The sequence below is a fragment of the Loxodonta africana genome, chromosome 15 (genome assembly GCF_030014295.1).
Source record: "Loxodonta africana isolate mLoxAfr1 chromosome 15, mLoxAfr1.hap2, whole genome shotgun sequence".
In the NCBI taxonomy this organism is placed as follows: domain Eukaryota; kingdom Metazoa; phylum Chordata; class Mammalia; order Proboscidea; family Elephantidae; genus Loxodonta; species Loxodonta africana.
Genome location: NC_087356.1, coordinates 50,677,429 through 51,709,683, shown reverse-complemented (window position 1 = coordinate 51,709,683; position 1,032,255 = coordinate 50,677,429). Strand labels below are relative to the sequence as shown.

At 39.8% G+C, this 1,032,255-nt stretch overlaps 1 protein-coding gene across 3 annotated transcripts; it reads right to left on the bottom strand.

Moving 5' to 3' along the window:
- Positions 1–81,996: 81,996 nt before the first annotated feature.
- On the bottom strand, positions 81,997–857,805 carry OPCML (opioid binding protein/cell adhesion molecule like). Of its 3 annotated transcripts, XM_010597116.3 has the most exons (8): positions 857,632–857,805; positions 462,777–463,009; positions 274,420–274,545; positions 100,848–100,985; positions 100,340–100,460; positions 99,520–99,671; positions 98,609–98,635; positions 81,997–82,134 (listed from the first exon to the last, which is right to left on the bottom strand). In XM_010597116.3, the coding sequence occupies exons 1-8, from the start codon at positions 857,796–857,798 to the stop codon at positions 82,034–82,036; spliced, it is 1,065 nt and encodes a 354-aa protein (XP_010595418.1). In that variant the 5' UTR covers positions 857,799–857,805; the 3' UTR covers positions 81,997–82,033. The 3 variants fall into 3 exon arrangements, with proteins under 3 accessions (XP_010595418.1, XP_003417454.1, XP_010595419.1); XM_003417406.4 differs by lacking the exon at positions 98,609–98,635; XM_010597117.3 differs by lacking the exon at positions 98,609–98,635 and having other exon boundaries at positions 100,848–100,982.
- Between the last annotated feature and the right edge of the window lie 174,450 nt (positions 857,806–1,032,255).

The following is a 1,032,255-nucleotide window of genomic DNA, read 5'->3' as shown; positions in this document are numbered from 1 at the left end:
CACTTGCTTTAGCCCATTATGGGACTCTCTGATGCCTTTGTGACCACTGGAAAATATAATCCTCTTGGTTTATTTTATTTAATTTTCCATCTTTGTGTGCGTGTGTTTGAAAGAGAAGACCATGCAGTTTGTAGGTAACTGTTTTTTCCTCCCCAGAAGTCTGAGAAACAGACAGGCTCCTGGATGTGATGAGGGAAAGTGGGAATGGGGGAGATGGGAGGGAAGGGTTGTCTCTGACTTGACATTAAAAAGTGTTCCATGTCCCTCTTCACCTTGGTGTGGTACCTCATTCTCAAAGCGGAGGGTAGGCGTGCCGGGAGAAAGACCTGCCTAGCTTGGTTCTGAGAACAGGGGAGGGGATGGGCTCCCACCTCAATTGGTTGTTCTTTAGACCCCCTCTTTGGTGGGGCTGGGGTCATTCTGTGACATATGCTTTGATGATAGACAGGAAGGCCAGGAGACTGCCATCACCCTCCTAACGGAAGCATGATGGGGACTGCATCTCCAATGCCCTCGAATGGTGGTGGCTGGCTGAGGCTGGCAACTTTCCAGCAGCCCCTGACTAAGCTGAAACACCTTACTTCCTTACCTGGAAGGATGTCAAGTTCAGTTAGGGAAAAGGTTTTTAGGTGTAAATATTTTGGGGAGCAACTACTAAAAAAAAATATCCCAAGACCTTGGGTTGATATTGAATAATTAGATCAACTAGGGTTTTGGGGATTCTCTCTTCCCTTCATGCTGCCCCCACTGAACCTCCCTTCTAGCCAAAAATCAAGAGGAAAGGTAGATTTTAATATCAATTAATGTTCAAGTATGTCCAAGCTGTTCCATGATTGATCCTGGGATTAAGTAGCAGACATGAGGTCAGAACCCAGGCACTTAGGAATCCCTGCTCTGTGTCCTCAGGGGTCAGCTATACCTGAGAGGATTCTGAAATGTTTGGGAAAAAGCTGCTTCACTTCCAGATCCTAATAGCAAAGCTGAGAAACAATTGTTGACTTCACATTTTATTTTGCCCTTTTGCCCTAAACACCACCTGCTACCAGATAACCCAACTTTCCTGGCAGCATGGTCTGGAACAGCACTTTTTCCTAGCAGCATGGTTTGAACCAACCTGAAGCCTCACGGATTTTGGCTGCATTAGTGTTAATTCCTCCTCTTTATATCCTTCAACTGGTAAACAAGAGACTTTGGTCTCCTTTGAATTAGCTTGGGTGGTAAGGTCTCCTGGCTCTCCTGTGCCCGGGACCTCTGCACACCCTGACCCAATGGTTTGGGTGAGATCATGGCTCCCTGTAACAGAGGGGATAAGCACAAGCAATGTCTATTTTCTAGACAGGAGCGCAGAGCCATCTGAATAAAATGTACCAAGACACCAGAGGAGGAGAATGGTAGGATCCTCAGCTCTGCTGGGACAAGAGAACATAGTAGCAGCTAACCTCCACTCAAACCTCAGCTTTCGCTTTAATATCTACCAAGCATACCTTAGCCCAATCTATCACTGTCCTCCCAGGCATGATTGTCCAGGTATGGCCAACTTTATGATGAGGTGTTAATGGGTAGGACTCAATTTTTCCTCTTAGCCAACAGTCTTGTCTTGTGACTCTTTAGTTATTCAAGAGCATTATTCTTGTAGAATCAGCTTCACCATGACTGATAGATTGACTGGACATGAAGCCTCCCTATCCTCTCTCAAGACTGGTTTTATGGCACCTTCTCCTTAGCGTACCACCTGCACCCCAATCTGCTGAGTTTCAGTCTTTAACCAGAGCATCTGGGGAGTCCACAAGAAAGGACATTAACCCTACCAAGCCTTCAGCTAGATGTAGAGTTCAACCCAGGAAGACATGATTTTGATAGGAGCTTACTGAGAGAATTGTCAGACCTCCCTCTTCTCAGGAAACAGAAGCTTGGCAAGAGAGTGTTCATTAGAATGAGTGGAGAGAATTACCCTGAATACGGCCTGTAGTTATCTTGGTACTGATACTGATGGATGATCATTCCATCAGGCTTGCCTAGATGTCAAATGTGCTGTACCCTGGTGTGTCAGAAATAAGTCTGTCATACCTCAGGAGCCCTCCACTACTACTAGTGTTAGAATGTCATTTGGTGGAACCATGATTTAGGGTTGGCAGATTTCTATCCCATGATAGTCCAATAAGATTGTGGGGGGTAGACAGTGGAGAATGTGCAACCCCTAACAAGTCTAATCAAATGCCCCTATAGAATTCCACTCCTCTTATTTCAACAGAATATGCAACACAAATATGCAATGACTATTAAATTTCTCTAGTTAACAGGTTTCCTCATAACTTCTTCTACATGTGGGTTCAGATGTCTAATTGGAAGCATTTTGAGTAACCGTCCAAGGACTGTGAATTGATGTTCCATAAATGTTAGTTGTTGCTGCGAGTGATGATGATCATGATGAAGAAGAAAAATGACAGTTTACTGTTCTTCAAGCTAGAGATAAATTAGAAAATGAATTAACACTAAAATTGGGTTGACGTTTAGCACGTCATTGGACTAAGCCTATCTTTATCTTCTACTTCCTGAACCACGTGTTTAGAAAGAAAGCAGCAGCACTAGTCAACCATAGGCATGACCGCCTATGTGTAGATTTGTTTGATTGGAAAATGCAAAATGTGCATTCAGCAAAACAACAGTTATCCATTCTTACAATTGTAAGAACTTGAAGTCTTCTCACTGGAGGAGAAAAGTGTATGCAAAAGGAGAGATGTGGAAAAATATATGATCTCTGCTCATGGTGAGCCCACAGGTCATTGAGCTGCTATTGGCCAAATGTATATGCACATGCCAGTCATTTACTTTTCATCAGAAGCAACTTAAAGTAAGTGAGGCTAGTGGTATCTGATAAAAACCGAGAAAACAAACCCAACTCATAGCGACCCTATAGGACAGAGTAGAACTGCCCCATAGAGTTTCCAAGGAGCGCATGGTGGATTCGAACTGCAGACATTTTGGTTACCAGCTGTAACAACCACTATGCCACCAAGGTTTCTAGGGGCATCTGATAGGAGAACTAAATACTACCTCTTGTCACATTTTTTCTTTCAGATTTAAACCAAATCTCAGAACTAATTTAGTTCAGAGCCTGTTCATTAGGATTTGATTGTATTGTAGTATTTTCCATATGTCTCTGCCATCCCATAACTACTGAATCAAGTCATTCCAAAACATCAATTCTTACCTCTCTCTGCTCTTAATTCAGACATGATTTCCATGAATCTCCATCCAAGGCAATAAATGCAAACTAACATTCCTCTGATTTTTGAATAACAGATCTCTGGGTCGTCATTCAGATTCCTCTGTCTCCCACAATTCCATACTGCTCCCATTATATCCCTATCATGTGATTAGAACAACACAGTTGTTTGTAGAAGAGACTCTGTAATTCCTAAGCTTGAGCTAAAATCACTTATTACAATTTGTGTCTGGTGCATTTTAGTGCATTACTATTTATGGATACCAGGTTTGGCTTTAGTTTATTGAATGTTGATTTTACACCGATGCAAGCTGCCAAATAACTTGGATATCTGGTTCTGGAATATCATCAAGGTTATATGAGTTTATTTTTATACTTTGGAGATCTTTAGCATTATTTGAAAACTAATTATTCCTCTTGATTAGAACTTCCTAGAAACATGACTCGGCCATGACCATAGCACTTACCTTGTTTCCAGTGAATATTTGATTTTGGAATTTCTGAATATCTGTGCAGTAATTTGAATACAGTATAGAATTATTAATCAATAGAACACAATTCCAGTCAAGATTCTATCACGCTAGCTAGTTGAGTTCCCCTTCCTTAAGGTGGATATGATGGAAGATTGCTAACTAGCTTTAGCATTCAGAAATTAAATGATCTCAGATTTTATAAGATTTATTCAAGAATAATTTGACAGATCAGCATTTTTGATAAATGGCATTTGAAGATGAGAATCTGGACCAATTCTACAGCCAATGAATTGTCTTAGTTTCCAGAAGGCTCATAAGAAAGGAAAATGCATAATGATAGCCACCATTTCTGCAGATATTTGAAGCGACTCCTTAGGGAGAACTTAAGGGGTGGACATTGAAGCCCTTAGAAAGGAGCTATGTGTAATGCAAGACAGTATTTTTTCCTGGAACAGGAAATGACGATAGCCCCAAGCTACTGTTTAGTCTTGCTCTCTGTATGACACAAACAAAACAAAGAGGATAAAGTGCGACACATTCTAAAGTCTGGGAAAATAAAATATATTGGGACTAGACAAAAATTTCAGACTTCTCACTAGGAACGTGTTTGTATTTGCGTGTGTTGTGTGTGTGGTATCTTTTGCGATTACTTAATTACTTAATTCTTCAAAACAGATGCACCTGGTATTCCCAAAAGTCATCTTTAAAATAATGTAAGCTATTAATGAAAAGAGGGGTCTCCAGGTAAGATTTTCCATGATGATATCACATCTTCCTGATAAGTGTTTTCTCAAGGGACCAGGGATCTTTGTGCCAGTTTCATTTGACATATTTGCATATTGTTGATTCAATTTTAAGTCCACCATGTCCTCCTTACTTTTTCATCCTGTCCCCTAGACTGTGTGTTTCATTTGTAAACTCTTCTGTGAAGAGAATGAAGTCCACTTGTCCCAGGGGACTATGCTCGGTCAAGTTCTTAAGCTTCAGTTTCTTCTGAAGCTTAACTTTCAAAGTTGATGGAGGAATCAGATGGAGCCATCAAATCATACCCCTCCGCTTTGTAAGTTTTTGGACTTGGATGCTTTTTTATGTTTTTTTTTCTGACATGACATAAAGATCAAACAGCTATCTATGGCTTTCATACTTTTAGATGTTAGCACAAATGTGGGTGAAGGGTCTTCATCAGTAAGGGTTCTCCGGAGAAACAGACCCAAAAAGATATGTATAGATATATATATATCTACATATATATATATCTATACATATATGTGTGATTTTAAGGAATTGGCTCACACAATTGTGAGGGCTGGCGAATCTGAAATTTGTAGTGCAGGCCAGCAGGCTGGAAACACAGGCAAGAGTTGCTGTTACAGTCTTGAGACAGAATTTCTTCTTCGCTGGGAAACTTCAGCTGTTACTCTTAAGGGCTTCAGCTGAGTTGGATGGAGCCTACCCAATTTACCGAGGGTAATCTCCTTTAACCTAAAGTCAACTGATTGTTCATGTTAACCACAGCAAAAAAATATCTTCGCAGCAGTACCTTCAATAGCTTGTGATTAAATAACTGGATGCTATAGCCGTATAGCCTAGCCTGTCCTGTAGAGTCGCTATGAGTTGGAATCGACTCTATGGCACTGTGTTTGATTTGGTATAGCCTAGCCAATATGACAACTGGTTGACAATCACCACATGTCCTTGTCTTAGAAGGATGAGAGAGAAAGAGGAAAAAAAAAAATAAAAAATGCCCTATCACCTCACTGATTCAAGCCAGTGCCATGACTTTCTTTTCATCAGTGTTCACAATTATTCTCACTCAAATTTGGTGATGCGAAGAAAGACAGCAATATTTAAGAAACCTGTTGCCATCGAGTTACTTCCAACTCATGGCAACCCCATGTGTTACAGAGTAGAACTATTCAGTAGGGTTTTCTTGACTGTAATCTTTTATAGAAGCAGATAGCCAGGACTTTCTCCTGTGGCCCCACTGGGTGGGTTTGAACTGCCAACCTTTAGGTTAGCAGCACATAGGAAACAACTTGCGCCACCCAGGGCCCCTGTGAACAGCATAATTGTTAAATACAAACTTACTTATTCTCTAAGGGTTTATCCTAGAATTTAACAGGCAAGAAAAATAAAATGATAAAATAGAAAAGAAAACCAAAATGTTACAACTTGTAATTGAGTACGTAGGTGCAAGGGGTCTACATATATATATATATATATATATATATATATATATATCACATGTATTCCGTTGTGCTAAAAATAAGTTCTCAGTGACTAGAGGCAAGATTTTTGCCTTTTTGCTCACCAGTCACAGCACCATTTGTAGCCGGGCTCTTGGAAAAATATAGTTGGATTTTGCATAAAAAAGTAGCATGTGCCATTGCATGCCAATTTTTGCCCATTGTCTTGAGAAATGGTTAAGTGCTTGGCCACTAACCAGAAGGTTAGAACCCAACAGTGACTCCACAGCAAAAGAGACCTGGTGACCTACTACTGTAAAGATTACAGCCTAGGAAACCATATGGAGCAATTCCACTCTGTCATATAAAGTCACTATGAGTCAGAATTGACTTGAAGGCATACAACAACAATATTTTAACAGTAAGGAGCCCTGGTAGTCCAGCCTGCTAACCCAAAGGTTGGCATATGAACCCACCCAGTGGCTCTCAGAGAGAAAGATGTAGTGATATGCTTCTGTAAAGATTATAGCCTAGGAAACCTTATGAGGCAGTTCTACTCTGTTACATGGGGCCACTGTGAGTCAGAAATGACTGGACTGTACTCACCACCACGTAGTAGAAAGACTATGAAACAGGCAGCCAAGACATGTCTTATAGCCCACAGCCCCAGGTTTGCTGTGGGACCTGCAGCAATTACTGCACTTCCCAGGGCTTCAGTGCCCTGATTGGTGAAATAAATGTTGGACAAGCTGGTCTCAGAAGGCCTTCTGAGATCCGAAATCCTCTGGGCCTCTTTCTACATATTTCCCTATTTCATATTTATCTCCTTAAATAAGAAAAACCCATACTGAAACCAGAGAAAAACCTTTAGCAAGTGTTGAGTTTAGATTCATATTCAACTTAAAAAAACAAACAACTCATAGCAACCCTTTAGGACAGAATAGAACTGCCCCATAGGGTTTCCAAGGAGCAGCTGGTGGATTCAAACTACCGACCTTTTGGTTAGCAGCTGAGCTCTCAACCAGTGTTGTTATTAGGTGCTCTGACTCATAGCAAGTGTACTCATAGTACCATAGTGTACTATAGAACCACTAGGCAGTTTTTTCTGCCATGACAAAGATCAAAAAGGCTATAGTTCTGAAATTTTTGGATGTTAAGCTGCTCTTTGAGAATCTGATGAAAAAATACAGACATGGTCTCAGAACAACAACAAAAAAATCCACGTAAGTACAAATACAGAAAATGTTCTACATAACGTTTCGGGTGCTTTGTCGGCTATTTCAACCCCACCAATGGGCCTCTCGTTAAAAATTCCTACTATGAAGTTTCCCCCTGAATTTTTCTCATAGGTGGTTTGCATTTCTCAAATATACTCAGTAATCACCACACCTTAACTTAGAAATGTGGCATATCCGCTTCCATATTTAAGTAAGTAAACTACTTACCAGCATCCTCCTGGATAATGGAGGAAGCTCCATTCGGGTGAGAAGGCTGCCATTTAAGTATCTAAGATGCAGTGATCTAACTGTGCAATCTCTTTGGGCCCAAACTTTCATTTTCTGACTCTTCTTAGCTTATGTTCCTCGCTCTGACAATTACACCAGTGTAGATGAGAACAAATGTTTCTGTGCTTTTATTTGTAACAGCTACTGATACCGACTCTTCCTGTTAGCCAAATCACTCAGGGCGCACAGTGGTCCAAGGAAAGCCAATCAGCACTGTTTTTTTTGTTTTTTTTTAACCATGTCTTTTGGGTCTAAGGTGATCAGGACATTTTATTTAATAAAATCAAATTCACCAAACACTCGTGAGTATTATGGTTCGTCAATATTGGGATACGTCATCCTTTTCACTAGCATTCTCTTCCTCGTGATCTGGGTATAGCACACATCCCTTCCAGGGTGAAACATGCCTCATCTACTAAAACTTTGATCGAACCATTACTAGCACAGCACGGTATGTAGAGGGCCAGACAAACCATTTGCCCAGAGCCTTGTTCTGAACAAGGAAATCAATATTCCATGGTGTAATTCAGTCGTCAGAAGTCATCACCCCATCACAACTGCGCAAGGGCAGTAAGTCATTATGTGTGTTTGCTGCCACTCTCTCGTGGACCTCAACACTGGTGTTTTACAAATACTTCATAGACCCAGCCCTCTCATGACTTTTGCATCACTACATGTCTTTTTGCCTAGCCATGTGTAGAATCTCTCTTCCAAACATTGGCACTCTAAGAGCATCTATATTAATGCCTCATCATTCCTTGTCTTCAGAAATATAAAAGAGTAATTGGCCAGTTGGAGTCCATGGGGCAGCATGAGCTTCAGAACACTGTGAATCAAGTCATAGTCTACGTTGGTTAATTAACAAACAGAGACATGCTAAGGCACATCTCCAAACTTTCAGTGGGAAAGGCTTCTATCTAAATATCCCACTAAACTACACTCACACATGTCTTCATTAGTAGCATTTCTACATGTGTCCTTTATGTCCTTTGCCCTTTCTCAGCCAGCCTAACTTTGTACCAATAACCTAAGAAGCAAGGTGTCTAAAAGAATCAATCTAGAAAAAAAATCAGTTTGACAAGGTTGTTTCAGTCAGTATCCCTTTGTTTACATGGCCTTTCAGAATGAGGAGTCACTAACTGAATGGGCTAGGGTGGGAGGGAGAAGGAAAGACAAAGGGCATAGTGACCACACACACAAAGGCCCTAAAATAAGAGGGAAGACTAGCATGACAAAACAGTAAAATAAAAGCCATCATCTCCAACTGTATTCTTCTCATATTTATCATTTTGATTGATTATTACCTGTTTCAGGTGCAGAGAACCTTCATGTGTATAAGCAAATGCAAATCTTGCACACGTTTATATGCAATTATATGCCAGTGGGTTTTTATAAATACAAAACCCCATGTGCTCCAAGCCTCAGACTGTTCTCAGAACTTAATATGGCGCATCCGAATCCCTAGGGCAGCTGTGTAAGATGAGACTCCTTGACCCACACAAATGTCTAGTGACTTTATATCTCCAGGGGAAGGACCATGGGGTGTGTATTCTAAACCAGTCTCCCAGGTCATCTCTCAAAACAAGTAAGTCCTAAACAGAACATTTGATTCTTCCAATTTTCTTTATCTCGGGAAATGGTAGCACCCAACTTGGCTCAAACTAGAAATGCTAAGATCTCTCCTTGACTTCTCCCTCATCACTCACATTCCAATCCATTCGAAAATTCTGTCATTTCCGATGTGTGTCTCATACATGTCCAGTTCTCTCGGTCTTCACCACCACCTTCACTCAAGCCCCGTTATTGCTGGAACTACTCTAAACAGACCCTAACTATTCCGCAGGAATCTCTGACTGTCTCCTGTGTCCCTATAGTCTTCATTCTGCTGCCGACATGATATTTTCTTTTAAAAAAAAGGAGAAATGGCTCCATCCTCCTCTGGGAGCTTTTGGCTCATTTTAATTCAACAGATCATGACAATTTCCCTTCAGGGAAGGTTCTTCTATGATCCTATTGACAGATGAGAAAAATCAGACCCAGAGGCCACCCGAGATCACCAGAAGTGAAGCCAGGATTTTAACCCAGGTGGTCTGACTCTGAAGCCTGCCAGCTTATCGCTATCCTATACCATCTTCAATATACCATTTTTATTCAATTCTACTGTGCACATTTTTTTTAACTTAAGAATCTTTGAAGTTGGGATGTGTCTCAAAGCCAAGGACATTTCAAAGCTTAAATGATAGCCTTTATTTCCTGCGGTATCTAAAAAAAAAATGGCATGTCTTACAATTGATCACTTCTTAGAGTTCATGATAACCAGTGTTTGTTGAATGAATGGATGGGATTGGCCAGGCGGTGGACCTGCACTGGGTGCCTATGCCTTGGTCTTTGCATCCAGGGGAATGACATGTGCGTACACATCAAATACTTGAGAAAAAATTGATAAAAACCTATGTAGCCATTTATTACCACCAGTTACTTATGGCTCTGATTAACTATATTTTAACTTATTTAACAGAAAGAACTTAATGATAAAGTTAGAGTAACCCACCCTTTTTTAACATTTCTTGGTGACGACGAAATGTTTAGGTACTAAAACGTTTCTCCCAAACTGCTACTGTGAGGTGTTTGTTTGCGCCTTGCATAACTCACCTAATTTTCCAACACTGTAGTGGTTTGAACTAGATGTCCCTAAGTTTAGTATCACTGTCACGTTCTTCTCTGTGAGTCATAGACTTCAAAACACATCCTAATATTTTCTTGTGTTACAGGGGAAATCCCCACCAGGCTGATACAACTTACCTTCTATTTGTTTGAAATGCACTTTATAGGTTACTTTACATGGGTGGTTTGGCTTGAACCTTCAGGGGCTTGCAAGATTACAATCAGTAAGTGAGGACTATCTCCCTGTACAATCACACACTAGTAATACCACTACAAATAAAAATTTGCACTCACGTATCAATATGCAGTTTACTAAGTCCTTTCACCACCTCTGCCATTTCATCTTATTTAGAACTCAGCACTTACGTAAGGATGCGCCTGGCTGCCACACTCTGCATCTTCTTCATTGCACTTGTCTCTGAGTACTCGGGGGGCTCTGAAATTGACTGCTTGAAACAGGCCCTGAATTATGAACTAACCAAGAAGATACTAGGCAAAAGCCTCAGCAAGATCTGGGAGTGCTTTGCTGAGTGGCAGTGAGTCAGACCTGTGCTTACGAAGGTGGACTGTGGAACCCTGGTATACAAAGATGGGGTTAGACGACTGCATGCTACCAGGGTGGGGCCTGGGCAGCAGAGCTCATAGTTCCTGACTGGCAACAGCTTTGTCCATTTGCCCCTACACATTTTCTGTGTGTGCTAAGACAGATAAAGGGATTTAACTTTCTATGTGGGCCCTACCAATCCAGGTAGGCACACTTTTAACCAGTTGCCACCCATGTGTGTCAGAATAGAACTGTGCTCCATAGGGTTTTCAGTGGCTGATTTTTTGGAAGTAGATGACCAGGTCTTTCTTCCAAGACACCTTTGGGTAAACTCAGACCTCCAACCTTTTGGTTAACCATTTATTTGCACTACCCAGGACTCGTACAGCTTTAGGGGCACCACAACCCCATCCTCTGTGTGAGGAACAGGCCATGGGAGGCACGGGGTGTGCAGTCTGTGGCATGCTGTGGCCTCGCCTCCCTGTGCCACATAAAGGGCACCTCGCTCACAGCCCGAGGCTGGGTGCTGCCTCCTCCCCAGGAACTCCATGGCCATGCAGCAGCATCTGAAAAGCTTTGGAGCTCTGGAAAATTTCTATGAAATGCCAGATTACTTCTGGGAAACTAGAGTTCAGGGAAGAAAATACTGTTCAACGTTCACTCTGCCTGCTCCTTCTCTCCCAGAGTCTCCAAAGCACCTCCATAGATCCCCTCTCTGCTAACTTATGTTTCCTAAGTGGGATTTCCTGGTGGACCAGAGTGCTTGGGCACAGCACATGCCCAGAACACATCCTCTGTGGTTAACCCACCACTATTGAGCAAGAGCAGGTGGGTAGGGCCTATTGATATGATGTGGGCAGTGGCCCTTATATTAAGTAGGACTGGCAATCCAGCCATTAAGCAGAGTTGTAATGCCAGAGGTTTTAAGACCACCAGGGGCCCATACCCTCTGAGAATTTTTACCTTCAGTTCCATTTCCATCCAAGATTCTTTTACCTGCTGGCAGCAACCAAGTTACTGCTGAGGCCCAGGGAGAAGCTGCTATGAAAAGCTGAGGTTGTTGCTAAGCAAAGGAAGTCCCATGGAGGCACCTGACAGAGTAAAAGCATACCTGGTTAAACTGAAATTGACATGAGCACTCCTGTCAGCTTGGAGCTGCTTTTGCAAAGGTCAGAGTTTTATTAGTCTGATATTGAAAAGACAATAAGCATAAACAATACAGTCCTCCAGACATGTATTTTCCTACCAGTGGGGTCTAAGGTGAGAAATGTGGCAAAATCCAAAGGCCATGCAAATTTTGTTTGTGTTTTGGGGTATGAGAAGATCCCACAAAATATCTTCAATGCCTGGATACACGTCCTCTGGTTGGGGAGGGCTGGGTCTTATGCAGAAAGCAGTCTCTGCATCTCAGTGTCTTCTGCTTTCTTCATCCAGTGAAAGGAATTTGTGCAGAAGAAATGGCTTCTTCTTGGTCAGAAGGTCTTCAGAGCCCTGGTTGGTATGAGGGCAAGGTTCCTGACATCTATTGTTCTGGTGATTTTGAACCAGAGGACCCCAAGAGAGCAATCAGCAAGCCTTGTTTACCTTGGAAATCCCTTACCACATACTCAGTGCTGTGCTAGGTCAACCGGGAGATTGAGGGGAACTACTCATGGTCTTACCTCTGCAGTGCGCTCCTACAGTACCAGTACATAAAACAGAGATTTTATTAAAAAGTAAATAAACAACAGCATACAATAGCATGCTAAGTGGTGTTGCACACATTCGTAGGACTGTATTTGTTCAAAGGAGAAAAAGAAAGAGAGAGAGCAAACCATGACTGGTGAATGGAATGGCCTTGAATTGGATGCAGAAAGACAGGAAGGATTTGGATAGCAAGAAGAAAAGGCATTCCAGCAGTGGGGAACCACACAAGGAAAGCTCAGAGGTAGGAATGAATCTAGAGGTTAAACATTTGTCTAGTGAGAAGAGATGGCAAGAGATGGCTGAGATCCACATATCACTCAATATCTACCTCTAGTGTGCATTAGCATAGAGAATAGATAAAGGAGTGATTGTAAGCAAATGTATCGTGTTCATTATTATAAGGCCTTGACTCCAGATCCTGGCTCAGGGTGGATCCCTGTGGGGCACAGTCCTTTTGTGTCTCTTACTCAAAGACAGCTACGCTGGAAGCAGGTGGAGCTGCTTCCTGTTCTCCTTAAGCTAAACTCAGCCCTCTTCTTCCTGCTGCAGTGGTAAGTTCTAATGGAAACAGACATATAATGACAACTAATGCAAAGGGAAAAGGGGAGAGTTATATCTAAGAACTGGAGTTGGAATGGCAGGGCTATCACCTGATGAGGACAGAAGCCAGCTCTACCGGAGCAGGCTTGGGCACCCCTGCTTCCAGATCTTGAATGGTGTGTAGCCCCTTCCCTTCACCTCTCTAATCAGTTCTTCATCCTTCTCTTTCTTGCTAGGCACCCAGGAGGCTGACCTTTACTGCCAGCCTGAGCCAGGATCCCTGTGTCTAGTTGCAGGCTGCGTTCAGCTAGTGGGCGGCACCAGCAGAAAATGAGAGGGGAACAGAGAGAGACTGAGATAGTGTTTCCCTGGCCCCCTCCCTGTTGGGCAGAATTTGACACTGGCCATATTCTTCTATAAAGGCCAAAGCTCCTGTCAGATAGCTCTTGCTTATGGCTACAGCTCTAACCAGTCTAATAATCTCCATGTCCTTGACCCTTCAGACTAGCAGATAGTAGCAGCTTTCCACTGTTACTAGACCTGGGGTATTTCATCATCCCTGGATTGTTTTACTTAACCTCAAACACAGCATTGTATCTGAGCTCCTGGTTAATCTCCTTCAAACCTCCTTTTGAGTATGCCACCTGCTTCTTGCAAAAACTCTGAATGTTACATACATAGCTGGATTGTGGAAGGTTGAGGGAGCTCTGGGGAGGGTGGCTGGGGTGTGCACAGAGGACAGGGGCATCGGGGGACTTGCAGCAGTGGCTTACCAACCAGTATGGAAACATTTCAATATTATAGCAGCCACTGCAATCACACAGGTGGGTGTTGGCTGCATGCCAGCCTTGTCCTGAGTGTTAAGTCCCCTTGTCTCATTTTTACAAATAAAGAAACCAAGACTCAGGAAGGTCAAATGAAATGGCCCATTATCATGTTCCTGTCTGCAAGGGTTTTTGGGCAACAGCTTACAAATTCTTTTAAGATGATGGATGCCACCGTCTATATATAAAACCATGACATCTAAAAGAAACATGCAAAGAAATTTTTTTTCAAAGGGTCAGAACCTTGACTTCATTTACGTCCTTTACCTATGTGGCTTTTTTTTTTTTTTTTTTTTTTTTTTTTTGCAACCCAATGAATGCAGTTTCTGCTCCCTGGGAAAAGCCTACATTATAGGGAAGACCCTACTTAATTCTTTGCTTTGGTACAATGTCTAATGTGGTTTTGGCATTTAACAAATGACTGTTAATAGCAACCTGTCTGTGGGCAAGCTGTTTGGGTGGATGCTGTGCTCAATGTGATTGTTTACTGGTTCATGTACAGACCTGTAATACAAAATAAGGTATTTCAACATTTTTCCCATATAAGGTCATAGATCCCTAAAAGGGCTGTCTGGGGTCCACAGGCAACTTCCCTCCTGCAGCCGGCACTGAACTTGAACAGTGACAGTAGACCATGTCTGTCGGAGCCCTTTGCACGAGCCCCCTCTCACAGCCCTGACAGTGTGAAAGCGCTTCCTCTTGTTCTGTCTAACCTCCTCCTGCCAGGCGCTCTGCGTGTTGCAGTGTCGTGTACGTTGGCAATGAGAACCAGTTAAGGCAAGGCAGGCAAAAACTGCTTACAAATAAATGTAAAACTAATGAAAAAGGATGACGGCAGAGCTGAAAAGCAGAGGGCTCACACCTCCATCGTGAAAAGCAAAGGCATGTGGTGTTCTAAGACTTCCTGAGAGCAGTCCTACATTTCGCAAACAGACGAGCATTGAGCATTTACTCTGTTTCAGGCACAGGCACTGTGTCAGACACTAAGGATGTAGAAATGAATATGCACAAGCCCTGCCCACAAGGCCTATTTCATTAAAAAGGATGAAAAATACTATGATTTATTTGTTTTTTCTTTCACATATTTGGGGAACACATACTATGATTTAGTAACTTGGGGTATGAATGAGATAGCTTCTGTCACTGCCATCATGATGCTTATTTACATTCTAGCAGGAAACTGGAATTAAATCTATGATTATTTATAAAATCATTCAATTCTTATAGTGCCTATGACATAGGGGTTTGTTACGGTTAAGTGAGTTAATACATCAAATGAGTTAGCACTTTGAACAACACCTGGCTGATAGTAAGCAAATATAAGTGTCACAAATAAAGGTACAGTGTGAAATGAGAAATCAGCTGGTACCCAATCTCCTCTTGGGGATCAGAAAACACCTCAAGGACCAAATGACATTTCAGGAAGGATGTAGAGAACAAATGGGGGTTATTCAGGCTGAGGTGGGGTAACAGTTGAGAAAGAGCCTTCCAGGCAGAGAAGCCAGCATTGTGAAGACTCCAGTGCAGGGATAGAAAGGATAGCCCAGCTGGCTTGAAGGCAGGTAAAGAAGAGAATGACATGAGATGGTGCTGGAAACGGTCTCAAGGGCCTCTCAACGGGAAGAGGGCTGGATTGCAGTCTCTCCACAGATAGCAGAGGTCACATCTGCCTCCTTAGAGAGTGCCAGTCCTCTGGTTAAGCACCCAGAATCCTGCTGTGCTTATCGAAGAGTGTCCAATTTGGCTTAGGCCTTTCCTGATATGCTTACTCACTGGATGGGCCATAGAAGCTACATAGAGTTGGCCCTTGCCAGGTTGTGTCTGAAGCAGGGAAACTGGGCTCAATCCAGTCCTTGTTACAGCCATGGACGCTAAGGCAGTGTCATTCTCTATAGAAGCAAGGTTTGGATGCTAGGCAGTCCCTCCACCAATGGAAGGTTCCTAATCACACTGTCCAGGGCCTTTGCTACAAAAACACTTTGATTCCCATCACCCAGTGAATGAGGCTTCCAGCCAAATGCAGACTTGAAAGAACTTGAGATCCAAGCCTGTCAGCTCACAGATGTGAGATGGGAGGGATTCATACTGTGGAACTGAAATGGTATCTGAAGAGTAAGAAGTAACTCAAATGCCTAATGTTAATGAGGTCTTTCTTGGGAAAGACCTAAAGCAGCTCAAAAAATGGGCAGCAGACACAATTTTGGGAGATGTGGAACCTTTCCCAAAACAGCAAAGTGGAAGCCAAACATTCTGGTCCTGCCACCACCACAGTTGCCAGATGAGACTCAATCCACAGCGGTCTTCCAAGAAAAGCTGTTGCCTCTGCTCTCACTCCTGTTCATGGGGCTTGTATTGCATATGTGTCAGTGCTGCTAGGACTAAGCCCAATGTGCCAGTGTTGCTAAGACTACACGTTTGGGGTGGCATCTGCCACACCCAGAGTGAACCCGGAGCAGTTTAACAGGGTATCTCCCAGTATGCACAGGCTGGTGGACCCAGGAACTGGCTCTCCTTCCTCCCAGATGGCCCGCATGTTTGGAGTGAAATGTCTGTTATGCTTTTCTGAAGACAGACAGGCCTACCTACTCTACCCTCGTGTTTCTAAAGGGGGGTTCGCAGCAATCTCATCTTAATCATAGACTCAGGCCCTAAGGTTTTAGAACAGTGTTCTAGTTTAACAAACTAGGTTTTGGACAGTATACTAGTTAAACATTTTTACATTCAGCCCTGATGGAGTAACCCCGACTAGATTTATCCCCCACCTTAAACAACATAAAAATGGACTGAATATAAGAACAGTTTTCAGTCATCGGACAACATAGCCAAGGCAGCGTAGAAGAGTAATTCCTAAAAGGAAAAAAAACTGAGTAAGCCAGTGATTGCCCTGGCTGACCTTCTGAGGTACACTTCCAGGCTTCAGTGCAGGGAGCAGGCATTCAAGATAGGGCCCGACGGTCTCTTTAGTTGACACAGACTCTATATTATAGAGTTTACAGTTCAGGGAGGTCAAGGCAGCCAGAACTCTCAGGGCAGAATATCAGAGAGACAGAAGCTTCACAGCGAGAGACGGAGATAGAAAGAGAACACACCAGAAATCTGCAGGAGGTTCCCATTGAGTCTTCCCCTGAATACTGATCAGCTTGTGTTTGTCGGAAAACCACCAGCAGAAAGAATCAGGCAGAAAAATCACTGGACGTCACAACAGTGCTTGGAATAATTCTTGTCCCTACCAGGCAGAGTGGAAAATCCTCCTTACCCATAGCAGCTTTTGTAAAATACATAAATAAATATGCTGCTTCACACAATAGAGTTGTATTTCTTATTATGTAACAGCCTGATGTGGGTATTCCTGGTCCGCACCAAGGGTGGAGGCACTGTCTACAGTCTTTCGTGAACTGAGGTTAAGGTGGGTTTGTCTTCAATATATGGCTTCCACAGCTGTCCTGGGCTTTGGCATTCTTCCACCAGATGAAAGAAGAAAGATGGAGAGAGCATACATGTTTCTTTACCCTTCTGCCCTGAAAGTAGTGCATATCACTACCGCCTTCATTGTTTGAAAGAAGTCCTCACAATGTCCTATGCAGATGGCAAGAGGACATGCAAATGCAGTCCCTGGTTGGGCAGCCACTTCTCAGCATCAGCTCCTGTGGGAAAAAAGAATTTAACATTAAGAGCTCAGCTGCTAATCAAAAGGTCGGCACTTCAAATCCACCAGCTGCTCCTTGGAAATCTTATGGGGCAGTTCTACTCTGTCCTATTGGGTGACTATGAGTCAGAATCAACTCCACGGCAGTGGGTTTAATGTGATCTTTGCCCTTGTTTCCTGAGAAATATCTCTAAACCCTTGGGATTTCCTGAGTAATTGAGGTGCTTGTGTTATCGAAACCACACCTGTTGTTGTTAGGTGTTCTTAGATGCTGTCGAGTTGGTTCTGACTCATAGCAACCCTGTGTACAGTAGAACAAAGCATCGCCCAGTTCTGCTCCAGGCTCACAGTCATTGCTCTGCTTTAGCCTGTTCTTGCAGCAACTGTGTCAATCCATTTCTTTGGAGTTTTCCCCTTTTTCAATGACCCTCTATTTTACCAAACGTGATGTCCTTCTCCAGGGACTGATGCCTTCTGATAACATGTCCAAAGTATATGAGATGTAATCTCGCCATCCTTGCTACTAAGAAGTATTCAGGCTGTACGTCTTCTAAGACGGATTTCTTCCATCTTTTGGAAGTTCATGCCATACTCAATATTCTTTGCCAGCATCACAATCCAAAGGCATCAATTTTTCTTTGGTTTTCCTTATTCATCGTCCAGCTTTTGCATACATATGAGGCATTTGAAAACACCATGGCTTCGGTCAGGCGCACCTTAGTCTTCAAGGTGACATCTTTGCTTTTCAACACTTTAAAGAGGTCTTTTACAGCAAATTTGTCCAATGCAATGCGTCTGTTGATTTCTCGACTGCTGCTTCCAAGGGTGTTGATTGTGGATCCAAGTAAAATGAAATCCTTGACAATTTCAATCTTTTCTTCATTTATCATGATGTTGCTTATTGGTCAAGTTGGAAGGATTTTTGTTTTCTTTATGTTGAGGTGTAACCCATACTGAAGGTTGTGGTCTTTGATATTCATCAGTAAGTGTTTCAAGTCCTCTTCACTTTCAGCAAGCAAGGTTGTGTCCTCGCGTAATGAAGGTTGTTAATGAGTTTTCCTCCAATCCTGATGCCCTGTTCCTCTTCATATAGCCCAGCTTCTCGGATTATTTGCTCAGCATACAGATTGTACAAGTGTGGTGAAAGGATAAGACCCTGATGCACACCTTCCCTGATTTTAAACCATGCAGTACCTGCTTGCTTTATTCGAATGACTGCCTTTTGATCTATGTACAGATTCCTCGTGAGCACAATTAAGTGCTCTTGAATTCCCATTCTTCACAATGTTATCCATGATTTGTTATGATCCACACAGCCTTTGCATAGTGAATGAAACACAGGTAAACATCTTTCTGGTATTTTCTGCTTTCAGCCAGGATCCATCTGACATCAGCAATGTTATCCCTGGTTCCACGTCCTTTTCTGAATCCAGCCTGAATTTCTGGCAGTTCCCTGTTGATAAACTAGGACAGCTGATTTTAAATGATCCTCAGCAAAATTTTCTTGCATGTGATATTGTTGATATTGTTCAATAATTTCTTCCAAATTTCTTGGGATAGACAAGTGAGCACTTCTAGCACTGCATCCATTTGTTGAAACATCTCAATTGGTATTCCGTCAGTTCCTGGAGCCTTGTTTTTCACCAATGCCTTCAGTGCTGCTTGGACTTCTTCCTTCAGTATCATCAGTTCTTGATCATATAATACCTCCTGAAATGGTTAAATGTTGACTAATTCTTGTTGGTATAGTGACTCTGTGTATTCCTTCTATCTTCTTTCGATGCTTCCTGCGTCGTTTAATATTTTCCCTGAAAAATCTTCAGTATTGCAACCTGAGGCTTGAATCTTTTTCTTTAGTTCTTTTAGCTTGAGAAATGCCAAGCATGTTCTTCTCTTTTGGTTTTCTATCTCCAGACCTTTTTACATGTCATTATAATACCTTGTCTTCTGGAGCAGCCCTTTGAAATCTTCTGTTCAGTTCTTTTACTTCATCATTTTTTCCATTTGCTTTAGCTACTTGATGTTCAAGAGCAAGTTTCAGGGGTTCTTCTGACATCCATTTTGGTCTTTTCTTTCTTTCCTGTATTTTTAATGACTTTTAGCTTTCTTCATGTATGATGTCCTTGATGTCATATCACAACATAAACAGAGACTATACAGATGGACCTCACCAGATAGAATACTCAGGAATCAAATTGACAACATCCGTGGAAACAGGTGATAGAAAAGCTCAATATCATCAGTGAAAACAAGGCCAGGGGCCAACCGTGGAACAGACTATCAATTGTTCACATGCAAGTTGAAGGTGAAACTGAAGAAAATTAGAACAAGTCCATGAGAGCCAAAGTACAACCTTGAGTATATCCCACTTGAATTTAGAGACCATCTCAAGAATAGATTGGACTCATTGAACACTAATGACAGAAGTTCAGACGAGTTATGGGATGACATCAAGGGTATCATACATGAAGAAAGCAAAAACAACACCTGAGGTTTTGTGAAAATGAGTGAGGCATTGGCCAGACCACAAAGATTACCCGGTAACCTGATAATCACCTGATGTCAGAGGAGGTGGGGATTGTGATTCAGTCTATCATGCCTATATAATGAAGCCAAGAAAGTCTCTGGACAGAAGCCTCAGGAGCTTCCTGGCTGGTGAAATACATCAATGTATGTGTGAGGTAGTGTGTCCCTTGGGACCTGGGATCTTTGCATTGGGATTCCTCACACTCACTTTATGTGTCTACATTTTTTTTGGTATAATGAAATGATAATCATAAGTATAGCACATTCCCTGAGCTCTGTGACTCATTCCAGTGGATTAGCAAATCCAAAGGAGTAGAGGGATCCGCAAGTGAAAGTGAGGGATCCAGGGGGGAAGCGGGGACTCCAAGCCTCGGCTGGTATCCTGAAGTGGTAGAGGGAAAACTAAGAATCTGTAGCCGATAGATCAGAAGTGAGAGTGTTGTGTGGACTCCCAAACTTGCAAATGGTGACTGCCTATTAGGTAGGCCTGAAAAATGTTGCCCTTTTAACTTATGAGATCTGACCTAGCTCCAGGTGGCTAAGGTCAGAGAAAGAAGTGCCACATGGGCTGCTGGTGTCAGAGCTGATTGAGTAGAGTGGGAATTTGTTGTATCCTCGAAGAAAAAAAAAATTCTTTTTTTTTTCTTCTTAGTTGAGGATAGAAATAGTGGGATTCTGAGGTTCCCACTTAACGTAGTCGGCATTGGAAGTGGAATTTACTAGAACATATGACTTAGCAAGGAAGCAGAGCAAGAGTCTTGGTACGGGTGGTTAGCAGTTTCCGCTACAGATAGTAAAACAAGTTCTGTCAGAGGTTGAAGCTGTCTCAATGGACTGTTCCTAAAAGCAAGCCATGGGACTTAATATGGTTGCCATCTAAAGATTAAATCCGGGCTTTAAAAATTACCCCACTCCTGGACCCACTGCTAACCCAGAACTGAAACCATTCCTGAAGCCCCCTTTTCGGGCAAAGATTAGACAGTACTATAAAACAAGAAATAACACAACCCAGTACGTGAGACCAAATGTGCAGCTCCTGTCCTAAAGCACGACAAGAAAATAGGAAGAGACAGGAACTGGATGGATGGACACAGGCAACCTGGAATAGAAAGAGGGAGCACGTTATCACATTGTGGGGATTGAAGCCAATGTCACAAAACAATACGTGTATAAATTTTTGAATGAGAAGTTAACTTGAGCTGTAAACTTTCACCTAAACACAATAAAAATAAAAATAAATTATCCCCAAACCAAAAGTACATTAATCATTGTATTAATCATCTAGTATTCACTGCAAATTTATAATCCTCATTCAAACCTATTTCAAACATCAACAATACCCTGGTTAGCTGATATAGAGAGGGGATTATTCAGTTCCATTTTTGCTCTTAAATCATCATCACCATTCCATCGGTAACCAGTATTTGAGGAGGTAAGTGATAATTTCATGATGTTAAAGTAAAGTAGTCAAAATTAGAGAAAAGTCTTTGCTTTTGCCCATATGCAGGAACAGATGTATCTCTGCTATTATTATTAAAGTGTCCAAGTTCAGGAAAAATACGTGTTCCAACTTTTTTGGGGGCAGTTTTCTCATTTGTTCATGGCTGCTTTCATCTGAATATGGCCGTTTTCAGGGTGTCAGTAGCAGGAGCACTAGGATAGACTCAGATAACACATAAAACAACTTCCTCCATGCAGCCACACGCACAGGCACACACACTTGAAAAGTTTTCCAGTGCTGTGGATCAAAACCATTTTTTTCAAAATTATTTCAGTCTCATGAACATTTTCTTCACAATCCCTGGGAAACAATTCTGCTCCAGTAAGTGCAGACCTGACTTTCACAGCAAGAAGACACGGAAGGCTGGTACAGCAAAAGTCATCTTTTGTGAATACAAAAAGTCTGTTAATTTAGTATAAGCATAAACTACAGTTGGATGTCTTGGCTGAGCCCACACTGGCTATGGAGATGTAGGGCTAACTCCCCAGGTGTTTATTTGCAAGTCAGAAAAATAGGGCCTGAGAAGACCTGTTTGGTGTCCCAGAGCCTGGGCAAAATGTCCAGACAAGCCTTTGGAGGGCCATGGTGATGTCTGGTTCCCTTTCCAGGGCCATGGGTTGAATCTAAGCCTGGTATCTCCATCTCCCTAGTTTTTGAGTGGAATATGGTATTTCCTGAAGGAGACAATGCTGCTGTGCACCATAGCGGTGTTTTACAGCCCAGCACAGAAAGCCCTAAATGGCAACATTGGAACAGGGATCAGCATTCTCCCAGAGGGAAGGAGCAACCATGGAAACGGTGAGAGATCCCACCATGCACATTGGCCATGGATATCACTGAAGAAACCATAGCCAAGGAAAGGGAGAAGTCATGGGTCTTTTTGAGATATATAAGCAGTAAAGGAAAACAAGCAAACCAAAGGAGGCTGCGAAAACGGCACAGGGGTGGTGTCTGACCTTCTCCAGGAAAAAGGGGAAGGAGAACCAAAATCAACAGTGCAAGGCTGACTCCCATGAGGTGGAAGTCAGAGAAGCCTCTTCTCTCTGCCATCTTTACTAATTCGGACACCAACTGTCCCTCACGCAGCACTCTACTTCTCTGCTGGGTTTGATAATTCATTGCAATTGTCACACAGAACTCACAGACCATACTCACAATTACAGGTTAATTAGAGAAGTAATAGTTACATTTCAGGCTCAGAAATACTCAGGGTATAGTTCTTCCATCAGGATATCCCCTTCCCAGCTGTGCTCGCAGGCACACCTCTCCCTGGTCCTCAGTCTTTGCCCAAAGGCACTCAGCTTTCTCTCTCCATGGGTCAGGAAGCCCACTGTGCCATCTCCTGCTGCCAGGTCTCTGCTGCTGATCTCTCCTTCCTTGGTGGTGGTAGGCTCTTCTTTCTGCTCTGAAATTGGCTCTCTTTTAAGGCAAAACTGACCAATCCCCTTGGTGGGCCATCATTATCTTATTTGCACAGGCCCACCCAATCACCTGGGTGGCAGTTACAAGACCACGTCGAGAAAGGCCGTACTAAGTAATTCATCACACCACGGAGGCTTTGGTGGTAGAGACAGGTTAGCAAGGGGTGTAAGGTTTTATAGTTACTCGGATACGCTGATAGCCCAGCAGTATTAATGTACCAGAATGCATAGGATATGATGGAGAAGCCTCGGGTCACTTGTGCTTTATTTTTGGAGATCTCAGGCAGGATTTGGGGGCTTTTGTACCATATCCTTTTCCACCATGGGCTAATTACTATTTTAAGGACAATGCCAGAAGCACATTTTCACAGCAGCTGACAAACTGCAGAGCAGCTGTACCAAGCACAGATTTACCTTCATCAACTAAGCCTTACCATACCACACAGAGGACAAAATCAGTTGAAACGGCTTTGATGGTGGAATTAGTGCCCCTGAGGGATGTCCTATTAGATCCAGATGTATCAGACAGGGAGCAGGACTCATGCAATTTCTTTATGAACTGTCTATTGTTTTTTTTTTTTTAATGTGGTAAAATATTTTCCAACCTCTCAAATCTATCAGAATAGGAAGAGGCCTAGGAATTAATGTGCATGCCAGAATAGATGGACACCTGGTTTCTAAAAAATTAAATTAAATTAAAGCACTTTGCCTGAGCTAGAAAGGAAGTCTGTGGCAAACACACTAAGACATACACCCATGTAGGCAACTCAGCCAGCTGGGAAGCCCCGAGTGCTGCCCCCAGAAGATCCAAAACTGCAAGAGATGTGATGAACGCAGTGACAGTGCCTAGAAAAGATTTTAAACAGTGACTCTACCATGTTTTTGGGTATTGCAAGACTGGCTGGTCCCTGAGACAAAGAAGGGTAATAATTAAAAAGTCTGCAAGCCTCTGCACAAAAGGTCACCGGTGACCTCACAACTGCTGATGCCTCAGTCCCTGTCTCCAAGGTCTGAGCAAAGCTAAGCAGAAGCTGGTTATGCAGATCCTTGAGAGCTTGCATGCCAGTGTCCTTTAACATGAAACAGGGGGCAGAGGAGACTCTGCACTGGTGCTGGTATTAAAGAGGCTGCTATAGAAGGAGCTGTAGGAAGGGAGTAAAGGACAGAGGTGCGCCAAGGAGTTCAAGCAAACAAACCTGTGGACATTAGAGAATCCTTCAACCAAAATAATACTGTGAAAGTGCAAAAGGTGGGTCTGAATTTTCACTGTTGGCAAAGTTGATTCTATGTAGTTCCTGGGTGGTGCAAACAGCCTGCTTCATTGCTAACCAAAAAGGATGGAGGTTCAAGTCTACCCAGTGATGCCTTGGAAGAAAGGCCTGGTGATCTACTGCTGAAAAATTAGCCATCGAAAACCCTATGGAGCACAGTCCTACTCTGAAACATGGGGTCACCATGAGGTAGAATCAACTCAAGGGCAACTGATTTAAAGTTAATTTTGAGGAGGAAGAGAGAGAGTCAATACTAGAGTTTTGTGAGTAATAAGAGAGTCCACAGGAAGCACAACTGAAGGCCCAGCTCTGGCCTTGGGAGCAGAAACTGATAGAGATTTCAAAACACACTGAGGTCACCTCTGTGGTGCTGATGGCTTTGTGAGGGAGGGTAGACAACCTTGTCCCCCAGGCTGGGGTTTCTAGGAGTAGGTTCAGGCTTCTTCCTTACCACAGCTCTGCTCTGGCTATGAGCAAGAGCAAATCAGTCTAGTGAACCACATTCTAATACTGAGAAAACTGCAAGCTATGTGAAGGCAGATCTGAAAAGTGCACTGTGTTTTTGAGGGCTAGGGATTCAGCCTATTATAAGAGTGCCCATCAAGCCGCTTCTATGAAGACCAAATCAAAAGGTGGTGCCACTCAGTTATTAAAGAGGAATACTTCTAGAAAACCCGAAGGCTCTGTGAGTGAACATACTATCCATTTTGAGCAAGGTTGTTTTTGTTGTTGTTAGGTGCTATTGAGTTGGTTCCAACTCATAGCTACCCTATGTACAGCAGAACAAAACACTACCTGGTCCTGTGCCATCCTCGCAATCGCTGTTATGCTTGAGCCCATTGTTGCAGCCACTGTGTCAATACATCTAGTTGAGGGTCTTCCTCTTTTTCACTGACTCTTTACCAAGCATGATGTCCTTCTCCAGGGACTGGTCCCTCCTGATAACATTTCCAAAGTACGTGACACAAAGTCTCACCATCCTCACTCCTAAGGAGCATTCTGGCTGTTCTTCTTCCAAGACAGATTTGTTCGTTCTTTTTGCAGTCCATGGTATATTCTTCATCAGCATCGTAATTCAAAGGCATCAATCCTTCTTCGGTCTTCTTTATTCATTGCCCAGCTTTCAGACTTATATGAGGTGATTGAAAACACCATGACTTAGATCAGACGCACCTTAGTCCTTAAAGTGACATCTTCGCTTTATAGCACTTTAAAGAGATCTTTCACAGCAGATTTGCCCAATGCAATGTGTTGTTTGATTTCTTGAGTGCTGCTTCTATGGATGTAAGTCAAGGTTTTGGCAGGACTGGTTCCTTCTGGAAACTCTTGGGGGAGAATCTGTTTCCTTGCCTTTTCCAAATTCTAGAGGCTGCCTATACTCCTTGGCTCATGGCCCCTTCCTCCATTTTCAAAGTCAGTGGTATAGCATTGTCCAATCTCTCTCTGACTGTGCTTCCATCATCACATCTCCTTCTCTCTGCTTCCTTTTCACATCACCTTCTCTGACTCTCCTGCCTCCCTCTCATAAGGACTCGTGATTATATTAGGCCCGAGCAGATAATCCAGGATAATCTCCCGATCTCAAGGTCTATAATTTAATCACAGCTGCAAAATCCCTTTTGCCAAGTAAGGTAACATATTTACAAATTCTGGGGATTAGGATGGTATATGTACAGCAGTATATAATGATGCTGAGACTATACCTTGGTGATTCTGAAGCAAAAGTCTTGTTGGAAGAATGATGATAAATCAGAAGCGTCTGCAGCAGACGCCTCTCTTACATTTAAGTAAGAGAACTGAGAAAACAGTTTCTGGAGAGTGTCTTTTTTTTCTTTATGGTGTCTTGGGAGGGTAGTAACAAAAGTGGAAGCTGGGCGCAGGGAAATTCCATTACTCCAATGCCAGACATTGGTGTTCAGTGGTAACTCATCTTATTTTAAATAGGGTTGGTAGAACACTGTTATTTTTTATTTTATTTTTTAATTAAGGAATCCCTTAAGTATAAGTATGTGCAAAGGGTTCCATCAAGCTATGTGGGAAGCAGAAATTCTGGAAGAAAAAAAAAAAGAGGTGTGGATAAAGTGAACTGGAGCTTGAGATTTAGTTTAGGAAAGCATGCCCACCCCTCTAGCCAAACCTCATCCCAGGCTCACTCCCTTTGATTCAAAAGTTGCTTCCAGCCTCAATGTACAGAGGCCCTGGAAAGGACTTCTTTGATATGGGGCCCAGTGGGCAATGATAGTGGCAATCATTGTAGGAAAAGCCAGTCCTGAGGAGAAGAATCATATTTAGATGACTCCTTTTTGAGAAGGTAAAAAATTGCTTTAAGCTCAGGGCCACTTCTGGATGTCCTGGGAGTGGTTGATACGGACACATATCACCCAGATCCCCCTTCATCTCTGGGGAACGTGGTCAGCAGAAAGCCTCTAGCTCTCAGTTCCTTCAGGGTCTGTCTCATCTGCTAAGGGCCACCTTGTCTAAGGCCACATCCTTTCTGGAATAGCCCTCGTTTAGTGAATGAACGAAGCAGGGGTATAAATGTATGGCCAGTGTGGATTATAGTGGAACACTCTGAAAGCTCCAGAGCTCCACGCCAGCTCCCCAGGCTTTCTGAGGCTTGCATCATGGCTCTACATCTCCCTCTGCCCAGTTCTGCTTTCTCTCTTGTCTCTTCGCAGATATTAAGCCCTAATAAACACCTTGTGCCCCAAACTCTATTTCAGCGCTTGTTTTAGAAAATTCAGCCTGTGGCCCTGGGGTGTTTAGCAAGGCATTATCCACACAGTGTGCTGCTGTTTAAATGAAAGTCAACATTCCTGGGAGCCCAGCCTCAGAAAAGTATGAGAGGGTTCTTCAAGATCTGAAGTTAGGAGAACAGATGGGCCTGATCAAGTGGAAGGGACGGGCATTGTCTTGAGGAAAAATAAGATCTAGACCAGTAATGATTGCTCAAAACAGGGGATTGTGGGGACACCTGGTCTGGCAGTGTGTGCTATGATTGTGAGCTCCTCTGGGCCCGGCCACCTGGCATGGTGGGCAGGCTTAGGGAAAGTGACAATGTGTGTACCTGTGACCCGAGAAAGCAGTAACCTTGGAGACCAAGCATGCAGCACCACTACAGTGCCAGCTGTGATTCCAACTAGTAAAGTCCTCCCAGCAGCACAGACAAGCATTGTCATCTTTAGCGGTGACACCCTACAGCAGCCAGAGGAATGGCAAAAGACCAGTAGAGTGCTCCTGTTCATTTTCTGCCTGGGACTTGAGAGAAGATCCCTCCTTCCCCTCCATACTCCTCCTCTTTTAAACTGAATAGGTCCTTAGGGTTTTGAATAACTCAGGAGGGCTGTCCCTAACAGAATGAGACACTGCTTCCTATTACTGTGGGCATGAATGTCCCTGGGTAACACAATTGGAATTATAAAAGAGATGTGAGTGTATTTTCAACAAAAAAAAACTGGTGGAATTGATGATAAGGATTACATTTAGGTATTCAAATTGACATCGTCACTAATGCATAATACCTAATGTCAAATTAATAATAAGGCTCAGAACCTACATTTTCCATGTGTGGAAGAGAAGTAGTTATTTAATTTTTTTCTCAATATTTAAGAGGTTTGAGGGATATGGATTGTATGTATACAGGCAGTGGAGAGAGTGAACTTAAATTTCTTCCTCAGAGCAAGAGGTGAGAATACTGAGAGGAGACAGAGCTTGGGTTTCATGTAGATGGCCTGAGCTCTCTCCCCTTCTCCTCCTTGTGTCCCTGCAGCAAGTGAACTCCACCAGACCACGGTCACCCCTCTCCATTTTGTAGCATCAGCTACTTTGGCACATAAGTTGTCATCAATTAATCTTACAACTAACACTGATGTCATTAGCCTGAGTCACTGTGCAACCAACACAGCCAACATGAAAATCATGATGAAAATTTAGTATCACCCCTCAAAGGCATGGCCCAGAAAGTGTGTCTCACCAAGAGCAGGGATTTGGGTATGTTTCAGTTGAGTAGGTCTGGTGGCAGAATGGAAACAATAGTTAAGGGTCTATGCAGGAGAATCCAAGTCAAGGCATCTCACTGGGGAAGTGAGTCAGGCCTAGTCTGAATCAGTGGATGGATCACAACTAGTTAGCTGCTGTGGCCCAAGCCAAAGTGATGTAGAAAATGGGATTGCTGCTGTTTCACCTGGGAACTCTGAGTGGCCTGAAGAAGACAGAAGAGAAAAGATGTACTCTCCAGGCTCTCTCAGATGAGGGCTGGAGTCCCCACATCATCGTCTGAGGCAAGTAGTTCTCAGATGTCTATACTAATTAACGGCGTCACACTCAGTTTTGAGGCATGTCACAAGCAATTTGTTGGAAATAATGATGTAGCAAATTTGCCAATGATTTCTTTCTTTATAAATTACATTAGAGTGTTAGGATTTATTTGGTTGTAACTGAGAAATCACCAAATTGAATTAGCTTGGGAAAAAAAGAGGAACGTTGCAATCTTTATGTTATGGCAAGAGTAGGAGTGCAGCTGGGCTTTGAAAACCCGAAACCAGGAATGAAATGTCACCAGGGTATGCTCACTCCATCTTCTGAACCTACTTTCCTCTGCATGTTGGATTCATTCTCTACAGCTCACCTGTCTCCTCTACATGGCAGGGGACACAGTGAAAACATTTCCTGAGCCTGCCATGTCACATATTTTACCAGCAGAGCATCGTGAGTTGCTGTCCCGTGTCTCAACTTAAACGTTTCTAAGGAATGATTCCTATTGGTCTGTCTAGGGTCATGTAGCCACCACCAAGACAACCAGTTGTGGCCAAAGGTGCGTCCTATTCCTATTCACCTCACTCCTCCAGAAACCACACTTTCCAGGTGTGCCCACATCACATCACGCAGATCCTATCTCCAAATTACTCGTATGCCGCAATCTCCAGTCCCTCCCCAACACTGTGCCTGCAACTTGCAGTCAGTCAGCAGAGATTCCTCCCTGCATCCTGAACTCCTGCACTAAAAGGGTTTTTCACTCTTTTTTTCCTCCTTACTGTTCTTGGACATATTATTTATCTGTCTTTCTCTCAAAGGGATGCTGTTGTCTTGCTCTCAATTTCCCCCAAATACCTCTGGGTCTGAAGGTGCACTCATTGCTCTTCATTCTCTTCATTTCTGCCTCCAAAACACTTGTTCCTCCCTCGAGCCTGTAAGCCTTTGAAATCAGGCCATCAAACCATACCTACCCCTCCCAACCCTTGCCCCTCTTTGTTCCTCTCATCTATTGACCTCCTGGCCATTTCCCCTCATTCAGTAAAGATTTGATCATTTGCTTCATTATTGTCTTCTCTTCCACCGTTTTCCATATCCATGAAGAAAATTCATCCAACATCTTACAGTCTCAGGTTATATTTGGGACAGTGGTAGCAGGTGGGTGTGCTGAGGACAAAGAAAGAGGGATAAGTCAGGGGGTCAAAGGCAGTGTGTTATAACTAGTGAGGCTTCAGCTCAGACTGCAGTTATGCGCAGTAGACTACAGGTGATGCCAGAGAGAAAGAACTGTGTAAACAAACGTGCAGAAACTGGAAACAGACTCACCCATTTGAAATACTGTAAATCATTTTGATTGTAGGGTAAGTGAAAGGTACAAAAGAGTGAGAGAAAATACTCTGAATTTAAAATTGAGAAGGCCATCTATGCTATATTTAAGTTTACCTCTTTTCCTGTTTCTGCAGATAAAGGACAGCTGAATGGGTTAGCACATGCGAATATCTTCATCACTGTGCTTTGCTGAGTATACAATAACTGCTGGGTTACTTTTTGGACTCTCTGCTCTGGATCCATGTGGGTAGAGACTTTCATATCCATCTTTTTATCTCCTGTACCTAGCACAGTACACACAGTAGGTGCTCAGTTTTTACTGAATAATACTTTTCTGAGATGTCTTAAGATTTTACTGCTCATACAAAAATTTATAATGAAAAAATAAAGAAACACGCATTCCAAGTTACAAACAATAGACTTAGAGAAAACATAAGGAACCCAGCCAGTCCACAGGCCTGGGATAAAAAGGGTGTGCCTTCAGACTTTTTTTTTTTTAACCTCTTTTAAAGAACCATGATTCGGCTGCCCTGTTTTCAGGAGTTTGTGAATAGGGCTAATACTTTACGTGGTGTTCTTGGTTTATAGTTTGCAAGGTGCTTTTCAGATATATTATTTTAAAGTAAATCCTCTCCACTGAGTTTAAGAGAGGTGAGAGGGAGGTCTTATTATCCTTACAATGAAGCAAGTGAGGAAGAGTTTTTTAACCACTTGTCCAAGGTTATAAGACAAATGAATGGTAGCACCTGAGCTTAAACTGGGATGCTTGATTCCAAGTGGAAGGCTCCTTCTGCTGCTTCTAGCTTACAGAGAGGACACTTGCCATTGAATAACCATCAGTAACAAGTAAGGCTGATGTATAGCACTGCTACACAAAAACTCAAGGCGAAAGCCATCTGTGCTAACAAGGGATGAATTCCTACTATTGGTCAGACCCTTGTATTATGTCTGGACTGAATCTTAGTCTTTCGAGACTAAGAGATGTACAGAAATGTAGAAGGAATTCAGTCTATTATATATGATCTATGAAAGAATATTATTGGGAAGAATATGTTCACCATCTACACAGATGGCATAACCTCACAGGAAATTAGCTTGCTGCAGCAACACAAATAAAGGCTAAACCTCAGGAAAAATGTACTGATTGTGAGGGTTGTGGGATGAAGGCACTGTTTGCAAACCAGGATATGAAATCTCTATCAGCACAGATTTTAGAAATAGGAGAAATTCTGTTTAGCATAAGCTGAAAGGTCTGGAAGCTAAAGGAAGTATAAAATTAGCTTTGCTTCCAACTCATCCAAGGGGCGGTGTGGCAATGGTGACCTTGAAGTGTGCCCAGGCCCTTTTCTTTCCACCGTCCTCTTTCATCCATCCTCCTTTTTCATCCCTCTCCTCCCACCTCATGTTAGTGTGTAGGTTTCTTCTTACAAGTAAATGTGTTTTGTTCTTTTTATTTAAAAAAAAACAAATAAAGGATGGTATAGTTTTCCATTCTCAAAGAAAATCCACTGTCAGAAATGTATCCCCTTTTGGTGATACCTAAGGTGAATATAGGAAGAAATAAAACCATTTGTCTATTTCTTGTCTCGGTTCCTTACCAAACCCATATCCATGTTAGAAACATCACACAACATTCCTGACGCTTTTTAGAAATGTATTACGTGGCTGATTTTGTTAGTTTGCTTGTTTGTTTTCACGTTTTACCAATGGTTTTTTTTTTTTTAATTTGGCTTTGTGTTCCAGATCCAAATATTTTTATGTTTTTAAAATATATATACACACGCACGCATACATAAAGGTCTCAGGTGGTACAAATGGTTTGCGCTTGGCTGCTGACATATTCTTTGGCTGTTTGAACTCACCCAGAGGTACCATGGAAGAAAAGTCCTGGCGATCAGTTTCCCTTAAGATTACAGCCAAGAAAACCCTATGGAGCAGTTCTGCCTTGTAACGCAAAAGATCGCCATGAGGTTGAATCAACTCAATGGCAACTAACAACAGCAAAGTGCGTACATGTATATCTGTATGCGCGTGCATTTATTTAATTTTTTTTCTTACTTAATTACATACTGTTGATTGGGTCCCTGTATACCCACTGCTGTCGAGTCAATTCTGACTCACAGCGACCCTATAGGACAGAGTAGAGCTGCCCAACAGAGTTTCCAAGGAACGCCTGGCGGATTTGAACTGCCCACCTCTTGGTTAGCAGCCATAGCACTTAACCACTATGCTACCAGTGTTCTCAGGGTTACCAGGTTACCAGGGTCCTTGTAGCAGACTGTAAAAACCACACTTTTCCCTCCAACCTGCACCCATGCCCCCTATAATTCTGAGAATTCTCCCACTCTGAATCTGGGCTCAGTCATTGTAACTTGCTTGGATTTACGAGATGTCAGCAAATGTGACACAAGCAGAGGCTTTGAAAGTGGGCACTGGAATTTGTCTTCTCTTGCTGCTGTCTTGGCACCCTACAGCCACCATGTGAAAAAGCTTAAGCTAGCCTGCTGAAAGATTAGACAATATGAAGCAGAGATAAGCCATTTCCCCAGAAGCAACCACTGCAAAATGTGGGACTGAGCACATCCTAGGTCACCAGGGCTCTAGCCAATCCACTAGTTGACCTCAGTCTCAAAGAGAGTCAAAAAAAAAAAAAAAAAAAATGAGTCTATCAGAGATTAACCAGGAGCAAGCTAGCCTAGATCAGACTAACTACCAGTTGACTTACAGCATCATGCACTAAGTAAATAGTTGTTTTCAGCCACTAAACTTTTAAATGGTTTGTTATACAGCAATAGATACCTGATACAGTCTGTAAACGTCAAAATGGCAGACTTGTTTCTAACTTTTGGGTTGCTTTTGTTTACTTTTGGAGAAAAAAAAAATATATATAAAAACAGGCAGACTCACATAGCAACCACCCATGGATATACCACTCAGATTTTAATATCATGTTTGTCTCAGATCATTTTATATATATATATATATATGTATGTATATTTCAACTTTTTTTTTTAATTTATACATATAGCATGGAAACCCTGTGACATAATGGTTAAGAGCTAACCAAAAGGTCAGCAGTTTGAATCTACCAGGCGCTCCTTGAAAACCCTGTGGGGCAGTTCTACTCTGTCCTGTAGGGTCACTATGAGTTAGAATCAACTCAATGGCAATGGGTTTTTGTTTTTGTTTTTTTTTTTGGTTTTATATATAGCATTATAAATAAGGCTGAAATATATATATATATATATATACATACTGAAATATATATAGCATTATAAATAAAGTTCACTGCTCCCTAATCCCGTTCCCTTCTAACAACCCCTTAGAAACCACTAATGTGTATTCTTTGGGGTTATTTCCAACATTAAAAACCATGTGTCGAGATCCCTCCCCCACCCTCCCCAGGCGACCCCATTAACATCCGAATACCCGGAGCCAGAGAGAGAATTCAGATAGGGATCTGACTGCATTTTTTTTTTTAGCTGACTACTTGGAAAATCTAGTTTCCCAGTGATGGCTCGGAGACAGCAGTCCATAAAAACCACATAAAGAAACAGACCATGACAGCTTCTCCAACCCCCCAAACAAAAGAAGCAAAATCTTTCCCAAATGAAGATACGATCCTGGAATTATCAGATACAGAATATAAAAAACTAATTTACAGAATGCTTAAAGATATCACAAATGAAATTAGGATAAATGCAGAAAAAGCCAAGGAACACACTGATAAAACTGTTGAAGAACTCAAAAAGATTATTCAAGAACATAGTGGAAAAATTAACAAGTTGCAAGAATCCATAGAGAGACAGAATGTAGAAATCCAAAAGATTAACAATAAAATTACAGAATTTGACAACGCAATAGAAAGTCAGAGGAGCAGACTCGAGCAATTAGAATGTAGACTGGGACTTCTGGAGGACCAGGGAAACAACACCAACATAGCTGAAAAAAAATCAGATAAAAGAATTAAAAAAAATGAAGAAACCCTAAGAATCATGTGGGACTCTATCAAGAAGGATAACTTGTGAGTGATTGGAGTCCCAGAACAGGGAGGGGGGACAGAAAACACAGAGAAAATAGTTGAAGAACTCCTGACACAAAACTTCCCTGACATCATGAAAGAAGAAAGGATATCTATCCAAGATGCTCATCGAACCCCATTTAAGATTGATCCAAAAAGAAAAACACCAAGACATATCATCATCAAACTTGCCAAAACCAAAGACAAACAGAAAAATTTAAAAGCAGCCAGGGAGAAAAGAAAGGTTTCCTTCAAGGGAGAATCAATAAGAATAAGTTCAGACTACTCAGCACAAACCATGCAGGCAAGAAGGGAATGGGACGACATATACAGAGCACTAAACGAGAAAAACTGCCAACCAAGGATCATATATCCAGCAAAACTCTCTCTGAAATATGAAGGAAAAATTAAGATATTTACAGATAAACACAAGTTTAGAGAATTTGCAAAAACTAAACCAAGACTGCAAGAAATGCTAAAGGAGATTGTTTGGCCGGATGACCAATAATATCAGGTACCAGCACAATACAAGGTCACAAAACAGAACGTCCTGATATCAACGCAACTCAAACAGGGAAAGCACAAAAACAAACAAATTAAGACTAATTCTAAAAAATAAATAAATAAACAAAATAATACACACAACAGGAAATCATGGAAATCAATAGATAAACAATCAAAATAATCAAAAAAGAGGGACTAAATATAGGAGGCATTGAACTGCCAGATGGAGAGTGATACAAGGCGAAATAGAAGGATACAAGTTAGGTTTTTACTTAGAAAAATAGGGGTAAATAAAAAGGTAACCACAAAAAGGAATATCAATCCCATACCTCAAGAAAAAAGCCAAGAAAAACGTAACGACTCAATAAACACAAAGTTAAACATTATGAAAATGAGGATCTCACAAGCTACTAAGAAAAACGTCTCAGCACAAAAAAGCATGTGGAAAAATGAAATGGCCAACAACACACATGAAAAGGCATCAAAATGACAGCACTAAAAACTTACTTATCTATAATTACGCTGAATGTAAATGGACTAAATGCACCAATAAAGAGACAGAGAGTCACGGACTGGATAAAAAAACACGATCCATCTATATGCTGCCTACAAGAGACACACCTTAGACTTAGAGACACAAACAAACTAAAACTCAAAGGATGGAAAAAAATATATCAAGCAAACAATAAGCAAAAAAGAAGAGGAGTAGCAATATTAATTTCTGACAAAATAGACTTCAGACTTAAATCCGCCACAAAGGATAAAGAAGGACACTATATAATGATAAAAGGGACAATTGATCAGGAAGACATAACCATATTAAATATTTACGCACCTAATGACAGGGCTGCAAGATACATAAATCAAATTTTAACAGAATTGAAAAGTGAGATAGACTCCTCCACATATATAGTAGGAGACTTCAACACACCACTTTCGGAGAAGGACAGGACATCCAGTAAGAAGCTCAATAGAGACACGGAAGACCTACTTACAACAATCAACCAACTTGACCTCATTGACTTATACAGAACTCTCCACCCAACTGCTGCAAAATATACTTTTTTTTCTAGCGCACATGGAACATTCTCTAGAATAGACCACATATTAGGTCATAAAACAAATCTTTCCAGAATCCAAAACATCGAAATATTACAAAGCATCTTCTCAGACCACAAGGCAATGAAGCTAGAAATCAATAACAGAAAAACTAGGGAAAAGAAATCAAATACTTGGAAAATGAACAATACCCTCCTGAAAAAAGACTGGGTTATAGAAGACATCAAGGAGGGAATAACGAAATTCTTAGAAAGCAACGAGAATGAAAATACTTCCTATCAAAACCTCTGGGACACAGCAAAAGCAGTGCTCAGAGGCCAATTTATATCGATAAATGCACACATACAAAAAGAAGAAAGAGACAAAATCAGAGAACTGTCCCGACAACTTGAGCAAATAGAAAGTGAGCAATAAAAGAATCCATCAGGCACCCGAAGAAAACAAATAATAAAAATTAGAGCTGAACTAAATGAATTAGAGAACAGAAAAACAATTGAAAGAATTAACAAAGCCAAAAGCTGGTTCTTTGAAAAAATTAACAAAATTGATAAATCATTGGCTAGACTGACTAAAGAAAAACAGGAAAGGAAACAAATAACCCGAATAAGAAACGAGAAGGACCACATCACAACAGAACCAAATGAAATCAAAAGAATCATATCAGATTACTACATAAAATTGTACTCTAACAAATTTGAAAACCTAGAAGAAATGGATAAATTCTTGGAACAATACTACTTACCTAAACTAACACATTCAGAAGTAGAACAACTTAATAGTCCCATAACAAAAAAAGAGATTGAAACGGTAATCAAAAAACTCCCAACAAAAAAAAGTCCTGGCCCAGATGGCTTCACTGCAGAGTTCTACCAAACCTTCAGGGAAGACTTAACACCATTACTATTGAAGGTATTTCAAAGTATAGAAAAAGACGGAATACTACCCAACTCATTCTATGAAGCTACCATCTCCCTGATACCAAAACCAGGTAAAGACATTACAAAAAAAGAAAATTTTAGACCTATATCTCTCATGAACATAGATGCAAAAATCCTTAATAAAATTCTAGCCAATAGAATCCAACAACACATCAAAAAAATAATTCACCATGATCACGTGGGATTTATACCGGGTATGCAAGGCTGGTTTAATATCAGAAAAACCATTAATGTAATCCATCACATAAATAAAACAAAAGACAAAAACCACATGATCTTATCAATTGATGCAGAAAAGGCATTTGACAAAGTCCAACACCCATTTATGATAAAAACTCTCAGCAAAATAGGAATTGAAGGAAAATTCCTCAACATAATAAAGGGCATATATGCAAAGCCAACGGCCAATATCACTCTAAATGGAGAGAACCTGAAAGCATTTCCCTTGAGAACGGGAACCAGACAAGGATGCCCTTTATCACCACTCTTATTCAACATCGTACTTGAAGTCCTAGCCAGAGCAATTAGGCTAGACAAAGAAATAAAGGGTATCCAGATTGGTAAGGAGGAAGTAAAGCTATCACTATTTGCAGATGACATGATCGTATACATGGAAAACCCTAAGAAATCCTCCAGAAAACTACTGAAACTAATAGATGAGTTTGGAAGAGTCTCAGGATATAAAATAAACATACAAAAATCACTTGGATTCCTCTACATCAACAAAAAGAACACCGAAGAGGAAATAACCAAATCAATACCATTCACAGTAGCCCCCAAGAAGATAAAATACTTAGGAATAAATCTTACCAAGGATGTAAAAGACCTATACAAAGAAAACTATAAAACTCTGCTACAAGAAATTCAAAAGGACACACTTAAATGGAAAAACATACCCTGCTCATGGATAGGAAGACTTAACATAGTAAAAATGTCTATTCTACCAAAAGCCATTTATACATACAACGCACTTCCAATCCAAATCCCAATGTCATACTTTAAGGGAATAGAGAAACAAATCACTAATTTCATATGGAAAGGAAAGAACCCCCGGATAAGCAAAGCATTACTGAAAAAGAAGAAGAAAGTGGGAGGCCTCACCCTACCTGATTTCAGAACCTATTATATAGCTACAGTAGTCAAAACAGCCTGGTACTGGTACAACAACAGGCACATAGACCAATGGAACAGAATCGAGAATCCAGATATAAATCCATCCATTTATGAGCAGCTGATATTTGACAAAGGACCAGTGTCAGTCAATTGGGGAAATAATAGTCTTTTTAACAAATGGTGCTGGCATACCTGGATATCCATTTGCAAAAGAATGAAACAGGACCCATACCTCACACCATGCACAAAAACTAACTCCAAGTGGATCAAAGACCTAAACATAAAGACTAAAACGATAAAAATCATGGAAGAAAAAATAGGATCTACCCTAGGAGCCCTAATACAGGGCATAAACAGAATACAAAACATTGCCAAAAATGATGAAGAGAAACCAGATAACTGGGAGCTCCTAAAAATCAAACACCTATGCTCATCTAAAGACTTCACCAAAAGAGTAAAAAGACCACCTACAGACTGGGAAAGAATATTCAGCTATGACATCTCAGACCAGCGCCTGATCTCTAAAATCTACATGATTCTGTCAAAACTCAACCACAAAAAGACAAACAACCCAATCAAGAAGTGGGCAAAGGATATGAACACACATTTCACTAAGGAAGATATTCAGGCAGCCAACAGATACATGAGAAAATGCTCTCGATCATTAGTCATTAGAGAAATGCAAATTAAAACTACGATGAGATTCCATCTGACACCAACTAGACTGGCATTAATTCAAAAAACACAAAATAATAAATGTTGGAGAGGCTGCGGAGAGACTGGAACTCTCATACACTGCTGGTGGGGTTGTAAAATGGTACAACCACTTTGGAAATCCATCTGGCGTTATCTTAAACAGTTAGAAATAGAACTACCATACAACCCAGAAATCCCACTCCTCGGAATATACCCTAAAAATACAAGACCCTTCACACAAACAGATATATGCACACCCATGTTTATTGCAGCTCTGTTTACAATAGCAAAAAGCTGGAAGCAAACAAGATGTCCATCAACGGACGAATGGGTAAATAAATTGTGGTATATTCACACAATGGAATACTACGCATCGATAAAGAACAGTGACGAATCTCTGAAACACTTCATAACATGGAGGAATCTGGAAGGCATTATGCTGAGCGAAATGAGTCAGTTGCAAAAGGACAAATATTGTATAAGACCACTATTATAAGATCTTGAGAAATAGAAAAAACGGAAAAGAACACATACTTTTGTGGTTACAAAGGGGGGAGGGAGGGAGGGAGGGAGGGAGAGGGCTTTTTATTGATCAATCTGTAGATGGGAACTGCTTTGGGTGAAGGGAAAGACAACACTCAAAACATGGAAGGTCAGCCTAATTGGACAGGATTAAAAGTAAAGAGGTTTCCGAGATAAAATGAAAGCTTCAAAGGATAGCGAAGCAGGGGCTGGGGTCTGGGGAACTTGGTTTGAGAGGAATTCTAAATCAATGGGCAAAACAATTCTATTATGAAAACACTCTGCATCCCACTTTGAATTGTGGCACCTGGGGTCCTAAATGCCAACAAGCAGCCATCTAAAATACATTAATTGGTCTCAACCCACCGGGAGCAAAGGCAAAGGAAGAACACCAAGGTCACACGACAACTAAGAACCCAAGAGACAGAAAGGGCCACATGAACCAGAGACCTACAATATCCTGAGACCAGAAGAACTAGTTGGTGCCCGGCCACAATCGATGTCTGCCCTGTCAGGGAACACAACAGACAACTCCTGAGGGAGCAGGAGACCAATGGGATGCAGACCCCAAATTCTCATTAAAAGACCACACCTAATGGTATGATTGCGACTAGAGGAATCCCAGAGACAATGCTCCCCAGAACTTCTGATGGCACAGGACAGGAACCATCCCCGAAGACAAATCATCAGGCATGAAAAGGACTGGTCAGTGGGGGGGAGAGAGATACTGATGAAGAGTGAGCTAATTAAATCAGGTGGACACAGGAGAGTGTGTTGGCAACTCTTGACTGGAGGGGGGATGGGAAGATAGAGAGAGAGGGAAGAAGGTAAAATTGGCACGAAACGAGAGAATGTAAGGGCTGACTCAATAGGGGGAGAGCAAGTGGGAGAAGGGAGTAAGATGTATGTAAACCTACATGTGACAGACTGATTGGAATGGTAAATGTTCACTTGAAGCTTAATAAAAATTAAAAAAAAAAAAAAAAAAAAAAACCATGTGTCTATAAAGGTTCTTATATAGTTCTCCTTGTGCGCACGTGAGGAAATAGCCTAGAAATAGTTATTGAATCATTTAAGGTACATTTTCTCAGTTTTATTAGAAATTTCCAACTCTCTAAAATAGCAATAATAGTTTAAATTTTCATCAACAATGCATGAGTTTCAATTTCCTCACTTGAATACCAATCTTTGATTTTTTTTTTCGGGTAAAGGGGGGTTGGGGATTAAAATGAGCATTTTTAAAAGTAGACATCATATAAATAGAGCTATCTACAAAATACCTAAATATAATAAATATTAATATATTTCCAGATAGGTAAAAATGCTAACCCTGTTTTAGTGATCATTTTACTGATTACTAGTAAGATATCCCCCACGTGCCTATCAGTTTTTCGTACTGTGTGTTTCTGTGATCTGAAAGCTATGTCACTTAATTGTGCTCATGAGGAACCTGTACTTAAACCAGGAGGCAGTCATTTGAACAGAAAATGGGGATATTGCATGGTTTAAAGTCAAGAAAGCTGTGTGTCAGGGTTGTAGCCTTTCACCATACTTGTTCAATCTGTATGCTGAACAAATAATTCGAGAAGCTGGACTATATATGAAGAGGAACAGCGCACCAGGATTGGAGGAAGGCTTATTAACAATCTGCATTATGCAGGTAACACAGCTTTGCTTGTTGAAAGTGAAGAGAACTTGAAGCACTTACTGATGAAATCAAAAACCACAGCCTTCAGTATGGATTACACCTCAAAATAAAGAAGACAAAAATCCTCACAACTGGACCAATAAGCAACATCATCATAAGTGAAGAAAAGATTGAAGTTGCCAAGGATTTCATTTTACTTGGATCCACAATCAACGTCCGCGGAAGCAGCAGTCAAGAAATCAAAAGATGCATTGCATTGGGTAAATCTGTTGCTAAAGACCTCTTTAAAGTGTTAAAAAAGCAAAGATGTCACCTTGAAGACCAAGGTGCACCTGACCCAAGCCATGGTGTTTTTAGTCACTTCATATGCATGTGAAAGCTGGACAATGAATAAGGAAGACTGAGGAATTGATGCATTTTAACTATGGTGTTGGCAAAGAATATCGAATATATTATGAACTGCCAAAAGAATGAACAAATCCGTCTGGAAGAGTATAGCCAGAATGCTCATTAGAAGCGAAGATGATGAGACTTAGTCTCACGTAGTTTGGACATGTTATCAGGAGGGTTCAGTCCCTGGAGAAGGACTTTTGGTAAAGTAGAGGGTCAACACAAAAGAGAAAGGCCCTCAAAGAGATGGATTGACACAGTGGCTGCAACAATGGGCTCAAGCATAACAATGGATGTGAGGATGGCACAGGACCGGGCAGTGTTTTGTTCTGTGGTGCATAGGGTTGCTATGAGTTGAAATTGATTGGACAGCATCTAACAACATCAGCAACAGTAAGATACAGCGTTTATTTATGTGTTTATTAGCCAGGCAGGGTTTCTTTTCTGTGGATTTCCTATATGTATCATCTGCACATATTTATTTTGTTGTGTTTGTATTTCTTTTATAGATTTTGTAGAAGTTCTTTATACGGACACTTACCTTATGTTTTTTTATAAATGTTGCAAATATTTCTTCCTGCTTGTAGTTTTACTTTTTTATTTTGTCTATAGTATATTGACAATGGGAGTGCCTGAGTGGTGCAAATGGTTAACCTATTTGGCTGCTAACCCAAAGATTGACAGAGTCCACCTAGAGGCATTTTGGATGAAAGGCCTGGCGATCTACTTCAAAAGATCAGCCACTGAAAGCCCTATGGAGTTCCATTCTGACACACATGGGGTCCCATGAATAGGAATCAACTAGAAAGTAACCAGTATAACCACCATATGGGATTTTACATTATAATGTAAATTCACCTAATGAATATTTTTGTTTAATATACATGGACTTCTTTTTGTTTCTTCATCCCTTGTTTAAGAAATTCTGTCTTATATTAATTTTATAAGATATTTACATAATGTTCTTTTAATAATTTTATGACATTGTATTAAATCCTCATGTAAATTAGTTTTGTTTAGGTGAGGAAGGGATCGTACATTATTCTATATGAGCAGGATGTTATTTTGACACTTTTTGGGGGGGGGAATGAGGTAACCATCTGCCCATCCACATTGATTTAAAATATTTTTCTATCATATAAAATCATATAGTAGCTTTAAAATGCTTGATTCTCCTTCTAGATTTCCTATTCTGCTCTGTTGATTTTTGGTCTATTCTTGCACCAATAGCCCAATCTTTTAATTATTATAACTTTAAAGTAAATTTTGATATACGAATATCATTGTTTTCCCTCTTTGTTTTTATTTGATAGAATTGCCCTGAGTATTCCTGTTTATTTGCTTTTTCATTTTAGAAATCATGCTTTAAATTCTATATAATAATCTTTTGATATTTTGATTGGAATTTCATTGCATTTAAAGATTAAATTGGAAGAATTATATATTTATTTACTGCGTTTTCTGATCCAGAAGAATTACTCTATTCATTTAGGTCTTCTTTGTTTTCTTCATGAGTTCTATATTTTTTCTATACTAGTTTTGCACATCTTTCATTAGGTTATTCCAAAAGAAACTTTATAACACTGTTGTTATTGCAGATAAGAGGGTTTTTTGTTTTTGTTGTTGCTGTTTTTCCCTGTTCCATTTTCTCATTGAGCATTCCTAGAAAAGAGGAATATTCTTTCATTTTTTTTTTTTTACTATATATATATACATACATATATAGAAAGTGAGAGAGAGCGAGAGAGCCCTGATGATACAATGGTTAAGAACCTGGCTGCTAACCAAAAGGTCGGCAGTTCAAAACTACAAGTGACTCTTTAGGAACTGCATGAGGCAGTGCTACTCTGTCCTATAAGTTTGCCATGAATCTGAATTGACTCGATGGCACTTCACAACAACAACTATATATATATATATATATATTTAGTTGTGAATATGTATGTATCTAAACATTTGACATTTCAACAATCTTCACAAGTACTGTTCAGTGACATTAATTATAGTCATCAACCATAACCCTTAATAACCCTTACCAGTTCCCAAATTATACTATCACTGGTAACAAAAGCTTAGTGCCCCTAAGCATTGATTTGGAGGGGTATTCTTTTTTTTATTTATTCTTTTTTATTGTGCTTTACGTGAAAGTTTACAGCTCAAGTTAGTTTCTCATATAAAAATTTATACACATATTGTTACGTGACCCTGGTTGCTGTCCCTAAAATGTGACAGGACACTCCTTCTTTCCACCTCGGATTTTCTGTACCCATTCAACTAGCTCCTATCCCTTTCTGCCTTCTCATCTCACCTCTGGAAAGGAGCTGCCCATTTAGTCTCATGTAGCTACTTGATACACTCTTCACGAGTGTTATATTTTGTAGTCCAGTCTAATCTTTGTCTGAATAGTTTTGGGAATGGTTTTAGTTCTGGGTTAATAGACAGTCTGGGGGCCATGTCTTCTGGGGTTCCTCTAGTCTCAGTCAGACCATTAAGTCTGGTCTTTTTACATGAATTTGAATTCTGCACCCCATTTTTCTCCTGCTCCACCAGGGACTTTCTGTCGTGTTCCCTGTCAGGGTGGTCATTGGTGGTAGCCAGGCACCGTCTAGTTCTTCTGATCTCAGGCTGATAGAGTCTTTGGTTTATGTGGCCCTTTTGTCTCTTGGGTTGATATTTTTCTTGTATCTTTGGTATTCTTCATTCTCCTTTGCTCCAGGTGGGTTGGGACAAATTAATGTATCTCAGATGGCCTCTCACTAGCTTTTAAGGACCAGGATGCAAGTCACCAAAGTGTGATGCAGAACATTTTCTTAATAAACTTTGTTGTGCCAATAGAACTAGATGTCCCCAAAACCATAGTCCCCAGACCTGCACCCCTGCTACTCTGTCCCTCAAACTGTTTGGTTGTGTTCAGGAAGCTTCTTAGCTTTTGGTTTAGTCCAGTTGTGCTGACTTCCTTTTTATTGTGTGTTGTCCTTCCCTTCACCTAAGATAATTCTGGTCCTCTATCAGTTAGTGAATTCCTCTCTCCCTCTCTTCTCACCCTCGTAACCATCAAGGAATGTTTTCTTCTGTGCTTAAACCTTTTCATGAGGGGCAGGGACAAGATGGCAGAGTAGTCAGATGCTCCCAGTGATCTCTCTTATGACAAAGATCTGAAAAAAACAAGTGAATTGTTCATATATGACAATCTAGGAGCCCTGAACATCAAAGGCAAAGTTGAGGAATCAGACTGAGTGGCAAAGGGAGGGAGAGACTGTTTAGAAGCAGCGAGAAGCTACCAGACCTCACCCTGTGGAAACCGGAACCTTGCAGGCTGGATTGGCTGACCAGCATAGTGAGGCAAATAGTGAAAACAAGTTTGGGACTTGTTTTCCACATCAGGAAAGACCAAGCAATGGAGAGTCTGCTCAACCCTCTAGGACCAGCGAGAAGTGGCCTTCAACTGGCAAAAGATAAGTACATTTGTATAACCTATTGAGTGAATCAAAAAATACCATGTTTGGGAAGATTCTTTCCCTCTACTCCCTCCTTGCTATGCACCAGGTCCTGGGCCATCTTCAGTGATTTCTGATTGCCACTTGATGCTTCCCCTGGGCCAGAAGTAGGGCCCATCATGTGCCATGAGCCATTCTCCCAGCCTGGGAGAGGGAACAAATTAACGAACGAAAAAATAATCTGCCAGCTCTCCTAAGCCATAAACTCAGGGCAGGTACAGCTCCTTTGCCTAGACGCACGCATAAGGGGTCTGCAAACTTTTGAATGCCTTTCACCCCTGCATAGACCTGTGCAGGTCCCATTAAGCAGCATAGGCCCTCATTAGCACAGTACAACAGGGTATATACCTGAAGCCTAAATTCACTGTATCAGCTATATGGTGGAGTGGCAGGTTTGTGACATTTGACATCATTCTGCCCATTAGGCAGGGTCTTCACCTACCCACATTAGGGGCCTGAAAACTGGTGGCTGTACCCATACCACCTAGCTAACTGCAACAGGGGTCCAAGAATAACTGGTGCCTCCCAGTACTTACAGCCAACAGCATTGTGTGCCCATAGTCCAGCTGCAAAACCCATCCACCTACACATTCTAGGGAACAGGGACACGCTTTCCTCCCAGACACTCAGGGACAGCTGTCAGCCCCCTGCCTTGCTCAGCCCATGACTCCCTACTGCAGCCAGATACCTGTGCCTACTCCAATCATGCCTGCCTGTCTAGGACTGTAGGTAAAAGCCTGCACAACACACTTGGTGACTGACTACCTGGATGCCTGAGTTGAATTCACAAAAGAAAAGCAAATGAAATCCTGGGCTCACGTACTTAGTAACAAATCTGACCACCTGCTGACAGGACATAGGAGTTTCAAATGAACAAATAATCAAACTAGCTCAGCCTATTTGGGTGTACCAAAACAAGAAGCTAGGACACAGTAAGCAAACGTAAAATAAATAAATATAATAACTTATTGATGCCTCAGAGACAACCGTCTTCAGCAACCTCCCAAAACAAAGAATCAGGAAAACTTCCAGAGGAAGGGAACTTCCTGGAATTACCAGAGGTAGAAATCGGAAGGAGATCACGCAAAATGCAGAACAATCTAAGGAACACACAGACAAAGCAATAGAAGACCTTAAGAACATTATACAAAAGAATAATGACAAATTTAACAGACTGCAAGAATCCATAGACAGACAGCAAACAGCACTCCAGAAGATTAATAATAAAATTTCAGAATTAGACAAATCAATAGAAAGTCATAGGAGCAGAATTGAGGCAATGGAAGTCAGAATTAGTGAGACTGAGGCAGCATTTATCCCACTGATCCCTACCTTTTTGAAACATATTCTTCACCTGACTTCTAAAATATCACCTCTCCTTTTCCTTTCTGCTCATTGGCAACTTATTCTCAATTCCCTTTGCTTGATTATCCTCTTATTCTTATCTCTAAATGTTGTATTTCAGAACTCTTCTCTTCCTGATCTATAGTTTCTGCCTGAGTGATTTCTTCTAGGCCCTGGCTTTAAATTCCATCTATATCCTAATGGCTGCCAATTTTTTGTCTCCATTCCCAACTTCTCCCCTTAGCTGTACTCATTTATCCAACCACCCACCTGACACCTGGATGTCAAATGTATCATGCCCCCCCATACACACCCACACATACATACCATATACTCATCCCACACACGCTCACTTTTAGGACTTTCAGAACAGTGTACCACCTTTCCTCCTGGTGCTTAGAAAAGAAACTTAGGAGGCATTCTTGATCACTCTCTGTCATACCCTACTACTAATACACAGCAAATCCTATTAACATTCTATTAAAAATAAATTCTAACGGCCTTCACTGATGTGACCTAAGAGAAGTCACCAACATGGCTTGCCAGGATGCTGAAATCATCCTTTTTTCAACAGGCCTGCTTCCTTTTGCACTCTCCCCTGTGATCTGACCTTCACATAGCATCCAGGAATGTTACTTTAAAAATGTAAATCAGATTATCTCATTTCTACTTCAGAAGCTCCAGTGATTTCTCAAGCTGCGAAGAGAAAAAAAAAAAAAAAAAAGTCAAAAGTTCTTACCAGGCTCACAAGGTCCTAAATGGCCAGGGCTCTGGCTACCTCTGTGGTTACATCTTCAAACCCTGTCTTACCGAACTTGAGTGTGGCATCTCTGCTATTCCTACAACACCCAACTCTGTGTTGCCTCAAGGCCTTTATAACTTGCCATTTCCACTGCCTAGAATGCTCTTTCCTAAGATCTTTGTGGCTTGCTCCCTGACATAATTTATACTTCTGCTGGATCTATCTCCTTTAGCCTACTTTATGTTTCTTTGTAATACTTATCACTAGCTAACAATTTATTAAATAGTTATTTAAAAATATTTTTTTCTCTCTCTCTATATATATTGGAGCCCTGGTGGCACAGTGCTTAAAAGCTCAGGATGCTAATGAAAAAGTCGACAGTTTGAATCCACCAGCCACTCCTTGGAATCCCCGTGGGGCAGCTCTTCTCTGTCCTATCGGGTTGCTATGAGCTGGAATTGACTTGATAGCAATGGGTTTGGTTTTTGTGTTTATAAGAATATGAGGTCCACTAGGGCTGGAATATGATTTTGTTCACTGTTGCATTCCCAGACCCAAAAATAGTACCTGGTTCATGGTTGATACACAGTAATTATTTGTTGAATGAAGAAATGAATAAATGACTGGCAAAATGAATTAGTTGTTCTTTACCATTGCTAGGAGTCTCAGGGTGACCCAAATCGTTAAGCACTTGGCTACTAACTGAAAGTTTGGCAGTTCTAATTCAGGCAGAAACACCTGGCAATCTACTTCCAAAAGATCACAGTCATTGAAAACCCTGTGGAACACAGTTCTACTCTGACACACAGAGGTCACCATAAATCAAAATGACTTGATGGCAAGTAGTGGTTTTTGACCATCAATACACACAGACAAACAAACCCATTCATTTATAGATTTATTTATTTAAACCAACTATTTTCTTTTTGTTTGTTTATAATGTTTTCTTGCCTTAAGAATTTTATCTCTTTGGGACCTTTAAATCAGATTTTATCTACTATGTTATTTATGGTTCCCTGAACATGGTTTGGAAACCTTGGTGGTGTAGTGGTTAAGTGCTACATCTGCTAACCTAAGGGTCAGCAGTTCGAATCTGCCAGGTGCTCCTTGGAAACTCTATGGGGCAGTTCTACTCTGTCCTATAGGGTTGCTATGAGTTGGAATCGACTCGATGGCACTGGGTTTGGTTTTTGGTTTTAGAACATGTTTTTTTTACTTTAACCGTCGTCATATTTGATCTTCATCTATATTTTAAAGTTTTGTATTACGTGCTTACTTATCAGGAATTTTCTCCTATGAGGGTTCTATGTGTTCTGTTGGTTGTGGAAGCATTGCCAAAAGGTGATTTCCTGGTTGCTTATACCAAATTTTTAATAATTTTATAGGCTCAAGACCAATTTCATTTAAAACAAAATTATGGGACTCACAGCACAACAATATTGGATCTGATTCCTTGCAGCTTATTTTCACTTATTGTCTAGATGAAAACGTTGCTTCCCTACTGAGCTCAAGTCAGCAAGAGAAGTTGTTTTAAGCGGCCGCATTTTGCAGACTCCTAGTTTTATTCATGGAGAATATTTCAGCTTCCTAACACACACAGGCCCGGCAATTAATTTGCTTCCCACATAGACATTAAAATCTCAGCCTTTAAAGTGTATATCCTGTCCTCTTACCATCACATGTCCTGTGGTTTTTCCTCTTTCCACTATGTGTTCCATTTTTGTCTCTAGAAAGTAGAGCTAGTTACGTCTTGATTTCCAGCTTGGTTATACATTTGATTAAAAAAAAATTATGTAACATTTTTATGTGTTTGAAGTGGAAGTTAGATTACCATATTGGATCAGTATACTGTTTTGACTATTTCTAAGTTCATTTAAAAAATTCCTGTGATAACACCATGGACTTAATACGTATTTTCCTAACAATGGTAACAATGGTAGTTGTGGTGGTGACAAGGTGGGTAACATGTTGGAATGTAGTAAGACTCTAAAGAGACAATTAGTATCAGGAAAAATGTCTAGTTGTTTAGAAAGAAGTAATAGATGGTATATAAGTTTTTTGTGGCTGCTGTAACAGATTAATACAAACTTGGTGGCTTAAAAAAACACACACTTATTTTCTTAGAATTCTGGAGGCCAGAAGTCTGAAATCAGTATCACTGGGCAGAAATCAAGGTGTCAGCAGGGCCATGCTCCCTCCAGAGAGTCTAGGGAGAAACCACCCCTTGGCCCTTCCAGGTTTGGGTGGCTGGCAGTATTTGTTTTCTTATGGCCATACTGCTCCAGTCTTTAAAGTCAGTCTCTTCAAATCTCTGTCTGCTCCCATTTCACATTGCCTTCTCCTCTGTGTGACACAGAATCTTCCTCTTCCTTCTCATAGAAGGATAATGTGATAGTATTTAGAGCCCCCATGTAAAGATCCTTAGCTTAATCGCATCTGGAAAGACCCTTCTTCCCTCTCCCACATAAGGTAACGTTCATAGGTTCTGGAGATCTGGATATGGGTATCTTTTTGGTGAGAAGGCATTTTTTAGCCTACCACAGATGGCAATGATAGATTAAAACAAGAGAAATTGTCACTCTCCTTCAAAGATCCTAAAGTAACAATTTCTGGGAGAGAATACAAGAATTACGAAAAGCAGGTAAAACCAAGACCAGGAGAATTGATTTATATAGAAGCTGAAAATGATATGAACTGACTCACAATTGGAAATTCATATCAGAGAGATGATAACTTCGAGCTTTTTATGTTCCAGGAGGGATTCTAGGGAGAAGATGACTACAAGAAGATGATTAAGCTTTATACCCTAAAACCTCTACAGCTCATTTGATTTCTAGGTAATGATATTGACTTGTGGGATTAAAACAGTTAACAACAGCTATGAATGGCTAATAGAATAAAATTTTGAAATGCGTTATGCTGTGTTCGCCTTCTTTAGAAATTCCAAAAGCATAAAGACCACATAGATCTAGAGGAACGGGGTTACACCAGATCAAAAAATTCCTTTCAAGTTCATCAGGGTCAACCAAAGGTCAATGAAAATCTCTCAAAGTAAATTGAGGCATTTTCTGTAGAAAAAGCGTATTTCCTAATATTTGAGGGGAGGGAAGTTCTAGCCTAGAAGTGTCACTTAAAAAGAAGAGCGTGGTCACACAAAGTTTGATAAACTAAAAAGTTCATCAGGATCAAAAAGAAATTATTAGTGGTCACTCATGTCACGTCAGAGTTCTAACTTAGGCCTATTTTTCTTTAAAATTCAGAACAACAGAATATGTTCCATGAAGAAAAACGAAGTTAGAGAAAAGACAGGAAGTTTTCCGCAAATGCATTAGTTATTTGAGATTCAACATAAAGGCTAGGCAAGCCACCTTGTAGAAGTGAGGACCCAAATAATTAATCCACTTTCTGTTACTGGGAACAATAGTGGAGAGGTGGGTGGTCTAGGACTTTAGTCCAAAAGGTGATGGAAAACCCCACCCTTACCTCTCATCAAAATTATCTCCTGAATGCATTCTACCACTTATAGAGTCATAAGGTTAACAGAGCTCATCTTTTTAAATGCAAGTAAACTCCCAAAGAGCAAACATAGTGGTCATTTGCAGAATATCCTAAATAAGGCAATCAGGTTGCTTTCTCTCTGTTCCTGTTCTTAGGAGTGAAGGAAAAACATCTTTATTTGAGTATGTGTGGAGAATTCAGAACAAAAGTAGAGGCAATGTGGAACGTGGGTGTCTTTGGCTGGATCCTTTACAGAAGCAAAACCAGTGAAGTATATACGTGTGTATATATATATATATGTAGACATTTATTTCAAGGAAATGGCTCACACAATTGTGGAGGCTGGCATGTCCCAAATCTGTGGGGCAGGAAGTAGGCTGGTGGCTTCTCCTGACTTACGTGATTGCAGGGACTGATGAACCCCAAACCTGCAGATCAGGAAGCAGGCTATTAGCTCACAGGACTGTGGGAGCTGGCAAACCCAAAATCTGCAGGTCAGGTGGCAGGCTGAAGGCTTCTCATGTTCCAAGAGGTCAGACGATGATGAGACGAATGCAGGACTGAGAGAGAGAGAGAGAGGGAAAGAGAACTTTGCCAAAACATTCATTTATATCATGGCATTTATATCATAGATGCAGGCCACATCACCAAGGAAACTCCTCTTCCACTGACTGGATACCTGCATAAGATCACAAAATGGGAGGTGATTACATGTTGTTTTTATTAGGGGCCATGAAGTTGGTTCTGACTCATAGCCACCCTATGTACAACAGAACAAAACACTATCCAGTTCCTGCATCATCCTCAGAATAATTGCTATGTTTGAGCCCATTGTTGCAAACAGTGTCAATCCACCTCATTGAGGTTCTTCCTCTCTTTCACTGACCCTCCACTTTCCCAAGCATGACGTCCTTCTTCAGGGAATGGTCCCTCCTGAAAATATGTCCAAAATACTTGACATGAAGTCTTGACATCCTCGCTTCTAAGGAGTACTCTGGCTGTACTTCTTCCAAGGCAGACTTGTTCCTTCTTCTGGTAGTCCATGCTATATCCCATATTCTTCACCAACATCACTATTCAAAGGCATCAATTCTTTTTCGGTTGTCCTTACTCATTGATCAGCTTTTGCGATTGAAAACACCATGACTTGGATCAGGCACACCTAAGCCCTCAAAGTGACACCTCTGTTTTTTAACACTTTAAAGAGATCTTTTACAGCAGATTTGCCTAATGCAATATGTTGTTTGATTTCTCAACTGCTGCTTCCATGGATGTTGATTGTGGATCTAATTAAAATTAAATTCTTGACATTTTCAATCTTTTCTTCTTTTATCATGATGTTGCTTATTGGTCCAGTAGTGAGGATTTTTGTTTTCTTTAGTTGATGTGTGATCCTACTGAAGGCTGTGTCTTTATCTTCATCAGTAAGTACTTTGAGTCCTCTTCACTTTCAGCAATCAAGGTTGTGTCATCTACATATCGCAGGTTTTTAATCCGCCAAATCGGATGCCCCATCCTTCTTCGTATAGTCTAGCTTCTTGGATTATTTGCTCAGCATACAGATTGCACAAGTATGGTGAAAAGATACCATGCTGACACACACTTTTCCTAGTTTTAAACCATGAAATATCACCTTGTTCTGTTAGAAAAACTGCCTCTTCATCTACGTACGTGTTCCACATGAACACTATTGAGTGCCCTGGAATTCCCATTCTTCCAATGTTATCCATAATTTCTTATGATCCACAGAGTCGAGTGTCTTTGCATAGTCAATAAAACACAAGTAAACATCTTTCTGGTATTCTTTGCTGTCAGCCAAGATCCATCTGACATCAACAATGGTATCCCTTATTCCAAGTCCTCTTCTGAATCTGGCTTGAATTTCTGGCAGTTTCCTATAGATGTGCTGCTGCAAATACTTTTGAATTACTCAGCAAAATTTTAATTTTATGTGATTTTAATTGTATTGTTTGGTACTTTCCTCATTCTGTTGGATCACCTTTCTTTGGAATGGTCAAATATATGGATCTCTTCTGGTCAGTTGGCTGTGCAGCTGTCTTCCAAATTTCTTGGTATAGGCAAGTGAGCACTTTCAGGTTGCATTCCTTTGTTGGTATTCCATCAATTCATGGAAACTTGTTTTTCACCAATGCCTTCAGTGCAGCTTGGACTTTGTCCTTCAGTACCATTGGTTCTTGACCATATGCCACCTCCTAAAACAGTTGAATGTCAACCAATTCTTTTTGGTACATTGACTCTGTGTATTACTTCAATCTTCTTTTGATGCTTCCTACATCATTGAACGTTTTGTCCATAGAATCTTTCAACATTGCAGCTCGAGCCTTGAGTGTTTTCTTCAGTTCTTTCAGTTTCAGAAATGTCGAGTGTGTTCTCCCCTTTTGGTTTTCAAACTCCAGGTCTTTGCACATATCATTATAATACTTTGTCTTCTCAAGTCACCCTTTGAAATCTTCTGTTCAGCTCTTTTACTTCATCATTTCTTCAGTTCAATTTAGCTAGTCTATGTTCAAGAACAAGTTTCTGAGTCTCTTCTGACATCCACTTCGGTCTTTTCTTTCTTTCCTGTCTTTTTAATAACCTTTTGCTTCTTCATGTCTGATGTCTTTGATGTCATTCCACAGCTTGTCTGGTCTTTGGTCATTAGTGTTCAATGTGTCAAATCTATTCTTGAGATTGTCTCTAAATTCTGGTGAGAGATACTTAGGGTAGTACTTTGGCTCTTGTGGGCTTGTTTTAATATTCTTCAGCTTCAACTTGAATTTGCATAGGAACAATTGAAGGTCTGTTTTTCACTCAGCCCCTGGCCTTGTTCTGACTGATGATACTGAGCTTCTCCATTGCCTCTTTCCACAGATATTGTCAATTTGATTCCTGTGTATTTCATCTGGTAAGGTCCAGGTGTATACTCATCATTTATGTTGTTGAAAAAAGGGTATTTGCGATGTCTAACAAAATTCCATCATGTGATCTCTGGCATTGTTTCTATCCACAAGGCTATATTTTCCAACTACCAATCCTTCTTCATTGTTTCCATCTTTCACATTTCAAACACCAGTAATCATCAATGCATCTTGACTGCATGTTTGATCAATTTCAAACTACAAAAGTTGGTAAAAAATTTTCAATTTCTTGATCTTTGGCATTAGTGGTTGGCTTGTAAATTGAATAACAGTCCTATTAACTTCCTTGTAGGCATATGGGTATCACCCTATCACTGACAACACTTTACTTCAGGATAGATCTTGAAATGTTCTCTTTGACAATAAATGCAACACCATTCCTTTTCTATTTGTCATTCCTGGCATAGTAGACTATAAAAAAAATTGTCCAATTTAAAAACCAATACCAGTCCATTTCAGCTCACTAATGCCTAGGATATTGATCTCTATGCATTCCATTTCATTTTTGACGACTTCCAATTTTCCTAGATTCATACTTCTAACATTCCAGGTTCTGATTATTAATGGATGTTTGCAACTGTTTCTTCTCATTTTGAGTCATGCCACATCAGCAAATGAAAGCCTTGAAAGCTTTACTCCATCCACGTCATTAAGGCTGACTCTACTTTGAGGAAGCAGCTATTCCCCAGTTGTATTTTGAGTGCTTTCCAACCTGAGGGTTTCATCTTGCAGCACTATATCAGACAATATTCCTCTGGTTTTCACTGGCCAATTTTTTCAGAAGTAGAACAGCAAGTCCTTCTTCCTAGTCTGTCTTAGTCAGGAAAGTCTGCTGAAACCTGCCTACCATGGGTGACTCTGCTGGTATTTGAAATATCAGTGGCATAGCTTTCAGCATCACTGCAACATGAAAGCCACCACAATACGACAAACTGACAGATGAATGGTCAGGTGATTACATGTTGTCTGCAAACCACTGAGAATCATATCCTAGCCAAGGTGACACACAACATTAAACATTAACTGTCACAATTGGTCACTGCTAGGAAGGAAAAATCTAAGAAAAGACTGGAGGTGGGAGCATTGGTCAGCCTAAGGGAAGGAAACAAAACTAAAATTTATTTTCTATTTTCTGTCAAGTATGTTCATACTTGTTAAGTTTTTTCACCTACTCTGTGGATGATAGGTGCATGGTGTATAATCACTTTACTAAAAAAAGTAATTTGACCTTGTGCTTCTGGTTCCAAAGCCGCACCCAATAGTTGACATTTACCAGGATTGGCTGGGACACCCCTCCTTGTAGTTGACTTTAACAAAAATTGGTTGGGGAGTACCACCCAGTAGTTGACCTTTACCAGGATTACCGGGCGGGGGGTGGGTCGCGCCAAGTGACTGATAAAAACCCTAGAACAGGAAGACTCATTTGGGGCTTTCTGATCAAGAAAGAGACAAAGAGCCAACAGAGGAGTGTGTCCTTTGGACGGCGGTATACTTGCACTGTGACCCTCCCAGACAGAGTAAATTTGCCGCAACAAATGCAGCAGCTGTGACAGTACCAGAAGAAGTGGGGGCAACAGCAGACTCAGATCATGGCAGCAGAGTGTAAAGACCAAACCCCAACTGAGAGCTGGGAGGAGCGACCAATAGCTAAGCCTGCCATGTGACATAACTATTTCGTGTTTGAAAGTTTCCTGACGGGTGAGGATGAAAATTGGTTTTCAGGAAAAATAAGCAAGTCCCGTTTGAGATGCAAGGAGGTCTCCTTTTAGACATTAAGGCCCTGCGCTGGGACCCTCCTGAGCCTTGCCCTTTGTGCATCTTTGTTTCTGTTCATATCCTTTGTCTGTATCATTCTGTGTCATTAAAGTTGTTATTGCAGTTATGTTTTTTCCATGAGTTCTCTGTGACTGTCCCAATGAATTATCAAACCCAATAGAGAAAGAGTGTCATGGGGAGAACAACCGGTGTCAGAAATAGTGGAGGAGTTGTAGAAGGGGGATATATTTGACCTCTGCCTCACAGGAACCGGCTTTGTGCTAATTGTTATGGTCAGGGTTATCCTTTCAGTTGCTGTCCGAGAAAGTTCTCCCTATTACAGTAGGATCGTTGCATTTTACAAATGTAAGCAATCACCCAGAGAGACACTAAATGTGGAGGGTTATGGGTGGGGCAGGAATTCCAATCCTGGTTTCTTTTCCTTAAATCCAGTGTCAAGAGCATTCTAGGGGTGCTACAGGGAAGGGGCTGAAAGCAGCAGAAAAGTGTATAGCCACATATTCCTCACCTGCATTTCAATGGCCTAGGCTCTGGGCTTAAAATTCTCTTCCAACAAGAAGGGTTCCCTGACCCTGCTCCCTCTTCCAGATGGAGTAAGCCCCCTCTCATGTGTTCTAGTATATTGACCAGAGGACTTATTGCTTTACGGTTAATTGATCATATTCCACTTGCCCCCACTAGACTTAAAGTTTCATGAGGGCTAAAACTATGTCTAATTTGATGTGCTTACCCAGTTCCCAGCATGGGGGTGGCTATAAATAAATCGCCCAGACACTGCACGCTGAGTGAAGGAACTGCCCTGAGCCTCATTTAGATCCAGCTGGCAGTTAAAAATGCTGTCTGTGCTCAGGCATCATGCTAGGCGCTAGCATGTATTTTGTTGTTTACTAACTTCTAAAACAACCGTGTGACACAGGTATGATCATTCTTATATAACTGGTAAGGAAACCGAAGCTTGAAGAAATAAAACAATTTGCCTACTGTTACATGGCAATTGAGGATGCTATGATTTGACCTGTGACTCCAAGTTCAGTGTTTTCCCCACACCAAGCTTACTGAATACACCTCTGTGGATGCAACTTCCCATCAGGAGAAAATGTGGCTTTTGCACAAAGGGACCCTAAGATACAAGAAGAGAAAGGCCCAGGGACACTTTAAAAGCAGGCATGGTCGGTGTCAGTTGGTAAAGGGCAACTGACCAACACACTGGGGAGACTCTGGGATTAGGAGTGATCCCGATAAGTGGGGTTAATCAGAGAAGGCTAGCTTTCCTGGGGGAGGTGACGTCTGAGCCAGCATCACTAGCAGGTCTGCAATGCAGAGCTCAGCTCATCTGAAAAGCCAGCTATGCTCACTTGGAAGTGAGTGTAATTAAGCCCTTCTCTGAGCAGATGTAGATCCTGTAGGTTTGCTGGGGCTGTGCTGGTGTATTGCTAGTGCCCCCCTGTGCACAACAGAAGAATGAGCAGCTTGTGGGGTGAAGAGGTTGGTACTGTGGCTAGCTGTGGCCTTCACCCGGAGCGTGCATTTCAGTTCTCACTTCCCAAAACCTAACCCTTTGAAATGTTCCTTCAGTCTGAGTAAGAAATAAATAGGCAGATGTCCAGCTCAGAATGAGCCTTCCCTTCTATGACCCCTGCCAGTGTGAGAGAGCCAACGGCCCTGGGCCTGCTTCCTGAGGTCCAGACTGTTCTTTCCTGGTGTGGTCCAGACAAGGACAGCTGGAGAACCCCTCATGGCTCTGTCCACAAGGGCAGCAAGCCTAGGTGAGAGAGGCTTAGCCTGGGAGTCAGAGAGTGAGGGCTCCGAGAGGAGCTTATTCTCACCTCAGTTTGTTTCAAGTGGGCAATTTGTTCTCAAGATGGCATTATCTCCATCTGTACAGTATTTTTTTTTTGTACAGTAAGTTCTGGATCATAGTGGGGTTGACCCATGGGCCAAATCTTCTTGCCTCATCCCCATGCCTTCCTCGGCTCTCTGGCACAGTGGTATTTGCTTACCTCCTCTCTCCACTCCCTCCTCATTCACTCCTTTTCCCTTGGAATTAATCATAAAGAACATGGATGGTTTATGGGTTCAATAGTGTATTTAGATGAAAAAATTAAGAAGGAAGTGTGTACTGAGGTCCCTTCTGGCTGCAGCCCCACATTCTATGTAAGAGTATTTTGCTCCCCTCCAGAAGGTGAGCAGAGCTTGTGTTCCCTTGATTTCACTGCATTCAGTTTGACAGATGTTTATTTAGTGATGATTATATGCCAAATGCTACGTGAACGCCCTTCCCTGAACTGAAAATCTGGAAGAGATACCTACTTGCACCTTAGTAACTGTCATATAGGACTATAAATCTTTCCAATGCCTGTTGTTGTTGATAGTTGCCATCGAGTTAACTCCAACTCATGGTGACCCCATGTAGAACAGAATGAAACATTGCCTGGTCCTGTGCCATCTTCACTGTAGTCCATTGTTGCAGCCACATTCTATTTTGAGAGTTTTCACTGACTAATTTTTGGAGGTAGATTGCCAGGGCTTTCTTCCTAGTATGTCTTCATCTAGAAGTTGCACTGAAACTTGTGTGCCATTCGTGACCCTGCTTGTATTTGAAATATTGGTGGCATTAGCATCCAACATCATAGCAGTACACAAGATACCATGGTGTCACAAAACTGACAGGTGATAAGAAACATGAGTTGATATGATAGAGTGTTGGTAAGGAGGGAACTGGAAGCTTTTACTGATATAGTGTGGTCAGCGTAGACTACAGTAAGTACATAACAGATGCAGGTACCATAAGACTGGAAGCCGCAGAAGGTCACTGTCATGAGAATGTGTAGGAAGTTGTGGTACAAACGATGTTTGAACATCAAGATTAAAAAAGGAAGTTCACACACCCAGTGAAGCAGCTATGGGATAAAAAATTTCTAAATAGCAACATTCATTCCTTTGTTCCTTCCCTCGTTCATTGCTGGAGGCACAGATAATGCATACACAGTCCATGCTTGGAAGAAAACACAGGGGGTCAAACAGGAAAGACGCAGGATAAGCTCTTTGTCAGGAGAACACAGCCAGGAGAAGCATTGTCTTAATTAACAGTTGATGGTACTGTCCCATCTTGACAACTCACTGTTTAAGTAAGCTGTCAGTTATAAGAACTATTATTATTATTTGTTCTTACACATTTAGGGAGGATTGGGAGAGGTGGGAGGGAGAAAGGAAAGTGAGACTGTGGCGGGGGAAGGTGCATTTTAGAGGGAGGTCTATATTGGGATTCTGTTGATTGGAAAACAAAGCTTGAAAAAGAAGTTTATGAAACTTAAAAAAAAAAAAACACTTAACTTATGAATTAACCCTAACACACCCACTGATACCATCCGTCTCTCACCCACCTTCCAGCCCCCAAAACCCAAACCCATTGTTGTCAAGTTGTCAAATCATAGCTACCTTATAGGACAGAGTGGAACTGCCCCCATAGCATTCCAAGGAGCAGCTGGTGGAATCAAACTGCTGACCTTTTGGTTAGCTGCTGGGCTCTTAACCACGTGTCACCAGGGCTTCTTTCATCCCCAGAGCAGTCTAAAAATGGATGATGTGTTTTGTTTGTTTTTACCCTTCTTTTTTCCACAGCCTAAACTCTATGCTGCAGCTCTGTGCCCTCAGGCTATCCTGACACCAGCCTCGTTTTATCCATTAGAAAAATGCACTTGAAGTCTCTTGTCCTCCTGCATTAACTCCTGATTTGCTTGCCACACTGAAGAAAGAAAGGCCTTCAGCGGGAGAGTTGCTTACGTGGAGGGCTGGGGATTTGGGCAGTGGCCTCTCCTTGCCATCTCATTGGATGTCAGGGCAACCTGTGGACAGAAAGATCTCAAACCTTGCCTGTGTTACCCACCCTTGAAATCAAGAGAGTGGAGCTTATACAAGGAGCGGGACCCCACAGGACATGGAGGAGATCTACTTCTCCCCCACTGAAGAGGACAGCCACATGCTGGCTCACCATACTTTGCTCCACTGACAGGTCCAGAGGGGAAGGACAGGCCTGGATGAAGGGGAAGCACTCGAGTGCCTGGCCTGCTCCAACTCTTGACTTCATATTGGGTGACAAATGATTTGGTCCATCAAGCAAGCAAACAAACAAAAAACTCACAACCCCACCACTACCACAGCCACCAAAATGTTCACTCTGCAAAGGACTATAGGCTTGAGTTCACATGAATAAAACAATTCCCTTCACCCTCACCCCTCACCCCACTTCATATAACATCAAGCACCCCTATGAAAATGGTACCTCTTATGAGAAACATCATGTATAGCCCGAGTTTTTTTCTGGATTTTTTGTTTATGTGGTACTTCCAAATGAGCTGTCTTTTTAAACACTTTTTTTTTTCCCCCAAGCTCAATCCAAAAGTGACATTTCCATAGGTGAAATAAATGAGCGAATTTACTGTGGAAAATTTTGAAAAAATCAGACTTTTTTTTTCCTTTAAGAAATGCATTGAGGTTAAAAAAAAAAAAAGATAAAACCCTCTTTCCGTGAGAAAATACATCACAGAAGGCCCTGCATATTTCCGTTCATTTCACTGTTTAAACAATTCTATCTCCCCATTCAAACTGAGCCTGGGAAAGGGAAGTGGTGAAGAGACTGGGCACAAAAGAGTTAAACACCTTTTTCTTCTTCAGCACTATACTCCAGGGATGTGAGAAGAACCCTGGTCAATAGACAGATATATTGACTTGTTATTATTTAAAGTTGTTTAACCGGGTAGAGATAAACGAAAGCTTTCAGCAGCTGAACCATCACACAAATCACTATTAAGGTGGCATATGTGTTTGGAAGACGTAAAATCAATTCCCGCGAAGATAATGTTTTAGTCTCTATTTGAACTTGAAAACAGAAGTAAATTTTCAGCAGCAACAGCTGGGCTTGTTCCATCCAGGAGGCTCTCTATTAACTGTAGAAGGAGGGTCTTTATTACCTCTTCTAATGGTTTTCCTCTATGGTTTTGTCTTCATCAAAAAAAGCCAAATTGATTGCTGTGGTGCTATTTACTGAGGTGGCACTGGGGACAGCAACAGCTGGTGCTCACTCACCCCAGTATTTGGGCCTCCTCTTCAGTAAGTGCTGTTTATTGTTTATGAATATAAAACAATGGATCCTTGGGGGGCCACTGGTTTGACATAGGAGGTGTTTTCTTTCTCAGCTTTTCCTACTGAACTTGACTGGGTGGGAAAGTGTGTGTATAACTGAAGTGATCTCTGTGATTTAATCACACACCAAAGTTTCTCCCAGTGGGGTGTAACTACTTCTCGACATTTAACATTTAATCCCATGTTCAACGTATTTGTGTGTGTATGTGTGCATGTACATTTTGTCTTCTCGGTTCCATCCTATGCTCCTGAGAGAGAGGCCCAGGCCACAGTTGATACCACTGGGCTCCTTATTGGACTTTTTGGATATTGAAACCTGAACTTCTTAAAATGCAAGCAGTTATAAAAATAAAAGTATTGCTATTCAAGAGAGAAAAAAAAAGATGAACAAACAACTAATCAAAAACATAATTAAAAGAGACCACCTGCCCTACTGACACTGGTTTCTTTTCAGACAAAGAAATAGGCAAATTACATGGATTTTCCATTCTCAATATCTTTCCAATCTGCATGATCCCTTCCAACACCATGACTAACTCCTACATCAGACACTCATGATCACAAACTTGGGCCATGCCAACTCCCCAACCTCCCCCTACCACTTCCATCACTGCTGGTGCTTTCTCTCCATTTTACTGTATCCAACATATCTACCAAAGTCCTCTACTTAAAGAACAGTTTTGATTCATTGGCTCATTCATTTAATAAATACTAAGGCCCATCATATGCCAGGTACCATGGTAGGTGCTGGGAAAGAGTAAACACACAAACTACCAACTGTTATTGAGTTAGGCGTTGTGGGAGGAGAAGCCCTCGTGGTGCGGTGGTGAAGCATTTGGGTGCTAACCAAAAAGTCAGCAGTTGGGATCCATCAGCTGGTCCTTGGAAACTCTCTGGGGCAGTTTTACTCTGTTCTGTAGGATTGCTATGAGTCAGAATCAGCTCGACGGCACTGGGTTGTGGAAGGTGGCAGAGGATAGATGATAGATGATTGAGATTTTATGCAGAAATGTGTACTTATATTTATTTAAAATCAGTGGCTCCCATTTAAGGTGTCATAACAAGGAGTCCTGCTGTGCAGTGGTTAAGTGCTAAGCTCTTAATGGAAAATTCAGCGGTTTGAACCCACCAGCTACTGCTCCATGGGAGAAAGATGTAATAGTCTGCTTCCAAAAAGATTACAGCCTTGGAAGCCCTATGGGGGCGGGGGGGGGGGTTCCACTTTGTCGCATGGGGTTGTATTAAGTCAAAAATTGACTCGTTGGCTCCTAACAATAATAACAACAGCTTCTGTTTTCCTGCTGAATATAATCTATCGTCTATATAATCTGTCTTCCTGTGCTGTGATCTTTGTTGATCTCTCTTATTTTGTCCAAACTAGGAAAAAAGAAAAGGAAATAAATTTTTTCTCAGTTCTTTGTAGGATGGCAAGGTACTCTCCAATCTGTTGTTTCCCTGAGGCTCTTGGACTCTTGCTTGGTGTAGAATCAGAATCACAGAAGTCAACACTGCCAGTGGCTTGCTTCTCAGTGGAAAAGCTGAAAGGGTCAGTGCTGAGAAGCACAGCAGCTTTCTGGACCTAGCCCTGGTCACCAAGAGATTGTCTAGAGACTTTGCAACATTTTCTTCCAAGAGTTAGAAACACCCACCCTCTTTCTGGAAGTTCAAAAAGAAGGCAGGCTTACAAGAGACCTTTGTTGTTGACTAAACACAGTCCAGAGTGCTTTGGAACAAAGGGTCAAACCCTGAGGCCACAGGGAAATTTGGCCTTGTACTGGAAAGAACAGTGAGCTTGGAATCAGATGGGATTGCATTTAGCTCCCAACCCTAGCTTCAGGGAGGATAAAACATCACTCACAAGGTTGTTTTGAATATTATATGAGACAAGACACATGGGAGCCCCCACTCCTTGTGTGATTTCAGTAAATATATAAATGTTAGCAGCTTTCTGCCCTTGCTTTGCTCCTTTCTCCTCCCTGTGTACCTGCGTTGTTGTTGTCATAGGAGTGGGTCTGCTAAAACATAATATTTACCTTCCATTGCATTAAAACAAAAAGCTTATTCATAAGACAGTGTTCTCCACCCCTGTGACACCTCCTACTTCTTGCCCTAGCCCCTTTCTCAGCAGTTTCGAATTCAGTAAGGTAGGAATTGAGAGGAGTGAGAGGGGCAGGTTGGGGTGCTGTAACTGCCCACAGAACAGAGATCAGTACAGGAAAGAGCGAGGCAGTGACAATAGGGAATTCTGAGAGTAACTCAACAAGAAATTTACATCAAAGGGGACATATTCAAAAGAGCAGACTGATTTGGGAGCTGGAGCCACCATTACACAAGGCAGAAAATATGAAACAGAGAGATCACAAACGGGATTGTCCATGCTGCCACAGCACGGTAATGGGGACTCTGGCTGAAGCAAGAGAAGCAGAGCCTTTGTAGCTGAGGACTTGCAATGAATCCCTGTACTGTCCTAGCTGACTCAACCATGCAATGCTATTTCTCTAATAAACCATCTCCCCCTGAGACCTTTAGCAATGAAGAGACAGATACGGAAGTAATTTGGTCCTGTAACCAGAGCAACCATCCTCACAAATCTACTGTGCTTGGGACAAGTCAGAGAGCAAGAGAGGAAGTTTTCGTGAGCAGAGCTTAGCCTGCCTTCTCCCCAGAGATGGCGAGACCAGGAGAACCACGTACACTCTTTTCAGGTTCTAGGCACTAGAACATTTGAAGAGATCCTCTATGGACTTGTATCTAGTATTTTTTTGTTATGCTCCAATGACTGCACAGAGGCACAGGGAGAGGGGAAAAAGAGAATCAATGTTATTGAACATTTAGCATCTGAGCACTCTGCTAGGCACTCTGTGTGTTTTATTTCATGTGATCCCAGCAACAAATCTAAGAATATGATATTTAGCAGGGTTATCTCTCACACTAAGTTGGCATTGGTGGCTCAGTGGTAGAATTATCACCTTCCATGTAGGAGACCTGGTTTTGATTCCCAGGCAATGTACCTCGACTGCAGCTACCACCTGTCAGTGGAGGCTTGCATGATGCTGAACAGGTTTCAGTGGAGCTTTCAGGCTCAGATGGACTAGGAAGAAAGGCCTGGTGCTCTGCTTCAAAAATTACCAAATAATAACCATTGAGATTACGATGGTTCAGTCCCAAACTGATCATGGGCATGGTGCAGGACCTGGCAGCATTTTGTGTCATTGTGCCATGAGTTAGGGGTCAACTCAATGACAGCTAACAACACAATGACATCTCTATGCTATACCTTCTAGACCATCTTGTGTGGTGGTGGAGATTTAGAAGAGAGGAAATACAGAACAGAGGGTTAAGAAAAGGAATGAACTCATTGGCTATCTCTCTGTGTGAGTCATCTATTTTTCAGAGGCTGTGCTCGAACTTTTCCGTCACACCTCTCGTACACCTTATAGCAGTGTTATGGGGTAGTTACTAGCTCCACTTTGCAGATGAGTGAACTGAGGCTGTAAGAGATTACACAATGAATTCACAGGCAGACAACTAGCATATGGCAGAATCAGGATGTGAACTCAGTTCTCCCTGAATTGAAAGAGCCTGCTGCCTCCTGGTGGAGTCCTGGTGGTGCAATGGTTAAAGCAATCAACTGATAACCAAAAAGTTGGTGGTTCAAAACCACCAGTGGCTCTGCAGGAGAAAGATATGGCAGTCTGCTCATAGAAACTTACAGACTTGGAAATTCTTAGGGGGTCTCTATGAGTCGGACTCATCTCAATGGCAGTAGGTTTGGCTTTTGGTTTGCTGCCTCTTGAGCAGCATGCACACGTGGGCCTGGACTCACACGACTTTGAGGTTGCTATGTGTTTGTAGGGTCATGTTGTTGTGAGATGCTGCTGGAAACCATGGCTTACTGCTGAAATCCAGCCCTCTCTAGTTTTAAGAGGGCCTCTCTGGGATCATTGGGAAAAACTGAATAAAGCTAGAAGTATCTCTATATTCTTCAGTAATCCAAATGGAATGTATCCCTGTTAGTCAGAGTTAGGCTCTTTGAGGAGGTTTAGAAGCTTAAGCACCTTTCTGGAACTTGATTGAAAGCAAGTTAGCATCAAATTATGTGCTAAAATAACAAAGGAGGCTTGCACCACTGAAATGTAAATGGTGAATTGTAACGAAATATGTTCAAATATGCTCAGGTCCTGCTGGTCTCACATCACCCAGTTAAAAGTGATTTGGCCCTTTGTGTTAGATATGGGAAGTGTCTAATCCCATCCGGCCAGAGGGACAGCTGTGCTAGTTCCTGCCTACCTCGTTTAAATCATCTGTTACTTCCTGACTGCCTAATCAGGGAACAGCCTTTTACCCTTCCATTGCAACAAGCAATAAAAACAATACCTTTTTTTCAGACAAAATCAACATACCAAGGAAATGGAGGATGAGAAATGAATTGCAGTGTGATAATCTCAAGGAGCTAGAGTTCCCATGGAATTAAAGTGGGAGGCAGAGGAAGGAAATCAGATGTCCCTTGTGGATGACAGTGGGTATAATTAGATGACTCAGGAGAGGAAATGTTGATGGTGTTAAGCCATATCCACCTGGAGGTTCTACAGATAATTAAACTGGATATGTCAAAAACTGGATAGAACCTTATCATCTTCCCAAGTTTCCAGAATCAGAGACTGGTGCCATCTTCCACCCAGTTGGCTAAATTGCAAACTCAGAATATTCCCCATTTTTCACATTCTCCATTACCCCATGCATTCAGTCTCTCCCATTAAATCTACCCCCCAAAATTATCCCACTTGTTTGCTTCTTCCTATTCCGACTTATCATTTCTCGCCTGAATTATTTCAATTACCCCTAACTTGTTTCCCTCTTGCCAGTTTGACCAATTCACTTTGTTGCCATAGTGATTTTTCTAAATCGGAAATCTGATATAGCCACTCTCCTGATTAAATTCTTTAATGCCTCACCTATCTCCTTTAGGACAAATCCCAACATCTCGGCACTTACTGTAAATATTTTCAGAAACTGGCCCTTGCCTACTTCTTCAGTCTCATCTGTTACCATGTTGCCTTGGCCCTCACCCCACTTGGGATAATCTGCACTTGCAGTGTGCTGACTTGCTATGCTTCTCATGCTTCTGTGTGTTCGTCAAGGATGACCACTCTGCCTGTCACTCATTTGCTCCCCTTCTCTTCCCATTCCTAGTTCCTGCTCCTTTTCAAGACTCAGTTCAGGCATCTCATCTTCTGAAAGTGTACCCTGAGCCCTTCTGTCCAGGTTACATGCCCTCTACTGGGCTTTTCTAGCCTTTGAGCAACTTCTACCATGTTGTGCTATAATTTTTAATCCTCCACTGGACTGGGACATTCTTTTTTGTACAGGTAAAATTTTAATTGCGTTATCCTGGTCGCTGCTATCTTTTGCATATCTAAATACATGAAACATCCTTTAAAGTTTATTCATATTATCTAAATATATGATTTTTACATAATATTTTTATTATTTTCCTGTTTCAGCATAAAGGAAATAATTTTTATTTTTTTGATTGTGCTTTAAGTGAAAGTTTACAAATCAAGTCGGTCTCTCATACAAAAACTTATATACACCTTGCTATGTACTTCTAGCTGCTCTCCCCCTAATGAGACAGCGCACTCCCTCTCTCCATCCTGTATTCTAGTGTCCATTCAACCAGCTCCTGTCCCGCTCTGCCTTCTCATCTGGCCTCCAGACAGGAAAGCCTGGGACATTCTTAAGATAGCTGCTCTGTCTCTTATCTTTGTATCCTCAGTCCATGCCTTATATTAGCTATTCGGTACATGTTTCTTGGATTGAAAATTAAGTTCTACTATCTCTATTTTCTCAATGCTTCCATGGAAGTCTACCAAAAAAACCTATTGATGTCCCTTTCCAAACTTGCATCCTTGAGTAATCTAGCACACAGAAATTTATTCCTCTTTTTTTCAACATCAGGAAAGACATAACATATAAGATGTGATTCTCATTTTTAGGAGAAAGAGAGTTGAGATTATAGCTGATAGAAATTCAGGAAAGTGATGACATTGAGGGAAGAAAAGGCATAAAAGCTAATATGTATTTTGCAACTAACTAATGTATACCAAAGAGATGTGGGGGCACAAAGTTTTAAGAGCTCGACTGTTAACTGAAAGGTTAACGTTCGAACCAACCCAGCAGCTCCATGGGAGAAAGACTGGTGATCTGCTTCTTAAAGATGACAGCCAAGAAAACACTACGAGGTGGTTCTACTCGATCACACGGGGTTGCTATGGGTCAAAAATTACTTGATGGTATCCAACAGCGTAAAATGTATCAGGCGTTATGCTAAACATCCTTACCTATTTGTATCTACTAATTATTACAGCCGGTCTTCTGAAGTATTTTTAGCACTATATTGCTAAACTAAAACTAAAGTTCAGAGAGGATAAGAAATTGGGCCAAGTCAACTCAACTGGTAATTTGTGAGGCCAGAATTTAAAATCAAGTTTCCCAAAACTACACAGTGATATGCAATGTCTCCAAAGAAAAAAATACTTGCCTTGAGGACTCAAACTGTAAAAAAGGAAAAGTTATATAGGAGGTAGCAGACAACAGAAAGTTCAAAGACTGTAAATATTCTTATTTTTGAAATAAGAGATGCCATTAAACACTTGTGTTAAGTGAAACAGATATTTCATCCTCAATCCCTGAGTTTCATCAGGAGAAACTCAGTTCAGAGAAAACTATCGAGCCAGTTCATACTTAACCTCTGCCTACCATCCTTCAGTGCCTGCTAATAATTATAGTTTTCTCTTTCCTTCATCAGCAAGGCTCATGGAACTTTGACTTCCAATGAAAGGTAATATTCTCAAGAATCTTGTGTTAGAATAATTTTTTTATATTCCAGCCAGTTTTAACATTCTAGATGACATCTCTCCTTCTCGGGGGGACTTGTGTCGGCTTTATCACAAGTTGCCTAGGGTGAACTGATAACCAAGTATAGTTTTAACTCCTTTCACAGCATCATTCACTCAACAAACATTTATTAATTATATCAAAAAGTACTTAAACACTGAATGAGCTATGGTCCTGGCAAAGTATTTTTTTCTGTAGTAATAAATCTGTGAACCATGCCCACTGCATATATTAGCTGCCTGCATCCCAGCTTCTCATTCTTAGGGAGGAGGATGAAGAAAAAAGGAAGCCTCCTAGTGATATTTCACTATTTGGTCCTACTGTAGTCTTTTTTTTTTTTTTTTTATATCGCTATCATTAATAGTTGAAATATTAAACTGTAATTGTTCTTTTTATACAGCTGTTTCCATTTTCTATATGTGAGCTCCTTAAAGGGAGTTCTTCACTATGTTCAACGGATGAATGAATGAATAAATAAATCAATGTGGAAGATTGAGACAAAAACATTTCCTGGTGACCAGATGAGCATGGTAAAGGAAGGGAGCATCATTTATGTCTTGAGGGTTTTGGTTTTCAAGACTGTGACCACAGGGTCTGGTATCAATGAATGCCAAACTTTAATTTTCATCACATAAATAATTTATTCAACAGAAACTCTGGGGAAAAGAAGGGGGGGGAGGCAAATTCCAGCTGAGGTACCTTCTCTCTTCCTTCAGTCATTTGTCATGTTCTTTGCATGAAAATTAAACATCGATATCTGCTCATCCAAGTGTTTTCACTCCACTTCCAATTCTCCGAGTTTTCCCTGCTTTAATATATCTTGGTAGGAACAGGTATGCCCTTATATATCTCTGAAGGAATTTCACTATGTATATGTTTTTAACAGGGTGTATTTTGGGAGAAGATAACAAATGCATCCAATCATTTAGCTGCCTTGCTTAAGAATAACTAGATAAAGCCTCCTTTGCTGAATGGAGAGATAACAGCTAAGATTTTCATTACCTCGAAGTGGGCTGGTAAATAGGTATGTCTGCCAAAGGTTAGTTGAAGAATGCCTGGTGAGTGGATTGACGGGTGGGGGAATGGATAGTTGGTTCAAATAAATAGATGGGAAACAGTCACTTTAGGGAGGTAGATGAGGGTATAGATGAAATAAAGGTTAGATAAATGGGAAAATAATATGTGAATGGATAGGTGAGTGGTTAGTTGATGGAGGAATAAATTGGTGCGTTGATGATTGATGGAGTTGAGTGGCCAGATGGAATGAAAGGATGATAAATGCCTGTGCCAGGAGAAGCAGATGGATGGGTATGTGACTATTGCAGACTGAACGGGAGCAGGAGAGGATCAGGCTGGATGGGAAGATGATGAAAAGGAAGAAGAAAAAGGAGAGAAAAAAAGGGAGCACTAAAGGCATTGGTTGATTAGGGGAACTGTAAATCAGTTTCTTCAACAGTCATGATTTTACAACGAGCCTAGGGAAATTGGAAACTCTCAATCATTGGTCCCAAGCATTTTCTTGGCATTTTAATTTTCAAAGAACATACATCTAGTATCTTATATTATCTGTGGTCCGTCCCCAGGGGAGACTGAGTCAAGAGAGATCAAGGATTAGCCCTTGTCTACACAGGAAGCCAGCAAGAACACAAGCCTCCTGACATTAGGTTTTTGCCAGAGAAGCTAGCATTCTCTAAAATTTACTGAAGAATTTTAGTTTCCTTTCTGCTGAGTTCCTAAACCATAGTCTGCCACTGACCCTAAGCCCTGTTTGGGAGCAGTCCTAAGAAACTCCACAGTTGAAAGAAATAAATATTTGTCGAAGGATTTTAGAACTAGAACAAACTAAGAGGTCTAAGTAAATTCACAAGTGATCCAGATGAGAAAACAAAGCCTAGGAAGGTCAAGTGCTCAGTTCAAGGTCACAAAGTAGTTAATGACAGAACTGGGAAGGCTTAAATGATATATAAATGGTTGGTGAGAAGCTGGTCTGTAGGAGGTAGATATACATCCCTTCAGAAAAGCAGATGAATGTGTGACTAAGGTAGAGGAGTTAGAGTTTTAATGGAAGAGGAAGATGTTTCAAACAAGAAAATCAGAGAAAAAGAGCTCCTTCTCCAGGTTTCCTTATTATGATATTACCCATATGTGCACTCCACTAAAATGTAAGATGGAGAAAAATTAACCTATTGTCACATTCTTTTAAAAACAAATATACAGGAGGTGGGGCAAGATAGTGGAGTAGTCAGACACTTCCAGTGGTCCCTTTTATAACAACCCCCCCCCCAAAGTGAATTGAATATATCACAATCTAGGAGCTCTGAACATTAAAGGCAAGTTAAGAAATCAGACTGAGTAGCAGGGAGAGGGAGAGATGGTTCAGAAGCAGCAAGGAATTGCCAGACCTGACCTGACAGGAACCGGCATCCCGCAGGCTGCATCCACTGGAATGGTGTGAGCAAGGTGAGACAAGCAGTGGTATTTGGGAGAGACCTAGCAGCAGAGAGTTCACTCAGGCCTCCAGGGTCAGCAAAGAGTGGCGCTTCAAGCATAAGTACTTGCCTCTAATCTACTGCATGGACCAGAAAACACCCCTTTGGAAAAAACTATCTCCCATTTAACTCACCCTTCCCTGCTCTGCACCAGATGCTGAGCTGGTTTCAGTGATAGTTGCTTTCCCTGCACTGGAAGTAACATGTGTTGTGCACCCTGAGCCATCCTTCTGGTCTTGGAGAAGGAAAAAGTTATAAACAGGGAGGAAAAATAACCTGCGAAACTGAGCTGGGAACTCAGGGCAGAAACAGCTCTTTGCCTAAGAAAAAGCATAAGTGGTCCTCGGACTTTGAATGCTTTTCACCACTGCATAGACCTGTGTGGGCCCATTTCAACAGCATAGGCCCTCATTAAAAAAAAAAAAAAAAAAATTTTTTTTTTTTATTAGCAGAGTATAATAGGATATATACCTGAAGTCTAACTTCAACTGTTTCAGCTATATGGTAGAGAGGTAGGCTCATGACATTTGACACCACTCTGCCTATAATGGAGGGTCCTCACACACCCATATCAGGGGCCTGAGGACTGGTGGCTTGGCCCACATCACCTAGACACCCTCCACTGGGGTCCAAGGAAAAGTGATGCCTCCCAGTCCTTACAGCCAACAACACTGGGTGCCCAGAGTCTGGCTGCAAAACCCACCCACCTAGGTGCTCTAGGGAACAGGGGCATGCTTTCTTCACAGACACTCAGGGACAGTTGTCAGTCCCCTACCTTGTTCAGCAGGTGAGTCCCTAATACAGCCAGATAATTGTGCCTACACCAATCACTTCTGCTCATCTAAGACTGTAGGTGAGAACCTGCACCACACACTTGGTGACTGATTATCTGGACACCTGAGCTGAATCCATACAAGAAAAGTAAACAGACTCCTAGGCTCATATGCCTAGTAACAACTCTAACCACCTGGTGACAGGACGTTTGAGCTTCAAAGTTACCAATAATCAAGCTAGCTGACTTGAACAGCCTATTTGGGCATATCAAAACAAAACAAAACAAGAAGCTATGACACAGTAAGCAAACATAAAATAAATAAATACAATAATTTATTGATGGCTTGGAGACAATAGTCAATATCAAATCACATAAAGAGGCAGACCATATCAGCTTCAGCAAGCTCCCAAAACAAAGAATCAAGAAATCTTCCAGATGAAGAGAATTTTCTGGAACTACCAGAGGTAGAATACAAAAGATTAATATATAGAATGGTTCAAGAGATCAGGAAGATCACCAAAATGCAGAACAAACCAAGGAATGCACAGATATAACATTAGAGGAATTTAAGAAGATTAGAGAAGAACATAACGACAAATTTAATAGGCTGCAAGAATCACATAGAGAGAAAGCAAACAAATTCAGAAGATTAACAATAAAATTTCAGAATTAGACAACTCAGTAGAGTCATAGGAGCAGAACTGAGGCAATGGAAGTCAGAATTAGTGAGACTGAAGATAAAGAACTAGACATCAACATATTTGAGGAAAAATCAGACAAAAGAATTGAAAAAAAAATGAAGAAACCCTAAGAATTACGTGGGACTCTATCAAGAGAAATAACTTACAAGAGATTGGAGTACCAGAATGGGGAGGGGAGTATAACAGAAAATACAGGGAGAATTGTTGAAGATTTGTTGGCAAAAAGCTTCCCTGATATCATGAAAGATGAGAAGATATCTATCCAAGATGCTCATCAAACCCCACACAATGTAGGTCCCAAAAGAAAGTCACCAAGACATATTATAATCAAACTTGCTAAAACCAAAGATAAATAGAATTTTAAGAGTGGCTAGAGATGAATGAAAATCAACTACAAAGGACAGTCAACACGACTAAGCTCAGACTACTCAGCAGAAAACATGTAGGCAAGAAGGCAATGGGACTACATATATAAAGCCTTGAAGGAGAATTGCCAGCCAAGAATTACATATCCAGCAAAATTGTCTCTCAAATATGAAGGCAAAACTAGGACATTTCCAGATAAATAGAAGTTCAGGGATTTTGCAAAAAACAAACCAGAATTATAAGAAATAAAAAAGCCAGTCCTCTGGTTCAAAAATAAAAAAATATCAGATAACAACTCAAGACTTGAACACAGGACAGAGTAACCAGATATCAACTCAGATAGGGAAGTCACAAAATAAGATGCTCAAAGTAGGGAAACAGACATGTTATTATGTAACAGATGACAACATTAAATCAAAAAAGACAGACTAAAAATGTAGTCATAGTTCTTTCACATAAAGAGGAAGTCAGGGCAATATAAAGAATTAAAAGTTTGGATTAAACTTAGAAAAATAGGGGTAAATATTATGGTAACCAAAAAGGAAACTAAGAATTCTACACATCAAAATAAAAAACAAGAAAAACTTAAAGATTCAGCAAATACAAAATCAACAACAGTGAAAAAGAAGAAAAGACAATATATAAACTAATCAGTGCAGAAAATTAAGTGGAAAAAAGAAACTGTCAACAACATATAAAAAAAGACATCAAAATGACAACACTAAACTCATACCTATCCATAATCATGCTAAATATAAATGGACTAAATGCACTAATAAAGACAGAGAGTGGTAGAATGAAGAAAGAAGAAAAAGAACACGATCCATCTGTATGCGGCCTACAAAAGGCACACCTTAGACCCATCTATACACTGCCTACAAGAGACACACCTTAGACCCATCTATATGCTGCCTACAAGAGATACACCTTAGACTTAGAGACACAAACTAAAACTCAAAGAATGGAAAAAATAAATATATATATCAAGCAAACAACCATCAAAAAAGAGCAGAAGTGGCAATATTAATTTCTAACAAAATAGACTTTAAAGTAAAATCCACCACAAAGGATAAGGAAGGTCATTATATAATGATCAAAGGGACAATATACCAGGAGGATATAACCATAATAAATATTTACACACCCAATGACAGGGCTCCAAAATACATAAAACAAACTCTAACAGCATTGAAAAGAGAGATTGACAGCTCCACAATAACAGTAGTAGACTTCAACATGCCACTTTTGGTGAAGGACAGAACATCCAGAAAGAAGCTCAGTAAAGACACATAAGATCTAAATGCCACAATCAACCAATTTGACCTCATAGGCATATACAGAACACTCCACCCAACAGCAGCCAAGCATATTTTATTTTCCAATGCACATGGAACATTCTCCAGAATAGGCCACATATTAGATCACAAAGCAAGCCTTAACAAAATCCAAAACATTGAAATATTACAAAGCATCTTTTCTGACCATAAAGCCATACAAGTAAAAATCAGTAACAGAATAAGCAAGGAAAAAAAAAATCAAACACATGGAAACTGAACAACACCTTGCTCAAAAACTACTGGGTTATAGAAGAAATTAAGGACGGAATAAAGAAATTCATAGAATCCAATGAGAATAAAAACACTTCCTACGAGAACTTTTGGAACACAGCAACAGTAGTGCACAGAGGTCAATTTATAGCAATAAATGCATACATCGAAAAAGAAGGGCCAAAACCAAAGAATTATCCCTACAACGCAAACAAATAGAAAGAGAACAGCAAAAGGAGCCATCAGGCACCAGAGAAAGCAAATAATAAAAATTAGAGCAGACTTAAACGAAACAGAGAACAGAAAAACAACTGAAAGAGTTAACAAGACCAAAAAATGGTTCTTTGAAAAGATCAAAAATATTGATAAACCATTGGCCAAACTGACAAAAGAAAAACAGGAGAGGAAGCAAATAACCCAAATAAGAAATGAGGTGGGCGCTATCACAACAGACCCAACTGAAATTAGAAGAATCAGAATACCATGAAAAGTTGTACTCTAACAAATTTAAAAACCTAGAGGAAATGGACAAATTTCTAGAAACATATTGCCTACCTAAACTAACACAAACAGAGGTAGGACAACTAAAGAAACCCATAACAAAAGAAGAGATTGAAAAAGTAATTTTAAAAAACCCAACAAAAAAAGCCCTGGACCTGACGGCTTCACTGGAGAAGTCTACCAAATTTTCAGAGAAGAGTTAATACCACTACTACTAAATGTATTTCAGAGCATAGTAAAGGATGGGATACTCCTGAACTCATTCTATGAAGCCAGCATAACCCTGATAGCAAAACTAGGTAAAAACACCATGAAAAAAGAAAATTATAGACCTATATCCCTCATGAACATAGATGCAAAAGTTCTCAACAAAATTCTAGGCAATAGAATTCAACAAAATATAAAAAAAATAATTCACTATGACCAAGTGGGATTCATACCAGGTATGCAGGGATAGTTGAACACTAGAAAAACAATGTAATCCATCACATAAATAAAACAAAAGACAAGAACCACATGGTCTTATCAATTGATGCAGAAAAGGCATTTGACAAAGTCCAACACCCATTCATGATAAAAACTCCCAGCAAAAATAGGAATAGAAGGGAAATTCCTCAACATAATAAAGGGCATTTATAGAAAGCCAACAGCCAACATCATCCTAAATGGAGACTCTGAAAGCATTTCCCTTGGGAATGGGAACCAGACAAGGATGCCCTTTATCACCACTCCTACTCAACATTGTGCTGGAGGTCCTAACCAGAGCAATTAGGCTAGAAAAAGAAATAAAGGGCATCCAAACTGGTAAGGAAGACCTAAAAGTATCTCTATTTGCAGATGATATGATCTTATACACAGAAAGCCCCAAAGAATCCACAAGAAAACTACTGGAACTAGCAGAAGAGTTCAGCAGAGTATCAGGATTCAAGATAAACATATAAAAATCTGTTGGATTCCTCTACACCAACAAAGAGAACATTGAAGAGGGAATCACCAAATCAATACCATTTACAATAGCCTCCAAGAAGTTAAAATACTTAAGAATAAAACTTACCAGAGATATAAAACACTTATACAAAGAAAACTGCAAGATACTACTGCAAGAAATCAAGAGAACTACTTAAGTGGAAAACCATACCTTGCTCATGGTTAGGAATACTCAACATTGTGAAAATGTCTATTCTACCCAAAGTGATCTATAGATATAATGCAATCCTGATCCAAATTCCAATAGACGGGGAAACAAATCACCAACTTCATATGGAAACAGAAGCGGCCCCAGATAAGTAAAGCATTCCTGAAGAAGAAGAACAAAGTGGGAGGCCTTACTTTACCTGATTTTAGAACCTATTACACCACCACTGTAGTCGAAACATCCTGGTGCTGGTACAACAACAGGTACATAGACCAATGGAACAGAATTGAGAACCCAGACACAAATTCATCCACCTACAAGCAGCCAATATTTGACAAAGTCCCAAAGTCCATTAAATGGGGGAAAAGACAGAGTCTTTAACAAATGGTGCTGGCATAACTGGATATCCATCTGCAAAAAAATGAAACAAGACCCATACCCCACCGCATACACAAAAGCTAACTCAAAATGGATCAAAGATCTAAATTTGAATCTAAAACAATAAAGATCATGGAAGAAAAAATAGGGACAATGCTAGGAGCCCTAATATATGGTATAAACAGTATACAAAACATTACTAACAATGCACAAACACCAGAAGAGAAACTAGGTAACTGGGAGCTCCTAAAAAAATCAAACACTTAATGCTCATTCAAAGACTTCACCAAGAGTAAAAAGACAACCTACACACTGAGACAAAAAGCTATGACAAATTCCATCAGTACCTAATCTCTAAAATATACAAGATACTGCAAAACCTCAACAACAAAAAACAAATAACCCAGTTAAAAATTGGGCAAAGACTATGAAAGAGCACTTCACCGAAGAAGACATTCGGGAGGCTAAAAGACACATGAGGAAATGTTCACTATCATTAGCCATTAAAAACCAAAACTACAATGAGATAACATCTCACTCCAACAATCCAAAAAACACAAAATGATCAGTGTTGGAGAGGTCGTGCAGAGACTGGAACACCTATACACTTCTGGTTGGAATGTAAAATGGTACAACCACTTTGGAAATCAATTCGGTGCTTTCTAAAAAGCTAGAAATAGAACCACCATATGATCCCACAATCCCACTCCTTGGAATATATCCTAAAGAAATAAGAACCCTTACACGAATAGATATATACACACCCATGTTCACTGCAGCACTGTTTAAAATAGCAAATAGTTGGAAATAACCAAGGTGTCCATCAACAGATAAACACATTATGGTATATTCATACAATGGGATATTACGCAACAATAAAGAACAATGATGAACCCGTGAAACATCTCATAACATGGAGGAATCTGGAAGGCATTATTCTGAGTGAAATTAGTCAATCACAAAAGGACAAATACTGTATGAGAACACTATTGTATGAGCTCAAGAAAAGGTTTAAACACAGAAGAAAACAATATTCGATGGTTACGAAGGTGGGGAGGGAGGGTGAGGGATAGTCACTAATTAGATAGTAGATAAGAAATATTATAGGTAAAGAGAAAGACAACACACAATACTGGGCTAAACCAAAAGCTAGGAAGTTTCTTGAATACAGCCAAGCACTTCGAGGGCCAGAGTAGCAGGGGAGGGGGTCAGGGGACCACGGTTTCAGGGACATCTAGGTGAATTGGCATAGCAAAGTGTATTAAGAAAGCTTTCTGAATTCCACTTTGATGAGTGGAGTCTGGGGTCTTAAAAGCTAGCAAGTGGACATCTAAGATGCATCAGTTTGCCTCAACCCACCTGGAGCAAAGAAGAATGAAGAACACCAAAGGCAAGGAAAATATGAGCCCAAGAGCCAGAAATGGCCACATAAGACAGAGACTCCATCAGCCTGAGAACAGAAGAACTAGATGGTGCCTGGCTACCACCAACAACTGCCCTGGCATGGAACGCAACAAAGAATCCCTGGATGGAGCAGGAGAAATGCTCTAATGGAGCAGAAGAGTGGGGTGTGGGACCCAAATTCTAGTAAAAAGACCAGACTTAATGGTCTGACTAAGACTAGAGGGACCCCAGAGATCATGGTCCCCAGGCTCTCTGTTAGCCCAAAACGAAAACCATTCCTGAAGCCAACTCTTCAGACAAAGATTAGACTGGACTACAAGACATAAAATGATACTGGTAAGGAGTGTGCTTCTCAGCTCAAGTAGATGCCTGAGACTATGAGGGCAGCTCTTGTCTGAAGGTGAGATGAGAAGGCAGAGGGGGAACAGGAGCTGGCTGAATGGTCACGGGAAATACAGGGTGGAGAGAAGGAGTGTGCTGTCACATTGTAGGGAGAGCAAATAAGGTCACATAACAATGTGTGTATAAGTTTTTGTATGAGAAACTGTCTTGAATTATAAACTTTCACTTAAAGCACAATAAAAAAAAATGTATAGCATAGTCACCATATGTCCTTAAATTTACTCTTAAAAAAAGAAATGGTGATGTCTAGTGGGACTCCATGCAGTTCAGAGTAGAACTGCACTACAAAGAATTTTTAATTGCTGTGATCTTTTCAGAAGTAGATCGCCAGGCCTTTTTTCTGAGGCACCTCTGGTGGATTCAAACCACCAACCTTTCACATAATAGCTGAATGCTGATCTATTTGCACCACCCAGGGACTTACCTTTGTCAAACTGGTGCTTAAGCCAAGGGAACCAAGCAGCAGGAACTGTTCAGGAGCACAGTGCCCAAACTGGACAGTGTCTGGGTATCATTTTTCTGAAGCTTCTCTTCTGGTTTCTTTTTATCCTGAGTCAGTAAATACTTTAGACTTAGGTTGCGCTGTACTTTATATTATTTTTAAGCTGTACAGATATTTGATCACAGGAGTAATGTGGAAAGTGCCTAAATAGATTGTCTTCTATTATGTGTGTGTGTTTGTGCACGTGTGTAAGATAGAGAGAGAGAGGAAAAATGAGAATGTATTTTTAGGCTACTCAGTTTTCTACCTGCAGCTACTTCCCAAGCCAGGCATGTGAGAAGCGTCACTTGCCTCACTTTTCTCTGTTCCTGGACTTTCAATGAGATATCCTAATAAACAGCCTCCCAAAATTACAAATTTCTTCGAACTTTATTGATACACTGCACAATCACAACCATCTTGTATTCATCCTGAATTAGAAAAGGTTACAACTACAATGTAACATGCACAAAATTCAGGTAGTGTATTCACCCTTAATACAATAATTGACAGAAATCAAGTTCTTTGTTGATTTTTGAAAAAAACAAACAAACAAAAAAATGAAAAAGAAATCTAGAAGGCCGACGAAGTTATAACCTTGTATCATGTGATAAGTTTTTAAAGCATTTGAACATAGATTCATTTTAAGGGTACTTGTGAGAATGGGCACACCCATTGTCTGACACAGCTATAACGGCACCACTGATAAGTCATAATATTTTTTAATCTAGAGGACTCTGAACTTGACAGATACATTTTCGTACACCCACACATTCCTCACAACGGCACTTTACATGTCACAAAAATTTTTGAATGAGTAAAAATGCTCCCTTTCACGAACACAAGGGCAGCTGTTATTACTTATCATTGTTATTATTAATATCCTTGAAAATCTGCCAAATAGTGTATAATGTGGCTTCAAGAGAATGATAGAGGGCTCACAATCTTTCTTCTCCACTCAGTGCTGTGGGACAACGGTGTACCTCTGAAAGGACATCACTGAAAGAAATAAAAAGAACTTCCTTTCAAATGCTGGAAATGAAACTTAGCTGACTACTTTCAGGTGGAAGACAACTGCAGCTAATTAAGTCCATTCCACGTTCCTTTGGACTCCAAGTAGTCTGCACCTGAAGGCTAAATTGCACTGAATCTACTGTATCTTTCTGCCACATCTTTTAATTGCAAACTTACTTCTTCCTCCTTTCATTTACATCTCTTATCTTAAGCAAGAAATGAGGGAAATGAGACTGGCATTTTTATTTGTTTGCTTTAGTGATCATTAGATGTTCTCATCATACGGTATCTTTTTGAAAACGTTGCCCTCCTTGTTACACACCTGTAAAATTTTCTGCAATTGCTCAAACTTATTTCTCTTAAAAGAAAAATGACAGGGAAGCTCTGAGTAGTAGGAAGGGAGGCAACCGGGCATGAGAGTTTCCGGAAATTGAGCTGGTAAAATATAAAAACAAAAAGATTCTCACTATTAAAGAAGAAAAAAAAAAATTGCATTTTTTTCCAGAAAGCAAAATTTTATGCTGTTTTCCCTGATTCTGAAGGGACTAAGGTTGGCTGTTGTTTGGCTGGGTCCAGCTATAGCAGAACAAGTTTTCCGCTTGGCAGGACTTAGGGTCAAATTGAGGACCCTGAGGGCCCTGCCTCTACATCGCACCTCAGTTCGTCAATTCCTGCGCTCCTTCTTCTGAGGTGGTTGATGACAGCCCCTGCACAGACATTTCCACTGGCCCTGGGGGCATCAACCCAAGTTGACTGCTCAGCTCATAAGCGCTCCTGATGCAGTGACAGGAGTTTTCTTTGGGAGCAACTGCCCACTCTGGAATTCTCTGTGCTTTTTCTGTGATAGTTCTTCTGACATTAGGTAGAACTTCTAACTCTTCTTTTTTGAGAATAATTGACTAGATTGATACAGAGACAGATCCTTAAATTCAGTCTTTGTCGTGGAATGTCTGGAGTTCTAGAGCTCACTTCTCACCTAAATTTTGAGAACAAACGTGTGAAATATGTCCTCGAAAATGAGGCCTATGTTTCAAGGAAAGGGCTTTTGGGTCAGTTTTTGATACAAAGTCCAATTTTTGTTGTTGTTGTTCAGTTGAGCACAGTTGCAGCAGGACAACCAGGCACAATGCTCACTTCATAAAATCCATGCATGTTTTGACAGTCACTTTCCTGTACGCCCCCTTTCAATTAAAACAAGAATGAGAACAACTAAACACCCTTATTTAGTCTTGCAGAGACTATGTCAGGCACATGACATTAAACTACTGAAAACAAGCTTGGCCAGGCTGTAACACGATCACTTTCACTGGCATTACTTTGGTGAATGTACATATTAATTTTGTTTTGGGAAGGGGAAGAAAGGTTTCATAGCAATTACTTTGCTGAATTCTTCTTGCTTAATATCTTGATAAGCCTTTTTGGTTTCTTTCCCATGTGGAAAACCCATGAAGAGCTATAGGTTGCTCAGGACTTGGTTACTTTTTTCCTCCTTCGCACCCTGCCTCACATTAACACCCTGAACAACTGACCTTATCCATGGACCGTCCATATGTGAAGCTGAAAAGACATATGTCAGTGTGGATATTGTCTTTAGTAAGCATTTGTAGTTCTATGTGCTTCAAAGCATTGAACAGGTCCTGCCACATGGAGGCCCCCCCACCAAAGTAACCCAAACGAGTAGAAGCTGGAGGATATTTCATTTGTTTCATTTTCATTCCCATTAACCCAATTGCCTTAGGTTTTATTTACTTGGCTATCTTGGTCCCAGACAGAGGAGGAGTGACTGTGGATTTTTCCTCTGAAACATGGAGAAACAAGGTGCTTCCTGTGTTCAGCGGAAAGGGTAGCACAGAGCTCCCTAGTGACTCCTTGGCGAGGCTGCCTTGTGTTTGAAAGGCTTCCGTGGCCTTCCTGGCCAAAAGGAGGATGGATGTCTTCCTTTAGAATGTCTTGGAGTGTAGAACACATGCAACTTGTACATTTTAAGCACTGTGTTCTCAAAGACCATCTTCTCCCTACAAACTCCACATTTGTTAACATCAAAGTAACAAATTTATTATCAGTAGAACACTCAAATGACAAGTTTCTCATCTAGTGTCTGACACCAATCTACTCCAGTTGCTGAATGTGGTGACAGATCTGAAATATTTGTGTCTGACCTTTAATTCTGACTTTGTACCTACTCAGAGTTGTCCCCGGAACTTGGAATGCATATACTGCTTTGCGCACATCATTTATGTTTCCAAAACCTGGCTCCTGGCAGCTCACTGAGAAATGTAGATGTCTGTTTACTGCTGGCAAATCTAGTATTAATTTCATACACCAGCTCTAACACTTGTGACAACACCTAGATTTTTGGATGCCAAGACAGCCTATATTTGTGCGTGTGTGTGTGCGTACATTTTCCCCTCACTGTATATGTCATGCTCACGTACCATCATAGATAGAAACAATGAGGGTATTTGTATCAGAGGAAGAAGATCAATTAAACATAAGGGAGTGGAACTCTAAGGGGCTCTTGTTTGTTTGTATATTTAGACTTTGGACCTGAAATTCTTTTCCAGTTGAGGGCAGGGAAGACTTATAAGAAAATCATTGTTGGTGTTTCTTTCTCTTTCTGTTCAGTAGGTTAATCTCAAAAGCATGGGTCAAGAGGAGGAGAGCCCTGTGTGATCTTTACTGCCATTCTTTCTGGATAACAGACTCTCTGGTGACTGGGTCCTTCCTGTCCCTGGGGACAGCAGTGTCAGATCAGCTCTTGTTGGTAAGCTGGATCTGCTTTGAGCTTGGAGAGCTAGTAAAATTCTTCCCCAAAGCCACTGAAGGAGCAGCCCACATCAGAGGAAACTGTGTGTCACTTACACTCTCCCCTTCATGTTTGCAGTGTTGTGTTAATCAAGTGCTTGGAAATTAAGTCGGTTGCTCAAGTGCCCTCAGCTCAGAAGAGCTTCCTGAAACAAATACCAGAGTTGTCAACATACCCGCCATGCAATTGGCCTCCATCAGCTTTTTGCTGGCGAGTTTCCAAACAGATGCCACCAAAATTGGAGCAGAGAGAAGACAATCGCTGACATCATCTTACTCAGGGAGGTGGACTGCTCTTTTCACATCACAAAAGCAAATATGTGAGTGCGTGCATGTATGTGTGTGTTTTCTTACACTCTTGCTATTATGGAAAGCCAGCCATGGAGCAAGTCCTTAGGTTCCTGACGTGCACTTTCTTGAATGGCTGGGAGAAGCATGAAAGTTGGTACCTTTGTCCATCAAATACAAAAGAAAAAACAAAGTACTGATCAAGGCTTTTCCAGGGCTGATCTGTTTCCCAAGAAGCTGTTCTAGGAAACACAGTCTCTTCTGGGAATAGCAAGAACTGGTTACTAGGCTGGTACTTTGCTCCATCAGTTAACTGAGCCCTCTTTGGGTGGCAAAGAGTCCATGGCACAGGGTATTGCTTTTCTATGTTGTTAGCCTGTGAGATCATTGGCTTTCACATGGGAAGCTGATAGGTAGATTTGAAGATACCAATGTCTGCTGTGGTGGACTAGAATTGAATAGAGTGGGGTCAATACAATCTGATTAGAGATTAATATGACAATGAATAAACAGTGAGTAGTGAGAAAAAAATATAAAGAAACATTAGATAATTACATTGATAGCTTGACAGAGTGATTGCTAGAGAGGAAGACAGGTAGGTAGATAATTGGAAGGATAGGTAAATCAGAAAGTTGGGTAAATGGATAGCCATATCATTACTTTGATAAAACTTAAAGAATCAACTATATATTGATAGTGTTTTATGGGCTGGCCAGCATTGTTTTAAAGAGAAGTTCTATCTTCAAAGTGCCTTCCCCATTTTTGGTCATGACTTCCACATTTTTAGTTCTTCCCTGGAGGCTGAGCTCCATGCCTCTAATCCCTGTAGCTAGTAGACTAAGCAGATAGGGCAGAGTGGCTAGACAAGATCACAAGATTTTACAATATATATATGTATGCGCATCTAGATATATTGAGACACCTTCTCAGAAAGAAAAGATGTGAACCCTAATGTAATTAGATAATAAGCTTGGAGCGAGGGATATGTACACTATAATCAGGAAATGGTCCAAGTCTTCTAAGACACAGATAATAGGACACATAGATGTAACTCTTGCTGTGCACTATAAGTCAAGTTGTGTCTTCAGGGTGTTTATCATGAGGCACGTTTTTTGCCCAAATGGAGCTTATGGTTTGGTATGCATGGAGATGGTAGTGGTGGTGATGCAGAGAGAAGCAGAGGAAAGGGAAGGGCCAAGGTAGCAGGAGCAGATTCCATTTTTGAACGCACCAATGAATGATATTATCCTACACGTAGTAAAACCCTGCCCACCCTCCCCCAACCCCATTCATTGAAGCTGGAAAAAAGTCAAACAAACAAACCAAAACAAAACAAAAGAAGATCAGAAACAAATGAAACAGCCCAAACTGGTTTGCCCTCCACAGTGCAGAGTAAAGTCTGTGGTTGGAGAAGCAGGTGTTGCTCAGAGGACCTATGCTTTCTTATCAAAACTTGATGAAGAAGTGGGCAAAGAGGGTCCCTGCTAGCCAGAGACAGGCCAGCGCTCTAGAGGCAGAGTTTACACCGTCAATGACTGCTCCAGGCCCTGTGCAGGGAGAAAGAGATAGGCCGTTAGCATCACCGAAGGTCACACAATTACCCACTGACAAGCAGATGCACGGACATGCTTCCCTGTGAGCATTGCCCCATCTCCCACCCCTGCACCACTCACCCTTCCAGGTGGGACAATGGGAAGTGCCCAAGGGAATGCACTTAGAAACCCTAGGGGGCAAATCGCTGGTATGCCTTGAACACTACAGCCTAATATGAAAGATTGGGTTAAAAAGATAGAAGGGGACACTGAGTGAGGTCATTTAGGTTGTGGGCCAAAATGTTGGGACAGGTGACAGGGACAAAAGTGGCAGAATCTTGTGGCTAGTTCATGAATTGTGCCTCAAATTGTGCCCAGCACAGAAAGGGACGAGGGGAAAAGACAGGCAAGGAGGGCAGAGAGGGTCCACAGTGTCAGAAGCAGGTGGAAGGGAGAGGAGCAAAGACATTTTGTGAGCAGCAGGAGGTTCGGTTCTAAAGTGGCAGACTTTTTCAGCTTGGCATGTGTGACTTAGGTATTGTAGAGGCTGTTGCTGAAACAGCTGAGAAAAAATGGCTAAGTGTCCTCGAGAATTTTAACAACAGTGATTGTGTTTACTTCAGCGGTCCTTGATGCCTCTCCACATGTGCACTCCCAGTCCAAACTGCCGTACAATGATTCTGCCTGAAGGAGTCCTCCCTTTACTTTCTTCTTTCCTTTGCCCTTCTGCACATCCCTAATGGATCACCCACATCCTACTGTGAAACAGGCCCATGGAAACATGAGTGCTCGCCCTCTTTCCTATGCACCAAGCCTCCAAAAGACAGGTCATGTGAAGTGTGATTTGCCTAGCCTGCTCAGAGAGCCCAGAACAGATGTATCAATGGTTAACTCTGCCTCTGGTTTCCTTCATCACTTTTATCAGTGGGCAACAAGCCGGGTGCAGCCTCAGAGAAAGTAAAGTTGATTATAGTCAAGAGAAGAAAAGTGGACACGAGGCCTTTCTATCAGAATAGTAACCCAGGGACAGAGCTGCTCATTCTGCCTCACACCAGGATGTCACTGCCTTCCTTATGAGTGCACTGCCCCAATTTAAATAACCATGGCTACCGTGAAAACAAGGTGGTGTGCGGTCTGTGTGTACAGGACCCAAGTCAGTTGGCCAGCCGTCCACCCAATGATGTGGACCTGTGCCTCGTTTAGGGAGGGTGCAGACGCTAACCTTTTGCTTGGAAATGTATAGGGCTCTCCCTCCAGCAATGAGGAGTCAGACAGTCACTACTCCAGGAATTTCAACATGGATATTTTTCTTCTTCTGATTTTCAATGTACACATTGTATTCATTAACTAAAATCTTAAGTTTACTTGATTGCTTGAGGACCTGGCTCATATTGCCATACATTTTGTTAGAGGCTATTTACCGACAAGGACAGGATCCTTGGTCTAGAGTAGTGCTATGGCTCCCATGGTAGGCTTCAAATATGTATGAAAAGTAGCCTGGCTCTGGGGCCTACACCAGCCCAGACACAGATCCTAAGGAACCATGTTGGACTACAGAATGTCCTGAGTTGGAAATACCCATAGTTGAAGCACAAGGTTATTGTCCACATTGTGTAATTATCTTCTGCAAAATCTAAATGAGTTTGATTTTTAAATGAGTTCATAAAGAAATGAATAATGAAGATTTGTAAGGCCTGTTTGATTCTTAAAAATAGCTTTTAAGTGTTTGTATATGTGTGTGTAGATACATATTATATACACATGACGAATTATATATATGTGTATATACATGCATATATGTGCATGTATTAAAGTAGTCTAATTTATTATATTGCTATTAACTTAAGGAATAACTGAAGCTCTAATACTCTCCTCTCTAGAGACATAAAAGTCTTTAGTGTAGGAATCATATTTTTTCAAGTTTTGCCAGCGGAATTAGTATTTCTGTGAATACAGGCTATCAGTACAAGATCAGATATAACTAAAGAAAGGAGCGGAGGAAAATATATGTAAGGGAAGAAAATCTTAAAAGTGTGAAGTATGGAGAGATAAGGAGACAGAGTCATAAAGAGAAATGGGTGTTTCTGGCAGTGTATGGCTGAGCACAAACATCAATGGCTATGAGATGTTCTGTGCTGATCAGCTGGATGGTTTCCAGCCACAATTCAGCTTCAGCCCTGTGTTCCAAAGACCATGACACTGACTTAGTAGATACACAAGCTTGCTTAGGATGATAATGATGGTAAACATTTGCATTATGTTTTCTGCATGGCAAGCATGATACCAAATGCTAAGGCACATTAACTCATTTAATCTTCACATCAACCCTGTGGGCTAGATACTATTATCATTTCCAATGTATTAGTGGTGACACTGAAGAACAGAGCAGGTAAGTAGCTCACCTGTGGTCATACAACACATACACCTGGAGCTGGATTAGAACTGAAGTGCTGTGCTCCAGAGTGTGTGCCCTTGGTTATTACAGTCTCCTCCCTCTAAAGAAAAGAAGCATTTGTGCATGTTGTTCACACAGTGAGAGAACAGTGGACTGGCAATCTGGAGACCTGATTTCTATCCGTGACTCTGCTGCTCCTACCTGAGTTACACCCCTCTCTGGGCCTTGGATATTCCACCTGCAAGATGAGCAAAGATTAGGTTTGATGATTTCTAAGGCCTTTCTCCTGTTAGTATTCTGAGATACTGCATGAACGGAAACCACATCTGGTGCTAAGAGGGATAACTGGTGAACAGCCAGACAGCCTTCCCAAGACAGTACAAAACCATTACCACTCAGAGTTTTTGCACACCTGCATGCCATCTCCCCCTGAGACAGCAGGAGGGCACCAAGCATTCCTACCCACTCAAGTGTCCCTGTTTGGGTCCTATTTTCTATATGGCTTCAGCAAGTTTTGTTCTTTAGCACGTGTGATATGCACCTGCCTTATAATATCAGATGATATGGCTATTTACTGCCAAAGTGCTTTTGGTCAATCAGTCTATACAAAATAGGCTATTCCAGCCAGGGAGTTAATTTAATACACTGTGATATAGATTAAAACTAGCACGGCTTTTCTCGTTCAGATCCTGGGCACATTTGAGCTTTGGTAACTGAGCCAAAAAAACATCTAAAACAGAGCTTTTGCTCTCTTGACTGTAATCAATTTTGCTTTCTCTGGGATTGTACCCTGCTTGCTTTTCACTGGTTTTGTTTATGGCCCTATGTTCTTGTGGCTAGAAATAAAGATGACGAAGGAACCCATCAAAAAACAGTACAGTAGGGGTGGTATAAGAAGACTCTTGGGCTTTGCTTGGAGCAGGAGAAGAGTAGGCTGCAGGAGTGTGAGACCAAGGCCAACAGTCATGAGTTGATCATTTCGTTGCATCTTTACAGTAATCCTGATTTGACTGGAAATGAGGAAGAGAATGTATGAATTGGGTCTGTTTCATCTGGGCTTCTGTATGCTCAGGCTACTATGACGTAGGAAAACCTTTTTTTTTGTGCCTTATTGCGGAAGAAGACAGATTGTTGCTGTTTAGGCTAATTGGTGTGGCCCCGTGACCACTTAGGCTCATGTTCGTTCCCTTATGCTAGTACGAACCTTTGCAAATGTTGCCTCAATGAATCTACAGAGCCACCGTGTGTTATAGGCTGTATTCACGTAGAGGTGAGAACATGGTATTGAAGAAACTCTACCCTTAGCTGAGGAGTGGCAGCATTAAAGCTTTAACACAAGTCTTCAGATGTCAGGTTGAGCATGATTTTCCTATACTGTGGTACCTTCAGGTAAGAACTGCATAGACTTCTCCAGTTACTGGTACCTAAGGTGATACTAGTTATAATTTCAATAAACAATGTCAGGACTATAAATGGTGTTTTACTCTTTTTATTTTTTTAACAGAAATGGGTAGAAAGTTAGTTTACATCTCAAACCTAGAATCCAGGATTTGGAAATGTAAGATGGATTTTCAGTTACACGCCCACCTACAGAAAACTGGCCCTCAAATGTACCTGGATAAAGGATAAGAGTTTGAAGCAAGGTGGGGCTGAAAGAAAAACTGAGGAGCAGGCTTCTCTGGAGCAGACATCTCTAGAGACCAAGGAGACGTGTTCAATGCAATCCTGCCTCTAAGGCATGCTGCCCTGACTTTGAGGCCCTAAAGATCCTGACCACAATTAAGATGGAAGTAATCCTGGCAACTTTGGAGGCACACCAATTTGGGTTTAAGTCCTGCTTTGCAGCTTGCCAGCTGCATGATCTTAGACAAGATACTTTAAGTTTTCTCATTGGAAATAGGAATAATACTACCAACTTTTCACAGGGATATTTGGAAGTTTAAATGAGATAATATATGTAAAGGGATTAGCACAGTGGCCAGTACAAAGTAATCATGTGATCATAATGGCTGCTGTGATAGTCAGTTACAGGCACTTTCCTCTCCTAGCCTCACATTTCTTAGTTGAGGCTAATATTGACTTATTTAGATATTTTCCAAATACTTTGAACCTGGGGACAGGTTTTGGTAGCTGAGAGGGTGAGGAGGTGGGATAGTTTAAAGTTCAGTTGTTTGCTGCTGAGAGAGGTCATTTGCCATGATGGCCAGGAAAGATAGGGACACTAAGCAGGGTGTTGGAGAGTGACAAAGCCAAGCTCTGTAGGTAAGGTCTGAGGGCAAAGGAGTCTTTCCTGCAAAGGAAACGAGCCCCTCAGTTGGCCTCATGGTAGTCACAGTCATACACTCAACAGATATTTAATGGCTACCTATCATGTGATTAGGAGCCCTGGTGGTGAAGTGGTTAAGCACTTGGCTGCTAACCAAAAAGTCGATAGTTGGAATCCACCAGTCGCTCCACAGAGAGAAAGATGTGGCAGTCTGCTTTGGTAAAGGTTTCAGCCTTGGAAACCCTATGGGGTAGTTCTACTCTGTCCTATAGTTTCGCTGTGAGTCGGCATCAACTCGATGGCGGTGGGTTTGGTTTGGTTTTTGGTACCATGTGCCTGACTCTGTTTTTAGAGAGAAAGATGAGCACAGTCTATGTTCAAAGAGCTTATACTCCAGTATAGAACTAGCATATCCTCTGTCCTAGTCTCTGTAATTAAATCAAGCAATCAAACAATTCTTCTCACCGACTCTGGGAAGAAAGCCATGTGGAACAGGTAACTCGTCATCTCTCTCATCTCAGGAATGTCCTACCTTTTGTATAGTTTAACTCAGGAATGCCCTGCCTGTTGGATAGATTGAATTTAAGAGTCAGAGAGAACTGAATTTGAATTCTGCCTCTGCTACTCACTAGCAGGGTGACCTTGGACAAGACTGTCAGTTTCTCTGAAACAGTTTCTTGGTCTATTAAATTGGGGGAGGGTGAGGATTAGTCAAGGTGATGTGTAAAATCACTGAGTGGATAGTAAGGGTTGAGTAAATGGTAGCTGAATTAGAAACAGGACAATAATTGATGATCCCTAAAATAGCATCCTTTGTGGGGATCCTGCTTTAAATAAAGAGACCCTCTGGAGTGCCAGGTGCTCCAAGATAATTGACAAAAAACAGCTGAACAGCAAACTTGGCTACTGAACAAGGGAGCCAGTCCCTCAAGGAAAGAGCTGGGTGACTGCTAAGCACAGACAAAAGCTACATAAGGAAGGCCAGTCATTGTAAGAGAGTGTATTCAGAATCCCAACTCTTTCTCTGAGCAAATGCCACATTTGAGGAATCTTTCTACATTTAAAGTTAACAATTATTCAAATCAATTAGAATGGTTGTTACAAATATCAGGTTTAATCAAACATTTTTCAGGGACAAATTAAAAGGACACGTGATCATGTCTTTCTCCTTATTCCAGTTCCCTCTCTTTCACCCTTGTCAATGCTAAAAATCAGTTGGCTCCTTCATGGATTAAGTTGAGCATCTTTGAAAAGTAAAAATGATCATGCAAAGACCTGGAACAAATTGGGGATGATGACAACAGTAACAACAAAATATCTTGGGGACAGATGTGCAGAGAAAAATAAGCTAGTCTTCAGCATACAGAAGGAACGGACAGAAATGATTGAAATACACATCAGATATGGCAAAACGGCATACAGGTCAAGCAGTACGTGTACTGTGGGCCAGAGGGAGGATTATATGGCCAGACACAAAGCTCTTCAGGGGTAAGACAACAAAGAATTATAAAAAAATAAATGAAAATAAAGTCTACTTTTGAGAGACTATTTATTTTTGTAAATGGAGTATACTAAACACTAGATTTTTAAATAGAAAATTTGATTGAAGCCTTAAAATACGTTAGGGTATGCCTGAAAAATAAGAGCTGAGGCCTTCAAACCTAGCGCTCTGGGAACCATAAGAAGTGGCAGCACTCAGGGGTGGCTGAGTTCCCTCTTGAGTGGCAGGCGATGAGAATCAAAGTATCCAAACTCAGCACAAAGCTCCCAGAAACATACATAAGCTTACTGATGAGATCCTGCCTCATAAAAGATTTTGAAGCTTAAAAACAGAGTGTTCATTACAAGTGATCAAGGTATTGGAATGTGCTACTGCTTTTCCTTTCCAAATTTGTAATGAAAATATGGCACAGTTCTTTAGCAACGGTAGCTTATATAGCTGTAATTCTACTAAAATGGCAGGTGGTAGGGTGATGGCATTAAAAAAAAAAAAAAAAGAACCCAGAGGCAAATTGAACTTGGTGATAGCACGGTGAGATCAATGAAATATCTGAAGCCTAAGAAGATACAGTTTTGTTCTGAAATTTGGATAGGTTTTATAAGTATGATTATGAACTGTGTGACCTTCCTAATGAGGAACCAAAAGGATAATGATGTTCTTGGTGATTAAAAGAGGAGCAAGGAAATCTAATTAGAGGATGTATGTTTTACACTGTTGGTGAAACATAAGCCTATTTTCAGCAGTGCTGGCTGATGAAAGCACATCATTCCCCTTCAAAGGAAACCGTCCCTCCATTGTCTATAATTAACAGTGGCAAACATGGCACTGTGTTGTTTTACAAGTAAGATTAGCCGGGCATGCAGCACAGCTAAGGCAGTGAATAAAGCGGCAAGAACGGTAGCCATCTTTGTTTTGTTCTCTTTAATACTCCCTGCTTTGTGCTTACCACAAAGACAAAAGAGCTTAAGAAGTTAATATTAGAAGTTAATTCAAATCCATCAGCTCATCACAATCCTGAAAGAGATGAGACTTTAGTCTTTGCTGAACCATAAGCTCGTGTCTGTGCTGACATCAGCACACCCTGTATGCTCAGTGTTAAATTCTAAACGCTGAGGCTAATAGCCAGATGTCAGTATTCAGGCAGAGGAGGGTGAGGTGCGAGGTAGTGACAAGGAGCCTCATCAGGAACGGAATGTGAAATGTCTGCATATTTTTTCTAATATGTTGACATTTTGCAGGTTGGGTAAAATACAAATGATTACACTGCTGCCATCAGCCAAAAGCAGTGGTAGCTCTCTCTGACTCACTCCCCTTCACCTGGATTTAAATTGTGGATTTGGAAAATAAAAATCATGTACGTTATCAGCAGGAAATGAACAAACGTGTGCAGCTTTTGATGTCTCTGCAAGAAACAAACTTGTGAAGAACATCTTCCTAAACAGCGAATTGGAATGTTTGATATAGTTTCCCTCACAAGGAAGACTCAGGGAAAAAAATATAAACCAACTTAAATTTCAAGTTAGAATTCGCATATTTGGGAGGCTGGAATGCAAGGGAAAGTGTCAGAAACAGCTATTTTGATTCCTTGGGGGATAGGACTACAAATCCTTTTGAATGTGTGGTTTTTCTTTGGTTAGTGAAGAGTTTCAAACTATACAGAGGCTATAACTGATGTCCCCATTGACTGGGAGATATATGTATTAATTCAACAAACATTTACTGGGCAACAACCATCACAAGATACAGTGTTGTATATTCTAAGGTCAGAGAAAAATCCAAAAAAAAAAAAAAAATACCCACAAGCCAAAGCATAAGCAACCATGAGAGCCGAAAACATAAGGTGATTAATTCTTCAGAGGGCTTTGAAAATGCTTTACAGATGGCTAATGTCGAGTGGGGCATTGGAGGGTAAGTGTGGTGAAGTGAGTTCCTTTATGTGGCCTTTTGCCTTGGTTCTTTGGAAAAGCAACTTGAGGGGATGGAGCTGCTCCCAGGTTGTTTTCGACCCCAGAGGGTTTGTTGATTTTGCCCAGGGGATTACCTGAATTGATTTACATTTCCTGGGTAAACTATAAACAATCAATGGTTTGATAATTTTTGTCTAGCCGTGGGCCACAGCCTGCACTGTTACTGGTCTATTTTATTTACCTTAACGGGGTTGTTCAGTTTACTAGTCAGTAAGGTGGTATGTAAAATCACCCAATAGGATTGAGCAATTTGAGATCCACTGAGAGGTTTGTCGGTTCATGTGTGGTCCTGCTGGGAAGGTCATGATTTAAAATTGACCAAGTGTTTGCTTATGTAAGTGGCCAACCCACAGAGATTTTGAGAGAGGAGAGAGAGGTTAAGAAAGGAAACTTCCTAAAAGGGCTGTACACTGGTCAAGGGCTGTAACACTGAAGATGGCAAGAGGCCTAGAAAGGGCTCAGTGGCAGAGAGCCAGCAGCAAGGGGCCTAGAACAGGCTCAGCACCAGAGAGCCAGCAGCAAGAGGCCCAGAAGGGACGCAGTGGTAGAGGCCGGCAGCAAGAGGGCCAGAAGGGGCCAGGTAGCAGATCTGATAGTGATGGCAGAAATCTGCTGCTGGGAGAGCAACAGCTGGGCAAGTTGGTACGCTGGCTATGAGCTGGGCCAGCTAGCAGCAGAGAAGCTGATGCCAGGGAGGCTAAAGGCAGAGAGGCCTGCACAGTGGAGATGGGGCATGCACCCTGGAAAGGGCCTGCTTTCACAGAGGAGTGGGCTTGCTAGCATGGCAGAGAGGCCTGCTCACACAACAAAAAGGCCTGCTAGCATGGAGAGTAGCTGAGAAAGCTGTTTTGCTTGGAAGTTGTTCTGCACTGAAGAAGGGGGGGATGTGTTCTCCACTTTGGGGAAGCCTTCCAGACTTTGACTTTGTGCTTTCTGATCCTTATCCTGAGTTGTTCCTGTTACTTCCAAGTTCATTCTGACCCAGAGTTGCAGCCTGTTACTTCCCTAATAAACTACATGACTGTGAGCATGGTCTGTGAGTTCTGTGTGGTCACTGCAATGAATTACTGAACCTAGCAGAGAAGTATAGAGTGCCCTGGGGGGAATGGCTGGTGTCATGGATTGAATTATTTCCCCCCAAATTATCTGTCACCTTGACTAAGTCATGATTCCCTTGTATGATTGTATGATTGTCTGCCATTTTATCTTCTGATGTGATTTCCCTATGTGTTGTAAATCCTAACACTGTGATGTAATAAAATGGATTAGTGGCAGTAATATTGAGGAGATTAAATAGTGTCTTAAGCTAATCTCTTTGGAGATATAAAAGAGAGAAGCAAGTGGAGTGACATGGGAACCTTATGCCACCAAGAAAGCAGCACTGGGAGCAGAGTGCATCCTTTGGACCTTACGTTCCTGCGCTGAGATGCTTCCAGACCAAGGGAAGACGGATGACAAGGACCTTCTTCCAGAGCCAACAGAGAGAGAAAGCCTTCCTCTGGAGCAGGCACCTGAATTCAGACTTTAGCCTACTGTACTCTGAGAGAATGAAATTCTCTTTGTTAAAGCCATCCACTTGTGGTATTTCTGTTAAAGCAGCACTAGATAACCAAGATAGTTGGTATCAGAAATAATGAGAAATTTGGAACATAGAGGTCTATCTGAACTCCACCTCATAGGAACCTGCTTTGTGCTAATCTTGGTTCTTATTCATTACAAATTTAGGAGATTTACGATGTTGACTTACAGTAAATAACCTTTTATCAGGCAGAGAAGAGAGTAGAATCTCCCATCTGTGATCTCACATCATGCTGGGACATATAGTTTACTGTGAGTTGAAAGACAGACTTGAGTGTCAGAACAGACATTGCCACTTTCTACCTGTGAGAATTTAGTCATGTCATTTAAATTCTCTGAGCCCCAGGTTCTTCCTTTATGAAATGGAAATAATAACAGTACCTACTCAGAGCCTTCTTAGGTGCCTAAGCCTATGTCTGGCTGATATTTAATATGAGGTAGCTTTCATTCTTCTAGGGTCATACTTTTCATATTCTACATAATTGTCCATTTACCTGTTTGTACCAGGTTGGACCCTTTGTTCCTCTTTGTTCCTCAGTCCTGGTATATTCCTGACATGCAGCAGGTACTGAACAAATATATAATGCATAAATCAATGAATAAACAGGTACATACAAAGAGCAGCATGAGAAAAAGCTTAGATGTGGGGTAGGGTCTGGTGCCTGGGGAATGAGTGGTACAGCCTGGTAAGTGCCAGGAGGTAGCTATGGACTCTGAAGCTTTGAGGGTGGACTGATCTTGGAGCAACAATAACCTGGTTATTGTTTCCTGTTTCCTGGTAGGCAGAGGTTTGCAGCAGGGATGGGACCAAGTCCATTCTGGGTTTTAGGAGGGCCACTTAGGCCTCCTGTGGCAAACACACTGGAGAAGAAGATAGCAAGACAAGGAAACTAGTTAAGAGACCCATTATTGTCCAGGTGAGACACATGCCATGGTGTCAGTGAGATTGGGAAGTGGAGTCTGTGGCTGGTAGGGTTCACTGACTAATGGATGCACTGCAAATGACTGCCAAGACTCTAGTGAGCATGTGTGTATGGAAAGACAAGTTTTCTGGAGAGGTGCCGGGAGGTAAAGATTGAGTCTGAAGGTCCTGGGGAGCACTCTGATAGAGGGGGTTTGTAGCTCAGAATTCAGGAGAACACTGAGAGGTGGAGCCTGGTAGCTACCACAAGCTGCTCAGAGGCCATCCATCCTCAGTGTGGTCAGGTTCACCTGGACAGCTTGCTTGACAAGCACATTCCAAAATCTTCCCTGGAGGTTCTGATTGAGTCTAGGGTAAGGTCCATGAATCTGCATTTTTAAAGCACACACAGTGAGTCTAATGCAGGCTAAGAAATAATGCTCTACAAGGTGCTTGAAGGCACAGAAGACTTCTTCTCCTCTTACTTGTCCTTCTACCCCTGAGCCGACATATGGGGCAGGTGGTAGAGGACCTATGAGCAGATGGAGAAAGAAATACAAGAGGAAAGTCACCCAATTCACAGAAACCAGAAATGGGCTCATGCGGGCCAAATGTGGCAGAAAGATCACCTGGTCTGGAGCTAAGAGGAGGTTGGAATGCCGGGGGATACATGCTATGGTAGACCAAGATGTGGATGGGGCTGGGGAGCAGAGACTGTGAACGCTGGTTCTCCCTTTCGAGAGGCCTGGAGATGAAGGGAAGGAAGGATATGAGCTAGTATATGGAGGGCAGACCACTGGGAGTTTTAAAAGAATCCTCACGTCTCTGTGCCCATCTCTGTGCCCATCTCTGTGCCCATCTCTCCCTTCCGGCTTTGATATACCTGGGGAGGCGCGTGGTTGTTAGGAGACCTTAATAAAGGAATGGAGAGAAGGTTAGAGGTGGGGAGTGGGGGTGGTGGGGGGGGGCGAGCTGTAAGGCAAGGGCTCTGGGTGCTCTGCCCAGCAGGTTCAGTAAGTGTACTTGGTGGAGGAAGGTCAGGAAAGGGTGGAGGTAAGAGGAGTCACCTGTGCAGGGTCCAGTTGAAGAGTCTAATGCGTAAAGCCAGGCTAACATGTATGTTTATTCAGAATGTGTGGCCAGTAGCAGAAGATATACACTCAGTTTTCCTGGCTACCAGGAGCCGCTGAACAAGGCTGTGGTCATGGCTGCTCTGAGGGAGCTAAGGCCCTCCTTGTGGGAAAAATCCAGGGCCCAGATCCCAATTTAACCTGAGTGCTTTGCTATTTTCATCTACAGTGACAACATGGCTATGCATTGTCCCCTATTCCTGATACTTAACTTTGAATGTGACTAATTTGTGTCACTACAATTTCACAACTAGAATGTGAGAAATCTGTTTTTCTCTCTACAGCATTCTCCCTCCTTTCTGGCTTTGTTTTCGTTCATAGTCCCTCTCCCCTGCCAGTTTGAGTAATCCAGACATTTATATGCCTCATTAAGAGCACCAGACTCCGCAACATCGGATGTTGTCAAGTCCAGAATCTCTCCTCTTTGTACTTTAAAGACGGGGAGATGGGCCTCTTCCTCAGGCCCAGGGGAAGCAAAGTGGGTTGACAAGTTGATAGAAAGTGAATGGCTTCACGAGAGGCCAAGCTATGGCCAGCAGGCTGAGCCAGGGGGCCGCCTCCTGAACTGGCCACCCTCCTGCTGCACAAGGCCTGGAGGGACTTAAAGGTGCCGGGGCTCCAGGTGAGCTTCAAATGACTGTGTCCATTCAATAAAATTACATGTATTTGGAGCAAGATTCCCTTCAGTAGCTTAGGGCACTTGACACCATTTTCAAGGTTAAAGGCTATAGCTTTGGAGACCGCTATCCCTTACCCTGTTAACTAAATTCAAAACAGAGACTTTGGAAACTGGAGGTAAGCTGAAAGTCCATCCTGCCCTGTTTTACATCTGAGGAATAAAGAGATTCATAGCCTGTGTGTGTTGGAGCTGGGACTAGGACCCAGTTCTAGCTCTTAGAACAGGCCTCTCCTCTATATTGTGCTGCCTGTCCAGTGCCTGTAGTCATGGGTGCTAAGCAAAGCAGGCAGTCTGAAATGGCACTCAGTCTAAGGGATCTGCCTTGTGTTTGTGGCTTTGTGAGGTGATAGTTCCAGAAAGGGGCATCTGGTGGGCTGAGCATTTCACATTAAATGCCAACTACTGACTCATCTTTGCTGATCAGCCACCCACCTATGTTGTTTCTCATTTTTCTAATCATTTCCTGTTCCAACCCACTCACCAATTCATTATCTTCCTAGTCTTCTGATTTCCTTTGAATTTCTTTTATCCTATTTTCTTTGTTCCTTGGATGTAGGTATGGAAATATTTGAAGGAAGTATGTGTGAGAGGCCTACTGTGTGTGCATGTTGTGATGGGTTCACAGGTGCAAAAACAAAGGATTTTCTCAAAAACAAACTTACAGTCCATGAATACATGCCTGGGGACAGAGTGTGTGTGTGTGTGCAAGTACGTGTATATGAGTATATGGGTTGTAAAATCGAAACCTGTCCTTTAACAAATGAGTTCAGAGTTAAATAGAAGTTAAAGAAGGGAGATCTGAGAAATGGGTACAAGTAGGCTAATTGTTTATAAGGGGTTCTATCAGGAGGTCATTTACCAACATCTGTGATGGAGTTGTCAAGTACAGTGAGTTGGATTGAGATGGTTGTCTTGAAATGGTAGCAAAGGCATGAGGCCCTGGGACACAAGTGCATAGGCTCAAATCCAAGCTCAAGCACTTACAGGCTTGTTTGAATAATCTGCATGCCCTCTCAATTTCCTCATCTATAAAATTGGGATAAGCACAGCACTTCTTGCATAGCGTTGTTAAACGAGAAAAACCAGGTAAAACACTTAGTCTAGTATCCTGTGCGTAGTGAGTGGTTGCTTATAACTAACCATGCCTATGGGAACATTGAGGACTCAAGGAGCTTTCATAGATGGCAGAAAAAGGTTTGCCAACTGGACAACACACTCAACTCTGTCCACATTTATTTCACTGAAACTACTGCCATTCAGTCACAGCATCAGAGACCACAGAAGACTTCTTATTCAAAATATTTTCACTGATTAAAAAAAAAGCCAAGGCCCAGTGGGACTGACTTCCCTAAAGCCATACGAAGGGCCAGGAGCAGAGCCTGGCCTCTGAAAGGCTGACAGATAACAGCCCCTACTCTCTTCTATAGCATTTGAATTCCTGACAGCTGAACCCCTAGTCCAACAGAATGTTCTGGACCAGCTACTATGTATGGATACCTGTGCTACATTCCATGGGTCAGTGAGCAAAGCAGACATGGACCTATATTTGTGGGGCTTATGGGCTGTAGTGGAAGAAATAAAAATGACATTGAAACTAGAAACAAGGAATCTGTCTATTGTGTCACTGTTGCATCCTTATCACTTGGCTCTGAGTAGGCTCTCAATGTCTATTTGCTGAATGAATGCCAGGTTGAGTTCAACCAAGTCAGAGGCAGAGTGTAGAAGGATGTTTAGTGGGAAGCAGATCTTGTCAGGGAGGTCAGAGAAAGCTTCCCTGAGGAAGCAAGTCTTGGACTGAGATCTGAAAGGTGGTGGACACCAACTGGGGAAAGCAAGATTGGATAAGTGACAGGGATTAGTGGGTGCTATAGCAAGGGGCACATGAGACTGGAGGAATGGCAAGCAGAAGTCCAGCTGAGCAATCATTCTGGCAGCTGTGTCAAGGGAGGCAGTGATAGAAAGGGCAGTGTCACACGAAGGGTTGGCAGAGGCCAGTAGTAATCACAATACCTTGCACTTATACAACAATTTTCAGTTTGTTATGCCACTTTGATGAATATTATCTTATGCCTATTTAATACTTATACTCTTAAGACAGCAGGCCAGGGGTTATTATCCCAAGTTTAGCCGAGTAAACCAAGGCCTGTAGTTTTCGTGTCTTGTCAAAGTCCTACACCTAAATGTAGTTTTTATGGGGTTCTATATTTTTTTTCATATAGATAATGATATTATTTAATCCTCTCACCAGTATTTTAAGAGAGATTTTAATACTGAACCGCATACTTGAGGAAACCAAGGCTCAGCAAGGTTAAGTGACTTGCCCAAACTCACATGGCTGGGTGTAACTGGATTGGGATGTGAGTCTATATGGTGATCTACATTTTCTCCTGTTGTTTCTGGCATGCCTGTTTCTGTAGTCACTCACAGAGAGAGCGAGAACACAGGATGTCTGGATGCCAATCTTAGGCTCTTTCTATTGATCATATTTCCTGCTATTAGCAAACAAACTGACAGAGGTGTGATAGCAGGGTCGGAGGCAGAGTGGCACCCCTTCCCACACTTGCCCTCCATTTTATCTAGACCAAGAGATGGACATTCATGCGAAAGATGGAAGCAGGGCTAGTGATCTAAGATTGTTTTGAACCCAGAGCTGTGGAAGCTGATGCCAGGTCTGGAAAATTCAAATGTTACCACTCCATGTGACTGAGATTGACACTGTAAGAAAGTAGGGCTGTGAGAATTCCAAGTGTGGAAGCAGAGCTGTCACCAGCTCGTGCTTCATCTAAATGTCTCAGTGAACATGGGATTGTGTGTATGTACGTGTGTGTGTCACTCTGTTTATCTTCTGGGTAAACCTGGTGAAAGGGACCAATTCTGGTCTCATCCAGTGGCTTTTCATTAGCTGCGTGCACTGAGTGTCACTCAATCTCTTTGGACCTCCTTTTACTCATCTGTAAAATGGGGTTAATACCCTAACCGCAAAGAGGTTAATAACTAAGGCACTAAATGGTGCCTAAAAAAAAAAAAACCCACTGACATCGAGTCGATTCTCACTCATAGCAAGCCTACAAGACAAAGTAGAACTGCCCCATAGACTTTCCAAGGCATGCCTGGAGGATTCGAACTGCCGACCTCTTGGTTAGCAGCTGTAGTACTTAACCACTACGTCACTGGGGTCTTGGTTAGCAGCTGTAGTACTTAACCACTACATCACTGGGGTTTCCAAATGATGCCTAGATACCAGTAAACGTGGAATCTGATGGTTTTGGTGTGTACACACATGAAGTACCATAATAAAAAAATAAATAAATAAATAAAAATAAAAAAAAAACCATAATAGGTATTGGTAAATGGTGCCTAAAGAATAAAAAAGTATATATGTAAATGGTGCCTAGATACCAGTAAATGTGAGGTAAGTGGTTGATATTGCTATGATGAATGATGTTCCAAACTACTTTTAGTTTAAAATAAAGTTTTTAGAACAATGTTATAAGTCCTCTTTGCCTCAGGCTAAAAGAATAAAACATCATGCTAGGGTGACGTCCCCAAGGAGGCAATCATCTAGTACTGCATTTGATCTCTGGGCTAAGTTCCTCTTGATGCTGCTGTGTGCAGAAAGAGCAGAGCATTCACCCCTTTAAAGTGACCAAGTGGAAGCTTATTGTTTTGGTGGCACAAACCCTTCCCCTAAAGCCTATTATGGTATTTCATGTGTGTACCTGTCAAAACCATCAGATTCTATGTGTTTGTTACTTAAATTGTGCAAACCTGACCCCTTGAAGGAGCCCTGGTGGCACAGTGGTTAAGAACTATGGCTGCTAACCAAAGGGTCAGCAGTTTGAGTCCACCAGATGTTCCTTGGAAACCATATCGGGCAGTTCTACTCTGTCCTACAGAGCCTCTATGAGTCGGAATTGACTCCACGACAATGGGTTTAACCCCTCAAAATCTATTCTCTAAGGAGAGATATGTCAGGGAGGTAGAACAGGCAAGCCCATCTTTCAAGTATGCTTCAATTCAAATGCATAGGCATTCAGGCAGGCAGAGGAGGGAAGGAACATGCTGTACCCACCTGCCACTGCTGATGAGGGGCTTATTTCTAAGACACACACAGCACAATGCACACACAATGCAGAGAGGAAACAAAAAACATAGATCACACATTTCAGATGGTTGGTGGACAACGTTTAGTAAACGTCCATGGTGAAAGCTTGATCAGGGTCTGAGATGTACATGGAAAATGGATACCTCTTTATCCAACTCATCAGACACTTCCCTCCAACCAAGCCTCAACAAATAAGCAGATACATACACACATAAATATCACAGAAAGCTGGCCATGGCCCATGGTGTGAAATGTTGCACAAGCAGATGGGCACAGAACTGGTAAGATGGAGTGAAGGGAAGATAAGGGCTTCTATGAAGGCCAGTCATGGCTCTGGAGACCTCTCCATCCACGTGGGAGGAAAAGACCTCCAGAGAAGTGTTAGATGCTCCAATTGTGGAGAGAATAGTCGTTTCAATGAGGGCTCAGACTTCTGCTCCATTCCAGTTCATAGGAACACGACATGGAGATCACAATGGCAGCAGATGACTTTGTTCAAAACTATAAATATAAAACCTAGGATCATACTCTTAAAATTACATCTAATGTATTCCCTCAGACCTTTAGATAGTATTACAATTGAACTACCCCATGGTTCTATCTTCTTTATGGCAAACACCATACAACTAGGATAGAATATGGGTTCCTGCTTTAGTAAGGTCCAAAACTTGCCTTTCAGTAACACAGGTGATGCTGATTACCTTATAAACATTGCTGTATCACATGCTGTGATAAATGACAGGGAGTGGCCTTTTAAGGTGGTGGGTTGAGGCAGTGTGGATGAACATAGGCCAAGCTGATTATGGCTTCCTCCCTCTCAAGCCCTTTAAGCTCCCCCATTTGGCTGAGCCTACTGTATCCAGGCTTCCTGGACTCACCATACAATGAGATGCTGGCATTGGTGTTCCCAAGTTTGTTCATGGCTACACATGTGTAGTTCCCATAATCCTTTTCTGAAACATTGAAGAAAGTCAGAGTGGATATGTGGCCTTTGTTCTCAATCCTCACTCCATCCAGGCCAGTGGCTAACCTGCAAACAGATGAGGTATTGCTGGTCTGGTTTTACAAAGTTGACTAAAGCAATAGACTACGTGGCTGAGAGAGCTCAAAGATACTATAAATCAGCCACACAAGAAGGCCCTCCTCCTCACAAAACCAGTTCTTTTTAACTAACCCAGTCCCTCTAATGCAAACCATAAGTACTACAGCTTCCATAAAGAGGAGAAAGAAAAGAATGGTCATGCTCAAAAGGCTAAGTTTACGGGCTATTAGTCATCAAAAGAAGCCCTGGTAGCATAGTGGTTAAAAGCTGGGCTGCTAATCAGAAGTTGAGCAGTTCAAATCCACCAGCCACCCCTTGGAAACCCTAGGAGGCAGTTCTACTCTTTCCTATAGGCTCACTATAAGTCAGAATCGACTCGATGGCAATGGGTTAGTTATTGAAGACTGCCATGTGTAGACTGTTGTGCACACATGTGTACAAGATCAGTGTCTTGGATTAGAAAACAAAGTCAATTCCCAGCTCCTTTCTATTTATTTATTTTTTTCTGGATCTAAAAGGAGACCCTGTTACAAAGGAGGTTGTAATGGATTCTGGTTTTGCCTTCTCTCTCTCTCCTTTATTTTGTCATCCCCTTTCATGAGAGGAAAAGTTTATCAACTGTGCTCAGAGCTGCCCTAGTTCCATTTCCAAGGTACCTGGTATCTTCCTTGAACCACTGGAATTCAGCCATGGGTACTGCAGAGGCCTCGCAGCTCAAGATGCCCTTTTGACCAACTGAGACACCAGTGTTCTTGGCCTTTGAGATATAGGGGGGGTCTGTGGGGAAAAGAAAAATAAACTTGCAGAGTATTCCAATGTGAGTGGACTTCTTGGGACACCTCTTCCTCCCAATTAAATAGTCATTTATTTTAGGAAAAGAACTTCTTATTTAGAGATATTGCATCAGCTTTGGCCATCTTCCCCAAGCTTTCATACCAATTCAAAGTTAATAAATCTTCCCAACAGCTGAAAGCACTGAAAACCACAGAAAGATTCTAGGGGCAAATGGCAATGGGGCAATTGATAGGGCAAAGCAGTCTGATAAAAAGCTATTCTGTTGGCAGCAACTTGGGCCTTTCAGCAAATGGCTTTACCATTGTCAGCTTGTTCCCTGTATTTCTGTACCCTCTTTCCCTGGATCTCCCTGACAGCGAGTCAACTCACAGTTTACAGTGATTTTTACTTTCCGCACATCGGGAGCAGCAACATCATTCAAGGCGCTGCATTCGTACTCCCCAGACTGGTCACGTTTGATGTTAGAGATCTCCAGGTACTCGTCCTCACTCACAAAGCCCTGACCTTCTGGGAGGAAACAAACAGACAAAAATAATCAAGAAACTGTAGAACCAGGGACAAGAATATACTCTCATCCTTAGGAGAAGGAATAGGAAAAGCCATGCAAATACAGTTTGAATTCAAGTCAAAGATACAAGACACCATCCTGGCCAAAGGGCCTGGCATTTGAGGAAAGAATTCTCTGCTTGTGTTCTGACTTAGTGTATTTGTGACCAAGTCACTTTAACTTGTTTAGACCATTCAGTAAGAAGGGGATATCATTACCTTTTCTTATTTGAATATTTTTAGGATTAACTGAGAGAATACATGTGAAACACCCCAGCACATTAATCAATTGTGATATGTTAAAAAGATTTGTCATGATCAATAATATAATAAAAAGTGGCAATGATTTTAGCATATGTTAGTATGGACAACATCTTAATTTCTTAGTATGTAGAAATGCCTTTTCCAGTAAACAATACTGAAAAACCATTTTAGTTCTCCTGGAATCCAGATTCCTGGGTTCCATGAAGTTGGGGTGATCCACTAAAGGCATTTGCCCTTAGATGTCCCTTTGAACCTTGAGTCTTGAAGAAACTGCTTTCTAAAAGTCCTCTTTGAGTCAAACAAAGGTCTATATAAACTAACAAGACCATTTTGCCTTGGGCATTGTGCTCTTTTGAAGAATTCAGACATTTTCCAGAAACAAGACTCCAAAGGTCAAACTAAAGATACGTTTTAGGGGAAATCGGTGATTATTATTATTATTTAAATTTATTGTGCTTTATTTGAAAGTTTATAGTGCTTCTCATTAAAAAATTTATACACAAATTTTTTTGTGACATTGGTTGCAATTTCTGCAAAGCGTCAGCACTACCCTCCTTTCCCTTTATACCCCAGGTTCCCTGTGTCCATTCATCCAGGTTTCCTGTCCCTTCCTCCCTTCTGATCTTTGCTTTTGGGCAGGTGTTGCCCATTTGGTCTCATATACTTGATTGAACTAAGAAGCATGTTCTTCATGTGTGTTATTGTTTGTTTTATAGGCCTGTCTAATCTTTGGCTGAAAGGTCGACTTCGAGAGTAGCTTCAGTTCTGAGTTAGCAGGGTGTCTAGGTGCCATAGTCTTGGAGGTTCCTCCAGCCTCTGTCAGACTAGCAAGCCTGATCTTTATTTGTGAATTTGAATTTCGTTCTACATTTTTCTCCTTCTCTGACTGTGACCCCTGTCAGATCGGTTGGTGGTGGTATCCAGGTACCATCTAGTATTTCTGTATTCAGGCTGGTGGGAGTTGTGGTTCATGTGGCCCATCAGTACTTTGGAGTAATGTTTTCCTTGTGTCTTTGGTTTTCTTCATTCTCCTTTGCTCCAGATGGGATGGGACCAATGGATGTACCTTAGATGGCTGCCGGCAGCTTTTAAGACTCCAGATGCTATTCACCAAAGTAGTATGTAGAACATTTTCTTTATGAACTATGTTATGCCAATTGATCTAGATGTCACCTGAAGCAATGATCCTCAGCCCTCACCTCCAGTAATTGGCTCCCCCAAGCGGTCTGGATGTGCCCAGGAAGTTACTATGATTTTACCTTAGTCAAGTTGTGCTGACTTCCCTTATATTGTGTATTGTCTTTCTCGTTCGAATCTGCCAGGCACTCCTTGGAAACTCTATGGGGCAGTTTCTACTCTGGCCTATAGGGTCGCTATGAGTCGGAATCGACTGGATGGCACTGGGGGCGGGCTCACCAAAGTAAATCAGTAATTATTTTAATTGTTTTTCAAGACAATGCTGTATGCAAGCCTTCTGAGCACAAACTGTTTATCGTTTCAGTTCTGGCTCTTTTTCCATGCCAGTGCTGATACAACTGGGTATAAGTCTTCAGAGATTCTCTCATCTTGTGAAATGAATAAGTGAACATTAAGCCCTTTAATACAAAATTGAATACAAAAAAGTAGATTCAATTTCAAAGTATATTTACAGTGGGGCATAAGTGTTTGCCAAAATAAATGTTTGCCAAAATAAAATAAATGCTATGGTTAGTCCCACATGGTAGAGCCATGGTTACCAGAACAGCTTTATGGACTTAATGTCTGACTTTTTGTGGCATTCTGGAGACTTTACTGTTACATACTTGCAAAATTTGAATTCATGGTCAAAAATTACCTGGGACTGCAATATTTCCCTTGCTTTCATTACACATTCTTGAAACACTACGGATCAATACACGTCCCTTAACTCACTCCTGTTGTTAGAGCAAAGAGAACAGATTCTTGGTCTTGAAACATAGATGTTCTGATTTTCCTCAAAACAACAGGCTCCTGTGAAAACTCAACCAACACAAAGGCCAAGAAAGGAAAAAACATTTCATTTCTTATAAACCTGCTGCTCGATTCCTTTTTGTGCCCCAAGACTTAAGGCCAAATTAGTTTATAGGACAATAAAAACTCTTTAAATAAATACAACTTTCCCCAAAATTCTGTCAAAGCATCTTCTGATCCAATGGATGCTCACCCAACCAAGTCATGATTCACCATGTGTGCGGAGCAGAAAGGGAAAGTGTAAGAGGGCAGGGAGAGGGTGCGATTTGAGATGATTTATTTCAAAAAGTCTGAGAAAGATAAAAATAGCCTCGCTTATTGAAAACTGTAGGAGTCTCTGGGTGACATAAATGGTTAACCCACTTCACTGCTAACCAAAATGTTGGAGATTTGAGTTCACCCAAAGACACCTTGGAAGGAAAGCCTAGTGATCGATTACTGAAAAATCAGCCATTGAATCCTTTGGGAGCACAATTCTACTCTGACACACATGGAGTTGCCATGATTTGGAGTAGACTCAATGGCAACTGGTTTTTATTGAAATTATGCCAGTTGACCAACCTAAGTATTTTCAGGGAATAAACAAAAATAAAATCCCATACACCAAAACGACTTTTCAGTCTTACCTCACCTTTTCTGCAAAGAATAAATACGGCAGGATTGCGATTCTGACTTCCTGCGATTAAGACTTCATTATTCTTTCAAAATGTTCTGTGGAGTATTTGCTGCAGTAATTAAACCCAATTGGATTTAACCATATGAATCCGTTATCTGCAGGGCCTGACAGGAGGTTTAGGCAGGTCACTCGCCCCCTTTCCTTGGAGAGAGTAACCAGGTCCCAAATCACACCGGGTGGTATACACCAGCCAGATGCTTTGAAATCTCCTGATAAGGTGGCATCCATGAATGCTAGTCAACTTAGAATCTGCTGACCCCCCACAAAGTGAAGGGGCCATTTCACAAAGAAAAGACAGTATGCTGGGAAGGTGAGTAATTCTCAAGGTTTTTATGAGTAAGACAGATCCTGGGCACTTCTTGGGGCAGCATGGCCACCCTCTAGCATGTGGGGATTTATCTTCACTCTGTGGAATGCTGTTTTTATGGGGCCATTATGTGACAGCAAGAAAAGGAGGAAGGAAGAGTATGTTTCATGCAAAATAGGAATCATTATGATAATACTACCTCATTAAGTAAGAAAATGAATTTTGTCAAGTTTGTGTTATAAAGTAGTGCTTCTCAGATTTTAATTTGCATATAAATTCCTTGAGTAGCTTTTAAAAATATATTCTGATTCAGTAGGTCTGGGTGGGGCCTGAGACTCTGTGATCCTAACAAGTGGCCAGGTGGTGCTGATGCTGTTGGTTCTGAGACCACACTTTGAGGAGTGATGCTATAGGGAAACATACAAGTGCTGCTCATTTGCTCATTCTTACTTAGAGTTATCTAGGTCTACAAAGTGGTTGGTTGGCCAACAAAACTTACTGAGTGCCCCTCATGCTGAAAGGCTGTGTAGCCTGTATCTTCAAAAGACACAATAGCTTTTGGATATGGGGATAAGTAGAATACATTGCGCTGAGAATTAGGACCCTTAAAGCCTCTTATAATCTAACTGAAAGCCCATATCCTCCCCAAACACAGGTTTCTTTGTGCAAAATGGGTATACACATTGCCATTGAGTCAATTCTGACTCATAGTGACCCTGTAGGACAGAGTAGAACTGCCCCATAGGGTTTCCAAGGAGCAGCTGGTGGATTTGAACTTCTGGCCTTTTGGTCAGCAACTGAATTCTTAACCACTGTGCCACCAGAGCTCCATACAGGATGTTTAGAGTCCTCTCCGTCTCAGATCTAGATGCTATTTTCTTAACTACTATGAGTGCTGAGTGAGACTTTCAAACCAGAATAAATCTAGGGGCACACCAGTCCAGGCGCAGGGACTAGGAGGCAAAAGGGAACAAAAAGCTAGTAACAGGGAACACAAGGTTGAAAAGGGAGAGTGTTGACATGTCATGGGGTTGTTAACAAATGTCATAGAACAATGTGTGTACTGTTTAAGGAGAAACTAGTTTGTTCTGTAAACCTTCATCTAAAGTACTATAAAAAAATTTAAAATGAAATTGACTGAACTTGGCCTGAATTAGCCTAAACAGACATCACAAGTCACCCCAGTCCAGTTTCTGAAGAGAAAAATGTTTGGAGCAACAGAAATGTACTCTGCTTGTGTGGTCAGTGGACATCCAGCCTCAGAATTCCCTGAGAGTGCTTTTAGAAAATGGGTTTTTGAGGGCTTCCAGCCAAAATGGTGCTTTAGACAGAAGCACCATGTCATTCCTCCACAGCAAAGACCAAAAAAACTAAGTAAAACAGAGACAAACGTCAATCCTTGAACTCTAAGTGTCAAATGAAGAGCGCCAAATAGAATAAGAAACTGACAGAGAAAAGAGAGTGAGGAGAGATACATGTGGAGGTCTTCTATCAACTAATGCAGCACGGATTTGCCATCTTGTACTCCTGTTGGAGATTGGTGGACAGGGACTACCAGAAGGCAGCTTCATGGAGCTCCCAGCAGGAGACAGAACACCTGGTAACCAGTGATATATGCTTTCCCACCCCACCTCCTTCTCCCCTCTGCTCAACCTCCCCTGCTCCATAGCTGGCTATGGTTGCTCAGCTGGCCAAGAAGTGCAGGATCCATGCCACTTGGATTCACCCCGCCCACAACAGAGAACAGGGAATACTGGAAAGCAGCTTCCAGGATCTCGCAGCAGGAGACAGAACACCCGGTAAACAGCGATATACACTTTCCCACCCTCCATCCTTCTCCCTCCTGCTGCTCAGCCTCCTCTGCTTCCTGCCAGCTGCAGTCTCTTGGTCAAGAGGCACTGGCTTCGGCCCCTTGTTCTTTGGATTCGCCCTGCCCGCACCGGCTGGCTCCTGGAATGCCATTTGTTTGTTGCTTGTGTTGCTTTTTACTGCTTCTTTTTGTTTCTTCCGTGCCTCTCACCACCCTCCCCACCCTTCTTGAATACCTGGCTCCGTATGCCATCTTTGCTTCTTCTTGAAAGGTTGGAAAGCACTGCTCAACGGTAGAACAGCTTTCCCTGCCCACTGCCACGCTAGTGGGATTCCTGGGGATTTTTTTTGGCTTTGTTTTGTTTGTTTGTTTTCTTTTTTCTTTTCAAGGGTTGGGAGCCCCTTCTAGCCAGGCTGTACAGTGTGGTTTGGGAGCCACTTCCCCAGCCCGCACAGTCCCACCAGTGGGCTCCCTGGGGCATTTCTTTTTTCCTTTTCATCTTTCTTCATTTCTCAGTTTCTCGTCTCTCTATACTTACCTTCTTTTCCTGTCTCCTGAATGCCTGGTGCTGTGTGACATCCCTACCCCTTCTAGCCAGGCTATACTGTGCAGCCTGGAAGCCACTTTCCTGATCTTCGCAGCTTTACTGGTGGGATCCCTAGAGCCTTTTTTTTTCTCTCTTTCTAATTTTTATTTATTTATTTCTCTTTTCTTTTTTTTTTCCCCTTTTGTTTTTCTTTATTTTTTGGTTTCTTATTTTTGCACTCCAGTGGCAAGCTCCTGTAGCACTTCTTTGTTTGTTTTTGGCTCCTATTTCTCTCTCATCTTTCCCATACCCAACTTAGCTCCACACATCACAATCTCCCCCCTCCTACTTGTCTATCTGCATTGTGCCCTGAACGTCACACCCCTGAGGAACACAGGCATGTCCTATCATAACCTGCCCTGCACTGACTTCCAGCCTACCATAATGACCCTAATATATGACACAAACAACCTATCCCAGCTCCTCCCCTTTAGCTAGACCTGCCCTGCTGCACCACAGCTGAACAACTAGCCCTGCCCATTGAAAAACGAGGTGAAAAGTATTGTGCCCACAGATGACCAAATAACAAAGAACGTATAGCCTGCCTGCTCAGACGTAACCAAATAAAACAAAAAAGCAGGATGAAACAAATAAATGTACAATCAATAAATGAAGAAAAGAACTACTGAATGTCCCAAAGACAGCAGACAATATCAAAACACATTAAAAAAAAAAAAGACAGGATGGTTCCAGTAGGCGTCCAAAATAAAACACCAGATGACTTTCCAGTAGAAGAAAAGGCACTAGACCTACCTGACAGGGAACTCAAATCTCTAATATTCGGAGCTATCCAAGAGTTGAAGCACAAAGCAGACAAAAATGAAGGAAAAATAGACAAATTCATGGAAAATACAGAAAAAAAAAATGGAGGAATTCAGGAAACTAATACAGGAACAAAATGCCAAAATAAATTCACAACTAGAAACCATACAAAAACAAAGACTAGAAATCCAAAATATAAACAACAAGATTTCAGAAATGGGCAGTGTCATGGAAGGGATGAGGAGCAGGTTTGAAACGATGGAAGACAGGATTAGCAAAGTTGAAGACAAACACTTGGATTCAACTCTGTTTGAGGAAAAACCAGAAAAAAAGAAGTAAGAAAACTGAAGAAACCCTGAGAATTACGTGGGATATAATCAAAAGCAAAAATTTGCAAGTAATCACACTTCCAGAACACGGGTAGAAAATGGAAAACACAGAGAGGATCATTGAAGAATTCCTGGCGGAACACTTCCCTAATATCATGAAGGATGAAAAGGTGACCATCTAAGAAGCTCCATGCACCCTGTATAGGATAGATCCCAGAATAAAATCGCCAAGGCATATCATAATTACACTTGCTAAAAGCAGGGACAACAAAAGAATCCTGAGAGCAGCTCAAGAAAAACAAAAAGTCATATTCAGAGGAGAAACAATAAGACTAAGCTCTGGTTATTTGACAGAAACCATGCAAGGAATAAGACAATGGGATGACATATATAAAACTTTGAAAGAAAAAAGTTGCCAACCAATAATAATATATCCTAAAAACTCTCTTTCAAATATGACGGTGAAATTATTACATTTCTAGATAAACAGAAATTCAGAGACTATGTAAAAACCAAACCAAGCTTACAAGAATTATTAAAGGCAGCCCTTCGGTTTAAGAACAAACATCAGACCACAGCCTAAATCTAGGATGCAAGATTGCACCAGCCAGATAACAACTAAGAAAATGAACTCTCAAGGACTATCAAAAACCAAAAGAAGTACAGCGGGGAACCAGAGAGGTTAATCTGTAAATGACAAAAATGTCAGAACAATTAAATGGTGTAGGTATAGAACTTTCTAATGGAGAGGAAGACAAGGAGATACCAAGTAATAATAGATTGGTTCAAACCTAGGAAAATAAGGGTAAATTTCAAGATAACCACAAAGAAAGTTAACAAACCTACTCATCTAAAAAAAGAAGAAAAACATAAAGTCCATAAAGTCTCAGTAAAAACAAAATCTACAAAAACAAAAGAAATGAAAAAAAGTCATAAACAAAAGGAATTCTGCACAGGAGAGTAAGAGGGACAAAGAAAAAGTCAGCAACAACAACAACAAAAGAACACTATGAAATGACAGCAATAAACTCACACCTATCAATAATTACACTGAAAGTAAATGGCATAAATGCACCCATAAAGAGACAAAGAGTGACAGAACAGATTAAATAAAAAAAACCAGGATCTATCAATATGTTGTCTACAAGAGACACACCTTAGAAACAAAGAAGTAATTTATTAAAAAATCAAAGGTTGTAAAAAAATATATCAAGCTAACAGCTACCAAAAAAGAGCAGGAGTGACAACACTAATCTCAAATAAAATAGACTTTAAAACAAAATCCACCATAAAAGACAAAGAAGGGCACTATATAATGATTAAAGGGATGATCCATCATAAAGACATGATCATAATAAACACCTATGCACCGAACGGTAGGGCTCCAAAATACGTAAAACAAACTGTAACAGCACTGAAAAGAGAAATTGACAGTTCCACAATAATAGTAGGAGACTTCAACTCACCACTCTCAGAAAAGGACAGAACATCTAAAAAAAACTCAACAGAAGAGCTAAAGGGCACAATCAGTGAAATGGACCTCACAGACATATATAGAACACTCCACCCAATAGCTGCAAAGTACACATTCTTTTCCAATCCATGTGAAATGCTGTCCAGAATAGACCACATCTTAGGCCACAGAGCTACCCTCAACAAAATCCAAAACATTGAGATAATGCAAAGTATCTTCTCTGACCACAACACCATCAAGGTAGAAATTAACAACAGGAAGAGCAAGGAAAAAGAGTCAGTTACAAGGAAACTGAATAACAACCACCTTACAAATCACTGGGTAATAGAAGAAATCAGAGATGAAATAAAAAAATTCCTAGAATCAAACAGGAATGAAAACACATCATACCAAAACCTTTGGGACACAGCAAAGGCAGTCCTCAGAGGTCAATTTATAGCAATAGATGCACACATCAAAAAAGAAAAAAGGGACAAAATCAAAACATTAGCTACACAGCTTGAACGAATAGAAAGAGAACAGCAAAAGAAGCCTACAGCCACCAGAAGAAAGGAAATAATAAAGACCAGACCAGAAATAAATGAAATAGAGTATAGAAAAATAATAGAATCAACAAAACCAAAAATTGGTTCTTTGAAAGGATCAACAAAATTGACAAACCCCTGGCCAAACTGACAAAAGAAAAACAGGAGAGGGTGCAAATAACCCAAATAAGAAATGAAATGGGGGAAATTATAACAGACCCAACAGAAATACAAAGAATCATAACAGAGTATTATGAAAAACTATACTCCTACAACTTTGAAAACCTAGAGGAAATGGACAAATTTCTAGAAACACACTACCTACCCAAACTAACACAAATTGATGAAAATCTGAACCGACCCATAACAAGAGAAGAGACTGAACAGGTGGAAAAAAAAAAAAAAAAAAACTCTGAACACGAAAAAGACTTAGTCCAGGTGCCTTCACTGGAGAATTCTATCAAACATTCAGAGAAGAACTTCCAAAAGTACTACCCAAATATTTCAGAACATAGAAAAGGAAGGGATACTTCCAAATTCACTCTATGAAGCCAGCATAACCCTGATACCAAAGCCAAAGATACCACAACAAAAGAAAATTACACACCGATATCTCTCATGCATATGTCAATAGACATATGCATATCCATGTTCATTGCAGCACATTCACAATAGCAAACAGATGGAAACAACCTAGATGCCCATCAACAGATGAATGGATAAACAAACTATGATACATACACACAATGAAGTATTATGCAACAATAAAGAACAATGATGAATCTGTGAAGCATCTGATAACATGGATGAATCTAGCGGGCACTACGCTGAGTGAAATAAGTCAATCACAAGACAAATATTATATGAGACCACTTTGGTGAGGGAAAGACAGTAGACAATACCGGGGAAGCCAGCACAATTTGTAGAAGACAATTTGTAGAAGACAAGACACATCCAAACTCCTGAAGGATGGAATTGCTGGGCTGAGTGATGTGGGGACCATGGTCTCAGGGAACACCTACCTCAGCTGGCATAACACAGTTTTTAAAGAAAATGTTCTACATTCTACTTTGGTGAGTAGTGTCTGGAGCCCTAAAAGCCTTAAAAGCCATCTAAGATACAACATTGGTCTCACCCCTTCGGGAGCAAGGGAGAATGAAGAAAACTAAAGATACAAAGGAATATTAGTCCAAAAGACTAATAGACCGTATCTACCACGGCCTCCACCAGACTGAGTCCACTATAACTAGATGGTGACCAGCTACCATCACTGACTGCTCTGACAGGGATCACAATAGAGGGTCCCAGACAGAGCTGTAGGAAAATGTAGAACAACATTCTAACTCACAAAAAAAGACCAGGCTTGCTGGTCTGACAAAGACTGAAGAAACCTCAAGAGTATGGTTCCAGACACCTCTTTAGCTCAGTAATGAAGTCACTCCTGAGGTTCACCCTTCAGCCGAATATTAGTCCCATAAAACAAAAGAAGATTAAAGGGACACACCAACCCAAGGACAAGGACTAGAAAGCAAGAGGGAACAGGAAAGCTTGTAAAAGGGAACTCAAGATTGAGAAGGAGAGTGTTGACACATCGTGGGGTTATGAAACAATGTCATAAAACAATATGTGTACTAACTGTTTAATATGTACTAACTAGGTTGTTCGGTAAACGTCATCTAAAGTACAACTAAAAAAAAAGAAAAGAGGGGTGGAGCCAAGATGGTGGAATAGGCCAATGCTTCCATTGAGCCCTCTTTACAACAAAGATCAGAAAAAACAAGTGAAACGAGTATATTCGTGACAAGCTGGGAGCCCTGAGCATCAAAGGCAAGCTTAGACAACAAACCGAGGGGAGGGGGAGGAAGATACCATTCAGAAGTGGAGAGGAGTTACCAGACCTGAATCGCAGGGAGCCCTCAGGCACCATTCCTGGAGCGGCGGTGGTGGCGGGCTGGTACTAGTGTTTGATCGCAGTTTCCTCAGGGAGAAGCAGCCAGCCACACAACCTACTCACACCTCCGGAACCTGAGGAGAATGGTGCTCTAGGCAAGTTAAGTTCTTGCGTATATTTTACAGCGCCCCCCCCCAGCCCAAAGCCAGCTTCAGTGGCTGAATCCCTGGGCCTGAGATAGACCCTGGTGAGCACCTAGAACCATCCTACCAGCCTTGGGGAAGGAAAAAATTTGCAACTGGGGGGAAAAGATAATTTGCTAGCTCCATTAACCAGGGGAGCTCAGGACAGAAGCTGCTCCTGTCCAGGCATAAACTGTCCATGGACCTTGAGCATCTTTCCCTTCTGCATGGACCCGTGTGGGCCTATTTCAGGAGAGTAGGCCATTGTTGGCAAACTCCAACCATTTCAGCGGTGCGGTGGAGAGGTGGGTGTTTGACATTTGACATTGCTTTGCCTATTAAACAAGGTCCTCACCTACCCACAACAGGGACCTAAGGACTGGTGGCTCCACTTGGGTCGCCCAGCCACCCGTGACAGGGGTCCAGGGATAACTGGTACCTCCCAGTCCTTACAACAAAAACTTTGGGTGCCCATGGTCTTTCTGCAGAGCCCAGCCACCAGCACGCTCTAGGAAACAGAGATGTGTTTTCCTCAGAGACACTTGGGGATCGGTTCTCAGCCCCCTGCCTTGTTCAGAGAGTGACCCCCTGCTGCAGTCAGATACGGGTATATACGCCAATCACCCCTGCCTCTCTAAGACTGTAGGACAGGCCTGTACCAAACACTTGATATCAACTATGTGGAAACCTGAGCTGAGTTCATACAAGAAAACTGAATGGACTCCTAGACTGATATACCTGATAACAGCTCTAGCCAGCTGGGGATAGGACACCAGAGCTCCAAAGGTGAAAATAATCAAGGTAGCTCACTCAAGCAACTCATAGGGGTATACCAAAACAAAAAAAAGCAAGCACCTGTGACACAGTAAGCAAGCATAAACTAATGCAATAACTTCCAGATGGCTCAGAGATAACAGTCAGTATCAAGTCACAAAAAGAAACAGGCCATGATCACCTCAACAGGCTCTCAAAACAAAGAATCCAGGGATCTTCTAGATGAAAGTGCATTCCTGGAATTATTAGATGCAGAATACAAAAGTTTAATATATAGAAGCCTTCAAGACATCAGGAAGGAAATGAGGCAATAAGCAGAACAAGCCAAGGAACACACAGATAAAGCAACTGAAGAAATCAGAAAGATTATTCGGGAACATAACGAAAAGTTTAATGAGCTAGAAAAATCCATAGACAGCAACCAGAAATTCAGAAGATTAACAATAAAATTACCGAATTAGAAAACTTAATAGAAAGTCAGAGGAGCAGAATTGAGCAAGTAGAAGCTAGAATTTCTGAACTCGAAGATAAATCACTTGGCACTAATATACTTGAAGAAAAATCAGATAAAAGAATTAAAAAAAATGAAGAAACCTTAAGAGTCATGTGGGACTCTATCAAGAGAAAAAACCTACGAGTGATTGGGGTACCAAAACAGGGAGGGATAACAGAAAATTAAGAGAAAATTGTTGAGGATTTGTTGGCAGAAAACTTCCCTGATATTGTGAAAGATGAGAAGATATCTATCCAAGATGCTCATCGAACTCCACATAAGGTAGATCTTAAATGAAAGTCACCAAGACATATTATAATCAAGCTTGCCGAAGCCAAAGATAAAGAGACAATTATAAGAGCAGCGAGGGATAAAAGAAAAGTCACCTACAAAGGAGAGCCAATAAGAATAAGCTCGGACTACTCGGCAGAAACCATGCAGGAAAGAAGGCTGTAGGATGACATATTTAGAAAAATTGAAGGAAAAAAATTGCCTGCCAGGAATCAAATATCCACCAAAACTGTCTCTTAAATATGAAGGTGAAATTAAGACATTTTCAGATAAACACAAGTTGAGGAAATTCATAAAAACCAAACCGAAACTACAAGAAATACTAAAGGGAGTTCTTTGGTTAGAAAATCTATAATAATAGGTATCAACCCAAGACTAGAACACTGGGCAGAGCAACCACAAGTTAACCCAGAAAGGGAAATCCAAAAAACAAAGCAAGATTATATATAAAAAAAAAAAAAGCCCAACACAGGGTAATGGTGATGTTATTATATAAAAGAAGACAAGATTAAAATAATAAAGAGGGAATAAGAAATGTAATCATAGACCTTACATATGGAGAGGAAGATACGGCGATACAAAGAAATAAAAGTTTTAAATTTAGAAAAACAGGGGTAAATAATAAGGTAACCACAAAGGAGACAAACTATCCTACTCATCAAAATAAAACACAAGGGAAAAATACAGACTCAGCAGAAACAAAATCAACAAAAACAAATATGAGGAAAGGACAATATATAAAGAAAACCTACTCAGCACATAAAATCAACTGGGAAAAAGAAACTATCAACACATAAAAAAAGACATCAAAATGATAGCACTAAATTCCTACCTATCCATAATTACCCTGAATGTAAATGGACTAAATGCACCAATAAAGAGACAGAGAGTGGCAGAATGGATTAAAAAACAAGATCCATCTATATGCTGCCTACAAGAGACACACCTTAGACTTAGAGACACAAACGAACTAAAACTCAAAGGATGGAATAAATATATCAAGCAAACAACAATCAAAAAAGAGCAGGAGTGGCAAATATTAATTTCTGACAAAATAGACTTTAAAGTTAAATCCATCAGAAAGAATAAGGAAGGACACTATATAATGATGAAAGGGACAATAAACCAAGAAGATATAACCATATTAAATATTTATGCACCCAATGACAGGGCTGCAAGATACATAAAACAAACTCTATTAGCGTTGAAAAGTGAGATAGCTCCACAATAATAGTAGGAGAGTTCAAAACACCACTTTCGGTGAAGGACAGGACAATCAGAAAGAAGCTCAAAAAAGACACGGAAGATCTAAATGCCACAATCAACCAACTTGACCTCATAGACATATACAGAACACTCCACCCAACAGCAACCAAATATACTTTCTTTTCCCGTGTACATGGAACATTCTCTAGAATAGACCACATATTAGGTCACAAAGCAAGCCTTAGCAGAATCCAAAACATTGAAATATTACAAAGCATCTTCTCTGACCACAAGGCCATAAAAGTGGAAACCAATAACAGGAAAAGAAATCAAACACTTGGAAACTGAACAATACTCTTCTCAAAAAAGACTGGATTAGAGAAGACATTAAGGATGGAATAAAGAAATTCATAGAATCCAACAAGAACGAAAACACTTCCCATCAGAACCTTTGGGACATAGCAAAAGCGGTGCTCAGAGGCCAATTTATGTCAATAAATGCACACATCCAAAAGAAGGAAGGGCCAAAATCGAAGAATTATCCCTACAACTTGAACAAATAGAAAGAGAGCAACAAAAGAAACCCACAGGCACCAGAAGAAAACAAATAATAAAAATTAGAGCTGAACTAAACGAAATAGAAAACAGAAAAACAATTGAAAGAATTAACAAGACCAAAAATGTTTTTTTGAAAAAATCAACAAAATTAATAAACCACTGGCCAAACTAACAATAGAAAAACATGAGCGGAAGCAAATAACCTGAATAAGAAATGAGAGGGGCGATATTACAACAGACTCAACTAAAATTTAAAGAATCCTATCAGGTTACTATGAAAAACTATACTCAAACAAATTTGAAATCATAAAAGAAATGGATGAATTCCTAGAAACACACTACCTACCTAAACTAACACAAACAGAGGTAGAACAACTAAATAGACACATAACAAGAGAAGAGATTGAGAAGGTAATCAAAAAACTCCCAACAAAAAAAAGCCCTGGTCTGGATGGCTTCACTGCAGAGTTCTACCAAACTTTCCAAGAAGAGTTAACACCACTACTTACAAAAAGTATTTCAGAGCATAGAAAAGGATGGAATACTACCAAACTCATTCTATGAAGCCACCATATCCCTGATACCAAAACCAGGTAAAGACACCACAAGAAAAGAAAATTATAGACCTATATCCCTCAAGAATGTAGATGCAAAAATTCTCAACAAAATTCTACCGGATAGAATTCAACAACATATCAAAAAAATAATTCACCATGACCAAGTGGGATTCATACCAGGGATGCAGGGATGGTTCAACACTAGAAAAACAATTAATGTAATCCACCACATAAATAAAACAAAAGAGAAGAATCACATGATTTTATAAACTGATGCAGAAAATGCATTTGACAAAGTTCAGCACTCATTCATGATAAAAACTCTCAGCAAAATAGGAATAGAAGGAAAAATCCTCTATATAATAAAGGGCATTTATATAAAGCCAACAGCCAACATCACCCTGAATGGAGAGAGTTTGAAAACATTCCCATTGAGATCGGGAACCAGACAAGGATGCCCTTTTTCACCACTCTTATTCAACATTGTGCTGGAAGTCCTAGCCAGAGCAATTAGGCTAGATAAAGAAATAAAGGGCATCCAGATTGGCAAGGAAGAAGTCAAAGTATCTCTATTTGCAGATGACATGATCTTATACACAGAAAACCCTAAGGAATCCTCCAGAAAACTGCTGAAACTAATTGAAGAGTTCAGCAGAGTATCAGGATACAAGACAAACATACAAAAATCAGTTGGATTCCTCTACAACAACAAAAAGAACATCGAAGAGGAAATCACCAAATCAATGCCATGTACTGTAGCCCCCAAGAAGATAAAATACTTAGGAATAAATCTTACCAGAGATGTAAAAGACTTATACAAAGAAAACTACAGTACACTTCTGCAAGAAACCAAAAGAGACTTACAGAAGTGGAAGAACATATCTTGCTCATGGATAGGAAGACTTAACATTATAAAAATGTCTATTTTACCAAAAGCGATCTATACATTTAATGCAATTCCGATCCAAATCCCAAGGACACTCTTTAATGAGATGGAGAAACAAATCACCAATTTCATATGGAAGGGAAAGAGGCCCCAGATAAATAAGGCATTACTGAAAAAGAAGAACAAAGTGGGAGGCCTTACTTTACCTGATTTTAGAACCTATTATACCGCCACAGTAGTCAAAACAGCCTGGTACTGGTACAACAACAGATACATGGACCAATGGAACAGAATTGAGAATCCAGACAGAAATCCATCTACATATGAGCAGTTGATATTTGACAAAAGCCCCAAAACAGTTAAACGGGGAAAAGACAGCCTTTTTAACAAATGGTGCTGGCATAACTGGATATCCATCTGCAAAAAAAAATGAAACAAGACCCATACCTCACTCCATGCACAAAAACTAACTCAAAATGGATCAAAGACCTAAATATCAAATCTAAAATGATAAAGATCATGGACAAAAAAATAGGGACAACATTAGGGGCCCTAATACATGGCATAAACAGTATACAAAACATTATAAAGAATGCAGAAGAAAAACTAGATAACTGGGAGCTCCTAAAAATCAAACAGCTATGCTCATCCAAAGACTTCACCAAAAGAGTAAAAAGACTACCTATGGACTGGGAAAAAGTGTTTAGCTATGACATTTCTGATCAGTGCCTGATCTGTAAAATCTACATGATACTCCAAAAACTCTACTGTAAAAAGACAAATAAACCAATTAAAAAATGGGCAAAAGATATGAATAAACACTTCGCTAAAGAAGACATTCAGGTAGTTAACAGATGTATGAGGAAATGTTCATGATCATTAGCCATTAGGGAAATGCAGATCAAAACTACAATGAGATTTCATCTCACTCCAACAAGGCTGGTGTTAATCCAAAAAACACAAAAGAATAAATGTTGGAGAGGCTGTGGAGAGATTGGAACACTTATACACTGCTGGTGGGAATGTCAAATGGTACAACCACTTTGGAAATCGATTTGACACTTCCTTTTTTTTTTAAAAAGAGCTAGAGATAGAACTGCCATATGATCCAGCAATCCCACTCCTTGGAATATATCCTAGAGAAATAAGAGTCTTTACACAAATAGATATATGCACATCAATGTTTATTGCAGCACTGTTTACAATAGCAAAAAGATGGAAGCAACCAAGGTGTCCATCAATGGATGAATGGATAAATGAATTATGGTATATTCACACAATGGAATACTATGCATTGATAAAGAACAGTGAAGAATCTGTGAAACATTTCATAACATGGAGGAACCTGGAAGGCATTATGTTGAGTGAAATTAGTCAATTGCAAAAGGAAAAATATTGTATAAGACAGCTATTATAAGATCTTGAGAAATAGTTTAAACTGAGAAGAAGACACTCTTTTGTGGTTATGAGAGGGGGGAGGGAGGGAGGGTGGGAGAGGAGCATTCACTAATTAGTAGATAAGAACTACTTTGGGTGAAGAGAAAGATAACACACAATACAGGGGAGGCCAGCACAATTGGACTAAACCAAAAACAAAGTTTCCTGAATAAACTGAATGCTTCGAAGGTCAGCGAAGCAGGGTCAGGGGTCTGGGGACCATGGTTTCAGGGGACATCTAAGTCAATTGGCATAATAAAATCTATTAGGAAAACATTCTGCATCCCACTTTGAAGAGTGGCATCTGGGGTCTTAAACGCTAGCAAGCAGCCATGTAAGATGCATCAATTGGTCTCAACCCACCTAGATCAAAGGAGAATGAAGAACTTCAAGGACACAAGGCGATTATGAGCCCAAGAGACAGAAAGGGCCACATGAACCAGTGACTACATCATCCTGAGACCAGAAGAACTAAATGGTGCCCGGCTACAACCGATGACTGCCCTGACAGGAAACACAACAGAGAACCCCTGAGGGAGCAGGAGAGCAGTGGGATGCAGACCCCAAATTCTCATAAGACCAGACTTAATGGTCTGACTGAGACTAGAAGGATCCTGTGGTCATGGCCTCTAGACCTTCTGTTGGCCCTGGACAGGAACCATTCCCAGAACCCAATCTTCAGGCAGGGATTAGACTGGACAATGGGATGGAGAGGGATGCTGGTGAGGAGTGAACTTCTTGGATCAGGTGGACACTTGAGACTGTGCTGGCATCTCCTGCCTGGAGGGGAGATGGGAGGGTGGAGGGTGTTAGAAGCTGGTGAAATGGACACGAAAAGAGAGAGTGGAGGGAGAGAGCGGGCTGTCTCATTAGGGGGAGAATAATTGGGAGTGTGTAGCAAGGTGTATGTGGGTTTTTGCGTGGAAGGCTGACTTGATTTGTAGACTTTCACTTGAAGCATAATAAAAATTATTCAAAAAGAAAAGAAAACTGGTTTTTGAGACCTCACTGAACCTACAGGGTCAGAACCTAGTGGGGGTAGAAGGTGGGGAGGGGACATTGGGACACAGGGATCTTCATTTCCACATGCTTCCAATATGATACTGATTCATATTAAAGCAGGAATATTGCTGCTCTACTGGTTTGGTCCAAAATCTTCAAATTATTTCTAATAATGGAGTAACTGGAGAATTTATCCCTTACTTGCTTTAGGGGGAATTAAAGCTTCCCTCGCAACAGCTGCCAAGTTTTCCCTGGGGATTAACTTTTTTTGTATAGTAAGGTCAAGTATGCTTTGTTGTTTTCACAGAAAGAGTAACCATTTTGTCAGTTTTGCCTCGGACAGTACCAATTTACACCTGTTTTCCCAGCATGCTTATTAATAGTCGCCTTCTACTCTCAAGAGTGTGCCAGTTTGAGTGATACCATGTAGTTACCTTACGTATCGCCAGTTGAAAGGCCTACTGACCTAGTCCTAGTACCTGGCCTGTTGATACCAGTTGACTCTGAATGTGGGCTGCCCATGCACCCAGATGTTTTAATCCAGATAAAGGCAGTGGCTTGGCCGCTGTGTGAGTTTCCTAGGGACTAATAAACTACCATAAACCTTGTGGCTTAAAACAATAGAAATTTATTCTGTTGAAGTTCTAGGGGCCTAAATCAAGGTATCATCAGCACTGTTGGCTTTTTCTGTAAACTCTGGGGGAGAACCCATTCCTCCATTCTTCTGTCCTAGCTTCTGGCAGCTGCTGGCAATCCTTGGTATTCCTTAGCCTGTAGCTGCATCTCTCTTCTCTCTATCTTTCTTTTCACATGGACTTCTCCTCTGTGTCTTCTACCTTTCTCTTATCTTTTAAGGACACTTCTTATTGGATTTAGGGCCCACCCCGATCCAGGATGATTTCATCTTGAAATCCTTAATTATATCTGCAAAGACAACTTTTCCCAAATTCAGTCACATTCTCAGGTTGGGTGGACATATCTTTGGGGGAGAGGGAAACACTATTCAATCCAGAGCATCCACTAGTAGAGTGTGGCCCTTCAGACTATGATGGATGGCAGGATTATGACAGATGACAGGATTATGACAGATGACGGGAGCAGGAGTGACCTCATGTGCTACCTTTCCCTGGGCACTCAAAGCCCATCAGCTACAACATTCTCTGAGGACATACACAGGAACAGCTTGTTGGAGCCAAGCCAACCTGAGTGAGGGGATCCTGACTTCAAGTTACACATAGATACAGGACTGAGGCTCAAGGGATCCCAGCCCAAAGCCTTAGTAGAACAAGTACGGACCTGCACCTTTCTGACATTAATTGAATGACTCAGAGGGCCGAAAGGGGCAGCATGGAGCCTTGTCAGGCCATTGGAGAAATGCCCTTTTGAGAAACAGTACAATCCAGTATCTGTAGATGGGGCCCAGGTATAGCCTGGCTTGTCTTGCTTCCTCTCATTCTTTTCTTCTCTCTCCATGTTAGTTCTAATAGCACAGCGATGTGTAAAGATGATGATTGTCAAAGTTCATTAATATTTTTGAAATACTCGTATTGGCTTCCATGCGAAATCCCCACTAACGTAGGCAGCACAATTGGCATGAAGACAATGACCAGAGACATGCTGCACACTTCACAGAGCATGAGGCTGAATCTGAAGCATCCCAGGGAGATAGCTGTACTCATTCTCTCAGCCACAAGACCATGGAGGGGAAAGGACACACTCAATGGATGATGTCTTTGCTCTTGGGGGGGCAGAGAGTCTGGATGATGCCGTCCCTTGGGACACTTTCACTATGCTCTTCTTTCCTCACCTTGTGCTGTTCTTGTCACACCTGTCTCCCTTTGACCATGTAGCCTGGCCATCAGTAAGCTGACCATTCCCTAAAGGCATCTATCTTCCTGACCTCGCTTTTTAGTGCAGTCAACATAGAAGTCACTTCTATGACTCTGTGCCAATAGAGAAGTAGGGAAAAAACAAACAAACACTGAATTGAAGATCCAAAGTCCTGGGATCTAATCCCAGTTTTACCACTAATATACCACGTGATGCTAAGTCTTTTTAGCACTCTAAACCTCAGTTCTCCCAAGGGTCTGTCAGTTTGTTGTACTGGGGGGCCTTGTGTATTGCTGTGATGCTGGAAGCTACCCCACCACTATTCAGATACCAGCAGGGTCACCCATGGAGGACAGGTTTCAGCTGAGCCTCCAGACTAAGACAGACTAGGAAGAAGGACCCAGCAGTCTACTTTTGAAAAGAATTAGCCAGTGAAAACCTTATGAATAACAGTGGAACATTGTCTGATATATTGTCAGAAGATGAGCCCCCCCAGGTTGGACGACATCCAAAAGATGACTGGGGAAGACCCGCCTCCTCAAAGTAGAGTCAACCTTAATGACCTGGATGGAGTAAAACTTTTGGGACCTTCATTTACTGATGCGGCAAGACTGAAAATCAGAAGAAACAGCTGCAAACATCCAGTAATAATCGGAACCTGGTATGTACGAAGTATGAATCTAGGAAAATTGGAAATTGTCAAAAATGAAATGGAATGCATAAACATCGATATCCTAGGCATTAGTGAGCTGAAATGGACTGGTATTGGCCATTTTGAATTGGACAATCATATAGTCTACTATGCTGGGAATGACAACTCGAAGAGGAATGGTGTTGCATTCATCATCAAAAAGAACGTTTCAAGATCTATCCTGAAGTACAACATTGTCAGTGATAGGGTAATATCCATACGTCTACAAGGAAGACCAATTAATACGACTATTATTCAAATTTATGCACCAACCACTAGAGCCAAAGATGAAGAAAGAGAAGATTTTTATCAGCTGCTGTGGTCTGAAATTGATCGAACATGCAATCAGGATGCATTGATAATTACTGGCGATTGGAATGCAAAAGTTGGAAACAAAGAGGAAGGATCAGTAGTTGGAAAACGTGGCCTTGGTGATAGAAAAAATGCCAGAGATTGAATGATAGAATTTTGTAAGACCAACAACTTCTTCAGTGCATATACCTTTTTTCACCAACATAAATAGCAACTATACACATGGGCTTCCCGAGATGGAATACACAGGAATCAAATTGACTACATCTGTGGAAAGAGAGGATGGAAAAGCTCTATATCATCAGTCAGAACAAGGCCAGGGGCTGACTGTGGATCAGACCATCAATTACTCATATGCAAGTTCAAGTTGAAACAAGAAAATTAGAACAAGTCGACGGGAGCCAAAGTACAACCTTGAGGATATCCCATCTGAATTTAGAGACTATTTTAAGAATAAATTTGACACATTGAACACTAATGACTGAAGACCAGACAAGTTGTGGAATGACATCAAGGATATCATACATGAAGAAAGCAAGAGGCCATTGAAATACAGGAAAGAAAGAAAGCCCAAGATGGATGTCAGAAGAGACTGAAACATGCTCTCTAACTTTGAGCAGCTAAAGCAAAAGGAAGAAATGATGAAGTAAAAGAACTGAGCAGAATATTTCGAAGGGCACCTCAAGAAGACAAAGTAAAGTATTATAATGATATGTGCAAAGAGCTAGAGATAGAAAACAAAAAGGGAAGAACATGCTCGGCATTTCTCAAGCTGAGAGAACTGAAGAAAAAATTCAAGCCTCGAGTTGTAATAGCAAAGGGTTCTATTGGGAAAATATTAAATGGTACAGAAAGCATCAAAGGAAGATGGAAGGGAGGAGGCGGGACCAAGGCGGCTGACTATGTAGAAGCTTCCGCTTATCCCTCTTGCAACAAAGACTCGCGAAAACAAGTGAATTGATTACATACAGGACAATCTACGAACCCTGACCATCAAACACAGAACTAAGGAGTTGACCTGAGTGACAGAGTGAAAAGCTGCATGCTGAAACAGCGACCACTTCTGGAGCCGGTGTGCCCTGCCGCAAACTTGAGCCCTCGTTGTTCTCTGGTGCCAGAGTGGTGGGGCTGATTGCGGCTTACTGAGATGGGGCAAGCACGGGATGCAGCCCTAACCCCCGGGACCAATCTCACTGCCAGAGCACACAGACTGCACACTGATGTGGCTGATAGGCGAACGAGAAACCATGGGGAAGCAGTGACTGGTTTTGGAGCCTGGAGTGCAACATCCCAGCCAGGAAACCTTGCTGTTGGGCTTTGGACTAAGCATGAAGGGACTGATTATGGCTTCCTGAGATGGCGCAAGCACGGGATGCAGCCCTAACCTTTTGGGCCAGTCTCAGTGGGGAACCAGGCAGCACACACAGGCTACACACCCCTCTGGAATCTCAGAAAAAACAGTCCTCACCAAACAAGAGAAGTAACTTTGTCTACCTTGCCATGCTACTCTCTCGTATCTGATCCCTCTCCTCCTTGCCCCAGCCGGCTTCATTAACATTGGAATTCCCTGGGCCAGAGAGTGAAGTGCACTGCGGGGGGGAGGGGGGCTCTTTCTTTTCTTACTCTTTCTCCTGGCCTGAGAAAAGCAGCATTTAATCAAGGGAAAAATCCTTCCCTGACTTCCCTAAACTGGAATAACAATACAGAACCAGCTCCATCCAGGCATAAGAGACCCATAGTCTTTGGCTTTCATCCCTACAGGGAACCAGGTGGCTATTATAATGCAAAGGCAATTCCGATAGAGATCTGACTGTAATTGCTTTAGCTGAGCAATGGAAAGGCAAGTTTTGGAGGTCAGATACCTCTCTACCTATTAAACAGAGACTTCACTGATCCACACCAGGGAATTGAGGGCTGAGGCTCTACCCATACCACCTAGCCACCTGCTAAAGGGATCTGAAAATAGTGACACCTACCAACCTTTAGAGGTACAAGCATTGGGTCCCTAAGGTACAGCTGCAGAGCCCACCCACCAGAGGGCTCTAGAGAATAGAGACACTCCTACCTCACTGGCACTTGGGGGAAGGCTGTCAGCATCCTGCCCTCCTTGGACTGTGACTCCCTGCCACTACTGGAAACTGACCATACAACCATCACCACTACTCCTCTAAGTTAATAGGTGAGAGCCGACCCACACACTAGGTGACCCACTATCAGAACACCTGAGCTGATTCTATTCAAGAATAGTGAATGGACTCATAGGCTTATATATCTGGTAACAGCTCAGGCCAGCTGGTAACAGGACATAAGTGGTTCAAAGGCTACAGCAATCAAGAAAGGACAATGTAATAGCCTGTCTGGGTGTATTGAAACAAAACAAAACAAGAAGATCAGACTCAGTGAGCAAATATAAAAGAAACAATTACAATATCCTATAGATGGCTTGGAGACAGCAGTTGATATCAAATCACATAAAGAAACAGACCATGATTGCTTGTACAAACCCCCAAATCCACCAAATTAAGGATCAAAATCATTCCCAGATGAAGATACATTCCTGGAATTGCCAGATGTAGAATATAAAAAACTAATATACAGAGTGCTTCAAGACATCAGGGATGACCCCAGAAATGAAATGTCAATCTACAGAAAAAGTCAAGGAACACACAGATAAAGCAGTTGAAGAAATCAAAAAGATTATTTAAGAACATAGTGAAAAATTTAAAAAGCTGCGAGAATCCATAGAGAGACAGCATTCAGAAATTCAAAAGATTAACAATAAAATTACGGAATTAGACAACTCAATAGGAAGTCAGAGGAGCAGAATCTAGTGATTGGAAGGCAGAGTTGGGGTGTTGGAGGATAAGGCAAATGACACCAATATACTTGAAGAAAAATTAGATAAAAGAATTAAAAAAAATGAAGAAACCCTAAGAATCATGTGGGACTCTATCAAGAAGAATAAATTGCGTGTGACTGGAGTTCCAGAACAGGGAGGGATAATAGAAATACAGAGAGAAGAGTTGAAGATCTGTTGGTAGAAAACTTCCCTGGCATCATGAAAGATATCTATCCAAGATGCTCATCGAACTCCATGCAAGATAGACACCAAAAGAAAATCACCAAGACATATTATCATCAAACTTGTCAAAACCAAAGATAAAGAGAAAATTTTAAAAGCAGCCAAGGATAAACAAAAAGTCACCTACAAAGGAGAATCAATAAGAATAAGTTTGGATTACTCAGCAGAAACCATGCAGGCAAGAAGGCAATGGGATGACATATATAGAGCACTGAAGGAGAAAAACTGCCAGCCAAGAATCATATATCCAGCAAAACTCTCTCTCAAATGTGAAGGTGAAATTAAGACATTTACAGATAAACACAAGCTTAGAGAATTTGCAAATACCAAACCAAAACTACAAGAATTACTAAAGGAGATTCTTTGTTCAGAAAGTCAATATCAGATACAAACACAACACAAGGTCACAGAACAAAACATCCTTGTATCAACTCAGATAGGGAAATCACAAAAACAAAATAAGATTAATTAAAAAAAAATTGCTCAAAACAGGGAGTCATTGATGTCATTATGTAAAAAAAAAAAAAAATCAAAAAAGAGGGACTAAATACAGAAGGCATAGATCTTCCACATGGAGAGGAAACCAAGGCGATACAGGGCGATATGAGTTAGGTTTTTACTTAGTCAAAAATGGGTAAATATTAAAGTAATCACAAAGAAGTCTAACAATTCCATACTTCAAAATAAAAACCAAGATAAACATAACAACTCAACAAAAATAAATTCAACTACTATGAAAATGAGAAACACACAATTTACAAAGAAAAACTCAGCACAAAAAAGTAAGTGGAAAAATGAAATTGTCAACAATGCACAAAAAAGACATCAAAATGACAGCACTAAACTCATCTATAATTATGCTGAATGTAAACGGACTAAAAGCACCAATAAAGAGAGAGTTGCAGACCGGACAAAAAAAAAAACACACAGTGTGTCTATATGTTGCTTACAAGAGACACACCTTGGACTTAGAGACACAAATAAACTAAATCTCAAAGGCTGGAAAAAAATAGATCGAGCAAACAACAATCAAAAAAGAGCAGGAGTGACAATATTAATTTCTGACAAAATAGACTTTAAAGTTAAATCCACCACAAAGGATAAAGAAGGACACTACATAATGATTAAAGGGACAATAGACCAGGAAGATATAACCATACTAAATATTTATGCACCCAATGACGGGGCTGCAAGATTCATAAAACTAACTGTAACAGAATTGAAAAGCGAGGTAGACACCTCCAAAATTATAGTAGGAGACTTCAACGCACCACTGTCAGTGAACAATAGGACATCCAGTAAGAAGCTCAATAGAGACACGGAAGATTTAATTGCTACAGTCAACCAACTTGACCTCATAGACTTATACAGAACACTTCACCCAACAGCTGCAAAATGTACTTTCTTTTCTAGCACACATGGAACATTTTCAAGAATAGATTACATATTTGGTCATAAAACAAGCCTTTGCAGAATCCAAAACATCAAAATATTACAAAGCATCTTCTCAGACCATAAGGCGATCAAAGTAGAAATCAATAACAGAAAAACCAGGGAAAAGAAATCAAATACTTGGAAACTGAACAGTGCAATGCTCAAAAAAGACTGGATTATAGAAGACATTAAGGAGGGAATAAAGCAATTCATAGAATTCAATGAGACTGAAAACACTTCCTATAAAAACCTTTGGGACACAGAGAAAGCAGTGCTCAGAGGTCAATTTATATCAATAAATGCACACATACATAAAGAAGAAAGAGCCAAAATCAAAGAACTGTCCCTAAAACTTGAACAAATAGAAAGAGAGCAACAAAAGAAACCCTCAGGCGCAAGAGGAAAAAAAATAATAAAAATTAGAGCAGAATTAAATGAATTAGAGAACAGAAAAAACAATTGAAAGAGTTAACAAGGCCAAAAGCTGGTTCTGCGAAAAAATTAATGAAATTGATGAACCATTGGCCAGACTGACTAAAGAAATACAGGAAAAGAAATAAATAACTGGAATAAGAAATGAGATGGGTCATATCACAACAGATCCAACTGAAATTAAAAGAATCATATCGGATTACTACAAAAACTTGTACTCTAACAAATTTGAAAACCTAGAAGAAATGGATGAATTCCTAGAAACACACTACCTAACTAAATTAACAAACAGGAGTAGAACAACTAAATAGACCCTTAACAAAAAAAAAAGAGATTGAAAAGGTAATCAAAAAACTCTCAACAAAAAAAAGCCCTGGCCCTGATGGCCTTACTACAGAGTTCTAATAAACTTTCAGAGAAGAGTTAATGCCACCACTACTAAAGGTATTTCAAAGCATAGAAAAGGATGGAATACTTCCTAACTCATTTGATGAAGCCAGCATAACCCTGATTCCAAAACCAGCTAAAAAAGACACAACAATAAAAAGAAAATTACAGATCTACATCCCTCATCAACATAGATGCAAAAATCCTTAAAATTCTAGCCAATAGAATTCAACAACATATCAAAAAAATAATCCACCATGACCAAGTGGGATTTATACTAGGTATGCAAGGATGGTTCAATATTAGAAAAACAGTTTATGTAATCCACCACATAAATAAAGCAAAAGACAAAAACCACATGATTTTATCAATTGATGCAGAAAAGGCATTTGACAAAGTCCAACACTCATTCATGATAAAAACTCTCAGCAAAATAGGAATAGAAGGAAAATTCCTTAACATAGTAAAGAGCATTTATACAAAGCCAATAGCCAACATCATCCTAAATGGAGAGAGCATGAAAGCATTTTTCTTGAGAACAGGAACCAGACAAGGATGCCCCTTATCACTGCTTTTATTCAACATTGTGCTGGAGGTCCTAGCAAGAGCAATTACACTAGGTAAAGAAATAAAGGGCATCCAGATTGGCAAGGAAGAAGTAAAATTATCTCTATTTGCAGATGACATGATGTTATACACAAAAAAACCCTAAGGAATCCTGAAGAAAACTACTGAAACTAATAGAAGAGTTCAGCAGAGTATCAGTTTACAAGATAAACATAAAAAAATCAGTTGGATTCCTCTACAACAACAAAAAGAACAATGAAGAGGAAATCACCAAATCAATACCATTCATAGTAGCCCCCAAGAAGATAAAATACTTAGGAATAAATCTTAACAAAGATGTAAAAGACCTATACAAAGAAAACTACAAGGTACTACTGCAAGAAATTAAAAAGGACCTACATAAATGGAAAAACATGCCTTGCTCATGGATAGGAAGACTTAACATTGTAAAAATGTCTGTTCTACAAAAAGCCATCTGTATATACAATGCACTTTTGATCCAAATTCCAATGACATTTTTTAATGAGACAGAGAAACAAATCACCAACTTCATATGGAAGGGAAAGAAGCCCCAGATAAGTAAAGCATTATTGAAAAAGAAGAACAAAGTGGAAGGACTCACTCTATCTGATTTTAGAACCTATTATACCGCCACAGTAGTCAAAACAGCCTGGTACTGGTACAACAACAGACACATAGACCAATGGAACAGAATTGACAATCCAGATATAAATCCATCCACATTTGAGCAGCTGATATTTGACAAAGGCCCAGTGTCAGTTAATTGGGGAAAAGATTGTCTTTTTAACAAATGGTGCTGGCATAACTGGATATCCATCTGCAAAAAAATGAAACAGGACCCATTCTTCACACCATGTACAAAAACTAACTCCAAATGGATCAAAGACCTAAACATAGAATCCAAAATGATAACGATCATGGAAGAAAAAATAGGGACAATTTTAGGAGCCCTAATACATGGCATAAACAGAATACAAAACATAAATAAAAATGCCAGAAAGAAACCAGATAACTGGGAGCTCATAAAAATCAAATACCTATGCTCATCTAAAGACTTCACCAAAAGAGTAAAAAGACCACCTACAGACTGGGAAAAAATTTTCAGCTATGACATTTCCGATCAGTGCCTGATCTCTAAAATCTACATGACTCTGCTAAAGCTCAAGCACAAAAGACAAACAACCCAATTTAAAAATGGGCAAAGGATATGAACAGGCACTTCACTAAAGAAGACATTCAGGCAGCTAACAGATACATGAGGAAATGCTCTCTATCATTAGCCATTAGAGAAATGCAAATCAAAACTACAATGAGATTTCGTCTCACTCCAACAAGGCTGGCATTAACCCAAAAAGCACAAAATAATAAATGTTGGAGAGGCTGTGGAGAGATTGGAACACTTATACACTGCTGGTGGGAATGTCAAATGGTACAACCACTTTGGAAATCGATTTGACACTTCCTTAAAAAGCAAGAAATAGAACTACCATACAACCCAGCAATCTCACTCCTCGGAATATATCCTACAGAAATAAGATCCTCTACACAAACAGATATATGCACACCCATGTTTATTGCAGCACTGTTTATAATAGCAAAAAGATGGAGGCAACCAAGGTGCCCATCAATGGATGAATGGATAAATAAATTATGGTGTATTCACACAATAGAATACTACACATTGATAAAGAACAGTGATGAATCTGTAAAACATTTTATAACATGGAGAAACCTGGAAGGCATTATGTTGAGTGAAATTAGTCAATTGCAAAAGGAAAAATATTGTATAAGACCGCTATTATAAGATCTTGAGAAATAGTTTAAATTGAGAAGAACACACTCTTTTGTGGTTACGAGAGTGGGGAGGGAGGGAGGCTGGGAGAGGGGTATTTACTAAATAGATAGTCGACAAGGACTATTTTAGGTGAAGGGAAGGACAACACTCAACACAGTGGAGGTCAGTACAAGTGGACTAAACCAAAGCAAAGAAGTTTCCTGAATAAACTGAATGCTTCGAAGGTCAGCGAAGCAGGGTCAGGGGTTTGGGGACCATGGTTTCAGGGGACATCTAAGTCAATTGGCATAATAAAATCTATTAAGAAAACATTCTGCATCCCACTTCGAAGAGTGGAATCTGGGATCTTAAATGCTAGCAGCTGGCCATCTAAGATGCATCAATGAGTCTCAATCCACTTGGATCAAAGGAGAATGAAGAACACAAGGTAATAACAAGCCCAAGAGACAGAAAGGGCTATATGAACCAGAGACTACATCAGCCCGAGACCAGAAGAACTAGTTGGTGACAGGCCACAACCAATGACTGCCCTGGCAGGGAACACAACAGAGAACCCCTTAGGAGCAGGAGAACAGTGGGATGCAGACCTCAAATTCTCATAAAAAGACCGGGCTCAACGGTCTGACTGAGACTGGAAGGACCCCAGTGGCCATGGCCCCCAGACCTTCTGTTGGCCCACGATAGGAACCAATACCGAAGCCAACTTGTCAGACATGGTTTGGACTGGACAATGTGTTGGAGAGGGATGCTGGTGAGGCGTGAGCTTCTTGGATCAGGTGGACACTTGAGACTATGTAGGCATCTCCTGCTTGGAGGGGTGATGGGAGGATAGAGGGGCTTAGAAGCTGGCAAAATGAACACAAAAAAAGAGTGGAAGGAGGGAGTGGGCTGTCTCATGGGGGGGGGGAGAGTAACTGGGAATATGTAGCAAGGTGTATATAGGTTTTCAAGTGAGAGACTGACTTGATTTGTAACCTTTCACTTAAAACACGATAAAAATTATTTTTTAAAAAAAGAAGATGGAAGGAATACACAGAGTCATTATACTAAAAAGAATTAGTTGACGTTCAACCATTTCAGGAAGGAGCATATGATCAGGAACCAATGGTACTGAAGGAAGAAGTCCAAGCTGCACTGAAGGCATTAGCGAAAAACAAGGCTCCAGGAATTGACAGAATATCAATTGAGATTTTTCAACAAACAGATGCAGTGCTAGAAGTGCTCACTCATCTATGCCAAGAAATTAGGGAAATGGCTACCTGGCCAACCAACTGGAAGAAATCCATATTTATGCCTATTCCCAAGAAAGGTGATCCAACTGAGTGCAGAAATTATCAAACAATATCATTAATATCACATGCAAGAAAACTTTTGCTGAAGATTATTCAAAAGTGGCTGCAGCAATATATCGACGGAACTGCCGGAAATTCAGGCCAGATTCAGAAGAGGATGTGGAAACAGGGATATCATTGCTGATGTCAGATGGATCCTGGCTGAAAGCAGAGAATACCAGAAGGATGTTTACCTGTGTTTTATTAACTATGGAAAGACATTCGACTGTACAGATCATAAGAAATTATGGATAACATTGCAAAGAATGATAATTCCAGAACACTGAATTGTGCTCATGAGGAATTTGTACATAGACCAAGGGGCAGAGCAAGGGGATACTGATTGGTTTAAAGTCAGGAAAGGTGTGCGTCAAGGTTGTATTCTTTCACCATACCTATTCAATCTATATGCTGAGCAAATAATCCAAGAAGCTGAAAAACAGGGCATCAGGATTGGAGGAAGACTTATGAACAACCTGCATTATACAGAGGAAACAACCTTGCCTGCAGAAAGTAAAAAGGATTTGAAGCACTTACTAATGAAGATCAAGGACCACAGCCTTCAGTATGGATTACACCTCAACATAAAGAAAACAAAAATTCTCACAACTGAAACAATAAGCAATGTCATGATAAATGGAGAAAAGGTGGAAGTTGTCAAGGATTTCATTTTACTTGGATCCACAATCAACAGCCATGGAAGCAGCAGTCAAGAAATCAAAAGATGCATTGCATTGGGCAAATCTGCTGCAAAGGACCTCTTTAGGGTATTGAAAGGCAAAGATTTCACCTTGAAGACTAAGGTGTGCCTGACCTAAGCCATGGTATTTTCAATTGCATCATATGCATGTGAAAGCTGGACAATGAATAAGGAAGACTGAAGAAGAATTGACAGCTTTGAATTGAGGTGTTGGCGAAGAATATCGAACATCGCCAAAAGAGCGAACAAATCTGTCTTGGACCAAGTACAAGTAGAATGCTCCTTGGAAGCAAGGATGGCAAGGCTGCGTCTTACATACTTTGGACATGTTGTCAGGAGGGATCAGTCCCTAGAGAAGGACATCATGCTTGGTAAAGTGCAGGGTCAGTGGAAAAGAGGAAGACCCTCAACCAGATGGATTGACCCAGTGGCTACAACAATGGGGTCAAGCATAACAATTGTAAGGATGACGCAGGACCAGGCAGTGTTTCATTCTGTGGTACATAGGGTCGCTATGAGTAAGAACAGACTCAAGGGCACCTAACAGCAACAACAAACCTCAATTATTGTATTTTTTTTCTACTAAATAAAACATCGTATTGGAAGATTACTAAGGTGACTATCATTTTCAACTCTTTAAAACCTTTCCTAACCTAGCAAATATGGTATGTGACCATAAATTTTGAAATAATTCCCTAAATCATTTTTTATTTTTATAGTTATATTTAAAATATCATAACATTTATTATTATTATTATTTATAATGAACAATCTGATGATCATGTGTTCGTTAAAAGAGCCACACCTTATGAGCTCAGGGTACCTGACCATAGAACGCCCCTGCGGTCAGGCCTGAGAACTGCAGAACTGACCCTGGTCACCTGGTTTTATTTGGTCCTGGACAATACAGGCACATGAAAGGAGACACCATGGCAATTTCAAGGTAGCTCTCATTTGTCACTGTACGTAGCTGCATGATGATGGGAAGGAAAGGGGTTTTGACAATTATGAAAGACTGTGTGTCTGAGGGTAATGTCTTCTATTAAAGGGGAAAATTAATCCTTTTGAAGATACCTACTCATGCAGATTTTGACAAGTAGCTCTTCTTTTTTTCCTCCCCACAACGGGTAAATTGGAATAATGTCTTGTAGGTATAACTAACCATCTGCTTACATGATTTGAGGCCCATTTTTATGGGTCTGAGAGTATAATCCAAATGCAGGAAAATAATTTCTGTCCTCTCTGCTTTCTGTCCTCCTTGATGTCACTAAAAATATCCCTCCTTAGCCATGTGGCTCACTTTACCAACGCTTACCAACCAGACGGGTGCTGATTTGCCCAGAGAATGGGCACTGAGAGATGAGGGAAGGGCATCACCAGCTTGGTAATACATCCGGGACTTCCCTTTCATTTCAACTCTGTCAGAATTCATCTGTTCCTAGTACCAAAACAGAGCCAGCCAGCTCTGAGGAGCCAAGGGGAAGCCAACGAGGCCAGGTTCTAGCCCTCACTCTACCATTAACTGACCAGGAAACCCTGGGCAAGCCTCTTTCCTTCGCTGGGCCTCTGCTTCCTATCTGCGCAATGAAGGCATTGGCTAGCTTAATTCCTAGGACCCTTAGCTGAAGCTCCTTCCCCACTATATTCATGATGGTCTTCCTGGCTCAGTACTTAGGGATTTTGCTAACTATTACCAGTCTCTGGACAGTACCCAGCATTTGATCAGGGTCAGGAGGTTCTGGAATGGAAAGATTGGGGTGAGAGTCATGTTTCTGCCCAAGAAGTGGGACTGGCTCTGGCTTAGGTGGATGAAGTAGCTGAGCACGCTGCACAATGATGTGGTGGTTCAAGCAAGGGCTCTCTAGCCTCTAAGCTGTCCTTCCCAGGCCATGCTGTGCCACCCTCCCTGTCTGCCTTTTTGGAACACCCCACCTAGTGGTCACCATTCTCATTGAGGGGACGTATAGTCCAAACACACAAAAAAAGAAAAAACAAACCTATTGCCTTTGAGTTGATTCAAACTCACAGCAACCCTACAGGACAGAGTAGAACTGCCCCAGAGGGTTTCCAAGGAGCACACGGTGGATTCAAACTGCCAACCTTTTGATTAGCAGCCATAGCTCTTAACTGCTATGCCACCAGGGTTTCCACGTACATTCTAGGATCTATTAAATTAGCACATCTTATCTGGAAAGTAAGGAGAGTCCTGCAAATTGCCTAATTTTTTTCCACTAGCACGGATTTTTATTGTTAGCTGCCATCTAGTTGACCCCTGACTTATGGTGACCCCAAGTGTTACAGAGTAGAGCTTCCCCATAGAGTTTTTTTGGCCATAATTTTTATGGAAGTAGATGACCAGGCTTTTCTTCTGCAGAGCCTCTGGGTGGGTTTGAAATGCCAACCTTTAGGTTAGCAGCCGATCACAAACTGCTTGTACCACCCAGGCTCCTAGTTCAGGTTTGTGTATCAGGTTTGTTTTGGTTACCGTGGGAGACATGGGGCTTCTGTCTTCTTTGAAAACAAGGTCAGAGTCTGTGAGGGAAACAGACAAGGGTGGTTGGGGCTCCTACAGAACAGGATACATTGCAGATTCTGGACAAAATGGGTAGAATGGTAGGGGCTGTATCATGAGCAGACCAAGTCATGAGAGGGCAGGTGCCTGGGACTAGGTACTTACACAGGTGATTTCTTTGGATTTGGGGAGCTATTCATAGAGGGGACTTCTGAAAAGCATGGGTAATGAGAGACAGACTTAGCCTCTTTCATGAAGTGGCCTTGAGCTTATGCCTATATTCAACTCTAGAGATGTTTTTCAATTAGAGAATATTGTGCTCTGAGAGTAAGTCATGGAATTAATGTAAGTAACAGTGTCAGATATTTCAACAAAAGGATGCAGTACTGGAAGTGCTCACTCGTCTTTGCCAAGAAATTTGGAAGACAGCTACCTAGCCAACTGACTGGAAGACATTCATATTTGTGTTCATTCCCAAGAAAGGTGATCCAACAAAATGTGGAAATTATTAAATAATATCATTAATATCACATGCAAGTAATATTTTGCTAAAGATAACTCAAAAATTGTTGCACCAGCACATCTATAGAAAACTGCCAGAAATTCAAGCTGGATTCAGAGGAGGAGGTGGAACAAGGGATATCATTGCTGATGTCAGACGGATCTTGGCTGAAAGCAGAGACTACCAGAAAGATGTTTTCCTGTGTTTTATTGACTATGCAAAGACATTCAACTCTGTGGATTCCAACGAGCTATGGATAACATCGTAAAGAACGGGAATTCAAAAACACTTAATTTGCTCATGTGGAACCTGTACATAGGCCATAAGTCAGTCGCTCCAGCAGAACAAGGGGATGTTATGTGATTTAAAGTCAGGAAAGGAAAGGTGAGTGTCAGGGTTGTATCATTTCACCATACTTATTTAATCTGTATGCTGAGCAAATAGTCTGAGTAGCTGATGATATGAAGAAGGTGGTATCAGGGTTGGTGGAAGACTCATTAACAATCTTTGATATGCAGATGACATGATTTTGCTTGCTGAAAGCGAAGAGGGCTTGAACACCTTACTGATGAAGATCAAAGACCACAGCTTTCAGAATGGGTTACAACTCAACATAAAACAAAAATCCTCACAACTGGTCCAATAAGGAACATCATGATAAACAGAGAAAACAATGAAGTTGTCAAGGAGTTCTTTTTACTTGGACCCACAATTAACACCCATGGAAGCAGCAGTCAAGAAATCAAACAATGTATTACATTGAGCAAATCTGCTGCAAAAGGCCTCTTTAAGGTATTGAAAAGTAAAGACGTCACTTTGAGGATTAAACAGGTCCTGACTCAAGCCATGATACTTTCAATTGCCTTGTATGCTTACGAAAGCTGGACAATGAATAAGTTAGACTGAAGAAGAATTGATGCCCTTGAATTGTGGTGTTGGTGAAGAATATTGAATATACCACGGACTGCCAGAAGAACGAACAAGGCTGTCTTGGAAAAAGTACCGCCACAGTGCTTCTTAGAAGCAAGGATGGTGAGACTTCATTTCATGTATTTTGGACATGTTATCAGGAGGGACCATTCCTCAGAGAAGGACATCATGCTTGATAAAGTAGAGGGTCAGCGAAAAAAGAGGAAGACCCTCAAAGACATGGATTGACACAGTGACTGCAACAATGGATTCAAACATAGCAATGATTGTGAGGATGGCGCGGGTCAGGGCAGTGTTTAGTTCTGTTGTACATAGGGTAGCTATGAGTCAGAACTGACTGGAAGGCACCTAACGACAACAAAAACAACGTGAGATATAAATAGGTATCTTTCTGGATATTATACCCATACGCAGGCACACACATACATACACACATAGTAGTATAAACACATAACCGGAAAGAAACATTCAATAACAAAGATAAAATATAGATCCATTCTTTCTGACCTTTCCTCATCATTTGAAAATAGCACTATACTACTTTTGTGCTCAATCTCACTTTCTGCATACATTTGAATAAGTTACTTAACAGCCCTGGGCCTCCCGTTTTAGCATTGGTAAAATAAAAAGATTGGATTAGATTATTTCTAAATATGTCTGGCTCTAATAATCTATAACCAACAGCTGGCTGAAAAAATAATGTGTTCCTTCTAACTGTTGATTCAGTGTTTATATATATGTGTGTTTAAGGAAAAAAAAAATACAGCAAAATAGAGAAAAAAAAAATCTCTCCTAGAATCCCTTGAAAAGAGACAAAGACAAAAGAGAGCCCAAGAATCTTGAGCTTGGCAAATCAGAAGCCAATTCATCTTGAGAAGAAAACAAGTGATATTTACACTATTAAATTACAATTACAAAGCAAATCAGCTGCAGAAGAGAAGAGACTGTTTCCATCAATTATTACTGAACTGAACAGAATTTTTCAATCACGAGCAGATTGTAAAGGGGGGCCACAGCTCCTCCAGGAACTCTTCCATCATAGGAGTCATTAATCAGGTATTAGCTTTGACGAGTTAGCAAGGACGCCAAAGAGGTGGCAGGGTAGAAGAGACAGGGAAGACAGGCAAAGGCAGCCTGGTTCCTTGTTGATACAGAGACACTCAGCACTCTAGAAAGGGACTGGGGCCTGCCACCTATGCAGCTAGTACTCCTGCTGTTTTGAAGAAAACACTTAGCTCTGATGTTTTGTTCCCAAAGACTCAAGGCATGACCAGATAAAAAGAAATCAGATGTAGCTTACTGGCCGCTGACTTCCTGTTTGCTGGATGTGCTGCATCTATCATCACAGGCATCAGGCCCTACCTCTTTGGTAGCTCTAGGCTGGGTCTCCTCTCTGCCTGTTCATCTAGATTTGTGGAGAGTGAAAGCACAAACAAAAGACCCTATTCTATGTTCCTTTGCTGTGCTGGGTATCAAAATGACTTCTTACTAGTCTTACTAAAGAGTTCAACCAATTTAGTGACTTTCCAGGGTCTTTTGGCCCCTTCTTCTTTCTCTTTCCTGCCGTTTTCAAGCTCTGGCCCACTGGATTTCTATGCTGTGCACAACAGTTTCTCTAAATTTGCCTCTGAGTCCAAGCCCATTCTTTGTAGCATGACAGGGTAATCTACTGACAACTAATTTGTGTTTTGTTCTCAGAGCTGTGGAAGACTGGGAGCAATGAGGGGTGTTTTCTCCTCCCAGCCTCAAAAGGTGCCAGGCTTTGTGAGTTCTCAACCTGAGCTTCTTGCCTCAGGGTTGTTAATGACTTTTGGGTCATGGGGTCTAAAGCAGTTGCTAGGGATTCAGAAGATTATTACCATCCAGGCTTTTGTTTCAAAGAAACAAGCAAAGGGTCTAGGTTCACCATGGTGGACTTGGACCAACCTGGGAGAGGGGAGAAAGCCAAGGATCAGGTTTATTGAGGGGAAGGCTTACTTGTTCATTTCTCATGCAAAGTCCCAGTAAGTGAAACAGCTCAGATTGGGTGGTAACAAAGCTGGGCCCAGAAACTGTGATCTTCTTACTCTTCCTTTTCTCCTCCATTTCTTTCTTTCCTCCTTCCTCCCTTCCCTCCTCCCTTCCTTTCTTCCCTTCTCCCTCCCTCCCTCCCTCCCTTCCTTCCTCCCTTCCCTCCTCCCTTTCTTCCTTCGTCCCTCCCTCCATCCTTCCCTCCCTTCCCTTACTCCCTCCCTCCCTTTCTTCCTTTCCTTTCTCCCTTCCTCTCTTCCTGACTTTGTTCTTTCATTCAAAAACTTTGTTGAGCCCGTATTAGACAATAAGCCTATGACTGCTATGGACTGAAAACTGAAGATCTTTTTCTAAGTGCTCTGTATGCTCTAGACAGGAAAGGAAGTTTCTTAAAATATGATTTAGACTGAATTTCTCACCAGCCAGGCTGGTGGGGGGTCAACAGATTAACTTTAAATAAACAGGCAACTGTTATAATAGAGTTTATGGAATAGAAATTACACTTGCTATTCATATGCTATTTCCTGCTCCCTTCTTCCTTTTCTGCTGGATAACTCTGACTCATCCCTTCAGGTTTCAGTTTATATTTTACTTTTTCTGGGATGCCTTCTGTGGTAGATATTTCCTTTTTGGTTCTCTAGACTCATTACTCACCATTCTTGCTCTGTTTTATTTCCCAAATTGACTTATATGAACTTTACCAACTGACCCCCTTGCTTTCTGGCTTCTGGTTGAGGTGGCCAATAATAAGGCTAAGTAGGTGAACAGATGTAGGGCAGAGTGACCTCAGATGCTTATTGCCTAGAAGGGTCACCTCCAACTGCCTGAGTCACTTGGACAAAGGACTCAGCTCTCCTGCAGTCAGCCCTCTCCACACAACTATCCACTTCCAATTCCAGTAACCTCCTTGCCTCATCTTCTGACTAGGGGTGAAATCAGTCCTGATGCTATTACCTTGTGCCACTGCACTACCATGGATGGCTTCCCTGCCTGCACCCTTGTAAATATTCCTTTATTAAACACATCCAGAAATATTCAAAATTGAATATTCCATCCGTTTCCTGTTGGGGCCCTGACTATATGTCTTCTTTGACACCAACATCTTTGTTAGATGTCCACCCTCCAGGTATCCATGGAAACTATATTATCATTTCATACATCACTTTCGTGCAGTGACTCTCAGCTGGGTGATTTTGCCTTCAGCAGACACTGGCAATATCTGTGGAACAGTTTGGAGTTCCTGGGTGGTGCAAATGATTAATGTGCTCATCTGCTAGTTGAAAAGTTGGAGGTTTGAGTTCATCCAGAGCTACCTCGGAAGAAAGACCTGGTAATCTACTTCTACAAAATCAGCCGTTGAAAATAGAATGGAGCACAGCTCTACTCTGACACACATGGGGTCACCATCAGTTGGGGCTAACTCAACAGCAACTGATATTTGGTTACTTTTTTTTTGCTGTCAATACAAGTAGTTGGAAGGAGGATGATACTGACATGAGAGAAACCCTGGTGGCGTAGTGGTTAAGTGCTATGGCTGCTAACCAAAGGGTCGGCAGTTCAAATCCACCAGGTGCTCCTTGGAAACTCTATGGGGCAGTTCTACTCTGTCCTATAGGATCTCTATTAGTTGGAATCGACACGACGGCAATGGGTTTAGCAGGAGAGGCCAGAGATATGACTAAAGACCCTATAGGACAGCCCCCCATGACAAAGAATTATCTGGCCCAGAATGTCAATAGTGCCGAGGCTGAGAACCCCTGCATTAGAGTGTAAATGCTGTTTAACTCCCTACATGCCTCACTAAAGTAAAGCTCAGTGAATACTAAGCCATCCATCTCATTCGCAGTGGTATCCCTAGTGCTTATAGGGCTCCTGACACATGGTAGGGCCTCGCAAAACAGCTGTTGAATCTCTGAAAAACAAACACTATAATTCACTAATGAAACGCAGCTCTTGTCCCCCATCATCTAGTTGTCTAGTGCTGAGGACGAGACTGATGGATTCATAATTAAGTATAAACTAAGCAAGAAGTAACTTAAACCCTTCACCAGCGTTGAAAAGAAAGATTAGATCCTGTTTAGTTGGGGGAAGATGATGCACAGAGATGTAGCTGAAGGTGTAGAGTAGGTAGAGCTTGTGGATGCCTCGGAATGTCCTCATTTCAGTAGGCAGAACAGGGGTGGCCTGCAAGGCAGGGAAACAGCATGAACAAGGGGAGATGTAGGAAAACTCTCAGAAATTACATTTGGGCAATCTCATCATTTTTACTGCTTTTCTGAAGAAAGTTATCGATGCCTCTTGGTGAGTGGGTTCCGGCTCCGGGAGAAAATTTTGTCCTGTTAAATGACCTTGGGGAAAGTGTAGTCATGAGCCAAAAGCCTTTTCCATGCTTTGCCATCTCATCATAAGCCCCACTTTGACATGATTCACAAGACAGGTAGGGGGCATGACGTACCTACAAAATGCAAAGGCCATGCCAGGCAGTGTAGTTTTTTTGGGTTTAAGACACAAAGACTGGCACATAGAAGTCACTCAGTAAATATCTATTGATCTGAATTCTCCCAAGCACATTACTTCACACTGTTCTCATTTGTATGGTCTCTGATTTTAGAAAACAAATGATTAGAAGGTCTCCTTTAGCTTCTGTTTCAATCTTCTTCCAGGCCACAACCTGCTCTTGAGAAATGAGGTCCGAATAAATCAGTATTTGCATTCAAGTCCTTGGAGAGGTCAGCAACCGAAAAACTAATCTGAAAAGTTTGATCCTGGAAGTCTGATGCGGAAGGGTGAGGACAAATGCTCAGTGAGCCAGAGGCTGCCCTTCCAAGGTCAGGATTCAGTGGGCTAATCTCTAATCAGGAGCCATCCAGCTGCTCGCCACTTCACCAGAGCGGCCCTCCACTGCTGGGCATGCCATTGCTTTTCATGGCACTGCTGACAGTGACAGACCTCAGAGTGGCTCTGTGGCTGAGGATAGAGCACAGGTCAGAGGGAGCCAGTACCCAGAGCCTGCAGGGAATGTGGTGGCAGCTCAACCACTGATTTAAAGGGGTTTGTGGCTCTGTGGGAAACCCTGGTGGCATAGTGGTTAAGTGCTACGGCTGCTAACCAAGAGGTTGGCAGTTTGAATCCGCCAGGCAATCCTTGGAAACTCTATCGGGCAGTTCTACTCTGTCCTATAGAGTTGCTATGAGTCAGAATTGACTGGACGGCAGTGGATTTGGTTTTTGGGTTTTAGTAGTGGCTCTGTGTGGAGTCTGGTGGTGCAGTGGTTAAGAGCTAAAGCTGCTAATCAAAAAGTTAGCAGTTCGAGTCCATCAGTGGCTCCTTGGAAACCCTGTGGGGCAGTTCTAGTCTATCCTATAGGTCACTGTGAGTCAGAATTGACTCCATGACAACAGGTTTGGTTGCTGTCTGTAACCAACTAATGGAGCCTATTGCAGACAGGAGGGGCTGTGTCCAGATCCCATGGAGCCTGTTCTACAGCAAACAGAATGGACTGACTGACACCAGCACATAAATTGCTTCCTGACTGCAGGGACATATAATATCTGCACACAGCCAGGTTGCACACCACCAAGGAACAATGTGATTTTCAGTCTAAAATGACAATTTATTTATTTTTCGGTCAGGTTTAAAAATCAGGCACTGACCCAGGACCGAATAAACATGTCAGGGGCAGGGCCGGGATAACATCTGACTCACCCTTTTCCTAGGAGACTTTTGTAATTTTATGAACAGAGTGTAACACCATTATAATAGAATGTATTACATAAAAAAAAAAAAAATTAAACCGGGATATATTCCAGGTCCAACCCTGTCTCCTAAAACATAACAGCTGCATTCGTAAATCACCTGATCTAAATACTAGGCTCCTAATACCAGAATTATAAAGGAGATTCACTTGTTATGCTCATTGTATTTCCACTGAATTGTAAGTTCCCTACATTCAGCACAGGACCACAGCATTCTTTTTTTTTTTTTTATTAACTTTTATTAAGCTTCAAGTGAACGTTTACAAATCCAATCAGTCTGTCACATATAAGTTTACGTACATCTTACTCCGTACTCCCACTTGCTCTCCCCCTATTGAGTCAGCCCTTCCAGTCTCTCCTTTCGTGACAATTTTGCCAGCTTCCCTCTCTCTATCCTCCCATCCTCCCTCCAGACAAGAGCTGCCAACACACTCTCAAGTGTCCACCTGATATAATTAGCTCACTCTTCATCAGCGTCTCTCTCCCACCCGCTGACCAGTCCCTTTCATGTCTGATGAGTTGTCTTCGGGGATGGCTCCCGTCCTGTGCCAACAGAAGGTCTGGGGAGCATGGCCGCCGGGATTCCTCTAGTCTCAGTCAGACCATTAAGTATGGTCTTTTTATGAGAATTTGGGGTCTGCATCTCACTGATCTCCTGTTCCCTCAGGAGTTCTCTGTTGTGCTCCCTGTCAGGGCAGTCATCGATTGTAGCTGGGCACCAACTAGTTCTTCTGGTCTCAGGATGATGTAGGTCTCTGGTTCATGTGGCCCTTTCTGTCTCTTGGGCTCTTAGTTGTTGTGTGACCTTGGTGTTCTTCATTTTCCTTTGCTCCAGGTGGGTTGAGACCAATTGATGCATCTTATATGGCCGCTTGTTAGCATTTAAGACCCCAGATGCCGCATTTCAAAGTGGGATGCAGAATGTTTTCATAATAGAATAATTTTGCCAGTTGACTTAGAAGTCCCCTCAAACCATGTTCCCCAAACCCCCGCCCGTGCTCCGCTGACCTTTGAAGCATTCATTTTATCCTGGAAACTTCTTTGCTTTTGATCCAGTCCAATTGAGCTGACCTTCCATGTATTGAGTGTTGTCTTTCCCTTCACCTAAAGCAGTTCTTATCTACTAATTAATCAATAAAAACCCTCTCCCTCCCTCCCTCCCTCCCCGCTTCGTAACCACAAAAGTATGTGTTCTTCTCAGTTTTTACTATTTCTCAAGATCTTATAATAGTGGTCTTATACAATATTTGTCCTTTTGCCTCTGACTAATTTCGCTCAGCATAATGCCTTCCAGGTTCCTCCATGTTATGAAATGTTTCACAGATTCGTCACTGTTCTTTATCGATGCGTAGTATTCCATTGTGTGAATATACCACAATTTATTTACCCATTCATCCGTTGATGGACACCTTGGTTGCTTCCAACTTTTTGCTATTGTAAACAGAGCTGCAATAAACATGGGTGTGCATATATCTGTTTGTGTGAAGGCTCTTGTATCTCTAGGGTATATTCCGAGGAGTGGGATTTCTGGGTTGTATGGTAGTTCTATTTCTAACTGTTTAAGATAACACCAGATGGATTTCCAAAGTGGTTGTACCATTTTACATTCCCACCAGCAGTGTCTAAGAGTTCCAATCTCTCTGCAGCCTCTCCAACATTTATTATTTTGTGTTTTTTGGATTAATGCCAGCCTTGTTGGTGTGAGATGGAATCTCTTCGTAGTTTTAACGTGCATTTCTCTAATGGCTAATGGCTAATTGCGCTGGCTAGGACTTCAAGCACGATGTTGAATAAGAGCGGTGATAAAGGGCATCCTTGTCTGGTTCCCATTCTCAAGGGAAATGCTTTCAGGTTCTTTCCATTTAGAGTGATATTGGCTGTTGGCTTTGCATAAAATAGATGCCCTTTATTATGTTGAGGAATTTTCCTTCAATTCCTATTTTGGTGAGAGTTTTTATCATAAATGGGTGTTGGACTTTGTCAAGTGCCTTTTCTGCATCAATTGATAAGATCATGTGGTTTTTGTCTTTTGTTTTATTTATGTGGTGGATTACATTAATGGTTTTTCTGATATTAAACCAGCCTTGCATACCTGGTATAAATCCCGCTTGATCATGGTGAATTATTTTTTTGATATGTTGTTGGATTCTATTGGCTAGAATTTTGTTGAGGATTTTTGCATCTATGTTCATGAGGAGTATAGGTCTATAATTTTCTTTTTTTGTAATGTCTTTACCTGGTTTTGGTATCAGGGAGATGGTGGCTTCATAGAATGAGTTGGGTAGTATTCCGTCCTTTTCTATGCTTTGAAATACCTTCAGAAGTAGTGGTGTTAACTCTTCTCTGAAAGTTTGGTAGAACTCTGCAGTGAAGCCGTCCGGGCCAGGACTTTTTTTTGTTGGAAGTTTTTTGATTACCTTTTCAATCTCTTTTTTTGTTATGGGTCTATTTAGTTGTTCTACTTCTGAATGTGTTAGTTTAGGTAGGTAGTGTTTTTCCAGGAATTCATCCATTTCGTCTAGGTTTGCAAATTTGTTAGAGTACAATTTTTCGTAGTAATCTGAAATGATTCTTTTAATTTCATTTGGTTCTGTTGTGATGTGGTCCTTCTCGTTTCTTATTCGGGTTATTTGTTTCCTTTCCTGTATTTCTTTAGTCAGTCTAGCCAATGGTTTATCAATTTTGTTAATTTTTTCAAAGAACCAGCTTTTGGCTTTGTTAATTCTTTCAATTGTTTTTCTGTTCTCTAATTCATTTAGTTCAGCTCTAATTTTTATTATTTGTTTTCTTCTGGTGCCTGATGGATTCTTTTGTTGCTCACTTTCTATTTGTTCAAGTTGTAGGGACAGTTCTCTGATTTTGGCTCTTTCTTCTTTTTGTATGTGTGCATTTATCGATATAAATTGGCCTCTGAGCACTGCTTTTGCTGTGTCCCAGAGGTTTTGATAGGAAGTATTTTCATTCTCGTTGCATTCTATGAATTTCCTTATTCCCTCCTTGATGTCTTCTATAACCCAGTCTTTTTTCAGGAGGGTATTGTTCATTTTCCAAGTATTTGATTTCTTTTCCCTGGTTTTTCTGTTATTGATTTCTAGTTTTATTGCCTTGTGGTCTGAGAAGATGCTTTGTAATATTTCGATGTTTTGGACTCTGCAAAGGTTTGTTTTATGACCTAATATGAGATTTTTATGAGACCACAGCATTCTTTTACCCTGCAAATGGCCACATAAGTGGCAGATCTCAGGAGGGTACTCTAGAAATGCTGATGGTCTAGTGAGACTGAAGACAAGCACGGAATGTCCGATGAACAGACAGGGTTGGGCTGATAACATACACCACAACCAGGGGTCCTTTAACTCAGAGTCACCTCATTCTCAATATCTGTGCCCCACTCCTGCAAGTACCTGAGGCTCCCTTTGCCAAAGGCGAAGTCTTCATCCCGTTGCTGTCCAGCTGATTCTGTTTCATGGCGACCTCATGTGTTACAGAGTAGAACTAAACTCCATAGGGTTTTCTTGGCTCTAATATTTATGTGAGAAGATCACCAGGCCTTTCTTCCACAGCTGCTGTGTGTGTTTGAACTCCCAACATTTCAGTTAGCAGGTAAGGGCAAACTAAGCCACCAACGACCTGCAAAATCTTCAAATCTGCCCTCAAACAAGATCCCTTTTCAAGAGAGTGATTCTATTTCCTAGATTGCTAGAGACAGTCCTTGTTTACACCTACTGGTAATTATGAATATAGCATATCTTTCACTTTGAAAAAGGTCTGAGTTTCTGTTTCCTCAATACATTATGTGGTCCCTATATTTCAATCAGAGCTCCTGTGGCACAGTAGTTAAGAGCTACGGCTGCTAACCAAAGGATTGGCAGTTCAAATCCACCAGTCACTCCTGGGAAACCCTATGGGGGCAGTTCTACTCTGTCCTATAAGGTCACTGTGAGTCAAAAATAACTCGATGGCAATGGTTTTTTTTGTATTTCAATCATCCCAGACTGAAGAGTAGCTCTCTTATGTTTAAATATCTTAAACCAATTAGGTTTCTATTAAGACCAACTGCATGAAACTTCTTTTTTATCAAATCCATTCATACATACTATATATTAAAGATTACCTACTATATTCACTGCAGATTTCTGCCCTCATGGCGAGTACATTTTAGTGGGGAAGAACTGGCATCAGAAGATATAACAGATGATCAAACCACTAATAAATTAGTGGTTATTAAACTTGCCTTTTAAAGCAATGGAATCCTCTCTACTGTCATGGATTGAATTGTGTCCCCCCAAAATGTGTTTATCTATTTGGCTGGGCCGTGATTCCCAGTATCGTGTAATTGTCCACCATTTTGTCATCAGATGTGATTTTCCTGTGTGGTTATAAATGCTATGTCTATGATGTTAATGAGATGGGATTAGTGGCAGTTATGTTAATGAGGTGGGACTCAATCTATAAGATTAGATTTGGCCTGTATCTCCTTTGAGATATAAAAAGGAGAAGTGAGCAGAGAGAAAGAGGAATATCATACCACCAAGAAACCAGAGCCAGGAGAATAGCATGTCCCTTGGCTGGAGTCCCTGCACTGAGAAGCTCCTTAACCAAGGGAAGATTGATGACAAGGACCTTCTTTCAGAGCTAACAGAGAAAGAGAGCCTTTCCCTGGAGCTGTCACCCTGAATTCGGAATTCTAGCCTCCTAGACTGTGAGAGAATAAATTTATCTTTGTTAAAGACATCCACTTGTGGTATTTCTGTCATAGTAACACTATATGACTAAGACATCTACCAATGAAATTCCATACTGAAAATATATCAAATTATAAAAAAGGAGCTGTTCTTTTGGATTGTGGTCCAGTGTTCACCCTCTCATCCATTCATATTCATCTTTCTCTCTCTCTTTCTGTTTCCTCTAGCCTGTACAGAGGCACTTATAGATTTCAAGGAGCCCCTAGGCTTTATATGTGTTAGCTATAGTTAGGTATAAATAGGTTACCTGGTTCCCATCATTATGGAAGACACAGTGCAATAAGGGAAACAATACATAAATACACATTAAATCACAAGAACAAATTTAAGTAGCAAGTCAGAACAAAGAAAGATGCCAAGGCCACTTGAATTAAATAGCTAATAATTCTAATAATTGCTAGAGAAATATTAAGGCAGGAGAGGTCACATTGAGCAGGAAATTCTAAAATTCATTTTTGGTCAATTATTTTAGGGTTTATGGTTTTAATTGTAATAAAATTCTACTATATCTAATGTAATACCCTCCTGATGAATCTCGTTCATTTCCAGGTGTGCTACTGTCAGCATCACAAGAAAATAGCTGAAAAGACTTACATCTTCGAAGTTATCCCATACCCACATTATTCACCCACTTTTTTGACAAATGATAAATGGTTCTGTGTTTCATGCAGAGGGTGCTGCGGGTAGAGGTCCTGTTCCTTCAAAAAGCAGCATAGTTCTCTTTCAGCATTGAGTGCGGACATGCAAAATACCTTGAACTTATCAGAGGAAAGTTATTAAATACATTTGTGGTATTATTGTTATGTTGTCCATTTAACATCATTATAAAATTCAAATGCTAGTTTTTATAATTCTCTAGTATTACAACTTTCTGGTTATATAAAATCTTATTAGTCATTATCATTAATCGAACAATAACTATATTAGGAAGTAGGAACACAGATACAGGAGATCATCTCTCCCTTCAGGGAGTTATACCAATGACGAACAACATGGTATGATAAGTACATCAGAGAAGAGCCCATGTGGTCATGGAGGAAGTGGGGTGCACATAATCAGATGGGTGTGGACAGGCTCCAGGAAGACAGGAGACTTGAACTGAGACTTGGACAATAAAGAGAAATTAGCAAAACCAAGAAGAATTGGACAGGTATTTAAGGCAGAAGGGGTGCCATGTCCTGAAGCACTAAGACAGGTGAGTCAGACTGCTCTAAACGCACAAGAGGAGAGATGATGCTGGAGAGATGGGCAGGGGCAAGGCATGAGTGGCCTTGAATACCATCCTAAGGAAGTGGTACTTTGGCTGGGTGACAAGGACAATAAAAAGATGTACAAACATGTGCTCTACTCTTAAAAGGCTTACAATATAGTTGTTGAATAAGGCTACACATGTACTCGTACATGCGTATAATAATGGAATTAATAACAAAATCATTCATTTCTTTAACTTATACTTATTGAGAGCCTGCTGTGTGCCAGAGCTGGATTAAGTACTGATAATACTGGAGTGAATTATACAAAATTCCTGCCTTCTAGAGGAGGGATATATAGTAAACAGATAAATAATAAATGCAACATAAGATAGTAATGAGGGCTATGGAGACATGTCAAATGATATCAATAATAACTAGAATACATTAAGTGATTACCACATGCCAAGAGCATTACGTGGATTATCTTGTTTAACTGTCTTTGGTTAATGCTGTAGCCTGCTGCCCAGACACCTCATTCTGCTCTGAAACCTTCATTCCCCCAGCTGCCTGAAGTGCTGTTGGCTGAAGGATCTTGGCTGAGTCCCTCTCTAGAAATTGCTGAAATGAGTTGCCTCATGCAAAGTTATGTCCACTTTCCAAGGGCAGCCAGTCCCATTTGCCTCAACTGAAGCCAACTCTCAAGGGCCACCCAGCTCCAGAGCTCCCTGTAGGATGATATGAGGTCTCTGTTACAGCTGTTTCTCAGCTCAACTTCTCCAGTCACCAGCCCGCCTTCCCTTACCCCTTACAGTGCTGTCCCTGAGATAACTCCTCAGTAAAACCCATTACTGCAAATTTCAGTCTCAGAGACGATTTACTAGGGGAACTGACTATAACAACACTCTCACAATCCTTCAAGAAACTGAGGCTGAAAGTGTTTTGTTGACTGAGGCCACATAGTTAGGAAGAGGTACAGCTGTTGACCACTCCATTCCACCGTCTCTGTAGCAGGATGGACAATGAGAGCTATCAGTGTGTGCTCAGAGGAGGAGAAGGCACATATAAAGTAAAATCTGTAAAAGCCAGAAACTGTGAGAGGTGGAAACCTGTCAGAAAAGGAAAACGCAAATATTTTCCCCTAATGGAGGGCGATAGAAAAGTGGTAAGGCTGCACCCCGTCAAAGGTGAAAAATAAGGCAGTCGCATCAAGTTCCAGCTCTCACAAGTTTCATTGTATAACAAGCAAAAGACTATTACCCAGCATTTCTCTTGGAGAATACTTGTCTCGCAAGATCATTGATTACAAAAACATGCAAAAATCTCAAGACACTTATTCATTCATTCAACAAACATTTACTGCTTCCTGTGTGTCAGGCATAGTTCTATGTGCTAGGGTTCAGCCATACAGAGCAGGCAAAGGTTTTGCCCTGGAAGAGCTTGGATTCTAGTGTGGAGAGGTAGCCGACAAACCAGTAACATGTGCCTGTCAATAGGTGAGTGATTCAGCTAAAGTAAACAAAGCAGGCTGAATCGGGTGGGAGATATGGGAAGAGCTTATTTTATTTTGGGTGGTCAGAGAAGGTGCCTGGTAAGGCAACATTTATGCACAGACCTAAGAAAGTGAGGGTATGAGGGTTGGGTGGGGAAGGCAGAGGCATTTGAGCAGAAAAAAGATGACAGACATCTTTGTACCAAAGATGTGCAAGTCATGAAGGATCACCTCAGGAGCCCACTCAGACCCGATCTATACACATATTAGACACAAGTCTCATCAATTTTAGGATATGACACCCAGCCTCCAAGGCCAACTCTCCAGTAGAACACTCCTGGACAGCTCACCTTGCATGGCTGTGTTAAGGCTCTGATGAGACAACAATACGTAAGGAAATATTGAAGAGTAAGATTCACCCATAGTATGACCACCATCACTAGTTATCATTGACTCCAACTTACGGTGACCCCATGTCTTGGAGTACAACTGTGCTCCATAGATTTTTCAATGACCAAATCTTCAGAAGTGAATCACCGGGACTCTCTTCCGAGGCACCTCTGGGTGGATTTGAACCTCTAACCTTTTGGTTAGCAGCTGAGTGCATTAAACATTTAAAACACCAAGGGAGGTCTCAGGACCCATTTACATTCTTAAAATACTTAAAAAATTATTGAGACTCCAAAGAACTTTTGCTCTTTTGGATTATATGTATCAATATTTACAATATTAGAAATTAAACTAAGAAAAAATTTAAATGTTTATTTAATGATTCATTTAACTATAACAATAATAAGGCCCTTACATTTGACCATAAACAAGAGATTTCCATGAAAAATAAATATTTTCCAAAATAAAACTTAGTGAGAAGGGTTGTTAAATTTTTGGCAAACAGTTTTAATGTCTGGCTTAGGAGAAAGCAGTTGAATTCTCAGATATACTTCTGCTTTTAACCTGTTGTGATAGGTTGTTCTGGATGAAATATGTGAAGAAAATGTGGCCTCACACAGAGACATAGTTATAAATTGATATTTTAATAACTTTTTCAAATAATCATAGATATTCTTCTTTGATATACACCAAAAACTCGACAAGTGACAGTTTCTTAAAGCTTAGCTGCAATGTGGAGTCTGGAACGATATCAAAGAACATTTTGTGCTCTGTTACTTTAGAATCCACTGGTCCACCTGTCCCTTTGAGGGATCTTTTATCCATGCATCATCTTGTAACATTATGTATCGGCTACTTAGAAAATCTTTACTCACTGAGATATGAACACATTCTAAATGTTGGCACAAGTCATAATTACCATATTTTACCCATATAACACATGCCTTTCTCTATGTTTGGTTATCAGCTGTGGCCTCCCTCCCCAAGGTATTTTCCTAAGTGCACTATGCTAATTTTTTTTTTTTTTTTTTGCTTATGAAAATACCTTTCGGGGGGGAGGAGAGTGTGGTTGGCAAACAAATGTAGAAGGTATGCATTATTTGTGTATAGTTGTGATATTTACGATACAGATATACATATATATATATGATCACATCTGTTAATATCGACACCGATCTCATCAGAAAAGTCTTTAGTTATTTGGAAGCTGTCAAGCTCATGATAAAGAATACAAGTTTTCCAAAATTCTAATATTAGGTTGAAGGCTCAAATTCCATTTTAGGCTAACAATTGTTCTCCTCAAATTGACAAGCTCCTTTTATTCACTTTCAAGAAAATATCTGCTAAATAACCAAGTCTGAATAACTTTAGTTTACCTATGGTAGTTCAGCTCACAACTGAATCTAACAGTCAATTTTCTTTGAGAAAACACCATACTTTGGCATATAGCAAAAGTACTTCATGCATAATTCTATTTCAGCTCACAGAATATTAAAAGCCATGTATTCAAGGCCAGAATAATGTAAAAATGTTGACTTGCCTCACCAAGAGTGTTCTTAAGGTGAACTGGCATTGTTTTTAATGGGGGCGCATGGTGGAGAAGAGCCAATGGTGGCTACTGGCAGAGTTTGTGCTACTTGCTTGACTCATGCTGAGATGCCAGTATGGTCACCCACCATTGCTTTTGTACCTCGGTGCAAATGTCAGCACAGGGGAAATGTACAGAACATTCTAGTACTATTATGAAAGTGCTTTTGACCTTACAGACCCCTGAAAGTGTTTTGAGGACCCTGAGTGGTACACGAATCCACGTTGACAATCACGGACAAAATAGAGTCTTGGAAGCAAGAAATTAAACAGGGCAAGGTTGGCTGAGGGGAAGATGTACGTTGACTAAAGATAAATGAAATTTCAGTAGCAAAAATGGATGACTGAGATCCTGACAACAAAGAAGAGAAAACTATAAAAAGTAGACACATTAACAGATAACCGTACGCTTCCATAGTTCCAAAGAGTGTCACCAACACAACACTATACTGTAAGTACAGTTCACAATGATGACCTTATGTCATTAAAATAAGGCTATAAAATACCGAGTATACTCTATTAAGAAGCCAAGGAAGGGAAAGATTATAAAGACCCCTTTAGAAAGATTTCCGTAGCGAAAATCGAAATTTTAGACATTACTTGGGGGTGGGGGGGGGATGTAATTTAGATATCTCTCTGTGTGTGGGCTAAATTATTTCAAATGATGGATAAATAAATCATCTTGGTAATTAAATAAAAGTCCATGAAATTGGTAGGATCACTTATCCCACTTCATATGTGGGCAGTGGGGCTTAGTGAGATTGATGACACACTGAAGGGTGCTGAGTGAACTAAAGCACAAACAGTGTGAGTCAGGCTCACACTATCCCTAGCCCCATGCTGGTGCCACACCCACATCGCCTGTCCTGTGGCCACCTAGTCAACTGCCCAGCAACACCAGTGAAATCAGACATCCTGGGCATCTCCAAGAATTTGAAGCCAACCCAGGAAAGCCTATGGGAGCTTCGTGTTTAGTGATGTTGAGCACGAATTCAAAGCCTTAAGCAGCCTGCTCATCAGTCATTCTGAGCTGGGAGCTGACGGCCTTAGAAAAAAGATGATGATTTATATCATCTAAATAATGCAGGTGTACTTCCTTTCTGGCCAAAGTCTTGGGGGCTCTGAGAGCAGACTTCTCTACCACAAGACTCACAAGGACACAACTTCAGTTACTTTGCACCCTCACCTCTCTGGAAGGGTAGAAAGAACGACTCATTCAACAATTAAGACAATATGTTTTAATTCTCCTGACCCACCTCGTAGCCAAACGTGTAATTCATAGCAGTGAAGTGAATTTCCACAGAGAAAAGTGGCCACTGACCATGCCTGGATATTAGGTTTTGCTGGAAAGCCATAAGCAGGTTTGTGGCTGAAATTATTCCTGAAGGACATGCAGGGAGAGGGTCTGGGATAACAGAGATGATAGAATTTTCAGAACTCAGGAAAAGAAGGTTCAGAGTTTACAAAGGTCCCTGAACACAGTTCACTGCTGCTGCAATTTCTGCCTGGTGGGACTAGTCTAAGAGGTGATTAAAGAAATTGCCCTATATAAATTATCTGGATTAATCAGGTTAAAAATATCCACTTATCCAGATCAGTGAAGCAAGAACTTGGGAAGATTTGACTTGAATTATCTGCACAATTGCCCCAACTTTCTCTTCACAATTTCCATGTCAGTATAATCGGGGTGTTTCACCTTGAAGATCTCATTATATCCTCAACCAGTATCAGTTCATTGCCTTTACCACTATTCCGTCCACTACCACTATCACGCACTCACAGAAACACTATTTTCTATTTTCTATTACAGGGCATAAAACCAGCATTCGAGGGTTATTGCAGCATACATAAACAGAAGCACTTGGTTTCCTAATCTCCAGGCCTAGGGTTGAGGCTCAGAGAGCTGTATCTCTAACAAGCTCTCCAGGTCGTTCTATGGCCTGGTTTGTCCTGGGCCCGCAGCACTGTCATTATTTGGGGGCTTGCTAAAGATGCAGAATCCCAGGCTGTAGCCCACATCTACTGAACAGCGTCTGTATTTGAACAAGGTCCTCATGTGATTCATCTGCATGGCATCATTGAGGAACCTGCTCACAAGCACATCAAAGTTGGGAAGTGTTGAGGGTAGAGGATCTGGGTTAGTCTCTGATCTGCCACACCATGGAGTAACTGCTGAGCCATTCAACCTTTGAGGACATCCACTTTCTTTCCTGCCAACAATGGGTCTGAGACCAGATATTTAGTTCCTAAACTTGGCCAGTCAGCCACTGGTATCATTTAAGAAGATTTCTAAAACTACAGGTTTTGGGGCTCCTCTCTTGGGGATTCTGATTCCATAGGTCTAGTCGCAGATAGATTTGACTCACAAAATTCAAAGAGACCTCAGTTCAAACATAGCTCAATCACATAGTAGACATGTCAGGTTGGGAAGTTACTTAACTGCTTTGAGTCTCAATTTCTTTATCTAGAAAATGGAAATAATATTACCCACACCTTGGAGTTTGAAAGATTAAATAATTTATGTAAATCTCATTGTACATAAACTAAAAAAAATGCCCTTTCTTTTTCCACTCTCCCTCTCATTTCCCTGAAGTCCTGTCACTCTTTCTCTTCCTACCTTGTTTCTCCAACACATCAAGTAGGCTCCCACCTGTAGGCCTCTGCGCCTGCTGCCCCCTCTGTCTGGAATGCTCTTCCAGGCTTTGCTGGCTTCCCTACCTCCTTCGTGTCTCTGCTCGAAGTCAACACTTCAGCAAGGCCTTCGTTGACTACCTTGCATAAAATCACGACTACTACCAGACTCCCTATATTGCCTTATGTTTTTATCAGAGGACTTCACACCATCTGACATTATATATTTATGTGTGTACTTGTTTATTGTCTGACCCCCTACTTCCACCCACTCTTTGCCTCCCACCTGGCCACTAGAGTTTAAGCTCCATGAGGAGAGGACATTTTTTGCTCATTGCTGTATCTCTAGTGTTTAGAATAATAAGTCTCTCTCATTTATTTGTTAAATTAATGAATAAGTAGCTTGTTTCATTAATCAAATATCTCTGTATTTTCATTAGTTATTTCTTGCTTTGATTATCCTTGCCTGAATAAAATTTTATCAGGGCAGATAAACAAATCTTTGATGCTTTTTCAAGGATTTCCAAATTAAATCCATGCAGAGTAAACATGTTTGTTTATTAATAAAAAAAAACTAACCATGTACCTAGGATCTGCAATATGTTTTCCTTTCCCCCCCCTTTATACAATTAATAAATGAGTAGATTTGTTGGTGCATCATTTAAAAAATAAAGACATGGGTTGTGTAAGATGTGAAGTGGTCCTCATTCCCTTCACCAGGGGAAAGCACAGTGAGCAGTTTGTGTCACATTCTTCTATTACATTTTCACAACTGCCATAGAGGGGACCCCAACTTGTGATGGCTTTAGGTACAACGAAATGAAACATTGCCTGATCCTGAGCCATCCTCACCACAGTTGCTGGCATGTTCTAGTTCATTCTTGCAGCTATAGTACCAGTCTATCTCACTGAGGGTCTCCCACACCCTTGCTGGCTCTCTGCTTCACCAAACATTATGTCTACTTCAGCAACTGATCCCTCCTATGATATGTCCAAAGCAAGCAACTCAGTGTTCTGGGGTGATCCATAAGATTTTCATTAGCTAATTTTCAGAAGTAGCTTGCCAGGTCTTTCTTCCTAGTCTGCCTTAGTCTGAGTGCTCCAGTGATATCTGTCCAATATGGGCGATATTTAAAATACTTGTGGCATAGCTCCTAGCATTACAGCAACATCAAAAACACCACAGGATGACAAACCGACAGGTAGCTGGTTGTGCACATGTACAGATATATTTAAATACTTACCCTTTTCTTTTACATAAATGGATTAATTTATTGTTCTGCAACTTATTGACTTAATATACATTTCCATATCTTCTTGGAGATGCCTCATTTTTTATGTGCTGCATGTAAAGATATACCATAATTTATTTAAATGATCTCTTCATGGACGTTTAGGTTTCTTCTAATCTCTTTCTATTACTGTGTTGCCATGAACATCCCACTACGTAAATATTTGGGAATATTGGGTGCTTTTTTTTTAATAAATGTACAAAATTTAGAATTAAAATTTAATCAGTACTGCCAAATTGGCTTACAAATAGGCTTACACATTTTCATTCCTACCTGTGATATGGGAGGACTCATGCTTCCCTAATCCACATCACAAAGAGTTGTTATTTATCCCTTTAAGCTTTCTTAAACTTATGGCTTTTAAATATCACCTCGTTGTAATTTATAATGACTGAATTTCTAGTGACATCAATCGTCATTTGTATATTTACATTGTCCATTACTATTTTCTATTATATATTTCCTGTTTATATACTTTTTTTTTCTGTTGGACTGTCTTTTTTCTTTTAGATTTATAAGAATTCTATATACATTCTCTGCATTGTCCCTTTTTTTCTTTTAGGTATTCCAGTTATTTTCTTCCAGATGATTGTGCATCTTTTAATTTTATTTATGGGGTCTGTCTTTATTCGCAAATAAGTTTTAACACTGTTTTACCTGTCAACCTTTCCCTTAACCACTTCTGCACTTGAAGTCTTATGCAAGACGTTATTTCCAAATTCTAGGTTATAAAAATATTCCATCTTTTAAAATATCTTAAAAAACCAAAACCAAACCAGTTGCCGTTAAGTCGATTCTGACTCATAGAGAGCCTATAGGACAGAGTAGAACTGCCCCATAGAGTTTTCAAGGAGCGCCTGGAGGATTTGAACTGCCAACCCTTTGGTTAGCAGCCACAGCACTTAAACACTACGCCACCAGGGTTTCCAAAATACCTTAAGTCATTTGAAAATCACTTTGGACTGTTACAAATATTTATTTATATATTTATTAAACAAAACTAAATTCCTTGTTTCTCACTCCTGACGTATACAGAAGGATTCAATGGGGAAAATATTAAAAGATGCAGGAAACATCAAGAGAAAATGGAAGGAATACCCAGAGTCATTATACCAAAAAGAATTTGTTGATGTTCAACCATTTCAGGAGGTACCATATGATCAGGAACCAGTGGTACTAAAGGAAGAAGTCCAAACTGCATTGAAAGCATGGGCAAAACAACAAGGCTCTGGGAATTGACGGAATGCCAGCTGAGATGTTTCAACAAACGGATGCAGCACTGGAAGTGCTCACTCGTCTATGCCAAGAAATTTGCAAGACAGTTACTTGGCCAACTGACTGGAAGAGATCCATATTTATGCCTATTCCGAAGAAAGGTGATCCAACTGAGTGTGGAAATTATCGAAAAATATCATTAATGTCACATGCAAGCAAAATTTGGCTGCAGCTGCAGCAGTATATTGACAGGGAACTGCCAGAAATTCAAGCCAGATTTAGAAGAGGACGTGGAACCAGGGATATCATTGCTCATGTCAGATGGATCCTGGCTGAAAGCAGAGAATACCAGAAAGATGTTTACAAGTGTTTAATTGACTATCCTAAGGCATTTGACTGTGTGGATCATAACAAATTATGGATAACATTGTGGAGAATGGGAATTCCAAAACACTTAATTATGCTCATGAGAAATCTGTACATGGATCAAGAGTCAGTTATTCAAACAGGACAAGGGGATACTTCATGGTTTAAAGTCAGGAAAGGTGTGTGTCAGGGCTGTGTCCTTTCACCATATCTAATAAAAAAATTTTTTTTTAATTCAATCTGTATGCTGAGCAAATTATCCAAGAAGCTGGACTATATGAAGAAGAATGGGCATCAGGATTGGAGGAAGACTCATTAACAACCTGTGTTATGCAGATGACACAACATTGCTTGCTGAAAGTGAAGAGGACTTCAAGCACTTATTGATGAAGATCAAAGACCACAGCCTTCAGTATGGATTACACATCAACATAAAGAAAACAAAAATGCTCACAAGTGGACCAATAAGCCACATCATGATAAACGGAGAAAAGATCGAAGTTGTCAAAGATTTCATTTTACTTGAATCTGTAATCAACGCCCATGGAAGCAGCAGTCAAGAAATCAAAAGATGCATTGCACTGGGCAAATCGGCTGCAAAAGACCTCTTTAAAGTGTTGAAAAGCAAAAATGTTACCTTAAGTACTAAGGTGTTCCTGACCTAAGCCATGGTATTTTCAATCACCTCATATGCACGTGGAAGATAGGCAATGAATAAGGAAGGCTGAAGAAGAATTGATGCATTTGAATTGTGGTGTTGGGGAAGAATATTGAATATACCATGGACTGCCAAAAGAATGAACAAATCTGTCTTAGAAGAAGTACAACTAGAGTGCTCCTTAGAAGCAAGGATGGTGAGACTCCGGCTCAAATTCTTTGGACGTGTTATCAGGAGGGATCAGTCCCTGGAGAAGGACATCATGCTTGGTAAATTACAGGGTCAGCGGAAAAGAAGAAAACCCTCAATGAGATGGATTGACACAGTGGCTGCAACAAAGGGCACAAGAATAGCAACAATTATGAGCATGGCACAGGACTGGGCAGTGTTTCCTTCTGCTGTGCATATGGTGGCTATGAGTTGGAACCAACTAGATGGCACCTGACAGCAACAACAACCTATACATGCCTTTAAAATTTAAAAAAAAAAAAATGTTGATTTTAGGCTAATTTACATATATCAGGTTACTCTTCCACATTTCCATATATTTACATTATCTGTGTATTAGAAATAACTTGGGCTTGGGCCTCAATCAAATGCAGGTGCACTTGAGAAAATGAATTCAAATCTTCTCGAGATTGTCAGCTTCCCTTATACGTAGATCCACCTCACTGCAGACTCCTGTGGAATGCTCTTTATATAGAAGACCAAGTTATGTAAAAATGGTCTTTTATCAAGCCTGATTAACCCCTGTTTGTTAAGAAGTGTCTTCTAAATGAAATAAATTGAAAGAATTAGTCAGTGGCGTTGGCTGAATCAGCAATATGGAAACAGCGTGGCCCTGGCAGCCCAGAACCTTATTTCTCATGCAGTGTCTCTGGCAATGTATAAAGTTGTTGCAGGACCTGCCCATGACAGCAGGATTTGTGGGATTTAAATCCCTTACAGGGTTTGTACCCCACCTGGGATCTGCATCATTACCTTACAGCCAACATGCATTGGTCTATTTTGGACCAAATTTTAAACAAAAGAAACTGTGGCAGGTAATTTTAAGTATATATGCACATGTGTGTATTCTTACAGAGGCTTATTATAATGCAGTGGCTTCAGATCTGAAAAGGAAGGCAAGGAAAAAGGTCACCTAATATCTTTTCCTTTGTGGAGGGGGAGCCTCCACGGAACACCAAAGAGAGGAAAAGATAAGACTATTCTGGCATGAGAAGTGTAAAACTAAAGGATAATAAAGTCGAGCTGATGGAGTTTAAAGACTCCTCATTACCTGGCCTGAGATACGGCACCCATTGTTGCTTGTGGTTGGAGATTATTTCTCTACCTGCCTTGGGCTGATAACAGCCTCGTCCACTGCCTGAAGGCTCATTGTTTAGCAAGCAGAAACTACCTTGGACAGAAGCAAAGTTGTTTTAAGCTGCGGCCATGCTGCTTTTGCCTCTCCTCTGCGTTCAGTGGGGCTACAAAGAAAGCAGAGAGTTTCTATCACCTGAGAGGTGCTCTGGGACTCTCCGGATCCCCCTCCACCTGCTCCCATGACCTAATTTAGATCAGGGTAATTCTGAAAGTAAAATGCTGAAGTTTTCTTTTCCTTGAGAACAATGTCACATTAGTCAACTTAAAAAGACTTGCTCACAGCACAAATTGTCTGTGTAACTCATTTTGCCCCTTAATTATATCCTAGCTTGTTTCATTATTTAAAAGCATCCTATGTGTTAAGTGTTTATAGATACAGACCTTGTTACGGTTGGAACTGGGTTTGGAAGTGTAGTTTAACTGTCTCATTTTGTAGGCTGGCACAAAAGCCGGGAAAGCATCTCCTATGCTCACCAGAGGATACTGCTTGCAGAGGGAACTTACTCCTCCCTCTCCGAGTTGAGGTTTAATTCACCCCCTGAGAAATGGGTTTCTGGATCAGGTGTAAAGGGAGTCAGGTACTACCAAAAAGTGTGAAGATCATGGCCTCCTCTCAAATCTCATCAATAATGTTCTATACAATTAAATGAGAACCCAGGATTCAGACTGTTCTATCCACTGGCTACCCTGTTTCTGAAAGCAGAAGTGCTACAAGTTCAGGACAAGATGCTCTGAAAGGCTGAGTAGCACCGTTAAGGAGCCAAATGACATCCCTCTACTTTCTGACCTCCATTCTCACACACATATTTATATTTGTATCTATAATCATTACCTATTTTATGTTGTCCTTTAAAAGAGATTAGATAAAGCAAATCTCTTTATCTGCATCCTGGATCCACGCTCCTACTCTCTCCAACTGAGGCTTGCTCCATTAGTCAGCCCTTCTCTAGTCTGTATTTCAAGCTGGTTTCTTTCTTCTGGCTCTTTTTCCTCAACCTCTATAGATGCCCAGCACTTTCCTATCATTAAAAACAACTCCTGAGGCGGGGCCAAGATGGCGGACTAAGTGGACGCTACCGCGGATCCCTCTTGCAACAAAGACTCAGAAAAACAAGTGAATCGATCACATACATAACAATCTACAAACTCTGAACAACAAACACAGATTTAGAGATGGAGAACGAACAAATATGGGGAGACAGCGATTGTTTTCAGAGCCAGGAGCCAGCGTACCAGCGGATTTTCTGGAAAAACTAGTTTCCCAGTGATGGCTAGGAGACAGCAGTCCATATCAAACCACATAAAGAAGCAGACCATGACAGCTTCTCCAACCCCCCAAACAAAAGAATCAAAATCTTTCCCAAATGAAGATACAATCCTGGAATTATCAGATACAGAATATAAAGAACTAATTTACAGAATGCTTAAAGACATCACAAATGAAATTAAGCTAACTGCAGAAAAAGCCAAGGAACACACTGATAAAACTGTTGAAGAACTCAAAAAGATTATTCAAGAACATAGTGGAAAAATTACTAAGTTGCAAGAATCCATAGAGAGACAGCATGTAGAAATCCAAAAGATTAACAATAAAATTACAGAATTAGACAACGCAATAGGAAGTCAGAGGAGCAGACTCGAGCAATTAGAATGTAGACTGGGACATCTGGAGGACCAGGGAATCAACACCAACATAGCTGAAAAAAAATCAGATAAAAGAATCAAAAAAAATGAAGAAACTCTAAGAATCATGTGGGACTCTATCAAGAAGGATAACTTGTGAGTGATTGGAGTCCCAGAACAGGGAGGGGGGACAGAAAACACAGAGAAAATAGTTGAAGAACTCCTGACACAAAACTTCCCTGACATCATGAAAGATGAAAGGATATCTATCCAAGATGCTCATCGAACCCCATTTAAGATTGATCCAAAAAGAAAAACACCAAGACATATTATCATCAAACTTGCCAAAACCAAAGATAAACAGAAAATTTTAAAAGCAGCCAGGGAGAAAAGAAAGGTTTCCTTCAAGGGAGAATCAATAAGAATAAGTTCAGACTACTCAGCAGAAACCATGCAGGCAAGAAGGGAATGGGACGACGTATACAGAGCACTGAAGGAGAAAAACTGCCAACCAAGGATCATATATCCAGCAAAACTCTCTCTGAAATATGAAGGAGAAATTAAGATATTTACAGATAAACACGAGTTTAGAGAATTTGCAAAAACTAAACCAAGACTGCAAGAAATGCTAAAGGAGATTGTTTGGCCTGATGACCAATAATATCAGGTACCAGCACAATACAAGGTCACAAAACAGAACATCCTGATATCAACACAACTCAAATAGGGAAAGCACAAAAACAAATTAAGATTAATTCTAAAAAATAAATAAATAAATAAAATAATACACATAACAGGGAATCATGGAAATCAATAGATAAACGATCACAATAATCAAAAAGAGGGACTAAATATAGGAGGCATTGAACTGCCAGATGGAGAGTGATACAAGGTGATACAGAACGATAGAAGTTAGATTTTTACTTAGAAAAATAGGGGTAAAAAATAAGGTAACCACAAAAAGGAATATCAATTCCATAACTCAAGAAAAAAGCCAAGAAAAACGTAACGACTCAACTAACATAAAGTTAAACATTATGAAAATGAGGATCTCACAAGCTACTAAGAAAAACGTCTCAGCACAAAAAAGTATGTGGAAAAATGAAATGGCCAACAACACACATGAAAAGGCATCAAAATGACAGCACTAAAAACATATTTATCTATAATTACGCTGAATGTAAATGGACTAAATGCACCAATAAAGAGACAGAGAGTCACGGACTGGATAAAGAAACACGATCCATCTATATGCTGCCTACAAGAGACACACCTTAGACTTAGAGACACAAACAAACTAAAACTCAAAGGATGGAAAAAAATATATCAAGCAAACAATAAGCAAAAAAGAAGAGGAGTAGCAATATTAATTTCTGACAAAATAGACTTTAGACTTAAATCCGCCACAAAGGATAAAGAAGGACACTATATAATGATAAAAGGGACAATTGATCAGGAAGACATAACCATTTTAAATATTTATGCACCCAATGACAGGGCTGCAAGATACATAAATCAAATTTTAACAGAATTGAAAAGTGAGAGAGACACCTCCACATTTATAGTAGGAGACTTCAACACACCACTTTCGGAGAAGGACAGGACATCCAGTAAGAAGCTCAATAGAGACACGGAAGACCTACTTACAACAATCAACCAACTTGACCTCATTGACTTATACAGAACTCTCCACCCAACTGCTGCAAAATATACTTTTTTTTCTAGTGCACATGGAACATTCTCTAGAATAGACCACATATTAGGTCATAAAACAAATCTTTGCAGAATCCAAAACATAGAAATATTACAAAGCATCTTCTCAGACCACAAGGCAATGAAGCTAGAAATCAATAACAGAAAAACTAGGGAAAAGAAATCAAATACTTGGAAAATGAAAAATACCCTCCTGAAAAAAGACTGGGTTATAGAAGACATCAAGGAGGGAATAAGGAAATTCTTAGAAAGCAACGAGAATGAAAATACTTCCTATCAAAACCTCTGGGACACAGCAAAAGCAGTGCTCAGAGGCCAATTTATATCGATAAATGCACACATACAAAAAGAAGAAAGAGCCAAAATCAGAGAACTGTCCCTACAACTTGAACAAATAGAAAGTGAGCAACAAAAGAACCCATCAGGCACCAGAAGAAAACAAATAATAAAAATTAGAGCTGAACTAAATGAATTAGAGAACAGAAAAACAATTGAAAGAATTAACAAAGCCAAAAGCTGGTTCTTTGAAAAAATTAACAAAATTGATAAACCATTGGCTAGACTGACTAAAGAAATACAGGAAAGGAAACAAATAACCTGAATAAGAAATAAGAAGGACCACATCACAACAGAGCCAAATGAAATTAAAAGAATCATTTCAGATTATTATGAAAAATTGTACTGTAACAAATTTGAAAACCTAGAAGAAATGGATAAATTCTTGGAAAAACACTACCTACCTAAACTAACACATTCAGAAGTAGAACAACTAAATAGACCCATAACAAAAAAAGAGATTGAAACGGTAGTCAAAAAACTTCCAACAAAAAAAAGTCCTGGCCTGGATGGCTTCACTGCAGAGTTCTACCAAACCTTCAGAGAAGACTTAACACCACTACTACTGAAGGTATTTCAAAGCATAGAAAAAGACGGAATACTACCCAACTCATTCTATGAAGCTACCATCTCCCTGATACCAAAACCAGGTAAAGACATTACAAAAAAAGAAAATTATAGACCTATATCCCTCATGAACATAGATGCAAAAATCCTCAACAAAATTCTAGCCAATAGAATCCAACAACACATCAAAAAAATAATTCACCCTGATCAAGAGGGATTTATATCAGGTATGCAAGGCTGGTTTGATATCAGAAAAACCATTAATGTAATCCATCACATAAATAAAACAAAAGATAAAAACCACATGATCTTATCAATTGATGCAGAAAAGGCATTTGACAAAGATCAACATCCATTTATGATAAAAACTCTTACCAAAATAGGAATTGAAGGAAAATTCCTCAACATAATAAAGGGCATCTATGCAAAGCCATCAGCCAACATCACTCTAAATGGAGAGAACCTGAAAGCATTTCCCTTGAGAATGGGAATCAGACAAGGATGCCCTTTATCACCACTCTTATTCAACATCGTACTTGAAGTCCTAGCCAGGGCAATTAGGCTAGACAAAGAAATAAAGGGTATCCAGATTGGCAAGGAGGAAGTAAAGCTATCACTATTTGCAGATGACATGATCGTATACATGGAAACCCTAAGGAATCCTCCAGAAAACTACTGAAACTAATAGAAGAGTTTGGCAGAGTCTCAGGTTATAAAATAAACATACAAAAATCACTTGGATTCCTCTACATCAACAAAAAGAACACCGAAGAGGAAATAACCAAATCAATACCATTCACAGTAGCCCCCAAGAAGATAAAATACTTAGAAAAAAATCTTACCAAGGATGTAAAAGACCTATACAAAGAAAACTACAAAGCTCTACTACAAGAAATTCAAAAGGACATACTTAAGTGGAAAAACATACCCTGCTCGTGGATAGGAAGACTTAACATAGTAAAAATGTCTATTCTACCAAAAGCCATCTAGACATATAATGCACTTCCGATCCAAATTCCAATGTCATATTTTAAGGGGATAGAGAAACAAATCACCAACTTCATATGGAAGGGAAAGAAGCCCCGGATAAGCAAAGCATTACTGAAAAAGAAGAAGAAAGTGGGAGGCCTCACTTTACCTGATTTCAGAACGTATTATACAGCCACAGTAGTCAAAACAGCCTGGTACTGGTACGACAACAGGCACATAGACCAATGGAACAGAATTGAGAACCCAGATATAAATCCATCCACTTATGAGCAGCTGATATTTGACAAAGGACCAGTGTCAGTCAATTGGGGAAATGATAGTCTTTTTAACAAATGGTGCTGGCATAACTGGATATCCATTTGCAAAAGAATGAAACAGGACCCATACCTCACACCATGCACAAAAACTAACTCCAAGTGGATCAAAGACCTAAACAGAAAGACTAAAACGATAAAGATCATGGAAGAAAAAATAGGGACAACCCTAGGAGCCCTAATAGAGGGCATAAACAGAATACAAAACATTACCAAAAATGATGAAGAGAAACCAGATAACTGGGAGCTTCTAAAAATCAAACACCTATGCTCATCTAAAGACTTCACCAAAAGAGTAAAAAGACCACCTACAGACTGGGAAAGAATTTTCAGCTATGACATCTCAGACCAGCACCTGATCTCTAAACTCTACATGATTCTGTCAAAACTCAACCACAAAAAGACAAACAACCCAATCAAGAAGTGGGCAAAGGATATGAACACACATTTCACTAAAGAAGATATTCAGGCAGCCAACAGATACATGAGAAAATGCTCCCGATCATTAGCCATTAGAGAAATGCAAATTAAAACTACGATGAGATTCCATCTCACACCAACTAAAAAAAAAACAAAAAACAAAAAAACTGGCATTAATCCAAAAAACACACAATAATAAATGTTGGAGAGGCTGCAGAGAGATTGGAACTCTCATACACTGCTGGTGGGAATGTAAAATGGTACAACCACTTTGGAAATCCATCTGGCATTATCTTAAACAGTTAGAAATAGAACTACCATACAACCCAGAAATCCCACTCCTCGGAATATGCCCTAGAGATACAAGAGCCTTCACACAAACAGAGATATGCACACCCATGTTTATTGCAGCTCTGTTTACAATAGCAAAAAGCTGGAAGCAACCAAGGTGTCCGTCAACGGATGAATGGGTAAATAAATTGTGGTATATTCACACAATGGAATATTACGCATCGATAAAGAACAGTGACGAATCTCTGAAACATTTCATAACATGGAGGAATCTGGAAGGCATTATGCTGAGTGAAATGAATCAGAGGCAAAAGGACAAATATTGTATAAGACCACTATTATAAGATCTTGAGAAATAGAAAAAACGGAGAAGAGCACATACTTTTGTGGTTACGAAGCGGGGAGGGAGGGAGGGAGGGAGAGGGTTACTGCTTTGGGTGAAGGGAAAGACAACACTCAATACAAGGAAGGTCAGCCCAATTGGAGTGGACTAAAAGCAAAGAGGTTTCCGGGGTAAAACGAATGCTTCAAAGGTCAGCGGAGCAGGAGCTGGGGTCTGGGGAACATGGTTTGAGGGGACTTCTAAGTCAACTGGCAAAATAATTCTATTATGAAAACATTCTGCATCCCACTTTGAAATGTGGCGTCTGGGGTCCTAAATGCTAACAAGCAGCCATCTAAGATACATCAATTGGTCTCAACCCACCTGGAGCAAAGGAAAATGAAGAACACCAAGGTCACGCAACAACTAAGAACCCAAGAGACAGAAAGGGCCACATGAACCAGAGACCTACATCATCCTGAGACCAGAAGAACTAGTTGGTGCCCGGCCACAATCGATTACTGCCCTGTCAGGAAGCACAACAGAGAACTCCTGAGGGAGCAGGAGATCAGTGGGATACAGACCCCAACTTCTCATAAAAAGACCATACTTAATGGTCTGACTGCGACTAGAGGAATCCCGGCGGCAATGCTCCCCAGACCTTCTGTTGGCACAGGACAGGAACCATCCTCGAAGACAACTCATCAGACATGAAAGGGACTGGTCAGCGGGTGGGAGAGAGACGCTGATGAAGAGTGAGCTAATTAAATCAGGTGGACACTGGAGAGTGTGTTGGCAACTCTTGACTGGAGGGGGGGTGGGAAGATAGAGAGAGAGGGAAGATGGCAAAATTGGCACGAAACGAGAGACTGAAAGGGCTGACTCAATAGGGGGAGAGCAAGTGGGAGAAGAGAGTAAGATGTTTGTAAACTTACATGTGACAGACTGATTGGAATTATAAATGTTCACTTGAAGCTTAATAAAAGTTAATTAAAAAAAAAAAAAAACAACTCCTTAAACTCTAAATTCCCTTTAGACAAAGCATGTACCTCTCCTTCCTGCTTAAGTCAAACTAATCATAGAATAATGTACATTTTCTGTCTATATTCACACAGATTTGCAGTAGGATTCCAACTTTAGTACTCTGTGTAAACTGATTTGGCTATGGTCGAAAATAAAAAATAACCGTCATAAAATGCAATGGGTTCTTCTTAGTCTTTACTTCTTGTGACCTCTCCCTGAAAACCGACACTGTGGACCACTCCCTTATTCTTATGTGCTCTTTTCTCTTGGGTTCCATGACGTTACTTTTATCGGTTCTCCTACCTTCTAAAATTCTCATTCCTGTTAGTTCTTCTTTACAGATTCCTTTTCCTCTCCTCATCTCTAAGTGCTGATAACCATTAAGGCCTACTGTATAGGCCAAAACAAGGCAACTCTGGCTATAAGACAACCTTACATTTTGGAGAACCAAGACAGGATTTTGCCAACTTTGGGGATATACATATATATAAATAATAAAATTTCTACGTATAATATTTTATTGAAATTAACACACAATAAAATAACATATAAACTACAATATTCATTTGGAAATGTCACTTTCTCCCCATGGTCAATCAAACTCATCCCACGCTTCAAGGCATCAGGCTCTTGTAGGTTACAGGAGGAAATATGAGTCAACTGACACAGCTGCCAAGGTGTGACATCTTCTTCCTTCCCCTCCCAACTCTGACGTTTGAGCTACAGTAACTTCTAAACCCTCTTATGATGCCATAACTGGAAATTAAACCCTGAACCACAAGTATCTGTTTTTACAAAATGTTGGTTCTTTTATTTTTCCTAGAATTGTGTATATATGTGATCTCCACTTATTATATTGCTTTTTAAAATTATTTCTAACATGAATTGGACTGGACAATGGGTTGGAGAGGGATGCTGGTGAGGAGTGAGCTTCTTGGATCAGGTGGACACTTGAGACTATGTTGGCATCTCCTGCCTGAAGGGGGTTAGAAGCTGGAGAAATGGACATGAAAAGAGAGAGTGGAGGGAGAGAGTGGGCTGTCTCATCAGGTCATTAGGGGGAGAGTAATTGGGAGTGTGTAGCAAGTAATATGGGTTTTTGTGTGAAAGGCTCACTTGATTTGTAAACTTTCACTTAAAGCACAATAAAAATTAAAAATAAATAAATAATTTCTAAAAATCTTTACAGTGATATCTAACATTTGTGTTAGGCTATGCCCATGAAAAATAATTATCTAAATCTATGTTAAAATCTTTTACCTTCCCACTTAAAAAAAACAAAAACCTGATTCTATCAAACAACCTCATAAATGTTCTAAAATAGCATTGGTTGAATTCGTTTCAGGTTAATGTATTTGCCCAAATGTTATTTTTGTGTTCCAAATAAGTAACTAAGAAAGCACACTGGATTATGAAATGTTCTAAGGACTAAGCCTAAGGACTCTAAGATAAAACAACTGCCACTTTTCATGGGGGCTAATTTTAGGGAAAAGCCTCACCTTAAATTAAGTCATTCATGGTAAATGCTGATGGACCCCAGAACTATACATACATCCCAGAACCCTGCTGTACTCCAGATTCGTGGATCTAATTGCATGCTGAGCCAGTCACATCCAGATACCCCACAGGCACCCCAAACTCAGGATATCCAGAATTACACTGATTATCTCACCTCCAATTGTCTTGTCTTTTATATTTCATTGGAAGTAGCCTCCATGCATTAGTAAGTCATAATTCTGGCAGTGATCTTGAACTACTGCTTTTGTCTTACTGGCATTTATTCAACTTGTATTAATTCAACTTGTATTGAGCTCCTCTTCTGTCCTGAGCTCTGATTTAAGTCCTAGGTATTCATCGATAAGACCCATGTCCTTATAGAGCTTATAGTCTAAGAAATAAATCATGAAATAGAAAACAGTAGGTAAAAATAGGAAAATGAAAGTAAAATACATACTGATGAAAATGAAACAAGACAATGTATGGCAGACTGACTGGTGAGGGGGTGGCTTCTTTAGACTGAATGATCATTGAAGCTGACCCTGAATGCCAAGAAAGAGGTAGCCAAGGATGGATACAGAGGAAGAACATTGCAGGCAGAGAGAATGACGTGATCAAGAGCAACAGGAGTTAAGTACTACCTTGTACTTTGGTATGGGGATAAGTGTGACAGATGAAGATCAGAAAGAAAGCTGATGAGACTGGAGCCAAGTGAGCGAGGGCACGGTGGTGGGTAGTGGTTCTGAGGTGAGACTAGATAAGTAGTCAGGAAATCAACCATGTAGGAATGTTTGAATTTTATGCTTAGACAAAATTTCAGGATTTTGAACAGGTAAGTGATATGATGTATGTTTTTAAAAGGATAATTCTGCTGTACAGAGAATGTATTTTAAAAGTGGGATGTAAAAGTGGAAGCACGGAGACAGGGCAGAGGCTATTTTTGTAGTTCAAGCAGGCGATACTAGTGGCTGGGACTAAACAGAGGTGATAAGTTTGAGGGTGGAGAGATGTGGATAGATTTAGGATTTGTCTTGGAGATAGGTGCAACAGAAATTGCCATTAGATTGTATATTTAAGGTGAAAAGAAGGTGAAGAATTAGGAAAGACTCTTAGGTTTTCTATATGAGCTAGAACTAGTGCCTTAGACAGAGCAAACTAGGAGAGGAACTGTTTGGGATTCATGGGAAATCAAGCATTATGGCTTGGACTTAAATAAGCTTAAGATATTAGACATCCAGTAATGATGCCATGCCAAATATATCTATGTATAAATTTGAAGTTTGAGGAAAGTCAGCAGCAGTAGTAACAGAAGTAGCCGCAGGTGTTGTAATAATAGTAATAGCAGTAGTAACTCATGTTTATTGAGTATCTCCTGTGTGTGATAATAGGTACTATTGTGATACTAAGTACACAAATTAGGAAATTGAGATTAAGCAATTTGGTCACACAGTTATCAAGTGACAGATCTAAGATCAAAACTCAGGTTGTCTGATTCCTAAGTTTATACTCTTAACCACTTAAATGAACTGCCTTTCAGATATGAATTTAGGAATCATTACTATATTGCTGATACTTAAAGCAATGGGACTGGTTTGGATTGTTTATTTAGAAAAAAATATATATATATGGAAATGCTGGTGGTGTAATGGTTAGGTGCTATGGCTGCTAACCAAAAAGTCAGCAGTTCAAATCCACCAGGTGCTCCTTGGAAACCATATTGGGCAGTTCTACTCTGTCCTATCCTATAGGGTCGCTATGAGTTGGAATTGACTCAAAGGCAATGGGTTTGGTTTTTTGGTTTTATATACATATATATATGTATGTATTTTTTTTTTTATGTATATATACATATAAACCCAGTGCCGTCAAATCGATTCCGACTCTGTTACTCAATGTGGCTGTTACTCAGTGTGGGAGGGAACTACATAAAGGCAGGAATACCATGAGTCAAGGATCATAGGAATTCATCTTCAAGGATGACTACCACATCTTACTAACCAAACCCTGATTTTATTTAGGGTAGCCATGTATTCAGCTGAAAATATTCAGCAACTGGAGAGGACACATCTTAGGATGGGAATTCGAGAAAAGCTTTTTACCTTCTGTCTTTTCCCTGTCGGGAACATGGAGGCATGCTCAGGGAGAAGCAGCACTTGTACATCATGAGGGCAAAAACCACATGGCAAAGATGGCTTCTGGAATGTCCTTCACTTCCTGTTGAACAAACACCCCACATTCAAGACAGCTCAAGGGAGCCTTCCACCTGGAAATCCTTCCCAATGAAACCCTAGTAATTTATATATTCTTCCCCACATCTTTTACACTCCTCTGGAGCCCTGGTGGCTCAGTGATTAAGAGATCAGCTGCTAACCAAAAGGTCGGCAGATCAGCTGCTCCTTGGAAACCCTATGGGGTGGTTCTACTCTGTCCTATATGGTTGCTATGAGTCAGAATCGACTCAATGACAACATGTCTTTTTGTTTTTTGTTTTGGTAGTTGTGATAAGAGTCTATAGCAGTGTTTGTTATTTTTACTGCATTTCTTTGTTTGGAGTTCTATCTTTTTTCACTAGACTTCTGAAGTCAGGGACAATATCTAACTTGTCACTCCAGCCCCAGTGCTTAACAGATAGTAAGCTCTCCCCAAATATCTGTTGAATATGTAAGAAGTTTTAACTAGTATCTATCCAGTAGTTGGAAACCCTGGTGGTGTAGTGGTTAAGTGCTACGGCTGCTAACCAAAGGGTCGGCAGTTCGAATCCACCAGGCGCTCCTTGGAAACTCTGTGGGGCAGTTCTACTCTGTCCTATAGGGTTGCTATGAGTCGGAATCGACTCGATGGCACTGGGTTTGGGGGTTTGGTATCCAGTAGTTAGCCAAGGATTAACAAAATCCATTCTTAGCCAGCTTATCCATCCCCTTAAAAGCCTACTAAGGGCTTATTATGAAGGACAATGCTCTGTAATGAAGACTTCTTGGATGTTTTGATAGTAATCATTATACAGGGAGAAAATGAGCATCTCTCTGTAATATTTATATTTCCTAGCAGCAAAGACATTCTATTCTGTAACACTGCATGTAAAAGCAGCAAGGAAGCCAAGAATATACAAGTTCTCCATGGTAACTGGGTCATAGCAGCATGCAGCCTGGGACAGGGCTTCAGATAAATGGAATAAACAGAAGTGAGCTTCCAGCAGCAGAAACCCATCTGTACTGAATGGTCTCTCCCCGACTGGGACCCACAGCACACACCACCAGTATTCCAGGCATCATCAGTGCACGGGACGGTAAGGGCATGGCTGGGTGGCATTTGTATCTGTCTCACTACCTGGAACCTGAGGCACTCTTGTCTCAGTCTTATCTAATCAACAGCCACCAAGTCGACCAGCCACTTCTAGTCTCATCTAATCAACAGCCACCAAGTCAACCAGCTGCTTCCAGGCCCATTTCTGTAATGTGCATCCTATGCTCTGAAAGTTAGTCCAGGACAGTTTTACCCCAAACCACCAGGGAGTCCTTTCTGTGTATCCTTTGGTTCTCGGATCATTTCTTTCAAGTGGATGCTGGACAGCCCTCTCCCTTCAGTTGGCTGGAATAGGAACCAGGTTAAGCACCTAGCTAGATGGAACGGTTGTCTAATGCATAACAGTGAAAACCTCCCATTCAAACTAGTAAGCCTTTCCATCAGGGACAAGAGGTGTCAAACAGCAGCAGCCACATGAAAGATCTTTGGCAAAGCCATTCCCAGGGACATGGTTCACAGCCAAGGTATGGCATTTATGAAAACTGTGTGCAAAGGAGGGAAGTCAATTCAAAGGCAGGAAAGAGCCCATGAGCAGCTGCAGACACAGAAACCACCTCCTTAGGGCCCTCCCTTATAGAAAAAACTCAATCTGTAAGTGAGGCAGCCTCACCAAATCCACTAATATTAAAGAGAGATCACTAACGGCAATCAAACTGGATCAATGACCCAATCCTTCCTCTATTGGAGAAGCTTGGGAAAATTTGAGTACTTATGGAACTGAAAAGTAGATTTGAATTTGAGACAGGGGAGTTTCCTGATAGTAGGTTAGGTGTTTCTGCTGGTGTAGCTTTTACTGAAGCCAAGATTCATAATTTATAACTACATTAATGAATAGCTTTGCAAGGTGCCTGACAAGCATAAAAGATCAAGAGCACCAAGCCAGGCCCCTGTATTTGGAGAGGCCAACAGCACACCCTGGCAACCCAAGGCCAGTTCTGTGCAGGAGCCCTCAGTGCACTCACCAGGCCTCACAAATGCAGCTGGTCCCTAGAACAAGTGGCAGGAAGGATAGGAGAGCTAGATGGGTTCAAATGAGAGAAAGGAGGCTGCTCATCCCCATGGGAGGGGGCAACTAGCCTAGATTTATTCACAGGCAGACCAAATGCGTAGCAGAAATCATATTCATAGAATCATAATCATAGAATCAGACACATCAGAGATGGAAAGAGACCGATTGGGTCAGGTAGCTCGCCTTCTGCCTTTGCACCATTGCTGCCCAGAGACAACTCTTCAGCCCAGTTTTTATCCCATTTATAATTTGCAGTAAGAAAGCACCTGGACAGAATGCATTCTGGACACTGTGGTCAAAGAGATATCAAATTAAGAAGAACTGGATTTCTTCATGAAGGAAAGAAAAAGCTCAGAGGAGTGTAAGAAAGCAGCAAGGTCAAGCACCAGCCTCAGTGTTCCCCTGGGAAATTTTTGTCAGTCCTTGCTCACCCCAGACATGCCCAGTGGCAAAAGACCTCCACCCTCTGATTCTGCCCTGCCAAGCCCAGTCCAGCCCATAATCAGGTCTGGCTGCATATTAGGAATCTCACCTCCCACCAAGGCGCAGTACCAGAAATTATTCTTCTGTGACCCCTAAATATCTTGTGACTTCTAGCCTTCCTTCCTAACCTCATTGTTGGTGAACACATTTCAAATGATTGGCTTTCTGACTCATTTCCCTATTTATATTCATTTCCTCACCAACATGGAGCTCTACCCTGAACCTAAGCATGTTTTACTGAAACCCTGATATGATCCTAGCTCCTATGGATCAAATTCCTGAGTTGTAGTTCTTCTGGATACAGGGGGTAGCCATATCTGGTACCTCAACTTTGTGGTCCTTCTGATAAAGAGGAATGTGGCTGCCCTGCAAGCACAGTAGCTGCGCTCCTTAAAGTTTAGTATCCGTACATGTTAGATCACAGTTGCCAAGTCTCCTTGATCACCAGGAATGGAAATACTGCTCTTGTTGTTCTTATTGTTAGCTGCCATGGAGCTGGCCCTCAACTCCTAACAACACCATGCACTGCACAACAAAACACTAAGGTCTTCGGGAAGTATGATGGGATTTGGATTGGACTGTTGTGATCCATAGGGTTTTCATTGGTTGGTATTTGGAAGTAGGTCACCAGGTGTTTCTTCCTAGTCCATCTTAGTCTGGAAGCTCCACTGCAACCTGTTCATCATGATAGCAACACACAAGCCTCCCCTGACAGAAGGTGGTGGCTGCACATGAGGTACATTGGTTGGGAATCAAACTGAGTCTCCTGCATGAAAGGTAAAAATTCTACCACTGAACTTTCCTGCTTGCCATACTGCTAGTTTATTTCACCAGGCCCTGGGCCTCGGGTGCTTTCTTAGTCCCTTTTTCTGTCTAGTATCAAGATTCCTGGCTGAGTCATAGCAGAGCTCATTGTGTACAAACAAAGGATGTGTTCTGGAAGAGTATAAAAGCTCAGAAGGGCTTAGGGGTTGCCTAAATTTCCTGAGTTATGAGATGCTTGCTTCTTCTATTTCTCCAACCGCATTTTTGCCAAGGGTGGAGAGTGGGCAGTGATCTTACAGAAACAAAGGTACTGCTTGGAGAAACATTGAAATTTATCTTATGCTTGTAGCTCTGAAGAGAAAATTAGAGAAACTGATGAAGCTCAGCTGTAGCACAGACAGCTATGCAGCCGTGCAGTGTGGTGGACAAGGGACGCTGTATGCACACGAAGTTGCTATGTATTACGCGTGGAGATCTACATGAATGCAAATACACACTATAAAGAGAGAGAGAAATACACAGACCTACTGATCTATGTACATTCATGACAGACCAGCAGACAGACAAATAGATCTGTGTGGCCAAAGCTCTCTCTGCCTCAGTTTTTCTCATCTGTAAAATGGAGATGCTAAGAATACTTAACTCAAACGGTGATTATGAAGGTGTATAGGATTCTTAAAAGTCTCTGACAGCTATAAGCACTATATAAGTGATATGCACATGCACACATGCTTTCACCATGCTCAAATTTACATATGAATTTGAACCACAGAACCATACTCTTAAAGCTTGAAGGGACCTTAGAAATCACAGAGCTTTTCTGTATTTTCTAAGCTTTAAAAGCCCCCTTTAAAAAATATTCCCCTCGTGGATCCCTTTTTATTACTATTGTATCTACCAAACAAATTGCATTTATTTTTGCAACTACTTTTTGTTTATTTTTAAGTACAGAAATGCCTTTTAATCTGAGTGCTCGTTATGCAAAAATTGATATGATCTTAATAAAAGCATGCAGATTGACCATGTGTGGGTTCTGGTAAGCTTTTAAACACTGAAAATAACTCATGGACTCTCATGACTTTCCACACAGACTCCTCTGGAGTCTAGGTTTCCCAGGTAGAAGATCACCTACCTAATCCAAACCAAGATCACACTTGAAGCCAAGTTACCAGATGCCATTTTGGGAACTCTGTCCAATGCTGTGCTCCAGGATTAGTGCCCTCCCCTCCAGGAAGTTGTTCCTGATTGGGGCAGGGGTCAGGGCTGGAGAGAACAGCACTCATGGAGCAGAACGGCAGCGGTTGCTCGCCTCCTCTCCCAGTCTGAATACGGGTGTTACACACCCAGGAAAGGGCTTCAGAAGGGAGTGAAGAGAACATCACTCTAGTTGAGCTGAGGAAGAGTGTGCTACAGGATGCTTTCAAGGAGACGTTTTAGGGAGAGGCATGTCTTCTATGTGGGGAGCAAATTTGCTTCTGGAAAACTAAGAAGGGTCAAGATGTGGCTTAGAGAAGTCAGAGGCTGTTTCTGTGCTGTTTTAAAGGTAGGCTTAAGAGAAAGAGAGATCTCTTAACCTCCCACATAGGAAACTAAGACAGTGATCCAAGACCGAAGCAGCACTTATCAGGACTGAAGACCACATATTTTTCTGGAGCATGTCATGTCTTATACCGAATGTGGTAGATGGGATGCAGAAGAGCAGGGAGCACAGACAGGTGTATTAAAGCAATTAATTGCCTTATGAGAGTATTCTCTTTTTATGTTTTCCTTTTAATTGTGAACTCCCTTAGGGTACATAGAGCAATTCAATTGAAAAAGTTTGATTTGCAGATGATGACTTCCTGAAAACATTTCTAAAATACAAATACTCTAGCAAAGGAAGTAAGCATTTATTTTTGAGATGATAGCAAATAAAATTATTTATTGAAGGATTGTCTTACTCATTTTAAAATGGATGTAATGTTCTTAAGTTAAAAAAAAAAACAGCTATTTGAATTTCAGGTTTTTTTTAGCAAGCTAGAAATCCAGAAAGCATAGAAATTATATTCACATATACATTAAAACATTAACTATACAACCAAATATTGTAATAAGTTTTCCAATTTTCAATTTTCCAATCTATAAGCTGAGTTACTAACACCATTTTTAACCACAGCTGAGACATGACTGGATGAAACAATGCAAATGGAAGTATAGAGCACTGAGTGCCTGGCACGGAGTGAGTGCTCAGCAAGCATGGTGTATGACTGCAATAGTGAGTGCTCAGCAAGCGTGGTGTATGACTGCAATGATGGGGAGGGGGAGGAGAAGTGAAGGGAAAAACATGTGGAGTGTACAAGCTCTTCCTTGACATGTACTACCTGAAGAGTTGTTTGATTCAAGACAGTCAAAGTGTTCTGGTGGCCCAGAACAGTGGAACAGTCTGGAATCTAAGAGCAGCACTGAAGAAATATAAATTCTTGAAAAGGAAACCTAAAATATGTAATTATTCATTGGTCCTATTTTTACTAGTGGCCTTGGTTGTGCTGATCCCTCTGTAATCAGCTTAATGACTTGCTAAATAATAATTGATGACTGTTTTCTTTATCATCAAAATGATACTGGTTGAGCTGAATAAAGTTATTCATTTTGCTTTTGTTTACTCATTGGTTTCTAAGACTAATTAGAACTGCTCTTAATGCCCGTTTTCTGCTTTAACAGTTTAAATAAGGACAGCATCCACCAGTGAATAAACAAAATGTCATACTGAGATGAAGAAAATATAATTTAGGCTAAATATAAGAGTCACTGATGAACTTGAGTGATAAACAGAAAGCTACTCATCAATTGTCGATGTATCAAAACTGCATAACAATGTACAGGGAATCAGTTCTTAATGTCGCTCTATCAGAACAGTTGTCTAAACCCATCCAGGCAGCGATATTTGGATACATTTTCATTAAGAATCCCCGATGAAACAGAAAGGGCCTCATAAATCAGAGACTACATCAACATGAGACAAGAAGAACTGGATGGTTCCCTGCTATAACAGATGACTGCCCTGACAGGGAACACAACACAGAACCCCTGAGGGAGCAGGAGAGCAGTGGGATGCAGCCCTCAAAGTCTCATAAAAAGACCAGACTTAGTGGTCTGATTGAGACTAGAAGGATCCCGAAAGTCATGGTCCCCAGGCCTTCTGTTGGCCCAAGACAGGAACCATTCCCAAAGGCAACTCTTTAGACAGGGATTAGACTGGACTGTGGGATAGAAATGATGCTGGTAAGGAGTGAGCTTTTTGGATAAAGTAGACACATGAGACTATGTGGGCAGCTCCTGTCTGGAGGGGAGATGAGAAGGCAGAGGGGACAGAGGCTGGCTGAATGCACACGGAAATACAGGGTAGAGAGAGGGAGTGTGCTGTCTCATTAGGGGGAGAGCAACGAGGAGTGTATAGTGGGGTGTATATAAATTTTCATATGAGAGACTGACTTGATTTGTAAACTTTCACTTAAAGCACAATAAAAATTAAAAAAAGAAAGAAAGGAAAAAGAATCCCTGATGGCACAGTGAGTAAGCACTTAGCTGCTAACCTACCAACTATTTCATGGAAGAAAAATGTGGCAGTCTGCTTCGGTAAAGATTACAGACTTGGAAATCTATGGGGCAGTTTTACTATGATTTGGAATCAACTTGACGGCCATAGGTTTTGTTTTCTTATATTTTCATTGCAGAGTATTAGAATGGATATTGCCCCCTGTGTCATACAAATGAGTTACTCTGCATTTTCTGTTCTTACTTCGCAGGCAAATACACATGACAATTCATGACTGTGACTCACTAGTGGATATAACAAAGCTACTGTGCAAGAAGGATTCCAATTGTTTTTTGTTTGTGTGCTTTTTATTGTTGTTATTAACTAATGTATAATTTACATATAGTCAAATGCACAAATCCCAAGTGTTTAGTTTGGTGCATTGTAACAATTATAAACAACCACGTAACTACCACTGCATTCAAGATATAGAACATTTCCGTCACCCAGAGAGTTCCTTCATGGCTTTACTGGTCAATTCCAGCCCATCTAGCTGCCCCAACACCACTTAACCCACGGAAACCATTGATTTCTTTCTCTCATTATATGTTCATTTTGACTGTTCTAGAAATTCATATAAGTGGAGTCATGTGATATATAGTTTTTTTTTTATATATATATACATATGTTGTTGTTAGGTGCCATCAAGTCGGTTCTGACTCATAGCGACCCTGTGCAGAGTGAAACACTGCCCAGTCCTGTGCCATCCTCACAATCGTTGCTTTGCCTGAGTCCATTGTTGTAGCCATGGTATCAATCCATTTAGTTGAGGGTCTTCCTCTTTTTCACTGACCCTCTATTTTTTTTTTTTTCTATTTTACCAAGCATGGTGTCCTTCTGCAGGGACTCATCCCCCCTGATAATATTTCCAAAGTATGTGAGACGTAGTCTCCCCATTCTTGGCTCCAAGGAGCATTCTAGCTGCACTTCTTCCAAGATAGGCTTGCTTGTTCTTTTGGCAGTCCTTAGTATATTCAATATTCTTCGGTAACACCACAATTCAAAGTCTTCCTTATTCATTGTCCAGCTTTCACATGCATATGAGGTGATTGAAAACACTATGGTTTAGGTCAGGCATATCTTAGTCCTCAAGGTGACATCTTTGCTTTTCAACACGTTAAAGAGGTCCTTTGCAGGACTTACCCAATGCAATGTGTCTTTTGATTTCTTGACTGCTGCTTCCATGGGTGTTGATTGTGGATCCAAGTAAAATGAAATCCTTGACAGCTTCAACCTTTTCTCCATTTATCATGATGTTGCTTATTGGTCCAGTTGTGAGGACTTTTGTTTTCTTTATGTTCAGGTGCAATCCATACTGAAGGCTGTGGTCCTTGATCACAGTAAGTGCTTCCAGTCCTCTTCACTTTCAGCAAGCAAGGTGGTGTTATCTGCATAATGCAGGTTGTTAATAAGACTTCCTCTGATCCCGATGCCCTGTTCTTCCTCATATAGTACAGCTTCTTGAATTATTTGCTCAGCATACAGATTGAAGAAGTATGGTAAAAGGATACAATCCTGACACACACCTTTCCTGATTTTAAACATGTGGTATTCCCTTGTTCTGTTCAAAAGGCTGCCTTTTGGTCCATGTACAGATTTCTCATGAGCACAATTAAGTGTTCCGGAATTCCCATTCTCTGCAATGTTATGCATAATTTGTTATGATCTGCACAGTCAAATGCCTTTGCATAGTCAATAAAACACAGGTAAACATCTTTCTGGTATTCTCTGCTTTTAGCCAGGATCCATCTGACATCAGCAATGATATCTCCAGTTCCACATCCTCCTCTGAATCCAGCTTGAATTTTTGGCAGTTTCCTGTGGATATACTGCTGCAGCTGCTTTTGAATGACCTTCAGCAAAATTTAGCTCGCATGTGGTATTAATGATATTGTTCAATAATTTCCACACTTGGTTGAATCACCTTTCTTGGGAATAGGCATAAATATGAATCTCTTCTAGTTGATTGGCTAGGTAACTATCTTCCAAATTTCTTGGCATAGATGAGCGAGCACTTCCAGTGCTGCATCTGTTAGTTGAAACATCTCAGTATGTATTTCGTCAATACCAAAAGCCTTGTTTTTCACTAGTGCCTTCAGGGCAGCTTGGACTTCTTCCTTCAGTACCATTGGTTCCTAATCACATGTTACCTCTTGAAATGGTTGAACACCAACCAATTCTTTTTGGTATAGTGACTCTGTGTATTCCTTCCATCTTCTTTTGACGCTTCTTGTGTCATTTAGTATTTTCCCAGTAGAATCGTTCAGTGTTGAGCCTCGAGGCTAAATCTTTTCCTCAGTTCTTTCAGCTTGAGAAATGCTGAGCATATTTTTCCCTTTTGGTTTTCTATCTCCAGGTCTTTGCACATGTCATCATTACACTTTAGTTTGTCTCCTCGAGCCTCCCTTTGAAATCATATATATGTATCTATCCACCAGCTGCTCCTTGGAAACCCTATGGAGAAGTTCTGCTCTGTCCTATAAGGTTGCTATGAGTTGTATTCTTTTCTTTTGAGAACCAGTCATGCTGTTGTATGTAACAATGTGTTGGTCCATTTTATTGCAGAATGGTATTCTATTGATGAATATAGTATAATTTGTGTATTCATTCTTCAAGTGATGTACACTTAAATTATTCCCATTTGTGGCTTTTATAAATAAAATATTATTGAGTGAGTCTTTTTATGGTCATATTCAACTATTTCTCTTGGATAAATAGCTGAGAGTGGAATTAGTGTGACATAGGACATAAAACCTGTTGCGATCGAGTTGATTCTGACTCATAGCAACCCTATAGGACAGAGTAGAACTGCCGCATAGGATTTCTGAGGAGTGGCTGATGGATTCAAACTGCCAACCTTTTGGTTAGCAGCCGAGTTCTTAACCACCACAACACCAGGGCTCCATTGACACAGGATCCAAAACCCAAAACCAAACCCAGTGCCATCAAGTCGATTCCAACTCATAGCAACCCTATAGGACAGAGTAGAGCTGCCCCATAGAGTTTCCAAGGAGTTCCTGGCAGATTCAAACTGCCGACCCTTTGGTTAACAGCCGTAGCACTTAGCCACTATGCCACCAGGGTTTCCTGACACAGGATAGGTATGTGTTTCTCTTTCTCAGAAAGTGTCAGTTTCTCAAAGTGTTTGCACTGTTTTACACTCCCAACAACGACTTGCAAAGTAGGAGAGTTTCAGTTGCTCCACATCTTCACCAACATTTGGTATTGTCAGTCATTTAGTTTAGCCATTCTAGTATGTGTCAAAGATTCCAATTATCTTACTGTTCATAAAATCTTGGTACTAAAATATTTATACTGCGGTGAAAAAGACAGGCTTAGTTCATGCATCATACAATATAGTAAGGGAGATAAAAATAATGGGGGAAACCCTTTTCTGACTAAATAAATAAGAGAGTGAGGGAGGGAGGGAGGAAGGGAGGGAAAGAGAGAGGAAGGAAGGGAGGGAGGAAGAAGCAAGCAAGAAACAAAACAAGAATAATTACCTGGGTGGTCCCCGCTATAGGGATCCTGGGACGGGCTTCCTGGACCAACCACTGCCAGTATGATTCACCGCAATGACACACCTATTTCTTGGTTACTCATCTATGAGCCACAATGTTTTCCTGACAGTAATAAACATTTTTTTACCAAGTTTTTAGAGGTCAGGGAAGTAACCTGAGGAATGAAATTCCTTCATTGAAGATGAATTCCTTCAACCATACAAAAATGCTTTCTGAACTTCAGAGCAGATCCTCATAGTCTTTGACAGAATGATTCTATGCCCAAAGAAGTTCAGAATGTGCTATGTATTACTCCCCTCTCTTGGTGATTTATAAGATACATTAACCTATTCAAACCTCAATAAAAGCCTGTGGTAACAAACACGTTTACTTTTATATAAATCATTATCTTCCAAAATTGTTTGTCTGGATTCCATCCCCCCACCCCATATCAAGCATCAATATCCTTTCCACAAATCATATTTTGGAAAATGTTGGTATAAAATATCAATGGCAAGCCTAAAGTTGGGTTTTCTGTTTTCCATTCAGTTTAACAAAGCTTAACAAAGGGGAAACTGTGAAATAAATATATTTTGAAGAGATTAGAATTTGGGTGAAAGCTTTTTTTTTTTTTTTTCTTATTTTACCACAAGCCCGCTGGACAGAGGCCAAGCCTAATTCAATGCTTGTTGATTTCCATTGCCTATTATTCTTTCTCAGTAAACAATTATTAGCAGTTCTTGAATAAATGCACATAGTAATGATGATCAGGAGAACGCTGTATTTTCAACTTTTCCATAAACCAAAACATCTGAGAAAAATCTTGCGTGAGACTGTAAAACCCAAACACAGCTGAGCTCGCTCATCTCCAACAGGGATTTTTCACCCTGAAACAAGTAACAGTTGCTACATTGAGAAAAGCGGTTTGTCTTTGGATCACTGAGAGACTATTACCCAGCCCATCATGCATCTAGAGGTAAATCCAACTGTCGGAAATTTTAAAATACTCCTTTGACGGCCACTGAGTTCCCTCGGTGTGATTCCCTTATTACTTTCCAAGATCCTCTATGATCAGATCCTGACTGACTGAGGGTCATCGCTTGCCACAATCTCTAACATACAGACAGGACGTCCCCTGTTTGTGCATAATCAATTCACATAGTCATTCAACAAACATTTACTGAAAACTAGCTGTTTACCAGGCCCTGTGGTATGAAAGTTCAAGCAACTGTGAACAATAGATGTGGTTTTTGTCTCCACAGGGCCTACTCTTTCTTGCATGAGCCATCTCATTCCTGCTTTTCTCATGCAGCTTCTCTTGATAGGCTCACCCTTCTCTTCCTCTTGTCTAATGGAAGTTCTTTCTTCCCTTTAAGACTCAGTTTTAGATTTACTTCCTTCAGGAAACAGTCCCTGATGATGTTAGCTATCCAAGTAGAGTCATAGTAATGTTTTTGAATTGGAAGAGAGCTCAGAAATCTTCCAGTGTAGCCTTCTCAATATATAAAACCAAAAAACCAAACCTGTTACAGTTGAGTCAGTTCAAACTCATAGTGACCTGTAGCTGAGGACATTGAGGAGCACAACCATTAAGTGGTGGGCCTGAGGCCCATCAGCCTGAACATCTGTTTCCAAAAGGTCACAGCCTTGAAAACACTGTGGAGCAGTTCTACTCTGCACACATGGGGTCACAATGGGTCTAATCAATTTCACAGCAACTAACAACTAAGGCACATCACTCATGAGTGGCCATGATTCTTATCTTAATGAATATAAGTTTTTTAACCAGTTGCCCTTGAGCTAATGGCAACTCATGGCAACCACATGTGTGTCAGAGTAGATCCGTGCTCCACAGGGTTTTCAATGGCTTGTTTTTCAGAAGTAGATTGCCCAGACTTTCTTCCAAGGTGCCTCTGGGTAGACTCAAACAGCCAAACTTTCACTTAGCAGCTGAGCACGTTAATACTTTGGATGCCTCAGGGACTCCAACACTTTCTTACTGTTTTCTAATGTGCACTAATACTGGGTTTGGGTCAATTAGACTATTTCTTATTTTGAACGCTTCTGTTCTTATAAACCAAAACAAACCAAACCTGTTGTTATTGAGTTGATACCAACTCATAGCAACTTTATAGGACAAAGTAGGACTGGCCCATAGGGTTTGCAAGGTGGATTCAAACTGCCAACTTTTTGGTTAGCAGCCGAGCTCTTAACCCATGCACCACCAGGGCTCCTCTATTCTTAAAAGAACCAAAAAAAAAAAAAAAAAAACTAAACCCACTGCTGTCAAGTCAATTCTGACTCATAGTGACTATAGAACAGAGTAGAACTGCTCTATAGGGTTTCCAAGGCTATAAATCTTTATGGAAGCACAAATGCCACATCTTTCTCCCATGGGGCAGCTAGTGGGTTTGACCTGTCAACCTTTCAGTTAGCAGCTGAGTGTTTAACCACCGTATCACCACCTCCTCTATCCTTATATGCATGTTAATTCTCATTGCTTACAGGATAAAATCTAAGCTTCTCACCTTGATGTATCAGGGCCTTACCAAGCTGGCTCAGACCAACCTTTCCAGCCTCACCTTCTTACATTTGATGCCTTGGCCATGGTGGGCTTTCCCAAGTGTGTGCCTTTGTATGTGTGCATGTTGTTCTAACTGCCAGGAATACCTAGGGTGTCTTTACCTGGTAAACACCTATGCTTCCTGATATACAACTGCTTTTATAATCTCTTGTTGAAATGTTACCTTTTGTGGGAAACACTCTTTGTTAACCTCCTACCCTATAGGCAAAGTTAGAGTACTGAGAGTCTACAGTACTTTTTGCTCACTTCTCTTATAGAGTTCCCACTGCTGCACTGTAATTTCTTTTGCCAAGTTTAATAGCACCTTGAGAATACAGACTGTATCCTACTTGTCATCCTTCTTCCTTAAAATAGCTTATGTTCTAGGCTCTGAGGTTTTCCTCCTACCTCACTGGGAGTGCCATTTAGGTTTCTGTTGGTAGATCTACCTATTCTCCCCAACTTTTAAATTTGTAAGTGCTCCAGGGCTCAGGGCTCAGTCATGCTCTCTATGACCCTTAAGTAATAGTACTCAGTGTCATGGCTTTAAATATCCTTCATACACAAAGGAGTCCACATTTATATCTTCAGCCCTGAGCTCTCCCCTGAAATATAAATCTATATATTCTACTTTCTACTCTATTTTGATGTCTATGAGTGTCTTGTATTTGTTCTGTATAAAGCCAAAATCTTATTTTCCTCCTATAAATTACTACTGTCAGAGTTTTCTCCATTTCAGTAAAAGTCATCAGGTCAAAAGCTTCAGACTCATCATCTACTCACACTCCACATCCATTCCATTAACAATTCCTGTTTTGCCTTTCTTTAAAATATACCCTAAATCCAACTACCTCTCAACACATGGAAACCCTGGTGGCGTAGTGGTTAAGAACTATGGCTGCTAACCTAAAGGTTGGCAGTTCAAATCCACCAGGCACTCCTTGGAAACCGTATGGGACAGTTCTACTCTGTCCTATAGGGTCACTATGAGTTGGAATCGACTCGTTGGCAATGGTTTTTTTTTTTTTTTTTTTTGCCTCAACATGTACATGTTTACCAAGCTGTGTCCAAGCCAACACAGTCTCTCACTTGAATGACTGCAGAGTCTGCTCACTAGATCCAGCTCCTACCTAGTACACCACTGTCTGTCTACCACAGGCTTTGGTTCTTTAAAGAGTGATTTAGATTATGTCTTTCTTCTGTCCCAAATCCACCTATGTAGTTTCACACCACACTTAGAATGAAATCTACATGTCTTACAATGGCTTAGGAAGCCTAGATGACCTCATTCTTTAGATCTCATCCCCTTGCTCTCCTCCTCCTCACTCTATTCTAGGCATAATGGTTTCCTTGTAGCTTCTCAAGCAAGTTTCTTGCTCAAGCTTTGTATGCTGTTCCTTCTGCTGGATTGCTTAACCCTTCAGATACCTATCTGGTTCACTGCCTTGTCTCATTCAGATCTCTGCCAAATATCAATTCCTTAGAGGGGCTTTCTCTGACCATAGTATCTGAAGCCCACTGGAACTCCACTCCCTTGTTCTCTATCCCCTCCCCTGTTTATTTTTATTCATAGGCCTGGCATTTTATATATATATATATAATTAACTCATTTATTCATATATTCAGTGGACATTGTTGAGCACCTGCTTTAAGTGAGGCACTGTTCTAGGGACTCAGTCTACATCACTGAACAAAACACAGAAGAAGCTAACATTCTGGTAGCAGAGGACAGACAATCAATCAAGCAAATACTTCTATGTTAAGTGCTGGAAGAAAAATGCTGGAGGGTAAAGGAGTTTGGAGCCTGGGGGCTAGGGGCATGCTTTTTTATGCCCAGTGAACAATGAGGGCCTTACAGGTAGGGTGACACTTGAGCAAGAGACCTGAAAGTAGTGAGACAGAGAGCCATACAAATTGCTGGGGAGAGAATACAAGAGGGAGGGTCAATAGTGAACAACTGATCTGTTCAAGAACCATAAGGATGCCAGAGTCTAGAACAACAGGAGTGTAGAAGGAGATGAAGTTAGAGATGTAACAGGGGCCAGATTGTGTGGGACCTTGAGAGCCTTTATAAAAATTCTGATCTTTATACTGAGTAGGAAGGGGAGTCATTGAGGACTTACATTGTAAAAGTCGTTGAATGACTCCCCTTCTTACTGAGTGTAAAGCAGAAGGGTGACATGATCAGACTTACATTTTAAAAGATCCTTTTAGGTGCAGCAGAGCCCAAGAGTGGAAACAAGGATAACAATTAGGTACCACTGCAAAACTCAAGGACAGAGATGATGGAAGCTCTCACTGAAGTGGTAGTGGTAGAGGTAACGAGTAGGTTTCATATTCTGGATATATTTTGAAGGTAGAATCAGCACAATTTTTTGATGCCTTGGGTGTAGGATATGACAATCAATGTCGGCTCCATTAATTTTTGGTCTGAACAGCTGGAAGAAAGGAGTAGCCTTTTTGTAGGATGAAGAATGAGGGATAAACAGATTGAGAACGTGCCAGGAAGTTAATCGTTTCATTTTGGACATGTTAAGATTGAAATGCCAAGTAGACATTTGGATATATGAGTCAGGAGTTCAGAGGAGACGCTTGGGTATCAACATATAAATAGTATTAAAAACCTTTTAAACTTTTAGCCCTATCAGAACATAAGCTTAATGAGGGCAGGGTCTTTGTTGTGCATGCTCTATCCGTATCCAGAGCCCTAGTGGCACAGCGGTTAAGAGCTCAGCTGCTAACCAAAAGATTAGCAGTTCGAATCCACCAGCCACTCCTTGGAAACCCTATGGGGCGGTTCTATTCTGTCCTATAGGATCACTGAGTCAGAATTGACTTGATGGCAATGAGTTTGGTTTTGAGTTTTGTATCCTTAATTCCCAAAACAGTGCCTGGCACATAGTCGTTGCTCAGCAAATATTGTTAAATAAGTGCATGAATTAGTAAATAGCATCTAGCATATCATATCATAGGTGCCTTTTAAAGACTGAAAACGAAGTATAAACATGCTACAGAATGTTACTCAGCCATAAAGAGAAATGAAGTCTTCATACATACTACGACATGGATGAACCTGGGAAATACCATGTTGAGTGAAGTAAGTCAATCACAAAAGGACAAATATTATCTTGTTTTTGTGGTTAGGTGCCATCAAGTCAGTCCTGAGTCATAGCGACCCTATGTACAACAGAACAAATCACTGCCTGGTCCTACTCAAACCTCACAGTCTTTGCTGTGTTTCAGCCCATTATTGCAGCCACTGTGTCCATCCATCTCATCAAGTGTCTTCCTCTTTTTCACTGACCCCCTATCTTACCAACCATGATGTCCTTCTCCAGGGGCTGGTCCCTCACGATTACATGTTCAAAGCATGTGTGATAAAGTCTCAACATCTTTACTTCCTGGGGGCACTCTAGCTGTACATGTTCCAAGACATGCTAGTTCATCCTTCTGACACTCCACTTCGATATTCTTCACCAATGCCATACTTCAAAGACATCAATTCTTCAGTCTTCCTTATTCATTGTGCAGATTTCACATGCATACAAGGCAATTAAAAGTACCATGGTTTGCGTCAGGTGTACCTTAGTCCTCAAAATGACATATTTGATTTTCAACACTTTAAAGAGGTCTTTTGCAGTAAATTTTCTCAATGCAATATGTCTTTTGATTTCTTGACTGCTTCTTTGATGGGTGTTGATTGTGGATCCAAATAAAACGAAATCCTCAACAACCTCAATCTTTTCTCCATTTATCATGGTGTATGGTTGAGAGGATACAAACTTAACACAATTTTCCTGATTTTAAACCAGGAACTATCCCCTTGTTCTGTTTGAATAACTACCTCTTGGTCTATGTACAGGTTCCTCATGAGCACAATTAAGTGTTCAGGAATTTCCATCCTTTGCAGTGCTGTCCATAACTTGTTATGATCCACACAGTCAAATGCAATTTTGTAGTCAATAAAACACAGGGAAACATCTTTCTGGTATTCTCTGTGCCTTAGGCTGGGTTCTCTAGAGAAGCAAAACCAGTAAAGCACATATATATAAAAAAATTTATATATATATGTATATATACAGACACATACATACATATATAGAGAGAGAGAGAGATCAAGAAAATGGCTCACAAGGTTGTAGAGGCTGGGACATCCTAAGTCTGTGGGTCAGGATGGAGGCTTTTTCTGATTCACGTGGTCACAGGGGCTAGGGAACCCAAGATTAGCAGGTCAGAGAGCAGGACTCTTGCCCACAAGCTGTAAAGATTGACAAGCAAGACCACAGGTGAGCTGCTAGCTCAAGTCCCAAGAACTGGAGGTCAGATGAACAGGAACCAGCTGTAGGATCTAGAACAAGGAAAAGCCCCCACGCCCTGCCAGAAAGAACATCCATCCACACCAGATGCAGGCCACATGCCAAAGGAAGTTCCCCTTCAACTGATAGGTTACTCACAGCAGATTTCATCATGGGGGAGATGACATATTAAATCCCAACAGGGAAGTGACCACAACATCACAGGACTGCCAAAACACTGAGAATCATGTCCTAACCAAGTTGACACACAATCTTAACCATCACACTCTGCTTTCAGCCAAGATCCATCTGACATCAGCAATGATATCCTTAGTTCTATGTCCTCTTATGCATCTGGCTTGAATTTCTGGCAGTTACCTGTTGATGTACTGCTGCAACCATTTTTTAATTATCCTCAGAAAAATTTTACTTGCATGTGATATTAGTGACACTGTTCAATAATTTCCACATTCTGTTGGATCACCCTTCTTGGGAATGGACGTAAATATGGATCTCTTCCTGTCAGTTGACCAGGTAGCTGTCTTCCAAATTTCTTGACATGGATGAGTGGGTGCTTTCAGCATTGCATCCATTTGTTGAAACATCTCAATTAGTATTCTGTCAATTCCTGGAGCCTTGTTTTTCACCACTGCCTTCATTGCAGCTTGGACTTCTTCCTTCAATACCACTGGTTGCAGATCATATGCTACCTCCTGAAATGGTTGAATGTTGACTAATTCTTGTTGGTACAGTGACTCTGTGTATTCCTTCCATCTTCTTTCGATGCTTCTTGGTGATCAGAACATGGAATGTATGAAGTATGAATTTAGGAAAACTGAAAGTTGTCAAAAAAGAAAGCAAACACATAATGATGATATTGTAGGCATAGTGAGCTGAAATGGACTAGTATTGGTCATTTTGAATCAGACAGTCATATGGCTTACTGTGCTGGGAATGACAAAATAAAGAGGAATGGCATAGCATTCATCCTCAAGAAAGAGCATTTCAAGATCTATTCTGAAGTACTACGCTGTCAGTGATAGGATGATAGCCGTACATGTACAAAGAAGACCAACCACTAATGCCATAGGTAAGGAAATAGAAGATTTTGCCAACTGCTGCAGTCTGAAATTGACCAAACATGCAATCAAGATGTACTGATAATTTCCGACGAATGGTATACTAAAGTTGGAAACAAAGAAGATGGATCTGTACTTGGAAAATATGACTTTAGTAAAAGAAAGGACGCTGAAGACTGCATGATAGAATTTTGCAAGATCAACAACATATTCATTGCAACCACCTTTTTATCAACAACATAAACGTGACTACACACGTGAACCTCAAGGGATGGAAAATCCAGGAATCAAATCAACTACATCTGTGGAAAGAGACAATGGAAAAGCTCAATATCATCAGTCAGAACAAAGTAAGAGGCCGACTGTGGAACAGATCATCAATTGTTCAAATGCAAGTTCAAATAGAAGCTGTAGAAAATTAAAACAAGTCCATGAAAGCCAAAATATGACCTCAAGTATATCTCACCTGAACTTAGAGACCATTTCAAGAATAGATTTGACACATTGAACACTAATGACCAAAGACCAGATGAGGTATGGGATGACATCAAGGACATCATACATAAAGAAAGCAAAAGGTCATTAAAAAGACAGGAAAGGAAAGACCAAAACAGATGTCAGAAGAGACTCTGAAATTTGCTCTTGAACATAGAGTAGCTAGAGCAAAGGGAAGAAAAGATGAAGTAAAAGAGCTGAACAGAAAATTTCAAAGGGCAGCTGGAGAAGACAAAGTAGCGTATTATAATGAAATGTGTAAAGACCTGGAGTTAGAAAACCAAAAGGAAAGAACATGCGTGGCATTTTTCAAGGTGAAAAAACTGAAGAAAAAATTCAGGCTTTAAGTTGTATTATCTTACTTGTATGAAGTATTTAAAATAGGCAAATGTATAGAAACCAAAGCTTATTAGTAGTTACCAAGGGTGTGAGGGAAAGACAATGGGGAGACATTTGCTTAGGAAAGCATTGAATTTCTGTTTATGGTAATGAAAAATTTAGCAATGATTACTGGTGATGGTTGTACAACATGATTAATGTCACTGGTATCATAAAATTGTATATGTGAAACATGCATAAATGTTGAATGGCTAAAATGTTATCTATATTTCTAAACAATAAGAAAAGACTTGTTGAATAAATGGCTGAATGAATGATGCTGTCCTGAAGGGCTAGCCCAGTGTCAGGCATTCAGCAGCTATTCATTGAATACTAGAAGAAGATTGACAGATTAAGCATGATATGATAAAGAACTGGATTACCTGTTTACAGTGCAAGGTTTGAGAACCAAACCTACAAAATGTAATGTTTCCACCTCCTTCTTTTTTCTTTGAGGTTATGGTGAGTCTGGCAATGGAATTTCTGTGTCAAACTGGTAAACACAAAGTTAGAACTTGCTGGTGATAACAGCTTAATTGTAGAATCATGGGAGTGGTGAAGCTGCCATGAAAAGCCCTCTTGTGGGATGGACACAAAGGTAGAGTTGAGAACAAGGAAAGGAAAGGGCTTTGAAAAGAAGCAAATTTCCTTCTTTTATCCAGATACGTGTTGAGACTCTTTTCACTTTAGTCTCCAGACAAGGAAGACGTATGTAAATGTTTCCTCAAAGGTAATGCAATTTCTACACTGATTTCCTGAGGTGCAAGACAAATATTCTAGGAACATATTTTTTTATCTTACTATTTTCCTTGCTATGGATAGAATTGTGCTCCGAAAAATAAGTATCAACTTGGCTAGGCAATACTTCCCAGTATTGTGTGGTGGCCTTCATTTTGTGATCTGATGTAATTTTCCTGTGTACTGTAAACCCTAACCTCTGTAATGTTAATGAGGCAGGGTTCGAGGCAGTTATGCTAATGAGGTAGGACAAATCTATAGGATTAGTGTTTTAGTTATCTAGTGCTGCCATAATAGAAATACTACAAGTGGATAGCTTTAACAAAAAGATTATCCTCTCACAATTTAGGAGGCTAGAAGTCTGACTTCTGTCGACTCTGGAGGAAGGTCCTTGTCATCAAACTTCTCCTGGTCTAGGAGCTTCTCAGCACAGGAATCCCGGGTCCAAAGGACATGCTCTCCTCCAGGCTTATTTTTCTTGGTGGTTTGAGGTCCCCCTGTCTCTCTGCTCACTTCTCCCTCTTATATCTCAAAAAGAAATTGACTTAAAACATAACCCAGTCTTGCAGATTGAGTCCTGCCTCATTAACAAAACTGTCTTTAATCCTACCTCATTAACATCATACGGGTAGGATTTATAACACACTAATCACATCAGATCACAGAATGATGGATAATCACACAATACAGGGAATCATGGCCTAGACAAGTTGACACATATTTTGGGGGGACACAATTTAATCCAGGACAATGAGGTTATATCTTGAGTCAATCTCTTTTGAAATATAAAAAAGAGAAGTGAATAAAGAGGAAAGGGGACCTCATACCACCAAGAAAGAAGAGCTAGGAAAAAAGGGTGTTTTTTGGACCTGGGGTTCCTGGCATTGACATGTTCCTGGAACAGGGGAAGGCTGATGACAGGAAACTCCCCCCAAAGTCAGCAGAGAGAAAGGGCCTTCCCCTGGAGGTGGTACCCTGAATTTGGACTTCTAGCCTCTTAAACTGCCCATGCATCTGTCAGTTTGTCATACTGTGGGGACTTGTGTGTTGTTGTGATGGTGGAAGCTATGCCACCGATATTCAAATACCAGCAGGGTCACCCATGGCTGATAGATTTCAGCTGAGCCTCCAGACTAAGATAGTCTAGGAAGAAGGACCCAGAGGTCTACTTTTGAAAAGAATTAGCCAGTGAAAGCCTTATGAATAGCAACAGGACATTGTCTGATATAATGTCAGAAGATGAGCCCCTCAGGTTGGAAGGCACTGAAAATATGACTGGGGAAGAACTCCCTCCTCAAAGTAGAGTTGACCTTAATGATGTGGATGGAGTCAAGCTTTTGGGACCTGCATTTGCTGATGTGGAGTGACTCAAACTGAGAAGAAACATAAGAAATAGATGCAAACATCCATTAATAATCATAACATGGAATGTATGAAGTATGAATCTAAGAAAATTGGAAATCATCAAAAATGAAATAGAATGTATAAACATTGATATCCTAGGCATTAGTGAGCTGAAATGGATTGGTACCAGTCATTTTGAATTGGACAATCATATGGCCTACAATGTCAGGAGCAACAACTTAAAGAGGAATGGTGTTGCATTTGTCATCAAAAAGAATATTTCAAACTCTATACTGAAATGCAACACTCTCAGTGATGGGATAATATCAATACACTTACAGGGAAGAGCAGTTAATACGACTATTATTCAAATTTATGCACCAACCACTAAGGTCAAAGGTGAAGCAACTGAAGATGTTTACCAGCTTCTGCAGTCTGAAATTGATTAAATATACCATCAGGATACACTGATAATTGCTAGTGACTGGAACGCGAAAGTTGGAAACAAAGAAGGATCAGTAGCTGGAAAATACGGCCTTGGTGACAGAAACAATGCCAGGGATCACATGATTGAATTTTACAAGACCACAACTTCATTGCAAATACCATTATTCACCAACATAAATGGCGACTATACACATGGACCCTGTCAGATGGAATACCCAGGAATCAAATCAACTACATATGTGGGAAGAGACAATGGAAAAGCTCAATATCATCAGTCGGAACAAGGCCGGGGCTGACTATGAATCAGACCATCAATTACTCATATGCAAGTTCAAGCTGAAACTGAAGAAAGAACAACTCCATGAAAGCCAAAGTACACCCCTGAGTATATTCCACCTGAATTTAGAGACCCTCTCAAGAATAGATTTGATGTGTTGAACACTAGCGGCTGAAGACCAGATGAGTTGTGGAAAGACATCAAAGATATCATACATGAAGAAAGCAAGAGGTCATTAAGAAGACAGGAGAGAAAGAAAAGACCTAAGTGGATATCAGAAGAGACTCTGAAACTTTCTCTTCAATGCTGAGTAGCTAAAACAAAAGGAAAAAGTGATGAAGCAAAAGAGCTGAATAGAAGATTGTGAAGGGCAGCGCCAGAGACAAAGTGAAGTATTATGATGACATGTGCAAAGACCTGGAGATAGAAAACCAGAAGGAAAGAACACAGTCAGCATTTCTCATGCTGAAAGAACTGAAGAAAAAATGCAAGCCTCGAGTTGCAATGCTGAAGGGTTCTATGGAGGAAACATTAAATGATGCAGGACACATCAAAAAAAGATGGAAGGAATATATAGAGTCACTATACCAAAAAGAATTGGTTGACATCCAACCATTTCAGAAGGTAACATATGATCAGGAATCAACGGTACTGAAGGAAGAAGTCCAAGCTGCACTGAAGGCATTGGTGAAAAACAAGGTTCTGGAAATTGATGGAATAACAATGAGATGTTTCAACAAACAGATACAGTGCTGGAAGTGCTCACTCATGTATGTTAATAAATTTCGCAGGCAGCTACCTGGCCAAGTGACTGGAAGAGATCCATATTTACGCCTATTTCCAAGAAAGGTGATTCAACCGAATGTGGAAATTATTGAACAATATCATTAATATCACATGCAAGTAAAATTTTGCTGAAGATCATTCAAAAGTGGCTGCAGCAGTATATTGACAGGCAGAAATTCAACTGGATTCAGAAGAAGACATGGAACCAGGGGTATTGTTACTGATGACAGATTAATCCTGGCTGAAAGCAGAGAGTACCAGAAAGATGTTTACCTGCGTTTTATCGACTATGCTAAGGCATTTGACTGTGTGGATCATAACAAATTACAGATAATATTGTGGAGAATGGGAACTCTGGAACACTTAATTGTGCTCATGAAGAACCTGTACATGGATCAAGAGAAGCCATTCGCACAGAACAAGAGGATACCACATGGTTTAAAGTCAGGAAAGGTGTGTGTCATGGTTGTATCCTTTCATCCTACCTATTCAATCTGCATGCTGAGCAAATGATCAGAGAAGCTGGACTATATGAAGAAGAACGGGGCAACAGGATTGGAGGAAGACGCATTAACAACCTGCATTATGCAGATGACACAACTTTGCTTGCTGAAAGTGGGGAGGACTGGACACACTTACTGATGAAGACCAAAGACCACAGCCTTCAGTATGATTACACCTCCACATAAAGAAAACAAAAATCCTCACAACTGGACCAATAAGCAACGTCATGGTAAATGGAGAAAAGGTTGAGGTTGCCAAGGATTTCTTTTTACTTGGATCCACAATCAACATCCATGGAAGCACAGTCAAGAAATCAAAAGACTCATTGCATTGGGCAAATCAGCTGCAAAAGATCTCTTTAAAGTGTTGAAAAACAAAGATGTCACCATGAAGGCTATGGTATGCCTGACCCAAGCCATGGTGTTTTCAATCATCTCATAGGCATGCAAAAGCTAGACAATGAATAAGGAAGATCAAAGAAGAATTTTTGCCTTTGAATGGTTGTGTTGGTGAAGAATATTGAATATACCATGGACTGCCAAAATAAGGAACAAATCTGTCTTGGAAGAAGTACAACCAGAATGCTCCTTAGAAGCAAGGATGGTGAGACTAAGTCTCACATACTTTGAGCATGTTATCAGGAGGTATCAGTCCCTGGAGAGGGACATCATGCTCGGTAAAGTAGAGGGTCAGTGAAAAAGAGGAAGAACCTCAACAAGATGAACTGACACAGTGGCTACAACAATGGACTCAAACATAGCAACAATTGTGAGGGTTGTGCAGAACCACACACTGTTTTGTTCTGTTGTGCATAGGGTCACTATGAGTCGGAATTGATTCAACGGCACTCAACAACAAAAACAGCAGCCTCCTAAACTCTGAGAGAATAATTTTCTCTTTGTCAAAGCCATCTACTATTGTATTTCTGTTGTGGTACCACTAGATAACTAAGACAGAATTTGGTACCAGGAGTGGAGTGCTGCTCTAACAGATACCTACAATGTGGAAGTGGTTTTCGAATTGAGTAATGGCTAGTGGCTGGAAGAGTTTTAAAGTCCCTAATAGTAAAGGCCTAGGTTGCCTTGAGGAGACTGTTGGTAGAATAATGGATATGAAGGACAATCCTGGCGAGGGCTCAGAAGGAAGTAAGGAGGGCTATAACACCAGAGATGGCATAGACAGTGAGAAGCAGCAGCAGAAAAACAGTGCCAGCAGAACCAGAAGACCTGAGGGAGACAGCATGGGAGCTGACCCACGGAGCAAGACAGCTGAGTGCCTTCAGGTAAGAGGCTTCCTGGCTGAGTGGAGTGCAATACAACGCTTATCAGTAGAGCTAGGCTTGTCTATCCATGGAGCAAGAGAGCTGAATGCCTTCTGGCTGAGGTTTACTGGCAGGGTGGGGTGCTTGCAGGCACTTATCAGTAGAGCTAAAGAACTTTGGAACTCTTGCCCCCAGGCAGGACACACCAGGCCAGCCCAAGAGGCTGAGAGGCCAAGTAGCTAGGAAGGAGATGCTGAAGAGACATGGAATACAGGAAGCAGAGCTGCCTTGATCTCAAAGGGTAGGTCGACAACCTCTGGAATCTCAAAAGTTGGAACCACACACTGCTGGGTCTCAAAGGGTGGGGCTATGGCTTCCTAGGTTTAAAAGAGCCAAATCTTCACCAACTCAGCTCTGGAGTGTCAGGTTTGAGGCTGTCTTTCATGTGTGCCAGTGGGATGGGACCAGATACACTGCCCAAAGTTGAGGGGGCAGGGCTGCCAAGCCCAAGGGGCAGAAGAATGGGGGGTAAGTTCACAACTCAGGTGAACTAGGAGAATAGGGCCATCCAAACCGAAGGGAGCAGAGTCGCCTTTTCAGTGGGCCTGGAAGGCAGAGCTGAAGCCCAGGGTTGAGGAGCCTCCACCTAGTATCTGGACAGTGTGGCCAACACCAAGAGTCTGGAGGGCAGGGACATTGCCTACATGGTCTCAAAGAACAGAGGATTATTTTCAAGCCTTGAGAGCTAACGTAATGTGTTCTGATGATTTGCTTGGTGCCTGTTATCTCTTCTTTCCCTCCAACTTCTCCCACTTGTAATGGAAATGTCTACCTTGTGCCTGATCCACCATTGTACTTTGGAAGCAGGTAACTTGTATTCTTAATTTCACAGATGAAGAGGAATTTTGCCCCAGGATGGAATTTGGACTTGGGGTTGAATTAAGACTTTCGGGATGATATGATGGGGTGAATGTGTTTTACATATGTAAGGATAAGAATTTTGGGGAACCAAAGGGTGGAATGTTATGGACTGAATTGTGTCCCCCCAAAATTGTATATCAGCTTGACTAGGCCATTGTTCTCAGTATTGTTGGTTGTCCTCCATTTTGTGAGCTGATATAATTTTCCCATGTGCTATAAATCCTAACCTCTTTGATGTTAATGAAGCAGGATTAGAGACAGTTACGTTAATGAGGCAGGACAGTCTATAGGATTAGGTTGTATCTTGAGTCAATCTCTTTTGAGACGTAAACCAAAGAAGTTAGTAGAGAGAAGAGAGGGCCTCCTACCAACAAGAAAAAGAGCCAGGAGAAGAGTGTGTCCTTTGGATCTGCACTGAGAAACCCCTAGACTGAAGGGAAGATTGATGAAAAAGTCCTTCCCCCAGAGAGAGAAAGCCTTCCCATGGAGCTGGCACCCTGAATGTACTAACTTCCTAGATTGTAAGAGAATATATTTTGGTTTGTTAATGCCATCACTTGTGGTATTTCTGTTATAGCAGTGCAAGATAACTAAGATACCCCTGTATCTAATTTTTAACTGAAGTTGCTTACACCTTCTGCTTCCCTGTCCATGTTCCTTTATAGCTTTTATGGTTTCCTTTCCCTTTTTTCTCTGCCTTACTGCTGTCTTTCCCCTCTCTTTCCTAAATTCTCATTATTTTATTCAAAAGCCCCCCCAAAAAGTAGAAGAGGAGAAAGATGCATACAACATCCTACTGGGAGAGAACTTAAGAAAAAGAATTGCCAATTTTGAAGAGCCTTTCCTTTTTTATTGCAATGTTTTGTGCCTGCCCGTATCAGATCTTTAAAAGAAACACTAACATTAATAATACATAGTTGGCTTTGTTCGATTCAATTTTACCCTGATCCAAAGGATTTGGAATGCAAAGATTAGGAGCTTTTTCATCCCATGCTTCACAAATAACAGGATGAATGCTCCTACCCTGTTCCTATATGCCTCTTTCTCATGTGTTTTGTTTTCCGAGTGCAAACCAATTCCAGCTGGGTGTGGGAGCACCAACAACCTCTTCTGCAAGCTTGCTGAGAGCACTGTCCCTGCTGTTGCCTGATATGCTCTCTGCAGGGGGCCATTCCCCACCCAGCAAGGCCTCTGGCTGCCCACCAAGGCTCCCTACTTGCCAATTCACACCACACTATATTGCTGTGGTCACCCTGGACACCAGGAAGTAGTGGTGACTTTTGCCAGCTTCATTTCAAAAATTTGTTCTCAGTAATTTGTGTAGCTGTAAGAAGGAAAATGCTAGTTGACATATATTTAGTTATACACACTTCCCAAGTGTTGCTACTTATAATAAAGCTGCACAGCAATTATCTCTTTAAAAATAGCTATTTTTCTTCTGTTTTCTGTAGTGTTCATGGTGTTGGGGATTCTGCAAAAGTATGAAATAAATTTTATTTCTCTACACAGAGTGAGTTCAAGTAAAACCTTATCTTTGTATATGTATTTTTTTCTTCTTTTTTTGACAGCAGAGAAAAACAAGGATTTTTTTTTTCCCTCCTTATTCTGTGTTCTTTCCCTTCCTGTCTTTTCTAGATTGATGTCAGCGAAACCCTAATAATTCTCTAAGAAGTTAGTTCCGTGTAAGAAAGGAGACAAAAAGCTTAACACCTCTAGTGTCTTCAGTCAGCAGAAAGGAAGAAAAAAAACGCTAGCATTTTCATCTTGGAAGGAAGGTTTCCACACTTTTGCTGACAAGTAATTTAAATCTCCTGTTCAGGACCTGGCCATTCTAAGAGAGAATCCCAGCAAAATAAAAAAAAAAAGAAAAGAAAAAAATCTTAAAAAACAAACAAACAAGAAACATTTTTTGCAGATACTGTTCTTCTACTTTTTTGCTCTTCTACTACCTCTAGACAAACACCAGATCAGGAGGTGTCCTGTGGTGACTAAAACATAACACCCTGAAACTTGTTTAAAGCTTTGGTTATTTTTCTTTCAGAGCAATAAGAGAAAACTCTTAACTGGCTTAGACTCAATTTCAAACAGCCTGTTCTTTGAGAATGAAATCCAAACTCTCTAGGGAACAGATTTCTACTGAAAAGGATTCCCCCTCTCAACAATTGTGGACTACCTTTTCTGCATCTAGGGTGTAGACCTACTGTTCTTAAAATCCTACATCATTGCCTTCTCCTTTGGATATGAATAACCGAGTCTCTCCTTTTCGGTAGCTTATCTGGACATTCAATTTACCTTTAGATTATTCTAGTCCGTTCTATTTGTTCCCATTCTATTCCATTCCCCTTATTCCATTCTGTTCCATTTCACTCCACCCACATTTATTGAGCATCCACCATGCTAATGCAATGGTAGGATTTGCCTCTGACTTTTAAGAGCTCTCAATTAAGTAGAAGTGACAAGGGCAAAAACATTGATACGGATAACTGTAATAAGGTGACTACAATATCAAATAGAACACTGATGTTAAAAGACATGTTTAAAACATACCCTGGGGATTAAGAGGAAGAAGTCAGAACAACTGTAGGTATGCTGTGCAAGGATACTGGAATACAGATTTTGCTCAGATATCAAACCTGTAGGAATGAAGATTTGATCCAGGAATACATCAAGTTAAAATATGTTGATTAACTCAGTTCAGGATGGCTCAGGGTGATTTTTGCCTTCCACACTCACATTTCACAAAGACACATTCACACATAATACTGAACTATTTTTGGATTATATAGAATAGAGTAGTTTGAAATATTTGTTCTAAGCACACAGTTAAGCCAAGTTACATAATCCATGTCTCTGTTCCTGTTGATCATTTCACAAAACGGTTGATCACTGATTTCATGCCAGATGCTGTGATTGGTGTTAGTGATAGAGTCATGAAGAGTAAGAAACAGTCCCTGTCCCTAGGCATGCACGGTATCAGGCACGTTTTCTTAATCAATAACGTGAGCCAGATAAAAAAAGACAGACAGCAGCCAAGATGCCGGAATGCTCCTCCCAGCTGTATCCCAGAGGTGGTACACGTCAGAACTCCTTAAAGCCTCGGTAGTGAGCCCGGGCTTCCCTACCTCTCTGGCTGTGAGAATGGAATGAACTAACAGATGTGAGAGCACTCTCAAGAGTGAAGGTGGTCTCTGTATTCAGGGTAAGGTGCTCTTCTAATAAGATCTGGAACCATTTCAGAGCGTGTTGGTCATGTGCATCATCTATAGAATGTGTTTTTATTTAGTCATATTTCTGAGAAGTATTGGATTATGGTGAACGCATATTATACATTTTTCTAGAAATTATTTTTGGGAAGAGTAAGAAACAGGCCCTGTCCCTTAAGTTACTCTCATTCAGGAAATAATTTGGCCCTTCCTGAGGCCACTGCTCTTTTCTGCTTGAGCTATGAGTAAAGTTATTTGAGACACAATAAGTTGACCTATTACAACTCTGGATCTGACCAGTCATATATCCTCTCTTACTAATTTGGGCCAAGTAACTCCAAAATCAATTTCTGGCAGAGCTTTAAATCACTTGGTAAGTTCAGGGTCATACTAAAAAATTAAAAAAAAAATTTAAATCAGGAAAAATTTGTGAGCTTTAGCACACTTAAAAATTCTGTTAATATATGAAACCAAGTAAAACCAAGGTTATAGTTCAAAGCTCTACAATTCAAAGACTTGCCTCAGCACAATGTTATAAAATGTTGCTATGATACTCTCAGATGGATATGGAATAGAAAAGTTTTCACTATGGAAGAAACAAAGAGAAGATCTAGGTCGATGTAGTGGTGTCTTACAGAGCCTCCCATAATGATAGTAAAAGTTTTCTTGTCCTCAATGGTTACTATGTGCAGTAATCACTGGCTTATTTAACCCTAACAGCAATACTGTAGATGAGTTCACACAATGCAGTCCCAAACCCCTTATCACAAACTGTGTTCCTAGCAAGCGAGACATTTGATTTCCCAGTTTCTCTTGCCAGTGGGCATGGCATTTGATAGAGTTCTGGACAGTGCAATATAAATGTGTTAGGGAAGACCCCCTTCTTGAATAAAATAACGAGGCCTCCATGGGAGAAAACACTTCCGCCTTTCCCTTGTTGCCATCTAGAACATGGGCATGATGACTGGAAGTACAGCCTCCATCTTGCAACAGTGAGGTAACAAGTTGTGACAAGGATGTATAACTAAGCTGTCACACTATCATTGGGGATCCCTATGCCTCCTATGTGAGAAAAATAAACTGCTATTTGTTGAAACCACCGCCTGTTCTATTCCTTACAGCTGAACACACTCATATGTTTGTTTATTCATATAACAAATATTGATTGAATTCCTATAGGCGACCGGTACTGTTCTACATGCTGGAGATAGAGCATAGGAAACAAAATAGACACAGTCCTGACTTATATTTTAGTGTGGGATAGACAGATAATATAAAGAAAACATGTGCATGCAGGTATGTGTGTGTGTGTGTGTGTGATGGTGTTAAGAGCTATGGAGAAAATAAAGCAGGGTATGGGAATGGGGAGCACTGGAGAGCGCTGGGGTGGTGATGGGGAAGTTGCTATATTACGGAAGTTGGTTTGAGAAGGTCTCACTGGAAGAGGTCACATGAGCAGAGATTGTGAGGAAGTAATGGAGTGAGCCATGCTTATTCCTGATGTAGAACATTCCAAGCAGAGAAAAGACCTGGTACCCAAGCCCTGAAGTGGGAGCAGGCTTGGCATACTCAAGGAACAGAGAGGGGCTCTTTCAGATAGAGTATGGTGAGAAGGAGGTAATGAGATAAGGCTAGAGAATAACCAGGCCAAGGATATAGGGCATCTTAGGACTTTGTTCTCTGTTATTCTTTGAAACAACTACCACAGATACAGAAGAAGGTTGTAATATGATACCAAAACAGAAAACCAAATGTTCTGTTTCACTCTCTCTTTCTTTCTTCCCCCCTTTCCTTTTTCTTTCTTTCTTCCTTCCTCCCTTTCTTTCTTCAAGCACTTATGTGTGGCAGTTCCATGCACTGGTTTGCAGTCAATAGTCATGGCCAGATGTCTTGGAAAATGTTCAAAATACATTGCCCAGTATTCCACCTCTCTGGTAAGATAGAAGTTAAATGTGTAAACAGAAGCTCCTGGTTTTAGGGAACTTGATAAGTTTGTCTAAATACATTATCTGCTTTTCTAGACTTTACTATAACCCTTAATCCGTACTGAAGTTATAAAAAGAAAAAGAAAATAATTTCACTTCAAATCAAAAGGCACATATTTGTAGCATTACTTAAGCAATGCCTTAAAGTGACTTTACATTGCTTAGTTGGGTCTAAGAGAAATAAGCTAAGGTATTTTACACGTGGTGTTAATTGTATAACTAAAATCCTAGACATCAAGAACAAAGACCACCAGTTTTCTCTTGAATCCCATAGCCACTAGGTTTGTATCCATAAACAAAAAACACAAAATGTTTTTTTTTTGTATCCATAGGTGTTCATATTTTTCATTTCACTGTAATGGACTCTAACTGTGCATTCATTACATTCAAAGAACCACCAGTCACTGCACAGCTTTCTGGCATGCAGCTTCAGGGTTCACTATTAGTCTATTCAATTTAAGAGAGGATAAGTAGCTAGTCACTACCTAAGATGTGTCTAACAGCAATGTCTAAGGGTTCTGGCACCTGTCCAGATTACTTGCCTATATTCATACTTTAAAAGAAGGTTCAATTTTCATTTTAGTACTTTGCGAGAGTATTGAAAAAGGGTCCTGATGTTTTAAAATGGTATGTATCAAGACACAGTGGATTGCTTAATTTGTAACCGGATACCCTGCTGATTTGAAGAGAAATAAAAATTCACATTTTCAGAAAACATGGATGTTCCAAATCTTGGAAAAAATGAAAGTCAGCAGAGGTGGGTATGTGCTACAAAAATGGATCTGAATTCAAATGTGGGTACAATTCCTATGGAGATACTTCTGGGTTCTTAGGCAAAAGCCATGTTCTCAGAATTATGTAACTATGCTTCCCTTGTTGGTGGTAGCATATCTTGAAATTCAGCCAAGGTCTCAGATCAGTGTGGGTCAGGTGGAGAAAGGACAAGAAAAAGAACTAAACAGGGCCACCAGGCTACAGACAGAGATGGGATGATCCCAGTTCTGGGGCTGAGGGATATGGAAAGGGTCCCATTCAGGGGTGTACTAACCAGTAAGTACTGTACATACCAGTTTACAGTAAGCAAGGTATACACAGGGTTAATCATGCTTATTCACTAATCTGTAGTGCACAATTTCACCTGGTGAAATTGTGGTGAAAACCAGGTGAAATTGTGCATTACAGATTAATAAGTAAGCACAACTAAGCCTGTGTGTACTTTGGTTATTGAGTAATCTGTCTCTGGCATCTGCTAGACATAACACAGTGCAGGAGCAGAAGCAACACTACGCAAAGACAGCTTCAGTTCAACTGAAGAGCAACAATAGCCACCAGGGCAAGCATGATAGCCCCTGGCTGTCATCCTAGGTGCCTCAGGGAAGCTGAGGTTGAAGGTTTGTCAGGAGTCATGGAGTCTTGGCTCAGTGCTATACCATAGGTGTTCTGGCTCAGTCTGGTACAATATGGCAAGCCCTAAGAACAAAGCCTACCAGGTTGCCTGTAAAAGGGTGAACGAGCTTCAGCTACAAACCATTGATTTCACACAGTGATAAATGAGGCAGAATAATTTCATGCTTCAAATCCTATAACTCTGGAGCCAGAATACGTGGTTCTGCCAAATCATCCTGGTGATCTTGGTCAATTGATTTAACCTTTCTGTGCCTCAGCATCCTTAACCAAAAAATGGGAACAATGCCATCAGCATCATAGGATTATCCTCAGGATGAAACGAGTCATGATTTGCAGTAATGGTTCTAGTACACAGGAAGAGCTCAATTAGTGTTAGCTACTGACTGCTGCATTCAGCTGGCATCAAGGTATGCTCTATCAATATAAGTGGCAATATTCAAACACTAAGCCTATATTCATGGACAGTACTCCCATTCCTAGGAAGTAGAATGATAAAGATAAGACAGAGCATTAGGAATACAGAGACAAAAGAACCAAAAAAGTACAAGCTCATTTATCTGATCTTGGGCTTAAAATAATATTTGGAGTAGCAATGAAGATAATAAGTTGTGAAATTCAGATCGAAAGTTGCTTAATCATCTTATACATCAAATCAGTATTAAGTCAGAAGACTGAATTTAAACTGAAGTTGGAATGTGGGAAAAATCAAGTGGTGTTTGGGAAGTTTAGAGAAGCTAAGTATAATCACTAGACAATGCCTTGAAGATAACATCTGTCTTGACCTTATGCCTCCACTCCTCTTCAACAGAAATTGTTCAATTCCACAAAGAATTGGTATTTACCAATCATGCCTGGTTGTCTGTTTAAAATATAATCATCAGAGCTCTCTCCTGAATAATCTGATTTGACAGGTTTGGGGTCTGGTCCAGAATTTTTAATTCCAAACACTCTCACCCACCTTTTCTGAATTGTTCCTCCTCTACTGAAATAAACTCACTGCCCCCTAAGCTTCCTACCTGACCTTTCGAGCTGCTGTTGTCAATTCTACCCATATAAATAGTTCTTTAAAAAAGCAAAATGTTCAAGGTGAGTGTCATGGGTTGAATTATGCCCCCTCCCACCAATTTCTGTATCAACTTGGTTAGGCCATGATTCCCAGTATTGTGTGGTTGTCCTCCACGTTGTGATTGCAATTTTATGTTAAGAGGATAGGGTGGGATTGTAATACCATCTTACTCACGTCACCTTCCTGATCCAATGTAAATGGAGTTTCCCTGGGGTGTGGCCTGGGCCACCTTTTTTCTCTTAAGATACAAAAGGAAAGAGAAGCAAGCAGAGAGTTGGGGACCTCATTCCACCAAGAAAGCAGCCCCAGGAGCAGAGCGAGTCCTTTGGACACGGTATCCCTGCACCAGAGAAGTTCCTCGACCAGGGGAAGATTGAGGACAAAGCCCTTCCTCCAAAGCCAGCAGAGAGAGAAAGCCTTCCCCTGGAGCTGACGCCCTGAATTTGGACTTGTAACCTACTACACTGTGAGCAAATAAATTCTCTTTGTTAAAGCCACCCACTTATGATATTTCTGTTATGGCAGCACTAGATAACCAAGACGGCAGGTATTCTTTATTTAATTAATTAAATAGTTTAGTTTAAAGAAGTCTTCGGGGGATATTTTTGATTTAAGGTTTAAAGATTACTTCAGGGCTAGAGTTTCAGTGGTTCTAGCTCTAATGACAGCCTCGATGGCTCCAGAAAGTCTAGATTCCATGAGAATTTGAAATTTTGTTCTGTATATTTTCCCCTTTTGATTGGTATTCTTCTATGCAATCTTTGATCAAAACATTCAATTTCCGAAAGAACCTATTACCTTTATCTCCTGCCCTTTTCTCTGCTGACTTGAATCATCTGCTCCTTAATAACATAATCTCTCCTATTCTGCTAGATTCATATCTGGTTGTCTTTGATCCTTTTCTTACTATTCCATTCTTACTATTTTTCCTGTTCCTGGTAATTCTTCATTTTTCAGACTCTTCCTTCCTCATCATCATGCCCCCATTTTTTAAATATCAGTAGCCTCACTCAGCCACTACCAATGTGCCCTTTCATCTGTTTTTTTTTTTCAACCACAGTCCTTCTTTTGTTGGCCGTTGTCTTCCTCAGCTATTCTTCCCTTTCCCTTTCTTCCTCACCCGTGCTATTGCTTTTCCTTAAGCTCTTGCTCTCCCTTCTTCTTGTACCTTCTTGGTTGCTTTCCTCAGAGCACAAAGGCTGACAGAATGAGGACACTGAATACAGTTGTAGTAATGTCAGCAGCTCAGGGGAGAAAAATGAAAAGAGGAAAAAGAAAAAAAAAAAAAAAGGCAATTTTAATTAGATATCCATGCCACTGACTCACACTTCATAGTCGAATTCTCCACCCTTCCATTGTTAAGTGGAATGAAAGTTTTACTTAAAAGTGAAAATGGCTGTGAAATGAGAAAGGGCAATTAAGCAGCACTGAAACGTAAACCCATGTTTCACAAGGCCAGTAATAACGTATAGAAGCAAAAGGATTCTGTTCTATGTGAGAAGCATTGGTGTTTTGTTTCATTTTATTCTTGTAGGATGATGATGATGATGTGGTGCGGTTTTTATGTGTGTGTAATGAATTAAGGTTCAAAAATACTTTCGCATCCCTTATCGTATTTGATTTTTACGTCAATTAAAAAAATGAATGTAGGTCTGATTGACTAACTTCATTGTACAGATGAGAACTGGAGGTTGAGAAATGGTAGGTGACTTATTCAGTGCCACCTAGCATGTAAATGGTAGAGTTAGCTGGGACATTTTATCCTATTCTACACTGCCAGAGTCAGGAGCTAGACACCAAAGAAAATTATTTGATTACAGAAGCCATGGGATGAACCTGAGCTTAAAAACAAACAAACGAAAAAGATTTCTATACTTCCATTTGCTGACGCTATTTTATTGTAACATTGGGAGCTATGCTTGGTAGGAGGAAAATTGTCACCCATTTCATAGGTTGTTCTTTGTGCCATTATTAGTACTCTGAACCAATGTAGTACTTAATAAACTGCAATTCACAGCATTTACTGCAGTAATTATTGCCATTATTTCTGCTGCTAGGATTTGTTGATCACCTGTGTCTTGTCAGGCATTTTTTTCTATGCACTATTGCATATATTGCTTTACTTATAAGAATACTACCCAATCAGTAAATGGGATCTAACAATGCATTAAAAATATAGTGAATGTCAGAAATTAAGTTCAAGAATGTAAGGATGTAACAATATTATCAATTTGATTATTTCTAGAAATTAAAAAAATGAATTTCATAAAAATAAAACATTCTCATTTGTAATTCATACTAAAATTGGAGTAGGATTATGCTTCTTTAACAAGACTTGTGAGCTCTTCCTGAAACTGGAAGGTATTTATTATCATACCTAACAGAAAAACCACTCAAGGAGATTTCATGAAAATAGAAATAAGGCAAAGGATACCCGTTAAAATCATTAATATTCAACATTTAAAAAAATTCTACCCAATGCGATGTGAGAGGAAAAAATTAAAAATACCCCCAAAAGACAAAAATTACTCTTATTTAAAGTTGATATGATTTTCTATTTCAAAAACCCAAGACTTTCACACATTTTACCTAGTTTGATAATAGGATTGACAGATAACTTGGATATCTCTTAAAGCAATCTAGCATATTAAAGATATAAAACCACCTTTTATGCACCTTTGTGAAAAGCCAGGTGAGACATTTGCTTCAAAACAGTTTAGAGACAGAAGACCCAAGTGCATCTTTCCTACTTTCTTACTAAAATAGCTTTTAAAAATTTAGGAAAAATGAAATTTATATTTTTAAGAAAACCAAGATTGAGGAATAATTTATTCCCCCAAATAAACAGAGGTATCACTACTTATAAGGGGGATGTGATTGTATTGAGCATAAATTTCCAAATTATGACATAACTTACCCTCATGAAACAAGATTTCAAAGAAGGTAGGAGAAAGTGCCTATATGTATTACTATCTTTCTCCTTACTCAGATAATTAAGATTTCAATCAAAAGAGAGGAATGTGCAGCTATCAGTAATATAAAAGCTAACTCAAATGAATGGATACTTTAGTTACTTATTGCTGTGTGACAAGGTATCTCAAAATTTAGTATCTTAAAACAATCAACATTTATTATCTCACAATTTCTATAGCTCAGGAATCTGGGAAAAGCTTAGGTAAATGGTTCTGACTCAGAGTTTTTCATTGGAGAGTTGTCAAGATATCAGCTGGGATTGAAATCATCTGAAGACTTGGCTAGGGCTGGAGGCAACACTTCCAAGGTGGCTCACTCACATGTCACCCAAGTTAGCTCTGGTTGTTTGTAGGACAAGTTAGTTTCTCACCACAAAGACTTCTCCATGTCCTCACAACATGGCAGCTGGTTTTCCTCAAGGTGGGTTACCGAGAGGGCAAGAAACAGGTTCAGGATGCCTTTTATGACTTAGCCTTAACCCAAAAATCCAAACCCAGTGCTGTCGAGTCGATTCTGACGCATAGCGACCCTAAAGGGCAGAGTAGAACTGCCCTGTAGAGTTTCCAAGGAGCACCTGGCAGATTTGAACTGCCTACCCTTTGGTTAGTAGCTGTAGCACTTGATCACTACACCACCAGGGTAGAAGTTGTTTACTATCACTATGTTTTAAGCCATGGTCACACAGACCCATGTTGATGCAATATGGAAGGGAAATGCACAAAGACATGAATATGAAGAGGTAGGAATTATAGGGCCCTCTTGGAAGTTAGCTACCACATAGATTATCCCAGGAAACACAATGGATTTGCAATACCAATGCAGCTTCAAACCAGATTAACATGTGTCCCCAATCTCTCATTTATTCAAATTATTGAGTCATCACTATGTATAAGAAATTCCAGAGGACAAAGTGAAAAAATGTCATTTAAATGCAGCAGAGGTATGATAGGTGAGGAGGAAAGGCCTGGAAATCTACTTCAAAAAAATCAGCCATGAAAACTCTATGGATCACAATGGTCTGATCCCATTGTGTATGGGGTTGTCATGAGTTGGGTGCCAACTCAATGGCAGCCAACAACAACAATAAATAATAGGTGAAAGCCAACTGGAGAATGGGAAATTAACCAGAAGCTGTACATATTAATATGTATTTCATGAGTAAAATTTTAAAAAGGATTCAGATACTACACAAAGGGCAGAGAGTAAGGTACAAGGCACTATCCGTTCACCACACAGATTGCACAATTTTTGAGAATGTGTATCAAGATAATACTGTAAAAAAAAAAAAAAAAAGAGGAAGATGACTCACAAGGATTCTAGGAAGAGTATATTTAAAAATGACTTACAGAAAACTGAAAATTTTTATAAAAATAAGAAAATCTTAAAATAAGCAGGAAAATATGGTCTCCATGCAAACACTTGAGACAAAATATGGAAAAGTATGACATAGGATCTGAGATGAAAAGTTAACAAGATGACCTAAAAAGTCCAATTAATGAGATGTAGAAGGCAAGCAAAGAAGCAAGGGGTCTTAAATCTAATAAAATTTAAATCTACGTGGGAAATAAAACATATTATATGTGAAGCCACAAAAAATCAAATCAATGATATGGAGGCCAAAACCTGAGGCATTCACCCAGGATATGTAAGAAAAGACAAATGGAAGAGTACAGCAAGAAAACAAACAAACAAAAAAAACCAAACCCTGTGCTGATGAGTCAATTCCAACTCATAGCTACCCTACAGGACAGAGTAGAACAGCAAGAGAGAAGAGAAAGAAAGAATACCTGATATAAAGAAAATAGGAGAATGTGGAGTCAACACATGAGTAATTAAGGTTCCAGAGGGAGAGCTCAGAACAAACTACACAGAACCAAAGATAAAATATCTAACAGATAATTACTTTCTTGAGCTGAAGAAAGGCTTGTGTCTGCATAATAATAGGCTCATTATGCACCTGGAGAAGTCAATTAAAAAAGACAACTAAATACCTCCAGGAAATATTTTTGAATCCAAAGATAAAGAGATACCTTCCTTCAGGCAGTAAATGGATTTCTTACAAAACCATAAAAAATAAGAAAATAAGATCTCTATTTGCTATGCTGCATCACTAAATGCCAAAAATAATGGAGGAATAACTACAGGAGTTTTAAGGGTAAAGATCACAACCTTTGAATTTTACACTCAGACAATATGTCACTCACATTTATGGGCAACAAAAAGATCTTCCTGGGTATCCATTCCATAAGTGATGATATCTATGTTGCTTACTATCATATTTCCAGCAACTAGACCTGGTATTGTTGCAAAATAGGTTTTCAATAAACTTTTATCACATGAAAGAGGAAGTAGCCAAAGAATCAGAAAATATACCACTCGAACACCTTTCTAATAAAACTTCTTGAAATGTATCCCAACTAAGTTAGAGATACAAAAGAAAAAAAAAAAAAGGAAAAGCTAAAGAGCAGAGACGAAAAGTGATTCATGATATGACAGGAATAGAGAAGAACTGATTTAAAAAGATAAGGCTAAAGAATTGTCATAAATCTGATAATTAAGCTAAATGAAAATAGCAATGCCTCAAAATATAATTGTGAATTGCAAATTCAAAATGTGTTTTTTATAAAGTCCAAGAAATATGAGTATTAAGGTAGACGTGAGTTGGAGGGGAGGTCATTGCAGTTCTTTTTTCAAATAAAGAGTATATGAGAAAACATTTTATTTAGCTCAAATAATTAGATTCACGTAGGTTAAAATTGCTTCTGGGAAACTTAAATGTAAGTACCAGTATAAATAAAAGCATGACATATTTATTTTAAAAAATATGTAGAGAAGAAAAGAAAATGCATTTCAAATTGCACAAGATGTCAACTAGACAAGAAGTTTACTAACCTGGAAAAAAAAAAAAAAAGCAAAAAACAAAAAGAGGACAAAGAACAAATGCATCAATTTTAATAATACCTACAAGTGGATTAACCTCTCCCGTTGTAAAGAAAGAGAGGCTCAGGTTGGGTTAAAAAAAAAAAAAAAAGGTATCTCTCTGTCCTGTTTAAAAAATATACACCTGAAAAGGTACACCTAAATTAGAAGACATATATATATATATGTATATATATATATATACATACATAAAAGAAACCCTGGTGATGTAGTGCTTAAGTGCTACAGCTGCTAACCAAAAGCTCAGCAGTTCAAATCTACCAGGCGCTCCTTGGAAACACTATTGGGCAGTTCTACTTCGTCCTATGGGGTTGCTAAGAGTCAGAATTGACTTGAGGGCAATGGGTTTGTTTTTGTTTGTTTGTTTGTTTATATATGTATAATGGAAACCCTGGTGGCATAGTGGTTAAGTGCTACATCTGGTAACCAAATGGTCAGCAGTTTGAATCTACCAGGTGCTCCTTGGAAACTCTATGGGGCAGTTCTACTCTGTCCTCTCTGTCCTATAGGGTCACTATGACTTGGAAATCAACTCGATGGCAATAGATTTGGTTTTGGTATATATATATTTAGGATGAGCAAATGTATTTTCAGTATTAATAAAATCAAACCAGAAAATACAATGTTCATGTCAGATAAAGTAAAATGAAACACCAAAAACATTAATTTGTAAAAGAAGACTCATTTTATTTGGATAAAGAAACAATTTATAATAAAGCACTAATTACTCTTAAAACTTATTCATGAAATAAAGTTAGAAGTATTATAAATGCAGGGAAAAGCTGAAAACAACAATAGTAAAATACAATATTTATCTATCTATATAGTTGTATGTCCCTTGTACATTTTTTGTATACATATATATATATTTAATTTCATTTGTACTCATACATTACCATAATTATGTGAAAACTTGCCAGCCTTGACACATTTATCAAATTTTATCATTCTTACGGTTTAAATTATGTCCCTCCAAAATACGTGTTGTAATTCTAACCCCTGTACCTGTAAATATGACCCTTTTTGAAAATGAGGGTTTTATTATGTTAATTAGGTCATATCTGAGTAGGCTAATCACTTCTGAGTAAAAAGAACAGACTAGACACAGCGACAGGCACAGGGGAGACATTATATGAACACAGACATACATGGCAGATCCATTTATTAGCCAGGAACTCCAAGAATCTTGGGCTACTAAAAAAAAAGACACTGAAAAAGACAAAGAAGGAGACTCTCCAACCCCAGAATTGTGTTCTGAGTTCAGACGTCTAGGCCCTGAACTGTGAGAAAATAAATTCTTCTTCTACAAAATCACCCACTTATGGTATTTGTATTATAGCAGCATTAAGTAATTAAGACAAAAGTTAGTAACAAAGAGCAAGGTCATAGTGCCAAAAAAACACCTAAAATGTGAAAATGGTTTTAGAATTTGGTAATGGGTAGAGGAATGAGGAATTTCGATGTGCCTGATAGGAAGACCCTAGATTGCTTTCAGGAGAATGTTGGTAGAATTACGGAGATCAATGGTGACTCTGATGACAGCTCAGAAAGAATTGAAAGGTGTGGGGAAAGCTTCTATGGTCATGAACAGAATATTGCTAAAAAAAAATTGGATGTTAAATGTGCTTCTGGTTAAACTTTAAAAGAAAATGATGAACACATTATTGGACATTGAAAGAAAGATGATCCTTGTTATAAAGTGTCAAAGACATGTCTGAATTAGGTTTGAACATTTTGTGGTGTATGTGAGTGATGAACTTGGAAGTCTGAATTAGGTTTGAACATTTTGTGGTGTATGTGAGTGATGAACTTGGATATTTATCTCAGGAGATAGTGAAGCAAGATTTTAGAGGGGTAACGTGGTTTCCCCATCGTCACTTACAGTAAAATGTGGAAGAAAGAGATAGATTTAGAAGGAACTGTGAAAAAGAAACCAGAACTTAATGCTTTAGAAAATTTCTTGGAAAAACTGAGTCTGCCTTGAAACTGACACCAAGTGTGTGGCTACACGGACTTTTGGTAAAAAAATTAGGCCTGTGACTGATGGATCTAATCGACTACCTCAGCAGAAATCCTGTCCGCTTAGACTGAAAGAGACAGAGATAGAACAAAATTATAGAAAGCTGTATACCTCCTGGAATTCTACTGGCAGAAAAGAAGCCATGGAGCTACTTGGTTGTGAACATTTGCTGTCCTCCACAAAAAGAAAAAGACCATCCCAGGAGCAGTTTAGAGACCAGTAGACTTGTTCAAATGAGGATTGGGGGCAGGGACACAACTTCTTTGGATTCAAAGGGTAGGGCTACCATCTAGGTTTCAAAGAGTGGATTCACCCGCATCTTGGTGCTAGAGAATGGGGCTGCCTTTCTAGTGAACCAAGAGAATAGGGCCACTGTCCAATGTTAAGGGGCATGACTGCTGTGTCATTGGGCTGGGAGAATGACGGGTGCTCAAGGGAGTGGGGTCACTGCTTCAGTGGGCCTGAAAGGTACGGGTGACATCTAGGGGAGAAGGACCACCACCAAGAGTACAAAGAGCATGGCTGATGCTTAGAGTCTTGAGGGTAAGGTCATTGCCTAAATGTGCCTAGGATACAGAGGGTTATTTTCAAGTCTAGAGAGCTAACGAAATTTATCTTGCTGGGTTTGGACTTACTTAGAACCTGTGATCCCTTTTTTCCCCTAAATTTTTCCCTTTTGGAATGGGAATGTCTACTTTGTGTTTGTTTTGCCACTGTATTTGGGAAGCAGATAATTTGTATTCTAGAATTCACTGGTCCATGGATGAAAAAAATTTTGTCCCGGGATGTAATGCACCCAGAATCTGACCCATATGTGATTTAAATAATTTAGAAGATGAAATTTTGTACATAGACTTGATGCAAGAATGGATTAAGATTTTTCAGGATGATGTGATAGTGTGAATGTATTTTTGTATGTGGGAAGGACATGAATTTTGGGAGACCAAAGGGTGGAATTTTAAGGATTGAATTATGGTCACACACACACACACACACACACACACACACACACACACAACCCTAACCCCTGCACCTGTAAATATAATCTTGTATAGACACAGAGTTTTTCTTTATAAAGTCAATTTGATCATACTCAAAGCACTCCGTGGTTTTTTTTAATTGTACTTAAAACCAAAAACAGGGTCAGCAGAAAAGAGGAAGACCATCAATGAAATGGATTGACACAGTGGCTGCAACAGTAGGCTCAAGCATAACAATGATTATAAGGATGGCACAGGACTGGGCAGTGTTTTGTTCTGTGGTACATAGGGTCTCTATGAGTCGGAACTGCCTTGATGATACCTAACAACAGCAACAATCATACATAAGGTCCTAAATCTAATCACTTCTTAGTTCTAAAAAGAGAAGAATAGACACAAAGAAGTACACAGTGGAAAGAAGCCACATGAAGACAGATGCACATGGCAGACTCATCTACAGTCCCCCAAACTCCAAAGATTTCCAGCTACTAAACATTGATATAGACAAAGAAAGATGGCATTCCAGAGCCACACTCTGAACTCTGGCTTCTAGTCTCCTGGACTGTGAGGAAACAAATGTATTTAAAGTCACACACTTGTAGTATTTGTGTTACAGCAGCACTATTCCTACATATGACTATTCCGATTTATGAATGTTAATGCAAAAAAAGTAAGCAGAATATTAACAAATAGAATTCCAAATATGACAAATTGAGGAACAAAGTGCAAGAGAAGCATTCAAAAATCAATTCAAACAGACAGAAGATAGAATAAGAAGACAGAGTAACTGAACTAATTAATTCCTTGGGAAAACAAGAGAAAAGAACAAAGAAAAGTGAACAAAACCAAATGTAGGGAGGAGGGGCCAAGATGGCGGAATAGCCAGATGCTTCTTTTGATCTCTCTTACAACTAAGACCCCCCCCAAAAAGTGAAGCAATTATATTTATGACAAGCTCAGAAACCCAGTGCCCTGCCTCTCTAAGACTGTAGGACAGAGCCCGTACCACACACTTAATGATCAGCTACCCGGACACCTGAGCTGAATTCATATTAGAAAAGTGAATGAACTCCTAGACTGATATACCTGATAACAGCTCTAGCTATCTGGTGACAGGATGTCAGAGCTTCAAAGGTGAAAATAATCAAGGTAGTTCACTCAAGCAACCCATTTGGGCATATCAAAGCAAAATAAAGCAAGAAGGTAGGATACAGTAAGCAAATATAAAATAAACTAATACAATAACTTGTAGATGGCTAGGAGAGAACAGTCAATCTCAAGTCACATAAGGAAACAGACCATATCACCTCAACAAGCTCTCAAAACAAAGAATCAACAAATCTGGATGAAGGTGCCTTCCTGGAATTACCAGGTGCAGAATTCAAAAGATTAATATACAGAACTCTTTAAGACATCAGGTACAAGATTAGGAAGGAGATCAGGCAATATGCAGAGCAAGCCAAGAAACACAGAGATAAAGTAGTTGAAGAAATTAAAAAGGTTACTCAAGAACATAATGAAAAATTTAATAAGCTAAAAGAATCAATACAGAGACAGCAATCAGAAGTTCAGAAGAATAACAATAAAATTGAAGAATTAGACAACTCAATAGAAAGTCAGAGGAGCAAAACTGTGCAAGTGGAAGGAAGAATTTGTGAGATTGAAGGTAAAGAACTTGGCACCAATATATTCGAAGAAAAATCAGATAAAAGAATTTAAAAAAATGAAGAAAGCTTAAGAATCATGTGGGACTCTATCAAGAGAAATAACCTACGAGCGATTGCAGTACCAGAACAGGAAGGGACAATAGAAAATACAGACAGAATTATTGCAGACTTGTTGGCAGAAAACTTCCCTGATGTCATGAAAGATGAGAAAATATCTATCTAGGATGCTAATAGAATTCCACATAAGGTAGATTTTAAAAGAAAGTCACCAAGACATATTATAATCACACTTGCCAAAACCAAAGATAAACAATTTTAAGAGCAGCTAGGGATAAACAAAAAGTCACCTACAAAGGAGAGTCCATCAGAATAAGCTCAGACTACTCAGCAGAAACCATATAGGCAAGAAAGCAACGGGATGACTTATATAAAGCATTGAAGGAAAAAAATTGCCAGCCAAAAATCATATATCCAGCAAAACTGTCTCTCAGATATGAAAGTGAAATCAGGACATTTCCAGATAAACAGAAGTTTAGGGAATTTGTAAAAACCAAACCAAAACTACAAGAAATACTAAAGGGAGTACTTTGGTTAGAAAAGCAATAATATCAAGTATTGACACAAGACTACAACACTAGACAGAGCAATCAGATGTTAACCCAGACAGGGAAATCACAAAAAATAAATCAAGATTTAAAAAAAAATGCTCAAAACAGGGAAAGAATGATGTTATTATGTAAAAGAAGACAGCATTAAAACAATAAAGATGGACTAAGAAAAGTAGTCATAGATCTTTCATATGGAGAGGAAGAAAAGGCGATATAAAGAAATAAAAGTTAGGTTTAAACTTAGAAAAATAGGGGCAAATATTAAGATAACCACAAAGGAGACTAACTATCCTACTCATCAAAATAAAATACAAGAAAAAAATGGAGACTCAGCAGAAACAAAATCAACAACAACAAATAAGAGGAAAAGACAATATACAACAGACCCAACTGAAATTAAAAGAATTATATCAGATTACTATGAAAAATTATAATCTAACAAATTTGAAAATCTAGAAGAAATGGATGAATTTCTAATACACTGTCTACCTAAACTAACACAAACAGAGGTAGAACAACTAAATAGACCCATAACAAAAGAAGAGATTGAAAAGGTAATCAAAAAACTCCCAACAAAAAAAAGCCCTGGCCGGCACAGCTTCACTGCAGAGTCCTGCCAAACCTTCAGAGAAGAGTTAACACCACGACTACTAAAGGTATTTCAGAGCATAGAAAAGGATGGAATACCACCAAATTCATTCAATGAAGCCAGCATATCCTTGATACCAAAACCAGATAAAGGCTCCACAAAAAAAGAAAATTACAGACTTATATCTCTCATGAACTTAGATGTAAAAATCCTCAACAAAATTATACCCAACAACATATCAAAAAAGTAATTTACCATGATCAAGTGGGATTCATACCAGGTATGAAGGGATGGTTCAACATTAGAAAAACAATTAATGTAATCCATCATATAAATAAAAGACAAGAGCCACATGATCTTATCCATTGATACAGAAAAGGCATTTGAAAAAGTTCAACACCCATTCATGATAAAAACTCTCAGTAAAATAGGAACAGAAGGAAAATTCCTCAACATAATAAAGGGCGTTTATACAAAGCAAATAGCCAACATCATCCTAAGTGGAATGAATCTGAAAGCATTTCCCTTGAGATCAGGAACCAGACAAGGATGCCCTTTATCACCACTCTTGTTCACTACTGTGCTGGAGGTCCGAGCCAGAGCAACAGGGCTAGATAAAGAAATAAAGGGCATTCAGATTGGTAAGGAAGAAGTAAAAGTATCTCTATTTGCAGATGACATGATCTTATGCACAGAATATCCTAAAGAATCCTCAGGAAAACTACTGAAACTAATAGTTCATCAGAGTATCAGGATACAAGATAAACATAGAAAAATCTGTTGGATTCCTCTACACCAACAAAAAGAACATCAAAAAGGAAATCACCAAATCATCACCATTTACAGTAGCCCACAAGAAGATTAAATACTTAGGAATAAATATTACCAGAGAAGTAAAAGACCTATACAAAGAAAACTATAAGACACTTCTGCAAAAAACCAAAAGAGACTTACATAAGTGGAAAAACATACCTTGCTCATGGATAGAAGACTTAACATTGTAAAAATGTCTATTGTACCAAAACCAATATATAGATAAATGCAATTCTGATTCAAATTCCAACGACATTTTTTAATGAGATGGAGAAACAAATCACTAACTTCATACGGAAGGGAAAGGGACACCGAATAAGTAAAGCATTACTGAAAAAGAAGAACAAAGTAGGAGACCTCACTCTACCTGATTTCAGAACCTATTAGAACCCCACGGTAGTCAAAACAACGTGGTACTGGTACAACAACAGATACATAGACCAATGGAACAGAACTGAGAATCCAGACATAAATCCATCTACCTAAGAACAGTTGATATTTGACAAAGCCCCAAAATCTGTTAATTGGGGAAAAGACAGTCTCTCCCACAAATGGTGCTGGAGTAACAGGATATCCATGGGCAAAAAATGAAACAGGACCCACACCTCAGGCCATGCACAAAAACTAACTCAAAATGGATCAAAAACCTAAATATAAAATCTAAAACGATAAAGATCGTGGAAGGAAAAACTGGGACAATGTTAGGAGCCCTAATATGTGGCATAAAGATTATACAAAATATTACTAATAATGCAGAAGAGAAACTAGATAACTGGGAGCTCCTGAAAATCAAACACCTATGCTCATCCAAAGACTTCACCAAAAGAATAAACAGATTACCTAAAGACTGGTGAAAGGTTTTTAGCTATGACATTTCAAATCAGTGCCTGATCTCTAAAATCTACATGATACTGCAAAAACTCAGCTACAAAAAGACAACCCAGTTAAAAATTTGCAAAGCATATGAACAGGCACTTCACTAAAGAAGACATTCAGGTAACTAACAGATACAAGAGGAAATCCTCACAGTCATTAGCCATTAGAGAAATGCAAACCAAAGCTACAATGAGATTCCATCTCACTGCAACAAGGCTGGCATTAATCCAAAAAATACAAAATAACAAATGTTGGAGAGGTTGTGGGGAGACTGGAACACTTAATACACTGCTGGTGGGAATGTAAAATGGTACAACCACTTTGGAAATAGGTTTGGCGTCTCCTTAAAAAACTAGAAATAGAATTACCCTACGATCCAGCAATCCCACTCCTTGGAATATATCCTAGAGAATTAAGAGTCTTTACACTAACAGATATGTGTACACCCATGTTCATTGCAGCACTTTTTACGATAGCAAAAAGATAGAAGCAACTAAGATGCCCATCATCAGATGAATGGGTAAATAAATTATGGTATATTCACACAATGGAATACTACTCATTGATAAAGAATAATGATGAATCTGTGAAACATTTCATAACATGGAGGAACCTGGAAGGCATTATGCTGAGTGAAATGAGTCAGTTGCAAAAGGACAAATATTGTATAAGACCACTATTATAAGAACTGAAGAATAGTTCAAACAGAGAAGAAAATATTCTCTGATGGTTACGAGACAGGGGAGGGAGGGAGGGAGAGGGGTTTTCACCAATTATATAGTAAAAAAAAGTAGATAAGAATTATTTTAGGTGAAGGAAAAGGCAACACGATACAGGCGAGGTCAGCACAACTGGACTAAGCTAAAAGCAGTTTCCTGAATAAAAAGAACACTTTGAAGGCCAGAGTACCAGGGACAGGGGTTTGGAGATCATGGTTTCAGGGGACATCTAAGTCAATTGGCATAATAAAATCTATTAAGAAAACATTCTGCATCCCACTTTGGAGAGTGGCTTCTGGGGTCTTAAACACTAGCAAGTGGCCATCTAAGATGCATCAACAGGTCTTAACCCACCTGGAGCAAAGGAGAATGAAGAGTACCAAAGACACAAGGTAATTATGAGCCCAAGAGACAGAAAGGGCCACATAAACCAGAGACTACATTAGCCTGAGACCAGAAGAGCTAGATGGTGCCTGGGCACAATCGATGACTGCCCTGACAGGGAACATGAGAGATAACCCCTGAAGGAGCAGGAGAGCAGTGGGATACAGACCCCAAATTCTCGTAAAAAGACCAGACTTAATGGTCTGACTGAGACTAGAAGGAGCCCAGAGGTCATGGTCCCCAGTCCATCTGTTAGCCCAAGATAGGAAACATTCCCAAAGCCAACTCTTCATACAGAGATTGGACTGGACTATGGAATAGAAAATGATACTGGTGAAGAATGAGCTTCTTGGATCAAGTAGACACATGAAACTATGTTGGCATCCCCTGTCTGGAGAGGAGATGAGAAAGCAGAGGGCATCAGAAGCTGGCCGAATGGACGTGAGAATAGAAAGTGGAGGGAAGGAGTGTGCTGTCTCATTAAGGGGAGAGCAATTAAGAATATACAGCAAGGAGTATATAAATTTTTATATGAAAAGACTGACTTGATTTGTAAAATTTTACTTAAATAAAAATTAAAAAAAAAACAAATGGAAATGTGGGGCTCTATTAGTAAATCTAATAGAATTTTTGAAGAATTTCAGAGCACCATGATAATAATAAAGGCATAGAAATAATTTTCCAAGAGATACTCTCAAAGAATTTTCCAGGCCTGAATAGGGAACTGAGCCTGCAATTAAACGAAATTACACTAACTTCAACTAGAAAAAATACAAACTGATCCATCTGGTGTCACATCATAATAAAATTCCTGAAAACCAAAGGCAAGGAGAGAATTATGAAAGCAGCCAGAGAAAAGCACAATACAATATATCAAGTGTTTTTCATAACAATTAGAGTGGATTTCTCCCCAGAAATCCTAGAGGCCAGAAGACAATGGAGCAACATATACAAAATACTGAAGGAAAATAATTGACAACCAAGAATTCTTTACCCAGCAAAGTTGTCATTCAAAAAAAAAGAGGAAATCAAGACATTTCTAAATGAACAGAAGCTATGGGAATTTGCCCCTACTGGGTCAGCTCTGCAGGCATTACTTAAGGTAGTTCTCCAAATGGGAAAGAAAGAAAATTCAACAAATACTCAAATATACACATGAGAAATAAAGAGCAAGATCTTAAAAAAAAAAAAGTACGGGCAAATATAAGGAACCAGTAGATAACAATTTCAGGAAATAAACTCAGTAGTTAACTTCCACAAGCAATAAATCTATGATGAAGTAAAGGAGCTGAACAGAAGATTTCAAAGGGCGGCTACAGGAGACAAAGTAAACTACTATAATAACATGAGTAAAGACCTAGAGTAAGAAAACCAAAACTGAAGAATATGCTAGACATTTCACAAGCTGAAATATCTGAGGAAAAAATTCAAACCTCGAGTTGCAGTAGCAAAGGATTCTATAGGAAAAATATTAAATGATTCAGGAAGCATCAAAACAAGATAAAAGGAATACACAGAGTCACTATACCAAAAAGAATCGGTTGATATTTAGCCATTTCAGGAGGTAGCATGTGATTAGCAACTGATGGTACTGAAGGAAGAGGTCCAAGCGGCACTGAAGGCACTGGCAAGAAACAAGGGCTCTAGGCATTGGCAGAACACCAAATGAGTTGTTTCAAAAAATAGATACAGTGCTGTAAGTGCTCACTCGTCTATGCCAAGAAATTTGGAAGACAGCTAGCTGGCCAACTGGCTGGAAGAAATCCATTTTTATGCCTATTCCAGAGAAAGATGATCCAACCAAATGCAGAAATTATCGAACAATATCATTAATATCATATGCAAGTAAAACTTTGCTGAAGATCATTCAAAAGCAGTTGCAGCAGTACATCGACAGAGAACAGCCAGAAATTCAAGCTGGATTCAGAAGAGGATGTGGAACCAAGGATATCATTGCTAAAGTTAGATGGGTCTTGGCTGAAAGCAGAGAATACGAGAAAGATGTTTCCCTGTGTTTTATTGACTATGAAAAGGCATTTGACTCCGTGGATCGTAACAAGTTATGGATAGCATTGCGAAGAATGGGAATTCCAGAACACTTAATTGTGTTCATTAAAAAAAAAAATAGGAACCTGTATATAGACCAAAAGATATTTGTACAATCAGAACAAGGGGATAGTTCCTGGTTTAAAATCAGGGAAGGTGTGTGTAAGACGTACTTCTTCAATCTGTATGCTGAGCAAATAATCCAAGAAGCTGGACTATATGAAGAAGAATGAGGCATCAGGATTGGAGGAAGACTTATTAACAACATGCGTTATGCAGATGACACAACCTTGCTTGCGGAAAGTGAAGAGGATTTGAAGCACTTACTAATGAAGATCAAAGACTACAGCTTTCAGTGTGAATTACACATCAAGATAAAGAAAACAAAAATCCCACAACTAGTTGCAATAAGCAACATCATGATAAATGGAGAAAAGATTGAAGTTGTCAAGGAATTCATTTTACTTGGATCCACAATAAATGCCCATGGAAGCAGCAGTCAAGAAATCAAACGACACATTGCATTGCACAAATCTGCTGCAAAAGGCCTCTTTAAAGTGTTAGAAAGTAAAAATGTCACCTTGAAAACTAAAGTGTGCCTGACCCAAGCCATGGTGTTTTCAATCACCTCATATGCATGCAAAAACTAGACAATGAATGAGAAAGAGCAAAGAAGAATTGATGTCTTTGAATTATGGTATTGGCAAAGAATATTGAATATACCATGGACTGCCAAAATAATGAACAGATCTGTCTTGAAAAAGTACAACAAGAATTCTCCTTAGAAGCAAGGATGGAGAGGCTATGTCTCACATACTTTGGACATGATATCAGGAGGAGTCAGTCCTCAGAGAAGGACATCATGCTCAGTAGAGTGTCAGTGAAAAAGAGGAAGTCCCTCAATGAGAGGGATTGATAAGGTGGCTGCAACAATGAGCTCAAGCATAACAGCAATTGTGAGAATGACACAAGACTAGGCAGTGGTTCATTCTGTTTTACATGAGGTCACTATGAGTTGGAAGTGAATCAACGGCACCTAACAACAACAAAAGCAATACAGCATCAAGTGTATAAGAAAGAAGTGCATAGTAAACTGATCAGATATAGGATATATCCTGATGTCAATGGAGAATCACCAGTAGAGGAAAGGAAGGGGGGAGTGAAACAGAAATAGTCTTAGTATGTAATGTTGTTTGTTAAATGTTGTTGCAGTTGCAAGTTACGTGATACAATATTTGTGGTAAAAACTAAGAAACCAACTAGAAAAAAATAAATGAAAGAAAAAAAGAAACAAAAAAGTATCATCATGGAAAAGCAATCTAACACAAAAAAATAAGAATACAAAGTAAAAAAAGATGACATTCAAAGAAAAAATAGCAAAATGAATGAAGTAGATTTTTTGTTTTTAATAATAACCTTAAATGTAAATGGTCTAAACTCCCTTTACAAAAGACAGAGAGTGACAGAACGGATTAAAAAACATGATCCTTTCTTTTGCTGCCTACAAGAAACACACCTTAGACATAAGGACGCAAACAGACTAAAAATAAAAGTAAGGGGAAAAAAAAAAGGTTCCATGCAACCCGTAAACAAAACAGACAAAAAACCAGGGGTGACTATACTGATACAGATAAAATAGGCTTCAAATCAAAGTTTATTATAAGAGATAATAACAGACATTACATAATAATAAAAGATCGATCTATCAAGAAGATATACCAATTATAAAAATATTTGCACCTAACATCAATACTCCAAAATACATGAAACAAAAACTGACTAATACGAAAAGAGAAATAGACAACTAAACAATAATACTTGAGGTTATCAACACACCACTCTCAATTCTGGACAGAACATCCAAAAAGAAGATCAGGAAGGACATTGAAGACTTAAATAAAACCATAAGCCAATTTGACCTAATGCACTTGTGTAGAAAACTTCACTCATCATTACAATAATACACATTTTTCTCCAGTGAACATGGATCATTTTCCAGAACAGACCATATTCTAGGGCACGAAAAACATCTCAAATAATTTAAAAAGATTGAAATCATACAAAACATCTTCTCTGCAAACCACCCACCGGAATAATGGTATAAAGCTAAAAATCAACACCAAGAAGAATAAGGGGGAAAAAGCTATACAGAAACTAAATAACATACTACTAAAAAAAAATTGATTCACAGAAGAAATCAAAAGTGAAATGAAAAATACTTAGAATCAAACAAAAATGAAAATACAACATGTCAAAATATTCAGGATACAGCAAAAGCAGTACTCAGAGGGAATTTTTAGCAATAAGTACCTACATTAAAAAGAAAAAGATCCAAAATCAATAGCGTACCCTGATGACTTGAACAAAAAGAAAAGCAAGGGCAAAAGAAGATCAAAGCTACCAGAAGAAGGGAAATAATAAAGATCAAAGGAGAAATAAAAGAAATAGAAAACAGAGAAACAATAGAAAAAATCAGCAAAACCAGAAGTTGCTTCTATGAAAAGGTCAAGAAAATAGACAAAACACTGTCTAGACTGACAAAAGAATAAAAAAAAAAAAGGCAAATAACCAAAAAAAGAAATGAAATAGGAGATATTAAAACAGATAAAAACCTTAATAAATATATCTATGCACCCAAAGACAGGGCTCCAAAACACATAAAACAAACCTAACAGCACTGAAAAGAGAAATAGACAGTTCTACAATAATAGCAGGAGGCTTTAACACACCATCTCAATAAAAGGCTGGACACCTAGAAAAAAACTCAAAAAAGATACAGAAGATCTAAAGGCTAAAGCCAACCAACTTGATCTCATAGACATATATATATATATATAGAACACTGAACCCAACAGCAGCGAAGTATACATTATTTTCCAATGCACATGGAATATTCTCTAGAATAGACAACATTTTAGGCTGTAGAGAAACCCTCAATAAAATCCAAACCATCAAAATAATGCAAAGCTTTCTCTCTGATCACAATGCCATAAAAGTAGAAATCATTAACAGGAAGATTAATAAAAAGAAAAAAAGAAAAAAGCCAAATATATGGAAACTAAATAAAACCTTGCCTAAAAACAGCTGGGTAAGAGAAGAAATTAAAGAGGAACAAAAAAATTCCTAAAATTAAATGAAAATGAAAACATGTCATACCAAAACCTTTGGGACACAACAAAGGCAGCACTCAGAGGTCAATTTATAGCAATAAACACACACATCAAAAAAGAAGAATGGGGCCGGGGCTAAGATGGCGGACTAGGTGGACGGTACCGCGGATCCCTCTTGCAACAAAGACTAGGAAAAACAAGGGAATCGATCACATACATAACAATCTACGAACTCTGAACAACAGGCACAGACTTAGAAACGGAAAACGAACAAATACGGGCAGACAGCGACTGTTTTCAGAACTAGGAGCCAGCGCACCAGGCAGGTGACCTTCGGAGCCCGATCAGGGGCAGAGCCCAGGGGGGCAGACGGCACAGAAAGGGAGCCCACCCCTTCCCCCCGGAACCCATCCCGGGAGGAAGTTTAGCAGGTTGGCGCGGGTGGCGTAGGGGCGCAGCCGGAGGGAGAAGCACCCGGGAGGCAGTGACTGATCTGGGAGGGGGGAGAACAGCGTCCCAGCTGGGGTGCCGTCCCGCCGGGAGTTAGGCGAGAAGCCAACGGGGCGCGAGCGGGGGGGGGGGTCAACTATATTTCCCTAAAGTGACCCCAGGGCGGGGCCCACATGTTCGTGCGGGAGGACGCACACCCAGTCTGCACGTGTGGCGCGGCACACCAGAGGGAGAAATCCCCGGAAGTGTCTGATCTCAAAGCAGGGAAAGCAGCATCCCAGACGGGGAGCCATTCCACTGGGATCTGGGCACGCGCGCGCGGGCAGGGCATGAGCGTGGGGTCCATTTTCATTACCCTGAATTGACCCAGGGGGCGGGCCCACCTGGTCGTGCAAGTGACGCCCTCCCAGTTTGCTCGAGAGGTGTGACACACCGGAAGGAGAAGTCCCCGGGAGGAAGCGATTGGTCCCGAAGAGCGGAAAGTAGCGTCCCAGACAGGGTGCCGTCCTGCTGGGATTTGGGTGCGCGCACGAGCGGGGCATGAGCGCGGGGTCCATTTTTATTACCCTGAATTGACCCAGGGGGCGGGCCCACCTGGCCGTGCAGGTGACGCCAACCCAGTTCGCGAGAGAGGTGTGGCGCTCCGGAAGGAGAAGTCCCCGGGAGGAAGTGACTGGTTCCGGAACGGGGAAAGCAGCGTCTCAACCCGGAAGTCATCCCGCTGGGATTTGGGCGTGACCGCGGGACCCAATTATAATCGCCTGAATAGACCCTGGGGGCGGGCCCACCCATTCGTGCGGGAAACGCCCACCCAGTGCCCATGAGCGGTGCCGCGCACCGGAGGAAGTCCCCAGGAGGAAGTGACTGGTTTCCGAGCAAGGAAAGCAGTGTCCTAGCCAGGGACCCGTCCAGCCCGGATTTTGGCGAACGGGGGCGGAGCGTGAACGTGGTGTTCAGCTCTATATTCTGTGGTGCTACACTCCTAGCTCTTCGATCCCTCCCCTACCCTCCCCAGGCGACCCCATTAACATCCGAATACCCGGAGCCAGAGAGAGAATTCAGATAGGGATCTGACTGCATTTTTTTTTAGCCGACTACTTGGAAAATCTAGTTTCCCAGTGATGGCTCGGAGACAGCAGTCCATATCAAACCACATAAAGAAACAGACCATGACAGCTTCTCCAACCCTCCAAACAAAAGAATCAAAATCTTTCCCAAATGAAGATACAATCCTGGAATTATCAGATACAGAATATAAAAAACTAATTTACAGAATGCTTAAAGATATCACAAATGAAATTCGGATAAATGCAGAAAAAGCCAAGGAACACACTGATAAAACTGTTGAAGAACTCAAAAAGATTATTCAAGAACATAGTGGAAAAATTAACAAGTTGCAAGAATCCATAGAGAGACAGAATGTAGAAATCCAAAAGATTAACAATAAATTACAGAATTTGACAACGCAATAGAAAGTCAGAGGAGCAGACTCGAGCAATTAGAATGTAGACTGGGACTTCTGGAGGACCAGGGAAACAACACCAACATAGCTGAAAAAAAATCAGATAAAAGAATTAAAAAAAATGAAGAAACCCTAAGAATCATGTGGGACTCTATCAAGAAGGATAACTTGCGAGTGATTGGAGTCCCAGAACAGGGAGGGGGGACAGAAAACACAGAGAAAATAGTTGAAGAACTCCTGACACAAAACTTCCCTGACATCATGAAAGACGAAAGGATATCTATCCAAGATGCTCATCGAACCCCATTTAAGATTGATCCAAAAAGAAAAACACCAAGACATATCATCACCAAACTTGCCAAAACCAAAGACAAACAGAAAATTTTAAAAGCAGCCAGGGAGAAAAGAAAGGTTTCCTTCAAGGGAGAATCAATAAGTTCAGACTACTCAGCAGAAACCATGCAGGCAAGAAGGGAATGGGACAACATATACAGAGCACTGAACGAGAAAAACTGCCAACCAAGGATCATATATCCAGCAAAACTCTCTCTGAAATATGAAGGAGAAATTAAGATATTTACAGATAAACACAAGTTTAGAGAATTTGCAAAAACTAAACCAAGACTGCAAGAAATGCTAAAGGAGATTGTTTGGCCGGATGACCAATAATATCAGGTACCAGCACAATACAAGGTCACAAAACAGAACGTCCTGATATCAACGCAACTCAAACAGGGAAAGCACAAAAACAAACAAATTAAGATCAATTCTAAAAAATAAATAAATAAACAAAATCATACACACAACAGGAAATCATGGAAATCAATAGATAAACGATCAAAATAATCAAAAAGAGGGACTAAATATAGGAGGCATTGAACTGCCAGATGGAGAGTGATACAAGGCGAAATAGAAGGATACAAGTTAGGGTTTTACTTAGAAAAATAGGGGTAAATAAAAAGGTAACCACAAAAAGGAATATCAATCCCATAACTCAAGAAAAAAGCCAAGAAAAATGTAACGACTCAATAAACACAAAGTTAAACATTATGAAAATGAGGATCTCACAAGCTACTAAGAAAAACGTCTCAGCACAAAAAAGCATGTGGAAAAATGAAATGGCCAACAACACACATGAAAAGGCATCAAAATGACAGCACTAAAAACTTATCTATAATTACGCTGAATGTAAATGGACTAAATGCACCAATAAAGAGACAGAGAGTCACGGACTGGATAAAAAAACACGATCCATCTATATGCTGCCTACAAGAGACACACCTTAGACTTAGAGACACAAACAAACTAAAACTCAAAGGATGGAAAAAAATATATCAAGCAAACAATAAGCAAAAAAGAAGAGGAGTAGCAATATTAATTTCTGACAAAATAGACTTTGGACTTAAATCCGCCACAAAGGATAAAGAAGGACACTATATAATGATAAAAGGGACAACTGATCAGGAAGACATAACCATATTAAATATTTACGCACCTAATGACAGGGCTGCAAGATACATAAATCAAATTTTAACAGAATTGAAAAGTGAGATAGACACCGCCACATATACAGTAGGAGACTTCAACACACCACTTTCGGAGAAGGACAGGACATCCAGTAAGAAGCTCAATAGAGACACGGAAGACCTACTTACAACAATCAACCAACTTGACCTCATTGACTTATACAGAACTCTCCACCCAACTGCTGCAAAATGTACTTTTTTTTCTAGCGCACATGGAACATTCTCTAGAATAGACCACATATTAGGGCATAAAACAAATCTTTCCAGAATCCAAAACATCGAAATATTACAAAGCATCTTCTCAGACCACAAGGCAATGAAGCTAGAAATCAATAACAGAAAAACTAGGGAAAAGAAATCAAATACTTGGAAAATGAACAATACCCTCCTGAAAAAAGACTGGGTTATAGAAGACATCAAGGAGGGAATAAGGAAATTCTTAGAAAGCAACGAGAATGAAAATACTTCCTATCAAAACCTCTGGGACACAGCAAAAGCAATGCTCAGAGGCCAATTTATATCGATAAATGCACACATACAAAAAGAAGAAAGAGCCAAAATCAGAGAACTGTCCCTACAACTTGAACAAATAGAAAGTGAGCAACAAAAGAATCCATCAGGCACCAGAAGAAAACAAATAATAAAAATTAGAGCTGAACTAAATGAATTAGAGAACAGAAAAACAATTGAAAGAATTAACAAAGCCAAAGGCTGGTTCTTTGAAAAAATTAACAAAATTGATAAACCATTGGCTAGACTGACTAAAGAAAAACAGGAAAGGAAACAAATAACCCGAATAAGAAACGAGAAGGACCACATCACAACAGAACCAAATGAAATCAAAAGAATCATATCAGATTACTACATAAAATTGTACTCTAACAAATTTGAAAACCTAGAAGAAATGGATAAATTCTTGCAACAATACTACTTACCTAAACTAACACATTCAGAAGTAGAACAACTAAATAGACCCATAACAAAAAAAGAGATTGAAACGGTAATCAAAAAACTCCCAACAAAAAAAAGTCCTGGCCCAGATGGCTTCACTGCAGAGTTCTACCAAACCTTCAGAGAAGACTTAACACCATTACTATTGAAGGTATTTCAAAGTATAGAAAAAGACGGAATACTACCCAACTCATTCTATGAAGCTACCATCTCCCTGATACCAAAACCAGGTAAAGACATTACAAAAAAAGAAAATTTTAGACCTATATCCCTCATGAACATAGATGCAAAAATCCTTAACAAAATTCTAGCCAATAGAATCCAACAACACATCAAAAAAATAATACATCCTGATCAAGTGGGATTTATACCAGGTATGCAAGGCTGGTTTAATATCAGAAAAACCACTAATGTAATCCATCACATAAATAAAACAAAAGATAAAAACCACATGATCTTATCAATAGATGCAGAAAAGGCATTTGACAAAGTTCAACACCCATTTATGATAAAAACTCTAACCAAAATAGGAATTGAAGGAAAATTCCTCAACATAATAAAGGGCATCTATGCAAAGCCAACAGCCAATATCACTCTAAATGGAGAGAACCTGAAAGCATTTCCCTTGAGAACGGGAACCAGACAAGGATGCCCTTTATCACCGCTCTTATTCAACATCGTACTTGAAGTCCTAGCCAGGGCAATTAGGCTAGACAAAGAAATAAAGGGTATCCAGATTGGTAAGGAGGAAGTAAAGCTATCACTATTTGCAGATGACATGATCGTATACATGGAAAACCCTAACGAATCCTCCAGAAAACTACTGAAACTAATAGAAGAGTTTGGAAGAGTCTCAGGATATAAAATAAACATACAAAAATCACTTGGATTCCTCTACATCAACAAAAAGAACACCGAAGAGGAAATAACCAAATCAATACCATTCACAGTAGCCCCCAAGAAGATAAAATACTTAGGAATAAATCTTACCAAGGATGTAAAAGACCTATACAAAGAAAACTATAAAACTCTGCTACAAGAAATTCAAAAGGACACACTTAAGTGGAAAAACATACCCTGCTCATGGATAGGAAGACTTAACATAGTAAAAATGTCTATTCTACCAAAAGCCATTTATACATACAACGCACTTCCAATCCAAATACCAATGTCATACTTTAAGGGAATAGAGAAACAAATCATTAATTTCATATGGAAAGGAAAGAACCCCCGGATAAGCAAAGCATTACTGAAAAAGAAGAAGAAAGTGGGAGGCCTCACTCTACCTGATTTCAGAACCTATTATATAGCTACAGTAGTCAAAACAGCCTGGTACTGGTACAACAACAGGCACATAGACCAATGGAACAGAATTGAGAATCCAGATATAAATCCATCCATGTATGAGCAGCTGATATTTGACAAAGGACCAGTGTCAGTCAATTGGGGAAATAATAGTCTTTTTAACAAATGGTGCTGGCATACCTGGATATCCATTTGCAAAAGAATGAAACAGGACCCATACCTCACACCATGCACAAAAACTAACTCCAAGTGGATCAAAGACCTAAACATAAAGACTAAAACGATAAAAATCATGGAAGAAAAAATAGGATCTACCCTAGGAGCCCTAATACAGGGCATAAACAGAATACAAAACATTACCAAAAATGATGAAGAGAAACCAGATAACTGGGAGCTCCTAAAAATCAAACGCCTATGCTCATCTAAAGACTTCACCAAAAGAGTAAAAAGACCACCTACAGACTGGGAAAGAATATTCAGCTATGACATCTCAGACCAGCGCCTGATCTCTAAACTCTACATGATTCTGTCAAAACTCAACCACAAAAAGACAAACAACCCAATCAAGAAGTGGGCAAAGGATATGAACACACATTTCACTAAGGAAGATATTCAGGCAGCCAACAGATACATGAGAAAATGCTCTCGATCATTAGTCATTAGAGAAATGCAAATTAAAACTACGATGAGATTCCATCTGACACCAACTAGACTGGCATTAATTCAAAAAACACGAAATAATAAATGTTGGAGAGGCTGCGGAGAGACTGGAACTCTCATACACTGCTGGTGGGATTGTAAAATGGTACAACCACTTTGGAAATCCATCTGGCGTTATCTTAAACAGTTAGAAATAGAACTACCATACAACCCAGAAATCCCACTCCTCGGAATATACCCTAAAGATACAAGACCCTTCACACAAACAGATATATGCACACCCATGTTTATTGCAGCTCTGTTTACAATAGCAAAAAGCTGGAAGCAACCAAGATGTCCATCAACGGACGAATGGGTAAATAAATTGTGGTATATTCACACAATGGAATACTACGCATCGATAAAGAACAGTGACGAGTCTCTGAAACATTTCATAACATGGAGGAATCTGGAAGGCATTATGCTGAGCGAAATGAGTCAGTTGCAAAAGGACAAATATTGTATAAGACCACTATTATAAGATCTTGAGAAATAGAAAAAACGGAGAAGAACACATACTTATGTGGTTACAAAGGGGGGAGGGAGGGAGGGACGGAGAGGGCTTTTTATTGATCAATCTGTAGATTGGAACTGCTTTGGGTGAAGGGAAAGACAACACTCAAAACAAGGAAGGTCAGCCTAATTGGACTGGATTAAAAGTAAAGAGGTTTCCGAGATAAAATGAAAGCTTCAAAGGATAGCGAAGCAGGGGCTGGGGTCTGGGGAACTTGGTTTGAGGGGACTTCTAAGTCAATGGGCAAAACAATTCTATTATGAAAACACTCTGCATCCCACTTTGAATTGTGGCGCCTGGGGTCCTAAATGCCAACAAGCGGCCATCTAAAATACATTAATTGGTCTCAACCCACAGGGAGCAAAGGCAAAGGAAGAACACCAAGGTCACACAACAACTAAGAACCAAAGAGACAGAAAGGGCCACTTGAACCAGAGACCTACATTATCCTGAGACCAGAAGAACTAGTTGGTGCCCGGCCACAATCGATGTCTGCCCTGTCAGGGAACACAACAGACAACTCCTGAGGGAGCAGGAGACCAATGGGATGCAGACCCCAAATTCTCATTAAAAGACCACACCTAATGGTATGATTGCGACTCGAGGAATCCCAGAGACAATGCTCCCCAGAACTTCTGATGGCACAGGACAGGAACCATCCCCGAAGACAAATCATCAGGCATGAAAAGGACTGGTCATTGGTGGGGAGAGAGATACTGATGAAGAGTGAGCTAATTAAATCAGGTGGACACGGGAGAGTGTGTTGGCAACTCTTGACCGGAGGGGGATGGGAAGATAGAGAGAGAGGGAAGATGGTAAAATTGGCACGAAACGAGAGACTGTAAGGGCTGACTCAATAGTGGGAGAGCAAGTGGGAGAAGGGAGTAAGATGTATGTAAACCTACATGTGACAGACTGATTGGAATGGTAAATGTTCACTTGAAGCTTAATAAAAATTAAAAAAAAAAAAAAGAAGAATGGGCTAAAATCAAATCCTTAGACCTACAACTGGAACTAATTGAAAAAGAACAGCAAAAGAATCCCAGAGGCACCAGGAAAAAGGATATAATAAAGATCAGAGAAGAAATAGAGAACAGAAAAACAATAGAATCATCAAGACCAAAAGTTGGTTCTTTGAAAAGATCAACAAAATCAACAAACCATTGGCCAAACTGACAAAAGAAAAATAGGAGAAAAAGCAAACAAATCACATAAAAAATGAGATGAGGGACTCTACAACACACCAATTGAAAGAAAAAGGGTAATAGAATACTACGAAAAATTGTACTCCAACAAATTTGAGAACCTAGAGGAAATGGACAATTTTTTAGAAACATACTACCTACCTAAACCAACACAAATTGAGATAGAAAATCTGAGCAGACCCACCGACCACTCTGGCAGAGATCACAATAAAAGGTGCTGGACAGAGTGGGGAAAAAAGTGTAGAACTACATTCACATTAAAAAAAAAAAAAAGACAGACTTACTCATCTAACAGAGACTGGAGGAACCCCCAAGACTATGGCCCCCAAAAGTCCTGCTATCTCAGAACTGAAGCCACTCCTGAAGCCCACTTTTCAGGCTTCTTAGTTCAATCAAGTATAGGAGACCAGATGGGAAATACTTCCTGAAAGCAAAGATGAGAAGGCAGGAAGGGACTGGAAAACTGAACAAATGGACACAAGAGAACCTGGGGTGAAAAGGGAAAGGGGGAAAGTAATGACACATCGTGGGGATTGCAACCAATGTCGCGAAATGATTTGTGCAAAAATTTTTGAAAGAGAAACTAATTCAAGCTATAAACTTTCACCTTAAACGCAATAAAACTTATAAATAAAACAGATACAAATGAGTTAGAGGATCATAACAGAATATAATGAAAAATTGTACTCCAACAAACTAAAAAACCTAGATGAAATGGACAAATTCCTAGAGACACACTACCTACCTAAACTAACACAAACAAAGGTTAAAAAAATTTTTTTTTCATTGAGTCGATTCCAACTCACAGTGACTCTACAGGACAGAGTAGAACCACCCCATAGGGTTTCCAAGGCTGTAAATCTTTACAGAAGCAGACTGCCATATCTTTCTCCCATGGAGCAGGTGGTAGGTTAAAACAGCCAACCTACTGGTTATTAGCTAAGTGCTTTACCAATCCTCCATCAGAGTTCCTTACAGAGGTAGAAAATACAAACAGACCCACAACAAAAGAAGAGATTGAAGATGTCATCAAAAGAACTGCCAACAGAGAAAAGCCCAGGTCCAGATGGCTTCACTGGGAAAATTTACCAAACGTTCCAAGAAGAGCAGACACCAATTCTACTCAAACTCTTCTAAAACACAGAAGAAGAAGGAATACTTTCTAACTCATCCTACGAAACCAGAATCACCCTGATACAAAAATCGAGGTAAAGACATCAGAAAAAAAAAAAGAAAATTAAAAACCAATATCCCTCATGAATATTGACGAAAAAACTTTCAATAAAATTGTAGCCAACAGAATTGAACAACATTTCAAAAAAATAATACACCAAGATTAAGTGTGATCATACCAGAACTGCAAGGGTGGCTCAGCATTAGAAAATCTATCAATGTAATATACCACATCAATGAAACAAAGTAAAAGAACCATATGATCATAACGATTGATTCAGAAAAGCCATTTGATAAAATCTTACACCCTTTCCTGATGAAAACTCTCAGCAAACTAGCAATAAAAGGCAAATTTCTCAACATAACTAAGGGCATATATGCAAAGCCAACACCCAACATTATTCTCAGTGGAGAAAGACTAAGAACCTTCCCCCTTGAGAATGAGAATGAGACAAGGGTGTCCATTATCATTGCTCATATTTGATATTATACTGCAAATCCTATCTAGAGTAACAGGGCAAGACAGAGAAATGTGCATTCAAACCAGAAAGGAAGAAGTATACTACCTCTATTCACAGACAACATGACTCTATAAATGTTGTTAGATGCCGCTGAGTCAGTTCCGACTCATAGTGACCCTATGTACAACAGAACTAAACACTGCCTAGTCCTGTGCCATCCTCACAATCGTTTTTATGCTTGAGCCCATTGTTGCAGCCACTGTGACAACCCATCCTGCTGAGGGTCTTCCTCTTCTTCACTGGCCCTCATCCAATCATGATGTGCTACTCCAGGGACTGATCCTTCCTGATAATATGTCCAAGTATGTGATATGTAGTCTTGCCATCCTTGTTTCTAAGGAGTATTCTGGTTGTACTTCTTCCAAGACAGATTTGTTTTTTCTTTTGGCCGTCCATGGCATATTCAATATTCTTCGCAAGCATCACAATTAGAAGGCATCAGTTCTTCTTTGGTCTTCCTTATTTGTTGCCCTGCTTTTACATGCATATAAGGTAATTTAAAACACCATGGTTTTGGACAGGTACACCTTAGTCTGCAAGGTGGCATCTCTGCTTTTCAATACTTTAAAGAGGTCTTTTGCAGCAGACTTGCATAATGCAATATGTCTTTTGATTTCTTGACTGCTGCTTCCATGGGTGTTGATGGTGGATCCAAGGAAAATGAAATCCTTGACAACCTCAGTCTTTTCTCCTTTTATCGTGATGTTGCTTATTGGTCCAGTCTTGAGCATATCTGTTTTCTTTATGTTGAGGTGTAATCCATATCGAAGGCTGTGGTCTTTGGTCTTCAACAGTAAGTGCTTCAAGTCCTCACTTTCAGCAAACAGTGTTGTGTCAGCTGCATAATGCAGGTTATCAATGTGTCTTCCTCCAATCCTGATGCCCCATTCTTCTCAGATTATTCGTTTAGCGTACAGATTGAATAAGTTTGGTGAAAAGATACAACTCCAATGCACACCTTTCCTGGCTTTAAACCACGCAGTATTCCCTTGTTCTGTTCTAATGATTGCCTCTTGATCTATGTACAGGTTCCTCATGAGCACAATTAAGTGTTCTGGAATCCCCATTCTTCTCAATGTTATCCATAATTTGTTATGATCCACACAGTTGAATGCCTTTGCATAGTTAATAAAACATAGGTAAACATCTTTCTGGTGTTCTCTGCTTTCAGTCTGTAGCCATCTGATATCAGCAATGATATCCCCGGTTATACGTTCTCTTTTGAATCTGGCTTGAATTTCTGGCGGTTCCCCGTCAATATACTGCTGCAGCCACTTTTCAATGATCTTCAGAAAAATTTTGCTTGCCTGTGATATTAATGATATTGTTTGATAACTTCCCCATTCAATAGGATCACTTTTCTTGGAAATAGGCATAAATACAGATCTCTTACAGTCAGTTGGCCAGGTAGCTGTCTTCCTAAATTACTTGGCATAGATGAGTGAGCACTTTCAGAGCTGCATGCATTTGTTGAAACACCTCAATTGGTACTCCATCAATTCCTGGAGCCTTGTTTTTTGCCAGTGTCTTCAGTGCAGCTTGGACTTCTTCCTTCAGTACCACTGGTTCCTGATCACGTGCTACTCTGGAAATGGTTGAACATTGACCAATTCTGCTTGTTATAATGACTCTGGGTATTCCTTCCATTTTGTTTTGATGGTTCTTGTGTCATTTACTATCTCCCCAGTAGAATCTTTCAACATTGCAACTCAAGGCTTGAATTTTTTCTTCAGTTCTCTCAGCTTGAGAAATGCCGAGTGTGTTCTTCCCTTTTGGTTTCCTACCTCCAGGGCTTTTTACATGTCATAATACTTTGTCTTCTGGAGTCACCTTCTGAAATCTTCCATTCAGCTCTTTTACTTCATCATTTCTTACTTTTGCTTTAGCTACTTGATGTTCAAGAGCAAGTTTCAGAGTCTCTTCTGATATCTGTTTTGGTCTTTTCTTTCTTTCCTTTTCTATACAAAGCAAACCCTCAAGATACCAAAAAAAAAAACAAAACACACACACACACAAAAAAAAAACCTCATAGAGTTAGTAGAATTCTGCAGTGTTACAGGGTATAAGACCAAAACCCAAGAAATCAGTTAGGCTTCTTTCACTAGAAAGGAGTACTCCAAAGAGGAAATCAAGAAAACAACACCATTTACCATAGCCCCCAAAATGATAAAATTCCCTAGGATTTAACCTAACCATGGACATAAAAGACTTATTCAATGAAAACTATGAAATACCACTACAAGACACCAAATGAGATCTAGATAAATGGAAGGACATCCCATGTTCATGGATTGGAATGCTTAATATAGTGAAAATGTCAATTCTGTCTAAAGCTATCTATAGACACAGTGCAATCTCAATACAAATGCCAACAAAATTCTTTACTGAAATGGAAAAACTAGTGACCAACTTTATATTGAAAGAAAAGAGACCCCAAATAGCCAGAACCATATTGAAGAAAAAGAACAAAGTAGGTGGACTCACACTCCCTAATATTAAAACATACTCTACAGCTACTATAATCACAGCAGCCTGGTATTGGTTCAACTATAGACACATAGGACCAATAGAATAGAATTGAAAACCATCCATTTATGGACAACTGATTTTCAACAAGGGGTCAAGTCCATTCAATGAGGGAGAAACATTCTCTTTAATAAATGTATAAATAAACTGTATAGCGACTTGCAAAAAAAAAAATTAAACTGGAACCATACTTTACACCATGTACTAAAGCTAACACAAAATGGATCAAATACCTAAAGGTTAAACCTAGAACTGTAAAGTTCTTGGAAGAAAATATAGGGATAAAAATATGGGAACTCATCTTCTGTTGAAAACAAGTTAACAAATGTAACTTTAAATGCACAAACAGCAGAGGACAAAATAGATAATCAGAACCTCATAAAAATAAAAAATGTATGCTTAATTGATGTAGGTGTGTATTCTCAACAACAACAACAAAAGCATGCTCGTCAAAAAACTTTATCAAATGATTAAAAAGACAACCAGAGAATGGGAAAAATATATTCTGAAATGATGTATACAATAAGGGCCTAATCTCCAAAATTTATAGAAACCTTCAACAATTCAACAACAAAAGAGCAAACAACCCAATTACAAAATGGGCAAAGGACATGAACAGACACTTCACCAAAGAGGACATTCGAGTGGCCAACAAACACACGAAAAGATGCTCACAATCATTATCAAACCAAACCCATTGCCATCAAGTGGATTCTGACTCATAGTGACCCTATAGGACAGAGTAGAATTGCCCTACTGGGTTTCCAAAGAGTGGCTGGTAGATTCGAACTGTCAGCCTTTGGTTAGCAGCCAAATGCTTAACCACTGCACCACCAGGGCTCCAATCATTAGCTATTAAAAAGCCTCCATTGCCATCTAATCAATTCTAGCTCATAGCAACCCTATAGGACAGAGTAGAACTGCCCCACAGGGTTTACAAGGCTGTTAATCTTTACCAAAGAAGACTGCCATATCTTTCTCCTCTATTAACCATTCCAAGAAAAAAAAAAGTTATTGTCAAGTTGATTCTGACTCATAGTGACCCTAAAGGAAAGAGTAGAACTGCCCCATAGAGTTTCCAAAGAGCAGCTGGTGGATATAAACTGCCAACCATTCAGTTAGCAGCCATAGTTCTCAACCACTGTGTCACCATGGCTTCCATATTAGCCATTCCCATTGCCTTCGAGTCGATTTCGACTCGTAGCGACATTAGTTAGATGCGAATCAAAACTACAGTGAGATACCAACATACCCCAGCTAAAATGGCACTAAAAAAAACGATAACAAATGTCGGTGAGAATGTGGTGAGATTGGAACCCTTATACATTGCTGGTGGCTCTGTAAAGTGGTATAACCACTATGGAAAATGATATGGTGCTTCCTCAAAAAAACTAGAAATAGAAATATCTTATGACCAAGCAATCCCACTCCTAGGTGTATACACTAGATATCTAATAAAAGAGATACAGATATGTGCACACCCACGTTCACTGCAGCTTTATTCACAATAGAAAAAAAAATGGAAATAACCTTAATGTCTATCATTGGATGAATGGATAAGCAAAATGTACATAAATACAAATGGAATATTACACAATCAGAAAGAACAATGATGAGTCTGTGAAATATTATAACATGGATGGACTTGGAAGGCATAATGCTAAGTGAAATAAGTCAATCACATAAGGACAAATATTTTATGGTCCCACTTTTATAAGAAGAAAGAACAGAAATATATATATATATACATACACACACACACAAAGACCAATGTTCATTGGTGGTTACAAGGGAGGGATTGGAGGTTAGGGGGAATCATATCTTAGATTATAGACACTTGTTATTTTTGGAAATGGGAAAAGTAGCATCAAATGTGAGTGTAGTGAGCAGAGCTGATCAAAGTAAATGATGTCCCTGAGAAGCACTCAAGAGAAAAGGATGTTTGTATTAAAGAATTTGACATGTATAATTTGGCAACAACACAAACAGTGACAAAAAAAGAACAACAGCAAAAAAAAAAAAAAAAAACCTTGTATTTAGGAATAGAGGTGTACGGGTAGGTTCAGGTGTATATATATGTGTGCACAGATAGAAGTAACTATGTATACATGCAAGTACAGTTATGTGTGTGCAGGCATATATAGTCATAGAAGACAAAATTACAGATACCTCTCAGACATAACCAAACACCTTAAGAGAGTGGTTTTCCGAGTTTGAAGGCTTAGGGCTTTAGTATCATGGGACAACTCAGTCAATGGAAATAATACAATTCATAAAGTTCATGTTCTGCATCCCAGTGAGGTAAGTACAATCTGGGATTTTAAAAGCTTGTGAGCAGCCATCTAAGATACAACTATGGGTCTCTAGTAGTCACAAGCAAAAGAGAAAGAAGGAAACCAAAATCTCAGAGAAAGGGTAATAATGCAAGACACTGCCTAATACACCCGGAGACCAGAAGAACTAAATGGTGCCCAGCTACCACTACTGACCATTCTGAATAGACAAAACCTGATGGAATGGGAGAAAAATGCACAACGAAACCCAAATTCTTAAAAAGTCTAGACTCGCTGGACCCTTTGAGACCAGACGACTCTCTGAGACCATTGCTCTGAGATACTCTTTAAACCTTGACCTGAAACTATCCCCTGAGATCACCTTTCAGTAAAATAACAGAGCAGCACACAAAACAAAGGATATTACCCATGAGTATGGCATTCTATTAAAAAAAAAAATCTGTATGAGACCAAAATGTCAACAATTACTCTAAAGCAGAAATGAGAAGATAATGGAGCAGGGAAACTATAGTACTGAAAATGCAAGATAAATGAAAAAGAATGTTGACTCACTGGAAATAAATATTTCCATTAAAAAGATGAAAAGATTTTCCAGTGAAAAAGACAAAGATACCATTAATCATTACTATTATTAAAATTGCTTTATAATATTAATAAACCAATAATGTCCAAACACTTTCTGAAATAAACAGGAGAAAGTTTCCTTGATACTAAAAACCAATAATATTACAGAAAATTGCCTCACTTATACAGATGCAAAGTACTTAACAAAACATGGGCATTAATAATAATAATAAATAACATATTATGATGACATGAGATTTATCCCAGGAATGCAAGGTTGATTTAAAATGCAAAAACCCATCAGCGTAATCCATTCTATGATCATTTCAACAGATGCAGAATAAACACTTGACAAAATACATCAACTCAGAAACACACACACACACAAAATACTCAACAAATAGAATAGAAGGCAACTTGTTTAATATGAAGAAGATCGTCTATAAAGTAACCTACAACTAACATAATACTTAATGGGGAAAATGAATACTTTTCCTCTAATCAGGAGCAAAGCAAGAATGACAGCCATGATTGTTTATATTTAACATTGTATTGGTGTAAGACCTAGGAAATGAATAAGGCAAGGAAAAAAAGAGGCCTAATAATGTGTAGGAAAGAAATAAGACTTTCTTTAGTCACAGAGAATATAATCATCTATGTAAAATTCCAAAGTAATTTACAAAACTTACTAGAATCAATAAATGAATGTGGCAACACCACAGGATTCAGCATTAATATGCAAAAATCACTTGCTTTCCTATACACTAGAAATTAACTATTGGAATTTGAAATTAAAATCACAACACCATTGAGTTAGCAACGCAAAATGGAATATTTAGGTATAAACCTAACAAAATATGTACAAGATCTATATGAGGAAAATACAAAACTTTTATGAAACAATTCAAAGATCTAAATAAATGGAAGAGATATTCCATGTTGATGGATAGAAAGATGGAATATCTTTAAGATGTCAGTTCTTCACTACTTGACCTAGAGAGATATAAAGCAATCCCATCTAAAATTCCAGCAAGGTTTTTTGTGGATATTGGCAAAATTTTTATATAAAAAGGCAAAAGATCCAGAATAGCTAATACTGAAGAACCAAGTCAAAGAGCTAGCTCTGTATGAGTTCCCACTTGCTATAAAGATATAGTGATCAAGATGGTATGGTATTAAAAAAATAAAATAAACAAATAGATGAATGGAACAGAATAGAGAATCCAGAAATAGACCCACTCAAATGTAGCCAACTAATCTCTGGCAAAGGACCAAAAGCAATTCAATGGTGAAAGCATAATCATTTTAACAAATGGTGCTGGAACAACTGGACATCACATGCAAAAAACACGAATCTAGACACAGACTATATCTTTACAAAAATTAACTGAGACCAAATCATAGGCCTAAATGTAAAATGCAAACTGATGAAGCATCTAGAAGATAAATGGGAGGAAATCTAGGTGACTTTGGGTTATTGATGACTTTTTAGATATAACACCAAAATAATGACCGATGAAAGAAAAAAAAATGCAACAATTTGTACCTAATTGAAAGTAAAATTTTCTTTTCTGTGAAAGTCACTACTAAGAGAATAAAGAGGCTAGTCACAGAGTGGGAGGAAATATTTGTAAAACATATATCTGATAAAGGATGTATCCAAAATGTACAAAAACTCCTTACACTCAACAATAAGTAAACATACTACTTTATTTAAAAATGGACTAGTACATATGAATGGACACCTCACCAAAGAAGGCATACAGATGGCAAATAAGTATATGAAAATATGCTTAACATCATATGTCATCAGGGAATTGAAAATCAAAACACCGAGATATCACTACATACATATGAAATTGGCTAAAATCTAAAAGACTGACAGAACCAATTCCTCTTGAGGAGCTGGGATCAATAGGAACCCCTACTCATTGGCAAAAATGCAAAATGGTTCAACCACTTTGGAAGACAGTTTGGCATTTCTTACAAAGCTGAACATAGTCCTACCATATGAGCTAGCAATCACACTCCTACGTATTACCCAAATGAGTTGACAACATATGTTCACACAAAAACCTGAACACAAATGCTTAGAGCAGTTTTATTCCTAATGGCCAAAAACTGGAAGCAAAAAAGGTGTCCTTCAATAGATGAATGGCTAAACTACTGTGGTACATCCATACAATGAAATATTAAATTAAAATATTACTCATTAAACAAAAAAAAAAAGAGCTGTGAAGCCACAAAAATACATGGAGGAAACTTAAATACGTACTGCTAAGTGGAAGAAGCCAGTTTTAAAGGGCTAGATATGATTTCTAACTATATGACATTCTGGGTAAAAGTATAGAGACAGTAAAAAGGTCAGTGGTTGCTAAGCGTTCAGGAAGAGGAAGGGAGGGATGAGTAAGCAGATAATAGAGGATTTTTAGGGCAGTGAGACTATTCTGTATAATACTGTAATAGTGGATACATGACATTATATATTTGTCAAACCCAAAGGATTGTACAACACAGAGTGAACCCTAATGTAAATCGTGGATTTTTATTAACTATAATGCATCAATATTGGCTTATCAATAGTAACAAATGTAGCACACTGATGCAAGATATTAGTAACATCAGAAATTAGGTGCTGTGAAGTGTGAGGGGAGGAGCAGCGGTGTATGAGAACTTTCTGAACTTCCTGCCAAGTTTTTCTTTAAACCTAAAACTGCTCTAAAATATAAGCTTTATTTAAAAACAGGAGTCCCTGAATGGTACAAACAGTTAATATACTTGGTAGCTAACCAAACAGCTGGAGGTCTGAGTCCACCCAGAAACACCCTGAAAGAAAGGCCTAGTGGTCTACTTCTCAAAAAATCAGTCACTGAAGACCCTGTGGTGCACAGCTCTACTCTGACACACATGGGGTCACCGTGAGTCAGAACTGACTCCGGTGCAACTGTTTTTTGTTTTTAGTTTAAAGAGTAAATAAATAAAATAAAAATTAAAAACCCCATTTACAATAGCATTAAAGAAACATGATTTACATTTGACTTATACACTGAAAACAATACAAAATTATTGGGAGAAATTAAACAAGACCTAAATAAATGAAAGAATATAACACATGGTTTGGAAAACTCAATATTGTTAAGCTGTCTATTGTCCCCAAAGTGGTATAGTTACTATGCATTCCCAATCAGAATACTAAGAACATTACTTTTGTGTGTTTGTGTAAATATTGTCAAGCTGATTCTAAAATTATATGACAATACAAAAAACATAAAATGGCAAAATATGAAAAAGAACAAAGTTGGCAGATTTAGACTATCTGATCTCATGACTTACAAAGGTGTTGTTAGGTGTCATCGAATCAGTTTTGACTCATAGATACCCAATGTGACAGAGTAGAGCTACCCCATAGGGTTTTCTTGGCTGCAATCTTTACAGAAGCAGACCATTGGCTGTATTTTCTGTGGAACTGCTGGGTGGATTCGAGCCATCAGCTTTTCAGTTAGTAGCCAAACACTTAACCATTTGTGCCACCAGGGCTTCTTATTATAAAGCTACCATAAACAAAATAGGGTAGCACTGACAAAGGCTATCTAGATTAAGAGAAAAAGTACAGAGCCAGAAAGAGACCCAACCAATGGTGAATTGATTAAAAAAAAAAGTGGTAAAATATATATAACATAAAACTTTCTATTTTAACGAGTTTTATGTGTAAATTCAATGGCATTAATTACATTCACAACGCTCGGCAACTATCACCATTCTCTAATTCCAAACTTTTTTCACCACCCCAAAGAGAAACTCAGTCAGCTTAGCTTCAGTAGCATACAAAAACTCACTTCCTATACAACTCCCCCTTTAAGCTGTCACAAATTATATCTTTATACATTGTGTGTCCATTAATGAATTAATTTAATTAATTTTATTTATGCATTTGTCTTTTAAATAATGTAGAGTTACAAACCCAAAATACAATAAAACTGGCCTTTGCACATGCCCATGAGATTACCTTTACCGTAGAACTTTATTTCTTCATACAACCTTGGATGATTGTACAATCTTTTCCTTTCCTTTTGAAGGACTCCTTTAGCAATTTTTGTAGGGCCAGTCTAGTGGTAATCAACTCCTGCAGCTTTTGTTAAATTGTAATGTCATGCTATTACCCTTATTTTTGAAGGACAGTGTTCTTAGATAGAGAATTCTTGATTTGCAGTTTTGATTATTTGTTTTTTGCTTGTTTGTTTGTTTTCAGCACTGTAGATATATCATCACAGCCTCTATGGTTTCTGAGGAAAAATCAACATTTAATCTCATTGAGGATCTCTTTTATGTGATGATTCACTTCTCTTTTGCTGTGTTCGAGATTCTCTCTTTGTCATTGGGCTTCAAGAGTTTGATTATAATGTGTCTTGCTGTGGACCTCTTTGGTTTATCATACATGGAGTTTATTCAGCTTCTTGCATTTGTAGATTCATTATTTCATCAAATTTGAGAAGTTTGGGACCATTATTTTTTCAAATATTCTTTCTGTTTATCTCCCCTCTTTCTGAGACACCCAAAGTATGTATGTTGGCCCACCTGATGGTGTCCCACTAGTCCCATGGAATGTATTCATTTTTCTTTATTTTATTTTTGCTACTCAGACTCAAAAATTTCAATTGTCCTACTTTCATGTTTATTGATTCTTTCTTCCACCTGCTCAAATTTGATATTGCACCCCTATAGTAAATTTTTATTTCATTTATTGTACTTTTCAGCTCCAGTATTTTGTTTTGTTCCTTTTCGTAATTTCTCTTTATTGAAATTCTCAGATTATATCTGCATTTTTTCTAATTTCATTTAGTTCTTTGTTCATATTTTCATTTAGCTCTTTGAACGTATTTACTACTGTTATTTTAAAGTCTCTGTTGAATAAATCCATTATCTGGGCTTTCACAGGTACTCGGGGCCAGTTTCTGTTACTTTATTTTGTTCTTCTGAATTGGTCATCTTTCCCTGCTTCTTTGTATTCTTTGTTATTTTTTGTTGAAAACTGAATATTATAATGTAGTCTATAAAAATCAGACTCTCCCTCTTCCCCAGGGTTTGCTGCATTTTTTAAATTTTGTTTTTATTTATTGTTGAAGACTGTAGTACTCCATTTGTTTAATCACTTCCCCTATTTCCCCAAAACTACTTTCCTTGTTGTATGTGGATACTGAAGCCTTTGTTCCTTAGTTTTTATTCAGCTACCACTTTGACACAAATTTCTTTGAACACCAGGGGAAAACAAACAAATCTTCTCCAGTATTTGCAGATTGACTCTGTGGTGCCAGCACACTTCTTCATCGCTTAGTTTTGCAGAGCCTGGATATCTGTCCAAGGTGAAAATACAGGCTTTTCTGGTATTTTCTGAGCATGGATATTCCTTGGACATGTGTGACTTTCTCAATTTCCCCATATACATGGCTCTTTTGGATACCCTAGTTTCCCAGAAAAACTCTCTTCCAGGCTTCTCTCCCTAGTGCTTAAGCTTCTAATGTATTCCACAATCATATCACTTATCCCTGGATAGTTACGCTTTTCATGCTTTCTCACTCTGTATGAGCTCTGAGATAGACCAAACTGAGATAAGTGATTTGCTTCAGTCCTTCAAGAAACCCCCAGATGGGTTAGAACAGGTATACCCTATAACCTATGAATAAAATCTGCCCTGCTTCCTCTAGAGTCAGAGACCAGGGCCACTCTGTGGGAGTGTGAGACACTACTACTTTAAGATGACCACTGAGCTGGAGAGGTGTTAGGGCATTAGCCCATGGAAAAACAAAGCTTTCTCACTATTTTAAAGCCATCTTTTCTTTATTCAGCATTTACTTAGTTGCTGTAACACTGTAACTAATTTCCAGAGTACAGAAAAAGTTGGTTCTGCCAGTTTCTGCTTTTTTTTTTGGCACTTTTGTGGAGGGACCGAAGCAGGAACTGCTTACACAACCATCTTGTCACTCCCCCTGGTAGATTGATTTTTGACCAAGAAACCAAGGTAACTCATAGGAAGAAAATAGTGTTTTCAACAAATAGTGCTGGATCAACTGGATAGCCACATGTAAAAAACAAAAACAAACAAATGAACCTCAACCCTGACCCATCATGGATATAAACAAACATAAACACGGACCTTAGACCTAAACAATAAAGCCAAAACTCTAAAATTTTTAGAATAAAACCTACAGAGAAAGCCTTTATAATCTTAGGTTAAGACCTATTAAGAGCTATAAAATGAAATATCAATACATTAGATATCATTGAAATTAAAAATGCTAGCTCTGCAAGAAACATCATTAAGAAAACAAAAACACAAGACAGGCTGAGGGAAAATATCCTTAATACATATATCTGATACAGGACTTGCCTCTAGAATATATAAATAACTATTACAACAACAATTAGAAAGCGAACAATATAATTAAGAACTGTCAAAAGATTTCAATCAATATTTTACAAAAGAAGATATACAAACGGCCAATAGGCATATGAAAAGATGTTCAACATCATTAATCATCAGAGAAATGTGACTTAAAACCCAGTGTTTTACCCCACACACCTATTAGAAGAGATGAACTTTAAAGAACAGAAAACTATGTGTTGGCAAGCATGTGGAGCAACCACAACACGTATACTTTCCTGTTAGGAATGTTAAATGGTACAACTTTGGAAGTACTGTGGTTAAGAGTTGGACTGCTAACCAAAAGATCAGCAGTTCCAATCCAACAGCCACTCCTTAGAAACCCTATGGGGAAGTTCTACTCTGTCGCATAGGGTTGCTATGAGCCAGAATCGATTTGAAGGCAATGGGTAAAGTGGCCCTGGTCTCTGACTCTAGAGGAAGCAGGGCAGATTTTATGATTCACCAATTCCACTTATTGGCATTAACCAAAGAGAACTGAAAATACATGTTCCCAAAATGACTTGCATATAAATGTTCACAGCAACTTATAATAGCCAAAAAGTAGATTTACCCAAATGCTCATCAGCTTGTAATTAGGTAAAACAATTTGTTATAACTGCCAACCATTCCCACCAGGGACTCAATAAATGATCTCAGATAGAAAAAAAAGAAAATGTAGAACAAAACTCAAATTTCCAAAAAAAAAAAAAGTCAGATTTACTGGACCAGGAGAGCCTGGATTAACCTCTGAGATTATTCCCCTGGGGTATCCCTTAAACTTGGAATTTGAACCACTCCCAGAGATCACCTTTCAGGCAGGTGACATAAAATAAATAATATCACTCACGGGGAGGGGGAAAAATTTGATATATTCACACAATGGATTACTGCTCGGCAATAAAAAGGAAGGAACACAATAACATGGATGAAACTCAAACGTATTATGTTGAGTGAAAGAAATCAGAAACAAAAGAGTACATATGCTAAGATTTCTTTCTGACTTTAAATCATGCAGCATCCTCTTGTTCTGTTCCAATGACTGCTTCTTGGTCTATGTAGAGGTTCTTCATGAGTACAATTAAGTGTACTGAAATTCCTATTCTTAGAATGTTTATCCATAATTTATGATCCACACAGTCGAATGTCTTTTCATAGTCAATAAAACACAGGTAAACATCTTTCTGGTATTTTCTGCTTTCAGCCAAGATCCATCTAACATCAGCAATGATATCCCTCATCCCACATCCTCTTCTGAATCTGGTTTGAATTTCTGGCAGTTCCCTGTACTGCTGCAATTGTTTTTGAATGATCTTCAGCAAAATTTTACTTGAGTGTGATATTAATGATATTCTTCAATAATTTCTGCATTCTGTTGAATCACCATTCTTTGGAACGGGCACAAATATGGATCTCTTCCAGTCAATTGACCAAGTAGCTGCTTTCTAAATTTCTTGGCATAGACCAATGACCACTTTCAGCACTACATCCATTTGCTGAAACGTCTCAATTGGTATTCTGTCAATTCTTGGAGCCTTGTTTTTGACTAATGCCTTCAGTGCAGCTTTGGTCTCTTCCTTCAATACTGTCACTTCTGATCATACGCTACCCACTGAAATGGTTGAAGGCTGATCAATTCTTTTTGGTACAGTGACTCTCTGTATTCCTTCCATTGTCTTTTGATGCTTCCTGCGTTGTTTAATATTTTCCTCATAGAATCCTTCAATATTGCAACTTGAATTTTTTCTTCAGTTCTTTCTGCTTGAAAAATGCTGAGCATTGTTCTTCCCTTTTGGCTTTCTAACTCCAGGTCTTTGCACATATCATTATAGTACTTTACTTTGTCTTTTCGAGCTACCCTTTGAAAGCTCCTGTTCACCTCTTTCACTTCATCCTTTTGCTTTAACTACTCTATGTTCAAGAGCAAGTTTCAGAGTCTCTTCTGACATCCGTTTTGGTCTTTTCTTTCTTTCCTATCTTTTTAATGACCTCTTACTTTCTTCACATATGATACTCTTGATGCCATTCTACCACTCCTCTGGCCTTCAGTCATTAGTGTTCAAAGTGTCAAATCTATTCTTGAGATGGTCTCTAAATTCGGGTGGGATATACTCAAGGTTGTATTTTGGCTCTCATGGACTTGTTTTAATTTTCTTCAACTTCATCTCGCATATGAGCAATTGATGGTCTGTTCTGCAGTCGGCCCCTGGCCTTGTTGTGATTGACGATATTGATCTTTTCCAGCCTCCCTTTCCACAGATATAGTCAAATTGATTCCTTTGTATTCCATCTGGCAAGGTCTACGTGTATAGTTGCTGTTTATGTTGTTGAAAAAAGGTGTTTGCAATGAAGAAGTCTCTGGTCCTGCAAAATTCTATCATGCATTCTCCGGCATTGTTTCTATCACCAAGGCCTTATTTTCTAAATACAGTTCCTTCTTTTTTGTTCCCAACTTTTGCATTCCAATAATAATAGTAAAAAAGAACCAATAACCAGTAATTATCAATGCATCCTGATTGCATGTTTGATCAATTTCAGACTACAGAAGTTGGTAAAAATCTTCAATTGCTTCATCTTTGGCCTCAGTGTTTGGTACATAAATTTGAATAATAATCATATTAACTGGTCTTCCTTGTAGGCATATAGATAATATCCTATGACTGACAGTGTTGCACTTCAAGGTAGATCTTGAAATGTTCTTTTTTTGATGAGTGCAATGCCATTCCTCTTCAAGTGGTCATTCTCAGCACAGTAGACCATGTAATTGTCCAATTCAAAATGGCCAATACGAGTCCATTTCAGCTCACTAGTGCCTAGGATATTGATGTGTATGTCTTCCATTTCATTTTTGAAGATTTCCAATTTTCCTAGTTTCATATTTTGTACATTCCATATTTTGATTATTAATGGATGTTTGGAGATGTTTCTTCTCATTTTGAGTATTGCCATATTAGTAGATGAAGATCCCGGTAGCTTGACTCCATCCCTACCATTAAGGTAGATTCTACTTTGAAGAGGCAGCTCTTCCTCAGTCTTCTTTTGGGTGCCTTCCAAACTGAGGGGCTCGTCTTCTGGCACTATGTCAGAAAATGTTCTGCTACTATTCATAAGGTTTTCACTGGCTAATTTCTTTCAGAAGTAGACTGCCAGGTCCTTCTTTCTTGTCTGTCTTAGTCTGGAAGCCCCACTGAAACCTGTCCACCATGGGTGACCCTGCTGGTATTTGAAATACCAGTGACATAGCTTCCAACATCACAGCAACACACAAGCCACCATGGTAAGATAAACCGACAGATGCACGGGGCACCATTAGTCTGAGCTGACTTGACAACAAATTTTTTGGTTGGTACTAACTGAAATGTTGGCAGTTCAAATCTTCCCAGTGATGCCACAGAAGAAAGACCTGGTAATCTACTTCTGTGAGATCACAGCCATTGAAAAGCCTATGGAGGACAGTTCTACTCTGATACACATTGGATCTCCATGAGTCGCAACCAACTCAATGGCTTGGTTTGAGGTGCGTATATTACTGGAAAATAGATTATTAGCATTTACCTCAAGTTGCAAGCTAGGGGTGAGCGTGAAGTATGATCAGGAAGAAGAAAAAAGAAACTTTATTTATTTATTTATTTATTGTGCTTTAGATGAAAGCTTACAAATACAGTCAGTCTGTCATACAAAAATTTATATACACTTTGCTGTGTACTCCTGGCTGCTCTCCTCTTAATGAGACAGCACATTCCTCCTCTCCACCCTGTATTCCCCGTGTCCGTTCAACCAGCTCCTGTCCCCTTCTTCCCTCTCATCTCACCACCAGACAGGAGTTGCCCACATACTCTCAAGTGTCCACTTGAGCCAAGAAGCTCACTCCTCACCAGCATTGTCCAGGCCAATCACTGTCTGTAGAATTGGCTTCAGGAATGGTTCTAATCTTGGGCTATCAAAGGGTCCAGGGACCATGACCCTCAGGGTCCCTCCAGTCTCAGTGAGACATTAAGCCTGGTCGTTTTGTGAGAATTTGAGATCTGCATACCACTGTTCTCCGGCTCCATCAGGGATTCTCTGTTGCGTTCCCTGTCAGTGGAGTGATCGGTGGTAGCCGGGCACCATCTAGCTCTTCCGGTCTTAGGCTGATGGAGTCTCTGTTTTATGTGGTCCTTTCTGCCTCTTAGACTCATCTTTACCATATGTCTTTGGTGTTCTTTATTCTCCTTTGCTCCAGGTAGGTCAAGACCAATTTATGCATCTCAGATGGCCAGTTGCTAGTGTTTAAGACCCCAGATGCCTCTCACCAAAGTGGGATGCAGAACATTTTCTTAATACATTTTGTTACGCCAATTGATCTAGATGTCCCCTGAAACCATGGTCCCCAGACCCCTGTTCCTGCTTTTCTGGCCTTAGAAGTATTTTGTTGTATTCAGGAAACTTCTTTGCTTTTGGTTTAGTGCAGTTGTACTGACTATCCCTTGTATGCTGCCCTTCCCTTCACCTAAAAAAAATTTGTCTACTATCTAGTTAGTGAATATCCCTCTCCCTCCCTCCCCACTCTCGTAACCATCAAAGAATATTTTCTTGTGTTTAAACCTTACCTAGAATTCTTATAATAGTAGTCTCATACAATATTTGTCCCTTTGCAATTGACTAATTTCACTCAGCATAATGCCTTCCAGATTCCTCCATGTTATGAAATGTTTCACAGAGTCTTCATTGTTCTTAATCATTGTGTAGTATCCATTGTGTGAACACACCATAATAAAGAAAAAAGAAACTTTTTGAGGTAACGGTAATATAATCTACATTGAGATTGAAGTAGTGGTTATGCAGTTGTATACCTTTGTCAAAGTTCATCAAAGTCTACACTTAGAATAGATATATTTGATTTTATGTAAATTATTACCTCAAAAATTGTTCTTACCTTATAATTACTGTCTCTTTAGCAGATCATGATTTGATCCCCACATAATTCTTAAACCTTGTTTCACACCAGTGTCTTAGAAACAAAAATATTAACACACTCACTCCTCACTTATCTACATGGTTAGGTTCCAGAGACTCTAGCTTGTTATGTGAAAATGGAGGATTTTTTTTTTTTCTGTTTTCACCCATCCATTTGTCTGCTTTTTTTTTTTTTTTTTTTAATTTAGAAAATAAATGATGATAGAAATCACAGCTAAGGTTTTCTGATTTGCTCATTACTGTGACAAGTCCAGTTACGGATTATTCCTCTGCAGAGAAGGAGGCTTGGAGGAGACAAAACTGGATGAAGCTGGGCTGTGTGACTGGAGAGCTCAAGCTTAACCACTTCACCTTCCTCCTCTGCTGGGTCACATCATCCCTCCAGGAGCTGCCTCCAGGGCTTCACTCCTACCCCTGCAGGGCCTACATTTGTGATACTGGAGCCTGCCTGCCCCCCAGGTCTGGCTTCCTGCAAGGGCAGTGGAAGCCTGGTTAAGCAACCAGCCCCACTGAGATGGAGGCTTCAGGCCCAGTTCGGCTCACTTTGGAATGTCATTAAACTTCTTCCAAATACCCTCTCCCATGTCTCTGTCTTTCCTCCCTTTCCACCCCACAGCAAGTTTGAGCTTCAGGGCTTTAGGCTGCATAGAAGCTGGGAACTCAGGACAGGTGCCCGTGGGCTCAGTGCTGCCTGCATGTCTGCCCGGAGGTCATGGCCATGGAGGAGGCTGGCCCTGTTCAGCAGCTGGACCCAGCACCCCTGCCGGCAGGAGGGAGCGGAGGGTGTGGGGCAGTATGGCCCGCCTTGGAGACCCTCCTAGAAGGAGGGGACGCTCTGCAGCAGTTGCTGCCATGCCGTTTCCTCACTAATCTGCCAAACTGTTGGACTGTGAGTATTTTTTACTATCACCCTATACGTGAGGAATAGGTATATATAACAAGACATAGATATTTGTCTTGATTCTTAGGCTTTATGTTGATCAGGATAATAGGTAAACAACAGAAGTGAATACATTAAGAAAACAAGCTAAATTGATTTACAAATGATAAAGTTACTAGTGAAATAAGAAGAGACCAGATACTTAAGGTGAGAAAATAGGAACGTGATAGTCTAGAGTTCTTATGGAATGTAGAAGGGAAACAGAAAAGATTGCCATCTTATGAGTAACATTCAGGGAAAAAGGTTGGTCAAAAGCACCATTTAATTATTTTACTATGTTATGTAACACATTTGTCCTTTTGGGGCCATTTTGAGAGATTTGGGTAAAGATGGAGCTTACATTAATGTACTTTTTTTTTTTTTTTCTTGATAGGTGTGATCAAGTCCTTGTGTTCTTGTAATGCAATGTCATAATTAGACCAAACACAAGAAAACCCAATTTTATTTGGGTTACAATTTCACACTTTACGCTCCAAGAACACTAAACTGTCTGCATATTTCCAGTTATACCAAGTTATACCTCATTTGGATGTCTTTCTCGTTGTTGTCTTTTTTGCCTGGAATAGTCCTCGTTTCCTATACCTCAGCCATAGTGTTATCTTTCCATTGATTAACACTTAAGATTTATGCATCATTATACATCTCTTCCAGGAAGCCGTTCCTGACTTTTCCATATTTCCCTGTTAGATTTAAGCTAACTTCTTTTGTGAACCCATAGCATTTTGAATATATTACTAATGAACTTACTACATTTTGCTATAATTACATATTACCATGACTATGTTTCTCACTAAACTATGATATTCTTGAGAACAAGTATATATATACTAAAACCAAAACCAAACCCAGTGCCATCGAGTCGATTCTGACTCATAGCGACCCTATAGGACAGAGTGGAACTGCCCCGTAGAGTTTCCAAGGAGCGCCTGACAGATTCGAACTGCCGACCCTTTGGTCAGCAGCCATAGCACTTAACCACTATGCCACCAGGGTTTCCAAGTATATACTTATAGATAGATGATAGATAGATAGACAGACAGACAGATAGATAGATAAAATCTTTCTATCCCCAGTGTTAAGGACAGTACCAGACACTTAATTTAAACAAACAAACAAAAAATCAAACCTGTTGCCGTCAAGTTGATTCCAACTCATAGCAACTCTATAGGACAGAGTAGAACTGTCTCATAGGGTTATCAAGGGGTGGCCGGTAGATCTGAACTGCTGACCTTTTGGTTTGCAGCCTAGCTCTTAACCACTGAGCCACAAATACCAAAAAAAAAAAAAAAAAAACCAAACCCAGTGCCATCAAGTCGATTATGACTCATAGTGACCCTATAGGACAAGAGTTTCCAAGGAGCAGCTGGTGGATTCGAACTGCCGTCCCTTTGGTTAGCAGTCATAGCACTTAACCACTACACCATCAGGGTTTCTGAGCCACAAATAGGTACTCCCTAATTCTTTTTTGAATTATTTTAAAGAATACATAAAAAAAATCCACCGCCATTGAATTGATTCTGACTCATAGTGACCCTACAGGACAGAGTAGAGCTGCCCCATAGAGTTTCCAAGGAATGTCTGGCAGATTCAAACTGCCGACCCTTTGGTTAGCAGCCATAGCACTAAACCACTATGCCACCAGGGTTTCTGAGCCACAAATAGGTACTTGTTAATGATTTTTTGAATTATTTTAAAGAATACATTAAAAAATCTACTGCCATCAAGTTGATTACAACTCATAGTGACCCTAGAGGACAGACTAGAACTGCCCCATGGAGTTTCCAAGGAGTGTCTGGTGGATTCAAACTGCCCACCTCTTGATTAGCAGCCTTAGCACTTAACCACTGCGCGCTACCAGGGTGTCCAGAGTACATAAATGAACGCAGAACTGAAAGAATATTGTTTCCAGCTACAATCTATTTAACCAGTTTAGGCCTTCATTTCCTCCTTTGTAAAAATGTGTATTCTAATCCCTGTATTTTATTTTATTTTGTTTTGTTTTGTCCTGTCCTGTCCACTAACCCATCCTTTTCTATTCTATCTTAGTTTTCTGTCTGCCTTAATGAAGGTTTGGCAAGAAACCATGATCCAAAATAGTAATAGGGGGACAAATAATAGGTTCGAGACAAAGCTCGAACCATCTATATGTCTCAAAAAGTAGGCTTTCCGAGAGTCAGGCAAGATGTTTTCAGCCCACAGCACTAGGAGACCAGGATAGCCGGCAAGCCTGTCCTTCTGCATTGCCTGTGGTCTCTGCTTTCTCTGTGGAGTCCTGCTGGGTATTGGAAGGCCTGGGTTCTCAGGTGTGTAACCCAGCTAGAGGGGGGATCAGAGGCATCTAGGTACATCACACCTTAGGCAGAAGCAGAGGAGCTAGGAATATCAGGACACTCTTAAACTGTGACTCAAAGCTTTATTGCCAAATTGCCTTTGTTCTAACTGCCTTTGTGCTCTCTGGGACAGAAAATCCTGCAGAAAAGGAATGTGGAATGTTGCAAGGAGCTTGGAACTGGGCCAGGAGTAAAAACAATAAAAGAAGGGTCCCTGAGTAGAGGAAAGAATAAAGAGTGGGTTGAGGTACAGCCTGGCCCAGAGATGAAGCTCCAAATGCTAGCTTCTTTATATCTTTCTGTCTGATGTCCCAGAGCTCGCCTCAGCCCCATGATGCTCTGGAAAAAGGCTGGTTTGTTCATGAGCAGTGCTGGCAACATCCTTACCACCCATAGGGGAGACAAACCCTTTCACTGCAGCTGTAATTACTGAATCCAGCTCAATTTGTGCACGGACAAATAAGCACCGGCTTGGTGGAGCAGGAGGAGGCCCCAGATGAAAGCATTTATGGACTGCAGTGGGTGGAGAACAGAGGTGTGCTGAGATTTTGTGAGGAAAAGGAAGAGAATTAGGGAAGCAGACACAGGTAGCTGTGGTTACATCAGTTATTTTGCTGAATATTTCTTTTAGGAAGCAAAATCACCTAGAGTATCATTAAAATCAAACTGTTCCCAGCACCCCAGGGGGGTATCTCTAGCCAGTAAGAGTTTCTGGAGTGGGTAAATTGTTAGTAGTACAAGAAAAAAACAAGGAGAAGAAAAAAACAAAAAGAAAAGGCAGAACAAATTTTAGCGTTTGTCTGCTTTGACTAATGAGTCTCCCCATGTAACCAGCAGTGACATGGAGTGGGGCCTTAAGGCTATGTTTTAGGTGTTCATGGGAGATCAGACTCCCTCGCGATAGCTCAAATCTAGCCCTTGCTTGTGCGTGAGTCAATCACAGCCTCCAGCTGGGATGCCTAGATTCAAAGTGACAATCAACTATTTTTGTTTAATGAGATCAGCCCCCTTAGATCTTACTTACCCTGAGTGGAGGTTTCTTCTCAGAGTCTGGAATGTTTTAAGACTGGAGGGCCCCACTCTAATTAAAATCCTCCAAGCCACAGTGGGTTTCTTCTTCCTTTCCATTCCTCCTCTGGGTCTCATACAAAGAGGGACAGCTAATTACGTGTGGTCACTACATTTAAACTGAGAAGGGAAGTAGTTCCCCCTACTCCCACCACTTCTGGAATCATACTTCAACTTCAGACATAACTGAGCCTGGAATTCCTATGATTTCAAGTGCTCTACGAAAGAAGATGGGAAGAAAAGAGCCTGCCAGAGACAGGGAAATTCAAAATTCTACTGTCCCAGAGAGAAATTCATGAGTCTGAGGTGTTAAGATCACTGGCCCAATTTGTCAAAATTGAACTGTGTGTGTTTAGACAACCCATACGAACCCTTGTGTGTGCATCACTTTATATAGTTAGTGAGTTTTCCAATAAGGCCTAGTGCTGGGGTATGGTCTGCCACACAGCCTTTGTGCTTCCCATCCAGGTTGCCCAAGCAAAGGCCTTGGGTCTAGAACATCTCTGATAAGGAGGCTGGGAATTGGGTCTTTCACTCTTTCCCAGTGTCTTCTCCTTATTGGGGAAGGCTTCACCCTGTTTTGGGCACACAGTAACTTCCTCTGTCTCTTGCACAGGCACAGGCACCATATGGCACCAGGCCAACCCCACGTCTATATCTGTCCCTGATGAGGAGGGAACAGGGTCTCTGGACAAGTGCAGGAGAGTGGTGAACATCTGCCCTGCACTGGCCATACCTGGGGATGATCCTGCTGGCCATGGGAGACCAGTGCCACTGGTAAAGCTGACCTCCTTCTATTTCTATGGGTGTGTTTAGCCATGCACTAATAGAACATGTGTGGGATCTATGTCTTTTGTTGGCAAACTTTAACCCTAGTATGACACCTAGGTTTTGCACAAGGACTGGACTAGTTAGAAAATGAAGAACCTTCCAGATCATGGAACATTCTGATCTAGACATACAGAGGTGGGAGACTCACTATTGTGTGAAAATATGATATATATAAAGCCTCAGCAGTAAGACTACCAGGTATCCAGTACAGTATATAACTTTTAGGGAAAGATGGATTAGGAGCAATGGGGGTGGAAAGGTAAGAAAGCACTTTGGAAATCAGACGACAAGCTTCTGCAGCCTTCTAACCAGGGCTTCCAAATGGTTCATTCAGGGGGATCTTATTAAAACGCAGATTCTGATTCAGTATATCTGGGGTGGAAATGTAAATGGTCAGCAGGAGGTCAAATTGGAATGAACCAGTTACAAGCCCTGCTCCTAACACAGATAAAGCATGAAGTGCCTTCCCCAAACAGCCCTCACTCTGTACATCACAATTCCCTTTCACCACCCAGGTATTGCTTCCTTGATCTGAGAACTGGTCTAGATGGATTCACAGTGTCCTTGTCCTTTTTCTTCTCTGGCATGATATAGGATAAATACATATGCATGCATGCATTCTATCAGTGTTTTTGATCACCTTTGAAATACAAGGCATTGTGCTAGATGCCACAACTGTGCAAGCCTGTGTACCTGTTCGCAAAGGACCTAAGTATAGGGAGGGGAGAGGAATCATTTCTGGCTAGGGTGGAGCATATCACCTTGAGCGAGTATTAGTGAATTCCTTAAGACAAACTATTTGAGCTTCAAGAAGTTCACCCAGAGTAGAGAGAGCTTGATGGGGTAGAGGCTGCGTTTAGGTCACTGATACTGAATCCTCCATGCCTAGCTCATGGTTGCTGTTGTTAGCTTCTGTGGAGTTGGCCCCCAACTCATGGTGACACTATACACAATGGAAGGAAACACTGCCCTGTGATTACTGTCTCATCCCCACGACTGGTTGCAAATTAGACTGTTGTGATCCACAGGGCTTTCATCGGCTGATTTTCGGATGTAAATCACCAAGCCTTTCTTCCTATTCCATCTTAGTGTGAAAGCTGTGCTGAAACTTGCTCAGCATCATGGCAACACACAAGCCTCCACTGATATAGGAGCAGTGGCTGTGAATGAGGTGCACTGGCTGAACATTGAACCCAGGGCTCCCACATGGACAGTGAGAATTCCACCTGTGAACCTCCACTATCTCCTCTAGCTCGAGGTAGGCATGCTTAAGTCCTGCTGGTCACCCAAGTGGGCACTGTGCACTGGGATGTACTGAGGTGGTGGTGATGACCTCCAGATGTTGAGCAAAGCTCAGTATCTGCCTCACACTGATTCTAGGTGATTTAGATACACAACCCCTCAGTAACCCCCCCAGAACTTCCGAACCCTGTCACAGGTCTTCTCCAACCCATGATGGAAACAGTGTTTGACCAAGGACTCCAGGTAGTCCCTGCTGTCTCTTTTACATAGGAAAGAGGAGTTCTTAGAGCTGGCTTGGCACTTCCCATACTATGTTGCAATTTTTTGTTTACCTGTCCCTCTCCTACCTCACTATAAGTTAATAGCAGAGGCTATGTTTCTTTTACCTCAAGTACATCTGCCTTATACATTGCATGGTGAATTTAATCAGAATTACCTTGGTTGTAAGCGACAAAAATTCAATTTAAAATAGCTTAAGCAAGAAAACATGATTTATAGAAAGTTTTACTCTGGGAATGCAAACGTTTCTAAAAACAGATGTACTTGGCTATGAAAAGAAAAGACCAAGGCAGTCAGGTGGACATAGATGGCCCTGCCTGTTAAATCTGTTATCAAGGGTGGTCATCACGGAGTGGGGGAGGAATCAAAGTTCTCTGGGGTTCCTCAACATCTGGCCAGATGAAGGTGTTCAATGTCTAAATTCAAGTACATTATCTCCAGGAGTGGCTGCAGGGTGTTAATAAAGAACCAGGCTGCTTATTATTTTCTACTGAAGCCCAGGATTTTTGTTCAGCAGCAAGAGTCACTGTGGAACCACTGCTGAGGCCAATTAAATCTACAGTGCTTGTAAAGCTGGTCTCAATTTTATCAGTGCCCAACCGATTTCAGTAGCATAATATGATATAGCAATTGCATAGAAAAGGCTTACAACAGGCAGCAGTGCAGCAATGATGCCTTTCCAATTCCAATTTTACTTTTGAGTTAGTTGGGCTTTTCACTTGCTATGATACATGTTAATATCCATTTTTATACTATAATCTAGAAAGTATTGGGATAGATGTTATCAAATTTTATTTTCCCTTACTCCATAAGGGAAGCATATTATTACTAGTCCCTTGCTGTTTTATGGGAGCCTGGGTGGTGCAGTGTTTAAGAGCTTAACCAAAAGGTCAGCAGTTCAAATCCACCAGCTACTCCTTGGAAATCCTTTGGGGGAATTCTACTCTGTCCTATAGGGTCACTACGAGTTGGAATCGACTCAATGGCAACTTTTTTTTTTTAATAGGTGGGAAGATAGGGACAGAGGTTTAGTGACTTGCCAGGTTTACAGTCAGAATGAGTACATCAGAGACTAAATGTTCCTAGTTAAATCGAGACACACGAACATCTTATTTCCAACCTCTCTTACTTGAAACTTTCTTTGCATTTTCTATTGCTCTTGGAATAATGACCAAAGCCTTTAAAGGGCCGTTTGTGATGTGGCACCTGACTGCTTCATCTCCCCTCATTCTCTCTCCTGCTTTCTATGCATTCAAGACACAGTTCTTTGTTTCTTGAAGAACCATGCTTCCTCTCACCTAAAGCACTTGGACATGCTGTTGCCCTCGTCTGGAAGGTGTCTACTGTGCCCAACCCAGCACATACTCATATTCCAACCCTTTTCCCTAACTAACTACTGTTCATCTTCAGATATCAGCTCAAGCATCTCAGAGTGGATCACTCTTTCCTGTTTCCCAGCTTCATAGCGGCTATGACACTTTGAGTTTACACATTCTGGTTATTTGTTTAATGTCTATCTCCCCTGCTACACTGTAAGCTCCCTAAGAGCAGGAACCATTCTATTTTACATACCACTGTTTCTGTATGGAGCTAGGAAATATTATTAATAAATATGTATCAAATAATTGAATGAATACAAAGTAAAAACAAAAAAAGGATTTATAACACATGGCGGGCATCATTGGATGCCTTTCCAATTTTACTTTTGAGTTAGGCTTTTCACTTGTTATGATACATGTTAATTGCCACTCTTATATCTATAATACGTGAAGAAGCTAAGCATTATTTCAAACAAAAGCCTGACGTCCAGCTACTTGGCTTCAGATAGACACACTGTTAGTTGAGGCATGAGGCGTGTGGGTAGTATGAAGCATAGTCACACATCAAGAGCCACACGTCAGCACAATCATTTGTTCTAAGGTGAATTATTTCACCTGGCCCTTAAAAAGGGAACCCTAGAAAATTATTACCCATTTTTTAGTGAGGGCTTTGTCCACTAGGGATAGAGAGAGGGGAGCATTACCAAGACTTTATAAACCCATACTTTCTAGACTTCCAGGGTTAGGTTCCCCATTTGGGGCCCTTGCCAGGGACATCCACCACAATGATGCTGGCTGTCTGCCTCCATTTGCCGGGATAGCTCTCTCTGCCTTCCCCCTGCTCACACAAAAGAACTTCAGCCTCCCAAGGAAGAGATTCTCAAGAATTTATGACTTAATCAACTCATCCAAAAGGAGCATAAATGGGATTAGTTTTAATATTGTTAAGTTGCAAAAATACAGGCATATGTGCATGCCAAAGCGAAAATGTACTCAAGCAAAGGGGGAAAACATATGGGTACCCATATGGTGAAAAGCGCATTGCTAGACCTTCATACACTTCTCATTTACAACAAGAATCAAAGTTAGTGAACATAAATTTGCTTTGCAAAAATGTGAGAGGAACAGCTTGTTTGCTCATAACTGTTCCACTGAGCAAGATATGTATAACCTTGATTTCTCATCTCAGACACCTCTTTCTCACACTCTGGGGATTAATTAGGCTCTAAACACAACTTCAGATTAGAAACATGGATTCTGACTGCCTTGGAGAGGTACAAAGAAGTTGTGGCAGTACTGGATGATACCGTGGGTCAGCTAATAGGCTACTCCTATTATGGCTGGAACTCGTACCTGGGATGGCTTAGAAGAGAAATGAGGTTGGCAGGTCTCAGGGGGTTTATTTTAATAAAGCAGAGGAACAACAGGAACAGCAGACAATGGTGTGAATGTGGATCCCCTTTGGAGACTGTGTTTTTGTTTTGGTGGTAGCTAAAGTGTTGGAAACCCTGGTGGCGTAGTGGTTAAGTGCTACGGCTGCTAACCAAAAGGTCGGCAGTTCGAATCCACCAGGTGCTCCTTGGAAACTCTATGGGGCAGTTCTGTTATGTCCTATAGGGTTGCTATGAGTCAGAATCAACTCAAAGGCAGTGAGTTTTTTTTTTTTTTTCTTTTAAGTGTCTAGGGCATAGGGAGGTGGGTGTGATGCTAGGGAGGGAAATCTAAAAATACGGGTGATGCTTCAGCTATTAAGCACCCTTGGGTGCCCTAGATAACAAGCATAATTTGATAAAAAGCATCATTTATATTGTACCTGTTACAACTTCAAGCCATGGGAAACAACCTTTACTGTATAAAGAGCTCCAGACTTGGAAAAACAGGAACTAGGTCCCTTTCATAGGAGCCTTGGTAGTACAATGGTTAAGCTCTCCACTGCTAACCAAAGGTCAGCTGTTCTAATTTACCACTGGTTCCATGGGAGAAAAGACCTGGCAATCTGCCCTGTAGGAAACCCCACAGGGCAGTTCTACTCTGACATATAGGGCGGATATGTGTTGGAATGAACTCAATGGCACACAGCAACCACATCACCAGTTCCCTTTCATAGATGCACCACTTTAGTTGTCAATGAGTCATTTGGTCATTACTTAACCTTTCCTAGTCTGTTTCTCACCTGTAAAATAGGCAGAATGATTCTTTCTCTGACCTTCTTTCCAATGCTGCTGGGAAACTCACTTTAGGTGACATGGGAAAATGTCTTATAAATAATAAATTTCTATATAAGCATGTTATTAATGCAACACTACAAGTTAATTTTATTTTTATTCCTGTTTCTTATGTTTTTATTTCGAAATAATCATTGATTTATAAGAAGTTGCAAAAATAGAAGAGAGAGAGATTTGATGTATACATCATCACCTCCCAAGTGATGACATTTTATCTAACTAAAGTACACTATCAAAATCAGGAAATTGATACGGGCATAATACAATTAACTAGACTATGGGGCTTAATCGGATTTTACCAATTTTTGAATGCTATCTTTTTTTTCATGTCTTGTATATGTTTCTGTGACATTTTAATACATGTACCAATTCATAAAACTTCCATGGCAATTAAGATTCAGAACTTGATTGCTTTCTTGCTACTCCTTTTCAGACATACCTTCCCTCCCTTTCTCCAGTCACTGCAAACCACTGATCTGTCGCCCATCTTTATAATCTCGCTATTTCAAGAATGTTAAAAAATGGATTCATACAGCATACGACTTTCTGAGATTAGTTTTTTTTTTTTTTTTTACTCAGCATAATGTCCTTAAGATCCTTCAAGTTGTTGTGTGTATCAAGAGCTTATTCCTTTTATTGCTAGGATGTATTCCATTATACAGGTGCACCATAATTTATTTAACCATTCATCCAGTGAAGGGCATTTTGATTAGTTCCCATTTTCTGGTTATTACAAGTAGAATTGCCGTATAATCCCTATTCTTTGGGTGAACCAAAGAGATGCTGAATCACAAGTGGATGATTAATAACTGCCAAGGGATAAGAAACAAAGACAGAGGCTGTATAATAACCAATATTAGTACATTTCTGCCAGAGCTGCTGGGGCAGGTCTGAGAGCATTAAAACCTGCAGAGTGTGTAGAACAGGACTCGGCACATAGTTGCTCTTGTTGTTCGTTATTGTTGAGTCAATTCCAACTCATGGCAATCTCATGTGTGTAGAGTAGAACTGCTTCATAGGCTTTTCTTGGCTGTGACCTTTTGGAAGCAAATCATCAAGCCTGTCTTCTGAGGTGGGAACGAACTGCCAATCTTCTGGGTTGCTAATCCAGCACTTAAGGGTTTGCACCACCCAGGGTCCGCCTGGCACATAGTAGGCACTCACAATGACTGTTATAACCAGTTCCCAGGCTAACTGTAAGGATTCACAGGGTCAATTTAAATAAAAATATGGCACAACTGTAATTTAGAAAGAATTTTTGAGCCTTTAAAATGTGTTCAGCACTATTAAATGGTTTTCATCCATGTTCTCTTTTGAACTTTAAAATAAAATGAAGTTGGCCTAAATAGTCCTGTTTTGCAATTGAGGAAATGAGGGATCATGGAGATGAAGTGTGTTTTCTAAGACCACTCAGCTTGTTAACATAAACAGTTCAGTCCTGATTTCAAGGTGAGATCTGTAAGACTCTGAAGTTCATGTTTTGTCTGAGCTTACAGTACCAGCCAACGGGTGCTGACAGCTACACACACGTGCAGGTTAGCGCTTCTTTTATTTGGAGTGTCAAGGACTTGAACATTTCTCTAAGCCTCTAATCTCTAGAATTTCTAGCATGAAAAATAAGAGCTACAATAGAAACAGTCTTGGACCAGGACATTTCCAACCTCAACATCCAGCAGAGTGAATGAAAGAAAAGACCAAATAGATTCAACTAGATTAGTGTTTTGGATTATGATTTTGCTAGTATTGTCTTTTCACTCTTGAAGCAACCCCACATATCCAGAACAGAGTCAAACATTATTTTCCTCTAAGCAGCTGTCATCAGTGCCTTTCATAGCATTCATGAAAGCTCATGCTTTTTCCTCAGAAAGGATCCTCTCCCACCACTAAGTTCTTATTCAGGGCTAATAAACTTGGTCATATGGATTTGTTCTCATGACAAATTAGAAGCAGAAAATCAGGAAGAAATATGGCTGCTAAAAGGCAGGTATACTTATGTCACAAATAATTGACAATTAATAGCCTGATTGGAGGGAAGGAAGAAAAACAGAGGAACTTTGAAAAATGGATGCAAGAATTTAACCACAGTATTTTAAGGCCATATTCCAACCTATTCAAGTTCCTGAACGCTGAAATACAAGTAATAGATATGTATAATGTTGATGTTACATTTTAGAGAAGAGGTTAAATGACATTCAACATACTCAAGAAAACAGAGGAGAATGTAATACATTTTAAAAATACTTCCATTAAAAATTATTCAAGTCGATGCTAAGGCAATCAGATTTGGTTACCTGGAAAATTCACTTCTGTGAAATAACTCATTCACTTGTTCCCCGAGGTATTACAATTCATGAGTAGATTGTACAAGCAGCTCACTCACAGGTGAAATGCTGTCAGCTTAAAATCTCAGTGGACAGTAAACAGAAAAGAAGACTTTATTATTTGCCTCAAACACCTGGCCTTTCCCGGTATGTCACTGGAAATGGGGTCAGATGTGCAAGGCATTACACTTGTTTTCTATGGGCTCAGAAGCGGTAAAGACAGCCCTTCCTTTAGTCTATACCTTCCTTCTTCTACCTCCTTCTTTACAACTTTGTTTTCACATTACTCATGTGCCTGGAACAGTCTCCCACTTAATACTAGTCTGGCTGCCTTTCTCTTGCCTTCAGGAAGGGGAAAGAAAACTCTTACAATCTACTTGTTTCACAATGTGTTTCCGACAAACTGTGCCTTGTTTGTTTTGGAACCTGCCCACACTTTTCAGTAGAAAATTCGTTGAGGCAGTGGCCTGCGATTTCATGATTATCTTAGTTTTTAAACTGTAGATCACTCAGTATAGGTGTCTAGAAGTGTTAAGGCTGTTAAAAAGTACATCTAGCAGATCCACATGAATGTGCATTTTTTGAAAAAGTTATTATTTGCTATTCACAAAATTAAATATTGTTTTTTATGTCTAAAGTTAAAGAAGAAGTACATGACTGTTATGGAACTGTTATGGATTAAATTATGTCCCCCCAAAATATGTGTTGTAAATCCTAACCCCTAAACCTGTGATTATAATCCCATTTGGGAATGAGTTTTCTTTGTCCTGTTAATGGGCAGGATTATTGTAGGGTGTACCTTGAGTCAATCTCTTTTAGCAAATGAGAGAGAGAGACAGAGAACAGAGAAAGAAAGAGAGGGAGAGAGAGGGGGGAGTAAAATAGATGCAGGGATAAGTGAAATCTCCAAGGAACTAGGAAGCAGAAGCTGAAGAGATTAGGACTTTCCTTCAGAGAGAGAGAGAAAGACAGCACTCTGAATTCAGATTTCTGAAAGCCTTCTAAACTGTGAGAAACTAAATTTCTGTTTCTTAAAGCCATCCACTTGTAGTATTTTTGTTATAGCAGCACTAGATGACTAAGACTATGACCAAATACTCAGCAGTTTGCATGTCACTGCCAAATCCTAAACATATGTTTATATAACACTTTCTTTGAGATGTTCACACTTAATAATCAGGATCCTGTGAAGTTTCCAGCTTTCCTCAGAAATGAGCAGATGTCCGCTGAGGATGTTTAGTTTCCTGGAATTCAGGACCATCTTATCAATATGGTAAAGGACATGGGCAGTGAGGAGGTCTCCAGCTGCAAACCCAATCTGGAGACCAGAAAAGCTGGAGGTGTCTAGATCAACATCTGGAATCCTAGTGGTTCTTGAAGCCATTCAATATATCTTCATAAGGAGGACTAGGTTTTGTTTTAAAAGAAAATGAATCTGAAACACAAAGCTACTTCTGAGGGGCTACCCTCCCAAGAAGTGACACTACTGTGACAAATGACTTTGCCATCTCTGCATATTGGCTCAGCTGCTTAAGTGTCAGGCTACATCAATTGTCTAAAGTAAAACATCCAAGGGGCTAGACCAAAAGGGTTGGTTATATTTTCTTGACTAGCATTCTTGAATTTTCTTTGCAAATGGGAAACAAATGTTTCTCTGTTTTCTAGAACTCTGGAATGCACTTCTTATAAAAATGTCTAATAATAAAAAAAGACTTTTCTTCTACCTTCCTCCCACTCCCATCCAAAAACCTCACAGAGAAATAACTATGAACAGTTCGATGTACATATTTTTAGACCTGTCTTATGCATATATAAACACATACCTGTTTATAAGGTTATTCATAAGGTTTTCACTGGCTAATGCTTTTCAGAAGTAGACTGCTGGGTCCCTCTTCCAAGATGGTTGTCAGAGGAGACTCTGAAACTAGCTCTCAAATGTTGAGCAGCTAAAGCAAAAGGAAGAATTGATGAAGTAAAAGAACTGAAGATTTCAAAGGGCATCTCAAGAAAACAAAGTAAAGTATTATAATGACATGCACAAAGAGCTGGAGATGGAAAACCAAAAGGGAAGAACACGCTTGGCACTTCTTAAGCTGAAAGAACTGAAGAAAAAATTCAAGCATCGAGTTGCAATAGTGAAGGATTCTATGAGGAAAATATTAAATAACACAGGAAGCATCAAAAGAAGACAGAAGGAATACACAGAGTCATTATACCAAAAAGAATTAGTTAATGTTCAACCATTTCAAGAGGTAGGATATGATCAGGAACTGATGGTACTGAAGGAAGAAGTCCAAGCTGCTCTGAAGGCATTGGCGAAAAACAAGGCTCCAGGAATTGATGGAATAGCAACTGAGATGTTTCAACAAACAGATACAGCTCTGGAGGTGCTCACTCATCTATGCCAAGAAATATGGAAGACAGCCTCCTGGTCAACTGACTGGAAGAGATCCATATTTATGCCTATTCCCAAGACAGGTGATCCAACCAAATGTGGAAATCATAGAACAATATCATTAATATCACACGCAAGCAAAATTTTCCTGAAGATCATTAAAAAATCGCTGCAGCAGTATATTGACAAGGAACTGCCAGAAATTCAGGCCGATTTCAGAAGAGGACGTGGGACCAGGGATATCATTGCTGATGTCAGATGGATCCTGGCTGAAGGCAGAGAATAACAGGAGGATGTTTACCTGTGTTTTATTGACTATGCAAAGGCACTCAACTGTGTGGATCATAATAAATTATGGATAACATTGTGAAGGATGGGAATTCCAGAACACTTAATTGTGCTCCTCAGGAACCTTTACATAGATCAAGAGGCAGTTGTTCGGACAGAACAAGGGGATACTGATTGGTTTAAAGTCAGGAAAGGTGTGTGTCAGGGTTGTATTCTTTCACCATACCTATTCAATCTGTAAGCTGAGCGAATAATCCAAGAAGCTGGACTACAGGAAGAAGAACGGGGCATCAGGATTGGAGGAAGACTCATTAAAACCTGTGTTATGCAGATGACACAACCTTGCTCACTGAAAGTGAAAAGGACTTGAAGCACTTGCTAATGAAGATCAAAGACCACAGTCTTCAGTATGGATTGCACCTCAACATAAAGAAAGCAAAAATCCTCAGAACTGGACCAATGAGCAACGTCATGATAAATGGAGAAAAGATTGAGGCTATCGAGGATTTCATGTTATTGGATCCACAATCAACAGCCATGGAAGCAGCAGTCAAGAAATCAAAAGACTCATTGCATTGGGTAAATCTGCTGCAAAGGAGCTCTTTAAAAATTTGAAGAGCAAAGATGTCACCTTGAAGACTAAGGGGCGCCTGACCCAAGCCATGGTATTTTTATTTGCATCATATGCATGTGAAAGCTGGACAATGAATAAGGAAGACTGAAACAGAATTGATGCTTTTGAATTGTGATGTTGGTGAAGAATACTAAATATACCATGGACTGCCAAAAGAACAAACAAATCTGTCTTAGAAGAAGTACAACCAGAATGCTCCTTAGAAGCAAGGATGACGAGACTGCGTCTTACATACTTTGGACATGTTATCAGGAGGGATTAGTCCCTGGAGAAGGACATCATGCTTTGCAAAGTACAGGGTCGGCGGAAAAGAGGAGGACCCTCAACGAGGTGGATTGACACAGTGGCTGCAGCAATGAGCTCAAGCATAGTAACGATCGTGAGGAAGGCGCAGCACTGGGCAGTGTTTTGTTCTGTTGTGCATAGGGTTGCTATGAGTAGGAACCGACTCGACGGCACCTAACAACAACAACCTGTTTATATTTATAATATACGTGTCATCTTGCACTTCATACTATTTAGTAATCTACTTTTCATTTTAAAATAAAAATACTTTGTGAACATCTTTCTACATCAATGATATTGACCTACCCCATCTTTTCTGAGTGCTAGATAATATTCTACGTCACGAATGTATTATAATGTATTATAGCTTCAGTAGTAACCCTATCCTCCTTTCAGTTAGACATGAACATTGGCATTCCTTCAACATCCCCTGCTCCCCCCTATTTAGTTTTTAGATATGCATTATTGCTTTTTAAATATATCAATACTTATTTAACCTAACAGTAAATTTTACAAATTTTTGTGTTGTTGATTACTATTGCCTCTTCCATCTAATTTATTTTGTGTCTCCTATTTTTTTTCTTTTTCAAAGAATATCTGCTATATGTCTATACTTGCCGTTGTTATGTGCTGTCTCTTTTTGAGCCTCACAATCCTATTATTTGGTCCTAGTACTAGAGAGCTTAATTTGATATGTAATTCTAAGTTCAAAGTTATTATCTTCTCAGAAACTAAAAATTATTGTCCCATTATGTTTTCGCATTCAGTATTGGTGATGAGAAATCTGATGTCATTCTCTTTTCATTTATCGAATGTTCTTCTTTTTATTTTTGGCTCCCCCCCAATACCTCATAGAATTTTCTCATTATCATTGGAGTTCTAAAATCACACTCCCAGGGACAAATTAACCAGTAAGCAAGGTGAGCATAGGCTTACAGTAAGCAAGGTACTTAAGGGTTTAATTGTGTTTTTACTTACTTATCTGTAGTGCACAGTTCCACATGGGTTTCACCACATCTTTGAAAAGCAGGAGAAATTAAGCACTACACATTAGTGAGTAAGCACAAGTAAACCCATGAACACCTTGCTTATTGGGTTATCCGTAGCTGTGCACTACCCAGCATAAAGGAATAAAGACAAACAATGTAAATAGCCTAAGCTGCATTCATGCCTTTCTCCCTTTCTGAGAAAACATCGATTATTCTCTCTTTGAATTAGCTCACTTTCACCAATCACTATTGATTGAATGGAAACCCTGGTGGTGTAGTGGTTAAAAGCTACGGCTGCTAACCAAAAGGTTGGGAGTTTGAATCCACCAGGTGCTCCTTGGAAACTCTATCAGGCAGTTCTACTCTGTCCTATATGGTCGCTATGAGTCAGAATCAACTCAACAGCAATGGGTTTGTTGATAGAATATGAATGTGCATATATTGAAGTTTTTAGATCCATTCTTCAGGTCTCTGAAATTTAACTCTTTTGTCCTCTTTTCCTACAGAGCTGTGCTCTGGGAAAACCCCTCCAGGCCACTGATCTACTTTTCAGCTATTATTATTATTCAGCTATTGAATATTTGTTGTTGCTAGGTAATATTGAGTCAATTTTTGACTCACAGCAAGCCCATGTGACAGAGTAGAATTGCCCCATAGGGTTTTCTAGTCTGTAATCTTTGCGGGAGCAGATGATTAGGTCATTCTCCCACAGAGCTGCTGGGTGTGTTCAAACCACCAACTTTTTTGTTAGCAGTCTTAGGAATCAAGTGCTTAACCATTGTACCACCAGGACTATTGAGTATTAAAAAAAAAAAGTTGCTGTTGAGTCAATCCCAACTCACAGTGACCCTATAGGACAGAGTACAACTGCCCTATAGGGTTTCCAAGGAGCAGCTGGTGGATTCAAACTGCTGACCTTTTGATTAGCAGCTGTGCTCTTGACCACTGTGCCACCATTGAGCATAAGTATGTCTCATTTTTCAAGAATTACATTTTATATTTCCATTATTTCCCATTAGATTACTTTTTTGAAAAATAAATTATATGGTACCTCTCTGACAGTATTAATTACATTTATTCTAAAGTTTTGATCTCCCTGGTCTATTATCCTTTATCCTTAGGTGAAAGGGCTTCACTTGGATCAATTTAGCACCTTTATGGTATTGGGTTTCCTCAAATATGCAATGATTCTAGATTTTGCACATCTTTTAATTTGAGATTCTCTGTCAGAATATGTCCGGGTAGTTAGTGGGAAGGGTAGAATGTGTTGCTTAGGTGTAGGGGTGCCGATTTAACAAAATGAACTACTGAGCACCAGTTAAAGTTAAATTTGAGTTAAACAATAATTTGTTTTTAGTACAATCTGTCCTGTGTAGTATTTGGGACATACCTATACTAAATATATTAATAAAGTTAATTAAATACTTGTTGTTTACCTGAAATTCAAATTTAACTCCGTGTCTTTTATTTTAACTTGCTAAATCTGGCAATTCTACTTTGGTGTATAATCCCCCAGCCTATTTTACTTATGAATAGGGAAAGAATGACTGGACTAGTCTTTTATGACAGGATATTTTCCTTCAGTTCACCTTGGGCACAATCTGGTCTCTGACTGCTGTTGCTACCTGGGGGACTGACCGGGGGCAAGGGTCAGATCTAACTTCCTGGCTGCTTAACTCTTGTCATTTATGCCTAAAACCAGCGGTGTGCTGGAGCAGCTCCTACAGGCTCTTGAGAGTCAACTATTGGCATCTCTTCCCAACTCCACATTCAGCTACCTCTAGTTGGTAACATGTGTCTCAGGAAAAGACAACTTTCAGTGTAGTCAGTGAGGTAGAGGCATACTATGCTGGCCATGCTATCTAATTTTAATCTGGATTTCTAGACTAACAGCTATGTTTTTTGACAAAAACATGTTTTTTCTCAGTGATCAAAACCAGGATGTGAAATCATATGTCCTGAGGGGTCTTAACCAAATGACCATCCCCTCAAAACACCCGAACTCAGGAACAGTGCTGTCTGGTGCCATTGCCAACAAGATATTTTTGGAAGCTAGACAAAGAAAACACATGTAAGCTTCTTGTGACCATGATGTAAGCATCCTGTGAAACAATTTGTAATCAGTAACTATACTATTAACAATCAGTAACCAATCAGAGAGTGATTATTACAACATTCATTGATTTTTCCATAATTGCCTTCCTTATATTTTGTTTCCTCTTTTTACCCTGTAAGAATACTTGCATAACGAAACTGCCCCAGGATGACCTTGCTCCATTTTCAATGGGGTAAGTGAGGCATTGGAGAAAAACAAGCCTTCAGGAACTGATGGAATACCACTTGAGATGTTTCAACAAACTGATGCAGTGCTGGAAGTGCTTACTCATCTATGCCAAGAAATTTGGCAGACAACTACCTGGCCAACTGACTGGAAGAGATCCATATTTATACCTATTCCCAAGAAAAGTGATCCAACCAAATGCAGAAATTATCAAACAATATCACTAATATCACATCCAAGCAAAATTTTGCTGAAGACCATTCAAAACTGGCTGCAGCAGTATATCAACAGGGAACTGCCAGAAATTCAAGCCCAATTCAGAAGAGGACGTGGAACCAGGGATATCATTGCTGATGTCAGATGGATCCTGGCTGAAAGCAGAAAATACCAGAAGGATGTTTACCTGTGTTTTATTGACTATACTAAGGCATTTGACTATGTGAATCATAACAAATTACAGATAACATTGTGAAGAATGGGAAATCCAGAACACTTAAACGTGTACATGAGGAATCTGTACGTGAATCAAGAGGCAGTCATTAGAACAGAACAAGGGGATACTGAGTGGTTTAAAGCCAGGAAATGTGTGCATCATGATTGTATCCTTTCACCATACCTATTCAATCTGTATTCTGAGCAAATAATCTGACAGCTTGGACAATATGAAGAAGAATGAGGCATGAGGATTGGAGGAAGACTCATTAACAACCTGTGTTATGAAGATGACACAGCCTGCTCCCTGAAAGTGAAGAGGACTTGAAGCACTTACTGATGAAGATCAAAGACCACAGCCTTCAGTACAGATTACATCTCAACATAAAGAAAACAAAAATCCTCACAAATAGACCAATAAGTCATGATAAACAGAGAAAAATTGAGATTGTAAAGGATTTCATTTTACTTAGACCCACAATCAGCATCCAAGAAAACAGCAGTCAAGGAATCAAAAGATGCATTGCATTGGGCAAATCTGCTGCAAAAGACCTCTTTAAAGTATTGAAAAGCAAAGATGTCACCTTGAAGACTAAGGTCTGCCTGACCGAAGTCATAGTGTTCCAATCGCCTACTATTCATGTGAAAGCTGGACAATGAATAAGGAAGAAGAAGAATTGACATCTTTGAATTGTGGTGTTGGTGAAGAATAGTGAACATACCACGGACAGCCAGAAGAACAAACAAATCTGTCTTGGAAGAAGTACAACCGGAATGCTCCTTAGAAGCAAGGATAGCGGGACTATGTCTCACGTACTTTTGATGTTTATCAGGAGGGATCAGTCCCTGGAGAAGGACATCATGCTTGGGAAAGTAGGGGGTCAGTGAAAAAGAGATGGATTGACACAGTGGCTCCAAAAATGGGCTAAAGCATAGCAACAATTGTGAGAATGGTGCAGGACTGCGCAGTGTTTCATGCTGTTGTGCATAGGGTCACTATGAGCTGTAACCGACTCAATGGCACCTAATACCAACAAAAGTAGTTCCCCAATTGCAATTTTTTTTAAACCCTTGAGAAACCTCTCTGTTTTAACTTGAAACAGAGTTCAAATTTTTCTCTACAGCACATGAAAACAGCCACGGTGGGAATATTTACAGCATGGAAAGCTCCAGACCCCAGTCTTCCTGAGAGAACCAGTTATAAACATTTTCCAGTGCACCACTACCTGAAACCTTACTCTTTAAGCCACCCATCATTCCAAATGTAGAACATACTCCTGTATTTTGAGCTACAATTTCCTTTAATTGCACCTACTTTCTTCTTAACATTTCAGAGACTCCTTATAGTTTCTAATCTGTGAAATTTAACATTATTGTTCTCTAGTGCCTTTACCTCTTTTCTATAAATTCTAGGGATTGGCAGCATGTTCTCAGTCTGTCAAAGTAAAGATCATAGTAATCTTTAATACTTATGCTTATTAAAATACTTCTTTCTGAATGAAAACTTATTTCTTTATTCCTGATATATAGATCCTTCAATTTAAACAGTATCTTTTAAAAATTTCATCAACATTTGGGAGAACTCCAAACACACCTGTTCAATTAACAAGTCCTCCAATGTAATCGTATTGGCATTTCAAAATATATATCATTGTCCCTTTTATTTCTAATTCTTTTGTGCTGAACTTCTCAGTACATTGTTCTAAAAATGCTGTTTGATGTCCAAGTTTTACTTGCGGCTCTTCTCAACCTTAGAAACAACTTCCTCAAGCCTCCCAACCTCCATGAGAGTGGGAGCTTTATTGTACTATGTATTGGTAGCCACACTGCAGATGTAAATTTTAAAATTGCAAACCATCCAGATTCTAATGCTTTTCAAACTTGACAAACAATGCTCTGAGTTTAAATACTTAAATGTCACTGAGAGGGGAAAAAAATAAAAAGGCAACAGGAGAAATGAAAGAACAAAGGGAAAGCCAAGGCTGTAGGAAAACAAAAGGCAATCTGAGAGCAGAGTACACCCTGCGAGATTTAAAAAAGAGAGGCATGGTTTAAATTTAGAATTTTCCAGGCTTTTCTGAGACTGACTTTCAACTACTACATTACGTAAACATTCGGGAATATGGATGAATCTCCCTTATTTTAAGACGGAAATCTTACTAGTGAACCGTTATAAAGAATCGCTTCAAAACATACACAGTCAAAACGCCTCTCAAAAGAGTTCTAGGCTTAGAAAACTATGTATTTAGGATCAAATCAGTACATTCCAGGGTTGGAAGCATTTATAAAAACATCTGACTTTACCAAATATATAGAATTTGACATGTTTTAGTATATAATATAAATCCAGAATTCCCCCTGACTTTAGACGAAATCCCCACAGAGGCCTGTGTCTTTGAGTACACACACTATTGCTGTTTATATTAAAATTGTGCTTCGTGATGTCCTTTATGTATACTTTAATATTCTTGTTAATATGCCTTTATAATACTGACATTTTGGATTTCAATATCTGAGGTCTTTATACAAAGAATGTTAAGCAGGTTTATTAGCTTTATCTTTGCTTGCGATAATTAAAGAAACCTTAAATGATATCCCTAGGAACAAATAAATCCAGTCTCTTATTTGGTAAGCTCTGTAATCCACTCAATGGCAATGGGTTTGTTTGGTTTTTTTTCTGGCTCACATCATAAGGAGTTCTGGTAGCACAGTGGTTAAAACACTTGGCTGCTGAGCAGGACGTTCTAACCCATCAGCTGCTCTGTGGGAGAAAGATGTGGCAATCTGCTTCCTTAAAGACGACAGCCTTGGAAACACCATGGGGCAGTTCTGCTCTGTCCTGTAGGAATATTAAGAGTCGGAATAGACTTGATGGCAACCGGGTAACGGGGCTCACATCATTGACATTTTAACTTACGGGGATATTTTCAGATCAGTTATTTCCTACAACTGTGTATATTTTTTTCAAAATTTATTGAGGTTTAATTTACATATAAAAAATGCACCCATTTTTTATTGTACATTTGGTTAGTTTTGACCAAATTAAACACAAAATTAACTATTACTGCGATCAAGACACAGAACATTTCTATCACCCCAAAAAGTTCCCTTGTGTCTCTTTGCAGTCAATTCCCCCAAGTCCCTGCCCTAGGTACTGTCGAGTTGACTTGAGTCACTAGTAGACTACTTTGCCCTTTGTAGAATTTCATATAAATAAAATCATACTGGGATGATTTTGCCTTTTTGTGTATAGCTTCTTTTCCTCAGTAACATGTTTTTGAGATCACCCATTTTGTTAAGTATCAGTAGTTTGCTCCTTTTAATTGACGAACAGTAAGTACTCTGCTGTTTAAATATACCGAATTTATTCACCCGTTGATGGACGTTTGGTTATTTCTACTTTGGAGCTATTATGAACAAAGCTGCTACTGAGACAGGGACAGAAGGGTGGACAGCCTTAAGACCGGAAGAACTGGCCCATTGATCTGGGACTGTATCCCGGGGGTGGTGTTACAAGATAACCCACACATGCAGCCCAGTAGGCACAAAGTTTTGCATATTTCTCATGTAAGTTGTTTTTCAGGACTCGATTGTAAGGGGTGGTGTCACAAGATAACCCACGTCCTGGACCCTGATGCATGGAGTTCTACATATCTTCCCTGCAAGCTGTTCCCCAAAGATGAACAGAGTTAGCCGATCTCTGGGGCATGCACAGTGAAAATGGATGCGACCTTACAGTCATGTCAACCTGCCACTGAGACTGCGAAGTGGTGAAGTGACATTGCCCAAACTGACCCCACCTTGGTTTCCAGATGTGCACGCACCTAATTTCTTTAACCCTGCCATTTCCCAGAAAGCCCCGCCTTTTCCCCCCAAAGCAATGAATAAAACATAAGATCCTTTCCACCTAAAACTCCTTATAAACTCCAGGAAAACTTCCGTTCAAGGAGAGGCTGGAGGCTAGCGTAGGTGGAAGCCCCTCTCTATCTCTCCCTCGTGAGCCTCTGCTTTCTTTCTGTCACTAATAAACCTTTGTTCATATGGAACCTCCGAGCTTCTCCTGGTCATTCTTGGTCAGTAGAAGGCAAGAACTTAGGCAGGACTTGGTCACAAGGCGGGAACCCTTGTCCTGCAACACTATGAATATTTGCATACAATGTTCTTTTATGGATGTGTTTTCATTTATCTGTGGTAAATACCTAGAAATACAATTGCTGGATCATATGTTTAGCTGTAAGTTTAACTTTTTAAGGAAGTGTCAAACTGTTTTCTACCAAAGTGCTTTTAACATTTTACAGTCCCTTCATTAACGTACATCCTCGCCAATTGACATTGTCGGTCTTTTTGATTTTAGCCCTTGTAATGGTTGTGTAATGGTATCTCATGGTGGCTTCATTTTCTTTTTTCTCATAAATACAGATATTCAGAATCTTTTCATGTGTTTGTTTTCCAATCATATATCTTCTTTTATGAGTTATCTGTTCAAATATTTTGTTTATTTTGAAGTGGGTTGTTTGTCTCAGAATAGTGTTGTAAGAATTCTTTATACAGCCTAGATACAAACTATTTGTCAATTATACATATGGCAAATGTTTTCTCTAAGTCTGTGGCCTGAATTTTTACTTATTCTTACTAGCATGTTTAATTTTGATGAAGTCCAATTTATTTATTTTTACCTTTTATAGGTAGGGATTTTCCCCTACCTCAAGATTACTGGTTTACTTCTAAATTTTCTTTTAGATATGCATTATTTTTATATCACACACAAGCACACTCTATACATTCTCATGTTTGAATTTTCTAATGCCTGAAGAGTACTACTTGTTCCTTGTATAATTTCTAGAATTAATTGCAGATTCTTACAATAGTGTAAACATAGCAAAAGCGCCCATCTTTTCAAGTTCAACCTTGACTAAGTTTTAGTTCTAAAGGAATAAGGTCCACTGCCCTTTTGATTCCCTTCCTGTCAATTTGGAGATGAGCATAATGTTTCAATACCAGCCATTGAGTGTCCAGACCAGGTAAGCCCAGATGTATTTAGCCATTGCCATCTTCCCTCTTCCACTCTGGTTGAACTATTTATGTGCAGATCAAAGAGATGTGGATCTGGGCAAATGCCCTGTAAGTAATAAAGCAAGAAGATCCTTTTTGTCCTGATGTACGTTAACTCCAAAGTTCTCAATGGACATTCTGGTGTTCTAGCACCCTGCTTCAAGGAATGCCAAGCCACCAGCTGACACACCCATCTCCACCTTGAGAAACTAGTATCTTCATTGGAAGGTACCCTCATGGAAATTCTGTTCTTCATAAATGTGAAAGTAAAAGTGTTCTAAAAGTCAGGAAATGGACTGAGAAAGTAAATTTTCTCTATAAATTCTTCTTTTGGACTGGAACACTTAGTTACTGAAACATTACCTGTTTGGTTTTATTTTACAGTCTCACAGCTCAACCTTTTTGTTTTTTTCCTGATTCTTCAAGTTCCATAGTACAACAGAACCATGTCTTTAACATGCTAACTCTGAAAACCTAATACAGGTAAATACCTTACCCTTGACTGACAGGTGTCTCCATGTCACAGTTGGCTCAGGTCGACCAATAGCAAGACACAATAGGGTCACACTGCTTCCCTCGTTCACGGTGATGTCTGAGGATATATTCATGATCTGTGGAGGAACTGTAAAAAAGGAGAAAAGAAACATCTGAGAATTATTCTTGGCACTTAAAAAGAGGTTTAAGCCTATAGAAATTTCTATAGCATTTTTTATGGTGAATAGTATTCTTAGTAATACTTTTCTTTGGCTTGATTTGCCAAAAATGTAGACACAGACATTTACATGTTCTTGTAGAAGAAGAGGAGCCCGGGTGGCACAGTGGTTCAGAGCTTGCCTGCTAACCAAAATGGCAGCGGTTGGAATCCACCAGCTGCTCCTTGGAAACCCTATGAGGCAGTTCTACTCTGTTCTATAGGGTCGCTATGAGTCAGAATCGGATGGCAATGGGAAATGAGGAAACCATTTCACAGATGAGACGATAGTAGTACCTTAACTCAGGATATTATGAAGTCTAAATGAAATAATGTAAGAAAAGGCTTAGGAGAGTGCCTAATATAAAGTGAGCACTTACTAAACATTACCTACTAAGATGATAATGATAATTGTGATGGTTAAGATTGTGTGTCAACTTGGCTGGGCCATGATTCTCAGTGTTTTGGCAGTTGTATAAAGTTGTGATCACTTTCCTGTTGAAATCTGATATGTGATCACCCCCATGATGGAATCTGATGAGTGGTACCCGCTGGGGTGGGGCCTGTGGTGGCTCACCACCCCCTCAGCCTTCATCTCTCTGCCTTCCGTTGCCTAAATCTTTCCTGCTCACCTTGCAAATGTTGTTGGCTTGTTCTGGATCCAGCAACTATCTCTTGTCTGACCTCTGGTTCTTGGGACTTGAGCTAGCAGCGTACCTGTCCATCGTGAGATTTGCTGGTCGTCACAGCCTGTGAGCAAAAGTCCTGCTCCCTGACCTGCCTATCTTGGCTTCGCCAGCCCCTACAGCTAAGTGACTCAGGAGAAACCTTGCAGTCTTGCCTACTGACCTTGGGAATTCCTCGACCATCACAACCTGGGAGCAGGATCCCTGCTCTCCAACGTGCTCATCTTGGGTTCACCAGCTTCTGTGGCTCCGTGAATTGGGAAAGGACTCTACCCTGATCCAAGAACTTGGGATGTCCCAACTCCTACAATTGCATGAGCTGTTTCCTTAATATAAATCTCTCTCTGTATGTTTATATGCATTACTGGTTTTGCTTCTCCAGAGAACCCAGCTTAAGACAGTGATGATGACAACAGAAACAACACATCTTTCACAGTAGACTGTGTCTTCTCATGGGCAATGACCAGGTTCAATTATCTTTAATTCTCCAAAGCCTAATGTGATACCTGGTCTTGTTGTCCCACCATGTGCTACCTCCAGGCCCTGACATTCGATACACCTTAAAGTTCAATATTGGAAAATACCTAGAGTTCTTCCCAATACTTACTACTCATTGCTATTGTTCTGATTTAGTTTCTTACCAATTTTCACATGGGCAACTGCATAGCCTCTCAGCTGGTCTCTTTACATTTTTAGTTCCTTCCCACCTCTCCTCTATAGGTGGACAGAGTGATCCTTTTAGGTAATAGTCTAATCAAACTACTGCCCTGTTTACTCTTTTAGTTCAACATGGCCTCCAGGGTTTAACATACAAACACTCCTGCATGTCCTAAACCCTCTGTAGTATAGCCCCCATCATAGTTATCTAGTGCTGCCATAACAGAACTACCACAAGTTGGGGGCTTTAACAAACAGAAATTTATTTTCTTACAGTTTAGGAAGCTAGAGGTCCAAATTCAGGGATGCAAATCTAAAGGAAGGTTTTCTGTTTCTGGCAGCTCTGGGGGAAAGTCCTTGTCTTTTTTCAGCTTTTGTTCCTCAGTACCTTGTTGATCATCAGGTAACACGTCTCTTCTGTTCTGGTTGTGCTTCCATCTCTGTGCCTAATCTGCTCTTTTAATATCACAAAGACGATTGGCTTAAAACACACCTTACACTGATATGGCCTCATTAACATAATAAAAAGTCCTATTCCCAAGTGGGATTGCATTCACATGTGTACACATTTTTGGGAACACAATTCAATCCATAACACCCCTAAACCCACTTTTGAGCCTCATCTCCAGGCGTACTCCCCACCCCCCCCACAGCACATCATAGACACTGGACCAATTGCTCCACCTGAATGTGTCAAAAGCATAAGCCTTTCCATAGCTTTGTTTCTCTTCATCTTCCCTAGAGTCTCTACCTGAAAAGAAATGACTCAAAGGCTACCTCCCCTCTGTAGTTAGCCCAAACCTCTCCCCAAATCCTGAAGGTAGCCTCAACCATCTCCCACAATGCATTTTGTCCAAATCTGCCTCAGGGAGGGGACTGAGCATGTTGCATTGCAGTTGATCACTTTATACTCATCTCTTTAGCTAGAGAGTGAGGTACTTGAGGATAAGGATGGAATTGTATACATCTCTATTTCCTCAGTGTAGAGCACAGAGGCTGGCAAGAGTCTATGCTTCATTTCACTTTGGAAGGAAGACCCAACAAACAGATTGAACAAATCCGAAAAACTAAGGGAGGCAAGACTGCTCAAATGGAAGGCTTCAGATACCTACAGTTTCTTCCCAATTTTCTTTCAGATGCTCAAAACAAAAGGAAAATTCACATGTGCAAATAATCTAAATGTCCATCAACAGATGAATGGATAGACAGAATGTGGTACATACAAGTAATGGAATATGACTTGGCTGTAAAGAGAATGAAGTCCTGATACATGCTACAACATGGATGAACCTTGAAAACATTATGCTGAGTGAAATAAGTCAATCACAAAAGGACAGATATTGTACGATCTTACTTATATGAAATATGTAGAACAGGCAAATGTATAGAGATCAAAGTTTATTGGTGGTTGCCAGGGGTGGGAGGGAGGGGATGGGGGAGCTATTGTTTGGGAAGCAGTGAGTTTCTGTTTATAGTGATGGAAAATTTGGCAGCCATTAAGAGTATTGATTGCACAACATAATTAAGGTAATTGATACCGCTAAACTGTACATCTGAAAAATGTTAGCAAAATGTTGGCAAAAGATGTGTTACATATATTTTTACAACAATAATTTTAAAAAAGAGTCACAGAGGGAGATGGCACCAGACCTACAGTTATGCTGATCTATTGTTACTGCCAGTTTCATTATGAATTATTAATTATCAAGCAGGTAGAGCTCCAATAGACTCCAAACCACCCAGAGTACATGGCAAAGGAGAATTATGGCTGTGGCCTGCATGCAACAACAGTACAGCTTGGAGTTTTATGCTGTCGAGCCCTTAGAGGTAACTCTTCTCAAGGAGAAGCCATAAGGAACAAGAAGAACATTTGAGCTCTTAAGGGGATCAACATTAACAAATAAATAAAAATTACCTGCTTATAAATCTGTCATATTGTAGATTATTTCTGCATTAGGGTCTGTCCTGAAATTTCGGTGCACATATTTTACTCAAATACACTCTGAGAAAAAAACAGCATACCCTGTAACTACTCTGCACTCTCTTGAGAAAACCACACTACCTGTTTTTCAGCATTTTCTAGCTCGTTAAAAAATAGTTCTGGGTTTAGAAATGTCAATATTTTTCTCTCTTCTGTAAAGCAACAACTTCAGTGCACCTTCTAAAATATTCTCAAAATACTGTCTGCGTTAGCTGGATGTGCTGTGCCTTCTGAAGTGTTCTTTCTTTAGAGCCCAGAGCCTCCCTGGTAGTGAGACAGACAACCTGAGGAGGCAGTGAGGTGAGAACAGTGCAGCACTGATGTCCCCAGACGGTTCTCTCAACACAGCCCTCTGACTCGGAGACGTTCTTCTCATAGACAGTATGTTTCATCTGATAGTTTAAGACGTGGTGGATTAAGAGATGTTTATAAAATTATGTGGGTGTCTGGTGCTGCCTACTCATTCCCCAGGTGCCTGGTCAGTGCCGCCCAGAGCTGCCTGGAGTTAAATCCCCAAAAGTAACCCAGACTCTCTCACTAAGACCCAGCTGTCTGGCATCCTTAAAGACAGAAAAATAAGTACAGTTTCAAGGGTTTGGGTAGCCAATGAGAAAGGAAATACAGAGACTGAACTGGAAGAAAGGAAGGTTCTTTCTATTCTCAATTAGGATATCCATGGAAATGAACATTATTATATAACTTTGATATTTTCAAAAAGCTATGAGTCAGAATCGACTCCCTGGCAAAGGGCTTATTTCTTTTTCCCACATGCATTATCTCACATGCTTTGCACAAAACATGAGATGAGTAGAGCAAATGTTCCTCTTAAAGAAACTGAGGCATGGAAAGTTCAAGTAAATAGCCAAAAATTACTGGTTACTAAATGGCAGAGCTCTTTCCATCATGTTATGCTGCTTCTTTAACACTTTTCAGTTCCCAGAACACAGTATTTCTATCTCTAAGTCTTTGCATATTGTTTCCTTAGCTCCAAATGTCCTCTCAAAGCTTCTTTCCTCACAGCGCTTACCACAATGAACAAAACCATCTCGTTCCAGGCACTTTCCCCAGTACTGTGCAGAGTTCTGGAGGACAGGAACCAGTCAGAGCCGTGGGAGCTTCTCCAGGGCCATGTGCATTGTTTACCAAGGGAGGTAATCAACACTTTTGATTTTAAATCTGAATTAAATTCAGCAATACTGTCATAACCCTACCCTTTATTCCATGATACTCTTTTGAAAAAAGGAGCAGTTGGGAAGGACTTTAAATGCTTCTCCATATTTAGAAAGGGGTAATTGTTCAATTTGCAGAAAAGTATCTGTCACTAATGAGTCTGTTTATATGGGTATTTAACACATAAATAAACACAAAGAAACAAGTCATCTTACCCAAAATGCTTAGATTACTCAAAGAAAATAATAGAAACTATAGAGTCTAGTTAAAGGATACCAAATTGTGCAATGTTTTTAACAGTGTCTGCAGACCTGCTGGTGGTGCAGATATCTGTCATCTTTTCATCAATGGCGGTAGGTCCAAGGGAGCCTTTCCATAGGTTGTGCAGACTATTCAGGGCTCAGTTATAATGACTTCACATGTGCAGTCATTCTGTGTGTGTAAGGAGAGAAAGAGAGGGGTATGGGAATTCCTGGGTAGAGTAAATGGTTAATTCACTCAGCAGCTAATCAAAAGGTTGGAGATTCCAGTCCATCCAGAAATGTCTTAGAAGAAAGGCTTCACAATCAGCCACTGAAAATCTATGGAGCACAGTTCTACTCTGACACACGCAGGACTGCTGTAAGTTGGCATTGACTTGCAGCCACCTTTGCAAAGGGCAAGATCTCCAAAGGTGTCTTTGGGCCTCCCTAGGCTCAGGTATTACCATCAGGTATTTACACATTCTCCCTTTCTCCTAAGTATGGTCTCTTGCTCTCAAACATCCTAAATGGGTTTTGAATCTGGCATTTCCTCTGCAAATTCACTGCCGTTGGCTTAGCTGAGCTTTTATGCTCCCTTGCTTGGAATATTACAAAATTGTCTTCATTGTTTGACCTGCCACCACCTTGTTAATTCAAATCCCATACTGCTGCCTTAGTTACCATTTAAATATCTTGCTTCTGACTAAAACCCACATACTAAGAATGTAAAGTCCAAACTTCTTGGCAGGATTTACAAGACCATTCACTGTCTGGCCACAGCCTAACTACTTGCCCTTTTTCTAACAATAGCTCCATGTTTCTCTCTGGGGCTGCCTCATACCCACATCTCTGTGCCTTTAATTCTTTCTGCTGGAAAACTCTTCCCCACTTCTCTGCCATATGAGCAACTCATCCTTCAATACTCAGGTCAGATATGAGCTCCTTTATGATGCCTTCACTTCTCTTCATTCTGTTCCCAAGGCATACTTGTTTATGTCTTTACCCTAACATTTATCTTTGCAACTGAGGCTGTTGCGAGGAAAGGACCCTGTTGTATTTATCCTTGTATTTCAAACACACGCAAAGGCCTGGCATGTTATGACACCCACTTTATCCCTAAAAGTGAAGACTGGTTTCATAGTTGTTTCAGCTGAGTGTCTTATAACTTGCCAAGTGCCTCCCATCCTAGACAAATTACACATACCCTTTCCTTTTTCCTTTCCCTGAACAACTCTCCACTTGCATAATTTATCATTCTGGGCTCAGTTTTAATGTTACTTTCTCAGCAAAATCTTTGCTGATGACCCCAGCACCATTCCCAAATCTAATTCAGGTCATTTTGTTACATTTTTCCTCAACCTTTAAATTTTCCTTGATGATAGTGATGTAAGTTTTGTATTTATACATGTATTTATATATTCATTTGTATGATTATTTATTTATAATAACTCTGATCCACTAAACTATAAAACCCACTGATGTCGAGTCCATTCCAATGCCTAGCAACCCCACAGGGTTTCCAAGACTGAAAATCTCTGCGGAAGCAGACTGCCACATCTTTCTCCTGCAGAGCCCCTGGTGTTTCAAACCACCAACCTTTCTGTTAGCAGTCAATCACTTTAACCACTCCAGTACTTAGAATCATACTTGACACACAATAAATGGTTTTGGAAAAAAAATGTTGAATGACTAAACATCTCCCATTTATATAATGCCACACAAGTTATTGTGCACTTGCCGGAGAACATGCTTTTTTAAAGGTAATTTTTTTCTTTTTATAATGTTAATTGGGGATCAAAAATATGTAATTCTAGGCATATTAGCAGCACCCTGCATAAAGTTAGTATGATATGGTAGAAACAGCATATGAGAGGCCAGGTACTGTGTCTCAGGCTCTGGAGTCCAATGGACCTGTGAACTTGAACAATTAATATCTAACCACTCTGAGCTGCTGGCTCCTCATGTGTAAAATGAGAGTGATAAAATGTATCTCTCTAGGTTTTCATAAGAATTAAGTGTAAATGTATGTAAGGTACCTTGTACAGTGCTTGGCAATGTAATTAATAAATTCTAGCTGTTATAACTCCCTTCCATATACTGATTGTTGACATTATCCATGTGACTTAGAATCGGATAGACGGTTTCATCTTGCCTAGTTGCTCATTTTATAAATCTTAGTCAGTGCTTATAGATGAAGCTCACTTAGGATAGCTGGGAAGATTTCATGATACATATATATAAAGAGCTTTCAGAGTAAAAAAAAACCCGTTGGCATCAAGTTGATTCCGACTCATAGTGACCCTATAGGACAGAGTAGATCTGCTTCATAGGGTTTCCAAGGAGCGGCTGGTGGAATCAAACAGCTGAACTTTTGGCTTGTAGCCCTATCTCTGAACCACGGTGCCACCAGGGTTCCCATGGGGAAAAAAAAAAAAAAGGCCTTTGCCATTGAGTTGATTCCAACTCACAGTGACCCTATTCAATCTATATGCTGAGCAAATTATCCAAGAAGCTGGACTACATGAAGAACCGGGCATCGTGATTGGAGGAATACCCATTAACAACATGCATTATGCAGATGATACAACCTTGCTTGCTGCAAATGAAGAAGACTTGAAGTACTTACTGATAAAGATCAAAGACTACAGCCTTCAGTATGGATTACACGTCAACATAAAGAAAACAAAAATCCTCACAACTGGACCAAGAAGCAGCATCATGATAAATGGAAAAAAAGATTGAAGTTGTCAAGGATTTCATTTTACTTGGATCCACAATCAAAACCCATGGAAGCAGCAGTCGAGAAATCAAAAGATGCATTGCATTAGGAAAATCTGCTGCAAAAGGCCTCTTTAAAGTGTTAAAAAGCAAAGCTATCACTTTGAAGACTAAGGTAGGCCTGACCCAAGCTATGATATTTTCAGTCCCCTTGTATGCATGTGAAAGCTGGACAATGAATAAGGAAGACTAAAGAAGAATCGATGCCTTTTAACTGTGGCGTTGGCAAAGAATATTTAATGTACCATGGACTGCCAAAAGAACAAAAAAATCTGTCGTGGAAGAAGTACAGTCAGAATGGTCCTTAGAAACAAGGATGGTGAGACTACATCTCACATATTTTGGGCGTGTTATCAGGAGGGATCAGTCCCTGGAGAAGAATACCATGCTTGGTAAAGTAGAGGGTCAGCAAAAAAGAGGAAGACCTTCAACGAGATGGATTGACACGGTGGCTGCAACAAGGGGCTCAAGCATAACAATGATTGCGAGGACGGCACAGGACGGGCAGTGTTTCATTCTGTTGTATATAGGGTCACTATGAGTGAGAACCAACTTGATGGCACCTAACAACAACAACAACCAGAGTAAAAAGTAAATATTCAATAAATAAATGTCAGTTTTCTCCTCTCAAGCTGAGCTCTTGAACCTAAGCATGTGTTGCATACTACCTGAATACATACGGTATAGAGAAATTACTTGGCTCTTTCCTTTCTACTTTTTCTAGGGGTATCTGTTTCTAGGAGAATAGGTACAGGACCTCAGCACCACACCCAGCTTAGAAGGGACATGCACTTCATCTCAGGTGCAGAGCTGACGTGAGACAAAATGCAGAGGCAGCTGCTCCTGGTCCTGGCCCCGGTCCGACAAGGCCGGACATGCCACACCCTCAGCAATGTCATAAGTAGTACTTCATTATGTTGCCAAACCATAGAAGGTGGGTTCTGTCTGGCATGCTCAGACCTGCCAATAATTTGGACACCAGCCTTTGAGAAAGAGAAAGTAACTTTATTGCAATGCCCAGAGCAGGGAGCCTCAGATCTGACTCCCTGAGCTATGGGGAAACAGGGCTTTTATGTGATATGGCCAGCAAGACGGTGGTCCTGCAGGTGCTCAAGGGAGGGAAAATTCTAGAAGGAAGACTTTGCAAGAATTACGGTGGCCAGGAAATGAGGTGATGTGATTTTTGTCAGATCTCTCGCTTTGGAATAGGATCCAGGTGATGATTTTCCCTCTTTTGAGGTCCACTAACAGTCACAACTGGTCCTTTTGTGCATGTGGGGTGGGCAAAACCTGACTTGGGCTAGTTTAATGCAGACTTTTCTGACTAGTGGAAATTTACTAGCATTCATAGGGTCAGATTACAATTATCTAGTTTGATCTTGAGCACATCTCCTTAAAGCATCCAAGACAAAATGGAGAAATCAAGTCAGCCAGGGAAGCCTGGAGCTGGTACCCAGGCCCATTCTCCAGGGGTGGACCCACTGAGAGATGGTGAGGGCAATACAATGATACTGGCTTTAGGGTCACACACCCTCAGATTCCATTTCTGACTCTGCTATTTACTAACTGGATGCCTGTGGGCCATTTCTTAATTCCTCTGGACCCCATTTTCCTCTTCCATGAATTGAAGATAATAACTCATGTTGTGGTGAAGACATGGTTACAACTCCAAGTTCAATGCCTAGCATAGACTGATGCCCAGTTAGTGAATATTGGATCCATGTTCTCTCCAGATTTCCTGTTGCTTCCTTTCTCCACCCTGATAGTTCTCAAACCAGCTAGAACCCCCTGGGGAGTTGTTTTTTGTTGGTGGTGTTTTGTTTTCTAATTACAGATAAGTAAGTCTGGATCAAATCAGGAAGTTATATTTTTAAAAATTTCCCAAGATGAATCTGATGTGTAGTCAAGGATAGGAGCTGTTACTATATCCCAACACAGGGCCCCTGTTCTCTTCAGACAGTCACCTCCCAGTCACACACACCTGGCTTACATTCTGTTCCTCAGCATCCTGCATCCTCAGGGCCTTGCACTCCACTAGATATTGCTGCCCATGCATTGCTCCTAGAGTCATTTCAAGGATGGGGATTTCACCCATCTCTACTCTCTCCCTGACCATTTCCTTTGCAATGTTTTATTTAAGACTGCATGGCACAATTAAAAACAAAAACAAAACCTTGTTATTTGAAGGAAGAGAAACCAAAGTTTGAGCACCATTTTATTCCATCCGTGATTTTTGAGAATATTACTTGATCTTGTAATGCCTCAGGTTTTCCTGATGTAAAATGGGCGTAATAATAATTCCTTACAGATATGGTGAACATTGGAGATGATTGTAAAGTGTCTAACATAGCTAATATTGTTGTGTTATTATTATTATTCCTAGGACACAATAGAATGTTAACAGGTTATATGAAAGTTAATATTAATATGAAAAGCATTTCATTATATCTTTACACACTCAAGATTAGTTTATAAAAGTAATACAGAAAACAATTTTAAAGGCTTGATGTTTTATTACCCTAGGGTTAACTTTTTGCATTTTAACAGGAAAACTTATTTCCTAACACAGTCATAAGATTAGTTTGAGAATTTATGATATGCATGATACACTAAAATAGTATACAAAAAGGACTAAGTGAAATGTCCCAAGAGGTGAGTTTTCCTCTTGATTCTTCCATAGCTGTGTGATCTTTTGCAAATTGCTTAACCCCTCTGTCTTAGGTCTGTGTATTTGTGCATGCGTGCATGTTGTCGACTTTTTAAAATTTATTTTCTGGTAAGTTTTAGAATGAAGGGGTTGGATTGTGAATGATCAGGTCCCTTTAGGTCTAAAATTTTCTGTGTTGATGATATTCTAGCAAGATTACAAGCCCGGTCAGTAAGGGGGCTACACCCGGGAACAAAGGTAATAACACCACCAAGAACCAGCAAAAATAGCTATTGTTTATTTCTTTGAGTCTGGAATTAAATGTTGTATATACATTATCTACTTTAATCCTCAATATATCCCTAGGAAATACTTGCTGCTAAAAATCAGCATATGGATAGAAAAATGGAATAGAATTGAGAGTCCAGAAATACAGCCATGTAATTATTGCCAATGATTTTTGACAAGAGTGCCAGGATACTTCAATGGGGAAAAGAATTACCAAATGGCCTTGGGACAACTGTATCTCCACATACAAAGGAATGAAGTTGGACCTCTACCTTCCACCATATGTAAAAATTAACTCAACATGGATCAAAGACCTAAATGTAAGAGGTAAAACTTAGAAGAAAACAGAGGCATAAATCTTCATGGTCCTGGATTAAGCAATGTTTTCTTAGATATTACTCAAAAGCGCAAGCCAAAAAATAAGAAGCAAAATAGATGAGTTGGACTTCAACGTCTTTTTTAAAAAATGTACTTCAAAGGATACTATCACAAAAGTGAAAAAAAGACAATGCACAGAATGGGAGAAAATATTCTCAAATCATACATCTGATAAGGGACTTATATTAAAAATATATAAAAATACTTACAACTCAACAATAGAAGGGCAAATAACTCAATTTAAAACATGGGCAGAGGATTTGAACAGACATTTCTCCAAAAAATATATACAAATGAACAATGTGCACATAGAAGCATGCTTAATATCTTTAGTCACTAGGGAAACGAAAACCAAAACCGCAATGAGATACCACTTCACACCCACTGGATGTCTACAGCAAAAAAGAAAGAAAATAGTAAGAATGGAAAGGATATTGAGAAATTGGAACACTCATACATTGCCGATAGGATTGTAAAATTATGTAGCCAATTTGGAAACAGTCTGACAGTTCCTCAAAAGGCTAAACATACAGTTGTCATATGATCCAAAAGTTCCACTGTGAGGTATATACCTAAAAGAAATTAAAACATGTCCACACTCACAAAAAAACACTTGTACATAAATGTTCATAGAAGTTTTATTCATAATAGACAAAAGGTGGAAACAACCCAAATGTCCATCGGCAGATGAATGGATAAACAAAATGCAGAATATCAATATAATGAAATATTATTTAGCCAATTAAAGAATGATGCACTAATATATGTTAGATCATGGATGAACACTGAAGGAGACCACATATTATATGATTATAAGATTCTATATATATGAAATGACCAGAACACGCAAATCGATAGAGACAGAAAGTAGATCAGCGGTTGCCAGGGGCTGGGGGAAGGGGTAATGGGCAGTGACTGCTAATGGACATGCGGTTTCTTTTTGGGGTGATGATGATACTTCAGTATTAGAGAATGGTGATGGTTACAGTCTGTGAATATACTAAAAACTACTGAATTGTACACTTTCAAAATGTAAACTTTATGATAGGTAAAATATATCTCAATAAAGATATTATAAGAAAAAAATCAGTCATGATACTCCCTTAAATCTTCTTAAACCAAACACTAGTTTAGCTTAATGAGTAAAAAATGTCTGCCTTGAGCATTATGCTCTTTTAAGATCTATCTACATAGGATCAAATTGGCAACAGCAACTCGAAAGAATAGATAGAAACCTTGGACAGCAGTGAGTTTTTTAATGGAGGAACAACTCGGAAAAAGAAGATGAAAATGATTGCACAATATAGGAATATAGTCAATGTTGCTGAATTGTACATGTAGAAACTTGAATCGGTGTACGTTTTTGCTGTATATGTACTCAGCAACAACAAAATAAATTATTTAAGAAAAAGAAAAAGAAAGCCCTATACAGCAGGAAATGGAGCAACCAGAATGGAAATAATGTAACCAATGTCAGTTGTGTAGAAATTGTTAAATGGGAACCTAATTTTCTGGTTAAACTTTCACCGAAAACACAATAAAATACTATTCAAAAAGAAAAGAAAAGAAAAAATTAATCAAGGGCTGTTAGTTCTTGGTAGTTGAACCAGCAGTTCTTGCACTACAAGAAGACAAGGACACTAACGTATGTGGGTTCTCAGAAAATATATTCTTCATTTATTGATAGTTTGTTGCATAATGCTGAACTTGCATCTAGTTACGTTTCCATTGCTCATTTGTCCACTCTTTCTCTTTTTCTTTCCAAAACAGCACACACATCTCTAACTACATCAACCTGTTTGGCACTGCTCTCATAATTTCACACCTTTTTATCTGTGTTCCCTCTGCTCATGTGCTCTCTTCTCTACTCATCTGCCTGCTCAACTCCTCCTCAGATATGAAAGCCGATATTGAAGACAATAACCTCTGTAATACCCACCCTCCATCATCTCTACCCATTCCAGAGATTAATGTAAGTCTGTGCTCCATGGAAACCTATGCATAATGAAGTAATATATTCATTTCAAAACATTTATGGAGTACCTTTTTTTTCACCCTGTCCTAGGCATTACTTTGATGATAGAGTACTGAATAGAGAAGGTCCCTGTCTTGTACAAATTATGGAGCTTAGAGTGTAGAGAACAACGAAGTGATCAACGGTCACATAAATCAGGGTGAGATTACCACTCAATGTGTGCAGTAAAGTGGTGCAAGGCACCAAGGTAGTGCATAATAGGGGTATGTCCTGGTCAGTGAGTTTGGGCTAGGGGTTCATTCTGGGCAGAGCTGGGTAGAGGGATCCACATGCGTTCTGTAGAGATAAAGGACATTTTTTTTTTTTTAGTGTAGGTAACTGTGGCTGAAGTGAAGAGAATGAAAATGTGAGAATTGAAGCTGGAAAAGGAGTAAGGACAAGATCATATCGGCTCTTGGGGAAAACATTAAGGTTTTAGATCTTTATTATAACAGCATTGGGGAGGGGAATATTAAAACATCTAAAGATCATAATGACAATGATGATGATGACACAGAGAGTGAGTATGTGTGTGTGCTGGAAGCAGGGCAGGTTTATATTAAACAGTCACTCTGGCTGCTGTGTGTAGAATACAGAGCAGTGAAGCAAGACTGGAAATGGGGAATCAGCTAAGAGTTTGTCCAACAGTGAGATGGTGGAAACTGAGACAAGCTTTGTGGCAGGAGAGTTGGAGAGAAAGGTAAAGAGACATTTAGGAAGTGGACAAAGCTTAATGACTGACAGGATATATGTGTCAGGCACTTCTCACACTGGTCTTTTGTTTCTGTCTCTCTCACCTTCTAGACTGGGGGCTTTTTGTGATCAAGGACTTTATTCATCTCAGTATTCCTATTACCTCTCAGGATCATGCCTGATATTTAGCAGGTACTCAATCAATGTGTGATGAATTTAAATGGTAGTGCAAGAAAATATTCTAAAAATACAGCCTCTTAGAACCTAGTAGGGGCAGCTAGAGAATTGCGACTATGTCTAATTGCCTCTTGCCTGAGCGATTAGACCTCGAGGAGGTTGGTCGCATGCTAACATGAAAATGCAGAGCCAGATCTATTTTACCTGGTTTTACAGACTGTGTGAATTTAGGCTCCCCACATGTCTTGTCATGACACAATTTTACATTCTGCTGGAGAAGATTAGATAGCCTGTATTCTGATTGCTTTTCTCTTCCTGGTTCTATTTTGATGAGAGTAATAAAAGGGAACAAGAACAAATGATTATGAATTACAGAGACACAAGTACACACTAGGGGCTGGGTGACATCATAGACCACTCAAGCTCTGCTCTGGTGGCTTATAATGGTTGTCTCCACAGCATTCCTTACAAAATTATTTATACACTTAGACACCCATTTCCTTTTTTTTTTTAATTTGTGTTTTACGTGACTTATTTTCTCATTAAAAAAATTTATACATAAATTGTTTTGTGACATTGCTTGCAGTACTCACAATGTGTTAGCACTCTCCCCCTTTCCCTTTCCACCCCAGGATCCCCATGTCCATTGGTCCAGGTTTCTGGTCACTTCCTGCCTCCGCATCATTGCTTATGGGCAGGTGTTGCCCATTTGGTCTCATTCACTTGACTGAACTAAGAAGCACGTTTCTCATGTGCATTTTTGTTTGTTTCATAGGCCTGTCCAATCTTCAGCTGAAAGGTAGACTTCAGGAATGGCCTCAGTTCTGAGTTAGGAGGGTCTTCGGGGGCCATAGTCTTAGAGGTTCCTCAAGTCTCTGTCAGACCAGGTCTTTTGGTGAATTTGAATTTTGTTCTACATCATTCTCCAACTTTGTTTGGGGCCCTCTATTATGACCTCTGTCGGAGAAGTCAGTAATAGTGGCCAGGCTCCATCTAGTTCTGGGCTCAGGCCAGTGAAGGCTGTGGTTCATGTTGTACAATAGTCTTTTGGACTGATATTTTCCTTGTATCTTTGGTTTTCTTCATTCTCCTTTGCTATGAACATGATGAGACCGATAGATGTATCTTCAATGGCCACTCACAAACTTTTAATATCCCAGATGCTACTTACCAAAGTAGGATGTAGAACATTTTCTTCATGAACTATGTTATGCCAGTTGACCTAGCTGTCTCACGAGATCACACCATGAGCACCAGTAACTTGGTCGCTCAAGGCGTTGGTGTGTGTCTAGGAAACTTCTATGGCTTTGCCTTTGTCACGTTGTGTGTTGTCTTCCTTTCACCAAAGTTAATCCTTGTCTACTATCTAGTTAGTGAGCTCCCTTCTCTACCCCTCCCCTCCCTCTTAACTATTAAACATTATTTTTTTCTGTGTGTAAACCTTTTCTTGCGTTTTTATAATAGTGGTCTCATACAATATTTGTCCTTTTGTGAGACTTATTTCACTCAGCATAATGACCTCCAGATTCATCCATGTTGTGAGATGTTTCGCAGACTCATTATTGTTCTTTCTCATTGCATAGTATTCCATTGTGTGTATGTACCATAATTTGTTTATTCATTCATCTGTTGATGGACACTTAGGTTGTTTCCATCTTTTTGCTATTGTGAACAGTGCTGCAATGAACATGGGTGTGCACATGTCTATTCATATGATGGCTCTTGTTTCTTTAGGGCATATTCCTATGAGTGGAATTGCTGGATCATATGATGTTTCTATTTCTGGCTTTTTAAGGAGGTGCCATATAATTTTCCATAGTTGTGTACCATTTTACATTCTCACTAGCAATGCATAAGAGTTCCAGGCTCCCTGCAACCTCTCCAACAGTTGTTAATTTCTCTTTTTTGGATTAGTGTCAGTAATGTTGGGGTGAGATAGTATCTCAGTGTAAATTTTGATTTGCATTTCTCTAATGGCTAATGGGAAACCCTGGTGGCATAGTGGTTAAGTGCTATGGCTGCTAACCAAAAGGCTGGCAGTTCAAATCCACCAGGCTCTCTTCGGAAATTCTGTGGGGCAGTTCTACTCTGTCCTATAGTGTCACTATGAGTCAGAATTGACTCGACGGCAATGGGTTTGATTTTTTGGTTAATGGCTAATCATCATTAGCATTACCTCTTGTGTCTGTTAGCTGCCTGAATGTCTTCTTTGGTGAAGTATTTGTTCATATCCTTTGCCCGCTTTTTAATTGTATTATTGGCCTTTTTGTTAGAGAGGTGTTGAAGTATTCTATACATTTTAGAGATTAGACCCTTGTCTGATACGTGGTAGTAAAAAAATTTTTTTCAGTCTATAAGTTTTATTTTATTTTTTTACTCTTTTTTCTGAAGTCTTTTGAAGAGCATAACCTGTTTAATTTTTAGGAGCTCCCGATTATCTAGTTTATCTTCTGGTGTTTGTGCATTGTTAATTACGGCTTGTACTGAATTTAGGCCAGGTGTGAGGGACCCAGCACTGTCCCTATTTTTTATACATGATCTTTATCATTTTAGGTTATGTATTTAGGTCTTTGATCTATTTTGAGTTACTTTTTGTGTATGTTGTGAGGTAAGGTTCTGTTCACTCTTTTTGTAGTTTTGCCAGCACCATTTGTTAAGAAGACTGTCTTTTCCCCATTTAATGGAATATGCTGCTGTGTCAAAAATCAGCTGACCATAGGTGGATGGATTTATGTCTGGGTTCTTGATTCTGTTCCATTTCTATGTGTCTGTAATTGTACCACTACTGGGTTGTTTTGACTACTGAGATCAGGTAGTATGAGGCCTCTTTCTTTGTTCTTTTTCTTCAGTATTGTTTCTTTCCTTTCCATATAAATTTGATGATTAGTTTTTCCATCTTGTTAAAGAGTGCTGTTGGTTTTTTAGATTGCTTTTTTTTTTTTTTTTGGGTAGAACTAACATTTCTACAATGTTGAGTCTTCCTATCCATGAGCATAATATCATTTTCCACTTATGTAGGTCTCTTCTGGTTTCTTGCAATGATGTTTTTAGTTTTCTTCATATAGGTCTTTTACATCTCTGGTTATATTTATTCCTAAATATTTTATCTTTTTAGGGGCTATCATAAATGGTATTGTTTTCCTGATTCCCTTTTTGAAGTTCTCTTTGTTGGTATATAGGATTCCAACTGATTTTTGTATGTTGATCTGGTATCTTGATACACTGCTGAACTTTCTATTACTTTCAGTAGTGGTATATTATTTGATATGATGCTGAATTCTATTGGCTAGAATTTTGTTGAGAATTTTTGCATCTATACTCATGAGAGATATTGATCTGCAATTTTCTTTCTTTCTTTTTTTTTTTTTTGTGGTATCTTTACCTGGCTTTGGTGTCAGGGTTATGCTGGCTTCATAGAATGAATCCTTTTCTATGATCTCAAATAGATTGAGTAGCACTGGTGTGAGCTCTTGTATAAATGTTTGGTAGAATTCACCAGTGAAGTTGCCTGGGCCAGGACTTTTTTTGTTGGGAGTTTTTTTTTTTTTTTTTTTTAATTAACTCTTCAATTTCTTCTTTTGTTATGAGCCTGTTCAGATTTTCTATCTGTTTGTTTAGGTAAGTAGTGTGTTTTTAGAAATTTGTCCATTTCTTCTAGGTTCTCAACTTTGTTGGAGTACAATTTTTCATAGTATTCTGTTATGATCCCTTTTATTTCAGTTGGGTCTGCTGTGATGTTCCCCATCTCATTTCTTACATATGTTATTTGCTTCCTCTCCAGTCTTTCTTTTGTCAGTTTGGCCAATGGTTTGTCAATTTTGCTCATGTTTTTGAAGAACTTTTGGTCTTGAGGATTTTTTCCATTGTTTTTGTATTCTCGATTTCATTTCTTTCTTCTCTAATCATTATTATTTCCTTCCTTCTCGTGCCTATGAGCTCCTTTTGCTGTTCTTTTTCTATTTGTTTGAGTTGTAGGGCTAACATTTTGATTTTGGTCAATTCATCTTTTTTGATGTGTGCATTTATTGCAGTTAATTGACCTCTGATCACTGCCTTTGCTGTGTCCCAAAGGTTTTGGTTCGATGCGTTTTTATTCTTATTTGATTCTAGGAATTTGTTTAAAGCAAGGTGCTGTTTAGTTTCCATGTTATTATTTTCCCTTCTTGATCTTCCTGTTAGTTATTTCTACTTTTATGACATTATGATCAGAAAGAATGTTTTGTATTATTTTGACCTTCTGGATTTTATTGAGGGTTGTTCTGTGGCCTAAAGTGTGGTCTATTCTGGAGAATATTCCATATGTGTTGGAAAAGAATGTATACTTTGCTGCTGTTGAGTGGAGTGTTCCACGTATGTCTGAGATCAAGTTGGTTGATTGTGGCTTTTAGATTTTCTTTCTAGATGTTCTGTCATTTACCAAGAGTGGTGCGTTGAAGTCTCCTACTATTATTATGGAACTGTCTATTTGTCTTGTCAGTAAAGTTTGTTTTATGTGTTTTTGAGCCCTATCGTTGGATGCATATTTAGTAGAGTTATGTCTTCTTGGTGGATTGTCCCAGAATCATATAATGCCCGTCCTTGTCTTTTACGGTTGAATTTGCCTTAAAGTCTATTTTATCTAGGATTAGTGTTGCCACTTCTGTTCTGTTTTGGTTACTGTTTGCTTGATATATTTTATCCATCAATTGATTTTTTAATATATTTATGTGTTTGTATCTAAGATGCATCTCTGGTAGGCAGCATATTGATGGGTCATGCTTTTTTATCCATTCTACCACTCTCTGTCTCTTTACAGGTGCATGTAAGTCATTTACATTCAGTGCGGTTATCAATAGGTATGAGTTTATTGCTGTTATATTGTGGTGATTTTTGTTGTTGTGCTGTTTTCTTTGTTCCTCTTACTGTCTTGTGCTGAGTTCCTTTGTGTGGATTTTCTTTTCTTTTGTTAATATACATTTTGTTTTTATGGGGTCTTTGCTTTTTCTTCTTTTTTATTCTGATGAGTAGGTTTATTAACTTTCTTTGTGGTTACCTTGAAATGTACCTTTCTCTACCTAAGTTTGAACCAGTCTTTTATTACTTGATATTGCCTTGACTTCCTCTCCTTTTAAAAGTTCTACACCTATAGCATTTATTCCCCCTTTTATTGTTTTGACATTGTAGTCATTTAGATTGACATCTTTGTTTCCCTGTTTTAAGTCTTTTAGCTTTGTTTTATTATTGAGAATTATTTACATAGGTTGGTATCTGGCTGATGCTGTCCTGTCCAGTAGTTGCCTGATGTTGCTGGTTCTCTAATCAAAGAACTTCTTTTAATATTTCTTGTAAGGTTGGTTGGGTTTTTGCAAACTCCTTTAATTTCTGTTTATCTGGAAATTTCCTAATTTCACCATTATATTTGAGCAAGAGTTTTGCAGAATATATTATTCCTGGTTGGTAGTTTTGTTTTTGTTTTTTACTTTATACAGTTTTATATATGTCATCTCATTGCCTTCTTTTCTGCACAGTTTCTGCTGAGTAATCAGAGCTTAGTTTTGTTTCTCCATTTGCAAGTGACTTTTTGTTTATTTTGAGCTGCTCTCAGGATTCTTTCTTTGTCTTCGGTTTTGGCAAGTATGATTATGCTATGTCTTGGTGACTTTCTTTTGGAGTTTATCCTATATGGGGTTCACTGAGCTTTTTGGATGGTTAGCTTTCCATCTTTCATGACATTTGGGAAGTTTTCTGCCAGAAAATCTTCTACAATCTTCTCTGTGTTTTCTATTTTCTTCCCCTGTTCTGGAATTTCGATCATGCACAGATTTGTTCACTTGATTGTGTCCCACATAGTTCTTTTTTTTTTTCATTTTTCTTCATCCTTTTCTCTGATTTTTCCTTAAAGTGGCATCCATGGATTTGTCTTCAATCTCACTGATTCTGTCTCCCATTGTTTCAAACTTGCTCCTAAGTCTTTCTATTTTGTTGGCCATTTCTGAAATTTTGTTTTTTATCTTTCAGATTTTTAGTTGCTGTTTTTGTGTGATTTCTAATTATTTATTTTTGCATTATCTTCCTGAATTCCTCTATTGCTTTGTCTGTGTTTTCCTTGATTAAGGCTGTGTTTTCATGGTTTTGTCTGTTTTCCACAATCTCTTTCCTAATCTCTTGCAGAGCCCTAAATGTTAGTCTTTTGAATTCCATACCAAGTAGTTCCACTGCCTTTTCTTCTACCAGAAGGTCATCTGATTATTCTTGTTACTTACTGGTGCATCTTTTTCTGATTTTTTATATCTTTTGATATTGTCTGCTGTCTCCAAGACATTAAGGTATTATTTTCTTTACATATTAATTGTATGTGTTCTTTTTTTTGGTCCTGCTTTTTTGTTGTGTTTTGATATGTCATGGGAGGGCCAGAAGTGCTTTGCTGCTTTCTCATCTGTGGTCATGATAGTTCTCATTACCTTGTCTGGGCAGGTAAACAACAGGCAGGTGAGCCCACTTTGCTATACACTGGTTTGATAAGGTGGCTGAGGGAAGACTGGGGGGGCACTATCTGTCTCCTAATGTTGATCCAGCAGTGTGGGAATGTTCACAGCCCCTCACCAGATAGATAAGGGTGTCAAATGGGCATAGCATAGGCTTGCTTCCCACCATTCAGCAGTTGGTTGAATGGCAGAAGGGAAAGGGTGGTACAGGCCTCATGTGGTGGTTGGGCTGAGCACTGGGGACACACTAGCTATAGTGGCACAGTGGGGGCCGGCATGAATGTGGGTTGGTTATGGGGGTAGCTGAGGCGGGGGGAGAAAAAGGAAGAAAGAGAAAAGAAAAAAGTGGCAGAGTGATGGAGGTGGGCCAGTGGGGGTGGAGTGGGCCTGGGGTCTGCTGGGAAGAGACGTGAGATGAGGTACTAGCTAGGTGGGAGGGAGAACAAAATGAAAGAAATTAAAAATTTGCAGCATGGTGGGTGCCATGGTGGGGTGGGGAAGACCCAGAGCAGTGATAGGCTTATGTGCCAGTGGCTCTCTAGCCATGGGAGCATGCCAGAATTCAGCAGGATGGGATGGAGGTGATATAGAGAGATAGGTGAGAGGCAGAAGGAAAAGGGAGAAAGAGGGAAAAAATTAAAAATGGAAAAATAATCTTGTTACATGAAGGGAGCTGGTGAGTGGGGGTGGGACAGATCTATGGGTAGATGGGAAGGGAAGGGAGATAACATACAGTCTAGAAGGGAGGATGGAAGAAGAGAAGGGAAAAAAAGGCAAAAATAAATGACAGTATGGTGGGAGCCAGTGTATAGGGGCTGGACAGAGCCAGGATGGCAGTGGACCAGTGGCTCTCTAGTCAAGGCAGCATGGCTTGGCACATCAGGAATGGGTGGAGATGGCATACTGGGCAGAAGTGTGAGAGGTGGGAAAGCATGTTTCTCTGGTTCCTGGGTGCTCTGTCTCTTGTTGGGAGCTCTGTGAACTTGCCTTCTCATACTCCCTGTTTGGTTGCTGGCTATGTTCCAAGATGGCGATGCTGTACTGTGTTAGTCGGCAGGGGACCTCTATTCCATATTTCTTCATTCTCTGTTTCCCATCAATTTCTTTCTTTCAGTGTTTGATCTAGCTTTTTATCCCTTTATTTGGTGCTTAGGGCACCAGGATTGATGTTTTTATCTGTTTTATTTAGTTTTTTTTCTGGTCTTTGCTGCAGAGGGTCAGCATGGTGGATCTGTCTATGGCACGGTGTTGTTTCTGCCTCTCCACATTTCCTGTTTTTAATTTGCACAATTCAAGTAACTGGCCAAGATCAAAGAAATACATGCAGTAAGTGTCAGTATCATCTCCTTCTGCTCTTTCAGAGCATGCAATGCCCTCCTTCTGGGAGGCTGCTTTTGTTCCTTCCTCCCCTGCCTTGCTGAACCCCTGGCGAGTTCTTCCTGCCACACACACTTTGAATCCCAGGGTTTAATTTAAACCATAGAATTTCCAAGTCAAAAAAGTGCTCTTAGGAATCTCCCAGCTCAACTTCCTCATTTTGCAGAGAAGAATATTTAGGTTTGGAGGTAGGGCCAAGATGGCTGAGTAGTCAGATGCTTCAGTGGTCCCATTTATGACAAAGACCCCCCCCAAAAAACAACAGAATCAATTATATATGACAATCCAGGAGCCCTGAACATCAAAGACAAAGTCAAGGAATCAGACTGAGGGGTAGGGGGAAGGAAAGACAGTTCAGAAGCAGCAAGGAGTTGCCAGATATGACCCAGAGGGAACTGGCACCCTGCAGGACAGACTGGCTGATGAGGGTGGTGAGGCAAGCAGTGGCATTTGGGATGCATGTTCCACATCAGGAGAGACTGAGCAGTGAAGAGTCTGCTCAAGCCTCCAGCACCGGTGAGAAGTGGCCTTCAATTGCCTAAAGATAAGTACATGCATCTAACCTACTCTATGGGTCAACAAACACCACGTTTGGGAAGAAATATTCTCCCTGTTCCCTCCCTGCTCTGCACCAGCTACTGGGATGGCTTCAGTGATTGCTGATTGCTGCTTCCTTTGGGCCAGAAGTAGGATCCATCATGCTCCTTGGGCCATTCTCCCAGGCTGGGATAGGGAACAAACTAACAAACAGGAAAAAATAAACTGTCAGCTCCCCAAAGCTGGGAACTCAGGGCAGGTATAGTTCCTCTGCCTAGGCACAGGCATAAGGGGTCCACAAAATTTGAATCCCTTTCACACCTGCATAGACATGTGTGGGCCTATTTCAACAGCATAGGCCCTCATTAGCACAGTACAACAGGGTATATTCCTGAAGCCTAAATTCACTGCATCAGCTATATGGTGGAGTGTCAAGTTTGTGACATTTGACATCACCCTGCCCATTAAACAGGGTCTGCACCTACGCACATCAGGGGCCTAAGGGCTGGTTGCTCCACCCATGCCATCTAGCCACCTGCAACAGGGGTCCAAGAATAAATGGTAACTCCCAGTCCTTATAGCCAACAGCACTGGATACATAGTCTGGATGCAAAACACACCCATCTACACATGCTAGGGAACAGGGACATGTTTTCCTCCCAGACACTCAAGAGTAGCCGTCAGCCCCCCGCCTTGCTCAGTGAGTGACCCCGTACTGCAGCCAGATACCTATGCATACTCCAATCACCCCAGCCTGTACCACACACTTGGTGACTGCCTGGGCACCTGAGCTGAATCTATTCAAGAAAAGTAAATGGACTCCTGGGTTCACATACCTAATAAGAAATCTAACCACCTGGTGACAGGATGTTAGAGCTTTAAAAGTGCCAATAATAAACTAGTTCACTTGAGCAGCCTATTTGGACATACCAAAACAAAACAAGAAGATAGGACAGAGTAAGCAAACATAAAATAAATAAATATAACTTATTGATGGCTTGGAGACAACAGCCAATACCAAGAAACATAAAGAGGCAGACCATGATGCCTTCAGCAAGCTCCCAAAACAAAGAATCAAGAAATCTTTCAGAGGAAGAGAACTTCCTGGAATTATCGGAGGTAGAATACAGAAGATTAATATACAGAACTCTTAAAGAGATCTGGAAGGAGATCAGAAAAACACAGAACAAACCAAGAAACACACAGACAAAGCAATAGAGGAACTTAAGATTATAGAAGAGCACAATGACAAATTTAACAGGCTGCAAGAATCCATAGAGAGAGAGCAAACAAATCCAGAAGATTAACAAAAAAATTTGAGAATTACACAACTCAATAGAAAGACATAGGAGTACAACTGAGGCAATGGAACTCAGAATTAGTGAAATTGAAGATAAAACACATGACACCAACTTGTCTGAGGAAAAGTCAGTTAAAAGAATTTAAAAAAATGAACAAACTCTTAGAATTATGTAGAACTCTGTCAAGAGGAATAACCTACGAGTGATTGGAGTACCAGAATGGGTGGGGGGGTGGGGGTGGGGGAATGACAAAAAATACAAAGAGAATTGTTGAACATTTGTTGGCGGAAAACTTCCCTGATATTGTGAAAGATAAAAAAAAAAAAAAAACTACTCCACACAAGCTAGATCCCAAAAGAAAGTCACCAAGACATATTATAATCAAACTTGCCAAGAACCAAAGATAAAGAGAGAATTTTAAGAGCATCTAGGGATAAACGAAAAGTCACCTACAAAGGAGAGTCAATACAACTAAGCTCGGTCTACCCAGCAGAAACCACGCAGGCAAGAAGACAATGGGGTGACATATATAAAGCCTTGAAGAAAAAAAATGTCAGCCAAGAATTATATATACAGCAAAACTGTCTTTCAAATATGATGGTGAAATTAGGGCATTTCCAGATAAACAGAAATTTAGGGAATTAGCAAAAACCAAACCAAAATCACAAGAAATTCTAAAGGGAGCCCTCCAGCTAGAAAATCAGTAACATCAGATAACAACCCAAGACTAGAACACAAGACAGGAAAACCAGATATAAGCCCAGATAGGGAAGTCACAAAAATAAATCAAACCTACAGTGCTGAAAATAGGGAATCAGAGATGTCAATATGTACAAGATGACAACATTAAAACAAAAAAGAGGGACTAAAGACTGTAGTCATAGATCTTTCAAATGGTGAGGAAGTCAAGGCAATATACAGAAATAAAAGATTGTTTTAAACTTAGAAAAATAGAAGTGAATGTTAGGTAACCACAAAGGAAACTAACAAGCCTACACATCAAAATTAAAAAAATAAAAAAAAGAAAAACATAAAGACTTAGCAAATACAAAATCAGCAACAATGAAAAAGATGAAAAGAAAATACATAAAGAAAAATTACTCAGGACAGAAAATTAAGTGGAACAAAGAAACTGTCAACAACACACAAAAAAAGACATCAAAATGACAGCACTAAACTCATACCTATCAATAATAACACCGAATATAAACAGACTGAATGCACCAATAAAGAGACAGAGAGTGGCAGAATGAACTAAAAAAAAAAAAAAATTTCTGTCTTTAGACTCAAAAACCTCAACAAACTAAAACTCAAAGGATGGAAAAAATATATATAGATCAAGTAAACAACAATCAAAAAAGAGCAGAAGTGGCAATATTAATCTCTGAAAAGATAGACTTTAAAGGAAAATCCACCATAAAGGATAAGGAAAGGCACTATATAACGATTAAAGCGTCAATACACCAGGAGGACATAACCATAATAAATATTTACATGCCCAACGAAAGGGCTCCAAAATAAATAAGACAAACTCTAATAGCACTGAAAAAAGAGATAGACAGTTCCACAATAATAGTAGGAGACTACAACATACCACTTTTGGTGAAGGACAGAACATTCAGAAAGAAGTTCAGTGAAGATACAGAAGATGTAAATGCCACAATCAACCAACTTGATCTCATAGACATGTACAGAACACTCAACCCAACAGCAGCCAAGTATACTTTCTTTTCCTATGCACATGGAACATTCTCCAGAACGACCACATATTCGGCCATAAAGCAAGCCTTAACAGAATCCAAAGCATTGAAATATTACAAAGCATCTTTTCTGACCGTAAAGGCATAAAAGTAAAAATCAATAACAAAAAAAGCAAGGGAAAAAAATCAAACACATGGAAACTAAACAATACCTTTCTTAAAAACTACTGCGTTATAGAAGAAATGAAGGATGGAATAAAGATATTCACAGAATCAAATAAGAATGAAAACACATCCTAATGGAGCCATTGGGACACAGCAAAAGCTGTGCTCAGAGGTCAATTTACAGCAACAAATGCACAAATCCAAAAAGAAGAAAGGGCCTAAATTAAAACATTAACCCTACAACTCATACAAATAGCAAGAAGCAGCAAAAGAAGCCCTTGGGCACCAGAAGAAAGCAAATAATAAAAAATAGAGAGAGCTAAATGTAATAGAAAATAGAAAAACAATTGAAAGAGTTAACAAGATCATAAGTGGGTTCCTTGAAAATATCGACAAAACTGATAAACCACTGGCCAAACTGAGAAAAGAAAAAGAAGAGAGGAAGTAAATAACCCAAAAAAGAAATGAGATGGGCAATATCACAACAGACCCAACCAAAATTAAAGGAATTATAACAGAATACTATGAAAAATTGTATTCTAACAAATTTGAAAACCTAGAGAAAATGGGCAACTTTCCAGAAATACAGTACCTACCTAAACTAACACAGAGGTAGAACAACTAAATAAACTTATAACAAAAGAAGAGACTGAAGAGGTAATTTAAAACATCCAAACATACAAAAGCCCATAGTCTGACGGTTTCACTGGAGAATTCTACTAAGCTTTCAGAAAAGAGTAAACACCACTACTGCTAAAGGTATTTCAGACCATGAAAAAGGATGGGATATTCCCCAAATCATTCTACAAAGCCAGCACAATCCTGATACTGAAAGCAGGAAAAAGCACAACAAAAAAACAAAACTACAGACCAATATCCCTCATGAACATAGATGCAAACATCCTCAACAAAATTCTAGCACATAGAATTCAACAACATATCAAAAAAATAATTCTCCATGACCAAGTGGGATTCATACTAGATGTGCAGGGATGGCTCAACATTAGAAAAACAATCAATGTAATCCATCACATAAATAAAACAAAAGACAAGAGCCACATCATCTTATCAATTGAAGCAGAAAAGGCATTTGACAAATTCCAACACCCATTCATGATAAAAACTCTCAGCAAAATAGGACTAGAAGGGAAATTCCTCAACATAATAAAGGGCATTTATATGAAGCCAAAAGCCAACATCATTCTAAATGGAGAGAGTCTGAAAGCATTCCCCTTGAGAACAGGAACTAGACAAGAATGCTCTTTATCACCACTCTTATTTAAGATTGTGCTGGAGGTCCTAGCGAGAGCAATTAGGCTAGAAAAAGGAACAAAGTGCATCCAAATTGGTAAGGAAGAATAAAAGTATCTCTATTTGCAGATGACATGATCTTATACAGAGAAAACCCCAAAGAATACACAAGAAAACTACTGGAACTAATAGAAGATTTCAGCAAAGTATCAGGATACATGATTAACATAAATTAGTTGGATTCCTATACACCAACAAAGAGGAAATCACAAAATCAATACCATTTACGGTAGCCCCCAAGAAGATAAAATACTTAGAAATAAATCCACCCAGAGACGTAAAAGACCTATGCAAAGAAAACTGCAAGAAACCAAGACACCTACATAGATACAAAGACATACCTTGCTCATGGATGGGAAGACTCAACATTGTGAAAATGTCTATTCTACCCAAAGCAATCTAAAGATACAATGAAATCTTGACCCAAACTCCGATGGCATTTTTTAATGAGATAGAGAAAAAAATCATCAACTCCACATGGAAAGGGAAGAGGCCCTGGATAAATAAAGCATTACTGAAGAAGAACAAAGTGGGAGGCCTCACACTTCCTGATTTTAGAACCTATTATACTGTCACAGTAGTCAAAACAGCCTAGTACTGGTACAGTAACAGATACATAGTCCAATAGAGAATAATTTAGCATCCAGACATAAATTCTTCCACCTATGAGCAGCTGATATTTGACAAAGGTCCAAAATCAGTTACATGGGGGAAAAGACAGTCTCTTTAACAAATGGTGCTGGCATAACTGGATATCCATCTGCAAAAAAATGATACTAGACCCAAACCCTCACCATGCAGAAAAGCCAACTCAACATGGATCAAAGACCTAAATATAAAATCTAAAATGATAAAGATCATGGAAGAAAAAAACAGGGACAACACCAGGAGCCCTAACACACGGCATAAGGAAAATACAAAACATTACTCACAACGCACAAACACCAGAAGAGAAACCAGACAACTGGGAGCTCCTAAAAATCAAACACTTCATCATATACTTCATCAAAATACTTCATCAAAAGAGTAAAAAGACAACCTACAGACTGGGAAAAATTTCGGGCTGTGACAAATCCGATTAGCATCTTATCTCTAAAAACCATACAAAATACTGCAACTCCTCAAAAACAAAAAGACAACCCAATTAAAAAATGGTCAAAGGATATGAACAGGCACTTCACCAAAGAAGACATTCAGGCTGCTACCAGATACATGAATAAATGCTCATGATCATTAGCTATTAGAAAAATGCAAATCAAAACTACAATGAAATACCATCTCACCCCAACAAGGCTGGCATTAACCCAGTAAGTACAAAATAATAAATGTTGAAGAGGTTGCTGAGACACTGGAACACTTGTACACTGTTGGTGGGAATGCAAAATGGTACAACCATTTCAGAAATCAACTTGGCACTTCTGTAAAAAGGTAGAAATAGAAGCACCATAACCAAAAAAAAACCCACTTCCATCGAGTTGATTCTGACTCATAGCAAACCTATAGGACAGAGTAGAACTGCCCCGTAGAGTTTCCAAGGAGCACCTGGTGGATTTGAACTGCCGACCTCTTGGTTAGCAGCCATAGCACTTAACCACTACACCACCAGGGTTTCCAGAAGCACCATACGATCCAGCAATTCCACTCCTTGAGTATATCCTAGAGAAATAAGAGCCATCACATGAATAGATATGTGCACCCCCATGTTCACCGCAGCTCTGTTCATAATAGCAAAAAGATGGAAGCAACCTAGATGCCCATGAACGGACAAATGGATAAACAAATTATGGTATATTCACCCAGTGGAATACTATGCAGCAATAAAAAACAAAGATGAATCCATGAAACATGGATGACTCTGGAAGGCATTATGCTGAGTGAAATTAGTTAGTCACAAAAGGACAAATATTGTATAAGACCACTATTATAAGAGATCAAGTGAAAGTTTTAAACACAGAAGAGAACATTCTTTGAAGTTTACGAGGGTGGGGAGGGAGGGAGAGGGGTATTCACTAATTAGATAGTAAGCAAGAATTATCTTAGGTGAAGGGAAGGACAACACACAGTACAGGGGAAGTCACTGCAAGTGGACTAAACCAAAAGCTACAAGTTTCATGAATATAACCAAACACTTTGAGGGACAGAGTGGCAGGGGCAGGGGTCTAGGACCACAGTTTCAGGGAACTTCTAGGTCAATTGGCATAACAAAGTTTATTGAGAATATGTTCTGTATTCCACTTCAGTGAGTGGTGTCTGGGGTCTTAAAAGCTAGCAACTGGCCATTTGAAATACATCAACTCGTCTCAACCCACCTGGAGCAAAGGAGAATGAACACCAAAGACACAAAGAAAATATTAGCCCAACAGACAGAAAGGGCCACATAAACCAGGGACTCCATTAGCCTGAGTCCAGAAAGACTAGATGGTGGCTGGCTACCACCAATGACCACCACTACCGCCCCCACCCCCTGCAACAACAACAAAAAGAATATTTAGGTTCTAGTCCCTATTCTGACAATTATTTGTTGTGAGGAGATAGACAAGTCCCATAACCTCTGTTAACCCAATTCTCTCTCACAACAGGACACTCCGTATCTCAAATCTCTTTCTGGACACTTCTTTCAGACATCTCTAGCTCTCAACCCTCCCTCTTGAACTTTGTCAAAGCCATTTTTGGTAATATGATCTGAGCTCCTCCTCTTTTTCAAAGTGACCTTCCATGAGCTGCTGAAAGTTTCTAACCTCTGCTTCTACAACTGTAGGATAAGGTGGTTATAGTATATAACTCACAGGGTCATTGTGAGGACTAAATTGCAATGAATGTAAAAGGGTCTCATAACAGTAACTAACACACAGGAAATGCCAATATTATTGGCTCCTTATTCTACTTCTAGTATTTTTTTTCCCCCAGTAACTCTCATTTATTGAGAATTCAATAAACATCAAAAGAAGAACTTTACATGGGGGAAACATGCGAAGAGTTTTCCACACAAATTTAATCCTCCAAACTCTATGAGACAAGTTTGCTATTTCACATTTTAAAAATGAAGAAACAGAGATAAAAAGAAGTGAAGGAACTTGCCTAAAGCCACGCAACCAGAAAGAGAAGAAGTTGAGATTTGCACATGGTTTTAACTGACTCCAGAACCCCAGGTGTTAGCCACTGCAAGGACGCACAACTTGCGGCAGCGTTGATCTCTCTGTCTTACTGGTCTTTTAGCTTGGATATGGTGTTGTAAGTGATGGGGAACTCTAGTAGGGTTTGGAACAGAGATGGGCCTCACTTTGATTATCTGAAAATGTAGAAAATACCAAGAATAACTGATTCACTGAGTTGGTGGTGAAACCAAATGAGGTAATGCGGGTAAAGTTCTATCATCTTCTCAATGCCCAGGTTCTTCTCATTACCTGCCCCAACTTCCTGAATCCCTCCTTTTATGCTCTTGGGTGGCAGAGTGTCAATATGTATAAGAAATAAAGTAAGAACCATTTGAGAGCGGAAATTTCTGTACCAGTTTTTAGCAACAGTCCCTTCTCTCCAGCGTCTCACAACAGAGTTCTATGATGTTCTCATCTTTAGTCTCAGTTCCATCATATTTTAAGCCACTCCTGACTGAAGAAAGTGAGAGCAGGAGGATGCTGGGCTAAGAATTATACCAAATGCCCATATCTAGGATTTAATCCCCCCTCCCCTCATTAAATACTGGCCTTCCTGATTTTTATTCAATTCTCAACAGGCCTGTCAACAGGTATCCTCCAACACTACCTGTGCATGTCCATCTTGGCCTCCTTTCCCAAAGCTTAAATGGATTATTTTGAACTGGGGCTGAGGCTGAGGAAGAAATAGGCTTCTTCCATGATGCTTCTTCTAAGTTTGTCCCTGTAATCCTGCCTAAAGCCCAGTCTCCACCCAGATCTGGAGCATACACTCCGGAAGGCCAGAGTCAGCAGGAAGCTTGTTCTCTTAACCTCCCTGAGCATCCCTGACTTGTTCCACACTCCAGTAACCTGATGACTGATGAGTACTGATTGGCTCCTGCCCTGCTTTCTGCCTGCCTCCCCCCCACCCCAGAGCTTTCTCGGATGACAAGAAAGGGCTACTTGTCTCCCTGACTCCTGGCGTCATGGTTCTGCTGTGCTCTGTTTCCCTAAATAGCAACCCCCAGATCTGAGGTGCATCTTGGCTGAGCTAATCACCCCACTGGAAGCTGTCTCACACCCAACCTGTTCATCAGGAATCAGTCTCCACATTTTACCCAGTAGTTTCTCTGACCTGTTGGTTGGAGCTTTCTTCTCCCTCCTCTACTTCTCTTTCCCCACCTGCTCTGTGCTGCCAAGAGCAGATCATCACACCTCACAGGTGGCACCCAAGATGTGGTCATCTTGTACCCAGGTCTGCAATAGGATTGTCAAAAGAAATACCCTGGGGGCATGCACAGATAGCATTCATCTTGGGAGGAAGGTGGGGCTAGGAAAATCTTCAAGAAATTGCCCATAATCTTGTCCATAGCTGTATGATACTGTGGGAAGAAAGCATATAGGATCTGGAATTCCAGTTTCACTCTCCCACCGGATAACTGTATGAAAATAAGCAATCTATTTACTTTCCCTGACTCAACATTTTAGTATTTTGTGGCATGGGGATGATAAAGCATTATTAAAAAGGCTCTGGTTATGAATAAGTAAGATAATAAAAATAAATGTACTTATAGAACTATAAGATGGCATATACCTATAATTTAGAATTTCTACTAAAGAAAATAGAAGTTAGATTTTGGGTTCTCAGGGATTCCAGTGGTTCTAAACCCACTGAGTTTTGACTGTCTCTTGGAGAAAAAGGATGGGTGTAGCACTTAGAGTAATATGATCCAGACCGTACAGAAGACACAACACGTAAGCTTTCTGTACCAAGTTTAACCTTACCTACCACCATTTTCTCATTCACTGTCATGCTAGATTTTCCCCAAACAGGTTTTCTAATGTGAAGATTCTGCTTGGATTTCTAAGGAAGTCAGCTGTTCCCAATCTCTTTCTTATATAAGTCTTTCCTCAAATTTTTAAAACTTCCCTCAATTTTAACAAAACTGGAGAGTCTAGAAATAGAGATTAAATCTGTGTTTTCTTACATTGGGAAAGGCAGTGGGGGGCAGTGGATCTGCGACTAAATATTGCTGATAAAAATATGATAACTGAGTCTCATTACAGCCAAAGACAAGACTCATATTTTAGCATTTTTATTAAAGCTTTTTAAATTACTAACTGTCTGGTATATTCAATACCTGCTTAAGTGATTTATATTAGTCTATCCCTAGATACTCCATCTAATAAATAACTTGACAACCTCCTAACGCATAAATATCCCTGGCCTCAGCAAAAAGCAATTAAAGCATGTTGAAAAAAAAAAAAGTAGCTTCTCAGTCAGTACTCAAGACTGTAATTGGATGCTTCCAATGGAATAAGTCATGCCTTTTACTGAGGAGGGGGCCAGATATCCGGTATTAACCTCCCACCCACCAGGAATCTATGCTCTTGTTCTCTTTTAAAACTAGACACATACAAAACTATCTTCAAATGTGGACTATGTCTCAATGATGTAGGAACTGTATTAGGGAAAATATTATTTCCAGCAACAAGTGTTCCATACTATTTTAGACAGCTTACGCTAAAAATATTGTTCAACACCTCTTTGGAAAGCGGTTGCGACAAAAACTTTTAAAACACGTTAAGCAACAAGGCAGCCGACTAAAAGGTTATTAGAGGCTACAGTGTCACTAGCCCAGAAAATATTCCAGGTTAATAAAGTTCAACCAGCATGCCAGGTAAAAAGCCACTGATATTTATGATAGTGGCTTCTGTTCGGTACTTTCAGCTGGAGAAGGACACCCCTTTCCCTGAAAAATCTCTCCTCTTGCCTACTCTGGACATCTAGGTTATGTAAGGGGATGAAAACCTGGATCCTAATTTCTCCCCTATATAAATCAGGCTACTGTGTATTATATGCACGCCATCACCACCCAGGCAGGTGAGGAAAAAGTCACACACCCAGACATTTCTCATTATACTCAGGGAAGCTTACAGGAGAAAGTGTCTTCAGCCAGAAAGGATTGCCCATGTCCAGGTTTTATACGGATTCTCCAAGTTACAACCCCTATCAACCCATGGCATACTCATCAAATTTCCAGATAGTCTTACAGGCTTTAAATAAACCTAATGTGATGGGTCTTCTAATATTTTCAATTGCTTTATTAAATATCATCTATTTTTATATATTTTTCTTCCCAGATAATTGTCATGTACATAGTGCTGAGGGAGGGGGAGCCGCTGCCTTCTATAATTTCACAGGGGCCTGATAACACACTGTTTTCAAGTCTTGTAGCTCCAGGGCATATCAGCGAGGTATACAGATATTAGGCAATAGTGACGTCACTGTACTTGGACTTAACGTGGGGCTGTGAAGTGGGAGATTTAGAAAGAAAAGACCTATACTCCCTTCTGTAAAGGTTCACTAACAGTGACTGAGGTTACATATTTCCTCAACAATCTCATCAGCGTCAGGCATTATTAACTTTGAGAATTTTTCCAGTGTGATAAGTGAGAAATGGTGTTTCTATGGTTTTGATTGTATCATTTCTTGGGTATAAGAGTGATTTGTACTTTTTTTTGTAAACTCTCTGTTAATGTCCTTTGTCTAAGCTTGTTGGGCTTCCCACTATCTGTTTTAATCAAGTATATTTATTATAAATTATGGGATAATTAAGAAATACAATTCACTAGTCAATTAGGGTAAATTTACTCTGAGACAGAGTGACTGGTCTGTTCCTGGCTCAACTATTTCCCAACTGTGTGACTTTGGGGTGTCTCCTAACCTATTTATGCTTCAATTTTTCATCTATAAAATAAGTATAATATTACTACTTAAATGGTAGGATTCTTGTAAGGATTAAATGTGTTAATTCAGGGCTTAGAAGAGTGTGGGTCACATAGTTAGGCATTACTAGTCTGATATACCGCTCATTTCAAATTTCCCTGGTGCTCTCTGCCCCCTTAACAGATTGGAGACTTAGGAATCTGAGCAGTAGTATTTGGGCACATTGGTCTATATTAGCATTGGGGAATGAAAAGGCTCCTTGTGGTCCCGCTTACAGCGACAGGCAGAGGGAAAACTTGACTGGAAACCAGTCACTTCAAAAGAGCCAGGCTAATAACTAGTCTCTGTAAACAAACACACCTCTGGGCTGGCACTTCTCATAAAAGTGGGTGCCAAACATAAAGATCACTTTAAATATATGTCACCAGAGAAATGTGGCTTCCGGGACACACAAAAGTGGGGAGAGTGAAGATTGCGTCTTGCACATACTCAGTTGAGCAGCAGGACCTTTGTTTTATTTGAGCTAAAATTTATAAAATACCTTCTTTCCTCTTTGGAAAGTGCAGGAGAAGGAACACTAAAATTTAACCCTGGGAAGATGTGATAATTAAGGGCAGAAAAGGGTGGGGTGGGAATAGCAAAGTTATCTTGACACAGGAACTTTTATTATTTCCCTAACTATCTGTCAGCCAAGACAACGTGGATGGGATGAGTCAGAGAGTAAATGGTCTGTAGGCACCTTATAGAATGGGACTAAGGAATCTCATGCTTAAGGAGCCTCTGTGGGGTTTTGGGGATGATCAAGAAGTAGGCAGAGAGGATGGATATGCCCAGAAACTATGAAAAAGAGAAGGACGGGAAACCTGGAAAAGTGTACAGCTAGACTCCAAATCCAACAGAGAGGGTAATGTGTCACTTCCCAGGAAAATAAAAATCTGCCTCCAAGGTAGGTCTCCATTAGATCAGTCCTCTTAGAGAAAGTTCAGCTTACTAACACACTATTAGTTTTATTGGAAGGTGATTTTTAATCCCTATATTAGATATCCTCACTTTTTTGGAGCAGGCTAATTAAATGCCCATCCCCTCCCCCCATGAAGAAAGCTGACTAACACTTTTATCACACCTAATGGTGACACTTTGTTTGGCCACTGAACACAGAAGGCCCTTCCATACTGGATACCACATTGAGCAATGTGCATTGGCTGGAGCTGGAAGGGGGAAATCCAAAGCAGCCTTCAGACAATGGTGATTAATTTTCAGTGGGTTTCACTTTTCCTAGGGGTGTGAAATGAATGCATAAATGAGAACCTGCTGTGGTACTTTCCAAGGTGATAAAAATTCATTACAGTTTTATAGTGAAAGACAGAACGACTGGAAAGTTCCAGAAGCAGAAACACAGAGCATCTGGAAGGATTCAGAGTAAAGAAATTGGGGGCTTATAAATACTGTGTGTGTGCACAGACACAGAACAGTCATCCTGTCTTTCCAACTCTAACCCTGACCATGACTTGTCAACATGCCAAGCTCACTGGGAGTGGCTCTAGGAGCTGGGAGGGTACATGAAATAAGTTAAAATGACTGTCAGAGGAAGAGAGCAGGCCTGAAGATGACAAAAGTGAAAAGGAAAGTGGGTATTCAGAGAATTGGGCCTAGTTTAGAAAAATCAAAAAAAAAAAACAAAACCAAAAACTCGTTGTAGTCAAGTCGATTCTGACTCATAGCGACCCTACAGGACAGAGTAGAACTGCCCCACAGAGTTTTCAAGGAGTGCCTAGTGGATATGAACTGCTGACCTTTTGGTTAACAGCTATAGCACTTAACCACTATGCCAGCAAGGTTTCCCTAGCATAGAAATGAGGGTGGAAATAATGGTCTCAAGAGTGAGCCTGGCAGGATGTGTTTGGGGCAGAAATCTCACTCACTCCACCAAGTCATTTATATTAACCTGCTCACTTTTTCCCCTGAATAAAGTGGCAAATGAAAACAACGGTTGGTGAGGATTGGCGAAATAGAAGCCCTCATCCATTGCTGCTAGGACTATAAAATGGTACAGACATTATGGAAAACAGTTTGTCAGTTCTTCAAAAAAGTTAAACATGGAATTAGTGTATGATCCAGTAATTCCACTCCTAGGTATACACCCCAAATAACTGAAAGTAGGAATGTAAACAGAGACCTGTATGCCAGTGGTTATTGTAACATTATTCACCATAGCCAAAAGGTGGAAACAGCCCAAATGTCTATCAACAGATAGATGGATAAACATCTTGTGGTATAGACATACCCCCCCGCCCCAAAACACCAAACTTGTTGCCATCGAGTTGATTCCAACTCATAATGACCCATAGGACAAAGTAGAACTGCCCACATAGGGTTTCCAAGGAGATGTTGGTGGATTTGAATTGCTGACCTCTTGGTTAGCGTCCACGGCTCTTAACCACAATACCACCAGGCCTCCATATACATACAATGGGATATTATTCAGCTATAAAGAAAAATTAAATTCTGATGTATGCCACGACAAGGATGAACCTAGGAAACATTATGCTCAGTGAAACAAGTCAGCCACAAAAGGACATATATTGTATGTATGATACAATTGATACAAAATATCTAGGATAGACAAGTGTATAGAGATAATAATTTTTTTTTTTTTTTAAAAAGTAGTTTCCAGGGGTGGGAGGGAGGGAGAGGAAAAGGAGGACTTGATGCCAAGGGTAGGCTGAACTGCTATTAATGGTGACAGAAAAATTGGGGAAGATAAGGGTGATGGGTGAGCAACAGGATGGGCATAACTAACGTCACTGAACTGTACATGTGAAGATTGTGGAAATGGAAAATATTTTGTTACGTATATATTTACCACAATAACAAAAACTAGATGAGGAACAAACAACAAGTATCAATAATCATGGGAAGTTAGGCAGGGAATAAACAAACTCTCATCTATCCGGTTCCCTTGCTGTTGTTGTTAGGTGCTGTCCAGCTGGTTCCAACTCATTGCGACCGTATGTACAACAGAACGAAATGTTGCCGGGTCCTGCACCATCCTCGCAATCATTGCTGTTCTTGAGCCCATTCTTGCAGACAATGTGTCAATCTATCCCATTGAGGGTCTTTTCTCTCTTTCTCTGATCCTCAACTTCACTAAGCATGATGTCCTTCTCCAGGTCCTGGCCCCTCCTGATAACAAGTCCAAAGTATGTGAGGCACAGTCTCACCATCCTTGCTTCTAAGGAGCATTCTGGCTGTATTTCTTTCAAGATAGATTTGTTCATTCTTTTGGAAGTCCATGGTATATTCAGTATTCTTCAACACAACAATTCAAAGGCATCAATTCTTCTTCGGCCTTCTTTATTCATCGTCCAGGTTTCCCATGCATAGGAGGCAATTGAAAACACCAAGGCTTGGGTCAGGCACACCTTAGTCTTCAAGGTGACATCTTTGTTTTTCAACACTTTAAAGAGGCCTTTTCCAGCAGATTTGCCCAATGCAATGTGTCTTTTAATTTCTTGACTGCTGCTGCCATGGGTGTTGATTGTATATCCAAGTAAAATGAAATCTTTGACAACTTCAATCTTTTCCCTGTTTATCGCGGTGTTGCTTATTGGTCCAGTTGTGAGGACTTTTGTTTTCTTTATGTTGAGGTGTAACCCATACTGAAGGCTGTGGTCTTTGACCTTCATCAGTAAGTGCTTCAAGTCCTCTTCACTTTCAGCAAGCAAGGTTGTGTCATCTGGACACATGTTTTAATGAGTCTTCCTCCAATCCTGATGCCCCATTCTGCTTCATATAGTCTAGCTTCTGGGATTATTTGTTCAGCATGCTTATTGAATAGGTATGGTGAAAGGATACAACCATGATGCACACCTTTCCTGACTTTAAGCCACACAGTATCCCCTTTTTCTGTTTGAACAACTGCCTCTTGGTCTATGTAAAGGTTCCTCATGAGCACAATTAAGTGTTCTGGAATTCCTATTCTTTGCAATATTATCCATAATTTGTTATGATCCACTCAGTCGAATGCCTTTGCATAGTCAATAAAACACAGGTAAACATCCTTCTGGTATTCTCTGCTTTCAGCCAGGATCCATGTGACATCAGCAATGATATCCCTGGTCCCACATCCTCTTCTGAATCTGGCTTGGATTTCTGGCAGTTCCCTGTCCATATACTGCTGCAGCCACTTTTGAATGATCTTCAGCAAAATTTTACTTGGTGTGATATTAATGATATTGTTAGATAATTTCAGAATTTGGTGGGATCACCTTTCTTGGGAATAGGCTTATAGATCTCTTCCAGTCAGTTGTCCAGGTAGCTGTCTTTCAAATTTTTTGGTATAGACAAATGAGTACTTCCAGTGCTGCATCTGTTTGTTGAAACATCTCAACTGGTATTCTGACAAATCCTGAAGCCTTGTTTTTCTCCAGTGCCTTCAGTGCAGCTTGAACTTTTTCCCTCAGTATCATTGGTTCCTGCTCATATGGTACCTCCTGTAATAGTTGAACATCAACAAATGTATGGACGTAGTTAATTGTTCCTTGTGTCTGAAGCATTTATCTACTTTGTCTCCACTTAGTAGGGACCTCCTTTGTTGTTAGTTGCAGTCCAGTTGGCTGTAACTCATGATGACCACACATACAACAGTATAAATAGGTTGCCTGGCCCTGTGCCATTTTCAGGATCATTGTTATGCTGGAGTCCATTGTTTTGGTCACTGTGTATTTTGAGTGTCTTCCAACCTAGGGGTCTCATTCTCCAGCAATGCATAGGACAATGTTTTGTTGTGATACACAGGGTTCGCAATGACTAATTTTTGGAAGTAGATCACTAGGCCTTTCTTCCTAGTCTGACTTAGTCTGGAAGCTCTGATGAAACCTGGGTGACTGTTGGTATTTGAACTGCCAGTGGCATAGCTTCCAGCATCAGAGCAACAAGCAAGCTACCACAATACAGCAAGCTGACAGAAAGGTGGTGATTGGTAACTCCTACTCATCCTATAAAACCTTTTTTTAGGTATCACATCCTCTCTAAAGCCGTCCTGCACCCTCTCTATCCAAAGTGAATTAAACCTTCTATCCTACTTCTCTATCCTGTGCTTTCTCCTATTGATGTATTTCACACAATGAATTCAACTTATGGCCTTTATCTATTTGACATCCTTGATGAATGCAAAGCATCTGTTTGTCTCTCTTAATAGATGGTAACCTCTTGAGGGCTGTTTTTATAATCCCCAGTACGAAGCTCACTGTCCTCACTTAAAAGACATAGAATAACTATTGATCTGAGCTGAATGCGAACTTAGAATCATGCAGAAAAGAAAGTTGCTAATTTTGTAGGCTTGGTTATATGTCTTTGCCTGGAGATATCGTTTATTCCCTAGTTGCTGTGGACAAAAGATTTGAAGCAAAAAGGGGAAAGAGTGCTATAAGATGATGCACTGACAGGTGAAAACCCACAGGGAAGAATGCTGCAAATTCACTAGTGAGGAAAGCTGAAAAATATGGGGTCAAGAAGGGCACACTTGTAGTATCTTTAGGAGGCAGATGGATATAATTAATTTCTGTTAATACCTGTTTAAAATATAATGACAAGCAAGATTTGGTTAAATTATAACCAGTTATTCTATTTCAATGCAGAGGCACTTATAATACATGTTTAGCCAAATATATAAATGCAGTCTAGACCTTAAAATTTTAATGTTAAGGAGGAAGTTTCAGTTATCGAGAAGATTCACTCATTTGGAACATCTCATTATCTGATAGCACAGAATAAATAATGTATTCCTGTACATTTTCCCTGGGATCCCCCCCCCGCCCCCCACATTTTCTTCTTCCCAAACTTTCTGCCAATCTGACTTCACAGATGAAAGCACCTGAAGCTGAAGTGGGTCTATTGTGTTTGGTTTTGAATGCAGAGTAAGAGAAAAGGTATTAATTTGGAAGCCACCTTCCAATGCCTCCACCCCACCCTCCTCCATTCTGTACTCCTTATCATCTTTGCTCATTACGCTGGGGCAATGGAGCCCTAGTTTATGGAGAGTAAGCCTGCAAGTGACCTTTGTGGGAGATTTTTCGCTTGGCTGTAGCTTCCTGGGGCCTGCAGATGTTAGAACAAAGGAGAACACGCTGAGACTTGAAATTTATATTATTAAACGTCGATGGAACTGTATCTTTCTCCCCAACTCTGACAAATATCATCCAAATTCCTACTTCCTTGGTTCCAAGACAGACGCTTGTTCCACAGCCATCAAATTATGTTTGCAAAGTTTATCTAGTTTTAATTTGAGCAAAAACTCTTGGCTAAAGCTACAGAATCTTTTGTTGGCTCCTACTTCACCACAAAGGCAGCAGACCCCGGCATGAGCCTGGAATTGGCTCTTCAGTACTGTGTCAGTTAAAGTCTCCTGTGGACAGGTCCAGCCCCAGGGCAGGGAACAAATTAACCATTTACGGCAAGCTTTTGCAAAAGGACATAATGTCAACTCACACCTGAGGAGAACACGAGCTAGTCACAAGAATTATGGTCTGGCTGAGGCTAGCTGAGGACAAGTGGAGTCTCTCGCCACACTGCAAGTCACTGTCCTCACTGGTATGAGCATCTCAGCTGGCATTGTTCTGCCTCTACTCCTACCAGTCTGGGGTGCAACCGCGCACTGAAGTTTGTGTTCGCGCCCCATTGTTAATCCACTAGAAGGTCCAAATACTTTGAGTTTTCACTTAGGTGTGTGCCTGTTTTAGTGACAAGGAGAATACTATCAAATCTCTTACTCTATGCTTGTATTATTAAGTCACAGAATTTCTCTTTAATTAAAATTCTTTCCATTAAAACTAAAAAATAAGTAAAAATAAAAAAATGAAAGGGCTATGAACGAAGTGTTTTTGTCTTTTTAATTTGAACTGTAGGGCTAAGATCATAAGAAGACCTAACATTTGTATCTATTTTGGGAATTTTCTTTGAACTACTTATGGTTTGCAATTGGTGAGGACACCATTCTTAATATGGATCCTTCAGGCTTACGCTTTTAGTGAGCCCAAGAACGTCAACCGATCAAGGCAAATTTGTTAAGATCATTGAATAATTTAAACAAGCACAACTCATTCAGGGAGCCAGGGATAAATACTAACCCAGACTCAGTCCTATACAAAAAAAACAAAAGTCACATTTGATAAATCCGCTAGATTTATTTGAGAGGAAAACATAATTTGTTGATTAGAGGAACCAGCAAATTTAAATTAATTTACATTTGTCTTGAAAGGCGATTCAGTATCCAAAGGCTTAAAACCCCTCACGGCTAGCAAATCCATAAAACCAAAGAAGGGAGGAGAAGGAGGAAAATGCATAAATGTCTGCAGGTAAGCCAGAGAGCAACCTGCCCCCTCACCCACTGTTCACTGTTCATCAGAATTCTGGGCCCATCAAAAACACTATTGTAAACAAATGACAGTTCTTACGATCTTGTTAACATGAACTCTGTATCTACCTTGTGTGTAGGGTATGCTAGTTGATATAAAGTGAGATAAAGGAAAGAAAAGGTGGTCTCCTTTCAAAGGGAATATAAAGAACTTCAAAGAAACTTACAGAAACATTCCTTGTTCTAATGAAAATTATAATTACTACTAGTAATGAAACCAGAACACACTCATTCTAAAATGAACTTAAAGGTCACTTACTAAAAAACATTGGTCTTTCCTCCTGGGATCAGAACCCCACCAAAAGATATTCAAAATCATTGAGGACATTTTGGGCCTTTGCTTATAATTATACAATCATGAAGTTTTAGAGTTGAAAGAGACATTAAAAATTACCTAGTGACCCAACTCCTTCACCCTTCAAATGAGGAAAATGAGTCTCAAGAGAAGACATTTGCCCAGGATCACACTAACAGGAGTGCTTGAGGAATCTCACTTGGAAATCAGCTTTTGGCCACTGAAGAGAAACCCCCTGGGAGGTAGGAAGGAGAGACAGCTTTGCCAATTCTTGCTAGCACAACAGACCCTAAGTTTACAAATCTGTCTCATTAAGACAAAATAGGAGAGACTACCTCCCCCCCTTCCATTTATACCTATCTTCAGCTCTCGGGGGTTCATTTTAACCTCTGTGATTATTATTATGCCCTCCATTTCCTTTTCAAAGCCACTCTTGATTTTACCAACACAAAGCTATTGCAGGAAGAGATAAGTAGGAGTTGAGTTGGACCCATGCTCCCTAAATAGATGCTGGACCAAATTTTTTCCTTGGAACTACCAAGAACCTGGAGTTTAATGCATTCAAAACCCCCTGAGGGGGAGATAACTGACTCCTTGGCACCAAACATATGCACACTTAGGACTCAGTACTTGTGTGGCTGAAAATGAGTTCCTTTTTTCATGTATGGAATAGATTTTATGAAAAAGAGTATTAAAAAAAAATCATAATCTTACCCTACTTGACTGGGTACCTGTGTGTGTGAGGGGGAAATCTATAGAAGAATCCTGATCAAAAGGGGGAAAATACAGACTAGAATTTCAAATTCTCATGAAATTCAATCTTTCTGGAGCTATAGAATCTAGGTGAAGCTATTACCCTGTGATAATCTTTAAACCTTCAACCTTAAATCAAAAATATCTCCTGAAGTCATCTTAAAACCAAACAATAGTTTAGCTTAACTCATAAAGAATGTGTGTCTTAAGTGTAGCACTCTTTTAAGATCTATCTACATGGGATCAAACCGACAACAGCAACTTGAAAGATTAGATAAGAAACTTAGGGATCAGTGAGTTTATGTGAATGGAGGAGGAGTAACTTGGAAAAGGAGGGTGGGAATGGTTTCACAGCTCGAAGAATGTAATCCATGTTACTGACTTGTACACATAGAAACTGTTGAATTGGTGTTTGTTCTGCTGTGTATATTCTCAACAACAACAAAAATAAAATAAATTATACAAAAAAAAAAGAATGGAGACTAAATAATAATAAATAACAATTTTTACCTTTTTTATTGTCTTTTCAACTGTTGCTATTAAATACCATGCTCAGTAAAAGTGCCAGATTAGATCCATGGGAGATGGACAGGAAGCAATTTAGATTCTGCACAGAGGCCAAGTTTGGCAGTGGTAGCATTTCAAGGCCCCAGCCTCCCATCCTGTGGCACTGAAAGACACAGAACATCACACTCTTTAGAAATAAGCTAAAGAGGTATCGAAAACCCTGATGGCATAGTGGTTAAGTGCTATGGCTGCTAACCAAAAGGTCAGCAGTTTGAATCTGCCAGGCGCTCCTTGGAAACTCTATGGGACAGTTCTACTCTGTCCTGTAGGGTCACTATGAGTAGGAATCAACAGAACGGCAGTGGGTTTGGTTTGGTTTGGTTTTAAAGAGGTATCTACGTAAGCTAATGTAAACAAATCAGCACTTTAGTTCTTGGTTTTAGTTCTTTTTGGATGGAGTCTTGAGATGGAAAGAGAAAAGCCTGACAGTCTATTTCACTTTGAAGCCTGGTCACAGGATGTTTCCTCTGGCTCCCAGGCCTCCTGCTCTGAGGAAGAGAGATGCTCAACAGTGCCCAGGCTCCTGGATATACTTTGGTAGGCTGAGCACTAGTGGGGACTGTCTCAGATGCTTTCTAATGCCTGCTTTCATCCACATCCTTTATTTGATTAAAAATTCAATCCAAAATTCAACTTCTGGAGTTCAAAGCACTGCTTAAATTGTGTCTTTAGTCAGCAAATATTTCCTGATCACTCTACTACATTCAGGCACTAGACCAGGCATTTAGATAATAACATAGAAAAGATTCAACCCCTACATTCAATTATTTGCAGAAAGATAATTACAACAGACTGTGACAAGCACAATACCAGAGGTATCATATGTGTCAGAGGAGTCAGGTGGGCTTCACAGGAGAGGTGACGCTGTGGCTTGATTTTAGATATTTGTAGATAACTAGCTGTAATTTGTGAGTCCCTGGGTGGTGCAAACTATGGACACATTCAGCTGCTAACTGCAAGGTTGGAGGTTTGAGTCCAGCCAGAGGTGCCTCAGAAGAAAGGCTTAGAAATCTACTTCCCCCAAATCAGCCACTGAAAACCCTGCAGAGCACAGTTCTGCTATGGCAAACATGGGGTTGTCATGAGTTAGTCAACTCGATGGCAAATGGAGTTTTATTTTGTTATTTTAAAGTCTCCATTCTTTTTTCTTTTCTTTAATTTTTTTTCCTGGTCTTTCAATTATATGGAACAAATGAAACAAATAATACAGTAAAAATATATATGTGGCTCTAGATTTAAAAAAGAAAGCCTATTTATTCACTATGATTTAGCGTCTAATATGTGCTCATTATGCAACTAGATAAAGGAGTTTCCATGATGAGGCCTCCTTCTGTCTCACTCCTTCCTCACCTTTGCTACCCCTTATTTGTTCTTTCCTCTCCCCTTCTACATACACTTTACTCATCCTTGCACACCCAGCTTCTATTCCGCCTTCTCCATGAAAACTTTTATATCTATTATGACCCATATGTCTTTCTTATTTCTCTGATTTGTTTTTAGTGGCTATTAATTAAGCCAGTAACATTAACAATAAAAACTGACCTATATGAGAAATATATATGAGAAATCATATAGTTTTAAAAGTACATTTATATGATTCATCTCATGATTCTTACAATATCTCTTTTTGGAGGGTACACTTCTCATTTACAGATTAAAAAGTGCAAAGGCAGTTACTGATAAGTGAAAAACTAACCATAAAAGATCGCTCTAAGACACACAGTTAAGTGGTTCAGCCAGAGCGAAGCCCTGTCTTTTGATTTCGAATCCATTTTTCCCCCATAATCCTGGGTGATTATTTTCTAATTGTTGAGTTCTCTCTTCATCCAGAACCTTGGTTCCTATATGAATGGTAGGCAAAGGCAATCTTTTAGACTCTTACTCTCATTTCCCCCACCTACCCATAGCCACCCCCACCATCACAGAACCCAGCTCAGGGTTCATCACAGATAGGCACTCAGTTTATAGTTCCAATGGTCTGAAAATCCCTGATCGGTTTTGGAAATCCTGGTGGCATAGTGGTTAAGACTTACAGCTCCTAACCAAAAGGTTGACAGTTCGAATCCACCAGATGCTCCTTGGAAACCATAAGAAGGCAGTTTTATTCTGTCCCATAGGATCAATTTGAGTCAGAATAGACGTGATGACAACAGGCTAATGGACTTTCAATCAATGATTCATATGGGGATGGCTTCCAGTTATATACAGTTTGAGAGAGGGACAAGTTAAAGGAGAGAAAAAAGCAAGATAAAAGAGGAAGTGAAAAAGGGATACATAAGAGAGAACTGAGAAGAAAAAAGAGGCAAGAAGAGGGAGAGGAGAAAGAAGTGGGAAGCAAAAGGGAGGGAGGAGAGAGACCAGCTTTACAGGTCTCCCACTGCCAAATCCATCGCAGATCCTTAAAGGAAGCAGGTCTGCAGAAAACCAAGACAAGTGCTACAGGATGATGGTAATAATTGATGTTTTTATGGGGCAAGAGGGAAAAGGAGGGGTTGGAGATGAAAGAAGCCTGGAGGGAGATGGAAAAGTTTTCAGGGTCACAGGACACATTTATCAGAAGCTTTTAAAGAAGTGTTTAAGAGCAGCTAAGCTGTTGCTATGGAAATAGGTAAAAGCTAATTCATTATCTCCAACCTCTGGATGCCACCAGCTTGCCGCTGGGGAGGCATTCTGCTTTTTAGTATTATTTCTTTTTCTTTTCTCTCTTCTATTTTTTTCCCCCTATTTGAACATATCACTTGAATTATAAAGAACAAATTAATAAAAGCTGAAAGAAAGGGAGTTTGACTCCTTCACAGATTATATTAACACATGAGGGAATCTTCACCCCATATGTCAACTGGTAGACAGAGAGGAGATTACTTCAAGAAGATGAGACGAAAACAACTAAACATTCTGTTTATCCCACCGCCACTCCTGTCCTTGGCTGTGTCTCTGAAGTCTGTGCTAAAACCATGGAAGGCAGCGCAGCCTCCAGTTCTAAACCAAGACCATGACCCTTGATAGGAGCCATTTAAGAGGTTTCGAGGCTTCAGGAAATAACTGGTAGAAGGCATTTTACAAATATCCCTCAAGTCACAGAAAAACTATGATTTAACTACGGGCTAACTCTAAAGCAAATTTATGTCATGCTAGTGAAATTTCCCATAAATCTACATCTGTAAGATGTAGATTTTGTTCTATTGATATTTTTATATGTGTATGTTTGTGAGAAATGCCAAAACACGTTAATATACCATTATTCTTATTACTTTATAATCTACTCACCAGCAGTCTTGTCTCTTCACCATTTCCTAGGTGACCGAAATTTCTACCATGATTTGAAGTCAGTAATTATGACTCCCCACTAACAACTTTCAGAAAGGTTACCTTTTTTCCATTTGCCTATACAGTTACAGTGTTCACAGTTATATCAATTTTTTTTATTGGGCTTTAGGTGAAAGTTAATTTCTCATTCAAAAATGTACACACAATACAAAACATTACCAAAAATGACGAAGAGAAACCAGATAGCTGGGAGCTCCTAAAAATCAAACATCTATGCTCATCTAAAGACTTCACCAAAAGAGTAAAAAGACCACCTACAGACTGGGAAAGAATTTTCAGCTACGACATCTCCGACCAGCGCCTGATCTCTAAAATCTATATGATTCTGTCAAAACTCAATCACAAAAAGACAAACAGCCCAATCAAGAAGTGGGCAAAGGATATGAACACACACTTCACTAAAGAAGATATTCAGGCAGCTAACAGATACATGAGAAAATGCTCTCGATCATTAGCTATTAGAGAAATGCAGATTAAAACTACGATGAGATTCCATCTCACTCCAACAAGGCTGGCATTAATCCAAAAAACACAAAGTAATAAATGTTGGAGAGGCTGCGGAGAGATTGGAACTCTTATACACTGCTAGTGGGGATGTAAAATGGTATAACCACTTTGGAAATCTATCTGGCGTTATCTTAAACAGTTAGAAATAGAACTACCATACAACCCAGAAATCCCACTTCTCGGAATATACTCTAGAGAAACAAGAGCCTTCACACAAACAGATATATGCACACCCATGTTTATTGCAGCTCTGTTTACAATAGCAAAAAGCTGGAAGCAACCAAGGGGTCCATCAATGGATGAATGGTTAAATAAATTATGGTATATTCACACAATGGAATACTACACATCAATAAAGAACAGTGACGAATCTGTGAAACATTTCATAACATGGAGGAACCTGGAAGGCATTATGCTGAGTGAAATCAGTCAGAGGCAAAAGGACAAATATTGTATAAGACCACTATTATAAGATCTTGAGAAATAGTATAAACTGAGAAGAACACATACTTTTGCGGTTATGAGGGGAGGAGGGAGGGAGAGGGTTTTTTACTGATTAATCAGTAGATAAGAACTGCTTTAGGTGAAGGGAAGGATAACACTCAATACATGGAAGGTCAGCCCAATTGGACTGGACCAAAAGCAAAGAAGTTTCCGGGAAAAAATGAATACTTCAAAGGTCAGCGGAGCAAGGGCGGGGGTTTGGGAACCATGGTTTAAGGGGACTTCTAAGTCAATTGGCAAAATAATTCTATTATGAAAACATTCTGCATCCCACTTTGAAATGTGGCGTCTGGGGTCTTAAATGCTAACAAGCGGCCATCTAAGATCCATCAATTGGTCTCAACCCACCTGGAGCAAAGGAGAATGAAGAACACCAAGGTCACATGACAACTAAGAGCCCAAGAGACAGAAAGGGCCACATGAACCAGAGACCTACATAATCCTGAGACCAGAAGAACTAGTTGGTGCCCGGCCACAATCGATGACTGCCCTCACAGGGAGCACAACAGAGAACCCCTGATGGAGCAGGAGATCAGTGGGATGCAGACCCCAAATTCTCATAAAAAGACGATACTTAATGGTCTGGCTGTGACTAGAGGAATCCCGGCGGTCATGGTCCCCAAACCTTCTGTTGGCACAGGACGGGAACCATCCCCAAAGACAACTCATCAGACATGAAAGGGACTGGACAGTGGGTGGGAGAGAGATGCTGATGAAGAGTGAGCTAATTATATCAGGTGGACACTTGAGACTGTGTTGGCATCTCCTGTCTGGAGGGGGGATGGGAGGATAGAGAGAGTTGGAGGCTGGCAAAGTTTTCACGAAAGGAGAGACTGGAAGGGTTGACTCATTAGGGGGAGAGCAAGTGAAAGTAAGGAGTAAGATGTATATTAACTTGTATGTGACAGACTGACTTGATTTGTAAACGTTCACTTGAAGCTCAATAAAAGTTAATAAAAAAATGTACACTCATATTGTTTTGTGACATTGGTGGCAATCCCTACAATGTGACAGCATGCTCTGCCTTTCCACCCTGGGTTCCTTGCGTCCATTCATCCAGTTCCTGTCCCTTCCTGCCTTCTCATCTTGATTTTGGACAGGAATTGCCCATTTGGTCTTGCATATTTGATTGAACCTAAGAAGCACGTTCCTTACATGTGTTATTTTTGTTTTATAGGCCTGTCTAATCTTTTCTGAAAAGTGGGCTTAGGGAGTGGATTCAGTTCTGAGTTAGCAGGGTATCCGGGGGCCATAGTTTCACGGGTTCCTCCAGCCTCTGTCAGACCAGTAAGTCTGTTTTTTTTTTCTGAGTTTGAATTCTGTCCTACATTTTTCTCCCATTTTGTCCGAGACTCTTTGTTGTGATCCGTATCAGAGCAGTTGGTGGTGGTAGCTGGGTGTTTGTACTATAATTTGTTTATCCATTCATCTGTTGGTTGTTGCTATCTTTTTGCTATTGTGAACTGTGCTGCAGTGAAGATGGATGTGCGTATATATATTCGTGTGATTGTTCTTATTTCTGGTAGTGGGATTACTGAATCATATGGCATTTTTAGCTTTTTAAGGAAGTGTCATATTGTTTTCCAAAGTAGTCGTGCCATTTTACATTCCCACCAGCAGAGCATAAGTGTTCCAATCTCTCTACAACCTCTCCAGCAATTGTTATTTTATGTTTCTGGATTAGTGCCCGTATTGTCAGGATTAGATGATATCTCATTGTAGTTTTGATTTGCATTTATTTCTCCAATGGCTAATGATCACGAGGATTTCCTCGTGTGTCTGTTGACCACCTGAATGTCTTCTTTAGTGAAGTGTCTGTTCATATCCTTTGCACATTTTTTAATTGGATTGTTTGTCTTTTTGCTATTGAGGTATTGAAGTATTTTATAGATTTTCGAGATCAGACAATTGTCAGATATGTCACAGCCAAATTTTTTTCACAGTCTGTGAGTTCTCTTTTTACTCTTTTGGTGAAGACTTTTGATGAGAGTGAGTGCTGAATTTTTAGGAGCTCGTAGTTATCTAGCTTCCCTTCTGGTGTTTGTGCATTGTTAGTTATGATTTGTATAGTATTTATGCCATGTATTAGGGTCCCTAGCATTATCCTTATTTTTTTCCTCAATGATCTTTATCACTTTAGATTTTATATTTAGGTCTTTGATCCATTTTGAGTTAGTTTTTGTACATGATGTGAGATACGGATCTTGTTTCATTTTTTTACAGATGGACATCCAGTTGTACCAGCACCACTTGTTAAAGAGACTGTCATTTCCCACAACAGATTTTGGACGTTTGTCAAATATCAACTGCTCATAGATGAGTGGACTTACATCTGGGTTCTCAATTCTGCTCCATTGTTCTCTGTCTGTACCAATGCCAGGCTGTTTTGACTATCATGCCTGTATAATAGGTTCTAAAATCAGGTAGTGTGAGGATTCCCACTTTGTTCTTCTTCTTCAGTAATGCTTTATTTATAAGGGGCCTCTTCCCTTTCCATATAAAGTTGGTGATTTGTTTCTCCATCTTGTTAAATAATGCTGTTGGAATTTGGATCAGAATTGCATTGTATCTGTAGATTACTTGGTGTAGAATTGACATTTTCACAATGTTGAATCTCCCTATCCATGAACGTGGTATGTTTTTTCCTCTTATGTTGTTCTCTTGTAGTAGTGTTTTGTAGTTTTCTTTATAGGGGTCTTTTACATCACTGGTTAGATTTATTTCTAAGTACTTTATCTTCTTGGGAGCTATTGTAAATAGTACTGATTTGGTGATTTCCTTTTCAAAGTTCTCTTTGTTGGTACAGAGAAATCCAACAGATTTTTGTATGTTAATCTTTTATTCTGCCACTTTCCTGAAATCTTTTATTAGTTCCCGTAGCTTTCTTGTGGATTTTTTGAGATTTTCTGTGAGTAGTTTTTTTTTTTTTTTTTTTTTTAAGGATCATATCATCTGCAAATAGGGATAGTTTTACCTCTTCCTTACCAATCTGGATGTGCTTTATTCCTTTTTCTTGCCTTATTGGTCCAACTAGGACTTCCAGCACGATGTTGAATAAGAGTGGTGATAAAGGGCATCACTGTCTGTTTCCCATTCTCAAGGGGAATGCTTTCAGTCTCTCTCTGTTTAGAATGATGTTGGCTGTTGATTTGGTATAAATGCCCTTTATTATGTCAAGGAATTTTCCTTTTATTCCTATTTTGCTGAGAGTTTTTATCAGGGATGGGTGATGGACTTTGTCAAATGCCTTTTCTGTGCCGATTGATATGATCATGTAATTCTTTTGTTTTATTTATGTGCTGTATTATATTATTGGAAAACCTGGTGGTGTAGTGATTAAGTCCTATGACTGCTAACCAAAAGGTTGGCAGTTCAAATCCACCAGGCACTCCTTGTAAACTCTATTGGGCAGTTCTACTGTGTCCTGTAAAGTCGCTTATGAGTCAGAATCAACTTGATGGCAGTGGATTTATTATGTTATTGGCTTTCTAATGTTAAAACATCCCTGCATACCTGGTATGAATCCCACTTGGTCATGATGCGTTATTTTTTTGACATGCTGTTGAATTCTATTGACTAGAATTTTGTTGAGAATTTTTGTATCTATGTTCATGAGGGGTATTGGTCTGTAGTTTTCTTTTTGTAATGATGTCTTTGTCTGGCGTTGGTATCAAGGTTATGCTGGCTTCATAGAATGAGCTCAGCAGTATTCTTTCCTTTTCTGTACTCTGAAATACCTTGAGTAGTGTTAGTGTGAAATATTCTCTGAAGGTTTGGTGGAATTCTCCAGTGAAGCCATCTGGGTCAGGGCCTTTTTTTTTTTTGCTTACTGTTGGGAGCTTTTTAAAATTACCTCTTCAACCTCTTATTTTATTAGGGGTCTGCTTAGTTTTTCTACCTCAGTTTAGGTAGGTAGTGTGTTTCTAGAAATTTGTTCATTTCCTCTAGGTATTCAAATTTTTTGGTGTATAGTTTTTCAAAGAATTCTGTTATGATCTTTTTTATTTCAGTTGGGTCTGTTGTGATATCTCCCGTCTCATTTCGTATGTTGGTTATTTGTTTCCTCTTCTGTTTTTCTTTTGTCAGTTTAGCCAGTGGTTTGTCAGTTTTGTTGATCTTTTCAAAGAAGCAACTTTTGGTCTTGTTGAGTATTTCTATTGTTTTTGTATTCTCTATTCCATTTATTTCTGCTCTAATCATTATTTCCTTTATTCTGGTGCTCAGAGCTTCTTTTGCTGCTCTCTTTCTATTTGTTTGAGTTGTAGAGTTAGTGTTTTGATTTTAGACCTTTCTCCTTTTTGGATTTGTGAGTTTATTGGTATAAATTGACCTCTAAGCACTGCTTTTGCTGTGTCCTAAAGATTCTGGAAAGATGTGTTTTCATTCTCATTTGATTCTATGAATATCTTTATTCTGTCCTTGATTTTTTTCTATAAACCAAGTAGTTTTTGAGCAAGGTGTTGTTCAGTTTCCACTCTTTTGATTTTTTTTTCCTTGCTGCTTCTGTTGTTGATTTCTATTATTATGGCATTATAATCAGAAAAGATACTTCGTATTATTTCAATGTTTTGGATTTTGTTAAGCCTTGCTTTGTGGCCTAAGATGTATTCTATTCTGGAGAATATTCTCTGTGTGTTGGAAAAAAAATGTATACTTTGCTGCTGTTGGGTGAAGTGTTCTGTACATGTCTATGAGGTCAAGTTGGTTGACTACAGCATTTAAATCTTCTGTATCTTCATTGAATTTCTTTCTAGATGTCTGGCCCTTCGCTGAAAGTTGTGTGTTGAAGTCTCCTACTATTATTGTGTAACTACCTGTTTCTCTTTCCAATGCTGTTAGAGTTTGTTTTACATATTTTGGTGCCCTGTCATTGGGTGTGTATATGTTTATTATGGTTATGTCCTCCTGGTGTATTGACACTTTAGTACACCAAAATATAGTGGGTTTTGCTTTAAAGTCTGTTTTGTCAGAGATTAATATTGCCACTCCAGCTTTTTTTTTTTGTTATTGTTTGCTTGATATATGTTTTTTCCATCCTTTGAGTTTTAGTTTGTTTATGTATTTTTGTCTAAAGCATGTTTCTTATAGACAGCATATACAAGGATCGTGTTTTCTTAACCCATTCTGCCACTCTCTGTCTCTGTACTAGTTTAGGCCATTTACATTCAGTGTAATTATTGATAGGTATGATTTTACTGCTTTTTTTTTTTTTTAGTGGTATTAATGGTTTCTTTGTTCCACTTAATTTTCTGTGCTGAGTTCTTTTCGCTTATGTGTTTTCTTTTCATCTCTTTCATTATTGTTGATTTTGTGTTTGCTGAGCCTCTACGTTTTTCTTCTTTTTTGCTTTGATTGGTAGGTTTGTAAGCTTCCTTTGTGGTTACCTTGAAATTTGCCTTTATTTTTTCTAAGTTTAAACCAGTCTTTTATTTCTTGATATCGCCTTGACTTCTTCTCCACATGGAAGTTCTATGAGCACACTGTTATTCTCGGATTTTTATTTTGCCATTGTTGTTTATGTATTGACATCTCTGGTTCTCTATGTTCAATCTTTTAGCTTTGTTTTGTTTTTGTGAATTCTCTGTCTGGGTTGGTATCTTTCTGATCTTTCCTGTATCCTAGTCTTGGGTTTTGTCTGATGTTGTTGGTTCTCTAACCTGAGGGTTTACTTTAATATTTCTTGTAATTTTGGTCTAGTTTTTACATAATCCCTTAATTTCTGTTTACCTGGAAATGATCTAATTTTGCCATCGTATTTGAGAGACAATTTTGCTGGATATATAATTCTTGGGAAGCAATTTTTTCCTTTCAAGACTTCATATATGTCATCCCATTGTGTTCTTGCCTCCATGGCTTTTGCTGAGTAAAGTTTAGTCTTATTGGTTCTCCTTTGTAGGTGACTAGCTGTTGTCAGGAGAGATCAGTCCCTGGAGAAGGACATCATGCTTGGCAAAGTACAGGGCCAGCAGAAAAGGAGAAGACCCTCAACGAGGTGGGTTGACACAGTGGCTGCAACAATGGGCTCAAGCATAACAATGATTTTAAGGATGGCACAGGACTGGGCAGTGTTTTGTTCTGTCGTGCATAGGGTCACTATGAGTCAGAACTGAGTAGGCAGCACCTAACAATGACAACAGCTATTCTCAGGATTATTTTTTTGTCTTTGGTTTTGGCAAGTTTGATTATGATGTGTCTTGATGACTTTCCTTTGGGGTCTATCCTATACGAGGTTCATTGAACTTCCTGGATATTGTCTCATTTTTCATGATATTAGGTAAGTTTTCTGCCAGCAAATATTCAACAATTCTCTCTGTGTTTTCCATTACTCTCCCCCCACCCCCATTTTGGAACTCTGATCACTTGTAGGGTTTTTCCTTATTATAGTGTCCCACATAATTCTTAGGCTTTCCTCATGTTTCTTCATTCTTTTTTTTTTTTTTTTTTTCTGATTTTTCCTCAAACAAATTGGTGTCAAGGAATTTATCTTCAGCCTCAATAATTCTGACTTCCAGCGTGTCGATTCTGCTCCTATGACCTTTTATTGAGCTGTCTAATTCTGGAATTTTACTCTTAATCTTTTGGACTTCTAGGTGCCGTTTCTATATGGTTTCTAGTAGCCTGTTTATTCTGTCATTTTGTTCTTGTATTGTTTTCCTGAATTCTTCCATTGTTTTGTCTGTGTGTTCCTTGGTTTTGACTGTGTTTTGCCTGATCTTCTTCTTGATCTCCTGGAGAGCTCTGTATATTAGTCTTTTGAATTCTTTATCAGGTAGTTCCATTGTCTTATCTTCCTCCAGGAGGTTTTCTGGTTCTTTATTTTGGCCACTTGCTGGAGTCATCCCATCTTGCTTCTTTGTGTGATTTGATATTGACTGTTGCCTCTGAAGCATCAGTAAGTTATTATATTTATATATTTATTTATTGTATTTTCATTTAATGTGTCCTGAATTTCTGTTTTGTTCTGTTTTGATATGTCCAAGTAGGCTGGGTGTGAGTGCTACTCTGGTTGTTAATCTTGCCTCCTTAAAACTCTCACCTCCTGCCTCCAGGTAGTCAGAGTAGCTATTAGATGTGTGAGCCTGGGAGTCTGTTCACTGTTCTGTGGTTACACTGATGATATAGGTGGCATTTTTTGGTGAGGTGATGAATCTGTCCTGTTGGTCACCTGGCTGTGCGTGCAGGGGTTGTTCTCCCTGGTCATTGAGTTGGGTGTTGTATGTGTGCTCTGCTGCTTCCTGGTTGGTTGAAGCACAGGTGCCCAGGTAATCAGTCACCAACCGTATGGTATTGAGACTGTCACCTACAGTCATGGGTGGGCAGGGCTGCATGGGAATGTTCAGAGCAGACACAGTTCTCTGGCTGCAGTGGGAGATGATGTGAGGCACAAGGCAGGGGGTTGTCTGCTACCCCCAAGTGCCTGGATGGATTGTGTACCCTTGTCCACTGGAACACATAGTGGGAGAGTGGTGCATCTGGTCCTTGGATGCCCAGGGCCATTGGCTGGAGGGATTGGGGGTCACCACTAATTCTCTGTTGTGGGCAGGTAGATGGAGTGGGTTGTACTGCCAGCCCTCAGGTCCCCGATGTGGATAGATGAGGCCTCTTCTTAGGGGGCGGGGTGGTGTCAAATGCCATATATCTGCAGCTCCAACTGGGCTGCCGCAGGTGAAAATGGACTTCAAATGGATGCCCAGCCCATTTTGTCCTAATGAGGGTGTGCAATGCCAGATCAGCCAGCAAGTTCCTGGTGTGGGTAATCAGTGAAGGTGTAGGGCACTGCAAGTCCAGGGACCCCCTACACCAGTGACTGGATGAAGGAGCATGTGCCTCCAGACACAGCTGTGAGTTCCCGGCTTAGGGGGCATCATGGTGTTGAATGCTGCCTGGACTGGTGTCAGAGAGGGGAGGAGGATGGATGAGGAAGAAGGATGAGGAGGAAGGAGTGCTCCTCAGCTATGGAGCTCTGATGGGCTGAAGGATTTTGGTGTGCACATGGTGGTTTGGGAGCTTACACTTAACTTTTGCAGGTCTGGTGTCACTCCTGTTTCATTCTGGAGGTGCATGTAGATTTGCTGCTGCTTGGCTGCACCAGATAGGGTGAGTTTCAGCTTGAGATGTTGCTGTTTGCCTCATCCTGTGTGTGCTGTGCAGATTCAGCTAGCAGGACGCTAGCTATCCTGTGATCCATAATTCCCCGTTTCTGTTGTTTTTGAATTGTCTCTCCTTCCACTTTTCTCTCAGTCTGATTCTTCAGCTTTATCTTTGATGTTTAGGGTTCCTAGATTGTCGTATATATCCAGTTCACTTGTGTTTCTGGGCCTTTGTTTTAAGAGGGACAAGAGGGCCTGGCTAGTCTGCCATATTATCCCTGCCTTCTAAAATTTTTAGTAATATCAAAAATCAAAATTTAATTTCTTATTCTACCCCATCTCAATCACCTAATCATTTGTTGGCACCCCCATATTCACTCAAACCTGAAATCTATAAGTCAGTTTAATCTCTTTCCAACTTAATTCCCACACCCGTAGTCCAATACATCACAACAGTTTCCATGATCTAAAATGGTTTGTGTTAATCCATTCTTCTTCATCTCCTCTACAATTATGTTAATTTGCATCCTTATTATTTCTTACCTGAACTACCAAAACTACCTCCTAACTAGCTTGTCTGCCCCCAGATTCTTTTCCATCCTCCACATTGTTGAGAGAGCAATATTTCTAATATTCAGATATGACCACTTGGTTCTGCTAATCTTAAACTCCTTCTCTGGATCCTCACCATCTTCATAAATAGGCCTAACCTCTTCAGTATAGAGAATAAGACTCTTCTTAACCCTCTGGCTCCTTCCTATTTCTAGGGACTCATTGTCTGCTCTCCTCCTGCATGAATCCTGGGTACCAAGTGTGCTTGTCAGCACCACTAGACCCGAGCTCCTTGATGGCAAGAGCTGTATCCTGTTCATCTGGTTCTCTCCAAGGCCTGGGTCAGTGCCTAGAAAAATTGGCTCTCAGTAAGTGTTTGTTGATTGCCAGTCATGGAGATTCATTACCTCACTGTGCTAATGAAAGCCACCATATAGCTTGTGCTACTATCCACTGTGAAAATTATTCAAGTTCAGGGCTTCACTGTAAATTGATTTCTTTCCCTACTTAATTGGTTCTTTGAATTTAAATTCTGAATCATGAGCTCACTTGAAAATAGACATAACTACTAAACACCACATGTAACCCAGGGTCCAATGACAACATTGGAGAGCAAGACTGTGGGCAACTATATAAATATATTGGCATTATAATTTAAAGCAACGTATGATACATTTTTGTAGGACATCTACCTCCCCAATTGAAATTACTGGGCTTTAGAGCTGCTAGTATAGAGCTCATACAACTAGATTCTCAGTGATTCTTTGACTAACATGGAATTATAAAAGTGTCACATTAGGATTAGACAAAACTGAAGATTTCCAAGGTTAAATAGAATTATTGGAAAAGTTTGCAGTAAATTTCCTTTCCCTCAAATCATGCATGAACTGAAAACAACAATGAGGTAGATTCATAGAGAATGTATTTGGGTTACAGTATGTGATTTTGTTTGAGAACAGATGATTAGCACTACAAAATGAGGGCCTGAAAACACAGGTTCCTCAGAATAAAAAGCAAAGCCCTCAAAAATGTTGCTTTCAGGGCAAGGTCTGTAATTACTTAGAGCTTCTAGAAAAATAATAGATTCAGCAAGTAGGGGTACATAGACCCTCTGTGAAGCACTGTGTAGAGACTAGGGCTCAAAGAAAAAAAAAAAAAACTCTAGTTTAAAAAAAAAAAAAAATCAGGGGCAGAACCCAAAGGAGTCGTTTTGCTGGGGTTCATGTGGTTATACAGAGAGTGGCTGTTGACGTGTTTGTGACTAAGAGGGCATAACCCACAAATACCCACAGCCATCATAGATGGTTCAGATTGAACAACTGTCCTTCCTAATCATCCAGAAAAACTAAAAGCAAGCTAAAAGCAAGCTCTGATTAGAACTGAACAATGGAAACTGAAATTGATGTTAAAGACCAGAACTCTATGCCCATATTATATCTAATGACTATATAGATTACATCTCAGGATCATCTTGTCTGTTTAATAGTCAGTTTAAGAGTCAGCTGTGCTTGAGAGGACGTAATAAGGAAGAAATAATGAGGAGGATAAGTTGTGATCTATGAAACAGAAACTTGATCTGAGGGAGTCCTGGCAAAAATTTATCCAAGCAGAAGTGATGCTGTGTGGGAGATCCTTTGGTTGGGGGCTACTTTCATCACAGGGGTAAAATATGACTTGAGCAAATTTAAAGAAATTGGCTACTATTAAAATTGGAAACAGGAGAAACACAAATGTCACCAGGAATGGTCCCAGACTGCCTTCCAGAGTCTCCAACCATACACTGAACTCAGCAAATGGAGACAGAGGTCAGGAAACACATGATAAGCAAGATGACCCTGTGAACCACTTTATATGCTATGGTCACTTTGATGCTTTTCAATCCTGCAAAGCAAGTGATGACCTCTTCTTGGTGGCAAATAGTCCTCCTTTTGTTGGCTATGCCTAAATCTTACACACATTTATCACTTTCTGTCATCACATCACCTCTCTGAGGCTTATAGTGTTATTACTACCATCATAGAAATGAGGCTATGCAGACAGGAAGTAGCAGACGTAGGATTTGGAACCAGGAATATGACCTCAGGACCTGCGTTTATTAGTACTGTTATGCTGTGGGACAACACTATGCTGTAATGCTTAGAGCATAAACAATAAGTATAAACGCACAACTGTGAGTGAGAATGAGGGAGATGTGCGTGTTCAGGAGATGCCAGCAAGATAGAGTGCCATACCCACCTCCCACTGTCTCTTTCAAAATTCACCTTCTCCACAGGTCTTCTGTAATTAAACTTTTCCTTTTGGTACCCATTTATCCCATAGGAGGCGAATCTGTGGAAGCCATTATAACAAGTTTATTTTACAGCATTGAAGTACTGAGGTCAAATTAAGTGTTAAATTCCACTTATTGGACAGTTTCTGAATTGGTGGAAACTTTTTTAATGGAGGTGAAGGAAGCATGCTGCAACTGAGATGTTGTGGAATTTACTTCCAGCATTTACCTCCAAAATGCTGATTGTACATGGGGATTCTGCTGGTTCCAGATAACAATGCCCTTAGTGTGCAAGTTTAGATGGCCATGTTGTGGTTCAGCACTACCAACTAAAGAGGAAGGGATGTAAAACAGAAAATTTTGGATGAACATCCACACACCTGTTCCCTTAATGAATGTGGAAGCCAAGGCTAAGGAATGTGAAGCAATTTGTGCCAAACTCCACATAAAGTTGGTGATGTACCAGGCTGTTAAAGCCAGATTTTCTAATCAGTTCCAAGTCTACCGCTCTATGGATGAACATGCTGGCTTTGGTGGCCCTTGGTTTTTAATCAATAAAGTCTCCTAGATTCAAGATACTCTCCCTCTCTTACTCAACTCTTTAATGAAACAAAACTTCTCTAAGATGTGACCCTTACTGCCTTAGCACTTGTGAGTGCCCAAAGGCTGCCAATAGCTCCTTGAAGCATGTCAGGAGATGCACCCCATTCAATAATAGGGAGGGTGCGTTTGCTTTGGGCTCTCTTTGTAAGAAGGTTATCCTCTTGTTTCATGGGCATGTTTTGGTGATTCTGGCCAGATTGCCAGTTCTCTGTATGTGGACACCTAATCTCTTATTCTTCTGAATCTTTGCACAGTTCTACCATGCAAAAGGAGCTCAGTAAATATTGCTCGCTGACCGACTAGTGGAGGCTGCCATTTTGGGAGCATAGTATACACTGACTGCACGGAAGAAGTGATCCTGTTGTACTCCCTAAGATTCTCTAGTGAGTATAATAGACACTTAGAAAGTAGGCTTCTTAAATGATGCAATATGAAGGGATTCACCTGCATCCCTCCTTGAGAGATTTTCCCCCTGAATGCATGCATTATGCACTCTACAGAGTGAAAGAGGGAAAAAGAGGCAGTGGGATTGTTCTCTGAGGCTTAGTTATCTAGTGCTGCTATAACAGAAATGCCACAAGTGGATGGCTTTAACAAACAGAACTTTATTCTCTCACAGCCCAGCAGGCTAGAAGTCTGAATTCAGGGTATCAAATCCAGAGGAAAGTTTTCAGTTTCTGTTGGCTCTGGGGGAAGGTCCTTTTCATCAATCTTCCCCTGGTCTAGGAGCTTCTCAGTGCAGGGACACCAGGTCCGAAGGGTGCGCTCTGTTCCCAGCTCTGCTTTCTTGGTGGTATAAGATCCCACTGTCTCTCTGCTTGATTCTCTCTTTTATATCTCAAAAAAGATTGATTCAAGACATAACCTAATCCTGTAGATTGTGTCCTGCCTCATTAACAAAACTGCCTGTAATCCTGCCTCATTAACATCACAGAGGTTAGGATTTATAACACCACAGGATAAATACATCAAATCACAAAATAGAGGACAACCACACAATACTGATAATCATGGCCTAACCAAGTTGACACACATTTTTGGGGGATACAACTCAGTCCATAACATTCTACACTTTGCCCCTTCCCAAATTTATATCCTTGCCACATGTAAAACACATTCACCCAATCATATCATCCCAAAAGTCTTAAATTAACTCCAAGTCCAAATTCCATCCTGTGGCAAACTTCCCCTTCATCTGTGAAATCTAGAATACAAGGTATCTACTTCCAAAGTACAATGGTGGAGCAGGCACAAGGTAGATATTTCCACTACAAATGGGAGAAATTGGAGGGAAAGAAGGGATAACAGGCACCAAGAAATCAGCAGAACATATTACCTTACCTTTCAAGGCTTGAAAATAATCCTCTGTTCTCTGAGATCATTTAGGCAATGTCCCTGCCCTCCAGACTGTAGGTGTCTGCCACACTTCCCTGATTCTGTATGGAGGCTCCTTGGACCTAGGCTTCAGCTCAGCCTTCCCGGCTCACTGGGATGGCAACTCTGTTCCCTTGCATTTGAGTGGTCCCGTTCTCCTAGTTCATCTAAGTGGCGACTCTACACCCTTTGCCCCAGCAGGCCCCATTCTTCTGTCTCTTGGGCATGGAAACTCTGCACCCACAGTTTTGGGCAGCAGATCTTGCCTCATCCCGTTGGCACTTGTGAAAGGCAGCCCCACACTCCAGAACTGAGTGTTCCAGTCCAGAATACTCCTGGTACCAAGTTCTGTCTTAGTTATCTAGTGCTGCTATAACAGAAATACCACAAGTGGATGGCTTTAACAAATGGAAATTTATTCTCTCACACCCTAGGAGGCTAGAAGTCTGAAATCAGAGCACCAGCTTTCTGGTGAAGGTTTTTTCTCTCTGTGGCTTCTGGGGAAAGGTCCTTGTCATCAATCTTCCCCTGGTCTAGGAGCTTCTCAGCACAGGGATCCTGGGTTCAAAGGATAACTCTGTTTCCAGCTCTGTTTTCCTGGCGGTATGAGGTCCTCCTGTCTCTCTGCTCAATTCTCTCTTTTATATCTCAAAAGAGATTGACTCAAGATACAACCTAATCTTGTAGATAGAGTCCTACTTCATTAACATAACTGCCTCTAATCCTTCCTCATTAATGTCATAGAGGTTAAGATTTACAACACATAGGATAAATACATCAGATCATAAAATGGAGGACAACCACACAATACTGGTAATCATGCCTGGCCTAATTGACATACAGTTTTAGGGGATACGATTTAATCCATAACAGAGGCTGTTATAGATGTTGGGTTACCAATACTGGGAAGTCTCAGTAGGCTTCACAGTCCTGGGGACTGGACAAAGCCATGGGTGTAGTAGACAAAAACACAGAACTCAGAGTCAGAAGGCTTAATTCTATTCCTGACTCCTCCACTTACTATTAATATGGTGCTGGGCATGTGACTTCTTACTGAAGAATTTCTCTTTCCAGATCTGTGAAAAAGGAATAATAATAGCGGTCTTACAAATATCTCCAGGCAATGTCGTGGTGAGATTTTAACAAGATGTAAGTGGAGGAACATTGAGGACTGCAAAATTATTTTGCTATTAAATAATTATAACAGTATCTCCACAGTCTGTCAGACTTTGCACTCTTTAAACCAGAAATGGAAAGTGTCACTTAAGCAACTACCACTGAGCTTTTTTTGTGTCACTGGGACCTCTCTTCTTAACTTTCCAAATCCAACTCCAACCTAAGCATCTGTTTTTTCTACTTGGTCAGTGTTTCCAAAACATGCAGAACTCTTCAACTCGGGCTTGACTCCTTCGCGTGAGCCTTCAAAATCTGCAGGTGGCTTCCCAGTAACAAACTGGTATGGAACACGTCCCTATTACTCCTTGCTCTTGTGTGTTAACTTAGGAATAATATATACTTATTCTCACCCCCGAATATCACCTTCACTCAACCATTAGCTCTCACATGACTCCTGATTCCACTAACCTTATATGGAATTCACAAGAACCAACATCCTCAATCTCCACTCACAAACCTCTGCCTCAGTGGCAACCTTGTTCAGATTATATATCAGGCTCAGTTATATATCAGGCTTCACATCAACCACTAATTGATAGATTTCTCTTGTGCCCTCCAAAACACCCCAATGGCTGTGATTGAAATTTCCCTGTGTATACAAGAAAGTCTCATTGCATATCTCAGGTTGTTAACGAGTCTTCCTCCAATCCTGAAGCCATGTTATTTTTCATATAGTCCAGCTGCTCAGACTGAGCAAGTATGCTGAAAGAGTACAATCCTAGCACATACCTTTTTAAATTTTAAAACACACAGTGTCCACATATTCTGTTCATGGTCTATGTACAGGTTCTGCATGAACACAATTAAGTGTTCTGGAATTCCCGTTCTTTGCAATGTTATACATAATTTGTTATGATCCACACAGCTGAATGCCTTTGCTTAGTCAATAAAACACAGATAACACCTTTCTGGTATTCTCTGCTTCCTGCCAAGATCCATCTGACATCAGCAATGATATCCCCTGTTCCATGTTCTCATCAGTAATTGTCATTGCATCTTAATTGCATATTTGATCTGTTTTCAGACTGCAGAAGTTAGTAAAAGTCCTCAATTTCTTCATCTTTGGCATTAGTGATTGGTGTATAAATTTGAATAATAATCATATTAACTAGTCTTCCTTGTAGGTGTATGGATATTATCCTATCACTGACCATGTTGTACTTTAGGATAGATTTTGAAATGTTCTCTTTGACAATGCCGTTCTCTTCACTTTACCATTCCCAGCATAGGACACCATATGATTGTCTGATTCCAAATGGCCAATACCAGTTCTTTTCAGCTCACTAATACCTACAATGGAGTGGTTAAGAGCTTGTCTGCTAACCAGAAGGGCAGCAGTTTGAATCCACCAGCCACTCCTTAGAAACCCTATGGGGCAGTTCTACTCAGTCCTACAGGGTCACTATGAGTCGGACTTGATTTAACGGCAATGGGTTTGTTTTTTTTTCTTTATTTAATGTCTATGATATCAATCTTCAAGCATTCCATTCATTTTTGATGACTTCCATTTCTCCTTGGTTCATACTTCATACATTCCACCTTACAATTACTAATGGATATTTGCAGCCGCTTCTTCTCGTTTTGAGTCATGCCACATCAACAAATGTAGGTCCCAAAAACTTTTCCTCCACCCATGTCATTAAGGTTGACTCTGCTTTGAAGAGGTAGCTCTTCCTTAGTTGTATTCTGAGTGTCTTACAACCTGAGGAGCTCCTCTTCTGGCACTATGTCAGATAATATTCCATGGGATATGCAAGGTTTTCACTGTCTTAGTCTGGGAGCTCAGCTGAAACCTGTCCACCATGGCTGACCCCACCGACATACATGTGGTGGACTAGTGAATATTAAGTCTCAGATATATACAAAGGACAGTGCTAGGTGCTGCAGGTGATATAATCTTGTAGGGGAGAAATACGAAGTTACATGTGAATAATTTGGATCAATAAACTAGAAATCTTTTTTTTTTTTCTTTTTCTTTTATTTTGTTTTTTAATCCTCTGGTGAAAAAAACTAGGGGCCAAATTCAGACAATATCAATTTTAATATGTAATTAAGAAGACTATAGTATTCAAATGAAGGCCCTGAAGTTTGAATTGGCTTGTCTTTGTTAGCACAGCATAAAGAAGGTACGCGTCTGAATACTTATCTGTGATAATTTTCTTCCCTCTGTACAGTTCTATTTATGTGTTTTGCCCTGAACCACCCAAACGGGACATCAAGAGAGGCAACCAGATAGAAAATACTAGTTATTAATATCCTAACTCTCTAGGTTAAAATGTCACATATTATCACAGAGATCTAAGATGTAATCACTTGGAAATGTGTGAACTGTCAAGAAGGAGTTATTCAATTTATGTCAACCTTTTCTGTTTTCTGACCATTTTATTTCAAATATTGTGACAATGGTGCTTGAGAACATGGTGAGAAAGACAATCCACAAGGAGTTTAGATGCAGGTAGGATATACGTCATGCTGCATTGCCATTTTTTGTTTATTGCTATGAGTGCTCTGCAAGAAATTAGAAGCAGATACTATGGAAGCTTGTCAAGGGAAGGTCTCCTGGAAATAAAGTCATGTCCAAGTTGAGATGCAAAGGATAAGCAGTAACTAAGGGAGTGAAATTGGGGTACTGGTGTAGGATATGGGACTATAGGACGATGATAGCATCCTATGTTGAGAGATCAGCGTATGAAAAGTTGAGAGGTAAGAGAAAATGTGGTGCCTCTGGCCACTGTGTCAGTTAGGATTCTTTTGGGGGTAAGTTACTACTGGAGCATGTTTAAGCATAATGGAGAGCTTTTCAATTAGGATATAGGTTTATATTATAGACCCCAAGAGAAGAAATAGGGTGAGGCCTCAAGAATGGACTAAGATCAGAGACAAGAGTACAGTAGGGACTAGGAAGTCCTCTCTCACCATCTCTTTCCTCTGCTTCTTACTGCCTTATTCTTTTGTTCTCTCACAGCAAAAAAGCTTTTTATAGTGTGAAAAATTACCATGCCAACAGCAACCAAGATGCCATTGTCTCCATTGAAAACAGCTGAAATATATTTTAGCTCTCAGTTCACATTCACTGAGGAAAGGGGCCATTACCTAAACTTAGGTTCCGGTGTTACCTATGGTCCAAAAAACTTGGACCAGAGTATAGGCTTCTATTGAACAAACTGCCTCTCCTACTATAACCATGTCAGGTGGGGTAAGGAGGGGTTCAAAAGTGATATGGTGAGATTGTGAATTTGTTACAAAAGTGAAAAACATCATGAGCTAGGAAGACAACCCCATGGCTTTCACTGTAGGGAAATACAAATCATTAAATATGGTTGCAACTTACATCATAAAGCATATTATATTATTAATTGTGAAACCTGACCATAAAAGGCCTTGAAACACGTGTTTAAAAGAATGGGTTTTATCCTGAAGGTAATCAGGAATCATCCTGGCTGGAAGAGGGGGTTAGGTATTTTTATTACTATTGTTTACTTTCAAATTAGACTCAAAGTTAGATAAAATATGATTTATCTTTTAGAAAGATCACTCTGACTCTAGGTCAGAGGATGGATTGGAGATAGTTAGAAAGCTTTGATAAAAGATGATAGTTGTCTTAACTAAGGTCTGGAGGTGGGTGTGGTGGTGTATATAACAGTACAGATGCAATCTAGAAAAGGGAGACTAGCAAATGCAGTGTAATCAGGGAGTGTATATGTCTAACTTACCAGTTAACAATGGTGAGAAAGACAACCCCCAGGAAGAATAAAGGAGAGTCCCTTTCTTTCTTTGTTCCTTCTTCCTATTTCATCTCTCTCTTGTGATTAGTTAGGGAGAAAAAACCTCAACTGTTTTATTAAGCACTGAAATGTATTACATCAATGTGTAAATGCCAAAAGATACGGATAAACATAAAATATAGAAGTAATAGCATCGATCCAGTAATTTAACTGCCAGAAATTTACCACTAGGAAATAATCAGTGACATGAACAACATTCCTTGTACAGAGCCGATTTTTCCCCAGGGAGGGGGGATAACCCTAGAATCAACCTATATTTTCTACATTTAGAGAGTGGTTAAATGAATCATCTCCATAAAATAGAATACTAGGCTACCGTTAAAATTCATTTATTATAAAAAAAAAATTAGTAAAATATACAAGTAATATGAAAAGATCAGGCTATAGATTTCCATTCATAGTGGTATGAATAAAGATACCTGATATGATACACAAAATATATTTTAAAAATACATAGTTATACTAAACAACAGGAAGAAAGCAATTATGACCTAACAATATAAAACACAATATACGTGAGTGGGGATTTAAGCTGTGACCATGAGAAGGGGCAGAGTAGTGTCAACCAAGTTCAACACTCTCACAGAATGCAGGCTGACTGCCCCATGCTTCATCAGAGAAGAGAACTGGATTACCTGCTGAGGATAGGGATCAAACTATCTTGGTGCTTTCCTGTGGTCCAGTAAGGAGGCAGAGCACCTGTGTGAGACCCAGCATCAGCCATGCACTGAGTGGAGGAAAACTCCAGAGCTGTTTTACCCAAATGAATGACAGCCTAGTCCACAAACAGGAACTCAGAGGACAGTGCAACCCAGAGGACCAGGTAGATGCAACCATAAAACCGCAGGGAAAGGGCAAAGGTGGATTAACAAGTAAGTAAGGTACACAGAGGCTTACTTGTGCTTATTTACTAATCTGAGGTAATGAAAAACAGTTTATTCAAGCAGCCTATTTGGGCATATCAAAACAAAACAAAGCAAGAAGCTAGAACACATAAGCAAACATAAAATAAAAAAAAATACAATAATTTCTTGATGGCATGGAGACAACAGTCAATATCAAATCACATAAAGAGGCAGACCACGATGGCTTCAGCAAGCTCCCGAAACAAAGAATCAAGAAATCTTCTGGATGAAGATAACTTCCTGGGATTACCAGGGGTAGAATACAAAAGATTACTATACAGAATTTTTCAAGAGATCAGGAAGGAGACCAGGCAAAACGCAGAACAAGCCAAGCAGCACACATAAAAAGCATTAGAGGAACTTAAGCAGATTAGGCAAGTGGATAATGACATATTGAATAGGCTGCAAGAATCCATAGACAAACAGCAAACAGAAGTTCAGAAGATTAACAATAAAATTTCATAATTAGACAATTCAATAGAAAGTCATAGGAGCAGAACTGAGGCAATGGAAGTCAGAATTAGTGAAATGGAAGATAAATCACCTGGTACCGAAATATTTGAGGAAAATCACATAAAAGAATTAAAAAAAAATGAAGAAACCCTAAGAATTATGTGGGACTCTAGAGGTTGGAGTACCAGAACAGGGGGATATCAGAAAATGCAGAAAGAATTGTTGGCAGAAAACTTCCCTGATATCATGAAAGATGAGAAGATATACATCCGAGATGCTCATTGAATCCCAGCTTCTCAAATTATTTGCTCAGCATACAGATTGAATAGGTATGGTGAAAGAACACAACCCTGATACACACCTTCCCTGACTTTAAACCTATCAGTATCCCCTTGTTCTGTCTGAATAACTGCCTCTTGATCTATGTAAAGGTTCCTCATGAGCACAATTAAGTGTTCTGGAATTCCCATTCTTCCCAATGTAATCCATAATTTGTTATGACCCACACAGTCGAATGCCTTTGCATAGTCAATAAAACACAGTGAACATCCTTCTGGTATTCTCTGCTTTCAGCCAGGACCCATCTGACATCAGCAATGATATCCCTGGTTCCACGTCCTCTTCTGAAACCAACCTGAATTTCTGGCAGTTCCCTGTCGGTATATTGCTACAGCCATTTTTGAATGATCTTCAGGAAAATTTTGCTAGCGTGTGATATTAATGATATTGTTCTATAATTTCCACATTTGGTCAGATCACCTTTCTTGGGAATAGGCATAAATATGGATCTCTTCCAGTCAGTTGGCCAGGAAGCTGTCTTCCATATTTCTTGACATAGACGAGTGAGCAGCACCTCCAGTGAAACATCTCAACTGATATTCCATCAATTCCTGGAGCCTGGTTTTTCACCAACACCTTCAGAGTGGCTTGTACTTCTTCCTTCAGTGCCATCAGTTCCTGATCATATACTACCTCTTGAAATGGTTGAACACCAACTAATTCTTTTTGGTATAATGACTCTGTGTATGCATGTGAAAGCTTGACAATGAATAAGGAAGACCAAAGAAGAATTGACAACTTTGAATTGTGGCAAAGAATATTGAATATACCTTGTACTGCCAAAAGAATGAACAAATCTGTCTTAGAAGAAGTACAACCAGAATCCTCCTTAGAAGCAAGGATGGCATGACTGCGTCTTACATAATTTGGACATGTTGTCAGGAGGGATCAGTCCCTGGAGAAGCACATCATGCTTGGCAAAGTACAGGGTCAGCGGTAAAGAGGAAGACCCTCAACGAGGTGGACTGACACAGTGGCTGCAACAATGAGTTCAAGCAGAACAATGATTATAAGGATGGCACAGGACCAGGCAGTGTTTCGTTCTGTTGTGCATAGGGTCACTATGAGTCGGAACCAACTCGACGGCACCTAACAACAACATCAAATCCCTCACAAAGTAGGTCCCTAAAGAAAGTCACCAAGACATATTATAATCAAACCTGCCAAAACCAAAGATAAAGAGAGAATTTTAAGAGCAGCTAGGGATAAACAAAAAGTCACCTACTAGGAAATTGGGACAACAAGAAAGTATTAATTTCTTACATTAGTATAGCTGAATCTAAACTTCTAGATTGGAGATCAGCAAACTACATCCCAAAGGTCAAATCTGACTTTCCTCCTGTTTTTGCAAATAACGTTTTTTAGAACAGAGCCATACTCATTCCTTTATGATCTGGCCTACAAAAGCAGAGGTGACTAGTTGTGAGAGAAAAGATATGGCCTGTAAATCCTAAAATATTTACAGTTTTGCCCTTTACAGAAAAAGTTGACTGACTCCTGATATAGATTACAATGACATGGAACATGAGGTAAAGAGCCTGTATGGTCTTGAAAGCTTACTAAGATCCTTATCTTGTTTAAAAAGAGGCATGGCATGCTGATTTTCTTTAACATCATTAAAAACTATTAACGAAAATACACATACTTAAGAAAATATTCAGTGTAACCAATAAAATACTGAAATGTTTTATCTTTAAACTAGCAAATTAAAAAAGAGCAGAGTTATATTTTTAAAAGAGATTTGTATAAGTTAGCAGAAAGTAGAAACAAAAGGTAGCAAAGAAAGGAATAATAAATAGAAACGATAAATTTCTATGGGAGGTGCAGATGGCTCGCGCTCGCCTACCAATCTAAAAGGAGCCCTGGAGGCACAGTGGTTAAGTGCTAGGCTGCTAGCTGAAAAATTGGTGGTTTGAACCCACCAGTGGCTCCGCAGGAGAAAGATGGGGCAGTCTGCTTCCATAAAGATTTACAGCTTTGGAAACCCTATGGAGCAGTTCTACTTCATCCTGTAGGGTCACTATGAGTTGGAATCGATTCGATGGCAATGAGTAATGGGTACCAACCTAAAAGTTTGAGGTTGGAACCAACCCAGTGGTACCACAGAAAAAAATCCTGGCAATCTGCTTCCTTAAAGATTGCAGACAAGAAAACCCTATGGAGCAGTTCTACCCTGTAACCCGTGGGGTCACCATGAATCAGAATTCACTCTACAGGTACAGGTTTAGTTTTAAATAGAACAGCTGAAAGAATATGTTCTCTGTGTGTGTACATGTAAAGGTATCCAGAAATATACCGAAAGGGTTGTGGCAAAGTTGACGGGCATAGAGGTGGAAGTCTTAGGAGGCATTATCTTTTTCCTGAATTATAAAATTTTGGTTGCTTCTATTAGGAAGAAACTAAGTAAAATGCCAGCAACTCAAAGTATGGCGATTAAAGTTTATGTTATATTTAATGTAATTTTTAATATCTCAAAATAAAATAATGAGGCTTCAAAGAAAAGCTTGCAGAATAGTCTGACTGGAATTCAGTTGTGCGTGTACGCCCCACACTCATACACGTATACACAACTGGTTGGAAGCATGTAAACCAAACTGTCAACAGCAGCATGCCTGCCCTCCTCGCATGTGAAAGACAGCCACAGTGAGAAGGGACAGAAATATCCCCAAATGGTAAATTATCAGCCATTTTATTCTCTTTGCAAAATTTTCTTTGTTTTCTAAATTTTCAATAAATGAATATGAATTATTCTTAAAACCAGAAATCAAAAACTGAATGAAGCATGCCTCTTCAAAACATCCCAGCAGTAAAATATCGACACTGGGAGGAAAGGCACTCAGTTTTGTGTGAGAGAAGCTACACATAAATAAGCCGGTGTTGTGTCTGTGGAACCTCCGAAATCAGCTTATTTATGAATATATTATGACTGTAGAAAAATATGACTAGTCCTTCGAGGACAAGCACAGAACCCAAGATGATGATTTCAAGGTGCAGGAGCAGAAATGAGGCTTTTTTCTTGGTGGGAAGACTCGCCAGTCACATGGCTGAGAGGTTAGGAAGCACTGCTTCTATGTCGCTCAGATTGCGATTAGTTACATAGGTGGCCACATTCACAGCTCAATAAACCTATCTATGGCTGCCTGGGTAGAGCAAATGGGTAAGCACTTGGCTGCTAACCAAAAGGTTTGTGGCTAAAGTCCACCCAGAGGCACCTCGAAAGAAAGGCCTGGGATCTACTTTTAAAAAAATCAGCTTTGACACACGCGGGGTCACCAAGAGTCAGAATCAAACCGTACAACTGGTTTGGTTTGGCTTTGGAAACCTTCTACAGTCAACTCATGGTTCTGATTCTTTTCAATTATCTTTTTTTCCCCAAAAGTTTTGAGTTTAAGGGTTGACTATGTGGTCCCGATCTTAGTGTTTATAAAGGGACACCATTCCATGAATTAGCCAAGTTCACGGTTACAATGACAGCAGTTACAACAGGTAATAAAACAAAAGCCAAACCCATTGCTATTGATTACAACTCACAGTGACCCTGTAGGACAAAGAACTGCTCATAGGTTTCCAAGGCTGTAATCTTTACAGAAGCAGACTGCCGCATCTTTCTCCCATGGGGCGGCTTGTGGGTTGGAACCATGGACCTTAGTTAGCAGCTAAGCATTTAACCACTGGGCCACCAGGGCTCCCTAAACAGGTAACATCCTCTGATAACCTAACAGGGGACTGTGTATATAGAGGCATATAAAATAGAGGCATATAGTAAAGCTAAAAACAAAAAAAACAGCCAAACCCATTGCCGTTGAGTTCCTTCCAACTCATAGCAACCCTATTGGACAGAGTGGAACCGCTCCGTAGGGTTTCCAAGGCTGTACTCTTCAAGGAAGAGCAAACTACCACATCTTTCTCTCACAGAGCAGCTGGTTAGCAGCCAAGTGCTTTAACCACTGCGCCATGAATACGTAACCTGATTAGTATTTTACTTGTCTTATTATTATTATTTTTTTTTATCAAAGTGAAGTCTTATGCGTGCATAAATCACTCTGGAGGTTTAAATTCTGAGCTTTCTAACATGAACAAATTACACTAGCTTCAGAATATGAATGCCCAGCCCCCATAGTTTCTACTGGGATGTCTCATGCATTGATTTACAAGTGAAATTATAAAATCTTATTTTGCAAATGGAGCTTGCTTAGTTAAAAGTATAGTTTTCTAATAACCTTTGAGATATCAATTCATATTCCAAGAAAAAAGATGCATTGCAGCAAAAGCCTGAATGAAAAAACATACATATACCTAGCAGTAAATTCAACTAGGTACAGAATAGGCTGTTCCGTGTCCATCACTGCGCAAAAAAATGAAAACTACACACACATACACACAAAACCTTTCTCATTCATTTTTAAGTCCTAATGGTAACTGGTTCTGCATTTGTAGAGCTTTCATAACAAAAAGCTTTTGTCCACAACTTGTATTCATTTTAAGGTATGACAGTTCCAAAGCCTTGGTAACGTATAAGCCATCCTTGTTGAATGTAACATATTAAACAGTTCACTAGGCTTACAGCAGTTCAGAATGTTAAAAAATAAAATTGTACCAGTAGCTGTGCCGTCTCGGTGCCAAAGCAATACAGATGATTTTTGAATAAAGAAAACAACAGTGTTCATCTAAGCTTGTTAACAACAGCAAATGACGCATGCTGCTGTACAATATTCTGACTCTATCTGGAACGCCCAATAGGAAGCATTATCATACGCAATATTATGTATTCAAGAACTGACACCAACTGATGTATGGCTGGGAGAAAACAAGATAGTGAAGTCACACTTAAGTTTTACCCTGTGGCGGCCACTCTGCAGGCTTCACTCATCTCTTCTCTGAATCCACAAGCCCCCACCACCACCACCCTATCAAAAAAAAAAAAAAGGAAGCAAAAATCTAACAAGAAAATTGTCCACCTATTTCTAAAACAATAGCAGCAAGCTTAAAATGCACCCTGAGTTTCTCACTCCCATTTCTTGAGTAGGCAGTAAAGACTGAGTGGGGCCTGTGTGACATAGAGTATGAGTGACAGTGTCAGGGGTCCCATCAAGTCTCCAGGTTATGTATCTGTATCTGCCTCCCCTTCCAATCAAGAGCTCCTGTTGACTTTCTACAATGCGACAAGGATGTTAGTTTCTCTTAAAAAGGGTGCTTTCCCAAAACGAGCAATTGCAAACTCAAATACCGCAATGATTTGGGTGGGCTTTGTTAAGGAGACAGGTGGGTTAAAAAAGTAGGCCAGCAGGTTAAAATGTGGATGTGTGTTAGTTTCTGTGTGTGTGTGTGTCGAGGGAGATTGGGAATAATGAGATTAGCAGCATATCAGGTATAATTCTCAGCCATAACAGTGATAAATAGTTTATGGGCAAGGGTAGTACCTGGAAACATTAGGTAAAATCCAGGGCCAAATGCCCTTTGGAGGCCAGAGGCCTTGAAAGTCTTGTCTAGGGCCTCAGGGAACTGCATTCTCTCTCCCCCAAGTTCCCAGGGACTGAAGAATTCATCTGCACTCATCCCATTAAGAGTTTTGTTCAGCACAGTGGCACATGGGAACGAGCTGTTCTGAGAAAGACGATGGAGCTCTGATAGACTGAGACACGCTGAAGACAGAGTTGAGTCTCGGCAGTCTAATGGGCCCAGTGAGGCAGTAAATTTTGCAGCAACTTGACACGTTAATATAAAAGTACAGTCTGTTATATCAAAGGGAGATTGTCTTAGTCCTTAAGAGGAAACCAGCAGTCCAAAAATGAAAAGTGTGCGCTGGCGACTTGTGAAAAATGTAGTTAACACTGAGAGCTGAACTGCAGAAGCTTTACTCTTTCCTGGTTTGAGCTCTCATCAAGGGCAGACTCGGGCTCTTCTGAGACCACAAGTCCCATAACATCCATATCTCCGGACCAAGTGCTAAGGCATCCTGATGCCTTTGCAGCCAAGCAGAAGGAGAACCACAAAGAAGTTTCATTTTGGTCCCAAGGGACCATGTAGGCTTGATCTTTCTAGAGCCATGCTTTTTCCCATGTATTTGCCCACCATAGCTGCTTGAAACACATTTCCGCACTGCTCCACAGGAAACAACTTCATTATCCAATGATGAAGAGATATTTTGTTAAATTGTGGAAAGTCCATAGGGTAAAATATGATAAAACCTATTAAAATGATCATTATGAAGGCTAAATAGAAAGAAACATGGGAAGTATTTATGAAATGATGTTAAATGAAATTGCAGACTACAGTAATATCAGAATAGATGCAAACTAAAAGCAGGCACTCACAGCACTCAGGACTGGAAATCAATAGGCAAAGGCAAAGTAGTTACATCAGGGGAAGGGGATTACCTCTTTTTTTGGATTTTTTTTTTTTTTTTTTGCAAATTTGCTTTAATATTGTTGTGACATTATATTCCTAAAACATCTATTTTTAATAATCCACAGGAAACAGGGGCTAATTTATTATTACCTTTTGCCTTTCTGGAAACCCTAGTGGCGTAGTAGTTAAGAGCTACAGCTCCTAACCAAAAAACTGGCGGTTCGAATCCACCAGGTGCTCCTTGGAAGCTCTATTGAGCCTGTCCTATAGGGTTGCTATGAGTAGGAATTGACTCAACAGTAACAAGTTGGTTTTTTGTTTGTTTGTTTGTTTTGTTTTTGCCTTTCTTGCTTAGTCATTATCTAATACTGGTACTAGCACACATACTTAATATTCTCTGGAAGCCGCAGCCAAAGGATACCTAGAGAGAGAAGCAGTTTTATTTCTCACATCCTCCATCCAATTCCCTCCACCATCACATCACTAGTTCCTCAGTGCCTTAAGAAATAAACCTGTGCATCAGAAAATTCATGTCACCATGTCAATATACTCTGATGTGGAGGGACAGTTAGCTCTTTCTTATTTTGTGTTCATTTTAAACAATGTTCTAAATGATAGTTAACATGAAGATAATATTTGATTTCACAATGTTAGTAGCTAGGGGTCTCGGGGAGCTGGGACAGATCCAGGTGCTTCTGTATGTTTTTTGGAAAAAGGTCTGGATTGACAACACATCTGGGGCAAAAGCATTTTTGGTCAATGAAAGAAAAAAAGCCTTTAATGAGATACAATGGACAGTGGTGAGTATGTGTGACCTGCCAAATTCAGGGTGGCTTGGCAAAGGTAAAGCTAGAATATCCTGTTTACATGGTTACATGGGGTTGTTTATTATTTTGCTGTATATACATCTGTATTTTAATTTGAAAAAAATAACCAAGCTTTAATAAAACTAAAAAAAAAAAAAAAATCAACTGTGTATCACATCCTGCCCCTTTGTCTACATGTGCTTTTAAGAAACTGAATGCAGATGACCTAGTCAGACGATAACAGTTACAGGCTAACCTTTCAACTGTGCTTCTATTGGTAATGTCAGTGTATATGATGGTATACTCGGCTGGGTGGAATCTCCCAGAAAAAGAACTGTGTCTCACCTACTCTGTTCACACACATGTAACATAAATTATTTTGATTAGTAAATTGTTTTGCTGTCGTTTAATGGCTAAAGCATGAGGATGGGGTAGAAAACTGAAGAAAAGAAGCCCATATTCCTGCCCCAATCCTTAAAACTTTAACATGGACTTGATAAATTCTCATGGATAATCCAACATAGAACTTGTGTCAGATTATTCTTTTTCCTTTTGTACTGAAGTTTAGAGCAACAGTTATTGGGGAGAAACTGGTTCAAATGGGGCTGCCACTGCTTGGCTGAGGTGAGGGTTCCAGGGTGGCCCTTGGCACTGGGGGATACGCTGAAGGGTCAGTATATTGGCTTACAGGAAAGGGATGCAGCTCACAACTTGGTGGGGTGATCACTGATGAAATCCACGTACTCTTATAAAGAAACCACCACTGGTGCTGAGTGCCACTCCACCCCCAACCTTAGAAGCTAAGCAGAGCTATGCACAACCAGTCTGCAAACTGCGGTTCTGAGTGAAACAAACTGGTCTCCGACTGAATAGGACTAAATCACCCAGACTTCGGTGCCCAGACAAAGAGGTGTAAACATGAGCAAAACGAAAAGTAAGGGTGGGCAAGTATGCAAGTGCGTGTGCCTGCATGTGTGTGTATGCGTGTGTGTGTGTGAGAGAGAGAGAGAAATAGGGACATGGGGTGAGGGGAGGGAAAATTGTATGCAAAAGAAAAAGAACATTTTACCTAGAACTGAGAAAGAGAAACTTTTTTTTTTTTGGTAATTTTTAATTTCTTCACTATAAACCAAAAATCCATTACCATCGAGTCAATTCCAACTCATAGTGACCCTATAGTGACAGAGTAGAACTGCCCCATAGGGCTTCCAAGGAGCTGCTGGTGGATTAGAACTGCTGACCTTTTGGTTAGCACCCGAGCTCTTAACCACTATGCCACCAGGTTGTGTATAGTTCTTCACTATACATAACCTAAAAAGAATTTGCTTTCAATAAAACAAAAGATTACACCAACAAAATTACATTGAAAGGAAGATTACAGACCTAACTTAATAAGCTAAAGACCAACAATATAATTACATAAGAACTATCAAGGAGTAGATTATACGCTGTTGAAAATCATAACATACCACAAAGGCTCCAACTAACTAGTGTATGTCAACAAACTACAACATAAATAAATGAATGAATGAATGATTAAATAATAGATTAAAGCAAATAAGTCACTATTATGTATGGAAGGCAGACAAGGATGATATATAAGACTAATTTGGGTTCCTGGAATATTAAACTAATGAATCAGAAAATGTTTTAAAAAATAAAACACAATAAAAATTTTACCAAAATGAAGTAATAATTGCATTTCTAAAAATTAGAAGATCACATGGGGTTCCAGGAAATTTTTATATCAAGTTCTCCTTATGGAGGTACATACTAGTTAAACTAATGAATATCAAATATTAAAAATTTTCTTCAGTCATTTAGGCAGCAAAAGAAAATCATTTATAAGAAGGAAATAATCAGAATGACCTCAGACTTTTTCCATAGCAATATTCAATGCAAAAGACAGTGAGAAAATGTCTTTAAAGTTCTAAAGGAAAGTAGGTTTGATCCAATATTATTACTCTTGCCTGACTTTTGGGGTTCATTGATAAGATCACATGCAAGTGTTTCAAACAGGAAAGGACCAAGGCAATCAAGACAATACAATACCCATGAATGCTTCTGAAAAACCACACCCACTGTCATCGAGGTGATTCCAACTTATAGTGACCCTATAGGACAGAGTAGAACTGTCCCATAGGGTTTCCAAAGAGCAGATGATGGATTCGAACTGCTAACCTTTTGGTTACTGGGAGGAAAAAAAAAAAAAAAAACCTCGTATGATAACAAAATTTAGTGAATTAATTGATGAATTAAAATAATGAACTTGAGACTGGAGAAGACATGGTAAAATACAAATGGTAAGTTAGGGCAGTTTGCAATAACTGTGTAGAATTGTGTCTAGAGAGCAAAATAAGTAAAACGAATATGAAGTGATGTTGGAACAGAATGGTGGAAGGAAATATAGATGCAGCAATGTCCTCATATTTGATTGGAGAAAGTCAATTGATACTACTTAAACATTAATCCTATATTTTTTAAAAAACAAACCTAGATACAATGAAGATAACCTGATTATCATAATCTTCTCTTAACAGTGTGAGGGATCTTTTAAATAAATGATATGAAAGTCAACTGTCCTTTCACTTGCACTTAAATTTTTCTTTTGTTTTCTTTATTTTTGCTAAATATCAAATGAAAATTGCATTAATGCCTTTTAATAATGATATAATTATAAAATATAATAACCTATCAATCTATGGAGCTAGCTATTAAGTAGGTATTTTTTTATTAAGTAGGTTCTATTATTTATTATGTTCTATTTTTTTTTTTTATTTATGTGTGTGTGCCAAACTCTGTAGGCCAGGGATGATGAGATGAAATTTTATTACAGAACAGGGTGGTCTGATAACACTAATGATCATATCTCAAAATAAAAAATGATAGAAGACAGAATCCCCAAACAATAGAGGCCAGAGATAATGTTTAATCAAAAAAATCAAGATGGATACAATTAGCACAAGGACCAGCAGAATTTAAGTGGCAGCTAGAGTGGTAGTATGGACAGCCCAATTTTCCAAGAGCTATGAAACTAGTTTTTTTTTTTTTTTTTTTTTGATGAAGGTGTGGAAAAGAACACGATGATCCTAAATGCAAGTTACGTAAGTTTTGCTTAATTTATATAATCAAAGGAATCAAGTACAGATAATCAGGAGTCTTAGCATAATTATCCCAATAAAAAGCTACCCAGTATCTGGAACTGACAGTTCTCAGACTCACAACCCATTGATGGAAAGAAAAGCTGGTTCCAAGTGGAAAAAGGACCCTGTGACACCATGTTAAGTATGTTCAACAGTAATCCCTCAGCCCTTCCTAAAGGGGCCTAGAGCCATTTGTTCAGACACCCACGCATTTGGAGAAAGGAGAATTGTTAGACAGAGGGTGAGGATTAATAGTGATACTCAGGGTACAAAGCGCCATCGTGGCCTGCCTCTAAAAATGCGAGTGTATGCAGACAAACAGGGTCTTTTCCATGCCCAACTCAGAGTGGTTGCATTGAGTCCACAGATCTGCATGATGGTCATTTTGCTATTCCCCACATGTATATTAGGGATGGACACAATTAATAGCTGGTAGAACCTTTACATTGTTCCCTTTATCAATTAAGAGCTACTATAGTGGGAAAGGCCAAGTGGAAATCTTTGTACCCATCCATTCCCAATCCAACAATGAAAGTAATTAAAAACAAAACTGTATCCAGGGGCTAATAAAAGATTAGCACCACTTTCGGGGACTTAAAAAATAGGGTGAATGGTCCCTGTCATAGTCCTGTTTGGTTCAGCAATCTTCCCCTACAAAAGCTGGATGGATCATGGCCAATTACAGTGGACTTCCACAAACCTAACCAAGAAATAACTCCAAGTAGCCACTGTGCCAGAAATGATATCTTTGCTAGAGCAGATTAAAACAGACTGTGGGGCTTGGTATGTGCCCATTGATCTAGTGAATTCATTCTTTTCCATTCCTATCATCAAAGAGAATCAGAAGCATTCTGTAATCTCATAGGATGAACAACAGCATATATTTATGGTTTGCCACAGTGTTATGATAACTCTCCAGCCCTGTGACAACATATTACAAAGGAATCTGGACTGCCTAGACATTCTATAGAATATTGTGTTCTTCCACTATATCGATGACATCATGCACATTAGAACAGATGGGCAAGTAGTGGCAAGTGTATTGGAGGCTCAAAATAAGCTACATTTACTCCATAGGGAAAAAGCTAAACCCTGCAAAGACTTGGAGGCCAGTAAACTTGGGGCGGGGGGATGCAGTAGTCTGGGGCATGTTGGGATCCCCTTAGAAGTAGAGAAGAGATTATTGCATCTCACACCTTCCACTACTACTAAAAAAAAAAAGCTTGAGAACCCTCTTTAGGTTCTGGTGGTAGAATATTCTGCACTTGAGCATACTGATCGGATTCATTTACTGGGTAACATGGAAGGCTGCCAGCATTGGCTAAGGCCCAGAATTAGGAAGGTGCCCTGCAGTAAGTCTAAGCTATAGCGCAAGCATCCCTGATGCTTAGGCTACAAGACTGGACAGATTCTTTGGAATTAGAGGGACATAGGGTAGGGAAAGACACAGCGAAGAGCTTATAGGCAGCCTCAACAGGAGAATCACTGCAAAGACACTTAGGATTTTGGAAAAGGCCATGCTATCTCCAATCGTCCTAGTAGAGACACACCATCTGCCCATGGGACATCAAATGGCTATTTGTCAGAGATGCCAGACATACCAAGTCATGAGCTGGGCAGGCCAACAGCAATTCGTCATGAAATCAGGCATGAACAGAGCCAGAGGGCACAAGAAAGCTGCATATTCAGGGGGCCCATGTACCCATCACTATTGAAACTGTGCCTCTCAGTTCTCACCAATGATGCTGTTCACCAGCTGTTGGAGGAACATAAAAGACTTGCTTGGCTCATGATGAGTCTGAGTGATCCATGGGCAGGGGATACTGCATAACATTACTTTGAACCAGAGTCCCCACTTCATAACAAAGAATGTGCAGTAGTGGATATAGGACCATGGGAATCCTATGATTCTATCTAATGTAATTATGAATGTCCTGTAAAAGTGCACCTGAGGTGTTGGTATGGAGACAATACTCTCAAAGAATACTATTTTTATGGGGCTGGTTTCTAGAGGGGTGGAATTCCTGGGCACAGAAACCAAGGAGAAGTAGGAGTGACCCTGCTTACCATTGCTCCTAATGATCTACTCGGAGAACCTGTACTTCCAAATCTTGCAATGTTAGGCTGTGAGTATAAAGGTCCTTATCCCTAGAAATAGAATCCTTCCACCTGGGGAAACAGAAGGAACCCCAATGTTCTTTAAGTGATCTACCAGGTGACTTTATGCTACTCATGCCAAGAGATCATCAAAAAGAAAAAAGTCACTATATTGACAGTGGCAAGTGATTCTGACCACCAGGAAGCAGTAGGGCTATTGCTGCATCATGGAGGGATCATGTGAGGCTATGTTTAGGGTTCAGGTGAATCAAGGGGGCACTTCCATGTTCCACGTCCAGTTTTAATTCTAAATAGACATGTACAGCAGTCATGGACCCAGAAGTTCAGGCACTGTTGTGAATTGAATTGTGTCCCCCAAAATAGATGTTAGAATCCATACCCCTATACCTATGGCTGTGGTTCTGTTTGAGAATGCGGTTTCTTCGTGATGTTAATGAGGCTATATTAGTGTAGGATGTGTCCTAAACCTGATCACTTCTGGGTTATAATAAGAACAGATCAGACAGAGAAATGAGCACAAGCCAGGGGAGACAGAAGCCATGTGAGGATTATCTGAAGCCAAGGAACCAAAGAATGTCCAGGGTTATTGACCGAGAAGGAAATGATATGGCAGCAAGTCCAATTTGAACATTTAGCCTTCAGAGCTGTGAGAAAATAAATTTCTGTTCTTCAAAGCCACTCATTTGTGGTATTTCTGTAACAGCAGCACTAGGGAAATAAGAAAGACCCATGAGGGGTGAAGGTCAGGGTCATCTCACAAGGAAAAGTTTCTTGAGCAACAGAGGTGCTGGTTGCTTTGGGAGACTCGAGAATGGGGGGTGATGCATCAGTCACAGTTTCCCATCACTGCAGCAGTGGGTGTTATAGTGCACCACTCGAATCCACGAAACAAGAGCCAACCAAAAACCTGGAGAAACTATTTCCGGATGCGTGAAACTGTTCAAAGGCACGTGTAGATGTGCACAGCATAAAGGGTAGACTCTATTTCTCTGTGCAGTCCCCTAGCTGCTGGAAGCACCCACTGAGGGTGGCTCAGAGCTGAGTCCTTTGCTGGAAATGGGTCTTGGGTGCAGGTGACAGCTTTGCCTAAGGATGTTTCCCCTAGAATGGAACCTATGTTTAACAGCTAGCTGATTCATGGAGAACATGGCTTGGCCCCCTGGGTTTTTCAGCTCCACATCTTACCACAGGATTTGTTGAGGCCTAGTTGCAAACATGCTAGGGGCTAGCTTCTTTTTCTGCCCACTCCTGACTTCTTCATGTCTTCATCAGTATAGCTCCCAAAGGACTCCATTACAAACACCCCATATGTAACACTTTGTCTCGGACTCTGTTGCCCAAGAGCCCACTCTAAGACAATGACCTTAGGTCCCTGCGTTGCTGCCGTGGCTACATGGCATAAGAAAGAAAATGTTTAATTTTGGGTTTATTATGACAGCATATCCCAGACCATCTTGACTGATACCTATGGAATCCACAACAGGAAATGTCCGTGCACTCTTGTCAGTAAACGTCCAACAGTTTGGTTATCAAAAGTTTGGCAATGCAAGATAAGATGAAGGACATGTAATTCATCTAGTCCTTTAGGTATGCTAGATTTTAGATCCAGTTGCACAAGAATGCATAGAACCCGTTGTTTTACATCCCAATTACGAATCTCCTCTGTGCTTTTTATCTCCCCTTGGGACCTCTTTAATAAAAACTTACTGGTATTTGTTCACACCTTGCATTGAGCATACTATTAAAAAAAAAAAAAAGCCACAATGGAATACTACATAACAAAAAACAACAATGACAAATCTGCAAAACATCTTACAACATGGATGAATCTGGAGGGTATTATGCTGAGTGAAATAAGTCAATCACAAAAAGACAAATATTGCATGAGACCACCACTATAAAAAAACAAGAAAAGATTTATACCCAGAAAAAAACAATCTTTGACGGTTATGAGGAAGCGTAGGGTTGGGGAGGTAGTAGATAGCAGACAATAGTAGATAATAGTAGACAATAGATAGTAGACAACTAGATGATAGACAAGTGTTAACTTTGGTGAAGGAAAGACAACACACAATATAGGGGAAGTCAGTGTAACTTGACCAAGGCAAAGCCAAAGAAGCTTCCTAGACAAACCCAAGCATCTTGAAAAAGTTACTGGGGCAGAAGGCTGGGGAATACGGTCTTGGGGGATATCTAAGTCAATTGACAAAACACAGACAAACCCAAACACCTTGAGGAACCAAGTTCCTGGGGTAGAGCCCTGCGGAATGTGGTCTTGGGGGATAGCTAAGTCAACTGACATAACATAGTTCATAAAGAAAATGTTCTACATCCTACTTTGGTGAGGCACATGTGGGATCTTAAAAGCTTGCAAGGAGCCATCTAAGACACATCTATTGGTCCCATCCTGTCTGGAGCAAAGAAGACTGAAGAAAACCAAACACACAAGGAATATATTAGCCCAAAGGACTAATGGCCCTCATGAACCACAGACTCCATCAGCCTGTGCCCAGAACAACTAGATAGTGCCCAGCTACAACCACTGACCATTCTGACAGGAATCACAATAAAGGGTCCTGGACAGACTGGGAGAAAAATGTAGAACAAAATTCAAATTCACAAAAAAAGACCAGACTTACTGGTCCAACAGAGACTGAAGGAGGCCCTGAGACTATGGCCCCCAGACTCCCTTCTAACTCAGAACTGAAGCTGTTCCTGAAGTCCATCTTTCAGCCAAACATTAGACAAGCCTATAAAATAAACAATAACACATGTGAGGAACATGCTTCTTAGTTCAATCACATATAGGAGACAAATGGGTAACACCTGCCCAAAAGCAAAGATGAGAAGGCAGGAAGGCACTGGAAAACCGGACAAATGGACAGGGGCAACTGCGGTTGTAAAGAGAAAGGGGGAGAGTGCTGACACGTTGCCAGGATTCCAACCAATGTCACAAAAGAATTTGTGTATAATTTTTTGAATGAGAAACTAATCTGCACTATAAACTTTCACCTAAAGCATAATAAAATTTTTTAAAAAATGTTATTTTTGCATTCAACAAATTATTTACTTACTGTTTATTATATGGTAAATTATGTGGCAAGTACTGGGCAAAACCTGGATTATTTAATCATGGCCCCTGTCCTCATTAAGATTAAACACACATATGAATGATGAATGAGTGCCTGCGTGAACGAAAACATTCAACATCTGATAATTGTGTGATGGAGAAGAAAAAGAGTTGATATTGAAGGCCACAACAAGAGAACTTACCACTGTGATCAAAATGGGAAAAAGCTGAATGCCTTTGAAGAGCAGGAAACAAGGCTAGAGTAGCTGAAGTATAGTGAAGAAGGGGCAAAGCGGTGCAAGCTGAGGTCTCTTTATGATGACCCTTAGGAGAAAATTTTCTTAGGCAAATCTGCCAGGAAAATCTAGGCTTCTCCTAGACCAGGGGTCTGCAAACTTCTGTAAAGGGCCAGATGGTAAAATATTTTAGTCTTTGAGGAATATATACAGTCTCTGTCACATATGCTTCCTCTTTGTTTTTAAAATAACTCTTTAAAAATGTTAAAACACTTTTTCAGTCTTTTTTGTTGTTAGGATTGCGACCCTATGTACAACAGAATGAAACACTGGCTGATTTTTGCCATCCTCACGATCATTGCAGCCACTGTGTCAACCCATCTCATTGAGGGTCTTCCTCTCTTTTACTGACCTTCTACTTTACCAAGCAAGATGTCCTACTCCAGGGACTGATTCCTCCAAAGTACATGAGATAAAGTCTCAACATTTTTGCTTCTAAGGGATGGCCTCTAGGCCATGAAAAATTAGGCTGTGTGTTGGATTGGTCTGCGGACTTTAGTTTGCCTACCCCTGTCCTAGGCGATTAATATATTTCTATTTATGGGCCACACAAATGTATTAACCATTCAGCTTTTCCTCTCTGCTCTGGCTACCAGAAAGTTCAGACCTGAACTGAGTCTCACCTTATTAGTCATACAGATCTTTATAATATTTTTAGTATATAAACTATAGATATTGCTATTCACACTTTATTTTTTCTTGACCTAGATTTATCTTTTTAAAAGATCTAATTTATTTTATATCTGTCTATAAACTACACCAAATATTTCTTGAAATGAAGTGGGCATGGGTGAGTTAAGGAATGAATAAATGAGTGAATGAATGATTCTATGGCTGAAACAAAAGTGGCTCTCCTAAGACAAGGTCTACACAGCACAGTGTGGTGTGAGGAAGCAATGAAGAGGAATCAGTGCCTGGAGCAGATTGTTTAACCTGCTCTTGTTTTCATTTTGGTAATAACTGCGATAAGAACCAGAGCCATTATGATTTTTCAGCACTGACCGTTTACTGGGCAATGTGATCAGTGTTCTGCATGCATTATCTCGTTTCAACTGCATAACAACCTCATGAGGTAGTTATCATTATTCATATTTTACAGATGAAAGAAAACAGCTTAGAAAGGTTATATAACTCTGGGGGGAACCCAGGTTGTCCTGACTCCTAATCTCCTGTTCCTAACGATGGTTCCACATGGATTAAATAAACGGCAGTGATGCTGTGTGCTAAGGGCACTCAACACCGGCATAAGCAACAGAGCAGTTAAGGGGTTGGCCAGGGCTTCAGTGCGGGTCAGTGTCCAGGATCCCGAGGCCCTTCTGTGCATTCTGCTTGCTGGTGCCCTTTGCTCCGGGGCCCCTTGGAGATGCTGGTTTCCTTGATAATGTGTCTGACAGCTTGCTCAACACTAAACACACTTTAAAAAAAGATTTTTTAAAAGTTTATGAGGCTAAGGTAATTATCTCTATGCTTTTCATAATTCTCTGGAAAAAGCAATATCTCTCAGAAACCTTTGAAAAACAACCTATTTAAAACCAATTTCTCTTTAGATCATAGATTGCCTGTATTTCTCCTTTCCTTCCTCTCTCCTATTCAGATTTGCACAAAACAAAGTGGTTGTGTGGTAGGAATCCGTCTCCTTCTGCTAGTTATCCCTGATCTGAGGTTACATAATCTTCTGTCTGCGGTGCTGTAATCATTTCCACAGCGACTCAAAGGGGCGCATTTGGGAGACAGGGAGGAGCTACAGGAAGAGAAAAGCCTTGGAGAAATGCAGGCCCATGAATTAGGCAGGTGCTCTTAATCCCAAAGAATGGCAGTCCAGACACGAAATCATTTTCCCTCTCTCTCTTTTAAGAAATGCATTTCATATACTGAGAGGCTCTTAAATTAAACACTGAAAAATCTGCTCCATTACTTGTAAAGTAAAAGAGGAGCTGCACTTTGTACCTTTTATGTTTGACCTTTCTATAAATTTCATTTAGCAATATTAAGCGCCCTACTCTCCAAGCTCTAAGAGAGGCTTGATACATAGTATCATGGTCTGATGATCTAATCATAGGATTAGGGAGTTTGCCACTTGGAATTTTAAACCTCCATCGTGCTGAGCAATTTCCATACAACCTTGAACAAGGCAATGCATTTCTCTTTGTCTCAATCTTCCATCTTTAAAATGGGAATAGCCATGATCATGTCTCTCTGGGTTTCTATGAGGATCAATTACTTTAAAAAACATAAAATGCTCCACGACTGATAAGTATTATTTTCTTGATTAGCAAAAGAGTAAAAGGGAACATAGTCCTGGCATTTTAGAGAAATGTTAGCACATACACATTTTCACTGCAGACATTTATGTGTTTCTGTGTGTGTATAAAGATAGGAAGAAAGATAGATGGGCAAACAGATTGATTTATAGAGTGTGAGATAAAGCTGTGCTCAATTCTGTGGCACAGCAATCAAATATGACACACTCAGGTGGGGAATGGCAGAGGAAGGACATGAAGACTTGAAAAACAAACAAACAAACACAGATTCTCTTTCCAGGCAAGTGTCTTTAATAGTAAAAAAATGAGAAAGTAGAAACACAGAAAATGTGTGTTCTATGAAGAGCCATTTTCAAATAGAAAGCTATATAAGAAGCAATATTGACTTATCAAGCTACAGGAAGGGATATTTTTCAAACATAGCAAGGGCCACGTGCTACTTTTAATAGCATACGTTTTCTCTGAGCATTTTAACACACACCTGTGGAGGCATAAGGAGAGAAAAAAGTCACCTGGGCCAGTGCAAGGCTGCCTGGGGGACCTGGGAGCGGGTGGGGAAGCCATGGGGGGGAACCAAGATGAACCAGGGGCCTGGCTGGCTTGAACAGAGAGGGAATAGATAGGGATCCAAAACAAACAAAAAAACCCAAACCAGATTTGTGAGTCAGCTCTGACTCATGGCAACCCCCTGTGTGTCAGAGTAGAACTGTGCTCCACAGGGTTTTCAATGGCTGAGTTCTCAGAAGTAGATCACTGAGTAAGTTCTTCCACAGCCCAACTGGGTGGACTTGAACAGCCACCTTTTTGGTTAGTAGCCAAGTGCTTAACCGTTTGTGCCATCCAGTGACTCACGTGGGGAACCAAGTTACCAAAATATGGGAGACACAAACACAGGCCCAGGGCTAAATTGCTTAAATACTTGCTACTGTCCAAGAGAAGGCCTTGCCAAGGCTTTGAGTTATTTGATGTATATAAACTAGAGGCTCACCTCCATGGAAGGGTGAGGAGCATCAGGTGAGGGAGTGTACTGTCATGAGAGACACCTGCAGCCCAGGTTCATGGGTCTCAGTTCTCTACCTCATGACTTTCCTGACACTCTTGGTTTAAACTTCCAGACTTCAGGCAGCCCGAATTCTTAGACCAGAGCTTTTTCTCAGTGACACACCTACCTGCATTCATTTTGTGGTTCTCAAAACAAAAGGGTGCCCAAAAAGCACAAAGACAAGGGAAGGCCAACCTAAATCACCAACAATTTATGGCATGCCTTTTAAACTAGATGCATACTTCTGTGGGTGCCCATTGGGTTATCTGCAAGTCATTGGGTACCTACTCTGAGCTTGCTCTGTGTTGTAGGTTTCAGGGGGACAGCAATGAATAGGACCCAAAGTTTCTCTTCAAGGACATTACATGCTACTGTGGTGTAATGGAGGGTGGGGATAGACAAGGAGCACACAAAGAAATACATTAAAATGATAATAATTTTAGATAGTGATGGGGCAATTAAGAATATGAAAGAATGTAAAGGAGCATGGATGTGGAAGACTAGGTTGGGGGTGTCATGGATTGAATCGTGTCCCACAAAAATATCTGTCAACTGAGCTAGGTCATAATTTCCAGTATTGTATGATTATCTACCATTTTGTCATCTCATGTGATTCCCCTATGTGTTATAAATCCTATCACTATGATGTTAACGAGATGGATCAGCAGCAGTTATATTGATGAGATCTACAAGATTAGATAGTGTCTTAAACCAATCTTTTTTGAGATATAAAAGGAAGAAGCAAGCAGGGAGACATGGGGACCTCATATCACCAAGAAAGCAATATTGGGAGCAGAGCACATCCTTTGGATCTGGGGTTCCTGTACAGAGAACCTCCCAGTCCAGAGGAAGATTAATGACAAGGACCTCCTTTCAGAGCTGACAGGGAAAGATAAAGCCTTCTCCTGGAGCTGATGCCCTGAATTTGTACTTCTAGACTACTGGACTGTGAGAGAATAAACTTCCTTTCGTTAAAGTCATTCACTTGTGGTATTTCTGTTATAGCAGCACTAAATGACCAAGACAGGGAGTAAGGGAAGGCCTGTAGGAAGAGGTGCATTGGTAGAAGCCTGTGTGAAGTCTGGGAAAATGAATCCCAGGCAGAGTGAAGAGCAAGTCCAGTGGCCCTGCAGAGGGAAATACCGGCAGAGATGGGTTCAAGGAAGAGAAAAATACCAGTGTGGCTATATGAAGCAATTGTGAGAGCAGCAGTAGAAGCTGAAGTGGGGAGGCAACTAGGGGCATGTTGCTCAGTATCTTGTAGACTATGCAAGGAGTTTACATCTTACTCCAAATATAACGAGAAGGCATTCAGGGGCTTAAGGTGGGAAGTGGTACAGCCTTTTCATATTAAAAGGAGAGCTCTGCTTGTAGTGTTGAGAATGGACTGTAGTGAGGTGGGACCAGGAAGAGTTGCAGAGAAAGAGGGAGCCGGCCAGGAGACTGAGTGGTTCAGGTGAGAGGGAACTTAACAGTAGACCTAGGAGAGAGGTGGTGGGGACTGAGACAAAGTTTGGAGGTACAACAAATAGGAATTACCAATGGATTGGATGCTGGGGGATGGGGCATGAGGGAGAGAATAAAGAAGTACTCCTAGGTTTAGTTTAACAAAGAATGAATGATAAAAATAATTGATCAGTTAATGATGCTTGTCCTGAAACCAATAAAAATCAATTCTAGGAGCAATAGCTTTCTTAGATTAAAAGTAATAATATTAATAAAATAGACCTATTGGTCTGATAGACTGGAGAAACCCGGAGAGTATGGCCCCAGACACCCTTCTAAGTCAGTAATGAATTTACTCCTGAGGTTCAACTTTCAGCGAAAGATTAGATAGGACCATAAAGCAAAATGAGACTGAAGGGGCACACCAGCCCAGGGGTGAGGACAAGAGAGCAGGAGGGGACAAGAAAGCTGGTAATGAGGAGCTCAAGGTTGAGAAGGGGAGAGCATTGACATGTTGTGGGATTGGGAACCAATGCCACAAAACAATATGTGTATTAACTGTCTAATAAGAAACTAATTTGCTCAGTAAACCTTTATCTAAAGTATAATAAAATAATAACAATAATACTGACCATAACGGTTAACATTTTCAGAGGATTTCTTAGTGCTGAACATTGTGCCAAGTGAACAAATATATTGCCTCATCCAATTTTCTCATAACCGTAATTAAGAAGGTCATAACCTCACTTCATTTCTGCTAGTTTAGAGGTTCTAAGTACTTTACGAATACCACAGAGCTAGTAAGAGTCAAGATGGCTAGCTCTCAGCCTGTGTTCTGATCTGTGATTCTACATTGTCTTTCTACCAATGAACCTAGAAAGCTGCTGAATATCCACAGGACGGTGTCAATTTGCAGTGATATTTTTCAGGTAAGTCCACTTCTGTGGCATTTTATTTATTTTGATAATGGCAACACAGTAAATGTGTTCTTATGTGAGATGTGAAAATTTTTTATCTTTGACACTAAAAGGCGTATCAAAAAAGAGACAATGCATAAGGTCATACTCAAATAAATAAAAATGAAACGACATTGAGGTAATATTTCTCACTGATTTGTCATTTTTTTTTTAATGATAACATGATACTTGAAGCAGATGTGGGAAAATTGCAACTGTCACATAGCTTTCAATTACTGAACTCTTTAAAACATATGCATAGGAGAATATATTGAAAATAATATGGAATAGTCATAATAGATAATGAGATGATTGAATAATATTTTAAAGTAAAAAAATTTAGATATATACCTTCATAATTTAAAAATCACACTTATATTTATATTTTAAAACTCCGTAAGAATTTTCACATCCATAAATTTCAAATTAAAAAGGATTTTGTCAAATTATAAGTATCATATTTATTTCAGAAAATCTAATGAACATTTGATGTGGAATGGATGTTACATACTGAGGTGTTATGGGTTGAATTGCGTTTCTCCCCCACCCCCAAAAAAGATATATTGAAGTCCGAATCCCCCTGTACCTGTGAATGTGACCTTGTCTGGGGACATTGGGTTTTTCTTTGCATTTTTTATCAATTCAGCTAAGGGTGTCATACCAGATTAAAAACAAAATAAAACAAACCTGCTGCCATCAATTCAATTCCAACTCATAGCGACCCTATAGGGTAGACTAGAATGGCTCCATTGTGTTTCCAAGGAGTGGCTGGTGTATTTGAACTGCCAACCTTTTGGTTAGCATCCAAGATGTTAATGACTTCGGCACCAGGGTCCTAATCCCTTCTGAGTGGTGTCTTATAAAAGGAGAGGATGGACATGGAAATGGGGCCACGCACAGGAGGAAGATGGCATATGAGTATTTGTCGGCAGACAAGAAACTCCAAGCAACACATGGGGCTCTTCCCCTAGAGCCTTCAGAGAGGGAAAGCATAGCCTTGCAGATGCCCTAAATTTGTATTTCTAGCCTCCAGAACCATGAGAAAATAAATTTTGGTTATCTAAAGCCATTCACATTGCTGTATTTTGTTATGGCAGCCCTAAGAAACTAAAATACCAGGAATGGGGAGAAAGAAGCCTGAACTTCCAAAGGAATGAGCTGGTTAGTTCAAGAAAGTCCCTTGGTCAAGGCTGAATATAAAAGTATTTCGCCATATCCAGGATAGGTTAAGCTGTCCAACTCTAGAGATAATTATTCAGGGTCTGGTCTTCATGATCTAACCTTGACTTTCAGGTGCACATCAACATATCCTTGAAGAGCTTATTCCCTTTAGTCAAATGATGGCTATCATAAAAAGAACCACCCTTTCACTATCATCACACTTGTGCCAGGTGTTATCGAAGAAATCAAATCTGGTTTTTGCCACCCTGCTGTTGGACAAATCTATTACAACAAATTTCAGCACGAGAGAAATGGCTCTGAGAATTTTATAGCCAATCAGAATTTTCAAACCATTCTCCTTCATGCCCTTTGTACATGTTTCAATTACAACACCTAATATATTGTTTTGTAATTTTCTGCTTCTTCCCCACTAGTGAAGTCCTTGAGAACAGGCGCTATGCCTTTGACTTTCAGGCAGCTCCTATATAGCGCAGTGTGTGGCTCTTGGAAGGCAGTACATAAATATTTGCCAAATAAATCAACGAATCCATCAATCTAGTCCAATGTACTATTTACAGATAAATCTAGAGTCCACACTGCTAGTTAACAAACAGAGCCAGGACTAGATGTGATGTTTCTTATCAACTAGATTTCCCAACCCCTTGTTCATACAGTTACTCCATCTATTTCAAGGCATGTATGTGTGCCTTGTTCAACTACTAACTGAAAGGTCGGGGGTTTGAGTTCACTGAGAGGCATCTTGGAAGAAAGACCTGCCTATCTACTTCCAAAAAATCAGTCACTGAAAACCCTACTGAGCACAGTTCTACTCCGATACACATGGGGTGGCCATGAGTCAGAATCGACTTGATGGCAAGAAACAAAATTTTATTTAAATAAATTTAAAAAATAAATTAAAAAAATTTAAGATCATTGTGATAAAACTTAACCTGTGCAGGAAAATACCCTTTTCAATATGTATAATCAGAGTTTTGTTTCTTAGTGGAGTTAAGGAGTGTTCTTGGTGGTGATGTTTTCTATTGTGGTTGTGTTGTGGTCTGTGGGAGGGTTGAGAACAAGGAGCTGCATCAGGAAACAGGAGGATGAGGTGAGGGAGGAAGGAAAACAGCACATGGAGAACAAGGTACAGTGAAAGCACGATTTTAAACACCGAGTTAAAAAATATAGCACGTTGTGCAAGTAATAATATTTCAACAAAAATGTGAGTGGAATGCAATGGGCCAAGCATCACATAATGAATGTGTCTCTGTCCTGCTGCATGACAATCCGTGGGCACATCATTAACAAACAGATGGTTCTCACCAACACCTATCTGTGCTCATCCTTTTTACTTCCTTTTTTTTTTTTGCTGAATTGCAGGTTTCTCTTAATGAAAACTCTGAAGTTCTAAAACCCATTTAGCTCTGTAAGCTGCCTACAGACAAGCAACTATAGTCTTGAAAAAGAAAAGGCATTTGGAAGATGGGGCACCACTTACTGCATGGACTCCAAGGAATACTCTAAACCTCACAGAATTAGGATCTGTGCGTCCAGAATAAAATTGAAATTTCCTTTCATGACATGCAAAGATCTTGGAGGAAATCAACACCAGCACTTAGGCTGTTAAGTTTTTGAGCATCAATAGGGCAGGACAAAGGGGTTTGGGGTTTGGCTTACTTTCTTGGGCCATGTCTAGGTGTTCTCATGTCTAGGTGTCATTCCAGGGAATGACAAAGGTCAGGTCAACATGAACAGCATATGACTGAATTGGATTTGCCTGTGAATCAAATCCAGATTCTCATATCAATGATTTACCCTCTACTGTATTTGGTATAATTTCAGTAACTAGACAGTACACTGTTGTATTTAAATGAGGTGGTTTTGGAATCAGTTAGATCTGGGGCCAGTCCTAATTCAACCATTTGTTGAACAAGTGATTCAACTTCCCTTAAGGCTGGATTTTCATACAGGTACCACAGGCAAGATGATATTATATCTACAGAGTTTCTGTGATTATTAAGTGAGAAAAAGAATGGAAAGTGCTTATTACAGTTCCTGACACACAGTTAAGTAATCGATAGAGTTTGACTGTAATAATTATTATGCTTGGACAAAGAACCAATTGCAAAAATCCCAATTTTAGACCAGGTGGTTTTGATTGAATAAGCATATGTTTACCTCTGTCTCTGTCTTCCTTCTTCCTTTTTTTTTTTTTTTTTTAGCAAAACTGCTACTTTGCTTTTGCCTTACATCTTTGCTCTTGGATGAAAATGATTCTATAAAGCCAAAGCATCTCTTAACTTTTGTGGGGGGAGGGGGAGGCAGTAAGGAAAGCAACATAGAAAGGGTGAGAATGACAAAGACGCAGAGTAACTCTTCATTCCCTGCCTCCTACAATCCTCAAGGGTAAGAGTGCAATCCACTGGGGTATAGTAACTGGCTCTATGAATCTGCTCCATCAAGGATCATGTGGTTTGGCACCTGGAGCCATGTGTGAGCCAGGTTGTGGTACAGCCTATCTGAGAGGTGTGGAGGAAGATACCCAATTTTGGTAATTAGCATACATGCCATCCAGATTGAACTGGGCTCCTGATTTGGGACAAGTGACCTCATTTACTCTTAAGTCCTCAGCACCACATCTGTCTTGCCAAAGTAAACCTTGGATTTAAAGAGTGCAACAAAACAGGTTCACAGAATTGACTTCCCATTGAAATAGCTGCACTATCAATGGGCCAGCTGGTGGCAGAGGATTCCAATCCCTTCTCCCAGGTAGTATTTTTGTCCTAACAGGTAGTTACAGGATTCCCTCTTAAATGTCTTGAACTTCCAACAGCTGTTTCACATACCCTCCATCCTATCTCTGCTCCTTCTCTCTGGTAGAGAATGTAGGTAGACAGCATTGCATATTTATGGAGGAGACACCATTTGGGCTGGATATAGAATATGAGAAATGTCTTCCAAAGAGCTCAAGAATATATAAAATCAAAGAAAGAGGAATCAAAACAAAGCAAAAACAAGAACAACAACAACAAAAAATGCCACTTAGTCTACGAAGCCTAAGCTGCTATCCCTTCTATTCTTCTAGCAAATTTTCCTAGCTACCCTAGTTTTATAAGAGCTTGGTTTGGGGTTATTATTACTATTTCTTTTCATAACGTGCCATATATAAAAATGTTTAATAATGGAGGCACATTTTCCATTGTTGAATGTAAATAAAGCTGAAATAAACGAGGATAACAACAAAGCAATTAGGAAAAAAGAGGAAAACTGTATTTAACCTGTCTCTAAAATCTGTGAGGATTCAAGAGATCCTACATCCCTACTGGCCCCTTATTCTGGATTCCTTCCTTCTAACAAGCTCTGGAATAGCCTCCAAAGTAATCAAAACCCACACAAAGAGAAAGAAAGACCACATTCCAATTCGGGCTTTGAGTTCCTAAAAGGTTTTGTGGTGAATATTGACAGAATTATTGAAATAATGATTAACAATGAGATCTGAAAAGCATCATGTTTACATAGAGGACAGTAACAATAGAGACGGTAAATGCTAGTAGCAGAGACTATGTGAAGCAAGGCCTGACCACAGCCAACCACACAGAAGGAATGGCTGAAGAATTTCTGAATTCGTATATGTAGCATGCAACATACTAGGATACAAGGATCCTAATACAAGGATAAAGTAAATACAACATGTATATGCTTTCTGTGTCTATGTATTCATATATATGTGGTAATTTGGACATGTTAATTATATGCATTTTATGTTATTCCACAAATTTCACATGAGCTTTCTTTGATGCATTCAAGCCTTTATCTTGAATACCCTCTTGCTCCTTTACCACTTTATTCATTTCTCTTATTCTTACAAGACCAAGCTTACAGATAATAAACTCCATGACGCTTACTCTAACAATTCTTACTTCATGCACAGATTCATTCTTTCTCTCATTAGACAAATAATTTTTAAACATATACCAGACATCAGTCACTATGCTAGGGGCTGGGATATACATGGCTGAAAAGGAAACACAGCCTAATTCTTGCCCATATGGAATTTACAGTCTAGTTCCCCTCTGCCCCTATATCACTATACGCTAACCTCTTTATAACACTCGTCACGTCTTACTGAAATTTCTGTTTGTGTGTCTGTTTCACCTACTACTAGACTATCAATTCCTTGATGGTGGAAACAACTTCTTAAAAATATTACTTTTTGCGTTCTGAGTGACTTTATGCTACATGGAACATAGTAAGCTCTCAATAAATTTGTTGAAATTGAATTTAAAAAGAAAACCAAGGCATAGAAAACATGTGGAAGTTCAGTATTTCTGACTATTAGAGCAATTTCCCAGCAAACCACTTCTATGAAGATGAAATTGAATACGCAACAAATAGTCACCATGAAAACAAGTATCAACACATTTTTATTTAAGAAAAAAAATGCCCTCATTTTAGCTCTAAGCAGTGCTTAGAAAATTTCATCAACACGCTGTGATATTAATCAAGAATAAGTTGGTACATAACGTTTGGTGTGCCCAAAAATACATCTGCACTATAATTTGTTTCTTAGAGAGGCCATGGAAAGATGTGCAATGAGAATGGTCTGCCACTGAATTTAATACAAAAAACTCCCTGATTGATTTTCCTTTATAAGTTGAAATTTAAGTCACTTGATATTCTTTGTCCCATAGTTTAGTCAGTATTTTGGGTGCATTTTCTAGTTTATGTTTATGTTCTCCCCCCACCCCCACACTGGATACTAAAGCCAGTCTTTAAAATATTTTCTTCTACATAACTTTGCTTCTGGTTAGGAGGTTGCTCTCCCCCCTTTAGTTCAGTCCTGAGTTTTTTAAATAGGGAAAGGGAGGGGGTTTACTAGTTCTGTGATCAATTTTATCACTAGTCAGCAGATAAAAAGAATCCTGAGCTAAGCACAAACCAAAGGTCTCTGACCCAGAAATAAAGCCCAAACTGACAAGCTCACATTTCACTTTCTCTGATAAGCCTTGATGGGCCCCACTTACTCCATCACCAGAAACACCAGCTTATAAGAAGTCACTGGTGCCCATATGCAGTTGTGTACCAAGGATTCTATAGTTTGGACGGTATGTATTTTTACACAAATACAATCATACTATAAGTATTGTTTTGCAGTTTTTCATTTTTAAACTTAACACTATGATTAAACCTGTTGCCACTGAGTCGATTCCAAATCATGGTGACTCTAGAACTGCCTCATAGGGCTTCCAAGGCTGTAATCTTTATGGAAGCAGACTCCCATATCTTTCTCCTGAGGAGTGGCTGGAGGGTTCGAACCTCCTACCTTTTGGTTAGTAGCTTTGTGCTTAACCACTGCACCACCAGGTCTCCTAACACTATGACTAACCCATTGCTGTCGAGTCGATTCTGACGTATTGCAACCCTAAAAGACAGTGTAGAACTGTTCCATAGGGTTTCCAAGGAGCAGCTGGTAGATTTGAACTGCTGACCTTCTGACTAGCCTAGTTCTTAACCACTATGCTACCAGGGCTCCAACACTATGACATCAGCTCCCTATATAGCATCGTATCAATCTACTTTTTCTTCTTACTGCTACCTTACATCCACAGTAAAACTGATCCATGGTGTATTCAAACTTTCTCCTTTAAGTGAGCATTACTTTTATCTCAGAGATGTTCAAGGATAATCTCAATCAATGGTTTTGAAATTTAAATAATTGAATGATCTTCATTATTTTCAAATAAAATTTACAGACATCTCTAAAATACAGAGCACAATAATAAAAAGAGGATTGCTCTAGTGGAATTCCAGTTAAAAGGAGGGGGTGTGTGTAGGATCTGGAGCACACCAGCTCAACTTTGGGGTATCCTCCTGTGTTCCCCACCAGCTCCTGCAGTGGCCTCTGAGGTGCCTTGCCTGAACCTTAGTGCTTCCATGGCATGGTCTGAAAAACCTAAAGAATCAGGACAATCTAGTAAATTACCTATTCTATGAGTTTTTTTTTTTTTTTTTTTTTTAATGAGATTATGGTATTTGACTGATGGGTCCAGAGATCAGAGCAGGAACTCCTGGAGGGTTGCCTTTCAATGAATGCTTTGGGCCAACCATTAAGCTGAGAGGTTTACCAACAAGAAGTTTCTGTAGATGACAACTGGGATGACATTCAGGAAATCGTTTTCACATATGCATAAATGTAGAAGACAAAAGGCCTTTTTAGGATGACAGTCTTTTCAGCCACCCAGGTGAGGTTTTATTTCTTAATATTCAAAATGATGAGGGGTTATAGTTTATTTGTCATGAGATGGACTGTGAGAATTTTTTTTTATTGCAACAAAGTTGTCTTCCAAATTACAGTTTTCCTCAGGCTAAAAGTAAACTTCCAATTCTCATGCACACACCAACTGACAAAGAAGAGCAAACAACCCTGAAATATGATGTATGACAGGAAGAAAGGAATTTGGAACTAAAATCTATTTTTAATTCAAAGTGATCATAGACTGTTAAATGAAAAATTGTAAAAGTAGATAAATACCTGGGTTATTGTTATGAACAACAATTAAATTCCTCAAAGCTTAAGTGCTTATCATTTTATGTAATTCTCAGTGACATATCATTTTTACACTTAGTAGGTACTCATTAAATAGTTGTTGAATCAAACAGCGGACTTTAATTAAATTTGTATTTTAATTGCCAGTGTATGATGTACAAACTCTTAATTCCTATTGAAAGAAATTAAAAATTAAAAGTTTGGAGGTGGGGCCAAGATGGCTGACTAGGTAGAAGCTACCTCAGATCCCTCTTGCAACAAAGACTCGGAAAAACAAGTGAATCAATCACATACATGACAATCTATGAGCCCTGACCATCAAACACAGATCTAAAGAGTTGACCTGAGTGACAGAGACTCCAGCCAGTGCAAGCAGGCTGCACACTGATGCAGCTAATGAGAGAAAGAGCAACCACGGGGAAGTGGCGACTGTTTTTGGAGCCTGGAGCCAGCGCCCCAGTCGGAAAACCTTGGCACTGGGCTTTGGACTCGGCACAGGGGAGCTAAGCACAGCATCCTGAGATGGCGCAAACACGGGAAGCAGCCCTAGCCCCCAGAAGTGACCTTGGGAGAGGTCCAGCCAGTGCACGCAGGCAGCGCAGTGACATGGCTGATGGGAGGAGAAGTCACCGGGAGGCAACAACTGGTTTTAGAGTCTGCAGTGTGGCTTCCCAGCTGGGGAACCTTGACGCTGGGCTTTGGACTGGGAGTGGAGGAACTGACCACGGCTTCTGAGACAGCACAAGCACAGGACGTGGGCCTGACCCACAGGGACAATCTCAACCCAGCCAACAGCACACAGGATACACGCCCCTTGGGAATCTCAGATAAAACAGTCATCACCAAGCAAGATAAGTAACTTTATCTATATTCCTGGGTGCTACTCTCTCCTATCTGATCCCTCCCCTCCCCTTCCCAGGTGGTTTCATTAACATTGGAATTTCCTGGGCCAGAGAGTGAAGTGCTCTGCGGTTTTATGTGTGTGTGTGTGTGTTTTTTTTGTGTGTGTGTGTTTTCCTAACCCATTTTCCTGGCCTGAGAGAAGCAGCTACAAGAAACCGAGGGACCAAAAATCCTTCCCTGACTTCCCGAAATTGGGCTGAAAATACAGAACCAGCTCCAGCCAAGCATATGAGAGCCACGGTTTTGGGCTTTCATCCCTACAGGGAACAAGGTGGCTATTATAATGCAAAGGCAATTCTGATAGTGATTTGACTGTAATTGTTTTAGCAGATTACTGGAAAGACAAGTTTCCCAGGTCTGATATCTCTACCTATTAAACAGAGACCTCACTGACCCATAATGCAGAACTGAGGGCTAAAGCTCCACCCAAACCACCTAGCCTCCTGCCATAAGGGTCTGAGGATAGTGACACCTATCAATCTGTAGAGGTATTTGCATTGGGTGCCTAAGGTACAGCTGCAGAGCCCACCCACCAAAGTGCTTTAGGAATACAGACACACCTATTTCACTGGCACTTGAGGGAAGCCTGTCAGCATCCTGCCCCTTCTGGAGTTTGACCCCCTGCTGCTACTAGAATCTGGTGCACACAACTATCACCACTACTCCTCTAAGTGAATAGGTGACAGTCTACACCACACACTTGGTAACCCAAAATCAGATTCTACTCAAGAATAGTGAATGGACTTAGGCTTATATATCTGGTAACAGCCCAAACCACCTGGTAATAGGACATAAGTGATTCAAAGGCTACAACAATCAAGACAGCACAATCTAGTAGACCATCTATGTATATGAAAGAAAAAAAAAAGATAAGATTCAGTGAGCAAATATAAAATAAATCATTACACTATCTTATAGATGGCTCGGAACAGCAGACCATGATTGCTTCTACAACTCCCCAAATTAAAGAATCAAAATCTTTCCCAAATGAAGATACAATCCTGGAATTGCCAGATGCAGAATATAAAAAACTAACTTACAGAATGCTTCAAGACATCAGGGATGACCTCAGAAATGAAATAAGGCAATCTACAGAAAAAGCCAAGGAACACACTGATAAAGCAGTTGAAGAAATCAAAAAGATTATTCAAGAACATACTGGAAAAATTAATAAGCTGCAAGGATCCATAGAGAGACCCAGACCCAACATCCAGTGCCACCAAGTGGATTCCATCCTATAGACAGACAGCATTCAGAAATCCAAAAGATTAACAGTAAAATTACAGAATTAGACAACTCAATAGGAAGTCAGAGGAGCAAAATCAAGTAATTGGAATGCAGAGTGGGGGAGTTGGAGGATAAGGAAATTGACACCAATATAGTTGAAGAAAAATCAGATAAAAGAATTTAAAAAAATGAAGAAAGCCGAAGAATCATGTGGGACTCTATCAAGAAGAATAACTTGCGTGTGATTGGAGTTTCAGAACAGGGAGGGATAACAGAACATACAGAGAGAATAGCTGAAGATCTGTTGGCAGAAAACTTCCCTGACATCATGAAAGACGAAAGGATATCTATCCAAGATGATCATCGAGCCCCATATAAGATTGATCCAAAAAGAAAATCACCAAGACATATAATCATGAAACTTGCCAAAACCAAAGACAAAGAGAAAATTTTAAAAGCAGCCAGGGATAAAAGAAAGGTCTCCTACAAAGGAGAATCAATAAGAACAAGTTCAGACTACTCAGTAGAAACCATGCAGTCAAGAAGGCAATGGGATGACATATATAGACCACTGAAGGAGAAAAACTGCCAGCCAAGGATCATATATCCAGCAAAACTCTCTCTCAAATATGAAGGTAAAATTAAAACATTTACAGATAAACACAAGCTTAGAGAATTTGCAAAAACCAAACCAAAGCTATAAGAAATACTAAAGGAAATTGTTTGGTCAGAGAATCAGTAATATCAGATACCAACACAACACAAGGTCACAGAACAGAACATCCTGATATCAACTCAAATAGGGAAATCACAAAAACAAATTAAGATTAATTTTAAAAAGAAAAAAATGCTCAAAACAGGGAATCATTGAAGTCATATGTAAAAGATCACAATAATCAAAAAGAGGGACTGAATACAGGAGGTATAGAACTGCCATATGGAGAGGAAAACAAGGTGATATAGGATGATACAAGTTAGGTTTTTACTTAGAAAAATAGGGGTAAATATGAAGGTAAACACAAAGAGGTCTAACAATTCCATAACTCAAAATAAAAACCAAGAAAAACATAATGACTCAGCAAACATAAATTCAACTACTATGAAAATGAGGAACACACAATTTACAAAGAAAAACGTCTCAGCATAAAAAAGTAAGTGGAGAAATGAAATTGTCAACAACACACACATAAAGGCATCAAAATGACAGCACTAAACACTTAAAAAAAAAAACACATACTTATCTATAATTACGCTGAATGTAAATGGACTAAATGCACCAATAAAGAGAGTCTCAGACTGGATAAAGAAACACGATCCGTCTATATGCTGCCTACAAGAGACACACCTTAGACTTAGAGACACAAACAAACTAAAACTCAAAGGATAGAAAAAAATATATCCAGCAAACAACAATCAAAAAAGAGCAGGAGTAGCAATATTAATTTCTGACAAAATAGACTTTAAAGTTAAATCCAACACAAAGAATAAAGAAGGACACTACATAATGATTAAAGGGACACTCGACCAGGAAGCAATAACCATATTAAATATTTATGCACCCAATGACAGGGCTGCAAGATACATAAAACAAACTTTAACAGAACTGAAAAGTGAGATAGACACTTCCACAATTATAGTGGGAGACTTCAACACACCACTTTCAGAGAAGGATAGGACTTCCAGTAAGAAGCTCAATAGAGACACAGCAAACCTAATTGCTACAATCAACCAACTTGATCTCAGAGACTTACACAGAACACTCCACCCAACAGCTGCAAAGTATACTTCTTTTCTAACGCATACAGAACATTCTCTAGAACAGATCACATATTAGGTCATAAAAAGAACCTTTGCAGAATCCAAAACATCGAAATATTACAAAGCATCTTCTCAGACCACAAGGCCATAAAAGTGGAAATCAATAACAGAAAAATCAGGGAAAAGAAATCAAATACTTCTAAACTGAATGATACCCTGCTCAAAAAAGACTGGGTTATAGAAGACATTAAGGAGGGAATAAAGACATTCATAGACTGCAACGAGAATGAAAACACTTCCTATCAAAACCTCTGGAACACAGCAAAAGCAGTGCTTAGAGGACAATTTATATCGATAAATGCACACATACATAAAGAAGAAAGAGCCAAAATCAGAAAAATGTTCCCACAACTTGAACAAATAGAAAGCAAGCAACAAAAGAATCTATCAGGCACCAGAAGGAAACAAATAATAAAGATTAGAGCTGAACTAAACGAATTAGAGAACAGAAAAACAATTGAGAGAATTAACAAAGCCAAAAGCTGGTTCTTTGAAAAAATTAACAAAATTGATAAACCATTGGCCAGACTGACTAAAGAAATACAGGAAAGGAAACAAATAACCCGAATAAGAAACGAGATGGGCCATATCACAGCAGACCCAACTGAAATTAAAAGAATCGTATCAGATTATTATGAAAAATTATACTCTAACAAATTTGCAAATCTAGAAGAAATGGATGAATTCCTAGAAAAACACCACCTACCTAAACTAACACGATCAGAAGTAGAACAACTAAATAGACCCATAACAAAAAAAGAGATTGAAAAGGTAATCAAAAAACTCCCAACAAAAAAAACCCCTGGCCCGGACGGCTTCACTGCAGATTTCTACCAAACTTTCAGAGAAGAGTTAACACCACTACTCCTAAAGGTATTTCAAAGCATAGAAAATGATGGAATGCTACCTAACTCATTCTATGAAGCCACCATATCCCTGATACCAAAACCAGGTAAAGACACCACACAGAAAGAAAATTACAGACCTGTATCCCTCATGAAGATAGATGCAAAAATCCTCAACAAAATGCTAGCCAATAGAACACAACAACATATCAAAAAAATAATCTACCATGACCAAGTGGGATTTGTACCAGGTAAGGTTGGTTTAATATTAGAAAAACCATTAATGTAATCCACCATATAAATAAAACAAAAGACGAAAACCACATGATCTTATCAATTGATGCAGAAAAGGCATTTGACAAAGTCCAACACTCATTCATGATAAGAACTCTCAGCAAAATAGGAAATGAAGGAAAATTCCTCAACTTAATAAAGGGCTTTTAAAGCCAACGGCCAACATCATTCTAAATGGAGAGAGCCTGAAAGCATTTCCCCTGAGAACAGGAACCAGACAAGGATGCCCTTTATCACCGCTCTTATTCAACATTGTGTTAGAGGTCCTAGCCAGAGCAATTAGGCTAGACAAAGAAATAAAGGGCATTCGGATTGGCAAGGAAGAAGTAAAATTATCCCTATTTGCAGATGACATGATCTTATACACAGAAAACCCTAAGGAATCCTCCAGAAAACTACTAAAACTAATAGAAGAGTTCAGCAGAGTCTCAGGTTATATGATAAACATACAAAAATGACTTGGATTCCACTACATCAACAAAAAGAACATCGAAGAGGAAATCACCAAATCAATACCATTCACAGTAGCCCCCAAGAAGATAAAATACTTAGGAATAATTCTTACCAAAGATGTAAAAGACCTATACAAAGAAAACTACAAAGTACTACTACAAGAAACTAAAAAGGACCTACTTAAGTGGAAAAAGATACCTTGCTTATGGACAGGAAGACTTAACATAGTAAAAATCTATTCTACCAAAAGCCATCTATACATACAATGCATTTCCGATCCACATTTCAATGACATTTTTTAATGTGATGGAGAAACAAATCACCAACTTCATATGGAAGGGAAAGAAGCCTCGGATAAGTAAAGCATTACTGAAAAAGAAGAAGAAAGTGGGAGGCCTCACTCTACCTGATTTTGGAACCTATTATACAGCCAGAGTAGTCAAAACAGCCTGGTACTGGTACAACAACAGGCACATAGACCAGTGGAACAGAATTGAGAACCCAGATATAAATCCATCCACATATGAGCAGCTGATATTTGACAAAGGCCCAGTGTCAGTTAATCGGGGAAAAGATAGTCTTTTTAACAAATGATGCTGGCATAACTGGATATCCATTTGCAAAAAAATGAAACAGGACCCATACCTCACACCATGCACAAAAACTAACTCCAAGTGGATCAAAGACCTAAACATAAAGACTAAAACGATAAAAATCATGGAAGAAAAGATAGGGACAACATTAGGAGCCTTAATACAAGGCATAAACAATACAAAACATCACTAAAAATGACGAAGAGAAACCAGATAACTGGGAGCTCCTAAAAATCAAACAACTATGCTCATCTAAAGACTTCACCAAAAGAGTAAAAAGACCACCTACAGATTGGGAAAAAATTTTCTGCTATGACATCTCGGACCAGCACCTGATCTCCAAAATCTAAATGATTCTGTTAAAACTCAACCATAAAAAGACAAACAACCCAATCAAGAAGTGGGCAAAGGATATGAACACGCACTTCACTAAAGAAGATATTCAGGCAGCTAACAGAAAAAGATACATGAGAAAATGCTCTCGATCCTTAGCCATTAGAGAAATGCAAATTAAAACTACGACGAGATTCCATCTCACTCCTACAAGGCTGGCATTAATCCAAAAAAATACAAAATAATAAATGTCGGAGAGGCTGCGGAGAGATTGAAACTCATACACTGCTGGTGGGAATGTAAAATGGTACAACCACTTTGGAAATCCATCTGGCGTTTTCTTAAAAAGTTAGAAATAGAACTACTATACAACCCAGAAATCCCACTCCTTGGAATATACCCTAGAGAAATAAGAGCCTTCACACAAACAGATATATGCACACCCATGTTTATTGCAGCACTGTTTACAATAGCAAAAAGCTGGAAGCAACCAAGGTGTCCATCAACGGATGAATGGTTAAATTATGGTATATTCACACAATGGAATACTATGCATCGATAAAGAACAGTGATGAATCTGTGAGACATTTCATAACATGGAGAAACCTGAAAGGCATTATGCTGAGCAAAATTAGTCAGAGGCAAAAGGACAAATATTGTATAAGACCACTATTATAAGATCTTGAGAAATAGTATAAACTGAGAAGAACACATTCTTTTGTGGTTACGAGAGGGGGGAAGGAGGGTGGGAGAGGGTTATTTACTGATTAGTTAGTAGATAAGAAGTACTTTAGGTGAGAAGGGAAGGACAATACTCAATACACGGAAGGTCAGCTCAACTGGACTGGACCAAAAGCAAAGAAGTTTCCAGGATAAACTGAATGCTTCAAAGATCAGCGGAGCAAGGGCTGGGGTTTGGGGACTATGGCTTAAGGGGACTTCTAAGTCAATTGGCAATAGAAATTCTATTATGAAAACATTCTGCATCCCACTTTGAGCTGTGGCATCTGGGGTCTTAAATGCTAACAAGCGGCCATCTAAGATGCATCGATTGGTCTCAACCGACTTGGATCAAAGGAGAATGAAGAACACCAAGGTCACCCGATAACTATGAGCCCAAGAGACAGAAAGAGCCACATGAACCAGAGACTTACATGGTCCTGAGGCCAGAAGAACTAGATGGTGCCCGGCCACAACCGATGGCTGCCCTGATAGGGAGCACAACAGAGAACCCCTGAGGGAGCAGGAGAACAGTGGGATGCAGACCCCAAATTCTCATAAAAAGACCAGACTTAATGGTCTGACTGAGACTAGAAGAATCCCAGCAGTCATGGTCCCCAAACCTTCTGTTGGTCCAGGACAGGAACCATTCCCGAAGACAACTCATCAGACATGGAAGGGACTGGACAATGGGTTGGAGAGAGATGCTAACGAAGAGTGAGCTACTTGTATCAGGTGGACACTTGAGACTGTGTTGGCATCTCCTGTCTGGAGGGGAGATGGGAGGGTAGAGAGGTTAGAAACTGGCAAAACGGTCACGAAAGCAGAGACTGGAAGGAGGGAGCGGGCTAACTCATTAGGGGGAGAGTAAATGGGACTATGTATTAAGGTATATATAAGCTTATATGTGACAAACTGACTTGATTTGTAAACGTTCACTTAAAGGTCAATAAAAATTATTTAAAAAAAATTAAGAGTTTACAAGATGCCCTTTTTTTTTTTAATAATTTTTATTGAGCTTTAAGTGAACGTGTACAAATCAAGTCAGTCTGTCACATATAAGCTTATATACACCTTACTCCATACTCCCATTTACTCTCCCCCTAATGACTCAGCCCTTCCAGTCTCTCCTTTTGTGACAATTTTGCCAGTTTCTAACCCTCTCTACCCTCCTATCTCCCCTCCAGACAGGAGATGCCAACACAGTCTCAAGTGTCCACCTAATACAAGTAGCTCACTCTTCATCAGCATCTCTCTCCTACCCATTGTCCAGTCCCTTCCATGTCTGATGAGTTGTCTTCAGGAATGGTTCCTGTCCTGTGCCAACAGAAGGTTTGGGGACCATGACCACCGGGATCCCTCTAGTCTCAGTCAGACCATTAAGTCTGGTCTTTTTATGAGAATTTGGGGTCTGCATCCCACCGTTCTCCTGCTCCCTCAGGGGTTCTCTGTTGTGCTCCCTGTCAGGGCAGTCACTGGTTGTGGCCGGGCACCATCTAGTTCTTCTGGCCTCAGGACGATGTAAGTCTCTGGTTCATGTGGCCCTTTCTGTCTCTTGGGCTCATAGTTATCGGGTGACCTTGGTGTTCTTCATTCTCCTTTGATCCAGGTGGGTTGAGACCAATTGATGCATCTTAGATGGCCACTTGTTAGCATTTAAGACCCCAGACGCCGCATTTCAAAGTGGGATGCAGAATGTTTTCATAATAGAATTTCTATTGCCAATTGACTTAGAAGTCCCCTTAAGCCGTAGTCCCCAGACCCCCACCCTTGCTCTGCTGACCTTTGAAGCATTCAGTTTATCCCGGAGACTTCTTTGCTTTTGGTCCAGTCCAGTTGAGCTGACCTTCCGTGTATTGAGTATTGTCCTTCCCTTCACCTAAAGTACTTCTTATCTACTAACTAATCAGTAAATAACCCTCTCCCACCCTCCTTCCCCCCTCTCGTAACCACAAAAGAATGTGTTCTTCTCAGTTTATACTATTTCTCAAGATCTTATAATAGTGGTCTTATACAATATTTGTCCTTTTGCCTCTGACTAATTTTGCTCAGCATAATGCCTTTCAGGTTTCTCCATGTTATGAAATGTCTCACAGATTCATCACTGTTCTTTATCGATGCATAGTATTCCATTGTGTGAATATACCATAATTTATTTAACCATTCATCCGTTGATGGACATCTTGGTTGCTTCCAGCTTTTTGCTATTGTAAACAGTGCTGCAATAAACATGGGTGTGCATATATCTGTTTGTGTGAAGGCTCTTATTTCTCTAGGGTATATTCTGAGGAGTGGGATTTCTGGGTTGTATAGTAGTTCTATTTCTAACTTTTTAAGAAAACGCCAGATGGATTTCCAAAGTGGTTGTACCATTTTACATTCCCACCAGCAGTGTATAAGAGTTCCAATCTCTCCGCAGCCTCTCCGACATTTATTATTTTGTATTTTTTTGGATTAATGCCAGCCTTGTAGGAGTGAGATGGAATCTCGTCGTAGTTTTAATTTGCATTTCTCTAATGGCTAATGATCGAGAGCATTTTCTCATGTATCTTTTTCTGTTAGCCACCTGAATATCTTCTTTAGTGAAGTGCGTATTCATATCCTTTGCCCACTTCTTGATTGGGTTGTTTGTCTTTTTGTGGTTGTGTTTTAACAGAATCATATAGATTTTGGAGATCAGGCGCTGGTCCAAGATGTCATAGCTGAAAAGTCTTTCCCAATCTGTAGGTAGTCTTTTTACTCTTTTGGTGAAGTCTTTAGATGAGCATAGTTGTTTGATTTTTAGGAGCTCCCAGCTATCTGGTTTCTCTTCGTCATTTTTGGTAATGTTTTGTATTCTGTTTATGCCTTGTATTAAGGCTCCTAATGTTGTCCCTATCTTTTCTTCCATGATTTTTATCGTTTTAGTCTTTATGTTTAGGTCTTTGATCCACTTGGAGTTAGTTTTTGTGCATGGTGTGAGGTATGGGTCCTGTTTCATTTTTTTGCAAATGGATATCCAGTTATGCCAGCATCATTTGTTAAAAAGACTATCTTTTCCCCGATTAACTGACACTGGGCCTTTGTCAAATATCAGCTGCTCATATGTGGATGGATTTATATCTGGGTTCTCAATTCTGTTCCACTGGTCTATGTGCCTGTTGTTGTACCAGTACCAGGCTGTTTTGACTACTGTGGCTGTATAATAGGTTCTAAAATCAGGTAGAGTGAGGCCTCCCACTTTCTTCTTCTTTTTCAGTAATGCTTTACTTATCCGAGGCTTCTTTCCCTTCCATATGAAGTTGGTGATATGTTTCTCCATCACATTAAAAAATGTCATTGAAATGTGGATCGGAAATGCATTGTATGTATAGATGGCTTTTGGTAGAATAGATTTTTACTATGTTAAGTCTTCCTGTCCATAAGCAAGGTATCTTTTTCCACTTAAGTAGGTCCTTTTTAGTTTCTTGTAGTAGTACTTTGTAGTTTTCTTTGTATAGGTCTTTTACATCTTTGGTAAGAATTATTCCTAAGTATTTTATCTTCTTGGGGGCTACTGTGAATGGTATTGATTTGGTGATTTCCTCTTCGATGTTCTTTTTGTTGATGTAGTGGAATCCAAGTCATTTTTGTATGTTTATCATATAACCTGAGACTCTGCTGAACTCTTCTATTAGTTTTAGTAGTTTTCTGGAGGATTCCTTAGGGTTTTCTCTGTATAAGATCATGTCATCTGCAAATAGAGATAATTTTACTTCCTCCTTGCCAGTCCGGATGCCCTTTATTTCTTTGTCTAGCCTAATTGCTCTGGCTAGGACCTCTAGCACAATGTTGAATAAGAGCAGTGACAAAGGGCATCCTTGTCTGGTTCCCATTCTCAAGGGAAATGCTTTCAGGGTCTCTCCATTTAGAGTGATGTTGGCTGTTGAAGATGCCCATTTTGGATTAAAAAGTAAAAAAAAAAACTGTAGCACCAACAGCTGTCTAGAAACTCTGCCCCTATGTAAGCACAATTGTGGAACAGTTCCTTCTGGTCTGATCACCCTTCTCCTTTTTTCTGTACCTCTCCTCCTCCCGGGCCCTATTCCTGCCTTCTAGAACTACCTGTACTGCTCTCATTCTGCACCCTGATTACACAGAGCTCCCCACTTCAAAATTCTATCTAAGACTTCTTAACAAGGAGCACCCCTTAGTTACATGACCAAATATCTCAGATTTTCCAGAACAAGCCAGTTTTAAAGCAGTTAGTCTTATTTTCCCTAGCAATGTACTCTTGTGACAAAACACGTGTCTTGGATAGGAAATACGGCCATTATATCCATGCTACAAAGCCACCCCCTCCTTCGCTTTACCTGACATTTCAACAAAACCACCATTCATTCCAGAAAGATAGTGAAGAATATCTGATAAAACAAAATCTTGCAAAATGGGGAATGACCAGCAGTGATGACTATATTTTAAAGAAGAGGCATATTACAAAGCCATGGATCTCTAATTCCTGTACATACATTTTCGGCCATGAGGACTTTCCCAGTACCCATCAAACTCCACCCTAACTGACCTGGTATGCAAATAAGTCCCTAGTTTTCCTGTTGTCTCAGTTTTCCTACATTTTTTTTTCAAAATGAGGGTATACCTGTTTATAAACCCATTGCCATCGAGTGGATTCTGACTCATAGCAACCCTACAGGACAGAGCAGAACTCCCCCACAGAGTTTCCAAGGAGCACCTGGTGGACTGGAACTGCTGAAATTTTCGTTAGCAGCCTTAGCTCTTTACACTACGCCGCCAGGGTTTTCATACCTGTTTATAGGTGCATACAAAAAGAAAAGTTCTAAGAGGCCATGGAATTTTGGTTGCAAGCAGTAGTTACACTGTGGGATGTTATTGTACCAATATTTTGTCTATCATTATTAATGCTCTTAATCATAAATATTCCATACTTCCTCTATTCCCTTCAGGCACTGTGAGTCATGTCTGCTCAGAAAGACACTGTTCTCACAGGCTGCCACTCACAGCCATCGTGAGAGACAGAGCACTTCAGCATCCACTATGCCAGTGTTTACGGAATGCACAAACAGGAGACAGCTTCACAGAAACAGGCATCTCAGTGGGCTTCCCGCGCAGATGTCAGATCCCTGCAGAAGTCTCCGGAGGCCCGCAGAGCCCACGGTGGACTATTTTTAGTCTCGATAATTAATATTGGAGGAGAAAGGGAAGAGCATGAAAATGTAGCTCCAGCAAAAAGGCAATTACCACCTGTACCATATATTCTCACTTACAAGATGTGTCATTTTCAAAGAAATGAGAAAAGAAACCCTCCCAAACCTATATATTTTAATACTACACCTCTCATGAAGTAGACGTTTAATTCTTCCCCTTGCAAATTCAAAAAATAGCTCCATCTCATAGGTTAATATATGCAGCAACTGTTATGCCTGGATTTTACTACTACAAAAAAATATGTGTTTGTTTCTAAGTCCCAGAAAGCAAGAGTTTGGCTCCCTCACACATACTGAATAATCATGATGAGTGGTTGCTGCAAGACAGCTCTGGCAATGCTTTCCTACTCCTTCACATGCAGGTCCACAACGCCGCATTTTTAGGTCATTCTCCCTCTCTGAATTTACATCTTCATTAAATTGGTCTTGTCTGTGAAGAACACTGTATTATCTGTGGCATCGTTCACATCTATTAAGCAAGAGCCTTTTATGCCACCTAGTCAAGGCCCTGCAGCCCTGATGGCATAGTGGTTAAGTGCTTGACTGCTAACCAAAAGGTCAGCAGTTTGAATTCACCAGCTGCTTTTTGGAAACTTTATGGGTCAGTTCTACTCTGCCCTATAGGGTTGCTGTGTGTCAGAATCAACTTGACAGCAATGGGTTTGTTTCTTTGGTTTAGACAAAACCCTGAGAATACAATCATTAAACACTTGGTTGCTAACCAAATGGTCAATGGTCTGAACCCATTTAGCAGCGCTTCAGGAGAAAAGACCTACTCCTATCAAGATTACAGCCTAGGAAACCCTACAGGGCAGTTCTACTCTGTCCTGTAGTGTTGCTATGAGTCAGAACTGACCTGACGGCACACAACAACAATGGATGAAGCCCAGTTCATGATGAAAAGCAGAGCAGCCTTAGTGTGCCTCAACATTCAGAAACAAAGATAGTGCCCAACTTAAGATGGGGCTCTATTCCAACGGCTCCATCGTAAATTGGTTCTGACGTAAGTTGAATACCCCTTTTCATTTTTTCAGTTTTCCTTATTATCACCTTTTATTATCAGTATATATAACTGATCTTCACTTGTCTTTGGAGGTAGGAAACATTACATATAAACTTACAGATATATTTTAACACACATATAAATACATAAAAAATACACAAATCATAACAATTTACCTCAATGATGAACAGTTGGATGACACTGGCATTTTGTCAGTTTTGGTAATAATTCCACTTGTGGAAGGTTGTGGACCATCTGGATTGTTCCTGGGAATGGGGATGGTGTTTCTAGTCAGAAAATTAGTGAGAGTTGTCTTTATAGTCCTTTTCTTTGTTTCTTCATATATTTCAAAGTAACTTCTTACTGCTTCCCAAATCTGCTTATCGACTTTAGCAAAGCGATCAGCATTTGGGTCCATGTTTTTGAGCAACTGAAACTCCTGATTTAATTTAGAAAACTAAATCCATATAACAGCGTTTTGAACAGTAAATCATAAAATTGAACATCTGTGAGTGAACATGTAAGAATGATAACACCAGCAAATTGTACACTGTGACATAGTACATATTACTAATGGCTGGAGAGTATTTGCCTCCTACACATTCATGCTCACTTTCTCTAATCCCATGGGGTCATGGAGGATGGAAAGTTGTATCATATGACAACTATTTTTATTAATTCCGTCCTCTTTTCAACAGACCTCTCTGCGCTAACTGGGATCAGTGTCCTCTCCTTGGAATTCTGTGCTCTCCTCACTTTTGTGAAATTTGCACTCCTCAACATCTAGTCTTTATTCTGACAACTTGTCCTCTATTCCATCATAGCCTATTCTTCCTCTGGCTGCCCTAGAAAAGTTTGTGTTGCCCAGGGATCAGTGCTTTGTTTCCTAAATCTACATGTCCAGCCCAGAATTTCTCTGTGATTTATATTTATATATTCACATGTCTAGCAGGTGTCTTCTATTGAATATATCATAGGAATCTCAAGTTCAACACATCCCAAACTTTTCCCTCTAAGCCAACTCTACTCCTGTGCTTTTATCTTAATTGCTGGTGCTACAATCTACTTAGTCACCCAATGTTGACATATACATGTCTTCCATGGATTCTCCTTTTCATCCTCTACATCCAATTTATATCCAGTCCAAAATAAATTGATACACAAAATAGTTCTTGAATCCACATATTCTTCTTTATCTCTATCAACACTACTCTGGTCCAGATTCTTACAATCTCTTGCCTGGACAACTGTAGCAGCCTCCTAAATTTTCTCCCCTTTTCAAAACCTGCATTTCATCTTCCATCTTCCAGAGAGCTCTTTCTAAAATATAATCTAAACTATGTAATTATCCAATTTAAAATACTTCATGGTTCCCTATCATCTCAAGGATAAAATCCAAATCCTGAGCTGCTGTACATGTTTCCCCCTCTACAACCTGGCTCCTGCTTCTCTAGAAGTCTGAATTCAGGGTGCCACCTCTGTTGCTCTGGAGGAAGGTCCTTGTCTCTTTCATCTTCTGTTTTTTGGCTCCTTGGTGATCTCATGTGGCATGGCATCTATCTTCCTCCATCTGTGCTTGCTTGCTTCCTTGCTCAATCTGCTTATTTATATCTCAAAAGAAATTTACTTAAAACATACTCTAGGAGGCGGGGCCAAGATGACAGAGTAGTCAGACATTTCCAGTGGTCCCTTTTACAGCAAAGACCCGAAAAAACAAGTGAATCATTATATATAACAATCTAGGAGCCCTGAACATCTAAGGCAAAGTTGGGGAATTGGACTGAGTGGCAGGGGGAGGGCGAGATGCTTCAGAAGCAGCAAGGAGTTGCCAGACCTAACACAATGGAAACCAGTACCCCAAAGGCTGGATCCACTGGCACAAGTATGGTAAGACAAGCAGTGGTGTTAGGGCCACGTTTTCCACATCAGGAGAGACCAAGTCGTGGAGAGTTCACTCTCGCCTCAATAATCAGCAAAAAGTGGTGCTCTCAGCAAAAGATAAGTACTTGCGTCTAATCTATCATGCAGATGAAAAAACACCCCTTTGAAAAAGACTCTCTCCTATTTAAACAACCCCTCCCCACTCTGCACCAGGTCCCAAGCCAGCTTCAGTGATCGCCACTTTCCCTGGGCTATAAGTAGCACCCATCTCAATCCCCGAGCCATCATCTAGTCTTGAAGAAAGAACACATTAACAAACAGAGGAAAAAAAATAACCTGCTGGCTCCCCTAAGCTGGGAACTCAGGGTACAAACTCCTTTGCCTAGACACAGGCATAAGAGATCCACAGATTTTAAATGCCTTTCACCCCTGAAGAGACTTGTGTGGGCCAATTTCAACAGCATAGACCCTCATTAGCACAGTACAACAAGGTATATATCTGAAGTCTAGCTTCAGCTGTTTCAGCTATATGGCAGAGAGGTAAGTTTGCGACTTTTGACATTGCTCTGCCTATTAAGCAGGGTCCTTACCTACCCACAGCAGGAGCCAGAGAACTGGTGGTTTCAGTCACGCCACCTAGCTACCCTCGACAGGGGTCCAAGGACAAGTGGTGCCTCCCAGTCTTACAGCCAACAGCATTGGGTGTCCATAGTCCAGCTGCAAAATGCACCCACCTAGGTACTCTTAGGGAACAGATACAAAATTTCCTCTTAGACACTCAGGGGAGATTGTCAATCCCTTGCCTTGCTCAGTGTGTGACTCCCCAACTGCAACCACATACCTGTGCCTATACCAATAACCCCTGCTCATCTAAGACTGTAGGTGAGAACCTGCTCCACACACTTGGTGACTGACAACCAGGACACCTGAGCTAAATCCACACAAGAAAAGTAAATAGACTTCTGGACTCATATACTTAGTAACAGCTATAACCACCAGTGACAGGATGTTAGAGCTTCAAAGTTGCCTGTAATCAAACTAGCATACTCAAACAGCCTATTTGGACATATAAAAACAAAACAAGATGACAGGACACAGTAAGCAAACACAAAATAAATAAAAAACTTATTGATGGCTCAAAGACACCTGTTGATATCAAAACACATAAAAATGTACGCCACGATGGCTTCAACAAGCTCCAAAAACAAAAAATCAAGAAATCTTCCAGATGACAAGAACTTCGTGGAATTATCAGAGGTAGAATACAAAAGATTAATATACAAAGTCTTCAGGAGATCAGGAAGGAGATCAGGCAAAAAGCAGAACAAGCCAAGGAGTGCACAGACATAGCATTAGAGGAACTTAAGACAATTAAAGAAGAGCATAATGAAAAATTTAATAGATTGCAAGAATTCAGAGATAGACAGCAAAGAGAAATTCAAATTAACAATAAAATTATAGAATTAGGCAACTCAATAGAAAGTCATAGGAGCATAATTGAGGAAATGGAAGTCAGAATTAGTGAGACTGAAGATAAAAGACTTGACATCAACATATTTGAGGAAAAATCAGATAAAAGAATTTAAAAAAATGAAGAAATCCTAAGAATTATGTGAGACTCTATCAAGAGGAATAACCTGTGGTTGATTGGAGTACCAGAACAGGGGGGATAACAGAAAACACAGAGAGAACTGTCGAAGATTTGTTGGCAGAAAACTTCCCTGATATCATGAAAGATAAGAAGGTATCTATCCAAGATGCTCATTGAACCCCACACAAAGTAGATCCCAAAAAGAAAGTCATCAAGACATATTATAATCAAACTTACCGAAACCAAAGATAAAGACAGAATTTTAAGAGCGGCTAGGGATAAACAAAAAGTCACCTGCAAAGGAGAGTCAATAAGACTAAACTCAGACTACTCAGCAGAAACCATGCAGGCAAAAAGGCAATGGGATGACATATATACTGCATTGAAAGGATAAAAAAGGTCTCCCAAGAATTATATACCCAGCAAAACTCTCAAATATGAAGGTGAAATCAGGACTCTGCCAGATAAACAGAATTCTAGAGAATTTGAAAAAAACAAGACCAGACTTACAAGAAATACAAAAGGGAGTCCTCCAGTTAGAAAATCAATAACATCAAGACAACAACCCAAGATTAGAACACAGAACAAAACAACCAGATATCAACCCAGATAGAGAAATCACAAAAATAAATCAAAACTAAAATGCTCAAAACAGGGTAACAGAGACTTCATTATGTAAAAGATGACAACATTAAATCACAAAGGAGGGACTAATAAATGGGGTCATAGATCTTTCATATGGAGAGGAAGTTAAGGTAATATAAAGAAATAAAAGTTTTGTTTAAACTTAAAAAAAAATAGGGGTAAATATTACAGTAACCATGAAGGACTCTAAAAATTCTATACATCAAAATAAAAAACTAGAAAAACTTAAAGACTCAGCAAACATAAAAGCAACAACAAAAAAGAGGAAAATAAAATATATGAAGAAAAACGACTCAGCACAGAAAATTAAGTGGCAAAAAGAAACTGTCAACAACACACAAAAGACATCAAAATGACAGCACTAAACTCATATGTATCAATAATTACCCTGAACGTAAATGGACTAAACGTACCAATAAAGAGACAGTGGCAGAATGGATTAAAAAAATTACATGACCTGTATCTATGCTCCCTACAAGAGACACACCTTAGACTTAAAGACACAAACAAACTAAAACTCAAAGAATGGAAAAAAATACATCAAGCAAACAACAATCAAAAAAGAGCAGGAGTGGCAATATTCATTTCTGACAAAATAGTCTTCAAAGTAAAATCCACCAGAAAGGATAAGGAAGTACACTCAATATGCCAGGAAGATATAGCCATGATAAATATTTATGCACCCAATGACAGGGCTTCAAGATACATAAAACAAACTCTAACAGCATTGAAAAGAGAGATAGACACCTCCACAATAATACTAACAGACTTCAACACGCCACTTTTGGTGAAGGACAGAACATCCAGAAAGAAGCTCAATAAAGACACTGAAGATCTAAATGTCACAGTCAACCAACTTTACCTTGTAGACATATACAGAACACTCCACCCAACGGCCTCCAAATATACTTTCTTTTCCAATACACATGGAACTTTCTCCAGAATAGGCCACAATTAGGTCATAAAGCAAGCCTTAACAGAATCCAAAATATCGAAATATTACAAAGCATCTTTTCTGACTATAAAGCCATAAAAGTAGAAGTCTATAACAGAAAAAGCAAGGAAAAAAATCAAACACATGGAAACTGAACAACACCTTGCTAAAAAATGACTTGGTTATAGAAGAAATTAAGGATAGAATAAAGAAATTCATTGAATCATACGAGAATGAAAATACTTCCTATCAGAACCTTTAGGACACAGCAAAAGCTGTGCGCAATGGTCAGCTTATAGCAATAAATACATATATACAAAAAGAAGAAAGGGCCAAAAATCAACGAATTATCCCTACAACTCAAACAAATAGAAAGAGAGCAGGAAAAGAAGCCCCTGGGCACCAGAAGAAAGCAAATAATAAAAATGAAAGCAGAATTAAATGAAATAGAGAACAGAAAAACAATTGAAAGAGTTAACAGGACTAAAAGCTGGTTCTTTGAAAAAATCAACGAAATTGATGAACCATTGGCAAAACTGACAAAACAAAAACAGGAGAGGAAGCAAATAACCCAAATAAGAAATAGGATGTACGATATCACAACAGATCCCACTGAAATTAAACGAATCAGAACAGAATATTATGAAAAATTGTACTCTAACAAATTTGAAAACCTAGAGGAAATGGACAAAGTTCTAGAAACATACTACCTACCTAAACTAACACAACCAGGGATAGAACAACTAAATAAACCCATAACAAAAGAAAAGATTGAAGAGGTAATTAAAAAAAAAAAAAAAACTCCCAACAAAAAAAAGCCCTGGCCCTAAGGTCTTTACTGGAAAACTCTGCCAAACTTCCAGAGAAGAGTTAACACCACTATTACTAAAGGTATTTCAGAGCATAGAAAAGGATGGAATACTCCGAAATGCATTGTATGAAGCCAGCATAACCCTGATACCAAAAGCAGGTAAAGACCCCACAAAAAAAGAAAATTACAGACCTATATCCCTCATAAATATACGAAGCCAGCATAACCCTGATACCAAAAGCAGGTAAAGACCCCACAAAAAAAGAAAATTACAGACCTATATCCCTCATAAACATAGACGCCAAAATCCTCAACAAAATTCTAGCCAAAAGAATTCAACAACATATCAAAAAAATAATTCACCATGACCAAGTGAGATTCATACCAGGTATGCAGGTGTGGTTTAATATTAGAAAAACTATCAATGTAATACATCACATAAACAAAACAAAATACTAGAACCACATGATCTTAATCAATTGATGCAGAAAAGGCATTTGACAAAGTCCAACACCTATTTATGATAAAAACTCTCAGCAAAATAGGAATAGAAGGAAAATTCCTCAACATAATAAAGGGCATTTATACAAAGCCAACAACCAACATCATCCTAAATGTAGAGAGTCTGAAAGCATTCCCCTTGAGACTGGGAACCAGACAAGGATGCCCTTTATCACCACTCTTATTCAACATTGTGCTGGAGATCCTAGCCAGAGAAATTAGGCTAGATAAAGAAATAAAGAGCATCCAAATTGGTAAGGAAGAAGTAAAAGTATCTCTATTTGCAGGTGATATGATCTCATATGCAGAAAACCCTAAAGCATCCACAAGTAAGTCACTGAAACTAAAATATTTCAACAAAGTATCAGCATACAAGATTAACACAAAAATCAGCTGGATTCCTCTACACCCACAAAGAGAACATCAAAGAGGAAATCACCAAATCAATACTATTACAATAGCCCCCCAAGAAGATAAAATACTTTATTAATAAATCTAACCTGAGATGTAAAAGACCTATACAAAGAAAACTACAAGAGACTACTGCAAGAAACTAAAAGAGACCTGCATAAGCGAAAAAATGTACCTTGCTCATGGATAGGAAGACTCAACATTGTGAAAATGTCTATTCTACCCAAAGCAATATATAGATACAATGCAATCCTGATCTGAATTCCAATGACATTTTTAAGAAGATGGAGGAACAAATCACCAACTTCATAGTGAAAGAGAAGAGGTCCTGGATAAGTAAAGCATTACTGAAAAAGAAGAACAAAATGGGAGGCCTCACACTACCTGATTTTAGAACCTATTATATGGCCGCAATAGTCAAAACAGCCTAGTACTGGTATAACAACAGATATGTAGACCAATGGAACAGAATTGAGAACCCAGACATAAATTCATCCACATATGAGCACCTGATATTTGACAAAGGCCCAAAATCCATTAACTGGGGAAAAGATAGTCTCTTCAACAAATGGTGCTGGAGTAACTGGATATCCATGGGCAAAAAATGAAACGAGACCCATACCTCACACCATGCACAAAAACTAACTCAAAATGGACCAAACACCTAGATATAAAATCTAAAATTATAAAGGCCATGGAAAAAAAAAATAGGAGCCCTGATATATGGCATAAACAGCATACGAAACATTACTAACGATGCATGAACACCAGAAGAGAAGCTAGATAATTGGGAGTTCCTAAAAGTCGAACACCTATGCTCATCCAAATACTTCACCAAAGCAGTAAAAAGACAAGCTACAGGCTGGGGAAAAAATTTTGCTACAACAAATCTGATCAGCGTCTGATCTCTATAATCTACAAGATACTGCAAAACCTTAACAACAAAAGGATAAATAACCCAATTAAAAAACGGTCAAAGGATATGAACAGGTACTTCACCAAAGAAGACATTCAGGTGGCTAATAGATACATGAGGAAATGTTCATGATCATCAGCCATTAGAGAATGCCAATCAAAACTATTTGAGATACCACCTCACCCCAACAAGGCTGGCATTAATCCAAAAAACACAAAATAATAAATGTTGGAGAGCTTGTGGAGACACTGGAATAGTTATACACTATTGGTGGGAATGTAAAATGGTACAAGCACTTTGGAAATCAATTTGGTGCTTCCTTAAGAAAAAAAAATTTTTTTTTTTTTCCTTAAAAAGCTAGAAATAGAACTACCATATGATCCAGCAATCCCACTCCTTGGAATATATCCTAGAGAAATACGAACCCTCACACAAACAGGTATATGCACAACCATGTTCACTGCTGCACTGTTTGCAATAGCAAAAGGATGGAAGCAACCTAGATGCCCATCAAGGGATGAATGGACAAATTATGGTATGTTCACACAACAGAATACTATGCAATGATAAAGAACAATGATAAATCCTGGAAACATCTCATAACATGGAGGAATCTGGAAGGCATTATGCTGAGTGAAATTGCTCAGTTACAAAAGGACAAATATTGTGTGAAACCACTATTTTAAGAACTCAAGAAAAGGTTTAAATACAGAAGAAAATATTCTTTGATGGTTATGAGGGTGGGGAGGGAAGGAGAAGTGTAACCACTAACTAGATGGCAGACAAGAATTATTTTAGCTGAAGGGAAGGACAACACACAATACAGGGGTAGTCAGCATACTGTACTAAACCAAAAGCTAGGAAGTTTCCTGAATATAACCAAATGCTTTGAAGGCCAGAGTAGCAGGGATGGGGGTCTGGGGATCATGGTCTCAGGAGACATCTAGGTCAATTGGCATAACAAAGTATATTAAGAAAATATTCTGCATCCCGCTTTGGTGAGTGGTGTCTAGGGTCTGAAAAGTTGGCAAGCGGCCATCTAAGATGCATCAATTGGTCCCAACCCACCTGGAGTGAAGGAGAATGAGGAATACGGAGACCCCAAGAGACAGAAAGGGCCACATAAACCAGAGACTCTATCAGCCTGAGACTGGAAGAACTAGACGGCTCCTGGCTACTACCAATGACTGCCCTGATGGGGAACACAACAGAGAATCCCTGACAGAACAGGAAAAAGTGGGATGCAGACCTCAAATTCTAGTAAAAAGTCCAGAGTTAATGGTCTGACTGAGTCTGGAGGGACCCCAAGTGTTATGACCCCTGGACTCTGTTAGCACAAAATGAAAACCATTCCCAAAGCCAACTCTTCAGGCAAAGATTAGACTGGACTGTAAGACATAGAATGATACTGGTGACATAGCATGATACTGGTGAGGAGTGTGCTTCTTAGCTCAAATAGACACATGAGACTATGTGGGCAGCTCCTGTCTGGAGGTGAGATGAGAAGGCAGAGGGGCACAGGAGCTGGTTGAATGGGCATGGGAAATACAGGGTGGAGGGAAGGAGCGTGCTGTCACATTGTAGGGAGAGCAGCTAGGGTCACATAACAATGTATGTGTAAGTTTTTGTATGAGAAAATGACTTGAATCGTAAACTTTCACTTAAAGCACAATTAAAAAAAAAAAGAAAAAAACACTCTATACTAATACTGTCTCATTAACATAGCAAAAAACTGTTTCCAAATGGGAATATAACCACAGGCATGGGGGTTAGGATTGACAACACATACTTTGGGGAGACACAATTCAATCTGTAACAGCAATGTTCTCATCTATCTTACCTTTTCTCCCCTCTTTAATGTGATCATGCTCTCCTAATTAACTCAACCACATCCTACATCCCAGACTTAGCAACTGTCTCTTATTCTATAAGATTCTTCTCCAGAACCTTCCTTGAAAGAGTTTCCCTAGCATCCATGATACTTCACTCCAGTTCCATCGCTGAACCTGAAAAGTAATAAATCCACTAGGAGGTGAACTCCATGAGGGCGAGAACTTTATCGTGTTCACTGTTGTGTCCTCAGTGCCTGAAGTACTGCTTTGAACTTCATGTTTGTAAATGAGCGTTTCCACATATTCATTTGGAAAGCAAGGCACACAATGTGGACGAGAAAGAGCATGAACCTAAGTTCATGCAGTGTGTTTTCTCCAGGGCTCTATCCTGACTGTTAAGAAAAGTTCCTAAGAATAATGGGGAATATTTAGGAGTCTTGGTTTAAGAATCAGCTTACTCCTTTGCTTCTTTGTGTTCACGTTCCTAAGAAACACTGGAAGGAAGTTGTGCTTTGGTTTGGAGTTTCTCTCTCATTTCCTCTTAAATCCATCTATGATGCCCCTAACCTTAACACCCTTTGTGTTTTTCCCCAAGATTCAGTCTGGGGTTCTCTGTTCTCCTCATTTCACTGGATTCTCCTGGGTCACTTCCTTCATTCCCACTGCTGGGGCTATCACCTCCATGGGCAAGATTCCGAAATCACCAACTGACTACTAACTGCCCTCCTTAGCTCTGGGTCCATGTTCGAACTGCATGCCAGGCTACTCTCTTCCAGAGTGTTTCTGCTGTTGATTCAAATAAGACACTAAAATAGGATTTATCCTTCCCTCCGCCAAAGAAGCCCTCTTTGTGACATTCTTGTTTTATTCGATGGCACCAACATTCTAAATCACTCAACTTTGTCATCTTCTTATATGCCTCCCCAATTTAATTGGTAACTACAGCCTTTTTAATTAATACAGTTGTGGAGAAACTGACAAAGTTTTCAGATATTACAATTAGCTGGGCTTAGCTGATGTGGAAGGTATAGGAAAACCATGGAATATAAGGCCAAAATGTTAGGAGAGAACCAGACATTGTGAGGTCTCGGACTGCAAACCAAGGAGCTTGGAATTCATTCGAAAGGAGTCTTTGAAGGTGATGAGTGTAACAGTACAAGAACTGACTTGTAGCAAAAATGAATCTGAGTTTGGCCTGTAGAAAAGCCAGAATAGTGGGATGGGGAGGGCACTGAAAGTACAAATGTTCAAAGGTTCATAGTTCGGTCACACACCAGCTGTTTGCCCTTGAGTAAGATACTGAGCTTCTCTGAGCTGCAGTATCCTCTCTATGAAATAAGTTTATCTATCATAACTAACTGTTGCTGTTGAGTTGATTCCGACTCATAGCGACCCTATAGGACAGAGTAGAACTGCCCCATAGAGTTTCCAAGGAGCACTGGTGGATTCAAACTGCTGACCTTTTGGATAGAGCAGCTGTAGCGCTTAACCACTATGCAACCAGGGTTTCCTTATGTATCAAAGAAACATTTTACAGGTTAGAAGTAATTCATGCAAAAGCACCTATAACGGTGTCAACACCTTTTAGGTATCAAATGACCTAAAATGACTATTACTAGTCTAGGGAACATCCTAGATATCTTGACTCTTTCCATCCTCAGTCCTGGCTATAACTTAGCCTAATCACAAGGAATGCTGATCTTGTTCCTGGGGTCCCTCAGCCCCAATCAATGCCCTAGAATAACCTGTCTCCTACCCTCCATTCAGACCATGAGCTACCTGACAGCACAGCTGTTGCTTGCTCGTCTCTGTATCCACATTGTATAACCTACACCGAACACATAGAAAGAGCTCAATGTGTTCAATGAATGGAGGAGTAAATGAATGAATGAAAGTCCACAGTTTGGCCCTGACCAGTTTCCTTTCTCCTCTAGTTAGATTTACAGCTATTTGAACAGCAGAGTACTTCTCCAGTCCTGTGAGCACTTGTGAGTTGCCCTTGGAACCTATAGGCAGATATTATCTGGTACTTGGGCCCCTTTTTCTTCTTTCCAAGTACCCTCAAGTACACTTAGAAGCTGTTCAAATTGGCAGACAGAACTTCCTCTTATATCTTCTAGAAATAAGCTAATAAGAATGCTTTAGTCCAATTTACATTAAAAGTTAATGCCTTTATTTATTCATCTACTTTTATGGATCTACTGTGCCTTCCTAAATCCATCTTCAGCAATTTGGGTTCCTCTCTGGACACAGCTGCCCTTGCTGAAGCAGATCTGTATATATATATAGAAACAGGCAATTAGCTGCCGCGTGAACTGCCGGTCGGGAGACACTCATCCTGTTCAAATGATGGCAGCTTTCCCAGACCTCCCAGACAGACTCTGACGTCCCTGACCGCCACCCTGGTTCTTTCTAGACCTTTGCTGCCTGCTTCCTCTGCATTTGTCTGAGCATCTCCTCTTGCAGGACAATGAATAACTGATGTGCTTTTTAATTTGGGGTAAAAGCCATGTAGTCAGAGGTTTTTTCTGGAACAGCTGGCCCCACAAGGACTGCCCACACTCCCGTTCCTCCTGCCTCTACATTAAGTAAATCCACCCTACTAATATCATCATATCAGTCTGCGAGCCTTTTTTCTTTCCCATTTCTGGAGCAATGGGACTATGACCCGCCCAAGAACCAGTTAGGGGATGTTCCGGGAGAAAAAGAAAACACAAATGAAAGAGTAAGAACTGGAATGAAAAAAAAAAAAAGTGCAAGTAAAATTAGGAAAAACTCTTGGACTGAAATTAATAAGTGAATAAGCAACTCCCTCCCCATTTTTTATAGTTTCTGTTAGCAATCAATCTGTGGAGAGAGTAAGGAAAATGAGTCCCCTAAGGGTTTCTGTCTATTCGGTTTTAATTCCATAGATAAGTGTGATCTAACCTGAAAGAAAAGGGTTACTTGTTGACTTGCAATGGAATTTAGTTTACAGAAAAACCTGAATTTTAATTCCAGTCACACCACCTGTGGGGTAAGTGACTCATGTTACCAGCAGAGTGCTTGATTCACCATAGATGCCCAGCAAATGCCAGCAGTGACCACCAACACTGTGTTGTTATTGCTATTGGTATTTTAAGGTCTATTACATGAGCAGGACTGAACTGTCTCAAAATCCACTTAGGCCCCTCATGTCCTTCTCACTGTTGCCAGGGAGAAGGTCCTCACTGGGATGGAGAAGTATATAGCCCTTAAAGGCCTGGTATCATGAGATTTTGGCAGGGCCAGTAGGGCTAATCGATCTCTGGATTATTAGAGACGGAGGTCAGAATATTTCCCATAAATCTTCTCTCCCTGGAGGACCTAATGCTGCTTTGTGCAGATAGTAGGTGGCACTTAATAAGTACCTATCAAGTTCAATTTAATTCAGCCAGGTTCATGGTCTCTACATCTAGTGTCTGCTTCTGATAGTCATCAAAGGAGCTGGTAATAGAATTCCACAACTGTCAACTGAATCACAGACTCAAAGTACAGCAATACAGCCTTAAACTACTGCTTTTCTGTACTGAGGACACACAGCATAGATCATGGGTTCTAAAGTCAGGCCGTGGGTTTCAACTTCAGCTATTCCTTTAAGTGAATCAACAATATTGATGGTATTACCAAAAGAGTTAAATAAAGACTTGCAGAATTCAATAGACCAAAGTCTATAAAACATAGACCACAACACTGGGCAGATAGCATGTGCTCACATGCATTCTATTTGTTTGCCTTTTACAAGCCATTAAAAAAAAAAAAAAAAATTTTTTTTTTTTTTAGTCAGTAAAAGTTCTTCAGATCCACGCCTTCAGATCTGCATTCTGCTCAGAGATGTAATACAAGGACTCTTTTTTTTTTTTTTTATAATTTTGACCAGTCCAGGTATGAGAGGCTGCTATTTTTATTTCTTCCCAACATTGGAGGCTATTCAAAGACTGCCTCTGCAGCTTGTTTTTGTGATTTTAATTAAGTAAGGATTTACAGTACTTGATTCAGTGAAGCCCAAGTAATAGAGAGGAGGTGAGTTGGTTGAACCCTGACTCTAGGGTGTTACTCCCAGCTTTGCAGATGACGCTGGCGATCTAACCTGTCATCTTACTGTGAAGGAGAATTAATTAAAAATGTTTATATAGCTCTTTGCAAATATAATTTCAGCCACAATAATCAACGATAGTAATATAGGATCTGAGCCCCTGGGGAGTAAGCTACCCTTTACCAGTGGTCATATGCCTGGAAACCAGCCTTTCCAGGGCATGCATAAGAGTTGCCTGGTGTTCAGTAGATGTCAAGGCATTCCAGGGAAATGCACAGTTTACTCCAGGGAGTCCCTTTGATCATCTTAGAATAACTGTATCATCCTTGGCACCTCTCACTTCAATTTGCCATTAATTCTAATATATTTGGAATATCTTTCTTTCCTGTCATTACCATCACCATGGCCTTGGTTCAAGCCCTCATTTGTTTGTCCTTTTCTCAAAAATTGCAACAGGTTTCCACAGCTGGTTTCTCTATCTCCAAGCTCACTGTAATGCAAACCTTCTTTCATACTAGTATGAGAGTGAATATTATTTTCTTTTTACAAACCGAGAGCTGACCCTGTCACTTCTTTGATCCTGGTCCATCACTGACTCCTTGCAGCATGCAGAATAAACTCCAAACTTTTGGGTATGTTACATACAAGGAAAGGAATGTCAAACAGAACTAACATTTAGGGTCGCCTATTAGGAGTCTAAAATTTTTTTTTTTTTTAGAAGTCTGGAGCCCTGATGGCCCAGTGGTTAAGAGCTTGGCTGCTAACCAAAAGGTCGGCAGTTTGAATCCACCGACTGTTCCTTGGAAACCCTATGTGGCAGTTCTACTCTGTCCTATGCGATCACTGTGAGTTGGAACTGACTCAACGGCAACAGATTTGGTTTTTTGGTTTTGACTAGAGTCACAGGAGCACCAGCAGTGTTTAAACACTCTACTGCTAACCAAAGGGTCAGCAGTTTGAACTCACCAGCTGCTTCACAGGAGAAAGATGTGACAATCTGCTTCTGTAAAGATTACAGCCCAGGAAACTCTATGGGGCAGTTCTGCTCTGACATACAGGGTAGCAATTAATTTGAATTGACTTGTTGGCAAAGAGTTTTATTTTTTTAGTCCTCCAAATGAGAAGAAATACCTGCAAACATCCATTAATAATCAGAATGTGGAATGTATAAAGCATAAATCTAGGAAAATTGGAAATTGTCAAAAGTGAAATGGAACACATAAACATCAATATCCTAGGCGTTAGTGAGCTGAAATGGTCTGGTATTGGTCATCTTGAATCAGACAATCATATGGTCTATTATGCCAGAAATGACAACTTCAACAGGGATGGTGTTGCATTTATCGTGGAAAAGAACATTTCGAAGTTTATCCTGAAGTACGACCCTTTCAATGATAGGATGATATCCATACATCTACAAGGAAGACCAGTTAATACGACTATTATTCAAATTTACACACCAATCACTAAGGCCAAAGATGAAGAAATTAAAGATTTTTAACAATTTCTGCAGTCAGAAATTGATCGAACATCCAAGCAGGGTGCATTGATAATTACAGTGATCGGAATTCAAAAGTTGGAAACAAAGAAGAAGGATTGGTAGTTGGAAAATAAGGTCTTGGTGATAGAAATGATGCCAGAAATTGCATGATAGAATTTTGCAAGACCAATGACTTCTTCATTGCAAACATTCAGCAACACAAACAGTGGCTATACATGTGGACTTTGCCGGATGGAATACACAAGAATCAAGTCGACTATATCTGTGGAAAGAGGTGATGGAAAAGATCAATATCATCAGTCAAAACAAGGCCAGGGGTTGACTATAGAACAGATCATCAATTGCTCATATGCAAGTTCAAGCTGAAGCTGAAGAAAATTAGAGAAAGTTCACAAAAGCCAAATATCTGGAGTGTATCCCACCTGAATTTAGATACCATTTCAAGAATAGATTTGACACACTGAACACTTATGACCAAAGACCAGACAAGTTGTAGAATGACACCAAAGACGTCATACGTGAAGAAAGTAAGAAGTCATTAAAAAGACAGGAGAGAAAGAAAAGACCAAAATGAATGTCAGAAGAGACTCTGAAACTTACTCTTGAATGTCAAGTGGCTAAAGCAAATGAAAGAAACAATGAAGTAAAAGAGATGAACAGAAGATTTCAAAGGGCTGCTCCAGAAGAAAAAACAAAGTATTATAATAAAATGTGCAAACCAAAAGGGAAGAACACTGTCAGCATTTCTCAAGCCGAAAGAACTGAAGAAAAAATTCAAGCCTCCAGTTGCAATATTGAAAGATTCTGTGGGCAAAATACTAAAAGATGCAGGAAACATCAAGAGAAGATGGAAGCAATACACAGAATCACTATACCAAAAAGAATTGGTCAATATTCAACCATTTCAGTAGGTAGCATATGATCAGGAACTGATGGTACTGAAGGAAGAGGTCCTAGCTGCACTGAAGGCACTGGCAAAAAACAACACTCCAGGAACTGATGGAATACCAACAGAGATGTTTCAACAAATGGATGTGTGCTGAAAGTGCTTACTTGTCTATGCCATGAAATATGGAAGAGAGCTACTTAGCCAACTGATTGTAAGATATCCGTATTTATGGCTATTGCAAGGAAAAGTGATCCCACTGAATGTGGAAATTGTCAAATAATATCATTAATATCACATGCAAGTAAAATTTTGCTGAAGATCATTCAAAAGCTGCTGTAGCAGTGCATTGACAGGGAACTGCCAGAAATTCAAGCCGGATTCAGAAAAGGCTGTGGAACCAGGAATATCACTGCTGATGTCAGATGGACCCTGGCTGAAAGCAGAAAATATCAGAAAGATGTTTACTTGTGTTTTATTAACTATGCAAAGGCATTCAACTGTGTGGATTATAACAAGTTATGGATAACATTGTGAAGAATGGGAATTCTGGAACACTTAATTGTGCTCATAAGGGACCTATATATAGATCAAGAGGCAGTCATTTGAACAGAACAAGGGGGTACTGTGTGGTTCAAATTCAGGAAAGGTGTGTGTCAGGGTTGTATCTTTTCACCATACTTATTCAATCTGCATGCTGAGCAAATAATCTGAGAAGCTGGACTATGTGAAGAACGAGGCATCAGGTTTGGAAGAAGAGTCATTAACAACTTGATTATACAGGTGACACAATCTTGCTTCCTGAAAGTAAAGAGGACTTGAAGCACTTACTGATAAAGATAAAAGACCACAGCCTTCAGTATGGATTATACCTCAACATAAAGAAAACAAAAATCTTCACAACTGGACCAATAAGCAACATCAGGATTAACAAAGAAGACTGAAGTTGCCAAGGATTTCATTTTATTTGGATTCATAATCAACACCCATGGAAGCAGCAGTCAAAAAATCAAATGATGCATTTTATCAGGCAAATCTGCTGCAAAAAGACCTTTTTAAAGTGTCGAAAAGCAAAGATGTCACCTTGAAGACTAAGGTGAACCTGGCCCAAACCATGGTGTTTTCAATTGCCTTGTAAGTATGAAGAAGGAAGAGAGAAGAATTTACAACTTTGAGTTATGGTGTTGGTGAAGAATATTGAATACACCACGGACTGCCAAAAGAAGGAACAAATCTGTCTCGGAAGAAGTATGGCCAGAACGCTTCTTAAAAGCAAGGATGGCAAGACTTTGTCTCACATACTTTGGATATGCTATTAGAAGGGATCAGTCCCCAGGGAAGGACATTATGCTTGGTAAAGTAGGGGGTCAGCAAAACAGAGAAAGACCTTCAACAAGATGGATTGACACAGTGGCTGCAACAATGCACTTAAGCTTAAAAATGAATGTGAGGATGGCACAGGATTGAGCAGTTTCATTCTGTTGTATTATGAGTCGCTACGAGCAGAAACCAACTCAATGGCACCTAATAACAACAACAACAAAATCAAAAAACCCATTGCAGCCCAGTCTATTCCAATCATAGATGGTTTATTAGAGTCAGGAATTTAACCTAACAATATAACAAGGTAACTTTTATTAGTATTCTCATGTCTATTTAAAAGAAACTGGAATCAGAAAGGTTTGGTGACTTGTCAAAGGTCTTAGAGCTGATATTTGCATTTATTTTGTCTAACTCCCAAGCTCATCCTCTTTCCACCATGCCTTACTCCCCACCTCACCAACTATTCATGGCAGGCCCCAGTCAATATTTCTAGCCACATTTCTTATTCTGCTTACCCTCCTACTCCCCTTGATGGCGCCACACCAAACAACCCACACTTACCTATCAGGATATGAATCTTCAGGCCTCGAGCCTTTGCACAGAGCATTGTATGCCTAGCGCTCCTTTACCACCACTTCTAATCTCATACTCCTCCCTATGGCTCAATTCCTGCTCTTCCTTTAAAGAATCATAGGGATGCACCTTGTTCAGAAAACTTACTGTTTTCTTAAAAAAAAAAAAAACCCAGTGCTGTCGAGTCGATTCTGACTCATAGCGACCCTATAAAAAGACCCTATAGACATATGTAATTGTTCCTTCCTCTGGGTTACTTTACAGTGGCATTCACCCTTCCATTCACTTCTCTGTGTTAACGCTTACATCATGATAGCATCAATTTACATCTGGTATCCATATTTGTCTTTCTGGTGCCTGGTACAGCATGGGGAATGTGGAAAGTACTCACGGCTGTTTTGAATGAAAAATGAAATATCCATGCTAGAAATTATTCTTCTGCTAGTACTACCCTTCATCTATCTCTGTACTACCCATCATAAGAAAATGTCTTTTTCCTTGTGAATCCAGGTTAGGTTGGGTGAACATTTTTCAAAATAAATCCAGCAAAGAAAATGCTAAATTAGCTCTTGTGTGAGTTAAGCAACCGTGCATGTGCATGAGAATCAATTATTCTACATCCCAGTTTTTAAAAATAATATTTGTACTTAAATTCAGCTGAATTACAAACTATCTTCAGTACACTTATAAGCATACCTCAACCCCCACTCAGTAAGTGCAAAGTGCAATCATCAGGGGAGATTTTTCAGCTGCTTCTTGAGGTCAGTTAGGCAGCTCTGCCAAAAGCACCGAAGAAGGAGCCAAACTTCTGTAATACAGGTGTCTGAGTTTCAGTCTCATGCCAATTACTTTAAACTAACATTTTTCCAAAGTGAAATGATATATGACTGTGTCCATTCTAACTTCCCGTTAGTCTGATCCTTCAGCACACTACTCGGGGCTTCCCATCTCCACTGATGCCATCATTTATAACAAAGCCAACTGAAAGTACAGGGTTGAAATCATGGCAAACTGCAGATACTCCTATCACGTTGTTCCAAGTTTGTTGCCAGGTTGTTGCCAAAGAGCACCAGAGGAAAAAAGAAACTCAACGAGAGCAAAATGTGCACTAATTGCCATTGAAAGCTAGCGCTTGGAAGTGGAGGACAGGGCAAGGGGAGGCTCTGTAGTCTTTGTCATTAGTTGCGGCCGAAGAAATCACATCATTATTTCTGAAGGAGACCCTGGTCAGACATTCCATTTGAAAACTGTCATTTGACAATGTTTAATTACTTCTCAAAAGCAAACGATGACTGCAAATTTGTGATCTGTTGTGTTAGAAGCTATCAACCTCAACCTCCTTGAGTGGCTGGAAAGAAAAATATTTTACATAGAAAATTGAAGTGGTTTGATCACTTTATATTCAAAATGATTTTTCTCTCTTCCCTGTGGCTTTGCTCTCTAATTTCATCTAGTCCTCAGAGGAGATCCCAGTTAGGGTCCCAAAGGAAAAACGGCTTCTCTTTCTTCTGCTACTCTCATCCCAGGTGCTCAAGATCTACTTTGGCTCTAGCTGCATGGCTAAGAAATCACCTAAACTTTAAGTTCTGGTTTTAATTAGGAGAACTCCATGGTGTTTCTCTGGGATTCTCTGAAGATCTAGCTCATTTTTCTTTTTCACATGTAAAGTTTGAAGTTGGATAGTTCTTAATGGGGGCGGTTGTGATTTCCAACGATGCTGTGTGCTCAATTTAATTTGACAAATATAACTGAGTAATTCCAGACCCTAGAAATAGCCCCAGAGAGGATAAAAAAATGAGTAAGAGAACACTGCTGGCTCCTCCACCTGGAATTCTTCCCCTTTATTTCCCTAACCCAAATCCATTATGGTCCAGCTTAAATCCCTTCTTGTCTGCACAGCCTTCCCCCATATCTATAACTGGAAATAATCACACCCACCACTGAATTTCCCACATCCCTTTATCCAGAATGCTCTCATAATATGGATGGTTAATAACCATGTGGTATAATTATTTCTTTGTCTTTTCTCCCCAAATAGACTTTAAGTTATTTGAAGACAAGATTTTTATTTTACAAATTATGCATTCCTCCAGAGACAAGCATGCAGTAGACACTCGAAACACATGTGTTATTTTAATGAAAGGACAAATTTCCTGAAAGTATTTATATTGTAATGAAGATGTGGGTGTGAGGAGAAGAATGACTACAATTTGAAATAGAAAATAATCAGCACTGTGAGATAAAAGCCAGCTGCCCTACAGATTCAAATGAGAGAAAGATATAATTTAATTGGAAGAGCCAAGAACAACTCAAGGGTAGGGTGACCAGCTGTCCTGATTTGCCCGGAACTGAAGAATTTTCTAGGATACGAGATTTTCAGTGCTAAAACTGGGAAAACCGTGGTGTGTTGGTCTCCCTACTCAAGGCTGAAGATTATTTACAGTAGAGATGGAAGGAGGCAAAACCAGCCCAGAGAAGGGGTATTGCAGGGCATTTTTGAGAAAGTTTCAAGTTGACTGGCTTTGGTAGGATAAACTGTAGGGGCATGATGGGACATAAGGCTAGAAAGGAAGACAGAGTAAGAAGTTTATACATCTGTTGATAAACGAGAGACATGTGAAAGCAGGAATAGAGATGTTGATACACAAGTTGTCTAGATTTGTCTGGGGCTTCTTTTTGATATTTCCTGTCACTACCATCATAATACCAACTCCTGAACCTTCCCATAAACAGTTCCTAGAGAGAGGTAGTGGTTCAGTGTCGGTCTGTTGTCAAGGGAACTGGATGTCTTTCCTGCTCATGCAAGGTTTTGGTCTACTAAGTAGTGCATCACGATTGACAGTTAAAAGAAATTAAGGATGACAGTATATCTTGTACAAAGCATGTTGTTTGGAAACCTAATGATTTGGGGGCCATTATAAATTGCTCTTATTCATCCTACTTGGCTGCCTTCCCAAAAGGGCACCTGGGAACACCACTACAGGCACTAATGTTTATCTGCTTACTTAGGAGGAGAAGGAGACCAGCACTCCAAGGTTAGAGTTCCACCCTTAGTGTGTGAAGGCCAGTACAGGGAAAGGAAAAGTACTATTTATGCACAATTGAGAGTCTCCTTTAATAAAATCAGAAAAGCTGTAACCTAGAATTTCTGACCTCTGTGTTTAATTATTTATACTACCCAAAAAATGTATAATTATTTCCTCTAATTTCTCTGTGGCTATTAAAGTACATGGTAACCAGTTGTTTATATGCTTGCCAAAGATGACAGAAGAATTAATTGGATCGATCCAGACTGATCTAGAAGGATTTAGGCTGGCCTTCAGGAAGCACTTCCTTATGTTAAATTTCCTAGAAAATAAAATGTGTTTTCCACAAGCAAACATCTTTATTTTCTTTGGAACTAAGAGAATTCTTGGGGTACTAACTTCCTTCATAACTTATTGTGCATGAACGTGTATTTAGTAAGTATGAGATTATAATGTAAATAACTGACATTAGCCAGATACTAAAATAAATATAGCCTTTAATTTTGTGTCCCAACTAAAATGGCAAACTGAGCAGATCTTAGTTTATATTATTTGTATCAGGCTTTATATGAATAACAGACTATGAGATCTTATATATCCAGAGAATTCCTCAATCTGCTCATTCAGTCATAATCCATTTCTCAGAACCGGGGAGTTTAGGAGGGGAGGGTGAATGCAGCCTGGAAGCTGAGAGGTGATAACAGTCAAGTGCTAGCAAGACAAAATTAGTCAAATAGGGAATGAGTGGTCACAGCAAAGCAAAGATCTCAGAAGCCAAAGCAGGTTAAACTAGAAACCATCCATTACAAGTCTAGCACTGAGAGTTACAGGAAGTAAAGATGGGATGAAGCTGAGAGAAGTGTCTAATTCACAGCCAGAGCAAACCATTGTTTACAAGGGCCTAGTTCAGTCTTGGGAGATGGTTGGGTTCTGCTGCCAAGCTCCTATTCTGTGCTGTTCTGAGGGTAGCATATCCTGCCCTTGAAGCCTTAAATGCTCCAGAAGTGGCTTCTCACCTACTTCAAGGCGTAGCCTCAGTTCATTCTGGACAACATGAATTGAATTTTGTCCCCCCAAAATATCTGTCAACTTGGCTAGGTCATGATTCTCTTATATGATTGTCTACTATTTTATCTTCTGATATGATTTCCCTATGTGTTGTAAATCCTACCAGTATGATGTAATAAAATGGATTAGCAGCAGTTATATTGATGAAATCTACAAGATTAGATAGTGTCTTAAGTCAATCTCTTTTGAGATATAAGAGGAGAGCAGAGAGACATGGGGACCTTATACCACCAAGAAAGCAGCACCAGGAGTGGAGCCCATCCTTTGGGCCTGACGTTCCTGTGCAAAGATGCTCCCAGACCAAGGAAAGAATGATGCATCACAAGGACCTTCCTCCAGAGCCAACGGAGGAAGAAAGCCCTTCCTGGACCTGAGGCCTTGGATTTGGGCTTGTAGCCTCCTAGACTGTGAGAGAATAAATTTCTCTTTGTTAAAACTACCCACTTTGTTATTTCTATTATAGCAGCACTAGATGTCTAAGACAAAAAAAAAAAACAGTATTTACAGGAAATCCGTGACTAAGCAGCACATTGCGAAGCCTACTCCTGGACAATATCCCATTTCCAAAAGGGTCATTTAAAATTAGACAGGGCAGAACAGATGAGCAGAAACTAGAGGAAATAACCTCCTTTCTTGCAGCAGAAATGCGTGGGATGAGCTGCTGCACAGGGCATTCCACTTTGTGCACATCTGGCCTCCTGAAGGGCCTGGGGAGACCGGGCCAATGGCTCCCAACCTGGAGGAAAGTACAAGGCATTGTAATCTTGCTCTTTAAAATCTGCTTATTGGGGAAACTTTGCCAGTTTATATACAGGATACATGCACTATAACAAAAGGAGCCACTCACTGTTTGAGAATCTCAATCAGGGCATCCTCACTGAACCTTGAATCAGTACCAGAAGACCTCAGAGACAGCTACATTTTCAGGCTGTTACAAGAGTTGCATAAACTCAAAGCATGCATACGAAACAAATCAAAAACAGCTAACTGATTTTACATACGTAAGCATTCACCTATAAGAGAACTCTCTTGGGATCTTTCTTTGCCGAACTGCTGAAAATGTCCCTAAACACTGCAAAGAAATCAAGGAAATAGATATTGAAACCTCTGCTGTTTCTCTCACTTCTGAAAATATAACAAACCTTCGTTAGGAGTATCTGTAAATGTCGAAAGATAAATGGCCTTTTGGGGGCTAGAGAGAGAGCATCATAAAATATCTTTTAGTAAATTTGGAGAATAAATATGTTCTTCACTTGAGAAAAATAGTTAATATCACCAAGCCATGCAGAGTACCTGGAAAAAGAAGGATTCTGGGAAATCAAATTATGGTTTTTGGTGGCATTTTGGTGGCATATGGACATGTTTGGATCGAACGTAAGAATCAGTAGTCTCCTGAAATCTTTATGAAATACATCTCAATTGCTTATTTTTACAAATGAGGAATGTTACCAAACAAAAATTTCAAATCTAGTATTCAGGTCACCGGTTGACAAAGTTGATGTGTTTTAAGTTTAAAACAGACTTGATAAAAAGAAAAGTTGCATTCCATGACTTATGCCAGGTAGAATAAAAGCATTCAAGCTCCCTAAAATACAACTCCAAATGTCTTTGCCATTTCTTCATTCCTCAAAGACTCTGTTCAATCAGATGACCTTATCTATGTGCTGCTCCTGACAAGTCCTGTGCTTTTCCACCTGCTTGACTTTCTCTTGTGTTTTTCTTTCCCCACAACACCCATCTTCTCCTTGTATCCTCTCATCAAATTTCTCCCAGCACAGTTTCCACTTCCTGGATTAAACCCTGTCATAATCAAAGTTATATTGTTTTTAGTTAAAATAATTCTGAGTGATCTCTAAGCTATGCCCCTTGTCATGGATTGAATTATATCCCCCTCAGAAATATGTGTATCAACTTGGTTAGGCCATGATTCCCAGTTTTAGGTGGTTGTCCTTCATTTTGTGATTGTAATTTTATGTTGATAGGATTAGGGTGGGATTGTAACACCACCCTTACTCAGGTCACCTCCCTGATCCAGGGTAAAGGGAGTTTCCCTGGGGTTTGGCCTGCACCACTTTTTATCTCTCAAGAGATAAAAGGAAATGGATGCAAGCAGAGTTAGGGACCTCATACTACCAAGAAAGATGAACCCGGAGCAGAGCGCGGCTTTTAGACTCAGGGTTCCTGCACAGAAAACTCCTGGTCCAGGGGAAGATTGAGGACAAGGACGTTCATCCAGAGCCAACACAGAGAGAAAGACTTCCCCTGGAGCTGACACCTTGAATTTGGACTTTTAGCCAACTTTACTGTGAGAAAATAAACTTCTCTTTGTTAAAGCCACCCACTTGTGTTATTTCTGTTATAGTAGCGCTAAATAACTAAGACACCCCTCATTTAACATCTTTGAAAACTGAATTCCCAAGAAATTGGGCTTGCTGAAGATAACATAACAAGCTAGCACCAGCACTATTTTCCTCTCTGGCCCCCGTTGCTACTTTGCACCACTGCACTCTTACATTACACTCTTTGTGTACTTGTCTTCTTACATTCTTCGCATCCCCCATTGCTACACCACTAATGATCTGCTTCTTTAGGATCAGGTTTTACGAAATGTTGAATTCCTGAAAGACCTAGAGGAATGGCTTATACGTTCTACTTAATTGAAATGAATAGAGAAAAAAATAAAGTAGTTCCTTCACGTTATTCCTAAATTTATAGATAAAATCTTTAGAATGGTGCTGATAACATGATGGGCATTACTTAAATAAAATTTGATTGAAGATCTTGAAAGCTAGAAGTTATACCTAAAAAAATTAGTCAAATGGTAACTATTCATTTTTTTAAACAGTGAAGTCCAATGCTATATTGAGATTTGCATTTTTATCACTAACTGTTGTTAACCTGATTATTTTAACAAGTACCTCCTAACTTACACCACTATACTGATTGTTTGACAGTTTTTATTGCCAAGGGGTTGATTAACTGGAATGTTCAATTCAAAACAAAATAAGACATGTTTACTGCACGTATGTTCTGTTGACACCCGTAAGGTTATATCTTTCATCATACTTATTCAATCTGTATGCGGAGCAAATAATTTGAGAAGGTAGACTATATGAAGAAGAATGCAGCATCAGGATTGGAGAAGACTCATTAACAACTTGCGATATGCAGATAACACAACCTTACTTGCTGAAAGACAAGAGGACTTGAAGCACTTACCAGTGAAGATCAAAACAAAGCCTTCAGTATGGATTGTACCTCAAAATAAAGAAAACTAAAATCCTCACAACTGGATCAATAAGCAACATCATGATAAATGGAGAAAATATCGAAGTTGCCAAGGTTTTCGTTTTACTTGGATCTACAGTCAATGCCCATGGAAGCAGTAGTCAAGAAATCAACGTATTGCATTGGGCAAATCTGTGGCAAAGACCTCTTTAAAGTGAAGATTAAGGTGTGCCTGATCTAAGCCATGGTCTTTTCCGTAGCCTAGTATGCATGCAAAAGCTGGACAATGAATAAGGAAGACCAAAAAAGAATTGATACCTTTGAATTATGGTGTTGGTGAAGAACATGGAATATACCACGATCTTGCAAAAGAACAAGCAAATCTGTCTTGGAAGAGGTACACAGAATGCTCCTTAGAGATGAGGATGGCGAGACTTCATCTCACTTGCTTTGGACATGTTATCAGGAGGAACCAATCACTAGGAGAAGGATATCATACTTGGTAAAGAAGAGGGTCAGTGAAAAAGAAGAAGGCCTTCAAGGAGATGGATCGACACAGCAGCTGCAACAAAGCTCTTAAACAGCCACGATTGTGAGAATGGTGCAGAGCCGAGCAGCATTTCTGTTGTACATAAGGTTGCTATGAGTCAGAACCAACTTCGTGGCACCTAACAATAACAACAACTGCACACATGAATAATGCACATATATTTTATTCAAGGAACTGCCAGATTCTACAAAGGATTCAGAAATGGGAGATATAATTTTGGGGCTTCAAGGAGATTATTTTTCCTCTCTCCCTTCTTTCTTTCTTTCTTTTTTTTTTTTTGAGTAGCATTTATGGGGTGGAATAGAGTAAATGAGATAGGTCACAAATAACCATTTTAAATGAGTAAGGACACACTGTTTCTGCCAAGGACACAAGAAGTTTATATCTGTGGTGATACCCGGGTGTGTGGTATTTGAATCACTATAGTACCATGGTGAAGATCACAGTTCTAGGGTCCATCAGGACCTGGACAAATCCTTGATCTGCCATTTGTTAGTGGTGGAATCTCGGGGGAAATTGCTTAATTCTCCAAGTCTTTGTTTATTCCTCTCTAAAACAGCCTTAAAACTAGTATTAAAGAATTGATGTGAGGATCAAAAAAGGTAATACGTGCAAAGTACTTAGCACTGTGCTTGGTATATAGCAAACACTCAATAAATACAAACTATTATTCATTTCAGGAATAAAACCTATAGAGAAAAAAAGAACTTTAGGCCGAGTCTTTGTTTCAGGATTGGAAGGAAGGTGAGTATCAGCAGGGAAAAAGTACAGAAAAAACTATCGGAGGTAGGAGGGTTATAGTACTGTGTAACAGAAGTTATGTATTTTAGAGTGCCTTTATGTTTCTTTATTGGAATATCGTTAGGTATCATCCAGAAAGAATAGATTGGTGGAGTCAAAGGCCACATACGCAAGCTGTATAAGGTCAAAGTGATATGAGGAATAAGAGTCAGTGAATACAGACTACACTTGAAAAATAATTCTGTGTCTAGCTACATGGTTCCCTCAACACCTACACACACCCCTCAACACCTAGCTGAGAAAAATGAAAAAAAAAAATCACTCAGGAGCTTTTCTCCAGGACACCTGACCAACCCAGAGTAATTCTACCTCTGGTCAATGAAAATGTTTTGTCATACTTGTGGCCTCATTCTACCTTCTTTGGAGACATGGTATGCAGCGTGTTTTAAAATCAAATATGAACTGGTCTCGCTAAGAGACTGTCTTAAGCAACAAAAGGAAGCTCACCTAGTTATTATATTCAGGTTTTATACATACATACTGGCTAAACTGATACACGAATTGATAAGAAAACTCATAGTTTGCACTATTGAAATATAGCCCTCACTTGACATATGGCCATAGGGTATGGCTTCTCTTTCTGTTACCAGCCATGGTGATTTCTTTTATATCCATTAAATGTAGAGTCTCAACCCAGGAGTTACAAGATATGTAATAACACATAGATTATATGAAACTGAGTAATTTATATTAATATAATACACAAAAGGTGGCTTATACCCTGCCTTCCTCTTATAATCCTGTCACTTTACAAAGCTGCTCTCTTTACATAGATTGAGGCACCCACATTGCCTCCCATGCACACATTTTATAACCCCTGTGGTATATGTGTATGTTCCCCTCTCTAGATTGTTATAGCTAAGGACAGAGATTTATTTATTTCCCAGAACTTCATCCACACCAGACTAATATGAGATAACTCTGAAGGACTATTTTCCATCTCATATTGTACTCTGTATTCTGCTTTCTGAAAACAAAACAAAAAAACGCTGCCTCAGTTGATCTCTACATTACTCTGCTTAGTGTCCCTTAGAGAAGACCAATAAAGATGTGCATAGTTTTTGATGCTACTATTCACTTTAAAAAAAAAAAAGGGACCCTATTATTAGCACCAAACGCCAGTCTCCAACTTCATATCCAGGACGGTGAGGGGGATAGTAGCAGCTGGTCTACTAAAGTGAGCTTTCCTTGTCTCCCAGAACAGATTACAAACCCTGTGAAGGCAGAGACTATCCTGAACAGGGCTCAGCTGATGGCAAGACATGATAGACCAGGCCTGTCGGTCCAGGCAAACCTGGATCGACCAGTGTTAATCCAGACACAGTCAAATTCCAGGTGGGTAATGACTCCCTCCTATGCACCACTGGTGCTTAATTCTTTCCTGGAACATAAAAAAACACTTTAGAAATGCCTGTTGAAGATATATGCACACCCATGTTCATTGTAGCATTGTTTACAATAGCAAAAAGATGGAAGCAACCAAGGTGATCATCAATGGATGAATGGGTAAATAAATTATGGTATATTCACATAATGGAATACTACGCATTGATAAAGAACAATGATGAATCTGTGAAACATTTCATAACGTGGAGGAATCTGGATTGCACTATGCTGAGTGAAATAGTCAGTTGCAAAAGGAGAAATATTGTATAAGACCATTCTTATAAGAACTCAAAAAATAGTTTAAATAGAGAAGAAAATATCCTTTTATGGTTATGAGAGTGGGGAGGGAGGGAGAGAGAGGGGTTTTCACAAATTAGATAGTAGATGACTATTTTAGGTGAAGGGAAAGACAACACACAATACAGGAGAGGTCATCACAACTGGACTAAACCAAAAGCAAAGAGGTTTCCTGAATAGACCAAACACTTCAAAGGCCAGTGTAGCAGGGGCAGGGATTTGGGGACCAAGGTTTTAGGGAATACCTAAGTCAATTGGCATAATAAAATCTATTAAGAAAACATTCTGCATTGCACTTTGGAGAGTGGCATCTGGGGTTTTAAATGCTAGCAAGCAGCCATGTAAGATGCATCAAGTGCTCTCAATCCACCTGGAGCAAAGGAGAATGAAGAACACCAAAGAAAGAAAGTCATTATGAGCCAAGAAACAGAAAGGGCCACATAAACCAGAGACTACATCAGCCTGATACCAGAAGAACTAGATGGTGCCCGGCTACAACCAATAACTGCCCCGACAGGTAACACAACAGAGAACCCCTGAGGGAGCAGGAGAGCAGTGGGATGCAGACCTCAAATTCTGGTAAAAAGACCAGACTTAATGGTCTTAGTGAGCCTAGAAGGACCCCAGAGGCCATGGTCTCCAGGTCTTCTGTTAGCCCAGGACAGGAACCATTCCCAAAGCCAACTCTTCAGACAGGGATTGGACTGGACTATGGGATAGAAAATGATACTGATGAGGAGTGAGCTTCTTGGATCAAGTAGACACATGAGACTATGTGGGCAGCTCCTGTCTGGAAAGGAGATGAGAGGGCAGAGTGGGTCAGAAGCTGGCTGAACGGACATGAAAATAGAGAGTGGAGAGAAGGAGTGTGCTGTCTCATTAGAGGGAGGGCAACTAGGAGTATATAGCAAAGTGTATATCAGTTTTTTATGAGAGACTGACTTGGTTTGTAAATTTTCCCTTAAAGCACAATAAAAATTAAAAAAAAACTTAAAGAATAAAAAAGAGATGCCTGTTGAAATACGAAGAAATAAACAACCCATTTCACAGGGAAAATGGCTGGTGAAACACATACCATAAACAAGGTTTGACCAAAGGTCCAAATCTAAGATGCCAGTCTAGAATAGGCCAAAATAATAAAATTCAGCATCAAAGAGAACTGGTAGGAAATGTCAGGGGTCCAAATCTGCTGAACATGGGCAGTTAAGGTTACAGGCTAAATTCTTGCTGAAGCTGAGGTTCAAGGGTAGGGTTGCAGCCACTGAAAGTTGGTTTCCCCAAAGTCAGAACAGCTCCATCAGCAAGACTGATATGGGATTAACTCAGAGATAGTATGACGTAAATTTCTAGAATCTCTCCTATTTGGGATCAGAATATGGAGGTAAACTGGTCTTTATAATGAAGCTTAAGAAGGTCTTACCTGTCAGGATTAGGAAAAAAAAAATAAGAAAGGGAAGAAGGGAGGGAGGGAAGAAGGAAGGAAGGGAGGGAGGAGGAAAGAACGGTGAGAGAAAGGGAGGGAGGGAGGAAGAAATCAGGAGGAAGCAGGTACACATTAACAGGACTATTGTGTACATCTTATTGACCAAAGTTTTCACCCAGACAGAGTCACAAGAATAAACAGCTTCAAATCCAGTTGAAACCTTTGTGTTTTTTTTCAAATTTAAACAACTACAGGAATAAGAAATATATAAACATGTAGTATTAGCCTGACCACTTATCTATCTAGGTGCTGACATGCTTAGCTAGTAGATAGTCTGTTGATGAAACCAGGATTGCATAAATGGTATTCAAACAGTCTTGCCAGGAAGACAGCTAGTAACACAGCTACATTTTTCTAAGATATTAGAAGCCTCGAAAATTGGTTCCTTTTTTTTTTTTTTTACATTGCAAAATTGAATTTTTTTTTTTTTTTTAGTTCTTTTCAGGAGAAGGTAGAAATATTTATGAAGCCTATTAGTGAGAAGACAGCACTTTACCTGATAAATATAAACTATCCCTGAGCCTCCCAGTGTCTTCTTTACCATCTCCCAGAGGAACAGACTGGAGGGTTTACACATTCAAATAAATCTTCAGTGCTTTATCACCATGGATCCTGAAGGGGTTGAATGGAGTGTCAAGAAAGTTATTCAGAGACATTTCCTCTCCACTCACAGTTTTGTAACCTTAGTGTATTGTCCCATTTGCTATCTTTTATGAGAAAAGCCAAAATAAATGCAAGTCAGAAGGCATTCCATGGTAAGCTTGTACTCAGGATGCGTTCCGTGGGAAGCTTACAGTCAGGATGCATTCCATGGGAAGCTTATAGTCAGGATGCATTCCGTGGGAAGCTCATGTTGTTGTTGTTAGGTGTTGTCGAGTTGGTTCCGACTCATAGCGACCCCATGCACAGCAGAACAAAACACTGCCCTGTCCTGTGCCATCCTTACAATTGTTGCTATGATTGAGCTCATTGTTGCAGCCACTGTGTCAATCCACCTCATTGAGGGTCTTCCTCTTTTCCGCTGACCCTGTACTCTGCCAAGCATGATGTCCTTCTCCAGGAACTGATGCCTCCTGACAACATGTCCAAAGTATGTAAGATGCAGTCTCACCATCCTTGCCTCTAAGGAGCATTCTGGACACACTTCTTCCAGGGCAGATTTGTTCGTTCCTTTGGCAGTCCATGGTATATTCAATATTCTTCGCCAACACCACAATTCCAAGGTGTCAACTCTTCTTCGGTCTTCCTTATTCATTGTCCAGCTTTCACATGCATATGATCCGATTGAAAATACCATGGCTTGGGTCAGGTGCACCTTAGTCTTCAGGGTGACATCTTTGCTCTTCAACACTTTGAAGAGGTCCTTTGCAGCAGATTTGCCCAATGCAATGCGTCTTTTGATTTCTTGACTGCTGCTTCCATGGCTGTTGATTGTGGATCCAAGTAAAATGAAATCCTTGACAACTTCAATCTTCTCTCCATTTATCATGATGTTGCTCATTGGTCCAGTTGTGAGGATTTTTGTTTTCTTTACGTTGAGGTGCAATCCATAATGAAGGCTGTGATCTTTGATTTTCATTAGTAAAGGCTTCAAGTCCTCTTCACTTTCAGCAAGCAAGGTTGTCATCTGCATATCGCAGATTGTTAATGAGTCTTCCTCCAATCCTGATGCCCTGTTCTTCTTCATATAGTACAGCTTTTCGTATTATTTGTTCAACATATAGATTAAATAGGTATGGTGAAAGAATACAACCCTGGTGCACACCTTTCCTGACTTTAAACCAATTGGTATCCCCTTGTTCTGTCTGAACAACCGCCTCTTGATCTATGTAAAGGTTCCTCATGAGCACAATTAAGTGTTTGGAAATTCCCATTCTTCGCAGTGTTATCCATAGTTTGTTATGATCCACACAGTCAAATACCTTTGCATAGTCAATAAAACACAGGTAAACATCCTTCTGGTATTCTCTGCTTTCAGCCAGGATCCATCTGACATCAGCAGTGATATCCCTGGTTCCAAATCATCTTCTGAAACCGGCCTGAATTTCTGGCAGTTCCCTGTCGATATACTGGTGCAGCCGTTTTTGAATGATCTTCAGCAAAATTTTGCTTGCGTGTGATATTATTCTATAATTTCCACATTCGGTTGGATCACCTTTCTTGGGGACAGGCATAAATATGGATCTGTTCCAGTCAGTTGGCCAGGAAGCTGTCTTCCATATTTCTTGGCATAGATGAGGGAGCACCTCCAGCGATGCATCTGTTTATTGAAACATCTCAATTGATATTCCATCAATTCCTGGAGCCTTGTTTTTCGCCAATGCCTTCAGAGCAGCTTGGACTTCTTTCTTCAGTACTATTAGTTCCTGATCATATGCCACCTTTTGGAATGGTTGAATATCAACTAATTCTTTTTCGTATAATGACTGTATTCCTTCCATCTTCTTTTCATGCTTCCTGAGTCGTTTAATATTTTCCCCATGGAATCCTTCACTATTGCAACTCAAAGCTTGAATTTTTTCTTCAGTTCTTTCAGCTTGAGAAATGCTGAGCGTGTTCTTCCCTTTTGGTTCTCCATCTCCAGCTCTTTGCCATATCATTATAATACTTTGTCTTCTTGAGAGGCCCTTTGAAATCTTCTGTTCAGTTCTTTTACTTCATCAATTCTTCCTTTTGCTTGAGCTGCTCGACCCTCAAGAGCAAGTTTCAGAGTCTCCTCTGACATCCATCTCGGTCTTTTCAAAATGAGCAGAAACAGCTGCAAACATCCATTAATAGTTAGATCCTGGAATGTATGAAGTATGAATCTAGGAAAATTCGAAATCCTCAAAAATGAAATGGAACACATAAACATCAATATCCTAGGCATCAGTGAGCTGAAATGGACTGGTATTGGCCATTTTGAATAGAACAGTCAAATAGTCTACTATGCTGGGAATGACAACTCGAAGAGGAATGGTGTTGCAGTGTTGCATTCATTGTCAAAAAGAACATTTCAAGATCTATCCTGAAGTACAATGCTGTCAGTGATAGGATAATATCCATACGCCTACAAGGAAGACCAGTTAATATGACTATTATTCAAATTTACTGGCCAACCGCTAGGGCCAAAGATGAAGAAATAGAAGATTTTATCAGCTGCTGCAGTCTGAAATTGATCAAACATGCAATCAAGATGCATTGATAATTACTGGCGATTGGAATTCAAAAGTTGGAAACAAAGAAGAAGGATCCGTAGCTGGGAAATATGGCCTTGGTGATAGAAACAATGCCAGAGATCGAATGATAGAATTTTGCAAGACCAACGACTTCTTCATTGCAAATACTTCTCTCACCAACATAAATGGTGACTATACACATGGACCTCGCCAGATGGAACACACAGAAATCAAATTGACTACATCTGTGGAAAGAGACAATGGAAAAGCTCAATATCATCAGTCAGAACAAGGCCAGGGGCTGACTGTGGAACAGACCATCAATTGCTCATATGCAAGTTCAAGCTGAAAGTGAAGAAAATCAGAGCAAGTCCACGAGAGCCAAAATATGACCTTTAGTATAGCCCACCTGAATTTAGAGACCATCTGAAGAATAGATTTGACTCATTGAACACTAGTGACCTCAGACCAGACGAGTTGTGGAATGACATCAAGGGAAGCTCGTAGTCAGGATGCATTCCGTGGGAAGCTTTCAGTCAGAATGCACTCCATGGAAAGCTTGTAGTCAGGATGCATTCTGTGGGAAGCTTATAGTCAAGATACATTCTGTGGGAAGCTTACAGTCAGGATGCGTTCCGTGGGAAGCTTACAGTCAGGGTGCATTCTGTGGGAAGCTTATAGTCAGGATGCATTCTGCGGGAAGCTTATTGCTGGACATGTGGTCACGGTGGCACAGTGGGCCCACTTTTCCACACCAGCATAGATTCTGTGAAGAGGCTGGAAACTGCCTGCCATTCACCGGCCCTTATAGTGTTGTGGCTGGACTGGCTGAGTGAAATGAAAAGCTACGACCATGAATAGGAAAATCTAAGCTCTTTCATCCTAAAATACCAGAATAATGCAGGGAATTTATGCTTGGTGGCATATTTACCTTCAATCACTCAGATAATTTTTTTTTAACTCTCCATTTCACTGTACTAACACAGATCTATTCATTGAAAGGTTTCAAAGAGACTTGCTTAAATCTGGATTTTAAGGAAATAATTTTCTAAAGCATCATTCATCCACAGACAATTTAGAATGATTTTATTAAAAAATAAATAAATAAAAGCACTTACATCGATCCTCAAAATATGAATATAGCAAGCAGGTAACTGGTTACACAAAACACTCATGTGCACATACAATCAGGCATTTATGGAAGCATATACCTAATTGTGCATGCAAAGGTAGGTTTCATCGGTGCTTTCTTGCTACTAATAATGGACATTCTGGATCCTGGGGGTCTATTTTCAAAGTGTGGCTTTATAAATTTACCGTTTCAGCTGTCTTTTCCTTCAGTGTGAATGTGGACTGAAAGCTGCTTGCTGGAGCTCAGGCTCCTGCTGCTTATTTCTGTTTGGGAGATTCTAAATGAAGACTTATGACATAATTGTCTTGCAAACTTTGTTTTGACTTCCAAGGGCAGTGGGGTAGAGCGAATAGAAGAAATGTTAAGAGTTTTAAGAAAGTGCTGTTTTTTGACAGCAAAGATCATCGTGTTTGATAAAATCAATTTTGATGACAGCACAATCTGAGATCTTCCTTGAAGCTGATTTTATCAAGATAACAGATTACACATGTCTGACAGCTAGAGTTCAGTCAACAAATTTTTTTTTGTCAAATTCCTCTGCAAGGCATGATATATATTATAGATTTTTGATTTTTATCCCTCTTAAATAAAACTCCACTTTAGAAAGAAAAAAACTTCATGACAGAGTATATTGGATGGAAAAATCAGTCACTTTTCCCTTCTAAATCACGTGCTTCCAAGAAGAGTTTTCATATGAGCCATCAATTATTCCTGAGCTTTATCAGCATTTGACTAAAGTGTGTTTTGTTTTTAATATTTCGCAGGTGTTGCTTTACCTGTGCGATGGCTACCCGACCACTCTCACCTTTCTTCCTTTACGACAGAGACCACTGTCCTCTAAAAAGGCTAAAATGTCAGGAACGCACTTTCCCAGCCTCCCTTGCAGGTATGCAGGGTGTGAGCAAGTTGTGGGATCTTATCAGCAGCATCTGTGGAAAAATCTGTGAAAAGCTGTTGGGGAAAGGCTTCCATCTTCAGAGAAAAGAAACAAGGGATGAAACCCCGCTTCCTTTTTTCATCTGCTAAATATTGTGTCCACATGTGTTTTGGCAAGCACTGCAGACATCTTCTGACTGCCATGGTTCAAGCCTGTAGATTAAGCCCCATATACTGAAAATGACAGAGGGGAAAAAACATGAAGAGCCTGAGTCCTGAGGTTATTGTTGAGTCTCTGATGTAGTCCTTGAACCACCTGCCTCCTGACTTCTTACACGAGATAATAAATGTCTTTTAGTTAGCATTGGGTAGAAAAGACTTCTTCCCCACTACGGACATTTCTTTTACCTGAAAGAAACTACCAACTACCACTTCTGGCTGTTCTCAGCCTCCTGGCTTACTTTCCTCACCTGCCCACCACCCTCTCCACACATCTCCTTCACCACCAGGGTGTTAGGCATATCTTAAGCTCATAATGATTTTGGAAGAATAAAACAGTGAATCACAGCCCCTTCCTTTCTCCTGTGAGCTGCCCTTCCCACGGAGATGCTGTGTTGGGCTCTCACTGTGACTGGTGGATCTGTCTGGGTGTCCAGTACTCAGGTTTTGGTCTAGAATACCCATTTCCCTAAATATATAAGCCACTTTATCCAATTTTAGGAGTCCTTGGGTGGCACAATTTTAAGCAATGGGCTACCAACTAAAGGTTGGTGGTTGAATCCACCCAAAGGTACCTCAGAAGAAAGGTCTGGTGATGAACTTCTGAAAAAAGGCAGTCACTGAAAACCCTATGGAGCCTAGTTCTACTCTGACATACGTGGGAATGCTATGCGTTGAAGTCAACTTGACGGCAACTAGTTGGGTTTTTTAGCATGCAATTTTAATTTTTATCAGAAATAAAGGTGATATTTTGATCTCCATCTATTTTTCTCCTGGTCTACTTCTTAAGAGATCTCCTTAAGGTATTAAAAAGCAAATATGTCACTTTGAGGACTAAGGTGTGCCTGACCTAAGCCATGACCTTTTCGGTCAGCTCATAAGCAAGCATTGGAAAGCTGGACAATGAATAAGGAAGACCAGAGAAGATTTGATGCCTTTGAATTAATGTGTTGGCAAAGAATATTAAGTATACCATGGACTGCCAAGAGAACAAACAAAGCTGTCTGGGAAGAAGTATGGCTGGAATACTCCTTAGAAGCAAAGATGGTGAGACTTGTCTCCCATACCTTGGACATGTTATCAGGAGGGAACAGTCTCTGAAGAAGGACATCATGCTTCGTAAAGTAGAACCCATTGCTGTCGAGTCAATTCCAACTCATAGCAACCCTATAGGACAGAGTAGAGCTGCCCCATAGAGTTTCCAAGGATAACCTGGAGGATTTGAACTGCTGACCTTTAGGTTAGCAGCTGTAGCACTTAACCACTGCACTACCAGGGTTTCCGGTAAACTAGAAGGTCAGTGAAAAAGAGGAAGACCCTTAATGATATGGATTGACACAGTGGCTGCAACGATGGGCTCAAACGTAGCAAAGGTTGTAAGGATGGTGCAGAACTGGGCAGTGTTTCCTTCTGTTGTACAAAGGGTTGCTATGAGTTGGAATGGACTCGATGGCACCTAACAACAAGAACAACAACATCTCAATCAGTTCTGAACTTGGGCAGAGAAAAGAAATGCTACTAATTACCTCCTCAAACACTATCAGTTGGGTGTTATATAATTTGCATCAGAAAACATTGTTATATTGTTTGTACCAATTTTCTGATTAGATTAGGAGCACCTTTAAAATTGAGACAGACTTCATTTTATTAGATTCCTCTGCCATCCATAACTCAGCATCCAGCTCACATGTAATTTTGGTTGGTGATGAGCTGGCTGACTAGTCATAAAGACACTCGGGGAATAAGTTTGTCATCCTAGATTTTTTTTTCAATATGGCAAGATCATCATTAGTTAGGTTTTAGATAGATGTATGGAAAAGGCTGAATAATCATGTCTCTTTACATTCCCTGGTGATGAGACTCCCCCTGCCCATCTGAGAAGTTGGAAGGAGTCCCGAATTGAGCGGCAGCAATGCTGAAGGCAATGACTTACAATGAGATACGGAGACAGTTGGATTTGCATAGTTTGGCTATGTGACAACTGAGAGGTGGCTATGACAGAGCAGATAAATGTTTTACACACCAAGAAGAAAGAATGGTTGCCTAGCTTTGCTGAAAGTGGGTTAACAGAAGAAGACAGAAAGAAAGAGATACATTCAGGCTGAATAGCGCGGACCCTTTTAGCAAGATAATCCTCTGTAATTACAGCATATGATTGTAGGGATGATAGGATGATGTACTGAAAATAATATAGCCATTTGAGACAGAACGACCTCTGTTTAAATCCCAGCTGTATTACTTAAAACGTATATATCTAACAACAAAAACCACTACCTTACAAAAATCACTTCATCTTTCTGAATATCAATTTTCACTTTCTTTACCATGAGGGTATATTCCCTGCTCTTCTCATGTCACAGAGTTGTGAAGGTCTAATGAGTTAATGAATGCGAAGGAACTTTTAAAATCATAGAGCATTATGTAAATGTCAGATATTGCTTTGATGGCAGTTCCACAAATTTATGATCCATCCCCGTCCAACACTGCTGGAACAAGGATGTCTTAGTTTCCATCAGGGCCCTAAGAAGATACAGTTCACGTCTCTACGTGCCGTAATCATGTTGATTCTCATCTGTTTTTTTCAGCTGGATCCAGGTCCCCAATCCAAGCTTGTACTGTCCCTCTGTATCATTATAATTGCTTGCTCTTGCCCCAGTGAAAGCAAGCCTAAAAAGTGGGGATATCCTGAGTAAACAGCCCATTGTCCTAGGAATCTGTGCAGAAAGGGCTCATTGGTGGTGGAAACCATTTTAACAGCCACCCTAGCCCAGTATGACTGCTAGATTGTCATTTCTGGTTAGATGCTTTGAAATCAAACTGCCAAATCAGGACAACAGCTATGATTCAGTGGGTTTATATACAGAGATCTTTAGATTCTCAGACATGTCTTAAGTGTTAATAGAAAAAAAAAAAGAAAGATATTGATTTGGCCTCTGTTCTGAACAACTACTGTATGATATATCACACTGTGCTATTTCATTTCATAGACATTATCTGTCTTATGGTTATAAATATATTTTCCTCTATTATTAAACTATTGAATTTTTAATAATACTTTTGCCATAGGATTATATATATATGAAACCCTGGTGACGTAGCAGTTAAGAGCTATGGCTGCTAACCAAAAGGTCAGCAGTTTGTATCCACCAGGTGCTCCTTGGAAACTCTGTGGCTACTCTGTCTTATATGGCTGCTATAAGTCAGAATCAACTCAATGGCAGTCGGTTTTTACACATATGTACGTATATATACTTTATGTTTCTCATCTTGGGTTAAAAAATACTCTCCCTAAAACCTAGGTACATGTATAATCTAGGTATACACATACATGTATTTTCTTCTGAGGTTATTTTGTTCTTTTAACAGTTAACTATTTAATTCTTTAAAAAAAAAATCCATCTGAATATTTTCTATTGAGGTCCAAATTATAGATCACAGACCTTAAGTGTACAATATAATGAGTTTTTCTAAATTTATATACATATTACCGCCACTCAAAACAAAATACAGAACGTTTCCTTGGAAAGTTCCCTCATGATTCTCTTCCACTGGCAACCACTGTTCTGATTTTTATCACTGTAGGTTAGTTTTGCCTATTTTTTAAACTTCATATAAATTGTATAATACAGTCTACACTTATTGTATCTTATTTCTTTCACTTAACATAATGTTTCTGGGATTTTCCTGTCTTGTTCATATCTGTTCATTCTTATTTTTATTGCTGAGTAGTGTTTCATTATACAATATGTTACAAACCATTTACCCATTCTCCAATTAATGTATATTTGGGTTGTTTCCATTTTTTTGTTACAATCAGTGAATGTGTTCTAAATATTCTTGGTCAATTCTCTTTGTGGACATAGGGTTTCACTTCTCTTGGGTAAATACCAAGGAGTAGAATTGCTGTGTCATAGTGGAGATGCATGTTTAAGTTTATAAGAAACTATTAAACATTTTGAAAAATTTTTGCACACATTATGCTCTCACCAGCATCGTATGACAGTTCCAATTGCTGTATATCTTCACCAACATTTGGTATTATTCATCTTTTTAATTTTAGGCATTCTAGTGGAAGCCTAGTGGCATATACTTTCAACTACGAGAACACATGTATATTTTTGTGTCCTGCTGTTTTTACTTATACTTGTAACACACACAATCTCGCTTAATACCAAATATCCTCTACAAGTACAAATGTAATGACTGTATAATAATCCATACATTTTTACTAGGAAGAATATAATTTTTTACTATCACAAAAAAAAACAATGTGATGAACATCTTTGTTGTTGTTGTTGTTAGGTGTTGTCGAGTCAGTTTTGACCACAGTAACTCCATGTACAACAGAACGAAACAGTGACCAGTCCTACGCCATCCTCACAATCGTAGGTATATTTGAGTTTATTGTAGCCACTGTGTCAATCCATCTTATTGATAGTCTTCCTCTTTTTCAATGATCCTCTACTTTACCAACATGATGTCCTTCTCCAAGGATTGATCCTTCCTAATAAGATGTCTTTCATAGATTGAATTGTTCCCCCAAAATATGTGTCAACTTGTCTAGGCCATGATTTACTGGATTGTGTGGTTGTCCACCATTTTGTGATCGGATGTGATTATGCTATTGTTGAAATTCTAACCTCTGTGATGTTAATGAGGCAGGATTAGAGGCAGTTATATTAATGAGGCAGAAGTTAATCTACAGGATTAGGTTTCTACCTTGAGTCAGTCCCTTTTGAGATATAAAAGAGAGAAGTGAGCAGAGGGACAGAGGGACCTCATACTACCAAGAAAGTGGTGCCAGAAACAGAGCATGTCCTTTGGACCTAGAGTCCCTTCACCAAGAAGGTCCTAGACCAGGGGAAGATTGATGACAAGGACCGTCCTCCAGGGCCAACAGAGAAAGAAAGCCTTCCCCTGGAGCTGGCTCCCTGGATTCAGACTTCTAGCCTACTAGACTGTGAGAGAATAAACTTCTGCTTGTTAAAGCCATCCACTTGTGGTATTTCTGTTAGTTATAGTAGCACTAGATAACTAAGACTATGTCCAAAGTAAGCAAAACAAAGCCTCCCCATCCTCTCATCTAAGGAGCATTCTGACTGTACTTCTTCAAGACAGATTTGTTCATTCTTCTGGCAGTCTATGGTATATTCTATATTCTTTGCTAACTCCATAGTTCAAATGTATCAATTTTTTTTTTTTTTTTGGTCTTCCTTTTTCCTTGTCCAGCTTTTGCATGCATATGAGGTGGTTGAAAAGATCATGGCTTGAGTCAGGCATACCTTAGTCATCAAAGAGACACCTTTGCTTTTTAAAATTTGAAAGAAGTCTTTTGCTGTGGATTTGTCCAATGCAATAAATTGTTTTCTTGACTGCTGTTTCCGTGGGTATTGATTGTTGATCCAAGTGAAACAAAAGTAAACATCTTTACACATTGACTTTTGGTTTTGAGTTGTTTTCTCAGATAAAATTAACAAGTGTGTTGCTGATGCAGTGGTTAAAACACTGGCCTGCTAGCCAAAAGGTTAGAAATCACCAGCGACTCCACTGGAGAAAGATGTGGCAGTCTGCTTCCGTAGAGAATTTCAGACTTGGAAACCATATGCGGTCACTATGACTAGGAATCGACTCCGTTGCAGTGGGTTTGTTTTTGTGGCTTAATTACTGGCTTAAGGGATAGGAATGCTTTAAAGGCTGTGCGTACATACTACAGATTGCTTGCTGAAATACTTTACACCAAACCCGTAAAGCATGATAGCGCCCCCTTCACTACAACTTTCCCGTTACTGAGTGTCCTGATTTTAAAATTGCTAATTTGCTAATTTTAATTTACAACTGCTTGATAATAAGTACGTTTGACTATTTCGGTGAACATACTTGTGTCAATCATTTCAACATCCTTTTTTCTGAAGTCTCTATTCTTGGTTTTTGTTATTTTTTATACATCAATGCCTTTTTTTTCCCTCTCTTCTTCTTAACTCAATCCGTGTAACCTATTTATAGATTAATAATACTAACCCTTTGCCTGACGTGTTTGCAGTGAACATGTTTTTCCAGTTTGTTTAACTGCTTGATTTTGTTTTAAAAAGCAGAACATCCTACCACAGACCAAAGATGAAAAACTGTCATAAACTGAAGAATTTGATGGACTCAACTCTGCACCTGAGGCCAACTGAAAAAATGAATAAATAAAGCAAAATTTATGTTTAAACATTCCTGACATTTTTAAGAGTATTTTATTGATATAATAAAAGAGTGGTTATTTAGCACTATTCTGTTACTAATTTCTTAAAGTATCTCTAGTGTTACCCTGTTTTTATATATATTATTAATTAGTATAAAACCACACTAGTAATTAAATATAGATAATCATATAAATTGCATACCAAACCAAACCCGTTGCTGTGGAGTTGATCCCAACTCATAACAAACCTATAGAACAGAGCAGAACTGCCTCATAGAGTTTCCAAGACTGTAAATCTTTATGGAAGCAGACTGCCACATGTTTCTCCTGCAGAGCAGCTGGTGAGTTCGAACTGCTGACCTTTTGGTTAATAGCTGAGTGCTTAACCATTACACCAGCGGGGCACCTATAAATTGCATAATGCAATATAAATCTATTGTATCTTACTTCTTTCATTTAACATAATCTTTCTGGATCACATCTATATAATATAGTCCATATAGAGGGTAGAGGCAATGATTTAGAAGTATATAATTCTCAGAGGTATTTATGTTCTTCTTCTGATCAGTTAGACTATGTAGGCAAGCCAAGTGTCATCAAAGCTGCCTGCAATATGTTAACAGGAACACCCTTCTTACATTTCTTTAAGTTGCAAATCGATTTTGAAAATGCTTTCTCACACAGTTTCTGAACATTGTAATCATACTTCTAAACTCCTTATCCAAACAACATTCATTTTCAATCAATTTTCCCTTTGGAATGCCTCTGATATTTCCCTCACCCTCACCTCCTCTGTGCCTGAGTGGCACAAATGGTTAACACGTTCAGCTGCTACCCAAAAGGTTGGAGGTTCAAATCCACCCAGCATCACCTCAGAAGAAATGCCTGGCAATCTACTTCTGAAAAATCAGACATTGAAACCCCTATGGAGCACAGTTCTATTCTGATGCACATGGAATTGCCATGAGTTGGAATCAACTCAAAGACAACTTGTTTTCTTCTTTTCTGTCTCATCTTTCTTTTCAACCTCTCATTATTGTATCAGGGTCATTGCAATGCCCTCCCATGGAGCCTGCTTGACTCCTGTCTTTTCTCCTCTTTCAGCTCTTCTGCATCCCTGAATCAGCCTACATTTTAAACACTGCTTCTCTCAGGCTATGGGGTTGGTTTGAGTCGGAAAAGACTTCATGGCAACGGGCTTCGTTTCTTTTTTTTTCCCCCCTCAGGCTACTGACCTACTTGTCAATCTTTTAACAGCCCCTTATTTTTTTCATATTGTCATGGATTGAATTATGTTCCTCAAAAATGTGTGTATCGATTTGGCTGGGTCATGATTCTCGGTGCTGTGTGATTTTCCTATATATTGTAAATCCTGCCTCTATGACGCTAATGAGGGAGGGTGGGTGGCAATTGTGTTAGTGAGGCAGGACTCAGTCTACAAGATTAGATTGTATCTTGAGACGATCTCTGGAGCTATAAAAGACAGAGGTGAGCAGAGAGACAGGGGGACCTCATACCACCAAGAAAGCAGGGCCAGGAGCAGAGCGTGTCCTTTGGACCTGGGGTCCCTGCCCAGAAAAGCTCCTAGCCCAGAGGAAGATTGATGAGGAGGCCAACAGAAAGAGAAAGCCTTTCCCTAGAGCTGATGCCCTAAATTTGGATGTTTAGCCTACTTTACTGTGAAGAAATAAATTTCTCTTTGTTAAAGCCATCCATTTGTGGTATTTCTGTTATAGCAGCACTAGGTAACTATGACACATATCAAGTAAAAACTTTCTAGCCTAATTTAAAATATTCTTTCTATGTAATTCTTATTTTCTTAACTATCAACACATTTCCAAATCTACCCATTATTCAAAGCCTACTGCAAACTCCAAGGGCATTCGCGGATCAATGATAGAATTCTCACCTTTCAGGTAGGAGACCTGGTTTGATTTTTGGACAGTGCACTTCATGGCAACCCCCACGCATCTGTCAGTGGAGGCTCGCATGCTGCTACAATGCTGAGCAGATTTCAGTGGAGCTTCCAGGCTAAGACAGACTAGGAAAAAAGGCCCATCTACTTCTGAAAAATCAGCCAATGTAATCCCTACAGAGCACAGTTCTACTCCGACACACATGGACTCGCCATGAGTTGGGGCTGACTCAATGGCAGCTAACAGTAACAACTGCAAACTCCGCCTCCATTTCAAAGAATGATCTTATTCTTATCAAACTCCTTCTCCCATGTTGTTGCTGTCTAGTCAACTCTGATTCATAGCAAACCTGTATGACAGCACCCAATAGGGTTTCCTGGGCTGTAATCTTTATAGAAGCAGAACACCAGGTCCTTTCACCAGTGGAGATGCTGGGCAGGTTCAAACCACTAACCTTTCAGTTAGCTTCTCAGCACTTTACCATTAAGCCACCAGGGCTCCTTTAGACACTTACAAAAATTAGACCTGGTTGGATTTGCTCTATTTTTGCTTATTTTTAATGCATCAGCCTTCTTTCCAAATTGGATTATCCTTGAAGACATACCTTGTATTTTTCACTCACAGCTAGGACAGCACTTATTCAGTATCATAATTCTGTATAATGTTCTCTCTACAGAGAATAATGTTCTTACAAAATGTTCACTTGGAATACACCTACCCATCATCTGAAACTCAGCTCATTAAAGACCTCCACGACAATGCCAGACATTAGTTACTCCCTCCTCCACAAAGTCAAAATATGTTGTTTGAACACACAGTATTTCAGCATATATCACAATTATCTACGTATTTCTTACCATCACCTTAGTGTAAATTACAAAATGACACACACCTTGTACATGGCTGAATCTTCATAGCTGACAGATTGTATAGTACAGTCAAACCTTCAAAAGGGAGAATATAGGTAAGGTGGAAACTTGTCAGAGAAGAAAAACTCAAATATTTTCCACTAAAATTAGTGATAGAAAAGTTATAAGACCACACCCTCTCAAAGGCAGAAAACTTGCAAGACCCAGAAAAACAAAGCAGTCCCACTGAGTTCCAGCTCTCACAGGTTTCACTGTAAATATATTAAAAAAAAAAAACCTGTTGTCATCAAGTAGATTCCAACTCATAGTGTTCTTCTATGAAACCAAACCAACTTGTTGCCATTGAGTCAATTCCAATTCATAACGACCCTATAGGACAAAGTAGAACTGCCTCACAGAGTTTCCAAGGAGTGCCTGATGGATTTGAACTGCCAGCCTTTCCGTTAGCAGCTGAGTTCTTCACCACTACTCTGTTAGGCCAACCCTGTATAGAAGGTGCTTAGTGTATTTGAAGCATGAATATTGTCTTAGGCTGGGTTCTCTAGAGAAGCAAAACTGGTGAACCATATAAATATACATATAGAGAGAAATTTATATCAAGGAAACTGCTCGTGTGGTTGTGGAGGTTGGAATGTCCCAAATCCATGGGTCAGAAGCTTCTCTTGATTCACATAGCTGCAGGGGCTGGCGAACCCAAGATCGGCAGGTCAGAAAGCAGGGCTCTTGCTCACGAGTTTCAAAGATCAAGGGATCCTAATATTGGCAGGCAAGACTGCAGGTAAGCTGCTAGCTCAAATCCCACGAACCGAAGATCAGGTGAACAGGAGCCAGCTTCAGGATTCAGAACGAGTAAAAGTCCACAAGCCTTGCCAGAATATCCAATTATATTCAGTGCAGGCCATGTGCCCAAGGAAATTCACTTTCACCTGATTGGCTACTCACGGCAGATCCCATCATGGAGTTGATCACATTATATCAAATCTCATCATGAAAGCGATCACAACATCATACGACTGCCAAACCACTGAGAATCATGGCCCAGCCCTTAACTATCGCAAATATTAAGACTAGGGATGCAACACCTACCCCAATGTCTCTGCTGTAAAAATTGCTGCAGTATTTGACCTGAAATATTTTTTTTTTCTTGCTTATTTGATTGTTGTTTCCTTAGAGGACAATTTACATTTTACCTACAGGTTAAGTGAATCCAATCAATTCATTTGCGATGTTAGAGTTATTGGATAGTACACATTACCTCCATAATAATACCTTCAATAGTTGTATAGTTTTTCTGATCATTAGGTATCTTATATCTCTGATTCTAAATTTTTTAAGCAATTGAATACCCATTTCTCCCAAGTGTGCTGCCAAAATACTCTCTTAGTTGCAATAGATATGTAATAGATCAGCTTATTTGTCTCTCTAGATTTATACTTCACTCTATTTATAGCCTTTTAGTGTTAGCAGGTGTGAAGTTTCATCATTTGAATATATCATTAAAAAGGTTGTTTTAAAAAAGTATATGTATATATATTTCTCCTAAAAATATTCTGTACACAGGAGACATTTTCAGCAAAAGAACAAATATAAAAGAGTATGCAATCCAAAACTCAGGCCATTTGCTTAGTGATTCCATTTTTAAATCCCCATGTAGCAATGAACCAGTGTGTGTGAATTTTGTAGGGTGGAGTCATTTACTTAGGCCATGTCAAGATACCTTTACTGGACCTGTATTTCCAAGCTGACAATGAATTTGTACAGATAAGATGATTTTTCATTCCTTACCCAGCCCTTTCCCATATCTTCAGTACACCTTATCAGCATTCATGAGAAGATATGTATGGTTTTTTTTTAATCAAAATCTAGTCACATTTATCATATTTCCCTCCCAGCTTAAAATCCTTCTGTGATTTCTAAATTCGTTATCTTTGAATTTAGTCCCTCATAGTATCTGACTTTTGCCTTTTTGTCCTACTTTATCTTCTCCCCGTATGTTCCAGCCACCCAAAGCTACTTAGGATACCTTGAATAGGCCTGGCTATTTCCCAAGTCCATGCCTGCAATGGCTATTCCCCCTTGTGCCTTGAGTTTATTCATAAACATTCTTCCAAAATCTGTTTAGTCAACTCTTCTATAAAATACGTTCATATGTCCCTAAGAAGAAGAGTCCTTTTCCTCCTTTAAGACCCATCACACTCTGTTCATATGTCTATTATAGTGCCTAAGATGCTTTGGATCCCTGGTGGTGCAGTGGTTAAGAACTACAGCTGCTAAACAAATGGTTGGCTGTTCAAACCTACCAGCCACTCCTTGGAAACCCTATGGGGCAGTTCTACTCTGTTCTGTAAGGTCATTATGAGTCAAAATTGACTTGATGGCAATGGGTTTAAGATGCTTTATCTATTCACGCCTTTATTTGTTTTCACATAAGAGTGTAAGGTCCTTGAAGAAAAAGACTGCATATGGCCTTGTGTTTCCCTAACAGAAGGACCACAATGAATGTTTCGTGAAAGAGTAAATAAAGACAGGTCTTTAAACATATACATAAAATATAATAAATGCCATAATAGAGGTGTGGACAATATGCATAAAGAAGATTGCCTGTAGTTCTATAAGCTGTGTTGTTCTTTTAAGCTGCTGTCAAGTTGACCCCATGCACAGCAGGAAAAAAAATTTTTTTTTAATCCATAGGGTTTTCACTGGGTGATTTTCAGAAGTAGACTTCCAGGCCTTTATTGCTAGTCCATCTTAGTATGGAAGCTCCACTGAAACCTAGTCAGCATCATAACAGCACTCGAGTTTCTACTGACAGACAGATGGTGGCTGTGCATAAGGTACACTAGCTGTAAATTGAACCCAAGCCTCCTGCATGGAAGGCAAAAATCCTACATTCAAACCACCATTGTTCCCTAACAGCTCTGTTGTTGTTCTTATTGTTGTCACCTGCCATCAAGCCGATTCTGACTCACAGTGACCCTATATGACAGAGTAGAACTGCCCCATAGGGTTTCCTAAGGTGTGATCTTTATGGGAGCAGACTACCACCAGGTCTTTTCTCCTGCAGAGTGGCCTTTGGGTTTGAACCGCTGACCTTTCAGTTAGCAGCCACGTGTTTAACCATTGTGCCACCTGGACTCCTTACAACTCTATTAAAACCAAAAAAACAAAAACAGACCCATTGCCATCAAGTTGATTCTGACTCATAGTGACCCTGTAGGACAGAAAAGAACTACCCCATAAGGTTTCCAAGGAGTGGCTGGTAGATTCAAACTGCCGACCTTTTGGTTAGCTGCCAAGTGATTAACCACTGCGCCATCAGGGCTCCTTATAGCTCTATTAGGAACATTTAAAAATGACTAGAGGTTACGAGGGCCACTCAGGACTATGACAATTAGAAATCGTCAAAGATGTGTTCAAACCTAACATTTTCCCTCATTTAGTATTCATACCACAAACGTGTGTTGATGGGCCTCTGATGCCAGGGACTATGCTAGGTTCTGGGTATATGAAGATAAATGACTTTGTGCTTGTTTTTGAGCATCTCATGTTCTGATTTTGAAAATAGAATAATAAGCATACAATTTTTTATACACATATATATTATAAGAGTGGTATATCTATGTGATGTGGCAGCTTATAGAAAGGCACCTTATTTAACCTTTAAATTTAGGAAGTCTTCTCTGAGGAGGTGACATTTGATCTGCATTCTGAAGAGATGAGCAGAGGCATCTGTGGCAAAAGCGCAAGTAACTGCCAAGGCTCAGAGATGTGAAATTGTGGTGTTGATTTAGAAAACTATAACAATGTAACATGGTTGATGTTCGAGTTGGTGGAAGAAGAAAAATAGGAAATGACAGAAGTCATCAAGCCCTATTCAGACCATGGATAACTTTCTAAAATGTTCACTTTTTCGTACCACCTCTCTGTGTAAAATCCTACCTTAGCTCTCCTCTGCTGTCCACTGTTGGAATAGTTAACATGGAGGGCCAAGATCACTAGAGCAGTCTTGTGGAAAACAGACTGAGGGGAGTCCAGGCAAGAGGTAATAAACACACAAACAAATAAAATCAACAAGGAGACTCTTGGGGGAATTCAGGTAAGAAGTGGTAAGAACCTGTATTAAGGCAGAGGTTATGAATATAAAGAAAAGGAATCAAGTTAAATTGAAAATAACTAAAAAAATATTAGAAAAGTATTTGGCCATATTGTTGATTATTTTCATTTGGAATAGTAAGAGAGAAGGAAGTGTTATGAACTGTTCCCTGGTTTCAGGCTTTGGAAATTGAATGGCTAAGGGGTAGAGTTGCCATATAAAATACAATACCGAGTTAAATTTGAATTTAAATACTGACTCTGACATAAACTAAAAAATGATTTGTTGTTTATCTGCAATTTAAATTTAACTGGACATCTTGTTTTGTTGTTGTTGTTTTTGCTAAATCTGGCAACCCTGTTAGGGTTGACAATAAAGAACTCAGAAAAGCAGAAGAAAGGCTTAGAGAGTACAAAGAGATTAGTTTCGGACATGTTGAATATGATATATTCAGGTGTTTTTGTCTACTACACAACTGCTTAAGAGTGCAAAAGAAGCATCCAGTCCAGGGAAGTCACAGTGATTGAACACTTGCTGATAAGATTAACATGACAGAATGAGTATTTTAAGCAGTGGAGGGCCTTGATGACCCCAATCATTAAAGGTTATACAGAAGAAGAGGTATCCTTGAAGGAGAATAAGAAGAAATGGGTAGGTACATACAGCATTGTGTACTGCATGATACTATAGAAACAGGAAAAGAGGGTATTTCTGCAAGGAGGGAGCAGCAAAGAGTTTCAAAATCTATTGAGGGGTGACGTATGAGAAGAAATAAGGCCAGGTGCTTAGATGTTAATGATAATTTCAATAAGAGCAGTGTCAATAAGGTGGGCGTAGAAGCCAATTATACATACTCTTTCCACCTCCTCAAATCTCATTCACGCTTTAACTCACATGCTGAACTCATTTGCCTATAGATGTCTTTATGTAAATTATAAGATTATTATTTTTATCAGGGGATAGCTATATTAATCAATATATTAAGTCTTGCAGATAAATGATGAATAACAGACAGAACAATAAATGGCAAATCCTTATTGAATCCAGCCACCATGTCAGGTGCTGCAGGTATGCTAAACAATGTCAAAACAGACTTAAGCACCTAGCATAGAGGTGCCAATATATGTTAAATTGAAAGAGCAATCTGTCCAACACAGCTAATGGTCATCAAACAGCAAATTTTAGTGCACATACAAGCCCTGACATTTGTTTTGTACCTGGTAATGAAAATTTGTGGCGGATTCTTCAGTGAAACTGAAAGCTATGTTTGAATCTTATTTTTAAGCCAAAAAGTAACCATAGATGAACGATTTATTTTACTGTCACCATTTTAATGTATTCAGACTAGCCACAGCTGACCAGATTGACCCTGTGTGCCTTAAACCAGGCCAAGACATGCCTGGGGAAGTATCAGCCTCAGGCTGTGCCTGCCCACCTACACACATTTTCAGAGTGCATAGAATGATAGATGATACCCATCCCTTCCAGATTTTCTCGTTAAAACAGTGTATATAATAAAATGAAAGTAACGGTGTTACACCTACTGTGTAACCACCTGTCAGTAAATTTATGAACAATTAGAAAATGAGAGTACTTTCCAGGGAGTGATTTGAGGAAGCAATAAAATGCTCATTTTTTTTTTCAGAAATATAATAGGACAATGACTTTTCTCATTTTCCCCAAAACCGGCTTTTGTAGTAATTAATCAGCTCAGTTTTGTTGTTGTTGCTTTTAATGTCTCAGTTCTTCAAAATGCACCAGATAAGCACAGCTACGGGCAATGAAGGAGCCATTTAAAATTTCCAGGAGTGAAGCTTAGACTCTAGGCTGCTCCACATTTCATAGGTAGTCACACTTCTCAATAAACCTGGCTTTATGCACGCTGTGTCAGGGGTTTTACCACTCAGAAGCAGGTGCCAGCATTTTCCATGTGGAGTAGACATTAAGCCAGAGACATCTATTCAAAATATATATGCTTTTCCCTTTGACTTCACTAGCAAACGACCTGAGGTCTCCATCCAACAAAACAAAAACTGATGATAATAATAATTACTAAATTTAAAGAGGACCGTAGGCTGGATGAAACCTCTATCATCTACGTTAATTTCGAAGATCATCAGAGTGACTATTCTTCCCAATTTACATTTGAGAAAACAGAGGTTTAAAGAGATCAGATGAGTTGCCTGGGGCTATAGTCAGTAGAAGTTCTAGCTATCAAATCCAGGTTTCTGACTCCAAATTCTTGTCCTGTTTCACTCTACGGAGAAACTTCTCCAACCCTAATTAAGTCAGATCAGTGTTTTCCACCATGATCAGCAGATACCAAAGACATGACGGCCCCCAAAACAAAATATGGTTTCCTGGAGAGAACAGGAGATCTGTTACCAGCACACTAATGTTCCATCCTGTTTGAGAGTGAGCCCTGAAATCTTAGGAAGACTTTAATTCTTTCCTAATTGCTGAGTTTCTCCTCCACTGAGGTCATGAGCTAGAACTCCCAGGACAGCCCAGTCAAAGCAAGCACAGGGTATAGTGCCCGTGCTCCTGACTGGCATCAATCTTGGTGAAAACATCAATTTTCTAGAAAAGCCATGTTTTTCCTTAGAGAAATTGGATAGTGACTCTCCCTCTGCCATTTTATCCATTCCTTTTAAACTTTTTTATTTTTATTTTTTATCTCAAGTACCTCTATTTTTGTGCTTTTCGCTTCTTCAGTGTTCTTTTTACAGATTTCCACGCTTTTCTCTCCTCTTTTCACGTTTGGCTCTTTTGTCAGAGGCCCTCTTTCTCCAGCTGTCTTTGTTGTCTGACTCCTCTTTTTAGGATGCCTTTCCCCTCTGTTCATTGTTATTTTCCCTGAAATTCTCCTCTTGTCGCTCTATGGGCTTGAATTTTGATCTTCACTGCTGGACTAAAGCTTTACCATCCTTCTAAGTTTTCTGTGTGAGACTTTTTTCTCATCATTTTTCTTGGAGCAAAAAGAAAACACCCCTTTTAGCTGTTTTGGCTTGTTTGTTCTCCCTTTGATAATTCATTATTTTAATTGTAGTTTCTGGGGGCTCTAGAGGTTGAAGGACACAATGAATGGTCTGTTTCCCAGTAATTGGAAACCAGTCCTTTCACATAAAAAAAAAAATTCACGGAAGACAAACATATTCCCTGTTCCGTAAATAAAAGAAGTTAGCGGGCAAATTAAAAAGCCATGGATATTGGTGTTCTTTTCTTGGTGAGCTTTGGGTTTGGTTTGTAAAATTCACAGGAAGGGAGATGTTTGGGATGTGTGTGAGTGTGTGTGTGTGTGTGCGTTGTACTGAAGAATAACTTACAAGTAGAAAAAAAACACAGATTATTGAATGTGTAGCCAGGTGAATTTTTATGTGTATTCACCGAAGTGATTGCCACTCTGAGAAAAAGATGAAAGAAAAGCATTCCTATCATTCCAGAATGCCTCATCATGCATTTCTCATTTACTACTTCCCCAAACAGTTCCCACTATTATGCCTCTCTTGAACTTCATGTAAATGGAATCACACAGTAGGCATTCCTTTGTGTGTGGCTTCTTTCACTCAACATAGTATCTGTGAGATTCCTCCATGTTGTTGTATGCATCCATAGTTTGTTCTATTTTATCACTGTGTAGTTTTTCATTATATAATAGCATAATTTATTTACTTGTTCCCTTATTGATGGACATGGGGTGGTCTACAGTTTTGGGCTATTTTAATACACCTCTTATGAGCTTCCTTATTCATTTCTTTTGATGTGCGTATACACTAATTTCTCTTGGGTATATACCTAGAAGTGGAATTATTGGGGCATAAGATACATGTGTGTTTAGATTTAGTAGAAATCACCAGTTTTCTAACATAGTTGAGCCAATACCTAGCAGCAATATTTGAATGTTTCAGTTAATTTACATCCTCACAAAGACTTGATATTGTCGGTCTTTAAAAAAAAAAAGAACTAACCATCTGATAGATTTGAGAGGTTAGAATATGAGCTAAATAAACACTAAAAACACACTACCACTTATAAAACACTAAATACTCCAATCTTGTGTGTCAGACATATCTTATATAACTTCTCACATTCTTTTGGCCTCCTTGCCTCACAAACATTGGCTGCTTAATCAGTCTCCTCTACCACCATGGCTGACCAATGACACACAGGTCCTTGCAGTTTTGCAGGATATAGCTGACCAACCAAGCTTCTAAAGTCCCTGGACCCTACTGCCACTTCCATCTCAGATGAAATGCCATACATCAGGGCATGAGATCTGCCTGTCCTAGGGGCTGTTGCAGAGATCCTGTAATGCAGCTTATAATGCTGAGGAGTTTGCTTTTTGTAGAGTAAGCATATGCCAAAGGAAGACAGGAAACAGGAGACAAGGAGGGAGTCAACTGGATAAATTCCCATTCCATTCTTCCTGGCAATGGATGTTTCTAAGACACTGCAGGCTTCCTGCATGGCTGAGAAGAAGCACCTGGCAATGACCAGAAATTTCATCATTGCTCATCATCAAGTTGCACCTGGCAGTGAGAATGTGTGGCCTTCTCACCCTCACTTCCCTTTGCCTTCACTTTTTCTTCCCTGGGGTTTCATCACAAAAATAAAACACCAGCACTTAATGTCTGCCTTGGGATTTCTTTTCTAGGTACTCAGAACTTAGATAATGTGGTTGGAGTAGTTCTTAAGACTTTGGGATTTCTTTTCTAGGTACTCAGAACTTAGATAATGTGGTTTGAATAGTTTTTAAGACTTTAAGTGGACTTGGTTAATGTTATCAATCCATGCAATTCCTGGGAAACCAAATTCTGAGTGTATTAACTAAGATAACAGGATCAATAGGGGCAAGAATACCCTTACCTGTGAGTTCAAATGACCAAGTTTTAGTCTTACTTTCATGTTTGTGACTTTCACTAGATGACTGTATGGCTCTGAGACTCAGTTTCACTCTTTATGGGAGGTTTCAAGGACATAAGAGAAATGTAGAAGACACTCTATGTAAAGGGAGCCTAATATCAAATATGGTAGCATGTGAATCAACTTTTCCAGTAATCATCCTACAATATTGGTGTCTCTTCCTCTTCCTTTCAAAGAAAGACATACTTTAGAATTAATAAAATTTTACCTTTTTTAATATCATCATGATCATCATACCACTGTCACTATGATTTAAAAAACAGAAGCAACATGAAATGGAAATTTAATGTCAAATGAGTAAATAATAAAATGGTGAAATAATTATGCAGTTTCACTCAGTGAAAAGTATCTTTCTTTTTTTTTTTTCTTAGACCAATTTTACCAATGTTTTCATGCTTCTCTCTTCTAAGCCATCTTCTGTGTAATTGTGATATTAATGTTTCTGGTGCTGATAGCATTCATCTATTCATTCTTTTTTTAAAATTTTTATTGTGCTTTAAGTGAAAGTTTACAAATCAAGTTAGTCTCTCATAAAAGAATTTATATATATCTTGCTATGTACTCCTAGTTGCTCTCCCCCAATGAGATAGCACACTCCTTCTCTCCACCCTCTATTTCCATGTCCATTCAGCCAGCTTCTGTACCCCTCTGCCTTCTCATCTCCCCTCCAAACAGAAGCTGCCCACATAGTCTCACAAATCTACTTGATCCAAGAAGCTCACTCCTCATCAGTATCATTTGCTATTTTATAGTCCTATCCAATCCCTGTCTAAAGAGTTGGCTTTGGGAATGGTTCCCATCTTGGGCTAACAAAAGGCCTGGAGACCGTGACCTCCAGGGTCTTTCTAGTCTCAGTCAGACAGTTAAGTCTGGTCTTTTTATGAGAATTTGAAGCCTGCATCCCACTGTTCTCCTGCTCCATCAAGGATTATCTGTTGTGTTCCCTGTCAGGGCAGTCATTGGTTGTAGCTGGGCACAGTCTAGTTCTTCTGGTCTCAGGCTGATTTAGTCTCTGATTTATGTGGCCCTTCTGTCTCTTGGGCTCATAATTACCTTATGTCTTTGGTGTTCTTCATTCTCCTTTGCTCCAAGTGGGTTGAGACCAATTGATGCATCTTAGATGGCTGCTGTATTCATTCTTAATTTATCCATCAAGTGCCTATGGCATGATAGGCACTATGTTTGGTACTAGGAATCAATTAGTGAACATAAACAGTACAGTCTCCACTCTCATGTAGAGATATATTTATTAAGTAACTAGGAAGATATATGTAATGATACAACATGTGTTCTGAAGAGGCATAGAGAATGGTATACAGATTCTATAATAGGCAGGCCTGGCCTAGTCAGGAAGTTCAGAAAAGACATTGCTGAGGAAGTAACAGTTGAGGTGAGGTAGGAAAAGTAAATAGAAGTTGGCTAAGTGAACTATGGGAGAAGGGAGAACATTTAGGGAGAAAACAGCAAATGCAAAGACCCCAAGGTCAAAGGGAGCATGAGAAACATAAAACTTGGAATAAAGGGCACTATGGTGGGCCTGAGCTCAGAATCTGAAAGTGAGCACACATTTAGAACAGGTTAGAGAGCCACTGGATTCCCTGGGTGGTCACAAATGGTCAACTTTCTCATTGGCTAAGTGAAAGGTTGGCAGTTTGAGTCTAATCACAGACAGCTGAAAAGAAAGGCATAGTGATCTACTTCCAAAAAATCTGCCATTGAGAACCCTATGGAGAACAATTATATTCCGACACACATGGGGTCACTAAAAGTCAGAGTCAATAGCAACTGCTTAGAGAGTCACTGTCAGTCAGAGCTATCAGAGAAGCACGGGCCATGTTAGGGACTTTTATAGTTTTACTAGAAGCAATGGGAAGCCGCTTAAGGTTCTAAGCAGTGTGTGTGTGGTGATCAGCTCTTTTAAAGAGATCTTTCTGGTTATAGGGATCATTGGAGAGGTAGTGAAAAGTAGATGCTGATAATCTAGTTAGCAGGCTTTTTCAGTTACTCAGATAAGTGGCCATGGTAGTTTGTAGTAGGCTGTTGTATGTGGAGATGGAGAAAAGTGAATAGACTTAGAAAAAATATTTGAAGAATGGTGAACGAGGTTTGGTGTTACACAGACAGAATAGCTATCCAATATATCTGGACTATATTTTCAAGTCTGTATGGGAGCTCCAGCCAAAGAAATGTGAGTAAAAAGTGAAAATGGTATACACCACTTCTAAGAAGGCTGGCCCATTACAAACAAACAAAAAGCAAACAAAATTTCTTATGTTTTACATTTAAACTCCTCTGCACTCTACCAGCTATATGTCTATGACAAGAGCTGACAATGTGGTTACATTTTGAAGAAGCCAGAGTCTCTATAACTTTCCGTACGTAACTGACTATACGGGAACAACACTTTCCCCTTACCTACCCCTCCATTGCATATTGGAATATATGAGCGAGAAATAGTGTCCTGTGTGTTAAGCCACTAAGATTTTGAGCTGTGATAACCATTGGGAAAAAGCATGAAGGAAGAGAGGTGTCGAGAAGGATATCCGTATTTCTGGCTCATGGACCTGGAGGTGTGGTAATGCTGATCACTGGGAGATGAGACACTGGGCACGGGTCAGGTTTGAGTTCAATTTTGGGCATGTTGAATTTGACCTTCCCTAACCCTGGTGGCGTAACCAAAGGGTCAGCAGTTCGAATCCGCCAGGTGCTCCTTGGAAGCTCTACGGGGCAGTTCTACTCTGGCCTATAGGGTTGCTATGAGTCGGAATCGACTCAACTGCACTGGGTTTGGTTTTTTTTTTTTTTTGGCTAAGGCATGCAAGAGAAGAAGTCAAGTAACCAGTGTAATGGGAAAATAGACACTTACTGGCCATACTATACATTTTAACTATTGCTCAATTTAAACAATTGTCTGTTTTATGAGTGTATGTCTTGCCTCCCCTCAGGAATGAAAACTTCCCTGCACTTTTCTTCCAGGCACCTACAGTTCCTAATATATCTTGAACATAATTGACATTCAATAAACAATTAGGTAAATTAATTGATTTCTTAAGAAATGGTTGTTTGGAAGATACATGGACCAATGGAACAGAATTGAGAATCCAGACATAAATCCATCCACATATGAGCAGCTGATATTTGACAAAGGCCCTGAAACAGTTAAATGGGGAGAAGACAGTCTTTTTAACAAATGGTGCTGGCAAAACTGGATATCCATCTGCAAAAAAATGAAACAAGACTCATACCTCACTCCAGGCACAAAAACTAACTCAAAATGGATCAAAGACCTAAATATAAAATCTAAAACGATAAAGATCATGGAACAAAAAATAGGGACAATGTTAGGAGCCCTAATACATGGCATAAACAGTATACAAAGCATTATAAAGAATGTAGAAGAAAAACTAGATAACTGGGAGCTCCTAAAAATCAAACAGCTATGCTCATCCAAAGACTTCACCAAAAGAGTAAAAAGACTACCTACGGACTAGGAAAAAGTTTTTAGCTATGATTTCTGATCAGCACCTGATCTCTAAAATCTACATGATACTGCAAAAACTCAACTACAAAAAGACAAAAAACCCAATTAAAAAATGGGCAAAAGATATGAATAGACACTTCACTAAAGAAAACATTCAGGTAGCTAACAGATATATGAGGAAGCGTTCACGATCATTAGCCATTAGAGAAATGCAGATCAAAACCACAATGAGATTTCATCTCACTCCAACAAGGCTGGCATTAATCCAAAAACACAAAATAATAAATGTTGGAGAGGCTGTGGAGAGATTGGAGCACTCCTACACCGCTGGTGGGAATGTCAAATGGTACAATCACTTTGGAAATCCATTTGGCGCTTCCTTAAAAAGCAAGAAAAAGAACTACTATACGATCCAGCAATCCTACTCCTTGGGATATATTCTAGAGAAATAAGAGCCTTTACATGAACAGATATATGCACACCCATGTTTATTGCAGCACTGTTTACAATAGCAAAAAGATGGAAGCAACCACGGTGCCCATCAATGGATGAATGGATAAATAAATTATGGTATATTCACACAATGGAATACTATGCATCGATAAAGAACAGTGTGGAATCTGTGAAACATTTCATAACATGGAAGAACCTGGAAGGCATTATGCTGAGTGAAATTAGTCAGTAGCAGAAGTACAAATATTGTATAAGACCACTATTATAAGAACTTGAGAAACAGTGTAAACTGAGAAGAAAACATTCTTTCATGGTTATGAGAAGGGGGAGGGAGAGAAGGTGGAAGAGGGGCATTCACTAATTAGATAGTACATAAGAACTACTTTAGGTGAAGGGAAAGACAGCACACAATACAGGGGAGGTCAGCACAGTTGAACTAAGCCAAAAGCAAAGAAGTTTCCTGAATAATCTGAATGCTACGAAGGCCAGTGTAGCAGGGGCAGGAGTCTGGGGACCATGGTTTCAGGGGGCATCTAAGTCAACATGCATAATAAAATCTAGTAAGAAAACATTCTGCATCCCACTTTGAAGAGTGGTATCTGGGGTCTTCCATCTAAGATGCATCAATTGGTCTCAACCCACCTGGATCAAAGGAGATTGAAGAACACCAAGGACACAAGGCGATTACGAGCCCAAGAGACAGAAAGAGACACATGAACCAGCAACTACGTCATCCTGAGACCAGAAGAACTAGATGGTGCCCGGCTACAACCGATGACTGCCCTGACAGGGAGCACAACAGAGAACCCCTGAGGGAGAAGGAGAGCAGTGGGATGCAGGTCCCAAATTCTCATAAGACCAGAATGAATGGTCTGACTGAGACTGGAAGGACCCCAGTGGTCATGGTCCCCAGACCTTCTGTTGGCCCAGGACAGGAGCCATTCCCAAAGCCAACTCTTCAGACATGGATTGGACTGGACAATGGTTTGGAGAGAGATGCTGGTGAGGAGTGAGCTTCTTGGATCAGGTGGACAGTTGAGACTATGTTGGCATCTCCTGTCTGGAGGGGAGATGAGAGGGTGGAGGGGGTTAGAAGCTGGCAAAGTGGACACGAAAAGAGAGAGTGGAGGGGGAGAGCAGACTGTCTCACTAGGGGAAGAGTAATTGGGAGTGTGTAGCAAGGTGTATATGGGTTTTTGTGTGAGAGACTGACTTGATTTGTAAACTTCCACTTAAAGCACAATTAAAATTATTAAAAAGAAATGGTTGTTTGGCATCCATGAGAAACAGACCTACTCATACTACTCAGAATGTTTAGGATGGGACAAGGCCAGTAGTTGAGCCATCAGTCTAAAGTTACATTTCTCCAAGAATACATTTAATTAATAAAAGGGAAAACTCCATAAATGTGACTCATCTCTTCTTTGCCAATGATTCCCTCTCAATCAAAAACAAATTAAAGGCTAACATTAGAATGAAAGTGGGGTTCACTCTAATTCTATCCAACAAGAACTATTGAGGATTATCACCCACGTTGCATGTTTTAGGCACTTGGGTTGACACAACCATTGCTAAGTTCAATCTGTGTCCTCTAAGGGCTTAAAATATATTGTGGGCTGTGTGGCAATGATCCTATAAAAGACAGAGGATAATTTATATCATTCATTCTCAGTATGTAGCACAGTGCCTGGTACGGAGGTTATGCTCAGTGAATACGCTTTCACATAGTAGTTGTTAGGTAGGAAATATTGGGTGAATGAGCAAATGAAACAGAGGATAGACTAGGATACAAAAGCATCCATGGGAGAATTAAAAAAAAAAAAAAAAGGGTATTGCAAAATTTAAAATTCCAGGAATAAAATCTAGAAGGCTTGAGTAGGAATGGGAATCAGAGAGTATCACTTCTACCCCTTTATTTGAAACAGCAGGAAACAGGTTCAGGAGTTTAATCCATGTGCCCACATTGGCACAAACAATGAATCCTGAAGTGCTTTCATAGATCATTTGACTCACTACACCAGGTTCTTAAAAGCACGTGATTATTTTTTCCAGCTGGAGCTCAGGCTGTCTCACTTGAAGGGTGGTCCTACCTAAGGACAATTAGATGCTTGGCAGAAACAAAATGCAACAGAGACCTGGTACAGCTTTCAACACATGAAGAAGGAGCAGGCTAGTGGTCTGACAACCTATTTCAGCACAGAGATATGCTGAATTTACTAAAAGAGAGAAGCTGAGGCTTACCGAGGAGAAAGATCAGGCAGCTTGCCAGAAGGCATGCTATCAAAATGTGAGGCTAGCATACCAAGTCTTCTCTTAACTGAGAACTGATGGTGGGGGGTGGGATTCGAACATGAGCAAGGTGGGCCCCAGCCGGATGACTTTTGCACTTGGAGGTGTCTCAATGACACCTGGGTCCATCCTCCAGCATCATAAATCCATTCACAGTCTTCATCTCAAGAGCAATAACTACAGGCCCCTCTCACCGGGTTGTGTCTGAAGGAACCAAAAGTTTCTGAATCCAGACAGAATCCTTTCACTGTTTAGAGCAGACCTTTGCATAATCGTCATGTTTGCAGACCAACTATATGTAAATGTGTGCAAGTACCCAGTAAAACCCAGTGCGGTTGAGTGGATTCCAACTCATAGCGACCCTATAGGACAGAGTAGAACTGCCCGTAGAGTTTCCAAGGAGCACCTAACTTAACCACTACACCACCAGGGTTTCCAGTATGCAAACACCCTGGCAAAATTGTCTGGCCCTCCGGCCTTTCCTGCTGAAAAATTGAGTATTGGCTGCTTAGAGGGGAGAAGGATTAAGGAAGGGGCAGGATGACTGAACAGGTAGAAGAGGAGAGGGAACAACAGGCGACTTCGGAAAGCACTGAAAGAAGAAAAGGAAAGGGAAGGATAACCTTCATGTATGTAAGCGAGAAAAGACTCACAGGAAAACCCTGCTAAAGTAGCAGTGGACTGACTCTTAACCACAGCTGCTGCAGCCTGGGGAACATTTACTCTTGAGAGACGGAAAATCACTGCAAAGGCAATAGTTTCTGAGGAAAATGGGAGCATGTTCCAAATTGTATTATACCTAAAAATCATTTTTACCTTCCTAAAGTCAGAGAGGTCTATAAAACCCTTCTTGTTGCAGACATAATAGCCACTTTGTAGCTGATGTTTCTGCTTGAAACCTTAAAAGAACCTGTTCACACTGGGAAAGTTGTCTTGCCAGTGTTTCACAGACTTCTGCAGGGACAAATAGAAACTTCTGCAGCGACAAATAGAAACGGAAGGGACGGGAGCAGGATACAGATAATAGATGAACTCCTGGGTCTCCTGAAGCCTGAGCATTGAAAAAACACTGGAAACCCATTACAATCGGGATGCCATCCATAATAAAAGGAATGAGCAGTGTGGTGGGTTTGACAAATGTCAGTGAGTGGCTTGGACCAATGTAGGAGGGAAGAAAGGATTTAGAGCCGAGAATCAGTACTAGAGGAGGCTTCGGCTGGAATGGAGATTAAGAGGGACTCAGCCACTCTTGACTTAATGCACCTACATCCTCCTGAGGAGGCATCGGTGGTTAACACTGAACTCACACTATCATTATACCTACATAATATGTGATTTGTAGTTTGCTAATGCATGCACGGAGCCCTGGTAGCATAGTGGTTAAGATCTCAGGCTGCTAACCAAGTGGTTGGCAGTTTGAAGCCACCAGCCTCTCATTGGAAATCCTATGGGGCATTTCTACCCTGTCCTATACGGCAGCTATGAGTTGGAACTGACTCGACGGCACATAAAAACAACAATTACGTGTGCACACATGTGCCTAAGTCTAGTTGTTGTTGTGAATAGTAAGTTCAGTCCCATTTACCCAAATATTTTCATCCATTTTAAAATTAAATATTTAGTGATTACTCACTGCATGCCAGACTTATTCAATAAGGGTTTGTGGGCACTTAATCTATGTTAGATCCTGTGTCACACATTGGAAGTCAAAGTGTTTGTCCCTGTGGAGGTAAAAATGTTTCCATCCTCATGGTGTTTATATTTGGGTAGGGAAGTTGGATGTCCAACTCCGCGGTCACAGCATAGTATGACAGAGCCATACTCAGGGTGCTCTGGGACTTGGAAGGCGTGAGTTAAAATAACACCTCCAGTATTTATAGGGGTGGTCCCTGTACTGGGTGGGCATATGTGGAACATGGCAGGGTAGACTGCAAAGGAAGGGAGGGGGTGGTCACTAATCAGCCTGTGGGTAGATGACTAGCCAGGCACTCTGCACTGCCCAGAGAAGAGTCCCGAGCTGGCCCTACTTCCTCTGCAAGCGCACACAGTGCCCTTCCCCACTGGGCAGGATGGGTGCGTGCACTCGCCCCTGGAGTCAACACCAGCCAATGTACAGTCAGCAGGCAGAATGCACTGGAATCTGACCTAACAAGCTGTATGTAGTCCTCAGAGAGACTTGGCCCACCATATGCTAAGCACCATTTGAGATGCCATCATCTCCTGATCAGCATATGTTTGTTCTCCAGGAATGTATTAGCCAAAACAGCAGCCAAGGACACTGCATTTGAGATAAAGATGGAACCAAAGGCTTCTGATACTGGTGAGTGTCCCTGTCTACTCCTGGCTTGAGGCAAGGTATTGGGGAGGCATTTTCTCATACCACCTTTCCCCATCGGCCCACAGCGACCAAGCCCCCACCTCTTAGACCTGCAAGGAAATCTCAGTTTGGGGCTGTCCCTCTAGCTAGTGTGTATTTCCACCCCACCTGGCACTTTTTCAAAGCAAGCTTCCTTTGAAAGTTGCCGGGTTCCTGCTGCTCAACCCTGGTCTTTCCCAGAGCGGTCTTTCTCAGAGCGATCCTTGGGCGTCTTTTTAATGGCCTGACCTTAATTACATTTTCCTATGTGTGCATGGCAGTCAGCATGCAGTTTAATAAAACATTTTCAAGCTGCTCAGCCCATTCTTCCCTCTCTACCTACATCTCACTTGGTGGAAGATTTTAAGCCTTACTTTTAAGGGGATTGATTTGGTGTGTTTTCCACTTTATTTCCTGCTGTGGGGACATTTTGCCTCTATGTGTGATAATTTTTTTTTTAAGGAACTTCGATTTTCTTGTCCCCTCTCTTTCCACCCTGCTGTTGCAGAACCAGGAGCTGGGAGGCTTTATTCCTAAAGTAGCTATTTTGCTTTCTCTGACTCTGTAAGTAGTTTTTGGTACTTCAGATTAGCCACGGCCAAGACTCAAGGCTGGTCATTTAACACTCAGCACTGGTGGGGTATTGAAGTAGGCACTTGGGGACAGGTGCTGTCACCACAGACCTTTTTTCTTTGAAACTGGAGCAGAGAGACTCGGCTGTGGTAGCAGATAAGGGGAATTAATTATAAATGAAGAGTGACCACACGGTGTGTAACACCGTCCCTTAAAGACTTCGCCTTCAGCACGTCTTTATGTTTTGCATTTCTTAGCAGAAATCATATTTATGCTAGGATGGGAGATCCTTAAGGAAGACAAAACATTTGATGAAGGCTTTGATGATGCCTCAGTGATTATTATTTCTCTTTTGTTTCTAAGTTGCCTAATTCGTCTCTTAGTGCTCTCTCAATAACTACAATTACACATATTTTTCAGAAGTACCTCTTGGATATGACACTGTAAAATTATGACAATGATATCAAAAATAATTATTATCCAAAAGAATAATATAAAATCTTGAGGACAGAAAATATCACACGCATACATATTCAGAAAATTGCACAGTTCTTCAATCACAGCTCACCGAAGAATCTAATACAATTTATTAGTAACCTAAAGGGGCCAATGGCTATCTTTACATGCGATAAAACTGTATTAGAATGAGTAGGCAGCACAAGTGGTTTTCAATCTGCTGCTAACCTGAAAGTTGATGGCTCAAACTAACCCAGCAACTCCACAGAAGAAAGCCCTGTCAATCTGCTTTTGTAAAGATTGCAGCCAAGAAAACCCTATGAAGCAGTTCTACTCTGCACATATGGCCGTCACCAAGAGCCAGAGTTGACCCAGAGGCAACAACCAACAATAGTTCCAGTCATCGGAAAGTCACACCAGCATAACTGCTATCATGCAACCTCAAATGCATTTTGGGGAATTAACCTAGAAGGTTCAAAGAGATTATTTTAATATCTTTCTTTGTACAGGATCTAGTATAGAGTGTTGTGCATAAATACACAACAAACACATGAAGGAGGTAGCTTTGTTTCCCGCAGTTTACAGATGAAAACACTGGGATTTAGCAAGGTCAAGTAAGTTATTAAAGGACACCAAGCAAGTGACCAAACCAGGAGTTGAATTTTGCCTGTCTCCTATCTAGAAGCAGAAGCAGTGCAGTGGCTTTTTTTTTCCTGTACATACTTAAATTAAGGCTTTGCCTATCATTAATTAGGCCTTTTCTATTGGGTTAAGCTTGATTTTGCAACACTTCTAAAGCACAAATCCAACCATCAGTTGCCAGAGGGGTAATTGGTTTTCATCAGATGATGGGTGTGTTGGGAAGAAGAGTGGAAGGTGTTGGGATCCAAAAGTCTTGCCTGAGCCTGCTGTGTTCCACACCTGTGACTGTTCAGTTACTTATTCCTCTCTTGGAGATGAAATTATGAAGGAGGTAAAACAAAGCAGTGGGGGAGCAGAGGCACCCAAGTGGGGCAAGCCTATCCTGAGGAGAGAATGGTGTGTCTGTAGTGTGCACCTGAGGAGCCCAGATGGAGAGCCCCATATTCTGAAGGCCCAGCACACGCCTTCCCACCTCTACCAGGGAGAGTGGTCCTCCACGCACAGTCCCCCTGGCTGGGCTCCTTGCTCTCTTCTTGCCCTTTCTCTTGACCACTTTCCACCTTTCTCTCTTTTCTTCATTTCTCAATCCCACCCTTTACTTGTATCTCTGTGTCCCTTTGCACTCATCTTCAGTCTCTTCTTCCATCTCCTTTCCTTGCCTCCTTCTTTACTAAATTGTCTCCACCTCCACTTCTCCTTCCATCTATTTCCCTGGGCTACTTAGACTCTTATCAAAAGAAACATGAAGTGTCAAACTGCCTCACCCTTCTCATTTGACGAGCTCAAGCTATGTACTAAAAAGAAAGGAGGCTTGTGTTTGCATGCGTATGTGATTTTTTAGTAATAAGTGTAAAATCTGTCTCTTGAACCAAAAAATTGACTGTTAGCTATGAGTCTGAGGGAGACTAAATTTCCAGTCCTCAAGCAACTTGTGCATTGGAAATGGCAAACGTTCTGCACTGTCATTAGATTCCAGGCCACTGTGGGATTTTTTAAAGCACCCTCAGTTTCATTTCGATTTCTCATTTTGCATTTCTGGGACACAGAGGGTCTCTTCTCCCAACCTATAAATTGGTTTAAAATCTGTGCTTTCCCCTGAAAAATTCTAATAACTAGAAGTGACTATAACAATACTATAATTAATGATTATCTCTCTTATAAGGCAGACCTTTCACTTTTTCGGTACTGACCTCAATTTGGTTGACATTCTGAGTGAAGTATCTCTGCAGCTCTGTTAATCACCACTCACCCAACAAGAGCAGGGACCTCCCCTCTGTTTTCAACTAACAATGATCCAGTAATAAAACTCCAACTCCCAGGGAACACATGGGTCACCTACCCAGTGATTTTAATTCACTCGAGTAGCTGTTATGTTGTTTTTGAAAGAAAAAAAAAAAACTATCTGAACAAAAAGTAGGAAGAAATTAAGAAGATAAAAAGAAGTGAGAAAAAGAGAAAAGAATCGGAAGAGAGGCTAAAATCTCTAGCCCTATAATACCCTCTTCTAAAATTGTTTACGATGAAAAGAGGATTAGGTAACTCATATTCCAACTATATTAAATGAAATCTCAGGCCCCTTTCCTCATGCACAAGAGCATCAATCCTACCAGGACAAAATAGCCCTCGGGAAAAGGAATCCTTCTGGCAGTGAGCCATTCGGGCTCTTATAAACCGTTAACCCTCGTAATGAACCAATCCAAAAAACATATTAATAATGACACAGAGAGACACATTTATTGTTGATTGTTGAGATAGTGGCAGATTTATTGCCAGCTTGCCAGGAGGGAGGGCTTGGCCCAGCAATGGTACAATTAAAAACAAATTGAATACAGGGACAAAGAATCAATAATATAACAGGACAGATTTAGTTTGCAAAATACAAATATAAATTAATTGACCTGAACACAGTTGCTAACTGGTCATTAATGTCTGCTTGCTGGCCAACTGGAGCACATAATCCATCCCATTAGGTTGGCTGTGGCAGGTTGGTTGCAGGCACTTGCCCTCCTCCTGCCAGGGCTGCCATCAGCGGAGCCTTGTTTGGGGATGATTTCCAATGCCACTAAAGGAAATTGGCTGTGTCACATCCTCTCCCAGAAACACTAAACTATGGAATTATTTTAAAAGTTTCACTAAGAACTTCTTTATTCAGAAGATTTTTTTGGCGCCTACAGTATACAGAGATCTGTAGTAGGCACAGGAGGTAAAGGGAATAAATCCAATGTGGATCTTGCCTTTCAGGATGTGGTCTCCAATAACCTTGAATACCTTCCCCCAGTAAACTTCTCTTTGAGTTGCTTATATTCCTTGAGAACAATTCACATTTTTTTTCTAAATCATTCATAAAATGTTAATAACATCATCTTTAGGACATTTCACTATTGCAATGTTGTTGTTGTTAGGTGCCGTTGAGTCGGTTCTGACTCATAGCGACCCCATGCACAACAGAATGAAACACCGCCCAGTCCTGAACCATCCTTACAATCATTGTTATGCTTGAGCTCATTGTTGCAGCCACTGTGTCAATTCACCTCATTGAGCATCTTCCTCTTTTCTGCCGACCCTGTGCTTTTCCAAGCATGATGTCCTTCTCTGGGGACTGATCCCTCCTGGCAACATGTTCAAAGTATATAAGACACAGTCTCGCCATCTTTGCTTCTAAGGAGCACTCTGGTTGTACTTCTTCCAAGACAGATTTGTTCATTCTTTTGGTAGTCCATGGTATATTCAATATTCTTTGCCAACACCAGAATTCAAAGGTGTCAACTCTTCTTCTGTCTTCCTTATTCATTGTCCAGCTTTCACATGCATATGATGCGATTGAAAATACCATGGCTTGCGTCGGATGCACCTTAGTCTTCAAGGTGACATCTTTGCTCTTCAACACTTTGAAGAGGTTCTGTGCAGCAGATTTACCCAATGCAATGCAATGCGCCTTTATCATGATGTTGCTTACCGGTCCATTTGTGAGGATTTTGTTCTCTTTGTGTTAAGTTGCAATCCATATTGAAGGCTGTAATCTTTGATCTTTATCAGTAAGTGCTTCAGTTAGGAGCAAACCCAGGGAAGCATTCTTCTTGTTGTTGTTAGGTGCTGTCGAGATGATTCTGACTCATAGCAACCCTATGTACAACAGAACGAAACACTGCCTGGTCCTGCGTCATTCTCACAATCGCTGTTATGCTTAAGCCCATTGTTGCAGCCACTGTGTCAATTCATCTCATTGAGGTTCTTTCTCTTTTTTGCTGACCGTCGACTTTACCAAACATGATGTCCTTCTCCAGGGACTGATCCCTCCTCATGGTAGGTCCAAATTGTGTGAGATGCAGTCTCACCATCCTTGCTTCTAAGGAGCACTCTGGTCGTAGTGAAGTGTGTATATATAAATACATATAAAGAGAATTATCTCAAGGAAACGCCTCATGCCGTTGTGGAGGCTGGCAAGTCCAAAATCTATGGGTCAGGCATCAGGCTAGAAGCTTCTCCTGACTCTCATGGTTGCAAGGGCTGATGAACCCCAAATTGGCAGATCACTCAGAAGGCTGCAGGCTCATGGGATTATAGGAGCCGGGGAATCCAAAGATTACAGATCAGGTGGCAGGCTGCTGGCTCACATCTCAAAAATCAGAGTTCAGAAAGTGACAAGTTGGATGCAGGATCCAGAGATAACTTTGCCAAAACATCCATATATATTGGATGCAGTCCGTATCCTCAAAGAAACTGATTGACTTTCAACTGATTAGCTTTCAACTGATCTGCCTTTGAACTGATTGACTCCTCATATCAAATCACAAAATGGAGGATGATTACATAATACCTGCCAAACCACTTAGAAGCATGATCTAGCCAAGTTGACACATAATCTTAACCATCACAGTCCACACCTTGTTAACTTGGCACCTGTACACAGCTCCTTAAACCATTCATAATCTCTAAATAATTAAGACATACTTGCACCTAACGTGATACAACTAACACACGTACAACTGAAAATACACTAGCCCCACTAACATCTTATATTTTATAATAAGTAACAGAGTAAGGGAGGAAGAAAACAAAGGTATTTGCTAAGTATGTGTATATATATATATATGTATATGTGTGTACATATATATATACACACACATACACAGATGTATAACAAAACAAGAAAAAAATACTAAAAACAATTACAGTCCTTGTTTCTCTAACTAGTCAGGTGGTCATAGCTGGTATTTAGAACTACCTTCTTCTACCACTCATTCCATATTCCCTTCGCAAAATAAATTTGGATAATATCTGTAAAATGATGGCCATGCTAGTTACTCGATACATAATAGGTACAGTTTATAGCAATTAAAAATAAAAATTCTCTGCTGTTTTCCTCGTGGTCATTTTACTTCACTTCTACTTTTTTTTTTTTTTTTCTACTTACTGCCCATCACTTTCTCTACCCATAGAGGAGAATTGTTAGTGAAAGAATATCAAAATGCTTTTTGATACTTTTATGATGAGACAAAATATGAATAAGTATTAATGACAGTTATTGTTCTCAAGATTTGAGGGTAAAAGTTGGCAACTCAGATCTTAAAACAAGGTTTTTTTTTTTTTAGTGCAAAACAGATTCCCCAGATGTATGTATAGGTGCTACCTATAGGAACATATTACTACTCTGAATTCACAGAACTTAAATGGGAGGTAAACTGTGACTAATCTTACGAGTATTCAAGTTTGAAATCTTATCTATGATCCCGTCTTTGTTATCCAGTACTGCTATAACAGAAATACCACAAGTGGACGGCTTCAACAAAGAGAAATTTATTCTCTGAGAGTCTAGGAGGCTAGAATTCTGAATTCATGGTGCCAGCTGCAGGGAAGCCTTTTTCTCTCTGTCGGCTCTGGACGAATGTCCTTTTCATTAATCTTTCCCAGCCAAGGAGCTTCTCAGCGCAGGGACCTGGAGTCCAAAGTACACACTATTCTCCTGGCTCCTGTTTCTTGGTGCCATGAGGTCCCCATGTCTTTCTGCTGGTTTCTATCTTTTATATTTCAAAAGAATTGACTTAAAACGCAACCTAATCTTGTAGATTGAGTCCCGCCTCATTAACATAACTGCAGTTAGTCCCATTAATATCTTTGTTGTTGTTGTTGTTGTTGTTAGGTGCCGTGAAGTCGTTTCCAACTCATAGAGACCCTATGTACTATAGAAACACTACCCTGCTCTGAGCCATGCTGAAAATCCTTGTTATGTGTGAGCCCATTGTTGCAGCCACTGTGTCAGTCTATCTCGTTGAGGGTCTTCCTCTTCTTCACTGACCCTCTACTTTATCAAGCATGATATCCTTCTCCAGGGACCGATCCCCCCTGACAACATGTCCAAAGTATGTAAGACATAGTCTCACCATTCTTGTTTTCAAGGAGCATTCTGGTTGTACTTCTTCAAAGACAGATTTGTTTGTTCTTTTTTGGCAATTCATGGAATATTCAATATTCTTTGCCAACACAATTCAAATGCATCAGTCCTCCTTCAGTCTTCCTTATTCATTGTCCAGCTTTCCCATGCTTGAAAAAAGATTGAAAATACCATGGCTTGGGTCAGGTGCACCTTGGACTTGAAGGTGGCGTCTTTGTTTATCAACACTTTAAAGAGGGCTTTTGCAGCAGATTTGCTCAATGCAAGGCTTCTTTTGATTTCTTGACTGCTGCTTCCATGGGTGTTGATGGTGGATCCAAGTAAAATGAAATCCCTGACAACTTCAATCTTTTCTCCATTTGTCATGATGTTGCTTATTGGTCCGGTTGTGAGGATTTCTGTTTTCTTTATGTTGAGATGCAATCCATACTGAAAGCTGTAGTCTTTAATCTTCATCGGTAAGAGCTCCAAGACCTCTTCACTTTCAGCAAGCAATATTATGTCATTTACATAACACAGATTGTTAATGAGTCTTCCTCCAATCCTGATGCCTCATTCTTCTTCAAATAATCCCGATTCTTGGATTATTTACTCAGCAAACAGATTGAATAGGCATGGTAAAAGAATACAACCCTGACGCACACCTTCCCTGAGCTTAAACCATGAAGTATCCCCTTGTTCTGTTCAAACAACTGCCTCTTGATCTATGTACAGGTTTCTCATGAGCACAGTTAAGTGCTCTGGAATTCCCATTCTTCCCAATGTTATCCATAATTTGTTATTATCCACGCAGTCGAATGCCTTTGCATAGTCAATAAAACACAGATATTCTCTGCTTTCAGCCAGGGTCCATCTGACATCAGCAATGATATCCCTCATTCTGCATCCTCTTCTGAATCCATCTTGAATTCCTAGCAGTTCCTTGTCGATATACTGCTGCAGATATTTTTGAATGATCTTCAGCAAAGTTTTACTTGCATGTGATATTAATGATATCGTTTGATAATTTCCACATTCGGTGGGTTCACCTTTCTTGGGAATAGCCATAAATATGGACCTTTTCCAGTCAGTGGACCAGGTAGCTGTCTTCCAAATTTTTTTGGCGTAGATGAGTGAGCACTTCCAGCACTACATCCATTTTTTGAAACATCTCAATTGGTATTCAGTAAATTCCCGGAGCCTTATTTTTCTCCACTGCCTTCAGTGCAGCTTGGACTTCTTTCTTCAGTAGCATTGATTCCTGCTCATACGGTACCTCCTGAAATGGCTGAATGTTGACCAATTCTTTTTGGTACAGTAACACTGTGTATTATTACTTCCTTCTTCTTTTGATGCATCCAGAGTCGTCTAATATTTTCCCCATAGAACCCTTCACTATTGCAACTCCAGGCTTGAATTTTTTCTTCACTTCTTTCATCTTAAGAAATGCTGAGTGTGTTCTTCCCTTTTGATTTTCTACCTCCAGGTCTTTGCACATGTCATTGTAATACTTTACTATGTCTTCTCTAGCCACCCTTTGGAATCTTCCATTCAGTTCTTTTACTTCATCATTTTTTCCTTTTGCTTTAGCTACTTGATGTTCAAGAGCAAGTTTCAGAGTCTCTTCTGAGGTCCACTTTGGTCTTTTCTTCCTTTCCTGTCTTTTTAATGATCTCTTGCTTTCTTCAGGTATGATGGCCTTGATGTCATTCTACAACTCATCTGGTCTTCAGTTATTAGTGTTCAATGCATCAAATCTATTCTTGAGATGGTCTCTAAATTCAGGTGGGATATACTCAAAGTTGTACTTTGGCTCTTGTGGACTTGTTCTAAGTTTCTTCAGTTTTTACTTGAACTTGCATATGAGCAACTGATAGTCTGTTCCATAGTCGGCCTCTGGCCTTGTTCTGACTGATGATATTGAGCTTTTCCATCATCTCTTTCCACAAATGTGGTCGATTTGATTCCGATTCCTGGGTATTCCATCTGGTGAGGTCCATGTGTATAGTCACCATTTATGTTGGTTAAAAAAAAGGTATTTGCAATGAGGAAGTTGTTGGTCTCGCAAAATTCTATCATGCAATGTCTGGCATCATTTCTATCACCAAAACGATATTTTCCAACTACTGATCCTTCTTGTTTCTAACTTTCACATTCCAATCACCAGTAATTATCAATGCATCCTGATTGAATGTTCAATCAATTTCAGACTGCAGAAGCTGGTAAAAATCTTCAGTTTCTTCATGTTTGCTTATAGTGGTTGGTGTGTATATTTGAATAACAGTCGTATTGACTGGTCTTCCTTGTAGGCGTATGGATATTATCCTATCACTGACAGCATTGTACTTCAGGACAGATCTTGAATTGTTCTTTTTGAGGATGAATTCAATGCCATTCCTCTTCAAGTTGACACTCCTGGCATAGTAGACCATATGATTTTCCCATTCAAAATGGCCAATACCAGTCCATTTCAGCTCACTAATGCCTAGGATATCGATGTTTATGCATTCCATTTCATTTTTGGCGATTTCCAATTTTCCTAGATTCATATTCTGTACATTCCATGTTCTGGTTATTAATAGATGTTTGAAGCTGTTTCTTCTCATTTTGAGTCATGCCACATCAGCAAATGAAGGTCCGGAAAGTTTTACTCCACCGACGTCATTAAGGTCGACTCTGTTTTGAGGAGGCAGCTGTTCCTCAGTCATCTTTTTGAGTGACTTCCAACCTGGGGGCTCATCCTCCGGCACTATGTCAGACAATATTCCATTGCTATTCATAAGGTTTTCACTAGCTAATTCTTTTCAGAAGTAGACTGCCAGGTCCTTCTTCCTAGCCTGTCTTAGACTGGAAGATCAGTTGAAGCCTGTCCCCCATGGATGACCTTGCTGGTATCTGAATACCAGGGGCATAGCTTCCAGTATCACAGCAACACACAAGCACACACAGTATAATGAACTGACAGACATGTGGGAGATTAACATCATAGAGGTAGGATTTACTTCACATAGGAAAATCACATCAGATGACAAGATGGTGGACAGTCATACGATATTGGGACCCATAAGCCTAGTCAAATTGATACACAGTTTTGGAGGGCACAATTCAATCCATAACACTGACTATGTGAGGACCACTATATACTTTAATCTGTTAGATAAGTTTATGACTATTTACAAATTTAAACTCTCTTTCTAGGGTGTGATTGCTCCCTTGCTTGTGACAACAGAAATGCATGAGAAAAGATCTCTTTGTATTTACTGGAACTATTGATAGACTGGCCTCTTAGGAAATAAACAATGTAAATTGAGTAGAACACAACAGGCATTTCATTTCCCCCTACATCTCCACATCAGTGATGATTTTGAGAGCAGACTTGATGACTGTTCTGTTTATTTAATTCTATTGCAAATAAGGCTGATGACAGTTCCAGGCCTTGTCAATTCTCTTTCTGGCTACTGTATATATCACCAAAGCAGGTGCCAGGACTGGCAGCACCTTCTTGGACCGTGTTGAAGAGTCTGCCTGGGCCTGAAAGCAAGTCCAAACACTTTCAAAGCCACTTTCCCTCGAGTAGAATTCTCACCCTCTTGGCACACAGGGTCAAACAATCATTAGCTATGAGAATATTTTCATCCAACCTCTTATTTTGGTTTCACCTTGGAAAATACTCTTCCTACTCTTTTAACTAATGCAACTGTTGCAGAAGGAATTGGACATATTCCCCCACCCCCCCCCCACCCCATAGTCTTCTAGAGGGAGGTTGAACCTACATTTGTAATAGAGGATGAGTTGGAATTCCAGATACCACCAAAGAAATGACCATTAAACCTGAGAAACTGTGCCTGAGTATGTGGCTGTGTGTGTGCTTAGAGTCTTAGCTCCAAAGTAGTACAGGAGAAGCTCACTATTCTCCTCATTACAATGGAAGAAGAGACCTGATAAAAGGAGAAATCATCTCTCTCTCTCTCTCTCTTTTTTTTTTTTAATGGGTTTGGGCTGCATTGTCACCAATTACCCATAACATCTCTCAGTCTCAAGTTCTTGACTTGGAAAGTGATGACATTCTGTTCTATCTTCCAGGGCATTTGTAAAGAATAAACATGACACAAACTGCATGCAAAGTGTTCTGTTAACTATTTGTTTTTTGGTAGTTTTTGTTTTTGCTTTTTTTGAGACAAAACTTAACCTAACCCAGATGAATAGGCCTAGTAATAGGAGTTTTAAGCATTTTGTCAAAACAAACTAACAAAAAAAAAAAAAACAGTTGCCGTGGAGCCAATTCCGACTCATAACAACCCTATAGGACAGAGTAGAGCTACTTTACAGCTCTTAACCACTACACCAAACATTTAGTAGGTCTTTGTTAAACAAAGGAGTCCTGGTGGTGCAGTGGTTAAGGGCTAACCAAAAGGTAGGCAGTTTGAATCCACCAGCTGTTCCTTGGAAACCCTAGGGGGCAGTACTACTCTGTCCTATAGGGCCACTATGAGTCAGAATTGACTTGACAGCAATGGCTTTGGTTTTGGTTTTATCTTTGGGCAAGCTTTTAAATCTTTTCCACATATGTAAAATGTGACTATGATATAGACTTTATAGGATTGATGTGTGGATTTTTGAGGTAAGATTCATATCAATGAGCCCAATACAGGGGCTAACTGGGGCTTAAGGCAATCGAGGACTCTGCTGATTGGGAATGAGACTCTCAGAGTAAAGGCCTCTTTACCTTCTAAACTAAACTTCAGGTACCAACCAGTCTCACCTGAATGGACTTCAAGCTAAAAGAACAAAAGTCTTTGCATGCATAAAAATTGCATAGGCTTGCTTGCTGTGGAGCCTCATATGTGAGAAATTCTATCCCTCTGCGTAAACTTGGGCTCAGCAACAAGAGTTCACTCCATGAAATAAAATACCTAGTTGTAGACAGATTTTTGAACTATTTGAGAGAGCAGCATATGGAGAATATCAAAACACCAGGATCATAGAAGGGAGGTTATGCCCAATTCCTTCTGCAACACTTACATTAGTTAAAAGAACAGGAAAAGTGGGTATTTTCCAAGGTGAAAGCAAAGTAAGAGGTTGGATGAAAATATTCTCATAGCTAATGAGATCTTCCTAACTCATTTTCCCATAACAACAACAGTACACTACAAGCATGAATGGATATTTACATAGTTTCTGAATGCTGAAAAGTTAATGACAATTAGATCCTGGGTTCTCAAAGGGCCAGAGTTTTGAGTGCTTACATAGTATAAAGCAGTAGTATTTGAAATGTCTGTCCCTGGAGGGATGGGTTACTAGCTAAGCAGAAAGTTACTTCCTCTGCTTCTCTCTCAGCCTTTGTATACCATTTATGGCAGCTCTGTTGTTCCTCCTCCACTGCTAATTTTATTTCTTGAGTTTTGTCCTCAATCTCTGCTAGTACAATGCAATATAAATAGCAGGAAAAAAAAGAAAACAAAAGAGAGAAAAACAAATAAAAAACTGGAGAGTTCCCATTTATATCAATCAGAACAATAATTTTAGACATAGGTGATATCATCTGAAGGCAGCGAGGTATGCTGAAAAGACAAAATCTTGGAGTCACAACACCAAGGTTCAAGACTCAGCTCTGTCATGTACTGACTGAGGACCCAGGCAGGTCTCTTAACCTCCATGAGCTGCAGTTCTCTAATCTGCAAAATGGAGATAATAGTCACTAAACTGCAGCCTCACAGGGCTTGTTGTGAGGGTCAAAGGAGACAAAACTGGGACCATCCCCAGAAAGTACTAAATAGATGCGTGCAATTCATGCTATAATACATCTCTTAGCTTGGCACATTGAAGATTCTCTTCCCTCCTGGGAACTTCTCCCAATTAATGCCTTCCCCACTTCAAATCACTAGATAATGCCCCATCTACTGGAAGAGGCATTATGATCACTGCAGTAATAATGCAACTTCAGTTGCTGTATCGGTTCCTTCTTCCACTCACTTAATGAACATTTGCTGAGTGCCTACTATGCCTCTGACACTCTGATAAGTGCTGAGGATAGATATAAATAAATTATGGCTCCTTCTGTTCTCTATGAATAGTTAATAGAAAACTTACCTACTCTCAAGCTAGTGAATCCATGCTGACTCTCAAATACACCCCTTCTGGTCTTAAGTTACATCTGCTCTCTAGTACTATAATACTTGCAGAATGCTTGCATTTTCTTTATCTCTAAATCTAGCTAGTCTAATGCTGTCTTTTCTGAGGGGAACTCAATCCTAACTTCCCAATTACCGGTGACTATAACAACATATTTCCCAGACTCAAAAATATAGGTGTAATCCTTTTAATTCTTTCTCTTTTGAGGTATTAGCAATAATCCTTTCAATTTCTCTTGGGCACTGTCTCTTGGATTCACTCTCTCCATTTCCACAGACTGTATCCATGGTCCACTCTCAGCACATCTTTTAGGTGCTGGGAATCACCTTGTGCCTGCATCTGTACCTCCAGCTTCTCTCCACTTCAATTTATCAGCTACCACAGATTGATTTTCCCACCGACTACTCCAACCCAACAGTGACACTTTCTGTTGCTCTGAAATCCCTTAACACCTCAGGATACAGTGTTAAGCACACTATCACACACTCTCACATGGTGCCTTGAAATTATCCCCTAAGTGGCAAAGATATACCTCTGGTATGGGTGGTCATATTTTAATGAATGCAACTTCTTTTCTCAAAGAGGAGGGATTGGAAATTAATTCCATCAGATATGCTGCAAAGGCCACCTTATAAAGCAGTAGAGGACAGACTCTGAGGTTTGCAACAAAGCAACTCTTGATTCCACTCAATCCAGGAACAGAGAGCAACAAAGCCAGGGACACCCTTGGGACTTCTTTTCCTTCCACTAATGGCACCTGGTTGGAAGAGGTAATGAGATACTAACATTCTCAAATGGACAGAAGATAAATAAATGCTTTTTTTTTTTTTTAAGCAGAATTGTTGCAGCTTGGAAATTTTTCAGTTTTTCTCATTGCAAAATCAATACCCATCAGCAGTTTGAAATTAAAGGAAAGATTAGGCCTTAGTTTTATACATGCCTTATTGTATTCCAAAAGCTTTCTACTCAGCCAGATAAATCTTCTTTAAGAGGATTAGGAAACTTTCATTATCTTTATCTAACCTGAACTAACACTAACTCTGAAAAATTAATCTATAGACTGGACAAAAGCCAACAGCTGCTGGGAAGAAGGAAGGCTCTCAGCTTCTTTCTAATTGGGCAGTGGAGTCTCTGCTTCAACCAGCAGACATTCCAGTGGTCTCCAAAGGAAAAAAAAAAGAACAAGTTGCCCCATTGCTAACTAAGGCAGAGGAGAATCCATCTCCTGAGTACCTTTTCTTTCACTTTTCCATAAATACAAAGACCAATCTGCTAAGTGTTCCAACAGAAGGCGTCCCATTTCACCTTCTCCCTCCCTGCTCTTTTGGATTTCACAGGCTACCTCAGATGGACCAGAGCTACAAGAGCCTGTTGGCCTAAAACATGGGAATGGTGAGGAATTAAACTCTTGCATTAAAGGCTTCAGGGCCCTGCATCTCCCTGCTTTCAGACTCTGGCTGCCCCAAAGCTGTGACGCCCGCAAGGAGACTCCACAGACTTCCACACTCAACCCAAGGAATCATTCAATGTGAGTCAGAAAGCACGCTGTCCCCTGAGGCTCTGCACCTACAGCCCTTTATGGCCCATATGGACTTCAGCATGTTCACACAATCTGTCTTACTTCCTGAAAACTGACTGCCCTGTTCTGTTTGAGTCTTTTCTGTACAGTGTCTGACAGTTCTTTTTTATTTCAGTGCCATATTTCCTGAATTTGAGGATAACTTTGCTATTGAGGTCATGGAGGTGCCACTGAGGTGTCACTTCAAATGCTGAGAGTGTTCAGTTCCCCTGGAAGCAAGCCCAAGTGGCAGGTGGGAGAGTGAGAACTCACAACGTCTTGTGTTTTCCACCCCCAGGAACTTTCAGCAGACATCCCAGCTTGTCTCAGATGACTCATCTCTCTAAGTACCTCTAGCATCCTCTGAGAGGAAGCAACAGACACTGACAGTTGTCCCTACTACAGATGGCAGGCAGTCCTGTAGCTCTAAAGCAGCAATTGTCACCAAGTCATACCCCTGGGTGGGACACGCATGGAGAATGGAAAACAGCAAAGTGTGTAGACATCTGTCATACGATAGGCTGGTGTGGGCATCTGAAAACACATCAGGGACAGAGAGAAGCTCTAAACCCTAACTGAGGCACAGCTTCAAGCAACATAGCAGCACCAGGGCTGCCGAGACATAGAAACTGTAGCAGACAAATCTCTGGTCCAGCATACGCCATTATAAATGGCCTACTTTTTGAGAATGAAATCCCTCATCTGTAAGCCTCAGAGACAGGGAACTGAATGCTACACTCACAAAGAGCTGCCCTAGCCAAAAGAAAAGAATGGCCATCCCAAGCTGTGCAAATAACTGAAGTATGAATAGACACTGGCCCTTCCAAGGCTCTCCATGAAACCAAAGGAAATGAGAAAAATAATATGTTTCTAAAAGACATGCTTGGGGGAATCATGTTATGATGCAATACAAACTGAAAAAAAAAATCTGTTGAATATATTACCGGTAGGGTCTGGTAAAAGGCGGCTAGTAAAGACTAAATCACACACACATGGGTTCTTTCTGAAGGCAACGGATATACCCAACGTCAGAGTTGGAGGTTTCGAGAAAGGTCTACCCAAACCGTGTATTAGGTAAAGGAAGGTTGTGTCATTGCCTAGAACTTCATTCCTACCATGAATCAATACCTTACAGAAATTGTTTTATATGTTTTACATCGTTGGGGTAGTTTAAAATAAGTTCATATTTGAATTGCTGCCTTGCTTTAAAATGGTCCTCATATGCTCAAAACTGCTATCTATGTGTGTTTTAATTCTCAATATAATAGCTAATATCTGAGGTTCTTACATTTCTTCAACCCCCTTTTTCTCCTACAAAGTGAAGTTTAAATTAAAATCTATTAAAAACATGTGTGCATCAACTTGTACAAGGCAAGGTCATGGAAGCTCGAGAGATACATCCAAACTCCCTGAGGGGACGAACTGCTGGGCTGAGGGCTCTGGGGACCATCATCTCAGGGAACATCTAGCTCAACCGGCATAATATAGTTTATAAAGAAAATGTTCTACATTCTACTGTGGTGAGTAGCGTCTGGGGTCTTAAAAGCCTGTAAGTGGCTATCTAGGATACTCCACTGGTCTCACCCCTTTGGGAGCAAGAAATAATGAAGAAAACTAAAGATACTAGGGAAAGAGTAGTCCAAAGGACTAATAGACCACATCTACCATGGCCTCCACCAGACTAAGTCCAGTCAACTAGATGATGACCGGCTATCACCAACATCTGGTCTGACAGGAACCACAACAGAGGGTCCCAGACAGAGCTGGAGAAAAATGTAGAGAAAAATTCTAACTCAGACTTGCTGGCCTGACAAAGACTGGAGAAACCCTGAGAATATGCCCCCGGACAACTTATCACCTCAGTAACGAAGTCACTCCTGAGGTTCACCCTTCAGCCAAAAATTGGACAGGCCCATAAAACAAAATGAGACTAAAGGGACACACCAGTCCTGGGACAAGGGCTAGAAGGCAGGAGAGGATAGGAAAGCTCGTAATAGGGAACTAAGTTTGAGAAGGGAGAGTGTTGATATGTCGTGGGGTGGTTAACCAGTGTCATAAAACAATATGTGTACTGTTCAGTGAGAAACTAGTTTGTTCTGTAAACCTTCATCTAAAGTACAATTAAAAAAAAGAACAACAACAACAAAAAAAAAAAAACTGGATACTCTGCCTGGGTTATACTGATTCAGATTTTCTAAAGGAGATTGAAAGAGAATGTTAGGGTTTCTGTATCCCCTCTTTTTTATTCCATAGATTTGTTTCCAATGTAGACCAGGAGACATCATTTTGACTAATGTACCTCAGGGTCTGGGCTCATTTGGGGGCTGTGAGAATGTGTATAAACATGTCCAGGAATGCCAGGAAGGACTGGGCTAAGCAACACTCTACAACCCTTCCGGAATATACACTACACATCAACTGTGCAAAAAATAGTCACTAGTCACTAGTTACTAGTCACAAGTTAACATGATCTAGCATCAATATTATAAACATTTTATTATGAAATAAGCCTCTGAAAGAGAATTAAACGACACTGAGAGTAGCAGATATCTATCATGGAATATATCTTCCCCCAATACCAGAGTGCTAAGCTTAAGAGAATATAATCGGTACTTGCCAAATGACTTATTAATGGGAGCAGAAGGCCTACTGATAAAATTGAGAAACTTTGTGAATATATTCAATGCGTAGTTTAGAACTCATCAGATGGGAAAGAATCCAGGAGGTGTATTCCGTTTCTTATTCAGTAGAGAAAAATGGCTTTTTGTGCCTTCACACATTCAAAGAAGCAATTCAGATTACCTTTTCCCTTCTTCATTAAAGGAATGTCAAACTCCAAGTCCAGGTGTGACTCACCTTGCACTATGAGGTGGACTCTGGACGTTTTGGGATGATTATCTGTCTGCACAGAGCAGGTATACGGTCCTTCATCATACACATCCACATTTTGGATCATGATACTATACTGAGTTGGTGTGTTGACCAGGATGATCACACGAGGGTCTATGGACCACTTGTCGTTCCCAGCATAGAGGATTGTACTGCGGTTTAGCCAGGCCACCCGGGTGACACGATCATCTATGGTACACCTGTGAGCAAGGTGAGGGGTGAGAGAGAGAGAGAGTGAGATAGTGAGAGATTATAAAAAATATGGTTGGGCTTCTAGGAGTAAGTGAAACAACATAAATCAAAAAACAAAACAAAACCCATTGCCAGCAAGTTGATTCCCACTCACGGAGACTCATCCACTGCTAAAAGGAGACACTCGATTACTGATGAAACTTTCTGAATATGGGGTAACACTGTCCTGAATCATTCTAAAAAACTGACAATACAAAATCATTTCTATTTGATTTAGGAACATATTATATGAATATCTTGGCTGTATACTTGCTTTCCATCTTATTTTTCCCCTAGGCTTATATGAAAATTAGTTTATGTTTCCTGAACACATTTAGCACCTTGTGGGAGAAGTGGCTCAAGGGCACAGAAGAAAAAAAGTGGATCAGTATTTCAAATAGGTCACAGATAACTCACAAAGCAGATCCTTAACTTGTAGTTAATACAAAATGGAACATATTTACCTCCCGACCACCATGGTGTTGATAATTAACTTGTACCCCTAAGCTGCTGAATCTGGCAAACTATGATTTATAACATGGGTCAGTAAAAGTCACTGTAGAAAGGAAATCATGAGGAATCCATGGCTCCTGCTTAACGCTTTAGGAGAGGGAAGAAGAAAATTGCAGGCGGAGTCCCCCTTTTCACTCTTACACTCCTTCCTCTGCCCCGACTAAGAGAGAGAACAATGTAACTGACATCACTCTTATTATCTAGGTAAAGAGCTGGCACCCACCTCTCACCCACTCTCCTCTATAATTTGAGGCTATAAACACAAATGGAATTTGCTTTTTGGTGAGTATTTGCTGCAGGTGGCTTCTGCAAGTGGCTCCTGCAGGCTGGAGGATCCCTGATGTCTCAATGTTTAAGGCCTGGACTGCTAACTGAAAGGCTGGTGGCTCGAACCCACCAATGGCTGGTGGCTCCATAGGAGAAAAGACATGGCAATCTGCGTCATCCCAGGAAACCCTAAGGGGGATTTCTACCCTGTCCTATAGGGTGGCTATGAGTTGGAATGGGCTCCAAGGCACACAACAACATCAACAACAACATGACCTGCATGCTAGTAGGCCTGCCCATTCAGGAAGAAAATTTGAATATGTATCCCAAGAACTTTTTTTTTAACCCAAGAACTTAGACTATGGGAATGGAAACTGGAGAAAACAGAGTCTCTCATAAATGCAGATTTACATTGAAGGGCATGGTTAAGAGATCCTGCGTGTCTCCACCCACTGCTCAAGGAAGGAAGCAGTTGGAATCTCATTTGCTGTGCATGGGACATGGGAACTTGTAATTACAGCTAAGCTGCCTCACCCATATTAACAAAGTACTAACAAACAGGGTGTGGGTGTACTGCTTGGAGAGGAGGTACCGGAATCCAGTGGTTCCAGGTGTGAAGAATACAGAAAAAGCACTGCCAGACACTAGAAGGCAGGCCCCATCTTTACAAGAGGTAGAGGTCCTTCTGGAGAAGCCAGACAAAGACCCTGGTGGGGCGACTGTGCATTTTGGACATGCTGTTTTCCCCTGCAAATTGACCAACCTAACAGTCTGTCGGGTCAAGGGCCTTGCAGTGGAAGAGCAATACCAGAACACAAAGTGACAGGTCTCATTAAAAGGGGAAAGTGCAAGACACAGAGAGGAACTCTTCCTGGGTGGTGGAAGAATGGGAATGCTACTAGGGTCCAGTTCCCAAGGTCTTATCATGCACCCAGCCATGGGATATTCAGCAGATGCTGCATCCGTGGTTAAAGGGGTAGGGCTGTTAGGTACTTAACAATATGGCAGGAGGATATTTTTCTTTTCTAAACCTTCTTTGATTTTTTTTTTTCAGCTACAAAAGTAAAGTAATCATCTTTCCAACATGAGAACGAATATAATACAAAGATGTATAAAGACCAAAATGAAAGTCATTCCACCACACTGACTCCCACCGCCCTGAGGTCATTATTTCTGTAACAGCCTGTTCCTTCTCCTTCCACATCTTACTCCTTACAGACATATATTCATACATAACAAAACTTTTGCTGATCTGTTTTTACCTGAATTAGAGTCATATTCTATCATTCCTACGGAACTTTTTTCTTTTTAACTTGAGCACCGGCATCCCTGAACACCAGAAGTTATAGATCTGCTTTCATACTATTTTCTAATTTCTTGTCATTTGTACACATATTGAAAACATTTTACGTAGTTAAGATCTTGTTTTAGATGCTTAATATTTTCTCTTTTTTTTTTGTCTCTCTCTAGCTTTCACCGTTCTCCACATTACTCAGGTTGCTAACCTGCTCCCCACCCCTGATGAGATAACCTATGTTAATAACCTGGTATGTGTTCTTCTGCACTTATTTCCAAATACTAATAATTTTATATACTGTATGTACGCGTACATATATAAATAACACAGATACATATGTGTGCACGTATGGTTTTATTTACAAAAATAGAATTGTATCATACTTCTGATTTTACTTTTTTTAAATGAATTTTATTTGGGAATTATTTTAATTTACAAAAAGGTGTAAAGATTGCATGTTAATTTTCTTATTTCATCTCTATTTAGTGAAATTCTTTCAAATTTATGTTGCCCTATCTCTTATTCATTCTTTTTTCACGTGCGCTTCAGTGACATCAGTTATGTTGTTCAGCCATTACCACTGTTTCTAAATTGTTTCATCACCCTTAGCTCATTGTCCCCTAAGTTTTGTGTGTTTCTTTTCCCCTCCCTCCCGTCCTCCCCCAGGAACCTAGCCTAGATATTCTATATAAGTGGGATCACACAATTTTTTTTCTTTTGTAACTGATTTATTTACCTCAGCATAATGTTTTCAAGATTCATCCATGTTGTAGATTGTATCAGGACTTCTTGTCTTTTTTTATGACTGAGTAATAGTCCATTATATGTCTGTGGCAGATTTTGTTTATTCATTCATCCGTTGATGGACATTTAGGTTGTTTTCTCCTTTTGGTCATTGTGAATAGTGTTGCAATGAACACTAGTATATGTGTGTGTTTGTGTTCCTGCTTTCAAATTCTTTTGGGTATATTTCTAGAAGTGGAATTGCTGGTTCCTATGCTAATTCTATGTTTAGTTTTTTTGTGGGATTGCCAAACTGTTTTCCACAGTGGCTGTGTCATTTTACGACTCTACCATCTATGAATGAGGATCCTGATTTTTCCACAACCTTGCCAATAGCTATTTTCTTTTTTTAATCATAGCCATGATAGTGGGTGTGAAGTGATATCTCATTATGATTTTGATTAGCATTTCCTTAATAGTGTTGAGCATTTTTTCACATGCTAGTTGGCCATTTGAATTTTTTCTTTGATGAAATGTCTATTCACATCCAGTTCCTATTTTTGATTGGGTTGTTTGTCTTTTTGGTTGTTCGTTGTTTTTAATGGCTGCATATTTATGGCATGAAGATACCACATTTTATTTTATTCCTTCCTTATTGATGAGCATTCGCTTTAAGCTTCCCCTCCTCCCCAGCAGCATACAGTTTCATCTCCCTAGAACAGTTTTAGTAGGCAGAGAAAACCTTCCCCAAAAGTCAATTTGATTACATTTGACCCCATTCATGAGCTAGAAAGGACACCAACAATAAGGTAGGGGTGTGTATTAACTCTGCTGGGGAAGAAAAAGAAAAGAAAAAAAAAAAACCACAGCACATTTCTATGTAAGCCTATGATTGGTAAGGTGAGATTTTGGGGCCAACTACATTCATTGTATGGACCTGACAATTCAGGTAACACTGGATGAATGAGTCGTGTCCACTTTCACAAGTGGTAGTATTCATATAAGGAAAAACTGAACTCATGTTGCTTCTTCCACATTCTAGGACCCAAGATTTTCCTTTTGCTCATTTTTCTTCCTTTTATGGCATAGCAACTTTCCATTTCTCTTATGAAGGATAATACCCCAATGTCCCCTCATTGTTCTTCACTTGCAAAAGCAGTTACTAGGGAAAAATATGGCAAACTCATTCATTCATTCTCAGTTGTAAACGATTGGTAAGGGTTAATGTGCAACCTTTCTTAATGATGGTGGTATTTTCATAATGATGAAATCCCTGCTTGAATAATTCCTAAAGAATGGAGTTCTAATTGTAGAATTCCAGGCATTGGCAAGCCTGAGAGTGGATGGTAAATTGGGGCAGGAAAAAGGTGACTAAGTGGAAAGGAACACTCTTACTTTTTATAATACCAAAATAACTTTGAACAATTTCATACTCCCTTGAATATTTTAAGGTTGACAGAAAAAAATGTAAGTTATAGTTCCAAAGGATGCGTTTTTGACCTGTAGAAAATATTTATATTTTTAAAATAAAAATGGCAAAATATTCCCTTAAATATGTGTGTGTGTATTTATATACATGCACACACATACACACATATATATATAAAACCAAAAACCAAACCTGTTGCCGTTGTGTCAATTCCCACTCACAGCAATCTTATAGCATAGAACAGAACTGCCCCATAGGGTTTGAAAGGAGTGGCTGGTAGATTCTAACTACTAAACTTTTGGTTGGCAGCTGAACTCTTAACTACTGCACCGCTAAAAAACCAAAAACCCAGTGCCGCCGAGTAGATTCTGACTCATAGCAACCCTATAGGACAGGGTAGAACTGCCCCATAGAGTCTCCAAGGAGCACCTGGCAGATTCGAACTGCCGATCCTTTTGTTGACAGCCGTAGCGCTTAACCACTACACCACCGGGGTTTCCCACTGCACCACTAGGGCTCCATATATATATATATGTATATACATATATACACACACAGACATATATATACATATATATAGAAGAAAAAGGAAAGTATTATAATGAAATGTAAAAAGACCTAGAGTTAGAAAACCAAAAGGAAAGAACACGCTCAGCACATCTCAAGCTGAAAGAACTGAAGAGAAAATTCAAACCTCGAGTTGCAATATTGAAGGATTCTATGGATGTCATGGATTGAATTATGGCCCCTCAAAATGTGCGTAACAACCTGGTTAGGCCATGATTCCCAGTATTGCATGGTTGCCCTCCATTTTGTGATTGTAATTTTACGTTAAGAGGATTAGGGTGGGATTGTAACACCACCCTTACTCAGGTCACCTCTCTGACCCAAAGTAAAGGAAGTTTCCCTGGGGTGTGGCCTGCATCACCTTTTATCTCTCAGGAAATAAAAGGAAAGAGAAGCAAGCAGAGAGTTGGGACCTCATATCACCAAGAAAGCAGCACCAGGAGCAGAGCGCATCCTTTGGACACAGGGTCCCTGCGCCTGAGAAGCAAGTTGACCAGGGGAAGTTTGAGGACAAAGACCTTCCTCCAGAGCTGACAGAGAGAGAAAGCCTTCCCCTGGAGATGACACCCTGACTTTGGAGTTGTAACCTACTAGACTACAAGAAAATTAATTTCTCTTTGTTAAAACCATCCACTTGTAGTATTTCTGTTATAGCAGCACTAGACGACTAAAACAGAATTTGGTACAGAGAAAGTGGGGTGTTGCTCTAACAGATACCTAAAATGTGGAAGTGGTTTTGAAACTGTGAATGGATAGACTTGTGACAGCAGCAGAGGAGCAGTGCAGCAGAGAACCTGTTGCGGCAGAGAAGCAGAAACAGCAGAGAACCAGCAGCAGTAGAACAAGGGGACCAGTGCGAGACAGCACTGGAGACGACCTACGAAGCAAGAGAGACGAGTGCCTGTGTGCAGGAGTCTTCCTGGAGGACTGGATGTCTCCAGGCACTTATCAGTGGAGCTGCTGAGCTCTGGAACACTTGCTCCAGCAGGGCAGATGCAGGCGTCAGGCCCAAGGAGCCAAGAGGCCAAGAAACAGGGAAACAGAAGCTGAAGAGACAAGGAAAACAAGAAGCTGAGCTGCCTCAGTCTCAAAAGGTATGGCTATGACCTCAGGGGTTTCAAAGTGTGAAGCCATGGCCTCTGGTGTTTCTAAGGGTGGAGTTGTCACTCAGATGGCTGAGGAAAATGGTGCGCCTAAAGCCGAGGGAGAAGAGTTGCTGTCCCAATGGGCCTGGAAGGCAGAGTTGAAACCCAGGGCTGAGGGGCTTCCACTCAAAATCTGGAGAGTGTGGCCAATACCTAGAGCCTAAAGGGCAGGGCCATTGTGTCAATTGTCTCAGAGAACAGAGGATTGTTTTCAAAGCTTCGAGGGTTAATGTAATGTCTTCTGCTGACTTGCTTGGTGCTTGTTATTCCTGCTTTCTCTTAAATGTCCCCCATTTGTAATGGATATGTCTAGCTTGTGCCTGTTCTGCCATTATACCTTTGGAAGCAGATAACTTGTGTTTTAGATTTCATAGATGAAGAGAAAGTTTTGGATTTTGTACTTGGAGTTAAGACTTTTTGCTATGATACGATGGGATGAATATATTTTGCATGTTGCAAGGATGTGATTTTTGGGGAGGCCAAAGGGTGGAACGCCATGAATTGACTTACTTATTCCCCCAAAAATGTGTGTATCAACCTGGTTAGGCCATGATTCCCAGTATTGTGTGGTTGTCCTCCATTTTGTGATTGTAATTTTACGTTAAGAGGGTTAGGGTGAGATTGTAACACCACCCTTACTCAGGTCACCTCTCTGACCCAAAGTAAAGGAAGTTTCCCTGGGGTGTGGCCTGCATCACCTTTTATCTCTCAGGAGATAAAAGGAAAGAGAAGCAAGCAGAGAGTTGGGACCTCATATCACCAAGAAAGCAGCACCAGGAGCAGAGCGCATCCTTTGGACACAGGGTCCCTGCGCCTGAGAAGCAAGTTGACCAGGGGAAGTTTGAGGACAAAGACCTTCCTCCAGAGCTGACAGAGAGAGAAAGCCTTCCCCTGGAGATGACACCCTGACTTTGGAGTTGTAACCTACTAGACTACAAGAAAATTAATTTCTCTTTGTTAAAGCCATCCACTTGTAGTATTTCTGTTATAGCAGCACTAGATGACTAAGACATATAAAGCAATTATTAAACTACATGGGGAGCATCAAAAGAAGATGGAAGGAATACACAGAGTCACTATACCAAAAATAATTGGTTGACATTCAACCATTTCAGGAGGTAGCACATGATCAATGGTAGTGAAGGAAGAAGTCCAAGCTGCATTGAAGGCATTGATGAAAAACAGGAATTGACAGAATGCCAACTGAGATGTTTCAACAAAAGGGTGCAGTGCTGGAGGTGCTCAATCACCTATGCCAAGAAATTTGGACAACAGCTACCTGGTCAACCAACAGAAAGAGATTCATATTTGTGCCCATTCCAAAGAAAGGTAATCCAACAAAATGTTGGAATTATTGGATGATATCATTAATATCACACACAAATAAAATTTTGCTGAAGATCATTTAAAAGAGGCTGTAGCACTACATCCACAGGGAACTTCCAAAAATTCAGGCCAGATTCAGAAATGGACATGGAAAGAAGGATATCATTGCTGATTTCAAATGGATCTTGGCTGAAAGAAAAGAATACCGGAAAGATGTTTACCTGTATGTTATTGACTATGCAAAGGCATTTGACTGTGTGGATCATAACAAATTGTGGATAACATTACAAAGAATGGGAATTCCAGATACTTAATTGTGCTCATGTGGAACCTGTACATAAAACAAGAGGCAGTCGTTCAAACAGAACAAGGGGATATTGTATGGTTTAAAATTAGGAAAGGTGTGTGTCAGGGTTGTATCCTTTCATCATACTTAATCCGTATGCTGAGCAAATAATCCAAGAAGCTAGAGTATATGAAGAAGAAAGTGGCAGTGAGGCATCAAGATTGGAGGAAGGATCATTAAAAACCTGAGATATGCAGATAACACAACCTTGCTTGCTGAAAGTGAAGGGGACTTGAAGCATTTACTGTTGAAGGTCAAAGACTATAGCCTTCAGTATGGATTACACCTTAACATAAAGAAAATAAAAATCTTCACAACTGGACTGATAAGCAATATCATGATAAATGGAGAAAAGATTGAAGATGTCAAGGATTTCATTTTACTTGGACCCACAATCAACACCCATGGAAGCAGCAGTCAGGAAATCAAAAGACACATTGCATTGGGCAAATCTGCTGCAAAAGACCTCTTTAAAGTGTTACAAAGCAAAGATGTCACCTTGAAGACTAAGGTGTGCCTGACCCAAGCCAAGGTATTTTCAATCACCTCATATGCATTTGAAAGCTGAACAATGAATAAAGAAGACTAAAGAATTGATGCCTTTGAATTATGGTGTTGGCAAAATAATATTGAATACTATGGACTGCCAGAAGAACGAACATACCTGTATTGGAAGGGTTAGAGCCAGAATATTCCTCAGAAGTAAGGATGGGAAGACTTTTTCTCACATACTTTGGGCATGTTATCAGGTGGGGCAGTCCCTGGAGAAGGACATCATGTTCGTGAAGTAGTGGGTCAATGAAAAAGAGGAAAACCCTCAATGAGACGGATTGACACAGTGGCTGCAACAATCAGCTCAAACATACCTACTATTGTGAAGATGGTGCAGGACCAGGCAGTGTTTCCTTCTGTTTTGCTATCTGACATTTCACATTTACAAGAATAGTAGAAAATCTACCTTCTGGCTATTTTGCACATTAATGATGTACCTCTGGCAGTAACGAAAGCTGAGGTGTGAGATGAGAGTAACACCAGCTGTAATGGTTAAGGTTATGTATCTTCTTGGCTGGGCCATGAGTCTCAGTGGTTTGGCAGTTATGTGATGACGTAATCTGGCAGCTGTGTAAGTAGTCATCCTCCATTCTGTGATCTCATGTGGTTGTTCTCCATTTTTGCATAAGGCTGATTTTTGCATAATAACCTAGTCTGCAGAACCTAACCATGTTAACTGAGGGGTAGATATACATTTATATTCAGTGGAATTTAAATAAAGTGATTAGATACTCATTATTATCTACTTTAAAAATATATGAATGAGCTCTTTTTTAAAAAGGCATAAAATGTGCAAATTTCTTTCTTTAACTTTAGCTCATATTTCTCCTATATATCCCTGAAAGTTTTTTTATCCTGTTGTAATATTTCATGCTTGCACATTTTTTATTGATCACCTATCATATTTATTTGCCACATGTATATAGATTAAAATTTAAATTTATTTTATGTTCTGTGACTATAAATTTCTAATAACATTTTTTTCTTCTATACTGAGCATAAAATGGTAAAAATGTAATAAATGTACTGTACATTTTGTTGAGTAATAATTAAACATATAAAGCAAATCTTTAATGGAAACTTAGCTCTTAAGTAGGTGGATGAAGATTTTTTCCATCATACCATGGATAAATATTATGGCTAGAATGAGGGGTATTCATGATCAATTGTAGTCCTATTTTTGCTTTTAAAGAAACCTTGTTCACATAATCAAACTTTTCTAAAGCAATGTCTCTTAATTCTTTGAACTCCTTCCAAGATATATGCCAAAAATCACATAGTAATATATCTTCAAAAATTATTTTAATGATCTCACAGCTGACAACTCAATTAGTCTTTCTTCAATTCTGTTGAAAGCAATGAGATGGAAAAATACCTGCTTGTAAAGGGGTTTGTAACTCAGTATTAGATTGATTTGATTTCTCAATAACTGGGAATTATACCAGTTGTACTTGTGTCTTCGTGTTCGTGGAGTACACACTCTTCTTTTTGTATAAAGTAGGAGTGGGAGGAAGGAGAACTAGAATTACAACTCAAATTCAGGCACTCGTTCAAGCAGATCAATTATAGGAAACTTCGGGATCTTCAAATGTATTTCCTTTGTGTAGGACCTAACACCACAAGCTAAGGGTGCATGGAACCAGTTCAAATTACCATCGGGTCTAACGGGGCTGACTTGGAAACACATCAATTCAAATCTACCCGTGCAGGGGCTCACATATGTTTTTGCTCCTCTGGGGTATGAACCCACTGTCAGTGCTCTGACCACACATTTTGTGGAAAGCCTGTGTATCCCTAGGGTAAATATACCCCAGATTGAAGATTATGGCCCAAATTGTCTGCTCTCAGACCTGGGCTTTGTTGTTGTTGAGTGCTGTTTGGCATCGATTCTGACTCATAGCACCCCTATTCGACAGAGTAGAACTGCCACATAGGATTTTCTAGGCTGAAATATTTATAGGAGCAGGGGAATCTCAGGATAAAACTATCTCTCTGAATGGGGCATACATGACTCACAAATTCTCCACAGTCTTAGCATGCTATTAATGATAAAAACAAAACAAATTTAGTGAAATACTAGTGTTGGCTGAGGGTATTTTCCTCACAATGTTTGTGTGCTTCAGAAGAAAGTATTGTTTCAGTTGTTTCTTGTTTCCTTCCATAACCATAGGTTCTTCTACTGTCCTCTGAACTGCAAGAAAAAAGAACTCAGGGAATGACTTGGACACATGCTTAAGTGTTCTTGTAAACCTGGACACCTTCCCTGCTGTTTATAGCAAGGTCCTGAACTCTTACCAATCAGAAGCACATAGGGGAGAGTTTTTGATGTTAAATAAGGAAGAATAAAGAGAAAAGATGAGAAAGCTAATGACAACTTTTTGATTCCTTAAGAACTCTTACAGAAATTTAAAATTCTTACATTCCAAGTTAACCCTACCTACTGATCCTTGATAAAACACAACTCATTGCAACTCTACCACAAGTCATGTTTAAAATGATATAGTGCTTATTATTTGTCTGGAACAGTTGAAAGAATTTGCATATGTTATTCTATCTTCCTAACTACCCTTTGAAATATGCTGTATTATTATGACATTTTACAGATGAGAAAACTGAGACATAGAGAGGTTCAATAACCATCCTAAAGTCCACAGTTTGTATCTATCAGAGCAGGGAACTGAAACTTAGGCAGCCTGGTTCTGGAGTTCCCATATATAACCACTATGGTCTTCTCTCCTTAAAAAAAAAGGTACTCGTGGATTGAGAATCTAAGTAACCTGGTCAGCAGGAGTTAGCCAGCGTTATTCAACTTTCCTCAGATTTATGGGATGTACTAATTTTTTCTTATAAGAGGTAAAACAGCTTAGGAAAAAAGGAACAAAATTTAAAAGAGACTTTTGCACAACTTTAAACCACTCTGGCTATGGGTGAGGAGGGGGTGAGGAGAGGAGGTTGAAGCTAAAATCAGGAAAAACAAAGAAATTCCTGAAAGACATTGAAGTGCTGGGCCTGACTCCTAGAGGTTCTGCTTCAGTGTGCTTGGGGTGGGGTATGAGAAGGTATATTTCTAACAAGGTACGAGGCAGGACTGATGCTGTTGGGGACCACATTTTGAGAACCAATGCCTTAAAGAAACCAGACAAAAGATAGGTTGGAATTTATTCAAAATAATAAATTCTTCCAAAATAGTAACATTGGCTGGCTTTAAGTGTTGTGTTTGTATTCTTCTTTATTTATACATATTAGGCTGTGCAAATGCAAAAGAAAAAAGTACTATGATATTTCATTAATTCAACAGGTATGTAATGGACACCTAATGTGTACTAGACAGCTTTCTAAGAGCTAAGGATACAGTAGGAAACAAGGTGGACAAAGTTCACATAGCCCATGAAGCTGTATCTAGTGAGAGATAAATATATATAATATAATAAATATGTATTATAAATATACTGTCTTAGTTATCTAGTGCTGCAATAATAGAAATACCATGAGTGGATGGCTTTAATAAAGAGAGATTTGTTGCCTCACAGTCTAACAGGCTAGATGTCCAAATTAAGGGTCTGAGCTTTCTCTCTCTGTTGGCTCTGGGGGAGGGTATCGTCACCTATCCTCCCCAGACCAGGAGCTTCTCAGCACAGGGATCCAGGGGCCAAAGGATGTAGTATTCTCCTGGCTCTTGTTTCTTGGTGGTATGAGGTCCTTAAGACTCTCTGCTGGCTTTTCTCTTTTATATCTCAAAAGAGATTGGCTTAAGACACAACCTAATCTTGTAGACTGAGTCCTGCCTCAGTAACATAACTGGGGTTAATCCTACCTCGTTAACATCATATAAGTAGGATTTACAACACATAGGAAAGTCACATGACAAAATGTGGAAAATCACACAATAGTGGAGATGATGGTCTAGCCAAGTTGACACACATTTTTGGGGAACACAATTCAATCCGTATATATATATATACTTATTGTAATTTCAGATAATTATCCCCAAAACAAAATCAGTTGCCATCGAGTTGATTCTAACTCATGACAAACCCATGCATGTCAGAGTAGAATTGTACTCCATAGGATTTTCAATGACTGATTTTTCTCAAGTAGATCACCAGGCTTTTCTTTTGAGGTGCCTTTGGGTGAGCTTCAACCTCCAACTTTTCGGTTAACAGCTAATTGTGTTAACCATTTGTGCCTCCCAGGGATTCCTCAGATAATAGTAAATGATAAAAAATAAATCAGGATAGGAATAGAATGTGACATTGGAGCTTGGAGCATATTTTAGACAGAGTGGTCAGGAAATGCACGTCTTGGTCTGAATGCTAGATGTTGAAGTTTCTGTGATCTTAAATCTGACGCATGTCTGAAAATCATGTCTGACTGAAAAAATAAAATTTACATCTCACATATGTATGCATATGGCTGCAGGAACATTTCAATATTCTAGATGCTGGAGAACAAGTTTTTTGACCTGGTGACATAGAAGTTAAGTGCTATGGGGCTAACCAAAAGGTTGACAGCTCAAATCCACGAGGCATTCCTTGGAAACCATATGGGGCAGTTCTACTCTGTCCTATAGGGTCACTATGAGTTGGAATCAACTGAACAGCAATGGGTTTTGGTTTTGGTATATCAATAACTTCACAGATGCTAATGTTCAAAGGAATATCTGAAATTTTGGGAAACTGAGAGCTAACTAGAAAATGTGTTTATATTTCCACCTTTATTGTTGAGAAAATACCTTAAATGTGTTGCATGCCTCTCTGCCTTAATGAGTAGACAGTGGGAAATATTGTTTAATCTCTAGTACAGACACATCATTCTAAACTTCCATTCTCTTTATAAGGTATTGTTATAATTGAAGATTGTTGTTGTTGTTGCTAGTTGCCCTCGAGTCAATTCCAACACATGATGTTCTTACTATCATAGGGTTTTCAAGACAGTGACTTGGGCATCACAGAATTTACACTACTTAAATTAATTATTTATGTAATTATTTGTTAGACTGTAATACCACACAGACAGGAGCCATGTCCATCATATTCGTTCTTTATCATCAGCACCTCCCACAGTCCATCTGGTATCTAGTGGGTGATCAATACTTATTTAAAAGACGTGAAAGAATGCTTTCAAACCGGTATCAAAAGAACCCACACAAGGTCAAGTAAATGTCCTTAGAGATATATGTATATACGAGTCTATATATGAGATACACATACACACACATACATCCTCAACATCCAAGGGTTCTCTACAAGTATTTTTTAAATTTAGTGTTTCCATTTCTATTACAATCTGGAAAAATATAATATATATATATATATCATGGATTATATATGTATGACCATTTTATAACAAGGTGCTATTAGATTTAAATACCCAGATTTACTTCTGTATTTATTATCACATTGGCTTCAGAGCACTTCTTCACTGCCTCATGTGAGTGAGAAACCTGCTAAGGTGGACTTGCTGTGTCAATGATGCATCCTGCAAACGAAGGCAGAATGATGTCAGGGAACGCTGCTGTAGTGAAGGTTTCTAAGAGTTGGAATGAACACATGTGGGAAGAGAACTTAGTCATCACATGGCAAACACTGAATTCAAAAGTAATTGTCTTACAGCAGTCAGTACCATATTCACATTGCAACTTGGACTTTAATTTCAATAAAATAGCATCTGTTCCATTAAATTAATGTTAATTTAACTTTTACCAGTTATATATGTGTAGAATTTGTAATTTCCAAATTTAGAGCAATATAAGGATATAAACTTAAGGGATTTATCCCTAGTTTTATGATTTTATGTACATAAAATAAAAAAAACATAATTTTATCACTGAGAACGCATGAGAACGTTCTCTCTTCCACCCTTGTCCAGTACCTTTAAAGGGATCTTCTGTTGAGGCTTCAATTTAAGAAACACTGGTGAAGGTGATTGGGTTGAATGTGAAAACCCCATAATGCATTACTTAGGATCTTTTTTTTTTTAATACACTCCTTATATTAGTATTTGTCTGTTTTGTTTTTGACATTTGCTTTTTTCTTAAATTAATAATTAATTGAATTTCAGGAAAATAAAACCTTATCATGTATCAAAAGACATTAATAACACCAATTAGAAAAATGAGAGGAGGAAGATCTTGCTTTAGAGTATTCTGGGACCAATAATAAATGAATTTTTTTAAAGGAAAGGAAAGTAGGTAAGCGAAAATGAAATATTTTTAGGCCAACTCCCAAGGCATTTTAAATTGCACAAAACTGTTCTCCTGGGAGGCTTTAACTACTCTGTTATTTCCTGACTTACAAATAGAGCCAACTTCAGAGTATCAACAAGGACCCTAAATTATGTAAGGAAAATTTTATGATTCAGATAGTTGGAAAGTCAATGAGAGTAATAACTCTGCTAGAGCTAATGTTTGCTGACAAGGTATTGGTTGGGAATATATGTGGGAGCTTCTGCACAAGACTGGTGAGGGATATGAGCCACTCAAAGAAGGCCAGTCCAAAGGCACTTCTGTAGTGCAAAAGTATTTGCCTTCAGAAGGCTGGCCTATTCATGACATCTGCAGATAATTCTAAATTGGAAGGCAGTGCCACACAACACCAGCTGGAGTGGGAAAGTGACATTAATACATAGAAAGGGTGTGTGGGGGGGGTGTTGCCCAGAGAAAACATACACAAATGCATACAGAGTAAGGGCCCCAGAGGAAATAGAGTATTTGAAACAAAGAAAGCAAGGTGTGAAGTATTCTGGAAATGGTGTCACTTGAGGCAGAAAATCCACTCCAGGATTACTGTGTTGTGGTTTTAGCCACAAATAATGACATCATTGTACCCCGAACCAGGCGAGGGGAACTTCCTGTTCCCATGAGGACAGTGAGGGCTCAGCCTGAACACAGAGAGCGACTTCACACACCTCACAGCCCAAGTGAAGGCCAGGCTGAAGGCAGTTCAGAACAGAGAGTCTGATCTGACTGATGAAAATGAAGGGAGTGATTTATTTAGAAAGATATCTCTGCAAAAGGTGAAATAGCTTACAACTACAAAAGTGGGGTTAAACTGCCCAGTTGTGCAAAGAGAGAGGAGAATTTCTATTTTTGTAAAGCACAGGGTAGCTAAACAGAATTATGAGAAGAAAGGGTAGGCAGAAAGGAAAGAGTACTCTCTAAAACAAGTAATGATTAGGCTGGTTTCTTCCCAGCCTTCAAGTACATCTGTAATTCCACAGGGTGTGTTGGCAAGATAACTTTATTAGCTTCCCAAAGGAACGGAGGCAAGAAAAAACAAATAAATAAATAAAACAAAAACCATCATAAGAAACAGTACTTGCCTTCAAAGTTCTTATGGTTTTAGGTAAGTGATAGAATATAAGAACATTAAAACAACACCCTATCACATTTGTAGAGCCCTGGTGGTGCAGTAGTTAAGAGCTTGGCTGCTAACCAAAAGGTCTGCGTTCAAATTCACCAGCTGTTCCTTGAAAACCATATGGGGCAGTTGTACTCTGTCCTATAGGGTCGCTATAAGTCGGAATCAACTCCGTGGCAAACAGGGCTTTGTTTTTTTTTTAATCACATTCACGGATATTATAAAAAGCGCAAACTGGAGTTACCCTTTTAAATTCATTCAGTCATACAGTAAATGTTTAATTAAGCACCCACTATGTGTTTTTTTTTTTTTATGTGCCCAGGAATAAGCTATGTAGCTGTTACTCCTCTCCTCCCATAGGGCTTTCTGTTTGATGGGGGCAAGGTACAGTAAACAACCTGGCAGGACTCTTACATGAGCTGAGATTACTGTGAGGTAGCCATATACGGGGCTGGTAGGAAAGCCCTGCTTCCACATAGTCTGGAAGCAGACATCTTTGAAGACTTAACTATTACTCTAAAGCTGACAAGTCAGAAAGAACACCTTACAAAGATGCTGGTTACCAAAAGCATAGAGTACCAGGCAGGTGCGAAGGCCTGAGACAGAGGTTGACTCAGATATGGAGCTGGATGGAAACTAGATCATCAACAAAGTAGGTGAGGAAATGGGTAGATCCACAAGGCTGGGGAGGTGAATATCTCTATGCCTAAAAGTTTAAGTGTAATGGGAGCCCTGACTGTGTTTAGACAGATGCAAATTATAATCTGATTTTTTAATTTTTTTTAATAATATGCTGATCTTTCTTTGGAGAATGGATTGTAGCAGGACAAGAGGGACTACTGCATTCCTGTAGACCTGAATGATAGGACTTGACAAGAGGGGTTGCAACTTAAGGACAGAAAAGAAGATTGACAGCATTGAGGAAAGAGTGGGGAGTGATGTAATGCTGACAATGTTTGCAGCCAGAAATTTCAAAAAATTGGCAACAAAGGTGGGAAGAGAAATGGAGCTAGAGGGGATTGTTCTCTCCAGAGAGTTTGTTTTTGTTTTTGTGTTTTCAATATTGGAAACACTTGGGAAAATATGTATTCATTTTACCAATACTTACTGGGTGCTAGGACAGTGCTCTTCCAACTTTAATGTGCCCATGAAATCACCTGTACATCTTGTTGAATTGCAGATTCTGATTCAATAGGCCTAGGTGAAGACCAAGATAACTAAGTGAAAAGATTCTGCTTTTTCTAATAAGCTGCCTATTGATTAGAGAAGCAACTGTGAATTAGGCAAGATCCCTTGCTCTCTTACATTCCAATACATGAATGGATAACGATGAGAATAATCTTATTGAATGCAAGTGACTGATGATGCAAGAGAAAGGGGATAACTCACAGAGGAAACTTTCAGTGGAAGCAGAAAAGAAGGAGTACAAAAGCACTGAAGGTAGGGCGCTTCTTCTGTTGTATCATAAGAGAAGAAAAAATGATAGAAACCCAAGCAGGATTGTGGATCTAGCTGTGGGAAAGCAAGGGGACTACTGAGTGATAGCTTCTATTTTCTCCAGAGAACATGGCAAAATAATCAGTTAAAGGAAACTGGAAGAGGAGGAGAAGGAGGATAGAAGATCCAAGAAAAAGTGAAATAGGTGCTGCAGAAAGTGAGAGCAAAATTACTAGAGAACTCTACTAGGATTTGCAGGCAGCACTGAGGTCTCATTTGTAGTTGATGGTCATGCATTTATAGTGTTAATGTTCTACCAGTTTTGAGAATATTCTCTCCAGAATTGCTTAGTTGTTCAGGGACAGTCATAGGGAATGTGGATGGTTGGGTTCAACCAGTGTTGAATTAGCCAGCTGCGTAAGAGAGAAGAGGCAGGGTCTAAAGGAACTGGAAAATAATTGATAAGAAAAGTGAAAGTAGGAGGGTTTACTACATTGGAAGTCTTAATGAAGTCCTTCAGTAAATGAGCCAGAATGAAAAGAAACTGTAAATAATGGACAGTGTAAATATGTGGTGACACTGGAATTGTGGCTACTGTCATGGAATGGGTCAATTAACTGAAAGATAGATGGCAATCTAGGTGGCTCTCATCATCACCAAGAACAGCGGTGGGGTTGGAAGTTTTTTATGAACTTTGTGATGTTCATAAAAAATTGAGCATTATACAAACAGTATATTGTGGTGCTAAGGAGAGAGTGTGGCATCTGACAGACATGGGTTTGAATCTGGACAATGCTACTTATTAAATGAGGGCCCTAAAACAGATATTTTATTTAACTTCTCAGAACCTCCGTTTCTCCAACTGTAAAGTAGGGTGAACATATTTGCCACATAGAGTTATTCAATATTATTATGATAACTAAGTGAAGTAACTACCATGAATCTGTCAGTCTGTTGTACTATGGGGGCTTGCATGTTGCTGTGATCCTGGAAGCTATGCCACTGGTATTCAGATACCAGCAGGGTCACCCACGGCAGATGGGTTTCAGCTGAGCTTCTAGACTAAGACAGACCAGGAAAAAGGACCCAGTAGTCTACTTCTGAAAAGAATTAGGAAGTGAAATCCTTATGGAGAGCAGAGGAACGTTGTCTGATATACAGCTGGAAGATGAGCCCCTCAGGTTAGATGGTACTCAAAAGACAACTGAGGAAAGCTGCCTCCTCAAAGTAGAGTAAACCTTAATGACACGGATGGAGTCGAGCTTTCAAAACCTTCATTTGTTGATGTGGCATGGCTCAAAATGAGAAGAAACAGCTGCAAATATCCATTAATAATCAGAAGGTGGAATGTACAAAGTATGAATCTAGGAAAATCTGAAATTGTCAAAAACGAAATGGAGCCCGTAAAAATCAGTATCCTCGGCATTGGTGAGCTGAAATGGATGGGTATTGGCCATTTTTATTGCCAGGAAAGACAAACTGAGGAGGAATGGTGTTGCATTCATCTTCAAAAAGAACATTTAAAGATCTATCTTGAAGTACAACACTGTCAATGATAGGATAATATTCATATGCCTAAAAGGAAGACCACTTAATAAGAGACTATTAATATGACTATTATTCAAATTTACCCACCAACCACTAAAGCCAAACATGAAGAAACTGAAAATTTTTACCAACTTCTGCACTTTGAAATTGATCAAATGCACAATCAGGATGCATTGATAATTACCGCTGATTGGAATGTGAAAGTTGGAAACAAAGGAGAAGGACTTGTAGTTGGAAAATATGGCTTTGGTGACAAAAATGATGCCAGAGATCACATGATAGAATTTTGCAAGGCCAACAATTTCTTCATTGCAAATACCTTTTTCACCAACATAAACAGCGACCATATACGTGGACCACACCAGGTGGAATACACAGGAATCAAATTGACTGCATCTGTGGAAACAGATGATGGAAAAACTCAATAACATCAAGTCAGAGCAATGCCAGGGGCCGACTGTGGAACAGACCATCAATTGCTCATATGCAAGTTCAAGTTGAAACTGAAGAAATCCACGAGAGCCAAAGTACAACCCTGAGTATATCCCACCTGAATTTAGAAACCATCTCAAAAATAGATTTGATGCATTGGACACTAATGACTAAAGACCAGACAAGTTGTGGAATGACATCGAAGATTCATACATAAAGAAAGCAAGAGGCCATTAAAAGACAAGAAAAAAAGAAAAGACCAAAAAGGATGGCAAAAGACTGTGAAACTTGCTCTTGAATGTAGAGTAGCTAAAGCAAAAGAAAGAAATGATGAAGTAAAGGAGCTGAATAGAAGATTTCAAAGGGCGGCTCGAGAAGGCAAAGTAAGGTACTATAATGACATGTGCAAAGACCTGGAGATAGAAAACCAAAAGGGAAGAACACGCTTGGCATTTCTCAAGCTGAAACAACTGAAGAAAAAATTCAAGCCTTGAGTTGCAGTATGAAAGAATTCTACAGGGAGTATATTAAACGACACAGGAAGCATCAAGAGAAGATGGAAGGAATACACAGAGTCACTATACCAGAAACAATTGTTCAATGTTCAACTATTTCAGGAGGTAGCATGTGATCAAGAACCGATGGTACTGAAGGAAGAAGTCCAATCTGCACTGAAGGCATTGGGGAAAAACAAGGCTCCAGGAATTGATGGAATAACGATTGAGATGTTTCAAAAAAAATGTATGCAGTGCTGGAAGTGCTCTCTTGTCTATGCCAAGAAATTTGGAAGACAGCTACCTGGCCAACCAACTGGAAGAGATCCGTATTTATGCCTATTCCCAAGAAAGGCAATCCAACTGATTGCAGAAATTATTGAACAACATCAGTAATATCACACACAAGTATAATTTTTCTTTGAAGATCATTCAAAAGCTGCTGTAGCAATACATAGATAGGGAAAGGAACTGCCAGGAATTCAAGCTGGATTCAGAAGAGGACATGGAACCAGGGATATCATTGCTGATGTCCGAGGAATCCTGGCTGAAAGCACAGAATACCAAAAAGATGTTTACCTGTGCTTTATTTACTATGCAAATGCATCAGACTTTGTGGGTTATAACAAATTATGGATAACATTGTGAAGAATGGGAATTCTAGAACACTTAATTGTGCTCATGAGGAAACTGTACATAGATCAAGAGGCAGTTTTTCGAATAGAACAAGGGAATACTTCATGGTTTAAAGTCAGGAAAGGTGTGCATCAGAGTTGTATCCTTTCACCATACTTACTCAATCTGTATGTTGAACAAATAATCCAAGGAACTGGACTATATGAAAAAGAACAGGGCATCAGGATTGGGGGAAGACTCGTTAACAACCTGAGTTATACAGCTGACACGACCGGGCTTGCTGAAAGTGAAGAGGATCTGAAGCACTTATTGATGAAGATCAAAGACCACAGCCTTCAGTATCGGCTACACCTCAACATGAAGAAAACAAAAATCCTCACAAGTGGGCCAATAAGCAACATCATGATAAATGGAGAAATATTGAAGTTGTCAAGGACTTCATTTTACTTGAATCCACCATCAACACCCATGGAAGCAGCAGTCAAGTAATCAAATGACTCATTGCATTGGGCAAATTGACTGCAAAAGACCTCTTTAAAGTGTTGAAAAGCAAAGATGTCATCTTGAAGACTAAGGTGTGCCTGTCCCAAGTCACGATATTTTCTTTTCTTTTTTTTAGTTCAATAATAGGGAGAGTTTTATTAAACACTGCACCAGATCTAACCTTCTTGGAAACTCCAGTTAAAACAATTAAGTGCTACATCAAGATTTTTGTTTTCCTAGGCAAACCTGTCAAACGTCACTGATTGGAGTTTAGCTTACACTACACTTTTTACTAAATTATTTTTTTAATTGTAGTTAGTGTTATCACAAACCTTAACTGTAATAAAGTGAAAATTGGTCTTTTATCAAACTACTTAACATATTATTTCAAACTTTATTGGTGATATCTCCTTGTTATCACGTTATGAATTATTTAACACTAAAATCTGAGCATTTCAAAAATCACCAAAAATCATTCCTTCTGGAAAGTCAAATTTTATTTTATTTTTAAAAAATTTTTATTGTGCTTTAAGTGAAAGTTTACAAATCAAGTCAGTCTCTCATACAAAAATTTATATACACTTGCTATATACTCCTAATTGTTCTCTCCCTAATGAGACAGCCCACTCCTTCCCTCCACTCGCTCTCTTCGTATCCATTCTGGTAGCTTTTAACCCCCTCTGCCCTCTCATCTCTCCTTCCAGATAGGAGATGCCAACACAGTCTCAAGTGTCTACTTGATCCAAGAAGCTCATTCTTCACCAGCGTCTTTTTCTATCCCATTGTCCAGTCCAATCCCTGTCTGAAGAATTAAGCCATTTTTTTTTTTATTTACAATTGCCTCACATGCATGAGAAAGCTGGACAGCAAATGAGGAAGGCCAAAGAAGAACTGACACCTTTGAATTGTGGCATTGCCAAAGAATATTAAAATATACCATGGACTACCAAAACAATGAACAAATCTGTCTTGGAAGAAGTACAACCAGAATGCTCCTTAGAAGCAAGGATGGCGAGACTTTGTCTCACATACTTTGGAAAGGTTATCAGGAGGGATCAGTGCTGGAGAAGGACATCATGCTTGATAAGGTACAGGGTCAGTGGAAAAGAGGAAAATCCTCTATGAGATGTATTGGCACAGTGGCTGCAACAATAGGCTCAAGCATAGCAAAGATTGTGAGGATGGCGCAGGAGGGGGCAGTGTTTCCTTCTGTCGTACATAGGGTTTCTAGGAGTCGGAACTGATGCGACAGCACCTAACAACGACAACAACAAGTGAAGTAATGCATTCACAAGAGTCAGGATTGCACCTAGAAAATAGTAAAAACCTTTAAAAAGAGCCTGTTCTATTGTCAGAGAGCTCTGTTGCCCCATCTTGGTGAATATAATTCAATCTCTATTATCTGGCAGTATAGGTGAGTTCAATCAAATGATACTGAATAAATTTGCCTGTAATTTTCCAAGAAGTTGTAACACTTTCTTCTGTATTTTCATATCTAGAAAGAATAGATTCTGAGCTAGAGTTCTTTCAGCCTATTTTTAGGACAGGTTTATTCTGCTGGCTAACGGATCAGAAATAATATGCGATTTACATTTTTTGGCATTACCTAGTTAATTGCATGATTGCTTTTGCAGCCTATCTATAGATTCTTTCACTTCTAGTCAAGTGCTCTGTTGAGGAAACTTCTCACTCTTCCGAAGTATTCTGCAATTGGCCTGTGTGGGGTTCTTCAGCAGAAATTTATTTTCCTCTAAGGTTGATTTTTTTTTTTTTTTTTTTGGCAAAAGTTACTGAGGAAACTTTAATTTTGTATTTTTTATCAGGTTCCTTTTACAAAGGTTCACATAGTGGTTGATGGGCTGGTTTCTAGACTGATGACCCATGGTCACATAATTGAGAAGTTAATCAATTCCATTATGCACACCTGACAGAGAATTCCGTTGCCCCAGAAGCCTAAGTAGCTTATGCAGTAGTGCACTTGTATAAACAGGACAACCTGCAGCCTAGAAGAGCCAGAAACCCAGAACATTAGAGTCTCCATCAGATTGAGACATTACAGAAATCAAATGGCAAGCTATGTAAGTACTGAAGGGATTGAGAGTAATAGAGTGATGAGGATAGGATCACAGGTGAATGGATCATGCAATGTTTCCTATAAGAGGTAAGCATCTTTTGAAAATATGTTCAATTCCTTTAAAAGACACTTACTGTAAGCATCATGGAAAAGTGAAAATCATCCTAAGGGTCTCACTCATGGCCCAGAGAGGCACCATTAGCTGGTAAAAAAGTTTTTCAGAGGCAGTGGTAGGGGTGCATGTAGGGTAGTTAGAGGACAAGCACACATGTTAGCAAGCAGCTTCTCCACTGCAAAATGCATTGGGCAAGCCATTGGTGCATTGCCATCTCTTCTGGAACCACACTCTAGCTTTGGGATGTCTCCTTTTCTTTTTTTTAACCACCTTCTTCCTTTGTGTCTTTGACTTACATTGAAGCACTATAAAAACAACCCAGTGCCGTTGAGTCCATTCCAACTCATAGCGACCCTATAGGACAGGGTAGAACTGCCCCATAGAGTTTCCAAGGTGTGCCTGGCTGATTCAAACTGCCAGCTCTTTGGTTAGCAGCCGTAGCACTTAACCACTATGCCACCAGGGTTTCCTGAAGCACTATAGCATAAGTTAAAGTCATTTCAGAAGCAATGAACCCTTGGGCAAAGTGAAAGGTATCCTTTAAGATAATCCTTCTCCATCATCCAGCCCCGTTTTCCTGGCCCCTCTGTTCTTTGTCAACAGTGTGGAATTCCATGTGGAGTCATAAAAGGCAATGAGGGCATTTGCTCTTATTCCTGCCTGCTCTTAAAACACAGCAGTTTCTGAAGCTGCCCGTGGTCAGCCAGGGATTCTTTGAAAAGCCACCCAGAACAGTGTAGGCTATTTATTTGTTGCCAGCTCTGCTTTGCCCTCCCGACTCCTTCTCATCCTGAATGACTCTAGAACTCAGCCTTCCGATTTATTCATTATATTTGGCAAAGGACTGAGTAAGATGAAACTGAAATGTTTCTGAGCACACCCCATTTTAATTTCATTCAATAGATTATCCTGACATATTTACTCACGGCCACGTCTGTCTCAGTATCATCCATGGAAAAGTATAAATTAAAATTTTAAATTAAAAGCACAGAGTCTGGGGAGCTTGATATCTTTTTGAATAATGGAACAAGTCAGCCACAGGCTCCCAGCACGAGTATCGTGGGAGCAGAGACTCTGGCGAGGCAGAAATTACAGCCTACACATTTCCTTTCAAATACCTTCCCAGATACAACACACAGGATCATGGAATCCCAAAGACAGGCAATCCCTCAGAAGTCATTCTTATTTCTACAAAATTGTGTCCCAGGACTGTACATAAGCAAGTGCCCTCCTTTTTTTGTCCAGATGAACATATCAGGGACTGCTAAAGGACTGATTTATTAAACTAGAAAATATGCTGAAAATTGATTAGCCTTTATTCTCTTCATAGTCTTTCTGTGTATCATAATGCCTAGGAGAATAAATATTTTAGTAAGAGGTGTATGAGCTCCTGTCAAAGCTTCGCAATTTATTAAACTCTAAATCATTGCCGAGCATCAGTTTTCTCATATATAAAATGGAAAAAAAATTATAAATAGTGGTGAATGTTCAAAAAAGTTATTTAATACTATTATCACCACGCTGAGAGCGCAGTAAATAGTCAATAAATGTTTTCTAGTATATTTCTATAATTACTCAAAACTAAAGGATAATATTACTGCAAACGATATAATGCTTTTGACTTTCTTTTAGTGTTCGTCTTTCAATCTATGCATATATAAGACATAAAGTTTAGAAAGTTAAGTAGAGTATGCACTTCTTTGAATCCCAACCCATGAATCATGCTGTTTCAAGTTTATGAAATAGAAATTTTGTGTGTTCAAGTGATTTTGTTGTAATGGCCAACTAAAAGGCCAATCAGATTGCCAGATTCATCCTGTGCCATCCTGAAGAGACTACACATCTGAGCAAAACCTTATTTGAGTTTTTAAAAATAAAATCCTCATTAAACAGATGGGCAGGGACAGATGGAGGAGCAGGGAGGAGAAGCGATGTCTTTACCAGTGCTTCACCATTCTTGCAAACCTTTTTCCTATACAATGTAAACTCTGCCTGTTTAAAAAGATATGCTATATATTTTTAATAAGTTGATCATCTTTCCCAGAATAGTGGGTTATTTATATAGGTTATGTGAGCTATCTTTTTGCAAAAATAAATAAATAAATAACATAGAAGGCAGGCAAAACTTTCCTTGGGCCACAAGAGGCCCAGAGAGAGATTCCCTGGGGGCACCAGGTTAACTTTGCAAATGTTTCCAGTTCAGGTGCAGCAGTTGCTGCCTTTAATTTATATCACCTACAGGCTGTCAATCTGGGAAAAAGAGTATTCTTAGCTCCTGGGACTCTCTGGACTGCTCAGAGGGAACCAAAGGAGAAGGAAGTCTGACCAGAAAGCAACCCAAATTCTTCCAGCTTTCCCCCTTTTATCCATGTTTTGAGTAAAAGGCAGAAATATGTATGAAATAGTACTCAAAACATGTGGGCAAAGCACTAACAAAGACAGCTTGTGGAAACTTGTTACTGAGGGGGTTTGAGAATCTACGGCATGAAAATCCAATTATTCTTCATAAAGAAGGAAGAGTTTCTTTATCATGGGTTATAATAGATAGATAAGAGATGGATTAGATCAGTAGATGGATGGATAGATAGATAGGTGGTGATAGATAGTAGAAGAAATAAATGTTTAGGTGGGCTGAAAAGTGCATAATTTGTTCATTTCAACTGATGTACCATCTTAATTGTGTCCAACTTAAATGAATATTGAAAATAATGATGCACTTCCTGAGCTCACAATGACTACTGATCCCTGCTACTCCCAATGGTTCCTTGTAACACTTCATTACTTGGCACCCAACAGATCTGCCAGTGCTCCTATCACTTGACCTTACACTGCCCTTGCTATGCCTGTGGGTCCTGGGCTCTGACTCTCCTTTTTCCACACACACCTCAACTAGCACAAGCCCCAGTCAGGTCACATGTCTGGAGAGAACCATCTCCTTCCATTCGAATTAATGGTGGGAAAGCAAAACAAAAAGTCTGGTTAAGTTAAGCCCTAGGGGATTCCAGCAGAGTGGAGAATTACTCCTGTCTCAGTTCATTATAATGAATAATAAAGTGATACTTACATGTGCTTTTGGGTAAATTATTCATCTTGTGCACTGAAAAATCAGGGCAGTAATACATAAAAGAGACAACTGGTGTATCTGGGCTCCTATAAATACCCAATCTAAAGCATTTTCAAAGACCATCCCCTCCCCTTATTAAGCACTGAAATAGCCAGGGATCCTGAAAAAAAGAGACTTACGCCAGACACTTCCACCTCCCCGATTGCTCTGTTCATGCAGCTACCCATAAAGCTGAGGCTGTTGGTAACATATTTATTATTTTGTTGTAGCTTCAAAGTCACTTAAAGCAACCTGAGGAGCTCAGTGGGGTCTCCATTTTGCTTTCTGCATCCAGCATCAGGGAGTAATGAGGAGAGAGAGAATCATTTCCAATCTGGTGAATCTCTTCCCAGACCCTCCACTATTGCCGAGTTCCCCTCTGTCATGTCCCCTTACTACTAACTCTAGACCCAGCCATTCGTGGAGGACACAACGTCATCACTATTATTTGTGCATGCGTAAGATGAAACACACTGAGACATTCTCAAAATCCACACTGACTTTTACCATTGCCTCAGGTACCAGCACAAATGAATAAGGGGAATGAAAGATTCTGGGGCCTCAGGTTCCACTCATGCAAGAAATCAGAGATTTTGCTCTTCCTGGAGCTTTACTTGTCAAGTTCTAGAAAATAAAAATCCTAATCATCATTTGTCCTGTTGATACTCCTAAGTGATTTATACCGAACAATAATGAGGTTTTACCTAAATGCTACAGGTTGCACAAAAACAAAACCAAAAAACCAAACCCATTGCCGTAGGGTCGATTCTGACTCATAGCGACCCTATAGGACAGAGTAGAACTGCCGCTATAGAGTTTCCAAGGAGTATCTGGCGGATTTGAACTGCCAAACCTTTGGTTAGCAGCCATAGCACTTAACCACTATGCCACCAAGGTTTCCATAGGTTGCACAAGACAGCCATATTCTCTGGCAAGTGGTGTCACCCTTCCTTACACTGCAATTATCTGCCCTTACAGAGCATGGACAAGGGTCAAAACAAAACATGAGAATGGATAACAGAGATGATGTTGACATTGATGATGATGATGATGGCGATCAAATAATGGGGGAATAGAGGATCTAGGGGAAATAGAGATGGAATGAGTGGGGCAGAAGGGTGTCAGACATCAGAAATGTCTATATGGTTGTCCTCAATAACAACGAATGATACCAAACAAGAGGATTTTGTAAGCAGCAGGAATCAAGAACCCAAGCAGGGTGGTCCTAGATACAAACGGAGACTTTCACTGACAAAAAAAGAGGGGATGTCTTCGTTGTTTAGTGCTGCTATAACAAAAATACCACAAGTGGATGGCTTTAACAAAGATAAATTTGTTCTAGTTTAGTAGGCTAGAAGCCTAAATTCAGGGTGGCAGCTCTAGGGAAAGGCTTTCTCTCTCTGTTGGCTCTTGGGGAAGTTTCTTGCCATCAATCTCCCCCCATTTAGGAGCTTCTCAACATAAGGACTCTGGGTCCGAAGGATGTGTTCTGCTCCTAGCACTTCTTTCTTGATGGTATGAGGTCCCTCTCTTCTCTGCTCGATTATCTCTTTTATGTCTCAAAAGAAATTGGCTCAAGATACAACCTAATCTTGTACATTGAGTTCTGCCTCATTAACATAACTTCCTCTAATACTGCCTCATTAATATCATAGAGGTTAGGATTTACAACATATAGGATAATCACATCAGATCACAAAATGGTGGACAATCACACAATACTGGGAATCATGGCCTAGACAAATAAATACACATATTTGGGGGACACAATTCAATCCATAGCATTCCACCCTTTGTCCCTCAAAAATACATGTCCTTGCCACATAAAACACTTTCACTCCATCATAGCATTTCAAAAGCCTTAAATTGACTCCAAGTCCAAATTCCATCACTGGGCAAAATTCCTCTTCATCTGTGAATACAAGTTACCTGCTTCCAAAGTAAGATGGTGGAACAGACATAAGGTAGACATTTCCACTACAAATGGGAGAAATTGGAAGGAAAGAAGGCAAGTATAACAGGCACCAAGCAAGTCATCAGAACACATTATGTTAAATCTCCAGGCTTGAAAATAACTCTCTGTTCTCTGGGACCATTTAGGCAAAGATTCTTCCCCACAGACTCTGGGTGTTGGCCACATACTCCAGATTCTGGGTGGAGGCCCCCTGGCCCTGGGCTTCAGTTCAGCCTCCCAGGCCCACTGGGGCTCTACTCCCTTGGCTTTGGGGAGCCCCATTCTCCCAGTACACCTGGGTGGCAACCTTACCCTCTCCATCCTGGCAGGCCCCCTTTTCCTTCTCCTTGAGCATGGCAGCCCTGCCTTCTCAGCTTTGGGTAGTGGATCCAGCCTTACCCCACTGGCTGTCATAAATGACAGCCCTACACTCCAGAACTTAGTTGGTGAAGATCTGACTCTTTGAAACCTAAGAGGTTGTAGCCCCACCCTTTGAAACCTAGCAGGCTATGGTTCCACCCTTTGAGACTCCAGAGGTCATGGCCATACCTTTGGAGACTGAGGCAGCTCTGCTTCCTGTGTTCCTTGTCTCTTCAGCTTCTGCTTCCTGATACCTTGCCTCTCAGCCTTTTAGACCTTCAGCCCCTCAGGCCTCTGGGCTTGGCCTCTGCCCTGCTCAGGCAAGTGTTACAAAGCCCTTTAGCTCTAATGATAAGTGCTTGGAGGCAATCCCTTTCTGCCAGTAAACCTTAGCCAGAAGGCACTCAGCTCTCCTGCCCCATTAGTCGGAAAGCCTAGATCCACTGATAAGTGCCCAGAGGCACCCCACTCTGCCAGGAAGCCTCCTGCCTGAAAGCACACAGTTCTCTCACACCATAGGTCAGTTTTGCACTGATCTCTGAGTTCTGCTGCTGTTTCTCTGCTGCAGCTTCTTGCCATCTGTGCCATCTCTGGTGTCACAGCTCTCTTCACACCCCCCCTGAGCCCTCACCAGAATTGCTTTTGACATCCATAATTACACCAATAGTCTCTTCAAGGCAATCTAGCCTTTTACTATTAAAATTTTTTTTTTTTTTTTTTTTACTTTTAGGCACCTTAAAACTCTTCCAACCGCTACCCATTCACAGTTTCAAAACTGCTTTCATATTTTAGGTATCTTTTAGAGCAGCCCCCCTACTCCTGGTATCAAATTCTGTCTTGGTTATCTAGTGCTCCTATAGCATAAAAAAAATAAATACCACAAATTGATGGCTTTAATAAAAAGAAATTTATTCTCTCACAGTTTACGAGGCTAGAAGTCCGAATACAGAGTGCCAGTTCCAGGGAATGCCTTTCTCTGTCTTTTGGCTCTGGCGGAAGGTCCTTGTCATCAATCTTCACCTGGTCAAGGAGCTTCTCAGAGCAGGGACCCTGGGTCCAAAGGATACATTTCACTCCTGGCACTTCTTTCTTAGTGGTATGAGGTCCCTCTCTTCTCTGTTTGATTCTCTGTTTTATATCTCAAAAGAGATTGACTCAAAATTCAACGTAATCCCTTAAATTGAGTCCTGCCTTATTAATATAACTGCCTCTGATCCTGTCTCATTAATATCATAGAGGTTAGGATTTACAACACATAGGATAATCACATCAGATCACAAAATCATGGACAACCACACAATACTAGGAACCATACCTAGCCAAGTTGACACACATTTTAGGGGGACACAATTCAATCCATTACAGGGGATATTTAGCTAATCAACTAAATCCAGGGCTGTTAGCTCCATTTATGCTCTTATGGAGGCTAAAGAGAAGAGGACCATTGCTTTCAAAAAAGGGCAACCCAGAGTTTCAGGGGAAAGCCACATGCTGTTGTGGCCGTTGGATATTGGGAACTATGCTTTTGACAGGGTGTGACACTCACTAGTAATCTTTAAAACTCTACAGAGAATTTTCCCGCCCATGTTTTCTTATGATACAATGAATTTTCAAAACAACATCTTAAACTTTTCCCAGAAGCAGAGTTGGGGTCAAAAAATAAATAGCATGACCTCAAAGGATAGTGGCCTTTGTAGTTTGGTAAAGCTCCACTCAAATCCCTGCTTTCTTCTCTTTATCTCTGTTTCTATCTTTCTCTGTTCTCTGTCCCCCTAACACCCCTAAAAAGCTGTTGTCGTCAGGTTGATTACAACTCATAGCAGCCTTATAGGACAAAACAGAACTGCCCCATGGGATTTCCAAGGAGCCCCTAGTGAATTCGAACTGCCTTCCTTTTGGTTAGCAGCCAAGCTCTTAACCACTGCGCCACCAGGGCTCCTCTAATACCCCTACTCCTAACCATTACCAATTTACCCTCAGACATTCCACATTCTAACCTTTTCCAATTGACCTGTATTATGAAGATTTATCCTGCAAGCATACAGGTGCTATAAGAGTAAAGAGGCTCCTTCAAAGTGTTTAGATAAAGCAGACAAGCTCTGACAAAGCTGGATAATAAAAGAGGCCAGGAGGTTTTTCTCTGAAGGAACACGATTAAGAACAAAGGCAAGTGTATATTATCATTCTCCTTGAGGCATCTCATTCACTTCTGAAGAAATTATATTGTTTTTAAATCCAAAAGAGAAACCTTAGTGTCAAAGCAAAGAGGGGAAGCAAAAGAAGAGATACCTACAGAACCTTGTAATTTCTGTGTGTGGAAGGACTATCTAGGCAACAGAAATTCAAAAGCATCTGAAACAGGAAGCATTTGAATTTGTAGGAAGCTGAGCCAGGCCCAACAGATGGCCAGAGAGGAAACCTGGCATCCCCATTCGAGCCGGACTTTTTTTGGCTAGAGAATAGCCCCAGTGAATAATTAGATGATGTTGCATTCTTTAAATGAGAAATTAGCCATTTTAAGTTTGGGGGTGTTTTTAGGGTTGGGAGGAGGAAGCCTAGTGGCTCTCAACTGCTAACCTAAAGATTGGCATTTTAAACCCACTGAGTAGCTCTGTGGGAGAAGGATCTGGCCATCTGCTCCTGTAAAGATTACAGTCTAGAAAACCCTATGGGGCAGTTCCCCTCTGTCTCATGGAGTCACTGTGAGTTGAAATTGACTCCATGATACCTAACAACAACAACAGCAGGGTTGCGAAAGGCAAATTTGGGCTTACATAGGGAGTAACTGCTAATGGGTGTGGGATTTCTTTGTCATGATGAAAAGGTTCTAAAATTGATTGTTGATAGTTGCACGACTCTGTGAATATATTAAAATATACTGAAGTATACACTTAAAAGGGTGAATTGCATAAAATGTGAATTATATCTCAAAGCTGTTTTTTAAAGGAGAGTATTTAAACATGAATGAGGGCATCAGCACTCCTTTGTTCACTTGTGATCAATATTAATGCGATGTCCGTGAACATGTGAGTCATATTAGATGTTTATCCTTTGGAACTGCTTGGGATTGGGGGCAGTAAGTGATGTGCATCCTCAAAGAAAGTGATTTTTTGTGGATACAACAGTAGAGAAAACTTTACCTCAATTCCCTCTTCTTCCAATTTTTCTTTTCCTTTGTAGATTCAAAAATGCTTTAGAAACCCATGTGTATTTCAGATCATGCTTGGGTCTACAGCTGCATTTTCACATGTAGCTGTAGCTGTGCCATGCCACCGTGCAATTCACTGTCTTAGTCCCTAAGCCCCTAGGGCTGGGCTCCAACTGCTCCCAGTCAGGTATCAGTTCTAATCATATCAATCCATGCTAATTTCCTCCTTAGTGTGGGTCCCTCTCATTAACCTCCACCTTCCCAGGCAACTTGTATATTTTAGCAACGGTCTTCTCTGGGCAATTATCAGCATTACCTGGTATAAATAAGTGGTACTAGTGGGCAAGATTTCCATCCAGATGGCAGGAGAAATCAGCCCTTTGGCAGGTTGCTAAAAGATAGCCTACCACACCAGCAGCTTCTTTTGCCCACATCAAGACAGGCCCTCTCCCTCTCCTTTAGGGGCAAAGGATGACAGTGTAAGACTCAAGACCCTGGAGGAGCAGAGGCCCTGGATCTGAGTGCAGTCAAGTGAGAAGGCACATGGAAGATGGAGCTGGGGCATTGTCGGGGTGGCTGCCTCTGCTCTAATTGCAATGATTCTTCATCCTAAAATGCTAATTTTGAAGTTTCCCAAGGAATTCTTTTACTTAGTGTCAACAATACAGATAACACTGTGGATAAGCTCTTTACATTCCAGTAGAGGAACTGGTCAGGACCCACTCTCGGGGCCTATTAGCCAGGCGCCCACCTGCCTCACTCTGGTGGTTACTGCCTGGGCTCATTAATGATACTGACACCTGCTGCCTTATATAGACAACTTCACAACAGGGGCCAGTTTGCTCACCACGTGCTCAGTGTCTCTTTCTCCCTCCTGGTGCTGAGTGAAATCTCCTCTCAGGCAGGCACTGGGCAAGAATGACATTAGTGGCAGGAGAGGATCACTGAAGCTGTTAAGTAATCTCTCAAACTACCACGATTCCTTCAGCCAAGAGGATCTGGCAGCCTGTGGTTGCCATTCGAAGCCAGAAGGACACAGCAACAGGGAAAGAAATGAGTCTAAATGATTGTCCATCATGTTTTGAAGCTGCAAAACTTGCTCTTAAAGTCTTTTCTTCTGATGGTACTTCCTGCCCAAGTTGACAGAGTTGCTAAGTGAAGAGACAGCAAAGACCACAGGTACTTATGTCCCTCAGAGGGAGCCGCCATTAAGAAAACTCTACATCTCATTTATAGTTTATAGCAGATCATGTTTTAAGCTTTCTTCCCCCTTTCTTGTATTCAGAAGATAAAAGGCGATTAGCCTCTTTAAAACTCTTGCCAAAAGGAATAGAATCTGAGTTAAGAGAGAGCAATCGACTTTGGGGTATTAATTAAGCACCCACATATTGAAAATGTGTGTTCAGAGCCAAGGTCTGCCCACAGCACAGCAAAAGCAGTTTGTGCTCACAGAGTAATAACTAGGTGCTAAGGAGGTAATTAACCTTTTCTCCACAGAGCAACCAAGGTGGGAATAGAACCTTCTAGGCCAGGGCCTATGCAACGGGCCAAATTGTGCATAAGTACAATTTGATGTCTCTGCAATAAAATCTTTCCCCCGTTATAAACATAGCAAATGTTCCATGATAGTGTCCTTTCTACAGAGCCTTAAAGTGTGTTAACCTTTTTCACATTGAGCCCTAGAGGTGTTATTTCTCTGCATATGGAAGGCTGTTTACCTCTTCCACTTTTCACTGAAATATATGATCCTCACACTTCCTCAGGACGGACTAGAGAGTAGAGGCAAAATCATGTGTGCAAGGTCACTCAGAAGAGCAAACCCTCAAGCTTGTTATTCTAATTCTAGACACAGTGTTCCTATCAGCTTAAACTAAAACTTAGATCTCAGTAGTTGAAAGAAGAGTTTTTTGTTTTGTTTTAGTTTACTTTAGTCTATAATTTAAGGAAACACTGGTGGTATAGTGGTTGAAAGCTACAGCTGCTAACCGAGAGGTCGGCAGTTTGAAGCCACCAGGTGCTCCTTGGAAACCATATGGGGCAGTTCTACTCTGTCCTACAGGGTCACTGTGAGTCAGAATCAATGCAATGGCAATGGGTTTGGTTTTGGTTTTTATAATTTAATAAAGTTTTAAATCACTTGTAAGAAAAGAATAAGTTTTTAGTTGTGCTATTAGAGAAAAAAAAGGCTTAAAAAAAAAAAAAGACCCTCAAGATGGTCTACATCTCTCAAAATATAATTCCCATACTGGAAAAAAGTAAGCTATTTAGAGTCACAAAACCGGATTTCAAGTCTGGGCCCTACTACCTGCCAGTTGTATGACCTTGAGTGGGTTAAATATTTTTTCTGAACCTCAATTTCCTCACCTTTGATATTGTGATGACTCCATCATGGAATTGTTGTGAGAATAAATAAGGAATTTGTAAAAGAGGTTTCTAAACCAGAAATCATGAATCCAAATTGGTTATCATTATGTTCCCCTCTTTCTCACCCTATCTTTAGGGAGCAGAACACATTATGTCTCTCAGAATGAAATTAAACACATATGTGCCAACTCATGGATCAGGTGGGTACTGTCCCTGGGAAAATGCAAACAGATGCTGCGGGTCCTTGGGCAAGTCACTCTCTCAGTGAGTGCCCTGGTCTGTGGAAGATGAGATTGCATTATTAGATCTTATCTAAGATCCTGCTCAGCTTTGATATTCTATGATTCAAGGTACTATTTACTGGTGCTTCACAATTTTGCCTCCCTCAGTTGTCCCTCTTTGAATGTTTATCTCCAATTCTACACTGGTTTTTAAATATTTAAATATAATCTTTTTAAATATTATGCTATTATATTTCCATAATTTATGTAAAAAGCAAAGAATACAATTTTGTTTATCTCTTTTTTTCTTTTTAATACTTTTGTAAATATGTGTAGGGCAACTATAGAATGGAAGGGAATGAGCTGTATCTTGAGAGACTAAATAAATTAATTAATAAATAAAAATAACCAGCCTTGTCCCTAAAATGAATTTACGAACCACTAGAGGAAGGTGACCATTTAATACTAATGATAATAATAGGGTTAACAGTTGTCGTAATTTAAGTGTTAAGTAATATGCCAGGTACTGTGTTCATATCCTTTACAGGCATTTTCTCAACATCTATGAGACAGGCAATCTGATTTCCATTTTATAGATTATCAAATACAGTCTCAAAGAGGTCAAGTATGTTGGCTGGGGTCATACAGTTAGTGGTGGAGCTAGAGTTAGATCTCAGGCTTTGCTTGACTATGAAGCTAATTCATATTACCTCTCATGACTTTGATAACATGCAGACTCTATTAAGTGAAAAGGAATCCCTGAGTGGCTCAAACAGTTAAGTACCCAGCTACTAATTGTAATACTGGCAGTTCAAATCATCTCAGAGGTAACTCAGAAGAAAAGCCCAGTGATCTGCCTCTGAAAGATCGCAGCCATTGAAAACCCTATGAAGTACAGTTCTACTCTGAAAAACATGAAGCCGCATGAGTTGGAACAGACTGGATGGTAACTGGTTTTATTAAGTGTAAAGGAATACACAGAGTCACTGCTAAGGGGAAAAAATAAGTGTTTGAGTTCAAGACTGAAGTACAATCATTAGACATTTAGAGTCATAGGCTCTTCTGTACCCACTAACAGCCCTCTTATTACTTCAGCTTAACCTAGTTAAAAAAAAAAAATGAATAGTTGTGCTTATATAGCGTTGATTTTTAATCAGGTATTAGGATTAATGCCCAAATCCTATTTAATTACCTTTTGTCAACAGAACTTGCAAATTAGTATTTTGGGTTAGACTTGCTCCAAAAATATTCATAACAAGGTCTCATCTTGCCATCTTCACTTACCAAAAAAAAAAAAAATTGCCATTGGGTCGATTCTGACTCATAGTGACCCTATAAGACAGACCAGAACTGCCCCCACAGAGTTTCCAAGGAGTGACTGATGGATTTCAACTGTTGACCTTTTGGTTAGCAGCTCAATGGTTAACCACAGTGTCACCTACATCCACACCAGCATTCTATTGCAACAGATGAGAATCCAGCCTTCCCTTTCTGTTTCCATGGTCATTGCAATGGCCCTTAAATATTTCTGAATGGTGTTACCTAAATTTGGAAATACATATGATATCTCTCCCTTGCTTCTTTGATAGGCCTTTAAATCAGTCAAATTTGAGAAATTTGCTTTAGTTTTCTGAGTTCTTTGAGGATGAATCAAAAAACTTCTCTATCAAATTTTATAGTCTAGGTTTTCATTCTCTCTAGCCTGCAATTTCCTAGTTCTATCATTTTCCACAACACAATGGTCATGACCTCCTAGTTAGGAATCACTACTCCCTGTGGTGCCAGTTTCTCTTAGACAAGCTGCAAGAGACTACAAAGAAGACAAATATTTTAAAATAAAATGTAGCAACTACTCTCTTTGGGAAGAAAACATTAATTACATTTTTTAAAGAGTTATAATTGGATTTTACTTCCCCTATTTGTGGATAATTATTCAAGTTACGGGTTTAACAAACTTCCAACGTCTTTTATTTGGTCAGTTTGAGAAAAAGAAGAAAGATTTATTTGTAATTATCAGAAATAAACACAGTCCCTGGAAAATAAAGACAAAGGAGCAGAACCTGGCTTGGGTCCCACCTCGTTAAAGATGCAAATTAGAAAGAGGCCATCAAAAAGGGAGGTTTCACTAATTCTTGCTCAACAACATAAATCATTAAATTAGCCCCTGGTTCAATGGCATCAGCAGTGTGTAACTTTGGGTTTAATACAAGGGATCTGGAAGGGAGCAACAACTTCCTTTGTGCTTCTCTTATTGTTCCAGTTGGTATTTATTTAGCATCCTGGGGGACAAGGCATATTCACTTAATGCCTGGGAATTTTAATTGTCTTCCTAACCTGTAGAGTAGCTCACTCCTTGATTCTGGTCCATCTATGATTTCTCTCCAAACTTACCAGGTGATTTCTGATTCATCAGTATTAGGCTGTCCCCTCAGGTTCTGGCCCCAGATCCCCTGAAGCAGATGTGTGCAGATCATCATTTTAACTTAGACTGTGCAATTTGCCTTTGAGGGACATAGCAGTTCTAAATACAATGACCCTGAATATAAAGATAGAAACCACAATGACTTGTCCTGGAAAGGGAGTTCCAGGTCTGATCTTCCAGGCTTTCTCTGTCACTATTGTCTAAATCAAGGAAGGTCTGGCCTATCCTCACCAAGAGGAGCTAGAGGAAAAACAGAGCCAAACTCTCTGCAGTCTGCAGTGACTAACTCCACATTAAATTGCAAATGATGGCACCTCTACCCCTCAAACTCCTCCTCCAAATCTGAAGTCTTTCCAAAACACAAAACTTTTAATGCAAACAGTTTTAGTTTATAGCCAGCACATGAATTCTCTAGAACAAATGTGTAGGAAACCTCTTCCTATCCTAATTCCTTTACTTAATACCAAAACACTTCAGTAGGGGCATTTCCTATTGCAAACTATACCTATTCCCTAGTGTCCTGAGAAAGTTCCTTAAACAGTGTGTTTATCCCAGATCTCTAGGACTGCTAAAAGATCTTATTATTTCACTGTATTTTATTCTCTCATATTGATGATTAGGATACCTTGACCTGGACACAAAACCCACAGGTCCATGAGTGTGTTCTTCCTACCCAAACCCAGTTCAAAGGAAAGACACTTGTCCTGAAGAGATCAAAGGCAAAGGCAGTGACACAGAAAACAAGATCTGTAAACAGATTTGCTGACTGCTCTACTGAAATATGGACTCCATCCTGGTGTCTGGGGTATTTCATTGTGCTATTCAGCTGACCCCAAGATATTTCTAACTAGCTGAAGCCTATACTTCAGTTCCAGCAATCATGCAAACGTTGGACAGTGGCTGGGCAGAGCTATATCTAATTCTATTTTAAATGGAGTAAGACTCATTAACAACCTGCAATATACAGAAGACACAACATTTCTTGCTGAAAGCAAAGAAAACTTGAAGGACTTACTGATGAAGATCAAAGACTACAGTCTTCAGTATAAATTACACCTCAACAGAAGGAAAACAAAATTCTGTACAACTAGACCAATATGCAACATCTTGATAAATAGAGAAAATATTGAAGTTGTCAAAGATTTCATTTTCCTTGGATCCACAATCGATGTCCATAGATGTACCAGTCATGAAATCAAACAACGTATTGCATTTGGCCAATCTGCTGCAAAAGACCTCTTTGAAGTGTTAAAAAGCAAAGATGTCATCTTGAGGACTAAAGGTGCGCCTGAAACAAGCCATATTTTTTTCAAACATCTAATATGCATGCAAAAGCTGGACAATGAATAAGGTAGACTGAAGAATTTATGCATTTGAATTATGGTATTGGCAAAAAAATAGTAAATATACCATGCACTGCCAGAAGAATGAACACATCTGTCTTGGCCAAAGTACCTCCAGAAAGCTCCTTAGACGTGAGGATGGCAAGACTTCATCTCAAGTACTTTGGACGTGTTATCAAGAGGGACCAGCCCCTGGAGAAGGACACGATGCTTGGTAAAGTAGAGGGTCAGCGAAAGAGGCAGTCCCTCAACAAGATGGATTGACACAGTAGCTACAACAATGGTATCAAGCATAGCAATGACTGTGAGGATGGTGCAGGACCAGGCAGTGTTTCGTTCTGTTACACATAGGGTCACTATGAACTGGAACCGACTAGACAGCGCCTAACACAAAACAACATAGATGTTGTGACAACGTGATGAACACTGAATAATAACAGGAAGAATGATGGTTCTCTTAAAAATTATTTTACTGCTTCATATTTATCATTGTTAAGAAATTTTCCCTTCACTGTCCAACCAAATTTTCCTTGATTTAGCTCCATCTTATTAAGGCCAGTTTGCCACATGAAATATTAGGTTGATTCAAATGTTCTGCTCAAGCCATGGGCTTCTGTTTCTCAATCCATATCATTCTTATGTGCTGGTTTGATATATATATATATATATATAAAATTATATATGTGTGTATATATATATGTATATACCAAAATATATATATATATATATATATATATATATATATATATATATATATATATATATACCCACTACTTGTCTGTCGGTTTATTATATGCATCTGTCATTTTGCTGTACAGTGGTGGCTTGTGTGTTGCTGTGACACTGGAAACTTTGCCACCAGTATTTCAAATACCAGCAGGGTCACCATTGGTGGAGAGATTTCAGAGGAACTTCCAGACTCAGAATAGGAAGAAGAACCTCTCATTCTACGTCTGAAAAAATTGGCCAGCAAAACCTTATATACAGCAGCAGAACATTGTCTGATATAGTGCCGGAAGATGAGCCCCTTGGGTTGGGAGCCTCTCAAAATACAACAGGGGAAGAGCTGCTTCTTCAAAATAGAGTCAACCTTAATGATGTGGATGGAGTCAAGCTTTTGGGGTCTTCAGTGGCTGATGTGGCATGACTCAAAATGAGAAGAAATATCTGCAAACATCTGTTAAGAATAAAAAACCCACTCACTGCCATCAAGTCGATTCCGACTTATAGCAACCCTATAGGACAGAGTAGAACTGCCCTGTAGAGTTTCCAAGGAGCCCCTGGAGGATTCAAACTGCCAGCCTTTTGGTTAGCAGCCATAGCACTTAACCACTACACCACCAGGGTTTCCCCATAGGAACCAGAAATATACGAAGTATAAATCTAGAGAAACTGGAAGTCCTCAAAAATGAAAGGGAACTCATAATGATTGATATCCTAGGCATTGGTGAACTGATATGGAGTGGTATTGGCCATATTAAATCAGACAAGCATATGGTCTACTACATCAAGAATGATAAATTGAAGAGGAATGCTGTTGCATTAATCATTAAAAAGAACATTTCAAGATTTATGCTGACTTACAACACTGTCAGTGATAGGATAATATCCATACACTTACCAGGAAGACTGAGGCCATTATTCAAATTTACCCACCAACCACTAATGCCAAAGATGAGAAAATTGAAGATTTTTAACAATTTCTACAGCTTGAAATTGATCAAACATGCACTCTAGATGCCTTGATAGTTACTGGTTATTGGAATGCAAAGTTGGAAAAAAAGGATTGTTAGTTGGAAAATATGGCCTTGGTGATAGAAATGATGCTGGAGATCATATGATAAGAATTTTGCAAGACCAACAACTTTACTGTAAATACCTTTTTTCAAAAACGTAAACTGAGACTATACACATGGATCTCACTGAATGGAAAACACAGGGATCCAATTGACTACATATGTGGAAATAGAAGATGGAAAATCTCAATATCATCAGTCAAAGTAAGGCCAAAGCCTAACTGTGGAACAGATAATCAACTGCTCTCATGCAAGTTCAAGTTGAAGCTGAAGAAAATTAAAGCAAGTCTATGAGAGCCAAGATATGAACCTGAGTATATATCAGCTGAATTTGGAGACCATCTCAAGAATGGGTTTGGAGCACTGAATTCTAATGACTGAAGACCAGATGAGTTGTGATAAGACATTAAGGACATCATCCAGGAAGAAAGTAAAAGGTCATTAAGAAGACAGGAAAGAAAGAAAAGACCAAAATGAATACCAGAAGAGACTCTGAAACTTGCTCTTGAACATACAGTAGCTAAACTGAATTGAAGGAATGATGAAGTAAAAGAAGTGAACCAAAGATTTCAAAAGGGCAAGTCAAGAAGACAGGTTAAAAATTTATAATGAAATATGCGAAGACCTGGAGTTAGAAAACCAAAAGGGAAGAACACATTCAGCATTTTGCAAGCTGAAGAAAAAAATTCAAGCTTTGAATTATTGAAAATATTGAAGGACACAAGAGGAATCAAAACAAGATGGAAGGAAGACACAGAGTCATTGTACCAAAAAGAACTCATCAGCATTCAAACATTTCAGAAGATAGCATATGATCAAAAACCAATGATACTGAAGGAAGAAGTCCAAGCTGCAATGCAGGCATTGGCAAAACACAAGGCTCCAGGAGTTGATGGAATACCAATTGAGACATTTCAACGAACAGATATAACACTGGAGGTGCTTACTCGTCTATGCCAAGAAATCTGGAAGACAGGTACTGGTCAACTGACTGGAAGAGATCCATATTTGTGCCCATTCCAAAGAAAGGTGATCCAAGAGAATGTGGAAATTATTCAACAATATCATTAATATCACATGCAAGTAAAATTTTGCTGAAGATCATTCAAAAGTGGTTCTAGGAGTACATGGACAGAACTGCCAGAAATACAAGCCAGATTCAGAAGAGGATGTGGAACAAGGGCTATCGTTTCTGATGTCATATGGATCTTGGTAGAAAGCACAGAATACCGGAAAGATGTTTTCCTGTGTTTTATTGACTATGCAAAGGCATTTGACTGTGTGGATCATACTAATTATGGATAACATTGTGAAGAATGGGAATTCCAGAACACTTAATTGTGCTCATGCAGAATCTGTACCTAGATGAAGAGAAAGTTGTTTGAACAGAGCGAGGGGATATTGCATGGTTTAAAATCAAGAAAGGTGCATGTCAGAGTGTCTTCCTTTTACCATACTTGTTCAATCTGCATGATGAACAAATAATCCAAGAAGCTGGACTATATGAAGAAGAATGTGGCATCAGAATTGGTGGAAGACTCATTAACAACCTGTGATATGCAGATGACATGATCTTGCTTGCTGAAAGCAAAGAGGACTTGAAGCACTTACTGATAAAGATCAAAGACAACCTTCAGAATGGGTTACACCTCAACAAAAAGAAATAAAAAATCCTCACAACTGGAACAAATAAGCAATATCATGATAATTGGAGAAAAGATTGACATTTTCAAGGGTTTCATTTTATGTGGATCCACAATCAATGCCCGTGGAAGCAGCAGTAAGGAAATCAAATGACATATTGCATTGGGCAAATCTGCTGCAAAAAAATCTCTTTCAAGTGTTAAAAACCAAAGATGTCACCTTGAGGACTAACATGTGCTTGACATAAGCCATGATATTTTCAATCATCTCATATGCATATAAAAGCTGGACAATGAATAAGAAAGACCAGAGAAGAATTAATGCTTTTGAATTATGATATTGGTGAAGAACATTGTATATTCCATGGACTGCCAAAAGAACAAACAAGTCTATCTAAGAAGAAATATAACCAGAGTTGCTTGAAAGCAAGGATAGTGAGACTTCATCTCATGTGTTTGGTCGTGTTGTCAAGAAGGACCAGTCCCTGAAGAAGGACTTCATGCTTGGTAAATTAGAGAGTGAGTGAAAAAGAGGAAGACCCTTGATGAGACAGATTAACACAGTAGCTGCAACAATGGGCTTGAATATAACAGTAATTGTGAGGATGGTGCAAGACTGGGCAGTGTTTCCTTCTGTTGTACACAGGATCACTATGAGTTGGAATCAACTTGACAGCACCTAACAACAACAATCACTGCTTGTCTGTCAGTTTATCATATTATGGTGATTTGCGTATTGCTGTGATGCCGCAAGCTATTTCAAATACCAGCTGGGTCACCCATGGTGGACAGGTTTCAGTGAAACTTCCAGACTAAGACAGACTAGGAAGAACGACCTGTAATTTATATCCTAAAAAAATGGATAGCAGAGGAACATGGATATAATGCTGGAAGATGAACCCCTAAGGTTGGAAGTCACTTAAAATACGACCGGGGAAGAGCTGCCTCCTCAAAGTAAAGCCCATCTTAGTGATGTGGATGAAGTCAAGCTTTTGGACTTTCATTTGCAAATGTGGCATGACTCAAAATGAGAAGAAACACTTGCAAACATCCGTTAGTAATCAAAACATGGAATGTAAGACGTATGAACCAAAAAAAATTCAAAATGTCAAAAAGAAAATGGAAAGCTTGGAGATCGATATCCTAGGCATTAAAAAAAAAAAGGCATTAGTTAGCTGAAATGGACTGGTATTAACCATGTGAAATCAGGCAATCATATAGCCTACTATGCTGGGAATGACGAATTGAAGAGGAACAGTGTCATATTCATTGACAAAAACAACATTTCAAAATCTATCCTGAAGTACAATGTTGTCAGTTATGTGAAAATATACATATGCCTACAAGGAAGACCAATTAACATGACTATTACTCAGATTTACATACCAAACGCTAATGCCAAAGACGAAGAAATTGAAGATTTTTACCAACTCCTGCAGCCTGAAATTGATCAAACATGCAATCAATACACATTGATAATTACTGGTGATTGGAATACAGATGTTGGAAACAAAGAAGAAGGATCGGTATTTGGAAATTATGGCCTTGGTGATAGAAATGACACCGGAGATCGCCTGATAGAATTGTACAAGACCAACAACTTATTCCTTGGAAATACCTTTTCTTAACACTTAAACGGTGACTAGATATGTGGACCTCAGTGGATGGAATACAGACTATCAGTTGCTCATATGTAAGTTTATGTTGAAGTTGAAGAAAATTAAATAAATTCCTTAAGAGCCAATGTATGACCTTGAGCACATACCACCTGAATTTAGAGACCATTTTTTTTTTTCAAGAATAGATTTGATGCACTGAACATTAATGAATGAAGCCCAGACTCAATGGCACCTCACAACAAGACACAACATACATAATACATACATACATATATATGTATCCAATAACAAGAAGTGCTGTAACATTGATTTGCAATTTGAGATCCCTGACACAAAATCTTATGTTCTTCTGCAAAATTAAAAACATAGGCTTTCCTCATTATTTAAAAAAAAATAAAAACTATTTTTAAAAAATTTCATTCTGTTCTATTCTTTTCCTTCTAATCCCTCAAAACTCAGAGAATTAAAAGTAAAACCATATTTAAATCAGCTTTTCCCATCTTAATCTCACCACTTTATATCATATCATAGTGTTTTCCATCTGAAAGCAACTCTGCTGTTTGTCACAAAATCAACTGGCAAATTGAAGTACTAAGTACCAAGTATTTAGAAAGTGATTTGGTTCTTGTAATATCTCCAGTCTAATTTACATCAGTCACTTGACTTTCTTTTGCATGCAACTGCTTCTATATTCTGTGAAAAGCAGAGGGCTGTATTTTTTTTAAATGAAACATTTGATGTAAAACAGATATTCTACTAATTTGCTTTGCAAATTGAACCTTCTGTTATTTAGTGGGTAATGCACTCAAAGAGACATTAAAAATCCAGAGATAGCTTGCTGTTCCTTTCTCACAAAGTCACTTAACCACTCTGGCTTTAACTTTTCTCATCTGGGAAATGATGATCCCACCACCTATTTCTTCAATAGAAGGGAAGTTCATGAGGGTTCCTTAAGAATGGTTTGAAATGCTGTCTTTGTTAGATAAATAATATATAACAATAATAATTATTCTTCCTTTTCTGTTTAGGGATCTTAAGTTTTTTTTTTTTTTTTTAAATAATCCTTGCCAAAAACTGAACTTAACAAAAAGCCTCCAGTATAGTAAAGATAAAATATAAACTTCTCTCTAAAAAAAAAAAAAAAGGTGACAAACTAGCATATTTTTTTTATCACTCGTCCTTTTAATCAGCCAGTAAATGACAAAATGAGAAGAAAACAAAAATACTGAACCAGCGGTCATATCCTAGTCCTGATTTTGCCGTCAACCAGAAGTACAACCTTGGGAAACCAAGACACTTTTCTGCTTCTCAGTTATCCAATCTGAACTATCAGTGTATTAGATTATTAGATGAGATGATAGCCAAGACCGTTCCAGTCAGAGACCATAATAATTTGTCTTTTTAACCTCTTTCAAAAAACAGTAGTATATTTAAGACACTTGAAAATAAAGATGATATTGCTGTTTTTGATGGAAATGTTACCGGATAACATTACATTAAGTAGACTAGGTTACATTTTCAGCAAAAGAATATATTGTCTAATAGATTTTAAATGTAAAAACTGGTTCCTTTTTGTGTATTTGAGTAAAATGAATTGACTGTGGCAGCCTTTGAGCTCTCGAGCCGTTCCATGGATTATGTGTAACATGTATAAATCCTGAGACTGCTGTTTCACTTGGTAAAGTAGGTCTCCATAATTAATTTTAATACATTTTAGGCTTATTTTCAGAATATACAAAGAAAGCATTCAAAAAAGCCATTCAAATTGTGAAGGATAACTTGACTGTTACATTAGGATTTTCACTGGATTATGTGGTGAGGTTTACTCACTTGGAATAAGTCCCCTCTTTGTTTTCCCATTGATTTGGGATGACTCATTTATGAACAGCGAGTGATTGTTAGGATGAATGGCAGTTCAAATTCTGCAGTAAACAGCAATGGTTTTGTTTTGAAGAGTAGAGCAAAATCTCCTCTGTGTATTGGTAAAATTATGATTCTAGAAGCCATGCCTAGCTAGGGGCATTGGAAGAGAAAAATGCATACACCCTTATTCACTGAGTCAGGAGTATAAAATACCTGGTGTCAATGACAACTTAGAATAAAATTTGCTTAGCAATATTTTTGACTGGGATGGTCCAGTCTATAAAATGTTATTTAACAATTCAATGCTGGAGGGCCAAGTGGAGATACTAGGTGTCCTGGAGAGCAGAATTGCGTAGCACCTGAGGACACAGTCTATAAAGTCACAGCATCTATATTCAAAACTCAGCTCTGCCATTTACTTTGCTTTGCAACCTTCAGAAAGTTGCTGAACCTTTCTGGCCTGAGTTTCCTTTCTCTATAATGGGATGATTCAGAAAAGTTTATCTCAAAAGATTAAAAAAAAAAAAAAAAAGCTATGTAAAATGTCTCAGTGAAATGGGGCAGATTTATCTTGCCAAGCTAACTTCATAAGAAAATCAGGAGAGAAATTAAAATTTTCAGAGTACCTGAATAAACATTTATTTTTTAAAAATTATGGAAGTGCTTATAGCTATTGCTGAGAGAAAATGACTTTGTAACATATGATAGGTGTATGAACAGACGGAGCATTCTAAGCAAGCTTCCTGGACCTTATATGCACCAACACTGGGTCACACCGGCCCAGGACTCAGATATCAATCAAAGTATGGGTTTTTATTTCATTTAGACTACTGGTTCTCAAACTTCAGTGTGCATCACAATCATCTGGAGGGCTTGTTAAAACAAAGACTGCTAGGGCCACTTCAAGAGTCTCCGAATCAGTAGGACTGAGGTGGGGACAGAGGACTTGAATTTCTAACAATTCCCGAGTAATGCTATTGCTGCTGGTCCTTTGAATACATTTTGAGAAGCACTGGTGTATACAATGTGTTGAATCTCCTAGTGTTTATTAAAAAAAAAAAAAAATATTGCTGTTGAGTGGATTCCAACTCATAGTGACCCTGCAGGACAAAGTAGAACTGCCCTATAGGATTTCCAAGGAACGGCTGGTGGGTTCAAACTGCTGGCCTTTGGGTTATCAGCAGAGCTCTTAACTACTGCACCACCAGGATTCCAGTGCCTATTAGTATAATAAAATCACTATTGGAGAGTGTCAAAGGAAAGGTAAGAGAGACCTCAGTGCATACAGTGCTTGGCTTACTTCTTTTCATATACCATCTCTGAGTACAAGGGTTTGAGGTAGTGGAAGAAAATTGTAAAAGTTGCTGGAATAAACCATTATTTATTTCCTTCCATTGGTTATGCATGCCTCTATCCAATTATCCATTCATATATTTGGGTGTGCATAGTGTGGTGTGTGTGTGTAAATGTGTGTATGTGTGCGTGTGTCTGTACCAGGAACAGTGCAAGATTCTGGGTCATAACATAAACCAGGAGAGACAAAGGTCATAGCTTCGGGTGATTATAGTCTAGCTTTACCTTGAGGCTTACCTAGGAGAATTCCGGACTATACTGTATAAGACTTAGCTGGAAAGCAACAGCTAGTTTAAGGGGGATTGTCATAAGAAAACTTCATAAAGAAGAGTGCATTTATATAAAGACAACATGGGAAGTAGACACTATGGCCCACTACTGTTCATTTGTCTGTCAGTTTGTCATACCATGGGGGCTTGCCTGTTGCTGTGATGCTGGAAGCTATGCCACTGGTATTCAAATACCAGCAGTTGTTTGAATACCCATGGTGGACAGGTTTTATCTGAGCTTCCAGATTAAGACAAACTAGGAAGAAGGACCCTGAAGTCTAATTCTGAAAATATTTAGCTAGTGAAAACCTTATGAATAGCAGCAGAATATTGTTTGATACAGTGTTAGAAAATGAACCCCTCAGGATGGAAGGCACTCAAAAGCCTCCTCAAAGTAGAGTCGACCTTAACGACATGGGTTGTTGTTGAGTGGAGTCAAGCTTTCAGGACCTTCATTTGCTGATGTGGCACAACTGAAAATGAGAAGAAACAGCTGCAAACATTCATTAATAATCATAACATGGAATGTACAAAGTATAAATCTAGGAAAATTGGAAGTTGTCAAAAATGAAATGGAACACATAAACATTAATATCCTAGACATTAGAGAGCTGAAATGAACAGGTACCAGCCATTTTGAATCAGATAATCACAGCATCTACTATGCCAGGAATGACGACTTGAAGAGGAATGGCATTGCATTCATTGTCAAAAAGAACATTTCAAGATCTATCCTGAAGTACAACACTGTCAGTGATAGAATAATATCCATACACCTACAAGGAAGACCAGTTAATATGACTATTATTCAAATTTACACACCAACCACCAAGGCCAAAAAATGAAGAAATTGAAGATTTTTACCAGCTTCTGCAGTCTAAAATTGATCAAACATGAAATCAGGATGCATTGACAATTACTGGGGATTGGAAACAAAGAAGGATTGGTGGTTGGAAAATGTGGACTTGGAGATAGAAAAGATGCCAGAGATCCCATGATAGAATCTTGCAAGACTAATAACTTCTTCACTGCAAATACTTTTTGTCACCAACATAAATGGCAACTATACAAGTGGACCTCGCCAGATGGAATATATAGAAATCAAATCGCCTACATCTGTAGGAACAGACGATAGAAAAGCTCAATATCATCAGTCAGAACAAGGCCAGGGGCTGACTGCAGAACAGACCATCAATTCCTCATATGCAAGTTGAAACTGAAGAGAATTAGAACAAGTCTATAAGAGCCAAAGTACAACCTTGAGTACATCCCACCTGAACTGAGTGACCACCTAAAGAATAGATTTGAGCTTCCAGCCAACATGGCACTATAGATGGAAGCACCATGCTGTCTGTCTTAGTCATCTAGAGCTGCTATAACAGAAATACCACAAGTGGATGGCTTTAACAAAGAGAAGATTATTCTCTCACAGTCCAGTAGGCTAGAAGTCCAAATTCAGGGTGCCGGCTCCAGGGGAAGACTTTCTTTGTCAGTTCTGAAGGAAGATCCTTGTCATCAGTCTTCCACTGGTCTGGGAGCATCTCAGTGCAGGAACATTTGGTCCAAAGGACATGCTCTTCTCCCAGAGCTGCTTTCTTGGTGGTATGAGGTCCCCATGTCTCTCTGCTCTCTTCTTTCTTTTATATCTCAAAAGAGATTGGCTTAAGACACTACCTAACGTTGTAGACCTCTTCAGTATGATTGCCACTAACCCTTACGTCATAGTAATAGGATTTACAATATATAGGGAAATCACATCAGAAGATAAACTGGTAGGCAATCATACAAACAAGAGAATCATAACCTGGGCAAGTTGATAGATATTTTTAGGGGACACAATTCAATCCATGACACCATCCCTTCACAGCAAACACCTGAAAAACTAAGTAAAACAGAGACAAACATCAATCCCTGAACCGTAAGCATCAAATGAAGAGATAAAGAACTCAGCCAAGCACCAAATGAAATAAGAAACCAACAGAAAAAAGAGAGCCAGGAAAGATACATGTGGAGGTCCCCTGTAAGCTAATGCAGCATGGATTCACCATCTTGGACTCCTTCACAGACTGGTGGACAGGAAGTACAGGAAAGCAGCTTCACAGAGGTCCCAGCAGTAGACAGAACACCCAGTAACCAGTGATATACTCTTTCCCACCCCTCATCCTTCTCCTCCCTGCTTGACATCCCCCACTACATAGCTGGCTGCAGTCACTCAGCCAGACAAGAAGTGCAGGGTCTGTGCCACTTGGATTCACCCCACCCACATAGGAGATCGGCAGACAGGCAGTATGGGAAAACAGCTTCCAGAAGCTCCTAGCAGGAGACAAAAACCCAGTAAACAGTGATACATGCTTTCCCACCCCCGGTCCTTCTCCCCCCTACTGTTTAGCCTCCTCTGCTTCCCACGGGCTGCAGTCTCTTGGTCGAGAGGCACTGGCTTTGGTGCCTTGCCTCTTGGATTCACCCACTCAAAATGGCCGGCTCCCAAAGTGCCATTTGTTTGTTGCTGATGTTGTTTTCTTTCAGCTTCTTTTAGTTTCTTCTGTGCCTCTCACCATCTCCCCCTCCTTTCTCTCAAACACCTGGCTCTGCGTGCCATCTTTGCTTCTTCTTGAAAGGCTGTGAAGCATCACCCGATTGGGGAACAGCTTCCACAGCTCACTGCCATACTGGTGGGATCCCCGGGGCTTTTTTTTTTTTCTGATTTTGTTTTGTTTGTTTTCGTTTTTCTTTTCAAGGCTTGGGAGCCCCTTCTACCCTGTTGTACTGTGTAGCTTGGGAGCCACACCCCTGGTGTGCACAGTCATATTGGTGGGATCCCTGGGGGCATTTCTTTTTTTTTTTTTTGGTCTTCATTTCTCAGTTTCTCATCTCTCTGTACTTACCTTCCTTTCCTATCTCCTGAATATGTGGTGCTGTGTGACATCTCTTACCCTTCTAACCAGGCTGTACTGCATGGCCTGGGAGCCACTTCCCTGGTCTTTGCAGCTATACCAGTGGAATCCCTGGAGGCTTTTCATTTTTTTTCCCCCTAATTTTTATTTAATGTTTTTTTTTTCTTTTTCCCCATTTCATTTTATTACTCCTTGTATTCCTCCATTTCTTTGTTCACCATCTCTCCACTCCAAAGGCAAGATCCTTTAGAACTTTTGTTTGTTAGTTTTTGGCTCTTGTTTCTATCTCCTCTCTCTCCTCTTTCCCATACTCATCTTAGCTCCATACATCACAACCTTCCCCCTCCTACCTGTCTATCTGCACTGTATGCTGAATATTACACCCCTGAGCAACACAGGCATGGCCTACCAGAACCTGCTCTGCACTGATTCCCAGACCACCCTGTTGGCCCTACTGCATGCCACAAAAAACCTAACCCAGCCCCTCCCCTTCAGCTGGACCTATTCTGCTGCACCATAGCTGAGCAACTGGCTCTGTCCATTGGACAAGGAGATAAAAAGTACTGTGCCCACAGATGAGGAAACATCAAAGAATGTACAGACTGCCTGCTCAGAATAACGAAATAAAACAAAAAAGGAGAACAAAACAAACAAATCTATAATCAATAAACAAAGAAAATAACTACTGAATGTCCTAAAGACATCAGGCAATATCAAAACATTTAAAAAAAAAAGGACAGGATGGTTCCAGTAGGCATCCAAAATAAAACACCAGATGGCTTTCCAGTATAAGAAAAGGCACTAGAACTACCTGAGAGGGAATTCAAATCTCTAATATTCAGAGCTATCCAAGAGTTGAAGCAAGAGGAGACAAAGTGAGGAAAAAATAGAGAAAGCCATGGAAAAGGCAGACAAATTCATGGAGAATACAGACCAAAAAATGGAAGAATTCAGGAAAATAATACAGGAATAAAAATGGAAAAATAAATTCACAACTAGATATACAAAAACAACAACTAGAAATCCAGAAGATAAATAACAAGATTTCAGAAATAGTGTCATAGAAGGGCTGAGAAGCAGATTTGAAAAGATGGAAGACAGAATCAGTGAGCTGAAGACAAACACTTGGATATGACTCTGAGAAAAACCAGAAAAAAGGATGAAGAAAAACGTAGAAATCCTGAGAATTATGTGGGATACAATCAAAAGCAAAAATTTGCAAGTGATTGGAGTTGCAGAACAGGGAGAGAAAACTGAAAACACAGAGAAGATCACTGAAGAATTACTGACAGAAAACTTCCCTAATATCATGAAAGATGAAAATCTGACCATCTAAGAAGCTCAATGAGCCCCATATAGGATAGACCCCAAAAGAAAATCATCAAGATATATAATAATCACATTCAATAAAACCAAAGACAAGGAAAGAATCCTGACAGCAGCTCGGGAAAAATGAAAAGTCACTTACAGAGCAGAAACAATAAGACCAAGATCTGATAATTCGGCAGGAACCATGCAGGCAAGAAGGTATGGGATGGCATATATAACACCTTGAAAGAAAAAAAAAATTGCCAACTAAGAATAATAAATCAAGCAAAACTCTCGTTCAAATATGATGGTGAAATTAGGACATTTCCAGATAAACAGAAATTAAGGGAATATGTAAAAACCAAACCAAACTTACAAGGATTATTAGAGGGAGTCCTTTGGTCTGAGAACAAACAAAATCAGACTACAGCCTGAATCTAGGAGACAAGATTTTACCAGTCGGATACCAACCTAGGAAATAAACTCTCAAAGACTACCCAAAACCAAAAGAATTACAACAGGGAACCAGAGAGGTTAATCTGTAAATGACAACATCAGAAAAATAAAAGAGGGAATAAATGGTGTAGGTATAGAACTTTATAATGGAAAGGAATGGCAATGCCAAGTAATAAGACCCTGGTTCAAACCTAGGAAGATAGCGGTAAATTTCAAAGTAATCACAAAAAAGTTAACAAACTATTCATCAAAACAAAACAAAAAAAGTCTCAGTAAAAACAATCTACAAAAACAAAAGAAATGAAAAAAAAAAACACAAACAAAAGGAATTCAGTGCAAAAGGATAAAAGAAACAAAGAAAACCTCAATACGACAAAAATGAAAGCAATAAACTCACATCTATCAATAATTACACTGAACGTAAATGGCCTAAATGCTCCCATAAAGGGACAGAGAGTGACAGAATGGAAAACAAAAACAGGATCCATCAATATGCTGTCTACAAGAGACACACCTTGGAAACAAAGATGTAGATTTATTAAAAATCAAAGGATGGAAAAATACATATATATCAAGCTAACAGCTACCAAAAAAGAGCAGGAGTGCAATACAAATCTTGGGTAAAATAGACTTTAAAACAAAATCCACCATAAAAGACAAAGAAGGGCACTATCTAATGATTAAAGGGATGGTCCATCATGAAGATATAACCATAATAAACACCTATACACCAATAACAGGGCTGAAAAATACATAAAACAAACTATAATGGCACTGAAAGGAGAAATTGACAGTTTGACAATAACAGTAGGAGACTTCAACACAGCACTCTCAGTTAAGGACAGAACATCTAGAAAGAAACCCAACAAAGATACAAAAGAGCTAAAGGTCACAATCAGCCAATTTGACCTCACAGATATATATAGAACACTCTACCTATCAGCTGCAAAGTACACATTCTTTTCCAACACACATGGAATGTTCCCCAGAATAGACCACATCTTAGGCCACAGAGCAACCCTCAACAAAAGTCAAAACACTGAGATAATACAAAGTATTTTCTCTGACTAGAATGCCATCAAAGTGGAGGATAACATGAAGAGCTAGGGGAAAAAAAAAAATTAATTACATGGAAATTGAATAATGCCCTACTTAAAAACCACTGGGTAATAGAAAAAATCAGAGCCGGAATTAAAAAAAATTCCTAGAATCAAATGAGAATGAAAACATATCATATCAAAACCTTTCGGACACAGCCAAGACAGTCCTCAGAGGTCAATTTATAGCAATAGATACACACATCAAAAAAGAAGGGACAAAATCATAACACTAGCTATATAACTTGAACAAATAGGCGGAGAACATCAAAAGAATCCCATAGCTACCAGAAGAAGGGGAATAATAAAGATCAGAGCAGAAATAAATGAAATAGAGAACAGAAAAACAATATAAAGGATCAACAAAACCAAAAGTTCATTCTTTGAAAGGATCAACCACTGGCCAAACTGACAAAAGAAAAACAGGAGAGGGTACAAATAACCCAAATAAGAAATGAAATGGAGGACGTTACAACAGAACCAACTGAAATAAAAAGGATCATAACAGAGTATTATGAAAAACTATACTCCAACAGGTTTGAAAACCTAGAGGAAATGGACAAATTTCTAGATACACACTACCTACCCAAACTAATACAAAATGATGTTGGAAATCTGAACAGACCATAACAAGAGAAGAGATTGAAAAGGTAATAATAATAATAAAAAAAAAAAACTCCCAACAAAAAAAAGCCCTGGCCCAGACAGGTTCACAGAAGAATTCTGCCATCCAGAGAAAAGCTGACACCAGTACTACTTAAACTATTTCAGAACATAGAAAAAAGAAGCAATCCTTCCAAATTCATTCTATGCAATCAGCATAACCCTGATACCAAAACTAGGGAAAGGCACCACAAAAAAAAGAAAATTGCAGACCAATATCTCTCATGAATATAGATGCAAAAATTCTCAACAAAATTCTAGCCAATAGAATTCAGCATCATATCAAAAAAATAATACATCACAACCAAGTAGGATTCATACCAGGTTTGCAAGGATGGTTCAATCTAGAAAATCAATCAACGTAATCCACCACATAAATAAAAGGAAAGAAAAGAATCACATGATCATCTCAATCAACACAGAAAAGAGATTCAACAAAATCCAACACCCATTCCAGATAAAAACTCTAGATAAAATAGGTATAGAAGGGAAATTTCTCAGCATAATAAAGGGCATATATACAAAACCAATGGCCAACATCATTCTTAATGGAGAGAGGCTGAAAACATACCACTTGAGAACAGGAATAAGACAAGGATGCCCTTTATCACCACTCCTATTTAACATTGTACTGGAAGTCCTAGCTGGAGCAAGAAGGCAAGAAAAAGAAATAAAGTTTATCCAATTTGGTAAAGAAGAAGTTAAACTGTCCCTATTGGGAGATGATATGATACTATACATAGAAACCCCAAAAGACTACACAGTAAAACTATTGGAACTAATAAGAAGATTCAGCAGACTAGCAGGATACAAGATAAACATACAAAAATCAGTTGGATTCCTACACACCAATAAAGAGAATGATGAAAAGGAAATCATGAAAACAATACCATTAATAATACCCTCTAAAAAAATAAAATACTTGGGAAAAATCTAACCAGGGATGCAAAACACCTACACAAAGAAAACTACAAAACACGGCTGCAAGAAATCAAAAGAGATCTACATAAACAGAAAAACTTACCATGTTCATGAATAAGTAGACTCAACATTGTGAAAATCACAATTCTACCCAAAACAATTTACAAATACAGTGCAATCCTGATTCAAATACCAACAACGTTCTTTAAAGAGATGGAAAAACTAAAGGGAAGAAGCCCCAAATAAGTAAAGGACTATTGAAGAAAAATAAAGTAGGAGGATGCGCACTACCTGACCTCAGAAAGTACTATACAGCTACGGTAGTCAAAACAGCCTGGTACTGGTACAATGACAGATACATTGACCAATGGAGCAGAATTGAGAACGCAGATGTAAATCTATCTGCTTATGGTCACCTGATTTTCAACAAATTCTGAAAGTCCATCAAACGGGGAAAAGACAGTCTTTTTAACAAATGGTGCTGGCAAAACTGGATCGTTCATCAGCAAAAAAATGTAACAGGGCCCATACCTCACACCATATACAAACAGTAATTCAAAATGGATCAAAGATCTAAATATAAAGCCAAAAAACTACAAAATTCATAGAAGAAAAAATAGGATCAACACTACCCAGTGCCATCGAGTCAATTCCGACTCATAGCAACACTATACGACAGGATAGAACTGCCCCATAGAGTTTTCAAAGAGCACGTGGCGGATTCGAACTGCTGACCCTTTGGTTAGCAGCCATAGCACTTAACCACTATGCCACCAGGGTTTCCAGGATCAACACTAGAGGCCCTAATACACAGCATTGAAAGAATACAAAACCATAACCAACAACACACAAACTCCAGAAGATAAGCTAGATAACTGGGATCTTCTAAAAATGAAACACTTAATGCTCATCGAAAGACTTCACCAAAAGAGTAAAAAGAGAACCTACAGATTGGGGAAGAAAATTGGCTATTATGAATCAGACAGAGGTCTGATACCTAAAATCTACAAGAAAATCTAACATCTCTACAACAAAAAGACAAATAATCCAATTAAAAAATGGGCAAACGAAATGAACAGACACTTCACCAAAGAAGACATCCAAGAGGCCAAAAGGCACATGAGGAAATGCTTGCAATCACTAGCCATTAGAGAAATGAAAATTTAAATTACAGTGAGATACCATCTAACCCCGGCATTACTAGCATTAATCAAAAAAATAGGAAATAACAAATGTTGAAGAGGCTATGGGGAGATTGGAACTCTTAGGCACTGCTGGTGGAAATGCAAAATAATACAACCATTTTGGAAAACAATATGGTGCTTCCTTAGAAAGCTAGAAATAGAAATACCATATGATCCAGCAATCCTACTCCTAGGAATTCATCCTAGAGAAATAAGAGCCGTCACACAAATAGACATATGCACACCCATGTTCACTGCAGCATTGTTCACAATAGCAAAAGGATGGAAACAACCTAGATGCCCATCAACAGATGAGTGGATAAACAAACTATGGTACATACACACAATGGAGTATTACGCAACGATAAAGAACAATGATGAATCTGTGTGGTACCTGATAACACAGACGAATCTGGAGGGCATTATGCTGAGTAAAATAAGTCAATCACAAAAGGACAAATATTGTAGGAGACCACAAGTGTAAAAACTCATAAAAAGGTTTACACACAAAAAGAAACAATCTTTCATGGTTACTAGGGAGGGAAGGGGTGGGTATGGAAAAACACTCAATAGGCAGTAGATAAGTGGTAACTTTGGTGAAGGGTAAGATAGCACACAATAGTGGCAAAACCAGAACAACTTGTACAAGACAAGGTCATGGAAGCCCCATAGACACATTCAAACTCCCTGAGGGACTGAATTGCTGGGCTGAGGGCTATGGGGACCATGGTCTCTGGTAATATCTAGCTCAATTGGCATAACATAGTTTATAAAGAAAATATTCTACATTCTACTTTGGTGAGTAGTGCCTGGGACCTTAAAAGGCTGTGAGCGGCCATCTAAGATATAACACTGGTCTCACCCCTTCGAGAGCAAGGGAAAATGAAGAAAACTAAAGATACAAAGGAAAGATTAGTCCAAAGGACTAATAGGCCACATCTACCATGGCCTCCACCAGACTGAGTCCAGTACAACTAGACGGTGCCCAGCTACCACCAACGACTAGTCTGACAAGGATCACTACAGACGGTCCCAGACAGAACTGGAGAAAAAATGTAAAACAAAATTCTAACTCACAAAAAAGACCAGAGTTACTGGTCTGACAGAGACTGAAGAAACCCCCAGAGCATGCTCCAGATATCCTTTTAGCTCAGCAATGAAGTCATTCCCAAGGTTTACCCTTCAGTCAAAGATTAGACAGGCCCATAAAACAAAACGAGACTAAAAGGGCACAGCAGCCCAGGGGCAAGGATTAGAAGACAGGAGGGAACAGGAAAGCTGGTAAAAGAGAACCCAAGTTTGAGAAGGGAGAGTGTTGACATGTTGTGGGGTTGTTAACCAATGTCTTAAAACAATATGTGTACTGTTTAATGAGAAACTAATTCTGCTCTATAAACCTGCATCTAAAGTACAATTAAAAATAAATAAATAAATAAATAGATTTCACGCACTGAACACTGACAGGAAATCAGATGAGTTGTGGAGTGGCATCAAGGACATCATACATGAAGAACGCAAGAGGTCATTAAAAATACAAGAAAGAAAAAAAGACCAAAATAGATGTCAGAAGAGACTCTAAAACTTGCTCTTGAATGTTGAGTAGCTAAAGTGAAATAAGAGAGTTGAACAGAAGATTTCAAAGGACGGCTCGAGAAGACAAAGCAAAGTGTTATAATGACATGTGCAAAGACATGGAGACGAAAAACCAAAACGGAACAACACATTCTGCATTTCTCAAGCTGAAAGAACTGAAAAAAAAAAAAAATTCAAGCTTTGAGTTGCAATATTGAAGGATTCAATAGGGAAAATATTAAATGGCTCAGGAAGCATCAAAAAAGATGGAAGGAATACACAGCCACTATACCAAAAAGAATTGGTCAATGTTCAACCGTTTCAGGAGGTACCGTGTAAGCAGGAACCAATGGTACTGAAGGAAGAAGTCCAAGCTGCACTGAAAGCACTGATGAAAAACAAGGCTTCTGGAATTGATAGAATACCAATTGAGATGTTTCAACAAATGGATGCAGGGCTGGAAGTGCTCCCTCGTCTATGCGAAGAAATTTGGAAGACAGCTACCTGGCCAACTGACTGGAAGAGATCCATATTTATGGGTATTCCCAAGAAAGGTGACCCCACCGAATGCAGGAATTATCAAACAATATTATTAATATCGCATGCAAGTAAAATTTTCTGAAGATCATTCAAAAGTGGCTGCAGCAGTATATCCACAAGGAACTGCCAGAAATTCAAGCTGGATTCAGAAGAGGACGTGGAACCAGGGATATCATTGCTGATGTCAGGTGGATCCTGGCTGAAAGCAGGGAATACCAGAAGGATGTTTACCTCTTTTTTATTGATTATGCAAAAGGCATTCAACTGCGTGGATCATAACAAATTATGGATAACATTGTGAAGAATGAGAATTCTGGAACACTTAATTGTGCTCACTTAATTCTGTGTTCGAACAGAATAAGGTGATATTTGGTGGTTGAAAGTCAGGAAAGGTGTGCGTCAAGATTGTATACTTTCACCATACCTATTCAATCTATATGCTGAGCAAATAATCCAAGAACCTGGACTATATGAAGAAGAACGAGGCATCAGGATTGGAGAAAGACTCATTAGCAACCTGTGTTATGTAGATGATACAACCTTGCTTGCTGAAAGTGAAGAGGAGTTGAAGCACTTACTGATGAAGATCAAAGACGACAGCCTTCAGTATGGATTACACCTCAACATAAAGAAAACAGAAATCCTCACAACTGGACCAATAAGCAACATCATGATAAACAGGGGAAAGGCTGAAGTTGTCAAGGATTTCATTTTACCAGAAACCACAATCAACACCCATGGAAGCAGCAGTCAAGAAATTAGAAGACACATTGCATTAGGCAAAGCTGCTGCAAAAGACCTGTTTAAAGTGTTGAAAACCAAAAATGTCACCTTGAAGACTAAGGTGGGCCATGGTGTTTTCAATTGCCTCCTATGCATGTGAAAGCTGGATGATGAATAAGGAAGACTGAAGAAGAACTGACATCTTTGAATTGTGGTGTTGGAGAGGAATATTGAATATACCATGGACTGCCAAAAGAATGAACAAATCTGTCTTAGAAGAAGTACAACTAGAATGCTACTTAGAAGCAAGGATGGCAAGACTACTTCTCACACACTTTGGACATGTTGTCAGAAGGAACCAGCCCCTAGAGAGGGTCAGCAAAAAAGAGGAAGGCTGTCAATGAGATGGACTGACACAGTGGCTGCAACAACGGGCTTAAGCTTAACAGTGATTGTGAGGATGGCGCAGGATGGGGCAGTGTTTAATTCTGCTGTACATGGGGTCATTATGAGTTGGAACTGACTGGATGGCACCTAACAATAACAAGGCGCTATGAAGGCTTTCATGTTGATTTGTCCTTTCTTTAGAATAATAATAAGAGGAAACATTTATATATTGGGCTTACTAGGTGGCAGATACCGTTCTACACATATTAATGATTTTATCCCTACAGTAACCCAATGAGGTAGGTACTATCATTACCCTCATTTAAATATGAGGGAATTAAGGTACAGATATGTTCTTCTTTGCTGCCAAGGTTCTTTTTTATATTATACAATATAAAATTGATGAAGAATAATTGAATATATGAATGACTGAAGGAATGAATGGTGAACCAGTATATATTTAATGGCAGGCCAATATTTTAGCTCACTACTGACACCTTCTGATCTTCCCTTGTGTTGCTGTTCCATAGCCAGGACTGTTAGGTAGTCTCCTGGGAGCTATCTGGACCAATTTATGGACAAGGCTAAAGTCCTTGTTGCAAAATGGTCAGTTGATTTTCACAGGATTTTCCAAGTCCCCATGTGCAATTGTATCTCTCTCTGTGTTAATCCTGATAGCAATGAGGTCCATTTCCTTCCCAGAGGTTATATAATCCACATCTCTAACACTTAGGAAAACAGCGATTGAGGGTCTCTGGCACATCCGGGGCTGATCTGGGTGTCCCAGATATAACACCTGGCACACTCCCCTGGGGAGTTTCAAGCATTTTGTGCCAATAACTTATATTTTCCCAACCTTTTAGCAAATCAGATGCTTTAATACGGAGATGAGTGTGCAATGCCCACATCCATCAATGCCATTACCAAGTCTAACTAACAGCTGATTATTCCCATGAATTAAATGTTCATCTAATCAGCATTAGAAGAAAATAGCATTTGAAACCAACTCTCCCTTTTCTCCTGGAGATGCATTTCTGTGCTTGCGGTCAGCCCATGATGCTACTCTACAGGACGTACCAAGGAATCTAAGTTCCATTTGACGGTATTGACAGATCACAAGATGTTGATTAGGGATATGATATGGTGCAATGCCCTCCCTGTTGCAACCTAATGTTTGCAAAATCATAAGCTTGCGGAACACGTGCTTCAATCAGCTGGTTGTGTAAGAATTCAATCAGCATTAATCTAACACAATGCGCCACCTGCTCCCCAACTGATTTCTAATGTTCTTCAATCAAAAGCAGCAGAAAAGCATCATTTATTGCAAGCAATGTTAGCAGACCTGAAAATTCAAGAACGTGAAGTTCAATAGGAATACCAGGTTCGCCTTTTGCTCCTCTTTCTCTCACTGAAATGCTACAGAAAGAGTGAGTTGTTGTTTGCAAGAATAATAGGAGAAGGTTGGACATGACCAGCACTAAATTGACTTCGTATAAAATGAGAGCTTTAATTAGGTGCATGTAATTAGCATTCATTGCCAGTCAGCTCTTGGATCTATAGGATCAAGCATTTTTTAGGGCTTAAATGTTTTCCCTCTAAGCTATCCACAGTGTAGAGAATAGAAGGACAATGAACCTACCAGACTGTTTTAAAGACAACAAGACTATGTTGCTCCTACTCAATCTCAAACCAGAGAGATCTGGTCACTTGGGTGAAAGTGAAAAAGTAATAAGTGAATAAATGATACCAAATGATGAAATCATTCGTAAAAGGGAGGTGCTTTCCCTGCTATAGGAAGGATACCGCAGACACATTATCCCCCCTAAACTGTAACCTCCAAGTTAGAGACTAGTAAGTATTGTTCACAACTTAATCCCAGGCAGTTAGAATGGGGCCTGTTCCATAATAGGCACTCCAAAAATGTTTGCTGAATGAATAATTAAACAAAGCAGTCACCCACACTTATTTATGAAGATACCTTCTACCACTCTTTTATGCCAAAATTTGAAAAAAAAGAAAAAGAAAAGAGACACTGACCGTTGCATTGCCCACGGACCAAGTTGTTTCCACTGATTTTGAAGTTCCCCCTAAATGTAAATAATATCATTTTCCTAAAGTGGACACACTGACAACACAAACCATGCTTTGTAATTCAAACCCTTAAATTGAGAGTACATTGTGCAGTTTTTATTTGAAATAGAAAATCTGTAGCTCTTACAAGTAATGGAAATTCCGTATCACTGCAGACTATGTCTTCAGTTCCTGGCTCTTTGCCCAGAAAGATTATTTTATATCAGGTTGAATTCTCTATTAATTATTTTCAAAACTGCTAGATTGCTGGACAAACTCTATCTTAAGGCATAGTAGAGGAAAAAATAAGAAAAATTAAACTTTGATTTCAGACTAGGTTGACAAGGGGGTGAGTGGGGAGACTGTTAGGCAAAGGGAGACAGTGTAGTTGTCTCCTCATAAAAGCCTCATCAGGACAGAAACAGATAATTTGTTAATACACTGCAACTAATTTTGGGATAAATTTCCACCTTAACTTGATTATCAAGTTTGCTTTGGAGAATATCTAGTCAGTTCAGTTTGTTTTCTAAATGATTTTAAATGAATTGTGAAAACAACCACTTGATTCCATCAGAAACATGCAGCTAATAGATTTAGCACTCCTACTTTCTGTGGGCAAACTAGTAACATCCTCCAAAGGAAGAATTTATTTAAAAAAGGAAAATTCAGCCAGAGGATGATGAAACTATACCTCCTGGGAGGTTTTAGGAAGCATCCTTGCCAAATTAGAAATCTATAAATTACCTAGGTAAGCAATCAGCTCCAGATTATAATTGCCAATTTGAGAAAAATTCGCCAACAATTAAGCAAAATCAAATAACCCATTTGAGGGAATGGAGTAGTGGCAGGAAACCACCTCCCCCTTCTTGTTAAGATTTACTGTAATTTGGTCTTATCTTCCCTTAGAAACTGAAATCCCGTTCTGTTTTATTGGGCTAGATATTATCCAGGGTCACCATGGAGGCAACCAGACACAAGCGAATGGCTATCTCAGTGATTTGGCTTCAGCATAAAAACAGGAGTTATATGAATCTGGCTGGAAATTGTTGTGACCCAGCCGTATGAGTCTTAAACCCAAACTACAAAAGACCAGATGATTTATTATTCCAATTGATCATGCTTGATTAGCTTCAGAAATTCGAACACAAACTAAACTTTCTGCAGGATGGCTGAGTGAGGCCCGAATTGGACTTTGTTCCTGGAACATCTCACAGTTCTGCTATATCACACTATCGGTCTTGGTGAGGCCACTTTAACTTTTTGGAGCTCAACTTTCTTCTCCTATAACTTGAGGTTCCTCTTATGCCTTAAGATCAACACCTTTTTCTATAAATATTCACCAAGTGCCTACTGTGTACCAGGTACTGGACTAAGTGAGAAATATATTTTAAAAAGCAACAGCTGTGTACTAGACACTGCTGACTATTTCCTAAGTTCATTTTCACCTCTTTTCTTACAATGAGAACCCCAGTTTTTGTTCAAGGTGGCAATGTACCCAGCTAACACAATTGTCTTCTCAGACTGGCAGCCAGAAGTAGCCATGTGACACAATTCTGTCCAATAAGAAGCAGATAGAAGTATATCCAGTAATTCTGGAAATTGTTACTTTACAGATACTGATGCCACCCCATCTCTCCTTCATTTCTATGTATATGTATATGTGTTGTTTTCTGGTTTAGAATAAAGAAATAAGGTTATGTTTGCAGCACACATCTTGAAACAAGGACATGACAGAATATAAACTATAGACTACAGGTAGCATAGAGAAGACAAAGATGTTTGGGGCATTAATGACATTTAAAAAGGCTCTGCAAAGCATACCTTATTTGCTGAGAAAAATCACCTCCTATTTGTATAAGTCACAGTGTTTGAGATTTGTTACTTGCAGCCAACTATGTGATCACCCATCTGTCAGTTTGCTATACTGTGGTGGTTTGCACGTTGCTGCAATGCTGGAAACTATTCTATTGGTGTTTTAAACACCATCAAGGTCAAGGTATATAAACGCACACACACACACACACATATGTATATATATGGAGTCTTGGTAGTGTAGCGGTTAAAGCTCATCTGCTAATCAAAAAGGTCGGCAGTTTGAATCCACCAGCCACTCCTTGGAAACCCAATGGGGTAGTTCCACCCTGTCCTGTAGGGTCGCTATGAGTTGAAATTGACTTGAAGGCAACAGGTTTGTTTATATATATATGTGTATATACATTCCCCCCAAAACAAACCCATTATATATATATTTGTATGTATATATATAAAGAGAGAGAGTAGTAGAAAGAGAGATTGTTCTTTGGAAGCACAGTACTTTAATATTTTGCCTGTCCTTTCTGTGTGTGGAAATTAAGGAAATTGTCCTGGAATATGACTCAGACAAAGGCTTTTTAGACACAGCTGGGGAAATCTCATCAGAAGGGGGTGGAGGGGTTAATGGTTTTACTGGATAGGGTGGCTTAGCAGACAAAGATGGAGTAATGTCTTCATACTGGAGTGAAAAGGCTGGTTCTGCTGGCAGGAGTGATTCAATAGAATCTCGGGGCACAGTGTCCCCAGCTTCCTGATTATCTGCCCATATGTCCCCATCCCAAGTTTCAGAATCCCATTTCTCCCCAGCCAATGCCCTCAGTTTAACTTCAGACACCACTCAAAGTTGGCAATTCAGTTGGTGTTGTAATTCAGCCACTCTTAGGACAAGCCTCTGGGTTTGGTTTTCAGCAACACCAGCTCTATTTCTACAAGAAATAGGGCTTTATTTCAAAGCACAAGTAGAAACTCTGAGGTTGTTTATTTGGCACTTGAGCTTTGACTCTGAAGCCCTGAGCTCATCTCTTTCTTTCACCATTTTGTCTAGCAAAAGTAGGACCAACCAACAAGCTTCCTTATACTTCTCATTATGACAAAATAGTAGGAAGATATCAAACATGCAGTCACCCAGAGCCTTGCCTCTCACTGATACCTGATCTATTGGTGGTTTTACCTTGTGTATTTCAATTGTCACCTCATGCATGGGTTAGCAGTTCCCTTTTTACTACTGGAAGCAGAGTAATAACATCTTTAAGACTAACAAAACTTGAAAACCAATTTAGAAAACTCACCCTTACAATTTTGTTTCTCTAGAACCACTCTCAGCACCAAATGTCTTAGGCTAGGTTCTCTAGAGAAGCAAAACCAGTAAAATATAGAAATATATATACAAAGAGATTTATGTCAAGGAAATGGCTTACACAGCTGTAGAGGCTGGAAAGTTCCAAGTCCATGGGTCAGGCTGGAGACGTCTCCTGACTCACGTAGCTGCAGAGGCTGGAGAACTCAAGATAGGGGGTCAGACAGTAGGCCTCTGGCTTACAGACTTCGAAGACCGATGAATCCCAAGACTGGCAGAGAAGATGGCAGGTAAGCTGGTAGCTCAAGTCCCAAGATCCGGAGGTCAGATGAACTGGATCCAGCTGTAGGATCAGGAATGAGCAAAAGCCTGCATGCCTTGCCAGAAAGTCCACCTATATTGGATGGCTGCAGGCCATATCCCCAAGGAAACTCCCTTTCAACTGTCTGGCTACTCACAGTAGGTTCCATTGAAGAGGTGATCGCATTATATCAAATCTCATCATGGAAGTGATTACATCATTATACAACTACCAAACTACATCATGACTGCCAAGCAACTGAGAGTAGTAACCCGGTCAAGCTGACACACAATGTTAATGATCACAGAAATCTTCCTGAAGTATACTATGCTGTGTGAGCCTTGAAAGATGAGTACTGATACTTTGGTAAAGAAGGGACTAGGGATATACTGTATTCTAGGTGAAAAAAAAAAAAAAAGATTCATTGGGTGGTGCAAACAGTTAATGAGCTCGACTGCAACTTAAAGGATAGAGGTTAAAATTCATCCAGGAACATCTCGAATAAAAAGGCTTGGCAATTTACTTCTGAAAAATGAGCTATCAAAACCTATGGAGCACAGTTCTATGACACACATGGGGTCATCATGAGTTGGAGTTGACTTGGTGGCAACTGTTTCTGTGTTTTTTTTTTTTTTTTTTTTTGGTGTTTAGGCAAAAAGGCATGGAAAGTGTGAATAGTATTATTGGAGCAGACAGTTCAAAGTGGTCAATGGTCAATGAAAATGAGGCAAGAAAGAGCTTATGGGCCCAGTGTAATATGAGGTTGTATAATAAATCAAGCAGGTAGGACTCCAGCTTGAATAAGGTAGTGAGCCCCTGAAGGCTGAATAACCTCATTAGTCTAAGCTAGGGTTAGTTTGGAAACCTTGGTGGCATAGTGTTTAAGAGCTATGGCTGCTAACCAAAAGGTCAGCAGTTTGAATCCACCGGGAGCTCCTTGGAAACTCTATGAGTCAGAATGGACTCGACAGCAATGGGTTTGTTTTTTGTTATCGTTGTTTGTTGTTAGGGTTAATTTGACACGTGGGAAAAAGCACCTGGCAGATCTGTGTGCACACTGTATTTAATGATAAATAGGATGAGGGGAATTCATTTTTCAGACAAGCTAGGAAAATCACCTGAAATAGCTAGCTTCTGGATCGAGGTGGTCTTGCTAAGCACATAAACTGGTCCTCTTCTTTCCTGACCCCAGTTAAAATTATAGCAGAGGAACAAATAAGAGGAATAATTACATAACAACAAGGAGAGCAGGAGAAGGACCACAAGTGGACCAGTAACTTCCACAAGTTTCTAGAACGATGGTTAAAAAAAAAAAAAAAAAAAACAAGAATGCAAGAAGCTTCAACTCAGGAGAGTGGTCTAGCAGAAATGTGTGCTTGTCAAACAAGTCCTGGGTGGCTTTGAAATTGAAGGCAATGTTAAAAGAGCAGGGATAAGAAGAGGGGGCTAAGAACAGAAAGAAATTAAAAGTTCACCCACAAATCAATTGCTTTAATTTGTTTCCTAACCCCTCCTTTTGCATCTTTGTGTAAAAGAACACACGCAGCCCAGTATTAACCCTGGAAAACAGAACAAATTTTTTTCTTTAAGAAAAAAATGATAACGATAACAAGCTGCCAGGGAGTTTGCCCTATTCTGATATTTTGACACCATCTGACCCTAAAGGTCAGTTCTATATTTGCATTAACAAATGTAGAATCTGCCAATAAATAAGGTTAACCACACAGAATGCCTAGAAGCTTTTCATTCTAAGGAAAAAACCTAATGGGAAAGAGATTTACATTCACAACAGCAGAAAAAAAACCAACACACACTATACTGAAATATTAAGCCAGTTCCTCATAGTTAAGAAAGAAAGCCAGTAAAATAAAATGCAAAAACCAAGAGAAACAAAGAGAACTGATCTCAGAAGAAACAGATGATTCAGGGAACAGAAGCAAAAGTATGTGTTTAAGTCACTTTAATTTGCAATCTCAAAAATATAAAATGATACTGTGGCCATAAAACAAAATACTATTAAAAAAAAATAAGAGTAAGGAAAAGTAACAAGCCCATGAAAATTAAAATTGTTGTACTAAAATATAATTAATAGACTATGAGACAAAACAGAGGGAATCTCTTAAAACATAGAACAAAAAGACAAAGATGGAAAAAGGCAGAACTCTGAGGTGACTAAGAGAATGGATTATGGAGCCAGTTTACCTAGGTTATAATACAGCCTATCACTTAATAGCTGGGACCTGAAACATTTTCTTTATCTTTTTTCACCTCAATTTTCTTATCGCTAATATTAGGATAATATTAATATGTCCTCTTAGAATTGGTGTAAAGATGAATGCGTTGCTTCGAGTGTCGTGGTTAGAACAGTTCTTGTCAGATAGTAAGTCCTATAAAAAGTCCACACATGCATGTGCATACAGGCAACCCAAGTGGTCCAACATTGACAGACAGAAGTTGCAGAGTTAGAGAATAGAGAAAGTAGAGAGGAAGGTATCATTGAAGAAATGATGGAAGAAATTTTTTCCAAAAACATTCATTTGCTTAGCATCAAGTAGAACAAATGAAAAATGACTCATACATAGATATATCATTGTGAAAGTTCATAACATTAAAAATAAAGCAAAATTTTGAAAACTTGTAAAGAATATATATATATATATAGACATATATATATGCAAGAGTAAACACACACACACAGGTCCTCTACAAAGGATAAATAATCGACTGAAATTTTTCTTATTTTTATTCTTACATGAAATAAGCTAAATGTCTTAGCACTATTTTAAAACTAAATTTCTATATGCAATGAAAGGGCAAAAAAAAAAAAAGTCAGATAGTATTTATGCACCCCCAAAATTTACCTCCCACGTATATTTTCTGAAGAAGTTACTTGAGGGTGTACAGAAGCCGAATAAGAAAGGTTTTCTGGTACTCATCCAAATAAGGGTGAAAAAGGAAAACGAAGGCAATGTGGAAAGAAATGGTAGGATTAAACCAAGAACTAATGAGATAAAACTTAAATCAACAGCAGTATAACAGGCCTAGATGGCAAGTAGCACAAATTAGAACAGGAAGCCAGTGAGCCCTGATGTACAACTTCAAGGGGAATAAAATGGATTCTAACATTGGAATGGAATATGTTAAAAAAAAAAAAAAAAGCACTAGCGATATGCTGGAAAATGCACACATTTATTTTCTTAGCACAATAAAGGGAAGTTATTTAGAAATGCTGAAATAAACAAAAAATATGAAAAAGGTAAGGTCCAAATATGGAACAATCTGAAATGTGAAACTGATGACGGGTAGGGGACGCCAATCCACTTAGCAGGATGATATGAACTCAAATTCTAACCCAAGTTGCAGAGGGACTGTGGCACGGAAGCTATTGAGAAGGACATTCACCCTAAAGTAAGCACCATTTACAAAGCTATGATGTAAACGATGTTTATTGGTTTTAAACTTTTAGATTCAACTTACAGACAAAACATATTAAGTGAAATATGGTTACAGAACAGAAGGTAAACATTAGTACCAGATGGTCAGCAGACACGCTGGGAGAGCAAAGAGTGAGGTGAAAGCGTGGTAGGTGTGCTCAGGGCACCACCTTCCAAATGGCTAGTAAATGGATCTGGTTGAAAGTTGATAATACAGAACTAGAGACATAGGCTTATTTTTTAAAGTTATAAAGTTAACCAGAACTAAAAATAACAACAACAAAACATCTGGAGTGGAGAGCAGAGAAGAGGAAATCTCAAAGAGCTAATTTTTCATCTTTCATAGTGAGGAGTCAAGAGATAAGGCATAAAACTGATGAATAATAAATAGTGATACAACATATTATTTAGAGTGTTTAAAGGCTGGGCTGGTCACGGGGAGGGAATGGAGCAGGCATTATTAGTTATTACCATGAGCCTTTCTGTATTGTTTACTTATGTATTTTGCCATATACGAGTATTACTTTGATAAAAAGGCAGGGCGGGGGGGAGTTGAACACATTGTATTTACCTTGCTAGAATCAATTATGTGACCCATTTCTAGATTTCAAGTCTCTCCACCACCCACAACAAATGGATGAAAAACTAGTAAAGGATAAGAATAACCGAGTTCCACCTTCTCACTTCCCCTCTCCGCACTAGGTACAGCTGCCCTTCCCACATTTTAGAGTGATGATTTCATGTTGCTTCCATAACTTCTTTTTAAGTGTTGAAAATGATGACTCTTGAAGAAAACAAGAGATGTATTTGAGGACAAGTGCCAGAATCAACCCTCTGATTAAGAGGTAAAAGATTTAAATCTACTTGGAGATGTTTATATAATGTAACAAAATTCCATTATGCAGGCCCCCACTGCCCCTGTGGGCCTCCAGTTTAACTCGCGTAGCTTTAGCAATCCCCCTCCTTCTCAGAGGTCTCTAAACAGATTGCGTAGATCTGGGCTGGCTGATACCAGTAAACTGGCATTGTATCCATGGAACTGAATGAGTTCACCAAATTGGGGGGTTATTTGTTTTGAGTGGTACATGAATATACCAAATTATGTTATAGATCATAGTCCTGCTTCTGACTTATTCCTTCTTTGTTCTTCAAGGCTTCGTACATCTAAGCAATTAACCTCTCAAAGAGCTGGAGAACACATAATTATCCTCATTTGTCTAAACGTCGCCAAGATGGCTGCCTTTCAATTAACCTTCTGGGGATGGAAGAAAGTTGGAGTAATATAGTGATCATTTTTAACCTTACTGTATGCTGTTTTAATGTAATTTAATTGAAACCACCAGATGATAAAATAGTTAGATACTGTTTCCACAGGTAAAAGGATCAAGGGGATTTTGAGGAAGAGATGACTATGGAAAGCTGACAGAGCTAAGAGAACAGATGATGCATTTCATGAGCAAGAACATAAGCACAGCCATACATGAAACTGTATCAGTGAGCTTCAGAGCCAAGCCCCAATGAAATACCAGACCAAATGACAACAAACACATAAGCTCTAGCCTTGCATTGGCCCAGTGGACTGTGGGAGACAGAGGAATAAATGAAATTATTGCTCTAAGCAGAGGCATCAAGGAAAAGAAAAGAAGCTATCTATTATTGAATATCTAGTATCTGCCAGCATTCTGCTAGGCACTTTAGGTACTAGATCTAATATCACACATTTTAGTTGTACATGAATACACCAAATAACATCTCCCTAGTCACCCCAAAAGGAGTCTCCAGGTGGCACAAATGGCTGAGCACTTATGAAAATGGCATGACATCAGACCTCTTCATCTAACTTCAGGGAGGATAATAATCAGGATTAACCCAAAGCTGATTCCCATAAGGTGGAGATCAGACATACCTCCACCCTCCAACCTTTTTATCAATTCTGACACCAGCCGTCCCTCCTGCGGGACTCTCTACTTCTCTTCCGGGTTCAATAATCCTTTGCAATGGGCCACATAGAACTCACCGACCATATTTAGAGTTAAGTGGTTTATTAAGAAAGTAACAAGGTACAACTTGGGATCAGGATCAACAGGCCACAACTCAGGTTCAGGATCAAGAAGCATGTAGGTAGAGTCTCCCTTCTTCAGTGCAAGACAGCTTTCTCAGTTCCGCTTGCTTGCAAGCAAACAAACCCTTCTCTCTGCCGTACATGCTCCCTCTCAGCCATGCAGGCCTCCTCTCAGCCCCCTGAAGGCACGCTCCTCTGGACTCCCTCAGAACAAGCTCCTCTCGACCCCCTCAAGACAGGTTCCTATCAGCCTTGCTGTCCCTCACCACTGACTCTGCCACTGGGCCCCATCTGGGCCTGTAACTGCCTTCAGTGTTACTGCTCTTGACCCATGTTACAGCTTTTTTAGGAGGTTCCTTGCCTCTTCTCTCTTTCTGCTGCTTCTCTCTTCTTTCTGTTTCTTCCTGCAGCTTCTCTTCCTGCTCCTTTCTGTCTGAACAACCTCTGTGGGGTTGGCTGCATATATACGTAATTCCTTGTCTATTTCAAAGCATGGACCCTGCCAGTAGGGGCCACAAACTGACCAATCCCCTCTTGGTAAGCCACAGACTCTTTATTTGCACAATACGCTATAGTCACCTCATTTGAATAATCACTTCATTTGCATAGTATATTGACCTATCTCTGCAAGGTGCATACCAACCACAGGGCAGGCTGCCACCCGGAGCCAGACAAAAAATATCAAACCATAAGTTGTTTACAGCTTACTCAGTGTCTTAGTCACCTAGTGCTGCTATAACAGAAATGTCAAAAATGGATGGCTTTAATGAAGAGAAGTTTATTCTCTCACAGTCCAGTAGGCTAGAAGTCCAAATTCAGGGCACCGGTTCCAGGGAAAGGCTTTCTGTCTCTGACAGTTCTGGAGGAAGGTCCTTGTGATGCATCAATCTTCCCTCAGTCTGGGAGCATCTCAGAGCAGGAACTTCAGGTCCAAAGGACGTACTCTGCTCCTGGCACTGCTTTATTGGTGGTATGAGATCCCCGTGTCTCTCTGCTAGCTTCTCTCTTTTATATCTCAGAACAGATTGGCTTAAGACACTATCTGATCTTACAGATCTCATCAGCATAACTGCCACTGATCCATCTCATTACATTGTTGTGATAGGATTTATAACACAGGGAAATCACATCAGATGACAAAATGGTAGACAATCATACAATACTGGGAATCATGACCTAGCCAAGTTGACAGATATTTTTGGGGGACACAATTCAACCCATGACACCCAGGAAATATTAATCAACCTAGACAAAAGTAATAAACTCCCTAGGGTATAAAACTAGGGCAAAGGGGAAAAATCTCTCATGCTGTTTTTCCAAAGAGCCAAGGCAAAGGACCACATGAGGGAACTCATTTCACAACAGTGCTAGACTACTAACTGAAAAGTCGGGGGTTCAAACTCACCCAGAGCTGCCTCAGAAGTAAGGCCTGTCAATCTACTTCCAAAAGGCCACATCCTTGAAAATCCTATGGAGCAGTTCTACTCTGTACACTTGGGGTTGATATGAGTCAGAATCAACTTGATGGTAACTAACAACAACAACAACAACAACAAAGTCACCCCAAACTGATATTAAAAAAAAAAAAAGTTGCCATTGAGTCAATTGTGACTCATAGCGACCCTATAGAACTGCCCCATAGGGTTTCCAAGGTGTGCCTAGTGGATTCAAACTGCCAACATTTTGGTTAGCAACCATAGCACTTAACTACTATGCCACCAGGGTTTCCAAACTGACACTGAGAACAAGAATAAAACACATTGATGAGGGCTGTTTATATAGCCACGTAATATAAGAAGTTGTTGGGATACAAGTGATTGGCCAATAGAAAGAGCCAGAGAGAATGAATGTATTTTTATTTCCTTAGGCAGCATCGGAAGTTCACTGATTTAGAGGATAGAAAAAAGCTAGGGAATTTTCTCAGTGTATCGGAAGAAGGAAGCAGCAGATAGCTGTAAAAATCAGAAAAAAAATAGTGAAATACCTTCTCTTTGCATATATATTTTGGCCACCAGTATCACAAGATATAAAACACTAATGAAGAAGACTTAACACTTTCAACACAGGATTTCTTTTTTCTGAACACTTATTTCATATTTAGCATATTTAAGTGGAACGGACATCAGTACCTTGACTTGAGTTTCTTATTTTTAGCCTCCTGGGTCACATAGACTCACTTTCCTTAAAATAGAAAAGACAAGTGTTTAAGAAACATAAAGGGAGCAGCACCAGTTGTCACTTTCCCTCTGTGGAATTTTCTGACACACTGTACTCTGGCCTTCCGCGGTGACATTCGCCATTGATGCACAGTGATAGCTCCATGCCTTCACCTGTGTTTGGGCAGCACTTTGACTTGCTCGATGGAAATACCTCAACGTCTTGCGTGGCTTGTGATAAAAGGTGAAGCCTTTCGCACAGGCATTTTTTTAATGCTTTTTTTAAAAATCTTTTTTATCTAAAAATAATTTTAGATTTACAGAAGAGTTACAAAGATAGTATAAAGAGATTCCATATATACCCTTCACCTAGTTTCCCTAATGTTAACATCTTACACAACCATGGTACAATAATCAAAACTTAGAAATTAACATTGGTACAAAACTATTCACTGCACATACACTTAACTCAGATTTCCCCAGCTTTCCATCAGCGCCCTTTTCTGCTCTAGGACCCAGTCCAGGGTCCCACTTTCATTTAGTCGTCATGTCTCCTAAGTCTCCTCCAAGCTGTGATAATTCCTCAGTCTTTTCTTGTCTCTTATGACCTTCACATTTTGAAGAGTAATTGTCAGGTAGATTAAGATGAACTAGGAAGAAAGGACTGGTGACCTATTTCCAAAATTCAGCCAGTGAAAACCCTATGGAACATAACAGTCCATCCTGATCACGGAAGCGGTGCAGGACCAGGCAGCATTTCCTTCGGTTACACGTGGGGTTACTCTGAGTCTGGAGCCAACTGCATGGCAGCTAACAATACAACAGTAAGTCTGGAGACTATTCCTGAATTTAGGCTTGCTTGACGTTTTGTCATGATTTGACTGAGGTTTGCATCTTTGCGAATAATACCACAGAGCCCAGAAGTCTTCTCATTGCATCGTGTTAGGGGGTGCATGATATCAACATTACAAAATATGTGATGTCAGTCTTGGTCCCTGAGTTAAAGTGGTATCTGCGAGATTTCTCCAATGTAAAATTACAATTTTTTCATTTGCACACTATTCATTAGAAGACAGATACAAAGCTTAAAGAAATGTAGGATTTCCTGTCCTGGAGAGAGGAGCACCAAAGAATTTGTGATTTGTTAAAACAAACACAGGCTTAATAAATACTTGGGGGAGACACTTTGAAGCTGTGCATATACCCTAATTCTCCATAAAGCTGTGCCCACTAATTTCAGCATTCATCAGTGGATCTTGATTCAAACAGGCATTATTTTAATTTAATAGAATACATGGATATATTTTAAATAGACAACCATAAAAAACCAAAACCAAACCCAGTGCCGTTGAGTCGATTCTGACTCATAGCAGCCCTATAGGACAGAATAGAACTGCCCCATAGAGTTTCCAAGGAGCACCGGTGGATTCGAACTGCCAGCCCTTTGGTTAGCAGCCAAAGCACTTAACCAGTACGCCACCAGGGTTTCCTGATTACCATATAATATCTCAATTAAGAAACAAATATGTACTAGATATATATCATATAACCAGTAATTTTATAAACATTCCCTACTTATAATCTAAGGACACAATTAATGTGCTGTAGTGGCTCTCCAACTTTGGTGTACAATAGTGTCCTTTGTGGGGTTTGTTTTGCTAAACATGTACTTCATGCATTGTTGTTGTTGTGTGCCGTTGAATTCATTGCAACTCATTAGGACCCTGTAGGACAGAGAGGAACTGCCCTATAGGGTTTCCAAGGCTAAAATCTTTACAGGAGCAAATTGCCAGGTCTTCTCTCCCATGGAGTAGCTAGTGGGTTCTAACTGCAGATATTTTGGTTAGCAGCTGAGCACTTAACCGTTGCACCACCAGGGCTTGTTATACTTCATGTAGAGCATATGTAAGTGGACTAGATTCTGATGTACACCAAGAGTGAGAAACGGTTCTCTATTCGGAACAGCACAACATTTTCTCAATTAAAAAATTAATCAATGACAGCGTGTAAGATATAAATATATAAGTATAGTACTTATAGTATTTATGTGGATACAGACTTCCTGAAGATAGCAGAGTCCTCCTCCTCCACTCAAATAATCAATACATAAAACGCATACAATATGGTCATCTCAGTAGCATATATTATAAAGACGATACAAAGATATATAATATATAATAAGCTCTTCCCCAAAGTTTTTCACAGTTTGATTGGAAAGGCAAAACAATTTGTTCAGTAACTGTCTAGTATTTGTCAAATGGTCAATTTTGTTACCAACTATAAAAGTAATTGAAAAAACAAAAAAGAAGAGACAAGAGTGGGATAGAAAAATCAGAAGCGGCCTCGTGAAGGAAGCAAAATAAAAGATCCACCTTCAAGCACTAGAGGGTGGGGAGGAGACATACTGTTAGAAGAGCCTGAGTGTAAAAAGCGCCGGGACTTGAATGAGCAAGATCAGCACCAGGGACAGAGGCGGTGGTGGTGCATGAGACCTATTTGGGAGGACACTGAATGCCAGGAAAGAGAATTTGAATTTGATGTGGATCTAACAAGGAAACATCATAACCAAACCAAAGCCAAACTCATTGCCTTCGAGTTGATTCCAACTCACTGTGACCCTTTAGGATAGAGTAGAACTGCCCCATAAGGTTTCTAAGGAGCACCTGGTAGACTTGAACTGCTGACCTTTTGGTTAGCAACCAAATGCTTAACCACTGCACCAACAGGGCTCTGGAAATATCATAGGAGTAGCCTCATGATGGGGAAGGAGCCCTGGTGGCTCAGTGGGTAAGCACTTGGTTGCTAACAAAAAGATCAGTGGTTAGGCACAATCAGCGGCTCCATGGGGGAAAAGACCTGGCAATCTGCTCTCATAAGTGTTTACAGCATAGGAAGCCCTATGGTGCAGCTCTCCTCTGTCCTATAGGGCCACTATGAGTCAGAATTGACTAGCTGGCACACAGCAACAAAAATAACAGGGGCATTATAGGAAAGTTTTTTAGGAGAACCAACCCATCTTTTATGTCTTTTCTCTCTCAACAAATCCTCATACAGCTCCCTACAGATGAGGACACACAATTAATATTGAACGATGAAATAATATGAAAACTCAAAATGATCTTGGTAAGTGGAAAAAATAGAAAGAACCCAGGAGAATGACATTCAATAGGAAAAGCACAAGTGAGTTCACTTAACGAACAGTTAAAATTGCCCACAGTATACAATGGGATCGATTACTGCATATGAGAATGGGGAAGGATTCTAGAATTTGACACGAAGTTATAAAGCAATTTTAAATGAATGACTTGATTTTGAATCTCATATTAGTCCCTCGAACTAGATATTATCTTCATGTTTCCTTTGAGAAAATTTAGGAACAGAGACATTAGTGAGCTGTCCAGGGATACAGAGCTAATGTTAGGCAGAGAGAGCCAGGTCTTCTGAAATCGCACCCAGTAGGAATCATTAAACCCTTATGGCAGCACTTTGTATATGTTTACACATGCATATGTGTAACGATGTATATACACATACATGTGTGCATGCCTCTGTGTGTGTGTCTGTGGGTGCATGGAACATCTATGATGTGTATATATATGGTGTGTCTGTGTACAAATGTATGTGTATACCGTATTAAAAAAAAAAAACAGTTGCTGTCAAGTCAATTTTGACTCATGGCAACCCATATGTGTCAGAGTAGAACTGAGCTCCATAGGGCTTTCAATGACCGTGACCTTTTGGGAGAAGATCATTAGGCCTTTCTCCCGAGGCCCGTCTGGGTGGATTCAAGCCACCAATGTTTTGGTTAGTAGCTGAGCGCTTAACCATTTGTGCCACCCAGTGATTCCTTAGTATATACATATTCATAAGCAAAGAAAGCTTTCCTTCTTTTCCCTACCCCTTCCATCTCATCTCCCCCTTCAAATAACAAAGCACACTTACAACAATGGTGTATACAAGGAGTGGTTTAAGCCAGCTGCCATCCAGTTGACTCTGACTCATGGTGAGCCCATGTGTGTCAGAGTAAAACTGTGCTCCATAGGATTTTCAGTGGGTGATTTTTCAGAAACAGATTGCAAGAGCTGTCTTCTGAAGTGCCTCTGGGTAGACTAGAACCTCCAACTTTCCGTTCACAGTTGAATGTGTTAATCATATGCATCACCTAGGGAATCCAGGAGGAGCTTAAGGATCAAATATTCAACCAAAATATCAACAAGAGTTTGCCTTAAATATATAAAATCCCTGTTCCTCTCCTAAACTGGCAGAGTGTACTTGAAAGAATCTGGAAGAATTATATTGTTTCCAAGGCACTCACCCTGTGTGTCCCTCCTACCTTAAAGCCCTGGTCCCAGAGGGTGGTGGCAGGAAATCTTCCCTGGAGAGGAAGAGCAGGTTGCCAGTACAGCTACATTTTGCAGAAATGTACCATGGAAAATGAGATTGGATGTTGTTTGCAATTGATTTTGTAGAGGCGAATGAGAGGATGAATATAATTAGTGGAACTGCAGGCTACTCAGGACTCCAGCCTGGTTCCTCAAAGCCCATGAAATGCTCCACAGGTCCCCTGTCCTCCCCTATGTCCCTCCTCCCAACAAGTGGCCAGACAGAAGCTTGCCGTCTGTATGGAGAGAATGAAGGTCACCACTTAATAAAGCTCCCTCTTGGCGGAAGAGCTGTCACCGTGAAGTCGTCTGTGTTTATTTTAGTAAAAGAAAGACTTAGTTGAAATAGTGTCTGACACTGGGTACACTCTTCTTCTCTTTTAAGCCATAAAAAAAAAAAAAAGACTAATAAATATGTATCATTTTTAACAGAAAGTACCGGGTCAAACTCCTACCCCAAGAACACGGTATTAAGAAGATGCAGTGCCAGCTGCTATGGCCGGCTCTGCCGCCGCACGTCAATGAAACTCTGAGGTTCATCACATTTCATTCACTGACAAGCGTGGCCTTCCAATTCATCTGTGAGCTGCCGCTTCCCTCTCAGCATGAAAATTCGGCCCACCAAAAAGCAATTTCAGCTTCTGCTTCTTGCAGGGTTTCCAGTTTTGATGCGATGCCCTAGCATTCGGCAGGCTACCAGCCAGGGGACGAGAAGTGGAATAAGACGCAGTTCACACACACAAAAAAAGAATACAATAAATAAATAAAAAACCTATCCCCAATCAGCTGAAAGCACCTCTCTCTTCATTACTGGGGCAAGAGATCCTCATCTCTCTAGCAGTGTGTAGCATTTAAACAAAGTTCATCTCTGCTTCCCAGGGTCCTGTCTGCACTGGCTGTTCACATCCCAACAGGTTCTCATTTGAAAAAGCAAAGAGGAATTTGCGTTTTCTTCCCCTTGCTTTCTCTCTCCTGTCTTAAAGAGCTTGAGAGTTCCTGTAAGATTTCGAGGGAGCCAGTTTCTTTTCGAAAATGTAATTTCATCCAGAAAAATATAACGACACCACACTCCGTGATTCATCCTGCTCTTATTTGCCCATTCATTAATTAAGCCGTGACAGATTCCGTGATAATGGCCTCTAATTCTACAGGTGTGATAGTTTTCAGTAATTACTTTAAATTACCTTTTCCAGTTTCCAGGAATGCTTTGGCAGGATTCATCCAGTTTATCAATAAGGTGAATGACCTTACACTCCTTTAACCAACATCAATAAGAAATTAGAAGAACTTTACAAAATGAACATTCTTTATCACTGTAAAGAGAAATTATTCCCCTGGTATCTAAAATGCAGCATTTTCTTGAAAAAATATTCAAATTATTTTTTTAAAAATCAAATATCATAATCGAAAACTTAAGATAGAGGGAAATCAATCAGCCCAAATCAGCTGTCCTAAAACAGAGGTCTGATCTTTGATGGATCTATTCCTTTTCAGCCATTCAAGATGACTTTTTAAATTTTTAACTCAAATGTTACCACTCACTACAAAAGCACACCGTATTTGACTATTTTCCAGCACAACACTTAGAACCTGTTACAAAGAAAAGACAATCGCTCTTCTGGTAGAAGGGGTAAGAGGTTTCCCAAAACTCACACGTACGCCTGAGATGGGCTCAGCCAGAAATCTGGGAGGACCAACAGCCAAGTCCATAAGTTACGAATATGAGTATCAGGCAGGAAGAGAGCGTCGTCAAGGGGCCATTTTGTGTTTGTGGTCCACCTATGGAAATCTGTTTGGCAGTGACCATGGAGGATCAAACACGGTCACAACTGTTGACCCGGGAATTCCACACCAGAGAAGATCTTGAAAACCATCCCCTCTTCTCTCTCCTCTCTCCCCAGCAAAGGTCTTATGATTAAAAAAAATAATAATAATAATCTCTTTGCCATTCATCACAATGAAAACAACAACAAAAAAAAAAAAGTGAATTAGGGGATCCATTAATCAATTTATGGTGTATTCTCATAACAGAACATTACGTAGCCATTTGAAACAATGAATTATACAGTGTAAAACCATAAATGCATTATAATAGTATGAAAGCATAAATGCAGTATAACTCAGGCCTTATAAAAATGCAAGAGACTGAAAGAAAATTCAGCAAAATGTTCACTAGCTCCCTCTAGCTGCTGTGGTTATTTGTGACTTCTCTTTTTTCCTACGTTTTTCTTCTTCTTCTTTGAGAACCTTAAGACATATATAATGAAGACAATTCTAGCTGAAAAAATCTGAATTAAAAAAAAAAAAACATTGCAAAGCTTTCACAATATGTCGGACGTTCACAATGCCACTGAATATCTCATCTGCCTGCAAGGTTACCTGCCTGTAAGTAAGTCTTTCAATCTCATTGACATAATGTGCTAGTCACGCAATAGCGTTTTCATACCGGAGACTTGGGAAGATGCTTGAGAGGTACATCTTCTTCTGCATTGGCTTCAACGACAGGAGTGAGAACCTACAAAGAGCTGCGGCTGAGTTTGCAATGCAGTAACATGATGAAAGTGTAAAAGTGAAAGCCAAGCTATCAATTGATATGTCTTTACTTTGTGCTCTGAAGCTTGACAGGAAACCTAGAGCTGGTGAAGCTGGTGCAGGAGAGGAAAGAGGCTGAAAGCACTGGCTTACGGAGGACTGTTTTAATGTTTTATTTGAGTAATGGACCTTGCAAATTAGCACCCCTGCGGCCTGAAATACATATCTTTTCAAGGACACACTGGTTTTCAGTTCGACAGGTGATACAGGAAAAAATCCCCAAGGGGAGCTTTGATTTCGTACTTTTCAGAGGCAGTTATATTTTATTCCAGCTAGGATGATGTAGAAGATAGCAAAGAGCTCTGAGGGTGATCTGAGGGCTTGGGGAGGAAATGGAGCAGAAAACAGCTCCCAATGCAAAGGAAGGGAGGGCTCCCAGGAGACAAAGTGAAGCAGGGAAGCTGAGGTTTTCAGTAGATCTGTTGGTCCCCGCATCCCTGCCCCAATCCCCAGCGACTCCTAAGGGAGCTCACTCCCTTCATCCCTGCTCCGGGGGGGGGGGGCGGGTGGGAGGTGGTGCAGGGACAGCTAGCAGATCAGTGCACTTGTCCACAGAACTTTTGTGCTTTACATCCTCCGTCTTATTTGGCCCCTCTCTCTCTTTCTCTCTAGTTCTGAGTATCACACTCAATGCTGGCTTGCCATAGAGAATATTTTCCCTTCTACTCACTCACTAATCTATTCAGCACACATTTAGTGAGCATCTACCAGGCACTGAGCACCACGTGCAGTGCTGCAGAAACACAGTGAAGAATACACAATTTCTGCTGGAAGTGTGCCCTAGTGGTAAGAACAGGCTTTGGAACTGGGGTGGGGGGGGACCTGGGCTTTAACCCCGGCTCTGCCACTGCTAGCCCTGTGACCTTGAACAATCTGTATAACTTCACTAAACCCCAGTGGAATAAAACTGGGATAATGAACCTACTGCAGAAATTACTGGGAGAGATGTGATCTGTGTAAAGCAAAGACACACAGCAGAGGCTTCACAGAGGGCATCTTTTAGATATCAGTTCTATTTGATTTCCCGATCACATTTATGTTCCTTAGAAGTAAAAAAAGTAAAGTCAGTGTTAATTAATTTTCAGATATTGCTCTGCTAGGGGATTTAGCACAGAATGTAGTTTGTAACATGAAATATATCTACAGAAGGGAAGAAGGAGGAGAAGCCATTCCAGATGAAAAGGGTTTCTAGGGCTCACTGAAGGACTGCATGATAGCCCCCTCCCTGTGCAGATGGAACGCTGGTGGCACAGTGGTTAAGAGCTTGGCTGCTAACCCAAGCATCAGCAGTTCAAATCCACCAGCCACTCCTTGGAAACCCTATGTATGGGGTAGTTCTATTCTGTCCTATAGGGTCACTGTGAGTCGGAATCCACTCAATGGCAATAGGTTTGGTTCTGTGCGGGTAGGTAATAATAGCACAGCAGAGCTTTAAATTTCCTCCAGCCACATCCTTGGCTCCCAAGGTCTCCAGCCTGTGGATCCCAGAGGCTCATAAGCCCTGTCTAGGAAGTAGACTGCCAGCTAAGATGACGTGTGCTAAAGTGAGAGCAGTGCATGCTAGAGGAGTGTGTATGTGGGTTAGGATGGGGGGGGGGACCAACTACCTGTCTATCTGTCTATCTAGCTATCTATCTGTCTATCTAGCTATCAATCATCTGTCTCTAATAGCCTGGAAACCAGCTGAAAATCTCTAGAAGGGTAGGTCCTGTGAAAGGTTGCGTGTGGATAAAAACTGCATCAGAAAATTTTAAAATTTAAATAACATATGTAGAGGATATAATTTAATGTAATTTCTCTACAAAATGTGCACTCTTCCTATTTGATATAAACTTTAATATTCGTTTATGATTCGATGTGATTCCCAAAAATTCAGCACTGTGAAGTTTAGTTCCATAATTTTAGGTTATTTTTCAGGAAGATACAAAAATTGAATGATCATTTATTAAGTGCCTGGTACATTGGCTGGGCACTGGAAATCTACAGGGTGAGTCCCTTATATAAGCAACATTTAAAATGTCCCCAAGATATGAGATAAGAAGAGGTTTTTTTCATGAATTTTTTTAAAAATAACCTTAATAAAAAAAATATAAGTGCCATGAAGAAATCCCACAAAAAGAATTTATAGTCAGTAAACATGTCTAAAAACGTTCAACCGTATTCACGACAAAATAAATGAAAATTAAAACAATGAGATACTGTGAAGGTCTACCAGATTATAATAATAAATAGTGATGAACAAATAATGAAATTTTAAAAACTAAATCACAACAATAGAAATTCTTTGCAATACTGAGCAAGGGCCCTGTGGAGTGGGCACTGGCATTCAGGGTTGGCAGATACACTGTAAGCCTTACTCCCAGCCAGTGCCATCGAGTCGATTCTGATTTATAGCAACCGTATAGGACAGAGTAGAACTGTCCCATAGAGTTTCCAAGGAACGCCTGGCAGATTCGAACTGCCGACCCTTTGGTTAGCAGACGTAGCACTTAACCACTACGCCACCAGGGTTTCCTGTAAGCCTTACTAAAAAAAAAAAAAACTAGATGCTATAAATACAACGGTCTTACTTTTTGGAATCTATTCCTAGGGAAAAAAGCCAGAGATGAGAATATAAGTTAGTATTCAAAGATGATCTTGAAGTATGATTTCTAATAGGAAAACAACCTATTATTCAACAATAGTACAGTGACTAAGGCAATTATGGCACTATGATAGGGCATTATTCAGCAATTAACCAAAACAAACAAAGAAAAAAGTCAGTGCCATAAGTCAGGTTTCAGAGTAAAACTGTGCTCCACAGGGTTTAATGAATCTTTTTTAAAATCTCTTTCAATGGCTGTGACCTTTTGGAAATAGATCACCAGGATTTTCTTCCAAGCTGCCTCTGGGTGCATTCAATTAGCCAACCTCTCAGTTAGTAGCTAAGAGCTTAGTTTTTTGCACCACTCAGGGACTTCTATATTCAGCAATTATGTTTAGGTTTTTATGCAATGCTTTATCATCTAAGAAGTGTTTACAAAATTAGAAGTGGAAAGAAAAAAAAAGAGTACAGAATAATATACAAATATCATTGACACTATGCAAAAGAAATAAACATACATAAAACAAGCCTGGCAGGAAATACATCAAAATTTTAATAGTGATTATCTCTGGGTGGCAGAATTATTGGAAAATTTTATTCTTTTTCATACTTTCTATATTTTCCAAATTTTCTAAAGTTAATAAGCACTGCACTATAATAAAAAAAAAAAAACATATGTAATTATATGAATTCTCTGTTCTCCAAAACAAACAAGCAAAATAAACAAGCACAGAGAAAAAACATAAAGAAGAGCCCTTAGGAAACATAACTATTTGTAAGGTAAGTGGAATCCACTTTGTGGATTCTTTCCCCCTGAATTTTTGCCTCCTTCTGTGTAGTGCATTTGGGACTTTCCTAAAGACACCAGAGTCATGGAGCTGTGGGTGTGTGAGGCAAGAGTGGTGCTGGTGGGAATCTTACCCCATCGCATTTACAGAAACAGGTGAGTGATGCTGCAGTCATCAGTGCAGTCGATGACAATCGTGCAGTCCCTGTCGCATTCTGAAGTGAACGGAAAACCTCCCTTCCTATACCTTCCACCAGGTGGTGTGACAGCAAACTCCATCTCCCAGCCTAACTGGTGAGAGGAAGAAGAAATGAGACACACAGATCAGTTCAAGTTAACAGGGTCCTCATTTTTTTGAGGGCTGACCCATTTCCACCCTAATTTGGTGAGAAACTCATTTGCTTTTCTTTACATTTTCTGGGTGTGGTGCAGTGTTGCATCTATCTGATATCTTGGAAGTTGTTTCTCCTTTACATCAAAGGCTGGTACAGATAAGATGTTAATTATTTCTCTATATAGCGCCAAAGGTGGTTTTAGGCTAATGGTATCTGGAGTCCTTAATTTTTGGGGGGTGGAGGTGAGAAGGCATCTTTAAAGAAAAAAATGGGAAATTGTGAATATTAAATTAAATACAAAAATGAGTAATTCAAGTGAGGAAATAAATCACAATATGCTACACATTTTAAAACATTGCAGGGTATGTTTAAGAGGGCATTGGTGGTCCAGTGGTAGAATTCTCACCTTCCGTGTGGTAGACCTAGGATCGATTCCCAGCAAATGCATCTCACGTGCACCCACCATCTGTCTGTCAGCGGAGGCTTACGTGTTGCTATGATGCTGAACAGGTTTCAGCAGAGCTTCCAAACTAAGACAGACTAGGAAGAAAGACCTGGCCATCTGCTTCTGAAAATCAGCCAGTGAAAACCATATGGATGACAAAAGTCTGCTCTGAAATCTACTGTGCAGATGGTGCAAGATCGGACATGGGGTCACCATGAATTGTAGACCAACTCAAAAGCAGGTAACAGCAACAACTAAGGGGATGTTTAGAATTATATATGCTGCATCGTGTACGTTATTGACAGGAGAAAAATTGTGGTTTGATTAGGCATCAGTGAGAAATGAACCCTCCATCTGTACATTTACACTCCTGATAGCCTGGTGAATTTTCCATGGACTAGCTGGTAGCTCTGTTTCCCCCTGTTTTCCTTCACCACCCACACACTTCCAGTCCTGGGTGTGGTGTGAAGTGTTCCTGTCTGGAGGTAGCCTCTTGCCTGTACCTTTGGTCATGACGCTAATTGGGTCTCAGCGGGTAGTGACAGAAGTGCTTTTGGAAGCCATTCCTACGCCAGGGCAGCAATGACTTAATAAGGACTTAAGACACTTATTAAACTACATTTTTCTCACTCAACTTCACTTGAGGTGAATTCCAAAAATCCCATTCAAACGCCATCTGATAGGAAGGAGAGTGGAAGTGTGAAGAAGTGAGGAGGAAAGACAATATTCCCTTGGAGTTAAAATACCTCACTTTGCCAATTTTGCTAAACAATCAATCACCACCTGAACACTGTTGTTAGGACTTCCCCCAGGGACTTGGAGGGGCCATGGAAATGAGAGACCTAAAACTTTCATTGCTTCACCATAACATCCAGCTCTGCCTGAAGCACAGGGAAATGACATCATGGAGAACTTGGAGAGTTCTCAACTGCAACCCACTATCGGGGCACTGTAGGAAGAGAACCCCAGATTAGCAGGACAGATGGGTCATGACCAATTGTTACAGGCTTGCTGATCTGTGCAGTTCATCCTGGAGGGCTTCCATATGTCCTGCAGGATACCGTTTCTTCTGCAGCCATTTTTGGTGAGACAGAAAAATAGGTTATACTTTGTGCAGGAAAGGTATCTGTTGTATGATAACTGCTTTATGTCTTTGCTTGGTTTCAATCTGAGTGTGGGGGAAGGAAAGTATAAGTAACACCTTCCTCCCCTGAGTTTGGGGTTATCTGAGAGTTTGACAGAGGAGCCTGAGATAAATATGTCAGTTGTATTTCTGATATAGGTGTAGTTTAGCTGTGGAGTCCCTGGGCAGTGCAAACAGTTAACTCACTCAGCTGCTAACTGAATAGTTGGCAGTTCAAACCTACCCAGAGGCCCCTCAGAAGAAAGTCCAGGCAATCTGCTTCTGAAAGGTTACAGCCTTGAAATGCTATGAAGTACAGTTCCACTCTGACATACATGGGGTTGCCATGAGCAACTAGTTGGTTGGTTGGCAGTTTGCTGTGGCTACAGGGGCCTTTCTCTTACTTCACCCTAGATTTAAAATAATGATGTAGCCACAGACAGGCTCCTTCTGGTAGAGCAGAGAGCAGACTGGAATGCCGAGGCCAGGTTGCCTGCATAAGAGAACCCAGACGGGGTTGATTTTCACACATACAAATTCCTTCTCACAAGTTCACCTGTCAGATAAATAGCTTCTTCTTCCACGTGGAGGAGTAAGGAAGGGAGAGGGATAAAGGCAAGGCGTTGTACTCTAGCAGAAATGAGACAGCTGTCTTCTCCTAAGGAAAGCTCTAAGGAGATGTTCATCAAACTCCACCAGCCATGACAGACAGGCAGGGACAGACACAGGTGAGCTCTACAGTGGCTACCCCTGAATACAAACATTGGCTTGGGCCAATCTTCCCTCCAACTCACAGTCCTGGAAAGACTCGGAATGATCTCACACAGAAGCCTGATGTGGGAAAACTGGTTGACAATGGAGGCCCAGTATGTGGACACCTACTCGTATCTGCTCCCTGGATCCAGCAAGGACTAGGCACAGCCCAAAAAGAAGATGACACAAGTGGACAACACTCAATGTGCTTACGGAATCCTTGGGCTGGGCACACAGGTACCCCGTTGACTAGAAATGGAAATATCACATAATCAATAAATGAATTAGAACTTTGGTTTGCAGACCAATCTCTTATGGATTTAGTCCATTTTTAACTCCCAACTGATTTCTCCAAACATTGTTTAAAAAACTTCTAGAAGAAGCTACCAGCAGTTAACAACAGGATTTGCCAAAAACAGCCTGTCAATTCAAAGTTACTGAAGAATCCAGGCATTTTTAAAGTTTCCCCTAGTTCACTGGTATGGCTCCCAAAGCCCGTTTGTACATAGATATTTCTCTAATTGGCTCACTATTTACCCTGAGATTTATTCTGGATCGAATTATGAAGATATGATTTCCAAATGTCTGCTTTGTTGTCAACTCTTCTTATACTGTTAAAGACTGACCTAGGATCCAATTATTGAGATAACTGGCAAGAAAACTAGCTGGAGATACTGTAGTGTAGGAGGTGACCTACTTATAAAATTCTTCTTAAAATGTCACATTATAAAATTATTACCTTGTATATGTAGACTGTTTTACAACTATACTTCAGTGCATGACTTTTTTTTTTTCCTTTTTCTAATAGCCTTACAGTTTTTTCATATAAGGCAAAATTATAACTTATAATTCTGAATAATTAAAATTATTTTTACAGATAATTGAAACAGCAGTCATTTAAAATTAAATTTAAATTCTAATTCCATCATGTATAACATTTATGTCTTCTCTTTGACATCCCACATTGATTGGCACCTTAGGATCTAAAATATGGTTTGATTGCTCATTCATTCATGCATTCATTCATTTATTAAACACTATGTGCCAGAGACTTTGTGCAGCCCTGGAGGAACAAAACTGAGAAATAAACCCTCTCAACTTCCAAGGAGGTCGTAGCCAGGCAGAGTGGGTGTCTTACAGGACACTTAAAGGAATTTTAGTGCAATGTGATGCATGTTATATTTGATGTGCATTCAAGTTATAAATGAGTCATGAGTGGAGTGGGAAGACATAGCGGGCCTGATGATTTGGGTGAGCCTCCAAGTCCACTGGCAGAAAAAGAAGAGAATCACATGCCCACTGAGTAGACAGGGCAAAGGCTTGAAGGTGAACAACAGAATGGCCCAGTAAGGAAGTTTCCACCCTTCAGGGGTGGTCATGGTTTGGCAGAAGGGTGCAAAACAGGTGCACAGCAACAGAGGACTGTTTCAGAAAGGGGCACGGGACCTGAAATGCCATGCAGAGGGCTGCAAATTTATCTCTGGATGCTAGGTAGCCCAGACAAGACTTTAAACAAAGAAGTATTATGACTCAATTTACATTTTGGAAAAATTTCTCTGGTGGTTGGAAGGAGAATAGATGGACAAAGAAAATGGGGAAGGGGGCAAAAACAGGGAATTACACGTTTAAGATGGTAGATAATAGTCATTGGTGATCTTAGCAAGCCTGCAGTGGTGGGGGCGAGAGCTGGATTGCAGTAAAGAAGACTTGAATAGGAAAAAAGGAGGTAGAAGCAGCAAAAATTGACTGGGTTTTCAAGACTTTGGGAGGTGAAGGAAAGGCGAGGGAGAGATCAGTGTCTAAAAAAGGTGCCTGTTTGAAGCTATTTAGAGTTCTTTTTTTTTTTTAAGATGGGCGACATTTATGTGCTAAAGCAAAAAGAATCTATTTTGTCTCTTTTCTTGCCTTCTAACAAGTTTCTAAACTCACATCTCTATTCTGTAAAATTCCTTTTCAGGAGGGGTATATACTGGTGGAGAAACTCCCTGCATTTAGAACAATGAACAAACAAAAACCATGCTAATCTAAAATGACTGATTTTTTTGTATTTAAAAAAAATTTTTTTTTCAGCAGGTAAAGACATAAGGATTTCAAGGACCCACTCCAATCTCCTGGCACTCTTCTGTCTGAAATGCAGGGAGAGCCACCCAGTGGCAGCCAAGCCAGACAGGTAGAAAGGGGCAAGAGGGCCCTGTTCTCTCTGGATAAATACATAGACTCAGGGAGAAATACACAACTTCTAGAGAAGGGCTCGCTACTTTATTGTAAGATCAACTTATTTGGCATAAATACCTTTTATGATAGCTACCCCCTGCTTATTTATGGACAGCCATTAGCATTAAGAAGGAGATCTATAAGTCAACTGTCAATCTTCCAGGAGACTGGATGCAACATCAAGGAGAGAAGGCCAAATCCTAAGTGAAGATCTCCAAGGCCTTCTCTTTGCATCTAAAGGTGGAGAGTTTTAACACTTAACACAATGCTGCCATATCACTTGATTGGATTCCTTATTATTCATGCAAATTTCCCAGCATATTCTTGATAACCTATAATTCAATGAAAATATATCAAGAGGATGGTGAGAGATAGAGACTGATTGGAGCCCTTCAATTTGATCCAAGGGATGACATTCTGAAGCCACCTCCACTAAATTACAGAGGATTGAACATTTTAGGCCAAAGAGAGAGCCTAAAAATGCACCTTGCCTAAAGAAAACCCAATATACAAAGCCAACTGAACAAACAACAGAACAAAAAACCGGGTATTAAACCTTCACTATTTTTTTTTATAGGATGCTTTTATACAAAGAATTGCTGTAGTACATTTACCATACGCATTTATTTACCAAAAAATGAATGAATACCAAACTTCTCAACATTTCAAGAATTGTCATCTGGTTTCTTATTGCAAAACTTCACATATTAGGTGAGGCAAAGTGGTAGAGGAGAGTGGTTAAGAGCCAGACAAATTTGGGGCAGGATCCAGGCATGCTACTTGCTACCGTATGACCTCAAAAAAAAAAAAAAAAAGCCAGTAAGTAGATTCCCACAAATAGCCACCCTATAGAAAATAATAAAACTGCCCCATAGGGTTTCCAGGTGGATTTGAACTGCTGACCTTTCAGTTTGCAGCTGAGCATTTAACCACTGCACCATTAATTACTCCTTCCATGTGTTGGAAGCAACTAGATGGTAATGGGTTTAAACCCCTCCATAATATACCTGCCTCAGGGTTATCATAAAGAACAGGCGGGCCAATTACAAAAAACTTTTAGCACCGACTATTATAAACATCCAATCAATTTAGTGATATTAGTATGAAAGGAGGAAACCCTGGTGGCGTAGTGGTTAAGTGCTATGGCTGTTAACCAAAAGGTCTGCAGTTCGAATCCTCCAGGAGCTCCTTGGAAACTCTACAGGGCAGTTCTACTCTGTCCTACAGGGTCACTATGAGTCGGAATCGACTCGATGGCAGTGGGTTTGGTTTTTTTGTTTATTATGAAAGGTATTGGCAGCATAGTGTTTTTGACTGTTTACCTGCATTTCTTTCCCTACTTTCCAGTTATCCTCCCTTCTCTCTCCTCTTTCCTCTGATTTAGGAATAACATTGGAGCCATTATTCCCTGTTCTTGAGCATAGAGAATGTGACCAGCTGGAGCTGGGCTCACAAGGACACATCAGCTGGGCCCTGAGATTAAGACAATAGATAGAAAAATCTTGGAAAATATCTTTTAGGGAATCTTTCACATAAGCTAAAAGCCAAACCAAACTTGTTGCTGTCGAGTCAATTCCAACTCGTAGAGACCCTATAGGATGGAGTAGAACTGCCCCATAGAGTTTCCAAGAAGCACCTGGAGGATTCAAACTGCCGACCCTTTGGTTAGCAGCCGTAGCACTTAAACACTACGCCACCAGGGTTTCCTTCACATAAGCTAGAACACAAAAAACTTTCCACTCTTATCTTTTTCTATTAGCATTTAGTGAAGAGAAAATTTGTTGTACCAATGAAGACTCTCCTGACTGTTACTGAAACCTGCACCAATAATTGTCATTAAGAAAGACAATTCAAAATGTAAGATCACAGTTTCTAGCCATTTTGTGAAAAGGGGAAGCTTTCAATGGTTTTGCCCATTCTGTAGTGTTAATATATACTGATGACTCTGTAACCTTCCTTGAACTCAGGCAGACATGGCTGTGGCAGCATGCTTATTTTGTAATATTTCTTTGGACTCGGCCAGACAGGGCTCTAGCAACATGCTTGTCTGCCTCCCACTTTTGCCTTTTTGAATAATTGCTGAACAAAACTTTCTTTTTGGTTTACTAAACTTTGTGATTTTTTTTTTCCCCACAACACCTCTTCCCACACACTTCTCCTAAGGCAGTAAAGGCTTTCCAGGCCCTCTGTCCTTATGATGTGGTTGTTAAAGGCAGAAATGCAAAAAAATCCCCAAAAGTGTTAATTTATAGCCTTCGAGTTTCTAAAATGGACATCCTGCCTAAAATATTTATAAGACTACTTGGGGAACTAGGACCACCAGCCAGCCCTTTCCTCCAGCTCCCTGTTAACCTATTGTCATCGAGTCAATTCTGACTCATAGTGACCCTATAGGACAGAGTAGAACTGGCCCATACTGTTTCCAAGGAGCATCTGGTGGATTTGAACTGCTGACCTTTTGGTTAGCAGCCATAGCTCTTAACCACTACTCCGCCAGGATTTCCTTCAGTTTCCTAAGAAATAAAAATTCCCCTAGCTCGAGAATGGGGCTGTTGAAAGCAACAGAGTAATGAAGTTGCTTCCCAGGTCATGGGCTGTACTGTAGAATGGACCTCCGTGTGGTCAGAAAGAGCCTGAGAAGGTCACATGGAGCTTCCCAGAACAGCCCAATTGTTCTGAAGTGTGAGAAGATGAGTGAGGACCTACATAAATCTCTGAGGATGTCTTTAGGACACTGGGCCAATGACAGAAGATCACATTAACACAAAGAAACTTCAGGGGACAAGACTAAGACATTATGTCCAGGAAAAGAGCCTACTCCTATCACCTCTCCCCAAAATGATACATGGAGCAGGCTCCTCAAAACTTAGAGCGTGCCCTGGGGAAGATGGGGGGAGGGGGGGAAAATTTGGAATTAACTAAGAAAATCCTGACCTGACCAAGTTTATTCTGAATTGACTAAGAGTAAGTTCTTGCCCCAAGGCAAACATTAAACTCAGTTATTAAAAAAAAATACTAATAATAAGATTACATTTTTGCAGCCTTAGCATAAGTTTGTGGCCTGTGAAATTCTTTCCAGTTACAAAAGAAATATTGATTTGATTTCTTATAGAACTAAAGAGGTGGTGAGGTGGCTTAAGTATGTGTATGGACAGGCAGAATGGTGGCTAAAAAAATCAACTGCTAGAGCACAGAAGCAGAACAATGTGAGAGGAAGCAGAAGGTCAGGCAGTGGGATTCTTTGGGAGAAAATGAAGAGGCTGCTTCTGCCTGCTCCTATTCCTGTGAGTTATAGCCCACTCCACAGACTTAAAGGAATTCTTCCCTCCTCTACCCTTTCCCTTCTTCCCAAGTCCTCCCTCCTTCCTGTTTTTTCAACATAAAAGAATCCCACTCAAACTCAATTTCAATGTTACTTTGTATAAGAACCTTTCCCTGACTCCTTGCATAATTAGTCACAAACTTATCTGTGTTCCTGAACCACTTTGGACAAAGTGCGCAGCTATCAACACTTATCATTAGACTGGTAGCTAACATTTACTGGGGACTTACTCTGTACCAGACACTGTCATGAGTACTATACAAGTCAATTTCAACTCACAGTGACCCTATAGGACAGAGTAGAACTGCCCCATAGGGTTTCCAAGGAGTGCCTGGTAGATTTGAACTGCCAGCATTTTGGTTAGCAGCCGTAGCTCTTAACCACTACGTCACCAAGGCTTCCAGAGTAAAGGAGGAAGGCAGGGTTCAATCAATCATGTTAAGATTAGCCAATGACATAACAAAGGTTATTAAGAAAATGTTCTGTATCCCATTTTGGTGAGTGGAGTCTGGGGTTTTAAAAGCTAGCAAGTGGCCATCTAAGATGCATCAACTGGTTCCAACCCACCTGGAGCAAAGGAGAATGAAGAACACCAAAGACACAAGGAAAATATTAGCCTAAGAAATAAAGGGCCACATAAACCAGAGACTCCATCAGCCTGAGATTAGAAGAAAAAATGGTGCCCAGCTACCAACAATGACTGCCCTGACAGGGAACGCAACAGAGAATCCCTGATGAAGTAGGAAAAAAGTTAAGTGTAGAACTCAAATTCTAGTAAAATGACCAAACTTAATGGTCTGACTGAGACCAGAGGAACCCCAGAAGACATGGTCTCCAGACTCTCTGTTAACCCAGAACTGAAACCATTCCCGAAGCCAACTCTTCACACAAAGATTAGGCTGGACTACAAGACATAAAATGATACTTGTGAAGAGTGTGCCTCTTAGTTCAAGTAGATAGAGACTAAATGGGCAGCTCCTTCCCTGAAGGTGAGGTGAGAAGGCAGAAAGGGACAGGAGCTGGTTGAATGGATGTGGGAAATCCAGGGTAGAAAGGAGGAGCGTGCTGACATATTATAGGGATAGCAACTAGGGTCACATAACAATGTGTGTATAAATTTTTGTATGAGAAACTAAGTTGAGCTATGACCTTTCACTTAAAGCAAAAAAAAAAAAAAAAAGATTAGCCAATGGTTGAGCTTCTGTATTTCTCCCTCCTCTTTATAACCCTACGGGGCAGTTCTACTCTGTTCTATAGAGTCACTATAAGTCAGAATCAACTCGATGGCAATGGGTTTGGTTTGGTTTGGTATATACACATAGAATAACGGCTTAGAATAAACCTACGTTCAAATTTTGGTGACTTTTGATTATTTTTAGCACATCCCTTAAAAAGAAAGAGGCACACTATTAAAATGCAGTAGTACTGAGGGTGAGTCCAGGACTGATATCTGAACCATGACTAAGGGGGACCATGAAGCTCACCCCTCATCTGCCTGCAGATCCAGTTCCCAAGGACTTTCTGACAGGTAATAGAGGGTATCAGAGCCAAAGGTGAGTAGAGGTTTGTTCTTCAGAAGCTTCCTCCCAGGCTAAGGAGGAAGGAGAAACATTTCCGCCACATGGTTTACCAGTCAACTTCCAGAACAACATCAAAGTTTAATTTACAGGGGAAACTGGTAAAAGACTAAAACATATGACTCACCCTTAACAGCCACAGCTCCTACAGGAAGTTTAACAGCTAGCCTGCATCTGCATTCCTTTCTCCCCCTGCCAGTCTCCTTTAGCCTCAGGCAGAAGGTGAGCTGTGACTTGAGAATATGCTGAGAGTGTCCTGCCTGGGTGACAGAAGTCTCATAAATCATTCTTCCCCTGTACTTGATCTCTCTTTCAAGCAGAGTAGTGGCAAATCACTGGAGAACGTGATGCTCAGGAATCAATGTGAAGGCATGTTTAGGGCATGCAGAGTGGCAAGAAGAAACAAGGCCTGAACTAGGAGATGGAGAGGGACCAGCAAACAAGAAGACAACATAAGATGAATAATAATAACTACTAATTACTTTTCTGTATAGAATTTATTACCACCTGACAACAAATTATTTGTTTCTCAAAGTTCTCTTCCCACTTGAACGTAGCCTCCATGGAGACAGGGAGATGACTTGTTCCTGCTGTCACCCAGTGCCTAGAATTTTCCCAGGCATGTTGTTGTTGTTGCCACTGCCTGCCATCAGTCGGCCCCTGACTCGTGGAGACTCCATGCACAATGGGATGGGACCATTGTGATCCACAGGGTTTTCACTGGCTAATTTCTAGAAGTACATCATCTTAGCCTGGAAGCTCTGCTGCAATTTGTTCAGGATCAGAGCAGCACACAAGCTTTCACTGGCAGATGGGTGGAGGCGCACTTGAGGTACATATAAAAAAACCCCGCTGCTGTCAAGTCTGTTCTGACTCAGAGCGACCCTATAGGACAGAGAAGAACTGCCCCATAGAGTTTCCAAGGAGTGCTGGGCAGATTGGAACTGCCAACCCTTTGGTTAGTACCTGTAGCACTTAGCCACTATACCACCAGGGTTTCCGAGGTACATGTACTAGATGTTAATAAAGATTGGCTGAATTAATTTAAGTATCACCTGGAAAACCCTGGTGATGTAGTGGTTAAGAGCTATGGCTTTTAACCAAAAGGTCAGTGGTTCAAATTCACCAGGTGCTCCTTGGAAACTCTATGGGGCAGTTCTGCTCTGTCCTATACGGTCACTATGAGTCTGGATCGATTTGATGACAATGGGTTTGGTTTGGTTTTTTGGTATCACCTACTCTGCACCATACATTTAGCCCACATTAAGTCATTTAGTCCTCATAATAACCCTTAAAAGTAGGTATTATTAACGTCATATAGCCATGAGGAACAAGGTTCAGAAAGGTTACATAAATTTTCCCAAACTACATAGCAAATAAGTAGTAGAATTCCAACTCCATTTTGCCTGCCCCTGCACCTGCACTCTTACTACCACCCCAGTAGTGTTAGTAACTGCTGGGTCCCAGTAAGGTAAAGAAAAAGAGGAACAAGAAGGCAGAAGAGGAAGATGAGGAGATGAAGAAATAAAAACAAAAGGAAAGTGAAAAATTTAAATGTTAAAGATCAAGTTCTCCAGTCCTGTGCCATCTTTATGGTCATTAGTATGTTTGAGTCCATTGCTGTGACTATTGTGGCAATCCATATCATTGAGGGTTTTCCTCATTTCCACTGACAGTCTATTTTTTTTAAACATGTTGTCCTTCTCTAGCAATTGGTCTTTCCCGATAATGTGTCCAAAGTAAGGGAGCTGAAGTCTCTCCATTCTCACTTCTAAGGAGCATTCTGGCTGTATTTCTTCTAAGACTGATTCGTTTGTTCTTCTGGCAGTCCACAGTATATTCAGTATCCTTAACCAATACCACGACTCAAATGGATCATGTTCCATTTGGGAAAGACTTCGAAGCTATTGCATTTGTTTTGTCAAAAGGAACCAAGTTTGAGGAAGGGTACACTGGTTGTTTTTTAGTGTCTCCAGAGGTTAAAATATTAGTCATTGTGATTTGCATTCAAACACCTTCCAAAAATATTTATAGGGTTTGTCATAAAGCGTGAGGCCACCTTTGGTGGATCATGGCAAAGAGCAGTTGTCAGGAGTCAGGTGTAGAAAGAATCAAGGCCTTGATACACTACAAAGTGAATGAGCAAAACAAAAGGATATTCCCCTTCAGAAGTCATAGAGAATGTCTCTTGTATGGTACTAAAAAAAAAAAACTTGCTCTGGAGCCAGTTCTGGCTCATAGAAAAAAAAAAAAAAAGAGACCCTATAAAAACCAAAGTCCAAACCCATTGCTGTCAAGTTGATTCTGACCCATAGCAACCCTATAGGACAAAGTAGAGCTGCCCCATGGAGTTTCCAAGGAGCACCTGGCAGATTTGAACTGCCGACCTCTAGGTTAGCAGTTGTAGCACTTAAATATTATGCCACCAGGGTTTCCAGAGACCCTATAGGACAGAGTAAAACTGCCCTACAGGATTTCCAAGGAGTGGTTGGTAAATTTGAACTGCTAACCTTTTGATTAGCAGCCAAGCTCTTAACCACTCCACCACCATGGTTCATTAATGCTTTCCCAGGACAGATAACCCTGAGTCACTACCATGAAAAAAAACAAACTGAGTTCTTTAAGAAGAAGATTGTGTTTGCCTCTGTAATGACTCTCATACAGCCTAGCTGGGCAGAGAGCCGATGTCCAGTGCATTGAACAAAATTGTAATAAATTTTCATGAACAAAGCAAATCCGTCCATGTAATAGACATGATTTAAGACTATGTTCTAACGTTAATTACTTCAGCAGTAATGGAAACAACAAAATAAACCAAAACAAATAACAAAGACCTTCTTTGAAAAAGAAGCATATGTTGTCTTAAAAGCTCTGAAAGCAAACGAGGTATAGTAGCTGTAGGAAAAAGGCTCTGATTCTCCCTTGATAGGCTGCCCCACTTTTTTTTTTCCTTTGTGAAATGTAATTTTGATATTATAAAAACGTGGTGATGGCACTCAGGAAATCACTTCCTGCAGAAGGACCTGAGCAATGAATTGTCAAAGAGAACCTGCTGAAGTGATCTTATCTAGTAGCCTGGACCAGGGGAAGTTAGAATGATTACTGGGCTCAAGGGTGGATGGTATCTGTGCTCCACAAATAAGCTAATAATTTGAGTGTTCCTCAGCCCAAACGTTGAGACAGGCAAAAGGTATAAAAAGAAAGTGGTTAAAAACCTGCTTGACCACCAAAAGAGAGCTCCAGGATTTGGCTGCAGATTCCAGTTGGTCACCAGGAAGATTAAAATTGAAAGCTGACTTAGAATATCAGGTGAAGCCCACATTTGCAAAAAGAGAGACTAGCTAGTGAATATGAGTCTGCAAACTGAACATGTCAAGGAAGAAATTAAATGGTCAGTTCAGGGCAGTGTGAAACCTGGGGAAGGAGCCTTTGGTGGAAGATGAAGGTGTGGTTTTTGTTTGGCTGGGCTTTTTGTTGTTGTTTAAATCTACAGCCATGTTGTCTGAAAGAACTTTCTGTGATGATGAAATATTCCATACTCTGTGCTGTCCAATAGGGTAACAATTAGTCATATTTTGCTATTGAATACTTGAAATGTAGCTATTATAACTAAGGAATGGAATTCTTAATTACACTTAAATTTAAATAGTTACTCATATCTAGTTGCTACTGTATGGGATAGCACAACTCGAGAGACTGAAGAACCAATGCAAGACTCAAGAAAGTCAGGACAACTAGTGTTTTAGAAATGAATGGTGACCAAGACCAGACACAATTACTAGAAGGGATTAATACTCTTAATAAATTTGCCAGATTTATTAAGACTATTCAATAGCCAAATTTCAAGTCTTCAATAGCAATATACAGCTAGGTGTTACCTTATCAGGTACCACAGAGTATAGAACACTTCATCATCACAGAAAGTTCCGTCAGACAGCATTGCTCTAGATTTAATGCAAGCCAAACTTAGTCTAAAGATGTAAAAACCTTGGTTCTCTTCCCTAAGACTAAGAAAATGAAATGTATCTGTAATATCTTGCCCTATATGTTTACAAGACATTGAAAGTTGAGTTACCTTTATAAATGTGAGCTCATTCACTAAAATTAGCACGTTTACTTACGTACCTACTATGTACCAGGCATAGTATCAGGTTATGTGCCTTTGTGTAGTGTTCGAGATGATCAGAACATCATCTAATTCTGTATATATAAAGGCATCCAACTCTGACAGGGGGTTAAGGAAAGACTTTCCAAGAAATGTGACTCCTGAGTTGATTCTTGAAGATGAGTAGGCAGCTAACGAGCTTCAGGATATTAGGGAGTGCCTAGGAAGAAGAAACTAATTAAGCAGTTGCAAAAAAAAAAGTAAAACTGCCAGGTGCATATAAGAATTGACAAGCAACTAGGTATATCAGGATTATTAAGTAGCGGTAGAAGTGTGGGAGAGAAGGGGGGATAAAAGGTGAGGACATAGACAGTGGTCAAACTGTGTACTTTATATACTCAGGAAGAGGGTTTTAATTTGCTTGCAGCATGGAAAGCTATCCATGGTTTTAATAATTATTATTCTAAATAGATCGCTTTGTGTGTAAAGAAAACTATGAGTTTTGTGTTTGTGGAGGGTGCTGGGGATGTATGGTGAGGCATGGCAGAGTTGGTGGGAGAATGGTTATAGACAGAGACATTAGCTAGGAGAATATTTTAAAAGTTCAGATGAGAGATGATGAGGGCCTAAATTAAGTCACTGGTAGGGAAATTGGAGAAGAGGGTAATGATTCGATAAATGTTTAAGAGCAAAAATCTACTGTCTTCAATCAGTAATTAGGTGTGGTGGATAAATGGAAGGAAGCATCATGGACAAATTGCAGGTTTCTGACTAGAGTGAATGAGTGGATTGTGATGTCATTAAGAGAGATAGAGGTTACAGATGAGGTACTAAATGGGAAGGGACTTAATGAGATTATCTTGAATGTATTGAGTTTGACATTCCTGTAGGTATTTCCACACACAAATCTCAGGACAGCAGTCTGAGATTTGGTGATATAGATATGGAAGTCATCAGCATAAAACAGTAGTTAAAACCATGACTGCAGAAATGAATTCTAAGGGAAACTGAATGAGAACAATAAGGCCAAGGTGGAACCCTGGGGAGCTCCAGTGTTTAAGGGTCAGCTCTAGGGCTATGAGTCCATGAAGGAGGCATGGGAGTAACATCCACAGTTGAAAGAAAACCAAGAGAAATGTTTGAGTTTAAGAAAGGAGAAACAGTTTTGAGGAGACAGGGGACAGCTGAAATATATGAAGTAAAGCAGAAAATTCTCAAATGATAATGACCGAAATGTGTCCATTGGATTGAGTAGTTAAGAGGGCAATGTGACTTTTGCAAGAGTAGCTTGAGCAGAACTTATGTGAGATACAAAAACCAAGTTAACAAGAGGCTTAGGTGGGAAAGGAAGTAGAATTATTGAAAGCATGATTGGAAGGAGAACAACTAAATTATGAAAGATAGTTTCTCTGGGAGATGAGTTAGGGCAGCAGGAAGGTAGTGTGTAGAAGATCTTAATTTCTTATCTTTTTTTTTTTTAAGTTTATTTCAACAGTATGTTTTATGTTGTAACTAAAAACACAAATACAGATAAAAATAACCACAGATGTAAAATGGCTCTGGGAATAACTAATGTGGTTGGATGATTAAGAAAGAAAATAAAAGTCTCAGATAGAATCTCTTGTAGAGGGAGATTGAAAGTCACAGGAGGTACATATCTTATGTAAAGAAGATAACAGAAAATAAGAAGGTGAAAGAAGGGATAGATAAAAAAAAAAAACCAAACCAAACCCACTGCTTTTGAGTCAATTCTGACTCATAGTAACCCTACAGGACAGAGTAGAACTGCCCCATAGAGTTTCCAAGGAGCACCTGGTGGATTTGAACTGTTGACCCCTTGGTTAGCAGTCATAGCACTTAACCACTACACCACCAGGTTTCCAGGATAGATAAAAGACCAGGTAATTGATGGAGCAATGACCTGGAGTAGGTGAAAGGAAAGAGGGTTAAAAGGAGTGAAGGGTTGATCTTGTATGGTAAGAGGACCCATAATCTTAGAGACTGGAGGAAAGAAATTGGGTGTAAGTAAACTTCTTAGTATGTGTATGTGTTTGAAAGGAATTAGAAGATCATTCCAGCTGCTGAGATAAGGGGCTCAAGGAGGGAAGTGAAGGTTTAGAATGATAATCATGTAGAATGGGAGAGCAATCTGGCCACCAAAAACCAAAAACCAAACCTGTTGCCATCGAGTTGATTCCAACTCATAGTGATCCTACAAGGCAGAGAAGAACTGCCCCATTTGGTTTCCAAGGACAGCCCATTGGATTCGAACTGCCAACCTTTTGGTTAGCAGCCATAGCTCTTAATCACTTCACCACCAGGGTTTACAATCTAGCTGTGGCATTTTTGTGCTGGGACCCCAAATTTATAGTGGCATACAACCTGGGTAAAGGACAGAGAACTTCACTGTAATATTGATCCATCAAGGCAACTGTGTCTGGAGGACAAAGAAGGGAGGTGTGTGAGAAGTATTTGAGATGATCAGCTTTTTAGTCAGGGCAGAACAGGGAAAGAAATGAGACCAGGGGAAGATTATAGGCTGGAGAAAAAGAAGGGCTTAGAATTTGTAAAGAGGAAGACAGGTTTAGTGGGAAGGAACACATGAGAGAGCCAAAAGCAAAGGAGGTTTTGGCTTGACAGGGAAGCAGTATTGAGTCAGTTAAGTCTCTGGCTTTTAAAAAGAATTGGAAATGAATTCCAGCTTTGTCATTACTAGATATACGACCTTAAGAAAATCAGTTAAATTTTCTGTGCTTCAGTTTTCTCATCTGTAAACTGGAAATAACATCTACTTCAGAGTTCCATTAAAAACTAAATACAGTAATTTAACTAAAGCACTTAATAGAATTCTTTGTACATGATACATGTGCAGTAAGTGGTAGGAGACAAAGACACATACACAAACACAGGAGTTTCAGATTTGGAGGTTAACAATCTTTATGATAACCAGTCTCCAAAATGCCTCCTAATAATCCCCACCTCTTTTAGAACTCTCCCATATTGAGTTATGGCTGGCGTATGTGTCCAGTAAAATGTGTTGGAAGTAATGGTATGTGACTCACAAGGCTGGGCCATAAAAGACATTGCAGCTTCCACTTTGGTCTCTCTTGGGCCACTCATTCTGGAGGAAGTAAACATCATGTTATGAAATCACTCAAGCAGCCTATGGAGAGATCCACATGGGGATAAACTGAAGCCTCCTGCCACTACAGCACCCACTTGCCAGCCACATGACTGAACCATCTTGGAAGTGGATCCTCCAATTCCACTTATGCCTTCAGAGGCAGACATCTGACTACAGCCTCAGGAAAAACCTAAGCCAGACTGCCCAACATAGTCATTCTTGAATTTCTGACCCACAAGAGCTGTGTGAGATAATAAATGTTGTTGTTTTAATCAGCTGTTTTGGAACTAACTGGTTGCACAACAAAAATAATTAATACATATTTTGATACCTAAGACAGAGGTCTTTCCAATAATAAAAACATAAAATGTAGGCAGTGCAAAAGCTGAGAGGACTGTGAGATGAGTGTTAATGAAAGCCTAAAGAAGTTCAAAGTGACTTAGCAGGAGCCCAATGGCTTTCGAGAAGGTCATCAGTGAGTTTAAAGAAAAGTGAGGAAAGTGTTACCGGAACTGGAGGGAAGACAATTGTTATTATGTAGGGAAGAAAGTTTAGCTACACAGTTGCCTGCAAAAACAAGGAAAGTAGAAAATATACCTAATGAATTAGGTGACCTAGAAAATATTTCAATGCAGAGTGTTGAAGGTGCCACCCAGCTTTTCATGTTGTTTATAAAAAAGTGAGAGAAGTGAAAGACAAACTGAAGAAAGGAATTAAATATAAAGGAGCCACAGTTCACTGGTTTTAAATATTTCTAAAGCCTTTTGATAGCAAATTATATCAAAATTAATAATTAAAAATAAAAGTTTCTGGGTAAAAACGAAATCTAGGGAATTGTCAGGAAAATACGGTATTAAAGTTGAAGCTGAAGGTGTGGCTTTGTAAAGATCTCAGAAAGATCTAAGATGGTGCCTCAAGGAACCCTTCAGTGAAATAGGGTTTCTGTGAAACTTAAAAGTGTTGTCCCTCAGCAGAAGTCTAAGTTAGAGGAAGGCTTGTCTAAAAGAAATCTTTGAGTATTTCTTTTATCTAGTGGAGTAAAAAATATATATATATTAGTGGAGTGGACCCCAACAATATTCATAGGGGACTGATACATTTTTCAAAAGTATTGTATTGACAAGAATACTATAACGTGGGATTGAAAAGAACAGAGAAAGTACAAAATGAAAAAAAAAAAGGTCTTTGGCTTCCCAAAACACTACGTGTAAGAAGAAGCCAAAAAAAACCTCAGCTGCAAACACGGACTACCTTTAATGGAAAAGGTAGGATGACTCAGAGTATAGAACCAAGAGCCTAAAGAATAGGTCCAGGAACATTAGAGAATTATCCCCAGGGATTGAGTCTGGATTTCAGAATTTCTATGAACTAGTGAAACTCCTATGTATCTCCCATTCCCCTTCCCTTTTTTTTTTTTTTGTTTTTAATGGGGCAATCTATAACAACTATGCTATGCCCCATTCCACTGTTGTATATTGGATGTCTGTGAGGGTTATGTGGGAAATGGGGAGGGGTAGCAGACAACTGTCTCTTTAGTTCACAGGCCTTCAGATTAAAAAAAAAAAAAACTGTATACAAGGAGATAGACTCAAGGAAACACCATGAAACTATCATCCTCACTGTGATGGTTCAGGGTGTGTGTCAGCCTGGCTGGGCCATGATTTTCAGTGGTTTGGCAGTTGTATGATGTAGTGATCACTTCCATGATGAGATTTGATATAATGTGATCACCTCCATGATGGAATCTGCTGTGAGTAGTCAATCAGTTGAAAGGGAGTTTTCTTGGACATGTGGCCTACATTAAATATAAGTAGACATTCTGGCAAGGCTTGTGGGTTTTTGCTCACATTGGATCCTACAGCTGGCTCCTGTTTCTCTGACCTCCAGTTCTCAGGACTTGAGCTGGCAGCTTATCTATGGTCTTGCCTGCTGATCTTGGAATTTGTTGATCTTTGCAGCCTGTGAGCAAGAGCCCCACTCTCTGACCTGCCCATCTTGGGTTCTTAGCCCCTGCAGATATGTGAATCAGGAGAAGCCTCCAACCTGACTCATGGACTTGGGACGTTCCAGCCTCTAAAACTGTGTGAGCCATTTCCTTGATATAAATCTCTGTCTGTATATATTTATACTCTTTACTGGTTTTGATTCTCTAGAGAACCGAGCCTAAGGCACTTGCCTAGGCCTGATTTAGACGTTGAGATTCTGAACTTCAAGCTGATGCTGTAAAGGGGTGAGATTTTTTAGGGCTTTGGGAGGTGATGTATTTTACATTTTATATTTTGGAAGGATGTAAAGGTCAGAGAGTGAAATTTAGCAGTCAGTTTTTTAAGTGCCCCCTAACCATCCTTGCCACCTGGTAATTGTACACTTATGTATAATCCTCCCACACTGAAATATGGTTAGCTGCTGTGTCCAATGAAATACTGTGAAAGTGACAGTGTGTGATTCTTGAATTGTTGTTAGGTGCCATCAAATCAGTTCTGACTCCTAGCAACCCTTTGTAAAACAAAAGGTAACACTGCCCAGTCTTGGCCATCCTTACAATCTTTTTTATGCTTGAGCCCATTGTTGCAGCCACTGTGTCAATACATTTTGTTGAGGATTTTCCTCTTTTTCACTGATCCTTTACTTTACCAAGCATGATATCCTTCTCCAGGGATTGATCCCTCCTGATAACATGTCCAAAGTATGTAAGATGTAGTCTTGTCACTCTTGCTTCTAAGTAGCATTCTGGTTGCACTTCTTCCAAGACTTGTTCTTTCTTTTGGCAGTTCATGGTATATTCAATATTGTTGGCCAACATCACAACTCAAAGGTGTCAATTCTTCTTAGGTCTCCCTTATTCATCATCCAGCTTTCACATGCATAGGAGGTGATTGAAAGCACCATGGCTTGGGTCAAGGATACCTTACCCTTTAAGGTGACATCTTTGTTTTTTAACATTTTAAGAGATCTTTTGCAGCAGATTTACCCAATGTAATGCATCTTTTGATTTCTTGACTGCTGCTTCCATGAGTGTTGATGGTGAATCCAAAATGAAATCCTTGATAACTTCAATCTTTTCTTCATTTATCATGATGTTTATTGGTCCGGCTGTGAGGATTTTTGTTTTCTTTATGTTGAGGCATATTCCATACTGAAGGGTATGGTCTTTGATCTTCATTAGCAAGTGCTTCAAGTCCACTTGACTTTCAGCAAACAAGGTTGTGTCATCTGCATAACGTAGATTGTTAATGAGTCTTCCTCCAGTCCTGATGTCCCATTCTTCTTCATATATAATCAAGGTTCTTGGATTATATGCTCAGCATACAGACTGAATAGCTATGGTGAAAGGATACACCCCTGACACACACCTTTCCTGACTTTAAACCATACAGTACCCTCTTGTTCTATTTGGAAGACTGCCTCTTGATCTATGTACAGTTTCCTCATGAGCACAATTAAGTGTTCTGCAATTCCTATTCTTCACAATGTTATCCATAATTTGCTATGGTCCACATAGTGAAATGCCTTTTCATAGTCAATAAAACACAGATAAACATCTTTCTGGTATTCTCTGCTTTCAGCCAGAATCCACCTGACATCTGCAATGATATCCCTCATTCCACATCATCTCCTGAATCTGGTTTGAATTTCTGGAATTTCCCTGTCGATATACTGCTGCAATCACTTTTGAATGATCGTCAACAAAATTTTACTTGTGCATGATATCAATGACATTGTTCGATAATTTCTGTGTTCATTTGGATCACCTTTCCTGGGAATAGGCATAAACATGGATCTCTTCTAGTCAGTTGACCAGGTAGCTGTCTTCCAAATTTCTTGGCATAGACAATTGAGTACTTCCAATGCTGCATCCATTTTTCTGAAACATCTCAATTGGCATTCCAGCAATTCCTGGAGCCTTGTATTTTATCAGTGCCTTGAGTGCAGATTGAAGTTCTTTCAGTACCATCAGTTCCTGATCATACGCTACCCCATGTAATAGCTGAACGTCAACCAATTATTTTTGATACAATGACTCTGTGTATTCATTCTATCTTCTTTTGATACTCCATTTGTCATTTAATATTTTTATAGAATCCTTCAATATTGCAACCCAAGGCTTGAATTTTTTCTTCAGTTCTTTCAGCTTGAGAATGCCAAGCATGTTCTTCCCTTTTAGTTAGTTATCTCCAAGTCTTTTCACATGTCATTATAATACTTTGTCTTCTCGAGCCACCTTTGAAATCTTCTGTTCAGCTCTTTTACTTCTTCTTTTCTTCCTTTTGCTTTAGCTACTCAACGTTCAAACGCAACTTTCAGAGTCTCTTCTGACATCCATTTTGGTCTTTTCTTTCTTTCCTGTCTTTTTAATGACCTCTTCCTTTCTTCATGTATGATATCACTGACGTCATTCCAGAGCTCATCTGGTCTTCAGTCATTACTGTTCAACACGTCAAATCTATTCTTGAGATAGTCTCTAAATTCAGGAGGGATATACTTAAGGTCATAATTTCTTGGGACTAAACCATAAAAAGGCATTGGGTTTTTCACCTTGATTTCTCTCGGGATCACTGCCATGTTGTAAGGACACTCAAACAGCCTATGAAGAGTTTCACATGGTAAGAAACTGATTCCTCTTGCCAAACCAAACCAAAACAAACCTGTTGCCATTCAGCCAGTTCTGACTCATAGTGACCTTGTAGGACAGGGCAAAACTGCCCCATAATGTTTTCAAGGAGTGACTGGAGGATTCAAACTGCTGACCTTTTTATTAGCAGCCAAACCCTTAACAACTGTACCACCAAGTCTCCAAAAACCAACAACAACTTGCCAATGGTACTAGTGAACAGAAGCCTCAGTACTAGTTAAGTTTTTAGGTGACTGCTGCCCCAGCCAATATCTTGACTACAACCTCTTGAGAGGCTGTGAGGCAGAGCCACCCAGTTCCTGAGTTCTTGATCACAGAAACTGACTGGGAGTATGACTGTTTATGCTCATTTTAAGCTGCTAAGTTTCAGAGTAATTTTTTGTACAGTGACAGATAATTATTATAATCCAAGATGATGATATATTCAGTCTGTGCCTATGGAACATGAATGATGAAAGTAGAATGGCTTTATTTCTTGGAGTTGAGGAGAACAACTCAATATCAAGGTATTGAATTGTCTCCATGTGGATACTGACATCTCCTGAATAGTAGTATGACCTAGAACAGAGTACACTTTTTCTAGGAGTACATTTGCAAAGCTTACAAATTCTGCAATGATGGTGGGTTGGTGTTGCAAGAAGGTCAAGTATTATCAAAATGAGAATAGAAAGAATAGTTAAATGAGTTTCTAAAGGGATGAGAACTCTTTTATTTCATAGAGGATCAATAACTGAAACGCAATCTTTTGTCCTGTAATATTCAGGTTTCTATTTCCTTGAGTATTTCTTGTTTCTCAGATATTATAACAATCATAAAGACAATAAGGATGAAAAATTACACAATCCCATCTAGTTAACACAGCTTTTAGATCTTGTATGTTAATATTTGTGGATATATGTATGCGAGTAATAGTATGATTATAGCAAAAGTGAAATTTATATTTTCCTCTTTTACTTATTACTCTGCTATAGTCATTTCACATAACACTCTACATTCCTCATAATTATTATTTAAAATAATCCCTTGAATGCATATAGAATAATCTGTTTAGCCATTCCTATGTTCCTGACTTTTACCCAATTCAAAGCATGCTGTATAGAGAGTTTCCTCATACTTTTGAGTTATTTCTGTATGAAAATTTTGGGGGGGGTGAAATTACTGGGTCAAAGAGTCTTGGATATTTTAAACAGCAACAAAGTAAGTTTACTCCCTCTAGTCTAGACTTAGAATAAATTATTAGATGCTGTGGGGATTAGTTAAAATGGGAAAGAAGAAAAAGAGAGTTGGACATCATAACATTACTATCTATAAAACTGCTATGCAGAGATCAAAAGTAGAAACTGACATTTATTGGACCAAATCCATTAGTGTCTCCGTCTTTAGAATGTAGTTAGAGGGTGTATATGGATTAAATGGTATCCCCCAAAGTTATGTTAAAATCCTAATTCTTGGTACATGTGAATGTGAATATGCCCTTGTTGGAAATTGTCTTTGCAGATGTAATTTGTTAATACAAGTTCCCACTGGAATATTGCGGACCCCTAACTCAACATGACTGGTATCCTCATAAAAAGAGAAAAGTCAGAGGCAAAAGACACACAGGGAAGGCCACCATGTGAAGAGAGACAGAGGGAAGACAGCCATATAAAGATGGTGGGAGAGGTTGGAGTTATGCTGCCACAAGCCAAGGGACACCTAAGGCTACCAGAAGCTGGAAGAGACAAGGAACAATCTTCTCCTTAGAGACAGGACAGCCTTCTGACACCCCAAATTCAGATTTCTGTTAAGTCGCACAGTTTGAGATACTTTGTTACAGGAGCCCTAGGAACTAATACAGGGGCTTTCCTATATTTCCCCTCTATAAAGTGTCCCCTTCTCTCATCTGACGGGTTACTATTAGACATTTTACACAACCTACACCCTATAGGATACCTGAATACCTACACTGGACAAAATTACGAAGAAGGGAGCATACACTAAGCATCAGGCAGACACTGTGCTAGAGTGATAAATGCTACTACTCTCACTTTAGAGAAGAGGGCACACAGATTGAGAAGTAACACACATTGCCTATGTTTGAATAGGGAAGAACTGTTGAAACCAGGATTCAAACTCCTGCTAGACCTCAAAATTCATGCCCACTCTGTTATAGCACATTGAGTCAGTGGGGCTTACTACCTTAAAATCAAAACTAATCCGCATAGCTTGTTGACTCCTTTTCAAATTAAAAGCACTATTTTATGTCAATATTCTACCATCAGATAAAAAAAAAAGTTGAATTAATTTTGCCATATTTCTAATCATGCTTGATTTTAAGTGTATAATGGGACCTCTTACCTCATGCTTAGGACCAGAAAATTCCCAAGTATCAGAGAGTTCCAAGCTTGTCTGTTGAAGGGTAGATATTGTTCTTTGATCTAAGAAGTTTAAACAACTCTTCGGTCCCCACCACACACACACAAATACTCACACATAAAAACAAGTATGTGTGCTCCTTGATAAAACAAACAAACAAACAAACAAAAACCATTGCCGTCAAGTTGATTCCAACCCATAGCAACCCTTTAGGACAGGGTAGAAATGTCCCATAGGGTTTCCAAGGAGCAGCTGGTGGATTTGAACTGCGACCTTTTAGTTAGCAGCCTAGTGCTTAACCACTTTGCCACCAAGTCCCCTCACTAGTACGCTTTAACTATGTAGGTATGCAGATTTGAGGTATCTGATTGAATGTTTAATCCTTTAGAGGATACTCTCCGATTTATGAAGATGAATGCAACTTGAAGTATGACCTACAGACAGAAATCTACAATACATCCTCCATTAGTTTATTGGACCCCTTAGTTTGGGTTGTGCTCTCTATTACAGCTTCCACTAAACAAAGCAGTTACCTGTGTTTTCTACAGATTGAGTTCAGTTTTTCGTATTGAAGTTGTTTATTGCTTCCAGTGTTTTAAAAACACCAGCAATGTCTGTCATTTACTGAAAGTGGTGTGTGTATAAACGCTTTATTATTTTGCAGTTTGACTGTTTTGAAGTAATAATACATATACTTATATGTATATATGTAAGTATGTATATTATATATGTATGTGTATATGTGTGTGTGTGTGTGTGTGTGTATGAGGAGCTCTGTTGGTGCAATGTTTAAGTGTGCTTGGCTGCTAACTGAAAGATTGGTGGCTCGAGCCCACCCAGAGTCTCAACAGGAGAAAGACCTGGTGATCTGCTCCCATTAAGATTACAGCCTACAAAGCCCTATGGGGCAGTTCTACATTGTCATATGGGGTCACTCTGAGTCAAAATTGACTTGATGGTACCCAACAGTAAACACCTAAGAACAAAGTGATGTGTGGTGCACTTGACCTTGTATTTTAAACTCTTGGAAATGTGAAAATGGTGAGATGGGTTACTAGTATTCTTGGACCAAATTCATAAACAGCTGTGGTGAACTGGAAAAGAACTACCTACAGGCACTGATTCACCAACTACAGAAGAGAAAGTGCCAGTGTGGATGCAGAAAATGCCATGGGTGGTGTCTTAGTCATCTAGTGCTGCTACAATGGAAATATCATAAGTGGATGGCTTTAACAAAGGGAAATGTATCCTCTCACTGTCTAGTAGCCTACAAGTCCAAATTCAAGCCGTCAGCACCAGGGGAACACTTTCTCTCTCTGTTGGCTCTGGAGGAAGGTCTTTGACATCAATCTTCCCTTGGTCTGGGAGTATCTCAGCACAGGAACCTCAGGTCCAAAGGACGCACTGTGCTCCTGGTGCTGCTTTCTTGGTGGTATGAGGTTCCCATGCCTCTCTGCTCGCTTCTCTCTTTTATATCTCAAAAGAGATTGATTTAAGACATTACCTAGTCTTGTAGACCTCATCAATGTAACTGCTGCTAATCTACCTTATTACATCATAGTGATAGGATTCACAACACATAGGAAAATCACATAAAATGGTGGACAATCACATAAAATGGTGGACAATCATACAATACTAAGGAACATGGCCCAGCTAAGTTGACAGATGTTTTTGGAGGACACAATTCAATCCACAACAGATGAGAAACAGTAAGAACCTAATAATTATCTCCTGGAAAATCCCACCCCCTGATAGTAATAGAGATGCTGTGAATCTGAGTAGTTGGGGTGGGGGCAAGAGAAGATGGTTTTGTGAATAGGAGATGGAGAAGAAAAGATGAGGATACAAATTTGTGCCAGCTATATTATATTATTTTCTGAATTCTTGAATGATATAATCTCTCACTTACACAAGAACCCTATAGCCAGTTTACTATCACCATTAGTAATATCTACTAAGCCTGTATAATATGCATGATACAATCAAAATCAAAACTCCTATTTACCTTCTCAGTTTTGCTGCTGTTTTGTGGCACAAACCAGTCATTTGATCTTTTCATGCTACTTTAATTTATTTCAGTAAATATAGACTAAGCTTCTACTATATGGGTACAACCTTGAATAAGACAGGAATTTTTACCTGATTTTTATTTGTTTATTTGACACCACAAAATATAAAAAAACAAAAACAAAATCCTAGATCAGTGTTTGGATATAACCTTTCACTCCCACACTTGCATTAGTGCTGAGCAGAGGCAGATGCTTTAGAAAGAGAAGGTAGAAGCATATGTCAAAAGATAAGTAGTCAAGGAAAGATGTTAAAGAGTAGAACAGGCTTATCTGTACTACATGCCTTTTAAGGGAAGAAGGAAAAAGAATAATAGTGTATCTATTATGGATCTATGCGTTCACTTAATTAATATCTGACCCTCTTGGCTATAGGCTTCACGGAGGAAGACTACATAAGCTCGTTTGTTATATTCCCACACCTGCCCCCTACATGGCACACTGTAAACACATTCCATCAGTATATATTTGGGGAATGAATAGATTTGGTATTAAATAAAACAACTTGAATATGGGTAGAAAAAGCATCCTGAGGTGCTAAGTTTTTTTTTGCCCTGAGACATTCTTCAATGTTTCTTCAGACTATTTCTGTATCATCTGCATTAGTACGAAAGAAAGGTCTAGAGACCCTGCTCAGGATAATTTATTATATTTATGTAGCACCTATCATCTGGTTACTATATCTAGGTCGCTGATTTCCAAAGTTTGCTTTATAATATTCTAGAGTATCTCTGTGGGGACATAACTTCTTAAAATACTCTCAAAATAAAATTAATATTCATTCAATTTAATTTTTAAAAAATAAACATTGTCCATGAAGGGATGGTATTATAAAACTAAGAGCACAATTCTAAACTACAATATTTCCAGAGAAGTTGGCACCAGAGATCTGGGTTCATTCCAAAGCAATTATTCATTTATTCGTTTATTTTTTCAACAAGTATTTATAATGTCAGACATTATACCAGTTTTTTTAGATATAATGTGCAAGATACCCTCTCCTTATTCTAAAGGAGTTTGTTAAAAGGAAAGCGTGATGGACATATAAGATGGTGTTAAACCCAAAGATTCAAATTGAACATTCATTAGATGTCTACGTAAGTAATATAGAGCATGTTATCCTCTGTTTCTTACCTTTTCCTGGTGTCTGTTAAGGAAGCCTCTGACTCTAGTATCCTAGTATATTCTCAGCTGTGCAAATGCACCTGTGTCACGGATTCACCTCTGTTCCAGACTTTGAAATTGAGATGACCAGACCCAGTCAACCTTCAAGTCTGTATCTCCAGCTTCTGATGCTTTGTCTGCTCCATTCTCAGGGAGCTCAGAAACAAATTAAACATCCTCATCAGCAAACTAATTCCTCACCTAAATACCAGTTTCTTTGAAGCACACCTGATTAAAAATTTGGAAACATATTTTATGCTTCAGGGTATAAGAAAGTGCATGATTCTTGGAGTCATAAAGATATCGGCTCAAGTCTAGCTCTGCTACTTGTAAAACACTGAGTAATGTGACTTGATTCTTTCTTCTACAAAAGGATAGTAGTTCTAATGTCTTACAGTTGTTATGAGAATTAAATAAGGAAACACGAAATGCTCTTAAAAAATGCCAAAGACAGTGAAGTTAGTCCATAAATGTTCTTTCCTCTATCCATATATTAAATCCATATATTATGTAAACCATTATTCTGATATAACATATTCTCTAATCCCTAAAGGTATCCAAACAATGGCACCACTCAAAACATATTCTAAAATGATCATCCATTTAAAAACACATGCCATTATAATAATTTTTTTAAAAAGACTGTGTTCAGTGAAAGAGGGGAGAAAATGGTGTGATCTTCTGGGCTGAGAATGTCTGGTTAGTGACGTTACCAGGGTCCTATCTACATGGTACAGATCATGACAGATAATTCGATCATGACAGACAATTACAGAAATGACATGATAGCAATCTTACTAGTAACACACAAATTATGATGATACTTGGTCACACACACACACGTGTGTGTGTATATAAACAGGTAACAACTCTTTAAAAATATTGAAGAATAATGACGAAAGGATATCATATATTAAGACATCTATTTCTATCATTAATTCAAAACAGATTAGGTTAAAATGCCTAGCAATGCTGTAATTATGCAAATAGATTATATATGAAGACACTTATTTCAATCATGAATCCAAACAGGTTAGGTCAGAATTCCAGGTAAATTTTGAAGTGACATCATGCCACGATGAGATTATTTTCTATATTTGCCATTTGTCCACTTTTCCTCCTGCTTCCTTCTCAAGATTGATCTCACTGCTTGACACTGATTAGGTCAAGCTCCTAATATCCAGGGTCCTGGTGCATTAAAATGTCATTCACTTGGCTAGGATTATTTCTCTTCCACTTTATGTTCAGAAATTGGGAAGCTAAGCCAAGGCCTTCTTGGACTCTCTTTTTCTCCCTGCTCAATAATGCTGGTTATTGCTTCCAGTAACTGTGCCATGTGGCAAACAGCAACTATACATGATTCAGATTCAAAGGAAATAGGGGGCCCCATTAAGGACATGCACACAACAGCTCAGCTCTACCAGATACCTGCACTGGGATTTTTTTGGAAAGTGAACCAGCCAACAATAACTGCCCACCTCCACTATTGATCCTTCGACATCTTCCTTAGAAGCTCTCCAAGAAGGAGAGGTTATAGGGAGGGCAGTGCTGGGCATTTCTGGATCCTTCTTGTCTTATCCTACTTTTATAACAACACTGTCGTTGAAGAGAAAAATTACTAGCAGACATCTTAATTTGATTTTAAGGGTTTTCTTATCCTCAAAACCAAATATTAACCAAACTGCAAAAATATTGATTTGGTTTCCTCCAGAAACTGCTCTACAGTAATGTAAATTTGTCTTTTTCTGCTAGAAAAGGACAGTCACCAAAAAAAAAAAAAAACTTCCTGATTTTAAAAAAAGACTTTAGACTCTACAGCATTGGGTTGGGTTAGGCTTTCCTAATATAAATCTCAAAAAGGCAAGGCTGAAGGTGGGTGAGGGGCTAGAGATCACATTGTGAACTTATGTCAGTTGATTTCAGTAAAAGGAGGGAAGGCAGAGTTCAATCATGTTAAGATTAGCCAATGGTTGATATTCTGCTCTTCTCACTCCTCTTGTCTTTATGATTTTCATTGCAACTAGCCTACTTTAAGCCATTTGCTTTTTTTTTTTTTTTGAAACAGAATGATCTTCCTCTATGTATGTAGAATAAATATTATGATTCAATTTATTTCTGTTTTGATTAATTTTTAACAGTTTTGGTGTCAGAAGTGAGATTAAGAAAAGATTGTGTACCCAATTCTTGTTAAGGGATCAAAAGTATGATACCAAACATGAGCCAATTGCACCCAATTTTTCCCTCACCATGACTGGGAAACTTGGTAAATCTTTCCTGAGTTCGATTTCCACCTCATTTGTGTTGGTCTGGGTTTATATTGAAGTAGTTATGGATATCCTTTCTCTGGTAGGTTACCTTTTGCACTGTCTGTTTGGGGAACTGGGTTCCCATCTGCTCTTCACTTTTCTTTCCACTTTGAGAAATTTTTGTTTGGTGCTCAGGTTTTGTAGGGATTGTTTGCATTATTTGAATACATGACCCAGACTGGGTGAAAAGAGTTTCAGATTTGATCTGAGGGAGGCCTCAGATAATTTTATTTGAATACTTGCCCCAAACTGGGTACAAGCGGTTTTTAATTTGATCCAAGGGAGGCATCAGATAATGTTATTTGAATACCTGCCCCAGATTCAGTGAAAGGGGTTTCAGGTTTGATCTGAAGGAGGCTTCAAGGAATTTTTTGAATGGGCCTACCTGACTGGAAACAGTTCAGGATTGCAGTAGCCACTTTTGTATGTTTATGTGTTGCCTCTCTTTGTGTTGTGCTGTTTTAAGAATGTTATGCTGCTGTTAATTGTCATAAAAAGAAAAATCAAAAGGTAGAACACACGCATAGACCCTATATGCTTGTTGTTTGAGCTGGTTACAGTGAATGTGTGATTCTCACGCAAAATGGTGTCCACATACACAAATTTTGCAATGAGTCACCTATAAAAACTGGATGATAGAGAGAACATTCTGTCTAATTAATTGATTGATTAATCAATTGATTTCCAGTGTGCCATCATGAGGTTTATGTCTTGTCTCAAGACCAAAAAAAACTGCTTCTGGCAACTGTCTTATGATTTGGGCTTTCAGTAGACACTTTGAAAAAATTTTGATACAACTTGGTTCATTTGAAAAGTGCACTGGAAAAGAGGATGGATTGTTTATTTTGATTTGTATAATGAGGCCTCAAAAAAAGAAAAGTTATTCTAAATGTACTCCTCTAAAAGATTCTTTATAGCATGCAGAAGATAGGGTTATGAAAATGGAATTTTTTTTTTTACCTCCTGATGGTATTATTCAATTACATTTTAATAGTTCTCCAAAGAGCTTTATTCTGATTGATTTAGTGATAAATAAGTGCTCATATAAATTTAGTAGTTCTAATATTCCCAGGAATTAATGAAAGTGAATTCATTCTGACAAAGGTTTTTATGTCAACTCAAAAGCAGTTTTCAAGATTTTTAAGCAAGTTAGACTAGATTGATGATAATGGATATAGTTTAATAAGGAAAAAGAGTAAAACAAATGACTGGTTGCTCCAGAATGAGAAATAGAGAAGTATAGAAAGAAAATCTGAATGCATATAGAAGGTTAGAAGAAGGAAGGCAAAGCTGCTTAGCAAGAAAATAAAAAGTCAAAGAATTCCTTCCAACAGAGTGGAGATCTTTTAAAGATATTAAAAAAAAAAAAAGATAAATAAGGTGGACATTGAGGTTAAAGTAGAAAAATGTCTTAATACAGTTATTAGAAATGATAGATTTCCAACATTAAAGAACCATAAACAAGCCCTCTCTCATAAAAGGATTTTTTTTTAAGCCAAGAGATAAAAATCACAGTAAGAACACACCTAAAATGGAGAAAATGTTTCCATCTTTAGCTAGAGAAAGGGTGTATATAAATTTGGGTCAGTTAATGAATGTATTTTTTGTTTTTTTTTTTCCTAAACCACTTTGATAACTTGTACCATATACATGACTAAGAGCCCTGGTGGTACAGTGGTTAAGAGCTGGGCTTGGAACTGGAAGGTTGGCAGTGTGAATTCACCAGCCATCCCTTGGAAATCTTATGGGATAGTTCTACTCTGTCCTATAGGGTCACTAGGATTTGGAACTGAGTTGACAGTAACAGGTATACATGACTAGGAACAGTTATATTATGTGTATTTATGAGTTTACTATTCTGCTAAAAAGACTTGTGTGAGCATGTAGTTCATAATTATCCACACAACTCTCTCAGTTTTCTCTGTGAAAGAGAAGTAAATTGCTTTTCTTAAAAGTTATAGTATTGTCAGTGGCTGAGACTACACTGAGAAGACATAGTTTCAGAGGAATAAAAAAAAAACAAAACCAAACCCACAGCCATCAAGCTGATTCCAACTCATAGCAACCCTATAAGACAAAGTAGAACTGACCCATAGGGTTTCCAAGGAGCACCTGGTGGATTCGAACTGCTGGCCTTTTGGTTAGCAGCCGTAGCTCTTAACCACTACGCCACGAGGTTTTCCTTCAGAGGAATAAAAAACAACTGTGTAAATGCTTCTGTTTTTCAAGGAAAGAGATAAGCTCTTCCTAAAGCAATATTTGGTTTATTTTTATTTTGTCTCCAAATGTTTTTACACTCTTCAAACTTATTGAGGGCCTTGATTTGGTGTGAGTTGGGGCAGGAAGAGTAACTATAGACATTAACCATACAGAAATTAAAATTGAGAAATGTCTAATTATAATGTTCATTTATTAAATCATTTGAAGAAAGCAACAATGAATGCACTGTATGTTAATAACCTCTTGATAATATTGTGAAATCCGTTCTGACCTGGAAGACCCTCTGAGATCAGGCCTAAAAAAATGTCAATTGTTTCAATTTAAGAACATACTGTAGGACAAAACTTAGAAATAAATTTTATTTGCCCTGATTAAAAAAAACTTTAGGCTGAAGAGCTATGTTAACATCTATGCAAATCTGCTCAATTTTGATGGTCTTGTTTCCTTGGTTTACTTACTGTTTACTGCCTTCACCTACCATACGAAAATTTATTCACTCTGTGTAATCTGCCTTGTAGGCAAAGGTTCTGTGTCTCATCAAAAATAAGCTGAGTTAGGTACACTTTTATGTCCTTTACTAACAAAACATTGTGAAGAATAGAAATTCCAGAACACTTAATTGTGCTCATGAGGAGCCTTTACGTAGATCAAGAGGCAGTTATTCGGACAGAACAAGGGGATACTGATTGGCTTAAAGTCAGGGAAGTTGTGTGTCAGGGTTGTATTCTTTCACCATACATATTCAATCTGTATGCTGAGCAAATAATCCAAGAAGCTGGACTATATGAAGAACGGGGCATCAGGATTGGAGGAAGACTCATTAACAACCTGTATTATGCAGATGACACAACCTTGCTAGCAGAAAGTGAAGAGGACTAGAAGCGCTTACTGATGAAGATCAAAGACCACAGCCTTCAGTATGGATTACACCTCAACATAAAGAAAACAAAAATCCTCACAACTGGACCAATAAGCAACATCATAATAAATGGAGAAAAGATTGAAGTTGTCAAGGATTTCATTTTACTTGGATCCACAATTAACAGCCATGGAAGCAGCAGTGAAGAAATCAAAAGACGCATTGCATTGGGCAAATCTGCTGCAAAGGACCTCTTTAAAGTGTTGAAAAACAAAGATGTCACCTTGAAGACTAAGGTGCACCTGACCTAAGCCATGGTATTTTCAATCACATCATATGCATGTGAAAGCTGGACGATGAACAAGGAAGACCGAAGAAGAATTGATGCCTTTGAATTGTGATGTTGGTGAAGAATATTGAATATACCATGGACTGGCAAAAGAATGAACAAATCTGTCTTAGAAGTAGTACACCAGAATGCTCCTTAGAAGCAAGGATGGTGAGACTGTGTCTTACATATTTTGGACATGTTGTCAGGAGGGATCAGTCCCTGGAGAAGGACATCATGCTTGGCAGAATACAGGGTCAGTAGAAAAGAGGAAGACCCTCAACGAGGTAGACTGACACAGTGCCTGCAAAATGAGCTCAAGCCTAACAATGATTGTAAGGATAGCTCAGGACCGGGCAGTGTTTCATTCTTTTGTCCATAGGGTCGCTATGAGTAGGAACAGACTCAATGGCACCTAAAACAATGACAACTAACAAAACCAAGCCTCATAGATCTTGAAAAAAGTTAAAAATTTTACTTTTACAATATTTTGTTCTCACTTTGGTTAAACAGGTATCCAAGCATTTCTCGGTAAACTTTGATAAACGCTTGATAACTCTGAAACATTGTGAAAAGCCACAGACCTGTTCCCACTTTGTAAGAGGAAACATGCTAGGAAATCAATAAGGCTTATTTAATGTGTTACGAATCGCATGAATGTGTGGTCAAATCAAGAGAAGTGGATAATTTTCCCTGGGTAAGAAAATTTTATGTGTCAGTGTCTCCTCTTATATTTTGCCTAATATTAGACGAAAAGAACATAATATTATTCAGTCATAATTTTAGCTCTTTTTTTTTTTTAGTTTCTGACTTGGTTGAATCTTTGGTTTTTAACTTAAATCTAGCATCATGGGTTTCAGCTGAGGATTTACTTTGTTTTCTTATAGTTTTATTTATATCTAGATGTTTAAAAACTTGATAATTTTGGCATATTCTTGGTATTGTTATGTTTTTGTGGTTGGGTGCTGTAGAGTCAATTCCAGTTCATAGCAACCCTATGTACAACCGAATGAAACACTGCCTGGCTCTGCACCATATTCATGATCACTGCTATGCTTCAGCCCATTGTTGCAGCCATTGTTTCAATTCATCTGGTTGAGGGTCTTCTTCTCTTTTGCTGACCCTCTACTTTACCGGGCATGATGTCTTTCTCCAGGGACTGATCCCTCCTGATAATATGTCCAAAGTGTGTAAGACAAAGTAAGACAAGTCTTGCCACCCTCACTTCTAAGGAGCCTTTAGTATGGATTACACCTCAACACAAAGAAAACAAAAACCTTCACAGCTGCACCAATAAGCAACATCATGATAATCAGAAAAAAATATTGACTTCAAGGATTTCATTTTACTTGGATCCACAATCAATGCGCATGGAAGCTGCAGTGAAGAAATCAAGTGACATATTGCCTTGGGCAAATCTTCTGCAAAAGACCTCTTTAAAATGTTAAAATGCAAAGATGTCACCCTGAGGACTGAGATGCTCTGACCCATGCCATGGTCTTTTCGATCACTTTGTATGCATGCAAAAGCAGGACAAGAAATAAGGAAGACAAGAATTGCAGTGTTGGCAAAGAATATTGAATATACCGTGGACTATCAGAAGAATGTACAGGTATGTCTTGGAAGAAGTACAGCCAGAAAACTCCTTAGAATCGAGGATGGAGAGACTTTGTCTCAAATAATTTGGACATGTTACCAGGAGGGACTAGTCCCTGGAGAAGGACATCATACTTGGAAAATTGAAGGTCAGTAAAAGACAGAAAGACTGTCAGTGAGACAGATTGACACAGTGGCTGCAAAGATGGGCTCAAGCACAGATAGGACTGTGAGGATGGAGCAGGACTGGGTAGTGTTTCGTTCTGTTGTACATAGGGTCACTAACAGTTGGAACCAACTTGGTGACATCTAACAAGCAACAACAAGTGAAAATACATTGAGGTACAGTTTTAGCAGATGTTCATGTTAGATAACAACGCATGGTGCAGAGGGTCCTCATGCATCTTCTCATGATTTGTTTCATAGTTAGAAAATTTAGGGTTGTGGACTAGACAAGCCTTTCAGACCCTTGGCTTACCCATTTTTCTCATTTTGATCTTTTATATTAAGCTACTAAGCTGTTTGGCATTTGGGATCTTAAAAGCTTGCAAGTGGCCATCTAAGGTACAGCAAATGTTCTCATTCTGAGTAGAGAAGCCGACAAAAATAATATATGTTTCACAAAAATATGCCCACCTCATAAAAAAGTATCTATGAGACCTGAAGAAACCTAGATTGGTGTCCACCCAATGTTTAGTAACAAAATATTTTAGTTGAATCATGATCAAAAGGAGGGAAATGTTGAAGAGGAAAATTAATAATAAACATCTTACTGTGATTTTAAGGTTTTTCTTATCCACAAAAACCAAATATTAACCTAAAAAGCCTGACCCAAACTACAAAAGCTTTGATTTGGCTTCTACCAGAAACTGCTCTACAGCAATGTAAATTTGTCTTTTCTGCTAGAAAAGACAGTCACAACAAAACCATTACCTCCTGATTTAAAAAAAAAAAAAAAGACTAGGATCTCCTAATTTGAATCTCAAAAATGTATGGCTACATGTGGTTGGGAGGCCAGAGATCAATTATGACCTGATATCAGTTGATTTCAGTAGAAGGGGGAAGGCAGGGTTCAATCAATCATGCTAATATTAGCCAATGGTTGATCTTCTCTTCTTCTCCTTCCTTTTCCCTTTATATGTTTCATTGTAACTAGCTTAACCCATTGCTGTTGAGTCGATTCTGACTCATAGTGATCCTACAGACAGAGTAGAACTGCTCCATAGGGTTTCCAAGGCTGCAGTCTTTATGGAAGCAGACTACCACAACTTTCTCCCTTGGAGTTGCTAGTGGGTTCCAACCGCCAACCTTGAGATTAACAGCCAGTGCTTTAACCATTCACCACCAAAGCTATTTCAAGCCATTTGCTTTTTTTTTTTTTTTAAGAATCAGAATGGCCCCCCATATCTATATAGAATAACTGCTCAGAATAAATGATGTAGCTCTATTTCTTTGAGCTTTGATTAATTTTTAACACTGTGCATTGTATATGGTTTTCTGACCTTTCTAATAGCAAAACTAGAGCAGAACTGGGCTTCAAATAGGAAGCCAGATACTATGAACTGAGCACCAATTATACTAAAAATGGCACAGAAGGTCGTCATTCAGTTTGCAATTTTAGATCAGAGCCAGATTTTTCTGTCTAAAAATATTTTTAGAAATTGGACAAAAATAATTAGTGAGATCATTGAATTTTCTTTATTGGAAATATGTTTTTTAAATAAATTAACTCTCCCATCTCCTTGATCGGATTGGGAAGGTGTAAATGTTCCTTTTCATGGAATCAAATGGAAAATCTCAACTTCTGCATTAGATTCAGAGTAAGAGTATAAATTGATGGAGCCTTCTAGCGCAGCCTTTCACTCTGCCGTTCTCAGAATATAGAGATATCTTCCTCAAGTTAAATTATAATTGCTTTCTACCAATTAATCCCTTTGTGCTTACATTAAAAGTAGTATTTCTTCCACTGGGTGCCTAATAAGGTTTCCTATTATGCCACAGAGCATTTGTATGAAATATAGGGACAAAAATATTAGTCATGTGTTATGGATTGAATTACATCCCCCCCAAAGTGTGTTTATCCATTTGGCTGGGCCATGATTCCTGGTATTGTGTGATTTTCCTATGTGTTGTAAATCCTGCCTCTATGATGTTACTAAGGGAGGATTGGTGGCAGTTGTTTTAGTGAGGCAGAACTCAATTTACAAGATTGGATTGTGTCTTCAGGCAATCTTTTGAGATATAAAAGAGAGAAGTGAGCAGAGAGAAAAGGGGACCTCATACCACCAAGAAAGCAGTATTGGGAGCAGAGTGTGTCCTTTGGACCTGGGGTCCCTGCACAGAGAAGCTCCAAGTCTGGGGAAAGATTGACGAGAAGGCTGACAGAGAGAGAAAGTCTTCCCCTGGAGCTGACGCCCTGAATTTGGACTTTTAGCCTACTTTACGGTGAAGAAATAAATTTCTCTTTGTTAAAGTCATCCACTTCTGATATTTCTGTCATAGCAGCACTAGGTAACTAAGACAGTATGTCATTCACCAAAAAACCAGCTCATATCCTAAGAGGCAAGAGGAGATGAGAAGACTACTCTACTAGGGAGAAGGTCTTTACAACACAGTATACCCTGTACATATAAAGATTTGTGTTTTGTGTACCTACTACAAGTAACTCATGCTAAGTGATCTTTGGAGCTGAATATCTGCTCTGATCTGGGTAATAATGCCTTATTTGTGAATATATTACAGCTTATGCAGAGGTAGTAGAGCATAAACAAAGAATTTGATAGCAGAGAATGTGTACCTATTTTATGTCTCCTTTACATTTTGGGCAAGCCACTTAATATCTCCAGGCCAGTCCAGAGTGCTTCTAACTCACCTTTTATACACTTTCTCGCCACGAAGATAATCTATGAATTATATCTGCAGCTTTTCAGTAGTCTCTAAGGACCTCCCTTGTTACTTTTGTTTTGATGCTATTGCCTCCTTTCTTTGAAGTCTGAGGTTCATCATTCCAACATCCACCTCTACCTACAGTCTCTTAAACTTATTCTTCCCCATATTTAGACTTAGCCTTATTCTAAGGACTCAGTCTTGGCTCATTTCAAACCCTGCCTCTATTTCTTAGCCATGAGTGATATCAGCCATGCTATCATGAGTATTGGTGCAAATGGGGCTAGGCTCTCTTTTACCTATTACAGTAAAAGTTGCAAAAGGCAGAACCTGTGTAAGGTGGAAACCTGTCAGAGAAGGAAAACTCATATATCTTCCACTAATAGAGAGCAGTATAAAAGTGGTAAGACCGCACCCAGAAAAATAATATAGTCCCCTTGAGTTTCAGCTCTCACAGGTTTCTCTCCATTGAGAAAGTAGTAAGTATCAGAGTTATGAAGACAGCATATAGTAAGCATTGAGTATCTCATGTTCATTGATTAAAATTAAACCACATCAGGCACTGCTGGGGAGAGTCACACATGAGACTTGTTTGGAAAATACACTGAGGTTTAAGAACCCAAGACAGTTGTGATCATGAAGGTTGTGTGTCAACTTGGCTGGGCCATGATTCTCAGAAGTTTGGCAGTTATGATGTAGTTTGGCAGTCGTATAATGATGTAATTCTCTCCATGATGAGATCTGATATACGGTGATATCTCCACAATGGGGTTTGCTGTGAGTAACCAATCAGTTGAAAGGGAGTTTCCTTGGGGGTGTGACCTGCATCCAATATAGGTAGACTTTCGAGCAAGGCTCATGGTTTTTGCTCACTCTGGATTCTGCAGCTGGCTCCTGTTCTTCCGACTTTTGGCTCTTGGGACTTGAGTTAGCAGCTGACCTGCTGTTTTGCCTGCTGATCTTGGAATTTGTCAGTATTTGTAGCCTGTGAGCCAGAGACCTGCTGCCTGACCTGCCAATCCTGGATTCCCCAGCCCCTATGGCTACATGAATCAGGAGAAGCCTCCAGTCTGACCCATGGACTTGGGATGTTCCAGCCTCCATAACCTCATGAGCCATTTCCTTGATATAAATCTCTCTATATATTTTTATGCTTTACTAGTTTTGCTTCTCCAGAAAATGCAGCCTAAGACAACAATAAATAAACATGTACAAATTAATGCAATACAAATTGAGCAAATAAATGCTGAGGGGACACAGAAAATATAAAGTGAGACAATACTCCAGAAAGCAGGAGTTATAAACACCCTCTAGGGGCCATGATGGAAGTACTAAGTTGGAATTAAACTCATGATCATGCTTTCTGAAGTGAATGAGCCCATGTAAATATTCACTACAAGGAGGAGTGGCAGTTCTCTGAGGAAACATGCCACCCAGTGTAAATGTGCTTAGTCCTGCTGACTGGTGTCACACATATTGCTTTCCTTCCACCAGTCATTTTTACACTGTCACGCTCACACTCTTTCTGAGGCTGACTGATAACCAGTAGATAGGCACACTGCTGTTTTTAGTGACTGCCCACTTGCTTACAAGGAGAGGGAGTTGGTGATTCCTTTGGAGTCAAACTCTTTTAAGCTGAGACCTCTGGACCTGTGGTCCAGCACACCAAATACTTCATTCCTTGTGCTTCATAATAGTTGACTCATAAGGCTGTGCTCCATAAAACCCATCAGCACAAGTCTTTGATGGAGATGAATGATAGTTTACAAATGATTGAAATATTGTTAATGATGATCTCAAGGCACTTGTGGCTCCGTAAGGGGAACTTTGAAAATGAGACATTTCCAGAACCTCAGGAGTCTTAAGCCCTTGTCAGTTCATATTTTTAAAAAGTGTATTAGCTTTATCCTGTATCCATATAACCTTTCTCCTCTCCCTCACTCTGTTTCCCTGGCAACCATTTAAAAGTGCTGCAAAAAGCACTGGCTGTCTTTAAAAGAAAGGAAAGGACAATGGTCTTAAGCTTTTTCTCTTTTGTTAGGGTTTTTCTCCATCTTCCCAACCACTTGTCTGGCTCTTGCAGGTTCCACAGTCCCCAGAGCCATCTCATCTTGAATGTGCAGCTGTGGAGTAATTAAGGAGGTGGATGTCAGGCCAGGTGGACACAACTTCTTTAAGATTATGGTTAGGTTTTCAGGGTTAGCTAAGAGGCCCAGTGACTAAGGTAGAACAGTACTTAAAGCAGAAATATAGCAATAAATGCTTTCAGGGAGGATCCCATCCTACCTTCAAACCTCTAATCTTAGGGAGAGACTTGTGTAAAAGGCAATGAAACTGGCTGTCAGCTGCCACACCAAGAAGTCAGTCACCAGGGAGATGAACAGCAAGGAAGCTCTGTTGGGGGCAGCAGCTTAGACTAAGCACAGTGGCCATGCTAAGGTACTGTGGTGGCCCAGCCAGAGCTGCATCTGCTCTGGCTTCCCAAATCTTCCTTGAGGCATTTTAACAGAAAATATCCATGCTTTGCCAACCCCAAATCTCCTGGTTCCAGGAAGCATACAACTGGAGATATGATGTTTTACAAGATTCTTTGTCATTCTCAGAACAAAACAACAACTAACAAAGGCCAGAACTTCAGTCTTTCAGTTACCATTCTTCAATTATTGGGTTAAAAAAAAGAAAAAGCAAATATGGGATGCCAACAATGTGCTAGGAGCCCTGTTAAAGGGTTTACGTAAGTAAGCCTATTCAATCTCCCAAACAACTCTGTGAGTAGAATGCATTCTTATTTTATTTGTATTTACCTTCCTGCCCCACCTCTCAATTCTCAGAGGTTAAACAGTTTGCCAAAGGTCAAACAGCCTCTCATATCTGAGTTCCAAATCCATGTCTGTCAAACTCCAAAAATGATTATGTTGTGGCCATTATTCCTTGCTGCCTCCCGACCCCAAGAAACAATGGCATCGCCTATCCAGGGTGGAAGGACAGAAGCAGACGGACTTGGGACTGGGCCTTCTATGCAAAATAGATCTAGATAAGCCTTTTGCTGCTCACCCAACTCAGTAATACTGTTCTGAAAAAGGAAATTTACAAGCACTAAGTATCTGTTTATGGTAACAGAAATTTGACAATGGATCTTGGTGATGGTTACACAACATGTTTAATTTAATATCACCAAATTGTGCACATGAAAAACATTAAATTGGCAAATATTGTGTTACACATATTTTTACAACAATAAAAGGAGGGAATTTTATAGAATCTCCTTCTGACTGATATTATTTCAATGATGTATCATTACAAAAGTAGGTTTAATTTTTTTTAAACTTATTGGTAAACATTGAGTACTTCTTATATACCTGACACATAGAGAGATTAAAAAAAAAAAAAAAAGTATGAGATATAGTACTGTCCTTCAAGAGTAAGAGTGGCTCAGGCACTGTGGTGAAAACAAGGGCTTTGGAAGTCTGAGAATGAGTATCTGTTCTGCCACTTACTAATGATGTGACATGGGACAAGTTCTCTGAGCCTTAATTTTCTTATTTATAAAATGGATTCCTTTCTCAATTGCTGTAATTAAATAAGATTGTATAAACAAAGTTCATGTTAAATAATAAAGGTAGCTGGTATTATTATTATTATTAGCTCATATTGCAATTGAGGTGATAATAACAAAAGAAAGCAAGGCAGAGTATGATGAAATTCCATAACGAAAGGTTCATTTTTAGAACTATCAGAGCAAGAAGAGGTAAACATGAGCTGGTATTGAGGCCAAATTCATAAGGGAACTGAGCTTGACCTGAAATTTTTACATGCAGGAAAGAAGAAAAGAGGTATTTTAGGCAGCTATGGAACTCATGAACAAAGGTGTGAAGAAAGTAATAAATAGGTCTAGAAGAGAGTGGAAGGACCAGTTTGGCCAAAGCAGAGAGGAAGGTTCTTGTGGGGCAGTGAAAAGAGAAAAAGTTGTATTGAGAAGATGGGCCTAGTTATGGAAGGTCTTAAAGTTAGATTTGTTCCCATAGACAAGACCAGATAATAAAGGCTTTTTTTTTGGTAGAATAGAATTCCAGTAGGGAAGGTCCTTGGTAACTCTTGTAATCTGATGAAATCACTTGGAAACCTTGGGACTAAAGGGAGTCCCCTGGAAGATGATATAACTGTGTGAAATCAGCCCAGATAAATTTCTTCAGTCCTCAGCCCTTCTATGTTTGAGGATATCTTTTACTTAAACCCAGTGCCATTGAGTCGATTCCGACTCATAGAGACCCTATAGGACAGGGTAGAACTTCCCCATAGAGTTTTCAAGAAAAGCCTGGCAGATTCGAACTGCCGACCCTTTGGTTAGCAGCTGCAGCACTTAACCACTACTCCACCGGGTTTAGTGGCTAATATAAAAGATCAACAGAACAGCAGAAAACAGAACTCCAGAAGCGGGGGGGGGTGGGGGGTTATATAGAGATAGATAACTAGATCAACCTAGATAATAAAGAGGTAATAGCTCTGTCAAGGAGAATTTGTTCTCTGAAGTAAATTTCAGACAAGTTAATGGAGAGTTCAGTAGTGGTATTGTAATGGGTTTAACAAACAAGCATTTAAAAGAGTTTCTGTCATACTACAAGAAATCCTTACCTTACTCCAAACGGTTCTTCTATTCAACCATCCTATTATATTCTTTTTCCTTCAACTGCCTACCTTTTTTCAAAAAAGGAAGTGAACCTGAGATTACTCAACACTTGTTTTTCTGAGAAGTTTTGATAACAGGCTTTAGGGTGAGTACTATAGGGTTGATATGAGTTGGAATAGACTCGACAGCAGTGGATTTTAGTGGGTATGATAATTTGCCCATGGAAGAAGCAGTCAAGAAATGAACCAGTGTATCGCATTGGGCAAATCAGCTGCAAAGGACCTCTTTAAAAGCAAAGATGTCACTTTGAGATCTAAGGTACACCTGACCCAAGCCATGGTATTTTCAATCACCTCATATGCATGTGAAAGCTGGACAATGAATAAGAACGACCAAAAAATAATTGATTCATTTGAATTATGGTGGTGCTGATCAAGAATATTGAATATAACATGGACTCAGAAGAATGAACAAATCTGTCTTGGAAGAAGTATTGCCAGAATGCTCCTTAGAAGTGAGGATGGCAACACTTCTTATGTACTTTGGATATGTTATCAGGAGGGACCAGTCCCTGGAAAAAGACTTTGTCTTAGGCTGAGTTCTCTAGAGAAGCAAAACCAATGAAGTATATATATATATATATATATATATATATATATATATATATATATATATATAGTGTGTGTGTGTGTATAAACACACACATGCATAGAGAGAGATTTATCTCAAGGAAATGGTTCACATGGTGGTAGAAGCTGGCTCACAGGCTGTGGAGGCTGAAGAATCCCAAGATCTGTAGGTAATCTGCTAACTCAAGCCCCAAGAACTAGAGGTCATGTGATGACTAGTCAGATGCAGGATCCTGAGTGAAATCCTTGCTAGAACAAATATTTATATACTGGAGGCAAGCCACATCCCCAAGGAAACTCCCTTTGAACTGATTGGCTGCTTGTAACAGATATCATCATGGAGTTCATTACATCATTACATAACTGCCAAACCACTAAGAATCATGGCACAGCCAAGTTGACACACAACTTTAACCATAGCAGTTCACCCCTTGTCAACCTGGCACCTGTACACATCTCCTTAAACCATACACAATGTCTAAATAAAGACAAAGTCTTACTTATACCTAAGATGATACAATTAATATGTATACAACCCAAAAAGTACTAGCTCTGTTTGTATCTTATATTTTATAGGTAAAGAAAACAAAAAATATTTGAGGAAGGAAGAAATACTCATAACAATTACAGTCCTCATTTCTACGACTGGTCACTTGGTAATAATTGGTATTTAGAACTACCTTCTTCTACTACACATTCCATAGTCCCTTTCCCCTCAGCAAGCACCTCAACTGGTTGTGGTTCTCTGCCAGGTGGGGTGAGCCAAACTTTCATTCCTGAAAACCCTGGGCCATTAGTAGTCATGTTTGAATTGGATTGCTGTAGTTTTCCATTGACCTTAATCACAGAGCACAGTAATACTAAGAGATGCTGTAAAGGATCTCCTGCATTCCAGACATACTCTTCTTCACCCCCATTACATAATATCAATCTAATTTCCTCTTGGCAATCAGGATCAATCACACCAGCCAGTATGTTAACTCCCTTTTTTTGTCTGTTGATCCAGAGACACAAGAAGCCCAACCTGTCTGGATGGCATCCTTAACTTCCGGTTCAATGGAATCAGTGATGTGCCTCCAGGTGGGAACATTCCTCCTTTTGAAACTAATACCAATAGACCAGCAGAGCACAGAGTAGTGGGGCAGGAAGCAAAAAATTTGTGAGTGGGTCACAAGGGGTAATAGTGAGCAGTGCCACTCCCATTTCCACCCCTTAATTCCTGGACCTATGAATCCTGGCTATGGGAGAAACAGTACCATATGCTGGTTGCTGGTTTACAGCATGTACAGCCTCCTGGAGTATATTGCCCCAACTCTGCAAGGTATTGCCACGTAGCTAGCACAATAATTGTGTCTTTAGAAGGCCATTTCATTGTTCTATCACTCCAGCTGCTTCAGGATGATAGGGAACATCGTAAGACCAGTGAATCCCATGAGCTTGGGCCCACTGCCGCACATCACGTGCCGTGAAGTGAGTCTCCAGATCCAAAGTGATGCTCTGGGAATACCATGACAGTGAATAAGGCATTCTGTAAGTCCACAGATGGTAGTTTTGGCAGAAGTGTTACGTGCGGGGAAGGCAAATCTGTATCCAGAGTGTCTATTCTAGTAAGAACAAAACAATGCCCTTTTCATGAAGAAAGTAGTCCAATGTAATCAATCTGCCACCGGGTTGCTGACTGATCACCTCGAGGAATGGTGCTATATTGGGGGTTGAGTGTTGGTCTCTCCTGGTGGCAGATTGGGCACTCAGTAGTGGCTGCAGCCAAGTCAGCCTTGGTGAGTGGAAATCCATGTTGCTGAGCTCATGCATAACTTCCATCCCTGCCACCATGGCCACTTTTTTCATAAGACCATTGGGTAATGATGGGAGTGGCTGGGGAAAGATGATTACTGCTTTCCAAAGAACACATCATCCTATCTACTTCATTTTTTAAATCTTCCTTGCCATTGTCACCCTTTAGTGAGCATTCATATGAGATAGAAATTTCTTCACTTCTTTGACTCATTCAGAGAGGTGTACCCACATACCTCTTCCTCATACCTCATTGTCTCCAATTTTCCAATCATGTTCCTTCCAAGTCCCTGACCATCCAGTGAAACTGTTGGCCACAGCCCATGAATCAGTATACAATAGCCCATCTGGCCATTTCTTCTCCCAAGCAAAGTGAACAACCAGGTGCCACTGTTCGAAGTTCTGCCCATTGGGAGAATTTCCCTTCACCATTGCCCTCAGGGAGGCCCCAAACAGGGACTATAGCACTGCTGCTCTCCACTTTTGAATATCTTGCACAACCATCTGTAAACCAGGCACAAGTGTTATCTTCCTCAGTCAACTGATCATAAGGAACTCCCCATGAGGCCATAGGTACTGACTGGGAGAGGAGAGGTAATGTGACAGGAGTGGAGACCAAGGGCATTTGGACCACTTTCATGCAACTTTCTTGTGCCTTCAGGTCTTGCTCAAACCCAATCTACCGCTTCCATTTAATGGTGTAGTACTTCTGTGAACATCTGACTTTATGACTCTGCGTATGCGGGTCAGACAACACCCAGTTCATGATGGGTAACCTAGGCTGCATGGTGACTCGGTGGCTCATGGTTAAGTGTTCGGTCTTTACTAAGGCCCAGTAAACCAGTGAAAAGCTATATATAAAAATGAGAGTAGCTACCTGCAAAGGATGGAATAGCTTTGCTCCAAAATACTAAGTATCTGTGCTGTGATTCACCAATAGGGAGCTGCCAAAGACTCCAAACAGCATCTCTCTCTGCTGCTGGCACTTCAAGCACATTGGATCAGCCGGGTCATATGGCCCCACTGGTAAAGCAGCTTCCATGGCAGCCTGAACCTGTTACAGAGACTTCCCTTGTTCTGGGCCCCACTCAAAACTAGCAGCATTTTGAGTTACTTGATAAATAGGCCAGAGTACCACACTCAAATGAGGTATATGTTGCCTCCAAAATTCAAAGAGGCCCACCAGGTTTTGTACTTCCTTTTTAGTTGTGGCAGGGGCCAAATGCAATAATTTCATTTTAAAAGGAGTATCTCTACATGCCCCATACCACTGGACCCCTAGAAATTTCACTGATTGGAAGGCCCATGAATTTTCGTTAAATTAATTTCCCACCCTCTGGCACACAAATGTGTTACCAATAAATCCGGAGTCATTGCCACTTCTTCCTTACCAGGTCCAATCAGCATACTGTCATCAAGGTAACGGACCAGTGTGGCATCTTATGGAAGGGAAAGGCAATCAAGGTCCCTATGGACTAAATTATGACACGGGGTTGGAGAGTTGATACACCCCTAAGGTAGGAGGGTGAAGACAAACTGCTTCTGGTGTTCTTTTCAAAGGGGTATAGAAAAAGGCATTAGCTAGATCAATAGCTGCATCCAGGTACCAGGAGATGTATGAATTTGCTTAACCAATGAAACCGTACCTGGAACATCAGCTGCAATTGGAGTTACCATATGGTTAAGTTTTTGATAGTCCACTATCATTCTCCTAGATCCATCTGTTTTTTGCACAAGCCAAATAGGTGAGTTGAATGTGGATGTGGTGGGAATCACTACCCCTGTATCCTTCAAGTCCTTGATAGTGGCAGTAATCTCTGTAATTTCTCCAGGAATGCGGTTATGCTTTTGGTTTACTGTTTTCCTAGCTAGGGGCAGTTCTAATGGCTTCCACTTGGCTTTTCCTACCATAATAACCCTAACTCCACTTGTCAAGGATCTAATGTGGGGGTTCTGCAAGTTGCTGAGTGTAGCTATTCCAATTATGCATTCTGAATTTGGGGAAATCACTATAGGATGGGCTCTAGGACACACTGGACTCACTGTGAGATGAACCTGAGCTAAGACTCCATTAGAAACCTGATCTCCATATGCCCGCACTCTGACTGGTGGGTCACAGTGATTCATAGGTCTCCTGGAATTAGTGCCAATTAGAAACAAATATCCAGTAATTCTCAAAAAGTCTGATTATTTCATCTTCCTTAATGTACAGTCACTCTCATAAAAAACCATAGATCCCTTTAGGAAAGGCTTGGAGAAAGACTCACAGTATAAATTTTTGGCAGTGCAGTGGGGTTCTTCCTCAAGGGGACCTAGCCCTTCACAAGGGGTTGTCGGTCTGTAAACTGGCTCAAGACTGGGAATTGATTGAGGGATCGTAACTGTCTATTCTTGTGCTTCCAGTTAAGACTGCCATTCTTTTAACCTAGAATTCTATCACTTGTACAGATCAAGTAAATATTTAGTAGATTTCTCATCTATTGCACTCCTACAGACATCATGACTAAGTAGCCAATGCCATAAATATTAATCAGACTATTCTGATTACAAGCATGCCTCAGAGATATTTCAGATTTGGTGCCAGACCATTGCAATAAAGCAAATATTGCAATAAAGTGAATCACACAGATTTTTTGGTTTCCTAGTGCATATAAAAGTTATGTTTACATTATACTGTAGTCTATTAAGTATGCAGTACCATTATGTCTAACAAAACAATGTACATACCTTAATTAAAAAATGCTTTATTACTAAAAAATGCTAACCATCATCTGAGCCTTAAACAAGGTGGAATTTGCTGGTGGAATTTGCCTTGATGTTGATGGCTGCTCGTTGATCAGGGTGGTGGTTGCTAAAGATTGCATTAACAACTTGGCTAACTGTTCGGTGCAAGAGGCCTAGCTTTAAGCCTATTTGAGCTTTAACATGCTTTTCTCACTAAGCTTAATCATTTCTAGCTTTTGATTTAAAGTGAGAGACATGAAACTTTTCTTTTCACTTGAACTCTTAGAGGCCACTGTGGGATTATTATACTGAACTAATTTCAATATTGCCATACCTCAGGGAATAGAGAGGCTCGAGGAGAGAGAGAGGGGTGGGGAACTGCCAGTCAGTGGAGCAGTCTGAACATACACAATATTAAGTTCACCTACTTATATGGGCACAGTTTGTGGTGCCTCAAAACAATTACAATAGTAACATCAAAGATCACAGATCATAGATCCCCATAACAGATATAATAATAATAATAATGAAAAAGTTTGAAATATTATGAGAAGTGCCAAAATGTGACACAGAGACACAAAGTGAGCACATGCTGTTGGAAAAATGGTGCCAATAGATTTGTCCAACAGTAATAAAGGAAACAATAAGGATTTGGGGGGAAGGAAAGGATTATTCACTAAGTAGTTGTTGTTGTGTGTCACGGAGTGGATTTCAACTCATGGCAACCCTATACATAAAGCAGAATCGCCCTACAGAGTTCCCAAGGCTGAAATCTTTATGAGAGCAGACTGCCACATCTTTCTTCTGCAGAGCAGCTGTTGAGTTCAAACAGCCAACCTTTCAGTTAGCAGCAGAGCTCTTAACCATTGCACCTCCAGGGCTCCTTATTCAATTCAATAAGTACTATTAGGATAATTGATTAGCCTTTTAAGAAATTCATTAGCTATTTAAGAAAATATCAGTTTAGTTCCACACTGTACACCAGAGCAAATTCCAGGCAAATAAAATAATTTAAAGTAAGAAAAGTGACTCTGATAAATATATAGTAAGCAATATAAATAAATATCTGATCTCTAGTTGGAGCCCTAGTGATGCAGTGGTTAAGCATTCAACTGCAAACCAAAAGGTTGGCAGTTCATATCCACCAGCTGCTCCTTAGAAACCCTATCGGGCAGTTCTACTTTGCCCTATAGGGTCACTATAAGTTGAAATCAACTCATTGCCAATAGGTTTGGATTTTGGGTCAGATGGAGAAGAATTTTCTAAACTTTCTCATCAAGGAGTTCTTTGGCCACTTCTCTATTCTTGGTACCAAATGTCTTAGGCTGGGTTTTCTAGAGAAGCAAAACCAATAAAGTGTGTGTATATATATATATATATATATATATATATATATATATATATATATATATATATATATATAAAATATATATATATATATATATGAAGAGAAAAAGAGGGATTTATCTCAAGGACATATCTCACACATTGGTAGAGGCTGGCAAGTCCCAAGTCTGTGAGTTAGGTGTCGGGCTGGAAGCTTCTCTGGACTTACATGACTATAGAGGCTGACAAACCCAAAATCTGCAGGTTAGGTGGCAGGCTGCTGGCTCAAAGGCTATGAAAACTGAGGAATCCCAAGATCAGCAGGTAAGCTGCTAGCTCAAGTTCCATGAACCAGAAGTCAGATGATAATGAGCAAGATGCAGTATCCCAGAGCAAGAACCTTGCTGGAACCTCCATTTATATACTGAAGGCAGGCCATACCCCCCAAGGAAACTCCCTTTCAACTGGTTGCTCACAGCAGATTTCATCATGGAGATGACTACATCATTACATAACTACTGAACTACTAAGAATCATGGCCCAGTCAAGTTGATACACAACCTTAACCATCACAGACATCATGCTTCGTAAAGTAGAGGGTCAGTGAAAAAGACGAAGACTCTCAACGAGATGGACTGACACAGTGGCTGCAACCATGGGCTCAAACATAGCAACAGCTGTAAGGATGGTGCAGGACTGAGCAGTGTTTTGTTCATAGGGTTTTGTACACCTAACAACAACAACAGGATAATCTAGAGAATTGTTGAAACACTTACTAATACAGCATTTGGAATCGTTCATTTCCTCTAGCCATGTTGACCCTTCTTCCAGCTGGCTTTACAAAATTTTATTCTGTTCATTCTATGTTCATCTTTTCCTACATTCTCAAATGTTTATTTAACTCCTGCTATCTATAAGGTGTTGTTCTAAGGGCTAGAGATACAGTAATGATGCCAACAAAGTGCCCAAGTGTATGGAGCTTATCTTCTAGAGGGAGCTTTGTTAAAAAAAATAATAATAATAAATTAAGATGTTTGTAGTGTCATGAAGGAGTAAAACGAAATTGAGTGACACAAAGGACCTGAGTTGGGACTATGCTTCAGTGAAAGCAGAGCCCAGCATGGCTGAAGGTGTAATGCAGATCAGAGACATCATGAACGTAGGACCCTGTACAGTATGTGAGTTCATTGTTAGGACTTTGCTTTTACTCTGAGAGAAATGGGAAGCCATTGGAGAGTGTTAAAAGAAGAGTAACACGAGCTGCCCTATGTTTTAATAGGGTTTCTCTGCCTGCTCTGTTGAGAGGGTATACACTGAGTAAGATTGGAAGCAGGGAGACCAGACAGGAGATAACTACACGTACCAGAGGAGAAACTATGGAGACTTGGACCACAGCAGTGGAGATGAAAGAGTTAAGAAGTACACAGATTCTGGATATATTTTGAAGATAGAACTTGTCGATGTATTGGATATAGGTGTAAAGATACAAAAACAAACAAAAAACACAAGTTGCCGTTGAGTTGACCCTGACTCATGGCAACCCTATGTGTATCAGAGTAGAACTGTGTTTCATCGGGTTTCTAATGGCTGATTTTTTGGAAGTAGATAACCAGGCTCTTATTCTGGGGATATAGAATCAGGCTTTCATGACCTCTCTGATCTCATCTCATCTCCTTTCACTCCCACTTCCGCCATGCTGGGCTCTGCTTTCACTGAAACACTGTCCCAACTCAGGTCCTTTGTGTCACTCAATTCCATTTCAGTACTTCATGACACTACAAGTATCTAAGCTTCATACAGGTGGACACTTATTTGGCATCATTACTGTATCTCTAGTCCTTAGAACAGCACCTTACAGATAGCAGGCATTCAATAAATGCTTGTGAATGAATGAGAACGTAGGAAAAGACAAAGACAGAATAAGAAGAATCAAATGGTCACTCAGAGACATAGAGAAGACTGAAGGAAGAGTAGGTTGGCAAGTGTTTGAGTAAGATGGGGGCATGAAATCTAGAGTCCAAAAGTTTAAATTTTGACAATTTAAGTTTGGAAAGCCTGCTAGACATTCAAGTAGAGGTGTAATCCAGGCAGTCAAGTGTACAAATTTGGATTTCAGGAAATAGATCAGGACTAAATATAAAAGTGTGGCTGTTCTCAGCATACAGATGATGTTTAAAACAATGAAACTGAATGAGGTCAGCTAAGTAGCTAAGGAAGACAGAATTGAAGAGAATTGGGACAGAACTCAAAAGTTTAAGATTAGAAAAATGAGGATTCAGTAAAGGAAAACCAGTAGGAAGAAGAGCAGGGAAGCGTGGTTGATGTCCCAGAGGCCAAATGAATAAACCAAAACCCAAACCTGTTGTCATCGAGTCGATTCCAACTCATAGGAACCCTACAGGACAGAGTAGAATTGCTCCATAGGGTTTCCAACAAGCAGCTGGTGGATTCAAACTGTTGACCTTTCTGTTAGCAGCCAAGCTCTTACCCACTGAGATAAATAGTTTTAAAAAAGTAGTAGGGAAGCCTGTGTAAAATTTGACCAAGGAATTTTGTAAAGAAGACATTATTAGTGTTATTATCAAGAGCAACTTTAATAGAATGACAGGCATGGAATCCTGATTAGAGTGGGTTAAGAGAAGATGAAATGAAAAGAATTGGATATAATGAATATAAAAAATTAACTTGAGTTTTTCTGTATCGAGAAGCTGAGAAATGGAGTGGTAACTGGAAAGTAGCTATGATATCAGGTGGATATTTTCAAAGATTGAAAGTGTTAGCACAGTGTGTCTGATGATGGGAATGATCCAGAAGAGATAGGAATTGATGATGCAGGAGGAACAAGTGCAGGAGCCAGGAGCCACTGTGCAGAACTCGGGTGTATGGCTCAGCCTATAGTAAAACATGATGGCCATCCATTCCAACAGGAAGGAAGGCAGAGTGCTTGGGCTGGTAGATTTGGTGGCAAGGATGCATGCACACCATCTTCTAATGGCAGCCCCGTTATCATTAAAATAGCACCAAGCCAAGAATGAAGACAGAAAGGAAAGGTTGGCGAAATGAAGACCATTTTATTCAATTACACGTGTGCACATTCCTATTTGTCTAGCAAAGGACTTGAATATCCTGTAAAAATCCTTGTGCAACATTTTAAGGAAAAAGGGGGAAATAAGAGATGTTAACCTGCTGAAACAATAATCCCGATCCATTGATGAATAGCTGCCTTGTAAATACAGAATGTCCTTTGTAATGAAAGGTTTCATTCTACTTTCCCACCAAAATCATTTCAGGCCTGACTATGGTTGTTAACATGGAGAGTTTTCTTCACTTCTGAATAGATAAGATAATTCCCATTCATTTTGTAGGCAACATAACTTACCAGGAGGCTTTAGCAACTCACAAGTTGCTTAAAGGATAGAGTACATCTGTTCTTGACTGTTGTCTCTTCACTCAGGTCACAAGGAAAGAACAAAACCTGATCACGCTTATGTGTACTGTTTGTGCCTTCCTTTACACAGACACAGCTCCCCTACCTCACCTCATTCTGCAGCCCCTTATTTTATTCTTTACAGCTCCTGGCCCTATTTTTAGTTCACTTTCCTTGTGCCCTGGGTACTCATTTCAGTGATAGACACTATGTTCCTGAGATGCCCAGTGTGTTCCTAAAGTTCAGTAAAGGCTCTGACACAAACCTCAGATATCCACTTGAAAGAACGGGTACAGGGCAGAGGAGAGTCAACATTCTTGGCTGTAAATACAGGTAGTCCTCGACTTATGATGTATTCAAGTTACTATGAACTGCACTTACGACTGTCTATTTTTTTTCTTGCTTGTTTGTATGTCTTAAATCATTAGTGATATGTACTGCATAAAATGTTGCATGCAGCATGTAATTTGGTGATGTTATCATTCTCAGATGTTCACTTGCAGATGGTCAACTTCGGATTTATAAAGATACTGATAATAAAAGGCAATAATAATGAAAACTAAAAAACAAAAAAGAGGTATTCAACTTACGTCAGAGCTGACTTACGATGGAGCTGTTGCAATGAAACCCCATTGAAAATCAGGGACTACCTGTGCTTAGAAGGCATTGGCTTAAATATAAGCCACAAACTTCAGTCAAATCTCAGATTCTCTGTGCATTCAGACCAGCAGCCAAGGGTCTGCATACAGTAAGAGCCTCCATTTACTAAGCACTTTTTTTTTTTATTAGCCAGGAAATCACTTCAAATACATGATATCATTTAATCTTCACTCCAAATTCAATAAATCGGAATTATTAACCCCATTTTCCAAGTGAGGAAACAGAAGCTTAAAGAGGTGAAGTAAATTGGCCAAGGTCAGGCAGCTATTAAGTGGCAGAGCTGGAATTCTACCAAGTTCTGCCTGCATCCAAAGCCCTATGCTCTTAATCACAGCTTATTTTCTGAGTCTGTGTGCCTGTCACTGAATTTATTCACGCTATGAAAGAAAAGTGCCAGTCAATGCTTGAAGCACTGGAGGTGGAGAGTTCACCATTTCTGTTTCTCAGCATACGTGCTTACTTACAACTATTAATGAGGAGAAACCAGTCTTCATAAAAGCAAAGCCCAGCAACGCTATCTCTGCATTTCAGTGGACAGACTGGGAACTGCACACATGGTCTAATCAACTAGCATGCACACAGTATTTAGAAGGCACGTGATGCTACAGAACAATACTTCTCAGGAGACAGGATGTGGGCGATGAGCAAGAGGCCTAATAGCTGCACCAAAAGACCCACAGACACAAAGTCAGTCTCAGTTGTGATCAGGCATTATGTGTGCAGAGGGGAGGAGTATTTTTGTGCAGTTTGGGTGATATGTTAATTAATTGCCTATTTTTAATTTTGTTACCACTTCACACCAAGCATCTCCTTAAAATAAAAAAAAGAGGAAGCAAAACAAAAAACCTAATCTAATATTCAACAAACATTCTGCACCCAAACAGCAAGCACATCTTTGTCTGAAACCTTAGTTCCAAGAACCACTTACAGGCTTTCATCAACACATTATAATATTAATCAAGACTCATAATGCAGAGTGATTCGCATGCCAACAAATATATTTACACTGTAAATTGTTTGTTGAGGAGCCTTGGAGAGAAACACAACTCATTACCATAGAACTGAATAGAAAGAACGCCACCTCCACTAAAATCCAGAGAAAATAAAGAATCTACAGAATTTGATCCTCTAGAGCCTAGAGTAAGAGGTTCTTTAGCATCCCATTTAACTTCTTGCAAAGAATGTCGCTTCAAACCTATTTAATGCTATTAAAAGAAATTTTAAAAAAGCAGTTTCCGTGTGAGTTTGGATAGCTTTTCTCCTCTTACTGGCAATATATTATAGGATTTGTATCATAATCACAGCTTTCACAGAGTGATGATAGATGGGCGATAGACAGGTAGTTGATAGATCAATGGACCTACAGATCAATGGAGAGGTATAGCTCCTTCCTGAGAAGTTCCTGAGAACGTCTTAGGTCTCTCAATTGTGTCTTCTTAGTCCATTTCCTCATATATACCAAATTTGTGTACTTTTCTCCATTCCCATCACCACCACGTATTGTGGTTACTATCATGTCCTTCTTGGACTATTGTAGTAGCTTCTTTACTGAGTCCCTGTATCCACTCTTCACTTATGGTTCCAATGGGATAATTTATAACACCCAAATTCACTCACAAATGAGACCTACTTTGTATAATAAAGTACATGGTCACCCTAATTATAAGGCTTTACATTATCTGGCCTCACCTAGCTCTCCATCACCATGCCCCCTCATTCTCATACCTTCTTGTAGCCCCTCAAAAAGGTAATATTCTGTCCCTGGCTCTCAGTCTACATCAGTGACCCTATTGATACGCTCGCCAACACTCTGCACTTACTTCTATTTTAGAGCACTTACCACAGTAACTAACTACATAATTGTTTTTAATTCATTTAATTTAAAGTCAATCTCCCTAACTCCTATTCATTTTCACATTGTATTCCTGAATTATGAAAGAAGCAAAGGCTGAGAACAATATACTAGGAGAGTGCTGTTGAAAATACAATTGCCTTCATTCATTTCCTTATTTGGGCAATAAAAATGTAGTATCCATTGTACACTAGTACTATTTAGATATATGTATATTCATTTAATATGTTTGATCAGTGAAAAGAGAAAAAACCCTCAATGAGATGGATTGACACTGCTGCAACAATGGCCTCCAATATACCAATGACTGTGAGGATGGTACAAGACTGGAAAATATTTCATTCTGTTGTAGAGTTGACTCGACCACAACTACCAACAACAACATATTCATCTAATAAGCCTGCCTGCTTTTGAATCCTACCTTTACCCCTTAATAACTGAGTAATTTGAGGAAAGTTACTAAACTATTTTTTTTCCCTCTTAATTTTCTCATCTGTAAAATATAGTTAAAAATAGTGGCTACTTCATAGGCTGATGCAGTGGTTAAAGTGGTTGGCTGTGAACTAAAAGGTCTGTGGTTCCAAACCACCAGCTGCTCTGCAGGAGAAAGACGTGGCAGTCTGCTTTCATAGATTTACAGCTTTGGAAACCCTACGGGGTAGTTCTACTCCATCTTACAGGGTCGCTATGAGTCGGAATTGACCCTGCGGCAATGGGAACCTTATAGAGGATCTGCAGATTACATGAGTTAATATACGTAAAATATTTACAAAGACACTTGGCACACTGAAGTGCCTTGTAAGTATCTGTTGTTATTTTTATCTTTCTTATTTTTATTTCCATACACAAATCACTCTGGTAGGTACTGTCAAAAACCAAACCCATTGCTATCAAGTCGATTTCAACTCATAGTGACCCTACAGGACAGAGTAGAACTGCCCCGTGGAGTTTCTAAGTAACACCTGGTGGATTTGAACTACCAACCTTTTGGTGAGCAGTCAAAGCATTTTAACCACTATGCCACCAGGGTGTCTTGCTAGGTACTATAAGGAATAAAAATTCAGTAAATTAACTTCTACAATTTAACAACAACAAAAAAACTTATCAAAAAATGGGCAAAGAACTTGAACAGACATTTTACCAAAGAGAATATTCAAATGTTTAATAAGCATATAAAAATATATGTAATCTCATTAGCCACTGATGTTGTTAGGTGACATGTAAACCAAAACCTCAGAATGGCTATGACAAAAAACAAACAAAAAATACCAAAAAACATTAGGTGTTGGGTAGGTTGCAGAGAAGCTGGAATACTCATCCATTGCTGGTGGGAAGGTAAAATGATACAGTCACTGTAGAAAACTGTCTGGCAGTTCCTCAACAAGTTGAAAATAGAACTCCCTTATGACCCAGCAATCTCAATCCTAGATACACGCCCAGAAGTGAAAACAGAAACATAAACAGAAATCCACATATCAATGTTCATTGCAATACTTTTCACAATAGCCAAAAGGTGGAAACAACTGAAATGCCCATCAAAAGATGAATGGATAAACAACATGTGGTATATACACGCAATGGGATATTACTCAACCGTAAAGAAAAATGAAGACCTGATGCATGCCACAAAATGGAGAAACCTTGAAGACATTTTGCTGAGTGAAATAAGTCAATTGTGAAAAGACAAATACTGTATGATCTCATTTTTATGAAATAAGCAAATACAGAGAAACCAAAAATTATTAGCCTATTAAGGAAAAAACAGCCTTGGAAGATATAAGTACAATAATGTATAATAAGTACTTTTAGATTCTACTGGGATAGAGGCTGAGGGGTGAGGGAGGAAGAGACTACAGGGAGAGACAGGCTCAGAAATGGCTTCAAAATTAAGTGACCCGTGGCCTGAGTTTGAAACATGAGATGTTGTCAGATAGGTGAAAGGATGAAGAATATCTGTGGCTCTAGTGGAGATCAAAACTATACCCCCAAATAGTGATGGGTGATATATTAGAAACTGGATAAGTAATTTCTATGGTACTCAAAATAACTACAGAGGACCAGGTACTATTCAAGGCCTTTATGTCTGTTACCTCATTTAATCTACCCAACTACACTGAAAGGAAAGTACTATTCTAATTTCATGGAGAAGGAATCTGAGAGCTGAGAGGCAATTAGGACAATTTCCTGATGTCTCAGGGCTAGTAAGTGGTGGAGTTAGTAATATTCCCCCGTCTGCCTAACTCGAAAAGTGGTGCTATTTCCACTATGAACTGTGGCTTCTGTGATCAGAATGTCTTTTTAGATGAGAAGTCCAGAATGAGTTAGCAGTAGAGGCACCTCTAGGGAGATACTATTAGTGTTACATATAATGACTAGATCTGATATCATGAGTTATAAACATCTGAAAAAAGCTACTGATTAACATAGTATCAGAAAGAAGAAGAAAGAAAAGCCACAGAAACCCTGGTGCTCAAATATTCCAGGTTTCTGTGTGGTATAACCTTGGAGAGCGCTCCCTAGCTAAGTGAATGGGCTGTTATTCCTAGGAACATTGCCACCCTAGGCTGGTGTCTCTCTGGCTCCTGCTGAGCCATTTTGACCCCTCTTTCATGACTCATCCTACACACACACACACAAAAAAACATTCTCACAAACACAAAAATCCAACGTTAAAGAAATCAAAATGCGAAAATCAAGCCAACAAATCCAACAGTCTCAGGGGGTTTGCTTTGACTGGTGACTACCTGGGCTCCAGAGCTCTAGGACTCCAAGGGATATGACAACCTTTGTTAGAAGAAAATTAAAATGAGTACTTTGAGATGTTCTTTAAGCTGTTGGATGGATAGCTGATTAGCAGGAGGCATTGATCTTGCACAAAGATGTTCTAAAAAGGTAGGGAAAAGTAACAGGAAAACGAAAGAAATACGTCTTATCAGCTTCCTGAATAAGAAGTTGTTACTAATATGCTGGTGGCTCCAGACCAGCCTGAGACGAAACCGGAGGAGCAGGGGGGAGTTTTGCACTAGATAACTCCTGCCTTGAGGCACTCCCATCCCTATCATTGCTCTTCTACCCCAACCCAACATGTATTTGCTCAGTCTGTGGGTTACCAAGGAGTGATATTCCCTAAAATGGGTGGCATCGGTGGCTAAGAATATAGCTTTGCAGACAGAAGACCTGAGTTTTGATATTACGCTCCACATATTAGCCATGGGATATGGTTTAACCGTCAGGGGTCAGTTTCCCCAATTGTAAAATAGCGGTATTAACAGCTACTTTATAAGATTGTTGTGAGGATTAAACCAAGTAATGCATGTAAAGATCTTATCATAGAACTGGACCCCTATCAAGTATTTTGGAGAAATATTTGCTAATTCCATCCCCTGTGTTTCCATAGAGAAATTCTGCTCCACTTAGCAGAAGAAAGTGGAATTGGATGCACACACTTGTTTGTTCTTTCCAACCTCTCTTACTCCCTCCTCTATGAGGCTGGTGGATTTGAACTGCCAACCTTTTGGTTAGCAGCTGTGTTCTTACCTCTGTGCCACCAGGGCTCCTAATGAAGGAGGAGTATGGGACAAATAATTTAGTTTGGCCTTTTGTCTCTGTTTTCTGAAAACTGTCTTTGAAATTCCCAAGCAATCAAGGTGCTCTTTGTTTCTCTAAAACAGACACACTTAAAACAGTCACACTTAAACATGTGCAAATCTGTTGGGAGTCCCCAGCTAATCAGTTGACAACAGGCTTCAAAGCAAACCACCACTCCTCTTCTCAGGTGGTCAAGTGGGGAAAACTTATATTGCATCTGATATAACAAACTATGTAGACTTTGGAGTATAAAAATGTCTGGGGGAGGGATTTCAGAGGTCCTTCAGCTATAGTGCCAGGTGAATGAACATGTAGCAGAGTATTTTAGCCCACCTAAGCCTGGCGGCGTAGCGGTTAAGTGCTACGGCTGCTAACCAAAGGGTCGGCAGTTTGAATCCACCAGGCACTCCTTGGAAACTCTATGGAGCAGTTCTACTCTGTCCTACAGGGTCGTTATGAGTCGGAATCGACTCAACGGCACTGGGTTTGGTTTTTTAACTAAGCCTACCTAATCGGGGAGATAGGCTGAATGTAGGCCTCCTCTGAGTCCCTCACCAATGGTGTCAAGTGGAGGCACACATACAAGAGCTTGCCAACTCCACTGGAATAGCTTCCAGAAACTAGGGGACAGGCTCTGTGAACTGTTCCCTTTGAGTTCCTCACCTACGGTACAAAGAAGGGTACCTGTAGAAGAGTCATGTCTTCTCTATGACAGCCTATTCGAGTCATAGAGGGGACCAGCCCAAAAGTGATTCTGAATTTGTTCTGGTGTGCTGTCTGCTTCTTTTTTAAATAATAAAAGATATTTTATATGTGCTAACTCTCTGAGAGCATCTTGTGTGTTCGGGCTCTGATTGGGGGGATGTGACTCTCATGGAGGAATTGTTAGTGATTGGTGTCTTTTTCTGATGGCCTTCTGGCTATTAGAAATAGAGGACAACTTGAGAGTGCGTAGCACGAATTGACCCCCCTGATTGGTGAGAGTCTGCCCTTCTTCCAGCCACATTTAAGAGCACTTGGGCTGAAACGTGGCCTGGATTTTTCTACTTGCTCTGCCAGATCTCCCTTCTTGCAATTTGGCATGTCCCCTTCATCTGCTACTGCTTCCACTCATCCAATATAGCCAGAGCAGAACCCCATGCCTACCTCCTAACACTGGTCCAGAATCTCCTTTACTTTCATTCTCACTCTCCCCCTTGCATTTGGTAAGGTGTGAAAGAACTTGACCCACCATTAATAAGGCAGATGTGAGAGTGGCCTAAGATTGCTTTGCTGATTCAGCTTCTCCTCAAGGAGGGCCACAGGGTCTAGATATGATGTAGTTGGCAGAAAACTTAAGACACATCTTCCAAGACTATATGCCAGGAGCCCTGGATTTCAGAGTAATAAAGTCATTGCTGTACTTTGATCCTAATCTACATATTTGTTTTTGTGCTCAGTTGTCATAGGAGGGCTTAGGTGAACTATAAGTAAAATAGAAAGCAGTACATACAGCCCATAATATAATCATAATTTTTAATATATAACAATAATATTGATATTGTCCAAGATGCTCCCTAAGGGAAGAGTTCTCCCAGGAACCCTTAAATTTCAGTATAGAATCTTTAAACTTGTGAACATATGATAGAACACAAGGCATAAAAATTGATAATGGTTATAATTATATTTTGTCCAGACTCTTTGCTTACTTCCTCTTCATGTTTCCTGACATGAGCAGCATCTTACCCTGCTGGGTCCTTAATTTGTCCTGGGGACAATCTTTACTTCCTAGCTTCCAGAAGAACCAAAACAGTGAAAGTGATATCTTTCTAGGCTTAGATAGGAGCAGAGTTCAAATTTAAAACTATTATTCTCATCATTGAGAAATATGAGGGTAAAGACAGGAGTGTTTAAAGATCTAGAAGCAATGGACCCAGTAGCACTGAACACATCTAGGACTCTGTGTTTTCTAAGTGCCAAACTTCATCCAGTAGAACAAGGGTTCCTTGGAGAAATTCATGATTTCAGGACTGGGACCAGGAAAGTGGAAGGTGCACCCACAATATCCTGTTGTACTGGGAAGAAAAGAAGTGTTGAAAGAATGATGGAGACATATCAAAGGACACAGGAGCCAGCTTGATGGGGGATACTCTGCCAAAATCAGGATGATTTGAAAATCAAAACAAATAACATTAATGGAATATAATCTATTGGATAAAGTAAAATTCCATGATCCCATATAGATAAATAACAAAAGCAAACAATTAAACAAATGGTGGAGAAGAGAAAGATCCTCCTTACAGTAAGAAAACCAACTAATAAATGTAAAAGGAATGATAGAGATTCTTTTTGTTTTGTTTTTTTAAGTCCTCGTATTGCAGCGATAATAGTAATTATTTGCTTAGGCAGGAATCATCAATGGGTGCTCTAAACAGTGAGCACAAGTGTGATGAAGGCACCGAGCATCAGTTAAGGGTGATGGAAAAATTTGACAGTCAGCAGTGGTGATGGCTGCACAACACGGTAAGCATGATGTCACTGAACTGTACATGTAAAAAATGCTAAAATGACAGTTGTTTTGTTATATATGTATACAGATACCTATATATGTACCTGGTGCTATAATGGTTAAGTGCTTGACTGCTAACCAAAAGGTTGGCAGTTCAAACCCATTAGCCATTCCATAGAAGGAAAGATCACAGGAAAAAGATGTGGCAGTCTGCTTCTGTAGAGATTTACAGCCTTGGAAACCCAATGGGGTCGCTATGAGTTGGAACTGATTCAACAGCCATGGCGTGTGTGTATATATATGTTTATTTTTAACCATAATACAAAAGAATATTTCATACACAATTTCAATCTATCATCAAGTCATTAATTTTGGGAAATTGGGTTATGTCCAAATGTTTTTCTTCCCTCTATAAGCAATGCTGTGTTGCAGATCTGTATTCTCCTAAAGTGTACTGTATTTTGAATTCTTTCTTTTGAATGGCTTCTCAGAAGTGGACTAATTGGAGTGAAGAATGAACATATGTATGCTCTTGAAAATATATTGCAAATTGCTTTTGAAAGATGGGATAAACTTTTCCAATGCTTCCAGCAATTGGAGCCTTACTTGCATTTGGTAATTACTTATAATGAATAAATTATATTAATAAAAATTTTTTAATTGATTAAGTAATTTACATAGTCTCAAAATATCCCTCCTCCCCAGAAATTACTAATTACAATAGGAAAAATGATAACTTTACAACAGATAATCCCAGCAGATATCACCTTAACCAAGAAGTTAATGTCAGCATTATCAGTAAAGGGACAAACCAACATTATATGTCTCTTAATGTGATGCACTGAGAAGGATACATCAGGTGTATGGCACTTGCGTCAAAAAATGCATAACCTAAATCCAATCACAAAACAAACTCAAAATTGAGGAGCATTCTGCAAAATGTCAATGTCTACAAAAATGTCAATGTCTTGAAAGACAAGAAAAGGTTGAGGAGACTAAACAAACGTGACAGCTAAATGCCTTGTGTGATCCCATACTGGATCCTGAAGGGAAAAAAAATTTACTTGTAAATTTGGAAAGATTGAATTTTAACTGCGTATCAAATTATAATATTGTATCAAGGTTAAGTATCCTAATTTTGAAATCCTAAGAGAATATTTTATGTTTAGAAACTATACACTGAAGTGTTGGGACATAATGTCTACAGTTTACTCTGAAATGGTCAGAAGAAAATAATACACACTTATATTTATACTATCCCTCCATCCATCCATCCACCCACCCATCCACCCACCCATCCACCCATCCATCCATCCATCCATCCATCCATCCATCCATCCATCCATCCATCCATCCATCCATCCATCCATCCATCCATCCATCCAAGAAAATGATAAAACATATGATAAAATGTTAGCAGCAGGCAAATCTTTTGAGGGATTTATAAGAGTTTTTTGTACTATTCTTGCAATTTTTCTGCAAGTTTGAAACTATTAAAAGTTAAAAAAGCTTGTACCTATAGAGTATTTTACAGTTACCAGACATATATATTAGTCTATTTGACCATCTTGAAAGATCCCTGTGTGTGGGATATGTGTGTCTGTGCATGTGTGTACACACACATACACAAACATGTGTTCATGGGTTAGTAATATCTTCATTTTACACATAAGTAAACTAAAGCTCAGAGAGGTTATGTGATATGTCTGAGGTCAACAGCTAATATTAGCAGATGAATTCAGAAAACTGAGTCCAAATTATGTATGCAATAAAGCTCTCTTAACTAGTCCTGCTTAACTTCCACTTAACAGACAGTCTGCACTCTCTTGCAGTCGCACTGTCCACAGCCTGCTGAACCCACATCCTATGGTAAGAGCCTCCTTTCTGGATTACCCAGGCACCAGTGCTCTTACTTGGAGCCCTGGTGGTGCAGTGGTTAAGAGCTCCGCCGCTGATCATGTAAGTTCGGCAGTTTGAATCCATCAGTCACTCCTTGGTGTTCTACTCTGTCCTATAGGGTCTCTGTGAGTCCAACTCAGTGGCAACAGGTTGTTTTTTTTTTTTTTTTTTTTTAAGTGCCCTTATTAGTTGAGCTGTATGCTTACCAGGAGTCAGCTGTGTTTTGTTCTGAACCTGTTTATGCAAGTTGGAGTTTTTATTAAAATCACATAATTTACCTAAATCCCTCATAAACTAATACAATATGAGTTCAAAAAAAGAATTACTGTTTCTGTGAAAACCAAGTCGAATATTTTGGAAAGATTCAATAAAAACAAGTTGGGGCGGGGGGGAACTGCTGTCGAATTAAGCATAGGAAAGACTGTAGCACGTTCAGGGAAAAATCATAAAAATCTAGAAACATTTTGCACTCGCATTGCTTCACGACAAGAATCTTTGTGCTTACGGTCCACTATAAAGAAATCTACTAAACAGAAGTCAGGAGTGACAACAAGAATCTTCATGCTCACGGACCGCTGTAAAGAAGTCTAAACCAGGAATCAAGAGAGGTGAATTACGAGTGCCGTCTGTGCAAGAAGGCACCAAACTGCCATCGGCAGATTTATTCTCAAAGAAAAGGCTCTGACTCTGTGTCAGAAAGGTGCGTTTACAGACTTTGGTTTATTTACAATGCTTCTATATCATCTATCATTGTTTATGAATCACCACAGTACACAGCTTTTTCTGATTAACAAACTACCTGCTCATCCTAATTGAGACTATAAACTAGCTTCTCTTATACTTTTTCAAGACTATTTCCAGTTCCCCAAACTGTACTCTCTGAGGTTTAGATTATATAATAGGCCTAAAGACCATCTACGATTCAGAATTCAGGAAAGGATTGCCCCACGTACTCTATGTCTATAGATTGCTGCTGACTAATTTATCACAGGATTTAGTGTAATTCAGCTCCTTCCCCTGAGGCCTCCAGGCCACTGTACACAAATCCTGAACTGTCTATTCCCCAAAATATGAGTTCATTTAAATCGGATGAGAGTCATTGAGATCACTACAATTTAGGGGCTTGTTAATTTAAATAATATAACTAAGTTGTTCTATACCGAGCATCAAAATCCTTCAACTTGGCAAACAATAATGTGCTTTGTTACCATTTGGTAACCATTGGGGGCTCTGAATGCCTGTAATAGATTGACTCTAAGTGTTGGTCTGATCTGGCTAGCCAGAAAATGACAAATAAAGACAGATGTATTTCATTGTAGAAAAGAAAACCAACCACCATTAGCTATCTTCTCTCTCGCTAATTGATGCCCAAGTGAAAGAAAGGAAAGGAAACACATGTCTTCTGCTCCAGATGCCAGCCTGGCCTGGCCAGGAACCCCCGCTCTCTAGGCAATGGTCATTAGGGTTTGTGTTCTGCCCCTTGCAGAGCCAACAGGTAGGTGGGAGCAGCAAGAGGTGGGAGGCAGCCTGGGGGAAAAACAGGACACTGATGAAAGGGCCACTTTATTTGATAAAATTGTAAAGAGCAGCATGTACTGTAGAGAAAGAATCTCCGAGTAATAAATGTCAGGTTTATGAACAATTGAGCCTCTCTACTCCTGACTGAAATTGCTCTTTAAGGTCAGCTTCGTAAGTGCTCCCTCGGGGGACGAGGCTGTTCTGCTGAGTGGGTTTGCAGCAGCTGCTCTGCTGTTGGGAATAGAAGGGGGGGGTGGGGTACCTGCCACTGTGTTGTCGGGGTCTGCACTGAAAGAAGTGATAAATAAAACAAGTGGTTTTAATAAAGGAAAACATACAGGCATCCATGCAAACAAGAGTTGGTGACTGGAGCAGCAATTAACGGTAATTTAATGCTAGAACCACACTCACTCAATGGCAGAAAATACCTCCTTAGCATCAGGCTGCTGCGCCCTCCAATAGCGTGAACCCAGCTACAAATTTTTCATAACTAAAGCAATCATGGAGATGGAATTTTCATTTCAGCATCTGTCCTGTCCTCCAAAGTAGGCTTTGCCTTTGTGTGTTAAAGTTAAATGTATGAGCAGGCAACATAAGTCTTCAATATGTAAAGAAGAAAATAGTGCAAAATGGAAGCATGTACACGTGCCCATGTTAAAAGTGAACACACACATCAAAGCTGACTGTGACAGTGAGATCTCAAAGAGCTTGACCCTTTCTTGTCCAGATGGCATGCCAGACACAAACACAATTTTCAGTACCTTCCTCCGCCATCTGCTAACAGAAGGAAAATAGGTGGGCTGTGGGCTGTGGCAATATACAAGACCCCAGTCTACTGGAGCTCTGTGTATATGAACACAACATTGTCTCTTAGGTATTGTTCTGAAGACATTTGCAAAGGGATGGTAGGGAGAGGACTAGGATGAAGATCTCAACACTGGGCAGTGGTGCTGTTTGTTGAGCGTGACTTGGAAAGGTAAAGAAATGATAGCCGTTTGAAATGATTCTGAAGCAAGAGCCTTCAGATTTAATTTTTGGATATATATCAGAAAGGGTTCAGGATTTCAGCTTTTATTATCATATCTTATCAGTAGTCAACAAATATTTATTAGATACTATGTATCAAGCAATCTTTTAGATGTTGGAGATACTGCAGTGAAACACAGATATAAACACCTGCCTTGTAGAGCTTATCTTCTAGTTGAGTGTATTCACCCTTGGTACAGCTTTGCTGAGAAGAAAGCAAACATTTGAAGCCAGTTAACAAGAAATTTAAAAAAAATGAAAGAAAAAAAGACCAAAAAAAAGCCACTAAATATGTCTCTACGCCCTCAAATGATCTGGCCTCAATGTTTCCATATTGGGACCCAAGTTTACTTGCTTGCCATGTACCCAAAACTGGTAAGCTTTTCGTTGGTGAACTAATTTCACACCTGACTTTCCTGCTAGGGTAGATGAGTCACAAGTGTCCAAATCACCTCCTATGAGGTCAGGTTAAATAAAATGAAATCTTATACTTGAATTTGTAAACCTAGGAGCTCTCTATCCCTTCATTGTATAATTGTATAATTGTAGCTTTCTAGCTGGAATTGAACCATCTACTGCAGAAAGAGGCCTGTGGCATAAATTAGGGCAAGAAGGTGTTGGGTAAGGGCTGACTTGAAAGGATAGTGACTGACACAATAGGAAACAGAGATGATGAGCAGTTCTGTGCATTGATTTGTACGTCCTGGGGTTATTGCAGCAGGGCCTTGATAGACCATATGGGCTGGCCTTGACCCTTAAATCCATGCATGCCTTTGGAGCAGCAGCCTTCACTGTGGCTGGCTTCTAATTCATGTTATTCTTGGCATTTGGAGTCCTGATCACAGGGTGGCTCAATATCATAATCCAAAGCATTAGATAGAAACCATCTGGAAGAGCAAGCACCCTTAACCTTGAGGGCTAGTTGAAAATAACCTTCATCCACTGAGCCCCGTGTTCACATGGAAAAGTAGGTTACTTAGAGCATATTTCAGAAAGCACAAGGGGTCTTGGGAGCCATCCACCTCAGAAGTGACTGACATTTAACCACTAAGCTTTGATATCTATACAATGCCTTCTTTTCCATCTGTTAGGTGCCACTTACTAGTTACTTGCACGATGGGGATGCAATAAACAGGGCCAAGAAGGTAACAAAACTCACCGTAGGATGCTAAGGCACAGAGAGCACAAAGGCCATGCCTGTAATAAATCAATGAAATTATTCAGCAGAGAAAATGCAGTTTAATATACCAGCGGTTCTATTATGGATTCAAAAGGCAGAAAAAGGGATTGGTGAGAATTAGGAAATAAGAAATTAAGCCCATTATTTTTGTGCTAAGGCTCTCTACATTCCCTACCAATGTCCCCACTGGACACGCAAATATCTGCATGTTTGTGTGGCATTCTTCATGTCCATGGCACTCTCATTCACGCTGTAACCCCCGTAAGTTCCTGAGACTTCATCAGTTAACAATTACAAAGAGGAAATGTAATCCTTCAAAAGCCACTGAGTGACTCAGTGAAAATACACAGGATATATATACAGCCAGAGTTGTTCTATGGCTTAACTACCTAGACAGTCACTGATTCTTCAGAAGAAACCATATCTCTTCATGGTAAGTCTCTTCAGGAAGGAGTTTTGTATTGTTAGAGAAAAACAGGTTACCTCTCCTGTCTTTTTAGCACCACATAAGATAGGCACTAAAGCCCCCTCTTGTAAATGAACCATAACTGTGCTCAGGTCAGCACCTTGCACATGAGCCAGCAGCCATCCCTCTGCTCTCTGGAGCCATGTGGTCCAACCACAGAATTACACCTGGAGCACTACCATTTTTTTCACTACCATTGTAAGATAAATGCCATCTCCAGTATACTGATTCCTAGAGCCAAAATGCTTCCACAGTCCACAGCACTGAGGCGTGAAACACTGTAAAAGATAAGATCCTGGGATAAACTCCCTTTTCTGCCACTTGATATAGAAAAAAGAGAAACTGTTAATAACTAGCAATTACTATTTTTGCCAAAAATGCTTATCTGGAATAGTAAGAACCTATCAATCAAGACCTATGATCTAAAATTGTACCCTAAACATAACCTTCCTGGAAAATGCATGTAAAAAACCCTCCACAAAATGGTGCAGTCAGATGCACCAGGAACAAGCCCTTTCTTTGTGAAAATTTTTTACCTTAGAATAGGAAACCCTGGTGGCATAGTGGTTAAGTGCTATGGCTGCTAACCAAAAGGTCGGCAGTTCGAATCCACCAGGCTCTTCTTGGAAAATCTACGGGGCAGTTCTACTCTGTCCTATAGGGTCTCTATGAGTTGGAATCGACTTGACGACAGTGGGTTTTTGGGTTATCTTAGAATGGGATTCCTGGGTGGTGCAAATGCTTAATATGTTCTGCTCCTAAGTGAAAGGTTGGAAGCTCAAGTCTACCCAGAGGTGCCTCATAAAAAGGCCTGGGTATCTATTTCACAAAAAATCACCCATTGAAAACTGTATGGAGCCCAGTCCTACTCTGCCACACATGGGATCACCATGAGTTGGAGTCGACTTGATGGCAACCGGTTTTATCTTAGAACAGGGGCCTTCAAGAGCCCCAGTGGCACAGATATGGCTCTTAGGGATGGGACACAGCCTCAGCTAGCCCTTAGGCTGCCTTGGAGTGACGTCTCCAGGATGCCACCAGGGTGCACCCACACAATCACTAGCAAAATGGGCTGTAGGTGGGGGCGCTGGGAGGTGGAGGGCTTGGTGAGCCGCCTCAGGGTCTCCCCTTACCATCATCCCTCCCCTTCACAGCCAGAGCAGAACACATCTGCTTGCACCTGTTGTATATATTAAGGTTACAAATTTTATGTTCCAGAAAGATTCCACTGCTTAAATAAAATGTTGAAGGCCACTGCCAGAGATTCGGCTGCACCACATCTCAAAACGATCCCTCCGGAATATTTCCCACAGAATTAGCTAATGTGCAAAAGAAATCTGCATAACCTGGGATGAGTCTTCAGACTCAAAGCTGGAGTGTGATCAATGCCCAGTTTAGTGTCCATTTAGTCACTTAATACCTGTCTTCAGAGTCTGACATGCCTTGCAGAAATTCTTTGGGGGCTCTGTTCCCAGGGGCTGCAGTTACCTTGCTCTGATAGGAGATAAGAATTCAGGACACACCAGTGAAGCAAAGGGAAGGCAAAGCTGATTGGCAGGGAGGGGCAGAGATGGAGAGAGCACAGAGCGACAGACAGACGGTGATAGAGGCAGACTGAGAGATGACATATGATGACACATCCTCTTTTCTCAGCCCACAGCCCCCTTCTAGGAAGGAGGCTAACATAAATTCTTCCACTCAGCAGTGCCTAGATAGGCCTGAAAGAAAACAAAAAGGGGATTAATCTCAGCGTTGCAGGTGCCCTCAGCCACTCTTCCAGTGCTTGTCTTCTGCTGAGGGTTTGGTTTGAGAAGGGCTTTGCCAGTACCTGAAATACCAACCACAGGCTCCCCCCTCCCCCGCATTTCATTTTATTTCTATCAAGTGGAGCTTCTGATTGCCTCAGTGTGGACGCTGGCAGTGGTGCGTTAACCAGCCCAATCACAGCAAGGGACGTGAGCTGCCAATGCAACTATCAAAGGACGGTTCTGTATTTGCAGGTTCCTGGAGATGCTGACAAAAAGCAGCAATAGAAAAAGGCTGAGTCTCCTGGTGGCGTTTCCTTACATCATGATTAACCTTCACGTTGGTGAATACATGGCCAGATTTGCATTGCACCCTGCCTCACCCTGATGCTAGAAGTTTCTTCACCTGTGGAAATGGGCACGGTGCACAATTTAGAGAAGACTCATTCATTATCTCTCATTTTTGCAGCCTACTAATATCACTGTCTTCTCCATCCCCTCTTTTTTGAATGCTATCCACCTTCTTCAGTTTTTTAATTTTTATCTCCTCCCTTTCTTTCTCATAGGTGCATGCCCCACAACGGCTTAAGCAATTCCACTAAGCCTAAACATACTCGGAAATAACTCTTATCAGTCATCACTGGAGCTCTGAACGGTGAGACAATGGTTCATGAACATTTTAATTGAGTTTTGTAAAGAGAAAGAGACGGAGGCCTCTGTAATTAGCACCCACCACTCGGCAGTGATAGTAGAATAGTAAGGATTTGACTTTCAGAGACTTTTGGTCTGAAAACCGCATCCTACATATAACTCAGCCTGCCTATGTAAATCCAGCGTCATGCTGTCAAATTTGCCCTCTGTGTGGCACATTTAAAACCAACTGTACACTACATGTTCAGCTTCACTAAGGTCCGTTTTAAATAAGGCACCTTCTAGAAGGTCATCTGACATAGGCAAATACTGTACAGTGCTGTTCGGTTCAGAGTATGCAGCCTGAACCTCCCTGCTGTTCTGATCCAAATGCTGAACTAATTCTCCATTTCTTGTTAACTCTATTAATTTACTACTAATAGATTAAATAGTGCCCAGAAGCCTAGCTCTATCTTCAGCTCCTTTTTCACTGTGGGCAACCACACCCAAGCCCTTTGGTGATTCTCATTCTCTGCTTGCGGAACAGAGTTAGTATTTACTACCGACAACTCCAAGGCTAGGGATATTATCAGAGGAAATTTGTCACACAAAGAAGTAGCACAAAATTTCAGCTTCCTGGAGATTTATTCCCAAAATTTGGAATCAATTAGCTGTTTTCTTTCTAAGTCATCAACCTATGCCAATCTTTATTGTAGTGTTATCATGCTCTTCACTGTTCTGTTACTCCCCAGGTCATTTTCTGCACCTCCAGGACTATGTACATAATAAGGCTTGGCACTTGGTAGGTGATTAATAAATCCTTATTGATTAAATGCAAATACAGAACTCACCACATTGTATTTTCATTTGCTGCTTGCGTGTTATTTACTACAATTCACTTTTGAAACAGGGATTATATTTCAAAATTCTCGTATTTTTCTCAATCCAGCACAGGGGGTACCAGGAAGAATTCTTGTCAGAATGAATATGAGAGCAGTTACTTCATACATATAACTGATTTTTTCTTCTAATTATGGACGATTTGGGAAGATTACTAAATGGTTAATTTAATCATCCGAGTTGCTTAGTTATTTATTGGAGTAGCATTGTTCTGGATGTTAAATTACCCAGCTAGGCTTGGAAAGCACACAGATGACTGACTACCTGTGGTTGAGGCATAAAAAGTTAAAGAATTTATTTAAAGGCTATTGGGGCCACTTGTAGCTGGACCTTCCCTTGATGACATTGGAGGTTTGCTTGCTTATTGAGTTTGATTATTTGCATTGTGTGATTATAAGGTATATCGCTTCCAGAATTGATTTCATGTATGGTGATTGCAACAGCTTTTTATTATGTGACCTGATAACCAACTAGTTTAAGTGAATTTCTCTGCAAAATTATATATTTATCTCCCTTCCATAACCACCACACACACACGCCCAATCTTGTTGAGAGTAACTATGACACACTCTGCACATGTAACATCCATCACCAAGCACTCTAGAGTGTGGAGATGGCATGACCACTCTCAGGAGTGGGCCACCAGTCAAGTGTCATGGCTTGTGCAGTGGCATTCTCCCACTCAGATCTCTATCACTGTTGATGTTGCTGCTTCTCAGTCAACATTACTGAAGAGCCACATGATGGTGGGTTGTGTGATCCTACGGGGGCTCAAAGAATCTATTCAAGCTATTTGGCCTTTTTCCGATAGTGCCAGGATATGGTCTGATGAAGAGATATAATGTGGTGTACCATATATAGAAAGTTGTCTGTCACATATTTAACCACAAAATGCTGGTCTTTTAAGTATACAAAACAAATGCCAGGGAGAAGAGCTGTACCAAATGCAAAATCTAAGACAGCAGAAGCTTTCACATGCTCTCAAGCCATTGGGTTTTTTCTCTAGGAATATCCCTTATATTGAGATTTAACATTTTATGGCATAGTCACAAAAACCATGTTAAAGCTCTTTAGGTGTATATAGTCATTTTATATAAAAACCTCTGGTGGTGAGTTTATCACTCCATTTCATAAGCAAAGCATCTGTGGCTAAGAAAGATTCCATAATTTGCCCAGGACCACCCAGCTGAGGAGCTGGCACAGGTCTGCTGCAGCGACATTATTGCCCTTCAATGCATTCTGCTGTGTCCTACAAAATCTGCCTCTATAAAAGACCAGACAGATCCTCTCATCAGCCCCATCATCACTAGAGAAACCTAAGGTTCAGAGAGGCAAAGTTACTTATCAAGATGGAGTAATAATAACTGCCGGGTTGGGAAGGCTTCTCACATTACACTTCTCCAAGCTTCCTTCTTGCATTGGAGCCGTGCTTTGCCAACTAAATCATAAGCTCCCGGTAGACTGGAACCACACTTCATTAACTTAGTGGAACTCTCCATGTACCAAACAGAGTGCTACACGCAAAAGATACTCTCCTATCAATCAAAAATTATTTGTAATCTAAGAAAAGGACCCCCATTAGTTGAGTGTTTCATTCAGAAAGTGTCATTCTGGAATGTGGGTCCTGTTTGTTAGATGGCTTAGCGATCAGTTCTCAGAGGGCCATGACCTTACTAGTTAGTGCTCTTGGGTCTAGCTAGAGTTGTGCACAAAGAAGGCTGAAAAAATTAAAAAAAATTGCTTTTGATAGTCAAAAAGATGACAAGCTGAGCTGTAAAGAGAGTGAAGAAACCAAGCCAGTGGGTCCTTTACCTGTGAGGGTGGGAGATGGAGCCCCAGGGGATATGCAGTCATCTATCATGTGCCAGCCACCCAACTGAGATATTAATACATGAACTTTGCCACTGTGCACCCAAACTGCCTGGTGATTTTTATACTATGTTGCATAATTAATCTGTCAACATTCAGTGACAGGGTATAAATATTAATAATATGATCACACAGTTAGCTGTTCCCTTTACAATTCAGGGCTGAGGAGGTAAATCAGTCACTTAGTCTTCCTGGATTCCAAAAAGGGGAGGAAAAAGTGGGACAGGAGGTGGAGACAAGCAGAGGGAGAGGAAGTGGTTTCAAGCTAATTGGGAAAAGGAGCTTCCTTATTTAAATCTAGTCTCACACTTGTACTTTCAGATAGGTGTTTAAAGGCATACCCTTTGAAGCCACCTTAGTTCTTTTGTTCTCAAGTAAAAAGATAAATCCGTTCTCCCTTTTTGCTTTTTACTCAAGAGTCAGAAAGCTCTCATCTCTCCATCTGGCATTCCTCTCCTCTGGATCCCAGGATGAGCAGCAGCAAGTTCCGTGTGATACCTAAGTCGACCACCATCTTTGTTCCATGAAAGAGGAGAGGTTGATGTTCTCCTGAAATGCTGACCAACAGTGGTACCCTGAGGTTCTCAGAACAGCAGTAGCTCTGAAATGCAGATGTGATTAAATAAACCTGGGAGAGAATGCATGTTGTGTCATTACAGCTTTACATAAAGTGTTCTTTTCCATTTCACTTGACACATGTTCTATGTTTGCATTAATCAAACAGCTCCTAAAAACTTATGATTCCCAAGAACTCTCCTGAATTAGCCATTCAGCAGTCACTGACTTTCCTGGAGTCAAGCTTCCCACTGCCATAGATGCTCACTCAACCCTTCCCCCAACTTTCACTCTGCAGATGCACTTATTTGTCCAACAAGTATTCCTTGAGCATCTACTTGACAGTAGGTACCATACAGGAGACATAGGAGACCAAAAAAAAAAAAAAAACAGAAAAGAAAAAGAATCAAATGCAAATCATGGTCTCAAGAAACAAATTTTAGTGAGGACATAAAATACAAATAGCAGCAACTATTATGTAAATAGGAAAACGATTTATACAGTAAGAAAAATTAAGATGCATTTTACATCCTTGTTTTTCTAGGGACTTTTCCCATCTCATTCTGGTAATTATATTTCTGCTATGCCTTTTATTTATTTCTCCATTTTACTATCGCTATAATTCTCCCTATAGCATGCTACCAGCAAATAAAAATGTCAAAATGAAAACTGAAATGGACTTTTGAGGTCATCTAGTTCTCCCAGTTTCATTCGAACTGTGGTGTTAATGAAAAATATTGAATATACCAGGGGCTACCAGAAGACCAAACCAATCAGCCTTAGAAGAAATACAACCAGATGCTCCTTAGAGGAGAGGATGGCAAGACTTTGACAGGCTTACTTTGGATATGTCATTAAGAAAGACCAATTGCTAGAGAAGGACATGATGTTTGGTATAGTAGAGGGTCAGTGAAAATGAGGGAACCCTCAATGAGGTGGATTGACACAATAGCCACAGCAATGGATTCAAACTTACCAACAATCCTGAAAACGGCAGAGGTCCAGGCAGTGCTTCATTCTGTTATATATGAGTTGGAGCTGACTCAATGGCGACCAACAACAATAGGTCTACCAGGTCATTGCACAGATGAGAAAACCAAGGCCCAGAGAAATTAAATAGTTGTCCGGAGTCATAGTTTCCATCATTGGAAGAACTAGGATTAGTCTAGGCATCCTCACTCCCAGACCTAATATTTTCATTGCCAATTACCTTTTGATAAAAATAAATAAATAATTTTCACTGGATCTGCTTTTCAGTTAATTTTGCTATATAATTAGTAACCCTGTGAGTTGCACTTAGGTTGTATATTTCTTTGAATTACAATGTGCTACAATATATATCCCATTGAAAAGATCTAGTCATGGTTTCCCCGTATCAGTATGGATATGGTGATGAGGTCGGCTTTCCCCTTCCTCTTAACTTCTAAGTCCAGGAATGGGGCTTCAAGGGGGTCCCTGTATTCCCTGAAATCATGTTCAAACTTTGAATGCACAGCCTTAGTTCTTTTGGGGAGGCAGGAGATGCTTCAGAGATTTTATCATGTACTCCAAGTTATAGGTGACACTGTGTACATACGTACACGCATGTATGCATAGGAGAAAGGGAGGAATCTCCTGGCTGGACTATCTGTGGGAGGTAGTTTGCATCCAGCTGGGAGAAAGCCCAGGGCCACCCAGAATCTCCTACTCCAGCGTTCACTCTGATGTGTGATCCTTGACTGCAGCAGAATGTTAATGAAGTCAGAACACTAATCTGTGTAATACAAATAAGGAGCAGTGGTAAATTCCTCCATCAACACTCCAGTCACTTTGTTTTACATGATACAGGAATGAAAGGGATACTTCAGATTAAAAGATTTGTCTGATTAATTCATTCCAGACAAACCAAAACTGTTCTGAGAGTCTCCTTTTGCTCTCAACCTTTTCAGTTTGTTTTCATGCATTCTGACTTTCCTTTCTTCCTTCTCTTTCAGTAGTTTAATTTAATATTCAGCAAATGCTCCTCTGATTCTGGTGTAGATCATGTGGTGTGCGAGAAAAATAGAATGTGTGTATATATGTAAATGTGTGAGTGGCTCCCCAGAAGAGAGTGCAAATGCTTCTCAAATCTGAGCCTGTCATCGCAATACTCATCAAAAAGCATTATCAGGCCTTAAACAAACACTGTGGCGCGCCATAAACAAGCGAGGGCCAGGCACTCCTTCTGACCTTTTGTACCATGGACACGAGTCTGTTTTCTTTCTGTAGTTTCAACATTAATTAGTGGAGAAGCGCTCGGCCCCACATTGTAAGTGAGACACAAAGAGGGATTTGCTGGCTCTAATGAATGCAGGGGTTTTTAAGAGGGATCAACAGGTGTCAGCCGCAGGAGGACCAAGTACAGAAGCTTTTTGATGGAGACATTCAAGGCTTTTCACTCTAGTGTATTAGCAGTGGGTTGTTCCTCTTCCCTTAAGTTTTTGGTAAACTAAATCACACCCCTTCCATGCTTCTTATTCTTATGCTTGATATCTGGAAACGTGACTGTGTCTGGTGCTTGATGCAGGTGGGTGGCACAAAAATGTGTGTTAAAAATTATTAGTCCGAAAACAAAATCATTAGTCCTTAGATATGAGCATAATTGAAGAGGGTCTGAGATGTATCAGATAGTAAGCAGGGAAGGATTTTTACGAGAGTCAAAATAGGTCCACATGTAAGGGTGTATGTTTAGCGTCATTTTATTTTCCACCTCAAGTTAGCATGTGTGGGAGGGGCTGGCTTGTCTTATATATTTATTTTTAGAAACTCTTAACAACTAGCTAATTGCAAATGGCACTCTTTCAGCTGATAAAGAAAGATATATCCAACCCATATGTCTTGAATTCCTGACAAAAAGGGTTTTTTAACAAACTCACCGGGGTAATTTGTATATGTACGTAGGTGCTGTCCAGTCGGTTCTGACTCATAGCAACCCTACGTACAACAGAGCAAAACACTGCCAAGGCCTGTACCGTCATCATAATTGTTGCTATGTTTCAGCCCACTGTTGCAGCCACCGTAGCAATCCATCTAGTTGAGGGTCTTCCTCTTTTTCACTGACTCTCTGCTTTACCAAGTATGATGTCCTTCTCCAGGGACTGATCCCTCCTGATTACATGCCCAAAGTATGCCATCCTCACTTCTAAGGAGCATTCTGGCTATACTTCTTCCAAGACAGATTTATTCATTCTGGCAGTCCATGGTATATTTAATAACCTTTGCCAACACCAAAATTCAAAGGCATTAATTTTTCTTCAGTCTTCCTTATTCACTGTGTAGCTTTTGCATCCATATGAGGTGGTTCAAAATACCATGGCTTGGGCAGGCTCACCTTAGTCTTCAAAGTGACATCTTTGCTTTTTAACACCTTTTCAAAGGGGTCTTTTGCCGCAGATTTGCCCAATGCAATACGTTGTTTGATTTCTTGACTGTTGCTTCCATGGACATTGATTGTGAATCAAATAAAATGAAATTTTAGACAACTCCAATATTGTATATATAAGATCTCCAGTGGAGCAATGTTTAAAGCACTCAGCCATGAACTGAAAGGTCAGTGGTTCAAGCCCACCAGTGGCTCTGCAAGAGAAAAGGTGATCTGTTCCTGTTAAGATTACAGCCTAGGAAACGTTAGGGGGCAGTTCCACTCTGTCATATAGGGTTGCTAAGAGTTGGAATTGAATCAATGGCTCACGACAACTATACATATAATTGTATGTATGAAGGAAAATAATTATGTATTTATCTGTATTTTATACTTTTCTGGAAGCCCTGGTAGTATAGTGGTTAAGTGCTACAGCTGCTAACCAAGAGGTCAGCAGTTCGAATCTACCAGGTGCTCCTTGGAAACTCTATGAGGCAGTCCTACTCTGTCCTATAGGGTCGCTATGAGTCGGAATTGACTCAACCGCACTGGGTTTGGTTTTTTGGTTATACTTTTCCATTTATTTGTTTATGTACTGCCCATTTCCACAACAGATTTGAGGCAGCATATCCAGCGTTACCTGCTAATCAGCTAGTTAGATCTATTTCAGAAGTTAATGTCAAAATTGTGCCCAGTAAGGACAGGGAAAGTACCCAGGATCTTCACAACCTGGCGGGTCTGGGCAAGAGTAGCAATTATGTCTCTAGAACATAAATACAGGAAGGCTTTACAGGAAAGAAGAGGTTTTTGGAAACTTTTTGAAACCAGCAGGAAAATAACCTTTCTGTTAAATAAACTTTTACCCCAGACTTCAGCACAAATTTAACACCCTTTGAGACCACAGATGCAGAAGTGAAGTGTCCTAAGGTTTCTTATCACAATGACTTGAATGACAGAAATAGTCAAGACATCTTGCTGTTCCGACTGCATTTTTCAGAAAAGGAACAGCTAGGATAATGAAGTCATTCCACTCGGAGAGGGCTGCCACATCTTCAGTTCCATCTGCAGCGCCTCTGTACTACTTGGAGGCTCTGCACATTTTTGAAATGGAAGTTTTTTCCCCCTAACATCAGAACCTTGGGCTGCTGTCTGACAGAGTCTGTGATGACAAAGTGACTCCTTAGTAAGAAGTTGTGAAGGAAGTGAGGGGAGGAAGCAAATGTGCTGAGACCGAGAGCTGCAGGTGTGTCTCCTGGGAAGTCAGCCTTCCCTTGTCACCAGCTGGGTATCCATGGATACAGCTGGGTGGCACACCAGTGCCCAGCCCAGTCTACGCCCCTCTCCTGGCATTGCACACTCACCGAGGAGGTGGAGTATGCCACTGAGGGACAACTTCCCTACAGTTCTCACAAGCCCAGTGCATTTGCTCTTTAGCTGCAGATGGATGTTTCCTAGTAAAGTGAAGGCTCAGCAGTGTGAGCGTAAATGGTAACGCTGGGAAGGCACTTCATTATACTAAGATGCGACACCATTTACACAGGCGGTCACGGTGCTGGCGTCTCTCTTTTTCGTGTTTCTTTTGGTTCCTGGTGAGAGTCAGGAGATAAAAAGTTCAAATGACTTGCACAGTTCTACCCTACCTCTTCCTCAGCAGAATAAAATCCCTCTCCTTCTCCTGTGGGGAAAGACACTTCTCTCATTTTCTTTCTAACAATGGGCGGGCTGAAGTTAGGTTGTATGCACAGCAGACTAATGCCCCAAAGACAATAAATTGTAACAGGAGATCAAACTGAAATGCCACAATTCGGCAATAAAAAACAAAACAAACTCACTGCTGCCCAGGTGATTCTGACTCATGGCGACCCTAGATCACCTAATTAAGTAAAAGAATTAATTCTTGGTTTTCTGTAAGTGGTTTGCTTCTTGCCAATTTTCACTCCTCAATAAGTTCATCTGTAGCAAATAATACATTTTGGAGTTCTCCTTCTACCTGAGTATACTCCAGGAACACAATTCCACCGTAAAATTATCCTAGGCAAAAATGAAAATATACCCCAAGTATAAAAAATCTAGGGAAAAAATAAAGGTAGATTACTTCCCAAAAAGCTAAACCAAAAACCAAACCCAGGGTTGTCGAGTTGATTCCAACTCATAGCGACCCTACAGGACAGAGCAGAACTGCCCCATAGGCTTTCCAAGGAGCGCCTGGCGTATTCAAACTGCCCTCCCTTTGGTTAGTAGCCATAGCACTTTACTTCTACGCCGCCACGGTTTCCTGTCCTTCCTATATTTCCCAAAGGCATTAGTAAATTATTTTGTAGTCATGTATAATTTGCTAATCCTCCTCCACTGTAAGGCCATAGAATTCTTAGCTGAATTTGTTGGAAATCTAAGAATCTAAGTAAAACCTTACTCTAAACCCAGTGGGAGAAAGGCCGCTGTGCATTTAAATAAGCTTTTTTTTTTTTTTCTGAAATAAACTTAATCCAAAATACTTATTCATTTAGGAAGTAATATGGGAATGTTTTTGAATCAATACAGCTTTATTACTTTAAGGTGGGTATTTTTAATGCATAGAATTTCTGAGTACAGGTTTTAGACACTCCCATTTAATTGTTGGATAGGGCTGATTAGCAAAAACCACTTGCATAATACCACTTAATATAATTTATTTTTAAATAGTTTATTTTCTTTTAAGTAGCTTATACTACCTCTAACATCAGGCACACGTATTTCTTTGCTGAGAAAGTAATTTCTTCTTATATTGTGCCAGAAGAGACTGAAGTGCTAATGCTAATAATTGTGATCCCCACTCCACAATAAATAACCCACACCGAATCACTAAACCACTCGCTATCCAGTTGATTCCGACTCATAGCGGCCCTGCAGGACAGAGGAGAACTGCCCCATACAGTTTCCAAGGAGTGCCTGGTGGATTCCAACTGCTATTTTTAACCAAATAGCTCTTAACCACGACACAACCAGGGCTTCCTACTGAATCACTAGGTACCTAGAAATGATCAGAGTACTTCATATATGTTAATTCATTTAATGTTTAAAACATTCTTAAGTGAGAAGGGCTGCTATCAGCATCATTTTGCAGCTGAGGGGCCTGATAGGTCAAGTAACTTGTTCAGCATCAGAGAGCAAGCAGGAGACCCAGGCTTTCTTAATAGCACCCATGCTCCTCATCATATGGATGTGGTCCAAATTCATGAAGCTTATCTTGGCTTCAAATAAAAGGAGGGCCAAGGAAGAGAAACTTTGCAGACATGCTTCCTTAAAATAACAACAAATAAACATTTTCTCATTAAAAACAGTAAAACAATAGCAAGAAAAAAACAAATGCAGTGCAACATACCCTACTAAGTGAACAGAATTATCTACAGAATACAAAATGTCAAAAAAAAAAGAAAGAAAGAAAGGTTATGCCAGTCTTGTAGCCATCAACCCCCTCTGCAGATCCCGCAGAGCAGAGTGACTCTGCTGCTATGTCAGCATCCACATGTCCAGGACCACTGCGGAGCTCCAGGATTTAGGCTTCTCCTATGGGAAACCCTGGGGGCATAGTGGTTAAGTGCTACGGCTGCTAACCAAAGGGTCAACAGTTCGAATCTGCCAGGCGCTCCTTGGAAACTCTATGGGGTGGTTCTAACTCTGTCCTATAGGGTCACTATGAGTCTCAATTGACTCGACGGCACTGGGTTTTTTGTTTTTTTCTGAGGGGTATGGGACAGGCAGGTGCATCCTGTAAAAAAGCTCCATAGATGATTCTGAGGTGCACCAAGGGTTAGGGATTCTGGATTTAATTATTCCACATAAGCAGTTGTACCTGATCATATGAACAATACACAGGCTTGGTTGAATGAAATCTTTCAAAACTATTTCGTGCAGTGCATTTGGTGTTGTATACATACAGCTCACGCCTGATGGAGCAGGGCTTATGGTGGCTCATGTGGACAACAGCAGAGAACATAAACGCGGAAATTTTATCAAAGGTTCTTTGGGTCCACCCCCACCCCCTGAGGCCCCACAAAGCATGGCGCTCCCTCTCCATCTCCTCTCCTCAGAGACCAGCAGGGCTTTTAGAATTTTCCCTTCATTGGCTTTTTCTTCTAGCTTTGAAAGCTTTCACTAGATGGTTCTTGTGGAAGGGAAGAGTAATGAAAATTGTCATTAATGAAAGTAAATACTGTTCATTAACTCCAGCCGTAACTCATCTAAAAGCTAAAATGACTTCATAATTAAAGTGCTAACTAAAATTAGGCATAAGGGTATAATAATTAATTTTAAATTGCACACGGTAGTACAAATATGAGGTAATAACTAAAATGGAAATAAATGGGGGAAATGATATTAACACCATAAATATCTTTTGGATGACTGAAATAAAGTAAGCGATTTCACTGTCACTTCTAAAGAAAATGAGTAGCTTTGGTTCTTACATCTGGCATTTCCCAGCCTGATTCCCTTTACCTTTTCTTACCCACCTAGTAGGTAAAGATAATAACTTTTACCTTCTGTGCCCCTCATGAATATTAATGTTTTAGAAGGACTTTGAAATCACTACAGGATGGATGCATTACACAGCAGACAATTATTACAACACTAGTTTAAACTGATGTAATTTTTGGACTCCACTTGTAACCAGTAGGTGTTTCTTTATCTAGTCAGCAGACACACATAGAGTAGGCACTCAAGCAATGTCTGTTGAATTGGATGTTTTTCACTTCTTATATACATACGAACATTGCTCCTTTAATCATTTTTCAAAAGTGACCCTCAACCACTTAGAGTTAAGCAGGAGAACTTTCAAAGTCTGTGCCCCTTGGAGTGTGTAGGGGTAGAGGGAAGGGTATGTGAGGGAGAGGACTGGATGGAGAATCGGGATTTATCTAGTCTAAACCAGTGATGAGCCAATGACAGGGCTTGTTAAACACAGATTGCTAGGCCTTACCCTGGAGATTCCAGTCTGGAATAGGGTCAAGGAATTGGCATTTTCAAAAACTGACACTGATGCTGCTTGTTTGAGGACCAGGCTTTAAGAACCCATAATCTAGGAGAAAACAAACCTCCAATATTCCCTGGTAACTAGGAATGTTTACTTTATGATCCACTATGCCATAAATATAATCAGTTGCCATTGAGTTGATTCTGTCTCATGGCAACTCCATATGTGTCAGAGTAGAACTGTGCTCCGAATCATCATATGGTTTTCAATAACGGATTTTTTTGGAAGTAGATCTCCAGGACTTTTTTTCTCAAGTGCCTTTGTGTGGACTTGAACTTTCAACATTTCGGTGAGCAGTTGAGCATGTTAACTGTTTTACCACCCAAGGACTCACTCTTATGCTATAAACGTATTGCATCCAGAATTCAATATACACATTAGTGATAAAAAAATCACTTCCTCTCTTCCCCAACACACCTGCCCTCACACCTCCATACAGCAGATACCGGTATCTCATTGAATTGTGGTTGTTATCATCATCATTCTCATCTCACATTTATATAACAGTTTCTACATAGCAGGTGCTTTACTGAGAATCTATTAATTTATCATGCAACAACCACTTGTGTTACAATCCTCCTTTTAGAGACAAAGAAACGAAAGCATGAAGAGGTCGAGTAACATCCAAAGTTCTACAGCTTATACATGCAGGACTGTGACTCGAACCCAGGCAGTCTGACTGACTCCATGACATATGTCACTGCCTCTCTCTTGGATATGCCACTTGCTGGATTAAGCCACAGAATGACTTTCCATTGCTTTTAGGATAAAATTTGCTACCTTTATCAGGGTTTTCAGGGCTTCCTACAGTCCGGCCTTGGTGTAGTCCACCAGCTTCACGTTCAGACATTCTCTCCTTTACCTACTATGATCCAGCCATGCTGGCTTTTGTCAGTCACTGAACGTGTTAAACTCTCTTCTTCTTCAGGACCTTTGGACACGCTGTTCCCTCTGCCTGGATCTTGCTGCTTTGGAGAGGCTTTTTCTTACCCTAAAACCCAGTGCCGTTGAGTCGATTCCCTACAAAACCTAAATTAGGCTTTCCTCTCGCTCTGTTTATTGTGTCTCGTCTTTCTTTTATAGCACTTAACACGATATTGAAGTATTTATTTGTGCAATTATTTGTTTCAAAACTGGCTTCTGGAGGGCAGGAACCAAGGTTTCCTGATTCGCCACTATCTAGGCAATGTCTAACAGCCTGGGGCAATGTGAATATGAATGATTAACCAAAATCAATAAATACACAAACAGAAAACAGAACAACAGGCTGCCAGCATATTTGGGAAGTGAGAAGACAGAAAAGAGAGTAGATGCTTAGGTAAAAGCTGGAAATGAAACAAGAATGAATTAAAAATGGAACCCAAAACCCAAACCCAGTGCCATTGAGTTGATTCCGATTCATAGCGACCCTATAGGACAGAGTAGAACTGCCCCGTAGAGCTTCCAAGAAGCACCTGGGGAATTTGAACTGCCGACCCTTGGGTTAGCAGCTGTAGCACTTTACCACTACACCACCAAGGTTTCCTAAAAATGGAAAGATTTGAGAAATCCATAGACAGAAAGCAATCAGAAATTCAGAAGATTAACAATAAAATTACAGAATTAGATAACTCAATAGAAAGTCAGAGGAGCAGAATTGAGCAAGTAGAAGCTAGAATTTCTGAACTCGAAGATAAATCACTTGGCACCAATACACTTGAAGAAAAATCAGATAAAACAATTTCAAAAAAATGAAGAAACCTTAAGAATCGTGTGGGACTCTATCAAGAGAAATAATCTATGAGTGATTGGAGTACCAGAACAGGGAGGGATAACAGAAAATACAGAGAAAATTGTTGAGGATTTGTTGGCAGAAAACTTCCCTAATATTGTGAAAGATGAGAAGATATCTATCCAAGATGCTCATCGAACTCCACATAAGGTAGATCTTAAAAGAAAGTCACCAAGACATATTATAATCAAGCTTGCCAAAACCAAAGATAAAGAGACAATTATAAAAGCAGTGAGGGGTAAAAGAAAAGTCACCTACAAGGGAGAGCCAATAAGAATAAGCTCGGACTACTTTTTTTTTACTCGGCAGAAACCATGCAGGCAAGAAGGCAATGGGATGACATATTTTAAAAATTAAAGGAAAAAAATTGCCTGCCAAGAATCATATATCCATCAAAATTGTCTCTTAAATATGAAAGTGAAATTAAGACATTTCCAAATAAACACAAGTTGAGGGAATTTGTAAAAACCAAACCAAAACTACAAGAAATACTAAATGCAGTTCTTTGGTTAGAAAATCAATAATATCAGGTATCAACCCAAGACTAGAATACTGGGCAGAGCAACCAGAAGTCAACCCAGACAGGGAAATCCAAAAAAAAAAAAACAAAGCAAGATTAAAAAAAGAAGAAAAAGCCTAACACAGGGTAACGGTGATATTATTATATAATAGAAGACAACATTAAAATAGTAAAGAGGGACTAAGAAATGTAATCATATATCCTCCATATGGAGAGGAAGATATGGTGATACAAAGAAATAAAAGTTAGTTATTAATTTAGAAAAATAGGGGTAAATAATAAGGTAACCACAAAGGAGACAAGCTATCCTACTCATCAAAATAAAATATGAGGGAAAAATACAGACTCAGAAGAAACAAAATCAACAACAACAAATATGAGGAAAGAACAATATAGAAAGAAAATCTACTCAGCACATAAAATCAAGTGGGAAAAAGAAGCTGTCAACACACAAAAAAGACATCAAAATGCTAGCACTAAATTCATACCTATCCATAATTACCCTGAATGTAAATGGACTAAAGGCACCAATAAAGAGACAGAGAGTGGCAGAATGGATTAAAAAACAAGATCTGTCTATATGCAGCCTACAAGAGACACACCTTAGACTTAGAGACACAAACTAAAACTCAAAAAAAAAAAAAAACTCAAAGGATGAAAAAAAATATATCAAGCAAACAACTATCAAAAAAGAGCAGGAGTGGCAATATTAATTTCTGATAAAATAGGCTTTAAAGTTAAATCCCTCAGAAAGGATAAGGAAGGACATTATATAGTGATTTAAGGGACAATAAAGAAGATATAACCATGTTAAATATTTATGCACCCAATGACAGGGCTGCAAGATACATAAAACAAACTCTATCAGCATTGAAAAGTGAGATAGACAGCTCCACAAAAATAGTAGGAGACTTCAACACACCACTTTCAGTGAAGGACAGGACATCCAGAAAGAAGCTCAATAAAGACACAGAAGATCTAAATGCCACAATCAACCAACTTAACCTCGTAGACATATACAGAACACTCCAACCAACAACAACCAACTATACTTTCTTTTCTAGTGCACATGAACATTCTCTAGAATAGGCCACATATTCAATAATAAAGCAAGTCTCAGCAGTATCCAAAACACTGAAATATTACAAAGCATTTTCTCTGACCATAAGGCCATAAAAGTGGAAATCAATAAGGGGAAAAGAAATCAAACACTTGGAAACTGAACAATACCCTGCTCAAAAAAGACTGGATTACAGAAGACATTAAGGATGCAATAAATAAAATTCAGAGAATCTAATAAGAATGAAAACACTTCCTATCAGAACCTTTGGGACACAGCAAAAGCGGTGCTCAGAGGCCAATTTATATCAATAAATGCACACATCCAAAAAGAAGAAAGGGCCAAAATCAAAGGACTATCCCTACAACTTGAACAAACAGAAAGAGAGGAACAAAAGAAACCCACAGGCACGAGAAGAAAACAAATAATAAAAATTAGAGCTGAACTAAATGAAATAGAAAACAGAAAAACAATTGAAAGAACTGACAAGACCAAAAGCTGGTTTTTTGAAAAACTCAACAAAATTGATAAACCATTGGCTAAACTGACAAAGGAAAAACAGGAGAGGAAGCAAATAACCGAAATAGGAAATGAGATGGACGATATTACAACAGACCAAACTGAAATTAAAAACATCATATCAGATTACTATGAAAAACTATACTCAAACAAATTTGAAAACCTAGATAAATGGATGAATTCCTAGAAACACACTACCTACCTAAACTAACACAAACAGAGGTAGAACAATTAAATAGACCCATAACAAAAGAAGATATTGAAAAGGTAATCAAAAAACTCCCAACAACAAAAAAAAAACCCTAGTCCGGACAGCTTCACTGCAGAGTTCTACCAAACTTTCAGAGAAGAGTTAACACCACTACTACTAAAGGTATTTCAGAGCATAGAAAAGGATGGAATACTACCAGACCCATTATATGAAGTCACCATATCACTGATACCAAAACCAGGTAAAGACGCCTCAAGAAAAGAAAATCGTAGACCTATATCCCTCATGAATGTAGATGCAAAAATCCTTAAAAAAATTCTAGCCAATAGAATTCAACATCATATCAGAAAAATAATTCACCATGACCAAGTGGGATTCATACCAGGTATGCAGAGATGGTTCAACATTAGAAAAACAATTAATATAATCCACCATATAAATAAAACAAAAGACAAGAATCACATGATTTTATCCGTTGATGCAGAAAAGGCATTTGACAAAGTTCAACACTCATTCGTGATAAAAACTCTCAGCAAAATAGGAATAGAAGGAAAATTTCTCAGCATAATAAAGGGCATTTATACAAAGCCGACAGCCAACACCACCCTAAATGGAGAGAGCCTGAAAGCATTCCCATTGAGATGCGGAACCAGACACGGATGCCTTTTATCACCACTCTTTTTCAACATTGTGCTGGAAGTCCTAGCCAGAGCAATTAGGCTAGGTAAAGAAATAAAGGGCATCCAGATTGGCAAAGAAGAAGTAAAAGTGTCTCTATTTGCAGATGACATGATCTTATACATAGAAAACCCTAAGGAATCCTCCAGAAAACTACTGAAACTAATAGAAGAGTTCAGCAGAGTATTGATATACAAGATAAACATACAAAAATCAGTTGGATTCCTCTACACCAACAAAAAGAACATCGAAGAGGAAATCACCAAATCAATGCCATTTACAGTAGCCCCCAAGAAGATAAAATACTTAGGAATAAATCTTACCAGAGATGTAAAAGACTTATACAAAGAAAACTACAGTACACTTCTACAAGAAACCAAAAGAGACTTACGTAAGTGGAGGAACATATCTTGCTCATGGATAGGAAGACTTAACATTATAAAAATGTCTATTCTACCAAAAGCGATCTATACATTTAATGCAATTCCGATCTAAATCCCAAGGACATTCTTTAATGAGATGGAGAAACAAATCACCAATTTCATATGGAAGGGAAAGAGGCCCGGGATAAATAAGGCATTACTGAAAAAGAAGAGCAAAGTGGGAGGCCTTACTTTACTGATTTTAGAACCTATTATACCGCCACAGTAGTCAAAACAGCCTGGTACTGGTACAACGACAGATACATGGACCAATGGAACAGAATTGAGAATCCAGACATAAATTCATCCACATATTAAAAAAAAAAAAATTTTTTGAGCAGCTGATATTTGACAAAGGCCCCAAAACAGTTAAATGGGGAAAAGACAGTCTTTTTAACAAATGATGCTGGCATAACTGGATATCCATCTGCAAAAAAATTAAACAAGACCCATACCTCACTCCATGCACAAAAATGAGCTCAAAATGGATCAAAGACCTAAATATAAAATCTAAAACGGTAAAGATCATGGAAGAAAAAATAGGGACAACGTTAGGAGCCCTAATACATGGCATAAACAGTATACAAAACATTATAAAGAACATTGAAGAAAAACTAGATAACTGGGAGCTCCTAAAAATCAAACACCTATGCTCATCCAGAGACTTCACCAAAAGAGTAAAAAGACTACCTACAGGCTGGGAAAAATTTTTAGCTATGACATTTCTGATCAGCGCCTGGTCTCTAAAATCTACATGATACTGCAAAAACTCAACTGCAAAAAGACAAATAACCCAATTAACAAATGGGCAAAAGATATGAATAGACACTTCACTAAAAAAGACATTCAGGTAGCTAACAGATATATGAGCAAATATTCACGATCATTAACCATTAGAGAAATGCAGATCAAAACCACAATGAGATTTCATCTCACTCCAACAAGGCTGGCATTAATCAAAAAAACACAAAATAATAAATGTTGGAGTGGCTGTGGAGAGACTGGAACACTTCTACACTGCTGGTGGGAATGTCAAATGGTACAACCACTTTGGAAATCGATTTGGCGCTTCCTTAAAAAGTTAGAAATAGAACTACCATACGATCCAGCAATCCCACTCCTTGGAATGTATCCTAGAGAAATAAGAGCCTTTACATGAACAGATATATGCACACCCATGTTTATAGCAGCACTGTTTACAATAGCAAAAACATGGAAGCAACCAAGGTGCCCATCAGCAGATGAATGGATAAATAAATTATGGTATATTCACACCATGGAATACTATACATTGATAAAGAACAGTGAGGAATCTGTGAAACATTTCATAACGTGGAGGAACCTGGAAGGCATTATGCTGAGTGAAATTAGTCAGTTGCAAAAGAACAAATATTGTATAAGACCACTATTATAAGAACTTGAGAAATAGTTTAAACTGAGAAGAAAACATTCTTTTGTGGTTATGAGAGGGGGCAGGGAGGGAGGAAGGGTGGGAGAGGGGTATTCACTAATTAGATAGTAGATAAGAACTACTTTAGGTGAAGGGAAAGACAGCACACAATGCAGGAGAGGTCAGCACAATTGGACTAAACCAAAAGCAAAGAAGTTTCCTGAATAAACTGAATGCTTCGAAGGCCAGTGTAGCAGGGGCAGGGGGCTGGGGACCATGGTTTCAGGGGACATCTAAGTCAATTGGCATAATAAAATCTATTAAGAAAACATTCTGCATCCCACTTTGAAGAGTGGCGTCCGGGGTCTTAAACGTTAGCAAGCAGCCATCTAAGAGGCATCAATTGGTCTCAACCCACCTGGATCAAAGAAGAATGAAGAACACCAAGGACACAAGGTGATTAGGAACCCAAGAGACAGAAAGGGCCGCATGACCAGAGACTACATCATCCTGAGACCAGAAGAACTAGATGGTGCCGGGCTACAACAGATGACTGCCCTGACAGAGAACACAACAGAGAACCCCTGAGGGAGCAGCAGAGCAGTGGGATGCAGACCCCAAATTCTCATAGGACCAGACTTAATGGTTTTACTGAGACTAGAAGGACCCCGGTGGTCATGGTCCCCAGACCTTCTGTTGCCCCAGGACAGAAACCATTCCTGAAACCAACTCCTCAGACATGGATTGGACTGGACAATGGGTTGGAGAGGGATGCTGATGAGGAGTGAGCTTCTTGGATCAGGTGGACACTTGAGACTATGTTGGCATCTCCTGCCTGGAAAGGAGAGGAGAGGGTGGAGGGGGTTAGAAGCTGTCTCATTAGGGGGAGAGTAATTGGGAGTGTGTAGCAAGGTGTATATGGGTTTTTGTGTGAGAGACTGACTTGATTTGTAAACTTTCACTTAAAGCACAATAAAAATTATTTAAAAAATTTTTTAAAAATGTAGAGATTTGAGCTGGTTAGACAAAAGATGAAGAGGGCAGAGTTTGATGCTGACCTCAGCTGGGGACCTAGGAAAAGGGACTAACATGAGATATTTCTGGACAAATGGACCAAGAGGAACAGAGTCGTATTGCAGAGCAGTCTGGCCCTGAACCTAAAGGTTGTGCTTAGACAACCAAAGAAGAAAATTTCCCTCAGGGGTGGAAGGCTGAGAGAAAGAGCTCAAAATAGCCTGTAGAGAGTGAATTTAAAACAATCTAGACCCAGAAGAAAACCTATGTTCAACTCTTATCTGGTCAAAGCAAGGCTTGCCCCCTACAGTCAACCTGCCATCAGCCAACATTAGCATCAGCCTCCTGACCTGGCTGAAGGCCGTGTCAAGAGGAAGGAGGCCCACCTAAGCGCTGTCTCAGCTGCTACACTGAACCATGGGAGCCTCATCCTGGGGCATTGCTGCTGATGCCCCAGTGAGCGATCTTATCGGACTTGCAAGGAATTAAGTTTTCAGGGATCAAAATTCTTCACATATGTGGAGAATAGGAAAAAGTCAACCAAAAGTCCTGGGATAATAGGAGAGGTGCTCACACATGCTGGTGTTCATGCTGCCTTCTTTGGAAATTCCAAACTCTTTTCTGACTGAGCAGCATAGGGATGACTGGGACACCCCCTCTGCCATGCAGGATGTGGCACATAGCTTTCACTGAAATGAATTTGGCATCAACTTGCAAGTGCCTCAGAGGAAAAGGCCTGCTGTAGGCAGCAGATGCTAGAACGTTCTGTTTCCACCTCCTCAATGTTAGGCTTACACACACACACACCTACATACCATTCACACAAGGACCAACGCAGACTACCTGCTGGAACGACTCCTTCCAGTATTTTGATTATGCCGGGGGAGTGTGAAGAGCGCCTTCCCACCACAGAGAGTACACAGAAAACAAGGCTGAGGAGAACGGGATTTATATCCTGGCTCTGCTGTGAGGACATGATGTTGAGCCCATTAGGCAAACTTCTAATCATAGTTCTAGAGCAGTAATTAGCACATATATAGGATCAGCAGCAGCAATAGTAATATTATTAATATCTCCTTATATTTACTAAAAAAGAAAAAATCCACCAGACTTACCTTGGAAACCTTATGAGGCAGTTCTACTGTGTCCTATAGGGTTGCTGTGAGTTGGAATCAACTGGGGTTTGGTTTTTTTTTTTTTTTTTTTTTTTCTGGTATATAGTTTCCAAAATACACCATGTTACTGTAGTGACTGAAGTGCTGTGAAGCTCTAGTCAACTGAGAGGGACTGTGATTCTCATTCCCCCTGTGCCATCAGCAGAGCTGGTAATTGCAACGCCATTTGACAGGCAAGAGTAGTGTGGCCCTGCTAGATCAACTTGTCCAGGGTCGCACAGTGGCAACTGGAAAAAACTAGTGCTACACCTTCTGCTGGGCAACTACTGAATATTTCTTATAAGCTTCTTTTATGTTAGTTCTACTCTATTCCATATGCTCACTATGAGTCAGAATTGACTTGAGGGCAACAGATTTTTGGAACCACCCTGTGTTGTAATTTTCATTGAGATACTCTCCCCTTTTGGAGTCTCAGCTCCTTGAGGTCAGGCGGTGGGTGTACTTCAGTATTCTGTGTCTACTGCTTAATAAGTATCCAAATCTAATCACATAATGGGCACCCAATAATTTTTTTTTTTTAAACAAAGGAATGGGTGAGCAAATGGGCCATGAATAAAAGTCTGATCTTTTGATCCCAATTCCAATTTTCTCTCTATGAAAGAACGCTGCTTCTCTCTGGATCATTGTACTTGGTTATAAAAATGAGATAGTAGGAAGTGCCTTCCTTTCTGCTTTTTTGGGGGGGAGGGGTGTTATTTTTAATTTTCTTTAAAATAAGATTTTGTGACTCTTGTTTATTATAGCTTTTACAATATACAAATGAAGGGCATTATTTTATGGGATGAGAAGCAATTATTGCTACTTATTTTCTGTGTTAAAACTACAAATTCCACCTCTTTGGTCTCCACTGCCAAAAAATAAAAATGAAAAAAGGTGGGAGGGAGTTTAGAAAACAGGGAATTAAAGTAAACTTTGATCTGTTTATTATAAACAATTCACTACATCAAGAACTTTAACCACCTCTTTCAAAGCCAACTAAATTCCGTGAAGAAGCGATAAAGTTAGAAGGAATTAAGGTTTTTAGTAATCCTCACCTTGGTTCTGGTGGTTGAATGTTCCCCCCTGCCCCCCGCCCCCCGAATCTCCCATTTCTGTGAAAAAGGGTTTGGGCACTTGTACAGTTTTCCTTCCTGCTATTTTCTCTCTGCTATTTCGATGGCACTAGTTTTTTTGTTTTTGTTTTCTATTGTATTTCCATAGATTCTGTGAAAGAAAAATGGCGGCTTTGCTGGACATAGGAACTTTGAAAGAAAAGCAGGTCAAGATGGAGTGGTGAAGGGACTTGGATGAAGAAATTAGAGGCAGCCTCCCACCTCCACCGCCCCCACATCCAGGTGGCCTTGTGACAAGCACCCTGGGGAGTGGACTGGAATGCCTCAGAGGCGCTCAGCATGTCACATTACAGAGTGAAAGGGTAGCTCAAGCAACCTCTGCGTGTCAATTGTGTTTGTCTCCAGCCCATGGAATTTTTATTACTCATTACTCGCCGGCATAGGCAGCACACCAGAGTCAGACTGTGTCTAATCCCCACCTGATAATGTATTTCTGATAAGCATGACTGAGCCAGGCTCCTGATAAGATCCACATTTCCAGCTGATAAAGTGCCATTTACATGAAGCAGGCGCTGTGAATTCCCATCGTGGGGATAAGGGTGGACTGGTGTCTCAGGCCTGACCTGCACACACAGAGGACTATCAACTGGACTCAGGGAACACCTGAGGTGGCCCAGGTGGCTGCCCCAGTGTTGGCAGAAGGAGGGATGGGAGTCCCCTAGCTGCTTGTTGGCCCTGCCTGCCTTGACTAGGTGGCTTCCTCCCAAAACACCGAACCTGTGAAGCCACTACCCAGGCATCGAAGACCACAGCAGCCCCAGAACCAGAGGGAAAGGAGACAATACTGTGACTTTCCGAAGGTCAAAGTCTATCCATAGAAATCACAAGGTCTTTACTTCCATCTGACTCATAGTCATGTATATGCACAAGCTTTATTGCCCAAGACAATATTTACATGGCTTCCTCACCAAATATTAAAAGATGTCCCAGAAAGGAACCTCATAGGCCTCTGGTTCAGTCTCCTTGTCCTTAAAGCCAAAAAGAATGTATTGATGCATCCGTGAACTGTTCAGCATCATTTATGAAAAAGGCAGAATTAGCACCAGCCGAAGGGATCAAATCAGTTCAGAGTATATAAGTGTGTTTAGTTCTTTTGGGGGCTGAGACAATTCTTTTTTTCTAGCCTAGACAGTGCCTAAAGAATGACCACCTGCCAGGGGTTGTGTGATCATCAGCCTGGCAATGGAAGAGCCAATGTCATTTCCTAAATAGTTTTCAGACTTTTCTCCTCTCTAACCACCCCCCAACCTACTACACCCCAGGCCAGGCCTCTGTCATCTCCTGCCAAGTCCACACAAGCACTTCCCGTCTAAATATCCTTGCTTCAGATCTTGTCCCTCAAAACCTTTCTCCACACAGCCTCCAGTGCATCCTTATGACACATGGGTCTAGTGTGCCTCACTGCTTCCAGCTTTGTGGTGGCTCCCTATACCCATGGGCCAAGTCTGCTACTGAGCTAGTCATCTAGGCCCTCATGTAGAGCCAGCTCCCACTACAGCTTCATCTTCCAACGATAAACCGGCAGTTGAAATTCCCCTATATCCACCATGTCTTTCTAATCTTCCTGACATTTTTTGTGCATCTCACATATCTGCAGTTCCCAAATCCCTCACATCTCCAGGCAAATTCCTTCTTCACATTTAAGCTCCAGCTGAATTGGTGTTCTACCCTATGTTCTCATAATACTCTGAGCTTGTTTTAGCATGGCACTTATCAAATTTTATGTTAATGATCTCTTTAAGAACCCATTTCTGATACTAGGACTGAATTAATTATCTGTACTCCTAACATCTGCTGGGCCCAGGGCAAGAGTTCAGATAGGGGCCCCCACACTAGGTCTAAATATGTAAAAGGTAAAAATCAAGTTATCAAGTTGTTAATTATAGTCTGTGTTCCTATCTTGATTGGTATGCTTTCACAATGACCTGGGAGGCCATGTTAAAATGTAGAGTTCTTGGACTACTCAAAGTTCTTCCTTGGAATGTGGTGGTGTCAGGAGACCTTTCCTGGTTCCTAGCTCACTCCTGATCTCTTCCATCCCTGGATTCATCTAGCCCTGAGAGGACCTGGTGTGTACACACCCAGTCTCTGTCCACAACCCCTGCAAAGAGCCACCTCCTGAGTCTAGCGATGTACATATGGGTGACGTAGTCTGTCTTGGGAACGGCAGACTCAGGGAAAAGGTCATGTAGGCCAAAAAAGCATACATGAAGTACTGTGATGGATACCAATGGGTGAAGTACAGATTTGACCGTGCTACTTTAGGACAATAAGAATGGGGTTCTGAGCTTGGAAAAGAACATTCATTTCCACATTACCACAAGCTTTTCCTGGAAAGCTTAATCAGAGTTATACAGTGTATGTAGTCAGTGAGTTCTTTGTTCATTTTTGTATTATGTTAATATAGTGGATGTAATGGAAAGAACATGGACTCTAAAGTCAGGTTTAACCCTTATGGGCCTCAGTGGCCCTGTCTATTTGGTGGGAACAATAATATCATACACTGAAGATATAAGCAGTGCATCCTGCAGTGGCCCTGGCAAGTAAATGCTAATTTTCTTTTCCCACTCTTCCAAGCCTTGGAGAACAACTCTATGAGCTGCAGGGTGCATGTTTATTGAACTTCAATAAAATGAAAAATAAAGAAGAAATGATGGGAGGTATATGGTTGGAGAACGTGGTAAAATCAGGTCAGGTAGGCTTCCTCCTATGCCAACATATAGAAATGCTAGATAAAATATAATAAAGCATGACGGATAAGTTAAATGTATACCAATTTCAAAGGAGAAAGTAAAGAATTCCATAGTGCCATGAAAACGATAAAAGAGGGAACTGGAGACCAGAGCACTGCACTTTATCTGGTACTGTGGAGCCCAGGAGATGTGGAATCCAGGGCAAGGGGTAAGGCTGAAACACCCACACAAACACAGGAGATGGGACCATGGACCCACACATGATGGGAAGTGGGAGCTGAGAGTCTTGCAGTGAGGCATTGCTCTAAGGGCTGTCAATTTCATAGGGAGAAAAAAAGGAGTAGAAAAATTCCATGTACCAGCCTAGAGAAGCAGAGACTCTAAGTAGAGGTAACTGAGAAATCAAATCCTTGAAGACTATGTCTCATACAGATGCAGAGAGGTTAAAATAACTGTTCAACATAATACAGCTCTTAAACAGTAAAGCCAGAATTTGAACCCAAACTGTCTCGCCACAGTGTTCTCTTACTCACTACCTACAAATATGAAATTTCAGGAACTGAAAATCATCATCGTTAAAATTGAAATTCAATGGCTAAACACATGATTTAATACAACTGAAGAAAAAAATAAGGAAATGGAAAATAGATTTGAGGAACTCATACAGCTTGCATCATAAAGAGGTGAAAATGTAGAAAATATACATAGGTGGGAGATAAAAAAAACACGAAGAATAAGATGAAAGGATCCAACATATTATTAAGAGCAATTTCAGTACTATAGCATGAGACAGCAGACAAATGAAGGATACTCAAATCTAAGCAGAAAAAATAAAAGTAAATCCAAACATGACTACATCATAATGGGATACCACAGTGCACCAGGAACTTTGGTGGCACAGTGGTTAAGAGGTATGACTGCTAACCAAAAGGTTGGCAGTTCGAATCTATTAGCCACTCCTTGCAACCCTATGGGGCAGTTCTATCGTCCTATAAGATCACTATGAGTTGGAATAGACTTAATGGCAATGAGTTTTTGGTTTTATAGTACAATAAAGACACAAAAGAGTAATAAGAAATAATAAACAGATTACTTTAAAAAAGAACAAAAAATAGACTGATAGTAGCAAATATTTTATGGGCAAAAACAGGCCAGAAGATCATCAAATAAAATATCCAAATTAGTGGAAAAATTTTTAAAAACTTGTCAACTTAAAAGTTTACAATCAAACAATCCATAGGCAAAGCTCAAATAAAGTTTTCGGTTTTTTCTAGGCAGAGTAAATTTGTTAGTTTCGGGTGGTTACTAAAGATTGTACTTTAAGAAAAGGAAATTGAATCCAAAGTGAGAGTAGAATGTAGGAAGCAACTAGTAAACACACTGATAAATATAAATAAGCATTGATTAAAAACTAATAATAATGATAAGAATTGAGTTATTTTGTAGTCCTGCTATTCTTTAGGAGAAAGTTGGAGACATTAATTAACTTTAGATTTTAAGTCAAATATCCACATTAAAAATATAAGAACCAAATCAAACCAAACCCATTGCTATCGAGTAGATTCTGACTCATAGCAACCATACAGGATAGAGTAGAACTGTCCTATTAGGGATTCCAAGGCTGTAAATCTTTACTTAGCTGTTGGTGGTTCGAACTTCTAGTTTTTAGGTTAGCAGTCAAGCAGTTTAACATCTGTGCCACCAGGGATCCTAATTTCCCAGTAGAAGAAAGAAAATGCAATAAAAAAAAGAGAAGGCTGGGGTGGGGGCAAAAAATAGAAGATCAAAATGAAACTACAGTAAACTTACAATGTAAAATATTAGATATATTAGATATGAGTTAAAATAAATTAGCAATCTCAATAAATGAAAAAAAACTGAACTCCTTTGTTAAAAGACAGTTATTTTCAGATTGAAATTATATGTGTGTGTGTGTGTATGTACATGTGTATATATAATTTTATGACCTAGGATCTGGTCAGGTTTTTTAATGTGTCAGGTATACTTGAAGGGAATATACACTCTATGTGTTTTCTAAGGAAACCCTGGTGGCATAGTAGTTAAGGGCTACTAACCAAAAGGTTGGCTGTTTGAATCTCACAGGTGCTCCTTGAAAACTCTATGGGGCAGTTCTACTCTGTTCTACAGGGTCGCTATCAGTGTTCTCTAAATTTGGGGTATAGGGTCATATGTATGTTCATTAGAAAAAAAAAAATATATATATATATATATATATGGTTGTAGCTGGTTGCCATCAAGTCAGCCTCTGACTCTTGGTGACTCCATACACAATGAAATGAAATGCTGCCCAGTCTTGTGCCATCCCCATGATTGGTTGCAGATCAAGCAATATATGTATGTATTGTTACTGTGTGCCGCTGAGTCAATTCCAACTCATCATGTCCCTATCGGACAGAGTAGAACTGCCCTGCAGGGTTTCCTAGGCTGTAATTTTTATGGGAGCAGATAGCTAGATCTTCTCTCTCACAGAGCAGCTGGTGGGTTCAAACCGCTGACCTTTTGGTCAACTGTGGAGTGCTTAACCATTGTGCCACCAGGGCTCATATATATATATATATATATATATATATATATATATACACACACACACACATCCAGTTACATGATGTTTACAAGCAATATATCTAAAATGTAGAGATTCTTAAAATTTAATGAAAAATTATGGAAAGTGATATATATATCAGGGAAATCGTTTTAAAAGTTAATTAAAATAACTAAAATGGCTTAAACAGCTAATATTTTTCAGTGTCATCTATATGACAGATATCCTACTTAGGACATTAACTAACTCATTAATTCTAGAAAACCTTATGAGGTACATCCTTGTAGGGTTTCAGGGCAAAATTTTAAAAGTCTACAGTAGCACTTTATTAGGGGATCTTTAATACATTTCTCCCAGAAATCATTACATCAGGCAGATGAAACATAATGACCATATTTGACCTAATGAACATATTTAAGACCCTATGCCCAAAATTTAGAGACTGCATACTCTCTTCAAGCATACTTGACAAGTTTAAAAATACTGACCACATTTTGAGCCACTAGGTAAATCTTAATAAAATTACAAAGAATTAATATCATAAAGATAAAAATGATAAGCAATAATTAAATCAAAATGATGCACAATAATTAAAATTTGATGAGAAAAAACTCAAACTGTATTATTTTAATACTAGAAAACACGTTTCTAAATAATTCATGGATAATAGAAGTTATTAAACAGACTCAGATGGCATTGCTAAATAATTATATAAAGGAGAATTTATAATATTAAATGCATATGCTAGAAAAAATAAAGAAAATAAATGATCTAAGTATCCAAAGAAATTTTTAAAAATAACATATAAACGTAAAGAGAGTAGAAGGAAGGAAATAAATGTAAGAACTTTATATAAGAAAGAAAGGAAGGGAAAAAGGGAGGGAGAAAGGAAGGAAGGAAGAAATTGGGAGAAAATAAAGATGAATAAAATATATTTCTTTAAAGATAATAATTATAAGGATGTGTTTTTTACAAGAGTGATCAAAAAAGAGATAAATTAGAAACAAATTGGTAATAAAAGATAGTCTAAAGTATAAATTTAGTATAGATTTTAAAATCATAAGAAAATATCATGATTAATTTAATGCCCAAGATGTAAAACATATGTGAAATTAGCAATTTTTATTTAAATATAGATCATCAAAATAGACTCAAGAAAGAAAACCTGATTATATTTATTAACACGGAAAATTGAATCAAAAGACAAATGATTTTTTATATTAAATCACCAGATGGTTTCACTAGTTTTAGATACTTTTCAAAAATCATTAACTTCAATCTTATGCAACCTCTTCCAAATGTTGAAAAAGTGCACTACTCACACATTACACGTCAACAGTTGTGGTAGCCAGCCTCCAAGATGGCTTTCAATGGTCCTCACCTCTCAATTTTTCTGTCCTGTGATTTCCCCTCCCACACAAATCACAGCTGGTTTCTATGGCCAATTAGATAACTGTGGAAATAACATTAAGTGACTTCCTAGACTAGGTCATAAAAGACACCAAAGTTTCTGCCTAGGATTACTAGTGGAAGCCAAAAGCTATGTAATGAGAATCCTCAAGCAGCCGTGGAAAAGGCCCATGTGGAGAGGTATTGAGGCTTCCTGCCAACAACCAGATCCTGCTTGTCAGCCATGAGAGGGAGTCACTTTCATATGTAGGTCCTACAGCTCGATTCAAGCCTTCAGATAACTGCAGCCCCAACCAACATTTTGATTGCAGCCTTTTAAAAGACTTCAAGCCAGACCCATCCAGCAAATCTCTCCCCAATTCCTGAATTATAGAAATGGTAAGCAAGAAAAAAATGTGTGTTCTTGTTTTTAAGCAACTTGGTTTGGGGTGATTTGTTAATTTAGCAATAATTCTGCAAGTATAAATGTGATTTGCAAACTAGTAAAGGACAATGTAGAAGGAAAAATATATGTATTGCCCAGTCTCACAAACTTAAGTGAAAAAATCCTTAGCGGATCAGCACACCAAATTCAGCAATATATGTGGATGTGCATGTGTGCATGTATGTATAAGTAGAATCAATCATACATAAAATAAGTTTTTTTTAGGAATATAAGGATAATTTAACAGTAGAAAATATTTTCATGTATTTCATCATATTCAGGTATTTATGAAAGAAAATATGTAATTTTAAGAAATGCAGAAAAGTAACGTGATAAAAGTAAATCCCAACTATTAACTAAAAAAATACCTTAGCAATCTAGAAATAGAAAAAACCAAAAACCTGACTCAGAGTGACTCTATAGGGCAGAGTAGAATAGCCCCATACGGTTTCCAAGAAGCAGCTGGTAGACTCAAACTGCCGACCTTTTGGTTAACAGCCACCAGGGCTCCAAGTATATACAAACACATTGCTGTCGAGTATATGCATCTTAAATAATAATAATAACCCACAGCCTGGGAAGAATGATCGAGAAATGGCAATAACAGGGTGATGGCATAATGGGATTTTTTTCCTTAAATAAAATCTGGTCTGTATACATTTGCCTGTTCTTGTCTTTTTATATAAATGAAGTCATACTAGTTCTTCAGCAATTGACTTATTTCTAATAATTATTTCTTAATTTCGTCTTTCACCTCCATCCATATTGTAGCATGTGTTAAGACTTCATTTCTCTTACTGGCTGAGTAGTACTCCATTGCATGTATATACCACATTTTGTTTATCCATTCATCTGTTGATGGCCATTTAGGTTGTTTCCAACTTTTGGCTACAGTAAACAAAGCTGCAGTGAACACTGATACACAAGTATGTATCTGAGTCTCTGCTTTCAATTCTTTTGGGTATATGCATATGAGTAGAACTGTTGGGTCCTGTGGTAGTTCTTTTTTTAGTTTCTCGAGAACCACCACACTGGCTGCAACACAATGGGTGCAACATTTTGCATTTCCACCAGCAATGGACAAAGGGTTCCAATTTTACATATCCTCTCTAATATTTGTTGTTTTCTGTTTTTTGTTTTTTTGTTTTTTTATTCATCCTAGTGGGAATGAAATGGTATCTCATTGTGGTTTTGATTTCATCTGTGATGGCTAATGACACTGAGCATCTTTTCATTTGTGGCCATTTGAATTTCCTCTTTGGTGAAATGTCTGTTCAAATTCTTTGACCATCTTTTGATTGTGTTACCATATTTTTATGCAAATAATGAGCACCTTCTACATTTGTTTCCCATGTATATGGCTATATAGCAGTGCTTACAAAAACACCTCACGGGAGGAGGGCACAGTTGGCAAATGTTACTTGTGTAAAAATATGGTATTTGTCTTTTTGTTGTTAAGTTGCCGGAGTTTTATACATATTTTTGTTACATAAAGACTTCCTTATTTTTTGTAGATTTATCCCTAAGTAACTTCTAGTTTTTGCTATCATTTTAAAGGGGCCTTATACACATGTCAGATATAATATAAATGTAATTATATTTTCAAATATATGTTTGGTGATATACAGAAACACTATTCTTTGTACATTTGATCTTGTATTTTTCAATCTCATAAATACTTTTGTTAAGTTTAACTGTTTATGTATTCTCTGAGATATTCTAGGTTGCTGATCATATGTCTATAAATAATGACAAATTTTTAACCTTTACAACCCTCATTTATTTTGTTATTTTCATTATACAGAATTGATTCTTAAGTAAAATGTTGAATAATGGAAGCCATAGCAAGCATAGCTTTTGCATATTTGATTTTAAAGAAAGGTTTTTAATGTTTCACTGCTAGGTACTATATTTACTGTAGATTCTTGACAGAGATCCTTTTTTGTGGCGAGTAGAGAAGAAGATGATTTAAGAATGATCCTTTCTATTTCTGGAGCCCTGGTGGTACAATGGTTAAGAGTTTGGCTTGCTAACCAAAAGGCTGGCAGGTTGAATACACCAGCTACTCCTTGGAAACTCGATAGGGAAGTTCTACTCTGTCCTATAGGGTTGCTATGAGTTCGAATCAACTCTACGGCAATGAGGTTTCAGTTTTCTCATTCCATGTATGTTTACAGAAGCAGGCTGTCACATCTTTTTCCACCTAGCAGCTGGTGAGTTTGAACTACTGACCTTTCAGTTAGTAGCTTAGCACTTTAACCACTGCACTACCATGGCTCCTTATGAAGAAAGCAAAAGGTCATTAAAAAGTCAGGAAAAAAAGATCAAAATGGATATCAGAACAGACTCTGAAACTTGTTCTTGAATGTAGACTAACTACAGTGAATGAAAAAATCATGAAGTAAAAGAACTGAACAGATTTCAAAGGGTGACACAAGAAGACAAAATAAAGTATTATAATGAGATGTGCAAAGACATGGAGTTAGAAGACCAAAAGGCAAGAAGATGCTCAGCATTTCTCAACCTGAAAGAAATGAAATAAAAATTCAAGCCTCGAATTGCCATATTGAAGGATTGTATGGGCAAAATATTGAATGACACAGGAAGCATCAAAAGAAGATGAAAGGAATACACAGGGTCGATGTACCAAAAAGAATTGGTGGACATACAACCATTTCAGAAGGTAGCATATATGATCAAGAACTAATGGTACTGAAGGAAGAAGTCCAAGCTGCACTGAAGGCATTCACAAAAAACACGGCTCCAGGAATTGAAGGAATACCAACTGAGATGTTAAAACAAACAGATGCAACAATGCAAGTGCTCACTCACCTATGCCAAGAAATTTGTAGGACAGCTACCTGGCCAACCGACTGGAAGAGGCCCATATGCTTGTCCATTCCACAAAAAGTGATCTAACAGAATGTGGAAATTCTTCAACAATATCATTAACATCACAAACAAGTAAAATTTTGCTGAAGATCATTCAAAAGTGGTTGCAGCAGTATATTGACAGGGAACTGCCAGGAATTCAAGCCAAATTCAGAAGAGGATGTGGAACAAAGGATATCATGGCTGATGTCAGATGCATCTTGGCTGAAAGCAAAGAATATTAGAAAGATGTTTACCTGTGTATAATTGACTATGCAAAGGCATTCAATTCTGTGGATCATAACAAATGATGGATAACATTGTGGAGAACAGGAATTCCAGAACACTTAATTGTGCTCATGCAGACAGAACCCGTACATAGACCAAGAGGCAGTCATTCAAGCAGAACAAAGGGATACTGAGCAGTTTAAGAGAGAAGAGATGTGCATCGCTGTTAATTTCTTTCATCAAATTCTTCCAATTTCTATGCTGAACAAATAATCTGAGCAGCTGGGCTACATGAAAAAGAACGTGGCATCAGGATTGGAGGAAGACTTATTAACAACCTGAGATATACAGATGACACAACCTTGCTTTCTGAAAGTAAGAGGAACTTGAAGCACTTACTGATGAATATCAAAGACCACAGCCTTCAGTATGGATTACAGCTCAACAAAAATAAAACAAAAAATCCTTACAGCTGGACCAATAAGTAACATCGTGATAAATGGAGAAACTATTGAAGTTGTCAAGAATTCCATTTTATTTGGAACCACAATCAACACCCATGGAAGCAGCAGTCAAGAAATCAGATGGCATACTGCATTCAGCCAATCTACTGCAAAAGACCTCTTTAAAGTGTTAAAAAACAAAGATGTCACTTTGAGAACTAAGGCCTGCCTGACCCAAGCCATGGTATTTTCAATTGTCTTATATGCATGTGAAAGCTGGGCAATGAATAAGGACGAACTGATGCATTTGACCTACTATACAGCCAAGGTATTCAAACAGCCTGATGCTGGTACAAAAACAGACACATAGGCCAATGGAATAGAATTGAGAACTCCAGTGTAAATCCATCCACCTATGGTCACCTGATCTTTGACAAAGGACCAAAGTCCATTAAATGGAGAAAAGGCAATCTTTTTAACAAATGGTGCTGGCAAAACTGGATGTCCACTGTAAAATAATGAAATAGGACCCATACCTCACACCATATACAAAAACTAACTCAAAATGGATCAAAGACCTAAATATAAAACCTAAAACAATAAAGGTCATGGAAGAAAAATTACAGTCAATGCTAGGGGTCCTAATACATGGCATAAATTCAATACAAACCATAACTAACAATGTACAAACACCAGAAGATAAACTAGATAGCTGGTAGCTCCTGAAAATTAAACACTTAAGCTCATCAAAACAATTTACCAAAAGATTAAAAAGAGAACCTATAGAGTGGGATCATATTTTTGGCTCTGATATGTCTGACAAGGGTCTTATCTCTAAAAGCTATGGGAATATTGTAATACCTCAATAAAAAAGACAAATAATCCAATTAAAAGATAGGCAAAGGTTATAAATAGACATTCACCAAAGACATTCAGGCGACCAACAGACACAAGAGGAAAAGCTCGTGATAATTAGCTAATTAGAGAAATAAGAATCAAAATTACAATGAGATACCATCTCACGCCGACATTACTGGCACTAATCAAAAATATGGAAAATAACAAATATGGAAGAGGTTTCAGGGAGATTAGAACTTTGTGCACTGCTGGTGGGAACGTAAAATGGTACAACCATTGTGGAAAATGAAATGGCGTCTCCTTTAAAAGCTAGAAATAGAAGTACCACACGATCCAGCAATCCCACTCTTAGGTATACAACGTAGAGGAATAAGAGCCATCACATGAATAGACATATGCACGGCCATGTTCATTGCAGCATTATTCACAAAAGCAAAAAGATGGAAACAACTTAAGTGCCCATCAACAGATGAATGGATAAACAAATAATGATACCTAAATACAATGGAATATGACACAATGATAAAGAACAATAACGAATCTGAGAAAGATCACACAACATGGATGAAACTGGAGGATATTACGCTGAGTAGAATAAGTCAATCACAAAAGAACAAATCTTATATGAGACCACTATTATAAAAACTCAAAAAAAATATTTACACACAGAAAAAAAAAACAATCTTTGATAGTTGCAAGAGAGGGCAGGGATGGGCAAGGGAAATCACTAACTAGATAGTAACTAAGTATTAATTTGGGTGAAAGGAAAGACAACACACAATATAGGAAAGTCAGTACCACATGACCAAGGTAAAGCCATAGAAGCTTCCTAGGCACATCCAAATACCTTGAGGCACCAAGTTACTAGGGCTGAAGGCTGAGGACCATGGTCTCGAAAGACATCTAGGTCAATTGGCATAACATAGTTCATAAAGAATATGTTCTACATCCTACCGTGGTGAGCAGCATCTGGGGTCTTAAAAGCTAGCAATTGGACCAATGCATCAATTGGTCCCAACCCACTTGGAGCAAAGGGGAATGAAGAACACAAGGAAAATATGAGCCCGAGAAAAAGAAAGGGCCACATAAACCAGAGACTCCATCAGCCTGAGACCAGAAGAACTAGATGGTGCCCAACTACCACCAATGACTGCCGTGACAAGGAACACAACAGAGGATCCCTGATGGGGCAGGAGAAAAGTAGGATGCAGATCTCAAATTCTAGTAAAAAGACCAGAGTTAATGGCCTGAGACTGGTGGGACTCCAGATATCATGGACTCCAGACTCTGTTAGCCCAAAACTAAAACTATTCTCGAAGCCAACTCTTCAAAGATTAGACTGGACTATAACACTTAAAATGATACTGGTGAGGACTGTGCCTCTTAGCTCAAGTAGACACATGAGACTATGTGGGCAGCTCCTGTCTGGAAGTGAAATGAGTAGGCAGAGGGGGCAGAAGCTGGTTGAATGGGCATGGGAAATGCAGGGTGGAGAGAAGGAGTGTGCTGCCACATTGTAGGGAGAACAACTAGGGTCACATAACAGTATGTGTATAAGTTTTTGTATGAGAAACTGACTTGAATTATAAACTTTCACTTTAAAGCACAATTAAAAAAAAAAAAATGCTTGCAAGCAGCTATCTAAAATACATCTATTGGTCCCGTCATGTTTTGAGCAAAGGAGAATGAAGAAGGCCAAAGCTTCAAGGAAAATATCAGTCTGAAAAATTAATGGACCACATAAACCACAGCCTCCACCAATCTGAGCCCAGAACAACTAGATGGCGCCCGGACACCACCACCGGTAGCTCTGGCACATCACAATATTGGATTCCAGACAGAGTGGGAGAAAAATGTAGAATAAAATTCAAATTCACAAATAAAAGCCAAGCTTATTGGTCTGACAGAGACTGGTGGGATCCCCAAGACTATGGCTCCTGGACACCCTTCTAAATTAGAAGTGAAACCACTCCTGAAGTCTGCCTTTCAGCCAAATATTAGACAGGCCTATAAAACAAACAATAACACACATGAGGAATGTGCTTCTTAGTTTGATCAAGTACAGGAGACCTAATGGGCAACACTTTGCCAAAAAGATGGTGCCAAAAGCAAGGACTAGATGGCAGGAAGGAACAGGAAACCTGGATGAATGGACATGGGGAACCCGGGGTAGAATCAGAAAGGGGGAGAGTGCTGACATATTGTAAGGATTGCAACCAATGTCACAAAACAATATGTGTACAAATTTTTAAATAAGAAACTAATTTGTGTTGTAAGCTTTTACCTAAAACATGATAAAAAATTGATGCATTTGAATTACAGTGTTGGCAAGAATATTGAATATACGTGAATTGCCAGAAGAACGAACAATCTGTCTTGGAAGAAGTACAGCCAGAATGCTCTTTAGAAGGCGAGGATGAAGAGACTTGTCTCATTTACTTTAGATATGTTATCAGGAGGAACCAGTCCCTGGAGAAGGACATCATGCTTGGCAAAATGGAGGGTCATTGAAAAAGTGGAAGACCTTCAATGAGATGGGTTGACACAGTGGCTCCAAAAATGGGCTCGAACAGCAACAGTTGCGAGAATTGTGCAGGACTGGGCATTGCTTTATTCTGCTGTGCATAGGGTCACTATGAGTCGGAACTGACTCAACAGTACCTGACAACATCAGGGAATGTAATAAACTTATCCTGAAAGTCAGATGGAGGAAAATGGATCAAAAGAGGTCAAGACACATTTTAAAGATAAGAAAGAAGGGTGACTGCCCTGCCAGAAACAAGAATTACTTTAAAACTATAAGTATAAAAACAGCAGGACATGGATGTCACAGTAGAAAGATAGACTAACAGAATATACCTACACAAATAGAAGAAATTGGTATAGGATAAATGTGGTCTCAAATATCGGTGTAGGAAAAAAAGCAAAAGAAACCAAACCCAGTACGTTGAGTCGATTCCGACTCAGTGTAGGAAGGATAGACTATTCAGTAAATGGTGCTAATAACCCTCATTTTCATATTTAAAAATATATATCTTTATTTTTAATCTTTTCTCAAAGCACCCAATTCCTGATGGACTGGAGTTGTGAGAAGTTTAGGAGAAAATATAAAGGAATATTTAAGAAGGGTAAGTTAAAAGACAAGTCACTAACTGGGAGGAGACATTAGTATAGAGCATACATCATAAGGAAACCCTGGTGGTGTAGTGGTTAAGAGCTATGGCTGCTAACCAAAAGGTCTGCAGTCTGAATTCACCAGGTGCTCCTTGGAAACCCTATGGGGCAGTTCTACTCTTTCCTATAGGGTTGCTATGAGTTGGAATCAACAGCAATGTGTTTTTTGGTTTTTATACATCATAAACCCTTACAAATTGATAAGAAACAGTCAAAAAACCCAACTGAGAAAAAAATGGATAAAGACTATGAACAGGCAATAAATAGAGGAATAATCTTGTATGGACAATAAACATTCGAAAAGATGCTCAGCTTCTGAAGAAAGCATTGGAATATAAATTAAATACAAAATGACCCCATACTCTTAAGATTGGCAAAAACAGGAAATGCCTGACAATATTAACTGTCGGCATGGGTATGAAGAAAAAAATCTTACATATTCCTGTTGAAAGAGTTAATCTATTAAAACAAAACAAAGAAAAAATACTTTATAGAGGAATTTGACATTATCGAGTAAAACTGAAAATACTCATAACATCCAGCAATCTACTTCTTGGCATTTGTCCTGGTTCACACATGTAAACCAAGAAACTTACACAAAGGCATAAATTTCTGTGTACTTTGTGAAAGCAAAAAGTTTGGAAGCATCTTTAATGCCCATCATTAGGGGAAAGGATAAATAAGTCCTATATGTTCATGCAATGCATACAGTATAGGGCTTAAAATGAATGAACTAAATGTATCCATATCACCCTGGCTAAATAAAAAAAAAAAAAATTACGAGTGAAAAAATAAGTTATAAAAATATACTTACAGTGTGATGTCAACCTAACATTGTATATCATTTTTAATCATACACATGTATATAAAAAGAAGAAAAATGTGGATGAGAAAGACATACTAAATTCAGGAGAGCGGTAGCCTCTGGTGTAGGATATAGAGCTGGAGCATGGGAAAGGCTTTATAGGCACCTATTTGTATGAGTGACATATATATAACTTTCTTAAGATCTGAACTAGAAAATGCAAAGGTATTAGCATTTCAGATATTTGGTAATTACATGGGTGTTAGCTATCATACATTTGAAATTTTCCATAACTTTAAAAAATATTCCAGAATTTTAAAACTTAGTAAGGATCAATTTTGGATATTTATATTGGAAGTATCTCCAAATGAATGAAATTTCTGGATTTTTTTCTTAATCAGTTTTATTGAGATATGATTCAAATGCTATATATTTCACCCACCTAACATCTACAATTCAATGATTTATACTATGTTCACAGTGTTATGTAACCATCAGTCCAATCAATTATAAGACATTTTCATCATCCCCCAAACAGACATTTAGCAATCATTCCCATTTCACCCTAATCGGTACACCTCTCCCCTCCAACCCTCTCCTCGAGTCCCATGAAACCATTAATTAACTTACCAATTATCCATTTTTATGGATTTGCCTATTTTGGACATTTCGTATAAACGAAATCATGCAATAAGTGATTGTGACTGCTTCTTTCATCTAAGGAGGCTTGGTGGCAAGCGGGGGAGGTTAAAGCTATCCACTGCTAACCAAAATGTCAGTGGTTGGAAACCACCAGTGGCTCCATGGGAGAAAGATACAGCAGTCTGTTTCCTTAGAGATTTACAGCCTTGGAAACCCAGTGGGGTTGCTATGTATTGAAACCAACTTGATGGCTGTGGGTTTTTTGGATTTTCTTTCATTTAGCTTAATGTTTTCAAGGCTCATCCAAACTGTAGAATTTATCAGTACTTCATTTATTTTTAGAGCGAAATAACATCCAAATGTATGGATATTACACATCAGTTGTTGAACATTTAGGTTGTTCCCACTTCTTGGCTACTATATATAAAGCTTCTAAACATTCAAGTACAAGTTTTTTTGTCTGTTTTGTGAACATATGTTTTAATTTCTCTTGTGTATATACCTTGAAGAGAAATTGCTGGGTCATATGATAACTCTGTATTTAATTATTTGAGGACCTGACAAACTGTTTTCCAAAGTGGTTGCACATTTATATACCCACTAGCAGTGTATGAAGATTCTAATTTTTCTATATCCTCATTAAGACTTGCTATTATCTTTTTTATTATGGCCATCTTAGTTGGTGTGAAATAGTATTTTATTGTGGTTTTGATTTTCATTTTCTTGATGGATAATTATACAAGGTTAATTATTTCCCTGCCTTCAAAGCAGGGCTTTGAATCAGTTAATTCCAGTTCTACCATCTGCTGAGAACTTGCCTTTCCACCCCAGATATACTGAATCAAAATCTACATTTTGAAAAGAATCCCAGGTGTTTGAATCACCCAAGAGTCAATATATCTGGGGTAGAAATGCAAATTCTCAGCAGGGTGTCAAACTGGAATTAAGCAGCCAGAAGCCCCGCATCAAAGCAATTACATTTTGTAATGAATCCAACTGCCAACTTCAGGCACTCCACTTAACGTTTCTGAGGCATTTTAAAACTAGTATTTCTGAAATGTTGCTCTTGATTTCTTTCCCTTCAAATCTATCACCAATCTTCCCTGGGCCCAGACTTCACCATTTCGGTAAATAATATCACTAACAACCCAACCCAGTTCAAGCCAAAATCCTGGAAGTCATTCTTGTTACTCCCTTGCTCTCACAACCATCAGAAAATCTTGTCACTTCTGTCTCAGTTTATACCTGGAATGAGTCCACTTCTCCACCTTCGCTAATCCAAAACATCACTATCTCTGACCTCTTAACTCTTTTCCCTCCTTTCCTTTTTTTCCCAGAACCCATTCTCTAACCCGAATTCAAAGTGATTTTATTTAATGTAAGCCACGTTATGTCATTCCGTCTCCTCCTCTTGAAGCCCCTTTCATTGCTTCCCAGATGCTTAGAATTAAATCTGGAGTCTTTGACATGGACTTGGATACCCAACCCTTGATTGCCTCTCCAGTTTCATCACGAGCCAAACCCTTACTTAATATGATCTAGGCACACTAACCTTCTGGTATTCAAAAAACATTTGTTCAAGAAAGGAATGAAAAATAATCCTTAGGAATTCCTTAAAAATGATTTTCAGTACATTCTTCATGATCAAGTTCCAACATCTTAATTATCTCTCTATTAGAGAGATTTTTGAACGGTATAATCTGAATGTAACATAAAAAACAACAGCAGAAAATATGCATTTGGGTTACATCCCAGAAATTTGCCTAGATTTTTCTAAACAACAGAAGATTTTGTTTTCAATGAAGGTGTACTTTCTTATCCTGAGTATCTCAGGTCAAAAGCATTTCAGAGATTAAACTTTCTCCTGGTTTCAGAGACATCTTATATTAGAGGAAAATCTCTCAATTCCGTCTAGAAATAAAGTCTGTTTTCTAAGGGTAGGATGGAGAGAAGAGGGGAGACACTAAAAATTTAAGGTACCATCTCTCACCCTCTTTTGGCAGTTAAATGCATTTCCTTCCTAGCACTTAGATTTGACTTAGAATTAAGGGCGGGAAAATAAGAACTGCCATTTATTTCTTCAAATGATCATAACTGCTTGAAAGAAGGTCTTTAAAAAGCTCCCACTATAACAAGCTGCTGTTGTTTTCATGACTTGGAATAGCTTAATTCAGTACATGATAACATCCTCAAACAGCAAGTGCATTAAGCTGTGACAGCTTTCCTCTGACCTAAGCAATTGCATTAGGAAAACACCATTAGCAGCTCCCTCTCTTTGTCTGTTCTTCCTCCCCTCCAGTGAAAGCTATGCTCAATACTACTATTAAATTATCCTTAGAAATATACTCCTCAAAGAAAATCAATGCACATGTGTTTTAACATTTGTCACAGATAGATCAAACGGTCAATCTAACATACATCATTCCACCCAAAGAGTTATACTTTAAACTAGCTTCTTTTGATAGAACAGTTAAGAGCTCACATTCAAACTAAGAAAAAGAAAATGCAGTGGGAGGAAATGGGAGAGAGAATGACAATGAATCTCACTATTATTTCAAGCACTTTTTCTGTATTTATGGAAAACTTAATGGTGAGCATACAAAAACTTTGTGGGACGGGTTCCCTATTCTGACCATAATCCCTTTTTTAGTCACTATCCACTTTCTACTAGAAGGCAGCATAGTATAGTTGTTAAGTTACAAAACTTGAAGCCAAGGAGTGACTCAATATTTTAGATGTATGAACTTAGGTGACTTAATCTCTCTGTGCCTCAATTTTTTATTTCAAAATGGGGACAAAAATAGTACCAAACTTAGATAGTTGTTGTAAAGACTGGATGGCTTTAACGACTAAGGCTTTCAAAATGACACCTGGCCTTTGATAAGCCACACTAACATTAGCTATTATTACTTAATCTGTAGTGTTGGTGAAGCATATTGAATACACCATGGACTGTCAAAAGAATGAACAAATCTGTCTTGGAGGATGTACAAACAGAATGCTCCCTAGAAGCAAGGATGGAGAGACTAAATCTCACATACTTTGGACACGTTATTAGAAGGGACCAGTCCCTGGAGAAGGACATCATGCTTAGAAAAGTAGAGGATCAGCAAAAAAGAGGAAGACCCTCAACCAGATGGATTGACACAGTGGCTGCAACAGTGGACTCAAGCACAGGAACAATTCTGAGGATGGCACAGGACCAGGTAGTGTTTCATTCTGTTGTGTATAGGGTTGCTATGTCAGAACTGACTCAATGGCACCTAACAACAACAACATTTATTAAGAAGAAAAATTACCATGTCTGGTTAGTTCATTAATTTCCACTTCCATCCATAACAGAGTATTTATATTGGACTATTCCTATGGCCATAACTAGCTATAAAATTGGACAAAATATATGCGACAATTGTCTTCAGGCAATGAACAACAGGCAGCACAAGACTGTAATCCCTGAGAGGTGATCCCCTACTTGCCTAGTTTTCTGTTCGAGGACAATTTCCCAGCCACACTGCAGAGAGGTGGAGTCAGAACAGAGCATTGTGTTACTTCTGGCTGAAGTAGCAGCTCAAGGCAGCTAGAAATGCTGGAGTTTACAAGGAGTAAAACCCAAGAGGAGGAAACTGCAAAAAGGGCCTGGGAAAACTCTGTGGGAGTTTCTTGCAACCCATGGGTGAGGGAGTCTCCCACTGGGAAAGACTTCTCAGATGGTCACTGCTACAGAGTTGAGAGCAGCGCACAGGCACTGCTGAGGAGGAGCAGTGCCAGGAGATGTTGGATTCTGGACCATGCCAAAATGATCAGATCTCTTTAACGTCTCCTTCACACTACTGTCATTTAGCTGAGACACCAAAAGTTGACCCTTAGGAGTGAGAACTACAAATACAGTAGTCTACTCTAGGTCCACTTTAGCAAAACCTAAAATGAATCCCTGGCAAGAATCAAAGTAGAGATGGAGTTTAAAGGCAGAATCCAGGCAAGTCAGATCAATGTGATCTGCAGTAATTGAGTTGCCTGCTAAAACAAGAATCAATTGTCTTCAGAATGAAGTAACAGAATCTAGAGTCTCTACAATGTATTACCCATAATGTCCAATATTCAGTCAAAAGTAACAGGCATAAACAGAGAGAGGATAATGTGATCTATAGATCTATAATGAAGGAAGAAAAAAATAAAGGCAGTAGAAATTAAACTTAAGATACCCAAATGCTGAGCTCAGCTGGCAAATAATTCAAGCAGTTAGCATAAATACATTTGAAGAATATTTCTAAATATAGTCAGAAGTTTATAGAAAATTATGGTTTAAATGAATTAACAGATAGAGAATCTTAACATAGAAATGAATATTGTAAAACAGAGAACCAAAGTTAAAGTCTAGAACTGAAAACCATGCTACTGAAATTAAAAAAAAAAAAATCACTGGATAAACTTAAAAGGAGATTTGAGATGGCATATAAAAGTGAATTTGACTCAGTTAAATAGAAACTAATTTAAGGACAGAGAGGAAAGAGATTTAATAAAAGTAAATAGAGCCTCAGGGACCCTTAAAACAGCATAAAATGGCCTAACTTATGTACAGCTGGTATAACAGAAAGAAGAAAAGTGTTACATTGGGACAGAAAATTTTTGAAGATATAATGGCAGAGAACTTCCCAAATTTGGTTAACAATAATAATAATTTATAGATATAAGAAGATCAGCAAGCATCAGTAAGGATAAATATGAAGAGAACCATACCCAGGCACATAATAATCAAACTACTGAAAACAAAAGACACTTTGAATACAGCAAAGAACAATGATACTTCTTAGTTCTCATCAGAAGCAACAGAGCATGGAAGAGAGTAGAACATTTCTAAATTGCTAAAAGTAAAGGAAAAAAGTCAATTCAGAGAGTTCTATGTCCAGTGAAACTTTTACAAGCTAGAGTGAAATAAAGACGCTTTAATATAAATGACAGCTTTAGAGAATTTGAGCGTAGCAGACTTGCACTACAACAAATGCTAAAAGTTATTCTTCAATTCAAACGAAAATGTTACCAGACACTCATCTACAGATAGTAATGAAGAGCACTAGGAACCATAAATAAGTGAGTAAACATGTGTACTTTTAAAAACATTTTATTTAAAAATAACTGACCATTTAAAGCAATAATTATAACATGATAAAATGGAATTTAAATCATATGTAGAAATAAAAGATATGACAATAATCCCACAGAAAAGAGGAGGCAAGTAAATGAAGTGGACAGTGGGAAGTGAGAATTCAAGGAAGTATCAAGTGGGGAGTGTGAAAAGTTCCTATGCATATTATAAATCATAAAAATCAACTAAAATATTAAAAATATTAGTAATCTCTTATAGCTAAGACTTTAATAGGAGATATAAATTAGAACTCTAAAAATACTGAATTGCCAAACAAGGCCTACAAGAAACATTAAAGGAAATCCTTTGGATAGAAAACTAATGACATGAAACAACCTGAGATAAAGGCACATGACAGCATCAACAGATACCAAGCCAGATAAAGACTTCAAAAACGTAAAATAAAGCTACAAAACTAATTAAAGGGAACCAGAGGTTCAAAGATGTAAACAACAACAACTTCAAAACAAAAGGGTTAATGAATGATATAGTTACAGAACTTCCATATGGAGAGGATGTCAAGGCAATCTCAAGACACAACAGACTGTTTTAACTTTAGGATGATAAATTTAAGCATTTGTGTAACCACAATGAAAAGCAGTAAATTTACTTACCAAAACCAAAAAGAAGAAAATCAAAAAGACTAGTGATACAAAAACAACAATAGCCAATGAAAGGAAAAGAAAATTCACACACATAAAGAACTCAACACAGGAAGTAATGAAGAACAACAAAAAAAAAACTGTTAACATCACACAAAAAGTGTAACAAAATGGCAGCAGTAAATCCATACCAATCAATAATCACACTGAATGTAGATAGATTAAATGTACCAGTCAAGAGGTAGAGAGTAGCAGAATGGATTAAAAAAAAAAAATGACCATCAACATGTTGTCTACAGAGAGGCAGGGCCAAGATGGCAGAGTAATGCTTCTGTGATCCTTCTTACAACAAACACCCAAAAAAGCGAAACCATTATATATATAACAAGCTAGGAGCCCTGAATATCAAAGGCAAAGTTAGGATATCGGACTGAACAGGAGCAGAGGGAGAGACAGTTCAGAAGCAGCGAGGAGTCACCAACCTAACTCAGCAGAAACCAGCACCCCTCAGGCATGATCCCCTGGAGTAACTGCAGTGGGGATGGTGGTAGTGTTCGGGCCATGGATTCCTCAGAAAGAGTCAGTTAACCTCACAGTCTACGCACACCTCCAGAGCCAGAGAAGAACAGTGCTTTTGACAAAAGCTAAGTACTTATGCTTGTTTTACTGTGTCCCCAGACCCCAAGCCGGTATCAGTGGCTGTCAATTTCTCTGGGCCTGAGATACGTCCTGCCGCACAACCTGAAACATTCTCCCGGCCTTGGAGGTGGGATAAATTAACAATTGGAGGAAAGGATATTCTGCCAGCTCCACTAAACTGGGGAGCTCAGGACAGAAGTGGTTCCTGTCCAGGCACAAATGGTCCATGGACTTTAAATACCTTTCACTCTGCATGAACCTGTTTGGGCCCATTCCATGAAACTGTGCTTGAGATCTGACTTCAGATGTTTCATCTGTGTGATGGAGAGATGGGTTTTTGATGTTTGACACCGCTTTGCCTATTAAACAGGGTCCTTCCCTTCCCACATCAGGGGCCTGAGGACTGGTGGCTCCACCCACATCACCTAGCCACCTGCGACAGAGGTCCAAGGATAAGTGGTGTCTTCCAGTCCTTACACCCAAAAGCATTGGGTGCCCATGGTCCACCTACAGAACCCACCCACCTGTGCTCTCTAGGGAACAGAGACACGCTTTCCTCACGGATGCTTGGGGAACAGTTATCACCCCCCTGCCTTGTTCAGAGCATGACCACCTGCTGCAACCAGATACCTGTGCCAACACCATCACCCATGCCCCTCTAAGACTGTAGGACAGAACCTGTACTACACACTTGATGACCAACTACCTGGATACCTGAGCTGAAACCATACAAGAAAAGTGACAGACTCATATACCTGGTAACAGCTTTAGCCATCTACTGACAGGACATGAGAGCTTCAAAGGCACAAATAGTCAAGCTAGCTCACTCAAGCAGCCTATTTGGGCATATCAAAAAAAAAATCAAAGCAAGAAGCTAGGATACAGTAAGCAAACATAAAATAAATTAATAAATAACTTAGAGATGGCTCAAAGACAAGAGTCATTACCAAATCACGTAAAGAAGCAGACTCTGATCGCTTCAACAAACTCTCAAAACAAAGAATCAAGGAATCTTCCAGGTGAAGTTATCTTCCTGGAATTGCCAGGTGTAGAATACAAAAGATTAAAATACAGAACCCTTCAAGACATCAGGAATTAGATCAGGAAAAATGCAAAACAAGCCAAGGAACACACAGATAAAGCAGTCGAAGAAATTAAAAAGGTTATTCAGGAACATAAAGCAAAATTTAATAGGGTGCAAGGATCCATAGAGAGCAATCAGAAATTCTGAAGATTAACAATAAAATTATAGAATTAGACAACTCAATAAAAAGAGGAGCAGAATCGAGGAAATCGAAGGTAATAATGAGACTGCAGATAAAATACGTGGCACCAATATATTCAAAGAAAAATCAGATAAAAGAATTTTAAAAAGTGAAGAAACACTAAGAATCATGTGAGACTCCAGAAAGAGAAATAACCTACAAGTGATTGAAGTACCAGAACAGGGAGGGATAACAGAAAATACAGAAAGAATTGTTGAAGATTTGTTGGAAGAAAGCTTCCCTGATACCATGAAAGATGAGAAGATACATGTCCAAGATGCTCATCAAACCCCACACAAGGTAGATCCCAAAAGAAAGTCACCAAGACATGGTATAATCAAACTTGCCGAAACCAATGATAAAGAGAGAATTTTAAGAGTGGCTAGGGATAAAGAAAAAGTCACCTACGAAGAAGAGTCACCAAGATAAGACTTCTTGGTAAAAACCATGCAGGCAAGAAGGCAATGGAATGAAGTTATATAAAGCATTGAAAGAAAAAAAAAAATTCCAGCCAAGAATCATATATCCAGCAAAACTGTCTCTCAAATATGAAAGTGAAATTAGGACATTTCCTGATAAACGGAAGTTTAAGGAATTTGTAAAAACCAACTAAAACTACAAGAAAAACTAAAGGGAGTTCCCCGGTTAGAAAATAAATAATGTCAGATAACAACCCTAGACTAGAACACAGGACAGAGCAACCAGATATCAACCAAGATAGGGAAATCACAAAAATAAATCAAGATTAAAAAAAAGGCTCAAACCAGGGAAACAGTGATGTCATTATGTAAAAGATGACAACATTAAAACAACAAAGAGGGAATTAAAAACGCAGTCATAGATATTTCATATATAGAGAAAGTTAAGATGATATAAAGAAATAAAATTTGGTTTAACTTAGAAGAATGGGGTAAATATTAAGGTAACCACAAAGGAGACTAACAATCCTACACAACAAAATAAAATACAAGAAAAAAATAGAGCCTCAGCAGAAAACAAATCAACAACAACTAATATGAGGAAAGGACAATATATTGAGATAAACTACTCAGCACAAAAAATTAAGTGGCAAAAAGAAACTGTCAACAACACACAAAAAAAGTCATCAAAATAAGAGCACTAAATTCACACCTATCCATAATTATGCTGAATGTAAATGGATTAAAATCATGAATAAAGAGAGAGTGGCAGAATGGATTAAAAAAAAAATCCGTCTATATGCTGCCTACAAGGGACACACCTTAGACTTAGAGGCACAAGCAAACTAAAAGTCAAAGGATGGGAAAAAATATATCAAGCAAACAGCAATCAAAAAAGAGCAGGAGTGGCAATATTAATTTCCGACAAAATAGGCTTTAAAGTTAAATCAACCATAAAGGATAAGAAAGGACCCTATATAATGATTAAACAGACAATATACCAGGAGAATATAACCATATTAAATATTTATACACCCAATGACAGGACTACAAGATACATAAAACAAACTCTAACAGCATTGAAGAGTGAGATAGACAGTGCCACAATTATAGTAGGAGACTTCAACAGGCCACTTTCAATGAAGGGCAGAACATCCAGAAAAAGCTCAATAAAGACACAGAGATCTAAATGCCACAATAAACCAACTTGATCTCACAGACATATAGAGAACACCTCCACCCAACATCATCCAAGTATACTTTCTTTACCAACACACATAGAATATTCTCTAGAATAGACCACATATTAGGTCATAAAGCAAGCCTTACCAGAATCTAAAACATTAAAATATTACAAAGCATCTTCTCTGACAATAAGTCCATAAAAGTAGAAATCAATAACAGACAAAGCAGGGAAAAGAAATCGAACACTTGGAAACTGAACAATACTCTGCTCATAAAAGACTGGATTATAGAAGACATTAAGGATGGAATAAAGAAATTCATAGAATCCAAAGAGAATGAAAACACTTCCTATGAGAATCTTTGCAACACAGCTAAAGCAGTGCTCAGAGGTCAATTTATATCAATAAATGCACACATACAAAAAGAAGAAAGGGTCAAAATCAAAGAATTGTCCCTACAGTTGGAATGAATAGAAAGAGAGCAACAAAAGAAACCCTCAGGCACCAGAAGAAAGCAAATAATAAAAAGCAGAGCAGAATTAAATGAAATAGAGAATAGAAAAACAACTGAAAGAATTAACAAGACCAAAAGCAGGTTCTTTGAAAAAACTAACAAAATTCATAAACCATTGGCCCAACTGACAAAAGAAAAACAAGAGAGGAAGCAAATTACCCAAAGAAGAAATGAGATGGCCAATATCATAACAGACCCAAGTGAAATTAAAAGAATCATATGAGATTACTATGAAAAATTGTACTCTAACAAATTTGAAAAACTAGCAGAAATGGAAGAGTTTCTAGAAACACACTACCTACGTAAACTAACACATAGAGAGGTATATCAACTAAATAAACCCATAACAAAAGAAGAAATTGAAAAGTAATTAAAAAAACTTCCAACAAAAAAAAAGTCCTGGCCTGGATGACTTCACTGCAGAGTTCTACCAAACTTTCAGAGAAGAGTTAACGCCACTACTACTAAAGGTATTGCAGAGCATAGAAAAGGATGGAATACCCCAAACTCATTCTATGAAGCCAGCATATCCCTAAGACCGAAACCAGGTAAAGATACCACAAAAAAAGAAAATTACAAACCTATATCCCTCATGAACTTAGATGAAAAAATCCTCAACAAAATTCTAGCCAATAGAATTCAACAATATATCAAAAAGATAATTCACCTTGACCTAGTGGGATTCATACCAGGTATGCAATGATGACTCAACATTAGAAAAACAATTAATGTAATCCATCATATAAATAAAACAAAAGACAAGAATCACATAAGCTTATCAATTGATGCAGAAAAGGCATTTGACAAAGTTCAACAACCATTCATGATAAAACTCTCAGCAAAATAGGAAAAGAAGGAAAATTCCTCAACATAATAAAGGGCATTTATAGCCAGCATCATCCTAAATGGAGAGAGTCTGAAAACATTCCCCTTGAGACTAGGAACCAGACAAGGATGCCCTTTATCACCACTCTTATTAAACATTGTGCTGGAGGTCCTAGCCAGAGCAATTAGGCTAGATAAAGAAATAAAAGGCATAGTAAAATTATCTCTATTTGCAGATGACATGATCTGATACACAGAAAACCCTAAAGAATCCTCAACAAAAGTATCGAAAGTAATAGAAGAGTTCAACAGAGCATCAGGATAAAAGATAAACATACAAAAATCAGCTGGATTCCTCTACACTAACAAAGAGAATGTCAAAGAGGAAATCACCAAACTGATACCATTTATAGTAGCCCCCAAGAAGACAAAATATTTAGGAATAAATCTAACCAGAGACATAAAAGACCTATACAAAGAAAACTACAACACTACTGCAAGAAACCAAAACAAATCTACGTAAGTGGAAAAACATACCTTGCTCATAGATAGGAAGGCTCAAAATTGTAAAAATATTCTACTGAAAGCTACCTGCAGATACAATGAAATTCCAATCTAAATTCCAATGATGTTTTTCAATGAGATGGAGAAACAAATCACCAACTACATATGGAAGGGAAAGAGGCCCTGGATAAGTAAAACAATACTGAAAAAGAAGAACAAAGTGGAACCTCACTCTACCTGACTTTGGAACCTATTATACTGCCACAGTAGTCAAAACAGCCTGGTACTGGTACAACAACAAATACATAGACCAATGGAACAGAATTGAGAATCCAGACATAAATCCATCCACATATGAGCAGCTGATATTTGACAAAGGCCCAAAGACAGTTAAACCAGGAAAAGACAGCCTATTTAACAAATGATGCTGGCATAACTGGATATCTATCTGCAAAAAAATGAAACAAGACCCATACCTCATACCATGCACTAAAACTAACTCAAAATGGATCAAAGACCTAAATATCAAATTTGAAATGATAAGGATAGTGGAAGAAAAAATAGGGACAATGGTAGGAGCCCTAATACATGGCATAAACAGTATACAAAACATTACTAACAATGCACAAACACCAGAAGAGAAACTAGATAACCGGGAGCTCCTAAAAATCAAACACATATGCTCAACCAAAGACTTCACCAAAGGAGTAAAAAGATTACCTACAGACTGGGAAAATGTTTTTAGATATGACATTTCTGATCAGTGTCTGATCTCTAAAATCTACATGATACTTGAAAAACTTAACAACAAAAAGACAAATAACCCAATTAAAATGGGCAAAGGATATGAACAGGCACTTCACCAAAGAAGACATCCAGGCAGTTAACAGATACATGAGGAAATGCTCTCTATCATTAGCCATTAGAGAAATGCAAATCAAAACTACAGTGAGATTCCATCTCACTCCAACAAGGCTGGCATTAATTCAAAAAACACAATAAGTGTTGGAGAGGTTGTGGAGAGACTGGAACACTTATACACTGCTGCTGGGAATGTAAAATGGTACAACCACTTTGGAAATCAATTTGGCTCCTTCTTAAAAATTCAGAAATAGAACTACCATATGACTCAGCAATTTCAGTCCTTGAAATACATTCTAGAAAAGTAAGAGCCTTTAAACAAACGGATATATGCACACCCATGGTCACTGCAGCACTGTTTACAATAGCAAAAAGATGGAAGCAACCAAGGTGCCCATCAATGGATGAATGGATAAATAAATTATGGTATATTCACACAATGGAATACTACACTTCAATAAAGAACAATGATGACTCTGTGAAATATTTCATAACATGAAGGAATCTGGAAGGCATTATGCTGAGTGAAATTAGTCAGCTACAAAAGGACATATATTGTATGACACCACTATTATAAGAACTCAATAAAGAGTTTAAACAGAGAAGAAAATATTCTTTTTTTAATATAATTTTTATTGTGCGTTAAGTGAAAGTTTACAAATCATGCCAGTCTCTCACACAAAAACTTATATACACCTTGCTACACACTCCCAATTACTATCCCCCTAATGAGTCACCCTGTTCTCTCCCTCCACTCTCTCTTTTTGTGTCCATTTTGCCAGCTTCTAACCCCCTCCACCCTCTCATCTCCCCTCCAGGCAAGAAATGCCAACATAGTCTCAAGCATCCACCTGATCCAAGAAGCTCACTCCTCACCAGCATCCCTCTCCAACCCATTGTCCAGTCCAATCCATGTCTGAAGAGTTGGCTTCGGGAATGGTTCCTGTCCTGGGCCAATAGAAGGTCTGGGGGCCATGACCACCGGGATCCTTCTAGTCCCACTCAGACCATTAATTCTGGTCTTTTTATGAGAATTTGGGGTCTGCATCCCACTGCTCTCCTGCTCCCTCAGGGCTTCTCTGCTGTGTTCCCTGTCAGGGCAGTCATTGGTTGTAGCCGGGCACCATCTAGTTCTTCTGGTCTCAGGATGATGTAGTCTCTGGTTCATGTGGCCCTTTCTGTCTCTTGGGCTCATAATTGCCATGTGTCCTTGGTGTTCTTCATTCTCCTTGGATCCAGGTGGGTTGAGACCAGTTGATGCATCTTAGATGGCTGCTTGCTAGCATTTAAGACCCCAGATGCCACTCTTCAAAGTGGGATGCAGAATGTTTTCTTAATAGATTTTATTACACCTATTGACTTAGATGTCCCCTGAAACCATGGTCCCCAGACCCCTGCCCCTGCTACGCTGGCCTTCAAAGCATTCTGTTTATTCAGGAAACTTCTTTGCTTTTGGTTTAGTCCAGTTATGCTGACCTCCCTTGTATTGTGTGCTGTCTTTCCCTTCACCTAAAGTAGTTCTTATCTACTATCTAATTAGTGAATGCCCCTCTCCCACTCTCCCTCCCTGGCCCCTCTCATAGCCACAAAAGAATGTTTGAGAAGAAAATATTCTTTGATGGTTACGAGGGTGGGGAGGGGGGGAGAAAGAGGGGTTTTCACTTATTAGATAGGAGACAAAAACTACTTTAGAAGGGAAAGGCAACACACAATACAGAAGTCAGTACAACTGGACTAAACCAAAAGCAAAGAAGTTTTCTGAATAAACTGAGTGCTTCGAAGGCCAGCACAACAGGGGCGGGGGTTTCGGGACCATGGTTTCAGGGAACATCTAGGTCAATTGGGATAATAAAATCTATTAAGAAAACATTCTGTGCCCCACTTTGGTGAGTGGTATCTTGGGTCTTAAATGCTAGCAAGCGGTCATCTAAGATGAATGAATTTGCCTCAACCCACCTGTAGCAAAGGAGAATAGAGAACACCAAAGACACAAGGTAATTACGAGCCCAAGAGACAGAAAGGGCCACATAAATCAGAGACTACATCAGTCTGAGACCAGAAGAACTAGATGGTGGCCAACAACAACAGATGACAGCCCTGACAGGGAACACAACAGAGAATCCCTGATGGAGAAGGAGAGTAGTGGGTTGCAGACATCAAATTCTCATAAAAAGACCAGACTTAATGGTCTGACTGAGACTAGAGAGACCCCTGAGTTTATGGCCCCCAGACCTTCTGTTAGCCCAAGACTGGAATCATTGCCAAATCCAACTTTTCAGGCAGGAATTGAACTGGAGTATAAAAAAAAATCTTTTTTTTTTATAAGATGGGAAATGAATGATGCTGGTGAGGAATGATCTTTTTGGCTCAAGTAGACACATGAGACTGTGTGGGCATCCCCTGTTTGGAAGGGAGATGAGAAGGCAGAGGGGGACAGAACCTGACTGAATGGACACAGGGAATACAGGTCGGAGAGAAGTAATATGCTGTCTTATTTGGGGGAGCGCAACTAGGAGTACCTAACAAGGTGTATATAAAGTTTTGTAGGAGAGACTGACTTGATTTGTAAACTTTCACTTAAAGCACAATAAAAAGAAAAAACTATGTTGTCTATAAGAGACACACCTTAGATGCAAAGACATAAACAGGTTAAAAATCAAAGGGTGGAAAAAAATTATAGGAAGCAAAAACAGTAATCAAAAGAGAGCAGGAGTGGTAATATTAATATATGATAAAATATATTTTAATTCAAAAACAATTATAAAAGACAAAAAAAGACACTATATAATGACTCAGGGGTCAAGTAACCAAGAAGAGATAACAATTATTAACATTTATGCACCCAATACGAGAGCTGCCAAATTTATAAAACAAGTTCTAATAGAATTGAAGAAAAATAGATCTACCATAATAGTAGGATATTTTAACACACCACTTTCAGTGAGGGACAGACCAACTAGAAAGTCAACAAAGATATAGAAGATCCGTATAATCATATCAACCAACTGGACCTCTCAGACATGTGCAGAACACACTACCCAAAAGCAAAATAATACTCTTTTCTAATGCACATAGAATTTTCTCCAGAATAGACCATATCATAGACCATAAAGCAAAACTAAAAAAAAATTTATAAAAGACTGAAATTAGACAAATCATCTTTCTGACCATAATGGTAGAAAACCAGAAATAAATAACTGAAAGAACAAGAAAAATAAATTAAATACATGGAAATAAACCTATTGCTGTCAAGTTGATTCCGACTCATAGTGACCCTATAGGACAGAGTAGAACTGCCCCACAGAATTCCCAAGGAGTGCCTGGTGGATTCGAACTGCTGACCTTTTGGTTAGCAGCTGTAGCACTTAACCACCATGCCACCAGAGTTTTCACATGGAAATAACATTACTAAAAAAATATTGGGTTATAGAAGAAACCAAAGTGAAAAAAAAAAACCTACAATCAAACAAGAATGAAAACACACACACCAAAACTTTTGGGATCCAGCAAAAGCAGTGCTTAGAGGAAAATTTACAGCCATAAATTCATACTTAAAAAAGAAGTGCAAAATCAATCACTTAACCTGACAATGTGAACAAATAGAAATGGAAGGGGAAAAGAAGACCAAAGCTACCAGAAGAAAGAAAATAATAAAAATCAGAACAGAAATAAATAAAATAGAAAACTCATAGGCAATAAAAGAAACAACAAAACTGGAAGTTGGTTCTTTGAAAGTATCAATAAAATAGACAAACCACTGGTCAAACCGACAAAGGAAAAAAATAAGAAGATGCAAATAACCAAACTAAGGAATGAAACTGGAAACATTACAACAGATTCAACTGAAATAAAGATAGTAAGAGAATACAGGTGTCCCCGACTTGCGACAGGGTTCCATTCTGACTATTCTTTCTTTAATTAGTTCTGACGGAAGTTGAATACCTCATTTTTTTTTTTTTGAGTTTTCATTATTATTGCCTTTTATTATCAGTATCCTTATAGATCATAACACTGAACATCTGTGAGTGAACATCTGAGAATAACATCAGCAAATTACATGCTACAACATTGTATGTAGTATATATTATTAATAAGATGTTAAAAAAAAAACTAAAAAAAGACAACCATAAGTGCAGTTCAATGTAACTCAAAAACATTGTAAATCAGAGGACTCCAATGAATCAGAAAACCTAGAAGAAATGGACAAATTTCTAGAAATACACTACCTACCCAAATTAACACACACCTGACCCATTGCTGTCGAGTCAATTCCTACTCACAGCAACCCTTTAGGACAGAGTAGAACTGCCCCACAGGGCTTCCAAGGAGCAGCTGGTGGATTTGAACTGCCAACCTCTTGGTTAGCTGCTGAGCTCTTAATCTCTATACCACCAGGGCTCCAAAGTAATACAAATAGAGGCAGAAAATCTAAACAGACCTATAACAAAAGAAGAGCTCGAAGATGTCACCAAAAACTCCCAACAACAACAACAAAAAGGCCTGGCCCAGATGTCTTTACTGGGGAGTTTCCCCAAACATTCAGAGGAGGGCTGACACCAATTCTACTCAAACTCTTCAAAAACATAGAAAAGGAAGGAATATACCCCAACTCATTCTATGAAGCTAGCATCACCCTGATACCAAAGCAAGGTAAAGACACCACAAAATAAGAAAACTACAAAACTATATTTCTCATTAATAGACACAAAAATGCTAAAAACTCCAGCCCAAAAATTTCAACACCACATCAAAGAAATCCACCATATGATCAGTAGGATTTATACCAGGAATGCAAGGGTGGTTCAACATTGGAAAATCAATTACTATAATTGAACACATAAATAAAACAAAGGCAAAAAATCACATGATCATCTCAGTTCAAGCATTTGATAAAATCCAACAGCTTTTGCTGATAGAAACACTCAGCAAAGTAGTAACAGAAGTGGAATTTCTCAACATAATTAAGGACGTGTATGCAAAACTAACAGCCAACATTATTCTCAACAGAGAAAGATTGAGAGTTTTCCCCTTGAGAACAGGAATGAGACAAGGATGCCCATTATCACCACTCTTACTCAATATAGTACTGGAAGCCCTAGCCAGAGCAATAAGGCAAGAAAGGGAAATAAAGTGTATCACAATTTGGAAAGGAAGAAGTAAAAATATCTCTATTCACAGATGACATGATCCTTTACATAGAAAATCCAGAAATTCCACAAGAAAGCTATTGGATCTAACACAGAAAAGGAAGTGATACTTCTGAATTCATTCTATGAAGCCAGCATAACCCTGATACCAAAACCAGGCAGAGACACCACAAAAAAGAAAATTACAGACCAATATCTCTCATGAAGATAGATGAAAAAATTCTAGCCAATAGAATTCAGCATCATGTCAAAAAAATAATACACCATGACCAAGTAGGATTCATACCACGTATGAGAGGATGGTGCGACATTAGGAAATCAATCAATGTAATCCACCACATAAATAAAAGGAAAGAAAAGAATTACATGACCATCTCAATCAACACAGAAAAGGCATTCAATAAAGTCCATCACCCATTCCTGATAAAAACTCTCAATAAAATAGACATAGAAGGGAAATTTCTCAACATAATAAAGGGCATCTATGCAAAACCAATGGCCAACACCGTTCTCAGTGGAGAGAGGCTGAAAACATTCTCGCTGAGAACAGGAACAAGGCAAATTTGCCATTTATCACCACTCCTATTTAACATTGTGCTGGAAGTCGTAGCTAAAGCAATAAGGCAAGAAACAGAAATAAAGGGCATCCAAACTGGTAATGAAGAAGTTAAACTCTCCCTATTTGTGAATAATATGATACTATACTTAGAAAATCCAAAGGACTCCACCAGAAAACTACCAGAACTAATAGAAAGATTCAGCAGAGTAGCAGGATACAAGATCAACATACGAAAATCAGTTGGATTCCTATACACCAGTAAAGAGAAGGATGAAAAAGAGATCAGAAAAACAATGCCATTTGTAACAGCCCCTAAAAAAATTAAATACTTGGGAATAAATCTAACCAGGAATGTAAAAGACCTATACAAAAAAAAACTACAAACCGCTACTGCAAGAATCCAAAAGGGATCTACATAAATGTAAAAACATACCAGGCTCATGGATAGGTAGACTCAACATTGTGAAAATGACAATTCCACCAAAAGCGATCTGAAATACAATGTAATACTGATCCAAATACTAACAACATTCTTTCTTTAAAGAGATGCAAAAACTTATCATTAACTTTATATGGAAAGGGAAGAGTCCCTGGATAAGTAAAGCACTACCGAAGAAGAATAAAGTAGGAGGACTCGCACTACCTGACCTCTGGACCTACTATACGGTAGTCAAAACAGCCTGGTACTGGTACAATGACAGATACATTGACCAAAGGAACAGAATTGAGAACCCAGGTGTAAATCCATCCACCTATGGTCACCTGATCTTCAACAAGGGCCTTAAGTCCATCAGATGGAGAAAATACAGTCTTTTTAACAAATGGTGCTCTCAAAACTGGATGTCCATCTGCAAAAGAATGAAACAGGACCCATACCTCATACCATATATAAAAACTAACTCAAAATGTATCAAAGATCTAAATATGAAGCCCAAAACTGTGAAGTTCATAGAAGAAAAAATAGGGTCAACACTAGAGGCCCTAATACACAGCATTAACAGGATACAAATCATAACAAACAGCACACAAGCTCCAGAGGATAAGCTAGATAACTGGGATAGTCTAAAAATTAAACACTTATACACATCAAAAGACTTCACCAAAATCGTAAAAAGAAGACTTGCACACTGAAAAAAAAAAAAATCTTGGCTATTACAAATCAAAGCTCTAATCTCTAAAATCTATAAGAAAATCCAACACCTCTACAACAAAAAGACAAATAATCCAATTAAAAATGGGCAAAGGATATGAACAAACACTTCAGCAAAGAAGACATTTGAGCAGCCCACAGATGTATCAGGAAATGCTCATGATCTCCAGCCATCAGAGAATTGCAAATCAAAACCACAATGAGATACCATCTCACCCTAGCATTACTGGCATGAACCAATACGACAGAAAATAAAAAGATTTTGGAGAGTTAGTGGGGAGATCAGAACTCTTTTGCACTGCTGGTGGGAATGCAAAATGATACAACCATTTTGTAAAATGATATGGCACTTCCTTAGAAAGCTAGAAATAGAAATACCGTACGATCCAGCAATCCCACTCCTAGGAATATACCCTAGAGAAATAAGAGTAGTTACATGACTAGATATATGTACACTCATGTTCATTGCAGCATTGTTCACAATTACAAAAAGATGGAAACAACTGAGATGCCCATTAACAGATGAATAGATAAACAAAATGTGGTACATACACACGATGGAGTACTATGCAATGCTAAAGAACAACGATGAATCTGTGAAGTATCACATAACATGGATGCATCTGGAGGACACTATGCTGAGTAAAATAAGTCAATCACAAAAGGACGAATATTGTATGATACCACTACTGTAAAAACTCATGAAAGATTTACATACAAAAAGAAACAATCTTTGATGGTTACGAGGGTGGGAAGGGGTAGGGACGGAAAAACACTTAACAGACAATAGATAAGTGGTAACTCTGGTGAAGGGTAAGACGGTACACAATACTGGGTAAGCCAGCACAGCCTGTACAAGGCAGGGCCATGGCAGCTCCATAGACACACCCAAACTCCCTGAGGGACCAAATTGCTGGGTGGAGGGCTGTGGGGACCCTGGTCTCAAGGAACATCTAGATCAATTGGCATAACAGCATTTATAAAGAAAATGTTCTACATTCTACTTTGGTGAGTAGCGTCTGGGGTCTTAAAAACTTGTGAGCAGCCATCTAGGACACTCCACTGGTCTCACCCCTTCAGGAGCAAGGAAGAATGAGGAAAACTAAAGACACAAGGGAAAGATTAGTCCAAAGGACTAATGGACCACATCTAACATGGCCTCCACCAGACTGAGTCCAGTACAACAAGATGGTGCCCATCTACCACCAATGACTGCTCTGACAGGGATCACAATAGAGGGTCCCAGAGAGAGCTGGAGAAATATGTAGAACAAAATTCTAACTCAAAAGGAAGACCAGAATTGGCCTGGCAGAGACTGCAGAAACTCTAAGAGTATGGACCCCAGATACCCTTTCACCTCTGTAGTGAGGCCACTCCTGATGTTCACCCTTCAGCCAAAGATTGAAAGGCCCATGGGAAAAAAACATCACTAAAGGGGGGCACTAGCCCTGGGTCGGGAACTGAAAAGTAGGAGGGAACAGGACGCCTGGTAATAGAGAACCCAGAGTTGAGAAGGGAGAGTGTTGACATGTCGTGGGGTTGTTAACCAATGTCATACAACAATGCGTGTACTAAATGTTTGACGAGAAACTAGTTTCATCTATAAACCTTCATCTAAAGTTCAATAAAAAAAGGAAAAAAAAAAAAAAAGCCTAGTGCTGGTTCAATGACAGACACATAGATCAATGGAACAGAATTGAGAACTGAGAAGTAAATCCATTCATCTTTGGGCAGCTAATTTTTGACAAGGGGGCAAAATACATTCAATAGGGGAGAAACGGTTTCTTTAACAAATGGTGCTGGCAAAACTGGATATCCATTTGCAGAAAAATCAAATAGCATCCATACCTAACACCATACACAAAACTTAAGTCAATATGGATCAAAGGCCTAAAAGTTAAAGCTAAAAATTATGAAGTTCTCAGAGCATAATATAGGAACAAAACCATTCTTCCATTAGATTCAGTAGCTTTCTTGTGGAATCTCTGCAATTTTCTATGTAAAGGATCATGTTATCTGTCAATACAGATATTTTTAGTTCTTCCTTTCCAATTTGGATACCCTAATTTTTTTTAGAAACAGAATATAAAACACAACTACAAATCAAAACTACTATGAGATACATTCTCACCCCTGCAAAAATGGCACTGATTAAAACAAACAAAAATCAGAAAACAACAAATGCTGGTGAGTATGTAAAAAGATTGTAACACTTATCCACTGCTGGTGGGATTGTAAAATGGTACAACCACTATGGAAAACAGTATGGCACTCCCTTAAAAAGCTAGAAGTAGAAATAGCTTATGATCTAGCAATCCCACCCCTATGTATATGGCTTAGAGATCTAATAGCAGTGTCATGAATAGACATATGCAAACCTATGCTCATTGCAGTATTACTCCCAATAACCAAAAGATAGAAAAAACCTAACTGCCCATCAAGAGATAAATAAACAAAATGTAGTATAAACATAAATGGACTACTACCCAGCTATAAAGAATAATGATGAGTCCAAGAAACATCTTATAACATGGATGAATCTGGAGGATTATGCTGAGTGAAGTCAAGCACAAAAGGATAAACATAATATGATACCATTTTTATAAAAAGATAAAAACATGTATACGTGCAGAAATCAACGTTTTTAGTGGTTATCAGGGATGGAACGGGGAGGGAGGGGGAACCACTCTCTAGGCAGTAGACATTTGTTATTTTTGGTGATGGGAAAGGCAATACAGTATGTGGGTGAACTGTGGACAACTAATCAAGGTAAATGATGACAACAAGAAATATACGAGATTAAGGGCCTTTACTGGTAAATGTTCTAACATATACAATTTGGCAACAACAGCAGTAACAACCAAAAAATATGCGAGTCATTACATAGATAGAATATATGCATATAGGTGTGCATATACATGTATGTGTGCATATACTTGCACATATATAGGTATATCTGTGAAAAAAATTTTTTTTTTATCTGTAGGCATAGATATATACATGTTTGTGTGTGCTGCACATATATTCATATATATAATAAAGCACATGGGGGGGTTGAAGGTTTAAACAACAGTCTCATGGGACAACTCAGTCAATCAGCACAACATAGTCTGTAAAGTTTATGTTCTACCTCCTAGTATGGTAAGTAGCATCTGAAGTCTTAAAAGCTTGCAAAAAAGCATATAAGATACAACTATGGGTGTCTACTTGTCTGAAGCAAAAGAGAAAGAAGTGAACCAAATACTCAAAGAAGAAACTAGTCTACAGGACTAGCAGCCTACACAAATCTCGGCCTCATCAATCCAGAGACCAGAAGAGTTAGATGGTGTCTGGCTACCACTACCAACTGTTCTGACCAGGGACATAATAGATGGTCCCAGATAGAATGGGAGAAAATTGTAAAATAAAACTCTAATTATTTAAAAAAAAGAAAGAAAGAAAAGCAAGTCTTACTGGATTGGTAAAGACTAATGGAACCCCCGAGACTATCACACTGAGATACTTTAAACTTTAAACTGAAACTACCCACAGAGGTAGAGGTCACCTTTCAGCTAAATAACAGATTGACTCATAAAATCAACAATATCACCTGTGAGAAGTGTCCTCCTTAAAAAAAAAAAAATCGTGATTATGAGACCAAACAACCAACAATTACCCTAAAACAAAGACGAGAAAGGTCAGGGATGGTAAGGAGAATTGAATAGTGGGAATAATAGAAGCAGAACAACCAGAATGGAAATAACGAAAATGTAGACACAAGGTGGAAAATGTAACCAATATCACAGGACAATATTTATGGAAACTGTTAAATGGGAACCTAATTTGCTATATAAACTTTCACCAAAAACTCAATAAAATATTAATAAATAAAAATATTGAATTAATAGCAAAGAAGTCTGGGAAATGAAAAATAGAAAGACAAAAACCCCAAAAGTACAAATGGAAAACAGATATATGGTAATCTTAAATATAACCAAAGCTATAATTATATTCAATGTAAATGGTCTTAAAACCTTAATTAAAAACTGGAGATTATCAGACTGTAAAAAAGGAAACTCAACAGTAAGCTGTCTGTAAAAGTTACATTTTAAATGTAAAGAAATGAATACTTTGAAAGTAAAAGTATGGGAGGAAATACACCATGCAAACAATAATCCTGAAAGAGCTGACATGGCTTTATCAATGCTCAAAAAAGTATACTTCAGGAAAACGTATATTACAAGAGATAAATAGAAATATTACATGATAAAAGGAGCAGTCCACAAGGAAGACACAACAATCTTAAATATGCATATGCCTGATAACAGAGTATCAAAATTCATGAAGTAAAAATTGATGAAAGGAGAAAGAGACAAATCAATACCTAAAGTTGGATATTTTAACACCTCTCACACAGTAATTGCTGATATATATACCATGAGGAAGGAAACAGAAGATTTAAACAACTTTTTCAACTAACTTGATCTAATTGACATTCACAGGATACTATAGCCAACAATGGTAGAATATACATTATTATCAAGTGTGCATGCAATGTTCACCAAGATAGATACCATATGTCTAAAATATGTTAAAATAAGTCTGAATAAATTTCAAAGACTGAATTTGAAATTTTAAAAAATCTAAATAATCCTGTGTGAAACAAGAAATCACAGGGAAATTATATTTGAAATTAAATAACAATGAAATAAAACATATCGAAATATGTGGCATACAGCTAAAGTAATGCTCACAAAGAAATTCATTGTTTTGAAATGCCTATATTAGAAAATAAAACTATGGGACTACGCAAATAAGGTGTTTGTGGCCCACCAAGGGGACTGGACAGCCTGCTAATGTAGATAAGATGCGTGAAACCCTTGTAAAGTATTGGTCACTTTTGCCACCTCTCTAGGCTTAAAGGGAACCAGTCCCAGAGGTTGGAGGGGGACCTCGCTATCATCAAGAAGAAGAGCCAGGAGCAGAGCTCGTCCTTTGGACCCAGGGTCTCCATGCTGAGAACTTCCTATGCCAAGAGTGGGGAGAGCTGAAACACTGGAGACTGAGCAAGATGACGAGAACTGGCAGAAACTACAGCAGAGTCCAGCAGCAGCAGAACCAGGAGACCAGAACAAGATGGCTAGGTAGGTTTCATAGCCCATGGAATAAAGTGGCTTCAGTGGGCTTGCCCACCCATGGAGCAAGACAGCTAAGCTCCTTTGGACAGAAGGTTTGCAGGCAGAGTGGAGTGCTTCCAGGCTCTTGTTGGTAGAGCTAAAGAGCTTTGTAAGACTTGCCTGAGCTGGGGTCCAGGCCAAGAGTTGGGGCCCAGGTCAAAAGCGAGGGCCTGGCAACATCAGCCGAGAAGAAGCTGTTCTGTTTAAAGAATCATATTCTGAGTTGTTCCTGTTACTTCCAAGTCGATCCTGACCCTGAATTGTAACCTGTTACTTCCCTAAGTCACCCCATGATCATGAGTATGGTCTGTGAGTTCTGCAGGCCATTGCAATGAATTATAGAACCCAGAAAGAAGTAGAGAGTGCCGTGGGATGGATGGCTGGTGTCAGAATTGGTGAAAAGGCTGGAAAGTGGAGGTATGCCTGACCTTGACCTCAGGGAAATCAGCTTTGGGCCGATGTTGATGTTGGTGATTACCCTATCATCTCATGAGTCAGAATTGACTCATCAGCAATGGGTTTTTCATTTGAAGTTAGACGAGGTCTGATGACTTTACCATTTTTTTTTTTATTAACTTTTATTGAGCTTCAAGTGAACATTTACAAATCAAGTCAGACTGTCACATATAAGTTTATATACACCTTACTCCGTACTCCCACTTGCTCTCCCACTAATGAGTCAGCCCTTCCAGTCTCTCCTTTCGTGACAATTTTGCCAGCTTCCCACTCTCTCTATCCTCCCATCCCCCCTCCAGACAGGAGATGCCAACACAATCTCAAGTGTCCACCTAATATAATTAGCTCACTCTTCATCAGCATCTCTCTCCCACCCACTGTCCAGTCCCTTTCATGTCTGATGAGTTGTCTTCGGGGACGGTTCCTGTCCTGTGCCAACAGAAGATCTGGGGACCATGGCCGCCGGGATTCCTCTAGTCTCAGTCAGACCATTAAGTATGGTCTTTTTATGAGAATTTGGGTTCTGCATCCCACTGATCTCCTGCTCCCTCAGGGGTTCTCTGTTGTGCTTCCTGTCAGGGCAGTCATCGATTGTGGCCGGGCACCAACTAGTTCTTCTGGTCTCAGGATGATGTAGGTCTCTGGCTCATGTGGCCCTTTCTGTCTCTTGGGCTCTTAGTTGTTGTGTGACCTTGGTGTTCTTCGTTCTCCTTTGCTCCAGGTGGGTTGAGACCAATTGATGCATCTTCGATGGCCGCTTGTTAGCATTTAAGACCCCAGACACCACATTTCAAAGTGGGATGCAGAATGTTTTCATAATAGAATTATTTTGCCAATTGACTTAGAAGTCCCCTTAAACCATGGTCCCCAAACCCCCGCCCTTGCTCCGCTGACCTTTGAAGCATTCATTTTATCCTGGAAACTTCTTTGCTTTTGGTCCAGTCCAATTGAGCTGACCTTCCATGTATTGAGTGTTGTCCTTCCCTTCACCTAAAGCAGTTCTTATCTACTAATTAATCAATAAAAAACCCTCTCCCTCCCTCCCTCCCTCCCCCCCTCGTAACCACAAAAGTATGTGTTCTTCTTAGTTTTTACTATTTCTCAAGATCTTATAATAGTGGTCTTATACTTGTCCTTTTGCCTCTGACTAATTTCGCTCAGCATAATGCCTTCCAGGTTCCTCCATGTTATGAAATGTTTCACAGATTCGTCTCTGTTCTTTATCGATGCATAGTATTCCATTGTGTGAATATACCACAATTTATTTACCCATTCATCCATTGATGGACACCTTGGTTGCTTCCAGCTTTTTGCTATTGTAAACAGAGCTGCAATAAACATGGGTGTGCATATATCTGTTTGTGTGAAGGCTCTTGTTTCTCTAGGGTATATTCCGAGGAATGGGATTTCTGGGTTGTATGGTAGTTCTATTTCTAACTGTTTAAGATAACTCCAGATAGATTTCCAAAGTGGTTGTACCATTTGACATTCCCACCAGCAGTGTATAAGAGTTCCAATCTCTCCGCAGCCTCTCCAACATTTATTATTTTGTGTTTTTTGGATTAATGCCAGCCTTGTTGGTGTGAGATGGAATCTCATCGTAGTTTTAATTTGCATTTCTCTAATGGCTAATGATCGAGAGCATTTTCTCATGTATCTGTTAGCTGCCTGAATATCTTCTTTAGTGAAGTGTGTGTTCATATCCTTTGCCAACTTCTTGATTGGGTTGTTTATCTTTTTGTGGTTGAGTTTTGACAGAATCATGTAGATTTTAGAGATCAGGCGCTGGTCTGAGATGTCATAGCTGAAAATTCTTTCCCAGTCTGTAGGTGGTCTTTTTACTCTTTTGGCAAAGTCTTTAGATGAGCATAGTTGTTTGATTTTTAGGAGCTCCCAGTTATCGGGTTTCTCTTCATCATTTTTGGTAATGTTTTGTATTCTGTTTATGCCTTGTATTAGGGCTCCTAAGGTTGTCCCTATTTTTTCTTACATGATCTTTATCGTTTTAGTCTTTATGTTTAGGTCTTTGATCCACTTGGAGTTAGTTTTTGTGCTTGGTGTGAGGTATGGGTCCTGTTTCATTTTTTTTGCAAATGGATATCCAGTTATGCCAGCACCATTTGTTAAAAAGACTATCTTTTCCCCAATTAACTGACACTGGTCCTTTGTCAAATATCAGCTGCTCATACGTGGATGGATTTATATCTGGGTTCTCAATTCTGTTCCATTGGTCTACGTGCCTGTTGTTGTACCAGTACCAGGCTGTTTTGACTACTGTGGCTGTATAATAGCTTCTGAAATCAGGTAGAGTGAGGCCTCCCACTTTCTTCTTCTTTTTCAGTAATGCTTTGCTTATCCGAGGCTTCTTTCCCTTCCATATGAACTTGGTGATTTGTTTCTCTATCACCTTAAAAAATGACATTGGAATTTGGATTTGAAGTGCGTTATATGTATAGATGGCTTTTGGTAGAATAGACATTTTTACTATGTTAAGTCTTCCTATCCATGAGCAAGGTATGTTTTTCCACTTAAGTATGTCCTTTTTAATTTCTTGTAGTAGAGCTTTGTAGTTTTCTTGACTTTACCATTTTATAACCAATAATCTATGTTTTCCCCTAAAGAAGGTAGAAAAAGAACAATCTTAAACCTAAGTAGACAAAAGGAAGTAAGAGCAAAACCCAATGAACTAGGAAACAAATAGTAGAGACAATTGATTAACTCAAAATTTGATTCTTTGAAAAGGCTAATAAAATTGATAAATTCCTACCAATAATGATCATGGAGGGAAAAGAGAAGACCAAATTACCAAGAATGAGATGAAATTGACAAATTCCTTGGAGGAAAAATGTGTTTTATAGAAAATCTAAAAGTCTTCTATAAATTAAAGAAATAGGATTCCTAATTAAAAAAAGAAAAGAAAACTTCCCACACAGAAAAGTTCAGGCTTAGTTTCATTGGTAAATTCTATCACTCATTCAAGGACAAATTAATACCAGTCTTCCACAAACTCTTTCAGAAAATAGAGGGAGAGGGAACACTTCCTAATTCCTATTTGAGACAAGCATAACTCTGGTTCTCAATTCTGACAAAGGCATTACAATGAAAGAAAATCAGCTATTACATAGTAGATGTGAATCATTCATTCATTCATTTATTCAGTAGAAATATTTTTAAGAGTTTCTTTATGACAACAATGTCTTAGATTGAACCATATGACAGTGCTATATCGAATCATTGTAGGTAGCCAAGAAATAAAATCAAATATGAGCAATTCATTTGGTTAAATTTTATATCAAGGGCTGGTGATACAGAGAAGTATCAAATGCAGCATTCTACCCAAGGACATTCACGATTTAGAAAAGGTAGGCAGAAGTCTACATAGGTGATTACAAGCCAATGTGATAAACAGTTCCACTATACTAGGGTTAGGCACTATAATAGTATTAAGAGAAACCCCCACCTGCTCTGACTACACGTGAAATTCAAGTAAGAGTTCAGAAGGCAAGCAAAGAGGAAAGAAATCCCTGGCAGTGGGAACAGAATCCGCAAATGCACAGAGCTGCACAAAAACATGGCAGGTCAGGGAAATTTGAATATATTGATGCAGCTAAAAACCAAACAAAACAGTACTATGAGGACAACCAAGAACATTAACGGGATCATACTGCATGGGGTGAAAACCTAAAGGTCACTGTGTTTTTTAAAAAGGAATTTGATGAAGATTTTTTGACCATATCTTCCAGATTTTTGTAGTATCCAAGCAATGAGGTATCCATTCCACTTGTCAACAAAAATCAAACAGGACTATGACCATGGATGACTGTCTTCTCACCTTTATTTTCTCCTTCAACATACAAGCTGCTGATTTATTAGTGAAACAGGTTTAAAGCAATTAGGGATTATGCTAGATTTCTCTTGACAAAGTACGCAGAAGCACAAAGGTGAAAGGAGCTCTCCTAACACGCTGTAACATATCACTGATTATCCTATTAATATGCTTCAAGCCTGCAATGGCTATCTCTTAGTGAAAGCCAGGGCCTCTGGCCAAAGCACTGTAAGGAGCTGTCCAGAGCGCTCACTTTCAAATATGAATATAATTCAGATCTTAATACCTTGCTATTCTCTAGGTCCAAGGAGAGAATTCTGTTTTGTTTGTACTTTTTTTCTGCCCTCCACCCACCCCACCCTCAGCTTCTGGAAGGCTACACTGAATGAAATTCTTCAGACAGCTTATTGGAGAAATGCTACTCACACTCAAACGTAAAAGAAAAAAAAACAGAAGAAGCCAGCATTAATGCTAAAATAACTTTTGTCAATAATGCTAACCATCTCCCTTACTAAACGAATCACTCAAGCTAATGAGCAAAAATTAGTAATTAAAGACCCGTTTCCCTTTATTTCACCCTTCCACTGTGAGAATGGTGAAAATAGACAGTAAATAGACACTGTGAGAGTGGTGTAAATAGACAGTAAGTAAGGTAGAAGGAGGGCAGGGAGGTAGAGAGCATAGATGTGAGGGGCCTTAATAAGGCAACAATTAGCCCCCCACCATCGTACTGCTAGGTCAAGAGCTAACTTAGAAACCTCATTTGACAAAGCCGTTTTATGCAATAATCAACACCTGTTGTATGCTCACTATATGCCAGACACAGTGCTAAGTGCTTTACCAGCATTATTTCATTGAACTTCATGTGGGCATACGGAGTTTATTTTTACGTTCCTTACTAAACAAAAAAACAAAGCAAACCCAGTGCTGTCGAGTCGATTCCGACTCATAGCGACCCTATAGAACAGAGTAGAACTGCCCTCATAGAGTTTCCAAGGAGTGCCTGGCAGATATGAACTGCCAACCCTTTGGTTAGCAGCCATAGCATTTAACCACTACGCCACCAGGGTTTCCTGTTCCTTACTGCAGATTATAAATCTTAACGACAGTAATATTATATTTCTAAATGTTCCCTAGGGTTAATAGGAAATGGAGCATTTACTAAGCATAATGCACTGATAGTCTATTTATTTAAAATGCCATCTTTAAAACTAAAAAAATTTTAATTAAAAAAAATGCCATCTCCCAGTGTTTATCTATGATTTATAGTTAAAATCTGTGAGAACCAGTCTCTGAATACTGCACGTTCATCCCCATTCAACGCACACTGGTTCTGAGTGGGGCTGGCAAAGAAGCAAACGTTTAAAGAGCTGAGTTCTTTAATCTGTGGTAACAGATGAACAGACTCCTTTTCTTCTGTCTTCTGAAATAAGATTCCAGAGGCCATTTACTACATAGGCCGCCAAACTGAGTGGAGGAAACCAAGGAGTCCTCAACAGTAGAGTTTTGCCCTGGCAACATTTTCTGTTTAGGTATTCAGAATTCCCATCTCCCAGGTAAAACTTGCCTAAGCAGATAAAAATAGGGATACAATAAAAAAAAAAGAAAGGACTCTATTAATGGAGATTTCCAAGGCCAGGCCATCTTCAGTTGGATATGGAAAGAATACCAAAGAATGGATGGAAAATGCAATTTGGAGGTTGTATTTTCAAAATGTCAGCTTTTTGATACTGTAAATTCACAGCACCTGGCAGCAGAGGAAGGAAGCCAGTCACCCATCACCCGCTCTGTAGACTGGCTCTTTATAGAGCGAATTCTCCATTTCACCTAAGGCTAGCTCCTTAGCCTCAGTTTGATAGGCTTCTTTCCTGTTTACAAAGATCTCTGGAGAGAAAAATTAATGCAGACTTCTTGAGAATTCATTCCAGATTTTAACAATCATCAGAGTTTTTCCCTGAAACCTAAGCTGATTTCTTTCCTGTCAGTGTCAGAGGATTCTATGTGCGGCATCTGGCATCATTTCAGATGCTCCAAAACTACCTACAAGTTCTTTGCACAGGATTTGTACATTGTAAGGTCCCCCGCATATTAATTAACCAATTAAATAACTCCCAGCTACAATGTGAATCCACCCCTTCCTAGTTTTGGAAATGGACAATGTGGTCACTATCTTCTCTATTAAAACCCTGCCCAGACATAGATTATTATTAGGTCCTTCTTTCTTCTATTCTTAGCATCAAACAACTCCAGGTCTTTGCACCTTTCCTTAGAGTTTCTGTTCACAGAATTGTGGTTTCAGAAGGGATGTAACAATATAGTCTAATCTATATATATGTATATATTCCCCCCCGCCTGGGACTAATCTAGACCCCTCCAGTTTTTATGCCTCTTTCTTACTGAGGCTTCTTTTCAAGATGAACCTGATTAGACCCAAGGAAAGGGTGATGGTGTTTGTTTAAAGATCTGTCCTTGAAAAGTCAATATCTCTTTCTTTCAGTTATGGTTTTGTATTTTTTTTCCCTTATATATCTATTTTTAAACCTTTGTTAGATATCAGAATGAGAACAGAGACAAATCCTTTGCAGGCTAATTAGAGCCCCACGTGTTAATGAACTCCCACCGCTCTACCGCCTTAGAGTGTCTGCAACCCCACAGGAAATTAATAAGAGCTTTAATCACTCAGTGACTGAAAAGGTCAGTGCCCACTAGGTTTCAAAAGCGGAGACAGCAGCACAATCATACCCTATTTTAAAAGCATGACAACAACAACCCATAGGTTTTAAGAGTATAACATTTCATCAATAGGCAGATGGATTAAAACCCCCACCTGGTCATAGGATTAAAGGAGCATAATCACAAAACAATTAGGTGCTTATGCTCACATTATATATGAAGCCATCTTGCCATCTCTTCTATCTCTTAGCTCATTTCTCCAGCTTAGAAGCAGTGGCTCGTAGTACAAAACGCCTGTGCTAGAATGGACCACTAAAAGTGTAGCCTGCCTTTCCTCAGGGCTGGCTGCCCATAAGATTCACCCCTGATTCTTTTAAAGGTACACATACCTAGGCCCATCCCAACCTCATTGAGTCAGAATCTTAAGGAGTAAAGGGAATTGGGAAGTAACATATTCTTATATAGGCCATTCCCCTGAACAGCCAGGGTTGAAATCTACCAATTTACTCAAAAAAAAAAAAAAAAAATTTTTTTTTTTTTTTTGGCAACCTAGCAGAAAGATTCTCACACTGATCATTCCAAATTGCAGAGCAATTTCTGATTTTACTACCTGGGTCTGAGAGGTGAACCTAAGCAACAAGAGACAATTACAGGTAGGAATAAAGTTTAATACAATGTGTTACACTAAAGGTCCTGATCCACATTATAGGGAAGAAAATCCAACCAAACAAACTGTGCTGGCACTCAGAAAACAACAACAGTACAGAAATCAGGCAGGTAGAAAACTTTAAAGCCAAATGCTGAAAAGAGGATCTGCAACCAAGAGTTAGGGAAGGCTACCAGAAATAATAATTAGGAGGTTATTAGAAACATTTAAGAGTATAGTTTTCCAAAGTATGATGACATAGAAAGCCAAATGGTCTTCTCCCTTCTTTACTTTTCCTCCTACAAGTGTATCCAAGATGTTTGGCTAATGGCCTGCTAAACAACTGCCTCCTTTGCCATGAGACCAGAAGAACCAGATGGTGCCCAGCTTTGTTACTGAATGTTTTGATCAAAGTTTCCATAGAAGAATCTTGATCAAAAAGGGGAAAATGCAAAACATAGTTTCAAATTCTCATGGACTCTAGACTTTCTGGAGCCATACTGGGTATAGGGTAGATGAACCTTGAAATTATTGCCCTGAGATAATCTGTAAACCTTAAACCAAAAATATCCTCTGAAGTCATCTTAAAATTGAACAATAATTCAGCTTAACTAGTAAAAAAGGTCTGCCTTGAGCATTATACGCTTTTAAAATCTGAATATAGGAGAACACGTTGACAATAGCAACTCAAAAGATAGGAACCTTAGGTGAGAGTGAATCTGTATTAATGAGGAACAACTCAGAAAAGGAGGGTGAGATCAGTTGCCCAACTCAAAGAATGTAATCAATGCCACTAAATTGTACATATAAAAAAAAAATTGTACATATAGAAACTCTTAAATTGGTGTACGTTTTTCTATGTATATTTGCAACAACAAACTAAATAAAATTTAGAAAAAAACTGTATCTAAGAATTGATAAAAAAAAAAGACTTGATACTCAACTAATATTCCTCTCCTGCCTAAATTAAACTGTTCACTCCTTAGAATTACAATGATCTTGACTATCTTATCACTAATTCATCTGTTACACTGTTATTACAAAAGATTATATTACTAGTCATATTTTGTGATTGGTCATATTTTCATTATTTCACGAATTCTCCATGAAAGAAGGAACTTATTTCTGTAGTACCTTTTTCTATTTTCCTAGCATGAGTTAAGGGATTTGCATATAGTATGTGCTCAAAAAAGTATTGTTGAAAGTGAGAAGTATTAGATCTCACAGAAGTCCTATAATTAGAGGTTTGCCCATCTATGATTTAGTAAATGAGAGCTCCCTGAAAATACTAAGCAGTCCTATATACAATATAAACTCTCAAGTTAATTTATAATAAAATGCATGAAAATTAATAAAATATTCCCTTTTTGACTTAAATGAGTTTGGTATAATTTCTTTTTAAATAAGTTTATGTTTTGATGAGGTCTTGAAGAAAATCTAGATTCTGTCTTTACACCATTAAAGGTCATCCTCATATGGATATTTCTTTAAAAAAATAAAAATAACACCTATATATATCTAGTAACAATGCCTACATTACAGTTAGGTAACTTTTCTGAAGTTCATTTTTAAGGGGGCAATTAGGACTCTAGGAGCCCTAGTGGCACAGTGGTTAAGCTGCTAATGTCAGATTTATCTTGGCTGAAAGCAAAGAACACCAGAAAGATGTTTACCTGTGTTTTATTGACTATGGGAAGACATTCAACTATGTGGATCATGACAAATTATGGATAATATTGTGAACAATAGGAATTCCAGAACACTTAATTGCGCTCATGAGGAATCTGTACTTAGATCAAGAGGCAGCTGTTCGTTCGAACACAAAAAAAGGGATACTGTGTTTTAAAGTTAAGAAAGTTGCGTGTCAGGGTTGTATCCTTTCACCATACTTTTTCAATCTGTAGGCTAAGCAAATAATCCAAGAAGCTGGGCTATATACAGAAGAAGGTAGCAACAGGATTAAAGGAAGATTGAGTTACAACCTGCTTGCTGAAAATGAAGAGGACCTGAAGCACTTAACAATGAAGATCAAAGACTACACCCTTCAGTACGGATTACACCTCAACATAAAGAAAACAAAAACTTTTGCAACTGGACCAGTAAGTAACATGATGATAAGCAGAGAATATACTGAAATTGTAAAGGATTTCATTTTTCTTGGATCCACAATCAAAGCCCATGGAAGCAATGGTCAAGAAATCAAATGATGCATTGTATTGGGGAAATCTGCTACAAAAGACCTCTTTAAGGTGTTAGAAAGCAAAGATGCCATTTTAAGGACTAAGGTGTGGCTGACCCAAGCCATGATGTTTTCAATCAGCTCATATGCATGTGAAAGCTGGACAACGAATAAGGAAGACCAAAGAAGAATTGATGCCTTTGAATTATGGTGTTGATGAACAATATGAACTGTCAGAAGAATGAACAGATCTGCCTTGGAAACAGTAGACCCAGAATGCTTCTTAGAAGAGAAAATTGCAAGACTTCTTCTCACATACTTCCATTATCAGGGGGGACCAGTCACTGGAGAAGAACATTGTGATGGTTAAGGTGGTGTGTTACCTTGAATGGGCTATGATTCTCAGTGGTTTAGCAATTATGATGCAATCTGGCAGTAATATAAAGATGTAATCACCTCCATGATGAGATCTGCTATGAGCAGCCAATCACTTGAAAGGGAGTTTCCTTGGAGATGTGGCCTGCATATAATACATATTGGCTTTCTGACAAAGCTTGCTGGCTTTTGCTTGCTCTTGATCTTGCATCCAGCTCATCTTCATCTGACCCCCAGTTCTTGGGACTTGTGCTAGCAGGTTACTTGCCAATCTTAGATTCGTCAGCCTCTGCAGCCCATGAGCCAGCAGCCTACAGTCTGATCTGCCAATCTTGGATTCACCAGCTTCGTGAGTCAGGAGGAGCCTCCAACCTGACACCTGACCCATAGACTTGGGACTTGCTGGTCTCTACAACTGCTTGAACCATTTCCTTGAGGTAAATCTCATTCTCTACGTGTGTGTGTGTGTGTGTGTGTGTGTGTGTGTGCGGACTTTCTGCAAAGCTTGCTGGCTTTTGCTTGCTCTGGATCCTGCAGCTGGCTCCTCTTCATCTCTGGTCTGGGACTTAAGCTAGCAGCTTACCTGACAATCTTGGGATTCATCAGCCTCCATAGCTTGTGAGCCAGCAGACTGCATCTTACTTGCTGATCTTGTGATTCTTCAGCCTCCACAGCCTGTGAGCCAGAGGCCTGCTGTCTGATCTGCCAATCTTGGGTTTGCCAGTGCCTGAAGCTATGTAAATCAGGAGAAGCCTCCAGCCTGACCATTGGACTTGGAACTTTTCAGCCTCTACAACTGCATGAACAACTTCCTTGATATAAATATCTCTCTCTCTCTCTGTCTCTCTATATATGGAAGCCTTGTGGCATAGTGGTTAAGAGATATGGCTGCTAACCAAAAAGTCAGCAATTTGAATCCACCAGGCAAACTCTATGGGGGCAGTTCTACTCTGTCCTATAGGATCACTATGAGTTGGAATCGACTCGATGGCAGTGGGTTTGGTTTCGGTTTATATGTGTGTGTGTGTGTGTGTGTGTGTGTGTGTGCGCTTCACTGATTTTGTTTCTTTAAAGAAGCCAGCCTAGGACATTTGGTATCAAGAGTAGCCCTAGAGAAACAAACTTTTAAGGATGAGTTTTCTAAATTGGTTCTCAAATCTGGTTAGTCTTAAAGATGTTGATGACTCTGTTGCCATTGAGTCAATTCCAACTTGTAGTGACCCTATAGGACAGAGTAGAACTGTCCCATAGTTTCCAAGGATCACCTGGTGGATTTGAACTGCTGACCTTTTTGTTAGCAGCCATAGCACTTAACCACTACACCACCAGGGTTTCCAGTAGTAAAGAGGGCACTACTAATCCATGGTGTCAGGTGGCAATAGAATTACGCAAAATATCACCACCAAGAGATCAAGCATTGGTGAGAGATGAGACTCTGGGTGATCACATGTTTGATACTTTTCTACAATTTTGTTAGAATGAGAAGTATAAGAAAATTTGTTGGTAGGTCCTATTTTGGCTAGACAAAGTGGTAAAAGAAAGGTGAGCCCAGGGCTTCAGAGTCACAGCTCAAACACCATATGAATGACCTCAAGGTTGTCATTTGTGCCATGAAAGAAAGCCTTATTTCTTGCAGTAACAGCTGATATTGCTGAAAATCAAACCAATAGTCTTATCATAAGAGTGGCTGAATTATAATGCCAATGAATTCCTAACCTTGAATGGTGTCTGAATTTAAAGCTGAGGCATTGATTGGGAAGAAATGGAACCTTGAAACTTGGGATGGGGACATATGGGCAGTTAATCAGGAAGCTAGTGTCACTGAACCCCTCAATTCCATTGAATCACTCCTGCCAATAGGGCCAGCCCTCTCACGCCCATCTGAAGAGATTACTCCATCTTCGTCTGCAAAGCCACTCTCCCCAGTAAAACTACCAACCTTTCCACTTCCATCTGATGAGATTAACCCAGCTGGATTTGATGAGCCTTTGTGTGAGGTATAGTCTGGGGTGATATCTGAGTTATCACCTTGGGAGGCATGTGAGTAACTGCCTGGGTCATAGCCTAAAGCAGATGCCTTACAAAACATTGCTCCATGTTCTTAGAATACTTCCCCATCACCAATTGTTGCTTCTAGACCTATAAACCCATTGCCGTCGCAACCCTATAGGACAGAGTAGAACTGCCCCATACAGTTTCCAAGGAGCACCTGGTGGAATTGAACTGCCGACATTTTGGTTAGCAGCCATAGCACTTAACCACTATGCCACCAGGGTTTCCTCTAGACCTATAACCAGACTTAAATCCTAGTGAGCCCCAAAAGGTGAAATACAAAGTATGACCTAAAAGAACTGCTTGAATTTTCTGATATATATAAACAGATACCTGAGGAATATGTGTGGGAATGCCTATTAAGGGTGTGGGATAATGGTGCAAGGAACATAAAGTTGGATCAATTTGAGTCTATTGATATGGGCTGACTAAGCACAGATCTTTCATCCAATGTTTCAGCTCAAGAGGTCAAGAAAGGATGTAATAGTTTATTTGGTTAATTCACTGAAGTGTGGATTATGTGGTGTTTGACATTAAATCAAGTTGAAGTGCCAGACCTGCCTTGGTATACTATAGAAGAAGGCTCCCAGAGGCTTAGGGAATTTGGCATATTAGAGTGGATTTTCAGGCTACACCCATAGATCCACACATGGAGTGCCCAGAACGGTGAGGAATAAATTTGTGAAGGAAGCCCCCACATCCTTGAACACTGCTGTTTCCTATTTTTATGTAAGTCAGATTTGACAGTGGGAACTGCCCTAACTGAATTAAGATACCTAACTACAATGGGGCAGATTGAATCCTATGCTGGTAGGGGTCAAGTGACGGCATTCAACCGACTGAGACAAGGTGGGCATTGTTATCATAATGGACAGCAGAGTCAAAGCAGTAATGAGAATAGTCTGACTCACGTGGACTTGTGACATGGCTACATAGACATGATATGCCTAGGAGTGAAAGAGATCACTGAGGAAAGGGAAGTAATCAGAATTTGGGGGGATTACTGGATACTGGCTCTGAACTGACATGAATTCCAGGAGAGCTGAAATGTCACCGTGGCCCACCAATCAGACTAGGGGCATATGGAGGTAAGGTTTTTAATGGAGACTTAGCTCAGGTTTGTCTCACTGTGGGTCCAAGAGCCCATCCTGTAGTGATTTCCCCAGATCCAGAATAGCTATACTCAGTAACTGGCAGAACCCCCGCACTGGATCCCTGACAAATGGAGTAAGGGCTGTTATTGCAGGAACAGCCAAGAGGAAGCCATTAGAACTTCCTCTACGTAGCAAAATTGTAAACAAAAAGCAATACTGCATTCCTGGAGGAATTACAGAGCTTACTGTCACCATCAAGGACTTGAAAAATGCAGGGATGGTAATTACTACCACATCCCCATTCAACTCGCCTATTTGGCCTGTGCAAAAAACAGGTGGATCTCAGAGAAAGACACTGGATTATAAAAAATTTAACTAGTTGGTGACTCCAATTGCAGCTGCTGTTCCAGATGTGGTTTCATTGCTTGAGCAAATTAATACATTTCCTAATACCTGGTATGCAGTTATTGATCTGGCTAATGCCTTTTTTTCCATGCCTGTTTCAAAGGACCACCAGAGGCAGTTTGACTTCAGCTGGCAAAGCCAGCAATATACCATCACCCTCCTACCTCAGAGGTATATCAACTCTTCAGCTTTATATCCTAATTTAGTCTGCAGGGACCTTGATTGCCTTTTCTTTCCACAGGACATCACATGTGTACATTACATTGATGACATTATGCTGATTGGACCTGCTAAGGAAGCAATATTAATGACTCTAGAATTATTGGTAAGACTTTTGCATGCTAGAGGATAGGAAATTAATCCCAAAAAATTCAGGGACCTTCCACCTCAATGAAATTTCTGGGGTTCAGTGGTGTGGGACAGGTGGAGATATTCCTTCTAAAGCGAAGGATAAGCTATTGTATCTGGCCCATCCCACAATTAAAAAGGAGTCACAACGCTTGGTGGACCTCTTTGGATTTTGGAGGCAATATATCCCTCATTTGGGTGTGCTACTCCAACCTATTTACCAAGTGACTCGAAAGCTGCTAACTTTGAGTGGGGCCCAGAACAAGAGAAGGCTCTGCAATAGGTTCAGGCTGCTGGGCAAGCTGCTCTGCCACTTGGGCCACATGACCTGACTGATCCAATGATGCTTGAAGTGACAGGTGGAGATGCTGTTTGGAGTCTTTGGCAGGCTCTTATTGGTGAATGACAGTGCAGACCTCAGGATTTTGGAACAAAGTCCTGCCATCCTCTGCAGGTAACTACTGTTCTTTTGAGACACAGCTTTTGGCTCATGGGGCCTTTGTAGAGACTGAATGCTTAATCATGGACCACCAAGTCACCATGTGGCCTGAGCTTCCATTACGAACTAACTGGGAGCTGTCTGACCCACAGAGTCATAAAGTCGAATATGTACAGCAGCATTCCATCATTACACAGAAGTGGTATATATGATGTCATGGATTGAATTTTGTCCCCCCAAAAATGTGTGTATGAACTTGGTTAGGCCATGATTCCTACATTATATGGTTGTCCTCCATTTTGTGATTGTAATTTTATGTTAACAAGGATTAGGGTGAGAGTATAACACCACCCTCACTCAGATCACCTTCCTGATCCAAGGTAAAGGAAGTTTCCCTGGGGTGAGGCCTGTACCACCTTTTATCTCTCAAGAGATAAAAGGAAAGGGAAGCAAGCATAGAGTTGGGGGCCTCATACCACCAAGAAAGCAGCACCAGGAGCAGAGCGCGTTGTTTGGGCCCAGGACCCCTGAGCCTGTGAAGCTCCTCGACCAGGGAGAGATTGAGGACAAGGAAACTTCCTCAAGAGCCAACAGAGAGAAAGCTGTTCCCTGGAGCTCACACCCTGAATTTGGACTTTAACCTACTAGACTGTGAGACAATAAATTTCTCTTTGTTAAAGCCATCCACTCATGGTGTTTCTGTTATAGCAGCACTAGATGACTAAGTCATATGAGATCAGGTCCAAGCAGGCACGAGTAAGTTGCATGAGGAAATGGCCCAAATGCCCGTGGTCTCCATTCCTGTCCCATTACTGTCCATCTTCCAGTCTGTACCTATGGTCTCATGTAGAGTTCCTTATGATCAGTTGTCTGAGGAAGAGAAAACTCACACCTGGTTTACAGATGGTTGTGCAGGATGTGTGGTTACCACTTTAAAGTGCACAGAGGCAGCACTGTAGCCCCTTGCTAGGAGCTCTCTGAAGGACAGTGGTGAAGTAAAATTCTCCCAATGGGAAGAACTTCAAGCAGTGTACCTGGTTATTTACTTTGCTTGGGAGGAGAAATGGCCAGATGTGTGACTGCATATTGATTCATGGGCTGTGGCCGATGGTTTGGCTGGATGTTCAGGGAATGTAAGGATCATGATTGGAAAACTGGAGACAAGGAGGTATGGGAATAGATCTCTCTGAATGGGTCAAAGAAGTGAAGATATCTGTGTCTTGTATGAATGCTCACCAAAGGCTGACCTCGGTAGAGGAGAATTTTAACAATCAAATGGATAGGATGACGCATTGTGTGGAAACCAGTCATCCTTTTTCTCCAGCCACTCCTGTCATTACACAATGGGCTCATGAACAAAGTGGCCATGGTGGCAGGGATGGAGGTTATGCATGGGCTCATCAACATGGACTTCTACTCACCATGGCTAACTTGGCCACAGCCACTACTGAGTGTCCAATCTGCCAGCAGCAGAGACCAACACTGAGTCCCAATTTGGCACCATTCCTCTAGGTGATCAGCCAGCAACCTGGTGACAGGTTGATTACATTGGACTGCTTTAATCATGAATAGGGAAGCATTTTGTTCTTACTGGAAGAGACACTTACTCTGGATATGGATTTGCCTTCCCTGCACGCATGTTTCAGCCAAAACTGCCACCTGTGAACTTACAGAATGCCTTATCCACCATCATATTATCCCACATAGCATCATTTCAGATCAAGGGACTTACTTCACAGCAAACGATGTGAAGCAATGGGTCCATGCTCATTACATTCAGTGGTCTTACCATGTTCCCCATCATCCGGAAGCAGCTGGCTTGATAGAACGATGGAATGGCCTTCTAAAAACATAATATGACACCAACTAGGTGGCAATACTGTGAAGGGTTGGGACAATGTTCTCCAGGAGGCTATATATGCTCTAAACCAGTGTCCAATATATGTTGTTCTTCCTCCCATAGCCAGAATTTACAGGTCCAGGAATCAAGGGATGGAAATGGGAGTGGCACTACTCATTATTACCCCTAGTGACCCATTCACAAAATTTTTGCTTCCTGTTCCTGCGACCCTATGCTCTGTGTGTCTAGAGATCTTAGTTCCAAAGGGAGGAATGTTGCCAATAAGAGACAAAATATGAATTGTTTTGAACTGGAAGTTAAGAATTCTGCTCAGCCACTTTGGGGTCTTCATGCCTCTGGATCAACAGATAAAAAAAGGGAGTTACCATATTGGCTTGTATGATTGATCCTGATTACCAAGAGGAACTGAGATTAATATTACATATTGCATCAAGGACTCACTTTACACCAAATTAAGTGCAGCAATGGGCCCATGCTCATGGAAATCACTGGTCTTACTATGTTCCCCATCATCCTGAAGCAGCTGGCTTGAAAGAAGGATGGAATGGCCTTATAAAGACACAATTACAGTACCAATTAGGTTGCAATGCCTTGCAGGGCTGGGAGAATGTTCTCCAGAAGAGTATATCTGGAATATGGGAGATTTTTAGAATGCCTCTTAGTACTACCATGCCCTGAGAGTAAAGTTAATGGAAAATTACAGCAGCCTAATTCCTACATGACTACTGATGGCCCAGACCCTTAAGGAATGAAAGTTTGGGTCACCCCATCAGCCAAAGAACCACAACCATCTGAAGTGATTGCTGAGGGTAAAGGGAATACGGAGTGGGTGGCACAAGAAGGTAGTGCTAAATACTAACTATGACCACGTGACCAGTTGCAGAAGTAAGGACTGTAATTGTTATGAGTATTTTTTCCTTGTATGTGTGGATCAAATATTTTTGTTTTCTTCACTTATAAAAAATAAGATGTAAAAAGGGCTAGTGCTTTTTTGATTGTACACGTGGTAGTTGCATCATTTTAGGTGTAAGTATGACTTTATATTTGTCTTCATTTAGAGATTATGTATGATCTAATAAGATGTGTACAGGTGTGAAGTTGACAAAAGATGGGCTATGATGGTTAAGGGTGTGTGTCAACTTGGCTGGGCTGTGATTCTCAGTAGTTTGACAGTTATGATGCAGTTTGACAGTTATGTAATGATGTAATAACCTTAATGATGAGATCTGATATAATATAATCATCTCCATAATGAGATCTGCTACGAGCAATCAGTTGAAAGAGAGTTTCCTTGGGGGTGTGGCCTGCATCCATGTATATGGACTTTCTGGCAAAGCTCCCTGACTTTGCTAACTCTGGATCCTGCATCCGGCTCATCATCATCTGCCCTCCAGTTCTTGGGACTTGAGCTAGCAGTCTATGTGCCGATCTTGGGAATCATCAGCCTCCACATCCCATAAGCCAACAGCCTGTTATTTGACCTACCAATCTTACATTTGTCAGCCACTGCAGCTATGTGAATCAGGAGACGCCTCCAGCCTGAAGCCTAACCTGTGAACTTGGGACTTCCCAGCCTCCACAACCGTGTAAGCAATTTCCTCAGATAAACCTGTCTCTCTCACTCTCTGTCTCTCTCTCTCTATATATATATACACAAATACATATATATGCTTCACTGGTTTTGCTTCTCTAGAGAACCCTCCCTAAGACAGACATCATGCTTGGTAAAGTAGAGGGTCAACAAAAAAGAGAAAGACCCTCAACAAGTTGGATTGACACAGTGGCTGCAAGAATGGGCTCAAATATAGCAACGATTGTGAGGATGGCACAGGACTAAGCAGTGTTTTGTTCTGTTGTACGTAGAGTCACTATAAGTCAGAAACAACCCAACAGCACCTAACAACGACATTAGACCTCTGAACATATTATCCCATAGAAAAGTATCAAGAGGGATGAATAAATTACCAGGTAAACTCACAAAAGTTTCTTCGGTTCTATGGTATCGCCAGTACATTGATAGACACTAACCACCTATAATCATCACTCTGTTGCACAAAAATCCAACTGGAAGCTCCACATTACCAGTACCACAGTTCCAAAGTCTGCAGTAGGAGACTTCCTTACTCTTATATATCCTTATCTTATTTCCAACCTTTATTTGAAACCTGTGTTAACTGGAGGGAACCCTCCTCAAAGGCTCATTGATCCCCTTAGAATCAACTCCCACCTCCTCACTATAGAGATCCTTCATGATCTATTTTTTCTCCAACCTCACCACTGGCCCTTTAAACTTTTCTTTCCAGCAACACAAAATAACTTCAATTCACTAAACTCTCCATATTCTCCCTTATCTCTGCTACCCTCCCTGTTGTTTTGCTCTCCCGCCTCCTACCTTCCCTTGGCTAATTACTATTTGCTTTTAGCCTCAGCTTAAACACAATTTCATCCTAGAAGCTCACATTCCTCTCCCTTATCTGAGATAGGTACTTCTTTTACAAGCATCAATAACACCATTTCAAAGAATATGTTCACTCTATTGACATTATCTCTTTGGTAGTCTCCTCCTCAAATAGACCTTATATTTTTCCAAAACAGTGAGTTTGTCCTTTTTCCCACTCAGGTCCCAGTGTCTGGGACAGTTTCAGGTATAAATAATATATTTAATATATAATTAATACATTTTGAATGAATAACAACAGCCACTTAGAAGTACACAGTTCCTTATTGGTTCATTCAAAATATTACTGACTGACTGCTATGTACCAAGAACTATGCTAGGTACCAGAGAGACAGTGATAAATTAGACTCAGGGTCTGCCCTAATGGAGTTTATTTTAATGAGTGTTTGCTGTGGGGCACCACAGAGAATTAGGATGTTGGACTTGAGGACTCTAAAAGAATAGAAGATCTTTATGGCAGTGGTTCTATAAGATGCAATGATTATATCTGGTGTGAATGAAAACCAAAAAATGAAATTCACTGCCATTGAGTTGATTCCGACTCATAGTGACTGAGGTAGGCCTTAAAGACACTGCCTTCAACAGCATGTAGTTACTCATAAAAGTTCTGAACTAAATGGAATATGACTCCTTTAGAACTAAAAAGATTATATTTAACCATTGTAAAGCCTTTACTGTGAACTTAAAAAGCATCTTTGCCCCCAAGGGCTCAGGCTAATTTCTTACCTGATTTTAGTGACCCCTCCCCCACCTCCCACCCATAATCCCTTTGGTATAAAGTTGAAGCCTTTGGACCAAGCTGTCATTATTGCCTATGTGAGTCATTTCAATAATCTCCTAATTAATCTCCTTGCTCCCATATTCACCAAATTAATTCTATTCTTTAATATTTTGTGAGTCATCTTTAAAAACATGTATCAAATTATATATTTCTCCTTTTGATGACCTACTGAGATTTTCAAGTCTTTCTAGAAGAAGAATACGAAGCTTATCATCTTGACTTATTGGTTCACTGAGTTTTTGTAGACTCCTCTATTATAATATAGGCGTCAGTGACTTATTAAGTATGTGAGGGAGGTGTGCAAACATGTTTAGACTAATGCATCAGCAAGGCTAGCATTACAAAAAATGGAATAAACAGATAGGAGAAAAAGGTTGAAATGTTTAAATGACTTCACTCCTAGGGTCAAGTTAAAAATCATAAGCAATGGAATTGAAGGTCCTTTGGTATCTGACTCCTCACTCCTACCTTAGACTCTTACACCCCAAATATCCCATGCTCTTTCATGCCCCTCTACAATTTCTGCGGGTTGAGAAGTGACAGAGATTGTTAGGAAGAATGAATGTACTCTATGCCAATCTTAGTTGTAAGGAGAATGTGGGAAAGAAGTGGTTAAAGGAGGATATGAAGTTGAGATTATTTTAAAAATTCTTAGTTTTCGAAGTTTTTGTATTTGTTGTTTTGTTTTGTTTTAATCATGTTTCTATGTTGTGACAAAAGTGCCAGTTGAGGTTGAAGTTCTAGAGGAGGAAAGTGATATTTAATGTAGTAAATTCCCAAAGGAGAAAAAGATAAACACAGTTGAAGAGATGTGCCTTAAATCTGAGATATACAGAGGGGAGCAAGATGGGAATTGGATACAGACAAGAGAAGGGGAGGAAGAAGCAGCATAAAGGAGCTCACTCCAAATGGCCTAATTTTCCTCTACGTGAAGTGGAACATGGGTCATCTGGTAAGAGCATGAGGGTAGCAAGGGAAGATTATACTGTTAAAGAGAGTGAAAAGATTTGGGACACCTGATCTGGAAAATGAGAAAGGGATTGTTCTAAGGACTATGACAGTTTCTAAGTAACATAAGATCATGTGGGATGGTATTAATTTGAATTTGCATAGTATTATAATTTAACATGATCATAGACAAGCAGTCTCTCCTAGGTCAGTTTCTGTTCTAGAACAGGGGTTGGCAAACTATACTGTAAAATGTCAGATATTAAACCATTTAGGCTTTTTTGGGCTTATGTCTCTGTTGCAAATAATCAGTTTTGCCATTTGAAAATATCCATAGATTATAATGTAAATTGAATGAGGCTATGAACCAATGAAGCTTTCTTTATGGGTACTGAAATTTGAATTCCATATGACTTTCATGTGTTATTAAATACTATTCTTTTGATTTATTTTCAACCATTTAAAAATGTAGAAACCATTTTTTACCTCATGGGCCATATAAAACCAGACCGAGGGCTAGATTTGACCCATGGGCTACAGTTTGCTGACCTGTCTTTAGAATATCACAAATGCCTTTTCTACTTCTTTACATATTTCTACTCTCATATCTATTTCTTTCTCATGTATGGAATGGCTGAACTTTCAAACAACATGTGTATGCATGTACCTCCAACTCCTGATAAGACTTTTTGCTTATAGCAGGAAGAGATACCTGATCTGGGATGTTCAAGGAACAAGGCTGCTGCTCAACCAAGATGAAGAACACTGAGAATCCCAGCAAGTTCAAGAGCCTGGAGCGAGTTTTTGGTCTATTGATGCTCACGTTATAGCATTTCCATGTCCAAATATAAAACATACAGATATTCAGGCTGCATCATCTTTCTGTAGTTTTCTTTTCATCCTAGGTTATAGGTAATCTTTCTCCATACATAAGTCCTTTTTTTTTTCAAAATCAGTGGCATAATGGGGAGAGAGAGGTGACGAAGCAGCAAATAAACAAGTAAAGTTTCTGCTCTTTATTAATGTCATAACTATCAGAGGTCAGTAGGGAGTAGATAGACTCCAGGATTGGAAGCAAGTAGTTTCCCCTCATAAAAGCACTTCTGTGCTACAGTCCTCTCCCAATGTAGAGAATAAGACCATTTAGATGACTTGCAGACTCACTGAAGAAAGGAGTAAGCAGCAAAAGTGGATGCTGGCTCAGGTGGTGTTAGATGTGGGTAGCACTTGTAAAGATGATGGATGTTACCAAATGGTAATTTTCTCTGTGCGGTGGCTGTGATTGATCTGTGGCTTGATGCAACAGTTGAGGCTTTCACAATCAATTTTAAAGAAAAAATATCATGTATCATACAATGGGGGTTATAGATGATTGGGGTGGGGTGGGGAGCTGGGATATGGTTTTGCTTTTCAAGAGGACACACTATGAGAAGAGAATGTTTATCTATAACTCAAATCCATCAAACCAGTGGAGGGTGGTATATACAATGTTTTAATGTAGCCCTGCTGCTGTAGTGGTTAAAGGGTGTGGATGCTAACCAAAAGGTCAGCAGTTCAAACCCACCAGCTGCTCTATGGGAGAAAGATGTGGAAGTCTGCTTCTGTAAAGATTTACAGCCTTGGAAACTCCTTTGGGCCATTCTACCCTGTCCTTTAGGGTCACTATAAGTTGGAATTGACTCGATGGCAATGGGTTTGGTTTTGGGTTTTTAATGTAGAGTTCAGAAGAAACTTTCTGTAGTCCTTAGTACTTGGGGACACAGGTGGCGTTCTTGTCTCTTTATTGTCTTTGGAAAAGAAAAATTGGATTGTGAAGCAAACAAATGATACTAAATGAAAATAAGGTTTGTTTTCCTGGACATATGCCTACACTATCAGTCAGGCGTTCTCACAACATGGGCAGAGAATATCGCATGCAATCCTGAAATAGAATAATGGATTTGGCAGGAGACATCTCAGTGTTACCAGCAGGCTTTGAATATAAGTTGCAAGGTTAAAAAGGGGGAAAATTAGATCAAACTCTATTTGTAGAAGACAATAAGTATAAGCTAAACAAAACAAGTGTAATTGAGGAGATGCCCAGTAATTATCAGAAAAAAATATATTTATGGTTGTAGAAGTGTATATATCAACTCAAGGGGTATTTGTGATAAACTTTAAATTGTAATATGAACAGTTAAACTAAAATAACTTAAGTATCATCAAGACATAGTGACATGGGAATAATGACCATAATATGGCCACAAGGGTGGACCTCATTCTAAAGTAACATCTGATAGAAAAAGAGGTAGAAAAATGTATTTTGTGTTAAGAAAGCGTAAACCTATATAAAATCTCACACACCTGAGAATAGACACTTCATGATTGTTTGAGACCCACTAACAATATTGGGCCATGCTGGAAACTAGAAGAGGTTCCAGAGCCCAACCATTAACAGATGAAACACCTATACAATTACCGAGCCTGGGAAAAGAGAACTCCAAGATGAAGTTAAAGAATTACATGCCTTGCAAAGCTTTCTTTTCCTCTCTGTCCTCACACACAGATAGATTTATCACTCTTCCCTTCACTACCTTGTTCTACTGTGTACATCTAACTAGTACAGCTTTAAACACTCCATTTTGTTATCACTTGTTAAAAACCCATCTCACATCTAAACTGCTGTGTAAAACTTCACCAAAAACACAATAAAATACTATTTTTTTTTAATAAAGGCTATTATTTTCCCATTGAATTATCTTGGCACCTTTATAAAAAACCAGCTGACTACATGTGTGGATCTATTTCTGTATTCCATTTTGTTCCCTAGATCTATTTGTCTACTAGCTATGTCTGCTAACCAAAGGGTTGGCAATTCGAATTCACTAGACACTCCTTGGAAACCCTATGAGGCAGTTCTATTCTGTCCTATAAGGTCGCTATGAGTCAGAATCGAGTCAATAGCAGCTTTTTTTTTTAATGCCAATAGCACACTGTCTCAATTACTGTAGCTTTACAGTGAGTCTTGAAATAAAAAAGTGTTAGTTCTCCCCCCGCCCCAAAAAGCCATTTCACTAACTAGACTGAGTCACATACCTTATTATTTTATTCCCCTAAAGCTATTGCTAAGTAAGTATTCAATAAATGTTTGTAATATAAATGGAAGGAAACCCTGGTGGCATAGTAGTTAAGTGCTATGGCTGCTAACCAAAAGGTCAGCAGTTTGAATCTGCCAGGTGCTCCTTGGAAACTCTATGGGGCAGTTCTATTCTGTCCTCTAGGGTTGCTATGAGTCGGAATCAACTCGATAGCAGTGGGTTGGGTTATATAAATGGAAAAGGGACAATAAGGAATCAAGAAAGGCAGAGATAGAAATGAGAAAGCATTGATATGTATATAAAAATTGTGGTGAAAATAAAGCTGGGAGTAGGGAGTATATTTCCTTCAAAGGAACAAGAATGAGAGAGACTTCTTTTCAGAAAAAATGATTGCCAAAATACAATGAAAAGTAACTTCACTGAAGGAAATAATGGCAGCCTAGATTAAAAAAAAAAAAAAATTTTTAATCTAGGCTGCCCTTATTATACTTAATGAAAATGTACATCAAATGCTAAGGTGAAAAAAATACATTTTCAATTAAACAAAAACATATTTGTTGTCAGCAGACTTGCATTAAAAGAAATATTAAAGGGAGTCATCTTCAGACAAAAGTTGTTTTTAGAAGTTAATTCTATAGATATAATTATTCGTATGTGAGTGAAACGATGTTAGGTACAAGATTATTCATCGCAACAAATAATGTTATAAATAATATAACAACAAATAATTGGACTATCTTCCAATGGGAAATAACTACATAAATTATGGTACGACCATATAATAAGATATTATTTAACTATATAAAAGAATGGGGAATTCGTATGGAATTATTTCTAAGATATACATCCATGGGCCACTTAACATCTGTTTGGGCGATGTCTGACTGCGTACACATTCGTGCTTCCATAAGGTTATAATAGAATTCAGAAATCCTGACTGGAAAACGTGGTGTTGCAGACGTAACCGGACGTAGGGAACACAACAGCTTGCCACACACGATATGTGTATCTCATTTCTCTTATATACAGGTGATTGCGCTGCCAGGTATATAATGGTACAGTACATATATAACCTATAATACATACGTCTTTATAGTCATAATAAACAGCTATGTTACTGATATATGTACACACTTATTTTAATGTGAACTTTCCCCACTTACAAATAAAAAGTTTATCTTATAACAGTGTATGCTTCAACTCATAGGCAGCCGCATCCAATCTCATATACGGAGCATCTCTTGAGTGCTGTAGCATTATCTCTCTGTTTACTTTCTTTCAGAAATATCACTGTGAAGTTCGTCTTGGCTCCCAGATGTGGCAAAACCAGTGCGAGTGACAGCAGCAGTATTCTTTATAGCTTTGCTAAGTATATAATACGATGCGCATACAACTTCCAAATCACATAACGTCCTGTTTCACAGAACGTATCGTGGACATTGACACATGACTGCACTAATATTTGAAAAATATCAAAATACACAATGACATCATACAATATTCTACCATTTGGGGAAACAAAAGTGTGTGTGTGTGTATACATACATACATACATATATGTGTATTACCTTTTTCCATAATAGACTGTCTCTTGAAATATATAAAAGACCAAAAACTGATAACATTACTTTTCTCCAGGAACCGAATGGTCAAAAGAGGTAAGAGTGTTTTCACTTTGTTCCTTCTGAATTTTTACACTACTGCCTATTAAAGAGAGGAGCCCTGGTGATGCATGTTTTAGCACTCTGCTGCTAAACAAAAGGTTGACAAATTCAGACCCAGGAGCTGCTCTGCAGGAGAAAGATGTGGCAGTCTGCTTCCATAAAGATTACTGCCTTGGAAACCCTACGGGGCAGTTCTACTTTGTCCTATAGGGTCGCTATGAGTTGGAATTGGCTCGACAGCAATGGGTTTTTTGTTTGTTTTGACTGTTAAAGTAAAATAAAATAATAAAATAAACAAAAAAGTCTGATATGCTCCTTTGACTTAAAGGAGGGTCCTTCGGGGAATTAAGGAAGGTGAACAATGAAAATGTTTTGAGAGCAGTTAAAAGGAGGACAGTGATGGCATTATGGGTAAACACTACAGCCACACGCATTGGCACAGGATGTGCATGGTATTTTGCCAAAATGAGCTGGCAAACTGGCAGTGGTTCACCCATTCATCCATTTATTCAGTGTTTCCTAGTTGCCTAGAATGCACCAGGAATTATGTGAAGAACTAAGAATACAAAGGTGAAAAAGGTATGCAAGTCCATGACCTCAGTGAAGAAACAGGCATTAAAAAACAATTATACACATGGTGGGTAAGAAGTAGAGAGAAGGAGACCACAGAGGAGTGAAGCATACAGTAAAGGCATTTGTTGAAGCTTCACTAGACTAAAAGAGGTATGTATAATAGATTTCTACCTAAGAAGTTGTACTTGGATAAAATAAAGGCATTTAATGAGAGTAGATAGCTATAAACTATACAAGAGCAAAGACTGTCACTCTTGTTCTCTGCTGTATCCCCAGAACAATGGGGCTGTAGTAGGTACAAAGCAAATATTTGTGGAATAATTAAATCAACAAGATAGCCATACAATATACACTGAGAAAAATTGTTTTCTGAAATTTTCATTATAAATGTATATTTCAGCTATTTCTATGTTGAGCAGTCTTTTGAGCATGGGAAATGTGATGTGCTGTTAGCTGTAAGTCTGCTCCTTGCTGCTTATAACAGTAAATGGAAATAACTGCATATTTATTAAATGAAAGACAGTATAGCCATATGGTGAACTACTATGTAATCATTGAAAATTATGCGGTAGAAGAATATTTAATGGCATAAAACATATTCATGAATTCTAGTAAGTGAAAAAACTGGGTTACAAACAGTTGTATAATTTTCTCCCTTTTCTGAAGAAACACACCATACGTATGTTTGCACATATGATTCCAGTCAGTGTTTGTATCTTGAAGGTAGGACGGAAGAGTTTTACTTTTCTCCTTTTAATTATCTACACTTTTTTCAAGAAACATGTATTACTTTATAATATGGAACATCATCACTAAGTTCGTTTAAGTATGTTTTGATTTCCAAATATCCAGCCAACTTATTAAACAAAATGTGTGTAACTGCAGGCTGCTATACCGGTCCGCCTTGAGGTAAAAAGATGGTCAAACTTCCTTTAATGATGTCTATTCCTCCTTTCATTCTACTGTTTTCTCTGTCTGTATCCCTGCTCTAGAAATGTCAGAATGTCATACACACAGCACATACATAGTAAATACTTCAAAAAACAAATGTGTGAGACAAAAGAAGACATAAAGAACATGAAGTGTGGGTTATGAATTTCCTTCCCTCCATCTTGAGTTCTTATGAATCAGTAATAGGCAGGGCCATTAATATCTAGTAATACCTGGTCAGGAGGGGAACTAATAATAAAAGTTCTTACTATCTACCTTGCCGTCATGCTGCCAACGTTGAAAGTAGAAAAAAAGCAAAAGCACAAATACTGCTCATGTAGATATTTCAGATTGCATCTAATTAGGTTGCTCAGTACATGCACAAACAAGGAAGTAATAGGGATGTTAAAAATATCTACGGAGGTTTTAAAGAGCTGACTTAAAGGAAGCCACAGGTTACATATAAAACCCACCCAATGCCGTTGAGTCGATTCTGACTCATAGCGACCCTACACATATATATATATGTATATATATACATACATATACCGCTTTTGAAAAGATACTGTCCAACACTATGACCTTCACCCTACACTAGTTCATGAGAAGATAACAATGCCATTTGAAACCAGGGGGTACAACGGGGTGGTAGGGGTGGCGGTTTTCCAGAAACTGCTGAATTTCACTGCACACATCTAAACAGCTAAAGTCACGTCTCAGATAATTTGATGATTAGCAAAAGGGCAATTAAAACTTTCCTCAAATACTAAAGTAAGATGCTATCTTTAACCTGCTTTGCCTTACACCAAGACGTTCACAATTCGTAGCTATTCTTTCGTATCTGTCACCTCCTCCCCACACCCGATCCTTCTGAGGGGGCCAATTACAGAGAGCACTTGCATCCTGGAGTCCTATAAGTTCCACCCAGCCACTTAAGACTCCTGGACCACACAGCACTAAAAGTTGGAAAAAAAAAGTTACACTTATCAAATCAATCCAATTGCACATCACTTAAACTTATTGTAAACATTGAGTTGCTGGATGCTGGGACAATGTGGAAAGCCTTAGCTGGCTGAGAGGAGGGGTCAGAGCTGGCTGGGGTTGTTCTTTTACCCACCCTAGCATGCACATGTATCAGAGCCACAGGTTACTGTTGTTTATTGTTGTTAGGTGCTGTTAAGTAGTTCCAACTCATAGCTAACCTATGAAACACTACGCAGCCCTGCACCATCCCCACATTTGTTATGCTTGAGCCCATTGTTTAAGCCACTCTGTCAATCCATCTCATTGAGGGTCTTCCTCTTTTTCACTGACCCTCTACTTTACTAAGCATGATGTCCTTCTCCAGGGACTGGTCTCTCCTGATAACATGTCCAAAGTATGTGAGATGAAGTGTCTCTCCATCCTTCTTTCTAAGGAGCATACTGGCTATACTTCTTCCAAGACAGATTTGTTCATTCTTCTGTCAGTCCGTGGTATATTCAATATTTTCCACTAACACCTGAATTCAGAGGCATCAGTTCTTCTTGGGTCTTCCTTATTCAAATTGTCTAGCTTTCAAATGCATATGAGGCGATTGAAAACACCATGATTTGGGTCATGCACACCTTTGTCCTTAAAGTGACATCTTTCCTTTTAAACACTTTAAAGAGGTCTTTTGCAGCAGATTTTCCCAATGCAATGCTTCATTTGATTTCTGGAATTCCTGTTCTTCACAATACCATCCGTAATTTGTTATGATCCACATAGTCCAATGCCTTTGCATAGTCAATAAAACACAGATAAACATCTTTCTGGAATTATCTGTGTTCAGCCATGATCCATCTGACGTCAGCAATGATACCCCTTGTTCCACGTCCTCTTCTGAATCCAGCTTGAATTTCCAGCAGTTCCCTGTTGATGTACTGCTACAACTGCTTTTGAATGATCTGTAGCAAAATTTTACTTGTTTGTGATATTAATGATATCATTCAATAATTTCCACACTCTGTTGGACCCTCTTTCTTTGGAATGGGTAGAAATATAGGTCACAGTCAGCTCTTCAAATTCATTTTTTCAGTCTAAGCATGGGATTCAAATAATTTCCAGTGGTTTCTGGACTGTTAGCATAATGCAGGCGTGAGGCTAAGCTTTTCAAGCCAGCTGAAACAGCATGTGGCTTGGGAGCCTCAGTCATAATAAGGAAATTCAGATGTCCCTTAGGCATAAAGCATGATGGAGAGGAGGCCCTGTGGGCCAGCCAAAGCTCCCCCTAGATGCCAACACTACCTGTGCATGTACCAGCTGCCTCTGGAAGGTGGGGGGGGGCAGTGAATAGAGTAGAGTGACCTATTCCGGGAGATGGTCAGCTTCCATGTGCCAGACAAAGCAGAAACTTTGGACAGCTACAGGGAACAGGAACAGCCCATTTAATGTGCTCTGATTCCCTTCTGTAAAGACTGGGAAATTATCTGCTTGCCTCGAATATCTTCATTAAAAATGCATTTAAGCTGTGGCACTCTTCGAAGGAGAAACCTGTAATACATGAAAGATTAGCCCCAGATTGCTGATTGGACTATTTTACATCATTATGGTAATTAAGCTAGCGAGGCTGTTGTGCTGACTTCAACACTTTTCCTCCATTTGCCTTTGTCTCCAATTCAAGGTATTATTTTCCCTCTTTCCATCTTCCAGCCTTCCCTCCTTCCCTCCCCTTCCACTGCTCCCCTCCAAAGATCTCCTTGGAGCCTTGGCTAGTCCTCCTTCATCCATATGTATTCTGCTCCAGTCTGATTCAGTCTCCCATAGCTTCTCTGCCAACCTTGTTCTGGCTGTGCAGAGTAAAGGGAAGAAATTAATGGTAATTACAAGGTGTGAGTGGATATTACAGCTCTCTATCTGATTGCCAGTAAAACCAAATAAAATGGAGTGTAATCAGCCAATTATTAAAACACAGAGTAAACAAATGGAGACTAGTCTCTTATTCAACCTCACTTTCTATCCTCAGACCAGTGAGCCTGCCTCAGGAGGGTGATTAGAGACCCCCATGATATTATTTTCAGTAATGCCCTGGAACTCCACTAGAGCTAACATGACACAGACGGTGTGCAAAGCTGCCTTCACTGGGGTGGAAGATGGAGAGGACCCGTTCAAAGCTGCATGACAGCTGAGAACTTCCCAGCTGTCTATAAGCTTACGTATTGTCCCCATCCCCAACCCTTTACCATGGCTTGCCATAATCATTGGTACACCTAAGTTTCGGAAGAAGTGGTTCCATATTTTTTCTTACCATTTACAAATACTGCACATAACTTCTAGTAATGGATGCAAAAGCCTGCACACCAGGACACAGGCAGACCTGTGACATCCCTCAGAGGAATCTGGAGTCTCTGAGGCAGTGAGTGGATTGTTGTTGTTGTTGTTAGGTGCCTTCGAGTCAGTTCTGACTCATAGTGACACTATGCACGAAAGAAGGAACACTGCCTGGTCCTGCACCATCCTTACAATCTTTGTTATGCTTGAGCTCATTGTTGCAGCCATTGTGTCAATCCACCTCATTGAGGGTCTTCCTCTTTTCCGCTGACCCTGTACTTTGCCAAGCATGATGTCCTTCTCCAGGGACTAATCCCTTCTGACAACATAACCAAAGTATGTAAGACGCAGCCTCACCATCCTTGCTTCTAAGGAGCATTCTGGTTGTACTGCTTCCAAGACAGATTTGTTCGTTCTTTTGGCAGTCCATGGTATATTCAATATTCTGTGCCAACACCACAATTCAAAGGCGTCAACTCTTCTTCAGTCTTCCTTATTCATTGTCCAGCTTTCACATGCATGTGATGTGGTTGAAGATGCCATGGCATGGGTCAGGTGCACCTTAGTCTTCAAGGTGACATCTTTGCTTTTCAACACTTTCAAGAGGTCCTTTGCAGCAGATTTGCCCAATGCATTTTGTGTCATTTGATTTCTTGACTGCTGGTTCCATGGTTGTTGATTGTGGATCAAAGTAAAATGAAATCCTTGACAACTTCAATCTTTTCTCCATTTATCATGATGTTGCTCATTGGTCCAGTTGTGAGGATTTTTGTTTTCTTTTGTTGAGGTGAATGGATTACAGGAGAAATACAAGAGAAAGGCTTTTCATCTGTGACAGATGACAAGAGAGCGAGTGTGTGTGTGTGTGTGTAGGCATGTACGAAAGTACTTCTTCCCTTAGGGTGAGTGGTCTAGTCTGTCTCTTTCCCTTTCCTGGTGACTCCAAGCCACTGCTGGCAGGGGAAAACAGCACAAAAAGGAGCAAGTCCTTCCCTTTCCCTGATGTTACTAGTGGTATGCAGCTGAAATATTTAATGAAAATAGTATATGCACATGTTCAGACCCATAAGCTGCAAGCCTGTCCTGTGAACAGCTCAGTTGTATTCTAAGAAGGCAGTTCAGCATGGAGGAGAGGTCACAATCTTTGTCATTAAATAGACCTGGTTTCTACCTTTCTCCTCTAACTTACTAGCTGGGGGACCTTCTGCAGCTTACTCCACCTCTCAAGTCTGTCATTTCATTTGTAAATAAAGGCTGTTATAATATCTACCTCATAAAGTTGTGAGGACTAAATGAAATAGTGCATGCAAAGTGCACTTAATGAATATTCATTATTATACTAACATGTATCCAAGTTGTAAATCAAATTTTAATCTCTGAATATATTTCTTCATAGAGTACATTCCATGTCAATTACCCCAAGAGAATGTTACCTTACTTTTAGGGCTTTAATGACCCCCCAGCTCTGCCTGGTAATCCTATCACACTTCTCTGCTGTGTTTGCTCACCTTGTCTCATCATCATTTTTTTCCCTAGGTTCCTCAAACCTTCACACCTCCACTCAATCTGCCATCCCCACCCTTCACAGTTAACCTTGCATTATACATTATTGAGAAAATAGAAGCACTCACATGGGGTCTAACCACTTTTTCCCAACAGCATATATATAAAACCATGAGTACCTGTCTCTATATCCTCTGCTTTCTACTTATTAAAAGATATAGAGTGCCTCAGTTCCAGTCAGAGGCCAACACTAACCCCGAGCCCTAGATTCCAGCCCTCTTGCTCTTCCTGCTCAAGAGCTTCATGATTGTAGCTATTGCTTCTCTCGCATTTTCATTTCTGCCTCTCTGCTGGATCATTTTTATGAGCATTCAAATACTACCAACTATACTTTTTCTTATAAAGAAGACAAATAAAAGCCTTTCCTTCAGCTCACAGCTTTTTCCAGTTATCACCTCATTTCTTCTGTTTTCTCTCACAGAAAAACATCATAAAATGATTTTATATATTCTTCGATCCCACTTGCTCTCAATCATCTTCTCTTGAACACACCACCAGGCTTTCATCCCCATCACTTCACTGAAATTTCTCCTCAAGGTCCCCATCCACCTCTACGGTGTGGAAGCCACTTGCTCTTCAACTAGCCAGCAGCATTCCACAGTGGACCACTCCCTTCTTGAAAAGCTTCTTTTGTTTCTTGTTCTCCGGGTTTGCCTCCTACCTCACTGGTGGCGTAGTGGTTAAGTGCTATGGCTGCTAACCAAAGGGTCAGCAGTTCAAATCCGCCAGGCGCTCCTTGGAAACTCTACGGGGCAGTTCTACTCTGTCCTATAGGGTCACCATGAGTCGGAATCGACTCGACGGCACTGGGTTTGGTGGGTTCACTGACTGATCCTACTCTGTGTCCTTGGCTGACTCCTCCCCTTCTGTTAAACATCAAATTGTTGAAGTGACTTGCAGCTGAATCTTGAAGCTTTACCTACATTCTTCTCTTATTGATCTCATTCAGTACTATTAGCATGAAATCTGTATGCTGAAGACTCTTCAATTTAAAGGTCAGCCCTGAATGTTTACTCCTTTCTCTGCATCCCATTTTGGGTTTCTAATAGGAATGGCCAGCTTTATCTGAAACCTTGATTGCTGCACTCTCACCCACCTCCCTCCAGGAATAACTAGTCCTCTTTCTCTGGCTTTCAATATCTCGCTAAATTGAACTGCCCTCCACGGTTCATGCAGCTGTTTCAGACAAAACTTAATCATGACCTTTGATTTCGCTCCTTACTTCTTTTGTCACATTTGATGGATCAGATGGCTCTGTCAATTCTACATCCAATGTATATCTAGAATCTGCCCACTTCTTTCCATCTCCTTTTCTACTCTTCTTAAGCCAAGCCAATTTTAGGTCTTATTTGGACCCGATAATGTTGTAATTGGTCATGATGACTTCACTTTTGCCTCCATATGTACACCGCCCACCAGCAGTGACCTTTCTAATCTGAAAGTTGGAGGGCATTCCCTCTGCTCTAAAAAATCTTCCAATGGTTTCAAACTTCAATGGAAAAACAAAAACAAACACGTAAAAAAACACTCTTCCATGATTGTCCAGCCTCCTTCCCTTCTTGTACCATTTTCTCTCTTCCTCTCTGCTCCTGACAGCCTGGTCTTGGGTTTATTCCACTGTCCTGAAGGCCTTTGCATTTTCTTTCCCCTGGGTCTAGAAAGCCTTTCCCGTAGGTCCTTGTATATGAAGATGCTCCTTGTCTTTCAGGCCTCAGACCAGAAAGGACTTCTCTAACTGCATAATCTAACAGTCTACTCCCTTCCTCCATCAGTCTCGACCTCATTGTTATCCTTTACATTCTTCAAAACCTTTAACATAATTTGATGTTACCTTTTAAATTACTTAAATACTTGGTTATTATGTCTCATTATTATTATGGTCTACATGAGCTCCATAAGAGCAATCACCTTGCCTGTTACGTTTATTTCCACATCCCTATCAAGTAGGAAACTGCCTGGTATATAGCCTAAGTTAGTAAATGCTTATTTATTAAATGAATTAATGAGAGTTCAATCTCAAGTTGTCCGAAGAACAAATTGACAAACCTCAAAGATGCCTGCCCTGAGTATTTCAAAAACACCTACTTCATCACTCTTTCCATGAAAACTCCCATTCTTGGGCAGGGCAGCCTGGATTTAAATCCCACCACCTCCGTTTGACAGAGTGATGCTGAATGAGTTTTTAAACCTCTCCATACCTTTTTTTCTTCATGGTAAATGAAGTAATAATACCTACTTTGAAAAGCTATTTTGAGGGTTAATGAGATAACATTTACAAAGTGCCCCAGCCTGGCACATGTGAGGCTCCCAATAAATGCAGCTGCTTTCTTCTTTCCTCCAAATAGGTGATCTCAGCTTGCCATTTGAATTGGGGGTTGGAAAAACAACTCCAATTAAACAAATTTACACCAATGTGTGAATGACTCTTAGCACTTTAGCTATCCCAGAGGAAACTTATTGACCTAAATGCACTCCAAATTGGTAGAATTTCAGCTAGTTTAACAAAGTGAAGGGAAAAATTCAGCAGAGTAGGGAATACATCCGTGGGCCAAACCAAAGGAACTTGCCTATGGGGTTACCTTCTAGTAATTTGCTCTGGCGTTTCTTGTTTTCTTTTTCCTCTTTGCTCATATTTGAACCCACTAACTCCCTAAGCACTTTCAGGTTTTTTTTTTTTTTTTTTTTCCAAATTCCTCAGAGGTATCCAGGGCCCAAAGAAACTGTTGATCTGTAGCAGTCTCATGCAGGTCCTGTCGACCTCCATAAGTAGCATGCGTAGCTATGGCTTACATGTGGGTACTATGTGCACAGGTATGCTTTCATGCAAGCTTGTACACACTTAAATGGGCTTGCACACAACCAACCACCTGAAGTTTCAATGCAGGAAAACTTCCTTTGGCATGGAAACTGAAAAATGCATTTGAAAAAGCAAGTTTTTGATGACAATTGTCATTAACAGTGTTATTTTCAAACACATCTCACACTGCATTTCATGCTGGAAAGGACTTCTTATCTTCTGAACTTTCAGCCTGCCAGGCTGAGCAGAACAGTGACACAGTTTTCTTTGAACACAGGTAGAAAAAGAAACCCCACTGGATAGAAAAAGCACTGAGAAAACACAACTGAAGGGGAGGGGAGGAGACTGCAAAAGGTATCCTGTTTGCTTTCAAAGGCTAGCTACAGTAAAGTCTTTGAAGACTCATATCCAACAGCCATGTGGCATGTCCTCTTCCCCCTCTTTCTGTCCCAAGAGAAGAAAAGTCTAGTTTATATATCATGGCCAGCACACGTCCACAAAATGCCCCAGGTTGTTTTAATGATGAATTGTCTACTTTTTCTCAGATGAAAAGATGAGTCTTTTAATTTCTCTGTTACTACATTATTCCCACAGAATTTCTGTTTAGTCCTGATTTTTCTCAGTCTAGGTAGTAGATAAGTAGCCATAGAGAAGGTGGTATTTGTTGATACTCTTTCTCTAACTAGAGGTAGGGCTGGAAATGACTTGCTTGTATGAGCACATAGGCAAAGATGGTTTATCTGAACACTTTAGCATCTATAAATAGCTCTTGCCAGAAATTACCCCTCACAGAGCCAGAACTCCTAGGGAAGAAGAGACGTAGGCAAATGGCAGAGGAATTTAAAAAAGACAGTAGGTCAGTACCCTTTGCAATCAAGTTGATTCTGACTCACGACCACCCTATAGGACAGCGTAGAACTGCCCCACATTGTTTCCAAGTGGCTGGTGGATATGAACTTCCAACCTTTTGGTTAGCCACTGAGTTCTTAACCACTGTGCCACCAGGACTCCTAATAGGCCAATGAGTACTTAAATATCTATTCTTACACCAGCATGTCCTCCTGAACATTTTGTAACTTAATTTGAGATGGAACGTTTTCTTAATCTCTTTTTCTTTCATTTTTAAGGACAGAACATTACCTTTTTAGATATCCATTAAACAGAGAGAAAAAATATTCCTGTTCTTTTATTGTTTACCAATTTTTCCCCCATGTCATGTACAAATAGTAAACTTTTGTACATAACGTCCTAGCTGGGAAATTTGTCTTGCCCTTATAAACAGCAGCACTCAATGTGAAGTTATGTGAAATATCTGCCTATTTATTACATAGAAATGACAGGCCGTTCAATGCATTTCCCAACAAAGAACTAAGTAAGGAGATAAATGGACAATACTGAGCAGCCAAATGATTTCCTTGGCCTGCCATGTGCCGGACGCTGCACCAGATGTTGAACACAGCAGAGGCGTCCTCATTTTCTCCATCCAGCAGCACTGTGAACAGAATAACCTGCTTTGAAAGACAAGGAAATGGGGGCTTAAAGAATTTAAATAACTTGCCCAACATCTAAGAGTAATTGGAAGAATTGTCATTCAAAGTCCAGATTATTCCAACTTTGGTGTTAGAAAAGTCAGGACAATTTATACTTGTTCCTGCTGGCCTGACTAAGTATAATTTGGCATTTCTGGAGGGGCAAATTAGCCCAGAGTGATGATTAATACTAAGCAGCTAACTGAAGTGAAAACTGATTTAACAATAATGGCATCTAGGACATACTGGGTGCATACTGTGTGCTAAATGTATCATATGGATTTACGCATTTAATTCTCACTACAATGCTCTGAGATAGACAGTAGAATTATCTCTATTTGACAAATGAGGTAACTAAAGCAAAGAGAAGCCAAATTAACAAAGGTTATTTAGCTAGTAAGGCTTAGAAATACTATATGTAGAGTCCAATGAAATAGGATGTACTCATGGTAAAGAGTAGTCACTATGAAAGTGATGGAATAGCAAGGTGAGACCAGCAGAAAGCATGAGACTGGTAATTTACAGACAAAATACCTAGCCTGTACGTATAGTATCTGAGAAAAGCTTCTGGCTCCCCTTACTGACTCATCTCCTAAGAGAAGGTAAAAAGATAAGAGATCTCTGGGCAAAGGGTCATGCACATGGGCCTGCATGGACAGGCTCGCTTCTCAACTATGAAACTGTCCTTTGTCTCTGCCCTGCCTTTATGGAGGACAAAATCAATGGAATGCTTCATGACCACTTTCTAGCTATAGTCAAACCCTAGCAGGTGAAAAGCTTCCTGTTCTAGGATAAGAGTTCACAAACTGGATTTTTCGCATGTGTTTCTCACACATGGTCTGAGCCCCTGCATTTAGCCAACCTGTGTTACCAGTCTGCTTCCTCCATTCACCCCAAGCTCCCTGGATTTGGCCCTGAATTTGCCAGGTCTTGATAGCCACCTCTCAGTATTCCTTGTATAGGCACCACTCAGGCTATTCTGTATCCATGTATCACTCATCATAGGTCACACTGCTCACTCTTATTTCCTATTTTTAACAGTAGTAGCTGTGTACTGATAATCCAGGTTTAAGCTCGGGTAACACAGGTGGAGAAAGAACACAATGAATCTAAACATGCCAGGGTATGTGCAAGCTCTAATTTGCAAGAGCAGGATAGAAACTGTATTGAATCACTTTTTCCCCCATCTGTCTTCTTTTCATGTGTGCATGTTGCATTTATATTGATTCATGCACTGTTCCTCCTCTCTACACTTTAGCTTGTGCCATGTTTTTTAATCACTTGTGCATAAGGTTGCCACACACCTGTTGTTCCTTCCAATTACTATAGGATCAAAGTTGAACAACAAACTTTCTGAACGTCTAGATTTCCGCAAATGGTAAGTGTGTGATTCCTAACTTCATTTCAACATACACATAAATTTATGTTGGACTATATCTTCTTGTTAAGTGGAATCACCCCTTCCTTGTCATGTATATTTGGGACTGATGGAGTATGTGAAATGCCAAATAGGAGCACTGATTGGATTAACCAGTATACAACATGAGTCTTTCCCTGCTCTTGCACATTCTATCATGGAGTATTCGTTCACCAGGATCCCTTCTGCACTTCTCACTTTATTTCTGCTCTTTACTCCAAGAATATAAGAACACAAAATCATAACATCCAATTACAGGCACACCAGGAGGTACTGGCTCAGGAATGGACCCAGAGAGATTTCCAAGGTGGTTCATTTGTAGAACATAACCCAAGACCAGCAGAAGGTAGAGAGTTGTCTTTGTCTAATGAATTCTGCCTCTCTACCTTCTCCCTTTAATAGTACATACATCTTCTCTTTCTTAGGACAAGAAGCATACATGGGTGTTATCTGAAAGTGAAAAATGAAAATATGTTTTAATTTAAAACTACAAGAGAATGCATCTCTTTACACCCATCAATCTCGACATTCAGCAACATTGGTTAAAGAAAATGCAGAGAAAGCATAACTAAATTTAATAGGAGTTTGTGCAGTAGGATATATTTAGAATGTCTGTGTGAGGCAAGGTCTCTTTAAGTTCAGAACCAAATTTCTCCCACCTGCAATTTATTTTTTTTTCTTGTAATTGAGCTACAGTCATAGACTCAGATAATGAAGCCTTAATTTTGCACACTGGCTCGTATAAACTGGTAGTATAAACCCTTCTCACTATATGTACATGAAAGCAATTGGGCAAATCGTAGCAATTATACTTGGCATTAAAAAAAAAATCCATGCAAAACACAAGAGGAAATTTCAAAAGCATAAGATTAATATACCTCACTATCACCCAATGAACAGAGGTCCAAACTCCAAACAACAAATTGGTGTTTAAATGCTTGTTTAGCAGACAATGGAAGGCAGTGATTCAACACCCTGGAAGAAACCAGGTAGAAGTCATTTTCAGTCAAAGGGGAATAATGCACATTATAAGCCCACAGGTGATGAGGCTCTCCCCACCACAGCCCCACTGCACAGATAAGAATTGCTATTTTCAGCCACATTAATGCAGTTGTGTCAGTTTGTAGGTGAATCAGTCCTGCTTCATCAGACACATCAACAGCCAGAATTGGCACTGCCATTTTCTCTCTACTAAGACATATTTTCTTAATTGCCATCTTTAAATAGACAACCTTCCTCCTGCCTCTCCAAAATCCATCCATCATAACTGGTAATAGGTCCAGAAATGACCACTTGAGTCATTTTCTCTTCACTCTATCTCCTGAAACCCTTCTTCTCATTCAATATCTCACACACAACTACTCCCTCTTTCCTTACTTCCCTTTAAGTTTTAAACACTTCAAACCTATGCTGTCAAGTCTGTATAGGCACCAAATGCTCTGGACAAACCTTGTGGTAATGTAGACCTTAGCTGTTGTTTGAGGAGTTTTCTTTTTGTCTTGTCCTACAATATAGTCATTAAATTGCAATCATTTTGTCTTTTCAAGTACAGCTCCTGTCTGCCCTCTTCATTTTCTTTTCTCACTTCTGTCTTCTCTTGGTCTCCAGTAATCTCTTACCCTCCATCCAAGGAGAAGCAGGCATGCTTCAAGTCCTTCTCCCAATGCTTGTCTCTCCTGTAAGGCCTCTGCAGCATGATAATGCTGGCACAGAGAATGTCTGTGAGTCTCAGGGTCCTATTGAATGACATCCTTCCACTGTAAGGCTTTAAGTAGCTAAAGATTCCCCAGTCACATGCCCTAACTCTGCTGCTCTCAGCTTCATCAAAAGGCAATTAAGCATCTAATTGCATGTTCTTTCCCAATCTCTTTTTTGCTTGTAATGAAAAAAAAATTGTTACTTAAAGTTCCAGAGGAAATCCTGGTGGCATAGTGGTTAAGATTTTGGCTGCAAATTAAAAGGTCAGTAGTTTGAATCCCCCAGACACACCTTGGAAACCCTATTGGGTAGTTCTACTCTGTCCTACAGGGTCACTATGAGTTAGAATTGATGGGAACAGGTTTGCTTTTTCTTTTTTTCTTTTTTTTTTTTTTTTTTGGTTTAAAGTTCTGGAATGAACAGTCCAAAATAAAGGAAAAGATCAAGTCAATATTCTTTAAGGCTGGAAGCCCAAATCTCAAACTATAATTGGAAAAGACTCAGCCTATGTTACAGTTTAATTGATGTGTGATTTCTTGCTGATATCTTTATTCCAGCCAAAGGACAGATTCTCCCATTCATGTACAATTACACAGCTCATATGGACCATGGACAGATTTCTGACTATATTTGTTAGGCTTCTAAAATGGTGTGCAAATTGCATATATACACAGGAATGTGTGTGCATATTCATGTGTATCTCTGTGAATGTATGTGTGTGTGTGTAGGTAGATAGACAAATAGTGGCTAGATATCCTTAGCATTAGTTAGATTCTCAAAAAAAAAAAAAAAAAAAACCAAGGGCATGGGAAGATGGTGGAATAGTCAGACAATTTGTGTCATCCCTCTTACAACAAAAACTCAAAAAAACAAGTGAATCAGATATATATAGGAACCATAATCATCAAAGACAAAGCTGAAGAATTGGACTGAGTGACAGGTGGAAGGAGAGAGAATTAAAAAACAATGGAAACAGAAAATTATAGGTCACAGGATCGCCAGCATCCTGCTAGCTAAATCTGCACAGTGCACACAGATTGAGGCAAGCAGCAACATCCTAAGCTGAAACCCACCCCATCTGGTGCAGCCAAGCAGCAGTGAACCTTCATCCACCTCCAGAACCAAACAGGAGCGAAAGTTAAGTGTCATCTCCTAAAACACCATACACGCACCATAACCCTTCCCCTAATCAGAGCTCCATGGCCGAGGACCACTACCTTGTCCTCATCTATCCCTCTCCCTGCTCTGAAACCAGTCCCAGCAGAATTCAACACCACCACACCTCCTAAGACAGAACTCGTGGCTGGGTCAGGAGGCACCTGCTCCTTTGCCCAGCCACAGGCATAGGATGTCCATGGATTTGTAGCACCCTTCACCCCCTTCACCATGTGCCATAAGGGACAATCCGGTGCAGCATGCCCTCATTAGGATGAAATGGGCAGGGCATTCTGAAGCCCATTTTCATCTGCAGCAGTTAAATGCGAGCTACAGGTCTGTGATATTTGACACCACCCTGCCCCCTAAGAAGGGGCTTCATCCAACCATACCAGGGACCTGAGGGCTAGCAGTACCACCCACTCCATCTAGCCACCCATGACAGGAGCCTGAGAATTAGTAGTGCTTCCTAGTTCCTCCAACAAAACATACTGGAAGCCCAAGGGCTGGCTGCACTCCCTCCACCCCCCCCCACACACAAGCAGACAGGTGCATGCCCTCCATCTGGTCACCTGGGTGCAGCTGACCAACCCATCTTGCCCCCCATATTGTCCCCACCTCAATCACAGACCTGCACCTGCTCCAAACATCCCCATGTACCCTGCCTGCCCAGGACTGTAGGTGAGTCTCTTCATCACACACTCAGTGACCAACTATCTGGCCACCTGCACCCTGAGCAATCAGTAAGTGGTGGGTCACGCACACAACAACCAACCCAACAACCAGGGAGAACATCCCCTATACCCTTGGCCAGGTGACCAGCAGAAGATATTCACCACTTTACCAAAAATCTCCACCTACATCTTCAGCGCCCCCACAAGGCAGTGAACAGACTCCTGGGCTCACACATCTAGTAGCTGCTCTGACCACCTGGAGACAGAAGGTGAGAGCTTCAATGACACCAACGACCAGAGTAGTACACATACCCAGCCCACTTGGACATACTAAAATACAGAACACAGTAAACAAAAATACAATAAATAGATAAATAACCTATTGGTGCTTCAGAGACAACAGTCAATATCAAATCACATAAAGAAGCAGGACAAGATGGCTCCAGCAAATGACCAAAATAAAGAACCAGAAAACCTTCCAGTGCAAGATAAGGCAATGAAATGACCTGATAAATAATTAAAAAACTAATATACAGAGTGCTCCAAGAGATCAAGAAGGAGATCAGGCAAAACAGAGACCAAACCAAGGAACACACAGACAAAGCAATAGAAGAATTCAGGAAAACATTATAAAAAGACAGAAAAAACAGGTTGCTAGAAACTATACAAAAGACAGCAACTAGAAATCCAGATTAACAATAAAATGTCAGAATTAGATGACTCAATTGAAGATCACAGGAACAGAATGAGAAATGGAATTCAGAATCAGTGAGATTGAAATAAATACCTTGACACAAATTTGTTGAAAAAAATCAGAAAAAAAGGATGAAAAAAAAAATGAAGAAAGCCTAAGAATTACATGGGATGCTATCAACAGGAAAAATCTACAAGTGATTGGAGTGCCAGAACAGGGCAGGATAATGGAAAACACAGAGAGAATTGTTGAAGAATTGCTGGCAGAAATGTTCCCTATCATGAAAGAAGACAAACTATTTACCCAAGAAGTTCAACAAACCCCATACAGGATAGACCCCAAAAGAAAGTCACCAAGACATATCATAATCAAACTTACCAAAACCAAAAACAAAGAAAGAACGCTGAGAGTGGCTCGGGATAAACGAAAAGTCACCTACAAAGGAGAACCAATAAGACTAAACTTTGATTACTGAACAGAAACTATGTAGGCAAGAAGGCAATGGAATGACATATACAAAACCTTGAAGGGAAAATATTGGCAACCAAGAATTATATATCCAGCAAAATTGTCTCCAAAATACAATGACAAAATTAGGTCATTTTCACTTAAGCAGAAATTAAGGGAATTTGTAAAAACCAGACCAGAATTATAAGAAATATTAAAAGGAGTCCTCCAGTTAGAGAACCAACATCAGAGAACAATCCAAGACTAGGACAAAGGACAGATCAACCAGATACCAACCCAGATAAGGAATTCACAAAAACAAAACAAAGACTAAAAATAGGAAACTAGAGATGTCAATATGTAAACAATGACAATGTTAAACAAAAAAGTGGTAATAAAAGGTGTAGTCATAGAACTTCCAAATAGAGAAGAAATCGAAGTGATATCAATAAATAAATGACTGCTTTAAACTTAGAAAAATAAAGGTAAATTTCAAGGTAACCACAAAGGAAGCTAACAAACCTACTAATCAAAAGAAGAAAGAAGAAAACATAAAGACTTAAAAAAAAAAAAAAATTAGCAAGCACAAAATCAACAATAATGAAAGACATGAAAAAAATACATAAAAAGAACTCAGCACAGAAAATTAAATGGAACAAAGAACTGTCAACACCACACATGCAAAAAAATACATCAAAATGACAGCATAACTGTGTTAGTCATAGCGCTGCCATAACAGAAATGGCTTTAACAAAGAGAAATTTATTTCCTCACAGTAAAGTAGGATAAAAGTCCAAATTCAAGGCATCAACTCTAGGGGAAGGCTTTCTCTCTCTGTCAGCTCTGAAGGAAGGTCCTTGTATTAAATCTTCCTGTGGTCCTGGAGCTTCTAATGCACTGGGACCCCATGTCCAAAGGTCACCCTCTGCTCCTGGTGATGTGTTCTTGGCGGTATGATGCCCCCAACTCTCTGCTTGCTTCCCTTTCCTTTTATCTCTTGAGAGATAAAAGGTGATGCAGGCCACACCCCAGGGAAACTGTCTTTACATTGGATCAGGGAGGTGACCTGGGTAAGGGTGGTGTTACAATCCCACCCTAATTCTCTTTAACATTAAATTACAATCACAAAATGGAAAACAGCCACAGAATACTGGGAATTATGGCTTAACCAAGTTCACACATACTTTTGGGGGGACACAATTCAATCCATAATGATACCTATCAATAACTACACTGAATGTAAATGGCCTAAATGCACAAGTAAAGGGACAGAGAGTGGCAGAATGGATTAAAAAAAAAAAAGCAAAAAAACCATGATCCATGTATATGCTATCTACCAGAGAAACACCTTAGACACAAAAATATAAACAAACTAAAGCTCAAAGGATGAAAAAAATATATCAAGCAAACCATAATTTAAAAAGAATAGGAGCAGCAATATTAATCTCCAATAAAATAGATCTAAAGCAAAATCTACCATGAAGGATTAGGAAGGGTATTATATAATGATTAAACTGTCAGCACACCAGGAAGACGTAACCATAATAAACATATATGCACCCAATGACAGGGCTACAAAATACATAATAAAAAGAAAAAAAAAAACCTGACAGCACTGAAAAGAGAAATAGGCAGTTTGACAATAATAGTAGTAGGCATATACAGAACACTACACCTAATAGCAGCCAACTATACATTCTATTCCAACGCACATGGAACTTTCTCCAGAAGAGACACAAAGACCAATGGAACAGAATTGAGAACCCAGATGTAAATCCACCCATCTAAAGAGAAGATGATATTTGACAATGGCTCAAAGTCCGTTTAATGGGAAAAAGACAGTCTCTTCAAAAAATGGTGCTGGCATAACTGGTTGCCCAGCCACATAAAAATGAAACAAGATCCATACCTTAGAGCATAAACAAAAACTAACTCGAAATAGATCAAAGATCTAAAAAAGAAAATCTAAAATGAGAAAGGCCTAATACATGGCATAAATAGTATACAAACCATAACTAGCAATGCACAAACACCAGAAGAGAAATTAATAACTGGGAGCTCCTAAAAATTAAACACTTATGCTCATCAAAAGACTTCACCAAAAGAGTAAAAAGAGAACCTACAGACTGGGACAAAAATTTTGGCTATGACATATCCAACAAGGGTGTAAACTCTAAAATCTACAAAAAAAAAAAAAAAAAACCCTCAATAAAAAAGACAAATAATCAAATTAAAAAATAGGCAAGGGCTACGAACCGACACTTTGCTGAAGATACTCAGGCAGCCAACAGACACATGGGGAAAAGCTAGTGACCGTTAGCCATTAGAGAGATGCAAATCAAAACTACAATGAGATATCATCTCACTCCAACAATACTGGCACTAATCCAAAAAACACAAAATAACAAATACTGGAGAGGCTGTGTGGAGATTGGAACTCTTATGCACTGCTGGTGGGAATGTAAAACAGTGCAGCCACTATGGAAAATTATATTGCACCTCCCTAAAAACCTAGAAATAGAAATACCATATGATCCAGCAATCCCACTTCTAGAAATATATCCTAGAAATAAGAGACTACACAAATGGACATGTGCACACCCATGTTCATTGCAGCATTATTCACTATAGCTAAAAGATAGAAACATCCTAAGTGCCCATCAATAGATGAATGGCTAAACAAACTATGGTACATACACATAATGGAATACTGTACAACAATAAAGAACAACAATGAATCTGGGAAACATCTCACAACATGGACGAATCTGGATGGTGTTATGCTGAGTGAAATAAGTCAATCACAAAAGGACAAATATTGCTTGAGACCACCATTATTAAAAAAAAAAATTTACACTGAGTATAAAGCAATCTTTTATGATTAGGAGAGAGGAGGGTAGGGAGGGAAAATCACTAACTACATAGTCGGCAAGTGGTAAATTTAGTGAAAAGAAAGAAAATACAGTGTAGGGGAAGTCAGCACAACTTGACCAAGGCAAAGTCGTACAAGCTTCCTAGACATATCCAAACACCCTGAAGGACTGAGTTACTACTGAGGCCTGAGGCCTGGGGGCCATGGTCTTGGGGGGCATCTGGGTCAACTGGCATAGCATAGTTCATAAAGAAAATGTTCTACATCCCACTTTGGTGAGAAGCATCTAGGGCCATCTAAGACATCTATTGGTCCCATCCTGTCTGGAGCAAAGGAGAATGAAGAAAATCAAAGACACAATGAAAGTATTAGTCCAAAGGACTCATGGACTCCACGAACAACAGCTTCCACCAGCCTAAGCCCAGAAGAACTAGATGGCTACCACCACCAACCTCTCTGATAGGAATCACCATAGAGGGTCCTGGACAAAGCAGGATAAAAACGTAGAACAAGATTCAAATTCCGCCCCCCCACCAAAAAGACCAGATTTACTGGTCTGACAGAGACTGGGAACCCCCTAGATTATGGCCCTCTGACATCTTGCTAACTCAGAACTAAAGCCACTCCTGAAGTCCACCTTTCAGCCAAAGGTTAGACAGGCCTAATAATAGACAGGAAACCCTGGTGGCACATTGGTTAAGAGTCACAGCTGATAACCAAAAGGTTAGCAGTTCAAATCTACCACGCACTCCTTGGAAACTCCATGTGGCAGTTTTACTCTGTCCTAAAGAGTCACTATGAGTCGGAATCGACTGGATGGCAAAGGGTAATAACAGACAGGTGCAATAACACCTGTGAAGAATGTGCTTCTTAGTTCAATCAATTATATGAGACCAAATGGGTAAGACCTGCCCAAAAGCAAAGACAAGAAGGCAGGAAGGGCCAGGAAAACTGAAGCAGTGGACAAGGGGAACCCAGGGTAGAAAGGGAAAGTGGGAGAGTGATGACACAATGCAGGGATCGCAAACAATGTCACAAAACTATTTGTGTATAAATTTTTGAATGAGAAACTAATTTTTGCTGTAAACTTTCACCTAAAGCATAATTTTTTTTTTTAATCAAGTGAATCATCATCACTCTTAATATCTTCCTTCTCTGTGTCCACTGGTGATACCACTACAGACTAAGATACCCAGCTGTCTTAGTTACCTAGTGCTGCTATAACAGAAATAACACAAGTGGATGGCTTTAACAAATAGAAATTTATTTCTTCACAGTGAAGTAGCCTAAAAGTCCAAATTCAGGGTATCAGCTCCAGCGAAAGGCTTTCTCTCTCTGTTGGCCTTCTCATCAATATCCCCTCGGACTAGGAGCTTCTCTGGGCAAGGACCCAGGGGTCCAAAAGACATGCTCCGCTCCTGGCACTGCTTTTTGGTGGTATGAGGTTCCCGTCTCTCTGCTTGCTTCTTTCTTTTATATCTCAAGAGATTGACGAAAGACCCAATCCAATCTTGTAGATTGAGTTCTGCCTCACTAACACAACTGCCACCTGTCCTCCCTCATTAACATCATAGAGGCAGGATTTACAGCATATAGGAAAATCACACAATGCCAGGAATCATGGCCCACCCAAATTGATATACACAATTACGGGGGGACATAATTCAATCCATGATACCAACCTAAAAAAAATCCAAAACATTAGTCCTTTATGTCTCTTTATCTTTTTCTATAAAAAATCAGATGGACCTTTAAATACACTGTGAATATATAAATGTCCATTATTTTGTTCCATATTTTCTACACACTTTGGTTGGGAAGTGGAAGGTTGAAACATCCTGTTGCTAAAATTGAAACCTAACATGCCCGATGTGAGCCTGTGGGCTGGTTCCTGAACCAAGAAGGGTGGTAAGGGGTGTATTCCAAAACACAAAATTAAGCAGTGAGTACACTAACTGCCTACATTTGTAAATATGGAACTTAGGCAGACATATCTACAAGGCTTAAAGCCTGTATCCGTGGTATCTAATCCTCAGATTAAATATTATGTTGGCCTTTCACAAATAATGAAAAATACACAAAGGGAAACACTATATAGAATCTCATCAGTGTTAAAAGAACTAATTCCCTGCCTGCTCCGCATTATTAGGTCAGGAGAATGTTCTACAAAGAATTGTTTGTACAGTATGAAGCAGGACCTAGCATCGCTGTGTGGCTTCTGTTCCCTAGGACTCTCTGAAAAATAACATATCTGTTTCAAGACTCTGAAGTTCAAGATATATATGATGTGTGCATATGAGATTTTAATAGTAGTAATTAAAATATTATAACTTTTAGGGGAGCCTCTGGTGTTATTTCAACTGATTAAAGACAAATTTATCCTCACTTGTATTATGACAGTTCAAATCTAGAGTCCTGCTATCATTATGCTAGCAGGAGTCCTCTTTTCATCTGTTGGCCACCAATACATTGACTGCTAATATTTGCTCTGTGTTAATATAGACATCAAAGGACACATAGATTCAACCACTGAGATCTGGAAGCAGGAATGGATATGACCTGACTGAATAAGACTTGAAATGTATTTAATACTTTGAAGGAACATAAATGAGTTGGGGAAATCTAGACCATCGGAAGGGATGGGTGGTATTGTGGGGGGTGAAATAGTAGAAGGCAGAAGTGGGCTCAAAGTAAGCTTAGAATTCATTTCATGGAAACAACTGTAGACTGGTGATCACACATATAAATGTAAAAGAAACCACAAGAAAATAAAGCTAATAGTATGGAAGAAGAGTTTGTGGGATAGAAAAAAATGGAAATTTTTTAAAATAAAGAGCCTTTCAGTGGCCTTCTACACTCTTCATTAATGTTATCCATTATTGCCTGTACTGATCTAGCCATTAATCTAACAAATGATTATCAAGAACCTAGAATCAAGGTCTCTGCTAGATCCTGAGCATAAGGGGGAAAAATCATAGTAACTCCCCTTAAAGAACTTATTGTCCTGCTGGAGACTGAGAGAAATATGTGAACAAAAGGGTGAAGTAAAAATTGTACAGATTCTGATATAAAAGTGTGTGTAGGGAACTAAAAAAAAACCCATTGCCGTCAAGTTGATTTTGACTCATAGTGACTGTACAGGACAGAGAAGCGCTGCCCCATAAGGTTTCCAAGGAGTGACTGGTGGATTTGAACTGCCAGCCTTTTTGTTATCGGCCAAGCTCTTTGCATCAAAAGGTACCATGGCCAGTTCTTGGGAAAAGGCAACTGGAAAGACTTGAGAGAAGAGCTGATACTTGAGCTATTTGAGGACAAACAAGTCACCACTCAGCAGACTGAAAACAAAGTGAATTCCAGGAGAGGGGGCAGTGTGTGGCAGGGCAGGCTATGAAGGAGCATGGACATTGGGGTCTTTGTGCTACACAAGCCCACTTCTGCCCTCATCTCACCACGTTAATCTTCTACCCTTATCTTCGACCTCCTTCACTGGGCCTTTGAAGACTGGAGTGCCACAAGTTCAGGCCTAGGTCACAGGTACTTCACCCTGTTTTAATTCTCTCCCTAGGATTTATACATTTATTTCTATGACATGTTTCCAGTTTATTTTCTTATTGATTGATTTATGTGATTGCGTATTGTCCATCTTGCCTAGTTAATTGTACACTTGTTGAGGTAGTGAACCTTGTCTACTATATTTACTCCTGTATCGTCATGCCTGGAATAGTTCTGGCTAAATGGGAGGTGACCAGTAAATAATTACCGAATGTCACACAAATATTTATTGAAACTTACTATGTGCCAGGCACTGTTGGGGGCACGGGGAATATGGTCCCTGCTCTCAAGGTGTTTACATTCAAGAGAAACATGACAATTAACAAACAACAATAACAACAAACCAAGATTATTTTTAGTAGTAATAAATTAAAAAAAAAAAAAAACTAACAGGATAAAGGGACAGGAGTTGGCGGGAACTAAATTACACAGGGTGGTTAAAGAAAGTAGCTCTGAAAGAATATATGTTACGGTGACATTTGTCCTGAATAAATGACACAGATCCTGCTTATAGATCATTTATAACCAAAACCAGTTGCCCTCAAGTCAATTCAGACTCCTAGTGACATTATAGGACAGAGTAGAACTGCCCTATAGGGCTTCCAAGGAGCAGCTGGTAGATTCCCACTGCCAACATTTGGTTAACAGCCAAAAGCTGAAACACTGTGCCACCAGGGCTCCAGATCGTTTGTAGTATTACAGAAAAACCGTTGTCTAATGGCAACGTAGGAGACAGAGCTAATAGTTATGACGATAGACTAATAGCTATTAAGGACTCTTGCAAGTATTGTTAGCATGCTTTTATTTCTGATTGCATGTGATAACATAATCGCAATCTACTATGTTGAATTTATTTTCAGAAAGAGGACTTTTAAAAACTTATTTTTTTTGAAAAAAATTATTTTTGCATTATACAGGTATTGCATTAATAATTCCCAGCATTAAAGATGAAGACATTATAGAAGTCCACAGCGTAAGAGAATAGGAATTTAAAGACAGGAGTCATTAATTGTGTGACCTTCCTGCAGTGGTCCTGAGAGGAAGCAGCCTGTCTGTGGAGGGTATCTGAGGGATGACTCAGCACGAAGCATTGAACATTCGTCCTTTCAGCATCCTCTAAGAAAGGGAAAGAAACACAGCCAAGTGTATGATTGTTAATTTGCAACAGAAAGGAGACCCCTAAGTATTTATTCTAAGACATTACCAACCACATACCAATAGACAGAAATGATGCTGGAAGATTTTTCTGTGATACACTTTTCCATGAGCAGGAAAACTGGTCTACAGAGGAAACAAAGGACATGAGCTGTTTAGTCTCCCAAACACCACATTTCCTCAAGAGAAAATTCACAGAGATTTCTACTGTATATGACCATGAGGAAAGCATTTTCATCAACATCATAGACTCAGAAACCTTTTTTCTCTTGTCAGAAAAATGAATCTCACAAAGTTATGATCAGAATTTTTTGAGGCCCCACTCACGGTGTGTGACATTCTGTTTCAGCTGAGGTAGGCATAGAAATCTACAGAGCAGTGCTACTGAGGAGTAGATATGATGATAGAACCTGCAAGTTCTCAGTGCCAAGCACAGGACCCTACTGCCAAGTCTAGACCCCCTCTCCAAATGCCTCCGGCGATCATCTCACGTTATGTACTTGGCTACAATGGCTGCCTTTCCTAATTTTTCAGCATGATTAAATTGACGTTGCTAGTGCTTGATAATAAGTTTGTGCATGCTGCTAATTAAATGCTTCTTGCACCCATTCCATATTAATTCTACGTAAAGTTAGGGCAAGGCTGTTGAGGACAGCTTATAAAGTCTTGTGAGCTGGCTCACCTCTGCTGCATTTGTTGACACTGACTATTTAATCTGAAGTCCTTCCCTCACTGAACTTCCCTCCTCCCTCTCACCATCTGAATAAAATATGGATCAGATGCTGCAAAATTGCTATTCTTAGCAGTAACAAATGCAAATATGGTTGCTTTCTCCAATTATATGGCAACTGATCCGATGGTTCCAAGACAGAAGCTAATTAAAATCTAATTGAAATAACATCATTTCAAATTCCATTTCCCTTCACTGGTTTCCTGAGTAGAGGGTTTCTTACTTTGTGGATAGAGGCTCTTCAGCCCTATTACTTCCTTCTGCTTTGTAAATAGCCATTTGTGATTATATCACACAGCATCTTGCCTTGTTAGGAGGAGGCACAAGGCAGGGAGGAGAGAGCCCCCGAGAAAACCAGAGCGAGAATGTTTACAAGGAAAATGGTAGTCTAGAATGTGTGGATGAGGATGGGGAAAGAAGAAATGAGAATGTGGTCACTGCAGTAACCAGTTTAGGATGAGAAGGGACAGAAAGCAGTGGCAGTCACAGGGCCTGGTATAGAGCTAGTGGCCTTGGAATAGCACTTAGCTTGTAAGTTTCTTATGTTGGGCCTCCCCTTGGGTGTTTTGCAGGTATATGAAGCAGCCAATGACATTTAAAGATTAAGACTTTTACTTTAATATTCAGATTTCTGGTTTCCCTTGAAATGTTAGAAAGAATTCAGCAACGCTGTGTCCTCATTCTCACCAGCAACAGCTGACTAGGGCTGAGAAGCCATTGCTCCCTTGTGGAGGCTGAAGAGAGTTCCCAGGTTGCCCAGTTCCCAACAGGCCCCTTTTGTATGTACTCATTAATATTGTCCCACAGGAATTTTAGTTTTAAGCCTTGGTAGTGGATGTACAGCCTTTATAGTCAAAGATATAGATTTGAATTCTACCTCTACTATTGATTTTGGGAGCATTTGGGGCAAGTTTTTTTAATGTCCCTAAACCTCATTCTCTTAATCCATAGGAAAGGTGTGATAGTCAATATCACAGGGTTACTCCAATCAAAAGCACTAATTTGTTTTTAAACTCTCAGTAAATTGTAAATGTTATTCATATTTTAAAATTTTATCTTTTTTCTAATAAACCACGAGTTTTTTTGTTTTGTTTTTCTTTCTTTTTAAGGAAGACAGTAGAACATAGTATGGGCTGGAGAATACTGACTGGAGAAATATTGGTCGGGGTGTTGAAAGAACGTAACAGGGCAGTGAAAAAAGAAGGCAACCCTGGGTGGTACAAATGGTTAAAGCACACAGCTACTAAAGGAAAGGTTGGAGGTTCCAGTCCACCAAGAGGTACCTCAGAAGAAAGGTCTGTAGATCTACTTTTGAAAAATCAGCCATTGAAAATCTTATGGAACACAGGTCTATTCTGACACACATGGGGTCGCCATGCCTCGGAGTCAACTTGAAGGCAATTGTTATTATTGTTTAAAAAGGAAAGGAAGCAAAGGAGAAATGGGGAGGGGAAGATATGTAGTATACAAAGACAGTGCAGGATCTTAGTGGAAATGGGCTTTGTGATCAAGCAACCAGAGTGAGTGCACATCGAAGCTCACCTTCTCACTAGCTGTGCGATCTTAGGCATGCTCTCCATGCTCTCCAGGCTCACTTTCTTCACCTTTAAAGAGGGGCAAAACAGTACCTATTCCATAGGCTGTTTGAAAACAGAAGGAGAAAAATGTCTACAAAGTACCAGGTCCTCACAGGGCTCCATAAAACTCAGACATGAAATTACCCACTATCAAATATTGCATGGAATTCACATTGTCTTAGGAGAAGAGTACTTGCCCTTTTCGGCAAGCCAAAATAACACATACTTGTCCCTCTCAAAATATGATCCATAAACTTAGAATTTATTGACCTAACATCTACTAAGTCCTCTTTCTCCTCCCCAAATGGCACTTCTCTCACCACTCCCTTCAGTAATGAAAAGGAGACTTCTGGCTAACATGGCGCTGTAGACAGAAGCACCACACCCTCCCTCTACAGCCAAGATCGAAAAACTAAGTAAAACAGAGACAAACATCATTCCTGGAACCTGAAATATCAAACGAAGAGATAAAGAACTCAGCCAACCACCAAATGGAATAAGAAACTGACAAGGACAGAGAGTGAGGAGAGATACCTCTGGAGAGCCCCATCGCTAAGGCAGCATGGATCCGCCATCTTGGATTCCTGTCAGGGATGGACAGACAGCATGGGAAAGCAGCTTCAGGGAGCTCCCAGCAGGAGACAGAGACACCTGGTAATGAGCCATATGTGCTTTCTTAATCCCCCCTTCTTCCCCACCCCCTGCCCTTCGACCTCCTCTGCTTCCCACAAGCCACAGTCTCCTGGCCAGGAGGCAACTGCTTTGGCCTCAGGGCTGCTTGGATTCACCCTGCCCGTATTGGCCAGGCCCCTCAGCTGGTGTTGGTTCTTTTTGTCTCTTTTGGTTTCTTCTGTCCCTCCTAACACCTCCCCCTCCTTTCTCTGGAACACCTGGCTCCATCTGCCATCTTTGTTTCTTCTTGAAAGGCTCTAAAGCCATGCTCCACTGGGGAACCACTCCCCTGGCCCGCGACACCACACTAGTGGGACCCCTGAGCCTTTTTTTTTTTTGTTTTGCTTTGTTCTGTTTTGTTTGTTTTCTTTTTCTTTTTGAAGCTTGGGAGCCCCTTCTAGCTGAGCTGTACTGCACAGCTTAGAAGCCACTCCCCCAATCTGCACAGCCACATAGATGGGATCCCTGGGGTCCATCCATTCTTTCTTTCCTTTTTCTTGCTTGCTTGCTTTCTTGCTTCCTCCCTTCTTCCTGTCCTCCCTTCCTCCCCTCCCTCTCTCTCTCCCTCCTTTCTTTTTTTCTTTTCTCTCTCTTTTTCCCTTTCTGTCTTTCCTCATTTCTCAGTTCTCTTCTCTCTATACTTATCTTCTTTTTCTGCCTCCTGAATACCTGGTGTTGTGTGACATCTATACCCCCTCTGGCCAGGCTATACCGTGCAGCCTGGGAGTGACTTCCCTGATCTTAGCAGGACTCTGGGTCTTTTCTTTTCTCCTTTTCCAAATTTTTATCTATTTTTTTTCTTTCTTTTTCCCTTTTTGCTTTTCTCCATTTCTCGGTTTCTTTTCTCTCCACTCCAATGGCAAGCTCCCTTAGCACTCTTTTTTCTTTCTTTCTTTCTTTCTTTCTTTGCTTGTTCATTGTTGGATCCTATTTCTCTCTCCTCTTTCCCATACCCCTATTAGCTCCACACATCTTTCCTGCTTACCTGCATCATGCACTGAACATCACACCCCCTGAGCAGCACAGGCATGACCTACTGGAACCTGCCCAGCACTGATTCCTGTCCCATTCCATCGGCCCTATTATGTGCCACAAACAACCCACTCCAGCCCCTTCCCTTCAGCTGGAACTGCCCTGCTGCATCATAGCTGATAGACTGGCCCTGCTCATTGGACAAGAGGGTGTAAAGTATTGTGACTACAGACAAGCAAACAACAAAGAACTCACAGCCCGCCTTCTCAGACATAACCAAATAAAACAAAAAAGCAGGACAAAACAAACAAATCTACAATCAAGAAACAAAGAAAATAACTACTGAATACCTCAAAGACAGCAGTCAATATCAAAACATATTAAAAAACAGGACAGGATGGTTCAGCAGGCATCCAAAATAAAACACCAGATGACTTTCAGTAGAAGAAAAGGCACTAGAACTACCTGACAGGGAATTCAAATCTCTAATATTCAGAGCAACCCAAGAGTTGAAGCAAAAAGCAGACAAAAATAAGGGAAAAGTAGACAAATTTATGGAAAGGCAGACAAATTCAAGGAAAATACAGACCAAAAAATGGAATAATTCAGGAAAGTAATACAGGAACAAAATGCAAAAATAAACTCACAACTAGAAATCATACAAAAACAAAAATTAGAAATCCAAAAGATAAACAACAAGTTTTCAGAAATGAACAGTGTCATAGAAGGGCTGAGGAGCATGTTTGAAATGATGGAAGACAGAATCAGTGAAATTAAAGACAAACACTTGGATACAACTCAGAAAAAAGAAAAATGAAGAAACCCTGAGAATTATGTAGGATACAATCAAAAGCAAAAATTTACGAGTGATCAGAGTTCCAGAACAGGGAGAGAAAATGGAAAACACAGAGAAGATCATTGAAGAATGGCTGACAGAAAACATCCCTAATATCATGAATGATGAAAAGCTACCATACAAGACGCTCAATGAACTCCATATAGGATAGACCCCCCCAAGGAAAAACACCAAAGCATATCATAATCACACTCGCTAGAACCAAAGACAAAGAAAAAATCCTGTGAGCAGCTCAAGAAAAAAAAAGTCACGTACAGAGGAGAAACAATAAGACTAAGATCTGATTATTCTACAGAAACCATGCAGACAAGAAGGCAATGGGATGGCATATATAAAACATTGAAAGAAAAAAAAATTGTCAACCAAGAATAATATATCCTGCAAAACTTTCATTCAACTATGATGGTGAAATTAGGACATTTTCACATGAACAGAAATTAAGAAAATATGTAAAAACCAAACCAGACTTAAAAGAATTATTAAAGGAGTCCTTTGGTCTGAGGACAAACAACATCAGACCACAGCCTGAATCTAGGAGGCAGGATTGTACCAGCCAGATACCAACCTAAGAAATGAACTCTCGAGGACTATCCAAAACCAAAAGAATTACAACAGGGGACCAGAGAGGATAATCTGTAAATGACAGCAATGTCAAAACAATAAAAGAAGAAATAAATGATATAGGTAGAGAACTTTCTAATGGAGAGAAATGCAAGGAGATACAAAGTATTAACAGACTGGTTCAAACCTAGGAAGATAAGGGTAAATTTCAAGGTAACCACAAAGAAAGTTAACAAGCGTACTCATCAAAATAAAGAAGAAAAACATAAAGTATCAGTAAAAAAATCTATGAAAACAAAAGAAATCCACCAACAAAAGGAACTCAGCACAGGAGAATAAGAGGAACAAGGAAAACGTTAGCACCACAAAAAAAAAAAGCACTACAAAATGACAGCAAAAAACTCACACCTATCAATAGTTACACTAAACATATATGGTCTAGATGCACCCATAAAGAGATGCAGAGTGACAGAATGGATTAAAAAAAGCAGGATCCATCAATATGCTATCTACAAGAGACACATCTTAGAAACACAGAAGTAAATTTAGTAAAAATTAAAGGATGGAAAAATATATATCAAGCAAATAACTACCAAAAAAGAGCAGGAGTGGCAATACTAATCTCAGGTAAGATAGACTTTAAAACAAAATCCACCATAAAAGACAAAGAAGGACACTATATAATGATTAAAGGGATGATCCATCATGAAGACATGACCATAATAAACATCTGTGCACCCAATGACAAGGCTCCAAAATACATAAAACAAACTCTAACAGCACTAAACACATAAAATGACAGTTCCACAATAATAGTAGGAGACTTCAACATGCCACTGTCAGTAAAGGACAGAACATCTAGAAAGAAACTCAACAAAGATAAAGAAGAGCTTAAGTGCACAATCAGCCAACTTGACATCATAAACATCTATAGAACACACCACCCAACAGCTGCAAAGTACACATTCTTTCCCAATGCACATGGAATATTCTCCAGAATAGACCACATCTTAGGCCACAGAGCAACCCTCAACAAAATCCAAACACTGAGATGATACAAAGTATCCTCTCTGACCACAATGCCATCAAAGTAGAAATTAACAACAGGAAGGGTAAAGGAGAAAAAAAAAAATCAATTACATGGAAACTGAATAACGCTCTCTTAAAAACCACTGGGTAATAGAAGAAATCAAAGATGAAATAAAAAAGTTCCTAAATCAAAAGAGAATGAAAACACATAATACCAAAACCTTTGGGACACAGCAAAGGCAGTCCTTAGAGGTCAATTTATAGCAATAGATACACGCATCAAAAAAGAAGGGATGAAATCAAAACGTTAGTTACACAACTTGAACAAATAGAAAGAGAACAGCAAAAGAAGCACACAGCCACCAGAAGAAAGGAAATAATAAAGATCAGAGCAGAAATAAATGAAATAGAGAAAAAAAAAATAGAAAGGAGCAACAAAATTGACAAACCACTGGCCAAATTGACAAAAGAAAAACCTGACCGAACACAAATAACCCAAATAAGAAATGAAATGGGGGACATTACAACAGACCCAACTGAAATAAAAAGGATCATAACAGAGTATTATGGAAAACTATACTCCAAAAAATTAGAAAACCTAAGAGTAAATGGACAAATTTCTAGAGGCACACTATATACTCAAACTAACAGAAAATGACATTGAAAATCTGAACAGACTCATAACAAAAGAAGAGATTGACAAGGTAATAAAAAAAACTCCCAATCAAAAAAAGCTCTGGCCCAGGTGCCTTCACTGGAGAATTCTACCATTCAGAGAAGAGCTTATGCCAGTGCTGCTCAAATTATTTCAGAACATAGAAAAGGTAGTGATACTTCCAAATTCCTTCTATGAAGTCAGCATAACCCTGATACCAAAATCAGGCAAATACACCACAAAAAAGAAAATTAGAGACCAGAATATAAATGCAAAACTATAGAGAACATAAATGCAAAAATTCTCAACAAAATTCTAGCCAATAGAATTCAGAGTCATATCAAAAGACTAATACACCATGACTAAGTAGGATTCATACCAGGTATGCAAGGATGGTTCAAAATTAGGAAATCAATCAACATAATCCACTACATAAATAAAAGGAAAGAAAACAATTACATGATCATCTCAATCAGCACAGAAAAGGCATTCGACAAAGTCCAAAACCCATTTCTGATAAAAACTCCCAATAAAGTACATATAAAAGGGAAATTTCTCAACATAATAAAGGGCATCTATGCAAACCCAAAGGCCAACATCATTCTCAAAGGAGAGAGGCTAAAAACATTCCCCTTGAGAAGAGGAACAAGACACTTCTGTTTAACACTGTGTTGGAAGTCTTAGATAGAGCAATATAAGACAAGAAACAGAAATAAAAAGCATCCAAATTGGTAACGAAGAAGTTAAACTCTCCCTGTTTGTGGATAATATGATACTAAGAAAATCCAAAAGACTCCACCAGAAAACTACTGGAACTAATAGAAAGATTCAGCAGAGCAGCAGGATACAAGATAAACATACAAAAATCAGTTGGATTCCTATACACCAATAAAGAGAATGATGAAAAGGATATCAGGAAAACAATACCATTTTATAATAGCCCCTCAAAAAACAAAATACTTGGGAATAAATCTAAACAAGGATGTAAAAGACTTAGAAAACTACAAAACACTACTACAAGAAACCAAAAGAGATTTACATAAGTCGAAAAACATACCATGCTCATGGATGGGTAAACTCAACATTGTGAAAATGACAATACCCAAAGTGATTTACAAATACAGTGCAATACCAATCCAAATACCAACAACATTCTATAAAGAGATGGAAAAACTTATCATTAATTTTATATGGAAAGGGAAGAGTTCCCAGACAAGTAAAGCACTACTGAAGAAGAAGAATAAAGTAGGAGGACTCGCACTACCTGACCTCAGAACCTACTATACAGCTACGGTAGTCAAAACAGCCTGGTACTGGTACAATGCCAGATACATTGACCAATGGAACAGAATTGAGAACCCAGATGTAAATCCATCCACCTGTGGTCACCTGATCTTCAACAAGAGCCCAAAGTCCATCAAATGGGGAAAAGACAGTCTTTTTAACAAATGGTCCTGGCAAAACTGGATGTCCATCTGCAAAAGAATGAAACAGGACCCATACCTCACACCATATATAAAAACTAACTCAAAATGGATCAAAGACCTAAATACAAAGCCCAAAACTATGAAGTTCATAGCAGAAAAAATAGGATCAATGCTAGAGGCTCGAATACATGGCATTAACAGGACACAAATCATAACAAACAGCACACAAGGTCCAGAGGATAAGCTGGATAACTGGGATTTTGTAAAAATGAAACACTTATGCTCATCAAAAGACTTCACCAACGGAGTAAAAAGAGAACCTACAGACTGGGAAAAATTTTTTTGCTATTACAAATCAGACAAAGGTCTAATTTCTAAAATCTACAAGAAAATCAACACCTCTACAACAAAAAGACAACCCAATTAAAAATGGACAAAGGATATGAACAGACACTTCACCAAAGAAGACATTCAAGAGGCCAACACATACATGAGGAGATGCTCATGATCTCTAGCCATCAGAGAAATGCAAATCAAAACCACAATGAGATACTATCTCACCCTGGCATTACTGGCACGGATCAATAAAACAGAAAATAACAAATGTTGGAGAGTTAGCAGGGAGATCATAACTCTTATGCACTGCTGGTGGGAATGCAAAATGATACAACCATTTTGGAAAATGTTATGGCGCCTCCTTAGAAAGCTAGAAATAGAAATACCATGTGATCCAGGAATCCCACTCCTAGGAATATATCTTAGAGAAATAGGAGTAGTCACATGAATAGATATATGTACACCATGTTTGTTGCAGCATTGTTCAAAATTACAAAAAGATGGAAACAACTGAGATGCCCATCAACAGATGAATGGATCGACAAACTGTGGTACATACACACAATGGAATATTATACAATGTGAAAGAACAACGATGAATCTGTGAAGCATCACATAACATGGATGCATCTGGAGGACATTATGCTGAGTGAAATAACTCAACCCCAAAAGGACAAATATTGTATGAGACAACTACAGTAAAAACTCATAAAAGGTTTACATACAAAGAGAAGTAATCTTTGATGGTTACAAGGGTGGGGAGGGGTGGGGATGGAAAAACACTTAATAGACAATAGATAAGCAGTAATTTTGGGGAAGGGTAAGACAGTACACAATACTGGGAAAGCCAGCACAGCCTGTACAAGGCAGGGCCCTGGCAGCTCCATAGACACACCCAAACTCCCTGAGGGACCGAATTGCTGGGCTGAGGGCTATGGGGACCATGGTCTCAGGGAACATCTAGTTCAGTTGGCATAACAGAGTTTATAAAGAAAATGTTCCACATTCTACTTTGGCACATAGCGTCTGGGGTCTTAAAAGCCTGTGAGTGGCCATCTAGGACACTCCACTGGTCTCACCCCTTCAGGAGCAAGGAAAAATGAAGAAAACTAAAGACACAAGGGAACGGACCACATCTACCACGGCCTCCACCAGACTGAGTCCAGTATAATGAGTTGGTGCTCGGCTACCACCACTGACTGCTCTGACAGGGATCACAATAGAGGGTCCCGGACAGAGCTGGAGAAAAATGTAGAACAAAATTCTAACTCAAAAAGAAAGACCAGACTTGATGGCCTGACAGAGACTGGAGAAACCCTGAGAGTATGGACCCCGGACACCCTTTGAGCTCAGTAACGAGGCCACTCCTGAGGTTCACCCTTCAGCCAAAGACTGAACAGGCACTTGGAACAAAACAAGACTAAAGGAGCGCGTCAGCCCTGGGGTGGGGGATGGAAAGTAGGAAGGAATAGGAAAGCTGGTAATAGTGAACCCAGGGCTGAGAAGGGAGAGCGTTGACAGGTTGTGAGGTTGTTAACCAATGTCATACAACAATGTGTGTACTGTTTGATGAGAAACTAGTTTGTTCTGTAAACCTTCATCTAAAGTTCAGTTTAAAAATAAATAAATAACCTTCTTGGAAGTAAAAAAAAGAAAGAAAGAAAAGCATGGTACAGCCTCCACCAACCAGAGCCCAGAAAAACTAGATGGTACCTGGCTACCACTACCAACTACTCCGACAGGGATCACAATAGTGGGTCCCGGACAGAGTGGGAGAAAAATGTAGAACAAAATTCAAATTTACAAAAAAAGACCAGACTTACTGGTCTGACAGACACTGGAGGAACCCCCGAGACTATGGCCCCTGGACATCCTACTAACTCAGAACTGAAACTACTCTTGAAGTCCACCTTTCAGCCAAAATTAGACAGGTCTATATATATATATATATATTTTTTTATGTAACAAACAACAGCACATGTGAGGAACGTGCTTCTTAGTTCAACCTAATATACAAGACCAAATAGGCCACACTTGCCCAAAAGCAAAGACTAGAAGGCAGGAAGGAACAGGAAAACTGAATGAATGGCCATGGGAAATCCAAGCTTTAAAGGAAAATGGGGAGAGTACAGACACATTACAGATATTGCAACCAATGTCACAAAACAACCTGTGTATAATTTTTGAATGAGAAATTAATTTTCACTGTAAACTTTCACCTAAAGCATGATAAAAAAAAAAGGAGAATGATAAGAAAAGGTCCTATTGAGGAACCACAAGTTGTAAACTCAAGATATTTGACAATGGATGGATGGACGGACGGACGGATGGATGGATGATGGGTGATGGATGGATGGACAACTAGTATTAACACCGGCTATGTGAGGCAGTTCCCTGGACGAGGGGTACTGCCAATGAGGAAAACTGTCCACTGAAAACCTTCAAGACGTCCCCCAGGTCAGGAGAGGTTGATAAGTAAATAAGGAAAAGAGTGATCCTCAAAAATACAATACACCTGAAGATGAGGGTGAGCCATATCTATATTAACAATTCATAATAACTCATTTTTATATAGTATGCTCAACAAAGGACAAGGTAATGTGTCAATTAGAGCCAGGTCCACTTATTTTCATTCTACGGAAAGAGAGAAACATTTAAAGTTACATGGTAAAGTGGCAGTATAAGGAGACATCCTTTCACTGGCCTTTCACTTTTAGCCTCTGACTAAATGGAGCCATGGAAATGGGGTGGAACTAGGTGAATTAAACAACTGGACACTCCTTTTTTAGGCAGAAGTCAGTTTCATTCTCTAACTGGGTCCCATTGGATATGGCTCTTTTTAAATATAACCTCATTTGCACTGTTTTTTCCTTCTCTTTCTCTGGCATTCTGGGGTAATCATCTGGACCTCCCATAAGGAACCTGGTTGCTGAGTCTCCCTCTTACACAAGGCAGCATTTCACTCAAGTGAATTATTCTCCATTATTAGTCCTTGCAAAAGGTTTCTGCGGATCACCCTGATGAAATGATATCTGTATTAGCAGGGACTCACAGAAGCTGTCGCTGCATTACTCAGTTGCTCTGGCTACAGCTTTCCCTCTTTCCAGGAATATCCACAGTAGCTTAAGGGCTAAACAAACTTGGTTTGAGGACCAAGTAACTGAAGCAATTTGCCTCTGCACTATCATTAACCAAGGGATTTAGGAAGGCAGTAGCACTTTCAACCTAGAGAAAACCTCGCTGATCCCAGAATTTGAAGTTCAGCAATTTAATGTGTGCCTGAGAATTTTTATGCTTCTAGGCACTGCTTCCAAACCCCGCCCATATGAATAGAAAAGACTACTCTCACCATGCCCATTCAAGGTTTTATGCCAGTCCTGGTCACAGGCTAGTGCTTGATCTGTAAGCATTGCCAAAGTTCCGACAAAAGTGCAGACTTGCTTAAAACTTAGCCCCGTCTTAGACCTTATCTCCCTCAAACTGCCCCCCACCCCCCGTTTTGCACATGAGATCTACATTCACCCTGAAATGATAGGCAATGCTAAGACATTGAATGTTAAAAGAGTTACATGATTTGACATAGTCATCAGCTTAAGATGCTGGCTCCTAATTACGGGTTTTTCAATTACTCCTGCCTGGTGGTTGATGGCTTGAAAAAGAAAAAAAAGTTAATCAAAACTAATCTAAGACATTACATTTATTTGTAGAAACAAGTTGTTAGGGCCTTATTTCATTATTTTATAGCTCTGCCACTTTATGGAGAAAGTACACAATGAATAGTATCTGGAAGAAAATATTTCAAAGTGTGATGCTTAATCAGGGGTCGGCATCAGACTCACCTAGGAATCTTTGTCCAAAACAAGGATGTGTACCATCAAGATTCTCATGCAACAGAACTAGAATGGGATACTTTGGAAAAGCTGATGCATACCCAGAAGGAGAACCTCTGTGTAAAACATACCAAAAAAAAGCCAAACCCAGTACCATTGAGTCGATTCCGACTCACAGCAACCCTATAGGACAGAGTAGAACTGCCAAGGAGCACCTGGTGGATTTGAACTGCCGACCCTTTGGTTAGCAGCCATAGCACTTAACCACTACACCACCAGGGTTTCCGTGTAAAACATAACACTAATATTTTAAGTGAATGCATGTATTTGCACGCACATACACTTGTACCCTTGGCACCTAGACCAGAGTCTGGCAAAAAGTAGGCAGTCAATCAGCATTTGTTAAAGAATGAATCCACCACCTGTCTGTCAGTTTGTTGTACTGTGGTGGCTGTTGTGTTGCTATGATGTTGGAAGCTATGACATCAGTATTTCAAATACCAGCAGGGTCGCCCATGGTGGACAGGTTCCAGCAGAGCTTCCAGACTAAGTCAGATTAGAAAGAAAAGTCACGCTATCTAGTTCTAAAAATTAGCTAATGAAAACTTTATGGATCAGAACAGACCATTGTCCAACTTGGTTTCTTTGGGCATGTCATCAGGAGGGATCAATTGTTGGAGGAGGGCATCATATTTGGTGAAGTAGAGGGCCAATGAGGGCTAGGGAGACCCTCAGTGAGATGGATTGAAACAGCAGCCACAGGAATGGACTCAAATATGCTAGCAATCATGATGACAGTGCAGGACTGGACATCATTTCACTCTGTTGTACGTAAGTTCTCCATAAGCCAGAATTGACTTGAAAGTAGCTATCTGTCTATCTACCAGCTCTCTGTCTGTCTATCATCTATCTACCATGTATCTGTCTAGAGAATGAATAATGACTTAAGAAAAATACCTTAGTCTATAAAATGTTGGCCCCAGTTATTGAGAGTGTGGTAGGATGTCCATATGTGTTAGAAAAAGCCTATCATATATACGTGGATTGAGGGATTGCTGTGAATTATGTTGTACCTACATCTATCTAGGCTTTGCTGAATTTGTGTTATATAAAGGGATGCTCAGATATGTGAAAACTAAGCCCATTCTATAGAAAATTCTAAACATGATTTAACTAGGTGGCAGAGATCTCCCAGGTACACACTGGGCGTATTGGGAAGAACAGTTATTAATTGGCTCACTTAAGACATATTTCTTCAGCATGTGGCAAGAATTCTTCTAGATCTGTTTGTGGGGAAAAAACAAGCAACAGACAAAGTTATCAAATATTGCCATAAATGATAAAAGCACAGGGTGCTATGAGAACAGAGACAGGAAAAATGAGTAATCAGAACTGTTCCTAAAGGAACTGTATACCTGGATTGTGTCACATACGGCGTGATCCAAGTAAAGGGAGATGGAATTATGTTCTAAACAAATGAATCAGTGTATGTGAAGACACAGGTCAGAAAATGATCCATTTGGGGAGAGTGGCCAGTATGACTAGAGAGGGAACATTGAGAGATGCCTTTGCTAGAGTGCTAGGTATGTATTATGTAGAGAATGGAGAGGGGATAGTATTATCATATTTAAATTTTAAGAATATGCCTACAAAAATATATTGTGGGTCAGAAAGATTGGAGGCAAGGCCACTCTGGGAATTTTTATAATTTACCCAGATGAGAAATAATGCTGATCTACAGTCTAGAATGTGGATTGGGATTGACCAACTTTTTCTGTAAAGAGCCCCTGTCACAACTACTCAATTCTGTCATTGTAATGCAAAAGCAGTCATGATAATGTATAAAAAAATGAATGAGGCTGTGTTCCAATGAAACTGTATTTATAAAAACGGAGGGTGAACCTGATATGATCTGTGGGCTGTAGTTTGCCTATCCTGGGGTAGAACAAGAGACTCATATTTTCTGGATCACTATATACTATATTATTCATATGTGAGTCTATATAGTGGATTGATTGCTATGTTCGACATTAATGGATGGAAGAAAGGTATGGGAAATACAAGAAAATTCAAAATGCTTTTTCAGTATAATCTTGGAAACAGCAAACATTCGCTCACTGCCACATGCACATGCTTCTCTGATTCCTTATCTCAGTGACGCAAGACCAAGGCACATGGGGGAGTTCTACCAAGATCATTGCTAATAGGCCACAAATTAGGTATCTGAAACTTGACTCTGAATCACTACTTGGCATGATTCCTGTGGCCTTCTTTTAGTCAGCACTGCCTCACACTCATGTAAATTCATTGGTTATTTTTTCTCCTAATAAAGTTATCACTACAACTTCTGCAAAGAGAATAACCCTCCACTGCCATTTACCTTGCTGTTAGGACACCTCGGTTATTTGTGGCTGATTAAGGCAAACTCTTTTTAACAACATTTAATAAAGCATATTTAGAGAATAAAATAAGGAGCAAAGAATCACACATCAAACTGAAATGTCCTTTTGAATTTTGTGAAATGTTACATAGTATAGTGTTACTACATTTTTTTCCTACCTGGGAATGTAGGTAGGAAGTGGCTTTGCTGGTCTCCACATGTTCTCCAGGATCTCAGGGCAGAGAGCCTTCTATAGTTGGATAAGTGTCATGTTTCCTAGTGGTGAGCTGCGTTATCTTAATTGGTTCTGTCTCTCAGGTTTCTGTCTATTCACACTGAGCAGAAAGTTCCTGAAACTGCTTCCTACATTCTATTCCACTTATCCCTGGAATTACACCGTATGTCACTAGTTGTTGTTGTTAGTTGCCATTGAATCAGCTCCTACTCAGGGTACCCCTATGTAAAACAGAATGAAATGTCACCTGGTCCTATGCCATCTTTACGATCATTGCTATGTTTGAGTCTATTGTTGTGGCTGTATGTCACTGGTAGACACCCCTAAAGCCATTTGCTTATCTCTCTCTCCCTCATTCTTCTTCTCTACTTTATTTATTTATTTTCTAGACCTAGTAATGAATTTAGGTTCAGTCACCCAACATCCCTACTCAGTCTTCATTGCAATAAAGGGCGCTAGTGGCCAGGGATGCAACATAGGACTACTGAACTGAGCCAAGCTATCTAACCCAATATGGAGACTTAACTTTTACCTTTTCTATGGAATGGTTTGGAGCCCTGGTGGTGGAGAGGTTAAGAGCTCAGCTGCTTACCAAAAGGGTGGCAGTTCAAATCTACCAGCTGCTCCTTGGAAACCCTATGGGGCAGTTCTATTCTGTCCTATAGGGTCACTATAAGTCAGACTTGACAGCAACAGATTTGGTCATTTGGTCTATAGCATGGTTTAGAACTCTGAGAGCAATACCCCAGTCTCAATCACTCATTTACAGTGTCATAGAAAATTAAAAGTTAAACAAAAGGGCAGCACACATAATTTCCATTAAGTATCATAATACTTGGGGGAAATTCATTTTCAGTCTCCTTTAGAGTTACTGTTGATCAGGTTCTTCCCTAAAGGGTTACAGTGAACTCCTTGAGAAGAGTGTCTGAAAACACAAGTTTCCAGTAAAGAGTTTCACTTATATTGAGATGTGGCCACACAAAATTTAACCAGCTGCAAAAGCTGAATCACCACACTTGGGGCTGGTCTCCTAAGGCTTTTTCATCATGGCCTGAAATCACTTTTAACATGCTTCCTGAGTTCTACTAGTTGACTAAATTTGAACTTGGGGAATAAAAACAAAAATGTTTGGGAAAAGACATTTTAGCTGGGTAGTATGAAGTACTTTTATCACTCCCTAAATAATTACTTACTAATAGGCATCAGAAGGAAAAATATGTATTAGAAAAAAAAAATCCTTAAATTGTAAAGAAATACAGCAAATCAGAGAGATAACTTCCTGCCTCTAGCTACCACCAAACTATACACATTAGACACAACAAATGATAAATTATACAGTTTTAGGATTCAAGGTGCCTTAGCATTGATCTAGTCAAATAGCCTAGCCTCTTCTTCTAACCTGCTAAATGGTCATCTAGACATTAGACAATAAGAAATTGTTGAGAAGTTACTATATGCCAGGTAGTGTACTAAGTGCTAAGGACAGAGGCACAAAATAGCCAATATAGTCCTTGTCCTCTATTTTGAAAACTTTTATTGATAGGAAACATGCTGAATATCTTATTCTCTCTTGGGATAGCTCTGTATGGTTGAAGTTCTTCTTTAAGCTACACATGTAGTTTCCATCATTGATGCTAGTTCTATCCCTTGAGATCCACTTGGTATAATCTATCTAATTGCAATATAAGGGTCAATAAAATGTTCTCATTCTGCTTATTCACAAATTACTAGGCAGAAAAGGTAGAATATATGAATGTGCTACTCCAATGACGTTAAAAACAAAAGACTGTGTCCTTCTTAATGGATCATAGATAGTATAACCCATCTTGGAGAGTTCTGTTATTCAGCAGCCTAAATTCAGGGAAGCTGAGGGCAAACCCCTAGTAAAGCTGTGGACCAATGACTACTGAAATGAAAACTGCTAAAGAAGACACCTTTAAAGCTGGCAATCTCTAACTCTTCACTGTTTTCTTCAACATTTTATTAAGCTGTTTCTTTGCTAGTCAGACATATCCATTATGTTAAAGTAAGAAGTGTCTCTTCCATCAAAACATATTAGCAATGCCCTTAAAGTAAGACTCCAGGCTTCTGCTAAGTATACACAGTTATTAGGATTAAAAGCAACACCAAAGTTTCCAGCTCACATTTCTTAACCTGTACCCAATAGAATACTTGTTGCTGTGTGCTGTTGAGTTGATTCCAACTTATGTTGACTCTATAATGACCCTGTGGGAGAGAGTAGAACTGCCCCATTGGGTTTACCAGACTTTAATCCTTCCGGGAGCAGATGGCCAGGTCTTTTCTCCTGCAGAGCCTCTGGTGTGTTTGAACAACTAACCTTTCAGTTAGCAGCTATGTGAGTAAGCATTGTGCCACCATGGCTCCTATAGAATACATAGGCCCTATCTTTTTTTAAGTTTGGTGACTCTATAGGACAGGGTAGAACTGCCCCACAGGGTTTCCAAGAAGCAGCAGGTGAATTTGAGCAGCTCACCTTGTGGTTATCATCTGTGCTCTTAACCACTATGCCACCAGGGCTCCATAATAAATGCTAGTGATTTTTAACACTTATTCTTTAAATGCATCAATTGTTCTTTATAAGTATCTCTTCTGATTCCTAGAGGGACAATGGAGAATAAAATAGAGAATTCATAACTTTGTCTTCTTAACTAGTTTTTCACTCTTTTCCAAGAATCTCAGTTATTGTTAAAAATACTGGGTTTTGGTCAGATATTTGGGCCTGAAATTAAACTTTTGAAGCACAGTCTTTGAAGGATTCTGTTTTTGTTTGTTTTTCTCTCCCCTTTTAGTGTTGATTTTACTTTTTTCATTTGTTGATGCTACTTCTCTTCTTGTTGGTGGGAATTTGTTAGAGCCACATCTGTACTTGCTTTCTTATTTATGTTTGTATTGTACATAAGCACCAGATGTTTCAACTGCCAGCTCCCCAATAAGTAACAAAAAAAAAAAAAAAAGAAAGAAAAGGATTCTGCAGTAGTCCGGGGTATCACTCAAACAGAATATGGAATCTCCTACCTATCCCCAATCCCAACTCAGATTCATCAGAGAAACAAATCAGACTGCCCTATCTACATTAGCAGTGGTGTTTTCAAGTACTTATTATATTTAGAAGTAAAATGAGGGAATCACAAAGATTTTTACAGGTATTTTGTCATCTTTAAAGAATAGTCTTCCAGTTGTGGACACGATTTATACAATTCTGGAAAGGTGATGGATGATGGTTTCCATTGTGCCATATTATATATTCATACATGCATGATTTTCCATCACCCGGCAAAATAGAAAAGTCAAGGTAGTAAGCTCTAGTAAATAAAATATTGAGATTGCCTTAGACCTGAATTCTTGTCCTTATTCTACCTCTTACTGGATGCATCATTTAGCCAAGTCATTCACCTTCTCTGTCTTTCATTTCCTATAAAATGGCAATAATGACACTTTTTATTTTTTTGCAGCATAATTGTGAAAACCAAATCAGATCATGCCAGCAAAAAACTTTGTAAAGTGCTATACAAATGTAAGATAGGACTGTTGCTTAGCCAAGCTGTTGAAGGTAAATGACTAACTCCACTTGTTTTATCATAGTCTTGTCACCATATACAATCACATCACTGGGCAATTGACAACTCAATGAGACCGCAGCATGATGATAGCAAAAATAAATAGAATCAGAACTTCTCAGGCTTTGGTGCTTATCCACTAAAATACAGTTTGTATAGTGCTAAATAATTTGCAATACTCTTTGACTTGCATTGTCTTAATGTCAGTCTCAAGAGAAATACTATTTTCCACATTTTATAGACAAGGAAAGCATTATTGAGAGAGGCTAAATTATTTTCTCAATCACACCATTAGTTATTAGAAGAACTCAGGATTTCAAAGGTAAGTTCAAACTTAATCTAGAATTTTCGTATAAAGACACAAAGTGTCTATTTGAGTCATTTATTTATTCAACATGTATTAGTTGAGCACCAATTATATGTCAAAGTACTCTTCTAGCTAGGCACTAAAGATATACCAAAGCCTAAAACAGGTAAAGCTCTTGTCTTCATGAAGCTATCTTCTGCAGGAGAGTGGCTGACCATAAACAAAAAAATACATAACCATGTAATATGCCAAATATGGAAAAGTACTATGGAGAAAAATCAAGCAAGGTAAGTGGGGTAGAGGGTGTCAGGGTGGCTGAAGATGCTAAAATTCTCTATTAAGGGAATTCCTATGTGAGGAGATGATCTGTTAGCAGAAATCTGAATGAAATCAGGGATTCAGACGTTGAGCCGTGCAAATATTTTGGGCAAGAGTGTTCTCAGCAGGGGTCAGCAAGTGCAAAGCAAGTATGCAGCTCATAGGTGGGACTAGCAGCAGGGTCAAGAACACAGAAGGTGGTGAGGATATAGGGAGTTGGCTGAGCAACAGTAGGTGGGATTGAGCCCTGACAAGTCGTGGGGAGGCAGATTATGTAGGTCCTTGTTGGCCATGGTACAGACAGATTTTATTCTGAGTGACAGCAAAATTATGTCATGGATCAATGAAATTCTTTGTTGTTGACCCTTAAGCAGATGAGATGTCATTGCTCTTCCATTCTAATAATTTTAGCCTATATATGTTAAAATTTCCCCTAAACACTAATTTTTAATTGGAGAGTGAGGGTGGGAGAACAATTTTTTCCTGTTCCAACAAGAAGTTCCAAACTGGATCGTGTGTATTTCATGTAATATTTTGTATTTAGCTCTCCCTTTTAGTGAAATAATCCTCCAAAGAGGCATTCCCCACTTATAAAGAAAGTAGGAAGTCCCTATTAAAAAAAAAAAAACCTCTCTTCTCCGTCAGCATTTGCTTTTTATGGAATTAAAATAGGCCCTCTTTGCCCTCAATGGTTATGGATGACTGCTCTTACCTCATCCCACTATACCAATCAGGTGGCACTTAACATATTCCCCAGCCATACTGAGAAATTAGATCAATCCCCCTTTGCCCATTAAAAGGCTCATAAACAGTTGTAGCATCGAATTAGAACTGGTAGATTTCTCTAACTTGGAACATGTTAAAATGCACAGTTGGGTAAGAAGAATCAATTAGGGCCAGAGAGGGTGTTAGAAGTTAAACAATTTGTCTATCTTATGATTTACACTGTGAAAAGGGTGTGTGTGTATGTGTTTACATTTTCGTTCAGATTTGAAATCACTCATGTGTATAGTTTGGATAATTCAATCCATGATTGGAGCGGAAACTACCCACAGAGTTAGAGGTTATTGTTGAAGAGTCAGAAAGGGTTTGTATTTGTAACTTTGCAATTTATAATTAAGCATATCTTAGCTTTCCACCTTCTAAGTCTCAGTCAACTGGGCTTAAATTTAGATGGGAAACTAGCAATTATTCAGCAAATAGACTACATATCCAACAATCACAATTTAGGTTAAAATACCTAAAATAGTGGATAAAAATACCTGGCTAGTTGCTGCTGCTTCCAAATTTGTCAGGCAATTGACAGTTCTTCAACATCTTTTTTCTGCCATTAACATCTTCTCTAAGTATAGCCAAAAAATGACAGAGGAGATAATACAGAGCAGAGATGATCAACCCAGAGTCCATGAACCCACCTCAAGGAATCTATGAATAGAATTCAGGGAGTTCTATCAACTGCCTGGGGGCACAGTGGTTAAGAGATCGGCTGCTAACCAAAAAGGCGCCAATTCAAATCTATCAGCTGCTAATTGGAAACCCTATGGGATAGCTGTGAGTTGGAATCAATTCGATGGCAACTAGATTCTTTTTATTTTTTGGTATCAGCTTCAGTGAGGAGAGAAATTACATCTTCGTTTTCAGTAACCTCTAATTGAAATACCCCAACATGTCTATCAGTTTGTCCTACTGCGGGGACTTGCATGTTGCTGTGATGCTAGAAGCTATGTCACCAGTATTGAGATACCAGCAGGATCACCCATGGAGGACAGGTTTCAGCTGAGCTTTCAGACTAAAAAAGACTAGGAAGAAGGACCTGGTAGTCTACTTCTGAAAAGAATTAGCTAGTAAAAACCTTAGGAATAGCAGTGGAACATTGTCTGATATTGTGCCGGAAGATGAGCCCCCAGGTTGAAAGGAACACAAAAGAGAACTGGGGAACAGCTGCCTCCTCAAAGTAGTGTCAACCTTAATGATGTGGATGGAGTCAAGCTTTGAGGACCTTCATTGGCTGATGTGGCATGACTCGAAATGAGAAGAAACAGTTGTAAACAACTATTAATAATCAGAACGTGGAATATGCAAAGTATGAATCTAGGAAAATTGGAAATCATTGAAATTAAATGGAATCCATAAACATTGATATCCTAGGCATTACTGAGCTGAAATGGACTGGTTTTGGCCATTTTATATCAGACAATCATATGGTCTACAATGCCGGGAATGGCACTTTGAAGAGGAATGGCGTTGCATTCACCATCATGAAGAACATTTTAAGATCTATCCTGAAGTACAACGTTATCAGTGATAGGATAACATCCATAAACCTACAAGGGAGACCAGTTAATACCACTATTATTTAAATTTACCCACCAACCACTAAGGCCAAAGATGAAGAAATTGAAGATTACTAGCTTCTGCAGTCTGAACTGATCGAACATTCAATCAGGATGCATTGATAATTACTGGTGACTGGAATGTGAAAGTTGGAAACAAAGAAGAAGGATCAGTAGTTGGAAAATATGGCCTTGGTGATGGAAATGATGCCAGAGATTGCATGATAGAATTTTGCAAGACCAATGACTTCTTCATTGCAAATACCTTTTTTTCACCAACTTAAACAGTGACTATACACATGGACCTTGCCAGATGGGATACACAGGAATCTAACCGACTACATCTGTGGAAAGAGACAATGGAAAAGCTCAATACCATCAGTCAGAACAAGGCCAGGAGCCGACTGTGGAACAGACCATCAATTGGTCATATGCAATTTCAAGTTGAAACTGAAGAAAATTACAACAAGACCACAAAAGCCAAAGTACAACCTTGAATATATCCCACCTGAATTTAAAGACCATCTCAAGAATAGATTTTTTTTCTTTTTTTTTCTTATTCTGCATTAAGTGAAGGTTTACAAATCAAGTCAGTTTCTTATACAAGAACTTATACAAACCTTGCTATGTAACCCTGGCCACTCAGCACACTCCTCCTCTCTACCCTGTATTTCCCATGTCCATTCCTGTCCCCCTCTGCCTCCTCATCTTGGCTCCAGACAGGCAGTGCCCACATAATCTCATGTGTCTACTGTAGCCAAGAAGCTCACTCCTCATCATTTTCTGTCTTATAGTCCAGTCCAATTCCAGTCTGAAGAATTGGCTTCAGGTATAGTTCCAGCCTTAGGCTAACAGAAGGTCCCAGGGCCATGACCTCTGGGGTCTCTCCAATCTCAGTCAGACCATTAAGTCTGGTCTTTTTATGAGAGTTTGAAGTCTGCATTCCACTGTTCTTCCACTCCATCAGGGATTCTCTGTTGTTTTCCCTGTCAGGGCAGTAATCGGTGGTCGCTGGGCACCATTCAGTTCTTCTGGTCTCAGACTGATGTAGGCTCTGGTTTATGCAGCCCTTTCTGTCACTTGGGCTTATATTTACCTTGTGTTTTTGGTGTTCTTCACTCTCCTTTGCTCCAGGTGGGTTAAGACCAATTGATGCATATTAGATGGCCATTTGCTAGTGTTTAAGACTCAGGGGCCACTCAGCAAAGTGGGATGCAGAGTGTTTTTCAAGAATAGATTTGACACATTGAACACTAGTGATGGAAGACCAGACAAGTTGTGGAATGACATCAAGGACATCATACATGAAGAAAACAAGAGGTCATTAAAAAGACAGGAAAGAAAGAAAAGACCAAAATGGATGTTGGAAGAGACTCTGAAACTTGCTCTTGAGTGTTGGCAGCTAAACCAAAAGGAATAAATGATTAAGTAAAAGAACTGAAGATTTCAAAGGACAGCTCGAGAAGACAAAGTAAAGTATTGTAATGACATGTGCAAAGACCTGGAGATAGAAAATCAACAGGGAAGAGCACGCTTAGCACTTCTCAAGCTGAAAGAACTGAAGAAAAAACTCAAGACTGTAGATACAATAGTGAAGGATTCTATGGGGAGAAATATCAAACTATGCAAGTAACATCAAAAGAAGATGGAAGGAATACACAGAGTCATTACACCAAAAAGAACTGGTTGACATTCAAACATTTCAAGAGGTAGCGTATGATCAGAAATCAATGGCACTGAAGGAAGAAGTCCAAGCTGCACTAAGGCACTGGTGAAAAACAAGGCTCCAGGAAATGACAAAATATCAAGTGAGATGTTTCAACTAACACATGTAGTGCTGGAAGTGCTCATTGGTCTATGCCAATAAATTTGGAAGACAGCTACCTGGCCAACTGACTTTAAAAGATCCATATTTATGCCTATTCCCAAAATGGGCTATTCAACTGAATACAGAAATTATCGGACAATATCATTAATATAACATGCAAGTAAAATTTTGCTGGAGATTAGTCAGAAGAGGCTACAGCAGTATGTTGACAGGAAAATGCCAGAAATTCAAGCTGGATTCAGAAGTGGACATGGAACAAGGAATAGCTGATGTGAGATTGATCATCGCTGAAAGCAGAGAAAATCAGAAGAATGTTTAGTTGTGTTTTATTGATTATGCACAGGCATTGGATTATGTGGATCATAACAAATTATGCATAACATTGCAGAGACTGAGAATTCCAGACAACTTAACTGTGCTCACGAGAAACCTATACAAGTCACAGTTTTTCAGGTAGAACAAGGGGATACTGTGTGGTTAAAAGTCAGTAAAGGGTTGTATCCTTTCACCACACCTATTCAATCATATGCTGAGCAAATAATCCAAGAAGCTAGACTATATGAAGAGGAACGTGGGATCAGGATTGGGGGAAGGCTCATTAACAGCCAGCTTTATGCAGATGACACGACCTTGCTTGCTGAAAGTGAAGAGGACTTGAAGCACTTGCTGATGAAGATCAAAGACCAGAACCTTTAGTATGGATTATACCTCACCATAAAGAAAACAAAAATCCTCACAACTGGGCTAATAATCAACATCATGATAAAGAAAACACTGAAGTTGTCAAGTATTTCATTTTTCTTGGATCCATAATTAACGCCCATGGAAGCAGCAGTCGAGTAATCAAAAGACCCATTGCATTGGGTAAATCTGCTGCAAAGGACCTCTGTAAAGTATTGAAAAGCAAAGATGTCACTTTAAGGACTAAGGTGCATGTGACCCAAGCCATGGATATTTTCAATCACCTCCTATGCATGTGAAAGCTGAACAATGAATAAGGAAGACAAAAAAGAATTGACGCCTTTGTATTGTGGTGTTGGCAAAGAATATTGGATATACCAGGGACTGCCAAAAGAACGAACAAATCTGTCTTTGAAGAAGTACAACCAGAATGCTCTTTAGAAGCAAGGATGGTGAGACTGCGTCTTACATACTTTGGACATGTTGTCAGGAGGTATCAGTCTTTGGAGAAGGACATCGTGCTTGGTAAAGTACAGGGTCAACAGAAAAGAGAAAGACCCTCAACAAGATGGATTGATAGAATGGCTGCTACAATGGGCTCAAGAATAACAATTGTGAGCATGGTGCAGGACCAGACAGTGTTTCACTCTGTAGCACATAGGCTTGCTATGAGTTGGAACCAAGACAGCACCTAACAACAACTAATTGAAATACAGCATATCCTTTTATTATCCGTACAGCAAACCAATCACAGTAGTGTTAGCAGTGCCTGTGACTGTATCACCAAGATAAGTCACAGTTATTTTCATATTATAATTGTTGCCAATATTATAAATACCCTTTTCACTCAACACTTCTTCAAATGTATGTGAGTTCTTAGACTCACCGCTAGATTTTATTTAAGGCATTAAGGAAGAAGCACATTCCACATCACGATTTTAAAAATATTTTGATAACCGTATTTTAACAAAATTGATTTCCTTTGTAATCCTATGCATATATCAAAGGAGTCTTCAGTGCAAAAAATATGAAGAACCCCAAGTCTTCATTCCAAGAGGTTCTATTGGAGGGTGCAGTGTAGGTCAAGAGCATCCTTGCTGTACTCAAACATATTTCCCCTGCCCTGCCCATCACAGTGCCTAAGTGTCTGCCAATAACAGAGTTGAGTTTGAGTATGCTATTGCTTCCTGACACATAATGAACAGCAGAAAATTAATTCATAACATAAAAAGAAAAGAACAATAAAATTTCCAATGAAATAGTTACTATTCCAAGCACTCTGCTAAGTACTCTACTTAAAATCTCACTTCGTATATGAAACAACTATGAGTGGGTACTATTATTTTCCCCATTTTATAGATGTGAAAGCTAAAATTCAAAGAGATTAAGTATCTTTCTCACTATCATTCAACCAACTCCTTTCTATACTAAAGATAGGTGCTGGGAATTATTTTTATGCAATAGCATTTCATGTTAGTGAAGATGATGTGAAGGAAAGATGGGAAAAGTACACGTAGAACAGCACTTCTTAAAGTGTGGTCTTCACATGAAGCCATAAAAGTAGAAATCAATGACAGAAAAAGCTAGGAAAAAAAAAAATCAAACGTGGAAACTGAACAAAACCTTGCTAAAATACTACTGGGTTATAAAAGAAATCAAGGATGGAATAAAGAAATTCACAGAATCAAATGAGAATGAAAACACATCCTACCAGAACCTTTGGGACACAGCAAAAGCAGTGCTCAGAGGTCAATTTATATAAAGCAATAAACCCACACATCCAAGAAGAAGAAAGAGCCAAAATCAAAACATTAACATCAAGGACATCATACATGAAGAAAACAAGAGGTCACTGAAAAGACAGGAAAGAAAGAATGACCAAGATGGATGTCAGAGGAGACTCTGAAACTTGTTCTGTAATGTCAAGCAGCTAAAGCAAATGAAAAGAATTGATAAAGTAAAAGAACTGAACAGAAGATTTCAAAGGGTGTCTCGAGAAGACAAAGTATTATAATGACATGTGCAAAGAGCTGGAGGTGGAAAACCAAAAGGGAAGAACATGCTAGACATTTCTCAAGCTGAAAGAACTGAAGAAAAAGTTCAGACCTCAAGTTGTAATAGCGAAGGATTCTATGGGGAAAATATTAAAAAATACAGGAAACATCAAAAGAAGATGAAAGGAATACACAGAGTCATTATACAAAAAAGAATTAGTTGATGTTCAACCATTTAAAAAGGTGGTATATGATCAGGAACTGATGGTACTGAAGGAAGAAATCCAAGCTGCTCTGAAGGCACTGGCAAAAAACAAGGCTCCGGGAATTGATGGAATATCAGTTGAGATGTCTCAACAAACAGATGCAACGCTGGAGGTGCTCACTCATCTATGCCAAGAAATATGGAAGACAGCTTCCTGGCCAACTGACTGGAACAGATCCATATTTATGCCTATTCCCAAGAAAGGTGATCTAACCAAATGTGAAAATTATGGAACAATATCATTAATATCACACACAAGCAAAATTTTGCTGAAGATCATTCAAAAATGGCTGCACCAGTATATCGACAGGGAACTGCCAGAAATCCAGGCTGGTTTCAGAAGAGGATGTGGAACCAGGGATATCATTGCTGATGTCAGATGGATCCTGGCTGAACGCCGAGAATACCAGAAGGATGTTTACCTGTGTTTTATTGACTATGCAAAGGCACTTGACTGTGTGGATCATAACAAATTATGGATAACATTGTGAAGAATGGGAATTCCAGAACACTTAATTGTTCTCATGAGGAAACTTTACATAGATCAAGAGGCAGTTGTTTGGACAGAACAAGGGGATACTGATTGGTTTAAAGTCAGGAAAGGTGTGTGTCAGGGTTGTATTCTATCACTATACCTATTCAATCTGTATGCTGAGCAAATAACCTGAGAAGCTGGACTATATGAAGAAGAATGGAGCATCAGGATTGGAGGAAGACTCATTAACAACCTGCGTTATGCCGATGACACAACCTTGCTTGCTGAAAGTGAAGAGGACTTGAAGCACTTCTAATGAAGATCAAAGACAAAACACAGCCTTCGGTATGGATTGCACCTCAACATAAAGAAAAAAGTCTTCACAACTGGACCAGGGAGCAACATCTTGATAAATGGAGAAAAGATTGAAGTTGTCAAGGATTTCATTTTACTTGGATCCACAATCAACAGCCTTGGAAGTAGCAGTCAAGAAATCAAGAGGCATTGCATTGGGTACATCTGCTGCAAAGGACCTCTTTAAAGTCTTGAAGAGCAAAGATGTCACCTTGAAGACTAAGGTGCACCTGACCCAAGCCATGGTATTTTCAATCGCATCACATGCATGTGAAAGCTGGACAATGAATAAGGAAGGCCTAAGAAGAATTGATGCCTTTGAATTGTGGTGTTGGCAAAGAATATTGAATATGCCATGGACTGCCAAAAGAACAAACAAATATGTCTTAGAAGAAGTACAGTCAGAATGCTCCTTAGAGGCAAGGATGAAGAGAGTGCATCTTACATGCTTTGGACATGTTGTCAGGAGGGATCAGTCCCTGGAGAAGGACATCATGCTTGGCAGAGTACAGGGTCACCGGAAAGGAAGAAGACCCTCAACGAGGTGGACTGACACAGTGGCTACAACAATGAGCTCAAGCATAACAACAATTGTAAGGATGGCTCAGGACCGGGCCATGTTTCTTTCTGGTGTGCATAGGGTTGCTATGAGTAGGAACCGACTCAACAGCACCTAACAACAACAACAACCAGAAGCTTTGGGACACAGCAAAAGCAGTGCAATAAACCCACACATCCAAAAAGAAGAAAGGGCCAAAATCAAAACATTAACCCTACAACTCAAAGAAATAGAAAGAGAGCAGCAAAAGAAGCCCTTGGGCACCAGAAGAAAGCAAATGATAAAAATTAGAGCAGAATTCAATGAAACAGAAAATAGAAAAATAATTGAAAGAGTTAACAAAACCAAAAGGTGCTTCTTTGAAAAGATCAACAAAACGGATAAACCATTGGCCAAACTGACAAAAGAAAAACAGGAGAGAAAGCAAATAACCCAAATAAGAAATGACATGGGCAATATCACAACAGACCCAACGGAAATTAAAAGAATCATAATAGGATACTATGAAAAACTGTACTCTAACAAATTTGAAAACATAGAGGAAATGGACAAATTTTTAGAAAAATACTGCTTATCTAAAGCAACACAGATACAGAACAACTTAATAAACCTATAAAGAAAGAAGAGATTGAAAAGGCAATTAAACCCCCAACACCTCCAAAAAAAAAAAAAAAAGGCTTGTCCTGACAGCTTCACTGGAGAATAGTACCAAACTTTCAGAGAAGAGTTAATACCACTACTACTAAAGGTATTGCAGAGCATAGAAAAGTTTGGAATACTCCCAAACTCATTCTATGAAACCAACATATTCCTGATACTGAAACCAGGTAAAGACACCACAAAAAAACAAAATTACAGACCAATATCCTTCATGAACTTAGATGCAAAAATCTTCAACAAAATTCTAGGCAATAGAATTCAACAACATATCAAAAAAATAATTCACCATGACCAAGTGTGATTCATACCAAGTATGCAGGGATGGTTTTGCATTAGAAAAACAATCAATGTAATCCATCACATAAATAAGACAAAAGATGAGAACCACATGACCTTATCAATTGATGCGGAAAACGCATTTGACAAAGTCCAACATCCATTTATGATAAAAACTCAGCAAAATAGGAATAGAAGGAAAATTCCTCAACATAATACAAAGCCAACAGCTAACATCACCCTAAGCGGCAAGAGTTTGAAAGCATTCCCCTCGAGAATGGGAGCCAAACAAGAATGCCCTTTATCACCACTCTTATTCAACATTGTGCTGGAGGCCCTACCCAGAGCAATTAGGCTAGAAAGAGAAATAAAGTGCATCCAAATTGGTGAGGAAGAAGTAAAAGTATATCTATTTGCAGATGATATGATCTTACACACAGAAATCCCTGAAGAATCCATAAGAAAACTACTGGAACTAATAAAAGATTTCAGCAAATTACCAGGATAAAAGATAAACATACAAAAATCAGTTGGATTCCTCTACATCAACAAATAGAACTTTGAAGAGGAAATCATCAAATCAATACCATTTACAGTAGTCCCCAAGAAGATAAAATAAAAAAAACAATAGTGCTATCGAGTCATTTCCGATTCATAGCGAACCCATGCAACGCCCCATAGGGTTTCCTAGGAGCGCACTTTGGAATAAATCTAACCAGAGATGTAAAAGACCTGTATAAAGAAAACTGCAAGACACTACTGCAAGAAACCAAAAGAGACCTATAAAAGTGGAAAAACATACCTTGATCATGGATAGGAAGACTCAATATTGTGAAAATGTCTATTCTTCCCAAAGTGATCTACAGGTATAAGGCAATCCGGATCCAAATTCCAACGGCATTTTTCAATGAGATGGAGAAACAGATACTAACTTCATTTGGAAAGGGAAGAGGTCCCTGATAAATGAACTATTACTGAAGATGAAGAACCAAGTGGGAAACTTCATACTACCTGATTTTAGAACCTATCATACTGCCACAGTGGTCAAAACAGCCTGGTACTGGTACAACAACAGATACATAGACCAAAGGAACAGAACTGAGAATACAGACATAAATCCATCCACATATGAGCAGCCAATATTTGACAAAGGTCTACAGTCCATTAAATGGGGAAAAGACAGTCTGTTTAACAAACAGTGCAGCATAACTTGGTATCTATCTATAAAAGCACGAAATAAGACCCCTACCTCACACCATGCACAAAAACTAACTCAAAATGGATCAAAAACTTAAATATAAAATCTAAAACAATGAAGATCATGGAAGAAAATATACAGACAACACTAGGAGCCTTAATACATGGCATAAACAGAATACAAACCATAACCAACGATGCACAAACACCAGTAAAGAAACTAGATAACTGGGAGCTCCTAAAAATCAAAATGTATGCTCATCAAAAAGCTTCACCAAAAGAGTAAAAAGACAACCTACGGACTGGGGGAAAAAAAAAATTGTCTATAACAAATCTGACCAGGGTCTAATCTCTAAAATCTACAAGACACTGCAAAACCTCAACAACAAAAAGACAAATAACCCAATTTAAAAATGGGCAAAGGATATGAGCAGACACCTCACTAAAGAAGACATCCAGGTAGCTAACAGATGCATGAGGAAATGTTCACAATCACTACTGATTAGAGAACTACAAAGCAAAACTACAATGAGATACCATCTCACTCCCAAAGAGGCTGGCACTAATCCAAAAAACACAAAATAATAAATGTTGGAGAGGTTGTGGAGAGACTGGAACACTTATATACTGCTGGTGGGAACGTAAAACAGTACAACCACTTCGGAAATTGATTTGGCACTTCCTTAAAAAGCTAGAAATAGAAGTACCATATGATACAGCAATTCCACTCCTCGAAATATATTCTAGAGAAATAAGAGCCTTCACACGAATAGATTTATGCACACCCGTGTTCGTTGCAGCACTGTTCACAATAGCAAAAAAGATGGAAACAACCTAGGTGCCCATCAACAGATGAATGGATAAACAAATATATTCACACAATGGAATACTATGCAACATTAAAGAACAATGATGAATCCAGGAAACATCTCATAACATGGATGAGTCTGGAAAAAATGTTCTGAGTGGTCTCTGGGGTTTTAAAAGCTGGCAAATGGCCATCTAACATGCATTAATTAGTCCCAACCCTCCTGGAGCAAAGGAGAATGAAGAACACCAAAGACAAGGAAAATATGAGCCCAAGTGACAGAAAGGGCCATATAAATCAGAGACTCCATCAGCCTGAGACTAGAAGAACTAGATGGTGCTTGGCTACCACCAATGACTGCCCTGACAGGGAACAAAACAGAGGGACCCTGATGGAGCAATAGAAAAGTGGGGTGCAGAACTCAAATTCACTTAAAAAGATAAGACTTAATGGTCTGACTGAGGCTGCAGGGACCCCGAAGACATGGTCCCCAGGCTCTCTGTTAGTCCAAAACTAAAACCATTCCTGAAGCCAATTCTTCAAGCAAAGATTAGACTAGACTATGGGGCAGTTCTACTCTGTCCTATAGGGTCACTATGAGTCGGAATCAACTCGATGGCACTAGGTTTATAAGACATAAAATGATACTTGTGAGAAGTGTATTTCTTAGCTAACAGCTCCTGCCCAGAGGCAAAATGTGAAGGCAGAAAGGAACAGGAGCTGGTGGAATGGACACGGGAAATCCGGAGGGAACAGGAAAATGTGCTGTCACATTATAGGGAGAGCAACTAAGATCACGTAGCAATGTGTGTATAAACTTTTGTATGAGAAACTAACTTGAACCGTAAGCTCACTTAAAGCACAATTTAAAAAGGAAAAAAAAGGTGTGGTCTTCAGACCCCTGGGGAATCTCTGAGATTTTTTCAGAGCATCTATGAAGTCAAAACTATTCTCATAATCATACTAAGATATCATTTGCCTTTTTCATTGTGTTAACATTTGTACCAAAGGTGCAAAGGCAATTATGTGCAAACTTTCTGGTGATTTAGCATAATCAAAGAAATGGCATCAGACTACATTGTTAATCATTGTGTTCTTCACCACCATGCATTCACATTAAAAAAAAAAAAAAGACCAGTGTCACTTAAAATCCTTAATAAAATAGTAACAATTAGTAATTTTAATATACATTGACCCCTGAGAACACAGGTTTTTAGTATTATACATGACAGAACAGGAAGTATATGTACAGCTCTTCTGCATACAGAGTATGATACCAAAATCTAGAGTAGGTTTGGCAAACCACAGCCCGTGGGCCACATCCAGCCTGCCACCTGTTTTTGTATAGCCCATGACCTAAGAATTTTTGTTTGTTTCTTAACATTTTAAAGAGTTGTAAAAAAAAAAAAAAAAAAAAAGAATTAATGAAAGAAAAAGCCTAAAATAATGTATTCTCTGGCTCTTCCAGGTTTAAAAAAAAAAAAAAAAAATTGCCAGGAGGGGAAAAGCAATTGTGTGCTCATTTGAATTGTGAGCAGAAGTAGCTGTTTTATGCATGAAACAACTGTTTTTACTTGCATGGAGTACAGACAGACAATCGTTATTCAGAACTACATTTGACAGACAGTTTTTTTCAAAAATGAACGATGTCACTTCCAGGAAAACAATTGATAGCATTTATTGCCAGTGACAATATTTGTGCTTTCCTGGGGAAAATGAGAATTTTGGAAAAGTTGAATTTGTCACCATGAGCTTGACAGCTTCCCAATATTTAAAGACTCTTCTGATGAGATTGGTGATGTTATTAACGAATGTTATTTTTTCTATTGTATAAAGAGATGTGTCAATATTTAGAAATAGCTGCATGAATGTCTGGACCAATATTTTTCTAATGAATTCTGTGAGATTTTACAAAATTGGGCATGATAACATACCCACCCAAAGTGCAAGACAGGCAAATGGAGGGATGTCTCTCTCTCTATATATACATATATATGTCTATCTCCATATATATTTCATCCATCTTTATTGAGGTAAAATTTACATACCGAAAGCTTCACTTTTTAAATGTAAAATTCAATGCATTTTGTTATATATACCAAAAGCCAAAAAACCAAACCCATTGTTGTTGAGTCAATTCTGACTCATAAAGAGCCTATAAACAGAGCTGTTGAACTATCATCATAATCTAACTTGTTGAATATTTCTATCACTCCAAAAAGAAACCTCCTGCCCATTTACAGTCACTACCCACTCATACCCCAACCCTAGGCAACCACTAATCTCCTTTCTTTCTCTATACATTTGTCTTCTTTGGACATTTTGTGTAATCATAAACTATGTGTTATTTTGTGACTGGCTTCTTTCATTTATTATACTGTTTTCAAAGTTCATCCATATCGTACCATGTATCAGTACTTCATTCCTTTTCATTGCCAAATAGTATTCTATTATATGGAATTTTGTTTATCCATTCACTAGTTCAGAAACCCTGGTAGCATAGTGGTTAAGAGCTATAGCTGCTAACCAAAAGGTCGTCATTTCGAATCTACCAGATGCACCTTGGAAACCGTATGGGGCAGTTCTGCCCTGTCCTATAGGGTTGCTATGAATCTGAATTGACTCGATGGCAATGGGTTTGGTTTTTGGTATTCACTAGTTCATGAACTTTGGGATGGTTTCCATCTTTGAGCTATTGCGAATAGTGCTGCTGTGAACATTTGCATACAGGTGTTCATGCATACAGGTGTTCATGCATACATGTGTTTTCATTTCTCCTGGGTGAATATATACAAGTAAAATTGCTGTGTCATACATTTAACTTTTTTCTCTTTAACATTTTATTGTGATTTAGGTAAAAGTTTATGGAGCAAATTAATTTCCCAATCAACAATTTACACACAGCTTGTTTTGTGACATTGGTTGCAAACCCCTGAATGTGTCAGCACTCTCCCCCATTCCTCCCTGGGTTCCCTGTGTCTATTCACCCAACTTTTCTCCCCCTCTTGTCCTTCTGAACTTTGCTTTTGGACAAATGCTGCCCTGTAGGTCTCAGCAGGGTCCCCAGGCCACCTTCTCCCCCCTTACACACAGGGACCTCAGCCATTAGTCCTTCTTCCTCTAGTCTTCAGTGTCTTTACCACCCCCTCCCCCACCAGGCTGCCTAAGAACAGACACACTCACCCTTGAAAATAATGGTGTTATTGCCAAACACTGCTGGGAAATAGACAAAGGCCACCCAGATAATCAACATAGACAAGTTTGTTATCAGTGAAATCAACGTTTCTCAGCCTGTTATGTACAATTTCAAACTAGTTTTGAGGTGCTAAATGAAGCCTGAATCAGGCTTTCACTATGGTGTTCCATCTCCTTCAGGAGGGCTCCCCTTTCCAGCACAGGGGTTATTGATGCAACGTGGTAACTGCTGCCAGTTGTTGTTGTTGGGTGCCTTTGAGTCCATTCTGCCTCACAGCAACCCTGTGTGACAGAGTAGAACTGCCTCATAGGATCTTCTTGGCTGTAATCTTTATGGACGCAGATCTCCAGGTCTTTCTCCTGTGGAGACTCTGAATGGGTTTGAGTTACTGAACCTTCAGTTAGTAGTCATCAAGGGACCACTTAAATGTCGCACCACCAAGGCTCCTAACTGCTACCTAACCACAGCCATCTCTAAGAACCTCCACACAGGATCTGTGAGGCCCTATTCAACCCTGCAATGATTTCAGAGAGTTCTGTACTATAGTGGGATGATCATTTGCCGGGCATCAGAAACCTAAATGATACCCGGCCAGTATCATGTAACCTTTCAAAGTCTCATTTTCTCATCCAAAAAAATGTGGGGAATATGAATTCTTCCCATATTATTGGAGACATACAAATGCAAGCATATTTAAAATATAAAACTCTATAAATTTAAGTCACAATTATCAAATTATCTCATACCCCACTCAATGGATCATTGTATTTTATAAAATAAATGAATTTGGCTACAAGGTAAGGCAACATGGAAATGCAAAAGATTCTAAGTAGCACAGTTAATATATGTACTTGGGAACCGGAAGTGTACATTTTGTATCTTCTTCATTCCCTGAGCCAAAATACTTGGCTTTGATTAATTAAATATTGAATAATTTTTTTTTCCTCTAATACGTTGGATTTCTATCCAAAATACGTATATTTACTTTCTTCATTTCATATCTCAATTTGTTTTGGGCTACAATCTAGATAAAACTTTAACTGCATTAAATAAAGCAGTTGAAATTGTTGTGATTTAAATGAATAGTGATAATAATAACAATAATAAAACTCATCTCAACTTTGAGGAAAGGCAGAGTGAAGGAAGTGAAGGAGGGTGGAAGACCCCAATTGAAGCTACAAAAACAAGCATATCTTGTAAGCTATTCTGAGGATCTCAATAAGCCTCTAGACCAAGCATTAACGACTAAAGGTAATATATTATCAGAGATTCCAGTTCTTAAGGGAAAACTTTAGATCACTACACCTTAAATATAGGTGGATAGATTGGGAAAAATAAACTAATTTCAATTGCTTGGACTATGCAGAGGAAGAGAATCAATTTCTAAGTTAATTGGGTCCAAAATCCTATATAGATTAGATTTTATATCCTGAAATGCATTCTTCAGTAATGAGGAAACCTGCATGGATTTCAGAAATGAGAAGAAATCGTCTCTGTCCAAGAAATCTTCCAGAGTAGCATCTGCATCCTGTATAAGAGATAGACCAGAGGCAGGGTAAGTAGGGATTTGATAATTAAAGACAGCAACTGGACTGCCTTCTGTGTTCAAGGGTCAGCAACGGGCTCACTTTTGGAAAGAGGAGATCATGAGAGCAAACAGCAAGAGTATTGTGACAGTCCTATTAACACTTAATCTTTCAAATTCACATTCAATACCACATCTCCAGCATTTCACACATTCTTAATTTTGTACTCTTTTTCTAATTAAGCAGGCCAACTCTTCTAAGTGCAATGGGATGTAAGGACTTGCAGCTCCTGGCATGTCTCTTCATTTCCATCATTCCCCGCTACATTGTACTTGTGACAGCTTATCCTCCTACCACTAAGACCAAGCCTTTCATTCTCTGCTTTTCATTCATTAAAAAAAAAAAAAAAAAAAGATAAGGGCAAAATGTAATAAAGCATTCTAATAATTGTAGGAACATACACTGCTGTACAAAGATGGAAGTAGAGCTGAAAGTGGAGTGTTGGTGGACAGACACACTTCTCACAAGGTCCCTTGAAAGGTTAATTCATCAATTGCAGTAGAAACATCTAGATTTGGTATATGAAAAGCAGTGTGAGAGAGTCAAGGTAAAATTATGGAAAACCCCAAAACCCAAACCTGTTGCTGTCAAGTCAATTCCGACTAATAGCAATCCTATAGGACAGAGTAGAACTGCCCCTTGTAGAGTTTCCAGGGAGCGCCTGGTGGATTCGAACTGCTGACCTTTTGGTTAGCACCCGTAGCACTTAACCATTACGCCACCAGGGTTTCCATAATTACGTAAGCAAATGTTTTTAAAAAGCTGAATGTATGGAAGTTGGAGATCCCTTGCTGGGACTGTCTGTCGATTTCATTCTATTACAGAGACCTTATTAACTTGCAGACAGCCACATGGTTCCCCACACTTCTGAACCTGATGCAGACCAAAGGCTGGAGGGCAGTTTTAATCTCAGAACTTGAGTTGTGACACGTATCCACTGTCACATGCCCCGCTTGCTTTATTCAGGACTGATTTTTAAATGGAACAGCATTCGAGATGACTTTAAAAAAAGGTGTTCTTATGTCATTTTATGGAGGCAAAATATGATAATCTTATTAAATGATCTGGTCTTGTAGATGGGGTAATGTGGCAGGCCTGTTGCCTGAAGGCCTGCCCCCAGACAAGATGTGGTGAAACCCAAGTGCATCCAATGCGTCCAGCTTCAAGGTGACCACTGACGAGAGGAACACTTTCCCTTCTACAGCCCCTGAGAGCAAAACTCACTCTTGAAGTGGATGGATGATGGCAGAAGGAAAGGCAAAATTTAGAGATATTTTTAGAACCCCAAGGTTAACTTTAACAGAAAAACAGTTTGAATTATTCAAGGTCATTTAATAACCTGGGATTCTTATAAGTGAAAATAAAGGTTAACTCCTTCTTTAACACACAAAATATTTCATAATTATTATTTCAATCAGTTTTGAGAATTGACACCTACAAAGTTATATGTAACAGAAGGCATTCCATAAGGATTTGCTGACTTCTTTGAGGTAGTGGAGCCCTGGCAGCGCAGTGGTTAAGAGCTCGGCTGCTAACCAAAATGTCGGCAGTTTAAATCTGTCAGCCGCTCCTTGGAAACTCTATGAGGCAGTTCTACTCTGTCCCATAGGGTCACTATGAGTTGTAATCGATTCAACGGCAACGGATTCTGAGGTAGTGGACAAATCTATTGTAACAGGAAAAAAAGATCCAAGTCCAAATGGAATTGGAGAAAGTGTAACTAACGTTCTGTACAAGCCAATGCTGTGAACTCCTGTAGGCATTTTCACTGACTACATTTCATCTGGAAACCCTGGTGGCCTAGTGGGTAGGAGCTACAGCTGCTAATCAAGAGGCCAGCAGTTCAAATCCACCAGGCGCTCCTTGGAAACTCTATGGGGCAGTTCTACCCTGTCCTACAGGGTCACTATGAGTTGGAATCGACTCAAAGGCAATGGGTTTGGTTATGGGTTTTTTGGTATCTCATTTAATCCAAACAACAGTGCCCCGAGGGAGCCACTGTTATTCCCTCTTTTACGGAAAAAGAAATCAAAGCTCAAAAATGTTTAATGACTTGTGTAACTCATTGAAGTTAACTTTAACAGTTTATAAACAGCAGACCCCAGGAATGTTTCACAACAAAGCCCTTCCATGAGTAAATGGAATATAATGTAAAGACAATTATCTTTAGGGCCACACACATCAACATTCAAATCTAGGCTCCTTGTTTACTAGCTGAGGGAGGTCAGCTGAGGCACCTTCCTCTGAATCTCAGCTTCTTTGACTAAAAAGTAGATAATAACTCCTACATACTTAGGTTGTGTTGAATATTCAAGTAGATACGCTTATAAATATGCATATAAATGGTGTACATACACTCATATACATACACATGTATGTGCATCACAGTATCTGACATAGAGCAGGAGATCCATCAATTAAAATTATTGCTACTAAAATGTTGCTGTCTCCCTAAGCTAGCCAACTGGTTTTGAAATAATGAGGTTACTCCTACTGGTTGCTGGCGCTTGTTTAGCCCTTATTTTTCTTTAAATCACTTCTTCAGTTTAGGTGTATTGATATAAACATACTCTTAATCTGGTTTAGTAATCATTTCTAATCCATATGTTTACCAATTTAGCAATTTAGAGTGATGTTTGACATAGTAAAAGCAAAGGTAGGAAAGAAATGAGAATAATACTGCTTTTAAATACCTGGCAAGGGAGCATGGTGATTTCAGAAAATAACACTAAGCAACTTAGGGTATATTTCCCAATGTACCTAATTATTACTTTTTATAATTAGTATTTTTTTCAAAGCACCCAATGATTTCAGCATTTATCCTTTAAAAATGTTTATATTTGTAAAAAGAATGGAAACAGAGGCTTGGATAACCTGGTCTCATCACTTGTTTCCAGTTTACCTTTGCTTTGGAATAACCTAAGGTATCTAGATTTGGTACCAATGAAAGTGGCGTAGCAATTTCTTCATAGATTCACACAGGTTTGAGCTGGAGAGGCTCTTAGAGACCATCACAATCTGATGCCTTTATTTACATGTAGAGAAACTGTGAGCAAGAGAAGTTCAATGACTTCTCATAGGTCAAACTGCTAATGGGGTACATTCAGGAATAAGCAAGTGCCAAGTTCCAAGCTCTCTCCATTGCTTGTGGCCAAGTGCCCTCACTAGGGCAGAGACAGCTAGAGGAGACCGTGGGCTGGGAAGAATATTCTGGATAAGGCCATACCTTAACTTTAAAGCCTGTTGATAAGATTTTAATGAGGCCTGTCTCCTGGACTATACTAAGCTTTCCTTACCTCTTCCCTGGGGGCCACGGAGAAAAAACCCTGGTGGCTAAACTCTGCCCTAAAGCTTTTCTCTTTGGATTAAAATATTTCAAATCCTTAGACACAAGTGTGACCTGAAGTTTCCAAGCTATTCTTTCATAAAAGAAGATTACATATCATTAAGTGAACCTTTCATGCAAAACCTTATCTTGCGTGGTTACACTGAGCTATTTCCTTGAGGTTAAGAAAATATTCTCTTTACAGAAAGTGTTCCTTTGACTACTTTTAAGATGGCTCCTAGCGCACATTGCATGCACTCTGTTGTTAGGCTGGGTGGGGGTGGGTGTGGGTAGGGTCTATACCTGGGTCACAGGGTGGTCACTATACACCAGACTCTCTCTTCACATAGTCAGGCTGCAAGGGGCATGTTCTGGCCTATAATGTGCTTGCAATAGGGGATCCTGATCCGCTGAGCTCACTCTGACATCTGAACCTGGCTGTTTGTAGTGACTGGAAGCATATTTGCACGGATTAATAAACATGGAAGCTTTTGGCATGGGAGAAAATAAAATGAATGGACACACTCAGCTGAAAATAGAGACGGGTGATGAGGATGGAGGGTATGGCATGGCATGTGTTTTCACATCTTTCCTGATGACGTAGTTTTGAATTCCTGGTAAGAGAAGGGTCAGGACTAAATGTGTCCTGTTTAGGAGCAACTGTGTGATGCTCTGCACAGGTGTGCACTCTTTCCCATCTCCAAAACTCTGCCCTCAGAGCACAGTGTGGGCTTTGGTACTCAGAGGCCTGGCCAACCACTAGCAGAGCATGGCTGTGGCACTAGAACAACATGACAGCAGCTGAGGAGTGGATGGGATGCCTCAGCCTCAGTGAGGAGCTAAGTATGGGAATGAGTGCAGGCTTCCTCCAGAGCATGTGGGCTGCTGCCTTGGGGCTGCACTAAGTGGCTGCCATGACTATAAGTGGGCGTGGAGTGTGGTCTCATTGGGTCCAGGTACCAGAGAGGCCTTAGGACATTGGGGTCTCAAGTCCAAGCACAGATAAGGACAAATGGATTATGGCCACTCCGTTTAAACTAAACAACACAAACAGCTTCAACTAACTAATGTGCCTGTGAGACAGAGCCCCCAGAGTGCTGCATTAAAAATCCTGCATCCTTTGCTGGGTTTCCTCCCCCCAGCTTTGCATCTGAATCCTGCTTTTGCTTGAGGGTTATATGCAAACCCCACTGCGCCTGCACTCAATGATTAAGAGTGTTGCTAACATAACTTGTGTGAACTTCCTACTTGTAAACCTCTTAAAAGCAACTTGCCTGCCCACCCTTGGCGAGCAGTCTTGGCAGCAGTAGCCCCAAATGACTCCTTTTCGATGTACAACGAAATAAAGGTGCCTTTCCTATACTCCCACCTGGGTCTCTCATTTATTGGCCAATACAGGTAACGCCAAGCAAGAACCTGGGGTTTCTACCCAGTAACATCTGAGCTGTTTCAACATTGTAAGCACCTTGCATCGTTTGCTTATATTCTGTTCAGTGATTTAATTGTCTATTTGTTCACAAATTCAGCAGTGAATGCTAACTCCTCCACTCTCCGTGTTTCCTCATCCCAACTCAGGTTACCTCAGATGCCCATTGTGCGACCATGCCCCTCATTTGCCTCCACTACCTCCAGCTGACTCCGTTTCCCTTCTCCTTCCCTCCTGTTCCCTCGGCCCACTTGCCGTTGCCCACTTCCCCTTCCTTGGATCACCTCTACGACTCTAGTCTCAGGTTTGTTTTTTTCTGAATGTTCGGAGGACATTGTTCTATTATTCTTAGGTTTAAAGCCACTTTTTACAGATATTCACTGACAAGGGAGAGAAAGTGCCTAGCATCTAGCAAGTGTTCAGTGATATTTTTTAATTATTTCTTGACTGCAAGTCAGTTTCACATCTTAAGAGCTGGTGAACTTTCTATTCCAGAGCAGTTCAAGATGGAAGGGACAGCCCCAGGATATGGTGTGTTTTCTGCCTCTGGTGGTGATTAAACATCTGAGGGTTGATGAGTCAGGCAGATATACTGTAAATAGCATTGAAGGATCACCCGCTGCCTTGCAGCAAGTGTAGCGTAACAGGAACAACACTGGACTTGGAGTCAGAGAACATGTGTGTAAGATTCAAATTTGTTCACCAACTCACTAACATCCCTGAGCCTACTAAAACAAAGGCAATGATGACTATACTCCCATTTCTCAGGGTCGGACTGCAAGTACATTAACTGAAAAGTATTATGTAAGTATCAGGTCTGAAAGCTCTCCGCCATTATTAGTCTATAAGGTGTAAAATCTAACAGAAATGGCAAACAGGAATCCCACAAATCTGGGTGAAATCATGACATGAACTGTGATAGGGAAATGCACATCAGATTAAAAAGAAATTGATTCCTAGTTTTTTTTTTTTGTTTTTTGTTTTGTTTTTTTACATAAGGCTCTTTGAGATTTTTTCCAAGACTGGTTAAAGAAAAAAAAAAATAGAGCTTATTATGTTAGCAGACGATTATTGGACATCTATTCTGTGCCAAGCACAGTACTGACAGCCAGAAGTACCAGGATGAGTGAAGCAGGGCTGCAGCTGCACGGACATTCACACACACTAATGTGGAAACAGATGAGGGGCTGTGCTGGAGAATTACATCCAAAGGGCCAAAGGTCAGCACAGCCCCAGCCAGCAGGCATTTGGTTCAGGCCAGCCACCCCCCACCTTCCTTGCACCCCCCATTGTTTGAAGCTCTGATTTACTGAAACATGCCAGTCTCTCTTTTTAAATAATTATTACTTGTAATATTTAAATAAGATCTTTTTTTTTTCTTCCAGCAAGTCAAAGGAAGGGATAGAATTCTAAATGTGGTATTCCCATTTAAAAACAATAATAAACAAAAGCCTTCAGAGAAATTTCTACCACCATCCAAACGCCAGCCTCAAAATTTAGTTAAAAAATAATAATACACACACATATACACACTCACACACGTGTATGTGTACATGTCTTTACATACACCTTCTTACAAGTTGAATTTAATAATGAGTAAATAACGCACTTGTAAATGTCATATATGGTTTGTATCGTGAGAAGTTCACCATTCTACCAAAAGCTTTTTATTTTTTTCAATTCAAAAGTATATTATTGAAAACTGGGCAAAGAGAAGGAAAGTGTATTTTTCTATTTTTGCTTAGGAGGCATTTTTGCAAACACTGAAAAGTCCCTGAAAAATGTTCACTCAGATTGAAGAAGTAGGAGAAACTGAATCATACGTTCACCCCAGCAGACGAAATGTGGCTCCCGGGTCGGGTGTCATACCTTGGGCCTTCCATTAATCTTTAAATAGCACAGCATTTCCATAGTGATTCTGAAGCTGTCTGACCTAGCTTGTTTAAAAAACACCAGTGACTCAACATTGCTAAATGCGGGTAATGCTAGTCCAATGCCAACATAGCCCTCCGTAGACAGGACCTAGCAGGAAATAAAGTGAGGAGCCATCAAGACTAAGGCCAAGAAGAGAATACTTGTCTCAGAACATGGCCAACCGTAATTATGATGCAGCTAGAAACCTTTCTTGAGTGATTATAGCAGTGAAGCCAATTTTGTCCACTTTATTATTATTAGAAAAACTCACAGCTAACATAGAAGGAAATGGCAGGCCAACTAGTCCCTGAGAGGACTTTATCCAGTTGAGCAGTAAATATTTCTACCACTTCCTGAGACAGGCAATGCCCCAATCTAATAATGGCCACTACCAGGAATCTGTTTATTCCTGCTGGTCAGCTGACATTTTTCATATTTCACTTCATCCTGTCCTCTCAGAAATTTCATTTCCTTGGAGTGCTCTTTAGCTTAGCCCTAGCCATCCTTTTCTTCACCCTGCAGAAATAAGCAGAAGCCTAATGATGACGGGACATAAAACACAAAGACCAGCCTTAATGAGATCTAAATTACAGTGTGTGTTTCCACATGCCTGTACATATAATCTCTTCTGATTCTTATGACATTAGGTGGTAAAGGTACGAAAGGGTATACATTGTTTTACTCATGAGGAAACTGAGGCAGAAATGGGCTAACTCATTGTGAAGCTAGAATTTCTGCAAAACCAAGGGATACTATAAAGTTTTTCACTCAGTCATCAAATGCTAGTGATGATCCGATGGAGCTGTTCACATAGCTTGACTGTGTCATTCTAGTGGCCCTTTCTTTGCCTTCGCACTGCGTCTAGAGCATTGTGTCAAGAGCAGAATCCAGGCTGGTCACCTACAGATCTTGTTACCTCTCTTGCCAATTTTTGATTTTTTCAGTTCAAATTGTACCAGTACAAAAGAGCCATTATAACAGATAAGAGACATTTGTGGATTGTGAAATGTCTTTTCTATTTGTGTTTCGGATGCATCACACATTTTCTACTGTAGATTTTCTTCTATGCGTCAGTTTAGTTGTGACTGATACTGTTAAAAATAACACCTAATAACTGTTTTGGAATATACAAAGGACTTTTAAAAGTTATCACACAAGTTATCACTTCTACCTGTGAGGTATGTGGAGTCGATATTATTAACCTCAATTCAGAGATGAGTAAAATAAGGTTCAGAGAACTTAAGCAACTTTCTCCAGGTCACACAGCTGTGAACCTGAGCTTGTGTATTTTGTCTTCAAACACCTTACTCTTACTTCTGTATTAAGCTACTGCTTGTTTGTATTCACCGATGGACGAATGAAGGTGTGAGAAGATAGACGCTGAGAGAAACAAGCCCAGGCTTGGATATTTTCTAAACACACTACTTCATACTTCCTGTTTACTGTCACCTGGTTAGGCACTTGGAAGTTTCAAAGCTCTGTTGTAACTGGTGATAATTTGGGTTCAATTAGAGGGAAATCTCAAAAAGTTAGAGGCGAGCAAAGCAATCTCTCTGTCTTTCCAGCTACATAACTCACTAATAGCCTGGACTGCCTTTTGCACAGCGCTATGTTGCAACTAGTTTTATTTTGCATCTGACATCTTGATGGTTATGGAAATGGACTGTTGTTGGGAAGAGTGGCACAGGAAAAGGAGAACTCAATTCATTAAACTGATAGAGTGCTTTCTCTGCCTTAGAGTTGCAGGCGCTAAAGTGCAATGGCCAAAAAAGTGCTGAGAACAAAGGTGCTCTGACTGGTAACTGTAGATTAGCTAGCAAGGCTATCTCACCAAGACAGATAGAAGGAACTTTCACTGAGGATGAAATAAAATGCTTGTTATGTTTTGGGGCCGTAGAAGATGATATAAAGTTAAACCCTCTGCCAGCAGAGCTTGAGGAAAAGTAGACTGTCAGACAAATTTAATTGATTTCATGAAAGTAGCCAAAAATAGAACACAACAGTGAATCCACTGCCATTTTTTTACATACTACTTTTTTTTTTTTTTTTTTTTACTGGGCTTTCAGGAAGGGAGGATGGGGAGAGCCACAGAGCTGAGGAAGTATTAGTTTCTGGGACAGGAACATAAGCCTAGCTACTGGTGCTGGTTTGGGAACTCAGATCTTCCTTGCCCCAGCTGTCCAGTTCTCTGAGCCTCTTTGCCCTCCCCCACCCAGTCACTCATACACTAAGTATAATGGCACTTGTAATACCTTTCCTATGTGCCATTATATTTGATTTAATAGTGCTAGCAAGGCATTTGAAGTTCTTTAAATAAAAGGCAGTAGGAAAGTACAAAATGGTGTTATCATCTAGGTTAATGAGCAGGTTGTTGGCAGGCAAAGTGAAGAGGGTCGTAGAGAATGGCCCCAGATCCGCATGCCAAGAAGTGACACAGGAGTTATCTGGGGGATCCGTGCTTTGTCCAATCTCACATGTTAGGAACGGGCGCAGTAATATTTGTATATCCTTTAAGGAGAGGTGCTCTGCCAGTGCAAAGTGCTTCACTAGCATTAGCTTATTAAGCCTCCCTACTCCTATGGGGAAGGAGCCCTGATGGCTCAACCATTAAGCATTTGGCTGGTAACTGAAAGTTGCCAGTTCGAACCCACCTAGTGGCTCATGACAAAAAAAGTGCTGGCAATCTGCTTTCATAAAGACTACAGCCAAGAAAACCCTATGTGGCAGTTCTACTCTGTCACATGGGGTCACTAAGAGTTGGAATCAACTGGACAGTACCCAACAACAACAATCTCTGTGGCAAGGGGGAGGTGTTGCTACTTTCTCAGTTGCAGAAAAGGAGAAACTGAGGCAACAAGCCATTAAGTGTCTTTTTAATTTCTCGCAATTGGCAACAAGGTCAAGGATAGAGCTGGTGGAGGGAAGGATATTTCTGTCCAATAAGATCATGCTCATTTTCTAATACTTTCCACCACTATTGTGATTAAAATCAAATAAGAGTGTGTATGCATGCCTGGGGTCATGGCATACAGAAAATTGAATTAAAAACATAAATAATCAGATTCTATGGATCATAAAGAGTATCAGTTTTGGAAGCACCGTGTGATTAAGTTACTTACCTTTTCTATATATATCGATTTATGTATCTTTTAGGAGTCCCTGGATGTTGCATATGGTTGACATGCTTAGCAACTAATTGAAAGGTTAGAGGCTCGAGTCCCCATAGCGGTGCCTTGGAAGAAAGGCCTAGTAATCTACTTCCAAAAAACCAGCCACAAAAGCCCTATGGAGCACAGTTCTACTCTGACACACATGGAGTCATCATGAGACAGTGTTTACTCAATGGCAACTGGTTTTACTGGGATGTGTCCTTTAAGTAAATGGAATAAACCTTACTGTGTCACATACCTGATCAGATAGTAGTTGGACTGAAGTGGGACGCCTGGTCTAAGATTTTGTTCTGGTTCATGTGAAAGAAAACTTTACATCAAATTACTGTTATGGCAGACACAAATGGGCCCTTGATCCTTATACCCTAAAGGACCCTGGGCTCAGGAAGCGGCCCTGAGGAAGGGCACAACCTTGAGTGCTCTGCATGGTACACCATGAACAGGGCAACCTGGCTGGATAACACTGATGCTGAGAATACCAAAAAAAGAAAAAAAAAAAAAAACCCTGTTGCTGTTGAGTCAATTTCAACTAATAGTGACCCTACAGGACAGAGCAGAACTGCCCCATAGGGTTTCCAAGCAGCCGCTGGTGGGTTTGAACTGCCGATCTTTTGGTTAGCAGCTGAGCTCTTAATCACTGCACCACCAGCAATCTGTTATTCGTTATGGATCCAGGCTGCCCTATCTTTGAGAATTACTGCTTCTTTTCTTTTTAACAACAGTGTTGTACATGTGTGTGTGCACATGTGTGCCTGGGCATTTGTGTGTGTGCATGCACATGCATGCCATGTTATGTGTGTGAACTTGATCTCAAACTTATTCACAGGGCAAATAGGAAGGCTGTGGACATTCAGGGGTCCAGCCAGCTTTGGGAAGCATACCATGGAGGGTCATGTCGCTTAATGACTGCCTCTCTTGGGCAAGGGAAGACATCTCTGTGAGAACAGAGGGGAGTTTTTCTAAAGCATGATGTAGTGATTCACTCCATGAACACCTGAAGGAAAGGCTCCCTCTGAGGAAGAGAAAATAAGATCACAGAACAGGGGTCAAGATCAAAAAAAAAAAACTGGAGCATAAGTGGACACTCTACCACCACTGCCTGTTGACTCTAGAATATAATATTTAACATCCTATTGTTCTTTCCCTGTTTCTATTTCATCTAAGCATCCCCAAATCCTCAGGTAAGACTGGTATGTTTATCCACCTGGTACTGGAAGCTCTGTGGAAAATGAGGGTGTTTGAGACCAGAAAGAAGCCCTGGCAGCTTAGTGGTTAAGAGCTTGGCTGCTAACCTAAAGATTCGCAGCTCAAATCCACCAGCCACTCCTTGGAAACCCTATGGGGCAGCTCTACTCTGTCCAAAGGGTCACTATGAGTCAGAATCCACTCGATGACAATGGGCTTGGTTTTTTTGGTTTTGAGCACAGAAAGGCAGTGATAGCCAGGTTAGTTAAAGGGTATATCAGATTAGGTCCCACCTTCCAGGGCACACCCAGATCGAGCTTGGACAAAGCCTCAGGGTGCAGCCCAGGTTGCCAGAGGAATGGCCATGCTGAACACAGCTCCAGGGTGCCAGGACCGAGAACAGAATTGAAGCTCTTGTCCCTTCCTTCCCCACTAAAACACTCTGAGAAGATGAAGAAGGGTGGGGACCTTTGGTGACCATAATGTTTTAAGGGAAAGCAGATTACAAACATCTTTGAGCAGTATGTGTTTAAATGTGTATAACCAAAAAAAAAAAAAAAAAAACCCAGTGGCTTTGAGTCGATTCCAACTCATGGTGACCCTATAGGACAGAGTAGAACTGCCCCACAGAGTTTCCAAGGAGCGCCTGGTGGATTCGAACTGGCGACCCTTTGGTTAGCAGCCATAGCACTTAACCACTACACCACCAGGGTTTCCTTAAATGTGTATATTAATATATATATACACCAAAAAACTGAACCCATTGCCGTGGAGTTGATTCCGACTCATAGCAACTATATAGAACACAGTAGAACCACTCCATAGGATTTCCAAGGAGCAGCTGGTGGATTCAAACTGCCAACATTTTGATTAGCAGCCGAGCTCTTATTCACTGCACCACCAGGGCTCAAAGTACATATACGCATCTAAAAAAAAATGTAATAACCCACAACCTGGAAAGAATGACCCAGAAATGGTAATAACAGAGTGATGGGTAATTTGCATTTAGCAATATTACTTTCAGAGTTATGAATGCAAAAAATTCCACAACATTATATGCACCTCTTATTTGATACAATTTACTGCCTTGTATTTTTTTTTTTCAATTGTACTTTAGGTGAAAGTTTACAGCTCAAGTTAATCTCTCATACAAAATTTTATACACATATTGCCATGTGACACCAGTTGCAATCCCTACAATGTGACAGTCCTCTCCCCCTTTCCACCTCGGTTTTCCTGTGTCCATCCAACCAGCTCTGTCCATTCCTTCCTTCTCATTCTGCCTCCAGACAGGAGCCTTCCCTTTGGTCTCCTGTATCTGCTTGAACTGAGAAGCACATTCTTCACAAGAATTATTTTATGTTTTACAGTCTAGTCTAATCTTTGTCTGAAGAGTGGTCTTTGGAAATGGTTTTAGTTCTGGGTTAACATAGTGTCCAGGGCCATGGCTTTGGGGATTCGTCCAGTCTCAGTCAGACCATTAAGCCTGTTCTTTTATGTGAATTTGAGTTCTGTTCCACACTTTTCTCCTGCTCCTTCAAGGACTCTCTGTTATGTTCCCTGTCAGGGCAGTCATTGGTGGTAGCCTGGTACCACCTAGCTCTTCTGGCCTCAGGTTGATGGAGTCTCTGATTAATGTGGCCCTTTTTTCACTTGGGCAAATATTTATCTTGTGTCTTTGGTGTTCTTCGTTCTCCTTTGCTCCAAGTGGGTTGGAACCAATTGATGTATCTTAGATGGTTACTCCCTAGCTTTTAAGACCCCAGATGCCTCTCACCAAAGTGGAACGCAGAATATTTTCCTGATAAACTTTGTTATGCCAGTTGGCCGAGATGTCCCCTGATACCATGGTCCCCAGACCCCAGCCCCAGCTACTCTGTCCCTCAAAGTGATTGATTGTGTTCAGGAAACTTCTTAGCTTTTGGTTTAGTTCAATTGTGTTAACTTCCTCTGTATTGTGTGTTATCCTTCTCTTCACCTAAGGTAATACTTGTCTACTGTCTAATTAGTGAGTTCGCCTCTCCCTCCCTCCCCACACTGGTAACCATCAAAGAATATTTTCTTCTGTGTTTAAACCTTTTCTTGAGCTCTTAACATAGTGGTCTCATACAATACTTGTCCTTTTGCAACTGATTAATTTCACTTAGCATAATGCCCTCCAGATTTGTCCATGCAGTGAGACATTTCACAGATTCTTCATTGTTCTTTATTGTTATATTCCATTGTGTGTATGTACCATAATTTGTTTATCCATTCATCCATTGATGGGCACTTAGGTTGTTTCCATCTTTTTGCTGTTGTGAACTATGCTGCAATGAACATGGGTGTGCATATATCTATTTGTGTGACGGCTCTTATTTCTCTCAGATATATTCCAAGGAGTGGGATTGCTGGATTGTATGATACTTCTATCTCTAGCTTTTTAAGGAAGTGCCAAATTGACTTCCAAAGTGGTTGTACCACTTTACAGTCCCTCCAGCAGTCCATAAGTGTTGCGATCTCTCCACGACCTCTCCAAAATTTATTATGTTGTGTTTTTTGGATTAGTGCCAGCCTTGTTGGGGTGAGATGGTATCTCATTGTAGTTTTGCTTTGCAGTTCTCTAATCACTAAGGATTGTGGGCATTTCCCCATGTATCTGTTAGCCACCTGGATGTCTTCTTCGGTGAAGTGTCTGCTCATATCTTTTGCCCATTTTTTAATTGGCTTTGTCTTTTTGTTGTTGAGGTGTTACAGTGTCTTGCAGATTTTAGACATTAGATCCTTGTCAGATATGTTGTAGCCAAAACATAGGTTGCCTTTTTACTCTTTTAGTGAAGTCTTTTGATGAACATAAGTGTTTGATTTTTAGAAGCTTCCAGTTATCTGGTTTATCTTCTGGTGTTTGTGCATTGTTATGGTTTGTATTCTGTTCATGCCATGTATTGTCTCTATTTTTCTTCCATGATCTTTATCATTACTGCCTTGTATTCTCAACTATCTTATTTGTGAACTGTCATTCCCTCAACCAAATTCTTAAAGGACAGAGCTGTCAATAGCTAATTCTTTGTATTTCTCATCGTTCACCAAGCACACTTTGTGCAAAGGAGGCCTTGATGCATCTGGGTAACTTGACTGCTTCAAAGCATCAGGAAAATATTAGGCTGCATTGTCAAGTCTGAACACAGATGCATTTCTCATATTTCTTATATTTACTTTCAAAATGTGTCAAAAAGTAATGATAGGTGTAAGAAAAAATCACATATTGTATGTTTAAACTAGAATATTCATCATAATTATTATGGCATTCTACATTGATTAGGTTGAATAATAACATTTATAATTTCCTCTCTCCTATATGCTGGACCCACCATCCATCTGTCGATTTGTCATTTAGTGGAGGTTTGCATTTTTTTTTTTTTTTTTTTCCATGTTGGTATGATGCTGGAAGCTATGCCACTGGTATTTCAAATATCACCAGGATCACTATGGTGACCAGTTTTTGGTGGAGCTTCTAGAATAAGACAAACTAGGAAGAAAGGCCTGACAATCTACTTCTGAAAATTAGCCAATGAAAATTCTATAGATCACATCAGAATGCAGTCCAGTATAGTGCTGAAAGATGAGTTCCTAGTTTGGAGGCACTCAGACACATAGTGGCCACAACAATGAACTCAAACATACCAATGATCATGAAGATGACCCAGGATTGGGAAAGTTTTGTTCTGTTGTACATAGCGTCCCTGTGAGTCAGAGCTGACTCAACAACAACAACAATATGTTATATGCCTGCCTACTATATGCAAGATCCTTTGCCCACTTGACATTATTTAAGCCACCAGATGAGATAGATATTATTCATACTATTTTAGACGTAAGAAATCTGACATAGAGAGAAGTTATGTAACTTACTCAAGGATGGAGAACCAATAAGTAGGTACCACAGAGCCAGCTTGTTTCCAAATCCCAAGCATGACCTTTCTAGCAAATATGGCATCACTGCTTCAACACTGCCACGTTATGTTAGGGCAATGAAATTAAGCCAATACTCCAATAGTTTTTACTATTGATCATGTCTGTTGCTTATTCTCTATCTCCATTGCAAGAAGCACCAGGAACGCAGGGCTGAGTTTTGCTCATCTCCTAGAACAATGCCCAGCTCAGATCACACATTCATCACCTATTTTTTTAATGAATACATACTATTGTATTGTGGGATTGCTTCTTGCTCTACAAAACACCCCAGAAGAGTAATCATTCTCTTTACTTCAAGGACACATCCCACTAATGTGTGCAAGTCTTTGTTTTGCTGTTTATTTTTAAATAAAACCTGCTTTATCCATCTTGATTGCCAACTCATTGACAAGCCTGGTTATAGATGGCTTTTTATAGTTTCCAAATTCAAATCCATCCATATCTAAAATTTCACCACATCTTTCTATTACTTTCTGCACCCCTTAAACACTTGTTTTTTTTTTTCCTCATAGCACTGTTCGCTATCTAACATATTACTTCATTTTGAACTATTTACCTGTGTCCTTTAAAAGAAAGTAAGGTCCCTGAGGACAGAAATTTTATCTCTTTTGTTTACTCTTGATCTCTGAGCTCTGAGAACAGTGCCTGTTGTATAGTTTATGCTTAAACAGTATTTGTTGAGTGGGTGAACAAAAGAAGAAAAAATTTTCAATCTTTATCATGTTGTTAGTTGTCATCAAGTCAGAGCTACTCCATGCACAACAGAGGAAAATGTCACCAGGTCCCGTGCTACCCCATGGTCATTGGTATATCTGAGTCCATTTTCATCCTTAGAAGTATTCAGAAGAATGTAGCCTGTTTTCTAATGAAATTTTAATGAGTAAAGTTGTTTTTTCTTAAATATTCCACTGAGGTCATTCAGTCAACTCCAGAACATGGCTGTTTGCAGGGAGACAAGATGCGTTGGGCTGCTTCAGGTCTGGCATGTTGGTAAACCAATGTCAGTCCTAAGAGGTTTCCACATACATAATTGTCTTACATAACCCTCCCCACATGGTGAAGCATGTAGGGGAGGTGGGGCAGGAATTCACCTCACTCTGCAAACGAAGAGCCCGAGACTGAGCACTTCTGGGCTTGGCCCATGCTTGCACATTCGGTAACCGACAGAGACCTCACCCTAACCACTCAGTACCATAACAAATCCCTGAGGCAGGTTTTGTGTTCATCTCCAGTTTATAGGAGGGAATTTGAGGCCCAGGAGGATTAGGTAACCTGCCTAAGCCTGCCTCTAAATCAAGCCAAACCGAACCCATGGCCACTGAGTTGATTCTGACTCATAGCGACCCCATAGGGTTTCCGAGACTGTAAATCTCTATGGAAGCAGACTGCCACATCTTTCTCCCATGGAGCTGCTAGTGGTTTTGAACTGCTGACTTTTTGCATAGAAGTTGATTGCTTTAATCATTGGCCTACCAGGACTCCTGCCACTAGTCAGATGCAAAGTAAATGTAGGATCCCAGGTTTGTCTGACTAGAAAACTATTGCAAGTGCTATTCTAAAATGTTAAATTTATATTTGTAAGATGAAGAATGAGGGAATAAATGAATACGTGAAGAGGGCTCTGCATTCCTAATTTTGCTACCAGCTGACATTACTCAATTTCTCTTCAGGCCACCTTGCTCCCTACCTGGCCTCTCGGCACTATCAGTAACCCCACAGTATGAAAGCACCTGTTCCAGAAGGGCTTCGACATCTGAAAAATGCTGAGACTAGCAGGGCAGAGGCAATTATCACACACACTGTCCTGGAAGGAAATGCAAGCTCTGTGGGGCACCCTCAAAACCCAGCCCGCAATGCTGAGAGGTCCACTGTCTCACTTTCTTGAGGAAGCTGAGCTCACCCTTCAGGCTGGGAGTTGTCTTACCCTGTCAACAAACAGCTCACTCTTCATTCCACATGTAGTCAAAGACCAATCAATAGGTTCATTCAATGGTTTTGCAAACTGGGCTGAATTTAAATTTCATGAAAATTCCATTTTAACCACTTTGTGGTTACATTTATTATTTTCAGTTTCTTCTCCTTTTGAACAACATTTATGTACATTTCAAATTAAAATTAAGGATCCTTGCAGATTTAAATAATGTTTTCAATGATGAGACTGGAACCGAGTTAGATGATATGTTTTCCTTCAAGTAAATCATTTTCAGTTCTTTCTGAAGCCAAGCACCCCTGTAGGTGTTGTTATGGGCACATGCCTCAGTACTTACTCCCACTCTTCACTAGCAATCCTTCCACTTGGAGAGAGCGGGGTTGGTGAAAAGTCCATGTTCACTTACTGGGACTGAAAGTCATGACAAGGGCATCCTTGGTTGGTGGTAGAGAGACATGGTTCTGGGAAAAGGAAGGGTGTATGGTAAAGAGACCAAACCAACAGGGAAAAGGAAAGACAGCAGGAGAGGAGTAAGATGGAATAAAGACAGTAGGAAGGAAGATGGCACGAGGTAAATAAAGAAGGAAAATAGGAAATCAACCTGGAGACTGTAGGGGAGTGAACAAATACAGGCAAGGAAAGAAAAGAAAGAAAGAGAAAGAAAAAAGGAGAAATGGCATTTTTTTAAGCTAGTACAAGGTAAAAAATAAATAAAAGAAAAAACTGAAGAGAGATAAAGAATGACTAAACAATTAAAAGCATTAGGAAATAAAAGAAGTTCACTTTCTTGGTGACAGAAGAGTTAAAATGTAATCAAAGATAAGTAACTTTCTTTGTATATTTGTTTTAAAAAAATAAAACACTGTCGAGCATATGACAAATTTATTTATTTCCCTTTCCCCTGCAGTATTTTAAATATCAGTAGCTGAAGAAATAAATAATTACTCTGTCGCCCTGGATCAGGCCCTGGCTTTCACACCAGCTGTGGTTAAGTTTCTTGTTACTCTGCATTAAAATAGGGATATGTCCGCCTGCGGACAGCCCCTCCTGAGTCCCTACCTACATGTCATAACCACAATCAATTACGCCCTTCCTTTCTCCACATGACATTTTGTCAATCATCACCGGAGGGGGCAACTTTGCCATTATTGTTATCATTATTATTTTCAGTGATAAATGATAAGAGCTTGACTACGTTGATAAAAAATCTATTTGCAGCCTGTGCTGTCGCGTGGCAGCACTGAGTACTTTGAGGCAACCTGCAGCAGTGTCAGGACAAAATAATCGTTGACATTATCCAAAGGAGTGACTAAGGAACACAATTTTTATTTTCTTTTTTAATTTTCCTGAAGGAAAATGATTCTCTTTGGGAAGGTGTATTCAATCTCAAGCTTTTTGCGAATACTGTCAGAGTGACCATTTGGTTGTTCTCAGAGGATGGCCTCTCCCCGCTCTTGTCTCTGGTCTCAGGAGGAAAAGAAGTTGTCACAGTTGATCAGAATAGACAGGTTAAACCACCAATAGATGGGCCTTGGTTAGGCAACATGAGATTGAGAAAACTTTATGAATGAATGTCTTAAGGTGGATTAATGGAAAAACTGCTTTAACAATCTGTTTTCTGTGAGAAGCCCGATGCTGCAAAGGCCTGGGTGGCAGGGGTAGGCAAAAAGTCTAAGAATGCTTACTCCAACAGCAAGCCAGGGTGTAAAAAAATCTGGGAAATATGGGTTCTATTTTTAGCACAGTTAACTTTTTTTTTTTTTAATTAATCCAAGTAGAACCAACACCTCTAACTCACCCAACTACCAGAAAAATCAAGATAAATACTAACCCAATTAACTATTTAATGAGCAGTCTCAGGGCCTACAGAGATGTTGGGATTGTCTGGAGTGTACTCTATGTATATCTTTAAGCATGACAGTTATTATAATCTGAATATTCCCAAAGTAAAGGGGATATGCACACTGAAATCATGAAGCTTTCAAGTTCTGCAAAAAATATAATTAAATGTTTTATATAAAGGAAAAAGTACAATGGGCCTATGCTACACTATAAAGCCACAAATGGTCTTTGCTAGGTGGAACTGTAAGGGTCATATATTTAAACCCGGTCTCCAGCACCTTGATCAAGTCACTTTGGAACCTTAGTTTTCTCTTCTGCACAATGGAAATTAAGTACCAAACTTGTGATTTGTTACAAAAATGACTGATGTATACAACACAGTAGATACTCAAAAACTGGTACCTTCCATTCACCCATTCATCCACCCATTTATTCATTCCTCTAGTAAATATTTACTGAAGGCCAACTCTGTGTCAGACACTGTTTTGAGTGCTAGAGATACAATACAGCCTAAGCCAGTGGGTTCTGCTGGACAGGTTGGGACAGACTTTCGAGCACCACAAAGCATATCTACATAAGTACCACATTATTCCATGCCCAGATGTCAATAAATAATTCTTCGATTTGGCACTTGTAAGCAGAGTATATCAGCTTTAACAAACACAAGAAAACCTGAGAAACAACAGAAAGTGTAAAGCGCTTTTTGTGAAATTCGGTCAAATCAAAAATTTAATGCAAGCCACAGTTCTCTCAGGTGCTCCTAGGGCATTGTTCTCAAGGTCTTATGTCCAAGCCCAAACAAAGTCCAAGGCAAGGAAGGAAAAAACTCACGCTGCTTTCACAGAAGTCAGGAATCGATCGCACTTGACAATGACTTCTTCCCTAGAAAGCTAAGCCCGGCTGGTCCTCATGGAGAGGAGACTCACTGTTCACAGAAGGAGGGGGGTTTGAGAACAGGCATATTGCTTTTCAAAGCACAGCCAGCCTCTGAAGTATCCTAGCAACTCCTCCAGCAAACCCTTTACGATCTGAGTTCAAGGCCAGCCAGCTCTGTCTCTTTAACAGTGTCAGTCAGAGCTACACAGGAAACATCATTACTTAGAATTTCACCTTGCAAATAAATAGCTCAGAACTGCAGCCAAAAGCAAAGGAATCTCTCAAAGACATTATCAAGAAATAGTCCGTGGATAGCACTTTCAATCCCATTAATCATTCTCATGCTTACAATACTTCTTAACGGCTTTTACGGTTTATCCTTTGAATGCCAACAAAAAAAGTGTGATTTTTCTGGGCTCATTCTATTAAACAGAAATCAATATCTAATATAAATGTGCCGACTGTAGGATGTTTGGAAAGGGCAGAGATGAGCTACTGCCTCAATTTTATCTTTCCCTGCTCAGAATGGAGTTGGAAATTGGAGATTAAAACAAAGGGTAAATATGTCTTTTGCTTTCTAAAGAACCAGAACACTGCAGCCCCAGGAAGAGAGTGGGTATGTCCCACCAATCTCCACCTTGGGGGGTAAAGGGTGGGGTTTTTGTTTTTTAAGACAGCAATGCTTAGGAAGGGACTTACAACCACAGACTGTTAAAGAAAGCAAAACAAAAAGATGCTTAATTTTCTCCAGGGAGTGGTTTTGAGTAAGGAAGTGTGACTCGCAGTGGTTGTCTTTGTGGGAGAAAAGAAGCAGGTGCTTTGTCTCAGATTTCTCTAGCAAATGAAAGAGGAAACTGATTAAACTAACCAATCACTTCTCAACGTGCCAAGAGGCAACAATAGCCTTTTAAAAGTGATATGTCTTCCACCAAGAGAGAAGCAGCAGCCACACTGTGCAGAGATGAATGTGTAAAATGTGAGGTCAGTCTTTTCAACATGCAGAGGAAGTTTGAACCGTTTCATTCTTAAATTCATGGTCAGCACTTTCGATACCAATCACTGACGAGAACTAAGCTCACCAACAAAAACTCTTACAATGCCTTCACTAAAAAGGTGTTTTAAATGCTGATAGAATATTCACTTTAATGAGGGTAAAAGGTAAATGATGTACTAAGATAAAAAAAAATGAAGCATAATTCCAAGTATCAAATAATGCCATCATCATCTGTTAGTTTATCATATGGTGATGGCTTTCATGTTGCTATGATGCTGGAAGCTATGCCACTGATATTTCAAATGCCAGCAGGGTCACCCATGATGCACAATTTCTACAGAGCTTTCACATTAAGACTGACTAAAACAAAGGCCTGGAGATCTACTTCTGGAAATCAGTGTCTTAGGCTGGGTTCCTAGAGAAGAAAAACCAGTGAAGCATCTAAATGCATATAATTAGAGAGAGAGAAAGAGAGAGATTTATAACAAGGAAATAGCTCACGTGGTTGTGGATGCTGCAAAGTCCCAAGTTCCACGGGCTAGGCTGAAGTCTTCTTCTGACTCATATACCTGCTGGGGCTGATGAACCCAAGATTGGCAGGTAAGCTGTTAGCTCAAGTCCCAAGAACCAGAGGTCAGACTAACAGGAGCCAGTTGTAGGATCCAGAGAGAGCAAAAGCCTGTGAGACTTGCCAGAAAGTCCACCTATATTGGATACAGTTCACACCCGCAAGGAAATGCCCTTTCAACTGATGGGCTACTCACAGCAGATCCCATCATGGAGGTGATCACACTATATTTCATCATGGAGGGGATTACATCATTATATGACTGCCAAACTATGTCATAACTGCCAAACAAATGAGAATCACAGCCTGGCCAAGATGACACATAACCTTAACAATCACAATGCACCCCTTATCAACTTGACACCTATACACATCTCCTTAACCCATATATATTCTCTGAATAAAGAAAATGATAAAATCATAGTTGCACCTAAGATGACACGACCATGTGTACAACCAAAAACCCAGTCGTACTGTTAGCAACTTATATTTCATGAGTGAAGAAAATAAACATATTTGATGCACATATACAAAGCAGAAATACTCATAACAATTATAGTTCTCATTTCTGCAACTGGTTTCGTGGCCATAACTGGTATTTAGAACTACCTTCTTCCACCACCCATTCCATATTTCCTTTGCTGTCAGCAAGCACCACAGTTGGTCGTAGTTCGTTGCCTGGTGAAGCGAACCCAACCTTTCATTCACGAAGGGTCTGGGCCATTAGAAGTCATGTTGGATTGAGTTTTCCATTGACATTAGTCACAGGTCATGGTAGTGCTAAGATATGCCCTAAGGGATCAGCCAGATCAGAAGACGCAATTGGCAGAGCGGCTTGCACAGCAGCCTGAACCTATTGCAGAGCCTTCTCTTGTCCTGGGCCCCACTCAAAACTAGTAGCTTTTCGAGTCACCTGATAAATAAGCCAGAGTAGCACACCCATATGAGGAATATGTTGCCTCCAAAATCCAAAGAGGCCCATCAAACATTGTGCCTCCTTTTTAGTTGCGGGAGAAGCCAGGTGCAATAACTTATCCTTCACCGTAGAAGGAATATCTCGACATGTCCCACACCACTGGACCCCTAGAAATTTCACTGAACTGGAAGGTGCCTGAATTCCCGTGAGATTAATTTCGCACCCTCTAGCATGCAAATATTTTACCAGTAAGTCCAGAATCATTGGCACTTCTCCCTTACTAGGTCCAATCAGCATAATGTCAACAATATAATGAACCAGTGTGATGTCTCGAGGAAGGGAAAGCTGATCAAGTTCCCTGTAAACTAAATTATGACATAGGGCTGGAGAATTGATGTAACCCTGAGGTAGGCAACTGAAGGTGTATTTTTGGCCTTGCCAGCTGAAGATAAACTGCTTCTGATGATCCTTCGAAACAGGTATGGAAAAAAAGGCATTAGCCAGAACAATAGCTGCATACCAGGTACCAGGACATGTATTAATTTGCTCAAACAATGAAACTACATCTGGAACAGCAGCTGCAATTGGAGTCACCACCTGGTTAAGTTTTCAATAATCTATTGCCATTCTCCAAGCTCCATCTGTTTTTTGCACAGGTCAAATAGGTGAATTGAATGGGGATGGGGGGGAAATCACCAGCCCTGCATCCTTCAAGTCCTTGATGGTGGCAGTAATCTCTGCGATCCCTCCAAGAACGCGGCATCATTTTTGGTTTACTATTTCCCTAAGTTGGGGCAATTCTAATGTCTTCCACTTGGCTTTTCCTACCATAACAGCCCTCACTCCACTTGTCAGGAATCCAGTGTAGGGATTCTGCAAGTCAATGAGTATATCTATTCCAATTATGCATTCTGGAACTGGGGAAATCATTACAGGATGAGTTCAAGGACCCACTGGACCTGCTGTGAGATGGGCTTGAGCTAAGACTCCATTAATAATCAGGCCTCCATAGGAAACCACTGTGACTGGTGGGCCACAGTGGCCTTTTGGTTTATCTGGAATTAGTGTCAGTCCAGAGCCAGTACCCAGTAATCCCTGAAAGGTCTGATTAATTCCTTTTCCCCAATGAATAGTCACTCTCATAAAAGGCTGCAGATCACTTTGGGGAAGGCTGGAAGAAAGATTAACAGAATAAATTTTTGTCAGTGTAGTGGGGTCCTTCCTCAAGGGAATCTGGCCTCCCCTTCATTTAAGAGGTTGTGGGTCTCTAAGCTCACTCAGGCCTGGGAATTGATTTAGGGGCTGTGACTATTCCGGCAATCTGAGTTAGACTGCTGCTGTTAGCTTGACCTAGAATTCTGCAGTGTGTAAAGATCAAGTAAATCTTTAGTAGATTTCCTATCTATTTCACTTCTAGGGACACCATGACTAAGTAGCCAATGCCATGAGTCCACATGAGTCAGACTATTCTGACAACTATTTTGACTCTGTTTTCCATTACAGTAGCCACACCTACCTTGTCTTTGTCAACTGAATGCTGCCACTTGGCCCCTACAACCACGGGATCCAAACAGCCCCATTGTACTTAGGTGACTTAGTTCAGTTAGGGCAATTCCCACTGTCAAATCCGACTTACATAAAATAGCAATCACAGCAGTCTTCAAGGATGCTAGGGGCTCCCTTCACAAATTTGTTACTCACCATTATGGTAAAAGGTGTGCCGTCTGGCCACTCCATGTGTGGATCTGTGGGTCTAACCTGATAAATCACTATAATATGTCAGTTTCTTTACCTTTGGATACCTTCTTCTACAGTATACCAAGGCAGCTTTGGTACTTCAACTTGATTTAGTGTAGGCTGCCATGTGTTGTAATCCATGCTTCAGCAACCCAACCAAATAAACTATTAGATCCTTTCCTAACTTCTGGAGCTGAAACAGTGAATGAAGAATCTGTGCTTACTGAGGCCATATTGATAAATTCAAACTGATCCATCTTTACGCCTCTTGCACCATTATCGCACACACTTAATAGCCATTCCCACACTTATTCCTCAGCTTTCTGTTTGTATCTATTAGAAAAGTCAAAGAATTCTTTTGGAGTGTAGCCTAATTTTTTCTGGGTCACACTTCATACTTCATCTTTTGGGGCTTGCTGGAATTTAAGTCTAGGTACAGATCTAGAAACCAAAATTGGTGACAGGAATGTGTTTTGAGAACATTCAGTATAAGGCATCTGCCTCACACGATGCCCCAGGCAATTACTCAGACAAAGGTTCTTTTAGATGCAGCTGGGTTAATCTCATTAGATGGGAGTGGATGGGCTAATGGTTTTACTGGGGAGGGCAGCTTAGCAGACAGAGATGGAGTAGTTTCTTCAGATGGAAGTGAGAGTGCTGGTTGTGTTGGCAGGAGTGATTCAATGGAATTTAGAGGTTCAGTGTCTCCAGCTTCCTGAATATCTGTCCATGTGTCCCCATCCCATGTTTCAGGATCACATTTCTTCCCAATCAATGCCCTCACTTTAATTTCAGATACCACTCAAGTTTGGGAATTCATTTGGCATTGTAATTCAGCCATTCTTATTATAAGACTTTTGGTTTGGTTTTTGGCAATATCAGCTCTGTTACTTTAAGATATAAGGTTTTCTTTCAAGGCACAAGCAGAAATTTTGAGGTCATCTATGCAGTGCTTGAGCTTTGACTCTGAAGCCCTGAGCTCATCTTTTTTTTGCCACTTTGTCTAGTGAAAGTAGGACCAACCAACCAGCTTCCTTATACTTCTCACTATGAAAAAATCGTAGAAAGGTATCAAACACGCCATCGCCCAGGGCCTTGTCTCTCACCACTACCTGATCCACTGGTGGCCATATTTTATGTATCTCTATTGCCACCACATGTCATGGATTAACAGTGCCCTTTTTACTACTGGAAGCAGAGTCATTAACATCTTTAAGACTAATCAGACTTGAGAACCAATCTAGAAACTTCATCCTTACAATTTTGTTTCTCTAGAATCACTCCGGGTACCCAATGTCTTAAGCTGGGTTCTCCAGAAAAGCAAAACCAGTGATGCACCTATCTATCTGTCTGTCTGTCTATCTATCTATCTATCATCTATCTGGAAACCCTGGTGGCGTAGTAGATAAGTGCTACGGAGCAGTTCAAGTCCACCAGGCACTCCTTGGAAACTCTATGGGGCACTTCTACTCTGTCCTATAGGGTCACTGAGTCAGAATCAACTGGATGGCAATGGGTTTTGTTTTTTGGTCTTTTTTTTTTTTGGTATATATATACATATGTGTGTGTGTGTGTGTATGCACTTATAGAGTTTCCACGTGTCTGTCAGTTTGTGGGGGCTTGTATGTTGCTCTGATGATGGAAGCTATGTCACCAGTATTCAAATACCAGCAGGGTCAACCATAGTGGACAGGTTTCAGCTAAGCTTCCAGACTACGGCACTAGGAAGAAGGACCCAGTGGTTTACTTCTGAAAAGAATTAGCCAGTGAAAACCTTATAAATAGCAGTGGAACACTGTCTGATATAGCACCGGAAGATAAGTCCCTTAGGTTCAACTATTTCAGGAGGTAGCATATGATCAGGAACTGATGTTACTGAAGAAGTCCAAGCTATAGTAAAGGCATTGGCAAAAAACAAGTCTCCAAGAATTGACAGAATACCAGTTAAGGTGTTTCAACAAAGGGATGCAGCACTGGAAGTGCTTACTCATCAATGGCCAACTGACTGGAAGAGATCCATATTTGTGCCTATTCCCAAGAAAGGTTATTCAACTGCATGAGGAAATTATCGAACAATATCACTGATATCACACGCAAGTAAAATTTTGCTGAAGATCATTCAAAAGCGACTGCAGCAGTATATCGACAGGAAACTGCCAGAAATTCAAGCCAGATTCAGAAGAGGACATGGAACCAGAGATATCATTGCTGATGTCAGATGGATCCTGGCTGAAAGAGAATACCAGAAAGATGTTTACCTGTGTTTTATTGACTATGCAAAGGCATTCAATAGTGTGGATTATAATAAATTATGGATAACATTGCAAAGAATGGGAATTCCAGAACACTTAATTGTGTTCATGAGGAACCTGTACATAGATCAAGAGGCGCTCGTTTGGATAAAACAAGCAGATACTGCATGGTTCACAGTCAAGAACGGTGTGTGTCAGGGTTGTATGCTTTCACCATACCTATTCGTTCTGTACGCTGAGCAAATAATCTGAGAAGCTGGGCTATGTGAAGAAGAATGGGGCATCAGGATTGGAGGAAGACTCATTAACAACCTGTGTTATGCAGACAACACAACATTGCTTGCTGAAAGTAAAGAGAACTTGAAGCACTTACTGATGAAGATCAAAGACTATAGCCTTCGGTATGGATTGCACCTCAACATAAAGAAAACAAAAATCCTCATGACTGGACCAGTAAGCAACATCATCATAAATGGAGAAAAGATTAAAGTTGTCAAGGATTTCATTTTACTTAGATCCACAACCTACACCTACGGAAGCAGTAAAAAATCAAAAGATGTGCTGCATTAGGCAAATGTGCTGCAAAAGACCTCTTTAAAGTGTTGAAAAGCAAAGACGTCACCTTGAAGACTAAGGTGCACCTGACCCAAGCCATGGTGTTTTCATTTGCGTCATACACACGTGAAAGCCGAACAAGGAATAAGGAAGGCTGAAGAATAACTGAAGCCTTCAAATTGTGATGTTGGTGAAGAATATTGAATATACCATGGACTGCCAAAATAATGAACAAATCTGTCTTGGAAGAAGTACAACCAGAATGTTCCTTAGAAGCAAGGATGGCGAGACTATGTCTCACATACTTTGGACATGTTGCTGTAAGGATGGCCCAGGACCAGGCAGTGTTTCGTACTGTTGTACAAAGGATGTCTGTGAGTCAGAACTGACTTGACGATACCTAACAAAAACAGCAACATATACTTACAGAGAGAGAGAGAAAAAAAGATTTATATCAAGGAAATGGTTTGCATGGTTCTAGAGGCTGGCAAGTCCCAAGTCCATGGGTCAGACTGGAGGTTTCTCCTGACTCAGCTGCAGGGGCTGGTAAAACCAAGATTGACAGGTAAGCTGCTAGCTCAAGTCCCAAGACCCAGAGGTCAGATGAACAGGAGCCAGCTGCAGGATCCAGAGACAGCAAAAGCCTGTGAGCCTTGCCAGAAAGTCCACTTATATTGGATGCAGGCCACACCCCCAAGGAAACTCCCTTTCAACTGATTGGCTACTCACAGCAAATCTCATCATGAAGGTGATCACATTATATCAGATCTCATCATAGTGGGGATTATAACATTATATGACTGCCAGACTACATCATAACAGACAAAGCACTGAGAATCATGACCCAGCCAAGTTGACACATAAACTTAATGACCACAATTAGTCAATGAAATCCCTATGGATCACAACAGAAGACTGTCTGATATAGCACTGGAAGATAAGTCCCCTAGGTTGGAAGGCACTCAAAATACACAGTGGCAATAACAGTGGACTCCAACTTACCAACAATCATAAAGATGGTGCAAGACCAGGCAACATTTCATTCTGTTGTACATAGGGTAGCCATAAGTCAGAGCTGGCTCTATGGCAACTAACACAAAACATTAAATAATGAACTTAAGAAAGAGCAGCACCTCTTACCAGGTAGGCTGGAGTCCGGTCCTATATTTGCTATCAACTTAACACAATTTTTTTGTGTGTGTGTGTTAATCTCAGGAATTCATTTGGCTTCTCAGTTCTTAATCCCTTTTCTGTAAAAAGAGGCAGCAATAGTTGTCCTGCTTACTTTGTAGACTTGCTCTAAGATCCTTAACAGGTAATATGTAAGAGGTTAAAGCAAGAATGATTAGGTCTCAAAACACTCTGTGGAAGATCTCCTAGGTGGTGACTTCCCATCAAGTCCTTCTGTGCGAACTTGGCTGAAAGGAGAGCCACTTTACCACAGACTTCACTCCTATGCCCAGTTTCTAATCTGGGGTGATGCAAAGCAGCTTTTCCTCAGAAAGACTGAGGACCAAAACACTAGATGTATGCGTTGTCTAGACCAATATATTATTGGTTCATTATATAATTACAAAACGACTAGATCAATGTAAATTATGATTGTCAAGTGTAGACATATAGTCATAGAAACGTTACCTAGAAGCTTATATTCTAATTATTTGTATTTTATTTCTTTCATTTTTTTCTCTGACAAATATAAAGAATAACATTAACATACATGCCATTTTAATAGAAAGTTTTATAGTGGCTGGTGGTGGTCTCTGATGGTGGCTGGCCTAGAAAATGCTGATCATAAATTTCAGATAAGAAATATTCAAGCATTCTCTACCCATATAATGACAGCTTATTAACGCTTGTTGAAAAGTGAACTCATCCAAGAATTGGAATGGCCTATGAACTAGGCTGAACTCATTGTTTAATACGGTGACAAGATGTATCAGAGTCTCATTTTCAACACACCTCACATCACATGGCTCAGTTGTAGAACTTTATATAAATGAAGTTAAAATAAGTAAGCTATGTTCCTTCTTGGAATATAAAACAAATCGAAAAGTAAATCCATTTTACTTTCTATTCCACAGGTAATTATAAAGTATCTACTATAAAAAAAAAAAAATGCCCTCCCATAGAGTTTCCAAGGAGCGCCTGGCAGATATGAACTCCTGACCGTTTGGTTAGCAGCCGTATCACTTAGCTACTACTCCACCAGGGTTTCCAAAGTATCTACTATATGACCATCTTTATGCTAGGCACTTTGATCAGAAGGATTTACTAAATATTGGTAGTAAAATTATGGAAAGTGTATAGTCAATCCTACAAAGCCCTGAATTAGCCTATAGACAAATGAGACATGGAGTGAGTAAATGAACAAATTAGAAGCCACTCTTGACCTTTTCTTTGATAAAGCTTTTTAGAGACCAACAAACTAAATGTAGGCAAAGAAATATCGATGCTTCTGTGTGTTTTGAAAACAAGATGAGATGTTATAAGAAAGGAAGCATTAAAAAAAAAGTCAGATTTTTCAAGTTATTAATGGCAAACATGGATTGATTACATTTTGCAAGAATTAAAGTGGGAAAGATACAGGGAGATAGGACTCAACTCCCAGCCAATGCACCACATGTGCTGCCACCACCCATCTGTCAGGGGAGGTTTCATGTTGCTGTGATGCCGAAAGGGTTTCTGTGGAATAGCCAAACCTAGACAGACTAGGAAGAAAGGCCTAAAGATTTGCTTCTAAAAATCAGCCAATGAAAATCCTATGGGTAACAAAGGTCTATCCACATCTAATCATGGTCATGGTGCAGGACTGAGCAACGTTCCATCCCACTGTGCGTGGGAATGTCATGAGTTGGGGGTCAACTCAATGGCAGCTAACAACAACAATCAACCTGCCTAGTTGTAATTCAGCTCCATTCCTGGGCAGACACTAAACTCCTTCTACTTTTCCATGTTTCCCTTACAAACCCTATCGTTGATCATTTCATTACATTCCTTCCTCTTTGCTATTGTTTCTTAACTTCTCCCTTTCAGTTCCTCAAGCTTTCTCTAATGAATTTGTAAAGTCTCCAAGAACGTGAAGCTAAATAACTAAAACCTGCACACGCACACACACACACACACACACACACAAGCATATACACAAACGCATGCACACATCCACAGACATACCATGCAGATTCTCTGTTGAGTGTTTATAATCACTTGTTAAAAACCTGACAAGTCTATCTGTGCCTATATGTCTCTTCCAATTGCAAACTCAGTGGAACGCACCTTTTGATTAACTTGGTGCCTTATTTTCCCCACGTTATAACATCACACGGGTATTCAATGTTCAGAAAAGGCCTTAGTTGATTATGGCAATAACTCAGACACACAGGGATTGACTTGAATTAAGCAGCAACTGTACAGACACTCAAAACTGAACTGGGAATGCTGGCTTGCTGTGTCTGACTCTCAGTCCTAGGTAAGACCATGAAATGTAAAACATTGTTAGTACATTAAAAAAAAAAAAAAAGTCAATTAAAATGTATGAAAGAAAGTGAACACCAAAAAATAAATGTAATTTGGGAAATGAACTGGTTAGCATTTACAATAATTACTAGAGATTACTACCAAATTACTAACCACATTACTGGCAGAATGGTCATATTATTCTACTCCTTGTAATAATGTTACATAGCAATTTCAAGTAATTGTACATAATTTCCTTGACTGAGTCCAGTTAGTAATTTGAAACTGATATCCATCTGGGGTCTCCGTATTTCCGTTCCTACCTCTGAAATGGAGTTTCACATTGCTTTAACCTGAAGAAAACACTCCCTACCCCCACATTGCCTTAGCCTCTTGCTACTTTGGGCCAGAATAACAATACTATTGTGGAATACAGGCTGAAATAAGTCTTGTAGTGAGGACAGCCTTATCACTTGTGATTGTTCACCTTCACATGACATGATTTGAAAGGGCTTCAGGCAAAGTATCCTCTCTTCTTTGGGGTCGTCACTGCTTGGTATGCCACCATTTAAGCTTTAATTAGAATAAAACATTGGAAAGCAACTTAACTGGTCTATTCCCAGGGATACTTGCAGAAGATGAAAAGATCCCCAGTGCTAGGAAAAAAATTCTAAAATGGGGGAAAATAGGAAAGTGAATGGAGAACTGTGTTATAAGTTTGGTTTCTTGAATCAGATGCTGAATTGGGGAATGGAGTTCATGATGCCTATTAAGCATCCACACCTGTGAAAGGAATGGAAGGAAGCAGGATCGAGCAGAGGAAGCAGTCAACCAGCAACAGAGGCCTAACAAAGCCTTGGGCAACCCTAGGAGAACCCTGGAGCAATAATGCCTATCACATTTGTCTTGTGTTAAGCCAAAACTGCCCGAGCCATACATCCTGGCCCTGCTGAGTGACTGGATATAAGCTGCCCTAGGAAAGGCTGGGGGTGGGTTACGAAGGGCAGGGGGTGGGGTGGGGAAAGAAGGAGGCCTCTTCACCGCAGCTAAGAGGACCCTGAAGGACCTGCAAGCTGGATCTGTCTGCTGACCATACTTCCTGCAGCCCGTTCTCCAATGAGATCTACAGTTTTAGTCAGAATTCCAAAAAAAAAAAAAGACTATCTTCAGAAACCAGGAAATGGAACTACCAGTTCTAGTATAAAGGGTGTACCAGTGATCGCAAAAATGCTGTTGTCTTTCCAAATCAGTCTAAACTGCATTTCCAAATTAGCAGCCCCAACTGTGACTGTGCAGTTGCTTGCATTTGGAGTGCTGAAAAGTTGTGTTCACAGATAAGAGAGAACCATCTAACATAAGGCTACCATTTTTCCCCTTTCTCCAAATCTGGGAAATGTAGCTGATTTGCATATTTAGCATACATTTGCATTCTGTGTTCAATAGCCCCTAACTCTAATTATGTAAAGTAAGATAAATTAGTACATTTCACTGTCATTGCATTCTAGCCCTGTGGTTAGGGGCTAAGGAGACTTAACATAACTTTTTCCTCTTCCTTCTGGTTTATTCCCTTCTGGGACAGAAGTCATTTCACGTGCAGGCTGAGTCATTTCAAGGAAAATCCCCAACTGTGGAGGAAGAGGAAGGAAAAGAAAAACCAATAATGTCCAGAAACAGGGAAGCACATTTCCCAACCCTACAAGTACATTAAAAATGCCAACTTGTTCAAATAGTAAATAAAAAATGAAACACGTAAATATTTTTATAAGTAAATACAAGCCAAAGTACTGTTAAGCAAAGCAAAAGTAGTACAAAACCAAATCCAGTTCATCATGTTTTTAGCAACATATAAATTTCTAGCAAGATGGACATAAATTGTTTTGCAGATGGGAAGGGACCCTACATAGTGACAGGAGCCTAGAAAGAAGGCCAGGAGGAGGCTGTCTTTGTTCTCTAGTTCCTAAATTTGTACCACATGCTCCTATTGTGGGTGGTCTTCATATTGCACTGGACAGGTGTGTGATATTTCTAGACCATTCTGGAATCTTGACATTCACCATCATGTCCTGGCTATTTTGCCTTACTAACTCCTGCCCCATTCCCTTAGTTCATCTAATGAATATTTATAAAGCACTCTCTATGTGTTTGCAACATCATGATAAACAGAGGAAATACTGAAGTTGTCAAGGATTTCATTTTATTTGGATCCACAATCAATTCCCATTCAGTCCAGAAGTCAAACGATGTATTGCATTGGGAAAATCTGCTGGGTCAGGTGTGCCTGACCCAAGCCATGGTATTTTCAATCACCTCATATGTATGGGAAAGCTGAACAATGAATAAGTAAGACCAAAGAAGAATTGATGCCTTTGAATTATGGTGTCGGTGAAAAATATCAGATATACCATAGACTGCCAGAAGAATAACAAATCTGTCTCGGAAGAAGTACAGCCAGAATGCTCATCAGAATTGAGGATGGCAAGACTGTCTTACATACTTTGAGCATGTTATCAGGAGGGACCAGTCCCTTGAAAAGGACATTAGGCTTCTTAAAATAGAGATCAGCAAAAAAGAGGAAGACCCTCAACGAGATGGGCTGACACAGTGGCTACAACAATGGGCTCAAACATAGCAACAATTGTGAGGATTGTGCAGGACCCAGCAGTATTTCTTTGTGTTGTATATAGGGTCACTGTGACTCAGAACTGACTCCATAGCACCTAACAACAACTCTTTGTGTTAGGAAACCAACTGGGGTTGAGCATATGAAGACAAACAAGAAATATAGACTTAGCTTGTTAGGAAGTCACAAGGAAAAGTGATTGTTAAGAAAATGATTACAATGTAATAAGTGCCATAAACGAGGTATGTGAAAATGTGATGAATGCACACAAATCTTCATGCCTAGATCTGCTGAGAAGCAGTGAAGAAGCATGATGAATAGGTCAAGAGAGGTTCCCAAGAGGAGAGAATGCTTCCTCTTGCTCAAACTTGAAGAATAAGGAATTCAGTAGATAAGAAATGGGGTAAGACTTCCCAGGCAGTGGGAATGATGTTTATAAAAGGATTTGCATCCCTGATTTTGAGTCTCCAATGAATGGATTTAAAAAATATACATTTTGGGGAGTTACTGTTGTCAGTTTGATCCCATGCTGATTGTTCTTAAAAGAGCACAATGCTCAAGGCAGTTATTCTTTACTAGTTAAGCTAAACCATTGCTTGATTTTAAGAAGACTTCAGGGGATGTTTTTGGAGACTTCCCTTATAAAGCCAAAATGGTCAGATTTCAGGGTAACACCCCACCAAGAGGAAGAACCTGCACAGAGACGTGATCATGGAATGCATATGGCTCATACAGTAGTGAATACACCAGTTTACCTGAAGCCATGTCAAGGCAGTAGCAACATAAAGACAAAGATGCTTGAGAAAAAAGCATTCTATAGAGTGAGAGTCATAAGTTTTTTTGTTTTTTTGTTTTTTTTAATGAAGGGAAGTACGCCATCACATTAAATAACTATTTCAAGTCAGGGACTGTGCTAGGAACACATACTTAAACATTCTTTGTGGAAAGCTTAGACACGTGACTTAGTAAGATACCTGGAAAGATTTCAGGATAATTAGACCTACGCAGATAAAAAGGTTGTCCAAGAAGGCTATTGGGAAGCTGTTTAATATTCCAGGTGTGAAAAGATTGAAGCTCTGAGTTTACCTGGTGAAGTGGAAATAAAAATAAAAAGTGGGTATGGATGGCACTTTAAAGAGAGGCTTATAAAACATGATTCGACTTACAGTCCGATTCCTACACATCAATAAAAAGAACTACAAAAAGGAAATCAGGAAAACAATACCATTTATAACAGCCCCTAAAAAAAATAAAATATTTAGAAATATATCTAGCCAGGGATGTAAAAGACCTATACAAAGAAAACTACAAAACGCTACTGCAAGAAACCAAAAAAGACTTACATAAATGGAAAAACATACCATGTTCATGGATACGTTGACTCAACATTGTGAAAATGTCAATTCTACCTAAAGCAATCTACAAATACAATGCAATCCCAATCCAAATACCAACAGCATTCTTTAACAAGATGGAAAAATTCATCATTAACTTTATATGGAAAGGAAACAGGCCCCAGATAAGTAAAGCATTACTGAAGAAGAAGAACAAAGTAGGAGGACTCATGCTATACAGCTACAGTAGTCAAAACAGTCTGGTACTGGTACAAGGACAGACACATTGACCAATGGAACAGAATTGAGAACCCAGATGTAAATCCATCCATCCATGGTCACCTGGTCTTCAACAAAGGCGCAAAGGCCATTAAATGGGGAAAAGGAAGTCTTTTCAAAAATTGGTGCTGACTAAACTGGATGTTCCCCTGTAAAAAAATGAAACAAGACCCATACCTCAGACCATACACAAAAATTAATTCAAAATGCACCAAAGACGTAAATACAAAACCAGAAACAATAAAGATTGTGGAGGAAAAAATAGGGTCAACACTAGAGGCCTTAATACAAGGCATAAATAGGATACAAACCATAACTAACAATACACCAACATCAGAAGATAAGCTAGATCACTGGAATATTCTAAAAATTAAACACGCTCATGGAAAGAATAAAAAGAGAAATAACAGACTGGGAAAAAATTGTTGGCTACGACAAATCCAAAAAAGGTCTAATCTCTAAAATCTATAGGAAAATCCAACACCTCTACAACAAAAAGACAAATAATCCAATTTAAAAAATGGGCAAAGGATATGAACAGACACTTTACCAAGAGGACATTCAGGTGGCTAACAGATACATGAGGAACCTGCTATACAGCTACAGTCAACATTAGTAGCCACCAGAGAAATGCAAATCAAAATACAATGAGATACCATCTTACCCTGATATTACTGGCACTAATCAAAAAAACAGAAATAACAAACACTGGACAGGCTGTGGGGAAATCAGAACTCTGATGCACTGCTGGTGGGAATGCAAAATGGTGCAACCATTTTGGAAAACAACATGATGCTTCCTTAAAAAGCTACAAATATAAATACCTTATGATTCAGCAATCCCACTCCTAGGAATATATCCTAGAGAAATAAGAGCCATCACATGAATAGACATATGCACGCCCATGTTCATTTTAGCATTATTCATTATAGCAAAAAGATGGAAACAATCTAAGTGTCCATCAACACATGAATGGATAAACAAACTATGTACACACACACAATGGAATACTATGCAATGATAAAGAATAATGGTGAATCTGCGAAACATCTCACAACGTGGGATGAATCTGGGGGGCATTATGCTGAGTGAAATAAGTTAATCACGAAAGGACAAATACTGCAGGAGAACCTTCTTATAAAAACTCATGAAAAGGTTTACACACTGAAAGAGCCAATCTTTGATGATTATGAGGGAGGGCAGGACAAGGAGGGAAAAACACTAACTGGGCAATAGATAAGCGATAACTTTGGAGAAAGGTAAAACAGTACACAACACTGGGAAAGTCAACACAACTTGACCAGGGCAAAGTCAAGGAAGCTTCACAGACATAACCAAACTCCCTGAGGGACAAAGTTACTGGGCTGAGGGCTGAGGATCATGGTCTTGGGGGACACCTAGCTCAATTGCCATAACATAGTTTATAAAGAATGTGTTCTACATCCTACTTTGGTGAGTAGTGTCTGGGGTCTTAAAAGCTTGTGAGCAGCCATCTAAGATACTCCACAGATCCCACCCTGTCTGGAGCAAGGAAGAATGAAGAAAAACAAAGACACAAGGGAAAGATTAGTCTAAAGGACTAATGGACCACAAGTATCACAGCCTCCGCCAAACTGGGTCCAGCACAACTAGATGGCGCCCAGCTGCCACTACTGACTGCTCTGAACGGGATCACAATAGAGGTTCCTGGACAGAGCTGGAGAAAAACGTTGAACAAAATTCTAACTCACAAAAAAAGGCCAGATATACTGGCCTGACAGAGACTAGAAATCCCGAGAGTATGGCTCCCGCACACCCTTTTACCTCAGTACTGAAGTCATTCCTGTGATTCACCCTTCAGCCAAAGATCAAACAGGCCCATAAAACAAACAATAATACATGTAGCTCAACAATGTACATGAGGCAAAATTGGCACACCAGCCCATGGACAGGAGGGGACAGGGAAGCTGGATGAATGGAAATGGGGAACCCAAGGTCTAGAAGGGGGGCGTGCTGACATGTTGTGTTGCTGGCAACAAATGTCACAAAACTGTGTGTGTATTAATTATTTAGTGAGAAACTAATTCGCTCTGTAAACCTTTATCTAAAGCACAAAAAACATGATTTGATTTAGGTTGGGGTGGTTGACGAGAATGATACTAAAGTTTTGAGTCTGGCTAAACAGGAGGATGACAGGAACAAGGAAATCAGGATGATGGGCAAAGCAAGGGGATAACTAACATTTGTTTTGTGCAACTGTATTTCTCTTATTTATCTATCAATTTTATATTCTTTAGCTTACTTAATCTTTATAAACCCCCCATGTGGTGATCTGAGTCACCAGATGAAGAAACTGCAAATCAGGGAGGTTTTGTAAACTGCTCAAGTACACAGGACTAGTAAATTTGAGAGCCAAAACTGAATCCTGAATCCACTGTACTCTAAATTCTATCTGGGCTGTTTTCAATATGCCTCATAGGTTTTGCTGAGAAACATAATGTGTTTGGACTTAGACTGGTAAGTTTGAGATGATAGCAGAACATCCAAGAGGAAATATCTGGTGAGCAGTTAGGTGTAATATGATCATAGATTTATAGGGCAAGAAGGCATCTTAAAAATTTTATAATCATAACATTAAAGTTCCAAAAAGAGGTTAAGATTGGGATTATATGTTTGGGAAAACTTCACACAGAAGGAAATGAATTGGGAGAAAATATATATTAGAGGCTAATGACAGTCCTTGAATGTCGCCATCATTTTTTTTTTTTTTTTAATGAGAGTCCTTGAGTGTCTCCACCTTTCTGGGACAGGGGGAAGGAGTAAGCCTTGCTAGTAAGACAGAGCATAGGTTTCTTGAAATGAAGAACAGAGAATGAGGTTCCCCCTCCCCTCCTGCCCCCCGCCACCCAAGTCAGGAAAGTTGTATTTGTAAGAAGTGGGTAGTTAAAAACATTGAATGCCTTCAAGAAGTCAATGAAAGCTAAGGACCATGGAAAGGTAATTGTCTACAGCTATTAACGGGCACTGTTTGCCTTATAGAGAATTTGTCAAAGACACAAGGAGAATAATACAAAGAGACAAGTACCAAGGGTGAGAAAGATTACCTGAGATTTCTTTATTTGACTAGATCTTGGAAAAGAAAACAAAATAAATGGGAAGATACGCAAAGTACAAATTCTCTGAAGATGGAGCCACATTCTCTGAAGATATATCTTGGTTATAGTTTCCTGCTGAAGGCCAAGTGGTTAAGAGTTCAGGCTGCTAACCAAAAGGTTGGCTGTCCGAATCCACCAGCCACTCCTTAGAAACCCTATGAATAAGTTCTACTCTGTCCTATAGGATTGCTATGAGTCAAAATTGACTTGACAGCACTCAACAACAACAACACCTAAACAGTGGTGGAAAGACACAGGAATCAGAGCCAAATCCGACCCAGGCAGCTCTGGCTGTCACATTTACCACATGCAGTGTACAGCATCTACCCAGAATCACTGCTACTCCTTTTCCTCCATCTCCCCCCATCCCCCGTATAAATTAACTTCCCACAAGCCACATGTGCACCCCACCAATAAATGTGTACAGCTCCGTGTGAGCCATGGCACAAATTCCCATCATAAATGGACTGGGACATTATCTGCAGAGCACTATAGCAGATCCCATTTGAAAAAGATGTCTATAATGTGGGGACCTGGTAAGGTCTGCACGACAATGGCTGCAAAAGCAATATGAGTACCTATTAAAAAAGAGCTAGTATGTCCAACGATTTAAAACCACATCTTGCTAATTATCAATCTCTTGGAGTGACTGAGTTAATTTCTGCCCATGGTTAAATATGCTTTTTACACTGACTTGGTTAGGGGTCAGGAGGAGCATAAAGAATACACAATGAATTCTCTAATAATATTATCTGCTTCAGGAAACACCATGGTTATGTTATTTTGTGCATGACACCTAGGACTGAGCTATACATAAAATGAGATGGATATTCAAGGTACAATGGCTTTCTCACATTTATTTGTCTATTTGTATTTATTCCACAGTTGAAAACATACAACTTCAGCTGACGTCTTCAATTAAAAAATATTTTCTTTTTGGAGGTGGTATGTAGAATTTTTTTTTTTTACTTAATTTTTTGGGGGAGCGTTAATTTCAAAATAATATAGACTCATGCTAGAAAATCAAATGGTACAACACAGAAAGTAAATTTCTCTTAGGACTTAACAGTCTCCTTACCCTGACTCCTCATTCCTACTATCCAGAGGTAAACACTCACTAGTCTCCTGTTTATCCTTCCAAAATTCTTATTGTGCATATGTAAGCCTTACACAGACAGAAACTCCCAGATGCGCACGTGCATGCACACACACACACAACTTCTTTTTCTTTCTTTGTACAAACAAGATTATAGTATACACACTGCTTTGCTGTTTGAATTTCACTTTCAATATGTCTTGGATATCTTTCAATAACATGCATTGGTCTATCACATCCTTGTAAGGGCTGTGGAGTATTCCATTGCATAGCTTATAAGTTGCATAACCAGTCCCATATTGATGAACACTTATTATTGTTCAAGTTGTCTATTGCTACATAACAAGCCCACTCAAACTTATTGGACTTAAAAGCAACCATGCTGTTATGTGCACAGATTCTGTGAGCCAGGAATTTGGACAGGACAGAGATGGCATGTTTTATGGATTGAATTGTGTCCCCCTAAAATGTGTGTCAACTTGGCTAGGCCATGATTTCCAGTATTGTGTGGTTGCCCACCATTTTGTGATCTGATGTGATTATCCTATGGGTTGTAAAGCCTAACCTCTATGATGTAAATGAGACAGGATTAGAGGCAGTTATGTTAATGAGGCAGGACTCAATCTGCAGGATTAGAATGTATCTTGAGTCAATCTCTTTTGAGATATAAAAGAGAGAAGCGAGCAGAGAAGAGATGGACCTCATTACCACCAAGAAAGAAGAGCCAGGAGCAGAGTGTGTCCTTTGGACCCAGGGTCCCTGTGCAGAGAAGCTCCTAGACCAGAGGAAGACTGATAACAAGGACCTTCCCTCAGAGCTGATAGAGAGAGAAAGCCTTGCCCTGGAGCTGGTGCCCTGAATTGAGACTTCTAGCCTCCTAAACTGTGAGAGAATAAATTTCTCTTTGTTAAAGCCATCCACTTGTGGTATTTCTTTTATAACAGCACTAGATAACTAAGACAGCTTGTCTCTGTTCCACGATGTCTGGGGCTTCAGCTGGGAAGACTCAAATAACTGGGGCAACTCAGACAACTGGGACTGAATATCTGGGAGGTAGGGGGTGTCCACTTCCAAGGTGGTTTCTTCATTTGCCTGTCTGACACTTTGGCAGCAGTGGCTAGAAGGATGGACTTTGTCCAGAAGCCTCTCCAGCATGGCAGTCTGTGGATACTTACACGCTTCTAGGATAGATGGCTCCTCCAGACAGACTGTCCCAAGCTAGACAGGTAGAAGCTGCAAAGTCTTTTTTGACCTACCCTCAGAAGTCATGCAACAATAATTTTGCCATGCCATAAAGCCAGGCCAGGTTCAATAAAAGATGAATTACACTCTACCTTTTGATGGGGAAATAGTGGCATCGTCACTTTGTAGAAAAGCATGTAGGATGAAAGATATTATCACAGGATCTTGGGAAGTATCACCTTCCACAATTGCCTTAAAAGGCAGAGTCCTTCTGTCCTTTCTAACATCTTTCATGCCATCCCAAATAACCCTCTCTTGAGAGTATTTCTTAACTCCCCACTTATACATGCCAGCATGTTATCATGTCTTGCTTAGAGAATACACACAGCACAATATAACAGAAACAACACTAGACCCTGATCAGGACATGTGGATTCATGTCAATGAACCACTCACAGCCCCAGTGTCATCATTAAAAGGAGGGAATTGGACTAAATTAGGTCCACATCCTCCCTCCATTATAAAATTCTGTCATTCTAAGATCCTACCCATAGATTTCATCTTCCAACCCCTTATTCTCAGGGCAAATAACAAAGGACAGAATGCAATTCCAGTTTTCTAGGCTTTTTCTCTTGCATACTCCCTGAAGAGGAGGCCTTACAGGGTAGAAGTGAAATAGTGTGAAACCTGTGAGAACTGGAACTCAATGGGACTGCCTTGTTTTTCTGGATCTTGCACATTTTCCACCTTTGACAGGGTGCAGTCACCACTTTTCTACTGCTCTCTATTTAGTGGAAAATATTTTAGCTTTCCTTCTCTGCCAGGTTTCTGCCTTGCATAGGTTCTGGCTTTTACAGGTTTCACTGTACAATGGACATTACAAAACCTGCGTTTGACTCTAACACTGCCACTTACTAGCTAAGTAAGGTTAAAAAAAAAAAAAGGATTGTAACACTTCTAGACTTAAAAATTAGCCTAAACATTTTCATTCTAGGACTATGCAAAAGTGAAAATGAGAGTACCAGACCTGCATTATGCAGAATCCTCACTTTTTTCCCTCTTTTTCAGAGCAAAGGATTGAAAAACGAAGGAAGTGAGTAGGTTTGGTGGGATGGGAAATGATTTATCATCAAAAATCAAAACCGAAACCCATTGCCATCAATTCCAACTCGTGGCTACCTTGTGTGTCCACAGGGTTTTCTGATTGTAATCTTTATGAAAGCAGATTATCAGACCTTTCTTCCATGGTGCCACGGAGTGGGTTTGAACCACCAACCTATAGGTTAGTAGTTGAGCACAAACCATTTGCTCCACCCAAAGGATGTCATAAATATTAAAAAAAAAAAATATTAGGGATTGTAATTTTAAACGCCCCTGTTTACACAACAGAGGCACCATGGTGGCGCAGTGGTTAAGCACTTGGCTGCTAACCAAATGGGTGGTTTGAACCCACCAGCCACTCTGTGGGGGAAAGATGTGGCAGTCTGCTTCCATAAAGATTATATAGCCTTGGAAACTTTATGGTGTAGTTCTACTCTGTCCTTTAGGGTCACTATGAGTTGGGATCAATTTGATGGCAGTGGGAATGGGTTCAAACATCAGCATCTCTGCCATATTTTCTACTGCATTTTAGCTTTATAACGTCCCGTAACTAAGTCGTATTGTGTAAGATACATTTCCAATTTCAGAGGTAAATTATCCCAGGGATTTATATCTAGCATATGAGAAGTTCGTGCCAGGCCAGGGAACAGCATCACACCAGTTGGGGTCTTGGCCCCCTGAAAGTTGGAAGGAAAGTCCTCTTCTTATTACCAGTAGGATTTGAGAGATGTTTAGAGGAAAATTCAGCTCTTGGATGTCACAACTGAAGGCAAATTACTGGCAAAGCTGGAAGGATGGGCAAAGGAAAAAGAGAAGGAACGAGAAAAGACAAGGTGGAGAACCTGATGGGTGTTAGTTCAGGCAGGGTAGTCTGAATGCTTCTGGTGCTTTTTCTGTCACCAGAGAAGCTCACAGGGTGGCTACTGTAAAGGACCATGCCTGAAATGCGAAGGCAACATGGGCCAGACAAGCGACCCTGTGCCAGGCGTGAAATATAAAATATGAGCCCTCTGAACTTCTCCTTATTCCCTGGCCTTTCGGGAATTTATTATGTAGGTCAAACTAACTGGCGTGGATAATATTCTACAGAGTTCAGAGGCTGGGCACTTTCTGACGTGTGAAGGAAGCACAGCCATGGCTCCAACTTGCTCCATGAAGGATAGGCAGCGAGAAGGAAAGATAAATTGCCAGTGAATGCCTTTCTTTTAATTTATTCAGTTTTTCCTTTCACCCATATGCTGCCCTTGCAAAGCAGGAGAAGGGAAAGAAAATCCTTTCTCTGGAGACATGACAAAAGGTTATTTGCTTTGGAAAATGGCTCTGTCTTAAATAAATGAAAGTTGTCTGTATTGTTCGTTTGTTTGGTGCTTTTATTTTATTTTATTTTTTGGCTCCTTCTCAGTCACCCCATAAATCAATAAAAATCACCTTCACAAAGGCATAAGAATGGGCCAAGGCAAACATCTCTAATGTCTTCTTTCAAAACCCAAATGCATTTTAATAATTTAAAGCTGCAGGTCTTTCAGTCACCTGATAAATTATTCACAAATTTTACAACCAAAAAGAAAAGAAAAAAATGTTCCCTTTACAAGTTCTGGAACATTAAATCATGTCAGAAGAGATGAAAAGGGCAAATCAGTTCCAAACTCTTAGAAATCATACATTTACTTCTTTATCTGAGAGTAGTTCCACGGTTTATAGGGCCCCTGGCAGCTGGAGAGGGTTTTTCATGACTTATGTTCAGGCACGGTGGCAGCACAGCAGTGTAAGGATGAGAGAGGGTGGCTATCAGAGGGTGTAGAGAAGATAGCTACCTGTTTGCCTCAGAACTGCAACGTTAAATACCATTACAACGTATTTTGGTCAAGACAACTCAGGGCAAAGGAGGAAGGTGCAATAATATTGGGTCCTATTGTTCTTCAATTCAAACACCCCCTTCCATGTCTGACTTAGTAAGGGCAAGTACTAGGAAGCTGCGTGGTGTGCAAACACTCATCAGGCATAACCTTTAGATGCCTAGCAAGCAGGGATTTTGGACCCCACGGAGTGGGAGATCTTCACTTAGAAGAGACTTTAAGATCTGTATCCAGGATGAGAAGAGTGCACTACCAATATAGTCACCTTCCAGCTGAGGATCCTGAAACTTTTACAAGAATCTTACAGCTCATTAAAAAAAAAAAAAAAAGAGTTACTGAAAAGTTGAAGTGAATGATAGCAAACAGCAGAGCAGAACTAAAAAAAAAAACCTGTTGCCATCAAGTTGACTCTGATTCGTGGTGACCCCATGTGTGTCAAAGTAGAGCTTTGCTCCAAAGGGCTTTCTTTCAATGGCTGATTTTTCAGAAGTAGATCGCCAGACTGTTACCAGGTAGAAACTCCAGGTACTTACTCGGCATGACTTGTATTAGCCAATAGATGAGAGATTGAGGTGGGAGAACAAGACAGGCACCTTTATTTCGTTGTACGAGAAAATGGAGTCAGCTGGTGCTTACTGCTGCCGAGCGCTCACCAAGGGCAGGCAGGCAGGTTACCTTTCAAGGGGTTACATGTAGAGAGTTCATACAAGTTACATCAGCAACATTCTTAGTCATACTACCAGGCTCCATGGGGTTTACATATAACCTCCAAGCAAAAGCAGGATTCCGATGCAAAGCTGGGGGGAGGGGAACCCAGCAAAGGAAATGATTTTGCAATACAACACTGCAGGGGTGGAAGCCAGGTAAGGAATACAGCACTGTGGGGGTTCTGTCTCAAGACTTTTCTTCTGAGGCACCTCTGGGTACACCACCCAGGGACTCTAGAGCAGAACTAGCAGGTTTTATTTCCAGATGTTTCCTGAGAGATTTTTCCTTCTTTTTTATCTAATGCCAAGAACATTACCCAAAACCAAAAACCAAACCCAGCGCCGTCAAGTTGATTCCGACTCATAGCGACCCTAGAACATTATAGGCATTAATATTTTTGTTATCAATATTTTGTCATCTAGCCTCTGTGGCCTTATTTTTTTCCTTTAAAGGAATGGCAGTCTTATGGGAGAAGCTATTAAGATGCTACACTGCAGTTAGAATGGGGATGAGGTTCTTATACTACCAATACTGGCCCCATACAGTGCTGGCACAGAGTAGTTGTCAATAAATACTTGCTGAATTAATCAACAAATTTTTAAATAAATAGAAGTTGCAGATACAAGTTAAAAGTCTAACTTCATGTGTGCAAAATGGGCATAGACACTGTTAGCCAAATACCATTTTAGTTGATAGAAAATAAAAGAGCTATTGAATTTTTAATTTGAGAATGACAAAAGCTGAAACACTTTGATGTTTTAGGCAAGGGATACCAGATGGAACTGAACCTGTATCCTCATTTACAAGGCAGTCTTTTCTCTTTGAGGGGCTTTTGTAATTGTTTTTCTACCTTCTAATGTCTCTCTCTCTTTTTTTTTAATGTCTCTTCCTTTTATAATTTAGATTTCTTAGTTTATTTTTTTAAATGCTCCAATGTCTATTTTCATAAGGAGCTCCGGTGGCACAGTGGCTAAGCACTCAGCTGCTAACCAAAAGGTTGGCGGTTGGAACTCACCAGCCGTTCCACAGGAGAAAGATGTGGCAGGCTGCTTCCGTAAAGATGTAAGCCTCGGAAACCCTATGGAGCAGTTCCAATCTGTCCTTACAGAGTCACTATGAGTCAGAATTGACTGAACGGCAATGGGTTTGGTTTGGGTTTGATGTCTATTTTCAGGAAATTCTGATGCTAGGGTTATCCTTGGGGCATTTGAACACCAGTTAAAATGCCTTACCTTCTACTTCGAAGTTCTATAGAGCTAGAATCATCTCCACTGACAACACCTTTCTTCACCTTTCAAAACTTCTGCTCAGCTTCTGAGGAAGGCAATTTACAAAGAAGCCAAATTTTTAGAAATCCATAGTTTTTTTTTTTTTTTTTTCATTTTCTTTCAGTAAGATTCAGACCGCCACATCAGTATTGAAGATCAGAGAAGTAAGGACCCAGAAAAGAAAAACAGTTGAGTTTCTAGAGTATGTTATTTATTTACATATCTAAATTTTTACCCTAAAAATTTGAGGGGCCTTACAAGAAAATAAAGATAAAATAAATTAAAAATAAAAATGACCCTAGGATAAGAAATAGGAAAAAGGAAGCCAGAGCATGGAGATCACAGCATAGCACAGCCTTCACTTCACCACCCCCACCTTCCCTGCAATGTATTCAGCATAATTTTACCTTGTGTTTGTCCTGCTTGCAATTTCTAAACAACATTCAAAGTTATTTGACTTAAATCAAAGTATATAATTAGAACACTGAAATAAATCAGGTAAGATAATTCTAGGTATTTATTGGTTACGCTTTTGAAAATCTATATCCCCACAATTATTTTCGTTTAGTTTCCCAAAAACATCTAGCTCCCTTGCTTCACCTCTCACCTTTAGTTAGATTACTTTTATATTTTCAAGAGGACAATTGTGGATACTCCTCTTCTACTTCAGATTTCAACTAAGATATCACCTCAGGGAGATATTCTCTTATGCCTTGCCTAGAGTAACTGTTCTCGCTCCACCTCTCTCTTTTCATGGCATTGCATTATTTTCCTTAAAATACCAACATTTGAAATTGAGCTTGTTGATGTGCAAATGGTCTCCTCTTACCACTCCCCACCCTCCACTCCCATCCCCTGACTAGAATATAAACTCTGTGAGAGCAAAGATTTGGCTGGTGTGCTTACTCTTAGGCCTCCAGTGCCTAGAAAGAGGCCTGGAATAGACTAAGTGTAATGTAAATATTTACCGAACTAATGAATAAATGACAAATGAATACACGCTTCTGTGTAAAAACAATGGACTTTAGGACAAAACTCTGTTTCCACTAATTCGGTTCAAATACTGTCTTTACTACTTATTCTTAGCTTGGTAAGCAAATTAGCTGCTTTGAAAAGTTCCCTTAACACCCAGACACCCTAACTTCAACTTTCACCTCTCTTTGTCTTGCCACATCCTCTCCCACCCACCATCCATGCTGCAATGGAAGAAGCCCTCCTCCTGTCTGAGGGTCTTTGCTCTACCTGTATCCTGGCCCCACCCATCCTTCTTCTCAAGGACTTCCACCTCTTCCAAGTCCATTTCTTCTGATACTTTTCCAGCACCATTTAAGAATACTTATGTAAAAGTAAAACTAAAGCATTAAAACATGAATGTACCAGGCCTCCTCCTCCATCCCTTCTAAGAGATAGGAGCTTTTTCCCCTAGAGCATCATGCAAATGGTATATAACTGTATCAAGAGTAGTAAAAGGCTAAAAGGGAGTTGGGGTGATGGAATAGCCAGAAATAGCCAAATCTATTGTGGTTAAGAGCTTGATTGCTAACCAAAAGGTTGGCAGTTCAAATCCACCAGCCACTCCTTGGAAGCCCTATGGGGCAGCTCTACTCTGTCTTGTAGGGTTGCTGTGAGTCAGAACCGACTTGACGGCACCTAGTAACAACAATAGTGGGAAGGGCAGAATTTTTCTCCTAGGACAACAGACTGATGCTAAAAGGGTGTTGAGGAGGCGAGAGGCTCAAGCACGTACTCTGACTGGGTTTATGGGAGAGTTTGGGATGACTGAGAAGGGGAGGAGAGCTGTTTGGGGCAAGGGGCCCACTGATGGTCACATGAAATATTGAGAGAAATATAGGAAAAAAAAATTTTAGGATACTTTGAAGTGTGTTAATACAGAGACCCCTTTAGGTTTTCAAAAGTAAAGGTTCTTTGCTTTCCAATACTATTTGTCACCACTGCTGCAGTACTGCTACTTATTTGAAAGGGACAAAATGCAGAAGCAGGGCCAAAGTTGGGTTCAAGGCTTCTCACCTGTATCTGGGCTACACTGAGAAGGCAGTGTTCTTGAATAAGCCCTTCCTAGAGCTGGCATCCTGTGCCTCTCTCCTTTTCCCAACTTCTATAAAGGGTTGTCCCCGTTCACTGTATAAAATTCCATAATTCCCACACATTTCACCTTTCCACCCCCTCTAGTTCACTCTTCTTAAGATCATCTTACTTTTTATTGTTTTGAATAATTTGGCAGTTCCCTTGGAGGGGATCTATGAAAACCTTAGGTCTAAACTTCCTAGCATGGCTCATATCTCATTGTCAGACTTTTGAACCACCACTGTTGGGAGTGCACCCCACATGTAGCCCTATTCTCAGCTGCCTCCAGGAACTCAGAAAGCCTAGTTGAGAGTGGTTAAGAGTTCAGCTGCTAACCAAAAGGTTGGCAGTTTGAATCCACTAGGCACTCCTTGGAAACCCCATGGGGCAGTTCTACTCTGTCGCATAGGGTTGGTACAAGTTGGAATCGATGCAACAGCGGTGGGTTTGTTTTTTTTTTGTTTCTGGTCACTCAGCCAGCCTACCACCTTTGTTCTGGCTCTGGCTCACTGGGATCTTCAGGTCCAGGATATCAAGCTCTATGCCTGTACGTAGCTTCCTTTTAGATTATCCACCTCATCTTGAAGAGAAGGAAAAGTGTCCTCCACAAAACCTCCCCGAGAGGGGTGCAAGTCACACTGTCACACTGGGTGTTCTCTAGGAAGGAAACAATAACAGCTCTCTAATTCCCACCCTTCTCTTTGCAAAACTTTTTTGAAGGCTAGAGGTGAGCACTAGCAAGGTTGTAAAACCAGTTTTTAAGTCAATTCCTTTGCAAGTACTGCTGGTGGTCCAGCACCTTGCTTTGGAATACAGAAGTAGTTGGCACCCATTGCTTAGCAGCCTCAGGCAAAACTGAAAGAGAATTCTACATTAAACCACAATTTTCAAAGAAGGCATATTCTCTTTCTTGCCTTCTGGCTTCAAGTGCAAGATAAATGTTTCTTTGTCTGGATCCCTTCATTAAACTATAAGCTTCTAGAAGATAAGTCTCTTTATATCAGACATATACAGGCACACGGAGGTGGGGGACTTATTCTATTACTCATATTCCTTCAGTTGTGGCTCTGATCTTTTCTTTGAAAGAATTGTCTATGTTTACTGTCTCCATTTCCTTGTCTCCAATTTGGTCCTCAACCCTCTCAAATCTAATCTCGTCACTTGACTGAAATAATGTCAATAATTATCTCTTGTTATTCAATCGGTCACTATACTTGACTTACCAGCAAGCAGCATTTGGTTCTTTGAACAATTCCCTCTTTCAAACAGTCTTTCTTGGGTTTCTGATATTTCAAAATAGTCTCGCTTTCTTGTAAACTGTCTGCCTGATCTTTGTCTCTCTCTGGGCCAAGCTCGAACTACCAAATACTGAGGATCCCCAAGAGTCTTTGAAAGACACTCACCTGAACTTTCTCCTCCATGGAGCTAACCCACGTCCATGACTTAAGTGAATGACACCACTTAACAGCCCATAACTCTCTTCTGAGCCTTCTAAACAGGAGACACATATGCCTTGCACTTTCCATAACAACTCCTAGCTCAAAGACAATTCAAAGTAGCCATGTTCTTGATGGACTTCACCTACCTGGTCTCATTTCTGTGCTATTTCGGGCAAGTCAGAAAACTGAGTGTTATTCTTGCTATCTCTATTTTCTTCCTCTCAGATCTACTGTCAAGCCTTGCTGATTGTATCACAAAAAAAGTCTTTCAGATCTGTACACTTTTCTCTGTTTCCACTCATCACTCTATTTTAAGCTACTATCATCTTTCATCTGGACTATCGCATTGTGTCCCAAAACCAAACTAACTGCCATTAAGCCAATTCCAACTCATAGCAACCCTATAGTACAGAGTAGAACTGCCCCATGGGGTTCCTAAGGCTGTAATCTTCAAGGAAGCAGACTACCACATCTTTCTTCCACAGAGCAGCTAGAGGGTTCCACACGGTGACCTTTATGGTTAGCAGCCGAGTGCTTTAACCACTGCACCACCAGATCTCCTTCTTTATATCCCAAAAGGTGTCCCCAGTTATACTCAGGCCTCCTCATATTAACTCTCCACACTACAGCCAGAATGATTTTAAAACAAACAAAAAATTGTTCTTGTTCTCTCTACCTCTTGCTAGCATCTTTTATCAACTTAATAAAAACAAACTACCTGACTTGGCTCCATGTTCTCTGACTTCTAGCTCCTTTGGCCTGCTTCGTGTCGTCCTGCCTTAGGGCCTTTGCATGTGCAGCTTCTTCTGTCTGAAACTGCCCCTAACCAAATTAATTCCAACTCAATCACCTGCAAGTAGGGAAGCCTCTCAAGCCAACCCCCCTTCTCAAATCCTTCTTCCCTAGGGCCACTGTAGTTCCACATTGGCTTATGTGATTGCTTAAAATTTGTCTCCAGTTTTCAGTCCGCATTGCATTTCCATTGAGCAGCACAGTGCCTGACACACAGAGGAAGCCAAATAAGCATCAGCTAAATTATTAAAACCCCATCAAAAAAAATTTACAGTGAACAGCACAGGGCCTTGTGAAATTAAATAAATGATTATTGAAATCACTTCTCTGAGCTTTAGTTTCTTAAAGTATACAATTAGAGAATAATAACTCATTCACAAAACTCTTCTAAGAATAAAGAAAGAGTGGATTCAAATAGCCTAGCTCAGTGTTTGTCAGGAAACAGACTCGATAAAAGTGAGCTTTCTTTATTTCTCTGAGAAGGGAAACACACATCATAATGTGAGGCCAGGCATGGAACTACAGCCAGATATGACTCCGCATTAGAACAACAAATGTAGGGTGCAGATCCCCCACTATTATAAGTGTAGCCCTGGATACTCCATTTTCCCCAGGAAAGTCTTTCTCAGGGATGGAGGGTACCTCTTCTGCTTTTACCTGGGCTTTTTATTTCTCTGCGACAGCAGAACAGTCATCAGTAGCAGTGAAACAGAAAAGATAAAGAGGCATTAAAAAAAAAAAAGTGAGTTTCAGGATAGGAAATAGGTTATTCAAATGCATCTTGATTTGTACATGACGGATGTGTCCCTGAGAAATATGTGTAAACTGAATCATACTTTGAATTCTCAAGGGAACCTTGGTATTTAAAGGAAGCTTCTATTGAATCCTTTTGGAAAAAGAATTACCAACAAGATGACTAACCTCTCCCCCTTGTGTATGTATCATGGGCACCATGTAACCCCTTTTTACTCCAGACTGAGGTAAATTTATGTATGGCTTATGGAAATGAAGATACTTTCAAATGTTAATTTCTGGTAGAAAGCCATCAACTGGAGACCGGCTCAGACGAAGCATTCAATAAATCAAAACTCTGGGTCCAAGTACCTATGGTTCGTAGCTTGTTGGAGCTTTTCTGATCTTCCCTTAGAGATCTTGGCTCCCACATACTTCATTGTAAACTGAGACTGAATGAGCTTGAGGTCACTTGCTCATAAATCACAGAAGAAGTTGTTACCTAGCAAGGAGGAGGCTCAAGAAGTCAGGAATGAGTTAGTTAATAGCTCATCTAACTTGGAGGAGTCAAAAGAAAGAACTTCTTCACAAGGGCTTCTGTGAGTAGTGAGAAGTGCTTGGCAGAATGTCTGACACAGTGGGTGTGCACTGGTGTTATTTCTGTGACTTAACTACTTAGCTGCTATCAATGCAGCTTACCCTGAACTAAGGGACAAAGACCAGAGAACCAGGCAAAGACTGTGCTGTGGGACAGGTAGGGAGGAGAAAGGAAGAATTAGAAGGAAATACAGGCTTTTTATTGGGCTATAAAGGGAAGACTAATCAAACGAAAAAAAACAATCCTGTTGCCGTCGAGTCGATTCTGACTCACAGCAACCCTATAGAACAGAGTAGAACTGCCCCAGAGAGTTTCCAAGGAGCACCTGGCGGATTTGAACTGCTGACCTTTAAGTTAGCAGCCGTGGCACTTAATCACTACGCCACCAGGGTTTCCAAGGGAAGACTAGCATTGGCAAATGTTACCCGTCTATGGTAAGAGTACAGGAGACATTTATGTAACATTTATTTATTTAAAGAGATCAAACTGAGTTCTATTACTCACTATACCTGTTCTTATTTATCTAATACCTGAGAAGCCTGACATTACAGTCAAATGATACAAGGTGTCTCAGTCATCTAGTGCTGCTGTAACAGAAATGTCACAAGTGAGTGGCTTTAAGAAAGAGCAGTTTATTCTCTCACAGTCCAATAAGCTAGAAGTCTGAATTCAGAGTGCTGGCTACAGGGGAAGGCTTTCTCTCTCTGTCGGCTCTGGAGGAAGGTCCTCGTCATCAGTCTTCCCTTGGTCTGGGAGCATCTCAGTACAAGAACCTCAGATCCAAAGGACATGCTCTGCTCCAGGCACTGCTTTCCTAGTGGTATGAGGTCCCCATGTCTCTCTCCTTGCATCTCTCTTTTATATCTCAAAAGAGATTGGCCGAAGACACCATCTAACCTCGGAGATCACATCAACATAACTGCCACTAATCCATCTTATTACATCATAGTGACAGGATTTACAACACATAGGGAAATCACATCAGAAAATAAAATGGTAGACAATCATACAAGGGAATCATGACCTAGCCAAGTTTTTTGGAGGAAATAATTCAATCCATGACACAAGGGTTCTAAAAGGTAGTGCTCGGTGGTGGAAAGAGAAGCAGGTTAGGAAATAGACCCTGGATCATAGGTGTAGCCTGACATCAACATCAGAGTTACCTTGGAAATACCCTAGCCTCTCTAAAGCACATTTCTCTCCATGAAGAGGCCCATCGTACTAAAGCATCTTCAAGCTCTAAGAATTTTAGGAACCTTTTGCACCAGGCACATGCCTGATGTAATGGACACTTTCTCAAAATGAGTTACGATTATTCACTGTTGAGAAAAAAAATAAGAGAGATCATAAAGATCAAGCCAGGGCTTTGAGGTCACCACCCACCCTCTTCTGGCCAAGATTAATATAAAGGGGTGGTAAGACAGTAAAGCAAGAACTATCTCATTGAACACTCTTCCCTAACCTCTCCACTCATGACTAGTTTATTCCTTCCCACTACTGTCTGAAGGCGAGAAAAAACATATGTATATGTTTGTGTACAGGCACACACACACACGCATGCACGAGTTTTCAAAGTTTTCATTGGTAATGGTTGACAGAAGTGGTGTTAAATTTCAGTTCAAAGGTGTGTCTTTCATAGATGGCATTCTCTATTTGGATTCAGATTGGTTATGTGGCTTTCATGAAATCATATTATCTTATAGGACTTCATTGTCTATATACAATCCTAGGTCACTGGTTCAGGGCCCAGTATTGCCTAGTGAATCTTTGAAGTTTTTCTTTGGACTGGGAAACACCAATAAGTCCTGTTTTAAAGTGTGGAAGAGGGGAAAACGGATCCTGGAAAACATCCTGGACACTCCATTTTTTGAGCTCCACAGGAATATTTCATCCATCTAGACATCAATACAGCAGGAATATCAAGCAGAGGAGGATGCATTTGTATCTAATTGGGTGACAGACGCTGGGAACTGCCCAACACTCATCCATTGTCAGCTTCCTTACTCCAACAAATTATAAAATAATAATAAAAAGCCTAAATAACAACAGCTACATTATTTCACCATCCCAATTGATTCTTCAGATGAAATGTCATCTTGACAGATCTATTTTGATAGAATTGTCTAATTGAATGGAATTCTTATTGCTCTTGAATTTGTGACCTCAAACCACTGTGAAATAAATGCAATTCGGAGAATTATTTCTAAACAACTGCTACTCCTCTGAGAACTTGCTACTGCTTCTAATATTTGAAATTGTTGGTGAACCACCTACTGACTAAGCTATTAAAATTAAGTGTCTTTTTTTTTTTTTTTGGATTCTACGCTAATGATTCTGTATATTCAAAAGCAAGAAATACCACAGAAACCTGAAAAAGGCTCTGCACTTAGGACAGGTAGCTGCCAGGCGGGTGATAAATGGACATAGCTGGCTGGGCCTCTCTGATCCTGACCTCATAGCAGGCTGGTTCCCTGGGGCAGTCTGAGTGGTGGTAATTACAGCTCTGGGACACTTGCCTAACAAAGGTGGCAAATTTGTTTGTATTACAGTTTTTCTCTATATCTAAAACTTACACTTAACTTGCCAAATTTTCAATAAGACATAACTTTATGGAAACCTAAAAGAGTTCTAGTTCTAGTTTAATTGAGAAACGCAGCACAGAAGTTCAATATCTTGGTTCCTTTCCCTTTAGAATGCCAGCTATTCCTTGGGTGTGCATTTATTGAAGAGGATGTGCCAGGCAAGGTGCTAAGTCCTAGATGCATCATCTCTTTTAGTGTTAACAACACCACTATGGAGTGGTAGAGATGCCATATCATTTTACATTCACTGGCTGAGGCTCAGAAATGTTACATAACTTGTCTGGTTCCTCACAGGGAGCAAGGGGCAGAGTTGGGATTTGAAGGGATTTTCAGTATTTGGAAATTATGCTCTGGTGATAGAAATGATGCTGGAGATTGCATGATAGAATTTTGCAAGACCAATGACTTCTTCATTGCAAATACTTTTCTTTAATAACGTACATGGTTACTATATATGTGGACCTCACCAAATGGAATACACCGGAATCAAATCGACTATATCTGTAGAAAGAAACAATGGAAAAGCTCAATATCATCAACCAGAACATGGCCAGGGGCCAACTGTGGAACAGACCATCAAAGGCTCATAAGCAAGTTCAAGCTGAAACTGAAGAAAATTAAAACAAGTCCACAAGAGCCAAAATATGACCTTGAGTATACAACAAAACAACAACAACAAACCAGACCTTGAGTATATTCCACTTGAATTTAGAGACCATCTCAAGAACAGATTCAACACGTTGAACACTGATGACCAAAGACCAGATGAGTTGTGGGATGACATCAAGGGCATCATACATAAAGCAAGAAGTCATTAAAAAGGAAAGAAGAAAATGGATGTCAGAAGAGGCTCTGAAAGTTGCTCTTGAACACTGAGTGACTAAAGTAAACGGAAGAAATAATGAAGTAAAAGAGCTGAACAGAAGTTTTCAAAGGGCAGCTTGAGGAAAAAAAGGCTTGAGAAGACAAAGTAAAATATCATAATGGACTGTGCAAAGACGTACAGTTAGAAAACCGAAAGAGAAAAACACACTTGGCATTTCTCAGACAGAAAGTACTAAAGGAAAAATTCAAGCCTCTAGTTGCAATATTGAAGGATTCTATGGGGGCAAATATTGAAAGTTGCAGGAAGCATCAAAAGAACATGGAGGAGAGGTGAAGCCAAGACGGTGGAATAGACAGATGCTTCCAGCGAGCCCTCTTTACAACAAAGACCTGAAAACAAGTGAAATGAGGATATTTGTGACAAGCTGGGAGCCCTGAGCTTCAAAGGCAAGCTTAGAGGACAAACTGAGGGGCACGGGGAGGAAGAGACCATTCAGAAGTGGAGAGGAGTTACTGGACCTGAATCGCGGAGAACCCTCAGGCACAATTCCTGGAGCGCCGGTGGCGGTGGGCTGGTACTAGTGTTTGGCCACAGTTTCCTCAGGGAGAAGCAGGCAGTCACACAGCCCACTAAAACCTCCGGAACCTGAGGAGAACGGTGCTCTCGGCAAAACCTAAGTACTTGAGTATATTTTAATGTACCCCCCACCCGCAAACTGGGTTCAGTGGCTGAATTCCCTGGGCCTGAGAGAGGCCCTGTTGAGCACCTACAGCCATCCTCCCGGCCTTGGGGAAGGAAAAAATTTGCATTTTGGGGAAAAGATAATTTGCTAGCTCCACTAACCGGGGGAGCTCAGGACAGAAGCAGCTCCTGTCCAGGCATAAAACATCCATGGACTTTGAGCACCTTTACCTTCTGAATGGATCTGTGTGGGCCTATTTTGGGAGAATAGGCCCTTGTTGGTAGACTCTAACCATTTCACCTGTGTCGTGGTGAAGAGGGTGTTTGATGTTCGACATTGCTTTGCCTATTAAACAAGGTCCCCACCTACCCACGTCAGGGACCTAAGGACTCTTAGCTCCACTCAGGTCACCCAGCCACCCACGACAGGGGACCAAAGACAACTGGTACCTCCCAGTCCTTACAGCCCAAAACTTTGGGTGCCCATGGTCCCTATGCAGAACCCACCCACCTGCACACTCTAGGGAACAGGGATGCACTTTCCTCAGAGACACTTGGGGGTTGGTTCTCAGCCCCCTGCCTTGTTCAGAGTGGGACTCCCTGCTGCAATCAGATACCGGTATACACGCCAATCACGCCTGCCCCTCTAAGACCTTAGGACAGAGTCTGCACCACACATTTGATGATCAGCTACCTAGAAACCTGAGCTGAATTCATACAAGAAAACTGAATGGACTCCTAGACTGATATACCTGATAACAGCTCTAGCCATCTGGGACAGGACGTCAGAGCTCCAAAGGCGAAAATAATCAAGCTAGCTCACTGGAGCAACCCATAGGGGTATGCCAAAACAAAACAAAGCAAGAAGCTACGACACAGTAAACAAACAAAATAAACTAATACAATAAGTTATAGATGGCTTTGAGACAACAGTCAAAATCAAGTCACATAAAGAAACAGCATGATTGCCTCAACAAGCTCTCAAAACAAAGAATCAAGGGACCTTCTAGATGAAAGTGCATTTCTTGAATTACCAGAGGCAGAATACAAAAGATCAATATACAGAACCCTTCAAGACATTAGGAAGGAAATGAGGCAGTACATAGAACAAGCCAAGGAACACACAGATAAAGCAACTGAAGAAATTAGAAAGATTATTCAGGAACATAATGAAAAGTTTAATAAGCTGGAAAAAGCCATAGACAGGCAGCAATTAGAAATTCAGAAGATTAACAATAAAATTACAGAAGTAGACAACTGAATAGAAAGTCAGAGGAGCAGAATTGAGCAAGTAGAAGCTAGAATTTCTGAATTTGAAGATAAATCACTTGGCACTAATATATCTGAAGAAAAATCAAATGAAAGAATTTAAAAAATGAAGAAACCTTCAGAATCATGTGGGACTCTATCAAGAGAAATAACCTACGAGTGATTGGAGTACCAGAACAGGGAGGGATAACAGAAAATACAGAGAGAATTGTTGAAGATTTTTTGGCAGAAAACTTCCCTGGTATTGTGAAAGATGAGAAGATATCTATCCAAGATGCTCATCGGACTCCACATAAGGTAGATCTGAAAAGAAAGTCACCAAGACATATTATAATCAAACTTGCCAAAACCAAAGATAAAGAGAGAATTATAAGAGCAGTAAGGGATAAACAAAAAGTCACCTACAAAGGAGAACCAATAAGAATAAGCTCAGACTACTCCACAGAAACCATTCAGGCAAGAAGGCATGGAATGACATATTTAAAAAACTGAAGGAAAAAAATTGCCTGTAAAGAATCCTATAACCACCAAAACTGTCTCTTAAATATGAAGGTGAATTAAGACATTTCCAGATAAACACAAGTTGAGGGAATTTGTAAAAACCAAACCAAAACTACAAGAAATACTAAAGGGAGTTCTTTGGTTAGAAAATCAATAATATCAGGTATCGACCCAAGACTAGAACACTGGGCAGAGCAACCAGAAGTCAACCCAGAGAGGGAAATCCAAAAAAAAAAAAAAAAAAAGCAAGATTATATAAAAAAAAAAAAGCTCAAAACAGGGTAACAGCGATGTTAGTATATAAAAGACAACATTAGAATAATAAAGAGGGACTAAGAAATGTAATCATACACCTTCCATAAGGAGAGGAAGATACAGCAATACAAAGAAATAAAAGTTAGGTTTAAATTTAGAAAAATATGGGTAAATAATAAGGCAACCACAAAGGAGATAAACTATCCTACTCATCAAAATAAAGCACAAGAAAAAAATGGAGACTCAGCAGAAACAAAATCAACAACAACAAATATAAGGAAAGGATAATGTACAAAGTTATCTACTCAGCACATAAAATTAAGTGGGAAAAAGAAACAGTCAACAACACACAAAAAAAGACATCACAATGATAGCACTAAATTCATACCTATCTATAATTACCCTGAATGTAAATGGACTAAATGCACCAATAAAGAGACAGAAAGTGGCAGAATGGATAAAAAAACAAGATCTGCTATAAGCTGCCTACAGGAGACACACCTTAGACTTAGAGACACAAACAAACTAAAACTCAAAGGATGGAAAAAAAATATATCAAGCAAACAACAATCAAAAAAGAGCAGGAGTGGCAATATTAATTCCTGACAAAATAGACTTTAAAGTTAAATTCATCATAAAGGATAAGGAAGGACAGTATATATTGACTAAAGGGACAATACACCAAGAAGGTATAAGCATATTAAATATTTATGCACCCAATGACAGGGCTGCAAGATACATAAAACAAACTCTATCAGCATTGAAAAGTGAGATAGACAGCTCCACAATAATAGTAGAAGATTTCAACACACCAATTTCGGTGAAAGACAGGACATCCAGAAAGAAGCTCAAAAAAGACACGGAAGATCTAAATGCCACAATCAACCAACTTAACCTCGTAGAAATATACAGAACATTCCACCCGACAACGACTAACTATACTTTCTTTTCTAGTGCACATGGAACATTCTGTAGAATAGACCACATATTCAGTTATAAAGCAAGCCTTAGCAAAATCCAAGACATTGAAATATTATAAAGCATCTTCTCTGACCATAAGGCCATAAAAGTAGAAATCAATAAGAGGAAAAGCAGGGAAAAGAAATCAAACACATGGAAACTGAGCAATATCCTGCTCAAAAAAGACTGGATTATAGAAGACATTAAGGATGGAATAAAAAAATTCATAGAATCCAATGAGAATGAAAACACTTCCTTTCAGAACCTTTGGGACACACCAAAAGCAGTGCTCAGAAGCCAATTTATGTCAATAAATGCACACATCCAGAAAAGAAGAAAGGGCCAAAATCAAAGAATTATCCCTACAACTTGAACAAATAGAAAGAGAGCAACAAAAGAAACCCACAGGCACCAGAACAAAACAGATAATAAAAATTAGAGCTGAACTAAATGAAATAGAAAAGAGAAAAACAATTGAAAGAATTAACAAGACCAAAAGCCGGTTTTTGAAAAAATCAACAAAATTGATAAACCACTGGCCAAGCTGACAAAAGAAAAACAGGAGAGGAAGCAAATAACCCTAATAAGAAATGAGATGGACGATATTAGAACAGACCCAACTGAAATTAAAAGAATCATATCAGATTACTATGAAAAATTGCAGTCTAACAAATTTGAAAACCTAAAAGAAATGGGTGAATTCCTAGAAACACACTACCTACCTAAACTAACACAAACAGAGGTAGAACAACTAAATAGACTCATAACAAAAGAAGAGATTGAAAAGGTAATCAAAAAACTCCCAACAACAACAACAAAAAAAGCCCTGGTCCGGAAGGCTTTACTGCAGAGTTCTACCAAACTTTCAGAGAAGAGTTAACACCACTACTACTAAAGGGATTTCAGAGCATAGAAAAGGATGGAATACTACCAAACTCATTCTATGAAGCCACCACATCCCTGATACCAAAACCAGGTAAAGACACCACAAAAAAGAAAATTATAGACCTATGGGTTTTTGGTTTTGTTTTTTATATCCCTTATGAACGTAGATGCAAAAATCCTCAGCAAAATTCTAGCCAATAGAGTTCAACAACATATCAAAAAAAAAATCATTCACCATGACCAAGTGGGATTCATACCAGGTATGCAGGGATGGTTCAACATTAGAAAAACAATTCATTTAATGCACCACATAAATAAAACAGAAGACAAGAATCACATGATTTTATCAATTGATGCATAAAAGGCATTTGACAAAGTTCAACACTCTTCATGATAAAATTTCTCAGCAAAATAGGAATAGAAGGAAAATCTCTGAACATAATAAAGGGCATCCAACAGCCAACATCACCCTAAACGGAGAGAGTCTGAAAACATTCCCATTGAGATCGGGACCCAGACAAGGATGCCCTTTTTCACCACTCTTATTCAACATCGTGTTGAAAGTCCTAGCCAGAACATTTAGCCTAGATAAAGAAATAAAGGGCATCCAGATTGGCAAGGAAGAAGTCAAAGTATCTCTATTTGCAGACAACATGATCTTATACACAGAAAACCCCAAGGAATCCTCAAGAAAACTACTGAAACTAATAGAAGAGTTCAGCAGAGTATCGGGATACAAGATAAACATAAAAAAATCAGTTGGATTCCTCTACACCAACAAAAAGAACATCGAAGAGGAAATCACCAAATCAATGCCATTTACAGTAGCCCCCAAGAAGATAAAATACTTAAGAATAAATCTTACTGGAGATGTAAAAGACTTATACAAGGAAAACTACAGTACACTTCTGCAAGAAACCAAAATACACTTACACAAGTGGAAGAATATAACTTGCTTGTGGATAGGAAGAGTTAACATTATAAAAATATCTATTCTACCAAAAGTGATCTATACATTTAATGCAATTCCAATCCAAATCTTGAAGACATTCTTTAATAAGACGGAGAAATAAATCACCAACTTCATATGGAAGAGAAAGAGACCCCAGATAAATAAGACATTACTGAAAAAGAAGAACAAAGCAGGAGGCCTTACTTTACCTGATTTTAGAACCTATTATACCACCACAGTAGTCAAAACAGCCTGGTACTGGTACAACAACAAATACATAGACCAAAGGAACAGAAGTGAGAATCCAGGCATAAATCCATCCACATATGAGCAGCTGATATTTGACAAAGGCCCCAAAACAGTTGAATGGAGAAAAGACAGTCTTTTTAACAAATGGTGCTGGCATAACTGGATATCCATCTGCAAAAAAATGAAACAAGACCTATACCTCACTCCATGCACAAAAATGAGCTCAAAATGGATCAAAGACCTAAATATAAAATCTAAAACGATAAAGATCATGGAAGAAAAAATAGGGACAACTTTAGGAGCCCTAATACATGTCATCAACAGTATACAAAACATTATAAAGAATGCAGAAGAAAAACTAGATAACTGGGAGCTCCTAAAAACCAAATACCTATGCTCATCCAAAGATTTCACCAAAAGAGTAAAAAGACTACCTACAGGTTGGGAAAAAGTTTTTAGCTATGACATTTCCGATCAGCGCCTGATCTCTAAAATCCACATGATACTGCAAAAACTCAACTACAAAAAGGCAAATAACCCCATTTAAAAATAGCCAAAAGATATGAATAGATACTTCACTAAAGAAGACATTCAGGCAGCTAACAGATACATGAGGAAATGCTCACGATCATTAGCCATTAGAGAAATGCAGATCAAAATGAAATGAGATTTCATCTTACTCCAATAAAACTCCAATAAGGCTGGCATTAATCCAAAAAACACAAAAGAATAAATGTTGGAGAGGCTGTGGAGAGATTGGAACACTTATACACTGCTGGTGGGAATGTCAAATGGTACAACCACTTTGGAAATCGATTTGGCGCTTCCTTAAAAAGCTGGACATAGAACTACCATATGATCCAGCAATCCTACTCCTTGGAATATATCCTAGAGAAATAAGAGTCTTTACACGAACAGATATATGCACACCCATGTTTATTGCAGGACTGTTTACAATAGCAAAAAATGGAAGCAACCAAGGTGCCCATCAATGGATGAATGGATAAATAAATTATGGTATATTCGCACAATGGAATACTACGCATCGATAAAGAACAGTGAGGAATCTGTGAAACATTCATAACGTGGAGGAACCTGGAAGGCATTATACTGAGTGAAATTAGTCTGTTGCAAAAGGACAAATATTGTGTAAGACCACTATAACAAGGACTCAAGAAATAGTTTAAACTGAGAAGAAAACATTCTTTTGTGGTTACGAGGGGGGGAGGGTGGGAGAGGGGTATTGACTAATTGGTAGATAAGAACTACTTTACGTGAAGGGAAAGACACAATACACGGGAGGTCAGCGCAACTTGACTAAGCCAAGAACAAAGAAGTTCTCTGAATAAACTGAATGCTTCAAAGGCCAGTGTAGCAGGGTCAGGGTTTGGGGACCATGATTTCCGGGGACATCTAAGGCAAGATGCATCAATTGGTCTCAACCCACCTGGATCAAAGGAGAATGAAGAACACCAAGGACACAAGGTAATTACGAGCCCAAGAGACAGAAAGGGCCACATGAACCAGAAACTAGATCATCCTGAGACCAGAAGAACTAGATGGTGCCCAACTACAACCAATGACTGCCCTGACAGGGAACACAACAGAATACTCCTGAGGGAGCAGGAGAGCAGTGGGATGCAGACCCAAAAATCTCATAAAAAGACCAGACTTAATGGTCTGACTGAGACTGGAAGGAGCCCGGTGGTCATGGTCCCCAGACTTTCTGTTGGCCCAGGACAGGAACCATTCCCAAAGCCAATTATTCAGACATGGATTGGACTGGACAACAGGTTGGAGAGGGATGCTGGTAAGGAGTGAGCTTCGTGGATCAGGTGGACACTTGAGACTATGTTGGCATCTCCTGCCTGGAGGGGAGATGAGAGGGTAGAGGGGGTTAGAAGCTGGCAAAATGGACATAAAAAGAGAGAGTGGAGGGAGAGAGCAGGCTGTCTCATTAGGGGGAGAGTAATTGGGTGTATGTATTTTTTTTATATATATATATAAGTTTTTATGTGAGAGACTGACTTGATTTGTAAACTTTCACTTAAAGCACACACAAAAAAAAACAGAACATGGAAGGAATAGATGGAGTCACTGTACCAAAAAGAATTAATTGGTCAATGTTCAACCATTTCAGGAGGTAGCATATGATCAGGAACAGGAACTGATGGTACTGATGGAAGAGGTCCAAGCTGCACTGAAGGCATTGGCAAAAAACAAGGCTACAGGAAATGACTGATTACCAATTGAGATGTTTCAAAAAATGAGTGCAGACCTGGAAGTCCTCACTTGTCTATGTCGCAAAATTTGGAAAACAGCTACCTGGCCAACCGGCTGGAAGAGATCCATTTTTATGTCTATTCCCAAGAAAGGTGATCCAACCAAATGCGAAAATTATCGAACAATATTATTAAAATCACATGCAAATAAAATTCTGAAGATCATTCAAAAGCAGCTGCAGCAGTATATTGACAGGGAACTGCCAGAAACTCAACCCAAATTCAGAAAAGGATGTGGAACAAGGGATATCGTTGCTGATATCAGATGGATCCTGGCTGAAAGCAGAGAGAGGCTTACCTGTGTTTTATTGACTACGCAAAGGCATTAGACTGTGTGGATCATAACAAATAATGGATAACATTTCAAAGAACGGGAATTCCAGAGCACGTAATTGTGCTCACGAGGAACCTGTATATATGTCAAGAAGCAATTGTTCAATCAGAATAAGGGAGTAATGAGTGGTTTAAAATCAGGAAAAGTGTGCATCAGGGTTGTATCTTGTCACCATACTTATTCAATCTGTATGCTGAGCAAATAATCTAAGACACTGGACTATATGAAGAAGAATGCGGCATCAGTATTGGAGGAAGACTTAACAACCTGAGTTATGCAGATGATACAATCTTGCTTGCTGAAAGTGAAGAGGACTTGAAGCACTTACTGATGAAAATCAAAGACCATAGCCTTCATATAGATTACACCTCAAAATAAAGAAAACAAAAATTCTCACAGCTGGACCAATATGCAACATCATGATAAACAGAAAAAATATTGAAGTTTTCAAGGATTTCATCTTACTTGGGTCCACAATCAAGTCCTATGGAACCAGCAGTCAAGAAATCAAATGATGCATTGCATTGAGCAAATATGCTGCAAAAGACCTCTTTAAAGTGTTAAAAAGCACAAGATGTCACCTTGAAGACTAATGTGTGGCTGACTCAAACTACGGTGTTTTCAATCACCTCATATGCATGAGAAAGCTGGACAGTGGATAAGGAAGACCGAAGAAGGATTGATGCCTTTGAATTGTGGTGTTGGCAAAGAATATTGAATATATAATGAACTTCCAAAAAATGAGTGAATCTGTCTTGGAAGAAGTAAAACCAGAATGCTCCTTAGAAGCAAGGATGGTGAGACTACGTCTCACATACTTCAGACATGTTATCAGGAGGGATTGGTCCCTGGAAAAGGACATCATGCTTGGTACTTGGTAAAGTGGAGGGTCAGAGAAAAAAAGGAAGATCCTCAATGAGATGAATTGACAACCTGGCTGCAACAATGGGCTCAAGCATAACAATGATTGTGAGGACGGTGTGGGCCTGGGCAGTGTACACAGCATTGCTATGAGTCAGAACTGACTTGACCACGCCTTGCAACAACAATTTTACCACTATCTTGCAATGTAACCTTATACAAGTCATCTAATGTTTCTAAGCCTGGCTTTTAACATCTGTATAATAGGAATACTGTCATTATCCATCTCATTGGTTGTTTTGAGAATTAAATGAACTGGTGTTTGTAAAACCAGGAAGTCATTGCCTGGTACATACCTGATGCACAATGAATAGAAATTGTAATTTGATTAATGATACATGTCTTGGCACTCATTACCTTCAACAACTTCTCAAGTACATACATTTTCTAAACTACAGGAAGGATGTTTCAGAATAAGTGCACAAAGCCACCCATTTTGGAAGGTGCAGCCTAAAACGTGACTGCAAGGTCTCCCACCATTACTGAGATGGCTTCCAGAAAGACTCTTGCAAATGGCCCTCAGAATCTTGCTGCCAAGCCCCACACTCTGAAGCTCTGCTTCCCATGCTCTGACACCGTGGAAATAAACAGTGAGTGTGCCGTGGGTCTCTTCCCTTGCTTCTCCCTGCTGCCTTTCTGCATTCTCTTCCCCTCTGCCCCTACCAGAATGGGGGCACCTTTCATCAATGTATTAATCCATAGCTAAAGTATTACTCGTGGAAGGAATACAAATGAAGGTTTTGTCTGTGTAGCTGGCAAGGGCCCAGGGGGCAGGTTCTCATTAGAATGCTTTACAATAATATCAATCAGTATTAAAAATGTATGTTCTGCTCAATTTTTAAAACATCTTAAATGAATCTTTAAATAAAGCTATTTTATTTTATCTTCAGGGCTCTGTGAACAATCAGCCCTTGGGGACCCTTGCTTCCTCAGATACAGCCCTTAAAGTACTTCCCACAAGAACTTGCCTCAGTACATGCTTTCTGGGGGGTCTCTGTGTGGGTGGGGTCAAGTCTTTTGGGTGACGTTAATTCTTTGGTTGGTGGCTGCACATTAACCTAGAAAAGGAATATTATTCCATTAGGCTCATTTCCCGTTTAAAACTATTTCACAGGAAGCAGCTAGTTAATCTGCACCCGTGAGGTACAAGCACTATTTTCCTAATGCCATGGAAAAGGTCAGTGGCTCTACAGGAAAGAAAGCCTGAATCATTCTTAGAGGGCTGGGGATACTGAAGGGGAGGCTAAAAACGGAACTAGGTATTTCCAGAAAGGAGCACACTGCCTCTATTATAAATACCTCTTTGGCTGACAAAGATGGCTTTCCTCTGCTTCCCACTAATACCTGCTTTACTGAAACCCAAGTGCCTACAGGGGTCTGATAGTTAATGCAAGAGTGAGACTGGCTGGGTGTAATGCAATAGAGAGTAGTGGGGGTTGCAGCAAAATGGAGAATGCAGGATTGTAAAAGGCACTCTACCTTATGTAAGCAATCATAAAAACAATTCTGAACGAGACAACCATAATATGTCTGCTCCCTGAAACCAATGACATGTCCCTATGTGAATGTGAACATCCACCCAGGCTGCTACAATAGCCTCCTAGTAACCAGGTTTTCCTGCTAACAATCTTGAGCCCCTCATAGATTCCAAATTGCCATCCACTTTATTTCAAAAACTGTTTTCTGTTCATGTCGCTGGCTCTCAACAAAGGAATACAATGCCCTTTTGCAATATAATCCCAGTATATGTTTTTTTCAGTCCTACCACCCTCTCTAGCCAGTAAAAACGCTTTTCGATTCTCCGGTCAGTCCACAGATTTCCACATCTGTGCGTATTTCCACGTCTGTGCGTATTTCCACATGCTCTTACCTTTTCCTGGAATGTTTTTCCTCCCCCTTTGTTCCTTATCAACAAATTGAGCATCTTCTGAACATGACTCAATCTACCTGGTCTCCCCAAGTAACCTACCTCTTCATCTCTCCTCTGCTTTAGCAAAATAAACCACTTTCTCATCCACACTTCTAACTGCCTTTTGCACATTTCCCTATTAAAGCGGCAGCACACTGTAGTCTAGTTTATCTGATTGTTTTCCCATTAAACTGTGTTGCCCTTGAATGTGAAGACTAGTCTAATTTGTCCTGGCCACCCCTCAGCTAGCACTGTTGTTGGCCCAGGGTAGACAGGTGACAGATATTTAATCAATCAATGAAGGAATAAAAACCAAAAACCCGGTGCTGTCGAGTTGATTCCGACTTATAGCAACCCTATAGGACAGAGTAGAACTGCCCCATAGAGTTTCCAAGGAGCGCCTGGCAGATTTGAACTGCTGACCTTTAGGTTAGCAGCTGTAGCACTTAACTACTACACCACCAGGGATTCCATGAAGGAATAGGGGAAAAAAAAAAAAAAAAAAAAACTTTGAATAAAAAATTCCAAAACATATAGTGCTCCCAGAAGTTATTTTACAGGGATGTTTATGCTTATCCTTTGAAATCTTTTGTGGACAGAGACCTGGTATCAGGAACAGAAATTTCCAAGAAGAGGCTGGTGGGCTGCCATCACCAGCACTGTTGTGCACTTTCAGAAGGCAAAAGAAAAGATGCTGGGAATAAAAGTAGGTGGGGCTTTTAGAAAGAGGATGGTTTTCTATTTATCAAATATGGCCCTGCCTAGTGATCAGAAGGTTGTCAAAAGGGCCATAATATTATAAAAACAACAATGAAAGAGATAGACTCCCTACCAAGCTACAGAACATCCCCACAAGCCCCCGGCCCCAGACAAAGGACTTGAAGCCAGAAGCCCCAGCTTTGAGTTCCCACTCTGCTGCTAATTAACTACCTGTTTAATCTTGGGCCAGTTAGTCACCCAGTATCTCTGGGACCCTGTATATACATTACTTAAGATTTTAAAAATCTCTGCACGTGAATTCTAAGTTCCACTTTTGCTGTAAAAGTGTATGCTCCTAAATCCCTTCCCGAGGATTTCCCGGTAGCCTTCTGATTTCTCGATGAGAGCTCTCTGGCACATGTTCAGATAAAGAACCCAAAGGAGACCAGAAGATATGGTCAGCATTGCATGGTCACCACCTCTCATCTGACCACACTCCCACCAATTCTGATCAGCTGCTTTCTTTTCTTTACTGTAAATACAGGGACAGGATATTGCTTGGTTTGAAAGACTTGAATAATTGATTTGAATATTGTGGAGTAAAGAACCTAGTTTTACTCTAAGTAAGGTGGCCTTTGTCCTTGGCTCTGGAAAAATGATCATTGAAGCAATTAGGGTGCCTTGTTCTGGGACATCTAGGCCACACCTGAGAATTTGTGCTGGTGAGTGGGGGCTGGCCGGACCACAAAGGCTCACCCAGGAGGCCAATATCAACTAGCTCAGGAGGTATGATTTAGCCTATTGTGCAGTACAGGCCAATAAAAGCCCTGAACAAGGGAGGCTCAGAAGTCTTCCTACTTGGTAAAAACATCTGCTCTTGGAAGGGTAGTGCATTTTTTGTCACATTTGTCACGTGGAAGCTCTGCTTTGGGAACCCTCTCAGACCTTGGAATAGGTGTCTCTTTGTTTCCTCTATCCTTTTTTGGTATTAAAAAAAACTAGTTTCAAGCAGAGGTGAATTATCCAATAGGCAAGATAAGCACAGTGCTTACCTTGCTTATCAGATCATCTGTAGGGAACAATTACACATTTTTTCACCACATCAAAGATTTTGCTTCTAGGTATGGCTGGCATCTGTCTCTCTTCCAACCCCACAGCACCTTCCTACAGAACCAGAGCCTTTTCAAATTTACAATTCCTGACAGGGGTGGATGGCCCAGTAAGCAAGACAAGCATGGGCTTACTTGTGCTTACTTACTAATCTATAAACGAAAAAACAAAACCCGAAGCCATCAGGTCAATTCCAACTCCTAGAGACCCTGTAGGACAGAGTAGAACTGCCCCGTAGTGTTTCCAAGGAGTGGCTGGTGGATTCAAATTGCTAACCTTTTGGTTAGCAGCCAAGCTTTAACCACTGTGTCACCAGGGCTCCTACTAATTGATAGTGAACATTTTCACCTTATGTGGCAAAACTCATATGAAATTGTTCACACAGATTAGTAAGCATGCACAAGTAAGCCCATGCTTACCTTGCTTATTGGGTCATCCGTCCCTAGTTGCAAGTATGATATACTCTGTGAATTCTGTGAGTTATTCCAGTGAATAATCAAACTCAAAGGTAGGAGCCAGCAGGTCAGAAAGTAAGGGTGCCATGTGACTTCCTGAGCTTCCAGCTGGCATCTTGAACAGGTAGTGGAAAACCAGCCCTGAATTGGTAGCCAGCAGGGCAAAAGGTAGGGGTGTTGTGTGGACTCCCCAAACTTGCAATTGGTTCTGCCTATTTGACAATCTGAAGGACACTGTCCTTTTAACTTGTCAGTTCTGAAAAAGAGTGCAGCCGGGGTGGGTGGTGACAAGGATGGAGAAAGGGAAATGTGAGGACTGGATCAATCCGTACACCCTGGGGTTTGGATTTATGCCGATTCTTAGAGTGTAAATACACAGTAAAATCGCTCGTAAATTTGCTCCACGTGGGTTCTCTAGATGTTGCATCTAGGGGATCATGGCTCAGAATCTTGAGCCTAAGAATGTCAAAGCTTGAAGCCAGAAGCCCACCCGGCAAGCCAGCCTGAGGAGCCTATACCACAGGAGCTTCCTGCCACATGGACTGCAAGCCCTCTAATCTCTGCCAGCCCTAGTTAGAGCATCAGTATTGTGTCACTGCTCAACCACTCCTCTTCAGAATAAAAAGGACACCTCAGAGACAGAAATGCCAGTGGGAGATGACTGGCAGCCGCTCATGGCAGAGTGACAGGCAAAAAGCAAATTTAGTTGCAACCCTTTGATTTCCCTGTTCTCTCAGCTACATGGTGTTAACTCCATGTGGCTACATGTAGGGAAGTTGAGGTTGAGGGGAACATTGTTCTGTCTCATACACCAGTGGAATGGTATGTCAATGATGCTCGATGGAGTTCCAGACCTCAAGTCTTGAGTGTAATGGAAATTTCATGTAGGTCAAACATATTTCTGGGTTCTTTACATCCAAAAATAGAAGTGGAGTTCAGGGATAGTTAAAGTTTAGAAGACAGTTTCAGTGATATTTATTATTCCTCCTCCTTCAGCTGTTTGTCTCCATGTGTTAGTCCAGGGAAGCTTCTACACCCCAGGTGCCAAAGGTTGCTGGAAGATGGCACCATGCACCCAAACCCACCAGAGTTTAAATGACATGGAAGGTTGCCAACATTTCTTTTATTGCAAAGGGCTTTTCTTTCCATCTTGTGGTTCATTCCATCAAATCTGCAAGATGGACTTCCCAACTGACTCCTCAGTCAAATTCCAGCCTCTTATGAAAGAGTAAGGGAGATTAAGACACAAGGAAGAATGCTTCACAGGGCATTCCTTTCAACTGTCGACCTATTACATCAGTGTCAACTGATGTCACTCTGAACAGGAGAGCTTTGGGGCCCAAGAAATGCCAAGAAAATGGCAGCTAGTGGGCAGGGCACTCGCCAGCCCTCTCTTGATACTATATGCAGAGGATGTGGCATTTCTGACAATATTGCTTCTGCCTCGCTTGCCATTTAATGTTAAGAGGCTTCTAGGGTCTACGTATTTAAAGAGTAAATGACTGTTTTCAGGGTAAATGCTCTGTTAAATAACCCTGGATTATTGGGTCGTGTTATTACATATATAAGATGGCATTTCAAAAAATAATAATTGTTTTAGAGTTAATTGATGTTTTTAACCATCATTCTGCAAAGAATTTTTATTCAGCAGACAGGGAGTGAGCAAGGGAGAAAGAGATTTCCATTGAGAGAGTTGGTACTGAAAATAGAAATTTTTCCTGCATGTGAAATCCTGGTACAGAAAGCCTCCTTCTTTGAATACTGCTTTCAATAAGCTTTTTTTACTGCAATTAAAGCAACCACAAGACAAAGGTAAACCTCAGCCACATACACGAATGGAGTCTGCGGGTGCTGGGACTGGCAGTGGTACAAGGGGGCAAAGAGAGGTTGGCACAGATTCACTGGCCATTATCACCTCATGTAGGCAGGCTGGCCCCTGAGCAGCCTGAAGCAATGACTTTTCAGTTGTGAAGTTAATTATGCAGCTGAGAGTCACGGAATTTTATTCTGCCAAAGGCAGGCTTGAATGCATGAAAATCACAGAATAAGCTTAGAAATTCTGAAATCTCCACATTCGGAGGGTGAAAATGGTAGGTAGCTCTGAACCCTACACATCTGGTCTGGAGGGGATGGTGTCACTTTCTTCTTTCTCTATCAGAATTCTTCCACCTCTATTCCTCAAGCATGTCAATGGAGAACTAAGACCCACTATGCAAGTGAGAGACTTTGGAAGAAGGCTTGGCAATGTACTTCCGAAAACTCAGCCATTGAAAATCTTACAGCACACGGTTCTATTCTGCCATATATGGGGTCTCTAAGAGTTGGAGTTAACACAGTGGCAACTAGCTTAATTAAAACACACCAGAAAATCATCATTCCTCTAGAAAAATACTTCTAAGAAAAGAAAATAGAGCTTGTGCAGCAGGTCAGGTACTCTGAATTAGGTTCAAGATTGCTTGAAATATCAGCATCCCAGAAAGAACTGTGAAATAACATGGAACTCTTTTTACATGTAGAAAACCACCACCGGGCCTACTACAGAAGAAATAGAAGACCCCAAAACTCCAACAAAAAAAGAAGACAAGCCGCTCAGCCTGTAGGGTCTTCAACTATAATATGAAAACTATGACCCTGTCTTTCATAAAGCTAGATGTTATGATGGTAAAACACCTAAAGAAAAAAATACGTATACAATATAGTAAGCAATGAACTCAGTGGGTGATGAAGATGGTTTGGGGTGATATGGAACTGTTATATTTGGACAAATGTACGTAAGTCACCAAGATGTAATTAGTTCCTTCCCCTTCTTGGTTATGAGGTCAGAGAAACACAATTAGTAATTAACTTCATAATTAATATTATTATTATAAAAATGTATATTTTCACAAAGTGTTTTACAAAACAAGTTAAATAAATCTTTGGAACCAGTAATCTAGATATTGATAAAGAAAAAAAAAAGAAAAATATCTCAAAAACAGAGGGTGGGCTGAACTAGTATTTTGAGGTATGGTCAAGAAAAAAATTGCCTTATTCCATCATTCTTCAAATCTAAATATTATATTTGGATCATCCTAAATCCAGTGAAGCCAATATTTTTCATCACAATCTGTCTTACCTAGGATGTTCATTTGTTTCCACTACATCCTTTCCTTCCTTCTTTCACTCCTGCCTTCTCTCTCCCTCTCCCTCTTTGTTTATTTCAGTAACTCCCATTGTGCAAACAATACCTAAGGTTGAAACAGAGGAAACAATTTCTGGGAATAATGAAGAGATAGAGAAGGAAAAAAAAATAAGAAAAATAGGGGTGCTCGTGCGTTATGTCATAAGCATTTACATAAATATCAGAACCATGTCAGACAAGTCACTGGCCAAAAGATGAACTTAATTTTGTCTTTACTCACAGAACCTCTCGGATTCCCCGGCCTGGTGAGTTAACCTTTATTATAGTTTCCCAAGCATTCATCTTCTCCTTATTTACATGAACGTTTCTTACGTTCAGGTCTTTATCATCTCTTGCATCAACTCTTTGGAATAGCATCCTAACCGGGATTGTTGGTTTGTTTTAGTTTTTTAGGGTCTCATCCCAGACCACATGACTCCATCTTCCATATACTGCTGCCAGAATGATCTATTGAAACATAATAACTTTGCTTAAAATGTTTCCGTGGCTCCCTATAGGATAAAATCCATTCCCTTAGCATAAAATGCCAGATCTTCCATAGAGCCTTCTGGAAACAAATGTAGGAAACTTTTTAACCATATACCAAATACATGTCAGGATCTATCTGATGGGTTCATATTTATAATCTTAATTGATCCTTAGACTAATCCATTAGAAGAGGTAGTAATGCATTTAGAGTTGCCTGGAGATACAATTTGGAAAACGCTATGTGTAACTTGGAAAATATTCTACCTATTACAGTAACTGCCTTTTATTCTATCTTTTCTTTTTTTATTTAAAATTAAAACATAAACAAATCACAGATTGTCAGAACTACATTGACTATAATTGATACACAGCAACATTATGAGATTTTATGCATTTGTGTTAGCAAAAGTAACTTAAAATCAATGATTTGGAGAGAAATTATTCAGGAAATCCTAATGACTTATTATAGTAAAAACACTTAAAAGAGAACATCCATTAATGGAGGACAATTACTGGAAAGTAAATTTATTATTCAGGAAATCAATTAACTAGTATTTAATTGCTTAAAATTATGATCCGTTAGTAAACATTGGTAGACTCTGCTTACAAATATCACTTGTGATAGTGGTTTATCAGGAAACAGAATGATGAATGTTATGTCACTGAAAGTAATTTGATTCACTTTAAAGTCCCCCTTTCTGTCTTTCTTTTTGAATCACTATTTTGTAGAATAGAGGCCATTAGAGAGCTAAAGACTTGCCAAGGTGATCTGACCCCCTCATTTTACAGAGCAGACTCTCAGCCTTGGTGTGGTGAGGGGGACTGCCTAAGGATGCAAGGCTGAGTCAGGCTAGTGCTGACTAGAACCAAAAAGTCCCTGGCTCCCCCTTTTGTGAGATAACCCACAACTAAAGATAAGAAATCAACATCCTCTTTCTTCTTTTTTGGAGTTGATAAAAATTTGTGTTGGCCTTAGGAAAGCATAGGACCAAAGTTGTTCTCTAAGCTACAGCAGAGAAGTGAGTGACCTGGCACTGGTTGACTTCTCACTCCCTGCCTCTGCAACATGCCTCTTGGTGCCTTTTGAGTCATTTTCTGGTGTGTTCTCCTTTGCTATTGGCATAACATCCTATCAGTGCAGTTAATTACATCCACTTGAGGTGTGAAGGACAACTTGTTTTCTCAAATAGCCAGAGGCCATATAGTCCATCTCACCGCTCTCAGAAAACAAGTTCCCAATTGACTCTGCTTCAAGGAGGTGAAAGCAACCAAGTCCGATGAGTTGCTGGCACCCACTCCATGCCACAAGTGGAAAAGTCACAGAGGAGTTAGCTGTTCCTTGCCCTCTGAGGGCAAAGAGAACTGCTTATGAGTTTGCTGCTCCAGATCCACACTGAGCCCTTTCTCTCCTCCATAATAATGTGATTATTTCTCTTATTATGCCAGTATGATTAATTCCTTTTTGACTATAAGTTCCCTGTCTAGGTACATATAACGTTTATATAATCACTTAAATTCACCAAATCCTATCCGAAGTCTTATTTCTGCATACAGAAGAGTTAGCTGCTACAAAAATCCCAACGGCTTCATTCTGTTGTCCTTAATCTTTGAAACTGAGAGCAGACTGAAAGAACAAATGGCTCCAGCTGAGGGGTGAGCCACTATTCAGGAAGGTGGCTCCTTACCTGATCTCACTCCCACCTAGCACCCACCAGACTTTACCTCACTAAGGCAACTTGCAAGACCAAAATGCCAAGCTGCTTATTATTTGGCTGATTTCTGAATGAAGTAGGCAGAGAAGATGGGGACCCTCAATGTCATGAAAGCAGTACCATGGCTAACTGAAAGGCCAATGGTTCGATCCCATTGGCCGCTCCGCAGGAGACAGATGTGGCAGTCTGCTTCTCTAAAGTTTACAGCCTTGGAAACTCTGTGGGGCAGTTCTACTCTGTCCTACTGGGTCGGTGTGAGTCAGAATCGACTCAGTGGCAACAGGTTTGGTTGATTTGTTTCATTAATATATAGAATTGCTGATCTGTAAAAATTTTTTTTTTTTATACTTCTTTTCTATATTCTACTAGACTATCCTCTTTTTTGTTGGTGATTTGTAGCTTTTTTTATATATACAATCCAAATATTAATCTGTTATGTTACACATGTTGCTGGTGTTTTGTTTGTTTGTTTGTGTTTTCCCAGTCTACCACTTGCTTTTTAACTGCTTATATTTAGGTTTTTTATACTTGATGGCAGTGGGTTGTTTGGTTGATACTTGATAAGGCCAATCTATCATTCTTTTCCTTCATGGCTTTTGGGTTTTCCATCTTAATTACAAAGTGTTTCCCTACTCCTAAAATTATATAATCACACATATATACATTTATAATTCTTTATTTTTCTGATGTCATCATAATTTTTATTTTTATATTGATATATAAATGTATCAGATCCATTTGCCACCAATTTTTGATTTTGTATTAGGTGTAGTCTCTTACCATTTCCTAATTTACGGTAACATATGATATCTTTTTGGTAACACAGGATATACATGTATCTCTTATAAATTCCCTTATACTACTTTGAGATAACTCACTACAAATAGTGATTTTAAAAACTACTTTTACAATGTCATCACTACCAAGAAAGATAGCCTCTTATCAGGGATTTATGCTGACAACCCCTAAAGAGCCCCTTTCTCCATGATTATGGGTTTCATCATCTAGCCAAGTCACTCCCTGCAATGTGAAGACCAGAGCCATGGACTACTCTCTTTCTGTTGTGCATATGCTAGCATTCTGGACAGGGATGGACATTATTGAACTTGTGTGTATAGTTGTCAAGAGAAAGATAAATAATCCTGATTTTTGGAGATACAGTCTAAATATCCAAGACAATCGACTTGAAAAGAAAATAGAAAAAAAAAAAAAGATGCACCATGGTAATATGAAAGTGTATGCAAAGTAAATAGCTTACTTAACCCTCTGTGCACTGAAAGTGATGGAATGAAGTGGTATATTTGGTAGAAGAGAGGGGAAAATAGGCCATGTGAGAATTAAAGCAAGAAGAATGTCATGGAAGATTGTTAAGACTATGCAAGAATGAGGCTACCCTCTACCTGGCTCCTCTCTTCATGTAGAAGTCTGAAGATCTCACTGTGGTGGGCAGTCTATGGCAATTAGTTGACGGATGAAAGACTATGCTTTTCTGATATGTAGGAAATTAAAGTTTAGCTACAGCAACCTAATTGTTCTCCTTCTGGTGTCACTGTAAAATGTGATGTGTGAGAGCTTCACATCAGGCCTCAGAGGCTATTTTGCTGACTGGCCCCTGGAGATGAGCCCCCCAGAGCATACAGAATGCACCGCTTCCAATAATCAAGTCCAAGCTACCATGACTAATCCATCATCTGTGGCCAGCAAGGCTGGCTCCTGAGTGTCGATGTGGAGTTAATTAGACAAATATCGTACGTTAAAGTCCAATTGATTATTAAGGCACCGTAACGAGGATTTAACATCACCCGTGTATGCGAAATGCTGTATTAAACTGTGCACATACCTGCTCACCATTGGAAACTATATGGAGTCATCAACTGACAATTACCATTCAAAAGTAGCTATGGACTGTTTTTATCCCTGCTGATTTAGTAAGACAGTTATTGTCCTCTATGTTAATTGATATCTATCAATTAAATTTTAAGCCTGGGCATCAAGTATACATGTTCTTGGTTAACTAAGGGTTGTTAGCATGCTTCTGTGTTCAGCTTGACTCAACACTTCCTATCTGCTACAAAAGCAAGTCATTCAGCCCTGAGAAAGAGTGACTGGTCTGGAAAAGTGGTGACTCAGCCACCTAAGGAGCAGATGGCTTCTTTCTGGGCATTTGGAAAAGAAGAAAATCATAAAGCAGTGTTCTGAGGTGCTTGGTTTTCTCAAAAGAGATTCCAAGTCTGGAAGCTGTGGATTTTCAGGTTTCCATGCACGTGGGGCTAGATGAGCCATGGTAACCCTGCTCTGGAGTCTGGGCGAAGAGTTTACTACTGTGCCTGGGGTTCAGTTTAATTTCCTTAACATGAAGAAGAACAGTGGCTGCACTCATCATTCTCCACCACTTTGGGTGAGCGGTTTTGTGGTGGTGGGGGTGGGTAATATAATTCCAGGACCTCCTCAGATCCCTCCAGAACCTGTCCCTTCATCCTGGAATGAAACAAATAAGACTTTATATCCACTGGGGCTTTACACACAAAACAGGCTTTATTCTATAGTAGTCCATGATTTTTGAGAGAAGCTCCTTGGTCTCCATCTCTATGTCAAGCGTCCCCTTTTATTCATTTATTTATTGTGCTTTAGGTGAAAGTTTACAAATCAAGTCAGTCTCTCATACAAAAAGTTATACACACCTTGCTATGTACTCCTAGCTGCTTTCCTCCTAATGAGACAGCACATTACTCCTCTCCACCCTGTATTCCCTGTGTCCATTCAACCAGCTCCTGTTCCCCTCTTCCTTCTCATCTCACCACTACACAGGAGTTGTGGCCACCTTCTTTATTGTTTTAATATGTTTTCCTACTTCATAAGGGTTAGTTCTATGTCACTGGTCTTGAGAATAATCTCATAGTAAGGTAAAAGCACAATGTAATCATTTAATTGGCTGACTTAATTAAATGCATAAAATTTGCTTTAACTTTTATTATAAAGCTCTTTATCATTCACTTTTTAAACTACTTTGCAGCTCTTTGCTTTTTGTTTGTGTTTTTTTAGCATTCTGTTTGCTGAGGGATAGCATACATAAAGTGCATGAAGGGCACTGATCTTAAGAGTACAGCTCAGTGATCTTTCACACATGTGGCTGTTTGTGTACTCACCATCCAGATCAAAATGTAGAGCATTCTCATCTCCATGCAAGTTTTCCTCATGCCCATTCTTAGTCACTAACCACCAAAACTCACCGTACCACCACCACTGGAGATAATGATACCAATCAATTTGTTGTGTCTGTTTTTGAACTTCATAAAATGGAATCATACAGTGTGTACTCTTTGGTGCCTGTACATTTATTTTTTAAATTAAAAGTAAGTGTATAATATCCATGGTTATTTGGTTTATTGGTTTTATGTCAGTTAACCCCACTTTATAATATCTCCAATAATCTAATTCTTTTTTTCTAGCATGTTTACCCAAATTTTAGTCTTTGTTAAATTTTAAGAATTCCAATATCTATCTTATAAACTAGGAGAGTTGAGAATAGGAAATATGGCAATATCATGCTGGATTCACTGTTGTCTTACCCTTGGACATGGTTGTTTATGGATCAACTAACTGTAAGGGAAAGAATCAGACTGGGTTAAGTCTAAAAGCTAGTGTGGATTTTGGTAGTTGTACTACAGGCAGAACTTGATATGCATGAAATGTGGCAAGATTCAGGACATTAGTTGGCATAGGGAACCCATCATTAATGTGGGCAGAGAATATTGATGCCATACCCAGAACTAGGCAAAGGTTGTCAAGGAAATCTCAGTATTCAGGGATTGGGCCCTAAAATGGGATTTAATTGTCAGCCTTGAGTCCTTATAAAGGCCACCAAGAGAAAAGGAAAGTCTCACCTCTAGGAGGATTAATCTACTAGTCAGGCTATGAGATAGAGGCTAACAAGGAAAAGGGCATATTCTAAAAGAGCGGTTCTCAAACTGACCAGCAGCACCAGCATTACCTGGAAATTTGTAAGAAATGTAAATTCTCAGACCTCACTCAACAACTACTGAATCAGAAACTCTGGGGTGAATTTCTAACAAGCCCTCGAGGTTCTGATTCTGCCATCAGCTAAATTTCTTTCTTATTTCTCAGGAGGTAGGGACCAGGGTTAGAATCATGGAAAACAAAGCTGAGTTTCAGATAATAGAACGCAACTCTTCAAGTTCCAACAGCCTGAGGATTGGTGTTAGGCTTGGAGACACTGCTGAACAAACAGCTGGAATCAGGGAAAGCCCAACAATATAGATACACATTTTCAGAAGGATCTTACCACTGACCAAATACATTGAACTGCTTCCTTGTACCTCTCACCACCTCGAAATTATGAGCTTTTTAAGGCTTATTCATCTCCACCCATGTTGTTGTTAGGTCTCATTGAGTCAGTTCTGACTCATAGTGACCCCATGTACAACAAAATGAAACACTGCCTGGTTCTGCACCATTCTCACAATTGTTGCTATGCTTGAGCCCATTGTTGCAGCCACTGTGTCAATCCACCTCACTGAGGGTCTTCCTCTTTCCACTAATGCTCTACTTTACCAAGCATGATGTCTCCAAGGACTGATCTCTCCTGATAAAATGTCCAAAGTATGTGAGACGTAGTCTCCTCGTCATCACTTCTAAGGAGCGCCCTGGTTGTACTTCTTCCAAGGGAGGTTTGTTCATTCTTTTGGCAGTCCATGGTATTATCAATATTCTGCACCAACACCACAATTAAAAGGCATCGATTATTCTTTGGTCTTCCTTATTCATTGTCCAGCTTTCTCATGCATATCAGGCAATTGGAAACACCATGGCTTGGGTCAGGCGCACCTTAGTCTTCAAGGTAACATCTTTGCTTTTCAACACTTTAAAGAGGCCTTTTACAACCGATTTTCTCAATGCAATGCATTTTTTGATTTCTTGACAGCTGCTTCCATGGGTGTTGATTGTGAATCCAAGTAAAATGAAGTCCTTGACAACCTCAATCTTTTCTCTGTTTATCATGATGTTGCTTATTGGTCTAGTTGTAAGGATTTTTGTTGAGGTGTAATCCATACCGAAGGCTGTGGTCTTTGATCTTCACCAGTAAGTGCTTCAAGTCGTCTTCAATTTCAGCAAGCAAGGTTGCGTCATGTGCATAATGGAGGTTGTTAATGAGTCTTCCTCCAGTCCTGATGCCTGGTTCTTCTTCATACAGTCCAGCTTCTCAGATTATTTGCTCAGCATTCAATTGAATAGGTATAGTAAAAACATACAATCCTGACGCACATCTTTCCTGACTTTAAATCACACAGTATCCCCTTGATCTGTTTGAATGATTGCCTCTTGATCCATGTACAGATTCTTCATGAGCACGATTAAAGGGTTCTGGAATTTCCATTCTTTACAATGTTATCCATAGTTTTTTATGATTCACACAGTCGAATGCCTTAGCATAGTCAATAAAACACAGGTAAACATCTTTCTGGTATTCTCTGCTTTCAGCCAGGATCCACCTGACATTAACAATGATATCCCTGGTTCCACATCCTCTTCTAAATCCACCTTGAATTTCTGGCAGTTCCCTGTCAATATACTGCTGCAGCTGCTTTTGAATGATCTTCAGCAAAATTTTGCTTGCATGTGATATTAATGATATTGTTTGATAATTTCCACTTAGGTTGGATCACCTTTCTGGGAAATAGGTATAAATATGGACCTCTTCTAGTCAATTGGCCAGGTAGCTGTCTTCCAAATTTCTTGGCATAGATGAGTGAGCATTTCTAGTGCTGCATCTCTTTGTTGAAACATCTCAACTGGTATTCCATCAATTCCCAGAACCTTGCTTTTTGCCAATGTCTTCAGTGCAGCTTGGACTTCTTCCTTCTCTCCACCCATAGTGCCTAAGTTTTTTTTTTTTTTTAACTCCACCCATAATGCCTAAGAAAATACTTGAACAGTGTGATAAACCCAAGAAAACTTTGTGGCATGGTGGTTGAGCAGCTCAGCTGCTAACCAAAAGGTAGGCAGTATCAACCCACCAGCAGCTCCAGGGAGAAAGATGTGGCAGTCTGCATCTGTAAAGATTATAACCTTGGAAACCCTGTGGGGCAGTTCTCCTCTGTCCTATATGGTACTATAGGTTGTTATGAATAGACTCTATAGCAATAGGTTTAACATAACCTATTGCCATCAAGTTGATTCTGACTCCTAGTGACCCTATAGGGGTAGAACTGCTCCATAGGGTTTCCAACTCTGTGATCTTTACGAAAGCATCTTTCTCCCGAAGAGTGGCTAGTCAGTTCAATTAACCAACTTCCAGTTAGCAGCCAAGCAATTACCACTGCACCACCAGGGCTCTTTCTGAATTATGGTAGGGGGCTCAAAAAATGTTTATGGAGTGAATGAATGAATGAAAGGATAGATAAATAAAAGAGAAGTGGGTGTATTGTATGAGTCTATTTTTTTGTGAAATACCCAGAACAGGCAAATCCATAGGGACAGATTAGATACGTGGTTTTCAGGAACTGAGGGGAGGGGAGAAAGAGGAATGACTGCAATACGCACAGGGTTTCTTTCTAGGGGGTGAAAATGTTTTGGAATCAGAGAGTGATGATAGTTGCATAGTCTTATACTAAAAATCACTGAATTATACACTTGAAAAGGGTGAGTTTTATGGTATATGAATTATATCTCAATAAAAAATTAAATTAAAAAAAGCAGAATGTGTGAATATCAAGCAAGACATTTTGGAAGAAACATTCATAAACCAAAAACTATGAAGGGACGAGGCTGAGAAGTCTTATACAATGAAATTAACCAACACAAAACACTCTGCAAATACAAAACCAGAATAGGACAATGGGATCACTCCCCTCCCCTCTCTTTATGCAGGTTCCACTTAGCTGAAACATCAATAGCAACTAGGTCCCAAGTATGAGCCCTACCTGTGATTTGTACCAGGCTGCATCAGATACATTCTCATTAGTATTTCCAAAAATTGTCATGCTAATAGAAAGAACAACAGGCAGTATCAGGAGAAGTGGATTCAAGGGCCTTCTCCCCTACTTAGGTTACTTATGTACATATTCAGGAAAATACTGTCTGCCAAACTCCTCTCTTGAGAGTTTTATGAAGATCAACTGAAACTGTCGTTGTTAGGTGCCATTGAGTCAATTCCAACTCATAGCAACCCTGTGTAAAACAGAAAGATGAGACCCTTTGTAAAACTGGTGAGATGAGAAGGCAGACAGGGACAGGAGCTGATTGAAGGGACATGGAAATCTGGTGTGGCAGGGAGTGTGCTGCTGTCAAGTTATAGGGGTAGCAACTAGGGTCAGATAACAATGTATGCATAAATTTTTGTATGAGAAACTAACTTAACTGGTAAACTTTCACCTAAAGCATTAAAAAAAAAAAAGATGGGAAAAAAAAAAAGAAGAAAAGAAACACTGCCTGGTCCTGGGCCATCCTCACAATTGTTGCTATTTTTGAGCTCATTTTGCAGTGGTTGTGTCAATCCACCTCACTGAGGATCTTTTTTTCGTTGATCCTTTACTTTGCCAAGCATGATGTCCTTCTGCAGGAACTGGTCCTTCCTGATAACATGTCCAAAGTACGTGAGATGATGTTTCACCATCCTTGCATCTAAGGAACATTCTGGCTATACTTCATCCAAGACAGATTTGTTCATTCTTTTGGCAGTCCACGGTACCACCACCATAATTCAAATGTATCAATTCTTCAGCCTTCCTTATTCATTGCCCTGCTTTCACATACATATGAGGCAATTGAAAACACCATGGCTTGGGTCAGGCACACCTTAGTCTGCAAGGTGGCATCTTTGTTTTTTAATACCTTAAAAAGGTCTTTTCCAGCAGATTTGCCCAATGTGATATGTCATTTGATTTCTTCGCCACTGCTTCCATGGGTTGTTGATTGTGGATTCATGTAAAATGAAATCCCTGAAAACTTCAATCTTTTCTCCATTTATTGTGATGTTGCTTATGGGTCTAGTTGTGAGGATTTTTGTTTTATGTTGAGGTGAAATCTATACTGAAGGCTATATTTTTAAATCCTCATCAGTAAGTGCTTCAAATCCTCTTCATCTTCAGCAAGCAAGGTAGTGTCATCTGCATAATGCAGGCTGTTAATGAGTCTTCCTCCAATCCTGATGAACCTCATGGGCAGTACCCTCCCAGGAAATAAACGTTATTGTTGTTGTTGTTTTGGATCCCTGGTGGCGCAGTGGTTGCTAACGAAAAGGTTAGCAGTTCGAATCCACCAGCTGCTCCTTGGAAACTATGGGGCAGTTCTACTCTGTCCTACAGGGTCACTATGAGTCAGAATTGATGGCAATGGGTTGTTCTTTCAGGGAAGATGGATTCTTTGAAAGATAATCTCTTTGAGAGAGAGTAAAACCTAAATATAGTACTGTGCCCTTTCTTGGCTCTCTTGGATAGCAACACTGGTGGAGAAGGAAGTAGATGCTCCCTCGGGCCTATTTCCACTCCCCTCACAAGCTGAGGGTTGCCAGTGTGGTCTGGTCCATCCAGCCACCACTACCCCACAGCGGGAGAATTACGGCCAGCTTTCTCAGCCTGGCTAGGATACGAGCTCCTTTTATGGGCTCTCGTTGTTATTACCACCTATTTCTTTTTATGCTACTGCCAAAATACCACCATTAATCTTTCACACTCCCTGAAGGCAAAACACGGGTAATTGGATTTATCTGGTTTTAGAATTTGTTAGTTTCCCTTACAAAATAAATAAATAACTGACCTAAAAAGAGAGGATAGTCTGCTCCACACTCTGCTGCCACCCCACAGGCCCTTCCAAAGGGGAAGCATGGTGTTCTCATTAATCTCAGCTATCTCTCACCAGCACCTTGTCCCTTCTGTCCTGGAGCAGGTCTCTGACTAATCTGGCCTGATTTATGAATCTGACTTGTTCAATTCCTGAAGCTTCCAACTGTGCATCATCTCCCCTGAGGTTTTCTCCTCACCTCAACTTCTGTCTGTCCCTCTTCATCACTTTTTCTTTCCCCTACCCCTTCCTACTGCATTTTCCTCTCCTGACTGTACTGCTTGAGGCTGCTTTAAACTTCCTTGGCTCGTTCTATTTCTCATTTTCTTGCTCCTTTCCACTCGTGTTGTTCCAAGCATGCACATGGGTGACTCTCTGAGTTTGCCCTTATGTGTTCCTTCATGTCAGGGTTGGATTGCCAGAAGAAGCAAATTATAATTTTTTTTTAATAATTTTTATTGTGCTTTAAGTGAAAGTTTACAAATCAAGTCAGTCTCTCACACAAAGACATTTGTGTTTTGGTTTGTCCTTTGAACCTATATTCATTAATACTTGTAGAAAGCACCTGTTGAGGTACCTGTCCAGGGCTCTGAAAATTCTATCTCCACCTCCGCCTTCCCTCCAGTCACAGTAGTAAGTGAGGTCCATGTTTGTATCATGGGAGCTGGGTATGACATTATTGTTTGCCAACCCAACAGCAACCAGCAACATGGTGACAGAGCCTGCCCCCTAACCTAGAGGCTGAAAATGCCAGAAACCCACTTATACTGTTATGTTTTATTACATGGAACTGGAAGTATCCTACTTGATACATGATCTTTCCCCCAAACATGACTTGATTGGCACCAGGGTGGACATTCAACACAAGCTGAGGCAGTCAGAGCTTATCTTCTGGGAATTTGGAATTGGGACCAAGAGGTGCTAGACAATCTGTCATGGCTGTCTAGAGCTGAGAATATATGTAATCCAAAGATGTAGGATGACCATCTCCTACCCTGTGGAAGTGGACAAATGACAGGTAGAGACAAATAAAGCAGCTATGTGGGAAAATAAGAGACAAAGGGCCCCTAGGAAGAGGCAGAGGACAGTAGCTTTCCTAAGATTGCTTAGTTGCTGCTTCCCCTCCTTTCAGAAGCCAATGTTCTCTGCTTCCCTTGAGATCCATCGGCCTTATAACACACCACTTCTTTGTTTAACTAGTTTCAGTGGGTTTTCGTAAATTGAAAAGACTAAGGCAAAATGATGTTGTACTCAGAAGCATAGACACAGAGATAAATGAGATATTTCCCTGCCTTCCAGGAACTCAAGACTTATGAACAAGAGACACATACAGTCAGTATTGGGGAAGGTGACAGATTATCTTAAAGTGAGTGGTATGGAAGTGATGGGGGTGTGAGAAGCGGGTCAGTTTGTTCCCTTGTATGCTCCTGTGTACAGGAATCACTGTAAGATCAGACCAACATTTCCAAACAAAGGTGCACAGAACTAGTTTCATCTGCATGAGAATCAGATTCTGGGGTGTGTGCCTCAGCATTCCTGATTCTGTATGTCTGGGGCTGGGCACAGGAATCTGTATTTTAGAAATCTTCCCAGGTCGTGATGGTGCCTATCCAGGCTTGGAAAACATTGAGATAAAGGAAACTGAGCTGAACAGAGAAAGTAATATTTGAGAGGGGACTGAAAATGAGTTAACAATAAAAGACACAACATGTAGAAAGAGGTTAGGAAATAACCGTCCAGGCAGAGCAATTATAAATCACCACGAGTTCCCGGGTGGTACAAATGGTTAAGCACTCAACTACTAACTGAAAAGCTGGGGTTGAAGCCCACTCAAAAGCCCCTCAAAAGAAAGGTCTGGCGATCTGCTTCCAAAAGGTCTTGAAAACCCTATGGAGCTCAGTCCTACTCTCCAACACACAGGTAGCCATGAGTCAGAATCAAATTGAAAGCAACTGGTTTGTTTTTTTTTTTACACAAATAAAAGCTGCTTTCGTTCATTTATCATTGCCATCTTTGTAATGGGTATTAATACGTAAACACCTGAGTTGCCTACTTATACAATTGTGAAAAAGATGAACACAGAGAAATGCAACCTACCTGCCTTTTGCCAAACCCGTCACCGTCGAGTCAATTCCAACTCATGGCAACCCTATAGGATAGAGTAGAACTGTCCCATATGGTTTCCAAGGAGCAGCCGATGGATTCGAACTGCCTACATTTTGGTTAGCAGCCTGAGCTCCAAACCATTGTGTCACCTCTTGCCAAGTGGACATTATTAACATGAACTGTTCGCAGAGCATTGCAAGGTTTTGTTTCTGTTTTTAGGACAAATTGAAATCCCATTCCTGCCCTTATAAAACTAAAAGCCAGTTGAAGAAAAGAGAAAAAAAAATTGTGTGTGTCATAAAAATAGACAATAAATAACTTTGGTTAGTAAAGAGTCAACTATACATATAAATGCCAGGGGTGGGGATGGAGTGAGGTACAGGATGATCACAGAACTAGCTTGGATTAATCAAAGGTTCCCATGGGACCTGGTCTATTACACTGTATTCCCTCCCTTTCTCTCCTCTCTCCCTCTGTTCTTCCCTTTCCCCTTCCTTCCTTTCTTCCTTCCTTTCTTCCTCTGCCTCTCTCTTCCTCCCTCCACCTTTCTCCCTCCCTCCTTCCCTTCCCTCCTTCATTTTTGAGGCAAAATTCACATCACACAAAACTAACCAATTTCAAGTGAACAGTTTAGTGGCATTTATACATTCACAATTCTATATTATTTTTTACCCCTCAGTCTCTTGCCACTTTGCTCCAGCTCCTCTGACCATCTACTGCTCCTAGAACATACAGAGCACACACTTGCTTTTGACACTTTGCCATGGTGTTCCCTTTCTCTGGAACAGTCTTCCCCTGGACATTTGCGTGGCTAACTCCTTCACTCGGATCATGTTTCCGCTCAAATATCATCTCATCGCAGAGGTGGTTTCTGACCACTGTATCTAAATGGAGTTGGCTCTCCCTCTTGATTCATTTACCCTGCTTTATTATTCTTCAGAGAACTCATGGCCATATAACATCATATTATATTTTAATGTGTTTACCATGTTTAATATCTGTTTCTATTAGAATGTAAGCTTGATGATAGCAAAGAGTTGGTCTGTTTTGTTCACCGTCTTAACTCCAACTCCTATAACATTCCCTGGCATATACTGTTCCATAAAATATGAGCACTATATGAACACGATAAATATGTTGAATAAATGAATGGATGAATAAACCCATCAATCACCCATAATCTATGAGAAGATATATGAATGACCAATAATCACATGAAAAGCACTGAATGTCATTAATCCTCAGGAAAATGCAAGTTAAAATTTTATAATGCCTACAATTAAAAATTAAAAAGACTGACAATGCTAAATGTTGGTGAAGCTGTGGAGCAGCTGGAACGCTCATACATCCACCACACTGGTGGAAGTGAATCGGTTAAAAACTTTGGAAAACAGCTGGCAGTTTCTTTAAAAGTTAAATACACACTTATATGACCCAATGATTCCATTCCTAGAAAATTCCATTTCCTAATAAAATATATATGGACTCTTACAGACTCATACTCAAATGTTTATTGTAAACTCAAATGTTTATTCATAACAGTAAAAAAAAAAAAAAAGGAACAATACAAATGTCCACCAACAGATAAATGGATAAACAAATCCATCTATAAGCAACAACATGGATAAATCTCAAATATATTCTGCTGAGGGAAAGAAGCCAGATATAGAAGACTTTTGTATGATAGGTATAATTCAACTTTATAATATCCACATCGCCTAGAATAGTGTTTGGTATGTAGTGGGTTTGCAATAAATGTGACTTCTTCAAATGGCGAATTCAGTAACTTTTTTTTTTTTTTAAATAGCTACCATCTATTGTGAGCTTGGAAACCCTGGTGGCGTAGTGGTTAAGTGCTATGGCTGCTAACCAAAGGGTTGGCAGTTCGAATCCACCAGGCACTCCCTGGAAACTCTATGGGGCAGTTCTACTCTGTCCTATAGGGTCACTATGAGTCGGAATTGACTCGATGGCACTGGGTTTGGTTTTTTTTTTTTTTGGGTATTGTGAGCTTGCTATGTGTCAGGCTTTAAGCTAAGCTCTTTACAAACTTGATATCAATGAGAAACACCCCTTTTTTTTAAACCAGGAACTTGAAGCTTTGAGAAGTTGAGTCACTTGCCCAACCACATATAGCCAATAAGTACCAGAGTTGGCATTTGAGGCCAGTCTTTTTGACTTTCAGGTCTGTCCTCCTCCCTTCTTTATATGGTTTGTACTTTATCTCAAATAAGCACCCATTGACTAGCCAATTCTAAAACAGAGCATATAATCAAGAGTAGTCTACAAACTCTTTCCACTGCACAAGTATAGCAGGATGCATGCTGTTGAGAGTCATTCAGGGTCATGCCCGTGGCAACTTATTCCAGAGCAGCTGCCTTTCAGGTGCCCAAGAAAATGGGCCCATAAACCGTTTAGCTCGAGATGCCCTCTGGGACAGAAGAGGGTCGCTCACATTGGCTTCTCCATCCCCTACAGTATGCAGATATACTTCTAGAAGATTCTGCCCTCTATTCTGTGATAAAAAGGGAGGAAGCTGGCACACCTTCCTTGTAACTACTCAGAATATCCAGACAGTGACTTAAAAAACATTGTGAAATTTGCAAATGCTGCAATTATAACAAACAGGAGGACATAGTACAAGTTAAATACCAACTATCTAGGGAGAGAGCATTATCTCAACTAGGATTTGAATGCCAGTCTCTGGTTGTAATTTCAGGAACTTCCCAATTGCTTCAAAATGAGTAAAAATATCTACATTAGAAAAAGTATACACATGTGCAAGGATGTGTGTGTGTGAAAGAGGAGAGACCGAGAGATAGAAAGAAAAGAGACGCATTCATCTTTTCAACAAACTCTGAGCACTTACTACCTGTTAGGCATTTGTGTCAGACACTGGGGACACAGACATACATAACCAGTGAACCCAGTGCCGTCAAGTAGATTACGACTCATAGCGATCCTATAGGACAGAGTAGAACTGCCCCCATAGAGTTTCCAAGGAGCGCCTGTCAGATTTGAACTGCCGACCCTTTGTTTAGCCGCTGTAGCATTTAACCACTACGCCACCAGGGTTTCCACAGACATACACGAAAAAAAATTTTTTTTTTTAATAGAGAATATTAATTTAATAGAAAGGCATGGAAAAAGCAATGAGAACAATTGAAAGAGGGATATTTTAAAAGACAGCCCAGATAAGGCCTCTGTTATTGCTGTTAGCTGACATTGAGTCATCCGCTGACTCATGGCAACCCCATATACAACTAAATGAAATGCTGCCAGGTCCTGCACCATGCAGACAGGACCACTGTGATCCACAGAATTGTCTTTGGCTGATTTTTGGAAGTAGATTGCCAGGCCTTTCTTACTAGTCCATCTTAGTCTGGAAGCTCTGCTGAAACCTGTCCATCTTCAATAACAACATGTGAGCCTCTACTAACAGACGGGTGGTGGAAGCGCATGTGGTTTCCTGCATGGAACCCAAGAATTCTACCACGGAACCACTAATGCTTTAGAAACCCATTGCCGTCCAGTCAATTCTGACTCATAGTGACTCTATAGGACAGAGTAGAACTCCCACATAGGGTTTCCGAGTAGTGCCTGATAGATTCGAACTGCTGACCTTTTGGTTAGCAGCTGTAGCTCTTAACTACTACACCAGCAGGTTTTCCAAACCTGCTGCTGTTGAGTCAATTCTGACTCATATTTAGCCACCTTAGGAGAAGGCACAAAACCAAAGCAAACCAAACTCATTGCTGTCGAGTTGATTTCAACTCATAGCAACCCTATAGGACAGAGTAGAACCGCCCCATAGTGCAGTATAAATTTATATGCCATAATTTTCATGCCTTCATGAAAAATAAAGAAGAGATTGAAGTTGTCAATGACTTCATTGTACTTGAATCAACGACCAACGTCCATGGAATACGCAGTCAAGAAATCAAGTGACTTACTGCATTGGGAAAATCTGCTGTAAAAGACCTCTTTAAAGTTTTTAAAAAAGCAAAGGTGTCACTTTAATGACTAAGGTGTGCCTAGCCCAAGCCATGGTCTTTTCAGTCATCTCATATGCATGGGAAAGATGGATAATGGAAAAGGAAAACAGTAAAAGAATTAATACATTTGAATTGTTGTTTTGATGAAGAATGTTGAGTATACCCTAGACTGCCTGAAGAACGAACACATCAGTCCTAGAAGAAATACAACCAGAATGCTCTTTAGAAGCAAAGATGCTTATACTTTGGCTCACTTATTTTGGATATGTCATGAGACCAGTTGCCAGAAAAGGACATCATATGCGGTAAAAACAGAGGGTCAGTGGAAATGAAGGAAACCCTAAATGACGTGTGTTGACACAATAGCTACAACAATGGACTCATCACAGCCTAACACCAAGAATCATGAAGATGGCATAGGACCAAGTAAAGTTTTGTTCTGTATACACAAGGTCACCATGAATTGAAGCCGACTCCTCAGCAGCTAACAATAACAACAACGAATTCCCTTCCCTTACACAATGTACCTTACCACAAGTATCTCAATGTGAGTATGGCAACTCTAGGACCCCTGACTGAATCAATTCCCTTCGTATACAAAGCTTGGCTTTACATTGCCTTTTCCTCCTTTTACTCATCAAAGGACATTCTAAGCAGAAATGTAAAAGCCCTTTGTTGTGATGGTATCAATGGGTGCTGGAGGTGGGTAGTATCTGATACAGCAAGCCCTATAGCCCAGAATGATTGAGAACCACTGTTTCACTGCTGAGAAGCAAGGCAGATGGGATCAAAGGTGACTTGGCTTAGACTTGTCCACTTAACTGCCTGCATGGGAGGTGGTCTGCAAAATGGCATTTGGGTGGGTGGGCAAGCAGTAAGCATTGGAAAGTCCATGTGCTATCAGGCAGAGAGGAGTGTGATCAAAGGCAGGCCCATGGTCTCTTAGAGGGGGGATCCTCGTAAGGACAAGGCAGGGCTCCTGATAACCCAGGGACTGGGGTAGGTCCAACACAGATTAACAAGACGTGGACTAGGACTCAGTGACAAGAGCAGGATCTATAGCTGTGAGGCAGGTGAGAACTGAGGTTCAGAAAGAGCCAGAGCTGAGCAGCAAGCGAAGTCAAGATCACTCTTTCCTGGGCTTGGTCAACACTGGACACCACTGTCCATCTGGTCTCGTGGCTCTAAAAGTCAGAGATGGAGGCATTGCATACCAGAAACTCGGAAGGTAGGGCACAGCAACTCTTGTCCATCACTTTCTTTCTTCCACCTTTGACTATTCAGTAGTTCCACTTCAGGCTTTTCTTTTTCCTCACATGAACACACTCTTATCCCCTCTGTAGTTCCTTTGTTTTTCTTCGTTCAATCCGTAACTGATACTTCTGGAAAATCTCTCTCCCACTCTCCTCTTCTATTTCTGCCTTTCATTCCCTTCATCTTTCTCCTCATCAGTATTTATAAAAAGATTCCCCATCATCAAAGTAGTGACAAATGTACACTCAAATCAAATCAAAGGGAAGCTATGCATTTTAAAATTAAATTAGGCAAGATAGAAACAATACTACAAACTCCCAAACTTTTGGAAGTACTCAGAAATATCTTCGAGAAAATGTTTCCATATTATCTTCCTCTAATTACACCTACTTTCTTCAGCATTGGCATTCACAATAAATAGAAAATTATCATATTCAGTTTTTTTTCCCTCTTTTGCATAATTACTACTTCTGTAACAATGTTGTTTTCTGTTATTCTTCATTACGAGTATAGAGCATTTCGGGTAATTATGAGTTAAATTATCTTATGTGGACTAGCCAGAAAACTTAACAACCACTTAAAGCATTCGTTGCTTCTATTATGCAATGGAAACATGGCCACAAAATCTCCAGACCCACTAAAAATCTTTAATATTCAAAACTAATTAAAAACATTTTATTGATCAACACTTTTAGGAGAAGCCAGGTCAAATCCTTCATCATCTCTTTGATTTAAGAAACATGTACTGTCTCCAGGAAAGAGGAAGCCAAAATGGGTCACATGATTTTCCCCAGAGTATGAATCAGCAAAAAATTGAGTAGAAGACCTGTGGCTGTTTTCACAGCCTTTATGGTTTAAATTAAAATGTGAACATAAAGATGTGGAAGGGGGTTATAAAATTACACATATTGTAGGCTTTAAACAATTACTTCTCTTCATTGTGTATTTTGGTATCACTGGTTCCCTCACAGTTCCCATGGGAATAGCTCTGGCTTTGGCTAATTTTTGTCAACGAATCACCTGCCTACTTTGTTTTAGTTTTGGGGTCCTATGAGATACTATATTATGCCCTCGGAGCTCACTTAACAGGACAGCACAACACTTAGGGCAGTTCCAAAGTGAAGAACACCAAGGATCACCTTGACAGCACGTCGGACCCTATGGTGGCTGTTACTCTGTGCATTTGTTTGCAGTGTGCATCATTTCCAGCCCCAAAGTGTAGATCAACATTGACTGGAGTGTGAGCGAGGGGACTCCAGGAAACAAAGGAGACTTCTAAAGGTAGGACGCCAGACGGCTAGAGCCCTCAATTGAGAGCTAGGTTTCCCAACCTTTGGTAAAATGCACGTCCAGGGAAAAGAAAGGTTGCTTTTATTTTGATCTACTTGTGGCACATGTACACGTTCTCTGTTTCTCTACGTCGGCAGGTGTGGGGGTGGGGGCGAGGTGGGGGGAACACCATGAAATTGAGAAGAAGCAAAAAGGTCTTGTAGGAAAAAATCCAGAGTCTGACGCCTAGTAACTGTAACCAAAGACAAGTTACTTAACTTTTCTAAACTTCGACCTCCTAGACTGTTAATTGAAATGATAGACAACTGGCCTGGCATCTATAACAGAACAAATCATAAATGGTAGAGTTTTTATTTGTCTTCAAAGACCCCTCACTCTTGCACATTTTATTAAAGGGTCTATAGTGTTGTCCTGTGGGGAGAACAGCCTAGATAGAGCTCTTACATTTCACTTCTTTAACCTTCTCGACCAGAGAAATGACACATAGTTCCAGGCAGTTTAAGTGCTAAGGAGCCCAGAGACATAATGACCTCAGTCTTCACTTCTTAAAGAAGACATGCCAGGGTATAAGGAACACTAGGAAGGAGTCATTTGTTGGGAGATTGGAAGGGACCAAAAACAGACCAAGATGAAAAGAATGAAGCCCTCTCCTCCAACTTCAGCTCCAATTTTGCTAAATCCAGTATCAGTAAAAGCATCTTCCTTTAGGGTAAATTATACATGGATAAACAAACAACCAAACCGGAAATAATCTGGCGCTGTCTTGTTTTATCAAAAAGAAATCAAGAAAGGTTAACCCTCAGTTCCTAATTTAACAGGCAATGCAAATTTCTGCAAGCCCTAAAGAAGCTTGGGACCTTAATTCTCTCTTCTCGTCTTATGACTATAAAGACTGCTTCCCTTTAATGAGTAATTTTAAAAGTCGTCCCCTGGAAAGGTCAAGTAAAACCCACTTCACTCCTTCTCTCTGCCACACCCACAGCCAGATACATCAGATTGTAGCAAGCTGCCAAGGGCCCTGCTTGCTGGCTCCCCTAGAGCCTGCCACAGCAGCAAGCATAGTCAGTAGCCCAAGGGCAGAGCTCTCCTTTAGAAGCTAGAGGAAAGGGAAATGAGAATGATGGGCTAAACTGAACCCAAGGGACAAATTCACTTAGAGGGCAAAAAGTGAGCTGCAGAGTTTTCCAGAACAATCCAGCAAGCACAGAGCATATACTTTAAGCTCTCAACCTCACCTTTCTCCCATCCTGGCTTTGGAGGATGGGCATGTGGTATGCAGGGTGGGGATGGTGAGGTGCTCCTACCAGAAAGTGATGTTAGAGATTGTCACAGAATCAAGCAAGCCCTGTACTTTCAGACCTGCAGCCAGGCTCCCATCCAGGACACGCCAGCTGCTCAGGTAGACTCGTTAGGGCAGCTCGTCTGCCCCTACTGCCTTGCTCAATGTAACTCCTTGCATCCATGGCAAAATAAATCCCTGCAGACGGGTGCCTCACCTTCCCAAGATGTTGGTCTACTGCTGCTAAGATTTCTTGTAACTCTGTTGCCTTGCTGATTGTCTTGCACTCAGGGATGGTGAAGCCTTTCGCATAGTTTCAAATCAGGTTGCAAGCATGGGCTGATTCAACTGTCCCCTCTGGCAAGTGATTTAAGTGGAAGCCAAAAGTCCCTCAGGCCTCCAAGATCTCTAATCACTGCTTTGCTGAAATGTTCCAGCATCATAATTTGAGGAGAATGAAATCAGATAAAAGTACTTAATTGCTGTAAACATACTAATACATTTTGAGGTTAGATCCAATTAAGACAAATTAAAGCAGTCCACAAATTCTTAGTTTTTTAATCCTTAGCACTTACCACAATATCTGCGCTCAGTCTGTAAGACATGGCTCCCAGACTCCGGGAGCTCAGTCTAACAGCAGGTCCAGAGTGTGTATGTGCGTCAAGTATCAGTGGAGCTTGAATCAGGATAAGTCTTGGCCACCAACAGTAAGTAGGATGCTAAGTGGAAGTGGGAGGAGACCAGCACATTTTAAAAGTGTTTATGTGTGTGTGGGAGGAGGAGGAAGGAGTGGAGCAGATAAGAACTGGAAAAGATTTAGAGTGTTGTATGTATGTTGACTGAGGAGATCCATTTAACACCACTACTAGCATGTTTATGTTGTTTCACAGGTAACAGAATAATGCCACACAATCCATCTCAACAGATATCATAAACGGGTAGATACTATTCCCACGTATATGCAAGGGATCTGAAGTTCAAAAGGTTTAAGCCATGTGCTCAAGTTCAGATAGGCAGTGAGAAGTGGAATGAGGACTCAAACCCAGGTATTTGGGCCGCTGATCCCAGGCTTTTTCTGTAGCATCAATGCTGTGCCTGGATTGTGGGCATGTGCAAGCATGTAGGAGGCTCTTAAATGGGAGTCAGGGACACTGAGGACAAGCCTCATCTATTTCCTCCTTGCAACCTGGGTCAGCAGGGCTGTATGATATAAATATATGACCCACAAACCACCAGAAATGAGGCTCCTCTTCAGAGGACCTTCTGGAACTTCCCCAGGGACATTAACAAATGTCTGGAAAACAATCCAACCAACCTTGCTCTTATGCCCTAGGGTAGGGCAGGGCTTTAGAGCAGTGGTTCTCAACTCTGTTCTACATTAGAAAGACTGGATGAGCTTTCCAAAAATGCTCACCTCGTTCCCAACTCCAGAGTGTTTGCCTTATTGGTCTGGGAGCTGGTATGTTTAAAAAGCATACAGGTAATTTCAAGATGCAGACAGGTGAGCCCCACTGCTTTCAGTGTCCCTGGGGGCCTGTGCCTGCTTGAGTGTCCTTTGACATCTTTATCTTCCCAGACCAAGAATAAAGCCTTTGTACTTCACAGGCATCTTTATTCAGGCAATTTAAACACTGGTATAAGAGTCCTATACTTGTTTTGAATAACCTAATTGCTACTCTGAGTTTCTTAATTTACACTACAGGAAAAGTTGCTGATGGTGAGTACAAAGTGCAAAAAAATACCAGACACACTAGAATGCTTCCTTGGGAACTGTACTGCCACAGTTGCTTTGGCAAAATCCTGTTCCTAAGGTAATTTGTTGACAGCTAGTAACCCTCAAATACTAAGATAATTTATTGGCAGCTAGTAACCCTCAAATACTTGAATGGATTAACACATAACTCTAAATGAAATTGTGGCGATGTTTTAGAAATGTTAGTAAGAGTAATCCTGGATCAACAAATCTACATCTGCAAAACTGATATCCCGCTAGTAAAGAAAAACCAGTTTGTGGATGGGAACTCTTCCCATTAAGTGGCATAGTTGCTGGACCAACCGCACCCATCTTCCCCACTCCTCAACACAGTTATGCACACAATGTGGTTCTATACAAAAGCAAATGTCAAAAAGTTTGAGGCCCACAAGGAAAGCACCTCTGAAGGCCATCTGCATGGCTGAGACAGCTCAACAGGCACCAGTGGGTCACACTGAGGACACTGGGCTCTTCTGACATGGTCACTGACTCAGACACAGCACTTCTCTATCTAATCTAACTAAAAGGCACAGGACTTTTTTTCCAAATTTTATTTATTTTGTTGTTGTTGAGAATATACACCACAAAACATACATCAATTCAACAGTTTCTACTTGTACAATTTAGTGACATTGCTTACATTCTTCAAACTAGATAACCATTCTTACCCTCCTTTTCGGAGTTGTTCCTCCCCCATTAACATAAACCCACTGCCCCTAAGGTTCCTATCCAATCTTTCAAGTTGCTGTTGTCAATTTGATCCTGTATAGACAGTCCTTAAAAGAGCATAAAGCTCAAGGCAGACCTTTTTTTACTAGTTAAGGTAAACTATTGCCTGGTTTTAAGATGACGGAAGGTGGTATTTTTGGTTTAAGGTTTAAAAATTACCTCAGGGCACAGAACATTTTTAACCCAACAGCAGATAATTGTAATGAAATGGTCTGGCCAAGAGCGCCCACATGTAATAATGAATTCAAATCAGATTCATAGACTCTATAATTCAACAATAATGAATATCAACTTAATTTTCCATTCCTCTGTCTTCTAAGAAGGCAAAATACCTCAGTATTCAAATAATGACTTTTACTTTCCAAGTAGCCCTGTGAAGTGGTTATGATGAAGACGATCCTGCCTCACTTATATAAAATGAGTTTCATCCACATTCAAAACTTCAGTGCCTTCATTGGGACATCACTCCTAAACGTCCCTCAATTCAGCCAAAGACCAATCATGACAAAACTGATATCCCCCAGTAAGGAAATCATTCTTCTCTAAGTCATGCAATTTTTCATTAGAAAATTCAAAGAAAGACCCAAGTTTCTTGACTCCTTTGCTTTTCTTACTAGGTCCTTGCCCTCTTATGTGACCTCATTCAAGATTTAGAAATAGGCATGGGATAATTTGATCCAGGACGGACACATTTGAAAAGGTTTTCTGTGGCTGATAAGTGTGGGTACAATCCAATTGTTTCGATGATTCTGAACACTGAATTCCCAAATAATGGATCCCCAATGGAACATATTAAAGAAGACCAGAGAGTGACCACACTTAAAAATTACAGTTTTTTTTTTTTTTTTTTTTTAAGCAAAAAACAACACAAAGTGGAGCATGGTTCTTTTATCTGGGATTGCGACCACGTGCTTTCAGAGCCTAGAAATATGCACTCTCCCTTAGAGGACCTGCAAATGAGTTTTCTGGTAGATGGTACCCAACTGTTAGCCAAAAAAGCAAAGGAGAGTTAAAAACATAAGGAGAAAGATTGGAACCCATAGAAATTTGCAGGAGGTATATATGTTGTTTTCAATATATATTGTTTAACATATATGTATTGTGATAGTAAGGAAATCATAACCTTAAAAAATCAGGATATAATAAAAATTAAGTAATAAACGGAAGAATGATAAACTGATTTAAAAAATGAAGGAATAAAAAAATAAAACAGAAGACCACGAACAGTAAAAGAAAGATGATATAAAGAGACCAAAAATGTGGACAATGTACTGGATTTCTCTGTCCAGGGAAAAATACACAGAAGGAGAGGTAAAATCATCAGAAAAAAAAAAAAAAAAAACATTGCTGTTGAGTTGATTCCGATTCATAGTGACCCTACATTGCTGTTGAGTTGATTCCGATTCATAGTGACCCTACAGGACAGAGTAGAGCTGCCCCACAGGGTTTCCAAGGAGTGCCTGGTAGATTCAATCTAACCTTTTGGTTAGCAGCCAAACTATTAACCACTACACCACCAGGGTTTCCAGAATCACCAGAAGACATGCACTTACTTAAACAAAAACTAAAACAGGCAATCAGGTATAACATTTAGATTTGAACATGGGAGTTATTTATTATTTATTAAAGCAACTACTCGGCTTTTCCTTTTTTTATTCCCATTCCCAAAGCCCAGCTGCTAAAAATTAGAATTGAAAATCAGGAAAATAGGCCAGCAGCTAATAAAAGAACATAGATCAAAGCTGGACCTCTGCTGGTGGGATCATCTTACTGCATGAAAGCAGAAAGTTCAAGTTTTTAAGTTACTGGTTTAACTTTTAGGGACATGAAGAGAACAGAGGATTTTGGAAAGTTGATCACTGAAGCCATATTTAGTCCTGGGCTCTTTGCCCCTCAAGAGTAGGCTAGAGCAGAAAGAGAGATTGGTGGCAGTATCATCATTTCTTGACATCCGTTAACATTTGCCATGACACCCTTTGTTACAGTACTTTGTGCCTTGTGAGCTACTCTCATCTTGGAACTTGCCAGTCTACTGGAAACATGCATCCCACAAGTCATTCCATTGGGTAGATAAAACTCCTCTGGGGCAATGAAGTAGGAATGTCTCATCCAGTCTGGGACAGTTTGAAGGGGGTCCATGTGGTCGGGCTTCTTTCTAATGAGGTCTAGGAGAGACATCTTTAACCTGCCTTTTCTCTCCCCTCCTTTGACACCAGAGCATCAGTAGATGAGGCCCTGGGACCAGTTTTCTCTCTCAAAAGAGGATTCATCTAAAAACTACCCAAAGTGGCAAGAATCCAACCTTAACACTTGGGCTTAGGAAAAAAAAAAAAAAAAATCTGCTAACCCAGAGGCCTTTCTTTCCTTCCCCAGGGAAAGGTTCATCTGGACATAGGGAGGGTTCCAACCAGGGAGGAGAAGGAAGATCAAGAGGGAAACCCCACCCTGATTCTCTCACTAGGAGAAACCAGGCTGTTTGGCTGCGGAACCTGGGGCAGAATATTTTATTTTGACCACAGCCGTCAAAGTCATAGACAGGGCAAACACATATACCCTGTGTATACCGTGAGACATAGTTAAGCTGGGACATTCCTGAATCTGTCTCCTAGGACCAGAGCTGCTTCAGTAAAGGGATAAAAGATGATATCTGCTGAGCTGGTGGAAAGTGGTGGCTGCATTTTTATTAAAGTCTCTGCTGCAACAGCCCAGTCCCCAAAGGTTCATATTCCAAGAATCTCCACCCCTGAGCCTGGAACATGTAAGTGATTCTCTGTAACTCATTAAGTGAAACAAAAAGCTTTCCCGTTGTGTTTTTCACAGGGGGTGATGTTCTTGCATAAAAGCTACATGTTTCCTCTCCTTGGCTCAAGCCTGCAAAGATAAAACTGACCTCATAATTTGTAACAGGGGCCTCAGGAGTACCACACAGTTGACATGAATTGCTGCTTTTCCAGCAGCCTCATAAAGGGCCAGGGCCTGGGCTGGTAACTCTGGGGCTGGAATTGGAGTTCCCTCTCCCACAGCGGGGAGCCTGCCCATCATGGCTACCTGCTCCCAAGCTGCCAGCCTATCAAAGTCACCAAGGCATCAAACAACACTATGTTTGCCACCCCCCCCATTCGGTCTCGGTGCCCTCGTGTTCTCATCTGCTGCCGACGCAAAACAGGACTAGCCATGCCGTGGCCTCTTAGATGCCCGAAGTCCCAGGCCTGGACCTCGGGTTTCACGGGTGAGACCCTGGACCAAAAAACCCAAGTAAGTGGCATGCCTATCCAGGAGAATGGATATCTCCTATCACAGAGTACGCAAGTGGGCACTTGTGGCCTTTGAAGGGCCCTCTCACATCCTCGAAGCCCACATACAAGCTTTCTGATCACCCAGGCTCACCCCTACCCAGGTGATCGCACCCTGGGGGCTCAGTTCCCCCACTGAAGTACAGCTCCCTACCTGAGGGTGGCGCTCTCCCCTTGCCGGACCGTCACGTTGTCCATAGCTTTGGGGAAGGTGGCATCTCCGCTGCGCACGGGCACTCCTGTGGGTACAAGGAACAGCAGCCTGAGAGACACGACCACGAGGCACTTCCAGGGCAGGAACAGGTACACACAGACCCCCATCCTCGACTGATACAACTTCCCAGAACTGAGCAGCAGCACAGTCCCTGTCCCCGACACCGGCTTGTCACAGGAAGTGGTGTGGGGAGAAAGGAAAGGGATGGAGCAAGCCAGAAGCAGAGAAGGGGAAGAAGGAGTCCAGGCTCTCCGGAGCCTAATATTTCTTCCTCAAATTCTGTCTCAGCTTTCCAGCCTAGCAGAACCAGATGCCCCTCCTGCATCCAAAAAGAGCTTTCTGGAAGCTCCCCTGGGGAGGAAGGAGGCTGCGGGAAGGGAGAGGAAGAAGGAAGGTGCAGTGATGAAGGTCACAGAGTGCTCCTTTCTGCCTATCTCTTCAAGATGCTACTTTCCGATTCAGTTGGGCACGCTCTGCAGAGGTCTGGCATCAAAAGTTTATAACCCAAAGAAGCAAGGCAAGTGTCTCTGACATAAAGATGTCATAAAAAACGGCTGCTTCGAGGAGAGAAGAACATGTTTTATTAGAGCACACATATGTATAGATATCTTTATGAGCCAGACCCGAATCTCCAATCTGTCACCCAGAGACGGTAAAAAGTTCCACAGCACGGGCCACGAAGCCAGCCCACGCCCGCGATCCTCCGGGTCTGGTGGCTTCTGCAAGCAAGCCGGGTCTGGCTTGGCTCCGGCCAGCGCCCACGCTGTCGGCGCCCAGGCGGAGAGGGGCGGCGGGCGCAGGCGGGGCGGCGAGCAGGACCGCGGCCCGGCGCTCCAGCTCCGACAGCGCGCGGTGCCGGGGACGCCCGAGCTCAGCGGCGGCCCCCGGGCTCAGCGCAGCCTTCCTCCCAGGAGCGCTCCCGCCTCTCACTGACACAGACTTCCAGAGTTGTCATGGCAGCAGCTCCATCACTGACCACCACTCTCTCAGTACGCGGACCCCGGAGTGTGCGCGCCCCGCGCAGACTTTGGTCCCGGAACCTCAGCGAGCAAGCGCCGCGCCCCCAGCTCCAGCTTAACCCCCGCCGTGCCGGGGCCACAGCCGCGTCGCCCCGCAGCGCCCACGCGGGCTCCGAAGCCATGCGGGGAGGTGGTCAGGCACCTCACCTGGTCTCCACCGCTCCCTTAACCCTGTGGGCCTTGGCACTGGGAGGACGCCAGAGCCAGCAGAGAGAATGCTGCGCCTTACTCTGTGGTTTCCCAGGCATGGAGAGGAGGGAGAGAGCGGGAGAGGCAGTACTGGGGACAGCAGCATAGTGGAACTGACACTGACACTTTCCCTCCACTGGATGCCTAGCAGAAGTTGCCAAACCCCACCCTGGAGTAGCTAAGCCAGCCTTCACCTAGCCAAGCTACCTGTACAGTCCTATGCCAGAGCCCTCCTGGACCTCTGAAAACAAGTGGAGCCAGCTTCCAGAAACGGTGAACCCTCTGCCGAACACTCTTGCCCCCGACTCGATGTCAGTCTCTCCTGTACTGAAGAATCCTGGGCTGCTTCTCACCACACAGAAACCCTGGTGACATAGTAGTTAAGAGCTACGGCTGCTAACCAAAAGGTCAGCAGTTTGAATCCACCACGTGTTCCTTGGAAACCCTAGTGGGCAGTTCTGCTTTGTCCTAAGGGGTTGGTATGAGTCGGAATTTACTCGACGGCAACGTTTTTTGTTTTTGTTTTTCCCTTCACTGTACAACCCGCAAAACAGTTCTCATTCTACCCTGTGCTTGTAATGGATGTGCCTTACTGTCATAAAGAAAGAGGGCTGGGGAAATACAAAGAGGTCCTGAAAAGTATGAGAACTGATTTTTATAAAATCCATCCAAGACATTATGATCACAACATGTGGTAGCACCATCACGGTGTTGGGAAGGGACTGTGTGATATGGTGGTCCTAGAAGCTAACCACATTTTCTTTGGGACTCAGATTAATTTTCATGTATTCTAATACCAAACCTGAGTGCTCAGGCTTTGCTTGGGGCTGTAGTGAGTGGGTTTCTGTTCCACCTGGCAGAAGCCTCCCTGACTGGCTCTTACTGTGTTTCCTAAACTAATGGTTGCCCTGTGTATCTGCTCTGTTGCACTCTTTTTTTAAATCTTTTTGTTCACCTGGACTCTGCACAATTACAAAAATAAAATTTAATTCAAAAAGTAAGCATCGAACTCTCATCATATCCTACTTGAGCTGCTGAGGGATACAAAGGCATGCTACCGGCTCTCAGGGACTGAACGTAAATAAAGACTGCCTCTTCTGTCCTTGTAAAATGTTTAGCCCATGTATATATGTATGTATGTGTGTGTGTGTATATATATATATATATAGTCTAAATTTTTTAATTAGCACAACATACCCCATAAAGAGAGAATGTTTATCACTAGTCACGTCAGTAACAGTGGAAAGATATATTAGAGTCTTTCCAGAAACAGAAAGCAAAGCTAAATAAAGGCAGGAGTAGAGCAGAACACACCATTGTGAGCTCTTGAGCTGCCGAGCTGAGAGGAGCGCTGACGAAGAAAGGAAAGACTGGGGGCTCAGAGAGCAGCCACACTGCTAAATCTTATATCACCTACCAGTTTAATGACACACATCTGTCATTAAGATTTGGGTGCACCTGGGCTTTCCGTGTGCACGTTGCACATGATCCTATAAACTCAATGCTTGTGCCCATAATCACCAGACTGGAAATGCTGTTTTGGGGATTTAACCTGTGAAAAGCTGAAAATGAGAGACTGTTCTTATACAATCACAGAGTTTGTATCTTGGACACACTCTCTCCCTGGGCCGAGGAAATGCACCTTGGATCTCAACAGTCTGGGTCAGGTGTGTGGCGGTGATGGGGTTGGATCTGGCTCTTGCCACCCAGTTGCAAGGATCTCAGATAACATTCCCAATGTGTGCACCTGTTGGTGGTACAGCTTCTCAGGAGATAGAAATGGGGACAGCTGGTAAGTTAGCACTAACTCATCCATGAGGTATTCTTTTAGATGGGAAGAACATGAGATTCAAAGTAGGAAAAGAATGGCTGAGGCCAGTAAAGAACAGCAGAGATAGGTAGAAATTATGCTTAAAATTTCTTCATAAAACAATAAGTCCTGTTCTTGAGAGAGGAATAAACCAAGTATCCTTATTTTATTTTATTTATTTATTTTTTTTGGCAAGATTGGCTCCCCCATCAAAAGTCATCTGGAACCCTAGAGAACATGGCCTGTCTATTCTAAGACTTGTTCCTAGTTGAATATTTATCAAGTGAATAAATAAACTCAAAGGCTAGCAAGTCAGGGAAACAAGTGCAAAGATATGATCCTTACATCAGTCTACAATTTCATCTGGAAGGTATTGCTAGGGACCAGCATGCACATTTATAAGAGAAGGTCAATATCAAAGAGAAAAAAGGGTGAAGTTCACAAAGAACAAAGACTACAGTAGTTTATGTTGGGAGTTTCCTATGAGAGGCTTAGCTGGGCACCATCTATCATGGTGACCCCAGCCAAACATCCCATGGATATTGGACTGTTGTATAAAGATAAATTAACAAAGTGACTAAGAGCGTTGGTTCTGAAAGATGGACTATCTGTTCAGATACTGACTCCTCCACTCTGTAGCCGTGTGACTGGTACTAGGTAATACCTATCTCCTCTTTCTCACAGGTGTAGGGGGATAATTAACGAGATCATACAGGCAACACATAACCAAAGGACATGGTACAATGGGAGAGTTTAATAAACATAATTTATGATTACATACAATAACTCCTGCTTTCATGTGATAAAAAATTGTGGCCTATAAAAAGATGTGAACGCAAGAATGTAAATGCCCTATGTACAAACTAGAGCTTGGAGTCAGGCTTATTATTTATTTTCTTGTTATTTACAGCAGGTTTTCACAGAAAATGCCAAGGTGGATCCAGGTTGCAGGGCTGTAGTGACCACAAAGAATGGAGACTGCTAACTAGCCAGAGAGAAGTAATTATGATAAAGCTTGAGAACAGGGACCCTGGCCAAAGGAAATTTCCTTGGGTTTGGAAAAACAGACATAAAGAAGGCAGAAAGAAGGGCTATAAAGAACCCTGAGCACCTCCATGTCAGTATTCAGGTAACTCTAGCAACTTGAAAGGTAGCAAGCATCTGGAAACTAGAGAAAATTTCCTAGAATGTCCAAAGAAGCTAGTAAAAAGTAAGGCAACCCACCTGGGAAACACGCCTGTAATAGTCTGATTACCACATGATTCCATTTCAAATTGGTTTAAACAAGATTCTGTGCCCATAACTTTCCGTCTTAATGCGCGCTGTGCCCAGGGGCGAAACGCCTATCACACTGCTGAAGAGTCACCCTCAGGAGAGAACTACTGACCAAAGGTGTGAGCACTACCACTCCACAGAGGGGAAGAAACAGGCACAGACAGGCTTGTGGGACAGCAACTCACGCGCCATACCCAAAGAACTGTCCTAATTAAGAGAGCCAACTGCTGCCTGCTGCCTGCTGCCAGCCAGAAGCACCACTTTGCAGCTGCGCTGGGTGTGGACGGGCACATCTAACCAGTATCAGGGGCTGCAAAAGCTACCTTGCCTATGGCACTGTATCATTTGTCTTATTTTCTTTGGCATGTCACTCCCACACAGAAGGGAATACCCAAGGTAGACAAACAAAGAAACAAAGCAATAAGAAAAAGCAAAGAGATTTTGAAAGTGACAAAAACCTTAACATTATTTTCATCTATTAATTCATTTAGTAGTTGTGTAAGTATATATTAAGTGCCTGTTTTATGTCAGGTACTGGTCTAGGAGGTGCAGGGGTAAACAAGAAATATCACCTCTCTGATACGCTGTCTTTCTGCAAGGGGGAATGAGCAGTGTTGAAATAGGGAGGAGAGACATAATAAATAAATACAAGTATTTAGATTGTGCTACATACTGTAAGTTAAAAATAAATAACCCAAAAAGTTTGATGAGCTAGAAAGGATGATAAATCAGACAGTCAGAGAAAGTCTCTTGAAGAGGCGCCATTTGAGCTAAGAAGGAACCAGCCACGTGAAGGTCTGAGCAGCGCCAATGACTAATGCAGAGGCTGACGGAGCCTGGCTGGGTCAGCGAGCAGGAGACCTGGCCACACTGCCTTGGAAGCCATGGTAACAGTGAAGAATTTTTTCTAAGTGCAAAAACTTTGGAAATTTTCAGCAGATAAGTGATGTGATGACTAACAAAGTTTTAGAACACTGCTTTAGTTGTCATGTAGAAAATGGGCTGCAGGATTTGGGGTGTAAGCGGTGATGGTGTCAAGTCTCGAACAGGCACAAAATGATGGCAGGATGATAGGGATGGGGAGAAAGGGAGAGATAGCGGATGCGTTTTAGAAATGTGGTGGTTAGGATTTCCTGAGTGTTCGAATGTTGGGATTGAGATAATGAAAGGGACTGAGGAGAACTTTAAGGTTTTGGTTTACAGCCAGGGTTTTGGTACAATTTCTGCAAGGGTGATGACCCAGAATGAATAGGCTAGGGAGGCAGGGGTTACAAGAGTGAATAAAGAGGTCTGACTATTTGAGATGTCTATTATTTCTGAGACAGCCAAATGGAGATGTTGAGTTGGCATTTGAACAAAGGATCTGGCACAGTACAGGGCTGAGTGTAACTCAGTGTTCCCTGTAAAAAAAAAAAAAAAAAAAATTAGAAAAATTCTTAACGGTGTGTATATGTGAATGCATGCATCAAGGAGTGCTATCGATGGGACTGTATCCACGGAACCCTCATCCCAGTTCTAGAGGCTCCTCTGCCTTTGGTTTTAACTTGGAATTAGGCCTTCTCATCCCGCATGATAGACCTGAGGCTATTTTACTGCTTTTACTTGGTCTCTTAATATATTTTCCCTGCATAGACACACCTCAGTTTTTGAGAGTAGATTTTAAATTGTTTGGAGAAGAGGACATGAAGTTATCACTAGGCTTTTTAAGAAACTAAGAAAACGCTGTCTGTTCACCCTTAATGTGAGTCACGTGCCCGGGTTAAGCAGTAGCTTGGCTGTAATGCACCTGCCATGATCACGGTCAATGAGAAGCCTGTCTCACAGTGTAGTGGGTAAGAAGGAGGCCGACGTCAGTGTGAACCTGCCTCCACTACTTACTGTCTATGTGACTTTCTGAGAGTTCCTTAACTGCATTAATCCTCAGTCGCTGCATCTGACAATGGGGCAATAATAGCAATGCATTTATAGAGTATTTGTGAGTATTAAAGTCTGCATATAAAGTAATCAGCATCATGCCTGGCACTCAGCAAGCACTCAATAAATCTTAGTGCCAACTACCTGCAGAGAGAGGCCTCACTCCCCCAATATTCACAGGCTCCTTCTCTGAAGTGGCTCTATAGGCAGATAAGCTCTACAGAGCATGGCGAGAAAATCCCTGAGGTGTGTGTGTGTGATGTGAGAAACAGGACATGTCTCCCTCTGCTTTTGAAGGAGAGCCCATTGCAGAATTAGAAGTCATCTAAGGGCCAAAAAGTTCACGTGGTTATTAATAAGCTTCCATTTTACCATCCAGGGGCTGCCAGGATGAGGATGGCTATTGCGGAATTCTGGATCCAACGGAGGTGTCTGAATTTATCTAATGAAATTTGTATCCAGTCGTGAAAGCAATCTCAAACTGTGTGTTATTCTTAAATAAGGAAAACTTACAGCTTGTGTTTATCTGAGGGTGGGTTGTACCAAGCTGCTTTGTATGAGCATTAGGAAGGAACATGAAGGAAGGGCCCTACGTTTGATGCACATTTATCACACCGAAATCTGCCTAACTCAGCACAGACCCAGTGAAGTAGAACGGTTGAGGTGATATCCTGGGCTAGCATGAAGAAGTTGGCTCTCTCAGGGCCTTCAGGATATGGAGGTAGTCTTGGCCAAGTTGCTTATCCTCTCAGAATTTTTACCTCCTCATCTGTAAACAGGGTTAATAAGAGCTAAGTCACAGAGCTGCTGCTGTACTATTAAGAGAGAAGATACACGTGAAATCTCCTGGCAGTGCTGGTACAGTGACGATTGTGGGTAACAGGGAACATTTGGACCACCGACCCTTCTTTCTTCCTAATGTCAAATGACTGCTATTGACCAAACTAACCAAACGAAACAAAAAAATATGGAGAAAAAAAAAAAAAAACCTGAAATAAGCACACTGTAAAGAAATGAATGAATAAATACGGAAATGTAGTACACTGGAAACATTGCTACTGAACAGAGGTAAGAATTAACAAACCCAAAACCCACTGCCCCACTCAATTCCGACTTATAGTGACCCTATAGGACAGAGTAGAACTGCCCCATAGAGTTTCCAAGGAGAGCCTGGCGGATTTGAACTGATGACCTTTTGGTTAGCAGCTGTAGCACTTAACCACTACACCACCAGGGTCTTCAATTTTTAAGCTCAAGAAATTCCATGAGATAGAAACGCATCCCAGAATACAGTACTTTGGTTGAGGCACGGCTGCTGTCTTCTATGTGATCTATGGAAGACAAATGAGAAACCTCATTTCTCATTCTACTTTTGTAGCCCTGAAAACAACAACAACAAAAGAAAAATCTATTGCCCTTAAGTCAATTCCGACTCATAGTGACTTTATAGGACAGAGTGGAACTGCTCCCTAGGGTTTCCAAGGAGCGCCTGATAGCAGTTGGTAGATTCAAACTGCTGACCTTTTGGTTAGCAGCCGAGCTCTTAACCACTGAACCACCGGAGCTCCCCACTTGAAAACAAATGTGTGTTAATGGTTTTCCTAGTCAGCTGCTGGCCTGAGACCAGAAGTCAAGTCAGTTCAATCATTTCCATCACAGACAGCATGGCTTGCTCTCCAAGGAAGGACTCCTCTGCTGGACTAGCAGGAAGAACCAACTTTGGACATGAATTCAAATTCCTGGTTTCAAACCCCAGCTCTGCCATTTACAAGCTCTCTCCTATTAGAGTTGTGAGGTCCACGAGAGCAGGGTGTTTGTTTTGCTCATCCTGATTTCTCTTCTACAGATGCAGGCCTGGCACAGGGCAGATATGTGCTGAATGAAACAGCTGATATCCACTCTCCATGGTCTGAGGAAAGCTGGTGAAGCTGACAGCAGAGAATTCAACCCCATCCCCACTAAGTGACTCCCCCAGTAGCCCCCATTCTCTTCATGCTCCCAAACTCCCCAACAGTGGGACATCTCAAGGCACCACTGAATTAAAGCATCGCCTCCTAGAAAGATGGAGACTCCTATAAAGGTACCAATTTCCACCAGACACACAGTAAAATCAGCCTCACTGCTTTATAGTCACACCTCGTATGGTTCTATAAATCAAACAAATAAACAGTATATCGAGACCTACAAGTAATAACATGTGGTTTTTTAAAGCTCCATGGGAGTTATGATAGCGTTGCCCCTCCCAAGTTTCAATATAGCCTCCACTTCAAAGGCTGCGTGCATGGAAAGTGGATTCTGCCATGAGAGGGTGCACAAGAAGCTCAAGTGTAGAGGAAAGAAATACCTTTCAGGGGTCTACTTGCCTGGCTGCAAATCTGGACCTGCCACCTCAGAACTGGGGGACCTCAGGCAGTAGACCAGACTTCTCTGAGCCCAAGCTTGCTCACTGCTTAGAAGGGAAAAACGTCATCTTTTAATTTCTTTTGTTAAAGGAAAGAACAAGTTATATACAAGATACCTACCAGAGGGCTTGGCACATAGAAAGTACTTGATAAGCAGGTGTTCAGATGTTGCTTCACCTGGGCTCTATCCCCTTCTTGCCAAATGAATATGATTCTCAGTCTTACAGAGAGACCAAAACTTGTATTTTATATTATATATTGGTTATTTGCAATCTTAACTCCCTTGCTAAACTTTTTTTTTCTATTGTTCGTGTATTTGTTAAATAATTCATGAATTAATTCAGATGTTAATGGGGGGAAGGAAACAACATTCATTGAATATCTAGGCACTTTTTTTTTTTTTTTTTGCTGGACTGAAGAGTACAAAACACATTATAAGTTACCTTCCTCAAGGAGTGTAGTCTAGCAGGGGAAATAAAGCAGATATCATTGTGCAGTGTGATAAGATTTAAAACAGAAGCATGTCCAGAATGTTATTTGAGTTCACAGTCCAGCTGTCAAAATTAGATTGGGATTCTTGGAAAGCTGCTCAAAGGATATGCTCTTAAGCTCACTTTAAAGAATGAGTTGTAGTTCAGCTGCCACCTGGTTTCTGATTTTGGCAATGGAGTGAATGATGTTACCAATCACAGAGAAAGGGTAAGAGGAGTCAGCAATGAGTGGACGGCAAGACAATGAATGTTGAATTTGAGGTGCTGGTGAAACATACTAGCAAAAATATTCTTTTGGCACTTGGATATTTAGGTTTTGAGCATGAAAAAAGTTAATGTTTATAGTTATAGATTTTGGAATCATTTTGTATAAGCGGGGAGCTGAAGCTCTGGGTACCAGTGAAGCCACTCAGCAAGAGCCGTAGAGTGAGAAGGAGTAAAGCAGCAAGTGTGCGTTCTGGGGAACATAGACATCTAAGGGGCAAGTGGAAAAAGAAGTCATAAAGGATTCTGAGGAGTGACCAGAAAAATGGAAAGGAAATCAGGGATCAGTGATGTGACAGAAATCAGGGAAACTTTCAAGAAGAAGTGGTTAGGAATGTCAAAGACCAACTAGAGAGCTGACACAAGTGTAGGACCAAGAGTCATGCTGTCACGATTTGACACGGTGGAGAACACTGGTGACTTAGTAGAAGCATTTTCACTGCCAGGGCAGCAGCAGAAGTTAGGTGGTAGCAAGCTGAGGAATGAACGTAACCCAAGGAGAAAGCCCAATCATTCAAGCTTAGTTGTGAAAGAATGAGAAAAGAGAATGGGCAGACTGCAACTGGACAGGGTCGGGGCTTTGAGGGAGGCTAGCTTTGTGTTTTGCTTTATTGCATCTTCAGTGTGGGAGACTTGAATACATATATACATATATTCTGGGATATATATATATATATATTCTTGGGTATAAACATAAATCAAATAACAACAAAAAAATGACATTGAGACCTACAAGTGCCTGTATACAGTGTCTGAAGATTAAAAGGTCCTTGAAGGTAGTTGTAGCTCTGCCTGTGCTAATCACAGCATTTTGTGTGTGGTGGATGAGTCATAAATATGCACAGAATTGAATTGTGTCACATGAGAAGTTACTTCTCTGGACCCACTCGGGCAGACCAGTCAACTAAAACTTTAAAAAATAATAACAGTAATTATCATCATTGTAAGGAGTCCTGATGGAGCAGTGGTTAAGCACTCGGCTGCTAACCAAAGGGTCAGAGATTCGAAACCACCAGCTGCTCCTCTGGAGAAAGGTATAGCAGTCTGCTTCTGTAAAGATTTACACCCTTGGAAACCTTATATAGGGTCACTGTAGGGTTGTTATGAGTCAGAACCAACTAGGCGGCACCTAACACCAACAACTGCATGATTCAGAATCACCTCAACGGCAATGGACTTGGCTTAGTTTTATCATCATCATTATTATCTTACTAGGCACTGGAATGAACACCTTATAGGCACTATCTAAAGCAACTGTTTTAACAATTCTATGAGGAAGATATTACATAAAGAGAAGAAAGATTATTTCTAGTCATTTCTAGGAACTCAAAGTAGGATATGTGAAATCTTATTCATTAATCAGCTACATCATCGTCATCTAGAACTAGCGCTGGTTGCTGGCACATCATAGGTGTTACCAGCTGAATTATGTTCCCCCAAAAAGGTATGTCCAAGTGCTAACCTCCAGTATCTGTGAATATGACCTTATCTGGAAAAAAAGGTCTTTGCAGATGTAATTAAGTTAAGGATCTTGAGATGAGATCATCCTGAATTAACTTGGTTGGCCCTAAATCCAACGACAAGTGCTCTCAAAAAGAAGACGATGTAGTCAGGAGAGGAGAAACACAGAGGAGAAGACAGTCATGTGAAGACACAGGCAGCGATTGGAGTGAGGCAGCCTAGAGCTAAGGAAAGCCTGGAGCCACTAGAAGCAGGAAGAGACAAGAAAGGATTCTCCCTTAGAGTCTCCAGAGGAGGGATGGCCCTGCCAACACCATGATTTTAGACTTTTGGCTTCCAGAACTACGATATTAATAAAAGTAGTTATTATTTCTAACCCTCCAATCTCACAAAGATTATACCTGTTAAAGACTCACATACCCAAATATCAATAATAAAGGATATTTGTCCCCATTGGAGCATTAGATAAGATTTCACTGGAATTTGCCTAGAGGTAAGAAGAACAAGAATGAGAGTGGTTCGATTTGTATCCTGTAAAGGAAGTTCATCACGGTGGATTGATGATAACAACAAAGGTAGGCTTCAGATACTAGTATTCTAATCGATAATATATAATCAAATTAATCAGAAACATAGCTTATGAATTACATGATCATTGTAATATGTGATTTGTTGTTGTTGTTAGGTGCCTTCTAGTCAGTTCCGACTCATAGCGACCCTATGAACGACAGGATGAAGCACACCTGGTCCTGTGCCATCCTCACAATGGTTATCCTTAGCCCATTGTTGCAGCCACTGTGTCAATCCACCTCATTGAGGGTCTTCCTCTTTTTTGCTGACCCTCTGCTTTACCAAGAATGTGATAATGAAAATAAATAGTAAGCATCTCATCAAATACAAAGAGAAAAGCCTTAATTCATTTATTTGACCACATCTTAAGCTCTTATGAGTGTACTTGTGTTCTGCTTACGTTTTAGAATATATTTTTACTGTGGGTTTTGGCCAAAAAAAAAGTGTGAGGTACATTGTACTGGTCAGTCTCTAAAACTCTGCTAGCCTTTAAGCACTATTACCACCACCACCACACATTTCACACCAATATCTAAGATTTCTCTCAGAAGCTGCTCCCTAAGATTTGTCTCTGAAAATTTCCGTCACCACTAAAGGTCCTACCCACTCCTTAACCCAGCACTGAAATTGTTCTCTGTATGTAACCCCAAAAGTCCTCCCTCATCTCCTCCTACCCCTCTAGCACCCGGTCACCTTGCTGGATGGATTCTATGTTACAAAAGTTGAGACAGAAAAAACACTGTCTAGGTCACGAGGCCCTAAATTGCCTATGGTGGCAGAAAATACAGCCCTGCGTACAGGAGAGGAGGACGTAGAATCCACTATTGGAAAGGAGAGGACGTAGAATCCACTATTGGCCCACCCTTGTTCAGGCATCATGGAGTCTCCAAAAAGAGGGAGGGGAAGGGAATGGCAAAAAGAAAACAGGAGAGGAGGGAGAGGCGCGGGAGAGAGGGAAGATGAGTCGAAACATCTATCTCACTGTCCCTTTGAGCATCTCGCCTAAAAGAATCAAAACAAGCATGCTTTCAGGAATGTTACAGAAAACAAAGGGAAGAAAAACCCCTCTTCTCCCTCTCCACATAGTGTTGCCAAGGGCAAGCTAATGCCTAACTTTTCTTTCTCAAGAGAAAAAGTCCAATTAGTGTTTAAATCATTTAAACTACAAAATATGTGGAGAGAGTTAGTGCATCAGTTTGAATGGATTTTACCAAAAGTGAAGTTTGTTTTTCTCCTTCCTAAGAGGGGAAAGAGGTTGTAAAACAGTGTGTTACAGAAGCAAGGGATTAGATGCCACAGGGAGTACAAACAAAAATGTGGTGTAGACTTTATAGAAGTTATCATTGTGCACAGAGCCTCATTTTATCTACACCTACTTGGGAAAAGGTCAAAATCTATACCCAATAGTGCTGCATGCAGCAGCAAATGCAGGCCCAGAGTACCATGAACATCACAAGTGCTGGGCTGGAATCTGGGGAGGAAGAAAGAAAAACAGGAGGAGAAGAAACATCAAGGCAAACCCAACGAACCCAAACCCATCTCATCTCACACATAGTAATTTCAATTGTTCTTTCAAAATGAAATTGGGTGATTGCCTGCATTATGTTCCAGGGTGGAAAACCATCCAACAGAATCACTGTTAAATGTGGCAAAATTCCAACCGTCATCTGCCCAATTAAGGAGTGGAATTTGGGAAACATGCATCTGTCTTGGCTCTAAACCGAGCTTAAATAAACACTGTTTGACCTCATGACCTTTACCTGAAGGATTGAACTACTAGGTATAGAACACTAGAAAGCAAATTAAGAATACTGAGATACTGCTGCTGCTGTTGCTGCACTACCATTAATGTTAACACTAATAATAGTAATTAATTATAGCAACACTAAGTGCATAAAGCATGCTAGCTCCTAAGATAAATGACTACAAGCATTGCGCAAAATCTCATTCAGCCTGACCAATAATCCTAATGTTACTGTAGGAGACTTAGGCTCAGAGAGGTTAAGTAACCCCTACATGATCAGAAGATGCCCCTCTGAAGCTCCAGTTCTCCTGGGTTTACCAGGGGCATATCAGAAGTTGGTGCTTTTAGTGCAGAGAGAGTCCCCTTCTCAAGAAGCTGGGAATCCCACTTGTGTGAAAAGCACAACTGTTAGGAGTGGGAGTTTGGTGTGAGGCCAGAAACAGGGGCTGAGGACGGGAGAGGTTAGGAGGGGATGGAAAACCAAAGGCAAGGCAGCTTCCTACAAGAGCAGAGGCTGCTTCAGCTGATGGGGAAGCAAGACTGTGAAAGAAAACTGTGACTCCTCTTCTATTTTCTACATCTCTCTCTCTCTCTCCCTCTCCATCTGTCTGTCTCTTCCCTCTTCTTTATTCCTGTCTCTTCTCTCCTTGCAAATCTTCAGCTGCTAATTTTCATCCAACACGTTTATGAATTAGTTCTAATACTTTTCTCTTTCTGTCAAGGTATCCTGTGTTCCAGTCTCTCCCGCACTGTGGTAATGTGTGTGCTTTATTCTACAGACTGTTTTTCCAACAATCCCCAGGCATGGTTATTTGCTCTGACATCGTTGTGTATGCAGTCAACCCATGCCACTGATGGTCTGAAGAGAATATGAAAGGTCAGGTCTGCAGCTGGGCTACTTTGTACCTGTGCCAGGGGTGGTGGGGCTGAGAACGAGGGCAAGGAGATGGGTCCTGGGGAAAGGAGAGAGTAAAGGAATACAAAGGTCATCTATGGTACAGGCTATGCCAGCCTCCATCTGGAGCACAGCTCCCCACACTCCCAAATAGGTCATGTCACCCTTTCTTCTGCAAGTACCAAGGGTCTTTCAAAAATGAACTTTTATCCTTCTTCTCCCCTTAATTAACACAAACTAATTTTTTTTTTAATGGGGCTGGGCAGGAGTCCTAAAAATATTTTTCTCAGAAATACGTAACCTGAGATAGACACATAAATAGTTGTTGTTGTTAGGTGCCAGAGAGTTGGTTCTGATTCGTACTGACCCCATGTACTACAGAACGGAACACTGCTCAGTCCTGCACCTTGCTCACAATCGTTATGCTTGAGCCCATTGTTGCAGCCACTGGGTCAATCCACCTCATTGAGGGTCTTCCTCTTTTCCGATGACCCTCTACTTTGCCAAGCATGATGTCCTTCTCCAGGGATTGATCCCTCCTGACAACATGTCCAAAGCATGTAAGACATAATCTTGCCGTCCTTGTGTCTAAGGAGCATTCTGGTTGTACTTCTTCCGAGACAGATTTGTTCATTCTTTTGGCTGGCAATCCTGGTGGCGTAGTGGTTAAGTGCTACAGCTGCTAACCCAAAGGCCAGCAGTTCAAATCCGCCATGTGCTCCTTGGAAACTCTACGGGGTAGTCCTACTCTGTCTTATAGGGTCGCTATGAGTTGGAATCGACTCGACGGCACTGGGTTTGGTTATTTTTTGGTTTTTGGCAATCCATGGTATATTCAATATCCTTCGGGAACACCACAATTCAAAAGCATCCGTTCTTCAGTTGTCCTTATTCATTGTCCAGTCTCCACGTGTAAACGATGTGATTGAAAATACCATGGCTTGGGTCAGGCGCACCTTAGTCTTCCGGGTAACATCTTTGCTTTTCAACACTTTAAAGAGATCCTTTGCAGCAGATTTACCCAGTGCAATGCGTTTTTGTATTTCACGACTGCTGCTTCCATGGGTATTGATTATGGATCCAAGTAAAATGAAATCCTTGACAACTTCAATCTTTTCTTTGCTTATCATGATGTTGCTCATTGGTCCAGTTGTGAGGATTTTTGTTTTCTTTATGTTGAGGTGTAATCCATATTGAAGGCTGTGGTCTTTGATCTTCATCAGTAAATGCTTCAAGTCCTCTTCACTTTCAGCCAGCAAGGTTTTGTCATCTGTATAATGCAGGTTGTTAATGAGTCTCCCTCCAATCCTGATGCCTGCTCTTTTTCATATATATCAGCTTCTTGGATTATTTCCTCAGTATACAGATTGAATACTGTATACTGAAATGATACAACCGTGACACATACCTTTCTTGACTTTAAACCACACAGTATCCCCTTGTTCTGTCCAAACAACTGCCTCTTGATCTGTATACAGGTTCCTCAAGAGCAATTAATTGTGTTCTGGAATTCCCATTTTTTGCAGTGTTATCCATAATTTGTTATGATCCACATAGTCAGATGCCTTTGCGGAGTCAATAAAACACAGGTAAACATTCAAAAAAAAATTTTTTTTTTTTTAAACATTCTTCTGGTATTCTCTGCTTTCAGCCAAGATCCATCTGACATCAGTGATAATATCTCTCATTCGATGTCCTCTTCTGAATCTGGCCTGAATTTCTGGCCCTCCCCTGTTGATATACTACTGCAGCTGCTTTTCAATGATCTTCAGTAAAATTTTGCTTGCATGTGATATTAATGATATTTCCGATAATTTCCGCATTCTGTTGGATCACCTTTCTTGGGAACAGGCATAAATACGGATCTTTTCCAATCAGTTGGCCAGGTAGCCATCTTCCAAATTTCTTGTCCTAGACCAGTGAGCACTTCAATTTGTTGAAACATCTCAATTGATATTCTGTCAATTCCTGGGGCCTTGTTTTCTGCCAATGCCTTCACTGCAGCTTGGACTTCCTCCTTCAGTACCATCGGTTCCATCATATGCTACCTCTTGAAATGGTTGAACTTTGACCAATTCTTTTTGATATAACTACTCCATGTATTCCTTCCATCTTCTTTCGACGCTTTCTGCGTCATTTAACATTTTCCCCATGGAATCCTTCACTATTGCAACTCAAGTCTTCAATTTTTTCTTCAGTTCTTTCAGCTTGAGAAATGCTGAGCGTGTTCTTCCCTCTTGGTTTTCTATCTCCAGCTCTTTGCACATGTCATTATAATGCTTTACTTTCTCTTCTCGAGCCACTCTTTGAAATCCTCAGTTCTTTTACTTCATCATTTCTTCCTTTTGCTTTAGCTGTTTGATGTTCAAAAGCAAGTTTCAGAGTGTTTTCTGACATCCATTTTGGCCTTTTCTTTCTTTCCTGTCTTTTTAATGACTTCTTGCTTTCTTCTTGTATGATGTCCTTGATGTCATTCCACAACTTGTCTGGTCTTCCGTCATTAGTGTTGTGTCAAATCTATTCTTGAGATGGTCTCTAAAATCAGGTAGCATATACTCAGGGTTGTACTTTGGCTCTTATAGACTTGTTTTAATTTTCTTCAGTTTCAACTTGAACTTGCATATGAGGAATTGATGGTCTGTTCCACAATCAGCCCCTGGCCTTGCTCTGACTAATGATACTGAGTTTTTCCATCATCTATTTCCACGGATGTAGTCGATTTAATTCCCATGTATTACATTTGGTGAGGTCCACATGTATAGTCACCATTTATGCTATTGAAAATGGCATTTGCCATGAAGACGTCGTTGGTCTTGCAAAATTGTATCATGCGACCCCCGGCATTGTTTCTATCACCAAGGTCATATTTTCCAAACACTGACCCTTCTACTTTGTTTCCAACTTTCCCATTCCAATTGTCAGTAATTATCAATGCATCCTGATTGCATGTTCTATCAATTTCAGACTGTAGAAGCTGATAAAAATCTTCAGTTTCTTCATTTTTGGCCTTAGTGATTAGTGCATAAATTTGAATAATAGTTGTATTAACTGGTTTTCATTGTAGGAGTATCACATTATCCTATCACTGACAGTGTTGTACTTCAGGATAGATCTTGAAATGTTCTTTTTGAAGATGAGTGCAATGCCATTCCTCTTCAAGTTGTCATTCCCAGCAGAGTAGACCATTTGATTCTCCAAGTCAAAATGGCCAATACCAGCCCATTTCAGCTCACTAATCCTTAGACTATCGATGTTTATGCTCAATTTTTTTTTGACCTTAAAACATAAATAGTACACAGAACTATATCCCAGCATCCCTTCAGCTTTGAAATACACATGCTACTAGGAATATTAAGAGAGTTGAACAAGAATGCATTCTAAGATTTTCATATCTTAAGTCAATCAAGATTAAGTGCATTTTAAGAATAAGCAACACAAAGAAATGTGTAGTTCTAAAGAACCAATAAAAGGAGCCCTGGTGGTGCAATGGTTAAGCCTTCAGCTACTAACCAAAAGGTTGGCAGTTTGAACCCATTCAGTGGTTCCAAGGGAGAAAGATCTGGCTACCTGCTTCAATAAAGATATAAATATTATGGTCAAGAAAACCCTATGGGGCAGCTCTACTCAGAATTGACTCAATGGTACCCAACAACAACAAAGAGCAAGAGAAATAAACAGTGTATAGAGTGTCTGATGTAGAAGTTTCCTTCAGACATGCTTAATAGACAGAATGATTGATTGGTAAGTTGACTGATGTATTTAAGGTGAATGAGCAGAGAGAATGCTCTTTGTAGATTTGGCAAGGGGAGAAAAGCCAGCTCCAAGTGCATTGCTATGAGATATAAGTAACTCCATCACACACTTTTGCTCAAAGAATGGTAAAATACAAATACACATTCAGAATTGGAATCAAGTAACTGAGCAGAACAAAAACTCAGATATTGGAGAAGTCATTTCTCCTGGCTTCAGTTTCCTCACCTATGAAATAAGCCATTGGATTAGAAGATTTGCAAAGCCCCTTTCAGAAGTAATAGCCTGTATAGGCTTATTGTTTTGGCCCTCCCAGGAAACTGCTGTTCACATCTGCATCTCTGCTTTAGCCCATGCTGCTTCTCCTATGTGACATGTACTCCTCTGCCAATCTGATCTAAGTTCAAAACTCATATTTAAGACCCAGCACAAATGTTACCTTCTCCGGGCATTTTCCTGGTTTCCTTGTTGTTGTTGTTAGCTGCTATCAAGTCAGCCATGACTCATGGACAATGGCACAAAATGCTGCCCAGTCCTGAGCCAACCCCATGACTCGTTCGGAATCAGACGGTTGTGATCCACAGGATTTTCACTGGCTGATTTTCAGAAGTAGATCACTAGGGCCATCTTCCTAGTCCATCTTAGTCTGGAAGCTCCACTAAAGCCTGTGTCAGCACCTTAGCAAAACACAGACGAGTGGTGACTGTACATGGGGCATATTGGCCAGGAATTGAACCTGGGTCTCATCTCATGCATGGGATGCAAGAATTCTACTACTGAACCACAAGGGACCCCCTCTAATTTCTGATGCATAAGTAATTGCTCCCTGCCGCCCTCTGGGCCTCCTCGGAATTTTATTTCCTTGTTTTATTACAATGCATTTCACCTAATTGAGTAGGGAACACTTTTCTTTCTGCTAATTTATTACAAATTAGGTATTTTCAACACCCAGCACAATGAGTAGCAAAAAGTAGATGCCCAATAAATGTTTATTGAATGAATGAGTGTGAAAATTTCCACAGGAGTTGCATTTTCATAGTGGTGTTTGTTTTTAACTGCATGCTGATAGCACTGTACAGTGGAGGGCAGAGAAGACTTCTTGATGAATCATCACAAGAAGTAAACAGAACAAGAGAAAAACAACACTCAGAAACTAGCCCAATTATCTTATCTGATCTAGGCCTGTGCTCTCCCTTCCTATACACCCTCTCCTGCTTTGGCAAAGACAGCATTGCAAAGACAAAGAAGAGTGTGCCTGAGAACTCAAGTTTCTTTGCAATTAGCAAACTCCCACATGGTAAACAGACCAATTTTGCCCGTGCATCAGCAGTTTGCCTCATCAGTGATTTCCACTCAGAGCTGGAGGAAAACATTTTAAGTCTAGACTATGGTATGAGAGAATGGAAAACTGTGGTCAAAAGGAAAAGTCTGGCTGTTTAAGGACCTGGTCATTTATTTCTTTGTAAATACTCTTTCTTTCTAATTTACTCAAATTGCAAATCTGGCTTTACAACTACTGTCCACACTTACCGTAGGCTTGGCTGTTGTACTTGTGCTGTTTTGACTTTAAAGACAGCCCACCTTCACAGAAGACCCTGACAAGGATTGGAGGAGGCATTATTTGGACCCATTTAGAGGCAGGCACTTAACTGCATTCAATTTTTCATACTTTGCCTTATTTTGTACATTATTTACTTTGAATCAGAAGCTCTCTACCAACTTAGCTTTTAGCTTTAGCACCTCTGACCCCATGATCACTGCATTCCCACCAAATTCTCTCCCAAATGGATGAGAAAACAGACTGTTTTGTCTGTCAGACAGAACAGAAGCGCTGCTTGACAAAACACATAGAAATCCATAAATGTAAAGCTACAACTGTGAAGCCCCAAGGCATGGGAAACTGTCATGATATTATTTATTCCATATCTAACACCTCAAATGCATGGCTGAGTGGTCTCAGAATACCAGTGGAATCACTGTGTCATATAATTTTGGGGTTGGGAAAGATCATATACACCATCTTTTCTAATGTGAAGTTAATGCTAAGATCTCCCACGTGCGATTCTTGGCTCGTAGCCATCAGGTTTTGCTTGAACGTTTGCGTGGATGCAGGACTCACAACACCACATATTACCTTATGCTATTACTGATAGCTCTTTCTATCAGAATGTTCTTTCTATTTCCATTTACTCCACTGCTTAGATCTACCAGGAGAGAGGTGTGAGGCGGACAGGAAGCCACATTCTAAGTTTTCAGTTTCATCATTACAATATTATTATTACTAATTGTTGCTACTGTTATTATTATTGTTGCTGTTAATATATTACATTAGATCGTTGTCCTACCTATCTATATCCTAGCTACTTATTAGGGCTAGACGTCTGAGATTTCAGAGCCAGCAGCTGCATCGTGATCCCTTCTGTCATTACAGACTTGGAATTGACTTTAGTTTCTACACTTTCAAAATCAACCAAGGTCAGTGAATGCTGACTGCAGGACGAAGCCCACGCCCATTCTGCAACCAGAGGTTGTGTGGGGAAGGACCCTCCAGAGACAGGGAGCTAAACTCTGCTGCACTGAAGCCAGAGGACAAAGCACACGTACATACAGCTGTGAAAGGAAGAATAGCTCAGAAATACCTCAGGGTGGGAGAGAGGGTGGCAAACGAGGTCAGAGAGGAGGAAACACGGGTAGAATCATCTCTGCACAGACCTTGTCTGAATAATGCTGACTCCGCACACACATGGAAATATTATTTAAATGAGCAAATCACCAACTGAAAAGCTTGATTTGCCGTCTTCTCCTGCAGCATTGCTTTTCATACAGTCATGTTATGTTACAGATATGCAACGCTCATTAGCATGATAATGTGGTAAGAGTATGAATAGCGGGATCCTTCAGACTCAGGTTCAAACGCTTGTTCTGCCACTATGTTAACTGAAGATGTATCTCCTAACTCTCTGAGCCTTAGTTTTCCTTTTTGAAAAAAATGAGAATAACAGTACTTATCTATCAAGTTGTGAAATGATTACATGAGATAACATATGAAATATCTAGAACCTTTTTTTTTGTTAGGAAAGTCATTGTTCATTCTCAACCTCCAGGCTTCCCTGGGCTCCTTCCTGTTACGCATATCCTCGTTCCTGTCCCTATCACTACCTTCCAAGGCTCACCTGACTCCGGCTCCTACATGGCATTACCATCCTCACTGTCATCTTCTGACCCCTCCAGCAGGTACATGCAGTGACAAGTCACTTGTAATGTTATACTGCTTGCCATGCAGACTTTATTACCACTTATCGACAGCCAAGGAGAAGGCATTACGATTATTGTATTCTCATTTTGCAAATGAGAAAAATGAAGCTCAGAAAGTTTATGTGATTTGCTCAAAGTCACACAACCAGCAAGTGGTGAATAAAAACTCAGGTCATTTGACTTCAAGTCCTGTGTGCTTTATAATAACAGTTCTACCTTATAGGGTAATTACCAAAAAAACAAACCAAACCCTTTGCTATCAAGTCAATTCTGACTCATAGCCACCCTGTAGGACAGAGTAGAGCTGCCTCATAGTGTTTCCAAGGAGCGCTGTTGGATTCAAACTGTAGACTTTTTGATTAGCAGCTGAGCTTTTAATCACTGAACCACCAGGGCTCCGTAGGGTAGTTAACAGGGTTAAAATTGTTAATTCCTATAAAGCACTTATTAAACACTTAATATGGTTCGATTCTCGTCGTTGTGGTAGATACGGAAAGGAGTTGCTTATATTCTTTTTCAAAGAAAAACTTACCGCTTCAGCTGCTGGGAGTGCTCTCAGAAACAGGGATTTCCTCTGGAATTTCCTCACTCACAACAATCCCCCCCCACCAAGTCCATGCCCTTCCATGGCAGCCACTTTCAGTGACTGATCAAGTGGAGAGTAAATGCCTGGTTGTTTCCACCCATCGTGGGGCTACTCTGATGGGTTCTCCAGAGTTCACTATAGAGTCAGCCAAGGTTGCCATTGTGTGTAACACAGACCTCTCCTTCTGCTTAGTCCTGCTTCCTGACCCTTCCTCCCATGGATGTTGATCTCAAGGACATTCCCTAATAGACAGCATGTGCAATAAACTCCATCTCTGAGACCCAGCCTGGGACAATCATGATCACTATCACCATCACAATCATCATCAGCTTATTGAGGTTCCATTTACTTACATGCAAACCTACCTCGGGAGTCACTGGGTGGTGCAAACATTTAAGTGTTTGACTGCTAACCAAAAGCTGGCAGCTTAAGCCTACCCAGATGTGCCTTGGAATAAAGGTCTGGAGATTTACTTCTGAAAAATCAGCCATTGAAAACCCTGTGGAGCAGAGTTCTATTCTGACATGTGTGGAGTTACCATGAATTGGAATCAACTCAAAAACAACTGGTTCTAAAAGCATTTCTATTTCACAATGTGCTTGGGAGAATCAAATAGAACCCTGTGTGCTAAGTGACTGGCACACGTCTCATAGGGCTGGCCGTCTACTCGAGATATCTACTCCCATTTTACCTTTAAGTGTAATGGTGAGTGATGCCGGAGTGCAGTTCCAAGGCTCTGTGAGAAAGGAGGGGCTGCCATCTCAGGAATCACTTCCTCTTAAACCCAAATTATTGCAGTCCCTTTGTTCTCACTACACCAGAGTGATTCATACTTCTGTGTAAAGTTCCTTGAATTATTTTGTATATATGGTTTTGTACCTTTAGCACGTATCATTTTTCTCATGAATGAAATATTTTATTATTATGTCCTCCTACCAAGAACAATGTTTTAAACACTTGCCTAAAATTTTTTTTTGTGTGTGAAGACAGGTAGTGTATAAACAAATAAATAAAAATGAACATTTTATCCATAGTAGGTCCTTAGTTAGGGTAGAGATTGTCATGCCCATTTATCTGATTTTAATACTGCCAGGACCGACCTTTTAATTCTACGAGCTAGTTAGCACATCTGAAAATCTACTTCGCAGAGTGGATATCTACTAAAAAAATCATTCAATTTTTGAAAGCTAGGCTCAACAGAGTTTTCTTTCTAATAATTTCATGATGTTAGTTTTTACACTTAGGTCCTTAATCATTTGAATTTGTTTTTGTGTATGGCATAAAGTATAGATCCTGTTTCTTTTTTCTGCATGTTAATATGCAATTTTCCCAACACCACTTATTGAAAAGATTCTTCTTTCCCATTGAATGGACATAGTGCCCTTGTCAAAAATCAGTTGATCACAAAACTATATTTGTATAAATTTTTGAATGAGAAACTAACTTGAGCTGTAAACTTTCACCTAAAACACAATAAAATTAAAAAAAAAATCAGTTATTCGTAGATACGTGGGTTTATTTCCGGACTTTCAATTCTATTCCATTGGTCTGTGTTTTTTATTATGCCAGTACCAGACTGTTTTGATTACTGTAGCTCTATAATGTTTTAAAATCAGGAAGTGTGATTCCTCATACTTTTGTTCTTCCCCTTCAACACTGCTTTAGCTATTGAGGCCTCTTGCCATTGCAGAATGGTTTTTCCATTTCTATAAAGTGGGCCGCTAGAAATTTGATCAGGATTGCATTGAATTTATAGATCACTTTGAGTAGTATTGACATCTTAACAACATTAGGTCTTCCATAACATGAACACGGAACATCTTCCCATTTAAGTCTCCTTTAAGCTACTGACTGGGAGAATATTTTCAGGAACCACATGTCCAATAAGAATCTAATAACCAAAATATAATAAAACTTTGGCAAGTTAACAACAAAAAGACAAATAACCCAATCAAAAAATGGGCAAAGGACTTGAATAGACATTTCACCAAAGAAGAAATTCAAATGGTCACCAAACACATAAAATAGTGTTCATGTCATTAGCCATTAGAGAGATGCAAATCAAAACCACAGTAAGATACCTTTCACTCCCAGTAGGATGGCTAAGATTTTTATAAAAAACATGGAAAATAACGAATGTCAGCAAAGTTGTAGGGAAATTGGAACCCTTATCTATTAGTGGTGAGAATGCAAAATGGTATAGTCTTTGTGGAAAACAGTGTGTTGGTTCCTCAAAAAACTAAAACTACCACATTATGAAGCATTTCCACTGCTAGGAATATACCCAAGGGATTTAAAAGCGGCAACATGAAGAGGCTTATGTACACCAATGCTCACTGCAGCATTATTCACAATAGCTAAAAGGTGGAAACAACCTAAATGCTCATCAACAGATGAAAAGGCTAACAAAATATGGTACATACATACAGTAGAATACTGCTCAGCCAGAAAGACAAATGCAGTCTCGATATATGCCACAACATGGATAGAGTTTGAAGACATTATGCTGAGTGAAATAAGTCCATCACCAAATGACAAATATTGTATGACCTTACTAATATAAACTTGTATAAAATAACAGACAAATGTATAAGGACCAAAGTTCATTAGCGGTTAGAAGGAGTAGGGAGGCAGGAGGAGGGGTTTATTATTTATAAGAACTGAGTTTCAGGTTACGGTGATGGAAAAATCACATTGTATTAAGGGTTGGGTTGCACAGCCGATTATTGTAATTGCTATCAAACCCTATGGGGAAGTTCTACTCTGTCCTATAGGGTTGCTATGAGTCGAAATCAACTCTGTGGCACCAGGTTTGGCTTGGATCAATAAGTTATACACTTATAAAAAGTTGAATTGGCAAAAATTGTGGTATAGATGTATTTTCAACAACCACAACAAAAAGAGCAGCTGCTGAGGCTGCTTATGCACAACCAAACACCTGATGGGATTTACTTTCTTGGTTTGGAGATTTAGGGTCACGCTTTCATGAATATTCCAGTAAATTGGCCTAATATGGTATTTAGTGCTTTTGTTCTACCTCCTAGGTTGGTGCATAGTGCCTGGGGTCTTAAAAACTTGCAAGGGCTATCCAAGGTACAACAAACGATCTCTGTTCTCCTGGAGAACAGAGGAAGAAGAAGAGACAGGAATAGGAGGAGGAAATGAATGTGTGGCTGATTGCTTCCATGAACAACTGTCTCCTTTGCCATGAGACCCAAAGAACTGATTGGTCCCCAGCTACCATTGCTGCACATTTTGATCAAAGATTCTATAGAAGAATTCTGATCAAAGGGGGGAAAATACAGAACAGAATTTCAAAGTCCAATTGGCCCCTGAGTTCTACCTGATGAAAACAAGACTCAAATTGCTCCAAAATACTGAGCGGGCCAGACTGAAACCCAATCAGCTCCAACTGTATTAAAACAAAACCCATTGCTGTTGAGTCGATTCCAACGCAGAGCAACCCAACTGTATTAGTTTAGGAAAACATTAAAAAAAAAAAAAAAGTAGGAGCAGCTGGTGGGCTCAAAACCATGACCTTTTGGCTAACAGCTGAGTGTTTGACCACTGCGCTATCAAGGCTCCTAAAAAAAATACAATGAGCCCTGATTAAATCTGTGGGAAGTGAGGGAAAAGTCAAGAGACAGGTTTTCTAGTAGAATGAACAGGACTTGGTAACTTACAGTCACCAAGGGTGCTGAGGAAAAGAAGGAAATCAACAAGAATCAAGCATTCTTTCATCATTCAAGGCTAATAATGCTGTTGTTTAACAAAATAGTGAACATAATAATGGCAGGATTTGGTTTTAAAAGGATTTAGTGAAACATTAACAAAGTGAAAAGATGAACTACAGAATAGGAGAAAATATTTAGGGACCATATATATGATAAGGATATAATATCCAGAATATATACAGAACATCTCCATCTCAACAAGAAAAGGGTAAAAAATTCAGTCAAAAAAATGGTGAAAGACTTGAATAAACATCTCCTCAAGGAAGATATACAAATGGCCAGTAAGCACATGAAAAAATATGTAAGCCATTAACCAAACCCAAACCCATTGCTTCTTGTTGATTTCAACTTATAACAACCCTATAGGGCAGAACAGAACTGCCTCAAAGGTTTCCAAGGCTGAAAATCTTTACTGAAGCATACTGCCACATCTTTCTGCCACAGAGTGGTTGGTGGGTTTGAACTGGCGACCTTTCAGTTAGCAGCCAGGTGCTTTAGCCATTATGCAACCAGGGCGCATGTGCAAATCATTACAAAAAAAAAAAAAAATTTGCCCCAGGGTCAAAATGAGATAACAGTTCACTTCCACTAGGATGGCTATTATCAGGAAAATGGAAAACAACAAATAGTCGGTGAGGAGCTGGAGAAATTGGAACTCTCTTCCATTTTTGGTAGTGTTGTAAAATAGTACAGCCACTATGAAAATCAGCTTGGCAGTTCCTCAAAAAGTTAAACATAAAATTACCATATGACCCAGCAATTCCACTCCTAAGTGTATACCCCAAAGACTGGAAAGCAAAGACACAGATAGATGCACTATTCACAATAGCCAAGAAGTGGAAATAACAAAAATGGCCATTAAAAAGTGAATGGATAAAGAAAAAGTATTAGCCTTAGAATATTTACGAATAGGGTTGGTTGATAATGAATGATGTGATTGCTAATTTTTTTTTAAATGCAGAGACGGAAAAGGCAAAAGACGAAATCTTGGAGAACAGCATCATTCAAGCAGTGAGACAAATGTGTGCCAGTGGAGAAGACAGAGAAAGCAGCCTCAGAGATATAGGCTGAGAACCAAGAAAGTGTCAGTAAAACTGAGGAATAGAATGTCAAAAAAATATATGGGCAAAACTACCACATGATGCAGAGAGGTTAAAATAAAAGACAAATGTTAGGCTACTACTTTTGGCAATCAGAATGCCGTGTTTTGCTTTGGAAAGAGAAGGTAACAGTGCTCAAGAGAGACGCCAAATGAAAATGGGTCAAGTAAACTGCAGATGAAATATAGAAGAAATTTCAAGCTATTATTTCAAGAAATTTGACAACAAAGAAAAAAGAACAACTTGAAAGAAATGGAGTTCGGCAAGAAGCTTGTTGTTGCCATCTTTGCTGTTTGACTTATAATTTTTTTTGGAAATTGAGTATGATTGTACTCAAAGAAGGAACACACAGTAAATAATCTATGAAAGAGAGGACATAAATGAAGCAAGATTCCAGATGAGATGGGAGAGAGGGAGAGAGAAGTGATCAGAGAGAACAGTTGAGTAGAGGTAGGGGAATGCCTTCCTATGAGACAGTAACACTGGAATTTCATAGAGGGCAGCGCAGCTTCCCCATCTCACCTGATCATGATGTCAGCATAATGGGGTCAGGAAAAAATGCATGTCAATCCCGAGTGATCCATGTAGGAGGCTCTTGGTATTCCCTCACTCATTGTGATAATGGCTGGACAAGTGCAGCAACCCTGACCTGAAAAAAGCTTGGTGACCAGGGCTCAGACTGCTCAGGAATGAGTGCCTGGGTCGCATCGCCAAGTAAACGATGGATACCAGCAGAGGTGATAAGGTGAGAGAATCTAGAATGGAAAGTGAAGGAAAGAGAAGATGAGCATCATTTGTAATCCCAAGGCCAGCTGCAGAGGTGGGAGCTATAGTCCATCCTAGTAACTTCTTTTAAGGTTCCTTCAGGAAGAATCCTGTAAATGCTGCTATTTGAACACAAATGAAGAAATGAATCTGAATGGTGCAAGGGGTGAGCTATGGTGGATATGGAGATGCACTGTCCAAATCCTGTTTAAAGAAATAGTTGTGGCCCCGCTATCATAGGGAATGTTGTCAACCCCTTCAGAGATTCCCTCAGCTGGAGAAAATGGCCTTGCCCAAGGTCATGCCCTTCTCAGGGTGACCCCCAACCAACAACTAATTGAGGTATGGTTTAAAGGCCATGTCCAACATGGGACAACACTGACAGGCCATTTTAGCTCTAAAACTCCAGGTGCAGTCAGCTGAGGCTGCTGGTTATACATTGCAGCTCAGTTTCTCCTTCTGTCCAATCCTGATTCCTTTCCTCCCTTCTCTAATGGTTGCTCCCTGATAAATATCTAGCACATTAAACTCCATCTCAGAGTCTGCTTCCTGGAGAAACCACTCTGCAACTGATGCCTGTGATATTAAAGGAGATGTAGGCTGATGGAAATTGAAAAAGTTCATATTTGACAGTTTTTATTTTCTTGGAGTTATGGGAATCAAGGTCATTTTTAAAGAATTTGGGGAATGAGAATGAATAGGGAGCTTGAGGGGAGTAATTTGTATTTTGGAGGCACCACCGTGAGGAATAGAAATGGGAGCTATCGACATGGCAGGAATGTGGGTTTGTGCTTCATATTTGTGTTTTAATTTCAGCGGAGTTGCCAATTATATTAAAGATCAATAGAAGAAGAAATCTCTAAACAGCCATCATGAGGTCCACTGGAATCTTACAATTTTGTGAGATACTTGTGCCAAAAAGCTTTATATCCTCATTACATTGGTCCAAATCCAAGGGAAGGGAAACCCAGGAATCAAACATTTTATGCCATTACCAATTCTCTCATCTTGTGACAGAAACTCCTAGTGCCCCACCCTTATATCTTGAACCCAACCATTTCTCTGTGATATGGATGATTTCTAGCTATGACTATCAGCATCTCTGTGACTTTTGTGGGACCTCAGAAGGCCATTCTGTCAGTGCATGCAGCAGGTCAAAAGTGCCAGGAGCAGGTCTCAACAAATGATTGGCAGGAATAAGTGTAGAAATAACCAAGTTCCTTAACCCTTGTTTGGAATAATTTAGAAGCACATGTCCCACACCATCTCCCCAAGTTCTCCTGGGTGATTCATCTTCAGCTGCCCGCAGTGGTGGCTGTCTTAGTAACATACTCCTTATTGGATGCCTGCTCTTCCCATATCGCTTACTCATTTCCCTGTGGCTATTCCAAAGAGCGTTGAAAGGATTCTTGCTTCATATACCTCCCTCACTCCCTTGCCCTTCTCTTTACATAAATATAGATATACATACAGGTATAGATATACGTATAGAAGAGTCCTTAGGTGGCATAAATGGTTAAGTGGTCACTTCTAGACAAAAGGTTGGTGGTTTGAATCCACCAGTGGTGTCTTTGAAGACAGGCTTGGTGATCTGCTTCCAATAGTTCACAGGTTTGAAAACCCTATGGAGCAGTTCTAGTCTGCACACGTGGGGTCACCATGAATTAGAATCAACTCAACTGCAAATAACAAAAACGACATAGGTATAGATAGATACAAAAAATATATAAATGGATGTATAAAAAAATCTGTGTCTATATCTATAGATAGATATAAAAAAATAGATATAGACATAGATATTTCATTGAAATATAATTGACATACCATACAATTAATTCTTTCTTAAAGTACTTAAGTCTGTGTTTTTAGTACATTAAAGACTTGGACAACCATGTTGTTAGGTGCCATCTAGTCAGTTCCAACTCATAACAACCCTATGTACAACAGAACGAAAGACTGCCTGGTCCTGCACCATCCTCATAATTGGTGTTATGTTTGAATCCATGTTACAGCCACTGTATCAAACCATCTCAGTGAGGGTCTTCCTCTTTTTCCCTGATACTTTTCTTTACCAAGTATAACGTCCTCTTCCAGGAATGAGTCATTCATGACAGCGTGAGACAAAGTGTCACCATCCTTATTTCTAAGGAGCATTCTGACTCCTTAGATTTGTTCTTCTTCTGGCAGTCTATGGTATGTATATTCAATATTCTTCGCCAACACCGTAATTCAAAGGCATCAGTTCTTCTTTGATCTTCTTTATTTATTGTCCATCTTTCATATGTATATGAGGTGACTGAAAATACTATGGCTTGAGTCAGGCACAGCTTAGTCCTCAAGGTGACATCTTTGTTTTTCAACACTTTAAAAAGGTATTTTGCAGCAGGTTTGCCCAATGGAATGTGTCTCTTGATTTCCTGATTGCTGTTTCCATGGGTGTTGATTGTGGATCCAAGTAAAATGAAATCTTTGACAACTTCAACCTTTTCTCCATTTATCAACTGGTTCAGTTGTGAGAATTTTGGTTTTCTTTAGGTTGAGGTGCAATCCATACTGATGGCTGTAGTCTTCGATCTTCATCAGTAAGCACTTCAAGTCCTCTTCATTTTCAGCGAGCAATGTTGTGTCATCTGTATAACTAAGGTTGTTAATGAGTCTTTCTCTGATCCTAATGCCCCGTTCTTCTTCATATAGTCCAGCTTCTTGGAATATGTGCTCAGCATACAGACTGTATAACTATGGTGAAAGGATACAGCTCTGACACAAGTTTCCTGATTTTAAACCCTGCAATATCCCCTTGTTCTGTTCAAACAACTGCCTCTTGGTATATGTACAGGTTCTGCATGAACATAATTAAGTGTTCGGGAATTTCCATTCTTTGCAATGTTATCCATAGTTTATTATGACCCACACATATGACTATGCCTTTGCATAGTCAAAAAAAACACAGATAAACACCTTTCTGGTATTCACTGCTTTCAGTCGAGATCAGTCTAACATCGGCAATGATATTCCTTGTTTCACATTCTGTTCTGAATTTGGCTTGAATTTCTGGCAGTTCCCTGTTGATGTACTGCTGCAACCATTTTTTAATTATCTTCAGCATAATTTTACTTGCATGTGATATTGTTCATATTGTTTGATAATCTCCACATTCTGTTGGATTACCTTTTTTTGGAATGGGTACAAATATGGATTTCTTCCAGTCAGTTGATCAGGCAGCTGTCTTCCAAATTTCTTGACATAGATGAGTGAGTGCTTCCAGTGCTGCATTGTTTCTTGAAACATCTTAATCAGTGCTCTGTCAATTCCTGGAGGCTTATTTTTCACCAGTGCCTTCAGTGCAGTTTGGATTTCTTCCTTTGGTGCCCTTGGTTCCTGATCATATGCTACCCCATTCAAATGATGGAATGTGGACTAATTCTTTTTGGTACAGTTACTCTGTATTCCTTCCATCTTTTTTTGATGCTTCCTGTGTCTTTCAATTTTTTGTCCATAGAATCCTTCAATATTGCTGCTAGAGGCTTGAATTTTATCTTGAGTTCTTTCAGCTTGAGAAATGCCTAGTGTGTTCTTCCCTTTTGATTTTCTGACTCCAGGTCTTTGCATGTATCATTATGATACTTCATTTTTTCTTCTTAAGACACCCTTTGAAATCTGTTCAGCTCTTTTATTTCATCATTTCTTCCTTTCGTTTCAGGTACTCTATGTTCAAGAGCACATTTCAGAGTCTATTCTGACATCCATTTAGGTCTCTTCTTTCATTTTCTTTTTAATGACCCTTGGCTTTCTTCACGTATGATGTCCTTGATGTCATCCCACAGCTCGCCTGGTTTTCAGTCATTAGTGTTCAATGTGTCAAATCTATTCCTGAGATGGCCTCTGAATTCAGGTGGGATATACTCAAGGTTGTACTTTGGCTCTTGTGGACTTGTTTTAATTTTCTTCAGCTTCAAATTGAACTTGCATATGACCAATTGATGATCTGTTTCACAGTCAGCCCCTGGCCTTGTTCTGACTGATGATATTGAGCTTTTCCGTAGTCTCTTTCCACAGATGTAGTCAATATGATTTCTGTGTATTCCATTTGGCAAGGTCAGAGTGTATAGTCACCATTTATTTTGGTGAAAAAAGGTATTTCTAATGAGTAAATCATTGATCCTGCAAAATTTTTTCATGTGATCTCCCACATCGTTTCTATCATGAAGGACATATTTTTCAACTACTGATCCTTCTTCTTTGCTTCCAACTTTCATATCCCAATCGCCAGTAATTATCAATGCATCTTGATTGCATATTTGTTCAGTTTCAGACTGTAGAAGCTGGTAAACGGTCTTCAATTTCTTCATATTTGGCACTAGTGTTTGGTGCATAAATTTGAACAATATTCATACTGACTGGTCTTCCTTATAGGCATACAGATATTATCCTCTCACTGACAGTGTTGTGATTTCAGGACATTGTAATTTTTGACAGTGAATATGACAGTGTCCTTCTTCAATTTGTCATTCCTGGAGTAGTAGACCACATGATTGTTCAAAGCAAAATGGTCAATACCAGTCCATTTCAGCTCACTATTTCCTAGGATATAGACCTTCAACAGTTCCTTTTCATTTTGACAACCTCCAATTTTTCTGGATTCATGCTTCATACATTCCAGATACCTATTACTAATGGATGTTTGCAGCTGTTCCTTCTCATTTCGAGTCATGCCACATCAGCAAATGAAGGTGCTGAAAACTTGACTCCATAGGTTGGCTCTACTTTTAGAAGGTGGCTCCTTCCCTAGTCATATTTTGAGTGCCTTGCAACCTGGAGGTCTCATCTTCTGGTACTGTATCAGACAATGTTCCACTGCTACCAGTAAGGTTTTTACTGGCCAGTTTTTCAGAAGTAGATCATGGGGTCCTTCTTCCCAGTCTCTCTTAGTCTGGAAGTTCAGGTGAAACCTGTAAGTGACCCTGCTGGTATTTGAAATATCGGTAGCATGGCTTCCAGGATCACAGCAACATCCAAGCCACCGTACGACAAACTGAAAGACAAGTGATGACTTGTGAAAACATAACCACAATCAATTTTAAGATATTTTCATCACCACCAAAAGAATACTGTAAAATTTAACAGTCATATATCTAAGAAGGCTTTGCAGAACTCTAAAGTCACAAAGATTTACTCCTATATTTTCTTATAAAAGATCCATAATTTTAGCTCTTATATTTAGGTTTATGATCCATTTTGAGCTAATTTTTGTTTAAGGTATAAGTAAGTGGCCCGTTTTCATTTTTTTCATGCAGACGTTGTCCTAGCACCATACCTTTTAAAGACTATCCTTTCCCATTGAATTGTCTTGACATTCTTGTCGAAAATCTCTTGACTGTAAATGTGATGGTTTATTTTGGGGCTATTAATTATATTCCATTGACCTATATGTCTATCCTTAGGCCAGTACCACTTTTATCTTTTTTTTAACTGTAGTTTTATAGCAAGTTTTGAAATCAGGAAGGATGAATCCTCCAACTGTATTATTTTTTTATAAGATGATTTTCACTTTATGGGGTACCTTGAATTTCCACATAAATTTTATGGTCAGCTTGTAAATTTCTGAAAAGAATGCAGCTATGATTTTCATAAAAATTGCATTGATTCTGCAGATTAATATGGCGACTATAGTCATCATAACATTAAGTGTTCTGTTCCATGAACATTAGATATCTTTCCATTTATATGGGACTTCTTTCATTTCTTTCAACAATGCTTTGTAGTATTGCTAAGTACTGTATTTATTTTGTTAAATTTATTCCTAAATATTTTATTATTTTTTATACTATTATATGTGAAATAGCATTTTGTTTAATTTTTGGAGTATTCATTGCTAGTATATAGAAATTGAATTTATTTTTTTGTATAAAAAAATTTTTTTTTTCTATTGACCTTAAATCCTGCAGCATTGACCTTGGTAAAATTGTTGATTAATCCATGTGTTTTTTTAGTGGATTCCTTAGAATTTTCTGTATGCAAGTTATGTCATCTTCAAATAGGGATAGTTTTATTTCTTTCTTTCCAATCTGAATACTTTTTATTTATTTTTCTTCAATAACTGCTCTGGCTAGAACATCTAGTACAGTGTTGATTAGAAATGGTGACAGTAAACATTTTTGTCTTGATCCTGTGTCTTAGCAGCAAAGAATTCAGTCTTTTACCATTAAGTGTTATGTCAGATGTGGATTTTTTATACATTCCCTTTCTCAGGTTAAAGAAGGTCTCTTATACTTCTAGTTTGCTGAGTGTTTTTATCAGGAAGGGTTTTGGATTTTGTCAAATGCTTTCCCTGGCTCTATTGACATGATCATGTGTTTGTTTCCCATTATTCTTTTGATATAGTGTATTACATTATTTGATTTTTAGATGTTAAATCAACCCTGCATTCCTGAGATAAACCCCACTTGGTCATAGTGTATAATCCTTTTTCTTTCTTCCTGTGTTTTGTTAGTATTTTGTTGAGGATTTTTACTTCTACAGTCATAAGAATAGTGGTCTGTAGTTTTTTCTTGTGACATCTTTGTCTTGTTTTGGTATCACGGTAATATTGGCCTCATAGAATGAGTTAGGAAGCATTCCCTCTTCTGTTTTTTGGAAGAATTTGTGAAGAATTGGAGTTAATTCTTCTTTAAACATTTGGTAGAATTCACCAGTGAAGCCATCTGATCCTAGGCTTTGCTTGTTGGAAAATTTTAAAATTCTTAATTCAATATTTTTATTTGTTTATGTAAATTTCCTATTTTCTCTTGAGTCAGTTTTAGTACTTTATGTCGTTCTAGGACTTTGTCCATGTCGTCTGTTATCTAATTTGCTGCCATACAATTATTGATAAGATTCCCTTGTATCATTTTTACTTATGCCAGGTGATTAGTAATGTCCCTTCTTTTATTTCAGATTTTAGTAATTTCAGTATTCTCCCTTTTTTTTTCTTGGTCTATCTAAAGTTTTGCCAGTTTTGTTAATCTTTTCAAAGAAACAACTTTTGATTCTGTTGATTTTCTCTATTTTTTTAATTCTCTATTTCACCGATTTCCACCTTATTCTTTATTTATTTATTTCTGCTTCTTTTAAGTTTAGTTTGGTTTCCTTTTTCCATTGTCACAATCTGGAAAGTTAGATTTGATCTGAGATTTTTTCTTATTTTTGAATATTGTGTTTACAGCCATAAAGTTCCCTTTAAGCTCTGCTTTAGTTGCAAATCATGCTTTGCTATGCTATGTTTTCCATTTTTATTTATGTCGAAGTGTTCTAATTTCCTTTGCAATTTCTTCTTTGACTTACTGGCTATTTAAAAATCTTTTGTTTAATTTCTACATATTGGAGGCGGGGCCAAGATGGTAGAGTAGCCAGACACTTCCTGTGATCCCTTTTACAATGAAGATCTGAAAACAACAAGTGAACCAATTATATATGACAATCTGGGAGGCCTGAATATCAAAGACAAAGTTGAGGAATCAGACTAAGTGGCCGGGGGAAGGAGAGACAGTTCAGAAGCAGTGAGGACCTGGCTGGCACTGGCACTCTGCCGGCTGGACTGGCTGGAGCGCAGTGAGGCTTGAGATGTGTTGTCCACATTGGGAGAGATTGAGTGGTAGAGAGTCTGCTCAAGCCTCCAGAACCAGTGAGAAATGGTGTCAATTAACAAAAGACAAGTACAAGCATCTAACCTACCATACAGATCCCCCCTCCAAAAAAAAAAAAAAAAACCTGTTTTGGGAAGTACCTCTCTCCCATTTACCTGCTTCCTCCCCACTCTACCCCAGGTCCCAGTATGGCTTCAGTGATTGCTGTGCTCCCCGGGCCAGAAGTAGGACCCATCTTGCAATCTGAGCCGTTCTCTTGTCTTTGGAGAGGGAACAAATTAACAAACAGAAAAAAATAATCTGCCAGCTCTCTTAAGTCAGGAACTCAAGGCAGGCACAGTCCCTTTGCCTAGGCACAGGCATAAGGGATTCATGAACTTTGAATGCCTTTCATTCCTATACAGACCTGTGTGGGGCCATTTCAACAGCATAGGCCCTCATTAGCACAGTATAACAGGGTATATACCTGAAGCCTATTTTCATCTCTATCTGCTATAAGAGGAAGTGGCAGATTCGTGACATTGGACACTGCCCTACACATTAAGCAGGGTCCTCACCTACCCACATCAGGGGCCTGAGAACTGGTGGCTCCACCCACTCCACCAAGTCACCTATAAGAGGGGTTCAAGAATTAGTGGTGACTCCTAGTCCTTATAGCCAACAGCATTGGGTGCCCATAATCTGGCTGCAAAACTAACCTATGTATGTGCTCTAGGGAACAGGAACACGCCTTCCACCCAGACATTCAGGGGCAGCAGTCAGCCCCCTGCCTTGGGCAGTGCATGATAACCCACTACTGCAAAAAGATACCTGTGCCTACTCCAATCACCCCTGCCTGTCTAGGACTTTAGGTGAGAGCCTGCACCACACACTCAGTGACCAACAACCTGGACACCAGAGCAGAAACCACACAAGAAAAGTAAACTGACTCCTGGGCTCACATACCTAGTAACAGCTCTGGCCACCTGGAGACAGGACATGAGAGCTTCAAAGATGCCAGTAATCAAATAACCTCACACAACAAGCCTATTAGGGCATATCAAAACAAAACAAAACAAGAAGCTAGGACACAGTAAGCAAACAAAAATAAATAAATATAATAACTTATTGATGACTCAGAGACTACAGTCAATATCGAATCACATAAAGGGCAGACCATGATGGCTTCAGCAAGCCACCAGAGCAAAGGATCAAGAAACTTCCCAGAGGAAGAGAACTTCGTGGAATTACTGGGGGTAAAATTCAAAAAAACTAATAAACAGAACTCTTCAAGAGATTGGAGAGGAGATCAGGCAAAATGCTGAACAAGCCAAGGAACACACAGACAAAGCAATAGAGGAACTTAAGAAGGTTATACAGGAGCATAATGGCAAATTTAACAGACTGCAAGAATCCATAGAGAGACGGCAAACAGAATCCAAAAGATTAACAATAAAATTTAAGAATTACACAACTCAACAGAAAGTCATAGCAGTAGAATTGAGGCAATGGAAGTCAGAATTAGTGAGATTGAAGATAAAACACTTGACATCAATTTGTTTGAGGAAAAATCAGATAAAAGAATATGAAAAAAAATGAAGACACTCTAAGAATTATGTGAGACTCTATTAAGAGGAATAATCTATGATTGGAGTATCAGAATAGGGCGCGGGGGGGGTGGTAACAGAAAATAAAGAGAATTGTTGAAGATTTATTGGCAGAAAACTTCCCTGATATCATGAAAGATGAGAAGATACCTATCCAACAAGCTCATCAAACCCCACACAAGGTATATCCCAAAAGAAAGTCACCAAGAAGTATTATAATCACACTTTCCAAAACCAAAGACAAAGAGAGAATTTTAAGAGCAGCTAGGAATAAATGAAAAATCACCTACAAAGGAGCATCAATAAGACTAAGCTCTGACTACTCACAGAAACCATCCAGTCGAGAAGGCAATGGCATGATATATGTATAAAGCCTTGAAAGACCAAAAAAAAAAAAAAAAATTACCAGCCATGAATCATATATCTGGCAAAACTGTTTCTCAAATATGATGGGAAAATTAGGGCATTTCCAGATAAACCAAAGTTTAGGGAATTTGCAAAAACCAAACCAAAATTACAAGAAGTACTAAAGGGAGTCCTCTGGTTAGAAAATCAATGACATTGGATTACAACCCAAGACTGGAACACAGGACAGAGCAACCAGATATCAACCCAGATAAGGAAGGCACAAAAATAAATCAAACCCAAAACACTGAAAATAAGGAAACAGAGTTGTCACTATACAAAAGATGACAATATCAAAACAGAAAAGAGAAATGAAAAATATAGTTACAGATCTTTCCTATTGAAAGGAAGTCAAGGCAATATCAAGAAATGAAAGATTGGTTTAAACTTAGAAAAATAGGGGTAAATATTAAGGTAACCACAATAAACACTAACACCTACACGTCAAAATAAAAAAACAAGGAAACAAAGACTCAGCAAGTACAAAATCAATAACAATGAAAATGATGAAAGAAAATACAGAAAGGAAAATGACTCAGCACAGAAAACTAAGTGGAACAGAGAAACTGTTAACAACACACAAAAAAAGACATCAAAATGACAACACTGAACTCATACCTATCAATAATTATGCTGAATGTAAACAAACTAATTGCACAAATAAAGAGACAAAAAGTGGCAGAATGGATTAAAAATCACCATCCGACTATATGCTGCTACAAGAGACACCTTAGACATAGAGACACAAACTAAGACTCAAAGGATGAAAAAAATATATCAAGCAAACAACAATCAAAAAAGAGCTGGCGTGGCAAAATTAATCTCTGACAAAATAGACCTTAAAGCAAAATCCACCAGTACACTAGTAGGATATAACCATAAATATTTACGCACCCAATGACAGGGCTCCAAAATACATAAAACAAACTCTATCAGCACTGCAAAGAGAAATAGCTTCACAATAATAGTAATTTCCACATATTCATGAGTTTCCTCAATTTATTTGTTGATATCTAGTTTTATTCCATTGTGGTCAGATAACACACTTTGTATGATTTCAATCCTTTTAAATTTATGGGAGCTTGTCATATGCCTTAAAATATGGTGTACTCTAGAGAATATTACATGTGTAAACCAAAAAAAACCAAATCCAGTGCCGCTGAGTCGATTCCAACTCATAGCGACCCTATAGTTACATGTGTACTTGAGAATAATAGGTACTCCACTGTTGTTGGATGGAACGTTCTATAGATCTTTCTTGGTTATAGTTGGTCTAGTGCTATTCAAGTCTTGTATTTCCCTGTTGATCTTCTTCCCAGTTTTATTAAAAGGGGGCTCTTGAAGTCTGCAAATACTGATTTGTCTATTTCTCTTTTCAGTGCTCAGTTTCTGCTGTATATATTTTAGAGCTGTGTTGTTAGGTACATACATTTTTATGGTTGTTGTATTTTCCTGATGGATTGAGCATGTTATCATGAGAAAATATTCCTCAATTTCTAGTAAACTTTTTTTTTAAGTCTGTTTTGTATGAGAGTGATGTAATTACTCTAGCATTCTTATTGTTTGCCTAATATATCTTTTTACATTCTTTCTCTTCCAATCTAATTTGTATTTTTGAATCTAAAATGTTTTTCAGGTAGATGGTACATATTTGAATGTTGTTATTTTTATCCAGTTTGATAATCTCTGCCTTTTGATTTGATTTTTTAATGCATTCATATTTAATGTTATATTGGTATAGTTGATTTTACATCTGCCATTTTAGTAAATTACTAAGCGTTCTTTTCTCTAGTCCTTTACTGCTTTCTTTTGTGTTTAGTGAATATTTTCAAGTGTAACATCTTAATTCTTTTTATGATATTGTTCACTTTATCTTCTTAGTTGTTGCTCTACTTGTGGCAACCCCATCTGTGTCAGAGTAGAATTCTGCTCCATAGGTTTTCAATTACTGATTTTTTTAGAAGTAATCAGGCCTTTCTTCCTAGCAACCTCTGGGTGAACTCAAACTTCCAACCTATCAGTTAGCAACTGAGAACTGTTAACCATTTGCAACTCCCGGGGACTCCATTAGTTGCTCTAGGGATTGCCATATATATTTTAACTTATCTGAATCTACTTCAGATTTATACTAATTTATACTAATTTAATTTCAGTGAAATACAGAAATTGACTATAGCTCTATTCCCTCTTTCAACTTTTGTTGCTATTATTGCTGTGTATCTTTCATCTACATATGTTACAAATCCAACAATACATTGTCATAATCATTATTTTATATAATTTTATATTTTTATAGACACCAAGAAAAGGAAGAAGAGCACATATGTATTTATGACTTTTGTTATATTAAACACCTCATTCACAGTTTCCGGTTCTCTTCATTTTTTTCCCCCCCTGGTGTATTTGAGTTACCATCTGGTATCATTTCTTTACTCCAGTACAGCTTTTCTCCTACCCACCTATGTTGTGCTATTTTTTCATATGTATTATAGACCCCAAAATTATACATATATTGGTTTATACAACTGCTTTTTAAATCAGTTAAGGGAAGAAAGGAGAAGAAAGAGGCATTTGTACTGTCTTATTTTTTTTTTATAAGACTACATAATTACATTTGTCAGTGACCTTTGTCTTTTCTGTTTGCATTTGAATTACTTTCTAGGGTCACTTACTTTCAGCATAAAAAACTTCATATAGTATTTATTATAAGATCATCTGATAACAAATTAATCTTGCTTGATATAAGATCCCTGGTTGGCATCCCCTCCTCCACATTTTGAATAAGTTGTATTATTTCTTACTGCTAGACTTTTATGTTTCTAATGAGAATTCAGTATTAATCATATTAGACTACGTTTATGCTTGGTGAGCCACTTTTTCTTGCTGTTTTAAAGATGTTCTTTGTTTCGTTTTAAATTCTATTTTTGTTGTTTTTGTTGAGAATATACATAGCAAAACATACACCAATTCAACAGCTTCTACATGTACAAGTTAGTGATTATGATTACATTTTTCGAGTTGTGGAATCATCCTCACCCTACTTCTCTGAGTTGTTCCTTCTCCATTAACATAAACTCACTGCCTCTAATGTTCCTGTCTAACCTTTTGAGTTGCTGTTGTCAATTTGATCACATACAGATAGTTCTTAAGAGAGCATAATGCTCGGGGCAGAGCCAACATGGTGCTATAGATGGAAGCACCACACCATCCCACCACAGGAAAGAACCGAAAAACTAAGTAAAACAGAGGCAAATGTCAATCCTTGGACTCGAAGCATCAAATGAAGAGTTAAAGAACTCAGCCACAAATGAAAGGAATCAGAAACTGACAGAGAACAAAGAGCAAAGGGAGATGCATGCAGAGGTCCCATATCAGCTAACATAGGATGGATTCACCATCTTGGACTCCTGTCGGAGATCAGCAGACAGGGAATATGGGAAAGCAGCTTCATGGAGGTCCCAGCAGAAGACTGAACTCCCAGCAACTAGCAATATACACTTTCCCACCCCTCATCCTTCTCCCCACTGCTCAACCTCCCCCACTTCATAGCTGGCTGCAGTTGCTAAGCCTGCCGGGAAGTGCAGTGTCCACGCTGTGTTGGTTTGCCCCAAACACGTCAGAGAGCGGTGAACAGAGATTATGGGAAAGCAGCTTCACAGAGCTCCCAGCAGAAGACAGAGCACCTGGTAACCAGTGATATATGCTTTCCCACTCCCCACCCTTCTTCCACACCACTCGGCCTCCTATGCTTCCCACCAGCTGCAGTCTCTTGGGTAGGAGGCACTGGCTTCGGGCCCGTACACCTTGGATTTGCCCCATCCACACTGGCCAGCTCCCTGAGCGCCATTTGTTTGTTGGTGGTGTTGCTTTTTTTTGCTTCTGTTTTTTATTCAGTGCCTCTCACCACCTCCCTCTGTCTCTCGAACACCTGGGTCCATGTGACATCTTTACTACTTCTTGAAAGGTTGTGAAGCACTGCTCAACTGAGGAACTTCTTCCCTGTCTCATGCTGCCATGCTGGTGGGATCCCCAGTGCTTTTGTTGTTTGTTTGCTTTTTCTTTTCACGGCTTAGGAGCCCTTTCTAGCTGGGCTGTACTGTGTGACTTTTCTGAAGTGGAAAGCCACACCAGTGGGATCCCTGGGGGCATTTCTTTTTTCCTTTTTGCCTTTCTTCATTTCTCAGTTTCTCATCTCTCTATACTTACCTTCTTTTCCTATCTCCTGAATACCTGGCACTGTGTGACATCTTTACTCCTTCTAGCCAGGCTGTACTGTGTGGCCTGGGAGCTACTTCTCCAGTCTTCATGGCCACACTGGTGGTATCTTTGGAGGCTTTTTTTTTAAAATTTATTTGTTAGTCTTTTTCCCTTTTTTCCCTCAATTTCTTTGTTTCTCATCTTTCCACTCCAATTGCAAGCTGCTTTAGCACTTTTTCTTAGTTTGTTTTTGGCTTTTGTTTCACCTTTCTCTCTCTTATCTTTCCCATACCCATCTTAGCTCCACACATCACAACCTCCTCCCTCCTTCCTGCCTACCTTCACCGTGAACTGACTATCACACCCCTGAGCAGCACAGGCGCAGCCTACTGGAACCTACCCTGCACTGATTCCCAGCCCCACCATAAGCCCTAGTAAGTGCCACAGACAACCCATTCTAGCCCCTCCCATTCAACTGGACCTGCCATGCTGCACAATAGCTGAATGACTGCTTTGACCATTTGATAAGGAGGTGAAAAGTATCACGCCCACAGATAAGCAAAAAACAAAGAACACACAGCCCGCCTGCTCAGATATAACCAGATAAAACAAAAAAGCAGGATGAAACAAATCTACAATCAATAAATGAAGAAAACAACTACTGAATGTCCTGAAGACATCAGACAGTATCAAAACATATTAAAAAACACAACAGGATGGTTTTAGTAGGCATCCAAAATAAAACACCAGATGACTGTCCAGTAGAAGAAAAGGCACTAGAACGACCTGATAGGGAATTCAAATCCCTAATATTCAGAGCCATCCAAGAGTTGAAGCAAAAAGCAGACAAAAATGAGGAAAAGCCAAGCAAATTCATGGAAAAGGGAGGCAAATTCATAGAAAATATAAAAAAATGGAAGAATTCAGGAAAAATAATACAGAAACAAAATGCCAAAATAAATCCACACTAGAAATCATTAAAAAAAAAATTAGTAATCCAAAACATAAACAACAAGATTTCAGAAACGGACAGAGGCATACAAGAGCTGAGGAGTAGATTTGAAATGATGGAAGACAGGATCAGCAAAATTGAAGACAAACCCTTGGATACAACTCTGTTTGAGGAAAAATCAGAAAAAAGTAGAAAAATGAAGAAACCCTGAGAATTATGTGGAACATAATCAACAGCAAAAATTTGTGAGTGATCGGAGTTCCAGAAAAGGGAGAGAAAATGGAAAATACACAGAGAACCATTGAAGAATTGCTGACAGAAAACTTCCCTAATATTATGAAGGATGAAAAGCTGACCATCCAAGTAGCTCCACGAAACACATATAGGATAGGCCCCAAAAGATAATCACCAGGGCATATGATAATCACATTACTAAAACCAAAGAAAAAGAAAGAATCCTGAGAGCAGCTTGAGAAAAGTCACATACAAAGGGAAAACAATAAGACTAAACTCTGATTATTTGGCAGATACCATGCAGGCAAGGAGGCAATGGGATGACATATTTAAAACCTTGAAAAAAAAAGTTGCCAGCCAAGGGTAATATATGCTGCAAACTCTCATTCAAATATCAGGATGAAATTAGGAAATTTCTAGATAAACAGAAATTAAAGGAATATGTAAAAACCTAACCAAACTTACAAGAATTATTAAAGGGAATCCTTTGTTCTGAGAACAAACAACATCAGACCACAGCCTGAATCTCGGATGCAAGATTGTACCAGCCAGATACCAACCTAGGAAATGAAGTCTCAAGGACTATCCAAAAAACAAAAAAGAGTTACAACAGGGAACTAGAGACATTAATCTGTAAATGACAACAATGTCAAAACAATAAAAGAGGGAATAAACTTTCTAATGGAGAGGAAAGTGAGGTGATACCAAGTAATAATACACTGGTTCAAACCTAGGAAATAAAGGGCAATTTCAAGGTAACCACAAAGAAAATTAACAAACCTACTAGTCAAAATGAAGAAAAAAACCACAAAGTCTCAGTAAAAACAAAATCTACAAAAACAAAAGAAATGTAAAAAATATCCACAAACAAAAGGAATTCAGCACAAGAAAGTAAGAGGAACAAAGGAAATGTCAGAACCATAAAAAAGCACTACAAAATGACAGCAATAAACTCACACCTATCAATAATTACACAGAATGTAAATGGCCTAAATGTACCCATTAAAAGACAGAATGGATTAAAAAAAAAATTAAAAAAAAAACAGGATCCATCAATATGCTGTCTACAACAGACACACCTTAGAAACAAAGATGTACATTTTTTAAAATTCAAAGGATGTAAAAAAAATTATCAAGCTAACACCTACGAAAAAAGAGCAGGAGGGGCAATATTAATCTCAAATAAAATGGACTTTAAAACAAAATCCACCATAAAAGACAAAGAAGGGCACTGTATAATGATTAAAGGGATGATCCATCATGAAGACATGACCATAATAAACATCTGTGCACTGAATGACGGAGCTCCAAAATACATAAAAAACTAACAGCACTGAAAAAAGAAATTGACAGTTCCTTAATAATAGTAACAGACTTCAACACACTACCCTTGGTAAAGGACAGAACATCTAGAAAGAAACTCAACAAAGATACAGAAGAGCTAAAAGGCACAATCAGTGAACTTGACCTCATAGACATATATAGAACACTCCACCCAACAGCTGCAAAGTACACATTCTTTTCCAACGCCCAAGGAATTTTCTCCAGAATAAACCACAGCTTAGGCCACAGAGCAACCTTCAACACAATCCAAAACACTGAGATAATACAAAGCACCTTCTCTGACAACAATGACATCAATGTAGAAATTAACAGGAGGAGCAAGGAAAAAAAAATCTATTAAGAGGAAACTGAATAACACCCTCCTTAAAAACCACTAAAAAAAAAAAAAAATTCTTTTTTTTTTAAAAAACCACTGGGTAATAGAAGAAATCAAAAATTGGAATAAAAAATTCCAAAAATCAAATGAGAATGAAAACACATCATATCAAAACTTTTGGAACACAGCAAAGGCAGTCCTCAGAGGTCAATTTATAGCAATAGATACACACATCAAAAAGAAGAAAGGGATAAAATCAAAACTTTAGCTACACAACTCAAACAAATAGAAATAGAACAACAACAACAAAAAAGCTCACAGCCACCAGAAGAAAGGAAATAATAAAGATCAAAGCATAAATAACTAGAGATTAGAAAGAATCAACAAAATCAAAAGTTGTTTCTTCAAAAAGAGCAACAAAATGGACAAACCACTGGCCAAACTGACAAAAGAAAAACAGGAGAGTATGCAAATAACCCAAATAAGAAATGAAATGTGGGACATTAGAACAGATCCAACTGAAATAAAAAGGTTCGTAACAGTGTATCATGAAAACTATACTCCAACAAATTTGAAAACCTAGAGAAAATGGACAAATTTCTAGAAACACACTGCCTCCTGAAAACAATGAAAAATGATGTTAAAAATCTGAACCGACACATAACAAGAGAACACATTGAAAAGGCAATCAAAAAAAAAAAAAAAACTTCCAATAAAAAAAGCCCTGGCTCAGATGCCTTCACTGGAGAATTCTACCAAACATTCAGAAAAAGAGCTTGCACCAGCACTACTCAAACTATTTCGTAACATAGAAAAAGAAGCAATACTCCCAAATTCATTCTATGAAGCCGGCATAACCCTGATACCAAAACCAGTGAAAGACATCACAAAAAAAGAAAATTATAGACCACTCTTTTTTTTATCTCTCATCAATACAGATGCAAAAATTATCAACAAAATTCTACCTAATAGAATTCAGCATCATCAAAAAATAATGCACCATGACCAAGTAGGATTCATACCAGGTATCCAAGGATAGTTCAACATTAGAAAACCAATCAACATAATCCACCACATAAACAAAAGGAAAGAAAAGAATCACATAATCATCTCAATCAATGCAGAAAAGGCATTTGACAAAGTCCAATGCCCATTCCGGATAAAAACTCTCAATAAAATGGGTATGTTGTTGTTAGGTGCTGTCGAGTTGGTTCTAACTCATAGCAAACCCAAGTAGTATAGAATGGAGCACTGCTGGATCCTTCGCCATGCTCACAATCATTGTTATGCTTAAGCCCATTGTTGTAGTCACTGTGTCAATCAATCTCGTTGAGAATCTTCCTGGTTCTAGCTGGCCTTGTGCTCTACCAAGAATAATGTCCTTCTACAGGGACTGATTCCTCCTTATAATATGTCCAAAGTGTGTAAGACACAGTCTCGCTACCCTTGCTCTAAGGAGCGTTCTGCTTGTACTTCTCCCAAGACATATTTATTGATTCTTTTGGCAGTCCATGTTATATTTAATATTCTTTGCCAACACCACAATTCAAAGTTATCAATTCTTCTTCTGTCTTCCTTATTTATGGTCCAGCTTTTACATGCATAAGATGTGACTGAAAACATCACGGCTTGGGTCAGGTGCACCTTAGTCTTCAAGGTGACATCTTTGCTTTTCAACACTTTAGAGAAGTCTTTCACAGCAGATTTGCCCAACACAATGCATCTTTTGATCTCCTGACTGCTGTTTCCATGGGTGTTGATTGTGCATCCAAGTAAAATGAAATCCCTGACAGCTTCAATCTTTTCTCCATTTATCATGATGCTGCTTATTGGTTCAGTTGTGAGGATTTTTGTTTTCTTTATGTTGAGGTAAAATCCATAATGAAGGCTGTGGTCTTGATCTTCATCAGTAGATGCTTCAAGTCCTCTTCACTTTCAGCAAACAAGGTTGTGTCATCTGCATAATGCAGGTTGTTAACAAGTCTTCCACCAATCCTGATGCCCCGTTCTTCTTCATATAGTTAAGCCTCTAAGATTACCTGTTCAGCATACACATTGAACAGGCATGGTGAAAGGATACAACCTTGACGCACACCTTTCCTGACTTTAAACCATGCAGTATTCCTTTGCTCTGTTCTAACAACTGCCTCTTGATCTATGTACAGATTCCTCATGAGCACAATTAAGTGTTCTGGAATTCCCTTTCTTCACAACGTTATACATAATTTGCTATGATCCACACAGTCAAATGACTTTGCATATTCAATAAAACACAGGTAAACATCTTTCTGGTATTCTCTGCTTTCAGCCAGGATCCATCTGATACCAGCAATGATAACCCTGGTTCCACGTGCTCTTCTGAATCTGGCCTGAATTTCTGGCAGTTCCCTGTCAATATAGTGCTGCAGTCGCTTTTGAATGATCTTCAGCAAAATTTTATTTGTGTGTGATATTAATGATATTGTTCTATAATTTCTGCATTCAGTTGGATCACCTTTCTTGGGAACAGGCATAAATGTGGATCTCTTCCAGTCAGTTGGCCAGGTAACTGTCTGCCAAATCTCCTGGCATAGACAAGTGAGCACTTCCAGAAGAAGAAAAAAGTCAGAGGACTCACACTACCTGACCTCAGAACCTAATATACAGCTACGGTAGTCAAAACAGCCTGGTACTGGTACAGCTGAAAATAGGCATAGAAGGGAAATTTCTCAGCATAATAAAGGGCATCTATGCAAAACCAATAACCAACATGACTGTTAATGGAGAGAGGCTGAAAACATTCCCCTTGAGAGCAGGAACAAGGATGCCCTTTATCACCACTTCTATTTAACATTATGCTGGAAGTCCTAGTAGAGAAATAAGGCAAGAAAAAGAAATAAAGGACCTCCATATTGGTAATAATGAAGCTAAACTCTCCCTAGTTGCAGATGATATGATACTATACATAGAAAACCCAAAAGATTCCACGAGACAATTACTGGAACTAACAGAAAGATTCAGCAAAAATCAATTGAGTTCCTATACACCAATAAAGAGAATAATGAAAAATTAGGGATAAATGTAACCAGGGATGTAAAGGACCTATACAAAGAAAATTACAAAATACTATTGCAAGAAAGCAAAAGAGATCTACATAAATGGAAAAATATACCATGCTCATGGATATGTAAATTCAACATTGTGAAAATAACAATTCTACTCAAAGCGATTTACAAATACAAGGCAATCCTGGTCCAAATACCAACAACACTGTTTAGAGAGACGGAAAAATTAATCATTAACTTATATGGAAAGGGAAGAAGCCCCATATAAGTAAAACACTATTGAAGAAGAAGAATACTTGAATACCTGACCTCAGAACCTACTATACAGCTACGGTAGTCAAAACATTCTGGTACTGGTACTGGTTCAATGACAGATACATTGACTAATGGAACAGAATTGAGAACCTGGATGTAAATCCAACCACCTACTGTCACCTGATCTTTGATAAGGGCCCAAAGTTCATTAAATGGGAAAAAGACAGTCTTCTTAACAAATGGTGCTGGCGAAGCTGTATGTCCATGTGCAAAAAAATATATAATAGGACCCATATCTCACACCATATACAAAAACTAATATCAAAGATCTATATATAAACCCAAAAGCATAAAGTTCGTAGAAGAAAAAGTAGAATAAATATTAAAGGCCCTATTACATGGTATTAACAGGATACAAACCATAACCAACAACACACAAACTCCAAAAGATAAGCTAGGTAACTTAGATTTTCTAAAAATTAAACACTTATGCTCATCAGAAGACTTCACCAAAAGAATAAAAAGAGAACCTACAGACTGGAAAAAAAATTTGGTTATTACAAATCAGACAAAAATCTAATCTCTACAATCTACAAGAAAATCTAACACCTCTACAACAAAAAGATAAATAATCCAATTAAGAGAAGGGCAAAGACATGAACAGACACTTCACCAAAGAAGACATTCAAGTGGCTAATAAACACATGAGGGAATGCTCAAGATCACTAACCATTAGAGAAATGCAAATCAAAACCATAAGGAGATACCATCTCACCCCAACATTACTGGCACGAATCAAGAAAACAGGAACTAAGAAATGTTGGAGAGGCTGCAGGGAGATAGGAACTCTTATGAACTGCTGGTGGGAATGCAAAACGATACAACCATTTTAGAAAATGATATGGTGCTTCCTTAGAAAGCTAGAAATAGAAATACCATATGATCCAGCATTCCCACTCTTAGGAATATATTGTAGAGAAATACGAGTTGTCACATGCATAGACACATGCACACCCGTGTTCATTGCAGCATTATTCACAATAGCAAAAAGATGGAAACAACCTAGATACCCATCAACAGATAAATGGATAAACAAACTATGGTACATACACACAATGGAGTATTATGCAATGACATAGAACAATTGTGAACCTGCAAAGCATCTCATAACATGGATATATCTGGAGGACATTATGCTAAGTGAAATAAGTCAATCTCAAAAGGACAAATATTGTATGAGGCCAATACGGTAAAAACTCATGAAAAGTTTTACACACAAAAGGAAACAATCTTTGATGGTTACAAGAGAGGAGAGGATGGGGTGGAAAAAAAAAAAGAACAATGTTCAAGGCAGAGGATTTTTACTTGGTAAACTGTTGTTTGGTTTTAAGAAGACTTCAGGGAATATTTTTGGTTTAAGGTTTTAAGATTATTTCAGGGCAATAGTTTCAGGTGTTCACCCAGTCTCCGTTGCTCCAAAAAGGCCTGGAGTCCATGAAAATTTGAAATTATGTTCTGCATTCCCCCCTTGTGATCAGGATTCATCTCTTTGTTTTTTATTTTCAACATTTTATTATGACGTATGGGTGTGGATCTTTTTGTGTTTAGAATTTGTTGATCTTATTGATTGAATACATGAATACTTTTCATCAAATTTGGGGATTTTTCAACCATTGTTTTGAATATTTTTTTCTGTTCCTTTCCCTCTTTCTCTCTCTTTTCTTAATACGCCCACTATAGGTATGTCGCTGTGCTTACTAGTGCCCAAAATTTCTCTGAGGTTTTATTCATTTTTCTTCATTCTTTTCTGTTTTCCAGATTGAATAATTTCTGTCAATCTATCTTTAACTTTACTGTTCCTTTTTTCTGCAAGTTCAAATCTACTGTCAAGCCCCTCTAGTGAAGTTTTTGTTTCCATTATTATAGTTTTCAACTTGAAAATTACCATTTGGCTCTTTACTGATATTTCTTTACTGATATTTTCTATTTAATGATGCATTCTCATCATACCTTCTTTTCCTTCTCTAAGTATTAAAAAAAAAAAAAAAGTTGCCATCAATTTGATTCCAAGGCATAGTGACCCTATAGGACAGAGTAGAACTGCCCCATAAGGTTTCTAAGGAGCACCTGATCAATTCAAACTGCTGATCTTTTAGTTAGCAGCCAAACTCTTAATCACTATGCCACCAGGGTTTCTTTTTTAAGCATGGTATCCCTTAATTCTTTGAACATATTTATAATGGCTGATTCAGTCAACAGTAGAGTTGAACAGACAGAAGACAGAATACATAAACCAGAAGACAAAATAATGAATTTATCAAGTCTCAAGAGAAACAAAAGAACAAAGAAAAAAAAAAAACCAGTAAGTATGACATTCAATTAAGAAATCTAACATCAGAATTATTGGAATCCCAGAGCATTATGACAACAGTAAAGGCATAGGAACAATTTTCCAAGAGATAATCAGAGAATTTCCCAGATCTGAACAGAGAATCAAGCCTGCAAACACAGGAAAGTACAAGAACCCCAATTAGAGGAGATGTAAAAAGATCAGCTCTGCACCGTATCCTAATAAAATTCCTGACAAGGAGAGAAATCTGAAAGGAGCAGGAGAAAAACACAATATAACACACCACGGGCCTTTCATAAAAATCAGTGCAGATTTCTCCCCAGAAACTCTAAAGGCCAGAAGAGAATGGAGTGACATATTTAAAATACTGAATGAAAATAATTGCCAACCAAAAATTCTTTACCCAGCAAAGTTGTCTTTCAAAAACAAGGGAGAAATCAAGGCATTCCCAAACCAACAGAAGCTCTGGGAATTTGCTACTACCAAAACAGCTCTGCAAGTATTACTCAAGGGAGTGCTCATTGGAAAGGCAAGAGCATTAAATAAATACTTGTATCTATACCAGGAAAAAAAAATACAAACAAAAAATAAGAGAGCGAGAGATCTCAAAAAAAGAAAAAGAAAGAAAACAACATGGGTAATCATAAGAACCAGGAATATGACATTTTCAGGGAATAAGCTCAATAATTAAATCCCACAAACAGCATCAAGTTTGTAAGGAATAAGTACAAAGTAAACTTATTGAATATAGGTTGTATATTGATGTTAATGGAGACACATCAACAGAAATAGGGGAGGGAAGAGTACATCAGGAATACATTTACTATGTTAAGATTGTATGTTAACAGCTGTTCATATGTTAAACATCTGTTGCAATTGTAAATTGTGTAATGTGATATAGGTGGTAACTACTAAGAAATCACCAAGACAAAACATCCAGAAGAAAATAGTAAGATAGCAAAAGGCTCACCACAAGAAAGCAACCAAATACAAAAAAAAACAGAAAAATAAAAAAAACAAGACATGAAACACCGAAAAAATAGCAAAATGAGTGAGGTAAAAAACACTTCATTTTCAGTAGTAATCTTAAATGTAGATGATCTAAACACCTCATGCTAAAGGCAGAATGAATAAAAAAATATGATCTATCTTTTTGCTGTCTACAAGAAAAACACCTCAGGTATAAGGACACAACAGGTTGAAAATAAAAAGATGGAGAAAAATATTCCATGAAACCAGTAAACAAAAAAGAGCAGAAGTGGCCATACTGATATCAGATAAAATAGACTTTAAATCAAAATCTGTTACGAGAGATACAAAAAAAAAAGGACATTATATAATAACAGAAGGGCCAATCCAACAATAAGACATTGCAATTATAAAAACATATGCACCTAACAGCACTGCAACAAAATACATGAAACAAATACTGACTAATATAAAAGGAGAAACAGACAACTCCCCAGTAATAGTTGGGGACTTCAACACACATCTAAAAAGAAGATCACTAAGGATACTGAGAACTAAAATAAAACCATAAGCCAACTGGACCTAACAAATATGTATATAGAGCACTCTACCCAGCATCATAACAATACACATTCTTCTCCAGTGCATATGGATCATTTTCCAGAATAGACCATACTCTAGGACACTAAAGTAAGTCTCAACAAATTTTAAAGGAATGAAATCACACAAAGCATCTTCCCTGACCATAATGGTATAAAGCTAGAAATCAACAACAGGAAAAATAAGAAAGAATAAATAAACACATGAAAACTAAATAATATACTACTAAAAGAATTACTGGGTCATAGAAAAAATAAAAAGTGAAATTAAAAATCCCTAGAATCAAACAAAAATGAAAATACAACATATTAAAACCTTTCGGACATAGCAAAAGCAATACACAGAGGGAAATTTATAACAATAAATTTCTACATTAAAAAAGAAGATCCAAAATCAATTACTTAAGCCAATAACTTGAACATATAGAAAATACAAAAACCATAGAAAGGATCAACAAAACCAGAAGCTGATTCTTTGAAAGGATCAATAAAATTGACAAACCAGTGGCTACACTGAAGAAAGAAAAAAATGGAAGAGGCAAATAACTAAAGAAATGAAATTGGTCATTCCATCCAACAAAGACAAAGAAGATCATAACTGATTACTATGAAAAACTGTAGTCCAACAAATTTGAAAACCTAGATGAAATGGACAAATTCCCAGAAACACACTATCTACCCAAACTAACACAAGCATTAAAAAAGAAGTGAATGAAGATGTCATCAAAAAACTGCCAGGGGAAAAAAAGAAAAAAAAGCCCAGGACCAGAAGTCTACGCTGGAGAGTTCTACCAAACATTTACGGAAGACACCAACTCTACACAATCTCTTCAAAAACATCAAAGAGAAAAGAACATTACTAAACCCTTTCTGTGAAGCCAGCATAGCCCTGATACTTAAACCGGGCAAAAACATCACACAAAAAAGAAAATTACAGAATAATATCCATTTTGAACATACCAACCAAAAACATAGATACAAAAGTTTTCAACAAAATTCTAGCCAACAAAACATAGTTTATAAAGAAAATGTTCTACATCCTGCTTTGGTGAGTAGTGTCTGGGGTCTTAAAAGCTTGTGAGCAGCCATTTAAGATACTCCAGTGGTGCCACCCCATCCGGAGCAAGGATGAATGAAGAAAACCAAAGATACAGAGGAAAGATTAGTCCAAAGCCTTCACCAGAACAACTAGATGGTGTCCAGCTACTACCACTGACTGCTCTGACAGGGATCACATTAGAGGGTCCCAGATAGAGCAGGAAGAAAATGTAGAACAAAAGTCAAACTCACACACACACAAAAAAGACCAGACTTACTGGCCTGACAGAGACAGGAGAAACCTGAGAGTATGGCCCCCAGACACCCTTTTAACTCAGTGCTGAAGTCACTCCTGAGGTTCACCCTTCAGCCAAAGATTAGACAGGCCCATAAACAAACAATAATACTCTTAGCTCAACCATGTATATGATGCTAAGTGAACACACTAGCCCAGGGCAATGATGAGAATGATGCAGAAAAGCTGATAATGCAGAACTCAAGGTCAAGGAGAGAGTGTTGACACATCATAGGGGTGGCAACCAATGTCACAAAGCAATATGTGTATTAATTGTTTAATGGGAAACTAATTTGCTCTGTAAACTTTCACCTAAAGCACAATAAAAAGAAAGAAAAAAAAATCTAGTCAACAGACTTCTGCAGCACATCAAAAAAATCATACACCATGATCAAGTGGGATTCATACAAGGATTAAAAGAGTGATTCAACATTAGAAAACCAATCAATGTAATCTACAACATAAAGGAAAAGAATTATATGATCATATCAACTGATACAGAAGAAGCATTCAATAAAATTCAAAATTCTTTCCTTACAAAAACTCTCAGCAAAAAAGGAATACAACAGAAATTCCTCAACATAACTAAGAACATACATGCAAAACCAACAGCCAATATTATAACCCAGTGCCAACATTATACTCGATTGAAAAAGCTCAGAGCCTTCCCTTTGAGAACCGAAATTCAACAATGTACTGGAAGTCAGTCCTAGCCAGGGCAATCAGAAAAGAAGGAGAGATAAAAAATATCCAAATCAGAAAGGAAGAAGTAAAACTACCTCTATTTGCAGATGACATGATCCTATACACAGAAGACCCTAAAGAGGCCCCAAGAAAACTGCTGGAACTAATAGAAGAATTTAGGAATGTTGCAGGGTACAAGATCAACACACAAAAATCAGTTGTGTTCCTCTACACTAACAATAATTACTCTGAAAAAGAAATCAAGAAAACAATACCATTTACAATAGCCTCCAAATCGATAAAATACCTAGGAATTAACCTAACCAGGGACATAAAACTCCTATATGATGAAAACTATAAAACACAACAGCAAGAGGCTAAAAAAGATCTACAAAAACGAAAAGACATTCCGTGTCCGTGGATTGGAAGACTTAATATAGTGAAAATATCAATTCTATCTAAAGCGATCTACAGATACAATGCAACCCTGATACACATTCCAGCAACATTCTTTACTGGAATGGAAAAACGAATGACCAACTTCATATGAAAAGGAAAGAAATCCCAAATAGCCAAAGTAATACTGAAGAAAAAGAACAGATCAGAAGGCCTCACACTCCCCGATATCACAACATGCTATACAGCCACTGCAATCAAAATATCCTGGTATTGGTTCAACTACGGACACATAGACCAGTGGAATAGAATTGAGAACTCAGAATTAAATCCAGCCATACATGGTCAACTGATTTTTGACAAGGGTTAAAATCCCTTCAGTGGGTTAGAAACAATCTCTTTCATAAATGATGCTGGCAAAAGTGCAGAAAAATAAAACAGGACCCATACCTAACACCATACACAAAAACTAATTCAAAATGGATCAAAGACATACATATAAAATCTAAAATGGTAAAGATAATGGAAGAAAAAATAGGGACAATGTTAGAGGTCTTAATACATGGCATAAAGAGAATATACAGCATAACTAATAATGCACAGATACCAAAAGATAAACTATATAACTGGGAGCACCTAAAAATTAAACTTATGCTCATCAAAAAACTTTACCAAAAGAGAACCTACAGACTGGAAAAAAAAAAAAAAAATTGGCTAGGGCATTTCAGACAAGGGTCTAATTTCTAAAACCTATAGAAAACTTCAACACCTCAATAATAAAAAGACAAATAGTCCAATTAAAAAATGGCAAAGGGTATGAACAGACACTTCACCAAAGAAGGCATCAGGAATCTAACAGACACGGGAGAAAATGAACCCTCTTTTATAAAAAGACAAAAATAGATAAAAATAGGCCAATGGTCATTGGTGGTTACCAGGGAGAATAGGAGAGGGGAAAGTACACTTTAGACTGTAGGGACCTGTTATTTTCGATGATGGGAAAAATGGGACCGAATGTGGATATAGTGAGCACAGCACAGCCAAAGTAAAAACGAGTGTTTGAACACGTATGGATGGGTATAAGCAAATCGGTATATGGGTAGGTACAGGTATGTACATAGGTAAGAGGAGATAGAAGTATCTATAAAACCAAACCTGTTACCTTCGAGTCAATTCCAACTCCTAGTGACCCTATAGGACAGAGTAGAGCTGCTCCATAGGGTTTCCGAGGAGTGGCTGGTGGATTTGAATTGCTGACCTTTTGGTTAGTAGTCAAGCCCTTAACTACTGTACCACCAGGGCTCGGTTAGGTTTAAATACTGGTTAGGTTTAAATATGTGGGTGCAGGTACATATATTCATTGAAGATACAAATACAGATACTCTTCAGACATAAACACTCTCCAGGATTGATTTTCAGGGTTTGAAGGGTTAGGAACATAGTCTCACGGGACAAGTCAGTCAATTGGCATAACGTAGTTCACGAAAATCATGATCTGCCTCCTGGTGAAGTTAGTAGCACATGGTGTCTTAAAAGCTTTCGAGCAGCCATCTAAGGCACACCTATGGGTCTCACTTGCCAGGAGAAAAACAGTAAGAAATTAACTAAAACTCAGAGAAGAAACAAGTCTACATGAGTCACAACCTTATCTACCCAGAGACCAGAAGAACTAGGTGGTGCCTGGCTACCACCACTTACTGTTCTGACTGGAGTCAAAATAGTTGATCTCAGATAGAATGGGAGAAAAATATGGAGCAGAACTCAAATTCTTGTAAAGGAAAACAGAACAAACACACAACAAAAGAAAGTCCAAATTGGAACAGTAGAAAACAGAGGACTCCCTGAAACTATCACCCTAAAAAAAACCCTAAGACACTCTTTAAACCTAGAATCCAGCCTATCCTCTGAGATCACCTCTTAACAAAATAGCAGATTGACACATAAAATAAAGGATATTACCCATAGGATGGGTGCCTGCCTTAGTTGTGTAGTGTTGCTATAACAGAAATATCACAAGTGGATGGCTTCAGAAAGACAAATTTAATCTCTCACAGTTTGGTGGGCTAGAAGTCCAAATTCAGGGCACCAGCTCCAGGGGAAAGCTTTCTCTCTGTTGGCTCTAGAGGAAGGTCCTTGTCATCAATCTTCCCTTAGTCTAGGAGAGTCTCAGCATAGGAACCCCAGGTCCAAAGAATGCGCTAAGCTCCTGGTGCCTCTTTCGTGGTGGTATGAGGTCCCCAGCTCTCTGCTCACTTCCCTTTCCTTTTATCTCTTGTAAGATAAAGCATGGTGCAGGCCATACCGCAGGGAAACTCCCTTTATATTAGATCAGGGAGGTGACTGGTAAGGGTGTTATACCTCACCCTAATCCTCTTTAACATAATCTAACTTTGCCTCATTAACCAAACGCAGAGATTAGGATTTACAGCACATGGGAAAATTACATCAATCACAAAATGGAGGACAACCACACAATACTGGGAATCATGGCCTAACCAAGTTGACATATATTTTTGGGTGCACAATTCAATCCATGATGGTGCCCTAGTTAAAAACTAACAGTATGAGACCAAAAGGTCAATAATTACTCAAAAGCAAAGATAAGACGGAGGTAGGGAAACTAGAGTACTGGAAAGGGAACAAACAGAACACAAAGAGAATGTTGACACCTTGGGATAAATTTAACTAATGTCACTGAACAGTATGTGTGGATATTGTCAAGTAGGAACCTAACTTGCTGTGTAAACTTTCACGAAAAACTTAATAAAATGTTATTTAAAAAAGAAAATTTTCTTCTGGTAATGGCCCTCATAAAATCAATGAATGCCTTAATTCCCTTGAGAGCAGAGACAAAATGTTATTTTGCTCTTTATAATAACTTGCATATAGCACATGACCAGTAAGTATTGAATGAAACTACTCAATAGCAGATATGTAATTTGCTGTGTCATTTTTTTTCCCCCTTTCTCTTAACTAACACTTGTGTTCCTAATACATACAAACAATTACAGGCTTTCGTGATATTTCCAGTATCACAGGCAAGCCTTCAGATCCACTGAAAACACTGAATTTTCTTTGCGTGCTTCCAACCAGGACCATATGTTTAACTCCACCCCTTTTCCTGGTGCTCCTGCAGTCTCAATGTGCTTTCAGCCCTGCGGCTTTTCCTGCCCGTTTGTGAAAGTTTCAGTGGCTAAGCACATTCTTTCCCTTATCAGACTGTAATGCAGTGATGAGGCACTAAGTGAAGCATTGAAGACATGCCATTATCCAAACTTCAGGGAAGCCTGTCTGACTCAGTGAGAACAGGTTGGTTCATTATTACATGCTTGCCTTTATCACCCTCTTCTTCAATCTCCTTCCCTCTCTCCTCCAACAGCACTGGTATTGGCCTCATCGTTTACTCCTGAATCTGGATTTATAGAATCTTAAAACCACCAAACCCCTGCCAGCCTCAGCCTACCAAATCAGCTTGTGTGTAATTTACTGGATTTCAGGTTCTTGTACAAGAGCTTCAGCCTTCTGCTGTTGTTGCTGCTGCTGTAATTCCTGTTGGCAAGCGTCATTGTGGGGACATTTTTCTTTTCTATGGCAGCACTGGTGGCTTAGTTGTTAAGTGCTATGGCTGCTAACCAAGAGGTCGGCAGTTCAAATCCACCAGGCGCTCCCTGAAAACTCTATGGGGCAGTTCTACTCGGTCCTATAGGGTCGTTATGAGTCGGAATTGGCTTGACAGCAGTGGGTTTTATGGCAGCACTAGCAGGAGTCAAAGTACCTAAGTACTTGCTCTCTCAGGAGCCCAGAGACAGAAAAAGGGGCATCTGTGTTGGTGATGGTCACATATGCCAGCATGCTATGCCTTCCTGCTCAAGCAGCTCCCCAACAATCGTTGCTTGCTGACAATAGCAGCTTCCGGATTCGGTGGCTTTGACTGAGAGTGATGGCAGCTTCTTGGTTGTAAAAGAGGGTTTCTTGGTGGCCCCAGTCTCTGGTATGGCTTTGGAAATCATTTCTGAAAGTTCAACCTCTGTAATGATTGTATAAGCCATCGAATCCCCCACACTGAGTCTTTCTCTGCTAGAATCAGCTTCCATGTATTCTACTTTCTGCAACTGAAACCTGACTGACACTGGGCCAACCACCTACCGGGGTTGTCTGAAAGTAACTGGCAACACACTGTTACTGAGTTCCTATCCATTGCCGAGTGAATAAGCTCCACAACATGTCGGGACAGAAAGCTCCATTATTCATTTTCTGGTGCTGCATCTCTGTGTGTGCATTTTTATTAAAGTCATCATTTGTCGTGTTAAGCAGCTGTTGCAACATAAAGAGAAACTGTCAAATAATATGGCATTTGGAAATGGTGACATTTTCCTTTTAATGTCTTTTTCCTATATTTCTCGCTACCCTCTTTCAAACTGTTGCTGCAGTAGCAATGCGCAAGGACTAACTAGCTCCTCTGTTTGCTGCTGAGAAAATATACAAAGCAGAACTGGGAGCAGGCCCTTCCTTGTTCTCAATGAGTTATGCTGTCTTCATGAGAAATTGCAGCCCTCTGTTCTCTCTCCTTCGGGTGCCAATTAACTGACTCTACTCATGTTACAGAACAGAGGTTGGTTACCTTTGGCCCTGTCTTAGTTATCTAGCGCTACTATAACAGAAATACCACAAATGGATGGCTTTAACAAACAAAAGTTTATTTTCCCATATATTAGGAGGCCAGAGGTCCAAAGTCAGGGTTTTAGCTCTAGGGAAAGGCTTTCTCTTTGTTTTGGCTCTGGAGCAAGGTCCTTGTCTCTTCTGAGCTTCTGCTCCTGGGCCATCTGGCTTGGCATGTGTCTTACCCCATCTCTGCTTCTTTCACTTGCTTGTTTAATCTCTTTTATATCTCAAAAGAGATTGATGTAAAACACCCTACACTAATTCTGTACCATTAACATAACAAAGATAAAAAAAAAAAAAACCCATTCCTAAATGGAATTATAACCGCAGGCATAGAAGTTAGGATTTATAACACATTTTAGGGGGACACAATTCAGTCTATAACAGGTACATAATTATGTTGTCGAAAAAGAACGCCTTTCACTCCTTAGAACTGACGGCCACCTAGAACCACTGGTCAGGAACAATAGGCGTACAGGATCTAACAAACACCTCACATGGTTCACACCTGGCCCTCTTCCTTCTTCTAGCTCGCTCCCAGAAGCTGTGTCAGCAAGTACAGCAGTTTTGTGTTTGTTGCTTGTTTGTTTTTAATCAACTTGTTCACTAGTGCCAGAGCTTGCCTTGGCAACCTTTTTCTCATGGATGAATCATGCCTCTTAATCCCCACATCAGGCTCAGTCCTGGCCTAGATTTTAAGACAAATGTGGACCTCATTCTAAGGGATTTTATGAAGCTCATGATGTCAGCCTGGCCAGGAGCAAGTGGACCTTGACACAAAATATAGCCCCCTCCCCCCAGTTACTATTTCAGATAGTCTGCTCACATACCACAATTCCCTCTCCTTCCAGCGTACTGGTCCTACTATCCCTTGTTGGGGCTTCCTGTCCTGACTCTACTTACTCCCAATTTACACAGCCCCTCTACTGTCTTTGCTTCTCTCCTAAACCAGCTTGGATTCCATTGTTCTTTATTTCAATTGGTCCAACACTCTAAACTCTTCTGCTTCTTAGTATTTTGTCACAATCTTGTCACCAAATCTCAACCCGGGGATGAACGCAGCATTCTGCTTTCTCTGAGCCTACAGCTTACAAACACAGTTAAAGGCACAACAGGACATGCCCGATTACTTTATAAATATCACCAAAGTCAGTGAACCTCTCAAACACATCCTACCATTTTCTGGTATACATTGGTCAACACATATTTCTACTTTCCACAATGACTTTTTCAAACCTGCTCCACTCATTTCAAATCCTTTGAATCCCTACTCATATCCCTTTGTTTTCCATACAGCATCAGCGTTTAGTATAGAGAGAAAGAGAAACAAGTGGAAATGTCCTAACCTTCCCTGACTAGGCTCACAAACATAATCTAAATTTGTATACTCCTCCTCTTGCTACAGAGAAGCTGTCTCTGCTTTTATTTATTTATTTATTGTAATGACATCGCTTGTGTTTTGGATTTCATCTCTTCTGGTTTTCTCAAGAAAACTACTCTAACAACTACTCCCTGTCTCTATCGTATGTTCAGCTGCACCTTTTCAAGTTTATCCTTCACACTGGCTTTTAAATATATGAAAATTTGAAGTGCCGTAAACGTTTTTTTTTATTTGAACTTTCATCTTATTCTACTACCTCTCTATTGCTCTCCTCTTCACTTTATCAAATTATCTCAAGTCTTCCAAACCTGTTCTGCCCCATTTCTCTGTCACACTACTACCCGCTTGTAACTCATTGCTCCCCCAAAGAAGTTCTTCCTATGGTCAGCAGTGACCTCGGAATTGTTAATTCCATTGGCTATTCTTAAATCTTCATCTCTTTGTATCATCAATACTTCTTCCTCCTTGAAGGACTACTTTCCTTGGCTTTTTTTCTGGCTTTATGCCTTTTTCTTTTTTGTTGTTATCGCAAATTCGTCTTCCTTAACTTGACTTTGACTGTTGGAGTTCTTCAAGGCTCAGTCCTAGGCCCTCTCATCTTTTAATGCACACTGTTTCCACAGCCTATGGCTTCAATCATTACCTATGTGCTGATAACTCACTAATCTGTCTTTTAAGCCTAGAGCTCTCTACATACACATACAAAAGTCATTTTAACATATTTTATGGGGCTCATTTATTCATTCTTTCAGCAGTTATTGAGCACCTACCATAAGCCAGGTAATACAGAGGTAAACAAAATATACAAAGTCTTTGCCAAATGAAATTATTCCAGTGTAGATTATAAATAAATGAAAGGTAAAAATACAATGATAGGAAGTGATAAATGCTATAAAAAAAATAACAATAAAGTAGTGTAGCAGAATCACAAGTGGTGGGAATTCTATTTAAAATTGGTTATGGAGGTCCTCTCTGAGGAAGTGACATTTGTTCAAAACTCAAGATGAGGAATGGCCCATGTGAAATTTTTCAGGAAAAGAAATCTAGGCAGATAAAGTAGCAAGTAGGAAGACAATGAAACGGATCATATAAGGTACACTTATACCCAGTGCCATCTACATAAATTCAGCATAAAAGATAGAACTTTAAGATTCTATCCACTTACCTAACCCCTCCAAATTGGCTGTTCATCCATATTTTCAAACATGATACCCAATCCATTACTAAGTCCGGTTAAGTTTCTTTCTCTGAAGATTCTGTTTTATTTTACTTAGTAAGAAATTTCCTATTACCAGCAGGTGGTTCCCTTACTCTAGGATCTGCCCCAACAAAGTAGGTGCATCTTCTAGGAAGTGGCCTCCCCTGGTTTCCTCCATGAGATGGCAATTAACCCATACCTCCTAACTATGTCCTGAAATATAAGACCAAAGTTGTGTTCAAGGATTCTGACTGTCAGTACTTGCCCAGCATTAGGTGTTAATTATCTTGTCATGTGAGACAGTGAGTCCTTACAGGGGCATTTTTTTTTTTTTTTTAAGAAAATCTGAATGAGAAGTAGTATTACCAGCAAGTGAAGTGACTTCCTAGTGTATGTGTGTGCTGTTTGTTGGTTTGTTATTACAAAAAGCGAATAGCTGCAATACTTAAGTAGAAGTCTGGGTAGGAAGAAAATGGGAGAAGGAGGGTGCTCCAACCAGGACATAGGATTTGATGATGTCTCAGCTCCTGTTCTCTTAATGAAGTGGTGTTTGCTAAAGGAAGCTATTTCTTCCATCAGGGTTACTGCTTATACAAAAAGGGGGAGGGTGATATTCATTTATTAATCTCTAACATTTGGTGTGACCAATATCATGCCACCTCTAACTTGTGTTTATTTCCCTTTTGGAGACCAAGGAAGAAGTTAGCAAATGTAGAAACAAACATTCCCAACTGCCATCAGGTGTTCAAGTGGATTTGCAGAAAAATGAGATGATGATTTTATAACAGCTAATAGTTTCTGATTTCACACAGCTGCTAGAAATTAGCAAAGACTCCATTGAATGCTTCCCAGTCACTTTTAATAACAGGATAATAAATCATTCCCAGTACTTTCTGGCATTTATGATTCTATTAGAAATAAAAGACTTGGTTCAGCTACTCTTCTCAGTTTATTTTTCATTTATTTATTAAATTACCTTTTAAAGTTCAAGAAACAAACAAAAAAAGCATCACTTTTACTTTGCTGCCAAATTATGTGAATGTGTGATAGTGTCTCCATGCGATTACATATTTCAAAAAGCTGTAGGGTAAGAAGTGGCATAATCTTTGGATGAAGCTATAGGGATTTTTTTGGGGGGGGACATTTCTGTTGTTTGGGGGTACAATGCAATAAATGACAGAAAACATAGGATATTGGCTTTGAAGTACCATGTCCCATACATTTGCTCTTCTGCTCCCTACCTTGGTGACACTAGGCCAATTTCTGAGCGTCTTAGAGCCTTAATTCCCTTATTTATAGAAGTGGGATCATCATCTCTTCTTGACATCAATTTTGCAAGACAGTTGCTATGTGTGATAAAATAATAAATGTGAAAGTATTTTTAAATTGGTAGGCTCAGTGGATGCTAGTTATTTTTGTTTATAGGGTTCTGTTTTTTGCTTGTTTGAAATAGTTATTCAAATTAGGAAGCACTGATTTCTAAGCTATTTACAGCTGCTTTGTTTCCCCTGCCCTGGGCTCCTAAGGAAGGTCTATCTCTCTCTTTTTCTGTGTTGAATTTCTGAGCTGAATTCTCAACTGTGTCAATAACAACTAAATAATGCCCCAAAATACCCAGAATCTGGAACTGGGCCAGACCCCTGTAGATTTAACTCAGATAGCTATTTGTTCAAATTGCATTTCCCAAACACAAGAAAATATGCACCACACTTACTGCACAGGCAGCCGCATACACACACCCACTTCGTCACAATTTTTCATGTTCTTATAAATTCGCTTTGGCAGAGCCTGTGTCACCTTAGCCTTTGAATTGTAATATAACGAACAGATATTTGGGAACCCTGAGAGCTACTGTACCCAACAAGATCTGACAGATAGGATTATATAGAGTATGTGTAGAGGTCTTTGGTGACCCTCCTGATCTATGAACTTGCAAAAATAGAAAGCAGGTTCAATATATCTAATTCAATTGAAAAAGTATTTAGTAAAATGCCACTTCCCTGCTTAGTGCTACAGTGAATAGAAAAGAAATATGGTACAGTTTTTTTGGGGGCCTAAAGGAGTTTATCAGCTTGTTGGGAAGAGAAGATATGCACACAGAAAATCATTAGAAACCTCATATGATGATATGTGATTGACTAAAAGCTGAAATGGGCCAGAATAGGTGTGAAAGTCCTAGAGGAAAACGTAGGAGCTGAGCTGAGCCTAAAATACTTTGCGGGCTGGACAAACAAAGAAGAATGGGGAGGAATCCTGAATGGAGAAGTGGCATTGTCAGACTGGTGGAGGCAGAAGCGAACAGTGGATGCTGAAGAGTAATTGGGCTCCTGGCCTCACTGCAGAAGATGAGGACTTGACATTCTGAACAGATGTGGCACACAGAAATGCCAGTAGTTGAGGAATAATGTGTAGTCAGGTCAGGTAGGAGACAAAGGTACCAAAATAGTTTGGGCCAAGTTTGTGAAGGCTTTAAAAAAGCTTAGCCTTTAATCTCTAATAAGCGAGAAGGAACTGTAGGTTTTTAAGAAAGGGGGGATGTGATACGATTTGGGTTTAAAACAGTTACCTTGTCACAGTGGAGAGAAGAGATGGGTAGTAGGGAGACTAATCAGGAGGTCTTTGCCATGGAGAAGGCTTAAAATGATGAGGACTTGAACTTAACCAGCTGTAAAGCAAGACCAGTACTATCGCAAAACAGGTATTATTTATGTCGTAGTTGTCCTCCAGAGGGGTTTTATTTAAATAGATCATAACGCAAATGGTACTCCCTACAGGTGTGCAACTTGTGTTCCTCAAGAAGATATAGATAAAAGATATCTCTGGGGTCAAACTGACAAGCTTTGTAACCAAGGGGATATTCAGGGTGAGGGACAAGAATTCAGTCTGTACTTCTCTCCCTTGGAGACCTGATCCAATTCATGGCTTTAAATGTCATTGCTATGGTGATGACTCAAGGGATATGTATACATCGTTCTCTGAATTCCAGAATCGAATATCCATCAAACTACTCACCCTCCCCATTGGATTTCTCCTGACATTTGGCATTTACTGTGTCAAAAACCAAATTTTCTCCTTATTTTCTCCCATTCCCAACTTTCTTCTCTCATATATTACACATCTCAACAAATGTCAGCTTCATCTTTTCTGTTGTCCAGGACCAAAGTTTTGGAATCATCCTTGACACCTGTCATATTTTCACACCTCACACCCCATTCATCAGCAAATACTGCCAGATCCACCTTCAAATTACATTCAGAATCCTGTCCGTTCTTACCACCTCCACTGCTGTTGACCTGCCCTGAGCCACCTTCACATCTCTCGATGTTAGTACAACAGCCTCTGAGGTAATCTCTCTGCTTCTGTGCTTCCTGCCATACAGTGGGTTCTCAGAACAGCAGTAGGGATAAATCTGACTTTTTAAAACAAGTCAGATACATCACCCCTCTGCCCAAAACTTTGTGCTGCCCTGTCTCACATAGAGCCTTGCAAAATCTGGCTCCCCATCAACTGTCTGACCCTTTCGTACCACACAACTCAGTCATGTCCAAACATCCACATGACTGGCCCTCTCTTGAGGTTTATTCTCCTATGCCATCTTCTTTCTTAGTAAGGGCTTCTCTGACTATTTAAAATTACAGCCCTCCCATATTCCCTATTTCTCTCCCAAGTTTTATTTTTCTACTACTTACTACCACCTAATCTATTGTATTCTCATTTAGGAATTAATGCATTACTGTCTCCTGCACTAGAACAAAAGCTTCCTATAGCACTCAAGAAATATGTGGATGTGATCACCATCATAATGTGAGTACTATCTGAAGCCCTGCAAGTGTGTGTGTTTAACCAGGGAAAGCTTACAGCTGAGAAAGACAATATTTAAGGGATATTAGAAAGAAAGGGAAGCTGATGGTGAAGACAGAAAGAACATAAGGTAAGAGAAGAACTGACTATTCAGAGTGAAAGATTAGAGAGTTGTGTAACGACAACAACAACAAAAAAATTAGCCATCGTGTCAAATGTTGAAAGGCTAAATAAGATAAAAGCTAAACACTGGGCACTGTGCCTGACATTTGGGAAGACGTTGGCGACCTTAAGGAAATTAGTTTCAGTTGAGTAGAAAGGAGCAGAAACCAGATTGTAGTGGATTAAAAAGTGGATGGCAAGGGTAATCCTTCCTTCCTTTCAAGAAATATGACTGCGAAGGGACAAAGATTGCTGCTGAGTAGAGAGTAGCTCTGTGTGTAAGTAAGTATCTGTTGAGCAATCACCAAAAGAAACCCAGAGATGCTGCCTGGTATTTTTAAGTTGCTATGGGTAATTTTCAGTAAAAGAGATCTTACTTGGATCATCAAAAATTAACATTCAATGTCAGCAAGAAACTCCCCTTACTGTCTTAATTGTCTGTTTATATTAAATTCCTTCAAGAGAAATTAAATAAATGTTTGACATTTCCTGCTATTATTAAAAATACTATGTTAATAATAGCCTGACATCTTTAATTCTTTCAACTAGAAATTACTTGTTTCCCCCAGAACTAAAAACAGGGAGTATAAGGAAAACAAGGTGTTTTTATTTGTTCTAAGTATTTTTTATTTTCTTAAAAAGATGCCTGGGCCCTCTGGATTTATTGCTAAGTACCTTGTAATGAAGTGTTAGCAAGGAAAGCACTTGAAATGGCTTTAGCAAATTTAATTTTTAAGTGCATTATATAGTTAGAAAATTGACTTTAAAAGCAAGCACATTCATCTCCATCTTTAGGCTCACTTGGTGGTTTCCGAGCCATCTCTGATAAGTTCACAAGTGAGAGATAATTTGGTAAATGATACATTCTCAAACTCTGCCTGGAACTGGGAGAACATTTCCAAGGGTTTCCTTTCAATTTACCATGTCCTGTGGGCAGCAATGGAAACTCTGCTCTGGAATTTTGTTTTTCTTTTTTTGATCCTTTAGCAGCAATAACAGAGAGAATATGTAGAGGAATGACTAGAAAATGGTTTTCAATAAGTACCTGTGTAATAGTGTGATGGAGATGGACCAAATTGTGGTTATGGAAAAGTCAACAACGACAGGCATTGGCCCTATATATGGCAGCAATGGGCCCTGAAGGCAGAGTCCTACTTGGATTAGTAGATGAGGGGGAAGAGGCTGTAAAAGTAACGGAAAGCACGACGAAGAGGTGATGTACGTGTTCATTATATCCAAGAATGGCCTGCCATAAGCACAGAGGACAACTTGGAGGAGCAGTGAGAGATAAGGTTGATTAGGTAAGGTGGGCTGGTTGGACAGAGACTTGATTTTAAGAGTGAGAATGTGGCTTTGCTACAATGAGAACAAACAGTAACCAGTGCACACTTAGAGGTAACAATTGTCTGAAGAGGTGTCTACAAACAGTCACATATAAGGATGACTAAAAAAGAGGGGTTTAAAGAAGGGGAACCAAAAGAAGGCAAATTACTAAAGTCTTATTTAACAAAGTAGATTTTGGACTTGGCTCATTAGAAGAGCCCTGTTGGCACAGTGGTTAAGAGCTTGGCTGTTAACCAAAAGGCTGTCAGTTTGAATTCACCAGCAGCTCCTTGGAAACTCTATAGGGTAGTTCTACTCTGTCCTGTAGGGTCACTGTGAGTTGGAATTGACTTAATTTTTTTTTTTTTTTTCTTCCTTTAGTTCTAGGAAGAAGACAAAGGTAAAAACAAGTCTGAATTTCCAAACCAAGGTAATGAAGAAACAAATGTGTTTATTTGGCATACATTTAGCTCTAGGTACTCTGTTAGACATTTGCCATCTTCATCATACATTATCTTTACAACAACCTTGTGAGGAGGAAAATCAGTTTAGAGGTTTAAGTTACCGGTGTAAGGTAAAATGTCCAGTCACTGGTGGAGGTAAAATTCAAACACATGCCTTCTGGCAGGCCAAAAGTGTCCTGCCAAAACATAGCCTCAGTTTACTGCTCTAACAGTGCTAGAACTTCAGTAGCTCTCTACGCCACCACGCCTCCCCCATCCATCACCAATAGCTGCCGTCAAGTCAACCCTGACTCATGGCAACCCCATGTGTGGCAGAGCAGAACTGGGCTCCAGATGGTTTTCAATGGCTGACTTTTTTGGAAGTAGATCACCCGGCCTTCCTTCTGAGGTGCCTCTGGGTGTACTTGAACTTCTAATCTTTCAGTAGCAGATAAGCACATTAACCATGTGCACCACCAAGGGACTCTATACTCTAAGCCAATTCAGCTGTTATTGTGTCTCACGCAAATCTCCTATTTACCCTGCCTTTGTTGTTACTCAGCTGCTAACTGTAAGGTTGGTGGTTCAAACCCACACACTGCTCAGTGGGAGAAAGATATGGCAGTGTGCTTCTGTAAAGGTTTACAGCCTTGGAAACCATATGGGGCAGTTCTACTCTGTCCTATAGGGTCACTATGAGCAGGAATCGACTCTATGACAATGGGTTGTTACTATAATTCCCATCATCTCCTATGTCTTTCTTTTCTCCTCTCCTTATCTCTGTTAAGATCCTACCCATCATTTCAAGGCTCTTTTCAAATATCATGACATCCTTCAGTGCTTTCAACTATATTGTTACTCTTTCTTTTGAACTGCTTCTGCCATTCTCTACCTTCTTACTCTACTTTATTGGAGTCCTTTGGGTATCTGTCTCATCCATTATACTAGGCTGCAACTTCTTGAGAATAAAATAAGACTTCTTATCTGTCCAGTGAGCCTCTTAATTCCTTTATAAAGGCAATTTGTTGGACAGGAAAAAAGAGGACGTTAAAAAAAGGAGAGAAGAAAAGGCATAGGGCTTAGGTAAAGGCAAAATATGTTGTAGTAATGTGAGTTTAAGAGACAGCAAGGTACTAGGTTCTGGTCCAAACATCTACTGAGTGACTTAGACAAGTTCTCTTACCACTCTGGTCCTCAGTTTCTCCTCTAAAATATAAGGGGTTTCAACACCTGTCAGTCTCTAAAATCATGTCCAATTTTAATATTCTGCTTCTGGTATTTGGAGGTAGAAACTAAAAATCCAGGTCTTGATTATCTTATTAAACTCAAATATTTTCACTCTTTAAAATATCAGCTGCACTCTAATGGTCAACCTTAATGACCTAGTTCTCTTAAAGCACAACATCAAGACAGCCCAGATGAGCCCCGAAAATGTGATATCCACCAGAGCGCTCTGGGGCCCTGGGCCTCTCGTAAATCAGAGTTGATGGACTGTTATCACTCAACTCACTGCCATTGAGTTGATTCCAGTTCGTAGAGACCCTATAGGACAGAGTAGAACTGCCCCGTAGTGTTTCCAAAGAGTACCTGACAGAATCGAACTGCCAATCACTTGGTTAGCAGCCTTAGCACTTAACCACTACTCCACCAGGGTTTCCAGTCCTGTTTTAGTCTGGATTATTTGCTGTGGCTTCTTTGCATAACAATAACACAGTTTCCGAAGGCTACTGATTGGAGCTGCCCTTGCTTAACTATGATGGTGGTCTGAATGAAGCTGTCGCTCTTGCCTCTGAACAGCTGCAGGCAGTTCTCCGTAGGAAGAATGGCACCCACCCTGTCTTAGGCTGGGTTCTCTAGAGAAACAAAACCAGAGAAGCATAGAGAGAGAGAGAGAGTCTTATATCAAGGGAATGGCTCACACGTTATAGAGGCTGACTATGTCCTCATAGCCACCTGAGGCTTAGATTTGCTGAGACACGGAAAAACTTGAAACTATAGCTAAGTTTTGTTAAGCATTTATTATTTTTCAGAAACAGAGCTCTGAGAGACCTTATGATTACTCTGTTATTCGTTCAAGACAAATTTCACAAATATTTGGTAAGCATTTATGATGAAAGCTCAAAAAATATGTTTCACCTCTCAGTGTCAGAACCTTGGAGAAACAAAGATACAACACTTATTATTTGGCACACTAAATAAGATGTACTAATAAATAATTATATTACAAAACATCACAAAATTTATGATTTAATTTAATCCTTGCAACATTTAGCAACAGGCATTATTAACCTTTTTTTTTGCTCTTAAAAAAAATTTTTTTTTTTTCATAGATAAGTAAGAAAACTATAGCTTAAAAATGTTAAGTAACTTGTTCAGGGTAAAGGTGCTAACTGGTAGAGCCAAAATTTGAACTTCGACTTTCTAAATGCATTGCCTAGAGTTCTGTGTCACTATGTATACTGCCTTTCAACCTAACACCAATGATCTCTCACAATTCCAACCGAAGGTCAATGATTGTTGATTGGACCCCAAACAGTAAATACCAATCAGCTTCAGAGACCACCTATTGCCTCCGCATCGTTAGTTTGACAACATTATATAATAATTACAGTAAGAATCTTGACAGTCCAGTTAATTGCATCAAATTTCTAATCTCTATTATCTTATATTATTGTTGAATTTGAAAGTCTCTTCATTTATCTATACTTTGTTACATTCTCAACCCTTTAGCATTCTGTACACCTCAACGCCTATTTTCTCCACTTTTCTTATCCTGTTTTCCATTGTTTCCTTCCATTGTGCACGGTAGATCTGTTATAAGCAAACATTTCCTTCATCTCAGCCTAATCATCAAGTATATCTCCACCTTCTTGGCCATAAAACACCTGTTTCTATTATAAGAAAAAGCTATTAATTCTTCTCTAATCCATTGTTGTTGAGTCATATCTGACTCATAGCAACCCTGTGGGGCAGAGTAGAACTGCTCCACAGGGTTTCCAATCTTTTCAGAATATTTATGGAAGCAGACTGCCACATCTTTCTCCCTTGGAGTGGCTTGTGGGTTTGAACTATCAACCTTTTGGATAGCGTTCAAGTGCTTAACTACTGCACCACCAGTGCTCCTCTTATTCTTCTCTACCCACCATAAATTCATTATCTTCCATTCACTCCTTAACATGCATAACCGGGCTTTCATTCTCACCCTTCCACAGAAACTTCCCTGGCAAAGAACCCCATGACCTCCTCTATTAGCCTCCTGTTGCTGTTAACAAATTACAACAAAGTTAGCAACTTGAAACAACACTTTTTTTTTTAATCTCACATTTTCTGTGAATCAGGAGCCCAGTATGGGTGATCTAGGCCCTCTGCTCAAGGTCTTACTAGGCTGAAACCAAGGTATTAGCCTGGGCTGTGATTCTTCTCTGAGGCTCGGGGTCCTCTTCCAAGCTCAGGAGTTGTTGGCACAATCTAGCTCCTTGTGGTTGTTTTCTAACGCTGTTAGCGAGGTACCATTCTGAACTATTAGAGGCCACTCTCAGGTCCACCTGTAGGCCCTCCATAAGCAGTTCACAATATGGTTGTTTGCTTCTTCAAGACTAGCAGGAGGAACCTTTCTCACTTTAAGTCCCACTCATTCAAAGGACTCACTGGAATAAGTCAGGCCCATTCAGGATAATCTCCTCATTAACTTTCAGTCACCTGATTGTTTTTTATTGTTATTGCTCAGAATTGCTGTCAGGTGGATTCTCGTTCATGAATACCCCATGTGTGCAGAATAGAACTGTTCCACAGGGTTTTCTGGGCTATAATTTTACTAGAAGCACATTGCCAGGCCTTTTTATCCATGGTACTGCTGGGTGGGTTGGAGCTGCCAACCTTTAGGTAGCAATCAAGTATAAACTGTTTGTACCACCTAGGGTGCTAGTTTATGTAATATTTACATAGAACCTGTATTTATTGTTTTGTGATGCAATCAGAGAAATAGACTCATTTTTAATACTATCAGTTTGCATTTCTATCTGAAGCAAAGTGGGTAGTAAGCATGGACTTTTTTTAGGAAGATTATTTCCTATGTGTGTGATATTATCCAAGAGAAGCTTATGACAAGATGCAGAAGATCGGGAAAAAAAAACAACTCTTAGGTATCTGACAGGGTGTTCTGAGGGAAATTATGAGATAAATTTCTCAGACATAAGTCCATGTGAAGTAGATACAAGTCTGAGACAGGCAGGGAGGTAATGACATAGAGACATTGCCCCACATTGTATACTCTGGTTGCACCTGGCTCACTAGCAACCAACACTAACCTGTTTAATTAGAGTCTTATAATGGCGAACAGCCATTTAGAATAATTTAGCTTGTCCCGTGTGCTATGAGTCAGAAGTGACTCAACAGCAACAGGCTTTTTAGGTTTTTTTTATTCCTCAAAGACTGTCCCAATGTTTGATACCAAAGGTCATTTTCTTGTCAACTGTTTGAGGCCTGTACATAAATCACAACCAACAACAACCCACTGCTGTAGAGTTGATTAGGACTCGTAATGACCCTATAGGACAGAACAGAGCTGCCCCACAGGATTTCCAAGGCTGTAATCTTTACAGGAGAAGATTGCCACATCTTTCTCCATAGTATATAAAGCCTCCAACTATGCAACCATTCTTTTACCACTGCCTGGAATGTCTTTCCCTCACCCTCTTCTTCTTCTAACCACTTTTTGTTATCTTTGAAAAATAAGATCACATATAATCTCTACCTGGAATCCTTATTTTGATACTCCTCCAGCCCCTCAAAATAACTGAAATGTCCAGCCCCTGTTTTCCAGTAGCATTCCTTACAAAATTCTGTCTTAGCACTTATTTTCTTTAGAATAATTCATTCAGATAATCTCACAAGTTATCCAGATCAGCAGAGTAATCACTGATTTTACTTGTCTATCACTCTATCTTATCACTCTATCTAGGTTCCTTAATACCAGAGAAAAGGTCATATTTGATTTTTTTTTTAATACCCACTACACCTCCACAGTTACTCAATAAATGCTCTCTACATTTTTTTTTTTTTACATGAATGGAAGTAGAATAATCATTTTACAGATAAAGAGACTAAGGATAATTAAGTTTAAGTCTCTGAGTAGACATGTTCAGTAAGAGACAGAGTAGAAGAAAAGAAGCCCACCGCAACACACTTGGGCTCATGCAGTCATTCACAACTAGAAATTTGGAATTAGGGGCTTAGAAGTGCAGTATGGTTATTATCAAATTGAATCCAAAAATTGAAATAAATACTTAGCATTTTTTTTCAGGAGGCGACCTACTCAATAAATGTTTTTGAAAGAAAACAAGAGTTGTTCAAACAAATAAATAATTTGAATTGAAAAAACATATAGAGTATTAAGCCTGTAGACATTCTGGATCTGTGTAGATTTAGCAAGGATATTTAAACTTCGTTTTGTAATTTAGAGTACCAAAACAAGAATGGGTAGTAGAGAAGTCATTGTGATCGTGGACAAAGAAACATCCAGTAAACTAAAATAAGAAGTTCCCAGTAGATGTCGAAAGCATTCCAATAATGAGACTTATAAAATATGAACCTCTTAAACTCCATCTTATGGGTAATCTCACAAGTTATATTCTGCAGCACCCTAAGACAAATGAAGAAAGGATGGGAAGCTTATATTCATTCAAGAAAATGAGCCAAGAAGATCATGTGGATACTGAAAACAGCATGGGATTTCAAGACTAGGTTCTTAATCCCTCCTTTTCTAAGTGACCGAAATTCATTTACACTCTTGTTTATTCACTCTCTCAATCATTCATGTATTCTTTTCACAGCACTTTATGCTAATATGATGAAAACCAAAAAAAAAAAACCATTGCCATCAAGTCAATTCTGACTCATAGCAACCCTATAAGACGGAGTAGAATTGCTCCATAGCGTTTCCAAGGAGCATCTGGTGAATTTGAACTGCCAACTTTTGGTTAGCAGGCTCTCTTAACCACTGAGCCACCAGGGTTCCACTTATGCGATAGGTAGTGATGATATCATTCTGTGGAGATGGCTAGATAGTAAATAAGAAATGACAATACAGGACGGTAAGAGTTGTAACATAACTAGAAAATACTTTGAAAACACAGTTTTTGTGGAGAAGGATAGTCAAGAAAAGCCTTTGGGAAAGAATACTTTCTACACTGAGACCCTGATGAGCCAAGTGAAGGAACAGAAGGGAAGAAAGCTTTCAAGGTAGAGTTAAGAAAATAAACAAAGATCTTGGGTCCTTGCTTGTTTCTAGAACAGAAAATAGTTCAATGTGGTTGGAATATGGAGAAACATAAGGTGAAAGTAAGACTGGCCAGTGGTAGGATGCAGAGTTTGTGGTTTGTGAAAGGGCCAGGCCTTTTATGCTATTCAGGTCAAATTTGAACTATCAAAAAGTTTAAAGCAGGAGTAATTCAATCAAATTTGTAATTTCAAATGATTATTATTTTTTTTTTATTCAGATACAGTTTGGAGAATGGATTTTAGCAGGGGCAAGAGCAGAGACCAGGGTTGTGGCTAGAGCTAAGACAATGGTAATGGCAATGAGAGCAATGAATGATATGAAGAAGTGTGGCCATGTTATCAAATTATAAATGGAAAAATAGTAACAATTAGCTCATAATTTTGTTATAAAATTTAAATAAGGTAATGGATTTGGAACTGCTATATGAACAATAATGGGTTACTAGTTATTACTATCAACAAGATGGGGAGTGTGGGATTTTCTTTCAAGCTGCCCAAATAATAAAACCAGAGAGCTCACCCATCCCTTTGAAATATTACCATGTCTTTTTCTATCAGAATTTAGAAAACAGAAAAGGAATATGATTCTCCAGGATGGAAGAAGGTGATCAATGTTCCAGCAGGACACCATGTTGATAGTCTACTCAGGGGTCGGGTCTGTTTTCTTCTCCTCTTTTGTTTTAATATCGGGCTAAAATGGAAGTTTTATTAGTATTAACACACTGGCATAAACTGCTAATTTACTCCATCATTTTCCTAATTAGCTCTACTGAATTGTGGGACTCATCTGCATTAATAATGAATCCTTATATTCTTTTCCCAGTGTCTGTTTCATGTCTGCCAAAAGGAGTAGAGAAAGAAAGAAATACTTATCTGTAATTCTTTGATTGTATTGGAGAAAGATAGTCTACTTTCTGAGAAGATGCCAAAGGCATCAAGAAGGTCCATTAATTAAACCTAGACAAAAAAATGGGAGAACTGATTCTTTCATTTAGAATAGATAAAATGAAGGTTTTGTTTTAGGCCTTGCTGGCTCTGTCATTTCCTTTTGGGGTGTACTAATGAATATTGCCTTCTCTGCTGACACAATTTCATTCCATCTGCTAGTGTTGCAGAAGAGATTAAAGGGGAGGAGATGAAGTCAAGAATAGTGAGTTTATTTGGTCAGAGAATTAAACAAATCAATATTCCCGTTTATTCTCTAGGCTAATTATTTCAATTGGATTGAAAATAGAGCTACTCATAAAACTGACAAAAATTAATGTCAAGAAAATTTAAAGAACTCGTAACAAAAAGTCAATGAGAACAATACAGCGACCCAATTGAAAAATGGGCAAAAGAAATTAGCAGGCATACTAGAGAGAAGAAACTACTTATGAAGGTGTTCTACATCATTCTAAATTAAGACTTTAATGACGTAGCATTTTATACAGAATCAACTGGAAAAAAATTAAAATACCTGACATACAAAGTATTAGAGAAGCTATGATTTGTCAGAAGCCTTGGTGGCACAGTGATTAAGAGTTTGGCTACTAACCAAAATGTTGGTAGTTCGAATCCACCAGCCTTGGAAATCCTATCAGGCAATTCTACTCTGACCTACACAGCAGTGGGTTTGGGGTTTTCTTGGTATGATTTTTCAGGATCCCTGTGTACTGCTGGTGAAATTATAAACTGAAATTTTGGTAAACAGTTCAGTATTACCTTCTATATTTAAAATTCCCAAACTCTATGATACAGCAATTCTGCTCCTCAGTATGTAACAGGAGATATGCACAAGCGTGTTTATAACATCCTTGTTTATAATATACTATAATTCAGCCAAAAAACCTTCATTATCAAAGTAGATAAATCAACTGAGGTATATTCACAAGCTGGAATAATATACACCAGTCAAAGCAGAGAAACCATAGTAATACGCAAAATACAAGGGATACTGGAAGTATAAGCGGAAAAGTCCCAGAATAAACAGGGTACATGATAATGCATGCCCTTTTACGAAGATGAAAAACAAGATAAAAAATTAATTTTTAGAGAATCATCTATGCGTGATGAAATTGTACAAAAAATGAAAGCGTGAGGTGAACACTGAGTTCACCTTGACAGTCACCTAGGGGTAGAAGGGAGGAAGGAAGATGATTAGTGGAGGGATCATACGGCTGGGGCTTAAATCGATGTCAAGCTCCTAGCTTTTTATATATTTTGGAGGTAGATCTGTGGGTGCTTATTACATTATTTGAAAATTATATCAATAAAAAAGGTGTCAAGCACAGATTACTGATAAGAGTATATCATAGATCAACAGTTATAAATAATCCAATTCTGTGTACCTGAGAAAAAGGAAAGGGAAAAAAATTAAAAAAACAAAAAAAAAAACTATTGAACATATTCTACTCCTATACAGATTTGTTGGTTTTTTAAAGAAAAAAAAAAAAACTTTTATCGTTAGCTCCCTACAAATTTTATCACCCTTTGTCTTAGTTATCCAGTGCTGCTGTTACAGAAATACCACAAGTGGATGGCTTTAACAGGTAGTTTATTCTCTCACAATTTGTTGTTAGGTGCCATCAGTTTGGTTCTGACTCATAGTGACCCTATGTACAACAGAACAAAATACTGCCCAGTCCTGCACCATCCTCACGATCGATCATTGTTATGCTTGAGCCCATTATTGCAGCAGCTAAGTCAATCCATCTCTTTGAGGGTCTTCCTCTTTTTCACTGACCGTCTTGTTTACCAAGCATGATATCCTTCTTCAGGGACTGGTTCCTCCTGATAACATGTCCAAAGTATGTGAGATTTAGTCTTACTATCCTTGATTCTAAGGAGCATTCTGGTTGCACTTCTTCCAAGACAGATTTATTCATTCTTTTGGCAGTCCATGGTATAGTCAATATTCTTTGCCAATATACCACAGTTCAAAGGCATCAATTCTTCTTCAGTCTTCCTTATTTTTTGTTCAGCTTTCACGTACATATGAGGCTATTGAAAACACTATGGCTTGGGTCAGGCTCCCCTTAGCCTTCAAGGTGACATCTTTGCTTTTCAGCACTTTAAAGAGGTCTTTTGCAGCACATTTGCCCAACGTAATGCATCTTTTGATTTCTTGACTGCCTCTTCTATGGATTGATTGTGGATCCAAATAAAATGAAATCCTTGACAACTTCAATCTTTTCTCTGCTTATCATGATGTTGTTTACTGGTCCAGCTGTGAAGATTTTGTTTTTTTCAAAATTTAGGAGGCTAGAAGTCTGAATTTGGAGCATCAGCTCAGGAGGAAGGCTTTTCCCTGTGTTGGCTATGGAGGAAGGTCCTTGTCTCTTCAGTTTCTGCTTCCCAGTTCCTTGGAAATCTCCTCATGGCTTGACATCTATCTTACCTTATCTCTGTTTCTCTGACTTGCTTGTTTAATTTCTTTTATATCTCAAAAGAGACTGGCTCCAGAACACCCTATACTAATCCTGCCTCATTAACATAACAAAGACAACTCATTTCCAAATGGGATTATAACCACAGGCATAACCAAAAAAAAAAAAAAAAAACCAAAAACACCACTGCCATGGAGTGTTCTGACTCATAGCAACCCTATAGGGTTTCCAAGGCTGTAAATGTTTACAGAAGAAGACCATCACATCTTTCTCCCGAGGAGCAGTTGGTGAATTCAAACTGCCAACTTTTTGGTTATGCCAGGTTTAAACCAGAGGCATAAAGGTTAGGAATTACAACACATATTTTGGGGGGACACAATTCAATTCATAATATCTTTGGATGATTTTCCTGATTTATTTACGTGGTAGTAAGAAAAGGAAGGCAGAGGGAGCAACAGTATAAAAAGATATGCATAAACACTAGATTAACTGAGGTAAACTGAATCCTGAGTGGTGGAGAAACATCAGAGCAGGCAAAGAAGAAAACTTAGGTCAGTCGGTTCTCCGTTCCAGTTACACAGCAATTGTGGTGGTTGAAACAGGATGGGTGACCCCAGAAAAATGTTGCCAGTGGACCAGAGGGATGAAATTTCAGGCACATCCTGCTGGGATAAGTGGTTAAAGGGGGTGCACCAGTCTTGTGTGTACAGGGTGTTCATAAGTTAGACGTGCACAACTCAGAATGCCTGTACTCCCCTTAGAGTGTCTGCAAAGAAAGCTCTCGTACAGTTTGTATTAGGCATCTCTTCCCCCCGTGTTCCTAAGTCATGTCTACTTGGCCTATAATGAAGAGAATAATTGTCAGCAAGTGCAACAACATCAGTTTATATTTGTATAGCATTTTCTTATAAGCTGCCCCACTGATTCTCACTACATCCTTAGGAGGGAGAGCGCAATTTTGTTCTCTGACTTGTCCTCTGAGAGACTTGAGGTATAAAGAGAGTTTACATAGGCCAACTAGAATGGAGGATTCTGGGCTCCTGTCTAATATGTCCTTTCCAGATGCTACCCTGAAAGTAAAGGGTAGGGTGAGAACAGAGAATTCAAGCAAATGTGGATTGAATAAGATGTATTGAACACGTTACAATCTTATTTAATCCTCACACTAATCCTATATGAGGTAGGCATTATCATTATCTCCTTTGTAAGAAAAAGAAAATGGAAAACTGAGAGAACTTCAGTTGTTAGCTGCATGACCTAGAGCAAGTAGCTCAAGCTCTCTAAGGTTCACTTCTCTTTTCTATAAAATAGAAGATCATAATAGCTACTAACATCAAGGGGTTACTGAGAGGATTAATAAGATGAGGTAAGTAATGTGTTTACGCTAAACAACTAAATTTCACCAAGCTTATAAATAGTGGAAATGTGATCAAACCCAAGGGTTTATGATTCCAAGTCTTGCCCTTTCTAATAAAGCCATGTTACCCCATAGGGCAATCAGGAATGATAATGCAGACAAGATGGACTTGACTTCGCAAAGCATAATTGCAACCCAATTCTCTGAGACCCACTACCCAAAGGATTGCCATTTAAAAAAAAAAACTACAGTTAATTCTCACCAGATACCCCCTCTTCACACCTGCCAGGACTCCTCTTCACTCTTTGGCTATCATTAGAATCACCAACTAGAAAATCTTTGAATGGCAAGAAACCAGGAGGTCGACTTTTATCCTGCATCTGCTTTAACGAGTGGGAGTGGAGTTAGATTATCAGTGACGTTTTCTCAGTGGAAAGATTGTCTGGATCATATTTGTATTCATTTTCATAAATGCAATAAACAAGCCACTAATAGAACAAAATCTACTAATTAAATTTCATTCAAGAATGCATTTTCACCTTAGATTAGTGGTGTCCTTGTACATTTCTGCTAGTACAGTGCTCATAATGCCTTATTCAGCTTGTAAACGGTGCTTGTCATTAAATTTGAAATATTAACAAGCATCAATGAGCCTAAAGTGACAGCACAGTAAATAATTTGAAAGGGTTTTACACTGTAAACCTATTTTATTTATTAAAAATTAAGCATATGGATTCAGAAGGATGCTCTCTCAGCTGCCAGGTAAGCCCAAAGCATTACTGTGTCTGCAAAATAGGAGGTCCTGAAATGGCAGCAAGTCTGAGACTCACACCTCTGAAGGAAAGGCTTCCTTGATAATTCCTTTATGTCTTGGGTAGACAAACCATTTAATGTCCTCTCCAAGACTGAGTTTTGATTCTTGTTTCACTGCAGTTTACCTTGAGAGTTAAGAGCTTTGGGCTTAGTGAACATGTATGAATTATTTGGAAAAGGTTTATAATTTTCGTATTCATCTTTGAAAAAGGACAAAGGAACTAAAATATCTACATTGTCGATACTGTGTGTATAGGGCTTCTGTGTGTACAGCATGTGTGTACTGGTGGTGTTCATGTGCTGTGTTGGGGCGTGTGGACCCAGTATATATTAATCATGGCAAAACACATTCAGAGTTAACATTATGACGTTTGATCTCATAAAACCCTTAAGGGATAGGATGGATCAACATTATTATGATTATTCTGCACTGGCTAGGAAGTGGAGGTCCTGTTATCTTTCCAATTCTACAAAACAAGATAGAGGCAGAGCTATGATTCAAACTGAGATAAACCCTCAGAGGCTTTATTTTAAATCTCTTCCAAACCTGATATTCCATGAGTTCATGCATCTGCTTCTGTGCCCGTTTCTCTAGCCATCCAAACATCTTTCAGAGTAGAAAGGAGAATTTCCACTAGTATTGAGGTAATGTCTCTGTCTTCACTGTTATTTATTGCCCACATTTCTTTAATTCATTTATTTATTCAAAATAAATAGTCATCAGACACCTACTTTGTCCCACGCACAGTTTTAAAAGCAGAACACAGTGCTGAACAAAAACAAAAGACCCCTGCCTTCGTGGAGTCTACCTTATAAAGGGGAGGCAGACAATTATCAAAATTAAGGAATATATTCTATGGTATATTAAAAAAATAGGAGGTGATAATTGACAGTAAGCAATGCACAGGGAAAGGAATGAGGGAGTACTGGAGTCCCTGGGTGGTGCACAGTTAACATGCTCAGCAACCAGCTGAAATGTTGGATGTTTGAGTCCACCCAGAGGCACCTGGGAAGAAAGGCCTGCAATCTATTTTTCAAAAATCAGCCATTTTAAACCCTCTGGAGTACAGTCCTACTCTGACACACATGGGGTTGCCATGAATTAGAACTGACTGGTTTGGAGAGAAAGTGTGGGGTGATGAGGAAAGGGCAAAAATTACAAATTTAAAATCTGATGTTTTTCTCTTTTGGGCTCTACCCCTCACCCATTCTACTGTGTTCGTACCATAAACCCATTAGTGACTAAAGCTCAAACTTTCCTTTTACAAGACAGAAGAATATTGGGATTTCTGTTTGTTCTGTAATTGGCTAGAGCAACGTTGACATCCAGTGGTGAATTAGATTAATCACAGGTGCCCACACTTGTGTTCTAACCGCTGTGTCTGTGTATGGGTTAGGGGGAGGGGGTGTGCAGGGATATAAGTACTGGTTAATGGTTCATTCTGCAACTCAACCCAGGGCTCCACTGCAGCTCCACACCCTCACCAGCCCCCGCTTTCCATCACCACCACCCTCTGCACTGTTAGCATGCTGGCTCAACTTGGTTTCGACAGCAGGCATGTTGCCATAGTGACGTAACCGTGTCGTACCCAGTACATATGTGGGTATGTGCATATATCTATCTCCACATGACATTTGTATATACAGACATGTGTTTACCATGTATACATGTGCATCAGTGAGTGTGTGTGTATGCATTTCCTATGCTACCTTCACAGAAAGAGTCTGGCTGTGGTCCCTCCTTCCTCAGCTGTTATCTTCTATCCTTAACAGCATGTGATTAGGAACATGGAGAGAAAACTGCCCTGTGTCCTGATTGTGTCCTTTCCATCTGGCTCATGTTCTATTGCTTGTGTTTCTAATGAAGTAGAAAGAAACATGGCTGCCTTGGGCTCCCTTCCTCCTTGGTCTGCTCCCAGCCGCTCAAATGCCAGCAAGGATATGCTGTCCCTCCATAAAGGACACCAGTCAGGAAGCAGCTCATTTCCTTCTCCCCATGCGCATCAGTGAGCATTTGTCTTGAATGGGCACCACCCCATTTTTAGAGAGCGGAACACAGACAAGACAAAGCCACTGTCCTCTAAGAGACTGGAGTCTACAAACACAGCAAACACCGCGGAAAAAGACTATGGAATCAGACCTTGCTCAGCCTTTACCATTTAATTCAGCAGTTATCCAGATTGCATGCCGCTGCTTATTAATTAGTAAACTTTTATGTGTTCAGGTAATTTTTACTCAACATTGACAACTCTCAGACACTTTCCCCACTGGACTCTCAAGCTGTGGCCACCCCCATTAAGTTGCATTTTGAAGTCCTTTTTACTTCTGGGTTTGGGGAAAAGGGAAGAGAAAAAAAAAAAGCCCTCTAACGAGTTTAACACACGACACAATTAAATATTGATTGGAAATGTTCCCTGAGCGTTTTCCCCTCCATCTCACCGCCTGCACGGGGAGATGTCTAGATGTGATTCCTAAACTGTCCCCATCCAGCGATTCTGTTCATTAGGACACCAGCCTTGTGGTTAAAGTACTTTCCTTACTGTTGCATGTTTAATTAGACAAGTCTTCCCCAGAAATTATTTATAGCCAGGCTCTGGAGCTATTGTTAGTCCGAATGTAAATAAGATTCAGGAAGGAGTTCCCAGAGGGCTGCTGCGCTGGCAAGCTTGCACTCTCTACCATTAGTGGGACTCCCAGAGTGCCGGCTCAGGACCACATCCAGGGGCTTTACAGCTGGAACTTGGGCTATTAAAAAAGTCTAGGCATGATTTTCTAATTAAAGTTCTGATACAGGGACCCACAAAAGACTAAATCTTCGAGATCAGTGTGGATACAAAGAGGAGGGGCAAGGAGAGAAGAGGGAAGAGTAGAGAGAGAAGCCAGGCAGCCCCAGTGCCACTAACACAGGCGGAGGCAGGAAAAAGTGGCCCCACGGGAGGACTCTCGAAGATGAGTTCATCCTCCCGGTTCTTGTTTGTTGCGATTCTCTGCGTGTGTTCACAACTGCCTTTAAAAGAATTTTCTAAAATTTAGAGCATGCAGGAATAAGTGTTTAGGGAGTGGGTGCGGTATGAAAGGCCAGAGCAGGGACTTTTCATGTGCAGACATGCATTTACAGTCCCTGAGGGCATACATGGGGACCTGACTGCAGCTCCGGCCATCTACATTGTTTCAGTGTGGTGTACATGAAATGTGTTGAGTTGCTTCCCAAAACAGGCATTTTACTTGCTGCTGGAACTATAACAGCTGAATGGCACAGAGCCCTCCAGATGCTTGCTCTCCAGGTACTTACATGCTTGTAAATAGTACAGTCATGGTGTCAAATTAGTGCAGAAATAATAAGACATAATAATACCAACAATTACTCTTGATTGAGCAGAAAGTGTACACACCTTGCTTCATTTGATGTGCACAACAACCTTGGGAGGTGAATGCTATTTTTATAATACCCATTTTTCAGCTGTGAAAACTTAAACTTTAAAAGAATAAATAACTTTTTATAGGATACACATGTAAATAGCAGGAGCCCTGGTGGCACAGTGGTTAAGAGCTACAGCAGCTAACCAAAAGGTCGGCAGTTCAAATCCACCAGCCACTCCTTGGAACCCTATGGAGAAGCTTGACTCTGTCCTACAGGGTCACTATGAGTCAAAATAAACTGAACAGCAATGGGTTCTTTAGTTTGCTTGTTTTGTCTTATGTAAATAGCAATTACTTTACTGTCTACCAATATAATGTGGTAAGCGCATTAATAACCAAATGTGTAAATTGCACACAAGGCAATACGAAGGAATGGATGTTTAATGTCACAGGAGGAAACAGGGGTCAGAGAGAACTTTGCCAAGGAGACTAAGGATGAGCTGGATTTTTGAAAAATGAAAAGAAGTTTACTAGGCAGACAGGACTGAGAGGGAGGATACTGTAGTTGAAATGTCACCTAAATGAGCTACAATTGTCCCATTTATAAAGGGAAAACTTGGGTTCAGGGACTCTGGCTCTTGTTAAATAGCCAAATAGTAGTAATAATCAGAAAAGAGAACGTAGAAAGTTGGAATTGGAATCCAAAATGCTAAAGAAGTCAAATTCTCTTGGATTTTCTCTGTCTTCAAATACTGGCCCCATTCACATAGCGAGGGAAAGGGGTAAGGGGAGCAGAGGGGAATAGACTTGGAGGACTAGAATTAGAGTCTTCCAACAGACACCCCAAATATACTTTCACTACAACGTGTTCACTTCAGATGAAAATTCTGCATAGACTTTAGTACACTGCATATGTTTGACAACTGTCAGTCCTCATTGGAGGTCAGATGATTAAGCTGGTAGTATCGCTGGGAAAATAAAAGAACAGAGTATACCTCGCTTGAGATATGCTTGAGTACCAGTTGTTCATCAGATGGTTGAGTCCTGGCACACAGGGGAGGGCAAAGATACCATGGTGGAGGAAGCAAATATTAAAACTTGGTTCCCAACTTCCTTCCTACATACTTTCCTCTTCTTTAACCAAAGCAGACAGCCTGGCCGTGAGCATCTGTCTGGGTCATCATTTCTGTCCACCTGGTGCAGAAGGCAGCACAGAGAGCCACGCCCTGTCCTTACCTCTGAGACCAGTCTAAACCATGACACCTCCAGTAGGGAAGCTGGGAGATATCTATTATTTTAAACACATAATTGATTCTAACTCATCACTTATCGCTCTGTGACAGATTTTCGTACCGTTTATTATCTCGGCAGTGACATGGGCCCTAAGGGCCTTCTCCTATTGTTCCACGGCTCTTGGTGTGCCCTCAGTCACTGCTGCTCCCGTTATCTGTCTGATTAAGTTAGGGAATCTGGTATCTCAGAGTCCCTAGGTAACTGTCAGCAGTACACTTCCTCCAATTGCAGGATTAAAGGAGGCTTTTACCCCTCTCCTCCTTGACCTGTATGTCACAGTAAGTCTTCTTGTGTGCTGATTAATTTGGGACTCTGGGTCCCCAGGACCTGAGAGATACCTATCACTCCTGTCTCCTCACCCTCACATCCTCACAGAGCTCTCTGAAGGCCCTGGGAATGGAGCAGAGACACAAAATTAGCTACAGCAATCTTATGATACTATTGTTTCTGGTTGTTCTGTGCCTTTGCTATCAGCCCAAGCCACAAAATAGCCCACCATGTTAATCTTTCTAATGTGTCCTGGTGTTGTCTCTTAGAAGAATACTAGTGAGCTGGTACTCTGCCATTCTCCCCGCCCCCCCCCAAAAAAAATGTTGTTCTTTTCACATGCCTCTGCTTTACACAGCCCAGACATAACTGGTAAGTCAAATGGACAGGTATATGCTGGTGTGTATCCACATGGTATCCACACTTGTGAGGTTAGAGAGTCTCTCTGGCTCCTAGACAGCAAGGGAGCCAAGCAGGACACTTGGATGATGAGGAAAGCCCATCACCATTTCACCATCAACTCTCAAGAAGATCCTGGATGCACTGAACCAAAACCAAACCTGTTGCCGTTGAGTTGATTCTGACTCATAGCCACCCTGTAGGACAGAGAGTAGAACTGCCCCATAGAGTTTCCAAGGAGTGTCTGGTGGATTCAAACTGCTGACCATTTGGTTAGCCTGGATGCACTAGGGGGCCTAATATATGCAGTAATAGGATACAAACCATAATTAACAATATACAAACACCACAAGATAAGCTAAATAACTGGGATCTTCTAAAAATGAAACACTTATGTTCATCAAAAGATTTCATCAAAAGAGTAAAAAGAGAACCTACAGATTGTGAAAAAAAAATTGGCTATGACATATACAACAAAGTTCTAATCTCTAAAATCTATAGGAAAATCCAGTATCCCTAAGAAAAAAAGACAAATAATCCAATTTAAAAATGGGCAAAGGGGGGGCGGGGCCAAGATGGCGGACTAGGTGGACGCTACTGTGGATCCCTCTTGCAACAAAGACTCGGAAAAACAAGTGAATCGATCACATACATAACAATCTACGAACTCTGAACAACAAACACAGACCTAGAGACGGAGAACGAACAAATACGGGCAGACAGCGATCGTTTTCAGAACCAGGAGCCAGCATACCAGGCAGGTGACCTTCGGAGCCCGATCTGGGGCAGAGCCCAGGGGGGCAGATGGCACAGACAAGGGGCCCAGCCCTACCCCCCGAACTCATCCCGGGAGAGAGCCTAGCCGGTTGGCGCAGGCGGCGTAGCGGCGCAGCTGGTGGGAGAAGCACCCGGGAGGCACTGACTGATCTTGGAGCAGGGAGAGCAGCATCCCAGCCGCGGAGCCATCCCGCCGGGAGTTTGGCGGGAAGCGGGCATGGTGCGAGCGTGGGGATCAGCTATATTTCCCTAAAGCGACCCCGGGGGCGGGCCCAGCCGTTCGTGCGGGCAACTCCCACCCAGTTCACGCGAGCAGTGCGGCGCACCGGAGGAAGAAGTCCCCGGGAGGAAGTGACTGGTCTCAGAGTGGGGAGAGCAGCGTCCCAGCCGGGGAGCCGTCCCGCTGGGATTTTGGCAAGCGCAGGCGGGGCGTGAGTGCGTTCCCATGAATAGACCCCGGGGGCAGGCCCAGCTGTTCCTGAGGGCGACGCCCACCCAGTTCTCGCAAGCGGTGCGGCGCACCGGAGGGAGAACTCCCCGGGAGGAAGTGACGGGTCTCAGAGTGGGGAGAGCAGCGTCCCAGCCGGGGAGCCGTCCCGCCGGGATTTTGGCGGACGCGGGCGGAGCGTGAACGCGGTGATCAGCTCTATATTCTGAGGTGATACACTCCTAGCTCTCTGATCCCTCCCCCACCCTCCCCAGGCGGCTCCATTAACATCCGAATACCCTGAGCCAGAGGGAGAATTCAGATAGGGATCTGACTGCATTTTTTTTTAGCTGATTACATGGAAAAACTAGTTTCCCAGTGATGGCTCGGAGACAGCAGTCCATATCAAACCACATAAAGAAACAGACCATGACAGCTTCTCCAACCCCCCAAACAAAAGAATCAAAATCTTTCCCAAATGAAGATACAATCCTGGAATTATCAGATACAGAATATAAAAAACTAATTTACAGAATGCTTAAAGACATCACAAATGAAATTAGGCTAACTGCAGAAAAAAGCCAAGGAACACACTGATAAAACTGTTGAAGAACTCAAAAAGATTATTCAAGAACATAGTGGAAAAATTAATAAGTTGCAAGAATCCATAGAGAGACAGCATGTAGAAATCCAAAAGATTAACAATAAAATTACAGAATTAGACAACGCAATAGGAAGTCAGAGGAGCAGACTCGAGCAATTAGAATGTAGACTGGGACTTCTGGAAGACCAGGGAATCAACACCAACATAGCTGAAAAAAAATCAGATAAAAGAATTTAAAAAACTGAAGAAACCCTAAGAATCATGTGAGACTCTATCAAGAAGGATAACCTGCGGGTGATTGGAGTCCCAGAATAGGGAGGGGGGACAGAAAACACAGAGAAAATAGTTAAAGAACTCCTGACACAAAACTTCCCTGACATCATGAAAGATGAAAGGATATTTATCCAAGATGCTCATCGAACCCCATTTAAGATTGATCCAAAAAGAAAAACACCAAGACATATTATCATCAAACTTGCCAAAACCAAAGACAAACAGAAAATTTTAAAAGCAGCCAGGGAGAAAAGAAAGGTTTCCTTCAAGGGAGAATCAATAAGAATAAGTTCAGACTACTCAGCAGAAACCATGCAGGCAAGAAGGGAATGGGACGACGTATACAGAGCACTGAAGGAGAAAAACTGCCAACCAAGGATCATATATCCAGCAAAACTCTCTCTGAAATATGAAGGAGAAATTAAGATATTTACAGATAAACACAAGTTTAGAGAATTTGCAGAAACTAAACCAAGACTGCAAGAAATGCTAAAGGAGATTGTTTGGCCTGATGACCAATAATATCAGGTACCAGCACAATACAAGGTCACAAAACAGAACGTCCTGATATCAACACAACTCAAATAGGGAAAGCACAAAAACAAACAAATTAAGATTAATTCTAAAAAATAAATAAATAAACAAAATAATACACATAACAGGGAATCATGGAAATCAATAGATAAACGATCACAATAATCAAAAAGAGGGACTAAATATAGGAGGCATTGAACTGCCAGATGGAGAGTGATACAAGGCAATATAGAAGGATACAAGTTAGGTTTTTACTTAGAAAAATAGGGGTAAATAATAAGGTAACCACAAAAAGGAATATCAATCCCATAACTCAAGAAAAAAGCCAAGAAAAACGTAACGACTCAACTAACATAAAGTTAAACATTATGAAAATGAGGATCTCACAATCTACTAAGAAAAATGTCTCAGCACAAAAAAGTATGTGGAAAAATGAAATGGCCAACAACTCACATGAAAAGGCATCAAAATGACAGCACTAAAAACTTATTTATCTATAATTACGCTGAATGTAAATGGACTAAATGCACCAATAAAGAGACAGAGAGTCACGGACTGGATAAAGAAACATGATCCATCTATATGCTGCCTACAAGAGACACACCTTAGACTTAGAGACACAAACAAACTAAAACTCAAAGGATGGAAAAAAATATATCAAGCAAATAATAAGCAAAAAAGAAGAGGAGTAGCAATATTAATTTCTGACAAAATAGACTTTAGACTTAAATCCACCACAAAGGATAAAGAAGGACACTATATAATGATAAAAGGGACAATTGATCAGGAAGACATAACCATATTAAATATTTATGCACCCAATGACAGGGCTGCAAGATACAGAAACCAAATTTTAACAGAATTGAAAAGTGAGATAGACACCTCCACATTTATAGTAGGAGACTTCAACACACCACTTTCGGAGAAGGACAGGACAGCCAGTAAGAAGCTCAATAGAGACACGGAAGACCTACTTACAACAATCAACCAACTTGACCTCATTGACTTATACAGAACTCTCCACCCAACTGCTTCAAAATATACTTTTTTTTTCTAGTGCACATGGAACATTCTCTAGAATAGACCACATATTAGGTCATAAAACAAATCTTTGCAGAATCCAAAACATCGAAATATTACAAAGCATCTTCTCAGACCACAAAGCAATGAAGCTAGAAATCAATAACAGAAAAACTAGGGAAAAGAAATCAAATACTTGGAAAATGAACAATACCCTCCTGAAAAAAGACTGGGTTATAGAAGACATCAAGGAGGGAATAAGGAAATTCTTAGAAAGCAACGAGAATGAAAATACTTCCTATCAAAACCTCTGGGACACAGCAAAAGCAGTTCTCAGAGGCCAATTTATATCGATAAATGCACACATACAAAAAGAAGAAAGAGCCAAAAGCAGAGAACTGTCCCGACAACTTGAACAAATAGAAAGTGAGCAACAAAAGAACCCATCAGGCACCAGAAGAAAACAAATAATAAAAATTAGAGCTGAACTAAATGAATTAGAGAACAGAAAAACAATTGAAAGAATTAACAAAGCCAAAAGCTGGTTCTTTGAAAAAATTAACAGAATTGATAAACCATTGGCTAGACTGACTAAAGAAAAACAGGAAAGGAAACAAATAACCCGAATAAGAAACGAGAAGAACCACATCAGAACAGAGCCAAATGAAATTAAAAGAATCGTTTCAGATTACTGTGAAAAATTGTACTCTAACAAATTTGAAAACCTAGAAGAAATGGATAAATTCTTGGAAAAATACTACTTACCTAAACTAACACATTCAGAAGTAGAACAACTAAAGAGACCCATAACAAAAAAAGAGATTGAAATGGTAATCAAAAAACTTCCAACAAAAAAAAGTCCTGGCCCAGACGGCTTCACTGCAGAGTTCTACCAAACCTACAGAGAAGACTTAACACCACTACTACTGAAGGTATTTCAAAGCATAGAAAAAGACGGAATACTACCCAACTCATTCTATGAAGCTACCATCTCCCTGATACCAAAACCAGGTAAAGACATTATAAAAAAAGAAAATTATAGACCTATATCCCTCATGAACATAGATGCAAAAATCCTCAACAAAATTCTAGCCAATAGAATCCAACAAAACATCAAAGAAATAATTCACCCTGATCAAGTGGGATTTATACCGGGTATGCAAGGCTGTGGCACTAGTTTTTTTTTTTTTTTTTTATGCAAGGCTGGTTTAATATCAGAAAAACCATTAATGTAATCCATCACATAAATAAAACAAAAGATAAAAACCACATGATCTTATCAATAGATGCAGAAAAGGCATTTGACAAAGTTCAACACCCATTTATGATAAAAACTCTTACCAAAATAGGAATTAAAGGAAAATTCCTCAACATAATAAAGGGCATCTATGCAAAGCCAACAGCCAATATCACTCTAAATGGAGAGAAACTGAAAGCATTTCCCTTGAGAACGGGAACCAGACAAGGATGCCCTTTATCACCGCTCTTATTCAACATCGTACTTGAAGTCCTAGCCAGGGCAATTAGGCAAGACAAAGAAATAAAGGGTATCCAGATTGGCAAGGAGGAAGTAAAGCTATCACTATTTGCAGATGACATGATCGTATACATGGAAAACCCTAAGGAATCCTCCAGAAAACTACTAAAACTAATAGAAGAGTTTGGAAGAGTCTCAGGTTATAAAATAAACATACAAAAATCACTTGGATTCCTCTACATCAACAAAAAGAACACCGAAGAGGAAATAACCAAATCAATACCATTCACAGTAGCCCCCAAGAAGATAAAATACTTAGGAATAAATCTTACCAAGGATGTAAAAGACCTATACAAAGAAAACTATAAAACTCTGCTACAAGAAATTCAAAAGGACATACTTAAGTGGAAAAACATACCCTGCTCATGGATAGGAAGACTTAACATAGTAAAAATGTCTATTCTACCAAAAGCCATCTATACATACAACGCACTTCCAATCCAAATACCAATGTCATATTTTAAGGGGATAGAGAAACAAATCACTAATTTCATATGGAAGGGAAAGAACCCCTGGATAAGCAAAGCCTTACTGAAAAAGAAGAAGAAAGTGGGAGGCCTCACTCTACCTGATTTCAGAACCTATTATACAGCTACAGTAGTCAAAACAGCCTGGTACTGGTACAAAAACAGGCACATAGACCAAAGGAACAGAATTGAGAACCCAGATATAAATCCATCCACATATGAGCAGCTGATATTTGACAAAGGACCAGTGTCAGTCAATTGGGGAAATGATAGTCTTTTTAACATATGGTGCTGGCATAACTGGATATCCATTTGCAAAAGAATGAAACAAGACCCATACCTCACACCATGCACAAAAACTAACTCCAAGTGGATCAAAGACCTAAACATAAAGACTAAAACGATAAAGATCATGGAAGAAAAAATAGGGACAACCCTAGGAGCCCTAATACAGGGCATAAACAGAATACAAAACATTACCAAAAATGACGAAGAGAAACCAGATAACTGGGAGCTCCTAAAAATCAAACACCTATGCTCATCCAAAGACTTCACCAGAAGAGTAAAAAGACCACCTACAGACTGGGAAAGAATTTTCAGCTATGACATCTCAGACCAGCGCCTGATCTCTAAAATCTACATGATTCTGTCAAAACTCAACCACAAAAAGACAAACAACCCAATCAAAAAGTGGGCAAAGGATATGAACACACATTTCACTAAAGAAGATATTCAGGCAGCCAACAGACACATGAGAAAATGCTCCCGATCATTAGCCATTAGAGAAATGCAAATTAAAACTACGATGAGATTCCATCTCACACCAACTAGACTGGCATTAATCCAAAAAACACAAAATAATAAATGTTGGAGAGGCTGCGGAGAGATTGGAACTCTCATACACTGCTGGTGGGAATGTAAAATGGTACAACCACTTTGGAAATCCATCTGGCGTCATCTTAAACAGTTAGAAATAGAACTACCATACAACCCAGAAATCCCACTCCTCGGAATATACCCTAGAGAAACAAGAGCCTTCACACAAACGGATATATGCACACCCATGTTTATTGCAGCTCTGTTTACAATAGCAAAAAGCTGGAAGCAACCAAGATGTCCGTCAACGGATGAATGGGTAAATAAATTGTGGTATATTCACACAATGGAATACTACGCATCGATAAAGAACAGTGACGAATCTCTGAAACATTTCATAACATGGAGGAATCTGGAAGGCATTATGCTGAGCGAAATGAGTCAGTTGCAAAAGGACAAATATTGTATAAGACCACTATTATAAGATCTTGAGAAATAGAAAAAACTGAGAAGAACACATACTTTTGTGGTTACAAAGGGGGGAGGGAGGGAGGGAGGGAGAGGGTTTTTTATTGATCAATCAGTAGATAAGAACTGCTTTGGGTGAAGGGAAAGACAACACTCAATACAAGGAAGGTCAGCCTAACTGGACTGGACTAAAAGCAAAGAGGTTTCCGGGATAAAATGAAAGCTTCAAAGGTCAGTGAAGCAGGGGCTGGGGTCTGGGGAATTTGGTTTGAGGGGACTAAGTCAATGGGCAAAACAATTCTATTATGAAAACATTCTGCATCCCACTTTGAAATGTGGCGCCTGGGGTCCTAAATGCCAACAAGCGGCCATCTAAGATGCATCAATTGGTCTCGACCCACCTGGAGCAAAGGCAAAGGAAGAACACCAAGGCCACACGACAACTAAGAACCCAAGAGACAGAAAGGGCCACATGAACCAGAGACCTACATTATCCTGAGACCAGAAGAACTAGTTGGTGCCCGGCCACAATCGATGTCTGCCCTGTCAGGGAGCACAACAGACAACTCCTGAGGGAGCAGGAGACCAATGGGATGCAGACCCCAAATTCTCATAAAAAGACCATACTTAATGGTATGACTGCGACTAGAGGAATCCCAGAGACAATGCTCCCCAGACCTTCTGATGGCACAGGACAGGAACCATCCCCGAAGACAACTCATCAGGCATGAAAAGGACTGGTCAGTGGGGGGGAGAGAGATGCTGATGAAGAGTGAGCTAATTAAATCAGGTGGACACGGGAGAGTGTGTTGGCAACTCTTGACTGGAGGGGGGATGGGAAGATAGAGAGAGAGGGAAGATGGCAAAATTGTCACGAAAGGAGAGACTGAAAGGGCTGACTCAATAGGGGGAGAGCAAGTGGGAGAAGGGAGTAAGATGTATATTAACTTATATGTGACAGACTGACTTGATTTGTAAACGTTCACTTGAAGCTCAATAAAAGTTAATAAAAAAAATATATAGTCTGGGCGTACTGTAGAGAATAAATTTGATTAAAAGAAAAAAAGGAAGTGGGGAGATAATTTAGACTGATATCATGGTCATCTATACAAGATATCATTGTGGCTTTGTCTAGGGTTGTGACAGTGGGGATAGACGAAAATTAATAGACTATGATTAAATATCTTGGTGAAATATGACTTGATGGAAGTTAGGAGTAGAAAGAGTGAATAACTTGAGTATTAGAAGGGTACAGATTGGAGTAGGGCACAAGAGTTTAGTTCTGAGCATGTTGACCTCAAATAAATAGGTTTATATATACCACAGAGGAGCAATATTAGATAGAGGAAAAAATCTGGCATTCATCAATAAGCCAACAGTTTTTAATGTCATGTGATGGAAATATCTAGAGTGAGAGCACAGGACTGAGACCCAAGAAAAGCGAACATTTCAAGGCTGGCTTAACATGGAGGAATTTGCAGAGTGTTGAAGGAACAGGGAGGGAAATATGTGGAAAAATCATACTTATGTGTTGTTATCAGGAGGGATTAGTCCCTGGAGAAGGACATCATACTTGGCAAAGTAGAGGGTCGGTGTTCCTGAGCCTGAATTGTAACCTGTAAGTTCCCTAATAAACCTCATAATCGTGAAAAAAAAAAAAAAGACCAGACTTACTGGTCTGACAAAGACTGGAGAAACCCTGAGAGTATGATCCCTGGACACCCTTCTAACTCAATACTGAAGTCACTCCTGAGGTTCACCCTTTAGCTCAAGATTAGACAGGCCTATAAAACAAACAATAACACACATAGTGCAACCATGTATACAAAACTAAATGGGCACAGCAGCCCATGGGCAAGGACGAAAAGGTAGGAAGGGACAGGAAAGCTGGACGAATGGAAATGGGGAGCCCAAGGTCAAGAAGGGGAGAGTGTTGAAATGTCGCGGGATTGGCAACCCATATCACAAAACAATATGTGTATTAACTGTTTAATAAGGAACTCATTTAATCTTTAAGCTTTCCCCTAACCAAACCAAAAACCAAACCCAGTGCCGTTGAGTTGATCCCGACTCGTAGTGACCCTATAGGACAGAGTAGAAATGCCGCATAGAGTTTCCAAGGAGCTTCTGGCGGATTCAAACTGCCGACCCTTGGGTTAGCAGCCATAGCACTTAACCACTACGCCACCAGGTTTCCATTTCCCCTAAAGCACAATTAAAAAAAAGAACATCCTGGATGTAGCTGATTCTTAGGAGCCACATCATGTGTCGTCTTATCTTGTTTGCTTCCAAGACCTGTGTATTTCTGACAAGGATCAATTTGTCCCTCACAAAGGTAGCTGTTTCTCCCATTCTTGAAATCTTGATCTATACCAGCCACATCTTAGAGATGAAATTTTTGCCAGGGTGATCCTGGACACAATTTTTGTATCTCCAGATTCACAAAATCCAGCTCTTCTCTCCAAGTTCCCTTTGAAATTTGGTTAGTTTTAGCTCATAACAGAGGTTTGTTTGTGTCCTGTTTAAACTGAGGCCAAGAACTTGCCTAACCTCTAAAAATACCCTGTCACATTCTGACTTCCTGTCAGATTCTACTCATTTTGATTTGGGCATACTTCCACTATCTGATTTAAATGTCCTGTGGTCATTTGTCTATTCTTCAAGATCCAATTAAAATATTCAATATCCTTTGCGACCTTCCCTGCCCTGAGTTCCCCAAGTAGAATCCTTGCATCTGTTCTCTGTCACTGTTCCTTTTATTATGAACTCATTGCACCATAGTGTGATAATTGCTTTATATATCCTCACCAGCAGTGTATGAGTTCAGTAGTGTTTGGTGAATTTAGCCGGGTGAATTGAGGGCACTCGTCCAATGAGTGTTAAACTACATTGGGCTATAAAGCAAGTGTCATTTTCTCCCTGCCTTCCTACTGGGAGGAAGCATGCACTTACTTGTTAGTATGGTTATTGTGGGCCTATTCACAGGAAAGTAAACACGGCTCTCCCCCAGTGAGAAACTTTCTGGGTACTCCAAAGGCTTTTATTCCCTTTAGTTTCTTTATGATCACTCACTTTTTGTCAACTTCCATAGGTATTAATAACGATTAAGGGTTGATTTGAATTCCCAAAAAGATATGTTCAAGTCCTAAACCCCAATATCTATGAACGTAACCTTATTTGAAAGCAGTACCTTTGCAGATGTAATTAATTGATAGCCGGAGGCCATACTGGAGTGTGGTAGCCTTAATCTCTTTATGACTTGTGCCGTTTTAAGAAGAGAAGAGATACATAGACATAGAAGAAAGACAGCCACAAAGGCAGAAGTTTGTCTTCTGCCTCAAGGCAAGATGGGACCTATAGAAGCTAGGAAAGGCAAGGAAGGATCCCTCCCCTAAAACCTTCAGACCATGCTGACATTTTGATTTCAGACTTCTAGCCTCCAGAACTATGAGACAATACATTTCTGTTGTTTTAAACCAGCTAGTCTGTAGCATTTTGTTAAAACAACCCTAGGAAACTAATATGATAGTCAAGATTGAAAACAGTCCCCAAACTAACCCATGTTGTGGTTAGTCGTAGATAAAGGTTTTCTGGAGAGAACTCCAAACCTCAAGGTACAGACAAGTTTTATAGACACAGAAGACCTCTGAAGTCATGCAGCCAAAGCTGCTTCTACAGTTGAGGAACTAAAAGACATTAAGAAACTTCTCCCAAGACAACCAGTAGCTAGTGGGTAGCAAAAGAAGTCCTCATTTTCAAAAAATGCTGTGGGGATTGTTTCTTGCTCCCAATAAGCTGCCCTATTGGCAGCAGCTCTTCTCAGTGCATCATGAGGATGAGCTTTGCCTCTGGAGAAGGAATTCATGTCTCTAAACCTACTATCATTTCTCTTCCAGATAGTACCCTCCCCAGGGAGCAAGGTCCCTCTGTCCTCGCCCCTCCCTAGAAATAACACTACTGTTTTCCACAGCAAGTGTATAGCACACAGAGACTCAGTTTAGGGACAGTTAATTTCCAATTCTTTCCAGATGGGTTGGAATAATATCCCCAGGTGGTAAATACATTATTAAGAAGGCAGTTTGGTGTGAAATTGGCTATTAAAATATAGATAAAGTTTAATATATTGAGCTCCTTGTCAGAAAAATCACTTTAGAGGGAGCTTATTATTTGTTTGATATTAAAAGTCACAGCTCGGCTCCAAGTGACGAATGGGGGAGGGGGGAGGAATGCCACTGGTAATGAACAAAAGCTTTTTCACATTTAAATTTAGGTTTTCTCTTAGCTCTGCAGGCTGCTGTGAGCTTGCCCACGTGGTACAGCCAGAGGAGGAATAGAAATGTCAGGGGCTTGGAGCCAAGGAGGCTGCCAACCTGGCTTTGAGTAGCTTGAGTCTTCCCAAGAGTAAGACCTATCAAATAGCAAAAATAGAGTCTCAGGATGGTTCCTTTTGCAACACAGTAGAGGAGAGACAGGTGTCTAGTGACCCAGTGGTTAAGAGCTCAGCCGCTAACAAAAAGGTTGGCAGTTCAAATCTACCAGCTGCTCCTTGGAAACCTATGAGGCAGGTCTACTGTGTCCTATAGGGTAGCTATGAGTTAGAATCGACTTGATGGCAACAGGTTTTATTTGATTCGGTGGCATCAATTCAACCTAAAAATTGATGATAGAGCAAATGTTATAAAGAGTTCTAGGTATTTCACCTAGACTCTTGTTGTTTGGATTAATTTGTCTTATCCCCTAATATCCATGGTCATTTGTTGTAATGGAATAATAGCAATGGTTTATGCAAAACTTTCTCTGCTTTTCAAAGTCCAGCCAATAGCTGACTGCATCACTACCCCTTGCTTGAAAATTGGAAAAACAATTATGTCACATGTTTAGTGTGACCAATGAGGAATAAATAGGGCCATGATGAGCCTTCCAGGTGTGCCTCAGTAAAACATTTCCCACCATGGAGACCACTGCAGGTACTGGGATGAACACTACAAGTCTGTAGGCCACTTCAACATCAGAGCAGTAGAGTATTGATTCCTATCTCCACTGAATTCCAGGGGGACTGAGGGCTTACCAGTGATGACCCTGCAGCTACGGCACAAGAGAAGTATGCTTGAAGTGACCTTCACAATCTGCCAAGGACATTTACAATGCCCTTGCTTCAATGTAGTGTAGCTACTGCAATAAGTGTCTTCTTAGTTAAAAGTAATACATTTCCTTTTTCAAAAAGCAAGTGACTGGGAGTCACTTTACTTTGATGAACAGGAAGAAAAAGCATTTGAACACAAATGGCTTGAAAGGGGTAAAATAGGTCAGATGCTAAGTAAGACTGGTGTTGAATCCCTTAACAACTGGGCAGGAGTAAAAGGAAGCCCTATGTTTTTGAAAGAAGACTTCTTAGGACTAGGAACAAATCCAAATATTTTTTCTTAACTTATTCTATTTAGCACCCCGTCACCCCCATACTGGGTGTACTATTATAATCCCAGTTTTATAGATAAGGAAGGTAGCATAAAGTTAAGTAACGGGCCAAAGGTACAAAGTCACCAAGGGGCAACAAAGGGATTTAAATCCAGGTCCACATACATGCAAAGTGCCTGTTCACTTGTGCTGAATTACACAGACTAGAAAGCCCTTTCAACTCTTCAGTTCTTCATCCATGCATTCATGGAGATGTGTGTTTGAATTCTGGCTCACTGCTTACAGTCCATGTTACCTTAAGAAAGCCTATTAAGATTTTCTGGCTTTGCTTTCTTTCTTCATAAAACGAGGATAATGAAGCCAGTTCTGTGTGCCTCATAGGGGTGTTATGAAGATTAGGTAGGATGACTGATACAAAAGTTCTCAATAAACTCTAAAATATTATTTAAATGCAAGGCATAAGTATATTTCTATTGTTTATATTTATATAATATTGTCATATTTATACAGAATCATTTTCTATATGTAGCATGTATGTGTGGCGGGGGAGGGTAAGAGAGATTGGTTGTAGGTTATTCTATAAATGAACCATTCTGGTAAGACTTTATACTCAACTTCGCATGCTGCTGGACAGTTTAGAGGCTACTTAAAAACACTTGATCTCATTTGAACTTACAAACAATCCCATGAATGCTGGGTATTATCTCCTTTATATTAATGGGGGGAAAATGAGACTTGAAAGCCACAATGCCTTTTCTGATGTGCCATAAAATATGGAGTACAATTTGCTCATTTGTTGTGAATGCTAGCATATGCCAAAACTTTGAGAATAAAAATGTGGTGGAAAACTTAAACTTTTATTCATCAGTTCATTTTTTCTATATATTGGGAAAATGTCACTCTTGGTATTTGTAGTAGTTTTCCATGGCTGTGGTAACAAACTACGAAGAACTTGAGGGCTTAAAACAACACCAGTTTGTTCTCTCACAATTCTGGAGGCCAGAAGTCCAAAATCAGCATCATTGGGCAGAAATCAAGTGATCTTGTGCTCCTTCTGAGAGGGCTTTAGGGAAGAATTCATTTCTTGCCTCTAAGAATTCATTTCAGCTTCTGGAGGCTGCCAGCATCCCTTGGTTTGTGCCCACATCACTCCAATCTTCAATGCCAGCATCTTCTAATTTCTCTCTGCACTATTTTCACACTACTTTCTCCTTTGTGCATCCTAAAATCTCCTTCTGTCCTCCCCTTATTAAAAAAAAAAAAAAAAAAAATGCAAGTGATTGCATTTAGGACCTACCTGGATAATACCAAGCAATTTCACAATCTCAAGATTCTTAATGTCATGACATCTTCAAAGACCCTGTTTTGCTGTATAAAATAACATTCACAGGTTTCAGGGATTAGAACATGGATATCTTTTTGGTCCATTTCAGCCAAAACAGTATTCTATTGCCTTACAGGAGCACACTTGGAAACATTTCATCCTATTACTTTTTTTAATGAATTAAATTCTTTAACTCTCAAAGATCAAACTTCCTGGAGGATACAGAGTAGATTGAAGAATGAGCAGAAAATCAACAGAGTGTCCTTCACACTGATTACTAAACAAGACCTTCAAGAGAGTGATGCAAGAATAAAGCAGATCATTGTCTTACATCTTGTGACCTACACCCCTTTTGACAAGTATCAGAATCCACCTCACACTTGAGGTGGGCATGATGTGACAGTACCAGTCACACTGCCCCTTATGAAGTAGAGAACTCTGAGAATCCCTGAGCTTCCCAAGGAAGCTGGCAGACCTCTCACTGTGCTGAAATTGGGCAGAAAATCCAGCTGGGAAAGAGGAGACAAACAGGCAGAAGAACAGGGACATTGGTGACTCTGTTCCAGTTTGTCGGAAGTTGGACACCCAAGCCTTTCTATAGAGGGACAGGCATCCTAGAGGGTGGATCTTACTTTCTCTGCTCTCTAAGCTGAGGCCTTCTCCATTTATGTCACTAGAAAGTCATTTCCCACAGCCAACACCTTTTGGGACATAACTGTCTCCTTAGGGACCCCAGGGAGAAAATAAAATGTGATTTCTCTTCAGCTCTGACTTATTATTTAATCTCTATTTTGTAGACTCTTTTAGACTCCCATGGTTTTGATATTTTATTAATGGTTCCCCTCTGTCTTCTGAGGCAGTTGGAATGCTGTCCATCATCTAGCAATTGACAGCTGAACGTCAGCAGAGGCAGGGAGGAGGTGCTGCGGAGTGCTTGACAGAGAAGTGGGAAGGCTGTCTGAAAATACCTCTGTGGACCACTGGGACCTGACCTCATTACCTAGCGTTTTTCTAATTAAAACAAAACAAAACAAAACAAAAACACGTTGCTGACTCATAGTGACCTCATGTGTTACAGAGTAGAACTGTGCTCCATACGGTTTGCACAGCTGTGATCATTACAAAAGCAGATTTCTAGGCCTTTACTTCTATAGTGCCACTGGGTGGATTTGAACCACTAATCTTTAGGCCCTTTAGGTTAGTATCAAAACCAAAGCCAAACCAACTGCCATAGAGTTGATTCTGACTCACAGCAACCATACAGGAGAGAGTAGAACTGCCCCATAGGGTTTCCAAGGCTCTAAATCTTTATGGAAGCAGACAGCTACATCTTTCTCCTGCAGAACAGCTAGTAGGTTTGAACCACCAACTTTTCAGTTACCAGCCAAGCACTAACCACTGTGCCAAGTTCAAGCATAAATCTTTCATGCCACCCAGGGACCTTGTTCTTCTAATACGTGATGTAGTGCAGTGAATTACGCAATGTGGCCTTTTTAGCCATAGTCTTTGTGACCCCCCCACACACAGTGATTGGGTGGGACAAATAAGGTGCTTGTGGCCCACCAAGGGGATTGGACAACTTGCTAATAACGTAAATAAGGTACACAGAACCCTGCATGTGCGGGACCATGCAAACAAGGTATATGGAAACCTAATGAGGGGATTGGTCAGTTTTCCATGCCACTAGGCTTAAAATAGCCAATCCCAGAGTGGCGACTGGGCCTAACATCACCAAGAAAGAAGAGCTAAGAGTACAACGTGTCCATTGGGCCCAGTATCCCTCTGCTGAGACTGGCAGGAGACCAGCAGGAGAGAGCACCATGGGCTTCCCAGCCCTGGAGTGAAAAACTTGAGTGCCTTTAGGCAGGAGGCTTGTTGGTGGAGTAGGGTGCCTCTGAGTATCTGGTGGAGCTGCATTTGCTGACCCACAGAGCTAGAGCTGAGCACCTTCAGGCTGAAGCTTACTGGCAGAGTGGGGCGTCTCTAGGGCACTTATCAACAGAGCTAAAAGAGCTTTGTAACAGATTCCTGAGCAGGGCAGAGGTCAGTTCGAGGGGCTAAGGGACAGAGAGAGACCTGCCTGGGCACAGCTAAGAAAAGGCTGTCCTGATGTAACCTGAGTGTTCCTGAGCCTGAATTGAAACCTGTTACTTCCCTAATAAACCCCGTAATTATGTGTATGGTTTGTGAGCTCTGTGTGGTCATTGCAGCAAATTATTGAACCCAGAAAAGAAGTAGAGTGTGTCATGGGAGGGACAGATGGTGTCAGAATTGGTGAATAGATTGGAGGGTGGAGGAGGCATGTCTGATCTCTGCCTCAGAGGAATCAGCTTTCAGCTGTCGCTATTGATCCTCTGCCACCCCCCTACCCCCCACCCCCAGCCGTGAAGTTAGAGGAGGTCAGGAGCCACTGCCAGGCCTTTTTTTACAGTCGGTATCAGAAGTGGGAATTGTTGCAATGGCTCCAGGTTCACAGAAGCATGGGACATTGTAAGAAAAAGGACAAAGGGGCAAAGGGAGTGAAATATTCTATTCTTACGTGGTTACTTTGGTTGTTGTTATTTGTAATGGCTGAAAGGAAAGTAAGAGATGTTATGCTGCAGCTGAGGGGAGAAAAGTCACATCTGGACTGGCCTAGGGCAAAAGCCAGGCTGACTAAACAAGATGATTGATAGGAGGCCAGGGTCTACTGGATCTACCCAGCCAGTGGCCTGAGGCCATATGCATATGAATGGGAAGATAGACAAGAGGTGGAGAGGATGAAACTGGGATGTTTTTAAAAAGGGTGATGTGTTTATTTGAAGGCACTATGGATATTGAATGTTTCTCCCACCCGGTGTTGTAAAGCAGACCTAAATGTATGATAGAAATGAATATTGAACACTATAGATAACTGAGTGTGTAACTCTGCCTTTAGCCAATACTTAATGAGATATGCTAAAAGGGGAACTGAGATACTTAGAATGAAATCCCTGACTGTTCTGGTATCTATCTACCTCTCCACCCAAACCTTTGGGATCTTTTTTCCACCACATCCTATTGAAAGCACATTTCATGGTGAGGAGGAGATTCTAAAATATTAATGGTGGGGCAAATAATTGAATGAATCAGCAATTAGATCCTTTCTCCCAGGTCAGGTATATACAACATGACAGGAAATATGATGCATACACAGTCCAACAAGGAGGATTTCTGCCTCAATTGTTGCTTTTTCACCCTAACACTAGTGTTCTCCATTTTCACTCTCATTCCCTCCATAGTATTTTAGTATGTGCCCCCTTCACAGGAAATAGCTGACATTTCACAATGGGTAAAACCTGTGCAGTAGTCTCCTGGACATTTCCAGAAGTGAGAGATACTCTTTAAGGATTACAATTTTTTTATGACTCTTAGGAGTTAAAGATTTACTCCAAGCCTTTACATCATACTTCTCTAATGGCTTGATGATCTAAGAAGTAAAGTGTTAGGATGCATAAATATTTATCAGTATATTAAACACACCTATTTGCATTGCAATGATCCAGAATCCCTCCATGGATCTCTTCCTTGAATCCCATTGTCTTATAAACTGCTTAATTTCAGGAGAGGAATATCCCCTGGCCCTGAGAGGCAGAAAAAAAAAAAAAAAATTTTTTTTTTTTTTCTGAGGGGCAGAGACTATTGACCGTCACCCACTAATGATTTTTATCTTTGGCCTTAGTCATGTTGTTGTTAGTTGCCCTGGAATCGATTCAGACTCAAGGCGATCCCACGTGTGCATTGTAGAACTTCTCCATAGGGTTTTCAAGACTGTGAACTTTCAGAAGCAAATTGCAAGGCCTGTCTTCTGAGGTGCCTCTGGAGGTAGAGTTCAAACCTTCAACTTTGCAGCTAATAGTCGAGCCCTTAACTGTTTGCACCACTCAGGGACCCATAGGACCCTGGAATTATAGCTGAGCATAGAGCCATCAAAAGCAAAGACTATATTTCTAGGCTTTCCTTGGGTTAGCTGTGGTCCTATGACTAAATTTTGGCTAATGAGATGGGTGCAACTTCTAGGATGAGTTTGTGTGGTGAGAGTACCCCTTTTTTTCTTTCCTTGTCTTTCTTCCTTCCGACCTGAATGTCGACTTCATGAATGTAACAACATTAGCCATTCTGGATCATAAAGCAACATTGAGAATGGACGCTATGCAGAGCAGAACAGTAAGACTTGGTTCTCTGTTGCTAGGTCACCATAAGACCTTGAACTATCTACTTCTTTACTTTTAAATGGCTAAGAAAGTCCTATCTTGCTTTAATCATCATAACTTTTCGTCACAGATTAGCCCAATTCCAATTAGCAAACTCTGAAATTTGCACAAGTTTGGTATAAGTTGCTGTGCACTGTCACTGGCTGACTCATGTGCTACCCTGGCCAGACTTATGTGAAACGTATAACATCTGAAAGGTGGCCATGTCCTTCCACAGTCCCACAGGTCTGCCATTTCCACTTTTTTTTTTTTTTTTGCTAGATTGTTCCTTACACCTTTTTGCCACTGTTACCTGTTGCCATCAAGTTGATTCTGAATCATGACGACCACATGTGTTAGAATAGAGCTGTGCTCCATAGGGTTATCAATGCCTAATTTTTCAGAAGTAGATCACCAAGACTTTCATCTGAGAGACCTCTGGATTGTCTCAAATCTCCAACCTTTTGACTAGCACAGAGCATGTTACCCATTTATACCACCCAGCAATGGCTTTGCCACTGTTAGATGCATTGGCTTCACAGCATCTACATATGCTCCTTGTTCCTTTCTTCCACTCAGGTGTGAGCAAGGCTCTGGTGGGGAGGAGGTTAGGCACAAAGTGTGAGACTATGCCAGAATGGCACAAAGCATCCCTCCTACAAGTTACAGGGTGCTAGACATAAAGCACACCCACCATGGGTCACAATGGGCTTGTGCTCACAGCCTGGGCAGAAGGCCTGCCACATAATTTTCTGCAAAATACCTGAGCCATTAATCCTTCACTCTCAAAAGCAATTCTATTCACTTAATTTAAAACAAGAGGGGGAAGGGGGGGCAGGGAAAGAAAATTTCTCTTCTCTCCTGCCTTTCAGATCAGAAGCCAACTCAGTTACCCTTTCATGACCAGTGGTACATATGGTATACCACCTCCTTTTTCCAGCTCGCAGGTTCTTTGGGAGTATATTTTTTACCACTGAGAGTATTTACTGCCCTCCAGTGAGGACTTGTGTAATGGCAAAATGTGAAAGAAATGTTAGTTGAAGCAAAAGAGCTGGGTTAAGAGGCTTGCAAGTAAGACAGTGCAAGTGAGGAAGCGTGATTGGGTAAAAATTTTGTCTTTTTTGGCTTTTGTATCCCTAGATAAGCCTTGTAACCATATTTATAGTTTCCTGTGTTAGGGAGCCCTAGTGAGTTTGGTTTGTTTTTTTTTGTATCATATTTGGGAAACCAGAGATTCTCTATGTAACTTAATGGAAGGTGTCACAAAAATCATCACCAACCAAGGTCTGTGGTACAGATGGGCAACTGCTAAGAATGGGTTTGAGAACCTTAAAAGTTCTATGGTAACCATGTAGTACCAGATAATATTTCTCAAAATCCATATTACCAATCAAAAATTTAAATACACTCTATATGACTCAGAATGCTCCTATTAATGAAAACGCATGGTATTTTTTTAAAAATTCAAAGCAGAAAATAATTGGACTTTGAAAGGGTTAAGAGCAGACATATCCCAAAAGCTTTTTGTTTTTTTTCCAAAAATATATTAAGCACTTACACAGGTGCTGCCCCAAAAAACCCGGCCCTGAGGATTTTGCACTGCACAGCCAGCCCAGCAGGACATATTTTAGAGTTTGGGTGTGTCCCCTTTCTAAAAAAGATTCTCTTTTATCATATTCAAAAATGCCTGAGCCCCTTCCTGCTGCTGTGGAGTGCAGCACATCTACAAATGACCTCAGCAGAACTCTGGATTGATTTAACCTCCCTTATCTGTGTGATTAGCTCAGACACAGAGCAGATACTTGGTGCTTATCCGCCCATTAGAGAGTCAAAGAATGCTGTTACCAGTTTTTTATCTCTAAAATGCACACAAAGCCCTGCTGATTATTCTATTAATTTGTTAATGAACTTGTCCAGTAGACAGATTCTCTGTTCCTTTGGAAGGTAGGGTGGGGAAATGAGCTTTTAAAGGAGTTCGAGTCCTTAGAGCTAAAGCTTAAAACTTCCTAAGTACTTGTGAAAGCTGAGATTCACCTGTTTGTTTTCACTTTGTGTTTTTATTCCCTTTTAATTTTTTACTGAAATAGCAGGCACACAGAAAGACAGATAAGGAAATTAGGTTGGGAACAACTCAATGTTCAATACAAACAGAACCAGGCCCAAGCAGAGTGGGCAAAGATGCCAGACATTGACATTTTGAATAAGTTAGCACATTTTCAGATCTTCCTACAGCCAGATCTTCTCTCAGCTTTCTGCAGTTGGTACATGGACAACAATTCTATCTAAGAACAAAGAACCCTGGGGGAAATGGTTTATGTTTTTCGTGCATATTTTTTGCTCTATTTGGGGGCCATTACAAATGTATGTTTTTTTTTAATCTTCTTAGAAATGCAGAAGATTCCTACAGAATTGCAGACACATCTCCACATACACCTCAAGTGTACATGGCTGCTGTATCATCAGAGGGCCTGTGGGGTCCTATAGGAAGGCAGTAAGCATTGAATGCTCTCTGGTTCTTCAACGGGTTTATCTTCTACTGAAACTCTTTAGATTTCTGACACTTCTGGGCAGAAAAATGGCTTAAAGATGGTGTCAATGACGTGGGCTGTTCCACTGGTGACAGAATCAGCCATTTGTGTTTTATAGGAAGAGACTGAGTCAGCCATAGGAGCTGGTACTTGGTCACTTCAATTCAAACCAAAGAACTTCACACAGCCATGGTTCTATTTCAGTGCCTTTGCATATGTTGTTCTAACTGTCTTTTATTCCCTTCCCACCTGGAATAGTTCTGTTCACTTTTCAAGGAACAGTTTAGAAGTCACTTTCTCAGGGACACCAGCTCCTTCACATCAAGTTAGCCATTCCCTTCTCCATGTTCCTGCAGAGAAGCTCGTTCATCCTTCTCTCCTAGCATTTATCACAACTCTTTCCCCTTCTCATTATGATAATCTACATGAGGGTTGTCAGGGCATCATATCTTTGTAGTTCCAGCACGTAATGGAATGTCAGATATATGAAAAGTGTTTAATAGTTATTTGATAAATGAATAAAATCTGTGACTAAACGAATGGATGAACAAATGAATGAACATGTTCTATATGCAGGAAAAGGCAGCTTGGAAGTGAACAGACTTGTCAGAGAAGGGGAAATCTTCAAATATTTAAAGAGTTATTAAAGTATCCTTGTAACACAATAAAGAAATATGGACTGAATCATAGTTTAATGGAGTGAATCTTAATTAATTTAATAATTATAACCAAAAGTTTCTGATCAATGAATGAGTGGCAGTCTGAAAGGAGACCTCTAGTGATGACTTTAGGACTCTGGCTTTTTAGCCTTAACCTATTTGATATTTTTATCAACGTTTTGAATAAAGATACAAAGAGAATATTTGTCAAAATTTATCGATGACATGAAGCCAGGTGGAATAATAAATAAATTAGAAGACAGAAAAAAAGGATCCAAAAATATCTCAAGAGGCTAGAATTATGAGCTGAGTTTACCAAGCTGACATTAAAGAGAGAGAACTAGAAAGCCATGCAATCAGATCCCAAAACAACTGTAAAATATAAGATGGGAAAGATGTAGCTAAGCAGCAGCATTTGTAAAAATCTGCAGGGAATTTAGTTGAGTATAAGTTCATAATGAGTACACATCGTGAAATGACTAAAAAAGAAGTTAATACCAACTTGGGAAACATGATCAGTGGTAGAACATCTCAAAACTATTTAGAAGAGTATAGGTAAACTGCTGCAGGTTGTGTTCAGAAAAGAGTAACCAAACTGTCAAAAGGACTTGAACCCATCCATGTTGTTTAAGGAAATGAGAGTCGTGGGCAGGTTAAATCTGGAGACAAGGACATTTAATACAGACCTAATAGGAGCTAAAATATTTGCATCTAGAAAGTGCGATCAGACTCTTTCTGCAGGTTCTAAGTGGTATAATGACTTTTAATGACAGTTATTGTTAGCTGCTGTGAAATTGATGCTGACTCGCTATGAGTCAGAATCGACTCGATGGCACTGGGTTTGTTTTTTTTTTTTTTTTTCATGGTGACCTTAGGTACAAGAGAACAAAATGTGGCCTGATCCTGTATCATTCTCATAACCACTAGTATGTTTTAGCCCATCGTTGTGGTTATCGTGCCAATCCATCTCACTGAGAGTCTCCTATACCTTCTTAATGGCAATTGGTAAAAAAAAAAAAAAAAGGGGAAACTTATTTCAACTTAATAAACGGAGGGATTTTTAAAGTCACAGCTATGTGATAATAGTGTAGGCCATCATAGGAGAAGTAGCTTCAGTAGTTACTAGTTACTAGAGGCACTGAGGCTGTGACTTGATGAATGGCCAGTAGAGACACCCTTGTGAGAATTCATGTATGCATAATTGGAGTGGACAAGCTTTTAGTTTCCTGAGATTCTGTGATTCTACCTAAAGAAGGTATGTTGTAAAGTTCCAGAAAGCATGGCTAATTGAAGGAAAATTTTAAGGAGTAATTTAAGAAGAAAACTTTCTAAAAATTAGTTATTAAAAAAAATTGAAAATCAATGATTTCTTTCTCCCTCCAAAGATATTGTTATAGTAGGGATCCTTGAATTTGGCAGAAAGCTAGAGTGGGTGATCCGTAAAGTCCCTTCAGCATCCAGGATTTGGAGGTAAAGTGGAAAGAACTTTGTGCACTCAAAAGGCATCAGTTCTAGTCCTAGTTCTGACAGGCATTGGCAGTCATTTACCCACATTTAGCCCAGTGTGCTCATCAGCAAAATGAGCTGATATTAACTTCTGTGGGTCTTACAAGGTTGTCAAAAGATCAAAGCTTCTAGAAAATCTAATTAGGTATAATACAAGACTAATGAGTTCTTGCCATCATTGCCATTGCTCTATTATTTGGATCTTCTTGCTCCTTCATTCACCTCCATCCCTGGCCTCACCCTACTCTCCTCTAAGCAAAACCAAAAAAACCAAACCCATTGCCGTCAAGTCGATTCCAACTCAGCGGCCCTACAGCACAGCTGTAATTTATTCCTGGCAGGGAGGGATGAGGCTAAACACCCTACAATGCAGACGACAGCCTCCCACAACAAAGAATTATCTGGTTCAACATGTCTAAATGCCAAAGTTGAGACAAATTAAACTGTTCCTGGTCTAGATAAAGAATAGAATCCTTTGTGCTTATCCAAGGTCCATAGCAGTAAACTCAACCCCCTGCCTGACTTTTGGCGCCCTGACGTGATCAAAACTATTACAAAGCCTAGAAGATTTTGACTGAAAGCGCTTGGAAGACAGAGAGAGGACATGAGAATTTCTCTGTTAATTTAGATCAATTGTAAAACAATTCAATGTAACCATTTCTCAAACAAGAGCTTGATTTTTTTTTTTTTTTTAAATAATTATTGTCATTAGGTGCCGTCGAGTCAATTTTCAACTCAAATTGACTCCATGTGACAGACAGGAACTGCCTCATAGGATTTTCTGGGCTGTAATCTTTACAGAAGCAGATCGACAGGTCTTTCTCCCTCAAAGCATCTGGGCAGGATCAAATCACCAATCTTTTAGTTCACAGCCAAACACTTAACAGTTTTGCCATAGGTTGCATATAGCAGGAGCTCAATTCATATTTTAAGTTACCTAAATTAAAACAAAGGTAGGATCAAAAGATCCTCTAATGATGAAAACATAGGCTTGCTCTAGGCTTTCTCCATCCCATGCTGGGTATATTAGAATTCTGTCCAGGACTTTGGATGTCTCACTCTCTGTTGGCTTTGGATGTTTATCTCTACCTGAACTGGGCTGGCACCTCCCCACAGGAATTAGCCCCAGTGTTATTTAATCTACCCTTTCATTTTAAAGACGAGGTAACAGGCACAGAGAAGCTAGGTAACTGACTTTATAGTGGTGGGCCTGATACTAAAACTAGTTTTCTTGGCTGAGGCCACTGGCTTTCCCACATCATGCAATGCGTGTGTGGGTTCTGCTGCATGGAGCAAAGGGCAGTTAATCTTTATAAGACTTCCTTTGGATAAAAAAAAAAAAAAAAAACCCAAGAAAAAACCCAAGAAGCTTCTCATGTCATGACAATAATAACTTTTTGTTTAGTGTGTGTTGTGGATTGAATTGTGTTCCCCCAAAATATGTGTTGGAATCCTAAAATTGGAACCCTGGTGGCATAGTAGTTATGAGCTCAGGCTGCTAACTAAAAGGTTGGCAGTTTGAATCCACCAGCTGCTCCTCGGAAACCCTATGGGGCAGTACTACTCTGTCCTTATAAGGTCCCTATGAGTTAGAATTGACTAGATGACAATGGGCTTAGTTTACAACTGATTTATGCCTGAAGTTATAATCCCATTTGGGAATGGGTTGTCTTTGTTATATTAATGAGACAGGATTAGTGTAGGATGTGTCTTGAGTCAATAATCTCTTTGGAGATACTGTGTAAAAGAGATTAAACAAGCAAGCAAGCAGGAAGAGATGGAGGAAGAGCCACATGGAGATCTCCAAGGAACCAGGAAACAGAAGCTGAAGGACCTTCCCTCAGAGCTGACAGAGAAAGTCTTCCCCTAGAGCTGGTGCCCTGAATTTGAACTTCTAGCCTCCCAAGCTCTGACAAAATAAATGTCTAAAAAAATTTTTTAAAAAGTATAGTGTGCTTACAAAAATACCTGGTTAGGAGGGTATGGTTGGCAAACAAATGTAGAAGGTGCACCTTATTTGCCTAAAAACATGGAATTTCAACATGAAGGAAGGATGGGACAAGCCTAAACGACTCAGTGCTTATTCTAGTGCCAGGAGACTGCTGCCCAGAGCTGTATTTCTTTCCATGCAGGAGAAGATTCTTCTTCTTCTTCTTCTTTTTTTAAGTGATGCACAGCATGTACTGATATTTTGCAAAGGATGGAGATATATACTTGCCTCTGCTCACTTAGATCACAGAGGTCAGCTAGATGAGGCTTCCATTTGTATGGACACAACATGAGGTCCATTGGAAGAAGGGAAAGAGAGAATGTTTTTAATCTGAGTTGAACAAAAATATTTCCTGTGCCAACCAGTTTGAACATTGGACATTTTCAGTTTATCTATTAATCAGGTTCTAACCTGCCTTCTCTTTTCTAAAACATCTTGACAGCCCTAGTATTGGTGTTACCTTTTCTCTTAAGAGAACATTTGCGTAAACTTCCCAAATTCTCAGTGGATAAATTCTTCATGATGTTTTCACCCAAAGAAATAATATTCAGCAGTCAAAATGAATGTAGCATAGCTACAGGCAACATATATATAGGATGGAATTTAGCAATACAGTTATAAATACAAAACGTTATAAACAGCATGAAACCCTCTTCTAAGTTAAAACAAACAAAAACCCTAAAAATATATGGTTAAGAATTATCCTGAGACCAGAAGAACTAGACGGTGCCTGGCCACAGGCCAGGAAGGGAGGGAAGAAGGGAGGGAGGGAGGGAGGAAGGAAGGAAAAGAAAGCCATGCACAAAACAACCTTGAGAGTGTGGCATGAACCCATCATTATAATTCTGTGTGCCTGAGTTTCAAGTAGACACAAAAATCTGACTAGTCACTCTTCTGCTTACCAACTTCCAGGACTCCCTATCACAAGTGTAAGACACACTCCAGTCTCTTTGGCATGGCTTTTCCACAGCCTAACTACCAACATCATCTCTGGTCATTGCCCATGTATTACAAGCTCTGGCTACAATTAACTCTTTGCTCATCTTTCCTACTCTCTAGAAGCACTTTCAGACCTCTCTGCCTTGCTTCTGCTTTTCTTTTTATTTATAGAAGGAATACACAGAGTCACTGTCCCAAAAAGAATTGATATTCAAATATTTCAGGAGGTATGATTAGGAACTGCCTAGTATTGAAGAAGAATTACAAGCATTACAGTAAACAAGGCTCCAGGAATTGATGGAATAGCAGTTGAGATGCTTCCACAAACAGATGAAATGCTGGAAGAGCTTACTCATCGATGTCAAGAAATTTGGAACACAGCTGCTTAACCAACCAACTGGAAGAGATTCATATTTGTTTCCATTTCAAAGAGAAAAATACCAAAGAAAGGAGGTCAAATAATATGAAAATTATGGAACAATATTATTACTATAACATGCTAGCAAAACTTTGCTGAAGATAACTCAAAAACGACTGCAGCCACACATTCACAGTGAACTGCCAGAAGTATAAGCCAGATTCAGATATCATTGCTGATGTCAGGTGGATCTTGGCTGAAATCAGAGAATACCAGAAAGAGGATTTCCTGTTGTTTTATTGACTGTGTGAAAACATTTAACTGTGTGAATCATAACAAATTACGGAAAACATTAAGAAGAGTGGGAATTCCAGAACACTTAACTGTGATCATGTGAAGTCTATATATGGAACAGGCAGTCATTAGAACAGAACAAGGGGATACTGTGTGGTTTAAAATTCGAAAAAAATGTGGAGACAGGGTTGTATTCAGTGGTTGCTTAACAAGTAAGCAAGGTACGAATGGACTTAATTGTGTTTATTTACTAATCTGTAGTACACAATTTCACACGGGTTTCACCTTTTGATGTTTCACATCTTTGATGTGGTGAAAAACAGGTGAAATTGTGTACTACCAAACCATAATCAAATCCATTGTCGTCAAGTCGATTCTGACTCACAGCAACCCTATAGGACAGAGTAGAACTGCCCCATAGGGTTTCCAAGGAGCGCCAGGTGGATTACAAATGCCATCAGTACGGCTTGTAATTCTTCTTTCAATACCAGCAGTTCCTGATCATATGCTACCTCCTGAAATATTTGAACATCAACCAATTCTTTCTGGCACAGTAACTCTGTGTATTCCTTCCATCTTCTTTTGAGGCTTTCTGTGTCATAATTCGTCCACAGGATCCTTCAGTATTGCAACTCTAGGCTTGAATTTTCTCTTTAGTTCTTTCAGCTTGAGAAATGTCAATTGTGTTTTTTCCTTTTGGTTTTCATTATAATACTTTACCTTGTCTTCTCAACCTGCCCTTTAAAATCTTCTGTTCAGCTTTTTCATTTCATCATTTCTTCTGTTTGCTTTAGTTACTTTATGCTCAAGAGCAAGCTTCAGAGTCTCTTCTGACATCCACTTTGTTCTTTTCTTTCTTTTTAATGACTTTTTACTTTTTCATGTCTAATGCCCTTGATGTCATCTCACAACACTTCTGATCTTCAATCGTTAGTGTTCATTGCATTAAATCTATTATTGAGATTGTCTCTAAATTCAGGTGGGATGTATAGAAGATAGCATCTCGGCTCTCTTGGACTTGTTTTGATTTTCTTCAGCTTCAACTTGAACTTGTATATAAGAAATTGATGATCTGTTTCACAGTCAGCCCCTGCCTTTGTTTTGACTGGTAATATCGAGCTTCTACATCATCTCTTTCCATTATTTGATTCTTATGTAAACCATCTGGCAAAGCTTACCACCTTAAAGTTGCCCTTTGTGTTGGTGAAGAAAGTATTCTCAATAAATAAGTCATTGGTCTTACATAATTCTATTGATTTTCTATTGCTGTGTAACAATCATACAAATGTAGTCACTAAAAATGTTACCTCACAGTTTTGCAGGTCAGAAGCATGGGCTGGCGTGGCTAAGTTCTCTGCTTAGAGTCTCACAAGATTGAAATCAAGATGCCAGCCAGCTTGAGCTCTTATCTGGAGGCTCTAAGAAAAACATGTCTACAAGCTCATTTAGGTTGTTGGTTAAGTTTAGTTCCTCATGGTTGTAGGACTGAGGTGTCTGATTCCTTGCTGGCTCTCAATCATGGGGCATTCTTAGCCCTAAAGATCACCTACTTTCCTTTCACATTGCCCCTCCATCTCCAAAGCTAGTTCAAAGGCCTGCCAAATCTCCTGGGTGCTTTGAATCTCTCTGACTCCTCCTTCTGCTACCAGCTGAAGAAAGTTCTCTGCTTTAAGAACTCATCTGAGCACATCAGGCCCATTAGGTAATCCAGGATAAACTTCCTATTTTAAAGTTAACTCTGCCATATAACAGAAGCCCTGGTGGTGTAGTGGTTAAGTGCAACGGCTGCTAACCAAAAGGTCGGGAATTCAAATCTGCCAGGTGCTTCTTGGAAACTCTATGGGGCAGTTCTACTCTGTCCTGTAGGGTCGGTATGAGTCAGAATCAACTTGATGGCAATGGGTTTGGTTTTGGTTTAGGTGCCATATAACATACTCATGGAGTAATGTTTCCTTATAGTCAGAGATATCTGGGATTAGGGTAGGGCATTATTAGGAGGCCATTTTAGAAATTTTGTGACCCACATTCAGTAACTACAACACTGAATAAAATAAGGGAGGAGAGAAAGGAAGTCTCTAAAGCTTACTTCAAAGCTTCACACTTGCGCACCACCCCCCCCCCACACATGCACAAACAAAAGTACAATCACAACAATTAAAACACCCTGGGAAGCACAGTCCATGCTGATCCTTTGGTCCAAAGAGATATTGGAGAGATGTCCTAAGACAAGAAAAGTCCTAAAACAAGATAAGGCTGCATTATTAACCTTGACTAATATTTGTTCAAGTGAGCCTTGGGAAACACTTAAATTAGAAGCACCTCCAAGTACTTGTTAAAATGCAGAGATCTCTGGGCCCTACTTCAGGTCTTGCAAATCAGGATGTCTGAGGATGGTGCCCCATAATATGTATTTTTAGCAAGCTCCCTAATAATTACTAGGCGATTTGAGACTACTCTGGACCCAGGGCTGGATTACACAGTAAGCAAGGTACGAACGGGACCAATTGTGCCTTCCCACCAATTAGCAATGCACAATTTCACCTGTCCCCCACCGTGTCAAAGATGTCGTGAAACCCATGGTAAATTGTTCACAACAGATTAGCAAGCAATTACAATTATGCCTGTGTATCCAGTACAGACTATGCTCACTGGTTAATCTGTCCCTGTTCGGCCCCCCGTTCTTTGATGATACTTTTTATATTGAATGCTTATTTATGATACTAATCAATGTCCATTTGGACAATTGATGCCAAACTTTTTCTTATACCTGAATTCCAGCAAATATCTTACCCCAACACACTCTCACTGCTTGCTAGCAGTTGGAGGAATAATAGCATACACACTTTTGGAGGGATGAATGAGTAATTGGCCAGGAATCTTTTTAATAAAAGTCTTCCAGTTTTGTACAACATATAAAACTGATCCAATGAGATGTGGTTTTCTTTGTCATAGATTTTATATGTCCTCATTTTTCAAACATCTGTCTTGCTGACAGCACTGTGGGAGAAGGGCATCAGACCTTTAGTAACTGCAGTACCAGGTTGGGGACTCACAGTCTATTGGGGAGTTAGGATCTTTCTCACAGTATTTCAGCTATAATTGTTTTTATTTATTTGATTAAAATTAATTATTCTCTTATTTAAGAGTCCGGTAGTTAGGACTGTTATTTTTGCTTTTGAAAAGTCCATAAAGGTAAAAAAATATATATATATATATGTCACTTGATCTGGAGGGGAAGGAATGGATGTAAAATTAAGATCCAGAGAAAATAGAGAAATTTCTGGGACCAAATATGAGTACAGAATATAAGAAAGGGAGAAAGAAAATTCATATCTATAATGTATATTCTTCCTCCAGCTCCCTTTCCTTCCCTTCCATCCTTCCATCCTTCCTTCCTCCCTCCCTCCCTCTCTTCCTTTCCTCCTTCCTTCTTTCCTTTCCTCCTTTCTCCCTCCCTTTCTTCCTTTCTATTTTTATGTGCTGTATGGCCAGTCAGGGCAGCAAAGCATAGCCTGGAACACCACTACCAACCTCCAAAATGAATGTCAACTCAGACGTGTTCTTTTGCAGATCGGGAAAGTCTGACCCTTTTTTGAAGCCAGATTACAGTCAGATAGAGGAAAAGAGACATTAATTGTTCTCTAAGCTGTATTTATAGGTCAGATAGTGCATAGTGCTGCTGCTGGTTTCACACCAGCCCTTGAGAAATCATAAAGGGCTTCAACTGGGCTTGTACTTGGAAACAACCTTTCCTGCTCCCAGAGGACAGAAGTGTATAAGGGACACCTTGCATCACCCTGTGGCCCTGTATACCCGGAGGCACAAATTATCTCATCCCCAGTAACAGTTATCAGAGATGACTCAGCTAATGTGGCTTCACCAGGGTCAGCACTTAAATGAGAACTGACAAAACTGAGGCCCTTTGATTCCAGCTCTCCTGAGCCACACAGATGATGCTGGAAGGCTGACTGCCCCTGCTTTTTCAGTTTGTTATGTGAGTTTGAGCCAAGTCCCAAATCCCCTGTGTTCTCCAACAGTTCTCACAGTCACTGGGCTTTGTTCTCAAAGGTGATATCACTGTGAGTGATCATAATCGCTGCATGCTGGTGGGACCAAAAAAACCCAGAGAGGACTGTCACTCTTTTGTTTCCTGGCCACATGACATCGGGCCAGATTGTGGCTTTGGTTACCTTTTGAAAAGGCAGGGTAAGAAAATCCAAGTCATGGACTCCTATATATAATAACTCGAAGCTGCAAACTGTCTATACTAGTACTAGATTTAATCATACTCCACAGCTCCACCAAATGTTAGAAGTCCTCATGTCCTTGAGTGTTTGAGAAGAAACTGTAGGTATATAAACAATGTTTGGGTAGGGTTAGGGATGGAATCATCAAAGTTTGGCCAGCCTCAAGTTACCTCGGAACCAGTTCCTCCAGTAAGCAGAGATAAGTGGGGTCAGGCTGCTCCTTCTCCATGCCTCTTTTTCTTGACAGTACTTGATATTTGAATCTAAAGGTTAATTAAGTGCAGCTGCCAGGAAGAAAGGCCACAATCAATTATCATGTCTTCTTGTCCATTCCAGCCTATTCTTAATTATATTCATTGGGTTTTGGAAGGGAGCTCTTTAAGCCAAGTTTTAGAAAAAGGGAGCTATTTTGTTTTGTACAGACAGCTCTGCCCTCCTACAACACAGCTTTCATCTTCATCATCCTATGGTGTCCATGATCTGCCTGTCACAGCAAAGGGGCATGAGAAAGGCTCTGCAGAGGGTTATTTCCCTAAGTGTACTAGAGGACAGCCCCTGGGCAGCCACCCTTGGGCAGAGAGCGTAAGACACACCATCAAGAGCTTCACTGACAGGGTCCTCCTGATATGAAGGACTGCTCCTGGTTAGACCACTGGAGGCTTAGGGCTGCTACCCAGAATCACTCTCCCTGGCTCGCTGCAATGGTTTTTGCACTCACTTCAAGTGGTAGCATGGCAACCTTTATAAAGAGCACATCCATGTTGTCCCCATTGCACACATGTGCACATGCTGAACCCTTTGTCATAATTAACCATTTAAAATTTCACTGCTGTTAATTGAAGCAATCCGGGCTGTGTTCTCATTAAGAAGGATCAATTTCTGTTGAATATTTACCTCCGGGGGCGATGTGGTCAGAATGAGTTGATGGTTTCTGTCTGGCTCACTGGAGCTAATGAGTGACTGCCGCTATTGTAGTGCAGTCACTTGCCTGCAATCAGTCAAAATAACAAGCAGGAGCAGGGATGCTGGATAGTCTACATAAATATACATAGACACTTTCAAAAATGGCCTGCACATCTCAAAGAGTCATGCCTGAGGTCTGGGCCTCCCTGAATTGAAAATGGATTGCAAGCCCAACTCAAGGTTTTGAATCTCAGCAGCAAGTCCCTTCCTCTGCCATCTCTCTCCCTCAGACATTCACCGACAAACACTGTGCATGATGAACTGGTAAAGCCCACTAAAACTCTCTGACTGCCTCTAATCTAAATGTGCTCCGGTTAGTAAGTCTCTACCTCAAGAGAATTACGCACTGAGAGTCTTCTGAGAAATGAGCTTGAAAGCACTCTTAATGGGAGGTTGTTGGTGGCACTGGAACTGCCTTAGGTTCCATCTGCTGTGAGCTGTCAGCACTGCAGAGCAGGCAGTTAGAAGCCTGCCTCCTCTTTTTCTTTTCCAAGAATTCAGGGTTAGAGAAGGAGCGTGCAAACTTCCGAAGCTCCTGTCTGGCATCTGGGGACATCAGAGGATAATTATTCTGAGCTATGTGGATGAGGCCAAACAACTTCGGAGACCCACCACCACCACCACACACCCCCCACCGCACACATAATGACTTAATGGCATGGAGAAGCAACTGACTCTTAAGATACAGGTCAGTGCACACCAATTAGAATAGATTCCATTAGGAAACTTTTTTTCCCCCCATTACTTGGGAAAATCTTGCATTAGCAACCTGAACAAGTATTGAATTTTAATTTTTTTCTGTCCCTCCCCCCACTCCCCTGGTATAAATAAACCAAGCCCACTGCCATTGAGTTGATCCTGACTCATAAAGACCCTATAAGACATAGTGGAACCGCCACTTGCGGTTTCCAAGAAGCCCGGTGGATTTGAATTGCTGACCTTTTTATTAGCAGCCATAGCTCCTAAGCACTATGCTACCAGGGTTTCCCTGGCATAAATGGACCCTTGTAAAATTAGCCTAATTGATACATATGGCATCACAAGACATTAGCCTAAGATACAAATGCATCCTTCCATCTATACACTGATATACCATTCCTGTGTTCACTGAAGAACTCATCCCCTCCTTACTTCATTTCTTCACTCATTTAACAAACATCTGTCAAAGCACCTGTCATGGTCCAGACACTGAATTAGGTACTGGGAATACATGGTCTTTATGGGGCTTACAGTCTAGTAAGAGAATTGTTGTTAGGTGCTGTCAAGTCAGTTCTGACTCATAGTGACCCTATGTACCACAGAATGAAACACTGCCTGGTCCTGCATCATGGTTGTTATGCTTGAGCCCATTGTTGCAGCCATCATGTCCACCCATCTCGTTGAGGGTCTTCCTCTTTTTCTATGACCCTCTACTTTACTAAGCATGGTGTCCTTCTCCAGCAACTGATCCCTCCTGACAACATGCCATCCTTGCTTCTAAGGAGTGTTCTGGTTGTACTTCTCCCAAGACAGATTTGCTCGTTCTTTTGGCAGTCCATGGTATATTCAATATTCTTTGCCAACACCACAATTCAAAGGCATCAATTCTTCTTCGGTCTTTCTTATTCATTGTCAAGCTTTCACGTGCTTATGAGGCAACTGAACACACCATAGATTAAGTCAGGCGCATCTTAGTCCTCAAAGTGACACTTTTGGCTTTCAACACTTTGAAGAGGTCCTTTGCAGCAGATTTGCCCAATGCAATGCATCTTTTGATTTCTTGACTGCTGCTTCCATGGCTGTTGATTGTGGATCCAAGTAAAATGAAATCCCTGACAGCTTCAACCTTTTCTCTTTTTATCACGATGTTGCTTATTGGTCCAGTTGTGAGGATTTTTGTTTTTTTTATGTCGAGGTGTAATCCAAGGCTGTGGTCTTTGATCTTCTTCAGCAAGTCCTTCAAGTCCTCTTCACTTTCAGCAAGCAACGTGTGTCACCTGCATAATGCAGGTTGTTAATGAGTCTTCCTTCAATCCCGATGCCATGTTCTTCTTCATATAGCCCAACTTCCCTGATTATTTGTTCAGCATACAGATTGAATAGGTACTGTAAAAGGATACAACCCTGACACACATTTTTCCTGACTTTAAACCACGCATTATCTCCTTGTTCCATCTGAACAACTGCCTCTTGATCTAGGTAGAGGTTCCTCATGGGCAAAATTAAGTGTTCTGGAATTCTTATTCTTTGCAATTTTATTCATAATTTCTTATGACCCACATAGTAGAATGTCTTTGCAGAGTCAATAAAACATAGGTGAACATTCTTCTGGTATTCTCTGCTTTCAGCCATGATTCATCTGACATCGACAATGATATCCCTGGTTCCATGTCCTCTTCTGAATCCAGCCTAAAATTCTGTCAGTTCCCTGTGGATATACTGCTGCCACTTTTGAATGATCTTCAGGAAAGTTTTGCTTGCATATGATATTGTTCGATAATTTCCACCTTTGGTTGGATCACCTTTCTTGAGAACAGGCATAAATATGGATCTCTTCCAGTAGGTTGACCAGGTAGCTGTCTTCTGAACTTCTTGGCAAAGACAAGAGAGCACTTTCAGTGCTGCATCTATTTGTTGAAACAATTGATATTCCGTCAATTCTTGGAGCCTTGTTTTTTGCCATTGCCTTCAGTGCAGCTTGGACTTCTTCCTTCAGTACCATTGGTTCCAGATCATATGCTACCTCTTGAAAATGGTTGAACGTCAACAAATTCTTCTTGGTATAATGACTCTGTGTATTCCTTCCATCTTCTTTTGATGCTTCCTGCATCATTTAATATTTTCCCTATAGAATCCTTCACTATTGCAACTCAAGGCTTGAATTTTTTCTTCAGTTCTTTCAGCTTGGGAAACACTCAGCACGTTCTTCCCTTTTGGTTTTCTATCTCCAGCTCTTTGCACATGTCATCATAACACTTTATTTTGTCTCTGTGAGCCACCATTTGAAATCTTCTGTTCAGTTCTTTTACTTCAACATTTCTTCTTTTTGCTTTAGCTGCTCAACGTTTGAAAGCAAGTTACAGAGTCTCATCTGACATACATCTTGGTCTTTTCTTTCTTTCCTGTCTTTTCAATGACCTCTTGTTTCTTCACATGTGATGTCCTTGACATCATTCCACAACTTGCTTGGTCTTCAGTATTTAGTGTTCAAAGCATCAAATTTGTTCTTGAAATGGTTTCTTAAATTTGGGTGGGATATACTCAAGGCTGTGCTTTGGCTTTCATGGACTTGCTCTGATTTTCTTCAGTCTCAACTTGAACTTGTATATGAGCATCCATGGTCTATTCCACAGTTGGCCCCTGGACTTGTTCTGACTGATGGTATTGACTGAGTTTTTCCATTGTCTATTTCCACAGATATAGTCAATTTGATTCCTGTGTATTCCATCTAGTGAGGTCCATGTGTATAGTTGCTGTTTACGTTGGTGAAAAAAGGTATTTGCAATGAAGAAGTCGTTGGTCTTGCAAAATTCTATCATTCAATCTCTAGTATTGTTTCTATCACCAAGGCCATATTTTTCAACTACTGATCTTTCTTCTTTGGTTCCAACTTTCCCATTCTAATCACCGGTAGTTATCAATGAGTCTGGATTGCATGTTTGATCAATTTTAGACTGCAGAAGTTGATAAAAATATTCAGTTTTTTCATTTTTGGCCTTATTGGTTGGTGAGTAAGTTTGAATAATCGTCGTATTAACTGGTCTTCCTTGTAGGTGTATGGATATTATCCTATCACAGACAGTGTTGTACTTCAGGATAGATCTTGAAATGTTCTTTTTGACAATGAATGCAATGTCATTCCTCCTCAAGTTGTCATTCCCAGACTATATGATTGTCTAATTCAAAGAGTATACAGATGTGTAATTCAGTGAGTGCAACCAAGTGTAGAGGTCACTGACTTTTAATGTGGGTTGAATCTTGTCCCCTAAAAAAATGTGTTGAAGTCTTAACCCCGGGTACCTGCGAACATGATCTTGTTTGGAAACAGAGTGCCTGAAGATATTATCAGTTCAATTAACACAAGGACATACTGGAGTGGGGGCGGGGGTCCTAACCCAATCAGAAAGAGAAGAGACAGGGAGACACAGACAGAGGAAGAATACCATGTAAAGATGCACCTACAAGCCAAGGAATGACTGAGGCAACCAGAAGCTGAGAGAGATAAGAAATGTTCTCCTAGATCCTTTGAAGGCAGCATGGCTTGGCTAACAAGTTGACTTGGACTAATGACTAGTCTCCAGAACAGTGAGACAATAAATTTCTGTTCTTATGAGCCACCCAGTTTGTGGCATTTTGTTAAGTCACCCCTAGGAAGCTAATTTGACTTTTGATTTTGAATTTTTTTTTTTCAAAATTTTTAGGCCAGAACATCTTCTTGGAAATGATTATGACTTCTGAGAGGAAAGATTTGTTTTTATTAGCAGCCTCAAAAAGCAAATGGAGGCTCCAAAGGAGAACCACTCAGAGTACTTCTCTATTTAGGAAGGAGTGTTCCCTCGTCCAGGTCTGTCCAGGGGTGGCTTAACCAGTAAGCACAGTATGCACTGTCTTACAGCAAGTAAGGTATGCACAGGCTTAACTATGCTTACTTACTAATCTGTAACGCTCAATTTCATCCAGTTTTCACCACGTATTTCGTGTGGTGAAAACCAGGTGAAATTGTGCACTACAGATTAGTAAATAAGCATAATTAAGCCCATGTGTACCTTTCTTACTGGGTAATCTGTCCCCATCTAAGGACATCGTGGCTCACCAGCCAAGGACTCAGTTGTCTCATGTGGTCAGTGCAGTTGTAACCGAAATTTACTCAGTAGCAATTAGGTTTGCCACATCTCCACTGGAGAGAGGGTATGCAAGTGAGTGCATAGCTCCCTCCCTTTGGCACACACAGGAGAGAGACTCTCTTGCTCACTTTAAGCTATGAGCCACATCATTAGGGAAAAAGTGGATACAGTAGGATGTCATTTCTAATCTTGCTGCTCATAGACAAGGCTAAGGACAGCAAGGTCATGGGAAATAGCAGCTGGAGCCACTCAGCATTCCAGCTCACTCCATCTTTGATCCTTATCAGCCATTAGGAAAGGTAATTAAGCCAATGTCCTGCTCACACAGCAAACAGTGAGCTGGTGGAAAATAATCTGCACCCTGCATTCACAACAAAATATCTGACCCTCAGTCCTTGGCATCAGGGGACATTCCAGTCCATGCTTGCCCGTGATGCAACAGTGTGCTGTGCCCTGTGGTGGAGAACAAAGCCGACTCAAGCTTTATTCTTCAGAATTTGCATCCACAGTGACTAAATACATGTGCAGAGGTCAGCCCTTGGTGGAGTAAATCCTCTCCACCTCATCACAGATAAGAGAAAGACACTGGCATACTACATAGGATCCCACTGGTGGATGGCCTCGGGGTGAGGGTGGGGGGAAGAATCCGAATTATTATTAGAAACAGGGCCTGGGAAACTCACCTTGTGAGTTCCTACACAGATTGGGAGGTGCAGGCAGTTTCCTTGACAATAGAGATGGCAAGTTTTTCCACAGAACGTGCAATTTCGGGAGATGTCACAAGGGTAAGAAAAATGACAATATAGGAAATACTTGAAAGAAATAACCTATAAATCCCAATAGCAAGCTCCTTTGAAGGGAAACTTCATAGATGAACTCATCATTCTTTCCTTTTTTTTGGTTAATGATTTTCCTTCCTAATGAACTAACATTTAAAAAAAAAAAATTATGTGCTTCCCACCAAGGCTGAGGAAAACATCTAGATAAAAATTAATCATAGGTAATTCAAAGACTAATCTCCAGTTTATGAATAACAAGAGGGATGCTGCTCACTGACACTGAGTGGAAAACCTTGTACGTAGATGGTCTCATCTAGTATGTAAACAGCCCCAGGAGATAGGTGCTGTCATTACTCTTTATAGAGGAAACTGAGGCAGAGAGGTTAAGCCACTTGCCCAAGCACACTCAATCGGTAAGCAACAAGGTGGCAAATCTCCCCTTTGAGGTTTATCCATTAAGCCTGGGCAGTCATTCTGCCATATTTGCCTTTTTGCAAATAAGGCAGGACACTGAAGCCTTGAAGAGGAGACACTCAACTGTGTGGGGTCATCATAGCACTTCAGGAAATAATATCACTGCTCAGCCTGCTCTTGGATGAAGTGCAGTCACACATCTGTACACATATTACATCTCACCAGGTTTATCTAGTTAATTTTGCCCTTTTTTCATGGAAGGGAGGGAAATTCAACATTATTCTTAGTTGAGTTAGCTGTTTGAGATTATCCACTTTGTTGCAACACTGACCCTGTACAGGGCTTGGGAAGTTGATGCAGAACCCTGTGCATCACACTGGCAGGTGCTGGGTCACAGGGCTTAACTCTCTCCAGTCTAGGAACCTGAAGTCATCTTCTTAAAACAGCTTTGGCTGGCCCTCACCGCCCCCCTGGAGTCCTACACTGAACGCAGCTGAGTTTTGTAGCATGCGGCTGCTGTGGTTAGCCTCCAGGATAGGTGAAGAGTCTCTCCATACAGCATTATTACATCTGCAAAGCACCTCACAATGCTTGGGGATAAAAGGAGTTATAAATGAAAGATATTATTATTAATAAGAATGTAGATGAACAAAGGGAAAATGTACTCGCTCTCGCTATCCATCACCTTACCACACTTCACATATAGACCATGATCTTCTGGAGCCTCAAGGAAAGCCTCTCTGTGGAAATCAATAGCTAGTTTTAAAAAATAGATCTGGCTTCATTGGAGCTGAGTACTCAGGGGTTTCTCATAATTCTATGTAACAGTCAGTATTAGCCATCACTGTCTCAAATAAAGATTGCATTCAAATTACTTTAAAACTGGTTTCATATGCTAATCTACCAACTGATTTATTAAATGTATTTACTGAGGGTTTTGAAAAATAGGCGGTAGGGAAAACAAGAAAAGAAAAGCCTGCATGAGTCTCTTTGATGTGAACTCTGAGGTTAATCCATAGCAATGAGCTCCCATGTGCCCGGTTCTCCTAGTTAATAGAGTTAACACTTGGTGGAACTGAGTTTCACTTTGTGGGTGGCAGGAGGGGTTTCCATCCGCTGCATCTTAAGGTGAAGGAACATAGCAGTCACCCAGTCAGTCAGTCAGCAGCATTGATCACCCATCCCCTTTGTGCAGAAGCCCCAAGCTAATGGCTGTGCAGAATGTTGGGTTAAGTATCATTATGTATTATAATGGAAGCAGTCTACAGCCTCATCCCTTGAGATTGTTATGGTCCACAGGGAAATGAGACCAATACCAATCCACAGGAACATATGGGACAGTGAGTGGGAAGGATGGGAAGAGTTACCAGACTTCAGCCAGGTTAGGGTGTGAGAAGGTAAGAGAAGGCTTCTGGACCAAGCGTGTCAACCAATTTTGATAGCAACTAGGAGTGTGCTTTGGGAGAAAAATGTATTCTTATTAGGTGAAACAGCACACATATTGTCGCGGACTGAATTGTGTCCCCCAAAAATGTTTGCCAACTTGTCTGAATCATGATTCCCAGTGTTGTGTGTCTACCATTTTGTCATCTGATGTGAATTCCCTGTGTTGTTAATCCTATCATGTTAATGAGATGGATTAGCAGCAGTTATACTGATGAGATCTATAAGATTAGTGTCTTAAGTCAATCTCTTTTGTGATATAAAAGAGAGAAGCAAGCAGAGAGACAGGGGGATCTCATAACCACCAAGAAAGCAGTGCTGGAAGCAGAGTATGCCCTTTGGACCCGAGGTTCCTGTGCTTAGAAGCTCCTAGACCAGGGGAAGATTGACGACAGGGACCTTCTTCCAGAGCCAACAGAAAGAAGGCCTTTCCCTGGGGCTGATGCCCTGAATTCAAACTTTTAGCCTACTAGACTGTGAGAAAATAGACTTCTCTTTGATAACCCATCCACTTGTGGTATTTCTGTTGTAGCAGTACTAGATAGCTAAGACACATACTCACTGGATTTAACTATTAGATGGTGAAACTTCTGGAGAGGAGTAAATATGGAACAGTTATTGGTAAAGCAAACACATGAAGAAGAGGAGAGCCACTCCATGTAATTCATGTACAACAGAGATCTACATATAAATTTTTGCTCTGAGAATATTTAATTTCGCCTTGCAAAATATGTCAAGCAAGCCTCTTATTTTCCCAGGATAATTTAGATACTGGTGAAGACTTCGTCAATAATAGATATAAGGGATGGAAAATCTCTGCTTCTATGCTTTTTTATGCCTTTTTGCCAGTACTTTAGCAATTTAACCTGGGCTAGTAAGGTTGTTTGCTGAAGACCTAGAGCACAAGATCACTCACTTATCCATGACTCAGTTCTACCCCCATGTCTCAGGGGGCAGGAACTTGTTCTCATGTGCTTTCTATGCCAGTGATCTTCCTAATCAGAGTGTACAAGAACCACCTACAGTGTAGAGTTTTTGGTACATCTGAATTTCTGGACCTATACTCCATGCAGGCAGGGCCTGTGAACCAGTATTTTTAACATCCTGATGATTCTGAAATCCAAGTGCTTAAATCATATTTTGAGAAATACTGCTAGGCAGATGCTCTGGGGTGACCAGAATGTGCATAGATAAGCCTATAGCTCATTTCCCTCCACAGAAAGGATAACAGGATTGCACTGGGAGTAATTAGAATATGAGACTGCAATACAACTCAGTGGTAAGCATAAATATGATTTATGCTATAGCTCACAGAAATGTAAATTATTTTTATTTATGCAAATATATGCAGTCCCCTCTCATTTGTGAGTTGCACTTCCAAATATTGGGTCTGTCAGTTTTTAGTGTTGGCATTTCTGTGGGTGATTATGGCTGTAATGAAGATCTTAAGAACTCAGATTTTTGTCTCTTGGCTTAAAACCAGTGCAGGGCAAAAGGACCCACCAACTTTGTGGCTCGAATGGAGTTTGGATATATGTATTTAAGAAACCTGAACTTTGTAGGCCTTAAATATTTCTCTGGAAAAACCGTCAACAGGATCTCTCAGAAATACTGACTTCTTTTTTTTTTTTTTTCAATTGAAAAGCAAGTTGGAAGTTGTGAAAGCGAATTCTCTGGGTATTTGTTTTTATGTTATGTTAATTTGATTTTAATGTATTATTGTTTCCTCTACCAAAAATCGACATGTTCTTTGGGCAAATATATTAAAGTTTTTGTGCCATACATAATAACTCCGAGGCACACCACTGATCTGAATAATTTTTTGTTTGTTTTCATAGCCTTTATAATAGTGAAAAGTATAAAGTTGTCGAGCCAGGTTATGGGAGCCAGTTAGGGAACTCCTCCTCCCACACTAAATACACATGTGTAAATAGAAGTGGAAAATGAATCTTCTGTTTTGGCTGGTTCAAAAGATTTAAAAAAAAAAATGTATTTTTTAGTAGAGATGTAATACTCTGATCAGCAGCTGTTTCTTTCTGATGAGTGAACACGATTGTCCTGCCTTTTCCTTAGGGAAATCTGGTCCCAGCCTCCTTTCTTGTCCCCATTCCCCAGCCACATCATCCTTAATGTCCTCCATTTCCTTGGTTTTGTCCTGCCCTCCTGCTTTTTTGTCTTGTTTTCCCAGCTAAAAGCCTCCACGTATCTAAATGTGGTATAAGTAAAACAGAGACTCCTAGCTAGCGTCCCACATTTCCATGATGCTTTCTCTCCTGCCCTGCTTCTCACTTCTTTGTTCTCTCAATTCCTACAGCTTTTACAATTAGTAACATGTGCTTAGCAGTAATTGTCTTCCCGGTAGGTGCATAAGGATGAGGACTGTGGGTTATGCCCATATATGTTGTAGTTTTGGTTTGTATTTTTTTTTTATTAGGTGTTTAACATGTTATTATTTCCTATTTCTACTTTATATGTGGTTTGGACAAATGCATGACAGTGTCCTGATGTACACAATAATTTATGAGATACATCTTTAACCTTGACTTTTTTTTTCTAAGGTTAATAGCCGAATGATGTTGGGACATTGTAACACAAAAGAATTGAGCCAGGTTATGGTGGCCAATTGGGATGGTCTCCTAAGATGCAGAGATCTGCAGCTAAAATCCTCCCATAGATTCAATCCCAGCTGCACCATTTACTGTCTGTATGACACTGGGAAAGTTACCTAACATCACTCTGCCCCAGTTTGAGTTGGCCTGGGACTTTCCTGGATTTAACTTTGTAAACTTTGAGTCTCAGGAACCCCTCAGTCCCTGGCAGACCGGGATGTTGTTTATTCTATTAGTTCCTCTGTATTTAACAGAAAAGAAAATAATAATAAGTACCACGTGGGGTTGTTATGAATTAATTCATTGTAAGTTCTAAGAAAGTGCTGAGTAAAATTTAGCTCTTATTGTATGACATAGTCTCAGTATATGCATGACAAAGAAGGTACTTACTATAAACTTACTAGTCAAAGCAAAAATGAAGACTCAGTGTCCTGTTGCTCAGGCTATGGACAGGTGCAATCTCTACTGCAAAGATTATTTCCCTACAACGGAGGAGGTCCCCATGAAGTTGGTGGCATTGTCCAAACCAAACCCAGTGCCGTCGAGTCAATTCCGACGCATAGCGACCCTATAGGACAGAGTAGAACTGCCCCCATAGAGTTTCCAAGGAGCGCCTGGTGGATTTGAACTGCCGACCCTTTGGTTAGCAGCCATAACACTTAACCACTACACCACCAGGGTTTCTGCATTGTCCAAGGGCAACTGCATATATACCAGTCTATCAGTGAGCTAATATGGGTGTGTACTTGGCCCAGTGCTATGAGAGGCTGTGTGATGCATGCAGGGTCAGTGCAAAGGCCTTTTATGTTGGCCCTGCATTAAGAAGCACTTCCACCAGTCAGCTGAAGGCAAATGCTTGCTGACCTCTAGAGCATTGTGTGGCTCATAGAGCACTTTCCACGTGGCATCCCGGTCTTCACACCAATTCTGATGGAGAAAGCAAAGGTGTTAACTATCCTCATCCCTTAAGGGAAAAACTAAAACTTAAACTAAGACTTAAGAAGGTAAAATGACTGACCCAGAGTGACACAGCAAGTAGCGACAGAGTGGGGATGAGAATTCACATATGCTGGGTTCTTTTCTATGCCCTTGTGTGTGTCTGTGTATGTATATGTTTGTTTTCAGTCTCTGTGCTGGTAAGTCTTTCCTACGTGAAACTAGGAGTCTTTGGGTGGCACAAACAGCTGCTAACCAGAAGGTTGGAGGTCAAATCCACCCAGATGTGCCTCAGAAGAAAGGCCTATCAATCTACTTCTAAAAGAAATCAACCACTGAAAACTCTATGGAGTACAGTTCTACTGTGACATACATGGGGTTGCAATGAGTCAGAGACTACTCAATGGCATCTGTTTTTGTTTTGTTTTGTTTTTTATATGATGGGTGACTGATAAAGCTTGAGTCAGAACTCAACAAAGTGTCAGTATGCTTTTACAAATCACACACATATGAATGAGTTAAAAAAAAAAAAAAAAAGAAGGTGCCTTTTAGGTACATGAGAATTTCGCCCCTTCTTCAGGGTCAAAAATAAAGTTTGAAGAATTTATCTCAGAGCTGAAAACCTCCCCCCTCTTTCCTCACCTAGTAATGTTTTGGTACTTGCTTCTTTCCAAACTTCTAGGCACCAATAAGTGGTGTACTTCAGGAGAGTCTGGTTCTTTAGCATTTGCACGTTGAGTGTTCTTTAGAGAATAAATAAATAAGACCCAAAGAATAATTTACTAATGGTGGGATTTCAGGCACTATGACAGGCTAGGGAAAGATATATTTGGAAATAATGTATTTCCTTAATCACCCTTTCCTCAAGGTGGTTGCCAAAAATCTAGATCTTACCTCATTTATTCACAAGAAACTTCCTGAAATAATTATCCTATCTAAATCCCATCATGTCATTCATGTTGACAAGCGTACACATCACTTCTTGTGAGGCGCAAAAGTTTGTAGCCTGTTTGTGGCATACGTGAAAGTTCGAGTTATTTGGTTAGAAGTGTGTGTGTGTGTGTACGTGTGTGTGTGTATATGAGGGGAGGTTGAGGGAGGTAGAAAGACATTCTTTGAATTAATGGTATGGACTACCTACTCCCCATACAGTTGCTCTAACTCATTTGATACTTACAGGAACGTAAGTAAAGAATGCTAAAACCCCGCTGCTATTAAGTTGGTTCCGATTCATAGAGACCTTATAGGAAAGAGTAGAACTGCCCCATCCGGTTTCCAAGAAGTGACTTGTGGATTCAAACTTTTCGACCTTTTGGTTAGCAGTGAGCTCTTAATCACTGCACCACCAGGGCTCCAACGAATACTATTATCTTCATATTACAAAGGAGGTACATAAAGCACAGAAAGTGAAATAACTTGATCAGATCAGCCATGACTTAAAGAGGGGATACCAGGATTAGGGCCCTGGCAGTACAGCTCCCGAGACCTATTTTAATGTGTCCTACTCAACCACCTTAATACAAGCAATGGATTTATGGAACAACACCCTCTTCTGGCCACACTCCCAGGGTGGATTCACTTTCTGGTTATAATACAGTGTAATGTCAGGCCACTCCTCTAACCAAGGTCTCAACATTAAAGATGTCTCAGAACTTACAATGAATGCTGCAGTGCAATGGATCAATTTTATGTGGCCTTTCTCACCATGGCTTCTAATTCTCCCCAAGTGATTGGGTGGGACTGTGCAGACAGGGTAATTGCGGTCCACCAAAAGGATTGGTCAGTTTTGCCATCTTGCTGGGTGGTGGGAGAGAGGATCCCACCACCACCAATGCAGAACAGCCAAGAGCAGAGAGCACGTCCTTTAGACCCAGTACTCTGCACTGAGAAGCTCCTGGAATCAGGAGACAGAGAGTTCAAGACGTGGTGGCAGAGAAACGAATGGCAGCAGGAGATAGCACAGTGGGCTTTCTGGCCCATGGAACGAGAAAGCTGAGTACCTCTGGGCAGGAGGCTTGCTGGTGGAGTAGGGTGCCTCTGGGCACTTACTGGCAAGCTAAAAGAGCTTTGTAACTCTTGCCTGAGCAGGGCAGAGGCTGAGGTACAGAGAGGCCTGCCTGTGAGCACAGTTGGGAAGAGCCTGTCCTGATGGAAGAACTGTATCCTGAGCATTCCTGAGCCTGAACTGTAACCTGTTAACTTCTCTAATAAACCCTGTAATGGTGAGTATTGTCTGTGAGTTCTGCATGGCCATTGCAATGAATTATCAAACCCAGCAGAGAAGGAGAGAATACCCTGGGAGGGACAGTTAGTGTCAGAATTGGTAATGATGGCTGAGAGAGGAGGCATGTCTGACTTCCGCCTCAGAGGAAGGCCGATGATCTTGATTATCCTTCCCCCTTCTGAAGTTAGAGGAGGCCAGACACCAGCCCCCTCACACCATTTTTACAAATACAGAGAAAAAAAAAAAAAAAAACCTTGAAACAGTAAGTTAGAACACTTACATTCAAAGGTCTACAAAGTAGGTAAATATGCCTCATATCTTATCCCACCACCTGCTCCCCAGACCGCCAGGTGCAATGCAGAACTTAACCCAATAGGGCTGTGTCACATTCTAGCCCTGCTACTCCTAACCCCCTATATCTGAACCAAATATTCAAGACCCCTAAGCCTCAGTTTTCTAATTTGTAACATAATAGGGAAACCCGCCCCCGTCTACTTAAGCCAGAATCATCGTAAGGCCCATAGAAGAGAATGCGTATCAAGACCCCAACAGGAAAGTGCTATAAAATGCAACGTATTATTAACATTCACAGCAGTCAGAAATTATACAGCATACAAAATTCAGCCCCACTGCTTAATAAATTTAACCTAAAATTAATATGTTTGCTATAATATTCATTAAAATTTTAATTAACAAAACTGCTCTTTTTAGATTTAAAAGCCTTATTTGGAGATGATTTCGGTTGTCTGGGACTTTTAAAAAGCCATCCAGGAAAGTTTGAACTCCTGCCTCTTTTTTTGTTAATGAATTTCTCTCCCTTCCAAGCACAAGTGCCAAAATCATTACATTAGCCTTTGAACTATGCTCAGAGTTTGGACTTTTTTATAGCAAAGTAAGCATTACAGCAACTACACATTTAAAAGTATCCCTGAAGCTTGTAAGTGCTTCAAGTCCTTTTCACTTTCAGCAAGCAAGGTTGTGTCATCTGCATAACACAGGTTAATGAGTCTTCCTCCAAACCCGATGCCACTGCTTCCTCATATAGTCCAGCTTCTCAGATTATTTCCTCAGCATACAGATTCAATAGGTATGGTGAAAGGATACAACCCTGAAGCACTTACTAATGAAGATCAAAGACCACAGCCTTCAATAAGGATTGCCCTTCAACATAAAGAAAACAAAAACCCTCACAACTGGACCAATGAGCAACGTCATGATAAAAGGAGAAAAGATTGAAGTTGTCAAGGATTTCATTTTACTTGGATCCACCTTTAACAGCCATGGAAGCAGCAGTCAAGAAATCAAAAGATGCATTGCATTGGGTAAATCTGCTGCAAAGGACCTCTTTAAAGTGTTGAAGAGCAAAGATGTCACCTTGAAGACAATGGTATGCCTGACCCAAGCCGTGGTATTTTCAATCTCATCATATGCATGTGAAAGCTGGACAATGAATAAGGAAGACCAAGGAAGAATTGATGCTTTTGAATTGTGGTGTTGGCGAAGGATATTGAATATACCATGGACTGACAAAAGAACAAACAAATCTGTCTTGGAAGAAGTACAACCAGAATGCTCCTTAGAAGCAAGGATGGCAAGACTGCGTCTTACATACTTTCGACATGTTGTCAGGAGGGATCAGTCCCTGGAGAAGGACATCATGCTTGGCAAAGCACAGGGTCAGCAGAAGAGGAAGACCCTCAACGAGGTGGATTGACACAGTGGCTGCAACAACGAGCTCAGGCATAACAACGGTTGTAAGGATGGCGCAGGATCGGGCAGTGTTTCGTTCCGTTGTGCATAAGGTCGCTATGAATTGGAACCGACTCTATGGCACCTAAGAACAACAACTGAAGGTTGTATTGGGAAAGGTTAGGGAATAGGCTTTTGACTGTTTCCCTCCTACTTCCTACCCCAAGACAGCTTAAAAGGCTATAAATTCCAAAAGACAATCTCACAGTCTAGCTCCAGAAGGCAGGGGCTTTGTTCATGGCTACATAGTTTTGTTTTGTTTTTTTTACATAGTACTAGCACAGCGCCTGCCGTACAGTAAGTGCTCACTTGAAGGATGACCCCTCAAGTCTGTGATAAAATCCAGGGCAACTAATCAGAACTCATAACAATAAATGGCAAGAGATTTTATTTAAGTCTCATCTTCTTCCAGGTATAATGGCACACACATACACAAGGTAGGTATAGAACTCCACTACTTTTAAGCCAAGAACCTAATGTAAGATATGAATAAAAGAAGGCTCTCCCTGTGTATATGGTTCACTACTGAACATATAGGGTATTAAAAAAAAAGAAAAATGGTAGCTATTATAAAAATCAGTACAAACTACAATAAAATAAAATAAAACTACAATAAAAAGCAAGTTGTTAGTAGCTGCAGATGAGAAGATACATACAACTATCTTCTCACATCTATTTTTGTTTGAAATTTCAGAATGCATTGATCTGAATGCTATGTGTGATTTTTGGAGTGTCTGAAATTTCAAGGCCAAGTAGAGGAGACAGAATACATGCATAGTCCTAAGCAAGCACACCTCTCTTTCCCTCTTCTCTCTTTTTTTAAATTGTGCTTTAGGTGAAAGTATATAGCCCGAGTTAGTTTCTCATACAAAACATTGTACACACATTGTAATTTGTCTTAGTTGCTATCCCTATAATGTGACAGCACACTTTCCTGTTCCACTCCAGATTTCCCATGTCCGTTCCATCAGCTCCTGTCCCTTTCTGCCTTCTAATCTTACCTCCAGGCAGAAGCTGCCCATTTAGGTGCATATATCTACTTGAACTAAGAAGCACACTCTTCACAAGTACCATTTTATGTCTTATAGCGCAGTCTAATCCTTGTCTGAAGGGTTGGCTTCTGGAATAGTTTTAGTTCTGGGTTAACAGAGAACCTGGGGTCCATGTCTTCTGGGGTTTCTCTAGTCTCGGTCAGACCATTAAGTCTGGTCTTATTAGGTGGATTTGAGCTCTGCATCCCACTTTTCTCCTGCTCTATCAGGGACTCTGATGTGTTCCCTGTTAGGGCAGTCATTGGTGGTAGCTGGGCACCATCTATTTCTTCTGGTCTCAGGTTGATGGAGTCTCTGATTTATGTGGCTCTTTATCTCTTGGGTTAATATTTTCCCCATATCTTTGGTGTTTTTCATTCTCCTTTGCTGCAAGTAGGTTGGAATCAATTGATGTATCTTAGATGGCTGCTCACTACCTTTTAAGATCCTCGATAACACTCATCAAAGTGGGATGCAGAATATTTTCTTAATAAACTTTGTTATGCCAGTTGACCTAGATGTCCCCTGAAACTGTGGTCCCCAAACCCCCATCCCCGCTACACTGGCCTTTGGAGTGTTTGGTTTATTCAGGGGACTTCTTTGCTCTTGGTTTAGTCCAGTTATGATGACCTCTCCTGGATTGTGTATTGTCTTTCCCTTCACCTAAAATAGTTCTTGTCTACTATCTAATTAGTGAATACCCTTCTCCCTACCTCCCTCCCCACTCTCTTAACCATCAAAGAATATTTTCTTCTCTGTTTAAACTATTTCTTGATTTCTTATAATAGTGGTCTCATACAACATTTGTCTTTTTGCAACTGACTAATTTCACTCAGCATAATGCCTTCTAGATTCATCCATGTTATGAGATGTTTCGAGGATTCATCATTATTCTTTATTGTTGCACAGTATTCCATTGTGTGAATATAACATAATTTGTTTATCTATTCATCTGTAGTTGGGCACTTAGGTTGTTTCCATCTTTTTGCTACTGTGAACAGTGCTACAATGAACATGGGTGTGAATATATCTATTTGTGTGATGGCTGTTATTTCTCTAGGATATATTCCAAGGATTGAAATTGCAGGATCTTATGATACTTCTATTTCTAGCATTTTTTAGGAAGCACCATATCATTTTCCAAAATTTTGTTTGTTTGTTTTGTTTTGTTTTAATTACCTCTTCAATCTCTTCTTTTGTTATAGGTTTACTTAGTGGTTCTACTTCTGTTTGTGTTAGTTTAGGTAGGTAGTGTGTTTCTAGAAATTTGTCCATTTTCTCTAGGTTTTCAAATTTGTGGAAGCACAATTTTTTGTAGTATTCTGTTATTCTTTTAATTCCAGTTAGGTCTGTCGTGATATCACCCATCTCATTTCTTTTTGAAGTTATTTGCTTCATCTCCTGTTTTTCTTTTGTTAGTTTGGCCATTGGTTTATCAATTTTGTCGATCTTTTCAAAGAACCAGCTTTTGGTCCTGTTACCTCTTTCAATAGTTTTTCTACTCTCTATTTCATTTAATTCTTGCTCTAATTTTTATTATTTGCTTTCTTCTGGCACCCAAGGGCTCATTTTGCTGCTCTTTCTATTTGTTCAAGTAGTAGGGTTAATGTTTTGATTTTGATCCTTTCTTCTTTCTGGTTGTGTACATTTATTGCTATAAATTGACCTCTGAGCATTGCTTTTGCTGTGTTCCAAAGATTCTTGAAGGACATGTTTTCATTCTCATTTGATTCTGTGAATTTTTTTATTCCATCCTTAATTTCTCCTATAACCCAGTAATTTTTGAGCCATGTGTTGTTTAGTTTCCATGTATTTGATTTTTTTTTTTTTCTCACTTGCTTTTTGTTATTGATTTCTACTTTTATGGCTTTAAGGTTGGAAAAGATGCTTTGGATTTCAATGCTTTAGATTCTGTTAAGGCTTGCTTTGTGGCCTAATATGTGATCTATTCTGGAGAATGTTCCATGTGAGTTAGAAAAGAAAGTATACTTGGCTACTGTTGGGTGGGGTGTTCTGTATATGTCTACAAGATCAAGATGATTGATTGTGGCATTAGGTCTTCCATGTCTTTATTGAGCTTCTTTCTGGATGTTCTGCCCTTCACTGAAAGTGGTGTGTTGAAGTCTCCTACTATTATTGTGAAGCTGTCTATTTCTCTTTTCAATGCTGTTAGAGTTTGTTTTCCACATTTTGGAGCCCTGTAATTGGGTGCATAAATGTTTATTATGGTTATGTCCTCCTGGTGTATTGACCCTTAATCATCATATAGTGTCCTTCCTTACCCTTTGTGGCGTATTTTGCTTTAGTCTGTTTTGTCAGAGATTAATATTGCCACTCCTGTTCTTTGTGGATTGTTGTTTGCTTGATATGTTTTTTTTTTTTTTTTTTTTTGAGTTTTAGTTTGTTTGTGTGTTTGAGTCTAAGGAGTGTCTCTTGTAGGCAGCACATAGACAGATCATGCTTTTTAATCTGTTCTGCCACTCTCTTTTTATTGGTGCGTTTAGTCCATTTACATTCAGCTTAATTGTTGATAGGTATGAGTTTATTGTGGTCGTTTTGATGTATTTCTTTTTGTGTGTCTCTGTGTTGTTGACAGTTTCTTTCTAATTTTCTGTGCTGAATTGCTTTTCTTTATGTATTTTCTTTTCATCATTGATGATTTTGTATTTGATGAGTCTTTATGTTTTTCTTCTTTTTTTATTTTGATGTTTGGATTGTTAGTTTCCTTTGTGGTTACCTTAATATTTACCCCTATTTGTCTAAGTTTAAACTAATCTTTTATTTCTTGATATCGCCTTGACTTCTTCTCCATATGCAAGTTCTATGACTACATTATTCAGTCCCTCTTTTTCATTTTAAAGTTGCCATCTTTTATATATTGACCTCTCTGTTTCCCTATTTTCAGTGTTTTAGCTTTGATTTAGTCCTATGACTTCCCTGTCTTGCTTGATATCTGGTTGTTCTGTCCTGAGTTCTAGTCTTGGGTTGTTACCTGATGTTATTATCTTCCAAACAAAGGACTCCCTTTAGTATTTCTTGTAATTTTGGCTTGGTTTTTACAAATTCCCAAAACTTCTGTTTATCTGGGAATGTCCTAATTTCACCATCATATTTGAGAGACAGTTTTGCTGGATATACAATTCTTGGCTGGCATTTTTTTTTTCCTTTGAAGCTTTACACATGTCACCTCATTGTCTTCTTTCCTGGATGGTTTCTGCTGAGTCTTCAGAGCTTAGTCTTATTGACTCTCCTTTGTAGATGACTTTTCATTTATCTCTAGCCACTCTTAAAATTCTATCTTTGGTTTTGGCAAATTTGATTGAACTATGTCTTGACTTTCTTTTGGGATCTACCTGGCATGGGTTTTGATGAACTTCTTGGGTAGATATCCTCTCATCTTTCATGATATCAGTGAAGTTTTCTGCCAATAAATCTTCATCAGTTCTCTCTGTATTTTCTGTTATCCCCCTGTTCTGGTACTCTAATCACTCATAGGTTATTCCTCTTAATAGAGTTCCACGTAATTCTTAGGGCTTCTTCATTTTTTTAAATTCTTTTATTGGATTTTTCCTCAAATAAATTGATGTCAAGTGCTTTATCTTCAATCTCACTAATTCTGACTTCCAGTGCCTCAATTCTACTCCTATGACTTTCCACTGAGTTGTCTAATTCTGAAATTTTATTGTGAATCTTTTGGATTTCTATTTGCAGTCTCCCTATGAATTCGTGCAGCCTGTTAAATTTGTCATTATGCTCTTGTGTAACCTTCTTAAGTTCCTCTGTTGGTTTGTCTGTGCGTTCCTTAGCTTGGTCTATGTTTTGCCTGATCGCCTTCCTTACGTCTTGAAGAGCTCCGTGTATTAATCTTTTGAATGCTACCCGAAGTAATTCCAAGAAGTTATTTTCCTCTAGGAGATTTCTTGGTTCTTTGATTTGGTCATTTGCTAAAGCCATCATGGTCTCCCTCTTTATGTGATTTGACATTGATTGTTGTCTCCAAACCATCAATAACTTATATTTATTTATTTTATGTTTGCTTACTGTGCCCTAGCTTCTTGTTTTGTTTTGATATGCCCAAATAGGCTGATCATGTGAACTACTTTGATTATTGGTGTCTTTCAAGCTCTCATGTTCTGTCATCAAGTGGTTAGAACTGTTACTAGGTATATGAGCCCAAGAGTCTATTTTCTTTTCTCATCTGGATTCAGCTTAGGTGTCCAGGTCATCAATCACTGAGTACATGGTGCAGGCTCTCACCTACAGTCCTAAACAGGCAGAGTTGATTGGAGTAGGCACAGGTATCTGACTACAGTAAGGGGCCATGTACTGATCAAGGCAGGGGACTGATGGCTGCCCCTGAGCGTCTGGGTGGTCGGTATATTCCTGTTCCCTAGAGCTCATTGGTGGGTGGTTTTGCAGCTGGACGTTGGGCACCCAATGCTGTTGGCTTCAAGAACTGGAGTCACCAATTATTCTTAGACCCTTCTCATGGGAGGCTAGGTGGAGTGGGTAAAGCCACCAGTCCTCAGGCCCCTCGTGTGGGTAGATGAGCACCCTGCTTAATGGGCAGGGCAGTGTCAACTGTCATCAGTCTGTCACTTCCCCTTATAACTGTTGCATTTGAAAATAGGCTTCAGGCATATACCCTGTTGTACTGTGCTAATGAGGGCCTATGCTGTTGAAATGAGCCCACATAGGTCTATGCAGGGGTGAAAGGCATTCAAATCCATGGGCCCCTCATGCCTGTGCCTAGGCAAAGAGGCCATGCCTGCCTTGAGTCCCTGGCTTAGGGGAGATGGCAGATTGTTTTTTCCTCTTTGTTAATTTTTCCTTTTCCAAAACCAGGAGAATGGCTCAGGTTGTACAGTGGGTCCTACTTCCGGCCCAGGGAGTGCAGCAATCGCTGAAGCTAGACCAGGATGGGAGCAGAGAGGGGAGGGGGCAGATAAATGGAAGAATGATAATTCCCAAATGGGAGAGGTTTTTTTTTTTTTGATCTACACAGTAGGTTAGATGCTTGTACTTATCTTTCACCAATTGAGTGCCACTTCTCCCCTGGTTCTGGAGGCCTGAGCAGACTCTCCACCTCTTGGTTTCTCCTGCTGTTGAAAAGGCACCCTGAGTGCTACTGCTTGACTCAGCCCACACTCACCAGCCTATCCAGCCTGCAGGGTTATGACCAGGTCGTGTCTGATAAATCCTTGATGCTTCTGAACTGTCTCTCTCTCTCCCACTGCTGCTCAGTCTGACTCTTCAACTTTGTCTTTGATGTTCAGGACTCCTAAATTATCATATATAATTGTTTCACTTGTTTTTTCAGGTCTTTGTTGTAAAAGGGGCCACAGGAAGCACCTGACTACTCCACCTTCTTGGCCTTGCTTTAAGCTCACGTCTCTTGAATGTGGTCCCACTTGTGCAGGAGAAGAGTGTACCAAATGCTGCTGTGACAATGGAGTCATCACCTTTAGAACAACCAGAGTACTTTGGTCTGTCAGCTTGCTGTTATTTATCAAAGAAAATAAGCAGACAGAATGACTTGTGTGAATCTAATCTGCCCTCACCTACCAGCCTCAGTCCCCAATAAGAAAGAAGATGGGACTCAGACTGGAGCAGTGGGCTAGAAAACATGAAAGGGGACATTTTGGTGGCAATCTCTATGCATTCTTTTATTATTATTATTATTAATCTATTTTCAGTCCTTGAACAAATGGATATAAATAATTCCAACTATTAGCAGCTAAAAATGGACAACTTTTGCTGGCTCAGGGGAGAAAAAAAAGTTGTGGGAGAGACAAACTAATTATATTAATGTAGAGTAATTATATATATTTATGTGTAGTATCCTCACTGTGGTTCTGAGATAAAATTTGCTCCAGAAGAAAATTGGTGAAGGCAGAGAAGCAGCAGGGTGTTAGGCAGATGTGTGTCAAGTTTTCTGTGAAATGCCAGCTGTCTGTAAGCAGAATAAATTTTTGTATTTGAGCTTTTGACTTGTCCCAAATGCAGGTCTGAATTATATACTGGTGTCTAAGAAACCTGCACCAGGTGATGAGTGAGTGCTATGAGTCAGACTTGACTCAATGGCAATGTGTTTTTTACTCATAATAGAGTTTAGATGATTAAATTAGATGTAAAGAGCATTTAGAACTGTGACCAAGATATAGTATCTGCTTAATCAAGTTAGTTGGTTTTGTTGCTTTTATTGTTATTAAAGCTTAAGGAATGAGCCTGTGTATTAGCTTGGAAAACCCCTCCATCTGAACTCTAAGTCTTCATTTTTCTGGCACCCCTCACTCACACACCTACAATGGTGGTTCCAACAGGTTACGGCAAAGGCACTTTCTGAACTCTGGCATGATGAAATGAGAACTCTTTGCAGTTACTATCATCCTTCCCTCCCACCTGCATGTCCCCCTCCCATCAGGTTGATGTGATCTTACATACCAGATGGATAATGCGCGAGGCAGAAAGGAGGGGATATACTGGGCTTGTTGCTTTCAATAAACGTTATCTCCCCTGATTTATATGTAGGGGAGAGCTCTGGTGACCTGCACTCCCTCTCATAGATTATCTCCATTCAGGCTTCAGCCATCCAACAGGGGAGGGGTGTGCAGTTTGGCCTGACACCCTATCAGTCATGTTGCCAGAGGCAGCTGCAAAGCCTCCTCTTCCTGGAGAAAATTTCTACTTCATCAACCATAAAAGTAATATTTCAGGTGCATGTTCATGGGTCTCCCCAGAAAACTCCATTTCCAGGCTCAGTCCTTGAATCAAGGGTACAGGAAAAGGATGAAACAGGACTTGGAGACACAAGAAAGTTCCTTCTCATATGCCACAAGGCTAATGAAAAGAAGTCAGGAAGGGGTCAAAATGAGTCTAGACTAGATGAGCTAGCTGTTTCAGTGGCACTGTCCCTTCACAGACTTGGTGCCACCTCAGCCCACGCCTTCTACTTTGCTTTCATTCTCTCACATGAAGAACAGCTTCTGTCAAGGTCATTGAATTCTTGATAAAGTAAAAATTCAAAATCTACTTAACAAGGCAAGAGTAGAAAGGGAAGAGGTCTGTGATCAGACATGGTTGAAGGACGGGAAACATGATTACGTTTTAGGGGTCTCTGCCACTGTGCACAAGAGACGGTCAAGAACTTTTCTACATCCCATTCTTTCCAGGGCAATGTCAAAGCATATGTGTTCTTTTTCTTTTTTTTTTTTTTTTTCTGTAATAAATGTCGAGTGAATTTTTATTATGTGCCAGGCACTGCTTTGCTGCCAAGGCTGCAAAGATCAACAAAATATTCTCCATGATCTAGTGAAATATTGAATTTCACTCTTAGCATTTGTTTACATGTCTACAGGTGATCTGATATTTCTTTTACATTGTTATCTCTCCTATCTCTCCTTAACCCATATTAAATCACAAAACACCACAATAGATTATACTCAAGCTCGTCTACTACATGCCAAACACAGAATTGTGCTGCAGGGCTCCGGACATGCCCTTTCTTATTGTATGTTTAATTTAACCAATGACCCAAGCAAAGAAGTGGAGTGTATCCCAATGTTTTCTATGGACTTAGCACTCAGGGAGATAGATTCAGGATTCAAAAGGATCTTGACCTTAGTGAAGTTGATTTAGAATAAAGTCTTGTGTTTGGATTCAAAGAATCAGCAGCTCAACTTTGTGATGAGGTGGGGCCAAAAGAGGGTCTTGGTTTATCAGCATGAGAACAAAACCTACCTCTTTTAGCTATCTCGTATATACCCCTCTTTCTCTTTCATAGTTCATCTGCTTTACTTTGATTGCACCTGTTTCTTTGCTTGCTTCCACCCTGCCTTAGATGACAACCCCTGTCCACTGCATGATGGAAAGCATTCCATCATACATTGATTCAGTTCTACCCAGACCCTGAGAAGAGGGCATTGAGGATAGTGAAAGTCTAGAAATCGTAAATAATGCCTAAATGAAAAGCACTGAAAAGGCAGTACTTATTTGTGTCAACAGGGCTAACTTCAAAATAGCTCAAAGAATTACCATGAGGATGAGGACTGTTTTTTTTCTGGGAAACAGCCTCAACATATAAGAGATACAGGAAACTGTGGATGAGATTCAAGCAAGAACCTCAAAAAAAGGTCGTTCAAAACTGTATTTGATTAACAACAACAATCACTCCCTGCTATTGTTGTTAGGTGCCATCAAGTTCATTTTGACTCATAGTGACCCCATGTAACAGAGTAGAACTGCTCAAAAGGGTTTCTAGGCTGTAATCTTTAAGGTTGCTATGAGTCGGAATCAACTTAACAGCACATAACTACAACAATCTTTATGGGAACAGATCACCAGGTCTTTCTTGTGAGGAGCCACTGGGTGGGTTCAAGCTGGTCAACCTTTCCATTAGCAGCCGATCGCTTAACCACTGAGTCACTAAGGCTGCCTGTGATTTAAAGTATTCAAATTGAGGCTGCAGGGCCATCTGCAGGACCTTACAAAGGGCACTCTTGGATTGGGTGAGAAGTAGGTCTGAGTCACCTCTAATGTTGTTCCTAAATTTAACATTCTTTTCATCTAACCTAAAAAAAAAAAAAAATTAACCTATCTGGACTGTATTTTATTTAGAGCCAGGCAGGAGAGGAAAGTGTAAGCTCCTATATATGAGTACATTTTGCCACCTTTTTAGAGAGTGAGGGAAATTTATACTTAGCTCAAATGTCAATTTTAGGCTTTACAGCTGCTGGGTAAGAAATTCAGATCCTGCTGGCGAATGAGAAGGGAGCCCAGCTGTCTTTGACTCATCACCCTCTTCTGTTGCCAAGGTCACTGTCACCTTGCAATTAGCACCTACCTTAAAATAAAAGCAAGCTCATCGTCTGTGCTATGCTGGTTAGAACTCTCAGTAGATAGAAAAGTGGCCAAGGCTTTGAAATTGTTGGAATTTGTGTGAATTAAGACAACCTTTAATCTTAACAAGGAGCCCTGGTGGTACAGTGGTTAAGTGCTCAGCTGCTAACCAAAAGGTAAGCAGTTTGAACCCACCAGCTGCTCTGTGAAAGAAAGATGGGCCAGACTGCTTCCTTAAAGAGTATAACATTAGAAACCCTATAGGGCAGCTCTGCTCTGTCCTTTAAGATTGCTATGTGTCAGAATCAACTCAAAGGCAAAAGGTTTTAATCTTAACAGATAAAACTAAGTGTCTGTCACAGCTTTTATCCTTCCTGCTGCTGCTTCAGGCCAAGCTCTTGAAAACAAGTCCCACCTGGAGGCAGGCTGCTGTCCTCTTGAGTACCAAATTAATGCAAACTACTAGGAAGAAGGCTGTGAAATCATTCTTTATGTTAAATTCCATATTTCAGCAGGCATTTAGGTCCGTTTCATTATTGGACCATATTCCTGCAAATAGGGTGGTGACCCCCTTTCTTTCCTTTGATGCCACCAGGGAACAGAGAGAGGAGAAGGTCCGGTAATGGTAAGGAGGCCTGTGTCTTCACACACTGTCTTAGGCTAGGTTCTCTAAAGAAGCAAAACCTGTAAAGTGTATAAATATATAGAGAGAGATTTATATCAAGAAATTGGCTCATATGTTTGTAAAAGCTGGAAAGTCCCAAGTCTGTGGGTCAAGCTGGAGGCTTCTCCTGACTCACATAGCTCAGGGGCTGGTGAAGCCAAGATTGGCGGGTCAGATAGCCTCTGGCTCACAGGCAGTGGAGGCCAATGAATCCCAAGATCAGCAGGCAAGATGCCAGGTAAGCTACTGGCTCAAGTCCCAAGAACTGTAGGTCAGATGAGCAGAAGCCAACTGCAGGATCCAGAGTGAGAAAAAGCCTGAAAGACTTGTCAGAAAGTCCACCTATATTGGATGCAGGCCACACTCCAAGGAAACTCCCTCTCAACTGATTGGCTACTCACAGCAAATACTATCATGGAGGTGATCTCCTTATGCCAGATCTCATCATGGAAGTGATTACATCACACTATGGCTGCCAAACTACATCATAACTGACAATCATGGCCCAGCCAAGTCGAAACACAACCTTAATGATCACATACACTCACCCATGTGGCACTGGAAAGGTTGGGGTACGAACTGATTTCTGCTGCTTTAGTAAGGCAGAGGTCCCCAGGCTGTGAAAATTACACTGCCTTAAGCAGCTTTGCATCAGGATTCCATTTCCTTTGCTTGGCCTGCCCCCCAACTTTGCATTAGAATCTTAGTTCCTTCCCTTGGCCTACCCATAAAACTCCTGGTGATGCATGAAGTTATATGTAAACCCCACTGCACCTACATAATATGATTAAGAATGTTGCTGATGTAACTTGTATGAGCCTGCTACTTGTAAATCTCTAAAATATAACCTTTCCCTTCACCATCACTGAGAAGTCTTGGTAGCAGCATCTCTGACTGCCTCCTTCTTGCACAACACAGTAAAGGTGTCTTTTCTGCTCTCCAACCTCAATTTCTCGTATATTAACCAATATGTGTCATGCCAAGCAGAACCTGGGGTTTCTACCTGGTAACATTTCTGGTGAGTTAGCCAGGAATCATTTGCTTGGTTCCTGAGGTGAACTGGACAACAGACCAGCTGCGATGTCAGTTACCAACAGGAGATTTCTCCTGGAGACCTTGGAGCAACTCTGGAAGCCAATCCACCTCAGGCCAATGTGACTCTTCCATGGGAGACATGAAATGTGCCTGGGTTATATGGTAAGTACCTAGGTAAAGCCTTAGACGAGTCCCAAAAAGCAGGTGGAATTGACCATAGAAAGCATAAGCTATCTGAGATTATTTGGGAAATAACATGGTAATTCCTAGGCAAGGCCTTGGAAGAGTCCTAAGAAGCAGGAGAAATTGATCATTGAAGGTTCTAGTTTTCTGTTATAAGGTTGGTGCACTGGATTAGGTTGTGTGAGTGTGTAAGTCTGTGTGTCCAGAGAATGGGGAACGTTCAAGGGATCCCGGAATACAAACCTCTAGAATGCATCTTTAAAAACTGAGAACAGGGACTTGGGCAGACATGGCTCTGACAGCATGCTTGTCTACTTCTTACTTTTGCCTCTTTAAATATAAGCTGAAAAAATGTTGTTTTTGTTTACTAAAATTTGTGGTGTTTTTACCCTAGAACAGTTAATGGTGTAGTCACTGCAAGGATTCTAAAGTCACAAATCCAGTTGACCTTGAGGAGACCTGGACTGTGGTGCAGAAGCTGGCAAAGAGAGGTCCTATCTTCTGGACCCACACATTTGCACTCCATGTCCCTTCGACACCAACAGGATGGGTGCTCTAGGAAAACGAGTCTTTGCTTATTCTTTTTGCTCTATTTCTCATGTTTTCTTAAGTTTTGTTTTACACATTTGTTTTGAAAACCAGTTGTTTGTTTTGAAAACCAGTTGTTTGTTTTGAAAATTGATTAAGGAGAATCTTTCTTAGATTTTTGTTTGGCCATTTGGTTGAGAGTGACATTTATTAACTCTTTTGGTGAACTGCAGTTTAGTATCTGGATTCAGGCCCTTGAAACATTAATGAGGTAATTCTATTTTCGAAGAGCTCCGGGTCATTATAAGCTGCAAAATTTGGGCATGAGTTGACCAGTAAAAGCCATTAGGGCAGTCGACAGTGCTCATCACCATGTGTTAAAGACTCCTGTGACAGGATAAGGTCGTTATGAGACAGGCTAGAGCACTAGACTGCCTTCCACCCACAAGCAAACTCTCACCCAACCAGGGTACGCATTGGTCCACACTAAAAACTGTCCAAACCCCATGACATTCCTCATTAGAGTTCTTTCTGTGACTCAGAGAAAACCTAGGAAATAGAGCTCTGTTTTGCCAAAATTGCGGGGAGAAACAATAGCTCTTGTTTTACGAAATTCACAGGGAGAAGTGGTGGCTCCATACCTGCTTTATGATACAGCTTCTCAATAAAGAATCTTGGTGTTAAAATTAAAAACATCAGTAACTACTTTAAAATATTTTCCGATTGATTGTTTCCAATTAAAGAACCTAGTATATTTAAGGTCTAAAATAAGAGACTAGGTCTCTGGCCAGAAGAATGAATTAAGTTCAAAAAAAAGGAAACCAACAGCTTGAACCTTAGAGCTTAACATCTTTGATAAAGGAGCCTGGATTTCCCCCTAAAAAAAAAAAAAATTTTTTTTTTTTTCCCTGGGACATTAGTTTGTGGTTCATATTTAAAAACACTATAAACTGAATATAGTAGAAATAATATGAAATTTCAGTGACCACTTTGGCAAGATGGGCTCTCACTTGTGTTGTTCTTTCTTTTCTCTGTGGGGAACTTTTGCTTGATTCTCAGGTTTTGTCAAAAGGTCTAATATTCCTCCCTCTGAGGCTCTGATAAGTTAATAAGTTTTTTTTTTCCATTGCTATATACATTTTAAGAAACTAGTATCCTCATATCCTTGTTTTATCTAGTATCGTCTGGTGAGTTTGTGTGGTCTTTCTGTCTCCTTTTGTCCTGAGAGCTTGCTTCTGGTCTAGAGTGTAGTGTCTTAGTTTCTGTCTTGTATCAGATTGGAGGCTATGGCTGAGAGTTGCTGGGTTTGTTTTTTGGTTTTTTTGTAAGGTTGTCTTAGAACCTCAGTTCTTTCCTCATCCCAGAAAAACTGTCTTATGCCTGTCTTATGATTTAGGCTTTTAGAAGATCCTTGGAGAAACTTTGATATAAATTGGTGTATTTGAAAAACACACTGAGATTCTTCAAAGCAAAACTTTTCTAAGTAACTTAAGCTAAAAAAAAAAAAAAAAAAGTAACTTAAGCTAGATATTACAAAATGTGTTTTATTTAAGGAAAAGGAATCATTTCATCTTAAAGTAAAACTAGCAGTTCCAGAGTTGGAAAAGAGAGGCATAGAACAAACCTAAAGGGGGGGAGGGGAGGCTAGGTAAGAATTGATGGATTCATTTACAAAATTGTTAAAGAGCTTTGGTGTTTACCAGGTAGATAAAGAGAAAGTAAATCTACTTACGAAGAGAATAGTAAAAGGGAAATAAATCAGTTATCTTTTGCCCTTCAAAATGCCTAGGTCAACTTAAGCATATGTAAATGAATCAGAACCACCCAATCCTGTCATCCATGAGTTGAAAGAGTGAGGGTGGGGAAAGATCAGGCCTCCCGAGCACCCAGTCTCTGAAGTCACATAGCTCCAGGCAAGCTTTTGAAAAATCCTTTTCAACTAAGTAGAGACCCTTTTAAGACAAAAGAAAATTAAAAAAAGAAATTGCTGCTTTACTGTATTTCCCCAAAATTAGGTAGATTCCAATCCTAAAAGAAGTGTAAAGAAGTTCTATTTATTGTAGGGGAACTCTAAGAAGACATAAATAGGAATCACAATGAAATACACCTGAAATGGCCTGGAAAGTATTTCCACTTCTAGCCAGAGACTTAAGGTTATATTCATATCAATGAATTAGTCGGTCGAGCCAGCTGATGAAATCTCTAAGGGCTCAAATTAGACTGGGAAAAATATGAAAAATGGTAAAAGCTGAAAGAAAACTTAGAATGTTTAAACAAACTTTATGTTTACTGTTATGTTTTACGATATATAGACTTAAAATAATTTCCAAGACCTTTTAGACAACTTACTAATGTTAAATTAATTGGTATTTGTCATAATTTAAGTATATATATATATATTTTTATTTTTATACCACAAGAGAAAGGATATATATATATCCTTATATATTCCATATATATATATATGGAAACCCTGGTGGTGTAGTGGTCAAGAGCTCGGTTGCAGTTTGAAAGGTCAGCAGTTCAAATCCACCAGGTGCTCCTTGGAAACCCTATGGGGCAGTTCTACTCTGTCTTACAGGTCTGCTAATCAGTGTGTTCATTTTTCGCCATATTAAAGGGATGTAGTATAAGAGATGCAAAAAAGATAACATTTAAGAGGTTTATTAAAAAAGAAATTTGTTTGATATGGCCAAAAATTTTATCTGTCTGACTGAAATTTCATGGTTTAAAATTTGAAAGATTTTTAGGAGCTTTAATGTTAAATAGCATATAAAAAAGAATAGGGCTTCTTGCTGTTAAAATAAAATTTTCTTTTATTACTGAGTTGAAGAGTTAATTTATTCTTTGTGAAATTTGCCTTGAATACAAAGGTTTGATCTCTCATTAGAATAAGATTCCTGAGTCGAAAACCAAGCACATGGCTTGGGGGGAAAAAAAAATCCTGGTTTTTACCTTTAAGATCTTTGATTAAGTAATTTAAATATTGTTTCTTGGTGACCTGTAATAAGCCTCTGACAATCTTGAAACTTCATGGAAAGCCACAGGAAAGAATTTTATAAAGGGAAAGTAAAAAAGATTTATTTAATATGTTATAAAGTATAGGGAAAGAGTTGTTGATATACAGAGAAATGCCTGATTCTCTTTGGGTTAAAATTTATGTGTTGGTATTTCCTCTTGTGCTTTTGCCTAATATTAGAAAACAAATGTATAATATTATGTCATAATTTTATTACTGTTTCTTTATTGCTAACTTGATCGCAACTTTATTTTTTTGAGCCTAGCCTCATCAAAGCCAATTGTTTGATTCAGGAATTCACACAGTTTATCTATGAAATACTTTTTTTTTTTTTTTTTACTATTCACTTATTTAGAGACTCAATAATATTGATATATGCTTGCTATATCCTGACTATAAAGTATTATGTCTCAAGATTATTGTGTATTATATCTGAAGCATAATAATCTTGAGACATAATACCATATAGTCAAGATATATGAACCAGGTCATGCTTTTGATGTGACATGACTCCAAATGAGAAGAAATAGCTATAAACATCCATTAATAATCGGAACATGGGATGTATGAAGTATGAATATAGGAAAATTGGAAATCATCAAAAATGAAATGGAATGTATAAATATCAATATTCTAGGCATTAGTGAGCTGAAATGGACTGGTACTGGCCATTTTGAATTGGACAATCATATAGTCTACTATGCCAGAATGACAACTTGAAGAGGAATGATGTTGCATTCATCGTCAAAAAGAACATTTCAAGAGCTGTCCTGAAGTACAATGCTGTCAGTGATATGGTAATATCCATACTGCTACAAGGAAGACCAGTTAACAAAAATATTATTCAAATTTATGTACCAACCACTAAGGCCAAAGATGAAGAAGTTGAAGATTTTTATCAGCTTCTTCAGTCTGAAATTGATGAAACATGCAATCAGGATGCATTGATAATTATTGGTGATTGGAATGAGACAGTTGGAAACAAAGACAAAGGAGTGGTAGTTGGAAAATATGTCCTTGGTGATAGAAACAAAGCTGGAGATCAAATGATAGAATTTTGCAAGACCGTCAACTTCACTGAAAATACCTTTTTTTCACCAACATAAATGACAACTATACACATGAACCTTACCAGATGGAACAGGCAGGAATTAAATTGAGTACATCTGTGGAAACAGACAACGGAAAAGCTCAATATCATCAGTCAAAACAATTCCAGAGGCTGACTGGAACAGACCATCAATGTCTTATATGCGAGTTCATGCTGAAACGGAAGAAAATCAGAGCAAGTCCACGAGAGCCAAAATACGACCTTGAGTATATCCCACTTGAAGTTATAGACCATCTCAAGAACAGACTTGATGTGTTGAACACTAATGACTGAAGACTAGATGAGTTGTGGAACGACATCAAGGACATCATACATGAAGAAAGCAAGGCATAATTGATAAGACAGGACAGAAAGAAAAGATCAAGATGGATGTCAGAGGAGAGTCTGAAACTTGCTTTCCAATGTCCAGCAGCTAAAGCAAAAGGAAGAAATGATGACGTGAAAGAACTGAACAGAAGATTTCGAAGGGAGCCTTGAGAAGACAAATTAAATTATAATGACATGTGCAAACACCTGGAGATAGACAAACAAAAGGGAAGAACACGTTCGGTGTTTCTCAAGCTGAAAGAACTGAAGAAGAAATTCAAGCCTTGAGTTGCAATACCAAAGGATCCTATGGGGAAAATATTAAATGACGCAGGAAGCATCAAAAGAAGGTGGAAGGAATACACAGAGTAATTATACCAAAAAGAATTAGTTGACATTCAACCATTTTAAGAGGTAGCATATGATCAGGAACCGATGGGACTGAAGGAGAAGTATAAGCTGCACTGAAGGCATTGGTGAAAAACAAGGCTCCAGGAATTGACCAAATATCAATTGAGATGTTTCAACAAACGGATGCAGTGCTGGAAGTGCTCACTCATCTTTGCCAAGAAATATGGAAGACAGCTTCCTGGCCAACTGACTGGAAAAGATCCATATTTATGCCTATTCCCAAGAAAGGTGATCCAACTGAATGCAGAAATTATTGAACAATATCATTAATATCACAAAATTTTACTGAGGATCATTTAAAATAGGCTGCAGAAGTATATCCACAGTGAACTGCCAGAAATTCAGGCTGGTTTCAGAAGAGAACATGGAACCAGGAATATCATTGCTGATGTCAAATGGATCCTGGCTGAAAGCAGAGAATACGAGAAGGATGTTTACCTGTGTTTTATTGACTACGCAAAAACATTTAACAATGTGGATCATAACGAATTACGGATAACATAGAGAAGAACAGGAATTCCAGAACACATAATTGTGCTTCCAAGGAACCTGTACATAGATCAAGAGGCAGTTGTTCTGACAGAACAAGGGGATACTTCATGGTTTAATGTCAGGAAAGGTGTGTGTCAGGGTTGTATCCTTTCACCATAACTATTCAATCTGTATGCTGAGCAAATAATCGGAGAAGCTGGGCTATATGAAGAAGAATGGGCATCAGGATTGGACAAAGAGTCATTAACAACTTGCATTATGCAGATGCCACAAACTTGTTTGCTGAAAGTGAAGAGGATGTGAAGCACTTACTAATGAAGATCAAAGACCACAGCCTCCAGTATGGATTACACCTCTCCATAAAGAAAACAAAAATCCTCACAACTGGACCAATAAACAACATCATGATAAATGGAGAAATGATTGAAGTTGTCAGGATTTCATCTTTCTTGGACCTACAATCAACAGCCATAGAAGCAGCAGTCAAGAAATCAAGATGCATTGCATTGGGTAGATCTGCTGCAAAGGACCTCTTTAAAGTGTTGTAAAGCAAAGATGCCTGACCCAAGGCCATGTTGTTTTCAATTGCATCATATGCATGTGAAAGCTGGACAATGAATAAGGAAGACCGAAGAAGAATTGACACCTTTGAATTGTGGTGTTGGTGAAGAATATTGAATATACCAAGGACTGCCAAAAGAAGGAACAAACCTGTCTTGGAAGAAGTACAACTGGAATGTTCCTTAGAAGCAAAGATGGCGAGACTGTGTCTTACATACTTTGGACATGCTGGCAGGAGGGATCAGTCCCTGGAGAAGGGCATCATCCTTGGTAAAGTACAGGATCAGCGGAAAAGAGGAAGACCCTCAATGAGGTGGATTGACACAGTGACTGCAACAATGGGCTCAAGCATAACAACAATTGTGAGTATGGTACAGGACTCGGCAGTATTTCCTTCTGTTGTGCATAAGGTCACTTATGAGTTAGAACCTACTCAAGGGCACCTAACAACAACATACCTGAAGCTCTTTTTTAAAAAATAAGGTTAATCATTATATTAAGAAATATTTTTGTCTAAAGTTTTTTTAAGACAACCTTTTGACTTCACGTTATTTTTGTAGTTAATTTATATTAGGTCTTTCAGTTTAAGAATATTATTTTTATAAATTAATCATGGCTATATCGAGTTTTGTCATCTGCAGATAAGTTTTTTCTTTGCCGATTTGTTGAAAATATTTAACCAAAATATCTCATCAAAAAGATGAACTATATTGGATTTATGCAAAAGACTGTGACTAGACTGAATCAAGATTTCCAGAACTCATATGTAGAAGCAGACATGTTCACAGACTGCAGCTGACACAGAATCACATGGAACAGAATTTAGCTACATAAGACTGAGTAAATGAAAGGATTACTATGGATTTTAAGTGGGAATATTGCTGATGTTTTAAGAGCCTTCTTTCTGGATGTAAGAAGCTGTTTTCCTCTTTCCTTCTAAATGAGCTGACTAATGGGTTTAGATATTATAACTCTTGAATTAGAAGTTCTTCTTGGTAAACTGGTAACCCTGGTGGCGTTGGGGTTAAATGCTACGGCTGCCAGCCAAAGGGATGGCAGTTCGAATCTGCCAGACGCTCCTTGGAAACTCTGTGGGGCAGTTCTACTCTGTCCTATAGGGTTGCTATGAGTTGGAATCAACTCGACGGCACTGGGTTTGGTTCTTGGTAAACTTAGCAATGTTATAAATATCATAACTCCAGAGAAATGTCTGGAGTTCAAGCTATGATTTTAGAAAATACAATAGCATTAGATTTATGTTTTAAATAGATTAACTGAAGACCTCCAACAGGAGAGGTCCATCCTGTATTAGCTTGCTAATCATGTATTCTCTAATGGAATCTTGGTTTTCACATGTAAATTTTCTATACCTTCTATTTCCTCTATACAAACTTTGTGTGTATGTGTTTTCACGTAGTGGATCCAACTATACTAGTTTAGATGATCCCTTTCGGACTGACAGTGAATTTATGTGGACAATTTCTTGTTTAGATTTCTAGCAAATGCATGGGCAATACACTTGGGGAATTTTAGGATTGATTACCTTTCGATATTTGTAATAATGATGCTGTTAAATAGTAAAAAGGTAATGTTAAATTGTTCTACATTGTAAAGTGAGAGTCAGAAGAAAACTCATTGATCCAATACTGAGGATATGGTTAGTAGCTTTAATTCTTAATTACGGTATAGTTGAATTGGAGAGATCTTTAAGAGATTTGTCAATCCCTATATGACAAATAGCAGATGAAGTTGCTAATGGGATAGAATTACAACAGCAATCTCTGACCTCATTAGCCAAGGTGACATGAGATAACAAAATAGTCTTAGATTTTTTATTAGCCCAAGAAAGTATAAGCTGTACTGTAGCAAATACCTCTCATTGCATTCAGATAAATAATACAGGAGAAAACAGGATATACATAGAATTAGACAGCAAGCTACTCGGTTACACACTGTAACACTTTTACAAATACCAGATATCTTTGTTAATTACTGTCAAGAATAAATACATGAGCTAAATCACTATTACAAGAAACGGTAATAATCTTAGTCTGCATCCTGATAGTATTAGGCATAATAAAACTTATCTTCTATTGTCTTACACACTTAAGAAGTCTCAGGCTAAAATGATGTACATTGAGTCTGCTCACTTCGGCCATGAGCTTGATGGGAATGCTGCTTTTACTTTAAGACCCTGGTGAAGAACCAGATGGTATCCAGTGGAAAATCACCACCATGAGTTTAAAGAGCCTGTCATGACCACCATCTAGAAGCTTGACTAAGTCCAGGTATTAACCATCAATGTGTTATCTCCAATCTCCAATCAAAAGAAAAGAATGATTTAGGAGATAATATTGGAGTCATTAGGAAACCTGGTGGCATACTGGTTAAGTTCTAAGGCTGCTAACCAAAGGTCAGCAGTCTGAATCTACCAGGCGCTCCTTGAAAACTCTATGGGGCAGTTCTACTCTGTCCTATAGGGTGCTATGTGTCGGAATCTACTCGATGGTTTTTTGGTTTTCGTTTTTTATTGAAGCCATTACTCCCTGTCCTTGAGCATAAAGAATATGACCCAGCGGGAGCTGGACTCACAAAGACGTATCAACCAGGCCCTGGATTATAAAGACAATAGCTAAAACAATCTTGAAAAAAAACATCTTTTAAAGAAACATAAACAGAGCATAAAACCCACTCTAACCTTTTCCTTGTAACATTTAGTGGATAAAAAACTCAATAGTAAACCATACTGCACAGGCAATAGACAATCAACAACAACAACAAAAACAGTAGATCTGTGGCCACAATGAAAGGCCAACTATTCAAGCCTAGGTCCAATATTTGCCCCTCCCCAAGAACATGCCAAACAATTTGGAGCTGGGCGATAGCCCAAATTGGACGCTGGTCCTGAATGATCAATGTCCAAAAAGAAATGGAAGGAATAAGGCAGAGGTCCCCAGGCTGTAGAGAATTCCACTGTCTCATACAGCTTTGCATCAGAACCCTATTTCTTTTCCTAGGCCTGACTTGCAGCTTTGCATAAGAATCCCAGTGCCTTTGCTTGGCCTGCCTCGTAAAAATCCTGGCAATGCAAGAAGTTACATGTAAACCCCGTCACATCTGCATAGTATGATTAAGAATGTTGGCCATGTAACTTGTATGAACTCCCTACTTGTAAATCCCTTAAAAATAACCTTGCCTTCGCGAGCAGCCTTAGCAGCAGCAGCTCCAACTGCCTCCTTTCCTTGTGCAAAGACATGCAGGTGCATTTTTTGCTCTATCACCTTGGTCTCTCCTTTATTGGCCAATATGAGTCATGCAGAGCAGAACCTGGGTTTCCACCCAGTAACATTAACACACCCCAAAAGGCTGTTTATAGTTCAGGTAGGACACTGACCTCCTAGCCTTTCCTTGTCCCTCCTTTCACTATTCTACAGAGCATCATTGAGCTTCAGTTTCTTTATCTACAAAATGTAGGAAAATAACAATTTCCCTGCCTCTAGGTTTTGGTTAACCAACATGGATTATTATCAGTAGATTGCATTGATCAAAGTAAACAATTTTACTTATATTTAAGAAAAAAAGATATGATTATTGAACAAGAAAATTGATAACAGACATCTTTGATTTTAAGATTTTTCTTATCAATGAAAACTAAATATTAACCATAAGAAGCCTGACCCAGACTTGGAAAGCCTGACAGAAACTGTTCTATAGCAATGTAAATTTGTCTTATCCTGGTAGAAGAGAATAGCCATCAAACCATTACCGCCTGATTTAAATCTCAAAATGTCTCATAGCTGCAGGTAGGTGGAGGGTCAAATTATTGTCAGCCAACCCAGAAGTGACCCGGTACCAGTTGAGCTCAGCAAAACGGGGAAGGCAGGGTTCAATCAGTCATGTTAACATTAGCCAGTGGTTGATCTTCCATGTCTCCCTCCTCATCTCTGTATAAGCCTCATCCTACCTACCTTCCTGGAGCCATTTGCTTTTTCTGGGGTCAAAATGGTCTCCCTCTGTGCATACAGAATAGAGCTCATAATAAATCTTATGTACAAATTTTGGTGAGTTCTGATTATTTTAACATAATTTTAAAATATGTTTATCTAAATAAGGCAATTAAAATTGAGCTATCATATATTACCAGGCTCTAGGCCACAGGTATTAGACAATGTCTAACTTAGCTTTCTCAAACATCGTTGTGAGGAGATATTATTTTTACCCCTCATTGCAGATGAAGAAAATCCAGTGCAGAGAGGTCAAGCACATTCCCCAAGGTCACACAGCTAGCAAGTGGCTTATCTGGGAGAGAATCCCACCTCCCTGTGCTGTCTCTAGCGAGGTCAGGCCAAGTGTTTTAAAAAACAAAAACTGATTTTAATAGGGTTGGGCCCTTCTTATTCTTCTGACTCACTGTTGCCCCAAATGCTCATTTTTTTGGTTGCAACAGCTCCTCCCCTAAGTCTCTGATCTTGGCAAGGGTGCCAGACTGCAGTCTACAAAGCTGTCCTGTCATTTCCTGCTGCTTCTCATCCATGACAGTTTCAGAGTCAGCAAGACCCACACCTGTCTTTTCTGTTCAAAGCAGTTAGCTGTTACATGGTGCGTGCCTGGCCCATTCCCCTGTTGGCCAGGGCTTGTTTCTCATTTGCATGCTGAGATTTCAGGATTCCAAGCCTTCCTGGAGTCTTTAGAAAGAATTCCTGAGGCAGAAGACTGGAGGAGGAGATGCAGGGGAGAGGGAAAGAGAATGGACGTTACCCCTCCCCATAGCTTCATTTCAATATCTGTGCCACTGAAAAGGTGCGTATAAAGGGAACAGCAATGTTTCCCTGGTGCCAACTCTGCCCAGGTAACAGCTGGGTTCTCAGGTGTCCTTCTGTTCCAGGACACTGCATTCAAGGCCATCAAGACAGACCTGGAAGGGCTAGTGGGAAACAGGGAATGTGCTTATGTTTATTAAACTTTCATTCAGACCTTTCCTCCATGGGCCTTCCAAAGACCTTATCACTTATCAGAGGGTTCCAGGACAGGTGCATTCCAACCATGACAGAGACATCTATGCACACTCCTATCACCTGGAGTGAACGCCCTGACAAGCAGTCATGAGGACCTGTGCAATACTGTGCAATGGGCAGGCTTGCTTTCAGCAGGAAGGAGAGCTAGAGTACCAGGCTGGGCTTCCCAGTAATTGCCCAGGTGCGGGGGCCAGAGTGGATAACGGCTGATCAGGCCCACTGACGTAATTCGTGTCGTTACTCTTCCTGGCAATCTGGGTAGGTGCATCTATGCTTAGGTGCTAATCAGGCTGGAAGTAAGGCTAATCACTGAGAATCTGGGAGGAAAGAACCTCCCTCTTCTTACGTCTTCAACCAGCCAAAATTGTTTTCAACCAGCCAAAATTACCGACATCCTCAAGTCACCTCCTTAACTCTGAATGATGGATTAAAAAAGTGTTGCGTTTACTGGATTTTCTTAGGCAGACTGTTTGACCCGCCCCTAACTGAGAATACCTCCTCTCTGAGAATGCCTCACGTGACTTGCATCTCAAGCCTGTACCCCTGATGAACTCTGGTTCTTCTCAGGCTCATTCCTAATATTCATCCAACCTGCCCCATAATCTGCAGCCAAAATTCATCTCCTGAGAACACTGTCTCTTCCTCAAACACCCTCACTTGTTTCTCACTGCTCTCAGTTTGAAAGCCAAACACTTTGGCCTGTCAGTCAAGACCTTTCCCCATCTGGCCACACCTGTCTTTCTAAATTGATTTTCTACTACTTGCCCACAGGAATATTTTCTGTGAATTTGTGTATGTGTGCTGGCAGCTTTGGCATAAAGCTAGAAAGATGAGTGGAAGCGTGCCCTCTATCAAAGCTGTGGGAGGGAGCCAAGGCAGCTGAACGATCAGGAGCAAGGAATAGTAAGTGACGGGGGTCCTCTGCTCGCCTGGGGGCAGAGAGTCATTTAGGACATCACTTACACAATTGTTCCTCCCTACGCTTGGTATAGAAGGAGCCCCGGTGGCACAATAGTTAAGTTCTCGGTTGTTAACTAAAATGTCAGCGTTTCGAACCCACAAGCTATTCCACGAGACAAAAGACCTGTTGATCTGCTCCCGTAAAGTTTACCACAATCAGACGTATTGCCATCAAGTTGATTCCTGGCTAGGAAACCCTCTGGGGCAGTTCTACTCTGTGTGTGTGTGTGTGTGTGTGTGTGTGTATAGTTGTTATGAGTCAGAATCTACTCAAAGGCATACAACAACAACTCTTGGTATGTCATGCAATACTAAACCAAAACCAAAAACCAAACCCATTGCCTTCGAGTCAATTCCAACTCATAGTGACCCTATAGGACAAAGTAGAACTACACCATAGGATTTCTAAGGAGAGCCTGGTGGATTTGAAGTATTGACCTTTTAGTTAGCAGTCCAGCTTTCAACCACTGCACCACCAGGGCTCCTGTGCCATACTGGTGCTCAGTAAATGCTCTTAACTTAACACAAGAATAAATGCCACTGGGATGAGAGAGCAGAAAGGGTGAAGAGAGAGGAGGCATAGCAGGCACTCTGGGAAGAGGTTTGTGCAGTTTATAACACAACTGTACCTCTAGATTTTATAACACAAAGAACAATATAAAATTAGAGCAAATATCTTTTTTTTAATTTTTATTATGCTTTAAGTGAAAGTTTACAAATCGAGTCAGTCTCTCATACAAAAATTTATGAACACCTTGCTATATACTCCTAATTGCTCTCCCCCTAATGAGCACACACCTTCTCTCCACTCTATTTTCATGTCCTTTCGGTCAGCTTCTGACCCCTTCTGCCCTCTCATCTCCCCTCCAGACAGGAGATGCCAGCATAGTCTCATGTGTCTACTTGATCCAAGAAGCTCACTCTTCACCAGTATCATTTTCTATCCCATAGTCCAGTCCAATCCCTGTCTGAAGAGTTGACTTTGGGAATGGTTCCTGTCTTGGGCTAACAGAAGATCTGGGGACCATGACCTCCGGGGTCCTTCTAGTCTCAGTCAGACCATTAAGTGTGGTCTTTTTATGAGAATTTGGGGTCTGCATCCCACTGCTCTCCTGCTCCCTCAGGGGTTCTCTGTTGTGTTCCCTGCCAGGGCAGTCATTAGTTGTAGCCAGGCACCATCTAGCTCTTCTGGTCTCAGGCTGATGTAGTCCCTGGTTTATGTGGTCCTTTCTGTCTCTTGGGCTCATAGCCTTGTATCTTTGGTGTTCTTCATTCTCCTTTGCTCCAGGTGGGTTGAGACCCATTCATGCACCTTACATGGCTGCTTGCTAGCGTATAAGACCCCAGACGCCACTCTCCAAAGTGGATGTAGAATGTTTTCTTAATAGATTTTATTATGCCAGTTGACCTAGATGTCCCCTGAAACCATGGTCCCCAAACCCCCACCCCTGTTACGCCGGCCTTCGAAGCATTCAGTTTATTCAGGAAATGGCTTCTAGTTTAATCCATTTGTGCTGACCTCACCTGTATTGTGTTGCCTTTCCCTTCACCTAAAATAATTTTTATCTACTAATCAGTGGAAACCCCTTTCCCTCCCTCCCTCCCAACTCTGTAACCATCAAAGAGTATTTTCTTCTCAGTTTAAACTATTTCTCAAATTCTTATAATAGTGGTCTTAGACAATATTTGTCCTTTTACAACTGACTAATTTCATTCAGCATAATGCCTTCCAGATTCCTCAATGTTATGAAATGTTTCACAGATAGAGCGAATATCTTACCTGGGAGAGATCAGCAGGGAAAAGTACAGAAAGCTTTGTGGGGGCTTGGATTATAAAACACTAAAAAATACTGCAAGTTATAAAAAAAAAAAAAAAGCCAGATGAAAGGATTAACTGTTTGCAACAGTTTGAGCTCAAATTTCAGCTTCTTTCTTAATTCCAAAGCATTTTTTTAGCTAGTGACCTGGGGAAAGTTACTTAGACTTTTTACATTTTGGTGGCTTTTTCAAGACTGTGTTTTGTTTTTTAGTCTGTGTGATAGGAATAATTGTCCTCCCCACTTCTTAGGGTAGCTGTGAGGATAGAATTAGATACTGCACATAATGCAGTTGGCACAGGTTTTTAGCACCGGTAAGTGCTCAATGAATCAATGAATCTTAGGTGATGTTATCATTGTTATTATTATTGATCAGATCAACTTTCAAACAGAAGTGAGTAACCTTATGGCTTGGAACTGCTTCCTGATTGATTCACTTTCTTCCCTCTCTATTTGGCACTGCATCCGAGCCCGCTAGCCACCTCTCCCCTCTCTGCAGTCTGTTTTTGCACTTGGGGATTGCCTTTGTACAGTTTTGTCAAGCAGCAGCTGAGGAAGGACTTCTAGGAAAGGAGAACACTATGGCCCATATCTCCCAGTACCCTAAGTGTACTCTTCTGCTATGGGGTCACATACACCCTCTGCTCTTACCTCTAGGATGACATTTTAGTGTTCCCCTAAAGGAAATGTGTTGTGCCCCTCAGTCTGCTCAATCTGTATGATCTTTAATCACCACGCTGGCAGAGCGTCTGTCAAGAATAGAGCTATATGAATTAAGAATGGAAAAAGACAAAAAAATGTATTAAAAAAGAAAAAAAAGAAACCTCAAAGACCTGGCATTTCAGATGTCACTCTTATTTGGGATTGGCAATGGGTTCTCTTTGAGCCCCTCTAACCCCAAAAGGGCAGTGGTCTTCCTGGGCCCTCTGGGCTCTCAGAGTCCTCCAAGAAGGTGAAGCTGCTTGAGTTCCATAAGAAGTTGTGACTTGCCTCTAAATCCCAAGGTCTTGCCTCTCATATGGATACCTAGTGCTGTTGGCTACTGATCTTTCCTTCCCATGATAGCATGCCTGCAAGGGTGGAGTGGCAGCAGGAGCCCCTTGTGCCCTCACTAGACACTGACTGATCACCAACATTAGGCCCCCAGCCACATGTGACAGGGAATGCAAAGGGTCCAGCTCCTTGCTTACTGAAGGCAGACTCCTGGGCGTGGCATGGCTGCAGTGCTAGAGGTGTGCCGATGTGCCTCACCTGCTCAGCACCCACCTCACTCCTCACAGCTCACCTTCCTCAGAAAGTGACCTTTTCTAGTATTCATGAGAAAGGGTCCTGGGAGCCACATGGCTAGGAATGGCTTCCTGTGTACAAAGTACAGGAAAAGTAAATACACTGCCCTCATATGCTGAGCACATACCAATTTATAAACCCTAAGTTGTTGAAGGAGCCCTGGTGGCACAGTGGCTACAGCACTTGGCTGCTAACATAAAAGTTGGCAGTCTGAACCTACAACCTGCTCCTCAGGAGAAAGATGTGACAGTCTGCTCCTGTAAAGATTACAGTCTAGGAAACCCTATAAGGCAGTTCTACTCTGTCCTATAGGGTCTCTACGAGTTGGAATCAACTCGACGGCAATGGGTTTGATTTGGGGGGAAGATATACTCTCAGTCTTTTCGAGGATTCAGTTAAGTAGGTGTCTCTTGATCATCACATTACAGGTGGGGCCATAGAGGTTCAGAGAGGCTAAGCAAGAGGACCCAAGTTGTATGATTAGCAAATGCAAGTGCCGGTGTCTGGCTTATTGGCATCTGCTGGTTCTTCCCACCACACAGCTGCTCTGCTGGTCCAGCTGGAGGGGCTTTGCCCCACATGCTGTCACCACACTGGCTCCATAGCTCGTAAAAGCACCGTTAGTGAGTTCCCTCTTACCTTAACTGTTGCCCTGTTTCCTTTGTACTACTGTATTTTGCTCAAGACTAACTCTGTTGTTAAATTCTTCACAGTCAAATGGTTAGACCTTGGCAGTTTCCAAACGTATCAGAGTGCACCTTTAAACGCTGAGGTTAACACCAGAATCCTTAGCTACTCAGTTAAGTAAAAAGTCTCAGTATAGCCAAATCATATTTCTGTTGCAGAAATAAATTAATTTTGAAAACATTGAAGACACCCCCTCTGTTTTTGGCATCAACCTGTTTCTGTAATTTAATTATCAAGGGAGAAAATTAGGGGATGAGATTCAGAGTGAAAAGAAGGTGTCTCCCAAGTGGGGCTGCAGACAGAAAGGTCTCCTGTAAAGCGTTTCCAGACACCCTCCCTTTCCTCTGTGACAATACTCTCCACGTTTCCTCAGCCACTCTCTCGACTTGCCCAACACAAAAAAGTCCGAACCCCTGCATGGCCAAGAGGGCTACAGCAAACCCCAAATGGATTTCCTTTCATATTCTACATCATCAGCTCTCTTCCTGTTCGAGAATCTTTATTACGAAGGAGGATGCAAGAAGTGGAGAGAGCCCAGCTGGAGGTGCGGGGTCCAGGTGCAGTTTCCTGTTCTGGCTGTTAGAGACATCCTATTTTGAGTTGAAACCTGACTATATTTTCCCTGGAACTGATTGTGAGACTACACATATGAAACCCCACCAACTCATCCTTTAGGAGTCATTTCTTCTCATTACCTCCTACTTTAAGGGAACTGGGCTAACCAAGGCCTCTACCTTGCCATGCCCCTGTGCTCCTCAGCTCCTAAATTAACCAGCCTTTCCTCTCTGTCTTCTTCGTGAACCTCCTGCTGTTCCGCAAAGTATATGGTGTCAGCTGTACACACCCAGGAAAATAGATTTCCAGCTTCATCTTGATATTGCTTTCAGAGGTCTGTGCCTACAGTCTATAGTACTGGTGTGTAGATTGACAATATGCATTCTGACAAACGAAATTGTGTTTTCCTACCCATTCATTGATGCTCTCGATTGTGAGTGATTGTGTGTGGTTGTTTGCGCATTACGATAGAGAAGGAAAAAGAGGGACAGAAGAATAATGTTCATATAAAATTGTTCTTAACAGATAGATCTCAAATAATTGCAAAGCAGTCAAGACTTTAAATAAAAAGGAGTATATTTAAGAGTGAATTCATTGGTTTGTATCTGCATTCATTCATTCAATTAATGAATAAACACTTATTGGTCACATAACAGGCATCAGACTCTGGACTGGTGGGTGGGTACACAACAGACAATTAGTGTTCTCAGCAAGCATCCATGGGAAGTACAGACATGCGAATAGACATTGGAGTAGCGTATTGAATGCTATGCTGGAGAGGTCCAAGATCTTGCTGTAACATGAAGAGGATCGGGAAAGATTTCCCCAAGGAAGGCAAGTCTAAGCTGCATTCAGAAGGACAAGTAGAAGTAGGCCAAATGAAGAGGGTTTATGTGTGTGCAGTTGAATGCATGCAGGTGGGTATGAACGTGCACGTACAGGTGTGCACTCATTTGCACCCTCCTGCTTGAGGTGGAAGCTGACAACATAGACTGAGTTCAGGTGCAAAGCATGCATATAGAAATACCACAAGAAATGAGACAGGCAATGGCCAGGTAATGCAAGGGATTATACGCTACGATACAGAGATTTTGTTGTTTTAAATTATTCCCTCGGGAAGGAAATAAGCAGGGGAATGACAGGCTTAGCAGCACAATTTTAAAACATTACATTAATCCTCAAATTTATGTGGGAGGGCAAGGAACCCTGAATAGCTAAAGCAATTTTGAAGAAAAAGAGTAAAGTAGAAAGATTCACACTTCTTGATTTCAAAATATGCTATAAAGCTACAATAATCCAAACAGCCTGTTACTGGTATAATGATAAACATATACATCAATGGAATAGAACTGAGAATCCAGAAGTAAACCTGAACTTATAAAGTCAACTGATGTTTGATAAGAGTGCTAAGTCCATTCAATAGGGAAAGAAGAGTCTCTTTAATAAATGGTGCTAGGAAAATTGGATTTCCACATGAAAGAAAAAAAAAATGAAGCAGGATCCATGCCTCACACCATACAGGAAGGCTGATTCAAAATGGATTAAGGACCTAAATATGAAAATTAAAGCCATAAAAGTTTTAGAAGAAAACATAAAGGTATGGAGAGGACCTAATTTTTAACAATGGATTATCAGATGTGACACCAAAAGCACTAGCAGCAAATGACAGAATAAATAAATGGGAACTCATAAAAAATAGTTTTGTACATGAAAGGACTTTATAAAAAAAGGTGAAGAGACACAGATTGGGAGAATTTTTGTGGGGAACCATATATCCTATAAAATATTGCCATCGAGTAGGACAGATTAGGGACTAACATACAAAATATATAGGAAAAAAATTCTACAACTTAACAACAAAAAGACAAGCAACCCAATCAAAAAATGGGCAAAGGGTATGAACAGAGAATATAGAATTGGCCAGTCGAATACATGAAAAGATGCTCTTTGTTAATAGCCATTAAAAAACAAAGAAACCAAACCTGTTGCTGTCAAATCCATTCCAACTCATAGCGACCCTATAGGACAGGGTAGAACTGCCCCATAGAGTTTCCAGGGAGTGCCTGGCAGATTTGAACTGCTGACCCTTTGGTTAGCAGCTGTAGCACTTAACCATTATACCACCAAGGTTTCCTAATAGCCATTAGGGTGACACAAATCAAAACTAAAATGATATACCAACTCACCTGTTAGAATGGCTATGAGTTAAAAAACTGAAAACAACAGGTGTTGGTGAGTATGTGGTGAAATTGGAACCCTCATCCATTGCTGTGGGAATACAAAATGGTACAGTTGCTGTGGAAAACAGTTTGGTGGTTCCTGAAAAAGTTGAACATAAAACACCATATGATCCATCAATCACCGTCCTGGGTAGCCACCCAAAGGTCTGAAAGCAGGAATACAAACAGAAACCTATATACCAACGTTCATTGCAACATGATTCACAATAGCCAAAAGGTGGAAACAACCTGAAAATTCATCAACAGGTGAATGGATAAATGTGCTACATACATACAATGAAGTATTACTTGGCCATAAAGAGAAATAAAGTCCTGATATACACAAAAACATGGATAAACCTTAAAAACATGCTGAGAGAAAAAATTCAGTTGCAAAAGAACAAATACTGTATGATCTCACTTATGTGAAATAGGTAAATACACAGAAACCAAAGCTTATTAGTGGTTACCAGGGGTAGGAAGGAAGGGGAAAGGGAGAGTTACTTTTTAGGGGGCTCTGAGTTTATTTTAATGGCGGTGGAATAAGTCAGAAAAAGATAGTGGCAATGGTTTCACAACATGAAGATTGTAATCAATGTTACTGAATTGTACATGTAAAAATTGTTGAATTGCCAATTAAAAAAAAAATCACACTAGCTGCCGAGGGTGGTAATAATGATTGCAGATAGTTAGCTGGGAGGTAAGGAGATAAGTCCTGGCAATAAATGATGTTGCCAATTCCGGCCATAAATAATATTGTCCTGAAATAGGGTAGGGTCAGTGTAGAGAGAGTGAAGAGGGAGAAATATCTGTGTCTATGTCTACATTTATATCCATGTATATATGAAAAAAAATTTTTTTTATATATGTGCATGTATGTGGGTGTGCATGTATGTATATGCATTTACACATACATATAAGGGAAGTCCCTGGGTGGTGCAAACGGTTAAGCAATTGACTACTAACTGAAAATTTGACTGTTCGAACTCACCTGGAGGCACCTTGGAAGACAGGTCTGGTGATCTGCTTCTGAAAGTTCACAGTCTTGAAAGCCTTCTGGAGCCCATTTCTACTCTTTCCTCATGGGGTTGCCATGAGTCAGAATTGATTGGGCAGCAACTAACAACAACTATATATATATATATATGGAGTTCCTGGGTGGTGCAAATGGTTAACACACTCAGCTGGTAACCAAAAGGTTGGCAGTTTGAGTCCACCCAGAGCTCCTCAAGAGTAAAGGCCTGATGGTCTACTTCTGAAATATCTGGCGTTGAAAACCCTATGGATCCCAGTTCTCCTCTGACACATGTGGGGTCACCATTAGTCAGACTTGACAGCAGTTGTCTTGTCTCTGTTAAATGTATGTATACATATCATCATGGATTGAATTGTGTCCCTCAAAAATACCTGTCAACTTGGCTAGGACAATTGTGTGATTGCCCACCATTTTGTCATCATCTGATGTGATTTTGTTATGTACTGTAAACCTTACATTTATGATGTTAAATGAGATAGGATTAGTGGTAATTATGTTAATGAGGTAGGATTCAATTTACAAGATTAGATTTTGTCTTAACCAGAGAGACATGGGGACATCATAGCACCAAGAAACAAGAGCCAGGAGAACGGTGCATCTTTTAGACCCAGGGTCCCTGCGCTGAGAAGCCCCTCAACCAGGAGAAAATTGATGGCAAGGACCTTCCTCCAAAGCTGAAGAGAGAGAAAGCCTTCCCCTGGAGTTGACGCCCTGAATTTGGACTTGTAGCCTGAGAAAATAAATTTCTCTTTGTTAAAGCCATCCACTTATAGTATTTCTGTTATAGCAGCACTAGATGACTAAGACACACACACACACACTCACGTGTATATATACATACATATATATATATATACACATATATTTTTTTCCAATGGGATGGTTGGATTGTTGGCTGATTGGCTGATTGGTTGTGGAAAATAAGGGAGAAAGAATGGCCGTCATAACATCCAGGTTTCTAGACAAGCAACTGGGTTCCATTTTCTAAAACGGGGATCAGAGGAGGAGCAGATTTGGGGGAAAATAATCCCATTAGTACTAAACATATTGAGTATGAGCATCTATAGAGCACCTAGTAGACACATCCTTTAGGCAGTTGAATATATGGGTCTGGAGGGGCAGAGAAGTATGCTAGAGGCAGAGGTGTGCTGTAACTGTGTAACAAAAAGTTTTCTGAAAGAAGGGGTAAGCCCCTGATTTCTATGGTGTATGTACTCCCACCGTGTTCAATTTTAAGCTCCCATAGGGTTGTCATTGAATGTGGAGTTATGAAGGGATGCATACATCTGTGTTTCCCAAGTGGGTGGGCACACCACTGTCTGGAGATAAATATGGGGAACCTTTTAGCCTGGGGGGAAAGCTAAGAACATGGGGGCAGATACGATCGTCAAGGAGAAAGTTTAAATTGGGAGGAGGGGAAACAGGCTAGCCTGTTGTAAGAAACAGGGGTTATTGTTATCCTTATTTTACAGATGAAGGAACTGAGACCCAGAGAGGTTAAGTAAGTTGTACAACTTCACAGAGCTAGCAAAGCTTTGAACCCAGGCAGGCTAATTTGAAGTGTGTGGTCTTAAAATCCATCCTGTAACAGGATAGTATGGCATCACGAGACTTTAAAATCAAAGGAAAATAATAGTCACAAAATCATGGAACAATAGTGAGTCAGAGGACATTAGAAATAATTCTCTCATTTAAAAACAAGAAACTGATGACCAGCCACGAATCTCTGATCTAATGGTCATCTGGGCGATGATCTGAAAAGAAACCTCTGCTCCCTCAGTGCTTCCCCACCTGTTGTAAACACAAGCATAAACAAATTTTCCTGAATCCACATACATTGTCTTTAAGAGAAATTTTTGCGACAGTTCAAGAGCTGGTCAGCACCCTCTAGTCCAGTACTCCAGCTTGCAATGGTTAATCACTGCCCCTCACCAGCACACTTGGTTCTGTGTGCACTTGGGGACCCCTGAAGCAAATGACTTCATCAAGTCTGTGCTCTGTTATTTTGTACCTGCTTAGAGGGTGATTTCTGATTAATTTCATGTCATTTCACACTTATGCATTTTTGTCTTCTGAACTCTTCAAGTACCAGGGAAATGGCCTCAGGGTTTTTTTTGTGTTCCTCTGGTCCTGTCTACAACTCTATTCAAGCCTGCATGTAATAAGTGTTTGTTAAATGAACAAAGGACCCACCTATTTTAACGGGACAGGCCTGAAGACTTAGGTCATTCTGTCCTAAAATACAGCGGCTTCTGGGCTGGATCCCTGAAACAAAGTAACTCGAATTTGCTCAGGGAGGCAGCAAGGTCATTTGAGAGGTAAAAAAAAAAAAACGAGGACATGGCAAATTCAAATAGATGGCGGAGTCCCTGGGTGGTGCAAACAGTTAACGCACTTGGTTGCTAACTGAATGCTTTGAATCCACCCAAAGGCATCTTGGAAGAAAGGCCTGGTTATCTACTTCTCAAAAATCAGTTCTTCAAAACCCTATGGCACACAGTTCTACTGTGACACACGTGGGGTCATCAGGAGTCAGAATCGACTAGACGACAACTGGTAACTTGTGGTAAAATACATGCTCAGAGATAATGAGTTAGGGTCCCATGGCTTGGCCAAGGCACAACAAAGCCTCCCAGTGAGAAGGCTATGCCCTGTGAGTGAGTCTCTGCCATCATCTTCCCACTTCCTATATCAGAAGCATTACCCATCTCCTGCACCACGTTTACTGAGTAACGTACAACTCATTCAGTGGTGTCTGCATCCTCTAGGATGTTAGAGATGTTTACTTTAGACTTTTCTAAATTAGCTGAGAGATGTGCACAAGACTGCCTACTGGTAGACAGCTTCATAATGGTTAGACAGCCTGCCAAGAGGAAGGTTTCTTTTCAAAGTTACTTGCAAATTAGAGCACAGTAATGGCAGTGTTATTTTTTAATGGTTCAATAGTCACCTGCTTTAGATGGCTGCCTATGACCAAGTTAGAGGTGAGCCAAACCCTGACAGCCACTGGGTGCTACTCTTCTAACACACCAGGCTGCAGGATGCTCCCACAAAAAGGGGCTTATGTAAATGGAAGACATTCCTCTTCCCTGCTGTCCCAGGATCTGACACTTAGCCAAAGATTTTCCATGTGTCATACTATGAAGATGGCAGCCTGAGGGCTGACCTGAAGATGGGTAGGAGAATCAGTGCCCCCTTTAATTCTCAACTTGCTGTGTGTTCCCAAGTGACTTATTTAGGCTTCCTGGGGCAACTAAGTGAAGGACATCATACTCACTTTGCACCAGGTTGATGCCTTAGATAATTCTCTAAATATGTAAATGCTTATTTGGGAAGAGGAAGTGTATATGGGGAGACAAGTAAGAAGCAGTAATCTACATTTGATGACCTGAAAATGAGTGATCATTGAATTTGCAGAATAGCTAGTCCACAAAAGAACCTCATCATATCTAATGTTCTTCCTGCCAGATGCTCAGAGCACTTGGTCTTCTCCTTCTTAAACTCTTCTCTTGCGTGAAAGAGCCATAGCATCCCTCCCCTTTATTATCCTCTGCTAATAGATTTCAAAGCCAGGAAACTTGTCACCTAACATCAGAAAGTGTCATATGCATCATATGAAGAGAAATCGGGAGGAAGTTACCATAGCTCTAGGCTCCTACTAGCTCACAGCTCATTCTTGCTCCTCTCCCTAGTACTCGCTAGACGTTTGGAGTCTGTACGATTTAGGCTTTGGGATGCCTACACAGGGTCCACTCTTCCTTTTTCTTTGCATTCTTTCCTCTACACATACTATGGCCTACAGCATTTTAGTGCCACAATAGGAGATAACAGAATTAAAAAAAAAAAAAAAAAACAAACTACATAAAGCAGTCTTCTCTCAGATGTAAATATTTATAAACATATCAACTCTTCCAGACCCATCACAAATAGAACTGCAGATGACACCCTGCTGCCTTAGGTGTTGTTCTAATAAGTTAGGAGCAGGAGAGGGGAAGGGGATATTTTTAACTGGAGTTTTTTTTTTTTTTTCTTCTTATCCAAAAGCCATTTTAAAATTCCCTGCTGGGAATGGAACTGGGAAGAAGCTGTTTTCTAGAAACTGAGAATGTTCTAAACAGAGCTGTAGGTCAGATCTGAAATGGCGATTGAGCCAATGGGATCATATCTTACATTTCCATAATACAGGCCTCCCGGAAAACACTAAGTAGAACAAAGCCTGATTACAGCTCCACTTGGCCCAGCTTTGAAATGTGTCCAACTTCTCAGCAAAAAGTGGCTGTCTCAGCCTGAAGAAAACATGGCACTTCTAGGAGGAACCCTGGAGGGCTGACGGACAAGATAGAGCCCTGAATGTTCCTCTGAGTGTATTCTCACCATCAATGAGGGGCTCTTTGCAAAGCTACAGGTATTTATGCTACGGTGTTTCAACTGGTATACCCACGATCACATTATCTGGGCATAAGTCCTTGATAAATATGTTTCCTTGATTCGGTTGTTATTTATTATTCAATAACTGTCCTATTAAACTTAAATTAATGGGGTATTTGGAATACATTCCTGAATGCTTCCTTCACTTGTTTCTGTCAAGGGGATTCTGCTGGCTCTTTAATAACACTCAGTCTGTGGATGACACGCAGCCCACGTGCTGCAGTTGGGGTCTGGGTGGGGAGGCTCCGGCAGCCCTAACAGGGAGTAGGGTGAGTGCTGCCCTTTATCAGGGCCATTCATCCCTGGCTCTGAGCTTCAGTAAGGTAGCTCTAAGGTTGCTTCCCCCACCCCCGCCCCTCAGGCAGCATCTTGAAAGATTACAGCTCTTAGGCAGACAGGGAGTGAAGGAGAGAAGGGATTAGAGAGAAAATAGATTCACGAGAAGATTGATAACAGAGTTGTTGGTGCTCTGTTAATTAAAAAAGCCGCAATTTGTCTGAATTCTGAGTGTGAAGAATCCCCTGGGAGATACTAGCCAAGCTTCCTCTGAGAATCAGAGGAGCTCAATTTCTACAGTGTGATAGAGGGCTGGTGGGAGGTTCCTGCTTTATCTGTCCTTGTTCAGAAACCTAGGCAGGCTTGGTGGACTAAAGCCGAGGTCGTAGCTGCCTATCCCCCACCCCCAACATTCTTACAATGCTTGAGGCCCCAGGTTTTTGAAAGAGGTTAAGACAACTTCGTCACCAAACAAAATTGTCTGCTGATTCAATAAAAGGTAATAACCACAATACTAATACTGAGAACTTCCTCTAAGTCAGGCATGTTCTAGGTGTTTTACATAATTCATTCATTTTAATTCTTACAACAACCCTCTGAGGCAAATACTATTATTACCCCCATTTTATCAGAGAAGAAACTGAGACATAGAGAAGTAAATTAGCTTAATCAACTGATAAAAGTTGAAATTAAATTTCAAACTCATACTGAGTGACTTCCAAGGACATTTTCTTAATCGCTAAACTATACATCATAAGAAGCATTTGCAATGTCACACAAGATTTCTAAAATTACATAAAAGAATGCAGCCAATATGTACCACTTACAGCCAGAAGCTACACACTCTAAATGGACAGCAAGTGCCCACTGGATAAAGAGCACTTCTCACTTTATTGCAGGTTAATTAATCTTGTGACTGTGTTGCCTTGAGAAAAAATGAAAGTCCCCATTTGTCTGTGGCATTTACTTACTTGGGAAAAAAAAAAAATCATTTTTCTTACAGGCTTATCATTTCTACTGCAATATTCCCCAGAACAAGGAATTATAAAGCACTAGGCGATACAGCTGATATAAGACGCTTTGCTGTTATATCCCAGAGGGACACTGTCGTTCAAGATTAGACTATGGAACTCTTTCTGTGGATTGCTCTAGGTCCTGGCTTTTTGGAAATGTTTAGAATGTGTTTCTCGGGAATGACCAGCATGCATACTGCCCATTTTGACCATAAAGTGGCAGGTAAACTAGTATGGATAATAAACCCATTATGTCTGCAAGTTAAGATGTACTTCTTTTATGAAATACAATAACAGATAGATGTTTCCCATTTAAACATGAAACATTGATTTTTATATGTAGTTATTTATAACCTGCTGTGTCAGACTCTACTCTCAGGAGAATGGATACAACAGTGAACAACACAGACAGAAACCCTGCCCTCAGGGAGCTTACAATTTATAGCTTTCCTTTGAATACTGAGCTTCCTGTGAGTATAAAATTGGATTTTTTTTTTTTTTTTTTTTTGGTGATTTTCAATTTTCCAAGATAACATCAATTCCATAGAGTAAGGTATGTGGGACTTCTTTGTAGCCATCATTTGGATATAATCTCTTTAGACCACTTTCTAATTACTTTAGAAGATGGATTGGCAACTGAAAGTTCTACCAAGGGAGGCAGTGGTCTGGACACTGCCAGCTATGGCTCGTTCTGTGCAGCCTAGGGCAGTGGAATGAGCCCTGCACTCAGAGTGAGAACACCCAGACATGTCTGGCTTATGACACATAAACGGTGGCCTTCAGCAAGCGGGTTAACTTCTCTGGCCCTCAGTGATTTTCACTGCGAAATGAGGACGAGTGCTGCTTACTGCACCTATTTTAAAGTGTGTGTAAAACTCAAAGAAAATGAAAAGAAACAGACATGGATGTGGACATGGAAATGCTTATTGTTGTTGTCGTTAGTTGCTGTCAAGTCAATTCCAACTCATGGCAACCCTATATGTGCAGAGTTCCTCCATTGGGTTCTCAAGGCTGTGACCTTTTAGAAGCAGATCACCAAGGCTGTCTTCTGAGGTGCCCCTGGGTAGACTGGAATCACCAACGTTCTGACTAGTAGCCAAGCACTTAACTTTTTTTCCCACCCAAGCATGGAAACACTTGGAGACTATGAAATAGATCTAAACGTAAGGCGGTGATACCACCAAAATACCGTGTGTGTAAACTATAGTAAATATAGTGGTCTTAGAAGCTGCTGAGGCTGCTCATGTCAAACCAAACATGGGATATGGTTTCTTGGTATGGAGGTTTAGGGTCATGTTTTCATAAGATATCCCAGTTAATTGGCCTACTTTCACGTTTAGGGCTTCTGTTCTACCTTCTGGTTCAGTGCATAGTGCCTGGGGTCTTAAAAGCTTACAAGTGGCCATTTAAGGTGCAACAATTGATGTCTATTCACCTGGAACAACAGAGAAGGAAGGAGGGTCAGAAATAGGATGAGGAAATGCAAGGTATTAGTAACTGCCTCCATGAACAACTGCCTCCTTTGCTATGAGACCAGAAGAACTGGATTGTGCCCAGCTTTTTTTTACCATTACTGAACATTTTGATCAAAGATTCTATAGAAGAATCCTGGCTAAAATGGAGAAAATGCAGAGCAGAATTTCAAATTCTCACGGAATTCAGATTTTCTGGAGCAACAGAGGCTGGATAAAACTATGAAAATATAGCCCTGTGGTAGTCTTTAAAACTTAAACCAAAAATATCCCCTGAAGTCTTCTTAAAACCAAACAATAGTTTAGCTTAACTAGTAAAGAATGTCTGCCTTTAGCATTGTGCTCTTTTAAGAACTATTTATACGGGAGCAAATTGAAAATAGTAACTCAAAAGACTAGATAGGAAACTTAGGGGACTCTGAGTTTATGCTAATGAGGGAGGAACAGTTTGAAACGGAGGGTGAGAATGATTGCATCTCTTGAAGAATATAATCAATGTCACTGAATTGTACACGTAGAAATTGTTGAGTTAGTGTATGGTCTGTGTATATTCTTAACAAAAACAACAACAAATAAAAATAAATTTAAAACAAATAAAAATATATTTAGCAGTCTTATAATTTAATCTGCTCCCAGCTTGACCACATGCAAGCAAAAGTCCCCCTGAAAGCCTGCTCATTCTTGCCCTTTACTCTCGAACTGTGATGGGTTTTTGGTATGTCAGTTTGGTGAGCCTGAACTACCAAATCTGTTGCCGTCGAGTTGATTCCCACTCATAGTGATGTGGTAGGACAGAGTAGAATTGTCCCATAGAGTTTCCGAGGACCAGCTGGTGGATTCGAACTGCTGGCCTTTTGGTTAGCAGCCAAGCTTTTAACCACCGTGCAACCAGGGTCCCCATTCATTTCCTATCAAGTGTGTGTCTGGCCAAGGAGATTAACAGGAGATATTTTCTCAGGAGACTTGGAGTATAGAAGGGAAGCAGAGGTCAGTTCGTAGCATACACATACCTTCTCATTCAATCAAACGATAATATATGTGGTTCTATGCAGGGATTTTGAAATGTAGCTAAATTCCCTAATCAGTTGACTTTAAGTTAATCAAAGGGGAGATTATCCTGTGTGGCCCTGACCTTATCAGTAGGAAGACTTTTAAAAAGAGAGCTTCACTTTCCCTGAGGAAGAGACTCCAACAGCCCCTGTGTCTGCTCTCCTTCCCCCTGTTCTTCCTTCTTTACTGTCAGCTTTGGACAACATGCTTCAGCTCATGCCTGTGGGATTCTAGCCTGTTTGTGATCTTTCCTTTCTGATTACCTGCCCTAAGGACTTCACACCTGCTTAGCCAAATCCTGCAACTGGGTAAACCACTCCTTGTAATAAATCTATTTATATACCTATATACCTCCTACTGACTCTGCTCCTCGGGCTTAATCCTGACTGATACACCATCCTATCCTGCTCCTCCAGTGTCTTCCTGCAATGGTCACATTACTTCCACCCATGGAGTGTTCTTATATTTAATGAAAATTACCACTGGTTTCCAAGTGAATTGGAGAGACCCAAGTATCTAGCACACCATGTGCTCGAGGAATGTGCTGAGAAAGTAACCTTGTAAAGCATTACAAGGCAAAGCTCAGTAACGACTTGCTTTGGAGTCCTTATTACCATCTCCTAACACGCAGGAGAAGCCCTGGTGGTGCAGTGGTTAATCGTTCCGCTCCTAACTGAAAGGTTGGCTGTTTGAATCTACCAGCTGCTCTGGGGGACAAAGATGTGTCAGTCTGTTTCCGTAAGGATTGCAGCCATGGAAACCCTATGGGGCAGTTCTACTCTACTCCATAGGGTCGCTATGAGTTGGAACTGACCTGATGGCAACGGGTTTTGTTTTGGAAACCATGCATGACCACTTCATGGGTGCATGATTTCCTGTATGTAGTGTTTCTCTCATGATTTTCAGGGTAAAACTAGGAGGTCTACCAGCTTTTTTTTTTTTTTCTCTCTCTCTCTTAAGGACACTTTGTCAAGATAGATGGCTAGCTCAGGTAAGTTTGTGCAACTATCTCAGGGAAAGAGATACTGTATCAATCTATTGGGGAAATACTAATGCTTTCATTAGGATGGTTAATTATTCACATCAGCCTCTGGTTCTTGCCATGACATCAATTCGTTTCTGACTTCAGAGCAATTGTTCTTCTCTCACTTGTGGGACACCCAACAGATGTTCTCAGCTTCCGCATGTCAAAAATATTTTGTATACAATTGAGAGAGATCAACCTCAGAACTAATATGTCCTCCTTCTCCTCCTAGACACACACACACACTCACACACTCCACAATTTATTTCCTCTCAATATTCAGGCCAAAGCGGCTAACATCGCCTGAGCACTCAGACTTACATTCCCATCTTTACCCTAATCAAAATAATAATAGAAACAAGCCCACAAATATTGATTTCTATAAGCCAAGAACTGTTCTAAATGCTTTCAATATATAAACTTATTTCTAGTCTATATGAGGTAACATTATTATGATCTATATTTTACCAGTAAAGAAGCTTAGATATAGATGACTAGCATCTTGCCTGAAGTCACCTAGCAAAAAAATGGAAAAGGTAGTGTTTGGAACCACATAGTCCAGCTCCAGATCCCAGGCTCTCCATCTTTATTATAAATCACTGCTTCCGTTACAAGATGCTATACTGTGGTTTTCTTCTGTATACTTACCCATAAGGTTTTGCTAAATAAATAAAGAAAAAAAAAAAAGAAGAAGAAAGAAATGCTAACTTTTTCCCTACGCTTTCTGCCTCCTTTTACCCATCTTCCTCACCAGCACATAATCTCAATGACTATTCTGGGAGAAGACATCAAGTTTATGTAAGACAACATCTGCCTTCCCAATTTTTCACTTAAAAGCCTTCCCCAGAATCATTTCACAAAAACTCAGGTTTATTTTTATGCAGTTAAGGTCCTTTCAGCCTCCTCACACTGACATTCCACACAACACAAAATTTCAGATGATCTACAAGGATAGTGCAGTGTTCATCTCTCTACCCCCTTGAGAGTTTTCCAGATGGATAGTTCTGCCACAGGCACTTTGGTATCACAAGAAAATACACCCCAAACAGCTTTTTGTCATATACCTGTCCTTCCCCAGAGCTCTGCCTCACCTTCCAGAGTCAGTGGGGAAGAAACAAACCCCCGGGGATTAGAAAAGCAAAGCTGTATTAGAATTTGTGAGGATTTCAAATCAGGTTTATACCCTCAGGGGATATCACAGATGTAGAACTTTTGTAGGATGAGAGTTTTTCCCCTTTGTATAAAATAACATCAAAACACAATTCTTATGAGTAGGACATTAGTAAAACATACTATTCCCAAATAAGCTAAGGGTTTTGGAAAGTTGAAGAACTACAGACAGAAAAAATAAAGAATGAGTTTCACATATAGGAAGGGCTCTCCAACTAAAAATTTAAAAAATGAGTACATAAAGTGAAACAGGTCAGCATTACAGGAAAACCACTGGAGGTCATTCATTCATTCAACAAGTCACTGTGGAAGGTATATATTTGATAAAAGGAAGACTAAAAAACATCTGTCTTCATAAAACTTATATTTTAGTAGGATGTTAGGAAGCACACCTTGACATGGTCTGTGAGAAATTTGACATGCATTACTGGTTTACTGAGCATCTGCCCTTTTTTGCCTACTCAATATCCTTGCTTTGTTAATTTTTGTTGTTAAATGCCTTGGAGTTGCCTTTGATTCATGCGACCTTACGTATAACGGAACAAAATGCTGCCTGGTCCTGCACCATCATTATGATTCTTGGTATGTTTGAGTCCATTGTTGTGCCTAATATATCAATCTATATCATTGAGGGTTTCACTCATTTTTGCTGACTTTCTTCTTTACCAAACATGATATTCTTCTCAAGCGACTGGTGTTTCCCGATGACATGCCCAAAGTAAGCAATTCAAAGTCCCACTATTTCCTTTTTTTTTAGATAACACTATTTCCACATCGGTATTTGTCCTGGCTTGGGAGGGTCTGACCCACATGCTCTTGGGTCAGGCATGTGGTGCAGACCTAGTCAATGAAATCCTCACATGCCCCTGAGGAGAGCAATCATGGCAGAGATGAATTGATGGCCCAAGTCTTGTAATAAGAGGCATCCAGTCACCTGGGACTTTGACTGCTGGAGTTTCTGAATTTGTTGGAAGTATGCTATGAGCAGCTAGAGACTACTACATGGAGAAAGCCTGCCTGAGAATAAAGGCAACAGAGAGGAGAGAACAGTCCAGTGGTACAGAGGTAGAGAGGCTGAATCCTAATTATGCCATTTGAATGGGGGGTTTAATTCAAGAACATAAAAAGCCCAGAAGTATATCTGACTTTACTCAGATGAGCCCCTGAATCTGGCTATAGCTGAATTAACCCCCATCAAACACACACACACACACACACACACTTTCATTTTTTTCTTAAGCCAGTTTAAGTTGGGATTCCATCCCTTGGAAACAAAACACATCTTGACTAAGTATGGTTAAGAATTGAAGTCATTTCAACTGGTCCTCTAAAGCGAACATATCACTCTGGTGTGTTTAAGAGACTTTAATTTAGAGTGAAACACATCTAGATTGGCTTCCAACTCTATCTTTACCAGATTTAGGACCTTGGCTCCTCAGTTATCTCACCTTTACACTGGTGATAATATCAGAGTCTTTACAGCTTGCTGAAAGATCAAATGAGATAATGTACGTAAAATGTTTGGCACAGTGCCTAGCACATGGTAAGCACTCAATAAATGCTGGTCATTATGATTACGATGATAATGGTTATTACCATAATTATCATCATAAACATCAAAAAAAAAAAAAAAAAAACCCTCCAGCAACTTCCCTGCTTTCCCTGCTTCTCTTCACAACAAAACTCTTTTGAAAAAATCTCTTTGCACTTCCCAGTCCCTGATTTCCATCCACTCCAATCAATCGTTAGTTCCCATTACGATATTGAAATTGCTATTATCAAGATTGCCTATGAACTCCACCTTAAGGAGCATTTATCACAGTGGACACATTCTTTCTCCTGAAGCCTTTTTATCACTTGCCTTCTGGGAAACTGTACTCTTATCTTCTACCTACTCTCTATCACCTCAGTCTTCTTTGATGGCTCTTTTTCCTCTTTGTGATCACCCCTCTCCACACTCACTCCCTAAGCTACCTCATCCAGGCTGTGGTTAGGAAAATCACTTATTCAATAATGGCTTTGAAAGGTATACCACCAATTCCAAACTCTCCCCTGAGGTCTGGATTCTAGATTTGTCCACCCATACCGCATCTTTACTTGGATGCCTAATGTTCTTGTTAGGTGCAATATAGTTGGTTCCAACTCATAGTGACCCTGTGTACAACAGAACAAAATGAAACTCTACTCAGTCCTTCGCCATCCTTAAAATTGTTGGTATGTTTGAGCCCATTGCTGCAGCCACTGTGTCAATCCTTCTTGTCAAGGGTCTTCTTTTTGTTGTTTTTTTTTTGCTGATCCTCTCTCTACCTTACCAAGAGTGAAGTCCTTCTCCAGGGACTGGTCCCTGCTGATAATATGTCCAAAGCATGTGAGATAAAGTATTGCCATTCTCACTTCTAAGTAACATTCCAGCTGTACTTCTTCTA

Excerpts from the sequence above, each read along its gene's own strand:
- OPCML (XM_010597116.3), bottom strand. The coding sequence starts at position 857,798 with ATGGGGGTCTGTGTGTACCTGTTCCTGCCCTGGAAGTGCCTCGTGGTC. Across the intron at positions 463,010-857,631 it reads GGGGAGAGCGCCACCCTCAG|GTGTACCATAGATGATCGTG; the intron begins GTAGGGAGCTGT and ends CCTTGCTCACAG. Across the intron at positions 100,461-100,847 it reads AGTAAAAATCACTGTAAACT|ACCCCCCCTATATCTCAAAG; the intron begins GTGAGTTGACTC and ends TTTTCCCCACAG.